This window comes from Carcharhinus amblyrhynchos, chromosome 3, assembly GCF_965287045.1.
Source record: "Carcharhinus amblyrhynchos chromosome 3, sCarAmb.v2.hapA, whole genome shotgun sequence".
NCBI lineage: Eukaryota > Metazoa > Chordata > Chondrichthyes > Carcharhiniformes > Carcharhinidae > Carcharhinus > Carcharhinus amblyrhynchos.
In genome coordinates, this window is record NC_137326.1 from 72,034,782 (window position 1) to 73,146,510 (window position 1,111,729).

General features: G+C 43.9%; 4 protein-coding genes, 1 long non-coding RNA gene and 1 pseudogene across 9 annotated transcripts; 3 read left to right on the forward strand and 3 right to left on the reverse strand.

The window, feature by feature from the left end:
* Positions 1-43,504: 43,504 nt before the first annotated feature.
* Positions 43,505-44,151, reverse strand: LOC145341200 (tripartite motif-containing protein 14-like). Its single transcript, XM_080186124.1, is given in 3 exon segments — positions 43,505-43,658; positions 43,660-43,996; positions 44,106-44,151. Coding segments are annotated over 3 exon segments (537 nt in total).
* A 4,666-nt stretch (positions 44,152-48,817) lies between these two features.
* Positions 48,818-51,051, reverse strand: LOC145341201 (E3 ubiquitin/ISG15 ligase TRIM25-like; annotated as a pseudogene).
* A 13,019-nt stretch (positions 51,052-64,070) lies between these two features.
* On the reverse strand, positions 64,071-122,086 carry crfb16 (cytokine receptor family member B16). Its single transcript, XM_080185270.1, has 7 exons — positions 121,833-122,086; positions 91,755-91,878; positions 78,279-78,466; positions 75,209-75,333; positions 72,324-72,468; positions 69,136-69,284; positions 64,071-67,564 (listed from the first exon to the last, which is right to left on the reverse strand). The coding sequence occupies exons 1-7, from the start codon at positions 121,909-121,911 to the stop codon at positions 67,241-67,243; spliced, it is 1,134 nt and encodes a 377-aa protein (XP_080041396.1). The 5' UTR covers positions 121,912-122,086; the 3' UTR covers positions 64,071-67,240.
* Positions 122,087-211,475: 89,389 nt separating this feature from the next.
* LOC145340814 (uncharacterized) lies at positions 211,476-252,423 on the forward strand. 2 transcript variants are annotated; one of them, XR_013886296.1, is made up of 4 exons: positions 211,476-211,669; positions 217,872-217,969; positions 227,275-227,420; positions 250,585-252,423. It is a non-coding gene; the product is annotated as an uncharacterized LOC145340814 (long non-coding RNA). The 2 variants fall into 2 exon arrangements; XR_013886298.1 differs by lacking the exon at positions 250,585-252,423 and adding an exon at positions 242,225-242,968.
* Positions 252,424-290,097: 37,674 nt separating this feature from the next.
* On the forward strand, positions 290,098-821,003 carry gpc5b (glypican 5b). Of its 4 annotated transcripts, none has more exons than XM_080185282.1 (9): positions 290,098-290,515; positions 357,208-357,369; positions 469,870-470,564; positions 526,578-526,711; positions 533,953-534,012; positions 537,220-537,345; positions 618,349-618,469; positions 653,315-653,477; positions 685,940-686,143. In XM_080185282.1, the coding sequence occupies exons 1-9, from the start codon at positions 290,350-290,352 to the stop codon at positions 686,062-686,064; spliced, it is 1,752 nt and encodes a 583-aa protein (XP_080041408.1). In that variant the 5' UTR covers positions 290,098-290,349; the 3' UTR covers positions 686,065-686,143. The 4 variants fall into 4 exon arrangements, with proteins under 4 accessions (XP_080041408.1, XP_080041405.1, XP_080041410.1 ...); XM_080185279.1 differs by lacking the exon at positions 685,940-686,143 and adding an exon at positions 816,115-821,003 and having other exon boundaries at positions 290,099-290,515; XM_080185284.1 differs by lacking the exon at positions 685,940-686,143 and adding an exon at positions 811,695-811,751 and having other exon boundaries at positions 290,099-290,515.
* An 83,884-nt stretch (positions 821,004-904,887) lies between these two features.
* LOC145340835 (glypican-1-like) lies at positions 904,888-1,094,889 on the forward strand. Its single transcript, XM_080185289.1, has 9 exons — positions 904,888-905,634; positions 984,152-984,310; positions 1,033,964-1,034,355; positions 1,070,802-1,070,967; positions 1,071,826-1,071,956; positions 1,077,317-1,077,448; positions 1,079,434-1,079,567; positions 1,090,111-1,090,286; positions 1,092,798-1,094,889. Exons 1-9 carry the CDS (start codon positions 905,484-905,486, stop codon positions 1,093,016-1,093,018), a joined length of 1,662 nt encoding a protein of 553 aa, XP_080041415.1. The 5' UTR covers positions 904,888-905,483; the 3' UTR covers positions 1,093,019-1,094,889.
* The last annotated feature ends 16,840 nt before the right edge of the window (positions 1,094,890-1,111,729 follow it).

Sequence of the window (1,111,729 nt, forward strand, 5' to 3'; positions counted from 1 at the left end):
CAGACCTGAGGTTCTCCAGATGAAGTAAGATCTGAGCGGTACATAAGCATGAATGCATGATACTTATTGGTTGAACTGCTATCAAAAAAACAGAACATTGGATCTCTTTTTCCTGCCACTAAATAGGGGAACATTCTAGAAATCTGGGGGAGCACACTTGAGATTAAAGCCAATTTTTTTTGTATTAAATGGACCATTTCTGCCCTTCCAGAATATTCTGTAACTTTATGTACCAACAGAATAGAGTGGCCTACTGCCCACATCAATGAAATCTTGCTAACCCTGTTTGAGCAGCCTTTCCCCTCCCTGAAGTGTGTGAATAGTCAGACCTGTAACAGTTTAATTGCTGCCTCATAAGTTGCGAGAAAGCAGGTCACCAGATTGATTCAAAATGGTGAGCTTTACAGTCAACCTCCAACCTTTCATCTTTAGGTTCTCATTCTTTGCACCTTTCCTTGGAATCCAAACTCAAACCTCTTTACAATAATTTATTTGTTCCCCATGCACTGGCATCCTCTCAGGAGACCACATACATTGTAGTTTGAGTGATGTGGACTATGGGTCGGAGGTGCACTGCACCGGGCTCTTGGTAACTCTTACTCCTAATTTGTTACTAGTTTGTTTACAGTTTTAAACCATTTTATTTCACCATCTGGTTAAAGTTTTCCTATCACTTCGGCGAGCTGTTCTGATGCTTGCTCCTCACCTCTTTGTCAGTTTGTGGACAGAGTGGATAATCATTCCTTGTTGCTGCACATTTTCTTCAATCTGTGAAGAGCATTTCCATGTTCTATATTAAATGTTGTGAATGTCGCATTGTAGTTCAGTGTATCAACTAGTTTTATTGAAAATAAAATCTTTGTGTGAATACCCCATCAGGAACATGGTGTTTGTTTTCATTGTGAGCATTTTCCTCTTTATCAAGCTGATGGTTTGTTATGCTGCAGAGTGGAACATGTCATAGCATCAATTATGTATTAGATATAAAAAGCTTGTTCCAGACTCCCTGACCAGATCAGATACAAATATATGCTGTTATTTGAGCATATCTATTGCAATGCAGATTGTATGCAGAATAAAAACCCTTCAGCATATGTTACTATGCTAGGGCATGAACATCGCTTTCAAGGTCATCGTTTGTTGCTCATCCCTAATTGGCACAACATTTCAGAGGGCAGCCTCACGTTGTCTGGGGGTGCTTATGCCAGGTAAGGATGGCAGATTTCCTTCCCTAAAGAGCATTAGTGAATCAGAAAGTTTTCATGGTCATCCAGATTTAATTCCAGATTTTCATTAAACTCAAATTCCACCATCAGCTGTGGCAGGCTTCAGACCCAGGTCCCCGGAGCATTGTGCTGCATTTCTGGTTACTAATCCATCAACATCATTACACCACCATCTACCATAAAATAAAGCTCTCCCTACACTGGCAAAGACAATATACCTTGTCCACAGTCTTAGGAATTGAAGTGACACTTTCTCACTTCCAGCACCAGCCAACTGAAACCACTTTGAATGATGCTTTGAACTAGTGATGATTCAGGGCAGTTTGTATTGAGGGCCATTACCCCATCAAGAACTGGAGTATGTCAAAGCATAAACAGAAGATATTGACATCAAAGCATAGGGCAATGAGATAGACTGAGTGGTTAGTTTGGTTGGCTGGACAGCTAGTTCATGATGCAGTGTGACACCAACAACATGGGTTCAATTCCCATACTAGTTCAGGTTATTCAACTTTGCCTTCTCAACCTTGCCCATTACCTGAGGTGTGCTGATCCTCAGGTTTACTCACTACCAGTCAATGGTCCTGTAGGATTGTGGCCACATTTATTCTGTAATCTGTTCTATGTTTTGAGTAATGCATTCCATTTTTTTTAGCATTGTCTCTGCCTATCAGCTGTTCAAGACTAACTCCTTTCTTTCTTCTGCCTGTCAAAGTATCAGTTTTGGTGTCGATCTGTTCAATTGTTCCTTGCCCATTACCTTTTTGTTCTCATTAAATCCCACTCCTGCCATTCTCCTCAGCATCCAAATTCTCCTTCAGGAGGCTCCTGGAGAGCAAACTCCAACAAATGTTCCTTTTGTCCATTGAGAATAATCTCCTCAAATCCCTCTTTCCTCTGCTTCTTCCACCCTCACTACCAATACTAAGTAGGAGGAGTTCATCTAGAACAAGAATCAGGGGCGCAGTCTCAGAATAAGGGACAGGCCAATGAGGAGGAATTTCTTCACTGAGATGGTTAATCAACAGAATTCTCTGTCTCAGAGCGCTGTGGAAGCTCATTCATTAAGTATATTCAAAACAGAGATTGATAGATTTCTACATATTGAAAATGTGAAGGGATAGTGCAGGAAAACTGTGCTGAATTAGAGGATCGGTGCAGGTTTTATTGAATATGAAATGGGCTCAAAGGGCTAAATGGCCTACTCCTATTTCTTATTTCTAAGCCTATCTGCACAGCAGCCTATTCCACTACTTCTCTCATCTCCGAGTCAACCTCTTAGCCTGTCGTCACCTTGCTATGCAGTTTCCTTCAATTTGGTCCCACCTTCTATTATGGAAGAAGTGGACTAATAGAAGGTGGGACCAAATTGAAGGACCACTGTGGGGAAAATCAGTTTTGGATGTCCTTCTACCCCCTTACTCTTAAACATTTCAATTGACCCAGTATTTGCAATCTTTTCTGGAAGAGAGTTTATGCCAGTGACATTTGTTTGTTAACTTCAGTGTGACACAACCTCCTTTGAAACTTTCTCCCTGGTTCTTGAATTGGAAGTATGATGGACTCGGAATTAACTATGGAAATAATTTTGGCAGCATGCATGACCGTAACAGGTCAACTGCTTCTTCCGTAAATGTGGTTTTATTTGCTATTTTGGGGCATTTGATCATACTGTTTAACTCAACTTTCCTTGGTATTTTAGTGGCATCAGCACAGTTCTCACTGGGCCTGATAATGGAGCATGATCAGTTTGAAGTTAACCACCAGAAGCCTGGATAAAATAGCAGCAGGGATGATAGCTTCCTTGCCACGTCCACAAACACCTTTGCAAATCTTTGCAAATGGGAGATGGGCTATTGTGCTGGTTTAGTCATTATTACTCTGTTGTGAGTGCATCATAATGATATAGAATCACTCCAACTGCACACTGAGTCACAAGAGCTTTGTTCAAATAGTCATAGACAATAAGAACCAGCCTGCTTATTGGGTTACTCTTTGCCAATTCTATTCCCTTTACTTTTCTGAACCCCAAAAACTCCATTTCTAAATAGTTGGTTTTGTCCCAGGAACCAAACCGAAAGGTGAGAAACTTGGAAAAGGAAATCAAATTGGAAAAGAATAAAGCAATGCCTACTGTTCAGTTGACACTTAATGATGCTATTCATCAATTATAATTGAATGATAACTCTTACCATTGAGTGAGAAAGTTGGCGAGGCTCAAGACCCACTCCTGAAACTCGAGCATAACATGTAGATTGCCTCTCCAGTCTGCCATGTCTGTGTGGACTCTGCACTTTCTCCCTGTATCTGCGCGGATTTTCTCCAGGTGCTCCGGTTTCCTCCCACAGTCCAAAGATGTGCAGGTTAGGTGGATTGGCCATGTTAAATTGCCCCTTAGTGTCAGGCAGTTCAGCAGGGTCAATACATGGGGTTACGGGGAAAGGGCCTGGGTGAGATTATAGTCAGTGCATACTTGATGGCTGAATGGCCTCATTCGGCACTGTAGGGATTCTATGATTCTATGCTGTTTAAATGTGGTGTGCCTGACCACAGTTGGCTTATTGGTTTACATGGGCTATGTAATTATCGAGAACATTAGAGTATAAGATAGATTTTGTAAATTGTGTTATCCTTAAAAATCTTTGACTACCTGTAAAGGTATAGCTCAGGTGAAGGAGTACTTAATCTTTTCTTGTTTCATAAATATTTCATGCTTTTGTTAAAAGTTGATTGGCAGTCCTATGACTTTTCATCCTAATATCCAAACAAAACATAAATATTAGAATCTATCAAACCAGCTTCCCTCTGATTTGCCCAGTCGTAATATCAGTTGGGACCATAATACAACGAACTCTCCCATGCGACATAGCACACATGTTAGATAAAAAGTGAATCTCCCTCTACATCACGGGTTCCCAAACTAACTGCTAACCTCCAGTGGGGCAATGGAAAATGCAATTGGGGTAACATGCTGTAAGGTTGTGAGATGCAGAGCAGACACTCGGAATTTGACAGTCCTGAGATTGCAATGAAGTCCCTTCAGGCATGTGATTTTTTTGTTACTTGTGGGCATGTCATATCCAATGAGCTCTGAGGCCCATTTTGCTGATATTAACAGAGCTTCAACATGGTCCTAATTGTTCTTTATGCCAGTGTTCCTGCTGTTTAAACCCCACCTAACAACAAACAACTCTCCGGGGCTACGAACTTTCACTCTCAGGGTCACACCAAGCATGAAACATTAAAAGGGGATCACAGCCGAGAAAGGTACAGAGTAATGTTTCTTCCACATTGTCCCAATAAATACTCCCAGGGAAGGTACAGCACTGGATTAAATACAGAGTGAATCTTCTTCTACCTGATACGCTGCAGGAAAGGATGTCCCGAGGCAAAAAATGCGGGGAATTATAGGCCGGTTAGTTTAACGTCTGTTGTAGGTAAAATGTTAGAATCCGTCATCAAGGAGGAAATAGCGAGGCATCTTGAGGGGAATTGCTTGATAGAGCAGACGCAGCACGGTTTCGTTAAGGGGAAGTCGTGTCTGACAAATTTACTGGAGTTCTATGAGGATGTGTCTAGGGCGGTGGATAGAGGAGAGCCGGTGGATGTGGTCTTTCTTGATTTTCAGAAGGCGTTTGACAAGGTACCTCACAAGAGGTTATTGCAGAAGGTCAGGGGACATGGAGTTGGGGGTAGGGTGTTAGCGTGGATAGAGGACTGGTTGTCTAATAGGAGGCAGAGAGTGGGGGTCAATGGGTGCTAGTCGGATTGGCAGTTGGTGACTAGTGGAGTGCCTCAGGGGTCGGTGCTGGGGCCTCAGCTATTTACCGTTTATATAGATGATCTGGAGGAGGGAACCGAGTGTATGGTGTCGAAATTTGCTGATGACACCAAGATTGGTGGAACGGCAAATTGCGCGGAGGGTGTGGAGAGTCTACAGAAGGATCTAGATAGGCTGGGCAAATGGGCCAGGAACTGGCAAATGGAATTTAATGTTGGCAAGTGCGAGGTGGTCCACTTTGGTAGGAATAATGGTAGGAAGGATTATTACTTACGTGGAGAAAAACTGCAGCAGGCGACGGTGCAGAGGGACCTCGGGGTCCTTGTGCATGAGTCGCAAAAACCCAGCTTGCAGGTGCAGCAGGTGGTCAGGAAGGTTAATGGGATGCTGGCCTTCATAGCGAGGGGGATTGAATATAAAAGTAGAGAGGTCTTGCTGCGGCTGTATAGGGCATTGGTGAGGCCGCAGCTGGAGTACTGAGTGCAGTTTTGGGCGCCGTACTTACGCAAGGATATTTTGGCCTTGGAGGAGTGCAGAGGAGGTTTACTAGGCTGATGCCGGAGTTGAGGGGGTTGAGCTATGAGGAGAGGCTGAATAAACTAGGCTTGTACTCGTTAGAGTTTAGAAGAATGAGGGGAGATCTCATTGAGACGTATAAGATGATGAATGGGATGGATAGGATAGAGGTGGAGAGACTCTTCCTGCTCAGAAAGGACAGTAGGACTAGGGGGCACAGCCTCAAGATAAAGGGGGCGCGGTTTAGAATGGAGTTGAGGAAGAACTTCTTCACTCAAAGGGTGGTGAATCTCTGGAATTCTCTGCCCGTTGAAGTGGTGGAGGCTACCTCACTAAATATTTTTAAGACGCGGGTTGATGGGTTTTTGATAAGAGAGGGGATTAAGGGTTATGGGGAGAGGGCGGGAATGTGGAACTGAGCCACGACAGATCAGCCATGATCTTATTGAATGGCGGGGCAGGGTCGAAGGGCCAGATGGCCTACTCCTGCTCCTATTTCTTATGTTCTTATGTTCTTATGGTACACTGGGGACACCATGCAGACGCTACAACAACGGATGAATGAATACCACTCGACAATCACCAGGCAGGAGTGTTCTCTTCCTGTTGGGAAACACTTCAGCAGTCACGGGCATTTGGCCTCTGATCTTCAGGCAAACGTTCTCCAAGGCGGCCTTCACGACACATGACAACGCAGAGTTGCTGAGCAGAAACTGATAGCCAAGTTCCGCACACATGAGGATGGCCTCAACCAGGATCTTGGGCTCATGTCGCACTATCTGTAACCCCCGTGACTTGCCTGGGCTTGCAAAATCTCACTAACTGTCCCAGCTGGAGACAATACACATCTCTTTAACCTGTGCTTAACCCTCTCTCCACTCACATTGTCTGTACCTTTAAGACTTAGTTACCTGTAAAGGCTCGCGTTCCAACCATTATTTTGTAAATTGAATTTGTGTCTTTATACGTCCTGGTTGTGAACAGAATTCCCACTTACCTGATGAAGGAGAAGTGCTCCAAAAGCTAGTGGCTTTCGCTCCCAAATAAACCTGTTGGACTTTAACCTGATGTTATGAGATCTCTTACTGGTCAAACACTCCCAGGGACAATACAGAGTAACACTTCCTCTACACTGTCTCAGCAAACACTCCTAGGAAGGTACAGAGTAAATCTTCCTCTACACAATCTCAGCAAACACTCCCGGGGATAGTACAGAGCAAATCTTCTTCTACACTATCCTTTCAAACACTCCCAGAGCAAGGTGAATAGTTCTGAGCTGCATTATTCTAGGAGTGACAAGTTCAGAGATTCTGAGTTGTACATTACAGAGAAGACGATTGTCAGTGAAATGGTCCTGTTATAAGTAACAATGACATACACCATCATGGATTAGGCAAGAAATTTGAAAGAAATGGATGACTGGAGATTTTAGCAACATTTTCTATAACTTTGGAGAGTAGAAGTTTCAGGAAAACAGACCGTGGCAAATTATCAAGACTATCTTTCTACAGAATAGAGGGAAAATGGACCCAACTTCCGGGAAGGGAGGACACTCTGGAAGTAGAAATGAGTGAAGAGGGAGTGGTGGAAAGCAATTGTCTTATGTTCACATATCATCAAGACAGTAGGAGGGAAACCAATTGGAGGTTTTATTGAAGTTAAGGGATAAAACTGATAAATTAAAGAAGAAATGCTGGACCCGACTATCATGTTCCATGATAATTGGTTTAGTAGTTTCTGCTGCTACATAGAATCAATAGAGACTGATGTAACACATAAGTAACTCCCTTTATACTACTCCCTTTATCATAACCCTGTTTATATTCGTATTTTGTTTACTTTGACATGTAAGGATTACTGCTTTCTAATGGGAGAGTGGTCCAATGCTTTGTTCCCATTCTTGACCATGTTGCTCTTAAACCTGGTTTGCAGAAGTACAAGAGTGGTTTCCAATGATTTTACCACTACTTGTGTTTCTAAGTCCGTGGGATAATAAGAGACATCCCCTCAGTACCTCTGACTGGCAACAGAGGTCTGGAGGAGAACTCAACACATGGGAAACTACAACACCTGAACTCCATTTAATGGCAAGAATCCTGCAATTGACCACTTCTGTATATCTGTGAGTTAAGTAATAACTCAGTTTGAATCAACTTCTGTTTCATTCCTAACAATAAAAAGAACTTCTATAATCCCTCAGTCTGAAAACTGTTAATACTGTTCCCTGCTGGAGTTTTGCAATGTACAAGTCAAACCAGACATTGACTTCCTGCAAAGACATTAAGCTGTGCTGTTAGCATTCTTTCATAGTTTCACCTTTGTGATTGGAGTTTAAATCCAACTTACTCCAATAAGATGAAAGTTAACACAAAAACAGAAAATGCTGGCAAATCTCAGCAGCTCTGACCTACAAGTCAGGGTGACTCATTGTCAGAGCTGGGACAAGAGTCAGATCTGTTCTGTCAATTGCAGAAGTCTGTTCACACAACACAGTAAAGCATCCTTTACATTGTCCCATCAAACACTCCTTGGGTGGAGCTTGGGTAAGATACAACAACAATGTGCATTTATCTTCTTGAGTTATCTACTTGAAGGCAAGTCTGATCCATAGCACCACAATCTCTGTGACAAGTAGGGCAAGGAGGCATGTTCTGAATCGATCCCAGCTACAATGGGGATTGAATCCCATGCTGTTAGCACCACTCTGATCCACACCAACTGTCCAGCCAATTGTCCTCCCACCCCACCCGCACCCACCACTCCAGCGCCACTCCATCCATCTCTTTCTCAGAGTTGGAGTCCCAATTAATGTGGCAACTTGGGGAGGCACTGTGATGGTAATAGCATTAGGCTAGTAACCTAGAAGCTCAGGGGACACTAGTTCTAATCCCATCTGGAGGAATTTACATTCAATTAATCTAATCTGATGATAAACACAAAACCACTGTCATTAAAATGTATTTGGTTCACTACTCCATTTTAGGGAAGGAAATCTGCCATCCTTACTTAGTCTGTGACTCCAAATCCACAGCAATGTAGTTGACTCTTAAATTCCCTCTGAAATGGATTAGCGAGCCACTGAGTTGTATCAAACAGCTAAGAAGTCTAGAATGAATGAAACTAGATGGATCATCCAGCATCAACCTAGGCAACGGAAACAACAACACCAAACTCAGCCCTTGCTGGTCTTGCAAAGTCCTCCTTACTAATACCTGGGGCTTGTGCCAAAATTGGGAGAGCTTTCTTAAATAGTAGCGTTGGGTAAACTGTACCTGAACCTTTTTTAACATCCCAGACAAATCACATAGACTCTGCTTTAATTTATATCACAGTTTATTTGTTTTCCTTCTGTCTATTCACACAAAATTAAAGCTCGCTACCACTGTCTCAGCAAACACTTCCAGGGATAGTAGAGTAACACTTCCTCTACACTGTCTCAGCAAACACTCTCAGGATAGTACAGAGTAAATCTTCGTCTACACGTTCTCAGCAAACACTCCCGGGGATAGTACAGAGTAAATCTTCTTACACTATCTCATCAAACACTCCCAAGGATGGTACAGAATAGTGTTAACGACTGAGTAATGCTTCTTCTACATTGTCCGTCAAGCACTCGCAGGGACAGTGCAGCACATGGTTAAATACTGAATAAAGCCTCTTCTACACTGTCCTTTCAAACATTCCTAGGGCAGGGAGAATAGTTCTGAGCTTTATTATTCTAGAAGTGACTGAGATGTTCAAATTCAGCGATTTTACGGGGGACATGACCAATTCTAAATTCTCACACAATTTACCACACAGTGCCTGATCACACAGTTTCTAATTACAGTTTTGAAGAGTTCAGACATTTTGGCCAGGATTCCCTGGCTGTGCTCGTCTGAAATCCGGAGAATCCTGCCTGAGGTCAATGGACCTTTACATTGTTCGCCCCACCACCTGCTACAATTCCCTTGCCGGATGGGATGGGAGAATTCTGGCCTAAGTGTCTCCAGAATTAAAGCTGAAATTTATTATAAATTCTAAATTCTCACATAGTTTATCACACAGTTTCTGATCATAGTATCTAATCACAGTTTTCAAGAGTTCGCTTCAGATATTACCCGTCTGAGACGAACTGGCCAGGTTCATTCCTATGAGGAAGAGTGTTGTCCTTCTTAAAGCTCTGAGCTCTGGATTCTCAGTCTTCTGCAATGATTGGTGCTGCTTGAGTAACTGGTCCCATCTCTGAAAGCCTTCCTTTTATTCTTTATTGTTGAAAGGTATTTTGAGAAACAGGATCCACAGACATTTAGAGACGCAACGACTGATTAGGGACAGTCAGCATGGATTTGTGAGTGGAAAATCATGTCTCACAAATTTGTTTGAGTAACCAAGAAGGTAGATGAGGGCAGTTCAGTTGATGTTGTCTACATGGACTTTAGCAAGGCATTTGACAAGGTACCGCATGGTAGACTGTTGCATAAAGTTAAATCTCATGGGATCCAGGGTGAGGTATCTAAATGGATACAAAATTGGCTTCTTGACAGAAGCTAGAGGGTGGTTATAGAGCGTTGTTTTTCAAGCTGGTGGCCTGTGACCATTGGGATGCCTCTGAGATCAGTGCTGGGTCCAACGTTATATGTCAATTATAATAATGATTTGGATGAGAATATAAGAGGTTCGTAAGTTTGCAGATGACACCAAGATTGGTGGCGTAGTGGATAGTGAAGAAAGTTATCCCCGATTGCAAGGGGATCTTGATCAATTGGGCAGTGGACTGACGAATGGCAGATGGACTTTAATTTAGATAAATGCAAAGTGATGCATTTTGGTAGATTGAACCAGGGCAGGACTCACTCAGTTAATGGTAGGGTGTTGGGGAGAGTTACAGAACAAAGCGATCTAGGGGTACATGTTCATAGCTCCTTGAAAGTGGAGTCACGGGTGAACAGAGTGGTGAAGAAGGCATTCAGCATGCTTGGTTTTATTGGTCAGAACATTGAGTACAGGAGTTGGGACATCTTTGTGAAGTTGTACAAGACATTGATAAGGCCACACTTGGATACTGTGTACAGTTCTGGTCACCCTATTATAGAAAGGATATTGTTAAACTAGGAAGAATGCTGAAAAGATTTACAAGGATGCTACCAGGACTTGATGGTTTGAGATATAACGGGAGACTGGTTAGACTGGGACTTTTTTTCTCTGGCACGTAGAAGGCTGACGGGTGATCTTATAGTGTCTATAAAATAATGAGGGGCATAGATTAGCTATGTAGTCAATATACTTTCCCAAGGTAGAGGAGTCTAAAACTAGACGGCATAGGGTTAAGGCGAGAGAGAAAAAAATAAAAGTGTCCAGAGGGGCAATTTTTTTCATGCAGAGGTGAGTGTCTGGAACAAGCTGCCAGAGGTAGTAGTAGAGGTGGGTACAATTTTGTCTTTTAAAAAACATTTAGATAGTTACATTGGTAAGATGGATATAGAGAGATATGGGCCAAATTGGGCAATTGGGATTAGCTTAGGGGTTTAAGAAAAAGGAGGCATGGACAAGTTGGACTGAAGGGCCTATTTCCATTTGTAAACCTCTGTGACTCTATGATTGCTTCCTATATATGTGAGTTAGCGCCAGACTCAATATTCCTTCCAACTATTAGTCACTGGTCCCTGAAGAAGAGAATACACCTTCAACTTCTTCCTTTGTTTCTGCAGGAGCCCGCTGTCTGGACCGAAATCTGTTGTTAATCACCTCAGCTTGGTTAATCAAATTCGGGAATGCTTAGTCTCAGATGTAGCTTGCTCCAATATCTAGTTTCACTCTACTACTTGCTCCTGCTTCCATGTTAGCCTCCTTTTCCCATCATGCATAGTTTGATCAATGTATGTACTTGCTGATGTACATCCTACATTCCCCCCTTTGATCCAGTGATAAACCAGAACTGTATCCCATAAACATGGCCTTTCAAAGAACAAAGAACAGAGAAATGTACAGAACAGGAACAGGCCTTTCGGCCCTCCAAGCCTATAGCGATCATGATACCTGCCTAAACTAAAACCGCATGCACTTACGGAGTCGATATCCTTCCATTCCCATCTATTCATGTATTCAGCTAGTTGCCCTTTAAATGCCGCTCTCATATCTGCTCCCACCACCTTCCCAGGCAGCATATTCTAGATATTCACCACCCTCTGTGTAAAAATATTGCTTTGCACATCTCCTCTAAACTTTTCCCCACGCACCTTAAACCTATGTCCCCTAGTACTTGACTTTTCAACCCTAGGAAAGAACAAAGAACAAAAACAGCCCAGGAAACAGGCCCTTCAGCCCAACAAGCCCACGCCACCATTTTAACATTACCAGTCCCCCCTCCACCCATGACCCTTATCTATGATTATGGCATTCCACATTGAGGGAAACTAATTTAGGGACAATTTATTACCTCCAATCAGCCTATTAGCACATCTTTGGGGTGTGGGAGGAAACCGGAGCACCCAGAGAAAACCCACGCAAGCACGGGGAGAATGCGCAAACTCCCACAGACACTAGCCCAAATCCAAGTGTCTGCACAGCAACAGTGATAGTCACTGAGCTGTCGTCTTGCCCAGTATCTGGTCCAGTTTACGTGCACACTAACGACATGAAGCACTAGGCTACTCTCGAACATCCAAGAGCAGCCCTAGTATGACCCATCGCGTGTATGCCCCTTGTTGGACAACAAGGCGGACCGACTTAAAACCTGTGAATTAAAAGAGAAAAACATTAAAAGAGCACCTGATTATCCAGTTGGTCCGTGCCATTCATAATCTTGTCGACCTCTATCAGGTCACTCCTCAATCTCCATCGTTCCAATGAGAACAAACTGAGTTTATCCAACCTCTCCTCATAGCTAATATCCTTCAGACCAGGCAACATCCTGGTAAATCTCTTCTTGTGCCCTCCCCAAAGCATCCACATCCTTCTGGTAGTGTGGTGACCAAAACTGTACAAAATATTCCTAACTAAGGTTCTATATAGTTGCAACATGACCCACCATTTTTTATATTCAATGCCCTGACCAATAAAGGCAACTATGCTGTATACTTTATCCATCTGTATTGCAATTTTCAGAGGTCAGTGGACATATATGCTGAGATTTCTCTGCCTGTCAATACTCCTAAAGGTTCTACCATTTATGGCATAATTCCTACATGCACTGGATTTTTCAAAATGCATTATCTCACACTTGTCCGGATTAAACTCCATTTGCTTTTCTCTGCCCAAATTTCCAGCTGATCTATATCTCGCTGTATCCTCTGATAATCCTCTTTATTATCCGTAACTCCAACAATTTCTGTGTCATCTGCAAACCTACTAATCAGTTCAGTTACATTTTCCTCCAAGTCACTTATATTTACTACAAACAACAAAGGTCCCAGAACTGATACTGCTAGTTACAGCCTTCCATTCAGAAAAAGCACGCCTCTACTACTACCCTCTAGCTTCTATGGCCAAGCCAGTTCTATATCCGTCTTGCCAGCTATCCTCTAATCACATTTGACTTCACTTTTCGTACCATGAGATACTTTGTCAAAGGCTTTATTGAAGTTTATGTATACAACATCCACTCGATCATCTTCGTCACTTCTTTGAAAAACCCAATCAAGTTAGTAATGTATGACCTTCCCTTCACAAAACCATGTTGTCTATCACTAATAAGTCCATTTATTTCCAAATATCAATAAATCCTGTCCCAACAAATCTTTTCCAATAATTTCCCTACCAGCTGATACGCTGCAGGAAAGAATATCCCGAGGTATGGTACATTGGGGTGACAATGCAGATGCTACAACAACGGATAAATGAACACCTCTCGACAATCACCAGGCAAGACTGTTCTCTTCCTGTTGGGGACCACTTCAGTGGTCAAGGGCATTTGGCCTCTGATCTTTGGGTAAACGTTCTCCAAGGTGGCCTTCACCACACACAACAACGCAGAGTTGCTGAGCAGAGATTGATAGCCAAGTTCTGCACACATGTGGACGGCCTCAACCGGGATCTTAGGTTCATATCATTCTATCTGTAACCCCCATGACTCATCTGGACTTGCAAAATCTCACTAACTGTCCTGTTTGGAGACAATACACATCTCTTTAATCTGTGCTTAATGCTCTCTCCACTCACATTGTCTGTACCTTTAAGACTTGATTAGCTGTAAAGACTCGTATTCCAATCATTATTTTGTAAATTGAGTTTGTGTCTTTATATGCCCTGTTTGTGAACAGAACTCCCACTTACCTGATGAAGGAGCAGCGCTCTGAAAGCTAGTGGATTTTGCTACCAAATAAACCTGTTGGTCTTTGACCTGGTGTTGTGAGACTTCTCACTGTGTTTACCCCAGTCCAATGCCGGCATCTCCACATCATGACATCCCCATATTGCATTTTCTGCAAATGTGAGCAAAGTCCGACCTTGATTCAGTGGATTTGGTGTTTAACAGTCTACATCCTATAAGAATGATTAATCACTTCATTTTGATAGCTCCTTCAACTGTCAGCATTCTCGACAGATACTGATACATTGCTGAATAAGTTCACCAATTCAGTGAGTCTGAAATTCTGACCTAGTGCAAATGGTGAGGATGACAAGTCACTCCATACTGCACTATCTCGTTATCCTGCAACAGATCAAGATAGCACCTGTATCGCAGAGTTTTACAATTTCCCTGAAATGTACTTGGGCCAAATCTCTGGGGCATTCTTTTCTTTCTCTGTGATATCTGGATTGGCCACTGGCGTGGCAGCAGTTGGACTAGTTGAGGCACAACAGTGGTTTGAATGGGGGGAGATGGGCAGCACAGTGTTTCACACTGCTACCTCACAGCATCAGAGGCCCAGGTTCAATTGCAGCCTTGGGTGACTGTGTGGAGTTTGCACGTCCTCCCTTTGTCTGCAAGGTTGCCTCCGGCTGCTCCCGTTTCCTCCCATGGTGAAAAGGTGTACAATTTAGGTGGATTAGCCATGCTAAATTGCCCCTGAGTGTCCCAAGATGTTAAAGTTAGGGTGATTAGCAGGGTAAATACATGGGGATGGGGACGGTGGTTTGGGCCTAGGTAAGATGCTCTGTTGGAGTCAATGCAGACTCATTGGGCCAAATGGCCACCTTCTGCGCTGTAGGCATTCTATGACTAACTGGTGGGATGACAAAAGGGAAGGAAGGTTCAGACCTTCCACCACATCTAACATCACATGATGCTGATGGGATTGTGGTAACCCAAATAGTTTTAATGGGTTACACAGAGGGACTGCCTTCTCAACAATTTTGTAAGGCCACAAATACTTTGGAGTCAAGAATGTGTTGGCTGGCAAACTCATAACGGCTTCTACCATTGTCAAGTCATCAACAAAAATTTACACCCACATATGCCTCTTTTTGGTTCTGACACAAATGGTCCTTTGGGATCGTAGGCTAAAAAGGCAATAAAGGGGGAGAAGATGAAATATGAGTGTAAGCTAGCTAGTAATATAAAAGAAGATAGGAAGAGGTTTTTCAATCTATAAAAAGGTAAGAGGAAGGCAAAAATAGTCATTGGACCACTGGAAAATGAGGCTGGAAAAGTTATAATAGGAAACAAAGCGATGGCAGAGGAACTGAGTAGTTACTTTTGCATCATTCTTCATGGTGGAAGACACCAGTGGGATGTCAGAGCTCCAGGAGAGTCAGGAGGTATAGGTGAGTGCAGTGGCCATCGCAATGGAGAAGGTTCTGGGGAAACTGAAAGGTCTGAAGGTGGATGAATTGCCTAGGCCGGAGGACCATACCACAGGATTCTAAAAGAGGAAAGCTGAGGAAATTGTGGAGGCATTAGTGGTGATCTTTCAGGAATCACTGGAGTCAGAGAGGATACAGAAGACTGAAAAGTAGCAAATGCAACACTGCCATTTAAGACTGGAAGGAGGCAGCAGTTGGGAAGTTTTAAGCTGGTTAGCCTGCCCGGTTATTACAAGATTTTGGAGTCCATTATTAAAGATGAAATCACAGAGTACTTGGAAGTGCATGATAAAGTAGGATTGAGTCAGCACGGCTTTGTCAAGGGGAGATCATGTCTGACAAATCTGTTGGAGTTTTTGAGGAGGCAACAAGGAAGTTAGATAAAGGAGAGCCAGTGGACGTGATTTATTTAGATTTCCAGAAGGCCTTTGACAAAGTGCTGCATAGTGAAGTGCCCATGGTGTTAAGGGTAAGATCCTGGCATGGATAGAGGATTGGTTGAGTGGCAGAAGGCAGAGAGTGGGGATAAAGGGGTCTTTCTCGGGATGGCAGCCGGTGACTAGTGGTGTGTCTCAGGGGTCAGTGCTGGGACCACAACTTTTCACAAAGTCTTAACGACTTGAAGGAAGGAACTGAAGGCACTGTTGCTAAGTTTGCAGATGATAAAAAGATATGTAGAGGGACAGGTAGTATTGGGGAAGCGGGGGGGTGGTGGTTGCTGCAGAAGGACTAGGACAGATTAGGAGAGTGGGCAAAGAATTGGCAGATAGAATACAATGCGGAAAAGTGTGAGGTTATACACTTTGGAAGGAGGAATAGAGGCATAGGCTATTTTCTAAATGGGAAAATGCTTAGGATATCAGAAACACAAAGGGATTTGGGAGTCATTGTTCAAGATTCTCTTAAGGTTAACATGCAGGTTCAGTTGGCAGTTAGGAAGGCAAATGCAATGTTAGCATTCATGTGAAGAGGACTAGAATACAAGAGCAGGGATGTACTTCTGAGACTGTATAAGGCTCTAGTCAGACCCCATTTGGAATATTGTGAACAGTTTTGGACCCCATATCTAAGGAAGGACTTGCTGGCCTTGAAAAGGATCCAGAGGAGGTTCACAAGAATGATCCCTGGAATGAAGAACTTATCGTGTGAGGGACAGTTGAGGAGTCTGGATCTGTACTCGTTGGAGTTTAGAAAGGTGAAGGGGAATCTTATTGAAACTCCCAGGATACTGTGAGGCCTGAATAGAGTGAACTGAATAGTGTTTCCACTCATAAGAAAAACTAGAACGAGAGGGCACAACCTCGGGTTAAAGAGATGATCTTTTAAAACAGAGATGAGGAGAAATTTCTTCAGCCAGAGAGTGTCAATCTGTGGAACTCTTTGCCGCAGAAGGCTGTGGAGGCCAGGTTATGAGTGACTTTAAGATAGAGATAGGTAGGTTCTTGATTAATAAGGGGATCAGGGGTTATGAGAAAAGGCAGGAGAATGGGGATGAGAAAATAAATCAGCCCATTATTGAATGGTGCAGCAGACTCGATGGGCTGAGTGGCCTAATTCTGCTCCTATGTCTTATGGTCTTATGGTCTTAGAATCACACAATCATGTGAGTTACCCTGATAGATCAAATTGTCTGCCAAAAAAGAGGTACTGTAATATTCCTTCCCTATAAAAGGAGAGTCCATTAGGTGATCCGATCCTTTATTTTGTTTTTGAGTTTCCCCATTTTCCTTTACTTATGACCAATCTTGGCTCTGCAAGACCTAATGCCTCCCAGCATCTGTGGAATTGAAATCAATCCATGTCCTGCAGGATTCCTCAATCTTGTGAGTTACCAGGACTCACACCTATTTAGTGCTCATGTCTGCAATCAGTTGTCCCTATTTAAACAGATCAAACAGATCCATAAAATGTATCCATGTTGGGGCACAGCCCCTTTAAGGGAATGGATCATGAGACCTCAGGTGTGGGGTGAGTTGTTGGGATCCACCCAGAATGGACAGTCAATGTTTGGAGTGTGACGTGACAAGACCTAATAAAGAGGTGTGTTCCCTCTATATCGTGGTAAAGCAGAAAAGACCTCTGCACTCAGCCACATAAACACCAGATTACACAACTCCCTGGCATCCAGGCCATGTATGCATGTTACTGTTAAAAAAAATTCCCAGGCGTTGTTTCCTGGAACAAAGACAGGTATTCTTTCTGCTATCTGACCCGATTCTTGAATGGTGTAGGGGGCAAAACACCTCACTTCATGAGCTGCGGTGCTCACTGGCACACTCCGGTCTGCTCGTGAAGATGTTGTGGGGTGCATCAAGATTGATCCTTTTGGAAGTGGGGCTGTTAGGAGCATTCTCGGTTTAGTTAGCGGGTGGAACACTCCATCCCCCTTCATGATCCCTTTGATTATTTAAAATTCTTGCTGTCTCATTATCCAAGTTCCTGTCCTCACTCCAGGAGTAAAAATACATTCAATCCCTCTTTTTAACTGTCAATTGTTGCTTTAAACTTTCTATTTGCTCCTGACATTTGGCATGATCAGCCTGTGGGTGTCTCTGTTGTGTCCTAGTTTAGTGGAGCACCCCAAGAGCTGCCTTATTTCTGTGCATTGTTGTTATGAGTTTCAAGTTGCTCTTTTTGTCTCTCACCTCCCTGCTTTTCTAAGTGAGCCTGACTTAACAGAGACTGTCCTTGTCAAATTGGGTGATGTGCAACTGCTTTGCCAGTTCCGCATTTTGTTGATCTCTCAGTTTCTGCTTTATCTTTTGTATTTCTGCATCTGTGTTGTTTGTTATTTTATGGGGAAAGTCCCGCAATCTCTCTTAGACAGGTGACCATATTCACCGCCTTCTCAACTTCTGGGGCATTTTCCCCCAAATCATCATTTACTTTAATCCAATATTCTGCTGGGGTCAATCTGGGCACCTATTGCTTTACTAAATCAGGTAATTTACTTCTAATATATTTTAGAATAATACTATTCCAAGGAGAGTTACCATAAGAACATAAGAAGAACATAAGAAATAGGAGCAGGAGTAGGCATCTAGCCCTTCGAGCCTGCCCCGCCATTCAATAAGATCATGGCTGATCTGAAGTGGCTCAGTTCCACTTTCCCACTTTTTCCCCATAACCCTTAATTCCCCTGTCTATCGAAAACCTATCTACCCGTGACTTAAATATATTCAGCGAGGTAGCCTCCACCACTTCAACGGGCAGAGAATTCCAGAGATTCACCACCCTTTGAGTGAAGAAGTTCCTCCTCAACTCTGATCTAAACTGCACCCCCCCCCTTATCTTGCGGCTGTGCCCTCTAGCCCTGCTATCCTTTCTGAGCGGGAAGAATCTCTCTACCTCTACCCTATCCATCCCCTTCATTATCTTCTCCGTCTCTATAAGATCCCCCCTCAGCCTTCTAAACTCCAATGAGTACAGACCCAGTCTATTTAACCTCTCTTCATAGTCCAACCCCCTCATCTCCGGTATCAGCCTAGTGAACCTCCTCTGCACTCCCTCCAAGGCCAATATATCCTTCCGCAAGTGCGGCAACCAAAACTGCACACAGTACTCCAGCTGCAGCCTCGCCAGTACCCTGTACAGTTGCAGCAAGGCCTCCCTACTTTTATATTCTATCCCCCTCGCTATAAAGGCCAACATTCCATTCGCCTTCTTGATCACCTGCTGCACCTGCAGACTGCATTTTTGCGACTCGTGCGCAAGAACCCCCAGGTCCCTCTGCACCATGTGCCATGGTCAACTCATACTGCAACTAGATTGATAACTGGCCAGTTGTCTTCACTGCCTTTGTCCTAAGTGATCCACTTTGTGATGCCATTAATTCGAAACATGCTAGATGGGTAATATCTGAAGCAAACTCTTGGAAACCGTGTGATTAGAAACCGTATGAGAATTTAGAATTTATAGTAGGTTTAAGCTTTAACAATGTATGAATAGACATAAGAAAAACCAATAAACTGTGCAATATAAATTACAGCAAGGTCAGTGCGATCTGTCTGAGATGCTAAAAAAGTAGTTTACCCAACAATTCTGGAGCCACTGGGTTAGTCTCGGTTAGAAGTAGTTTTGAATTATTCCGGGTCAGACCATTAACATTTAGGACAAGGAAAAATGTACTAGGAAGGGAATTTAGTTACTTCAGGACCGGACTGCTTTGAAACTACTGAGGAGCACATTCCAATCACCCAACCTGAGTCTGAATGAAGATGGCTAGTGCCCCATGTGACAGCCAGGACCTAAATGGCCAAATTCATTCCTGTGAGGGAGAATATTGTCCTTCCCAGAGCTTAGAGTTCTGGTCCTCAATCTTCTGCTATGATTGGTCTCAAATAGACTGTAGCCAAACAGGCCAACTAAAATGGCGTTTTGTAAAGCACTCTGGGATAACTGGGCAAGAAACTAAACCGACAGGCTGCAGTTTAAAGACAGACAAACAGGCTGCAACCCTGATGAGTGAATACACAGGATATAGGCCATCTCCAGGATGAAAGAGACTTTCTGATCACACTGGATTGTGTGCCAGACGTAAAGGCACCGTGAATCCTTATTTAGGAGGAAGGTATGTGACCTATGTGCCTACAACACATACAGGCATGGCCGCCGGGGACACACCCAGAGATCGGTGTGGTAGCACCTGATTGGACTCTTATCGATCAGGGTGATCAAGTCCTGATCGATTGATTGGCAGTGGCCAAAAAAAGGGCGTGAAACCAAACGGGGTATAAAGGATGCTGCACAACCAGGAATCTCTCTCTCTCTCTCTCTCTGACCCCACGAACGAGCTAGAACAATGGTGAACATCGCCAGCAAGAGGAGAGCCACCACACCCAAGAAAGAAGAAAGAGAGACTACAGCCAGAATGCCAGACCAGAGCAAAGGACCAGACTACACAGACAACTACCAAGACCAGCACACAGATAAAGGCCAGTATCTGTTTGGGTATTTGCCAGTCACACAAAGTTAAGTCAAGGTCTTGTATTGTACTTGAATTCTAGCATTTCTGTAAGATAACTTATTGTTGGTCGGGTGGGTGATTATTGATTGTGTGGGTTTAATTAAATATTGTTTGCACTAATAAGACGTCTACTCAAAGTTATTTGTCCATCGTATAAGGGTTAAAACAGGCTGATTTTTACAACAAGACGCTGCTTGAGTTGTAGCTGCTCTCATCTCCAATAGGCTTCCTCTGATTCTTTTTTGCTTCCTGTGTATATTAGGTCTAGAATCAATATTCCTGCCAACTGTTAGTCACCAGGCTCTGTAGGTAACAAAATACACCTCCGACTTTTTTCTTTGCTTTTGCAGGTGTCTGGACCAAAATCTGTCACTAATCACTTCAGCTTCGTTAATCACATCAACTTTGGGAATGCTTAGTCTCACATGTAGCCTGCTCCAATATCCAGTTTCACTGTGCTATTTGTTTCTGGTTCAATGTTAGCCTCCTTTTCCCATCATGCATAGTTTGGTCACTTATTAATATACATACTTACAGTAGTCTAACAGAGTCATACCCACAAAATCATACCCTACAATGTCCCAGGTACCACCATTGCAATCTTGGGGTATGTCCTGTCCTTCCAGCAGGAAAGAACTGCCAGAAATGGTGACACCTTTCATGGAAAAAGTTAAACAGGTCGGGCCTGTATTGATTGAAGTTTTGAACTGAAACACATGGTGGTGCGGGCTCGTTGGGCTGAAGGGCCTGTTTCCCATGCTGGGTTGTTCTTTGTTATATAAAATCCTGAGGGGGTCTTGACAGAGTGGATGCTGAAAGGATATTTCCCTTTCTGACACCCCCAGTATCCTTTGATTCCCTTGTTAATCATGGCATTATCTACCTCTGCTTTGAAGATATTTAATGATGCTGGCTCCATCACTCTCTGGGGAACAGAGTTCCATAGACTCACAACTCTCTGCGGGAAAGAAACTCTCCTCATCTCTCTCAAATGGGAGGCCCTTCACTTTTAAACTGTGTGTCTATCTACCCCACAAGGGGAAACTTCCTTTCAGTATTCACTTTGTGAAGCCTCCTCAGGGTCTTATATCGTTCAATAAGACCACCTCTCATTCTTAAAAACTCCAATGAATACAGCCCAACCTGTGCAATCTTTCCTCAAGAGATAATCCCATCATGCATTATCCCACGAATGAATTGAGTGAACCTTCTCTGAACTGTTAATGCAATTATATTCTTTCTTAAATAAAGAGAACAAAACTGTACATATTACTTCAAATGTGGTCTCAACAACACCCTGTACAACTGTAGTAAAATTTCCTTACTTTTATATTCCTTTGCAATGAACAACAACATTCCATTTGAATTCCTAATTACTCACAGTACCTGCATACCAGATTTTTGGATTCATGACACTCAAATCCTTTTGTACTCTAGAGTTTTACATTCTCTCTCAATTTAAATAATATACTGCTTTAATGTTTTTCCTGCCAGTGAACAAGTTCAAGTTCATATCTTCCCTCATTATGCTCCATCAACCAACTTTTAGTCCACTCTCGTAACATAGCTGTATCCTTTTGCAGACTTGATTTGTCCTCTTCACAACTTACTTTACTACCCATCTTTGTGTCATCAGCAAATCTAGCTCCTTCATCCAAGCCATTGATATAGCCTGCAAATAGTTCTGGCCCCAGCACTGATCCCTGTAGCATTCCACTCGTCACATCTTGCCAATAAAAAATGGTTTATTTATATCTCTTGGTTTTCCGCTGCTGACCAATGCTCTAACCATTCTAATATATTACTCCCTACACCATGAGCTCTTACTTTTTTTTGACATGATACCTTGTCAAATGCCTTCTGGAAATCTAAGTACATCATATCCACAGATTCGCCTTTATTTACAATGCTTGTTATTTGCTAAAAGAACTTCAGTAAATTAGTCAAACACAATTTTTCTTTCACAAAACAATGTTGACTCAGTCCGATTGCATTTAGCACTACTGCCTCACAGCACCAGAAACTGGGTTCTATTCCGGCCTTGGGTCACTGGTTGTGTGGCGTTTGCATGTTCTCCCCATTCCTGCGTGGGCTATCTCCAGATGCTCTGGTTTCCTCCCATGCTCCAACGATGTGTGGGTTCAGTTGATTGGCCATGCTAAATTGCCCCTTAGTGTCAGAGGGATTAGTAGGATAATACTTGGGGTTACAGGGATAGGGCCTGCGTGGGATTTTTGTCAGTGCAAGCTCGAAGGGCTGAATTGCCTTCTTCTGGACTGTAGGGATTCTATGATTCTGTGATTCTATAAATTGCTCCTTAGTGGTCAAAGATGTGTCGGTTAGGTGAATTAGTAATGTTAAATGCACGCGGTTAGGGGAATAGGGCCAGGGTGTAAGAGAGTCACTGTAGACTTTTGGACCGAATGGCTTCCTTCTGCACTGTAGGGCTTCTATTGTTCTACGGTTTCTAAGTGCAATCTTCAATCATAGATATCAACATTTTCCTAAGCTAACCTGCCTGTAGTTTCCTGTTTTCTGTCCTCTTTAGTTTTTGAATGGAGGAGTCACATTCACTATTTTGCAATCTGATAGGACCTTTCCAAAACCAAGGGAATTTTGGAAAATTAAAACCAATACGTTTACTATCTCATTTCTTATAGATCCCAGGCTAGAGTCCATCAAGGCTGGTCAGATTTTATTTCTAATAATTTTCTCAGAACCCTGGTGATTATCAATGTTTTAAGTGCCTCCCTTTCATTTCCTGATTCACAATTAATTCTGGGATGTCAATTGTAATTTTTAGAGTGAAGACAAATACAAAATATCTATTCAATTCATCCTCCATTTCCTTATTTTCCATGAATAATAAGTGATTCTGTAGAGCTCACTTTGCATACTCTATTACTTTTTTAAATACCTTACTACCTCTTTATATTTCTAGCCAGCTCTGTCTCACATTGCAATGTCTCGCTCAGTATTATTCTCATTTTGCACCTGCTGTGACTAAGCCCTCCCACTAGGTGGGGACCAAGAGTTTCAGTTCAAAACTAGAGTCAGGAGTGAAGTGAGCAATGAAGAAGGAGAGACTGAAAATGAGCCAGAGGGTGGGAGCTGAAAGAGGAAGACAATATCAGGGGCATTCTGTGAAGAGAAAGTCTGTGGATTTAAAGTGAAACTGACAGCAATAAACAGATATACTGACAATACTTTATTCACAATATTAAAATAAAACCACACTAACGGGGTCAACATTAAACAAGACTTGGTGTGACTGGGTCTGTGGCAGGTAGTGAGGAGACAAACGAGGGGAAAACCTCTTTGCTCTCATCCTCACTAATCCAAATGTGTCTTTCCATGACTGCATCAATAGGAGTGACCACCTCACAGTCTCCTTGTGGAGGCAAAGTCACATCTTCACTTTGAGGATACACTCCATCATGTTGGATGGCACTACTGTTGTCCTGCTTGGGATAGATTCTAAACAGATCTAGCAACTCAAGATGGGTCATCCAAGAGGTGTTGTAGGCTATCAGCAGCGTTTCCAGTGCCCTTTGATGCCACGCACCTTGTGCGTGCTGTGGTGTGCCAGACAATTGCAAGGTGCATGTGGAAGACACATGCTTTGTTAAGTTTGGTTGACCAAGCTGGCATGCCAAGAGTTGAAGCTGGGCACAGAGCTTGTAGACTTTGCCACTCTGCGAGGATTGATTCATATTTGTGCCCACCCTTCAGTAATGCTTTAAGACCATACCCTATTGACATGTCAAGATCTTTTTGATAAGCCTTAATGGGTGTTAATGCTATCATCAACTCAGTGACTTGCTCAGCCAATTTTGTATCAGAAAAATCACATTCCAGTCCATTTATCTGCAGTAGCTAAGGACGTGATCTGTAGACTCCTTTCACAGTTTTCTAAAGAACATGAACTCCAGGTGATAAATGCAAAAATTGAGGTTGACCACAGTTGGTATTCTGAAGTGGCCAATATTTACATAGGATCATAGACTCCCAACAATACAGAAGAAGGCCATTGGCCCATCAAGCTTGCACTGACAACAATCCCGCCTCGGTCCTATCTCCTTAACTTCACATATTTACCCTGCTAAACCCCCTGACACTAAGGGATAATTTAGCATGGCCGATCAACCTAACCTGCACATCTTTAAAGTGTGGGAGGAAACTGGGGTACCTGGAGGAAACCCATGCAGATGTGGGGAGAACATGCAAATTCTACATAATAACTCTAGGCCAGAATTGAACCCTGATGCTGTGAGGCAGCAGTACTGGCAACTGTGCTGCTGTGCCACCCTTCTTATTAGAATCATTCTGCTCCTCTTCTGATACCCTCAGCACATTAAATCTACAATGCTCTTCATTGTCTGTTTCAGTTTTTATCTTGACAGCTTGCTTGTCCAGTTCCAACATTGACAAATCAATAAATCAAAATAAATTGTCCCTAAATTAGTTTCCCTCAATGTGGATGGCCATAAAACAATAGATAAGGGTCATGGGTGGAGGGAGGGACTGGTAGTGTTAAAATGGCGGCGTGGGCTCGTTGGGCCGAAGGGCCTGTTTCCCAGGCTGTTTTTGTTCTTTGTTCTTTATAAACCAAAATTCTGTGCAGTGTTTGAACAGCTTATGTTCAGAGCAATGTTTGTTGCTGCAGTAGCAAGCATCTTTAAGGGATGAGTTTTTAGAGGGTCATGTGACTCATTTGGCCAATCGGACCAAAGCTCTGGCATCCTGGGGCTGAGGGCGAACGCTCCCAGGCAATCCGCAGGCTGGAGTCAAAGTCATTGCTAGCATCTTTACCGTTCTCTGTAAGCAGTTCTAACTTGTTAACTAAACAGTTCTTAGATACGCCACTTGGCCACTATTCTTGTAGCTACAGTTGCCTTCCAGTTAAGACATGGGAACTTGTGTCGGTTTCCACACTTTCTGTGCTTTCAGAATTAGCAACAAACTTTCTTGCATTTTGAGTATTCAGGAGATAAGATGCTGCAGCTGCCTGCATGACCTCTGGTCACCGTGCCTTGTTCTTGTGTTTTTTTGCTGCTCTGGGTGTATGGTGCTATTGTCCCTTCCAGAAAATGTTTTTGTTATGGATGTAAAACAATGCTGAAAAAAAACTGTAATGGCTGCAATAGCTTTTCCCAACCTTTCTAACCCTTCTTGAGTCTGCTTTTGAGCAACCTTCTTTGGCACTGTCTTGTGCTGCTGATCCAGTGGCCCCTTTATTCAAAGAACAAAGAACAAAATCAGCCCGGGAAACAGGCCCTTCGGCCCAACGAGCCCGCGCTGCCATCTCAACACCACCTCTCTACCCGCGACCCTTGTCTAATGTTTTACGGCCATCCAGGTTGAGGGAAAACTGATTTAGGGACAATTTATTCCTGCCAATCAGCCTAACAGCACATCTTTGGGGTGTGGGAGGAAACCGGAGCACCCGGAGAAAACCCACGCAAGCACGGGGAGAATGCGCAAACTCCCACAGACACCGGCCCAAATCCATGTGTCTGCACAGCAATCAGCGATAGTCACTGAGCTGTCGTCTTGCCCAGTATCTTGTCCAGTTTACTAACGACATGAAGCACTAGGCCAATCTCGAACAACCAAGAGCAGCCCCAGTACGACCCATCGCGTGTATGCCCCTTGTTGGACACGAGGTGGACCGACTTAAAACCTGTGAATGAAAAGAGAAAAATATTATTAAGATACTATACTCATTTACATTTCTAGGGACACCCCAATGCTAATGACCCTTAATTAAAGGTTCTCCTATATCCACCCATCTCCAACTCAGTCATGTGCCTGTCTAAGTTACTCTTAAATGACTCTAGCGTGTTTGCTTCCACCACCTTACTTGGCAGAGCATTCCATACCCCCACTACCCTCTGTGTGAAAAACCTCCCTCTAATATCTGTGTTGTACCTCTCCCCCCTTGCCTTAAGCCCATGGCCCCTTGTCCTACGTGACTATTATAGGAAATAGCTTACTTCTGTTTACTCTATCTATACCCTTCATAATCTTATATACCTCTATTAGATCCCCCCTCAGTCGGCGTCTTTCAAGGGAAATCCCCCAATTTCTTCAATCTTTCCTCATACCCCAGTCCTTCCATACCAGGCAACATCCTGGTAAACCTCCTCTGCACTGTCTCCAGAGTCTCCACGTCCTTCCGGTAGTAAGGCGACCAGAACTGTACGTAGTACTCCAAATGCGGCCTAACCAACGTTCTGTACAACTGCAACATTAGACTCCAGCTCTTATATTCTATACCCCTTCCTATAAAGGCTAACATACCATAGGCTTTCTTCACCACACTCTCCACTTGCACTGCCACCTTCAAAGACTTGTGCACTTGCACCCCCGGGTCTCGCTGTGACTCTATACTCCTTACAGGCTTACCCTTTATCATATAATTTCCCCCTACATTATTCCGGCCAAAATGCATCACCTCACATTTATCTGGATTAAACTCCATTTGCCACGTATCTGCCCAATCAACCAGCCTATCAATATCCCACTGTATTGCCAGACACTGCTCCTCACTGCCCGCCAATCCAGCCATCTTGGTGTCATCAGCAAATTTGCTGATCACACCACCTACTCCCTCTTCCAAATCATTTATATACACTACAAAGAGAAGAGGTCCCAGTACCGAGCCCTGCGGCACACCACTAGTGACAGACCTCCAGCTAGAAAAAGACCCCTCCACAACTACTCTCTGACTCCTCTTTGCAAGCCAGTTCTCTACCCATCTAGATACCTGACCACATATCCCATGAGCTTTAATCTTCTGTACCAACCTACCATGAGGGACTTTGTCAAACGCCTTACTGAAATCCATATAGACGACATCAACGGCTCGTCCTTCGTTGACCGTTTTTGTCACCTCTTCAAAGAATTCTACCAGATTCGTAAGGCAAGACTTCCCCTTGACAAAGCCATGCTGCGTATCCTTAATCAGATCGCAACGCTCCAAGTGCACATACATCCTATCCCTAAGAATCCTCTCCATCAACTTACCTACCACTGACGTGAAGCTCACCGGCCTATAGTTACCCGGGCTATCCCTCCTACCCTTTTTAAACAACGGTACCACATTAGCTATCCTCCAGTCCTCTGGAACCTCACCTGTGTCCAAAGAAGAGACAAAGATTCGCGTCAGAGGCCCAGCAATCTCATCCCTCGCCTCTCTAAGCAGCCTAGGATAAATGCAATCAGGCCCCGGAGATTTATCGGTTTTAATGCCCTCTAAAAGCCCTAACACTTCTTCCCTCGCAATCAATAGATCTTTCAATCGGTCTACCGCTCCCTCAGTGACCGTACCAGACATCAAGCCCCTCTCCTTCGTGAATACCAATGCAAAGTATTCATTCAGGATCTCCCCCATTCCCTCTGCCTCTAAGCACAATTCCCCACATCTGTCCCTGAGAGGACCGATTTTACCCCTAGCCATCCTTTTGTTCTTAAGATAGGAGTAAAATGCCTTTGGATTCTCCTTAACCCTACCTGCCAAAGCCATCTCATGCCCCCTCTTTGCTCTCCTAACTCCCTGTTTGAGATCCCTCCTACTCTCTCTGTATTCCTCCAACGCTCTCTCCGTTCCCAGCTGCTTAGACCTGGCATACGCCTCTCGTTTCTTCCTAACCAGGTCTTCTATATCTCTAGTAATCCACGGTTCCCTAATCCTACCTTTCTCCTAACCGGCACATGCCTTTCCTGCACCCTTTGCAGTTTTCCCTTGAAAGACTCCCACATGCCTAATGTGGTCTTGCCTTCCAACAGCCTATCCCAGTCTGTATCCCTAAGCTCCTGCCTAATCCGGCTGTATCTAGCCTTCCCCCAATTTAGCACCCTCCCCTTAGGACATCTTTTTCCATTCATATCCTATTCACTGTTGCTGTTTGAGTACTGTCTCCACTGTACCTCTTGAAGTTTTATTTTCAATTACGGTGAGCTTATAGACCACTGCTGTAGTTCCAAGAACAGGGAAGACTCCAATTTCTGAGTGTTCAGTGGGAACTCAATGTGCTGCTGTGCTGCTGCATGTATCGAGGCTCAAGGGGTGGAATTTTACAAGATTTTTTTCAAAGTGTCCACTAGTGCAAAAACAAGAGAGTTCCTGATCCTTTTTAAGGATGGGTTTTATGCATTTAGTCTTTGAAATGGTCTATGGGCTAAACCATTTCTAGCCAGTAGAGGCAGTGAGTGGGGTTCACTTCGCCAGATCACATCGAAGCCACAAACTGCACTTGCACAGGAAAAGCATGGGAAAAAAACAGTTCTGCTGACAGAACCCCACCCCTGGGCCAGATATAGCCACCCCTTCCACCTCTCCCAAGGACATCGGAGACCCCCCCAACATTACTGACCCACATCTCACCGCCACCGTCCTCCCTGCCCCCCAGACCCCCTGGCACAAGGCCCGCTGACCACTACCCTGGCCCCGATGGCTGAAGGACATGACTCTCTCTCTCTCCTACTCCTGATCATCACAGAGACCTAAATGCTGCCATCTGATGGAAAGGGCTGGAATCGCTGCCTGGGAGGTGGTAGCAGCAGTTAGTACCAAGGCACTGGCCAGGAGAACTGGAAAGCAGTTCCATAAAAAAACTGAATGACTTCATCTGGACAGCAAAGGTGAGTGCTTAACCTCATCTGGCATCTTCCCCTAAATGACCCCCAGATTCTCCCAACCCCAAATCTCTGCTTGCTTCCAACCCCTCCCCGCCCCCAAGCACCTCACTTCTCCCACCCAAGAGTACCACAACCCCTGCCCAATGACGGCCATCCCTTGATACCACGTAGGACTCGTGCCATCAGATTTAACATGGCTCCTTCTGTTCTGGTAAGAAGTCTCACAACACCAGGTTAATGTCCAACAGGCTTATCTGGTAGCACAAGCTTTTGGAGCATTGCTGTTTCTTCAGGTGAGTTCACCTGAAGAAGGGGTGACACTCCAAAAGCTTGTGCTACCAAATAAACCTATTGGACATTAACGTGGTGTTGTGAGACTTCTTACTGTGCTTATCCCAGTCCAAGGCCGGCATCTCCACATCATTCTATCCCCACAGGGGAAGAATGTCCATAATCTCTGGGAGAGGGTGTAGAGAAAGAGTATGGGTGTCCCTGAGATCAGGGACCTCACCCACTTTGAGGAGTGGGCACTGGAACTTGCAGGAGATGAGGCATATGAACCATTAGTGACGAGCATGGAGCATAGAGGTGAGCACCTGCTGATCCTCCACTTGTTGGAGAAATCTCAAATAAGTTGCATGCAGCCCAGGTTCCTGTCCCTCCCTTGCATTTAACCTTGTGCCTGTGTTGCAGGAAGGGATGCCAAAGCGCCTGGGCTACCTGGCATCGAGGCCCCCACTGCTGCTCCCACTCGTCCTGACCCTGACAACTCGCAAGACTCCACAGAGGAAGCCGATGAAGGGATCTCTGAGGCCGGCACCAGTTTTGTGTCAGCTTCCACCTCAGGACTCACCATGCCAGAAACTCTTACACTGGTGGGTCAAGTTAATGGTGAGGCATCTGGGTCACTCTCTGGTGCGCACGACACATCTGCTGATATACATGGAGTGGAGGAGGGTACTCCCGAGGCCTCTGGCACAGAGGGACTTCCCGGGGGCGAGGAATCAGCTGGCCCCAGGCTATATGCTGGGCCTCTGTGATCACTTCTCCCTCAGCTGCTGGAAATGCAGCAACAGAGCCAGGGAATGCAGGACGGACTGACAGCAACACTGGACATATGTCCAGATAAAGCATGGCAGAGAGGCCCTGAGAAGTCAAGGAATTGCTGTGGGCCTCATTCACTCAGGCACTGAGACTCCCAATGAGAAGGAGCATCAGAGAACTGCAGCTGCTGGGAAAGTGGGCATGAAAGGGGCACCAGGATCATGAGCTTGGATAAGGCAAGCACAGAAGGGCAGCCTCTTGTGTACAAGTGTCACTACCCAGCAGAGAAGAGACGCTGTCCAATGTTCAATTCCCTGTAAATGTTACAGCAGCAGTGTTGAACATATCTCTGGACTGCTGGAGTTCCTTCTCCATCAGAATCACCAACCTCTCATTGGAGGGGGCTAAGAGCGCAAGCAAGTGGGAGGTCATAGCACTTGTGGCTGAGATGAACTATTCCACTATCTGAGTCAGGGCAGGGACATCCTCTTAAGAATTCATGAACCTCACTCTGGAATCCAAGCATTCTCCAGTCCCGCTAGACTGACTGGAGTTTTAGCTGAGTGCCAAACTCTCCATTCTCTTGGGTGTACATCAGAGAATTCCAGCGTCAGTTTTTGGAATAAAGCATTTATTTTTTTTTGGCAAATGATTTGAGATAGAGACCAATCATAAACCACTGAAGATGATGTGGCGAAAACCATTAACCGGTGTACTGTCAAGATTGCAATGTCTCTTAATAAAGATTCAAGGGTATGACTATGGGATTAGGAACAAGCCAGGTAACTTGATAGATACATTGGATACTCTTCACAGATTGCCTAACCCTGTGAAAATAGGAAATATATCCCCAAGTCTGCAAGATGATCTCATTGATATTGAAATTGAAGACATTCTCCAAATTGATCTGGTACATTTTGTGCAATGCAATTTCCAACAGAAGAAAGAGCGGAAGATTGTATACTATAGCAACTGAAGAACCATTATCAATGGGTAGCCTGATTCATTGCAGCATTATCAAATGAGGCTTTATTGAGATGAGCTTGGCATCTCCCGGGGAGATCATATCGGAATCTTTGCGACCTGATATTCTTTGACAACGTCACCCACACATGGGCATAAATTGGCTGAGAAGACTGACAAGTGAGTTGGTCTATTCACTGGGTTTGAACAGTAACGTTAAAGTCATTGTTAAGAGGTGAGAGGTATATCAAGAGCAGATGTCAGGTCAGCACAAAGCATCATTCATTCCATGTGAAGTTTCTACCCATGTTTAGTCCAAAATCATATCCAAACTCTTCCGTGTCCATGGCACTGACATCACTGTCGTTGTTGAGGAACCCATTATTGCACAATACATTAAACACAACTGTCAGGCGCACTTTAAACGTTATTTCCAGTTTATTTGGTGTGCCTAGACAGATTGTTATGGATAATAGTCCATAATTCAGTGTAAACCATTTCAAATTGTGTGTGAGGAGTGGAATGTTGATCATGTTACTACTTCTCCTCATAACCCTAGATCTAATGGCCTAGCTGAATGAAATTCAGGTGAAATTACTAATTCTTAAATCTAGACAGAACAAGCAAGATCCACATATTACAATGTTATACCTGAGACTGACTTGTTTAAGTGTAACTATTCCCTCACTAGCAGAGCTCATTTGGCAGGCCAATGCAAACCTTACTCATTCTACTCTCTCAGAAACTAGAAAGCAACTTTTAAAACTCCAAAAGAACGTGACCAACGTGCACAATAGAAATGTGGATACAGAATTGCCAGGTTTACAGTTGTGACAACAAAAATGCATCCAAGATCTCACAGAAGATACAGGGCAATTAGCCAAGGTGACAAAGATTCATTGAGAACCAAGGTCTTTTGAAGTCATTACACAAAGGTGCAATATTGGAGCATGACCAAGGACAAATCAGATCCATTCTGTCTCTGCAACCACTCCAAATCTTATTGCACCGAGGACAAGAACCCAATTGTAATCAGGAAAACACTCAAAACTGACAATTGAATAATTAAATAAATCTCCAAAAAGATTACCATCAAAAAATCTGGACATATGAGCGTTTAGAGATCCAAGACTCATCATTCTGTGCACTTTAGTTTCTGCCAGGGTCACTCAGTTTCTGTCCTCATCATAAATCCAAACATGGACTAAAAAGCTGAATTCCAGAGATAAGGTGAGAGCAACAGCCCTTGACATCAAGGCAGCCTTTGACCAAGTGCAGCATCAAGGAACCCTAGCAAAACTGGAGCTAATAGGAATCAAGGGGAGAACTTTCCACTGATTGGAGTCATAGCTAGCATAAAGAGAAATTATTCTGGTTATTGGAAGTCAATCTTCTCAGTTCCAGGACATCACTGCAGCAATTCCTCAGGGAAACCCAACACATTGTCTGGAGTACCTCCCAGGTCAGAGGGTCTGAATTCTGCCCTGAGTAACTCACCTCCTTACTCCCCAAAGCACATCCACCACGCATAAGGCACAAATCTGGAGTGTAATGGAATACCTTGCTTGGATGATTACAGCTCCAATATTACCCAAGAAGCTTGGTTGCATCCAGGACAAAGCAGCCCCTTGATTGGTACCTCATCCACAAACTTCCAGTCCCTCCACCTGACACACAGTAGCAGCCTGTGTACCACCTACAAGATGCACTGCAGCAACTCACCGATGCTCCTTTGACAACACGTTCCAAACCTGTGATTATCTAAAAGACAAAGGCAGCATGACCTGCAAGTTCCCCTCTAAACCAACCACCACCCTGATTTGGAAATATATCACTGTTCCTTCACTGTTGTTAGGTCAAATTCCTGTTACTATTTAGCTAACAGCATTGTGGGTGTACTTACACCAGCTGGATTGCAGTGGTTCAAGAAGGCAGTTCACCAACACCTTCGCAAGGACAATGAATGATTGCCACATCCCATGGAAAAAATAAAACAAAGGTTTATCCTTCATCTTGTGACCATTGAAAAGTATCAAAATATTTTGCATGAAACTGGTGAACTCTCAAAAGTTTTTAATGCAGGCAAGTGATGAGTTTAGATAAATATATTACAATCATGTTTTATTCATAAAGGGCAAACTCCTCACAAAAATACAGAAACAAAATAATGGACGGCTGCTACCATGTGGGAATTACAGCAATTATTTGTGGATTTTGTTTATGGCTGACGATTGTGTCTAGAGATTGGATTATTTTTAGTCAACCTTTGAACATATAGGCCGGAATGTTACCACCCCACCCGCCACAGGAATAGGAGTGGGTTAAGGGCAGAATATTGTGGTTTTGGGATGAGCAAGATAGTAAAATCCCACCAATAGAGTATTTTTTGTTTACAGAAATGCAATTATTAAAGACACTTTGCTAATAAATGTGATTCCTGAATCTGCAGTTGCAGGATCTGCGCTTGTTCCATTTGAAGGTCTTTAATGTAGAACGGGGCTCCAATATGGTACAAACACTTCTGTTTGTCACTTAACCTTAATTAAATAAGACATTTTACTGGTAACATGGTTTTTCAAGTTTTCTTATGTTATTAGCTTTATCAGTTTGAGGACTGTAACACACTCGATTACAACTTTGCTTGTATTTAATTGAATTGCCATCATGATCTTAATTGGAACTTTTTACTGACAGTCTAATAAATGAATCCCTCATGATCCAGATTTCACAGCAGGCAAGGCTTATCTCTTTCCAGATTGAATGCTGAATGTTCAAGACGAACGGTCTTCTTACAGTTGTTTTTCACAAATCCTCCCTCTTGTATAAGACGCATAGAACCATAGAGTAGAACCATAGAATCCCTACAGTGCAGAAGGAGGCCATTCAGCCCATAGAGTCTGCACCAACCACAATCCCACCCAGGCCTTATTCCTGTAAACCCACATATTAACACTGCTAATCGCTTGACACTGGAGTCAATTTAGCATGGCTAGTCAACCTAACCCACGTATCTTTGGACTGTGGAAGGAAACCGGAGCAGCGGAGGCAACCCACATGGACATGGGGAAAATGTGCAAACTCCAAACAGACAGAGATCCTAGGCTGGAATTGAACCGGGGTCCCTGTGAGGAGCAGTGCTAACCACCATGCCGCCGTGGATCAGTTCCTCTAATGGTTTATATATCCTTCTGACCAACTATTCACCTCAGATCTGAACATATTAAAAATGCTGTCAGTGTAAACATAGGTCAGAGCTCTTGAAGAGTGACAATCACAGTCAGATTGCCATTCCGCTCCTTCTTACTCACCCTAGAAGGAGTGATGCATGACCTAATTCAGCCTGGATGGAAAAGGTGCTGCAGATTCCCTTTTTTAGTGCAGGAGAGTCAAATAAAAATGGGGGAGGGGGAGGCTTGGGGGGGACCAATGGGGGAAGAGGATCAGTTAATCAAAGAGGGGATTGGATCACCTATGAGATCGGGTCAGATTTTTCAACGGGGCTTGTCAGATGTTTGGTGAGGTGGCTTGAATGATTAGGGCATGGGATCAGGTCACTGGGGAGTTTCAGATGGTCAGTGGTAAGGAGATTGGGTGATCAATTGGTAGGGGTTAAGTGATCAGTAGTGGGGATCTGTTGTTTATTGGGGGGGTTGGGTGGTCAGTGGGTGTGAGTTGAGTGTTCTTGAATGGTCAGTGGGGATCTGGGGGCAGGTAGTCAGTGGAGGGGGATTGGATGATCAATGAGGGTTGGTCAGCAATGGGGTCTGGTGGTCAGATGAGCTGCAGAGTTAGTCAGAGGGGTGTAGAGATGGTTGGGGATGGAGGTTATCCAGAGGTGTGAGATAGTACAGTGGTGGGGGTTGTCATGGGAGTGAATGGGGTCAACGCTATAGTTACCGAAGAGGTTGAAGCAGCTTTAATCCTTGCTTTTCCTGGGCAACTATACTGCTATGAGAGTTGGAAATATCCAATTTCTCCAATTTAATTCATAATTTTGAATGGTTATTAGTGCAGAGTAATTGCAAAGTGGAAGTTTGAATTTCCTGGGAAATTTCCATGCAGTCCTTAATGGGAACTTCCAAAGGATTCTCCCCAGCATTTTCTGAGTACCTCCCAGGTGCTACCCTCGGAGGTCAGAAGTTAAGAATCTAGCTGACTACATTTTAAAAACTTGAAGAACTTCTAAATCCACACTGAGCAATAACCATCTGATGTCACTGGTGTCCAAGTGGTCCTTGCAGAGGACACTGTCCTGACACCTCTACCTCTCCTTCCATTCAAACTAATAAATAACATTTAAGGCAGTGTGTAGCCAGTACTCCCTGTGAGCGACACTTTGTTTTGGAAAAGGAGTCAACTATGTAAATCCAGCCATAACCGCATTGCTATCCAAGAAAGAATATCCGTATAAAATTCACATGCTACTCAAAAGCATCAGTTGAATAATTACAAAATGAATGATCTGATAGATGTGGACTGATGTCTACCATCTCCAGTTTGTTAACGTTCCCAAGTATACAAAAGAATAAGAACAACAAACAAGGGGGAGGAGAAGTCATTCTCCTCTTTGGAGAATTGCTCCTCAACCTAATTCCATCCTTCCAGTGGGGCAGCAACTAAAACTGTACCCGCTTGAATGTCTCGTCAAGTCGTTCTTTCTCTACAACTTTAATGAAATTAATCATTTTGTTCTCTGATCAAGTTCCCAAAGGCTTCCTTTACAATGTTATCTGCTACTTGTCTGAAGTCTAGTTAATGAGGAAATATTATCCTCAATTAAATCATTGAATTTGTTGCTGACTACAAGGCCTTGTAAACAGGTTCTCTACAATTTACTGGCAAGAAATACCTGTTTCAAACAGCTAATTTAGCAAACAAAGCTGCCTTTCTTTGTGACTTTTGCTGCTTACTGCTAAGTTATTTAAGTGGAATACACACTCCAAGGGAAAGAAACACTGCTTTCTATAAAAACAATGCTCTCCCACTGGCCATAATGCAGATTATGACCAGTGGGCGAGCAGATACTTTCTGTCTATGACAGGGTCCAGAATATTACTGCAATGTTTTCTCTTCTGGCTTCACACATTTATCTCTGATGTCTGACGATGACCTATCCTTGACCTCCTCCAATTTCTCATCCACATGCTGTCCCTCAGCAACATGTCAGTTTCCACACATGACAACCAGCTCTACCTCACCATCACGTCATTCCGCACTCCCAACTATCTGTAAATTATCAGAGTACAATACTGGATGAGCAGAAATTTTCTCCATCTAAATATTTCAAAGACCAAGGCATCCAACGGAATTTTCCGGCATTCCTGCCAGCAGGATTGTTCAGTTCCGCTGTTGACAAGCCCCTGTAGCATGTTCCTGGTGGGTAAAGAGTGCAAAACATGAGAAACCCATTGACAGCGGCTGAATGGGAAGATCCCATTACTGGGCTACCTCGGTCGCTGCAAAACAGGTAGTGGGCAGGTGGTGGGGTGGAAATTTCCATCTATTGTCATCAGTCCCCATCACACCTTTTCTTCCTAGCTACCGACTCCACTTTTTTCCCTGATAATTATCTGACGCTGATCCAAGATATCTAAGTACTCTAATTCTGGCCTCCTGAGCATTCCTTATTTTAATTACTTCAGTATTGATGACTGCACCTTCGACTGTCTGCGTAACAATCTCTGGAATCATTTCGCTATAACTCTCTGCCTTTCTATCCTCCTTTTCTCCTTTTAGAAGTTCCTTAAAACCTTCATGACTATACTTTTGGTCACCTGCTCAGATGGTGGCATGATGGCACAGTGGTTGGTGCTGTTGCCTCACAGTGCCAAGGACATGGGTTTGACTCCTGCCTTGGGTGACTATCTGTGTGGAGTTTGCACATTTTCCCTGTGACTGCGTGGGTTTCCTCTGGGTGCTCCAGTTTTCTCCCACAGTCCAAAAATATGCAGGTTAAGTGGATTGCGTGTGCTAAATTGCCCCTTAATATCTAGAGATGTGTAGGTTAGGTGGATTAGTCATGATAAATGTGTGGGTTATGGGAATAGGACAGAAGGGAGGGCCTGGATGGGATGCTGTTTTGGAGAGTCAGTGCAGAATTGATGGGCTGAATGGCCTGTTTCTGTTCTGTAGTAATTCTATTGCAGGTTCTTAGATGTACAGGTTAGGTGGATTGGCCATGTTAAATTGTCCCCTAGTTTTAAGGGAATAGTGGGGTAAATGTGTGAAGTTGCGGGGAATTGGATGGGAGCTGGTCCTGGTAAGATGCTCTGTAAGAGAGTTGGTGCAGGATCAAAGGGCTGAATGGCCTTCTTCTGCTCTGTAAAGATTCTATGATTCTTTGAATATCTCAGTGAGTGGCTCAGTGCCATAATTTGTTTTATACTGTCTGTGTAGCACCCTGGGCACTATATTAATACTAGTTGTTTTGAATTGCATTTGCATCTGGCAGACAGTAACAGAAGGTCTGTTTTAAAATGTATATACATATCCATTTTCTTGATTTCACATGAGTAAATTAATTATTGACTGTCTCTCAATTTGAGAATGACTCAAGGTCGCAATTTTCTGTCTTGGATCTTCATGAGACTGGACAGACTGACTCTTAACCCACTTATATTTTGGCACATGGGACAGGACGTTATCACCAATCTTGACAATAGGTTGGAAATTCTACCCAGTCATTAATATGAATGTTGCTGTGCTCCAAGGAGAGCTTTAGGAGGTCTTTAAAGCATTTTTGAAAATTCTCCTCTGGAAATTGGCCATTTCAGAGTTGAGAAAATAGGACCTTACCAGGAGGGATGCTTTATGGCCTCCCAGACATAGCGCTCAGTCCACTGAAGTTGATTTTGCAGCTCTTTTGCAGTGAGAGCTGCTCTGTGTATCAGCAATACATAACAGCAACTGCAAAATTCCACCAGCAATGCCTCCGCTGCATCCTCCAGGTTCAATGGGAAGTCTGTTGAACAAACACTAGTGTCCTTCTTGAAGTTTGCTATTGCTGTTATGTATTGCTGATACACAGTCCAGCTCTCATTGCAATACAGGAGAATGGTAAAGAGGACTGCTTTGAATACCAGGACTTTCATTGACTTGTGGAGGTCTTTGTTATCAAACACTCGCTGGGATACTTTGTAGAAGGCTGAGCTAGTGAAGATGATGCTGTGTTTAATCTTCTTGTCAATGGTGGCCATTTGAGATGACAATCAAGTAATGGAATGTACTCAACATATCCCAGAATTACTCTCTCAACATATTCTTTTGATTTGAACAAAAAAAATCAATAAATCAAACAATAATGACAGGGGTTGACAGCCCCTAGTGGGGCACTGTAACTAAAATAAAACATCAAAAGGAAGCTTATCTAATTAAATTAGAATGTCATTCTCGGGGATGATGGTAATGATGCATCCCCAGCCCCTGTAGTTCCCCGCTGGGCACACAAGGCCTGAAAAATGCCCATGGGTGCCACATGCTTCCTCATCAAGGATACTCGGCCACAGATGTAGTCGCGGTAGAGGGGCAGACAATCAGCTTGGATAATTCATGAACATATATGGGGGATAAAATATTTAGCTGACTGAGGTTGATGTATGAGTTTGGTCTTTGCAACATTCAAGGACAGGTGAGTTTCTTGCATGCACAATTGAAGAGCTCGTGAGTGCTTTACAAATCTGCTGTGGAGTCCATACTGACACTACAGTCATCCACAATTTAGAGATCCTGTATATCAATGGTGATCTGTTTACATTTGGCACAGAGGCCACTGACGTTAAACAGCTTTCCAAATGGACAATATTTAATGCTGACACCAGAGTTGCATCTTTGATGATCGTCCTCTTCCAGCTCTTCCTGTTTTACTAAAACCTTGTGTGGGTTTCACTTGGGTGAATTAACGCACAATATCTATTACTCAGGGTGTCACATATACATTAAGAGAAAGCAAACAAAATCTCAAAACTTCTTCCGTAATAAAAAATTAATTGAAAATGTAAACATGTATCCTGTAAAGAATTCCATGACACTTAATAAGGGAAGTCTCTGCCAAAAATGAATTGCAAGACAGAAAGAGCAACAAAGTAACCTGGGGTCAGCTGCAGCCACAAGAATCTATCAATGGACTAGTCAGGTTGGTGGATTGTGGCAAATGGAGTTCTGTCTGGGGAAATGCAGTGAAAAGCTAACAACACAAGGGACTACACAACAAACAGTTGGTTACTAAGAACTGCAGAGGAATGGAAAGTCTTTGGAAAGCAAATCCACAGATCCTTGAGGGTGGATAAGGAGGCCAAGAAGGCATAAGATACTTGTTTTTACTAGTCAACGTAAATAACATAGGAACAGGTTATGCTTGAACTGTGTAAACAACTAATTAGGCCGCAGATGGAGTATTGCATGCAGTTGTCATCGCCATACTGTAGGAAACATGTGACTACACCAGAGATGGTATAGTGGAGATTGATAAGGACGTTGCTGGATTGGAGAATTTTAGTTTATGAAGAAGGATTGTATCATCTAGGGTTGTTTTAGCTAGAGCGGAGGAGGCTGAGGAGAGATCTAATTGAAGTATATAATATTATGTGGGGTCTGGGTAGAATGGATTAGGAACAGCTCTTCTATTGTCTGAGGGGCACATAACCAGGGGGCATAGACCTAAGGAAAGAATTAGGAGGAAGAATTTGAGGAAAGTATTTTCACCTAGAGAGTGGTGGGGACCTGGAACTCGCTGCCTTAAGGGGTGGTAGAGCCAGAAACCCTTATAACATTAATACATTTTTGGATATACATTTGAAGTGCTATAACCTACACGGCTACAGGCCAAGAACTACAAAGTGGGATTAAGCTGCCCGGTTCTTTAATGGCCAATGCAGACACTGGGGCTGAATGGCTCCTACTGTGTTGTAAATTTCTATGTTTCTGTGATACATTTTGACCTTAGCTAACAGTGTAGACAGTGTAGACACTCAATCAGATACCTGTGATATATCTTTCTTGATTTCCACCAATTTCAATGGAACTGAAAATTGAAGGAAATATCATGGGCCATCTTACAATATTGTTAAGATTATGCAGTACAGTCAAAATTATCCCAAGTGACCCAACTAGAGTTTCAGATATGGCCCATTTCATACAGGGGGGTGAATATGTGGTCCCACCTGGCTTTAGCAAATGACAAGCAATTGGGCTTCATTCCATGTTCCAGTAACCTTTCAAACAAACTACTGTTCTCCATATACAGCAAGAGCTGGACAATATTCCAGCTTGGACTCATAAGTGGCAAGTAACATTTGTGCCACCCAAGAGCCAGGTAATGACTATCTTCAACAAGAAAGAATCTAACCATCTTTCCTTCACATTCAATAGTATTACTATCAATGAATATTCCAGTATCAAAATCCATTGAACTGGACCAGCTACATAAATACTGAGGCTACAAGAGCAGGTCAGAAGCTAAGAATTCTATGATAAGCAACTCATCTCCTGACTCCCCAAAGCTGGTCCACCATCTACAAAGTGCAAGAACATAAGGATATAAGAACATAAGAAATAGGAGCAGGAGTAGGCCATCTAGCCCTTCGAGCCTGCCCCGCCATTCAATAAGATCATGGCTGATCTGAAGTGTCTCAGTTCCACTTTCCCGCTTTCCCCCCATAACCCTTAATTCCCTTGTCTGTCAAAAACCTATCTACCCATGTCTTAAATATATTTAGTGAGGTAGCCTCCACCACTTCAACGGGCAGAGAATTCCAGAGATTCACCACCCTTTGAGTGAAGAAGTTCCTCCTCAACTCTGTTCTAAACTGCACCCCCCCTTATCTTGAGGCTGTGCCTTCTAGTCCTGCTGTCCTTTCTGAGTGGAAAGAGTCTCTCTACCTCTACCCTATCCATCCCTTTCATTATCTTATACATCTCTATAAGATCCCCCCTCATCCTTCTAAACTCCAATGAGTACAGACCCAGTCTATTTAGTCTGTCTTCATAGTCTAACCCCCTCATCTCTGGTATCAGCCTAGTGAACCTCCTCTGCTCTCCCTCCAAGGTCAAAATATCCTTGTGTAAGTGCGGCGACCAAAACTGCACACCGTACTCCAGCTGCAGCCTCACCAGTGCCCTGTACAGTTGCAGCAAGACCTCCCTGCTTTTATATTCTATCCCCTTGCTATAAAGGCCAGCATCCCATTCGCCTTTTTGATCACCTGCTGCACCTGCAGACTGGGTTTTTGCGACTCATGCACAAGGACCCCCAGGTTCCTCTGCACCGTAGCATGCTGCAGCTTTTCTCCCTTTAAATAGTAATCCCTCTGACTATTATTTCTGCCAAAGTGGATAACCTCACACTTGCTAACATTGTACTCCATCTGCCAGGTCCTCGCCCACTCGCTCAGCCTATCCAGATCCCTCTGCAGACTTTCCACACCCTCCGCACAATTTGCTTTTCCACTCATCTTCGTGTCATCAGCAAATTTCACCACCCTACACTCAGCTCCCTCCTCCAGATCATTTATATAAATGGTAAGTAGCTGAGGGCCCAGCACCGATCCCTGCGGCACTCCACTAGTCACCAACCGCCAATCAGAATAGCACCCATTGATACCAACTCTCTGCCTCCTATTAGACAACCAATCCTCTATCCACACTAACACCTTACCCCCAACTCCATGCCCCCTAACCTTCTAAAGCAACCTTTTGGGCGGCATCTTATGAAAATCTAAAAACACCATATCCACCGGTTCCCCTCAGTCTACCGCACTAGTCACATCCTCATAGAAATCCAATAAATTCGTCAAGCACGACTTCCCCTTAACGAATCCATGCTGTGTCTGCTCTATCAAACCATTCTTTTCTAGGTGCCTCGCTATTTCTTCTTTGATGACGGATTCAAGCATTTTTCCAACTACAGACGTTAAACTAACCGGCCTATAATTCCCTGCCTTTTGCCTGCTACCTTTTTAAACAGCGGCGTAACATTAGCCGTTTTCCAGTCTTCCGGCATTTCCCCGGAATCCAGAAAAGTTTGGTAAATAATCACTAAGGCATCCACTATCACCTCTGCCATTTCCTTCAGAACCCTGGGATGCATTCCATCCGGTCCTGGGGACTTGTCCACCATCATTCCCGCTAGTCTATCAAGCACTACCTCTCTAGTGACAGTGATCGCATTCAGGCCCTCAACTCCTACCATCCTTCTGTCTTTAAAATCCAGCAAACTATTCACGTCCTCCTCCATGAAGATCGAGGCAAAAAACTTATTTAAGGCCTCAGCCATTTCCCCATCTCCCACCACTAAATCCCCCCTCTCATCCTCTAAGGGTCCAACATTCACTCTAGCCAGCTTCCTCTTCTTTATATATTTGTAAAAACTCTTAATGTCCTTTTTTATATTTAGTGCCAATTTAGCTTCATAGTCTATCCTTCCTTTCTTTATCAACTTCTTAGTCATTCTTTGTTGATTTTTAAACCTCTCCCAATCTTCTACTCGCCCACTACTTTTAGCCACTCTAAATGCATCAGCTTTTAATTTAATACTCTCCTTTATTTCCTTCGATAACCACAGCTGGTTATCCCTTCTCCTACATTCCTTCTTTACCATTGGAATATATTTCTGCTGAGCACCGAGAAAGATCTCCTTAAAGATCCTCCACTATTCCTCAGTCAGGAGTTGATGGAATTTTCTCCACTTTTCTAGATGACTGCTGCTCCAACAACACTCAAGAAGCTCAACATCACCCAGGACAAGGCTGCCCACTTGATTGGCACCCCATACACCACCTTAAACATCCGTTCTGGTCATACCCACAGACCGTAGCAGCAGTGTGTACCATCTAGAAGATGCACTGCAGCAATTCATCAAGGCTTCTCAGATAGCAACTTTCAAACCTATGACCTCTATCATCTAAAAGGACAAGGACATTTAGAAACACTACCACCTGGAGTTTCTCCTCCAAGTCACAAACCTTCCTGACTTGGAAATGTATCACTATTCCTCCACTGGCGTTGGGTCAAAATCCTAGAGCTCCCTCCCTAAATGCACTGGGAGTGTATCTGCAGTGGTCCAAGAAGACAGCTCATCACCACCTTCTCAAGGGCAATTGGGAGTGCTAGCGAGGGACACCCACACCCTATGATCGAATATAAGAAAAAACTGTCACGAATTGTTTCAGCTGGTCTGCTGTGCAGATAGGAGAACTGGGCTTTGCCAGGCAAGAGCACTTAACAAGGTGTTCGACTGCTGGCCAGGTGTCTTATTTCTACTGAACCTCTTCTACTCTTGCAAATTAGCCTTGGGAACCAAAAATAAACACTGCCTTAGTTTCAAGAACCAGCAAATAAATCAGAATGGAAATGGAATATCCACTTAGTGAAATGTTAAATGTGCATTTACATCAGAACTTTGTTTGGAATTATCAGGATCAATTATTGTTTGAAAATTTTAGATTAAATTAACATTAAGGTCAACATTCCAATTGGTGTTATAGGAACAAATTGGGAGAGGAAACCTTGACGAAAGTTTTAGCTTGGGTTTCAGGGACTGCACAATAAAACATGGGACAACATGTCTACCATCGTCACTGGAATGTACCCTGAGGTGAAAATATTGGGCTGCAAACTTAGTGATATTCTTCCATATCATCATGGTCATATTACATTATTAGTTATTTCCAGTGCTGGATACAGAGGCTCAGTGAACCTTTGCTTAAAAATGTGCAAGTGGGTTAGTGTGTCATGTGACACAACATAAAAGGAGACTATTCCACAATCAAAATCCACAAGCACTCCTACTATAGTTGGATAGCTTCTTTTTAAAACGATTATGCAAGGCCAAACATGACTGGACACACCAGGAATTTTCGTTCTGTCCTAGTGAACATTCATTTCCCCATCCTTTTTGATTGATACTTCTGTAGCAGACTCTGACTTTCCATCCCATTTCCTTACTGGTCTTCACCACTTAATAACAGCGACCATAGCTTGCTCCTGTAGAGCAGATGACCTGCTGTTTGCCATTAAATCTGCATAGACTCTCTTGGTATGGCTGTGTATCTGAAGATCCCAACACAGTGCCATTACTGTTCAAAAGAAAGAGGGAGGGATGAGCTGTGTCTGGATCCAGTGTCAGAGTCTGTCCATCTATGAATTAAAGGAGAAATCAAAATGTATCATAGTTATTCACCCCTGGTAGAGAGACTGGAGGTTTTAAATACAGTGGGAGAAATGAAAATAATATTCTATCCCTTGCTTCTGGCAGAGTGACTGAGAATTTCAAGTGTTAGACCGTCTTCCATGTTACTTCAGTCTACTTCTAAGTGTTTTCACATAAATGTGATGGAGGCCCGAGGCCTGTAAGTGTGGTGAGCAACATACACTCCTATTTCCAATAGCTTGCTACTTAAGTGTGTGAACTGTGTCCTATGTCTGAGTGTAGGACTCCTTCCTGCAATTTCCAAGTAAGAATGGGCAGAACATGCAGCAACTACATTTGACCAATGCAATCTAGGCAGTTGGTGACCTAACAAGCAATCCTTAAAGGGCACCCAGAGGTCACTCTGATCAGACTCAAAAATTACTGTCATTTCCTCGTTTCATAAAAGTGTTACCAGCCCATGGTGATTAATGGAGGTGACATGGGTTTTGACTGCTAGCTGGAGAGCCAGTGAGAACTCCATGTCATCTCTTTTAAGGAAAGCTCATTAAATTATGTGCCACACAGGCACTTAACTAGATAGTGCCAAGCCTTTCTGAGGATCAAGGACCCCCAGTGTCTAAGTCCCGTCTGTTGAGAGCTGCCGGCCAATCAGCCAGCAGCTCTAATGAATGGCAGCAACATTGGGATGGTGATGTTGCTGTCAAGACAACACCCAGTGAGTTCCGAGAAGCACAGCTGGATCCTAGGCTACAGGATGAGTGATGGTGAGAGGGAGGTGATCACAGGAGTTGCATCGAAGGGATGGGGCTTGGCAGCAAGGACAAGGGGTAGCTTTCAGTGGGGTCTCCCTTCCCTTGTCAATCGCACTCAGTGCTTAAGTGAGGGTTCCTCACTCAAGCACTGAGTGCTGTTGACGTGGGAATGTCCTACATCACTGGAACTGATAAACCAGCCCTGTTTGTTTGTTTGTCTGCTCCCCACATTGGTGAGCCCTCAACCCCTGCCGGCAGCTGGGTTAATAACAGCAGCAGTGTGATAAAGCTCTAAGGTGGGCATTTGAGGGCCTCAATTGGTGATGGGGAGGAAGAACATCCACAGGTCTTTCCGCCATGGACTTAACTGGGATGGAGGAGGAAAGATAGTCTATTGTCCCACATGCTACTCTTTCACCCAATTAAATGCCCCCTATAACCAAAGCTGCCATAAAAAAGATATTAAATTCTACCCATAGTAAATTTAAGACAGAAAAAAAATGGCATCGTGTTTGTCTGAGCCACAAAAGACCTAGCCATCCTAATCCAATTTTACAGCCCTTAGTCTGTAATCATCACTAATTACACTGCTTAGGGGCAACATTAGCCTATCCATTCCCTGCCCAACCCCCTGAATGACTGGCTCTGAATAGGAGACAGCATATTTCCTGCCCTCCAACCACTGGTGAAGCATAAGGGAGTGCCCAGAGCTTTGCCCCCATATGTCAAATGAAGGTCCCTGGCATCAGAGTGGGAAGTTGGCAAGGCCTTCTTGAATTGCTGTAGTCCAGGTGCTGTGGGTTGACCCACAATGCCATTAGGGAGGGAATTCCAGGATTTTGACCCAGCGACTGCAAAGGAATGGTGATATATTTCCAAGTCAGAATGGTAAGTGGCTTGGAGGGAAACTTGCAAGTGGTAGTGTTCCCATGTATCTGCTGCCCTTGTCCTTCTAGATGGAAGTGGTCGTGGGTTTGGAAGGTGCTGTCTAAGGATATTAGGTGGATTGTTGCAGTGCATCTTGTAGATAGTGTACACTGCTGCTACTAAGTGTCAGTGGTGGAGTACGTTTGTAGCTGTGATGCCAATCAAGCAGGCTGCTTTGTCCTGGATGGTGTCAAGTTTATTGAATGTTGTTGGAGCTGCACCAATCCAGGCATGTGGGAAGTATTCCATCACACTCCTGACTTGTACCTTTTAGATAGTGGACAGGCTTTGGGTAATCAGGAGGTAAGTTATTCGCCTCTGATCTGCTCTTATAGCCATTGTCTTTATGTGGTGTGTTCAGTTGAGTTTCTAATCGATAGTAATCCCAAAGATGTTGACAGTGGAGGTTTCAGTGATGGTAACCCCATTTAATGTCGAGGGATGATGGTTAGAGTGTCTCTTATTGGTGGCGGTCATTGCCTGGCATTTATGTGGCACGAATGTTACTAGTCACTTGTCAGTCCAAGCCTGGATATTGTCCAGATCTTGTTGCATTTGAACATGGACTGCTTCAGTATCTGAGGAGTCGTGAATGGTGCTGAACATTGTGCAATCATCGGTGAACACCCCCATTTCTGACCTATGACAGAAGGAAGGTCATTAATGAAGCAGCTGAAGATTGTTGGGCCTAGGACACTATCCTGAGGGACTCCTGCAGAGATGTCCTGGAGCTGGGATGACTGACTCTCCACAACCACAACCATCTTTCTATGTAGGAGGTATGACTCCAACCAGTGGAGAAGTTACCTCCTGATATCCATTGATTCCAGTTTTGCTATGGCTTTTTGATGCTACATTCAGTCGAATGCAACCTTAAAGTCAAGAGCTGTCACTCTAACCTCACCTCTGGAATTTGTCCATTTTGAACCAAGGCAGTGATGAGGTCAGGAGCTATGTGACCCTGGCAAAACCCAAACTGGGCATCACTGACCAGGTGCTCCTTGATAGCACTGTTGATGACCCCATCCCTCACTTTACTGATGGTCAAGAGTAGACTAATTGGGTGGTAATTGGCTGGGTTGGATTGGTCCTGCCTTTTGTGTACAGTCATACCTAGGCAATTTTCCACATTGTTAGATAGATGCCAGTGCTGTTACTGTACTGGAACAGCTTGGCTAGGGGAGTGGCAAGTCCTGGAGCACAAATCTTCAGTACTATTGCCGAAATGTCATCAGGACCCATTGCCTCTGCAGTATCCAGTGCCTTCAACTGTTTTTTAATATCACACGGAATGAATCAAATTGGCTGGAGACTGACATCTGCGACGCTGGGGACCACTGGAAGATGCCGAGGTGGATCATTCACTCGGCACTTCTGGTTGAACATTGCTGTGAATGCTTTAGCCTTTTCTTTTGTACTGATGTGCTAGGCTCCTCCATCATTAAGGACTGGCCAGTTGTGGAGTCTCCATCTCCAGTGAGTTGTTTAATTATCCACCACCATTCACGACTGGACGTGGCAGGACTGCAGAGCTTAGATCTGATCTGCTAGTTGTGGAATCTCTTAGCTCTTCTATCACTTGCTGTTTATGCCATTTGGCATTCAGTAGACCTGTTCAGTGATCCCTTCACTGGGTTGACACCTCATTTTTCGGTATGCCTGCTGCTGCTCCTGGCATGCCCTCCTACACTCTCCATTGAACCAGGTTTGATCCCCTGACTTGATGATAATGGTTGAGTGGGGGATATGCCGAGCCATGAGGGTGCAGATTGTGCTGGAATACAATTCCACTGCTGTTGATGATCCACAGCGCCTCCTGGATGCCCAGTCTTGGGTTGCTACATCTGTTCAAAGTCTGTCCCATTTAGCACAATGTTAGTACCACACAACATGATGGAGGCTATTCTCAATGTGAAGGTGGGACTTCGTCTCCACGAGGACTGTGCAGTGGTCACTCTTATCGATACTGTTGTGGACAGCTGCAACTGTAGTCAACAGATTGAAAGGAAGAAGTCAAGGTATGTTTTGTTCTCTTGTTGGTTCCCTCACCACTTGCTGCAGATCCAGTTATATCCTTTAGGTCCTGACCAGCTCGATCAGTAGTGCTACTGCTGAGACACTCTTGGTGGTGGACATTGCCTCCATCCAGAGTCCATTTTGCACCCTTACCACCCTTGGAGTGCTTCCTCCAAGTTTTGTTCAACATGGAGGAACACTAATTCATCAGCCTAAGGAGTACAGTACACGGTAACCAGTAAGAGGTGTCCTTACCCATGTTTAACCTGAAGCCATGAGACTTCATGGGGTCCAGAGTCAATGTTAAGGACTCCCAGGACAACGCCCTCCCAACTGTATACCATGGTGCCTCCACCTCTGCTGGATCTGTCCTACTGTGGGACAGGACACATCCAGGGATGGTAATGGTGGTGCCTGGGGTGTTATCTGTAAGTTATGATTCTGAGAGAATGACTATGTCAGGCTGTTGCTTGACTAGTCTGTGAGACAGCCCTCTCACTGTTTGACTGTGTTATTATTGGGAAACTGCCTGTCATATGCCACATGAAGCTGGATGATTCAATAATGCTCACTATCTGTGCTTCAAGAAGAATGGACTCCTTTCTACGAAACTGAAGATCTGTCAACAAATTGGATTGAATGACAAGTCTGGGTGTCATAGCCCATAGATGGGTACACAGAATGGGTTTCTGTGATGGTAGCTGCAGTAAAGAAAGATAGCCAGAGCCTGCATTGAACCAGCTCATCTGAATAAAGCACTACTGAGAACCCCATCACCCTATGAATAAAGTTGAACAGGTTATAGCCAGAACGGCCAATTCTAAGGTCTTCAACGCCGGGATACAAATTGCCGAATTTGGCAAATCCTGCTGGATAAAGAATGCTCAAAGTTCAAAGTTCACTACGTTCATGTCTGCAGTGGGGAGAAACCCATTGCTCTGCATGCCCTATGAGATGTCTATTGGCAGTGAGGTTTTCTAAAGGTCTATGGAACAGCTCTTTGCAGGATAACGCTGTGAAGCCATCGTTGATGACATCCTGGTTTGGAGTTGCACAATGCAAAAACATGATACAAAACTGTGTTTGGTCCTTGGTTGGGATCTGATGGTTTCAGAAGAATGGAATCACGTCCATCATCTGGAACATAGGAAATGATTTATAGCTGGTTAGAAACGGCTTGGAATCTCAGAAAGCAGAATCCCTTGTTCCAGAAATCCAACTTGATTCACAATGCAACACTGAGTCTGAACTGGGTTTATTTTCTGTGCCAGAGCTCCTCCCGTCAGCCTAAAACTTGAAGAGCAGCCCTCAAATGGTCAACGACTGGCCATTTAAAAACTTCAATTGGGGCAGTGGAAGGTGGGGGGGGAGGTTGTTGGGGGGTGGGGGGGAGTTGGGAGAGGTGGCAGGTGGCAGTCTTGGGCTTGCCCGTCCCAGCCTCAAATTGTGGAGCAGTCAGGGCAGCTGGAAACTGATGGGATGGCCAGTCCACTCCCCTACCACCTCTGCCTCCCCCATGCCGTTTACACCGCCAGCAATGGCGTGTAAAATCCTGCCCAATAATGTTTCAAAATTTATTTGATGCTGCTGATTTCAAACTCACCAAAGTACTTTTCTTTTTGTTCTGTGGAACCTCTAGACTTTCTTGAACATTGATGATGTTAATCCTGATCATGGCTTTTTGATTTTGCAGATGATTCTGACGTGGAGTAGCAGAGACATTGTTACTTCCAAGTCGACACACTTTATGCAGTGAATTTACCTCAAGGTATGTTTTCACAAATGTTTTACCTTTCAGCTCCTTCACTGTTTCACTAACACTGATCAAGTTGTGGTCCTTGTGATCTCTTACTAAGGCACAGAGACTACAAATGCAGACTTCATCGTCCTTGCAGTAAAGCTTTAGAAATTCTTGGTGCTCTGTGCATTTTCCAGCTGTCATGTTCACAATGGGATCCATATCCTTTTAAAAGCCACATTTTCTTGATGTGGGATGAGGTGAACAGAGCACATTGACACTTCACATTTCATAGAATCCTAGAATCCCTGCAGTGCAGAAGGAGGCCTTTCAGCCCATCAAGTCTGCACCAATTCTCTGACAGAGCATCTTGCTCAGTCCCACCTTCCACTTATCCCCGTAGCCCCATGCATTTATAGAGTCATAGAGGTTTATAGCATGGAAACAGGCCCTTCAGCCCAACTTGTCCATGCTGCCCTTTTTTTTAAACCCCTAAGCTAATCCTAATTGCCCACATATAATATCCCTCTATATCCATCACACCAATGTAACTATCTAAATGCTTTTTAAAAGATAAAATTGTACCCTCCTCTACTACTACCTCTGGCAGCTTGTTCCAGACACTCACCACCTTTTTTACCCCATTTACCCCATTAATCCCCCCAACCTAAACATCTTTGACATGGTAAATCCATCTAACGAGCTCATCTTTGGATTGTGGGAGCAATGATGTGTAGATGCCAGCGTGGGACTGGGGTAAAACAGAAAGAAATCTCACAACACCAGCTTAAAGTCACAAATAAACCTGATGGACTTTAAGCTGGTGTTGTGAGATTTCTTATCGTGGGAGCAAACCAGAGCACCCGGAGGAAACCCACGCAGACATAAGGAGGACATGCAAAATCCACACAGACATTGCCCAAGGCTGAAATCGAACCTGAGTCCTTAGCGCTGTGAGGCAACAATGCTAACCACTATTTGTGCCTTGGCTAAAATAGTGGGCAAATGACTCTCACCCCTAATATGCCCACCAGAATTTCTACACTGAGGACTCTCACAGGAATATTTGCAGCTTTAAAGACTGTGTTCTGTATATTTCTGTTAAGTTACAGGGTTATCACAGGGACATGGAGCAATAGTGTGTAAATGGTGCCATAGTACAGGTCATCCAATCTACATGAATGGTGTGGCAGAGCCAAGGGTTTAAAAGGCCTCCTCCTCTTCCTAAAGTTTTTCTGGTCACACAGTAAGATTCATTTGAAGTTACAAACTAAAACAATTGTAGAAGGGGCATTAGGTTTTAACAGCAGTAAGTTGCTGCTTGACGCAATAACTGCAGTGAACCACATTCTGGGACATACCCAGCATTGCACTTCTGAACAATGCTTGTTAGTTGGGTGTTCTTGTCCAAAGCCCTTATCCGGAACCATTTTCGACACTCTGGGCAGGAGTGGAAACCAGTACAGGCATCTTTCCACATATTTTCAATGCAGGCTTGGCAGAAACTATTGTTGCAGTCAAGTATCACTGGATCAGTGTAAACCTGCAGGCAGATGGAACAGGTTAGTTCTTCCCTTAGAGAGCCTGGCTGAGCAGCTGCAGCCATGCTTCCCCTGGAAGGAAATGAATCTGAAAGTGATCATGTTTAAGCCGCATTGGGAGGAAGTGCCTTAACTCAGATAACACAATTGCGAAACATGCATCACAAATAATGTAGACAACAGTATAAATTACATGGATGTTTTGATAGATTAAGTACCAGATAGATTCCAGATGAGTACGTTTGTTGGACAACCTCACATTTCATGCAGAAGGTGGTAAAAGTGTACAACTCTTTCACAAATTTAGCTCAATATAAAATACAATATTACAAATCAAATGTAATATACATTTATCGATCTGTGACAGCTCTTTGCCCCTCCCTAGATTAAAAATTGTTCATCAAACACACTATTTCATGACGTCAGTGCGTCTCTTAACTAAACCACCATTGGACACATCGGTGCAGTGTTCATTTCCTCAGTCAGTCAGAAAGACATGGAGTTTTGATGCTGCGGTGATTGTCCCTTTAAGGGCAACATGGCAGAAGAGGGTCACCTGCTTTAAGAGACTGAGAATGAGTAATCACTCCAGGGGTGGAGCTCTCAGGCAGAACACAGTCTGAAGATATGTAGTGACTGGGGCCTTGGGTGGGGCCGCCAGTTTCTGTACAGTTTTTCCTTGTTAATAAACCCCTTTTGTGTTCCTAGCGAAGTCTGTAGCGTGCACCGTTACATTAACAATGAGGATAAAATTGATTATGAAGATACTGAGTGCGATAGTGAGATGTTGAAATATGGCCTGAGGAACAAAGAGGAACTGTGGATTGATCAGTACAGTCAGAAATTTAGAAATACGTAAAAAGAAATGAGGTGAAAAAAGCCCTCAAGTGCAAGAGCTGTAATTTTTGCATTTAAGGAAAAGTGGAACTGAAGTTTTAAAAAAAGAACAATGAGTTACTGCAAGTTTTCTTTTCTTAAAATAAAAGCAAACACAACACCGAGCAAAACAAAATGCCCATGGATCACTGAGAGAACTTACATTAAGTAAAAAAGAGAGTTTTCAAAGTTTAAAAAAGGTTCAAAGGAAGGCCTCATGCTCCTTATTTAAAGCAGGTGTGTCAGACTCCCAGCCTGCATTCAGCAGGGAGCAACTGGACAGCTGGCTGTGTACGGATGATGGTGTAAATGAAGTAACTTGCTGACGGGACTTTCACCCTCGTGGAGTGTTTAACCAGAAGGTGGAAGGAAGAGCCATCGCCCCAAACTCCTGACTGGACTCCAACCCTTAGCCCTGACCAAAACTTCGGCAAAGTTGAGGATCTATATGGGGGAAAGTGATGGGTATAACCATGTGCCAGTTGCTTACTGAAGGAACAGAGGACAAAGGACAGAAATATTGAAGAAGCCCCCAGATGAAGAGAATGATGTGGGTCAATCCACAGCACATGGACTACAGCGTTTCAAGAAGGCGGCTCACCACCACCTTCTCAAGGACAACTAGGGGTGGGCAATAAATGCTGGCCAGCCGGCAAAGCCCATGTCTCACAAATGAATGAATAGAGGCAATGCCTTATTCCAGAGGAAGAAATGAAGACTTCAAGGAACAGGCAGCACAGGACCTCAGAAAGAGAACACTGAAAGACTGCAGAAAGAGCGCGCTGAAAGGCCCCGGAAGGAGAACACTGAAAAACCCCAGTAGGGCAATGAAAGGTCCCAAAGTGAGGGCAATGACAAAAGACCCTAATAAGGAGGGCAACAAAGTACACTATATTGGTCAAATGAAGGGCAATGAAAGAATTGCAGAATGGGGACAAGTCAACACTTCGACAGAGTTGGACCCGACCAACATGAAAGCAAAAGTTTTGTAAACATTGGAACATTCAAGAAGTAGAGAGACTCTCCACCAGTCAGCGTAGTCATCAAGAAATGTTATTGAATCTGTAAACACTGAAGCTTCTGCCTGACCTGTTATAGACATAACTGATGTCCCGTGGGAACAAGTAGTAATGAATTGCTTGGGCCAGAACAGATATCTATTATTTGCAGTTCCTGTCAATGTCAACCCTATGGAAGCATCTCAGACCACAGAGGTAGGGGTGAATTGTGGACTGGACAGTGGGATCGGGGGATGTGGCAAAATGTGTCGTCGATACCTTGGGATGCTGGGAGATCAGAGCCCAAGACGAGGGAGAAATCTGAATTGGAGACTGGTGGACAATATAGGGAGCCACATGGTATGGCCAACATAGTCAATGTGGAACTCAACTTGGTTATATACATAGCCTCTTTAAAATAGTAAAACATTGCAAGGCATTTCACAGGGGTATTATGAGACAAAATTCTACATTGATGACCTAAAACTTAGGTGACCTGAACTTGGTCAAAGAGATAGGTTTTATGGGGATATATTAGAGGACGAATGTGAAGTGATAAAGCAGAGAGATTCAGAGATAAAATTTCAGAGCTTGAGGCCTAGACAGCTGAAGGTACTTCTACGAAAGGTGGGGAGATTAAAATCAAAGATGGTCAAGAAGCCAGAATTAGAAAGATTGAAGCTCAGAGGACTGAGGTTACAGTGATAGGATAGGGCAAGGCCATGGATGAATTTGAAATCAAGAATAAAAAGTTTGAAATATAAGTGATACTGTGGAGGTCAGCAAGCACAGATGTGATAAGTGGATGGGATTTGATGTATCAGGACATGAAGAGCAGAGTTTTGGATGGCCTCAAGCTTACAATGAGTTGAACATGGGAGATTGGCCAGGAGTTCATTGGGATAATCAAGTCTAGAGATAACAAAGCCATGGGTGAAGTTTTCAGGCAGCGATGGAGATGGGCAATATTACAAGGTGGACATTCTCTATGAACGGTACGCTTTATCTATATAGTGCACAAGAAACAATACTTTTCACTGTATGTTAATTCCTGTGACAATAATAAATCAAATCAAATCAGATCATTGGTGATCTTATTGTGACATGGATACATGGCCAAAAGCTCATCTTGAGGCCCACAATGGCCCCCAAGGTTGCAAACAGTCTGGTTCCACCTCAAACTGTTGCCAGAGAGACGAATGAAGTTGCTGACTAAAGGGTGGAGATTGTGATGGGAATCAAAGAAAATGACTCCAGACCCAATGTTTGTTTAGAGGAATTTTCTACACATCCAGTACTGGATGTTGGACAAAGCAGTCTGATAATTTCGAGACAGTACAAGGCTCAAGTGAGGTATTGGTGATGTACAGGTAGAGCTATATCCCAGCATGTGTTAATGTCTGTGGAACGATATGTCAGGAATCTGTCAGCAGCTGTGGAACTATGCTCCAATAAAAGTATCAATAGCTGTGGTATTGCACCTCAGGAAGAATTAGCACCTTAATAAGAGGAGAATACGCTGAAAAAATTATTAATAGACAATAGAATGGAATAAATCCACACATTTGGAATTCTCAATTTGTCAGGTTTCTTTGCCAAGAAATAGAAATGATCAGAGTGTAAGGGCCGGAATTCTCTGGTCTTGCACATGCTGCTACCACTGCCGTGAGAATGGAGAATTTGGCACACAGCCAAATCTCCATTCACTGCAGAGGACTGGAGAATCTCAACGTAGGCGAGGTTGGAGAATTCCAGCCAACGTAAAAGTAGATTCAGCCATTTGACATTTTTCGAGTCTGCTCCAGTGTAATTATGATCAATCCGATACTTTTTGCATTTTCCCCAAATCTCTTGCTTCCTTTACCACGCCATAAGCCATTGACCTCTGTGTTGGACATTATGTGAAGATCCACAACTCTTTGAAGTAGAGACTTACAAAGATACACAACTCTGAGTGAAGAAATCTTCCTTCATTTCAGTCCTAAATGGTGAACCTCTTACTTTCAGGCTGCGACCCCACCACATTCTAACCACAGTATTCATCCTCCAAGCAGGTAAATTCCAAAACAAATGGTTCAGGAGTCAGTCTGATTAGAGGTCCAGTGATATCACCACATAGGTCAAGTTATATATGTACAGGATGACATTACTTATCCATGCTTGGAAAGATGTCAGATAACTTACATAAGTGCAAAAGCAATGCACCACTCGATTCATCCTTCCTGCATGGAAATAATGGCTAAGTTCATGAGAGCACTTGTAGACATGACCATTGTGCAGCTAATACCTCGCTTCCATTGCAACACACACATAGATACATAACATCTGGGTGCTGCAGTGGACGCTCAGACTGAAACCAAGCAAGCCCAGCATGTTGTCACCCAGCCTTGGGCAGTAGCCCAACTACTGCCACCATGGCCACAAATACTCAAGAGGGTTGTCCGAGTCTCACAATCCAGCAACCAGTCCTCCTAACAGAATGCCAATATTGTTGAGGCACAACCCAGGGGAGAGTGGCAGTAGATCTATGGAGACAAAACTTCTCACGGGAATTCTGTCTCCCTGTGCAGTGATATGGCAGTATGAAACAAAGAACAAAGAACAACACAGCACGGGAAACAGGCCCTTCGGCCCAACGAGCCCGCGCTGCCATTTTAACATTATGAGTCCCCCCTCTACCCATGACCCTTGTCTATGCTTCTAGCATTCCACATTGAGGGAAGACTAATTTAGGGATAATTTGTTACACCAATCAGCCTATGGGTGCTAAATAATTGTGACTTCAGCCGCTGAAACACAATGAAAGAATTTAAATTTGCAATTAATTAACTATTTGCTCAAGTTTTGCAGATGAATATTGTGATGATTTCTATTTTCTTTCCAGTATGTTTCAGTAGGCTTCGTAAATCTGGCAGTCGTGAGATGATGGCTAAACCTTCAGAGTATCTGCTGAAGGCTGAGTTATGGTTGGCACATGTTTTCGGTTCATTGACAGGACCTAGCTCAAAAATAAACTCCCTTGGCATTTGGTTTCCTTTTGGATATGGATATCTGATCACAGTATTTCCATGTATAATATTGCCGACTCAGTTATGAATCACTACCAAAAATATTCTGGGTGGAATTTTCTCAGAAAATTCTAAATATCGAACGGTCAAAAAAAAGACAGTAGGTTTTCTCACTGTGCTTTTCAGCAAAGTAAACAATATGAATTTTCGGCACTCTGTGTGAAACAGGAGCTGGGATCATGCAACTCTTGCCAATAGGGGAGGGTTGACAGAGACTAATCTCAGTTGGGAAGCTGGCTGCTGAGCTCTTGGAATGCCACTGTGCAGGGGTCCCAATCTCTCCCAGCACACCAGGCGATCTCCTGTTACCACCTCGCCCTCCCCCCCACAGACATGCCCTCTGATCACCACTGCCCTCCCCAATCACCACCTCCTGTCCCTGATCACCACCCCTACAGAGCTCCCCCTGATCACCACCTGTCCCTGATCACCACACCTGTGGAGTTCCTGCCATTCATCACCCCCCCGTCTTCGATCACCATCCCTGCAGATTTCCCCCATCAATCACCACCCCTTTCCCTGATCATTATCCCTCTCCCTAATCATCATGCCTGCAGATTTCACTCTGGTCAGCACCCCTGTAGGATTGCTCTTGCCTCCCCACCTTATTGCAACCAAAAAACCTCGAGTGATTCACGGAGTAATGGACCGAATAGACCCACAGCCGCAAAGGAGAATTCCATATAAGCTTTAGTGATGGATACTCAGTCAATCACGCCAGGATGATGACACCAAAAAGGAGCACCCCACCATTCAGTAATGCAGAGCTGGGCCGTCTACTAGACACGGTGGAGAAGAAGCAGGCAATAATGTACCCTCCACAAAGGCGACGACACAGGGGTCAGGCTGGCAATTCAGCCTGCGCATTGAAATCCCTTTTCTCAATGAAGTATATTAAATAGTAATAATACATCTACAGTGGGTAGTCATCCAGGGCGGGATTTTCAAGTCATGCCCACTCTGAGACAGGGAATTCTTGCCCGAGGTCAACTAATTCTTAAATGGTCTGTGAGATTCTCAATCCCATGATTCACACGAGTGGGACTGAAACATTTACCTCCAAATTTCAGATTTCCCTGAATTGGATCGTAACATTTCCAAGCGAGACTCTCAGTATTGGATAGGAATTTTTTCAGGGCAAAAGACTTGGTAGTAATTTTGAGAGGGTAAGTCACCTACACTGCCTAGTAACCCCGAAGGGATAGATTGCCTAGCTCTGGGTGTAACCATGTATTGTCACATAAACATCATCAGACAAATTTATACTGAAAGAAGGTTAGATAGTAGACGGAATGACCAGAGCTTAGTCAAAGAGATTGGCTTTAAGGATGCCTTCAAAGGACAAGGTGGTGGTGTAGTGGTATTGTCACTGGACTAGTAATCCAAAGGCTGAGGCCCTCGTTCAAATCCTACCACAGCAGATGGTGAAATTAGAATTCAATAAAAGTTTTAAAAAAGTCTAATGATGATCATGAAGACATTATCAAAAGACCTACTTGGTTCACTAATGTCCCTTTAGGGATGGAAATCTATTGTTTTTACAAGGTCTAGCCTACATGTGACTCCAGATCCACAGCAATGTTGGCTTTTAAATGCCCTCAGGGATGGGCAATAATTGCTAACCCAACCAACGACACTCACAATATCATGAACAAATCTTTTAAAATTTAGAGAGGCAAAGCGTGGCTGCCAATGCTGAGAATAGAGGAAGTAAAAGAGAACAGAGTTGAAGGAATGCAAACTTTTTGTAAGGTTACTATCATTATCATGAAAGAAGTAATGTTGGGCAAATTAATGGGGCTAAAGGTAGACAAGTCTCCTGGTCCTGATAGAATGCACCCTCAGGTACTAAAAGAGATGGTGGGAAAAACAGCAAATGCACTGGTGGTACTTTATCTAAATTCACTGGACTCTGGGGTGGTTCCCGCAGATTGGAAAACAGCAAATGTGACATCACTGTTTAAAAAAGGAGGTCGACAAAAGGCAGGTAACTTTAAGCCGGTTAGCTTGACTTCTGTAGTGGGAGAATGCTTGAATCTATCATCAAGGAAGAAATAGTGAGACATCTGGATATAAATTGTCCAATTGGTAAGATGCAGCATGAGTTCATGAAGGGCAGGTCATGTTTGACTAATTTGGTGGAATTCTTTGAGAACAGTACATGTGCAGTAGACAATGGAGAACCAGTGGATGTGGTGTATCTGGATTTCCAGAACACATTTGACAATATGCCACACCAAAGACTGCTACATGAGATAAAGATGCATTGTGTTACAGGTTATGTATTAGCATGGATAGAGGATTGGTTAACTAACAGAAAGCAAAGAGTGGGGGTAAATGGGTATTTTTCTGGTTGGCAATCAGTGACTAATGGTGGTGTGCCTCAACGTCAGTGTTGGGACTGCAATTGTTTACGATTTACATAGATGATTTGGAGTGAAGGACCAAGTGTCGTGTGTCAAAATTCGCAAGTGAAACTAAGATGATTGGCAGAGCAAAGTGTGCAGAGGATGCTGACAGTCTGCAATGGGATATAGATAGTTTAAGTGACTGGGCGAGGGTCGGGTAGATGGAGTACAATGTTGGTAAATGTGAGGTCATTTATTTTGGTAGGAATAACAGCAAAATGGACTATTATTTAAATGGTAAAAAATTGCAGCATATTGCTGTGCAGAGGACTCTGATGTCCTTGTATAAGAATCTCAAGGAGTTGGTTTGCAGGTGCAACAGGTAATTAAGAAGGCAAATGGAATTTTGTCCTTCATTGTTAGAGGGATGGAGTTTAAAAACAGCGAGGTTTTGTTGCAGCTGTATAAGATGCTGGTGAGGCCACACCTGGAGTACTGTGTACAGTTTTGGTCTCCTTACTTGAGAAAGGATATACTGGAACTGGGGTGGGTGCAGAGGAGATTCACTAGATTGATTCCAGAATTGAGAGGGTTGGCTTATGAGGTGAGGCTGAGTAGATTGGGGCTATATTCATTGGAATTCAGAAGAATGAGGAGAGATCTTAAAGAAACATATAAGATTATGAAGCGAATAGATAAGCTAGAAGCAGAGAAGTTGTTTCCATTGGCAGGTGAAGCTAGAACTAGGGAGCATAGCCTCAAAATAAGGGGGAGTGGATTTAGGACTGAGTTGAGGAGGAACTTCTTCACACAAAAGGTTGTGAATCTGTCGAATTCCCTGCCCAGTGAAGCGGTTGAGGCTACTTCATTGAATGTTTTTAAGGCAAGGATAGATAAATTTTTGAACAGTAAAGGAATTAAGGGTTATGGTGAGCGGGCAGGTAAGTGGAGCTGAGTCCAAGAAAAGATCAGCCATGATCTTATTGAATGGCTGAGCAGGTTCGAGCGGCCAGATGGCCTACTCCTGCTCTTAGTTCTTATGTTCTTATGTTACAGAGATAAGGAGGAACAAGGCCACAAAGGGATTAAAACACAAGGTTGAAATGTTATAATTTAAGGAAATTGTGGGTTTGAAAACCCACGTATGTCATCTAGAACAGGGTGAAAGATAATTTGTGCAGCACAGCGGTCGGATTGCTGAAGTATGGATCAACTAAAGGTTTTGGAGGATGAAACGTTATCCAGAGGAGCACTGAAATAGTCATGACTGCTGATGACAAAAGCATGGATGATGGTCTCAGCAGCAATTTGGCCAAAACAGAGGCAGAAGCTGGCAATATTTGTGTGATGGAGAGCCGATGGGTTGGACCCTCATTTTGGGGTCGAATAGAACATTGAGGCTGCATATCTGAATTCAACATGAGACACTGACCAGAGAGGGAGAATTTCCCCACTCATCTGATGAAGGAGCAGCGCTCTGAAAGCTCGTGTTACCAAATAAACTTGTTGGACTTTAACCTGGTGTTGTGAGATTTCTTACAGAAAGGGAAAAGGAATTAGTGACATGAACAGCAGGCAATGGTTCTGTACTTGAAAATATTAAACTGAAAGAAACGTTTAACAAAAGGAAGTGGTGTTGGAAAGAGGATGTGGGTGATGAAGTGAATTTCAGATGGTAAAGCACAATCTTTAAAATAGAAACAAAAATCACTTCATAAAACGCGAAAGATGTACAGAGAACCAAAGGATTCCATAGAATCATGGAATCCCGACATTACAGATAGAGGCCATTTGGCCCATCGTGTCCACACATCCAGACCCTATTTTACCATTTTGATTCAAAGCGCTGGGCGGACTTGAAACTGGGAGTGTTTCAGATCCGACTTTTAGATCTATTCTCAGGCATCCTCACAAGCACTCTGCCTGAAAAAATATCAGCAATTTCAAATGTAAGCGGGGCTTAACACACCCAAAATCCTACAGACCCGATTGGCGCCTCCAACTGCGCCTGCACAGGAAAAAGTATGATAGCATGCTGCTCCCCTGCCACATCCCTCCCGGGCTGGATAACACCTCCCCCAGCCCCCACAGACATTGCCCCACCCCCACAACATTACTGACCCTCTTACCTCACCCACCCCCCACACCTCCACCACACAGACCGATTGTGGGCACCTACCCCCCCCCCCCCCCCCACCACTGGTCTCAGGCAGAGTGACAGCAGACTCCACATTCCCCATAGCTGATCTGGGCGGCTCGATAGCACAGTGGTTAGCACTGCTGTTTCACAGCTCCAGGGACCTGGGTTCAATTCCTGGCTTGGGGCTCTGTCTGTGTGGAGTTTGCACATTTCCTTTTGTCTGCTTTTGTTTCCTCCGGGTGCTCCGGTTTCCTCCCACAGTCCAAAGATGTGTGGGTTAGGTTGATTGGCCATGCTAAAGATTGTCCTTGGTGTCCTGAGATGTGTAGGTTAGAGGGATTACCGCGTAAAATATGCAGGGATGATGGGGGTAAGGCTTGGGTGGGAATGTGGTCGGTGCAGACTCGATGGGCCAAAGAGCCTCTTTCTGCACTGTAGGGTTCCATGATTCTATGATCTCAGGCAGAGTGCACCAGGCCACCCTTCCTTCTCACTGATCTCAGGCGAAGTGGAAGTGTACCGTCCCCACCCACTTTCCTCCTCACTGATCTCAGGCAGAGTGGCAGCGGACCCCACATCCCCCTCACTGATCAGAGTGGCAGCGGACCCTACATTCCCCCTCACTGATCAGAGTGGCAATGAACGCTCCTTCCCCCTCACTGATCTCAGACAGATTGGCAGCAGACCCCCCCTTCCCCCTCACTGATCTCAGGCAGAGTGGCAATGGACCCTGGTCTCCCCCAACCAATCTCAAGCAGAGATTGGACCCACCTTTCTCTGCCCCACCCCCCCACCCCAACCGATCTCAAGCAGAGAGACATCAGAGGCTCGGCACTTACTTCCTCACTAACTGGTGCGCCCAAATCAGACTTTTGTGGAGCATATCTGTTTCGCGCCAATTCTGGATGGGCGAATGCGGTGGTAAAGGGGGAAGTGCCAGTAAGGTTGCAGCCCATTAAGTCAACTTAAATGCATGCAAATGCATTTAAATGGCCATTGTGCCTGTTTCAGGCATGGTCCAGATCGTGGCCATTTTCGGGCCTTGGTAAAGGGGGAACCGACACGGAGGCGAACGCGGATCATGATCCTTGCCTCACACCTGACTTTACCAGGTTTTTGTGCCTGAAAACGGGCACAACTTGATGATAAAATCGGGGCCTAAGTCTTCAAAAAAATCATCTTACCCAGCCATACCCTCTGCACTTTCCCTATAACCCCGTGCATTTACCATGGCCAGTTTTTCTTTATTCAGTCATAAGACATGGGCATCACTGGCCAACCAGCATTTGTTGCCCATCCCTAATTGCCTTTGAGAAGGTGATGATGAGTTGCCTTCTTGAATCACTGTAGTCCATGTGCTGTAGGTTGACCCATCCACAGTGTTGTTAGGAAGGGAAGTCCAGGATTTTGACCCAGTGATTGTGAAGGAATGGCAATGTATTTCCAAGTCAGGACAGTGAGTGGCTTGGAGAGGAACTTTCAGGTGGTGATATTCCCATATATCTGTTGCCTTGTCCTTCTAGATGGTAGTGGTCATAGGTTTGGAAGGTGCTGTCTAAGGAAACTTGGAGAGTTCCTGCAGTGCATCTTGTATATGGTACACACTGCTGCTACTGTACTTTGGTGCTGGAAAGAGTGGATATTTGTAAGTGTGTTGCCAAACAAGTGGGCTGTTTTGTCTTGAATGGTGTCAAGCTTCTTGAGTGTTGTTGGGGTTGCACCCATCCAGGCAAGTGGACAGTATTCCATCACACTCCTGACTTGTGCCTTGTAGACGGTGGACAAACTTTAGGGAGTCAGGAGGTGAGTTACTCGCCGCAGTATTCCTAGCCTCTGATCTGCTCATGTAGCCAGTGTGTTTATATGGCAAGTCCCTTTGAGTTTCTGGTCAATTGTAATCCCAAGGATGTTGACAGTGACACTAACACAAAAGTACATCAAGAGGCAGTGGTTAGATTATTTCTTATTGGTGAAGGTCATTGCCTAGTATTTGTGTGGCACAAATGTTACTTGCCACTTCACAGTCCAAGCTTGGATATTGTCTGGATCTTGTTGCATTTGAATATGGACTTCCATGCCCTTCCATCCATGACAAAGCAGCCGCTTAATTGATAGCTCATCCACAAACATTTACACCCTCCGCCATCAAAGTGCAGTGGCAGCAGTGTGCACCATCTACAAGATGCACTGCAGAAATTCACTGAGGCTCCTTAGACAGCACCTTCCAAAAATCACAGCCACTACCTTCTAGACGGACTGGAGCAGCAGATACATGGGAACACTGCCACTTGGAAGTCCCCCTCCGAGCCACTCACCATCCTGACTTGGAAATATATTACCGTTCCTTCACTGTCACTGGGTCAAAATCCTGGAACTCCCTCCCTAAAAGCACAATGGCTGCAGCGGTTCAAGAAAACAGTTCACCACCATCTCCTCAAGGGCAACTAGGGATCGGGATGGGCAATAAATGTTTGCCAAGTAAGCAACACCCACATCCCATGAATAAATTTTTAAAAAACACTCTCAATATGTTCTGCTAGCTACAGGAATCTATATTCATGAACCCAAGAGTCACTCTTGCAAACTATGCAATTAAATCAATAATAAAAGCAGAGAATGCCATAAATACTCAGCAAGTCTGGCAGCATTTGTGGGAGAAAAGCAGAGTTAACATTTCGATTTAATTATTGTTCTTCTTTAGAAAATTAATTCTGTTTTGTCTCCTTTATTCCTTTCTGCCAAATGAATGGCCTCACACATCTCTGTACATAATAAACAATATATTTTACAATAACATACCCAGAAACGTGCTTTAGAATGAGTGAAAAACACTTATTAGAAATAACCATATAAAATACATCTTTTTATTTTTGCAACTTCAATTCGCGTTATGCTGTAATATTAGTCATATAAAAAGCGAGTACAAAAGTAAAATTAGTATAATTAGAATTAGTATTCTGTACAAGAAAAATGAGTCAGCATCAAGACACTTCTGCAGAATCTCCAAGCAAATGGGATTAAACAAGGCAGGGAAATCCCACCTTACTTTACAGGCATAAACTTACTTTAGTAAACTTACTTTACTTTAAAGTAAACTTACTTTACTTGCTTTACACCTTACGTGTGGCACAGTAGCACAGCGGTTAGCACTGCTGCTTCACACTCCAGGGACCTGGGTTCGATTCCCGGCTCGGGTGACTGTCTGTGTGGAGTTTGCATGTTCTCCTCGTGTCTGTATGGTTTCAGCCAGGTGCTCTGGTTTTCTCCCACAGTCCAAAGATGTGCGGGTTAGGTTGATTGGCCATACTAAAATTGCCCCTTAGTGTCCTGGGATGTGTAGGTTAGAGGAATTAGCAGGTAAATGTGTAGGGATATGGGAATAGGGCCTGGGTGGGATTGTGGTCGGTGAAGACTCGATGGGCCGAAGGGCCTGTTTCTGCACTGTAGGGTTCTATGATACTTCATTTCTTTCACCTTAGCTGTAGAAGAGAGAGGAAATAATAATAAATATCGTGTTTGCTGCAGGAACCTTGAGGTAGTGATAAAGATGGAGGGGGGTTGTAGGTTTCTGATGTAGCGAGGTAGGCAGTGGGTTCGTTGCCTGCGGATATTCTGTAGAGGCTGCCATCTGAAGAGGTGCTACTTAGGCAGGGGATTTTTGTTCCTTGTGGAGCATTATCTGAAAATGAAGATGGAAGGAGAGATGGCTAGAACCTAAACTGAGATCATAAGTAGAGGTGAGACTTAGGTCATTGCTGGGAACATATATATACTAACATACGAATTTGGAGCAGGAATTAGGTGTCACACACTGACCATAAATGGACATCATAGAATAATTAATTGAGCAGGAGGTGCCGAGGAAATGAAAAGTAAATGTAAGTTCTTCATTCTTATCAGTAAGTAAAATACTCCTTTACAAAAATAACATTGGGAATTATGAGTGAGTCAAAGTGTGAGGCAATAGTCTATCCTGGACATTGAATGTTGCCATTTCAATCCTTCATCAGGTCAAGTGCAGGATAAGGGAGAACTCCACTCTGCTTACAGTGTATTCTGCCCCTCAGGAAATACCATCTAATGCAGTGGCACACAACTATAGTGCTACTACTTATATCTATGCATAAAAGTAATCAGTTGTATTGGTCTAGTGGCTGTAGTACAGAACTATAAATCCCAAGGTTATGCATTTAAATCGTATCTCAGCTGGCTGTAACTCTGATCTCTGATGGGTTGAGTAGATTAGTTACTAGGAGGGTTTCATAGGTAGAAAAAGGGGCAGCGAGTCAGTGAGGTTTAAAGAATGCAGAGATGATGGTGAAGCAAAGGAACAGCGTTGAGTGTTTTGGTGGGGAGGGAGATCTGCGTTTCTGATCTACATTTTACTATAGAGGTGGGGCAAAGCAGCACAGATATTTTGAAATCAATGATTTCGGAAAGCAGTAGAGTGGTGAGGCTGGGAGATATTGGTGAGGAGAGCAGAGACCATTTTAGATGGGTGGGAGCTTGTGTAAGTTGGATCTCTGAAGGACAGAGTACTGGGGAAGTGAGGTCTAGAAATTATAAAGGCACAAGTGGCATTCAAATTAGGATGCAAGAGGGGTGGGCGGGGCTTTGTATTAGAGGTAGACGTGATATTGCTTATGGTGCTTGATGTGATATTGGATTTAAGGTCAGCTCAGGTCAAGTTTGGATCAGATTGTGCGAACAGACAGAAAAAGCCAGAAAGTGGTATACAGTTCCTGTTAAAGGTCTTGATGTTGCCAAAGTTAAGCTGAAGAAACTTCTGGTTCTTTTGCAAAACGTGGTGTCAGCTAAATAATCAGATAATATAACATGGGCTCCAGAGTGGAAGTTGTTAGCAGTTACGTGGAAGTTCCTCCCTAGTTGTGGATTCTGGCTCCACAGGGCAACAAGGAAGATGAAGGTATCATGATTGGCTCATTGGGTGCGTCAGAGGTGACCGTACCGCTCAAGAGGTGAAGACCAATTGATATGGTCTCTGGTACGTTTTTGTTTCTTACTTTCGATGTTTTATTGCCACTTAATATAGAATTAAGAACTGGATTGAACTGACCAACCTCTTGGCATGGGAGACTTTTCTCTCCATCTGCTGGGTTGGACTCAAATTTATATCCAGTGCTGTAGAATTTATACAATACATCGAATCCCTACAGTGCAGAAGGAGGCCATTTGGCCCATTGAGTCTACACCGACACTCGGAAAGATCGTCTTTAGACTGTGAGAGGAGCATCCGGAGGAAATCCACGTAGGCATGGCGAGAACTTGCAAATTCCACACAAACAGTGACCCATCGAATCCAGGTCCCTGAAGCTCACTATGTCACCATGCCGCCCCTTGTAGGAAATGTGGGGCATATAACAATTTAAATGACCTCATTGTCTACCAAACAAACAAGAGTTCTGGACTAATGTGACTTTTAAACAACTCATCAATCATGTAACACACATGATGTGTGTACAATTATTTTTAGATGTCATAGAATCAGTTTGATACTCTGAAAGTCCAATTGTACCAGAAATGTGTACTTCAGTTGCCTCTTTAACTACACCCGGGGACAAAAAGGTTTAAGTATCATGTCCAGTTGTACAGATGTAGTTTGTATTCCCTTCGATAGAGAAGGACACAATGTGATGTAGTCTTTCAGATAATTAAAGGGTTTGATCAGGGGGATATTCAGTCTGGTGGGAAAATCCAGCTTAAAATTCGAGCTAAACTAGGCTGACACCAGGGAGAACCTTTCCAAAAAAAAGAACAGGAGAAATTGGGAATTCTTTCCTCAACTGGGAGTCATTCATTATTTAAAAAGTGAAATAGATGTATTTTTTTGTTAAGCAAGGATATTTATGGTCTATTGTCTTCAGTTCTGACAAAGAATCATGCTGACTTGGAATTTTAGCTCTGTTCTTTCCCCACAGATGCTGTCAGACCTGTCGAGATTTTCCAGCATTTTCTGTTTTTGTTTCAGATTCAGCATCCACAGTAACTTCCTTTTATATAAGGATATTTATGAATTTGGAACCAAGGTGGGTGGCTGGAATTAGATAAAGATCTGATTGAATAACCACACAAGCTGGAGGAATTCATGTGTCTATGAATGCCACTTGGAAAGTTGTAGAATGTCAATGAATAGACCACTAGTTGAATGCTTCAAACAAGCCATTCACACCAGTGTATCCAGGATAGGATCTCCAAGACTGTGTTGAGTATTATGTAAAGAAAGCACATTGGGCTCAGTACAATTGGACTGGGACTAAGGATGGGGGGAATGGGACAAATCAGTAAATATCAGATCCTAATTGCTATTCAACAACCTACTGAGCAAAATCAGACGCTCTTCAATCATAGATGTTATGCTATGATTGAAGAGCTTGCCAGCAGTCGCACATTAGGTTACCATATGAAGAATAACTTATTGTTTGAAAGAGACACAGGAAAGCACACAGGGCCTGGTGGCCAACAACAAATTCATATCTTGCAGTCTCATTCTTCAAAGTCCTAAATGTTCCTAATATTGTGTTGCCTTAGTCAACAGGGTGAAGAGTATCCACCACTTTGTGTATTGGGTGGTCAGAGGTATCTTTGAACCTAATACTCAGTTCAGAGATAATAGGCATTTTAATAAGTAGCTCGCTGAGCTCCTTTGGACTGTGGACAGTGAATGAAGATTGTGTTGATGAAGTCCACTAAACATTTCAATGCCCCACTGAAATCCTTACAGGTCAAGAATCAAAATCTGTAGGAGCCTGGCTGTCAACCCAATTCCATGAACAGTACATCCTGTGGATTTAAAAGCATGCTTGTTATCGTCTATTAAATTCTTCAAGTATCCGTGTTGTATTTGTGCCATTGTTAGCTAATTTAGAAAATTCTGAGTTCTGTTGAGATTGGTATCCTCTCCAGTACTGAATCACCATTGGACACTGCAACTGGGAACCATTGCCTGATATCATGGAGTTGATATTCCAGTAGTCTGTATCGGTTTTGGGCTTTGACTTTTCCTCTGTTTTCAATGGTTGACATTGGCTCAGTAATGGCTCTGACTGAGGCAGAACCTGCACAGCGTTACAAAACTCTTTGCTGCGGTCTTCTTCCTTCATGATGTCTGCTCGTAGGTTATCAAAGTTCTGCGAGAGCAATGCAACACAAACACTCAGCTTAAAACAATGTTCATGCCTCGTTCTCTCTGGCCTTATCTTACGCTCTGTATCAACCAAGACTGCGTCTGCCAGCTAAACCTTTCTTCAGAAGGCTCTGGGGATTTGCAATTCCCAAAGCTCAGCTTGACAAATATAAATATTAGCTGTAGTGTATCACCATATATTTAATGGATGTGACACACAGTCATGCTCCAGTGAAATATTTTACCCTAGAAAGGAGGTAATGGATGAAATGAGTTTCCTCGCATGTCACTAAACACAGGAAAATCAAATTAAATTGTTGCAGTACAAAGGGGATGTCAACCACAAAGGACCTAAAATTTGTCAGAGTTTAAATGTTAAAAAGTTTTCATTTTCCCGATGGCCAGTGAAACATTGACAACCCGATAACATGAGGCATTGCAAGCCCTACATCTACTCAGAGAAGGTTCTTAGAATCGCTACAGGGCAGAAGGAGGTAATTCAGCCCATCAAATCTGCACCAACTCTGTGAAAGAGCATCTTACCCAAGCCCACAAGTGTGACCTATCCAAATAACCCCATGCATTTAGCATGGCTAAGCCACCTAATCTACACATCTTTGGACGGTGGGAGAAAACCAGCGCACCCAGAGGAAGCCTACAAAGGAGACAAGGGGAGAACATGCAAACTCCACACAGTCACCCAAGGCCAGAACTGAACCCAGGTCCCTGCCACTGTGAGGCAGCAGAGCTAACCCCTGTATTACTGTGCTGCCAGTGTGTCTGGATCAAAAGATACAGGGTTTCTGGTTTTCCCATGTCAACCTGAATGTCCTGCCCTTTCTGTACCATCCATATCAAGGTGACTTGACCCAAACAGACTCCATCTCATATCAGGTGAAAACATACCCACTTACAAACACCAAGGGAATGAAATCAAAGCAGAAATAGATACTCTCAAAATTCAGGTTGCCCTTGCATCCTGCCCAGCCAGTGAATTTGGGATTTGATTATTCATAGTATATTCATCCGTGCTGGGAGGGCTCTTAAGTTTGATAATTAAAATTTTCATTCTTATTTCCCAGTTCCTCCATGCCTTGCTCTCTACATCACTATTTATGTGAATTTATCCTGTCTGTTGTCCTGAAGATCTTGGTGTCATTCCAACACTGGCCCACTGTTCATCCTGACTTTCTTTGTGGGAGGCTGTTGGGTGATGGTGGGTTCTTCTGGTTCTGCTATTGTCAATGGGATTTCCCATTGAATCCACCCTCTGCCACTGAGAAACCCAAGATGGGCTTGCGCTGTTGGCAGGGTGCGCCATCGACAGGACTGGGAGATCCCACCAGTGGGAAGAGTGGGGAAATTCGCCAAATATTGTTGTTTCTGTGTGATTACACTCCCACAAACCACTTTAGGATGTTTAATTACATATGAGGTCCCAATCCTTCAAGCACATTGTCTACCAGAATCTCAAATGTACTCTGACAAGTTTCAAAGAAACTCATTAAACACTTACAAGCAAGCTGCTGGAGTAAGAGGGTGCAGAAGATGTGAGTTGTGCAAAATGGCACTTACGAGAACATAGGGAGCTGAAACTTTGGGAAACCATGCAGATTGGACTCGGCAGCAGTGCTTCCATAAGAGAAACAAGGACATCACTAGAATGGACATTCCAAGAAGTAACACTGCCGTCACTATCACCAGGATCTCACTGGGTGTGGTATCTGGAGTTACGGACAGAAGATCAGAACAACATTGATTAGTCAACTTTTAGAGAAGGAAAGGAAAAATTATGGAATAAAAGTGAGTAAATGGAATTGAGCTACGGATTAGCCAATGGTCTAATAGAACAGACTCAATGTGCTGGATTGCCTAGTAATTGCCCTGATGTGTCATGGTACAGATTTGATTTCTGTTCAGTGGCAAGCTAACTAATTCTCTGAGCTACTGAGTTTTAAATGTAGTTGGCCACAATTTTCTTTTATTCGCTCATGCAATATATGTACTGCTGGACATATTGCTTCTTAAGAATGGGATGGGGGGTCATAAATACACCCATAGTGCTGTTAGGGACCGAGAGCCAGGATTTTGATCCAGTGATAGGGATGGGGCGCCCAAATAGTTCCAAGTCAGGATGTGAGTGACTTGGGCAAGGTGATGTTCCTTGTTCTCTTAACTAATAGAAGCTTTGAGTAGGGAAGTTATTGCTGAAGAATTATCCTAGGTTGTTGTAGTACATCTTGTAGATGGTACACATTGCAGCCACAGTAGTGGGGAGAGAATGTTTGAGCAGCTGGATAGCTCTCCCATCAAGCAGAGGTTGCTTTGTCCTGAATGGTGTGGGGCTCATTAAGTGTTGTTGGAACTGCAACCATCCAGACAAGTGGAGAAATGCCATCACACTCCTGGCTTGTGCCTATTAAATAGTGAAAAAGAACTGGGGAGTCAGGAGATGAGTTTTCACCACAGAATATACAAATTCCAGCCTACTCCTGTATCCACTGTAATAAAGTGGCTGGTTGAGTTATGTTTTTGGTCATTGGTAAACCTCAGGATAATAATGTTGATGGGAGAATTCAGCAATTGCCATTGGAGGTAGTTACACACATTCCATTGGAGATGGTCATTGCCTGGAAATTGTGTGGCATGAATGTTTACGTGTCACTTGTCAGCCCAAACATGAATATTGCCTAGATTTTGTTGCATATTGACATGGACTGCTTCTGTACCTGAGGATTTGTGAATGGTTCGGAACATCACCTTGCGATGAAGGGAAAGTCACTGATAGAGCAACTGAAAATGGCTGAGTTGGAAATATTAAATAATTAATTTGCTTCAGTATTTATCAGGGAAATGGACATGACATTGGGAGATGATATTAGAAATAATATTGCATTTACAATGAAAAGAGGAGAACCAATAAATAAACTAGTCAAACTCAAAGAAGATTGAACTCCTGATCCAACTGGATTACATCCATGTATTTTAAATGGATCTTAGGAAGAGATAGCAGAGGCACTATTAAACAAATTTAATAATTTGTAGGAAAACAATATAGCATCAGAGGAATGGCAGATAACTAATGCAATACCTTTAAGAAGGCTGATAAAGCATGTTGAGGTAACAATAAACCAGACAGCTTGACATCAGTCCTAGAAAAACTATTGGAATTTCTACTGTGTAGAAAATATAACAGCAGTTGTTCAAACATGGAATTCAAAATGGGATGTATTGTGTAATCAACCTCATTGAGGAGATAACATAGAGATTAGACAAGGGTAATTCGTATCTTGATTTCCTAAAGGCCTTCAATAAGGTACCATATAATAGCCAGGAGAATAAGGTCAGAACATACAGAGTCAGATTGGCTCGATGGTCAACTGCACGACGGAAAGCAGAGAATAGGGGTAAATGATGGATAGTCAGAATGGGAAAAGATGAAACATGGAGTCCCACAAGGATCAGTGCTGGATCATAGTTGTTCACAGATTATATGATCTAGACTTTGCAATCACAAACACAGTTTCTACATTTGTGGACAATGCCGAATTGGAAGGAATAGACAACACTGAGGAGGAGTGCAACAAATTACAAGGAGACATTTAATCCATTTATAGAATAGGCATACATTTGACACATAAATTTCAGCATAGATTAGTGTGAAGTATTACAGCTTGGTTAAAAAAAAATTACGTGAAAAATAAGAATGTAATTAGTGTAGAGGATCAAAGGGATGTGGAAGCAGTACAAAGTCATAACGTGGATCAATAAGACCGTAACAAAAACAAACTGAACATTCGCTTTTATTTCTAGAGGTATAGAATTGAAAAGTACAGACATTATGCCAAGTCTATAGCGAATCTTGATCAGGCAATACTTGGAATATTATATAAAGTTTGGTCACCATATTACAAAAGGGCTTTAGAGGTATTGGAGAACCTGCAAATAAGAATTGCAAATGTGATGCCAGAACTGTAAGTTTATCAGGAAAGGGTGAACAGTCTGTGCTCTAACAGAGGCTGTGGAGAAAAGTCAGTCTAAAGCCGTTTAGCAGAGTTGGAAACTGACTAAAACTCCTCAGGTGACATGTTTGACAGATCATGAAAATATATCAACTGTAATTGTCAATGTTGTCAGTAACTGATTGATTGAAAAACTGATTGGAATTGCAACTTCACACATTAAGTAATGTTAACTTTGAACAGTCATGTAATTCACCTTTACATATTTTATGAATGAAGTATATATTTAGGAAAAATAATGAACAGACTGGGAGAGAAGTTAGAGGGGTGGCCTAATGTTAAAATTTTAATATTTAAAATTTTGAATGGTTTTGACAGAGCAGACACACATAGATATTGCTAGCTGTGGGTAAGAACAAAACTGGAGACCTTCACTCAAAGATAGTTACCAATAAAACTAAATAGAAGGAGCATTTTTATCTGGAGAGTGATGGGATTATGTTAGCATAGAGAATAGTTGGGGTGAATGATACAGTTGCATTAACGAGGAGATTACATAATTATATGAGGGGAAAAAGAATAGAGAGTTATACTGATAAGAGTTAGATGAGAAAGGATGGACAAAGGCTCATGAATAGTATAAACATAGGCATGGGCTGATTAGACTGAATAGCCGGTATCTCTTCTGGACATTCTGTGCAAACCCTACGCCATATTTAGTGCTCCCAGAAAGCTTTGACATAACAAGAGAAAAGTTGGAAGCTGCAAGTATATTTTCTTGGTCATTGGAAATTCACTCACCATCAATGGCTGTCTCGCATACGGGGTCACTGTGGGAACTGAATTTGTTATATTCCAAAATATAGAGTTGTGCTTGGAAGCAGTACATGACCCTCTTCTTCAGATGTATATTGAAAGGATTGTAGTGCATGGAAATATTCATAATCTAGAATCAAAAAACAAAAATTGGAATAGGATAGGTACTTTAGTGAAAAAAATGAACATGGGAAATCAATGTAGGGTCAGCATAGGTCATTGAACCCGCTGAGCCTGTTCGGCCATTCCGTTAGATCCTGGCTGATCTGTACTTCAAACCCATTTAACCATATTAGCTCAATGGTGGCAGTTAGGGGAGAAGCCAAGAGTGGTAGAGACTGGAACACTGATGAGGGATGGAGCCAGGAGCAGTAGTGAGGAAGCTGGGGCATGTAATGAGGGGCAGGGCCAAGAGTAGTGATGAGGGGCAGAGCCAGGAGCAGGAACCATGAGCATTACTGAAAGAGGTAGCCAACAACAGTGGTGTGGGGTGGAGGCAGGAGCAATAGGTGTGGTCAGCACATATAAGGAAATGTTTTTAGATGATATAACAAGGCACAGCATGTAGATAAGAAATCAGAGGGGTCAGTGAGAATGCCAAAGATAAAGTGAGGAGGAGAGACCATTGCATGTGATTTTCTGGTTACAATTAGATCAGAATGTAACTAGGTGAAAGCAGTTCCACTGAGCTGGATGACAGTGGAGGGGTGTTGGAGGATTGTGAACAAAGAACAAAGAACAGCACAGGAGACAGGCCCTTCATCCCCACAAGCCTGAGCCGCCCATTTTAACACTCAGTGAGTGCCTTATTCAAGTCCTTCGTCGATCGTCGACGTTCTTGTCTACCTCTAGTGGACTCCACTAGATGGTTCGGTCAACGTCTCAAAGACTACAGACTAGTCAAGGTGCATGAGGAGGGATAGGTCACCTTTGTCACAGGGAAGACATTTTTCAGCAGCATTTTCCAGTCTCATCATGGCATGGATCATCACAGGTGGGATGGGAAAATTTGCAAACCTCCAAAAAGCTGGTGTCCAGGTTTTCCAGTTGCACCTGCAATGGTGCCTGCCTCTGGCATTTTGGTACTGCGAAGATGCAGAAACCTAGCTAGAGGAAAGGTGGGAAGCAGTTTGGAAGGCAAGTTCTCCCCAGTGACCTGGCCCCTGAAGCAGCATCACTAAAACAAATACACTGTCATTAACACTGGGCTTAAGGATTTTGGAGAGAAACGGGAAGTTGAGTATTTTGTAAGCGCGAGGGAGGCTGTATTGAGGGTCTAGTGTTGGATTTTTGAGAAGGGGATGGTGCCAGCCATTCAGGGCTAGGACATTATGGTCCTGATTTTACCATTTTCATTCTAAGTGCTGAATCTGGGTGCAATTCAGATCCGACCTGGAAATCTGCTTTCAGGTGCCCCCATACGCACTTAGCCTGAAAAAAATTGCAGGTCTGAATCGTGCTGTGGGCAGGGTCTATCGCGCCCAAAACGATCGGAGCTCTGAACTGTGCATGCGCAGTGAGGAAAAAAATTTGAAAATTGCGTTCCTGTCACATCGCTCCTGGGCCGCAAAAAGAGGATAAAGCGGCCTGAGAGCAACGGTCCCCACTGACATCATCCCCACCCCTACAACATAACTTTCCCCCTTATCTACCCACCCCTCCATCCCTGCTACCCAGACTCATCGCGACCCTCTGCCCCCATTCCCACCAACTGATTGCCTGCAGAGTGGCAGCACCACCACCACACCCTCCCGGCCCCTCCCTCCACCACACCACCGCCCCCCCGCCCCCCCAACCAGAGATTCATCTGGCTTCTTTCCCCTACTCCCCCCCACCCCCAAGAAAGTTCGGGCCACCCCACCCCTCACCAGTCAACAATCGGTCCTCCCTCCTATCTATCTCCCCTCACCACAGAATGATCTGACCTGCCTCCCCGCCTCTCCCCTCCCCCCACCCCCCTCCACCAGATGACAATCTGGCCTCCCTCTGCCCTCAACTGCCCCCCACCCCCAACCAGAGAGCGAACTATCCTCCCTCCCCCTTCCACCAGAGATACATGTGATTGTCTCCTCCTCCCCGCTAGCAGAGAATGACTAGGCCTCCCTCCCCCTCCACCCTCCACCAGAGAATGATTTGGCCTGTCTTCTCTCCTGCATCCCCCCACTACCGAGCTGAGTCAGAGAGCTGTTGGAAGCGCTGAAGTCATCTCTTCAGAAGCTGGGGCGCCTGAAACAGATCTTTTGCCGAGCATGTCTGTTTTGCGCCGAATCTGACGTGCAAACGTGATGGTAAAAGGGGAAATGATAAAGTTGGGCAGGGAGTTCATTAATTCAATTGAAGTGCACGCAATTGCATTTAAATTGCCGTTATGCCCGTTTCGGATTGCGGCCATTCCCGGGCCTTGGTAAAGTGGGCATCTGTGCAGATGCATGTTAATGGCCTCATGCCCAACATTACCACATTTTCGCGCCCAAAAATGAGCGTGACGCAATAGTAAAATAGGGCCCTATATTACTGTTACAGGTTTTGAAAAAATCAAATTTTTCATTTTTATCTTTCATTTCGCTTTTTCAGAATTCAGTCTATTTGTATCTGACTTTATTTTAATTCACCCTATTTCCATCAATCCTCTTATTTAAGTCTCATTTAAAGAGATACACAATTACTCCCATCGGTCACTAATCCAAGATACCCCAATTTTCCCACTGTTCAACTATCGACTCACACTTCCAGCAACTTACATTATGAAGGATTTTTAACTGAAAGATGAAGGTGGAAGTTTAACTAACAGTGTATGCTCCAATCTGCCTCACCCCAGTGAGATTTGACTCAATGTTTCACACAGTAACTGATCTCAGTAAGTTACCTACCTGCTGCTCTGTGCCTTTCTCCCAGTAATAAATACGAGCTTTGATGTTCTTGCTTATTTCACTGACATCCAAGATTCGCAAATCACCGTTCACGTGAACAGTCAGCCTTGGGATCGTGAGATTGGCTTTAAAAAGCAAGAGTTGCATTTAAATGGCACCTTTTTCAACCACTGGATGTCTAATAACATTTATTGGTCCAGTCAATTGAGGATTTTTGGAGATGTTGTCACTGTTGTAATGTAGGAAATGCAGCATTTAATTTGTGCACGGTAAGTCCCCAAAAACAACATTATGATAATGGTAGGACAATCCATTTCTGGTGATGTTGACTGAGGAATAAATATTACTCAGGATAACAGACCTGCTTTTATAGTGGAAATACTGCCTGTGGATCCTCTACATCAACACAAGCAACCAGAATGGAGCTTCAGTTTAATGTCACATTTGGAAGACAGCACCTCCATCTCTGCAACACCATTCAGGACTTCACTGGAGGGTCAGCCTTGAGTATTTTGACTCAATCCCTGGAGTGGGATTAGAACTCAGAACTTTGCAACATGGAGTTTAGAGTGACATCAACTGGGTCAAGGCTGAAACAAAACAAAAATCTAAACCAATTAATTAAACAGATATTCATTGCAGACTTCTTGGTTTTGATGAAAAAAAATTAAGAATTTACAGATGTATCATTTCATCTTAGTACTGCAAATGTTCACTGAATGCTGAGATATATTTCCACAGAGATAGGTTCTTTTAGGGGATAGTTTCTCACACATACTTGTTCTGAAAGACAGCTCCACACACATGAACTCATTATGTGAGATAGTTCCATACACATAGATGGACTCGTTCTTAGGGAGTTCCACACACACATGGACTCATTCTGGAGGACACTTCTACATTTAAGACTTGTTCTGGAGGACAGTTCCAATCACATGGACACATGGTGGGGGACAGTTCAACACACAAGGACTTGTTCTGGGGATGTTCCACACACTTGGACTTGTTCTGGGTGACAGTTCCACATCCTCCACCACCAGCCCCATTTGCCATTCTTCATATTTTGAGCTTAGACATAATAACAACATGTATTACCACTCAATTCTTACACTGTTCACTCTTAATATTTTAACACACCTGCCCATTCTCCCTTTCCCTTCCAGAGAGAGGGAGGAAAATCAGCCTAATTATTCCCCCTGATATTCAGCACTTCCCTCATGATTATAGAGTATCATTGGACAAGGATACTTGAGTGAATTATTCATGTACCATCCTCCTGAAAAACCTGTTCATTTGGAAACAAATCTGTCATCCAGGAAAGCCATAACAATGAATAGAGGAAAGAAAGCCAGCTAAATTAATGGAAATACATTTATTTTCCTGATCCTGTCTTACAAAGCCTGTGGACAAAAAAAGGAATAAATTTGAACCTTCCTTGACATCATGATCTCTGAAAAATGTTTTACAAGCAACAAAGTATTTTTAAAGTCCAGTCTCTCGCATTGGAATGTGGCAGTTAATTTGCAAGGTTCACCTAATACCAAAGTTAACGGCCAGTTCATCTGTTTCAGCGATGCTGCTTGAGGGGTCAGGATACTGGGAAGAATTTCTTTGATCTTCTTCAAATAATATCAACCTGGGAACGCAGCCAGGGTTTGAATGTCTGAATCGAAATACAGCACTTCCAATAGTGCAGCATTCTATCAGTACTGCACAGGATTATTACATATATTCTGTGCTCCTATCCCTGTAACCCTATTCATTTACCATGGTCAATCCATCTAACCTACACATCTTTGGGCACTAAGGGGCAATTTATCATGGCCAATCCACCTGCTAATCTTTGGAGTGTGGAAGGAAACCTACGCAGACACGAGAAAAATGTGCAAACTCCACACAGTCACCCAAAGCCTGAATCGAACCTGGGTCCCTGGCGCAGTGAGGCAGTAGTCCTAACTACTGTGCCACCATGTCAGATATGGGAGCCATATTCAAGTATATGATGGACACGCGCTTCATGGGGTGTTAATAGTAGTTGAGGGATGCAAATGAGCATCTTAGAAGCTGATTAACTACAGAGAAGATGTTGGCGTTCCAGGTAAACCTAGCGGAGGTAGAAAGGGGAGTATTGCTCTAGTTTTGATGCATAGCCACATCATGAAAACAATGTCCCTTTGAAATCAATGTCCCTCATCTCCAAAATCCTAATCCCGAACCCAAAACCCTATCCTACTGTTCTTACTCCTGACTCAAACCTTAACTTTAACACTGCAACCATAAGGCAAATTCCTAACCCAAACAAAAGATGGCAGCACTAGTTACCCTGTTTTCAAAGATTGCCAGTTTGATAAGATGCATTAGTAATAACATCTGTCTGTAACATCAGTTCTTAGATACCCATGAATTTGGATACAAGAAGATAGAAATTCTGACTTTAAAAAGCAACTTGTTAAGTTGCTGAAGGATTTAGGCAATTTGTAACATTCGAGTGGAAGGGGGTTGGAATCAGCTTGGATTGCCAGAACATCCTTTGTGGGTTTAAGCCCTATTCAAGGACTTCAGTGCATATCTAAGCAGGCACTGCTATACAGTATTGCAGTAGTGCTGCATTATCAGAGATGGGGCATTAAACTGAGGTCCTTGTCTTGCTGCTTAAGTGGCTGCAAATGTGCTATGGTATCATTGGAGGAAGAGAAAAAGATCCTGATCTATATTCCTCCCTTAATCAATGTCATCATTACTGTCGGGCTCCAGTATGTTGCCAGGTTCAAATGGATTTCCAGGTCACAAAATGCCACGGGCACACATTGGCATTCTGCTTTAGGCTGTTGGCATTGGCACACAATTAATTGCACAGTTACGGAAACAAGAAAGCGCAGACTTATTTATAAAGTCTTAATGTTCAAAAGTAGTGTGTTTTGCAGAAAAATAAGGCAGCCATCCTCCACACAGCAGTGAGATAATAGACCAACTAACTTGTTCTGTTTTCTTTAGTTTTGATTTGCATGTAAATACTCCTCACATTGCTTTGGGAATAGTAAAATCAGGCCCTGTTGTACAGAATACTCACTCTCCTTACGGTTGAAGAGTTTGCTGAGGTTTGCCCATTTTGAAGTGATGTTCTCAAACTCAGAACGAACTTTCAGATCGTAGTCCACATCTGATGATATGTCTGCTGTGACGTCACAGCATGTTTCGGTGATGTTAGAACATTCCGATATTTTCACCCAAGTCTTCTTGTGATGTCGTTCAAATTCACTGAAACAGAGGGGGACAGAGGTACATTTAATCTGGGAGGCCAGGTTCCAACTATCCCCTGCCTTTTCTTCCTACGATAGCTTTTGTAGTAGAGCTAAATGTGGAAGGGAATCATGCAAAGGAACAGCTTTGCACTCCCTCCCATCCACGCCCACATGTTCACAGTGGTTTCCACATTCCCTGCTATATCCATGCTGAGCCAACAAATATTGGCTCTGACCATTGGGACTCTTGTTCCCAATTGCTATCTGTGTAAATGTTGCTGAAAATCTCTGTGTTTGTGAGTCTCCAGTGAGAGTAGTATTGGGGATTCTCCCCCAGCTCCCATAGCCCACCAACATACACTGCCAAGATACAAGCCTAGAAAATGTTCTTTTGGTTGATGGAATAGTGGGCCCCGATACATAGTGACCTGCTTCTGTTTTTGTATGACTCAATGATCCATTGTGCTGTGATGGATGTTGATGATACTCAATCACAAGGTCTGAGGAAGTTATGTCCTTATGTCAAGGAATTTCTGGAACTCACTGGGGCCCAGTATGATATCGGGTGGGATTTTTCCCATCACACCCACCCGAAGGCCCAGAAATTCCTGCCCCCAAGGTTGATGGACCTTTAAATGGTCTGTCAAATTTTCTGTCCTGCCCGCAATGGTTCCTGCGGCGAGCGGGACCAGAGGATCTACTCTGTTGGGTTCAGACTGTGAGGAATAATGAACCATATCATCTCAGCCAGGCTTTAACTGAATTTTGCAAATAGTGTACCAGTTTCCCAGTGTTGTCTTTGTTCCTTTTCTCAGGTATGGGAATTCTCATTCCATGGAGGGCAATAAACATTTTTAGGAACTTGAAACCATCAGAACGTCACCTAACAGTGACCCTTTTTGGAGATCAATTCATTCAACTAATCTCCCTTCATCCCTCCCCTCTATCCAGCTGTTCTCTGTGGAAACTCACTTGATTGGCTTTTGACCCGGTTCATACTGTGTCTTGTCAGCTGGCTTCCCTGGCTGCTTGGTGCTCAGCTTGATCACAGTTTAATGAAAGGAGGAAGTGGTATTTTCATGGCCTCAGGATGTTGCATTACACTCAGTGAAGTTCCTTTGACATGTGGTCATTGTTGTACTATGGCAGCCAAACTGTGCACAACAAGATTCCCAAAAACAGCAAAGTGATCATGACCAGCTAATTTCTTTGAGACATGTTGGTTGCAGGATAAATATTGGCTTGGAGATTGGAGAGCATTCCCATGCTGTTCAAAGTAAGATCATAGAAACATGAGTAGGCATTTAGCCGTTTGGACCTGCTCCACCATTTAATAAGATCATGGTTGATCTAACCCTCACTAAGTCCACTTCCCTGCCTTATCTCCGCGACCATCATAGAATTCGTATAGTGCAGAAGGAAGCCATCCGGAACATCGATCTTCACCGACTATCCGAAAGAGCATCATACCCAGGACAACCACATCCCCTTGACTCTGCTAATCTTTGTACCCCAAGGGGCAATTTAGCATGGCCAATCCACTTAACCTACACATCATTGTAACCCTCAATTCACCTCCTGATTAAAAACCTAGCGATCTCTGCCTTGAAAATGTTCAAGGAGTCGGCCTCCACAGCTTCCTGGAGTAAAGAATTCCAAAGATTCATCCTTCTTTGAGAGAACAAATTCTTCCTCAAATCTGCCTTAAATGAACACCTCCATGTGCTGTGATTATGCCCTCTGGTCCTCCACTCTCTCATGAGTGGAAATATCCTCCCGACAGCGCCAAGGCAACTTTTACACCCATAGGGGAGTGTAGACAAGGCTTCATCTGAAAGACATCACCTCCAGCACTGCAGCACTCTGTCAGCACTGCACTGGAATGCCAGCCTAGGTTTGTGCTGAAGTCTTACTGCAGTGAGGCCTGATCCCACAATCTTATGTCACAAAGAACAGAGAACTGCCCACTGGGCCAAAGTTGACACAACTATTTAAACTTCCTTTCTTGTTCCTTTGCTGACAAAATCAAGCTTGTATTTCTTCAGAACTGAATCACGATTAACTTTGACAGACAACTGCATTGTTTCCAATGGGGCCACCTCAAACTCTCATCTTCTTTTCAAGTAAATAAACCTTATACGTTGAGTGGAGTTACTCCATTACATGGAGTTACATTGAATAACAGCCTTTCCAGAATCCAGGATAATGCAGTTACTGGGCTGGAAGCTTCCAAGGATGAAGTACCATTTTGGCCACAAGTGGGCATTGTAAGCCCAATAACAGTGGACTTGAGATGCAGCTGCATGTCTCTGACTTGCAAACATTTTGCTCTTCTGATCATTGGGCTTGTTTATTTCCTTTTCCTTTGCATATCTCTGCTTTTTACCTTGGTTTTCCTGAGTTACAAGAGTGTAACAATATCTGGTTTCCATTTTTTTTGTGTTTTCACACTGATGAATATTGTGTAAATATTATGTTTTTCTCTTTGCTTCTCTTGGCTGCCATTTATTTGAAGTCTCTGCTTCATTTTCTAACTCATTCCTTCCTTTCATCCACCCTCACATATCTTTGTTTATTTTGCTCTTGTTCTACCTTTACCTTTCTTCACAGTCTCTCTGATATGACACTTCGGAGCTGTGAAATGTTTTGGGAGGTCCCAAAGTCATGTAATGGTGCTTCTTTTCTTCAGCTTCTCCCCTTGCTCCCCACTCCAACCCCAAAACATTACCGCCGAAATATTGCTGCTGTTTATGCCGGTGGGATGTTACAATCCCGCTGACAGCACACCCCTGCCATGGTTTTCCCAGCAGTAAGCGACACATTCAATAGGAAATCCTGTTGACACTTCCGGGGTGCTAAGACTCTGCCGCCAGCGAGCAGCACGCTGCCTCCCACTGCCACCAAACACACTGCAGAGAGGGATGAAAATTCCACCTATAGTTTCTCCTCTGCTCTGGCCTGATGAAATCACAGATTGACAGTTCACCCCTACTCTGCTTCACTTTGCCCACTTCCCTGTTACCAGTTGCTGTCTCCTCCATGTGGGTTCATTTGGCCACAGTGTAATATGACCTGCCATGTTCTGCTGCCAATCACAAAGGCTGAACGAACCCCAGTCAGAAGTTGTCCATTCCTTCCATCGGCTGGGCACAATCTTCCATTGCTACCGGCTCCTTCTGTTATTTGTTTATATTAAACTGTACTCGATGAATCTCACACTCTGTTTCTGCACCATGAACCCTTACCTAATAGGATTCAACTTGAAAAATATTGAACATATTTCACAACCATTCCATCAATTAAAGTCAGACCCAGTTCCCAGAGGTGAAACAATGGTGTTAATAATGCATTGTGTAATTCAGTGAGCAATGATACTTAAACTGAATCTTAAAATAAAACTAATTCCAGCAAGTTACCCTGCGGGCAATAGGAAGAAAGAAGCATTTTCATTTGTATAGGAACTTTTCTGAGCATCAGATAATGAAGAACATCCAAAGGGTCATCACTGTGGTAGTGTAGGAAACATGGGGTAAGACTCTCCAGCCTCCCAGCTGCGTGTTTCCTGCCAGCGGGAGGTGATGTGTTGTTTGCTAGCAGCGGGATCCTCTGTTCCCACCACTGTCAATGGGAATTCTCACTGACGTCATGCCACTCTGGTGAGAAACCCACGGGGGAGGGGGCCCTACAGTGATTCAGCACACACAGAGCAGTTGAACCAGGAGCACTGTTCGTCACAATGGATGTCTCGGCACTCTGCACCAGCATCCCCCATGATGATGGCATTGCTGTAACTGCCTCAGTATTCAATGCCAACAACTGCCGGTCTCCAGATGCAATTTTACAACTCATCTACTTCACCCTGGACTCCAATGTCTTCACCTTCAACAACCAGTTTTTCATCCAGACACATAGAACAACCATGGGGACCAAATTCACACCTCAACATGCCAACATCTTCATGCACAGGTTCCAACAAGACTTCTTCACTGCACAGGACCTTCACCCAATGCTATACACTAGATACATTGATGACATTTTCTTCCTTTGGACTCATGGTGAACAATCACTGAAACAACTATATAATAACATCAACAAGTTCCATCCCACCATTAGGCTCACCATGGACTACTCTCCGGAATCGGGTGCATTCTTGGACACACGCATCTCCATCAGGGATGGTCACCTCAGCACCTCACTGTACCGCAAGCCCACAGATAACCTCATAATGCTCCACTTCTCCAGCTTCCACTCTAAACATGTTAAAGAAGCCATCAACTACGGACAAGGCCTCCGTATACACAGGATCTTCTCAGATGAGGAGAATCGCAACAGACACCCCCAGACACTGAAAGATGCCCTCATAAGAACACAATATGGCACTCGACTCATCGATCGACAGTTCCGATGCGCCACAGCCAAAAACTGCACCGACCTCCTCAGAAGACAAACACAGGATATGGTGGACAGAGCACCCTTCGTCGTCCAGTACTTCCCCAGAGCGGAGAAGCTATGATATCTTCTCCGGAGCCATCAACATTGATGAAGATGAACAACTCACCAAGGCCACCCCCAGACCCCCACTTCTTGCCTTCAAACAAACACACAACCTCAAACAGACCACTGTCCACAGAAGACTACCCAGCCTTCAGGAGAACAGTGACCACGACACCACACAACCCTGCCACAGCAACCTCTGTAAGGTGTACCAGATCATCGACATGGATGCCATCATCTCACGTGAGAACACCATCCACCAGGTACCCAGTACATACTCTTGCAACTCGGCCAACGTTGTCTACCTGATACATTGCAGGAAAGGATGTCCCGAGGCATGGTACACTGGGGAGACCATGCAGACGCTACAACAATGGATGAATGAACACCGCTTGACCATCACCAGGGCAAGACTGTTCTCTTCCTGTTGGGGAACACTTCAGCGTTCACGGGCATTCGACCTCTGATCTTCAAGTGGCCTTCATGACACACAACAGCGCAGAGTCACTGAGCAGAGACCAATAGCAAAGTTCCGCACACATGAGGACGGCCTCAACCAGGATCTTGATTTCATATCACACTATCTGTAACCCCCACGACTTGCCTGGACTGGCAAAATCTCACGAACTGTCCTGTCTGGAGACAATACAGATCTCTTTAACCTGTGCTCAATGCTCTCTCCACTCACATTGTCTGTACCTTTAAGTCTTGATTATCTGTAAAGACTCACATTCCAATCATTATTTTGTAAATTGAGTTTGTGTCTTTATATGCCTTGTTTAGGAATAGAATAGGAATGAATAGAACTCCCACTCACCTGACAAAGGGGCAGCAAGTGTTCCAAAAGCTAGTGGCTTTTGCTACCAAATACACCTGTTAGACTTTAACCTGGTGTTGTGAGACTTTTTACTATATTTTACATTGACCAGGGCAGGCCATTGGGGCCTCAGTTTAACATCTCATCCAAAAGGCAAAACCTTCACAGTGCACTTAGAGTGTCGACCCTGGAGTGAGACTTAAACCCAGAACTTTGTAACACAAAAAGAGGGAGTGGTGCGAACTGAGCCATAGCTGATACAAAGCCGGTGTTTGTGCATGAGTGAGACTCGCACATGCTCAGCTGCAAGCAGCCGTTATTGATCTAACTTTATTTACACCTTCCCAACAGAGAGGGCACCAGAGAGGGCAATTTAACACCAAGCTTAGACCTTGCAATATACCACACTCGCTCCCCACTTCAAAGGCAGCTTATATATTGAAATGTAAAATTCTTCATGTACATAGGTTGGTAGGATATAATATGACACAACCAACTTCAGCAACACCTGAAAATGTAGCAGGTTAAGTTGTATATTTGTTTTTATTTTAGTTGCAGCAAAAACATACATAACTGATATTTCCAGAGTCATTTACACATATAAAAAAAAACTGACCTGAAATAATGAAAAGGACAACTTTTTTCTTCTTCCTTCCTACATACGCTCAATTAACTTCTCTGGCTTTTTTCTCTTTATGTCTGGGTGTCTCATGCCATCTCCATTTGCTTGACTCTGCTCTCTAACTATGTTAGCTCTGAACTTTGACTTTGACGACCAACTTCCTTTAATATTTGACACTGCGACATGGATTGAATTGTCTTCATCAAAGACCCTGGCTCACTTTGCTGTTCCCATGGCTAACGTCCAATTTCATTGTGACCATAAGGCATTGGAGGAGAATTAGACCATTCAGCCCACCGAGTCTGCTCTGCCATTCAATCATGGTTGATTTTTTTCTCATCCCCTTCTCCGTCTTTTCCCCATAACCCCTGATCCTCTTATTAATCAAGAACTTATCTACTTCTGTCTTAAAGACACTCAATGACCAGGCCTCCTCAGCCCTCTGCGGCGAAGAGTTCCACAGATTCACCACTCTCTGGCTGAAGAAATTCCTCCTCATCCCTTCTTAAAGAATAGCCCCTTTAGCCTGAGATTGCGTCCTCTTGCTCTAGTTTTTCCTACTAGCAGAAATATCCTCTCCAGGCCTTGCAGTATCCTGTAAGTTTCAATAAGATCCCTGTCATCCTTCTAAATTTCAACGAGTGCAGTTCCAGACTTCTCAACCATTCTCCATACGACAGGCTCTTCATACCAGGGATCATTCTTGTGAACTCCTCTGGACCCTTTCCAAGACCAGCACACCCTTCCTTAGATATAGGGCCCAAACTGCTACAAATGAGGTTTGACCAAAGCCTCGTACAGCCTGAGAAGTACATCCCTGCTCTTGCATTCTAGCCCTCCTGACATGAATGTGAACATTGCATTTGCTTTCTTAACTGCCAACTGAACCTACATGTTAACCTTAAGAGAATTTTGAACAAGGACTCCCAAGTCCCTTTGTGTTTCTGATTTCCTAAGCATTTCCCCATTTAGAAAATAGTCTACGCCTCCATTCCTCCTCCCAAAGTGCATAACCTCACACTTTTCCACATTGTATTCCAACTGCCACTTCTTTGCCCACTCTCCTAACTTGTCCAAGTCCTTCTGCAGCCCCCCTGCTTCCTCAAAGCTACCTATCCCTCTACATATCTTTGTATCATCTGCAAACTTAGCAACAGTGCCTTCAGTTCCTTCTTCTAGACCTTCCTTCCACCCGGTTAAAATTGGATTCATCCAAAACTCTGCTGCCCATATCTTAACTCACACCAAGTCCCATTCACCCAAGTGACCTTCACTTGCTTTCTGACTTTCAGTTTGAGCTGTGAAAAATGTTTGGAATATAAGAGGTTAATCATGTTCTCCCCTTGTCACATTTCCTTGTTCAATTGAATGATCACTGAAAAAGTGTCTCTCCAGTCTCCACCAGAATATATATAGTCACTTTAACATAATTCCAATTACATACTTCTCTTTATCATCTCGCAGATTTTTCACCAAAAACTTTCTGACCAGCACTGAACTCTAAGTTTCACGCTTCATAGATCATGGGTCATTTTCACCTTGTCTTATTTTTCTCTTACTTTGCTATTAATGTCAGACTTAAGCAAACTAAGCAAACTTCTGGATAAAAAAAAAGTTTCTCACTACTCCTTTTATATGGACCATCCCTGCGTGTCTTTGGTTGAACTTCCTCCAACAATATGTCTCCAAACTTGAGGAATAATGACTCTTCCGGCCTTCACCTTCACTCAGTTCATTTTTACAGGTAAAATACTCCTGCAATTTTTAGTATCACACTCCTTAAGCCAACTATTCATGATGTAATTGAGCACCATACAGAGCACCACATCCTTGCGAGTTTCTTCATAATTTCACTGGCGGACACTGACAACTCACTGGTCTATGTAAAGTAATTCATGGCTAACTGGGCGGCTGGAACCAAATCAGGCTTCATGGGAAATCTTAAAGAACTTATTGTGCTAATCTCATTTAATGATATTTCACATCATATTGATCGGCCATCAAGATCAATTCCCACCTCTGAAGGCATGCTGCCACTAGGAATGCTGCGCCCTTGTTTGAACTAAAAGGGATCATAAGAACTTGGTGTTCAGTTAACACAATGAACGTCCGACTGTATGAGTATTTGTGGGACTTAGAAACACTACATATGATCGCTAATGCCCTTTTTTCAACATGTGAGTGTTTATGCTCTAGCTTTGTTGCAATATGTGAAGCATATGTTTAAAGTTTATTTATTTATTTCACAAGTAGGCTTACAGTAACACTGTAATGAAGTTACTGTGAAAATCCCCTTGTTGCCACACTCTGGCGCCTTTTCGGGTACACTGAGGGGGACTTTTAGCATAACCAATGAACCTAACCAGCACGTCTTTCGGATTGTGGGAGGAAACCGGAGCACCCGGAGGAAACCCGAACAGACGCAGGGAGAATGGGCAAACTCCGCACAGACAGTGACCCAAGCCAGGAATTGAACCCAGGTCCCTGGCGCTGTGAAGCAGCAGTATGAACCACAGTGCCACTCAGGCTTCTCAACACTGTCTTGCATTCTGTGAGGTAAGTGCACCTAACCCCTGTGACGAGGCATCACACAGTAAAGCCAATTATTTCTTGGGACAACGGTGGGTCAAAACAACAATTCTGGTCAGTAATTTCTTCACTTCTTCAAATGCTTTCTGACACTCCACACATCACTCCCAGTTTTGGAAGGAGGCCATTCAGCCCATCAATTCTATGGAAGAGCATCTTATCCAGGATCACCCCTCCACCCTATCCCCACAGTTCTGCATAACTATCATGGCAAATCCGCCAAACCTACTGTGGGAGGAAGTCAGAGTACCTGGAGGAAACCCACGCAGACATGGACAGCACATGCAAATCCCACAAAGACAGTCACCCAAGGCTGGAATCAAACTTGGGTTCCTGGCGCTGTGAGGCAGCAGCACTAACTGCTGTGCCATAGTGCCACCCATAAGGAAAGAATTTACTTCATCCTCATCACCGAAAGAATCATAGAAACCATACAGTGCAGAAGGAGGCCATTCAGCCCATCAACAACAATCCCTCATCTCCCACTTTATCCACTTTTAGATAAATATGCAACCTTTGTTCGCAATAAGCCCAATCCTCTTTGTTGGGGTTGAATTTCCCCACTGTCCCCTGTTAGGGACCAGGTTGGAAATGTCAAGGTATACTTGACAGATACAGAAAGACATCTGCCTTCTGAGTCCCATTCAGCAACCTCCAGCGAAAGATTTACCTTTAAGCAGCAGAACTTCGAGAAACACCTATTTTCTGGCAGATCCAAATCTCCAAATCCAGAGAAAGAAAGTGACAGACAAAGTGTTATTTCCTTTCCCTACAACTCCCAAATAGCAACTGAGCTTTGGTAGGAAGAATGGTAGGAAGGACTATTACTTACATGGCGAAAAACTGCAGCAGGCGACAGTGCAGAGGGACCTCAGGGTCCTTGTGCATGAGTCGCAAAAACCCAGCTTACAGGTGCACAGGTGGTCAGGAAGGCGAATGGGATGCTGGCCTTCATAGCGAGGGGGATTGAATATAAAAGTAGGGAGGTCTTGCTGCAGCTGTATAGGGCATTGGTGAGGCCGCAGCTGGAGTACTATGTGCAGTTTTGGTCGCCGCACTTACGCAAGGATATTTTGGCCTTGGAGGGAGTGCAGAGGGGGTTTACTAGGCTGATACCGGAGTTGAGGGGGTTGAACTATGAGGAGAGGCTGAATAAACTAGGCTTGTACTCGTTAGAGTTTAGAAGAATGAGGGAAGATCTCATTGAGACATATAAGATGATGAATGGGATGGATAGGATAGAGGTGGAGAGGCTCTTCCCACTCAGAAAGGACAGTAGGACTAGAGGGCACAGCCTCAAGATAAAGTGGGGGGTGGTTTAGAACAGAGTTGAGGAGGAACTTCTTCACTCAAAGGGTGGTGAATCTTTGGAATTCTCTGCCCGTTGAAGTGGTGGAGGCTGCCTCGCTAAATATTTTTAAGATGTGGGTTGATAGGTTTTTGATAAGAGAGGGGATTAAGGGTTATGGGGAGAGGGCGGGAATGTGGAACTGAGACACGACAGATCAGCCATGATCTTATTGAATGGCAGGGCAGGCTCGAAGGGCTAGATGGCCTACTCCTGCTCCTATTTCTTATGTTCTTATGTTCTTATGAGCTGTGTTTCTGTCTGTGCCTAGCCCCACCCAGTCACAAAGCATTATTTTTCAATAAACCTAAGCAAGATCCATTCTGAAATCTAGAGAAAACACAAAGGTATAACCTTGCATTGGTCCAGATTAAAACAGACATTCTAGCAATTGAGATTAATTGTGCTGTGACTGTAACAACATGGACTGCTGGGTACAGACAAGGCAGCACCAATAATAAAACCAACTGCTAAACCAAATCCTGCACATGAAATATGACACAAATGCATTTCTTAAAGGCACAGTAACATCACACCCAAAATATATTTTCCTTGCTATTTTCTCAATCACATACCGTGTACCTGAATATGATGTGCACACAAAACAATCTTCACTCAAACTTCCTCAAATTTGAATTTAGAAGTCCCAGAAAGTATGTCACAATGTTTGTCTTCAATTTTCAAATGAAGTATTAAAGAAAGTTCTACCCCGCTCATCACATTTCTGTTCAGTATTTATTGTTTACATTTTCACAGCAACTGGTCTGATGAGTGGGGGGGGCAATGCTGTGCCTGCAGCATTGAAGGTAAACTGCTTTACCAACAGCGTAATAGCACTTGCACAACATTTCTAGATGATTGTTTATTTATTTTATGTGTTCTCACTATGTGTCATAACCCCATTTTTCACCAGGGGCCAGGCAAAGTTTGTAAACTTTGTTAACTGCCTCTTGCTGACAGAATCTTGTATTTATGAGGGGGAGTTGGGGGGTGGGGGGGGGGGCGGGAATGGGTTAACCTAGCTAGGTGGCAGAAGGATCCTGATGTGGAGCAAATAATTTATTGACCTTAAGCCTGCTGCTGATGAGGGTAAATCATCAGGAGCAGGGAGAAAACATCCTCTTTATGCAAATATTCATATCTTTTATGACTGAAGGGATAAGGTCTCTTAATTATAATAGAGAAGCAAATCAGGCATCTTAATTACAATAGAGAAGCAAGTCGGTGGTTAGTGGTGCTGCTTTGTGGCGACGGGGACCAGGTTTGATTCCAGCTTTAGGTGGCTGTCTGTGTGGGGTTTGCATGTTCTCCTTGTTTCTGCATGGGTTTCCTCTGGTGCTCCAGCTTCCTGCCATACTCCAAGGATGTGCAGGTTAGGTGGTTTGGCCATGCTAAATTGCCCCTTAGTATCCCAAGATGTGTAGGTTAGATGGATTAGCCATGGGAAATGTGTGGTGTTAAAGGGATAGGGTGGGAAAGAGCGCCTGGGTAACCTATTCTGTCACAGAGTCGATGCAGACTCGATGGGCTGAATGGCCTCTTTTGCACTGTAGGGATTCTATGATTCTAATTGAGCCATCACTCTCCTGAGTACCGAATATATGAGTACTGCATATGTATTGTATGGTGTTCTGTGCACAGCCAGAACTTTCATAGTTAATCCATGACCTAGTGCTCCTAATCGATAGTGGGGCTCAAAGGGAATGCACCTCACATAACAACAGCAGTGAAGCCCTTGCATTTTGGGGGAAAAGCTACTTTTCAATGCAACTGAGGCAAACATATCCAGATCCCTGACATCATTATCAGAGTTCATTTTAACCAAAAATTAACCTTTTAATCTGCATTGAAAAAGAAACTTGCATTTCTACAGCAACTTTCACAATACCAGTGCAACTCACAATCTATTATGTAGATTAGCGGCTTAATCAATTCAAGAATAAATGTATAATTTTCAAGATGGCAGGTTAAGATATGGATCAGTGTTTGGGCCTCGCCAATTTATAATCTAGAAGTGCAATGTTTTAGATGAGTTTAATATATGCAAACTTGGCAATGACCGAAGCTAAGTAGGAAAGTAAACAATGAGGAGGATGTGAACTGGGAGGAATATAAAGTTCAAAGTTTAATTATGAGTCAAAATAATGCTTACATTAACATTGCAATGAAGTTACTGTGAAAATCCCCTAATCATAACAGTCCGGTGCCTGTTCAAGTGCCCTGAGGGAGAATTTAGCAAGGCCAATGCAGCAAACCAGCACGTCTTTTGGATTGTGGGAATAAACTGGAGCACCTGGAAGAAACCCATGCAAACACAGGTGGAATGTGCAGAATCTGTACAGACATCGACCAAAGGCGGGATTGAGTCTGGGTCTCTGGCACTGTGAGAAAGCAGTGTTAACCACTGCGCCACCATGCCACCCTATAACAGACATTTCTGTTAATTAGATTGGCAGGGAGGTGGCAGATGGAGTATGATATGGGGAAATGTGAAAGTAGTCACCAGTAAAAAAAAAATGGAAAGGCAAAATAACTTTTTTAAAAGGTAAGAGATTAGATGTGATGATTTGTCATCCAAATCCCACAAAGTTAACTTGCAGATATAGTTATATAGGGCTTTGTTGAAACTATACCCAGACTACTTTGAAGGGTTTTGGTTTTCTTACCAAGGGAAGAACATACCTGTCTTAGACAGGCTGCAATGAATGTTCACTGAATTGGTTTCTGGTATAAGAGGTTCTCCTATGAAGAGAAAATGAGTAAACTAGGCCCATCATGCCCACCCAAGCACAGAACACTGAATTATACCTCTGGGTGCATAATTAATGGAGTCAGGGCTGGAAGGTATGGGATGGTTTCCCACTAGCTTCTATAGTGGCAAACACTCCATGTTCTGGCCTTGCCATGGCCTTAATTCCAAGCAGGAGAATTCCGTTTTTTTTAATGAGATGTTAAACAAAGGCCTCGATGGGCTTCTCAGAAGAACATTAAAATTTCAGGGAAGTGAATTGGGTGAGCTTTGCCAGTGTCCTGATCAGTGACTCATAGAATCATAGAACCCTACAGTGCAGAAAGAGGTCCTTCAGCCCATCGAGTCTGCACTGACCACAATCCCACCCAGGCCCTACCCTCACATCCTTACATATTTTACCTGCTAATCCCTCTAATCTACACATCTCAGGACACTAAGGGGCAATTTTAACATGGCCAATCAACCTAACTACCTCAATCAGTATCACTAGAACAAGGTATAAGGTTTTCTGGACATTATCACATTGATGTTTGTGGGAATATGCTGATTGATTACTGTATTATAACCCTTACATTATTTGCTGGCAAGAGTTTTGGAGTTAATGCAAGTTCCTTCTTTCTATGAGCGCTGAAAGGGTTAACCCATTACCTTTGCCAAAATAAATTCCATGCGTTGTACATACCCTTGAAACTGTACTGAGTAAGTAATGCCTCCCAGAGGAACTCTCACGCGGCTCCACCTCAGGATGTGCCTCATGTTGGTCGAATTTACAAACACGTTCTTGGGTTTTGGCAATCTTTCAAGGCCTACAGGTTCAAGAGACAAGTAATCAAATCCATTTGAAACATAAACAATACAGGCAGATTGTTATGTCCAATAAATTTTGCAACAGTATCCCTTCTCCTATTTATTGAGTGAGAGATGGTAGACTAATGTGTTAGAGGCTTGCTTAAGTTTTCACACGGCCCATCAGGGCTTTGTCCACATCTGCAGGTAAAATTCAACTCTGCGCCTAGCTCCACTTCTAACTGTGGCTTCCCAGATCCATCTCCCCCCCATGCTTCACTGTTACTTACCAGCTTTGTCTTAATCTCTGCTCCGGGTTCCACCCCTCTCTGCTCTTCCCCTGGAGTAAAGAAGGTTGTGGGGTGACTGATCAAGGTGTTTGAAATGTGAAAGGATTTACTAGAGCAGATACAGAGAGACTCAGGGGAAGCCACTTTAAAATGAGAACCATGGCATTTAGGAGTGAAATCAGGAAGCACTTCTTCATTAAAGGGTAGTAGAAATGTGGAAATCTCCCCCCTTGAAAATCTTCATATATTGAGGGACAATTAGAGCTTTCAGGACTGATATTAATATCCTCCACCTCCCCCAGTGAGCCATCTGTCACTTGTTCTTAAGTTTTCATTGAACACTGACCTTTGCTCTATTAACACATTTTGTTTTCTCACCTTTATGCCACTATTAACACCTTTATAGTCCCTAACACTGCAATTAGCACTTCCCTTGTCTTGAGGCCTAACTATCTTTGTCCACCCATTACCGACCTTCAATTTTGCTCCATCCCGTCATAAACACATAAAATCCACAACATTTCCCCCACTCATTAATTCTAAGGGAGAATCACGCAGACTTGAAATGTTACCTCAATTCTCTCTCCATAGATGCTATCAGACATGCTGGGTTTTCCTGTTTTTATTATTATTAATAGCTTTTCGGTAAAGCTGTTATGGGACATGGAGCTAAGGAAGCCTAACTGAGTGGGGGAGCAGGCGCAAGAGCTGACTGGGTTTTTTGCTGTTCCTGATTTTCCTATGGATCGATGCTCAGCACAGCACTCATTGTCACTCCTGCCTCATTCCTCCCCAGTGCTCTTGTCTCCACTGCTCACTTCAATCCTAGTACTGCAGCTGCCTTTGACTCCAGGAGATGGGAAAAGGTACCTGAGCTCGAAACAGTCTTCAGTAACATTTCCCAGGCACAGCATGAAACCTCATTGGGTAGAATTTTAAGGATGGTGGGCGATTGGCACTCACCATCCAAGAATCAGTGTGTAACCCACTGCCGTGACCCTGAAAAGTCCACTGCACTTTAACACATTGATTGGCAGAGGGTGGAACTCCCATCCACCTTTGGAAGGAAGCCCCACTTATGAAAACTGTTATCCAAACACAACTCTCCAACCCGGCCAAGCACAATGATGTAGTGGTCAAGAGTGGCACTGCACCTCTCTGCCTTCGACTATGCTTAAGGTAACAGACATGTGATAAAGATTTGCTGGGCCGAAGGGCCTGTTCCAGTGCTGTACTGTTCTTTGTCAATCCTGGGGGGTCCTGGGAGGCTTAGGAGGGGGTCAATTGTGGCATGGGGAGGAGGGAGGCCTGGAGTTCCAAGGCCCTGGGGGGAGTGTGCCCCCAACTCTGAGGGAAGCACCCCTACCCCCTTTCCTGCCTGAGATGGGATAAAGTCTTTTCAGTTTCTCACTCTACTCCTGCTAGCCCTTAAATTGAAGCTGGGTGGGATAAGGCCCTTAAGGCTCCTTAATATGTGAGAAAAAGGATCTCTCACTTGAGGCTGTGCCCACTCAAGTATGAAACTGCATCTGGGTTTGGGTGAGCAGATTCCCAGGAGAATCCCATCCAGTCAATTTACACTGAATAGAATGAAACAGTTCAAAGGGACATTGAGCACTGGAGAAATGAAGGGACAATTTAGAAAGTTGCTACCAGAATCAAGGGGACATCAGAATCATCAGGAAAGACAAAGTAAGCCAGGTAGCCTAACTCTGGAAAATTAAGGACTTGGAGGAAACCAGATTGAATTCTTTAAAATGATTAAGATCTTTGATAGAAAGGAGGGTGAAGAGGTTGTTCCCACTTGTGGGTGGGCCCTGAACATTTTTTATTCACTTATGGGATGTAAGTGTCACTAACTAGGCCAGCTTCTGTTGCCTATCTCTAGTTGCCCTTGAGAAGGTGGTGACGAGTTGCTTTCTTAAACGACAAGGTTAAAATCCAACAGATTTATTTGGGATCACGAGCTTTCGGAGCGCTGCTCCTTCATCAGGTGAGTGGAGAGCTGGGTTCACAAATACGGCATATATAGACAGAGACTCAATTGCAAGTCAATGGTTGGAATGTGAGTCTTAATGGGTAATCAAATCTTTACAAGTATAGACAGTTGAGCAGATTAAAGAGGTGTGAATTGCCTCAGGCCAGGACAATTTGTAGGATTTTACAAGTCTAGGCCAAATGATGAGGGTTACATATAGTGTGACATAAACCTAAGATCCTGGTTGAGGCCATCCTTATGCATGTCTCTTATCAGTCTCTGCTCAGCGATTCTGCATTGTTGTGTGTCTTGAAGGCCACCTTGGAGAATGCTTACCCAAAGATCAGAAATTGAATGCCCTTGACTGCTAAAGTGTTCCCTGACAGGAAGGGAACATTCCTGCCTGGTGATTGTCATGTGGTACCCATACATCCATTGTACTAGTATCTGCATGGTTTCGCCAATGTACCATGCCTTGGGACATCTTTTCCTGCAGCATGTCAGGTAGATAACGTTGGCCGACTCACAAGAAAATGGATGAAGTACCTGGTGGGTGGTGTTCTCATGTGTGATGGCGGTATCCATGTCAATGGTCCGGTATGTCTTGTAGTGGTTGCCGTGGAAGGGTTCTGTGATGTCATGGCCACTGTTCTTCTGAAGGTTAGGAAGTTTGCTGTGAACAATGGTCTGTTTGAGGTTGCACAATTGTTTGAAAGCAAGTACTTGGAGTGTAGTGATGGTCTTGGTGAGATATTCATCTTCATCAATGACATGTTGAAGGCTCCGAAAAAGATGTCGTAGTTTCTCCACTCCAGGGAAGTACTGGATGGTGAAGGGAACTCTGTTGGTCGTGTCCCGTGTTTGTCTTCTGAGAAGTTTGATGTGGTTTTTTGCTACAGCACAACGGAACTGTTGATTGATGAGTCGAGCTCCATATCCTGTTCTTATGAAGACATCTTTCAGCATCTGTAGATGTCTGTTGCGTTCCTCCTCATCTGAACAGATTCTGTGTTTACGGAGGACTTGTAACTAGGGGATAGCTTCTTTAACGTGTTTAGGGTGGAAGCCAGAGCAGTGGAGCATTGTGAGGTTATCCGTGGGCTTGCAGTACAGTGAAGTGCTGAGGTGGCCACCCTTGATGGAGATGCATGTGTTCAAGAATGCAACTGATTCTGGAGAGTAGTCCACGGTGAATCTGATGGTGGGATGGAACTTGTTGATGTCATCATGCTTTTGTTTCAGTGATTGTTCACTGTGAGTTTAAAGGAAAAAAATGTCATTGATGTATCTAGGGTATAGCATCAGTTGAAAATCCTAAGCAGTGAAGAGGTCCTTTTTGAACTTGCGCACGAGGATGTTGGCACATCGAAGTGCAAATTTAGTCCCCATGGCTGTTCCCTGTGACTGGATAAAGAACTGGTTGTTGAAGGTGAAGACGTTGTGGTCCAGGATGAAGCAGATGAGTTGTATAATTGCGTCTGAAAATTGGCAATTGTAGGTATTAAGTACTGAGACTGTCACAGCAATGCCGTCGTCATGGTGGATGCTGGTATGGAGTTCTTGAACTGCTGTGACTCCGTGTGGTGGAGTTACACCTACAGTGCCATTAGGAAGGGAATCCCAGGATTTTGACCCAGCAACAGTGAGGAACAGCAATGTATTTCCGCGCCAGGAATTTGAGTGACTTGGAGGTGTACTCCAGCTGGTGGTGTTCCCAGTTATGGTACAACTCATCAAAAAAAAATTTACAAAGAATCGATTTATAAAGCAAGGCGAATGAAGGTGCCACATGGAGTGGTGGAAATGGAGAGTATTGATGCATTTTAAAGAAGATGCAATGTATATATGAAAGAGTGGGAATGGAGGAATATCAGGCTTAAGTGAGAAAAGGTAATTAGGGAGAGGGCCCATGTGGAATATAAACAGAAAAATAGCTCAGGTGGACCAAATGGCCTATTTTTGTGCTGTAGATTCCGTGTAATCCAATGTAGTCTTTAAAAATCTTCATCAAATCAACCTTCACTCACTGTTGTCCCAATGAAAGCGGCCCCAAAGTTTAAAATCTTTCTTTGTGCTTTTATTTCCTCTTGCCAACTAATGAATTTACATTGCATTATCAACATGTGGAGCCCAGAAATGCACTGCTTCAATTGTTATCTTACCATGCCTTTATAAAGATCCACTAATACATCTTAACTTTCATATTGCACACTTCTCACCATAACACCTTGTGGTTACGTGGCCTCTTTAAGAGTGGCCCTTTGCAGGCCACATGATAGGGCTGGACCCTGTGGAGTGGAGGTGTGGGAAGCCAGGCCAATTGGGAGCAAGGGTGTGAGTCCCAGGATTGGGAGGATTCTCAGTTGGAGCCCATGCATATATTCCAATAGATCCTTAGCATGTTTAATAAACCTTTCTTTCTGTTGGTGCCACATTGATTCACCTCCAATCGATTGCACTCCTTTATTTCCATTGTTTTGTTTTAATCTTATTCAATTACGTGCTGATTTTAAAGTCTGAATCTCAACACCACAGTCTCTCTGGTTTTTCACATCTTACAGCTTTCACTATTATATTTTTAAAACTAAATTCTGTCACTTCACATATAGTGCTAATGAATTCCATCTGTTACTTTTTGCCAATTCTATCATCTTATTGATTTCTCTATGCCATCTTTTTCAGTCCTCAAGATTATCTGCTGTGCCTCCTATTTTGTACTGTTTGCAAATTCTGACGTTACTCCCTTCGGTTCCATATCAAAACCAAATAAGCAAAAATGACACTAGAATAGGGGAACACTACTCTCTGCCATTCTGGGTAACAATCCTTATCTATTATGTTTCCTTTCTTCCGACAGTTTATAATGCAGTATTCAACCCCTAATTCTATACCCCTTAGTCTTTTCCAAGCTACTTGTGTAGTGCATTAGCAAGAGTTTTCTAAAACATAAACACTATATATCCTTTATCCAACACACCTACCAATCGTCAAAAGTACAATCTGCCTTTCTGATATTAATGTCCACTTTTTTAAAATTCATTGTTGGGATTTGGGCATCACTAGCTGGACCAACATTTATTGTCCAACCCTAGTTTCCCTTCACCTGAATTGCTTGCAAGGACGTTTCAAAGAACATTTAAGAGTCAAACATATTGTAGATCTGGGGTCACATGTAGGCTAGACCAAGTTAGGATGGCAGGTTTCCTTCCCTAAAGGACATTAGTGGACCAATCGACAATGGTCATCATTGGGCTTTTAATTCCAGATTTTTATGGAAATAGAATCCCCAGAGCATTAGCCTGGGTCCCTGGATTACTTGTCCAGGAACAATTCACTGCATTGTCCTTAAGACTCTGGCTCAGTACTGCATTCTTACATTCTTAGCCCCATAGCTGAGATTTGAACACAATCTAATTGACACTCCATTATGGTGCTTGAAGGAGTGTTGCACTATCAGAGGTATCGGCTGAATTTTACCAGCATGCCCACTCCGAATCTGGGGGCAGGCGAGTCACGGAGAACGGCATTCTGTGTTGGCCTTGGGCGGGATTGTTTGAATCTCAGGCGGACATGCTGGTAAAATTCCACTCGATATCATCTTTTGGCTGAAGGGTTAAATGGAGGCCCCATCCATTCTGTCAGGTGAACATCAAAGAGCTCTGGCATGTCTGAAGAAGGGAAGGTAAGTTCCCCTGGGGCCCTGCCCAATACTTACTGCTTCAATCAACACAACCAAAAGCAATTGGTCATTTATCTTTGTTTTCTGTTGGACATTGATTTGTGCAAATTGGCTATCATTACAACACTGACTAAACTAATATGTTGGATTTAAAATCTCAAATTGGTCCTTTCTCTTTATTTAGTAATTCCATTTTGAATGAAAAGGGGCAACCTTTTTCTGGCACAGATACTAATAAGTGACTTCTAATTACCCAAGTTGACTTTGACAACCATGTAAACATGCTTCAAGCATCAAGTATCATCGGGTATTTTGACCAGAGAAATAAGGCAACACTTTCAATCCCAATTCTACTCTCTTCTGAGGCAGCACTGTCAGGAAGCATTACTGGCAACTGTGATGACTTTAATCAGGCAATTGAGGTTGGCCTGTTTGAGTATGAACTCCCTGATTGGGCCACCATGAAAAGATATCCCTGATTGGGCCATAGCATGCACCCTGACTAGCCCCACCCCTCAACATTCCCTTCCCTCCACTACCACCACCACCACCCAGCCCAGCCAAAAAATCCGGACAGAGTAGGTTCAGGGTGGCTTCCCCCTCCCCGCGGCTGAACATCCATAAGGTGCAATCCCCTGATATAAGTACATCTGAAGGGTTGCCCCCTCTGGCAGAGGAAAAGCCAGGAGGTGATGCCCTGGAGGATGACAAATGAGTTATAATGTTTATTTTTTTTTAGTGTAATAGTTATTTGCTATACTGTGATAATATTATTTGATGGGTATAATTTAAGGAGTGTACTTAGATGACAATGCCCTGGAAAAGATAACATATAACGAACCCTTTCTTAATGAAGGGTAGTACTTGTATGTTCTTGGTTAATGGAGTGTATTAGTCATCAGTAATGTTTGTGTAGAAGTTTGCTGGCTTATATGCTGTTCCAGGTCATCTGCAGCTTTGAAAGTGGGCTGTGAACAACTCACAGCACATGCCAGCTGTCTGTCATGGTGCTTTGTTTGTACTGTTGTAGTTAAATATAATTAACATGGTTATTTGTTGATTGTTAAATGTAATCTTTATAACTTGTAATGTACTTTTGCATCTGTATTTTGTACTGTTTTGTAATTAAAAAAGGATTTGCTGATTGGGCCATCAATTAGCTCTCATTCAGGGACATCTTTTAGTGAGCTCTCTTTCAGGGACTTCTTTTCAGGAAGCTCTCATTCAGGGACATCATACTAAAGTAGGCAAACTTCAATTGCCTGATTAAAGTCGTCATGCTACTTTAAGGAGTTGTCAGGAATCATTTGATTCAGTGTGGTAAATCTAGCTCATTGCTCTTTCCTCCTTAGCCCTGGACTGTGGAATAGTTAGTATCAATATCACCTATCCATCCATGAACTATTTTGTGACCACAGACCAGGAATTCAATCTGAAATCTTCTAGGCCGTTAGGGCTCATTTTCTTCCCAGGTGCTGCAAGTACAAACAGAACCATGTTGTCTAATTGAATAATAACGCTAGCTTAAGACATTGGTGCCAGTATGCACCAATACATCAGTGACTTATGCTACTGTCTACTTTTCTTGATGGCAGCAGGCCACTTCTCATTAACCATTTCATAAACAAAGAAGTTAAGGGGTGGAGAGAATCTGACAACACACACTGTCAATCCTACCAGCATTAATAATGGTTGTCTGGGGAAGAAGGGCCTACATACTCAAAACTGTAGTTCACCAATAACTCAGAACCTAGTGATAAGAAGAGTTGGGAACAAAATATTTTGAATTAATTCACAAATCTCAAGAAGCCCAATCCCATCCAGGATAAAGCAACCTGCTTGAGTGGCATCCCATCCTGCACTATAAACAATCAGTTCTTCCACCTTAGAACCATAGAACACTACAGTACAGAAACAGGTCTTTTGGCCCTTCTTGGCTGTGCCGAACCATTTTTCTGCCTAGTCCCATTGACCTGTACCTGGACCATATCCCTCCACATCCCTCTCATCCATGTACCTGTTCAAGTTTTTCTTAAATGTTAAAAGTGAGCCCGCATTTACCACTTTATCTGGCAGCTCATCCCACACTCCCACCACTCTTTATGTGAAGAGCCCCCCCCTAATATTCCCTTTAAACTTTTCCCCCTTCACCCTTAACCCATGTCCTCTAGTTTTTTTTCTCCTCTAGCCTCAGTGGAAAAAGCCTGCTTGCATTCACTCTACCTTTACCCATTATAATTTTATACACCTCTATCAAATCTCCCCTCATTCTTCTACACTCCAGGGAATAAAGTCCTAACCTATTTAACCTTTCTCTGTAACTCCGTTTCTCAAGTCCTGGCAACATCCTTCTAAACCTTCTCTGCACTCTTTCAACCTTATTAATATCCTTCCTGTAATTAGGTGACCAAAACTGCGCACAATACTCTAAATTCGGCCTCACCAATGTCTTATACAACCTCACCATAACATTCCAACTCTTATACTCAATACTTTGATTTATAAAGGCCAATGTTCCAAAAGCACTGTTTATGACCCTATCTACCTGTGGTGCCACTTTTAGGGAATTATGTATCTGTACTCCCAGATCCCTCTGTTCTGCTACACTCTTCAGTGTCCTACCATTTACCTTGTATGTTCTACCTTGGTTTGTCCTTCCAAAGTGCAATACCTCACACTTGTCTGCATTAAACTCCATCTGCCATTTTTCAGCCCATTTTTCTAGCTGGTCCAAATCCCTCTGCAAGCTTTGAAAACCTTCCTCACTGTCCAATACACCTCCAATCTTTGTATCATCAGCAAATTTACTGATCCAATTTACCACATTATCATCCAGATCAATGATACAGATGACAAACAACAATGGACCCATCTCCGATCACTGTGACACCCTACTAGTCACAGGCTTCTACTCAGAGAAGCAATCCTCCACTACCACATACTGGCTTCTTCCATTGAGCCAATGTCTAATCCAATTTACTACCTCTCCATGTATACCTAGCGACTGAACTTTTCTAACTAACCTCCCATGCGGGCCTTTGGTTGCCACTTTGGTTGCAGTGCATACCATCTATAGCAACTTGCTAAAGCTCCTTTGACAGTAGCTGCCAAACCCATGACTGTTAGAAGGACAAGGGCAGCAGGTGCACAGGGACATCACTGCTTCCAAGTTTTCTTCTAACTAACACACCATCCTGAGTTGGAAATATATCTTCCCTCCCGCCTCCTGCTGAATCAACCCCTTCAATGCATTGAAAGCATTGTGGATGTATCTGCACTGCACAGCCGGCAGCAGTTCAAGAAGGCAGCTCACTCAAGGGCAATTAGGCAATGGGCAACAAATGCTGGACTTGCCAGTGCTCAACCGATCCTTTGAAAATGGGCAAGAGAGGAGAGGATGAAAAGAGTTTGGATGATCCCCCTAATCTATCCCCATAATATTAAAATACAATCAAGTTGGTTTTTGCAGCTCAGTCAGTAGGGTTGATGCCATTTGCACCTTGGCGTCCAGTGGCTCTGGGTTCAATTCCCACTCAGAATACCAATGCAGAAGCTCAGTTCGTGCCCCTAGGCAGCATGAAGAAAGTTCTGGATTGCCCATGGACTCATAAAGAAAGACTGGGCTTGGATTCTCTTCTTCAGGTGGAGTTTCTGTGGGGGTGGGATTTCTGTCCAAAATTAGGCCACTTAAGAAACATAGAACATTACAGCACAGTACAGGCCCTTCGGCCCTCAATGCTGTGCCGAGCTATGTCCAATCCCAAGATCAAGCTATCCCCTCCCTATAATTCTGGAGTGCTCCATATGCCTATCCAATAACCACTTGAAAGTTCCTAAAGTGTCCGACTCCACTATCGCAATAGGCAGTCTATTCCACACCCCAACCACTCTCTGAGTGAAGAATCTACCTCGGACATCCCTCCTATATCTCCCACCATGAACCTTATAGTTATGCCTCCTAGAAACAGCTACATCCACCCGAGGAAATAGTTTCTGCACATCCACTCTATCAATCCCTCTCATCATCTTATAAACCTCTATTAAGTCGCCTCTCATCCTCCTCCGCTCCAAACAGAAAAGCCCCAGCTCCCTCAACCTTTCCTTATAAAACCTACCCTCCAAACCAGGCAGCATCCTAGTAAATCTCCTCTGCACTCTCTCCAATGCTTCCACAAACTTCTTATACATTCATGTGCATGACATGATCCTGTTAGGATTTCTGCTGTCGAAAGGAAGCCCACCCATTCAAGAAAGGAAACATTACCCACTACAGAAATGGAAGAGTCTGAGATCGAGGTTTTCAGCAGTCATGTTGTAGATAGGGATGAGGCCACAACAAGGCTCAATATCTCCACTAGCCCAACTCCACCTACTACTTGTCAGCTTTGGCATAACATGGGTACAAAGACAAAATAGGCCCCATCATCTACTGTCATATTTCCGCATCTTCCTTCAGCCCCACAATTCTCAAAGACACTTCCCCTTCCCCAAATAAGCCTCATGAGCGGCACAGTGGCACAGTAGTTAGCACTGCTGCCTCACAGCGCCAGGGACCTGAGTTCGATTCCCCGCTTGGGTCACTGTCTGAGTGGAGTTTGCATGTTCTTCCTGTGCCTGTGTGGGTTTTGTCCCACAGTCTGAAAGACATGCTGGTTCGATACACTGGCCTGAACAGGCGCTGGAGTGTGGCAACTAGGATAATTTCACAGTAATTTCATTGCAGTGTTAATGTAAGCCATACTTGTGACCAATAAATAAACTTTACTTTTACTCTGATTTTGATTGGTCTTTCACTGGTACCCATGCCTTCAGCTGGCAAAGCCTTACGCCCTGGAACGCTGTCCCTAAACTTCTCCATTTCTATTCCAACTTTCCTCCTTTAAGACACACCATAAAATTACTTATTTAAGAACATAAGAAATAGGAGCAGGAGTAGGCCATCTAGCCCTTCGAGCCTGCCCCACCATTCAATAAGATCATGGCTGATCTGAAGTGGATCAGTTCCACTTTCCCGCTTTCTCCCCATAACTCTTAATTCCCTTGTCTGTCAAAAACCTATCTACCCGTGACTTATATTGAGCGAGGTAGCCTCCACCACTTCAACGGGCAGAGAATTCCAGAGATTTACCACCCTTTGAGTGAAGACGTTCCTCCTCAACTCCGATCTAAACTGCCACCCCCTCCTTATCTTGAGGCTGTGTCCTCTAGTCCTGCTATCCTTTCTAAGCGGGAAGAATCTCTCTACCTCTACCCTATCCATCCCTTTCATTATCTTATACGTGTCTATAAGATCCCCCCTCATCCTTCTAAACTCCAATGAGTACAGACCCAGTCTATTTAGTCTCTCTTCATAGTCCAACCCCCTCATCTCCAGTATCAGCCTAGTGAACCTCCTCTGCACTCCCTCCAAGGCCAAAATATCCTTGCGCAAGTGCGGCGACCAAAACTGCACACAGTACTCCAGCTGCGGCCTCACCAGTGCCCTGTACAGTTGCAGCAAGACCTCCCTACTTTTATATTCTATCCCCCTCACTATAAAGGCCAGCATACCAGTCACCTTCTTGATCACTTGCTGCACCTGCAGACTGGGTTTTTGTGACTCATGCACAACGACCCCCAGGTCCCTCTGCACCATAGCATGCTGCAGCTTTTCGCCCTTTAAATAATAATCCCTCCAACTATTATTTCTGCCAAAGTGGATAACCTCACACTTGCTAACGTTATACTCCATCTGCCAGATCCTCACCCACTCACTCAGCCTATCCAGATCCCTCTGCAGACTTTCCACACCCTCCGCACAATTTGCTTTTCCACTCATCTTCGTGTCATCAGCAAATTTCGTTACCCTACACTCAGCCCCCTCCTCCAGATCATCTATATAAATGGTAAATAGCTGAGGCCCCAGCACCGATCCCTGCGGCACTCCACTAGTCATCAACCGCCAATCAGAATAGCACCCATTGATACCAACTCTCTGCCTCCTATTAGACAACCAATCCTCTATCCACGCTAACACCTTACCCCCAACTCCGTGCACCCTATCATTTCCTTGAGAGGCTTGGTCTCAAATTTTGGTCTCCAAAGCTCCCGTGAGTTGTCTTGTGATGTTTTGTTACATTAAAGCCACAACATGAATACATGTTAGTGTTGTTTTTCTACCTGGGCAAAGAAGGAGCAGCTGGCAGGACATGGCTTTTCCAAAGGTGGGCAAGGGAAATCTCAATAACACTCGTGAAATCCCATCTAACCTCATATTCCATACTGTCAGATACAATAAGGTAGTAATTTGGTGTCTATAGTTCTCAAAACGCTCTGTCACTGACATTTCCGTTGCCTCATACCTGGGACTACTGAAGACTAGTTGAAAGAGATTGATAGTTCTGATTAATCAACAACTCCATTATTGCAATAACATGTGGTATTAGAATAATAAAAGGAGCACTAGATGGGCCTTGGACTTTTTACATCTTGCAATTCCATTGGTCCTATATCCTTGAATTGTTATCTCTAAGGCCCCAGTAGCTCAGGAACCTTCATGGATAATTTAGCATATAATTACAACCAGTAGCTATTTAGTCAATCAGCTTTTTGAGGTGATGGCCCAGTGGTATTATCATTAGACTACTAACCTGAAACTCGGTTAATGTTCTAAGACTTTGAATGCCGCCTCAGCAGATGGTGGAATTTGAATTCAATCAAAAATATCTGGAATTAAGAATCTACTGATGATCATGAAACCATTGTCAGAAAAACCCATTTGGTTCACTAATGCCCTATAGGGAAGGAAATTTGACGTCCTTACCCGATCTGGTCTGATCTGGTCTGGTTTTAACTGCCCTCTTACCTAACTCAGAGAAGAGCAGATTGGGGTACTAAATGTTCCTGTCCACAGGGTACTCACTAACGATAGACAGGGAACAAAAGGAGGATGGGTGGCATTATTGTTTGAGGAGAAATTACAATGTTGGTCAGAGAGGGTAACCTGGAGAGTTCAAGGGCAGAATCTATTCAGTCAGAGTTAAGGATCAATAGAGATAATGTTACATTACTGCATACTCTATAGGCTACCAACTGATATAGGAGCAAATCTCAAGGTGTGATTATGTGCAAAACCATGGAGTAGTTATAATGGGTACTTCAGTCATCATACAGTAGATTGAGATAATAATAATGTTACAGGGGAGAGAGGAGAGGAACTTCTAAAGTATATTCACGAGAATTTCTGATATCAATATGATCTAGCCCACCAAGGACTGAGGCATTGCTGGATCTGATTCAGGGGAATGAGGTGGGTCAAAGGGATGAATTGTCATAGAGTCATCGAATTATAGAATAACTATAGTATTGAAAGAGGCCAGCCAGCCCATCATATCCACTTCAGCTCTCTGTAAGAACAAATCAGCTAGTCCCATTGCCTCGCCTCTTCCCTTTGGCCTTGCAACATTTTTGTCTTCAGATAATGATCCAATTCCCTTTTGAAAGTCACAATTAAATGAATATCCTCTGGCTCTAAACCCTTCTGCCAGTGGGAACAATTTCTCCCTAACTACACTGTTCATACCACTCATGATTTTGAATACCTTGATCAAATCTCCTGTCAGTCTTCTCTTCTCTAAGAACACACACAGCTTCCCCAATTCATCAATGGAAAGGAAACCTTCCATGCCCATAACCATTTTCATAAATCTTATCTGAACCCTCTGTGATGCTTTCAAATCCTTCCTAAAATATTGAGTCCAGGGTCGAACACAATAATTCAACTGAAGCCAAACCAATGTTTGAGTTTCATCATAATTTCCTTGCTTTGGCATTCTACACATTGCAATTTAAAGCCCATGACCCTCCATGCCTGTTGAACCACTTCTGCAACATACCCAATTACCATCAATGATTTGTGCCCATATAACCCCTGTTTTGGCACTCCTTTTAGATTTCTAACCAATAATTTATATAACGTGTCCTTGATCTTCCTCCCACCTACAGAAAATATATTTGCATGGTGGCAGTGGGAATAGGGAAGGAGTGTGGGACTAGCTATGTTGTTGTGCAGAGAGCTCGTACAGACTTAATGAGCTGAATGGCCTCCTTCTGTACAGCAACCATTTCCTATTTCATGGTCCACTCAAACATTTATTTTACGTATTTGCCCTTTCAGTCTCCAATTGTCACCTTAACTCAGAATTCATGCAGGAAGTATCAGCAAACCTCCAAAAATCCAAATGGTCTGATTGACAAATTGAGAGCACCAATGCCTAGGAAATACATTACAATCAGGTATTACATCGAGTCACATTGAACATACAGCACAGAAACAAGACATCCACTCTAATCTGTTTTGGTGTTTATATCCACATGAGATTCCTTTCATTCTATCTGCCTCATTTCAGACTTTCAACACACCTTTCAATCCCCTTTCTCTCGGATAGTTATCCAGTTTACCAGTCCTCTGGTAGTGAGTTCCACATTTCAATCAATGGAAACAAAACCTTTCTTCTTATTTCCCTATTTATTAGGAGCTATTTTGTACTTATGGCTCCTCGTTTTGAATTCTCCTACAAGTGGTACTATTTTCTCCACATCCATCCTGTCTAACCTCTTCACATTTTCACAAGCCTCGATCAGATCTCGGTGAAGCTTTCTCTCTTCCAAAGAAGATAGCTGCTGTTTCTTCAATCTTTACGATATTATAATTTCTCAATTCTATTGCCATCTTTGTAATCATCTTTCGCACTTTCATTAGTGTTTCTATGTCCTTTTCATAATACAAAGTTAAGACCTGCACGTAGTACTAAATGTGAAGCCTGATCACGGCCCACTATCTGTTTAATATTACTTTACTATCTTTACATTTTATACCCCTGCTGTGATATCTTTACAGGGCATGAAAATATTTATTTAGCATATGGAATTCAAAGTACCTAAATGAAGAAGTTTATTCTTATTTGACCATGTATACATGCATGTACAAATGGTCATACAAGAGTGCTATTACACTCCTTCCTCCTTAATGAAAATGTTATACAAAAATTCAACTTACATACTTTTTTTTACTTCCCATTTATTTACAAGTCTAACTAATGGTTTCCTAATCCTAGTCCTTTCCTAATCAAAATATTTAGAACTTTGTAACAGATCTTGACCCATCTGTGCATAAATCTGAGAAGTTTTCTCCAACAAAAACTGAGGGGGGGGCAATCGGCAATCGGGGATAGGGAAGGAACTCTACAGGAGGAGTGTTCGGCAATTGGTAAGGTAGGGAAAATTTCTGCAGTGGGAGAAATTGACGGAAGAGGGGTGGCAATGTCTGTGAGGGAGATCTTGATGTCCATGAGTTTGGTTCTGATGTCCAAGGGGAGTCCTCATGTCTAAGAGGGGTAGGTGGCAGGACATCTCCCAGTATTGGGAGATCGGGATGACAGCGCAATGTGCCCCTAGAGCTCAGCAGCCAGCTTCCCCAGCAAGCTGAGGCTCCACCCCACACCTTGCTAGTGGAAATCACCTTCTGGCACTTCTGTTGCACTAAGTGCCATAAGATTGACAATGATAAGAAATGATAAGATAACATTTTCAAACTTGCCCAAAAAGCAAATCTTAAATTCTCTGCTTCCACTGCATTTTGAGATAGAGAGGTCCTAAGACTCACATCCCTCTGAGAGAAAACAAATCCTCCTCATCTCTGTTCTAAACGAGCAACCACTATTATTAAACAGGGACCCCTAGTTCTACATTGTCCCACAAGAGGAATCATCCTTCCAACATCCACCTTGCCATGATCCCTCAGGATCTTATAAACTTCAATCAGGTCAACTCATCACCAATCATTGAACATGTCTGTCTGAATCTGACTTGGATTTGAAGCAGTTTCAGGTTTAATTTATGTTGGAGTAACTATTGGTATTATTCTTCTTTCCCAACTATTCAATTCATCAGATTCATTTGATTGTTCCTCCTTCCTCTGAACCTCTGAAGGTAATACAGCATCTATATGTGCAAACCTAACCTTTCTACTGCCAAGCATCTTGGCCAAGTATGCAAGGACCACATATTTTCATGATTCTTCCTGGTAGTGTCTCCAACCACTTAAGATAATGACATTTCATCTTAACCTTCTGGTTCAACCTCAGACTTCCTTCTCTCACGCTAGCCCTATCATGACTCTCTGTCTGGGTTGTTTCTCTTCCACTGGCTTCACTGTTTCACTGTGACTTCTATATTCTTATCTAACCATAAAATTCTTATCATGCAGATGAAGATGTGCGGGTTAGCTTGATTGGCCATGCTAAATTACTCCTTAGTGTCCTGAGATGTGTAGGTTAGAGGGATTAGTGGGTAAAATATGTGGGGATATGGGGGTAGGGCCTGGTGGGATTGTGGTGGGCGGGCCGAATGGCCTCTTTCTGTACTGTAGGGTTTCTATGATTTCTATGATTTCAAAGAAGGCCATTTGGCTCATTGAATCTACAATGACTCTCTGAAAGAGCATTTTACAAGGCCATGCCCCTGTCCTATCCCCATAACCCCACACAATTACAACGGCTAACCCATCTAACCTACACAATTTTGCACACCATGGAGCAGGCAATTTAACATTACTAGTCTACCTAATCTGCACATTTGTAGACTGCGGGAGGAGACAGGAGCGCACAAAGGAAAATATGCAAACTCCACAGTGACATTGGCCCAAGGCTGGAATCAAACGTAGTTCCAATGAGGCAGCAGTGTTAACCACTGTGTCACCTTGCTGCCCTTGGTCACCAAAGATAGCGCCTTGCTCGACTCTTTGTCAAGCTCATCCCTAAGTGTTAATCATGAAGATCACATAGCATCTATGATCTGCACTTTAGAAGAATTACAAATCTGGTTCCTCACAGAATACAGCTTCAATCAACTGACAATTCATTCTTCCATGTAAAAGGTGGCCTGATTTCTAAATCCAGGATCTGTGTTAATGACCTGTTCATGATGCAATAATATACTCTTCACAATACAAGGTCCCTGTGAGTTGTTCTATCAATGTCTATCTGATGTGAAAGGTAACTCACCTAATTGAGTAAAGGAAAATCACTCTTTCCTGTTGGGCTGTGCCTCTGAAAAGGTTGATGATGGAGACAATGTATTGGATTTACAATGATTTTCCAATCATCTGTACTTAATATCATACTGATAGGAAAAATCAAAGCCTGTCTCTACATTTGGGCTGCAGCTAAAGTGAGTACATAGGAGCAGAAGATATAGGCCGTTCAGCCCATCAAGCCTGCTCCATCATTCAACTGGCTCATGGTTGATCATTTACCTCAAAACCACTGTCCCGCACTATCCCCACATTCCTTGATGTCATTAGTCACCTTTCTGGAGACTTTGGATTTGAAATAGCTGTCAGTGGCTTATGATCAGTTTCAATGGCAAAACTACAGACAAGTACTTACAAAATCTTTTTATTCCGAAAATCAGAGACATCACCTCACATTCCATCTAAGTATAATTCCATTCACTGGCACTGAGGGTACTGGAGTGAAACGCAGTCAGTCTCTCCTCACCATTATCCAACATATGAGAGATAAAAACACCTATTCCTTGGAGAGAGGCATCAAATGCTAACTCAATTTGTGATGTACAAGGATTGTACCATCTATTAATTTACTTTTACACAACTGAAATGTCTCATCACACTCTCTGTCCAAGTTCATGGAACAGCCTTCCTCTTGCTATAGAGGGAGTGCAGCAAAGGTTTACCAACCTGATCACTGGGATGGCAGGACTGTCATAGGAGGAGAGATTAAATCAGTTAGGATTATATGTTCACTGGAGTTTAGAAGACTGAGAGGAGTTCTCATAGAAACTTTTAAAATTCTAACAGGGTTAGATAAGGTGGAATCAGAAACAATATTCCCGCTGATGGGGGAGTCCAGAACTAGGAATCATAGCTTGAGCATTAGGGGTAAACCTTTTGGAACTGAGGCAAGGAGAAATTTCTCCACTCAGAGAGTGGTGAATCTGAGGAATTCACCACCACAGAAAGTAGCTGAAGTGAAAATATTGTGTGATTTCAAGAAGGATCTGCCGGTTCTTACTCTGCGCTGTGTCTATCTCAGTGTGAGTCCCACAGCCTCCCTCTGCCGGCTCTTACTCTGCACTGTGTCTATCTCAGTCTGAGTCCCACAGCCTCCCTCTGCCGGTTCTTACTCTGCACTGTGTCTATCTCAGTCTGAGTCCCGCAGCCTCCCTCTGCCGGCTCTTACTCTGCACTGTGTCTATCTCAGTCTGAGTCCCGCAGCCTCCCTCTGCCGGCTCTTACTCTGCGCTGTGTCTATCTCAGTCTGAGTCCCGCAGCCTCCCTCTGCCGGCTCTTACTCTGCACTGTGTCTATCTCAGTCTGAGTCCCGCAGCCTCCCTCTGCCGGCTCTTACTCTGCACTGTGTCTATCTCAGTCTGAGTCCCGCAGCCTCCCTCTGCCGGCTCTTACTCTGCACTGTGTCTATCTCAGTCTGAGTCCCGCAGCCTCCCTCTGCCGGCTCTTACTCTGCACTGTGTCTATCTCAGTCTGAGTCCCGCAGCCTCCCTCTGCCGGCTCTTACTCTGCACTGTGTCTATCTCAGTCTGAGTCCCGCAGCCTCCCTCTGCCGGCTCTTACTCTGCACTGTGTCTATCTCAGTCTGAGTCCCGCAGCCTCCCTCTGCCGGCTCTTACTCTGCACTGTGTCTATCTCAGTCTGAGTCCCGCAGCCTCCCTCTGCCGGCTCTTACTCTGCACTGTGTCTATCTCAGTCTGAGTCCCGCAGCCTCCCTCTGCCGGCTCTTACTCTGCACTGTGTCTATCTCAGTCTGAGTCCCGCAGCCTCCCTCTGCCGGCTCTTACTCTGCACTGTGTCTATCTGTAAAATAGACAGTATTGCAGTTGATAAGGGGGATGTGCTGGATATTCTTGAGGGTTTGAAAATAGATAAGTCCCCTGGTCCGGATGGGATTTACCCTAGGATTCTCTGGGAGGCAAGAGAAGTGATTGCAGAGCCTCTGGCTCTGATCTTCAGGTCGTCGTTGGTCTCTGGTATAGTACCGGAAGATTGGAGGATAGCGAATGTTGTCCCATTGTTTAAGAAGGGGAACAGAGACTTCTCCGGGAATTATAGACCGCTGAGTCTTACTTCTGTTGTGGGCAAGGTTTTAGAAAAAATTATTAGGGATAGGATTTATAGTTATTTGGAGAGTAATGAATTGATTGGAGATAGTCAGCATGGTTTTGTAGCGGGTAGGTCGTGCCTTACTAACCTTATTGAGTTTTTTGAGAAAGTGACCAAAGAGGTGGATGGGGGTAAGGCAGTTGACGTGGTATATATGGATTTTAGTAAGGCGTTTGATAAGGTTCACCATGGAAGGCTTCTGCAGAAAATGCAGATGTATGGGATTGAGGGTAATCTAGGAAATTGGATCAGGAATTGGCTAGCAGATAGGAGACAGAGGGTGGTGGTTGATGGTAAATATTCGTCATGGAGTTCGGTTACGAGTGGTGTGCCTCAGGGATCTGTTTTGGGGCCACTGCTGTTTGTAATTTTTATTAATGATCTGGATGAGGGTATAGTTGGGTGGATTAGTAAATTTGCTGATGACACCAAAGTCGGAGGTGTGGTAGATTGTGAGGAAGGGTGTCATAGTTTGCAGGGAGACTTAGACAGGTTGCAGAGCTGGGCCGAGAGGTGGCAGATGGAGTTTAATGCGGAGAAGTGTGAGGTAATTCACTTTGGTAGGAATAACAGATGTGTCGAGTATAGGGCTAACGGGAGGACTTTGAATAGTGTGGATGAACAGAGGGATCTAGGTGTATGTGTACATAGATCCCTGAAAGTTGGGAATCAAGTAGATAAGGTTGTTAAGAAGGCATACGGTGTCTTGGCGTTTATTGGAAGGGGGATTGAATTTAGGAGTCGCAGCGTCATGTTGCAACTGTACACAACTCTGGTGCGGCTGCACTTGGAGTACTGTGTGCAGTTCTGGTCCCCACATTACAGGAAGGATGTGGAGGCTTTGGAGAGGGTGCAGAGGAGGTTTACCAGGATGTTGCCTGGTATGGAGGGGAGGTCCTATGAGGAGAGACTGAGGGATTTGGGGTTGTTTTCGCTAGAAAGAAGGCGGCTAAGAGGGGACCTTATTGAAACATATAAGATGATTAGAGGTTTAGATAGGGTGGATAGTGATAGCCTTTTTCCTCGGATGGAGAAAGCTAGCACGAGGGCGCATGGCTTTAAATTAAGGGGGGGTAGTTATAGGACGGATGTCAGGGGTAGATTCTTTACCCAGAGGGTGGTGAGGGATTGGAATGCCCTGCCTGCTGCAGTTGTAAATGCGCCTAGTTTGGGGGCGTTTAAGAGATCCGTGGATAGGTTTATGGATGAAAAGGAATTGGTTTAGGTTAGTAGGTCATTGTTTTTTAACTGGTCGGCGCAACATCGTGGGCCGAAGGGCCTGTTCTGTGCTGTAATGTTCTATGTTCTATATGTTCTATAACTCTTGGTGCTAAAGGGGTCAAGGGATATGGAAGGAAGGGGGAATCAGGGTATTGAATTTAATATTTAACCATGATCATAATGGGTGGTGGAGCAGGCTCGAAGGGCCAAGTGGTTGACTCCTGCTTCTATTTTATTTGTATGTGTCTACGTAAGGGTTCATTCAATGGGTGTAGTAAGGTTGTCATATTTTGTATGAATTTACTCTAATAGTTTACTAAGCTCAAAAATGACCTAAGCTCAGAGAGATGTAGAGAGTGTGGCACATTTCCTATTGTTTGAATCTTACTCTTGGTGGGTGTAACATGTTGTTGTCTACCCTATAACCCAAATATTTGCAGAGTGTTGAAACATTTCACATTTGTGTGCCTTCATCTGAACTCCATCCTTTTCCAAACGTTGGATACCATCTTTTCCAGCCTGCCATCATGGATCTGCCTGTTTGGAGCTGCAATTATTGTCATCCAAAAAGCATACTGTTCCCAGAATTCTTTGCAAATTTTGGTTCATCATTCTTTGGAAAATTCCAGAAGCTGAAGGAAGACAAAAAGGCAGCCTCTGAAATTGCTTGGAGAGATTGCATCAAAGGTGTTTTGGGGGAATAACTTTAAGGTTCATGGTGGAAGATATAGGAGGGCTGTCCAAGACAGATTCTTTACTCAGCGAGTGATTGGGGTGTGCGATAGACTGCCTGCTGTGATATTGGAGTCAGACACTTTAGGAACTTTCAAGCAGTTATTGGATAGGCACGTGAAGCACACCAGAACCATAGGGAGTGGGACAGCTTGATCTTAGGTTCAGACATAGCTCAGCACAACATCGAGGGCTGAAGGGCCTGTACTGTGCTGTACTGTTCTATGTACTACGTTCTATGTTAAGGATATAAGAGGATGTGTTAATGGCAGTATGAAGGCTATAGAAGATGCTGATAGTGGCAAAAAGCTGATATAACAGAATGGGTTGATAGCAGAACAATTTTCAGTGCTCAGTGTAAGGAAAACTTAAGAACAAGTGACAGATGGCCCAGTGGGAGAAGGGGAGAAGAGAAGTTTGCGTTGGGACAAAAAAGTGTTTTGGATAAGGTGTGGAAATAGAGGAGAAAGGTCACAGTCTGCAGTTGTTGAACTCAATGTTGAGTCCAGAAGGCTATAACGTGTATGCCTAATCAGATGACAAGGTGCTGCTCCTCCCACTTGTGTTGAGTTTCACTGAAGCATTGCAATAGGCCAAGGGTGGACATAAGGGAACAAGTGCAAGATGCTGAGTTGAATTGGCAAGCGACAGGAAGATTGCGTTCATGCTTACGGATGGAGCAAAGGTAATCTGCAAAGCGATCACCCAGCCTGTTTAATCTTCTCAGTGTAGAAGCGATCACATTGGGAGCAGTGAATACAGTAGACCAAAGTGAAGGAGGTGCAACTGAAATGTTACTTCACCTTGAAAGAGAGTTTGAGGCCTTGAACAGTGAGGGGGGAGGAGGTAGAGGGGCAGGTTTTACACCTTCTGTGATTGCATGGTAAAATGCCATGGGAAGAGGACAAAGAATTCGAGGTGAGGGAGAAATGGATCAGGGTATAGAACATAGGACAGTACAGCACAGTACAAGTCCTTCAGCCCTCTACGTTACGCCAAGCTATGTCCGAACCCAAGATCATTACTACAGAGAGCAGCCGAAGTGATTGGAATTGATGCATTTAAGGAGAAGCTAGACAGGAATACAAGAAAGAAGGAATAGATGATCACAATGATAGATTCAGATGATAGGAGGCTGAAGCACCTGGAGCGGGATGGGCCAAATGGCCTTTTTCTGTGTGGTACACTCTGTGTATTCCTATGAGTATAGGAAAAGACAGAAAGAAACAAAGATAGATAGATGGACCGATGAATGGGCGAAGGGGTCAGTTGGTTGGTCAGTCAGCCAGTCAGTGGGTGGGTGGGTGGGTAGGTAGATGGGTTGATAGGTAGACAGACAAATGTTATAACAGTCACTACACTTGAAAAGTACTTCATTGGCAGTAAGGCACTTTGGGGTATCTCAAGGTTGTGAAAGGCACAACTAAAGGTCAAAAGCGACTTTCCACGGGATTCGTGAACTGACGGGAAAGTGCTTATCCAGGGCGCTGTGGGTAAGCAGAAACAATAAATGAATAAGCAGCAATTAGAGGTGGATTTGATGAGAGTCAGGAAGTGGGAGTGGAGTTCAGTCCTCATAGGAGTCAAGGGGCACTGATAGTAGTCCAAAGACAAACTGCCAGACTGGTATTTACTAAGGCTGGTAGTAAGTGTTGAAGAGAGGTAGGTTTATGAAATATATTGCAGTACTACACATTTAAGCTCAAACAAAAGATGCAAAACACAAGCAGACACACCCATCCCACTGATATCAGTAAATAAATACCTGTTCCTTAAAAACAGTATTAAAACAATCTTCACGTTCAGCATTTTAATTTTATGAGTATCATATAGTATTACAATTTTGATAGAAAATTGGTGACTACTAATCCATCTAAAAAGGGCGACTTCAACCAACAAAGTTTGGGAAGTACAGTTTTAGCCTGGTACATTTAGGAATAGCTATTTTAATCAAACCGTTGTTTTAAAACTTTCTGACATCATACCACAATCTCTTGTTCTTGGGCTGCCAAGTGGTAAGTAATATTTGTGCCACATAAATGCCAGGCAATGACCATCTTCAATCATCACCCGTTGACATTCATTGCTGTTACCAATGCTGAAGAACCCACTATCAACATCCTGGAGGCTACCATTGACCAGAAACTGAACTGGACATATAAATACTGTGGCTAACAAAGCAGATCAAGGACTGAGAATCCTCCAGCAAGTAACTCACCTTCTGATTCCCCAAAGTTTGTCCATCATCTTCAAGGCTCAAGTCAGGAGTGTGATGGAATATTCTCCTCTTGCCTGGATGTGTGCAACTTCAACAATACTCAAGAAGCCCTACACCATCCAGGACAAAGCAGCCTGTTGACTGTTACCCCTTCAACAAACATTCAATCTACCAACAGCAAACAGTGGCAGCCATGTGTATCATCTACAAGAAGCACTGCAGAAACTCACCAAGGCTCCTTAGACTGCACCTTCCAAAGCCTTGACAACTACAATGTAGAAGGACAAGGAGAGCAGATACCTGGGAACATCAATGCCTAGAGGTTCCCTCCAAGCCACAAACCACCCTTACTTGGAAATATATCGCCAATCCTTCATTATCATTGGGTCAAGATCCTGGAACTCCCTCCCTAACAGCACTCTGAGAGTACCTACACCTCAGGGACTGCAAGCAGTTCAAGAAGGGAGCTTACCACCCCCTTCTCAGGGGCAACTAGGGATGGCAATAAATGATGACCTAGTCAATTATGCCCACATCTTATAAATGAATTTTAAAAATATGCCAGTAAACCGCTTCTCTGTGATAAAGCACAACACAGAATGATTTGTTTGCACTCTCTAGGCAAGTATTTATTATTTGAGTCAGTCGGTTATGGATCAAAGCCCAACTGGAGCCATTTGAGTTCATAATCGAAGCTAACATGTGAGAGGTGCTATCTTTAGGATAAGATGTCAAACCATTCTGGCCTCTCAGGTGGGTGTAAAAGATTCAATAGAACAATTCACAGAGAAGCAGGGGAGCTCTCCCCACTGCCTTGGCCAACATTCATCCTTCAATGGCACCAAAATCAGATTAATTTGTTGCTAATCTTATTGGTGGGAGCTTGCTGTGCACAAATTGGTTGCCACATTTTCCACATTATGACAATCATGACAGTTTTATTCCTGGTCTTTGAAGTACTTTGGGATGCTCTGAAGTGCGTTATAAATGTTGGTCTTTCTTTTATCAATTACAACATCTGAATCCTCCTATTTCTCAATGATGAATTCATAGGTTCCCTTTGGCAACAGATTCTGTGGCTGACTAATTAGCTTGAAGCCATGGATTTTATACATATGTACTTCCCTGTTTTTTGGAAAGTTGGTTTGTTGTCTACATTTGTTTGTTGATCCTCTCCATGACATTCTCAGTGCACTTGTCAATTGTGACAACCTTCTCTAAAACAGACATTTTCTTTATTTTTCTTCCTGCTTTGATAATCTACTCAACAACTTTCTCCTTCTCAAGACTCTAGAAAGATCACTGTCCAACAAACCCAATTTCACCTCCCAACATAACCACCATTCCTTCTCCACAATTCTTTTGTAAGGGTGTAGAGCTGAAACCCCAATTTATCAAGCCAGACTAGATCCCAACAATTTTTTCATTTTGGCATAAATGTACGGAAAGGAGGCTTTGCCTCAGGAGTATAGGGATCTTGAATCAAAGCAAGCTTTATTCACAGCACTGTTCAAACATAACACTAACAAGATGAAACAGTTTAACCCTTAATCATTGAACAATCTTTAAACATGAACAGAAAAAAATTCTTAATTTCTAATTTATTACTATTCAGTTCCAATTTAGCAATATTTCTCTTATAAAGTTAACCTCTGCTTTAAAAATAGTTTGCATTTCCATATTTGTTTTAACCTTTGTCAACAGCTTTGGAACTTCCAGCGAGATTTTGTAGAGACAGCTGCTTATAGGCTTCTATCTTTAAACAACCCTCTCCAACAATTAAATTCAGAAAGCTGTTTCTCTCAGCTGTAAATCTAGCTTCTCCCATTTCTAATATCACATGACTATATGACCCTATATACCAAACTCACCTTTCCATTACTTTAATCAAGAAAGCATCCCAGGATCCTTTTCTTTAGTAAATTAAAGCTCAATTACCTTCTGCAAAAATGGCTAAAAGGATTAATTGTCCTGCTTTCCAGCATCTGCTGTGTTCCCTCCAGACAAACTGACTATTTCTTTACAAAACACTGCATCTTAAAACAGTGCCCCCTTCAACCTAGAATATATTAATAGCACAGTATTGTCACACTTTCGCCCTTTCCTAAAGGCACTAATCTGCTGTCCTTACCTGGTCTGGCCTACATGCCCTTCACTGAAAAAAGTATCAACAATCAATCAGCACTCTCTTCCCATGCAGTATAAATCGTTGTTACCCTTAGAATTGCGATTCTTGCATATCTGTTCAGATGAGCACAAAACTTCTACAACATGCCTCTTTCTTCAGCAATTTTCTCATATTCCTCTCACACATATATGTTTGTGCTAAAAGACCAAAAGACTGCAGGTAATCAGAAGCAGACTCCCAGCTATGGCCTTTGATACCTTGAAGTGTATTTTACAGACTGGAGGGATGGATTATGCACCCTTTCAACCTAAAAGTTGGTGATACCTCACTGATGTGAAATCTGGCTTTCCTGCAATGGTAAAGACTGCTGTATAAGACCTTTCAGCTCTCGGGCAATCAGGGGCTGGGAGTTACACAGAACCCTCTAGCTGCATGACTCGCATTGAACACAATGAATTTTACATGTATGACAATTGTATTGAAGTACTTCAGAGAGCAACCTGACCGATGTAGGCAATTTAAGTATCTTTGCACCATTTGTAATGACCATTTTGAAATATCTGTAATGTTCCTTTGGTTGTATTGAAACATCTCAGAGCACAACATAATCTATATAGAAAACCTGAATTCTATTACACTTTCCATGATAGGCAATTTATATTAGAACATAAGAAGCAGAGTAGGTAATTTAGTTGAGATGTGGCAAGATCACAGCTGATCTTGTCTTGGCCTCAACTCTAGTTTCCTGCCTGTTCTCCGTAACCCATTAACCGATTACTAATTAAAAAACCCGTCAATCTCTTTCTTAAATTTACTCAATGTCCCAGCATCCACCCTGCTCTGAGAGAAGTAGTTTCTCCTCATCTCTGTTTTAAATCTGCTGCCTCTTATTCTAAAACTATGATCTCTTATTCTAGATTGCCCCACAAGAAAAAACATCCACTCTATGTCTAATCTGCCAATTCCCTGAAGCATCTTACGTACCTCAATTAGATCTCCTCTCAATCTATTTAACTCAAGAGAACATAGGCCGAAACTGCTCTCCCCCTCTTCATAGACAAATGCCTCATCTCTGGAATCAATCTAATGAGCTCCCTCTGAACGGCCTCCAAAGCAATAACATTCCCCCTCAAGTAAGGACATCAAAACTGTGTACAATACTCCAAGTGCAGTCTCACTAATGCCTTGTCCTGTTCCAGCAACATTTCCCTACTTTTATATTTTATTCCTTTAGCAAGAAATGACAAAATTCCATTTCCCTTCCTTATTAAATGTTTTGTTATTTTCCTTCAAATATCTTGTGAATACAATATATATTTGCAAAAAAGAAGGCTACCCCCGCAGTGAGAATATCATGGGGTTGGCCATGAGTGGACCTGCGTAGGACATCTGCACCAATCAGATTGGCTGGTAGCTCTGTAGCCCCAGTAGCTCCAGAAGGGAATAGTGGCCACTGACAGTACTACAACCAGTCCCAAAGAAGGAGTAAAGATGGGTACAGAACTTCATATAAATCCAGAGATTTTGAGCAGGTCCAGCTGAGAAACACCAGCCAGTATTTGGGGTCAGGATAGAGAGACCGGGATAAAGACAAAAAGAATAGACCAATCTGGGATGGGGTGGCCAAACTACCCTCTCCCCCCACAAAGGAACTACCCCCATCCTATCGTCTGGTGCCCATGCAATCAAAGCTGGGTTTTTATTGTGTCTCCCCCTACCTTCACTAATGATAAAATTGTAGTGGAGGACGAATGAGGCCCTGAAATGGCAGTTAATTGTCCACTTATGAGCCTTGGGCCGCACAGTGGTTAGCACTTCTGCCTTACAGGACCAGAGACCCAGGTTCAATTCCAGCCTCGGGTCACTGTCTATGTGAAGTCTGCACATGGGTTTCCTCCCACAATCCAGAAGACATGCTAATTAGGTACATTGGCCATGCTAAATTCTCCCTTCGTGTACCCAAACAGGCGCTGGAGTGTGGTGACTAGGGGATTTTCACAGCAACTTCATTGCAGTATTGATGCAAGCCTACTTGTGACTAATAGACTTTAACCTTTTCAATGGATCTAGGGGGGACAGGCTGCTGATACCTTACCCACTGTTGCCCAGGGGGGTGGATGCATGGTGGCAAGTTGGGAGTGGATGGTAAGTTGCAGGACTGACCACCCACTTTAGTTTATGTTCATCCTGTCTTCAAATATGCTGAGGGAGGGGGAGTTAAAATTCACCCCCTTATGAAAAATGAGCTACAAAGATTCTGAGGGTTGAGGAAAGGTTGAAGTCAGAATTTTCATCAACTCATTCTAGTCATTTTTGTTTTTTGTTTTTTTATCTCTTTGTTCCCCCACTTCTCCACTGGCTCACGTATGTTTTGTCATGTAAATCTGGGATCAATTGACCAATACTGACAATAGAAAGAGCAATGCAGAACTGACACATCAGGAGTGGTAGGGATGATGTTGGAGAAGTGGAAGGGATAACGGAGCTGGAAGGTAGCAGGTTCAAGATTAGGGAGGTGGTAGGAACAGGGCTGTGAGGTGGTATAGACTGGAGGTGGTGGGGGCAGGGCTGCGGAGATGGTACAGACAGGGCTGGGAGGTGGTAAGGATGGAGCTGTAAGGTGGTTGGGACATGGCTAGGGAGGTGGTCACTTACTCAGTTTCAGGAGAAATTCCAAGTGAAAATGAACAAGACTATATTAACATGTGGGCTGTAGGCCAGATGATTACCATAGTCAATTATTAAGGCCAAGGGTTATGAACTCACAGGATCTACCTTTGAAAGCAGTGCAAACAGTCTGCACAATTTGGGGCCTATGGGGGAATCAACATCTACACCTTTGCAGAGGTTCCTACCATTAGAGCGAGCTAGAGACCACCTTAGAAAGTATTGTTACAGCTTTCTCCTAGCAGTAGAGCTCTTGGCACACTTGGTAAACTCAAGTATTCACAGCAACAACAGTAATGAGCAGTTCAATAAAGTTTTTAACTGAAACAAGGAGTCATTAGAATAGGTGACTGAAAGCTTTGTCAAATATGTAGGATTCAAGGACAGGGCAGCACAGTGGCACTGGGGTTAGCACTGCTGTCTCACAGCATCGGGACCTAGGTTTGATTCCTGGTTTGGGTCACTGTCTGTGCAGAATTTGCATGTTCTCCCTGTGTCTGCGTGGGTTTCCTCCAGGTGCTCCGGTTTCCTCCCACAGTCTGAAAGATGTGCTGGTTGGGTGCATTGGTTAAGCTAAATTTGCCCTCAGTGCACCCAAACAAGTGCTGGAATGTGATGACATTCTTTCAGTTGAGAACTGTCCATCTGGTTGGCCTCTCAGGTGGATGTACATGCTTCCATGACATTAATTTGAAGAGGATCAGGGTTGGTTTGCTCTGGTGTCCAGGCCAATATTTATCCCTCGCTCAACATCTGGTCATTCACATATTGCTATTTGTGGGAGCTTGCAGTGCATTAAGTGGCTACCATGTTACCCACATTATAGCAGCAGCTACAATTGCAAAAAGATGTGTGATTGACTTTGAAGTTCTCTGGGACATCGCAAGGCCATGAAAGACACTATGGTGGGAATTCTCTGACCTCACCCTCAGCGGGGATTCTCCGATCCTGCTGTAGTGAATGGAGATTCGGGTGAGCACCATCAGTGAATTCTGGTCCATATGAGTACAAGGTATTTTTTTTTTCTTTTTAAATTGTGCTCCCTCACTGATCAGCACAGTGAAGCAGACAGTGGATCAGTGCTCACAAAAACTGAAAATGCTGGAAAATCTCAGCAAGTCTGACAGCATCTGGAGAGAGAACACAGCCAATGTTTCGAGTCTGGGTGACCTTTCATCAGAGCTCATTCTGCTCTCTCTCCACAGATGCTGTCAGACCCGCTGAGATTGTCCAGCATTTTCTATCAGCTCACAGCTCCATCCTTACCACCTCCCTAGCCCTGTCGCTAACACCTCCCAGCCCTGTTTGTACCATCTCCGCAGCCGTGCCCCTACCACCTCCAGTCCATACCACCTCTCAGCCCTGTTCCTACCACTTCCCTAATCCTGAAGCTACAGCATTTACAGTAATTTGCTTTTTTTCTTAGTGGATCAGTGTTGGTGGTTAAATCCCCAGTGTAAATCCACAGATTCTCGCAGTCCCCGCAAAATAAATGGCCTGCCATTGAATATAAAAATGCCTTTCCCACATTACAAAGGAGGGAATCTATTGGCATAAAACAGTTAGTTTGCATCCTCTGCTACAAAAATATTATTGTTGCGTTTAACTTCAGGCACCTCAGAAAGGAATTTCATGAAACTCTTTAAAAAATCTTGAGAAGGGATACGTTGAAACGATCGTTTGAAAGTTGTTTTCAAATTGAAAAGAACTGGATTGTCCTTCTCCTCCACTGAGGAGGAACTAAAAACCTGTTTTTTCGTTGCTTTCGTTTTGAAATTCTCCAAGTAAAATTCTAGGTATCTGCACGACTGGAAGTGCAGTGACTCAGAGTGCTGGCTATCTGCACCCAAAAGTAATCCATTCCCTCACCCCACATGTACCTACCTCTGCCTGATGTTGAAACCAGAAAGACTGATGTGAACATGACATGTCCCATTGCGGTTAGAAATTGTCTGAAAACCATTCTAAATTGCGTTCTTCTTCTTCATTGCTGTACATTTTCCTCTTGGTCTCTGTTTTTCTCTCTCGCTCGCTTCTTTCCCTTCTTTCACTTTACATTGAAAACCTGATGTTGGTGATATATTCCGATTCTCCCCGGACTTCTGCTAATCAAGTCTTGTCCTGTCATTTCACATTCTCCTGCTAAGTACAGGCAGCCTCGATTGCGAAAAGCATTTTTTCAACCAGGAAGATGTTATGCAATTGCCTTTAGGGAAGGAAAGGTATTTGTCTCATTAAAGCATAAAAGATGGCAAAGTGTCATCACTGACATTCCAAAAAATATTTTAACACTCTGGTAACTGCTGCAAGTTATTCTTTGGTGCTATTCATTAGCATAAGAAAGAACTTGCATTTATATTGCACCCTTTGTAGCATTAGGACATCCGAGACAATGAAGTTTAAAGTAGAATCATAGAATCCCTACAGTATAGAAGGAGGCTATTCGGCCCACTATATCTGTACTGACCACATTCCACCATGCCCTATTCCCGGAACTCCACGCATTTAACTTGCCAATACCCCTGACACTAGGGTCAATTTAGCATGACCAATCAACTTAACCAGCATATCTGTGGACTTTGGGAGGAAACCAAAGCATCCGAAGGAAACCCACGCAGACACGGGGAGGAAGTGCAAACTCCACACAGACGGTCACCTGAGGCTGGAATTGAATTCAGGTCCCTGGCACTGTGAGGCAGCAGTGCTAACCCACTGTGCCACCATTCCACCCAAGTATAGTCATAGCAGAAATCCCAGGAAACCCAGCAGGTAAAAGCAGTTGAAGAGGATGTGTGTAGTAAGAATCACTCCAATGCCTTAGTTCTGAACACACAGCCTTGTAAATCAGCTTTGGACTTATCTTACCCATGGATTTTTTGTCACTGAATAAATTTAAGCCTGGGATAGATGAAGTTTTGGTCTCTCAGGGACATGTGGAGTGGGTGGGAAAATTGAGTTTTTTTTAATTCATTCATGGATGTAGGTGTCACTGGTTGGGTCAGCATTTATCTTACAACCCTAAGTGCCCTTGAGGGGACACTTAAGAGTCAACCACATTGCTGTGGGTCTGGAATCACACGTAGGCCAGCAGATTTCCTTCCCTAATGGGCATTGGTGTATCATCTGATTTTTTACAACAATCAACAATGGTTTCATCGTCATTATTAGATTGCTAATTCCAAATTTTAGTGAATTCAAATCCCACCATCTGCAATGGTGGGATTTGAACCTGGGTTCCAAGAGCATTATCTGGATTACTAGTCCAGTGACAATGCCACTACACCATTGCCTCCCATTGTGAGCCATGATCATATTGAATTGCACAGCAGACTTGATGGGCCACGTGGTCCACTCCTGCTCACATTTCCATTGTCCTTATTCTCCTAAAAGATAGGGTCAGAATTTCTGACGTAGAATTAATGTTCACAAACTTCTGACCTGCACGGTGTCACAGCACTGCTACCTTACAGAGCCAGGCTACCTTCAACTCCAGCCTTGGATTACTGTGTGAAGTTTATGTTCTCCCTGGGTTTCATCCAGGTGCGCCGGTTTCCTCCCACAGTTCAGAAGAATGTGTAGGTTAGTTGGATTAGCCATGGTTAGTTTCCAACGATGTGTAGATTAGGTGGATTAGTCATGGTAAATGTGTGGAGTTACAGGGACAGAGATGGAGAGGGAGGGAGGTTGGGCGTGTTGGGAAGGGCCTGAGTAACGTGGCCTTACAGAGAGTTGGTGCAGACCCAGTGAGCCAAATGGCCTCCTTCTGCACTATAAGGATTTTATGGTTCTATGGACTTAGAGGCTAGGAGCGCTACTAACTGAACCAAGGATAATAGTAGGCTAATCACTGCCTCAACATGCTCGATCCCTTCCAAAATGTCTCAAAATATGCTTGGGTTGGTAGTACTCCTGGTTCAAAAATGGTGTTTGTGTGTTAGATTATGATTGGAGCTTGTAATCTCATGTTCTGATGTAGCGCTGGGGGAATGCTGCACTGTCAGATGTGCTGTCCTTCGATGATATTGGATTGTAGCTTCAATTGCCCATTCTGTTGGATCCAACATCTATGATAGGACAGCAAGGGGTTCTCTTGGTTGATAAACCTCGAGCAAATATCATCAGAAAAAAACAAAGGCTAATTTATCATGTGTCTTGTTGCTGGTTGTGGAAGTGTTGCTAGTAAGAAATAATGACCTCTACACCTAATTGTAGCACAGTCTTTAAATACTAGCGATGTTTCAACAACAGCATCAAGGAGCTGGGATTGCTCTCCTTCAAGTAGGGAAGGTTGACAGGAAATTCACCGAGGGGTTCAAGATTATGAAGGGGATACTGTTTCCACTGACAGGAGGTTCAGTAACCCAAGGTCACATATTTAAGCCAATTGGCAAAAGATGCAGGGTACTGATGAAAAGAATTGTTTTTACACAGTGCATTACTGTGATGTGGAATGCACCATCTGAAAACCTCTAGAGATCTGTTGCAGAACCTATTCCTGTTGGAGAAGCCAGCAGCATAGTGCTGAGCAGGCCACTGCGCACGCCTTGGTCTGTTAGCATGGAGATCACATGCACAGTGGCCCCTCACTGCTGGCCTCATGATTGCTGACCAGTCCCAATCCCCCTAGCCGTGACTGTCCCAACCCCCTGCCTGGCAGCCCTGAACCCCACCCCCCCCAACGCACTTAGATGATCACCTCCTCCCTTCCTCTCCAGTCATCCCAATGCAGAGTGGCAGCAGGACACCTCACTCCCACCAAGCCCCCCAGGTAGGCTCTCTCTGTGCCCCCACTTTCTTGGCTCTCCCCAATACTCATTGGGCAGTGTCAAAGTGCCCCTTGGGACTTGTTAGTTTGCCCCTTGGGCAGTGCCAGGGAACAGAGGCATGGGAAAATAGAATGGGGAGTCAAATAGTTTGTCAAAGATTCTAATCAGCCTGGCTCAATCGGTGGCACACTCTGCATGACAAAGTGCTGCCTCACTGCGCAAGGGACCCGGGTTCAATTCCAGCCTTGGGTGACTGTCTATGTGGAGTTTGTACATTCTTCCTGCCTGCGTGGGGTTTTCTCTGGTGCTCTTGATTCCTCCCACAGACCAAAGATGTGCAGTTTAGGTGATCGGCCATGCTAAGTTGCCCCTTAGTGTCTAGGGTTCTGTGGGTTAGGTGGATTAGCTATGAAAAAAGCATGTGATTGCGAGGATAGGATGTAGGGGAGGGCCTGGGTGGGCTGCTCTTTTGGAGAGTTGGTGCAGACTCGATCGGCCGAATGGCCTCTTTCTGCAGTAGGGATTTTACAGCTCTATGATAACTTTGATAACTGCAAGTATATAGTATAAGAAGAACCTGTTGGGCAGGAAGATCTTCAGTTCTATTGACTTTACTGAATGAATAAACAAATCAAAGATAACTTGAGCTAACTTACAAGGGACATAGGGAAAAGGGATAGATGAATAGTTTGGCTGTATGAGTGTGGCGCAGCTGTGGCTCAGGAGTAGCCATCCTGCCTCTGAAGTAGTAGGCTGAGAGGGTTTAAGTTCCACTCCACAGAGTCTGAAGCACAGATTCTAGAGTGATAGTACTGAAGAAGTCATCCACTTTGGCGGTGTAGTCTCTTGGTTATAACATGAAGCATTTCTGCCCTCTTATATGAGGTAAAAAATTCCATGACACTGTTTCAAACAAGCTCAGGGAAGATAGCCTCTCAGATCTCCTTCAAGAATCATCATCACTGAAACGAATGATCTGATTGTTTGCACTTATCTGCTTGTGGGAGCATGCTGTGCACAAATTGGCTGCTAAGTTTCTCTACAGTACATCAACGCTTCAAAAGTAATTTAATGACTGTGAAGCCCTTTGGCACATCCTGAGGCCATGAAAGGTGCTAGATGAATGTATCTTCCTTCTTCTTTAATTTAACCTGTTCTAATCTAAGCCTCACAACCAAAGCATTAACTTTGTTTCGTCGCCCCTCTGACTTAGACATGTATTTCTGACATTTAACCTCTGTGTTTTGAATTTATAAAATTTCCTTCTTCATGGATGGTTCCAGTTAACTATGACGACAGAACTGCCTCATTTCCCTTCCCTCCCTTGACCTCTCTGTCTCAAATTCTGATGATAGACTGATCACCAATATTCATTACAAACCTACCATCTCCCACAGCTCTCTTTACTACAGCTCCTCACATCCCGCTCCCTGTAAGGAATCCATCCCAGTGTCCCAGTTTCTCCGCCTCCGTTGCATCTATTCCAATGATGCCACTTCAGAAACAGTGCTTCTGACATGCCTGCCATATTCCTTAACCAAGGCTCCCCCCACCCCAGCTTGTGGTTGACGGGGCACTCAACCATGTCCGACCCACATTCCACACCTCTGCCCAACTCCTTCCCCTCCCTCCCAGAACCATAGTAAGAAGCCTCTCAACACCAGGTTAAATTTCAACAGGTGAGTGATGGCTCACCCGATGAAGGAGAAGCGCTCTGAAAGCTCATACTACCAAATAAACTTGTTGGACGTGAACCTGGTGTTGTGAGATTTTTTACCTAGCCCACCCCAGTCCAATGCTGGCATCTCCACATCATCCCAGAATCATGACAAGATCCTTCTTGTTCTCAATTTTCACCCCACCAACCTCCACATTGAAAGGATCATTCTCTGCATTTCCACCAATTTTAGCACAATGCCACTACTAAGTGCATCTTCCTTTCATCACCCCCTACCCCTCCTGCTTCCCTCATTAGCACTTTGCAGGGACTGCTCCCTCTGCAACACCCTGATACACTCCTCCATAAACCCCAACCCCTCGTCCCCTTCCCATGGAACATTCCCAGGCAATCACAGAAGGTACAACAGCTGCCTCTTGACCTCCTACATCCTCACTGTCCAAGGCCAAACAATCCTTTCAGGTGAAGCAGTGATTCATTTGCACTTCCTTCACTTTTCTCGACTGCATTTGCTGCTCCCAGTTTGCTCTCCTCTACATTGAGGAGACTAAACACAGACAGACTGACTGCTTTGCAGAACACCTTTGCTTATCTTGCAGGTATAACCGTAACCTTACTGTCACTTGCCAATTTAAGTCAGCATCTTGCTTTCATGCCCATATATCCATCCTTGGCCTGCTGCAATGCTCCAATAAAACACAACACAAACTGAAAGAACAACACATCATCTTCCAATTGGGTATGTTACAGCCTTCTGGACTCAACATTACGTTCAAGATCTTTAGACTGCAAGCTTTTCCCTCCATCTTGACTCCCCTATTTTTGTTTGCTGTTATTCAGTTCCCCTGGCTAGCTCCAACTTAACCCCACCTTCCCCCCAATGGCCACTGTCCTTTGTTCAGTTTTGCCCAGATTGAGCACGGATCTTTATTCTCTCATCAACACGTTCTGCTATCCTTTGCCACTTTTAACACTCTTCAGTCCTTAATGGCACTATTAAGAGGCCCTTTGTCTCATGTCCCTGACATAACTGTCAAACTCTCCTTTGCTCTGACCTATCACTGACGTTCCATTCTGCCCTTCTCCAACTATATAACACATCACATTTCTATCCCTTTTCAGTTGTGTAGAAGAGTCATATTGGATTTGAAACATTAACTCTGTTTCTCTCTCCATAGAAACTGCCAGGCCTGCTGAGTTTATCCAACATTTTCTGTTTTTACTTCTGATTTCCAGTGTCCACAATATTTTGCTTTTATAAGATTCTGAGGAGGCATGACCGATTAGATGCTTAGATGATTCTATCCCCCTACCCACTGTTTGGGGGCGGGGGCGGGTCTCAAACTACGAGCCCTAGATTACTCCCACCTAAAACTGATGAGGAAGAAATTGTTCAGGTAGCAGGTTGCTAGTCTTTGGAATTCTCTTCCACAGTAGAGGCTGGATGATTGAAGATATTCAAGGCCGAGATAGAAAGGTTTTTCATCTACGAGAGAGTCGGGGGTTATGGGACAGACAGAAAAGTGAAGTTAAGGCCACAATCTGATCAGTCATAATCTTATTGAATGATGGAGCAGGCTTGAGGGGCTGAATGGCCTTCCACTGATACTATTTCCTATGATCCTATTCCGGCTTTAGAACTAGCAGAATGTAAATCAGCAGAGAGTTGATGTGGCATAAATGCACCACATGGTGTATGGCTGAAGAATGCAATGCAGAAGGTCATGGGTCAATCTCTGAATTGCGGTGAGTTAGCTGATCACAACTTTGGCAACAACCAGCCACTCTGCCGCTGGCTGCCCATTCTTTTCACTAGTGGGAGAATCTCAAACAAGATGACATAGCTACAAAATTAAGGGCCGGGCATTTAACATTGAGGTGTGTCAAAAATTTTTTCTTGCAGATGTTGTGAATCTCTGAAATTCTCTGCCCCAAAGGGTAGTGGAGGCTGAATCATTAGAAGTATTTAAAGCAGGGGTGGATAAATATTTGATAGATCAAGGAACAGAGGACTATGGGGAAAGAAGGAACACAGAGACAGAGAGATAGCTATGATTGTATTAAATAGTGGGGCAGGCTTGAAGGGCCTGTTGGCCAACTCCTGCTTCTATTGAAAAATATGATGTGGAGACGCCAGCATTGGGGTGGGCACAGTAAGAAGTCTCACTGCACACCAGGTTAAAGTCCAACAGATTTATTTGGAATCACGAGCTTTCGGAAGGAAGCTGAGGAAGGAGCAGCGCTCCAAAAGCTCGTGATTCCAAGTAAATCTGTTGGACTTAAATCTGGTGTTGTGAGACATCTTACTATTTAAAAGCAAATTACAGCGGATGCTGGAATCTGAAACCGAAAGAGAAAATGTTAGAAAATTTCAGCAGGTCTGGCAGCATCTGTAAGGAAAGAAAAGAGCTGACATTTCAAGTCTAGAAAGGATCATCTGAACTCAAAATGTCAGCTCTTTTCTCCACTTACAGACACTACCAGACCTGTTGAGATTTTCCACCATTTTCTCTTTTGGTTCCTGCTTCCATATCTTATGTTCATGTGTTGTGTACTTTGGCTGGGCATATTTCTGAAAGTATTGCCACAAGACCTAGCATTTCCAACTATCCTACAGTCCCAAACTGCATTTAATCCCCAATATTTTATAAACAATAAACTAAAATGGAGAAAAATACACCATTTAAAAAGAATTATTTCTACTATTTTTCTCCAGCTGATTCAAGGAAAATCGTAGAGTCCTCTACCCGAGCCAGCTACCCACTAACAGTCATCCACTGTGATCCATTTATTAATCTGATGAATTTTCATTACAATTGTCACTCACATACCTTCTTGTGTCTGACACAAAACGAGGCCTCACACTGACACAGAACAATAAACTAGCAGCAGCCTAGCACGGGGGCCATTTTTGGGGCCTCTACTTTTGATAAGACTTGACTGCCTGGTGCTTTGTAAGGAGCTTTGAAACTGCTCACACATTAGGCCTAATGCGCGTACGCTATAGAAAATGGCCTTGTCTAAATGCCTTGACGCATGAAGAGGGTGTGAATGAACAGAAAGCAAGGGGGGCAGATGTTTCTATTGTTCTCTTTCAGAGCTCCTCAGCAAACTAGCTTGACAGGTCAGGCAAGAGTGTGTCACCGCAGAGTTCAATCTTAAAGCACATTCTTTTCCTTCAATTCACCACACAAGAATCCAGTCCAACATTGCAGTTAAGGCTTATTCTTGTATACATGCAAACATATGTACATAACAAGCATGCAGAATTGGTGCTTAAAGTTTATTTATTAGTGTCACAAGTAGGTTTACATTAACACTGAAATAAAGTTACTGTGAAAGTCCCCTAGTTGCCACACTCCGGCAACTGTTGGGAGAATTTTAGCATGGCCAATGCACCTAACCAGTTTGTCTTTTGGACTGTGGGAGGAAACCGGAGCACCTGGAGGAAACCCATGCAGACACAGGAGGAACGTGCAAATTCCACACAGTCAATGACCCAAGCCAGGAATCGAACCTGTGTCTCTAGCACTGTGAGGCAACGTATAAATATGCTACCAACATATAAATATATATCCTTGGCTGTGCACAATGCTGCCTCTATTTCAAGCCAGAGACGAGATGTTTGCGTAATTTCCCTGTCAATCACATCTAGAGATTGCCCTACTATAAGTGACTAGCACTCATTGTACAAACAGAATTTGTACATGAGTATTGTAGAAATCACCATGCTTTTAACAGCTCTGTTTTGATTTGATTTATTATTGTCACATGTATTGGGAGTATTGTTTCTTGTGTGTTATACAGATAAAACATACCATTCATAGAGTAGATAGGTGAGAAGGAAAGGAGAGACTATAATTTTGCAGCTACAGATAGGATAAAGAGAAAGATCAGTTTAATAAATCATAGATCCATTCAAAAGACTGATGGCAGCAGGGAAAAAGCCGTTCCTGAGTTGGTTGGTATGTGTTGTCAGACTTTTGTATTTTTTTTCCTGACGGAAAAAGGTGGAAGAGAATATGTCTGGCATGTGTGGAGCCCTTGATTATGCAGAAAGTATAGATGGAGTTAGTGGGTGGGAGGTTGGTTTGCATGATAGACTGGGCTACTTTCACACATTTTGTATTTTCATGTGGCCTTGGTCACATGAGCCATACCAAGCTGTGATACATCCGGAAAGGATATTTTCAATGGTATGTCTGTAAAAATTGGTGAGAGTCATATTGGACATGCTAAATTTCCTTAGCCTCATGAGAAAGCAGAGGCATTGCTGGGCTTTCTTCACTATGATGTCAACATGGAAAGGCCAGAACAAATCATTTGTGTTCTCGACACCTAGAAACTTGAAACCCTTGACCATTTCCAATTCATCGCCATTGATGTCGACAGGGGCGTGTCCTCTATTGCACTTCCTGAAGTCGATGACTTTCGCCTCCTTTTCACTGACATTGAGAGAGAGATTATTGTCATCGCACTATTTCACTAGATTCTCTATTTCTTTCCTGTACTCTGGCCCACCATCGTTTGAGATCTGACCAACTATGGTGGTGTTACCAGCAAATGTGAAGCGGAATTTAGCTACACAATCTTAAGTGTATAGTGAGTATACATGTTGCTGTTGTTTCAGTCATGAGTTCTGTTTACTGTAAGAATATTAGCTAGCATGGCCTTCATGCTGGCAGGTATTGATAATGGCTTTCTCTCCAGAGGTATTGTTTCTCTCTACTTCAAATATGCTGTTATCATCCCTCTCAACCTGCTATTTTAAATATGTTTTTTTTTAATCCAAGTCAGTGACTTCCTATGACTGTGACCATGGTAAACTATCCTTCTGATCTTCCTTATCTGAAGCTTTTGACCATGTTGTTCATATCCCCCTCCTCCAGTGCCTTTCCTCCAATGTGCAGTAAGCTGGACCTGCACACACACCTCATTCTATCCAGTCGTAACCAAAGAAGCAACTGCAGTGGCCGTTCTCCCCTTTCCCTCACTATTCCCTCTGTATCCCATCCGAGCAATCTGCCATTGTTCCACACCCACACTCAACTGCACGATTTCTCATTTATATGCTACCCTTCAGTGACCTAACCTGAAAACACAACTGCAGTCACACGAGCAACACGCATCTCCTCTGCTATGGAATTTTCCCAGTGATTACATTTCAAAGGTACTCCATTAGCTGCGAAGTGCTCTGGGACATCCCTGGACTCTGAAAGGTGCTACAGGAATGTAAGTTTTTTCTAAGATTAAAATAAGTTTAAAAAGGAACAATACACCAACACATCTATTCAGGAAATCCATAAATATTTTGTTGGGCTGCCAAGTTTCAGATCAGAGCATTTTTAATGGAAGGAAATCATTTATTTCCTACGTTGGCTATGAACAAGATAATTTATTATTGTGAGAAATTGAAGCATTATATTGTGGAGCATTGGCTGGCAAATGCATTCTGATAAATATAAGATGGTGCTTTTGGACTGATCATCGGTTTCAGTCTCTGCGACAAGTTCTATTCCTCAGCCACCAGCTGTATCCCTCTCCTTGCTGACTAACCAAGACCGAAACAGCCTCTTCAAAAATTTGGTATCCTATCCGATGCCGAGCTGTATTTCTGACACTAGATTTGCACCATCATCAAAGCTGCAAACATCTGCCTCTGTAACATTGTCTTTCTCAACTCACCTGCTGAACCCCTCACTCATGTTGCTGTTGTTGTTACTGCTGCTGCCCCTAGGCTTGACTCAGACAGCTGTAAAACTGAAGGAGATTACACAGATAGGGCAGGGTGAGGTCACTGAAGGGATTTAAACACAAGGGTGAGAATTTTAAAATCAAAACATTGCTTGGCCGGGAACCAATGTAAATCAGTGAGCATTCGGTTGACGGATAGCAGGGTTTGACATAAGTTAGGACTTTGGGCAGCAGAGTGTGGGACAACTGTAAGTTTACAGCGGGACACCAACCAGGAAAGCATTGGAATAATTAAGAGTAGAAGTAACAAGACCTGAATGAAAGCTTCAGCAGCAGATCAGCTGAGGCAGGACAGATTAGGGCAATGTTACAGTGTAAAAATAGGTGGTCTTACTGTTAGTGTGGATATGTGTTTGAAAGTCCATCTTTGGGTTAAATACAGGTACACTGTCTGGTTGTCCATAAACTGGACACTTTTATAATGTTCGAGTAAAATATTTAAAAAATCCATTTGCACAATTTGGCTAGGTACTGCCTTGGCAAGTGTATACCCAGAATAGTTAACAGCTTAATGCAAAGTTCTTAATCCCATGCTCCTAATGACACTTAACATCGCCATACCCAGTTTGAACCAAACTGCCCACAGCCCGATGCCATTTACAAGCACACCAACAGTTCTTTGGATTGCGGGGATCCTGTATATTTTTAAGGCAGTGGTAGATAGAATCTTGTTGGGCAAGTGAACCAAAGGTTATAAGGGCTGGATGGATTGTGGAACTCAATGTAAACAGACTAGCGATGATTTTATTGAATGACTGAGCAGGTTTGAGGGGCCGAATGGCCTACTTTGGCTCTTACGTTGTATGTCTGTATGCTTCAATGTTACTATTTTAAACAGGATGGAAATAAGCTGGTTGGGTTTTGGTTGCCAGTATTCTTCTTTAGCCACACTGTTAGCCATAAGATCATGAGATATAGGAGCTGAAGTAGGCCATCCAGCCCATCTTCTCCACCATTCAATGAGATCTTGACTGATTTGAAATTATAATCCTTAACTTCGCTTTTCCACCTTATCCCCATAACCTTCAATTCCCTTACTGATTAAAAATCTGTCTATCTATAAACCCCGAAAGCTAGTGGCGCTTGCTACCAAATAAACCTGTTGGACTTTAACCTGGTGTTGTGAAACTTCTCACTGTGTCCATCCCAGACCAACGCCGGCATCTCCACGCCATATCTTAGCCTTGAACATATTTATTGACCCAGCATCTAAGGTTATCTGTGGTAAATAATTCTACAGGTTCACTCTGCTGTGAGGGAAGAAATTCCTCCTCATATCTGCTTTCAATGGGCAACCCCTTACTCTGAGATCAGGTCCTCTCCAACAAGAGGAAGGAACCTATCGGCAAGTTTTTGAAACATGCTGAGCATGCTCGCTTGTTTTTAATCAAATGGTGCCTCCCAAGTGCCCATCTTGTCAATCCCTCAAAAATAATTGTTAAATCTCACCAATCTTGCAGACAATGCCACTGGATGTGCCTTTGTTGTGCATCGTCCCATTGGACACAATCCCATTTTATGCAGTCCTGTTACAGTCTCACTGATAGGAATGGAATCTTACCATAGCAAAAACGCACCTCAAAACAACCAGCCTCTCACACGAAAGCTCCGGTGCTGACCCGTGGCAAGAGGGCCAGCCTCCTCTCACCATCACTTGGCGTACCGGAGCTTCACCATTAACCAAGGGGCTGTCAGCTGAGCAGCTCTGCTGTCTCCCTGCCATCACACACCATCACCATGCGATCTCTTCCACTTCATTTTGGTGTGTCACCCCTTCAGCCCTTTCGTACGGCTTGACAAAAGCTGCCACGAGGTTGGGATGCTTCTTGAGCTGATTGAAAGTTTTCAGAATTTTGCCACCCTTTCCTGACCCTTTACTTTGTTTGTCCCCAACCCTTTAAACATCACTTTCAACCAATTCTCCACCTCCACCATTAACCCCTCACCACACCGTTTGCATTAGAAACATGAGTTATGTGGATGAATCACTGGGTGTGCCATTTCAGTTTAGGTACATCTCACGCCTACCTCTGACCGCTCATATAAATATTGCACCTATATTGGAAACTCTAGGCTCATACTTCATTGTGGTTCTGTGCAATCAAAGTGACATTTAATATGGTGATTTGATGGGGCTTGCAAAAGCAGAAAACATGGGGGACAGATGACTGAATTAGGGAGCAGCGGAAATCTTGCTGGGGTGGGGAGGGGGTCAAATTTGTGTGTTTCTGTCAGTAAAGTGGAGTGTTTCTGTCAGGCCAGGCCTTGTGCTGTAGAGGTTTTGCTATACGAATATGGCACAAATACTCATTACATTAAAACCTTTTCTAATTACACCCTACATTCACGATAAAGTCAATGACGCCCCAGGATCTCGTGGCTCCTGGTTCATGTTTGTTTAAAGATAGCATGTACCAGTCAGCTTTGTACAGTTGTGTCTGAAGTCAGCAGTTTTTCTTGCTGAGCTCTGTGGTCCATCAAGGCAAGCAGGAGAATGGCAGCTTGTAAAAGCATAGGGGTTTACAGCATGGAATCAGTCCCTTCAGCCCAACTTGTCCATGCCGCCCAGTTTTTACCACTCAGCTAGTCCCAATTGCTCGCATTTGCCCCGTAACCCTCTATACCAATCTTACCCATGTAACTGTCTAAATGCGTTTTAAAAGACAAAATTGTACCCACCTCTACTACTACCTTTGGCAGCTCGTTCCAGACACTCACCTGAGTGAAACAATTACCCTTCTGCTTCTCTCCTCTCTCACCTTAAACTTATGCCCCCTTCTTTTAGACTCCCCTCCCTTTGGAAAAGATGTTCACTATCTACCTTATCTATGCCGTCATCAATTTATACACCTCTATAAGAACACCCCTAAGCCTCCCAAGACTCCAGGAAAAAAAGTCCCAGTCTATCCAGCCTGTCCTTATAATTCAAACCACCAAGTCCCAGCAACATCCTAGTTAATCTTTTCTGCACTCTTTCTAGTTTAATAATATCATTTCTATAATAAGGTGATTAGATTGTACACAGTATTCCAAGCGTGGCCTTACTAATATCTTGTACAACTTCAACAAATCACTCCAACTCTTGTATTCAATGTTCTGACCAATGAAACCAGGCATTCCGAGTGTCTTCTTCACTATCCTGTCCATCTGTCACTCCACTTTCAAGGAGCAATGAATCTGTACCTTGATATCTTTTTGTTCTATAACTATCTCCAACGGCCTACCATTAACTGAGTAAGTCCTGCCCAGATTTGATCTACCAAAATGCACCAACTCACATTTATCTAAGTTAAATTCCATCTGCCACTCTTTGGCCCACTGGCCCAAATGATCAAGATCCTGTTGCAATCCTAGATAACCTTCTTCATTGTTCACTGTGCCACCAATCTTGATGTCAACTTACTAACCATGTTTCCTAAATACTCATCCAAATCATGAACATAAATGACAAATAACAACGGACTCAGCACCGATCTCTGAGACACACCGCTGGTCACGGGCCTCCAGTGTGAAGAACAATCCTCTACAACCACTCCCTGTCTTCTGTCACCAAGCCAATTTTGTATCCAGTTGGCTCGCTTGGAGTCTTGTTAAACAAGTTAGGATTCGTTGGAACTTAGAAGAATGATAGTTCATCCCATTGAAGCATAGAGGATTCTTCAAGGGCTTGACAGGATAAATGCTAAGGTGATGTTTCCCCTCATGAGAGATTCTAGGACCAGAGGGCATAGTCTCAGAATAAAGGGGTTCCAAATTAAAACTGAGATAAGGATGAAACTCTTCTCTTAAAGGGTTCTGAATCTTTGGAATTTCTTGTTACAGAGAGCTGTGGGGGCAGAGTCCACAGACCTGGCGCAGATAGGGTCAATCCCATAAAATAACTTGTGACCTAAAAGTCTTATTTTTTGTGTGGCACCAAACCATTTGCAATTATCCTACCTACTTTTTATTGGCGCACACTAGATCACACCCAGAAAGGGTGAGAGACTGATTATCATGATATTGACTTGATTTCAATCTCATTAATAAGTTCAACATGTGATCATTCCCCCACCTCCCCCCTCCAGAATGATCCCACCACTCCGGCGGGAAGTCACAAGGGGTTAGTACTGGTCACCCAGAGAGGCACAATGGTCATACCAGGGGGAGCTTAGAGGCCACTGAAGTCCCCGGGTGACCAAGGGAATGGCCATGCAATGCCCAACTAGCATTGTCCACCAGGCACCCTGGCACTGCCAACCATGCACGCTGGCATTGCCCACTGGGCTACCTGGCAGTTCTTACTGAGCACTGTGAGTGTGCCAGAGGCAATGCCAAGGGGGTGGGGACTGAGTGGGGGCTGTACAGGGGGGAGGCCTGAGTGGTGGCTATGATGGGTTGCCTGAGTGGGCATTATGCAGAGGGGACTATGTCAGGGGGACGCTATGCATAGGCAACTATTCAGGGTGGCGTGAGTGGGGGTTATGCAGGCTTGGCTATGTCGGGTGGGCTACCCAGGGGGAATATTCCGGGGGGGTTATGCAAGGGTGGAGAATGAAGGGGGGGGCAAGATGGAGAGGGAATGTTGAGGGTCATGAAAGGGGGTCATGTCAGGGTCACGATAGGGGGCATGTCGGAGGTCATGATTGGGAGGCATATTGAGGGTCATGATTGGGGGCATGTCAAGGGTCAGGCGGGGAACCCATTGAGAGAGCCTGATATCCTGAAGCAGTGACTTGTATCAGAGAGGGAGAACATGCTGCTGATGAGGAGGGGGTTTCCAAATGTGATTGGGAGCAGGGAAGGGGTCTCCCAGAGCACTGTGAGGGCAGAGATCTCTTTCCAAATGGTGTGTGGGTGCTCTGCAGCCGGGCTTAGTGGCATGTTTAGGCTCTGCACCGCCCCCCCCCCCCCCCCCCCCCCCCCCCCCCACCCTCACCCAGTACCAATGTGAAACTCACCACTCTCCCAAAAAGTGGTAGAGTCTGGGACGATTACAGCCTGGAACGTGCCTGATAGACCGGCATAGAGAACTCCAGTATTCTTGCCATTAGGATACTTGTTTTTGGGACGAAAATTCCCCCCTTTGTGTATATTTAAGGCTGAGACAGATTTTTGATCAGTAAGGGAATCATGGCCAATCCACCTAACCCGCACATCTTTGACTGTGGGAGGAAACCAGAACACGTGGAGGAAACCCACACAGACAGGGGGAGAACATGTAAACTCCACACAGACAGTTGTCCAAAGCCAGAATTGAACCCGTGAGACAGCAGTGCTAACCACTGTCACACCCCTGTAGAGTTACAGGTCCACTGGGTATGTATTGCTTCTGTTCGTGTTAATGCCTGTGCACCCACCTCACCCAAATCCACCCACCCAACTTAATGGGCCGACCATAGCTGGATCTATATCTCCCTGGCCTATGCCTGGAGGCCCCAATCTTTGTAAGGGGCCCTTGTGAGCCATGTGTAAAAAGCCTCCCAGACATGGTGTTCCTTTTGTCTCTATTGCCTGGTCTGTAGAAACACCTTTCTGTTGTGCAGACAGTACATTAGTGATCCCCTTCAGTTGTCCAGTTGACAGCTTTGCCCACCCATGACTCTTCTCCCAGCCAGCATTTTCTGAGCTGGATTTGTGAGACACTCTGAAGAGTATCTTGTTCAAGTTTTATTGTCGCTCGTTGACAGTGTCGTACACTTCTGAGTGTCATCCACCAGATGTTACCCCAGCCCTAAGGCAATAGACTGAAACAGGGAGTTGATAGAACATAAGAACATAAGAAATAGGAGCAGGAGTAGGACATCTAGTCCTTCGAGCCTGCCCCGCCATTCAATAAGATCATGGCTGATCTGTCGTGGCTCAGTTCCACATTCCCGCCCTCTCCCCATAACCCTTAATCCCCTCTCTTATCAAAAACCTATCAACCCGCGTCTTAAATATATTTAGCGAGGCAGCCTCCACCACTTCAACGGGCAGAAAATTCCAGAGATTCACCACCCTTTGAGTGAAGAAGTTCCTCCTCAACTCCATTTTAAACCGCCCCACCTTTATCTTGAGGCTGTGCCCCCTAGTCCTACTGTCCTTTCTGAGTGGGAAGAGTCTCTCCACCTCTATCCTATCCATCCCATTCATCATCTTATATGTCTCAATGAGACCTCCCCTCATTCTTCTAAACTCTAATGAGTACAAGCCTAGTTTATTCAGCCTCTCCTCATAGCTCAACCCCCTCAACTCCGGCATCAGCCTAGTAAACCTCCTCTGCACTCCCTCCAAGGCCAAAATATCCTTGCGTAAGTGCGGCGGCCAAAACTGCACACAGTACTCCAGCTGCGGCCTCACCAGTGCCCTATACAGCTGCAGCAAGACCTCCCTACTTTTATATTCAATCCCCCTCGCTATGAAGGCCAGCATCCCATTCGCCTTCCTGACCACCTGCTGCACCTGCAGGCTGGGTTTTTGCGACTCATGCACAAGGACCCCGAGGTCCCTCTGCACCGTTGCCTGCTGCAGTTTTTCACCACGTAAGTAATAATCCTTCCTACCATTATTCCTACCAAAGTGGACCACCTCGCACTTGCCAACATTAAATTCCATTTGCCAGTTCCTGGCCCATTCGCCCAGCCTATCTAGATCCTTCTGCAGACTCTCCACACCCTCCGCGCAATTTGCCGTTCCACCAATCTTGGTGTCATCAGCAAATTTTGACACCATACACTCGGTTCCCTCCTCCAGATCATCTATATAAATGGTAAATGGCTGAGGCCCCAGCACTGACCCCTGGGGCACTCCACTAGTCACCAACCACCAATCCGAATAGCACCCATGGACCCCCACTCTCTGCCTCCTATTAGACAGCCAATCCTCTATCCACGCTAACACCCTACCCCCAACTCCATGCCCCCTTACCTTCTGCAATAACCTCTTGTGAGGTACCTTGTCAAACGCCTTCTGAAAATCAAGAAAGACCACATCCACCAGCTCTCCTCTATCCACCACCCTAGACACATCCTCATAGAACTCCAATAAATTTGTCAGACACGACTTCCCCTTAACAAAACCGTGCTGCGTCTGCTCTATCAAGCAATTCCCCTCAAGATGCCTCGCTATTTCCTCCTTGATGACGGATTCTAACATTTTACCTACAACAGACGTTAAACTAACCGGCCTATAATTCCCTGCCTTTTGCCTGCCACCCTTCTTAAACAATGGCGTAACATTAGCCGTTTTCCAATCTTCCGGCACTTCCCCGGAATCCAGCGACGCTTGGAAAATAACCACCAAGGCATCCACTATCACCTCCGCCATTTCTTTCAGAACCCTTGGATGCATTCCATCCGGTCCTGGGGACTTGTCCACAATCAGTCCCTCCAGTCTGTCGAGCACCGCCTCTCTAGTAACAGTAATGTCATTGAGACCCTCCAGTCCTACCATCTTTCCATCACTAACACCCGGCAAATTATTCATGTCCTCCTCCGTGAAGACCGAAACAAAAAAGTTATTCAAGGCCTCAGCCATTTCCCCATCCCCTACCACTAAGTCCCCCCTCTCATCCTCTAAGGGTCCAACGTTTACCCTAGCCAGCCTCTTCCTTTTTATATATTTATAAAAACTCTTGCTATCCTTTTTTATATTAAGCGCTAGCCCAGCTTCATAGTTTATCCTACCCTTCTTTATCAACTTCTTTGTCAATCTTTGTTGACTTTTGAACCTCTCCCAATCCTCTTCTCGCCCACTACTCTTAGCTACTCTAAACGCCTCTGCTTTTAATTTAACACTTTCCTTCACCTCCTTCGTTATCCACGGCTGATTACCTCTCCTCCTACGGTCCTTTTTAACCATCGGAATAAATTTCTACTGAGCACCAAGAAAGATCTCCTTAAAGATCCTCCACTACTCCTCAGCAGACCTACCTTCCAACGCGCTCCCCCAGTCAACATTCGCCAATTCTTCTCTCATCCTTCCGTACTCCCCTCTATTCAAACAAAGGACGCTTGTCCGGGAACCCACTTTCTCCTCGAAGTACGATCTCGAGTACGATATGGCCACAACCAAAGTTACAGACAAGTAGACTGAATCACACCACTGAGAAATGAGCCGTGAAGGTCAGTTATTGCTCGATTATCCGGAGACATTTACCCCATGAATCATCACGTGAAGATACACAGTCATGTTTATTAAGTAAAACCACAACAGTACAACAAGCAACACAATAGTTCCAGCAACCTAACAGTAACGTGATACCCACTCGCACAACCCGAGAGTAGTACCGCTCGCAGTCTAGCCACGCCCGACCCCTCAGGGCACGGAAGACTATATGTCATAATTGGCAGTCTCAGAGGTTCCCGCGAACCTGCTACTTCACGTCATCATCTGGCTAGTGATCACCATGAATGCGATGGGGGACCAATGACCATTCATTTCATCACACCAGGTACAGTAATTGCGACTTTCCTCGAAGCTGGTTGTCTGGGCTGGAGGTCTCAGTAAGCTTCTGCTGCCTTGATAGGCGCGATCCGCATCCTTAGGGGAGTGGACAGTACTCAATAGCATAATGGTTCACATTTCCTTCCAAACATCTGCTATGTTTGGGTTTCTCCACCTGTAACCCGTATCTCCCTTGTATCATCTTTGACTCACCTCCCACCCTCATCCATGTAACCTCTATCCTCCCTACAGTCACCCTTGAACTCTAGCCTAAAACTCTGAATCCTATCACTGTCACTCTCCCCAATAAGTGCATCCCAGTTACAGTCCCCTGGCCCACCCCTATCCTGCTCACTCTAAGATCCATTCTACTTCAGAGCCTCCTCCAGCAATACAAAACGACCCTTCACCTACCACCTACAGACCCTCACCCTGCCGCTGGTACATCCCAGTTCCCTCTTCAACTGTTACTGTTCCCACCCACCAGCAGTACTTCCAGTTTGACCACCAAGATTCCACAATTAACACCACAGATCTCTCCCTCTGTGCCCTCCCACCCCTCATTGTCTCATGCCTGCTCTACCACAGATCACTCCCAAGTCCCTTCCTGCACCTCACTCCATCCCCTAACCAAACTCTGCCTGCAAGGTTGCATACCTACAGCATCCCCACCCTGGCATTCCAACCCATGCCACATGATGTCTGCCCTCTCCTCCGCATCCTGTGCTCCATCAGTCCTATTTTCCAACAATCCAGGTAATGGTGCACCTTCCACCAACACCAACCTGCCACCCACCTGCCCCGACCTGCCACCGACTGCCCCGACCTGCCACCGACCTGTCCCGACCTGCCACCGACCTGTCCCAACCTGCCACCGACCTGTCCCAACCTGCCACCCACCTGCCCCAACCTGCCACCGACTGCCCCGACCTGCCACCGACCTGTCCCGACCTGCCACCCACCTGCCCCGACCTGCCACCGACCTGTCCCAACCTGCCACCCACCTGCCCCGACCTGCCACCGACCTGTCCCGACCTGCCACCGACCTGTCCCAACCTGCCACCCACCTGCCCCGACCTGCCACCCACCTGCCCCAACCTGCCACTGACTGTCCCAACCTGCCACCCACCTGCCCCGACCTGCCACCGACCTGCCCCAACCTGCAACCCACCTGTGCGAACCTGTCACCCACCTACCCCAACCTGCAACCCACCTGTACCAACCTGTCATCCACTTGCCCCAACCTGCAACCCACCTGCCACTCACCTGCCACCTACCTGCACCAACCTCCACCCAGCTGCACCAACCTCCTCCCACCTGCCCCAACCTGCCACCCACCTGCCCCAACCTGCCACCCACCTGCCCCAACCTGTCACCCACCTGCCCTGACCTGCCACCCACCTGCCCCAACCTGCAAACCACCCACACCAACCTGTCACTCACCTGTCACTGTTATAAGTCTTGACATGTGCAGTCCATATTGGTCTGGTCATGTTTTGATCTGGCATGAACTCCCAAAGGTGGGGCAGATGATCAGATGATGGGGGACAATTCTAGTCGGGTGGTAATTTGAATCCCACTAGTGATTTGGTAAGGGGTTTCCTGATGGCCTTTGGTAGGAATGACAATCGCCATTCTCCCATCATAACAGTCGGGATCACAAGTTCCATCCATCATTTGCTGCCTTCAGAAATCTGATTTCTTTTCAGCTCTGACGAAAGGTCGTTCTGACTCGAAACATTGGCTCTACTCACTCTCCACGGATACTGTCAGACCTGCTGAGATTTTCCAGCATTTTCCATTTTTTATTTCAGATTCCAGCATTCACAGTAATTTGTTTTCTTTCTTTTTACTTGTGTCATATAACCCCCCCCGCCACCCCCCACCACCACCACCCACCCACCCCACACCCCTCCCCTCTGACAAACCCTACTGATGGTGTGAGAGATAATTCTGTGCTGATGTCCTTGGGGTCTGGCTCAGAGATGACATTATCATGGAGCCACAACTGAAGCACAATAGGAACCTAAAGTAATGAATAGTGAGGAGGATAGTAGCAGGTTTCATGAGAACATAGACTAGTAAATTGGGGAGACACATGCAGATACAGTTTACTGAAAAGAGGTTTGATATGATGCACCTCGGGAGAAACAACACAGAGATACAGTATAATTAAATGGTTCCTAATTATTCGTTCCAGGTGAAGCAATGATTTAATTGTACCTTTTACAATTACACTGCTCACAACACGGTTTCCTCTACACTGGGGTGATCAAGTGTAGACTGAGTGACTGCTTTGCAGAACATCTCCATTCAGTCTAATTGCTTGCCATTTCAACTCACCATCTTGCTCTTACACTCATTTTTCAATCCTTGGCCTGCTACAACCTTCCAGAGAAGCCTGGCGCAAGCTGGAGGAACAGCATCTCATCTTCTGATTAGGCACATTGAGTTCAACAACTTCAGATCATGAAGTCTGTCCCCCATTTATTTTCCTAGTTCCAGTCTGTATCTTCGAATCATAGAATCCCAATAGTGCAGTAGAGGCCATTCAGCCCATCAAGTCTGCACTGACTCCCTGAAACAGTATCTTAACCAGGCCCTCTACCTTGTCCTATCCTTGTAATCCCACACATTCCCTATGGCTAATCCATCTAACCTACATATCTTGGGGTACTAAGGGACAATTTAGCATGGCCAATCTACCTGCACATCTTTGAACTGTAGGAGGAAATCCACACAGACACAGGGAGACTTTACAAACTCCAAACAGACAATGACCCAAGGCTGGAATTGAACTCGGGTCCCTGGAGCTGTGAGGCACTGTGCCACCCATTACCTTATGTTTAAATTTTGCTTTCAGGCAGTATTGACCTTTATTATGCTATTAACACCTACTCTGGATCAATGGCGACACGATGGTACAATGGTTAGCGCTGCTGCCTCCAACGCCAGGGACCTGGGTTCAATTCTCGGCTTGGGTCACTGTCTGTGTGGAATCTGCATGTCCTCACCGTGTCTGCATAGGTTTCCTCCAGCTACTTCCGTTTCCTCCCACAGTCTGAAAGACATGCTGGTTAAGTGCCTCGGCCATGCTAAATTCTCCCTCAGTATACCTGAACAGGTGCCAGAGTGTGGCAACTAGGGGATTTTCACGGTAACTTCATTGCAGTGTCAATGTAAGCCGACTTGTAACTAATAAATTAATTTTACTTTACTTTGTTCCTCTACTGCTACCATTTCCACTCACTAAGCCATGTTCCATGTCACCTTTGTCATTTAATCTCCCCTGCCCTCCAGCCTATCCCTGACCTTTCCTTTTGCTTGACCCTGACCCTCCCCTCTTTTATAACATCATAAATCCCAGCACATTTCTGCTTCTCTTCAGTACTGAAGAAGAGTCATATTTGACTTGAAATTGAACTTTTCCAGCACTTTTGATTTTGAAGTATTTTGCTTTTATTATAGTCAAAATGGCACTATTCCAGGGTGGGTGCAGATCCAGGTAAACGTGGGGCGCATCTTCACAAATCTTTGAAGTGAAAGGGCAAGTCGATTAGGGCAATTATGAAAGCATGTAAGATATTTATAAATAAAGGCACTGAATAAATTAAAAGGAAGTCATGTTGATCTTTTCCTTGATGAGGTTTCAGCTAGGGCGTTACGTACGGTTCTGAGCTTTAGGATGGATAGTAACACCTTGGAAAATGCATGGAAGAGGTTTATAAGAATGATACTAGGAATGAGGGACTTCAGCAACCAACAGAGATTGGAGAAGGTGGGATTGTTCTCCTCAGAATTAGGAATGTTAAGGGAGGCCTCATAGGAGTATTCAAAGTTATGGAGCATTTTGAAAGGGCAAGTCGGAAGGAACTGTTTTCTCTGGTATGTGGACCAACAACCTGAGGCCATAAATTGAAAATGGGGAGAAACTTTTTCACACTGAGATTGATATGATGTAGAATGTACTACTTGACAGGGTGGTAGAAGTAGATTCCATCGGAATCCTTAAAAGGTCTGGATTTTAACTAATTGTCAGGATAATGGGGAGAAAGATGGGGAGTGGGACTAAATCTGACACTTCTTTTAAAGAGCGACACAGTGTTGACAGACCGTAAGGCCATCTTCTTTGCTGTAAGATTCTGTGAAACAGGATGGGGAGGTGATAGCACAGTAATAATGTCACAGAAATAATAATCCAGAGGCTCAGGCTAATAATCTTGAAGTTATGAGTTCAAATCCCACCTTAGCAGCTGGTGAGGTTTAAATTCAACTAATAAATCTGGAATTAAAAGTTAATCTCAGTAATGGTGACCATGAAACTGTCATTGATTGTTGTAAAATCCCATCTGATTCACTAATGTCCTTTAGGGAAGGAAATCTGCTGTCCTTACCTGGTTTGATCTACATGTGACTTCAGACCCGCAACAATATAGTTGACTCTTAACTGTCCTCTGACGTGGTCTACTCGGTTCAAGAGTAATTGGGGATGGAGAACAAACGCTGACCTTGCCAGCAACACTCACATCCCATGAAAGAATGAAGGAAAAAAATCTGGCTGTTTCTGCAGTCTTGTAAAATGATAGAACCCTATAGTGCAGAAACCGGCATCGAGTCAGCACCAACCACAATCCCACCCAGGCCCTAACCCCATAACCTCATGCGTTTACCTTAGCTAGCCCCCCCTCCGACACTAAGGGGAAATTTAGTGTGGCCAATCCACCGAACCCGCACATCCTTAGACTGTGGGAGGAAACCCGATCACCTGAGGAAACCCACGTAGACACGGGGAGAATGTGCAAACTCCACACAGGCAACGACTCGAGTCGGGATTCGAACCCAGGACCTGGTGCTGTGAGTCAGCAGTGCTAACCACTGTGTCACTGTGCCACCCAGTGCATGAGGAACTTTGTGAGCTCAGTTCATGGCCCACACAAAACCATTCAGGCAAGAAACAATACCCGATCTCTATGCTCGCACTGTCATTGAGTTAAACACAGCATTGGTTAATCATAAAATGTGCATCTGCATGATTGGCAGTTCACAGCATTGAATAAGAAGGGGGACGTCCCACCTGAAAGGAGCAAATGCTGGAGCTTGTTACGACTCTCACAGATTGCAAAGCAATTGTCAGCATCGTGGCAGCTATCCTTGTATTAGTGAATAAAGCTGGAAATGCCCATGGAAATGCTTAAATCCATCTGTCGTATCATAAATCACTTTACAGTATCACAGTTCAAAGCTGCCCCTCCACACATCCCAGGAAAAGATAGTATTAAACGGACAGGAGAAATAACAAACCAGTGGTAGAGGAAACCAGCTGAAAATGTTTACTGCTGAGGAAGCATCTGTACAAGAAAGGACACACTTTTTTTTTCCCCTGTAAGGAGCCCTGCCCACTTACAGCCTGTATTGTCAGTAAACAACAACTAGACTGCGTGGGATCATGGATCAACAGGAGTGTGCAGGCCAAGTCATGTTTTACTAACATTATATTCACATTGCGCAATCAGGAAAATAAAAGTTAGGCAAACTCATACAGAGCGTGTTCTGAAAGTTTAGCTGCTACACTAATAAGTCAACTAAACTGTGGATTGAAGTTGGGGCAACCTCTCAAATCTCTGATTGCAATATAGAAAATTGCTTCTGATTTTAAAGATACTTCTGGTATTCGTGTCCCACTGTGTTATAGCTTGAGTTCTGAGGAAAAAGGAAAGACATTGATTTGATTTGATTTATTATTGTCACGTGTATTAACATACAGTGAAAAGTATTGTTTCTTGCGCGCTATACAGACAAAACATACTGTTCATAGAGAAGGAAATGAGATGGTGCAGAATGTAGTGTTATAGTCATAGCCAGAGTGTAGAGAAAGATCAAGTTAATGCAAGTTGAGTCCATTCAAAAGTCTGACAGAAGCAGGAAAGAAGCAGTTCTTGAGTCGTTTGGTACATGACCTCAGACTTTTGCATTCTTTTCCCCAAGGAAGAAGGTGGAAGAGAGAACGTCTAAGCACCGTGGTGTCCTTAATTATGCTGGCTGCTTTGCCTCGGCAGTGGGAAGTGTAGACAGAGTCAATGGATGGGAGATTGTGTGATGGATTGGGCTACATTCACGATCCTTTGTAGTTCCTTGCCGTCTTGGGCAAAGCAGGAGCCATATCAAGCTGTGATACAACCAGAAAGAATGCTTTCTATGGTTCATCTGTGACAGTTGGTGAGAGTCGTAGCTGACATGCCAAATTTTTTTAGTCTTCTGAGAAAGTAGGGGCATTGGTGGGTTTTCTTAACTATAGTGTCAGCATGGGGGGACCAGGACAGGTTGTTGGTGATCTGGACACCTAAAACTTAAAGCGCTCTACTTTGTCCCCATTGATGTAGACAGGGACATGTTCTCCTTTATGCTTCCTGCAGTCAATGACAATCTCCTTTGTTTTGTTGACATTGAGGGAGAGATTATTGTTGCGACACCGGTTCACCAGATTTTCTATCTCATTCCTGCACTCTGTCTCGTCATTATTTGAGATCCGACCCACTATGGTGTCATCAGCAAACTTGAAAATCAAATTGGAGGGCAATTTGGCTGCACAGTCATAGATGTATAGGAAGTAGGGGGCTGAGAACATAGCCTTGTGAAGGAAGTTGAGGATGATCGTGGAGGAAATATTGTTGCCTATCGTTAGTGATTGTGGTCTGTGAGTTAGGAAGTTCAAGGTCCAGTCACAGAGGGAGGTGCCGAGGCCCAGGCCACGGAGTCTTAAATGAGTTTCGTATGAAGGCTGAGCTGTAGTCAATAAATAGGAGTCTGACATAGGTATCCTTGGTTATCTAAGTGTTCCAGGGTTTAGGGTTCCAGGGTTGAGGATTGCATTTATATTGAGCCTTTGACGTTCTCAAAACATTCCAAAATATTTTGTAGCTAAGACTGAATTGAAGAGAAATTGAATGTATATTGTAGGTCGCCAACTAGTGGGAAGAAGATGGGACAGCAAATAATTACATTGAATCTTTGAGAGATAATCTGGGACAAAATCAGCCGTGTTGGAAAAGCATGGATGAATAAATGAAAATTAGCATGGACTTTTTAAAGAAACTTGAGTTTTCGATTAAATTAAAGAGAGGTTTGATAAGGGTAAGGTGATGAATAAAAATGCTGGAAAAATTCAGCAGCTCTGGCAGTATCTGTGGAGAAAGAGACAGAGTTAACGTTGAGTCTGTATGGCTCTTTTCCCAAGTTTTTGACTGTTGGGTTTTTAGTTTTTAGTTTCAGTTGGGTTTTTAGTTCCTGCGATTATAATGCCAGATCTGCTGAGTTTTTCCAGCATTTTCCGTTTTATTTCAGATTTCCAGCATCCATAGTATTTTATTTTTATTGTGAATACTTGTTTTTAGATTAGAGGGATGTTGATTCCCTGGTGATCATTATTAGAACCATTACTTTATTTGCTAAATGTTAATGACCTGGTCTTGGGTATACAGCATATAATTTCAAAGTTTACAGAAAACACAAAACTTGGACATGTAATAAACAATAAGGAAGATAGTAACAGACTGTGGAAGACAGTGACGTAATAGTATTGTGACTGGGGAGCAATCCAGAGACTCAGAACCTGATTTTACCAAAAATTCGCACCTGTTTTTGGGTATGAAATTGTGGTAAATTCAGATGTCGGGCCTTTAGCATGATCTGCTCCCAAATCCAAGCAGATCGCGCCTTTACCGACAGCCGATGCAGGTGCAGATCTGGTCCGTGCCCTATTTGGGTGGATCGACGATTTAAATGCATTAGCATGCACTTAAATCGACTTAATAAACCGTGAGCCCAACTCTACCGCCAAATCCCATTTTACCGTCTTCTGGTCTGTTCCGGATCTGCTCTGTAAATAACCTGCAAAATAAAAATCCGAAGCCGATTCCTCTTCTGCAGGGGAACCTCCGAAGCCCATCCTCCTTGACCATCCTACGCAGATCCCCGCCGCTAACCACCCCGGCAGACCCCCTCACCCCGCGATCAGATCCCCCTGGGAGGCAGGTCCTCCAGCAGACTCCCCCCTTCCCTGATCAGACCCCCCGGGAGGCAGGCCCCCCTCGGCAGAACATACCCCCAACCTACCTCGATCACTGGTCTCCCTCCACCGTCCTTCTGACCTGCAGTCCTTCGAAAGCCTGCAACACCTTCCTGGACTTCCACTGCCATCAGCCAGAGGAGTGGGGGCAGGCTCAGATGGATCTCTGGTTGGGGGCGTGGAGGATGGGGGGAGGATGGACTTGGGAGAAGTTTGCAAACTGATGTAGCATCTTCTTTGTACTGCCTAATTATCTATGGGAAAGATAATTAAACTACAGTGTCCTAGTGAGCAATTAGTGACCTGTATGTCCCTGTAGCCATGAGCCAGGTGCTCAAATGTTCAGAGTTATGTGGTGAACTTGGAAGAATTATCTCCATGGTGGAAGTTGGTTGGAAATAAGATTCAAGGAGATTACTAAATCTGGGAAATCAACCATAATGAAAAGAAATTTGTATTGACAATTCTTCTCTCACATTCCATGGCAGATGTGCCCCTACTTATGAATGTGATTTGTATGGGCAACATTGGGTGCAGCTAATCTGCCTCTGGAACAGCCTTGGATCCTTTCTTTCATTTTGTTTTCAACTGAACATTGCACAGAATTAGAGGAATCCCCTTTGGAAGATAATGTCAAAATTATAATCGCGGGAACTAAAAACCCAATGGTCAAAAACTTGGGAAAATATTTCAAAATATATATCCCCCTAGCCATGTTTTGAAATATTTTCCCAAATTTTTGACTGTCGGGTTTTTAGTTCCTGTGATTATAATTTTGACATTATCTTCCAAAGGGGATTCCTCTAATTCTGTGCAATGTTCAGTTGAAAACAAAATGAAAGAAAGGATCCAAGGCTGTTCCAGAGGCAGATTAGCTGCACCCAATGTTTCCCATACAAATCACATTCATAAGTAAGGGCACATCTGCCATGGAATGTGAGAGAAGAATTGTCAATACAAATGTCTTTTCACTGTGGCTGATTTCCCAGATTTAGTAATCTCCTTGAATCTTATTTCCAGCCAAGTTCCACCACGGAGACAATTCTTCCAAGTTCACCACATAACTCTGAACATTTGAGAACCTGGCTCATGGCTACAGGGACATCAACAATCCAGTTACAGATCGCAAATGTATTATATAGGTCACTCATTGCTCACTAGGACACTGTAGTTTAATTACCTTTCCCATTGATAATTAGGCAGCACAAAGAAGATGCCACATTATTTTCAGTTTGCAAGAATCTCCGAAGTCCATCCTCCCCCCCACCCCTCTGCTCTCTCTGTTGTTTTTCTCTTTCGTGCCCAGGCGCTCTTTTTCAATTTTTTTTCTAACTGCGTATGCGCAGTTCAGAGCTCTGATCATTCTGGCAGTGCTAAGCCCTGCGCATATCACGGATCGGATGGGAGCCGGCAAGAAGCATATGGGCGCACTGCACAAAGGATTCTGGGCTCAGATCCATATTACGCCTGGATCTGGCCCTTAGGCTCCGATTGGTAAAATTGGGCCCTCAGTGTAACACTTGGAGAACCTGGGTTCAAATCCCACCACAGCAGAAGGTGAAACTTGAATTCGATAAAAGCCTAGGATTAAAAGTCCATTGTCATAAAATCTCATCTGGTTCACTAATGTCCTTTCGGGAAGGAAATCTGCCATCCTTACCTGATCTGTCTGGTGTACCTGTGACTCCAGACCGACAGTGATGTGGTTAACACTTAAATGCCCTCATGGAGTGACATCCATGTCCCGTGAGCAAACAAAATAAGACTGCATGCAGGAGCACATGGGCAGACCGGTGAAAAAAACAAACTTGTTGCAGATGAAATATAATGCAGAGATATGTGTAAAGACACAGTTTAGTAAGAAGAACAGGAAAGGCAATATAAAATAGATGGCATAATTTTGTAAGTGTGGAGTTACAGAGCGACCACTGGATATATGTACTAAGATCCATAGAGAATCAAGGAAAGATGCAAAATCTTTATAAAATATTGGTTAGAATACTGTGTCCAGATTTGGCCATCACACTTGAGGAAATATCCCATAATCTTTCAGAAGGTTCAGAAAGGGCTGACACTGATGATAGCAGAGAAATGGGACTTCAATTTCAGCAAGGCTGGAAATGTTGGTGTTGTACTCTTTAAAGCAGAAAAAGTTAAGAGATGTTTTGGTAGAACCGTTCAAATCCTAAATTGTTTTGATTGAGTAAATCCGGAGAAACTGTTTTCAGCAGCAGAAGCTTTAGAGCAGAATTCTTCCATTCCCACCGGCATCACATCAGGCCTTTCAATCTTGCATCATGCCAATAGGAATTTACATTGGCTTAAAGCCAATTAATAAAAGGATGGTGTGTACGAGGTGGTTCTCAGTTTGCCAGAGACTTTGAGGTGCGCGCAACATATAAAGTCTATTCACCATTGTGCTGTGCTGCCCCTGATGTGCTATGCATCACTCTGCTGGGGCAGACCAATTCCTGCCTCCTTCTCCATGCTAAGATGATCTCCATAGATATCACCATATTGCTGGACACATGGATCATTGGTTCAGTACTGTGCCTGTGGTTGGGTAATGCAGGGGTCTTCTTCCCCCCGATTCCACACACCAGTGTCTATCTGGATAATACTGTGCTGCGGGACTCAAGCAGACACCACAACAAAGGTCTGACATTTGACTAGGGCTGGAGTGCAAGGTATGGTTGCAGGGGTGCTAATGGCATGATGAAGACAAGTGAAGACAAGGGGCAATGTGGAAGGACAACTGTGCAAGGGTAGCGAGAAGGGTGAAGGCTTGCAATGGCAGGCAGAGGGGCAAGAAGGTAGATGAAGAAGATAAACAATGGAAGGCAGAGGGAAGACCCAAGAGAGGGAAGCTAGATATTAAGAAGGTTGCATGTCATACAGACATACAAGGGAGTCTAAGGGCTAGCATGTGTACAACTGGAAGGGGATGAATGCAGACTGAAGATTAGGGGGTGAATGCCTGTTAGCGTGGCACATTAAGGATGGTTCACACAAGCATTGAACAGGTCAGGACTGCAGTGGTTTGTGAAGCTTACTGTTACCCTTAGTCCGCTTTGAGAAAAAGAACTGCATCAAGGCTCCTGTTTTGAATTCAGGGGCTGGCAGACAGGAGTTAAGCCGTGCAGACGTTCCTGTTGTGAAATGGAAAAGAGTCACAGATGACAGACAATCCAAGGGCTATATGGACCTCATAGTCAGAATTTAGAAGTTTGAGAGGACTGCTAAGCTGGGCTCTAGGGCTCCTTTTTGGAATGCATACTTACTTGTTGGTTTCACGACAGTGGCCAGGGTCCAGGATGCGCACTCCTGGAATTAAGAGCAAGCCACAGTTCAAAATTTGCACTTTTAAAGAGACAGGTACAACTACGGCCTCATGTCAAAATTGGAAAAGCTACATAGTGGAAGACAAGGATGCAGCCGCGGGGAGTGAAGGCTGTAGTGAAAGTGGTACAGCTGTCTCATCAGGAAAGGGAGTCACAAGTTAATAATTAATGTCATTCATCAGTGGCCAAACAGATTTCATTTATTCACTTTGAGCAAACAGGTGCTTATATTCATGCCAAGCCAGTGAGTGGAGGTCAGAGCCTTATTAGTTCAATCATGTAGTTCTTTTCATGTACCTAACAAGTAAAATGAGCTCAAATTAACTTAGGGACAAATTAAGAGGGGTAGCCCCCCAAAAAGGAAGGGGGGAACGGCCTGAACAGAAACCAAAGTCCAAAGGAAACTTAAAACATTAAATCAAAATGTGATCATAAGGGTCTATAACACACACCAGCCCCTGCAGTGCCCAACAGGCACGGAAGGCGTCGACTGCGCCCGTGGACACCGCATGCTCCCTCTCCAGGGACACCTGGCCGCGAACATAGCTGCGGTAGAGGGGCAGGCATAGTCCAATCATGTAATTCACAAATTCTCACTCAGATATTATATGTGTGGAATGGAATGCTGCTCACCTCTATGTATATGCTAGAATCTCAGGGGTAAGAAACAGAGCACAAGGAACAATGTGATCAAAGCTACCAAGGCTTAGCTGCCCAATTTCTCCCATCGGTCTGTCATGCCCACCTTTATATTCAGCACTATTTAACCATTCTGGTCTTCAATATATCTTTTCAGAGAGGAGCCAAAAGTGATAATGGATCCAGTGATCCTGAAAGTTTTTCTATGAATCCTCATTCAAGTCCAGAAGTGAGAGGGGGAGAGGCATCAGTGTGCGCAGTTCTAGCTGGAAGCACTACTTGGGGGACAAGGCTGGGGGAGCCTGAGCATCAACAGGAGGCTGAGGAGCAGAGACCCAGACTGCAGAGATGACTCCCACATCAGAACTCTATCATCCACACGTGTCTTTTTTACAAATGAGTGACAAGTGATGCAGGGCATCATTGCATGAACTTTGCTCTGGATGAGGACAACCAGGCTCAGTGATTCACTGGCTTTGCAGCTATCTCCAGGTTCCCCAGAGTGTAGGGTACAATAGGCTGCACCCATGTAGCTATATAGGCTCCCTGGTAGCAGCCTTTGATGTTCATCAATAACAAAGTCTTCCATTCCATCAAAGTGCGGTTGACGTGTGACCATCAAAAGCACAATCTGCATGTTGTGCTTGGTTCTGGGAGTTGCCCTGACTCCTACATTTTCAGACACTCCCAGGTGCCTCGGATTTCCGAGGGATTGGCTGCAGGAATGGTTGCTGGGGGATAAGGAATACCCACTGAAACTGCCACATGACTCAAGTGCGTCGCCGTCAGATTCCAGCTCAGGAAAGGTATGACACAGCTCACAGAGCCTCATGTTCCCTCATGGAGCAGCGCATAGGACTGCTGAAGACGTGATCCAGTTGCCTGGACCATTCTGGTATCTCTGCAATACACACCAGTGAGAGTTTGCCGTATGATCACGTTTGTTGTATCCTACACAACCTGGCAATGCAGAGACATGAGACCCTGCCAGAGGGTGAACTGGAGGGGAAGGATCAATATGAAAGGCCAGGTGGATGCTGAGGGACAACATGAGCACGCTGATGTCATGAAGGAGGGGAGACGTGGGTTCGGGTTACTGTGATACCCTCATAGCTAACAAGTTCCAAGAAGAATAAAAATATGTTTGATAATCAGGAGACATGTCCAAACCATTTCCTGACTTCTGTGGGAACAGTTGCACCACCGCTGAGAGGATGAGTCCTACATTCCAATTTGGTCTTCAAGAGCTCATGACTCACTAGGGTCAGATGTTAGCTGTCGTTCCGGTGTACTACTAATGTGCTCACTCTGTCAACTTAAAATAGAGCAAAGAACAGTGATGTGAGTCAAGGGTAGATGCTTTTTATGTTACATAAGGATGTAAATACTGCTGTGAAGGAAATGCGGACCAGCACAGGGCTCTCACCCTAAAGTGCAAATCCTATTTTGGGATGCTATCTGTTAGGAAACCCAGATACACAGGGAGTCACACTGGTGATGAGCCTTCCTCAGCCATTGCTACCCCTTGAGGACTGAGAATAAGGAACTCTCCCATCTTATAACTCTGAATAAAGAATCCCACACATCTCCAATGACAACACACGGGTGACACTGACATTGACGTGAGATAAATGCTAATATTGAAAGGGGACACTCAGGAGGGCTGAACCTTGGAATAAGAGGATTGCAAAGATCAAAAACAAGATGTTTTAATCCGATCATTACATTCACAGAGCCATGGAATGGTTTTTAAAATATTCCATCTATCATGCAGTGATAGAGCACCCATGACCCTGAGGTAACATCAAAACTTCTTGCCTTTCCTAATATTACCACTACACCTTAGTGCAGTCCCAACATCCATAGCAGGGATAAAGGCAGCCTGCTGACTGGTACATCCCGAAGCCTGTGATGATTTTGGCGGACGTTCTCTGGGTGGCCTGAGACCCAGTGGGGCTTCATAAGGGTCTCCAGCTCAGGTGTACCCTTGACAGCCTGCACTATTGGAGTTGGTGTGGGCATAGGCAGGGCAGTCCCTGGGCAGCTGCACATCCTTGGAGTGCCCTGAGTGGAGACCCCTGGGGATACTCATCCTTGTGGGTGCCAGAGGGTCCTGACCTGATTCCTGCAATCAATGAGACATCTCCTCTGGAGGAAGGTTAAAGTGCTTCTTCCCCATCCCCTACCCCGCCCCAATGTGGCCCACATCCTGATGGTGCCTGCCAGAGTGTGTAGCCATGGAATGCAGGGCTGAGCTCAAATCCAGCAGCACCTGCTGGACCAAAGTCTCCATAATGGTTGCCAACCTTCCTATGGTGACATTGAGACACTCACATGTTGAAGCCATGATATCAGACAGAACTCGGACACACTCGTCCACCATTTGCTCAGGTCTGAAAGTGCCTGTCAAAGATCTGCCCGATATTCTGCTGTCTCTCTTTGAACCTCTATCATTGAGCTGACAGCCTCTTCCAGAGGTTCATCATCTGTCTGGTAATGAGTGAATGGCTCATCTCCAGCAGCCCTCTCAATGTCAGAGAGTTGGGCTGTCCCTGTGTCCGACTGCTATGGGGATGTGTGTGTGAGATATTCCCCAGAACGTGACTCCGAGTAGAATCTTGAACTATGTCCCACCGAGGACTGTGTCTCTGCACTGTTGGAGGTTGTGGGTGAGCATTATGACGGTTTTTTCTGAGCCCCCTCATTCTCAGGCATGCTCCGGGGGCTCAGAAAGCTAATGGGCTGGCTAGTTGGCCATAGCCTGCTGGTAAAATATAAAAGGACAGTTTTAATGGATGATCTGAAAACTGATTCTGAGTTCATTGCGCTCACTGTGAATTACAGGATTGGGTGAAGTGATGGAGCTAAGATCTTTGCTAGATTGTTGGGAGAAGCCAAGCTCTGTGTTGCCACAGGAATGATCCCGGTCCTTGCTGGTAAGCTCTGCAGCAGCCTCCTCATGCTCTTAAGGGCGAAGATCTCTGCCATCTCTCCCCCCCATCTGGGCTCACTGTCATTTGTTGTGAACAGGTTTGGCCTATATGGAGACAAGAGAAAGAGAAGTGACCAAAGGATATGGAGCAGAGATTGAGTGAAATACATTTCCCCTATGTGTGATGAGCCCTCCCCAGAGGGACAGAGAATGGAGTGTGAGCAAGAAGACGGATGTGATGGTGATATTGTGAAAATCTTGTGGTGAGAGTGAGTATTGATATGTGTCCTTCGCTAATGGATGTATGAGATCCATGAAGAAAGTAGCTGTCAGAGTACATGATACCATGCTGAGAGTTTGTTAGTGGAGGAGGCTGAGAAATGACTTACCCTGGCAGAGTGGATGAGACCATTCATTCACTAGATGGCACTTTGCAGGCAAGTGGTAGCTGTGTTGACCTGGGATTGGCTTTCAGGCCAGAGGAGTGAGGTTGATTCATAGAACCATAGAATCCTTTAAATGTAGAAGGAGGCCATTCAGCCCATTGAGTCTGCACTGACTCTTTGAAAGAGCATCTTACCCAGAACCCCTCCCTAAAAGGGGTTAATGTGGATGGGATACAGAACCTCCCACAGTGTGGTGCAAAGGACCATATGATCCAAGGGGAGTAGTTCTTGTACAAGACAGAGATGTGTATAAAGGCAAGCAAGGAGACATCTCCTAGCTTAGACCTTATTTTGTATACAGTCATTAGACTGTATACAAAAGACTCACTGTTAAACTACACAAGGCTCAGAAACTCTTCATGAGATCTACCAAACTGCACACATCTTACAACATATACCACAAGGTATGTTGATGTGTACATTCTTTTTTGTTGAATGGAGTTATGATAACAAAATTCCAAACATCGCTTCTTAAATTGATGGTTATTAGGAAAGTTTGTGCTAAAACTGCTCACATGCAAGACCATATAACAGCTTGGAAGGTACATGCAAACAAAAATTTTAAAGAGCTTTAAAGATACCTTACATTGAAAAAAAACTGACCACACACGGAAATTAATTCTCAAGGAAACACTGGCTATTAGATTCCAAAAAAATTAATACACCTGGTAGCTAGAAACTAATACACCTGGCAGTAAGAACAGGGAGTTGGATATTTAACCCCTTTCTGCTACTTATGGTTGACCTGTGACCTAACTCTGCACACCTGCCTTATTTGCCCCTTTATATCTTTCAGTAACAATAATCTAATAACCTCTTATTTAAAATTAAAAATTTATTTAGAATTAACTTTCATTTCCTAAAGGAGATTTCAAAGTATTGTGTGTAAAAGTGTTTCTTAACTTCTGTCTTGGCTATTTCCACAGTCCTAGGCCAGCAATCTATCTCTGATGTATCTTATCAATTGTCCATACTATCTTCAAAATGTAACATTTTAAATTCCAGGGAATCCAACTTTAGCATGTGTAAGCTAATAATGAACATCAACAACATGAAGCAAACTTCAATTTCTGATTAAACCAGTACTGACTTGCCTCTGATGTTGCATTAGAGATGGTTTCAATTGTTCTTTTCACCTTTTCACACTCCTCCCTTAGTGAACATTATGTGGTAATGGAAGGATTTGCAGCTTGATTAACAGTCTGACTGTCCATATTATTAACAGGCCTTCTATGGCCACAATCATCTTCATACCAGTCTATGGGCTATTTCATCTGAAGCAGGGTTCAAACCCTGTCCCTTCTGACTCAGGGGGCAGGAATCTCACCACAAAGCAAATGACTCATTCCGGGTGCAAACATCAATGTGTAAATGCTTGTGTTCGTGCTGGCAGTTCTCCCTCCCATTAAGAAACCTCAATCTAGTGCGACCCAGCCCAGGATAATGGTTGCATCCTCACGCAATACTCCCAGTGTAATTCGAAGATAACTCTTGGTATGTCGGCATTTGCTCCAAGTAACCTCAGGAGTATCTTGGAATGTGTCTGCCATCCAGAACAATGCTGAGATAGCTGGCAACTGATCGAATGTGGGCCCTGCAGCAATATAATCGGGTGTATGGGCACAGCAATATTTGTGTGAGTGTGAAACAGCAGCTCAGAAGCTGCAGAGGGCAGAATGGCCCCAGTAATGTAGCAAGTAGAGTGTGCTGCTTGGCCATACAGCTTTACTTCTGTGCCTCAAAGATTTGGAGAATTATAGAGAGGCAAAGTGCTGGAAGGGAATGAGATCTCATGTGCAAGTAATGAAGCAGACTGTTGAATGGACTTTGGCAGCCCTCTCATTTTCACAAGCCTCAGCCGATCTCAATGATCAAGTCTGGAGCAAAAGTGGGGATTAGTCAGCAGTAATGTAGGGTGTAAAGAATCATAGAACTCCCAGAGTGCAGAGGGGGATCATTCAGCCTATCTGCACCGACACTTCAGCAAAGCATCCTGAAAGTTAGTGGCTTGTGCTACCAAATAAACCCGTTGGACTTTAACCTGGTGTTGTGAGACTTCTTACAGTTTGTGAATGAGCATCATTACAGTATTCAAGGAAACAAGTAAATCTCTCCACTGCTCTGGCTTTAAGGTTATTTCTGCTAAACTTTGTGCTGTGACTACTGAGGTAAGGAGCTTGTAGATATATATCACCTTACAAGCAACAAGATTTCTCTGAATATTGTAATGACCAATATGCTGCTGAACAAAGACTATCATCTCAGGGAACATCAAATCAGCACAGACTTGGCAATGGCATGCGTGATCCATTTGGGTTTACCGGCCCTCTGGGAATGGGCTGGAAGGCTCTGGGGGTCCTGTAAGATGATGAGGGGTGAGGGGAGGTGGAGTGTCTGATGACTTGCAATAGCTATGCAATGTTACGAACAGTGGGAAAGGTCAAGGATCCCCTCCGCCAACCCCACCATCCCCTCCTCCCTGCCTGCCCAGAGGTCAATTGAGCCACGTAAGGCATCCATTGAGGACACCTTCCCTCCACTGTTAGAATTCTACCAGTGGTGAGTAGGTCTCCTAATGTGTGGGAAGACCACCGTAGAACCATAGAATCCCTACAGTACAGAAGGAGGCTATTCAGTGGGGCCACAACCCCACCCAGGCCCAATTCCCTTAACCCCATATATTTACCCTGCGAATCCTCTGCCATTAGAGTCAATTTAGCATGGCCAATGCACCTAACCTGTTCATCTTTGAACCAGGTAAACCCTCACTGCCTCCTAGCTGGCTTGTGGAGGGGTGTGGAGGCGGATCCTTCTACTGGGGCTTTCTTTGGTCCAGAGGCTTCAGACACCTTTTACCTGATTGAGAGGGCAGCCCACTTTCTTGGCATCCACTTCTTCCAGGTGCAGTCCCAGCATTGACCAGTATTCCTGGTGGTGCTACTGAGACGATTAAGCTGTCAGTCCTCTGATTGGACTGCAGCTCCTGGAGTCAAGCGGGTAATCCTGAAAGCAACTAGTTGGTTACCCAACCCTCTGAAAAATGCAGCCATTTCTGGGTTGTTCATGGCTGTCTCACCCATTCCCGGGAATACCTATCAGACCGATAATATTCAGCCCTTTGTATGGAAGTTGGGAAGGAGGGGGGGTGTGAAAAACAAAGTCTAAAAAGATCGATAACACTATTATTGGATTAGCACATTTGAGCATGAAGTGGAACTGATTGTCAAATTAAGACGGAAACACAGAAATAATTTGCAATGATTGAGCAAATCTCCATCCAACAAAATAAAACAGGATTTCTGCAAAATTACTGAGATGTTAGACAAACAGATTAGCATAGATAATATTGCCCAACATAAATGAAATATATTCAAACATATTCAATTCCAACCTTGTATGACTGTATAGAGTTTGCACATTCTCCCTGTGTCTGCATGGGATTCCTCCAGGCACTCTGCTTTCCTCCCACACACCAAAGATGAGCAGGTTAGGTGGATTGGCCATGGTAAACCCCATTAGTGCCCAAGGATTTGTAGATTAGATGGATTAGCCATGCTAAATTGCCCCTTAGTGTCCAAAGATGTGTAGGTTAGATAGATTGGCCATGCTAAATTGCCCCTTAGTGTCCAAAGATGTAAGTTAGACGGATTAACCATGGTAAATGTGTTACAGGGATGAGTTACAGGGATAGGGTGGAAGAGAGGGCCTAGGTAATATGCCCTTTCAGAGAGTCAGTGCAGACTAGATGGACCAAATGGCTTCTTCTGCACTGTAGGGATTCTATGATTTGAATGGCACTTTTCAAAGTGATTGATAGTCACTTAGGTACTCCTTAGAAGTCCTGAGCTGGACATGCAACACTACAACTCTAATGTTGCAACAAGTTTGACCTTATGACCAACACAAAGAAAACAGAAGTAGTGTACCATCCTGCACCAGGAATGCCTTATCTACAGCCTCTGACCAGAACTACCAGCAATGATGAGTTCACCTATCTCGACAACTTGCTCTCTCAATCTGTCTAATGAAGAAACACGCAGAAGAGTTGCCAAAGCAAGTGCACCTATCAACAAACTTGAAACATCAGTCTGGAAACCAAGAGCATTACGTCTGCCGACCAAACAGGAAGTCTATCAAGCAACAATCCTGCCCGTTCTATGCATGCGAGCGTTTAACTGCGTTACATCAAGAAAATCAAGCAGTTACATTTCAGATGCGTTCTGATGGTTCTGAAGATCAGGTGATAAGATAAAATCCCAGACACTGGCATGCCAAGCATCTATATCATTTTGAGACAGTTACAACTGAGTTTGGCTGGTCATGTAGCCAAAATGCCTGACAACCTGCTTACCAAGGTAAATCTTCAATAGAAAGCTTGAGTCTGGGGTGCACTCTCAAGGTGGTCTTCATGGAAGGCTTCACTCAGGAGTTTGATATTGAGTCCAGGTCCTGAAAAGCGCACCCAGGAACGGCACCTGGTGCAACCAAATAAAAAATGATGCAGCCTCCTTCAAAAGCAAGCATATTTCAGTCACAGAGAGAAAACACAGGGAGAAGAAATCCAGACCCAGCAATTCAATCAAAACTCAACTGTATGCTGTAACCTGTCCTACCAGGAGTAAACACAGTAAGATGTCTCACAACACCAAGTTAAAGTCCAACAGGTTTATTTGGTAGCAAAAGCCACTAGCTTTTGAGCCTCTGACTCGTTGTCAGGTGATTGGAGAGTTCTGATCACAAGACACACGCTCAGTTTACAGAATACTGATTAGAATGCGAGTTTTTACAGCTAATCAAGTCTCAAAGGTGCAGAGAATGTGAGTGGAGATAGTATTAAGCATAGGTTAAAGAGATGTGTATTGTCTCCAGTGCGGAACTTGGCTACCAGTTTCTGCTCAACGACTCTGTGCTGTCTTGTGTCGTGAAGGCCGCCTTGGAGAACACTTACCCGAAGGTCAGAGGCCGAATGCCCATGAACGCTGAAGTGTTCACCGTCAGGAAGAGAAGTCTTGCCTGGTGATTGTCAAGCGGTGTTCATTCATCCGTTGTCGTAATGTCTGCGTAATGTTCCACACACATGAGGACGGCATCAACTGGGTTCATGTCACACTACTAGTAACTCCCATGACTTGCAAAGTCTCACTTACTGTCCTGTCTGGAGACAATACACATCTCTTTAACCTGTGCTTAATGCTATCTCCACCTACATTCTCTGCACCTTTAAGACTTGATTAGCTTTAAAAACTCGCATTCTAATCAGTATTCTGTAAACTGAGTGTGTGTCTTTACAACGCCTGTTTGTGTTCAGAACTTTCCACTCAACTGACAAAGGGTCAGAGGCTCGAAAGCCAATGGCTTTTGCTATGACATAAACCTGTTGGACTTTAACCTGGTGTTGTGAGACTTCTTACTGTGTTTATCCCAGTCCAACACCGGCATCTCCACATCATGACTATCTGGAGTAGACAGAAACTTCTGGGCATTCAACAGTCAGCTACCTACATACAGTAACTTTACCAAATACCCAGATGATGATCTTCACCTACAGGACAAATAACAGTGATTGTTGTATTGTTGGGAATACAGCAGCTAATTTGCACACAGAAAGATCCCACAGACAGCAAAGTCATGAACATCTATTTACTGGATGTTGGTTGAGGGAGAAAATTAGCCAAAATGTCTGGGAGAATCTCCCTTGCTATCATTGAAATCACTGTCATAGGATGGTTCATATTCATCCAAGAGGATCGTCACTTTAATGTATGCTCCAAAACATGACACTTCCCACAGTGCAACCCTACATCCATGCTATGTTGATGTATCAACCTTGATTTTGTGGTTAGGTCTCTGCTGTATGACTTAAACACTCAAATCTTTTGACTCAGCAAGAACATTACCACTAGAGGGTAAGTTTAACTGTGGGCAGACTTTGAGCTGGAGAAACACTCATGCTGCACAACTGATGTCTCTGGGGAGTAGCTAGAGCCATTTTGAGGGTCTGGGCTACACTTCCTTAATCCCAGAAAGTTGTGAGTGCAACTTACCAATCAGAAGTGGGTGCAGGAGTTCTGGTAAATTTAAAAGGTGGTCAGGGTGGCAATCAGCAAATATTACAGTGTTGAAGGGAGCGGCACTTCCCTGATACTGAGTTTATGCACCCAATTTGTTCTGTGTTTGCATTGAGAGTGTTTGATGGTATAATATACGGATCTCTGTCATATATTTGGGATTGTTGCTGTGTTGTTGTGTGGTCACTTTAAGAGCCTAGTCATGTGAAAAGTTTGTGACATCATCAGCTGCTTTTGTGGGCTTTGCTCAGTCTAGATTGAGCCTCTGTAGAGTTAACAGCCATTCAATAAATTTGCATTGTTGTTTTCACTCAACCCCACGTGCTACAACTCCACGTTCTTTTGTCCTGAGTGTGCAGCACATAACAGGATAAAAGAATACTGACAATGAGGAATAGATTAAACTATTTTCAAACAAGAAAAGAAAATGGGCGCTGCGCTTAGTTTACCAACTGAAAACTTTGAAACTTCCGACGTTGGGGAAGGATTAAGAGCCACTCAACCGATTGCAGCTGGCATCGAACATAAGGTTGTTGGGCAGAAAAAAAAGAAAGGTTCGAACCTGTAATTAAAACAGGTTCCCTGAGGAGTTCAGGCTGCAGAGCTCACCACGTGTACAGTCAAGGTATGGAGGTAGAGTGAGACAGAGAAATTTCTTGCATTATATTAAATCCATGACACACCACTATAATTGGCTTATATTACAATTCATATTACAACATAAACTAAACTATTTATATTAAGGAAGGGAAGCTCCTGAAGGAAAGTCGCTGAGTAGATCTTGATATCTCTGTAAAATGGTGGGACAGTTTGGCACTATTGGTCCATTAGAAGAAGAATCTGAGAATTGGAATTTCTCTACAGAAAGATTTCATTACTATATCTTAGCTAACAAGATTTCTGATGATATAGTAGTCCCTGCTTTTCTTAGTAACATTGGCAGTAAAGCTTTTAATCTACTCTAAGATCTGATTCAGCCCAAGAAACCCAATACCAATACATACCAACAATTAACTAAGATATTGGAGGACCATTATTCATCCAAACCATTAATTATTGTGGATCATTGCAAGGATGAAATCAAGTAGAATGAGTGAATATAGCACAATTTATTGTGACTCTAAAGCACCTCGCAGAGCATTGTGAATTTGGTGACTCTTCTCCAATGGTAAGGTCAGAGGTCGACTGGTTTGTGGGCTGAGAAATGAGGCTGTACAATGGAGATTACTAACTGATTGAAGCTGCTGCTAAGAGCAGGCACAAGGTTCCATAAAATGGCCGTCATCCAGTGAAAGTCTACCCAACAACAGGAAAGTCATTGCTGTACAAAAATGGGCAATTCATAGGATGAGTGCTGTAGCAAAAGCAGCAAATGCAAAAATTGGTAAAATTGGCCACAAAGCATGATTTTGCTGGAGGAAACTGGTTTCTTCGGAAAAGAACATCCAAAGAATGAAGCAGGACACATCTAAAGGGAAAAACAAAATGAATTCCACCAATAGAATTCACCATGTGGAAGAGAAAAATAATAAGAACAATGAAGATACAGCACAATGAATCTGACAAGGAATTGAAAGTAAATGTAGTTTCAGTTCAAAGTGAATCACATTGGTCTGAATTGTTTCAAAATTAAATGGACAACCATTCAGAATGAAGATTGACATGAGGGCTGCCATCTCCCTAATTCCCGAATCACCAAAAAACAAAAATTGAATCACCTACCATAAAAGCCATCAAATGTCATCCTGAGGAACTACACCAAGGAAATAGTGCCTCTAAGTGAATATATCATAGTCAAAGTAGAGTTAAGTGGGCAAATAAATGAGCTGCCACTTCACGTTGAACAAGAAAGGTTTCCAGCTCTCTTAGGCTGCTCTTGGCTAGAGAAGATAAAGTTGTGCTGGAATGCTGTGAACAGGTTAATTGGTTCTAAAACAGATCAATAAAGCATCTTTGAGAAATACAGTTATGTATTTGAGGATACACTGGGGTCCATGAAATGAGTGCAGGTGGCACTTAAGATCAAACAAGCCAGATTAATTAATTATTATGAGAAATTTGTTCCAAATCTAGCAACCAGACTTACGCAATTGCACAATTTGTTGTGCACAAAACCAGCATGGCAATGGACACCAGCGTGTGAGGAAATGTATTAGTCTAAAAAGCCCTGAAGAAATCAGTGTTGGTATATTTTAACCCAAAGTTATCATTATAACTCATCTGTGATGCCTTGTTGTATAGACTTGGTGTGGTGGCGTCACACATAGTACCATCAGGGGAAGAAAGACCAATAGCATTCACATCACACACCTTGACATGTGCTGAATCAAATTTTGCCCAGTTGGAGAAAGAGGCACTGAGCGTTTAGAGTGAGGACATTTCACCAATAGCTCTACGGTCAGCACTTTACATTGCTAACGAAACCACTATCCCTTAACAACAACTATTTTTGGGATACATGGGCCACAAACAGACTTTAACAATGGTCTTTAATATTATCTGCACATTTCTATGAGATAAAGTATCGTCAGTCTAAAAGCCATGCCAAAGCTGTTGCATTGTCACAATTGTCTTTGACTACTGGTCAAGAATCACCCAGTGTTCCCAACATCTTATATTTTTTGCAGATTGAACGTGTCCCAGTGACTGCAATTCAAGTCCAACAACAGACGAGAAATGATCCTGTTATGGAGAAGGTACTGAAAATGGTGTGGAAAAGGAGTACAGCGGGAAATTAAAGCCAGATATTTCCAGAAAACTCAAATTGACAGTACAGGGTGGATATTTGTTGTGGGGGTGAGAGGAATAATTCCTGCAAACTTGTGACAATGAGTATAAAAACAATTACATGAAAGACATCCTAGTATAGTTCAAATGAAGGAACTTGAGAGGAGCAACTTGTGGTGGCTTGGATGGATGCCCAGATTGAGGAACTGTGTCAGTCATATGTATGAGTAAGGAAAGCACCACTGCCAAGTCCATTGCATCCATGGAAATGGCCTAAAATGCCTTGGCAAGTTTACATATTGACTCCGCAGGTCCATATAAGGGGCACATAGTCATGGTTGTCATTTGTGCGCATTCCAAATGGCCAGATGTTGTGTTAATAAAATCAACAATGGTGGAACAAACCATTGAAAAACTTGATGAGATTGTCATCAGATATGGGAAACCAGAACATTTTATGAGTGATAACGGACCACAGTTCACACATGAGGAGTTTGAAGACTATCGGAAAACAAGTGGTATCCAACACATAAAATCAGCACCTTACCATCCATAAACAAATGTATTAAATAAAAAGATTCGTCCAGTCTTTGAAGCAGTCACTAAAAGCCTCGAAAGTTAATTCAATTGCCATCTAGAACAGTTTCTTAGCGAATATCACAACACCACACATGTGACCACTCAGAGTTGCTCAGCTTTGCTGTGACTGAAGAGGAAGCTGAGAACGACTTTTGACCTAATTTTACCACAGGAGATGTCCAAGATGGTAAACACAATCAACAGTTGCAAATCTTGAGAAGCTAATTTCAAAAGACGCATGTTTCGACGAAGGGAGTTTGGCACACAGCTGTACCACCAGCGAGAAATGGGTTTCTCTATTGGCTCAAACTGGCCAATCTCCTATACAGTACAAGGTGAGGATGAACTAGTGTGGAGATGACATGCAGACCAGTTGTGAACTACACACATCAATGTACCAGTACCATGTATGCCAAAATTACATCTATACCACCAGATGCTGTGACTGTGACAAGGATCAATAAGCAGAGACTGAGATGAGTGAAGAATTTCTTGATGGCACTAGTCTTCCTTCAGTTACGCCTTCCAGGGTAGGAACACTCTCTGACAAACCGGAGAACACCTTTAAGGTCAAGAACAACCAAATCCCCGAAATGCGCAGGCAACCAGTGTGGAATAGATATCCATCTGATCATCTTTCCTATTAACTGTATTACTACTGTGTAATGATTCATTCCCTGCCCTTGTATATATCTTTTGATGACTATGTAAAATGCTATGGTCATTGCTATTATAGGACCTTAGAAGTAAAGGGGGAGGGATGTTATATATTTAGAGTGTTGTTGTGCTGTCACTTAAGAGTCCAGTCACATGTTTTGCTTGTGACATTATCCATTGCTTTGTGGTCTTTGCTCAGTCTAGATCAAGCCTTTGTAGAGTTAACAGCTATTCGATAAACCTGCATTCTTGTTTACATCCAACCCCATGTGCTACAACTCCATGTTGTCTTGTCCTGAGAGTGCAGAACAAAATGCTATCCCCTTCATGGGACTCATGGGGTTGAATCTACACCACAGACGGGCAAGAACAAGAACTGTTTTGCTTCTGAGCCTGAAACCCCCCTGAGGTGGGAAACTAATTAGAGTTTAGGTTTTCCATGGGTTTTCTTTCCACTCAGAACTAGTGCATACAGGAATTGAAGTGGATCAGATGAAGTGTAAGATTGATTTGGACTCCACTTTGGTAGAAATAATAGTAGGAGGGATTATTATTTAAAAGGCAAAAAGCTGCAGTATGCTACGGTGCAGAGGGACCTAGAGGTCCTTGTGCACGAATCGCAAAAACCCAGTCTGCAGGGGCAGCAGGTGATCAAGAAGGTGAATGGAATGTTGGCCTTTATAGCGAGGGGGATTGAATATAAAAGCAGGGAGGTCTTGCTGCAACTGTACAGGGTACTGGTGAGGCCGCAGCTGGAGTACTGTGTGCAGTTTTCATCGCCGCACTTGAGGAAGGATATTTTGGCCTTGGAGGGAGTACAGAGGAGGTTCACTAGGCTGATACTGGAGATGAGGGGGTTGGAGTATGAAGAGAGATTAAATAGGCTGGGTCTGTACTCGTTGGAGTTTAGAAGGATGAGGGGGATCTTATAGAGACGTATAAGATAATGAAGGGGATGGATAGGGTAGAGGTAGAGAGATTCTTCCCGCTTAGAAAGGACAGCAGGACTAGAGGGCACAGCCTCAAGATAAGGGGTGGGGGGGGGGGGGCAGTTTAGATTGGAATTGAGGAGGAACTTCTTCACTCAAAGAGTGGTGAATCTCTGGAATTCTCTGCCTGTTGAAGTGGTGGAGGCTACCTCGCTAAATATATTTAAGTCACGGGTAAATAGGTTTTTGATAGACAAGGGAATTAAGGGTTATGGGGAGAAAGCGGGAAAGTGAAACTGATCCACTTCAGATCAGCCATGATCTTATTGAATGGCGGGGCAGGCTCGAGGGCTGGATGGCCTACTCCTGCTCCTATTTCTTATGTTCTTATGTCCCCACAATAGTTTTTACTGAGACTGCTGGTTGCCGTAAGGGAGAAAGTCATGGTTTGTGCCAACACCTCCAATGCACAGTCGGAAGCAAGATGTAACAGGGGAACAGGAAGCCTGACATGTGGGGAAGGACTGCCCCTCTTTTCATGCTAACATGGGACTCTGGTTGGACACATTAGAGAAGGCAAAGTTGGCCCACTTTGTCGAGTGTGCCAAGAGGAAGACACAATGCCTTGCAGCAGAGACAAGCACTGGAATTGTGGCTTCTGCCTGCCAATGGTGTGGCATGGTGACCAGTGCTGCAAGATGCCAGGTCTTGGGCGGAGAGATCACTGATGCCTGTGACTATCTATCTTGAGTGTCGCAGCTTCTGTGACACTGGATCTCAGGTGTCCTTGGTAGCCTGGACCCTGCTCTTCTACCCTTTCAATGCCCATGATTATCTGGTTTAATGACCTAGTGTTCAGTGCCCACTCTCTCTACCACCTGCACAGCAGCAAAGGCATCACCTTAGTGCTGAGATCTCCTTCTCCCACTGACAATCTTACAGGGCTGAGGTAACACCTTAGGGCAGCTATGTCTGGCTCAATATTATGCCTCAATCTCCCTTCAACAAAACTGCAACAGACACCTCCTGAAATCCTGCGCCCATTTCAAAATTCCCTCCGTCCCTCCAACAAGCTTTAAATGAGCTGTTCAAATAGTTAAATAGACTCTAATGGAAAGGAGAACAGGGACATGCCCATGTCCTACCCGGTTAACATTGCCAATACCAGGAATGCAGTCCTGAAACTGAAATGCTGGCTGTACTGAGCAACCCCCCATCCCTGACCTACCCCAACTCTCCCCTCCAACTCTTTGACAAAGGGTTATCTGGACTTGAACCATCAGCTCTTTTCTTTCAAAGAACAAAGAAAATTACAGAACAGGAACAGGCCCTTTGGCCCGCCAAGCCTGCACAGACCACGCTGCCCAACTTAACTAAAACACCCTACCCTTCCAGGGACCATATCCCTCTATTCCCATCTTATTCATGTACTTGTCAAGACACCCCTTAAAAGTCAGTACCATCTCTGTTTCTACTATCTCCCCCGGCAATGAGTTCCAGGCACCCACTACTCTCTGTGTAAAATATCTGCCTTGTACATATGTATTGGGGCAGCACGGTGGCACAATGGTTAGCACTGCTGCCTCACAGCACCAGGGACCTGGGTTCAATTCCTGGCTTGGGTCACTGTCTGTGGGAGTTTGCACATTCTCCCCACGTCTGCGTGGATTTCCTCTAGGTGCTCTGGTTTCCTCCCACAGTCCAAAGATGTGTAGTTTAGGTAGATTGGCTGTGCTAAATTGTCTCTAGTATCAGGGGGATGAGCTCGGATAAATGCATGGGATTATGAGGTTAGGGACTGGGTGGGATTGTGGTCAGTGCAGATTCAATGGGCTGAATGGCCTCCTTCTGCACTGTAGGGATTCTATTCTATGATTCTATCTCCTTTAAACCTTGCACCTCACACCTTAAACCTATGCCCCCTAGTAATTGACTCTTCCACCCTGGGAAAAAGCTTCTGACTATCCACTCTGTCCATGCCTCTCATAATCTTGTAGACATCTGTCAGGTCTCTCCTCAACCTCTGTCGCTCCAGTGAGAACAAACCAAGTTTCTCCAGCCTCTCCTCATAGCTAATGCCCTCCATACCAGGCAACATCCTGGTAAATCTTTTCTGTACCCTCTCCAAAGCCTCCACATCCTTCTGGTTGTGTCGCAACCAGAATTGAACACTATTCCAAGTGCAGCCTAACTAAGGCTCTATAAAGCTGCAATATGACTTGCCAGTTTTTAAACTCAATACCCTGGCTGATGAAGGCAAGCATGTCATTTGCCTTCTTGACTACCTTCTCCATCTGCATTGCCACTTTCAGTGACCTGTGTATCTGTACACCCAGATCCCTCTGCCTATCAATACTCCTTAAATGTTCTGCCATTTACTGTATATTTCCTATCTGTATTAGACCTTCCAAAATGCATTACCTCACATTTGTCTGGATTAAACTCCATGTGCCATCTCTCCACCCAAGTCTCCAACTGATCTACATCCTGCTGTATCCTCTGATGGTCCTCATCGCTATCTGTGAATCCACCAAATTTTGTGTCATCCTTAGACTTACTAATCAATCCAGTTACATTTTCCTCCAAATCATTTATATATATATACATATATATATACTACAAACTGCAAAGGTCCCAGCACTGATCCCTGAGGAACACCACTTATTACAGTCCTCTATTCAGAAATGAACCCTTCTACTGCTACCCTCCTTACAGACCTGCTGAGATTTTCCAGCATTTTCTCTTTTGGTTTCAGATTCCAACATCTGCAGTAATTTGTTTTTACACCCCCACCCCCACTCCCCCCTCCTCCTCCCCCACCCCCCTCACTCTCCAGCCCCAGTCTCCATTTCTGACCCTGGGGACACTCCAAAATCCAGCCCAGGATATTTTTACTTGGGAGAGCTGGATGAGCCAGAGTTAAGCGTTATCCTGTATCTGAGCTGTGATATGTTTGACGTAGGAGTGTGTGAAGGGACAACATGGCAAGAGCAAAATTGATGGGTAGGAAGTGCCCACTGTGGGGTGAGCCAAGCCTGCCCAGTGCTCAAAATGGCTGGTGCACCAAGGCTGAACATGTCCTCCCACCTATAGCCCACCCAACCATGTAACCATCTATGAGAAACCAAAAAAAATGGATAAAAGTACGCAGGGTTACAAGGGGAAAGAAACCCTGGAAAATTCCTCAATGATCTCTCAGGCAATTGAACAAACTTTATCTAGGCTTCTGATAATACCCAAAACCAGTGCAGTATCAGCTAGAAACACAGCATTCTCATACTGAACATACAGATGAAACTTTGAGCTTGTGTCTGACCTCCAAGCATAACCTGGGAGCTCCTGAAATTGATAGTGGGCTAAAAAGCAAACTCACATTGCATTCTCTGCATTGCAGAACTTCCACTTTTGCAGGACAAAAGACCTAAATCTCACAAAAGTTAGGAAAAGATTTGCACAGCTCAATACAGCCAGAACGGAGTTAAATGATATCCTGGTGTCCTTATGACCCTGCACGGATTTACTTCACATCAGTGCATAAATTAGAATTTATTTAGGGGCATGTCCACAGCGAAGACATAAGTGCAGTGATCTGTTGCTTATGTTCCCACAATAGGACCCTTTGTTCCCGAGAAACACTGAGGATTCAGGAGCTCTGGGGTCAGGAAGAGGGGTCAGCATCTATAGCAGCCACCACTTGTGCTTCTCAATGCAGCTCCGGAGTTCTGATCTAAAGTCTCTTGCCTGGAGTAGGGAAACTGACCCTTTTTGTGATCAATGAAGGTCTCTGACGCTCTTCAGACTAAACCACTGGGACAGCAGCACCATCGAATAAAGAGGGAGTTTTCCATTCAGTATAGATAGTGTTAATAAAGATATTACATGGATTTAGCAGCACTGAAACAGGTCCACGCTGGTCTTTAGGCTCAGTAGAAACTTCCTCCCACTCTGCTTCTGCCCCTATTAACATATCCTGCTCTCCCTCACACATTTATCTAGCTTCCACTTGGCTATAAACTGACAGGCATGATCTCACAACAGATTGCTCCTGCATCGTCACAGGAGAGACCCCCTTGTCCCTGGGAACGTCAGAGGCAGAACTGCCTCCTTGTAGCAATTCACTTTTTCCAGTTTCATGCCAGTGTTTGCTAAAGACTCTGGGACTGCTTCCACAGGCATCAACATCCCCCACATGAACCCTCAGCATTCAAGTGTGAGTCTATAGGCTGTGGAGGGTATGATGTCCAAACAATATCTGCACTCTCTGTGCCCAGCAGGGGTCAGAGGATGGTGTTTAGCAGCAGAACACTGATCAACTTTTTTCTGCTTTATAGCTTAGAGACCAGTAAACATACTGGAAGAAAAATCAGGGAAACATGGAATTCCTGGAAAATATATCGCAAACAATTTAAAAAAAGGGGCAATTGTACTTACAAACAAAAAATTTACAAGAGGAAAAAGGTAATAATCAGAAGAGTCTTTGAGACATGCTGGATACCTGGGGAACACAAGCATTGGAAAAGTATAATTTCATGAAGAGATTGAAGTATTGAGACAGGAGAAGATGTGGCTGTGCGGAGACTTAGTCGATGTTTATTTGCAAAGTAGCGAGTGTTTCTGCAGGCTGAAGCATACTTTCTGTGCTTTCAGTCATCAAATTTAAATTGCCACTGAGTTTAGGAGAATGGGGATGTTGTTGATACGAGGAATACTTTGCCACAGTTGAGGCAAATACCTTTGAGGGGAAGAAAGGGAATGTTATGACTGTAAGCTGGCCCATTACAGACAATGATGTACTTTGAAATTGCTGTCACTATTGTAATGGAGGAAACAATAACTGCGCAACTGTTGTGCCTCATATGGGAAGAGCAAATAGGCATTCAAAGCATTAGAGGACAGCAATGCATGATACATTCGCAATACTGTAACTTTATATTGATCTACCAGAGTCAGTACTGACATGATGGGTCAAATGGCCTCCTTTCTCTGCTGCAAATTTGATGGTTCTATGGTAAAAGATTGTTTGAAATAACAGGTTTACTCCATGCAGACATGATGCAACTGCAGCCATCTTTCACAGAAACCATAGAATCCCTACAGTGCAGAAGGAGGCTATTTGGCCCATCAAGCCTGCACTGATAACAATCCTACCCAAGCCCTATCCTCCTACTCCCACATATTTACGCTGCTAGTCCCCCTGACACTAAGGGGAAATTTAAAGTAAAGTAAAAGTAAAGTTTATTTATTAGTCACAAGTAAAGCTTACATTAACACTGCAATGAAGCTACTGTGAAAGTGACAGTGACCCAAGCCAGGAATCAAACATGGCCAGTCAATCTAACGCGCATGTCTTTGGACTGTGGGAGAAAATCAGAGTACCTGGAAGAAATCCATGCAAACATGGGAAGAACATTCAAATTCCACGTGGACAGTCACCAAGACCAGAATTGAACCCGGGTCCCTGGAGCTGTAAGGCAGCACTGACAACGGCTGAGGCACCATGCTACCCAGCTGAGGTCTCTGAATCACAAAACTCTAGGTTAAAGTCCCACTCTAGAGCTGGAATGCAAAGCTCAAGGCTGACACAGTGTTCAGGGAGTGCTATACAGTTGGAAGTGTTATCTTCCAGATGAGACATTTAACATCAGCTCCTTTGGGTAGATGTAAAAGATCCCATGGCATTATACTTTGTAGAAGAGCAGGACAATTACCCTACTATCCTAATAAATATTTACCCCTCAATCAACATCACAAAAACAGATGATCTGGTCATTATCATTATATATTTAAGTCGTCATATGTTTGCTTTAAGAACCGTTAGGAAGCAACAATGATCACATTGCTGTTTGTTGGAGCTTGCTGTGTGTACATTAGCTGCAAGTTTCCTACATTGCAACATTGACGGCACTTCAAAATGTACTTTGTTTGCTGTTCTGTGATTTGTCAATAAATGACACCTAAAGTGGCATGGTGTCATACCTATTCTGTTCCAATGTGGCAAAATTGGCATGCACTTTATTGTTTTGGAGTTAAAAACATGAATTCTTCTAATACACAAGAATAAGGAAGACTAGTAAGAGGTTGGATAATGTATTTGAATTATGTAGAGCAGACCTTTGTGGTATTGTGATAGGGGAGGGGTGCTGGGAGTGGCTACAGGGTAGTTGGGGTATTTTATAACTCATTTCTTACCTGTTCCCCAGTAGAAAGCAAAAATGAGAAATGTATTGCCCTGCTATTCCTCTCTGTACAAGGAGATTCCTGTACTGGCTGCTCCTGCACAGTCTCCACTATCTCACACCATGTTTCCCTCCGGACATGTCCTGCCATTTCTTCCTGCCTTATAGCAGAGGCAGTGGGCCCAGATCAATGGTTGTCTGTTTCATTTGGGATCTAGTGTTGCATGGTGCAATACAATCCAATGAGTTTTTTAAGAGCACATTAATTAATGATCTCAACATGAAAGTAAGAAGTATGATAAAAAAATTTGCAGGTAACACAAAAATTGGTGGTGTGGTAAGTAATAAAGAGGAAAGCTTTAGTTTATAGGATTATAAAAATAGGTTGGTCAGATGGGCAGTACAGTGGCAAATGGAATTTAATCCTGAAATATGTTAGACGATGCATTTTAGGGGACTAATAAGGCAAGGAAATACAAAACGAATAGTAGGATGCTATGAAGTCCAAATTGAAACATAGGGTGAGATAGTGGAGAGTGTGAAGGAGCAGCCAGTACAGTAAACTTTTGTAGAGAGGAAAAGCAGGCAACTCATTTCTCACTTTTGCTTTCTCTTGGGGAAGAGGTAAGAAATGAGTTATAAAATACCCCAACTACCTGTAGACACTCCCAGCACCTCCTCATCCATCACAATACCGTAAAGATCTGCTCTTCATAGTTCAAATGCATGTGGTCAGTGCAGACTCAATGAGCCAAAGGGCCTCCTTCTGCACTGTAGGGTTCTATGATTATCCAACCTCTTACTAGTCTTTCTTATTTCATTGCTACAGAAGAATTCATGTTTTTGGCTCCAAAACAGTAAAGTGCATGCCAATTCTGCCCACCTTGGAACAGAATAGTTACGACACCTTACCACTTTAGATGTCACAGACAAATCACAGAACAGCAAATGAAGTACATTCTGAGGACAAGAGGGACCTTGGTGTGTTTGTCCATAGATCCCTGAAGGCAGCAGGACCAGTGAAAAGTGTGGTTAAGAAAGCATATAGGAAACTGTGATTTTTTTTCTTAGAGCAGAGAAGGCTGAGGGGGAATTCTAGATGTACCAAATTACAGGGACATGGATAGGATAAATAGGAAACAGATTTCCCCTTAGTAGAGGGGTCAAAACCAAGGGGTGTAGATTTAAGGTAAAGAGCAGGAGATTTAAAGGGGATTTGAGGAAAATCTTTTCATCCAGTGGGTGATGAGAATCTGGAACTCACTGCTTGAAATGGTGCGGGAGGCAGGAACCCTCAACACTGAAGAAGCATTTAGATGAGAACTTGAAACACCATAGTATTGTGGGTGGTACAGTGGCACAGTGGTTAGTACTGCTGCCTCACAGCGCCAAGGACCCGGGTTCAATTCCAGCCTTGGGTCACTGTCTGTGTGGAGTTTGCACATTCTTTCTGTGCCAACATGAATTTCCTTCAGGTGTTCCACTTTCCTCCCACAGTCCAAAGATGTGCCATGCTAAATTGACCCTAGTGTGAGGGGGATTAGCAAGTAAATATGTGGGGCTACAGGAATAGATCCTGGACTGTGGTTGGTGCAGACTTGATGGGCCGAATGGCCTCCTTCTGCACTGTAGGGATTCTATGATACAAAGGAACGGATCAAGTGCTGGAAAATGGGCCAAAACCTAAACTAACCATTGACACTGTCTACACTTTCCATGGAAAAGCAGTCAGCATAATCAAAGACCCCACACAACCCGAACATACTCTCTTGCATCTTCTTCCATCGGGAAAAAGATATAAGATTACCTTGGAACAGAATAGATATGCCACCATGCCACTTTAGATATCACTTATTGGCAAATCACAGAACAGCAAACGAGGTACATTTTGAAGTGCTGTCTATGTTGTAATGTGGAAAACTTGCAGCTAATTTACACATGGCAAGATCCAACCAAAGATACCAACCAACTCAAAAACAGTTTCCTCCCTGCTGCCATCAAACTTTTTGTATGGACTATTTCACATTAAGTTGATTTTTCTCTACACCCTAGCTATGACTATGACATTACGTTTTGTGCTCTCTCCTTTCCTTTCCTATGTATGGTCTGCTTTGTCTGTATGGCGCACAAGAAACAATACTTTTGACTGTATACTAATACATGTGACAACAATAAATCAAATCAAATCAAAAAGAATAGATAGTTGCTTGATGGCTGCTGCAAACTCAAATGGCCAAAGGGCCTCTGTTTGAACTGGAAAACTCCATGGGGGTGAGTCTCCGATCCTGCTGCACAGGCACAAATCACATTATGGTTGGAGACTTCTGCGAGAGGCCCATAACATGATTTGTGCTGGGGAGAACTCATGTTGAGATTCCCCCTGCGTCTGGCCAGCAATGTAATCTGGTTTGTGTCCATCGAGGGCATGAATCAGATTAGCATATTTAACTCCTTATTAACATATTTAGAAATGGCTTTAAGCCAACTTCACCTGGCCCCTTTGATTCTCTCATGTGCCGGTGCAATAGGAAGCCGACAGGAAATCACTACTGATCTCCAAAAACGGAAGCCTGACGTGATGAACATGCTTAAAGTTTAAAGTTTAAAGTTTATTTATGACTGTCACAAGTAAGTTCACATTAATACTGTAAAGAAGGTGAAAATCCCCTAGTCACCACACTCCGGCACCTGCTCAGAGGTCAATATAGTGCCTGGGTGGCCAGGGACATGGCTGGACAGTGCTCTGTTAGTGCCCCCTGGCAGTACCAACCAGACAGTGTTGATATGTTGCTTTCAGGTGGGCACTGCCAAAGATTGGGGTCTGAAGGGTGCAGGGCCTTTAGGCAAGCTCATAGTGGGCATTTGTACACATGGGGGGAGCTGATTGATGCTGGCAATGGGGGGAGGGCTCCTGATAATGAATGGAGGGGCACTTTGATGCCAGTGATGAGGTGGGAGGGCCTTAAAGTTTAATCTGAGATCAGTATTAGTATGAGTTAAAATTTCAGCCGACAAGGCTGTGTGTCATGTTCATATATCTTGTGAGAGGCTGCAGTCCTTTTTCCATTAATAATAGCAAATTACTGCAGATGCCGGAATCTGAAACTAAAGGAGAAAATGCTGTAAAATCTCAGCAGGTCTGGCAGCATCTGTAAGGAGAGAAAAGAGCTGACATTTCGAGTCCAAATGATCCTTTGTCAAAGCTGAAAGGCATAGAAAGTGGGAGATGTTTATATTGCAGGGTGAGGGAATGAAAGATGAGTCACAGCCACAGAAACCAGGGGAAAAGGCTGCTGGCAGAGTTAGTAAAGGATGTGAATGGCCAAACGGCAGAGAAGTTGACATCAGAGGGTAAACTGTGACAGATGAAGATGTGGGGGAGAGGGAGGAATGGGTGGGAGAAAGGTAAATTTGGGAAAAGTGGTGAGAGGTGAAGCAAAGGGGGAAAAACAGTAAGGAAATGGGGGATAAAGTAGGGGGACTACCACTTTCAGGAGAAAAATGAAGAAAGACAATAAAGAAATAAAAGGTAGAGAACAGTAAAAAATGAAATGAAATGAAAACGAAAGGGGCTGAGGTGAGGTGGAGCTAATCATCTGAAGTTGTTGAATTCAGTGTTGCGACCGGAAGGCTGTAAAGTGCCTAGCCAGAAGATGAGATGCTGTTCCTCCAGTTTATGTTGAGCTTCACTGGAACATTGCAGCAGGCCAAGGACAGACATGTGGGCATGGGAGCAGGATTGTGTGTTAAAAGGGCGAGCAACTGGAAGGTCAGGGTCCTGATTCCACACAGACCAACAAAATGATCACCCAGTCTTCGCTTGATCTCTCCGATATAGAGGAGACCACATTGGGAGCTGCAAACGCAATAGACCAAATTGAAAGAGGTACAAGTGAAACCGTTTTTCCATTATTTCAGGAGACTGCTTCTCTATTTCTGGCTGCACTTCAATGCCCCTCTCCTGATCTCTAATCACTTGGTGTCGTTGGGGAGCAGACAGACTGGAAGATCCTCGAATCTGTTCCTGTACCCTGACCATTAACAAGGCATGTGCGATCAAAGTAGATACACATTCATGCTGCCTGCCTCTCTTTTGTGGTAGTTTCTGCGCCTGCATGTCATGGAGAAACATAAATCATTGAATCCCTACAGTGTAGATGGAGACCATTCAGGGGCAACATGGTGGCACAATGGTTAGCACTGCTGCCTCACAGCACTAGTGACCCAGGTTCAATTTCTGGCTTGGGTCACTGTGTGGCGTTTGCACATTCTCTCCATGTTTGCATGGATTTCCTCCAGGTATTCCGGTTTCCTCCCAAGTCCAAAGATTTGCGGGTTAGGTGGATTGGCCATGCTACATTGCTCCTTAATGTCAGGGGGACGAGCTAGGGTAAATGGGCCTGATGGTGGGAGGACCTGGGTGGCATTTGGCAGACTTGATGGGCCAAATGGTCTCGTTCTGCACTGTAGGATTCTATGATTCTAGCTGCAGAGTAACAGAGTGTAACCCTTTGAAGCTGCACCCACTCTCCGAAACAGCACCCTACGAAGCACCACCCCCCCCCCCCCAACCATTTCCACAGCCCCATTCATTTACCATGACTAATCCTACCTAATTTACACCTCTTTGGACATTAAGGAGCAATTTATCATGACCAATCCACCTAACCTGCACATCTTTGGATTGTGGAGGAGATTGGAGCACCCAGAGGAAAGAAGGGGCACACAATGTCCATGCTGAGGCTTTCTGCAAACAGTGGCCACTGAGCGAGAAGTAAATTGTTAATAAAGAGAACAATTATAATTTGACATGTTTTGAAGTGATACTTGATCATCAGTTGAAACTGGTGTTTGCGCCCTAATATATGTGGCACTTACGGTTTGTTTACGAATTATGTTTCAATCATCAGTGAGAGCTATAAAAAAAGGGTTGGATGGCTCTGCCTGGTTACACGCTTGGATTGAGAACTGCACTTTAGAGACGAGCCCTAATGGGACGGGAAGAATGATACTTTCCTTTGTCCTTCTCGAGCACGTGGTGGGAGCCTTTTGGTAAAGAAGTGAATGAAAAATTGTAGAGCTTTGTTACTTTCTCCTCCACTTCTGGGGTGTCAGTATCGGGCACAGGCTTTCCTGCTGCAATACTAAGGTCTGGATTAAAAAAAATCTCAAGGTTTAACAAACTGGGCAGAAGCCAGTGCTTGTAATCTACAAGAACTGTGAGTAAATATCTCAGCAAAGTTCTCCGCTGGAACTGGGGTGTGAGGGCGATGATTTGTAACCCTGGCTTTTGAAGCAATAATATGTGTTTGTTCTAAAAGTCTACAACTTCTTAGTAATGTTGCCTCATTCTACAGGTTTGGAGGAATATAGAACTGTCAGTAGCTGTTATGAAAGATTCTCAGCATTTTAAAAAATATTATTGCAATGTTTTGGGGTAAACTTCTTCAATCATTCGAAATACTCCTTAAGAGTCAGCATTTCGATTTTTTTTAAATCAGCGGTGAATCCCAAACACTTTTTGTTTGTTTTGCATATTTAAAAATGAAATAACTGAGAGCTTTGTAGTGAGAGTAATGATAACAAAAACAAAGACTTCGCAAGCATCGGAAATAAAATCAGACAATGCTGGAAACACACACAGCAGGTTTCCAACAGTACAAGAACAAAAACATTACTGAAGGGCAGCATTAGATGGACTGGTGGCAAATTACAGAGCATTTTCCGGAACGCTTTCTGAGAAGCGATTTGTTCGGTTGAACAGAGAAAGTGCAGCGACTGAAAGATGCAAATCTCCAATAGGTCAGCCAGAATTTGAAAATTCAGGGTTTTGTTTTCAAAAACCGCTAACTCATTCAAAGTAGCAACTCTGTTCCTCTGCCCTTTCCAAATGTCTTCCTACATTCCAGGAGTTTGTCTTTTACATGTTCGTAAAATTCTGCATTGCTTCTTCATCTCCTCTCGGCACCTTTCATGCATTTGAGTGATTTGAGGGAGATGATGAGGATAAACACTTTGGCAGTTGTTAAACCCGGCAATGTATTATTGAATCGAAGCTTTCATTGCCTGCATTTCAGTTTAACACGAAGGGAATTCCCAACTCCCTGGCGTGGCAGATCTGTGTAACTGTTACAAAAAGGGATCCCTGCAAATCACATGGCCAGAGTCACACAGCACTTAAGGAGGCAATTTGACCTAGTGTGCTTGTTCTGAATCGTTGGAAGAGGAATCCCATTCCTCTTATCCATAGCCCTGAAGATCGTTCCATGACAAGTTGCTTTTTGAAAGTCACTACTGAATCAGCTCCCACTATTCTCACAGGGAATGCATTCCAGATTATCGCAACGCATGAGTAAAAATAAACTCATCTCTGGCTGGATCTTTTGCCAATTATCTTAAGACTGTCCTCTGCCAGTGGAGACGATAAATGCCCAAATGCTCCATAATGTTCAACAACTCTATTAAATTCCCTTCAACCCTTTTCTGCTGTAAGGAGAACAGTCTATTTCTGCTTGTCTAATTATTTGAATTCCTTTTGAAAGTTGCTGTAGAATTTGTTTCAGCCGCCTGTTCAGGCAGTGCATTCCAGAAATCTGAACTGAAATGGTAAATGCTGGATATACTTATCAGGTTCTCAAGAATGTGGAAAGCTAGATTACCAATTTGGGTTAAGGTCTTTTATTGCAATGTACAGTTTTATCAGTGAAGCATTATCAGCCAGATTATATAGTTTGAGCTTTTTACTACTTTTAATAGAGCTTTTGGGAACTAAACACTTGTCCAAGTTTACTCCTCCCAGTTTAATTGGGCCATGCAGAATTTCCTAATTTTTGTTTATTAATTTTCTCACTGCAATTCCCCACTGATGCATTTTCACAATTAGAGATCAGTTTTCAGTTGCAAGTTTTTCAAATGTTTTGAGGGTTGGGGAGGTTTCAATTTAGAACCTTTTCAGGGGGTCAGTACAAGACTGGCTGAAGTCGGGTACGAGGAGAGATAAGGAATGCTTAATCCCACAGTTCCAAATCGAACCTGGTTTGTGTGTGGGGGAGGGGGATAGTGAACTCACTAAAGAGGGTGATGTAATAACTCACACATAACAAAAGTTACTTTAAAATTCATGCAGCACTAAATTTGAGGGATATAAACCTACATCTGTTCAAGCAAAAGTCTCCCCTCAAACAACAACTTGAATTAATATATGTAGCACCACTAATGTAGGAACATTACCGAGGGTGCATCATAACAAGGTAAATCTGATTTTAAAAAATACCAGTCCACAAGGGGAGATTTTAGGAGAGGTGTAAAAAATACTTGGTCGAAGATGTGGGCTTTTGGAAGAGTTTCAAAAGGGGATGAGAAAGAGATAAAGATTTAGGGAGGACATTCTAGAGTTTAGAGACTAAATGCAGAAGATATGGCTGTCAAAAGTAAGAGTGAAAGAGATAACTATTTAGAATAATTGGGTGGCATCATAAGGAGAAATAGTTGAAGATGTTCAAATACTGTTGATTGTTGTGGTTGAGCAGGTAGGCCTCTGGAAGAATGAACTTTGATGCTGACTTTTCCTCACACTGCAGTATGATGCCAATATTGTTACAGAAAATGGCCTGCTAGTAAATCAGTTATCTCTCTTTATTCTTCTTTGGTCCAAATCTGCTGCTAATACTTGTGACTTGTGACTGCTAATGAATCAGAAAATTTGACAAGATCTGGTTGGGATGTGGCTTTAGCTGACCATGCCTTCCTTGTAATTATGATGTGGAGATGCCGGTGTTGGACTGGGGTAAGCACAGTAAGAGGTAGTTCCTTGTAACTAATAGACAGTGTAGACCTTGAGCCTGCTGACAACCTGCTTCCATCTTCCACTGTTACTGCAGTGAACTGTGCTCTTGTTATCAATCCCTGTATTAAGTATACTGTCCTGTGGGACAGACTTGATGCCTGATCAGATTTGTCCAGATTCATAAATTGCATACAGATTGTGGGTGGGAATCAGTTGGTGAGATGCTTTTTTTTTGCAAGGCCATTGATCATCATTTAAACAGTTTCAATCACTCTACAGATTTCAAACCATAAACTGTCAGGATTGAAGAAGGTGTGTGTTTAGAATATTTTCTTTGTTCTCCTGAAAATGCAGTTATAACTCTAACTGTCTTGGCCCAAAGCTCTGGAACTATCTGAAAAACTCTTTGCCTCCCTCATCCGTTTAAGATGCTTCTTCAAACTTACCTTTGAGTACCTATCTTCACATCTCCTTATGGCTCAGCCTCAAATTTTGTTTTGATAATTTTCTTCTGAGCTTTTGAGATATTTTATGATGTCAAAGGCATTGTCTCAATGGTTGAATTTGCTTGTCATTGTCCTTTACTTAATGGATTCTTTCTGCAATAGATTCTTTGTTGAAAGTCTCATACATGGGTGGCATGGTGGCGTAGTGGTTAGAACTGCTGTCTTGCAGTGCCAGGGACCTGAGTTCGATTCCTGCCTTGGATCACTGTCAGTGCAGAGGCTGCATGTTCTCCCTGTGTCAGTATAGGCTTCCTCCAGGTGCTTCGGTTTCCTCCCCAGTCCAAAAGATGTGCTGGTCAGGTACACTGGCCGTGCTAAATTCTCCCTCACTGTACCTGAACAGGTGCTGGAGTGTGGCGACTAAGGGATTTTCACAGTAACTTCGTTGCAGTGTTAATGTAAGCCTACTTATGACACTAATAAACAAATTAAATATATGCTTTCATTACCCTGGAAGTTGGTGGGGGCGAAAAAACATCAGCCATGGGATTCTCAAATCTACATTTGTTATCCAATGTATGTGGACATTGAGTAAGAACAGCATCTCCCAGAAGTATGCAGCTATCTGTCAATGTTTATTTATCTATCATGGCTTTAATAGTGTTACCCCGGAGCTTTCTGCCCCAGTTTAGTTAGAGGACATGTGGTACGGTTAGCTTCCACCTTTATGTTCACACCAAGATAAAATGGCTTTTCTTCCTAAAGCTTGTTTCTCGGTTTGAGGTCCCACTTGCCTTTTCAGGTGGATGTAAAAATTCTTCACAGAAAAATAGGAGGAAATTTTCTGGAGTCCAAGCCAGCATTCCTCCCTTAAATCACAACCAAGAAAATCTTGAGTTAGCAGGTCATTTATCTCATTTTCTCTTTGTGGCACCTTGATGTGTGCAAAATTAGTGGTGTGTTTACTCACATAATTTCATTGATGACACTTTAAAAATTATTTTCATCATGTGTGAAGTATTTGAGATGCCCAGTAAATGCACTTGTATAGAGCCACGCACAAGTTTCATTCTTTCTCTGCCAAAGTGACGACCTCTAAACATTGGCTGCATTATTTATTCCTGAGGTGTCCCTCTTTAAATACAAAGGTGCTTGCTAATGCTCTGTGAAACTAGATCAATTCAAAGAATGTTGTTGCCTAAGACACCATTCCTCTACTTGGATATGGTGAGTCTTGGCAGACTTTGGTAAGGTTATGTGTAAGTGACTATTCTGTATATACAACTGTAGCACATCCATTCAAATTCAGTCCCCACCTTTCTTTTATTTTCTCCCCCCATCATACTACCCCTTCATCCCCTGAGTAAAGTAGGTTAAAGAGTTCCCTTATCTAGATCCCGGCTCTCGAATGTAGATTCCTCTTCCAGTGGGACAGTGTTGTATCCTTCCCATTGACATGCAATGCCTGAAGATCAGAAATTGTGCCAATGAAGCCTGCATCCTGCCCTCTTTGTGATGCTGCAAAAACTTCAGCTTCGTAATACACTGGTGTTCTTTGTTGCCTGGAGATGTGTGACGGCAGTCGAATGCTCATTTTGGCACTGGGTCTATGCTGTTCCGTGCTTCAGAACAGAATCTACACTGGAGTTCACTTCTGTGCAAGCTCAGCAGTGTAGATGTGACGGGAGCAAATCCAATCAGCAGAGGGAGGGCTGGCTGCTTCAGAGTGCCATTTTAATGGCTCTTGCAGAATTAACAGAACTTGAGTCACTAGGTGTCATGGTCACTGTGAAATATTATTTTACCTTATATCCAATTCCAGACTGAACAATGCCCACTAGTACAATTAGAGATTTTTGCCCTTCCAACTGTGAGCATGATGCATTGTATTCTGTGTTCTGCACTGCAGGCTGAAGTATTGGCAGTGTGTGTCATTGAACTACAATGATGTGAGGGACTGGGCTGCACGCAAAGTGACGAATTAACGTCACTTGGGAAACATGTTGGTACATGAATGCAAAACAAGTCTGGTGTTGTGGTCTAGGCTCACTCTTGGGCAAGGTGGTCTATTTCTCATGGAATTGAAACCTAATTTGAGGTGGAAAAGAATTGCAGAGAATGAACAAAGCTATGCTGCCCTGAGGGTGGTTGAATTGCTGTTTTTTTGGGGCAGGAGTGCTGATTTGTGATCTGTGTCCTTGTTGATGTATTTGGCTGCCTGACTCCTCTCAGTCCCAGCTTCAAATTTAACATTTTCAATTGAATATGTTAATATCTTTAGGCGCCTCGGCCTCTTGATCTCCCTCTCTCGCTCTAATCTTTTCCTGCCCTACAACCCTCTGAGATCTCTGCATTCCTTCGATTTTAGCCTCTTATTGTTCCCTCTCCTAACACTGGCATCTGTGCCATCAACTGTTTCATCCTCATCTTTGGAATGCCTGGCCTAAACCCCTGTCTTTAAGTAGCTGCTTAAAACCTATCACTTTAAACTGAGTTTGTCCTGATAGCTCTTCTATTGACTTGATGTCAAGTTTGGTCTAATTGTGCTCAGGTGGAGAATCTTGGGATGTTTGACTGTATTAAAGATGCTGGAAAAATGAGAAAACTCTCCTTGATGATCATTTCTGATGAAGCTTTCAGATATCTCTCCCAGTACTTCTTATCTCGTTTCTTTTTTATTCATTCGTGGGACACGAGCGTTGCCGACTGGCCAGCATTTATTTCCTATCCCTAGTTACCTTTTGAGGGCAGTTGAGGTGCTGAGACTCTGGAGTCACATGTAGGCCAGACCAGCTAAAGACAGTAGATTTCCTTCCCTAAAGGACATTAGTGAACCATATGGGTTTTCTCGACAATTAACAATGGTTTCATGTTCATCGGGAGATTCTTAATTCCAGATATTTTTATTGAATTCAAATTCCAGCTATGGTGATATTCGAATCCAGGACCCTAGAACCTTAGCTGAGTTTCTGGATTAATAATCCAGCAATAATACCGCAAGGCCATCGCCTCCCCTGTTGTCTGTACTTTTCTCTGATTATGACTGTGTGAAGCCCCTGGTGACATTTTCTGAGGTTGACGTCCCTCCATTAGCGCAAGTTGTTGATGACAGTTGTTTTCTGAGATGAGGAATTGGATTGAATAGAAATTTTGTGTAGGTAGTTTTTTCAGTCTTGGCGTGCAGACCAGGCACACTGTGGGTGGGGTGGAGGAATGAAAAGAGCTACTCTGCATTTAAGGAGCATTTCAGCTTCAAAAACCATTCCTGGCTTCGGAAGGGCGAAAGGCCTCATGAGTCATCCAGCAAGGTTAGATATGGTTAAATTGTCTTCCTGGGGTGAAATAGGAGCAGAATGGCAAAAAACACAATGCAGCAGGCATCGAAAAGGGAATCAGTTAGAACACTGGTACAAGACAACTGGATGCAAAAGAGCTTGTTATGACAACTCAGAGAAAATTATGAGCAGAGAGCCAAACATTAATTGGGCAACATTAATCTTTGTGCATCTCAGGAAACCACTGGCGATATCTGTAAATTGGAAGTACCAGATCAGAGCCAGACAGTACAGCCATGTTGCCTGTGAATTCTGTTGGCCTGTTGGGTATAAAGTTTATTCATTAGTGTTATAAGAAAGCTTACATTAACATTGCAATGAAGTTACTGTGAAGATCTTCTAGTCGCCACACTCCTGTGTCTGTTCGGGTACACCGAGGGAGAATTTAGCATGGCCAATGTGCCTAACCAGTACGTCTTTTGGACTGCGGGGGGGAGCAGGAGCACTCAGAGGAAACCCACGCAGACAAGGGGAGAACATGCAAACTCCACACAGACAGTGACCCAAGCCGGGAATCGAACCTGAGTTTCCGGTACTGTGAGACAGCAGTGCTAACTACTGGGCCACCGTGTTACCCATGTATGTATTACACACTCAAAACTTTGTGACTGTCTGTAATGCCCCTTCTACAATTGTTTTAGTTTGTAACTTCAAATGAATCTTACTGTGTGGCCAGAAAAACTTTAGGAAGAGGAGGAGGCCTTTTAAACCCTTGGCTCTGCCGCACCATTCATGTAGATTGGATGACCTGTACTATGGCACCATTTACACACTATTGCTCCATGTCCCTGTGATAACCCTGTAACTTAACAGAAATATACAGAACACAGTCTTTAAAGCTGCAAATATTCCTGTGAGAGTCCTCAGTGTAGAAATTCTGGTGGGCATATTAGGGGTGAGAGTCATTTGCCCACTATTTTAGCCAAGGCACAAATAGTGGTTAGCATTGTTGCCTCACAGCGCTAAGGACTCAGGTTCGATTTCAGCCTTGGGCAATGTCTGTGTGGATTTTGCATGTCCTCCTTATGTCTGCATGGGTTTCCTCCGGGTGCTCTGGTTTGCTCCCACGATAAGAAATCTCACAACACCAGCTTAAAGTCCATCAGGTTTATTTGTGACTTTAAGCTGGTGTTGTGAGATTTCTTTCTGTTTTACCCCAGTCCCACGCCGGCATCTACACATCGTTGCTCCCACAATCCAAAGATGAGCTCGTTAGATGGATTTACCATGTCAAAGATGTTTAGGTTGGGGGGATTAATGGGGTAAATGGGGTTAAAAAAGGTGGTGAGTGTCTGGAACAAGCTGCCAGAGGTAGTAGTAGAGGAGGGTACAATTTTATCTTTTAAAAAGCATTTAGATAGTTACATTGGTGTGATGGATATAGAGGGATATTATATGTGGGCAATTAGGATTAGCTTAGGGGTTAAAAAAAAGGGCAGCATGGACAAGTTGGGCTGAAGGGCCTGTTTCCATGCTATAAACCTCTATGACTCTATAAATGCATGGGGCTACGGGGATAAGTGGAAGGTGGGACTGAGCAAGATGCTCTGTCAGAGAATTGGTGCAGACTTGATGGGCTGAAAGGCCTCCTTCTGCACTGCAGGGATTCTAGGATTCTATGGTTCCTTCTAAAATAAACAGGTTGGCGCTTGTGTTTAAATAGAAAGGACATGAATACTTGCATTACTTTACAAACTGCTTACTGCTTTACCAACAATGATGTACTTTTGACGCGTAATATAGTTAACAGTAGCTAAGTTGCACACAACAAGGTCTCACAAACAGTAATGTCTTAATAGCTAGAAACAGTTAATTTGTTTTGAGATGGTGATAACCACCCAGTCCATCACTCAAACCAGCCTACCATCCATTGACCCGGTCTACACTTCCCGCTGTCTTGGAAAAGCACCCATCCACGGGTGCATTAAGGGCTCCACGCAACCCAGACATGCTCTCTTCCATTGGGAAAAATATACAAAAGTCTGAGGTCACGTACCAGCTGATTCAAGAACAGTTGTCTCCTGCTGTCATCAGACTTTTGAATGGACATACCTTGTATTAAGTTGATTTTTCTCTACACTGTAACACTACATTCTGCACTCTCTCCTTTGCTTCTGTATGAATAGTATGCATTGTCTGTATAGTGTGCAAGAAACAATACTTCTCATTATGTGCTAATACATGACAATAATAAATCAAATTAAATATATACCACAGGATTTTTATTCTTGAGAGGGCAGACAAGGCCTTGGTTTTACATTTGATTCACAAGATGGCAGCTCAGGGTGTAGGCAAGATTTTACGCTCAAGATTGTAGAGTGACTTGAACCGCAAATTTCTGGCTCGCAGGCAAGAGTGAGCGACCAAGTAATACAAAGGTGGCCCGTTCGAAACTGGAAGCTCGCTGTGTGGGAGATCAAGGTGCACAGAGCTCTCTATCCCATGGGGAAGACATTGAGATTGCAGTCATGACAAAAGGTTGGTGCATAACCCCTGGGTTAAAGGTTAGCCAAAGCTTAAAGATGTCCTGGGAAAGCAGCACCGAGGCTTTTTCAATGTGATACTTTTCAATTCTTCCATTGACCTGTAATGGTTGAATTTAAAGGGGCATTGTCCTTGCATTTTGGTGAACATTTGGGGCAACATCAGTTTCCCAGAAAGCTAAGAAAATGTATTCTGTTTAAATGGCATGCTGGCCTCTGGGGTTAAGTCCAGCAGTGCAGCCTCTGCTGCAGCAGGAGCCTTGCAATCATTTATAATGGCTGGTTGTCAGGATAGTAACTAAGTGGGGGAGGGGTGGGGGGCTTAATTTCAAAACCAGCCATCTCTTACCAGTTGTTTACGTAACCATTCCGAACAAACTTGATAGAAACACCATGCAAAAGAAAAATCATCTTTTCATGTGACATTGTTCCACTTCTGTTTTTTTCCTTGAGCTTTTATTGTTCAAGCAGACATGGAGGCCATTTCAGAAAGCTAGTACAACCCAGTGTCAGCTTCAAATATTTCCTAGTTCAGATAAAGGTCCCTCATGCAAATTTTATGATTCCAGTTGATTTAACCAAGGATCCTTCCAGTGAGAAGAGTGGGAGGACCATCCTGTTCCTTTATGCTCCGTTTCAATCCAGAGGCTGAATGTAAAAGGACAACATATTAGCTAACACCCTGAGTCAGCACAAATGTTGGGCAGTCTAGGGCCAGGCATTTTTAGCCATCGCAGATATGGTTTAGCAGGAAAATGGCAGCCTCATAACTCCTCAGTGTGATCAGTTTCATATAATAAAATGGATTAAACAATCACCATTGTGTTGAATGTGGGTAAGTAAAATTCTCTTCAAATGTGAACGTCTAAATTTTAGTATGTGGCTTCTGGTTTGCAATGAGTAAAAGATTGAGTTTTGATGATGAACGGATTTTTACTTATATATTCCATTTGAAATGTTCCTCAAAAACATTTTCAGCATTTGGCTCAGAATTCTCCATTTGTTGCAGCTATCTAGATAAACATTTTGGGAGAAACAAGATTCTGTATAGTGCAAATGAGATGAATGTCTAACTAATGTGTTTAGAATGTTGACTGAGAGAGGTGGAGACTTTCTTGGATTTCTTGGAACAGCGTTACAGGGTCTTAATAATACCCCAAATGGTCGGTTGAAGCTTTGGTTTATGCTCTCTCGGTAGTGCGGCACTCCCTGTGACTTTGGGTGAAAATGCCACTTCTTGGGGCAAACAGACGAGAGTTGAATGGGGTCCATTGTAATTAGGGAATGCTAACTAAGTTTCCATGGCTACTTCATTAAATATAGAATAATCAAATACTGCAAGGTATATTTGAAAGCATGTGTTTTTTTTAAGTGAAAGTTTCTCATAGCCAGAGAAAGAAAGAACTAGCATTTTTTTTTCCAGCCTCAGGATATCCAAAAGAAACCAATGAAGTACTTTTGATATGCAGCCACTTTTGTGATGAGAAATGCATTAGCCAATTAGTGCACAGCAAGCTCCCACATTTGGCAATGTGAGAGTGAGCAGGTAATTTTTCTTAGTATGTGATTGAGAGTTAAATTAGGCAGGACAACAGGATGAATTTGCCTGCTGTCCTACAAAGCAGATTGGAGGATCTTTGACGCCCACCTGAGGGGGTTGATGCGGTCTGGGTTTTTAATGCTTCCTCTGCAAGAAGTGAAAAGGTATAAGAACATAAGAACATAAGAAATAGGAGCAGGAGTAGGCCATCTAGCCCTTCGAGCCTGCCCCGCCATTCAATAAGATCATGGCTGATCTGTCGTGGCTCAGTTCCACATTCCCGCCCTCTCCCCATAACCCTTAATCCCCTCGCTTATCAAAAACCCATCAACCCGCGTCTTAAAAATATTTAGCGAGGCAGCCTCCACCACTTCAACGGGCAGAGAATTCCAGAGATTCACCACCCTTTGAGTGAAGAAGTTCCTCCTCAACTCCGTTCTAAACCGCCCCCCCTTTACCTTGAGGCTGTGCCCCCTAGTCCTACTGTCCTTTCTGAGCGGGAAGAGTCTCTCCACCTCTATCCTATCCATCCCATTCATCATCTTATACGTCTCAATGAGATCTCCCCTCATTCTTCTAAACTCTTAACGAGTACAAGCCTAGTTTATTCAGCCTCTCCTCATAGCTCAACCCCCTCAACTCTGGTATCAGCCTCATAAACCTCCTCTGCACTCCCTCCAAGGCCAAAATATCCTTGCGTAAGTACGGTGACCAAAACTGCACACAGTACTCCAGCTGCGGCCTCACCTGTGGCTGCCGAAATGAACACTTCTTAGAAAAATATACCGGGCAGGATTTTTACCCTCCCTCCCCCAATCCCCCCCACCCCCAAAACCTTCCAGTGGGGAAGGTGGCTTGCTAAAGGCGCCTCCGGGATCTTTCAGTCTTACCGATGACTGCACCATTTTCTATGGCTTGCCCCTCCTGCCATCGGGGAACCCAGGCGGCACTGTGGCACAGTAGTAAGCCCTGCTGCCTCATAACACCAGGGACCGATGTTCAATTTCAGCCTCGGTGTCTGTTTGTGCGAAGTTTGCACGTTCTCTCCCTGTCTGCATGGGCTTCCTCTGGGTGCTCTGATTTTTTCCCAGTCCAAACATGTTCCTCTCGGAAGAAGTGACCACAGTATGGTTGAATTTAAAATACAGATGGAGCGTGAAAAGGTAAAATCCAATACCAGTGTCTTGTGCTTAAACAAAGGAGACTATCCTAAAGGAGATTACAAAGGGATGAGAAAGGTGTGGCTAAGGTAGACTGGGAGCAAAAACTTTTTGGTGGGACAATTGAGGAACAGTGGAGGACTTTCAAAGCGATCTTTCACACTGCTCAACAAAAGTATATGCCAGTGATAAGGAAGGACTGTACAAAAAGAGATAATCAACCATGGATATTTAAGGAAATAAAGGAGGGTATCAAATTGAAAGAAAATGCATACAAAGTGGCAATGATTAGTGGAAATCTAGAGAATTGGGAAATCTTTAAAGGTCAGCGGAAAGCCATGAAAAAAGCTATAAGGAAAAGTAAGATGGATTATGAGAGTAAATTTGCTCAGAATATAAAAACAGATAGCAAAAGTTTCTACAAATATATAAAATGAAAAAGAATGGCTAAAGTAAACATTGGTCCTTTAGAGGATGAGAAGGGGGATGTAATAATTAGACATGAGAAAATGGCTGATGCATTGAACAGGTATTTTGTGTCAGTCTTCACAGCGGAAGACATAAATAACATGCCAAAAATTGATGACAGGAAGGCTATGGCAGGTGAGGACCTAGAAACTATCATTATCACGAAAGAGGTAGTGTTGGGCAAGTTAATGGGCCAAAGATAGACAAGTTTCCTAGTCCTGATGGAATGCATCCCAGGGTACTAAAAGAGATGGCGGGAAAAACAGCAAATGTACTACTGGTAATTTACCTCAGGAATCAGTGTTGGGACTGCAATTATTTACGATTTACATAGATGATTTGGAGTTGGGGACCAGGTGTAGTGTGTCAAAATTCGCAGATGACACTAAGATGAGTGGCAGAGCAAAGTGTGCAGAGTTGCTAAAAGTCTGCAAAGGGATATAGATAGTCTTAGTGAGTGGGTGAGGTTCTGGCAGATGGAATACAATGTTGGTAAATGTGAGGGCATCCACTTTGGTAGGATTAACAGCAAAATGGACTATTATTTAAATAGTAAAAAAATTGCAGCATGCAGCTGTGCAGAGGGACCTGGGTGTCCTAGTGCAGGAATCTCAAGGAGTTGGTTTGCAGGTGTAGCAGGTAATTAAGAAGGCAAATGGAATTTTGTTCTTCATTGCTAGAGGGATGGAGTTTAAAAACAGCGAGATTATGCTGCAGCTGGATAAGGTGCTGGTGAGGCCACGCCTGGAGTACTGTGTACAGTTTTGGTCTCCTTATTTGAGAAAGGATATACTGGAAGGGGTGCAGAGATTCACTAGGTTGAGTTGAGAGGGTTGGCTTATGAGGAGAGACAAAGTAGACTGGGGCTATACTCATTGGAATTTAGAAAAATGAGGGCGATCTTGTAATAACATATAAGATTATGAAGGGAATAAATAAAATAGAAGCAGGAAAGTTGTTTCTGCTGGCCGATGAAACTAGAACTAGGGGGCATAGCTTGAAAATAAGGAGAAGCAGATTTAGCACTGAGTTGAGAAGAAACTCCTTCACACAAAGGGTTGTGAATCTGTGGAATTCCCTGTCCACTGAAGCAGTTGAGGCTACCTCATTGAATGGTTTTAAGGCAAGGAAAGATACATTTTTGCTCAGTAAAGGAATTAAGGGTTATGGTGAGCGGGCGGGTAAGTGGAGCTGAGTCCACAAAAAGATCAGCCATGATCTTATTGAATGGTGGAGCAGGCTCGGGGGGCCAGATGGCCTACTCCTGCTCCTAGTTCTTAAGTTCAGGTTAGGTGGATTGGCCGTGTTAAGTGGCCCCTTAGTGTCATAAGATGGATGGGTTAGGGTGATCAGTGGAGTAAATACATGGTGTTACAGAGACAGGGCCTATTGGAGAGTTGGTGCAGATTCAGTGGGCTGAATGACCTTCTTCTGCAGAGGAGAGATTCTATGATTCTACATTCTTCTAACCCACTGCAGGGTTACAGGATCCCACCAGTAGGAAGGGCCAGACAAATCCTGCCCACCACTGTCTCTAGTACCTTTATCGATCATTTCCAGTGGGCCCTCTTGCCAACATTTAAACCCTGTGAACCACCAAAGTGGCGAGGGAACGGGGTCCACTTTGGTACTGTCAGTCTTGGATGGGTTTGAGATTTATATGTCAAAAAGCACCCATGATCTTTTTTATTGTAATGAGCATGCTCGCAGCATTGCAAGTCAATCGTTTACTTAGTCCAATTTTAGAGAAAAAACAAAGGCAAATTTGGAGCATTTGCCGATGAAACGTGCTCTTCTGTTTGCATTCATTCCCACTCAGAAACATTGCTTCCCTTCCTGATGCACTGCAACCAGACACATGAATAAGGCAAGTTTCATGTTTAGCCCAGAGGGTTATGGGGATTTTGCCAGTATTTTGTGGATTACACTTCATTGTGCCATCAATTGAAATTGGGCCCATAGATTCATAGTGACAATCCACTTTTTTATCACTGACACGGGGTTCTAGGAACATTGAATGTCTTCATAGAAATCATAGAATTCTACAGTGCAGAAAGAGGCCATTCAGCCCATCGGGTCTGCACCAACCACAATCCCACCCAGGCCCTATCCTCATATCCCTACATATTTACTCACTAATCCCTCTAACCTATGCATCCTGGTGCACTAAGGGGCAATCAACCTAGCCCGCACATTTTTGGACTGTGGGAGGAAACTGGAGCACCCGGAGAAAACCCATGCAGACATGAGGAGAATGTGCAAACTCCACACAGACAGTGACCCGAGCTGGGAATCAAACCCAGGTCCCTGGAGCTGTGAAGCAGCAGTGCTGACCACTGTGCTATCGTGCCGTTTGATCTTGAGGATCAAATAACGTTATTTGGTCCATATATCTGGTAAAGCTATAACGCTTGCATACAATGCTCTATCTTGCCTATTTTTAAACCCAAGATCTCCCGTGTGACCTCTCAGATTCCTTTAGATATTTAATAACAACTTGCATTTATGCAGTGCTTTTAAGTATAAAAAAGTGGTGAGGGGGATTGGGTTGGCTGGCATGGGGAATTTAAATAGATATAAAAGGAGCAAGCAATATTCATTAACAAGATTAAGTGCACCACCAGATTTTTAATCTGGGAGATTAAATGACTGTATGCTTATCTGTTGTATTTAGTGGAACACTGTGGCTGCTAGAGTCATACCTTGCTCTAAACATCTGAATCTTTGTTGTTTTTCAAACGAGGATTTAAGAGGCCCCTTTCTGTCCTCTCAGAGGGAAATTAAAGATCCCATGGCGTTATTTGGAATAAGAAGAGTGGGCAGCATAGTGGCACAGCAGCTAGCACAGTTGCCTCACAGCGCCAAGGACCCGGGTTCAATTCTGGCCTCAGGTGACTGTGTGACATGTTTTCCCCCTGTTTGCAGGGGTTTCTTCTGGGTGTTCTGGTTTCCTTCCACAGTCCAAAGATTAGCTTAGGCGGACTGGCCATGCTAAACTGCCCCTTAGTGTCAGGGGGATTAGTGGGATAAATATGTGGGGTGATGGGGATAGGGCCTGGGTGGGATTGTCGTTGGTGCAGGCTTGATGGGTCAAATGGCCTCCTGCACTGTAGGGATTCTATTCTAATTCTCTCCAGTGCACTGGCCAAACTCTCAACCAGCATGACTAAAACAACTCTCAAGTCTCCTTGCTGTGCACAATGTGGTTGCTGCATTTTCCCGACATCCCAAGTGACCACAACGTGAAAGGTGCTATGAAAATGCAAGTTCTCTTGTTTACGTGAACCCATTGTGGAATGTGATTGAACAGTTGGAGGGGACGGAGTTGTTTAGTTGACTTGTGGAACCTTGATTTGCCCTGTGATGCGTGGAGTTGCAGGCAGCTTGAAACTGTGACCCCCTGACCTCTTGCAAACATGGCCAGGCTGTATTCAGCCTCGAACAAAAGCAGCAGAAGATCAATTGGACCCCAACAAAAGCACCATGCAGAAGGCCGAGTGACCCTTCAGGTTTTATCTGCAATTCTAATCAGAGTGGAGCTGCCCTTTCAGATGCCCTCAGCCATTTGTAAAAGGAAAAATAAACCTTGTTTGAGTTCTTCCATTTGTGCCACTGAAGGCAAGTTTATAACAGAAAAATGTTAAGTTTGTGAAACAGTTATTGGGAGAAATGTGTTGGGCTATCCAAGCTAGGATTTACCTATTTAATTCACAAAATGTCTTCGTCAGTGGGTCGTCTGGGCATAGACACCTGCTTGCAACAATGATTCTGTAGCGCTAAGCCTTGCCTTCCAGATGAACCCAACTTTGATCCTTTCTTCTGAGCCAGCTGTTTGACCCCCGCCTGTGATCGAGGTTGAGGTATTGATACTGGGTTCAGTACAATGAGAGGCGAGGTTTTCCTGCCTCTGATCATGCCCACCATCCACGAGGTCACTGAGCACATGCACAGTAACACATTACCAGCAGGAGCAATCGCAGCTGCAGTGGTCCCTGTAGCCCAACAGCCTGCGGATCGCTTGTTGTTTAGGCTTGCACACCATCCATTTGAGTGAGATGCAAAGAACAAGCGTGGGTTTCTGGAACAGCCATCATGACCTCCCAAAACTTACAATCAGTGGTGTTGTGAAGTTGGAAATGTGACAGGTGATTTGTGCAGAGCAGACTCCCATCAGCTGCAGTGAAATAAATGAATAGAAGATCTGTTTAGTTTGGGGGTAAAGATACTGGGAGGTCTGTGCCAAAGGGGTCATGTTATGTCCACATGAGGGAGCAGTGAGGGCCTCAATTTAATGCCTCATCTGGAAGATAGCATCTCTGACAGTGCAGCAGGCTTTCACTTCTGCAATGCAATGTCAACCTGAATTATGTGCTGAAATCTTTGGGGCTTGCATCTGTAGCTAGGGTGCCATGCACGGTGGCACAGTGGTTAGCACTGCTGCTTCACAGTGCCAGGAATCCAGGTTAGGTTCCCAGCTTAGGTCACTGTCTGTGTGGAGTCTGCACACTCTCCCCATGTGTGCGTGGGTTTTCCCCTATGTTCCAGTTTCCTCCCACAGACTGAAAGATGTGCTGGTTAGGTGCACTGGCCATACTAAATTCTACCTCATTGTACCTGAACAGACGCTGGAGTGTGGCAACTTGGGGATTTGCACAGTAACAATGTAAACCGATTTGTAACATTAATAAGTAAATTTTAAAACTATATGGATGAATGAAGGATGCTGTGGTGGGTGGTTGTCAGTTCCCTAGAAACCCTTCTAAAGAACCAGTAAAATAGGGGACAAATTGGCAGGAGAGAAAAAAACTGCACTGAAAGACTTCCTTCATTTCATGGCCAGTGAAACATCCAAGATCATGTTTACAATGAGGCCTGCTCCTGAAAGGGTTAATATTTTCCGAGGCTTGGTTGCTTTTGAAAGCCAGAGATCTGGTTTCCTCCACATGGAACTATGCAGATGGCATCTTCATGCTTTATCTTGCTGGTGAATTGGGGGGAAAAAAGTGGCACAAAGGCAGTTAATGGAGAAATAATGTTGCATTTTGAAGTCTTGTTGGAGATCCTCAGCGATGTGATCTCCTTTTGTCTGAGAGGTGGGACTGTCTTTCCTGGCTGTCTCTCCAGAGACTTTTGTCCTATCGGACAAAAACCAGCAGGTACAGAAAGATCACTAAATGGCTACATCCCACCCCCACCAGCTCCGAATAAAAATCTCTTGAGGTTCAAAACATCTTGCGCCTTGAAATTTGCGGAAGTCAATTCTGCCTTTGTCTTAGGATATAATTTAGTGCCATCCCAAGCGATGTTCATTGTAAGTGTGTGAAATTTTCATGCAATCTCTTGTCTTGTGGAAAATGCAGCACAATACTAGATTGTCACCTTCCAGTCTGAGGTTGCTTACAAAGAGTATTTTGACCCTTTCCTTTAAAAACAATGCCATGGCTAGCTAACATGTATTGCCCATCTCTAGTTGCCTGGCAGGGTGTTGGAATGCCACCCTTTTCAGCCACTGCTGTCATTCTGATGGGTGCTGCCACGGTGCCTCTGGGTGGGAGAGTTCCAGGATTTTTTCCTGGTGTCGATGGAAGAGGCTGCAATATACCCCAGCCAGGACAGTGTGTAATATAGAGGGGAACTTGGAGCTGATACTGTTCCCAAGACCTGGCTTCCTTTGACTGAACTTGAGGATTAAAAGTCATGTGGGATACGCTTCAACGTAAAAATTGGAAGTAGGATGAAATTTAATGGGTTCAGGATCATCCCTAGCATTGGGAGTAATTTGAGGAGATTAGTTAAGTGTATTCCACAAGAAACAGAATAAAGTTGCCTTTAATCCATTTGCCCTGATGTTTTACTGCCTTGCATTATTGACACAGCCAAGTGTTCGTGGAGTATTTAATGTCTCAGTTGGCTTGGTGTCCAGTGTCTGTCAGGTGAGATTCCATTTTGGTCTACATGCGGACTTTGGTCTTCAGGATAGTTGTAAAAAAAAAACATCTGGTTAAGTGACTCCAGGTTTGCCACCTGAGTGTCATTGTGCAGTCCCCAAAAATTGGAGCAATTTGTGGTAATATGGCAGCACAGGACCACAGGAACAGAAACACAGCACTGCATGGTGTATTTGTTCTGGTTTCCCATGCCCACAATTTGGAGTTGTTTTAATTTGTGTCTCCAGGTGATGACAAAGGTGTAATTTACAGAGCCACTACATTGCCTGATGGGTTGGTGATTAGAGAGCGTTGAAGCATGGATGTCAGTTTGAGGACAGAATCTGGCCTCGCTGCAAGTGACCCTCAGGTAATCTGAGCACATGCACACCCCAGGCCATGCACAATGATTAGCAATATCAGTGAGATTCTGGATTGCAGCAAGTGCTGGATTAATAGTATTGGCACCCCTGGAAGAAGTGTCTTCTGTGATTCCTCTGAGTCATAAGGTTCAAGTTTATTTATTAATGTCACAAGTCGGCTTACATTAACACTGCAATGAAGTTACTGTGAAAATCCCTTAGTCGCTACACTCCAGCACCTGTTCGGGTACACTGAGGGAGAATTTAGCATGGCCAATGCACCTGACCGCACATCTTTTGGACTGTGGGAGGAAACCCACGCAGACACGGGGTGAACATGCAAACTTCACACAGACAGTGACCCAAGCCAGGAATTGAAGCCATGTCACTGATGCTATGAGGCAGTAGTGCTAACCACTGTGCCACCGTGCTACCCATTGTGGGTTAGTGCCCTACTGCAGGACTTAAGCAGCACCCTTAATTAAATGCCGCAGTATTGGGGGAGTGGCAGTGATGTGTTTATTTTGGATTAATTTTTAAAAAATTCATTCAGGGGTGTGGGCATCACTGGCTGGGCCAATACTTGCTCATCTCTAATTGAGGGGATTTCTAGGTCATCAGAGGACATTTATGAGTCAACCATATTGCAGTGGATCTGGAGTCACATGTAGGCTAGACCATGTAAGAACAGCAGATTTCATTCCCTTTGTGAACCTGATGGGTTTTTATAACAATCGACAATGGTTTCATGGTCATCACTAGACTTTTCATCCCAGTTTTTTTTATTGAATTAATATTTCACCGTCTGCCTTGGTGGGATTTGAACCCAGAGCATTACCCTGGGTCTCTGGATTATTAGTCCAATGACAAAGTTATTGTGCCATCACCAAAATGAATTCCTATTTTCCTTTTTGGATGGATGTGAAAGATTCCATGGTAATAAAGAATGAAAGGTCTGGCCAACATTTATCTTTTAACCAACAAGATAATTCATCTCATTGTTGCCTGGGTTGGACTCAGAAAAAAATTAACTAAGTGTTGAAAGAGTTAGAAGCCAGAGCTAGAAACATGGAGCAGACATTTTAAGGCATTGTAAATACAATCTGTTACACACATAGAAACTTGTGTCATGTCTGCATAGGTCGTAGATATACAATTATACAGCTCCGCTTATGGGACACACCTTGTCTGCACAGAGATTGTCATACTTGCAACAAAGCAACGACACTATGTCAAAAATAATCCAGCGGCAATATATTATTGGGGAACTGGACAAGCAGTGCACATTTTAAATGAGGAGAAGATGAATGATTATTTTCTCAATTACCCAAGACCAGTGAACAACATTTCAGAAAAAATATAATTTAGTCAGAAAATAAAAGGAAGGAAATTGGGAGTTGGGGGATGACTGGTGAGGAGCAGCGGAAATGTTTGAAGACTGCAATGCAAGTAGTTAGTTAGATTAATGTTAAAGGTAACACTTTTAAGCCAATTAGGCACTCTAAAATCAGCGATGTTCTGATCACATGAACATAATCTTGCTAAATCCATATATATTGATCTTTGTTACAAAAAGAATTAATTAATTTAACCTTCCTCTCTCTCTTCATCTGGTCCACAAGGCTTCTGATAGACTTTGGGCTTTTTACCAGTGACAAATATATTTGGAATATAACAGGATTTTCCTTTTATTCTTTTCTTCCTGTTACTCCTGCTCCCCAAGTCTCACTCTATTTTGCCCACAATTGCGCCTGCCACTGCTGTACCAGGTGGGGCACAACTTCCCCAACTCTTTTGATTCCACACCCAAATAATCACTCGTCAAGTGTGCATTTAGACAGGACAGTTTCTGTCCTGCTGTTGGCTGTAGAATCTTAGGGCCCACCATAAGTTTCTCAATCTCATTCTCCCGCCTCTTCCCCGAACTTTTAATTCCCTTACCAATCAAGATCCTATCTATCTCTCTCTTAAATATATTCAAAGACCTGTTCTCCACAGCCTTCTGTGGAAATTAATTCCATAGATTCACCACCCTCTGGCAGAAGAAATTCCTCATCTCTGCTCTGAAAGGTCGTCCCTTTATTCTGAAGCTGTGCTCTCAGATCCTAGTCTCTTCTACTAATGGAGACATTTTTCCCACCTCTACTCTATCCAGGCCTTTCAGTATTCTGTAAGTTTCAATGACATCTTCCCTCATACTTCTAAACTCCATCGAATGCAGACCCAGAGTCCTCAAACGCTCCTGTGATTGGAAACAGCTTTTTCTTATTCACTCTGGCAAAACCCTTCATGATTTTGAACATGTCTATCAAATTTTATTGTAACGTTGCTCCAAGAACAATTTCTTCAGCCTCAGAGTAACTAAGGTTCCCCCAAACCTGATATAATGTGACTAAATTTCTGCTGCATCTTTCAAAGGCCTCTCCTAAAGTGTGATACCCGAACCTAGATTATGAGAATTAATTGCAAGTGGGGATGATATTCCCTTCATTTCCTTCCAGCTATTTATCCAACTCTAGGAACAATTACGTGTGGGAGATGGACACCTAGCTAGCAGTCGCCTAGGAGATACACTAGAAATAACTCACTAAATTAAGGACATTATTAAATGCGTTGTGATCACAGATGCTGTTACACCAGAGGTTTTGGGCTGGATATCTCAGAATAATAGAATTGTTATGGCATAGAACAAGGCCAGTCAGACCATCATGTCTGCACCAGTTCCAAGCAAGATTCATAACTTAGTGCCATTCTCCTGCCTTTTTCCCATACACTTGCACATTGTTTCTATTCAAGTTATCATCTAATGCCCTCTTGAATGCTTCGATTAAACCTGCCTCCACCTCTCTTCCAGGCAGTGCATTCCAGACCCAAACCACCCTTTGTGTTTTGCCATTACCTTATGAAAGAAGATTAAATATGCTCCTTTAGACCCACATGTTTCACAAGTTCCAATGTCCCCCTCGTAGTTTTGGGATATGTCTTGTGTCTGATTCTGCTGGGGCCTTGTGATGTTTTCCTACATAATAGTCATTGTATAAATATGTAATGTTGCCTGTGGCACAAGGACATCTTGGATGGCCTCGAACTCTGCCTCAAATAAGGGAAGGCCAGCCAGTTAGCTGTCTGTTCTTTATCCCCTTAAAAGAAATCTTCTCTATCAATGAAAAATGTGTTTCATGGGTTACATCATGAGAACACTTGCACTAGCTCTTTGTGTCCAAGACCACCCTGTCAGATCTCTGGACATTGGAGGCCAAAGTCCAAGATTTGATCTGTGGATTCAGTGTTCACTGAGGGGATGGCAGAGAAACAAAGCAGGGGCTGTGTTTTCCGCATTTATACATTGTAATCTATTGCCTGAACATTTCCTCTCATTGGGACTGGTCTCCATGTCAACAATAATGGGGCGGCAGAGTTTTCTGTCTCCACCAGCCCCAGATCCAGAAACACACAAATGGAAAGTCCTTGGCCTCCATGTCTTGGAAACCCTGTCATCTTTCTTTAATTCAATATATATCTTGGTGTTGACTGACATCTTTTTCTCCCTTTCACCTGTTGCTAGGCTGTGATTTCATGATATTGGGCACCTTCCAATACCTAGCTCAAATCACCTTTCCTTGTGCGTTTTGCGAGTTTCACCAAGTTAGATCACCAAAGGGCTGGGGTGGGGACCAATGATATGAAGAGGCCTGGGATCAATGATTGGGATCTACTGACTAAGGAAGAGAGCATCCATTATCTTTAAGAGAGTGCTGAGCAGGCTTATGATGAGGAAACCGATTGACGGTTTGTTCTGATTTTGTACACAATGGTCAGACAGATTGAGACAGCCATTTTGGAGTATTCTTGTCTCCCTACAAGTGCTGTGCTTGCTGATTGAAATGAACTGCAGCACCTTTTGTATTCCTTTTACTTTTAACATTGTAATTTGTCCCACGGAGAAACATTATCATAAATAGGAAATTGAATATGGAGTCATTCTTTTGGCTAGCCTAGCTTTGTGTTGTATTTGCCCATATTTTCCCAGCAGAGCAAATTGCAATATATAAATGTGCAATATTGCCGGTGGTAAATAAGTATATAAATAAATTCTTGTGGTTGTGGATTGGTCTGTACTCAGCTGACCTTACTCAGGATCCCTTTGATTTTGAGAGGAAATCTCCTTACATAAAAGCTGTGTTTGGCAGTTGAGGTGAAAGGAGCAGCCAATTCTGCACTCTACTCGCCTGGTCTTTAATGAGTTAGCTGATTTGATGTAGGGGACTTCTGATTGATTTCTGGGTAACGGAGGAACAAGTTAACTTCTCCTGAAACTTTGACCTTTGGAAACTTTGACAATAGATATATAAGCCATGGCTCAGTTTGCAGCACGCTTGCCCCTGAATTACAAAAGTTCCGGGTTTAAATCCTACTTCAGGACTTCAGCACATAAAATCAATGCTGAAACTTTGGTGCAGTACTGAAGGTGTGCTACACTGTCAGAGGTGTCCTCTGCCAGGTGGAGCTAGAAACGAAGCCTGCTGTGGTAGAATTAAAAAATCTTGTGACACTATTTTAAAGAAGAGGAGAGATACTCTAGTGTTCTTGCAATATATATCCCTCAATCAGTGTCACAAAAACATTATCTGGTCATTTGTGAGAGATTGACATGTGCAATTTTGGCTGCATGGTTCCTACATTACAACAGTGACCCTTTTATAATTTCTTGGGATGTGCGCATTGCTGGTAAGTCCTGCATATATTGCCCATCCCCAATTGCCCTTAAACTGAGTGACTTGCTATGTTAGTTAAGGGTCAACCACATTGTTGTGCATCTGGAATCACATGTAGGTCAGACCAGGTAAGGACAGCAGATTTCCTTCCCTAAAAGACATTAACGAACCACTTGGGTTTTTACAACAATAGTTTCATGGTCACCGTTATTGCATCAAGTGCAATAGTGGGATTTGAACCTGTGGCCTCAGAGCTTAGGGTTGCCAACCCTTCAGAACTGGCCTGGAATCTCCAGGAATCGAAGACCAGTCTCCAAGACACTGCTGTGTGAAATCCTGAAGATAAATCATTGAGATTCTTTGTCAGTTTTTATGAATACTTTTGTTTACCAGATATAAAAACGGTGAACATAGAGAAAAAAAAACTGTTTGGCTGACAATCGAGCGTGTTTCAATTGGCTAATGAGCTTCTTTGCTTTCGAATTTGGCATAGAAAGACAGTAGATCACGATCATGGCCGAAATGCAGGGGAAAATCATGTGATGAAAACTCCAGAAATACATTTAATCATGATTGGCAACCCTACCAAAGTAAAAATAAAGTTTATTTATTAGCCGCAAGTAAAAGTTACATTAACACTGCAATGAAGTTACTGTGGAATTCCCCTAGTCACTACAATTTGGCGCCTGTTCAGGTCAATGCACCTAATCAGCACGTCTTTCAGAATGTGGGAGGAAAACAGAGCACCCGAAGGAAATCCACGCAGACATGGAGAGAATGTGCAAACTCCACACAGACAATGACTCAAGCCAGGAATCGAACCCAGATTCCTGGTGCTGTGAAGCAGCAGTGCTAACCACTGTGCTACTGTATTGCTTGAGTCGTACCAGAGTATGATTCTGAGCCTCTGGATTACTAGTTCAGTTACACTACCACTGTGCCACTCTCTCTCATACTATGCTTCAAAAGTATTTCATTGGCTATAAAATGCTTTGAAACATCTGGTAGTCATGAAAAATGCTCTATAGATGCAAGTCTTTCCCATGTTACTTTCTTTGATTTGATTTATTATTGTCAAATGGATTAGAATATAGTGAAAAGTATTGTTTCTTGTGTGCTATACAGACAAAGCATACCGTTCATAGAGAAGGAAACAAGAGAGTACAGAATGTAGTGTTACAGTCATATCTAGGGTGTAGAGAAGGATCAACTTAATACGAGGTAGGTTCATTCAAAAGTATAATGGCCGCAAGGAAGAAGCTGTTCTTGAGTCGGTTGGTATGTGACCTCAGACTTTTGTATCTTTTTTCCAACGAAAGAAGGTGGAAGAGCGAATGTCCGGAGTGCGTGGGTCCTTAATTATGCTGGCTGCTTTGCCAAGGCAGCGGGAAGTGTAGACAGAGTCAATGGATGGGAGGCTGATTTGCATGATGGATTCGGCTACATTCATGACCATTTGTAGTTTCTTGCTTTTTGGGCAAAGCAGGAGCCATACCAAGCTGTGATACAACCAGAAAGAATGCTTTCTATGGTGCATCTGTAAAAGTCAGTGAGAGTTGTAGCTGACATGCCAAATTTCCTTAGCTTTCTGAGAAAGTAGAGGTGATGGTGGGCTTTCTTAACTATTGTGTCGGCATGGGGAGGACCAGGACAGGTTGTTGGTGATCTGGATACCTAAAAACCTAAAGCTCTCAATCCGTTCTATTTCATCCCCATTGATGTAGACAGGGGCATGTTCTGCACTGCACTTCCTGAAGTCAATGACAATCTCTTTCATTTTGTTGACAATGTGGGAGCAATTATTGTCACCGCACCAGTTCACCAGATTCTCTATCTCATTCCTGTACTCTGTCTCATCATTGTTTGAGATCTGACCCACTACGGTGGTGTCATCAGCAAACTTGAAAATTAATTTGGAGGGGAATTTGGCCGCACAATCATAGATGTATAAGGAGTATGGTAGGGGGTTGAGAACACAGCCTTGGGGGCACCCATGTTGAGGATGATTGTGGAGGAGGTGTTGTTGCCTATCCTTACTGATTGTGGTCTGTGAGTTAGGAATCTTTAATGTTCTAGCTAGAAGATCTGTTTTGGTGTTGTCCGTAGTGGACTGATGCATGATTTTATATTCATGGTGCTATTATTGGAAGTTAATACTGAACGTGAATATGATACATACAGGAAGTGCTGCTGTGTGTCAAAACATTTGAATGTATGATAGGTGCATGCATTACAACGATGTAAAACTTCTGCTGTTTGAGTGTAGCAGCTTTGTTTATGAAAAAAAGTTAAAATTTAGAGGGGCCAGCTTCAAACATTATTGCCAGTATTTGAAGAGGAATGGGAGAACTCTTGGTATCCTAACCAACATACCTCCCTAAAATGACACCGCCCGTAACAAATTCACTGCTCATTCCGTGTCTTCATCATTTGAGTGATGTTTCTGCATGAGAATTGTCGGGAAGCATGGGCAGTCAGTGACTACATATCAAAACTTCTTCAAAGTCATTAAATGGAATGTGCTGTAAATGGGACGCAGGGGTGATAAAGGGGCAGTCATGGGCAGGAGGTGATGTTATGTAAACTCAAGATTACTTGTTTTTTTTGTACAAATGTCTACTGATACAGAGACTGCAGGATCATTTAAAAGTCAATGCTCCTGGCAACAAGAAAAAACAAATGGACATGTGATGGCTGCCACCTACGCCCAGAGAATTGTATGCTCATTCTTCGCCATTTCCATCTACTGCTATCAATGGGCAAAGCTCCATAATCTTCAATTTGCTTTTGCTCTAAATGAGAATTAGGTTAGTCTTTGAAAATAAAGGATTTGAGGGCTTGGTGGGGAAATGGATTAGTGTTGTTGGAATTTAATGAGCTAGCAGCAGATGAGTGGCTGGATGGCCTATTTTTCATAGAATCATAGAATCTCTACAGTACAAAAGGAGACCATTCAGCCCATCAAGCCTGCACTGACAACAATCCCACCCAGGCCCTATTCCCCCATGTATTTACCCTCTTAATCTCCCTAACTCTAAGGGGCAATTAAGCATGGCCAATCAACTTAACCCGCACATCTTTGGACTATGGGAGGAAACCGGAGCAAACCCATGCAGATATGGGGAGAATCTGCAAACTCCACACAGACAGACTCCCAAGGCTGGAATCAAACCCGGTTCCCTGGTGCTAATCACTGTGCCACTGTACTGCCTAAATCATCCTAAATTCCATGATTGACTAATTTTAATTCCATTGGATGAATATTAAATAGGAAGAACAAATGCAATTGATGGATTTTATTTTGAAGTACAATGATAATGGTTAGAAGATTTAAGTGGCAAAATAGTTGACAACAAATGTTTTTGCTCAAAGTAGCTGTAGGGTGGTGGGAAGAGCATTGCTGTGCCTGAATGTTTAAAGTCCTTAAATGGCCGACTAGCTTTTTTCATGGAGAGGGAACTATACACTCTTCATGAGTATACAAAGCTGACATTTTAAGGTGAAACTTGTCCTGGAAATACTAATTCAGGACGCAATGCTGCCAAAAGACCTGAAGTTCTCCAGCAAGAACAGAGGGTGCTGGAGAAACTCAACAAGACTGCCAGCATGTAACAGATTAGAAACAGAGTGGTTCTCCAGCATTGGGTGAGACATCTGACATTCCAGTGCAGCAGTGTTGAAGTTGTACCACCAGATGGCCACTTGAAGACAGCAGAAAATGGATTCCAATCCAATTTTCTCCCCCGCCTAATGGTGCACTAAAGCAAACTTTCATCTGTTTCCTTAGATATAATTCCCGAGAGGTTGCTAGTCTATCACCGGGGGGCTTATAGCTTGAGGGGTGCCACTCCACATCAAACATGCTGACCAAGAGTCTCTTCTGCTCTTACTGCCTGTCATTGGTGTGTTTGGAAGGATTTGCAGGTTGCCACACTTAACCTGTTTGACCATGTTGTTAATGCATCTTCCTTGGCCACTAAGTCCTGAAGTGGGACTAAAACAGTAAGACACCAGGTTAAAGTCCAACCAGTTTATTTACCTGGTGTTGTGAGACTTCTTACTGTGTTTACCCCAGTCCAACGCCGGCATCTCCACATTGTGGGACTAAAACCCAGAGCTCCTGGCTCAGAGGCACAGACGCTAACCAATGTGTCACAAGACCTCCAGAAAATGGATACTTCCTTCTTTATTAGCTATAGCCTGTGATTAAGGGACCGTAGGACTCTTAAGCGAGAGAGAGGGAGAAAAACAAGTGGTTACAACTGGGGAAATCCATTCAGTTTCAAGCATGGCTGACTAGGAATTTCTCCCGCTCTTATCACCTGCCGTGGGTCTGTTGGAAGGATTAGCAGGTTGATTATCAAGTTGTTTGGTCATGTCATGTATATATCTTCCACAGCCAACAAGTCTTGAAGTGGGACTTGAACCTGGAACTTCTGGCTGGGAAGCAGGGGTCTTACCTACTGATCCACAGGACTTCCAAAAGGGATACAAGCCCACTTCACTTCCCTCCACAAAATTTCCAGTTATATATTTGGAAGATAACAGAACAGCATGAGAGTTGGACGCTGGTCTTTCTCCTTCCTGGATATGGGTTCAATGCATGGTTTCAGTATCAAGTCAAAGCTGTGACAGCACAGAGCAGCAGACAAAATTGTTACCTAATTCAACACCATTTGGCAATCCTGCATGGATCACAGGCTAGCTGATGCTGAAAATGGGAAAATGTTGCATTGACTCAGTAAGAGTTGAGTTGTGGGTAAAGTAAGGAAGCTTAGTTTTGCATCAGATCTTACCTGGAAATTCTTAATGCTGAGACTAGATATTTGAAATGGAAATTCTGGTGCAAACGTAGCAGAGGAATAAGATCCCCAGGGTAATGTATCATTTCAGATTTCAGTGAACAGAGTTTTGTAATGCTAATTTATTTCCCTTCACTCTTGTGATCATGAGCCTGATGCTACTGTATGACCCTGTCCATGTGACCATTAGAGTGAGCATTGGCAAACTGTTTGACCATGAGGGGGTGATTCTTCACAGCTAAGCTCAATTATATTGCCTCCCAAATTCCACGTGCATGCCTTTCTCCTGGAAGTGCTGCCAACAATGCTCAGTAATAGAAACCTTGTCTTTTCATTACCATCTTAACCAGTCATTACCTTTCTACCACCCTGACTTGAGATTTATCATTTCCAGCAATTCCAGGGATGGAGGCTGGGTTGACTCAAGTGGTGGCTGCATATTGTGCCAATTTACACCCTGTACATGGTAGTTATTGGGACCACACACACACATGGCCCCTTTAAAATTGTAACTTTCAGGGCAGATTACTTCCCAGTTGGGGATCTAATGGGATATTTTCCCTCGCATGGCTGCAGCTTTTGGTTCTATCTGAAGCCTATTTTTGGAGAATTTGGTGTCTATCTGACAGTTAATTCATAGAGTCAGAAAACTATACAGCACAGAAGAGGGCCTTTGCCTGTCGAGTTTGCATCGACACAATGGTGGCCAAAGTTTTATTACTAGGATTGCAGTGAACTATCTAAATGCTAGCAAAGTGAGTAGATGAGCTTTTTGTTGAATGGGATGCTGTATTTTGTCCCTGCAATGTTCGGATTCATTCCCATTCTGTAACTTCACAAGATGTGAAGCCCTTCCTGTTGGATGGATAACCAAGGGGGTATATCAAAGTCGGTGCAGTAGTTCATCTTTACAGTGGTTGTAAAATCACTGATAATAGATATGATTCTATGTCAGTCATTGTTAGCTGACTTTTAAAATGATTAAGTGATTTGATACCTTATCGATTGAAAGAGCCGATTTTCACAGGTGGGAGACTCCAGAAGTTGTTGGCAGAACTTTTAAATTAAAGGTGGATCAGTCAGGGCTGATGTCAGGGTGTCTTCACACAAAGGGTAAAGGAACTTTCTCATCTCTCTTTCTCTTCTCACGAACCCCTCATCACTCCCACAGCCATCTTAAAAATAATTGTTGAGGTAGCGGATGAGGATCAGCAGGGTAAGGCAAATTGAAAATTAGACAGATTTTGTTCAGAGAGGGCAATAATTTTCTTCATAATGAAACAAACAAGCGCAATACCATTACAATGAATGTTTCTACGCAATACTTTTCTGTAATTATAAAACAAGACAAATATCTATTTCGATGAATTGAAAGTCAATAATATTTTTGTATCTATCTTTGTCAGAGCTGATGAGCATGGTGGCACAGTGGTACTGCTGCCTCACAACGCCAGGGACCCGGGATTGATTCCCAGCTTGGGTGACTGTCTGTACAGCGTCTGCACGTTCTCCCCATGTCCTCGTGGGTTTCCTCCATGTTCTCATAGAATCCCTATGGTGGAGAAGGAGGCCATTCAGTCTATCAAGCCTGCACTGACAACCCCACCCAGGCCCTATCATTGTAACCCCATGCATTTATCCTGCTAGTCCCCCTTACACTAAGGGGGCAATTTAGCATGTCCAATCAACCTAATGCATAGATCTTTGGAGTGTAGGAGGAAACCAGAGCACCCAGTGGATCCCTGGCGCTGTGAGGCAGCAGTGCTAACCACTGAGCTATTGTGCCACCTTGGGTGCTCCGGTTTCCTCCCACAGTCTGAAAGACGTGCTGGTTAGATGCTAAATTCTCCCTCAGTGTACCCAAACAAGTGCCAGAGTGTGGCAATTTGGGGATTTTTTGCAGTAACTACATTAGTGTTAATATGAGCCTACTTGTGACATTAATACATAAACTTAAATTTAATCCAAAACCATTGCCCCATCCAATTTATGAGTACATGTATAATTGGACATCCAGCTCCAGTCATTATTGTTCACTCAGGTCAATTTTTAACCCTTCCTTTGATTTCCTGTACTTTTGCTCTCATGGAGAAAGCGTTCTCATATCTGGTTTGGTGGCCAAAGTTTTATTACTAGGATTGCAGTGAAGCACATTGGTAACCAAGTGGGATTTGAACGGCAATGAAACCACCAGCACTTCCTCGAAAGACCTTTGTCCTTTCTAACCTGGTTGGTATAGTTGGAGTGAGAACTTTGGATGATATAAAACTAGAAGGAAATAGGTAGTGATTTTAAACTGTCCTGGAACAAATCGTTGAGTTAGTGGTAGGGCACTTCTCTCTCCTCACCTCACCTTTTGAATCAGAAGGTGCAGGGTTCAACCTTCATCTCAGAGCCATAGCTCGGAATCTGACATCAAGCAGAACATTTGTGTCTGGTGGATGTGCCTCTCCTTGAATGATCAGGAATGCTTATTGGAGTGGTAGAACAGTTCTTGTTTCCTTCCCCAGGCTAATAGAGGCAGAATTATCTGTCTTCAGCTGTTATGCATGAGATGGATGGCAAACCCATCCCTGACCAATGGGCTAAAAGTCTCCTGTGTCTGCTGGTTGTACTTTAAATAGGTTTGGACAGTGTCCATCCAATTCCTACTGGCAGATGTACGATAGCTGAAAAAAAGCTGCCCCTCTTTGGGAATCCCATCTCATAGAAACAATAGGCGAGGCAGTGGCATAGTCTTTGGACAAGTAATCCAGAGACACAGGATAATGCTCTGGGCACCAGGTTCAAATCCCACCAAAATAGATGGTGGGAAAATTTGAATTGAATAAAAATCTGGACTTAAAAGTCTCATGAAGACCATGTTATTGTAAAAATCCATCTGGTTCTTTTAGGGAAGGAAATCTGTAATTCTTACTTGGTGTGCATGTGATTCCAGATTTATGGTTTTCTCAAATGCGTCAAGGGAAATTAGGGATGGGCAATTAATGTGGCCCAGCCAGTGGTGCCCACACCCATGAAAGAATATAAAAATCCGGCCTGGTTTGAGAAATGTGTTGTTTATATTGGAATGGCAGGAGTTCTCACTCTGCATCATGTAGCCTGGCAGGGAGAGAAAGATGCCCGACTGGGGAGATTGGGGCAAAGCAGAGAGAGTTTTTACTCCATTCTTGGCTATGTTATGCCATACGTGACATGCAAATTCTCAATCTCCTAGATGTTACCGTCCTTCACTCCCAGAGCGTACTGAACGTCTGCAGCAGTCGTCCTGCACTGATTTGTTCAGGAGAGCTACTTTTGACTGAAATTGGAGCCAGTTACACTGTTCCTAAAGTGTGGCCCTGTTTATGCTGAAGGTGATGGAAGTAGCTGCTCTGCCAGCACCCGTGCTTTCAAGGATGTATTTGTGGGCCCCAGACCCATCCCTGAAGTTAAAGACTAGTTGGGGCGGTACACTCCTAGAAATGGACAGTATGAATTCAGCTGGTGCCACTTGTATGCTTCATCTGGCATGCAGCCCTGTAGTATCACAGCAAAGGAAGTCAGCCATTCAGCTCCTTCAGTGTGTTCTATCCTTCAGTTAATACCATTGCTGATCCGTACCCGGTACTTTTTGGCCCAGATCACTTAGATTTGATTTATTATTGTCACATGTATTGGTACACAGTGAAAAGTATTATTTCTTGTGCTGTACAGACAAAGCATACCATTCCAGTGTACATAGCAGAGGGTGCAAAATCGAGTCTTACAGTCATAGCTAGGGTGTAGAGAAAGATCAGCTTACTATAAGGTAGTTTATTTTTAAAACTCCAATTCACCCATCTTTTTTGGAGAGTTCCAGATTTCCACTTTACCTTTCTGTGAAAGAAGTGTTTTTTTCTCTCGTTTCACTGCTCTTTTAAGATTGTGCCCCCTCCCCCTCTTTGTTCTGGATTCCCACGCCAGTGGGAATAGATTTTACTTTAGCTAACCCATCAAATTCATTTATTTTCGTTTTCATTTGGAATCACCTTAGTTAGTTCATCGCTCATTCTTCTGAACTTGAGACAAAACACACCAAGTTTTAACCCCGTTAGGCCTGATGTCCCTCTGAGTGTGAAGGGTGGCCTAAGAATCATTTCAACCGAGTGCTCTGCCCCCCCCCACCCTGTTTCCCATCTGGCTGTAGAAAAGCCACCGACAGCAGCAGCAGCAGGAATGCCTTTGTAGCTGTCTTTATTTCAACGCGCCAAAAACTTTTTTCAGGGGCGATGAAATGGTTCTAATTTGACCAACTCCGTTTAAAGATAAACGGCTGCAATCTATTTTTCTCTTCTAGTGACTCTCGCATTGAAAAGTGGTCCTTTGTTCTTATATTCTGTTTGCAGATAAGCTGAGATTTCAAATGATGGTGTGTGCAAATCACATTTTATCAACGAATGTTTGTTTCCCAAACGACGTTTATGTAAATACTCAGAAATGGTTGTCCCTTTTTTGGTTTTAAAAAATGCTGGATTTCTTGCTGTGTCGCTCCATCTTGTAAAACACATTTGTTACAGACGGCTGTAAACATTTTATGTTCAAAGGAGTATTTTTCCCTCCTCTCTTGTTAGTTCAATGCTGGGAGTGTTTTTGCCCCTCCAGTTTTAGCAAGGGCTCGAGTGGGAACAGAGTCTGTTCTCTCTGTTGGTGAGTGCAATTGAAAATGCTGCGGGCGAGCCTAAATTAAAACACACCATTTAACGAGGGCGGGGAAATGAAATGCTTTTAAGATGTCAGCGGGGCTCCTCAAGCCTCCCTGTTCAAGCGGAGCTCTGTGGAAAGGAAACACTGGGGCGGCTGAGAGATTTCAGTTTAAATTCAGCAAATGAATGGTTAAGAAGGCTCCCCGTACTTTCCCTCCTGGGGTGGCTACAAAACGGGCTCGAGAATAAAAAATACCCCTGAAAGTGGGTGCAAATAACACTGGCAGTTTTTTTAACAACTTAAAAAACAAACGAAGTTGTTGTCTGTTCAGCCATCCATGTTCACACGAGCTGCTCCTAACGATTCTCTTACAGGCTAACTTTTTTTGTTTTTTTTCTGTGGAGTACTGGGAGGGGGAGAAGGGGGGACCGAACTAGTCGTTAACAACCCTTTTTTTAAAAAAAGCTTTCGGGCTTGCATCCTGTGGGTTTTTAAAAAGAGGAACATGCAGTTCACAATTTCCCGAGGTCGGGAAGGCTTGCATCAAGAAACCATGAAATTAAATGGGAACCGACCGGATTTTTTTTTTCTCCTGTTTGCATACTGATTGGTAAGTCCCGTGACATCACAGCTTTTTACCCCTCCTCCCTCTCCTCTCCTCCCTCTCTCTTACTATTTTGCAGCCACACAATCTGTGTCTACATTTCCATGTGGCTTGAGCAATTTTTTTTTGTTTGTGTGTGGCTATATTCAGCATGAGAAAATTTACGATGAAACGAATTAAAAAAAATTCGAAGGAAGCCGTGAGAGTCGGATGTTGAGGAACACGAGGGGGGAACGGCCGGAGTGGTTATTGGAAAAAAAAGGCGGTGAGGAAAGTCTGAATACCCCTCCTCCTCCTCCCTCTCCCCAGCCTGTCTGTTGGGTTTGAGTGGGGTTTATGAATGGAGGCGCCGAGCAGGGATGGAACGTTGCGGTAGCCGAGGTTCCAGCACTCGATACATTGTTGCCGTCCCGCGTTCCATTTTGGAACGTCCGGACATTGTAACTTCCACGGCTTGTAAGTTTCGGGCTGATCGCGGCAGAGGCGCAAACACGTGGGAAGAAGGGGCACCGTCTCTCTCCCCGTCTAATCGGTCTCTTGCGCTGTGGGTGGGTTTCAGTTTTGTTTATTTATCGCAGAGATGAATTGAAGGGTTTTATTTTCAAAGCCCTTTATTATTTAAAAAAACGATTTCCCACCTTTCTAATCAAAACGAGATTCTGTATGTTTATGGAGCTTTGACTGAAGTGCGCCACTTTTGTTAAGTTCAGTTGCAGCAGGCCTTTCTTCCGGCTTATGGCCTTTCCATGCTTCTTTCGCCCCCCCACCCCCTTTCCTTTCGAAGAGTGAAACAAAGTATAGCGTCAAGAGTGGGGCAGAGGGCAAATAGCTTAAAAAAGAGGGGAAGGTGAAACTGAAAGGGGAAAGGAAAACAGCCAGCATGGTGGGTGCTGAGAGTCTGGGCTTTATACTTGTAAATCCCACCCCTCCCTGCAGGACTCAGCCGTACGGTTCAAATCACAACAGACGCGCGCCTTTCTGCACAGATCCCAGCCCTTTGGATACTTGCATTGGACGCAAACTTCATTGCTAAATTTTTCCCTGGTTTTTCTCCCACGAGTTGTGTGCCCCCCAACTCCCCAAATATTCGGGCATCCTCTCGCCAAATCTCTTCTTTTTGTTGCGACTTTAAACGAGCCATGTGTGCGTGAGATACGGATCCGGCTAATTTTGAACGTGCTTTTTTTTTCATTCGGAAACAGCATTGCCCTTTGCCCCATGCCCGCATATTGTTTCGCTTATTTAATGCAGGATGAGCGGCGGTGAATTTTCGCGGGACTCTGGAAGGGGACAGGACTCTCTCAATGAATTTAGTGAGCAAACGCATTTTCTCCCCGGGCACCTCCCCCACCCCCGCCTTGAACCACTGGCTTCCAGCAGATCTTTCGACTGTTTGGAATTGACCCAGTTCTGCACATGTTGGACTCCAGCCCCATCCAGGTGTGTGTATACACTCCCACCTTGGAGCTACCCAGGCTGGTTGGTGGACTTTTTTGTCTGCAGCACCCCTTGAGGCCCACTGTCTTTCAATATCAGATCCAGGGTTCAAACTCCCCTTGTGGCTCATTTTCTCACCGAGGAAGGTTAAATCGTGTTTCTGCCACATCTGCCCTGTGTGCCAGGTTCCCACAGCAATGATGGCACCTTCTGAACCTGCAACCACTATCGTCTATTAGGATATGGATGTCAGATGCCTGGAAGTTCCCTTCCAAGTTATTCATCATCCTGACTTGGAAATATCTCACCGTTCCTTCACTGTTGCTGGGCCAAAAATTCTGGGATCTCAGGATCCTCGCTAACAGCACTGTGGGTGCATCTACAACCACATAGACTGCAGTGTTTCAGGAAGGCAACTTCCCACCACCACCTTGGGCAATTAGGGATGTTGGCCAAGCCAGTGATGCCCACACTTGCATAAAAATAAAACTAACTATGCACCCTTTGTAGATAAATGTCCCATAATTGTTAGGGGAAGAATGTGGCTAACCAGTGTGCTTGGAGGACTTGGATGTTTTGATGGAGAGTGTGGCTGACTAGGTTGGGGAGGAGGGACTTCTGAAAGCATTGGAACGGTTTGAGTGGCATGTGCAGGAGCCCAGAGCTGAAGGAAGATAGGACACAGGGTCGAGGAGGTTGTTGAGCTAAAGTGAATTAAAAGCATTGCAGGATTTGTGGATGAGGCAGAGTGCATCTGAGTTTTGGAGTGGTGCTTCAATGGAACTTTTTGGGTGATTTGAAGGGGAGGATGAGGAAATTTTGGATGAACTCAAGTTTGTATTGTAGCAATTAAGTGTGGAGGTGGCAAACCATTTGGATTAGGTTTAAGCTACCGTGAGGTTGGGATGTGAAGGTGGGTGTAGCATTTAGAAGGATATCAAACCCTCCTGTATAGAGGAGGTGCCCATGTTCATTTTGGCACATTCCTATACCGAGTTCAAAGTGTCCTGTTCCTTTGACAAACTAGGTTCACTTTTACTGATTTGCAGCATTATCCCTGCCTGTCATACAATTTTATGCCTTTTAATGACTGGAGATCATTCTGTCATTAAAACAGGAGCTCATGATGGTTAGACCATTTGTGTCTTTGGTAAAGGATCATTTGCTAAGGACAATCTGTTGTCCCAGTTCTGAAGTGGCACAGTTTTTTTTTAATTTAGTAGCTCTATAGTTTCAGATTCCCTGATCTCTCTGGGTTTTGCTCACCACAGAGCTATTTTACAGGGGTCACGGAGGGTGAAATCCCCTGTATCCCCCTCTGAAACATCCCAAAGCACTATAATTCATTTTGAATTGTGGACGCTTGTAGATGAGATCCCAAGCAAGCCAATGATTATTGGCTTGCATTAACTGCTTGTGATGTCAGTTTTGCCAGGGCCCCTGCTTTACTGCACTTCTGACAGTTGTGGATTGGGTCATTGGTTTGGAGGTTGGGGGGAGGGGGATGGTGGGGAGGGGTTTGAGGTCGGGGGGGGGGGGAGATGCAAGGAGATGGTTCCTTGAGGTGGTAGGCCCAGGCTCTGTTTTACTTTGCAGTCCTATCCATAAAGTTGTGCTGCATTGCACTGTGCAGAACCAGGTGAGTGACTGGTGCGATTCAAGGTGAATTATTCCTGGCCTGAGTAATGAATTCTTGCATTGGACAGGACTGTGATTTTCTTTTTCCCCAGTGTGCTTCATCTTTCTTGTTACTCGCTGCATTTTGTTCACAGCTTGGAGTTTAGGTAGTGTCACTCTTGAGCAATTTATTTAGAAATCTTAGGCAAGCTTGTATGGACGCTAGTTGTAGTATAATTGTCAGAATGAGGGGGGAAAAAAACTGATCTGTGAACGTAAGGAATGCTAAAACCTGCCCAGTAGCCTTGATACTTGCAACAACCAAGTGAATTTGTGATGGAGATTAGATGAAGTTAATGAGCCATTGAAAGGGCCGTTTGCTCTGAGTGTAGAGTCTTGACTGCAGTGATTTGGTATCAGTTCCTTTCTCCTCCCAGTCTGAGGGCATTTAGCTCTTGTGGAAGAATAATCCCACTTGACTGCGTCACGAAAGCTGGGTACGTGTGGGCCAATTTGAAGTCTCTCCCCTGCCCACCACCCAATTAACTTTAGCAGAATGGCCCAGCCAGAAACAAAACCTCACCAACAGCCTTGTAGCAAGTACTGTGAGAACCCATAACATATGTGGGAATGTGGACTGGACATTGCCCTGACATCCCTACCTTTTCCGGCAGTAACTACCAGGAACAGTGATCAGGAATAGAATCATTGTTGTTGTTTTATTCCTTCTTTCTTTTTCTCTCTCTTCTTCCCCCACCCTCCTGTTCAACAAGACAAGTTGAGCCTAACTACACAGCTGAACAGACCCGGTGAGCTGAGAGCACTGTCGCAAGTTAGGATGTCCTGAGGTGAATCCTGCATGATCCATTGTATTTATCTGTAATGAGCATCACAAAACAGATCATCTAGTCTCCACCTTGTTTTTGTTTATGAGATCGTGCTTTGCACGACTTGGCTGTCATGCTTCCTATGGCACAGCAGTAACTACACTTCAGAGGTTCCTCTGCATGCGATGTGGTCTGGGCCCCGATGCAGACCATGAGAGGGCATCTGTAAAATGAAGTGGGTGGCCCTTCCTGTGACTTGATGCAGGAAATTGCCAGATCAGGCATCCTGCTAACCAGACAATAGAGAGCTGAATGCCCATCCAGAGCAGGAATGCCTCAGCCTAATGTTTGATCTTTGTGTCTTCTCTGCCCAGATCCTTTTTCTTCCTATCTTGAAGCTGATGAATGACTTGTGTAATGTACCAATAGTCCTACAATCTCTAGTTCAAACAGGTATTCTTCATGGACTTGAGCACAGGAGCATTATTAGATTGTGTTAGTGGGGGTGGTGAAGTCCATCATAAATTAAGAGCTCTCACTCAATCTTCCTGCATCCAAGGGCGTCATTGCCACTTGTTCTCTGCAGCTGAGCGGTTATCAGAAAATTTCTTTTGATTTGTAGCAACAAACTGGCCAGGCCTATGAATGGTCCTTGGATCTGAGAGGTTGTTGAGGTATTCTTGGTTCAGCGCAGTGACCAGCAGCTTGGGTTAGTGGATCCGTGAATAGTTGGCATGTTTGGTCATGTCAAAGTGAACACTATCCTTTCCCAGATGCGGACTCTTGACATCCCCTCTGAATGATTCTTTTGGTATTGAGCACTCTGCACCATCAGCGAGACATGGTAACCTTAAAGTTATGTCTGGGCACGTTGAGTCCTTAATTTCTTTGGAGACATTGGCTAATTGTGCAGTTAATTGTATCAGGTGCTGTGTAAGACAATGGCTTCTGATGTTTATTTATCATTGCAGTAACACTGAAGGGCTGTTGAGTTGTATTTTGCCACCATCTTTTCTCAGCAAAATAAGTTTTTGTAACCTCCCAAGAAAAGGCCCTGGGGCTAATGTTTAGTGATTGGATTAGTCACTAAAGTAGCAGTATTGTTACAGTCTCTGTATAACACCTCTGCTCAATTTGGTTTAAATCTAGAATGATAGCCTAGCATTTCGCCTTTCGTTGCCCCATTCAGTTCTGAGCCCAACAGCCTTCAAGTATCTTCCCAAGTGACAGTCTTTCCTGTGCGGACAGTGTGCATGAGTGCCATTAGGCATTTGCTAGGGAGGAAATCCATGAGCACTGCCTGTGCTGTGTTCGCATTGTGCTTTCTACCAGAGGTAACTGGGTAAGAATCTGGAATGGGACTGTTCAATTTTCCTTTCCCACTCCCTACCCCCCCTAGACACAATTAACTGCCCCAGATGTGTTGCATCTGTACTGCTGTTAAGCCAGTTCACTATGTTTGAGGTTTGGCAGCCTCCTTGGTTCCACCCTAATTACCTGACTATCTATGATGATAATTCAGTTCCTCACACTGTCACTTAACCCCTACCATCTCTGAAAATGTTATCTGAACGAAAGATTTTAATTTGCAGGAGTAGATCAAGATAAGATGTTCTGGATCATTTAGTGTTGAATGGATTTCAGCTCTACTTACCTCTGACCATCTGAGTAATGCAGCATTTCGTCTACTCTTCTTAGGCCCTATGGTTGGGCAACATTATTCCGAGTAATTCTACATCTTGGTTGGCCACTGCATTGTGACCCTGTACGTAACTTCACTTTTTTCTTCTGATCATCTCTTCAGTATTGGTTTGTACACTCCTGTCTTTTGACTCTTGTGACTGGCATATGTTGCTTTAAATTTTCTCCAAACATCATGGTTGCCTGAGATAGGTCTCAGCCATGTGTTCAAAGCAGCATATTCTTGCACTTGGAATTAATGAAGTGTAGGTTGGTATAGTGCCTGGGCCTACAGTTGGTTGTAAAGATGGAGTTTGTTCTGGCCTACGAGTGATCTTTTATTCTTGCCCCCCCCCCCCCACCCACCCGCGCGCGTGCGTGGAAGTGATCGACTCTTCTGTGACTTGCGTTCTGCCTGCAGGTTCCCATGCATTACTGAGAGTACAGTCAGTGGTTGTCTAGAAGGCAGCATGAAAGAAAAGTGTATATAATGCCTTTTGCAATGTTGGGCCTGTTCCCTTTGCAGTTAATGAAATGTATCCGGTTAGAATGCAGCAATCAGTTTATGCATAGCATGTTCCCACGATGATCTGAGATGATGTTTATTAGGGGTACATATTGGATAGGGTTATACCCAACTGAGAGGGAAACTATGGCCTTAGTTTAACCCCTCACCTGGAACTCGGCACTCCTTCTTCAGTGCAAAAGTGCCTAATTTTTGTGTCCCCATCTCTCAGGGTGCAATTTGAACCCACAGCCCTCTGCCGCTGAGGCAGACTGAGCCACGGTGCCTGGGTGCTTATTGTTCTTTGGCTCACTTGGCTATTGCTCCAACTTTGGTAACTGATTTGAAAGTCAGGACAGAATGCTGCAGAAGAATTACAGTAAATTCCTTTCTTATTTCAGGATTCCTCCCAGAATGTGATGAGCGTCTTTAACCAGTTGAACATCTCTGAGAAGGAGAGGTGGAGTGAATATAAAATGGCTGATGTTGGATAGATGAGGTGAGTGCTGTCTTTGTTGCTGCCTTGAGCAGGTGCATTCCATTGCGATGCCCCCATATTTTAGCATCGAGTGCTGCGATGGCTTGTTGATGTAACTCCCTCTTGTTCCCCATTTGGTGTACTTCATTTGAATATCACCCCATTAAGCCACTTAGGGGGGCCTTTAAAGCCCAGGTAACTGGAACCTGTTTGCGTTCGGAAGGAATGCCTGCAAACCAGCCCTCCTGGCGAATGGCAGTGTTTGCAGGGAGCGCTCTTTAGTTGGTCAGGCCACCTATGGTTTTCCCATCCATTCACTTCAGTGGAAAGTGGCTGACGAGCTAAATCCCAAGGATTTCCCCAACAGGCACTTGCTGCAAGTGCCAATCCCTTTAGGCATCTCAAGTCACTCCAACTTTACTTCCTTTGGACAGTTTGCCTTCGTAAAACCCTCTGATCTTGAGATTTGGTAAGTGCCCCTTGCACCAAAAGACCCATCCTCCGTCCGAATGCTGATAGCTATTAGTCGTCATTGACTTAAAACGGAAGCAGTCTGTGGAAATATGATTTAAGCTTTCTATAGAAGTGCGTGCTTTCCCTGACTGGCCCAAATACACTGCAGGGTACACTGCAGAGCTTGGGCAATCCTGCCCTTTATGCCAGTGACTTAGCTGCACAGTTAAATAGGCAGTCCCCCTTGATTACAAGTTCTGTTGTGCTGTTGATGGTCTTCACTAGAGTTGGATTGACACTGTCCCTGTAAATCTTTGGGATGTTCTGCTGGGATGTGGGTGGAGTTCTCACTTTGGCTGCTTCTGTGCCTGACCTGGCAGAGGGACTCTGGTCTTTTTGCTGTTGTTTTGAAAGTTGGTCCGCAAGTGACACATGTTCACTCAAGGGGTCACTGGGCCATAAGACGCTAGGGAAGCCCGAGCTTTGGTCGTCCATTGGTTTTGCTGCAAATCCATGCTGACTCACCGTCTCCTGCTTGTCCTTGTGTTCAGCCAATGGTAGATTCCAGTCGCTCCTCCATAACTGACAGATCTGTAGTTCTCATTTTCTTCCCCTTCTCCATTCCTCCCCGCCTCTTAAATAATGGAGTGATATTTGCAATTTTCCAATCTGAAGATATAATTCCTGAATCGTAGAATCCCTACAGTGCAGAAAAAGGCTATTTGGCTTCTCTAATCTGCACCCACTCTTCAACAGAGCATCTTACCCAGACCCATCCCTGTAACCCCACACATTTACCCCATTGTTCCCCCAACACACATCTTGGTACACTAAGGGACAATTTAGCATGGCCAACCCACCTAATCTGCACATCTTTGGAGTTTGGGAGGAAACCCATGCAAACACTGGGAGAAAATCAAGCTGCACACAATCACCCAAGGCTGGAGTTGACCCTGGGTCCCTGGAACTCTGCTAGGCACTCTGCCATCATACCGCCCTACAGAGCTTTTGGGAATTCTGACTTAATATATCTGCAATTTCCTCAGCACTTATCTTCCATTCTTGGGCTAGTAACTGTCAATTCTTGAAGTGTTGTGTCTCAAGTCCCATTATTTTCCCCATTCCAGATTTTTTTTTTAAAAACTTCCATTCTTCCCTTAACTTTTTTTTAGGTTTTCTTGTACTACTTGTATTTTGTCTTGCTCCACTTGTGAACAGAGTTTGCCGTTTACTTAGTTGTCGTCCAGCTCCCAGTTGACGGAATTAAGGAGCTGCGGCACTTGACACTTATGAGAAGTGCCAAGTACACAAGAGGCTGAACTGAATGGTGTGTGTTGTGTAAATATTTCAGTTGTAGAGCCATTCAGGGCTGCTTACTGGCACTCTGCCAGTAGTCAGAGTTGAGCTGTTTACAGGTGTGCTTGCTGCAGTGGAGAGTGAGTGAGAGAAATGGAGGGAGGAGAGGGGTTCTCTCCTCACTCCTGGAGTTCAGGAAGTAAAAGGGAACTCGCTGGATAATGTCCTGCTCTGGTACTTCTCCTTGGGTAGGAGACAGGGTCATGGGCTATAGCTTCAGCAGAAGAGAGACCAGACCTTGATTGAACTGATGGAGCAAGAGCAGAGGGTTATGACATTGAATCTAAAACTTGAATGCTGGGCATTTTTTTTTGTGAACTGGAAAAATACACAATTTGTAGATTGAATCAATCTAAGTGAGAATTATCTCACTTTTCTCAAATTGAAACTTCACTGGTTGTAATGTTCTAATGTAGGAAATGCAATAAATGATCAATGTACACTTCTCCCAGAACAGCAATATGACTAACTCATCTGTTTTAGAAGTGTTGGTTGTGGGATAAATATCAGCCAGGATGTTCCCCTATCCTTGTTCAAGATAGTACCATGTGTACCTGAGAGGACAAATTAAGACTTGTCTTAATCTGAAAAGCAGCACCACTGACAGTGTAGCACAATCTTTGTACTACACTGTGGAGTACCAGCAGAGATTGTGCTCAAGTCTCTAGACTGGGAAACAATGTGCTAAAGCAGAGTTGCGATTGCTTCTCACCAAACCACAGGCAGAAAAATGTGAGACTTGCCCCTATTGGGGGACAGCTAGTGGAAAGAGAACATTGTGCCTGGCTGGCCTGCAATCAGCTCCTGCGGTTAACAGGAACAGTGTGTTCAACCTGGTGGGTGGATTGCAGTCTGCAAGAGACCTAACTTGTGAAGATGTAGACACAAGGGAACACCTTTGTCACCTTCACCCATTAACAAACGATGTTGAAGTATCGCTCTGTGGTGCTAACTTGAGCATCTCTGGAGAAGAAGTGACTGCCTCTGAGAGGTGGCTGAGGAGTGGGATGGGGAGGGGGAATAAAAAGAATTGCAAGCTGGTGACCCGATCTGGGGATTGATGGGTATTGGCTTTTATGAATCCACACCCCATTCCTTGCAAATCTTGCTTTCTGCAGTTGTGGCACCAGAAGTTGAGGGTCGTCCAAATGGTGTGAATTCTGGACGTCCCTGGAAATGTTGCCACAGTAACCCAAGTGGCACTTATTATCTGCTGCTGGAGGCTGCTTATCCCAAACTGATTATGAGCAGTCATTCCCTTCTCCGTCTGGGTGATCCAAGAATCCCTGGGTTTCTTTAAACTTATTCTGCTAACCGCTGTTTTACTCAACTCAATTCAGGGTTAGAACATGGAGATGATTTATAGAGAGAACAAATTTTGTGATGTTACAAATTGGGGCCAGGTGTTGAGTGGTGTCATTCTTAGATGCCAGTGCAACCACCTCCGCCCCATTGCTTCTAATGTGCAAGGACTACCTGAATAAGCCTGTCATGTATTTTCCGATGGTCCCACAATACTATTAATGACAGCAAATTGTCAACGTCCTCCCCATTAGGAAGAGCAGGACAGAGTAAAGGATTCATGTTATTGTAATTGTGGTGGCATTTTATGTGGGTTAGAGATGTGGGGCATAAATCTACACTGAATCAAATTTTAGCATAGGCCCACTTAGGAAAGGCCAAAATAGTAATGGTTGACAGCAAGCTTGCATTTATGTAGTGCCTTTAACTGAAATACAATTGAACAAAAATTAACACCAAATCAAAGTTGGAGAGGGTGAGCCTGGTGGCAAAAAAGTAAGTTTGAAGGAGTATCTTAAAAGAGAAGGAAGAAAGAGACGGAATGGTTTAGGAAGGAGATTTCAGAGTTTGGGCTGAGATGGCTGAAGGCACTAAGGTTTCTGGGATTTTGTTGATCGGGCGTCACGTGTTCAGGTCATTTGCAGCAGAGTGTATGTGAGGTGCCCAGGCATGTTCAAGTGTAAACTGCATGTGACGAGAGGATCACGCTGGCTTTACAGTTTCTAGCATGGCTTGCTGGAAGTCAACAGTCACAGACTGCTGAGGGGCAGGGGCAGTAGCTTTCAGTGTATTATTGGACAAGAACTTTGAACAAAGATTCAGTAAGTTCCCCCTACGTAACTCCACCCTTTCAGGACTTTAGGACCTTTGTCTTAATTGTTTGACTGAGGCATAAATATTGGCTAGGGCACCTAGGGAGAACTTGCCAGCAATTTGCAATGTTGTAATGGCATCCACTATGCCCACCAAGAGGGCAGACGGCATTGGTTTAACATTTCATCCAAAGAAGCAACACCTTCAACTGTGCAGCACTCCCTTGGTACTGCAGTGAACTGCAACCTAGATTTAGTGCTCAACTGCCTGGAATGAGACTTGTCTGGATGGGGAACATTTTAATAGTGTTTCAGCAGCATACTTAACTGACCCTTGTAGAAGTTAACCATGCTGTGGCCTCACCATTGATGGTTTGGTGTCCTACTTTTAGGACATAAAATGGACTGCAGAGTTTAAGTGACAGCATTTTATGCTGTAGGTCAGCTCGCTGTCTTGTTGCCCATGTAAGTTATGATGGTGCCTTTCGGAGAGGAGGAGAGAAAGTTGGAGTGCTGGGGTTGGAGATTGGCCTGCTCGCTGTTAACATGCCAGCTGAAGAGCAGATAGACATTTCCATTGTTGTGCATATGATGTGAGGAAGAAGGCCGGTTCTGTAATGATGAATTGCCAGAGTTTGTGTACTGGCACATTGGTGTTTTCCCAACCACTTCTGGAGCTCAAGACAAAAATCTTTTCAGAAAAGGAAGGAAGCTCCCAAGCCTAGCTGTTCAGGAAATGTGTGTGCTATTTGATTCTGTATCCAGAGCAGAGACTAGGTACATTGTCTCACATTGTGTGAGTACTATGATGAAAAGTGAAAATGGGGAGATGGTGAAAGTTAATTGTGTTTATTAAACATGGAATATTCCCCCATTGAGGATGGTACTACCAGGAAAGGCATAAACCATTTAGTTGTTGAAGTGTGAGAAAGATATACCCATTATCATAAAGTGCAAGTTTATATGATCCAGTGTACTGAAGTCTGCAGTGCTGTGTCATGAAATTTCCACAAGGGATGCACTTGAAACAGTGAAAAACTTTCCTTCGACCATATTGTAAATTCTGCCCCTCCAAGCTGTGTGGGCATTCTAGCGCAGGTTCCTGGTTCTAAGTCTGTCACGGACCAATTTGCAGTGATAAATCAAGAGAATCGTGTGAGAAACTGGGATGTGAATCAGCTGGTGTGTGGAATATTGGTGCCTGTACATGGAAGAAACCATACACAAAATATTGATTATATACTTCAGCAGAGCCCTGCTGGTGAATTCTCTCCAACTTGCAAATTAACGTTGGTAGTTTTAGTTTTGGATGGGAGTTGAATGTGTTTGAGATAAACGTCCATGACCCTAGTGTGGGAATTGAACCCAGGCTGTAGTGAAATGGCTGCCTGATTGGGTGAATGTGAACCACCATTTTGAATTTAAGTAGCCTTCAGCTTCTTGCAGTTGACAATTGCAACGTGTGGGCTATATCACAAAGATGAAAAGACCATGCACGTTTGGCAGTTTATTTTGAATGAGGCATTCTACTGTAATTAAGCTGGGTCCAAGTAAATTGTACATGAGGCAGTGTGGCCATTCTTAAAAAAGAAAATCCATTGATGTCATCCTCATATCTTTATTTCTACCCTTCCACAGTAAGGGTCATCTTGAGGCTGTCTTATAAGGCACATTGCTGGGTTTTGGTGGGCCTGGGAATGGTTGGCACTAATGTTAGGTAACAAAAGTGCACCAGCATCCAAAATCCATGTGATTATAAATTAAGCTTTTAAAGTTTAATTTATCTGTGTCACAAGCAGGCTTACACTGCAGTGAAGTTACTGTGAAAATCCTCTTGTTGCCACACTCTGGTCCCTGTTTGAATACACTGAGGGAGAATTTAGCATGGCCAGTGCACCTAATCACACATCTTTTGGACTGTGGGAGGAAACTGGAGCACCTGGAGGAAACTCACATAGACACGATGAGACTGTGCAGACTTCGCATATACAGTGACCCAAGCCAGGAATTGAACCTGAGTCCCTAGTGCTGCAAGGCAGCAACAATGTGCTACCCTGCTGACTTGAGTGGTGGTTTTGCTCTTTGACAGGATTGCAGTCAGTGTTAATGATTGTACTGTTAAGTTTTGGCGGAAGGATTTCCCAGTTACTCTGTGAGCAGCCCAGCTTAAAGATCAGTAGAAATGCACCCAGTTTGTCAGGATGGAAATGAGCTTGTTCATTCGAGCGTGTTAACACACTAAGAAGGCAGACCATCAGCCAAGCGACTCTTCCCAGTCAGGGGTCTCCTAATGCTGCTGCCACTTGGTTTTTAAGTGGGTAAAAGTGAATGTCCTAGTCACTAAGCAGCTTGCTATGAAAGTCCATTGATAAACTGGCCCTTGCAAAGGCAGTAACGAGGATGGTGGATGCTATGCGTTGTTGAGCTGGGTTTAATCAGAGCTAAAGCTGCGGAGAGACCTTGTGGCCTGCTTTTTTTTATCTCTGCTGTCTGCTATTCTAGCTCAGCACAATTGGTTCTTTCTGTTCAGGGCCATCTTCAGGGCTGATTGGCAGATAGTTTTGCGCCTGCTTTACTTGCCTCAGCCTCCTCCCTAAGCGCCCAGTGTCCCAAACCCAAGGAAAGCTCCCGCGTGTGTGTGTGTGATGGGTATTTCTCTCTCCCCTCCCATTCATTGATTGGACATCTATTTTTGTTTCAAACTTCCATCACACAAATTGCTTTCACTTGCTCTTGAGTTATGTACAAGTTTGTTATGCTGAAGGTGCCTGGGAACATCAGGGACTGCTTCCCCCTAGGTGGGGAGATCAACTTTCTCTCGTTCCTGCTTTCGTGCTTGATGTAGTGTATGGAGGAGCTGACTGTCAGTGGAGTGTATATTTAAAAAAAAAAATCCTTTTTAATATTATTTGAACTACATTGTCCTCCAGGCCTTTTCATGGAGGTTCATGTTCATAGTTGTATTCTGTGACTCTCAGGACCAATTTTGCATCAGGGTTAACGAACCCACTGTATTTGTTGTACATCCCTAATTGCCCTGGAATTGAGTGGCTTGCTAGGCCATTGCAAAGGGCAGTTAAAAGTCAGCTATGTAGACCAGGCTGGTTAAGAGTGACAGATTTCTTTTTGCTGGAGAGCATTAGCGAACCAGATGGGTTTTGTAACAATTAGTAGTTTCATGGTCACCATTACTGAAACTAGCTTTGAATTCCAATTTTTTTTTATTAATTGGTTTAAATTCCGCAGCTTCCATGGTGGAATTTGAGTGTCCCCAGATCATTAACCTGGGCCTCTGGGTTACCAATCTACAGATACCATCACTGTACACCAAGCTTCCTTTGACAACACCTTGCAAATCCACAACCTGTTACCACCTGGAAGACGAGGGCCGCAGCTGCATCACCTATAGGTTCCCCTCCAAGTCACTCACTGTCCTGATTTGGAAAAATATCACCATTCCTTTACTGTCGCTGGGTCATTTCCTGGAACTCCCTCCCTAACTGTGTAGATGTAATGACACTTATTGCAAAGATTCATGAGAGCGACTCTCACCCAGTGAACGATTTAAAAATAAATCCCCATACGTTTGTGTGCATGGGTATCTTTGTCTTTGTATGTGTGGCTGTTGCATCCTGCGGTGTTTGCCAGAGTGATAGCAGCGGTAACCATCAATAATGTTCATTGGGTGTTTGAGGCGTGCTGAAAGTGCACTCCACGAGCCTTGGAGCTGAGTTTTCTTTTGTTCAATGGACTGTCATTCATGGTTTGCAAGTAAGGATGTTGCCACACTTGAAACTCTGATTAAGTAATTAAAATTGAGTTTTATTTGAATTGTTTAAACCTTATTGATCACTCATCTGCAGCAAAGTTGGTTGGCTGGTTAATATGAGACACAACCACCTTGAGCTCCATCCTTGTTGTTCCCATAATCCTGGTGGATCTTTTACATCCAGTCTGGCTTAACGCTTTGCCTGAATCTGACCGTGCAGCTCTCCCTCAGTGCTGCACTGCACTGCATGCTTAGGGTGTGAACCAGTCAGTTTCTGTCTCTTACAGGTGAGTGCTGAAGTCAAAGCGGATGGGAATTTGACAACCCAGCTATCTTTGTCCTCCAGGCCTTTTCATGGAGGTGCATATTCATGGTTATATTCTGTGACTCTTAGGACCAATTTTGCATCAGGTTTCAAGAAGTCTGCAATCAGATTAAAGTTCATATCCAGGATCCCTATATTTCTGTATATATCAGATGATAATACTTGCACTAGGGTACAGATTTATCCAGCAACTGGGAGCTCTGAGCATCTTTTCAAATCTTCAGACCCACACAATTTCTGTAAGACGTTGGGCGGGATTTTCTGGCCGCGTTTGCCCCAAAAACCCGGTAATCCCACCCAAGGCCAATAGACCTTTCCCTGGTCTGCCTCTCAACCGCCCTGATTTCTGACAGGCAGGACAGTAAAATGCACGCCATTGTGTCAGAAATTTAATGATGAAATAGGACTGGAGGATCCAGCTTTCAAGGGCCAGGATGTCAAGGCTCAGGAATTTTGTAATTGTCATTTTGCAAGTTGGAGGCTTCTGGCTTTGAAATGTGTTGAAAGGATTGCAAGCACATCCAGGATGAACTGGCTGTTGGGCTGAACGTGCAGGTTGCTGAGACTGAATTGCAAAACATGCTAAATGCCTGCCCTCGTACCAGTGTCATCGTTGGGCTGTCCCGCCATTTATAATGGTGCAAGTATGTACATTTTAACACCATGGGATATATTTATTGTGCTGCTTGCTTTGTTTCATCACCTTACTAGGCCCACTGCTTGTATCCCTGTGTTAAATGACATGTAAGAGTTGAGCACTTGCACTGCTGAAGGATTGATTCTATTCCCGCCCCGCTCCTAACAATACTTCATAGGGGTGATGTGTGGGTGTGTTGCATATCCACCGTTGCACCATGTTGAAATATGAGTGGGTGATGAGGGGGGAACCGGAAGCAGTTTGGGTTTTGAGTGGCCTAATGAGGTGGCCTGGAATCCTCCCCTGTGGCAGTAATAGCTTACGCTGACTCCAGTGCTTTCCTGGAATGAATGGTCTGTCGTGTGTGTGTGTGTGTGTGTGTACAGGCTGTCTGTGTGATGTGTACAATGTATTAATGTGGAGTATGCTGCAGTTAGGAGTTGAGTGCACTCTTTTGGAAAACAAAGCCAGAGTTCCCACTGGATTTGCAGGGACTGGCCTGGGAATTGTTTAATGGGAATTATACACTCATTTCTTGTAAGTATTTGTGTGTTCTGAGTGAATGCTCCAGTGTTTGGATATTGCAGGAATATTAGCAGCAAAGATTGAGAAGTGACTGCAGTGCAACAATGCTGGTGGTTTATTTTAAACACTCTCTGCTTGTGTTCACAGGCTTTGGAAACTGTATTGAATAAGCACTCCAGATCACCAGCTCCAAAAACCACTATCAATTGACAGTAAATTTTTAAAACTGAAACTGCTTGAATGGAATTCTGGATTTGAACAATGTGTGTGGCCCGTATACCCCCTTTTTAAAGGTAAGTATGGATGAGTAACTTCCGTCATTGTTCCTCTTCCACCTCCCTGACCCCTTCCTCAGTTCTGCCTCACTTACCCGGTTCTTCCTCTCACATCTCCTCTTTCCATCCCCCCCTCCCAGAGTGAGTGAAGAGATCATTGGGATTGTTACCGACTGAAAGGGCAAAAATTACTGGATTGACTCTCTTTGCAGCTTGATTGCTTGAGCTAGCTGGAGTGCTCCTGGATTGGAGGCAGGGGATGGGGGATCCTAGGGTGGAGGCATCCGGCTGGCTATCCAGTAACACATGCTTGAGGTGACAAAGGCATGAGAATGGGGTCCAAATGTGATGCCCTCGTATGTGCCCATTATGGACTGGCCATGTGTAAGGATTAACCTGCTTGCCTGGCACCTGTTTGAAGCCAAATATTGATCTGATTTGCTACTTTTACCAACAGGCACAATGGTGACTTGAAAAACACAAGATTTTTGTGCAGTGAGTGGTTAGGATCTGGAACTCGCTGCCTTGTAATTTGATGATGGTAGATTTACTTGGGGCTTTTGAAAGAGAGTTGGATAACTGCCTGAAGAGGAAAAATCTAATCCGTAGTATGGGGCTGAAAGCTGGGGAGTGGTGAGCTGGAGCAGAAGGCAAACAGGCCAAATAGCTGCCTCCTTCCATGTGGCAGCACAGTGGTTAGCCTTGCTGCCTCAAAGCATCAGGTACACAGGTTCTATTCACTGTCTGTGTGGAGTTTGCATGTTCTTCCCATGTCTGTGGCTTTCGTCCAGGTGCTTCAGTTTCCTCCCATAGTCCAGAGCTGTGCTGGTTAGGTGGATTGGCTGTGGTAAATTGCCTCTTAGTGTCAGGGGGACGAGTAAGGTAAATGTATGGGGTTACAGGAATAGGGCCTTGGTGGGAATATTTGTTAGTGCAGGTTTGATGGGCCAAATGGCCTCTTGCACTGTAGGAATTCTGATTCTTCATTCTGTGATTCAATGAGTCAATGATTTGGTTCCAACACTTTGGTCCCTCTTGACCAGGAAATAAAAAATGGTGGCCCGCCTGTTGATGGTCTTAATCTGCTCCATTTCAACCCAGCCCCTGCAGTTTAATAACAGTCGCCACCTGCCCCCATCGATCATAGAGATAGGTGAGGGTTCAGATCCCATTCATGAGAAGTGAGCATGCAATCCAGACAGATGCACCAATGCAGGATCCTGGGAGTGCAGCACCATTGGCAGTGCCCTCTTTCAGATGAAGCTTAAACTGCACCACCAGCTGCCCTCTTGATGGATATTTTAAAAAAAAACTTTGCAACATGCTATTCAAAGAAGAGGGGCCTGTGGCTTGGTCAATGTCTATCTCTCAAAGTAGCACCAAGACAGGTTATCCACACATTAGTTTTGAATGGAATTGGAGCAGGAGTAGGCCACGAAGCCTCTCACACCTGCTTTGCGCTTCGGAACACCATGGCTGATTTTCGGTCTTAACTTCCCTTTCTCATCCTGTCCCCAAATTTCTTGATTGGCTTTTGTCCAAAAATACATCAGCCTTGGCCTTCAATACACTTATCAACTGAACTTTCACAGCTTTCTGGGGCACAGGATCTCGAGATTGACAGCTCTTTAAGTGAAGAAATTTCTCCTCGTTGTAGCAGTAACGTTCAGCATCTTCTCCTGTGACTATGCCTCCAGCTCTAGATTACTCAGCTGGGTGAAAGACCTCTTGGCATCTGTCCACTTCGCCGCGTGTTTCAGTGGGGTCCCCTCTTATTCTTCTAAACACCACAGGGTATAGACCCGTTCTCTCGAAATGAGAGGGTTGCCCAGTCTTGTTGGCATTTTTGGGAGCTTGCTGTGTGCAAAATGACTGTTTTGCCTACATTCTAACAGTGACTGCATTTCAATAAATATTTTGGTTTTTAAGGTGCTTTGGGGTGTCCTGAGGCCTTGGAAGACATATACAAATTTCTTTCCTCTTTCCATATATAATTTTCTCACCCAAAATTAAAGGTCGAGGACTAAAACCCTGGGATCTGAATGTTTGCTTCGAAAGAACTATCGTTCATTTGAGGTATCACAGCTTGCCCTCCCTGAGATTTGGGCATTGTCTGAACTCCTTACCCTGTTTGATTTGAGAATAACCAATTGTCTTATTTTTGGGTGCAGTGGGGGTGGGATTTCTTTCTCTAGCTGAATCCTTGACGGTCTATTGTTAAATGTCTGCTTTTATTGGCCATCTGTAAGCCCCTTCTATAGAGCTTAATCACTGAAGACCCCTACCTGAGGGGAGAGGGCAGTGACCCTGAAGGCTCCATTGAATTTTGACGGGCCCAAGAATGCACGCCGCATTAATCTGCATGACAACGGTGATTGATGCCGCCCGAGTAGCCTTTGTTGGGGTCAGGGTGGCGAGGTTACTGAGGGGCCGGGGGTGGGGGTGGTCAGGTACACAATGGAGAATGGGATCAGTCGAATCTGCCCCTCTTCCCTTTTTTTCCAAGCGTGAGAACCATGGCAGAGCTCAGTGCTGCGCTGATACGAGCTGAGGGAAGAGCTGTGTCCCAATTGGAAATCTACCGATGCAGTCAATGAGGGATGGTTTCACCAGGCAGGCCTGAGATCGGCGTATCCTGAGAAGGGTCGTGACCTCTTGTGGGGGTGGGGATGGAGGTTATCCATACTCCCTGCAGATGTTTTATCCACAGGACAGATGGGTACTTGGGCTGATTGAACAGCCAGCTGCACAGAGGCATCTTTTAACAGCTTACTGACCAAACTGAATAGTCAGCGGTTTTTTTTCCTCTCTCTCTCTCTCTCTCTCTCTCTCTCTCTCTCTCTCTCTCGCCCATAAATGCATAAAGTTTGTTCAGCTTAAATTTCTCTTCTGCCCCATTTCCTCCCTCCCATCCCCCCCTCCTTTCCAACAGGTTTCAGGGGATTGTGATTGTTCAAACAATGTACTAATGCAAAAAAGATAAAATCTCTTTTATGGAACTTAGGATCTTTTGACTGTTTCTAATGAGAGACCTCCATATATAATTTTTCAACTCTGAACCTCCAAAGCTCCTTGCTTAACAGTACTTTTGAAATGTGATCACTGTTGAAGCAGTGGGAAAACTGGGCAGCTAATTTGCATACAGTAAGGTGCCACATGCACACAATGTCGGAATGAGCAGAATCCTCCATTTTCCTGACATTGGATTAGAATTTCATACAATACCTACAATGCGTAAGGAGGCCATTTTGGCCCCTTTTGGGTCTGCACTGCTCTCCGAAAGAGCATCATCCCCGCCCACCCATCAAATCCCCATAACCCTTGCATTTACCATGACTAATCCATCTAATCTGCACATCATGTGAAAGGAGATGGGAGCACCCGGAGGAAACCCGCGCAGAGTAAGCCACACTTGAGCCCGGGTCACTGAAACTGTGAGATAGCAGGGCTGACCACTGCTACTGGGTCGCCACTGGCCAGAAAGAGAGGGAGAATGGCCCTGTTGCCTTTCAGATAACACCATGGGGTCTTTCACATCTATGTGACAGGGCAGATGGGACTTTAGTTTTGCATCACATCCCAAAAGACAGTGCCTGTTGACAGTTGAACCCTCCCTCCACCCCACGAGTGTCAGCCAAGATTACACGTTCTATTTTCTGGAGTGGGTCTTGAATGTGCAACTTCTGACTCTGGAGGTACTGCTCTCATGACAGAGAAGTTCTAGAACATTAGGCCTCAAACTTAAGTCAGGCGTTTAATAATTAACTTTGGTTTTAATGGAGCAGATTTCTAATACTACCCAGCACATATGTATCTGCAGGTTGTTAGTGGCTGTATTAACCCATTCAGTTTCAAATTGTGGGATGAGTACTTGTACACTTATACAGGCTAGTCCCTCGGAGCTTTTTTCTGACTTCGCACATCCTTCAAAATTAATAGCTGCAGATCTATCTCATAAGTAAAGTTGGCTAACAAGTCAGTGACTTTACTAGGAATGTATACTTTTGATCAATTCCTAGTTTATGCTGCATTATCAATCTCTGTTAGAGTAGCACAACTGGCCACCTTGTCTCCCAGCTATTAAAAAGAATTGGTGGAGGTTTCTGCTCCTCATCCTGGTCCAGTGCCAGCTACTGATTGTGTGCAAATGGTATTTACACAACCATGCTATGGCTGAATTATGTGCCAACCCTTCCTGTCTAGGTATCCAATTGGATGGGGAGGCCAGTGGGTGGATGGAAGTGGGGAAGAGGATTATATGTGGCGCTGTGACATTCTTTCAGATATTTCTTTAGGAATGATTAAATTAGAAATCTGGAAGGACAGTGGCTGACCTTGCTGTACTCTGCTAATGGTTCCAGCTATGCCATTTTTGGAGTCTGCACCATGTTCTCTCCCAATATAGACACTTTTTTTTTGAATGATACCTTTCATTTAATGTGTCTTGCTGACCCTTCTACCTCTTGTCCCAATGTAGTATAGTATGGTGTTTTTTCCACAAATGTATTGAAAGGCTGGTGATTTACTAGAAGGTTCGGTGGGCCTCTGGAGGAATACGTTACCGTGGAAACTATTGTGCGGCCATCTGTCCAAGTAGTGCCAAAGTGCTGACAGTGCAGGTAGTGATGAGGTCTTCTACTGCAGTGTAAGCACTTAACGTACTCCTTGTTCACACCATCTTCCCTGAAGCTCCAGCCTTTCTCAGATTGCAAGCTCCCAATGATTGTGTGAGAGTCTGTGTGTACATATAGTGTGTTCTGTATTCCCTTACTCTTTCCCCTGCCCCCTTCAGTGTATAGTTTGCCTCCATCTTTTTGATCAACGATGCTGATTTTTTTTTTATCCTTGACGGAAGCTAATGAATGCTGAGGTAACTTAGTGACACTGGGCTTGTAAGCCAGACATATTGGCTAATAATCCAGAGAACCTTGACATTTTGACTTCAGTTTATAAAATATCTGAAGTTTAAAAAAAACCCCGATATCAGTAAAACTGTCTATGAAGCACTCACTGATTGTGGTTAAAAACCCAACTGGATTTTCAGTGTCCTTGTAGGAAAGGAAACCTGCTCTCCTTTCCCAAATCGATCGATATATGACTCCAGTTCCACACCAACACGTTTGACTCTCAATTCTCCTCCAAGTGGCCAATAAAGTACCTCCAGTTAACTGGTGCGGACAATAAAAGATTGATTTAGCCAATGATGCCCATATTATGAATGTTACTTTTGTTTTTAATTAAAAACAAGCCATGTCATTAAAGCATCTTTATTTTCCTTGATTGCGATGTATCCCTGTCCTGGCTCTACCCAAGGCCAGCCTCCTCCTTGAGTTATTTTCCTAGCATCCTGGATTATTGGGCTGACAGCAGTGCCTATGGTTGCTAAAGTGTTAACACTGAGAGGGAGAAGAACATGAATGATCCTCTGGGCTTGCAATGCAGTGTAGACTTGTGGTTGTCAAGCTTGGGGCATCTTCAAGTGACCTTGTCCACTCTGTGACTCTGGAGCAGTGGCTCCACTTGACACTCAACACTTGAAGAAACATGGAGCCTAGGAGCAGGAGGTTCAAGCCTATTCTGCCATTCACTGTGATCCTGGCTGACACTCTGTCTCTTTGCCATAATCCTACTTTCTTCCCATTCCCCTTAATGCCTTTTGAAATCTAAAAAACGTTATCCATCTCTTGAATGCATTCAAATTCTTGGCCTTCACACCCTTCTGTGAAAGAGAATTCCACAAGTTCACCAACCACTTGAGTGAAGAAGTTTCTCCTCGCTGTCCTGAATGATCTACCCTGAGACTGCACTCTTGGTTCTAGATTCTCTTGTCAGGTGAGTAGGGAGTTCTGATCACAAACAGGGCATATAAAGGCGCACACAGTTTATAGTATACTGATTAGAATGTGAGTCTTTACAGCTAATCAGTCTTAAAGTTGCAGACAGTGTGAGTGGAGATAACATTAAGCATATATTAAAGAGATGTGTATTGTCTTCAGACAGGACAGTGAGATGTTGCAAGTCATGGGGGTGACAGATAATGTGACATGGACCTAAGATCTGGTTGAGGCCGTCCTCATGTGTGGAATTTGGCTATCAGTCTCTGCTCAGCAAGTCTGTGCCATTGTGCGGCTTGAAGGCTGCCTTGGAGAACGTTTACCCAAAGATTAGAGGCCGAACACCCATGACCACTGAAGTGTTCCTCAACAGGAAGAGAACAGTCTTGCCTGGTGATTGTCGAGCAGTGTTCATTCATCCGTTATTGTAGCGTCTGCGTGGTCTCCCCAGTGTACCATGCCTTGGGACATCCTTTCCTGCAGCGTATCAGGTAGACAACGTTAGCCAATTTGCAAGAGTACCTGCTGGATGGTGTTCTCTGAGATGATGTCATCCGTGTCGATGATCCTGTGTGTCTATGCAGAGGTTGCTGTGGCAGGGTTGTGTGGTGTTGTGGTCACTGTTCTCCTGAAGGCTGGGTAGTTTGCTGCAGACGATGGTCTGTTTGTGGCTGTTGGAAGGCAAGAAGTGGGGGTGTGGGGATGGCCTTGATGAGATGTTCGTCTTCGTCAATGATATCTTGAAGACTCCAGAGAAGATGACATGACACCACACAACCCTGCCACAGCAACCTCTGCAAGACGTGTGGATCATTGACATGGATGCCATCATCTCACGTGAGAACACCATCCACCAGGCACACGGTACATACTCTTGCAACTTGACCAATATTATCTACCTGATGCACAGCAGGAAAGGATGTCCCGAAGCATGGTACATTGGGGAGACTATGCAGACACTACGACAACGGATGAATGATCACCGCTGAACAATCACCAGGCAAGACTTCTCTTCCTGTGGCTGAATACTTCAGCGGTCGTGGGCGTTCGGCCTCTGATCTTTGGTTAAACATTCTCCAAGGCAGCCTTCGTGGCACTTGACAGCGCAGAGTGGCTGAGCAGAAACTGATAGCCAAGTTCTGCGCACATGAGGATAGCCTCAACCAGGATCTTGGGATCATGTCACACTATTTGTAACCCCCGTGACTTGCCTGGGCTTGCAACATCTCACTGTACTGTCTGGAGACAATACACATCTCTTTAACCTATGCTTAATGCTATCTCCACTCACATTGTCTGCATGTTTTAAGACTTGATTAGCTGTAAAGACTCTCATTCTAATCAGTATTCTGTAAACTGTGTGTGTCTTTATATGCCCTGTTCGCGATCAGAACTCCCCACTCACCTGTCCAAAGATGTGCGGGTTAGGTTGATTGGCCATGCTAAGAAATTGCCCCTTAGTGTCCAGGGATGTGTAAATTAGAGGGATTAGTGGGTATAGTATGTAGGGATATGGGGGTGGGGCTGGGTGGGATTGTGTTCGGTGCAGACTCGATGGCCCACAGGGCCTTGTTCTACACTGTAGGGTTCTATGGTCCTGACAAAGGAGCAGTGCTCTGAAAGCTAGTGGCATTTGCTAACAAATAAACCTGTTGGACTTTAACCTGGTGCTGTGAGACTTCTTGCTGTGTTTACTGCAGTCCAACACTGGCATCTCCACGTTTAGATTCCCCAACCAGGGAAGAAAAATCCTGCATCTGGTCTGTCCATCCGTGTTAGAATTTTGTTTCAATCAGACCTCCTTCATTCTAAATTCCAGTGAACATCAGCCCAATCAAGCCAATGTCTCCTCATATAGGACAATCCTGCCAACTCCTAGTGAACCTCCGCTGCACTCCCTCTATTGTAAGTATATGTTTCTTAAGTAGAGATACTAAAACTGCATTCAATATTCCACGTGTGGTCTCACCAAAACCCTGCATAATTACAATAAATTATCCGTACTTCTGAACTCAAATTCATTTTAGAATGAAGAGACATAGTTTGCAGGCTGGCACAAGTGTCTAATACCCTGGAGGCTCTGGGTTGCCTTTTGAATGTCCAATCTTCAACACCTTGACTTTGTGAAAACCTGCGTACAACACTGGCTATAACTTCCTGCCTCTTTCTGGATTCTCCTCCACTTCCCTGACTTGTGGCTGATCACTTGCTGGCAGCAGTTGTTTCCTGTGGGACCCAGGGGGAGGAAGAGCAATCTTGAGTGTGAGAAAATCATTTTTTTTCCCCCCCAACAAAGCATTGGTCTGTTTTCCTTTATGTCCTTGTGAAACTCCACAGTTTTGCTCTGGGCTTGTTTGTTTTTCTCGTGTCTCTTTCCTGTTTCGTGCTCCCCCTGCTGTTCCCACCTCTTACCTACATCGTCTCTATCGAGATGTGGTTGAATGTGAAAGCTGGTGGAATAAAGTCGGAAGCTGAAGAAGGAATTGGAAAGGGGAAATCTCAACAATGGCAGCAAAGCCCCCCCTGTTCAGTCAATCACTGCTCATGGTTTAGACTGTTGAACGGTTGGATTCATCAGCTCAAAGGTACTGTTTGTTTGAGGTTGACGTGCCAACTTCACCATTCAAAGATGTCTTGTTTCAATAAGTATTCAAAAAATGGAATGGTGGGGTGTTTTTAGAAATTTTAGAAATTAATTTTAGAAATTAATACCACTTAAAGAATTTTTAGTCTTGGCTGTTTTACTAACATTAGGAAAAACGATCAGAAATGCTGAAAACTCAGTTTATCGAAATACAGAATGGATGGAGACATTTGGGAGAAGATGAGTTAAGATCATCGAAAGACATGTATTGTGTTTATGTAATGTCTATTCAAATTCATGCTTTAATATTTCATAATCTAAGTGTGAAGCAAACCATGAATCTATAAATAACCTCATGGAGTTGGTCACTTGCCCTTTTGTTAAGGGGTTAATCTAGTTTTTAAGCTGATTGATACAAGCGTAGGCTTACTGGAATTGACATTTTAATTTGGGGGGGGGGGCTTTTTTTTTTTGGGTGGTGGCGGAGGAGATAAATGTTTTATTCTGGGTCTGGAGTGCCAAAGTGCAAATAGTGGTAGGTAGTGTAGAGTGAATCCTAGCTACACTATTTACACTTCAAGCACTGTTGTGCCCAATTGCTGACAGGAAATAAAGGAAAATGCCCTTTGACCTGGCCTCCATTTTGAATGCAACCTGAAGCTATGAAACGGTGCTCTATTTTGTTGGAATAGATTGCATTTTTTTAACCAGTGAAGATGTGCAGCAACAGGTTCCCCTCCCAGCATAGGTGGATTAATTCATGCTAATTAGAGAAGTCCAGATGATTTTTCCTTCAAGGATACTGCCATCATTGTGTAAGTATTGTCTTTTTTAGCTGGTGTCTCATAGTAATACCCCTATGTTCCATTCTCTCCCCACCCACTCAAATTGGCTGTATTTTACATGTCCATTGGTGGATACATAAATTGGCAATCTGACAGAGGGGTCATAGGGTGCGAAATGGGAAAATGTCACGGATGCAGGAGGGGGATGTTTTGTCCACGAGTTGATTTGGGATGGATTTGTGATGAAGGAACAATTTATTACCTCTATAAATAACCTGCAAGTGTTGGTGATGCACGATAATATAAATGGGGGGCATGTCATTTCACCACGCTTGACAATTCTGTTAGACAAAGGTTTTCATCTGACTTTATTTGACAGGGAGGACAAAAAAAAAAATGCTGCTTGGGAATTTAAAGCAGCCTGCCAAACCTTGGACTCTGGAATCATTGGCCTTGCTGTTGCCTGGCCTGCTATAGCTATTGGGTTTCTTTTGCTTTTAATATTTTGTGTTCTTGCACAGAGTAGCTGTATCCTGTTAGTAAATCCTGCTTGTATGCAGATCTAAATCACGTTGGTTACTAATGGAAGGAAAACAATTGTGGTTTTTCTTTTTGATCTTCTGCAGAGAAGTTGCAGGGATAGCAGCAAGTTCCACAGTTGTAGGCCTTGTCCCCACCACCCGTGGTGTTTGCTTCACTCTGTTGGTAAAACTCAAAATTGGCCATCTCTTGCTCACGTGATCACATCCAGTGGGTCGTTTGAGGGAGGGAAGGGAAATTCTTTGATGTGCTGCTGGATGAAGGGGGAAGGAGGTTTGGTGCCTGACGCAAGAGCTTAAAACCCCCTAATAACACCAACAACTCCTCTTGCCATCTTGAAATGGAAGAGGACTGTGTCCACGCAGCCCAAAAGTGCTTGTAGTGCAGGTAGTGGCATTGATATCTACTGCAGAACAATCACTTTCAGCGCTGCTTGAATACGTACGCCTGGACCGCCTTGAGTTGACTGGAATCCTGATGTCTTTGTGTGATGGCTGAACAGCAGGTCTGGTCAGTTAGATATGAGATCCAACCTTGGATAACCTCATGCCAGTCAGTTCAAAATCAGCTTTCGGAACTTTGGATGTTGGGACCAAGGAGGTGAGAGCTGAAAGCAAGCTGAGCTACTGATTGGGCTTGATTTCTGGAATATGCCAAAGGGGCTGAATGTTCAATGTTCCTCATTTTGTGAACCAAGAGGTTTTGGGGAGGACACCCTGATGAATGTTAAATCAGAGTTTTGGAGGTCTGTTAGCAGTAGCAGAGGTGAAGATCTCTGAATTGTTGGATTTAAATTTCACTTGTGGATCTCTGAAGGTTTGGCTAACCTTGATCTTATTGTCAGTTCTCTAGCTACTCCTTGTCTGGGCAGTAATATCTAAAAGAAAACTCTGGCCCTTGCTTCAGTGTTACTAGAGCCGGGGTTCCTACTTCATTGCTGATCTCGCTTAGGTGCTACTGCTCTGTAGGAAGACATCTGAGGTGGGGCTTGCTGGAATCCATCAATTTTCATTCCCTGTTGAAATCTTGACACATGGTCATCATAGTCATTATGGTACAAAGATTCTGATTCCAGACTGGTCTCTGGAGCAATCCTGTCAATCGCATGCTCCACATTTATCCCTGTAGCTCAGCAAATTTATTTTCCTCAAATCCTCATCCAACTTCCCTTTGAAATCATTGACTGCGCTTTCTCCTGTCCTCGCAGGCGATGGGTTCCAGGCGTCTTGCTGAGCTTTAAAGAATTCTTGTCTCATTTGCATCCTGTATCTCTTTTTTTCAATACTGTAAATTAATGTCAAATACCCATTTATATTGTCAGCTAATAGGAAAGCTTTTCTTTGTACCCTAATCCGAGTGCAAGTTTGTGATTTGCTTTGGATCAACCCTGCTTCTCTCCAAAATTGGACAGTGAACGTTTGGTGTCAAGATCCAGTGCTTAGATGGTGCCGATTTGCAGTTAGTTTTGCTGGCTTTGCAGTCAGTTAGTGATCCGCATTGCTGTGCAAATCCACGCAAAACTGATTGCGTCAGCAATGGCAACGATCCCACATGTACCTGGCTGGGTGAGTATCAGTCCAATCCCAAGCAAAACCAGGTGTACTGTACATACTTGTGAAGTTGCTGAGGATTGAACCAGATGTGTCTCGAACTGAAACCAGTGATGTTTTCCATGTGACTTGTATGTTTATCAAACTTTGTCTCCTTGCTGGAAGAAAGCACAGTTTGTGCATTGAAACATTTGCGCGGTGATGCTAGGGAGGTCTGCAAAGGTGAACGAGAATGTGTGAACAACTGCCCTTCACTGCTGTAGGGAAACACTAGGCAAGCAGTGGGATTTTAGTCTTCTGGTTATTCCACAGTGACCTTAGGAAGCACTGCAACAGAATTAGTGCTAATTTGGTCTGAAAAGTGGAATGTGCATGCTGGCAAATAGGGCCTTTTTTTGGTCAACTATATTGAAATACCTCATACATTTGTTAACAAACCTCAAGTGTGAATACACAAGCTGTACACCTTCCATTGTAACGAACATTTGAGTCCAAGGCTCTTGCCACCTGTTTAATCGGGAGCCACTGGCCTATGTTTTCGAGCCTCGAGGCTGATCTGAGAAAGCCGAGGAAGAATGCGAGCAAGAAGCTGAGATGACTTCGGGATGCTGATCCCCTGTTTTGTGAAGGTTGGGATGGGCAGCAGTATTTACATTTGGATTGATATTGCACTTGTCCCGGCCTACACACATCGAGGTGAGAATGTCATGTGGGCCTTGGATACCACGTAATGTAAGCACTGCTTGGAGATCTCATTGACAGCGGGCTGCTTCTGCTGATTTGAAACAACTGTGTTTTCTCTCCTCTGCTCATCTGTTACCCGCTCCCACAACTTGTCCCCTGTCTTTCTCCTTCTTCTACTCTCCTCTGTCCTCTTTTTTTCCATGTCAAAGACTAGCCAGTGTTGAGAGGCGGAGACTGGAGCAATTGCTGGGTTTCCCATTAAGCATTGCACTTGTCTCGGTCCGACAGTGCTGGTACAACACCACTGCTAAGTCGCACCCATTTCATCACCATTGCCTAGACAGGTGTATGTGTCCAGATGTGCAGCCATACAGATCACCTGAGGTTCTGTTGCAATTCCAAACTGTGTTGGGTGCATCCCAATCACTTGGGAGCAGAGATGAATGGTGGGTAGGTGGTGTGCTGCTGGTGAATATTCTGTCCCCAAGAAACATTGCTAGTGTCTCCTGGGCACAGTATGGTTAAACGAATAACTGGTGATGGCTGGAAACACCTCTTGTGGTTCCATAGTGGTCAGTTACCTGTGCTTTTACAGGGAGTCAGCCTGCAGGAGAGCTGAAGCTGTGATAGTTGCAAGCATACACCACATTGGGCCAGATACTACAGAATAAAGTCTGCCTGTTTCTGCCACCATGTCTATCTTGCCAACCTACTACAAACCTGACTTGGGGCCAAACATTGAAGGACGCTATTGCACTAACCATGTGTATGAGCTGCCAGTTAGTATGAGGCATTGTCTGATGTCCTATTGAAGAATGAGGGTGACTTGGAATCTGGACTAAGTTCGAGTCCCAGAGGTGATGAGCTAGTGGCCATACCTAATTGCTGGTTTATGTTTTAATTTGATTCATGAAAGCATGCCATGTACTTAAATCAGTGTTTTTTTTTTAAACCTCACTCATCTGTTGCTGCTTCCTTCCCTGTGACAGTCTATATTTGAGTTTGTCATAAGATCTGCTATTCCTTTTTTTTTGAAGGATGATCATTAAACATTTAATGAATTGTGTGCACTTATGTATTGAAAAACGCTGAACTGAGCACATTCGAATTAAGATGTATCTGCTGATTTGGCCCCTCATTTGTGTAATGAGATTCTTGAGGTGATTGGCTGAATGTGTAGGATATTAAGGCTAGGACAGCATACTAAACATAGGCTGCATGCACACCTGGAAGGGGATATCTTACATTCACTTGCAATATAAGAGTTGGGTTCGATAGTTGCAAAGGTCCTCAATACCCTGAAGAAAAAGTGTTCATGTAAGTCCTCAGTGGCTGATCCCTTATCCCCAGAGTATGCCTTCTGATTCTTGACTCTTCATAGCCTCTTGTCCTGTTAATATGAAATTCTATGAAATTTGTATATTAAATTCTCTTCAAGAATTCTGTGTTAAGAGTTTGCATCTCGTTCCTCTTTAATTAGAAAATTATCCACTTGATCTCTTTGTACAGTAACCCCCTCATCCTTGGAATTAATTTAATGAAACTGCACTTAAAAAAACTAGGCTTGTGTAGAGGGACCAAAACAGTATTCTGGTTTAATGAAATCCCTAGACAATTGTAATAAGATTTCCTTATCCATGCACTCCTTTGCAATAAAGGTTTGATATACAATTTATCTTCCTAATTGCTTGGTGTACCTGCATGTGAACTTCACCACCAAACATTGAATAGTTACAATACAGGAGGCTATATAGCCTGTTCTATCCTGCAAGAGCAATTCAGCTAGTGCCCCTGCCTTTTCTACTGTGCTCTTTCTTCTCTCCCCCTGCTCCTCCCCCACCCCCCCCAATAGATTAACATTTTCTCCTTCTCAGATAATGATCCAAGTCTATCTTAAAAGCTAAGATTTTATCAGTTTGGGGCCGTGGAACTTTTTACAATGAAATAAAATGACGTAAGTAGAGGAACTGAAGGCGCGGTAGCTAAATTTGCTAAATTGAGATACAAAAGATGTGAATTGCAAAGAATACAAGGAGGTTACAAAGGGATACAAGTTAAGTGAGTGGGCAAAGATCTGGCAAATGGAGTATGATATGGGAAAATGAAATTGTCCTGCTTCTAATCCATATGTTCATATATAAAATTTATTCTGTTCTGCATTTAAAGTCAGTCCACAGAGTGGACAGGGCAAGCCCTTAATCCATCTCATTGCTTGCTCCAAAAACAATTCAAATTTAATCCAGTGCCTCCCACAGAAGGGACAGATCCAAGCTGACGAGAATAGCCATTACAGCTGATCTCATGCTTGACCTTAGCCAAGAGGTTTCATCCCTGCCAGGTAAACATCTATCTCCTCGCACTCTGCATTCCAGATATATATCATCCTTCACGGCAAAGTCCCATTGCTGAGAACTCCCTGAATCCATTGGGACCAACAGTCTGTCTTCACATGAGGGACCGTTGGCATCAAGACCGTGTCAGTTTTATCCTCTGTCACTTGTCTCAAGCCCATCTCTGCAGAGATGTGTGCACTGGGGAAAATTTTTGGGATGGATAGTTATACTTCTGGATTATAATTGTTAACAAATATTGCAAAGTTTTGATCTATAATAATTTTGCTTACTGAAAGAGGCCTGCTTAAAAGTCTCTTATTCTGGGTACCAATGGTAAGCAATTGGCCATTTTGTTGAGAAAATGGGGCTAAATGATGCACGTATTCCTCTCATCCCTGTTGTACTAAAGCAAAATTTGCATTTTATACAAGTTGACCATAGCTTTCTTGCTTTTGTACTCTATGTCCCTGTTTTAATTACTGGAGTAATTATGGGCTTTTTTCTACCTTCAGAGACCCTGCTCTTGATCCCCCTGGTATATTCTCTCCGGCACTACAGCTTGTTCAATCAATACTGAATCTTCCTTTCCTGTCTGATCCGCAGTGATGCAGATCGGATTGTGGCCTCAATTTCACTTTTCCTGACTGCAACATCCCCATAACTTCTGACTCACTTGTTGATCAAAAATTTATTAGCCTTGACTGAAGATGCAGATTTATTCATTTGAGTTGTGTTGCTGGTTAAGCCAGCATTTATTGCAGAAAAATAGCCCTGGAGGGCAATGGCTATGCTTCAATGTTTATTTTTATTGTGTACTGTTTGCTGTGTTGTACTAATGTTTGTAGATTTATAAATTGATTTGTAAATTGAGGTGTATTTAGAGGGCAATGCCCTGGAAAACTATAACTGACAATAAACCCTTCCTAAATAGAAGGTAGTAATTGTAGGTTATTGATAAATGGATGGTGTTAGCCATTGGTAATGTATCTTATTTGTTCTTTTGAATATTTGCAATTGTTTTGTAATAATGCATTTGTAATTAAAAAGTCCCTAATTATCTTTGAGAAGGTGATGGTGAGCTGCCACCTTGAACCAATGTAAGCCTTTGGCGTAATTACACCCACAATACGGTTGGGAAGGAGTTCCAGATTTTTGATCCTCTATATTACCATGCCTCCACCTTGGCAAGAGAATTCCACAGACTAATGGCTCAACAAAAAAAATCTCTTTATTAAATGGGATACCCTTTTTGAAAACTATTTCTGTTAGTTCTTTATTTTTCTCTACAAGTGGAAAATGTCCAGCATCCACCTTGGCAAAGTCCCCTCAAAATCTTAAGTCCTCACTTTGTTCCTGACAATAAGGACTTAATAATGGGAGTCCACAGCAGTCAATATTAAAGCTGGAGTTAAGTTCCCTTTGGTTTCTCCCAGATCTTTCCAATCTTTATAGGATAAAATAATTCATTTTTGTTTATTTATTTAATGTCACAAGTAGGTTTACATTAATGACTTACTGTGAAAGTCCCCTAGTCACTACGCCAGTGCCTGTTTGGGTATACTCGGAGAATTTAGCATGGCCAATGTGCCTAACCAGCGGGGCCGGGGAGCGGGGGGCAACTGGAGCACCCAGAAGAAATCCACACAGACATGAGGAGAATGTGTAGACTCCACATGGACTGTGAACTGAGGCAGCAATGCTTAATGTTTTATTCTTATGTTAGAAGTTCATCAGAATCCTGCGAATTTGTTCAACTCCTTTCCTCACACTTTCTACAAAGTTTGGATCTATCACATTAGGTTTCACTCTAGAATCTGACTTGTCCAGTAGTAACATCAGCTGGCATTGTAGCAGTTTCCTACCTTTGTATTTCAAGCAAGTTTTAACTGACACATTTGTCCCTTCAAGCCATTGATATAGATTCTAAATAGTTGAGCCCCCAGCACTGATATCTGTGGTACTCCACTATTAACAGCTTTCCAATCCAAAAATGGCTCATTTATTCCTACACTGTACTTTCTGTTAGCCAACAAACCCTCTATCCATGACATTATGTTCTCTGCTACACCACAAACGCTTATTTTGTATAGTAACAAATGATGGGATGACACCTTCCCAATGCCTTCTGGAAATCCAAATATACTATTCACAGATTCCCCTTTATTTACCTTGTCTATAAAATAGTGCTTCAAAGAACACTAAATTTATCAAACATGATTTCAGTTTCACAAAACCGTGTTGATTCTGTATTGTGATTTTCTAAATATTTTGCTGCATTCTTAATTATGGATTCTAGCTTTTTCCCAATGACAAGCATCAGACTAATTGGCTTATAGTTTCCTGCTTTTTGTCTCCTTTCTTGGAAGTGTTACATTAGCAGTTTCAAAGTTGCTTGTCCCTTCCAGAAAGGTTTGGAAGATCACAAATGCTAATTCTCTAGACATTTCTTATAGGACCCTAGAATGAAAGCCATCAGATCCAGGGATTTGTCAGCCTTTAGCTTGAAGTTTTCCCAGCACCTTTCCCTAGCACTTGTGATTGTGTTAAGTTCCTTCCTCCCTTTTCATCTCAATTTTCAAGTATTCTTCAGATGTTTATTGCACCTTCTGATAGACACAAAATATCTGTTCAACGCCTCCTGTCATTTCTGTTTTCCATTATTCCCTAGACTCTTAAGTGACAAGCACTCTTTAGTTACGTTTTTCCTTTGTTTAAAATTTATACAACGTCTTGCTGTTTTTGTGTTTCTAGATGGCCTTTGTAATTTTTTGCTGATTTTTCTAAAATCTCTCCAACCTTCTGACCAACCATTAATTACACAATATTGTACTTTTTTTCATTTGATTCTATTGTAAACTACTTCGTCGGACCATAAGAGACGAGCAGAATTGGGCCATTTGGCCCATTTGAGTCTGCTCTGCCATTCAATCGTGGCTGTTTTATTTTCTCTCATTCCCCGTTCTCCTGCCTTCTCCCCATTACTCCTGATCCCCTGTTTCAATCAAAACCTGTCTATCTCTATATTAAAGGCATTCAATGATCTGGCCTCCACAGCCTTCTGCAGCAAAGACTTCTACAGATTCACCACTCTCTGGCTGAAGAAATTCCTCCTCATTTCTGTTTCAAAGGATCATCCCTTTAGGCTGAGGTTGTGCTGTCTGGTTCTAGTTTTTCCTACCAGCAGAAACATCCTGTCCACGTCCACACTATCCAGGCCTCGAGGTATCCTGTAATCTTCAATAAGATTCCCCCTCATCCTAAACTCCAACAAGCACAGACCCAGAGACCTGAACTGTTCAGTTAACCAGGGAAGGTGCATCCTTTTCATAGTCTTATGTCTTTGCTGACAGTTATTAAATATCTGCCACTGTACTGAACTGTCCGTTTTAACCTATTTTACCAGTTCACTTCAGCCAAATTCGTCCTTCTCCCCTTTGATTGAATTTATTTAAGCTTAAGATCCACTATTTCACCTTCAAAATGAATGTGAAATTCTTTCATGTTATAGTCACTGTTACCTTGATCTAATTGTTTACTATGAGTTTATTAATTAATCTTGCTTCATTCACATTCTGTGCTTATATTTTTATGATTTCAATTGAAATTATATTTACCTCGATTAAAGTTTCTTACTTTAGATAAGCGAAAAAGAGAAAATGCTCACCAATCAATCACTTACCTTTTCTGTTTCCTACACTTCACTTTTTTTCTTTTGAAATGCTCGAATCCACGGACTAGCTCCCCACTCCCTAGTGCTCCAAACTCTCATTGCTGTCTCTAGATTACCCTCTATTTCTGAGAGGCAACTTGTCACCTTTTTACAACTACTTGAGGTTGAAAAAAACAGCACCCTCTTCCAGATTCCTAATCATACACTTGGTCTAGCTCCCATCCAGGTGAGGTCTCCTCTGTTTGCCTATTTACTCTGTGCTTTGAAGACGTGTGCTTACATAGAGACTTGTTGCCAATCCTAGCTGAGCTTGCTGATAAAGTAATTAACACCTAAGCATTACTGAAGAGATGCCCTGTTGTATTCATAGAACTAATGAACTCAGTAACCCATGCAGTTGAGTTCAATTTTAATGATAGCATGTACACACAAATAGATGGTGTTATGACGTTGTCATGGGATCCCCTCTAGTCATCTCCTAAGCATTGTTTTCTCAAGAAACATGCCTTTGATGGAATCACACACCTAACATCCTAAGCCTCTTGTTTCCAATAATGTAAATATGTTTGCTTTATTTGAATCCACAGTTGTCTAAGAATTTCCTTACAAACTTCAGGGGGCTCCGCCCTATGCTCAAGTTCACCTTTGAAATGGAGCAGTTCAATGAGCTGTTTCCTTGACACACTGGTTGAAAAACCTGCCTGTGTGTTATCTGCTACAGTCCACTGCAAGTCTGTCTTCACTGGTCAGTGTATACACTGGGCTTCCTACATTTCTATATGCTATAACATGGGTCTTATTGGCAATTTTGTCAAAAGGACCTGAGTCATTTGATGATCATGTAAGCTTGATGCTCAAATAGGGTGCAAAGCTGTAACTTGAACTTTCTAAGTCTTAATGCAAATTTGAACCTGAGGAAAAACTTACCAGCACTTAAGATGAGAACCAAATTTACAACTACACACTCCAGTCCTTCCTGCCAACAGGATCTGCTTTTGCCAAAGGCAACACCCCACAGTGGGCTCCCCAGTGGCAGGCTGGGCAAAGCACGCAAAATGCTGTAGACCTGCCAGTGACCAATGGTAAGCTATCACCACTGGCAAACATGCCATGGGGAGGAAGGTGGGGGAGCAGAAAATCCTATCTTTGGCAGTCTCCTCTGCATCCCTTACTAAGCTGAACCTAATTTATCACAGTCCTTGTGTGCACATATCCATAGTAATCATAATTTAGACTTTATCAGACACTGCCTAATAGCTAACTATTTCCCACTCTACTATGTTTCTCCCAACTGTCTGTGCACATTGGTACTCCTCTCTGAAATTAGCTCCATAGTTTCACACCATTTAAAAGCTGGATTAAACTGTCCCAATAGCACTAGCAAATTTCCTCAAAGGGCAATACATCCCTGGTCTGCTGAGGTGCAACCTATCCACCTGTACAAATCCCATTCTTCCCAAAACTAATCCCAGTGTCCCAGGAATCTGAAGCCTTCCCTTCTGCACCATCTCCAGCCATGCATTCATCTGTTCTATCCTTCTATTTCTGCACTCATGTTTTCAGGGAGTAATCCAGTGATTATTACATTTGAGGCTCTGATTGCTGGGTTCCTTCCTACTTCCCTAAACTCTTGACTGAAGGACCATATCCCTCTTTCTGCCAATGCCATTGGTATTGATGTGGTGCACAGGAAACCAACATGATGGTACCCACAGGTAGGTAAAAACAAATGGGAAATTGGGTTGGGGGAGGCAGATTGTGGCTCATAGGCTCTGAGGAAACCCTACTATGGAGATATGGTTGCAGCAATGGAGGTCTTCAGCTTCATCTGAGCTTCCATTCAGAGAGCCCTAGGGCTAGCTGTACATAGTGGCTGCCATCATTAAGCCAGCAGCTTCCCCAGTGGCCCAGGTTCTTGCCTAACCCAGCAAAATGCCAGCAGTTCAACCCTTCTGCTGATTGATCCTCACCTCTAGCAAGATGCCTCTGCCACACTTCACCCTCTGCTTCCCAGGTTACAACCCAGGAACTAGTAAATTTCTGCCTTGGCTTTCAATAACAAGGTGAAGGTTAAGAGTTAAAGACATTTTGATGTAACCACTGTTGGCAAGTAAAAATAAGGAATACTGAGAAATAAGATGGGAAGCTGAGTAAAGCTTCTGATCCAAAAAAACAGTGGAGATTACCAGAGCTACCACTGGAGCAAATAGAAAGAGGTCCCCAAACCACCACCTGCCCAAAGGGGAGACCTGATTGGTCTTCCCCTACTCTTCCATCATATGTGAGAATCCTGAATTAGCATGGTTAGAGGATTGGCTGTCTAATAGGAAACAGAGAGTTGGAACCAATGGGTGCTATTCTGGTTGGCAGTCGGTGACCAGTGGAGTGCCGCAGGGATCAGTGCTGGGGCCTCAGCTATTTACCATTTATATAGATGATCTGGAGGAGGGGGCTGAGTGTAGGGTGACGAAATTTGCTGATGACATGAAGATGAGTGGAAAAGCAAATTGCGTGGAGAGTGTGGAAAGTGTAGAGATCTGGATAGGCTGAGCAAGTGGGCGAGGACCTGACAGATGGAGTATAATGTTAGCAAGTGCAAGGTTATCCACTTTGGTAGAAATAATAGTAGGAGGGATTATTATTTAAAAAGCGAAAAGCTGCAGCATGCTACGGTGCAGAGGGACCTAGGGGTCCTTGTGCACAAATGGCAAAAACCCAGTCTGCAGGTGCAGCAGGTGATAGCAATAAGGCTTGTGCAGTGAAGCCTCACAAGCAATATTAAGATAAATGACCAGAAATTTTATTGATGTTAGCTGAGGATAAACAGAGCTGAAAGTTCTGATGAATTCACCTGTTCTTTGAAATATTGACCATGGGATCTTTTACATCTGCCTAAAAGGGCAGACAGCGGCTGGTTTAATATCAGTTGAAGGTTGGCATCTCCTATAGTCGAGTACTTGCTCAGTATTACAGTAGAGTATTAATGTGCTTAAGTTTCTGGAGTGAGACTCAAAACACACAACTTTCAGATTTAGAAACAAGTGTTCTACATATGTAGCCCCAGCTGAGAGAAGAATTATAGTAGCAATCTGTCACCATGAGAGTGTCAAGTTAGCTGACTCAAAGCATTTGTGAAAAATTTCAACAGATACCAACGAAACACATATTTGAAATGAGTACAACAACACTGAAATTTCTTCCAACTCTTTCAATTTGTATATTCCACCTGATTAACTTGAGTTTAACATTGTTTTGTGCCTCCACACTTCTCACTTTGTGGAATTATAGGTGATTATTTGAAAGGTTAGCAGGCTCATCATAGAACAGACTTGAGCAAAGTTGTTACTCACGGAATAAAGGGGGCATTTATATAGAATTTCCTGAGAGACAGGAAACAGTGTAATGGTTAGTGGATGTTTTTCGGGCTGGAGGATGGTTTGTAGTGGCGTTCTCTGGGTTCACTGGGCTTCTTGCTTTTACTGATATACATTAATGGTGTGCGGGGCAAAATTGATGGATGATAAAAACTTGGAAGTATTGTGAACTGAGGAAGACAGTGTAGAGCTTCAAAAGGACATGGACAAGTTGGAATAGGTAGATACGTGGTAGATGAAATTCGATGTGGAGAAGTTTGAAGTGATTAATTTTGATAGGAAGAACATGGAGAGACAATAAAATAGAGTACAATTCTAATGGGGATGCAGAAGCAGATGGACTTCATTGAAGATGGTAGGACAGGTGAAAAGAGCAGTTAATAATGCTTACAGTACCCTGAACTTTCTTAATAGGGGCTAGAGTACAAGAGTGAGGAGGTTATGTTGGATTGTGTAAGTTTGAACTGGTTAGACCTTAGCTGTAGTATTGTGTCCTGGTTGCTGCACTTCAGGAAGGATGTGAAGGTTTTGGAGAGAGTGCAGAAAAGATTCATGAGAATAGTTCCAAGGATGAGGAACTTCAGTTATAAAGATGGGGGAGGGGGGGAAGGCTGAGAGTAGATTTGATACAGGTATTCAAAATCATGAGGGGGGGGGGGGGTCTTGACTAAATAGGGAAGGATCGAGAATGAAGAGCGCAAATTTAAAGCGAATAATATAAGAAATACAAGTAACGTAAAAAGCATCTTTCTCAAGTAGCGAGTGGTGATGGTCTGGAATACATAACCTGAAAGTGGTGGAGGCAGGTCAATGGAGACATTCAAAAAGGAATTCGATTGTTATCTGAAAAGGAAGAATATGCATGGTTATGGGGAGAAACACTGGGATATACCCCAGTCCAATGCCGGCATATCCACATTATGGGGAGAAAAACAGGAGAATAGAAATAGGCCAGTTGCTCTGCAGACACAATGGGTCAAAATGCTTCCTGAGCTGTATCAATTGTGTGATTCTGCAAACTTGTTTGAACCATATTATGAACATTCTGTGGGGTGGGACTTGAAACTGAAGCTTCTGTCTCAAACAGATGTATCAACTACTGAGCCACAAGATTTCCAGTTTAACATTGCTGTCGCAGTATATTAAGGATGCCAGCTCAGTTAATCTTTATGCAGTAAGTTGGTTTTGTATACTGCTTCCTGTCTTGTTATCAACCCATTGTTATGGTCACATGAAGGATGTCCAAGCTCCCCTCTTTTTCCACTTCTCATTTGACCACAGCAGTTTTTTAAAGAAAACATTCAGTGAGTGTTAAACTATTTCAGTGCTGTGACTGTAAAAGACACGCAGGCAAGTTTTGCTATAAACATTAAAAAATAGTATTTGTTGTGCTGAGTACTGGATCTAAACAAAATAAGCACTTCAAACTCACACATACGTATTCGAGGGTTCATACAGACAAATGCTGTTGCTCAGGTTTCAGTCCAGTAAATAGTAAATTTTGATGTAAAGGATGGCTTTATAATATTGTGAAATGGGAAACAATAGTTTGAAGAGCCCATGCCCTTTCACCTATTAATCATTGAGTAGCTCTGCTGTTTTCTTGAAATGAGCTATGTTTTGTCACGCTCTCACATAACTTCCATCCAAAGTGATACATTTAATGGATTATAGGACTGCCCATCTGTTGTTCACTAAATGTATCTCAGATGTTATTCCTGCAGCTCCCAAACTGGCAGATCCTTGGCTCAGCACCAGCTTGGACTTGTGTTCCGTTCTGTTGAAAGATCATCAACGTGCAATGTTAACTCTGCTTCATTCTTCACAGAAGCTGCCAGACCTGCTGAATATTTCCAACGCGTTCTGCCTCTATCACAAATTTCCAGCATCTATAGCATTTTGCTTTTGCCTTTGTGTGGCTCCTCTAAGGTAGCAAAATGACCCAAGGCACTTCAGAGAGGCATTAAGCAGATGGACATTTGACATTAAGCCAAGGAAGGAGATACTAGGAGAAGCGATCAGTTGAAGAGCTTGGTTTTCATGAAGATCTTCATGGAGGAATGGGAAATCGAGAGGGAGTTCCAGCTTTCAAAGCCTAGAGTGCTGATGGCAAAAATGTCAATGGTGGAAAGTAGGGGGATGCACAAGGGCCCAGAATAGGAGGAATGCAGAGTTCTTGGAGCATATGCAGCACCAGAGTTTGCGCTGTGAAGGGAAAACACAGCAACCAGAGACCATCTCTCCTTTAAACAGGCATCTGCACCATCCTCCTTGTGTCATGAATGTACTAGCAGGTTAAAAGTCACCAGTACTTCACAGGATCTGAATCCAATAATGAGATTTTAAATGTAGATAGACCAGAGAATACATTTGTTTTGCTAATAGGAAACACTTTGGCTAGATAATTGTACCATCCAGGGAAGTATACGTATGTTAATTTTTTAGGGTTATACAAGCCAAGGGGACGGAGAGCCAATACACAAAGAACTATCAAGGGTAAACTATTGTATAATAGGTGATCTTTTCATGGAAGCATAGAATAATAGAATCCCTACACTGCAGAAGGAGGCCATTTGGCTCATTGAGTCTGCACTGACGACAATCCCACCCAGGCTCTATCCCTGTACTCCCAGGAATTTACCCTGCTACTCCCCCGATACTAAGGGACAATTTAGTGTGGCCAATCAAACTAACCTACATGTCTTTGGACTGTGGAAGGAAACTGGAGCACCCAGAGGAAACCCATGTTGACATGGGAAAAATGTGCAAACTCCACTCAGTTACCCAAGGCCAGAATTGAACCTGGATTCCTGATGCTGTGAGGCAGTAGTGCTAACCACTCTGCCACCGTGCTTCCCTAGGGAAGTAGGGAGACAGTTTCCATCTAATAGCCTGAAAGTCAGTTCTAGCTGGCAGACTAGAAGCAAAACTGCAGAAACTTTCATGAAGACAGTTAAAACTATATGTTCGGTCCATAGCATAACAAGCCAGTCATATACAGTATGGTAACTATAAACTGGTGTTTATTTATGGATCTATTAGATGTTTGTGAAAAGGGAAGCCCTGAAAGAGTTCAGATCGTGTAAAGATACTTTGGATCAGAAGGGTAATTTCTACTTAAACTGTTGGTATGTTTAACAGTTCTTATGTAACTGTCTTAAATCATTTTAGTCCTGTTTGTGTATATATGTTGTTTCTAATGAATATTCCTTGATAAGTCTTATACCATAACTGGGTTGTTTACTGTTCTAATTAGGTCTCTTGACACTATTCCTGTAAATAAAATTATACACCACCACGAACTGGTGTCCCAGATTGGGACACCCTCGAAGATAGCATTCATGACACCTTTCTTGGATAGACGTTGGGATTGAAATCTCTAGGTGGCAAGTGGTTAGCATTGCTGCTTTACAGTGCCAGGGACCCGGTACAATTAAGGCCTTGGCTGACAGTATGGATTTTGTATGTTTGCCCTGTGTCTTCTTGGGTTTCTTCCAGGTGCTCCAGTTTCCTCCCACAGTCCAGTGATGTACAGGTTATGTGGATTGGTCATGCTAAATTGGCCCTTAGTGTCCCAAGATGCGTAGGTTAGGGGGATTATTGGGTAAATATGTGGGATTATGGGATACGACCTCGTTAAGAGTCCGTGCAGACTCTGGGCTGAATGGCTTCCATTGTAGGGATTCTATGATACTACAAAATTATGCTTGCTCACCAAAAATATTCTCAACATGTTTCAGCATCCGTCAAAGAGTGGCAAAATCATAGACAGAAACCCTGACCAAAGCAGAGAAGCTTCTCTTTAAGATCACTATTTGGTGCTTGGTGTAACCAGCAGTCCCCATTTTAAGACAGCTGTTTGAACCATAACGCAAAGTCAGCAATTCCTATTTTAATCACTCAAAAAAGGTGACTCAGTGAGCAGCAAGCATATACCAACATCATGTGGTTGGGGAGTGCACCAGAGATATAAAAAAAACGCACTGATGATTCTGGAGCTTACAAACCAGTTAAAACAGTTAATGGACTTTCTCTTCCTTTCAAATATATTGGCAAACTTGATTTTGTGTTGTTCGTATCGGAAGTATTTGTGAAAAAAACTACACAGTGAATTTGGTTGAGATGCACTGTGATCTTAATTGGAATCATAATTGCTTGTTTGTATTAGTGATCTGGAAATTTTAGTTGGGGAGGGGGTTGGGGAGAATCAGGGTGGTCTTGAGTTACAAATAAAATTAAAAACATTAGCCACACACTCAGTATTGAGGGTAGCAGCGTCACCTCCATGACCACACACCTCATGGTGGCAGAGAAGTGGGTGGTAAGCTGCCATAGACCAAGTGGTCACACGATGATGAATAAACTATTCTCTTCGTTACAAGTCTTTGTTGTCAGTGTTTCGGGAACCCAACACATGTACATGGTGTCAGGAGCTGGCAGTATGACACAAGGATTTTGCTTCATTAATCCATGCATCTTTGATTAAAACATTGCGGACAGTTGGGAAAGGCTCGAGAAGGAGTGGTGTATTTCCTGTAGTGCTATGTTATCTGACAAATCAAAAAACCTATGGGCTACTTTTAATAATAAATTTAATGGTTTCCCAGAAATTCAAGTCATTTGTTTTCCAGAGGGAAAAGAGGACCCTGAAATGTAGAAAAGTTTGAGACAATCTGTCTTCCGGTGAAGGATATACTCCTCGACAGGCATGCTTTTAATTCAACAAACCAAAGAGTAGATGAATCAATGCAATCTTGCACGGCCACCATGAAATCTTGGCAAAGAAATCTGCATTTGGAATGCTCACTGGCAAACTAATCAGGGGTTAGTATTTTGTGGAATTCATAGTGATTTAGTCTGCAAGCAGCTGCTGCGAGAGGAAGAGCTAACATTACATTAGTATCTACATATTAAACGAACAATCAGGAAAAAGCAAAATTTAGGCAGGACTCAAATATTTGCAGTACCTGCTCCAATTGCAATGGCTAGCATCCTCAGAACAGCTTGTTTTGTGTATCATAAAAGATGCAACAAATGTGGATAATGGAATCACTTGGCAAAATGCGGCTGATAAAAAAACCACAGCAGCTTTTCTATCATCAGCAACATGGCAGCTGGTCTGTCCTCCAGGGGTAGGAGTATTGGTAAGGTGAATGAACTGGAGCTCAGCCAAAACAGTGAAGCTACTGAACCTCCAATATCACTATTTTGAGTCTGTTGACACCATCACAGAAAAGGGTGAATTCTTCACCACTCTCAATATGATTTGCAGTAGTGTAAGACTGTAGGTAAAGATTGACACTGGAGCAAAGTGTAATGTATTGTCCAGTTGAATGTTACCTATTTAGACCTATTTGTAGCACTAGACCCCAGTACCCAGGCAGATCTTGTGGCTTATGGTGAACAAGCCATCAGACAGAAAGTTTAGCCAATCTCCACTCCATACAGGGCAGCTTCAAGTCGCATGTAGTTGACCAGAATGTAAGGCCATTGTTAGGTCTTTGGGACAGCATCACACCGGAGCTCATCAAACCTGGTCCAAAAGGTACATCGTCTACAACACCAGGATCCAGAAATGAGAGAATACAAAGACCTCGTCAATTGCGACGTCATTGGTAAGCTACCAGTATTATACCACAGAAGACCAGATGATTTGGTAGAGTCTGTGCTCTGAGAGGAATACCAATAGCTGTGAAGCAGAAAGTCATTGATGTGTTCCATCAAATGCTGATACTGAGCATCATAACTCCAATAGATGAGGCCACAAAATAGGTTTCAGCAATGGTAGCTGCAGTGAAAAAAGATGGTACGGTCAACATTTGCATTGACTTAGTCCACTTGACGCTGCTCAGATCTCATGACCCAATTAAGACAGTAGAACAGGTGATAGCAGATGTGATTAATGCTATAATTTTCAGATTTCTGGACGTGAAATGTGGACAGATCCTGTCAGATGAGAAATCCTCAAAACTAATCACATTAATGTCTCCAGTAGGAGGGTATCGTTTTCTCCTTGTGCCCAATGGGATCTCCACCGGCAATGAAGTCTTCCAGCAGCATCTGAGGCAGCTCTTTGCAAGCCAACCCTGCATCATCAGTGTCAATGACATCCTGGTTGGGGTCATACTTTGCAAGAACGTGATGCCCGCAAATTGGAAAACAGCAAATGTGATGCCACTCTTTAAAAAGGAGGTAGACAAAAGGCAGGTAACTATAGGCCGGTTAGCTTAACTTCTGTGGGAGGAAAAATGCTTGAATCTATTATCGAGGAAATAGTGAGACATCTGGATATAACTGTTCAATTGGTAAGATGCAGCATGGGTTCATGAAGGGAAGGTCATGTTTGACTAATTTGGTGGAATTCTTTGAGAACATATGTGCAGTGGACAATGGGGAACCTGTGGATGTACTGTATCTGGATTTCCAGAAGGGTTTTGACAAGGTGCCGCACCAAAGACTGCTACATGAGATAAACATCATAGTGTTATGGATAATGTATTAGAATGAATGGAGGAAAGCAAAGAGTGGGGTTAAATGGGTGTTTTCTGGCTGGCAATCAGTGACTAGTGTTGTGCTTCAGGGATCAGTGTTGGGACCACAATTGTTTGCGATTTACACAGATGATTTGGAGTTGGGGACCAAGTGTAGTGTGTCAAAATTCGCAGATGACACTAAGATGAGTGGCAGAGCAAAGTGTGCAGAGGATGCTGAAAGTCTAAGTGAATGGGTGAGGCTCTGGAATACAATGTTGGTAAATGTGAGGTCATCCATTTTGGTAGGAATGACAGCAAAGTGGACTATTATTTAAATGGTAAAAAATTGCAGCATGCTGTTGTGCAGAGGAACCTGGGTGTCCCTGTATAAGAATCACAAGGAGTTGGTTTGCAGGTGCAGCAGGTAATTAAGAAGGCAAATGGAATTTTGTCCTTCACTGCTAAAGGATGGAGTTTAAAAACAGTGAGGTTATGTTGCAGCTGTATAAGGTGCTGGTAAGGCCACATTTTTAGTCTCCTTACTTGAGCAAGGATATACTGGCACTTGAAGGGGTGCAAAGGAGATTCACTAGGCTGATTCCAGAGTTGAGAGAGTTGGCCTATGAGGAGAGACTGAGTAGACAGGGACTATACTCATTGGAATTCAGAAGAATGAGGGGACAGCTTGTAGAAACATATAAAATTATGAAGGGAATAAATAAGATAGAAGCAGAGAAGTTGTTTTCACTGGCAGATGAAACTGGAATTAGAGGACATGGCATCAAAATAAGGGGAAGTAGATTTAGGACTGAGTAGAGGAGGAACTTCTTCACACAAAGAGTTGTGAATCTGTGGAATTCCCTGCCCAGTGAAGAAGTTGAGGCTACCTCATTGAGTGTTTTTAAGGCAAGGTTAGATAAGTTTTTGAACAGTAAAGGAATTAAGGGTTATGGCAAGCAGGCTGGTAAGTGGAGCTGAGTCCATGAAAAGATCAGGCATGATCTTATTGAATGGCTGAGCAGGTTCGAGGGGCCAGATGGCCAACTCCTGCTCCTAGTTCTTATGTTCTTATGTTCTTATGATGCACATCTTCACCTTGTCTTTAACAGAATGAGGACCATTCAGCTGAAGCTTAACCCTGCAGATTCAAAGTCAACCAGATTTGCTATGTGCATCATTTACTCACAGCCAATGGTGTAAAATCCTATACAGACGAAACAACTGCTATACAACACTTTGATTTGATTTATTGTCACATGTATTAACATACAGTGATAAATATTGTTTCTTGCACGCTATATAGACAAAACATACCATTCATCAAGAAGGAAATGATAGAGTGCAGAATGTCCTGCAACTGTTAAAACTGATCATCAGCCACTGAACTATCTTAAAAAGCCTCTTTGGACTGTATCTGCACAACCGCAATGCATTATGCTAAAGCTGCAATGTTACAATCTCAGTGTTGTCTGCAAATGTGGTAAGGAGCAGGACTTGACTGATGCCCTTTTAAGAGCCTTCCTACCCCCTACAGAGTAGGCAGATCGTGAGGAGGACATAGACATCATGACAATGCGGGTGGTGTCGTCTTGTATTCAGAACTCAAAGAAGCCTTACAGATGAATATCAGTGACTCCCATCAAGTAGATGGGAGGCACAGTGGTCGCAATAGAGAAAGAATGCAGAAAGTTGCAGCACATAGGGATTTGGGAGTCCCCGAATCACAAAAAAGCTAACATGCGAGTTCAGAAAGCAAGAGGAATTTTGATCTTTATTTCAGAGGGAATGGAGTATAAGAATAGGAAGGTCTTTTTAAAACTATACAAGGCACTAGTTAGACCACACCTGGAATACTGCGAACAGTTTCGGTCCCCTAACTTAAGGAAAGATATATTGCCATTGGAGGCAGTCCAGAGGAGATTCACTAGATTGATCCTGGGTATGGAGGGATTTGCTTATGAGGAGAGGTTAAGTAGGTTGGGCCTGTACTCGTTTGAGTTTAGAAGAATGAGAGGTGACCTTATTGAGACATATCAGATTCTCAGGGGGCTTGACAGGGTAGATGATGAGAGATTGCTTTCTCTTGTGGGACAACCTAGGACCGGAATGCATCATCTCAGTTCAAATGGTCACCCATTTAAAACAGAGATGAGGAGGAATTTCTTTTTGCCCAGAGGATGGTGAATCTGTGGAATTCTTTACCAAGTGAGCTGTAGAGACTGAGTCTTTAAGTATGTTCAAGGCTGAGATGAACAGACCTTCAATCATAAGGAAATCAAGGATTATGGGGATAAGGTGGAAAAGTGGATGTGAGGATTATCAGTTGTGAAATCAGCTACTGAATGACAGAGCAGACTTGATGGACTGAATGGCCTACTTCTGCTCTTACATCTATGGTCTTATGGACATCATCATGAGGGACTGGCCAGAGTCCTCAAGGGAACTTACCCATGAGTTCCGCACATGCTTCACTATCAGAGATGAACTGACCCCTATGCTCACAGTCCACAGATATCAGGGCGGTAAGGTGACACAGTGGTTAGCACTGCTGTCTCACAGCAACAGGGACCCGGATTTCATTCCCCTCTTGGATCACAGTCTGTGTGGAGGCTGCATGTTCTCTCCATGCCTGCGAAGGTTTCCTCCATGTGTTCCAGTTTTCAAGTAAAGTTTACTTATTAGTCACAAGTAAAGCTTACATTAACACTGCAATGAAGTTACTGTGAAATTCCCTTAGTTTCCTCCCACAGTCCAAAAGACATGCTAGTTAGATGCATTGGCCGTGCTAAATTCTCCCTCAATGTACCTGAACAGATGCCAGAGTGTGACGACTAGGGATTTTCACAGTAACTTCATTGCAGTCTTAATGTAAGCCTACTTGTGACACTAATAAACTGTTTCAAAAACCTTTGAAATCTACCATGATAGGGCCTGTCCTCGTCAGCATAGTGACGTTTATCCAGATGCACCAGGACCACAATTCCTACTGCTAAGACTCTGCCGCAGCCTCATCTTAAAACTAAAAGTTTAAAGTTTACGTTATTAGTGTCACAAGTAGGCTTACATTAACACTGCAATGAAGTTACTGTGAAAATCCACATTCTGCCACCTGTTTGGGTACACTGATGGGCAATTTAACATGGCCAATGTAACTAACCGGCACGTTTTTTGGACTGCGGGAGGAAACTGGAGCACCCAGAGGAAACCCATGCAGACACAGGGAGAAGGTGCAGACTCCACACAGACAAGCTGAGAACCAAACCCAAGTCCCTGGTGCTGTGAGGCAGCAGTGCTAACCACTGTGCCGTCGTGAATGATGAAACACAGATTGAGAAGCAAGAGGCACTATGATCAAGACTTGCCTCTTGGACACCTGGTCAAATGGTCAGGATCCAGACTGCACGTGGTTCGGACCAGTTTGGTGATGGTCCACCACTATGTCCTGCAACTGAACAATTATGTAGAAGCCTGAGGATGTGCCCATATGAATGCAATCACCATCTCCTGCTATAGGTATTGGAACCAGGAACAGCAGATAAAATGGCACTCCAGTAATACAGCCTACGGCACAAGCCCCCCCACACCAGCGGACATATAGATACCTCCAGAAACCACCACTGAGCTCTGCATCCACTGAACATACTGACGCAATGCTCCAGGTTATCCACACTGAGGATATGAGCCTAAGACAGACTGCAACACCACCAACTGTCATAACTGCAATGACTGAGCAAGCCAAATGCAAGATTCCAGGACTATATTACCATCTCGCCTAGAACTGACTTTTGAATCTCACCTCTCCACAACAAAAAGGTGATTGGGAGGGGGGGAATTGTGCAGGGGGAAGGAGACATGTTGAGCTATGCCCCAGCTTATTCGATGCTTCATTATATATGTAAATTCATTATATATGTAAATACATATATATGTATATATGTTTTGTTAGCCAGTTTAATTTGCATGTTACACAATAGTCTCGACAGTTTCTGATGGCGCTGTTACACTGTTACATCTCATGCCACTAGGAATTTTCCAACTAAATGGGAAAGATGTAAATCGAGTGGTCACAAGATAATGTGATGCCATAGCTATAAAAGAGGCCATGTGTCGGGAGTGCGGTACCTGCTAAGCTAGTGAATAAATTGCTTTGTTACAAGTTTTCGTTGTCAGTGTTTCAGGAACTAACACACTAATAGCCAATAAACACAAAATACTGCCAATGCTGGAATCTGAAACCAAAACACAAAATGCTGGGCAATCTCAGCAGGTCTGACAGCATTCGTGGAGAGAGAATAGAGCCAATGTTTCGAGTGAGGGCCATTTGTCATTTACAGTCACCTTTTTTTCAACCACTGCAGACCATTTGGTGTGGGTACACTCACAGTCTTTAGAGGGACAGAGTTCTCGGATAATGCTTCAGTGAAAAAACGACAAAATGGTGGCCATGTCACTGCATCAATAATACAGAGGCCCAATCTAACCTTCTGGGTAATGGGTTCAAATCCCACCAGATTTATTAATTGAATTGAAATTCAATTAATACATCTGGAATTGAAAGCTGGTCTCAGTGTGGTGACCATAACAATTGTCATCGATTGTCCAGTTCACTGATGTCCTTTAAGAAAGGAAATCTGTTGTCCTTACTTGGTCTGGCCTACATGTGACTCCAGACCCACAGCAATGCGGTTGCCTCTTACCTGCCCTCTGAAATGCAAGCCACTCAGTTCAAGGATAATTAGCGATGGGCAACAAATGCTGGCCTTGCCCATATCCCATGAAAGGATAAAGATGTTTTGTAGGTGCTTCCTCCTGTCGAGGTGCAGTTCCACAATGTCCAATGGCCCTCAAAAGCCAGAAACGGGCTATTCAACTTTAGGGGGCACAACAGAGCCCAATCCTATCCTTCCTGGCACATACTGATTTCAACAGGGGTGTCAGGGTGGTGATCATGGCGAAGGAGCCTTGGATGTTTTCACCCTTTCCCCAAGGAACTGACAACATCTATAACACTCCAACTAGCATCCAACTGCAAACTCAACACAGAGTGGGTGGTGCCACTGGGGGCCAACTGAATTATCAAAAGCATTTTCCCTGCCTCTGATCTTACTCCCACACCAAGACTCACTCTGTTAAGTTCAATACTAGCATATGATGGAGAAATGATACAGAAGCCTGTCTTTTCCTTCAGCAAGTTTATTCTTAAAACAACTCAATAGAGTTACAAACTATTAATATTCCTCACAAACCCCAACTCTTCCAGCTGTGTCCATTTCTACTCTTTGGAAGGTTGAGCCAATAATCATCAGCTGTCTTTAACAAAACAAAGGTGCAGTTGCTGACATATTAAAACACCCTGCTGTGGGTGGCACAGTGGTGTAGTGGTTAGCACTGATGCCTCAAAGTGCTAAGGACCCAGGTTCAATTGTGTGCATGCATGCTTCGTCGATGTGGTGTAATGTCCTTTAGACTCCTGGGGACAGAGTAGCGACTTGTTCCAGGAGTAATCAACTACAGAAAGTCTAACCTATGCACCATCAGGTGCAGAAAGGTTGATAGAGATATACTCTGCTGCTTGTTAAAGATATTCATTGGCACAGAGTTGGTGACTATTCTGCTGGGATATTGAGACAATTTTTAATAAAAGAATATGTGGGTCAAAATATGTGGGCCATGAGTCTGATGGCAGCAGGGAAGAAGCTGTTCTTGAGTCGGTTGGTGCATGTCCTTAGACTTTTGTACCTTTTTCCTGACAGGAAGAGAGTATGTCCGGGGTGCATGGGGTCATTGATTATGCTGGCTGCTTTTCTGAGAGGGAAGTGAAGACAGAATCAATGGATGGGAGGCTGGTTTACGCGATGGACTAGGCTTCATTGTACTTTTTTGTGACTTGGGCAGAGCAGGAGCCATACCAAGCTGTGATAGAGCCAGAAAGAATGCTTTCTATGATGCATCTGTGAAGGTTGGAGAGAGTCATAGCAGACATGCCAAATTTCCTTAGCCTCCTGAGAAAGTAGAAGCACTGATAGGCTTTTTCAATCACAGCATCGTCATGGAGAGACCAGGACAGGTTGTTGGTGATCTAGACACCGAGAAACTTGAAGCTCTCAACCATTCCTACTTTGTCCCTGTTGATGTGGATAGGGACATGTTCTCCACTACGCTTCCTGAAGTCAATGACTCTCTTTCGTTTTGTTGACATTGAGGGAGAGCTTATTGTAATTGTACCAGTTCACCAGATTCTCTATCTCTTTCCTGTACCCCGTCTTATCATTGTTTGAGATCCAACCCACTTCAGTGGTGTCATCAGTAAACCTGAAAATCGAGTTGGAGGGGAATTTGGCCACACAGTCATAGGTGTATAAGGAGTATAGTAAGGGGCTGGGAACACAGCCTTTTAGGGCAGTGGTGTTGAGGATGATCATGGAGGAGGTCTTATTGTCTATCCTTACTGATTGCGGTCATGGGTTAGGAAGTCACAGTGGGTGGAGTTCGAGCCCCAGGCCACAGAGTTTAGAGATAAGTTTTGTAGGAATAATGATGTTGAAGACTGAGCTGTAGTCAATAAATATGAGTGTGACGTCGGTGTCTTTGTTATCCAGGTGTTCCAGGGTTGAGTGTAGGGCTAGGGAGATAGCGTCTGCTTATACCTGTTGCGGCAAAAGGTGAACTGTAGTAGATCCAGGCAATTTGGGAGGCTGGAATTGATTCATGCCATGATTAACTTTTCGAAGCACTTCATAATGATGAATGTCAGAGCCATTGGATAAAAGTCAATAAGGCACGCTGTCTGGCTTTTCATTCGTACCGAGATAATGGTCATCTTTCTGAAGCAGGTAGGGGCCGCAGGTTGGTAAAGAGAAGTTATAGATGTCTGCAAATATCCCGCTAGCTGGTCCGTGCAGGATCTGAGTGCTCATCCAGGTACCCCATCCGGGCCAGTCATTTTCCGTGGATTGACCTTTGAGAAGGCTGCTCTGACATATGTGATGGTGAACTCACATACATGTTCACCCAAGGCCTCTGGGCTGAACATAAGAACATAAGAAATAGGAGCAGGAGTAGGCCATCTAGCCCTTTGAGCCTGCCCTGCCATTCAATAAGATCATGGCTGATCTGTCCTGGCTCAGTTCCACATTCCCGCCCTCTCCCCATAACCCTTAATCCCCTTGCCTATCAAAAACCTATCGACCCGCATCTTAAATATATTTAGCGAGGCAGCCTCCACCGCTTCAACGGGCAGAGAATTCCAGAGATTCACCACCCTTTGAGTGAAAAAGTTCCTCCTCAACTCCGTTCTAAACTGCCCCCCTTTATCTTGAGGCTGTGCCCTCTAGTCCTACTGTCCTTTCTGAGTGGGAAGAGCCTCTCCACCTCTATCCTATCCATCCCATTCATCATCTTATATGTCTCAATGAGATCTCCTCTCATTCTTCTAAACTCTAATGAGTACAAGTCTAGTTTATTCAGCCTCTCCTCATAGCTCAACCCCCTCAACTCTGATATCAGCCTAGTAAACCTCCTCTGCGCTCCCTCCAAGGCCAAAATATCCTTGCGTAAGTGCGGCAACCAAAACTGCACACGGTACTCCAGCTGCGGCCTCACCAGTGCCCTGTACAATTGCAGCAAGACCTCCCTACTTTTATATTCAATCCCCCTCACTATGAAGGTCAGCATCCCATTAGCCTTCCTGACCACCTGCTGTACCTGCAGGCTGGGTTTTTGCGACTCATGCACAAAGACCCCGAGGTCCCTCTTCACCGTCGCATGCTGCAGTTTTTCACCATGTAAGTAATAGTCCTTCCTACCATTATTCCTACCAAAGTGGACAACTTCACACTTGCCAACATTAAATTCCACTTGCCAGTTCCTGGCCCATTCGCCCAGCCTATCTAGATCCTTCTGCAGACTTTCCACGCCCTCTGCACAATTTGCCGTTCCACCAATCTTGGTGTCATCAGCAAATTTCGACACCATACACTCGGTTCCCTCCTCCAGATCATCTATATAAATGGTAAATAGCTGAGGCCCCAGCACCAACCCCTGGGGCACTCCACTAGTCACCAACCGCCAATCCGAATAGCACCCATTGACCCCCACTCTCTGCCTCCTATTTGACAGCCAATCCCCTATCCACGCTAACACCCTACCCCCAACTCCATGCCCTCTAACTTTCTGTAATAACCTCTTGTGCGGCACCTTATCAAACGCCTACTGAAAATCAAGAAACACCACATCCACTGGCTCTTCTCCATCCACCACCCTAGACACATCCTCATAGAACTCCAATAAATTCGTCAGACACGACTTCCCCTTAACGAAACCGTGCTGCGTCTGCTCTATCAAACAATTCTCCTCAAGATGCCTCGCTATTTTCTCCTTGATCACGGATTCTAACATTTTACCTACAACAGACTGGAGGGCATGCTCTCGCTGGCCTCTTGTTCAAAACGGGTATAGAATTAAGTTCATGAGGGAAGGGTGCATTGGTGCCAGCAATTTTACATGCCTTCATCTTGTTGCCTGTTATGTCTTGCGAACCTTGCCATTGTCAGTGGGAGTCCGTGCGGTTAACCTGGGACTTTAGCTTAGTCTAGTACTGTCTTTTAGCATCTTTGATGGAGCTCAGTTGATCATTTCCAGATTTCTTGTATACGTCAGGGTTGCCTGACCTGAATGCCTTAGACCTAGATACAAATGGGGAATCCTACATTCTGTGCAACAGTTGCTCAGTCTGTTTGATTGTCTCCATAGGGAGGGATCAGGTTGTCTGTATGGAGGACTTTGGTGATTTCCATTAACATCAGTGTACAGCAGTTGCTGTCCACTCTGTACCTTTAACAGCAGAATTTCTCTTTAGAGACCTGTGGTTTTGGCTTCCTTCTGAGAGCCCACCTCCACCCACCCCCTTTCCTCCTTCTTCCAGTAGTTTGTCCTCTGTAAGTACTCTGCTCATTCTGCTTGTCTCACTTAATTTTAAGAGGAAGGCTGAAGTGGCCACTTGTGTCTGGAAGCTACCTATTTTAGCTGAAGCCTTTAAACCACCAGATAATTGTCTTAGCACCAGCCAGACTACTCACTATATTCAAACTTTAGACAATGATAGGCAATTGTTCGAATTACATATGATATTATCAGCAGCTATAGTAATCCCACAACTAACCTGTAAGTAGTTTATGACAGTTTTAGTGATACTGTTGATGGGGGAAATGTTCCTTCATGCCAGTTAATATCATTTTCAGGTGTGGGAAGTTAACAGAAAACGTTGACTGGGCAGTGACCTCTGGAAATAGTAGCACCAGCGTCAGTTAGCTAACCCGGACTCTAGTGACATCTGTGCCTCACAAAACAGGTCACCACTGAAATCTGCCAAATGCTGTGGCCATAACCAAAGGAGGGAAAGGATAGCATTGCCAGTGGCTATCAAAATGATGGTGATAATGAGCTTGTGTGCGCCTGGCAAATGCTGCAGATATAAGCCACATGTACGGTACTGCACCAGCAGAGTATAGCTCTCTGTACACAGACATTAAACATCGTTTAACGTCTTTCTGTTCTGTGGGTGGTCCTGGTGGGGATCAGGCGCAGCCTCATAAATGACTATGGCTTGGTAGCATCTGGTGCACTTCCTGTTGGAGTGGTGCAGGCTCATCCAGGATTTCATTTTTCCAATTTAGATGACTGATCAGCACCTAAAAAACAGGAGTGACCAAGCTCAGTTACTGTCCTGATGAAGCAAGACTGATCTCCTGCCTTCTCATCACACAAGATCTGGGATAATCCATCTTACCAATGAATTCATTTTGAAAATAAGATGAGGCAGATTTCTGCATTTCAAGCAATGGTTAGATAAGAGAAACAAACAGAAGTATATAATAGTAGTTGCTCCAATACTCCAGGCACTAATACTCTGTTTGACATTGCAGCTCCCCTCTGGATACTAATACCTCCTTGTTGGCATACCAGAACCTCCTGCCCAAACCAAGGTGCAAACACACATTTCATTGTATGATGATTGTGCAGTTAATACCAGAATCAAGTAGAACCTGCTCATGATAATCTGCTCTCTTAAGTTTGGCTCCTGATCTCATTACAGTTTTGATTCAAACATGGACAAAAGAACTGATCAGAGAAGAGGTGAGGTGAGGGTGATTGCCCTTGGCATCGAGGCAGCATTTGTTTCAGAGCCCTAGAAAAAACTAGAGTCAGTGTGAATCGAGGGAATACCCTCCACTGATTGAAGTCATGCTCAGCATAAATGAAGATAGTTGTGGTTGTTGGAGAGCAATCATCTCAGCTCCAGAACATCTCTGCAGAAGTTCCTCAGGTAGTATTCTAGGCCCAACCATCTTCAGCTGCTTCAGCAATCACCTTCCTTCCATCATAAAAAATGGGGAGTTTTGCTGACGATTGCATAATGTTCAGCATCGTTTGTGACTCCTCAGATACTGAAGAAGTCCATGTCTGAACACAGCAGGACTTGGATAACATTCAGGCCTGGGTTGATATGTAGCAAGTAACACTTACACCACACACATGCCAGCTGTGATGATATTGTGTCTTTAAGAAATGTATTTGGGTCATGTTTCATTTGCAGGATCTGTTTTAATAGTTGTTTTATCAGTGCTGTTTCATCTGTATCTGACTGCCCTGTTGTTAACGCAGTAGCATAATTGATCTTAATTACTATAATGTTTATTTAATCTGGAAGATTACTGTTCTGTTATTTTAATGTTTTCCCCTGGGGTTTTGTACAGGTTGATTAATAGAAAAATCATGTGATTGGAGCTAGGCTTACACAAAGAAATCAAGCTCAGTTTGCTGCTTGGGATCTTTAGAGAGAAAGGTCAGTTTCTCTTTTTCTCTATGGATTTTGAGAATAGGATCTGCTGGGAAATGAGTCTCTTTCTCTGAGTTTTGCTGTTTGGAGGTGGATCTTTCTCTGGAGGTTGCTGTATGAGAGTCAGAAGACATATATCTATGTGTATCTGTCCAGAGGAGTTAAAAGGCTGGAAACATAGCATCTACATGAGTATATCTGTTTTGTGTTGATTCTGAAGAGGGATTTATGTCTATGAGGATTCTGCTTACATTGAAACTATAAAGATAGCTAGCTATTAAGAATTATACTTTGTCATATTTAAGTATTTTAATTGGTAAAAGTTATGTTAAATCTTTTTCTTATATTCAAACTGTGTTCTGAAATAAAGTTTGTTTTAATAAAAGCTTCCTGGTAGATCAATCGAATCATACCTGGAGCAAAAGACTATATGCTGATCCTAATGCTAAAATCAAAAATTGGGGTTTAGACTAACTTCAGAATATATCTTGAAATTTCTGATCTGGTCCCTGACACAAACAATGACCATCTCCAACAAGAGAGAATTTAGCCATTGCCTCTTGACATTCAATGGCATTACCATCACTAAATTGCCCACCATCAAGATCCTGAGACATTATTGACCAGAAACTGAACTGGATCAGCCCTATGAATAATATGTTTGAAAGAGTGGGTCAGAGGCTAGGAAATTTGTAATGAGTTGCTCACCTTTTGACTTCCCAAAGCCTGTCAATCAACTACAAGGATACAAGTCAGGAATGTGATGGAATACTCTCTACTTGCCTGGATTAGTGAAGCTCCAACAACGCTCAAGAAGCTCAACATCATCCAGGACAAAGCAGCCCACTTGATTGGCACCATATCTGCAAATATTTCCTCTTTCCACCACTGATGTTGAGTAGCAGCAGTGTGCACCATCTACAAAATGCACTGCACCAACTGGCCAAGGCTCCTTAGACAGTACCTTCCAAATCCATGACCAATGCCATCTAGAAGGACAAAAACAACAGAGACCTGGGAACATCAGTTCCCCTCCAAGCCACTCACCATCCTGACTTGGAAATATATCATCATTCCTTCATTGATGCTGGGTCAAAATCACGGAACTCTTTCCCTAACTGCACTTTGGGTGTGTCCAGACTATTTCGAATGCAGATTTCAAGAAGATCACTCACCACCGCTTTCTCAAGAGAAAAATAGGTATGGAAAATAAAAGCTGGGCTAACTAGTGACACTCACATCCCATGAATCTGTTACTTTTGGCTTTACACTAACAGGCCTTCTGTATTTAGGTTACCATTTCTTTTCTCATTTCTCCTTCAGCTTTTCCCACTGTGTTTCACACTCCCATTGATCGCTCTAGATCCCGATGTTCCTGAACTTGTTTTTACTTCTGGGGCATTTCAGTAAGTTCTCACTTACACCTTAGTTCTCTGGTTTTGTCTGGCAACCTGTGATTCTCCCATTGCCAGTAGGTGGCAGAATAACATTGCAATGTACAGCAATGTAAAATACTGTTATTAAATGGTAAAAGTACACCAGTAGTAATTCAACAATGTTTCTAGGACTTGCTTAAACATAGTTGGCCCATCACACACTGATCTCAGCACAAGTGTCCAGCTTTCTAGACATTAAAATCAGGCCTAACAGCTTTGTTGGACAGTTTGGTGTGTGGGAGATATGGTGACGGCATGTGGGGCTAGAAATGGCGCTGTCGGGAAGGTGCGCTGCAGTAGACCACCAAACACAGTCAAAAGAGAATCCAACAGTCAGTAAGAACACAACTTCTTCCAGGGCAAAGATACCACCGCTCATCACTGTGGCAAACAGACCACAATTAGCAAGGATAGGCAACAAGCATCTACTCCACGATCATCCTCAACACTGGTGCCCTAAAAGACTGTGTTCTCAGCCCCCTACCATACTCCTTATACATCTTTGACTGTGTGGCCACATTCTCCTCCAACTAAATTTTCAAGTAGTGGGTCGGATCTCAAATAATGACGAGACAGAGTACAGGATTGAGATAGAGAATCTGATGAACTGGTGCGATGACACAAATCTTTCCTTCAATGTCAACAAAATGAAGGCGATTGTCATTGACGTCAGGAAGCATAGTGGGGAAAATGCCACTGTCTACATTAACAGGGATGAAGTAAAAATGGTCAAGGTCTTCAAGTTTTTAGGTATCCAGATCACTAACAACCTGTCCTGGTCCCCCCATGCTGACACTATAGTTAAGAAAGCCCACCAACACCTCTACTTTCTCAGAAAGCTAAGGAAATTTGGCATGTTAGCTATGACTCTCACTAACTTCTACAGATGCACCATAGAAAGCATTCTTTCTGGTTGTATCACAGCTTGGTATGGCTCCTGCTCTGCCCAAGGTACAAAAGGTCATGAATGTAGCCCATTCCATCACACAAACCAGCCTCCCATCCATTCTCTCTGTCTACACTTCTTGCTACCAGCACCCAGACATTCTCTTCCACCTTCTTCCATCAGAAAAAAGATACAAAAGTCTGAGATCACGTACCAACTGACACAAGAACAGCTTCTTCCCTACTGCTGTCAGACTTTTGAATGGACCTACCTTGTATCAAGTCCATCTTTCTCTACACCCTAGCTATGAAGACTACATTCTGCACTCTCTCTAAGGCGCTCTCTATCTAGATGTTCCAGGGTTGAGTGCAGGACCAGGGAGATAGCATCTGCTCTGGACCTGTTATGGCATGAGGCGAACTGTCAATGATCCAGGCAGTCCAGGAAGCTGGAATTGATTCGTGCCATGACTAACCTTTCAAAGCACTTCGTAATGATGGATATCAGAGCCACCGGCTGATAATCATTAAGACATGCTGCTTGGCTGTTTTTGGCTCTGAGATAATAGGTGTCTTCTTGAGGCAGATGATGACCTCAGATTGTTGTAGAGAGAGAGGTTGAAGATGTTTGCAAATACCCCTGTGAGTTGATCCACATAGGATCTGAGTGCTCATCCAGATACCCCATCTGGGCCAGTTGCTTTCCATGGGTTGACCTTTGAGAAGGCTGCTCTGACACCTTCAATGGTGACCTCAGATACAGGCTCATCTGAGGATTCCAGGGCGGAGGGTGTGCTCTTGCTGGCCTCTTGGTCAGAGCGGGCATAGAATGCATTGAGCTCATTGGGGAGAGGTGCGTTAGAATGGATGATTTTACATGCCTTCTTGTAGCCTGTTTGTCTTGCAGACATTACCATTGTTGGCAGGAGTATGTGTGGCTAGCCTGGGACTTAGTACTGGACCAAGCTAGTCTTTTGGTATCTTTGATAGATCTTCTTAGATCATATCTGGCTTTCTTGTATAGGTCAGTGTCGCCTGACTTGAACGTCTCAGCCCTAGACTTCAGCAAGCAGTGGATATTCTTGTTCATTAATGGTTCCTGATTGGGGAACACGGATTTACTTCTTTAGCACACAGTCTTCTACACACTTACTAACGAAGTCAGATAGTGTTGTGGCATACTCGTTCAGGCTGGTCGCAGAGTTTTGAATACTGATCAGTTCACTGACACGGACTTACAAGTGAATGGTGTATATGAAAATCAGGATGGCCAGTTTGGCCAGCTCCGGCTTACCATGAACAGCTGCAGTCAGTGTCTGGGTCATTTCCCTCCTCAGATCCTGCTAATAAATTTGGTCGGACACATTTGGATTTTGTGTCCAGTTCCGCCATTTACCATCACAATGGGAATCCCTTTCCCTATTGCCTGTGCTGGACTGAGAAAGAAAGCAAGTTTCTGGTTCTGATCTTCCTCTGAAAAACACTGTGTAAACTTTAGGTATTAACATCGACATATCCCGACATTAAAAACATGATGCTATGGGATTCTGACTGGGTTATTACTTCCCTGCATTTGTTTGGAATAGGTGCAGAATTCCTTTTCCCCAATCCTGCCCAGGTTTCCCCATTCATATATTTTTGTTCTTTCCAAGAAAGTTGGGGCCCTTTCCGAATTTAGTCCTGCACTGGAGAATTGTCCAAACTAGTTTCTAATTTACGTCTCGGCTTTGCTTTCAGGTAATCCCTTATTAGTGTTTTACTTTCTGTAAATTGGAAACGGTTCTTGCAAGTTCGTGCATGGCTCTCACGGCACACTGGTAAAACCACTGTTCTAAATGATAGAGATTGGGGGTTTGGAATGTACTGTTGAAGGAGCCCTGGTGACTTCTAGTGCATCTTATATGTGGCCCACACTGCTGCCACTGTTCATTGGTGGCAGAGGGAGTGAATGTTTAATGTGGTGTCTGGGTTTGATCAAGTGGGCTGCTTCGTCCTAGATGGTGTTGAGCTTCGAGTGTTGTTGGAGCTGCACTCAACCAGACAAGTGGAGGTGAGTTACTCATTGCAGAATTCCTGGCCCCTGACCTGCTTTTGTGGCCACTGGTGCAACTCAGTTTTTGGTCAATGGTAACCCCCAGAATGTTGAAAGCAGGGGACTCAGTGAAGTTAATGCTGTCGAATGTACGGGGAGATGGTTGGATTCTCTCTTGTTGAAGATGGCCATTGCCTGACACCCGTGTGGCATGAATGCCACTTGCTGCTTATCAGTTCAGATCTGAATGCTGTCCAGGTCTTAATGAATGTGGACATGGAGTGTTTTAGGAGTCTCTAATGGTGCTGAACATTGTGCAATCAACAAATTTCCTCATTGCCAGGTAGATGCCAGTGTTGTAGCTGTACTGGAAGAGCTTGGCTAGGGGCGCAGCAAGCTCTGGAGGACAAACTTTCAGTACTTTTGCTGGAATACTGCCCGGACCTATAGCCTTTGCAGTACCCAGTGCCTTCAGCCATTTCTTGATATCGCGTAGACTGAATTGAATTGGCTGAAGACTGGCAACCGTGATATTAGGGATCTCAGAAAGACATTGAAATGGATCATTCTCTCAGCATTTCTGGCTGAAGATTGCTGTGAATGCTTCAGCCTTATCTTTTGCACTGATGTACGGAACTCCCCCACCATTGAGGATGGGAATGTTTGTGGAGTCAGTAATTTGTTTAATTGTCCACCACCATTCACGAATGCATGTGGCAGGACTGAAGAGCTGATGGGTTGGTCTTGGGATTACTTAGCTCTGTCTGTCAGACACGCAGCTTTTGCTTTTTTGTACATATTGAGCTGCAATGTCAGGAATGCCACCATTTGGATGATGCATTGACTGTGTCTGTCCTTACAGGAGGATGTGAAGCATCTTGCAGCGCTATCAGAAAGAGCAGCAGAGATGTCCTGTACAACAATGACACCTCCACAAATGGGGATTGTCTGATCATTATCACACAGAGTGCAATTTGGCAGTTCTGTTTCCTACATTGCAATTTCTAAAGCATTTCCCACACCCTGGAAGATGCTACACACATCTTTCAGGATGCAGGAATACTGTTCAGCAGATCTGTGTTTTGTTGTCATGGGAGGCTGCCTGATTTACAATAAATTAGATTTGTTTGGCAGTGTTTGACGTGCAGCTCTTTTCATGGGCTGAATTAATCTGCTGCTGATTGGGCGGGAAATCAATCCCCCGAAACTCTAGCATTTGGATGGATTTCTCTGTACAGAACGAACAGTGGTCCAAGGAATATGATTAGGAAACACTTTTGCTGATGACTTTTCTGGACAAAGAGGAAAGTGTAAATCAAAGAGACAGACTTGATGAACAGTTTAAAAATAAAACAGACAGAATATGTTGCCTGGTATGGCGGGAAAGTCTTATGAGGAAAGGCTGAGGGACTAGAGGCTGTTTTCATTACAGAGAAGAAGGTTAAGAGGTGACTTAACAGAGGCATATAAGATGATCAGAGGATTAGGTAGAGTGGACAATGAGAGCCTTTTTCCTCGGATGGAGATGGCTAGTGTGAGGGGACATAGCTTTAAATTGAGGGGTGATAGATATAGGACAGATGTCAGAGGTAGGTTCTTTACTCAGAGTGGTAAAGGCATGGAATGCCCTGCCTGCAACAGTAGTGGACTCATCAACATTAAGGACATTTAAATGGTCATTGGATAAACATATGGATGATATTGGAATAGTGTAGATTAGATGGGCTTTCGATTGGTTTCACAAGTCGGCACAACATCGAGAGCCGAAGGGCCTGTACTGCGCTGTAATGTTCTACGTTCTAAAACAGATGGAAAACACGTTCCAGATACCAGTGACACTTTGATGAGTTTTTCTTGAATAGCAATAACTGATATGAGCAGCAGGTGGTAGCAGAGCACACAGAATGGACTGCAACAGTCGTGGCCAGCAGTGGTTCACACACAACACGTTCCAATTTGTTAAACTAAGTCAGAACACAGTACGTAATTGGTTGAGAAGTATGGTTAAATGGCCGCAACCAAAATGAATGCACATTCTCCTCCAATCTGTCTTTCTTTGTCTCACTTTGTTTTCACTGGCTAGCTCTCCGTTCCATCTCTGTGTCAAACCTGTCTGCTCTACCTCTACTCTCCATTTATCTCAGTCTCATGTTCTATTTTTTTCACCCTGCCTGTATCTCTCTACTCAACATTCTTCCTCTGGCAATTTTGTTCTCTCTGACACTGGCTCCTTTTATCCCGCCTCTCCCTGGCTGTGTCTTTACCCGATTTCACTGGCCACTTCTCATTTCTTCCTTTCGGTCTCGGTCACTCACCTTTTCCTTTCGTCTCTTTATCCTCATTGGTAAGTAGTGAGTGTTGGGGTAGGGGAAGCTGATCATAGACAATCTGCTGGATGTTCAGGCTGTGTGCATTACTGAAGATTCCAAAAGAAACCAATCTGCCCCTGCACAATAACCCACAATGGGAAAAAATTACCCAGTATATCTCTACAGTGCAGAAAGAGGCCATTTGGCCAGACTCTGCACTGACTCTCCGAAAAAGCATCCCAGCCAGGTCCTCCCCTTCCGCCCTATCCTGTAACCCCACAGATGGCTAATCCATTTAACCTGCACACCTTTGGACTGTGCAAGGAAATTGGAGCACCTGGAGGAAACTCATGCAGACAAGGCTGGAATTGAGGCAACAGTTCTAACCACTGTGCCAACGTTATTATGAATAGAAATTTGGCTGAGTGCCAAATTCTTCATTTTCGCTGGTACTAATAGCAGGGCATCCAAGACGGGAGAATTCCGGCAGTGATTCCTGGATGGTGTGTTGCCTCCATGGTGACAAGGTCGAGGATTTGATTTATTGTTGTCACATGGATTAGCATACAGTGAAAAGTATTGTTTCTTGCATGCTATATAGACAAAGTATACCACTCAGAAGGAAACGAGAGAGTGCAGAATGTACTGTTACAGTCATAGCTAGGGTGTAGAGAAGGATCAACTTAATGCAAGGTAGGTCTATTCAGAAGTTTGATGGCAGCAGGGAAGAAGCTGTTCTTGGGTCGGTTGGCACGTGACCTCAGACTTTTGTATCTTTTTCCTGTTGGAAGAAGTTGGAAGAGAGAATGTGTGGTGTGCATGGGGTCCTTAATTATGCTGGCTGCTTTGCCAGGGCAGCGGGAAGTGTAGACAGAGTCAGTGGATGTGAGGCTGATTTGCGTGATGGATTGGGCTGCGTTCACGACCTTTTGTAGTTTCTTGCTGTCTTGAGCAGAGCAGGAGCCATACCAAGCTGTGATACAACCAGAAAGGTGCATCTATAAAAGGTGGTGAGAATTATAGCTGACATTCCAAATTTCCTTAGCCTTCTGAGATGTCACTGAGTAGCTGTGGGGCGCCTTGATGGGGTGGGATGGGGGAACAATCTGTGATTATGGTTCACATCAGTACCAACAGCATAGACAGGAGCACAAATGAGGATATGCAGGTAGATTGTAGGAAGCTAGGGAGGAAATTAAAAAGTGGAAAATCAAAGGTAGCAATGAGGATGAAGGGCTTTCAATCCCTAGGGCATTGACACAGCCTCTAGAGGAGGGGGAAATGGGCTGATTTAAACCAAATTGGCAGGGAGTGGGAACCTGAACATTGATTCAGAAACAGAGATGCAAAGTTGGAAATGGAAAGCAAAAAATGAGTAAATCTTCCAATCCGGAAGACAAAGGTTAGAAAACGGACAAGGTGAAAGTGTGCATCAACAGAGTCATAGAATCCCTACACTGCAGAAGGTGACCATTCGGCCCATTGAGTCTGCACTGACCCACCAACAGAGCATTCTACCTATCCCCATAACCCCGTGTGTTTACCCCACTAATTCCCCCAACCCACACATCCTGTCTAAGTGGCAATTTAGTATGGCCAATCCACCTAACCTGCACATCTTTTGACTGTGAGAGAAAACCGGAGCACCTGGAGGAAATCCATGTAGCCAAAGGGAGAATGTGCAAATTCCACACAAACTGTCAGTCGGCACCAGAATTCAACCTTGGTCCCTGGTACTGTGAGGCATTAGTGTTAACCACTGTGCCACCGTGCTGCAAGGAGACTAGTAAGATCAATGGATATGTGGAATTACAATGGCTTAAAAAAAAGAGCAGCTCAGCATTTCTGGCTGCAGGGATTTGGGACAAAGGAAAAAAAAAGAGGAATTTCACAGTATTGGTTATAGAACCAGTCACACCTTTAAGCCAGGAATGATATACTAGAAGTTTGATGAGGACTTGTCTTTTGAGGTAGTATGGGCTGAGGTTAGAAATAGGAGAGGAGAGGTCACCCTGTTGGGAGTCTTTTATAGACCTCCTAAAAGTTCTAGAGAGACTGAGGAAAGGATTGCGGAGACGATCCGGGATAGGAGTGAAAGTAATAGGGTAATTGTTATGGGGGACTTTAACTTTACTAATATTGATTGGAATAGCTATAGCTCTAGCTCGTTAGAGGGGTCAGTTTTTGTACAAAGCGTGCAGAAAGCTTTCTTGACTCAGTATGTTGATAGGCCAACTAGAGGTGAGGCTATATTGGATTTGGTGCTGGGAAATGAGCCAGACCAGGTGCTAGACTTGGAAGTTGGGGTGCATTTTGGTGATAGTGACCACAATTCGGTTACGTTCACCTTAGTGATGGAAAGGGATAGGCATGAACCTCGGGTCAGTAGTTTTAGCTGGGGGAAGGGTAATTATGAGGCTATTAGGAGAGAATTAGGAAGCATAGGCTGGACGAGGAGACTACAGGGTCTCGGAACGTCCGAAATGTGGAGTTTTTTCAAGGAGCAGCTACTGCGAGTCCTTGATATGTATGTCCTTGTCAGGCAAGGAGGAATTGGTCGAGCTAGGGAACCGTGGTGCACTAGGAAAGTTGATTCGCTGGTTAAAAAGAAAAAGGAGGCTTATGTCCGGATGAGACTTGAGGGCTCGGGTAGTGCACTAGAAAGCTTTAGATTGGCTAGGAGGGAGTTAAAGAGAGAGTTAAGAAGGGCTAAAAGAGGACATGAGAAGACTTTGGCTGATAGGATTAAGGAGAATCCTAAGGCGTTCTATAGATATGTTAAGAACAAAAGGTTGGTTAGGGCAAGATTAGGGCCAGTTAGAGACAGCAGTGGGAATTTATGTGTGGAACCGGAAGAGATTGGAGAGGCATTGAACCAATATTTCTCTTCGGTGTTCACGCAGGGGGACATAAATGTAGCTGTGGAGAACACTGGGTTACAGGGTTGTAAACTGGACAGTATTGCAGTTGATAAGGAGGATGTGCTAGTTATTCTTGAGGGTTTGAAAATAGATAAGTCCCCTGGGCCAGACGGGATTTACCCTAGGATTCTCTGGGAGGCAAGGGAGGCGATTGCAGAGCCTCTGGCTCTGATCTTCAGGTCGTCGTTGGTCACCGGTATAGTGCCAGAAGATTGGAGGTTAGCGAATGTTGTCCCATTGTTTAAGAAGGGGAACAGAGACTTCCCTGGGAATTATAGACCGGTGAGTCTTACTTCTGTTGTGGGCAAGGTTTTAGAAAAAATTATTAGGGATAGGATTTATAGTTATTTGGAGAGTAATGAATTGATTAGAGATAGTCAGCATGGTTTTGTGGAGGGTAGGTCGTGCCTTACTAACCTTATTGAGTTTTTTGAGAAAGTGACCAAAGAGGTGGATGGGGGTAAGGCAGTCGACGTGGTATATATGGACTTTAGTAAGGCGTTTGATAAGGTTCACCATGGAAGGCTTCTGCAGAAATTGCAGATGTATGGGATTGAGGGTGATCTAGGAAATTGGATTAGGAATTGGCTGGCGGATAGGAGACAGAGGGTGGTGGTTGATGGTAAGTATTCGACATGGAGTTCAGTTACGAGTGGTGTGCCTCAGGGATCTGTTTTGGGGCCACTGCTGTTTGTAATTTTTATAAATGATCTGGATGAGGGTATAGTTGGGTGGATTAGTAAATTTGCTGATGACACCAAAGTCGGAGGTGTGGTAGATAGTGAGGAAAGGTGTCTTAGTCTACAGGGAGACTTGGATAAGTTGCAGAGCTGGGCCAAGAGGTGGAGGATGGAGTTTAATGCGGAAAAGTGTGAGGTAATTCACTTTGGCAGGAATAACGGATGTGTAGAGTATAGGGCTAACGGTAGGACTCTGAATAGTGTGGATGAACAGAGGGATCTAGGTGTATGTGTACATAGATCCCTGAAAGTTGGGAATCAAGTAGATAGGGTTGTTAGGAAGGCATACGGTGTCTTGGCGTTTATTGGTAGGGGGATTGAATTTAGGAGCCGCAGCGTCATGTTGCAACTGTACAAAACTCTGGTGCGGCTGCACTTGGAGTATTGTGTGCAGTTCTGGTCCCCACATTACAGGAAGGATGTGGAGGCTTTGGAGAGGAGGTTTACCAGGATGTTGCCTGGTATGGAAGGGAGGTCCTATGAGGAGAGACTGAGGGATTTGAGGTTGTTTTCGTTAGAAAGAAGGCAGCTACGAGGGGACCTTATTGAAACATATAAGATGATTAGAGGTTTAGATAGGGTGGACAGTGATAGCCTTTTTCCTCGGATGGAGAAAGCTAGCACGAGGGGGCATTGCTTTAAATTAAGGGGTGGTAGTTATAGGACGGATGTCAGGGGTAGGTTCTTTACCCAGAGAGTGGTGAGGGCTTGGAATGCCCTGCCTGCTGCAGTTGTAAATGCGCCTAATTTGGGGACATTTAAGAGATCCGTGGATAGGTTTATGGATGGTAAGGGTTTGGTTTAGGTTAGAGGGTCATTGTTTTTTAACTGGTCAGCGCAACATTGTGGGCCGAAGGGCCTGTTCTGCGCTGTAATGTTCTATGTTCTATGTTCTAGAAGGAGCATCAAATTAGATGCATGGGTAGAACCGAAGAACAGAAATGGGTAACCACACTGCTGGGAGGCTACAAAATAGTCAGAGAGAGATAGAAGAGCAAATATGTAGGTACAGTGTTGAGAAACACAGAATCAATCTGTATGAAATGTATCCCAGATTGTTCAGAGAAGTAAAGGAAGAAATAGGGGAGGCTCTGACCATCATTTTCCAGTCCTCTCTGGCTACACACATGATGCCTAAGAACTGGAGGACTGTTAACATTGTATTCTTTAAAAAGGGAGAAAGGAGGTAATTACAGGCCAGTCAGCCTAGGCTTGGTGGTGTGCAAGTTATTGGAAAACTCTCTGAAGGACAGTATGATTAGAAAGACATGGTTTAATCAAGGACAATCAGTGTAGATTGTTCAGAGAAGGTCATGTCTGACCAGCTCGATTGAACTTGTCAGGGTTTCAAGGACAATCAACGCAGCTAATGCATTTGATGCAGTCTAATTGAGAAACTTGAATGGATTCTAGGAAATGGTGGTGGATTTTAGCAAGGCTTTTGACATAGTTCCACATGGAAGCTTGGTCAGTAAAGTAGGGCCCCATGGGATCGAAAGTTGGATTGAAAATGGGCTCAGTAGCAGTGGGGTTCCACACAACTTAATACAGCCTCCCTTGCTCTTCATGACGTAGATTTGGACTTTAATGTAGAGGGCCATAGTATAGTAAGGGGCTGAGGACACAGCCTTGCGGGGCACCTGTGTTGAGGATGATGGTGAAGGTGGTGTTGTTGCCTACCCTTACCAGTCATGGTATGTGGATTAGGAAGTTCATGATCTTGTTGCAGAGGGAGGAGTTGAGTCAGGCTATGGAGTTTGTAGAAATAATGGTATCGAAGGCTGAGCTGTAATCAATAAACAGAAGTCTGACCAAAGTGTCTTTGTTATCCAAGTGTTCCAGAGTTGAGTGTAGGGCCAGGGAGATGGTGTCTGCTGTGGAACTATTGCGTTGATAGGTGAACTTTAATGGATCCAGGCAATCTGGGAGGCAGGAATGGATCCATTCTAACTTTTCAAAACACTTCATAATGATGGATGTCAGTCACTGGGCAGTAGTCATTAAGGCATGCTTCCTGGCTTTTCTTTGGAACAGGGATGATAGTCGTCTTCTTGAAGCAGGTAGGGATCTCAGATTGGTGTAAGAGGTTAAAGATGTCTGTGAATAGCCCCGCCAGCTAGTGCATGCATCTGGGCCAGTCGCTTTCCGTGGGTTGACTTTTGAGAAGGCTGATCCGATATTTGCGATGGTGACCTCGGATAGTGGGTCGGCCACAGTCTCCGGGGAGGAAGGCGTGCTCTTGCTGACCTCTTGCTCAAACCGGGTGTAGAATGTGTTTAGCTCATTGTGGAAATGTGCATTGGTGCCTTTCCTAACATCAGTTGATTTCTCTGTGATTAATTATCTTTAGAGACTCAACATTGAGCCTCCAATTTCATCATTGCTCCAGTCACTCTGCCTACTTCTTGTAGGTGTAATGAATGAAATACAAAACCTACATTTATAAAGCCCCTTTCACAATGTCACATTAGTTTACAGCCATTTGATTATATTTGAGTTATCATCATTGGTATGTTGTAGGCAATGTTATCAAATAGTGGAGCAGGCTCAAGGGGTTGAATGGCCTACTGCTGCTCATAATGTGTGTGTTTGTATTTCATTCTGGGATGGATAAGATGAGCAGGGCCTATGTCACCCAGAATTATCTTGTGAACAGACTGAGGATTGGGAAGAGTTGGGATAGGAGGTGGCAGGGAGACAGGACAGGCCTGTTTGAAGGACAGGAATCAAGAATGGGGGGAGGTGAGCAGTGGGGAGTCAGGACAGGCTGAGGAGGGCAGGGGGAAGGGGCAGGGCTGAGTTCGATGAGCACTGGTGGGGGAGCCAGGTATCAACTTGGGCCTGGGGACAGGGGAGAGAGGAGTATTGTCAGATCAGGCTTGGGGATGGGAGGGGATAGTTGAGAGTGGGCATGGGAAGTCCTGTGGGGGTCAAAGGTTTTTTCTGAGGAGGTGGGAGGTGCATACGGGTAATTGTAGAGGTGGCTAGTCAGGAGGGGGAGAATTGGGGAATCCTGTGGGAGATAGAAATGTGTCACACTATAGTTACTGAAAAACTAGAAGTGGTTTTAATGCTTCTAATTTTTTCTGGGTAACTATTGCTGTAACCCATTGATGTCACACAGTCAGAATCATCCGAAGTTTGTGATCTTCAGATAGTTCCCAGTGCAGGGCAATTACCCATCGGAAGTATGAACTTTCTGTGAAGTTGCCCCGTTATCCCTCTGGGCTGTTGACCCAGTGCATCTTTGGGGTAACCTCCCAAATACAACATCCTGGAGTTCAGAGTCTATAGCCCAATATTTTTGAAGATTGTAGAATTTGCTGGAAGTTAACTCCTTCTGTGTTGCATTACATTACTTCATCAACTATCTTGATATCATGAAGTTAGATTATGGTGTTACTTTATCCCAACACTGACCCCCAATTTTGGTCACTTACTTCACACTTGCTTTATTGTTTACTGCCACCTGGTTACTCCCATTCCTCCCAGTCATTTAACTCCTCTGCTGATTGCTTATCTTCCCTCTTCCAACCATCTTTCAATGGCCTAAAATTGAAATTGTTTTTGTCACTAAACTGCCAAGGTTCAACACTCACTAATCTAATGTAAGTGACGCTTGAGCCGCAATACTGGCTGGGCCTTGGGCCTACCTGGCAGGCCTGGCATAAACTGAAGGCCTTAGCCTTCTTGGACTACATCCTGCTGTAGGAGCAGGCATTGTCTTTTCGTTTGATCCTTTGCATTAACTTTCACCTCAAAACAGTACAAAGGAATGTGAACTTTACCAATTCACACTTTGCCCTTGAGCTATTCAATGGTTAGGGAAATGATATGGAGGCATTTTACCAATGCTTAATCCCTATCTGCTCAAGATTCACAAACTTGTCATTGGTTTGTGAACACACCAGGGAACCGGGTGAATTTCTCCCCTTCCTTAGACCAGCCTGCCATGGATTGAATGTCCTTGGTCTATTTGGCTCAGAACTAAACTGGGAAGTGTGTTTATCCATAGAAGCTCAACCTTCTAGCATTGCCCTAGAGTCATTGGGAATTACAGGATTAATTACAGGATTAATTAATTACAGGATTAATAGCGAGGCATCTTGAGGGGAATTGCTTGATAGAGCAGACGCAGCACGGTTTCGTTAAGGGGAAGTCGTGTCTGACAAATTTACTGGAGTTCTATGAGGATGTGTCTAGGGCGATGGATAGAGGAGAGCCGGTGGATGTGGTCTTTCTTGATTTTCAGAAGGCGTTTGACAAGGTACCTCACAAGAGGTTATTGCATAAGGTCAGGGGACATGGAGTTGGGGGTAGGGTGTTAGCGTGGATAGAGGACTGGTTGTCAAATAGGAGGCAGAGAGTGGGGGTCAATGGGTGCTATTCGGATTGGCGGTTGGTGACTAGTGGAGTGCCTCAGGGGTCGGTGCTGGGGCCTCAGCTATTTACCATTTATATAGATGATCTGGAGGAGGGAACCGAGTGCATGGTGTCGAAATTTGCTGATGACACCAAGATTGGTGGAACGGCAAATTGCGCGGAGGGTGTGGAGAGTCTGCAGAAGGATCTAGATAGGCTGGGCGAATGGGCCAGGAACTGGCAAATGGAATTTAATGTTGGCAAGTGCGAGGTGATCCACTTTGGTAGGAAGAATGGTAGGAAGGATTATTACTTACGTGGAGAAAAACTGCAGCAGGCGACGGTGCAGAGGGACCTCGAGGTCCTTGTGCATGAGTCGCAAAAACCCAGCTTGCAGGTGCAGCAGGTGGTCAGGAAGGCGAATGGGATGCTGGCTTTCATAGTGAGGGGGATTGAATATAAAAGTAGGGAGGTCTTGCTGCAGCTGGATAGGGCATTGGTGAGGCCGCAGCTGGAGTACTGTGTGCGGTTTTGGGCGCCGTACTTACGCAAGGATATTTTGGCCTTGGAGGGAGTGCAGAGGAGGTTTACTAGGCTGATGCCGGAGTTGAGGGGGTTGAGCTATGAGGAGAGGCTGAATAAACTAGGCTTGTACTCGTTAGAGTTTAGAAGAATGAGGGGAGATCTCATTGAGACGTATAAGATGATGAATGGGATGGATAGGATAGAGGTGGAGAGACTCTTCCCGCTCAGAAAGGACAGTAGGACTAGGGGGCACAGCCTCAAGATAAAGGGGGCGCGGTTTAGAACGGAGTTGAGGAAGAACTTCTTCACTCAAAGGGTGATGAATCTCTGGAATTCTCTGCCCGTTGAAGTGGTGGAGGCTACCTTGCTAAATATTTTTAAGATGCGGGTTGATGGGTTTTGATAAGAGAGGGGATTAAGGGTTATGGGGAGAGGGCGGGAATGTGGAACTGAGCCACGACAGATCAGCCATGATCTTATTGAATGGCGGGGCAGGCTCGAAGGGCTAGATGGCCTACTCCTGCTCCTATTTCTTATGTTCTTATGTTCTTATGTTCTAATTTCTAAGACACTGCTGCAAACTGTAAAATCCATACAGTGCAGAAAGAGGCCATCCAGCCCATCAAGTCTATATTGGCTTTTCAAAAGAGCATCCCACCTGGGCCCTCCTCTCCGCCCTATTCCTGTAATACTGCATTTAACATGGCTAATCCACCTAACCTCATCTTGGGACATTAATTTAGCACGGCCAATTCACCTAATGTGCACATCTTTGGAATGTGGGACAAAACCAGAGCACCTAGAGGAAACCCATGCAGAGAGAACAGAGGAGGGAAGGGAGGTGGCAATCATTGAGCCATAAAATGGTGAGTAAAAAAAAATCTTTGAACACTTTTGCTAATCGTTTATCACATTATGGGACATAGGATAAATGTAGTTGTTCGATTGACAATCAAAAATCATTTAAAGAATCAATAAAGAGGCAGATGATTAAAAGGTTTGTGCTGAGGGATTGGTCATTTGAGGTGATGGCTTTGGTAGAAACTGTTTCTACTGGTGGAACAATGAGAAACTAGGTGACACAGATTTCAGGTGGTCTACCAAAGAACAAAAAAGATCTTTTAAAAACAGTGGGTGGTATTTTCTGACTCTCCTGTGGTGTATTTTCCCATGGCAGTCTGCCATTGCCCAATGGCAGGATCCTCTAGTCCCACTGATGTCCACAGGGCTTTGCATGCCTGTGCCTTCCACCACCAGGGAATGCAGTGTGGGGGGGTTGCCATCGGCAGGACCAGATGACCCTGCTGGCGAGGAGTGCCGAAAAATTTTGGCAAGTGTCTGGTAGTGATTCAGAATGCACTAACTAGCAGGGTGGCGGAAGAAGATACTGTATGTCAGGAAAACACTGGCTAGTAGATTGGAAGCAAAGAATTGGCATAAATAGTTCTTTTACTGATGTGGCGATGCCAGCGTTCGAAGGAGTGAGACTCTGAAAGGTTGTGCTGCCAAATAAACCTGTTGGACTTTAACCTGGTGTTGTGAGACTTCTTACTGGCGAGGTGCCAGGGACTGGAGAACAGCTAATGTGGTCCCGCTATTTTAGAAAAGTTGTAGAGACAAGCCAGAGAACTACAGACCACTGAGTCTCAAGTCTATGATTGGGAAACTATTGGAGAAGATTCTGAAGGAGAGGATCTATCTCCATTTAGAGAGGCAAGGTTTGATCAGGGATAGTCAGCATGGTTTTGTCAGACAGAGGTTATGCCTAACAAATTTGATTGAATTTTTTGAGTATGTAACCAAGTATGTGGGTGAAGGTAGTGCGGTTAATGTAGTTTACATGGATTTCAGCAAAGCCTTTGACAAAGTCCCACATGAGAGACTTATTAAGAAGGCTAATGCACATGGGATACAGGGTGATCTGACAAGGTGTATTCATAATTGGCTTAGTGGTAGGAAGCAGAGGGTCGTGACAGACTGCTGCTTTAGTGACTGGAGACCAGTGACCAGTGGTGTACCACAGGGATACTTGCTGGGCCCCCTATTGTTTGTCATTTATATAAATGACATAGATGACTATGTGGGGGGTAGGATCAGTAAGTTTGCCAATGACATAAAGTTTGGCCGGGTAGTTAACAGTGAGGTTTGAGTGTCTTGGATTACAGGAAGATATAGATGAGATGGTCAGATGGGCGGATAAGTGGCAGATGGAATTTAACCCTGAAGAGTGTGAGGTGATGCACTTTAGAAGCAGGAATTTGGTGAGGGAATATGCTATGAAAGGTCTGACACTGAAGTTCTGAAGAACAAAGGGACCTTGGCATGTTTGTCCATAAATCTCTGAAGGCGGAAAGGCAGGTTAATAGGGTGGTGAAGAAAGGCATATAGCACACCTGCCTTTATCAACTGGGTTAAAAAAGCAGAGAGGTCACAATGGAATTGTATAGAACTTCGGTGAGGCCACATTGGAATACTGTGTGCCGTTCTGGTTGCCACACTATAGGAAGGATGTGAATGCACTGCAGGGGGTGCAGAGGAAATTTACCAGGATGGAACATTTATGTTATAAAGCGAGGTTGGACAGGCTTGGGTTGTTTTCTCTGGAGCACAGAAGACTGAGGGCTAACCTGATTGAAGTGTTCAAGATTATGAGGGACATAGACAGGGTGGCTAGGGAACAGCCGTTCCCCTTTGTTTAAGGGTCAGTTACAATGGGACAAGTTAAAAGTGAGGGGTAGGAGATTTGGGGGGGTGGATTTGAGGAAAAGATTTTACTCAGAGGATGGTGACGGTCTGGAATGCACTGCCTGGGACAGTGGTGGAGGCAGGATGCCTCACATCCTTTAAAAAGTACCTGGATGAGTACTTGGCACGCCATAACATTCAAGGCTATGGGCCAAGTGCTGGCACGTGGGATTAGGTGGGCCTTTCATGTGTCAGTGCAGACTCGATGGGCCGAAGGACCTCTTGTGCACTGTACTATTCTGTTATTCTGAGAGAGGCTCTCAGAGAAACTTATAAAATTCTGACAGGGTTGGACAGGGTAGATTCAGAAAGAATACTCCTGATCGTAGAGGTGCCCAGAACTAGTGGTCATTGTTTGAGACTAAGGGGTGAACATTTTAGAACTGAGGTGAGGAGAAATTTCTTCACTCAATGGTGAATGTGTGGAATTCACTACCACAAAATAGTTGAGGCCAAAACAAAGAACAAAGAAAATTACAGCATAGGAACAGGCCCTTTGACCGTCCAAGCCTGCACCGAACAACTAAACTAAAACCCCTTACCCTTCAGGGGACCATATCCCACTTTTCCCATCCTATTCATGCATTTGTCAAGATGCCTCTTAAAAGTCACTATCATATCTGCTTCCACTACCTCCCCGGCAGTGTGTTTTAGGTACCCATCACCCCTTGTGTAAAAAACTTGCCTTGTACATCTCCTTTAAACCTTGCCCCTCACACCTTAAACATATGCCCCCTAGCAATTGACTCTTCCACCCTGGGAAAAAGCTTCTGACTATCCAAACGTTTTATGATTTCAAGAAAATAATTAGATATAGTTCCTGGGGCTAAAGGGATCAAGGGATTTGGAGGGGAAGGCGGGGAGGGGGGTAGGAAATCAGGATATTGAATTTGATGATCTGCCACGATCATAATGAATGGTAGAGCAGGCTTGAAAGGACAAATGGCCTACTCCTGCTTCTAGTTTCTATGTTAAAACAAACATAGTTTTAAAGAATTTAAATTTGTATTGGGAAAAATTAGAAATAAGATATAGTCTTAAGTGGGTTTAATTTAATGTTTCTGTGACTGGAAGGGTAAAACCTAGTTAAATTCATGCTGGACAAAGGTATTTGTAAGTGTGGTGATTGTTAAGTTCCAACTGTGTTTCTACTAGAGAGGGTTACAGCGTGAAGAGTAAGTAGGCCAGCAGAAGCATGTGGGCATTGCTTAGCAACTGGAGGTCCTTTTAAGAGGGTAAAGGCTTTTTGCTTTTAATTTAGCTGAATTTGTTTGCAGTTGGAGACAGGACACAGGGAATGAACATCTCTCAATTCTACCAGGAGAAATTGGACAGGACAAGGGAGTTGTAAAGAGGCAGGTTTCCCAAGGAACAAGAAACACTCCAGATAACCAGGGAATTAGAACAGAAAGAATGTCTTCATATGACCAAAGTTAAGAGAACAGAGACTAAGGTATTGTCCAGAAGAATTCATGAAGAATAAACAAAGTGTTCTGAATTAAAGAGACAATTGTCGTAACCAAATTTAAAGTAGGGAAGCAAACCTCAGAGGTAAGTCAAACATTTGATGTCATTTCAATAGTCAAACTAAAGTGATTGTGAACAGTTTGTACAGCATTCAAGACAGAAAAATAATAAAACCTGGATACTGGATTCACTGTTAAAAGTGGATTAGAAGCTTTGTTAAAAAAGTAATTTGGAAAATGGGGACTGGATTTCAGAATGCAGACCATTAATGGAAAGCATTATTGGGAAAGAAATTTTGAAGCATGTTTTGGGAGTGGAATTTGGAAAATTTTACTTGACAATCATCTGGGGGAGGGGGGTGGAATTCGGAGGAGAAATCCACAGACATCCACTTGGGGATCTGGAGTGGAATGTGTGTATTTGACCACAGTCCATTTGTGTGCTTAAAGGGACTTTGCATCACTGAAACCATTGTAGTTTAAGCTGTACATTGTAATGTGTGTGTATTTGTTAAGCTCAGGGGAGAGTAAAGGAGTGTTGTATAATAATACAATTTTTTCATGTTTACTTTTTTTTCATATTGTTACAACCAATTGGCAGTTCTGTGACTCTGTTCCTCCACCTTTAGTTTTGAAGTAAAAGTTATGGTCTTTTCATCAAGGGTGATGTCAGGAGATGTATGACCTGAGATGAGAGTCATTTGTGGCCTGGACAGACAACTGTATAGAAGCAAGCATGGAGTTAGCTCATAGTTTGAGCTATGCCCTGTATATATGTGCAGAGCTATGTGCTATCTTTGTGAGACCTATTGAACATACAGCAGTAACTTGCAAAAGGGAACTGGATGTATCTTTGAGAGAAAAGAGCTTACGGGGCTATGGGGAAAAAGCAGTGGATTGAATTAATTGGAGAACTCTACTAAAGAGCTGACACGGGCATGCTGGTTTCCTTTTGTGATGTATCATTTTAGGATGCAATGAAATGGCGGCAAAATGAGGCAATTTTGAAGCAAGATGTCATGTGCTGACAGTTTGAGAAATGTGGCCAACCAGAGCTGGAAGTCCCTGGCCATCATGACAGCTTATGTCAAACAAACCTTAGCTACTCTAATGGAAAGCAGGGAGTGTATCTCAGAGGGATCAGACTTGGAGCATCTGGTATCTCGCCACTAGTGGTTCACCCAGGAAGAATCGGTGTGTAGGTGTTCTCCTTCTCTCCAGCTTGGAGTTTTGGAAGAGAGAGATCAGAGCAAAGAGATCAGTTAAAAGTAACAGGAAAAAACAATATAAAGTAAACATAAAAATCCTGAATAATGCGACTTCTAAGTGGTTTGTATTTACTATGAGGTTTGTGTTGCAAAATTTGCAACTTTACAGAATCAAAAACATTTCACATCTGTTCACCATTTCAGGAGTCTTGTATAAATAAATCAAAGAGAGTTTTGTAAGATGTCAAACATTTGATTTTTAGTGGCCATTACTCATTTTCCAGTGGGTTTCAGGTGAAGGGGGCAAGGATGCTGGATGCAGTAGGGGTGAAGTGTCCCCAGTGAGGGAACATCTGTGTAAGGGTTCCGTTTTGGGGGCTTTAGACTTTACGGCACACGAATACTGTTACAGACTACATCTGGTTGCAAATCCATACACTCCAACATGAAAAGCTGTATTTGCTCTCCTGGTAACATTAAACCATTTGACAAAATGATAACATGAACAAGTAATACTGAATAGTTATAAATGCCTTGAAACACAGGTGTTATGTCAGTCGTAAGCTTTGTGACAATTAAAAGATTAGCTTCACATGCTCAGTCTACAGTCAGCCCTTGTACAACAGCTGGAAAGTTCAGTGATATCGACAGTTTTAAGAACCAAATCTTGTCTTCTCTTTTTTCCAGCTCAGTCTTAACTGTGGAGTGAAACTGTGAGGTGAAGGTGAGCATTGAGATTAGTGCCTGTATGCTCCTCCTGAATTATAACTCTTGTTAAATAAAATCTGTGACACAGAAATAGGCCATTTAGACCAATTGTACATGGTGGTCTTTATGGTCCACAGCTTATGTTGTAGAACAGTAACACCACATTCTTTCTCCCTCACATGTTGGTCCAGCTTTTTCTTAAGTGCATGAATGCTTGCCGTATTTTTTGGAAAGAAAACTGTGGCCTTGCCTGTCTCTCTGCCAGCTTTGGGCTGAATAATAGATTGGAACTCCAAAATAAGGTGGCACAAGCATAGAGCAGTCTGACTGTCAGCTGAGGTGTAAACCACACTGCAAAGCTCACCTTTACTGTCAATTCAATTCACCACTATCCTCCCACCATCTCCATCCTGGCCCCATCACTCTCCCCATCAATAAACAACAAGTGTTAACCTTCTGTTAGGGATCACCCTTATCTGATTAAAACTCCGACACCAAGGAAGGAATTGTAGGCTGTAAATCCCACATTCCCTCAGACAAAATGAAAGAGTTGTCTTTTGACTTATATAAATATTCGGGAAAGGTTTTCAGTGAGATTGTGAGGGAAAGTCAACTGACCCTCAGCAACCACTTGCATTTATATAGCATCTTTAACAAGCAAAAATCAAAAATATCCAAAGAGATTTCATAGAAACATAATCAGACTCTGCACTCTCAGGCCCCTTTTCAAGCTTTCTCCACTCATGCATAGCAACAAGCACTGGATTCCCACTGGGAACTGAAGAGGAGGACATGTTTAAACAATAAACAAATGATACAAAGGCTAATGAGAAGCCTTGAAAAGTTAATACAAACAGCCGAACCATGATTGAGATGGTATGGATTGTAGTTACAGACTTACATTCCTGAAAGGTGAGGGCTGGGAGCTGGTGTGCAGGATAAACGTATCCCCGTCTTTAACTAAAGCAGCAACTGGTTTCAAGTGGGAGATTACTAGTGCTCCTGGCCCTTGGATGGTCTCAAGGACAAGGTTGGTGGACTAATGCTTGGACTAGTTACTCTGATAAATGCCCATAACAGCAAGTAGCAGGAAGACCCAAGCTGCAGGTTTGAGACTCACATTGTGTGACCACCCCTCTTTAGTCATGGTCTTTGATTTTATGATTGGAAGCACTGGAATATCACCTTCAGTTTATTGCATTGAACCAAAAGCCTTCACACCACAGCCCGTGAAAGAACACAGATTCAATTCCTGCTGCACTTCATTCCACTTGGAGCTAGTGCACCCTCACAATAGAAAAAATTGCATGATTAACTGTTGTGATACAAACATGCTTCAATGGCCAATCGGGATGTTAGTCCTACACAGTGGGAGGGCTCCCACAACCATACAACACATGGGGAGTGAAGCGGGGTGGTGGTGGAGTTAGCACACACACTCACTGGATGCAAGCATCCCCCTGGAGCTGTTGGAGCTGTGACTCCCCAATCACTACCTGTCTTGAATTTGAACTCTGCACCCTTTGACAGTGGTGGGAATGCAAGTTGTTAATTAGAACTGACATACTGACAGATAATACATTTGAATTATATATGTATTACAGATATGGATAGAGATCAATATTGGCAACAGGTGGACAGGTAGGCAGACCACAAGACAGGCAAATAGACATTGAATATCATAGTTACTTCCAGTCAATAGATCAGAAACGAGCGTGTAGAAGCCATCCTGAATCAAATGGTCCAACATGTCCAACCAAGTGTTTACATTCAGCACAAGTCTCTTCCCAAATTATATCACTTAACCCTAAATATAACTTTCTATTCATTTTCACCATCATGGATTTATCTAGCTTATTTCCTATGGTAACAAGTTGTGCACTGACCACCCTGTGGATAAAGGGGTTTCCCACTGCGTTTTCTGATCAGATTTATTATGTGTTGTATTAATCGAACCCTTTCATAACTTTAAAGACTTCTACAATGTTAGCTTTCCTTTACTAAAGACCAACGCCGCCTCCCCCCCCGCCCGTCCCGTCCCAACCCCGTCAGTCTCCTCCGATTGTGTAACCTCAGTTCTGGGATCATCCTTGTAAACCAAAGCTTCCGTATCATTTTCGTAACGTGGAGAGCAGAACAGTGAGGTGTGCTCCAAGGTTGCACAGAAATTTAACATTGCTTTGTGCTCAGCAATCTCGTCCCTGTAGAAATAAACCCCAGCACTTTGTTTATTTATGGGCAGACGCCGCTAATTTTAGTTTTAGGTAATGATGTATAGTGACAATGGCTAGCTATACAGATAGTTAAGGAAGATAGTGACGCACAGATAGGCACACACAATGATACAGGTCTCCTTTCACAGCTAACAAAAAATCAAAATCTTGGGTCGATTCTTCCTCACCGCTATTCTGCATTTTTTTTTAAAAAAAACAAACACAAATTTCCTTTCCATCCACCAGAGAGTCCTGTGCAAAATCTGGTTCACAGACTCGGCTGCAGATATCAAAGTGAGCCGGAGAGCGGCGGGGTTGGAGACAAGTGCAGCGGCTGAACAATGAGACGTTTGTTGGGGGGCGGTGGTGCTTTAAAAGAGGCTTCACAAGACTGTCAGCGCTAAGAATAGCGAGCCAATGGGCTAGCTGCTGCACACAGCCCGGATCCCCAAGCTGCCAACACACGGCACAGGCAAGTGGAGCTGTACTCCAGAGGCACTGCTGGGCCAACACTTCACCCTTGATACAGCCACAGCAGCAACAGAGAGCAAAGTGGACATCCCACACTCTGCCTCGCTCTCCCCCCAGGATGATGCGCTGAACTTTTAGAACTCTCTTTTTGTTTGCAAAGAGTAGGGGAGAGAGAGAGAAAAAAAACTTTCCCCTTTCTTTTTGATTCGGGAGAGAGTTTGGGGAGTCAAGTCGTGTCGTCCAGCCTGGTTTTAGCTGCGCTATGGAACTGAGTCCGAAGCGGCTCAAGTGGCTCCTGCCCCTGTGCTTGTTACTCGCTCGCTTCAGTGGGGTCCACCTGAGGAGCCCAAGTTGCCATGAAGTGCGGACCGCTTTCCAACTGCGACAGATCGGACCACTGAACCTGGTGCCGGACTTTCCCGGGAGAGGTTAGTTCAGAGAGAAAAGTGCAATCTCAGAAAACCATTGCAATTACCCGGCTTCTCAAACCGCTACAAATACAGCAAGCTTTGATTTCTCTTTACATTTCAGCAATTGTCATGTTCTGTTTGCATTCAAGGGTTTGCAAAACGTTTTTTTAAATATTCGGTTGCAAACGATTTATTTTGGTTATAATCTCTGATATTCCCTAGGTGTCAACTTCCAGTCTGTTCCTGTTACACCGCTGGGGTGGCTTGTCTGGTGAGAAAGGGTTAACTGGGACAGTCACCTATTAAATGCTGGCACTGTCCACCAGACACTTATAAGCGCCTTTTTAAAGAAATGACTAACTGTGATCACTGCCTGTCACCCTTTCTGGACACCTGGAGGGAGAGGAGGAGGAAGGAGATAGGAGAGGGAGAGAGGGGGAGGAGGAGAAGAGGGATGCTGTGAGTAGAATTTGGATAGGATGAGGAGGAGGCAGGAGAGAGTGGGATGAAGGTGAGAGAAAAGGCAATAGAAGTGGGGAGGGAAGGATAGGAATGAGGGAGGGGAAAGGAGGGAAGAAGTGGGGGAAGTTGCAGTGAGTAGGGGGGAGGGGAGGGGAAGATAGGGGAGGAATAAGGATGTGAAAGAAGGGAGGATAGAGAGGGGAAAAGAGAGAAAGGGAGGGGGAAAGAAAGGAAGGGAGGGATGATGCAAGGAGAAGTTGGGGAGGATGAGGGGAGAGTGGGAAGAGGGTGGAAGGAAAGTTAAGGAGGAACAACGAGGTGGATTGAGGGGAAGGGTGAGGGGAGAGATGTGGAAGGGAGGAGATGGAGGATAAAGGGGAAGATGGAAGAAAGAATGATGAAGGAAAACATGGTGAATGGGGGGGAAGGAAGAGAAGGTGAGGAGGAAATAAGGGGGGGCTGGTCGGAGGGGAACAGAGATTGGGATTAAGGAAGAATATGTAGGGAAGAAGAGGGAGACTTAAAGGGGAGGGAGTGAAAGAGTAAGCAACAAAGTGTCAGTCGTTATTTTGAATGTAGCCTAGAATGAAGCCGAACATTTAGAAATGATCACCATCGCTGTTATTCATGTTTATCATTGGTTTCTGCCTTTCTAAACTCAGTCTGTAAGTTAAAGCCAAGTCAATTCACACGACCATTCCCATTATATTGCTTAATTCACATTGTTGGTGATTTCATGTTTCTCTCAGTGAGTTTGCAAGGCCAAAAGATGTGTGCTCTGTTAGGTACAGGTAGGTACACGGGGTCAAAGGGGAAGGTCTGAACTTTACCAACCTGTGAGTGGCAGACCTCACCCCCACACCACCCACATGTTGGCACACATTTTAACTCTACTGTTCAGTGTGGCTGAAGAGTGGAATGATTTCTAACTCCTTTGTAACCTCTTCTTCTCTGCTGACTACTATTGCCTGGGTGTATTGATGCTGACACCATGCCCCAGCGGCCATTCCTTAGATGACAAATGTTCACAAGCTATTCTATGGGTAAAAAGTTTACTATTGCAAGAAAGGTTGAATAGGTTCGGACTATACCACTGGAGTTCAGAATAATCAGAGGTGATCTTATTGAAACATAAAAGCTGCAGGAGGGAGTTGATAGGTTGGAATAGCAGGAGGCTGTTTCCTCTTGTGGGAAAGACTAGGACAAGTGGACATGGTTTAAGAATAAGACATTTCCCTTTTAAGATGGCAATGAGGAGAATTTTTCTCTCTCTCAGGCTTGTTAGTGTGTGGAATTCTCTTCCCTTGAAAGCAGTGGAGACTGGGTCATTGAATTTATCCAAGGCGGAATTCGATAGATTCCTGATCAGCATGGGAGTCAAGGGTTATGGGTCAAGAGTCAAGGGGGGGAGGTGTGGAGAAGACAGGAAAGTGGAGTGGAAAGCACAGCTAGACCAGCCATGATCTTATTGAATGGTGGAGCAGGCTCAAAGGACCAAATGACCCACTCCTAAGTCCTATGTTCTTCTGTTTCTATTCGGCCATGGGGTGCTGAACAGCTGAGATATATTGTCATTATTAGCGGCAGCACACTTCCTAACAGGGGGCGCCAGATATCTGTTGGGACCCTTCCCTGAGTCCTATCCCCTCTGCACTCTCTCTCTTTCCCCGAAGTCAAAGCAATGATAATGCTTGAGATTAGTTAACTCAGTACAGACTGAAGCTGGAGCCTGGCGCTTTCCTATCCTGCACTAACCCAGGGGTCAGAGTAGGGGTCTCGGAGCTTTGAAGATGTCAAGTTTCGTACAAATATTTTGCTGCAGCACTATTTTTGCAGGGAGTTAAGCATTTGGTCTTATCTGGATCTGCCAGCACATACGCTTTCGACTCCGTTTACGACTGACAACCTTTGCCCATCCCTGACCTGCACTGGGGTAACCTAGTCCATGTCACGGGAAACCTGACCCGGTCTACAATGTCCCTCAGATATTACAATGAATTGCAGAAGCAGACAGCACCATTTAGACCATTGTGCCTGTGTGGGCTCTTCGAAAAAAATTAACAATTAACCAGCCCCTTTCAGGCTCTGCTTTCAATCACAAAAAAAAATCACCATGTAAAACTCAGTTAGATCCAAGAATCCCTGCAGTGCAGAATGAGGCCATTCAGCCCATCAACTCTGGATTGAGTCTGCAAAAGAGCAGCTAACGCAGTTACACCTTCCCCACCCTATTCCTGTAATTCTGTGCATTTGCCATGGGTAATCCACCTAACCAGCACATTTGTTCTTGTTATCTTAAATCTGCATTAACTGCTAGTGGGGACAGTTTCACCTTATTTACTGTCAAAACCCTTCATAACTTTGAAAACCTCATGTTACATCTGTCAAGAATTGAAGGTTGTGAGACTGTTCAACCGTAGGAGTGTTACTGGTTGGAATCGGGATTCAGGAACCCTCATAAACAGAGAGAGCAAAGTTCACATGCCACTTGGAGTAGTCCGATCCCATAGAGCTGGAATCTTGGATATGATCCCAGATGTCATTCTTTATTGTTTCTATCTGTTTTTATTGATAATTTGGTTTCCAGGATGTAGCTGGAGTGATTGTTGGGTCACAGTGTGTGGAGTAGGAGTCAGAAAAAAGACAGAACAAGCTTACCATGTTCTTGTTGTAGGATTGGATTTGATTTGATTTATTACTGTCACATGTATTAGTATACAGTGAAAAGTAATGTTTCTTGCATGCTGTACAGACAAAGCATACCGTTCATAGAAGGAAACGAGAGAATGCAGAATGTTGTGTTAGGGTGTGGAAAAAGATCAGCTTAATGCAAGGTAGGTCTAATGTAGGACATTACCCAGGCAGGCATACTGCAGTGCGAGAGTGAGGACAGGACATAACTATGATTCAACTATGAGTCAAATAATCTGCAGATATTCAGGAGTTTTCTGGGTCTCAATTGTTGGAAAAAGAAGGGGCCCCATTGATTTACCACTTTGGGAAATTGAGCACCTGGCACAGCATTTGGGACCATAGAATTATTTCAGTGCAGAAGGAGGCCATTTGACCCATTGAGTTTGCGCAGGGTCTCAAAGAAAATCCCATTCAGGCCTTCCTCTCCCCCCTAGCCACCTAAGCTACACATCTTTGGTAGTAAGGAGCCAGCAAACTACCACGTCCAATATGGGAAAGATATATGTGAGGCTCTGCAAGGCTGTTGGCGCTAAGAAGTTGGTGCCTTCAGCAGGCAAGCAGAGAAACGTCTTATTAATGTGTGGCTGCTGAGCTCAGGGCACAAGCTACAGTAAAATCCTTGTAAAACTTTACTGATTTTCTCTTTAAACAAAGATTTGCATTTATGTAGCGCTATTCACATTCTCGGGGTAACCTAAAGCTCTTAATAGCCAGTGAACTTTTTGTGTCACTAGTGTAATGGAGGAGGTACAGCACCTGATTTGTGCGCTGCAAGATCCCAGAAACAGGAACGTGACAATAACCAGAAAATCTGTTTGTGATGTTGGCTGGAGGATAAATATTGGCTATGATAATAATTCTTGGCATGTTTTAGTCCACCTGTGAGGGAAAATTGACCTCAGCTTAATGTCTCATAAGAACAAAGAAAATTACAGCACAGGAATCATAAGAACAAAGAAAATTACAGCACAGGAACAGGCCCTTCGGCCTCCAACCCTGCATCGATCATACTGCCTGTTTGACCTAAAACTCCCTACCCTTCCAGAGATCATATCCCTCCATTCCCATCCTATTCATGTATTTATCCAGACACCCCTTAAAAGTCACTACCGTATCTGCTTCCACTACCTCCCCCGGCAGCGAGTTCCAGGTACCCATCATCCTCTGAGTAAAAATATCTCCTTTAAACCTTGGCCCTCACACTTGAAACCTATGCCCCCTAGTAATTCACTCTTCCACCCTGGGGAAAAGCCTCTGACTATCCACTCAGTCTATGCCCCTCAATCTTGTAGATTTCTATCAGGTCACCCCTCAATCTCCATCGGATCCAGTGAGAACAAACCAAGTTTTTTCACCCTCTCATCATAGCTAATGCCCTCTAAACCAGGCAACATCCTGGTAAATCTTTTCTGTACCCTCTCCAAAGCCTCCACATCCTTCTGGTAGTGTGGCAACCAGAATTGAACACTATATTCCAAGTGCGGCCTAACTAAGGTTCTATAAAACTGCAACATGACTTGCCAATTTTTAAACTCACTGCCCCGGCTGATGAAGGCAAGCATGTTGTATGCCTTCTTAACTACCTTCTCCACCTGCATTGCCACTTTCAGTGACCTGTGTATCTGTACACCCAGATCCCTTTGCCTATCAATACTACTAAGGGCTCTGCCATTTACTGTATATTTCCTATCTGTATTAGACTTTCTGAAATGCATTACCTCACATTTGTCCGGATTAAACTCTGCCCAAGTCCCCAACTGATCTGTATCCTGCTGCATCCTCACATGGTCCTCATCACTATCCGTAAATCCACCAACTTTTGTGTCGCCCGCAAACTTACTAATCAATCCAGTTACATTTTCCTCCAAATCATTTACATGTATTACAAACAGCAAAGGTCCCAGCACTGATTCCTGAGGAACACCACTTTTCACAGCCCTCCATTCAGAAACGCACCCTTCCACTACTACCCTCTGTCTTCTTTGACCAAGCCAGTTTGGTATCCACCTTGCCAGCTCACCTCTGATCCCACGCGACTTCACCTTCTGCACCAGCCTTCCATGAGGGATCTTGTCAAAAGCCTTACTGAAGTCCATGTAGACAACATCCATTGCCCCACACTCGTCAATCACCTTTGTCACTTCCTCGAAAAACTCGATCATGTGAGACACGACCTCTCCTTCACAAAACCATGTATACTGAATACCCTTATGCTGCTCTATTGCTGGTTGTTGTTGTTGGTATTTGGGAGCAAAATAATTTCCTTATGTTAAAATGGAATCATGAAAAATAGCCAAATATCTGGTGTGGGAATTGAATCCACAAGCTAGGGGATTTTCACAGTAACTTCATTGCAGAGTTATTGTAAGTCTACTTATGACAGTAATAAATAAACTTAAAAGAAAACTGATTCAGGTGCAGATGTATTATCAAATGAGTTAAGGTTAGAAGTGGAATTATGGCATTTAGGGTAAGACTCCTTGCAGATTGCAGTTTTACTCTTGTTGGTTTCTGTCCACAACAACACAGCTGCATCAAGGATTATCTGTGATCCATGAAAGATTACAGCACCCTCAATAAGCTTTTGGAAAGTCTTGAAGAGTTTAGCGTGAAATATGAGGCTGGAGACAAAACCCATTGATAGAATTCCAGGTCTGTGACCTGTGTTTTGGCAATCGCAGTCCTTAATTCTGTTTACAATAAGGGCATTTAGTTAAAATAGTGACTTAGAAAATCATTCTGAAATTGCCTGGGACTTCTGGGATTGATTTCCGTGATTTGGTTCAATTTATTTTAGCATGGCTTTAGGGCTTTGTTGGCAATTATGATTATCTTCCAGGCAGAATTTCTCCAGAAACTCCCGACTCAAATTCTGCCAAGTTGGCAATTGCCACAGGTTTTTAGTACAGATCTCATGTCTGCTTGGGATTTGAAGCCTTGTCAGGCACTGTCTATGCTGTTGAGTGAAGTTTCTTTGGGCCACTATGTGGCTGCAGTACAGAGCCTTGTCATACTACAGCTGCCATGGTGTAAAGGCTTGTTGGGCACTGTATTTATGTTAGGGTTACACCTCAACACCATATTCTCCAAACAACTGTCATCTCATTGTGAGGCCAGTCCATTGGTGTCATGTGAGCTTTCTAAATCTGCTGACGTACTCGAGTGCAGTATATATTGGGCAAATAATTTCTTGGCAAGTGAATTAATTGAAAGTCGTATATCCTCAAGAATTTGTTTTTACAGGACTCTTCCTGTTGTTCGGCAAATTATCTGCCCTATTTTGATTATTTGCCCTGAAGAGTTTTAATTTCCTACCTGCTTGGATAACACTGACCCAGGTGTAATACTAAACTGTTCAGGCCTAATGGGGTGAGGTTCCTCGGTTATTGTGTGCAATGGTATCATTGATAAAAGGTTTTCCTCTTCTCGGGAATTGTAAAGAAACACGTGATTCCAATTTGGCAAGTGTTACTGACCTTCTAATTTTTAGTGTGTGAAGCTGCTATCACTTTTGACAGAGGAAGGTCGTCTCCACAGAATAACCCTCCTGTAGTAATCTCGCCGGAGCCTGTCTTCCATCACCAACACTCTTACACCATGGATAAAGCTTCTGCAGCTACAATTCACAAGTCAAAGCCCTGAGACCTACAGTACACAATCCAACACAGCTGCTTTTAAGCTCCCGCAGCTCCTTTCCTACTGGGTGAGCCATTGCTCGTTCGGTAGAGGAAGGTTGAGAGGAGAGTTGGCTACAGTGGGGCGCGTGGAGACTACGTTGTCATTATTCACAGCAGTGGTCCACAACCTCAAGTCAGGAAGGAGGGCCAAATAGACTGTGCTGACCAGGTCCATGCTGGCTTTCTGTCTGGTGCTCACTTCAGGCAGACAGAATGGGTCACATGCACCCAGTGTTTTGTGATGTTGTAGCAGAGGAGAAGAGGAACTGGCAGAGGATGGCCCAGAGCCCAGTGCAGCAATGGTGTGTTGTGGCCTACACATCTTTGTGCAACAAAGGGAAGAGGAATTGGTGACAAGGAAAATGGAGAAGATGGATTCATTCTCAGAGAGGATGATGACTGGGAAGAATTAGAAATCAGAGGTGATGCATGCAGCACCAGTGACAGATGTTACAGTGATGGAGTGATATGCCAGACAGGTGCATGATGCCTATATGGAATCCTGATTTCAGCCAGAGTGATCCTTCAGGATCTCTTGATTTTCATCTCAGTATGTATCGCTGTGGAAGTTTCATTATATCTGGCACATCCCTCCAGACCAACCTGACAGGGCTGTAACCTCTGACACCTCAAAGAGAAAACGCTGCAGGCCCTTGGGATGTACATGACCCCATGTAAGTCTCACATACATCTAACTTGAAGGTGGTCACACATGACTCAGTCACACATACTCCAATCCTGAGAAGACTTTGCCAAGAAGTTGATATTTTTGCCTGCAAAATATGGATGGCGTCTTGCTGAAACAAAGGTTTCTGAGTGGTGACAGGGGAGTAAAATGTGCTGGCAATTGTCAGTGAGCGTTCTCTCCTCTAACCAAGTAAAGGCTGCCAAACATCAAAACTCAAGAAGCTCAGATTTGCCACTACTTGTCAATATAGTAACATTGGAGGCTCTCCAAAGGAGATTCATCAGGCTAATTCCTGGGATGAGGCTAAATAGAGAGGCTAAATAGTCTGGCTCTGTATTCCTTGGAGTTTAGAAGAGTGAGGGCTGACCTTATTCAAACATGTAAGATCTTGAGGGGACTTGACAGGGTAGATGGTGAGATGTTTTCACTAGTGGGAGAGTCTCGAATAAGGAAACACAGCTACAAGATAAAAAGCCATTCATTAAAAATTAAGGTGTGTAGAAATTCCTTCTTGCACAGGGTAGCAAATCTCTGCTCCAAAGGGTATTGGAAGCTGGATAATTAGTATTATCCAGTGAAAGTAGATAAATATTCAATTGATTGAGAAATATAGGGCAATGGGGAAATGGCACAGAGTAGAAGTTGAGGCCAGCATAGATCAGCTATGATTATATTGAATGGTAGGGCAGGATTGAAGGGCTTGGTGCCCAACTTCTAGTTCCATTTCTTGTGTTCTTGTTTGTTTGTCCCTGCTAAGTCATGTGTCCCATTTCTGAATGGGGTAACAATAGGTGATTGGGATCAGCAGGTAGGCAGGGGATGGCAGCAGCCCCAGGGAACAAAATGTAGCAGAAGGGTGGGAGAAGTCTAAAGTCAAAACCCATGTCTAAGACATTTGTAATGACACTGCTGCCTGTCCAGGTTCCATTTAGGTAAGACAGCCAAATCATCAACCTTGTTAGCTAGCTGCAGGACCAATAACTTGCTGTCTGCCTTCGGTGTACAATTAGCCTGACCCCTTGACTCTGCATTGGCAAGCCGCTGTAGGATTGTGCATGGCCAGCCATTATGGCTCTGAGCAAAGTTGCCTGCCCTCCAGGTCCTGCCATTGGTTTTGCGCTGCTGCTGTAGGATTCCTCTCAGCATATCAAGAATAGGTTTATAATGGAGTGCATTCTGAGGAGCATGGTGAGAGATAGAACTATTTCTTTGTGTTGTCACATTTATTTAGACCCTGCATTTTTAAAATCATTTTGAGTGTTCTACTTTGAAGTTGTTCTCTTCAGTCCACAATCTGTCAGCTCCCTTCCTTGCTGTTAGTAAACAAGCTATTCCATGAATTACAACCACATTGTTCTGGCCTTTCAGTGTTTGAAGCAAGAATATTATTCATTTTGTTCATACTTGCATATGCAGTGGGTGGGAAGGTGACAGATGTTTTCTGTCCAGTGCAGCTTTGAAACCAGCTGTTCGGGGTACTGTGCAGTCATGGCCTTGGAAGAAACATTCGCTTCACGGCTTGACAGAATGTTCACCAGCCTGTAAGCCCTTCCCTTACGTTACATTATTCCCAAGGGTAGAGTGTGAAAATGTGATTTTAAAAAAACCAACCTATCAGTGTGCAAAAACAGGACATTCTGTCAGCCTTGTTCACACCAGGTTGTCAATGGTTTAGTAGAAGCTGTCAAATGTAAGATGTCAGTGGGAGTCCAGCATTTAGTGATGCATCACTTCTTCTTGATGCTGCAGTAGAGGAGAAGAGGAACTAGTGTTAATAGAGTTTGATTCCTGACAGTATGGTGCCAGTTGGTGTTTGGGCAAAATTTTAAAAGTTAGACAGAAGATGGGCAGTGGTGGGGACACTTGCGATGTGGATTATGATTATGTGGGTTCTCAAGGTACTCCTCTCTATTCAGTGGGGGGGGTGGGGGCAGTGTGCAATAGGTTTGCATTGATTCTTTAGTTGGGTCACACAAAGTAGAATCATAATCTTTACTTGTATTTATTCATGAGATATGGGGATTGCTGTATAGGCTAGCATGTTTTTTCCATCCCTAATTGCCCTTGAGAAGACACTGGTGAGCCACCTTTTCAAAATGCTGCAGTTGAAGTTTACATATTCACAGAGATGTGAAGAAATTAGTTCCAGGATCTTGAAGGGATGCTGATATAGTTCCAGATCAGGATGGTGTGTGACTCTGAAGGGGGGCTTCCAGATGGTGGTGTTCCAATGCATCTGCTGCCTTTGTCCTAAGCGGCAGAGGCTGTGGATTTGGAAGGTGCTATCGAAGGTGGATTGGCAAGTTGCTGCAGTGCATCTTATACATGGTTCACACTGCTGTCACTGTGCATCAGTGGTGGAAGGAGTGAACGTCTAAGGTGGTAAATGGGTTGCCAATCAAACAGGCTGCTTTGTCCTGGATGGTGTCAGGCTTCTTGAGTGTTGTTGGCGATGCACTCATCCAGGTGGAAACCATTCCAACACACTCCGGACTTGTGGCTTGTAGATGGGGAAGAGTGAGGAGATGAGTTACTCAATTCGAAAACAAGAAAGCAGCTCTATAGATAGCTGAAGGCTAACATCCAGCACAAAACCCATGTCCGAAAGGACAGGTGAGAAAGCACAGGAGATGCAGCAGTTAGCAGACAACCGTGATGTGCAAGGATTTTTTAGCATAGCCAGCCATAGAGCTGCTTTCTTGCTTTCGAGCTGGGTTGTTGTTTCCGGTTCAGATTAAGATTAAAAAGGTCAACATATGGCTTCATACCTTATGCAGGAGAGAAAATTTTGTGTTCATAGAAACATAGAAAATAGGGCCAACCCAAGTGCACTGCTTCCATCAAATGAGGAGGGGTAGGCTGGCTCCCTTCTTTTCCCATTCCACATTTGAGTGCAACAGGATTTGTTTGAGGATATGGCTGTCAATTCAATGCATGTTTAGCTGTTTATGTGCTGATACTGTGCTGTTAAAGATACACAGACAGGTTTCTTATGAGGGAAGGGAAAAGTATTTATTATACTCATTATAAATAAATGTGATACATACACACACCTAAGTTACAAAGCGAGAGGATAGTTTAAGCAGTTTCAAAAATCTAATTAAATTCAGTGGTATACAAATCTTGTAGATTGATGGCTAGATGGTTTTAGGCTGGGATCAATGGTGCTTCAGGATTCAATGTTGAGCCGGTTTAAAGATGTTGATTTATCTGTTCACCTGGAGGCAGTGGCCAATGACTCGATTCTTAAAACATTGCAGCATGTGGATGGTCAAACTACAAGCGGGGCTCAAATTTGCAGGTTGGATGGAGAGAGAGAGAGAGAGAGAGAGAAAGAGTGTATTCACTCAGAGTTCTGCTTGTTTGTTGTCTCCTTCTGCTATGTGGCTTGGTGAAAAGCTGTTATTTAAAAACAAAAGACAGAGTTAGTTGTTTCATTGCTTGATCTTCTCTCTCCAACTAAATAGTTACCCAAACTTGGTTACAGCGAGTTGATTCCACATCCATGATTTGACATGATTAAGGCATGGTTGGATGAGTTCCCGCAGTCCAAAGTGACTGTGGGGATTCTTCCAAAAAATTCTAAGTTCCCAGTGTGTGGGAAAATAGGGCTAAATCCCACTGGTTTTTACAGCATGATTTCTAGAATGAATATTTGGCACTCTGTGCATCACAGAGTGCTCTAGTGGGATTCCATCTGAAAATCTGAGGGTGGGGCCTATTCCTGCAGTATCGTGTTGAGTGGATCACTGTGCAAGCGCTGATATGTTAGCACAGAGATTGGCGCACGCGCAGTGGCTCCCCATTGCCGGCCTCCGGATTGTTGATCAGCCCGATCGCTGGCCAGCCTTGCAACACCCCCCTCGCTGGCCTTCCGACCCTCCACCCCGATTGCTTGCCTCTCAAACTTCCCTGGGCCAATCTCCCTAGCCCCCTCCCCACAATGGACAGTCCCGATCCTCCCCCCCCCCCCCACAATCCTGTTGACCAGTCCCATCCAACAACCCCCCCCAACCCAATGACCAGCCCCAATCACCCTCAGCCCCTCCCATTCACAATGATCCCAATTTCAGAGTGGCAGCAGGTCCTCCCACCCCCCCCCCCCCCCCCACCGATCAACTCCTAATAGGCCCCACCCCTTTGGCACTGTCCAATGCCTGGTGGACAGTGCCAGTTTGCCCTTTGTACAGTGCCAGGATGTCAGGCTGGTGCTACTAGGTTGGCATTGCCCAAGACGCACCCCACCATTACTCCTAATAAACAGACATAATAAGAATTTAAAGAAACTAAGGGAGTAATGCATATCAAAAAATAAATGGGGAAATGAAGAACAAGGATAAGGTTAAATGTCCTATTAAACCAGAGATTCATAAGAGTTATAGTGGTTTACAGGATGGAAACAGACTCAACTGCTCAACTTGTCTGTGCTGTCCCTTTTTTTTAACCACTAAGCTGGTCCCAATTATCCCTGTTTGGCCCATATCCCTCTGTACCCATCTTACCCATGTAACTGTCTAAATGGTTTTTAAAAGGCAAAATTGTACCTCTGGCAGCTTGTTTCAGATACCACCCTCTGTGTGGAAAAGTTGTCCCTCTGGACCCTTTTGTATCTTTTCCCTCTCACCTTAAACCTATGCTCTCTAGTTTTAGACCCTCCTATATTTGGGAAAAGGTATTGACTATCTAGCTGATCTACGCCCCTCGTTATTTTATAAACCTCTATAAGGTCACCCCTCAGCTTCCTTCGCTCTAGAGAAAAAAAGTCCCAGTCTATCCAGTCTCTCCATATAACTCAAACCATCAAGTTCCGATCGCATTCTGGTAAATCTTTTCTGCACTCTTTCTAGTTTAATAATATCCTTTCTGTATTACTAGGCTGATACCGGAGTTGAGGGGGTTGAGCTATGAGGAGAGGCTGAATAAACTAGGCTTGTACTCGTTAGAGTTTAGAAGAATGATGGGAGATCTCATTGAGATGTATAAGATGATGAATGGGATGGATAGGATAGAGGTGGAGAGACTCTTCCCGCTCAGAGAAGACAGTAGGACTAGGGGGCACAGCCTCAAGATAAAGGGGGGGGCGGTTTAGAACGAAGTTGAGGAGGAACTTCTTCACTCAAAAGGTGGTGAATCTCTGGAATTCTCTGCCCGTTGAAGTGGTGGAGGCTGCCTCGCTAAATATTTTTAAGACGCGGGTTGATGGGTTTTTGATAAGCGAGGGGATTAAGGGTTATGGGGAGAGGGCGGGAATGTGGAACTGAGCCACGACAGATCAGCCATGATCTTATTGAATGGCGGGGCAGGCTTGAAGGGCTAGATGGCCTACTCCTGCTCCTATTTCTTATGTTCTTATGTTAATAGGATGGCGAGAACCATACTCAGTATTCCAATTGTGGCCTTACCAAGTCTTATACTATTTCAATAAGACGTCCCAACTCCTGTATCGACTGTTCTGACTGATGAAACCAAGCATGCGGAATGCTTTCTTCACCACTGTGTTCACTTGTGACTCCACTTTCAAGGAGCTATGAACCTGTACCCCTAGATCTCTTTGTTCTGTAACTCTCTCCAGTGCCCTACCATTAACTGTGTAAGTCCTGCCCGACTTCGATCTACCAAAATGCATCACCTCGCATTTATCTAAATTAAACTCCATCTGCCACTTGTCTGCCCACTGGCCCAATTGATCAAGATCCTGTTTCAATCGTACATAATCTTCTTCACTGTTCACTATGCCACCAATCTTGGTGTTACCTGCAAACTTATGAACCATGCCTCCTAAATTCTCATCCAAATTATTAATATAAATGACAAATAAAAGTGGACCCATCACCGATCCCTGAGGCACACTGCTGGTCACAGGCTTCCAGTTTGAAAAACAAAACAACCCTCAATGACTGTCTTCTGTCATCAAGACAATTTTGTATCCAATTGGTTACCTCACCCTGGAGCCTGGAATTAAGAGGGATTGATATGAATGCACAAAATATTTAAAGCAAAATTGGTAGAAGCATTCATAATTATGGAAGATGCAATATCATAATAGAGAGAAAGCTTATTTTTGGCTAATGAGATCTTAATGTGGGAACGTGACATAGGAACATAAGAAATAGGAGCAGGAGTAGGCCATCTAGCCCTTCGAGCCTGCCCCACCATTCAATAAGATCATGGCTGATCTGAAGTGGATCAGTTCCACTTTCCCGCTTTCTCTCCATAACCCTTAATTCCCCCGTCTATCGAAAACCTATCTATCCGTGACTTAAATATATTTAGCAAGGTAGCCTCCACCACTTCAACGGGCAGAGAATTCCAGAGATCCACCACCCTTTGAGTGAAGAAGTGATGACAGCAAAAGGCCATTCAGCCCAGCTGGTCCCAGTTGATGTTTGCACCCTACATGAGCTTCTGCCATCTTATTTCATCTCACTTTTCATCTCACCCTATAAATGTATGCTTTTCTGTTCCTTTCCCTCTCATTTATTTACCTAGTTTCTGTTTAAGTGTGTAATTTGAGGTGAAATTAATGGGTGCTCAGAAATATAGGGGTTAAGCCAGGAGAGTTTAACACGGATTTGTTACAGCAAGACTTAATTAAATGTTTGCATTTTTTTGTGAAGTCATAACTTACATAGGCAGAGAGATTGCAATCGATATAATGTAAATTGATTTTTAGAACGTTTCAATGTGTTGTATCACAAGAGGCTCGTTAGAAAAGTTCAAATGATCAGTATAAAGAGATACAGTAATGTGAATGGAAAGTCATTTTACAGACAACAAATAAAGAATCAGGATAATGCTGAGCCATTTTTGTTCTTTGTTTCATATTTGACTTGGACTTTGGTAGAGGGAACGCAATCTTGAAAGTTGGTGGTCCAGTAAGGGTAAGAGGCATGATAAAACAATGAGACTATGAAAGACTTGAGGAGGGCATGGACTGGTTAGTGGAATGAGCAGACAAGTGGCTGATTCATTTTAATGTTTGAAAGTGTGAGAAAATGGTATAGAAGAATGCTTTCAATGGAAACCTGACAAAGGATCTCCCATGAAATAAACTGGGAAAGTGAAGTGTTCAAATGTGTAATTTTTTGAATGTGGGCAGACAGTTAGAGAGATCCACCAAAAACCTAGAGTACTTTGGGTTTTATGACTGGGGGCTCAGAAATAAGAGTAAATAAGAAATTATACATTTGTTCCAGAAATTGTTTGGACCACTATTGGAATATCACTTGCAATCCTGGACCTCATATAATGAAACCAACATTCCAACAAAGGGATGGATGGATTCACCAGGGTGAGAACGGACATAGGAAACTTTAATTCTGAGGAGAGAAATGAGTGAATACACTTCTGATAGAGTAATAAAGGTTAAGACAACATTTAGCGGAGCCAAAGTCTAAGAGTATGAAAGACTTGTTAGAGTGAATAGAGAAACTATTTACACCCATTAGCAATGTTGTGGGGGTGGCAGGGGGGAGGTGGGTGGGGGCGGGCAGTTCATGAATATAAAATTGGCACTGAGAGTAAGGGAGACGTTAGGAGAAAAATCGTACATGGGAAGTTGTTGGAGAGTGGAATGCTTTTCGATGGGGAATGGACCATTACATCTTTTAATGGAAACAATATATGAAGCTAAGGAAGAAACTGGACACTGGGAAGAGGAAGGGATACTTGGATCAGTTTTGGATTGCACTAGTTGGCCCTTTGCTGTGCCATAAACTCCTATTCTTCTAAACCTAACCTGTTGTTCAATTTCCCTCCCAACGGAGAGTAGTGAATATTTGAAATACACTAGAGGACAAAAGATTCTGATAGTTGCAATTACATCTATCATCCCTTTGACTCCTACAAATGGAACTGAATAGGGTAACCAGTTGGGTTTAGAGTATAAAGACATAATTCTGAGATTGTATGTCTGGGAATTAGAATTGGCGAGAAAGAACAGTGTTGGCAACAGGCCAGGCTTGAGAAATTAAAGGCCGATTTTCCAAATGGGTGCCACTGGCATTGAAGTAGCCTTGTGATTACAGTTAAGTTACAAGACGGATATATCCTGTCCAGTGATTTTTGACAACCCATCCAGTCTGAATTGGTTTTGTCTTGGTTTGTTCAGCTGACGCTGTTCCTGTAGTGCTTTGTCTTGGAGTGATCAGAACATGGAGTGTTCCATCACTAATGGCTCTCCAGCAGTTCATTTGATGAATGCATCATCCATTGTAAAATGGGGCAGTTCAGACTGCCACTATCACCAGCTGCTAGACTGGTTGCTGAGAAAAAAAGTGTAGCAGACCAGTGAGTAATGCACACAGCTTTTAGACTCTTGTAAAACGTTTAATTTTGTAATAAATACTTGAGATGCTTTTTGGTGCATGCTGGCATTTGCTGAATGTTTGTGGAAAGTATAATGACTATGGGATTGGATGGCCATTAGGGTGGGGGTGGGGTGGGGAATGGGTCGGGCTTGGTGTGAGAAACTCATTTAATTTGAAGACCAAGGTTACTTAATTGCACAATTCTCTTAATTGGCTCTTCAGTCTCTTGTGTCCATGTTAGGAGGTACTGTGGCAGCCTGTCACGTACAAATCAAAACTGACTGCCAGACAACCCTATTGAAAGTAATAGGAATGAATTCCTGCTGTTAATAGGAATAAGATAAATGGAGACGGGCTGAAGCAGTCGCTAGTACAGTAGAATAGGCTTTCAGCAATGCCTGCAGCTGTTGCTGTTTAAATGGCTTTCTGGTAGCCAATTACTCATTGCTGTTCAGAACCCTTCATGGTCTGAATCCTTCCTATCTCTGTAACCTCCTTCCAGTCCCACAGTTCTCCAATAACTGCTTTCCACCAATTCCTGGTCTCTTAGGTGCCTGATTTCCTTTCTCCACCGTTAATGGCTTCAGATGAGCTCTGGAACTTTCTCCCTAAACCTTTCCTCCTCTCCACCTCTCTCTTTTCCTTTCAGATGATTAGTAAAATCCATCTCTTTGAACAAGCTGTTTGTCACGTGGCCTAATATTTCATTGTGTGACTTTGGTGCCAAATTCACTTTGATATTCCTCCTTAGGAAGTGAAACACCTTGGGATGTTTTATCAAGTTTAAAAGACCTATTGAATGTAAATTCTATGTGGGCATATGACTTCAAGAAGCATAAAGGAGAACATGCCCCTGTCTACATCAATGCGACGAAGTAGAATGGGTTGAGAGCTTAAAGTTTTTAGGTTTCCAGATCACCAACAACCTGTTCTGGTCTCTCCATGCTAGCACTATAGTTAAGAAAGCCCACCAATGTCTCTACTTTCTCAGAAAACTAAGGAAATTTGGCATATCAGCTACAACTCTCCCCAACATCTACAGATGCATCATAGAAAGCATTCTTTCTGGTTGTATCACTGCTTGGTATGGCACCTGCTCTGCCCAAGACCACAAGAAATTACAAAAGGTCATGAATGTAGCCCAATCCATCACGCAAATCAGTCTCCCATCCATTGACTCCGTCTAGATTTCCCACAGCCTCGGCAATGCAGCCAGCATAATTAAAGACTCCACACACCCTGGACATTCTCTCTTTCACCGTCTTCCGTCGGTAAAAAGATACAAAAGACTGAGGTCATGTACCAACTGATTCAAGAACAGCTTCTTCCCTGCTGCTATCAGACTTTTGAATGGACCGACCTTGCAGTAAGTTGATCTTTCTCTACACCCTAGCTATGACTGTAACACTATGTTCTGCACTCTCTCGTTTCCTTCTTTATGAGCGGTATGCTTTGTCCGTATAGTGCGCAAGAAACAATACCTTCCACTGTATGTTAATACATGTGACAATAATAAATCAAATCAAATCATATCCTTTGGTTCAGTGTGATTTTAGTTTGTACTCACCCTGTGCCTGGCTACGGTGTCACAAGTGCCATCAACCATACTTGTTTCAGTGATCTTGGGTGATCCTGGATGCTCGGTGGTGACAAGCCATCGGGGTGTAGTGGGCACCTTAGGTGGAGTAGGTGTCAACCTGCCTACTTTAACCAGCATGACACTTCTGTTCTGTCCTTCCTCTGATTTTGTACCAAGAGGCAGTCCTTGCTTTCAAATGCATTTTCATCAACATTCGTTTTGTTTTATGGCTTATATCAGTGTCAGGACAGTTTGGGAGGTCATGACCCTCCCCTATCATTTTGAGATTAACCAATATAGCTGTATTGGGCCAATTTCATTTTATTTCATTCATGTCAGTCTTTGGTAGAAAGTCTGTGCAGTTTGCAACTACAGAATAAGTTTGTTGGAAATCCTCTGGTCCAATATAGTCCCTTTCCTACTAAGTCAACAGCTGGGTTCAATGCACGTCATTGGCCAAACTGCCTCCACCACTGTCAGCTATAAATGTATCAAATTAATGAGCACTTATTCTTTGTAATTCATCCGTTTATTGAACGACATCTAAAAAGGGGTCAAACTGATAAAATGGTCAATCAATAACTACACTTTCAAGTACAGCAAAGTGATTCCCTTTAATCCAACGATCAAGAGATTATTGCTTCCTAGTGTTGTGTAGTTAGTAACCAGTAACAGCTACAGAAAGGCCTACTGATCAATATAAGTACAATTCTGTTATGCATCTGTTCTCGGATAGTTAGTTGGGTTTGAAGTTAAATAAATTTCAGTGATATGTTCATTAACAGTCTACACCCTAAATCAGTAAAACACAGGAAAGACTGAAAGCACATTGGAAGGAAGCATTCACGTTAACAGCCTTAATGCAGATCATATTTAGACCCAGACTCCGTTGCTTGCTGAGGTAGAGAATTCCACAAACTAATCACCCTTGGAGAGAAAAAAATTTGCTCATCTCCATCTTGAAAGGGAAACCTCTCATTCTCCAACTGTCCCTCTCCTCCCTAGTTCTAGTCTTCCCCAGAAGAGGAAAACAGCCTCTGGGTATCCAACCTGGGTTTCATCAGAATGTTTTATGTTTCAATAAGATCACATCTCATTCTGCTAAACTCCATTGGGTATAGGCCCAAACTTAAGATAAGCCCTTCATCTCATGAATGAGTCGGACGAGCCTTTCCGGACTGCTTCTAACACAATTATATCTTTTCTTTTCAAATAAGGAAAGCAGATTTGTACACAGTGTTCGAGATGTGGTCTCACCAAGGGCCTTTATGACTCACTAGTATGTGGTCAGAAGCTCAACCTCAAGTATAGCAACAGAGTTATGAACAGACTGGTTTACACTGTTAACTGGTAGGGGATGGAGTTAGTTGGTAGGAAGTAGAGTTTGCAGCATGGTCTGAAAACGATGGCTGCAGTCTTCACAAAACTTAATTTAAGGAAATTATGCTTACCTGGTACTGGATGTCATTGGATAAACAGTCTGACAATCAACAAGCGCGGAGCCAAGCGAGGTGATGCTGAGGTAGAACTTGGTGTTGTCAGTGTAAATGTGAAAAGTAACACCGTGCTTTCAGGTGATGTTGCTGAGGGGCAGCACCTAGATGAGTAAATGGAGGGGGTGTGGTTACAGAGATCGATCCTTGGGGGCCATCAGAGGCAACGGTGCAGGAGTGGGAAGAGAAGCCATTGCAAGGAATACTATGGTTATGATTAGCTAAGGATGGAAATAAGCAGATGCAGCCCCCATACAGCTCACGGGTAATACTGAAGCACTGGAGGAAGATGGTGTATTGAGACACATTGGACCTGTGAAAAGTGTGCCCAGATTTGATAGGTAGGAACACATTCCAGAATTTTGGAGAGAAAAGGAAAGTTGGAGGTCGGTAGTTTGTTAAGATCAAAGATTTTCTTTAGAGGAGCAGCAGATAGTGCCAGAGAGAGGGACAACACTTGAAGAAAGAGAACTATTAATAATATCGGTGAACATAGGGAGCAGGAGGGGAAGTGAGTCGTCAATAGTTTAATTGGAAAAGAAATGTGGAAGTAGGGGCTGGGTCACACGGTTTCATTAAAGGGAAGTCGTGTCTGACAAATTTACTGGAGTTCTATGAGGATGTGTCTAGGGCAGTGGATAGAGGAGAGCCGGTGGATGTGGTCTTTCTGGATTTTCAGAAGGCGTTTGACAAGGTACCTCACAAGAGGTTATTGCAGAAGGTCAGGGGACATGGAGTTGGGGGTAGGGTGTTAGTGTGGATAGAGGATTGGTTGTCAAATAGGAGGCAGAGAGTGGGGGTCAATGGGTGCTATTCGGATTGGCGGTTGGTGACTAGTGGGGTGCCCCAGGGGTCGGTGCTGGGGCCTCAGCTATTTACCATTTATATAGATGATCTGGAGGAGGGAACCGAGTGTAGGGTGTCGAAATTTGCTGATGACACCAAGATTGGGGGAAAGGCAAATTGTGCGGAGGGTGTGGAGAGTCTGCAGAAGGATCTAGATAGGCTGGGCGAATGGGCCAGGAAATGGCAAATGGAATTTAATGTTGGCAAGTGTGAGGTGGTCCACTTTGGTAGGAAGAATGGTAGGAAGGACTGTTACTTACGTGGCGAAAAACTGCAGCAGGCGACGGTACAGAGGGACCTCGGGGTCCTTGTGCATGAGTCGCAAAAACCCAGCTTGCAGGTGCAGCAGGTGGTCAGGAAGGCGAATGGGATGCTGGCCTTCATAGCGAGGGGGATTGAATATAAAAGTAGGGAGGTCTTGCTGCAGCTGTATAGGGCATTGGTGAGGCCGCAGCTGGAGTACTGTGTGCAGTTTTGGGCGCCGCACCTGCGCAAGGATATTTTGGCCTTGGAGGGAGTGCAGAGGAGGTTTACTAGGCTGATACCGGAGTTGAGGGGGTTGAGCTATGAGGAGAGGCTGAATAAACTAGGCTTGTACTCGTTAGAGTTTAGAAGAATGAGGGGAGATCTCATTGAGACGTATAAGATGATGAATGGGATGGATAGGATAGAGGTGGAGAGACTCTTCCCGCTCAAAAAAGACAGTAGGACTAGGGGGCACAGCCTCAAGATAAAGGGGAGGCGGTTTAGAACGGAGTTGAGGAGGAACTTCTTCACTCAAAGGGTGGTGAATCTCTGGAATTCTCTGCCCGTTGAAGTGGTGGAGGCTGCCTCGCTAAATATTTTTAAGAAGCTGGTTGATGGGCTCTTGATAAGAGAGGGGATTAAGGGTTATGGGGAGAGGGCGGGAGAGTGGAACTGAGCCACGACAGATCAGCCATGATCTTATTGAATGGCGGGGCAGGCTCGAAGGGCTAGATGGCCTACTCCTGCTCCTATTTCTTATGTTCTTATGTTCTTATGGACAAGATGAGCTCAGAGAGGGCATGAGGGGAGATGGGAGAGAAACTTGAGAAAGATGTGAGTTCAGGGCTAGGGCAGGGGGATGCTTTGAGGAAGTTTGACCCAGTGGACTACTGGTAGGGAGGCGAGGCAGAGGCAACTGATTGGATAATCTCAACTTTAATGACATACAAGTCAATGATGTCTTTGCACTTATTATTGGAGATGAGGGAGGTGGGGAAGGGGAGAAGATGGTTTGTATCTTCTCCCCTTCCCTACCTTAAGGTAGTACGGATGAAGCTGTGCCAGACTGAGAGAGTAATGGTTTTACTGGGGGCTAGAGCATCAAATATTGAAATGAGGATGCAGTTGTGCAAATCAGCTTTCTGTAAAAATGTGATGAATGAAGAGACAAAGGCTGGAGAGTTGGGGTTTTGAAAGTGAAATTGTAATTCAGTTGGGTGATGGTCTTTTTTCCATGGCTGGATAAAGACTTGGTAGGGTTTGGGAGTGGAAGGTGGAATGTGAGTGGTGAATGATACAAGGAAGTGATCAGAGCTGATCTTATCTGTGATTGATACAGTGGGACTGGCAAGAGAGTGTGAGGTGGCAAAGTCAGAGGGATGGCAGTGGATATACGTTGGGGAGTTTATTTGAAGGGAGAAATTTAGGGAGGAAGAGGGGGCAGTGAACTCAGAAGGGAATGGGTACAAAGAGTTGAGATGGAGAATGAAAGGTTGAGAAGTTGTTTGGAGTTGAGAATATGAAGGAGGAAAATAGTGAAATATCTTACTGAGACTTTGTATTATTACACTTGAGAGGGCAGTAGAGAATGATAATTTAGAATGAAAAGTGAGAGGAATGGAAAAGAGAGACGGTAAAAGGAGAGAAAGTACCAGGGAATTAGGAGGTCAGGTCAAAGTGTGATTTGATGATGAGTGCCACAGCAGCACTGCTACTGTCCTGATGAGGAAAGTGGATGATATAGCATGTACAGTTGTGTGGTGAGAATGGGCCAATGATCAGTTATGATGTTGTCCCTTTCTATCCCTTGGGGGTGATCTTACTGGTTTGTCATGCTGGTAAGATTGTGAGAGAGATGTAGAACTGGGGTTGTGCCCAGTTTTTTACCTCTAGTGATATTGTTAGGCTGGTGTAATCAGCCTTGCAACTGGGGGGTAGGACGGAATTGGGGAAGTGGGGGTTTGATGTTTGTTGGGGGGGGATGGTAACGATCTTCCAGTCACTGGGAGATCAGCTCGCATGCACAATAGCAGCCTGTAGCAGTCTGCAGCAAGCTTCCTGGCCCTATCCACTCCCCTTTTTTGGCAAGAATTGCACTTTGTGGGTGGAATTGTCCAGCTAGTTTGGAGAGTTCCGGATGCGTTTTTTGGGTGAGTTTTCAGACCTAATCTTATGAATCTGTCTCTAAAAAGATAGGCTAGTCAGTTTCTAGCCAGAGAGGCCGTGAGTGGGGCTTTACTCACCAGACAGCCTGTGGAGGGAGGTATTGCGCATGGGCAGACCTCTGATGCTGCATTAACAGTAGCAGGGACCTGATAGACAAAGAGAGAGCTGTCAGGCCCCTGCTACTGCAGCCAGCCTCAACTAGCTCCTCCTCCCACCCCCACCACACATAGTAAGATGCAGCCCCTGCCGCCATTCCACTGTCCAGACCAATCGCGGCCCCACCACCCAGTTCAATCACCATTCCACTGCCCCCCCCCGTCCCTCCCCCACCAATCGCAGGCCTCCCCCCTCACTCACTGATTGCATGCAAAGTGGCAGCAGGCCCTGCCTCTGGATCGCTCCCATTGGCCCTGCTCTCGGCACTGCCCAGTGGACATTGATCAGGTGCCCAGAGGGCATTGCCCAGGTTCCAGGCTGGCATTGCTCAGGTGCTAGGGTGGCACTACCAGTCCAGCACTGCCAATGGGGCAAACACTCTTTGCACTTGACTTCCCTGGGGAAGGGCCTCAGTGGCCTCCGGCTCCACTGGCAAGGCCAACACAACTGTTCCCTGTTCCTTGCCTGTCTGTGTGCTAGGCTCACTAAACAGTGAAAATGAGCACGTACATAAATTTCAATAAATTAATCAGTGTCTCACATATTTCTGGTGAGAAGCTGATGTGCTGGAAATCCGGGTATTGTCAAATTGTGACATGCGTGAAAACCTGTGCCAATCATGCTAGCCATTTTATGCTTGATTTTATGACATTTTCCAGCTGCAAAATGGGCCCAAAAATCTGCTTGAGATTTGATTTTTTTTCTCTGGCTGAAAAAAATGGGCCTGAAATTCTTCTGTTTTCACATTCGTTCGGCACTTAGAATTATTTTGATAAGATGCCCCCTTGACTTCAAATAAACTAGCTTGCCGACAGTCAATATCTGGATTTCGACATGAATCATAGGCATCAGTCTAAATATCAAGTGCTGGCTGAACTATGGTTAAGTGAATGGTGATGCTTTGGAAAGGAGTGGAGAAAACTCATCCAGATGGCATTTACTGATTCATTGGCTTAACGTTAAACTAACTGACCTTTGAAGAATACAGTTACCTAGATATGACCTGCATTAAGGGCTCTTGACTCGATCGCTTCCTTCCAATGTGTTTTCAGTCTTTGCTATTTGTTTTACTGATTTCGGGTGTAACCTGTTTGTTCGTGAACACGCCACTGAAACTTATTTAACTTCAAACACAAATGTTTTATTTTCAATAGCTGGTTACTTATTTAACCGGAGCAATGTGAAGCCCCGACTTCCGCGCGCAACCAGTAACTCACTTGTCACTTAGCCAGCAAATTGTGGATTCAAATCCCACACTCCAGCACAGATTCTGACACTCCAGTGTAATACTGAGGAGGCAACTCAAGCAGGGTGGCCCCATTGACTGGCTTCCAAGAGATCAGGCACTTTTTTTGTCAAGCTCTACGCTGTCTCTTTCCCAGGATGCTCCTCTAAGAGTGACTCTGTACTCTGCTTCCGATGATGGAGCCAGGGGCTGTATGTCAGACTTGGAGTTTGGGCTGAAATGGAGCTTTGTTCGTCCAAAGCTGTGACAGGCTGGAATCCAAATAGGTACAGGCCACGGGTTCATGGTGAAAATGGAGCTCAGGGCTATGCGGGGAAATCACACACTCCAATGAAGATAAACAATTATGATTCCTGGCCATAAAGTTGTGTGTTAGGAAGCAGACCAGCTGAAAAATGAGCTTTCATTATCAAACCAGAGCAATAGCTACCGTAGACCAAATTTGTGAATTGGGACTTGTGTCCAGGAAATTCTGACTGCGGTGCGTGTGTGCTACAAACTGAACCAAGGATGACATCAATTGTGTCATTAATGTAACTGGCAGACTTGTATTTAAATGTGGTTTGCTCCATGATACAGAGATTTTCATCCTGATTTTTTCTGAGTCGGATTTAGGGGCCCTGTTGGCAGTTTTGGATCCATCCACTCGGTTGGCTGCACACATGGAGATTGTACAGACACTCAAAATGAATAATGCCTCCATTCGTGAGCCTTGCAGCTAGATCCAGCTGGGATGGGTTAACTGAAAGGGAAATGGGGTGTTTATTTATTTACTTGTGTCCCGAGTAGGCTCACTGCAATGAAGTTACAGTGAAAATCCCCTAGTCGCCACACCCCGGTGCCTGTTCGGGTACACTGAGGGAGAATTTAGCATGGCCAATGCACCTAACCAGCACACATCTTTTGGACTGTGGGAGGAAACCCAGGGGAGAATGTGCAAATTCTGCACAGACAGTGACCTAAGCCAGGAATCAAACCCGAGTCCTTGGCACGAGAGTCCTGTGTCCGAGGTTTTTCCACAATGTGAAACAATAGATATTGCACTTGCTTTTGTTAGAAGTCCTTTATTTGCTTCATGCTGACCTCCCTTGTTACAGTGGGCTGGCCTGCATTTCAGAATCCCCACACTAATTTAGTGACAGCCATGGTCCAGCCTATACAAAATGAACATGATCTTAGCTACTTTGGCTTAATTAGGGAGCTACAATTGATTTCTGAATTCCAAGGCTAGGGCATGGTGAGAAAATAAAAGATCTGACCAAACTAGATGTTAAACTGAGCTTCCATCTCACAACTGTTTAAAAACAAGCCTGCAAGGAAGATTTCCTGGTCTCCTGGTCAATACTTATCCTTCAACAACACCACAAAAGAAAAGACTGTGATGCCTTACACAGTTGAATTATCTGCAAACCCTCACTTTCCATACTTGCCAATAAAGAAATGACTAATTGGGTGATTTTCTGCCTTATTATCAAGAAGACAAATTGCTTTCTTTCCCTCAAACTAGAACTCTATTTAGAACTCTTTTTGCAAGTTTAGATACCCGGAAAGGTAAATACCAGAGAGGTATTTACTTCTGTCAAGGAAGTGGGTGCCAGCATTTATTGCTCATCCCTAATTGGTGATGATATGTCATAATATATCAATAATATAATACAGTAATATAATAACAATCGTAAAGATACATCTTTAAAAGGTGGTGAGCCACCTTGTTGAGCCACTGCCGTCAATGTGGTGTACTCATGGAATCCCTACAGTGCATAAGAAGGCCATTCAACCCAGCAAGTTTGAACCTACTCTGACAGATTATCTTACACTGGCCCTCTCCCCCATCCTATTCCTGTGACCCCACTTTTACATAACTATTCCATCTAACCTACATATCTTGGGACACCAAGGGGCAATTTAGCATGATCAATCCACACCCACAGTGCTGGGGTTTTAACACAGTAACAATTTGCAATTATGTAGAATCTTTGATATAACAAACTGACTCAAGGCACATGGCAGGAGCATTATAAAACAAAGCATGACACTGAGCCATATAGGAGATTGAGTAGACTGGGTCTGTACTCGTTGGGATTTAGAAGGCTGAGGGGGGATCTTATAGAGACATATAAGATAATGAAGGGGATAGATAGGGTAGAGGTGGAGAGATTCATCCTGCTTAGAAAGGATAGCAGAACTAGAGGGCACAGCCTCAAAATAAGCCGGGGGGGAGCAGTTTAAATCGGCGTTGAGGAGGAACTTCTTCACTCAAAGGGTGGTGAGTCTCTGGAATTCTCTGCCCATTGAAGTGGTGGAGGCTACCTCGCTGAATATACTTAAGTCACGGGTAGATAGGTTTCTGATAGATAAGGGAATTAAGGGTTATGGGGAGAAAGCAGCAAAGTGGAACTGATCCACTTCAGATCAGCCGTGATCTTGTTGAATGGCGGGGCAGGCTCGAAGGGCTAGATGGCCTACTCCTGCTACTATTTCTTATGTTCTTATGTTAGGTCAGGTGACCAAAAGCTTTGGTTGAAGAGGTAGGTTTTAAGTAAAGTCTTGAAAAAGAAGGTGAGATCGAGAGGCAGAGAGCTGTAGGGAGGGAATTCTAGAGCTTGGGTCTGGGCAACCCAAGGCATTGCCACCAACTGGAAAATTGGGGATGCATAGGAGGTCAGAAATAGAGGAGTGTAGATATGTTGGGCTGAAGCAGGTTATGGATAGGGAGGAACAAGGTCATAGAGAGTTTCAAAACAAGAATGAGATTTTAAAATCAGAATGTTGCTTGATCAGGAGCTAATGTAAGCCAATGAGCACAGAAGTGACGGGGGAGGGAACTGACTGTGTTTAAGACATAGGCAGCAGATTTTGGATGACCTCACATTTATCCAGTATAGAATATTGGAGACCAGCTAAGAGATAGTTGGAAGAATTGATTATAGAGGCAACAAAAGCACTAATGAGGGTTTCAATAACTGGTTTGTGTTACAGGTGCAAAGTTGGGTGAACTTTCACAGGAGAAAATAGGTGGTCTTAGCACAAAAATGAGGTTGGAAGTTCTAAAATTACACTAAGGTTGCTAACAGACTGTAATGTATAATTATTCAGCAGGCCCACCGCAAGACAATGTTCCATGAATCTCAAAAGGAAAGTAAGAAAGAGACTTTCAATTATATAGTGCCTGTCTTGACCACCAGATGGATACGCCTTTACCAATAATGAAGTACTTTTGAGTTGTTGTAGGAAATTTAGTGGTCAACTTCGACAGAGGAAACTTCCACAGACAGCAATATAATAATGAACAGACAATCTGCTTTAGTTGTGCAGATTGAGGGATAAATATTTGCCAGGTCCCAAGGGAAAATCCTCCTGGTCTTCTTCAAAATAATGCAATGGGATCTCTAATTGAGAATTCTTTGTTTAACATCGCATCCAAAATGTGGCATCTCTGACACTGCAGCATCTCATCAATACTGTGCTGAAGTGCTAGCCTTCAATTTTGTGTTCAAGTCCTAAAATGGAGCATGAACCCAGCTTTCCTGTGATTCAGAGACAAGCATACTACTAACTGAACAGTTGCTGGTGTTATGGGCTGGATTTCCGTGGAGGAGGCAGGAAAGTCAAGTCAAGAAACTTTCTGACTCAACAGACCAATTCCTTTTAAAAGGGCCTCATACCCATATGTCCTCCCATGTCCACCATTTTCCACATGCATCATCCATGCCTTTCATATTCCCCTGCCTCCTCTTTCCATATGCTCCATTATATCCCCATTCACTACTGACACAGTATCCACTATGAGCAGACATCAGAATGTCTTTGAAATGGACATTAAAAATGAATAAATTTCTAGCAATCTAATCTCACTTAAGCAGCCCATATTAAAAAAGCTCTCCTTCAAAATAAGCCATTCCAAATAAATCAAATCCCTGTAAGTGGTCAATCTGTTGTAAAAACATACAAGTATCTATTTCACTAACCACATAAAGACATATAATCCTTTAATAACCTCTTAAAACTGTCTATTTAGTCCCCTGCTGCGATAAGTGATTCTGGACCTTTTGAAACTAAACCAAGCATTCATAAAGGGCTCAGTTTTAACAATAACAAATCTTTGGAAATCTAAATGATGGACTGTATTGAAATAGCAAACACAATTGGTAATGTTTTATTTTCTGAGCTTTTTTGTTAAACAATAGGTTTTAAAGAATATGGGTCAAAAGCAGGTAAGTGGAATCAGACTACATATCAGTCCTGATGTCATTGAATAGGGAAACAGGCTAGACGGGATAAATAATCCATGCCTGTTTCTGTGTAACCCTTCTTCCTTGAATGTTCAGGATGACTAAATTAAATTCCTTTGTCCAGCCTAAATTGCAAATCTCTGCTGAGATTTCTTGTATGTCCCTAATAGTAATCAAATAAATAAGAAAGGGCAAAGTAACAAAATTCATCAGTAGATCTAGTTGTCAAGAATGTCTTTCAGATCCCTTAACATCTCCCGATGATTTTCATCATCAGTTCTGGGTTTGCTTTCTTGTTTCCATTTGCATTGCTATGTCAGTGCTTTGTTAGATGTAGAAAATTCCTATGAAGATCGTGAGGTGTGCAGCTCTGTTGTCTTTCTCACCTCAACATCTTTACCTTTCCTGCCCTACTTGCCTTTGGACTTTGCTTTCTTTTTTTTTCCTTTTGACCCAGCAGGAGCAGTCTTACCGCATCTCCGTCCCAAAGAGGAAAAGAGATCTTTGAAGTATATAGCTTAAAAAAAATCCTGCTTATTGGTTTGCAGTTGCTTTTGGTACACAATCAATTTTAGGAACAGTAGTGGAGTCTTCATTCAGTTTGATATATGCATGGATTATTTTATATTCCTCAGCTATTACAATAGCCCGACGTGACTAAGTCAGTTCTGCCCACCTCTTTACTCCTCAAACTGTTTGTCTTCTTCTACCTGAAGGCTCTGTTATTTGAACCCGAAAGATTTTCAGAGGTAAGTTGCAGATCATTATTAGAAAAACTGTTTTCTGGTTTTACATGTTTTTTAAATTGACCTTTTGGATTTGCTTGTTTTTAATCATATTGATATTCAGATGATTCGTTTCCCGAGCAACGCAGTAGTAAGTGGCGGTGGGCAGACACTCACCAGCTTAAAAGATGTAAAAGGCAAACTTTAGCCATTGGCTGCAGATTATCAAGCATTTTGTAAGGAAGGACTGCTGTCTTTGCCTTGTTGAATATCCAAAAGTTCAACAAAGGTCATGTTTTCAACTCTGTATTTGTCCTTACCCAATAGGGAGACCTCTGCAACCTTTGTTATACAGCTCTTTCCAACGTCAAGTGACACCCATGTTATACCCTTTCTTGATGTATCTGCGTCTCCCCCAAACATAATTCTGCTCTGTCAGAGTTCATCCCTCAAGATAATTGAAAGCTCCTCTTTGCTCCAAGCAATGCTGCTTCTGTATGTATAGAATGCAACTCTCAGTTTTGTCTCTGCTATGGATGCAAAATAGCTGAACTTAAACTCTTGCATCTCTGCAGACATGAATCGATTTTACAGCCACAGATAGCTCTAAAGCAATGAACTACGTGCTGCACTTTTTACCCAGATTCCAGCTTTTTTTCAGCTATAATGTTCTTGAATTTTCATGATGCCTAATACATCATTATCACGAAAGCTAGTTGGGCAATTAATAGGGCTAAAGGTAGACAAGTCTCCTGGTCCTAATCGAATGTATCCCAGGATACTAAAGGAGGTGGAGGGAGAAGCAGCAAATGCACTAATGGTAATTTATCAAAATTCGCTGGACTCTGGGGTGGTTCCCGCAGATTGGAAAACAGCAAATGTAACGCCACTTTTTAAAAAAGGAGGTAGACAAAAGGCAGGTAACTATAGGCCGGTTAGCTTACCTTCTGTAGTAGGGAAAATGCTTGAATCTATCATCAAGGAAGAAATAGCGAGAAATCTGGATATAAATTGTCCCTTTGGTAAGATGCAGCATGGGTTCATGAAGGGCAGGTCATGTTTGAATAATTTAGTGGAATTCTTTGAGAACATTACACGCTCAATGGACAATGGGGAACCTGTGGATATGGTGTATCTGGATTTCCAGAAGGCATTTGACAAGGTGCCGTACCAAAGACTGCTACGCAAGGTAAAGACGCATGCTGTTACAGGTTATGTATTAGCATGGATAGAGGATTGGTTAACTAACAGAAAGCAAAGAGTGGGGGTAAATGAGTGTTTTTCTGGTTGGCGATCAGTGCCTAGTGGTGTGCCTCAGGGATCAGTGTTGGGAACACAATTGTTTACAATTTACTTAGATGATATGGAGTTGGGGACCAAGTGTAGTGTGTCAAAATTTGCAGATGACACTAAGATGGGTGGAAGAGCAAAGTGTGCAGAGGACGCTGAAAATCTGCCAAGGGACATGGATAATCTAAGTGAATGGGCGAAGGTCTGGCAGATGCAGTACAGTGCTGGTAAATGTGAGGTCATCCATTTTGGCAGGAATAACAGAAAAATAGACTATTATTTAAATGGTAAGAAATTGCAGCATGCTGCTGTGCAGAGGGATCTGGGTGTCCTTGCGCAGGAATCTCAACGAGTTGGTTTGTGGGTGCAACGGGTAATTAAGAAGGCAAATGGAATTTTGTCCTTCATTGTTAGAGGGATGGAGTTTAAAAACAGCGAGGTTATGTTGCAGCTGTATAAGATGCTGGTGAGGCCACACCTGGAGTACTGTGTACAGTTTTGGTCTCCTTACTTGAGAAAGGATATAGTGGAACTGGAGGGGGTGCAGAGGAAATTCTTTAGATTGATTCCGGAGTTGGGAGGATTGGCTTATGAAGAGAGACTGAGTAGATTGTGGCTATACTCATTGGAATTCAGAAGAATGAGGGGAGATCTCACAGAAACGTATAAGATTCTGAAGGAAATAGATAACATCAAAACAGGGAAGTTGTTTCCACTTGTGGGTGAAACTAGAATTTGGGGGCATAGCCTCAAAATAAGGGGAAGCAGATTTAGAACTGAATTGAGGAGTAACTTCTTCACACAGAGGGTTGTGAATCTGTGGAATTCCCTGCCCAGTGAAGCAGTTGAGGCTACCTCATTGAATGTTTTTAAGGCAAGGATAGATAAGTTTTTAAACAGTAAAGGAATGAAGGGTTATGGTGAGCAGGTGGGTAAGTGGGATTGAGTCCACAAAAAGATCACCCATGATGTTATTGAATGGCGGAGCAGGCTTGAGGGGCCAGGTGGCCTACTCCTGCTCCTAGTTCTTATATTTTTAATAATACTTAACCTTAGGTTCAAAAATAGTTCAAAGTGCCTTTTTCCTCAGTACTTAGTACAGAGATTGTAGATCCCACGCTGTGACTGTGGTAGCACTATCTCGCTGCTTTGAGTGAAAAACTCTCTCAATCCATGGCCAGTGATTTTTAATTTATAATTTCTGGTTAAAATCAGCTTCCAGAGGGAATAGCTTTTTACTTCATCTGTTCTATCAAAACCATAGGGGTCAGTTTAGCTCATTATGCTGAACAACTGGTTAGTGATGCAGAGAGGTACCAACAGTGAGGGTTTAATTCCTGTACCTCAAAGGGGAAGAACAGTCTTTGGTCCTCTGGGACTATGGTGACATTGTCTATCGAAGCCTATCACAATCTCTTAACCTTCTCTGCTACACAGAGAACAGTCTGAAATTTCAATTCCCTAGTTTCTCTCTCCTGTGCATTTTGCATTGTGGGGTGATGTTAGTTCTTCAAACTCTTAATACATTGGAAACGTTGAAATATGTGATCATATCTTAGGATTTAAGGGGGCGATTTTCCCAACCCGCTGCACTGCTCGAGTAGCGCAGCAGACTGGGAGACATCAGCAGCAGCCGTTTCGCAGGATGCCCGCTGGTAAATCAGCATGGAGCAGATTATCATATGGAAATGTCATTCAAATTTCCATTTGATGAATGGGCCCAGTACGGAATTCTCCAGGCCTGTTAACGGCTTCCATCCAGCCCCTCCCCGCCGCTGGCCAGGAGTGGTTCCCTCAAGTGGATTTTACGACTGCACCCCACTAACGGGGAACAGGTGTTCGATGCCACTCGAGGGAACAGAGGCCATTGAGGCCCTCTTGGGAGGCTGTGGGTAAGGGGCGGGTTTCCCCTTGGACCATTTCAGCCTGGCATCCTGACATGGCCCAAAGGGCAAACTGGCATTGCCCAAGGGACACCGTGGCACTCCCCACCAGGCACCAGACAGTGCCAAGGGGGTGGGGCCAGAGAGGACCTATTTGGGGGGGCAATCAGTCACTAGCTGCCACTTTGCAAAAGGATGGGTGAGGGTGGGAAGGAATGAGGGCTGGCCATCTGGGTGGTGGGGGATGTCGGGACTGTCGAGGGTGAGGGGGCATTGGATCTGATCATTGGAATGGGCGGGGGGGTCAGGACTGTCCGGGGGCTGATGATGGGGGGGGGGGGGGGGGGTTGGAGGGGCGCGATTTAAAATAAAATCTATTTGCCCAATGGGCAGGAATATAGTCATTGTTCCCACCCATTTTTTAGGTGAGCTTAGTGAAATGAATTTCTTTCGGGGGTGGGGGGGACTTAATCCCATCCAAGAGGTTGGCAACAATGCACTGGGGGAGCTGGTCCACATATGCCAATCTCCCAGAATACCGGGAGATCAGTTGACAAATGCCACCCCCCCGCCCCACCATCGCTGGCCTCCCGATGGCCGGTCTCCGATTGCTGGCCCCAGTTCTGCCCCTCCCACCCAATGGCCAGTCTCCAGTCACCCACCCCTAATCCCCCAAGGGCCCGTCTCCGAATCCCCCCTAATGCCAGACGGCCGGTCTCCAAGTCCTGGTGGCTGATCTCCGAGCACTGGCCCCACTTGCAGCTCCCACTCTCCATACAAAGTTCTTTCGTTCCTGACATCTTACTTCCTCCAACGTGGTGTGGCTCATTCCCATATTCCCCACTCCATCAGTCACCACCCCTTGGCACTGCCCGGTGCCCACTGGGCAGTGCCAGGGTGCCTGGCTAGCAGCACCGAGGTGCCAGCTTGGCACTGCCCAAGGAGCAAACATTGCCTCCAAGCTCTGGGGAGCCTCAATTGCCTCTGGTCCCACCAACAAGAGCATCACGCCTGGTACCCGTTGATGAGGACCATACTTGATCCTTTCTGGTGTGGACTTTCACCGACAGGGGCAGAAACTTGACCGAGCCTGGACAATTGAAACCCGACATTGCTAACTACTTGGAAATTCGAACTTCACAATGGTAATCAGCTTTGCACTGTACATCCAAAAAATGGATGGGGAGGATTGTAACAGGCCAGACGAATACCATTTTGCTACTCCTGCTTAAATTTCCCGCAGCAGGCTGGGAAAATTGTGTCCATGTTCTTTCAAGATTTCCCACAAAGACTGATACATTTCTAACCGCTGAGTTATCTGTGAGTTATTTCACAAACAAAATGACATGTCAGAGTCTCACACTGCCAGTGAAATTAGCGAAGAGACTTGCAAGGATGTGTTGATCAGTAAAGTGCTCAATTATGTCATGAATAGCTGGCCTCAAGTGTGCAATGATGAGCAAATGCAGGCAAATTTCACATAGAAATAGAACTGAGTATAAATTCAGGACTGCATCCTATGAGATTTAAGAGTCATTATTCTATTAAAGTTTAGAGAGAGATTGTTAGAGGAAATTCATCTAGAGTACACAGGGATAATCCTTGTGAAAGCAATAGCAATGAACTAGATGAAGATATTGAAGAATTGGTGAAAAGTTGCGAAGTGTGTGTCAGAACGAAGAATGAACTAACCAAGGTTCCTTTAATTCCCTGGTCAAACACAAGAAAGTAAGAAGTCTTACAACACCAGGTTAAAGTCCAACAGGTTTATTTGGTAAGAAAATCCACTAGCTTTCAGAGTGCTGCTCCTTCATCAGGTGAGTGGGAGTTCTGTTCACAAACAGGGCATATAAAGACACAAACTCAATTTACAAAATAATGATTGGAATGCGAGCCTTTACAGATAATCAAGTCTTAAAGGTACAGACAATGTGAATGGAGAGAGCGTTAAGCACAGGTTAAAGAGATGTGTATTATCTCTAGACAGGACAATTAGTGAGATGTTGCAAGCCCAGGCAAGTCGTGGGGGTTACAGATAATGTGACATGAACCCAAGATCCTGGTTGAGGCCGTCCTCATGTGTGTGGAACTTGCTATCAGTCTCTGCTCAGCAACTCTGCACTGTTGTGTGTCATGAAAGCCGCCTTGGAGAACGCTTACCCAAAGATCAGAGGCTGAATGCCTGTGACCGCTAAAGTGTTCCCCAACAGGTAGAGAACATTCTTGCCTGGTGATTGTCGAGCGATGTTCGACAATCATCTGTTGTTGTCGCGTCTGCATGGTGTCCCCAGTGTATAATGCCTCGGGACATCCTTTCGTGCAGCGTATCAGGTAAACAACGGTGGCCAAGTTGCAAGAGTATGTACCGTGTACCTGGTGAATGGTGTTCTCACGTGAGATGATGGCTCCTGTGTCAATGATCTGACATGTCTTGCAGAGGTTGCTGTGGCAGGGTTGTGTGGTGTCGTGGTCACTGGTCTCCTGAAGGCTGGGTAGTTTGCTGCGGACAATGGTCTGTTGAGGTTGTGCGGTTGTTTGAAGGCAAGAAGTGGAGTGTGGGGATGGCCCTGGCGAGATGTTCGTCTTCATCAATGACATGTTGAAGACCCCGGAGAAGATGTCGTAGCTTCTCCGCCCCGGGGAAGTACTGGATGACGAAGGGTACTCTGTCTGCCGTGTTCCGTGTTTGTATTAGGAGGTCGGTGCGGTTTTTCGTTGTGGCGTATCGGAACTGTCGATCAATGAGTCGAGCGCCATATCCTGTTCTTATAAGGGCATATTTCAGCCTCTGGAGGTGTCTGTTGCGATCCTCCACATCTGAGCAGATCCTGTGTATACAAAGGGCTTGTCTGTAGGGGATGGCTTCTTTAATGTGTTTAGGGTGGAAGCTGGAGAAGTGGAGCATCGTGAGGTTATCCATGGGCTTGCGGTTCAGTGAGGTGCTGAGGTGACCGTCCTTGATGGAGGTGCATGTCCCAGAATGCAACCGATTCTGGAGAGTAGTCCATGGTGAGTCTGATTGAGGGATGGAACTTGTTGATGTTGATGAAGGCTTTTCCAGAACCTTCAACATGTCATTGATGAAGACGAACATCTCGCCAAGGCCATCCCCGCACCCCCACTTCTTGCCTTCAAACAACTGCACAAGGTCAAACAGACCATTGTTCGCAGCAAACTACCCAGCCTTCAGGACAGCAGTGACCACGACACCACACAACCCTGCCACAGCAACCTCTGCAAGATGTGCTGGATCAGCAACACAGATGCCATCATCTCATGTGAGAACACCATTCACCAGATACACGGTACATACTCTTACAACTCGGCCACCGTTGTCTAGCTGATACACTGCAGGAAAGGATGTCCCGAGGAATGGTACACTGGGGAGACTATTCAGATGCCACAATAACGGGTGAATGAACACCGCTTGACCATCACCAGGCAAGAGTGTTCTCTTCCTGTTTGGGAACACTTCAGCGATCACGGGCATTCAGCCTCTGATCTTTGGATAAGTGTTCTTCATGGCGGCCTTCATGACACATGACAGCGCAGAGTCACTGAGCAGAGACTGCACACTTGAAGACGGCCTCAACCAGGATCTTGGGTTCATGTCACACTATCTGTAACCCCCACAACTTGCCTGGGCTTGCAAAATCTCACTAACTGTCCTGCCTGGAGACAATACACATCTCTTTAACCTGTGCTTGACGCTCTCTCCACTCACATTGTCTGTACCTTTAAGACTTGATTACCTATAAAGACTCGCATTCCAATCATTATTTTCTAAAATGAGTTTGTGTCTTTATATGCCCTGTTTGTGAACAGAACTCCCACTTACCTGACGAAGGAGCAGTGCTGTGAAGGCTAGTGGATTTTGCTACCAAATAAACCTGTTGGACTTTAACCTGGTGTTGTGAGACTTCTTACGGTGTTTACCCCAGTCCAACACCAGCATCCCCAGATCATGACAAACACAAGAAAACCATGGAAACCAGTACATGTTGGCTAGGATTCTCCCAAAAAAAAAGGTGCCTGACCAGTTGGAAAACGGGAGATTTTCCTGCCTGATTTTTGTAGAAGAATGAATCTCCAGCACTCTTTGTTCCACAGAGTAAGTTGGGCGTGGGGGGTGGGGGGGGAAGCTGCTCATCGCGCTGAGTGGGCCACCGTGCATGTGCCAATCTGTCAATGGGGAGATCGTCCAGGGTGCACTGACTTGCTGATCACCGGCCTCCTGACCGCTGGCCTTCCCAATTGCTAGCCTCCCAATTGTTTCCCAGCTTGACAGAGGCAATCTGACAAAAGGAGAGCATGATTAATCTCTTATAGTCCAAATTCCTCCCACAGTCCCAAATGTAAGTCAGAAAGAAACTGAAAGTCAGAAAGAAACTGAAAGTCACAAAAAAATTTGAAGACTGTGGGTATCACAGAATCCACTAACAAAATGCAGCAGGGTCTTTGATTAAGACAAATCCGTCAAAGTTGCAGTCCAACCATTAAGTGGAGTTGGCAGTCAAAGTTCAAATCTGATACAGCCAGAGAGATTGAGAGAGCAGAGTCAAACTAATGAAAATGTAAGAAGATACTCAGATATAAAAAAGCCAGCAAGTTTAATTGAAAATATGTAAAAAGGAAGAAGAAGAAAGTTATTTTATAATTTATCAAATGGTGATTGTTAAACGCATACAGATGTTACATGCAAATAGTTTGAAAGTATCAGTCATTTATGTTTTGCTTGTGATTATCTCTGGAATTCTCTGCCCGTTGAAGTGGTGGAGGCTACCTCGCTAAATATTTTTAAGACGCGGGTTGATGGGTTTTTGATAAGAGAGGGGATTAAGGGTTATGGGGAGAAAGCGGGAAAGTGGAACTGAGCAGCGACAGATCAGCCATGATCTTATTGAATGGCGGGGCAGGCTCGAGGGGCTAGATGGCCTACTCCTGCTCCTATTTCTTATGTTCTTATAAGAAAAACAAATATCGAACCCAACCGGTTAAATTTCTGAGATTGTTGATGCTGGTTTAATCACACTGTATTTCTTGAAAATTCTGTGCATGTTCCATTTTAATGTACAACTTTTTTAGAGGTGGTGAGGGAGTGTAGCATATTATACTAGGTGGAGGGTGCACTGAATAGCTGGATGTCTCACCCACCTTTCCAGAACACAGCAGATCATTAAACCTCATGCACATGGCACCCATGTGTGGCGGTGCTCCCCTGCAGCATTGCCAGCTCCAATATTTGGATCCAGGCCCTCTTTGTGAGGGTCAGGGACAATGAGAGGGATAGAGGATGTCCTTCTTTTCATAGACCACCTACAGCAGTACGTCCAGGTTATAGTCAGTGAATCATCGAACTGTCAAGACCTCACTTTGCTTTTGGAGTACTGCGACCTTCTGGTATTAGATTAGATGAACAACATGCATTGATATTTGCGTTTTCCATGTGCGGGGCATCATTAGCTTAGCATTCTTACATCATAGGACTGGTGAGTGTGGTCAGGTTTCCAATGAACGGTTCATCTCCTTGAGGCAAGATGGCCTCACTGCTGCTCGATAAAGGCATGCATGGCGCGCATTGGCATTGTGCAGCAATGGTATGGGGTCAGAACTACTTGAAGGGAACACATACCTTGAGATCAAATGAGTCTAACAGTAGCCAGGGCAGTGTTCAATGGTAGGCTTCCTCTGTTGAAACTGGAGGGATAGGGGTGGTGTGAGGAGCTGTGCAGTTCAGGGCTGAGTGCGGGGAACAGTCTCTGAGTTTTGCCGTGGGGTATACTTGTAGCACTATTTTGACATGACAGGATGCAGCCTCTTGCAGAGATAGGCTGGGTTGGCAAACTCCTCAGAGCTGTGTGCACTCAGACAGCAGAGCAAGAGAGCAAGAAAACATTTAATGCCCAATATTATTACTGAGGGATTTTTCATGCTGGGCCAACTTTCTCAGGAACATCAAGCTATTCACTGGTCAGCAGTGACAACAACTACACTGAGTTTGAATTTAAGCCTGCTGTCCCAGCGCTGATGGAAACTTGGATGGAGATCCTCTTGTATTTCTTGTGGCACAAAGATGACAGCAGAGGCAGCCCTGTTATCTATTCGGAGATGTGTCAGACCCGTCTCTGCTTGGCCTCCATTTGTGTCACCGTTTACACCGCCATGCTTGACACGGAGGCTGCAGGCCCAACTCTAGGCCCTCCCTGCTGATCGGCACTGCTAGGACAGAGGCAGGATTGTGACATTGGAAAATTTCCTGCTTTTTGATTCCCACCTCCATGATGATAACCCAGCCTATTGTTTCCAGGAATATTTAGTGCCCAGTTTTGAACCAGATTTCCATTATCGCCACAAATCAGGTTCTCACATCAGGAATTTGTCACTCACAAACCTAATTTACCTTGCTTTTTGTGTTCACATATGTGCACAGTAAGCCTAATTTAGAACTTATTGCATTTGTTAGTGTGACTCCACCTAATACCATACTGTTTCCTGTCTCTCCCAATCGTTTGTGCCCGGTCCCATTGAGGTGCAACTTGTCCATCCTGTCAGTATAGATTTCACCTTCCCTAGAACAGTCCAAATATCTTAGAAATCTAAAGCTTTCCCTCATGCACTGTCTCTCCAGCCGTGCATTTATCGGCTCTGTGCACCTATTTCTAAAGTTAACTGGGCCCCAGACAGATGTAAACCTCCAATATTATGCTAACAATGTTTGGAATTAATTAAACTAAACATTAGTAATAAGGCAAACTGAACTGCTGAAGGAAATAAAGTATCCTTGTATTTGATGTTCTAAACAGCAGAAAACCAAATCCATTGGAAACTGACTTCCCAGCTGTGTGTGGACGACATTTATTTGAAGTACCATATTTTAGTGGCAGGAAGTTTACCACTTCGCTCACCATGGGAATTGGAGTGGGAGAAGGGCTGTGCATGAGAAGGTCTGTTGACCTCAGATGGGATTTTATGGCTTTGGGACGAGCGAGGCCATAAAATCCTGCCTGTGTCGTGCAACTCAGATCTCTGACTTATTGCTGAAGTTACTGTAAGCCTGGTTACATTTAAACACATCTGAGAACATGTATCTCCCACGTTTCCCACTAGACTAAGAGCTGGAAAGTGGGATAAGGCTGGATTAGCTTTTTGTTGGCTAGTGCAGACATAATGGCTGAATAGCCTCCTTCTCTTCAGTGAATTTATATGATTCAGTGATTTGCTTGGTGACTTAATGCCAGTCTTTCTCCAGGATTGATTCTGGTTTGGTCCGAACACCCTCTCAATCTCATGCCAATGTTTCTCTGTAACTGTCCAAATCCAGGAAACTATTTCAGCATGTTTTCTCAGTTGGGAAGAGATCGTCATTTGATCTCCCCGTGGTGGCATTAGTGAGATTAGTCACACAGTTCACCCAAACTCTAATTAACTTTAGAATGCAATCTATAAATAGACATTCTCAATGGATGGATCTTAATATTTTGCTGAGATTGAAGACACGTGAATTAAGAATTCACTTTCATGAACTAGAATGTAGATCTACCCCATTGGTGATTTAGGTTCCCAAATATCCCCAAATCTAACAATATTGTTATCCATTCTTCCCATTCAACTGGAAGCAGAGAGTAGCTTCAGAACTACACCATTCTCCCTTGGGTCAACTACAGAGGGTGTGGTGCTTGAGAGAAGTTGGCAGATAAATAGCCGTCGATATTTGATCTCACAAATTTACTAGAGCAGAGGTCAATTGCAAAAGAAACAAACAAGGAATTTCCCCATTATCTATCATTGCTTGAGAGCTGCTCGTGTAATTTTGAGCACTCTGCTGTTTAAGTTTGTTGCTGTTGTATCAACTTGCGGACTGAAAAGACTCTTTCTAGTTACATATATTCACCATTTCTATATCGTATTAGCATTGCTCGATGATTAGCTTGAGCAATCTGCAAGTTCTACCATGGGGAATTATCTGTGTTCACTCGTGTCCTTGTGAGTTATCTAGTCCTTGGCCCGAAGGAGATAATTCTGTGTTTCATTTTGACTGCGTTGTATATCATTGACTAACTTAATATACGGGCTTTTTGGACCTGATTTTTGATCTGGGGTGAGGAATACAATGCTATTTTGACATGCAAAGTTCTTAATGGGGCTGGAGCTGAGCCTGATGGAAATTAGGGGCATTGGTTGCTGCCTGGGGGTGGGAACTGATTCTGGAGAGTGAATCTCAAAGGCAGTTGGCATCCTTGACTGGGTTTGCCATAAAATAGACCAACAGGGAGAACAGAGAGCCAGTGTCCAAATGGTCAGTCATAAGGTTTGTGATCATTCTATTCAAGCAGTGCCAACTTTGTGCATCTCAGTTAGAATGCCCCTTTCTTAAACTCAGCCAATATTAACAACACTGTGCTCCTGAACACGATGCCATTCGCTCCTTCTCTGTTTTCAGATTTGAAAATGTCCCTCTCTTCCATTTGCAGCCCATTAACAAGCCATTAATTAGAGTTGAGTGGACTGCTGACTTCCCCCTCAGCCCCCAGCCCTCACTTTGAAAATAGCAGCATGTTCTGGAGGGGTCGAATGACTGATACACCATATAGGGGCATTTGTTTCAAAACATGCCTGCACCTGGACCTCACCTCCACAGACAACTGAAAATCCTGCCCCTTGAGTCAGTCAGGCAAGTTTCTTTGCGGCAATGGGTTTCTCAGTTCTCTCATGGTATACATGCCTTTCACCCTCACAGGGAATCTACTTACGATTCCCTATCTAACCTCCGTGTAGGAACAGCATCATCATAACAACTGCAGCAAGACAGACATCATTTCATAACCTCAGGACATCCTAAAGCACTTGACAACCAATCAAATACGTCACTTGAAGTGTAGTCACTGTTGAAATGGAGGAAATGAATTGGACTGTTTGCACACAGCAAGGTTCCAATGACAGTGATGAGAATGACCAGATCACCTCTCTTTTTTAATAAGGTTGGTTGAAGGATATACATTGGCCAGAAAATTCCCTGCTCTTAAAATTATAGAATCTCTGCAGTACAGCAGGAGGCCATTCGGTCCATTGAGTCTCTACCGACCACAATCCCACCCAGGCCCTCTTCTCATAACCCTGCACATTTACTCTGCTAATCCCCCTGACACTAGTGTCAATTTAGCATGGCCAGTCAACCTAACCTGCACATCTTTGGACTGTGTGAGGAAACCAGAGTGCTCGGAGGAGAGTCACGCAGACACGGGGAGAAGTGCAAACTCCACACAGACAGTGACTCGAAGCCGGAATTGAACTTGCGTCCCTGGCACTGTGAGGCAGCAGTGCTAATGACTGTGCCACCGTGTCGCCCTGTGCTGTTGGGTTGTGCTGAGGAATGTTATGTTCACTGAGAAGGCAGGCCTCAATGGAATGTCATCTCCGAAAGAGAGCACTGTGCAGCATTCCATTAGTACCATATTGGTGTGCCTGTCTACCATTACATGCTCAAGTGTCTGGTTTTGAGCTTGGATTCTCAATCCTTTGACTGAGAAGGATGCTACCACTGATGCCAGAAGTCAGTGCAGGATTTATGGCATAGATATTCATATTAATATGTTAGACCATGTAAGTTAAGATTTGTGCAGTTGCCTGCTCTTTTACCAATTGCTCAGTCTAAGCACTCTCGTTTTTGCCTAGTCTTAACCTGTACTCCGAGCCTGGCTTATGGTAACAGCTTAGAAAAATCTGTGTTTTAAAGAACAGACCTGAAGTCACTTTATTTAACACAGCACAGATAGCACATTGGAGCAGTTATCTGATGGGGACATTTTACTTTCCTAAATTGTTGATAACAGCTCAGTTTTGTTCAAAGCACAAATGGAAAGAACACACTGAAGCGTGCAGTACTTATCCAAATATTGATCTGTCAGTACCCAGAGAGGGTTGCCTGTCTACATTTTGAGAGAACAGGAGGCAGGCGATTAATGAATCAAAAACTGTATCACATGATCAAATTAAATATCCTACGCTCATCTAACTACAAACTTGCATTATTGAGAATCCAATGGCTCATCCTATCTTCTGAATGTAAAGCAATTGTTGAAGGAACATTGCTAGAGTCCACTCCAATCCAAGTTTTCTTCCAGTGTGTCTCCCCAGTGAAGTACAACTTTGCTCACATTTGGAGTACATGATCAGACTAATCCATGGAAATGCACAGTAGGCCATTTACACCTTGAAAAAGGAGATGGGCTCCCTCTCCCTTGGTGCTAATCACCCTTTTATTACATACTGGATTGACTGCACATTTGCTGATTGAAAATGAATGGCCCTATTTTTACATTCTACTTACAACTCTATGTCAGCATTCTGTCTTTATAAACCTTTATCTAGCAGCTAAGGAGCAAGATTAAATGGAGTCAGCTGCAAGGTTGAAACTCGGGGACAGTTGCAATCTGTAATTTGATTTTATTAATATAAAATGTAAGGATAAAACTGCAAATTGCTTACATTGTAAACTAAGCTTTGAAAATCAAACCTGGGAGGGATAGAAAGTGTATCTTTCAAAAGCAATTGTTCTTGGGATTTGAGCAATGCGGGAAAGGTTGTAGCCAGAATTCTCCAACTTTACCGGCAGCTGGAATTCTCTGGTCCTCCTGTAGTGAGGGGAGTTTTGGCTGAATGTCAAACTCTCTGTTCTTGCTGGCAGTGGTGGCAGGATGAACAAGATCAAAGAATTCTGCTCTACATTTATTGCCCATCCTTAGTTACATTGCGAAGATAATATTGCCACGAAACACATAGTGATGGTCTTCTAAACCCTGCTAAGTGGGGGCGATTGCAGAAGTGTTGGTCAGATAGCCCTATGCATCCTATGGTTTGTGCATTCTGCAGCCATGGTGCTCCGATGGTAGAGCAAGTGAATGTGCTAAATGATGCACTTTACTATATCTGTTATTTTAATCAGGATGAATGATTGGAATTCCTAATGAGCATGTCTTTGTTGCTCAGGGATTCACTTGGAATAAGGACTGAAATAACTACAAATCCTAATACACTTAGCAGTTGGCACGAGAGCTCCATCAATGTAGGCAAGGCAATGGGTTGCATTCCCACACTCTTGGCCAGGGAATGGTCCGGGGGAAGGTAGGAGTTAGTGGGGGAGGTTACAATAGGAAGTGCAATTACAAAAGGAGAAAATAAGCTGAAGAAATACAATCCGATTGTGGCAGTTAGTACAATATCTTTTCCTGGACCCCCTAGGGAGGCTGCCATCAGCTGTACTGACAGCTGCTTCCATTTCTCATCTTTAGACCAAATGTTTTTCCAGGAGAGACAGACTGGACAGAATTGTTATCAGTGTACATTGAGCGCTTGCTTGGGGTGCCAGCCCAAGATAAATAAGTGACCATTACCTCAATCACCCTTTAGAAAACACAAACATTTTCCAAGGTTATTTTCACAACTTACAAACCCTTGAGAACTTTAATTTTAAAAAATTGTTCTTGAGATGTTGGTATCGCTGGCTAAGTTTCATTTGTTTTCCATTCCCGAAATTGCCCTTGAGCAGATAGTGGTGAGCTGCCCCTTGAACTGCTGCAGTGCATCTGGTGTAGGTACACCTACAGTGATGATAGGGAGGAAGTTCCAGGACTTTGACCCAGTGACAGCACAATAATGGCAATACAGGTGCCAGGTCAGATCGTGAGTGACTTAGAACATAAGAACATAAGTACTGGGGGCAGGAGTCGACTGTTCTGCCTCACGATCGTGACTGATCTTTAGCTTCAACTCCATGTTCTCACCCACTCCACATATCCCATGAATCCTTGAGAGACTGAAAATCTGTTTATCTCATTTTTAAATGTATGTAATATCCACAACCTCTGAGGTACAGAATTCCAAAGATTCACAATCCCTTAAGTATAGAAATCTCTCCTCATCTCAGTCCTAATTAATGGGCCGCTACTCCTGAGCCTCTGCCCTATGTTCTAGATTCCCCAGCCAGGAGCAGCAACCTCTGTGTCTACCCTGTGAAACTCCTTTTGGAATCTTGTGTCTCAACAAAATCACCTCTGAGCTCCAGAGAATGTAAACTCTATTTAATTATCCTTCTATCTCAGGACAAACCTTTTATTCCAGCAACCAATTTAGTGAAGCTTTGCTGTGATGCTTCGAATACAAGTCTATCTTCCTTAAATATAGAGACCAAAACTGCACACAACATTCCAGGTGCAGCCTTACCAAAGCCCTGAACAGCAGCAAGAGTTCCTCATTCTCGTACTCCAATCTCCTTGCAAAATGGCCAACATGCCATTTGGCTTTCAAGTTGCTTGCTGTCCGAGCTTGCTAACTTTCTGCGTTCCTTGTACCAAGTCCCACAGGATATCAACATATACAAGTGTAATGCCTTCTAAAAAATATTCTGCTCTTCCATTCTTGTGGCCAAAATGAACAATCTCTAACATTTTCCCCATTCTCCTCCACCTTGTTACGCATTCACTTAAACTGTCTGTACCTCTTTCCAGCGTATTTATTTCCTCCTCATAGCTTACATTCCCACCTTGCTTGGTATCATCAGCAAACGTAGGTACATTACTCCCTGTGTCTACATCTAAGTTATTAATATCGATTGTAAATAGCTGAGATTCCAGCGCTGATTCTTGTGACACGCCACTGGTCACAGCCTGCCAACTAGAAAACCCCCTATTTACCCCTACATTTTGCTTTCTGTTCATTAACCAATTCTCAATCTACGCGAATATATTACACCCCCCAACCCTGCAAGTCTGTCTGTGAGCTCTTATCCTGCATGTTAGTCTCTTGTATGGCATGTTATCAAATACCCTTTGGAAATCCAAGTGTACTACATCAACTGACTCCCTTTTATCAATCCTGCTATTTCCATTTTCTGAAAAGATTTAGTGTTTCCAGTTGGGACCTTGCCAACTGGTTGGAGAACTGACCATATACTTGCATTCCTTCAATGGGGTAGGCCCGACAAATTAAGTGCCAGTCGGGCACTTAATGGCCAGTGGTGGCTATACTATATAATACAGTCTACTCTAGGGATCATTGTGGAATCTATGGAGAGATCGGTGGGTTGGGGGACATGGTAAAGGGGTGAGGAGCAAACGAGGATCCTATGCAATGGCAGAGATTGGTTCTCAGAGGGTGCCCCTTCTTCCCATGGCGGATCCCTCAATTGGACTAATTGAATGACTCTATCAAAGGTATAATGGGCTGAATGGTCTTCCCTGTGCTGAGACATTTTATAATTCTGTGATGCATTTTAATTTTTTTATATTGGTAGTTATTTTCTTCATTTCTTGCCAATTATGGGAACTACCTGGTCTGACCGATCTCCTCAATAGCTCTAGACAATTGCTTACCAGCTCAGCTTATAAATATTCCCTAACCACTTGCAAGGGCACCTTGGATTTGAACAGTTGTGAGTTATGAGTCAAAATGAGTCAATCAAATCACATCATGTCTTTTTCTTTTAATAGTGGGCTTTGTGTCTCATTTAGGCAAACACCATCAGAGACCTGGAAAACTTGCTTTGAGCAAAACGTAACTAATTTTCCAAATAATTTAGTATTTATGCCTTCAATTACAATGATTGTGAATTCAAAAATATAATCTCAGTGGTGGTGTTATTCACCGAATATGACACATCTTCACTGCAGGAGATCATCACACAGGGGCAGTGATATCAATTCTCATTGCTTTAGTTCTTGAATTAAAGGAGCCACTAGTGACCTAAAACTAGACAAAAATGTTTCCCATTTGTCGAAGTGACCAGGATACTCAGCAGGAATAAGGGTTCTCCACATAATTTTGAAAGCTTCGGCAAAGATGCACTTTCATAGACTTCATTCGTGAACATAAAAGGTACTTATTAATAAGAATTGTACAGCAGCCACATGGCTGTAGCCAGCTCCCAAAATGTTTCTGCCTCAAAGCCTCTCTCACCATCAGGTGATTCTACACTCTGAGTCTCAATTGGTCAGCCAAGGCAGGTGACCCTTACTCTGCTGTGTTTCCCTTAAAGGGACAATCACAGCAGCCTCACCAAGCTAAACATGATTTCACTAGAGGCAAGTAATTTGGAAAGAGGTGTGATCTTGTGTTTTAAACGCAGAAGGGAATGAGCAAAAAATGCTAATTAAAGTGTTCACTACGCAGTTGAAAATGGATTTGGTTTCAGTGATGAAATGCTATACTGATAAGTGGATTGTTTGATGAAAAGAATGAAATCCTAGATCCCTGAAGGCTCCCACCAGATTGTTCTCATTGATCCTTTGATACCCGCTGTATTTTAGACAAGAGCTCAATACTGGCTCAGTAAATGAACTGAATACTCTTCCATCTGTGCATTTCATTTTGCTTTTCTTTTTGCTTCTCAGTGTCTTCAACTTTCCTTACCCCTCTGAGGAATTAAAGTATTTATTCCCTCCTCCCATCCTCAATTTCATGGAGTTTAACTGTTGTTGTGGACAACGTACCTTTCTACCGTTGCATCTTGCAAAAAGGACTTTACCGGGATACTAACATGGCTTCAAATTTCTTGCCGATTGCCTTCTGACACATCACTTGTGGTCCTTCTGATTTGTGATGTTGGATAGTGAGTGTCGACAGGCAATTTGTGGGAGGGAATTACTACTTGAATTCCATCTGTCTCGACCAGATGTTCGCAGGGAACTGGGGGCTGATGATCAGACATCACACAGCCATCTGGTCTATTGCACTTGTGCCATTGTTAGCCATTCAGCTGGAGTTGTTGAATCCCATTTCTCTGCCTTTTCATCCATATCATTTTTATTTTTTCCTTGCAGTAACAATGCTGTTTACGTGATGTTGTAGTCTCTACTTCAGTAGCCACTGCTGTAAAGCTTTTTCCAGCTTGGCATTTATAAAGTGCTTTTCACACAATTGGATGTTTCAAACTCCTTAACAGCCAATGAAATACTGCTGAAGTGAAGCCACTGTTATAGTGTCAGAAACAGGCCAGCCAATCTATGCCCAGCAAACCCTCAGAAACTGCTACGTGACAATGATCAGGTCATCTGTTTTTTTGTGAAGTTGATGAGGGATAAATATTGGTCAAGATACAGGGGATAACACCCCTACTCTTCTACAGGATAATGCCAGGAGCTTATCTTACATCCACTTAGGCAGGCAGATGAGGCCTAGGTTTTACATTTTATCCAAAAAACAGCATCACCAGTAACGCAGCACTCCAGTGGAGTGTCAACCTTGAATTTTGTGCTCAAGTGCTGGAATGGGATTTGAACCTGGAACCTCGTGATTCAAGAGCAAAGGTGCTATCAGTTGACCTACTTTTATGTTCCAATACTGTTCTGTGGGGAAACATTTTATCTCCATTTGCCCATTCTTTGACCAATCTTCAGCTTATGTCCTTAGTAACCAAAAAGCCATGGAATCAGTCTTGCAATAATTAGCCTCCCAAACATGTTTCTAAAATTAAAAAGTACTCTCTTAGCTTCCCCCTCAAGCCAGTTACTGATATATATCTCAAGCACATTGGCTGCTTTGGTTCCTTAACCCTTAATATCCTCAATAAACTTATCAGTTGCTGTCTTGAGATTTTCCATTGACATAATCTGAATAGCTTCCTTCAGGAAGATTTCCAGATTTTCACCCTGCTTACACTGAAGAGTAGCTGCCTGACCTAATCTCCGAGCAACCTAAATCCAATTCTCAGGTTATGTCCCCTTGTTTTGGGCTGGCACACCAGAGGAATCAGTTTCTGTCTACTTTGTGAAATCCTTTAATCGTCTTAAAACCCTCAGTTATATTAATCTTCTATTCTCCTGGAATTACAATCTTAATTTGTGTGACCTGTCCTCATAATTTAACTCTCTAAACTTTGGTAACATTCTGCTGAATTTGTACTGTACCCCATCCAATGCCATTCTCTCCTTCCTGAAAGATAATCTGACGTCATGAAAGGCACTCCATAAAGGCAAGACTTTCTTATGTGAAGAGTCAGTAGTGTTGGGTATGTGCAGTCTTGTCTCCAGCGAGTGCCCAGAGCTGAGTGCCATCTAACCAGAACTAAGTGAAACTGTGCATATTTCTGCTCCTTGTATTCTAGCCTCCTTGAGATGAAAGTTAGCATTTCACTTTTAATTTTATTTGCATTTCGCTGCAATTCTTTTAGTGATTTCTATAGGTCGATAACTAAATCTCTCTGCTTCACTGTTCCTAGATTCTCACCATTTAGAAAATACTTTGATCTATATTTTGTACATCCAAAGTTAATATTTTTTATGCATCTACAGGATGTGGGCATCACTGGCTAGGCCAACCTTTATTACTTATCCTTAACTGCCCTTGAGAAGGTGGTGGCGAGCTATCTCCTTGAACCACTGCAGTCCTTGATGTGTAGATATACCCACAGTGCCATTAGGGAGGTGTAAGGAGATGTTCCTGAGGGCTTCTGTCTGATGCCATGTATTGAGCTGAACTCAGCTAATACAAAGACTCGCGAGAGACAGATTGCAATTTTATTATTTTAATATATTATTAATACGCATTAGGGGAGAGACAGCCAGAGGATCCCAATTTCTCTCTGACATTACAGTATATGTATAAAACAGATATACCTTTTGGAAGGTTTCTTTCTCCTGCACAATCTTTCATCCAAATTGGATGATCCAATTACATTAATGCACGTTATTTACCTTGGCCAATAGCATTCTACCTTCTAGCACAATTGGGAATTCATTGGACAACCAGACCCAGAAGTTCTTCCCCCCATTGCCTAGCAACCTTACCTACGCAAATCTGGTAAGCTGAAGGATCACCCTCGCCACTTGCAAACCATGGGAAGCTCCCCTTATCAATAGAAGCTGAATACTTCTATTCATTGCAATTAGAAGCTAAATAACTCCATTTATTTTGAAACCTTGATAGATTGCAGCTGCAGGATTTTCTACTGATAATAGTGAATATATTCCATACCTTACTGTTTTCAAAGAATGTGGCTTTGGGGCAGGCTGCCAAAGCTTACAAGACATTTGAAAATACATTTTAAATCTACAATACTTAATCAAAATTCTCTACCAATGATTATATAGATGTCCATAGAAACATAGAAGATAGGAGCAGAAGAGGCCATTCGGCCCTTTGAGCCTGCTCCACCATTCATTACGATCATGGCTGATCATCCAACTCAATAGCTTAATCCTGCTTTCTCTCCATAATCTTTGATCCCATTTGCCCAAGTGCTATATCCAGTCACCTCTTGAATACATTCAATGTTTTGGCATCAACTACTTCCTGTGGTAATGAAGTCCATAGGCTCACCAGCCTTTGGATGAAGAAATGTCTGCTCACCTCCGTCCCAAAAGGTCTACCCTGAATCCTGAAGACAATATCTTCGCATGATAAATATATTTTAGGCACGTTGTGATTCCTTATGGTATATATAAGGCACACTGTAATCCCGATTCTAAACTAGTCTACCTTGTTTTAATTGTCTTCAAAATCCCAGGGGTTTCTATAGCCCTTTCAACAGGAGGGATTTAAGGATTTTATCCAGTGACATGGTAGCACAGTGGTTGGAACCGCTGGCTCACAGCATCAGGCACCCGGGTTCAATTCCAGCCTTGGATGACTGTGTTAAGTTTTCACATTCGCTCCATGTCTTTCCTTTGGGTGGTCCAGTTTCTTCCCACAGTCCAACAATATACAGGTTAGGTGGGTTGGCCATTGGCCATGCTAAAATGTCCCTTAGAATCTCAAGATGTGTAGATTAGGGGGATTAGCAGGGTAAATACATGGGATTATGGATGTGGGCGGGGGGGGGGGTGGTAGGCCTGGGTAAATTGTTATGTCAAGAGTCGATGCAGACTCAATGGGTCCAATGGTCTTCTACACTGTAGAGAGTCTATGATTCTATAATAGTAAAGGAACAGTTATATATTTCCAAGTCAGGACGGTGAATGACTTGGAAGGGAACCTCGAAGTGGTGGTGCTCCCAGGTACCTGCTGCCCTTGTCTTTCTACGTGGTAGTGATCGTGGGTTTGGAAGGTGCTGCCGAAGAAATGATGGAATGATAGAAGTTTATAGGATCCTGATTAGAATGCTTTCCCAGGGTGGAAGATTCAATTACTCGGGGGCATAGGTTTAAGGTGCAAGGGGCAGAGTTTAAAGGAGATGCATGAGGCAAGTTTTTTACACACAGGGTGGTGGGTGCCTGGAACTCGCTGCTGGGGGAGGTAATGGAAGCGGATACGATAGTGACCGTTAAAGGGTGCCTGGACAAATACACAAATAAGCTGGGAATAGAGGGATATGGTCTGTGGAAGGGTTGGGAGTTTTAGTTCAGTCAGGCAACATGACCATTGCAGGCTGGGAGGGTGAATGACCTATTCCTCTGCTGTAATTTTCTTTGTTCTTTGTTTTAAAACTTGGTGAGTTTCTGCAGTGCATCTTGTGGACAATGCACATGGCTGCCCTGTTCATCGGTGGCGAAGGGATTGAATGTTTGTGGAAGGGGTAACAATCAAGCAGACTATTTTGTCCTGGATGATATCAAGCTCCTTGAGTGCTGCTTGAATTACACCCATCCAGGCAAGTGGAGAGTATTCCATTACACTCCTGATTTGTCTCTTATAGATGGTGGATATGGTTTGGGGAGCCAGGAGGTGAGTTACTTGCCTCAGGATTCCATGCATTTGACCCGCTTTTGTAGCCACAGTGTTTATAAGGCTAATCCAGTTCAGTTTCTCATTGGTGGTTCCTCCCAAGATGTTGATACCATCATTCAGTGATGGTATGGCATTGAATGTTAGAGGGCAATGGTTAACTTCTCTCTTGTTGGAGATGGTCATTGCCTGGCACTTGTGTGGACTGTGCCACACTGAAGGAAGCTGGACTGCTTCAGTATCTGAGGAACCGCGAATGGTACAGCACATTGTGCAGTCGTCAGCAAACATCCCCATTTCTGACCTTAAAGTGAAAGGAAAGTCATTAATGATGGTTGGGCCGAGGGCACGACCCTGAGGCACTCCTGCGGTGATGTCCTGACACTGAAAAAATTGACCTCCAACCACCACAGCCATCTTCCTTTGTGTTATGTACAACTCCAACTAATGGAGAGTTTTCAGCCTGGTTCCCAGCGACTCCAGTCTGAGATGGTCATTGCCTGGTGTTTGTGTGTTGTGAATGTTACTCGTCACTCGTCAGCCCAAACATAGATATTGTGCAGGTCTTGCTGCATTTGGACATGGACAGCTTCAGTATCTGCTGCTGAACATGGTGCAGTCATCAGCACAAATCCCCACTTCTGACCTTAAGATGGAAGGAAGGTGATTGATGAAGCAGCTGAAGATGGTCGGGCTAAGGACACTACCCTGAGGAACTCCTGCAGTTATGTTCTTGAGTTGAAATGATTGATCTCCAACCACTGCAAGCATCTTCTTTTATGCCAGGTATGACTCCAACTGGTGGAAAGTTTTCCCCCCTGATTCTTATTGGCTCCAGTTTTTCAGGATCCCTTGATGCCATCCTTGGTCAAATGCTGCCTTGATGTCAAGGGCAGCCCTTGTCATCTCACTTCTGGAGTTCAGTTTTTTTCGTCCATGTTTGAATCAAGGTTGTAATGAGGTCAGGAGCTGTGTGGTGGAACTCAAACTGAGCATCAGTGAGCAGGTTATTGCTGAGTAAGTGCAGCTTGTTCGGGTTGTTGATGGCACTTTTCCTCATTTTGCTGATGATGAAGAGTAGACTGATGGATGGTAATTGGCCAGGTTGGATATACCTGGGCAATTTTCCACATTGCAGGGTGGGTGCCAGTGTTGTAGCTGTACTAAAACAACTTGGCTAAGTGCAGCAAATTCTGGAGCACAAGTCTTTAGTATTCTTGCCAGGATATCGTCAGGACCCATAGCCTTTTCAGAATCCCACGTCTTCTTGATATCACATGGAGTGAATCGAATTGATGAAGACTGTGATGTTGGGGACTTTCAGAGGAGGCTGAGTTAGATCACCCACTCAGCATTTCTGGCTGAAGCTTGTTGCAAATGCTTCAGCGCGATCTTTTGCACTGATGTGCTGGGCTCCCCATCATTGAGGATGGGGATATTTGTGAAGCCTTCTCCTCCAGCGAGCTGTTTAATTATCTACCACTAGTCATGGCTGGATGTGGCAGGACTGCAGAGCTTAGATCTGATCCACTGGTTGTGGAATTTCTTAGTTCTGTCTATCACTTGCTGCATGTACTGTTAGGCACGCAAGTAGTCCTGTGTTCTGGCTTCACCAGATTGACCCCTCATTTTTAGGTATGCCTGGTATTGTTCCTGGCATGACCTTCTATACTTTTCATTGAATCAGAACTGATCCCCAGGTTTGGTGGTAATGATAGAGTGGGGATATGCTGGGCCATGAGGTTATAGGTTGTGGTTGAGTACAATTCTGCAGCTGCTGATGGCCCACAGCGCCTCATGTATGCCTAGTCATGAGTTGTTAGATCTATTCAAAGTTTAGCACAGTGGAAGTGTCACACAACACGATGAAGGTATCCTCAATGTGAGGACGATGCAGTGGTCACTGCTATCAATGCTGCCATGGACATCTGCAACAGGCAGTTGGTGAAGATGAGGTCAAGTATGTTTTTCCCTATTGTTGGTTCCTTCACCACTGCCACAATGCCAGTTGAGCTGTGATGCCCTTTAGGACCTAGCCAGCTTGCTCTGTGTTGTATTATTGGATCACTCTTGCTGATGGACAAGGAAGTCCTCCACTCAGAGTACATTCTGCGCCCTAGCCACACTCAGTGCTTCCTCCAAGTGGTGTTCAGCATGGAGTACTGATTCATCAGCTGAGTGGAGGGAAAGGGGAGGGGGTGTGGAATGCTACATGGTAATCAGCAGATTTCCTTGCTCCAGTTTGACCAGGTGCCATGAGACTTCATGGGGTCCAGAGACTCACAGGGCAATTTTGAATGACTTCAAATTCCCCAGTTGAGTTCAATATGGCACACTTGTCTCCACTCACTTAATTTATCAAAGCCCCATTTGCAATTTTCTGCTCTCGTTTACAGTATTTACTGTGTCATCTAATGTAATTTTACCAATCACTTTCAATAAATGCCCTCTATTCCTTCACCTCAGTCATTTATAAATATATTGAAAGCCTGACGTACCAGTAGAGATTCCTTGGGGACACCTGTTGTCACGTCCTGCCATTTGGAGTCTTTGCCTTGACTCTCTGTCTTTTCCCATTTAGGAAACGGGAAGAAAATATATGTATGTATTATCTCCATCAGCTTGGCTACTTTATAAAATTATTTTCCTCTGTTTCTCAAAATGGACAATTTGTAGGCTGATAAAATTGTTACAGCTAATCACGTGCTTGTTTCTGGAAGTTTCTGAGCAGTTTGAAAGTGAAGGAACGCAAACAGCTCAACCCCTGCTAAAATGTAACATGCCTTGTATAAACATTCCAGCAAAGCCAACACAAAGGATCATAGATGATAAGTCTGCATCAGCCAAGTGACTCTATTTGTGACACCGAGGGTGGAATTTTCCAGCCGTGCTCGCCCCAGGACTGGAAAATCCTGCCCAAGGTCAACAGACCTTTGCATCGTACGTGTCCCACCTGCTAAGGGTTTCATTAGCTCAATAGCTCAACCAGAAATTACCCTGTTACGTGACCGAGACTTAAGCTGTCTGAATTCCTTCAATTATGCAGTATTTGAATTTAGCTTCAGCCACTGTTTGACCTCAGAAGAGAAGCAGGACTTCAGGCAAGTAGCCTGTCTCAGTCAGCCATTTTAACATCTAACTGATAGCAACAGAAAGAGTTCTGTCCAGGTCCCTCAACTACACTGTGAATTAATGTGACACCTGGAACTTGCTTATCTGTGTCAGTGCCTTAAAGACTAATTCATCTCCATGTTCCTTTTCCTATCATGGAAATACTCACTTGTGGAAAGGTGGATCACCCTACAAGAAAGCCTGCTATCATCTGAAGGAATAAGTGAATGGATTTTTGCGTCTGGACTCACTTATAAGCAAAACTCATTATTTTTATTTTGGTCTGGCCATATACTCCTTTTTTTCCCTTATCCCTCTTTTATTGTACGAGTGCAAAAGGGGAAGATGTTATGAAACCCCTTCTCGCATTTTGTGTGTGTGTTTGTGTAAAATAAACCAACCCTCTTACTTTATCTTATCTAGAGCTTTCAGTTGGGTTATTAATACAGATTAATACAGTAATTAATTAATATAATAAAGAACAATAGCAGCATTTAAGGGGCATCTTGACAAATACATGAGTAAAATGGGAATTGAAGGATACGGACTCCATAAGTGCACGCAGTTTTCGTTTAGGCAGGCATCATGATCGGTGCAGGCTTGGAGGGCTGAAGAACCTGTTCCTGTGCTGTACTGTCCTTTGTTCTTTGAAATTGACCAATACATTAAACTGAAGGGTTGGGGAAAATGTGTCAGCACTTATAAAGAGGAGGAAAATCAGAACTGAAAACACCATTCTGTTTGCAGACAGCTGGTGAGAGGAGAAATCAGGACCATTTAAATTAATCCCCCCCTCTCCAGCACAGTCTCCAGACTCCCAGCCAGTTCACTACCCATGTCTTGAGCCTGCCATTCATTTATCCAAACATGCATTCTTCCAGTACCTTTATTCAAAACTAAATAGCTTGTTTCTGGTAGCATTCTATTTTAGCTGCCCTGTTAATGAAACTGTGATCTGGGTTGATTTATTCATTTATTGTCCCTTACCCATACTGGTTGGAATGGGTTAACTTGGCACAGACTGGGGAAAAACTTGGGCCTTTTTGACCTCTATGGCTCAATGCAATGTGCAATGATGAACCAGGCCAGAGGTGGGGGGGGGGTGGGGGGTTTTGTTATCGACAACACGGCCTTTAGCACATGCTATCAATGTAAACTACTTCTTTTATTTGAATGTGTCATTTAAGAGCAGGCTACACATCCTCAATGCTGTGCGCTCACCATAGAAAAAAGACTTATATAGTGCCTTTTGTGACCTCAATTTGTTGCAAAGTGCAATACAGTCAGCTAAGTTATTCTGAAGCATTGTCACTGTTGCTGTGTGGGAAATGCTGCAGCCAAATTGCACAGAGCAAGCTCCCACAAACAGTAACAAGACTGATCAGATAACCTTTTTCAGATTTGGCCAGAATACTACAGCCTGTACTCGTTGAAGTTTAGAAGGCTGAGGGGGGATCTTATAGAGACTTACAAGATAATGAAGGGGCTAGATAGGGTAGAGGTAGAGAGATTCTTCCCGCTTAGAAAGGAAAACAGAACTAGAGGGCACAGCCTCAAAATAAGGGGGGGGGGTGCAGTTTAGAACAGAGTTGAGGAGGAACTTCTTCTCTCAGAGGGTGGTGAATCTCTGGAATTCTCTGCCCATTGAAGTCGTGGAGGCTACTTCATTGAATATGTTTAAGTCACGGGTAGATAGATTTCTGATCGGTAAGGGAATTAAGGGTTATGGGGAGCAGGTGGGAAAGTGGAACTGATCCACTTCAGATCAGCCATGATCTTATTGAATGGCGGGGCAGGCTCGAAGGGCTAGATGGCCTACTCCTGCTCCTATTTCTTACGTTCTTATGTTCTTATGAACATAATACCATGGGATATTTTACATCTATATGGGAGGGCTGATGGGGACCTTAGTTTAATGTCTCATCTGAAAGATTGCACCATAGATAGTGCTGCACTTCCTCAGTACTGGATTGAATGTCAGCTGGATTATGAAGTCTCTGGGGCAGATAGAACTTAAACCGTAGCCTTCTAACCTGCAGCTGAAATGATACCCCCACCCTCCTGCAGACTGCGCCCGTGACAGAGTGGCACATTACACTGCACTGTTCTGTGGGACTTTGTCGCATTTTATTTTGGTTTCCTTCTGAAAGCACTGGCTTTTGGGCCAGTTCGCGGCATGCTCTCTGTTGGCACCTCACCCATTCACCATGTGAGAGTCTGGCAGTGTGCGCCAACAGGAAATTCCACCACAGGGTGCATCACAGCCGTGCCATTCCTGGAGTTCCTATTGACATTAAAAGCTTACGGATTCCTCAGCTCCTTGAAGTCTTTCAGCCAACATGTTGTTATTAGTTAAATATTCCCCGAGTAAATTCTTCCCAAAACTCCACCAACCCCCCAGTCATGCAGCTCCTGTACTGGAAAGGTTGGGTACATTGTCAGATTCATCAACTGACGTTTGACTGTTTAAAAAGACTGTGCCCTTAACCAGCAAGAGTGCAACAGGAGGAATTTGCCATCCTGCTTTTCTTTCTCAATTTGTATTCCCTGATCAGATATTCCCTTACATGGACCCAGCTCTATTACAGCTCCTGCTGTCTTGCTGGGGGAATGTTGTTTGAAAAGCCAATAGCTTTTCCTGTTAATCCGATCCTTCATGGCTTAGTTGAGTCTTTCCCAGTTTCTAAACAGACTGGTTCTTTGTGTGGTTTCTGAATGTAAATGCTTCTGTTGCCTCTAATCCTCTCGCCTGCACAGTCTGGTCGAAGAGTTCATTTGGTGGAAGTTTGGTTGTGGTGTGGGGGCTGAAGGTTGGGGGGGTCTGGGAATGGCTGGGGGGAGGGGGTAGAGTGTGGAGAGTGGAAAAAATTCACAACGGCACCTAATCTTTAAAGGCACTATGTGTTGTAATTGAGATGATGAAAACGGTCCCAGTTTTGTGCCCAGATGTTCTGTTTTAGATTGCAGGAGCTTCTTCTTGATAAATACAATGTAATTGAACCTCCCATAATGATCTGGACACCACACCCAGGAGTTTTAGTGAGTAAAGAAACCACCTGTTGTCGTGCTAAGCCATGGAGACGAGATGGTCCCCAATGGGTATAAAATTAGCTTATCTCCAGACAGAGCACTCAACTTTAGCATCTGCTTTGGGGAAGGAATGTTTTGGATCACTGTGTTTGCCGTTCTCCTGGTGTCTGCATATGTTTCTTCCGGGTGCTTCATTTTCTTTCTCCCACAGTCCAGAGGGGGGCGGGGGGGTGGGTGGGGGAATGTGTGTGTGTGTGTGTGTGTTTGCATTGCCCCTTGTAACAGACTAGCGACCTGTTCCAGGAATAATTAGCCATGGAATCAGATAAAAGTCTGAACTATGCACCGTCAGGGTACAGAAAGGTGGAGAGACAGTTGTGTATGTGGCCATTTGGGTGAGGGCAAGACTGCCTTCACTCATAGTCAAATAGCCAATTGTTCAGGCTGGTGCATACCAAATAGCCAATCAGACGAAGAAAAAAATGTCAACACACATTGAGTTCTCAGTGCCTGGCTCTCTCTACTGAAAAAGCAAATCATTTAAGGATTGAGGTCATATCAAAATACTGTGGATACTTCATGGGCATATTTTGAACAGTAAGGCCTGATAACCTCACCGACTTGGTTGAAATGCAAGACAAATTTTGAATTTGTCCAGGACTTTTGTTAAGCCACAGTGGAATGCTGCATTCACTGTATCAGCTGTCCCTCAATTAGTAGCGCTCCCACATCTGCCTCAGAAGGTTGTGTGTTCAAACCCTATTCTGAGACTTGGGTACGTAACCTGGATTGACATGACAGTGCTACTACTGAGGAAGTGCTGCACATTTGGAGGTGCTGTCTTTCAGATGAGGTTAAACCTTCTTGGATGGATTTCAAAGATCCTGTACCACTACTTGGAAGAAGAGAAGGGGAGTTTTCCCTTTGGTCCTGATCAGTATTTACCCCTCAACCAACCTGACTAAATTAGATGAATGCATTGCTGTTTGTGGGATATTTCTTTGTGCAGAATTGATTGCTGAGTATCCTACTTTACAACCTCCATTACTTTGTTACCGGAAAATTCAGCGGCCCTTTATCATTCTTTTAAAACTTGTGTTCCAATTCAGTCACAGGAAATGTGGGGATGATAATTGTTTGGGAAAGCAAGGAGTGAATTTTAAACCCCCACAATAGTTAGGGATGGGTTTCTCTGGTAATTAATGTAAACGCAAACTCCAGAAAGTGGTTATTTCCTGTTTATCCACAGCAGTTTTGAAGAAGTCAGTCATTATAATATTGAAGTAAGTCCTCATTCCTCAGGTTTCGGGAACTATTTGAACTCAGTGGCTGTGGACCAGGATTCGCATGGGCTGAGGGGACTGGCAGCCAAAAGTAGATGAGAATCTAGGATCCAGCAGCTTGGTGCTTTCTCACCACTGCTTGTGGGCCAAGAGGCGTACTTTCTTTCAGTTCATCCAACAAAACTCCCCCTCTGCCCATTCTGTTATTTGTTGACGCCCCCCCCACCTTAGATTCCTTCACATCTAATCACGTGATCCTCCAAACCTTTATTGATTTTCCAGTCCCCTCCTCCCATCCAACCTGCCTCACTCCATGTGATCTCTCCCTCTCTCATTGCTGCAGTCCAATCCCTGTCCTCACTATGCTCAGATCTGCAAGTCTTCTACTTTTGGCTTTCGCATCCTCCTCTATCCACCCATTCTAGCTGACATCTCTCAATGTGCTGGGTGAAAATGGAGTAAGAAACATTAAACATGAGGGCTTGCTGTTAAAATCAGAAGGACATCTGCATTCTAGGAATTTCCAGATTTCCTGGCCCCTGACACACACCCTTCACTCACTCTACTTCTCAGGTTATATTAGTTAATACATACCTCAGCTGGAGCACTGTGCATCAGAACATCACATTTTTGTCAAAGCCCAATGAGGTTGCAGAGATTTATTAGAATGATATGAGGAATGAGGAGCTTCAGTTATGTGAAGAAACTGGAGAAGTTGTTTCTCTTAGAGAAGAGAAGGTTAGAAGATTCAGAGGTGTTCAAAATCATGGAGGCTTTGAAGGGAGGAAGGAAGGAGCTAAACACAACAAACCTTCTTTATTTCCCAATGCAAATTTCTACCCGTGTATTATTTACCTGGCGAACATCCAACTCGGCCCTATTATGTACTCTCAGAAAAGCTAGATTCAGTAGTAATTCTTAAAAGAGAATTGAATAAATGATTGAAGGGAAAATATTTACAGAACTATAGGGGAAGATCAGAGGACTGAGATTAATTAGATGACACTACCAAAGAGCCCACACAGGGTCAATGGGCTGAATGGTCTGCTTCCGACCTATATACTATACAATGGAGTACAGAATTTGAGCCTTCTTATTACTAGTTTGCTATTGAACATATAACCTAAGGAAGCAATATCCAATTGCATTGACCTTGTCTGTCCTTGTAACCTTCTTCAGCCCTGCCTCACAGTGCACATGGACCCATGTTCAATTCTGGCTTTGAGTGACTTCATAGCGAGGGGGATTGAATATAAAAGTAGGGAGGTCTTACTGCAACTGTACAGGGCACTGGTGAGGCTGCAGCTGGAGTACTGTGTGCAGTTTTGGTCGCCGCACTTGCGCAAGGATATTTTGGCCTTGGAGGGAGTGCAGAGGAGGTTCACTAGGCTGATACCAAAGTTGAGAGGGTTGAGCTATGAAGAGAGGCTGAATAGACTGGGCTTGTACTCGTTAGAGTTTAGAAGGATGAGAGGGGATCTTATTGAGACATATAAGATGATGAAAGGGATGGATAGGGTAGAGGTGGAGAGGTTCTTCCCGCTCAGAAAGGACAGCAGGACTAGAGGGCACAGCCTCAAGATAAGGAGGGGGCAGTTTAGAACTGAGTTGAGGAGGAACTTCTTCACTCAAAGGGTGGTGAATCTCTGGAATTCTCTGCCCTTTGAAGTGGTGGAGGCTACCTCCCTAAATATATTTAAGACATGGGTAGATAGGTTTTTGGTAGGCATGGGAATTAAGGGTTATGGGGAGAAAGCGAGAAAGTGGAACTGAGCCATTTCAGATCAGCCATGATCTTATTGAATGGCGGGGTAGACTCGAAGGGCTAGATGGCCTACTCCTGCTCCTATTTCTTATGTTCTTATGACTGACTGTGTGGAGTTTATATGTTTTCCCCATGTCTCTGTGAACTTTTTCCCGGTGCTCCCTCAGTCCAAAGGTTTACAGGTTAGGTGATTTGGTAGATGTGTGGGGTTAGGGGGATAGGTCGGGATGTGCACCTGGATAAAGCACTCTATCAGAGTTGGTGTAGACTCGATGAGCTGAATAGCCTCCTTCTGAACTGTAGGGATTAGAAAATTTAAAACAAATCTAGGATTCTCAATTTTTCAAGATTGGCCTTTAGTCTCCTCAAATTGAAGATTAATCTCTGCTGTCTGCAATCCTGGAGAAAAATCCTTTTTTAAAAAAAAATATTAATTAATTGAAAATGCGCACTATTGGCTAGGCCAGCACTTATTGCCGATCCTTATTTGCGCTCGAGAAAGTAATTTTCTGCAGCCAGTTGAAAAGCTGTGAACATGGTTTAGGTACACCCAGATTGTTGCTAAGAAGAGAACGCCAGAATTTTGATCAGTGATGGTGAAGGAATGGCGAAATATTTCCAAATTTGGATATGTGTGGCCTGGAGGGAAACCGGCAGGTGTCTGGTGCCCTTGTCCTTCTGGGTAACGGGTTTGGGAGATGTGTCAAAGGAGTCTTGATGAGTTGCTGCAGTGCATCTTGTAGATGGTACACATTGCTGCCACTGTTCATTGATGGTGGAGGGAGTGAGTGTTTAATATGGTGGTAGGGATGCCAATCAAATGAGCTTCTTTGTCCTGGATAGTGCCAATCTTCTTGAGTGCTACTGGAGTTGGACTCAACCAGGCAAGTAGGAAGTACTCCATCAAACTCCTGACTTATGCCTTGTTGTAGTATTATTATTTTTATTATTATGGATAGACTTTGGGGAGTCAGGAGATGAGTTACTCTCCACAGAATTCCCAGTGTTTGACCTCCCTTGTGGCCACAGTATTTATACGGCTGTTGCAGGTCAGATTTCAGTCAATGGTAATCCCAGGATGTTGTAATGCCATTGAATGTTAAGGGGAAATGGTTGTATTCTCCCTATTGTTGGAGATGGTCATTGCTGGGCACTTACTTGACACAAATGTTACAAGTCCCTTACAATCTGATTGTTGTCCAGGTCTTGCTGCATGTGCATAGGGACTGTTTCAGTATCTCAGGAGTCGCAAATGGTGCAGAACATTGGGCAATCATCAGTAGACATCCCTAATTCTGATCTAATTATGAAGGAAAGGTCATTGATGAAGCTGCTGAAGATGGTTGGGCCTAAGATGATACTATCCTGAGGAAATTCTGCACCGACCTCCTATGTTTCCTTTGACTTGCTGGCAATTTATTCTGGCAGATTTTGCTGCTATGAAGTGCCTTAGGACATTTTACTACTGAAGTTACTTTATAAATACTAATCATTTGTAGACAGCAAATGTGTGTACTGTGCAGCATCAAGTAGATTAAATCTAAAGCCAGAATTTTAAACCCCTTTGAGCAATGTACCAGTTGACGGGTAAGTCCCCGTGGATCGTCCCCCAGCCATAAGGGCTGACTTAGCATTTCTGACCTCTTGATTATACATTTCTCCCTTGCTGCTACTGCTCTAACAGACTCTGGTAAGTTGGCCTCACTTACCTCTATTTTGGACTTCCAGCGATGCGCTTGGTCTACTGTAGTAGTAGTAAGAAATCTCACAATACCAGGTTAAAGTCCAACAGGTTTATTTGTAGCAAACGCCACTAGCTTTCGGAATTGGCCATTCCTTTGTCAGGTGGGTGGGCTGACGAAGGAACAGCCAGTTCCCAAAGCTAGTGACGTTTGCTACAAATAAACCAGTTGCTCTTTAACCTGGTGTTGTGAGACTTCTTACTGTGTACCCCAGTCCAATGCCGGCATCTTCACATCATGACTACTGTAGTACCGTAAAAAATCTGACAATACCAGGTTTTAGTCCAACCATCATGACTGCTGTAGTACCAGCAGTGGCGACTGCTCCCAGCAGTGTTACAAAGATTGAGGACTTGCTGGCCTGCTGAATTGACTGTGAACACTTGGAGGTTGAACTGCCTGTATCATGGGGGCAGAAAGTACAACCTCAGGCAACTAATTGCATGATCCTGCCATGGTTTCCAGGAGTGAAGGAAATTCCTCAACCATTGCTCCTCCAATGGGTTTGACCAGGTGTTAGATTTGGAGGTAGGTGAACACTTGGGTGATAGTGACCACAATGCGGTTATGTTTACATTAGTGATGGAAAGGGATAGGTATATACTGCAGGGCAAGAATTATAGCTGGGGCAAAGGAAATTATGAAGCGATTAGGTGAGATTTAGGATGCATAGGATGTTGAAGGAAACTGCAGGGGATGGGCACAATTGAAATGTGGAATTTATTCAAGGAACAGCTACTGCGCGTCCTTGATAAGTACGTACCAGTCAGGCAGGGAGGAAGTGGTAGAGCGAGGAAACCGTGGTTTACTAAAGAAGTTGAATTGCTTGTGAAGAGGAAGAAGGAGACTTATGTCAAGATGAGACGTGAAGGCTCAGTTACGGCGCTTAAGAGTTACAAGTTGGCCAGGAAGGACCTAAAGAGAGAGCTAAGAAGAGCCAGGAGGGGACATGAGAAGTCTTTGGCAGTACGATCAAGGAAAACCCTAAAGCTTTCTATAGGTATGTCAGGAATAAAAGAATGACTAGGGTAAGATTACGGCCAGTCAGGACAGTAGTGGGAAGTTATGCATGGAGTCCAAAGAGAGAGGAGAGATACTAAATTAATATTTTTCGTCAGTATTCACACAGGAAAAAAGACAATGTTGTTGAGGAGAATCCTGAGATACAGGCTATTAGACTAGATGGGATTGAGATTCATAAGGAGGAGATGTTAGTAATTCTGGAAAGTATGAAGAAAGATAAGTCACCTGGGCCAGATGGGATTTACCCTAGGATTCTCTGGGAAGCTAGGGAGGAGATTGCAGAGCCTTTGTCTTTGATCTTTAGGTCGTCATTGTCTACAGGAATAGTGCCAGAAGATTTGAGGATAGCAAGTGTTGTCCCCTTGTTCAAGAAGGGGAGTAGAGACAACCCTGGTAATTACAGACCAGTGAGCCTTACTTCTGTTATGGGCAAAGTTTTGGAAAGGATTGTAAGAGATAGGATTTATAATCATCTAGAAAAGAATAATTTGATTAGGGATAGTTAGCATGGTTTTGTGAAAGGTAGGTCGTGCCTCACAAACCTTATTGAGTTCTTTGAGAAGGTGATCAAAGAGATACATGAGGGTAAAGCAGTTGACGTGGTGTACATGGATTTCAGTAAAGCGTTTGATAAGGTTCGCCATGGTAAGCTATTGCAGAAGATATGGAGGCATGGGATTGAGGGTGATTTAGCAGTTTGGATCAGAAATTGGCTATCTGTAAGAAGACAGAGGGTGGTGGTTGATGGGAAATATTCATCCTGGAGTTCAGTTACAAGTGGTGTACCTCAAGGATCTGTTTTGGGGCCACTGCTGTTTGTCATTTTTATAAATGACCTGGATGAGGGTGTGGAAGGATGGGTTAGTACATTTGCGGATGACACTAAAGTCGGTGGATTTGTGGACAGTGCGGAAGGATGTTGCAGGTTACAGAGGGACATAGATAAGCTGCAGAGCTGGGCTGAGAGGTGGCAAATGCAGTTTAATGCGGAAAAGTGTGAAGTGATTCACTTTGGAAGGAGTAACAGGAATACAGAGTACTGGGCTAATGGTACATTACTTGGCAGTGTGGTTGAGCAGAAGATCTTGGTGTCCATGTGCATTGACCCCTGAAAGTTGGCACCCAGGTTGATAGGTTGTTAAGAAGGCTTACGGTGTGTTAGCTTTTATTGGTAAAGGGATTGAGTTGAGGAGCCATGAATTCATGTTCAGCTATACAAAACTCTGGTGCAGCTGCACTTGGAGTATTGCATACAGTCCTGGTTGCCGCATTATAGGTAGGATGTGGAAGCAGTGGAAAGGGTGCAGAGGAGATTTACCAGGATGTTGCCTGGTATGGTGAGAAGATCTTATGAGGAAAGGCTGAGGGACTTGAGGCTGTTTTTGTTAGAGAAAAGAAGGTTAAGAGGTGACTTAATAGAGGCATATAAGATGATCAGAGGATTAATAAAATAGGGTGGACAGTGAGAACCTTTTTCCTCAGATGGAGATGGCTAACATGAGGGGACATAGCTTTAAACTGAGAGGTGATAGATATAGGACAGGTGTTCTTTACTCAGAGAGTAGTAAGAGCGTGGAAAGCCCCGCCTGCAACAGTAGTGGATTCGCCAACATTAAGGGCATTTAAATGGTCATTGGATCAACATATGGATGATATTGGAATAGTGTAGGTTAGATAGGCTTTAGATTGGTTTCACAGTTTGACGCAACATCAAGGGCTGAAAGGCCTGTACTACGCTATAGTGTTCTATGTTTTATGTTCTATGAAATGATCTAGCAAGCCACTCAGTTCAAAGGCAATTAGGAATGGGCAACAAATGCTGGCCCAGCCAGTTACACCAAATCACATGAATAATAATCCAGTGATTTAGAACTCCACCGTGACAGTTTGAGAATTTGAGATTTTTCTATTTGTACCTTTCTGAATAAAAGCAGAATGGGTAAGAGCCAAGTGATGGAGAAGGTCAGTGATGGGAGTGAGTGGGAGATAGACCAAGTTTTTGTCCATCTTGAGTATGTAAGCCAGGTGAACAGATAATTGGCAGCTAACAAACTCTGCAAAATGACGGGAGAGAGGAGTGAGAGCTGGACACGAGTATTCAAATTGTAACACAGTTCTGGCAAGAAATCGGCAATTGTAAACTACAGTTGTGAATCTTATGTATGTTTATTTTAACTTTGGTAATGCTATTTGGAAAGCAGCCAAAATGTAACGGTTTCACAGCCTAAGAGAATTTGGCGTCTTCCTGAGAGATCTAGTTGAGAGTCTCAAATTACCTGAGGTGAATGTCAAATCCACCCAGATTTGCTTTGGCACTTTAATGGAGTTTGTGGAGATCACAGCGTAACTGATTCTTGTAAGTCTACTGTTTATGTAACTTGCTCTGCCAACTTGAGACAATGCCAAGCACTTTGGCAGGTCCTTTTTGCCAGGTCCATCCATAGAAATTGCGCTGATTGCCATCAAAGGATACAAAATTCAATGGCTTTCCGAAGGTGAGAATGGGGATCTTGGCACCATGTAGTGTTCCAGGAGGGGTGAAAAATGCACAAGAGGGATCAGTCACAACAATGTGTTTGAGTAAATTCCTCTCCCCTATTCTCCAGGGTGGGGCGTTGAGTGTGTGGGTGGGGTGGGGGGCGTGAGGGGTGGGGGTGGGGTGGGGTCTTGAGGGGTGGGGGTGGAGCGGGGGGGTGGGGGGGTGAGTGGATGGATGGGGGTGGGTGGTGGGAAGGAGATCAGGATATTGAATTAGATGATCAGCTGTGATTAAGATGAATGGCGGAGCAGACTTGAAGGGCCAAACGGCCTACTCCTGCTTCTAGTTTCTAGGTTTCATAACCTCAACATCTTTAAAACCAATGTTTTTGAAATGTAATTAGTGTTATGATGTGTGAAAAATGGCAGCAATTAGCTTCTCTTTTCTTGTTATGTCTTAACCTCCTTGGTAACAAAATTAGAGTCATGAAAGCTCTAATTGACTACAATCCACAGCATTTTGGGGCAGCGAATCCTGGATTTCTCTGACCTCTTGTATAGAAAAATGCTACCTGATCTCCCTCCGATCTGGTATAGGTCTCGTTTTAGGATCGTACTCCCTTGTTCTTGATTTCTCTCCAGGGGACACCATTTGGCTGCATCTAACCTATTTAGGCCTCCCAACATTTTTAACATCTTAAAGCTGTTTTCGTTGATTGCATCACCCCTCAACCATCTGTACTTGAGCATTACTCAGCCCTGTATCATTTTGTAAATTTGCACTCCACCCTTTCCGAGACCAATGTATTGTTTGAGGCCCATTGCTCACAAGTGAATGCAGTACACCAAGTAGGGGCTGACCAAAGCTCTGTACAACTGAAGCAGCGTTTTCTCTCCCTTGTATTTCAGCTCCCTTGAATAAAGGCCAAACATTTCATTAGCTTTTTTGATTTTTTTTATATATACCTGTCCACTTAAATGATTTGTGTCCTCGGACTCAGGGGCTAAGATGAGAGAATTCCTGATTTTGTGATGTGAGGTAGTGTTTCCCACGAGACATTGATGAACAGCCAGCAGGGTGTTATAGCAACACTGTTTTACCCTCGCGTATGAACTTTGGCAGCAAGCAGCTTGCAATGTAGGTCATTTATTTGTTCATGGAATGTGGGCATTGCTGGCTGGGTCAGCATTTATCGCCCTTCCCTGAGTGGGTTAATCACATTGCTGTGAGCCTTAAGCCACATATAGGCCAGGTAAAAGCAACAGATTTCCTTCCCTAAAGGACAGTAAATCAGATGTGTTTTATACAACAATTGACAATTGTTTTCTGGTCATCATTAGACTTTTAATTCCAGATGTTTCATTGAGTTTGAATTCCACCATCAGCTGTGGTGGGATTTGAACTCAGTGGATTACACTGAGTAATAGTCTTGTGACAATACTACTATGCCACTGTCTGCCTCTCATGTATATGTATCTGTGCAGATTGGCTGCTGCATTTCCTGCATTACAACAGTGACTACCCTTCAAGAAGGACTTCCTGGGCTCAAAGCACATTCAGATGTTCATGAAAAGTTCTTAATTAATGCAAGTCTTTCTTTCCTTTTTACTTTACAAACGTATACTATGCCCCAGCAATAAAAAAAAACACTTAGGCACACGCTGCTTTCTTGCTCACCATTTTACCGAACTTTAAAAAAGGTAGACATTCACTTGCATATATTGTTTACATACAATATCGTTCAAATGTGCCTAATGACCATGTCTATTATTACTCATTTTATGAAATGCTGCTAATTAAGAAATACAATTATCCACATCAAGAATCCTAATTAGCCACAAGTAAGTGGGGATTAATGTACTGGGATTACTTTGTTTTCACTGTTCTGCCTCAGCAAGCCTGTACTGACCTGGCTTCTCTTTTTGTTGAAGATGGGGATTTACAGATATGCACGCATGATGGGCCGACCTGTTGCACAAAGAGAATGGAAGAGAGATATCAAGTAATGGTTCGCAGAGAGGTCCTTCAAAGTATCCATTTCCTGAGTTACGAGCTGAAGTACAGGATTGAGAAGAATGGCGAGGCTTTCCAAGGTAGGAACGCTCTGGTAAATAAACCACGCCTGGAGATCCAGTAGCAAGTGATGAATTGATCTTATTCTTGCAATGGACGCAGTTCTCTGATAATGCTTATAAAGCTGTTTATGGTACATGTCTGTCTCTGACCGGCTGTAGTAAAAGTGCATCTGATCAGAACGTCAAAGCACTTTTTAAAAATGAGCGTGAATTCTAAATTCTGACCACTTTTCCTTTGGCTGTGCTCCGATTTCTCTCTCTCCACACATCTATCCATTTGGTTTTACTCATGTCCCTCAGACTGCTTCTCTCCCTTGACCATGCCATGCTTGTACAGATGTTACATGTTTCTACTAATCCTCTTCCCCCTTAAAGAATGGCTTCAAACCTGAATGAATGTGGAACATGATGTGGAGATGCTGGCGTTGGACTGGGGTAAACACAGTAAGAAGTTTCACAACACCAAGTTAAAGTCCAACAGATTTATTTGGTAGCAAAAGCCACTAGCTTTCAGAGTGCTGGCTAATGGATTCTAGTCAATTAGAGCTTTCATGACTCTAACTTTGTTACAAAGGGGGATTAAGGCATAACAAGAAAAAAAATGTGGAACAGACAGTGGGAGACAGTGAAGGGAAAAGATAGGAAACATTTTAAAGCTATTAATACTCATTTCATCTTATTTTTGATAGGGTTGGTTGATTTGATGGGTTACCTGGGAAATGGTGTGGCCTGAAATCTATCAGTATATATTTTCCTGCTTTGGAGATTTCATCCGTTATTTGTATTTTTGATCTTGTTGGAGGTTCATATGTGGCTGCTCTCTTACTTGCTGGGAATTGTTTTCTTTGATGTGAAAGAAATCAATATACAAGGAGACAGTCAATACAGTAGATTCTGGAGCAAGAGCAAAGGGTGCCAGAAAAACCCATCAGGTCTGATGGTATCTATGACGGGAGAAACAGAAATATCGTTTTGAGTCCTTTGACTCTTCATCAGAACTGAAGGGAGGAAGAACACATTACAGCCGTAGAAATTTCAACAAAAAGTAACAAAAGGTAGGTGGTCTGGTGTGAAAGGGGGAGGGAATATCTTGCACAGAGGCAATATATAATAGAAATGTCAGTTACTAGGGGACATAGATTTAAGGTAAAAGGGGGAACGTTTAAAGGAGATGTGAGAGGCAAGCTTTTTTTTTTACAGAGGGTAGTAAGCGCCTGGAATGTGCTACCAGAGGTGATGTTGGAAGCAGAAACAATAGCAAAGTTTAAGAGGCATCTTGACAGATACATGAATAGAGGGATTCAGATCACGTAGGAGCAAAAGGTCTTTAGTTTAGAAAGGCGTCATGTGGGCACAGAGTTGGTGGGCCCAAAGGCTTGTCCTGTGCTGTACTACTCTTTGTTTCTAATACATATATAAGATATTTAAAAAAAAAGGAGGCTTAAGAAAGAGGAAAAAAGGTCACAATCTAAAGTTGTCGAACTCGACATTGAGTCCCAAGGGCTGCAGCATATCCAAAGGATGCATGGAAGGGTGGCACAGTGGTTAGCACTGCTGCCTCATAGCACTAGGGATCCACATTTGATTCCAGCCTTAGGTGACTCTGTGTGTGGAGTTTGCATGTTCTCCTCATGTCTGCATGGGTTTCCTCAGTCTCCTCCCACAGCCTAAAGGTGTGCAAGTTACGTGGACTGGCCACACTAAGTTGCCCCTTAGTACTCAAAGATGTGCAAGTTGAGTGGATTAGCCATGGTAAATGTGGAGGGTTATGGCGATTAATTTGGGGGATGGTGGGAGTTTAGCTAAGAAACTCTTTTGGTGCAGACTCGATGGGCTGAATGGTCTTCTGCACTGTCGGGAATCTATAGTTGTTTGAGATGGTGCTCCTCCAGCTTGCTCCAGGCCTCATTGGAGCGGTTTGTTTGTATTAGTCTGGATTCTATGATGCCCTACCCATGCATTTGGTTTCAAGATGTGCGTGCTGCACATCCTTTTTGAAGTACCATTCTGAGGAGCAGTGCATGGTCCTATGCAGACTCTCACCATAACGTGTAGAACCAGGATAAGATTGCTATAATTAGCCTTGCAAGGGTAAAACCCAGCTGCCCAAGTGTTATACTTGATAAACCAGAGAACAGTCATCAGTGAAACAGACAGGAAGCACATTAAAATTCAGAACTGTGTATATTTTGTTTTATAGCCAAACACACGTGCAACCCGTTCAGCGAGATTTGGCAGGTCCGTCAAAGCTGCTATATCAGCAATCTTTTCTGACTGAAAGTGATCTTGTTACTGTAACCATTGGGGCTGTCTTCCCCTCCCCTCACATTCCACTAAACTGTTCAGAAGATAGTTTCTCAATGGCCCAGGGTTTTCTGTGAGGTGGCATTAAACAATGCCTGCCATTAGTTAGACTTGCCCCTAGCTGTTTAATGTTGATGATATTTTGCTCCGTTGGAAACACGGGATTCAAACTGTGCAATGCCTTCTTTAGGGCATATTTGACCTGAGTGAACAGGGCCAGCAAATGTGTTTCTTCTTGAAAAGTTGGGCTGAATAATTCTGAAATGTAATACTTTATGGACTGACAAAGAAATGAAAGTCAAAATAGGCAAATACAATTTGGTTCACTAATATCTATAGCGTACAAGAAACAGAACTTTTCAGTGTATACTAATATGTGTGACAATAAATCGAATCAAATCGAAGTTTTTTAGTGAAGGAAATCTGCCATCCTACATGTGACTCCAGAACCACAGCAATGTGGTTGACTCTCAATTGCTCTTGGGCAACCAGGAATGGGCGATAAATGCTGGCCAACCAGCGATGCCCATGTCCCATAAATGAATTAAAAAAAAGACTCGAGCACAGAAAGAGAAATAAAGGAGAAAGAATGATTAGATTAAGAGAGAGAGAGATAAAAAACACTTAAAAGCAAATTTTCACCAGCAATTAAAACCCAATGGAATGCGGCACCAGATTTTGTAATGGTTCATTTTCAGTGCCAGAGAGGTTGACTGGCAGTAATTAACACACATTGTATTGTTAAAAGAGCAATCAGATTTAAAGTGACATTGTCTTAACTTTGATGTGTGCAAATGCAGGAATTTCCTGCTGCTCAATGTATTTCAGCAGGGAGACAGACAGTGAAATGCTGTTTAGTGAAACTAACGGCAGAGTGAAATGTAGCTGATGACAATTTCCATGTCTAATTGTGTGCTTGCCCTCTTCTGGAATTGCTGTGGCATTTTCACAATGGCAATGCCATTAGCTTCATTCTTTGACAAAAAATTTTGGCCTTTCCATTTTCTTATACTTCATGTTGAGACATTAATGTTGGTACTGAAGCAAACTTACTGGCCCAAGGTTGATCAGGGGAATTTGTTCATTACATCAAGGGCTTTAAATGTCAAAAACGTATACACCACAGATGGAAGTCATTCTCCCCATTGTGACTGGCACTGCGTTGACATTTTACTAGGGGAATGTAAAGCTAATCTCACTGCTATCTCCCACATAACCCTTTATCTATTGCAAACCCATAATCTTGTCCATGGGTAGGATTCTCTGGTCCAACTGCAGTGAATGAAGTTTTGGCTAAGTGCCAAACTCTCTCTTCTTGCTGGCAATGGTCGCGGGACAAACAAGATTGGAGAATCCCGCCCATCACTGCCTTTTGTGCATATTTTTTCCTTTTTGTGTCTAATTTGATTAGATTCATTATTGCCTCATGTATTAGTATGCAGTGAAAAGTACTTTTTCTGTGTCCGGGAGTGAAGAATTTAATAGTCAGGGCATTGTACTGTTTGATCAGAGCCACCTCCTTTCACAAACAGAGCATTGAGCATCATGTAGGATTTTAAGAGGGAAAGTTTTGTAAAATTCCACAAAAAGCCATGCTCCTCAATCACCATCTCTAACTGCTTCTTGAATATACAATAATACTGCAGCAGTCCAGAGTTAGCCAAGCTGTTGTACAGCAAATATTTAGCCTCCATTTTCCCCTTCTTAGCACAAGCCCAAGGTGTACCAATGTATGTTCTCATTTCCAATTAACATACATTGGTCCATATTAAGGTTTATTTGATGGCTAGTATTTTTGAATCCAAAGATCCAGCTTTTACATTATGGAATGATATGCTGATATACTCAGCATGTGATAAATAACCATAGGATTCTGGGGCAGAGACATCAGGGGCTATATTTGCACAAATCACTGAAGGTGACAGGGCAGGTTGAGAGATTCGTTAATAAAGCATCCAGTTCCTGAGCTTTATATTTTTAAAAAAGTATAGAAGTTGTGATAAATGTGTGATAAACGTGTGTAAAACATTGGTTTAGCTTCAACTGGTGTATTGATTCCAGTTTTGGTCACCGTACTTTGGAAAGATGTGAAGGTATTGGAGAGGGTGCAGAGGAGTTTAGAAGGCTGAGGGGGGATCTCATAGAGACATATAAGATAATGAAGGGGATAGATAGGATAGAGGTAGAGAGATTCTTCCCGCTTAGAAAGGATAGCAGGACTAGAAGGCACAGCCTCAAGATAAGGGGGGACAGCTTAGATCAGAGTTGAGGAGGAACTTCTTCACTCAAAGGGTGGTGAATCGCTGGGATCCTCTGCCCGTTGAAGTGGTGGAGACTACCTTGCTAAATATATTTAAGTCACGGGTAGATAAGTTTCTGATAGACAAGGGGGTTATGGGGAGAAAGCGGGAAAGTGGAACTGATCTACTTCAGATCAGCCAGGCTCGAAGGGATAGATGGCCTACTCCTGCTCCTATTTCTTATGATCTTATGTGCTTAAAAGGTTTATAGGAAAGATTCCAGGGATGAGGAAATTCAGTTTTGTTTTGACTGAAGAAGTTAGGGCTATTCTCCTTGGAGAACAAAAGGTCGAGAGGTGGTTTGATGGCGGGGAGAGGGAATGAGAGGAATGTTTGAAATTATGAGGGTCTGGACAGTGTAGATGGGGAGAAACTGATGGAAAAATCAAAAACTAGAAGACATTAATTTTAAGGTGACTGGCAAAAACAACACCATGACGAAAAACTTTAAATGCAATGGATGGTTAGAATCTGGAATGCACTGCCTAATACAGGGCCAATCGCTGGGCTTTCAAAAGGGAATTGGATCGTTATCTGAAGTTTAAAAATTTGCAGGTCTACAGGTAAAGGTGGGGGAGTGGCACTAGGCAAATTGTTCTTAGAGGGTCTGTACAGATGTAGTGAGCCAAAAGGCAGCCTCCTGTGCTGTAACCATTCTATAATTTTATCTACTGATCTCAATCTTGAATGTATTCAACAGTGGAGCATCCATAATCCCCTGGGATAGAAAATTCCAAATATTCACACTGAGTGAAGACATTTCCCCTCATCTCCATCCTAAACGATCAGCCTCTCAGGCTGAGCCCCCCACCATGTTCTAGATTGGGGCAACAATCTCTGTGTCCACCCTGTCAAGTTCCTTTGGAAATGTGTACATCTCAATGAGATCTTCATTTTCCTAAACTCCAGGACAAGCCATGAAACCAACCTGAAGAACTTCTTCAGTATTGTTTTCAAGACAAGCATATATTTTTCTTGGATATGGAGTACAACACAAAGTACTTCAGAGGTGGTCTCGCCAAAGCTCAATAGAATTGTAGCAAGACTTCCTTATATGTACTCTAATCCCCTTGGAATAAAACCAATGTGCTAAGCATTATGGAACTGCATATTGTGGTCTGTGTGCAATTAAAAAATCAGAAGAATCATTTTGTCGATTCCTTGTCAGCAACCAATCTCCCTTCTTGATGAGCTCAAAATTCACCAAAAAACAAAGTTGGATTAAAACTACATGAGTTTTTCTTCAACTAAGACATATTTACTATCTTTGATATAAAAACAGAAAATGCTGCATAAACTCAACAGGTCTGGTAGAAGCCATAGAGAGAAACAGTTAATGTTTCGAGTCCAGATGACCCTTCCATGGTCTTTGATTTGCTAACAACTTCTTAGAACATAGAACATAGAACATTACAGCGCAGAACAGGCCCTTCGGCCCATTCTTATCACAGTTTATCTCATTCACAACTGTTATGTTCTATAAAGTGCTTAATAAACTTTCAGTGAAATAGAATGTTTATGCGGTGCTTTTCAGAATGTTCCAAAGTACTTTTTGAATTGTAGCCAGTGTGGTAATTTAGGAAAGGTAGCTGTGCACAGCAAGATCCCACAAACAATATGCGAATGAGTAGATCATCTGCTTTTTTTAGTGATGATTATTGGCCAGACCTCCCTGCCCTTCTTTAAATAGCACCATGGGATCTTTGATGTCTTCCTGGGAGGACTGACAAAGTCGGATTTAATGCTTCATGTGAAAGATACTATGATTTCTCACCTCAGCGTTTCCCAAGTTAAGCTTTGCTGGGCTGCCAAGGAGACCATCCCTTGACCACTTTAGTTTTTTTTTAAAAATCGTCTTCAAGTAATAGTGGGATGAGTGATGAAGTTGAGTTATCAGGTCTTACCTTGGGGGACTGAGGGCTCTGTAATTTCTCCAAATCATCTGTGGCAAAGTGTTTCTGGAGCTGACAGAATCTTATCAAAACACTTTCTGGTTGTTGTGGCCTTATCCCCTTGGGCCTGGCTGTCATCGTCATCATAGTAGATTATCTGACTCCTTTCTTTCCTTGGGCCTGGTTGAGTGCTAAAAATTAATAAGGCAAAAAAAATCATCCAGGTGAGTGTGATTTATGATCCGTCGTCAACAACTGGCTTCCTAACTAAAGTATTTGTGCAACTGAAGGTACATCCAAAATCTGGGAACAAACTGCAACTGCTGTTAAGAACTACTGAGTAATTGTGATAACCAAGCTAACAGATATTGTGTTTATTGATCATTATAAAAAAATTTGCAGTGTTTGATTGGGAATGTGATTGCTGCTTGCAGCGAGGACTTACAGACCAAGATGATCAAATATTCTGGAGAGACCAGTGTCTGTTTTGCTCTGGGGTCAGTGGTAATTTTTTGTTGTGTTAAATGGATCACAGCTGAGTAATGTCTATGTCAGTATGAAGGATACACAAGCATGAGGAACAAATGTTCAGCCTAGAAGTGTAGTTGTTGTATTCCTAAGTACTTTGAGTGTTTCATTCGCTATTCTGCTGGGATGGTCATTTCGAGTGCCAATTACTCCTTATGTGGAAAAGTTTCTTGACATTACTTGAACAAGTGATCTTTTTCTCTACAACTGTGGGCTGAATTGTCCATAGTCTGTTGACGCAAATGGGCCAAACGGCCATCTCCAGCATTCATACGAGCTGTTTTTTTTGAGAGGTACTGCAGATACCTGGGCAGTGAAATGCTGGTACAACCATTTTAAATGTTGGGTCTCCACATTTGTGTTTTTCCTTGTGTGCTTAGTGTTGTCAGACCTGCAAGCCAAATAGTCTTGAGTCAATCCGAAGGATTAGGGCTGGTGTGATTCAATCTATGAAATAGATATCGGATTGAGTGAAATGTAATTTGAGTCCTTCAGAGAAAAGTTCAATAAATAATGTGACTTGACATGAGATGTAAGCCTCCTGGGTTTCACTTTTTTAAGTGTATCTTCATACCTGCACTTTAGGGAATAGCGATGGAAAGGATTCCCCAGCTAATTATCAGCCCATTACAAATGCTTCTTCGGTGGTCAGTGAATCCTAGTGTTGGACTCGAATCCGGAGCTTCTGGTCAAGTGTTAGGGGTGCCACCCACTGTGCCCCAAGACTTCCTATGGTTTCCTATGGTTACAAGGCAGGTGTCACATGAGGCCTTGGTAAGAGGGGAATCTTAATGCCAGACTCTTGCTGGGATGCCTTCAGATATTGGGTATTATTTAACTTAAATTTGCAGTGGAGCAGTATGTTACTGCATTAATAGAAGCATTACTGTAACTGATGGGCAGGAAAGGACCAGCTGCTCCATCAATCCTGCCCAAACCATGACAGCCAGACAACCATAATGAAAGGCTTTGCACAGGATTTTCCAGCCCTTCCCATCAGCAGGATCTTTCACTCGGCAGGACAGGAAAACCATGCAAAACATTGTAGATATCAGTGGGACAAAAAGATCCCCCCTGCAGCCAGTGGTGAGTTACCTCCACTGCTAGAAAACATGCCGCAAGAGGAGCCAGGCAACCCCTGCCTTTTTCCTTCCCATCGCCACATAACATTCTGCAAAAGGCAGCACGAAACCGAACATTGTCTTAAAGAATCAGAAAATCTGAGTAAGAATCCGACTCATAGGGGCCAGGACCTAATAACGGTTTCGCCCAAGAATGCGAATATGAGGAGGTGATATGATTCAAAAGGACCAGCATGTCCAGGGTAACTTTTGATCCTCTTTCATCCACAGAAGCCATTTAAAGGCAAGGCACAATTGGACCTGGCTGTATTTTTAAATTCCACCCCCCATCCTGTCCCTCTAATCTTCAACCACATGTATGCTTATGCTGACAGAAAATAGATTCCTGTATTATTAAATGTGTCAGATGAGGTAATTGAAAAGGAACAGTGCTAGAGATGCAGAACTATCAACCAATCCAATATTGCTCATTTCAGACTCTGCTGACGTCCAAAGTGCTTGATTTTTAAATTATAGTTTGTCTTTTTCACAAGTAAAGAAAAATCACTTGGAGATTTATCCTTGCCAACGATGCAGGGGAGGTGTGTGGGGTTGCACTCACTGTTTACACCATCCTGTGGCTACCCAGTAGTTCTGCTTCACGCTGGGTAAACTGGAGCATCTCACTTCCATTCCCTGGGGTGATGGTTCTTTCAGCACATTTCCATTCAGAGACCAGCTCCAAAATTGACCTCATTCACTGTGAGCTGAGCCGAGAGAGTTAAACCACGAGGAAGAGATCTGGAGTTGTGATCACCTCGTTGGAAGTCCGAGGCCTGGAGCGCTTGTGCTGAAATTGTAGAATTATTATTGAATGATTATGTTTTTCTTGCCAATGCTTTGATTGGATCAGAGTCTGAGAAGCGTTCACTGTTATTGAATTGGTAAGAAGAGTTTGAAGTGTTGCTTTGTCTCGCTGATAGAAGGGAAAAATCAGGGTGAGAGGGCCCGAGGCCTTACTGGCAGACTCTGCTTCAGCCTCTAAATAAAATCCAGATGGCATTTTGAAGTCATGTAGTCCCAGTGAAATAAAAACCATATGTCTATTTGTAAACCTTTTAAAAAAATATAACAATATGTCCATTCAATTAGCTAATGGTAATAATTGAGGATAAACACAAGTCTTTAGGAAATATTGGCCCGCCCTCCTTCCTGCTCTGCTTGGCCCCCAGATTGGTCTATGACCCTGAGAGGCTTTTGTATTCTGACCTTGATTTGTCCTTGATAATTAATTGTAGACTATTTAATGCTGGGTTATTTTGTCCTGATGAAAGCTCTTGATGCAACAAAGTTAACTAAATCAATGACTTTTTTTTATAAACATTCCTAAAATCTGATTGTTGTATTCCACTCCCTGGAAATTCCAAGCAGGTTATATTGTGGACAGCTTGTATGTAAGCCTGCTGTCAGCTTCTCTGGGATATCAGCCTGCTACCATGGCAGGTTCCTATGGGATGAGGACCTGCCATCATGATAAATCTCTGGAGGGAGTTTTCAATTCTTTGTTGAGGTATTTCAGGTTGTTTCATTATATATAACAAGAAATAGGAGCAAGAGTAGACCGTAGACCTTGGAGCCTGCTCCACCGTTCAATAAAATCATGGCTGATCTTGGGCTTCAAGTCCACTTTTCTGCCTGTTGTCCATATTCTTTGATTGCCTGAGAGGCCAGAGACCTGTCCCTTCCAGCCTTAAATGTGATCAATAATGGATCATCCAAAACCCTCTGGGATTCCAAAGATTCACAACCCTTTGACTGGGTGACTGTGTGGAGTTCATAGGTTCTCCTAACGTGTGCGTGGGTTTGCACCCACACTCCAAAGATGTGCAGGTGAGGTAGATTGGCCATGCTAAATTGCTTAATGTTCCAAGTTAGTGGGGTAAATATGTGGGGTTATGGGAATGAGGTGGGCGGGGGGGGGCGGGGGTGGGCCAGGGTAAGATGCTCTGTCAGAGAATCAGTGCAAACTTGATGGGCCGAATGACCTCCTTCTGACTGTAGGGATTCTAAGATCTCTTTAGCAATGAATGGAGGCTGTTTAATGGTAGTTTATACGATTTATCAGTATGGAATTGTTGGTTATAGATGAGAGTGTATCACTCCTTTTTTAATGAACAAACTTGTTTCGGTTGCACCTTTGCTAATCTTCTCAGGGCACGCCAAAATGTTTCATTCTCAAAATACATAAATAGCATCAGATAAACAGCAATATGACAAATGGTGTGTAATCAGACTTAGGGATGGTGGTTGAAAGATAAATATTGATCTAGACAGCAGGGAGAACTCCCCTGTTCTTCCTCCCACAGTGCACTGGGATCTTTTACATACATTTGAGGGAGCAGACAGAGCCATAGTTTAATGTCTCATTCAGAATGCTTACATGAGCAAAAATAATTGAGTGCTTGTGACAAGTGAAAGGCATGCATGCATCAAATAGAATCCAAATTTAGGACTCATCAACAAAAGATGGTCAATAATAAATTAATAGGGAATTTGAGAGAAACCCCTTGCCCAGAAAATGGTTAGAATGTCGAACTTACTACCATGAGGTTTAATTGAGGTGAATAGTGTGGATACGTATAGATAAACAGAAGGAAGAATGGAATAAAAGGATATGCAGATAGGGCTTGATGAAAAGATGTGGGAGGAAGTTCATGTGGAGCATAAACACAGACATTGACCTGTTGAGCAAATGGCTGATTTCTGTGCTGTAAATATTACATTTAAAAAAAAATCCTTCCCTCTCCTTGTGTACCCAACTCTTATCGACTCTCACCAACTTGTACAGATGCACCATAGAAAGCATTCTTTCTGGTTGTATCACAGGTTGGTATGGCTCCTGCTCTGCCCAAGCAAGGAACTACAAAAGGTTGTGAATATAGCCTAATCCATCTCTCAAACCAACCTCCCATCCATTGATTCTGTCTACACTTCCCTCTGCCTCGGCAAAACAGCCCACGTAATTGAGGACCCCATGCACCCTGGACATTCTCTCTTCCACCTTCTTCCTTTGGGAAAAAGATACAGAAGTCTGAGGTCACGTACCAACTGACTCAAGAGCAGCTTCTTCCCTGCTGCTGTCAAACTTTTGAACGGGTTTACCTTGTATTAAGTTGACCTTTCTCTACACCTTAGCTATGACTGTAACACTACATTTTGCACTCTCCTTCCTTCTCTACGAATGGTATGTTTTGTCTGTATAGCTCGTAAGAAATAACACTTTTCATTGTATGCTAATACAATAATTCAAATGAAAGTAATTAACATTGGCAATGAGCTGGCCTGTAATATTGAATTTTTGTTTGTGGGGATAGCGCATGAAAAAGATAAACACACCTATTGGCTCAAGCACTGTGAATTTTGTTAACAAAATTGCTGGATGATTACTTTAATGATGGAAAATGTTGTGATGCACTCTCTTTGCTAGACAAACTGAAAATCAGTTTTGTTAGTTGAGTTGGTATTCAGAACTCGTTCTGGGGGTTGGGGCAGTTCGCTCACTGGGAAAGTTGTGACCAACTGGCTCGTTGGTTAAGTCAATGCCAAGACAACTGTTGAAGCAGTATGTCCACTACCACCTCTAAAGTAAAGGGCAAGCTGAAAGGAGTTTTGTTTGTGCCAGTTTATTTCTGGCTCTCCTGTGCACCAGATGTGAGGAAATTCCAGAAAGATCAGAGTTGATGATTTGGTGATGCAGAATTAGTTGGGAAATCTCCATTTATCCCTTATCAGGCCAAATCTTCACATTCAGATTTTCATCCATGATTTAATCCAGCTGACACAAATGGTGTCAGCAGTTGGCAATTTATCCACTGTACAGATGCCAAAACCTCTCTGAATATTAATGGGGCTATGAGCCTTTCAAGTGCATTCGACTCAGTTAGTTCACAAACCAAATACAGCGAAGTGTTGCAGGGAAGTTGGAGAAGGCAATAGTTTATAATTCATCAGCACTTTGTTTTCTGCTCCTATGTTTTATGTACAGCTTCCAACACATGAAAATGCACGGCAACAAACCATTGGCCCACTTGGTTTGTGATGTGGATATGCCGGTGTTGGACTGGGGTAAACACAGTAAAAAGTCTGACAACACCAGGTTTAAGTCTAACCGATTTATTTGATAGTAAATTCACTAGCTTTCGAGGTTACCCTCTTCGTCAGGTGAATGGAGAGTTCTGGCCTCAGACAGAGCATATAAAGCACAGACAGTTTACAGATTACTGATTAGAATATGAGTCTTTACACCTAACCTGCTGTTCAAGTCTTAAAGTGGCCGACAATGTGAGTGGAAGGAGCACTGATCACAGGTTAAAGAGATGTGTATTGTCTCCAGACAGTACAGTAAGTGAGGTTTTGCAAACCCAAGCAAGTCACGGGAGTTACAGATAGTGTGACATGAACCCAAGATCCCTGTTGAGACCGTCCTCGTGTGCGGAACTTGGCTATCAGTCTCTGCTCAGCGACTCTGCGCTGTTGTGTGTTGTGAAGGCCACCTTGGAGAGCCTGGCGGCCTTCACGACACACAACAGCGCAGAGTCGCTGAGCAGAGACTGATAGCCAAGTTCCGCACACATGAGGACGGTCTCAACAGGGATCTTGGGTTCATGTTGCACTATCTGTAACCCCCAACACTTGCCTGGGTTTGCAAAACCTCACTTACTGTGCTGTCTGGAGACAATACACATCTCTTTAACCTGTGATCAGTGCTCCTTCCACTCACATTGTCGGCCACTTTAAGACTTGAACAGCAGGTTAGGTGTAAAGATTCGCATTCTAATCAGTAATCTGTAAACTGTCTGTGCTTTATATGCTCTGTCTGAGGCCAGAACTCTCCATTCACCTGATGAAGAGGGTAACCTCGACAGCTAGTGAATTTACTATCAAATAAATCGGATGGACTTAAACCTGGTGTTGTCAGACTTATTACTTGGTTTGTACCAGTTTTTATGTTCCTCATAAGCCTAATCCCGCTTTAGTTCATCTCATCTATCAACATTGTGTTCATGTGGCAGCATACCTACATTCTCAGCCTTCTCTGAGTAAAGACGCCTCTTCAGAATTCTTTATTGGATTTACTGGTAGCTACCATGTCTATGTTCCCTAATTTTGAATCTACTGACAAGTGCAACCACTTTCCCTCTGCCTAATCCAATCAATTCTTTCATACTTGTAAAGATCTCCATCAGATCACCTTCATTTTCTCATTTTTATTGTGAAGAGTCCAAATCTGTTCAGTCTTGATTTCTTTGCAAGTTTTCCATGTGCTGTAATCAAAATTCATTTCAATGTTTCCATGACTAACATATTCTTTCTCTGTGAAGTGCTTTGCTTCCCCTTTCCTTTCTCTCATAATGTGCAGACTTTTACCACAGAGAAGGCCATCATCTCTCTACTTAAATTACCCCATCTATTTTTCTAATCTAATCTTGATGGTGGTCAACATTATACAGCATTGGGTGGCATGGTAGTTACTACTGCTCCCTCACAGCGCCAGGGATCCAGGTTTAATCCTGGCCTTGGGTGACTGCGTACAGTCTGCACATCCTCCCTGTGTCTGCATGGGTTTCCTTTGGGTGCTCCGGCTTCTTCCCACAGTCCAGGAATATGCAGGTTAGGTTGTTTGGTCATGCTAAATTGGTCTTTAGTGTCCCGAGATATGTAGGTTAGGGGGATTAGTGAGATAAGCATGTGTGGTTACTGGGTTAGGGTCTGGGTAAGATGCTTTTTTATGAAAAATCGATGCAGATCTGACGGGCTGAATATTCTCCTCGGCACTGTCGAGATTCTGTGATTATAGACTTGTTCTTTCACCTATACTTTGTCAAGTCTTTTGAACATGAATCCCATCTGAGGAGCTCCAGTGGAGCTGGATGTTACCAAATGCCCACAAGTATGATCCCTCTTGAGGTTGTGGCCTTTCATCTCTTGGGACATAGGTTCAAATACAGCTCAGGCTGCTGGGATCAAAGTCCTAAACCACCTGAAGTGGGCATGAACCTCTGGCATGCAACTGCCCTCAGGTTGGCATTAATTGAGGTTGCTCAGGAAAATGTCATCCTGCTGCATTAGGGGTTGGACCACTGGAGATAAATCTTTATTCTTCACCCAGCTGTGCTATATATGGCCTGGAAATCTTTAAAAATAAGGGAAGTTTAGCATTTTTCAGTGTGAACGTCCCTCACTTTGAGTGCAAATAAAATATTGTGATGTGGTGGCAGCTCAGTACCTCCCGTGACTTTTCTCCGAACCTGAAACAATCTTTGCAGTCAGCACAGAAGATGGTAGAAGTTACAGTTTGACTGTAAAAGCGTCAAAAATCTGGCTTTGGAGGGAGAGCAGAAATGCTTAATTACCCCAAAGCAGTCCCTTGATCTGGAGATGAATTCTGCAGAGAGTAATTATGTGTTTCAAGCATCTTAAACTCCAATGATTAGGTCCATTGGCCATGCTAAATTCTCCCTTTAATGTACCCGAACAAGTGCTGGAATGTGGTGACGAGAAGATTTTCACAGTAACTTCATTGCCATCTTAATGTAAGCCTGCTTGTGATACTAATTTACTTTAAACGTCTTATGATTAACATGTGTCTAATTAATTTAGAAATTGTGACAAAGGTAAATGCACAGCAAGTTCCAACAAACAGCAAATGAGGTAAATGACCTATTCCATTGTTTTTTGATAGTATTTCTTAAGGATCTGGATCACCAGAAGTCCCTGCTGGTCTTTGTAAAATGTCATGGCCCTTTTCACGTCCACTCTCAACAATTGGAGGTGGCCTAGGTTGAAAGTTAGCAACTCTGACAGTACAGTATTTCCTCAGCATAGAATGTGAGCCTCGTCCTAAGATGGGAAATAGATCCGGCATTAATTACTCATGTTGCAATTGTGTTACAGCAAAGTGCATGCTTTGGTTGCAAGTGAGCTGCTGTTACTTATTTATTGGGGAAGGTTAGGGCATTATTCTCAAATATAAGAACTGGTTTCCTCTTTTGGGAGAGGCGGTTTCCATTTGCAGAATCCTGTGAATAAATTTGCGTGAAGGAAAGACTTGTTCCAGATTCCTTTATTGAGTGGACATACGAGTGCTAGCAACAGAGAGTGAGATATTGTTTTAGGAGGCACAGTACCCGCAACATCGTAAAGATTTCCTGTCCTCTGTTGTTTGCTGCATCCTCCTTCAACAGCTGAACCTGACTGGCTCTAGGTGGCTCTTTGCTCCTCTATGTTGTTAAATGGCTTGTGGGGGGGTGGGGGTGGCACAGTGGTTAGCATTGCTGTCTCTCAGCTCCAGGGACCCGGATTCAATTCTAGCCTTGGGTGACTGTGTGGAGTTTGCACGTTCTCCCTGTTTCTGCGTGGGTTTCTTTCAAGTGCTCTGGTTTCTTCCTTAGTTTCCCAAGCTGCCCCTTACCCATGATAAATGTACAGCATTGTAGGAATAGGGTCTGGAAGAGGGCCTGGATAAGATACACTGTCAGACAGTGATGCAGACTTGATGGGCCAAATGGCCTCTTCTGCACTGTAGGGATTCTGTGATCATTTTACTATGTTAGGCTTTCTTTACAGCCATCTAAGTGGACTTTAGAGTAGAATTACATGGCGTAAATCAAGTGCAGTGAAGGCCATATTTGTGCATAAAAGGCACAATATATTCGAAGTACACTTAAGCTCAGCCAGTTCAGGCCCAAAGCATGGGCTGAAAGGAATTTCCGCCTCTTTAAGAACAGGAAGTGAACCATTTTAATATTCTGCCCTAGTAGAGACTTGAGGGACAAATATCCTCTGACTGAAGTTAAACTATAACACTCTTTGAAATGCCATGTGTGAATTGTGTGTCAAGTGAGCTTTAATTTTAAATTAAATGTGGATTTTGGAATTCAATCTGAAGGTTTGGTTACACAGCCTTGATTTGTATCTCCTGACATTCTGAGGATTAAAGGGTGATCTGGCTAATTGAGGTGTTTAAAGTTATTAAAAGATCGGATGCGGTTGATAGAAACCGATTTGTTTGGTGGGGGAGCCAAGAATCTGACACCGTCATAAAATTGGAGCTGGTGTGATGGCTGGATTCACTTCTTCCCACAAAATGTAGGAAATCTGGAATATTCTCTTCCACCAAACAGCTGAGATGAAATGTTTACTCTGCCCAGGGAGGAATGAACTCACATTTTTCGAACACCTGATCACACCTTCAGGACAACCCAAGCTGCTTGGCATCCAACCAGTGAAATTTGAAGTTGCGTTATTGTTTTGGAGGAAAATGCACAGTGAGATCCCACATTCAATGAATAAGAATGAATTACCTCTTTTGTTCTCGGTAGTACTTCTTAAAGGAGAAGCAATGGCTGGTTTTGCTGATTTTAAGCCCTGGGATCATTTGTGCCCACCAGAACAATTTGACATGATGGTTGGAAGCCAAGCTGAAAGCAGTACCTCTGACAGTGCAGCATTCCCTCAGCTCTGTGCTAGAGTGTGAGCCTAGTTGCATACTATAGTTCTAGAATGGGGCGAGTTGAGGCAGTAGGAGTACTGAGATAATAACACATAGGTAGACGCTGTGCGGAATTTTCCTGTGTCGCCTGTTGTGACAATCGTAGGTGGCAGCACAGAAGATTCAGCGGACCATGTGAAGGTCTGTTGGCCTTGGGTGGGAATTTCTGGTCTTGGGGCACACGTGATGTGTCACACCACAAACATTTCCTTTCCCCATCTACCACATGGACCCTTAACTTGAATGTTAATGTTTTGCAGGACAAGGTAAACTATTCAAAAGTGAGATCCAGAAGTTTTTTTTTGTTGTTAGGTGAAGAGTATTGAGAGATATGGTGAAAAGGCTGGTAATTGGATTGTCGGTAATCAGATTGAATGGCAGAACCACCTTGAGGGGCTGAAAGGCCCAATCTTCTTCCTGTGTTTCTGAAAGCAAAAATAATGGACATTGAAAGTTTTTGTACTGTGAAGAATTGTTTGAATTTGAATGAAAACCTCACAGTTCATTGTGATTTGGTGTTTCTGTATCATAATATATAATTATATTATGGGGGAAATCAGAGTTAAACCACTATATGAAGGATGAATGAATATCAGAGAGAAAGGATTAGTGATTCAAGCTCTCAATCTTGTAGATAATACTTTGCACAACCAACAGCTACGTGAAGGAGCTCTCTTAGGCCAGTTGGTGAGTAGCAGTTGAGCCACTGGCTTGTGATTTTCTGTTTTAATGCCTGTGGGAGTACATCTTGATCTCATGAAGCTTTTAAAGTATCACTGGCCCTTGCTGGAACAATCAGTGACAACTTTACCTGGTTTTCTTGTGGTAGGTGGGGTGAGTGCTGGTTTAGGAGCCTTGCTGTGTCAACTTGCTGTGGGCATGGGCTGAGATCCAAAAACCCAATGTGGACATTTGAAATTCATTTTGATCTTCATGCCAGGTGGAGCCGTGTTCCCCTTAAAGAATGAAGCAGACCATTGTATGTCTGCATCAAATGGCTTCATGTAGAGGATTAGGAGTTGGTAAGTAGACTTATTTGACAAATTGAGGTGCTGGGTGGAATTTCCTGGCCGCACTCATCCCAAGGCTGCAAATTCCAACCAGAGGTCAATGAACCTTTGCATGGTCTGCCCCTGCCCTCTATGATTCCCATGATGGGTGGGATGGAAAGATTCTGCTCAAATCCATCTATTCACTTGTCTCTCCCAGTGGTTTAGTGCTCTCTAATTTGGCCGGGTGGTCAATGCGATTTCTGTCATTAAAGTTCCACGTTTCTGATTCCAACCTGGACTCAACTGCAATTGAGAATCAAACCCCTCCTGTACTACAGGATCCGTGACCTTGCTGTCTTGTTGTTACTGTCCCCCGCACCCCCCTCTTTGCCTCCCACCCCACTACCCCATTATTTCAGGTAATATTCTCTCACATCAAAATCTACAAGATAGATTCCGGATAGCAACTTTTCCGATCAGCAGAGTCTCTGGCTGGAATATCACCCACAAACTTTGCAGATGATCATCCAGTAGCTGGCACTTATCTTGTCAAACCTGCAGTAATTGGAGGGATTGGAGACCACCAGTTAGTATATAACCAATTATAATGGTTTATTTACAAGGAGATAAATAAACAGAGTACTTTAATAATATGAACGTTTCCATCTCTAGGTTCTATCCTGGCTGTAAAAGCCAGCATTTTGCATCAGGATCCCTGTAATCGTTCCTTATTGAGTGATTGAGTTTCATGATCCTCCTGATGTATGCCCCTCAAAGTGGCCAGCTATAACAAAACCCCTTCAAGGGGAATTCTAACACACAGGAAGAACTGAATGTTAAGCGGTGCCTTGTGCTGACAAACACTTACCTGTAAGACAGCTAAGTTTCAGTCAATTAAGTGTGACTGCTATGCAACCCTTCTGGAGATCAGCACTGCAGTCAATCAGAATCAAAGAACTAACTTGAGGGGTGGAGTATGTGAGTTTGTATAGTCCTAAGCTTTACAATTTTAAATGTATTGGTTTGAAAGCAGAAGTTAGTGACATCCTGTATCTCGAGTATAGTCACTCAAACCTGTAACCAGATGAACTGCAGGAAACTGGGTATTGGCATGAATGTAGAAACCAAAACTGCACACAGTTCTCTGAATGTAGTCACACCAAAACCCTGTACAGCTCTAGCAAGACTTTTTTATTCTTGTACTCCAATCCCCTTACAATAAAAGTCAACATGCTATTTGCCTTCTGAATTGCTGGCTGCACCAATGTGTTAACTTTCTGCACTCTTTGTAGAAACACACACAAGTCTCTTTGAACATCAGCAAGTTTCTCACCTATTAAAAAAAATTTGTTTTTTTATTCTTATGACCAAAGTGAATAACTTCACACTTCCCTGTATTCTACTCCATCTGCTATCTTGTTGCCCTCTCACCTAACCTTTCACTTTGCAGTCTCTTTGTGTCCTCCCCACAACTTACCTTTTCACCTAGCTTGGAATTACGAACAGACTTAGCTACATTACTTTCTGTCTTTTCATCAAATTCATTAATATAGATCGTCAGTAGCTCCCTAGTACTTATTCCTTTGGTACTCTATTAGTTACAACCTGCTAGCTGTAAAAAAACCCTTTTTGCCCACGCTATTTTCTATTTGTTAAATAATCCTTTATCCACATGTACATATGACCCAACTCCATGGGGCCTCTTTTTTTTTAACCAGTGATGAGGCTTATTTTATTCTGACTGTATAACACCAGAATTTCCAAGTTTCTGTTGACCAGGTTCAGTAGCCCTTGATGGAAATGTCAATGTTAGATGATCTAACAGCATTGCAAGTGATGTAGTTCCAAAAGGTCTTAACAAAGTCCAATAATGAGGAGTTCCCCACCATTTCTTGTCCCACTATTGAGCAGAATAGGGAGTACATACCAGCCTTTGCCCCTTACTGTTACTCCTGCCACCTATGAATGGGCTCAATAATGTCAGCTTGTCAACTCTAACAAGTCATTGCAATAATATCAGTAAAAGTGGGTGTATTGAGATTTATATTAAAATCATTTGATTGTTTATTAATGTTATAATAGCCTTTATAAAACAAATATTCAACTTTAATTGGAATATTCTGGACACACTTTAGATAGAATGTGCAGGATTTGGAAAGCATCTCGAAAAGATTTGAGAATAATTCCAGGGATAAGGATCTTCAAGTACACTGATATTCTCTGTGGGAAGAAAAGGTGAAGAAAAGATATGAGAGCAGTGTTGAAAATTGAGAGGAATCTGGACAAAGTAGATAGAAAGAAACATCCCATTGACAGGAAGGTTTAGAAGTGGAGGATAATGATTTGAGGTTGTTGGCAAAAAAGGTGAATTTGGAGTTCACTAGATCAGTGGCGATAAGAATATCAGAAAAATTACAAGTCAAGACTTGTAAAATGGAGTGGAACTTTTCCATTTCAGCTTCATCATTCCCCAGGAATCAAACCAGATGTCTTTCAATGTTGATCGGCAAAGGATGATGATGAAAGAGCTGCACACCAACTATTCAGGCACAACCACATTGTTAAGTGAGGTATAGCTATGACGAGCGATGGTATGTTTCATATTGGTCAATGCCTGGTGAAATTTCAGTGGAGACCCATGCAGCAAGTTGGTAGTGTCCTCATTGTTTTCTCTCTGCCAATCTCAGTTGATTTAAAACACTTCTATGTCTAGCAAAAATCCAAATAAATATTCTAAAAATTCCCATTACCTCTTCATTGGTGTGTCAGTGTGGTTGGTGACCCCGAAACAAAGTTGTGGATCCTCTCTTCCACCATCTTCAGTCGGGAAAAAATACAAAAGTCTTAGATCTCAAGCCAACTGACTCGAGAACAGTTTCTTCCCTGCTACCATCAGACTTCTGAATGGACCTATCTCATATTAAGGTGATCTGTCGCTATACCCTAGTTGTGACTGTAACCCTATAGTCTGCACCTTCTCCTTTTCATCTCTAAACACTGTGCTTTGTCTTGATAGCACACAAGAAAAAATACTTCTCGCTGTATCCCAATAGATGTGACAAATCGAATTGCTAAGCATGCAACTCTGGCTGACAAAGGGAGTACTGCATTGTTGGAGATCATATCTTTTGGATGAGCCATTAAATTGAGGTCCTATTTTCCTCCTCAGGCGGACGTGGTAAGTCCCACTGCGCTAATATGTCAGGGTGTCCAGGCCAATTTTTCTCCTTCAGTGTTTATTTGTGAGAAATTGCAGCGCAGACCTGGGAAGCCTTGTTTTCTACATTACCCCATTTCAAAAGCAATTCATAGACTATAAAGTGTTTTGTGACATGGTATACTTGTGAAAGGTCCTATATAAATTCAAGCCTGTGCTTTTCTTTCCATTGCATCTTCCCAAAGTATTTCTCAAGCAAGGGGATTCTCTCTTTAAGTCTGAATATTTTGTTCTGGGTGGCACAGTGGTTAGCACTGCTACCTTACAGCGGCAGGAACCTGGGTTTGATTTCTGGCTTGGGTCACTGTTGATACGGAGTCAGAATGTTCTCCCTGTGGCTGCATGGGTTCCTCCCACAGTCTGAAAGTAGGTGCATTGACCATGCTAAATTCTCCCTCAGTGTACCTGAACAGACACCAGAATATGGTGACTAGGGGATTTTCACCATAACTTCATTGCAGTGTTAATGTAAGCCTACTTGTGACACAAATTAAAAAATATATATTTCTGCTGCCATACAATGCATGTATAACTGAGGCAGTGATTCTGGGCCCTGAACAGTTCTCAGTCACCGATTATGGTGGGAGTTCATTATCACTGCAGTATGGAGAAGCTTAATTTCTTGTGTACTGAGGTGGGCTGTTTTAGGTTTCACTCCATTATAGAGCAGGAGGCAGAAGGCCAAAATTTACAATCACTTTGAAATCTTGCTTGTTTTGAAACGCTGCCATGCTGACCCTATTTAAAAATGTGCAAGAGATTTGTGAAGCTGACTCTAAATGGTGACTCATCTGTGTTTAAATAAAAATTCAACATGAAACGAGGATGGACAAGTTAGAAACTGTGGACCTTTAAGCTGGAATAAGAACTGGATCCTGCTGGACAGTGGGAGTAAAATGCTGGATTAATTCCAGATGGACAGTTTAATAAGAACATGGGGCAGGATTCTCTGGCCATTTACGCCAGCAGGATTCTTCTGTCCTGTTGCAATGAATGGTGATTTGACTGAGTGCCTTCCTTGCAGTGGAGTATGAATAGCCAGAGAATTCTAGATGCACCGGAACATTTATTGAGCAGCTACTTGGTGCTGAGGGGTGTACAGCAGAGATTGTTTACAAAACAATTGCATTTCTGTGACAGTTTTCATGCTGTCGGAGCACTCAATTGTTCTACAGCCAATAAAGTACCTTTGAAGTGTAGTCGTTGTTGCAATGTGTGCAGTAAGTTCCCACAAACAGCATTGTATGACCAGACAATCTGTTTCTAATTATGTTAATTGGCCCCACTCTTCAAATCGTTCCGTCAGATCTTTATGTTCACCCAAAAGGGTAGATGAGATCTCAGCTTAACTTCTCAGTTAAAAGATGACACTTCCAACAATACATGCAGCTCCAGCAGTCTTGCACTGTAGTGTCAGTCTGGAGTATCATCCCATTCTCTGGAGTGGCACTTGAATCCACATTTTTTTGACTCTGATGGTTTTGATTTAAGCTTAGTTCCAAATTGATAAAAGCAATGGCCAAAAGTGCACTTTCTATTTTTCTCATTGGCTATTGACGGGACAGAAAGTCTACAAAATGTCTGAATGGGGCAGACAGGATAAACCAATTGGTCTTTTCCTGTCATTTTACCAATGTTCCTCAACATCAAATAAGCTAAGGCATATATATAAATGCTGATCATTTGAACAGGGATTCCAAGGTTACCCATTATTATTGGAACTTTATCCCAACAAGAATTTCATGTGTTCAGGAGATGTGGAATGGGAAGGAAACTGACCTTTTTAAAAACAACAAGGAAGTGAAGAGTATGGATAATCCACCAAAGGTCACTGATCATCTTTGTTCCAATTAGGGCAATAGATGACCTTCTAATGCTGTGGCAGAATTTGCCGTTCTGGTTTCTTGCTCATACGTAATGACTGCTTGGTGCTAACAATGATGCAGAAGTCTGGAATTGTAGCATTGCCAGAAGGCTCACAACATCAGGTTAAAGTCTAACAGGTTTATTTGGTAGCACAAGCCACAAGCTTTCGGAGCGCTTGTTGCTCCCTCATCAGGTGGGTGGGAGTCGTGTTCACAAACAGGGCATATAAAGACACAAACTCAATTTACAAAATAATAGTTGGAATGCAAGTCTACAAAGATGCACAAGTAGAGTTGTACCATTGGCCAGTCATTTTCATTGAAACATTTTATTATAACAAATTACATAGAATTTACAGTACAGAAACAAATTGGTTTATAATTCACATATGTTTTCCTATGCTAATACATTTAACCCCGTCGGCATATCCTTGCATTTCTTTCTTCATGTACATATGTCATTCCTCCTCTTAGTGATCATTTGGAGGGCAGAAGAAACATTACAAGGACACTTATGTATGTTGGGGCATAGCCTCTTTTAAGGGAGTGGGTCATGTGAGCTGTTGGGATCTGCCCAGAGTGGTCAGTCAATGTTTGGGAGTGTGGAGTGAATAGATCTAATAAAGAGCTGTGTTCCCTGATGCCTGGCTGTGGAGTATTGAGGGGAGACCTTAGTACAATAGGATTTAACAGATATTCTGAAAGCCTCCCTAAGTAAATGCAAAATCCCCATTGACACATGGTAATCGCTTGCTTTAAAATGCACAAACTAGAGAAGAAACATCCGTGGAGACACTAATCACCTCGAGTGTCATTGAGTGGAGCACACAGAGCAAAGGGTAAACAGCAGAGAGTGCAGAATCCTGAACTTTCCATCTACCCGTATCACTAAACATCACCTGCTAAATCTGTGGCAGAGTCTGTGGCTCCAGGATTGGAATATTGAGCCACTTTGCCGGAGCTATCCTCAACCCTGAGGGACAGCCAAAGAAGATGAATTATTAGTATATAAGGAGAAGATGGAAGTTAATAGGACAATCAAGCAGGACCAATTTAAGTTTAAAGAATGGGGTCAAAGTACAAAAGGTATATTGAGTGAGCCAGGAGGGAGCAACAATAAAAAAGTGCTGAAGGATAAAATAGAGCATACAGACAAAATTGGAATTTTTTACACTAGTGCACAGTGTAAGGAACAAACAGAATGAGCTGCAGGCACAGATTCAAATCAGTAATGACATAGCTGTTACTGAGACATAGCTGCAGAATGGTCAGGACTGGGACATAAACGTACCACGTTTTACGGTATTCGGGAGGGATAGAGAAAATGACTGGGGGGGGTGGAGTAGCAATTCTGTTCAAGAACAGAATCACTTACATGGTGAGGGAGGATGTAATTAGCAGAAAGCATCCCGTAAAGGCATTATGAATGGAACTGAGGAACCATAAAGGAACTAACACCCAATAGGTGTCATATATAGACCACCTTGTAGTAGCTCAGAAGTGCTAGAGAGTATAACTGCTGAAATTAGGCAACTATGTAGTAAAAACAGAGTAGTACAAATGGGTGAGGACTGGGAAGGACAGACAAATAACTGCCAGAAAGGTTATGAATTTCTGCAGTGTTAGTTTCAGGATAGTTTCATATGGCAGCATATCTTGAATGAGATAATGGGTCAAGCTTTACTGATCTAGTACTGAGCAATGAACCTAGTTTAATTAGTGACCTAGTTGTTCATGAGCACTTGTGAAACTGTGATCATAACGTGTTTGGATTTAGTGTAGCATTTGTAAAAGATAAGCAAAGATCAGACATTAAAACTTTTGAGTTAAGCAAGGCGGACTTTAATCCAATGAGGCAAAGACTGCCCACAATAGATTGGGAAACTATGTCCATGATAGAACAAGGAGGAACAGTGGAGAGCATTCAAAGAAATATTTGATGCTATTCTGAAGCTTTTGTGCTCTTGAGAAAGAAAACCTCCGTCTCAAAAAATACAGCCATTGAATTCTTGAGGATGTAAGGGACTGCATAAAACTAAAAGAAAGGGCTAATAGGAATGCAAAGAATAGTAGAGATCTCACAGAATGGGACAATATAAAGACCAACAAAGATCCACAAAGTGGCTTATAAGCACAACAAAAAGGGATTATAAAAGGAAACTTGCAAAGGACATAAATGACAAGAGGAGATTTTATAGTTATATAAATGGGAAGTACTATTGACCCATTGAAGACTAAAGGTGGGAATGTTGCCAATGGCCATGGGGAAATGGCAGACTTGCTTAATGAGTATCTTGCTTCAGTATTCAGTATAGGTAGGGTTATGGGGATAGAAGCTGGGTGGGATTGTGGTTGGTGCAGATCCTGTGGACCAAATGGCCTCTTTCTGCATTATAGAGGTTGTATGATTCTATTCTATGATTCTATTCACAGTAGAAAGGGAGGATAGCTTGCTGGAAGTCCCAGGGAAACTAACAGGATGAGGGACAGGGTCTAAATAGAATTAGCTTGAGTGAATCATCAATAATGGCGACACTAATGGAATTGAAGAGTGACAAATCCCAGGACTTGATGCTTTCCATTCACGTGTGTTAACAGAGGTAGGAGAACACATTGCCTCTGCCCTAACTATAATCCTTCAGAGTTCCCTAGATTCGGCAGTCATACCCCTGGACCGAAAATTAGCTCCTGTCACTCCACTCTTTAAGAAGGGTGACAGAAGGAAACCAAGGAATTGCAGACCAGTCAGCCTAATGGCTGTGTTGGGGAAATTGTTGGAATCATTAATTGAGGATAGGATAACTGATCACCTCAATTTCAGTTAATCAGGGAGAGTCAGCATGGATTCATGAAGGGTAGACCATGTCTTACAAAGAATTCATAGAACTCTTTGAAGAGGTGACAAAGGCGGTGGACGCAAGTCAAAGACGCCAGAGGCAAGTTGATGGATGTTATTTACATGGACTTCAAGAAAGCTTTTCATTAAGTCCCACACAAGGAAGTGTTGGCTAAGGTGGAAGCCCATGGAATTGAAGGCAGATTGCTGATGTGGATAGGAAATTTGGTTGAGCAACAGCATTGTAGTAATAGGTCAGTATTCAAATCAGGAGGATGTGACTAGTGTCTTGCAGGGATCTGCCTCGGGGCCTCAATTATTTACAATATTCATTAACGACTCAGAAAATAGCACAAAAAGTGAAATATCCAAATTTGCGGACAACACAGAATTGGGCCGCATTGTAGATAGTGTTAAGGACACAATAAAACTACAACAGGATATTGATAGATTGGAAGAAAGGTGGAAGCTGTGGCAAATGAATTTTGATATAAACATGAGTGAAGTCCATTTTGGATCAAAGAAGGATAGATCTGGGTATTTTTTAGAAGGCACAAAGTTAAATTCTGTGGGTGTCCAACAAAATTTAGGGGTGCAGTTACAAAGCTTCTCAAAATGCCATGAACAGATGCAGAAAATAATCAAGAAGGCCAATGGAATGCTCGTCTTCATATCTAAAGGGCTGGAGTATAGGGATGCAGATGTTATGCTGCTGTTGTACAAAACTTTAATTAGACCCCATTTAGAGTACTCTGAGTAAGTATAGACATCATACTGGGAAGGATGTTTTGGTCCTGGATGGAGTTCAGCACAGGTTTACAAGAATGAAACCTGGACTTAAGGGGTTAAGAGGTGAGATTAAACAAATTAGGCCTTTATTCTCTCAAATTCAGAAGGTTAAGGAGTGTTCTGATAAAAGCCTACAAAATATTTACAGGGAAGGACAGGGTGGATAGGGGTAACTGTTTTCATTAATTGACGGCGTGAGAATTAGGGGCCATTATCTAAAACTTAGGGACAAGCCACTCAGGAAAGATATTAGAAAACACTCCTACACACAGGGAGTGGTGGAGGTTTGGAACTGTCTTCCTCAAATGGCAGTAGATGCTGCTTCAATTGTTAGTTTTAAGTTTGAGATAGACAATTTTTTATTGAACTGGGGTATCAAGGGATATGGGCAGGGAACATGGAGTTGGGCCACAAATCAAACATGATCTTATTGAGTGGCAAAGTGGGACTGAATGGCCTACTCCTGTTTCTATGTTCTCAAATTATCTGTGCTTTTCTTTCAATTATTCCTTGAGGTGCTGAGTTCCACATTCATTAACTGCATTGAGAGAATTTCTCCTGCAATTCCTTTTTGGATCTATTTATGACTATTTTATATTTATGGTGCCTAGTTTACTTACCAACATTGGGAACTTCTTTCCTGCATCATGTATATCAAACTCGAAAGTCACCACTCTATGTTCTGTCTTTGAGAGAAAAGTATAACTAGTCTTTTCAGGCTTTTTGATGGTTATAGCATCTCAGTTTTGGTATCATTCCAGCAAATCTTTTTGCACCTTCTCCAGTGACTCTATATTGTTTTTCTAATATGGATAGCAACATTGTGCACAGTAATTGAGATGTGGTTTAATCAGGTCCAATTAATTACTCCTCTGACTCTGAGAATTATTTTTTATAAATATGGCATCTCATTCCTTCAGCTTTTAATTACTAGTGGAAATATAAAAATAATTAGAATGAAACTTCTTAACTTTTTTCTTTCCACCTTCCCTTCTCTGTCAAAGCAATTTTTCCATCCCTCATTGGGCAGCGCAGTGACACAATGGTTAGCCGTGTTACCTCACAGTGCCAGGGACCCAGGTTCAATTCTGTCCTCTGGTCACTTTCTGTATGGAGTTTGCATGCTCTCCCTGTGTCTGCATGATTTTCCTCTGAGTGCTCTCGTTTCCTCCCACAGTCCAAAGAATGAGTTAGGTGGATTAGCCATGTTAAGTTGTCCCATAGCATCAGGGGAATTAGTGGCTAAATAAGTGGGGCTGCAGGGTTAGGGTCTGGGTGGGGTTGTTGTCAGATGGGCTGAATGGCCGCCTTCTACACTGTAGGGATCTTTGATTCTATTATTTTGTTTTCTGTACATGGCGAAAAACTGCAGCAGGCGACGGTGCAGAGGGACCTCGGGGTCCTTGTGCATGAGTCGCAAAAACCCAGCCTGCAGGTGCAGCAGGTGGTCAGGAAGGCGAATGGGATGCTGGCCTTCATAGCGAGGGGGATTGAATATAAAAGTAGGGAGGTCTTGCTGCAGTTGTATAGGGCATTGGTGAGGCCGCAGCTGGAGTACTGTGTGCAGTTTTGGGCGCCGTACTTACGCAAGGATATTTTGGCCTTGGAGGGAGTGCAGAGGAGGTTTACTAGGCTGATACCAGAGTTGAGGGGGTTGAATTATGAGGAGAGGCTGAATAAACTAGACTTGTACTCATTAGAGTTTAGAAGAATGAGGGGAGATCTCATTGAGACATGTAAGATGATGAATGGGATGGATAGGATAGAGGTGGAGAGACTCTTCCTGCTCAGAAAGGACAGTAGGACTAGGGGGCACAGCCTCAAGATAAAGGGGGGTGCGGTTTAGAACGGAGTTGAGGAGGAACTTCTTCACTCAAAGGGTGGTGAATCTCTGGAATTCTCTGCCCGTTGAGGTGGTGGAGGCTGCCTCGCTAAATATTTTTAAGACGCGGGTTGATGGGTTTTTGATAAGCGAGGGGATTAAGGGTTATGAGGAGAGGGCGGGAATGTGGAACTGAGCCACGACAGATCAGCCATGATCTTATTGAATGGCGGGGCAGGCTAGAGGGGCTAGATGGCCTACTCCTGCTCCTATTTCTTATGTTCTTATGTATCTCATTTGACATTATTTTTGTTATTCTAACTCGTACACTTTATTTTAAAATTCGCAGTTCTCATTGACATTTCCTGAATCTGATAGAGATTACTTGTACGTTTTTAAATGGTTACCTGCCAACAAGGCTATGGGGCAATTGTAAATCTGGCAAGTCGCTCTATGTCAAACAATCCTCTTCGGAGGAGAAATAGACTGTTTGGCCCATCCAATTAGCTTATTTATTTGATTTTTTGAATTGAGTTGAACTCCAGGAAAGTGGGATGCAGGGTACTGAACAGAATTTTACTTTGTGGCACCATTTTTGCTTGGAATGAGGAGGATAATGGCCTTTCATACCTTGGAGCAAGTATTGTGTTCCACATGAATGTGGGGTGAAATTTTTCATCTTTTGTAATAAGTTCTGGACCTGGTGAGAAAACGAGCATGTAGTTTGCTAGCTGCACAGCTGGCTTTCTTTTCCCATAGTTTCCAGCGTGTAATAAACAAAATTGGTGCAGGCATGTCTCACCCCATCCCACAGGCTCGACTGGCTCTCTAGAGAAAAGTGCTCTGGAGAGCCCAGAGCCCATTTCTTTTGAAATAAAAATTCCCATCCAAGGAGATGGAACCCACCCTCCATGCACGTGTTTCTCCCCCACCTCCCCATCCACCCTTTTCAGGGAACCATACGCACAGACCTCCCCAGCTGAAGTGACTCCGGGCATGAGGAAATGCCAAGGTCTTGCCCAGCCATGTCCCTCCACCCCAGGGCTATACTTATCTGTGCAACCCTTTTGCCAGTTTCTCGTTTTGAAAGAACCTTGTTGACGTGATGTTACAGCAGCGAAGGAGGAATTCCTAATGGGGGGGATGATACTGAGGAGAAATCCACAAATGGGATGTTGATGTATTGAAATGAGGTTTCCAACCTTCTTGGGTAGAAAACTTGTTATGTCACTGGCAGGGAAATTGGAAAACCGGATTTCACTGGTGAGTCTCCTGTTTTCCTGCTCTCGCAGGATTTTCTGCCCACACTCCCCTCGACCCCCAATCCTGCTCTTGTGTCAGTATTGCAGATCTGACAGTGTCCCAGTAATTGTTGTACATGGCTGCCCTTCCTGTATCTCTGATTCATGCGCCTAGGGAAAGAGGTTTAAAGAGAGCTTGAGCTGACTTGTTTAAAAACAAAATTCCAACAGTGTCAAATAAAAAGCCCATTAATTTCCAAAGCTGGCACTTTCACCCCCTCATGGGGGTCTGCTGCTTTGGCTGAAACTTTGGATTAATCCAAACAAACACATACAGCATGAGTTTAAAAAAAAATGTTCAACTTATTTCCCTCCCTAAGTGACCCCCCATTAATCTGGCACAGTGAAGCCAGGCAGGCATAGTTGACTGTGGCTTCAGTTATTTTAATTTGGAGAGATTTAATTGTGTGCTGACTGCTTGGAATTAGAATGTTCTCCATTTGAATGTCTATTGCTAACATTTGTGTTGGGTTTCATGTAGAGTTCAGTAAGACTCAGCCCTGGATTTCAATTAGGAGGTAATTTGGTCTAGGTGACTTGTGCATGCTAATTGTTGGAAATTTCTAGGAAATAATTTCAGTGGGTGAAAGTCTCTCCTATCAAGAAGGGGAATCTTTGCCATCTTTTTTAAGCCCCCTAGTCCTTACTAACATAGGACTGCAGTGTTCATGCTGCCTCACCAATGCCTCTACTTTCTCAGAAGTCTAAGGAAATTTGGCATGTCAGCTAGGGCTCTCACCAACTTTTACAGATGCACCATAAGAAGCATTCATTCTGGTTCCATCACAGCTTGGTATGGCTCCTGCTCTGCCCAAGACTACAAGAAACTACAATAGGTCGGGAATGTAGCCGAATCCATCATGCAAACCAGCCTCCCATACACTGAGTCTGTCTACACTTCCCGCTGCCTCATCAAAGCAGCCAGCAGAATCAAGGATCACATGCACTCCGGATGGGAAAAAGATACAAAAGTCTGAGGTCATGTGCCAACCGACTCAAGAACAGCTGCTTATCTGCTGCCATCAGACTTTTTGAATGGACTTACCTTGCATTAAATTGATCTTCCTCCACACCCTAACTATGACTGTTACATTATATTCTGCACTGTCTCATTTCTTTCTCTATAAACAGTATGCTTTGTCTGTATCGCGCACTTGAAACAATACTTTTCACTGTATTTTAATACATGTGACAATAATAATTCAAATCAGAAAATGGTCTACCAGTGTTCTCTTCTGGTGAGACCAGTTACCTTGAGTCCATATGCCAGGTTTAGACATTGGGACTTTCAGGTCCATTTGGGCTACCGTTGTACTGGTGCCATGAAAAGGAGGGAGAAGAGGAAGGAGGGGAAGACGAGGAGGAGGAGGAAAGGGATGAAGAGGGAAAAGAAGTAATATTTAGAGACTGCGTCAGCAGGTCTCCCTGAAACATTTCTTTGAAGTGCAATAAGTAGCCAAAATGGCAGCTGCTTTGCACAGAGTAAATGTGCAATCTGTTCATTTGTTCTTATTGTTGGTGCTTTTAAGTATCAATATTGGCCAAGATGCTGACAGCTTTCTGCTTTTCTTCAAAGAGCAACAAAGGATCCTTAATTTCTATCTGAACAGGCAGATAGACGGGGTGTCTGTTTCCCACCATGTTCCAAGAAAAGTCACTTCACACAGTGCGGTAACTTCCTCAACGCCACTTCGAAAGGCTTAACCTAGACTCTGTGCTCGAGGCCAGGAGGCCACCACCTGATTCTGAAATGAGAGTGTTACTGATTGAGCTAAGCAACTTGAGACAAGTGAGTATTGCTGAAAAAAGAGACACTGAAGCTTTTAGTTTTGCACTCATCAGGACACTTGGCAAGCATACCAGTGGACAGGGCAAACAATTCATATTGTATGAGTTTAGAATACAGGTTGGTTGCCCCTTCATCAGGTGAGTCTCACCTAGAATCCTAGAAACCCTACAGTGCAGAAAGAGGCCATTCAGCCCATTGAGTCTGCACCAACCACAATCCCACCCAGGCCCTACCCCCATATCTTTACATATTTTACCCGTTAATCCCTCTAACCTATGCATCTCAGGACATTAAGGGGCAATTTTAGTATGGCCAATCAAAATAACTTGCACATCTTTGGACTGTGGGAGGAAACTAGAGCACCTGAAGAAACCCATGCAGACACGAGGAGAATGTACAAACTCCACACAGTCAGCGACCCAAGCCAAGAATCGAACCCAGATCCCTGGAGCTGTGAAGCAGCAGTGCTAACCACTGTGCTACCGTGCCACCTGATGAAGGAGCATTCACCTGATGAAGGAGCAAGCTTGTGCTACCAAATAAATCTATTAGACTTTAACCTGGTACTGTGAGACTACTTACTGTGCCTATCCCAGTCCAACGCCGGCGACTCCCTTCACATGTTGGTTGGCAACTGGACTCTGGTAGAGGCTTTGTCATGGAGAATGAACTGGTTGATTGTGACTGACAGATTATTCGAAATTCAAACCAGGTAGCTTGATCCTGATTAGTTATGGCATTGCTCTTGGGAATGAGCCAGTGAATAGCTGTCACTTGTTTAGATGAAACAAGTACAATGTATGTAAATGTTGTTTCTGTCTGCTTGGAACAGTGCCCTGTCTTTAATATATGTAGCTTCTAGTACATGCAAATGCGCCACACTGCCAGCCTCACTGACAATCTTAAATTGGTTGTCTGCGCAAATCTTAGTATGTTGCAGATTAGTTAGCAAATGGTGTCCAATCACATCTGATGTTGGACACAATGTTGAGTTGGGTACTGTCTGTACTTTGTCCATTGTGAACAGAGAATGGCTAACACTTTTTTTTTAGGTGAAATGGGAAATATTGTTTGATATAATCCACCAATCTCTGAGGCATATGGTCGACATACCGAGTATCATACAGGTACTGAAATTCAGTATTCATTTGTATAATAGGCAGAATGTGATTTTGACTTGATGGCAGTACCTTGTTAGTGGCAAATAACACTTGTTATTACATATTCACAGCATGAAACAGCTAGCTTCACCGGATGCTCAAATGTTTGAGACCTTACCCGTCGATGATGATTTGAGGTAGACTGGACACTTTTCGGGGCCAAAAGTGATAGCCTCAGGCCTGTTCGTGAGTTTGTGCAATTCACAGCGTGAAATGATCTGATCAGGACAGTCCTGCAGGATGTCTGTGATGCGTCCAATTTCAGCATCACGCTTTCATGGTGAGCAAATGGATGCAGCCCTATTTACAAAGTTGTTGTTTAGGCCAATTGTATTGTGTGTGGAAGTGTAAGAATCCCAACATACATATTGACCAGTGAAGGTAGGCTTGTGGTAGACTATGGTAGAGAATCCCGGCAGATTTTTCAACTAGTACGTCAAGGGAAGGGAGAGCATTTGACTGCTCCATTTCAAAGGTGAGTTTTAACGTAGGATGGAATCCATGAAAACAAGTAAGCAAATAATTACATGCAGCTCTGGCTTGAAATATGGAAACATATCATCTACTCATTGGAAATGTGCAAGGGTTAGGAGGTGAGGTCATTGCATTGAAGACACGTTTCTCATAAAAATATCTTTGTAGGTTCTGAGAGCTGGGCCTAGTGTGGACCTCGTGGCAACACCGTCTATATGGGCATCATTAAAACAAGTTCAATGAATACTGTTTCATTCAATGGTTGCGGGACTAGATTGCAATGATGTGGTGCTGCAGTACAAACCTCTGTGGCCTCAAGTGAACATTGATGAATAGGCTAGCAATGTCCAATCAGCACGTGGACACAGTATTGCTATTGATGTGTGAGTCCCATATGCTCTCAGCAAATATGAAGCAATATGTATTTGGAAACCTTGCTCAAGACTGGTTGAAACAATCACTCAAACATTCGCCAATTCATACTCTGTTGATCCGATTATAAAGGGACATAATTTTTGTTTGTCTTTGGGCAGTCCATACATAGGCAGATGCAATGAGCTTTGAAGGCAAATGCTGTCATTTATAAAATGTGGAGCTCATTCCTCTTAAAGAAGCCCAGCAAGCAGGAAGAGGTATTTGCCAAGATCAGACTTCTCGACGCCCAACAATCCCACTACAAACCAATATGCACTGAAGGCGCTGAATCCTTGAAAGGGTGCCTAGCTTTTTTAGCTTGCGTGCATTGTGGGATTCTCAATGACCAAGATGACATTTGTGTGCAATTTGAATGTCTTGCAGTCTTGTGACCAACCCAAAAGTACACATCAGTAAACCTGACAGGGATGGAAATAGTCATCCTTAACAAGTCTGACTATTATCAACAAAATGCACACTATTCTTAATTTCGGTCCAAATTCTTATCCATTGGACCTGCGGCTCATCATGATTAGACAACCTTGCTCAAAAATAAGCTTGGAAAAAAAGCTTGCTGACTTGTTTGAGCTGGCATGCGAGGCATATGGCAGGGTTCATGATACATATGACAATATGTACTATCTGTTGTTCGTAATGGACAAGTACAGAACGATCCCAAATAGCCAGTGTTTGCCAAACTCAGAATACTGTATCTTTCATTAGATGTGATTCCACGATTGGACAACATTTTTTTCAATCATCTTCAGTGTGTTAAAAATTACGGTAAGAACCAATTTAAGATGATCAGCCAGGCTCGCAGTGTGGTGCGTTTGTGTCTGTGTATTGGTTGCTACATATATAAATATACAGGGTCACGTTCTTTGCAGACAGAAAGAATATGTGCACACATTGCACCTGTTTCAGCTAAACAAAATAAATGACAGCCATTCACTCCCCAGGGAAATCCAGGTCAAGCTGCCTGATTTAAATTTCAAATAATCTTGGCAATTAATTGTCAGTCACTATCAATAGGTGTATTCTCCACGGCAACACCTAACAATCAGAGTCTACTTGCCAACTCAATCAGCACCCCCTTCTCCAAACTTATAAATTGTTGTCTTCTTGTGAATGTCATCATAATTACAAGACAAAAGCTTCAACACATCTCCTTTTGCAGCAATACACAAGTGATCATATAATAAAGAGAGAAGCGTATGACACTGGAGAACCAGCTTAGAGAAGTTAAATAATTTACAGGGAGCTGGAGGTGAGATTTTCTTGTTTCATTTCCTGTCCTTGCTGATAAGGGATCTGCAACTGATATTTAATTAAACTTAAATCTCCCAGTGCAATTCTGTCGCAATGCCTTGTGTCCAGTACCTGACAATCATCGGGTTTAATAACACACATCAGTATGCTTTCACATGAGCTTTAATATCTTAAAGAAATGAGAGATGCAGCATAATCTTGGCAAAAGCTTCACTAGGTGGGATGGGGAATGGAGGAGCGGGGAGTGGGGGAAGCATTGAGTAAAATCTGTAGTCTGAATTTTTATCTGGGTGTGATAACTTTTGTTTTCAAGAAATCCATCTAGTTTTATTTTCCTCTGTGTTTTAGTTTTCCTCTGACCTTTTAGCGAGTTGGGATTGCTGAGTATACAAAACTCACACCTGCACATGCTGAGTTTGAGCTCCCCATCTTAAACGAGGGAACAAAATTCAGATTTTCTCCAGTGCACCACTTTTGTGATGCAGTGTTTTGGAAGTCCATTCAAAGTATGCTGGGTTTAAATGCCTGTGAAGAAAATGGAAAGCCTGATGAGTTTGGAACATTCTACTAGATAACTAAAATATTTCCACACTTTCAGATATCGTTATTAGATGCTGTATTGTAAAGTTGATGTGTTTTTAATGCACCAATTAATCATGGGGATCTGACCTGCAAAGCTAAGTTGACTCTTACATTGACCAGCCTTCTAATTTATTCACATGCATTACAGTACTTTTCCAATGGAGAAAGCACCATAATGCATGTTACACAATGCTGTATCATTACAGAATTTCACAAAATATCCTCTTAGCCTGTGGGTTCACTTTTCTACTGTGACTTAAATGACTTTGGCTGATGGATATAACAACAGAAAATACTGGAAGAACTCAGCAGATCTAGCACGTTTATATAGAGCGAAACAGTTAATGTTTAAAGTCCCTAGGACTCTTCAGAACTGAAAAGGGAGAAATGTGATGGATTTTATACTGTTTAGGAGGGGGTGATGCAACTAGAGTAGAATAAAAGATCAGTGGCAAATGAGCTAAGAGAGATTGCACAATGATGTTTTGGCCTTGGAGGGAGTGCAGAGGAGGTTTACTAGGCTGATACCGGAGTTGAGGGGGTTGAGCTATGAGGAGAGGCTGAATAAACTAGGCTTGTACTCGTTAGAGTTTAGAAGAATGAGGGGAGATCTCATTGAGATGTATAAGATGATGAATGGGATGGATAGGATAGAGGTGGAGAGATTCTTCCCGCTCAAAAAAGACAGTAAGACTAGGGGGCACAGCCTCAAGATAAAGGGGGGGTGGTTTAGAACGGAGTTGAGGAGGAACTTCTTCACTCAAAGGGTGGTGAATCTCTGGAATTCTCTGCCTGTTGAAGTGGTGGAGGCTGCCTCGCTAAATATTTTTAAGACGCGGGTTGATGGGTTTTTGATAAGAGAGGGGATTAAGGGTTATGGGGAGAGGGCGGGAAAGTGGAACTGAGCCACGACAGATCAGCCATGATCTTATTGAATGGCGGGGCAGGCTCGAAGGGCTAGATGGCCTACTCCTGCTCCTATTTCTTATGTTCTTATGTTTAGGGCACAAGACAGAGGAAGTGTTAATAGCAGAGTTAAGGACTATAGCAGGTATTGATAATTGTATAAAGGTAAGATAATAATGAGCTAATAGGAGAACATGGTCATTTCTCAGTGAAAGCAAAATCTGAGAAAGTGACAGTTGGCTCTGTTGGCTGGTGGAGGAGAAAGGTTGAACTCAGTGTTGACGGTTGTAACATATCTAATTGGAAAATGAGATGGTGCTCCCCCAGTTTGTGTTGGGCTTCACTAGAGCACTGCAGCAGGCCAAGGACAGGCATGTGGGCATGAAAGCAGGAGGCTGAACTAAAAAGGCAAGTGACAGGAAGGTTGGAGTCATGCCAGCCCAGACTGAGCAAAGCTGTTCCACAAAGCAGTCATAAGAACATAAGAACATAAGAAATAGGAGCAGGAGTAGGCCATCTAGCCCTTCGAGCCTGCCCCGCCATTCAATAAGATCATGGCTGATCTGTCGTGGCTCAGTTCCACTTTCCCGCCCTCTCCCCATAACCCTTAATCCCCTCTCTTATCAAGAACCCATCAACCTGCTTCTTAAAAATATTTAGCGAGGCAGCCTCCACCACTTCAACGGGCAGAGAATTCCAGAGATTCACCACCCTTTGAGTGAAGAAGTTCCTCCTCAACTCCGTTCTAAACCGCCTCCCCTTTATCTTGAGGCTGTGCCCCCTAGTCCTACTGTCTTTTTTGAGCGGGAAGAGTCTCTCCACCTCTATCCTATCCATCCCATTCATCATCTTATACGTCTCAATGAGATCTCCCCTCATTCTTCTAAACTCTAACGACCAGTCACCCCTGTTATGTTTAGTCTCCCTAATGTAGAGGAGACAACATTGGGTACAGCATGTCTGTTGACATAAGTTAATGGGATTACAAATATTATGTGGTTTATTTTCACAAGTCAGAATGTATTTTGTTTCTTACCAACATTGAAACGGAGCTTTTTATTAGATGGAGAGGATTATTTCTCTCCTCCCAGCCACTTCCCAGGAATATAAAACGATTTCCAATGATTTTGTTTGGAATCTGAGGACTGTACATGACATGCGCTGGGCGAGTGGTGGAGTGGAGGATATGTGGGGGCATTACATGTGAATTTGGGTGATTTAAAGAGTCATGGAGTCCCTGCCCTATGACAGAATGAGGATTGATGTTTAGGGGGCTTTTAATCACCGTTGGGAACTTGAATATTGTGTTGACAAAGCGATGTAAGCTGCCTATCCAACACCACCCCCTTCTCACCTCCCCCGCCCACACCCCCACCCCCCACCTGACCCAGCCATGCCCTTTTGCTACACCAACACAACTTGCAAACTCTACTGCAAACTCAACTCCGCTGTGAGGAGATAATACTAGAGAGTACAGTCAAATGTGGGATAGGTGTGCAGTAAGTAAGTCACAAAAGTGCACAGTTGGGGCTTTCTCAAGCTTCAAGAATGATTCGGCCTACAGGCTAGGGTGGAGCCTGCACCATTAACTCTGCTTTTACTGCTGATAGGGACAACAATAAATTTGGAATTATTTTTGTGAACTCAATGGAGCTCGAATCTGGTCGCTCTTCCCTGGTTATGTTCCCTCATCTGGCTTCACCTTCTCCACCCCCTTGCTCCTGCTAGTCCCACCCCTGTTGACACAACAGTCTCACCATGTCCTTTTCCCACTCTGACACCATTTCACCTCCCTCCCCATACCCTTACCCTTATTTCTACTCCCTACTCCTGCTCCAATAATCTCATCTCCCTTTGTCCACCACTGCACTCCCTCCACCTTGTCTCCACCCCAACACCCCATCTCATGTCCTCCACACATGCCTCCATTTTGTTTCTCCCCCTACCCTACCACATTCTCCCTCCGGGCTTTGCTTCCTCCCACACGCTAAGCCTCTCCTCCTTCCACACCCATGTCCTCACTACCAGCCACACAGTCCTGTACTCTGTCGTCCTCCTGCTGAAACCTCCAGGGATAACTTTCCCCACCCTTTATATTTCCTTCTCTATCCCCCCTTTTCTCTCTCACTCCCACTTCTTTTTCTCCACCTCCGTCTTTCTGTTTGTGATGATGCTGCCTCAGGAAAGTTGAGCCCATCCCTGGGCTGGGAACAAGCAACTGTGTTGCAATGAGGCCTGTTAATTCACACCAGTTATTCTCAAATTGAAGTGTGAGACCAGGGCCAAGGCAGGATCTTATCCAACACAATCTGAATGTTCAGTTATAAAAGCAAATAGGTCTTTTGCTTCCTTTTGACTTTAACGTGGAAGTGCAGTTGTTTAATAAGGTAATAGAAGAGACTGATTCTGTGTTCTATCAAATCTTTCAAAAGCAAGAGCTTCTAATACCGATGCAGTCTATCTGCTTTCATCATTGTATCATCGTTATTGTCAGAATCCCTTGACAAGATGATCTTGTAAATGTCAGGAGCTTTGGGGTCCTGTCAGCACCATCTTCTGACTGGATAACACACGTTATGTGGTAGCAGCCAAACTAGGCCCTGGAGTCTGAGCGAACACAGCTGCTTGGGGGAATAGGCGCATGTACTTCAGAAGCTTCGCTCCTTAAGACTAACTTACAGTTTGTTAAAAGCTTGGCTGTTAATGAGCAGGGCAATAGTGGATACTTGGAACTGAATAACTGGCTGGAATCTTGTTGGATTTGGAAGGTTTATTTTTATAGAATTAGATGCAATCTAATTGTGTATTTGGATTGGAAAATTGCAAATGTGACTCCATTATTTAGGAAGGGTTGGGGCGGGAGGTGTGTGGAGACAGAAACCAGGGAACTATATGGCTGTCGGTTGTGAGTAGGGTTGCCAATGCTCCAGGATTGACCTGCAATCTCCAGGAATTGAGGATCAGTCTCCAGGAAACTGTTGTGTTCAAACCTGGAAGGAAAACCAAGCCTTTTTTGGTTTAAAAAAATGTTTTTGAAATTCCTCTTGACCAGATATCAAAATATTGAAAATGCAGTTTCAAAAAAAAGCTGTTTGGCTGACAGTCAAGCATCATCCAATTGGGCAATGAGTGATTTTGTTTACAATGGGTATAGGAAGGCAGTGAGTCACAATGTGTTGGCCAATGAATAGCTGAAGAATTGGAGCAAGTCATTTTTAAAATTTTTTCATGGGATGTCAGCATCTCTGGCTAAGCCAGTATTTTCATTGCCCCTTCTTGAAGGTGGTAGTGAGTTGTCTTCTTGAACTACTGTAGTTCATGTGGTGCAGGTACACCCACATTGCTGTTTCCAGAATTTTGACCCAGCAATAGTGAAGGAGAAGTGATATATTTCCAAGGCAGGATGGTGAGTGGCTTAGAATGGAATCTACTAGGGGGTGGTGTGCCTATGTATCTGCTACCCCTGTCTTAGTGGCATAGGTTGTGGGTTTGGATGGAACGTTAATGAATTGCTGTCATGGTGGTACACATGGCTGCAACTTTGCATCAGTGGTGGTAATAGGAGTGGACTTTGAAGGTGGTAAATTGAGTGGGCTGCTTTATCCTGGATGGTGCTGGGCTTCTTGAGTGTTGTTGGAGCTGCACTCATCTAAGCAAGTGAAGAGTATTCCATCACGTTCCTGATCTGTGCCTTGTAGGTGGTGGACAGAATTTGGGAGTCAGGAGGTGAGTTACTGTCCGCAGAATTCCCAGCCTCTGGTATGCTCTTATAGCCACAGTATTTATGTGGCTGGTCCAGTTCGATTTCTGGTAAATGGCAACCCGCAGGTTCTTGACAGGAATTCAGAGGTGACAATGCCGTTGACTGTCACAGGATGATAATTGGCTTTTCTTTTGTTGGATGAAACCTTCAGGAATACATTTAATCACAGATTAGAATCCAATGTTGTGGGACACAGCTATTAAGCACAAGGACAATCATGAGCTGCTGAGTGAATTGATCTGCTCTATAAAAGGTCATGTGTGATTAATTTTGTTAAATCTTTGAAGGTATTAGAAGCATGTAACATGGTGGAGTAACTATAAATACTGTCAATATGGACTTCCAGAAGGCTAAGATTCCACTTGAGAATATCAGCAGGAATGCAAATTTACAGCATTGATGGTAACCTTTTGCCACGTTTGAACATTGTGAGGTATGACGCAATCGGGGTAAATGTGTCAAGTGATGTTCTTCAGGGATCCTTACTGGGACACCAGCCTTGCATTATATTTATCAATGATGTGGAAGAAGGAATAGTGAATTTTATGACTGAATTTTCAGATAATAATGAATTGGGAGATAGTTAGTTTTGCTGATAGGAGCAGAAAGTTGCAACAGGACATTATCAGATTGAGTGAATATTAAATTGGAATTCAGCATGGGGAGGTGTTGGGACCATTCACTTTCAGTCCAAAAAGTGTTCCTAAATTACAAGAATCTAGGAGCTGTTGTGAAATAAAAGTGATTTGGGAGCTTATATTCATCAAATCCTAAAAGCTAGATAACAAGTACAAAACATAAAAACATAAGAACATAAGAAATAGGAGCAGGAGTAGGCCATCTAGCCCTTCGAGCCTGCCCCGCCATTCAATAAGATCATGGCTGATCTGTCGTGGCTCAGTTCCACATTCCCGCCCTCTCCCCATAACCCTTAATCCCCTCGCTTATCAAAAACCCATCAACCCGCGTCTTAAAAATATTTAGCTAGGCAGCCTCTACCACCTCAACGGGCAGAGAATTCCAGAGATTCACCACCCTTTGAGTGAAGAAGTTCCTCCTCAACTCCGTTCTAACCCGCCCCCTCCCCTTTATCTTGAGGCTGTGCCCTCTAGTCCTACTGTCCTTTCTGAGCAGAAAGAGCCTCTCCACCTCTATCCTATCCATCCCATTCATCATCTTATATGTCTCAATGAGATCTCCCCTCATTCTTCTAAACTCTAACGAGTACAAGCCTAGTTTATTCAGCCTCTCCTCATAGCTCAACAAAAACATAATCAGGCTAAAGTAATGTCGATCTTTAGCTCAAGGAAAATTATGCTTGATTTGTTTAGTAACATTGTTAAGCTCCATCTGCATTCAATCTAGGTGTCCCATCTTCAGAGGACATGTTGATTTTCCGTGTCAATTCACTAGAATGTTGCTGGGTGAAAAGGTTAAATTATTGTTCTAACTGCAATGATTGGTGACTACCAGTTAGCTGGCACAATAGCAGATTTATTACTACTTAGAGTGGTGCAAGTGATGTGTTCATTCCCAGCTCTAGGATCAATCTGGTTGGAAAAGCCTGCTCTCTGCCTCAATCCCAGCACTCGTTCCCCATTGGGTAATTGAATCACATGAACATTCCGATGCACAACTTTTGAAGGGGCTAGCTACTACATCCTTCCATCTTTAAGTCCATTACTATCACACAGTACATTGATAACTTGTACAATTTTCAAAACAGTAGCAGTAATGAATATTTTTAAGTTTATCAGAAACTCAGTTTATGAACTTCTGAGACTCAGCACCTGTGAATGCCATTCCGCTGTCTGAGACAAGTGCTTGTAGTACCCCATGAGTGCTGAAACATTGATGCAGTTTCTCCACAGTGGACTTAATTTAGAACACCTCCATTCATTTCAAATGGGCATCCATAGCAAAATAAACATCACCTCCATAAATGGGCCAACATAATTTTCACCAGCGGTCAACCTAGCCATACCCAAGTGAGCAAGGGAGCAGTAGCAGGTAACTTCTGCTATAACTGGCAGTGGTCACCTTGTTTTACAATCCTTTATATATCAGCATCAATGCTAGACCACCAAACACAGCTTCTCACTTGCGTTTTCATCTTCAACACACTTGATAGGCACTGGGTAATTTTTCAAATGTTAATGCTCTTCCTGGTATGTGGATGACTACTCTTGCTCCCCAAAGAATGACACCATCATCACACTAAACTCATCTTTCCAGAGCTGAAGAGGTTTCATTTCTTCTGAAACACTTTCATTCTGCCTTCTATGCTTCTCATGTGTTTAATCTTCAATAATACTTTGTTATCCAATCACAGGTAACAAGTTTAGACAGTTTAAAGACATTACAATCTCTTGTGGTACTAGAGGGGGTGGCATGCTTTCTGGTAACAGAGGGTGGCTTAAAGAGTCTGCATTCATTTACTATGTAAGCCCAAGGCCAATGTTTGAAGATGTATCCATAGGCCAACAAGAATGATGCCCACGCTATATTCTAGCAGAAGCAATGGCGGAATCGCTTTATATTTCTTGAAAAGCCCTAAAAGTGGCCTGTGGTCTGTGACGATAGATGTCTGCTGTAAATAAATGTATTGATGAAACTTCTTGATGCTGTAGCTGGGCCACCTTTTTCTGTCTGGGAGTATCCTCTTTCTGTGTTAGATCGAGCTCTTGATATGTGTCCGATGGGTCTCTTGATTCTAGCAACATTGATAGATGAGTTCTGAGGTATTCCTAGGGGGGCATTGCCAGCTCAGTCGGTCTCTCTTCAGCCTCCATGGACTATAACCTCTGAGCACTCACCCAATGACAAGATAAGCTACCTAATTCACTTGGATAGTGCACATTTCTCATTTTTTGACAAGCTCCCATTTCCTGAAAATTTTTCAAAGCTTCATCCAAATTGGCCAAATGTTCCTTTTTGGTGGATCCTGTTATTAAATGACATCTAAATAAATGACAACTCTGTGCAAATCCTACAGCAAACTCTCCATAGTTCTCTGGAAGATGATGCGAGCTGACAAAACCCCAAATGCTAGTTGTGTATATTGGCCTAACCCTTTGTGATTAGCTATGGTGATATATTCTCCAGATTTGTCGGTAAGTGTGGCTTATGTTCAATTTGATATGACAACCTCCCCACCCCAACCAACTTTTCAAAGAGATCCTTTACCCAGTTCTGCAGCCTGATTTGCAGTCAGCTTGTTGTCCCCACAGATATGGATAATCTTGTCTGGTTTAACTACTGCTCAATGAGTGCTGCCCACTTTGCAAACTATACAGGCCAGATGATGACCAAGTCTGATTGTCATTTCAGCTCTATCTCCACCATCTCTCTACTAATATGTAGGGCACTGGTCTTGCTTTAAAAAACTTGGGGTGACTTCTGGATCAACTTGGATTTTACCTTGGAATCTTTTGATCTTTCCCAGTTCCCACAGGAATATATCCTGATATTTTGTGATAACTTAGTGCAGGCCCTGCTCTTTTATCTTAAACATTTTCAGCCAGTTTCACTTGACCTCTTGGAGCCAGTCATATAGTGACCACAACTCCGTCTACTTTAGGATACGAATGGAAAAAGACGAGAGCTGTCCTAAGGGGAGGGTGCTAAATTGGGGGAAGGCTAGATACAGCCGGATTAGGCAGGAGCTTAGGGATACAGACTGGGATAGGCTGTTGGAAGGCAAGACCACGTTAGGCATGTGGGAGTCTTTCAAGGGAAAACTGCAAAGGGTGCAGGAAAGGCATGTGCCGGTTAGGAGAAAGGATTGGAAAGGTAGGATTAGGGAACCGTGGATTACTAGAGATATAGAAGACCTGGTTAGGAAGAAACGAGAGGTGTATGTCAGGTCTAAGCAGCTGGGAATGGAGAGAGCGTTGGAGGAATACAGAGAGAGTAGGAGGGATCTCAAACGGGGAGTTAGGAGAGCAAAGAGGGGGCATGAGATGGCTTTGGCAGGTAGGGTTAAGGAGAATCCAAAGGCGTTTTACTCCTATCTTGAGAACAAAAGGGTGGCTAGGGGTAAAATCAGTCCTCTCAGGGATGGACGTGGGGAATTGTGCTTAGAGGCAGAGGGAATGGGGGAGATCCTGAATGAATACTTTGCATCGGTATTCACAAAAGGAGAGGGGCTTGATGTCTAATACGGTCATTGAGGGAGCGGTAGACCAATTGAAAGATCTATCAATTACGAGGGAAGAAGTGTTAGGGCTTTTAGATGGCATTAAAACTGATAAATCTCCAGGGCCCGATTGCATTTATCCTAGGCTGCTTAGGGAGGCGAGGGATGAGATTGCTGGGCCTCTGACGCGAATCTTTGTCTCTTCTTTGGACACAGGTGAAGTCCCAGAGGACTGGAGGATAGTGAACGTGGTACCGTTGTTTAGAAAGGGTAGGAGGGATAGCCCGGGTAACTATAAGCCGGTGAGCTTCACGTCAGTGGTAGGTAAGTTGATGGAGAGGATTCTTAGGGATAGGATGTATGAGCACTTAGAGCGTTGCGATCTGATTAAGGATACGCAGCATGGCTTTGTCAAGGGGAAGTCTTGCCTTACAAATCTGGTAGAATTCTTTGAGGAGGTGACAAAAACGGTCGACGAAGGACGAGCCGTTGATGTCGTCTATATGGATTTCAGTAAGGCGTTTGACAAAGTCCCTCATGGTAGGTTGGTACAGAAGATTAAAGCTCATGGGATATGTGGTCAGGTATCTAGATGGGTAGAAAACTGGCTTGCAAAGAGGAGTCAGAGAGTAGTGGTGGAGGGGTCTTTTTCTAGCTGGAGGTCTGTCACTAGTGGTGTGCCGCAGGGCTCGGTACTGGGACCTCTTCTCTTTGTAGTGTATATAAATGATTTGGAAGAGGGAGTTGGTGGTGTGATCAGCAAATTTGCTGATGACACCAAGATGGCTGGATTGGCGGGCAGTGAGGAGCAGTGTCTGGCAATACAGCGGGATATTGGTAGGCTGGTTGATTGGGCAGATACATGACAAATGGAGTTTAATCTGGATAAATGTGAGGTGATGCATTTTGGCCGGAATAATGTAGGGGGGAGTTATATGGTAAAGGGTAAGCCCGTAAGGAGTATGGAATCACAGCGAGACCTGGGGGTGCAAGTGCACAAGTCTTTGAAGGTGGCAGTGCAAGTGGAGAGTGTGGTGAAGAAAGCCTATGGTATGTTAGCCTTTATAGGAAGGGGTATAGAATATAAGAGCTGGAGTCTAATGTTGCAGTTGTACAGAACGTTGGTTCGGCCGCATTTAGAGTACTGCGTCCAGCTCTGGTTGCCTTACTACCAGAAGGACGTGGAGACTCTGGAGAGAGTGCAGAGGAGGTTTACCAGGATGTTGCCTGGTATGGAAGGACTGGGGTATGAGGAAAGATTGAAGAAATTGATGCTGTTTTCCCTTGAAAGACGCTGACTGAGGGGGGATCTAATAGAGGTATATAAGATAATGAAGGGTATAGATCGAGTAAACAGAGGTAAGCTATTTCCTATGATAGAGACATGTAGGACAAGGGGCCATGGACTTAAGGTAAGGGGGGAGAGGTACAACACAGATATTAGAGGGAGGTTTTTCACACAGAGGGTAGTGGGGGTATGGAATGCTCTGCCAAGTAAGGTGGTGGAGGCAAACACGCTAGAGTCATTTAAGAGTAACTTAGACAGGCACATGACTGGGTTGGAGATGGGTGGATATAGGAGATTGTTTTAAATAAGGGTCATTAGCATTGGGGCGTCCCTGGTAATGTAAATGGGTATGGTATGATAATAATGTTTTTCTCTTTTCATTCATAGGTTTTAAGTCGGTCCACCTCGTGTCCAATGAGGGGCATACACACGATGGGTCGTACTGGGGCTGCTCTTGGTTGTTCAGGATTGGCCTAGTGCTTCATGTCGTTAGTGTGTGCCTAAACTGGACCAGATACTGGGCAAGACGACAGCTCAGTGACTATCGCTGATTGCTGTGCAGACACATGGATTTGGGCCGGTGTCTGTGGGAGTTTGCGCATTCTCCCCGTGCTTGCGTGGGTTTTCTCTGGGTGCTCCGGTTTCCTCCCACACCCCAAAGATGTGCTGTTAGGCTGATTGGCAGGAATAAATTGTCCCTAAATCAGTTTCCCGCAATCTGGATGGCCATAAAACATTAGATAGGGGTCGTGGGTGGAGGGGTGGACTGGTGGTGTTGAGATGGTGGCGCGGGCTCGTTGGGCCGAAGGGCCTGTTTCCTGGGCTGATTTTGTTCTTTAAACTCTGGTCCTTAGACGAGATGATGACTTCGCAGACTGCTGTCTCTAACTCACTGGAGTCATGCTGTCCCAACTATTTTGATGGTGTCTTCAATGTACATAGCCAGTCCTACAGTGTTATTCAATCTCTGGGGTTGAACCCCTTCTTGGAGATACTGGTGGTCTACTCTACAGGGCAATCCTCCATATTATATTATGCACTGGGGCTGGATTATTTACTGTGCTGTACTGCGCAGGTACCGTTTGCTTTTACACTGCGCCTCATGTCCTTTTCTTCCACACACACAGCACTCTGCTTCTCTAAATCTACATGTTTCTGAGGTGTGACTTTCCCCATTCTGATAGCAGTGTGTTTAAATCTTCTATACTTTGACTTTACCAACTTCTGCATTTACCCCTCTTCTTAAACCAGCACCTTCACTCATGGTGCCACTGCTGCTCATAGCTTCTCACCCTAACTGGTGTACCTCATTGCTTTGCATATTTCCTGGTTCCTGGGTGCTCTTCTTGGCACTCTGTATGGCTGATGTTATTTCCAGTACCTTTGTTAAAGTTGACTTTGATTTAACAATTTTTTTCTCTGTATAGCTGTATTGTTTACAGTGCATACCTGATAACATGGAAATTGTATTCACTCACTATCCGTATACGATTATGTGCGTTTATATGGTGTGGGCTGTGGGTTGTGTTCTGGTCCCAGGCTGTTGACAGCAGGACCTGTTAACACCACAGATACAGTGGCTCAGAGTTGTTGTGGGATCTGATGAAAAGACAATCATTGTAAATGTTCTAATTTTACTTGGATTAGATTTATGAAGAAGTTGAAATACAATTTTTATTCCATTACTTTCAATTTTCTGCCCCGTCTCCTGCAAAGAGCTGAATCTTGTCCAATTGCAGCAGGAGCTCAGGTTACTTTTGGGAATAGGCAGTTGTAAGAGCAATTCTATTGGAGTCTTCAACTGATGTCCACAGGGAGGCTTGTGTCCAAGCTAAGAGTTCCTGTAAAGTAACCTGCTCAGGGTACATTAACACATGAGCGTTGGCCATATGCATACTATATGGAGTAACTCAGTAAAACTGATTACATAAACTGGATGAAATATTGTAGCATTTAAGATACAGGCAGAAGGGGGCAACACAGAGTCAGCAGCTTCAACACAATACAAACAAATAAGTGTTCTATTAAAGTAGTAGATTGTGACCTGATTTGTGTTAATGGCCTATTTCTTCATGCAGTTAGTTAACTGTTTGTTTTAATGGGTGAGGGTGTGATTGAGCCTGCTGTATTGTGCAGTGTATCCCCGGCCTCCAAGGATTATTAATCTGGTTTTTGTAGGACACCAAGTTAAACTCCGTGTCACCTACCTGTAGTAGCTGGTCCCTGTAAGGGTCATGTGACCTGATGGGAATGGGGATCTTGGGGCAGTATGTTTGCTGTTGCAGCTAGATTGATCTCATAACTGAGAATGAACATATCAATTGTAGCACTTTGTAAATAGGTGTAAAAGTAATAAATCTGTTGTTGTTTGTTAGCTAACTGGTGGTTTCCAATCATTGCATTACTACACTGCCCGAGGGATGGTGCATGCTAGTATACCAATGTGGCCTCCCACTGATCTGTCCCAAGGCATCGTATTTCAAAACACAATGGAAACTTCAAATAACGCTGAGGACAGCAATAATTTTTAAAGTTGATACCAATATTGCCAACAAAGAGCTGGCAAGTGATCTGATAGTAGACTCCCCAGGGTTTATAGAATCATAGAATCCCTATAGTGCAGAAGTGGCCATTTGCTCAGACGAGAAATTGATGCTGAAACTTCACTGATCCATACAGCTCAGTTACAAATTGAATGGGAGAACAAAGAAAGTGCAAGACAGAGAACAGTGGTAGAAGAGGGAATGGGAGTACAGAGAGGGATCAAGGGATAGAGAAGGGGAGACGTAATGGGTTTAGAGAAAGGGAAAGAGAATGGTGGCTGGAGATAGGAGGGAGAGTATGGGGAAAGTGGGTGTGGGGGCAGGGCGCGAGAAGTAATAGTGAGGATGAGTAAAGTGAATAGAATGGTGTCTGGGGTAAGGAAAGAATGCTGGACATATATTCTTGCCTCCTTATGACACACCTGTGGAACGCAGGTTTATGTATTTTTCAGCAGAAACTGAGCCAATATTTTTATTTCCAACTTGCCTGCCAGTTCCCTCAAACTGCTTCTCTTCCTGTTGAAGGAAGATCAGTTCAAATGTTAATCTGGCCTGAAGAGGGAAGAAAAACTGGAGCTTGGCAGAGTGAAGGAGATAATCAGGATCTTTTGAGTTCCTGGATTATACAGATGATGTAATGAGGAATCAATTACTGGCTCCTTGATACTTTAAAAAAATCTTCACTTTGTGTGAATCCTGCAGCTTTACAATCTAAATCCAGATTGGATGATGAAGTAGGTGTGTTGTGTGTGTGCTTGCCTTGAACCCCTGTTGCAAAATGATCTAGGTCACAAATCATTCCCAGTGCTTCAAGTGACTCAAACCACTGGCTGGACTATCCTTGAAATTCCATTTGTAGAGGAGTTGTGATATCCATGTATAGTGTGGATCCTTTTTGAGCGTAAACCACTATTTGACAGCAGCACAGTGGTTAGCGCTGTTGCCTCACAGCTCGGGTGTCTGTGTGGAATTTGCATGTCCTTTCCATGTCTGCATGGATTTCCTCCAGGTGCTTTGGCTTCTTCCTGCACTATAAAGCTGTGTAAGTCAAGCGGATTGACCATGCTAAATTGCCCATTTGTGTCTCAAGGTGTGTAGATTAGATGGATTACCCATGGTAAATGTGTGGGGCTGCAGGCACAGGGTGGGACAGAGGCCTGAGTAAGATGCTCTGTCAGAGTTGGTGCAGACTTAATGGGCCAAATGGCCACTTCTGCACTGTAGGGATTCTATGATTCTATAAAACCTGGGGAGTCTACTATCAGATCACTTGCCAGCTCTTTGTTGGCAATATTGGCTTCAACTTTAAAAATTATTGCTGTCCTCAGCGTTATTTGAAGTTTCCATTATGTTTTGAAATACGATGCCTTGGGACAGATCAGTGGGAGGCCACATTGGTATACTAGCATGCAAGGATAGCATTTGATGTTGCTGAATCCTACAGACACAAATGCCTCCATTTCCAAACCTACTAACATGCTGAATTGACGGGGATGTACAACATGTACATGCCCCTAAGTCGAGGAAGGGGAGAAATCCTGCACACTTAGCACTGCTTGGTGCCTGTGCTCCACACTGCCCATCGTGTGGAGGCGAGATAGACCTTGGTCTCCCCTGCTCCAAGGTAGAATAGCCAGTTGATACTCCCAGATTGAGGAATGGTGGATGAGCTGGAGGCAGATGCCTGCTGCCTGTGGGATTGTAATGAATCGGAGGCAGGGAGGAGGGAAAAGCTGTGTGTCTTGCCATCTGAAATGAATTATGCAAAGCAAGGAACTAATCTTCAGACTCGACGGTTTAATAAAATTGCTGGCATTGTTTCAACTGAGCTATGCAGCATGATAATCTGTATGTCAGACTGTCAAACTCACTTTAATAAGGGTTTGCCTTGATATTTAAGGGGATAGTAGAGAGAAGGCAGCAAAGTCATTATCACTGTGTGTACGTTAGGAGAGTAATTCTGCCTGTAACACTGCTTCCCGCTGGGACATGTAGCAAACTGATGACAGCCTCGGGACACACCACATTGCCTGATCACAGGTAGCATCTGTTTTATTTTGCAATGAAATCTGGTTGAAAGCCTCAGAATTAGGCTTTTAATTTATTGTACAAGCTGCAGAGGAATAGGTTGTGGTGGTGGCTGGGGGTGGTGATGTTGGTGATTAGACCATCGTCAGATCTGCACATAATTTACAATTAGCAAAGGAAGGAAACTCAGTCTTTGTCTTCTCTGAATGCTGTGGGCTTAGAACGGGGACATGGGATGCCAGAGTGAATTCTCACACAGTTGAATCATCAGATCTGGGTATTTATTTAAAATGAGCCCATGCTAATTAATTATTCAGTCCAGCCAACTTTTGCAAGAGCTAGGATTAGATCAACCCCCACATTCCTGGGGATTTTATCACGTGATCTCCTTCCTTTTATTTGCTTTCCCCCAGTCCAATAGTCTTTTTAAACTCCACTCCAAAATTTTCATAATCATTAAACTAAAATGTTGAAGCTTTTGTCAGCATGCAATAACTTGCATTGTCTGCAAGCCTTCTCTGCAATTCAATATGATCATAGCTGATCAGACACCTCAATGCCTTTTACACACACTATCCTCAGAACCCCTTTTGTTATTGTTAATCAGAAACCTATCAACCTCCGCTGTAAACATACTCAATGACTGAGCTTCCACAGCCCTCTAGGGTAGAGAATTCCAAAGATTCTGTGTAAAGAAATTTCTCCTCATCTCTGTCCTAAGTGGCATCCTCCTTATTTTGGAATTATGTTCTAGACACCCTGACCAAGGGAAACATCTTACCTGCATCCATCTAGTCAATCCCTTAAGTATTTTGTAAATTTCAATTAGATCACTTCTCATTCTTTGAAACTGTAGAGAACACAGGCCCAGTTTGCCCAATCTCTCTTCATGTGACAGTCCCACCATCTCCGGAACAAGTCTGATGAACGTTTGAACTCCGTCCCAAGGCAATAATGTCCTTACTGAGGTAAGGGAACGAAAACTATACACAGTACGCCAGTACTCCAAACTCCTATACAACTGCAGCAAGACTTCACTACTCCTGTACTCAAATCCTCTTGAGATAAAGGCTAACATTCCATGAGCCTTCCTAATAGCTTGCTGCACCTGCATGTTAGCTTTCAGTGACTTATGCACAAGGACACCCAAGTCTGTTTGTACACCTACACTTTCTAATTCCCCACCATTAGGACACACTCTGCACATCTGCTCCTTTTTTTGAAATGGATTACCTCACTTTTTTCAAATCATATTCCACCTGCCATATTCCTGCCCATTCACTAAGTCTGTTCAAACCCTCCTGTAGCTGCTTTACATCTTCCTCACACACATTCCCATCTAGCTTTGCATCATCTGCCAACTTAGAAATATGACATTTGGTTCCCACATCCAAATTATTGATGTATATTGTGAATAGCTGTGCCCAAGTTCTGACCCTTGTAGTATGTCACTAGCCACAGTCTGCTAATGTGAGAATGACCCATTTAGTCCTACTCACTGTTTTATGCCGATTAGAAAATCCTCAATCTATGAAAGTATGTTGCCTCCTACCATGTGTGCTTTTATTTTGTTAAAGGAGACTTTAGCAAAAATCTTCTGGAAATCCAAATATACTACGTCCATCCTTTGTAAATTTTGTCAGCAACATCCTCAAAAAAAACTCCCAAGTTTGTCAAAAATGATTTCCTATTTATAAATGCATGCTGACTATGCCCAATCAAGTCACGAAAAGGCTTATGTGGAGTGCTTCAGGATGTTTTACTGTGTTAAAAGACTATACAAATTCACACTGTTATTAGTGATAGCACAGGAAGTTTATCTCCACATTCTGTTCTTTGGGTTTGCAGCATTGTTCATTTGGCAGGGGGAAGAATATCCTTAGACATGGAAATAAATAGGAACAGGAGATCTGAAAAGACTATTTTTATTCACCCGGGTGGGTGCAGAGATCGAAAAAGGAATATATATTTTGGGAATTGCTGGAATGATGGCCTTTATAATTGAATGATACATGCCATTTTATTTCTGAGTTGTGGATGATTTTATGGACTTTAGCATAAGAGCATTCAGATTAGTTAATGTAGCAACGTTGAATAAAGCACATTTTCAAATCTGTCCTGGCCTCACCCAGTCTTGCCTCCTTAACCGTGAGCCTTGCACCATCTAACTTCACTGACACTGGGGTGCCCCTCACTCCTCGCTCCCTTTTTACATTCAGCCATCAGAGTCCTTTCTCGAAACACTACTAAATTCCCTTTGTCTTTTCATCTCCCTCCCAGCTTTTGAAAACCTTTTCAAAAACCTTCTCAGCCAGGTTGTTGCCCCAACTATCATTGTCTGTTTTTCCTTTTTACTGCTTTTTTAATCCTATTTTTCCATCCTTTATTGTAAGGTGTCTCCTTTCAGATAAGGAGTGCTTTCACAGTGCAAGTTATTGCACGCTTACAAAAGGGACAGTATAGGAAGAAGGTTCTGCAGTCTTGAGGCAAGTGACAGGTGGGAAAGTCGGCATGATTCTTGCTGGTGGCCAGTGGACACGCTTCAATCTTCCACTGTTCAGCTTATTAATTATTTATCCATGAGGAGCTTGGCGAAACTCATGGTGTGGGATGGGTAGGAAATTGCGAGCCCTGCTGTTACCTCATGGGGTCCCAAGGTTGTGGTGCAATGTTTAAGGGGCATTAAGACAGCCATTCACTCACCGAAAGCCTGGAGCTCTAATTTACTCCGCCAGAGTCCTTGTGGCTGCAGCTTGTCCTGCAGAAGCTGGAAGATGTGAGCAACCACATCCCGGGACATAGGAGGACACCTATGCCCCTCTACATAACAGCACTGCCGACAATATACCTGTGATCGGGCCTGAGATAGCTCTTGCAATAGTCCACGTTTGCATCTTGGCTGTCTACCGGTCTATTACCTCTTGCTATGCTCCTTATGGCTCTGTGCCAACCTTCTCATCTGGATGAGAGACATTACCAAGGCAGGGTTACTTGCAGCCTGCATTATCAGTAAATTGAAGTAATACGTTTAATGAGCTTGACCTTTAAAGGTTCCCCTTTATCTCAAAGCCAGCAGGCCAGTGCTAAACCCTTCACCTGGCCTCTATCTAGACATGGCCTCCCCAGTCCACCTCTTCCAGGTGAATGACATCCTGGAGCACCAGAAATGGGTGTTCCTCCCATTCATACGTGACTGTGCATGGATGCATTGCTCTTTGACCAGGGTGATGAGAGCCATGTGCAAGAAACCTCCCTTTGACATTATTCCATTTGTCTTCACTCCCCTCAAAATTCCATTGAGAGACCATTGCCTTGGCAGCACAGAAAGATTAATCACATGAGCCTTTGTCATCCATGGCCATTTAACCAGGAGGATGGAGGTTTGGAGTCATGAGTTGGCTGCTCTCCAACAGCTGTGCCTCATGGGGACGTCCACCTCCCTCCATGCCACTGCTTATAGCTGATGGAAAATGGCAGCAAATAAACGCCTAGTTGCGATCTTGAGACCCTTGAATCTAGAACAAACCTGCTGCCATATGAACTTCAACTGAGAATTGTTCTCATCGAGTTGCTTCATAATTATTGTGTCTCTTTAGTTGGCCATTTGTGCTAACCTTGAACTCCAACCACATGACTGGACCCTCTCCTTACCTTGAGGGATTTCACTGACTGACTAACTGCATAATCAAGATCAGATCGAAAAAATAGTGCCAAGCTCAGTCCAACACCTCTGCTGTTCCCCAGGCACTCCCATGACCCACCCAATATCACATTCCTCACCCCCACGATCCAGCTCCACAGCCTACCCACACTTCAGAGTCGATATCCATTACAGTCCTCATGACTCTTCTACAGAAGAAAATCCACTTCAGACATTAGCATCGCATGCATATGCCTCACCAGAATTAAGTTCAAATTAAGAGATGGCATAGTGGTCGGCATTGAGCGCCAGGGACCCGAGTTTGATTCTGACTTTGGGTGACTGTGGAGCTTGCACATTTTCCTTGCGTCTGCGTGGATTTCCTCCGGGCGCTCTGGCTTCCTCCACAGTCTGAAAACTGTGCAGGTTAGGTTAATTGGTCATGCCAAATTCCCCCTTTGTGTATAGGTTTGGTGGATTAGTATTGATGGATGTGCTGAGTTGTCGGGATGGAGCAGTGGATGGGCCTGGATGGGATGCTCTTTGGTGGTTTGATGCAAACTTGATGGGCCAAATGGTCTCCTTCTACACTAAAGGGATTCTATAATTTACCAAATGAGGCAGCAGAAAACACCTTGATGATTCACAACTGGTTTATTGTGATGCTACAGCTCTGTATAAATACTGTATAAACACTCTTCTGGATCCTCTACCTGTCCAGAAGCATCCCCCAACTGGGGAAAACCCAGCTCTTGAGCGCAAGCTTCAATGAGCTTCACATGCTCTCAACTTGCTCTGAAGCAAGACCTGGTTTACTCTTAATTGAACCTGCATTTCTAGCATGGTCATGCCCACCCTGACATTGCCTATTATTTGAGCCACTTGTTTAATTCCCCTCTGTGAAAGCCCTCTTGCCATGAGATCTTCACCTACCAGACCTACCACCCTGCTGCACTTCTCTGATAGTCTCTGTACTCTCCGAGCAACAGGACCCTGAATTCACCCCGAGACCCCCACTGTCAATGCCACTGACTTTGTACTTGATAACACACTTATTCTTTCCCCTTAGCCTGCCTCTCCAGTCAGCCTTCACTGCACCCTCGCAGCCGAGCCACCACCTTCCCACTTTGTCTGCATCCCATGTCCTGCTTGGTGCAACACTTGCAGCAGGCACTTGGTCTGAAGTTATGTAAGGTTTCCAAGAAGGAGAAAGCAACATCTGCTGACCTCAAACATTGTGGGAGAGGTGAAGCTTGCCAGGTGCAGGGCACTTGCATTCAGTCATAAAACTGAAAGTTTAAAATTCTCACTGCCTGGAAACTTAATTTGGACGGTGAACTTATTCCTGGTGAGGCATATGCATGAGATGCTAATGCATGCAAATGGAGTCCCTGACAGTGTTTGTCAGGAAACTGCACCCCCTCAAACTTACCTAAGTCAGGAAATACACATTACATGTTGTTTATCCTGCTATTGGGAAATAGATTTTTTATCTCCTGCCAAATACACAACTTCCACAGGCAGGCTGCTGTATCAAGGTGCTAGAGTTCTTTAAACACTGGGAGCACTGTGACTGCTGTGCCTGATGGTTGTGCAGTGTGATGATCCATAATTGCCCATTTTTATCACTCTGCCGCTTTGAGAGTGCAGCCAGTCTTGTAGCTCTTTGCTGTCATGAGGAAGCAAGAGAGCAGGAGATTTTGACAAACTGTGAAGTATGCAAATCTGTTAGGGGACCTGAAAAGTTTTGATGTGGACACAGATTTTACTTTCTTAGGCCCAGGGTTAGGGCAGATTGGGGGCACTGAGCGAAGGACAAATAATGAGTGACCTGGAGCTTATGGGAAGACTGTGAATGAATAATCAATGGTTGTTTCTTTCCTGGTACTGTTGATGACCTCGGGATGTTTACATAAATCTGAAATTGCAATTCTCTCTCACTCAATCTGACCTGCCACACCTTCGAGCCAATAACTAATTCAGTTATTGGGATGGGTCTTCAAAATTTTGACACATCCAGTTAAGGTCATAAAGCCTTAATTGAGCCCTATTCATCTCTCTTTGTTGCAACCTCAAAATGACTCTCTTGTTTGAATGCTTTTGATAGAGCTAGGCAAGTTAATGTTAATATTCAATTGAACGTCAAAAGATGCTAATAGCCTTCCTTTCTGTTACCAACATAGTGTGCCAGGACTTGCGTATGAAGAGACATTGAGTTGGTTAGGATTATATTCACTGGAGTTTAGAAGAATGAGGGGGGATCTCACAAAAACCTGTAAAATTCTAACAGGGTTAGATAGAGTAGATGCAAGAAGGATGATCCTGATGGTGGGAGAGTCCAGAACCAGAGTACATAGCCTGAGGCTAAGGGGATAAACCATTTAAGACAGAGATGAGGTGAAATTTCTTCAACCAGAGAGTGGTAAGCCTGTGGACTTCGCTATCACAGAAAGCAGTTGTGGCCAAAACATTGTATGTCTTCCAGGAGGAGTTAGGTGTAGCTCTTGGGACGAATAGGATCAAAGGATATAGGGAAAAAGCGGAAATTGGTTACTGAGTTAGATGATCAGCCATGGTCATAATGAACGATGAAGCAGGCTTGAAGGGCCTCCTCATGATCCTGTTTCCTATGTTTCTATGTACATTAGCACATGTAAAACTGGAGAAGAACATAGTTTGCACTTTCTCAGTGCTCAAAGCTGAACGGTTTTGGTTGAACCCAATGGAATGGAGTTAGATACCAATTTTTCATACTGGGAATGTATTCCCCCACACACTGATGGAATGAAAGTTTATTTTCTCCACTGGCTAAAACTATTCCACATAAATTTTGGGCTGCTTCAGGTTTATTCTGCGTCAGTATAGACCCACAGTACAAAATGATCCTGATTAGGGACCAAAAATATCTAACAAGTAATCAATATGTTGACAGACCTACATTGGCTCCGGGTCAAAAAACATCTTACTTTTAACATTCTTATCCTTGTTTGCAAATCACCCCATGGCCTCACCCTCCCTATCTCTGAAATCTGCTCCAGCCTGCAATCCCCTCAAGATACTTGCACCCCTCCATTTCTGGTTTCTTGTGTACCCCCAATTTTAATTGCTCCAACATTGTCCTTTTCAGTTGCCCAGCCCCCAAGCCTTGGAATACCCTCCCTACACTGTCTCCACCTCTACCTCACTTTCCATCTTTATGATATTCTTTAAAACCTACCTAGTTGTTTTTGGTCATCTGGCCTAATATCTCCTTATGTAGCTCTGTCTAAGGTTTTATTTTCTAATGCTCCTGTGATGCCCGTTGGGGGATTTTTATTTTATTGAAAGCGCTATAAAAATGTAAGATGCTGTTGTCACAACAGATTTTTTGACAAATTTGACTTGGTCCTTTGCTGATTTATATGTCAAATAATCCTGTGTCATTGATGAAAAAGAAGGTTGGCTGGGTAGTTGAGCTTTGCTATTGTACTGTAGACAGGGCTGGAGCTGTTCCTAGCTATTAGCAGGTGCTATAATGGCCAGGCCAGTTAGTGCAGTGTTAAATTGACCAGGCTAATAAAACTGCCAGGTTGTCGATCATTGCAGACTGGAGCTGTTCAAAGGCAGATCTGGAAAAAAAAGCCTAATTGTGGGGGATTAGAAGTAAAGCTGGGTAGTTGGTGGCCAAAGCTGTTGTACTTGATTAGATCTGTCTCATCCTTGCACACTGAGAGGGCAACCACTGAGCAAAGCGTTATCTCCTAACCATCAAGAAAAGGCAAGCCAATGATTCCTTAAAGTTTAATCTGGCCAATCAATACTAATCAGATCTGACAGCACTCATCTAATTGGCCCATGCTGTACAACAGATGGCTGATTAGCTTTAAACAGGCGGCCAGAAACTAGAGCCAGTCGTTCATCAGTTCCTGTTTCTCAGCAGGTCTTCCTAAATAATTATTTCCCTTTTTAAGTGTTTTCTCAACCCTTCATCTAGGACGGCATGTTCTATATTTAAAAGAAATAAATTGTTTTCTGTTAAATCTTTTGCAAGCTTCACAGCCAATGAAGCACTTTTTGAAAGATGGCCACTGTTGACGATGCAGCAACCCATGTGTGTTTAGCGAGGTCTCAGCAATGTGCTAATTGACTAGATAATCTCTTTTAGTGACGCTGTTTGAGGAATAAGTGTTGACCAGGACAAAAGGGAAACTGATTAATTAGTGTCATTGAATATTCTTTCAATAAAGGAACAAATTGAGCAAATGCTGCAAATGTGAGAAGTACATGTGAGAACATTTCACTCAGCCCCGTTGATGTATATTGACAAAAAGTTGTTTTAATCTAATTGCATATCAGTGGAGGTAACTCATATTTCTAATACTTTAAACCAGACTGTCTCCCAATATCTTGGCAACATAATGGTAAGCATTATTCTGTCGCACCATATCTGAGTGAAATGTCCCAATGTATTTGACATAATGTTTATAACGTGGTGATTGTTATATCAGCAGCATGTCAAGTAATGTAGAGCTGGAAGATCACGGGTTCAAATCCCAGTTAGTGCAGCGCAAGCTGATCTCAAGCAATTGCTCTTGGCTAATTACAGAACTTCTAGGTTAGTTAGGAGACAAAATCAGACTAGACAGTGCTAGAGAGCACACCTATGTGGACATTTCGGGACACTTATTGTTTTGGAGAGTTGGGCCTTGAGATTATTGTTTGTCTATAAAATTATCTATACATTTCTCTCTCTCATGCACACACAAATCATGCCTATACATTATTCATAAAATCACACAATGCAGAAGGAGGGCCATTTGGCCCATTGCGTCTGCGTCGACCACAATCCCACTCAGATCCTATCCCCGTAACCCCATGTATTTGCCCTACCTAGTCCTCCTGGCACTAAGGACAAGTTAGCATGGGCAATCAATCTAACTTGCACATCTTTGGAGAGTGGAGGAAACCAGAGCACACGGACAAAACCCGCTCAGACACAGAGAACGCGAGAACTCTGCACAGACTGTGACCCAAGCTGGGAATTGAACCTGAATCCCTGGCACTGTGAGGCAGCAATGCTAGCCACTATGCCACCCTGTTGCCCCTGTCACTATCTCTGATGCCGAGAGAGATTTTTGACGTGCTTTAGGGAGGGGCAAGGATGCAGGCGAAGGTTGAAGATCACATTTGTAGAGGGTGTGTTTGGATCCTGACACCCTTGGGATACACAAAAATTTTCAAAGAGGCTAAGATGGGGGTGGCAAAATGACTGTAGTTGACAATCCTCTTGTTTCTGAATAACTGCCTGTTTTACTCATTGATGAGCTTGTTAATGGATCGGTGAGGGCCAGAACATAATTTTCAAACTGGAGAGTGTTGTGTTATTGGGTCTTAATGCAGACAGACATTATGACAATGGTAATCTAAACAAAGAGTTCTTTATTGAAGAATGGTAGGATAGGGTAGAGTCAACATGGATTTATGAAGGGAGAATCATGTCGGACCAAACGTGTTGGAGTTTTTTTGAGGATGTAACTAACAGAATAGATAAAGGGGAATCAGTGGATGTGGTGTACTTGGATTTTCAGAAGGCTTTCAATAAAGTCCTACACAGGAGGTTTGTAAACAAAATTAGAGCGCATGAGATTGGGAGTAATGTACTGGCATGGATTGAGGTTTGCTTCATGGAGAAAAACAGAGTGTAGGAATGAACGGGTCATTCTCTGGTTGGCAGGCTGTGACTAGTGAGTTACTGCAAGGTTCAATGCCTGGACCAGGGACACAGTCTCAGATTAAGAGGTAGACAGATCATTTAAGACTAACATAAGGAAGAATTTTTTTCATGAGGATGTGGTGAATCTTTAGATGTGAAGGCTCAGTGAGTATACTGAAGACAGAGTTTGATAGATTTCTGGATATATGAGATTTCAGGAGATATGGGGATATTGAGGAAGATGGCTTTGTGATAGAAGATCAGCTAGGATCTAATTGATTGGCAGAGAGGACTCAAGGGGCCAAATGCTTCTGTTTGAATCTTCCTAGCAGGATTCCAAGAGACCTCTTCATACACATGTTACCAACTGATCAACACTAATCTAAATATTATATCACATGTTGACTTGCATCACTTCCTGTGATGTATAGTAAACATTTACAAATTCAGCAGTATGTTAATTAGTATGTTACACAATGTACACTACGAAACAATATCAATAAGAGTGGGAAGAGCAAACAGACTGGTGCATTTATGTGATTAGCTGTGAAGAGCAAAGCTGTTGGACAATGTTTGATATGAATAATAATTCAAAGTCATGGAGAAATAGATCTTTACCTACTTTCCTGTTGAGCATTTGGCCACTTGTTTGCACTGTAACAATGCTGCTCCCTGAGCTGTTTCACCATTCTGCAGGGTAACGGGGTGTACTGTTCTGATTGCCATTTGCTTTTCACCATTGTTGTCGGGAGCCTCCATGCTGATCCTAGTGCCATTGGTTGGTTGCTATCAATTAGTTGATTTATATCTGAAGATGGAGTTGCATCAATCATCTTGATATTGTGTGGGTTAGGACCTATCTATTGACTTCCCAAGCCAGAAATGAAAACTTAGCCGTCTATCTCTGTGACCTTGTGTGGATCTCTCTGCTAGTCTTGGTCTCCCTGCCTTCCACTCAGCACTTCTCTGGCTGAATGCTGTTTGCTAGCAACATGGTACCTGAAAATTCCACTGATGTGAATGGCCAGAGAATTCTGGTCTCTGTCTGGGTGTCAGAAGTGAACCCAAGATTTTCTATCCAATATGTTGCTGATATGTTGCCAGATTTGCATTGCTCAGTGCCTCCTGGAATTGTGGCATTATAGTTTCCAAAACCTCCTGGCATGAGGTGGGCACGGATTTTCCGGACCTGTTGCGAGCGGGATGGAAAATTTGACAATTCGGCAAAGAGTCCATTGACTTTTGGAAATTCCTGGCCATGGTCTGACCTTGGAGCCTGGCTGCAGTTTAAAAGCTGCTGGTGGGAATTTTCTTCAGTAAGTTTTTCCAGGTGAAACAAAGCAAAGAGTTGGTTCATGTTGTAATAACGGGAATGGGCTTCATGCAATCATTAAAATCACGACGGCAGCTCTGGGAGCCTGCTGATCACCTGCCCAGAGTCTTTTATTACAAGTTATTTTAATGATACAGGGCCTTGCTTACATTAAGGTCAGTGTTTGTTTCCCATCTTTAATTGCCTTTGAACTGAATGGCTCGCGAGGCCTTTTCAGAAGTCAGTTAAGAGTCAATCACTTTGGGTCGAGAGTCACACGTAGACTGCAGCAGGTAAAGATGGCAGATTTCCTTTTCTAAAAGAATATTACTGAAGCAGATGGGTTGTAAGGCAATCAATAATAGTTTCATGGTTTACTTAGACTAGTTTTCAATTCTGGTTTTCTCTTAATCAAATGAATTTAAATTCTACCAGGTGCTGTGATAGAATTTGTACCCTTATCCCCAGAGCATTACTCTGGGGCTCAGGATTACTATCAGTGACATTACCATCATCTCCGGTCTCCCTCAACTTTATATTAAAAAAAGAGGGATTTCTTGTCATGGAACATGCTCAGAATGTTGAACTCACTGAAGTGTGGAATGGTTCAATGACGACCTATTATCACGGAATGCCTAAAGTGCAGATGACTTGCGTGCACAGACTCTCTGACAGAGTATCTTGCACAGACTCTGTCCCCGCCCTATCCCTGTAACATTTACCCCCCTAGCTAATCCACCTTTAACATCGTGAAGTGTCCAAAGGCACTTCACTGGAACATTTCAAAGGAAGGTACAACGTCAAGATATATGGAGTGATATTAAGGCAGATGATGAAAATGGTGGTTAAATAGATAGGTTTAAAGCAAGGAGAATGTTGGGGGATAATTCAGAGCTTTGGGTTGAGTTAACTGGTGGCCCAGCCACCAATTGTGAAGTGATTATAATTGGAGATGTTCAAAATTAAAGGGGTAAAGCTGGAGGAGATTACAGGCATAGAGAGGGGCCAGGCCATAGGGCAACCTGTTGGTAAGGCTGACAATCTTGGAACTGAGGCTTTGCCTAATTGGACCCCCTGTACATCAGCAAGCACAGGGGCAATGGATGAACAGGACCTGGTGCAAGTTAAGACACAAGCAACAGAAATTTGAATGGTCTCAAGTTTACAGAGAGGAGAACGTGTGATGCCTGCCTGCGATGCAGTGGAACAGTCAAGAATCTCAACAGTGCAAAAACAAATCATTCAGCCCATGGGGTCTGCATTGACTCTATGATAGAGCATCTTACGCAGGCTGACCCCATCCCCACAGCCCCATGCATTTAGCAGTTAGCAATGATCATTTGAATAATTGAATGCACCAGAGATGAGGGAGTAGAATGCAAAGAGTATAGGAAGAGGTAATTAACAGTGCAAGGAGACTTGAGTATACAAAGAAAGTCATGTGTTAATGCACCATCTTTCACAGCCTCTGAATATGTCAAAACCCTAAACAAACCCTTTTGAATGTATTCAGTATTTGCATGTATGAAATACAACGGTCAACTCACAAGCAGCAAGTTCCCACATTCTCAATGCAGCAGTAACTAAAGTCTTGAAGCCAGTGTTGGGCAGCACAGGAGCTCACTTTGCCATTAGTGCCCAGCATAGATTACTGCTTTTCATTACACAGAACATTATCCCACCTCCAATCTGTCAATGGATTTGAAAGCTGCACAAAATTGGGATGCCAACTTTGGCAGTATTGCTGGAGTTTTCATCATGTGCCATCCTGCCCTTAACTGCCCCACCCTCACAATCCCACCATTGGTTACTTGATCTGCCCAACCTTACAGTTTACACATCAATTTGAAAGCTGATTGGATGACTACTGTCAAACCAATTGAATTTTCACATCTTGAATTAAACCAAAATTGTTCAAAGACAATTTGAAAAAAAAAATTTTTAAATAACCCTGGTTTTTTTCTTGGGCATTACTCACAACAATTGTCCTGTAGATTAGTCTTCAGTTCCTGGTGACTCCAGTACAATCCTGGAGAATTGGCAACTCAGGTGAAGAATTCCAGCATCCCAAAAGAGCTGAGCATGATTTTCTGTTACTCATTCACTGACGGGAGTATTGACATTCTATCGTGGTTTCTTGGGTGAACTTAATTCTATTGCCAGAAATGATTGTGGCTGGAGGGGGAAGGGACAAAAATTACAGCACACTTGGGAAATTTATTTCCCATTTTCTCTACCTCTGAATATGATGATAGGTTGAAGAATTTCGGTGACAGACTGCTAGAATTCTATTTCTCTCTTGTGTATAAAACTTGACACTTGTCTCTAGACAAGTCCAATATTCTGCAGTGCAAAACACTCACAGAAACCCTGCAATATTTATTTAAGTATCTTCAAAAAAGGTTTGGATTTCATCTGATGGACCCCTCCCACTGTTAGAGATATTGTCATCCAGGGTTTGTGGCTCAGAAGAAGTGGCTTGCTCGCAGGCTCAGAGACAGGGAGAAAGAAGCAAATACAACTATATTATTGACAGGGTGTTAGATTGCGCTGATGAAAGCAGATTTCTCAGTCGCACTGCATCCACTCTTTCCCCCTCTTTCCCTCTCTCCCAGTCATGCTCTCTCCATCTCTCACTCATTACTGAAAAAGCTTTTTTGTTAATCTCACATTGTTGTCTCACATTATACTTTGGCAAGCATTGCCGGGAATCCCAATGTTCCTTTGTGGGGACAAAATTGGGTAACGTTTTCGTGATAGCTAATTACAGGGTGTTTTATACTTGGGAGTTCTGTGTGGTGGGAATCAACAGGAGAAGGTGCACATGTGTACTGAGGGCCCAATTTTACTGCAGTAAATTTGGACGTCGGGCCTGTAACGCGATCTGCAACCGAAACCGAGCAGATGATGCCTTTACCGACACCCGATTTGGGTACGAATCCGGTCTGTGCCCCAATCCGGCGGCCTGACAATTTAAATGCATTAGCATGCATTTAAATCGATTTAATGAACCCTGCGCCCAACTCTACCGCCAAACCCCATTTTACCGTCTTCGGATCCATTCCAGATCCGTGCTGTTATCAACCTGCAGAATAAAAATCCGAAGCGGATTCGTATTCTTCAGGGGAACCTCCAAAGCCCATCCTCCTTGAACACCTTTCGCAGACTCCCCGCTAACTACCCCAGCAAACCACACTCCCCCCACCTCCACCCCCGCCCCCCCCCCCCCCCCCACATCGGACCCCCCACGGCAGACCCGCCCCTCTGCAATATGAACCCCCCAGGAGGCAGAACCTCCCCCGGCAGACACCCCCCGCGATCCGAACCCCCTGGGAGGCAGACCCTCCCCACCATGATCAGACCCCCCTGGAGGCAGGTCCCCCTTTGCAGAGAACACCCCCAACCTACCTGGATTGCTGCTGTCCCTCCACCATCCTTCTGACCTGCACTCGTTGATGTGGAGATGCCGGCATTGGACTGGGGTGAACACAGTAAGAAGTCTCACAACACCAGGTAAAGTCCTGTTGGAAAGTCCTGTTGGTCTTTAACCTGGTGTTGTGAGACTTCTTACTGTGTTTACCCCAGTCCAATGCCAGCATCTCTACATCAATGAGTGCAGGTCAGAAGGATGGTGGAGGGACAGCAGCAATCCAGGTAGGTTGGGGGTGTTCTCTGCCAAGAGGGGGTGCCTGCCTCCTGAGGGGGGGGGGGGGGATCTGATCGCAGGGGTTGGGGGGGGGGGGGGGGCACCTGCCTCCCGGGGATGATCTGATCGGGGCAGGGGGGCTGCCTCCCGGGGGCGGTGGGGGGGTCTGATTGAAGGGAGGGAGGCTGCCTCCAAGGGGGGGGGAGGTTCTGATCGGGGGGGGCATCTGCTGGGGGAGCCTGCCTCCCAGAGGGGTCCAATCGTGGCTCATTTCCCGTGCCCCCCCCCCGTCTTTCGCACCTGGGTGCGCTGTTTCGGATTTTTTCTGAACTGCACATGTGCAGTTCAGAGCTCTGATCGTTCCGGCAGCGCTAAACCCCTCCCACAGTGTGGACCGGATCAGAACCGGCAAAAAGCGTATGGGCGTGCTGGAACGGGGATTCTGGGCTGGGATCCATTTTACGTCCAGATCCGGCCCTTAGCCTCCAATTGGTAAAATCTGGCCCTGAGTAACTGGAAAGGTGTTACTGGAATGAATGGGAAGGAGTTTAGGCTGCTGGACTTCTGCACAATGAGCCTGGTTACTGGGATTTCATTTCTATATTTCCCCCTTCGATAAATGTCTTAAGCACAAGAGAAGAATGTTGATGCTAACGAGTGGAAAATTTCCACTTCAAACACCCTCAGATGTTCAATCGACATTAAAAGTCCCTCTATGCTACCTGAATCTCAATTTAAAAAGGACACTTGTGCACTTTAAATGAAACTGTCAAATTATCACTGAAGTTTTTGCGGTTCTAATTTGTATACAGATAACTGACAGGTGGACTGTGCATAATTTGAACCAATGGTCTGGCACATTTCAGATTTCTTACATCTCAGGAGATGAAAATTTAATACCTCTTGTAATTTGCTATGTTTAATTTATTTTCCCCAGGGCAAGGATCACTCAGTGTGTTGACTGTGTTCCTGAACAAAGATTACTCCCTGTGTGTTGATTCTCCCCTGGACAAGGATCACTTCCATGGAGAAAGGGTGGATTGGGGGTGGGAGGTGGAAGGAAGGAGACAAGAAAACAAATTCATTCGACACTTGCCAGTGCAGTTGGACTCACTTTTGGAATCCATGCTTGCGATGTCAAATTTCAGCCAACTGGAATAATTTGTATTTATCTAATACCATGGACATCACAAAATGTACCAAGTTCTGATACTAAATCACAGGGGGATGTTATGTTAGGAGGCTGACCAAAAAACTGGCCAAAAGCTGGGAGATTTCAAGAAACATTATAGGAAATAAGAGACAGTGAGACAGGGGGAGAGATTTCAGGAGGGGATTCTAGAGTTCAGCGCCTGGGCAGCTGAGAGCTTGGCTGCCAGTGATGGCATGATTAAAATTAGGGCTGCGGATTTTTGAGGGTGGGAAGGCTACAGGGATGAGGAGGTAAAAAGGGCCTTGGAAGGATTTGAAAGTGAAATGGGAATTTTGAAATGGAGGCCTTGCTTAACCGGGAAACAGTATGGATAGGCGAACACTAGGGTGTTGTGTGAAGGGGCTTGCTGCAAGTTAGGACGTGGATATGGGATAATGCTTTGCCCATTCATTTTACAGACAGTTGTAGGAGATTATGTGGTTGAGAGTGGGTCATATATTTTCTTTCACCAGTGGGACCAGGAGTTGGATCGAGCTGTGCCCAATGCTTTAAATGCTCTACTTTCAATGAATGAGTGATGTTGCTGCTAGCCTGTTTAGTAGCTGTCCATGGTTAATTATTGGTCAGCAAAACTATCAAGACTAAAGTAAAATGAATTGGTGGAATGTTCTGAAGTTTCAATGTTAGTATAATGCTGTGCTGATAATTGAGTATTGGGATGATTCTCGTTTTGATTTGATTTATTATTGTCACATGTATTAGTACACAGTGAAACGTATTGTTTCTTGAGTGCTACACAGATAAAGCATACATAGAGAAAGAAAGGAGAGTGCAGAATGTAGTTACAGTCATAGCTAGGGTGTAAAGAAAGATCATAATATAAGGTAGGTCCATTCAGAAATCTGATGGTGGCAGGGAAGAAGCTGTTCTTGAGTTGGTTGGTATGTGACGTCAGACTCTTCTATCTTTTTCCTGACGGAAGAAGGTGGAAGAGACTGTGTCCTTGATTATGCTGGCCGCTTTTCCAAGGGCTTCATTCACAACCCTTTGAATTTTCTCGCAGTCTTTGTCAGAGCAAGAGCCATACCACGCATACAACGAGAAAGGATGCTTTCTGCCAGGGATCCAAACAGCCCATTGAATCGGGTGAGAGGGCCAATTCTGGATTCAACCCATTACAAGTCTCCTGGCCTGTTGTGCCAGCCCTGACCAGGTTCTCGCCCACTCTGATCGCTGCTGTTTTAATACATTTCAATATAATTATTGGATTTGAGGTTGGATGCTCTGTTAGTTTATACCGAGCCTCAACTGTCTTTACTTTAAATAAGAAAGATCCCACTGCTCTGCCAGTGGAGTATCAGATACTTGGCACATGAAAATGCTAGTGCCAACTCTCCCTCATACTGGGTTGGCCACTGATACATGGTTACAATACCGAGATCCTTTGAAAAGAGAGGCCTGGCTCTGGCCAAAATATGCTGTCAGCCAGCAGCAGGGATTGTATCAAAAGCTGAATGCTTTAAACTAATGCCAAGCTCGGGTAAAGAATGTGCTGGAATTACAGATGCACCCTGCCCAGTCATGTGTGTGGATCAGTCAGACAGCTGACTGTGAGCAGAGCACTATGAATTCTTTGATTAAAATAACCAAAGACTGTGGCCAGTGTGGTGCCCAGATGAAGGGGAATTTTCACCGCACTCTCTCAATAAGAAACACTCAACATTTTAAAACGTTATTGATAAAAGCACCATGCACAGTCTAACCTGGAGAGGCTGCAAAGGAACTCGAATGCTTCACAGTGGGTTTGCATGTTCAGACTGACTTGGGTTTTCTGTGAGCCCTGCTTTGTGTTTGTGAGCTGCTTCAACTTCACACTCCTAAAAATAAACACAGCTCCCATCTATTCAAACAGCTTGTGCCTCACTCATTTTGATCATAGATTTTATCCCATATATCACACCAACTGACAGCTCTATGTAAAAGAGAGACACAATGCAGACTAACACAGGGAGAACACATCGGAATGGGATGACTGCTCAAGTAGAGAATAAAGATCACCACAAGCAGTTTGTTTCGGCATTGTCTATTTTAAAGTTGGCATCATCCCATTGATACACATGCCACAATTAACACCTCCACCCACCCAGAGCAACAAACATGCTGTGCCTTGTTAGCGCAGTCCCCCACTCCCACCTACACTGTGCCCCAGTGTGCCCGCTATGCCCCTTAATGTAACCTGATTGACATTTGCCCTATATGCCCCAATACTCTTGTATTCAGTGGGGTTGCTGCTTGGTCGATCGATCCTGCTCCACCGCCATTACAGGAACAAAAGATTTAGGATTAGGAATTAGTGATTTGACTCTTCGAGCTTGGTCTGCCATTTCATAAGATCATGTCGATTGTGGTCTCAGCTCCACTTTCCTGTCTGCATCCCATAACTCCCGACCCCCTTGTCTATTCAGTCGGAATTTGAATAAATTAATACCCAATCTCGACTGCTTTCTGGGGAAGAGAATTCCACAGACTCACTTTCCTCTGAAAGAAATAAATTCTTTTCCCATCTGAAATGGAAGACCTCTTATTTTCGCTCTGTATCCGAGTTCTAGTCTACCCCACAAGAGGAAATACCCTACTGGTGTCCACCCTGTCAGGTCTCCGCAAGACCTTTTGTTTCAATAAGATAACCCTTCATTTTTCTATCTCCAGTGGGTAAAAACCTGTCCAACCTGTCTTCATCCAAGGAACGAGTGGAGTGAACTCTCTGTGAACTGCTTCTAATGCCATTATATCATTTTTGAAATAAAGAGACCAAAACTGGGCGCTGTAATTTCAAAGAATCCATATGGTGCAGGAAGAGGCCAAACAGCCCATCAAGCCTACGCCAACAACAATCATGCCCAGGCCCTATCCCCATAACTCCACATATTTACCTTGATAATCCCCCAACTTCCTTCTAACACTATGGGTCTATTTAGCATGGCCAATCCACCTAACATGCGCATCTTTGGAGTGTGGGAGGAAACCTGAACACCTGAATGAAACCCATGCAGACTCGGGAGAATGTGCAAACTCCACACAGACAGTCACCCGAGGCTGGAATTGAACACAATTCCCTAGCACTGTGTGACAGCAGTGCTAACCACCGTGCCACCCCATGCTCTAGATGTGATCTCATCAACACCCTGCAGAACTGCAGTAAAACATCCCTACTTTTATATTCTTTTCTCCTTGTAATGAACACCAACATTCTATTTGCCTTCCTAATCACTTGCTGTACCTGTAGATTAACTTTCTGTAAAACATGTACCAGGACGCCCAAATCCCTCTGTACACAGTTCTGCAATCTCTCTACATTTAAATACTATGCTGCTTTCCTACTCCTCCTGCCAAAGTAGACAAGTTCACATTTTTCCACATTATATCCATCTGCCAAAACTTTGCCCACTCACTTAATGTGCCTTTATCCCTTTCTAGACTCTTTCCAGCTTACTTTCCTACCTTTCTTAGTATCATTGGCAAATATAACTCCAACACGTTCATGGCCTTCAAGTCATTAATGGAAATTATAATTAGTTGAAGACCCAGCACTGATCCTTGTGGCACTCATCACATCTTGCCAACCCGAGAAAGCCACATGTATCCCTATTCTCTGCTTCCTGCGAGCTAACAATCCTTTATCCATGCCAGCATGTTATTTTCTACACTGTGTGCTTTTATCTTGTGTAGTAATCTTTGATGTGACACTGCACTTTATCGAATGTCTTTTAGAAAATACAAGTGCACCACCTCCACAGGTTCCCTTTTACCCACCTTGGTGGTTGTTTCCCGAAAAGACTCTAATAAATTAGTTAACCACTATTTCCTTCTCATAAAACCATGCCCCAAGCCCCTGCCAACACATTCAATAGCAGGTGTGACAGGGAAAAATATGGAGGGAAACCCAGAAGTGGGTTTCACCCAGCATTAATTTACAGCGGGACCTTCTGCTGGTGCCCGCCATGGCAGCAAACCCATCAGAGGATGGCATGAACCTCATTTGCATGGGATGTAGATGAAAGCCCACACCGTCCACCCAATGCCAGATTCTCTGTTGTGAAGGTGGTAAAACACACTGGTGTGAAACACGTTTGGAACAATGTGGCACGCAGACGTCAGGACTCTACTGAACAACGCCTGGAGCTGCCTCTGGAATTCAGGATGGAAGCAGCCTACGACTCTGGAACAGCACAGCAGTGAGTGGGTGGGAGCATCTGCAGATGGATCTTCTAGATTTAGTATTCCAGAGCATTAAAATGTTCCTAGTGATCCATGTTCTTTCTCATGAGGTCCACTGTTTCTCTCCAGTAGTGGATCAGTGATGTTCGATATCTTTTCAAGATGGCACTGGGACATAACAGCAGACTAGGCACCATCCAGGCCTGTCCTGCCACTGAATTTAGCGTCAAACACCTGAGTGGATAATTAATGAAGTTAGAACCGAAAAACTGTGGGAGTTTTCTCGCCAGCCTCTGCAGCAGGAAACTCCCCACGTTCCTGCCATAGCATTTGGTGACAAAATGGGAGAATTCTGTCCCATGTTGACTCTGCCTAACCCCCATTATGATTTTCTTAATTTCCTGCTACAAACTCCTTCACAGACTCTAGCAATCTTCCTGTGTCAGATGTTAAATTTATGAGCCTATAGTTTCCTGCTTTCTGTCTCCCTCCTTTCTTGAATAAAGGTGTTACATTTTCTATTTTCCAATCTGCCGGGACCCTTCTAGAGTCTAAGGATTTTTAGATGGCCTACTGAATCTGCAGCCACTTGTGTTCAGACCTTAGGATACTGGCCATCTGGCCCAGGTGGTTTTTCGGCCTTTAATTGTTTTCCCAGCACCTTTTCCCTTGTGATGGTGACTGTTTTCCCCCTTTCACCTCCTGATTTTGAAGCATCATTGGAAAATTTTTCTAAACTCTTTCACGGTGAAGATGGACACAAAGTATCTGTTCACCATCTCCGCTATTTCCTCCTTGTCCATTATTAATTCCCCAGACTTGTTCCCTGGAAGATGAGCTGTATCCTTTGTTACTCTTTTCCTATTTAAATACTTGTAGGAACTCGATCTGTTTTATGTTACTTGCTAGCTTTCTCTCAGACTCCACCCTGCTTTGCTTTTTTTTTGAGTAATTCTTTGCTGATTTTGTCTTAAACCCGATCAATATTCTGACCTTGAAATCTTTGCAGATTTGCACAGTGTTTATTCCCATTTGATCCTGTCCTTAATCTTGGGCCAGAATTTTTCATGGCAGAGATGGCTTGCTATTGGCCACTGTAAGGATCTTTCTCTGTCCCATTGAAGTCCACAGTAATTTGCATGTCTTGTCAGTCAGTGGCAAGGGTTAATTTTGACAGGACTGGATTATCCTGCCAGTAGGAAGGGCTGGAAAATTCCACCCCTTTTCTCAGGAATAAATCTTTGCTCAGAATCGTTAGACGACGACACCACCCCCACTCCCACCCCACCCCACCCACCCCAGTTAGCCCATCTGTCCATAGCACAGATTTTTTGAATTCAGTGAGGATGAAGGTACTTATCGTCTGCAGTTAACCATTTATGTGATGATTGCAAAGAAACTAGTTTGGAAGTCTTTCTTGAGTTAAGAATGTAAAGGCTTAGTTATTGAGTTAGAAAAACACCCAGCTAAAGTTTTAAAGTATTTATAACTTGAGTATTGCTGACAGAAAGAGAGTTTGCTTTTTCAAGGCTTTTTGTCAGTGCAATTGACAAGAATACAAATCTCAAGGAGATGACAAATTTATACTGTATGAGAAGAGAGTGCTGATTAGTTGGCAAATGAACTCTGATAGAGACAATGCCATGAAGAATGCACCAATTGATGGTGAATTACAGTTAACTGTCAAGCACTTTGAAATTTAAACCTTGCAAAACTCAGAGCACAGTGCTCAACATTCTATATAATTCTCTGATTGGACAACATTTGCTAAATAATCCTCAGAGTGATAAGAATTATGCCGATAACTAATTTAAGATTGTCAGTCAGACACGCAGTGTGGTGCATGCATGTACTGGAAGTTATGTATATTAATACACAGAGCCCTGTTCTTTGCAGACAGAAAAAGCATGTCCATATATTGTACCTGTTTCGGCTAAACAAAATAAGTGACAGTCATTTGCTGGTTCGTTCCTCTGTGCAATGCCTTGACCAATCAGAGTCTAGTTGCCTGGTTTAAATTTCAAAAAATGCTTGGCAGTTATCTGTCAGTCACCATCAACTGCTGTGTTCTCCGTGGCAATACCACTACTAATCAGATTCCACTCATGCAGTATAAATTTGATGTCTCCCTTGGATTTGTGTTCTTTTAAAATGTCCTGATGAGTGCAAGATGAAAAGCTTTGACAAAAATGTCTTCCTTTTTCAACAATATCAGGTTTTGTACTACCAGACAACTACTAATATTTAAAAACGTAAACCCATGTGTCTTGAACTTTGCAACACATCTACAAACACACACATACAAGCATGCGGAATTACAAACTATAAAGCAGGTAGTTACTTTCTGAGCAAAATTAATGTTTACTGAAAAAAGAGTTCACTGCTTATTTATAAGCCATTGAGATTGCTCCACAGTGACCTTGAGATTTCAGGAGTGGAAGCCCATGTAAAATTACAATGGAAGGAGAAAATTTATTTTTGAAGTATAATCTCGCTTTTTCAGAGGTCAGTGACTATTGCACCTGAGACTCCTTTTGAGGAAGAATTCTTTATCTCTGTGCTGGATTTTTAAAATTGCAAGTGTTGGGGCCTTAATTTTGGAGAGCAGAGAAAGGGATGAATCTTACTGTCCCATTATTTTTCCAAACTTCTGTTTTAGCTGCTTACGTGCTGGATGAAAAAAAATTTCAAAAAGTTACTTCAGTCACATGACCTTCCTCTCCCATAATGGTTTCAGAAGGTATTTGTTTAGCTGATGTCTGAACCACGTGTGACTTTTGTTTCCTGGCTAGGGTGATTAGGTTCTTTAATGCCTCAGCCATTAATTTCCGAATATCCATTATCTACCGTGATGAGATAGGACGAACATTTTCCATGTAGCTATTGCTCTACAGACTTTGAGAAGTAGCTTGTCGATTTGTCCTCGCAGTTGCCTGTGTCATTTTCAGTAAATTCTTTATGAAGTAATTGTTGACATCAAATGTGAAATTTCAGAGAAGGATGTGGTGGCATGTCTCAATTATAATTCACCTTAGAAGTTGGCCAGTTTACAATATCAGATATCAGATGACCTGTGGCAGCCATTTTTAGTTGGTGGGTGTGATTTTATGGCCATTCCCACTGATGGAATTTTCCCATCTTGCTTGTTCAGCTCAGTTACCTGGACAGCTGGTTTGTAATGCAGAGGTTATTTATGAAGGCCCTGCCTTCTCGCCTGATACTCAGGTTAAATCATCATCAATCGCAGCCTATGGTCATCTGAAACTGTGGCCACTTTGCTTTTTCATTACAAGAAGAGACAAAAGGAACTGGGGAGAAAGTTTTGCGAAGTTCAAAGATGATTTAATAGAGGTACTCAATTGTGATTTTGACAAAGTCAATTGTGTTAGGAGTCAAGATCGTCGGAGGCTTGTTAAGTCTTACTTGAAATTGTAACAGAAGTGGATCAATAATAGCTTTTGAAAGGAAAATAGATAAATATTAGAAAAGCTTATAAATGGAAAGAGCAGGAGCATGGAACTAAGTGGATACTTCAGAGAACTGGCTCAATAGGACAGGTGACCTTTGAGACGGTAATATTCTATCGTTCCATTAGCTGAGATGGACTTACACTTACTTACCTTTAACTAACTTATGAATAGGCCAACCCCATTATTACAACAAAAGGGAACTTTTCTAATGAGTTTATTCATTGACTACATTGGATTCCCTGTTCAGCTCTAGGACCTAACACTTATTCTGAATATGACTTTGTTCTTCTCCATTATTACTTTTAAATGTTAAAATAGCATTTGGGATAAATGTGACTTTGAGTCAATGGAATGAAATTAATATGTGGAAGTAACGTGACATATCTAAAACAACTACTTTGATTTCTCTACCATTGTGAGCGTAGCTTCTTCAGTTCAATTCAATGGGCCGGATTTTCCTGCAGGCTTCAGTAACGGAATCAAACAGGGGCCCTCCCTATTTTCCTGGCCACCTCATCCTACATCCGCCTCCAAGCCCATTACCACAAGGCCACAAAGCTTTGGCACAGTGTACCAAATCTGGGATAGGAAGTAACTTGGTAGCGATGGTGATTAGCTGAGTCACAGTCTTGTTCTGTCTCTGGTAGAGGCTGTACAGTTGATCAGTGCCTTTACGAAGAGAAGACCGTTACCCTACAAAACTATGGTTGCTGAGGCGTTAACACTTTTGAGGCAGAGGTGGATTGATTCTTGAACTTTTAGGCGTGTCAAGAGTCATGGGCGAAGGGCAGGAACATGGAATAGAGGACAAAATCAGATCAGTTTTGGTGCATTGAACGGAGGAGCAGGCTCAATGGCCCTACAGTCTACCCTGCTCTTATTTCTTATGATTCTATGAGCAAACTCATTTGATTCCTGCTGTTGAACATGATCCAGTGACCCCTAATGGAAGCGTACACATTAGCAGGGGACTAGGTCAGATTAATTCTGATGTTTTCCTGGCTAGCCATCGTCTTGGCCACTCCTGTACTTTCCAGAATGACTTTAGGTGCATCTTTCTTTAAATGGTTCTCCCAGGCTAACATGAGAATGCCAGACTTAAAGGCCTCCAATACTGGACAATAGATATTCAGACTGTCCAGTATACAACTGGACAAGACAATCCTTTTCTCAATGCAGTCCAGTAACCCGATGGTCACTATCTGCACATGCTCAGGAAGAATATTGACTTGTGGAAATATAAACAGATATTTCTGGCACTTATGGTGCCTTACCATGCATTGAAGTAAATTCTGATGACAAAAGGGAGAGTTTGTATAAGATGGTACATCTGAGCCTTGCATACCAGGCAGATTTGGTCTCAATCAGATCATGCCTCCCATGATCAGATGATCTTGTACATTAATTCATAAAATCCAGGTGGGTGAGATAGCAGAGGCAGAGGGATGAATGGCTTGCTGAGTCTTTGATGAAGAGGCATAGAAACTGGAGAGAAAATACCCCCCTGAATAAGTTATGCTGAGTTGCATGTTAGTGGCACCAGCTCACACCTGTGTGTTGGGGTATTAAACTTTTGAGTTTGAATGTTTGCTGTACAATTGAAATCCAAGGAATCACTTAAAGACAACTGGGCTAAAACATGTAAAAACCGTGCTCAGCCAACCACAATAGTTCACACAAAATTGAAGTAGGCCCATCTAGCTCACTGCACAATATTTATCAGGCAATGCTCGCTCTGAACACTGGCATAGATATTCGTTTGGTTTAAAATGATGAAAATTAAACTAGTAGCAATGTGATATTTATCTTCACCCTGCTGGAAAATTACTGCTCCCTCCCTTAAGCTGAGCTCTGTCTCTTATGATCAAATGCCACCCAATATTTAGACAAATGAGAGCAATGTGGGCTGAAACAATGACCATGCCTTGGTGCACAAACAGGTCACCATGATCTCTTGTGCCTTTCAAACTGATTCATTTCACAGTCGTTTGGTGAATGTACGGATGAACATTTATAATAAGTCTTACCTCGCTTTGATCTATTTTTGTAAACTGCCTTGTAGTATGGAAAACAACACCACGCCTTCCCTGTTAACAAGGGCCAATTAGTTTTGCGGACCAAGGTTCGCTTTGTTGTTTATCTGCTGTTAATTTGGAAACGATGCCTTGGTCCCATCTGTGTCTCTCACCAGGGCTGCAGAAGGCTATTACACTCTGCTGGATAGCAATTGTTCCTGAGCTTGGCTGAAATTCAGAAGCTTGATCTCTTAGTCTGTGTTTTGGCCGTTAGGGCTGCCAATTAAACTGGCTAACCACAACCCTTGGGTGGGGACTACAAGAACCCAACTCCAACTATTTGCAAATATGACATTCCAATCCCTTGTAATGTACAAATACTACTCTTATATATCATATTGTATCTTCAACGGCTCAAACAATCTTCAGCATCTAGCCTCCATTTGCCCTTGTTTTTCACTGTTCAGGAGCTTTAATCCCTTGTGAGTTAGATTTTACATACTAGCAGTATTGTATAAAAATCTTCAGATGTGACAGATACCCTAGCATCCCTAGTATTTGCCAAAGTACTTCATAGCTATTGAATTGCTTTTAAAGCATGGCCAGTGTTATGGAGGCAAGGACAGCTGTCATTCAGTGCACAGCAAGATTCCACAAATAGTAGCAAGCTGACTGAGTTTGGTAGAGTTAGCCCAAGGACTGAATGTTAGCCAAGAGCTCGAGAGAAAATAGCTTTGTGTGATTTTTTTTCCCCCTTTTCTCCATCTGTCTGAATAAGTGTAATATTTCCATCTGAAGCAAAAGGTTGCACCTCAGGCAATACCTCTCAGAACCACACAGGAATATCAGCCTGGAATAGGAGAGGAGCTTGGATACAACTACCTTACTTTAAAGTGAGAGTGATTCATTAACAAATGATTTACGCTCAGTTTAGAGTCAGGTCAATTAATTAACCTATTCAGGTCTCCTGCTTCCCATGTTAAATATTTACATTGTAACGATAAGCATTGAGGATGGAATCATACTAAAACAGAATACTAAAAATTGTGCAGCTCTGGATGAATAATGTTGGTTGCTTAATGAGGAACTGAATAAGGTAATATGCCTGCTGGAATGGGATTTGACTAAGATCAGACTGGCCTGCTGATGGCTGGTGATGGAAAGGTTGGTGGCAGGTTAGAAGTTGGGAATTTTGCGGTGAGTAATTCCCCTCCTGATTCCTTAAAGCCTGTCCACCATCTACAAGACACAAGTCAGGACAGTAATGGAATATGCCTCACTTGCCTGGATGAGTACAACTCCCGCAACACTCAAGGAGCTCAATACCATCCAAGAAAAAACAACCTGCTTGATCAACAACCTATCCACCACTTGAAACATGCAATTCCTCCACCACTGGCACATAATGGCAACAGTGTGTGCCACCTACAAGACACATGGCAGCAATTTGCCAAGGCTGCTTCTCCAGCACCCAACAAATCCATGACCTTAACAATTTAGAAGGACAAGGGCAGCAAATACATGGGAACACCACCTCCTACAATTTACTGTCCAAGCCAGTCACCACCCTGACTTGGAACTACATTGCCATTCCTTCGCTATTGTTTGGTCAAAATTCTGGAATTCCATCCTAACTGTACGTGTACATATACCAGATGCGTGGGCCAAGAAGGTGGCTCACTACCTCCAAGGGAAATTAGGGATGGGCAAGAAATGCTGGCTTTGCCCACCCAAGAAGAAATTTTATAAAGGGAATCAGAGTTTGAGAAAAAGTAAGGTTTTCTTGTGTTTTAATATGAAACATTTAAACACTGGCTGTAGACAGGACTGGAGCAAGCTCAGGATTGAAAACATTTTTCATGAGGCGCTGGGATTAATGAAGGGGCTGGATTGAGCAGGGCTGTCAGTAAGGGCCTGTGCCATCCAGAATTGTTAGGCCAAACTCCAGAAACTACTTATAGAACCCTAGTGACTGCACAGCAGCAAGAAACTGATCTGAGCCTCTTGGCTTGTTTGATAGATGGTTTGTAAGAAGGAAACTCAGTAAAATGGTCAAACAGCTAGTGAATGAACTCACGCTGGTTCGATGGTTGCCGGCACAGCATTGTGTGGATCTAAACTTTTACATATCAAGAAGGCCCAGCTTTGGTCCCATGCCTTGGGTTGGTGGGGAAGTGGGTATAATATTTGGGGTCTAGTTGTCGGCTGGGAACGCCTGTTGGAAAATACAGATTGGGTAAGAGCCTGGCTGTTAGACTTGTTTCTGTTATATAGCCTGCCTGGATTCTCTCTCTTGACCCACAGATGAAGAATAACCATTTAACAAAGGCAGAAAGTTGACATTTATATAGGTTCTCCACACATTCTCAGAGCTTCGCATCCAGATTTCTTGATATGTCATTGGAGTATGCTGGCAATTTGTGCAGCAAGTGAGGTGAATGACTAGTTAATATGGTTTTCTTTAGAATTGGTGCAGATTGATGGATGGACACAATAAAGTTCTCATACCCTCTTCATGTGATGGCATGCTGGCGTCATAGTTTAATATCAGAAAATGTCAAAGGCCAACGCAGAATTCCTTCAGTACTGCATTGAAGTGTTAACCTAGGCTTGGAATGAGGCTTCAATCCAATCTCCTGATTCTGAATTGATGGGGCTACCACTGAGCTAAGCTGCTCCAGCTGCCAAAATCCACAGCATCAGTACAAGAATTGAAATGGGTGTGACAAATATTATAATGCCAGTAGTTCAAATATTGGGAGGGCTTCATAGACTTGCTGCTTGAAGCTCATACTCACCGGTGCTTCCAGACTGCCTGTAAGTCTTTATGTCACCCCTCCAGTCCTGGCATAGTCTCGCCCTTGTGTTACCCAGGCCCACATCAAACACCAGCCCGTGCAGCAACTTTGTGTGAGGAACTCGAGCAATGGATCACAGACAGCAGCTGTGCTGGATGTGATCCAAACCTCCAACTCGGTTACTAGCAGTAAATGAGAATCCAATCTATTGGTAGCGCACACGCGGCGAAAACTTGATTGGTACTTGTACAGCCGGCTGTACTACACTTAGTGATGAGTGTTAACTGCTGTAGATGCCAGCAACTGCCTGTGGGACATGGCAGAAGATGAGCAATTTTGTAGGCAGTTGTAACTGGGCAATCCCCTCAATGGATGGCGTGAAATAAATCAAAATCCACTGTTAGCAACTCAGTCCCTCCTGGAGAGGAGAGGATAAAAACTTTGCTGATCGGTGATCAGTAGGTCTCTCTCCCCATCTCTATCAGCCTTTCTTCCTCCCTGTCTTCCCTCCACTCCTTCTCTTTCTCCCTTTTTTCTGTCTCCAGCTGTTTGTATGTCACTCTCTGTCTCTCACCCTTTTTCATTCTCCTTTCTTTGTTTTGCTAACGGTGCCTTGACCTGTGCTAAATTGTCCCCTTGTTCTCCAGTATTCTGAATATGTAACACTGGGTGTATTCTCTCCTCCTATGTTGAAAGCAAATCTCATGGCACTATTTCCTACTCATTTTTCCGATCATTACGAAGAAAAACATCCAATGTTGACACAAAAATTCTACGTTTATTTGTCATGTCCTAAGGAGTCAAAGCTGGGAAGGGCAGCTCGTTCAGCACATTCTGCTCATGAATCTAGTTGTCGACCTAAATTTAACACTGTGAAAACAGCTGGGAACAACTGGGGAAAAGTCCTGAAGCCGAGAACTGCACCAGTTCCTTTCAAATTACTAATCAGCACTCGTCAAACTTTAGTTTGAATGCAGCAGTTTCTCCCAGTGTCCTGAGCAATGTTTATCTCTCGACCAGTACCACGAAAGCAAATCATCTGATCTTTTTAGCTTGCTGCCATTTATGGGATTTTGCTGCTACTCAAATGGGCTGCCGCATTTCCCCACCTTATCGCAATGACCTCACTTCTCCTTCGAAGGTGCTCTGGGATGTCCCGAGATTGTGGAAGGCGCTATTTAAATGCCAGTCTCTTTGTGAAGTCCTGCAACTTATTGATCGCACAACTGTTGAGAGAGGAGAGAAATGAGCTGTAACAGGGAATAAGAACAAGACTTTGTGTTTAGAACATCCAACGGTTCCTTAATCTTTGTCTCTTTTGGCAAGTTCTGTAATATAAAGAATCAGCTGCCTTTGCTGCTGGAAGCTCCATTGCATAATTTGTAAGGGCAGTAGGCAACCTTGAAGCCATTAAACCTGTCTCCCTTAGTGTTAACTTAGCTGGCACCCACATCTGAGTGTGTTGGCACAGAGGCTCTGTAACTTCACATCTCCCTGTGATGGTTACCTGAGGTCATTATTTCACCATTTGCTATGCACAGAACTCATTGCTTGCAGCACATTGGCAGTCTCCTTGTAATCAGCAGTTGGTAGTCAAAAAGCCAGTGAATGGACTGGGTAGCAAGGATGGGACACATCTAAGGTATTATAGTTTATTTTTATCCATTTTATTCAGTCAGCCATAGGGAGCTGTCAGAGTTCCAAGTATGTAGCCAGAAGTGTTGCTTAGTGATGCAGGTGATATTCACCTGAGAGGGAAGATAGGACCATTGTATAATGTCTCGTTCAGAATATTTTATACAAACAAAAATAAATGCATAGCATCTAAGTTGACATCCATTCTAGTCAATTGTGTTTTATGCTTTGGAGATATATAAAGCTGTTAAACCAGCTTCTATGTGTGGAACAGGAGTTTTATCAATGTTTTAAAATGTCTGCTTCTTCATACTTCCAGCAGCTTATCTCATATAGTTTCCTTCCCCAAATGTCTACCTTAATTATTTTCATAAACAGTGAGCAGTCAATGGTCAACACACACACATAATAAACACCAAATAATTGCACACTACATAATCCAAAACAAGGGTGCAGTAATATAAAATAGTTAGTAAAAAAAAATGAAAGAAGGAATTTTAGGAGCAACCTTTTTTGCCCAGAGAATGGTGAGATTGTGCAACTTGCTGTCATGTGGATATCGAGGTGAATGGCACTGATGCATTGAAGGAAAACTAGATGGACATATGATGCAGAAATACAGGGGTGTGCTGATAGGGTGAGATGAAGAAAGATGGGAAGAGGCTAATGACCTGTGACCTGTGGGCTGTACGGCTTGCTTTTGTAAGTTTTATGTAACATTAATATACTTGCACAGACATGAAGAAATCTCCTCTCCAAATCCCACACTATCCTGATTTGGACAAATAGATTGTTAAAGGAACAGATCCAACACCAACATTTCAGGGTGACAAAAGCTAATAAGTTTGGCCATACTAACAGCACCCACAAGTAAAAAAAATGACGTTGTAATTCTGTGGAAAGAAGTCATGACCACTGTCACAATGAGCTCGCCACATTGCCAATCTCATTCTTGTATGTTTCTATTGTGGATAAATAGTGCTGTCTTCGCTGCAGCAGATCTTTTTGGAAGCTCACTCCCTAATGGTTAATCTGAGAAATGCAGTATCGATGTGGCATGAGCACCACAAGAAGCAATAATTGACTTCTTAATTGTGATTGTGGTACTAGTGCTAAAAATATGCTTAAGTTGACCTACTTAAGACATCACAGGGATATCACTGTCTTTTGACAGCACTTTCAAGCTTGTGACCTCTATTACCGAGAAGAGCAGGGTAGCAGAAGTATGGGAACCTTGCCAGCTGCAAGTTCCATTCCAAGTCTCTCACCATCCTGACTTGGGATTATTTCACTGTCCTGTCAGTGTCACTGAGTGAAAATCCTGGAACTTCCTAAACAGCACTCTGCCTGTTCCTGCACAACATGGCCACTTACCCTCAGCTCGTCGGGGGCAGTTAGGGATGGGCAATAAATGCTATTCAAGCCAGTGACACTGACATCCCATAAACAAATTAACAAAGGAAAGACATCCAGGACCAGAAAAGACCATTACAATTCCCAACTGGCTGGTCCCCACTTGTATTTCGTACATGCCTCTGTCCTTTCTTCCGCTAAATATAGTGTTCCCTCCTGAATTTATAGACAAAGGCTGAAATTTTTAAGCAATCTCCACGAGCGTTAGCTCCCAGTCCCACTGCCGGCAGTCCCCCCAGCGGCAGCCTCCCCAGTGGTGGAGGGTCTGAACAATGGGAATACCAGTTGATAGCAGTGGGACCAGAAGATCCCGCTGCCAGGCAATGGCAGGGCAATGGAAAATCCCACCCACGATTTCTACTGACTCCACTCCAATCTGTCCTTTATTAACCAAAAAAAGACATTGTTCAACGATACACTACACAACAGATATGTACAGCATCTTCTCTAAATCATCTGTCTGCCGTGGCAAAAAAATCCCCTTCACTGACTGAGAAGGAGGCCAGACATTATTTAACAACATCACTAAAAACAAAATAGCTGATTACTGTCTAATTGCAGTTTACTGGAGCTTTCTGTGTGCAAATTGGTTGCCATGTTTTCTCCATTACAGTAAAAACTACATCTCAAAAGTATTTCATTGGCTTGAAGTGTTCTGGGACATTGTGAGGGAGTGAAAGAGAGGTAGGAATGCAAGTTTGTTGTGATGCCAGTTCCCTTACATATAGGGGCCAATCAATTAATCTTTAATTCCTGAAGGCCCCCAGGATAATCTTGGAAGGTTGACAAATGTTTAAGAATGAGGGGTATAAATTGGAATTGAGAATCCTAACCATACAGTTAAGAGCACTGCAATTTTATCAGTATTCCTTGTTAAAGCATCATTGGGTGTCTAGCTGTGCTCATGTAGTGTAAGGTAGCACTGAAGAGAATGGTATTTTAACACACATCTACAATGGTTACTTGGGGCACACAGAAGAATCTCTTTCCCTCATTCCATGGACAGAGCTGTGAGCAGAGGATTGTGTTGACAGCTCTCAGCCAACTAATCCCCAGGGACATGGCAGCTGCTGGCCTGGCCTGGGCCTCCAACTACTTCAGCAGGGCTGGAGGCCTGGCCTTAAGTCAGACTGTTTGCCCTCTCCTCCTTGGAGCTGACGATCTCTGAATGGTGTGGGATTAATCTTGGGAGGGGTAAGAAAATAGATTTCAAGCTCTGCTCTTGCAGCATGAACATTCTTTCATTTGAGGAAAGGTTTCCTGTCGACTCTGAATGTTTACTGATCTCAATCAGTTCTCACAGTTCAATGTTTCCTGGAAACTTCACAAAATAAACATTGATCCACTGTCAAATGGAATATAAGTAATAGAAAGGGCAAAATATCTTCTCGTGTATCAGAGCAAGCTCAAACTTTGTTTCTATATGTAATCAAGGATTGGGCTTTTGCACTGGATCAAAATTATAGAGAATTGCATTTCTGTAGCACCTTTTTATAACTTCAGAATGTCCTAGAGAAATCTGCAGTTAATGGGATAGTTTTTGAATTATAACTACTGATTTAAAATAGTAAAAACACAAACTAATTTGCACACAGAAAGCTCCCACAGTTAGCAATTAGAGAATGGGCAAATAAGCTGATTTTGTCATGTTGGCAGAAGGATAAATATTGGCCAGGGTCCTGGGAGAACTTTCCGGTTTTTCTTCAAAATAGTGCAATGGGATATTCTGCGTCTGTTGTGTTTTGTGTCTTGGATGTTCATAGCACAGCAGATTCTACCTGTGCAGAAGTTTAATTCCATGCTTTAAAATATCTGCTCTTTCATGTTTAAAACTGCTTGCTTCAAATTTAAGTTTTTTTTTGTCTAAGTTATCACCTTCACACGCACACGGGAAGGATTGAGAGAGGAAGAGGGAAAAGAGGTGAGTGTTCACTGTACACTAGCTCTGGGGGAGAGAAGCAGAATCGCACACTAGGTACAGGGGTGGTGAAGATGGGGAATGTCCTATCAAACCAATATATTCTGCCACATTCAAGAACAGTATTTTCATGTGGCACACCAGGATGAAGACTTTCCACCAGCCTAGTCATTATGATTTTGCTGTGTGCAAATTGGCTGTTATGTTTCCTACAGTGCACCAGCAACTATTCTTTACAAGCCCCTTATTGGCTGTAAATCACTTTTGGATATCCTGCAGTCATGAAAGATGCAACTTAAAAGTGCAATTTCATTTGTTTTTCAACAACTGCGCACCAATTGTAGCCCATTGATTCAGTGTTGTTGAGAGGCTGGGACAGTCCATTCACTACGTAAAGCAGACACTTGTAACCCTACAGAGTGTGAAGGGGGAGAAAGAAGAGAGACAAAAAGGGGAAGCTAAGGGAAACAAGGGTTGGAAAAAAAGAAAAATAAATGAAGCTACTCCTTACTCCACTGCATCCCAGTAGACAGTTGCATTTTTCTGGCTTTAGTTAGTTTTATGGCCCACAACCAATATCTTCACACATGGGGTACTGTTTATTCTACTCCTGCTGTCGGCTGCTCCACACACCTGCCCCCTGCACCCTGCCATGTTACTGAGCTGACATAACATTGAAGTGCCCTCTTCTAAATCCAATAGACGACCAACTAATAATGAAGTAGTGGCCTGTGGACCACACATGCAACAAAATTATTATTTTGAGATCCTCTCCCATGGCATGATAACAAAGCCTCTTGTCTTAATTAACTGATCTATCCAAGAAAACCAAAGTGAGGCATTGCATTCATTTTACAAGCCAATGTCTGGGATTCTGTGCTTCCAGAGATCTAATGGATGGGAAGATCTATGTGGCTGATACAACGAGATAGTTCCTCAGTCAGAGAGTCCAGCGACCTGCCACTGTTGTTTTCTCCATGCTCACAGCCAAATTTCTGTGCCAAGATCTGGCTGGGCCCTACTGTTTTTCCAGATTTTTCCATTCTGGAAACTGATCCCGAGCAGAGAAGGTACTGGGTGGAACAAAATTGGATTATCCTCCCCCAAAACTTTGCTCAGTTCTCCCATTATATTAGTGGCAGAAAATGCCACCTTTGATCACCTTATTGCATCACCATCCAACCACACTCCCTTCCAAGCCCCAACCCTATCTCTTCGTGCACCCACCACCACGAAAGAAAATACTGTTCCCCAAAGAATTTACAACCACACTTTCAAAATCCCAACAATCTAGCCTTTCACCTTCCTTTCAGCAAAAACACATTACTGCCACAACTGGTTTACCTCCACCTTTGCCCCAGTTCCCAATAAAACCATTCTGTTGGACCTACACTTTTTTTGTTTTTACGTCACTCAGCAGTATATTTAGCACTGGCTGTATGCAGTGACCATGCAGACAGGCAGCATGTTGTTTGCAGTGCCAATCTTTGGATGAAACTTTAAACAGAGGCCCTGTCTACCCCTTTCCTGGATATGATAGATCTTGGAGCACTATTTACGAAAACAGGGCAGTTCTCTCCAGTGCCAGGTCAAAATCTATCTCTTGACCAACATCAGTGATTGCGGTCTTAATTGCATTGCTGTTCTTTGGAACTTGCTGAGCACAAAATGGTTACCATATTTCCCTGCAGAACAATACTGACCACGCTTCAAATGTGCTTGATTCTGGGGGAATTGTTTTGAGATGCTGCATAAATGCAACTTCCTCCTTTTACCTTGTTTTGTCAAAACACCTTCAACTCACTCCTTTCCTGGTCAGGGCTGTGTGGACGAATTGGTTAGCAAACTGTCTTGAGTGTAGTCTAGCTCCCTTTCTCTGAATGCTGAGCATGCATTTTGTAGTAAGTCGACTGCCAAACCTCACCCAACAACTGTGGCACATTTTGAAATCCTAATCACTTGTGAGTATAAACAGCTTTTTGTTCACTTGTGTGGTGGTTTTATTCAGACTTTTGAATTGCTGAATGAATGATAAAGGGAGCTGCACTAAAAAGGCTCCCAAATTGGCTGCTATTTGGCTGGAGTTTATACAGATTCGGCTCCAAGTGTAATACTTCTTGGCTAAGTGCTGCAGACAGCTCTCAGAATCTCCCACAGTAAAAGCTTGCTTCTGCTCTACTCTGTCCTTTTCTCCTCTAATTATTTTTTTAAGCCTCAGGACAAGTGATCCCTGGGTTTGGGTGCCACTGAACATTAGCATTGGGCACCAACACGATGGTGCTTCCTCCGACAGGGCAGAGACAGGCATTAGTTTAGGTGCAACTCTATTCTTAGCGCAGAGCTTTGGATATAGAATGCAGTGTTGCCTTGAGGATGGAGTGGCAATTAAAAAGGAGAGCGGTGTCTAGATTGTAACTCCTGGTTAATTTAATTCAAAGGGCATTGATGGCAATCTAGGTCACGTGCCTCTCGACTTGGTTGTTAGCAATGCCTCAGTGGCAGCACTCACACCTAAGTCAGTTGGTTCAAGACCGACTCCAGAGACTTTAGCTCAAATGTAGGCTGCAACTCTGGTGCAATACTAAGGGAGTGCTGCGTTATTGAAGATGCTGTCTTACAGAGGAACTGTCTACCTTGATACATGACAATATCAATGTAAAGATCCCATTACACTTGTTATATATTGTTGTATTATCTGTATCTACGTATAAATAGCTAGGAACTACTGTGCTATGTGCATCCATCATTATGAAGTGCTTCAAAAGGCTAGTCATGGCATGAATCAATTCCAGCATCCTGCATCCAATACAGTTTCCATACCGCCGCAACAATCCACAGTAAACACCATCTCCTTGGCCCTGTACTCAACCCTGAGACACCTAGACAACAAGGACACCTATGTCAGACCTCCTATTTATTGACTACAGCTCAGCCTTCAACATTATTATTCCCATGAAACTCATCTCCACTCTGTGGCCTGGGCCTTGGCACCTTTCTCTGTGTCTGGATCTTTAATTTCCTAACTCACAGACCACAATCAGTAAGGATAGGCAAGAACATCTCCCCCACGATAATCCTCAACAAGGCTGTGTTCTCAGCCCCCTACTATATTCCTTGTACACCTATGACTGTGTAGCCAAATTCCTCTCCAATTCAGTTTTCAAGTTTGCTGATGACACCACCATAGGGGGTCAGATCTCAAACAATGACGAGACAGAGTACAGGAATGAGATAGAGAATCTGGTGAACTGATGCAGCACCAATTATCTCTTCCTCAATGTCAATAAAACACAGGAGATTGTCACCGACTTCAGGAAGCATAACAGAGAACATGTCCCTGTCTACATCAACAGGGACGAAGTAGAAAGGATCAAGAGCTTCAAGTTTTTAGGTGTCCAGATCACCAACAACTTGTCCTGGTCCCCCCCATGCTGATACTATAGTTAAAAAAGCTCACCAACGCCTCTACTTTCTCAGTAGAGTAAGGAAATTTGGCTTGTTAGCTACAACTCTCTCCAACTTTTACAGATGCACCATAGAAAGCATTCTTTCTGGATGTATCACAGATTGGTATGGCTTCTGCTCGGCCCAAAATGCAAGAAAGTACAAAAGGTTGTAAATGTAGCCCAATCCATCACGCAAACCAACCTCCCATCCATTGACTCTGCCTACACTTCCCACTGCCCCGGCAAAGCAGCCAGCATAATTATGGATCCCACGCACCCTGGACATTCTCTCTTCCACCTTCTTCCACGTACTAACCAACTCAAGAACAGCTTCTTCCCTGCTGCTGTCAGATTTTTGAATGGACTTACCTTGCATTAAGTTGATCTTTCTCTACACCCTAGCTATGACTGTAATACTACATTCTGCACTTTCTCGTTTCCTTCTTTATGAACAATATGTTTTGACTGTATAACATGCAAGAAACAATACTTTTCACAGTGTCTTAATACATGTGACAATAAATCACATCAAAAGTGTTCCAGGGCCACATTGCACAGCTATACTAGAGGCTGAAAGGATGTATACTGAAGCCATTCAATCCGGTTTCACTTTTGATCCAGATAGAGTTTCTGATCTTTACACACTGAAAGTGTGATTCCGAACAACCAGAGGGGACAATCCTGAACTTAGTTTTAGATAACGAAATGGAATGGGGGGAGCATTTTGCAGAAAACGAACATAACTCCTTTAGATTCAAGATTGTTATGGAAAAGGACCATGATGGACCTGAAATCAAAGTTCTAAACTGGGGACGGTTGATTTTAATTAAAACAGAAATGATTTGGCCAGAATGGACTGAGAGCAGATACTTTTAGGTAAATCTGTGACATTTAATTAAACAGGATGGTTTACTTAATTAAACAGGGTGGTTTAAATAAATGATTTAGACTTGAATATAGGAGGATTGATTAGAAAGTTTGTGGATGATATGTATGTTGGCTGGTCAGATGAACTGATGAGTGGTAAACGGAATTCAATCTGGATAAGTGTGAGGTGATGACCACGGGCAGGGCAAAAAAAGCAAGGGAATACATTGTGAGTGGCAGGACTCTGGGAGGCACCACAGATCAGAGGGACCTTATGTGCATGTACACCACTCCCTTAGGTAGCAGGACATTGGATAAAGTGATTAAGAAGGTATATGGTATACTTGCCTTTATTAGCCAAGAGATAGAGTTTAAGAGCAGGATGGTTATCCTTGAATTGTATAAAATATTGTTTAGGCCACAGCTAGACTATTGTATGCAGCTCTGGAATCCAAATTAATGGAGGGATGTGATAGCATTGGAAAGGGTACAGAAGAGATTTACCAGGATGAAGCCTGGACTGGAGAGTTTTAGTTATGAAGAGAGATTGGATAGAATGGGGTTGTTTTACTTGGAGCAGAGAGAGGATCTGATTGAGATGTATAAAATTGAAAGGCATAGATGGGCTAGCGAAGAAGAAACTTTCCCCTTGGTGGAGGAATCAATGACCAAGGAACAGATTTAAGGTAAGGGGCAGGAGCTTTAGAGGGGATTGTGAGGAAAAACTTTTTCACACACAGGCTAGTGGGAATCTGGAACTCATTGCCTGACAAGGTGGTTGAGGAAGAGACCCTTAACATTGAAGTATTTAGGTGTGCACTTGCAATGCCAAGTCATACAAAGCTGTGGGCCAAGTGCTGGAAAATGGGATAAAAATAGTTAGGTGGTTTGACTTTTACTGCTGAAGACGTGATGGACTGAGTGAGGGGCCTTTTTCTGAGCTGTATATCTCTGTGACCTCTACCTCTATGACCTCTAACTGGAAACCAAAGAACAATGCAAATTTATAGCACCACTTATAGAAGAATTTCAGGGGTCTCCTCTCTAGTGTCCTGGTTAATATTGATTTCTCAACTGTCGTCACTAAAATGGATTACCTGGTCATTATCACATTGCTTTTCCTAGGATCTGGCTTTTCTCAGGTGGCTGTGTTTCCTACATTACACTTCAGGGTTGTGTGTAAATGCAAGACATGAAGGGGGGGCGTTCCATTTCATTGCAACTTGCTCTTTTCATTGCTTCCACTTTCTTTCTCTTCCTTTTCTCATTAAGAAATCTGACACCAGGTTAAAGCCCAATAGGTTGATTTGGAATCACAATCTTTCGAAGCACTGCTCCTTCATCACCTAATGGAGAAGCAGTGTTCTGAAAGTTCCTGATTCCAAATCTACTGTTGGACTTTAACCTGGTGTTGTGAGACTTTTTACTGTGCCCACCCCAGTCCAATGCCAATATCTCCACATCTTTACTCATAATTTTCTTTTCCTCTTGTTCATTCTTTCTCACCATTTGCTCTTATTCTCTCCTTTCTCACCCACTTTCAAACTTTCATTCCCACATTCTATCTTTCTTTCTCATTTCCAAGCTTCCTTTTCCACTTTCCATCTCTCTTTCTCACTTGCTAGTTTTTCTCTCTTTCTATTAAGGACACGTATGTAAAGATTGAAAAGATGGGGTAGTGTAATGACGCATGCTTACAGATTTCATCAGAAACATAAAAGATATTTATAGCAAGGAAAATCTTAAAGGCTAGTAGTCCCCATGCCCTCCCACCTGGCGGCTCTAGAACAGCTCACCGGCTGCCCTCTCCTCTACAGGACTTCTAGACTATCTTCTTCCTAAGAGAGGACTCCAACTTCGGGCTGATTACCCACTCTCAGTCCCAATTGGTCCCTCAAGTCAGGTGACCCTCTTCTGCTGTGTTGCCCTAAAAGGGACAGTCGCCATAGGTAGCTAAATTTACCCAGGCAGCAAAGGAATTGGTGAGCTGGTTTGAATTGAGTTATGTTTTATAAGTTTTTAATAGCTTGGCTGTAAATAGCTGTTTTGAAATATTTTTCTTCGTGTTAATCTAGCCCTCCAATGCTTTACTGGATGATTTACACTGTAGTGCCATCTATTGTGAATGAGCTATTAGTGACTTAGTGAAATGCATCTCCTGGTAATGTTTATGTGACAATTCCTTCATTGGTCGTTCTCACCCATGTGAAATAAATGGATTAGTCTCAGATTAGGGAAGATGTTGGGTTAACAATTGCAACTCTAGCCAATGGCCCATGATCAAAGCTGAAGATTGAATGTCTACAGATGTTCACTAGAAATAGCAATAAAGTAGGCTACAACACCAATGGTGGCCAGTATGTACTACCTGGACCATCACACAATGAATGGGAGCTTGAGCAGTATACTTTGGGTTGCCAACCTTCCAGGATTGGCCTGGAGTCTACAGGAATTGAAAATCAATCTTTAGGACACTTCTGTGTGCAATCTTGGAGAAAGGAAAATCAATGGGACATTTAAAAATCGATTATTTTATTTGTCATCTTCCTTGAGCTTTCTGTTTACTAGATAGGGAAAAATTGAAAATGGGGGGAGAAAAAGATGGTTTGGTTAACAGTCAAGGATCAGCCAATTAAGTAGTGGTCGTTTTACTTTCCAGTTAGCCTCGGAAGACACGGATGGATGTGTTAACCAAACGATGGGCAGTGCGTGGGGGGCAAGTCATGTGATGAAACCTCCAGGAGTTTATTTAATCACAGTTGGCAACCCTGAATATTCTGTGTTGGCCAAGCCCATATTTGAATTATGGTACTTTTGGAGGGAGATTGCCAACAGATGTGCAACCTCAGTCCAACCAGAATCAAGGTCTTCAGCTGAGGACAGAGCTCGATGTAAATATGATAACTTCCCATTTCCTCAGAATACCACATCTGTCTGAAGCCTGTGCGGCTAAACCTGGAGAGCCGCAAAAGTAATTAAATTGCTTTTAATCTGGTAAGCAGCTATAGGGACAGGAGTGTAAAAACAAGAGGTTAAGATGAAAGGCAGAGCTTTATTAATCCTTGAGTGCTTTGTTTCCTTGCTCGTTGGTAGGATTTGCTTATACATAGAGAAACTGCATAACCTGTGACTCCAACCGTGACAACCTAGAAAGGGAGAGAGAGAGAGAGCTAGGTCTGGTCAAATAATTTGGTGTTTTGTCACTCAGTTCTTGCCTTTTCAAGCTACGTTCCTGGCCGTAGTATGTCAGTTCTATTAGATGCAGTAGATTTATTCAGTTGTAAGCCACCCAGCTCGAGTTTCTGCTGTAAAGCTTGGTGTTAATAACAGACCATATTCTGCTTTGATCAGACAAGAAGTGCCTGGAATATGTGATTACTCACTGATGCAGATTTAGGTTCATAGCAGAATCACAGCGCATGAACTCAAAGCAGTTGGCGTAGTCCTGTCCAAAGTCAAAGCATGTCCACTGGTACACCTGTGTTTGTAAAAGAACATGTCGTTATTTAATCACTTTGCACATCTTTAAGAAACATCCTGGACGTTTTAGGGTTCATGGTGTTGGCTGTTAACATGGCAGCCATTTTAGAGACTGTCAGGTTTCATAAGCAACAGTGACACAAATGACCAGTTAATCTATTTTTAATGTGTTGGCTGAAGGACAAGTCAGGACACTGGGAGAATTTCAAAATAAGGGCATGGGACCTTCAGTGCAATGATCTTCAGTAGAAATTGTTGACTCACTACCGGTCTGGCTAAGGAGGCAGCATTTTTGCTACATGCTTTAATTTTAGTAGCAAAATCTTTACGTACAAGTAACTGTCCTTCACGTGTATATTTACTTAACAACATCAGCCATCATTCAGTAACCGAGTAAGTAAAGCATTCATGCTGGTAATAAAATCTCTTGCGCACTCCACTCTGAGCATTTACTAAAAATCTCATGAAGAAGCTAAAATTCTCATGTGTATATGATGAGTATCAGATGTTCTGATCAGATCAACATCCCTTGGGAGGACAAAGTCACCAACTTGGAGGTCATGAAACATGCTAATTCCACTCGCCTTGCCCTGAGACAGCAAAGATGGAGACAGTTCAGCCTTTTCTCCTGCTTAGCTTATGTTGTCCAGGCCCAACCACTGTAGAAGAATGTGCTGAGCATACAGGGTTGGTAGATTCTCATTTTGATGTTCTCAGCCAGGTTGATGGTGTGCTGTACTCTCTTACTCATACAACAATTGCTCCGCTGATGGTATCTGCTCTGGCTCAGCCAAGATGGATGATGGCCGTATATCTAAGTACTTTCCGATCAGTGAATTGATCACTGGGCAATAACCTCCTGGATATGCATCCCTTCACTACCAAGACACTTACAAGCAAGATAAGAAGATGGTGGCAAGTGGACACCGGCAAATGAGAGACTGAGAGTTGCTGACAGCTGTGACCTCTGGAGGCTAACTGTTTGGAAGGGCATTGGGCAAGGTGACAAAGCCACAAGATCAGCTGGCCAAGAAGAGAGCCCAAAGAGTACAAAAGCCAGCAAATCTTTCACTGTCTTAGCAGTCTATCTTCCTCTGCAGCAGAGGCTGCCATGCCAGAGTGGGGTTCCTGAGCCACACAAGATGATGCTGAGCGCCAGTTTGCACCATGGTGGTCACCTCATTGTCTTATAAGGAATAAGGTTGCTTCACCTGCTCTCCAGTCATTTTGGAATCCCCTTGCCGTTGAACCAAGAAGCCACCCCCGCTCCCCCCGCCCTTGTATATAAAGATTTTGCTACTAAGATTAAAGCATGTGCTGAGACTGTGTCACAGTCAGCATGAAATGACCACTCCATATTATAAAAAAATCATGCACAGACATCATCCATTCACTAAAATGAAGTTTAAGACCTGGAATGTCTGGACCCTCATACACAACTCCATCAGTGAAAGACCTGAGAACTACCCCGCCATCGTGGAACTCAGGTGTCTTGACATTGACATTGCTGCTTTAAGTGAGACGCGATGTGCAGGGGAAGGCCAGCTGAAAGACTGAGATAGTGAGTACACTTCTATTTTTGGAAGGGTCTTCCAGAAGAGGAAGAGTGCCTCAATAGCGTGGAGTTCACCATCAAAAGTGAGTTTTTCCTGGTGGTTCAGGGAATTCCCATGTGAGATAGCAAGTGACTTAGAACTGCCCGGCTCACTCTAATTAGAAATCAGTAAGTTTCTTCAGGCAACAAACAAGACCAAGTTGGGAATCTAGACCAATCTTAGCCCAAGTCCCAGCAAGCGAAAAACAGATTTCAACCCCAGAGTTGGGAAGGAGGTGCATCTCTGGGAGGATGGGATAGGCAAAGCAGTAGGGAAACAAACTCCAACAGAGTTATCCTGCTGAGAACAGGTCTACAACAAGAGCTTGTCAAAACGAACACTGTTCCACCAGTGAGATGAGCACATGGTCACAAGGCAACACCCACAGACCAAACGTCGGTACTTGGCCGTTGATGTCATTGTTTGAGGAACAAGCACAGAGATGCCCACGTCACCCACCCCATTGGCAGATACTGATCACTACTGGACCCCAATCACTGTCTTATACAATCTACCAGCCTGGCACCCAAACAGCATAGGCCACAGAAGCAACGCTGCAAAAACATTAACACTGAAGGCCCATGGTGGCCATTCTCAGTCAGTATCTCATTGCCAACCTCCTTCCGCCAGGTATGACAGCATGTCCATAATGATTGGTCGTTCCTAAAGTCCACCATAACTAGCACTTATGAAGTAATTTTGGTGTCTCTGGGAGCAAACATTATAACTAGTTTGAGGAAAATGATCGCAAGGTACATGACCTAGTCAAGCATTTGCTGAGAGCTTTCGCAGGTTTGAAACTTCACCACAACTCAAGAGAACAGCAACAGTCCTCCAGGTACCTGAAAGCAGCACCATAAAACCCATGACAAAGAACAGATAGTGTGCAGAAAGAGCATTGGAGAACCAACAACTCGTGCACACCAATGATGTGCAGTGTTCCTTCTGCACTGTCAGAACAATCTATGACCCAGGCACTCTACAGCCCAATCCAATGAGAGCCAAACTTGAAGGGGAGCTCACCAAGGCAGTCAGTGCTCACTGGAGAGAATGTTTTGAAGAACTCCTCAATCGAGACTGTGTTCAAATTGCGTGGCTCGAACTGCATTTCTCAGTACTCTCTACAGCTTGGTGCTAACCCACCCCTAAACAAAATTGAAAATGCCATCCAACAGTCGCATAACACCCAAGTCTCTGGAGCAGATGGAATCGGTACCAGAATTCTGAAACATGGTGAAGATAAACTGCTGCACCTACACTGCATTATATGCCTCACCAGGGAAGAAGTGCACATGATGGGAGAACTCGGGGACAATGATTGTGACAATATTCAAGAAAAGGGATAAGTCCGACTGAGTCAATGACAGAGACTGCCCCTGTTGTTGGCTAGAGTTGATCATTGCAAGGAACCATCTCCAAACCTCCCCCCAATGGCAGAAGAACTCCTTCTGGAATCAGAGTGGTTTCCACCCACCAGGAACATGATCTATATGTGTGATAAATCCAAAAAAAAACCAAGCATCTCACCAATGTCTGTACACAACGCTTTTTTTGACTTCACAAAAACCTTTAACTCTGTCAGCTGCGAAGGTTGTTTGAGTAATAAATTTAGCTGCCCTCAGAAATGAATGTAACACGGTAATATCATTCCTAGGATTGATTAATTATTCTGGCAGACTTGTTTCAAAATCCTACATAAGTGATTGCACATATTGTTGTGTACAAAACCAGTATGGCAATGGACACCAGAGTGCGAGAAAACAGTAAAAGAAGCCCTGAAGAAATCAGTGTGGGTACATAAGCTGAAGTTACCATCATAATTTGCCTGTGATGCCTCGTCATACAGAGTTGGGGTGGTAGTGTCACACAAACTACCATCAGGGGAAGAAAGACCAATAGCTTTTGCATCAAACACCTTGACAGATGCTGAATCAAATTATGCCCAATTGGAGAAAGAGCACTGAATAATATGCTTGAAGTGTGGAAATTTTACCAATACCTCTATGTCATTGCTTCACATCACTGAGGGGCACTGTCCTTAATTATTTTTGGGCTGCATAATAATTGCTTATTGTAAGCAGATTTTAGTGTTTAATATTATTTGCACATTCCTATGAGATACAGTATCGTCGGTCCGTAACTCATTCCAATGCTGATGCGTTGTCACAATTGTCTTTAACTATCGGTCAAGGATCACCCAGCAGTGTTCCCAACATGTATTTTTCGCAGAATGAACACACCCCAGTGTCTGCAGCTTAAATCCAACAACAGACCAGAAATGAGCCCATGATGAAGGTACTGAAAATGGTGTTAAAAAGGAGGACTATCCCGAATTAAAGCCATATGTTTCCAGAAAACTTAAGTTGACTGCACAGGGCAGTTGTTTACACAAATACGGAAAATGCTGGAAATTCTCAGCAGGTCTGACAGCATCTGTGGAGAGAAAGTAGAGTCAATGTTTCGAGTCTGGGTGATCCTTTAAGCTGCTTAAAAGGGTTAGGTCACGCATCTGCATCTTATTGCTTCTGTCTTACGTTGTGTTTCTCTCACTGTGTCGCTCTGTCTCTCTCTGTGTCGTCCTGTGTTGATGTCGCCCCCTCCCCCCACCCCCCATGTCAGTGTCGCCCCTCCCCCCAGCCTCTGTGTCGCACCCACCCTCATGCCGCCATGTTGGTGTTGCCCCCTCCCATGCCGCCATGTCAGTGTTGCCCCCTCCCACTCCCCATGTTGGTGTCGGCACCACCCCCCCCACCCCCCCACCCACCTCCGTGTTGGTGTCATCACCCCCTGTTGCCCTCTGCCTGACTCCACTTCACATGTGGAATGATAAAAATGAACCAATGGCGGTAACTAGATATTGGAGGTGCTTTTTGTGTAACAGATGGCTTGTCTGGAATCTGCCATTTTCTGTTATTAAAGTATATTTACAATGCTGTTTAAATGCTTGCTCATACCATCTTAAAATAGAGGGCTGCTACTTCCCATCTCCCATATAAGCTACCACTCTGCACTAGATTTAGGCTGTGTTCAGTATAGACTTGGCTCAGCTCCCACCATTATATGGCATTCATCCAATCACACCAGTGTGCTGTTGGATCAGCTGTGTTGTCTGTCAAGTCACTTGCCAAATGGTTTCTTGACTACAAACAAGTCATCAGAGCACACTGCTTCCAGTCAGTTATGGAATCTGAGTTGGATTTGAAAATCAAGGTCAGGAAGTGGGATATTGATGTAGCACTGTCCAGGAAGGCTGTTGATTGTTCCTGTTTTATTGATAACGTATATAAAATTGTACAGTGAATGAAAACAATGCCCATTGACTCAGCGACCTTACCTTTAATGAAAGTTGCAGTCTCAGTCACAGTGCTGTTCTATTCCTCTGAAATAGGCTCTCAATTTTGAAACATCATCTGCTTTCGGGAATACCATATTCTGTCCCTATCCTTGGAGCTCGGCATCAACTTTCCCCAATTCCCAAAAGGGGTTGAGCAAAACTTCCCAACTTCATCCATCATCATCTAGGTCATGAGCAACCAAGGTTGGAGGGGCTAAAAGTATAAAATGTCTATGATGGATATGATTAAATTTGTGACTTGATTTGAAAACTATTAGATTCTGCTATAAATCATGTTAAACTTAGTTGCAAGAAATGCATTTATTTATTCTATTTTTTTCCTTGATCATTAGAAATGAAGGTTTCACTCGAGTACAGTAAAAAAAAGCAAGAAGACCAATTGACCCATCTTGTCTGCATAGACTCTCCCAAATGAGTATTATGACTTGGTGCCATTCCCCTGCCTTTTCCCCGGACTCCTGTTCATTGTTTCTCTTAAAATAATCATCTAATACCCACTTGAATGCCTCAATTGAACCTGCCTCCACCACATTTCTGGGCAATGCATTCCAGACCCAAACCACTCACTGCGTGAAAAGATTTTTCTCAAGTCACATTTGCAAATCACCTTAATTCTGTGCCCTCTCATTCTCAATCCTTTTACAAGTGGAAACAGTTTTTTTCCTGTCTACTCTATCCAGTACACTCAGGATTTTGAATGCCTCCATCATATTTCCTCTTAGCATTCTCCTCTCCAATGAAAACAGTCCTAACCTTTCCAACTGTCCAGATAACGGAAGCTTCTCATCCCTAGAACCATCCTTGTAAATCTCTTCTGCACTTTCTCCAATACATTCACATCCTTCTTATAGTGTGATGCTTAGAACTGTACACACTATTCTAGCTGAAGTCTAACCAGGGTCCCATAATCTCCTTGCTCTTGTAACCTATGCCTCAATCAATAAAGTCCAAGATACCATTTGCTTTCTTATCTGCGCTCTCCAACTGTCCTGCCACCTTCAATGGGTTATGTACATGTATACTCATGTCCCTCCGTTCCTGCATTCCCTTTAGAGTTATACCCCCTATTTTACACTGTCTCTCCTTCGTGTTCTTCCTACCAAAATACATCACCACATACTTCTCCGCATTGACCTTCATTTGCCATCTACCTGCCCACTCTACCATCTTCTCTCTGTTCTTTAGAAGTTCTACACTGTTGTCCTTGCATTTACCATACTTCCAAGTTTCATATCATCTGCAAACTTTGAAACTGTCCACTGCACACCAAGATCTAGATTGTTAATACATATCACAAAAGATAAGGATTCCAATATTGGGGCAGAGTGGGGGTGGGGGGGTGTGGGGCAGAGGCAGGGATCTTCAGATGGTGATTTTCTCTGGTATTTGCTGCCCCCTTCTAGGTGGTAGTGGTAATGGGTTTGGAAGGTGCTGTTTAAGAGCCTCGATGAGTTCCTGCGTCTTGTAGACGGTACACACAGCACCACTATTTATCGGTGGTGGAGGGAATGAATGTTTGCAAAAGGGGTAGCAATCAAGAGGGTTGCTTTGTCCTGATAGTGTCGAGCGTCTTGAGTGCTGCTGGACCTGCACTCAACCGGGCAAGTGGAGAGTATTCCATCACAATCCTGACTTGTGCCTTGTAGATGGTGGACAGGCTTTGGGATGCTACCTCCTGGAAAAAGGCCTGAGGTTGGGATAGAGCTGGGAAATGGGTATACAGGCTGACTGTTATTTTTAGTGCCAACCTGTCGGTGCTTTCTGTTCCATATAAACGAATGAATTAGGAGCAGGATTAGGCCATTTGGCCCATTCAGCTTGCTCCACTATTCAGTAAGATCATGATAACCTTTGGCTTCCTTGTTAGTCAAGAATTTATCTGCCATATGAGAGTGACTGGTGCAGAGGTTAGAGACAGAGTAAGTATAAATGGAACATTCTCAGGCTGACAGAATGTATTCCCAAGGTATTTATATTAAAAATATTCATTGACCCTGCCTGCATCATTCACTGGGGAAGAGAGTTCCAAAGTTCAAAACTCTTGCTGAAATAGCCAGCCTTTTGTATGGGGCAATATCCCAGAAAATCATTTGCTAGATTATGCCATTGGTTAAAGGGTGAAATTTGATCAGTACACAGGACCAAGCCCCTTGTTGTTCCTTCTATGGTGCCAAGGCATCTTCAACATCTATGTGAACAGGTAAATAGGGCCTTGTCTGAAAGGTGACATCTCTAACAATGTAATGTTTGCTCACTAGTGAACTGAAGTATCAACCTAGATTAGGCACTGAATTCCAGGAATAGGGTACATAATCCCAATTTTCTGACTAAAGAGGTAACAGTATCACCATCTGAGCAAACCTGACATAGGATGGTTCTCTGGTCAATGTGAATTGTTGTGGTGTAGTAGAAAGAACTTTATTCTCCATCTAACAGTTTGCTTGGTGCGTGTGTGTTTGATGTCGAAACCATGAAGAGTGCAACAAGAATGCTTTACATTTGACTGTTTCACATCCACCTACCCACCCCCCCACCCCCCACACACAGAGAAAATGACATCAGCTAGTGAATGTTTGACACCTGTGGCTGTCTTTCACTGCTTAAAGTGCTATAGACTAGAGTTTATGTAGAATTCTGGGTGTAATGAAAGACTTGATACCGGAAAGCTGAAGGGACTTTGTTTACCTAAAAACTACTTTTTCCCCCCAAACTTCTCTATTGTTGGTTCCATAAGAATCAAAGTATAATTTTTCTTCCAAAAATATACTTTATTCATAAAAATCTCAAATAAACCATTGCAAATCTACATGTCTTTGAATTGCGAAACAATGCAGAATTAAAATTTTTTACAGTTCTATACAAATTACAGTCATAACATTTCAAACCTTAAAACTGTATACATGCCTCAAAAACTACTGTGTGCCATTATTTCTCAGATTGGCACACAGTTACGCAGGTCAAGGGTGTTCTGCAGTTCCCGGGCCCTTGGTCTGCCTCCGTTAAAAGACCTTATAGCATGGCCTTTCCCGAACCACCTTGTTTTCCAAAAATATACTTTACTCATAAAAATCTCAAATAAACCACTTCAAATCTATATGTCTTTGAATAGCAAACAGTGCAGAATTAAAACTTTTTACACTTCTATACAAATTACAGTCATAACATTTCAAAGTATAAATAAGCCCAGTTTCTTGGACCTGCATCATCTGTTGTTAATGATGGCAAAGGACGTCAGGGTGTTATGCTATGACATGCATACACTTTTAAGGAATCATTTCTTAAATTACTGTCAATTATTACCAGCTAGATAGGATATGATGTATTAGTCCCGTGACTAGTCAGTCTGCCTGCAGAGGGATAGAGATCAGATAATATACTGAGCCTCCTGTTTAAATCTATCTAGGAATAAACTTCTTTTCAAATAAAGAGCTGACATTATCTCTCACCAATCCTTGTGTATGATTTGTACATTTACATTACAAAAGAACAGTGCAACGTGGTGGCAGGCTGGTAGCATTGTTCTTGAAGATTTGACTGAAAAAAAATACAAGCTTCAACCCTTCACATCCAGCAGGTAAAAGGACTGGTGTGAAAGCAAACCAGCTATCATAACTCACCCTGTGTAAATGATTCTATAACTCTGTACAAATCCTACAGACTTTCATTCTGGGATCACACCAGGCAGCAGACATTGAGTAAGATTGTTCAATTCTGGGAGAATAGTTAAAGTCTACCTGCTGAGAATTTTAAACTGCAACAGAAATTCCACAGCAGACTCCTGCAGGCTTGCGTCAAGCAGAACTCCACATACAGTAGAGTTCATTACTGCTTACTGGAAGAAGAACTGACAGGGGATACAAAATACTGCACACTAGGCTAGGAAGAAGCATTTATCCAGTAACAGCTAAAAGAAACCTTGTAAAAAGTTTCCAATGTATGATTTCATTCTTGAAGCTCTGCATCCAATTTCCCACCTAAATCATTGCCACTAAAAGTACTGCAATTTGCAGCAAAATCGACAATAAAAGAGCTGGAGACAATTTGCATAGCTGGCAATACCTCAAGCATTAAGAATCCTGCTAAAAGATGATCACAAATTGGAAAGCACCAGATCTCCAATCTGCATTGACTTTGTCCTGACAAACTGTCAAGCTGTGTTTTCTGGACTTAATATTTCCAAACCAGATGAACAAGTCAATAAAATTAAAAATGTGATAGATGCCACAGACTGAACGCTTCAGGTATGTCTGGTAACCATCTTAAAAATCCAGATAAAAGATAAATTAAGGCTGAAGCTCAGCTTTGGAATTTGTGGCATGTGTCTTTTAGGCAACAACAGATAAAGACTATTGACCGATTCATAAGTAGATGCGTGATGTCCTGTCATGGCAGCTGAGCTAGCCAACAGAATAATCGAGCTCTTGGTTGATTTACCCCAATGAAAGTGTTCCAAAAATATATCTTGGACTAATCCAAAGTAGTGGAAGCACTGCTACAAAGCAGATACAAGTACGAGACCACACTACTGGGTATACGGAATCCACAAAGTGTAATTTATCCACCACTAGTATGATGGCCAATCCAAACAAGCCTAGTAAGCAGTGCGGGCACACAGGAAATATCCAGGTTTTAACACTGTACACAGAGCATGTGGCAGGGCATTGGAAGTGCCAATGGCAACAAAAAGGCCAGCACAAGGTAGCTCAACTTGAAGTCAGAAAGGTATCGTATTTCAATCAACTGAGAGTGTGTACCAGTGTCAAGACAAGATGCACAAAATGTCTAGCAAAGCCACACGGTCCAATGATGAGAATGACTAGATTATTGAATCATTGATACACAAAGTGAGCTGAATTTCAGCACTGAAGATCAAAGAATATGTTGGCACAGTGGTACCACAGAAGCCTTTGCCACCATCCAGATAATATGCCCATAGATGCAGAACTGGATGCCAGTGCAGGTGCAAACATCCTTCCACACTGAAACGTATGTATCCCCAGAAGTGGCAAGTGATGATTCAATCAGCCAAACTCACCATGGATAATGACTTGGAGATTCCATCCCCAGTATCCATTACACTCTGTCACTTCAAAAACTTTCCCTATGATTAAATTTTTTTCTATACAGTGTGGACATTACGGGTTCAGTGATCACAGTCCTTCAGCTGTGCAAGGACCTGCCCTTCGTCACCATTGATAGTACCAAGACAATAACAAAGACCACAGATCTTAAGGTGCAACACGCTGTGCTTATACTGGGAGAAGATCACCTAACTGAAGTGCAGATCATCAGGCCCAAGAACACTGAGCTGAATATGTATACCCATTCCAAACTTAGAAATGTCATACTGCACAGCAAATGTGGAATTTGCTATTCGGCACACAATGATGGACAAAACTCCCCAGTCATCACTCATCGATACTACCAGAAGTATGTGATACACTACTAGAGCAACAGAGGAAGATGAAAGGTGCCCATTACTGGTACGCGGGTATTGAATTATCCAATCTGAATGTCAGATGGAAAATTTGTATACAGCACCCAAATGATGACATCTGGAATTCAGTAGAAATAACCAGCGTACGCCCAGAGACAAGATTGTATCAGAGAATCCCTTCATTGCAGAAGGAGGCCATTTGGTCCATCAAGTCTGCGCTGACTCTCCGAAAGAGCACCCCATCCAATCCCCATAACTCCAAACATTTACTGATGATAATCCACCCAACCTACACATTTTTGGATACTAAGCGACAATTTAGCATCGCCGGTCCATCTCACTTGCACCTCTTTGAACTGAGAGGGGAAACCGGAGCACCTGAAGAAAACCCACGCAGACATGGGGAGAACATGCAAGCTCCCTACAGACAGACTACCAAGGCTAGAATAAACCCTACGTCCCTGGAACCGTGAAGCAGCAGTGCTGACCACTTTACCATCACTATTAAGTATGAACATCAAGTGGCACGACAATACGACGAAACAGATGTCAAACCAGAACATTACCACAAGCAGAAATACTGATCAGTCATATTACAAACAACAGTCCAAGATGCAATACAAACAAAGATCTCTAAAAATCATCATGAAAACACTTTCTTTTTTATTCATTCATGGCAGGGCCAGCATTTATTGCCCATCCCTGATGGCATTTAATAGTCAACTACATTGCTGTGGGTTTGGGGTCACATGTAGACCAGACCAGGTAAGGACAGCAGATTTCTTCCCCTAAAGGATATTAGTGAACCAAATGGGTTTTATATCATTAGACTTTTAATTTCAGATTACTATTAAATTCAAATTTCAGCATCTGCCATGGTGAGATTCGAACCCAGATTCCCAGAGCATTACCCTGGGTCTCTGGATGACAAGTCCAGCTGCAATACCACTACACCACCACCCCCCCTGCCTCCAGTAAAGATCACCATAACTTAAATCTGGATGGATAAACAAAACATTTCAGAGATTTATAAATTTATTGCTCTGTGATAAAAGTTCATTCATACAATGCTATTTTATTTTACTTTCAGGTAAATAGTTTGATTCTTTAGAGATAAATCTTTAGTTTAGGAAAATAGGGAATGCATACAGCGTGCATATAACTTTAAGCGAACAATCTTATGCTACCATCAATTGTTACTACCTTGACAGAATGCAATATTATTAGTCCCATGGCTTGAAGTCAGTCTCCAAGTAACAGAAGTGGAGATCAGATCTACTATACTTGGCCTCCTCGTAAAACCAATTTGGATATAGACTTATTTTCAGATAAAGAACCTACATTGTGTGTTTACGTCAAACAGAAGAAGAATATAACAGAGTTGTGAATGTCCTGTTCACTGCTCAGTAGTGGATGTGTATTTGGAAAATGGATCATCATTCACTGGAGCTATTTGGATGGCTTTATTTGACTTTTCAAAATGGCTTCCACAAATATGTGATGTTTTTGCCCTGTGATCCTCTTTCCCAAATAAATGCTCAAGTGTGTCTAACACAAAATGCATGATCAAGACATTTTATTTTTCAAGCTAAACTTAATCTCCATTTTAGTTGATGATCTGAGTTATAGACCATAGGTTGGCCTCCTCACATGAAGCAACTTTTTGTTCCTCTGTGTGATGGCATTGAATGATGCTGTAGATGTCAATGCATTTTGGTACTTGAGTTTGAGGGATAATCTTTCACTAATCCGGGCAGTTAGCATGTTGACAGTTCTATGGAGAGCTGACATCCAAGTCGTAAAAGAAGTATTTACTTCTCTGAACACCGTGTATGTTGGTTTGATGGATCACCATCAGCAGCGCTTCAAATTCAACAGGATCAGGCTGTAGTATCATCTCCAGCAAGTCATTACTTCATTTTGTGCTTGCTCAGTGTGCTTAAGGAAGAGCTTCCAATTTCTTCGTGTTGCCCTGTTCATCTGGACTTTAGGTTCAGATTTCATCCCTTGTGACAGCAAATCACTCCAGATTTTCAAGTGTCATCTGAAGCCAAAACCAAAACGGAATGAGCAAACAACGGAACAGCACTGCAAAAGAAGACATCTTCACCTAATGAAACACTAAAAACTCTCTGCAGCGCTGCATATTTTTGCCTCTGCTAATTTGGGCAGGCAACCGTTTATATTTCGAGGGTGGCATTGATTACAGTCAATGCTTTTTAAGAAGGTTTGGATTGCTGTCACTTCATCACTTGCTTTCATTGTCAATCGGGTTGCTGATTGGTGCATGAGCTTTGCTATCAGCAAGTTTATTAATGGGCAGCTTGTCAAACTGTGTTTACAGCCTGAGGTAGTTTCCTGGCTGTCAACTTCCTATGTGGGACCTCAGGATTAATGTGAACATGGATTTGTACCTTTGAGCCTCCTATCCTTATAAACATGCTCATAGTTAGCCACTGTGTAATGACTTTAACCAGGCAATTGAGGTGGGCCTGTGAGAATATGAACCATCAAAAGATGTCCCTGATTAAGATCCAAATTGATGAGCCAATTAGGGAGATTCTTGCTTTGTACTTAACCAGGGGTGCCAGCCTCTCTGGGACTGCTAACTGAAAGTGCACTATACTGTTATCAGACTCCTAAATAGAGATTTTGGTGAAGGAAGCCTGCCTCCAAGGACTGATTGCACACTGCATCTAATCTTGGGGGTTCTGATGCATGTCCCAGTAACTTATTGTCATATATTGTAAAGATTGATCATGTTGAGGTTTGTACACACTGTTTGAAACTTGGGATTTCTACCTTAGAACTCTTTTGTCTGGTAGCTTTGGTTTCCAAATGTTGGAATCCTGACTCTCTGCCACTTGGATTATCCAATATTCTCAGGTTTTCATTCACAAGGTTAACATTAGTATCATAGGCCAGTGAAAACTGAACTTGTTAATGAGCAAGTTGGTGTGCAAATTTTTCAGATCCAGCATCCTAAATGGAGACAATGTAATCTTCATCTCCATCACAGTTAACTTCACTAATACACCATTGTTACTAATTGTTGTTGTGCTGATTTCTGGGCTCTGGAATTATATTAAACTACCTGCCTATGTTAAGTTACCAACCTCAAGCAGGGCAGGACCTTTCTTCTCAAATTTACTTACCACTTTTGTACCTTTATACATACAGGCTTCATACCTAGAGCCATTTTCTGTGCTGAAGCATGAACCTCCTTGGTTCATAATTCCTTCAGCTTTGTTGATTCATAAGCTTTGAATTCCACTTTATTTCTTGCATTTTGAAAATGTAATATTCAAGTAGTTCATGACTTTCCCCAAGACATTGTTGCTATATCTTGGTGAGGATGCTTGTTCAGTGTCAATAGTGTTTCAATCTATCACAAATTGAAGACCATCAGTTTTTTTCACTGCCTTTCTAGTACTGCAGGTAATTAGACAGCTTTCTAGCTGCTAATTGAGACAATACAGTCTCATAGCTGTCCCACATTCTGCCAAACCTTTTCTAATGGCTCAATTGCATGGGTGTGTCTCATTCTGCTGGCACCAGAATATTTTGAGTAATCGATTAGTTGGCCTGCATGGTGGCAGCAGTCACGGGACAGAACATTTTAATTATCTAGTTTTTAAATGATTCTCCAGCTGATATGGAGTAGTGTACAATCAGAGGGGAAAAATGTTGCCAGGATTGGTATTGAAGCACTCGCCTTTAGGATAAGACCAGTAACAGCCAAAAGGCAAGTAGCAGGCTAGCTCAGAACTGTCCCTGCAGTCCCAGCTTACTTAAAGTGGTGCCTGGGAGATCAAAAGTCAATGCTGAGAGACTCTCTGACTGTCTCCAGGCAAGTGGAAGTCAAGAGTCTGACTACAAATGTTTCTTTTCAGCTGAATTATTCCCTAAAATGTTTGGGGGCTGTGAAGCCCATCTTTGATAGTTGAGGTAGTGTGCATAGATCCACTCGAAACAGCAATCCACCCTCACATAATTAGCATTGGTCCATGCTGCAGACATGTCTCTCTCTGTTCACTGAAATTCAGCACCTTGCTGTCATTTCCTCCTCCCATCCAGGCTTTGAGGTTGTCCTTCTCCGACCTGGCCTTATTCTTTCCTGATATTTCAGTTACTATTATCTTCAACACCAGACAGTATTGTGAGAACGTGGCAGCCAGTTCTCAAATCTCTCAATTTTCACATCTTCCCCGCCTCGAAAGTCCATGACATTGTGACTTCTCTTTTCCTGAAGAGAAATTCATTGGTTGTTTTGTTCTGTTGAGCTGGTTCCAAGGACTCTTGGCCACAACCACATTTGAAATCTGTAATCCTCTTCTCATCAGCTTTTTGAGGGGGCTTGGCTTGCATGCTCATATAGAGTACAATGTCCACACCAGGAATTTTGCATATTGCTTTATGACAGGCCAATACTGGATATTTCGTCCTGCTGACAGAGTAGGGGATTTGCTAGCCTTGCCCTGATTTCTTTTAAAATCAACAATCTGTGAACAAATCTTTTCCCTAAAACCTCCGGAGTTTACAAATAATAATTATTTTATTGAGATGTGTTTTGTCAGTCGTAGCTCAGTTGGTCACGCTCTTGCCTCTTGAGTTAGAAACTTTGCGGTTTAAATTCCACTCCAGAAGTTGAGGGCAAAGTCAAGGCTGATGCTTCAGTGCTGCACTATGCACGGCTCCATCTTTTGATGAGCCCAGATTGGAGAAGGACAACATCAAAACCTGGTAGCATGGTGGTTAGCACTGTTGCCTCACAGCACCAGCGACCTGGGTTCAAATCCAGTCTCGGGTCACTGTCTGTGTGGAGTCTGCATGTTCTCCCCGTGTCTGCGTGGGTTTCCTCAGGGTGCTTCAGTATCCCCCCACAGTCTAAAGATGTGCGGGCTATGTTGATTGGCCATGCTAAATTGACCCCAGTGTCAGGAGATTAGCAGGGTAAGTATGTAAAGGTTACGGGAATAGGGCCTGGGTCGGATTAGGGTGAATGACCTCCTTCTGCATTATGGGGATCCTATGATTCTTTTCTATGATTAAGCCAAGGTGCTCTCAGATGGAAGTCAGATAGCACAATTTTGAAAATGAGGGGAGTTCTGGCCATTATTTATCTCTCAATCAATATAAACAAAAAGATTGTTATTTATGGGAGCTTGCTGTGCGTACCTTAGCTGCTGTTGTCTACTTTATAACAGTGATGAAATTCAAAAGTACTTCATTATGTGGGTCACGTGATGGAAGCGTGGGAGCAGCTTTTTTTTGTCCGGAGCTCTGGAGGTACTCATTTTTTTTAAGGCTTTTTTTAACTCTGATACATGATACATAATCATCTAATCCTGACGTGTATCATCAATGCCGTGTTCCTGGGAGACCCTGGTTAAACTGTGGTGACGGGAAGCCAAGTAAATTCGAAAAAAAAATCCTTGCTTGGACTCAGGTGGTCGGAGATGGCTGGGTTAGGGCCCAGTTCACAGTGATGAATGGGCCGATATTGCAGCAGTGCCATAAACATTGAGATGATGGCTGTCATTGTGAGCGAAGTTGTGGACGATGGTCTTTGTTCCCTGACACAGATTATTGGTGCTCACGTTGATGAACTGCGAAATATCCTAAAGTGAATGGATGAAGCAGAAAAGAGAATCCTGTCAATCGAGAGGGCAGCTTCCTCAATGAAGGCTCTTCTTCAGTCCTTGAAGATTTCTACATGACATGTCAAATATCCTGGTTGATTTGGGGAGATAGGGCTGGAGAAGGAATATCTGTGCACCCGGTCTCCAGCTGGGATGAATTTCTGGCTAAATTTGAGAACTGGCTGCCACGTTCTCACAATTCTCGATTTGAGAGCTGTGTGTTTTGAGTTCTATGGATGACATTGTATTCGGTCTTTGAGGCCACAGGTCGGTCGATGACTCTGACAACTGGTCTTGCATTGTCTTTTCTTCAATTTTTGTCAAGCAGGTCTTAAGGTGGCCAGATGCAACGAATTTTTGCCACCCTTCAGGGCCTAGGTTTCTCTTTACCAGAGCTTTGGGACGATGGCATGGTGGAGATGCAAGGATTTCAGTTGCAGGTTCAGTTTAACTCTGGATGTTTGGATCCTGGATGTTGCTTGACAATCCTGTCATTTCTGTGGCCTTCTCAAGCTCCATGGATGTTTATATTATCCTGAAGTTCTTCATTTAATCCTAAACCTTGTTTCCTTGTGATGATGCTCCTGATTTTGTGATATTTTCTTTTATCCTGACAAGGATGAATGATATACATGAAGAGGTGTTATCCTGTTACCCTGTGAAAATCGGGATTCATTAATTATGTCCTTGTGTTGATCCTGTACTGTGCTTTTTTTCATATGATGGGGGCAACCCTGAGCTCTGAGGCTAATATTCTGTCATGAAAACAGAAAATTCTGGAGAAACTCAGCAGGTCTGACAGCATCTGCAGAGAGAGAAAAGAGCCAATGTTTCGAGTCAGGAAGGTCCATGTCAGACTGGAAACGTTGGCTCTATTCTCTCTCCACAGATGCTGTGAGACCTATTGAGTTCTTCCAGCATTATCCATTTTTGTTTCAAATTCCTACATCCACGGTATTTTGTCAATATTCTGCTGTCTTTTTTTTGTATTTCAGTCGTTTTGAGGTTATAGAATCTCGGATTAACTCCTGTTATGGTACCGACAAACTATATATCCTGGGAAAAAACATATTGTATTGTTGGTGCCCCCTAGGTGGCTGGGGATGAGGGAAGCATCCCAAATATGGGGCAGAAATGCTTTGGGGTTTAACCGAGGATTTTACTGTGCTAATATCCTGTATTTTGTATTGTTGCATAAGCAATGGCTTAAGTTCTGCAGTTCTATCACGATTATCCTGTGAGCCAATTGTGGCTGCATCCTGTAACCCTGATATTCCCCTCCCATCTTCCAATACATCCTTTTGTTGCTTGCATGATGGGAGGTACTGGATAAATGAATAATCCGAATCAGTTTTAATGAGGCTTTTTTCTGTCTGTTCCTTTCTGGGTTGGCACGGTGGCTCAGTGATTAGTCCTGCTGCCTCACAGTGCCAGGGTTTGATTCCCAGCTTGGTTTAGTGTCTGTGTGCAGTCTGCACATTCTCCCTGTGTCTGCATGGGTTTTCTCCGGGTGCTTTGGTTTCCTCCCACAGTTCAAAAGATATGCTGGTTAGGTGCTTTGGCCAAACTAAATTCTCCCTCAGTGTATCCGATCAGGCGCTGGAGTGTGGCGACTAGAGGATTTCCACAGTAACTGCATTGCAGTGTTACTGTAAACGTACTTGTGACAATAATAAATAAACTTTAAACTTTACTGTACTTGTTTGAAAATTCTGACTACTTCTAGGTATACTTGTCCCATTTTGAAAGATTTGTAAAGTAAAACACTAAACCTTTAATTCTTAACTCCAATTTCAGTTGAGCTGGTGTTTTCCTTCCAGTCCCCCTGTTTGAACTGATAGTCTTCTCCCTTCCCGGGAACCAGGGGGACGTTCTTACTGGCTCTGTGAACTGGGAAGATCACAGGTGAGGATATAAAACGGATATGCACCCTATCCTCCCAGCGCTGTTTTGCCAGCAAAATGAGCGTGAAACTGATCAACAGACGTAAGCTGACTTACCTGCTCCTGTCTGGCATCTTCCCGCCTCCCTCAAAAATGCCAATGAGAATCAGTGCTGTTGTCCACCAATGTAGGCCGGGTGCCGTGGCCACGCAGGGGGATCAGAGGCCATTGAGTGCCTGGGTGTTGGGGGGCATGGCTGGGCAGTGCCCATCAGGCAATGGCATGCTGCATAGTACCTACTTAGCACCCTGGCTGGGCACCATAAGTGTGTCAGGGTAGTGCTAATGAAGTGGGGCACTTGGGGGTGGAGCTATGATGGAGAGCGTATGCATAAAGGTGGGAGAGTCTGTGCAGGGGGTCCGTGCAGTGGTATAGGGGGTGTGCAGAGGGTGATTGGCACAGTAGGGGTGGGGGGCATGCAGGATTCAGGCATAGATGGTCTATCACAAAACTCATTGAAAGAGTCCTGATGCCCAGATGCCAGCAACATTGTTTCCCCCCCTTCCCCCCGCCCCGCTGCCCCACCCCACCAACACAATGTGGCTGATGATGGGGATGGGGGTGGGGTGTGATCCGATGTCCATGAGGTGAGTGGCAAGAGGTCCCCTGGTTCCCCTGGAGACTGGGGTGCCTGAGAGCTGTGCAGCTGGCTTTACCAGCTTTACTTGGGCTCTGCTCCCCACCTCACCCACCCCCCAAACTGGCGCAAATTGTCAGAAAAACTGCGAGTGTGGGAAGGTTGCAGTGCCGAGCTCACACAAAAAAACCAATGTGGAACACTCCCATTTTCAGACATTTTCAACACTTAGAATTCTGTCTTGAATACATGATCAAGGGTGTGGTTGTCTGTGGGAGGGGCAGTTGGGGTGAGTGGGATGTATTATATCCATATAAAAGATTCTGCAGTCTTATTCAAAGAATAGGCAGAAAGTTAATCACAACCAGCCCCACCACAAAGGCAGACAGGCTGATCACTTATCATGCTGCTGTTTCTGGGGTCTGACTGGGTGCAAATTGGCTGTCACTTGTCTCTTTGAAATAACAATGTTATGGTTTTGAAAGTAATTCATTGCGTGGGAAATGCTTTATGACATTCTGAGGATGTCGTAAGGCCTTGTATAAACACTGTTCTTTCCAGTTGTGTGTGTCTCTTTCCTCCCTGTCACTCTGCCTCAGTGCAGATCTATGGATTCACTGAAGTAGCATGACAATAACACCTTTTTGAGCAGTTGGGTTCTCAAGGAAAAAGTTAATTACCACTGTTTTGTGTGCCTCTAGATGGCAAAAAATGAGGCTCATTCTCTGTGCTTTGCCCAAAACCCTGTAAATCTTCCATTTTCAGGTATTTATCCATGTTTCTTTTGAAAATCATCTTCCAGCGTCCTTTTTAGGCAGTGCATTCCTGATCACGATGACTCTGTGTGTAACAAGGAATTCTCCACATCTTTTCCCCCTCCTAGTTCTCTTATAATAGTTTTAAATCTGTTGCACCTACGTCACTGGATAAAGTTTCTTCCGAAAAATCCCCCAGGTTTTTAAACACTTGTATTAAATTGTCCCTTAGCGTTCTCTGCTCTGAAGGGACAATGCCAATTTCTTTCTCTATCTGAAGTCCATCATCCCTGGTACCATATTGATAAATCTGCTCTTGCACGCACTCCAATGTTTATATCCTTTTTAAAGTGCAGTGTTCAGCATTTAACACAATGCTTCAGTTGAGATCTAACCAATGCTTTATAAAGAGTTAGTATAACCCTCTTTTATCTGCATCCTATGCACATATTTATAATAAAGCCTAAGATGCTTTTTTTAACATCTACTGAACCTGTCCTGCCACCTTCAAGAAGATTTATGCATGCCCTATTCTCTCCGCTTCTCTTTAAATTATAGCATTTAGTTTATAATTCCTCTCATTCTTTCCTCCAGAATGTACGTCTTCACACTTCCGTGTTAAATTTCTGTATCTCCCTGATTTTCAGCCATGTGTGTTCTCTCCCAAGTCTGATGCTGTTTCTCTCATAGTAACTGATGTGTGGTTAAGCAACATTCTACTCTGTATGAGGGTGCCATGTAACTGGAATAATCTTACAAAACTGGGGCTGGTGTGGCACGTGTAGATGCCACTGTTGCCTTCACCTAGTCTCCTCTCCACATAGGCAGCAGAGTTCTTATCATTACTTCTGGGCTGCACTGTCTCTTCCAGTGTATTGAACAAATGGGCATGGAACTGGAGGTGGGGTAGAGGGTGAGGACTGGGGAAAAAGGCTTTTGAAAGAGTCAAAGTAATCCCTGATTCAGACTGCAGCATCATTGAGAAGAGAAAGTTAGAATCATGGAGATTGGCACTGTGATGATCCCTGTATAACTTTTAAAATGACACAAATTTTCCAAATGACCACCGAGCATAACCAAAGGATAGATATCACTTTTTAAAGATTTTTACTGCATCAAAAAAACCAGAATCAACACTGATCAAGCATTACTTAATGGGCAACTAATATTTTGAACTGAAGACGAAGTACTTTTGCATCAACTGCCTAACACAAATGAGATGTGTCTGATAGCTTTTTTCACCGAGCACTGCACTTCAGGAAGATGTGCAGCATTACAAGAATAAATCGAAAATTATTCCCAGCTTTCTAGCAGGCTTTTTTCTCCCTACTGCATTGGGTTGAAACTTCCGATGTCCTTCAGAAGTTTTACACTCAGTCTGAGTCTTCCACTAGCAAGGATCACCTCAGTAATTCCCTGTTCCTCAAACCTCCAGAAAACATCATTAGTTTTCTCCCTTTTTCTTTGAAATGAAAATCAACTCTTAAGCATTCTGCTTTTCGAAAGCAGTGAGCCTATACACATTCTCCCCCTTCCTCTTGGCTTAAACTGTCGTTGTCCCAGGTATGAAAACTGCCACTTGATATTGCACTGTGTTTGGCTGAGTTTCCTCCCCCATGGCCACCACATCACATGGGCCTGTGTCTAAATGGAGATGTTTACAATGACCTCACCATTCCTCTTTCCAGAGCAATCTGTTTCATCTTATGTTAAAGGAGACATATTAAGACATAACCATCTTGTAAAGTCCAGCATTTGTAGCAATATTTGTAAGTACACAAAATGCCAACTCTAGCTTGGCGTGAGCCTTAATCCCGAGTGACAGGCACCACTATTACAAGGAGATATGGCTGTTCTCATTCCCTAAACAATGGAAAGTTATGAAAAATGGTTTTGCATGAAGCTATTGGCTTTTTAAATGGTGTTCAATTTCCAGTTTTATTTTGTTTAAATTGTTATTCAGCAGTATCGTAATAAACCCAAGTTGGGCTAGATATGAATGATTTGGAACAGAAATATTTTAGGAGCAAGTAGAGGCTAGTTGGCCTCATCTAATCCATCCTTCTGCAGACAAGATCTCTAGTTTACTTTCACACTATTTTTCGCCCTGTACCAATCCAATCAAGTCAAATTAAAGCCAATTCAGAGTCCCAACAAGTTGGGACATTCCCGATCGAAGCTGACAGGACAGGGCTCTCACATCCTGTCTTGGGCTTGACCTACATGATCCAAGCTGACTGGAGTAGGTGTAGCTCCACCTCCAAGGCTTGATCTAATTTGCATCTTAGCTAAAAGGCCGAGATGTCACTTTAAAAAATTGCTTCAAATGAAGCTGAAATGTAACCTAATGACTTCAACCAAGTACAGCATGTCGATACTACATTTGATCTTAGCCAAGAAGCGATTGAATTGTTCTGTGCTTAAATGTCCCTAATGGGGAACCCATCTCATTATCTTTGATTTGAATTGGTTCTGCTGGGCTTTTTACCTTTATGTGTATATTTCAACTCTTTGCTCAGTTCTCGAGAGATTGAGGGCGCAGTGTAGTTGTAAGAGCTGGAAATCAACTGAGATGTGGGTGTCTGGGGCTTAGAACCAAGAGCGAATAAGGGAGGGGGCTGGGATTTCTAGCATGTTCTGTTTAATTCCTCCAAGTGTTCGATCCCTTGTTAATTACGCTCATTCTTTTCCTTTGGCAGAGGCTTTTACATCCTTGATTCACATTGCAAGCAATCACACCAACTCCTTGTTCAAGACAGGGTACAGGACGATGGCAAAGGAGGCTACAGAAGTGGTGAAAGGATTATTTACTGACCTGTCCCTCTATGTCCTGGATTTGAGCCGGAACATTGACGATATTGTCCTGAGTTTCTTCGACAGCCTTTTCCCATTGGTTTACAATCGGCTGATACATCCTGGACTCAGTGAAGTTTCCATGGATTATTTAGAGTGCCTACGATTGGCCAGGCAGGATATTAACCCCTTTGGGACTTATCCTATGAAGATGGTTGCTGAGATGACCAGGCCACTGCAGGCAATGAAAACTCTCCTACAAGTCTTGAACATAGGCAGCGAGGTGCTAAATATGACCAAGAATGTCGTTTTCACCCGAGAGTGTTCCAGAGCTCTGGTTAAAATGGAATATTGTTCTCACTGCCACGGCCTTACCCTGATCAAACCGTGTGTGGCATACTGTTTCAATGTAATGCGGGGATGTCTCGCTAACGTGGCAGATATTGATTCATACTGGCAGGGCTATATTTCAAACCTGGATGAGCTCACCAGTTTCATTACAGGACCACGAGGTGTGGAACAGGCATTACTAAGAGTGGCACCATTGGTCAATGAAGCTATTTTGCACGCTCAGCTGAACGGACCAGAAATCTCCACCACAGTAAGTAACGATATATTCCAGTATGTTACTGCCAGTGTTCAGACACTCATGGGGTTCATTGGACTAAAGCGCAGCCACGTTCAGTAAAATTAATTTTCTGCATTTTTCTAGGTGTATAAAATTTTATTTTAGTTGCAAGTTGGCTTACATTAGTACTGTAATGAAATTACTGTGAAAATCCCCTAGTTGCCGCACGCCAGTACCTGTTCGGATACACTGAGAGAATTTAGCATGGTCAATGCACCTAACCAACACATCTTTCAATTGTGGGGGAAGACTGGAGCACCCGGAGGAAATCTACACAGACACAGGGAGAACGTGCAGACTCCACATAGGCAGTGATCCGAGCCGAGAATCGAACTTGGGTCACCCTGTGTGTAAGCCCTTCTCAAAATGGCACATCTATTTGTGTCTCTCTTTATTGTTGACTGTGTGTGTGTGTGATTGTGAGAGTCTGCGTGTGTGTGTCTCACTACCTGACTAGCTATCTCATCCTCTCTTTTAGTCTCCTCTATCTCATGCTTTGTCTGCTCCATTCTCTCTCTCTTCCAATTTATGTTTGTCACTATTTGTTTTGTTGTTTGTCTGAGTACCTCTTTCTGTTTTCCTGCATTTCTGTCTCTGTTTGTCTGTTTCTTTCTGTCTCTACCCCATCCCCACACCATCTTCGCTGTCTTCTTATATCTATGTTTATCGTGCTCTCTCTCTCATCACTTTTTCTGCCTGTGTGTAAATCTTTGGCCAGAATCTTCCAACTCTCAAAATCCCACCAGAATGAAGGGCTGGAGAATTCCAGCCTTTGTCTTTCCTCAGCTTGGTTTATCTGTGGGCTGGATTTTCTGACCCTTCCTGTCAGCAGGACCTTCTGGTCCCACCAAAGTTGGCCCCGCTGCAGGTTCCCTGGTGGCGATCAGGGTGAGCCATACAAATTGCATGGATTTCGATGGGACTGGATGATCCCATTGACAGCCAGTGGTAAGCATCTGCAGTGGGGAGGAGGGGAATGGAAAACTCCGACCTATGTCTCTTGTTGGGTTTCCTGTTGATCTGTCTGCCTGTCTCTATTTTACTTCGCTTCCATTTTCCTTTGCTTTGCTTCAGCTCTGTTTATTTCTATACCTGCTTTTCTCTCTCTCTCCAAGGTCTTTCTCTCTCTCTTTCTCTGTCTTTCTTTCCTTTTTCTGTCTTGCTGTAAAGAGTGAGTATGTTCCTATCGCTCTTGATTAAGGTTTCTGTAGACGTAAGCTGCACAGCACAAAATAACCAGCCTGGCTCTCGCCCATATCAACCTCACAGTGTGGGCGATTGTTTGAAACTGTTTAAGATTTTCTTTGTTGAGTTGTCAGTACTTGAAACAATGAGAGGTCTAAATCATAGATGTCAGTCGTGGCTTGGTTGGCAGCAGTCCCAATCCAGAGACTTGAGCACAAGCTCTTGGCTGCGGTTCTCAGCGCAGTGCTGAGGGGGTGGCTGGGTGGTCAGAGAGCTTTCGGATGAGATGTTAAACCGAGGCTTAACCTGTCCCCTCAGTTGAGCGCATAAATCCCATGGCATTATTTCGAACAAGACAAGGGGAATTCACCCTGATGTACTGCCCAATACTTATCCCTCATTAAAGACGGATTATCTGGTCATTATCACATGGCTATTTGCATTTCCTACATTACTCCATTGACCGTGAAGTGTCAAGTGTTGTAATTTTTGGAAAAGGTGTCCTGCGATCATGATGCGAGTTTCTCCTTTTGTCTGTGGATTTAGGAAGGGAGAACAACAGTCAGCTGTTCTCTGCTCTCAATTGCTATCTGGCTACCTTCTGCCTCTGAATACCAATGTATAGTCCTGGAGAGGGTACTGCTCCTTCCCCAGCATCTACAACTGTCTACGCTTGTGGGCATTTGTAGAGTAGGATTAAGTGCATGAGACTTGGCCACTTGGGTGAGCTGGCAGAGTGACTGTGAGTTGCCCTGTGGCATGAATTTGATGTCTTCCAGAGGGGTGTGATGGGATAGGAAGGGTGGAATAAAATGGAAAGGCATCCATGCCTGAAATATCAGGCTTGCAAGGAGAATGCTAAGTTACAGATATTGATACCGATTCGCATGTGCTCATAGTTATGAACAGGTTGGGAAGGGAATTTGTAAAATCTGCCTGATTTGTTATAACAGTATTTACAAGCATCTTTGAAAATGTGCACTTCTATTCAATCAAGAACAACAACACTGTCCCTTTAAATGCAAATGCGATGTTAAGAATGCACAGTGAGTTATGAGCAGAAATTTCATTTTTTGTTCTGAAGCAAGCCAGCAACATCTCTCTCCTTCTTTTAACTTTGAACTAGCCAGGCATTTTCTCTTGATAATGTTTTCTGACAGGAAAGCTTGAGATGGAATCGCACACTAAATAAATAAAAAGTACTACCAAGGTGATTTTTTTAAAAAAATTGTTTAGTGGGAACATTTCCATAGATATCAACAAACAAAAAATGAGAAGCCTCATTATACCCACTGTGAAGGACCTTGCCAGATCTCTGTGTGCCAGTGTGCTGGATGGCAGCCTTTAAGCTTCACTATCAAAGCAGCCTCTGAACAGTTTTTTTTGTTTGTTGGCAGCTCTCCTGTTTTGAGGCTTTAAGGACTGACTGGCTGCCACTGGAAGCTATAGACTTTTGAAAGGGCTGTATGGTTACCAAGCAGCAGACATAGAGTGCTTCAAGTGATGTGGAAAAGGCCAGAAATTTATTTCTGGCCCAGTTCATCCTTGTTTTTTAACACCTTGTAGCTCCTCCCCATGAAAGGGTGGGATGGTGACATCCAAACAACAGATACTTCTCACCATAGGACATGGTATTCACTTGACAAGTATGATGCGATGGTTTCGCTGTCGCCCTCCAAAGCACAGAGTCACTATTGCAGACTTATTCCAATGTGTATCAGGGCGTGCTAGCATGTCCCTTTAAGGAGCAAGCTCTTGGAGGGTCATATGACCTGTTTGGCCAATCAGCCCGGATTGTGCACACCTGGAGTTGAGTGCCGGTTTCCTTGTATTTAGGGCTCTGGAATTGTGGAGTATGGTAGCCTTTATATCATACTCTGTACATAGTTACTTATCGAAATAAACCATTCATTTTGTTAATCTACCTGGTCATCCATCTTTGCAAGATGCTACATTGATGACGCGGTTCAGTTAAAGTGCCTTCCTACTGCTACAGAAATCGAGAGAGCAGTCTCCATGTGGAATCTTTTATAAAGCAAACTCATTCTGTCTGACTGTCAAAATGTTCCTTTTTGGGAAATTGGATCCATTCGACTCTAACACAAAGTAGTGGGTGCAATGTGTCAAATGCCTACACTGCCCTCAATAACATGTTGAGGGATAGGCTAGTCTGTGATGATGTTAACAGCATAAATGTACAGAAAAACTATTAGCAGGGGCTACATTAAATAAGGCATTAGAGGTTAACCAGGCAATAGAAGGTGCTGAAAGGGGAGGAGGAGGTGGCGATGCACACACTATGGTTCCAATCAGGTGCGGTCCACCAAGCTCAGTGGGAAGCTGCTGGTAGATGTGGAGGTGCTGAAAAGAGGATGCAGAAAGTAATGAGCAAGAAGGGTCAGAGCAAAAGAGTGGAGAGGCGTAAGAAATTTGGTTCACAGCCCAGGAACTGTGAAGAATACTACTGATGTTTAGAGAGGCAATGATGTAATGGTATTTTCACTGAATAGTAACAAAGAGACCCAGGGTGTTGCTATGGGGATCAGGGTTCAAATTCCAACTTGGCAGATGTTGAAATTCGGATTGAATACAAAATCTGGATTTATAAATTTAATGGTGACCATGGAACTATTGTTGATTGTCATTAAAAACCCATAAGGTAAGCAAATGTCCTTGAAGGAAGGAAATGGAAACATAGAAGATAAGAGCAGGAGGAGGTCACTTGGCCCTTCCAGCTTGCTCTGACATTCATCATTATCATGGCAAATCATCCAACTCAATAGCCTAATCTAATATATAAATGATTTGGAGGAAAATATAACTGATTTGATTAGTAAGTTTGCAGACGACAGAAAGATTGGTGGATTTGGGAATAGCAAGGAGGACCATCAGAGGATACAGCAGGATATAGATCTGTTAGAGACTTGAGCAGAGAGATGGCAGATGGAGTTTAATCCGGACAAATGTAAGATAATACATTTTGGACGGTCTGATACAGAAAGGAAATATGCAGTAAATGGCAGAACCCTTAAGAGTATTGATAGGCAGAGGGACCTGGGTTTACAGACACATAGGTCACTGAAAGTGGCAACGCAAGTGGGGAAGGTAGTCAAGCAAGCATAAGGCATGCTTGCCTTCATTGGCTGGGGCATTGAATTTAAAAATTGGCAAGTCCAATTGCAGCATTTTTGGAACCTTAGTTGGGCCGCACTGGAGTATAGTGTTCCATTCTGGTCGCCAGACTACCAGAAGGATGTGGAGGGGGTACAGAAAAGCTTTACCAGGTTGCCTGGTATGGAGGGCATTAGCTATGAGGAGAGGGTGGAGAAACTTGGCTTGTTCTCACTGGAATGATTGAGGGGGCGACTTGATAGAAGTCTACAAAATTATGAGGGGCATGGACAGAGTGGATAGTCAAAGGCTTTTTCCCAGGGTGGAAGAGTCAATTACGGGGGGACAAAGGTTTAAAGGTGATGTACAAGGCAAGTTTTTTTTACACAGAGGTGGTGGATACCTGGAACTCGCGGCTCGGAGAAGTAATGGAAGCAGATACGATAGTGACTTTTTAGGGATGTCTTCACAAATACATGAATAGGATGGGAATAGAGGGATACGGAAGGGTAGGGGGTTTAGTTCAGTTGGGCAGCATGGTCAGTGCAGGCTTGAAGGGCTGAAGGGCCTGTTCCTGTGCTGTAATTTTCTTTGTTCTTCATAATCTCTTGTGTGGGACTTTGTCAAATGCCTTCTGAAGTCCAAATATACCATCTTATTTGGCTACCCCTTGTCAACTCTACTAGTTACAACTTCAAAGAATTCCAATAGATTTGTTGAGCGTGATTTCCCCTTCACAAATCTGTGCTGACTCTGTCTGATTCTGCCACTGCTTTCTAAATGCTCTGCTTTAAAGTCCTTGATATTGGATTTAAGAATTTCCCCACTACTGATGTTAGTCTATAAATCTGCCATCCTCATCTGGTTTGGCCAACATGTGACTCCAGATCCAGAGACATGTGATTGGCTCTTAGCTGAATTAGAAATTGAATTAAACCACCCCCCCCCCCCCACCCCAGAGAAATATAAATTCAGGGAAGCTGCATGCTATGCCTGCTACATAGGAGGGGGAACATGAGAAAGAAATGCAGGACCAAGCTGCCCACCAGGGACCAGCAAAAGAAAAATCCACTCTAGGAATGCTGAATATGATTCTGAAGTATGCAGATTAGATAACACCAAAGTAAACAACAGGGCTCCAATTATGATATGTGTTGATAGTAAAAGGTCATCCACTCAGAATGGAGGTGGACACGGATTGTTATTCACAAAGGAGCGTTCAGCCTCTAAACTTCAGAAGCATGATCGCCAAGAAAAACCCTGAGGCCACATCAAAGTTTTACTTAGTCCAACCTGTAACCTATGCCTTACATGAGAAGGTTGAGTCTGAACTCAAATGTTAAGCATCATCAAGCTGATCCAGTTTTTGAATGAGTGACTTCCATCGTGCCAGTGGTTAAACATGATAGAATCATTAGGATATGTGGTCACTACAAATTAATGGTCAATCAAGCAGCCATATTGCATTGATATCCAATACCACAAATTGAAAATTCGTACACCAAATTAACAGGAGGCTTAACTTATACTAAACATGATATGAACCATCTTTCCCAGCAATTAGAGTTAGATGAAGCATCTAGAGAATTTGTTCCAATAATACCCACAAAGCAGCACAGCGGTTAGCACTGCTGCCTCACCAGGGACCCAGGTTTGATTCTAGCCCCTGGTGACTAACTGTCTATGTGGATTTTGCACATTCTCCCCATATCTGCGTGGATTTCCTCCGGGTGCCCCGGTTTCCCCTCACAGTCCAAAGATGTACAGGTTAGGAGGCTTGGCCATGGTTAATGTGTGGGGTTATGGGAATGGGACTTGGTGCAGGCTTGATGGGCCAAATGGCCTCCTGCACTCTAGGAATTCTATATGAATCCTATACTCAGCTACCCTTTGGGGTACCTTCATGCAATTTTCCAGTGTCATAGAGTCATAGAGGTTTACAGCATAGAAACGGGCCCTTCGTCCCAACTTGTCCACGCTGCCCTTTTTTTTTAAACCCTAATTGCCACATTTGGCCCATATCCCACTTCGCCCATTGTACCCATGTAACTATCTAAATGCTTTTTAAAAGACAAAATTGTACCCACCTCTACTACTATCTCTGGTGGCTTGTTCCACCCTCTGTGTGAAAAAATTGCCCCTCTGGACACTTTTTTGTATCTCTCCCCTCTCAATTTAAACCTATGCCCTCTAGTTTTAGACTCCCCTACTTTTGGGAAAAGATATTGACTATCAAGCTAATCTGTGCCCCTCATTATTTCATAGATCTCTATAAGATCACCCCTCAGCTCCTACGCTCCAGAGAAAAAAGTCCCAGTCTATCCAGCTTCTCCTTATAACTCAAACCATCAAATTGCGGTAGCCTCCTAGTAAATCATTTCTGCACTCTTTCTAGTTTAATAATATCCTTTCTATAATAGGGTGACCAGAATTGCACACAGTATTCTAAGTATGGCCTTACCAATGTCTTCTATAACTTCAACAAGACATTCCAACTCTTTATTCAATGTTCTGACCAATGAAACCAAGCATGCCAAATGCCTTCTGTCCACCTTGACTCCACTTTCAAGGAGCTATGAATATGTACCCCTAGACCTCATTGTGCTGTAACTCTCCCCAGTGCCCTAGCATTAACTGACTAAGCCATGCCCTGGTTCAGTCTACCAAAATGCATACCTCGCATTTGTCTAAATTAAACTCCATCTGCCTTTCGTCAGCCCCACTGGCCCAATTGATCGAGATCCTGTGGCAATTGGAGATAGCTTTTTTCACTGTCCACTACGCCACCAATCTTAGTGTCATTTGCAAACTTACGAACCGTACCTCCTAAATTCTCATCCAAATCATTAATATAAATGACAAATAACAATGGACCCAGCACCGATTCCCTGAGGCACACCACTAGTCACAGGCTTCCAGTTTGCAAAACAATTCTCTACAACCACCCTTCTGTGAAGAAGCCAATTTTGTATCCATTTAGATACCTCACCCTGAATCTGGCTGAGAGAGCTGCCCAAACATTCAAAACCAGCATGAAAAAGCAGCCATCAGTCTTCCTGCAAACCAAACTGGCCTGCTTTCTGCTTTCTTATAGAACAACACCTTGTGTCTCAGTTATAAAGTGTGTGGGTGGGAGGAAGTTATTGTCACTATTCCGATAGGTGCTAAGGGGGAAAGGAGGCTGCTGATTTCTGCAGCATTGGGATGTGCATTGACCTTTACAGGTTGGCTGGCTGATGACATTGATTTGGTTTTAGTTGAGAATAGGAACCAGCCTGAGATTCTGTTGGGAATTATTTGAAGTGCTACCCCTGCCTTCAATTCTTGTTCATGCGCAACTGATAAAATTCCAAATCTATTGTTGAATTGAGAATGCATCTTTAAGTTTCCAGAATTCCATATCTCCATCGTATTCTGACTATTGGTGTGTGCAGCTCTGGACCTGAAACCCTGTCCATTTCTGAATACGAAAAACATTTTAACTGAGGGGTTATGGCATTTCAAGTGGGGATTGAAGCAACTTTCAAAGTAAATCAGAATTGACCAAAATCAGTTGCGATATTTAAAAAAAATTTTGATGTCTTTTATCTATCTTTGTTCTAAAAATCTTAGGAACAATTCTCCTCCACCCATTCCTCACACAGCCAGTGGTGACTTCTTAGCAGATGTTTGGACTACTGTGTCTCCCCCCCCAGCCCCCGCCAGAACTAGGGAATGGAGTAAAGAATTGAAGCATGTCTTACCCTCAACAGAAGAATCCCTCACACAATCATTGACCACAGCTTTGTTCATTTCCTCTCCCAAAATCACAGGTACTTTTGTGGTATCTCAATAATTTTCCTCTGAACATATGTTTTTCCTCTTTGGGAAATAGTGGGCAAGTGGAAAATTGGTTTGTGGGTTCAGCCCATTGAACTGGGTCACGAATTCTCCTTCTGCAGCCAACAAGTCCTGGTGGGGACTTGAACATAGAGTTTCTGGCCCAAAGGTGAGGACAGCGCCACAAGATCTCCTTACTTCAGTGATGTTGACTTTCCAGTATCTCATCCCAGTCACTCACTGTGCACATGAGCTTTGAGAGTTAATGTCATTTTGCTGGTACTCACAGGACTGAATTCCAGCAAGAGTTAGTGCCCTCTCTACTCAATGGGGTGAACATTCAACATTTACCAGCCCAGAAAACAGACTGCGTCAATCAAGCATGGGAAGGGGGAGAGGGCATCATCACAGCTGACTCTAAGCTTGTCCTCATCAAATCCTATACAAACATACTGTTGTCATGGATTTGCCTGGTAGGACCCGGAATTAATAAAGGGAATGATAGACTGTAATCTACCCAGCAACAGCAGTCACCCCAATTCGGAGGGGATGATGAGATGCGTCCTTTATCCAGTACTGAGATGAGCAGACATTTTGATAAAATCAGATGAAATAACCCTATCATCTAGGTTAACCGCTTCCTGTTGAGTGAGAGATTAGCGGAGGCATACAAATGCTAATTTTTGAGACTCAAGGAACGAGAGAGATTCCCAAAATCAGGGTATGATTTCCCACTCCTGCAGGAGCAGAGAGGCTGGTTTAACATCAAACAGCAAGCCAGCTAACAGCACAGGCCATTTTTAAAGTCCGCCAGCCAAGCTAGTGCGAAATCTTCGTATCTATCACTGAGCCAGACAAAGCTGCTTCAGAAGCTGGATCATCCTCCTGGTCTTGTGTGGTAGCTATAAGCTGGATTGGACTGGTAGATGGATGTTGTTTGGGGAAGTCTTAGAGGTAATTTGGAACAAGATGTAGTTTCTAGATAAAACTGTGCATGTTTATTACTTCTGGTGTTAACTTGGCTTATAGCATGATCATAGAATCCTATAGTGCGGAGGGAAGCCATTCAGTCCTTAGAATCTACACTGACTCTTTGATACAGCATCTTACCCAAGCCCTATCCCCACATATTTAACCTGCTAATCTCCCTAAACTATACATCTTTGGACACATAAGGGGCAATTTAGCAAGGCCAATCCACGTAAGCTGCACATCTTTGGAGGAAACTGGAGCACCCGGAAGAAACCTATGCAGAAACAAGAGAACATGCAAACTCTCATACATTTCTGTTCCTGTGTACTTGTTTCTTAATTTAATGAATGGTCTTTAATAATTGTTACCTTATGGGCTACTTATTCTCTCTGAGAGTTTCACATGACTCATTTCGCCAGTCCAAAACAAAACCGTACACCACGCATGGACTGCTATCTCTCATTGATCTGCCCTCGCGGGTATAAGATTATTCTCCATAATTCGCTTTCATTGCTCAGTATAAGCAACAGAAGCCATCCCATTGGTTGTTCAACATCACGTAGGATCGGTAACAGAATAAGATTTCTCCAAGGGTCTGTGTGAAAGGAGAAGTTGACTGGGATTATTTTGTTGCTATAAACTTGTTCTACAGCTCAAGGGAGTATCAAGCCGGTTTCCTTTGCAGTGATGGTATATAATTCCTCAATCTGATTCCAGTCTGTAGCACACTCCCAGGTATCCACAGCGTCATGATGGACTTTTTTTACTGTCTGTGATCAGTATGGGAGAAGTGGGTGCTTTCTTACCCTCAGTGGTTGTTCCAATTTAAACAATTCCAGCAGCGAAGTTTCTGTGAATTTAAAAGCCAGAAAGATTATTTGGGGAGTAGTATTAGTAAATTTGCTATGACACCAAGATTGGATCAGTGGTTAACAATGAGGCAGAGTGTTTTGGGCTCCAAGAAGATATAGACAGAATGACCAAATGGGCAGAAAAGTGGCAGATGGAATTTAACCCTGAAAAGTGTAAGGTGATACACTTTGGAAGGAGTAATTTGACAAGAAAGTATTCAATGAATGGTAGGACACCAGGAAGTTCTGTGGAACAAAGGGACAATGGTGTGTTTGTCCCCAGATCTCTGAAAGCAGAAGAGCATGATAATAGAGTGGTGGAAAAGGCATATGGGTTACTTGACTTTATCAATCGAGGCATAGTTTACAAAAGCAGGGAAGTCATGTTGGTGTTGTATAGAACTTTGGCGAGGCCACAGCTAGAGTACTGTGTGCAATTCTGGTCGCCATGTTATTGGAAGGATGTGATTGCACTGGAGGGAGTGCAGAGGAGATTCACCAACATCCTACCTGGGATGGAACAGTTAAGTTTGAAGAGAGGTTGCATAGGCTTTGGTTGTTTTTGTTGGAGCAGAAAAGACTGAGGGGTGATCTGATCGAGGTGTATAAGATTATGAGGGACATGGAGAGAGTGGATCAGGAAGAACTGTTCCCCTTAGTTGAAGGGTCAGTCATGAGGGGACATAGGTTCAAAGTGAAGGGCAAGAGATGAGGGGGCATGTGAGGAAAAACTTTTTTATCCAGAGGGTGGTGCCGATCTGAAATGCGCTGTCTGGGAGAGTGCTGGAAACGGGTTGCCTCACATCCTTTAAAAGTATCTGGATGAGCACTTGGCACATTGTAACATTCAGGACTATGAGCCAACTGTTGGTTGATGGGATTAGGTTGGAGTTCACGTGTTTCTAATGTGTTGGTGCAAACTTGATGGGCCAAAGGGTCTCTTCTACACTCTGTGATTCTGTGATTTATTATCACACACTTGTTCCGGAGACTTAAAAGTGCTATGTCTCAATCACTGAGTGCACCCACCATATCCTTCACACAAAGATTACAAACAGATGAGTTTTAAAAAAACACAGTGCAATTACAATTTATGATTGCCTTGACCTGTTTTGAGGCAGGTCGATTGTATATTGGTACTTTGGTGAATTGAAGGTCTTGTAAAGCAAAGGACTTTCAGTAATCTGCAAAGCCTCTTATAGTTGACTTTCTAGGATATTGGCTTTCAGATGTGCTAGAAGCTGGGAGCCCTTCTCCTACTCGCAAATTGCTTACTACCCTGGCTGCTCAGTTGACTTGTAGCTGGTTTAATGGCTATCTGATGGATCTCTGTCTCTGAGCATTTTCTTGCTGAATTCTTAAATAACAAAATAGTTTCCTCACCGTGTGACTTGTACAAGCTCGATGGCCTTTTGATCAAAAAGTGGTAGGGTGTTGATTACACATCTTGTGCTTTTTGACATTTTTAAATTTGCCCTGTCTGGTTTGGATGAGACAATCATAATAGAATAGTAGATTGATGGGAATCCATTCGCACTTGTCTAACGCAGATTGAGTTTCAATATTTATTTTGTCTGTGGTGAAACAAAGATGAGTCAGCTGGAATGTGATAGTTGTTTTGCTGGTTATCCGTCCTTAAACCAAGGGCTGTATGAATTCTCCTAATGCAATATCCATATTTAATGAGGAATTTTCTTGGGAGTCTGGAGCTCAGCAGCCACAAGGTCTCATGATTTGCAGTGGCTATTTTAATAGCCTGTTTACGTATTGACAGAAAGTTCACAATATATATCTAACTTTTCCAGCTCACCCTTCCTGGTAACTGCACTCTTGAGCTCTCGTGACAAGCATGGAAAGCTCATTGATTGACTATGGTCTTCACTGATGAACAGCTCTAATATCACTCCGCATGATAATATAAAACGTTTTTAGTCAGTCGACAGTAAGGGCTGGATTTTTCCATCCTGGCATCTGGGTTGAAGTGCATTGTGTGGGTTTTCAAGATGGTGGGTGGACCCATTATCAAGGACCACTCAACCGCAATTTTCAGTATGTAATACGGTATGTAATAAGGGAGCGAGTCATGAGTTTACACGTTGATGTCCCAACATTACCGAGATATTGTGAAATTTGCATTTCAGTTTTTCTGCAATCTTAGTTTGTTTTGGTACTTGATATGAATCACTCCAGCAAAGAGGTGCCAGGAACCATGGGAGAACCATTGGTTGAAGGCGGGAACTATATGAAAGGCAAATGCAAACTGTGTTGCCTATGCCAGATGCCATTATACAATGTTTTAACATAAGTTGTATATGATTTTGCTTCATGATAGATCAAGAGAGCGTTTTTTTAAGGTAAGTGATCAGTAAGAACATAAGAAATAGGAGCAGGAGTAGGCCATCCAGCCCTTCGAGCCTGCCCCGCCATTCAATAAGATCATGGCTGATCTGTCGTGGCTCAGTTCCACATTCCCGCCCTCTCCCCATAACCCTTAATCCCCTCTCTTATCAAAAACCCATCAACCCGCGTCTTAGAAATATTTAGCGAGGCAGCCTCCGCCACCTCAACAGAATTCCAGAGATTCACCACCCTTTGAATGAAGAAGTTCCTCCTCAACTCCGTTCTAAACCGCCCCCCCTTTATCTTGAGGCTGTGCCCCCTAGTCCTACTGTCCTTTCTGAGCGGGAAGAGCCTCTCCACCTCTATCCTATCCATCCCATTCATCATCTTATACGTCTCAATGAGATCGCCCCTCATTCTTCTAAACTCTAACGAGTACAAGCGTAGTTTATTCAGCCTCTCCTCATAGCTGAACCCCCTCAACTCTGGCATCAGCCTAGTAAACCTCCTCTGCACTCCCTCCAAGGCCAAAATATCCTTGCGTAAGTACGGCGCCCAAAACTGCACACGGTACTCCAGCTGCGGTCTCACCAATGCCCCATACAGCCGCAGCAAGACCTCCCTACTTTTATATTCAATCCCCCTCGCTATGAAGGCCAACATCCCATTCGCCTTCCTGACCACCTGCTGCACCTGCAGGCTGGGTTTTTGCGACTCATGCACAAGGACCCCGAGGTCCCTCTGCACCGTCGCCTGCTGCAGTTTTTCACCACGTAAGTCATAATCCTTCCTACCATTATTCCTACCAAAGTGGACCACCTCACACTTGCCAACATTAAATCCCATTTGCCAGTTCCTGGCCCATTCGCCCAGCCTATCTAGATCCTTCTGCAGACTCTCCACACCCTCCGCGCAATTTGCCGTTCCACCAATCTTGGTGTCATCAGCAAATTTCGACACCCTACACTCGGTTCCCTCCTCCAGATCATCTATGTAAATGGTAAATAGCTGAGGCCTCAGCACCGACCCCTGGGGCACTCCACTAGTCACCAACCGCCAATCCGAATAGCACCCGTTGACCCCCACTCTCTGCCTCCTATTTGACAACCAGTCCTCTATCCACGCTAACACCCTACCCCCAACTCCATGTCCCCTGACCTTCTGCAATAACCTCTTGTGAGGTACCTTGTCAAACGCCTTCTGAAAATCAAGAAAGACCACATCCACTGGCTCCCCTCTATCCACCGCCCTAGACACATCCTCATAGAACTCCAGTAAATTTGTTTGACACGACTTCCCCTCAACGAAACCGTGCTGCATCTGCTCTATCAAGCAATTCCCCTCAAGATGCCTCGCTATTTCCTCCTTGATGACGGATTCTAACATTTTACCTACAACAGACGTTAAACTAGCCGGCCTATAATTCCCCGCCTTTTGCCTGGCACCCTTCTTAAACAACGGCGTAACATTAGCCGTTTTCCAATCTTCTGGCACTTCCCCGGAATCCAGCAACGTCTGGAAAATAACCACCAAGGCATCCACTATCACCTCCGCCATTTCTTTCAGAACCCTCGGATGCATTCCATCCGGTCCTGGGGACTTGTCCACAATCAGCTCCTCCAGTCTGTCGAGTAAATAATTTGATTTTTTATTTCTGCCAATTGACCAGCAAACTGTCAATGGAAAAAATAAGATTATGAAAGTGGAAAAATCATAAGATGCATTAAAGTACTTAATTCAATGGATAAAGCACAATTATGCAATGTATGATAGTGAAATCCACATTTGGTGTGAAACATCTCCATTACTTTGACTATTTCCTTGAAGTTCAGCTCAGTTTCAATGCTTTGACAGATGGATGATATTCTGGTTGTGTTCCATGGTTTTGCTGGATTCTGCTCAGAAGGGTTTGTTAACACAGTTGTTCAGTGAAACCTCATTTCAAATTCTTGGCTGACTTCCAACCCAATAATGTTTCTGCTCAGCAGGAAGCATTGACACAGCTGTCACGGGGAACGTGAGCTTGTTCATTTCGGCAGATTTGACAGCTATGAAGAGTTTAATATTTTGAAAATGGAAATTCAAATAGTTTTTATGACAACAGATTTACGAGCTTCTCAAAGACTTTGCAATTCTTATCTAGGGCTTGTGAGTTTTGTTTATGGTAGACTCTGGGTGAATGGATTGAAAAAGATATGAAGTGGGGGAGGGAAGGGTAATTTTTCAGCTAAGGGAGGTGGGTCTGGTTCCAGGCCACAGCCACTTCAGCCAGATGAAATAAATGCTGGTATGCACTGCTTGGTAAGGTTAGTGACATTGGGACATGCCCTGGCTCCTTGACTCCTGCTTTGGGTGAAAATGGCTTGTCCTACGTGTCTGAGTCTCATTGCCGCTAAGTCAAGGAGAGACAATATTTGTGAGTTTTTTTTATGACACTCTGACAAGATTATAATGGGAAATGCTGCCCACACACAATGTTTCACAAGAGAAAAAAGTGGCATATTTATTCTTTTTAAGAAATAAAGGAGGATGGAAGAACATCAATATCACAATGCTACAGTTTTTCATTTGCCCATCTGATCTTTATAACTAAAAGCAATTGTTAAACTAAACCCTATGTTCCAAATTGATAAGGATGTTAATCTTATCCACTGCTCAGAAACAGCATTCATTAAGCAGCCAGCATAGAGAGTGAAGGTTCTCTCTTACAGTAGTCCCTGTTTTTATGGGTCTTGCTATTATTGCCTGGATATTGACAGGAAAAGCACGCTGCAGGTCATAGGCAAAACATAGTTCATTTTGTGAGTGGCCAAGATGTACCTGACAAAATATCCCAAGCATTATCCCAAAAATGTGGCAGTGCCTTCTTAATAGATGGCTTTAATAGTCAGTTAATGTACAGCTGCTGCTTGTCAACCCGTGTGTAACATTTTAAATAACCTTTCCAGTTATCATTTAATTTAATGTTTTTGAACATGAGCGTTTGCTGCCTTCCAGAGGAGAGGACTGATCATGTGGTGGCTTCCATATTGGTGGCAACAGCTTCCATTTTAATTCCAGCCATTTAAAATGCCATGGCATGGAGCCTTCTATGAACAAACCATGGCAGGCGATCACTGGAGTTTAATAATCCTTGACTAATTTAATCTGATCAGGGCTTTCAAGTGTAAAATGGTTGGATGCCAGCCACGGGTAAGTTGGTCTAATGTCACACACTTGCAATTCAGAGGGTAATATGATCTAAAGTCATTAATTGCTGTGCTCCTTGCTTAATGTAACCTCATCTCACGTAGGTCAAGCTTGTTGGCTTAATATAGTCCAGTGACATTTATCCTGGAAATTGAGGGGTTAATGTAATCTTATGTCATTTTCCTTTTGGATTCATAGTGAGGAAATGTAATCTGACATCATGTACCTGGTTCTCTTACATTAACATAATGCAGTTTAACAGCATGTATCTGCCACTCAGACATTTAGGTAATGATGTCTTCTGAGGGCTCATAAGAAACATGGTTCATCATTGTACATAAGAACATAAGAAATAGGAGCAGGAGTAGGCCATCTAGCCCTTTGAGCCTGCCCCGCCATTCAATAAGATCATGGCTGATCTGTCGTGACTCAGTTCCACATTCCCGCCCTCTCCCCATAACCCTTAATCCCCTCGCTTATCAAAAACCCATCAACCTGCGTCTTAAAAATATTTAGCGAGGCAGCCTCCACCACCTCAACGGGCAGAGAATTCCAGAGATTCACCACCCTTTGAGTGAAGAAATTCCTCCTCAACTCCGTTCTAAACCGCCCCCCCTTTATCTTGAGGCTGTGCCCCCTAGTCCTACTGTCCTTTCTGAGCGGGAAGAGTCTCTCCACCTCTATCCTATCCATCCCATTCATCATCTTATATGTCTCAATGAGATCTCCCCTCATTCTTCTAAACTCTAACAAGTACAAGCCTAGTTTATTCAGCCTCTCCTCATAGCTCAACCCCCTCAACTCCGGCATCAGCCTAGTAAACCTCCTCTGCACTCCCTCCAAGGCCAAAATATCTTTGCGCAGGTGCGGCGCCCAAAACTGCACACGGTACTCCAGCTGCGGCCTCACCAATGCCCTATACAGCCGCAGCAAGACCTCCCTACTTTTATATTCTATCACCCTCGCTGTGAAATTGCTATTGTGTACAATGGGCCATTGGTAACTCAATCTCTCTTATCAGGTTTTTTTGGAATGGTAGCTAGGTATTTTACTGATGGATGGATATTTAGAAATCTTCCTCCTCTAAATCAATTTCCCATTTTCTTGTCAGTTGGAAATGCTGCAGTCAGTGCCTGCCAGTTCCAGAGGCACACATTGTCCTCTATCCCAGAGGAAATTTATTCCTCATTTCTGAAGCTCCACAGTGAGCACTGACTGGCTGTTTTATCACCGTGATGTTGCTGCCTCCATGAATGTCCACATGTAGCGTGTACAATTTACCCTATTACGGACTCCACATATCCATTAATTATGCCTTCCCTGGACTATGTAGAGTAACCCTAAATTGGGCTGTACCCACCGATCATTTTGAGAAAAATTTCATTGTGAATACTTTCTATCATGCCAAACTTAGTCTAATCATCCATCGTCATGTACATATTCATTCTGGTTACATTGCTCTGCAAATCAACCCTATCACAAACAGAAATGTGATAATGATTAGATTATCTGTTTTAGATGCTGGTTCACGGACCATCATTGACCTGAACATTGCCCCCCCCCTTTGAATAGGGATTTTTTTTGTCAGCCAGAGATGGTTTAACATCTCATTTCAAAGACAGCAGCACTCCTTCAGTTCTGTAATGGGAGCGTGAATCTATATTAAGGGTGGGATTTTCCGGCTGTGCTCATCCTAAAACTAGAAAATCCCAACCGAAGTCAACAGACCTTTGCGTGGTCTGCATCCCGCCCACTACGATTCCTGTGGAAACTTCTCCCCCCATTAAATCACTGGAGGGGGAATTACACTCAAATCCTCAGACTTGGAGATGAATAGTGCCACCTCAGAGACCTACACTCTTCTATATTAAAATAAAGCAATCTATTTCATACAGCTGAACTATTTGCAGTGTGGTTTCAATCTCCAGGCTGTGCTAAGTTACTAGAGAAACCAAGATTGGTTACATCATAGAGGGAGACCTTTCAGTGCATTGTGTGGGGCCAGCTCACTGCGCAACTCACCTCATCCTCATCCCCATCCCCTGTCTTTTCCTCAGAGCTCTGAAAGTCTGTCTCTTCAGATATTTATCCAGTTTCCTTTTCAAAGCCACAATTGAATTTTCCTCCACCACACTCTCAGGCAGCATATTCCAGATCCTAACCACTAGCAGTGGTAAAAACTTTGCTTCATGGCACTTCTGATTCCTTTGCCAGTCACATTAAATGAGTTTTTATTCAATCCCCCTCGCTATGAAGGCCAGCATCCCATTCGCCTTCCTGACCACCTGCTGCACCTGCAAGCTGGGTTTTTGCGACTCATGCACAAGGACCCCGAGGTCCCTCTGCACCGTCGTCTGCTGCAGTTTTTCGCCAAGTAAGTAATAATCCTTCCTACCATTATTTCTACCAAAGTGGACCACCTCGCACTTGCCAACATTAAATCCCATTTGCCAGTTCCTGGCCCATTCGCCCAGCCTATCTAGATCCTTCTGCAGACTCTCCACACCCTCCACGCAATTTGCCTTTCCACCAATGTTGGTGTCATCAGCAAATTTCGACACCATACACTCGGTTCCCTCCTCCAGATCATCTATATAAATGGTAAATAGCTGAGGCCCCAGCACCGACCCCTGGGGCACTCCACTAGTCACCAACCGCCAATCCGAATAGCACCCATTGACCCCCACTCTCTGCCTCCTATTTGACAACCAGTCCTCTATCCACGCTAACACCCTACCCCCAACTTCATGTCCCCTAACCTTCTGCAATAACCTCTTGTGAGGTACCTTGTCAAACGCCTTCTGAAAATCAAGAAAGACCACATCCACCGGCTCTCCTCTATCCACCACCCTAGACACATCCTCATAGAACTCCAGTAAATTTGTCAGACACGACTTCCCCTCAACGAAACCGTGCTGCGTCTGCTCTATCAAGCAATTCCCATCAAGATGCCTCGCTATTTCCTCCTTGATGACGGATTCTAACACTTTACCCACAACAGACGTTAAACTAACCGGCCTATAATTCCCTGCCTTTTGCCTGGCACCCTTCTTAAACAACGGCGTAACATTAGCCTCTTTCCAATCTTCCGGCACTTCCCCGGAATCCAGCGACGTCTGGAAAATAACCACCAAGGCATCCACTATCACCTCCGCCATTTCTTTCAGAACCCTCGGATGCATTCCGTCCGGTCCTGGGGACTTGTCCACAATCAGCCCCTCCAGTCTGTCGAGCACCGCCTCTCCAGTAACAATAATGTCATTGAGACCCTCCAGTCCTACCACCTTTCCATCTCTAATACACTTTCCAAAGTGTGATGCCTAGAACTGGACACAGTATTGCAGTTGAGACTGCACTAGTGTATTATAAATAACTTCCTTGCAGTGCAGTCTATGCTCCTGTTTATGAAGCTAAGGAGAGCATTTATTAATCACTTTCTCAACCTGCCCTGTCACCTTCAATGATTTGCCCCAGGTCCTTTTGCTCCTTGGGAATTTATTTTAGGTTGTCTTTCCTCTTTCTACCAAAACAAATCTCTTCACATTGCTCTGCACGAAATATCGTTTGCCAAGTGGTACCGCAGCACAGTGGTTAGTGCTGTTGCCCCACTGCACCAAGGACCTGGGTTCAGCTCTGGCCATTGGGTGACTGTGTGGAATTTGCACGTTGTCCGTGTATCTGCGAGGGTTTCCTCCGGGTGCTTTGATTTCCTCCCGCAATCCAAAGATGTGCAGGTCAGGTGGATAAAGATGCTGAGATGAGGTAGATGCATAGGGTTATGGGAATTGGGGGGTGGGGGGTGTGGCCTGGGTAGATTCTGTTTCGGAGAGTCGGAATAGACCTGATAGGCTGAATGGCCTCCCTCTGCATTGTAAGGATCCTATGGTTCTAAGTGTCCATCCATCCCATCAGCCTGTCGTCAATTCACAATGCTTCCACCTGATATCAATAATTGGGCTTCTACAATTAGTCTTGCCATTCCTTGGAGAAGAAATTATAAGATCCAGCTCGCCCTCCAGTTCCTCCTGCTAGCAAGTGTCCATGTGTGGATATAAAGTAAAGGGCAGACTGAGTCTCACCCCTGTTACATCCAATGACCAAATTGCCTGCACACAGTTGGTCACCTAAATAGATGGAAGAAACTTTCGGTTTGACACCTTTCCTCAAGGACAACGCTTCCAGTAGAGCCACGCTCACCCTGTACTGTACTGCACTGCATTGTGAGCCTAGATCACATGTGCAAGTCTGATTAGAAGAGGAGCATTCTACCAGTTGATCCAATCTTGGGCCTGTTTTATTTTTTGAAACTTCTGGCGTTTACTGCATTCAGCTGGTTTGTTTCATTTTTCACATTTGAAATGGAATTATGATGCTTTTTATTCTGTTAAGCAATCGGTTTGGAAAGGACAGAGAGTCAAAGAGCTGTATGCAGTTTGTGGCTGGATTAAGGCACACTCACTGACAGATGAAATCTGGCTTTTGCGTGCAGAAAGACATGAGGGTGAGATGGCCTTTGTTCTTACAGTAACAGTTTGACCTGTCAGTGCTTGGAAAGTTATCTTTACATTGGGCTTGATTCACTGCACATTGCACATGGGCAAGATCTCTGTGACCTTCCGTTCTCCGGTCTCATTGGCAGATCACACCCCATCCCGTGTATGTCTTCAATCACGAGCCATCCCTTAATTTGACCTCAACCCCATCAATGGTCCCTGCAACATAATAAACTACTACTTCTAATCTTATATTCTGGGGATCCCCAGATGCAAGTCCAGTGTAGGTCGACCGGGAAAGTATTTTAAGGAGATGATTTTCCCTTCTCCAAGGATCTTTGCTCTTCAGCCAGTCCTTTGGCTGGGAGAGAGATGCACACACTGGGTTTATTTCTCAGACACAGCCTACAAGCACCATCTCAGATATTCAGCAGAATGTGTGCTGCTCATTCAAAATAAACAATTTCCTTCCATTGCGAAATGTTCTTATCTGAAACTTGACAGTCCAGCAAAATACTTACGGATTTCCTGAGAGAACATGTTTGTGTATCGTTCGTTTTAAATTTATTTTAATATTAGAAAGAGCTTACATTCTTCTAGCACCTTCTAGAGTCTAGGGATGTCCAAAGCACTTCACAGCTAATGGAGTACCTTTGAAGTGTAATCACTGCAAAAATTCCACAGCTGATCTGCACACAGCTGGACAGCAAACCGGAGATCAAGAGTGTAAGGATGTGAGGCAGAAAGAAATCGAAGATTACGTTGAAAGGGTAGGAACAGGCTTTTCTGGAACATGAATTCTGGTGTTAACCATTTGTCTTGTATGTGCTGTTTCTGTTATATATTTCAATTGATAGACTGGTCTTCCAGGGATTAACTAGCTGTGTTTTATCTTTGACTCTCTTTACGTGGTTACTTGATGGCTGAAGTTCTGAGCCCATATGACTCTTATGTGAAACCTTCCCCATGGAAAGTGCCAGCTCCATTTCTCTGACTACTGCCCTGGCATAAAACAGCCAATTTAGTGCCAACTGAAGCTGACAACCTTCCACTCTGGTGGAAAATTATATGGCTCAATGCGAGGAGAAGGGTCATGCAAGGTCAAGCCAATTAGCCTGCAGTGATTGCATGTTCATTAGGTCTTGATAGTGATTTTTGCCAGCCCCTAAACCCAATCTTCTGTCACAATATACATTGTTTCTCAATGATTTATTCATGGGTTGACTCAAGTTTTTGTTTTGTCTCAAAGTCAGGGAATAATTCAATGCACGCAAGTTATCCTCTTCATTCTTCTTGCATGTTGAATTGTTCTTTGACTTTGAGACGAAAGACTTGAGGTCAGAGAATAATTCAAGATCTACAAGTTGCAGTATTACTGTTGCGTGCGTCTGTCTTTGGATCATGCTCAAAAGGCTTTTGGACCTGGTTGTTTTAGTATGCAGCTGCTGGCACTCTGACCTAATTCACTATATTGTCAACACACACTCATGCTCTGCTGTAGGGGAGGCAGTATTAAGAGTTGGATCTGTTGAAGAAAGCAGTCATCAGGGCCATGGGGCCAATGAAGAGGAAAAGGAGCGATGTCTCCATAATTATGGCAACAGGGACTGTAAGTGGAAATAATGCATGAAAAATAGAGGGAGGTGCAGGCACTTCATTAACTTGCAGACGTTTCTTCAGATGTCAGGCATCTGCCCAGATCATTGTGAACTTTTCCAAATTTCACCCTTGTCCTGAAGGGGATGACTCATGCTGGTGTATCACTGCAATGATTTTCCTTTGTGAGTCTGAACAATGTAGACAAGTAATTTTGCACTGGATATCACTGCAGGCCTGACCCAGTCTTTATGCCATACCCTTTGATGAAACATGGGATAAGTTTGGGGACAGAATGGCCTGCTTCACCCAGATGGTCTAGCAACGTATAGCAACATGAACTTGGGAATTTTTGTTTCTCTATCTTAAGTCTAGAGACAACTGAGGTCAATGGTGGTATCTCTGCCTCAACTGAATCTGTCTCCTTGTGGAAACAGCACTCCCTTTGTCCGTCCCCTGCTCTTTCTCCACTTCAACTGTCTCCTTTTTAGAAGGAGTAAGGCCTGGAGAATATCTAGACCACCGCTGATAATTGGTTGATAGCATTCACGTCACACAAGTGCCAGGCAATGATCATCTCCAACATCTAACCATCTCCCCTTGACATTCAATGACTTGACTATTGCTGGATTCCCACCATCAATATCCTGCTGGTCATCGTTGACCAGAAATTAAACTGGGCTAGCCATATAAATACTGTGGTTACAAGAGCAGTCAGAGGTTAGGAATGTGGTGAGCAACTCATTTCCCGAGTCCCTAAAGTCTGTCCGCCATCTACAAGGCACAAGTCAGGAATACCCTCCCTTACAACTTGTGTTGCTCTAACAACACTCTTAAAAACTCACTCCTTGCAGAATAAAGAAGACCACTTGATCAGATCCCTATCCAGCACCTCAAACGTTCAGTTCTTCCACCACCAGCATACAATGGTCACGGTGTGAATCATCTACAAGATGCACTTCAGCAACTTGCCAAGACAGCACCTTCTAAACCTGTGACCGCTAGAAGGAAGGGGTCGGACCAAGAAACAAGAAAGAGGGAGGAAGTGCCTGAGTGTCCTAGAAAGCGTAGAAAAGAGCAGTGAACCAATCAATCCATCTACAGAGCATTGGCAATCCATTTCATCATGGACACTATACAACTCATTCCTGAGGTGATGTTCTCCCACACTTGTTCCTGTGCAATTCCAACAACAACCTGCAGTTATAAAATGGCTAACATAGTAAAACAAGTCCAGCACTTCAGAGGAATCTAATCTGACACCAAGGTATTGAAGGAAACATGAAGATGGGACCATTGTGGGTGTACTTGCACTACATGGAAACAGTGATTCCACAAGGTGGCTGACTACCACCTTCTCAATGGAAATTTGGCATGGGCAAGAAATGTTCAGCTTGTAAGTGGCATTCATATCCTAAGTACTAAGAAAACAAAAAGCTGTTTTAAACCTCCATCTTTGACCATGGTGTCAGATTAGGTTCCTCTGAAGTGCTGGACATGTTTTACTATGTTAGCCATTTTATAACTGCAGGTTGTTGTTGGAATTGCACAGGAACAAATGTGGGAGAACATCACCTCAGGAATGAGTTGTATAATGTCCATGATGAAATGGATTGCCAATGCTCTGTAGATGGATTGATTGGTTCACTGCCCTTTTCCATTCTATCCTTCTGTAAGGGTTTCCATAATCCACTGATGCTTTCTATCTAAGATTGGTTACATCTGTGAGTGTTATAAGTTTTTGCGGTTTCTTTACTATCAAGTGAGCCAGAGACAACAGACAACACATCGTCAAAAAGCACACAATATGGTCAGGGTGCTTTGTATGATTTCTTTGATCTTTGTTTTCAGTCTCAAGGAATGCAGTGAGGCTCATGTTGTGGGGAGTACAACTTTTGTTGACAGAAAAACTTAAAATGCTGTAGAACATGATGGTGTGTGATCTTCTAATAAATTAGTTGGGGAGAGAACTTCTTGAATTTTTCCCATCTGACAGAGGACTTGAAACAATGTGTGCCGCATCAAAAGTTATCATCTGTCAACGAGCGTTTATAATTCTCGTCCAATAGAATTCGTAAGAAGGATCTTGTCAGATGAATGTCAGAAACATTTACATGATGGCCTCGGTTTCTTTGACTGGGCCAAGGTTCAGAGTTGAGGAAGTGTTACAGAGGATTGTCTTGTGCAGTGTTTGGAAAGCAATAAGTCTGAGGATTGCCTTTGTGGTAAAATGTGACTAGACGCATTAATCACTATTTTAGCTTTGAAGCCAGAAATTGTATGAGAATTGTGTGGAACAATGCAAGGGGAGTGGCCCAATTTCTATTATCCCCACACTTTGCCTTTGACCATGTGAAATGATTTGTCTGCATTGAGTACAGATGTTGGCAAATTCTTCTCTTGTCTGTAGCTCAGGCAAAATGGATGCAGGCTTCATAAGAGGTTTTTGACTCAGGATAGGCATTTCAACTCCTCAGGAAGGCTAGTCTGCAGTCCAATCTCCATTTTCCCAACTTTAATCAGCATCTAGGGTTTCCTGAATGATGGAGTTTGCTGGAATTTGGGGTATTTCTCCCCGAGCTGTGCATCTAGCAGATTGGCAAATCAATCATTCGTGTCTCTCACTGTAGTGTCCTTATCACTTTGTTCTCTGATCTCACTGGCTAATGTTACGTCCTCAACTTGGTGATATCAATGGACCAGCACTACAGAGAGCCGTGACTATGTAGAATGCTGTTGGTGCTTTGGCCACTGGGTTGTGGGCAAGGAGTGGAGTGGTGAGGGACAATATGGGGAGATAGAGGATTGGAAAGTCAGCAATCAGCATTCATGAGAATTATGGATGCTCTGAACTCTGGAGGGTTCTGAAATCAGGGAATGAATGGGATTAAATTCTGAGGAAGTCTGAAATTGGGTGTTGGGCTAGAGGGTTGGGAAGGGAAAGGGGAATTTGAGGGCTCAAAGATTGGGAAATGGGGGTTTGATGAGCGAGATCTGGAGTCTGAGCAATGTGCACTCATGGGCAAAGCTGGAAACTGAAGAGATCAGGGGAGAGATAAAGATGGAGGTTTGCTTACTTGGAGATGGAGAATGTGGAATGGAGGTTGGGGTGGAAATTGAGAATATAGAGATAAGGAGAAAAGAGGGCAAATGTTTTGGCATTGGAGCTGAAGTGGGGTTGTGGGTGGGGCATGTGAATTTGGTTGGAGGAACCAAAATCTGGAACAGCAGAAGTTGCAAGATGACAATTTGGATGATAGTTTGATATAAGCCATATTGAGGCAAGTGTAACCCTTTCTATGGTCCAATACTGGAAATTCATTATTGGGCAAACAGGAAACAATTGATATGGAACATAAGGATTCTCATTAGATGAAGCCTGGGAGAGGAGAAAAGGGATGTTTTTGAATGGAGTGCAACAGACCATGGAACACTACTACATGTGGCTATTGAGATACACACTAACATTTTGTTGCCAAGAGAATAGTTTTTTGAAAAGGAGCATAGAAAAATCTTTGTGAAGGAATAGAACGGGGTTACAGGAGAGAGCACTAACACCAAGTACTGGGGAGGGGGGCATATAGCTTGTTCCTTTGCTGTAATTTCTACCCTCCTATGAAATCTTCCATTTATTGAGTCAATAGAGAGAGTGTTTTGAATGTTGATCCTGAGCAGAGTATAGGCTGATGCTTCCTGTGAGAAATGGCCAAAATGTAGTGTTCTACTCTGTGTGAACGCTGTTTCTTTTTTCAGACTGGTCCATGCTGCCCAGTTTTCACTTGGCAAGCAGTGATCAGTTCTGACTGCAGCTTTGAGTTAATGTTGTTAGCGTCACATGTTCAAACCAGAGACCAATGAGATGAGGAAAGATTGGGCCTGCTAAAAGTGGCATCTACTGTGGAGTTTAGTTCTGCACACCTTGATTACTACCAGTTATGAATAGGATATCAAATCATTCCAGCTATTACTGCCAGGTACACACAAATTATCAGTGAGTTTGAGGTTACTGTTGATTATGATGGTAATCTGAATATTCCCACTTTACTATTAATTACTTGTGCAGTTTCAGGAAGTCACCATTAATTACTGGTGGAGTCAAAGGTCTTTTCACTTTTGGTTCCGCTGCTACAAATCATATCCCTTGACATCAAGGCAGCATTTGACTGAGAATGAGTCCTAGCAAAACTGGAGTGGACGAGAATTGGGGAAAACGTTTTGCTGATTGGAGTCATACCTGGCACAAATGAAGGTGGTTGTGGATGTGGAGGTCAGTCACCTCAGTTCTAGGACATCACTAAAGGAGTTCCTCAGGGAAGTGCCCTAAGCCCGATCATTTTCAGCTGCTTCATCAATGACCTTCCTTCCATCATAAGGTCAGAAGTGGGAATGTTCGCTGATGACAATGTTTAGTACCATTTGCAGATGCTGATGCAGTCCATGCCTAAGTGCAGCAAGGCTTGGACAATATCCAGGCCTGGGCTGACAAGTGGTAATAACATTCACCAAGTACCAGGCAATGACCATCTCCAACAAGAGAGAATCTAATCATCACCCCTTAACATTCAATGGCATTACCATTGCTGGATACCTCGATATCAACATCCTGGGGGTTATCATTGACCTGAAACTGAACTGGACCAGCCATATAAATACTGTGGCTACCAGTGCAGGTCAAAGGCTAGGAATTCTGCAGCAAACAGCTCACTACCTGGCTCCTCAAAGCATGTCCACCATCTACAAGGCACAAGTCAGAAATACAATGGAATATTCTCCACTTTTCTGGATGAGTACAGCTCCAGCAATACTCAAGATGCTTGACATCATCCAGGATAAAGCAGCCTCACTTAATTGCTATGCCTTCTACAAACGTTCACTCTCTTCTCCACTGATGCACCGGAGCAGCTATATGTACCAAATACAAGATGCACTGCAAGAACTTGCCAAGATTCCTTAGCACCTTCCAAACCCACGACCACTACCATCCAGAAGGACAAGGGCAGTAGACACCTAAGAACATCACCACCTAGAGTTTCTCCTCCAAGTCACTCACCATTCTGACTCAGAAATACATCGCTGTTCTTTTCTGAAACTCTCTTCCTAACAGCACTGTGGGTGTAACTACAGCTGCAGCTTAAGAAGGCAATTTACCATCTTCTGAAGGGCAACAAGGAATTGGCAATAAATGCTTGTCTAGCCAACAATGACCACATCTCGTAAATGAATATCAGAAAATCTCCCCCATTTGATTCCTCATTCTCCATTTCCCTTCTTTTCTGTCCTCAGCTTCCCAACTTGCCCTGTTCACAGGTGGCCTGCTGGGAATTTATTATAGACCAACTGTGGATGCAAAACCAAATATAAATCTATTCAACTACATGGGGCCCAACTGCTATATAGCAAGAGCAATAAAAGTTATAGAAGTCATGTATTCAGAATGCCACATGATCAAATCTCCCAAGAATTTCTCTGGCTGGAGTTGGCAAACTTTGATAATTGACAGGAATTTGTCAATCTCATTTTGAGAGCTCTTAGCATTTCTGAGAAAATAATTCCACATTTCCACTGTCCTGGGGTGAAAAAGTCTTTCTTGATTTCAATCCTGAATGGGCAAGCTCTAATGGTAAGACAATTTCCATTTGTTCTACATTCCATAAGCAGAGGAAATGGCTTTCCTATATCTACTCTATTAATTCTTGAATTATAGAGAACAGAAGACCATTCAGCTGATTGTGCCTGCTCCAGTTCTATAAAAAATCTATTCAGTTAGTTCCTGCTGTACATTCATCAACTTTCTGTATATCTTGTATATCTGAGTTATCCCAGCGCAATGGTTCTAAATCTAAAATGGGTTTAATTTACCATACTTTAAAATATCTCAGCAATCACAGGATTTCCACACACTGTAGTTTCAGCTCAGATTCTAGAACCTTCTAAATGGTGATTGTTGCTTAGGTTTTCTAGCTCCACCTGCTTTATGCAATCAAGTACAGTGAATGTACATCCGTGAAAAGGCTAACACAAACACACATCAATTAAACCATTACACATAACAATTCCACCACCTTGCTGTGCAAATTTTTCTTTTTTTTATTATAGATCCAATTCCCTTTTGAAAGTTACCATTGTTTCTGTTTCCACAATCCTTTCTGACACTACATCATAGAAACACAAAATTGTTTGAGTGCAGGAGGAAGTCATTGAGCTCATTGTGTCAGTAACTACACTCCAAATGAGTATTTCACCTGGTGCCATTTCCCTGCTTACTCTATATAATCCTGCACATTCCTCCTCTTCAGATAACAGTTTAATTTCTCTGAATTATTCAATTAAACCTTCCTCCATCAGTCTGAAGCAGTAAATTCCAGACCTTATCCAGTCACTGAATGAAAAAGCTTTGCCTTGTGTTCCTATTTCTTCTTTTGCCAATTACTTTAAATCTATGCCTTGTTGTTCGCGATCCTTTCGCAAATAGGAGCAGTTTCTCCCTATCAATTCTATCCACACCCTTCATGAATTTGAATACTTCTGTCAAATCTCTTCTCAACCTTCTCTTCAAGAACAGCAATCCCAACTTCTATCTACATAACATAAATTCCTAATCTGGAACCATTCTTGTGAATATTTTCCATTGTCTTTCTAATGCCACCATGTCCTTCTTAAAGAGTGGTGCCCAGAACTGGATGCAACCTTCCAGCAGAGCCTGAACTACTGACCTATACAAGTTCAACATAACCTCTTTGCTCTTGTACTCTATGTCCTGTTGCTAAAGGCCAGGCTTTATTAACCACGCTGTAGATCTGTCTTGCCACCTTAAATAATATATGCATATATACACCCATGTTCCTCTGGTTCTGCATCTCTTTGGAGTTGAGGGAACCGAATGTAGGGTGTCGAAATTTGCTGATGACACCAAGATTGGGGGAAAGGCAAATTGTGCGGAGGGTGTGGAGAGTCTGCAGAAGGATCTAGATAGGCTGGGCGAATGGGCCAGGAAATGGCAAATGGAATTTAATGTTGGCAAGTGTGAGGTGGTCCACTTTGGTAGGAAGAATGGTAGGAAGGACTATTACTTACGGGGCGAAAAACTGCAGCAGGCGACGGTGCAGAGGGACCTCGGGGTCCTTGTGCATGAGTCGCAAAAACCCAGCCTGCAGGTGCAGCAGGTGGTCAGGAAGGCGAATGGGATGCTGGCCTTCATAGCGAGGGGGATTGAATATAAAAGTAGGGAGGTCTTGCTGCAGCTGTATAGGGCATTGGTGAGGCCGCAGCTGGAGTACTGTGTGCAGTTTTGGGTGCCGCACCTGCGCAAGGATATTTTGGCCTTGGAGGGAGTGCAGAGGAGGTTTACTAGGCTGATACTGGAGTTGAGGGGGTTGAGCTATGAGGAGAGGCTGAATAAACTAGGCTTGTACTCGTTAGAGTTTAGAAGAATGAGGGGAGATCTCATTGAGACGTATAAGATGATGAATGGGATGGATAGGATAGAGGTGGAAAGACTCTTCCCGCTCAAAAAAGACAGTAGGACTAGGGGGCACAGCCTCAAGATAAAGGGGGGGCGGTTCAGAACGGAGTTGAGGAGGAACTTCTTCACTCAAAGGGTGGTGAATCTCTGGAATTCTCTGCCCGTTGAAGTGGTGGAGGCTGCCTCGCTAAATATTTTTAAGAAGCGGGTTGATGGGTTTTTGATAAGAGAGGGGATTAAGGGTTATGGGGAGAGGGCGGGAAAGTGGAACTGAGCCACGACAGATCAGCCATGATCTTATTGAATGGCGGGGCAGGCTCGAAGGGCCAGATGGCCTATTCCTGCTCCTATTTCTTATGTTCTTATGTTCTTATGTACCCTTTATTTTGTATTGCCTCTGCATGTTTTTCCTACCAAAATAAATCATTCACGTTTCTTTGCATTCAATTTCATTCCACCAACTTTTCTATGTCCCTTTGAAGTTCTGAACTATCCTCCTCACAGTTCACAATACTTTCAAGTTTCGTAAAATCCACAAATTTTAAGAATTAGCAGATCGTAATTTGCTGCATTTATAAAAAAAAGTCTCCTTTAATCACTTGAAATATTTGCTGAGTAAATTCAGCTTATTCTCTGGAGTTTGGAGGATTGAGAGGCAATCTCATTGAAACCTATAAAATTCTGATGGGGCTTGACAGGATGGACACAGAGATTGTTTCCTCTGGTTGGAGAATCTGAATCATGGGCACAATCTCAGGGTAATGGGCTGATAATTTAAGACTGAGATGGAAGAAAAATTACTTCACTCGAAAGGTTGTGAATCTTGGGAATTCTGTATCCTGGAAAGTTGTGGAAGTTCCATCGTTGAATATATTTAAGGCTGGGATAGACAGATTTTAGGTTTCTGGGGGATTAAGGGATGTAGAGAACAGGTGGGAAAATGGAAATAAAAATTCAAGATTAGCCACAATGGTACCGAATTGTGGAGCAGGCTCGATGGACTGAATGACCTACTGCTGCTCCTGTTTCTTGTGAAACGTTCACTCAGATCATCCCTTAACTGACACTCAAGGGCATACCATCCATGCTTAGGCAACTTGTCTTGAGAGTTTACCCTCCCTCATGATCTCTGAATAAGGTGAGTATTTTGACTGAACATTGTCACACTGCTAGAGATCTAGCCCTCATCAGGAGGGCAGTATCAACAGTTGTATTCAAAAGGCAACGTGTTTTATGTTAAATGGTGAATGGTACAGCCGAGTACCTGGTGCTGAGAGGGATTTTCATTGATTATTCTTTTAAGCAAACAAAGGGAAACTGGGTGAATTCCCTTAATGAGCTGTTCACAATGAAATTGGACACAATATGGAGGCTTGGCGTTAAAACACCGTGCTATTGGGACTGTCATGTCACTCCAGTATTTTATGATTTTTAACCAGCTTCCAGAATTTAGTTGCTTGATTTGCCTCATCCACTCTTCGAGTTTGAGTGGGTATGGTCATCCACCTCTTGCGGGCACCAAAGTCAGTCCTCGCCTGTAATTTGCACTTCCCAGTAGAAACCAGTGAATGATGACGAATGTGAATTATTATCTTTCATTTCTGCCTCCTACTGACCCCTGCCTAATTTACGAATATCTGAATCAACAGTAGTGATCCCAATGGCTGAGATCAGCTGGGAATCGAGGCTGGCATGTTATGTCCTGAATTTCTCAGGTTCAACCCACAGGACAGTGTCCTGTAGTCGTTCTTCAAAAGGTGAATGTGACTTTCCAGCTTCTGCCATTGAAGTGGGATAGGTTCAGATCGCACACTGCTTAAGTAGCAACCATTACAAAATGTCAGTTGTCTCACAGCTGGTTCAACTTTAGTTTCAATTTATAAGAACCTTCAGCCTAATCCCAGGAGCTGACAGTTGGGGGAAACAGAAAAATTGTTTTCCATAAAGATACCATCGCACTCAATCCAACTGCACTAATATTATTCTAGATGGCAGTACCAACAGAATATTAAGGTTAATGCTTGGAGGCCCAAGGCAGCTGCTGGGTTGATGCAATTAACCTCAGAAATCCTGGACTAATGGGCCATGCAAAATCAATTAATCATTCCCCTGATCACGATCGCTGTGAGAATCTGCAAGAGAGTGGATGTTGGATGAGAACGGGATCAGCATTTGGCTGACAGTGCCCACCGAATAGAATAGCCAGCTTGTCTTCACTGTCGAAGCTTTTAGGGAAAGACTGAATGAGGGTGTAAAAGCCCTGGAAATAAGTCACCTGACGGCTGTGGAAAGGGGAGAAAATTATATTACATAAACTGTTCATGGATAATCATAAACCACATCAGCACTTGAATGTTCTGGGAAACAGGCTTCCTCCTGTAATCTGATGGGAGTTCGGACTCTGAGAGGGTACTTGTTCCTCTTGCAGCTAATCAATGTATATTTCTATTTTAAGGCTATTTAAACTTTGATTTCCTCCCTTCTCACATTTGTTTGTCCCTCTCTAGGTTAAATATCATCAGTTGAGACGGCACAAAGTGGTGTGCATTGCTAGTTCAGTGGTAGAATTCTCGCCTGCCACGTGGGAGGTTGGGTTCGATTCCCGGCCAATACAAAGCCCCTTCTTATTGGGGGAGGCCTATTGGCACAGTAGTTAGCATTGCTGCCTCACAGCACAAGGAGCCTGGGTTTGATTCTCAGCTTGGGTCACTTTCTGTGTGGATTTTGCACATTCTCCCCGTGTATGCATGGGTTTCCTCCGGGTACTCCAGTTTCCTCCCACAGTTTGAAAGATATGCTAGTTAGGTGCATTGACTTGAACAGTTGTCAGAGTGTGGCGACTAGGGGAATTTCACAGTAACTTCATTGTAGTGTTAATGTAAGCCTTACTTGTGACTGATAGACAAACTTTAACATTTGTGACTTGACCCTCGCATTGAAGTTTCCAACAGATTTTTTACCAGCTGCATGTCCTCTCTTACTAGTCTAACCTGATTTCACCCTGGATTATATTTTCAAGTCCCTGGAGCCAGACCTTCTGACTCCAAGACAACAGTGTAACTTACTATGCCTTCCATTGTATGATGAGTCTCTCATTGTAAATGTCCTTCATCATATGAGGTGCCTTCCTATTGTATGATCTGTCTTCTGTCATATAGGGAGAGACAGTGAATTTTAATCCACAAAAATGGTTGGAGTTGGGTTAGATGTAAAAATTTATTGAATCTCCAACTCAAGTTCAATGCTCCTCCAATTGGAGGAATAGGAGCATGTTGGCCATTTAGTGCCTCATATGTAACCTGTTTTACAGGTTTACCTCTGGCTATCTGGATTCTCAGCCTCTGAAAACATGGCAGTTCCATGGAGGCAAGGAGGGCTCCGGGGAAATATTAAGTGCTTTTACAGTAATGCGAATAGAGCATAAGTGGCTCCCCCTGCTATGACATGGTACCCATTCCCTCCCCTCAGCATTGAATATTGTTAGAGACCAGATCAGAAATTCCAAAGTATATTACGAAATTAGCCTAAACCCTAACTTTTCTTTTTGAAGTTGGCTTTAGAGTGAACATAGTGTTTCACTCCAGGTATAATGCAATTGACCCAGTAGGAAGCTTTTATCAAACAAACGTTATTTAAGAACACAGTTAAAATATTACAAAAAGAATTAGCAAAACTTTTACCACTTGGAAATAAGGTATACCATTACATGGTATAATTCTTAACTAGCAATCTTTATAATTCCAATGTAAATAATATGTCCCATAGACATAAATCCCTTCTTCAGAGCCAGTTAGCACCAAAACTGATATGCTCACTAGATTTTCAACCTTTTAATACCTCTGAACAGAGATCCAGACAGACACCCGTCTTCTAATTCTCATACAGCAACCCCAAATAGTAGAATTTCATGGCAGTTTCCAGTCTCAGTTTCCAGAAAGAGAAACAGTGACAGAGATCCCAAACAGGCTGTGCTTCAGTTCGCTGTGTAAGTCCAGTTCCATCCAGCCACCTGTTATTTTCTGTCAATCAACCCAATCAAATTCTACTCTGCAAAACCCTGGGGAAAGTCATTAAAATAACAGAAGAACATTAGTCCAGATTTAAACAAGCAATCTGGAACAATTATGCTGCTGCAGTAACCATACAGTGATGGCAAGGTGGCATAGTGGTTAGCACTGCTACCTCACAGTGCCAGGGACCCGGGTTCAATTCTGGCTTCAGATGCCTGTGTAGATTTTGCACATTGTCCCCATGTCTGCTTGGGTTCCTCAAGGATCTCTGGTCTCCTCCACACTCCAAAGATGTGCAGGTTAAGTTGATTATCCATGCTAAATTGGCATTTAGTTTTAGGGGGGGTTAGCAGGATAAATACTTGGGGTTATGGGGATAGGGCCTAGGTGGGATTGTTGTTGATGTAGGCTTGATGGGCCGAATGGCCTGCCTCTGCACAGTTGGGATTTTATGAAAAGGATGCCGTTTGCGTTCTGGGCACCATTTAGAACAGACTGTTGAAAAAACAATCCTGTGCAAGATACATAACTCAAGTACATTTCTTAAAGGCATTATCCACGTCCAAACATCCAAGGACTGCCCTGTGCCTCTTTCCCCTGAATTTTGACCATTTCACACATTCACTAAAGCAGCAGATTCCGTATTTGCCCCTCTGTTTGTAGAATCCTCCTGGAGCCAAACCTACCCTTGCACAACAGTTGTACATGGGAGCAGGATTTGATTTATTATTGTGACATGTATTCATTTTCAGTGAAAAGTATTGTTTCTTGCATGCTATGCAGACAAAGCATACCATACATGGAGAAAGAAAGGAGAGTTTGCAGAATGTAGTGTTATAGTCATAGTTAGAAGAGAAAGAACAACTTAATACGAGGTCCATTCAAAAGTCAGATGGCAGCAGGCAAGAAGTTATTTTTGAGTTGATTGGTATGTGTCCTCAGACTTTTGAATTGTTTTCCTGACTGAAAATGTGGAAGAGTGTGTGTCCAGGGTGCATAGAGTCCCTGATTATGCTGGCTGCTTTTCCAAGGCAGCAGAAATTGTCGACAATGTCAAAGGATGGGAGATTGGTTTGAGTGATAGACTCTTTGTAGTTTATTGCAGTCTTGGACAGACTAGGAGTCGTACAAGGATGTGATATAACCAAAAAGATTTCTGTGCTGCATCTGTAAAAGTTGGTGAGAGTTGTAGCATATGTGCTATGTTCTTAGCCTCCTGAGAAAGTAGAGGTGTTGGTGGACTTTCTCAATTATAGTGTCGGCATGGAGGGGCCAGGATGAGTTGTTTGTGATCTGGACACCTAACTTGAAGCTCTTGACTATTTCTACTTTGTCCCCATTGATGTGGACAGAGGCACGTCCTCCACTACCCTTCCTGAAGTTGATGACTATCTCCTTTGTTTTGTTGACATTGAGGAAGGGATTATTGTCATCACACCAGTTCACCAGATTCTGTACCCCATTCCTGTATTCTATCTCATCATTTTTTGAGATCCAACCCACTAGAGTGGTGTCATCAATAAAGTTGAAAATCAAGTTGGAGGGGGTGACCATAGTCATAGGTATACAAGAGTATAATAGAGGGCTGAGGACACACACAGCCTTGTGGGGCACCAGTGTTAAGGATGATTGTGGAGAAGGTGTTGTTGCCTATCTTGCAGATTGCAGTTTGTGGTATAGGAATTCTAGGATTCAGTCTCGGAAGAAGGAGCCGAACCCCAGGTCATGGAGTTGGGAGATGAGTTTTGTAAGAATAATGGTGTTGAAGGTTGAGCTGTAGTCGACTTTAAATAGGAGTCTGCCATAGGTGTCTGTTATTGAGGTGTATCAGGCTTGAGTGTGGGGCCAGGGAGATGGCATCTGCTGTGGTGGTAATCGAACTGCAGTGGATTCAGGCAGTCTGGGAGATAGGAACTGATTCATGCTTTGACTAACCTTTCAAAGCATTTCATAATGATGGATCTCAGAGCCATCGGACGATAGTCATTAAGACACATTGCTAGCTTTTCTTTGGTACCAGCACAATGGTTGTCATCTTGAAGCAGGTGGGGACCTCAGATTGGTGTAAAGAGAGGTTAAAGATGTCTGTGAATACTCCTGCTAGCTGGTACGTGCAGGATCTGAAGAGACTATTGATTCTCACGAACCTATTCCATCATTCATTGAGATCATGGCTAATCTGTGAAGTAACTCATTGCATTAACCTTCCCATATCCCTTAAATTTTAAATTGATCTATACCTTTTATTCATTCATGGAAAGTGTATGTTGCTGGCTGGGCCAACACTTATTGCATATCCCTAATTGCCCATAACTGAGTGGCTTGCTAGACCATTTCAGAGGGCATTGCAGAGTCAGCCACATTGTTGTGGATCTGGAATCACATGTAGGCCAGACTCGGTAAGGATGGAGGACTAAAGTGAACTCGATTGGTTTTTAAGACAATGATTTCATGGTCATCTTCATTAGATCTCAAACTTCAGATTCCAGAATTCAAATTTCACCATGTGGCATGGTGGGATTTGAACCCAGGTCCCTGGAGCTTTGCTCAGTGTCTCTGGATTATTAATTGAGTGACAATACATTTACACCATTGCCTACCATTTTCAGAAGAGAGCTCCAAACTTCTACCCTGCCGCTCACCCTTTGTATGAAATAATTTTCTAATTGGGCGGCATGGTAGCACAGTGGTTAGCACTGCTGCTTTACAGCTCCAGGGGCCTGGGTTTGATTCCTGGCTTAGGTCACTGTCTGTGTGGAGTTTGCACATTCTCCTCGTGTCTGCGTGGGTTTCCTCTGGGTACTCTGGTTTCCTCCCACAGTCCAAAGATGTGCAGGTTAGGTTGATTGGCCACGCTAAGAAATTGCCCCTTAGTGTCCTGGGATGCGTAGGTTAGAGGGATTAGTGGGTATAATATGTAGGGATATGGGGGTAGGGCCTGGGTGGGATTGTGTTCGGTGCAGACTCGATGAGCCAAAGGGCCTCTTTTTGCACTGTAGGGGTCTATGATGACCTATGATCTATAATTGCATTTCTGAAAGTCTTGGCCTTAATTTTTAGTCTCTTACCTCCAGACTCCCAACTAATGGAAGGTGTATCTTTCTATTAATCCAATTTCTTCTTTATAATATCTTGAAAACATTAATCAAGTCACCTCTTGATCTTCTAAATTGCAAGACTAGAATCATTTGTATGTGAAAGCTGTCCTTGAAACTTACCCCTTGGAGTCCAGGTACAATTCTAGAAAGCTGATGCTGCACTCTCTGCTAGGATAACATGCCCTTCCTGAGGCGTGGTGTCCAGAAATGCTGACCGTATGCTAGGTGTGGTCTAACTAAGGTTTTCTACTGTTGTAACATGACTTCTACCCCCTTGTATTTTACTTCTCTAGATACAAAACCTTGCCTTCCATTTGATAATTTCCTGTACTTGTTGAAATCATTTTGATTTATGCACATTTATGCTTGAGTCTTTTTGGATTTCCACTTTCTAGCTTTTCACCAAAGAAAGTGTACTGTTCTATCCTTTATGGGTCCAAAGCAGATTATCTCCCACCTCGCCTGTTATGAAATTCATTTGCCACCACTTTTGTCCATTCGCTTTGCCTATTGTATGCTACAGACTTCATAATTACATTAACACTTATTTTTGTGTCATTGGCAAACTTGGATATGTGGCTGTATGTCCCTCATCCAAGTTATTAACGATACAGCGGCCTGTACTTGTTGGTGTTATTGATTGCAAAACTGGTCAGTATTTGCCATCATTACTTCACTGAAACCAACTGTCCATTGAAGAATCTACACAGAATAATCCAGAAAATACGAGCAGTGATTCTGTCCTTTTCCAGAACATGCACCATAGTATAATCCCTGAGGACTCAGTAAATTGATGAAAACTTCCACTTTTTTTTTAAAAGAATGAAGAAGATTTTAACAATATTTTAAGTTCTACATTAATTTTAAACACCTCATCTGGAATATCAGATTTCTCCACCGTAACTTTAAAAATTCACATACCTATAAAATAATCTTTTTAAAAGAAATTTATGATATTTTAGCTTCTATCAACTCATCACTCATATCTGAGAATATAAGAAATGGTTAAAAGTTAATTAAAAGAAATGGTTGGTGGTGCCTTTTAAATTCCTGGTTTGCTGCCTGTGAGGATATTTCATTGTGATTGGCTGCTTAGTCTGCTTGCTGCTATCACTACTGCTGGATGCCTAGAGATCTCCTTGACTTGGTGCCAGATTTAAATCATGGAGAGGAAATGGGAATTTCTTATCATTATGTTCACTAGGTCTTTGAAGGCAGCTTTCTTTGAGATACGTGGCAAGTACCATGGCTTCATTGCTGACTGCAAAATCCAGGCCATTGAATATTTGAGATCCCAACATAGATTTGTATGGGACACTAGTAGTCAGATCATGACATTTAGAGTATATTCCCTTCTGCCTGACTCCTGCTGCAGCCATTCTCCTAACTGGGTAAATAATTTGCCCTTAATTCCATGAACTTCAACTTCCCCTAACACACTTTTCAGTTGAATTTCTTTTGGAAGCCCATATAGATAAAGACGATAGACCTTCTCCCTGTCCACTATTTTAGTTATCTATTCAAGAAATTCAGTTAGGTCTGTCAGCTATATTAAAGAATCTCTACAGAGCAGAAAGAGGACATTTAGTTCATCAAGTCTGCATCTACTCTCTGGCAGAGTATCTTACCCAGGCTCTCTCCCCTGTGCACACATTTACCATGGCTAATCCATCTCACTATATGTTTGGGACTCTAAGAGGTGATTTAGCATGGTCAGTCCACCTAATCTGCATTTCTTTGAACTGTGGGAGGAAACCGGAGCATCCAGAAGAAACCCACACAAAAACAGTGAGAACATGCAAGCTCCACACACAGGCATTCACAGCTGGAATTGAACCTCGTTCCCTGGCGCTATACACCTAGATAAATCAATGACATTTTCTTCCTTTGGACTCACGGTGAACAATCACTGAAACAACTATATGATGACTACAAGTTCCATCCCACCATCAGACTCACCATGGACTACTCTCCAGAATCGGTTGCATTCTTGGACACACACATCTCCATCAAGGACAGTCACCTCAGCACTTCACTGAACCGCAAGCCCACAGATAACCTCAAAATGCTCCAGTTCTCCAGCTTCCACCCTAAACACTTTAAAGAAGCCATCCCCTACGGACAAGCCCTCTGTATACACAGGATCTGCTCAGATGAGGAGGATCGCAACAGACACCTCCAGACGCTGAAAGATGCCCTCATAAGAACAGGATATGGCGCTCAACTCATTGATCAATAATTCCGACATGCCACAGCCAAAAACCACACCAACCTCCTTAGAAGACAAACATGGGACACGGTGGACAGAGTAGTCTTCGTCGTCCAGTACTTCCCCAGAGTGGAAAAGTTACGACATCTTCTCCGGAGCCTTCAACATATCATTGATGAAGACGAACATCTCGCCAGGGCCATCCCCACACCCCCACTTCTTGCCTTCAAACAACCGCACAACCTCAAACAGATCATCGTCCGCAGCAAACTACCCAGCCTTCAGGAGACCAGTGACCATGACACCACACAACCCTGCCACAGCAACCTCTGCAAGACATGTCAGATCATCGACATGGATGCCATCATCTCACGTGAGCACACCATCAACCTGATATACAGTACATACACTTGCAACTTGGTCAACTTTGTCTACCTGATATGCTGCAGGAAAGGATGTCCCGAAGCATGGTATGTTGGGCAGATCATGCAGACGCTACGATAACGGATGAATGAACACAGCTCGACAGTCACCAGGCAAGACTGTTCCCTTCCTGTTGGCGAACACTTCAGCAGTCACAGGCATTCGGCCTCTGATCTTCGGGTAAGCGTTCTCCAAGGTGGCCTTCATGACACATGACAACACAGAGTCGCTAAGCAGAGAGTGATAGCCAAATTCCACACACATGAGGACAGCCTCAACAGGGATCTTGGGTTCCTGTCACACTACCTATCTGCCTGGGCTTGCAAAATGTCACTAATTGTCCTGGCTGGAGACAATACACTTCTCTTTAACCTGTGCTTAACCCTCTCTCCACTCACATTATCTGTACCTTTAAGACTTGATTAGCTGCAAAGATTCGCATTCCAACCATTATTCTGTAAATTGAGTTTGTGTCTTTATATGCCCTGTTTGTGAACTGAAATCCCACTCACCTGATGAAGGAGCAGCGCTGCAAAAGCTAGTGGCTTGTGCTACCAAATAAACCTGTTGGATTTAACCTGGTGTTGTGAGACTCCTTACTGTGAGGTAGCAGTGCTAACCACTGTACCATCATGCTGCCCACCCTATATACATCCATGCTGGCTCTCTCTGCATGTACCTGATGGGTGAGAGATAGACTGAAGTCCTCAATTCCCTTTCCCTTCCCTCCTGAAATCATGTCGTTTAGTTGTGATAAGGCTCTTGTTAGTCTACTCTCGTCAGCATGTAGGGAATTCGAAAGTCACCAGCAGCAGATTCTCATGATTTAAAAAAGGAGCATTCACATTTCCCTCAAAAAGGTCTGTCACTACACCAATCACACACACGTCCAAAAAATAAACAATTAAAGACAACAGTGCAATCCTATCAATATTCAAACCAAACAGAATGGTTAGCAGTTCATGCATCTTGGAGATTTCAGTGAAGGAAGGAAATCTTCCCATTCTGCAGTTGGATCTGAGGTAAATTCAGATGGCTGAGATCAAACCAGGATTTGCTGCTTGATTCCTTCAAAATAATGGCTGTTCAATAGATCATGTAGATAGGCACTGCTGGCTGTTGTAAGCAGAGGTCTACTTTCTTACCGGCAATCTCAAGCTGCTCAAAGGAATTTGGAGGATACTTTTAACAGACTTCAAGCCTCACAGGTTTTGATCAGGCAACAGACAAAGCCTTTTGTTGCAGGCGTGATGCTGTTGCTGACGTTCTGTCAATTCTCTGGAATAAAGGATTTAAAAGTCAGAGGGCAGTTTTGATCACATGACACGATGAAAGGCAAATGACAGTCTTTTATAGTGAAGGTGTTTCACTCACATGATCAAAAGCCATTAGTATAAAATAGAAAGTGGATCATAGGTTTTTCTTTGGAGCTTCCATTGTGGATACTCAGTCTTGGTAGCTCTCTGTTACACGGCAGACTTGGAGTTGGATAGCTTGTTCCTGCATTTTGGGGTAAGCTTTGATAATAGCAAGTGTGATATTCTAAAGAAGTGAGAAGTTTAAGCAAGTCTATTCTAAGGGACAGCCCTATCTATCACCATCGAATTTGGAACTATCCAGAAAGCTTGCTAAGCTAAAGGTCACATGATCATTTGGTAGCCACCTTGCAGTTCTTCAGGATCTATTTTAAAAAGAATACAGTTTTTTTAAATATCACACCTTTACTCCTGTACTGGCATGACAGATATAAGTAAGCTGTTTAGTCACTCTTTCCTCATTGAGAGACCTAAAGTGCCTGACAGCAGACGGTAAGCTAACTGGTATCTAACTCCCTGGTTTCGTCCCTCTCAACTTTGAACGACAGTGAGACATTTTCCAATCTGAAGGAATGGCTCCCAAATTGAAAAAATATGGCAAGATTATGGGTGGGATTTTAATGGCCTCTCTTGTCCCAAAACTGTAAAATCCTACTCAAAATCAACAGACCTGTCTGTGGTCTGCTTTTCACCCGCTCCAATTACTAAGGCAGGCGGGCTGGTAAAATTCTCTGTATAGCTCTAGGTACCTGCAGTGTTTTTATCTAATTCCTCAGAAATTCATCTGATCCTGTGGATTTATCACTCTATTTCTTTTGATTTATTCTTTCACTGTTGTTTTGCTAATGTTAATTTTAGTGAGTTCCCGTTTTTGATTCAGCAGTATGTTCTAATATATTATGGAATTTCAATCAGTACTTTATATTATCATAGAATCCTTTTAATCATAGAATCTCTATAGTGCAGAAGGAAGCCATTCAGCCCATCGAGTCTACACCAACCACAATCCCACTCAGACCTATCTCCATGACCCTACTTATTTATCTTACAAATCTTACTGTCTAAACACTTTTTAAAAGACAAAATTGTACCCGTCTCTACTACTACCTCTGGCAGCTGGTTCCAGACACTCACCACCATCTGCCAGAAGTAGGGAACCCTGGATGACTGGGGAAATTGAGGCCCTGGTCAAGAAGAAGAGGCACATGACGTGCATAGGCAGTTGGGATCAAGTGAATCCCTTGAAGAGTATAGGGGGTGGAGGAGTTGAGTTAAGAGAGAAATCAGGAGAGCAAAAAGGGGACACGAGATTGTTTTGGCAAATAAAGCAAAGGAGAATCCAGAGAACTTCAGCAAATACATAAAGGGCAAAAGAGTAACTTGGGAGAGAGTAGGGCCTCTTAAGGATCAACAAGGTCATCTATGTGCAGATCCACAAGAGATAGGTGAGATCCTGTTTCCTGTTGAGAAAAGCATGGATGTTGGGGAACTTGGGGAAATAGTGATGTCTTGAGGAATGTACATATTACAGAGGAGATGGTGCTGGAAGTCTTAAAGTGCATCAAAGTAGATAAATCCCCAGGACCTGATGAAGTGTATCCCAGGACATTGTGGGAGGCTAAGGAGGAAATTGCACATCCCCTACCTGAGGTATTTGAATAATTGATAGTCACGGGTGAGGTGCCTGAAGATTGGAGAGTGGCAAATGTTGTGCCTTTGTTTAAAAAGGGCTTCAGGGAAAAGCCTAGAAACTACAGGCCGGTGAGCCTCACATCTTTGGTGGGTAAATTGTTGGAAGGTATTTTGAGAGACAGGATCTACAGGCATTTAGAGACACAAGTTCTGATTAGGGACAGTCAGCATGGCTATGTGAGTGGAAAATCATGTCTCACAAGTTTGATTGAGTTTTTTGAAAGGGATAACCAAGAAGGTAGATGAGGGCAGTGCAATTGATGTTGTCTACATAGACTTTAGCAAGACCTTTGACAAGGTTCCACTTGGTAGGTTGTTGCATAAGGTTAAATCTCATGGGATCTAGTAATGGATACAAAATTGGCTTCTTGATAGATGCTAGAGGTTGGTTATTGATAGTTGTTTTTCAAACTGGAGGCCTGTGACCAACGATTTGCCTCAGGAATCGGTGCTGGGTCCACTGTTATTTGTCATTTATATTAATGATTTGGGTGAGAATATGGGAGGCATGGTTAGTAAGTTTGCAGATGACACTGAGTTTGGTGGCATAGTGGACAGTGAAGAACGGGATGTCTTGTTGAAGTTGTACAAGGCATTGGTAAGGCCACACTTGGAATACTGTGTGCAATTCTGGTCACCCTATTATAGAAAGGATATTTTTAAACTAGAAAGAGTTCAGAAAAGATTTACTAGAATACCACGGGGACTTGATGGATTGAGTTATAAGGAGAAGCTGGATAGACTGGGACTTTTTTCTGTGGAACGTAGGAGGCTGAGGGGTGATCTTATAGAGGTCTACAAAATAATGAACGGCACAGATCAGCTAGATAGTCAATATCTTTTGCCAAAGATAGGGGAGTCTAAAACTAGACGGCATAGGTTTAAGGTGAGAGGGGAGAGATACAAAAGTGTCCAGGGGAGCAATTTTTTCACACAGAGGGTGGTGAGTGTCTGGAACAAGCTGCCAGAGGTGGTAGTAGAGGCAGGTACAATTTTGTCTTTTAAATAGCATTTAGAAACATGGGTATGATGGGTAGAAGGGGATCTGGGCCAAATGCGGGCAATTGGGATTAGCTTAATTTAAAAAAGAAAGGGCGGCATGGGCAAGTTGGGCTGAAGGGCCTGTTTCCATGCTGTAAACGTCTATGACTCTATGTAAAAAAATTGCCCCTTTAGTCCTTTTTGTATCTCCCCCTCTCACTTTAAACTTATCTTGTTTTAGACTCCCCTACCTTTGGGAAAAGATGTTGACTATCTAGCTAATCTATGTCCCTCATTATTTATCGATAAGATCACCTCTTAGCCTTCTACACTCCAGAGAAAAAAGTCTCAGTCTATCCAGCCTCTCCTTATAACTCAAACCATCAAGTCCCGGTAGTATGCTAGTAAATCCGAGTTTAATAATATCCTTTCTATAATAGGATGATCAGAATTGTACACAGTATTCCAAGTGTGGCATTACCATTGTCTTGTACAACTTCAATAAGACGTATCAACCCCTGTATTCAGTGTTCTGACCAATGAAACCAAGCATGCCGAATGCCTTCTTCACCACTCTCCACCTGTGACTCCACTTTCAAGGAGCTATGAACCTGTATCCCTAGATCTCTTTGTTCTATAACTCTCCCCAATGCCCTACCGTTAACTGAGTAAGTCCTGCCCTGGTTCAATCTACCAAAGTGCATCACCTTGCAACTGAAGCATCGCCTTTATCTAAGAAACTATAGGCCTCCCATGAAAAAAACTGAAATAACTACTAGCTGCAATTGTAATATTTTACCTTCATCTGTATGTAATCTTTGTCTGTGAGAATATGAAACATGTGAGTGAAGTGTCATAACCGCAGAACCCCAATGCATTTACATGAGTGATCTCTTCTGTAACAGGGATCTAAGTGTGCATAATGGTTTTACACAAGGAATTCGTGTGTGATTGTGACAATGCATTTACACAAGGGAACTTAGTGTGAGTTTAATGATGGATTTACATGAAAAAACAATTTGGTCTTGGGATGTTGGTAGAGGGTGGTGGCATCACAACTATTGTTAGTGTTGAGTAGCAATGGGTTTTCCCCTGGGCCAAGGACAGTGCGATGAATGATTGCTGACAGGCCCTCACTAAGATATGTCCTGATGTAGAGATGCTGGTGTTGGACTGGGGTAAACACAATAAGAAGTCTCACAACACCAGGTTTAAGTCCAACCAGTTTATAACTATCAAATAAACTGGTTGGACTTAAACCTGGTGTTGTGAGATTTTCTTACTAAGATATGTCCAGGAGTTTTCAGGAGGCTGCTCGTAGGATTAGATCTATTCCTAAAGGTATCACATAAGCACTTCGCTCTAGGACCACATTCTTTCCCCATTGGCTGCCTAGCATGCCCAGTTAGAAAGCAAATAGCCACTTTGTTACTTGGTTGGATTATTCTGGTTGTCAGTCAAACAGCCATTTTTCCAATGTCTAAATCTTTAATAATTGGTAAACAAGTGTGTTTAAAACAAAGTTTTATAAAGAACAGCATTTTGTTGAATTCCCCTGCAATCCTTCTCCTGGGTTATTCTCAGCAATGTCCTGGAGATCAATTTTCCAATCCTAGAGGGCTGGCAACTCTGTTGGCAGCTGCTTTGGTTTTGCTTGATCCTCTGTGGTGAAGAGCCATCTTTTATGTCAATGTTCCAATTCTCTGACAGTGAGGCATGGGGGAACCATCCCAGATTTCCAGCCTTTTTGGCGCTTGCCCTCTGTTTATACATGGAATTGGATCCCTCATTTTGTGAATCGTACTATGACATGTTCACACGGACCTCAAAGCTGTGATTTACGTTGTAGTCTCGCCACTTGTGTAAACAGCCAGTCGAAGGGGCCCCTCTTACTGGTCGTGACAGCCAATCTGCACTCAATATGAGCCAATAGCTGACAAGCTGCAACGATGGAGATCTGTAAACCCTTTTCAAGTGTTGTAAAGTATTTTCAGTCCGGAAACATAAAAATTGATGATCCAGCTATTCCATTTATACAAAAGTCATAGGAATGAAAAACCTGAGCCTGCAAAATACTTGAGGAAACTTGAAAATTGTGGTGAGATCAAAGCCTTTCTAGTGCAATGTCTTTATTGAACTGAATGTAACATGGCTGTCCCCAGACAGTCTCTCATTGCAAATGTCACATGACTATGGCAAGGTAGGTAGGATACTTCAGAAGGATTGCATTTCAAAACATCCCCCTTTCCATAATGAACAACAGATAACTTTACACGCACTGTCAAGGGTAACTGTGAGTTACCCAATTTACCCACTACACCACAGCTGTTCTCATGCATTAAAAAACTGTTATTCTCATTATTCTCTACACATGCATTGCACCATTGCACACACAGGTATTAAATCATGTAAATCTCTTAATTGTGTGTGCGCAATTTCATTGAAAGTGTTGTTCTCGTGACACTTGCTGGTGTCATGGGAACTGTTGTTCCACTTCCATTGTTGGATACCATTGGTCTCTGGGAGTGGTGCTTGTGTAGTTGGTGAGGTCTTAGCTTCCAGTCAGCAGCCTACAGTGAAGCAACAGCTTCACTAGTTGCCTATAAATGCACCATTATATTTGGTGGTTCACTTCCACTGTATATCTTCGATCTGGTGCTATGTAATGAGGCAGGTAGAATTAGGGACCTTGCGGTGAAGGATCCTCTTGGAGAGAGTGATCATTGTATGGTGGAGTTTCTGGTGCAGATGGAGGAGGAGAAAGTGGGTTCCCGGACACGCGTCCTTTGTTTGAATAGAGGGGAGTATGGTAGGATGAGAGAAGAATTGGCGAATGTGGACTGGGGGAGTGCATTGGAGGGGGGGTCTGCTGAGGAGCAGTGGAGGATCTTTAAGGAGATCTTTCTTGGTGCTCAGCAGAAATTTATTCCGATGGTCAAAAAGGACTGTAGGAGGAGAGGTAATAAGCCGTGGATAACGAAGGAGGTGAAGGAAAGTGTTAAATTAAAAGCGGAGGAATTTAGAGTAGCTAAGAGTAGTGGGCGAGAAGAGGATTGGGAGAGGTTTAAATGTCAACAAAGATTGACAAAGAAGCTGATAAAGGAGGGTAGGAGAAACTATGAAGCTGGGCTAGCGCTTAATATAAAAAAGGATAGCAAGAGTTTTTATAAATATATAAAAAGGAAGAGGCTGGCTAGGGTGAACGTTGGTCCTTTAGAGGATGAGAAAGGGGACCTAGTGGTAGGGGATGGGGATATGGCTAAGGTATTGAATAACTTTTTTGTTTCTGTCTTCACGGAGGAGGACGTGAATAATTTGCCGGGTGTTAGCGATGGAAAGGTGGTAGGACTGGAGGGTCTTAATGACATTACTGTTACTAGAGAGGCGGTGCTCGACAGACTGGAGGGGCTGATTGTGGACAAGTCCCCAGGACCGGATGGAATGCATCCGAGGGTTCTGAAAGAAATGGCGGAGGTTATAGTGGATGCATTGGTGGTTATTTTCCAGACGTCGCTGGATTCCGGGGAAGTGCCGGAGGATTGGAAAATGGCTAATGTTACGCCGTTGTTTAAGAAGGGTGCCAGGCAAAAGGCGGGGAATTACAGGCCGGTTAGTTTAACGTCTGTGGTAGGTAAAATGTTAGAATCCGTCATCAAGGAGGAAATTGCGAGGCATCTTGAAGGGAATTGCTTGATAGAGCAGACGCAGCACGGTTTCATTAAAGGGAAGTCGTGTCTGACAAATTTACTGGAGTTCTATGAGGATGTGTCTAGGGCGGTGGATAGAGGAGAGCCGGTGGATGTGGTCTTTCTGGATTTTCAGAAGGCGTTTGACAAAGTACCTCATAAGAGGTTATTGCAGAAGGTCAGGGGACTTGGAGTTGGGGGTAGGGTGTTAGCGTGGATAGAGGATTGGTTGTCAAATAGGAGGCAGAGAGTGGGGGTCAACGGGTGCTATTCGGATTGGCGGATGGTGACTAGTGGAGTGCCCCAGGGGTCGGTGCTGGGGCCTCAGCTTTTTACCATTTATATAGATGATCTGGAGGAGGGAAACGAGTGTAGGGTGTCGAAATTTGCAGATGACACCAAGATTGGGGGAACGGCAAATTGTGCGGAGGGTGTGGAGAGTCTGCAGAAGGATCTAGATAGGCTGGGCGAATGGGCCAGGAAATGGCAAATGGAATTTAATGTTGGCAAGTGTGAGGTGGTCCACTTTGGTAGGAAGAATGGTAGGAAGGACTATTACTTACGTGGCGAAAAACTGCAGCAGGCGACGGTGCAGAGGGACCTCGGGGTCCTTGTGCATGAGTCGCAAAAACCCAGCTTGCAGGTGCAGCAGGTGGTCAGGAAGGCAAATGGGATGCTGGCCTTCATAGCGAAGGGGATTGAATATAAAAGTAGGGAGGTCTTGCTGCAGTTGTATAGGGCATTGGTGAGGCCGCAGCTGGAGTACTGTGTGCAGTTTTGGGCGCCGCACCTGCGCAAAGATATTTTGGCCTTGGAGGGAGTGCAGAGGAGGTTTACTAGGCTGATACCGGAGTTGAGGGGGTTGAGCTATGAGGAGAGGCTGAATAAACTAGGCTTGTACTCGTTGGAGTTTAGAAGAATGAGGGGAGATCTCATTGAGACGTATAAGATGATGAATGGGATGGATAGGATAGAGGTGGAGAGACTCTTCCCGCTCAAAAAAGACAGTAGGACTAGGGGGCACAGCCTCAAGATAAAGGGGGGGCGTTTTAGAACGGAGTTGAGGAGGAACTTCTTCACTCAAAGGGTGGTGAATCTCTGGAATTCTCTACCCGTTGAAGTGGTGGAGGCTGCCTCGCTAAATATTTTTAAGACGCGGGTTGATGGGTTTTTGATAAGAGAGGGGATTAAGGGTTATGGGGAGAGGGCGGGAATGTGGAACTGAGCCACGACAGATCAGCCATGATCTTATTGAATGGTGGGGCAGGCTCGAAGGGCCAGATGGCCTACTCCTGCTCCTATTTCTGATGTTCTTATGTTCTTATGTATATGATTGAGATGACAATTTATTTACACAACACTACAGCACAGGAACAGGCCCTTCGGCCCTCCAAGCCTGCACCGACTATGCTGCTCGACTGAACTAAAACCCCCTACCCTTCCGGAGACCATATCCCTCTATTCCCAGCCTATTCATAAAATTGTAAGAACAAAGAGAACAAAAAAATTACAGCACAGGAACAAGCCCTTCATGGAAGATGATTTCTTGGCAAGTGGATCTGGTGAGGATCCAGTACCAATGGATCCCGCCACCACCATTGGTTGCTGTAGCTTTGTCCAGGAATCTGCAGGAGATCGTTGTGGAATCTTGCTATCTGCTGCCCTGAAATGTATTTCACAAGTGACTGATGATACCCTCTTTGTCAGGACACCTGGCAACCGATGCTAACCAAGTCAGAATGAAAGGATGCTTGGCTTTGCATTTAGATCTTGCTTCCTGTAAGTTCAGGATGTCATACCCTGCACGCATGTGGCAACTGTGACAGTTCCAGATCACATTGGAGTCTTCCATCAACCACAACGGCTTAAACTCCGTTAACTTTTGGAGACCACACTTAGACCATAGTGCATGTTGGTGCCAGGAAACTTCCCTAATGCCAGTTAAATCTCCCTGAACTCTTCAGAATGCAACATGGGGTTAGTGGCTGGTTCGTTAGATGCAAAGCTGACCCACTGAAGATATGGCTGATGATGCCTGTTTGGGGCCCAAGTGACAGAGTTGAAGCTATCTTAACAAGAGAGCTGTCTTTGAACAAGCGTTAAGGGGAGGCACTTGTGTAATGGTACTCTCACTGGACAAGTAATCCAGAGACTTGGCATAATGCTGTGGAGACCTGAGTTTGAATCCTACCGTGGCAGATGGTGAAATTTGAATTCAGTAAAATTCTGGAATTAGGAGTCTAATTTTGACCATGAAACCACTGTTAATTGTTGTAAAAACCCATCTGGTTCACTCATGTCCTTTAAGGATGGAAATCTGCCATCCATACCTGGTCAGGCCTACATGTGACTGTAGATCCACAGCAATATGGTTCACTGTTAACTATCTTCTGAAATGGCCAAGCAAGCCACTCAGTTCAAAGGGCAATTAGGAATGGGTGATAGATGCTGGCCTTCCCAGTACTACCACAGCCCCTGAAATGAATAAGAAATAAAGCAGTTGCGATGCTGAATATGTTCTTCAGATGCCTGAACAGATGTGGAAATGCTCTGTAGTTGGCAGTATCCTGGGTATCAAGAGCAGTAGTGCTCGCTGTGCTTTGCACACTGCAGTGCAGTAGTACAGACTGCAGAGCTTTTGAGGAAGAAAACGCTGAGTATACCACCTCTTCAGAGGAGGCATGCTCGTGACTTAAAATGTTGCTTGAAATGACTTAATTCTGGCATCGTTCAGTTAGACCGAAGAAATGCACCCGTTTGGCAGCTCCCTCCTGATTCCACTGCTTTCCCAGTCCTACAAACAACAAACCACCACTGCCAAAGACATCTATTGCTCATCTTTAGCTTTTGTCATTCCTTATATTACAAATCAGAAGGCAACTTGCCAGGCAACAGGCAAAAGTGAGAAAGTGGTCCAAATGAATAATTTTAACTTGCAAATAAAGAAAACAGAAGCTTAACAATCAAATATTATGTTAAAAACCCTGGCACAGCTAGAAATCTCTACACTTCCTTTTTCAACCAACCATACCTAAAGCAACCCCTATGGCTGAGGTAGGGCGATCAGATCCCTGCTTGTAGCTGATGCTGTCTGGGTTTTGGAGCCTGGAAGGGCCCTGCCAAAGACACCTCTGCCTGCAATGGTTTAAGATGGAACTTGTGAGCCTTTGTCAGGGATGGCCCCCTGATGCTCAGCTGCGTTTAGCTGAGATGAGCTTTGGTTTGCTGTGCACCTTCTGGTTTGGGCTGTCGACTTCTGGCCCTGTCTCCAGCACCTGCTCAGTTGTGACGTGTGAAACAATGTTATGAGAATCCGATTAGCCGACTTGCTGACCCCAGTCAGCTGTGCATGGCCCAAGTGATATGCGATCTTTGTGAACACTGTAATGGTGCACCCAGAGAGATGCTCAATGACCTGTGAAAGACGTGATTTGGATCTGTCAAGGACATGAAAATCAACGTTGTGCACAACATTATATCTTGGTGGTTGCTGACAGCAAGTTGTATACCAGGTGGGAGCACATAGTTTGGAGAAGTCCATCTCTGGTCAGGTAGCTGTGACCCTATCCACAGCACTGCCTCATTTGCTGTTGGCAATATCAGTCTCCATTTCTCTGTCTCTCCCTGATGTTTTGTGTTCTCCCTTCATGCAAGGGATCATGAAAATAGGTTCAATGCGTTGATAGTGTGGGTGAGTGTCAGTGATGGATGGAAAATGTGAGGAGACGTATGCACAGAGAGGAATGGTGACGCGCGTCAGGTTGAATTGTTATGAGGAATGGGATGTTTGGAAAGGGGGTTGTTTTGAGGTCAGCTGCAAATCAAGATATATCTGAATGTGTCATAGCATTAGCCATTCCTGACACTGTGTCTGGTGGTGGGACACCAGGCTCCTGCTGTTTGACCCCTCTGCAAAATCCAGCTACATCGTTTGCAGACTTCCATCTCCCTTCAATAGAACAAAGAATCTTCCTGCAGGCCCATACAGACTGTATCATCGGCCCAAGGGAGGTATCGGTGAAGGGAAATGCCTTGCAGCATTGTGAATCCAACTTTCATCCCAGCACGATTCCATTAAATACTTCAGCGCAAATACACTTGTGGACATCATCATCACACCACTCAGGTTCATTAATTGGAAACTTGTAAGTCAGCTTTTAGCACATTGGCTGGGCTAAACATCACTGACGGGTGCACTGCTGAAGCTTTCGGGTTCCCCACATGCTTCAGGGCTCCCTTGGTGCTAGAGTGTCAGCAGCTTTAGGTCCAGCCCATCACTCCCCTTTGTTCTATGCCAGCTATTGCCTGTGTTATTGAGTCATCTCAGTATAGACCGTGCATTAAACCAGAGAGGCTTTGGTTTGCAAGGGGCAATTTGTTTACCCAGCAGACAACTGGCAACTCCACTCCTTTCCCTCAATATAAACATAGTTTGATAGAGCACAATTTATGGTATTCCAAATTGCAAACGATGATTAAGGAGATTGCATATGGTCCATATCTATTCTAATGTCACACGGAGGAGCCTAATAAATAGCCGGTAAACTGTCATTTGATGCAGTCATTGTTTGTGAATTTGGCAGATTAACCCGTGATGCTGTTTGGGATCTGATATGGTACGATAGACATGACATTAAATGCTTTCTTTTCAACTGCTTTGACAGTATGTTTTGGCAAGAGCAGCACTTTTGCAATGGAACAAACCCTTGTCTGGAATGTTCCGTTGTTTAATTATTTCAAACGAGATGTTTTTTTTGTGCTGGTTTGGCTTCTCGGACAGTCTGCTGAACAGATTTTATGTTGGCTGCTTGAGAGCACTGATGGGAAAATGCTTGCAGCTTTCACATGATACTGACTGTCTGCTTAGAATAAAGCTTTGCTTTCTGTGGCACAGTTTGTGAAATCGGGTTCACCTTCCATGTTTTTTTGCCTCCAGAGGTAGAACTTGTACAAAACAAGCCCTGCACTTTCCTGATGTGTGGAAATTGAGGAATCAGGAACCATGTTGGAAGAGTGAATTTGGAGAACCAATCGTATGCTGTTCAAAGTTACAAGACGTGTTGCCTTGCTATTTGACTGGCAGGGTCACCATAGGTCCTATCTTTGCCATCTTCACCTACCTTCACACAAGTTCACAAGGGGTCAGCAAACAGTGAATTGATGCAGGAACCCTATCTGATATCCGTGCAGCTCAATGACACAGATCAATTGCACCTATTGAGATGTGTCCATTGTAACTCAATGGTAATGCTCTTAATCTCTGAGTCTAACATGGTGCCCACAGTGTCCTGACCCCTGCTACTAGGAGAGCAGAAAACAAGCATAGGCCAATTGTGGAGAAAAGTCCAGGAATGCTGCAGTTGCTGACACCTCTCACCACCTTCTGCACCCTGATGCTGTCTTCCATTCAGCTCAGCCTTCTGAATGCTTGCAGTGAAGCTGGACTTACACACATACTGACAACATGTGGCAGAGGTCAACAATCCTGCAAGCAGAAGCATTTTCTGGTATCTGTCTTAACTCTGCACTTACGTAATTTGTACAGATATGCCAGTCTTGGCTCAGTGATAGCACTCTCACCTCTGAACCTGAAGGTTATGGGTTCAAGTCCCACTCTAGAGATTTGTGTACATGACCTGGTTTGACACTTGTATGTAGTATTGAGATAGCTGTGTTGCACTTTTGGAACCCTTGTCTTCCAGATGAGTTGTTAAAACAGGATCTGCCTTCTCAGCTGGACGGAGATCCCATAGTATGTTTTGCAGGCTGTAAGCAGCTATCTTGTAAGATTGCAACTGTAATAAAATGTGCCATCTCTGTCCAGAAAATTGTCCCATCAGTTTGCACCAGCCTATCCCTTAAGTTGCTTTAGTCCCATTCTGCTTGCTCTGCAAAGCTTTCAGTATTCCTTTCTTTGAGTTCCCCTTTAAAAGATGCGATCAATACTGGTTTTTGGCAGCAAGTTCCACATTCAAACCACCCTCTGTGTGAAGACATTTTGTCCTCACCTCTCCGTAATTTTTAAATGATTTTTCTCACATCCCTGCTAAGCAATGAGAAACAATTGAGCACTGTTCCGCTGATCAGGTTCTTGAAGGCCAGAACCAGGCCGTCCCATAACCTTAAATGACACCATTTTCTGTGGACAACAATATCTCTTTCAGTTAAAGCCCTTCAGTTTTAGAGATATTGTGTAATTTCATCTGGTTGCCAAGATTTTCTTGACCAATAGGTCATGATGATTATGTGCCTAAAATGTGTTTATTTCACATCAATTGAAAAAAAAACTTGGGTCATGCAATGGCCATTGTGAAGATGATATGTTACTACAACTGCTGCTGTCAGTCAGAGATTGAAGTCCAAGCACGTCTCCTTTTTTTAGCCAACGAGGAAGCATGGTTGGAGAAGGTGCTTTCAAAGTTTGGAGCTAGGTGACCCAGTTGGAAATAAGGAGTTGGGCCACGGATAAGCATGAAGCTCCACGTGCTTCTCAATCTGTGCCAAGTTGGCCAGTGAGACAATTGTGAGGCTAGAGTGGGTTCTACATTTGTGTGTTAGAGATGGCTAAACAGCGGTGGCAGATGGGTTAGCACTGCTGCCTTTGAGTGCGAAGGATCCGGGTTCGATTTCTGGCTGGGTCACTAACTGCACTAATTGGGGTCACTAGTCTAAGCGTTCTCCCCATGTCTGCGTGGGTTTCCTCGGATGCTCTGGTTTCCTCCCGTTGTCTGAAAAACATGCTGGTTAGGTGCATTGGCCATGCTAAATTCTCCCTTAGTGTACCCGAACAGGCACCAGTGTGTAGCAACTAGGGGATTTTCACAGTAATTTCATAGCAGTGTTAATGTAAGCCAACTTGTGACACTAATAATAAACTTAAACTTTAAAAACCTAGCAAGATTGCTTTTCCCTGATTGCTGTCCTCGATCTCCTGTTGGGAGATATGTGCTCTGGGTGTGAATTGAAATCAGGACTGTGAGATACAATAATGCTGCCCGGAGTTGGGTACACTAAGGGAGAATTCAGTGTATACCGCCCATCTTGTTAATGGTTTTCCATCCATTGAAATCAGGGCAACTCTGTTCCTTTGAATGATGCCTGACTGTGTTTGACCACATATGATTTTGGTTGCTGTAATTTTTCTATTTACAGTACTAGAGTGGAAAGGTCATGAGCCCAGTGTCAATTAAAAGTACAGGCTTAACTCGCTGTGGAAGTTTCCATTATTTTTTATAATCTGAACATTGTTTTCCACCGTGAGATTTGGTAGTAATGTATGGGGAAGGAAAGGAAATTGAGTTCTTAACCTGCGGCCCATCAGAATGTCACAATGGGGTGAAACGGTGTTGAGTGATAACTGAGCAGAGCGAACTGAAAATGGAATATACTCCTCGATCAACTTTTCTATTAAGTTGAGAACTTGTGGACATGCACACATCCATAAGCCCCTGCGAAGGATTGGAATTACTCATGGGTGAATTGACAAACCGGTCTTGCGCTTAAAGTCATCTTCCCAGCCTTTGGTATGAAGCCTATTTAAATATTAACGTAATTTGCATGACAACATGTCCAACACAGCCATTTCTGGCCTCCCAGACAACTACCCCCCTCGTCAGCCACCTCTCGCCCACGCAAATCACTCATGGTCTCCACCTATGGGGACCAGGCACCATGGCCTTGCTGGAGGGTATCGGAGACCACTGAACCCCTAAATGGTCAGGGACGTGACCGGGAAATGCCCACTGGGCATTGTGGTGCTGCCCAGTGGGCATCTAAACTTTGCCATGGGCAGTGCCATGAGGGTGGTGCTACAGCAGGGGAAGCAAGGGTGGAGTTTTGCAGGGGTGTGGGAAGGGGATGGGGTGGGCAGTTGTCCTGTTTCTCCCTCCCCCAGCCCCTCTTCTCTGATTCTCAGACGTTGATGACACTTGGAATGTTTTTGGGAAGATTGTGTATCCAGAATGACTGAGGAATTTTCTTAACTTTGTATTTTAACATTGTGTCGAGCTGACCTTGGACATTTAGTTCAATTCTACCTGATGTTCACCCCGCCCTTGTTTGGCCAACATATCATTCAAAATGCTCACAACAACAGATAACAAAATGCAACTGGGTCTTATTCTCTTTATTTATAAGACCTGACACACTGCAGTATGAGATGAAAGGTATTCACAATTGTGCCATTGCTCAGCCTATCTGGAGCCCTCTATATTTTGAAATGATTCCTGTAGCACTAAAGTAGTTGCCATTTCTCACCCTGGATTAAAGTTCCCTTTTTCCATGCTGCTTATCTTGTCAATTTCTGGACTGCCTCATGGTTTTTTGGTCTCCGGTCTGGTTGCTGGGTTGGCCTCAGTCTTTCAGCTTCTACTCTGCACTTTTTCTGGGTTTCTCTTTAGGCTTTTTTACCGTTCCTCTGTGGGTGTAGTCGCCATCTGTTATGGTGCGTCTGTCTTAGAATTCCTTAATCCCTTCCTCTAGGAGAGATCATGCTGAAGACCGTAGCCTTTCTTTCAAAATAGCTTTATTTACATCAGTAAATAGTTACGAGGTTATGGAATATCAAGATATAGCTACAGCTACTAAGGGCAGCGCAGTGGTTAGCACTGCTGTCTCAACACCAGAGACCTGGTTCAATTCTGACCTCAGCGATTTAATATAATGCAGGCAGAAGAAATTTAACCTCCCGCCTGGCTCACTATAAGGTTTAGGACACTATGTTGGCACAGTGGTTAGTACTGCTGCATCACAGTGTCAGGGACCCAGCTTGGGTGGAGTTGGCACATTCTGCCCATGTCTGCGTGGGTTTCCCCCAGGTGCTCCACTTTCCTCCCACAGTCTAAAGATATGGGGGTTAGGTTGATTGCCCTTTAGTGTCAGGCAGGTTTGCAGGGTAAATACACGGTGTTATGGGGATAGGGCTGGGCGGGACCTAAATGGGCCAAGTGGCCTCCTTCTGCACTGCAGGGATTCTATGATTTTATACTCTTGTGGTGCTGCTCACTCGTCTTTTCAGTGTGTGACACAGCTCCTTATGCTAGGATGCATATGTTGATTAGCTATCATTAACGTTAATTCTTTACTCTTCTGGAAGAGGATGTTACTTTTTCTTTGCTAAATATGCAGTAGCAATGCAATTTTCTTCAATTGTCAACTATTGGCTCCTTTACAATCATTATGTAACGGATGAGAACATAGAAGAGACAAAAGGAAATTCAACAGCACTTGTAATGGATGATAGAAGGGTAAAGATGTTAGGAAATTTTCTCAGGAGATGTAGGCAGTGCCAAGTTAATGGCAGTTGAGTATTAACCCATATATTGGTATTTTGACTGTACGCTCATTCAGTTGTTATGTCCCTCACAGTCACTTACCACTCTGAGGTAGTCAGTACTCCTGACAGAAGCATGATTTGCAAAATGGCAGCATTATGAACTTAAAAAACTGTTGCACCTATTCACAATTCTGCTGTAATTTTGCACCATGCCCTACCTGGAGTGAATCTCTTTGCTTACAGAAAGGAATTAAATACTCGTGTGCTTTTGATTTGCAGGTGAGTAAGGTTTGCGACCAGCCTCAAGAGAGAGCATTAACAGCACCACTGGACAGCACGGTACGGGTCCCAGCCACAGCCAGCTTCAAGCCCCAGGCAGCGACCCAATTCGCCAACCTGACCCAGAGAAGAAGGTAAGGACATCTTGCTGCCAATGGAGCCTATACAATGGAAGGAGTTTACTCTTCCTTTTCTATGATGTATGGTCATGGATCTTCCCTGGACAGATAGAACATAGAACATAGAACATAGAACATTACAGCGCAGAACAGGCCCTTCGGCCCACGATGTTGCGCCGACCAGTTACAAAAACAATGACCCACTAGCCTATACCAATCCCTTTTCGTCCATAAACCTATCCAGAGATCTCTTAAACGCCCCCAAACTAGACGCATTTACAACTGCAGCAGGCAGGGCATTCCAATCCCTCACCACCCGCTGGGTAAAGAACCTACCCCTGACATCCGTCCTGTAGCTACCCCCCCTTAATTTAAAGCCATGCCCCCTCGTGCTAGCTTTCTCCATCCGAGGAAAAAGGCTATCACTATCCACCCTATCTAAACCTCTAATCATCTTATATGTTTCAATAAGATCCCCTCTTAGCCGCCTTCTTTCCAACGAAAACAACCCTAAATCCCTCAGTCTCTCCTCATAGGACCTCCCCACCATACCAGGCAACATCCTAGTAAACCTCCTCTGCACCTAGATAGACAACTAGCCATTGCTCAGCCTGTTGGCAAGGCTGTGTGAATGCTTAAAATATTGGCTTGCTAATCAGTCTAACTTCGGTCTGCAGTCAAATATTTCAATATCACGTGGTGCCTCATCCAAGAATTTAGCCAAAGTCAGACTGAAAATCCCAGTATCTACCAAATGTTCTGTTGTGACACTGTATGTTGGCACAAGGATGCCCTCTGTCACTCTGTCAGCTTTAAAAGAGGTATAAGCTAGGAAAGCTAAATTATAGGAAGCCCTGCTAGAACTGTATACATCTCTCGTTAGACCATGGCTTGAGTATTACTGTACACGTCTGGTCACCACATTATAGGAAAGATGTGATTGCCCTGGAGAAGGGGCTTCTGAAATTTAGGAGGGTGTTGCCAGGACTGGGAAACTGTGGATCGAGTTGTTTTCCTTAGAACAGGATGATGTTGTTGAGGTGTGTAAAGTGATGAGAGGTCCAGATAGGTAGGGATGACCTACTTAACTTAGCGGAGGAGTTAAAAAGCAGGGGCATAGATTTAAAATAATTGGAAGGAGAATTAGAGGGGAGGGGAGAACATTTGCTTTTCGCCCAAAGGATGGTTGGGACTTGGAGCTTACTGCCCCAAAGGGAATTTGAGGGAAAACCTCTTGCCACATTTAAAAACACTTGGATATCTACTTGAAGAGCTGTGACTTGCAGAGCTATGGAGTGAGTGCCAGAAAGTGGGATTGTCAGGATCACTTGTCTGCATGCTAAAACTATTGTTTCTATAAGAGGAAACATGATGAGTTGTGGGCTGGCATGAAAAGATCCCATGTTTGGCTTCTGATCTGTGATGAGTTCACCGATACCAGTCCAGGTTGTAGTAGGGAACCTACCTCAGTGTCTTTATGTCCCAAGGGAAAAATCAGGAGTTCTTGCTCTTAATCATTTTCCAGTGACTCTGTCTCAAAGCTGTATGATTAAGGACATTGAGTGGATACCAGATAAGGCTCAGCCCTGATATCCCCCAGGACCAAATAGACTTTGTTTAAACTCATCTAACTTGATATCTCCTTACATGGTTTGATGTCATACTTTGTTTGATAATGCCCATATGGAGCATCTTGGGACTCTTGGTTACATTAAAAATGCTATCTAAATATGTTGTTGTTGTAAGTGTAGCAGTCACTTTGAATTAGGAACATTGCACAGACAAGTACTAGTCAGTCTCTTGCTTTTGATGGTTGATGGAGAAATATTGTTCAGGGGACTGGGAGAATGCCAAGCTCACCTTCCAATAGTGCCAGTAACACTGCAGATTCAGCACATGCTCGATGGGTAAAATGATGCTGGATTAAGCTATCATTCTGCTTTTATTGCCCCTATAATGTTCATTGTTCTCATTACGCCAATAATGTTTTCTGTAAGCCAACAGTTTTCCAGCTATTTTGATTGGCATTTTTCTGAGTAAATGGCAGATGAGTGATAGCTTCATACTCTGTCCCATTGAGATGTGGAAACTCTCCCAGCAATACCAGTGTTCCCAACTCTGACTCTGTCTTCTGTGAGCGTTATAGAATCATAGAAACCCTACAGTGCAGAAAGAGGCCAATTGACCCATTGAGTCTGCACCGATCACAATCCTACTCAGGCCCTATCCCCATATCGCTTCGTATTTTACCCTCTAATCTACGTATTTCAGGACACTAAGGGGCAATTTTAGCACGGCCAATCAACCTAACCCGCACATATTTGGACTGTGGGAGGAAACCGGAGCACCCGGAGGAAACCCACGCAGACACGAGGAGAGTGTGCAAACCCCACACAGACAGTGACCCATGTCAGGAATCGAACCCAGGTCCCTGGAGCTGTGAAGCAGCAGTGCTAACCACTGTGCTACTGTGCCGAGCAGCTTATCACCAGATACTAGGACAGGAGAAAGAGCTGGTGAGGTAAATGCTGATTTCAATCTGGGAGGACCCGAGGGGCAGAGAGATGGTGTGTAAGGTATTCCAGCAATTCCTGAAGGAACAGGAAGCCTACTTTGAGTACTGCCCAGGTATCATCACTATAATAAAGAGAGGCAGAAATTTACAATCAGCTGAAAAGTTCAATAGGTATAAATAAGTCCAGCTTTTATTTTGTTAATCCATTTTAACTAAGAACAAAGAACAACACAGCACAGGAAACAGGCCCTTCGGCCCAACGAGCCCGTGCCGCCATTTTAACATTGAGTGCCCTCCTCTACCTATTGACTTTTGTCTACGCCTATTGGGGAAGATTGAGTGGAGACTAATTTCGGGACAATTTGTTACACCAATCAGCCTAAGAGCATGTTTTTGGGGTGTGGGAGGAAACCGGAGCACCTGGAGAAAACCCATGCAATCACGGGGAGAATGTGCAAACTCCCGCAGTCACTGGCCCAAATCCATGTATCTGCACAGCAAACAGTGATAGTCACTGAGCTGTCGTGTTGCCCGTCAGCTGGTCCAGTTTAAGCGTACACTAACGACGTGAAGCACTAGGCAACTCTCAAAGCAACATCCAAGAACAGCCCTCGCACGACCCACCGCGTGTATGCCCCTTGTTGGACAACAAGGCGGACCGAATCACCTGTGAAGTAAAAGAAAAGACATCAATAAACATGTAAAACTCTTCAGGATCTGTCACTGGCTACACAGCAGCTAGAGCCCCACTCATTTGGAGGAAGGTGGAAGATTTGGGACCCTTTTCAATCCAGGACTTTGGGGCTTGAGGACCTTAGCTAAAGTATAATCACTGTTGTAATGAAGGTAAATGCAGCAGGAATTAGACACAGCAAGGTTCCCCAATCAATGAGGAGACAACTGGCCAATTCACTTGCTTTTTGCTGGTGTGGACTGTGGGAATAATGCACGCCAAAAGACCAGAGTGAATCCCTCTGCTCTTCTTCAGAAAGTGCTGCGGGACCTTTGACTTGTACTTGAGAAAGAGCAGACAGACACATCAGCACTTGCTCTTGAGGTGTCAGTCTAGATTATGTGGTCAGATGTCTGGACCTCCTAGCTCTGAGGTGAAAGTGTTACCACTGGGCCACAGCCAACATCAGTTAACAGACAAATGTGTAACATCTCTCCATTGTAACACAGGAGTTAACAAGTTTATTTTAAACCCATTAAAATGGTGTAGAGAAGCATTCCTATGAGAACATTATACTAATATCAGTGCGAGTCACCTTTGTATTACAGGGCTGATTTGTCAATGGACCTGCCCGATGTGGAAGGTTCCCTGCTGGCAGCGTGTAGTTAGAAAATTGGTCCCATAAATTTTGCAATTGGCCTCCAATTTAGCTTAATGGAGTGGATAATTATGCTTCTTGTAATCCTGTATCCTGATTATGTCATTTCTAAAAGTGCTGGGACACAGCTAAGTAAATATGTGGTAATTTACTGCACTCCACATCCTGCGATCCTGTGGTTCCCAGTCCTCTGGAGTTAACTCCTTCAACGTCACTTTATTTCTTCTGTTTCTCCTCTTATTGTTTTCTCCTGTGTTTTGCCCAAGGCCCTGATTGTTGCTGGGCGCTTGGTGAATTAACAGTTGGGCCTGTGTGAACCATGCCCAGGAACTGCAGTCCAATGTGAAGCTTCTTTTAGGGAGCAGCAAGCCATGTCCAATCAGGGCCTGCCTGCTGCAGTAACAACCCCCCCACCTCCCTCATACCAACCTCTCTTTCCACCACAACCCCTTACTGCAGAAGGAAGTCTTTTCTCCATGGCAGTGTCTCCTTGAAGCCCAAGAGCAGCAGCCCAGTCTTTTCCATTGGAGCAGGATTTATGGATCATGGAACAGTGGAGCAGGGATTTGTACAAAGAGCCCTCATATTTTCATGGTGCTCAGGACGCTGTGCGTTTTTACTTTAGCTCCGCTGGTGTTCGAGATGTACTGTCCCTTTGGTGGAAATGGTTGCTTGATCTGAACTTGTTCTTAAAATCCTCATTCTGTTTTTAAATCCTTCCATGGTCTCACCGCTCCTTACTGCCATACTCCAGTCCCATAATCCTTGGTGATATCTGTGTTTCTCTAATTCTGACCTTTGAGTATCCTGGTTTCAATCACTCCAGTTGCCAAATCTCTTAAATCAGAAATTCTCTCTATAAATCTCTCCACCTTTAAAACTTTTTAAGTAAGCTTTTGATCATCTGGCTAATATCTTCTTCTGTGGCTCGATTTTATACTTGGTTTTGTAATGTTCCTGTGAAGCGCCTTAGGACATTTTAGAACTTTGAAGGTGTGATATAATAGTTGTTATGTGGCTGTCTCAATTGATGTTTGACAATGTTCCTGTGTAGCACTTTGAGAAGCTTTACGACTACATAAGTACAAGTTGTTATTGTACGCTTGCTTCTAAGTTACAGCTTTGTTCCCAACATGATCATCGTGTGGTCCTTTCGTCAGAACTGGAAGCTGCAGCATAAAATTTAATGGCCAAGTAAAGATAGGAGTCCAGAGGAACCAGCTCATGAAGGCTGCAGATTAGAGAACGTCTAGACCTCCCTAATGCCTATTAACCTGATGATGTACAACACCTGAAGAGAATTGACCCAGCACCATCAGTTAGCTAAATGCAAGCGATTGCACAAACTCCAAATACAATTGTTGGTGTATTGATCCCAGGGACTTTGATGGAACATTGCCCAATGCTGGGAGCTACACAGATAGGGTATCATGAAAATCTCATTACTTCAGCAATGCCAGGAGAGAAACCTTGGACTTAATTAGAACAAAAATTAAATCACCATATCTAAAGCATTGAACTTGAGATACTTATTTGCTGCAATGTAATCACCTGCAACAAGATTGCAGTTATTTGAGGATTAAACCGCCTTCTGGCTGCACAGATGTGTGGTACAGGGCAGCTCATTCTTATTACCTACCTGCATAGCATGCTGAGAAATGTGCTCAGAACAAGTTTACTTTGTGTTAAATGTCTCACTAATTTCAGAATCACTGCAAGTCTATTTTAATTGGACCCCAGCTGAGACGAGCAACAATTGACATCTGTCTTAACCAGGGAGAGACCCTGAATGTTAAATGCAGAGAAGGACAATCAGAGTGACACAAGTGTTGGCCAGTAAATGGATCCAATTGCTGTTCAATTTATTTGCTATCTTACTCTCTAGTTCTCAGATGTAGCTAATTGCCTTAAAAAGTTTTGTCTTTTGGTCAGTTTTTTTGGAAAAAAATCAGTCATGGGATGCGGGCGTTGCTAGCTGGGCCAGCATTTGTTGTCCATCCCTAGTTGCCCTTGAACAGAGCTAGGCCAATTCAGAGAGGTTTGAAGAGTCAACCATGTTGCTGTGGATCTGGAGCCAGATGTAGGCCAGATCAGATAAAGACAACAAATTTCCTTTCCTAAAGGACATTACTGAACCAGATGCATTTTCATTTTACAACAATGAGCAGTGGTTTCATAGTCATAATCTGACTTTTAAGTCCAGATTTTTTTCTTGGATTCAAATTGCATCATCTGCCTTGCTGCAACCTGGGTCTTTGGATTAGTACCCAGCGACAATAACACCATGCCACAGCAGATGGGACAGTTTGGGCAGAAAGTAAGCTGGAGGCCTAGGCAAAGGAATGGAAAAATAATCAGTACTTGAGGGCTGGTTGAGTGTAGGTGAAGGTGGGATTAACCTGCTCACAAACACTTGGTGTAACTGAAATACAATATTAGAAGATGTGAAATTTAGGGTTGAAATTTCCCATGCCTGTCCTTTCAAAATTAGATCAAGATTTCTCTCTCCCACCTTCATTTAGATTTCTGGATCAGGAAATCGTTTTTCATTCATGCCTGACTTCCACTGGGATACTCGCCAGTGAACAACCCACAAGAATGCATCACAGAAGCAGCATAGGGAACACTCAGGAAAAATACATAAAGGGAAGCCATTCACAGAATGCTTTGACCCAAGAAAGGGCCTTCAGCAGATAACGTAAGATGCCGTCCAACTGGTGGATGATAGGAAAGGGAGAAGACTGGAAGGAAATGGACAGGAAAGTCAGGCCCCACCACCCACCTCTATCTCAACTAGCATTTCCATGTTGTGTTTGTGAAGAATCTGTCCAGCAGCAACTGTGACAGCAGCAGGGAGAAATGGGGGTTCAGGCCAGGTTCGAGAGGTTTCATTACCTAGTTCTCCTTAGTTTTCCTCTGGGGGGTGGGGGAGATGTTTGGGGGTGGATTTAATCATTCCTGCCCCATTTTCCACAAGCAAATTGGTCAATTACTTACCTCCAGAGAAAGCATTGTGTCGATGACAACCAATGATGAGATTCTAATTCCACCAGATCAATCCTGCAGGAACCCTATTCTCCCTATTCCTGTATCACAGTGCTTAATCACCAGGATGAGGCAGTAAAGTGATTGCCTTGTGTCTTAGTCTCCACAATCTTGGAGAGAATGGCTTCTTTATTCTTCTTTCTGATGTTTTTCCCACTAAGCATGTGCATGACAAACTATTTTTCTTACGGGTTTCATCGTTTTCACTTGTATTTTTTTTTCTTTTTTTTATGATGTGTTCCTTTTTCCCCTCCCGCTCGCCCTCTGTCCATTCACCCTGTGCCCCTCCCTGTCTCCATTCACCCTGTGCCGAAATTCTCTGCTGCCCTGTCTGACTGATGCTTGCTGACTGCGGTTCTGTTCAGCTCCCTGCCTCTGAAAGAAGTAAAGACTGATAGGCCTAGGACAATGAAAAAGAACACTAGGTAAGAGAATGCAAATATATCTGCTCGGTGGGCAGCCGATTCATTAATTGTGCTTCAGCTGAGGTAATGGTTTCGTAAAAGAGAATTCCTGGTGTTTAAAAGTGTATCTGTACTTTCCTTTGGGGGATAGGTGGGGAATGGTGAATTATCGTGCTCATTAAGGTGATGTATTGCAGTCGCTCAGCATCAGCCTCAAACATCCTTGAATGAAGTCCAATGCAAGTAGCTACAATGCCCATCTCCCTCTACTCTATCCCAACAATGTGCCAACTCAAAATAGCTCCCCCCCTACTTCCATTTTTATCTTGCAAGATTGTATACCATTGATCTAGTGACAGATTTTAAAAGGCTTTGCTGTACACCAGTAACAGTTAACCGGCTTTGAGGCTGCCCAAGCGTAAATCAGATAGCACCTTTACAGCCAGCAGATAGTGAAGATTCTTGTTCCATCGCTCTACACAGGATTTGAACTGGGATCATTGAATAACAGCGTGGAAGGAGGCCATCTGGCTTCCTGTACCTGTGCTGATTCCACTAATTATCCAACTAATCCTACTCCTCAGCTCCATTTCTAATCATAGAATCCTGACAGTGCAGAAGGAGGCCATTTGGCTCATTGAGTCTGCACTGACCACAATTCCATCCAGGCCCTATTCCCGTAAACCCTCATATTTACCCTGCTAATCCCCTGACACTAGGGTTAATTTAGCATTGCCAATCAATCTAAGCTGCACATCTTTGGACTGTGGGAGAAATCCAGAGCACCTGGAGGAAACCCACGCAGACACGGGGAGAATGAGCAAACTTCACACAGACAGTCACCTGTGGCTGGAATTGAACCCAGGTCCCCGGAGCTGGGGGACAGCAGGGCTCACTACTGCGCCACCATGCTGTCCAAATGTCCAATAGTCCCCAGTTCTGTTTATTTAATCTCAATTTGAATCAGCTTCCATTGTCCTTGAAAGCAGTGGTAGGAATTCTCTGGTCTTGCCTGCAGCTGGGATTCCCCAGTCCTGCTGCTGTGAATGCAGAGTTGGCAGTGGAGCATACGAGATCAGATAATTCCAGTCTGAATATTTCAGAACATCCCTACTCACTGTGTGAAAAAACAATTCCTCCTGAAACCTCTAGTTCTTTTGCCAATCTACCCTGAATCTGAATTTTCAAAGCAGTTTCTCCAATATCATGTATAATTTTGGACACCACCTTCAAATTTTCTGCTAATTTTCTCTGCTCCAAGATGAACAATCACAGCTTCTGCAATCTCTTCCACATACCATAATGCAACAGACTATTTTATCTCCCAGCACTGTTTTATATAAAACAATCTGATCCTCAAAGATAATCAAACAAATCTTCAGAATATTCACCTATCGTCACGAACCTACTATTTACACTGGCCAATTTCCAGTCAACAATGACTTTTTCATTCTATGCCCAGAAAATACAAAATGTATACACACATCTCCTTAGTCAACTCCATTCTCAATCAGGCATCCAGCTGTTGTGGTCTGGGCTTTGCTCCCACCACTTTTAACCTGTGTTCATGGCTGAAAGGTATATGCAGCTGTGTCTTGTATGTTTTCTTGTTTGTGGGATAGCCACATTTATTACTCATTCCTGGTTTTCTTTAAGAAGATGGTGGCGGGCCACGTTCTTGAACTGTTACATGACGTGTACAGAAAATATTTCCACAGTGCTGTCTTGAGATTAAAACCTGTGTTCCTTGTTAGTATTTATTCTTTAACTAGGGTACAAACATGATTACATAGGGTTACATAGATTACAACATTGTTCTGTCTATCTAAAAGACAACAAAATTAGGGTGACACAGTGGTTAGCCCTGCTGCCTCACAGTGCTAAGGACCCAAGTTCGATCCCTGGCTTGGATTACAGTCTGTGTAGAGTTTTGCACACCCTTCCCGTGTCCGTGTGGGTAACCTCCGGATGCTCCGGTTTCCTCCCACAGTCCAAAGATGTGTGGGTTAGCTGGGTTGGCCATGATGAATTGCCCCTTATTGTCAGGGGGACTCAGTAGGGTAAATGCATGGAGTTATGGGGATAGGATCTGGGTGGGATTGTGGTTAGTGCAGACCTGATGAGCCAAATAGCCACCTCCTGCACTGTAGGATTTTATGAAAATTCACACAATCACCTTCAGACTAAAACTAATAGTCAGTGACTGCTGAACCCTCAATCCTGTGTCTCTGCACCGTTGAGCTAAGGCTGACAGAAATACCATCTCATTGGTCCACAAGACCATATCCCCTTTTAAATGTATTTCTTGCACAGTTCCAATCATTTGCAAGACTTGATAACGCAACAGCTGTTTGTGCTCTTCCTTGTGTATTGTTACAGAAGATCAGTGCAGTCCCTGTGTTAACTTCAGTCAGTTTAGATACTCCATGGAGAATTGGACTGAACAAAAGATAAGAAAGATCTTCATTACATATCCCAGTCCAAGCTTGGCTGCTTAATCAAAGGCTGCCAATCAACCGAGATCAAGAGTACAATAAAACTTGGCTTTCATAGAATGCTCTCTTAAGCAGATGCACCCATCTTGTCTGCAGGTCTGTTAAATCTTAGTATCTTTACTAATTTACAAATTAAATGACCTAGTCTGGTCCTCTTCACTTGAAATTATCCCATCTTCATTATAGTTATACTATTGTGAGAGTACCTTTGCCATACAGTGATTCAAAAAAAAAGCACCTTCTCAAGGATGATTAGGAATGGTGAAAAGTAACAGTCTTGCTGAAAACATCCATATCTCAAATGAATTAAAAAAGAAATCATGTGACATGAAAATACACAAAAACTTACCCATTTCATATGAAATGAAAAATGGCACAAAGGCCTCAAATGACTCCTCTGGCAATTGCTTCAACAATCATTAGACTTGTTTCACCCTTCTTAAAGTGGAATTTATGGTCTTCTAATTCTGTGTACAGAATCCATTTTTTATTTTTAAATGGAACGTGAAGTGAATGCCATTTTAAGATATCTGCCATCCGTTGGTGTTTTATACCAACAAATGTCTAAAGTGGAGGTTTTGAAGTGATGTAAAGCTACTGTACAGTGCAGCCATTTGCAAGGGGAGTGGATTGTACATTGGGTTTGCAATGCACATTTTCCTCATACAGTGGATTGTTTTCTTGTATTGGACCTGGGCATAGAGGAAGGTTGATTTTGTGTCTACTTTGGCAGGGACTTCATGAACTACATCCGACGGTTCAGAACCTTCCATGCTTCTCTGGCAGAGCAGATATGCGAAGATGAACTCCTGCCACAAGACAGTTCAACTTGTTGGAACGGAGAGAGTGTAGTCGAAAGGTAAGCAGTGTGCTGCAGTAACTTTCAAAGTTGTAAGATGAATTAATACTGACCACAGTTTGCTCTGAGGGATGTGACACGTGAGATCTTTACCTCTTAACTGCTCCAACCTTTGTGAATAATTTGTTGTGTTTCATGGCACAAACATTACGGAAGTATCCATGATATAGTTTGGATGAGTTGAATTCTATTGTTGAATTAAGTTCAAATTCAGGAGATGTATTTCAGTATGATTACGACATACAGGGAATAGCTGCAATCTTGCTCTGAAAAAGCACCTATGATAGGGATGCAGACAGATCTTGATACTAATATGTTTGCATTGTGCAATATTTCCACAGCTTTTTGATGTACTCTGCGTCAGTGATGTAATTAAAAATGATGTCATCACTTGGGTTGTGCTTGGCCCATTTGAGGGATATCTTCTCCAGTCTTGAGCATTAGCGGCAATGTACGGGTAAGATTCTGATCAATCATAGGAAAAGAATTGAGAGTTAAAAATATGATTTTCAAACAGCTGCAGGGACAGTGAGAATAAGCCTATGGAAAAGCCAAGTCAAAAGCACCCACTTCTAATTAGTTTGAAATAGCATAAAGGTGATATTAGAGACACTTCACAATAGTTTGGGTGACCTTGCGGTAGGAGAAAATCTGTTGACCTCTGAAACGCGTGTTTTATATCCAGCCCAGAATGTTCCTCACTTAAGGACACATGGCTTGCAAATTGTCACGGCCTTATATCGGTTTGGGAGTGCCTCTAGCTAAATGCTGTGTAAAGTTCGATCAAAGCTGTTGATAGTTGCAGGCATGGAATCGTTCATGACAATTTTGATCTGCATTATTGGAAAGTATAAGGAAACTCAAAGGCAATTAAGCCCAACTCAACTATAAACTGATCCAGTGGGTATTTAAGAAGAAATAAGAAATAGAGGGCCAGGTTTTCTGTCCTGAATTGGATGCAGAGACTATGGGAAATTCCCAGCGCTACTATAAATTAAGAGGAAATTACTGTGAATGTTGGAATCTGAAACCAAAAGAGAACGTGCTGGAAAATCCCAGCAGGTCTGGCAGCATCTGTAAGGAGAGAAGTGCCTACGTTTTGAGTCCAGGTGACCTTTGACAAAGGGTCACCTGGACTCGCAACATCAGCACATTTCTCCTTGCAGGTGCTGCCAGGCCTGCTGAGATTTTCCAGCATTTTTTTCTTGGTCTCAGCTCTACCAACTCGATTGTTGAAAATTGCAGCCCACAGTATCCTTTTTGTGTTCTGGGAAATGGGCTGGAATAAAAGTCATCTCAAAGTGCAGAGAGGCTGCTGGTTGTGGATATGGTCTGGGGGGGAGACCTGCTTCTGTGCTCTGCCATTTTGTGTAAGATTTTTTAAAAAAGATTAAAACCAAAAACAACACTCACCCCTAACACCCTCACACACCCACACAATCTCCATGCTCCATGTCAACCTATTACCATTCTCTGCCCTCTTATATCCCCTATGCTAACCAAAAGTTCCCTATTCATCCCCCATCTCCTCACACTCCATGCCCTATTTGGCCCAATGCCAACTTTTGTGGACTCACACCCACCATCGTTTGCCCTTACCCTTCCATTCCAACTTATAATATCCCTACCGCTCAAAGGAGGTTATTTGAGCCGTGGCAACTGCACTGACGGCAATCCCACCTAGACCCTATCCCTGTAACCCCATGTTTTACCTTGCTAATCCCCCTGACAAAGGGCAATTTAGTACAGCCAATCCACCTAACCCGCGCATCTTTGTGGAGTGTGAGGGGAAACTGGAGCACCCAAATGAAACTCTCTCAGATATGGCGTGAATGTACAAACTCCATACAGACATTCACCCAAGGCTGAAATTAAACCCAGACCTCTGGTGCTGTGAGAAAGCAGTGCTAACTCATCTAGAATCCTTTGATAGTTCCTTGACAATAGTTCGACAGTTGTTTGACTGTTCTTTGACAGTCGCTTAATAGTTCTTTGATAGTTTCTTGTCTTCTTCACAGTTCTTTGACAATATTTTAGTTCCTGAACACTTTGACAATCAGGAAAGAGCGACAAAGATGTCATGAAGACAAGACAAAGGGAGTGTTAATGGTGCTGTTAAAGTCTAAAGGAGGTGCTAATAATGGTATAAAGTCAAGTTGGCAGGATATGTTAATAGCAAACAAGGGTCAGCAAAGCAAGTTGGAGATGGCCTTGTGGGGGAGGGGTTTGGGGAAAAAAATCAAAATGAGGTTGTTGAACTCAGTGTTAAATCCAAACTGATTTTGTAATGTACCTCATTCAACGATGAGGTGCTGTTCTTCCAAGTTTGTGTTGGGTTTCACTGGAATACAGCAGTAGGCTAAGGACAGCAATGTAGACATGGGAACAAGATGATTGGTTAAAATGGCAAGCATTGGGAAGGTCAGAGTTGGTGTTAAGATGGCGGCGCGGGCTCGTTGGGCCGAAGGGCCTGTTTCCCAGGCTGATTTTGTTCTTTAAAGGACTGAGTGAAGGTATCCCTCAGAAAGAACTATTAAGTTAGGACTGGAGTCCTGGCTGATGTTTATTCCACAAAAAACATCACTTAAAAACATACCCCCTGTGTGTGATCAGATTGCTGTTGGGGACCTACATTATATTTTAAAACAGTGTCTATACTTTAAATGTAATATGTAGGCTGTAAAGTGTCTTGGAGAGGCCTGAGGTTGTGAAAGCTGCAAAATAAATATAATTCTTTTAGCCTTCCTTACTATTCCCTTTCTGTCCCTTTTCGCACACTCCTTATCTCCTTGCACTCTTTCGCCAATGAACTAGCTGCAAAGGAAGAACCACAGCTTTTTATTTTGTAAACCAAAAAGTCTGAAGCTCAAATGAAACACTTTGCCCCAGTTTTGTACTAATGAAAGCAATAAGGAACAGCAGTCCCAGTGAGCTGCTGTGACATTCACAGAGAGTGAGACTGAAATTAGGTGAGGCATCTGGGACAAACATATTCTTGAATTCCCTTGCTTCCTCCAATCATACTGTGTGGGAAAACTCCATCCCCATTCAACAATTATCCAACATTTTACAATAACTTTAATCTTTTTTGGTGGAAAAAGGTTCTGTTGCCTCTTCTAGTCACCTGGAAAATATTATGTTCTACTCACAATCCTTTTCTTTTACTAATCAGTCACAGAATTCGGAGACATCCTGGACAAAAAAATGTCCCCTGGAGTCCCTTCCAAATTTTCAATCAGCCTCTTACAAGGTATTTTTTCAGAGTCTGGCTTTCCAGACTTGTTAGAGTTTGCTGTCAAACAGGAAGTGACTGCAAAGGGTGTCACTGCCAAGGTGATGAGATGGTGTGTCACTCACTCCAAATTCAATCAGCATTAACTGAATCAAAGGATATTGGTTCATGAGCTGGGGAGGACTGGACTTTTGAAGGGTTCCTGTAGACGCTCATGGATAAACTAAATTATGTTTGTCTATTGTCTCGGGAGAATTTTTCCACACTGTGTTGCATTGAAATGCAAAGAAATGCCTGAGGCGTCAGAAACATAATAAGGAAGTAAAGGAAAGGCTTGGTTCATGAAGGTATGCATGGGGACAATGGGAATATTGAAATTTTTGTGTTGAAGATAAGTAGATGCTGTGATTCTACAAAAGAAAGCTATGAATTCATTGTAAACTATAGGGTAAATGATAAGACTCAAATAAAAGCTCTATAGAAAAGGCAAACATCGAGGGCACTGAATATGCACTTTGTTTAAGTATTTAAAGAGGAAATCAAAAGATTTCTGATTTCACTGGGCATATTTAATAATACAGCATACGTAGTGGCCAAATGAAATCATATTAGTCTGTCAAAATGCTGTCTGTGGATCTCAATAAGAAAAACATGGTAGACTAATTTGTCTGTCTTTAATTCTTGTGTTATATTCTTCTACTATATTCCAACGATTGATTTATTACCGTGAATTCACTCCCAGTGATCTCAACCATTTCCTTTTCACTGTACTCAGCAGTTCAGGCAGCATCTATGGGAAAAGACACTGAGTTAACGGGTGGGATTTTCTAGCTGCGCCTGCCCCCAAAACTGGAATGTCCTGCCTAAAGTTCCATGGTCTGCCCCTCACCTTGTTCCAATTCCCGGGGTGGATGGAGCAGGAAAATGTGCTTCAATGTTTCACATTAATGACCTCTCATCAGTTCTTGGGTCATTAGTCTGAAATGTTAATTCCAGGCAGAATTTAATGCTCTTTCCCTCATGACAGCAGCATCACTATTCCCCTCCTCTTTTGGTTGGCCTGCAGCCTTTGGTGAGTGGGACTTCCACCCCGGGGTCCTTGATCCTGGAGAACACCCTCTGCTGGCCAGTTAAGTGCCTGATTGACATAGTGCTTCCTGAAATAAAACAATGCAAGGCTGTCATCAGTTCTAGCCAGGCAAGAATCCTATGGCCTCCATTAAATACTGTTTCTCTCTCTCTCTTCCCGTTGTGTAGAATCCCAAACATAAAGACAAGAGTAGTCCATTCAGCCCCTTAAGCCTGTTCTGCTACTCAATTAGGTCTTAGCTGGAAGATAATCTAGACCACTTCCTATCTGTTTCAATTGAGATGAATTCCAGTAATTTAAATCTTTTTAATTATTTATTCTCATTGTACGGATTAGTAACAAGTCAACAATCCCTGCCACAGCATCAAGGTTCCAGTGCATCAAACCATTATCAAAATGATTTAAACCAGGTTTTTCTCTCCCCAGCTGTCCTCCTTTGTAGGCTGTGTGTGTGGAATTACCTACAATACCATGTGGACGGAGTGGATGGGTGGGTTAAAGAATGACGGAAAGATTTAATGTGGATAAGTGGAGGAAGCCTAATCCAAAAATGAAAAAGATTTGTGGGTCATTGTCACTGAAGAGGCACTATCAGCAGTTCCCCAGACAAGGTGAAGACAGTGGAAAAGGAACAGGGTACATATGAGGAAATGAATCTGTGATGTTGCAACAGACCAAATGTGACCTATGAACCTAATTAATCCTTGGACTGATTGGTAAAAGACATCATCTGATCTCTCTGTGTCTCATTGAGAGAGTGCACTGACTAGTCTGACATTCAGCTACACTGACCAGGAAGGTCTCAAATCTAATTGCTGTCTCAGCAAGACGAGGATTGAGGCACTATAATGGACACCAAAAGTCTTGGAATAGCTGTAAAAGACATATAATCCAGATTCATGATCCCAACTGCAATTTTTGTTGGAAAGTTCAGGTAAGTAGGCAGGTGAGATGTCGGGCACCAGGTGAGAAGCCCAGGTTGTTATGAATGGAGAGAGAATTGTAGGTAATTTCCCATTTTCAGACCTCGCGGTGACCACAAGAAAATTGTTTTTGAGAAGGAGTGTTGTAATTTAGCATTGTGGCTATAAAAACTGATGTGAAACTGGCTTTCTTAAAGTTCAGATGGGAAGAAAGGATGAAGTTTATTTCTCACAACATCCAATGTGTAATCACAATGACAACCATTCCTCAGACATACGAGATACACACATAATAGCTTTCTAAAGATGCAACACGCACTTGTATTACTTAATAGGTTGAAAAAGGTCACTTGTAGTCTGCGAGGTACTGAAATATTGCAAGCCTGAAGCATTCCTTCTTGACACATTGAAGAAACGAAGGTCAGAGTTTTCTGCTGATTAATTCACACTTACTCATCTCAAGCAAAGTTGATCGAGTCCCTGCAGTGAAGAAGTATACGTTGACAGGTAAAACAAAGAAGCCCCAATTCTCCTCTTAAGACTTTTGAAGCAGGGCCTTTCTTTGTTTTAGGTGAGAGATGGCTTCCCTTTAGTCTTTGTATCCCACATTGATCTACTGTCCTTGTGGATTAATAAGATACTTTCAGGTATTTATTATTGCAAGCCAGTTTCTGTTATATGACAGAAGTGTCTATTGTCCACATAACGGGTTAATGATTAAGGAATTTGTCACGCCACGGAGGATATTTGCTAGCTCATCAATATTCCACCTACAGTTGTTGTCCTGAATAACTATTTGAAATTCCATCCTCATGGGCCCGGCAAGTTTAGCATCTATTGTCATTTCAAATTTCTTTCATTGAAATGGTGAGGTGGAGTCCATTAGCACCTGGGAAAGTCATTTGCATTTTAAGTAACTTACAAGAGGAATATTCAGAAATATCTATGTCTGTACAGAAACAATAAAATAAGTCACCTGACTCCCTGGGAATCCATTGTGTGAAGGTACAGCTTTCATATTCCATGTTGCTTTTTGAAAGTAAAGTGCCCATCCCTATGGGCACATAGTGTCATAGAATCATAGACGTTTATGGCATGGAAACAGGCCCTTTGGCCCAACTTGTCCAAGCCAGCCCTTTTTTTAAACCCTAAGCTAATCCCAATTACCTGTGTTTGGCCCCTATCCCTCTACACCCACCTTACCCATGTAATTGTCTAAACGCTTTGAAAAATATAAAATTATACCTGCCTCTACTACTATCTCTGGCAGCTTGTTCCAGACACTCACTACCCTCTGTGTGAAAAAGTTGCCAGTCCGGACTGTTTTGTATCCCTCCCCCTCACCTTAAAGCTATGCTCTCTAGTTTTAGACTCCCCTACCTTTGGGGAAAGATATTGACTATCTAGCTGATCTATGCCCCTCATTATTTTATAGACCTCTAAGTTCACCCCTCAGCCTCCTACGCTCCAGAGAGAAAAGTCCCAGTCTATCCACCTTCTCCTTGTAGCTCAAACTATCAAGTCCTGGTAGCATCCTCGTAAATCTTTTCTGCACTCTTTCTGGTTTAATGATATCCTTTCTACAATAGGGTGACGAGAACTGTACACAGTATTCCAAGTGTGGCCTTACCAATGTCTGGTACAACTTCAACAAGACATCCCAACTCTTGTATTCAATGTTCGACCAACAAAACCAAGCAGGCCGAATGCTTTCTTCACCACTCTGTCCACCTGTGACTCCACTTTCAAGGAGCTATGAATCTGTACCCTTAGATCTTTGTTCTTTAATGTTGTCCAATGCCCTGCCATTAACTGAGTAAGTCCTGCCCTGTTCGATCTACCAAAATGCAACACTTCACATTTTTCTAAAGTAAACTCTATCTGCCATTCGTCAGCCCACTGGGTCAATTGATCAAGATCCCGTTGCAATTCTAGATAACCACCTTCACTGTCCACTATGCCACCAATCTTGGTGTCATCTGCAAACTTACTAACCATGCCTCCTATATTCTCATCCAAATCATTAATACAAATGACAAATAACAGTGGACCCAACACTGATCCCTGAAGCCTCCAGTTTGAAAAACAGCCCTCTACAAATACCCTCTGTCTTCCGTCATCAAGCCAATTTTGTATCTATTTGGCTCCTTCACCCTGGATCCCATGAGATTTAATCTTATGCAACAACCTACCAAGTAGTACCATGTCAATGCTAAAGTCCATGTAGACAACATCAACTGCACTGTTCTCATCTACCTTCTTGGTTACACCCTTCAGAAAACTCAATCAAATTTGTGAGACATGATTTTTCACTCAAACCTTGCTGACTGTCCCTAATCAGTTCTTGCATCTCTAAATGCCCGTAGATCCTGTCTCTCAAAATACCTACAAATGTGAGGCTCATTGGCCTGTAGTTCCCAGGCTTTTCCCTGCAACCCTTCTTAAACAAAGGCACAACATTTGCCACCCTCCAATCTTCAGGTATTTCACCTGTGACTATCGATGATTCAAATATCACTGCCTCTCACAATGTTCTGGGATACGCTTCATCAGGTCCCAGGGACTTATCTACCTTGATGCGCTTTAAGACTTCCAGCACCACCACCTCTGTTATATGTTTACTCCTCAAGACATCACTGTTTTTTCCCCCAAGTTCCCTAACATCCATGCTTTTCTCAACAGTGAGTACTGATGAGAAATATTCATTTAGGATCTCACCCTGTCTTGGGATCTGCACATAGATGACCTTGTTGATCCTTAAGAGGTCCTACTCTCTCCCAAGTTACCCTTTTGCCCTTTATGTATTTGCAGAAGCTCTTTGGATTCTCTTTTGCCTTATCTGATGATCTGAACATAACAGGGTGCCAGGTGAGCAAAGGGTTGAGCTTCTCCCTGAAGTCTTCCATTGACAAATAGCCTGGCAGTTCTATAATCCAACTTCCTAATGAATGACTAAAGGGATGGTTGCCAAATTTGCTAATGACGCTTTCCTCCCTATCTCTCTCTAAGTTTTGAGGAGGACATGAGGGTATAGTTAGGTTAAGTGAGTGGGCAAAGATTTGGCAAATGGAGTATAAGGTTGGAAAATGTGAAATTGTTCACTTTGGCAAGAAGAATAAAAAAAGAAGCATGTTATCTAAATGGTGAGAAATTGAAGAGCTCTGAGGTGCAGAGAGATCTGGGTGTCCGAGTGCATGAATTATCTGATGAAGGGACAATGCTCCAAAAGCTTGTGCTACCAAATAAATCTGTTGGCGTCTAACCTGATGTTGTAAGACTACTTGCTGTTCCTCAGGCAAAACAGCTTATTGCCGGTAAAAGAGGTATTTTTAGCACAGGCGTTGCTCCAAGAAGTTAAAGGTTACAACTAAATCCAACGTTTGAGGAATTATGATCTGCTTTTCCCCAACAGAGCATTAAAATTGCAATAAAGCTTGCTGTAATAGAATATTTTTACCATTAATCATCAAGAAATATTCTGTAGTCAGTTTGCTAAATGGGGGTTGATTGTGATTGGTTCTCTTGGGCTTGCCTTTAGGCATTTAAAGAGATGGCCATTGTCTCTGCTGGGGAAGGTAAGGCCCGAGAATGTTAAATGATAAAGGAATGTTTTTTTTTCACTTGTTTATATTAATGTCTGTCTCATAAGATCCAGTGTCAGTGCCTCCGCTCAGGCACTGAAAAAAAACTAAATCAAACGGAAAGTAAACAATGCCTTCATTTCATCTGCTCTGTGGGAAAATCAAGGCCAAGGGTGCTTTACTAGTTAGAAAAGGAGAATTTGCCCTGAACCCTTCCGGACTGTAATTAAAGCAAATAGTTCTGTGGTAACGTAATCTTCTCTCAAATGAACCTGGATGTAAACTGGGATGATTATTTTTAAATCTTGTGAGGCTTGCCTCTACACATTGAAGCTGCCTCACTGTTTTTGATCTCAGTATGCCACTTGCAAAAGCAGAGCCTTGCACTGGCCCGAAACGCTGAAACTCTCTCCCTAAACCCCTCTCCCTTAATCTGTCTCCCCCACCTTGAATAATTATCTTCGAGCATCTCATACTTGTAATCCGTCTTGTCCAGTTCTTCCTCCTCCTCCTCCTCCAGCGCGAGGTCGACTTTTTTACTTCTGTTAAAAGTGCCCTGTAAATAATTAGACTGGGTTAAGGGTACTAAATTGGACTAAATAAATGTAACTTGTTGCTGCATTGTTGGTCTTCCCATTTCAAACTGGAGCCATCTCTGAAAATTAGTTCTGTTTCTCCAAGTATGGGCTGGGAAGTTGAATGCAGTCGGGATTGTGGAATAACAACAGCTATCAGACCTGGCTGCTGAAGATTGGGATATCATGATGCTGGTTGGCAGGGAAATCTGTTCCAAGTTATATGCTTATTTCACAGAGAAAATACTTATCATGTGAGGGATTGATAGAGAGATTGTGTTACTAATCCCCGTGATCCTTTACGTTGGCTTTGGGTTTTTGCCCATAATGTTATGAACGCACCTGGAAGCAACAGTTTGCAATGCTGCTGATCACTAACACTGAGAATGCAAATGTCTGTAACATTTGTATTTCCTTCTCTGGTCCAATTATAGTGAAGAATAGCTCAGTCGCATGATTGATAGAAGCTATCTATCCTGGCGTTGAATTTGATGCATTTAAGACTAAATGTCGTAGCTGAAAGATTATGTAAGTTCAAACCAGAACTATTTGAATCTGAAATCGGTTCAGTGTCAGCAATATTGCAGAATGAGATTCCTTAGGAATGTCACCTCCCTTTTTCAAGAAGTATTCCCTATATCTTGTCTGATATGCCATCTCCTGGCTGCGATGTTAAACTGAGGCCCCATCTGCCCTTTCAAAATATCCCACACCACTATTCAAAGAAGGAGGGGTGTTCTCCCGATACTCTGGTCAATGTTTGTCTTGATTTATTATTGTCACGTATATTGGGATAGTGAAAAGTATTGTTTCTTGCACACTGAACAGACAAAGCATGCCTTTCATAGAGTACATAGGGAAGAAGGAAAGGCAAGGGCGCAAAATATACAGTCATAGCTAGAGTGTAGAGAAATTCCACCCTTAATCCTTCAATTGATAATTAATTCATTATTTATTATTTGCTTTATGCAAATTAACTGCTGGGTTTCCTTACATTATCACAATAATTGCACCTTAGTTGGCTATGAAGTGTTTCAGAGAATTCTGAGATTGTGAAAGGTGCTATGTAAATGCAATTCTTTTTCAGAGCTTGTGTGCACCTACTCACTGATATGATGTGTACTCTGCATCTGATAGCATGCTACCTTTGCAACTTATAGAGGTGTGGTGTGGGACTAAATGAACAGCTTGTGCAAATTACCAGCGTAGGCGAGAAGGGCCCAATGTGTTGCAACATTCCAGGATTTCTGGGACCTGATGCCCCAGTTTTGGTCAGTCCATTGTATTCATTTCCTGTCATCAAGGCCCAAGAGAAGCTTTCCACCTGTCGGAGCCTTATATAGAAAGAACACGGTGACAACACCTTTCCATAGTAACTTGTGACTGAAGTAGGCTAAGCAGGGCAGGCAAACAAGGTCTGGAGCCATTCACATAACAGTTGGATGCTGTAATAAGGAGTGGCAGCAGATGAGAGTGGGGTGAATGTTTGATAAAGTGCCACATAGTAGGCTTGTCAGCAAAGTTGAAGCCCATGGTATAAAAGAGACCATGACAGTTTGGATATAAAGTTAACTGAATGACAGAAAACAGGGAATAGTGATGAATAGTTGTTACTTGGACTCGAGAAAAATGTACTTTGGAGTTCCCCAGGGGTCAGTACTAAGACCACTGCTTTTCTTGACCTATATTGTTGACCTAAATTTAGGTGCACAATTTCAAAATTTGCAGATTACAAATTTGGGGAGTATTGTGAGCTGTGAGGAGAACAATGATATACGTCAAAAGGATATAAACAGGCTGGTAGAATGGGTGGACAGGCCAGAAATTAAATTTAATGCTCAGAAATGTGAAGTAACTTACTCTGGCACCAAGAATGAGGAGAGTCAATCTCAACTAAAGGATAGATTTCTGAAGAGGATGCCGAGAGAGGGTGATTTTGGGTATATGATTGAAGGTGGCAGGACAAGTTGTGAAAGTGACTTAAAAGTAGTTGGGGTGGCCCAATGGATAGCACTGCTGCCTCACAGTGCCACAGTCCTAGGTTTGATTCCAGCCTTGGCTGACATTGTGTGGTTTGCACATTCTCCCTGTGTCTGCTTGGATTTCCTGTGGTGCTGTGGTTTCCTCCCCCTGTTCGAAGATGTTAAGTTTATTCGGATTGGCCATGCTATATTACTCCTTAGTGTCCCAAAGTGTGTGGGTTAGGGGATTAGTGGGGTAAATACTTGTGGTTATGGGCTTGGGAACTAGGTAAGATGCTCTGTCAGAGAGTTGGTACAGCCTCAATGGGCCAAGTAGCCTGCAGTGATTCTATGAATCTATGAAAAGGACTCTGGGCTTTAGAAATAGAAACACTGGGTATAGAATCAAGGAAGTTCTGATGAACCTTTCTAAAACTTTGCTTAGGCTGTAACTGGAGTAGCGTGTCTTTTCTGGGCTCCACATTTTAAGAAGAATGTGAAGACTTTAACAGAGGTGCAGAAAAGATTTACAGTGAGTCCAGAGACTTCAAACACGTGGATAGGTTGGAGAAGCTGGGGTAGTTCTGTCAGAGAAGAGAAAGGCAATGGATGTGATAGAATTGTTCAAAACCATAATGGGTCTGGACAGAGTAGATAGAAACTGTTCTATTGGCATCAGTGGGGACAAAGAGAACCAGAGGATACCAACTTAGAGTGATTGATAAAAGAACCACTAGTGCCATGAGGAAAAGCAGACTTGTGCAGCAAGTGATTGGATCTGGAATGCAAAGTCTGGGAGTGTGAAAGTGGCAGATTTTTGTGGCTAAATCAAAAGGTAATGGGGACACACTTGTAGAGGAAAACATTGCATGACCAAGGGGAAAAGGGTCGGCAAGTGGGACATGTTGATTTGCCCTTGTGGAAAGCCAGGCCGAATGACCTTCCTTTCTATGATTCAATGGTTTTCACAAAGGAGGGATTCATTGACCCAAATGCGTTTTGTGTTGGCTGAGCAGCTTTTCTGCAAATTTTGGAATCACTGTGAAATATTTACCTCAGCTCAATCTTCAGGATATTGCCTGCCCGACTTCTGAGTCAGGTTTGGTATGCCGCCACCCCAGTTGGCTTTGACCTTAAGGTGGGATCAATGCACCAGCCCCTCTATAAGCTTTAAATTCAAAGCTCCTGGAACAGTTCTGCATTTTCATCAGTTGAGATCTGGTCCGATGCTGAGCTGTTCAGGATGCTCAGTGACTGTGTTGGTAAGGAACTTTAGATGAGGATTTAATAGACAGCCCCTCTGGAGTTGAATGTCCACCCTCAATGTTTCCTTGTGTAATGTGAATGCTGATTGTTGACAATTCAAGGATCGAAGGTAAGTTATTGCTGTGGTTGCTTTGATTTTAATAATTATCTCATTTAGATTGGAGAGCTTATGAGCTTTGAGAGATTCTTTCCCAGGGAGATTTCATAAAATGATTTGCTGGCTGTGCTGCATGTTTGGGAACAGTTTGAGGATGTGACATTGCTGCTGCTTGTGTATTCACACTGCCACCCTTTCAGGACAGGGCTGCTCAATGGAAGGATTCAGAGGCTGGTAGACTGCATCAAACGGTGCTCTGCAAGGCTGTGTACTCAGATCCTTACTATACTCCTTATACACCTTTGACTGTGTAGCCAAATTCCCCTCCAACTTGATTTTCAAGTTTGCTGATGAGACCACCGTTGTGAATCAGATCTCAAACAATGATGAGACAGAGCATAGGCAAGAGACAGAGAATCTGGTGAACTGGTGTGACAAGAATAATCTCTCCGTCAATGTCGTTAAAACGAAGGAGACAGTCATTGGCCTCAGGAAGCCATGCCCCTATTTACATCAATGGGGACAAAGTAGAAATGGTTGACAGCTTCAAGTTTTTAGGTGTCCAGATCAACAATCTGTCTTGGTCCCTCCATGTGGACGCTATAGTTAAGAAAGCCCATCAATGCCCTACTTTCTCAGAGCAGGACAAGCTCCTGCTTGGATTTTGTAGTTTATTGCAGTCTTGGACAAGCTCCTGCACTGTCCAAGACTGCAATAAACTACAAAACCCTGTCCATCACGCAAACCAGCCTCCCATCCATTGACACTGCCTACACTTTCCACTGCCTTGGAAAAGCAGCCAGCATAATTAAGGACCCCGTGCACCCTAGACAGGCTCTCTTCTGCCTTCTTCCATCAGGAAAAAGATTTAAAAGTCTTAGGATACGTATAAACCAATTCAAAAATAGTTTCTTCCCTGCTGCCATCAAACTTTTGAATGGACCTGCCTTGCATTAGCTTGATTTACCTATACATCCTAGCTATTACTGTGACACTGCACTATACAGATAAAACATCCCGTTCATAGAGAAGGGAAAGAGAGCATGCGGAATGTCATATTACGTTCATAGTTAGGGTGTAGAAAAGATCAAGTTAATATGAGGCAGGTCTGTTCAAAAGTCTGATGGCAGCAGGCAAGAAGCTGTTCTTGAGTTGGTTAGTATGTGCCCCTAGACTTTTATATCTATATCCCAATGGAAAAAGGTGAAAGAAAATATGTCTAGGGTGCCAGTGAAGGTGAGAGGAGATGGGAAGATGTATCATCCTTGAGGACATAATGTGTTGCAACATAATTTTGTTCCAGCTAAATCCTTGTAATGATCTACGTCCTCTGCAAATATTTCTAATTGGTGCTGCAATATGTCATCGAACGGGGTGGGTAGTAGCATAATAAGAAATGCTTGCATGTGTGGTCTGTTAACACAGGTCAGGAGTGTGATGAAATAGTCTCCACTTGTCTGGATCCGTGCAGTTCCAGCAACATACAAGGAGTTTGACACCATCCAGGATAAAGCAGCATGCTTGTTTTCCATCCTAGCCCCCACGTTCAACATCCACTCCCTCCACCATTGTGAATATTGTCAACAGTGTGTACCATCCATAAGATGCACAGTAGGAACTCACCATGGTACTTTCGACAGAAACTTCCAAACACATGACTTCTGGAAGACAATAGGAAAACCCGCCTGCAAGTTCTCCTCCAGGTCACTCATCATCCTGATTTGGAACTATATCATTTCTTCACTGTCACTGGGTCAAAATCCTGAACCTTCCTCCCTAGCAGCACTGTGGGTGTACCTGCACCATATGGACCGCAGTGGTTCTAGAAAGCAGCTCATCACCACCACCTCAAGGGCTATTAGGGATGGGCAATAAATGCTGGCCTATTCAGCGATGCCCACAACCTGCAAAAGAACTTCTTAAGTGTAATGGATAATTTCATGAGCTTGCCACCTTGGGAAAATGCTTTGCCCTGTGGGTACATATCAGTGATTCAGGCACTGAGGCGGTTATGGGACAGAAAACCTCATCAGACTTCTCGGCTTGATGTCCAAATTCCTTAGTTGTGCTCTGTGTCCAAAGCTCTGCAATTGAGCATGAAGCGAATTGCTGTTGATCAAACATGTGCCAGAAACAATATTGGAAGAAATGGGATTGTAATGAGAGGCCTGGGATGACTATTCCTGGACTGGTCTTGTTTGGCAATGAAAGATAATGAAGGCATAGGAAGACCTGGAGGTGGTGTTGCCAATTGTAGTTGGATGCATTCCTAGAGATTTCTTCACAACCTCCAATTTCCAATGCCAGCTTTATATCGCTCTTTAATTTTTAAAAAAAAAACGAATCAACAGAAATAGTCATAGAAGCAAAAATGCATTTTTTTAATGTTTTCCATGAATTTTTCTTCTGGATATTCTCCAGCAACAACTTATATTTATATGGCACCTTTAACCTAATTGAGTATCCAGGTGTCTTACAGGAACATTATGAAACAAGATAGCACACAGAGCTACATAAGGAGATATTAGATCAAGTGACCAAAAACTAGGTCAAAGAGGTGGATTTTAAAGGATGTTGTAAAGGAGGGGAGTGTAGGAGAGAAATGGCGAGCTATAGGGAGGCATTCCAGAATTTGGGGTCTAGGCAACCAAAGGCATGACAACCATTGGTGGACTGATTAAAATCATGGATGTAGTAGATTAATCACTAATTCTTGAAGATTGCAGAAGAATTTGGTGAATTGATTCCGTTGGGAAAGGTAGGTGTTGGAGGTTGAATGCATACTTTTTATTCCCTATCTCAATCTCCTGATCAGCTGCTTTGCTGGACACATCGGGCTGGGATTGTGAAACACCCTCTCGAGATGTGATATAACTTCTTATGTCTCTGTTTGAAAAAGCATTTTTACTCTTCCCTTGGCCCTCACTGGTTCGGTTGAAACCAGTAACATGCCATGTGGAGGAGATGCTTCACCTTCGCTGCAGAAGATCTGTCATTGGGTCTATGTTACAGGCAGTACAGGGAGGGGATCTATATTACCAGACTCTATATCTGTTCCTCTGTTACCAAGCAGTGTGAGCAGCTTGTGTTATAAGGCTGTTCGTGAGTTTCAGTGTTAGCAATCATAAGGGTCCATGTTGCAAAGCAGTGCAGGAGGGCCAATGTTACTGGGCAGTGGGGGGTCTGCAATATTAGGTCATAAGATTTGCGCCATCTGGTTGAACATGCTTCTACATTATTAGGCAGTTGTGAGGGCCTGTATCACCAGATTGTGTGTTAGCAGGCTACTCAAGTCTTGTGTTACTGAGATGTGAGTGAGGGTCTCTGTCACAAAAGCTTGCATTTGCATGCAATGCTTGGCACTCTTTAATAGCAGGGTCTTTGCTATCGGGCTATGTACATACCCCATGCTTTCCTCTTGGAGTGACAGAAGTGTCTTGGCCCATCCTCTGGAACACATCTATAAAGTAAAAAGTTTTCAATGTCTTTATTTTAACTCAGGCTTTTTTTCTACTCTCCAAAGCTATCTCCAACCTCTCAATCCATTCTTGTGTGTGTTGTGAGTTGGGATGGCTTGAAGAGATTGTGCAAATGCAAGCCATTGAGAAGCAGGAGCTGAAATGATTAGCAATGCCTTCAAAAAGTCCCCTTTTTGCCCCTGGCTTATAAAAATATATCATGCTGATGGCAAAATCCATGGGTTGTGGTTTTGTCTTACAAAGAAAGGCTGGCAGTAAGTTGGGGCAAAACTGTGTATCAAGTTTCCAATCATTCTCACTGCTCCTAAACCACTTGAGTTTACAGAGGTCACTTGACCTATTGCGTCATTGATAGGGCAGATTTGCTTAATCAAAAACAAATGATTTCCTTCTGTAAACAGTATTTCATTCCAAACAATCCAATCTCTGAATTACCTCAGAACATTATTCGCAGTGATTTAACCCTTTCTAGAATCGATTACAACTTGCAAGCTCAGCTGGGAAGCAGGTCACGAATACCATTGTCCTTCTTGTGAATGGGGCAAAGTAACTGTGCCCACCGCACCTAACCAGCGCCTCAATGATCAGTCAACTTTTCTGCTATTTGTGTGAATTGACACTGTTCAAAGTCCTCACTTACCTCCAGGATAACTTTGCGTGCAGCTGTTTGAAGACCCAATGTAGCATGAAATCTGTGGTTTTTAAATCGCTATGCACTGAACTGCCTGAAATAGCATGCCTAATATATTAGAAGCAATGCCTTTGTAATCAGTGCCATTTGGGTGATTATGAGAAGCTTCCCAATGAGTGCAGATATCATGGCCTGGCTATTTAAGATGGCAGAGCTAGCCTCCTGCCATGTGAAGGGTCTGTGGGGAACGCATACCCACCAACTCCAACTTATACTCCAAAAGGGGTTGGTTAACTGCAGGTGGGATTTCCATCCCTCGCTCAGGAGGAAATCCCACCTTCTGGCCAATCTGATTGACAACTCTCCCATCCCTGCCGCGACTGCTGCATTGGGCAGAAGAGTAAGAGCACCAACTTGCCTGAGCCTGTGTGTTAGAGACCAAAGAGAGTAGGAAAGGCCTGGGCGAAGATGGCAAGGGGACAGATCCGGGAATAGTGGCAGAGGCTAGAGGTGAGTGGGGGGGAAGTACAGACATCACTGGGCCTTCAAGGAGAGTGTGGAGGAATGATTCTGTAACAGAGTGTGTGCTGAGGAAAGATGTGGTGTTGTAATGTGTGTCAAGGCATGAATTTTTGAAGAAGAGAGTGGAATTGTGATTCCTTAAAGGAGGAAATAAAAGAGCGATTCTGTGATGGAGAGTGTCATGGAGTGATTCCATGAACAGTAATAATGCTTGTACAAAGCAACTGATTTGAAATATTTACCTGCAAGTGCAATAGCAATGTGTTTCAATGCATTTTATACTGGTGGTTTGTTTTTGAACTGAAGCACCATGCTTGTTTCTTGAGGACCTGTCTAAAGGCAGATACTTGGTGATTATTCACCAAATCATGGCACCGTGTTGTGATTATTTATACAATAGCTAAGTGTTAGGAGGCAGGTCTTGAGCCTGCCTTAGCCAGAATGAGGATCAAACCTCGTACTATTGGCATTAAGCTAAATCTCACACTAGTTGTCTGGCTAAGTGAGCTAACCAGTCCCCACGTCGGTGCCTCCGGCAGCTAATTTGTGCACATCAACATCCCACAAATAACACTTGATATAAATGTCCAAGTAATCTCTTTTCAGTGGTGCTGGTCAAAGAATTGCTAGTGGTTAAGGGATTGAAGGGATTCATTACTCATGTTCAAATCTCACCATGGATAATATTACAATCATCCAAACAAGTATGAAAAATAGCAATACTGACAACGTAGTACTCCCTCAGTACTGCACTCACGTGTCAGCCTAGATTAGTCCATCCAGAATGGAGCTAAAATCCTTGATCTTCCAAGTGAAGTGATTGCTGATCAATCTTTGAAAATTGAAAACAGAAGGAAAATCCAAAAGGAACTGAGAAAGAAACTTGTTAGGAGATAAAGCTGAAAATGCTGGAAATACACATACGGTCAGGCAGCATCTAGGAGGGGAGAAAAAGAACTGATGTTTCAGGTCAATGGCCTTTCATCTGAGCTCATGCACCAGAGTTTCTTCAATTTTAATTGATTTGATTTATTATTGTTACATGTACTAATATACAGTGAAAAGTATTGTTTCTTGCACACTATACAAAGCATATTGTACATAGAGAAGGAAACGGGAAAGTGCAGAATATAGTGTTATAGTCATAGCTAGGGTAGAGAAAGATGAACTTAATGTGAGGTAGGTCCATTCAGAGCAGCAGGAAAGAAACTGTTCTTGAATTGGTTGGTACGTGAACTCAGACTTTAGCATCTTTTTCCCAGCAGAAGAAGGTGGAGGAATGAATGTTTGAGATGCATGGAGTCCTAAATTATGCTGGTTGCTTTGTCGAGACAGCAGGAAGTGTAGGCAGGGTCAATGGATGGGAAGCTGGTTTGTGTGATGGATTGGGCTATATTCAACTTTTTGTAGCTTACTGTTGTCTTGGACAGAGCAAGAGCCATACCAACCTGCGATATAACCAGAAAGAATGCTTTCTATGGTATATCTGTAAAAGTTGGCGAGAGTTTTATTGAAAGGCCATTAACCTGAAACACACTCTCTACAGCATCTGCCTGACCGAATGACCATTTTCTGTTTCTATTTAAAATTTCCAGCGTACGCAGTATTTTGTGTTTGTTACAAGACTGACATGTCCTTTTCTACATAGGCTTAAATGATCAATACAAAAATTAGCTGTACATTTGATATTGAGGAAGATTGCTGCAGACTGATGTAAGATATCAATGGACTGGCTGGGTAGGCAGAAAAGTAACAAAATGGAATTCAGTCCATAAAAGTGTGAGGTAATTCAGTTGGAGAGAACAAACAAGGTGCGTGAATACTCAGTAACTGGTAGTGGGATACTGAGACATAAGGAAAAACTCTGAGCTTGGAATACATGTTCAAGTTTCCCTGGGAAACCAGGAAAAGTCCATAAATTGTTTATAAGAAAGAATGTGGGATACTTCATTAGCTGAGGCATAGAATATAAGAACTGTAAGAAAAACACTAATTGCACAAAAGCTAGAGTGCTATGGACAGCTCTGGTCACCACATTGCAGGAAGGGTGGGATCTCACTAGGAAAGATACAGAGGAAATTTATAAAGATGTTGCCAGGATTGGAGAACTTTAGCCATGTGGAGCCATTCGGAACCTACTCGTCTGCTCAGAAAAAGGATCCAGTAAACTTCCTTTCAAGTCTCAATTGGTGGAATGTTTAACCATCTTTGGAATCCAGACAGGAGATACATACCCTTTGTCAAAAACATTCTGAAGACGCAGGAGCCATGTGACATGCTCCTCTAGTTGGTGAAACCAGTTACATTGCTTTGTTGTACTACAACGCTCAGTCTGCCACTTTACCATCTGTAAGCAGCAACAATGAAAAAGGGCTCTGTCCACATTGAATACGTGGCTCCATCTACATTGTTTCCATTGGAACTTCTATACCATTGATGACAAGAATGGTTAATCCCCGCGTGCCAATCTCATTGCGTAAATTCAGCTCCACTGAAGAGTGAATTAAACAGCATTGGTTTTCAACCTGCAGGCACTGGTGAAGAAATACCTTGTTGGATTGTGATTCTGGTCTCGTGTGAAAAAATAATTTTTTTTCTCTGTGGTCTTTGCCCAATTGAATATTTATTTTCTCTATCCCCTTTTTACTATATAAGTGTAAAGAGGCAAAGTTGCTGCCCTCCTCCCAGATTTGAATATGTACAAATAAACTACCCTTTGAGTTTATCCGATCTTGAGTTTGCTGTAGGGTTATTAAAAGAAAATCAGTCAAAACGGAGAGGTTGGGGATGATGCTACCACTTCTAAAGGAGAAACAAATCAGAAACACCTTTCTGTTTACAGACAGGGGACAAGAGGAGGAAACCCTCTCCTGTGTACGACATTTAGAACAAAAGAGCCGAGGGGAAATGTAATTGAGACATATGCAATTTTGACAGGCCTAGATATAATGGATAGAAAGGAGCTATTTCCCTTCGGCAGAGATCAATAACCATGGGATATAGATTTAAAATAATCGGTGGAAGGATTAGAAGGGAGTTGAGAGAAGAAACATTTTCACACAATAAGCTGTGAGGGTCTAGAACTCACTGTTAAAAAGGGTGGTAGAGGCAGAAACCAACATTGCATTAAAAAAAACGCTTAGGCATTTACAGTACAATACCCTACAGAGTTACAGACCAAGAATTGGAACGTGGGATTAGGCTGACTAGGCAGACTAGTCTGTTTTCACCCAGACAGATATGATAGCCTGAATGTTATCCTCCTGTGTGGTAAATTGTGTACTTCTAGGAGGCTGTTCAGTCTATCATTTTGGTTCCATTATTTAGCAGGTCTGAGCATTTCTTTATCTTTTATTCCGGTTCTCTGCCCTGACTCTATATCCATTAATATCACTGTCTCCCAGGTAAGTCTGTCTTTTAGCAATTCTGTTTCCTTTGCATTGATGCCTTAAGGGCAGCAGATTCCACACTCTCAGAACCCTGTGCAAAGACTTTCTGTAACTTGTTTAATTTCAATTCTGACATGCCTTGAATTTCCCTGCTGGAGGTCACAAGTTATTTTCTACCTCACTGTCAGTCTCCTTCCTTATTTTGAGCATCTCAGCCGGACCATGTCTGAAGCTTTCCTATGAACATAAGTAGTAGGAGCAAGCGTAGACCATTCTGCCCCTCAGGCTTGCACTGCCATTTAATAAATCATGGCTGCTCTGAATGTAACCTCAACCCCACATTCCTGCCTATCCCCAATAACCTTTCACCCCCTTGTTAATCAAGAGTCGATCCAACGATGCCTCAGAAGTATTCCAAGACTGCTTCCATTCCCATTTGAGAGAGTTCCACATCCTTTGAGAAAAAAATATTCTCCTCATCTTTGTCTTAGATGAGCAGCACTTTATTTTTAAACCGTGACCCCTACTTCTGCATTCTCCCACAAGAGGAAACATCCTCTTCACATCCACCTAATCAATGCCTCTCATGGCCTTAAAGCTTTCTATCAAGTTGCCTCTTCCTCTTCTAAACTCAAGTGAATAGAAGCTTTCCAACCTTTCCAAATAAGACAACCTGCCTATTCCTGGTATTAGTTGAACAAACGTCGTCTAAACCAGTTCTACTGCACTTGCATCTTTCTTTAAATAAAGAGACCAATACTGTACGCAATACTACAGATGAGGGGTTCATCAATGCCCTGTACAGCTGAAGGATGACCTCCTTTAACCTTTGTAATAAATTCCTCTCACAATGAACGGTGACAATCAACTTCCACTGGATACTTGTGGGCCTGCTGTGTATCTCCAATGCTTTCTGATTCTTAATGAGCAAAAAGCAGTATTTAAAACACAGTGATTCTGTGATGGAGGCTTCTAAGCAGATCAGTTGTAGTCCTGAGGAGTGAGTTAGTGAATAGGCCAGTTTCAGGGAATATGGAAGGTCACCAAAAGGAATCAGTTACTTCAGAAGATAAGCACAGGGTCATTATCTCCTCATTAATGGTTTGGTCGCTTTTAGATATTTTCGTTATAAATGCTTTCTGCATTTTTATCAGCACATGACAAGTTGATTTGAGAGCCGCACACATCTGGAATAGATTTGGGGCTGAGACTGGCACATAAAGACTCAATGTGAGAAATGCAACAGTGAACTGGAGGAATTAGAAGGATGCCATTGATGAACCATATATAGTTTGTTCTGGAGACCAAAACACAGGATGTAATAATGAAGTCTGATTAAGATTTCCCATTGTTTGCCAGGCCAAAATGTCTTAAATAAGTTGGAATGTTTCAGATTCAAATTATTTTGTCATTTTAATTTGATTTAAATACTTTATTCACACTCCAATCCTTGCCACAGTCCTCCCCAAGGATTTGCTTAATATGTGGAATCCAGGAGTTTTACAGCACAGAAGGAGAACATTTGGCCCGTCGTCTCTGTACTGGTTCTTTGAAAGAAGTTTCCAAGTAGACATTAAGGGAAAGATTTTCATTGATATACCTGATGTCTCGAAGTGCTTTACAGTCGAGAGAAGTACTTTTGGAAGAGGAGTCACTGTTACAATGCAGGAAACATGGCAGCCAATTTGCACACTATAAACTCTCACAAACAGCAAAGGGTTAATGGCCAGATCATCTGTTTTTGTGATGTTGACTGAGGGATAAATATTGGCCAGGTCACCAAAGAGATCTTCTGTGGTCAGCTTCAAAGTTAGGTCATGAGGTCTTTTGGGTCCATCTGAAAGAGCAGACGGATCCTCTGTTTAACATGTTAACTAAAACACAGCATCTCTAACAGAGCAGTGCCCCCTCAGTTTTGCACTGAAGTGTCAGCTCTGATTTTTGTGCTCCAGTCCTGAATTAGGACTTAAAGCAGGGACCTTCATTAGCCCACCTCTTCTGCTCTTTTCCCATAGTCCTATTGTTGTATGTGGGTCTGGCACATATAGAGTTAATATGGGATTGAGTCTTGTATCATCCACACAGTGATCTAAGAGAACAAATGACTTGAACCTAGGGTTCAATCTATTGTTGGCCAGAGCACTGTGTACAAGCATGCATGGAGTCAGATCTGTCTTGAACCTCTCTCTCTATACGTTTATATAATTCTTGTAGTTAATAAATACATACAGTTAACCTACGCAAGACTACAGAGACCTAATTAAGACGTAACACACAGTAACCAACATTCCAAAACATGGTGGCAGTGAATGAAAAACCCATAAGCTCACAAAAAGCAGAGAAAAGTTAAAATCCTGACCAAAGAAAAATTGGAAGGTGCATTCTGACCCAAAGCAAATCACAAAGCAGACATCAGCAGAAATTGCAAGAGAAAAATTCCAAAGATAGGCTTGAAAGCTGAGGCAGAAATTTAAAATTCCACCCTGCAGCAGAAGAATCTTTAGTAACTCTAGTTTCAATTCCCAGAGTGCAGGGTCAGCAGACTTAGCAATGGTGCGCTAAACCTTTTAACTTCCAGGTTAAAGAAAGTCCTGAGAAACTTTTAAACAGTTCGGTGGTCAGAAATTGTCATCTAAAAACTCTGTTGGGAAAACCAGATCCCTGAGTTGATGCCTAAACACTTTGAGCTCACTCCAACAGCAAAACATTCAGGAGAGTTGTGACTAAAGAATCAGCTTTGAAGATCAGCAAAGATCTGGATTCAGTGCCTTTGTAACTCTGGAGTATTGCACTGAAACAGGGGTTTAGAGCCAGGCATTCGAAGCAGCTGCTGTTTAAATTTTTTTCAAGACTGAGCGTCAACACCATTTTTAGTAGGAACCTGCCAAAACTGATAAAAGTAGGTAATCATTCGTTTTCAAATGAACAGTACCGCCATCTTGAATTTTAGAAACATCTTGGAGCCAATTCTACACTTAAACTTTTAACCATTGATCAGAGATTCAACTTACAAATCAGGTTGGCTTCCTCCAAATATGGAGAATTGGACATCCTGAAGGCTCGAATTTCTAATCTACTGGAGTATACCAGATTTAAGTAGGAGATTAGAAAAAGGCCAGATCAATATCTTTTTGGTGAAATTGCTGAAGAATTAACTCCAATGCAGTGCACTGATGACTCCTCCACCAGCTTCAGTGAAATAATAAAAGCCTTTGATGTGTATTTTAATCTTCGAATTGCTTCAAAAGGGGCACAGGAATCCCTGAGCAAAATGCTGCAAAAGAAAATGAGTAAATCGTACAAAGACATCAGAGAGGCAGGAAATAATTTTGAAGTCTCAAAAATATATGTTTTTGGAAATCCCAACACAACAGCTGGTGACAATCCAAAGCGAGCAGCTGGCTACGACTGAAGGAAAGCCAAGTGATGAGAGTCAAAATAAACAAACACTGCAAAAGGAAAATGAATAAGACAAAACAACTCCCAGCTCTTCTAGTCTCTCAGCAAAACTGAAGTTCCTCGTTCACGACATCATTCTGTTAAATCCCCAACATACTTCCCAAGGTAGGTGTCCAAAATTAGCTACTGTTGAGGTCTAACTAGTGCTTTATAAAAGTTTAATATAACATCCTTGCTTTTGTACTCTATTGGCGGTATTTAATGGGGGTCTTGTCCACTGGCTAATTAGTCACTAGAGCCTCTATTAGAGTGGACACCCTGAATTAGGCACTTAATTAGAAAGTGGTGGATCTTACCAAGGATAAAAGATCCTGAGGGTCAGAAGCCCTGCTTGCTGAGAGCTTCTGGCCACTCAGAGACTGGCAGCTCTACCAGGGAAATAGCTACTGGTACTTCAGCCACCCAAGGCAAATATCTTGTTGCTGCATCCCAGGCCATAGGTGAGTGATGGCAGAAGGGGATAGTTGGGGGTTATGAGGGAAGCGAGTCAACACCAAAGGCATGATGGTGGCTCTCAGGGGATACTGAAAACCCTGCTGTAAAGTGGGATTAAGCTGTGGTTCGTTTTTCGGACTGGTGCAGATACAAGGGCCAAATGGCCTGCTGTGGTAACTTGCTATGATTCAGGATATTGACGCACTTCAGAAACGTGGAACCCTGGGAAATGGCCATCTCCCTCAGTCATGCCCCTGAAGCCAATAAAGTCCTTCTTCCTCCACCCTTCAACCTCATTCTGCCCAGATAGATCAGCTCTCAGAGAATGAACTGGTTTCAGCCTGGGACTGTTCTATTCTCAGCTCCATCTCTGGCGGTGCATTTACACAATGAGAAATGAAATGAAGGCTGCCCCTTGACCTTAGTAATTGTATAAATGGATGACATGAGCAATTGCAGCTGAAAAGTCTCATTAAAACCGTCAGTTGGGAACATGTCGGGATGTTCAAATGCATTATTATCACCTGAACTTTATTCTGAGATTGTTTCGATTGTAACCATACCCTTGATCACTTGCATGTAATACAGACGTACATACATACCCACTGGTAGCCTGTGGTGTTACTGGTGAGTCTGGAGCCTAGTTGTGATGGTTTGTTGTAAGCATGGATCGGTGTTAATAATCTATCATGTCTTTGACCTTTGCATGTGAACCAGGACCCCAGAGGTGAAAGGTTAGTGCCTAACCTACAATGAGGGCTTTACCAGGTTTGCAACAGTCAGTGAAGGAGCTTCCAAGTGCTCCAACATAAGAACTAGGAGCAGGAGTAGGCCATCTGGCCCCTCCAGCCTGCTCCACCATTCAATAAGATGATGGCTGATCTTTTTGTGGACTCAGCTCTACTTACCGGCCGGCTCACCATAACCCTTAATTCCCTTACTGTTCAAAAGTGTATCTATCCTTGCCTTAAAAAGATTCAATGAGTTGCCTCAACTGCTTCACTGGGCAGGGAATTCCACAGATTCACAACCCTTTGGATGAAGCAGTTCCCCCTCAATTCAGTCCTAAATCTGCCCACCCTAGTTCTAGTTTCACCTGCCAGTGGAAACAACTTCCCTGCTTCTATCTTATCATTTTCCTTCATAATCTTATATTTTTCTATAAGATCTCCCCTCATTCTTCTGAATTCCAATGAGTATAGCCTCAGTTTATTCAGTGTCTCCTTGTAGACCAACCCTCTCAACATGGGACATTGGGGTAAATGATTTTTTCTGAGCTCCTCTTAAAAGGTTGTGAAATGAGGAGCAGCAGAGTCGAAAAGCGAGAATTTACGTTTCTCTAGTGCCTTTTGCGATCTCACGAGAGTCCAAATCTCTGCAGCCAGTGAGGCACTCTTCATGAAATGCAGTCTCTGCTCCATTCTGGAAACACAGCAATGTCCCACAAACCGCATTGTGTCAGTGACCAGTTAGTCTTCAATGACTTGAATTGAGAGATTAATATTGGCCAGGATGCTTAAACCACAGCTTTAAGGACTTGGAGACTGAGCAATTTCCCTGTCTAACAATCTATTACACTCATTCACTTTGTTCTTATTCCTTGTGAAAAAATGTAATAAAATCTTGCTTTTGCTGTAAACCACAGCAGGTCTGCCGGTGTTGGAAACAGATGACTTATCTCAGAGTCATTCCTGGCAATTCCAACTTTATACTGTGGAGACCACATTTTACAAACTATTACCCTCATCTAGGAAAGCTTGCCTTGCTTTAGGCTTTCTCAATCCCCCCCTCATCCAGAGTGCTGCTTTACTCTTTAGATGTCTTGCTCCTGCCATCGGAACAGAGAAATTGGTTCATTTGACCCTGTGTCAAATGGAATTCTTGGCCTTATGGATTACACGATCTTGCTTCTGTCTGTGGATACGGTGAAATGTCAGGCTAAGCCTGTTATTGCACAGGCCACGTGCTGAAACTGCTGGCAGCTGAGGTCCCTACAGATTCACTACCAACTGCTCATTATCAAGTATCTTACGCTGACAAAGGAGAGATCTTGCTTTGGCCACCCTGTCCTAACTGAATGAGCTGGTTTCATGCAGGACGGGTTAGGGAAGACAAGTGACAGAGTCAAGGCTGCTGATCCTGATCTCATCACCACATCCTCCACCCACCACCCCAGCTGGAATCTGGGTGTTGGAGAACTACAGAGTGAGGACAGGATCAGGTTTGGTTGTGACACCTACCCAAGCTGAATAGTCTGCCAACTTCTTTGTCTCGACTTGCAGTTGAAAAATGACCACCTGTGCCAGAGCGCAGGTCAGTGACAGTGCGATTCAGAAGAGGACAGAAGTGTGCTAGAAAGGAGACCATTTATTTCCTCCACAGCTCACAACCAGAGTCAATTCAGGCATTACTTTAGTCTAAAATATGCACTTCATGTAGATATTGATACTTGGTACTGGATGTTGAGATGATGGTGTAGTGGTAATGTCACAGGAAGTCCAGGCTAATGCCTGGTTCAAATCCCATCCATGGTAACTTGTGAATGAATTAATAAATCACAATTAATTTTGAAAAATCTGAAAACTAGTCTCAATAACTATCATCAATTGTTATAATTACCCATCTGGTTCACTAATGTCCTTTAGGGAAAGAATTCTGCTATCCTTACCTTGTCTGGCCTACATGTGACTCCAAAACAACAGCACTGTGGTTGATTCCTGATTGCTGTCTGAAAAGGCCTAGCAAATCACTCAGTTCAGGGACAACAGGAATGGACAGCAAATACTGGCCTTGCCAATGGTACCAAAATCCCAAGGAAGAATTAAAAAGTTCCTCTATTACCCATACCAATCTCTCAGTACCCTCCCTCTGCATTACTTTGTGACTTCTATCTACCTTCAGTATCAAACAACCTTCACATCCTGCCTTTACTGTGTTTGCCGCTCCTCACGCCTCCCATCACAGGTTGAGTTGTACCTCGTGGCATGATCCCATCTGAATTTCAAAACCAATGCTTCTTGATTTCCATTCTTTTGTGATCTGAATGATCTCGGGCACACACACATTAGACCTCAGTGTCCCTGGCTAGTGGGGGGGTGGGGGGGAGAGGGGACAGCGGGATGTATCTGTGATGTATCAAGCTTTAGAGATGGACCGGGACTTAATCGGACCCATGTCAAAGAGGAGTCTATTTTCCAGTTGTTTATCTACACTATAAACAGAATCAATTGAAACAAGATTTCTTAAGGTCAGGCCAAGGATGACAGAAGAGAATATGGAGTGGAAATTATTTGTGCGGTGGGTTCAAAACCCTGCTTCTCTTGGCTCCACAATGTGGAGATGCTGGCGTTGGTCTGGAATAAGCACAATAAGCAGTCTCACAACACCAGGTTAAAGTCCAACTGGTTTATTTGGTAGCACAAGCCACAAGCTTTCGGAGCGCTGCTCCTTCACCTGATGAAGGGGCAGCACTCCGAAAGCTTGTGGCTTGTGCTATAAAATAAATCTGTTGGCTCCACAGCAATGTTATTTTTGTATTACCTTTTTTACAATGCTTAATTTTGTTGGTCATTACCTAGTGACAATTTAAAAATCTCAAGCAGAACAGGCCGGCTTCTGCTCCAGTCTGAAACGTTGATTGTCAGTAAAGTAGACACTAGGTCTCATTTGCATGCGTAAGGGGACCTCACACCTGGCCACCAGTATTGGGTGGGACATCTTACAGGGGAAAGGATACCTGAAATCAGCCCTGGTACAATGGGCACAAGGTCCACCTTCTACCCCTTATTTGAATGTAAATTCAAATAAGAAAAGATTAGCTTGTGTGGGAGGCTACCAAGATGCAGTAAATCAAAAAATGTCGTACTTGACCAGCGCAAAAGATCCTTGATTTCAACTTCCATCTCTGAAATGAAACAATGGAAAGCCACAGGTTAATTAGCATCAGAGAAAGAAGCGATGTTAATTAAATTGCAGCACGTAACTTAGTTCTGGATACCAGTTATTCATACAGAAACCACATTGCCCCCTCAGATTTTGTTCTGGTTCCCACACACACACTTACCTCTCAGCAGAACAGTGGTTTAGCTGATTCACCTCCCTAGCCAAGGGGACACTTGTGGTTCTGTCCCTTGCCTGTGGTGAGATAGGCTTATTCATGGAGCGTGAAGGGATTTCTAGAGGGAGATAAGCTGCCACATGTGGACTGTATTATTTTGACAGCCAAGACAATAGCAAGCAATGTCTGACGTGAGCACACTGTGTTTGTGTTAATCCAGTGCAGCCAATCTGCTTCTCATACTCGGGCATCGCTTTACCAAATCCTCATCTGGCCCTGCTCCAAACCTGGATTAAAGCAAAATATTAGTTGCCGCCTCGTTGAAATGATTCAGCCCCTTCATATTCCTTTCAAATATTGACTTCAGGTCATGTCGTTGGGGAGCTCCTGCTGAATGATCGGCAATCAGTTTTTCATGTAACTTTGTAAACGGCCCTCAGTAGTTTGTGCACTGTAGACACAGTCCACTGTGCCATGGGAGCAGCAGATAAATATTTAAATATCCTGCTCTTCATTACTGTGAGAGGTCAGGTTACATTAAGACTGCAAATGCACAGGACACTGTGGGAATATTATCAGAGCCATTGCGTCTTCTGTAATCGATGGAATTGAACCCCACTCTGAAACCATATGGATGCTTCGAGGAAGGTCATCGTGAGGTGAAGGGGTTCTTTGTGTGTGCATGCGTGTGTCGGGGGAATAGGGTCTTACTTTTGGCCAATGATTCTCCTTTGCTGATATCGCATGTATGAGATATTCACAATCATCGTGAATGTTAGTGTTCACCCTTTCGTGTACAATGACCCTGTTTGGACTTACCCCTGTTCTGTCCAGGAACAGGAGTAAGCTGCTGAATAGCCTTCCTCCTATTCAGCCCCTCACTCCTGTTCTACCATTTGGTTAGATCAGCATCTTAACCCTATTTACCCACCTTGTTTCTCTATCCGTTAAAACGCCTTCATCCAATAAAAATCGTCAATCTCACTTCTTGAAAATTTCATTTGACCGAGCCTCACCAGATTCTTTGGGTGCGGATTCAAGGTCTCCATTATCCTTTGTGTGAAGAAGAGCTTCCTATGTGATAGGAATAATGGAGATAGTGTAAATGGACTGTGACCTTCGCCAGCCATCAGCTCAATCTCTGTGATAATTGATTGTCATTTCCATCAAACATTAAATGAGAAAAAGAAATCACCACCCAGTGACCCCTGCTGTGACTGTGCGCATGTTAACATGATGAATTCAGTCCTATTCTGTGTAAACTAGTCTCGTAATTTAGCCCTTTTAATGTCACTATCTTTCTGGTCAATTTTTGCTGCATCCTCTCCCTTCTAAGGCGTGGTGGTCAGAACTGAGCACGTACTATACTGATTGTGGTCTAACTAACCCCCTGTATAACTGGAATGTAACTTCCATCCATTAGTTTTCATTCATTTCTCTATGCGGACTTGTTCTCCTCCGCACATCCTCGATTCTCATCAAGCGGAAAATGTGTTGACTTTTGTTCTGGTTCCCACACACACGCTTACCCATTCCCATTCTCAAATTCCTCACCTTCAACTCTCACATCCAGCGATCTTTGCTGGAAGGCAATGGTATAATGATATTGTCACTGGACTAGTAATCCAGAGATGCAGACTAATGCCCTGGGAACTTGGGTTCAAATCCCACCATGGCGGATGGTGAAATTTGAATTTAATAAAAATATCTCGAGTTAAAAGTTTAATGATGACCATGAAACCATTATTGTAAAAACGCATCTGGATCACTAATGTCCTTACCTGATGTGCCTTCAGATCGACAGCAATGTGGTTGACTATTAACTGTCTTTGAAATGGCCTCGCAAAAATTAAAGATGGACAGCAAATGCTGACCCACCCAGTGTCACCCACATCCCATGAATGAATTTTTGAAAAATTTTCCAATCCCATTGTTGTATTTTTATAATGATATAAAGACACAAATTACTCTTTCATGATTGTGTATTATTTATAAAAAAGTGTTGAAAAAAATTAATGGGACTGAAAGCTGATAAATCCCCAGGCCTGATAATCTACATCCCAGGACAATAAAGGAAATCATCATGGAAATAGTAGATGCATTGTCATCTTCCAAAATTCTGGATCTGTCCCAGCATATTGGCAAATGTGACTCCGCTATTTAAAAAAGGAGGGAGAGAAAAAACAGGGAATTACAGACTATTAGTTGGACTCTCTTTTACAGAATGCAATACAAGACACTTAGAAAATATCAACAGGATTAGACAAAATCAATATGGATTTGTGAGAAGTCGTTGGAAAACCTGCTGGAGTTTTTGAGGACATAATTAGCAGAATAGATGATGATGAACCAGTAAATGTGGTGCATTTGGATTTTCGGAAAGCTTTAGGTAAAGTCCCATGTCAGAGGTTTGTGTGCAAAATTAAATCACAAAGGAATGGGATAATATATTTGCATGGATTGAAAACTAGTTAGCATATAGGAAACAGAGTAGGAATAAATGAGCCTTTCTTGGACTGAAACGTTGTGATTCCATAGTAATTAGTGTTTGAGTGCCACTTATTCACAATATGTTTCAATAATTTGGATGAGGGAATCAAATGTAATATTTCCAAGGTTGCTGACAACACAAAACTTGGTGGGAATGTGAGTGGTGAGAAGGATGTTAAGCTTCAAGATAATTTAGACAAATTGAATAAGTGGACAAATAAGTGATAGATGCAGTACAATGTGGATAAATTTGAAGTTATTCTCTTGGGAAGGTAAAACAACATAGCAGAGTGTCACTTGACTGGTGATAGATTGGGAAATTTTAACATACAAAGGGACCTGGGTGTCCTTGTACACCAGGCACTATAAGCAAGCATGCAAGTACAGCAAGCCGTTAGGAAGGCAAATGGTATGTTGGCCTTCATTGCAAGAGGATTTGAATAAAGGAGCAATGATGAGATCACACCTGCAGTATTGTGTGCTGTTTTGGTCTCCTTAAGTATGAAAGGATAAACTTGCCACAGAGGGAATGCAACATAGGTTCACCACACTGATCCCTGGGATGGCAGTGTTGTTGTATGAGGAGAGATTGGGTCGTCTAGGCCTGTATTCATTGGAGTTTAGAAGAATGAGGGGGTCTAACTGAAATATGTAAAATCTGACAGGTCTGAACAGACTGGATGCAGCAATGTTATTCCCTCTGGCTGGAGATTCTAGAACAAGGGGGTCACCATTTTAGGATAAGGGGTCGACCATTTAGGAATTGAGATTCGGAGAAACCCCTTCACTCAGAGGTTGGTGAACCTGTGGAATTCTCTGCAGCAGAAGGCTATGGAGAGTAAGTCACTGAATGTATTGAAGAAGATTTCTGGACTCTCAAGTCATCAAGGGGTATGGGGAGAAAGCGGTAATATGATGTTAAGATAAAGGATTGTCCATGATCATGTTGAATGGCGGAGCAGACTCAAAGGGCTGAGTAGCCTATTCCTAATCCTATTTTCTATGGGCAGAATTTTATGCTGCCTGGATGGGAGTGTGCCTGACCAAGAAACATGGGAAATTGAGTGAGAAGACATTGGGCACGCATCTCTATACCATTGTGCATTTATCTCTATACCATTGTGCGCTTGTGTGATATTTTGGTCAGCATGTGCAAACATGGATTGGATGTACCCCCGCTGACAATTCCAGAACTCATTTCGAGGATTAGAAGTGCGATTGATCAGAATATTCCATTGCCTGTGTGATTTCCTGGTCAGCGCACGGTCAACACGGGAGGCGGTCAATCCATTTGAGGCATTTTGTCATCCAAGCATAGGATAAAAGGACAAATGCAGGCTGAGTTGGTAAGAGCTATTGGGAGGTTGGTGAGGACTTAGTTTAGACTATGTTTTCACCGCTTTATTTGCAGAATTGAGCATCTATCTGAAGCTTTCAGGACATTTCAGTCTTGTGACATCTGAGAATTGTGTTCCTTTGGCACTCACCACGCACAGATCAGCCACATCAGTATCTCCGCAGGCGGGCGTTACCTACTCAGCAGGGAGCAACTTCTCCTGTGAGGACAATGGGACAAAGAGAGAGGAGGCTAGGTAGTTGCAGGCACCTCAGAGACAGGATGTCCAGGGCCAACAGAATACAAAGAGGACATTACTGCAGAAGTTGCCACTATCCAGATGCCAGGGTGTACAGGCAGTGATCTACCACTACAAGACCAAGGTCCAGTGCTGCAGGAGGTACTGGCTATAAAGGGAAGCTGGCATAACCATTTGCCAGAAGATTGGCCCAGAGATAGCCTCCGATTGTGTGGGTGGACACCCAATGCCCATATCTCAGAAGGTCACTCTTGCAATTTGTTTTCGTCTGTGGATCTTTCCAGGAATCAGTGGGTGATCTTTGTGGAGTCTCCCAGTCAGCAGCACAGCAGTGTCATGCTGGTGACTTAGACTCAGTTCAGGTGAGTGAGAACATTCACCATTTCAGGAAGGATCAAGTCAGCCACATTGAGCAGGCCAGGGGCTTCACTACAAATGTAGGGTTCTCCCACACCCAGGGTGGCATTGATTGTACCCGTGTGACCATCAAGGCACCAGCCGGGTGTCATTGTCAATAGAAAGCCTTTTCTCTCCATGAATGTTCAGATGGTTTGTGACCACAAGACCCCCTGTAGGTTGTACAGGTTTGTGTGCGATATCTTGGCAGCTCCCGCAATGTATACATACTGTACCGCTCACGTGTCAATGCTGTTTGTGGCTCCAGATCATCTCACAAGATGGTTGCTGGGTATCAAGGAATATTTGTTGAAAAGGTGGCCTGATGATGCCTCTCAGGCAACCGAGAACACAAGCCGAGGAGAAATACTATTGCTCCCACGTTTCCACACGGGTGGTGGTAGTGGTGGTGGTGGTGGAGAAGACAATAGATCTGCTGAAGGTGAGGTTTCATTGAGGTGAGGCCACTTTGAGAGCACCCTGCAATATAAGCTAGAGTGTGTGTCATTCATTATTGTTGTCCTAACTATCTAACCAATTCCCAATGCACACCAAAAATTTGCTTTTGATTCCATGTCCTTTCACTTTTTACTGAACCTCCTGTGAAACCATGTCCAAACCCTTCTGGACGTCCGTATAAATAACATCCCACTCTCTCAATCTCGCTCTCTCTCTCTCACACTCCTTCTCCCTCTTTCCCTCCCATTTCTCCTGCCCGTGCTGCACCCCTGCCTATGCGTGCGCCCCTATCCGTGCGCCCCCCCCCCAGCCCTCGCTCTTCAGGTACCATGCTGTGTGTGGTATTGGTGAGCATTGTTTCTGTGATTAGTCCATGGTTCAGTTTGGCAAGATGCTGCACTGGTTTTCCATTGACTCCTACTGAGCAGGAAACACTCCCACTTCTTCCACTTTCTCTCGACATATCAGATGGCTGTACAGGTTGATAAGCCACTGGTTGCGAACATACCTTCAACACTAATTTATTGATGGGTTTCTCTCTCCCATTCTGCTTGAATAATTGGCAATTTCTCAATATAAGGGGATAATTCTTGAATCTAGACAACTTTGGAAGTTTATATTGAAACATTGATAATCTCCTCACCTATTGAGATGACAGTTATCAGGTCTGGGAGATTGTCCAGCTGATCTTATTATTTTCTACATTACCACTTTCTTAATTAATATTAAATCCAATAAGCTCCACCCTTTTTTTGTAGCTTACCTCGTATCTCCACTTTATCCCTTTCCTTTAAAGTGAATAGAATTCAAAGTAATGATTTAGCAAGTCTACCATTTCCCTATTTTCAATTAAAATATCACCTGTGTCTATTTTAAAGACATTAATATTAGACACCCTCTTTCCCTTACCATACTTTTAGAAATCTTTAATATTGATCTTGATATATGTTCCTTCATATTCCCTTTATGTCACTCATAATACTTACTTTCAAACCCTTTCTTGTTCAATAATTTGAACGAGTCCATGGGATCTCCACTATTCTTTGTATCTGTCTAAACTCTTTCTTTAATTTTATGCTATCTCGTGCCTCTTTTGTTGACCATGGTGAACTGACCCAAACGTGAACTTACCATGTGCTCTATCTGATAGATTAATGCTTTTATTAAAATAGCAGCAGAGGAATGCAGTAAGCTTATACATGTTAATATCTCCACCCGGAATGTGTTGGTTTATCTGTCCTCAGCTGTTTCCCTACATCCTCGCATAATCCATGAGTTTTGACATTGCAATTTGCAACTTACAAAGAACAAAAACTGAACAAATTAATTCCAGCAGCCAGCAGATACTGGAAAGAGTGACTATAACAATGAATGTGAACATGGCTGTACACGAGAGGAGAAGGTAGAGATCGGGAGGGTTTGCTGTTGGGTCCATCTTGGCCCAAGCATTTCTCAGTCTAACATGCTCTTGAATCTGATTGACTGTTGTAGTAGGTTGTCTAGCTATGGAATGTGTGTGTCTGGCAAGATTGCATGACACATTGTCACTTGAGGTCCCATTTTGGTGGGTGGAGATCAATTTGCCACATATTTTGGAGTATTTAAATCATCCTCATAGCTCCTTGCTGAAGCATTTTGGCCAAGTGTTTACTATTAAGCCCATTCCTGGCTATCATATCCCTTCACACTTCAGGTTGCTAACTCTAGTTTGATGTATTTCTGGAGATTGGATCATAGAATCATAGAAACCCTACAGTGCAGTAGGAGGCCATTTGACCCATCAAGTCTGCACCACCCATAGTCCCACGCAGCCCCTATCCCCACAGCCCCATGTATTTACCCTGACACTAAGTGGCAATTTAGCACGGTTAAGCAACCTGACCCGCACATCTTTAGACCATGGGAAGAAACTGGAGCACATGGACGACACCCATGTGGACATGGGGAGAATATGCAAACGCCACACGAACAGTGACCCAAGCCGGGAATCGAACCCGGATCCCTGGCACCATGAGGAAGCAGTGCTAACCACTATGGCACCATGCTGCCCAATATCATGATGTGATGTTTGATTATCTGCCATTCAATCACACGACATCATTCTTGTACATAGGATACATAGACTTACATAGGATATACTGTACAGTAACAGGCCATCCAGCCCAACTGGTCCCTTTCACTGTTTATGCTCTCCTTGAGCCTCCTTCCATTTTTTTCTCTTCTCCATCTAGCATTGTAACCTTCTACTCCTTTCTCCATCATATGTTTCTCCAGCTTCCCCTCAAAGAAATCTATACTTCTTCCTTCAGCAATTCCCCGTGAGTTCCACATTCTTACCATTTGAGTAAATATGGATCTTCTGAATTCCCTATTGGATTTCTTAGTGACTATTTTATATTGATGGGCTCTGGTTTTGCTCTTTCCTTCAAGAGGAAGAGTTCTTTCTGTATACGCTCTCTCAAAACCTTTCATTGTTTTAACAATCTCTAGATCTAACAATCTGAGGTCACCCTGAGCCTTTCTTGAGAAGAAAGAATCGCAGCCCGTCAGTCCTTTCCTGATATGTCTCCCCACACATTCCTAGTATCATCCTTGTAAATCTTCCCTGCACCCTCCTCAGCACCTCGATATCCTTTCATAATATGAAGACCAGAAGTGCGTGTAAGTATCTAATTGAGGGTCCATAAATGTTTAGAATAGCTTTCAATTTTATCCCACTAGAAATAGAGCCTGGTTTCCTTTATTTATGGCCTTGCTAACCTATAGCACAATTTTTAACAGTTGCTGTATTTGGACTTCATGTTCCCTTTGTTTGTCCACTTCATCTAGACTTTGACTTTCCAAGTAATAGTTTTCCTACCAAAATATACTACCTCACATCTATATGTTGAACCACATTTGCCCATTCTGAAAGTTTATTAATGTCATCCTGTAATTTGTTGACTATCACTATTTCTTGACTGCCCCCCCCCGTCAAATTTAATGTCATTGCAAATTTAGAAATTGTGTTTTTGAATCAAAATCCAAATTTGTTAATGTAAGTTGTACCTACAGTGGTCCCAGCAATGATTTTGGGACCACTTCTGCCATTCTGAAAACTACGCTTTATTCCCATTCTCTGCTACTCTCTGCTTTCTGCCTTGACCGCTTTCTGCCTTGACCGCTTTCTGCCTTGACCGCTTTCTGCCTTGACCACTTTCTGCCTTGACGTCAGCGAGCAACTCATTCTGGCACTGCTCCCCTGACACCATATTTTCTGATGTGGGAATGCCGGCGTTGGACTGGCGTAAACACAGTAAAAAGTCTGACAACACCAGGTTTTAGTCCAACCGAGTATTATCAAATAAATCGGTTGGACTAAAACCTGGTGTTGTCAGACTTTTTACCATATTTTCTGACCTTATTCATTAGTCTATTGTGGGATACCTTATCAGAGGCTTTTTGAAAATCCAGATAAATGATATCTACTGCATTGCGATTGTCCCCTCTCTTTGTTACCTCCTCAAAAGATTCATTAAGTTTGGTCAAGCAAGATTTTCCTTTTTGAAGTCCATGCTGACTATTCGTTATGGTATGTTTTGATTCCAAATGTTTTTTTTAAGAGGGATCCCATTAATTTTCCCACCATTGATGTTAAGCTGACTGATTTATAACTCCTAGACATGTTCTATCCTTCCACCTTAAATGTTAAAAGTACATTTGCTTCGTACATATCATGTGGTGAATAACCACACAATGTTTGATCATGTTACATTGTCTGGTTTCCCAATGTATTGTGAAAACCTTGCTTCAGTATCACTAAGCCCCAGGTTAAAATATTTGACTTCTTGTGTTCTATTGAGATCAATAATATAATTTATAAATCAAAGAACACAAAATAACATTTAAGGATAAGTGATGCTTAAATTAAAAATAATCATATGATTTTTCTATGACATTAAGCGTAGCAAGAAATACAGAGGCAAGATGGCATAGTGGTTAGCACTGCTGCCTCACAGCATCAGGAACTGGGTTCAGTTCCGGTCATGGGTCACTGTCTGTGTACAGTTTGCACATTCTCCCTGTGTCTGTGTGGGTTTCCTCCAGGTGCTCTAGTTTCCTCCCATGGTCCAAAGATCTGTGCATTAGTTTGATTGGCCATAGTAAATTGTCCTTTCGTCCCCAAGATCTACAGGTTAGGGGGATAAGCAGGATAAATATGTAGTGTTATATAGTAAGCCTTAGTAAGTATTGGTACAAAGTCGATGGACCTGATGGCCTCCTTTTGCATTGTAGGGATTCTATAAAAACAAATACATGATTGGTATCAGTTGCTTCTAACTAAAGTTTTTGTATTGATTCATAATATATAGAAAACTGTGGAAATAATAAACATAATCAAATCATCATTAAATTCACTGAATCCTGTAGCGCACACTGAGACTCTTCAGGAATGCAAGTCTGAGCCTTTAGCTGAACAAAACAAGTTATTTAACAGAACACATCACTGGCTTCTACGAACTCTTTAATTTGTGTTTCTCACTAAACCGCTGTCTCATCTTGTGTTTTTCTCTTAACTCTTCTCCATTTAAAAGTCCTCTTGAATCTGCCTCTACTGCCCTTTCAGACTCTATATTGCAGACCTCAACAACTCACTGTTTAAAACAAATTGTCTCATTATCCCTTGGGTTCTTTTGGCAATTATTTTAAATCTGTGTCCACTGGTTACTATTCCACCTGTCAATGGAAATAACATTTCCTTTTTTACTTTGTCAAAACTCATTATAATTGTGAAAACCTTTGGTAAATCTCCTCTGCTCCAAGGCAAACAATCTCACCTCTTCTGTCGCATATTTGGGTTGAAGCACTGGATTGTAGCAAATGACTTGAAGTAACCCTGATTGGTTGATTAGAGGTTTTTCCATGAGGCAGCCCCATTTAGTCCAATTTGAAGGACACATTGCCTTTATTGTTAAATGAAAGGTCGCAGAGCAGAGAAATAGTTTGCAATACCTTGGGTTGCTTTACGAGCTCTCTTCCCTCTCCTGAAAACTCTGACTTGTGAGCTCCAGTTTCACTGCTGGTCCTCTGGCCACCTTATCTCTGTGCCCAGTGATGGATGGCAAGCTATTTGACAGTGGTGAGCATTACTCCTGATTGTGTCCTCACCTGGTGTACACTTGAAATGTGGGGGCAATTGGATCAAAATCAGAAGCAGTCATTGGGAGTCAGTTTTCTCAAACTTCTTCCCTTTGTTGACAGAACTTTGGTGGAACCCTTATTTATCAAGGTGAAGAAGTGCATTTATGTAACTTCCCTACGTACAGCTACATAAATGCAAGTCTTCAGCTGAAGGACTTGAGGACATGGCAGTGTTATTTATGACAACCCAGTATTTTGTTCTAAACTCAGTGTTGAGCAAATGTGACCCCAAGCTTCTGGTGAGTTGTCATTTTAATTCTCCACCTTGCTTTCATGCAGACATCTCTCCTCACTCTGCTGCACTTTTCTGAGTGCAAGCTCGAGGAACAGAACTGCATCTTTCTGTTCAGCATTTTACAGCCTTCTATAGTTAACATTAGGTTTAACAATTTCAGACCATAACTTCTATCCTTCTATCTTATTCTTCATGTTTTTGCTTTTGGACTACAGTTGTTCGGTATTCTGCCACTCACACCTACTACAGTCAAATCTTTTCTTTACTACAACCATTAGCTTTGCCTTTTGTGTCATGAGATCTTTTGTCAGTTAATCTCTCCTGCCCCCCTCATAATTACAGAATTTGTAATAAGACTGCTCTACTTTGATATTCCAACCCCATTGCAATAAAGACGAACATTCCATTTGCCTTCCTAATTACTTGCTGGAGCTGCTTACTGACTTTTTGTGATTCATGTATCCAACACCCAGATCCCTCTGTTCTGCTGCATTTAATAATAATCTGCTTTTTTTAAAATTTTTCCCTGCTGAAGTGGAGAATCTCACATTTTCCCACATTATCTGCCAAATTATGCCCACAGACCTAACCTATCTAAATTTCTTTTCTTTCTAGACTCTTTGGCAGAATCTTCTGGTTCTGTTGTTGTCATTGGACTTTCCCAATATTCATACTCTTCACTGTCGGCAGGAACGAAAGATCCCGTCGGCGGGAATAGCCAGAAAATATTGGCCTTTTTATCCTCCTCACAACTTGCCCTTCTTTCTATCTTTACATCACCTGCAGATAAACAAGTCATAAATAGTTGAGACCCAAGCACTGATCCCTGCAGCACTTCACAAGTATCCCAGTCCATGGCGACATCCTCACATCATGGCATTTCACAAGTTACCATTTGCAACCTGAAAATGACCCATTCATCCTGACTCGCTGTTTCCTGTTAGCAAATCCTCCACCTGTGCAAATACAGCACCCAGGAGCTCTTACCCTGTGTAATAGGTTTTTGTGTCACCTTGTTGAATGCCTTTTGGAAATTCAAATACCTGAAATCTACTGGTTCCTCTTTATCCATCCTGGTTGTTACATCCTCAAAGAACTCTAATAAGCATGTCTCTCACAATTTCCCTTTCATGAGATCATGTTTACCTGCCTGATTGGATTGTGATCTGTCTCCTTATTGATGGATTTTAGCATTTTCCCAATGACAGATGTCAAGCTAACTGTTCCTTAGTTTCCTGCTCTCTGTCTTTTTCCTTTCTTGAACAGACTGGTTTTCCAATTTGCTGGGACCTTTCCAGGATCTGGGAATTTTTGGAAGATTACAACCAATTATAAAATCCTTGGATGCAGGCCATCTGATCCAGGCGGTTTGTTAACATTTGCACCCATTAATTTTCCTCATACTTTTTCTCCATTGGTTGTGATTGTTTCAAGTTCCTCCGTCCCTTTTGTCTCCATTTTTAGTTCACTTTTGCTAACAGTTTACTCCAATTCAGGGTCACGGGGAGCCAGAGCATATCCTAACATGCACTGAGCGTTAGGCAGGATGTACCCAGGATGGCATATCTACACGTTGAGCCCAGGTCCCTGGAGCTGCAGAGCAGTGGCATTAGCCATTGTGCCGCTTTGACCTTCACTATTTTTGGGTTACTCTAGTGCCTTTGACTGTGAAGACAGAAATTAATATATCTCTATCGTTTTATTGTTTCCCAGTTTTAATTCCCCTGCCTCATCCTTTCAATGTAACTGCTTTCTTTTTTATGTACTTGTAGAAACTTTTATGCTCTGATTTATATTTCTTGCTAATTTTCTCTCATACTGCCTCTTTTTTTCAGTCATACTTTTCTGGTTTCTTCTGGCTTACCACCAATCCGTGTGACATTGCACGTCCTTTCTTTCAGTTTGATACCATCCTTAACTTCCTAAAATTAGCCCAGATGATGCACCTTTCTGATACAGTCTCTCTCAGCTTTGCTGAGAGTTGTGAAATATCACTTTAAAGAGCTGTCACTGCTTCTCCACTAACCTTTCAGCAAAAAAACTACTTTGCAATTGTATTGTAGAGCCTTGGTCGAATCTCACACAGATTCTCCCGAATGAAACCAAAACTTAGATGTTGATTTTTTGCACATTGTATAAACTTTGCTTGAGTATAACAGGTTGGGGGACAATTTGGTTGAGGTGTTTAAAATATTGAAAAGATTTGATTAGGTTGGCGGTGGGTGAGGGTGCGTACAACAGGAAACCCTGTTGACAACCAGCCAATGGCAGGCTGCCTCCACCACCACAAAACGCACCGTAGGAAGCGTGGAAAATCCCATCCAGGGAAACTGCTTTCTCTGGTGGAGAATTAAGAATGCAAAGAGTTTAGAGCTAGTCCATTGAGAAGGGAAACCTGGAAGCACTTTTTAATACACTAGATGATGGAAATTTGGAGTGCTCTCTCCTAAAAGACTTTAGAGAAATTGGGACATTCAAGTCTCTGATTATATGTTTTGTTAGGTCAGGGAATAAGAGAAAAATTAAATTTGGGGGCGATCAGCCATGGTCTAATTGGTACAGTAAGCTGGTAGGGTTGAATGGCCTAATCCTGTGTCCCCAATTTACTTTGTTCTTTTAGTCATGCTGCCTCTGTGATCCTTGACTGAATGTGCCATATGGCCAACTACGAGGAGGAATGGCAGAGGGTCATCTCACTATGTGGGGGTGGGGGCGTTGGTGGTTTGAAAGAGATGGTGAAGAGCTGTTTGAAAATATTGTGCTTTGAGAAAGTTGTTAAATCACAATACTCAACTATCCCGATCCATAACTCCATTTGGCTCTGCTCCCCTACTTAACCCAACGTCTGTTGCGAGTGTTGGTTATCGTTGAATAAATAAGGAGAAACACTTCCTGCTCGCCAAAGGGTCAATAATCTGAGGATACAGATTAAAGCTAATTGGGAAAGGAGGTGAGGTGAGGAAAAATCATTTTGAAAGACAGTGAGTTGTTGCAATCTGGAATGCACTGCGGAAAAGGATGATGGATCGAGATTCAATCGTAACTTTCAAAGAGAATGGGATTTATATTCAAAGAATGCAGGAAAGAACAGGGCAATGGGACTAATTAGAGGCACTCTTTCACAAAGCTACCTTCTGTGCAGTTATCAATCGATGATTCTGTGTGAAGGAGTAGAAATGAATAGTCAATGATGCAGTGTGAGTTGGAATTTGAAAATCATGCGGGAGCCTCAGTGTACGAGAGTAAAATCTCTATCTCAAACCCTGTTGATGCTATTAATGATGGTCCTGAATGTTGGAAGGGGGCTGGGGAGGGGAAATCTGAGGAATATGAGCTTCTTTTCACAAGGAGAAGAGAGCTGGAGATGGGTTTGTACAAGAAGATTATCCATCTTTACAAAATGTGTTTAAACTCCTCCTTTATGTCAATGGCGGGTGGGACTTTCCAGTGGCACTGTGGTTCTCTCATACCTGACATGAGAGAGACTAGCTGATACTCTTGAGACCCCCTATTCATAAGAGTAGATGCAGTGAACTGAGACCACTCCCCCCACTTCCCCCTCACCACACCCTACCGCCCTGAGTGTGGGGTGAGAAGCTGGAAAGGCGAGACCCCTAAGCTCAGTGTGGTCACAATCAGTTGGTTCCTGTGGGAACTTGGAGCCACAGACTAGGAAGAACAGAGTGAGGGAGCAGTGTTTACTCTCCATTGCTGAAAGGCTGAAAACAGGTATTGTTAGATTCACTATGGAGATCGCGTACAAAAAAAGGCAACTTTCATCCGATCGCTCGGGTCTGTCCTTTGTCTGTCAGAGCACGAGTTTGTCTCAATTGTCTGTTGCCATGGTTCCCTGGAGCTTGACCCTCATTTCCTCCCAAGAATGTGATGTCTTGTTTTTTTTTCAGAAACAGTGAATGCAAGGATTGCTTTATCAGCTTAAACCCATAGGGACAAAAGATTTCAACTTAAAAGGGTATTTTTTTTGTCATTTGATTTATACTAAAAAGGTGAGAAAACCACAGTTGGAAGTGCTTGTCAACCAGTAACAAAGCATCAAGGAGCAGGAAGGAGAGCAGAGCCCCACACTGGATTTGATTGTCAGGATGCGAGGGTAAACTGGAACTTTCTCAGTTACTGCCGCTGAGGGAGATAGAAAGATCGTGTTGGGGGGGGGGATGCATTTGTGGATATCAAGGCCAATGGTGTTAGTTCTGGATCGCTCACCAGGCAGGCACAGTGCGGGTTAGATGCAGAGTAAAGCTCCCTCTATACTGTTTCAGCAAACACTGTTAGTACAGGTACAGCAGGGGGTTGGGCACAAAGTAAACCTCTACACTGTCCACATCAAACACACCCAGGACAGGTAGTGCATGGGGTTCGATACAGAGTAAAGCTCCCTCTACACTGTTTCATCAAACATTCCCAGCACAGGTACAACATGTGTTAGATACAGAGTAATGCTCCCTCTTCACTGTCCCCCATCCAGCATTCTCAGGACAGGTACAAACATGGGGTTAGATAGAGTAAAGCTCCCTCTACAATTTCTCCATCAAACATTCCCAGGGCGGATATAGCTGGGATTTGATATAGAGTAATGTTCCCTTGACACTTGCGTAAAACGCTCACAACTACTGTGCCTGGATTAAGGGAGGCTTACTATTTAATTAAGAATGACTTTCTGTGCTATACAGCTTTATATGAGAGTCAGACTTTGACTAAGCACTGTGTCAAACATTATACCCAAGCCCTTATTCGTGTCTCTCTCTCTCTCTCCCCCTCCCTCTCACTATCATCCTTCTATCCTTTTTCTAAATATTTTAGGTTACTCATCTTGTATGGTTTTCTGCACACACTTGAGAACAAAACTCCAGGAAAAAGCTTGGAAGTGGCAGGGTGAATGCTGTAAGTGCAGGAATTCCTGATTTTACAGGAGTTTACAAATAGGCAGCCAGAGGACTGGAGGGCAGTGTGAGAAGTCTGTCTCTCTTGTTAAGTCCATTCATATTTTTGCCATCTGTGTTTTAATCTGTGCCAATACAGAGGGTGTCAGAGAGGATGGTCTGCACGTGAGTCAAATGGACAAGTGGAAATATGAACAAGTGTGTCACAGCGTCTTCAAAAGATAAGAAAAGCCTCAAATACACTAATTAGGAGCAGAAGTAGGCCACTCATCCTCAAGTCTGTTCTGCCGTTGAATAAGATCATGGTAAATCTGATCGTAACTTCAGCCCCACTGCCTACTCCTGATAACCTTTCACCCTCTTGTTAGTACAAGTTTTGAGTGTGATGTTCCTGATAAATGAAGCATTGTCTGTCTTTTTGTTATGTAGGAAACATGGTAGCCAATTTGAGTATGGCAAGATCCCAATGAGATGACTAACTAGATAAACTGTTCCAGAGAGGTTGGGCAAGTGATAAATATTGGCCAAATCACTGGGCTGAATAGCTCAACCTTAGTCTTAGTAGTGTTGAAGAGCAGAAGGATCTTGGGGTCCGGGTCCACAGGACTCTTAAATCGGCCTCGCAGGTGGAAGAGGTGGTCAAGAAGGCGTATGGTGTACTGGCCTTCATTAATCGAGGGATTGAGTTTAGGAGTCGGGAGGTAATGCTGCAACTTTATAAGACCCTTGTCAGGCCTCATTTGGAGTACTGTGCGCAGTTCTGGTCGCCTCACTATAGGAAAGACATAGAAGCTATTGAAAGGGTACAGAGGAGATTTACAAGGATGTTGCCTGGACTGGGAGGCATGCCTTATGAAGTTAGGTTGAGGGAGCTGGGTCTCTTTTCCCTGGAGAGACCAAGGTTGAGAGGCGACCTGAGAGAAGTTTATAAAATGTTGAGAGGAATGGATAGGGTGGATTCTCAGAGGCTATTTCCCCGGGTTGAAATGGTCGCTACGAGAGGACACAGATTTAAGGTGTGGGGAGCAAAGTACAGAAGTGATGTTAGGGGTAAGTTTTTCACTCAGAGGGTGGTGAGTGAGTGGAATCGGCTGCCGTCAGTGGTGGTAGAGGCGAACTCGCTGGGGTCTTTTAAAAGACTTCTGGATGAGTATATGGGGTTTTATGGGATTGGGGGTTATAGATAAGTGTTGATGTGATCGGCGCAACTCGTGGGCTGAAGGGCCTGTTTGTGCTGTAATGTTCTATGTTCTATGTAAAAACATTCTCCCGGCTGCCATTGCTGAATGACTGAGCACAAATTTTGAGTTTCGGTCCCATATTTTGGGTTTTCCTGCTTGAGCAAATGGTTTCTTAGCATCTACCATATGGGAAACTCATTTTAAGTACTTCAGTCCAAATCACTTCCCGATCTTCTTCTCGTCAGAAATTGTAAGCAGAGTTTTGGATCCTGTCTTCATAATTTAACGCACTAAATTCTTGCATCATTCTGGGGTCAGCCTACTTAGGCTTGAGGAGATGATGTTTGGGAAATAAAGCAAGCAAGTTTCCAGTTCTGGCTGCCAACAAGTCACTCCTTTTGTCTGGGAGAGGGGAGAGCCATGTTAGCACTCAATGTCAGTTCACATACTGGAAGGCTACTGTATCTGCTTGCTGCAGCCACTGTGGCTCATAGATCTGATCACTCACTGAAAATAAAGTCCATTATCATACACAGCAAACAACCTTGGCTCTCTGTTCACTGCCAACCAGTTCTGCAGTCTGTAAATTGTATTAAAGTTTTATTCTGAGAGAGAGAGAGAGGTGAATGTCTGGCAGCCCCTCTGAGCCACATGAAACATGGAGGAGGTGAAATGAGGTGCCCCTCCAGGGCAGTCACTCTGAAGGGGAAATGAGGCTCTCCCAACTTCCACAACCCAGCTCAATTAAATAGGAATTTATATTCATATGTACATGTATGCTGAACTTGTGCGTGTATGCGTGCATGTGTAGCTGTCTTTACTTAACTAGCCTGAAGTGAATTCTACTGTGCGGGTGGATAAAATACCCCTCTTATCACTGATGGCTCTTACACACCAGCCAGTTCAACATTGGGTGCTGCTTCTATGCTACATCAGTACTAGCTCAGGCAGTTGGACTCTATGATTGGACTGGAGAGTACAAAACCTCAGCTTGGCTCCCTGGTTCTGATAATCAGTAAACATCACCCCCTCTCCCCCCCCGCCACTCCCGAACCTTTGAAAAGCCCAAGAAAACCCAAGAATCTGCAAAGATTTCCCAAGCCTCCTTCTGTAAGGAAGATCATCTTAGGAAATGCAGCAGCCAATTTGTGCACAGCAAGCTCTGACAAACAGCAACCTTGATAAATGATCAATCTGGTGATGTGGTTAGGGATAAATAGTGGCCAGGACATGAGGGACAATTTCACTGCTGGGGGAATCTTCTATGTTCATCTGAGAGGGCAGACAGGACTTCAGTTTTGTGTTTTATCTGGCAATATTGTTGACTGAGACCCTTCTCTAGCTGATTGATAGAAACAACACTGTTATTCTTGAAGCCAATTGCTCCTTTATTAAACAAAATGTGAGCTCCCAATGTTTATCACCACCACAAGAGGATGATCTGTTTAAAATGCACAAATGATTTTACATTCCTTTGTTACCACTACAAATTCCTCTGTATAGCTTTAAACAAACAGTACTTATCTAACAACTTCTGGTGAAGTTGTGGAGCTGTCACCACCTAATCATACTGACCAGGCATGAACGGGGATTGAACTCGATCTTCAAGTTGAATGCTTGAGGCTTCCTTCCACAATGATTCTTCCTATAAGTTATTATTAATTTGCCTACATCTGTAACAACATTCATATCTTCCTTGGGACTGTGTGTCTGTTCCTTCAGACTATCACAGATGTCCATGTTAATGGCTTCCCATCCTTCACCATGTTTATCTCCTACTTCCCATATGATGGGTGAATGTTTACGACCATTTGCGCATCTCACACCTCTTGCAGTTCAAGCTAATAGCCATCACCTTTTGAAGTCCAGGGATCTCCAGCTGTGTCGTATCCTGTGGCAGATCCCTTGTAGTGTCTCTGTCACTTAGCCACATTTCCTGTCAGTCTTTAGTGTCTCTGTCACTTAGCCAAGTTTCCTGCATCATTTGGGCCAGGGCCCAATACAATGGCTGTGCCAAGTTGTTTAAGGCCATTGAAAGATCATCAAGGTAGCTGATGGAATGCCAGCTTTTATCTCAAGGGGATTACATTAATGCTTCTGTTGTATAGAGCCTTGGTCAGACCTCGCTGGAACACTGTGTCCAATCTTGGACCTTTTCCTCTGAAAGTAAATGCTGTGCCGATTCACAGTGGTGCTGAAAGGGTTAACGATATGAGACCAGGTTACAGAAAGTTGACTCGAGTATAGAATGCTGAGGGGCAATCCAGCTGAGGTGTTTAAAATGATTGAGGCGTTGAATGAGGTGAATAAAGATAAATATTTCCTCTGCTGGGAGGGCATCAGAATTAGGGGAATAATAAGATTGGAGTTCGGTCATTTTGGTGTGAAATCAGGAAACATTTTTTCTCCACAATGGATCATGAAAATCTGGAACTCTATCCTCAGAGTTTAAGGTGAAGTTCGTTAATGCTTCTGCGACTGAGTTAGATTTTTGTCGGGTAAAGAGAAAAGTAAATTTGTTAGCCACAAGTAGGCTTACATTCACAATGCGATGAAGTTATTGTGAAAAATCCCCCAGTCGCCACATTCCGGCCCCTGTTCGGGTACACTGAGGGAGAATTTAGCATGGCCAATTCACCTAACCTGCACATCTTTTGGACTGTGGGAACACCTGGAAAAAACCCACGCAGACACGGAGAACGTGCTAACTCCACACAGTTGGCCCAAGCTGGGTATCGAACCTGGGTCGCTGGCACTGTGAGGCAGCAGTGCCAATCATTGTGCCACTGTGCTGCCATAGGTAAATGGAATTAAGGTTCAGATCAGCTATCATTGAACAACTCCTGAATGAAGAGACGTACACAGATGAAAATAGGATGATGGCTTCTTCATCATCAACAGTAATCACCGTGTGAAGATTAACAGCTCTCCATCAGAGTGATAACTTCTGAATTGCAAGAGAGGCGGCAGCCAATTTGTACACAGCAGACTCCAACAAGCAGCGAAGGGATGAGTACCGGACATTCTGTTGAATGATGTGGATTGAGAGATGAATGTTGGCCAGGACACTGGGAAGAAATCCCCTGTTGCTTCTTCAAATATAGCCATGGGAAACCTGGACGTGAACGTGAGTGAGGACGAGAGTGAATTGGGGAAATTAATCAACTGATAGGAAATCCATCATCTGGGTCTGGGGACTTGGGCATCAGCTCAAACCTGTTTGAATTCATGGCATGTCTGAAATTCAGATGCCAGAAGACATCAGCAGTATGCTTTTCATTGTTTTATAGAAGATTCTTTTGACTTTCATTCTTGATGTGAAGTCTGCATGAGAATTTAAATCCAGTGCAATCAACAAAACTCACAGGAAATTGGTCTTAAAACTTCAGCAAAATAGGAGGGTGAAAAATATCTGTTGCACCCACTAGCTTCAGGAGCAGAAACATCAGGGCACAGCACCCCCCCCCTCCACCTCACCTTTCCCTGCTCCCAGGTGTTGCACCAGACCTTATGAAAGGCTTATCGCATTTCAGCTATAGCATAGTTACTGTTGTTATGTGGTCAATAACAGAAGCTGTGTTTAGCCACTTTATGGTCCTCCCAATGAGGCCAGTGTACAGTTAATGTGCATTTGTTTTTGGTATTGTTTAAGGGATTTACAAACCAGAGTGCTCGGGTGGGGGGGGCGGCATCTCCTGCTTTTCCTCATAGAGAGCTATGGGTCTTTTGCATCCACTAAAATGGACTGATGTGTCTGTCAAAGCATGTCACCTCCAACAATGCAGCTCTCCCTCAGTACTGGAGTGTGCCTTAGATTGACAGCGTGTGATAGCACAAAGTGAAGCCATTTGGTCCCTCTGTGAAAGAGCTATCCTTCCATTCCCATACTTTAGTGAATCTGTATCCTTCCAACAATTTGACACAATATTCTAGCTGCAATGCTTTGAATATTTTTGCCTCTCTTTTTCATCTCACCTTGCTACTCATTAAAACAAGGGATCTCTATGCTTTCTCAAACTGCTTGATCAACTTGATCACTCCCATTTTTGCAAGATCTATCTGAATCCCTAAGCCTTTCTGCTCCTCTACTGGTTTTAACATTTTACCATTCAGTGTGTAACTCCTCTCATCCTTTCATCTAAGCTGTGGATTGTCCGATAACTACCTATCCCCGTGTTCCATTTACTCTACACATGAACGTGTTCGGGTGATGCCGAAAATCTTGACCTTTAGACTCAGCAACAAGGTTCCTAATGCAGTCTCAAGCTAATGTTTCATTTTCTACCATCTTTCAGCATGAATTATTTCTATTTTTTTCATCAGGATGTCATTGGCAGTGCCAAAATTTGTTGCCCATCCCTAACTGCCCTTTGAGGAGGTAATTAAGAGTCAACCACATTGCTGTGGGTCTAAAGTCACATGTAGGCCAGACTAGGTAAGGATGGCAGATTTCCTTCCCTAAAGGACATCAGTGAACCAGATGCGTTTGTACATCCATCAATGATAATTTCATGGTGACCATTATTGAGACTAGATTTATGTTGCAGATTTTTAAGAAATTATTAATAGAATTTAAATTCTATCAGTTGCTGTCATGGGATTTGAACCTACATCCCCAGGGCCAGGGCCTCTGTATTAACTAGAGTGAAAGGTAGTGTTTTTACCTGTTTATGTGCATGGTTTTTTGAAATCCATTTCAATCAATTCTGCAGCTGGCAACATATAAAGAGCATTTGATGTCTCTTGTTAATCCAGTCAGACTGCCTCGGTGAAGGACATGGGCATCTGGGCCCCCAGGATCACAGTTTTAAAGTTCACATCCTGTCACCAAACCTCTCCAGGGCCTCAAACTCTCCACATCCCAAGAACCAAATTCTACAGCTCTCCAATTCTCACCAACTTTTATAGATGCTCCATAGAAAGCATTCTTTCTGGTTGTATCACAGCTTGGTATGTCTCCTGCTCTGCCCAAGACCACAAGAAACTACAACAGATCATGAATGTACTCCAATCCATCATGCAAACCAGCCTCCCATCCGTTGACTCTGTCTAGATTTCCCATTGCCTCGGCAAAGCAGCCAGCATAATTAAAGACCCCACGCACCCCGGACATTCTCTCTTTCACCTTCTTCCATCAGGAGAAGGATAAAAAACACTGAGATCACGTACTAACTGATTCAAGCTCAGCTTCTTCCCTGCTGCCATCAGATTTCTGAATGGACCATAAGAACATAAGAAATAGGAGCAGGAGTAGGCCATCTAGCCCTTCGAGCCTGCCCCGCCATTCAATAAGATCATGGCTGATCTGTCGTGGCTCAGTTCCACTTTCCCGCCCTCTCCCCATAACCCTTAATCCCCTCTCTTATCAAAAACCCATCAACCCGCGTCTTAAAAATATTTAGCGAGGCAGCCTCCACCACTTCAACGGGCAGAGAATTCCAGAGATTCACCACCCTTTGAGTGAAGAAGTTCCTCCTCAACTCCATTCTAAACCGCCCCCCCTTTACCTTGAGGCTGTGCCCCCTAGTCCTACTGTCTTTTTTGAGCGGGAAGAGTCTCTCCACCTCTATCCTATCCATCCCATTCATCATCTTATACGTCTCAATGAGATCTCCCCTCATTCTTCTAAACTCTAACGAGTACAAGCCTAGTTTATTCAGCCTCTCCTCATAGCTCAACCCCCTCAACTCCGGTATCAGCCTAGTAAACCTCCTCTGCACTCCCTCCAAGGCCAAAATATCTTTGCGCAGGTGCGGCGACCAAAACTGCACACAGTACTCCAGCTGCGGCCTCACCAATGCCCTATACAGCTGCAGCAAGACCTCCCTACTTTTATATTCAATCCCCCTCGCTATGAAGGCCAGCATCCCATTCGCCTTCCTGACCACCTGCTGCACCTGCAAGCTGGGTTTTTGCGACTCATGCACAAGGACCCCGAGGTCCGTCTGCACCGTCGCCTGCTGCAGTTTTTCGCCATGTAAGTAATAGTCCTTCCTACCATTCTTCCTACCAAAGTGGACCACCTCACACTTGCCGACATTAAATTCCATTTGCCATTTCCTGGCCCATTCGCCCAGCCTATCTAGATCCTTCTGCAGACTCTCCACACCCTCCGCACAATTTGCCGTTCCCCCAATCTTGGTGTCATCAGCAAATTTCGACACCCTACACTCGGTTCCCTCCTCCAGATCATCTATATAAATGGTAAAAAGCTGAGGCCCCAGCACCGACCCCTGGGGCACTCCACTAGTCACCATCCGCCAATCCGAATAGCACCCGTTGACCCCCACTCTCTGCCTCCTATTTGACAACCAATCCTCTATCCACGCTAACACCCTACCCCCAACTCCATGTCCCTCGACCTTCTGCAATAACCTCTTGTGAGGTACTTTGTCAAACGCCTTCTGAAAATCCAGAAAGACCACATCCACCGGCTCTCCTCTATCCACCGCCCTAGACACATCCTCATAGAACTCCAGTAAATTTGTCAGACACGACTTCCCTTTAATGAAACCGTGCTGCGTCGGCTCTATCAAGCAATTCCCTTCAAGATGCCTCGCAATTTCCTCCTTAATGACGGATTCTAACATTTTACCTACCACAGACGTTAAACTAACCGGCCTATAATTCCCTGCCTTTTGCCTGGCACCCTTCTTAAACAACGGCGTAACATTAGCCGTTTTCCAATCCTCTGGCACTTCCCCGGAATCCAGCGACGTCTGGAAAATAACCACCAAGGTATCCACTATCACCTCCGCCATTTCTTTCAGAACCCTCGGATGCATTCCATCCGGTCCTGGGGACTTGTCCACAATCAGTTCCTCCAGTCTGTCGAGCACCGCCTCTCTAGTAACAGTAATGTCATTAAGACCCTCCAGTCCTACCACCTTTCCATCACTAACACCCGGCAAATTATTCACGTCCTCCTCCGTGAAGACAGAAACAAAAAAGTTATTCAGGACCTCAGCCATATCCCCATCCCCTACCACTAGGTCCCCTTTCTCATCCTCTAAAGGACCAACGTTCACCCTAGCCAGCCTCTTCCTTTTTATATATTTATAAAAACTCTTGCTATCCTTTTTTATATTAAGCGCTAGCCCAGCTTCATAGTTTCTCCTACCCTTCTTTATCAACTTCTTTGTCAATCTTTGTTGACATTTAAACCTCTCCCAATCCTCTTCTCGCCCACTACTCTTAGCTACTCTAAATTCCTCCGCTTTTAATTTAACACTTTCCTTCACCTCCTTCGTTATCCACGGCTTATTACCTCTCCTCCTACTGTCCTTTTTGACCATCAGAATAAATTTCTGCTGAGCACCAAGAAAGATCTCCTTAAAGATCCTCCACTGCTCCTCAGCAGACCCTCCCTCCAACACGCTCCCCCAGTCAACATTCGCCAATTCTTCTCTCATCCTACCATACTCCCCTCTGTTCAAACAAAGTACGCGTGTCCGGGAACCCACTTTCTCCTCCTCCATCTGCACCAGAAACTCCACCATACAATGATCACTCTCCCCAAGAGGATCCTTCACCGCAAGGTCCCTAATTCTACCCGCCTCATTACATAATACCAGATCCAAGATAGCTCACTCCCTCGTCGGCTCTAACACACACTGTTCCAGGAAACTATCCCGGCAGCATTCCAAGAACTCCTCCTCAAGCCCCATGCGTCCAACACGGGTCAACCAATCAATATGCAGATTGAAATCCCCCATAACTACGGCCGTCCCATTCCTGCACATTAATTGATCTTTCTCTACCCCTAGCTATGACTGTAACGCTACATTGTGCACTCTCTCGTTTCCTTCTCGGTGAACAGTATGCTCTGTTTATAAAGCGCGCAAGAAACAAAACCTTTCACTGTATGCTAATACATGTGACAAATCAAAATCAAATCAAAAACCCAATGACTGATTCTTCTCCCAAACCAGTCATTCCAGTCCTGCTATTCTGGCCTCATGCTCAACCTTGGTCTTCACCCTGCTGAAAATCTCCACTTTGATCAACGACTCACCCCTCCCTGTATCTTTTTTTTTAAATTCTATTGTCCCATCTGCCTTTGTGAGTTGCCGTTGGACATTCTCTTCACGGTAAGGAAGTTTATGCAAAAAATATATTGATGTCACTCTCCCTCTCAATGTGGCTCTCTGTCGATATACTTACATGTGCCTCTCTCTCTCTTCAGTGTTTCCCCCTCTGTCCCACCTCAGCCTGTTTCTTGCAGTAGCTGGAGCTCTGTTTTAATTTTGCTCTCTGTTTCTGACCAGGTCTCCTCGCCTGTGTTGCTGTTGCTAACTCAGACAGCCTCTTCCACTCTGTTTCTCTGACACTAAAAACCTGTCTCTATTTCTCTCAGACTCTGTGTGCCCCTTGCTCACAGTGTTGGTGTTTATTCGGAGACAATTCCTTTCATTCAATTTCTCATTGTCTGTCTCCTTTTCAGTTACAATCATACTGTATTGGTTACACTCGCGCTGTCTAACACGCACACACCCTCTCAATAGAACTCAGATACATTTGAAACAGCTTGCCAAGGTGTCAAGGTAACAGGATTAGAAAACACAGGCGTGTTCTAATTGTGCACACAAATTTAATAAAGTCAAAATATTAGATTGTGCTGAAAAAAAAGTTGAAAACTGGGAGTGAGCTACTTATTATTCATGCAATCCCAGTTCAGAGCCTTGAACTGTCCTCTGCTGCCCTCTGCTGTTGGATTGAGTGGGATGTCTGAGCAACTGGATCTGCCCTGTGAGCCTCGTACTGATGTAGAGATGCCGGCATTGGACTGGGGTAAACACAGTAAGAAGTCTCACAACACCAGGTTAAAGTCTAACAGGTTTATTTGGTAGCAAAAGCCACTAGCTTTCAGAGCACTTGCTGCTCCTTCGTCAGGTGAGTGGGATTTCAGTTCACAAACAGGGCATATAAAGACACATTTTGTGCCCTTCTTGTGAACAGAACTCACATTCACCTGATGAAGGAGTAACAAGCGCTCCAAGAGCTAGTGGCTTTTGCTACAAAATAAATCTGTTGGACTTTAACCTAGCCTCGTACTGACCACACAGTCCCATTCCCAACATCATCTGTCCAGTACAAATAGTTAGTGGTGAGAGTGTGAGGAGGATACGAGTGTGACAGAGGAAGTGTTATAATTGAGAGGTTTATTGTAAAGATGGAGTATTAAGCGATAGAAGGTCGGGGGTGTTACTATGGATCAGGAGCAGGAGTGAGGTTGGGTGTTGTGTGATGGGCAGCGCACCTCTCAGTACCAGGAATCCTCTTGACCACCTACGAGGCACAGGTAAGGATTTCAATAAAATACACCCCATTCAGCTGGACTGGAGCAGTTGGAACACGTAGAAAATAGGAGCTGGAGGAGGCCATTTGGTCCTTAAGCCTGCACTGCCTTTCAATATAACTGTGGCTGATCCTTAATCTCAGTACCATATTCCCGTTTTCCCCCCAGACCCCATGGAGCTCAACATAATCCAGGGGATAGGTGTTCCTCGGATACAGTGCAACTGTGTCCAAGGAGCATTACAACTTCTACTGAGGATCAGTCTCTATTACAGAGACCTGTTTTGTCCTCCTTACTTAAGAAGGGACATGATTGCATTAAAAACTATTCCAAGAAGGTTCACTTGACTGATTGCTGGGATGAAGGACTTAGTTTATGATGAAAGATTGAAAAGGTTGGGCTTGTACCCACTGGAGTTTAGCAGAATGAGAGGTGATCATATTAATACATATAAAACTGAGATAAGGTATGAGGAGAGGCAGTGGCATAGTGATATTGTCACTCAACTCGTAATCCAGAACCCCTGGGGACCCAGCTTCAAATCCTACCACGGCAGATGTTGAAATTTGAATTTAATAAAAATCTAGAATTAAAAGTCTAATGATGACCATGAAACTATTGTATATTGTTGTAAAAACCCATCTCATTCATTACTGTCCTCTAAGGAAGGAAATCTGTCATCCTTACCTGGTCTGGCCTACATGTGACTCCACAGCAATGTGGTTGACTCTCAACTGCCCTCCAGCGATGGACAATAAACTCTAACCCAGCCAGTGATGCCCACATCCCATGAACAAGTATAAAGAAGGATTTTTTTTCTTCCTAATATATTGACAGCTAATATTTATTCTGTCATGGGATGTGGGTGTCACTGGCAAGGCCGCTGTTTGTTGCCCATCTCTAATTGCCTTTGAACAGAGTGACTTGTGAGGCTACTTCAGAAGACAGTTAAAAATCAACCAGACTCGGGCCAGACCAGCTAAGGACGGCAGGTTTCTTTCCCTCAAGGATGTCAGTGAACCAGTTGGGTTTTTACAGCAATTGATTAGTTTCGTGGTCACTATTACTGAGACTAGCTTTCAATTCCAGGGTTTATGAATTGAATTTGAGCTTCAGTCCAAATCTACATTATTATCTGGGGCCTCTGGATTACTGTCCAGTGACAATACCGCAATGCCACCAACTCTCTATCCCCACCCCACCTCTCCCCCAGCCCCACCTCTACCCAAAGAAGGGCACAAAGGAAAAAAAATCCTTTTTTTAAAACCATCTCGATGTTTGTGGTGAGATGCCCACGCTAGACCTCAGTGTCCGATCGATTGAGGAGGAGAATGAAGCTGAGATGGTGACTTCCAGTCTGCTGTGAACTCTGCATGTATGGGTGCTGTTTGAGGAACAGGATGTTTCCTTCCCCCAACTCCCACCACTCTCCCCACTCTGGGGAGAATAGCCTGCTGTCCTCACTACTTTCGCTCAGAATTATCAAATGGCTGCTTGGATGAGACAGGGGCCGTTACTGCAGGAAACTAAACCTGGGCGAGGAGCACTGGAGTCAGGAGGGGGAAGGGGAAAGAAGCTTCTGGATACATGGCGTCGGAATGTCCTGCTGGTGTGAGAAATCGAAACCAGGCCACAGGAAAACGTCGCATGGATTTATATCACTTGAGTGTTGGTGTTGTCATGGAGATGGCTGAAGCACTGGCAAACAAACATGTGAGTTGTCACAGTCATGGACAGTCTGTCTCCCCCCTCAGCAGCTGATTAGATGCATTGGAATGTCAGTGGAGAGCTGGAGCCACAAGTATCTTGTCGAGAGCTTAACTGGCAGTAATGAGGGTGCCTGGTTTTAATATGCCTGACGTTACCTGTCTACTTCTCAGGTTCAGTAAGAAGCCTCACAACACCAGGTTAAAGTCCAACAGGTTTATTTGGTAGCACAAGCCACTAACTTTCAGAGCGCTGCTCCTTCATCAGGTAAGTGGGAGTTCTATTCAAACAGGGCATATAAAGACACAAACTCAATTTACAGAATAACGATTGGAATGTGAGTCTTTACAGGTAATGACGTCTTAAAGGTACAGGCAATGTGAATGGAGAGAGGGTTAAGCACAGGGTAAAGAGCTTACCTTGCCTGCAAGTGTGGGTGCAGATTAATCCTTAGCCCAGAATCTGATAACTGATCTCGGTCAGGTTTGCAGTGGGGGTTCAGTGTGTGCTGAGCGGGAGAGGGGGTGTTAGGGGGTTAGTTTGCTGGGCACAGCAAGATTCCCCAAAAAAATTCTGGGCTGAATAGAAAGGAAAGGAAGATTTGCATTTATCTTGCACCTTCTGCAACCTCAGGACAGACCAAAGCGTGTTACGGTCAATGCAGCACTTTTATTGAAGTGTAGTCGCTTCCGTAATGTAGGAAACGAGGCAGCCAATTTGAGCACAGCATGATCCCACAAACAGCCATATGTTGATGACCTATTTACCTGCTTTGTATATGGGATGCTCGGACGGTTGGGGGGGGCGGGGTGGATATTGGTGCAATGTTTTATTTTAATCTGAGACCTCCCCTCACCACCTTTCTCTGGCAGGAATTTCCCTCTGAAGACCACCTCACTCACCTCACCTCAGGACTGATCCCCTTTGATCCTGGAATCAGCCTCCATCTGAAGTGACCAGGCAGCAGCTTCCCATTGAGCTCAGAAGGCAACTTGCCAATGAAGACTGCTTGTCAAAATGGGTCTGAGCCTGCCTACCGCCAGCCTACAGAGGCACGTTCCCCTGGGGCGTTACAGCCAACCCACCAACCTTCTTTGCCAACTCCCTACCCCTCCTCTATGCTCCACCTCTCAGACATCTCAGCCCAACTCCATTTTACTGAATAATTGCACAAATTTCATCATTAGGCTAGGTCAGATACGACTTACTTGGTTGCCGGACAGATGGGGACTAAGACAAGCTGTTAACACTTCTTTTTTCAATCTCCTTTTATTTAACCTGTTCCTTCACTTTCATTTCACTCTTCATTCTTTCAATACCGTCATCTTCCATTAAATTTTCCCCCTCATTATCTTGGAGGTAAGATTCCCTCCTCCTGTCTGTGTGTTGGTTTTCCTCAATATTTTGATGTCCTGTGTTACAATAATTCTGCTCCCTTTGTGACGACGCCTGCAACCCCATTGCTCAATATTTGAAAGGATGACTGAGAAAAGGCTGATAGGAAAAGATCCCATCCTTACATTTCACCAGTTCCCTTGGTTAGCAGTTGCGACCTTAGCCACAGCCCTGGTTTGATTCATCTGTGCACCATTCTGGAAAATTCCCACCTCAGTCAGGATAAGCGGATCCAAAATAAAACCAAAAGTCACAAAGAGAAGGGAATTAGGCTGGATGAAGCGGCACAGTGGGACCCGAGAGTGGATGAGGAACCCATATTTAGGAGCTTTTGAGAGCTGGGAAGGGAGACCTTTTACTCCAGGTGGGGAGGAGGAGGAGGAAGAGATAGTGAGGGGGCGGCGGGGAGGTAGTGATCAGCCTGGATATTAGGGAAGTCATCAGATTGTGAGAGAGATCAGTTTCGGGGAGCTTTAGGAGAGCAAACCTGCTTCTCCTGACTAGCAAGCAGTGCTGGAAAAGACACTAACCCACCAGGTTTGCTTGTCCTTGTCTACCTTCAGCTGACAGGTTTCTCAAGCCCCAGGGAAATTGAACTGGAGGTGTAAAACGTAAGAATCTATTGAAATCCAAGGTCTGCAGTGTCCTTAGCAGATAAGAGTTACTGACCTTCACTCTATCCCCAAAGTATCGCCCGATACCCAAACTATCCCAGTTAAGCCAGACATATTAGATTGTGTTGGGAGCAGGTTTCAGACTTTACAGAATTTAATCCCAAACCCCCATCGGCCTTCCCCCATCCTGGGGGTTGAAGTTCCTCATCCTTCTTAGTAAGTTGGATAATCAAAATAGGGGCCCATGGAGTGGCAGGGTCAAAATTCAACTGATGACTCCACCTCATTTGTGAGGCCCACAGCAAGTGTCAATTCGAAATCTGTTTCTTCCCGTGAGGGGGATGGATTAACAGAGGAAATCCTTCTGCAGTTGGCTGAAAACATCATTGGCCACGGTCCCAGGAGTAGATCCCAAAAGGCCTTCTCAACGTTTGCCTCTCCTCCTCGGAGCAGTGGGTACAGCTGGATGGCAGGAGAGGTCCATTCTCTGAGTTGGTTGAGTTCAAACCCCTCGTTTGATTTCTGACATTTGGTTGGTCGCTGAGACCAGGTCCCAAGATCCCAGGCCCCTTGGACCTGAGTGGCGAGGGAGTAGGAGAAAGAACTGATCAAATAGCACCAGGAAGAGCCAAGTGAATCATACAGAAGCAGTGAGCGGATGATGGACATGTGCTGTGTGCAAGACTGCAGACATCCAGTCTCAATATGTTACAGTGATTGGTTCGATGTTTGTCCTTTCTTCTCGGGGGTGTACGTGTCGGACAGGAGGAGCCATTCAGCCCCTTGACCCTGTTTCTATATTCAGTTAAATCCTGGTTGACCTGTATCTCAACTCCGTTTAGCCACTTCAGTTTAACCATCCTTGAGACACTTACCTAATATATTAATCTGAGCCGTCAAATCTCCAATTGAGCCCCAGAAACAACATTTTGGGATATGAGTTCCAGATTTCCACTACCTTTCCTGAAAATACATTGCCTAGCTTGAACTTTAAACTCATGATAGAGGAGCAGCACTCCGAAAGTTTGTGATTCCAAATAAACGTGTTGGACTTTAACCTGGCGTTGTGAGACTTCTTACTGAACTTTAACATGGTGTTCCCCTTGATCTGGACTACCTCATTCAAAGGAAGTCATTTCCCATCCATCAATCCACTGAACAATTTAAAGTCCTCGAGCAGATCTCTCCCTAACTCTGGGAATACAAATTCAAATTAAAGCGAACTGTCATTGTCTGCTGTCCCTACAACGTCAGTACGTTTGCCCTGAGATTGGGTCCCCAGACTGAGCCTGGTGCTCCAGCTGGGATCTGACCACAAGGCTGTGTATGACTGAAGCATGGCTTCCTCACTTTTGTAATCCTGATCATATAGGATTTCTGCCACGTGAGCTTTAAGTTTGTGAAGCACTGCCTCAGCTTGCTCTGAACTGTCTGAGATTCCATTCCAGAAGTCATTTAATGCCAGTGCCCCCAGCCTATTGGCACTGCACTTTATAAGCCGAGTCAAATAAGCCAATTACTCCTCACTGGAGTCACTGATGCCTCAACTATCCGAAATGTAATACACATCCGCATTAGCACAGTAACCCTGATCAAATCTCCATCCATTGACAGGCTCAGCATTTTGTTAAACATTGATTTTGAAACAGTTGATTGATTTGACTGGCTTTACACTCAAGAGCTACATTACATGTATATTTTTAACAGAGGCTGGAGGGATTCGGAATTTAAGTTGAGGTTGTAAATCCAAAAGAGACTTTGAATTATTTATCAGAATGCACTTGGGCATTGGGTTGTTAACAATCCAGGATAAGGCATGAGAGACATGGACAGAGTGGATAAGGAGCAACTATGCCCCTTGTTTGAAAGGTCAGTCACGAGGGGATGTAGGCTCAAGGTGAGGGGCAGGATGTTTGCGGGGGGTGTGAGGAAAATCATTTTCACCCAGAGGGTGGAATGTACTGCCTGGTGGGAGAGGCAGGTTGCCTCACATCCTTTAAAAAGTATCTGGATGAGCACTTGGCACATCATAACATTCAGGGTTATGGGCCCAGTGTTGGCAGATGGGATTAGGCGGGAGTTCAGGTGTTTCTAATGTGTTGGTGCAGACTCGATGGGCCGAAGAGCCTCTTCTGCACCTTGAGATTCTATGAAGGTGGCAGTTTGGTTTAACCTTTCGCCTTCAGTTACTGTGTCCAGGTTCCGCCTAGGTGTTCTGCGTTCCCCTCGGCACAGTAAGTTGCCATTTGTATCATCATCTTGGGTTTTTGTCACCCTCACTTCCAGCCTGGTGATGGTTGTTGTGTTTATATTGATGTGGTTCAGCTCCATGTTATGGGACATCTAAGAGAGTAAGTACTGACCCAGTATATGCTTCAGCCAGCTTAATACATGATCAACTTTACAGCTTCAACCATGGGCACTGGGGTGAACCATTCAGCTGCTGGAGCTTGTGCCACCATTTGCATTTAACCCTGGCTGATCAGCTCCATTCATCCACTTCACTTCCTTCGTGAAATGTCAGTAGTATTATGGACCAGCATTTTATTGCCCATCCCTAATTGCCCCTTGAGAAGGTGGCGGTGAGCCACCTTCATAAACCATTGCAGTCCCTGTGGTGTAGGCACACCCAAGGTCCTGTTAGGGAAGGAGTTCCAGGATTTTGACCCAGAGATAGTGAAGGAATGTCAATATATTTCCAACTCGAGTGGAATGAATCGAGAATACTGGCGTTTGTTACATTCCAACATTGAAAGTACTTTGTTATTAGCAGAGCCTGTTCAGGTGTTCTGAGATTGTGAAAGGCGCTACATAAATACAAGGCTTCCTTTGTTGTGGTTGTGGAAATACCAGATGCAAACACACATGTGGCCAGATGGTGGTAGCAGACGGTAATGTTTCTTCCCCTGTTTGGTCAGCCTGATCTGAGACACTGACCGTATGGGGAGAACTGAACTGCTCCGTACCTCGGAGTTTAGCACTAAGCTGCAGTTAGGATCTTGCCGTTGAGGCCAATGGGACGGATAGAAGGCAATGTTATTTTTGGAATATTGTATAGTGCAAGCAGGAGAGCTTTAACATTAGCTAATATGAGTGTTGTTTGTCACTCAGTCTAAGTTAAACTCAGTCACTGTGTGCTGTTCGATTGGCTGCTCAAAGGTAGATTTACAGCATCAATCCCCAGATGTTCCCTGACATTTTACTCAAGGCCAGTTCCCTACCTGTGAAATACTGCTTGGTACACGCTTAGCACACTCACAGATACACACCCAGAAACCTGATGGTCACAGCCTCGCATCCCCCCCCGGCCCCGCCCACTCCAGTGCACTCGCTGCTGTCACCACACCCCCCCTCCCCCCGAGGGGGTCTGTGTGTGTGTGTGTGTGTGTGTGTGAGTGTGCGTGTGTGTGTGTATGTGAGAGAGCGGGACGTGTGTGTATGTGTGAGAGAGTGGGATGTGTGTGTATGTGTGAGAGAGAGAGATAGAGAGAGGGGGGTGTGTGTGTATGTGTGAGAGAGAGAGAGGGGGGTGTGTGTGTGAGAGAGAGAGAGTAGGGTGTGTGTGTGAGAGAGAGAGAGTGGGGTGTGTGTGCGAGAGAGAGAGAGAGAGTGGGGTGTGTGTGCGAGAGAGAGAGAGAGAGCGGGGTGTGTGTGCGAGAGAGAGAGAGTGGGGTGTGTGTGTGAGAGAGAGAGAGTGGGGTGTGTGTGCGAGAGAGAGAGAGAGAGTGGGGTGTGTGTGCGAGAGAGAGAGCGGGGTGTGTGTGCGAGAGAGAGAGAGTGGGGTGTGTGTGTGAGAGAGAGGGAGTGGGGTGTGTGTGCGAGAGAGAGAGTGGGGTGTGTGTGCGAGAGAGAGAGAGTGGGGTGTGTGTGCGAGAGAGAGAGAGAGAGCGGGGTGTGTGTGTGAGAGAGAGGGAGTGGGGTGTGTGTGTGAGAGAGAGAGTGGGGTGTGTGTGTGTGAGAGAGAGAGTGGGGTGTGTGTGTGTGAGAGAGAGAGTGGGGTGTGTGTGTGTGAGAGAGAGAGTGGGGTGTGTGTGTGTGAGAGAGAGAGTGGGGTGTGTGTGTGAGAGAGAGAGTGGGGTGTGTGTGTGAGAGAGAGAGTGGGGTGTGTGTGTGAGAGAGAGAGAGCGGGCTGTGTGTGTGAGAGAGAGAGAGAGAGTGGGGTGTGTGTGAGAGAGAAAGCGGGGTGTGTGTGTGAGAGAGAGAGAGAGTGGGGTGTGTGTGCGAGAGAGAGAGAGAGAGCGGGGTGTGTGTGCGAGAGAGAGAGAGTGGGGTGTGTGTGTGAGAGAGAGGGAGTGGGGTGTCTGTGCGAGAGAGAGAGTGGGGTGTGTGTGCGAGAGAGAGAGAGTGGGGTGTGTGTGTGGGAGAGAGAGTGGGGTGTGTGTGCGAGAGAGAGGGAGTGGGGTGTGTGTGCGAGAGAGTGGGGTGTGTGTGCGAGAGAGAGAGAGTGGGGTGTGTGTGCGAGAGAGAGGGAGTGGGGTGTGTGTGCGAGAGAGAGAGTGGGGTGTGTGTGCGAGAGAGAGAGAGTGGGGTGTGTGTGTGAGAGAGAGGGAGTGGGGTGTGTGTGCGAGAGAGAGAGTGGGGTGTGTGTGTGTGAGAGAGAGAGTGGGGTGTGTGTGTGTGAGAGAGAGAGTGGGGTGTGTGTGTGTGAGAGAGAGAGTGGGGTGTATGTGTGAGAGAGAGAGTGGGGTGTGTGTGAGAGAGAGAGAGTGGGGTGTGTGTGAGAGACAGAGAGTGGGGTGTGTGTGCGAGAGAGAGAGTGGGGTGTGTGTGCGAGAGAGAGAGAGTGGGGTGTGTGTGCGAGAGAGAGAGAGAGCGGGGTGTGTGTGCGAGAGAGAGAGAGTAGGGTGTGTGTGAGAGAGAGAGAGAGAGAGTGGGGTGTGTGTGCGAGAGAGAGAGAGAGAGCGGGGTGTGTGTGCGAGAGAGAGAGAGAGTGGGGTGTGTGTGTGAGAGAGAGGGAGTGGGGTGTGTGTGCGAGAGAGAGAGAGTGGGGTGTGTGTGCGAGAGAGAGAGAGTGGGGTGTGTGTGCGAGAGAGAGAGAGTGGGGTGTGTGTGCGAGAGAGAGTGGGGTGTGTGTGTGAGAGAGAGAGTGGGGTGTGTGTGTGAGAGAGAGAGTGGGGTGTGTGTGTGAGAGAGAGAGTGGGGTGTGTGTGTGAGAGAGAGAGTGGGGTGTGTGTGTGAGAGAGAGAGTGGGGTGTGTGAGAGAGAGAGTGGGGTGTGTGAGAGAGAGAGTGGGGTGTGTGTGTGAGAGAGAGAGTGGGGTGTGTGTGTGAGAGAGAGAGAGCGGGCTGTGTGTGTGAGAGAGAGAGAGTGGGGTGTGTGTGAGAGAGAGAGCGGGGTGTGTGCGAGAGAGAGAGCGGGGTGTGTGCGAGAGAGAGAGAGTGGGGTGTGTGTGCGAGAGAGAGAGTGGGGTGTGTGTGCGAGAGAGAGAGAGTGGGGTGTGTGTGCGAGAGAGAGAGGGAGTGGGGTGTGTGTGCGAGAGAGAGAGAGAGCGGGGTGTGTGCGAGAGAGAGAGAGAGCGGGGTGTGTGCGAGAGAGAGAGAGCAGGGTGTGTGTGCGAGAGTGAGAGATTAGCGTGTGTGTGCGAGAGAGAGAGAGAGAGCGGGGTGTGTGCGAGAGAGAGAGAGAGTGGGGTGTGTGTGCGAGAGAGAGAGAGAGTGGGGTGTGTGTGCGAGAGAGAGAGGGAGCGGGGTGTGTGTGCGAGAGAGAGAGAGAGCGGGGTGTGTGCGAGAGAGAGAGAGCAGGGTGTGTGTGCGAGAGTGAGAGATTAGCGTGTGTGTGCGAGAGAGAGAGAGAGCGGGGTGTGTGCGAGAGAGAGAGAGCAGGGTGTGTGTGCGAGAGTGAGAGAGCAGCGTGTGTGTGCGAGAGTGAGAGAGCAGCGTGTGTGTGCGCGAGAGAGGGAGTGCGGGGTGTGTGTGCGAGAGAGTGAGTGAGAGAGCGGCGTGTGTGTGCGAGAGAGAGCGGGGTGTGTGCGAGAGAGAGAGAGCGGGGTGTGTGCGAGAGAGAGAGAGCGGGGTGTGTGTGCGAGAGTGAGCGAGCGGGGTGTGTGTGCGAGGGAGTGAGTGAGAGAGTGGCGTGTGTGTGCGAGAGAGAGAGAGTGGGGTGTGTGTGCGAGAGAGAAAGAGCAGGTCTATGTGTATGTGTGTAAGAGAGCGTGTGTGTGTGTGTCTTTATGTGTGTGTGTGTAAGAGAGCACGTGTGTGTGAGTGTCTGTGTGTGTGTCTGAGAGCTGTGTGTGTGTGTGTGTGTCTGAGAGCTGTGTGTCTGTGTGTGTGTGTCTGAGAGCTGTGTGTGTGTGTCTGAGAGCTGAGTTTCTGTGTGTGTGTCTGAGAGCTGTGTGTCTGTGTGTGTGTGTGTGTGTCTGAGAGCTGTGTGTGTGTGTGTCTGAGAGCTGTGTGTGTGTGTGTCTGAGAGCTGTGTGTCTGTGTGTGTCTGAGAGCTGTGTGTGTGTGTGTGTGTGTCTGAGAGCTGTGTGTGTGTGTCTGAGAGCTGTGTGTCTGTGTGTCTGAGAGCTGTGTGTCTGTGTGTCTGAGAGCTGTGTGTCTGTGTGTGTCTGAGAGCTGTGTGTGTGTGTGTGTGTCTGAGAGCTGTGTGTGTGTGTCTGAGAGCTGTGTGTGTGTGTCTGAGAGCTGTGTGTCTGTGTGTGTGTGTGTCTGAGAGCTGTGTGTGTGTGTGTCTGAGAGCTGTGTGTCTGTGTGTGTGTGTCTGAGAGCTGTGTGTCTGAGTGTGTCTAAGAGCTGTGTGTCTGTGTGTGTCTGAGAGCTGTGTGTCTGTGTGTGTCTGAGAGCTGTGTGTGTGTGTCTGAGAGCTGTGTGTGTGTGTGTGTGTGTCTGAGAGGTGTGTGTGTGTGTCTGAGAGCTGTGTGTGTGTGTGTCTGAGAGCTGTGTGTGTGTGTGTGTGTGTCTGAGAGCTGTGTGTGTGTGTGTGTGTCTGAGAGCTGTGTGTCTGTGTCTGAGAGCTGTGTGTCTGTGTCTGAGAGCTGTGTGTCTGTGTGTCTGAGAGCTGTGTGGCTGTGTGTCTGAGAGCTGTGTGTCTGTGTGTGTGTGTGTGTGTGTCTGAGAGCTGTGTGTGTGTGTGTCTGAGAGCTGTGTGGCTGTGTGTGTGTGTGTCTGAGAGCTGTGTGTCTGTGTGTGTCTGAGAGCTGTGTGTCTGTGTCTGAGAGCTGTGTGTCTGTGTGTGTGTGTGTCTGAGAGCTGTGTGTCTGTGTGTGTGTGTGTCTGAGAGCTGTGTGTGTGTGTGTCTGAGAGCTGTGTGGCTGTGTGTGTGTGTGTCTGAGAGCTGTGTGTGTCTGAGAGCTGTGTGTGTGTCTGAGAGCTGTGTGTGTGTGTGTCTGAGAGCTGTGTGTGTGTGTGTGTGTGTGTGTGTGTCTGAGAGCTGTGTGTGTGTGTGTCTGAGAGCTGTGTGTCTGTGTCTGAGAGCTGTGTGTCTGTGTCTGAGAGCTGTGTGTGTGTGTGTGTGTGTGTGTCTGAGAGCTGTGTGTGTGTGTGTCTGAGAGCTGTGTGGCTGTGTGTGTGTGTGTGTGTCTGAGAGCTGTGTGTGTGTCTGAGAGCTGTGTGTGTGTGTGTCTGAGAGCTGTGTGTGTGTGTGTCTGAGAGCTGTGTGTGTGTCTGAGAGCTGTGTGTGTGTGTGTCTGAGAGCTGTGTGTGTGTGTGTCTGAGAGCTGTGTGTCTGTGTGTCTGAGAGCTGTGTGTGTGTGTGTCTGAGAGCTGTGTGTGTGTGTGTCTGAGAGCTGTGTGTCTGTGTGTCTGAGAGCTGTGTGTGTGTGTGTCTGAGAGCTGTGTGTGTGTGTGTCTGAGAGCTGTGTGTGTGTGTGTCTGAGAGCTGTGTGTGTGTGTGTCTGAGAGCTGTGTGTGTGTGTGTCTGAGAGCTGTGTGTGTGTGTGTGTGTCTGAGAGCTGTGTGTGAGAGCGGGTGTGTGTGTGTACGTGAGCGTCTGTATGTGTGTGAGCGTGTGATCATCCGCATGTGTGTGTGCGTGCGCGCGTCTGAGAGCTGTGTGTGAGAGAGCGGGCATGTGAGTGAGAGCAGGTGTGCGAGTGTGAGTGAGAGCGGGTGTGCGAGTGTGCATGTGTGAGAGCAGGTGTATGTGTTTGTGTGTCTGAGAGCTGTGTGCGAGTGTGTGTGTGTGTGTATGTGAGAGCGGGTGTGCGAGTGTGTGTGTGTGAGAGGGCTGGTGTGTGTGTGTGTATGAGAGCAGCCGTGTGTGAGTGTGTGTGAGGGAGAGCACGAGGGCGGGTGCATGTGAAAGAGAGGGCAGGTGTATGCGCGAGACCGGCTGTGTGAACGAGTCTGAGTGCGTGAGTGTGTGTGCGCGTGTGTGGGTATAACGTATGTGTGTGCACAGGCGGGTGGGCGGATGCGAGAGAGTGAGAGGGTGGGTAGGTATGTGTGAGGGCAGGTGGATGGGTGTGTGTGTGTGTGTGTTACGAGTATTGAGGGTCTTTAACAACAGCAGGTAACTATTTGAGGTAGAGATCAGCCATGATCATCTTGTATGGTGGAACAACTCAAGGGGCTGAATGGCCTCTTCCTGTTGCGACCTCTCTAGCTACTAAAATATCTCTGAGATGTTATCAATCTTGCTCCATGAGGATTTCTCAGGCTGTATTTGTCCCAGTTGCCCTGGCCTGCTCTGACCCTCCCTGCTGCATCAGCTAAACGGAGATTTAACCTTGTCTTTAATGGAAAATCTGACCCTCTCTTTGGGAGAATTTCACTATTACTCTTAATTAGCAATCTGGGAGGTTAGACAGCACGAGCCCCCATATAGAAATATCTGCTACTGAATGTTAACCATCTCTCACATTATACAGATGATCGATTCCTGACACCTTTTGAGTCCTTGACAATGAAAATCTGACAGCAGTACAATTCAAACGTGCTTCCAACATGAAAATGAAATCATTTTTAACTCACTGCCAGTGGGAGGGTTTAGACTGGAAGAGCTCAGACAGGGGGATGGTGGAGAAGAGAATGGGAGGGGGAATTGTGAGGGGCGCGGGGGGATGGGAGCAGGAGGGGCAGGTGGATGGTGGTGATGTGAGGGGACATGAAGGAGGCAGGGCAGTTTGACAGACAGTGAGGGGGAAGGGCAGTTTGATGGATAGTGAGGGAGGAAGGGCAGTTTGACACGGGGAGGAGGGCAAGTCTGACGGACAGTGAGGGGGAAAGGGCAGTTTGACGGACAGTGACGGGGGAAGGGCATTTTGACGGACAGTGAGGAGGAGGGTAGGGCAATTTGAGTAGGAGGAGGCCACCAAGAGGGGAGAGCACACTGGCAGAGCGGAGGATGGTTGTGGGGAGCAGTGGGCAGAGGGGAAGGGGAAGTGGATGCCAGGAAGAAGAATGACGTGAGGGGTAAAGGGAGAGGCGGTGGGAGTAGAGCGGAGGTTGGAAGGGGCTGTGCGACTGAGTTGGATTTGATTCTTCAAACTTATTGAAAATTGAGCATCTAATCTGTCAGTAAACAGTGAAAACTTGCCTCTGTGCAAGAAATCCAGCCTCTGCTGTGTTAGCCAGGGCTACATCAGGAGTTCCAAATTTACTCTCCATGCCCTTGAGTTAGGGGAAGGGATGGAAGTGGGGCCGAACAAATGCAGCCAGGATTACCAGTGCCACCCTGTTGGCTGCTGGAGTGTGCTTGTACGGGGATGTGATTCGCAATAACCTAGAACCCTGGGATGAAGGGGAAGGGGCTGTGGCCTGTAAAACCAGTTACAGGAAAAGAGTGGGGGGGGGTGCTGGGAGCAGGCATGAAAACCAAAGGATAAGCACGGCAGGCACCGAATAGGACAGAAGAGGAGCTGTAGTTTTGACATGGGTTTTATTGTACGTGAACTCGGGCTGTCTGTTCAGGGCTTCCCCCCAGAGCCTGACCCTTTGATCTATTCATGGCACCTCTCTGTGACAGCCTGTCAGTTCAAAGGAGAAGCCCAGGTGCTGCTGAGCACAAGGCAACACTTCCACGCAGGCTCTGAAGAAAGACAGGCCCCTTTCCACTGCAGCTCCCCCCCCTGCCCCGACAACATGGAGGCAGTAAGCGGGATCAAACAGTGTGGAGCAAGTCAGCTGTCTCCTCTTCTGACAGCCCAGCTGTTGTTGTGTTTGTGTTTTCATTAAACCAGGTGTTCAGGACAGCTCCAGTTGAGATCTGAGAGAAAAGATTAGTTGAGAAGAAGATGTGAGTCATAGAACGAGACAAAACTCAGATAAATAAAGATGAACTGGAGAGCTGTCACATGATTCTGAATTATACATGTGAGGACAGAGAAGTATCCGAATGTTTGAAACACTTCATTATTTGTCTGATTTCTGATTGTCTTGTATTACAATAATTTGTTAATGGTGGTTAAACTACAAACAAATGATCTGCAGATTTGGGTTCACCAGCTGGGGAAATGAAATTTGCGTACTTCATTTACTAGGGGAAGCTTGTTTCTTTTTATTTCACAGGATGTGGGTGTCGCTGGCTAGGCCAGCATTTATTGCCCTTGAGAAGGTGATAGTGAGCAGCTTTCTTCAACTGCTGCAGTCCCTGAGGTCTAGGCACACCCACACCTATGTCAAACTCCTATGTGTTGACTAGAGCTCAATCTTCAACAAACACAATTATTCCTATGAAGCTCATCTCCTCTAAACTTCGTGACCTGGCCCTTGGCTCGACCCTCTGGATTGGATCCTGAACTTCCTAACCCACAGACTTCAGTTAGTAAGGATAGGCAACAACACTTCCTCCATGATCATCCTCAACACTGGTTCCCCACAAGGCTGTGTTCTCAGACCCCTACTATACTCCATATACACCAATGACTGTGTGGCCAAATTCCCCTCCAACTCGATTTTCGAGTTTGTTGATGACACCCACCGTAATGGGTCGCATCTCAAACAATGATGAGACAGAGTACAGGAATGAGATAGAGAATCTGGTGAACTGGTACGGCAACAATAATCTCTCCCTCAGTGTCAACAAAGTAAGTGTAGTGGAGAACATGCCCCGCTCTACATCAGTGGAGACGAGGGAGAAATAATTGAGAGCTTCAGGTTTTTAGGTGTCCAGATCACAAACAACCTGTCCTGGTCCTCCCCATGCTGACACTATAGTTAAGCGAGCCCACCAACACCTCTACTTTCTCAGAAAGCTTTGGAAATTTGGCATGTTAGCTATGACTCTCACCAACTTTTACAGACGCAACATAGAAAGCATTCTTTCTGGCTGTATCACAGCTTGGTATGGTTCCTGCTCTGCCCAAGACCACCAGAAATTACAAAAGATTGTGAATGTAGCCCAATCCATCATGCAAATCAGCTGCCCATCCATTGACTCTGTCTACACTTCTTGCTGCCTTGGCAAATCAGCCAGCATAATTAAGGACCCCCTGCACCCTGGATATTCTCCCTTCCACCTTCCATCGGGAAAACGATACAAAAGTCTGAGGTCACATACCAACCGACTCAAGAGTAGGTTCTTCCCTGCTGCCGTCAGACTTCTGAATGGACTTACCTTGCATTAAGTTGATCTTTCTCTGCATCCTAGCTATGACTGTAACACTACATTCCGCGCTCTCTCATTTCCTTCTCTATGAACGGTATGCTTTGTCTGTGTAGTGAGCAAGAAACAATACTTTTCACTACGTACTAATACATGTGACAATAATAAATCAAATCGGTCTATTCGGGAAGGAATTCCAGGATATTGATCCCACGACACTGAAGGAATGGTGATAAATTTCCAAGTCGGAATGGTGATAAATTTCCAAGTCGGAATGGTGATAAATTTCCAAGTCAGGATGGTGAGTGACTTGGAGGGGAACTTCCAGGTGGTAATGTTCTTATGTCTTCTGCCCCTGTCTTTTCAGATTGTAGAGGCTGGGGGTTTGTAAGGTTCTAATGAAGGAGTCTTGGTGAGTTGCTGCAGTGCATCTTGTAGATTGTACACAGTGCTGCCACTGGGCATCAGTGGTGGAGGGAGTGAATGTTTGTGGAAGTAGTGTCAATCAAGTGGGCTACTTTGTCCTGGATGGCTAGAATCATGGATTTGTTTTGATTCTTGAGTGTTGTTGGATCTACACTCATCCAGGTAAATAAATTCATCACTTTCCTGACTTGTGTCTTGTGGGAAGTCAGAACGTTCTCTTTAGAATGGGGGATATTGAAGCCTGATTGGTTAGAGATGTTTTAAAATCAAGTCTGTGTGTGTTGGAGGGAGGAGGGTTACATGTAACACTGCACTGTTCTTTAGTGGACCACATGGCATTCGCACCTCTGATCCGTGTGGAGACACTGATAGAATTGGGCCCCTTCTCTCCATCAGAAAGATGGACATGATTCAAGTCTTCACATCCCTGAGGGGAACGGGGAACATGAAAATAAGCAGGTTACCTCATGATCATTATTGGAGGATGAGTGAGCGTGAACAAATGTAAAATCTTCGAACAGAATGACAAGATTTGAGTCAGAATTACAGATCTGCGCAATAGATTCCATGCAAGTATAATTAAACCAGCTGTCAAAAGCTCCCCTGAGGAACAGTTGAATAAATACCTGGCTAAGATCAGAATCTCAGATGATATAGGTGCAGATGTTACAATATTGTTCTATCAATGGTGACTTCAGATGTGTGGTTTAATGTACCTGGTATCCTCTCTTCTGTCATATTGGCCTTGTGTGGTCAATACCTGTCCAAAACCCCAGCCAGTTAACCCTGGCATAGGATAGGGATGTGGGGAGTCAGCGGAATGGGACACTGTCACTCCATGTTTGTGATGGGTGCTGTCTTCAAGTATCTTAAGTGGGAGCTGTGCCGGTTCATGTCTGGGGCCAGAGAAAATTGATTAACACAACACATATACTTGAGCAGTCTGGCATTCAGAGGGGAATGTTCCATATTTTTCTTTCCATTATTGACCTTTGTTTTCTTTTCTCTTTCTCTCCCGTATAGGGGGGTAAGTTTGATGGTGTCACTGGGTTGTGCAGAAGGAGATGTGCACATGTTACCCATCCATTTCATACGTTTGTATGTAAAAGTGGTTTTAATCTGTAGCTGAAGTTAATCAGCAGCTCAGCCATTGAATCTAAGGCTGAGAAAAATGTTGCTGAATCTCCCCCCAGTGAAAGTTAATACTACTGAAGCCCATGTCTTTGTTAAACTTAGATATTTGTGGTGAGCAATCCAGCAAATCCATTCTGAGATCAGTGTAGTGTTCAATCATTCTGTATTTGATTATACAAGTCTGGTAACAGATCAATGCTCACTGTGCTTGTTTAACCCTGGGTGTTGACTTAGAGAAAAGTAAGCAAACCGTAGAAGTTATTGCAAAGCTGGAAGCTCAATTTAGGACCATGGAGCAGACATTTTAAAGCAATGTGTTACATATATAGAAACTAGTGTTTTTCTTCATAGATCTGAGAAAATGTACAATTAGCTTCAGTGTGTGAAACTGATGAATCAGAAACCAGGAGCAGCAGTATCCTCTCGAGCTCATGATTGAAAGAAATCCCCAGATTCTGAAACTTGTCATGTGTTGAAATCCTACCCTGTTCAGGAATATTGTGATGATACTGTGCCTTTTAGAAATGTATTTTAGTCATGTTTCTTGGGCAGGATCTGTTTTATTTATTATTGGTGCTGATTTGTCTGACCAGCATCCTGTATTCTTCCTGCATAAATCAATCTTATTTACTGTTAGTTTTAATCCAGACTATTGCAGGGTTGTTGCTTTTGAGATTTGCCCTGTGGTTTTGTAGGGTGGGACTTGATTAGGTTGCTTGACAGATAGGGTCATACGACTGGATGAAGCTGGGCTTGCACAGAAAATTCAAGCTTAATTGCTGTTGAGAGAGTGTAGTCCCTTTCTTTTCCCTTCTCTGAATGTGGAGACTGGAATCTGCCAGGTGATAGTCATCTCTTGGAAGAATTTTCCTGCCTTGTCTGCCACAGGGCCATACAAAGATCCGTTGACATTGGGTGAGATTTTCTAGTCTTGGGGCAAGCATGGTTGGAAAATCCTGGCCTCTGTCTCTCCGATTCTGCTCTATAATTGTGTTTCTCTCTCCGAATTGCTGTTTGAAGATATATCCTTCAATGGAAACTATTATCTTGATCTCAGTCCAGAAGTGTTAAAAGGCTTGAAATCTAGCACCACATGAGCTTTCTTGATTATGTGCTGACTAATTCTGAAGAAGAATAGGTCTGTGGGGATATTGCTTTAAATTGGAACTATAGGGATTGCTAGAATTATAGTTTGTCACATTTAAGTATTTGAATTGGTAAAAGGTAAGCCAATACTTTTTTGTTATTTTCAAACTGGGTCCTTAAATAAAATATGTTTTGATAAAAGCTTCCTAGTGAGTCAATTGATTCATACCTGGAGTGAAAATCTTGTTCTCACCCTAATGTCAAAATCAAGTGTAAAAATTGGTGTTTAAACTGAGTTCATAAAATACCATAGCGTTTCTGATCGGGCCCCTAACAATTGTACCATCAGATTGACATCCTGATAATTCTTTCACTAAATATTCTTCCTGGAACTTTTCTCTGCGTTCACTCTCTCCACCCTCGCTCCCCTGCTCATCCGACATTTGACTAGATGCTCAGAGTTCACAGGACAACGTGATGTTGGGTGTAAATGAGGTAATGCCAACAACCATTTGGTGGACAACTGATAAATTAGATAGAGGCACGACAGTTAAAATTGTACATGGGTAATTGTGAAACAGTGCAATTCAATAGGAAGAGTGAAAGGAGATAATATAAATAAAGTGGTACCATTTTCAGATGTGCCCTCCTGAGGTGGGACCACTGAGGACTGATCATGTTGGCTACTAACAGGATATTGCGAGTTCATACCCTGCTAGTACCACAACTGTAGCCCCTTGAAAATTCAACCCCACGCCTTTTAACAAGCTGGATAGCTAATCACTGTTAATCATTTCAGCCTGGGCTCACCCTACAACTTATTAAAGAAAATATAATATCTTTATATGTTGTTTCTGACAAACCTTGTCATTGCCAATTTCTTTTATTCATTCATGGAATGTGAGGATTCCTTTTCTGGGCATTTGCTACCTATCTCGAATTTCCCGAGTGAGTGCTTAAGAGCTGTGGGTCTGGTGTCGCATGTAAGCCAGATCAGGTAAGGACAGCAGATTTCCTTCCCTAAAAACAAGTGATGATAATTTCATGGTCACCAATAGTGACACTGGCTTTGAATTTCAGATTTTAATTAGGTAAATTCCACTAGATTCCACGACAGGATTTGAATGATTGTCCAGAGGATTAACCTTCGGTATCCTACGACAGAGACCCAGGAGTACATATTCTCAAGATTTGAAGATAGCAGAACAAAATGAGATATTTACAAAAATAAATGAGGTTTTTGAATAGAGTAGAAAAGCAAAGAAGTTGAGCTAATATTTTCTAAACACGTGTGCACGCAAGCGCAACACAAAAACACATGCATGTACACATGCACACACACCCACGCTACACCACACACACTGTTGTCAACTAGAATACTGTGTCAAATTCTGGGCTCAACACTTTAGGAGGAAGACCAAGGCCTTGTAGAAAGGGAGCAGAGGAGGTTCACGAGAATGATACTAGGGAATTCAATTATATGGTGATACTGGAGAAGCTGGGATTATTCTCCTTAGAACAGAGAAAGTTAAAAGGAGATTTAATAGAGTTGTTCAGAACCATGACAGGTGATGGCAGAATGAAAAAGGAGCAACTGTTTCCAGTGTCAGAAGCATTGGCAAACAGAGAAGACTGACTTAAGGTGACTGGCAATAGAAGCAGAAGCGACAGAGGGAAAATGTTTTCATACAGCCAGTTGTGACCTGGAATTCACTACCTGAATGGCTGGTGGAAGTCAATACAATAACACATTTTGCAAGAGAATTGTAGACATATTTGAAGGGGAAAGTTTGCAGCGTTGTGGGGAAAGAGGAGGAAATATGGAATTAATTGGAGAGCTCAAGAAAGAACAGAGGCCAGGCATAATGGGCTGAATAGCCTCCTGAGCTATGTCAGTCCATGATAATGTAGAGGAGGTCTACATTAGCAGGATTGCTAATAGCAGGATGCAGATTCAATCAGCTGAACTTGGTGCTTCCACCCTTTCTCTTTCTCCCTTTGTCCTGGCCAAGCTTAAATGAATCACATCCTTCTTTCTCCATTTGTCTTTCATATAATTCAAGTGGAAAATCTGACGCTTTCTATTACTGAGTCATGTGGGCGATGGATCTACGGATGTAAGATTTCCTTCCTCCTGGATGCCATTTTTCACATGGTTACATTCCACTCAGTCAGAGCAATGTTTGCCAAGTGCATCATGTGATTGAACTAATTGGATCAAGCTGCATCTGTTGGATCAGAGAAATATGACCATTTGCTCTATACAGAGGAACTGACAGGCTCACCTGCTTTTGAATACTTGGGTGTCCTGATCATGCAAAATCCCAAAGAGATTGGGCAATCCTGGCGTCTTTCTCAATACACAAACGTGTCTCCTTAAATTTGACTCCATGTCAAGAACAGAAGTTGCATTTTTGTGTGGACCTAAGATAAACTGAAAGTGGCTACAACAATTATGGACAGGGTACTGGACTTGTAACTCAAAGGTTGTAAATACACAATCCCATTCAGGACCACTTATAAAGGTGATTAAAAACTAGTGATCTGAACTCAAGCAGAAAATGCCTATGAAAATTCTTGAGTAAAGTAAACCTGACTTAAATATGACTCCGATCTCACGTGATGTTGTTCAGCCTTAGTGCCCTCAAGGCAACCAAAATGAGCAATAAAACAATATTAAAACAAAAATTAAATAGCGTTTTTCTCTAATAATTACCAGAAAATTTATTTTTAATAACATTCTCTCCACCCTCCCAATTTACTTTGTTTCTCCGTTCTTAACATATGGGATGTGAGGTTTGCAGGCTAGACCAGAATTTATTGCCTGTCCTTAGTTTCCCCTTGAGAAGGTGGTGGTGAGCCGCTACTGTCCATAAGGTGTAGATACACCAGGATTTTGGCTTAACAACAGGGAAGGAATGGCAATATATTTCCAAGTCAGTGTGGTGAGTGACTTGGAGGGGTACTTCCAGGTAGTAATGTTCTCATGTGTCTGCTGCCCTTTTCTTTCCAGATGGTAGAGGGTGGGGATTTGTACAGTGCTAATGAAGGCGCCTCAGTGAGTTGCTGCAGTGCATTTTGTAGATTGCACACACTGCTGCTACTGTGTATCAGTGGTGGAGGGAGTGAGTAATTGTGAAATGGGTGCCAATCAAGTGGGCTGCTTTGTCCTGGGTAGCTAGAATCATAGATTCATTAAGATTCTTGAGTGTTGTTGGAGTGTTATTGACCTAGTTGCCCCTTAAGAAGGTGGTGGTAAGCCACTGTTGCCCATGAGGTGTAGATACACCCACAGTGCTTTTAGGAAGGGATTTCCAGGATTTTGACTCAGTGATAGTGAAGGAATCCGATACATGTCCAAGTCAGAATAGTGAGTGGCTTGGAGGGGAACCTCCAGGACCTGGTGTTCCCATGTACCAGCTGCACTTGTCCTGTGGTTGTGAGTTTGGGTGGTGCTGTCAAAGGAGTCTTGGTGAGTTTTATAGGAACAGGAATAAGCTAGTCAACTTCTCCATTGTCTTCTGCCTCTCAGATTATAGAAGAACTACATCCCAATGCCATTTACCCTTTGTTTCATGTCTTGATTTTTTTATTCATTCGTGGAACATAAACCTTGTTGGCTGGCCAGCATTTGTTGCCCATCCCTCGTTTCCCTTGAAACTGAGTGGCTTGCCAGGCCATTTGAGAGGGCAGTTGAGAGTTAACCACAGTGCTGTGGCTACGGAGTCGCATGTAGGCCAGACCAAGTAAGGCAGATTTCCTTCCCTAAAGGACATTAGTGAACCAGATGGGTTTTTTTCAACAATCAACAAATGGTTTCACAATCACCAGTAGATTCTTAATTCCAGATTTTTATTTATTGAATTCAAACTTCAAATCCCATGGCGGGATTCAAAGAACAAAGAATAAAGAAAATTACAGCACAGGAACAGGCCCTTTGGCCCTTCAAGCCTGCACCGACCAAGTTGCCCGACTTAACTAAAACCCCCTACCGTTCCGGGGACCATATCCGACTATTCCCATCTCATTCATGTACTTGTCAAGCCGCCCCTTAAAAGTCACTATCGTATCTGCTTCCACTACCTCCTCCGGCAACAAGTTCCAGGCACCCATCTCTGCGTAAAAAATCTGTCTCGTACATCTCTTTCAAACCTTGCCCTTCGCACCTTAAGCCTACGTCCCCTAGTAATTGACTCTTGCACGCTGGGAAAAAGCTTCTGACTATCCACTCTATCCATGCCTCTCATAATCTTGTAGACTTCTATCAGGTCTCCCTTCAACCTCTGTCGCTCCAGTGAGAACCCGGATCCCCAGAACATTAGCTGAGTTTCTGGATTAATAATCCAGCGACACCAGTAGGCCATTGCCTCCCCTATTTGGATGTGGCATTTGGAGGCCATTTGGCCCATCTAGTCTGTACCAACCACAATCCCACCCAGGGCCAATTCCCACAACTGCTCACGTTTACCCTGCTAATCCCCCTGACTCTAGGGTCAATTCAGCATGGCCAATCAACCTAACATGCACATCTTTGGACTGAGGGAGGAAACTGGAGCACCTGGAGAAACCCACACAGATACAGGGAGAATGTGCAAACACTGTACAGACAGTGACCCAAGGCTGGAATTGTACATGGGACCCTGGCACTGAGAGGCAGCAATTTTAACCAATGTGCGACCATGCTGCTCAAATGGAGATTGTTGATACCCTGCCCAAACAAAAATCTCTATATCCCCAGGCTTATAACTTTTGATTATTCCAGCTAACACGCTCTTTTGGGAGAGAGAATTCTGTTACCATTAGCGTGAAAAAGTGCTTCCCAATTTGACTTTGGAATATGACTATAATAGAAATTAGTGCAGCTGCAGGAGAGATGGGCATGGATTTGGGTAGTATCAATATGTTTGGAAGATTTGGTGAGGAATAGGTGTTTGGAGATGGGGCAGTAGATTTGCAAGGGCTAAGGCCTTGGAAAAGTGGGTGGCGATGGCAAACTTAAAAGTGATCACCCTTTGAACTTTCAAAACTCGAAGAAATCAAGTTGATTGAACTTGTCCTCAAAAGATAACATTTTAAGCTCTGCTATTGTTCTTATTGGATGTGTGTTGCATTCACTCCCAAGGGTACATTGTCAGCTGCCCTGTGTTACCTCACCCTCCGTGCAAGGTAGCCAGACGTGAGGCAGATTACCAATTTGAGCTTTTTTAGTGAAAGACTGAGGAATGTTTGGAATATCCTATAACACAAGCTAGCAGGTGGAAAACATAGCCTTAACTTATTTATATGCCCATAATGGGGACTTTTGGGGAAAAGAGGGATAGGATTCCAGCGGAAAGTAGGATGTGCGTGATGAGATTCAATGTGGTTCAAGATGTTCTAGGGATGGGATTCAATAGAGGAGTTGGGGTGTAGGAAGAATGGGATTCAGTGGTGTTTGTGGGATGAGAGGTATAGGGTAGTTTTTTTTAAGTTTATTTATTAGTGTCACAAGCAGGCTTACTTTAACAGTGCAATGAAGTTACTGTGACTAGTTGCCATACTCCAGGGCCTGCCTGGGTATGCTGAGGGAGAATTTAGCATGGCCAATGCATCTAACCAGCACATCTTTTGGACTGTGGGAAGAAACCAGAGCACTCGCCTACATGGGACGAATGTGCAGACTCAACACAGACAGTGACTCAAGCCGGGAATCGAACCCGGGTCCCTGATGCTGTGAAGCAGCAGTGCTAACCACTGCGCTGCCCCAGTGGTAGAGCTGCTAAAAGCTATTTAAAATATATAAATGTACAATCTTCTATCAAACAGACAAAAGAAAAATAGTAAAATGCAATGTGTATGGTGTGACTTAACTTGTGCAAATGAAGTGGCTTTGTGTTTTCAGTCCCAATTAATTCAGATTGTTTACATCACAGAAGACATTTTGAGTAGCTTTGCATTCCAGTGCTGTTCAGCACTGTGAAAGAGACAACCTTTAGCTTTGTAGCAAGGTTCCAGTCAGCGAGTCAGATGATTCAGGGTTCAAACCCTGTTCCAGGCTGTCATGATAAATAGAGACTGGAATTCCAGCTCATTTATGGGCTTGCAAGAGCTCAAAAATCCTTCCACCATATTGGACTAACGTCCCTAATGGATATGGCTGTGATGTTGAAGCTTGTCAAGCCTCTAATTAGCCTCCAGTGTTTTATACAAATTTTCAAGGGAAAAGCTTTTAAGATCGGAAAGCAGCAGCAGCAGCGGTTGCACTCGAGTAATACTTTTAAATATTTAATGAAGTAATATGTTTGTTTGAATGCTGGCTTTGTATCACACCTTGAGTCAACCTCGACTGCCCTTTTTCTTCAGTATGAGAGGTCTGTTAGGTTTGGCTTCTGTTATCTTTCACAAACCTAAAATGGTTTGGGGTTAAATTAAAATCCACTCTCAGACAAGAGCGCTGAGCTTCACAGAAACAAATATAATCCACAGTAATTGCAAAACCATGTCTTGAGTATTTTTGCAATGCATTGACTCTTCCTGACTCAATTATTCACCCACAAAGCATTTAAATCGTTGAAGAAAGCCTAATGATTTCATTCCTGAATGCAAGCTCAACTGACTGATTTCAAGAAAGTCCAATTTAGGGGCACTCTATCTCATTTCTGTAACTACAGGCTAAACAGTTGGAAAAAGTCCAGCAGAGATTCGAACACCCAGAATAATTGGTTTTTAAGACCTCTCTCTCATTTCTGATGTGTGCTAATGTGGTTAACTAGAAAACATTGGCCCCAGTTGTATGAAACAAAGCTGACGCTGCCTGAAAAACTGGGGAAGTGAATAAACGACCCCGATTTAGTCCTCAGGCCATGAGAAGACAAAATTTGGACTGAGTGCCGTGGTCCAATTGCACTTCTGCTTGTGATTCCTTCAACGTCACAAAAAACATGAGCTGTTTTTCATAAAGCACATAATAAAACATCGAAACATCCCCAAAGTACTTTACAGCCAATAAGGTAATGTTTCAGCATTTATAATGGGTGGTGTTGGTGTGGACGCCATGTGTCTGCTTTATTCAGAGGACAGTAAAACAAAATTGCAAAAGGCTGGAAACCAAGGCATTCAATTAAACCAAAAAAGCTCACTTAACATGTGCCACTCCAAATTCATACCAGTTATATCCAGGGCTTCTTCACTAAGATAATCAGTGGCTAAATTGAATCAGGTTAATGACACTTCCCAAAATCACTACTGACTTTGATATCGGATTGTCATAAATCCTACATATCAGATTTTCATGTATCTACGAATTGAATTGTTGTGCATCTTACATGTTGGATTGTCGTGTATCCTACGTAATGGATTGTCATGTATCTTACGTATTGGATTGCCGTGCATCCCACATAATGGATTGTCGTGTATCCCAGATATTGGATTGTCGTGTATCCCGCATATTGGATTGTTGTGCATCTCTTGTATTGGATTGTCCTGTATCCTACATATCACATTATCGTGTAACCCACATATCGCATTGTCGTGTATTCCACATATCGCATTGTCGTGTATCCCACCTATCGGATTGTCGTGTATCCCACCTATCGGATTGTCGTGTGTCCCCCATATCGGATTGTCGTGTGTCCCACCTATCGGATTGTCGTGTGTCCCACCTATCGGATTGTCGTGTGTCCCACCTTTTGGATTGTCGTGTGTCCCCCATATCGGATTGTCGTGTGTCCCCCATATCGGATTGTCGTGTGTCCCCCATATCGGATTGTCGTGTGTCCCACCTTTCGGATTGTCGTGTGTCCCCCATATCGGATTGTCGTGCGTCCCCCATATCGGATTGTCGTGCGTCCCCCATATCGGATTGTCGTGCGTCCCCCATATCGGATTGTCGTGCGTCCCCCATATCGGATTGTCGTGTGTCCCCCATATCGGATTGTCGTGTGTCCCCCATATCGGATTGTCGTGTGTCCCCCATATCGGATTGTCGTGTGCCCCCCATATCGGATTGTCGTGTGTCCCCCATATCGGATTGTCGTGTGTCCCCCATATCGGATTGTCGTGTGTCCCCCATATCGGATTGTCGTGTGTCCCCCATATCGGATTGTCGTGTGTCCCCCATATCGGATTGTCGTGTGTCCCCCATATCGGATTGTCGTGTACCCTACATAATGGATTCAAGTCCCAATTCAAGCGGTTGAGTGCATTATCTAGGCTGTTATTTAAAGCCAGTAAGGTAGATGTGCTGCAATTGTTAGAGGTGTTTCCTTTAAGCTGAGCTGCCGCCTGTCCTAGCGCTACTTGGATACAAGTTAAATATTGCTTTAGTCAACATTCCTCCCTTGTTCAAATGTAGCTCAGCTGGTCATTCTTCTGATTGGGCTTTGAAGGATGGCATTTTGCAGGTCACTTAAGATCGGGGATGAGGAGCAGTGTCTGCATTCTGTGAGTTGTGAATGTTTGGAATTCTTTGCAGAAGGAAGATGTTTGTTCTATCAGTTAGTATATTAAAGTCTCTTGGAAGTGAGCATTATGGCGAATGATTAGGAAATTAAAGTTGAGGCAGACAGAATGACAACGCAGGTTTGATGGGTCCTAAAATCTAATCTTATATTCTTATTAATCCTTCCCTGACTCAAGGGAGGAGCCTCAATGTTGGATGAAGAAATAAGTCATTTTTGAAATGTTATTATTTATCTTTATTATCGACTGTCATCTAGAATCTCAATGTCTTGTTCTTGTTTCTAGTTACACAAACAGGGTGGTTGGGAATGGACTGAAAGAACAGGCAAACAACCCAGAAGTGAAAGTCCGAGGACCTGACTCGTTGGTGAAGAAAGTCATTGACATGCTCCTGTCTGTTGACACGGTAAGATCCTCAGGCCCGCATCTTGTTTACAGGCTATATTGAACTGGAATCCAGTAAATCAGCCACATGACTGTGCTGACAAAATCAGGCAAAGATATTCAACCGGTGACAGGGTTTTTATGATGATGACTTTTTTATCTTTGTATACCAAATCTCCTCTTCTCTAAGGAAACCTCCAGTGACTAATCGATGCCCAATGACTTTTCACTGCTGCTGGAGTTGTCTCCACACCCTGCTGTCCCACCTGGCAGATCCTGAGTGACCATCTGAGAGCTAAAAATATCCTCAAATGGTGGCACAGTGATTAGCACTGCTACCTCACAGTGCCAAGGATCAGGTTCAATTCCATGTTCAATTCTGTGTGGAGTTTGCACATTAGTTTATCTATTAGTGTCACAAGTAGACTTACATTAATACTGCAATGATGTTACTGTGAAAATCCCCTAGCTGCCACACACTGGCGCCTGTTCAGGTGCATCGAGGGAGAATATAGCATGGCCAATATATCTAACCAGCACGTCTTTTGGACTGTGGGAGGAAACTCAAGCACCCGGAGGAAACCCACACAGACACACGGGGAATGTGCAAACTCCGCACAGACAGTGACCCAAACTGGGAATTGAACCCGGCTCCCTGGCGCTGTGAGGTAGCAGTGCTAACCACTGCGCCACTGCGTCACCCCATTCTCCCTGTATCTGCATGGATTTTCTCCAGGTGCTCCAATTTTTTTTCCCATGGTCCAAAGATATGCAGATTAGGTGGATTGATCATGCTAAAATTGCTCTTTAGTGTCCCAAAATGTATAGTTCAAGGGGAATAGCAGGGTAAATGTGTGGGGTTACAAGGATAGGGTGGAGAAAAGGGCCTCGGTAAGATACTCTGTCAAAGAGTCAGTGCAGACTCTCCCGTTCTGCCCACCACAGCAATCGGAGCGTACAAGGTGTGGATCATGGAAAGGTCAATTGACCTCGGGTGAGATTTTGGGGCAAGTGTGGCCAGAAAATCCCGTCCACTGTGTCTCTGTCACTCCTTCTTTATCAGCTCACTCTCTATCTCTCTGCCTCTCCATCCTACCAAATTCTTTAATTCTATATTTCAGAATTCATTATCTCTGGATCTTGGCGATATCTCTCTCTTTCTCTCTTCCTATCTTTGCGAGTTCTCACTTTCTGTCTCTGTCAATTTTCTGTTCCTGTCCCCCAACACTCTCTTTTCTATCTTTGTGAGTTCTCTCTTTCCATTCTTGTGAGATTTGTTTTTGTTCCTCTATTTCTGAAAGCCAACTGTATGTTTATCTGTCTCTGCTTATCTCTTTCACTCCACCCCACCTATGTATCCTCGGCTTGCTGTTTGACTCTCTCATTCTTTCTGTCTTGCTGTCTCCCTCTCTCATCATCTCTAGTCTGTCTCACTCCCTCTCTTCCAGTTTTACTCTTCTTCTCCTGCCTCTCTCACACTCTCTAGCCTCCCTGCTTTTCTGATCTTACTCTGGGTTTGCATATGGACAAGCTTTATGTACAATGCAGGTTGCTGTAAATCAGGCAGCATTCTGGGTCGTGTATTCATGTGACAAACATTCAGTCAAGGACACAAGATACATTTGGTTACAACTCAAGGCTGTTTGGAAGAGATTCCCACACATCTAACTTAACTTTTTTCTGACATGGACAGCCTCCCAATCACTAATTTGTCATAAATAACTCCTTCATAACATTGCAGCCTGTCCCACAGTAAACATATAGTGGCTTTGTTTTCAAGGATGTTGGAGCAACCTTTAAACTGGGACTATTGACAATATAAACATGAGATGACCACGTGTGGGACACATGATGCTCTGTCTTGTACACAATCATACTCTACCAATCATCAGCTGAACTCCAAAAGTGGCACAGACTCGCTCCAAATTCTCTTACTATTGCCTTGCTATTCTGATAATGCAACCATACGTCCACCACTTGTGAACCCCTTTTCGGTCAAGGGGCCAGCCAAAGCAAGTTACAATTTGTCCGTAAATTCCAATTCCTGATGCCATTTGACAAGAGCAGGATCAGACTAGACTGTGATGTTCCCAAGACTGAATAGCTCACACTGTCCAAGGCCCAAATGGGAACAACAACTCGAGGTGCCAGGAGAAAACTAGAGGACAATGCTCTGTGTATGATATCAAAGATATTTGGAGGCTGATAAGAAAGAAAACCTCGGAGTTATGTTGCATTTGTCACATCTTCAGGACATCTGAAATGCTTTGCTACCAATGAATTCTTTTGAGGAAGAGTCACTGCTACTGTTATCAACATTGCAACAGTGAATTTGCAAACAAACAAGTCTTAGAAACAAGTCTTATAAACGTGATGGGGGCAGCATGGTAGTACAGCGATTAGCACTGCTGCTTCACAGCTCCAGGGACCTGGGTTCGATTCCCGGCTTAGGTCACTGTCTGTGTGGAGTTTGCACATTCTCCTCGTGTCTGCATGGGTTTCCTCCCGGTGCTCCGGTTTCCTCCCACAGCCCAAAGATGTGCAGGTTGATTGGCCATACTAAATTGACCGTAAATGCATAGGTTAGAGGATTAGTGGGTAAAAGGTGTACGGATATGGGGCTAGGGCCTGGGTGGGATTGTGGTTGGTGCAGACTCAATGGGCCGAATGGCCTCTTTCTGTACTGTAGGGTTTCTATGACTTCTATGAAAATGAGATAAATGATCAGTTAATGGCTTTGTCTACATCCACGGTGCAGCAGCAAGAGAAATAAGGTGGAATCTAGTTTCATCGGGTCACCTACCCTTACCTCTCGTGAACTTTAATGAGGAAGAAGGGGGATTCCCAGGCTCACTTTCTGCAGCGGGTCTTTTACTGCCCAGTGGAGGAGTGCCAGAGCCTAATCCAAGAGTCTACCAACTTCCAGTTTCTGGTTGAAGGTGAAGAAGAACCAGCAGTTCCTGACCCAGTTTTCCCTCATGTTCAGGTCAGTCACGGCAAAGGTCTGCAATAGCGAGTGAGCCCATTGAGGACAATCTCCCTGATGTGCTCAAACAACCCATTAACACTGAAGTGGACCTTGAACTTTCTGACTTGGACAAGATGCAACAACGGAGCCAAGCTGAAGTAAAGTTGCCTTTTAACTGCATCTAAATGGGAGCCAATGTCATTGACGGCTTGTTTGTTCCATGTTTGTCTGATGCTTTACTCAAGGTGAACACACTTCCGCCGTGCCAACCATCCGCAACTGCATCACCTAAGTGACTTCTCGGATGTTTGAGCTCAGGTATTGGGAGTCAGATCATAAGAATTAAGGGTGATAGCGGGCCATTCAGCCCCTCGAGCTTGCTCCACAGTTAATCAGATTATGGTTGCTATGATGTGGTCTTAACACCAACTTCCTGCCTGCCTTCGCTCATAACCCTCGACTCCTTTATCAATCAAAAATCTAACTTAGTGTTGAATAAATCAATGACCCAATATTATAGGAAACCTTAGGGCGCAGTGGTAGTGTCCATATTTCTGGACCAGAAGCTCCAGGTTCAAATGCAATGCCAGGACATGTTGGCTGCGGAAGGATATTCAGCTGAGGGATCCTTCCACAACTTCCCCACTATTCCACAAAGGAGAGTTGTACCAGAAGAATGACCCAACCTCCACTGAGGAGGAGAAAATTCCAAAGACCCTCTGAGAAAAGAAATTATTTTTCATCTCATTGGAGCTCCCTAGTTTTGAAACTTTGCCCCCTAATTCTAGGTTCCCTCACCGGGAGAAACATCTGCTTAATGTCTACCTTGTCAGGCCCACTCAATCTTATGTTTCAACAAGATCACCTCTCATTCCTCTCCAATTCTTGAGAGTTTAAATCCTGTTTCCTCCTTCCAGCATGGGCGGCGCGGTGGCACAGTTGTTAACACTGCTGTCTCACAGATCCAGGGACCCAGGTTTGATTCCGGCCCCGGTCATACTTCTGTGGATTTTGCACCTTCTCCCAGTGTCTGCGTGGGTTTCCTCTGGGTGCTCCGGTTTCCTCCCACAGTCCAAAGGTGTGCGGGTTAGGTTGATTGGCCATGCTAAAATTGACCCTAGCGTCTGGGATTAGCAGGGGAAATGCGTGGGATTATGGGAATAGGGCCCGGGTGGGATTGTGGTCAGTATAGACTCAATGAGCTGAATGATCATCTTTTGTTCTGTAGGGATTCTATGATTCATGTCCAGGAAGAGGACAGCACTGGGAATTAGGAACCTTGGCTAATTTTCCATTTCGTCCTTTAGCCCTCACCTTCCTGTCACCTTTATGATGTAGGGCACTGAGTCAGATTGGAGGGTTCATTTGCCATCCTGGCTGAGTTTCAATAATCTGGCACCCGAGAATGAACCTAGCATACAGTCTCTGCTGCAGTCAAGAACCGATTACTTGAGATTTTTTTGAAGCAATGAAAGATTTTAACACAGTATAACCTCTTCTGTCCCAGTTGTTCTTGCAATCACAGAATAGTGCAGTGCAGGAAGAGGCCATTTGGCTCCTTAAGTCTGCATTACCTCTTTCAGAGTGTAACCCAGTAAGTCCTGCTATTGTTCTTTCCCCATCCCTGCATTTTTTTCCTTAATGTATTTATCCAATTCACATGGAAGGTTATATCAAATCTGTATCCATCACCCAGCAGTGCATTCCAAATCCTAACCACTCATTGTGTTAAATTCTTGTCAAACATCTTTTTGTAAAGCTTTTTTGATTTCCATTTCAATTTTCTTTCCTTTTAGAAACAAAAAAACATTAAATAAGCACCCTGCAAAGGAATGAAAGCAGCACATGATAGACAATAGCTGTGTTTTATACATTACTGCAGGGCTATCCAGCAATAATGAGTCCCTGTCTCATGATTCATGCAGCAAAGGACATGAATATGCAAATATTTCCTCGCCTCAAAAGATGTGGAAGGGTTTTAAGTGCAATTCTGTCTGATATCCATCGTCCCCTGAAGATATGCTTGGTCTGATATTTATAACTAATTGATAATGTGTCAGTTTGGTAATCTGTTGTGATGTTATGTTGTGATGCAGACGCAAGGTCAACCTTTTTTTTCTTATCAGTTGAACTGCAATTGAACAGGAGCGTTTCAGGGAAGGAAAGGGCCAGGCAAGGGGCATAACATTCATTTAATGCAACTGTCCCGACATGAGAACGCAGACTGTAAGGATTTCCTAGTCTCACCAATCAAATCCCTCCCCTTTGTATAGAGTTGTAAAGAACCCAATGCTCTCCTTTCATTCCTATTGTGAAGTGTTTCAATAGACTAAGCCCTTTCCCATTCACTCCTATTGTATAGGATTCCATTGGGCTGAACCTGTCTCACTATGAATGAATATGGTGAATGATACTGGACTAACAACCATGAGTTCAAATCCCAGCGCTGCAATTTGTGTACCTAGAAATTGGACCACAAAGCAGGTATAAGGAGAATTTTGGGCGTTAACCTGCCAAACCCCAAGAGCGTCAAACACTCAGTGCCATTAGTTGCAGTGCATATCCTTGACAGCCTACTGAAACAGGCCCTTTAGACTCTTACAATAGGGCCTGTATATTGAACGCAAACCAGAGGAGATGAGGCCTGCTCTCTTCAAGGTGATGTGGTCTGCAATTCACATGATCAGATGTCCTTAAAGAGGCTGCTGGAGGTGGCCTTCAAAAAGATAAGTTTTAGAAAATACACTATCAAATGTTGAGCTGGTCAAGGCTGGAAGACATTTCCTGCCTGCACATTAAACGCACAAACCATTGCCGGCTGCTTCTCATTCTTCCCTGTGTATAGTCACACCTCACCCATCACCACCAATACCCAAATTCAACTGAGGCCCTCAGCTGATATTCCAACTGTCCCGACTATCACGACTTCACTCCCCTTCTCCCATCCCCTTTCTACTATCACCAAAGCTCAGTGGCATCACACTCACGATGCCAGTGGACCAGGTTGTTGAGATCCAGCTTCTGACCTGATGCGCATGCCCCGTTTGCACGATTCAGGCACAATCCAACTTCTAGACTGAAAAAACTTAACTGTGTGGCTTTGGAATAGAAATTCCATTGCATGTTCAATCAATAATGTGGCCAAACAATGAAACTCTTATAAATAATGCTGCAAGTTCATGACTTGGAAAAGAGAGAATAACAACAGTGAGATTCTCATAAACCCAAGAGGTGCATTAAAATCAAAGCAAAATACTGGAAATGTGAAATAAAAACAAATTCAAGAATCAACAAATTAGAGGAACAGAGCTCGTCTTCCAATAAGGCAGCTTACAGCCTTCGAGACTTTGTTCTACAATTTGAAACCACGAACTCTCTCCTCCGTCTTGTTTATCTTTTCTTCACCTTCCCCACACTACTCCCGCCCGAAGACCAGCCTATCATTGGTTCTCCTGTTTTGCTTTCAGAGAGAGCTCACCTTTGTTCTACTATTAATACATTCTGCCAACATGACAGCATCCAAAGGAAAATACTTCAATGTTAACTCTGTTCTCAGAACTCTCTGTTTTAATTCCACAGGTGCACTATTGCCCTTCAGCTGGTGCTACCCACATCCCAAGAATACATTTAAAAAGAAACACAATTTTTCATCCAAACTTGACTAAAATTCTTTTCCTGACCTGTTATCGGATGCCTCAACTGTAAGTGGTGATGTAGTGGTATTATATTGGACCAGTAATCCAGAGAGCCAGGGTAATGCTCTGGGCAATAGGGTTCAAGTCTCAGATAAAGGCAAAATATTGTAGATGCTGGAATCTGATATAAAAACAGAAAAGTGCTGGAAAATCTCAGCAATCTGACAGGGTCATCTAGACACAACATTGGCTCTACACCTCTCCACAGATGTTGTCAGATCTGCTGAGATTTTCCAGCATTTTTCTCTGGGTTCGAATCTTACCATGGCAGATCGTCAAATTTGAATTCCATAAAAATCTGGAATTAAGAAGTCTAATGATGTCCATGAAACCATTGCAGATTGTTGTTAAAAACCCATTTAATTTGCTAATGTTCTTTAGGGAAAGAAATATGCTATCCTTAACTGGTCTGACCGGCATGTACTCCAGACCCACAGCAATGTGGTTGGCTTTTAAAATGCCCTCTGAAATGACCGAGCAGAGCAATTAGGGATCGTCAATAAATGCTAATCCAGCTAGCTACATCCACATCCCATGAATTCATTCTCATTGGAGAGACTTCCAGTAGACCCTTTTTTTTTAATTCAGTAAGAAGTCTCACAACACCAGGTTAAAGTCCAACAGGTTTATTTGGTAGCAAAATCCACTAGCTTTCAGAGCGCTGCTTCTTCATCAGGTGAGTGAGAGTTCTGTTCACAAACAGGGCATATAAACACACAAACTCAATTTACAAAATAATGATTGGAATGCGAGTCTTTACAGATAATCAAGTCTTAAAGTTACAGACAATGTGAGTGGAGAGAGTGTTAAGCACAGGTTAAAGAGATCTGTATTGTCTCCAGACAGGAGAGTTACTGAGATTTTGCAATCCCAGGCAAATTGTGGGAGTTACAGACATGAATCCAAGATCCCGGTTGAGGCCGTCCTCATGTGCAGAGCTTGGCTATCAGTTTCTGCTCAGCGATTCTGCAGTGTCGAGTGTCATGAAGGCTTACCCGAAGATCAGAGGCTGAATGCCCGTAACTGCTGAAGTGTTCCCCAACAGGAAGAGAACACCCCTGCCTGGTAATTGTCCAGTGGTGTTCATTCATCTATTGTCGTAGCGCAGCGTGGTCTCCCCAATGTACCATGCCTTGGGACATCCTTTCCTGCAGCGTATCAGGTAGACAATGTTGGCTGAGTTGCAAGAGTATGTACCGTGTACCTGGTGGATGGTGTTCTCACGTGAGATGATCCGACACATCTTGCAGAGGTTGCTGTGGCAGGGTTGTGTGGTGTCATGGTCGCTGTTCTCCTGAAGGCTGGGTAGTTTGCTGCGAACAATGGTCTGTTTGAGGTTGTATGGTTGTTTGAAGGCAAGAAATGAGAGTGTGAGGACGGCCTTGGCGAGATGTTCGTCTTCATCAATGATATGTTGAAGACTCTGGAGAAGATGTCGTTGCTTCTCTGCTCTGGGGAAGTACTGGACAATGAAGGGTACTCTGTCCACTGTGTCCTGTGTTTGTCTTCTGTGGAAGTCGGTTTTTTGCTACAGTGTGTCGGAACTGTTGATTGATGAGTTGAGCGCCATATCCTGTTCTTATGAGGACATCTTTCAGCGTCTGGAGGTGAGTTTTGTGATCCTCCTCATCTGAGCAGATCTTGTGTTCATAGAGATGGCTTTGTTAACGTGTTTAAGGTGGAAGCTAGAGAAGTGGAGCACCGTGAGGTTATCCATGCATTTGCGGTACAGTGAAGTGCTGAGGTGACCGTCCTCGATGGATTTATGTGCGTCAAAGAATGCAAACAATTCTGGAGAGTAGTCCATGATGAGTCTGATGATGGGATGGAATGTATTGATGTCATCATGTCGTTGACATATAGTTCATTCATGGGATATGGACATCACTGGCTGGATCAGCATTTATTGGCCATGCGGAGGGCATTTAAGGGTCAACCACATTGCTGTGGATTTGGAATCATGCTCAAAATCCCCAGGAATATCCCCAATACATTCCCATTGTACAGAACTCTAACGGATCACATGCGCTTCCGTGGAAATCAGATTTGAATGAGCTGATCCTGTTCGTTCTCAGTTGATAAGTTGAGGATTTAATGGCATTGTTTCTGGGGACAGTTCATGTTTACTCATTGCTTCATTAGTATGGAAGGCAACCTCAAGAGGAGGTTGCAGAGAAATACTGCGATGTGACAGTTGGTACTGAAACTGCATGGAGCAGATGTGCTTCAACAGTGAACTCAATGGATGGATTGGTGGGGGTGATGGGGGGTGGGGTTGGTGGACTTTGGTTCTTCCTGCTTCCATTCCAATCAAGTCTGTGGTGGGAAAGCTCGTGTATGACCCTCCTACCCTGAAGAAGTAAGCACAGGACTCGCTCAAGGACATCAGGAATGGCGGGGGAGGGTTCCTGAGAACCAACTTCTACTCTTGATGCTGGTTCCCCCATCCCTCATCCTCCATGATCCCCCATTCCTGCAATCCCCCTCCCACCATTACTCAGCAAATGGCTTACATCCCTTAGCAAAGATGGACCTTGGATGGGTGCATTACAGGTACCATTATCCATTGGTTCCAATAAGCAATAAAGAGTTGTGGCCTCTGATTTGCTGGCAACTCTGCATGCATGACTTATGCCCTGGGATCCCTGATCCTAGGAAATGCCTGCCATTGCCCTGTTCGATGCCTGGTTGATATTTAATGCAGCAAGTCTTCCCAAACAGAGGTAATGGAGGGTCTCAGCAGTTTTCCAGCCTCTGAGGGCCCTCTGTCATTAAATGCTGCCTGATATCACTCTCCTATACATTCTCATCCAAAATAGATATCTACAGGGCTCCGTAGGGAGCCTGAAAGTCACGGAGGTGGAGACTGATATTCTTTGATATTTGAAAAAGTGAGCTGCAGAGTTGGCCAAGAATCAGCTCTCGATTGAGCAGCGGCATTTCAGGGGTTAAATTGTTCCAAGTCCCTCCTGACCAAGTTCTAACCATTTCTGAGCAATGGTTGAGGAACTAGATTGACAATGGGCCATACTCACCTCAAGTACAACCGTTGGAGCCTGAATACAAGTCCAAAGCCTAGAGCGACAGAGCACTAACCTGCTGCATCACCCCATCATCCCAGTAAGGTCCATCTTTAACAACAAGCAATGGGGTGGAGATAGTGAGGTATTGTCCAACTGGTGTGATGGAGCGTAGCCTCTTTTCTCCTTTGTATCTGGGAAAAGATATTTTCGTTCTGCTATTTCGGATCTTACTGTCATTAAGAAACAGAAGCGATCGCAATATAATCTGCGGCAGAATTGATTTACATTATTCATTGTCACCTTTTAAATAATGAATCAAAAGGAGATTGGACATTTTAGTTGCATTCAAAATATAAGAAAACATTGGTCAAAAATTAATTAGAGTTGACTCCTGTCAACAGCTCTGGCTGGATGAGATCTGTGTGTTTTATTAATATATTCATGATGCATTATAAGTATTTAGATTTCAACACAAGCATGCAATCTATTTGCCTGGCCTTTCAATTTGAAGGAACAATGGTAAAGAGGCTGCGACCTGCTTTGGAGGAACAGCTGCGTAAATGCACGGCTGGGTTTTCCTGGGGATGATGGGTGGCACTTTGTTGAAGATTAGGTGTCCTGCACCCAGGTGAGAATGGAGCAGGAGGGGCAATCAGACTGGGCTAAAGTACTCCCTTCTGATTTGCCCAGTTATGACACTGAAAACCTCTCATTGCTTTGAATGAAGAGAGCAGTCTTATATTTCTGACCAGCGTTGGTAATAAGAGGTAAGCTGTAAGTGGCAGCAGATCATTCACTGGCACAAAATGGTAAGACTCACACCTCTGAGTCTGGCCGGGGTGAGGTCATACTAGGAAGGGTGGGTCACGTTGCACAGGCAGCCTTAGCTTCATTTTCCCTAAGGTGTTGGTGTTAATGATCAGTGGCAGTTCAAACAAGAGCTGGGATGTTCTTGCTGGTATTTATCCCCCAACTAACATCAGATTATCTGGTCACGAGCACTTTGCTGTTTATGGAATCTTGCTGTGCACAAGTTAGTGGCTGCATTTCCCACATTGTATCCTCAGTTCCAAAGTTATACATCGGTTTTAAAGGACTTTGGGAAGCATGAAAAGTCCAGTTGAATTGGAAGCTCTTTCTTCCTTGGCAGAGTACAATCTAGTCATGATGCAGAGATGCCGGCGTTGGACTGGGGTAAACACTGTAAGAAGTCTCACAACACCAGGTTAAAGTCCAACAGGTTTATATGGTAGCAAAAGCCAGTAGCTTCTGAAAGCTAGTAGCATTTGCTACGAATAAACCTGTTGGACTCTAACCTGGTTTTGTGAGACTTCTCACAGAGTACAATCGACACATGAGCCGCCCTCATCACCTAACCTAAATGGTCATTCTTCACCCATGGCAGCTTAATGTTCAGCCTGATTCTTGCCAGATGGCCAAACACTCGCAATGTGGCAGGGAGCAATAAAGACTCTGCCCCTGGCTGATTTCTTTTCCCTTGCTTTGCCCCATTGTGGAACAACTGCCAACTCCTCAATTGAGGTTATCTCTGTGTGCACAGAGCATGGTTCTGTCCTCAGAATTTTCTGAGCTGCCTCACTTGAAGCCATCAGGGAACCTTATGGTTTAAAAATAAAGTTGTGCATTTCTAATGTCTCAAAGTGCTTTATAGCCAATGAAATGTGGTTACTGTTGTATGCTGAAAACTCCCAAACTTGTCTGTGGCTTGGATTATCTAGTGCTGCTGCAGTGAATGGAGTTTTGACTGAGCGCCAAGTTCTCCATTCCTGCTGGCAGTGAGGTGGTATGGACAAGATTTGAGATTCCCACCCATAATGTAGGAAACGCAGCAGCCAACTGGCATGGACCAAAAACAACAACTTAATAATCATCAGATAATCTGTTTTCATGATGTTGATTAAGAGCCAGAACACCAGAGACAATTTCCCAGAGTGGTCTTCAAATAAAGCCACGGGACTTTTCATATCCTACCTGAGAGAACAGGCTTTGGTTTAATCTCCCATCTGAAAAACTGTTCCTCCACCAATGCAGCATTTCCTCATCACCGCAGTGTCAGCTATGAATTGTTCTCAAGTCCTGGGGTGTCATTTGAACCCATAATCTTGTGACTCAAGATGTGAGAATGCTACCAACTTTAGGTTGAATTTCAAAACCCCACGTGGGGACAAAGATTGAATGAGTTTGGATCTCCTCAGTGTTAGTAAATGTTCCCCTGCTTTAAAATGTGTGTGAGGGGACGAACTGGTATGACTGTGATCGTGACATGGTCGAATTACCCGCAAGCACACTCTGTCCAAATTTGCACACTTTGAAGTTTCCACTCAGGCTGGAGAGAGCTGGGCTTGAGCCTGTGGGATTGTAACCCATGCGAGTACAGATGCACATGCAAGTCTGAACTCAGTTGTGATGCCTCTCACGGTGGAATTTTCCACTGACAAGAGCGAAGGAAACCCACCCATGGGTATCTTGCAGCAAGAGATGGTAACCATGAAGTTGGAAGCGGAGGGAAAATGTTTGAGGGCAAGGGAGTGTGGTGGGAGCTAGAGCAGAATCTTGGTATCCAACAACATATTTGTGTAGTGCCTTTAAAATGATGAAAGATATTCAAGGTGCTTTACAGGAGCCTTGTAAAACAATATCAGCACACTGGCAAACTGTGTCATTTAAGTTTATTTATTAGTGTCACAAGTAGGCTTATATTAACACTGCAATGAAGTTATTGTGAAAATCTCCTAGTCGCCACACTCCAGCACCAGTTCGGATACACTGAGGGAGAATTTTGCTGTGGCTAATGCACGTAATGCATGTCTTTTGGACTGTGGGAGGAAACTGGAGCACCCAGAGGAAACCTGAGTCAGCAGTGTTAACCACTGTCCTGCCCCATGTAAGTAATATCAGGTCAGTTGACCAAAAGCTGGGGCACAGATGTCAGATTTAAGGAATTTCTGGAGGGAGAAATACAAGCTCGAGAGGTTGGGTGGTGTAGGGAGGGAATTCCAGAACTCAACGCTGGTTAAATATTCAGCACTTCAGAAAAGTGGCCTTTACAATGGCTAAATTATCAGATGAGGCAGAGGTCCAGAAATGGGCCCCCTTAAACGGTGCATGATAAAACATCACATAATCTATTAATTTTTCTTTTGAAAGCTTCTCAGGGCAGTTGGATAGTGATTAAAATGTTGTCAACACTCCCTAGCACCTGAGTTAGAAGTAAACGATGAATTGTACTCAATAATTGTTCTGTTTTCTAATTCCATTCTCCAAAGGGACTCATCTGTTATTGATATAAGTTATGTGCAAGCACACCGCCCAACTTAGTTGTCTGAGTGGGCTACAATGCGATAAAATGAGAGTCTGTGTATTAGTTTCTGCCATTATGTTGCTCAAGTACATGACTTGTCCATTAAAGCAGTGACATATTTAAAGCCTGTTGCAAATGGATGTCCATCAGCAAGGGAATTGCTAAAATGGTTATAGATTTGTGAGGGCATCATCATATAAAATACATTTCTAGGCAATAAATCTTTAGTCTGATGATTCTCATCTTTCTAAGAGCGCAGTTGCATATTGGCTTTGCTACTGGATTCGCAATCCCAGAGAATGCGAGTTCAAATGCCGCAGTGGCAGTTTTGAGAAAATGAATGCGGTTTTCACTTAGAACCTGGAAATGAGGAGCTGTTATCAACCAAAGCGAAATGAAGCTATTGTACTGACATTGAAAACTCAACTGGTCCATAAAGAAGGGAACCTATCATTCCTGTCAGGTCAGGTATATATGTGACTTCATTCCAAACCAACATGGCTGACTCTCATCATCCCGTTGTATTAAACTCACTGCCGACCTCACCAGTGATACCTACATCCTGATCATGACAAAGTAGGTAGAATTGAACAATTGCTGAGCTTGTGGAGCTTTTGTTTCTGTGCAAATACAATGCCAATTCCGTGTTTGTCGCCAATTAACCCAGGCAGTGCGATCTGCCTTCGTCAGTGAGACTCTCCTCTGCCTGCTACACATAAACACTGATGGGCAGAGCCAACACTCCCTTCTGGTCACTCCTTATCATTAATCACCAGATGGAAGGCAATGGTAAAGAAAGAAAAATCTTTGTTTCTTTGGTGTGTTTTTTGCAACCTGCGGACACTCCAATAGCCCTTGGAGTACAGTGACCAATTTATTTGCAGCTAGCTCCCACAAACAGTATTCTGCTGATGAGAGAGTAATCTGTTTTTTAAGTATACTGATTGAGGGGTAAATATTAGTCGGGTCACCAGAAGAACTCCCTGCCCCTCTCCAACCTTTCCCTCTCTTCCTTGAATAACAGAATGAAAATTTTGATTTCCATCTGAGAGGGAATAGACAGGATGAATGTATCATCCAAAAGATGACAAGTGCAATGGTGCAGCACTCAATTATCAGACTAGATTATGATCTTGAATTGCAATTGACTGATGCATTGACTGCTACCACTAGACTACAGCTGACTAGCAATGTAGGCCTGAGTTAGTGGCAGGAAGGCTTGCAAACGTTTGTAGGTGGTCAGAGAAGTCTAAGCAGAGGATCTCCCTCTAATTTATGTTTCTATAATTTTGACCTAATCGCAGCTAATCAAACCTAGGTTTTGTTCTTGGATGTAACTCTGATATTTATCACCAAATCAAAGCACTTGAAATTGCCCACTGCCTCTATCTAAGTGCCTTAATTCTTGACATTTCTATTTAGAATGTTAATGTTAGTTTTTTCCTCAGTCCAAAAGACTCGCTATGTCTTTTAATTTGGCCTGCCATTGTCTTTAGCTCTTAGTTCTGGCTATATGTGCGGTATCATCTACACACCTGAGATCCAATCTGCTTTGAGCTTCAATGATACAGTCACCAAAGTTACATCCAGGAATGAAATCCAGATTGGATTAGCAATGGCAAGAGGTGCGGCCATTGTCTTAATTATCATCTAGGAGTTCCAAAGCATCAGAATGAAGCTGAAAAAGTGTTGATGCACTCATTGGTGTGGAGGGTTGCTCTTTGTGAATGTGAGAGTTGGACTCTGAAGGTAAAAGGATGATAAGAGCTTTTGAAACGTGAGTAATGCTCAAATTCAGTGGGATGGAAAGAAAGACAAATGAATGGATGGATCAAGTAGTTTGGGGATCAATAGGATTGCTATGTATAGTTTGTTATGGACAGGGAAAAATATGGGATCATTTCTCCCTTTCTCACCTCGCAAGTGACTGCAACAAGATGGAATTTTTAGAGATGTGTTGGAATATCTTGAGTGTTGCGATTCTCAAAAACAGACGCAAAAATAGGCTTTCAGGTATGTTTAAATCAAAAGGGAGGATAAACATTCCTCACAATACCCAAAAATGTACACTCACTCTCTTACACTCATTCTTACACACACTCTTCATTCTCTTTCACTCACTCACCCACTCATTCATACACACACTCGTTCAGTCACGCTTGCTCATACTCACACACACTCTCATTCTTCTACTCTCTCTCACTTGAACTCTCTCATTCACACTTACACTCTCCTGTCATTCTCTCTGGAGGAGACAAACATGTACTTCAGGATATGCTTTGGAAGCTGAAGGATCTTAACAGTTGAAGGGTCAACTGGAGAACATCCAGCGGAGGGTGGAGGAGGTGGGATTGCTCAACGGTGGCTCTCTCTTGGTTTTTCCATTCCTGAAGGGATTCCTGGTAGGATATGTTGTGGGGAAGCTGTGAGCCTGTGCCATTCTGGGAGTGCTTGTGGGAATGCCCACTGGGATCTACGCAGCCAAGAATTACAATGTCCCCAATGTGGAAAATACTCTCACTCCCACTCACTTACTCACTCACTCACTCAAACTCAAACCCTCATTCTCACTCTCTCACCATCATTAATATTCTCTCTCTTGCATCTCCCCATTAAGGCTACGGTGTGAATGAATGAAGTTAGCCATCAGCACCGATCACCAAATTTTTCAAATGGAAATTGAAGACATAGTTGAAATGGAAAGTTTATGGCTCTGAGGAAAAAAAGCAGGGAATGGGATAAACTAGGTTGCTCTTTCAAAGAGCCAGAAGAGACATGATGGGCCCAAGGGCCTCGCTCTGCATTGCATGATCCTGCAAAATTCTTCCCAGTCATGAAATTGTATAAAGCCAATTATTCTAAGCTGCTCCAGATTGCTCATGAAGGTCTCCAGTGACACTATTAGCTGCCTGTGGCTGAGTCATGCCTCTGTTCTAATCAGAGCTGGCGATCAATGTTCAACTCATTTCTTCCTCTTTCCTAAATTGTAGAATGATACAGCACTAAATGAGGCCATTCAGCCCATTGCTCCAATGGCTAGGCTATTCACTTAATCCCACCCCCGCTCTTTCCTTAAACAATATATCTTTTCCTCTTCAAGCCACTAACTAATTCCTCTTTGAAAGTTGCTGCAGAATCTGCTTCTAAGTTGTACCCAGCTCTCAACAACAAAGTCTTCATCTTTTCTTGAGTTCTTCTGCTAATTATCTTAAATCTCTCTGTCACTCTTGCAAGTGCAAACAGTTTCTCCTCATTCACTCTGTCAAAACCATTCAAGATTTTCAACATATCTGTCAAATTCTCACCGTAGTTTCTCCGCTTCTCTCCAGATGGCTTTAAGTGTTATTGATGGGCAGCAGAATGGGGAAGGGAGGTTTGGGGGGTTAGTTGCGCAGCTTCGAGAAACCCAGGTACCTCACCCGGGAGAGCACAGACCCAGCTAGTAAGAGTTGGTAGGTTGTATGAGCATGGTAGGCCCCCTGTGGGGAAACCGGCAATGTGCAGCACCAATTGAAAAAGCCGAGGGGATTAGACACAAGAAAATAAGTTAAACTTCCTGAATCATGTGGACAGTTAATCCTGATTGCTTTTAACTGGTGGGTTCAGAACAGTGAGTCTCCCTGTTTAAAATAATGCCCACGGCCGTAAACTGAGATGTAAAATGGCTTTTGCTCTATACTTGCAGTGTTGTGTTAATTAATTGAATTCAGTTAATGAAAGCTCATAAAACACTGCTCAGCAAAATGACGGGGTCTTATTACCTGTATTGATACAGTCACTTCATATCCAGCAGTGAAACCACAGCATTATTAATAAGATGGACTTAACGTTGCTCCCTTTCTGCCGCCTCATTGCAAAACTTAATGAGCGGGTTTGCACTTTGTAGCTGAGCTGATGGAGGTTCTTCCAAGGTTCAAGTAGGAGCCCTTCAGAAGTAATGTATTAACCTGCAAGGCATTGAAATTCCTGCCAGCTTTGCAAATGAAGTGAGTGTATTTATTAATGTTTCAACGATGAATGCCGCTGCTGCTCAGATCTTGCCTCTCCCTGCTCTTTGCTGATTTAGCTAATCTTTCCTGGTGCAGTCACGTAGCCTGCTCTGATCGTTCTGTGTCCCTGGCTTGGCTGGGAAGGAGGAAATCAACAGGGATTCCTTCCTCTGACTGCTGTCCAATGACCTCTGCGGGTATGTGCAAGTGAACAGAGACCTAGTTGAATAGCTGCTGCAATTTGGAAGGAGGTAACAGAGGAACTGTACTCCAACATGAGCCAGTTCCTTTAGGATAAGTGGTTCTTGTGACTGTGTTAAACACCCCTCCCTTCTCTGTCACACCAAGACTGTGACTTCCTCATTAAACATTATGTCTGGTGCAAAATCAGTTTTGCTCACTACCTGCTCTGTGTGAGATAATGCTAAACCATCCAGTCCTATTCACAAGGTTTATACACTAATGAATCTTTTAGTGTTTTACATAGTGTATTGGTAGGCACAATGTGAGAATGCAGTGGACAATTCAGCTAATGCATGTCAGATCAGTTCTCTCATCTTTCCTCAGCAGATTCTGTGAACCATCAGCTAAATTTGCTCATAATTTGGTTGAATTTCTTCATTTAATATCTGGTAGTGATCAGACTTTAGCATCTCTGCTTTCTGGATAAGCAGCTATATGGCGGTTTGAAGATGATGTTATGATCCCAGCTGATACTACTGGACAAGTCAGATCCCAGAGTGAAACCTGGCTTGGTAGATCCTAACATTTTTTTAAAGAACCGATGGAGGCAAGTTACTAAACAAATTCATGAGAATTTACTGATGAACTTTTAAAAAAACACATTTAATAAATAAGGAAAAATGAAATATGTTACATCTTCCGAGAAGGTTGGGGAGATCTCAATATAAACATCAGAAAATTATTCAAACTCTCGGCACCCCTTTTATTCAGGAAACACATACATGTGCAAAAACCCAGTAAAGATTTACCATCATCTTAACACCAAGTCTTCTTAGGGGCCTAGCTGCAAACAGTTTTCTTCAGACGGATTTCTGAGCATTCACTGGGTGCTTTTCCCCAGCTGTTATCTTTCCCTCAGACACTGAAAATTACACTCTGAACTCACTATTACTTCAACCGCAGAGCAAGCCCATGAGTTCCCTAAACTCTGTCCTCAGCAGCCTTGCAATATTTCTTATCAGAGAACTTAGAATTGCTACCTTCACTCATCGACATTCACATTGTTTTCTTCTTTCACTGTGTCTGTGTGTTTCACTAAACCCCTGTCGCTAGGAAACAGCACATTTTTTTCTACCTACCTTTTTCTACCAAAATCGCAAAACTACTTTGTAACCCATCCCTTCACTTCAAGAGTTGTAAACATTAAAATGCATTATTATTATAAACAAACACAAAGCATTTTTCTTGGAGGCCCTCCAGAGTTCTGGCACCAAACTTTCAAAAAAAAACTAAAGCTGAAACCACGGCTTGAATATTTTGGATAGCAGACCGTCCTTTTCCATAAAATCCTTGCAGTGCAGAAAGAGTCCATTTGACCTGTTGATTATGCATCAATTTCCTAAAAGAGCATTCCCACGCAGGCCCTCCTCTCCACTCTATCTCATAACTCTGTGCTTTATTACCATGGCAAATCCACCTAACCTACACCTCTTTGGACACGTTAAGATAATTTAGCATGGCCAGTCCACCTAATCTTCCCACAGCCTGAGTGCCTGCAGCTATTTCATGTCCTAATGATTATTAAGTAGCTGCAGGCAGGATTTCTGTCACTCACAGAGGAGGATGTCCTGCGTTCGAGAACTGCTGGTCAATCTGATTGGCTGGCAGTTCTCCAGTCCCTGCAAGAGATGAAGTGTATTTAAGAGGAAGTGTGTCTGCACCTATATCCACAAACTGGAGGACAAGGAAAGTTTCAGAGGTTCCAGGGCAGGGAGGCCTTGAGGGGGCTCAGAGATAAGGATGGGAGGAGTGGGGAGGAGGGAGATCCAATGCATAATGGGGATGTCCCTTCCACCTCTTCTTTTTCTGGCTTGCCCCCATGCGATATCACACTCGTCCAGTCAAAGCTGCAGAGGGAGGTATCCCTTTATGGATCTCTGTCTAAAAGTGTTAAAAGGCTGAAAATCTAACAACATGTGAGCATAATTGTTTTATACAAAGTAATTCTGAAGAAGGTTGAATGTCTATGAGGTATTTAAATTGGAACAATAGAGATAGCTAGCTATTAAGGATTATATTTTGTCATTCTTAAGTATTTTTATTGATTGAAAGTTATGTTAATTCTTCTTATATATAGTTTGTTTTGATGAAAGCTTCCTAGTGGGTCACTTGAATCATACCTGGAGTGAAACACCTTATGCACAAATCAAACGTAAAAGTTAAAGTCTAAGCTAACTTTTAGTTTCTGGTCTAGTCCCTCCTGACCTCTGCAATGTTTACCTAGCTGTGATAATCCTCACTGCTCCTACACTGATATCAAAACCAGAGAAGGTTAGCTGGAAAATGTTTCCTGCCAACCCTGGGAATGAAGATCCCAATTGAGGAATTGGGGGACGAAAAGTGGGGAAAGAGTGGGAAGGAAAGGAGGGAAATCGTGGAGGGGCTGAGAGGGAAGGGGATAAAATGGAGAATATGAGTGTGGAGAATTAGAACATAGAACACATAAAACTACAACACAAACAGGCCCTTCAGTCCACAAGTTGATTAGAATGGGGGTTGGGGAAGATAGGCAGAGAGCTGCCCCAATTTGGGTGAAGGAGGGCAGTTGGACTTTTTTTCTGGTTTTCATTTATGTTGATGAGCCTAAACATCCAAAAGACTGAAAGACCTTCCTGCTGGGATTTTCCAATCACATCCCTGCCAAGACCGAAAAGCCCCACCCTCCATTTCAGACACCCAGCTCTGAGGAGTTATTTCACTTATCGTTTTTGGCATCGGATTACTTAAGTGGTGTTGCAAATCACAAATGTTTGAGGACTGTATTTGGACAATTGATGACACTGGTGTCAGTTGTGATACTTGTAAAATGAAAGCTAACTGATTGTTTTTTGAATGCAGTTGCTGTTCACAGATAGCTAAATGATTATTTGTGAGTGTAATTGATATAAAATAAATGCAAATGAATGCTGTTGCATGCAAATGATGTCAAACTTTCCACCTTTAAACATCAAGGAACAGTCTAGCAAAAGACAAAACAGTTTGATTTAATCTGCATTAAAATATTTTATGGTGCAAGCTCGCTCAAGATGAGGGCAAGACAATTTTGGAGTCAATCATCTATCATTGCTGCCATAACCAGTGCACCTGCGCTGTTCACTGCTTGGAGGATGATGCTGGCCTGGTCTTCAATCAGTACAACCATCCATTGCTGCAGTCAACTTCATGTGGCTCAGCTGTTTTGCCAAGATGACTCTCATTTCCTGAAGAATTGGGGTTGGTTGCTTTTCTGTTTTTGTATCAACTTCATCTTCTCTCCGATTGATAACACTTGTAATTTAGTCGTAGATTTAGCCACACTCTCAGGCTGCGCAGACCCTTTCATGGGGCAATCACAATGCCAAAGGATGGCTTGCACAGTGCCCCATGTTTTTGCGCTCTTATGTAGTGTAACTCTGCTCAGATTGGCTGGCACGTTCATATGCCAAGGTTAGATAAATTTGACTATCCCGGAGTTACCAATGCGGAATTTCGGCTTATCACAGGCATCGCTCTGTGGTATTGGATGTTCTGTAAGCACGAATGGTTGACAACTTTAACTAGCAGAATTTTATTTCACCTGAGTTTGGCTGATTGTGATTTCACTGTATACAGTTGGATGTATGCATTAAGAGAAAGGCAGCGATGAACATGCTACCTGTGTTGCGCGAGTGAAATTCGCTTTATGTGCTGCACTTTGAGAGAGTAATATCATTAATAAATACAGCCACCATGCAGGTTTACAATGCAGTCAGCTATTCTCCACTGGTTTTACAATGTCTTTGCACATGCTGAGAGTGAATGGAAGCAGAAGGAACTACAGTCATAAAGCCACTCATGGTCATGCTTTTGTTACAATCATCTATGGTTTTGGTTTCAGCTTTTTTAAATAGGTATTAAGAGCCGTATCGAACTGTTTGTTGAAGCTCATGTGTCAGATTACTTTGTGATGCTAACTCTTTTTGGATAATAAATGACGACCAGAGAAAAGGAAGATTTATATTTATATCGCACTCTTCATAACCTTAGTATATCCCATTTTTTAAGTTCAGTCGATTAATTTCCCCCTCCCCCGATAACAAGTCTGTACCATGTCTCACAATCAGGTTAACAGGAGGGAAATGCTCAAAATGGCAGAGGTGCCAACCAGCCTCATGCAAAGGAATGACTTTCTGACTCAAGGGCAGAATCAGATAGTGGCCAATACCAACAGGCAGTAATGCCCAGTAAACCAGTTGAGATTGCTACTCTTGGATAGTTAATGCCATGTTTTTACAGAATGACTGTTGGCTAAACAATGCTGTACAGTTATACGGCTGATATCGGAAATGGCCAGCTGCACCCACCTTTTGTGCCTCACTAGTAGATTATGAATTGGCTTTGATGACTTGCTCTATCTCTGGCTAGTTTCTCACTTTGTGCAAGGTGACAGTTATACCAATGATCCACAATTGTCATAGTGGGTACGGATGGGTACTTTAAAGAGGAAATGATAACTTAACTGTTGAATACAAAGGGAGCCAAAATATCTTTCCATCAAACGCTCAAGCATTGCTGGTATCCAAGGTGTAGCAATAAAGAACATGCATTGATATAGCACCTGGGCAGTTTTGTTCCTATTTTGACATTGTTGTTCGTCCATCGTCATCGAAGAGGACCTCGACACCATTAGTCATTTTGAGGCTGGTTACGGTGTGTCTGAAGATGACTGATCAGTCAATTCAGGCACGGAATGTCCTAGCACATATTGGACAGACTTGTGTAGACACTGTAGTTGTTGCGCTGGTGGCTGTGGACTTACACAGCTCATGCTTAAGTTGTGCTTCAGCAATACACCTTGCTTCGTAAGCTTGACAGCCTTTTGTGGATGAGACAACGCCAGGTAGGGCGGTTTTGTGCCAGCGTTTCCCAGGTGGTCGTGTCAATGTCAAGCGACTTCAGGGAGGCCTTGAGTGTGTCTGTGAAATGTTTCTTCTGCCCTCCATGTGAGCATTTTCCAGCAGAGAGTTCCCCAAAAAGGAGCTGCTTGGGTATGCGCTCGTCTGACATATGGATGACATGACTTGTTCACCATGAGTCCAAAGGAAGAAAATGTCATTGATGTATCTAGTGTATAGCATCAGTTAAAGGTCCTGTGTGGTGAAGAGGTCTTGTTCGAAGAGGTCTGTACATGAAGATATTGCATATTGAGGTGCGAATTTGGTCCTCATGGCTGTTCCGTGTGTCTGGATGAAGGACTAGTTGTTGAAGGTGAAGACATTGTGATCCAGGATGAAGTGGATGAGTTGTAAAATTGCAGCTGGAGATTGGCAGTTGTTGGCGTTGAATACTGAGGCTGTTGCAGTAATGCCATCATTGTGGGAGATGTTGGTGTAGAGTGCCGAGACATCCATTGTGACGAGCAGTGCTGCTGGTTTAACTGCTCCACGTGTGCCGAGTTTTTGTAGGAAGTCTGTAGTGTCGCAACAAACTTGGGTCCTCGACTTAGCCAGAGAGGTTCTCTCACAGGGTCCCATTGCCTGATACGATGGGATGGCCGGGTGTTTGCCTTGTGCATCTTTGGGAGGCAGTAGAGATCTCCAGCAAACTTAAACGAGTGACCCAGCATCCAATCTTCCCACAGCAAAATCCCACAAACTACAATGGCATCGATAGCTAAGTTATCTGCTGCTGATTAGCCATATACAGTATGAATAGGAATAGGCCATTTTGACCTTGAAGCCTGTTTTGCCACTCACTGAGATCACAGCTGATCAGAGTACACAAAGAAAGTAAGTCTTGCATTTATATCTTGCTTTTTACGATTGCCAAATGTCTCAAAGCCTTTTACAGCCAATGAAGTACTTTTTGAGGGGTCGTCTCTGCTGTGATGTAACAAACACTAGAAACCTAGCTAAGGCCTCAGCCTACATCTACAGGCCAAATATTGTGGTATTCACTGCCCAGTACAGAGGATTTGAGTACATGGATAGGGAAGTTTTGCTGCAATTGTATAGGAAGTTGGTGAGGTCACACCTGGAGTATTGTGTGCATTTTTGGCCTCCTTATCTGAGGAGGGATGTCCTTGCTCCAGAGGAAGAACAGCAAAAGTTTACCAGGCTGATCCTGGCATGGCAGGTTTGTCATATGAGAAGAGACCAAGTCGATTAGGATTATATTCACTGTAGTTTAGCAGACTTAGAGGGGGTCTCAGACAAACTTTAAAAATTCTAACAGAGTTAGACAGGATTGAATCAGAAAGAATGTTTTCAATAGTGGGCGAGTCCAGAACTAGGGGTCATTATTTGAGGAAAAGGATAAACGTTTTAGAACTGAGGCGAGGAGAAAGAGGGTGTGAATGTGTGGAATTCACTACCACAGAATGTAGTTGAGGCCAAAACGTTGTGTTATTTCAGGAAGAAATTAGATATAGCTCTTGAGGCTAAAGGGATCAAATGATATGGGAGGAAGGGGGAAATCAGGATATTGAATTCAATGATCAGCCATGATCAAAATGAATGGTGGAGCAGGCTCGAAAGGCCAAATGGCTTACTCCTGCTTCTTGATTCTATGTTAATCCCTGTAAGCCTAAATCTCTAGAAGCCAATCTCAGATTTGCAAGAGCAGCCTCAAGGTAATACAATCCAACCATCACCACTAACCTCACAAAATTGTGAATACGGCATTTGAAGCAAGTACATGAACTCAAAAGTTGCTTCAGTGTGCTGAATTTTGCCGGAAGACATTCTGTGATACGTCTGGGGGGATTAGCAACACAGAAAATATTATCATAGCTAGGATCAAACTCTGATTCAAACAATCAACACAATCCCATTCTCCACAAGCTTCACTTCTGAAATACTCAATTGCATTACTTGGATCCTCTCCAAGGCCATTCCTTGTCTATTGCTCAGATGACAGGAGATTTATAGACATCCTGAACCACATTTAGCAAACAGCCTAGAATAGAAAGCTACCAGTTAGCTTTACCTGAAGTCCTGTTGGCTTCTTTGAGATAAGAGCAGCTGTGCTTTTTGTCTGTGTGGGGCCTGGCGCTGACATCCATCTTTACAAAATAAGTTGACATTTCCAAGCTTTTGACAAGTGTGTTTTTGGATCTGAAATCACTTTCATTGCTAATTGCTTACATTCTGTTGGTTTCCGTTCTCTTTTGAGTCAACAAACTTGAGGAATATCCATTTAATGGCCTTGCAATCCATTCAGTTCAAGGATAATTAGGCATGGGCAATAAATGTTGGCCTTGCCAAAGACACCCACATTCCAAGATTGAATAAAAATAGCATGTTTCATTTTGCATAAATGATCTGGCATTTCTGCCGCAGATGAAAAGTGGGCAGGAGACCTGGTATATCAGAGTCCAGATACAATTTTGACGCCACCCAACCAAAAGTATCCAGAATTTACTGCAGATTTCTGAGCACAACTTAAGGTTAAAAGAATTCCTGGCCACCTGTTTGATACTCCCTTCATATTCCACCTCTTAATCTTGTGATGCTGACTCCTGCTAAGCTTTGGCTTCATGAGTGTTATCCATTTTGCTCAAAGTTCACTCCAAGTGCATGAACCCTGGCAGAGCACATGAGTGTACAAGGGATGAGGGGAAAGTGCAGGTAGAAGGAATGAGGTCAACAAAGCCAAGTCTGTTCATATCTTCAACTGGCATCCAAACTCTTGGGTAGCTGGCAATCAGAAACAAGAGCTCCAGCTGATTTCAGCCTCCATGAAGCTTGAGGCATTGAAACGTTCAATGTGATTCCAGCTGGGATCAATGAACCCAGACCTGGGATTCACTGAAACAGTAAAATAGTGCTGGTTGATCCCATAGCCTGTGGGTCAGATTTGAGCTCTGGTCCTTCCATGTCCAGTTGTGAACAGCGATGGAACGTAATGACTAATGGAGGAGGAGGCTTCAAAAATATCCATATCTTCAATGATGGGGGAGCCAGTATGCCAATGTAAAATCTAAAATTGAACAACTTGGAATAATCTTAAGCCATAAGTGCCGGGTGGATGATCCATCTCAGCCTTCTTTGGTGGTCCCCAGCATCATAGATGCCAATCGCCAGCCCATTCAATTCACTCCACTTGGCACGGTGGTGAGCACTGCTGCCTCACAGTGCCAGGAACCCGGATTCAATTCCAGCTTGGGGTCATTGTGTGTGGTGTTTGCACATTCTCCCTGTGTGAGTTTCCTCTGGACGCTCCAGTTTCCTCCCACAGTCCAAAGATGTGCAGCTTAGGTTGATTGGCCATGCTGAATTGACCCTAGTGTCAGGGGATTAGCAGGGTAAAGATGTGGAGTTTCGGGAATGGGACCTGGGTGACATTGTGGTTGGTGCAGACTCAATGGGCTGAATGGCCTCCTCCTGGGCTGTATTCTATGATGGACATCAAGAAATGGCTGAAGACACAATGGATGTTCAAAAGGGTTTGGGCCCTGAAAATATTTTGGCAACAATGCTGAACACTTGTGCTCCAGAGCTAGTTGTGTCCCTAACCAAGCTGTTCCAGTACAGCTATAACACTGGCAGCTACCCAGCAATGTGGAAAATTGCCCAGGAATATCCAGTCCATGGAAAATAGAATAATTCAAACTGGCAATAATTCAAACTACCCCATCATGATACCCTCCATCAGTAAAATTATGGAAGTTTATTGTCTACAGGACAATCAAGCAGAACTTACACATCAATACAGATGCCCAGTTTAGGTTCAACCAGGACTACTTGGCTTACAACTTTGTTCCAAGCAAGGACAAATTAAATAAATTTCAGAAGTGAGCTAAGAGTGGTTGCCCTTGATGACAAGGCCACTTTGGGCCCACTGTGGCTACAAAGAACCCCAGTAAAATGAAGTCAGGTGGAATCAGGAAAACTCTCAATGAGCTGGACTAATTCCCAACAAAATGGAAGATGTTGAGGTGGTCGGAGCCAATCATCTGACCCCCAAGACATTGCTGCAGGAGTTCCTCAGGGTAATGTCCTCAGCCCAGTTATCTTCAGCTGCTTCATCAATGACCTTCCCTCCAACATAAGGTCAGAAGTGATTTGATTTGGTTTATTATTATCACGTGTATTAGTATACAGTGAAAAGTATTGTTTCTTGTGTGCTATACAAAGCATACTGTTCACAGAGAAGGAGAGAGTGCAGAATGTAGTATTACAGTCATAGCTAGGGTGTGGAGAAAGATCAACTTAGTGCGAGGTAGGTCCACTCAAAAGTCTGAAAACAGCAGGGAAGAAGCTGTTCTTGAGTCGGTTAGTACATGATTTCAGACTTTTATATCCTTTTCCTGACAGGAGAAGGTGAAAGAGAGTATGTCCAGGGTGTGTGGGGTTCTTAATTATGCTGACTACTTTGCCGAGGCAACAGGAAGTGTAGACAGTGTCAATGGGTGGAAGACTGCTTTGAGTGATGGAATGGGCTTCATTCATGACCCTTTGTAGTTTCCTGCGGTCTTGGGCAGAGCAGGAACCTTACCAAATTGTGATACAACCAGAAAGAGTGCTTTCTATGGCACATCTGTAAAAGTTGATGAGAGTCATAACAGAAATGCCAAATTTCCTTAGTCTTCTGAGAAAGTAGATGTTTGCTGATGACTGTACAATGTTCAGCACCATTCATAACTCCTCAGATACTGTTTGTGCAGCAAGACCCGGACAATATTCAGTATGAAATCTCTGTTCTCCAAGGCAACTTACTAAGCCAAGCTAGCACCAAAATTGTCATGTTCCAGGAACATTCCCACAGATGTTATTTGAGGGAAAAAAAATAAACTTTTCCTGAGCGATGACAGTTTCCTACCCCTTATAATTAGTTACTTTAACTAAAAAGGGGTACTTTCAATCCAAACCAAAGGATTTCATTTTTTTTGCACTTTGCTCTTTAATCTTTCCTGCTTTTGAAACTTTCTTTTCTCTCCACCCAATAATCTATTGACTGATTGATTGGTTTCAACACTTATCAGAAACAAAACAGCCACAGGGTAGGCATGCTGCAAGAAAATGAATTGCTTTGTAAAACAGGCTTCAGTCAGAATATTTCAGTTCCACATTCAAAAGAGTGATATGTAGAGATAGTGTACTGTGGAGAGCATTCATTTCCATCTAAGTACACTCAACAAGAATTAACATTTATAGAGCACCTTTAATGTAATACAATATCACAAAACACTTCACTGCAGCATTATAAAACAAAAATATAACACCAAGCCATGTTAAGAGGCAGTTTGGAATAGGTTTTAAGGAGTACGTTAAAGGAGGAAGCTGAGGTGTTGAGACAGGAAAGTTAATAGAGGTATTTCAAAGCTTAGGTAACAGAAGCTGCAACCACAGTGCAGTTACTCGAGGCCAGAATTACAGGAGTGCCGATATTGTGGAGAGTTGTGGGGCCAAAACAGAGATATGGCAAGTTCTGATTACCTAAAACCACCCCAAAGTTTATGACATTTGGAGCATTAATGGGATTTAGTTTCTTTTCTTTCATGGGATTTAAAAATTTTTTTATTCCATTCTTAAAGTTACAAAGCCAACGCACAGTGTGGATCCAGGCAGACCCAAATCCATCCCCTCACTCACTTCAGAAATAAATTCAATCCAATTCATGATCCCCACAAGAGAGACATACAAGTTCCAAGCTGACCAGAAAAAACATTGCACCCCATCTTGGGCTTGATCTAGCACTTGACGGAGAAGTGCACCCCTGCCAGGTGATCATGGTTTCATCTCAGTTGCCCATCTCTAATTGCCTTGGCTTGCTAGGCCTTTTCAAAGGGAAGCTGAGAGTCAACCACGTTGCTGTGGATCTGGAGTCACATGGAGGCCAGAAGGCAGATTTCCTTCCCGAAAGGACACTAGTGAACCAGATGGGTTTCTATGATAATCACTGATAATGGTTTCATGGTCATCCTTAGACTTTTAATTCCAGAATGTTACTGAATTCAAAATTCATCATCTCCCATGGTGGGATTTGAACCTGCATTTCCACATTTCTCTGGCTGCCTGGATTATTAATCCAATGATAGTACTACTACACCATTACCTCCTCCCACCCCCAATTAACACACCTCACAAAGAGAGGAACTGTGGTACTTCATGTTGTATTCAGTGGTATTCACTGTTGTACTCCCACATCATGCACTTCATGTGCACACTGAGCATGCTCTCTTGCAGTGCACACTGAGCATGCTCAAAAGGCTGGGAAGTTTTGATAAAGCAGAGATGCATTTCCAGGATTGCATAATCGTTATAACTGCCCATTTTTGTTCATCCACCCAGAAATGTCTGACATTCCCAGCTGTCTCCACCCCCAGCATTGTTGCATCTTAAATTGATCCAGAGATTCCACCTGCACCATCTAATAAGGCTATCCATTCCACATTTTGGCCACTCTTTCCATACAGCGCCTCCAATATCAGCCTTAAATTTATCTTTTACTAGTTTAAACCTCTTGTCCCACTTCCATTGTTTAGCTTAAGGTACTATTCTGCATTTAAACACCTTTTACTATTTTGTGCACCTGTATCTGTTAAGATGCCCCCATTCAAGGGTAAAAAGCTTGAGACATTCCTTATAACTCAAACCCCCAAGGATCAGCTCGAGAAGCTTCCCGTCGCTGCTTCAATGCTTGGTGTGTCTCTGCAACGTTCGGAGTGCAGCCTGACCAAAGTACTGTACAGTTTGATCATGACTTCCACCCACTTCAAACCTGATTCTTAATCATTTGTTTCAATGGGAAAGAATCAGAGTCTGAGTGCCAAGCCCTGGGATAGCCAACCCAGTGTCTCCACTCATAAGAACATAAGAACATAAGAAATAGGAGCAGGAGTAGGCCATCTAGCCCCTCGAGCCTGCCCCGCCATTCAATAAGATCATGGCTGATCTGTCGTGGCTCAGTTCCACATTCCCGCCCTCTCCCCATAACCCTTAATCCCCTTGCTTATCAAAAACCTATCAACCCGCGTCTTAAAAATATTGAGCAAGGCAGCTTCCACCACTTCAACAGGCAGAGAATTCCAGAGATTCACCACCCTTTGAGTGAAGAAGTTCCTCCTCAACTCTGTTCTAAACCACCCCCCCTTTATCTTGAGGCTGTGCCCTCCAGTCCTACTGTCCTTTCTGAGTGGGAAGAGCCTCTCCACCTCTATCCTATCCATCCCATTCAACATCTTTTATGTCTCAATGAGATCTCCCCTCATTCTTCTAAACTCTAATGAGTACAAGCCCAGTCTATTTAGTCTCTCTTCATAGTCCAACCCCCTCAACTCCGGTATCAGCCTAGTAAACCTCCTCTGCACTCCCTCCAAGGCCAAAGTATCCTTGCGTAAGTGCGGCGACCAAAACTGCACACAGTACTCCAGCTGCGGCCTCACCAGTGCCCTATACAGCTGCAGCAAGACCTCCCTACTTTTATATTCAACCCCCCTCGCTATGAAGGCCAGCATCCCATTCGCCTTCCTGACCACCCGCTGCACCTGCAGGCTGGGTTTTTGCGACTCATGCACAAGGACCCCGAGGTCCCTCTGCACCGTCGCATGCTGCAGTTTTTCGCCAAGTAAGTAATAGTCCTTCCTACCATTATTCCTACCAAAGTGGACCACCTCACATTTGCCAACATTAAATTCCATTTGCCAGTTCCTGGCCCATTCACCCAGCCTATCTAGATCCTTCTGCAGACTCTCCACACCCTCCGCACAATTTGCCGTTCCACCAGTCTTGGTGTCATCAGCAAATTTCGACACCATACACTCGGTTCCCTCCTCCAGATCATCTATATAAATGGTAAATAGCTGAGGCCCCAGCACCGACCCCTGGGGCACTCCACTATTCACCAACCGCCAATCCGAATAGCACCCATTGACCCCCACTCTCTGCCTCCTATTTGACAGCCAATCCTCTATCCACGCTAACACCCTACCCCCAACTCCATGCCCCCTGACCTTCTGTAATAACCTCTTGTGAGGCACCTTGTCAAACGCCTTCTGAAAATCAAGAAACACCACATCCACCGGCTCTCCTCGATCCACCGCCCGAGACACATCCTCATAGAACTCCAATAAATTCATCAGACACGGCTTCCCCTTAACGAAACCGTGCTGCGTCCGCTCTACCAAACAATTCTCCTCAAGATGCCTCGCTATTTTCTCCTTGATCACGCATTCTAACATTTTTCCTACAACAGACGTTAAACTAACCGGCCTATAATTCCCCGCCTTTTGCCTGCCACCCTTCTCAAACAACGGCGTAACATTAGCCGCTTTCCAATCTTCCGGCACTTCCCCGGAATCCAGCGACATTTGGAAAACTCACCTTGACTTAGTCACTCTCTGCACTCTTCAAGCAGCTTCTGATCTATTCACAGGGATTCAAGCTTTGCGCTGGATCTTTCACATCATAACTCCCAAAAACATTATGTGTAAAAACTAGAGTTGCCATCGTCCCAGATGACCATAGGCTCCCTTCAAAGGGACTGATTGGTGGTGATTTAACCTGAGGATCATTACACCTCACACAGGGGACAATGTTGAGAAGGTGGGGCTTCATAAATAACCTCAGCCAGTATGGGAATTGAACTATTGCAGTGTTGGCATCATTCTGCATCACAAACCAGCTGCCCAGCCAACTGAGCTAAACTGACCCCCATCTGAATTGCACTTAGCTTTTATATAGGGTCTAGAGTTACAGTCCATTTCACATCCTATGTTCTCCTGTTGTGCATTGTCTCTCTTCTAGCCCCATGTTACTCCATGGGGCAGGTAGTTTTATTTGTAAAATAATGGGAACTTTGGCATGAGTTAAAAACTGGAATCCTAACAAAAGGATTCTATACATGTGGTTCATGGATACAAAAATCAACACTGGTGAATGAGTTGCAGCATGTAATCTAATTTAAGAACTTGGTTGATTTGTATAATGTTGGACACTTAGGAGTGCAAGAGAATCAAACCGAGGGGCCCAGCTGATTTAAATTTAGAATAATGGATATTTGGGTGTTTTTACAGGCTGTCATCTAACTGGGAGGTTTAAATATAGATCAAAGCATTCAGGGGAAGGCATTTTCTCAAGGGTGGTGAGTCTTTAGAACTCTTTTCCTGAAAAGGCAGTACATTTTTAAGGTAGAGGTGGATAGATTCTGGGTGAGCAAGGGGGCTGAAAGGTTATCAGGGATAGATTTGAGGTTACTATTAGATCAGCCATGATCTTATTGAATGGTGGCACAAACTCAAGGGACTGAACAGCCCTTTACTGTTGTTCGTATGTTATGGGCAGGAATTTAAGGAGTTTAAATATTTGAATAAAGATTACTGGGAGCACGTCATGGGCTGGAATCTAACCATAAAGTTTAAATATTGAATAAAAGATTCCTGGAAGTGTGCAATGGGCTGAAATCTAATCAAGGAGTTTAAATGGCGAATAAAACCTTCCTGGGAATGTGTTAAAGGGCTGGATCTAACCAAGGGGTTTAAATATAGAATGAAAGATGTGGGTGAATGCATTACAGATTGGAATCTATCCAAGAAGTTTGAGTGGTTTATACACAAAATAATGGATGCACGAGAATTAAAACTGTGGCCCGATTTTTATTCTGTGCTAGTGGATGAAATTTGAATGAATTAAAATCTCACCCAATGTAGACAATATGTGCTTACGAGTTGGTTGAGATGATGTGCTATGCAGTTGAATGAAGCCCTAATGATTGACTAGCTTTGTCTGAACTTTTTTCTGTCTTTGAATCTTGCCTCTGTTAAGCTTTTGTCAATTGTCTATGTGTGTTTCAGAGTTGTTTTTGTAACTTAAAAGAGAAACAAGCAAGAGAATCCCCTCTGTTCTGTGATCCCTCCCTCGGTCCACTGAAAAATGAGTGAATAAATAATATCAATTCCCTTTATACGGATGCTTTTTTAATCTCTCAAATGCATTTCTTTTTGTCTAGACCTGTGCTGATAATGCCAGACCTGTGAAGGGGCACTATGTATTCAGGGTGGCATTGGCTTCAAAGGGGATCTTGGAGACTTGGACTAGTCTGACAGTCAATCTTCAGCACCCGAGGCTGGACAAAGACACCAGCTACGGTTTTCCTCCATCCTCGGCTATTGCCATTCTCATGCCATGGCCTCAGCTGGAAGCCTTCTGGGCTACCAATCGTTGGGATCATTCATTTTATGCTAGATAATGTTTCCAGTCCTGCCTCCATTTGTTCAGAATAAGTTTGAATATGAAGTCAAACACTTGTGCTGGAATTTTACAGTTTTGCCGAAGTTGATGGACTTTTGCATGGCTCACTACATTTACCCACCCAACCCACCCCCCCCCTCAAACAACAGAAGACTGTTAATGACACTCCACATAGAGAATATAGGGTGTGAATGGCCAAGCGGCAGAGAAGCTAAAATGAAAGGCTGTGACAGATGAAGATGTTGCGGGAGGGGAAGAAATGGGTGGGACAGAGGTAAAACTTTGAAAAGGAGAAGCAAAAGGGAAGAAAAGATAAGGCAAGGTGGCTAAAGTAGGGGGAAAGAGTGGGGGGGGAATGAAGAAAGACAATAAAGACAGAAAAAGGCAGAGAACAGTAATAAATAAAGCAATTGTGGACTTGAGGAAGCCACCCACTACCTTCATATAGTCATATTTGCAGTCACTCTAGCAGTCTTAGTTTTTTTTTATATTGTTTGTTCCATTTAATATAAACTCCATTAGTGGATTTTTTCTGTGTTAAATGGGCTTCTTTATTAACGATTAAAAAAAAAGCTGAAAATGCTCAACCAGTCTGGCAGCATTTGTGGAGGGGGAAACAACATTTTAGATCATTGACCTTTCATCAGTTCTGACAAAGTCTTCAATAATGTGGCTAAGTTAGGGACAAATCTGCCATAATAATTTACTAATCCTAGAAAGGACTTTAATTGTCTTATATTCATCAGACCTGGTGCTTCTACAATAGCATCATCTTTTTAGGTGCTTATATAGGCCTTTTATTATCAATGTGACCCAATTACAGGACTGACGGCTGGAAATAGTCACACTTTTCTTTCCTGTTATGCAGACAAGGTGCTTGAAAACATTCTAATGTTGCTTCTAAATTACTCAAGTGCCCCTGTTCGCTGGACCCTGTGCTTGGAATATTATCCAAGTAACAATGTACACCAGAGGAAAATCTGATCCATTGGTCTTTGGGATAGGGCTGCTGTGGATGCTATTCCAAGAGGTAATCTTTTATAATGAAAAAGACCTTTACAAGAAATGATGGTAAGCAATAGTTGAGATTCAGCGATCACATTCGTATGTAAATATGCTTGTGATAGATCAACCCTGTGGAATTTCTGCCCACCTAATGACCCAGCAAAAAAATCTTCAATTAAAGAAGGAGGTACTTATCAGCAAACAACACTGGATTTATGATTGTGTTCAAATCAGCACAAATCTGAACTCAATCATCTCATTTCATCTTGGATATGATGGGATTGACCTAATCACTGATTGTAACTGGCTCTAACATACTAATGCTAACAAGACATACGAATTCTTCTTTGACCTTGGGACAAATTGCATATGACACCGCTCTTGCTTTGAGATTTTTGGTTGACCATTAGGCTTTACCTTGAGTTTTATTGAACTGTTCATTAAATCAAGTGTCTCCTCGAATACACTCTTTTATTTATCCCGAAGGTACTGTAGATCTGTTCGGGCATCAATCAGTCTGTTGACAACACTCCAGTTAAGTTTTATCATCTTCAGCCATGATGTCCCAAATAGAGCTCGAAAATTTCCATGGATCACATGGAGAACCAACTCCACTGTTTGTCCACTGTGGGTTTTAACAGGAAGAAAGAAATGTATTTTGCACGCACAGGGTGGAACTTTCACGTCCTGCCTGGCCTAACACAGGAATCGTAGTGGGCAGGAGTGAACCATGCAAAGGTCCGTTGATCTCGGACGGGAATTTTCAGCCTTGGGACAAGCATGGCCAGAAAATCCCATCCATAGATTGAAAATAACAACAGATTTACTGTCAGAGCAGTTGCTGGCACAGGGTATAAAATTAGACATAACAGGAGCCTGTGAAACTTCCCAATGACATCATCATGTGACTAGCTGTTAAAGCAATGATGCAACTACTTAAAGATATAACAGTCGGAAAGTGTAAGGGACTCTGAGAGTGGTGTGAAGAGGCAGGGAAGTTTTGGGAGGGTATTCTGGAGTTTAAAACCTAGATGTTTGACAACACAACTGCACAGCTGTCATTCATTGTGTACTGACAGTGAAGGATGCATAAGAGGCTAGAATTGGAAAAGTAAGTTATCCAAGGGTTCTACTACTATACACAGGTAGGAGAGATAAGGCAATAGAAGGGTTTGAATTTTAAAATCAAGGTTTTGGTAGATAGGAAGACAGTAAGGGGTGATGGGTGAAATGGGACTTTATGTTCTTGAAGATATGGACAGCTCAAGTTTATAAAGAGTAGGAGATGGGATGTCAGCCACAAAGCCATTAGTGGCTGAACTAATACCATTCTGGGTACTAATACTTCCAAACAATAAAGGAGAGTAGTGTGTGTCCTGCAAAGAGGGTCAAGAGTGGAAGTCTAGCAATGAATAATTCTAAGCCCTTATAGATATGGTCCTCCTCCTCACAGTTACCCTTGTTTCATCTCAGATGGTGCATGGCAAAAGAAGTAAGCAGTTAGAGCAGTGGCCCTCGAGAGAAGCTGGCAGTGGTGATGGCAAGAATGAAGACACAGAGTCAAGTGGAGATTGTGACGATGAAGATGGTTGCACAGGATCTGGAAGCGGAGAAGTGGGTCGTAAGAAGAAGACAAGTAAGTGATATCTTTTACGTGGGCTGTCTCACCGATAGGTGGTCCCCAGTACATCCAGTGAGAATATAATTGAAATACCATCTTTAGGGTTAACCTGAGATGTACAGAATTGCTGAATGTCAAACATGCAGTATTAGAATGGGAAGTCTCTCACATTTCATATTAATACAATGGATCCAGTATAGAATAGTTAGTTTCCCTGGGGTCTGAAACTCTGGAGGATATTTCATATTCTTAACATTAGTCAATGAATGTTTACAGCAGTATTTGAAGCTAGGAGCAGGTAAGGGCAAGACTGAGGGAAGCTGACACTCCAAAGCTGTCAGGCAATCACTTGTGGCTTTGTTCAATGTTTGTGTCTTAATGTCCAGATGCAGGCTGTATGAACCAGCTGGATAAGATGAACAAATAATCCAGTATATCACATTTGGTACTCAAGTTGAAAGGCAGCTGATAACTTACTATTAAATTTATTACAGCCATCCAACTTGGGAGATGTTCTGCATCAGACTGTGACTATTGGCAGTACGCTTTTGACTTGACATTTAGCAGTGTTATAAAGGCTTGCAAACAGTTGACAAATTGTCTTTTTCCCCCAATATCACTTTAAGTGGATGGTTGGTATGTGCACATCATGGTGGCACATGGCTGGCAAATTATTGGTTTGAATTTGCATGCCATCACTCTCGGTATGACTTCAGCAAATGCTAGAAATATTCCATGGGTCTATGGAGCATCAATGGAGAGATAAAAAGTTAATGTTTAAGGCCAATGACCAGACATCAGGACATTTGCAGCATTTCCTATTTTGATTTTGGATTTAAAGCATCTGTGGTATTTTACCTACTTTTCATCGTTCGTGGCTCCAACCTGCCCTCCAGAGAAAGCCAGGACTGAGGAGATTCTCGGAGGGGGAGAGATGGGGCTTTCCTACCTTTACATTTCATTCTTCAAACTATGATGAGATTTGTCTTCAGCCCCAAAAGGAGGGTCGTGATCAGAGACCTAACTTAATCACAGGAGAGACAGAGACCACGGTCCCGGCAGGGGGAGGGTTCAGGGACCTAGATCGCGGCAGGGGGCAGGGACCAGAGTCGCGGCAGGGGGCGGGGGCAGGGACTAGGGTCTGTTAGTGAGTCCAGGAATTGCTGTCCCAGCAGGGGATGAACTGTGAGCCCACAGAAAGGGCTGAGCCATGAACTCTGGGCCCAGCTTGGAAACACTATAAACTCTGAAGCTTCAAGACCTAGTGAGTAGTAAGGCTGGAAAATGGAGCTCCAACCCCTTGTGGAACAGCCATTCAATTGTTGATGAACTTTGTGACTACAAGACCAGGAGGACATGTGCTTCACAAAGACCCTCTCACCTTGGGCCAGAAAAATGAGACAAGGTTTAGGCAGCCGCCCACGTTTGATTTTGCTCCTTCTGTTAATTGGAATGAGCACATCAATCTTTGTGAAGTGAAGTGACACATTTTGAACAATGTCGCTTTGTGTCAGAGCCAAAGAACACAATAGAAGTATAAGTGGAATTTAAATCAGAGTAAAGAATTGATTTGGCATTGATATAACAATGTAACTAAAGCCATCACCTTTACAAACCCTGACATGAGTTTACTACTGATAAGTCAGGTAATTTACTGTTGAATTGTTTTGGCTGTCGCATTAAAGGGAATGGAATGTGGCGAAGACGATGTTCAAGATTCCGGTTCACCCACCATTCCCATTTGTTGGAGTAAAAGGTTAAATTCAGTGAGACCCATCATCGTTCTGTAGGCACTCACACTCAACAATAGTGGGCACTCTTCCCCGACACCAGGACACACTCAAAGAGTGACCCCTCCCTGACCTACAAATGAACGACTGCAGCTCACAAGCACAACACCTCTCAGCCTGTCTCAGAGTTGCTTAAATACGACACTCTGTTTGTTCAGATGATTGAAAGCTATTCGAATCGATTTCCCTTGAACTCCCTGTCCGTAAGACACGTGCAAGCAAAATGTTTGAGCAATCTGGAAGTTGAGAATAAAAACTGGTTTATGACTTGTTTGTTTCAGAGCCTACCAGGCAGATTGTAACTCCAGCACCCTAAATAAACGCAGACTCCCTTTGCGGAGGGAATCTCAGCAGTGACAACTGCTTCATGAAGAGAATCAATGTTCTGATTCTGGATTAGTGCTGTTCCAGCAGAGGACAGTGAGCTCAAGGTACAACATGTCCTGGCATGTTGTGTTCTCTGGTACTGTCCTAAGTAGGGTCATTGGAGCCTGGTTCAGGACAAGCTTGAGAACCCTCATCGAATTTGGTCTGTGTTTGCAGACACGTCACAGAACCTTGCACCATCAGAGCAGTTATTTAGGACTATTCAAGAGGGAGTCACCAGCAATAGCCGTGACAACCCTGTCCTTCAGTGGTCTGCAGCCTTTATTCTGTGAGTGAGGACATCCATCAGCAAAAGCATCCTCTCGTTGGAACACGGAGAGTATTCAAGAACTCACACTCATACACAACAGTTCCCAAGCCTTTCATTTGCCCCCCCAAACCCAACCAATATCAGTTTTGATCAATTCGTTGTTACCCAGCCCACACAGGACACCAGCTGAGCCTAATAGGCACAATCAGACCCCTGGCTGAGTGAATCCAACACTCTGACCCCACCACAGAGACAATCTCGCACTCAGGCCCCATCACAGACTCAACCTCCCACCCAGTCCCCGTCGCCGAGAGAGGGTCTCGCGCTCGGCCCCCGTCGCCGAGAGAGGGTCTCGCGCTCGGCCCCCGTCGCCGAGAGAGGGTCTCGCGCTTGGCCCCCGTCGCCGAGAGAGGGTCTCGCGCTCGGTCCCCGTCGCCGAGAGAGGGTCTCGCGCTCGGCCCCCGTCGCCGAGAGAGGGTCTCGCGCTCGGCCCCCGTCGCCGAGAGAGGGTCTCGCGCTCGGCCCCCGTCGCCGAGAGAGGGTCTCGCGCTCGGCCCCCGTCGCCGAGAGAGGGTCTCGCGCTCGGCCCCCGTCGCCGAGAGAGGGTCTCGCGCTCGGCCCCCGTCGCCGAGAGAGGGTCTCGCGCTCGGCCCCCGTCGCCGAGAGAGGGTCTCGCGCTCGGTCCCCGTCGCCGAGAGAGGGTCTCGCGCTCGGCCCCCGTCGCCGAGAGAGGGTCTCGCGCTCGGCCCCCGTCGCCGAGAGAGGGTCTCGCGCTCGGCCCCCGTCGCCGAGAGAGGGTCTCGCGCTCGGCCCCCGTCGCCGAGAGAGGGTCTCGCGCTCGGCCCCCGTCGCCGAGAGAGGGTCTCGCGCTCGGCCCCCGTCGCCGAGAGAGGGTCTCGCGCTCGGCCCCCGTCGCCGAGAGAGGGTCTCGCGCTCGGCCCCCGTCGCCGAGAGAGGGTCTCGCGCTCGGCCCCCGTCGCCGAGAGAGGGTCTCGCGCTCGGCCCCCGTCGCCGAGAGAGGGTCTCGCGCTCGGCCCCCGTCGCCGAGAGAGGGTCTCGCGCTCGGCCCCCGTCGCCGAGAGAGGGTCTCGCGCTCGGCCCCCGTCGCCGAGAGAGGGTCTCGCGCTCGGTCCCCGTCGCCGAGAGAGGGTCTCGCGCTCGGTCCCCGTCGCCGAGAGAGGGTCTCGCGCTCGGTCCCCGTCGCCGAGAGAGGGTCTCGCGCTCGGCCCCCGTCGCCGAGAGAGGGTCTCGCGCTCGGCCCCCGTCGCCGAGAGAGGGTCTCGCGCTCGGCCCCCGTCGCCGAGAGAGGGTCTCGCGCTCGGTCCCCGTCGCCGAGAGAGGGTCTCGCGCTCGGTCCCCGTCGCCGAGAGAGGGTCTCGCGCTCGGTCCCCGTCGCCGAGAGAGGGTCTCGCGCTCGGCCCCCGTCACCGAGAGAGGGTCTCGCGCTCAGTTGTCGTTGGGCTGGAGGAGACTGTTGGGATGGGGAATGGGGTAAGGCAATGGATTTGAAAGTAGAGATGAGAATTTTGAAGTTGTGTTGCTGGATCAGAAGCCAGTGTGGGTCACTCGGATGAATGGAATTTGTTGAGAGTTAGAATGTGGGCAGCCAAAATCTGGGTGGTTTTGGTTATTTTGGGGGTTGGAATGTGAGTGGCCATCTAGGAGAGCAACTGAAAGTCATGTTCAGAAATAACTTGATCTGTAAATGAGCTCAGACTGAAACATGTGATGTTACGAAGGTATAAACTGGCAATCTTAGAAATGTCAGGATATGTAGCACAAGGCAGCATGGTAGCACAGTGGTTAGCACTGCTGTTTCACAGCTCCAGGGACCTAGGTTTGATTCCGGGCTTAGGTCACTGTGTGGAGTTTGCACATTCTCCTCATGTCTGCGTGGGTTTCCTCCGGGTGCTCCAGTTTCCTCCCACAGTCCAAAGATGTGCGGGTAGGTTGATTGGCCATGCTAAAATTGCCCCTTAGTGTCCTGAGGTGCATAGACTAGAGGGATTAGTGGGTAAATATGTAGGGATAGGTGGGTAGGGCCTGGGTGGGATTGTGGTCGGTGCAGACTGGATGGACTGAATGACCTCTCTCTGCACTGTAGGGATTCTATGTGACTGGAATGTCTCTTCAGAGACAAGCAGGATATTACGATTGCAAGATTCTGGTTTTGCATCTTATCTGATCACATTGCCTTCAGTTGATTACTCATTTTCTTCAGAGATTTGGTTGAGAATACTCCAGGTTTATCTCATTTAGTGCTATTACAGGTGATCAGAAGAGCAGACTTTCACTGTATTGAAAGCAATCCTCAAACTGAATGCGTCACCTATTTTCATACGTGACTGGCATTTATATAGCATCTTTAGTAAAATAAAACATCCCAAGATGCTTCTCAGGACCATATTATGGGCTGGATTCTCTGGCATCCCTATAACGTCTTTCTTACAGTGTGAGGTGACGTGATATTGGCCGGCAGGGGGATCTTATGGTCCCGCTGCTGTCAATGGGGTTTCCCACTAACTTTACCTCATGCGACCGAGAAATCCACGGTGGGGGTGAACCATTGGCAGGGCCAGAAGATCCTTTGGCGTGAACTGCCGGAAAGCTCTGGCCTACGTTTTTTGAGAGGAAATCTGATAATGAACCACCTCAGGAGATTTAGAAAATTGACTAAAATTGTGGTTGAAGAGAAGGATCGAAGGAGGAGGAAGAGGTGGGGAGGCAGGGAGAAGATTCAAGAATCTTCTGACTACACAACTAACAGGGAAATAAGAAATAATGATTTGCACGTGGCTAAAATTGGAAGAATGCAACAATGTCAGAAAGTGGTGGAACTGGCGGATGTTATGGAAATGGGGAATTTTGGTGGTGGGGTCTGGGAGGGATGATGTAAGTAACACGTCATGTAACACATGGTGAGGCTGAGGCCATGAAAGCATTTGAGCATAAGAATTAGCACCTTTAAACCTGAGAGGTCACTGGACTAGAAGTCATTGTTTGTCTGGTAAGTATTGCTTGTTTAAAAGGAAAATTACATTTAGATAGTTAACTGTTTCAATTGTGCTATGTTTGTAAAAAGTGTGTCTGCTTGCTCCTCTCTTTATTGTAAGCTCCAATTACATGTGTTTCGTCTCAGAAGCATATCTACAAGCCAGTGTGGATGATAGCGTAGCAGTGCATCATGGAAAAGTTCCTTCATTCTCTCGAGCACCTTAATTTTTGCTGACAGAGGAATACGTGGATGAGTGAACAAATTAGTCCCTAGATTTGATCAAATATAAATGCCAAGGCACAGAATCAATCTATTCCTGGCTAACTTGATTAGATTGTGGTGCCATTCTTGTGGTAATTGGAAACCATATTAAAGATCTGTGGCTGCTTATCTGCCATGCAGTAGTTTGCAACGGCCCTGCGAGTGTATTTGTAAGTGGAGCGCTCTCATTTAAAGAGCATTTTACTCAACCGTGGGCGAATTTTCAATTCATTTTCCTACAATCATTCCTTTTCCCTCTCACTCTGATGGTACTGAAGTGTACTGATCCATGAGAGGAACTGTCCACCTGTTGTACCTCACCCAATTGGCTACTGTTCACATGTGAGTGGAAGATGTGTCAGCGCAAGTGATTCAGTTGTGGGTGTCGCACCAATTCTGTCCTGTCTCAATGTATAGGCTTTCTAGCAGCTGTCACAAAATGGTGAACAGGAACTGGAATTGAAGTTTCCCACTCTTTAGGGCAGAGTGGCTCAGTGCCTTAAGGCTCTGGGCTGTGCTGCAAGCTTGAGCTGGGCATTTTGCGATCATTGCCATGTTTGATCCCTTTGGAGTGTGCAATGCTGACAGGGATCCATAGATGGCAAGGAGAGGTGGCAAAAAATCCATCCAGTGATAAAATTCCTCCAGAAGATTTATTGCAGAAGAATAGGGAAAAATATTAGAAGCTGGAAAATGGGGAAAAGAGCAGACCAAACATGTTTTTTAAGGCCTTCCCTGAACAAAACAGTTGTTCCAAGTCCAGGTTACTTGGTTCCACCAGCTAGCTTCATTCTCGGTTGTAACTCTAGCATGTATGAAGTCCACATGAAAATTGACATGTTGAAATATAGTTTTGTGATGTGTTAAATCATACCTTCGTTCACGGATGAATAACGACTCCGTGGAATGCATCACGGCTGGATGTGGTTTAGTGAAATACTTTTTAAAGAATTCCGATTAAAAGGTGAAGGATTAAATATTTATGGCCTTGAACTGTTACAGAAGGGATGTCTTGTATGTACTGCTGTGTGTGATGCTTAATGGCTTTCCTTTGCTGTCTATGTGAACTGTTCATACAGAGCCAGTTTTTATGATCTAGAACATTGTGACTGGAAGCAGATTCAATCCTAACATCCAGAAGGGAATTGGATATTTCTTAAAAATCGGAAAGGGGAAAAAAAAAGGCCAAAGGGAAGTCCGGGGTGGGGATAAAGGAGTGGGATTGAATGGTAGTTCTTTCGTAAAAGCTGGAATAGGTAGGGTGGGTTGCTTGTATGCTGTATGATTCGTCTGACAACCATAGAAGGCACAGATCGCCAGCTGTTGCCAACTTCAGATCTGTACTTTTTAATCTGTGGGGGGAGATTGTTGGATAGAGCCATTTCACGTTTCATTGCAATGTTTTTAAAAAGAATCTTTGATTCCATCAGGGGCCAGCTGCCTTCTGATGGCACACTGCGTTGGGTGAAAGAGCCAGAAGAGAAATACTTTCAAATAAAAATACTCACAGTAGGAAGAGTGACGGGCATGATAATAACTAAATCCACTAGCCCCAGGACAGTTTAGGTACTACCTGTTACTCATTGGGACAGAGTCCCTAGTCACCATAGATGGTTCACACCATTGGTTCACCAAAATGATAGCTGGAATGAGAAGCTCTAATGAAAAGGAGACATACAGGGTAAGAACCAGATTATATTCGGGAGCAATGAGTGTGAAGCTACTGATGAGGTTTTGCACCGGCGCAGAATGTGTTAAATCACTCACCCACGATTTTATGGCCCTACTGTGCTCTGTGACTTGCGTGACGTAGCCAAAAAAAACACAGCCCAGATATCTCAAAGCTCTTCTTCATAAGTACTTATGAAGAAGAGTCACTGTTTGTAGTGTTGGAAATACAGCAGCAGCCAATTTTGTGCACTGCAAACTCTTTTTCAAGTAACATAACACATCTGAGGGGCATCCTAATCCTGTTGGTGTATTTATGACGTTGTAGGCCTATCTGCAGAGTTCCCGCTTTGCCTCCGTGTCAGTTCTGACTCAGTCAAATTGGCTAGAAGCAGAATGTTAAAAATATTCCAATGCATTTCCTCTCTCACTCTTTGAAAGATGACCTTGCCTTGGAAAAGGCAATTTACCAGCCCAAAGACAATTGCTCACTCAGTGGATTGCAGCTATATTAACACATGTATTAAAGGCCTGTTGGCAGTTGACTGGGATGCTAAGGCTGTGTGGCTTGTGTAGGTAATCAATTGCCCTGCATGCAGAAGGCATTGTGACAGTCCCATCTTTTTCAACTGTTAAGTGACTCACAGATTAAAGGACATTAACCGTGAGCAAAAGCATTGCAGTTTTGCCCTTGGTTTGGATATGCTGGGCCCATTGATTCCACACAAGTTGATGACAAGTTTGCTGCAGTTGGTTTCAGTAGCTTGAAGGAAGCAATAGCATCATGGTTATGTTGCTGAAATTAGGAAACAAAAGAAAGTGAATATGGTCATGTAACCAGACTGTTGTAAAAACCCACCTGGCTCACTTATATCTTTTAGGGAAGGAAATCTGCCATCCTTACCTAGTCTAATCTACATGTAATTCCAGACCCACAGCAACGTGGTTGACTTTTAACTGCCCTCTGAAACGATTGAGAAAGTCATAATGTGAACAATAATTAACTATGGACGGGTGGTGCTGACCTTGCCAGCAATACTCATAACCCATGAAAAAATATACTTGAGAGGGAGAAAAATAGATAGAGTTCTTGACACTGATCATTGTTCAGTTATACCTGCTGGAACTTGCTTGAGATAGATTTTGACATTTTGTTTCATGTAAGGAAGTTGGCAGTCCACCTTACAAAGTGCAGATCTGTCCCCACCTGTTTGGGCAGTATTGTGCTCAGCTACAATGACTCCCGGTTGAGTAGTCTGATCAAGGTTCATGCTGTAAGACTAAGCAACTGGGAGAGGTGAAACAAAGCCACTAACATCAGTGGGACAGAAACCAAGCACAAGCCATTCTATTCAAAAATCTTGTGCTGATGCTGCAGCGCTGGACTGTCAGGTGTCAGATATGATGTTAAGCTGAGGATCCTTCTGCCCTCTCAAGTGGATATAAAATATTTCACGGCCAAGATTTCGAAGTGAAACAGTGTGCAAACCAATATTGGTCCTTCAGTTCACCAAAACAGTTTTTTGATCATCAGCATGTTGGGAAAAAAAGACTTTTAATTGATAAGGCAGAGTTTTTAAAAATCTTGGACCTCTCAAAGTGCTTTTCAGTCAATGAAGCATTGCAATGTGGGGAACACAGTTTGTATTTAGGGTCATAGAGGTTTACAGCATAGAAACAGGTCTTTCGGCCAACTTGTCCATGCTGCCCTTTTGTTTTAAACCCCAAAGCTAATCCCAATTGCCCGTATTTGGCCCATATCCCTCTATACTCATCGTACCCCTGTAACTATCTAAATATTTTTTAAAAGACAAAATTGTACCCGCCTCTATAATTACCTCTGGCAGCTTGTTCCAGATGCTCACCATCCTCTGTGTGAAAAAATTGCCCCTCTGGACACTTTTGTATCTCTCCACTAAGCTTATGCCCTCTACTTTTAGACTTCCCTACCTTTGGGAAAAGATATTGACTACCCAGTTGATGTTTCCCCTCATTATTTTATAGACCACTTTAAGATCACCTCGCAGCCTCCTACACTCCAGAAAAAAAAGTCCCAGTCTATCCACCTTTCCTTATAATTCAATCCATCAAGTCCCAGTAGTATCCTAGTAAATCTTTTCTGCACTCTTTCCAGTTTAATAACATCCTTTCTATAATAGGGTGACCAGAATTGCACACAGTATTCCAAGTGAGGCCTTACCAATGTCTTATACAACTTCAACAAGACGTCCCAATTCCTGTATTCAGTGTTCTGACCGATGAAACCAAGCATGCCGAATGCCACCTTCATTGTTCTGTCCACCTGTGACTCCACTTTCAAGGAGCGATGAACATGTACCCCTAGCTCTCTTTGTTCTGTAACTCTCCCCAACACCCTACCATTAACTGAGTAAGTCCTGCCCTAGTTCAACCTACCAAAATGCATCACCTCGCATTTATCTATCGATGAACATAAGGTGTTTTGGATAGCACTGTGGCACAGAAGTGGGCATTGTTGCTTCACAACGCCAAGGACCCAAGTTCAATTCCGGCCTCAGGTCACTGTCTGTGTAGAGCTTGCACATTCTCCCTGTGTCTGTGTGGGTTCCTCCCACAGTCCAAAGATGTGCGGGTTAGGTTGATTGGCTATGCTAAATTGTCCCTAGTGACAGGGGCATTAGCAGGGTAAATGTGCGGGGTTACAGGAATAGGGCCTGGGTGGAATTGTGGTTGGTATAGACTCTGGGCCAATTGGCCTCCTTCTGTATGGTAGGGACTGTATGATTCTATGAATTAATATCATTCTATGAATGAATACATCAGTGTTCACTAAGGAGAGGGGCCATGCTGTCGAGGATGATTGTGTGAGATACAGGCTGATAGGCTGGAGGAAGTAGATGTTCTGAGGGAAGATGCATTAGCAATTTTCAAAAACCTGAGGGTTGATAAGTCTTCTGGGCCAAATGGGATACATCCTAGGATACTTTGGGAGGCAAGTGATGAGATTGCGGAGCCTTTAGCTTTGATCTTTGGGTGCTCACTGTCCGTAGGGATTGTGCCAGAGGACTGGAGAGTGTCAAATGTTGTTCCTCTCTCCAGAAAGGAATTAGGAATGACCCTGGTAATTATAGGCCAGGTAGCCTTATTTTAGTGGTCGGTAAATTAATAGAAAAGGCCCTGAGGGATAGGATTTATGACCATTTGGAAAGATGCAGCTTAATCCAGGATAGTCAGCATGCATTTGTGAGGGGTAAGTCTTGTCTCACAAATATAATTGAATTCTTTGAAAAAGTAACTAAGTGTGTAAATGGAGGTACAGAAGCTGATGTTGTACACATGGATTTTAGTAAGCCGTTTCATAAGGTTCCCCTTGGGAGGCTCATGAAGAAGGTAAGGAGGTGTGGGGTAGAAGGAAATTTGGCCGATTGGATAAGTATTTGGCTATCTCATAGAAGATAGAGGGTGTTGGTGGAGGGAAAATTTTCAGACTGGAGGCCAGTTACCAGTGGTGTACCACAGGGATCAGTGCTGGGTCCTCTGCTACTTGTGATTTTTATCAATGACTTGAAGGAGGGGGCTGAAGGGTGGGTTAGACAAGATTGGTGGAGTAGTGAATAAGGTGGCGAGCTGTTTTAGGCAAAGAGAAATTGATAGGATGCAGAGCTGGGCCAAAAAGTGGCAGATGGAGCTTAACCCTGATAAGTGCAAGGTGATTCATTTTGGTAGGACAAACTTGAATGCAGATTACAGGGTCAATGGCAGGATTTGAGGAATGTGGAGAAACAGAGAGATCTTGGGGTTTATATCCACAGATCTCTGAAGGTTGCCACTCAAGTGGATAGAGCCGTGAAGAAGGCTTATAGTGTGTTAGCGTTTATTAACAGGGGATTTGAGTTTAAGAGTTGTGGGGTTATGCTGCAACTATACAGAACCTTGGTAAGACCACATTTGGAATATTATGTGCAGTTCTGGTCACCTCACTATAAGAAGGATGTGGAAACATTGGAGAGAGTGCAGAGGAGATTTGCTGGGATGCTGCCAGGTTTGGAGGGTAGGTCTTATGAGGAAAGGATGAGGGAGCTGGGGCTTTTCTCTTTAGATCAGAGGAGGATGAGAGACGTCTTAATAGAGGTTTATAAGATGATGAAGGGAATAGATAGAGTGGATGTTCAGAGATTATTTCCTCAGGTGGATGTAGATGTTACTAGAGGGCATAACTATAAGGTTCATTGTGGGAGATATCGGAGGGATGTCTGAGGTAGGTTCTTTACTCAGAGAGTGGTTGGGATGTGGAATGCACTGCCTGCTGTGACAGTGGAGTCGGACACTTTAGGAACTTTCAAGCGGTTATTGGATAGGCACATGGAGCACTCCAGAATGATAGGGGGTGGGATAACTTGATCTTGGGTTTGGACATAACTGGGCACAACATCAAGGGCTGAAGGGCCTGTACTGTACTGTACTGTTCTATGTTCTATTTTTTAATTCCAGCTTTGAGGGACTGTTTGGGTGGAATTTGCATGGTTTCCTCTGGGTGTTCCTGTTTCCTCCCACAGTCCAAAGATGTGCAGGTTAGGTTGATTGACCATGAAAATTTTCCCCTTAGTATCAGAGGTCTGAGCAAGGTAAATACATGGGGTCACAGGGATAGGATCTGGGTGGGATTGTTCTCAGTACAGACTCGATGGGCCAAATGGCCTCCTTCTGCACTGTAGGGATTTGATGATTCTATGATCTCTCTGGGTATGATTCAAGTGACCCACTTGGAAACTTTTATCAAACAACATTTATTTAAGAGCAGTGTTAGAATACACCAAAAATAATTAGCATAATTTTTACCAATTGCAAGACTTAAACATGACACAGTATAACTCCTAACAGCTGGTTACCTCTGTTGTTCCAATGTAAATCAATATACCATAGGCAACCCTTCTCCAGCATTAGTTGGTACAAAAATGAATAGCTCATGTGATGCCAAATTTCTAGCTTGTTTAACATCATTGGACTGTGAACTGAACAGCCAAGTTCAGAAAAGGTTATATCCTTCAAACAGCACAACCTCAGAGAGGTAAGTCCAGTCTCTGGCGCCGTATTCACTTAAACAGCACAAACTCCAACTCCAGGGAGAGAGGGAAAAGAAAACACACATTCTCAATCAGCTTCTGAAAGCAAAACTAAAATGCTCTATATAAAGTAATTGTTCCTCAGTCACATGACATAACCTATCAATTACTCCCAATCAAACTTCACTTAGCAATCCCAGGGGAACATTAAAACCATGGAACACTGCATTTGTTCAGATTAAAATTGATATGATGTAAATGATACTTCAGTAACAATAAAGGACACAGGCAACGGACAACACAGTACCAACAAAACATCCTGCAGAGAAACATGATGAAAATACATTTCTGAAAGGTCTAGTATTGTCACAGGCCAATTTTCCTGCCTTTCAGGACCTTTGACTCCCTCGTCAATCCAATACCTCTCTAACTCAACCTTGAATATATTCAATGATCCATCCTCCATTGCTTACTGGAGGAGAGAATTCCAATCACTAATAATCTTCTGAGAGAAGAAAATCCTCCTCATCTCTGCCTTAAATGGGAATCCCCTTATTTTAAAAATCGAATGCTGGGGGATACAAACAGAAATATGTTCATCATATTTAAAGCCTTTCGTTCTTTACAGTGACATACTCTTGAAGTTTAATAATTTGGAATCTTAATAAGCAATTAAATTCCTTTCAGTACCTTAGCAGACATGTATAATTAGCTATGCTGAGCCAAGTAATCAGTAATAAATTACTCCATAATTCCTCAGAGCACTTGTGTTTGCCTTTTTAAAATATTTTAGAAGTTTGTGAACTGCTTCTCAGTCTGAAGTTTGAGTGAGGAACAATTCAATATCCTCGATTCCCTAACAGACCAAATTCAAACTCGGGTCATATCCCGTGGGTGATTGCCCCCATCAAGCATTGTGGGCATCAGCCCTCCAGCTCAAATGATCCCTCATCCAATCACAGACTTGTATTGAGCTGGCTGATGTTGGCAAGGTCAGCTAGTGAAGGGATATTAATCCTCAGTGCTCCAGGACAAGGGAGGCGGGGAATCAGCCGATACAGTCTGTCACACTGGCAACCACACAGCCTGGAATGTCCTTGAAGCTTGTCCCACATTTTCTCACCATATCTTCAGTAGGTGGGCTGCACTGTCTGAGGTGCCATTGCTCGGATGAGGTATTAAATGAACTGGTAATTTGTTGTTGGTAATGTTGGCTGAGGGATAAGTACAGGCCAGAATATTGGCAGAGTTCCCTTGGACTTCTTTGCATCATAGAACCATAGAATACCTACAGTGCAGAAGGAGTCCATTTGGCCCCTCGAGTTCACACCAACTCTTGGGCAAGAGTATCTTACTCAGGCCCCATCTCCCTAACCACAAGTATTTGCCCTAATCTACACATTTTGGATACTTTGGGGCAATTTAGCATGGCCAATCAACCTAACCCACACCTCTCTGGACTGTCGGAGGAAACCCAGTAAGAAGTCTCACAACACCAGGTTACCAGACTTCTTACTGTGTTTACCCCAGTCCAATGCCGGCATCTCTACATCATGACTACCATCGACAGAGGAAACGCACCCAGAGATGTGTGGCAAATAGTGCCATGCGATCACCCCATATTAGTGCCTTGATGAATACTTTGCTTTTGTATGACATTTCATGTAAATATTTGTATTGTCTCATGTACAACTCTTACTTACTGTGCTGCTATGCTTTTAAGAGCTTTTTGCCATTACACTTGCACTGTCACTTTTTAAAAATTTATTTTGTGCAATGTGGCAGCTAGGCCAGCACTTATTGACCATCCATAGTTTCCCTTCAGAAGATGGTGGTGAGCTGCCTCCTTGAATCACTGCTGAGGTGTAGGTACACTCGTAGTGTAGTTATGGGAAGAGTTCTAAGACTCTGACCAAGTTACAATGAAGGAATGGAGATATATTTCCAAGTCAGGATGGTGTGAAAAGCTGCCCCTGAGGTCCCTTCTAAATCTTTCCCCTCTCACTTCAAAACTATGCCTTCTAGTTTTCACTCTCCTATCCTGAGGAAAAGACTTGGTTATTTGCTTTATAGTGGGCACCTTTATAGCAGGACACCCAGAAAAGAATGGTTTGATCAAGCAGACGCAGCATGGATTTGTGAAGGGGATGTCGTGTTTAACGAATTTACTGGATGTTTATGAGGGTGTGACTAGTGCGGTAGACAGAGGGGAACCGGTGGATGTGGTGTTTTTACATTTCCAGAAGGCGTTCGATAAGGTGCCTCACAAAAGGTTGCTGCAGGTTAGGGTGCACGGAGTTGGGGGTAAAGTATTAGCGTGGATTGAGGATTGGTTATCTAACAGGAAGCAGAGAGTTGGAATCAATGGTTGCTTTTCTGGTTGGCAGTTGGTGACTAGTGGCGTGCCGCAGGGATCGGTGCTGGGGCCTCAACTGTTTACCAAATACATAGACGATCTGGAGGAGGGGACTGAGTGTAGGGTAACAAAATTTGCTGATGACACAAAGATGAGTGGAAAAGCAAATTGCGTGGAGGGTGTGGAAAGTCTGCAGAGAGATCTGGATAGGCTGAGTGAGTGGGCGAGGACCTGGCAAATGGAGTATAACGTTAGCAAATGTGAGGTTATCCACTTTGGTAGAAATAATAGTAAGAGGGAATATTATTTAAAGGGTGAAAAGCTGCAGCATGCTACTGAGCAGAGGGACGTGGAGATCCTTGTGCATGAGTCGCAAAAACCCAGTCTGCAGGTGCAGCAGGTGATCAAGAAGGCGAATGGAATGCTGGCCTTTATAGCGAGGGGGATAGAATATAAAAGCAGGGAGGTCTTGCTGCAACTGTACAGGATACTGGTGAGGCTGCAACTGGAGTACTGTGTGCAGTTTTGGTTGCCGCATTTGCGAAAGGATATATTGGCCTTGGAGGGAGTACAGAGAAGGTTCACCAGGCTGATACCGGAGATGAGGGGGTTAGCTTATGAGGAGAGATTAAATAGACTGGGTCTGTACTCGTTGGAGTTTAGAAGGCTGAGGGGGCATCTTATAGAGACTTACAAGATAATGAAGGGGCTAGATAGGGTAGAGGTAGAGAGATTCTTTCCGCTTAGAAAGGAAAACAGAGCTAGAGAGCACAGCCTCAAAACAAGAGGGGGGGCAGTTTAGATCGGAGTTGAGGAGGAACTTCTTCACTCAAAGGGTGGTGAATCTCTGGATTTCTCTGCCCATTGAAGTGGTGGAGGCTGCCTCGTTGAATATATTTAAGTCACAGGTAGATAGATTTCTGATGGACAAGGGAATTAAGGGTTATGGGGAGAAAGCGGGAAAGTGGATCTGATCCATTTCAGATCAGCCATGATCTTATTGAATGACGGCTCAAAGGTCTAGATGGCCTACTCCTGCTCCTATTTCTTATGTTCTTATCTATGTTCCTCATTATTTTATAAACCCCTCATCCTCCTACGCTCCAGGGAAAAAATTCCCAGCTGTCCTGTTTCTCCTTATAATTCAAATGTTCCAGTCCTGGTAACATCCTTGTAAATCTATTTTGTATCTATTCCAGTTTAATAACATCCTTCCTACAAATGCAGAAATCAAAAGTGAGGGAAGTGGTGAGAAAACTGTCAGTGAGAAATAATTTAAGGATAAATGACTAATTGGGAAATAGTAGTTAAGATAGGAGAAGATGAATCAAATTGTATTGAAATAAAACCCCAAATATAGTAAAACATCCAAAGTGCTTCACAGGAAAGTTATCAAACAATGGCGAGTCACATAATGCAATTTGATGGCAACATCAGATGACCAAATGCTTGATCAAAGAGGTAGCACTTAAAGGAAAAAGAGAGTTACAGAGGTTACATCAGAAAAACTGGAGGAGAAAATTCAAGAGCGTTATTCAAGTCAAGTTCATGAAGAGATTTTTTTTGGCGCTATGCCCTGGCAAACTTGTAACAACTAGTTGCAGCAGTCATTGAGAGATTGGATAGCTGAGAGGGCAGGTGTTTCAAGAGGAATGTCAGACTGATTTTGAAATAGTGCTTCGATCTACCTGATTCTTTTATTATTCACTGCACCTGAACACGGTCCAGGAAACTCCCTCCTTACGCTGAAATGGAGCAAGTTGTTTGTGTGTGAAATACAGAGCACTGCTCCATGCATGACAGATCATACTTGAGTACCCAATTCTACAAGCTATTATTTTGTTCATTGTTCCAGTTTGATTTTTTCCATAATTTTTCTCAATTGCAACATCAATTTGTCTCTCTTCTATAGAATGGGCAATTTAGTTTGTGTGTTTTTGATTATAACTTCAGTACAAACTGGACCAAGAATTTGAGCACATTTTCAATTTCTTTTGCTTCAGAAAATAAGTCAAGCTGGGAGCCAGAGAATGCAAGAGATCAAATATTAGAGAGAAAGAATGACAGAAAAAGAGACTCACCTCACCACGGCCAACCCAAACAAGGAATCAAGGAATCCTTATAATCTAGCTGTTTGGTTTTGGTCTCTCCGGGTCTTGGTGGGAATGAGGCATTTAAACAGATATTAATTGCAGGGCCTCAATTAGTCCACTGGTGTTCAGGCCATCTGCCTGATTTTAAATGCCACACCCCCCACTCCATCTTTACTTCTACTGATGGAGGGAAAAATAAAATCCAGCCCATGTAGGGAGAGGTAGACACAGAACAAGAGATTGAGAGAAACCAGCTTTTCTCCCTGTCTGGGAGATTGTTGGGACGGTAGAGGCTGCCATTTGTACTTCTGGCTGTGATGGCCTTTGGGCTACACTAGGAGGCCACCTCCATGAGGTTGCTGGCTTCCCACCCAGCAAGAAGCCAGCCCATTGGCAAAATGCCCACAGTCCCATAAAAATGGTCCATAACTTGGACCATAATTATGCAAATTGATTTTCCGCCTTCACAAAATGACTGCCCAATCTGCCTCGCAAGCTGCCTCTTACCCAGTGCTGAGGAACCTCTCTACGGCAGGACAGCAACAAGGAGCTATCCAGAAGTGGATTCCTGTTATTTTACTAGCCCTGACCCACCCAGCACCATCGCACATTCATTGCTGTCACTTGGGTGATTGTGCGGAGGGTGGGGAGAGTCTACAGAAGGATCTAGATAGGCTGGGCGAATGGGCCAGGAAATGGCAAATGGAATTTCATGTTGGTAAGTGCGAGGTGGTCCACTTTGGTAGGAATAATGGTAGGAAGGATTATTACTTACGTGGAGAAAAACTGCAGCAGGCGACGGTGCAGAGGGACCTCGGGGTCCTTGTGCATGAGTCGCAAAAACCCAGCTTGCAGGTGCAGCAGGTGGTCAGGAAGGCGAATGGGATGCTGGCCTTCATTGCGAGGGGGATTGAATATAAAAGTAGGGAGGTCTTGCTGCGGCTGTATAGGGCATTGGTGAGGCCGCAGCTGGAGTACTGTGTGCAGTTTTGGGCGCCGTACTTACGCAAGGATATTTTAGCCTTGGAGGGAGTGCAGAGGAGGTTTACTAGGCTGATGCCGGAGTTGAGGGGGTTGAGCTATGAGGAGAGGCTGAATAAACTAGGTTTGTACTCGTTAGAGTTTAGAAGAATGAGGGGAGATCTCATTGAGACGTATAAGATGATGAATGGGATGGATAGGATAGAGGTGGAGAGACTCTTCCCGCTCAGAAAGGATAGTAGGACTAGGGGGCATAGCCTCAAGATAAAGGGGGGGGCGGTTTAGAACAGAGTTGAGGAGGAACTTCTTCACTCGAAGGGTGGTGAATCTCTGGAATTCTCTGCCTGTTGAAGTGGTGGAGGCTGCCTCGCTAAATATTTTTAAGACGCGGGTTGATGGGTTTTTGATGAGAGAGGGGATTAAGGGTTATGGGGAGAGGGCGGGAAAGTGGAACTGAGCCACGACAGATCAGCCATGATCTTATTGAATGGCGGGGCAGGCTCGAAGGACTAGTTGGCCTACTCCTGCTCCTATTTCTTATGTTCTTATGACACAGTTGGTAGCATTATCACACCTGAATCACAAGATTCTGGGCTGAAGTCTAATTCTCAGGCTTGAGGACAGAAATCAAGTTTGACACTCCAGTACAGTACAGGAGGTGCTACCTTTCAGATGAGACATTATAACAAGGCCCCATCTGTCTAGTTGGGTGGATATAAAAGATGACTTGGCACTATTTTGAAGAGCAGGGATGTTCTCCCCAATGGCCTAGCCAATATTTGTCCCTCAATCAACATCACAAAAAATAGATTATCAGGTTATTACCATACTGCTCGATAAATTGGCTGCCATGTTTCCTACATTGTAGCAGTGATAACACTTCAAAATACTTCATTTAGCGAGAAGCTTTAGGTGTCCGATGGATGTGAAAAGCGGTATGATGCATGTCTTTTTGTCAAGTCTATTATTTGCACCACATAGGCCAAGAAATTATGCAGTGAAAAATAGAAAAGCATTAGTTTGAAATGCATGAGCTAATCCATCCATTGCTTTTCACAGCTGGCAAATAGTAAGTTATGGCTTACGAGTCAGTGTGCGAGGTATGGTAGACTGTCAATTTATAGCAAATATCCCGTGTCATTGTTCATAGTAAGTCAGAACAGCCTCTGTTTTGTAATAACAACAGTGTTGTACCTTGTAATGTGAGATGTTCCAAAGAAGCTATTGATTTATACTGGCAGGTTGGGCAATTTTGTTTTTAGTGATTGTTATTCTGTAAATTTTAATAGTTTTTTTAGAGATCAAATGCTATTACTGTTGGCATATTCACCAAAACCATGACAGAGAATCTGGATTATTTTTACCATTACAATTACTAACTGCTTCTTTGCCTGTGTGTTTGACTATTAACTCCTTTCCTGTGTACATGAAATGTGGTCGGCAACACGCGCTTGTTGGCCGTAGGTACATAGAGCTTAGCAGCACGGGGGCTATGATATGGGATTTGAGCGCAGTTCCAAGGATGCTTGGATTCAATGAGATTTGCCACCAAAGTCCTTTGACATGGGCAGACTGTTAGCTTGACTCAGAGCTTCCTACAAGGAAACCAGCAAGATGTGATAAGGAGATCTTAGAATGGGTATGGTGGAGGGGGAGGAGTGCGGGGGGTAGAGTAGGAGTAGGAATGTGCCGCATAATTCCCATTGGACATGAGTATCCCATCTTTATTTATTATTGTCGCAAGCAGGCTTATATTAACACTGCAATGAAGTTCCTGTGAAAATCTCCGAGTAACAACACTTTGGTGCCTGTTTGGGTACACTGAGGGACAACTTAGCATTGCCAGTGAACCTACCCAGCACAATTTACAGACTGTGGAAGGACCCGGAGCACCCAGAGGAAACCCAGGTAGACATGGGGAGAACATGCAGACTCTGCAGAGACAGTGACCCAAGCCGGGAATTGAACCTGGGTCCTTGACGTTGTGAAGCAGCAGTGCTAGCCACTGTGCTGCCCTGTATTCAGATCTTTGTATCAAGAATATTGCTGAAAAAAGAGTCATGCTGTCAAAGCTTTTCATCTTCCACTCAAGAAAGCAGCTTGCAAGAATACCAATAGTAAAGAAAACAGTTTATACTGCATGAGAAGAGAGTGCTGACTGACTGTCAAGTGGATTCTGCTCAGTAGAGGTGTTGTCATGGGGAGTGCAGCAGGAAATGGTTAAGCCAAGCTTTTTGTTCAAATTCAAACCTGGCAGGTTGACTCTGATTGGCTAAGGCATTGCCACGGGGAAAGAATAAGGGAATGGTTGTTTGTCAAGCTATTGTTGAAAAAGACACAATGCAGGGACATACTCCTGTGTGCAAAGGAGCCTGTGTGTGAATACATGTGGTGCCCTGTCCTCAGGCACAATGGTTAGTACTGCTGCCTCACAACGCCAGGGAGTTGGGTTTGATTCCTGGTTTTGGTCACTGTCTGTGCAGAGTCTGCATGTTCTCCCTGTGTCTGTGTGGGTTTTGCTCCAGTTTCCTCCCACAGTCCTAAAGATGTGCTGATTAGATGCATTGGCCGTGATAAATTCTCCCTCTGTAGCTGAATAGGCACCGGAGCATGACAACTAGGGGATTTTCACAGTAACTTCATTGTGGTGTTAAGTCTAATTGTGATAGTAATAAATAAACTTTAAACTTTAAAACTTTAAAAGTCAATGTTGTGTGCAATCAGCAGGCCCCTCATTTCCCTTGCTTTGCATGCGTATCGCTTCCCCCAAACTAATAGGAAAAAAATTACATTCAGTAACTTTGACTAGCCGAATGTATCTAGTAGAACTATTTGTTTTCTCTAAAGTTACATTAAAATGCAAATATAGGTTTGTACAGGTGAAGAGATGTAATACAAAGGCCTTAACCTCCTGTGGATGGAAGTGTAGCATCTACATAAATATTTGTAATGTTCGCTCTTAAAAAAAATCATCTACAGTCTGGATGTTATGACCAGATTCCCACTGGATGTCACTCAGGTCCTATGGAAGTAACCCAGTGCCTTTGTCCTCAGGCTGTGGATGAGATGAGAAGGAAAATAGGCTTTTGTTCATGTGAGACATTCCTAGGATTCCAAAGGGTTCTCCACTAAAAAGCTTCATCTAGCAAAGCCTTTCATCCAGCCGGCATGCATGCTTCTCAGGCCTGATTAAGTCCTGCGCATTTGACCCACACAATAGGCCGATCTGAATCTCTTGACAGCTGTTTGTACCCAGAGGTTACTGGTCACAGAGGCTTGTTCTCAGCACCGGGGTTGGACAATGTGTCCGCATTTCATATGTCATCTCTCCCAGTCTCAGACACATCTGTGAATCTGCTAGTGCAGACCTGCCCCAATATGTTCACCATTCAGCCAGGAATTCTTTTCAAGCCTTGCATGAAAGGAGTAGCATTAGGTACATAGTACTGAGTGAATGAGCGCCCGCAGATCAGGGAGAATTCCATTTACTATTTCAAACACTCTAATTGCACAAATATTCTCATTCTGCCTGCCCTGTGGAAGTATTGTCAAGTCTGGCTTCTTCTGGTGCAGAGGGATTAATAGGGCTGTGTTTTGCAAGGTAGTGCAGCTGTGTGATGGGAATGCAAATCAGGAATTTGGGCCCAGGTTCACACATTCTGACTGGTTTTCCTTGTGGTTTTTGATCCTTTTAATTTTCACTCGCTAACTCATCAAAGTTACCCCATGATGTAAACAAATTCACTATTCGAGTACCTTTGTTGGCATTTGAGGTTAGAGTCTGCCTTGGCTGATTTGATTGCCTGAGCTGTGCAATGCTGTGGGAGTGCGACATTGTAGAAGGTAGCTATCTTTCAGATAGGATGTTAAACTAAAGGAGCCTCTCCACCAATTGTGCTGCTGTTTGTGGAACCTCGACGTACATTGACTGCTGTATTTCCTACATTATAACAGTCAGTACATTTCAAACTCACTTGATTTACTGTAAAGTGGTTTGGAATACCCTGAGGTCATGAAAGGTGCTATATAAATACAAGCTGAAAGGTGCTATATAAATGCAAGCAATTTCTTTGTTATGAATGTTTGACCTCTCCAGAAGCCGTATGATCTGATCTTAAATTCATAAGAAATCGGAGCAAGATAGACCATTCAGCCCCTCGAGCTTGCTCCATCATTCAGTGTGATCATGGCTGATCCTCTACCTGAACTCCACTTTCTATATCCTTAATTTCTTGAGAGACCAATGTCTGTCTATCTCAGCCTTAAGTATACTCAATGATGGAACATTCACAAACCTCTATGGCAGAGAACTCCAAATACTCTGACTGAAATTTCTCCTCTTAATTCTGAATCCTTTATCCTGAGACTGTCTCTCCACGGTCTAGATTATCCAGCCAGTGGAAACAATGTTTGTGCTTACACTGTCAAGCCCCTTCAGAATCTTGCATGTTCCAATCTTGCATTTTCCTATACTCCAGAGAGAATAGGCCCAATTTAGTCAGCCTCTCATCATAGGGCAACTCTCTTGTCCGAGGAGCCGCTATAATGAACTTCCACTGTACTGCCTCCAAGATCCGAGAATTGGATTCCATACACAAGAGCCTTGACCCATCCTTGAATGTTGCCAAAACAAAGCTCATATATCAACCCAAATATTGCACCTCCTGTATATGAAGGAGTATATTGAAGGAGTTACTCTGGAATATTTTGAGCATGTTCCATACCCCGGCAGCCACCATTTTCAAATTGATGAGGCGTCCAAAGTAGGACCAGCTGCACTCGCTCAACCTTCCTCAAACTATGGAATTTAGTCAACAAGTGTCCTCAGGTGGGATTTTCTGGTCCCACCCAAAATGAGCTCCGTCACCCTGCCCAAACATCAGGATGGGTCAGCAAGGTAAAATGTTGTGTACCAGACTGGAAGATCCCACCAGCAGAAAACATGCCACTGGGGGCTGGGGCGGAAAATGTTATTCCTATTGTTTGGAGAAATTGTCATCAATTCATTATGGTGAAATTTGGCTGTATGTCAGCCCGATGCCTAAGAGCGCTAGAGAATTTTAACCAGTAATGCTTCTGCCTCTGGATGCAGTGGAAGGACCATTGAAAAAATGCTTGTATCCTTTGTTAAGCTAGCTCCACCAGCATTCAGGCCAAACTCTAAAAAATCAATTTCAATGTACGAGGCACTGTATACATATGGCCAAGAAAAATGTTCCTCATGCAGATACTGATTTCTCAACTTTCAAATGACCAGCGTTCCAGGGAGGACGAAGAAAATACTTCCGGGACATTCTGGAACATAAGAACATAAGAAATAGGAGCAGGAGTAGGCCATCTAGCCCTTCGAGCCTGCCCCGCCATTCAATAAGATCATGGCTGATCTGTCGTGGCTCAGTTCCACTTTCCCGCCCTCTCCCCATAACCCTTAATCCCCTCGCTTATCAAAAACCTATCAACTCGCGTCTTAAAAATATTTAGCGAGGCAGCTTCCACCACTTCAACGGGCAGAGAATTCCAGAGATTCACCACCCTTTGAGTGAAGAAGTTCCTCCTCAACTCCATTCTAAACTGCCCCCCCTTTATCTTGAGGCTGTGCCCTCTAGTCCTACTGTCCTTTCTGAGTGGGAAGAGCCTCTCCACCTCTATCCTATCCATCCCATTCATCATCTTATATGTCTCAATGAGATCTCCTCTCGTTCTTCTAAACTCTAACGAGTACAAGCCTAGTTTATTCAGCCTCTCCTCATAGTTCAACCCCCTCAACTCCGGTATCAGCCTAGTAAACCTCCTCTGCACTCCCTCCAAGGCCAAAATATCCTTGCGTAAGTACGGCACCCAAAACTGCACACAGTACTCCAGCTGCGGCCTCACTAGTGCCCTGTACAGTTGCAGCAAGACTGCAACTACTTTTATATTCAATCCCCCTCGCTATGAAGGCCAGCATCCCATTCGCCTTCCTGACCACTTGCTGCACCTGCAAGCTGGGTTTCTCTCCTTGAAGCATAGCAACATTGATGTTAATGACTGGGCTGGGAGGAGCTTGGTACCAATAGTTCAAAATAGTGACAACTTGTCCCTCAAGCTGCATCACGCTTTGAGTCACAACGTCTTAATGATGAGACAGAGTGGTGCAGAGAAGGAAAGAAGGGGAAGTAAATCCTGTACTTCAGACACCACTACCTCGTTGGACATCCTGTTCCATAGGCCCAAAGATCTGTGGGTCAAGAATCCACCTGTTCAGTCACATGAAGACCTATATAATAAGTTTGCAACCCTGAGTAGATGTCATCCTCGAATCAAGGGACAGACGATAACAATGATTCCTCCATAGAAATGGAGACCAAATCTGGACACAGGTGTGGTCTCAACAAAGCCTAATGCAATTAAAGCAAGATTCCCTTATTCTTGTACTCCAGTGCCCTTGCACAACTTGACTTCCTAATTGCTTACTGTAAGTGCATGCAACTTGCTATGTTCCTAGTTTGAATGCACCCAAGTGTTTCTGAACATCAGCGTTTAGAAGTTTCACTTTTTAAAACGCAGTCTGCTTTTCTATTCATACGATCCAAATGAATAACCACATGCTTCCCCACATTATACTCCATCTGCCTTCTTGTTGCCCACTCACTAAACCTGTCAAATCTCTTTGCGGCTTCTTTGTGTCCTCACAACTTACGTTCCCACCTAGCTCTGTACCATTAGCAAATTTAGATAGATTAAGCTTGGTCTCTTTGTCTAGCTCATTGATGCAGGTTGTAAATAGTCCCAGCACTGATCTTTGCAGTAATCAAGTAGTTACAGCCTGACAACTTAAAAATGCTCTGTTTATGCCGACTGTTTGCTTGCTGTTCATTAATGTGTCTATGCTGAAATATTACTCCCATCTCCATGAACTTTTAACTTGTGTATTTATCTTTTGTGTGGTACCTTATCAAATGCCTTTTTAAAAAAATTCCAGGTATACCACATCTACTGATTCATCCTTATCTACATAATTAATACCCTCAAAAACTAATTTGTCAAACATGATTTCTCTTTTGTAAAACTGTGTTGACTCTGCCGATCATGCTTTGGTTTTCTAAGCACATTGTTAAGACTGCTTTAATAATAGATCCCAGCATTTTCCTGGTGACTGATGTCAGCTTACTGGCCTGATGTTCCCTGTTTTCTCCCTTTCTTGAGCGACGTAGTGTTTGTTAACTTCCAATCTGTTGGGTCCATTCTAGAATCTAAACAATTTTGGAAAACCATAGCTAGTGCACCCATGTCTCTGCAGTTCCCGCTTCTAGAATGGAGGCCACCAGTTTCTCAGAATAGATCAGCTTTTCTCCCTTAGTTATTCACTGCTCCTATTCATTCCTTTAAGTTCCTCACATTGATTAGCTCCTTGTTTACCCTTTTACTTTCATCTGTACCTTGTATCATCCGCTGTGAAGACAGACACCGAGATTCTCCAGCCCCACCATGGTAGGTTTTCAATGGTGGTGCTCCTTTCAAGTTCCTGTTGACTTTGGCGAGACCAGAAGATCCCACTAGCAAAATGGGCTGGAATATCCTGCCCAGAGATACAGGCCGGAATTTTCCAGCCATTCATGATCTGCATTTAGCCAAATCTCCGTTCACTGCAGTGAGACCAGTGAATCCCACTGGTGTGAACGGCTGTAAAATTCCAACCAAAGTGTTTGCTTAATGTCCCTGTATTTTCTCATTTCCCATGACAACTTTACCTGTCTTTGTCATAATTCATTTTCCCAAGTATGGAGAAATTTGGGCATCTATCACAGTGGTGCATTGGTCATTGGGCTTAGAGTAATTTATTTTATGGGGGAAGAGATGACTGCTAGTCATAGTCTAAGATTACAGAGTAAACTGGTTCTTTGATACACTAGACAGTGGCTGCTGGGACACAATTGAATTGTGGATTTCTGGAGAAGGGCCCAATCTGCAGGCTTTCTTTCAACCAAGGATTTAAGGAAGGCGGTTGAGGTTCAAGGCAATTTCTTCCAGGAAAGATTTGTATGTTTGTCAAAAGTTCTGGGCCCGTGAAACTGGATACCAGCAAGAATTAAGGCAGATTACTGTCCATGGAACTGCAATTCTAGCAAGGATGAAGATATAGGTAAAATGGTGGCGGCAATTTTTGATTGCCGATAGCAGAAAGGTAGAAAGTATGCAACACTGCCCTTTTGCCAAGTGTTTGGAAATTATTTGAACTTTGACATTATTGCCTCAGAGGAAACCATAATCAATACACTGAGGAGGTCAGTGTGTCGGCTAACATGCTGCTGCTGTCATTCTGCACGGCTTTTTGTGCTTGTGTAAAATACTCCATCCCATTCATTCTCAATTAGTGTTTTAAATACAGTCTGAATTATTCAGACAGGTTAATGCACAAGGGTGCAGGCAGTCCATCAATTCTCCATTAATTAACCAGAGTTGTTTTTTACTCCACTTAGACTTCAACCACTTTTACACTTCTACTCATTATAGTTCAGATTTTGAATGGAGTGGCACTCATCAGGCAACTTGCAGTTTGTACAATGCACAATCCTGCTTCTTATGCCAATGACGGCCAATGTTGTCTACCTGGTGCGCTGCAGGAAAGGATGTCCTGAGGCATGGTACATTGGGGAGACCATGCAGACGCTACAATAATGGATGAATAAACATGGCTCAACAATCACCAGGCAGGATTGTTCTCTTCCTGTTGCCGAACGCTTCAGCAGTCACGGGCATTCAGCCTCTGATCTTCGGGTAAGTGTTCTCCGAGGTGGCCTTCATGACAAACGACAACACAGAATTGGTGAGCAAGAATTGATAGCCACGTTCTGCACACATGAGGACGGCCTCAACAGGAATCTTGGGTTCATGTCACACTATCTGTAACCCCCACGACCTGCCTGGGTTTGCAAAATCTCACTAATGGTCCTGGCTGGAGACAACTCACATCTCTTTAATCTGTGCTTAACCCTCTCTCCACTCACATTGTCTGTACCTTTAAAACTTAATTACCTGTAAAATTTGCATTTCAACCACTATCTTGTAAATTGAGTTTGTCTCTTATGCCAGTGACAAACTGGTGGACTGAATTTGGCTGTGTGGGGGTTTTGTTAAAAATAATGTTGTTGAATGTCAAGTGAAGATGGTTATATTCTCCCTTGTTGGAGATGGTCATTTTCTGACTTTTGTGTTCGATGAATTTTACTTGCATTTACCAGCCCAACCCTGAATGTGGTCCAAGTCTTTCTGTAGTGACATAGTCTGCTTCATGATTTGAGGAGATGTGAATGGAACTGAACACTATGTAATCATCAGCGCACATCCTCACTTGTGACTTTATGATTGAGAGAAGCTCATTGATGAATCAGCTGAAGCTGGTTGGGCTGAAACCACCACAGTGAATAGCTGCTGCAATGATACTCTAGGCTGGTTATGACTCCTTGATGCCACCATAGTATATGCCGCCTTAGTGACAAGGGATCACCCTCACATCATCTCTTGAATTCAGCTCTTGTCCCATGTTTGGACTAAGGCTGTAGTGAAGTTAGGTGCTGAGTGGCCCCAGCGGAACCCAGAGTGTCAGTGACCAGACTGTTGATGAATAAATGCCACTTGACAGCGTTGTCAACGACAGCTCCCAAACTCTGATGTGGTGTAATCAGCCAGATTGGATTTGTCCTGCTTCCGCCAATGGCAAGTTCCCGGGCAATTTTCCATTTTGTTAGGTAGCTGGTAGTCTTGTAGCTGTACTGGAACAGTTTAGCTAATGCCATGGCAAGTTCTGGAATACAGATCCTCAGCACAACAGCAGGATTGTTGTTGGGTGTCCAGAGCCTTGGCTATGGCCAGTGTGATTGGACATTTCTCAATATGATGGGGTGAGTCGAATTGACTTAGGATGTACCAATCTCACCTCTAAGCTACCCGCTAAAATACATGGAGTGTCTTTATCTCATCTGATGGTTGTGAGAATGAAATCAACTGATGGTGCTGTCTTCATCATCATTGTCTTCTTGCTGTTCATTCATAGTCTGGGCAGATTACAATTGAGTTCTTAAAAGACACCAGAGTAAGGCTGTGATGTGGTGAGTGCAGCAAGTAAAAAGTGTAGATCAAGTATTTGAGATCCTTTATCTGAGATCTCATTTCAGACTTCAGATAATTTTGATTTTCAAATATTGCATATAGGCCAAGACCTACTTACATTACAATAGCTATAGCCTAAAGTAAACAAAATGACTAGAAAGGCAAGATATATCACTGAACTATAAATACAGAGTGCAGGAAGGTTCAGATCGGCTCGCGTCAGAGACTTCCAGCGCTAAAGGTTGATGAGGTTCAAAAAAAGGCTGTTTTTGGATGTGTTCGCTTTTCAGATTTATAGTTAAATGATACTCAATGTGTACATGTTAGTTTGGGATATGGAGGGAATGGAAAATGAGGAGGACTGTGAGGATATAGTCACCTTTAACGATTTTATCCATCCGTCAGCAAACCACGCCCCCAGCCCTGACCATAGCCTCAGCAATGGCTATCACAACAATAGATAACATGGTCTCCTCCGTAGGGTGGGGTTAGGGCATCTTTCACTGGAATTCGTTCCAGCGACATTGTGTCTTGCAAGGAACAGAGAAGAGTGTCATCGATTGTTGCCCAATCTGTTTAGTTGATGTAGTAGTCATGGTTGAATAGCTGGCAGTGCGGGCAAACTTCGAAATGCGAGTATGGAGCTTGCAACAAAACCAAATGTGTAAAGTTAAGGTGAAGCATATGAGTGTCCAGTCAGACTGAGAGATAGCGTCTGTCGGTGGGTAAGGAATGGCTGAGGTTAGAGGTGATGTTGGCACATTCATTGAACTTGACCACTCCTGTGAGGTAATTGAACTTCATGTAGTACTGATGCATGTCTGTGGATTTAGACTCTTAGCACTGACTTCCATTGCTTTATCAATATTTGTCTAGAGGACCTCCTGAGTCTGCATCCCCCATTTCCTTAGCCCCTCTTGCCCACTGTGGATTCAACATATTCCTTGTCCTATGCACTTTCTCCACCAGTGCAGGATCCAAAACCCTTTTGAGCATGCTCTCTTCCATGTTGTACCATTACTTATTGTTTCCTAGGTCAGACTCACTTTCTCAATGACTGCCATCACCTAGTCAGCTGCAGTATAGCTCTCCTTTAATAGATGCAGGCTGGTCTTGAACCATTAACAATACCAGGCCACTGCTGATGTGTCTAGATTGGGTGATGCTGAAATCATTGAAATGAGCAGGAATCGGAGAAGTTGGCGAGTTGCCTGAATCACAATGAATGTTCACGGGTTAATCACTTGACACGATCCCCACCCTTGTTTTTGGGTCTGATCGAATTCAGCTTCCACAATATCCTATTGTGTAACGTTCGCAAAGCTTGCCCTGATAATGCAAACAATCCAGCAGTAAGAGTAATTGAATCAGTTATTTATAAACCACAAGTGACCGTAACATTGAACTGGAGTAAAGAAGGTGTCACAGTTGTTTAAATTTGATTCAGCTTGCAAACATTTGCTAATGTTTGGTCTTTCTGTGCTTTTCTCTATCCTGACTTGGTTTCTGGTAAATCGAACGCATTCAGTACACCCTCATGCTGTAATCTGAACAATTGACAACTGATGAATGGAAGGTTTTCACAGCCCCCTCCCCCACCCCTTTGATATTCCTGCATTCTTTTCCTGAAGAAACTCAGTGTTCTGACAGCTTCCGACCACACGTGGAAGGAACCAGGGTGAACCAAGGTAGTAAATGTCGACAATGTGACCATCAGAGCAGAGTTGCATCATGTACTTTTGTGCGTTCTTCTGCAGAGATTTGTGGATTGCAAGCAGAAATGGGAACCCTGGATGGTATCTCCTTTTCCTAACCAAATTGTGCTGAGAATTGTGATATTCCCTACAATCACTTTGACTCAGACCACTTAGCCAGGCTCAGTTTGGGAGCAAACTGAGAATATCCAGGGTCTGAATAATGTCCATGGGATCTTTTATATCCGCCTGAGAGGATAGTGAAAACTTGTTTCATCTGAAAGATCTCTGGCAGTGCAGCACTGGCTCAGTACTGTGCTGATGAGTCAACCTATTACACATGTTCCCTGGTGAGGGAACATGAGTCCAAAATAGAACACAGGAACAGATAAGAAGCTGATTCAAAATAAAGGAAAAGGGAACGGTGCTTGGAGGTCCAATGGCATACTGGGAGAAGGTATCATTGGAATCTCAAAGGGATTAGTGCTCGGATCCTTCCTGTCTCCAATCTGGATGCTGGAACCAGCTATCAGCTCATCAAATTGACCAATAATGCAGGAAGTGGAGATGGATGCACGCAGCTAAACCATGGAATGACCGACATTTCAGCATAGATGAAGGCTATCCCACCTATGATACCTGTACTGTCTGACCCTACTTCTAAACAGATTTAAATTATACAATTGGCCAAATGCAATAGAAATGAAAATTAATGCTGAGAATCTTCTAGCTTTGTGCCAAATAAGTAGAGTGAATAATGTTGAATTAGTGCAAAGAGGTTGCGATTGGGAGTTGTAAATTAACTACAGGTACAGGATTGTGTTTGTCCCACCATTTAGACAGATCATGGCTGATCTGTACCCGAACTCCACTTCTCCACCTTCCTCCAAATTCCTTGATACCCTTAACTCATAAAAATCCAAAGCTCCCACCGTAGGCGATCCGTGCTGGTTTTCCAGCAGCAGGACAAATGAACTGCGCAAAACGCCATAGACGTTGGCAAGACCAGAAGATTCCACCGGCGGTCAGTGATGAGCTGTCTCCATCACTGAAAAACATGGGAGTGGGGGATGTAGAAAATCCTGTCCTTTGGTAGAACTTTCCACATTCCCTGTGGCATGTCAAGTGGCAGTGAAGGTGGCCCAAAATTGACCACTGTCAATGGGGTTTCGCATTATACATGCCCCCCACACTTCCTCCGGTAAACCCCCGGCAGGGGTTCACCGTTAGCAGAACGAGACAGTCCTGCTGGTGGGAATGACCAGAAAGTTTGGTCTCTGAGAGAAGGCTTTTCCTGATTTTGTTCCTGAATGGCCTCACTTTAATTTGAGAATTGTGGTTCTTTGTTTTTGATTGCCTCACCAGAGAAAGAAGCTTCTGTCAATTTAATTAAATCCCCTCCCCAAATGATGAGGCCTGTGGTGTCCCCTGTGCACTGATTAGATTGCAGAACACTGCTACGTTTTGGATGCAACTTGGATTGAGAAATGCACAGCATGCCCTGCTAATATCCCTGACACTAAGGGACGATTTAGCATAGTCAATTCACCAAATCTGCACACAGAATCATTGAATCGTACAGTGCAGAAGGAGGTAATCTGGCCCATCGAATCTACACTGACCATATTTGGAGTGTGGGAGGAAAGAGGAGCACCCGGAGGAAACCCATGCAGGCACGGGGCGAACATATAGTGCTTCAGGGAAAGGGCCTGGAACGCAGAACAGGTTTTTTAAGAAAATGAAATTTGATTTAAAATGGAGGTGCCTGCAGGCCATAAACTCGGTCCTCTTAGTAGTTAAATCTGGCCAAGCACCATGTCTTGAGTGTATCTCCCAGACAACTCTTCCCGCGCAACTGAGTTAAAGGAGGTGTCATAAATGAAAAGCACTGGCTTTCTCTCTGCCAAGTGGCTGACCTTGCCGATCCTCTCTCTGATGCTTAAGGGAAAAGTATCGGACTCACTTTCAAAACCCATTTAGATTTGATTATTCAGCACTAAACTGCAGCTTCCGGGGAGAAAAGAGCAAGAATGTGTCACCTTATAAAACACAGCATCTGTCCTCCAGTGACTCCTGTAATGCTTCAGTGACACATCAGTAACTTTATGAAAAGGTTAACACTTGTCTCATTATCGCAAGTTGACAATAGAATATTCCATTGTGCTGATCACTGCTTTAGTACCCAAGGTCCCCTGGAATGAAACCAGGTCCCAATAATTACACCATTCCACAGAGACAGGTTAAAAAAGAAACAGCTAAAGAAGCAATTTAATTGGAGTGCTTTAATGATACAGCGAAGCCTGCATATTCTTCAGTCCAACCATTTCACATTCATTGTGCGATGGCCTTTTGCATTATCTCAAATTTCTCAAAGGAAGATCCCGTTAAGACCATGCTAAAATAATCAGGCTCTCATTTCTATTCTTATTCCTGGCTTGTTCTTAATTGCATTTTTGCATCTAGGCGGCACGGTAGCACAGTGGTTAGCACTGCTGCCTCACAGCACCAGGGACCCGGGTTCGATTCCCGGCTTGGGTCACTGTCAGTATAGAGTTTGCATGTGGTCCCCAGGTCTGCTGGTTTCCTCCCACACCCTGAAAGACGTGCCAAGTCAGGTACATTGACCCAAATAAGCAACGGACTGTGGTGACTAGGGGAATTTCACAATAACTTAGAATGATAGAAACCCTACAGTGCAGAAAGAGGCCATTTGGCCCATCAAGTCTGCACTGACCACAATTGCACCCAGGCCCTACCCCCATATCCCTACATATTTTACCCACTAATCCCTCTAACCTATGCATCTCAGGACACTAAGGGGCAATTTTTAGCATGGCCAATCGACCTAACTCGCACATCTTTGGACTGTAGGAGGAAACCGGAGCACCCAGAGAAAACCCATGCGGACACGAGGAGAATGTGCAAACTCCACACAGACAGTGACGCGTGCCAGGAATCGAACCCAGGTCCTTGGAGCTGTGAAGCAGCAGCCCTAACCACAGTGCTACTGTGCTGCCCTACAAAGATACCTTTCAGACTTGATTACCTGTAAAGACTCGCCTTCCAACCATTATCTTGTAAATTGAGCTTGTGTCTTTATATGCCTGTTTGTGAACACAATTCCTGCTCACCTGATGAAGGAGCAGTGCTCCGAAAGCTTGTGCTGCCAAATAAACCTGTTGGATTTTAACCTGGTGTTGTGACGCTGCTTACCCCAAGTCCAACACCGACATCTTCACATCATAATATGGTTGTCAGGGGAAGGCAGAGAAAATAGGAACACTTGTAGGTCTGGCAGTACCCAATACTGAGTTCTGCACCATTCAATCAGAATTTGAATATTCCCCAGTTCCTCCCTAATTTTAATTCTACTTCTAGGTGAATGATAATCCTATTAAATAATTTGACAGTCTGCCAACAGTACCCTGTCTTCATGTATCAGCAGCTATTTGTGTGCTTGTCTCTTAGTCTCCAATCGTTTATCCTTCCACCTACAAGCCCTAAATTGTGACATCTTTTAAGAAAAATTTACACTAATGTAAGCCCTCAAGTTATCACAAAGTGCCTTACAGTGAAGAGTTTACTTTTAAAACCCATTCGCTGTTGTTAACATATACAAATGCAGCAACAAAGCTACCTCTGACAAGCTCCCACGTACACAAGTGACTTATTTCTTGATGGTGTTGGTTAAGGGAGGAGTGCCAACCAGAATACCAAGAGAATACTTTCTTATTCTGCAAATGGTGTCACTTAAAAATGGCAGATAGAAACTAAAAAATCACCATCTGACAGAACTCTCTTCAGTACGTCAGTAAAATATCAGCTTAGATTCTTACGTAGAATTGCATGGATGATATGGAACTGAGACAGGCCTTTCTGTCCAACCTTTCTCATACTGCATTCGAGCCTCAACAGAGTTTGAATTGTCTTCTCTCTCATATGCTGATTCAGCTTATAAGTGAATCATCTGATGTGCAGCAAGCTATTAGAAGGGCAATTGATATGTTGGCTTTTATTACGTGAGGATTTAAATACAGGAGTAAAGATGTATTGCTGCTGTTGTATAGAGCCTTGGTTCGACCAAACCTTGAGTATTGTGACAGTTTCAGTCCCCTTACCTGTACTAGCCATCGAGAGAGTGCAGTGAAGGTTCACTGGTTTCTAGAATGGAGGGATTGTCCTATGAGGAGAGTTTGAGGAGACCAGGCCTGTATTCTCTCGAGCAGCAGTTCCTAATATTTTCCATGTCATGGCATACCTCTATACTATAAAAAATACTGCTGAGATACACTTCCTATTTTCTCATGCACATAGGCCAGACCAACATAAAAAAACCTAAACCACGCATGTGCGACTCTTTTCTGCCTGGTGCAAGACTCATTGGGTCTTGGAGATTCCAATCACAGAACTGAAGACAAAGGCTAGATTTAGTTTAATTACATGAACTTTGAATCTTTTTTCGCCGCACACTTGGGAGTCTTCATGGCACCCCAGTGTGCTGGTTAGCAACCACTGCTCTAGAATGATCTCACATTCTTCTGTGAGATCACCACATTGAAACAATGAAAATTTTTACTGGGCTGAAAAGGGTGGATGCAGGAAGGATGTTTTGCCAGGCTGAGGGGTGGTCTAGAACCAGGGGACACAGTCTGTGAATAAGGAGCAGTCCATTTAAGACTGAGATGAGAAGGAATTTCTTCACTCAAGAGGGTGGTGAATCTTTGGAAGTCTCTATCCCGGAGCACCGTGGAGGCTCAGTCATTAAATATGTTCAAGACCGAGATCACTAGATTTCAACATATGAAAGACAGCAAGAGATATGGGGATAGTGCAGGAAAATGGCTTTGAGGTAGAAGAAAATCAGCATGTTCTAATTGAACGGCAGAGCGGGCTTGGGGGGGAGGGGGCTGAACGGTCTTCTCCGGCTTCTGTTTCCTATGTTCTTACCTTTGTCTCAACTACTCCCTGTGGTAGTCAATTCCACGTTTACACCACTTCTGGGGAAAGAGATTTGTCCTGAATTGTCCACTGGATTTCTTGGCGACTAATTTCAATTAATGGCTTTTAGTTTTTCTCTTCCTCACAAGTGGTAACGCAATCTCTATGTTTCCTCTGTCAAAACCTTTCATTATTTTCAATAGCTCCATTAGATCAGCCCTCAGGTTCACCCAGATTGTTCATCCATTCCTGATTACACAGCCTCACAATTCTGGTATGATCCTTGCACGTCCCCTTTCCACCCTCTTAAGTGCCTCATTTAGATTCTTTGCTTCTGATTAATATGTGACCTATGGAATTTTCGTGCCATTATAAAATACCCCACACATATCTCTGCCGAAATGTAATCATGTGTTTAAATCTGGAATGGGATGTGAACCCATAATCGTCTGATTCCGAGGCAAAAGCTTCTACCAACTGAACCGTACTGACTACTTTGCTCATGGCATTGGGATATCAGGGGGTGTCTTCCTTTGCTCTGCACCCACACCCCCTCAGTTAGTGTACCTGAGCAGGGCAACCTCTTTGCATCAACTTGCATCATCTGTATTTTTACTGTTCCAGTGTGACATTTCTATTTCCACTTCAACCATTCTTGCAATTCTTTTGATTGAGGTCAGATTGCCAATATAACATTCACTAACAGTAAATTCTAATTGATTCAGCAGCTTTAATGTAATAATCCTCCTAGGTGTTTAACAAAGTGGGGACTGATGTGTACAGTAGCAGAAGAGTTCAGCTGGAGCAATGACCCAACCCATCATCATAAAGGTAAGCTTTCTGTGATTTTGAAGGCAGAGAGGGAGAGATTGTAACATAGGTGGTTTTAAAAAGCAATTCCAGAATGTAAAGCTACAAATACTGAAGCATCTGGGGCTGAAGATGAAGCAGACATTCTAGAGGAATTAGAGAGATAGGGGTGGGAGTGTGGGGTGGTGAGAGCTGGAGACTTTTGTTGACAAGGATGTAATTCATTGAGAGGTGTGGAACCCCTGGAAGTCCGTGTCAACAGGGTGATTTAAAAAAAAACTTTTCTGTCCTCCCTCCTTGAGATCTTTTAACTTCCTTATTTTGGTTTACTCTTTGTGACTACAATATCTTGTGGTCTCTTCGCTAACCTTCAAACCGCAGTCACCTTTCAGTAACAGGCCCAAGATAGGAAACAGAAAGCCTTTTGAATGATTGTAGCTACTGGATCTGTCCTGTGCACCACAGGAATTTCTAACAGGAAAATCTATTGATCAAAGGACAGAAAACAAATTGCGAGCAACAACACAAAATGTACATGTTTACAGTAGAAATCATGCTATCCCACTCCTCAAAAGGAAGAAATGTTACAATCTGTAAACTAGACACAACATGCTAAAGTAACCTTTTAGACACAGTGATTCTTTGCTCACAACTAAGAGCTATTTTACTTTTGCCAAACTATCGAAAGTTCTAAACTGATTCTCCTTGATTTGAACATGTCAGCTTTCTTCATATACCCCCCGTGACAGTTGGAATAACTGCTTGGATTTAAATAACTGACTATTTGATTGAGAAAGGAGCTGTCAGTCACACACATAATGGAGCCAATTACACATTGTTTATGTTTGAATTATACAGCTTGGTTTCTCTCTCAAGCCGGTAACCTTGGAGACAAATGACCAAATCTCCACGTTTGTATTAATTTAGGCTGAGGCAACTGCACTTGGTTTTCCGAATAAAACAGCTGAATAGAAGCAAGCCTAGGCCACTCAGCCCCTCAGGCCTTTTCCATCGTTCAACAGGATCATGGCTCACCTGCTTCAACTCCTCGTGTTAATCTAAGAAGGAGCACAGGGATTCAGTTTAATCGTTCATTCAGGGCAGCACTCCCTCGACACTGTCCTGGAGTGTGAACGCTACAAGATCAGGACAGAGGCCAGGAATCCTGTGGTGAGTAACTCACCCCCTGAGGAGAGGCTGAAGGCCAGATGATCAGAGTGAGATACACTGGAGGTGTATGAAGATGACAGACCTGTGCCAGAGCAGGAGCTGCTGAAGGCAGTGTGCTTTAACCGCAGAGGCTCAGAACAAGGACCTACGCTCCCAATTGAGTGTGCAGGGAGAGAATAAATTATCTGAGTGTCAGAGGAGACTCTAGAGTCACAGTGACCTCTCTCTGATCTGTTGTCTGGTGGTCACCCAATGCCAGTAACCAGCAAGGTCACAATGGTGCAGAATTTCTTTGTGACTGGATCCTTTCAGGCTGCCTGTGGAGGTGTCAGTGACATTACGCAGCCTGTTGCCCACCAATGTCATAAGGTCTATATAGGTAGAATGTTCTGAAGGACAGCTCAATACATTGGACCAACACAGTCAACTTGAACAAACCAGAGAGTTTGTGGCATTATTAAGTCTCCCCAGGATTCAGGGAGCAATTGGTTGCAGAGATGTCAGCCATAATGACTCAGTAGGCCAATCCTATGCATTTATTAACAGGAAAGCTATTGCTCTTTAAATGTTCGGTTGGTACACGACCAAGAATTATGATGGTCTGTGCTTGGTACCTGGGCAGCAGCCCATGACGCTTACATTCTCAGGAACTTTCAGGTGCCAGACATAATTAATAGACTTGATGTCCTGGATGGATGACTGCTGGGTGATGAGCATTACCGTTTGAACAAATGGTACATGATACCAGTGAGGAGACTCTAGAAATGATGCAGAGTGAGTTATAATGACAGCTAAAGCACCGCCAGGGCCATCATTGAGCAGACAGTTGAGCTGCTAAAGATGTGGTTCTGATGCCTGGATAGATCAGGAGGAGCATTGCAATCTGCTGTCTTCAGAGTGTCACTGATGGTCATTGCGTGCTGCACTCTGTGTAACCCCACCATTCAGAGAGGTGATGCACTGGAGAAAGAGGAGATGCAAGATAGCAGGCATTAGAATCCCTACAGTGCAGAAGGAGGCCATTCAGCCCATTGAGCCTGCACAGGCAACAATCCCAGCTAGCAACCCCATATATTTAACCTGCTGATACCCCTGATACTAAGGGGTAATTTAGCATGGCCAATCAACCTAATCCGCACCTCTTTGGAGCATGGGAGGACTCAAAATAAAGTTTATTTATTAGTCACAAGTAAGGCTTACATTAACACTGCAACAAAGTTACTGTGACATTCCCATAGACGCCACACTCTGGTGCCTGTTTGGGTCAATGCACCTAGCCAACACATCTTTCAGACTGTGGGAGGAAACTGGAGGACCCAAAGGAAACCCACGCAGATACAGAGAGAATGTGCAAACTCCGCACAGTGACCCAAGCCAGGAATCAGATCTGGATCCCTGGCGCTGTGAAGCAGCAGTGCTAACCACTGTGCGACCATGCCACTGGAGGAAACGCACACAGACACAGGAAGAACATGCAAACTCTACACAGACAGTTATTCAAGGCTGGAATTGATCTTGGGCCTGTGGAGCTATGAGACAGCAGCACTAACTACTGTGCCACCCACATTGATAATGGAGTGAGAAAACACCCCAATGTAGAGGTGTGAGGTCCTACGCAGGAGTGCTTGGACATCTGTGATGAATGGGAGGCCAAAAGAATATAGAGATTCCAGTTGGTAAAAGCATTCATGGCCTTTGAGTTTCCCAGCCTTTTGGCTAAGATCAAGCACCAGATTAAGCCCCAGATGAAATGCAGTGCCTTACCTTGTCAGTTTGGATCTTATTTGTCTCTCTCGTGATGACCATGAATTGGATTCCATTGGATTTTGAATTTGGTTTTTGGAGCAAGGAATGGATTTGGGTTTGCCCAGTCTACTCTCAGCATTGGCTTTGTAACTTTTAAGGTTGCAGTTAAAAAAATTCCTAGATCCTGAGCTGCATGTACTCCCTCTGTCTCCATGTCATTCCAGCTATATGGTGATCCCTTCCAGAGCCCTGTCAGCAGACACACCATCTTGATCCACACAGCCATTATCACATCTTGAACAACATTCACAATGGAACCTGCGTGTTTCATTTCTTCTGTCATTTTATGAATGAATTAAAAAATACCTACTCAACTTCTGCATCGTAAGAGGGGAGGCAATGGCCTAGTGGTATTATTGATAGACTATTAATCCAGAAACTCAGCTAATGTTCTGGCGACCTGGGTTCAAATCCCATCGCGGCAGATGGTGGAATTTGAATTCAATAAAATATATCCAGAATTAAGAATCTATTGATGACTCCCTACAGTGCAGAAAGAGACCATTCAGCCCATTGAGCCTGCGCAGGCAACAGTCCCAGCCAGCAACCCCATAGATTTCACCTGCTGATATCCCTGATACTAAGGTGTCATTTAGCATGGCCACTCAACCTAATCTGCACTTCTGTGTCGATTGTCAGAAAAACCCATCTAATTCACAAATGTCTTTTAGGAAGGAAACCTGCCGTTCTTACCCAGTCTAACTTACGTGTGATTCCAGTTCCACGGCAATGTGGTTGATTCGCAATTGCCCTCCAAGGGCAACTAGGGATGGGCAATAAATGCTCGCCAGCCAGCGATGCCCGTGTCCCACAAATGAATTTTTAGAAGTACATGGTTTATTTACAAATGATCAATGGCTGAGGAATACATAACAAGCACGCACCCATTTGAACCACTTTTTATCCACTGTAGATTTTTCTGAATTCTTTTCCATGCGGTGACATGAAGTGCTCCACCTCTTGCTTTCAGTTACCCTGGAGTGAGGCTGCTGATCTGTTTGTCTCCTTGTCCTAGATGATTTTGGTGGGGGTCATCTGCACGATGGAGGCTTTGAAGGTCCCGCCATATTAGAAGACTCCTGGGGAATGGCAGGAGGCCCCTTTTGTCGCCAGGTAGACTGTGTCAATAGCGGAGGGACAAAGGAGAGGCTGCCCCCATCAGAGATGCCATGAGAGGAGCTTCCAGATGGCAGCAACTACTGTTCAGCCCTCACCGTGAGGACCAGTTGGGTTTCTCTGCCACCCTGTGAGGTTCCAGGTGCTGGCTCAGTATCCAGGCTCTCATTCCCCTGCTGCCCTGCCTCTTGGCTGTTTAGATGTGTAGATGAGAGCAGATCTCCATGTTTGATTCTGCAACTTGCTGGGTCTGTCCCTCCAAGACAGTCGCCAGTCTGTCCATGAAGAAAGCTTGGCGTTCTGCAGAGTGGGTGATCGCAGTATATGTTGCCTGGATAGACACCTCCATGTTAGAATGCATAACCCCTCGGTTATATCCCCACAAACCGTGTGCTGGATCTCCAGCATCTGCCACCTTACAGATAATGCCTGCTCCACCACACTCTCCAACAGCTTCACGTATTCTCACTAGGTTGTGCTTGCTCTCTTTCTGTCATGCTAACCCCCAGTGAGGCGTTAGTATCTCCACTAGTGCTGGGAGAGGGTGTTAGGTTCCTCTCTCTGAGGCTTCTTGTTCCTCCTTGGAGACAAGTGTGGTTCCCACAGGGCTGACAGTCACAGGAGCCAATGGTTCCCCTGTGCTGGAGAGACAGGAAGGGATGTTGATTGAACTTCCAGAACCTTTGTGGGGTGTGCGAGGATACAAGGTTCAATTGCACAATCTGGATAATGAGATATGACACTTTGCAACCATTAAACTACTTATGACATTCTCACATAGTTTCCACCAGGAAGCAATTGGGCCTCTCAATACATAAAACAACAATGTTCAATTCATAAAAGGCAGGTATCATACACCCTGCCATCAGCCCTTTCCCTTCATCTGTCTCCCAACTTTGGATAATGCCCCTTGCACCACCAAGTCCTCTCTCCAATTTTACCTCTGCCAATAAACAGGCTCCATTCACTTGAGGAAAACTGCAGAACCACCTCCTCCAGTGAGGTGAGAGTTGCTAGCGTTGGACGCAAGGCCCCCAGTCCCATTCCTCTCTCTGACATTGGGGCTCACTTTTCCTGCAGTGAGGTGTGACAGTGTTATGATTTTCATTCTTTTCTCACACTCCGCCCACTCCCCCCGCCCCCGCCCCCCCCAGCCAACACCACCACTCCTGTTACAACATCTCCATATATATATCAGCATCGCGAACAGCGTCATAATGATGCCTCGAAGCACCACACCCGCATTGCTGACTTTTGCTCCCACCCCTAAGGCTAACCCTAACCCAGGCAGCTCTGGTAACTGTGGCAGGTCTTTTTTTCCTGTCCTCTGGTATTTCAACCTCATGCCAGGTGGTCATAGCCTGGAGGACGAATCTGAGGGAGCCATCATTAGACTTTGGACTGCTCCGACACCACCTTCCTCCCTCTCATCTCCCTCTCTTCTGTCCGCCCTCTGTGGACACAGAAATGTTATTACAGTTCAGTTGCTCGCTATTTCAGAACTCTCGCTTCACATTGATACGTATGTACAGTGCATGCCCTGTGTGTTCCCTGCCAAAGCTTCTTAATGCTGACCCTCTGTGGAAATTTACACATTATTCAGATTAATAAGCCAATGATTGTAAATTTTCCAAAAGTCCAAAATGATCCTGCTTCTTTCCAACTCAAGTAGATCACAGCTGCATCTGTCACTGTCCTGTCCCAGATACCCCCGAAATTAGTGGCCTTGACCACCTCCTGGTCACAGCTTGACAGTTCGGACACTCTGCCCAATCTCTATCTCTGGCCAGAAAAACAGTGGTCAAGCATTGTCATTGGCTGGAAACCCACTGGCAGATAGTGATTGATGCTTTGCTGTCAGGTGGGAGTTGGTGAGCTACCCATTTCCAGGCCTGACTCCCACCCACCAACACGTTGGGTACGATTCAACCTGTTAGCTCTGCTGCTCTCTCCACAGATGCTGCCAGACCTGCTGAGTATGTTCAACACTTTCTGTTTTCAATGCAGACTGCGGTCTTTGTGACTGCTTTTGCCGCACTTTCTTGCAACACCATTGGTAAATGGCAAATCAGAAACTTCAACCCTGTTGTTCTTTTCACAGAAGATTCTGGGAATATTGGGGATCCAGTTCTGTGGTTCTGATTGTTTTTTTTCAATGAAACTACTAAATTATTGCTTCCTGCCATTAGGGGAACACTTCCAAATTACTCTCCTTCAAACCAATAAATCGTTGCAACTTACACTTCTCTCTATCAATAGCTGTCTAGTGAAAACAGTCCATATGCCCATTTTAATAATTGCACACTTAACACTGATGTAAAATTGAAATGTCTATTTGACTGGTCATTGAAAATCAGTATAGAGATTTATAGGAGTGCGGGAAAGCTGTCAGAAAGCCCAGTAGACAATTGTGTGACGGCTGTTACGAATCAATCCTAATCATAACCCTCTCTGTATTTTTGTTTAGCGCATTTTATATTTTTTAGTTCTATTTTCCAACAGTATTCCCTTAGTGAAAAACATCAGTCAAACCGATTCATCTACTTTTGTCAAATTGCCACCTCTGCTGCAGGATTCTATCTTTTGGAATCATGTATTCGGAGGCCCTGGATGAATCCTTGCCCCTTCTGAAACCCAAATGCTAGGTCATTGGAACTGTCTACCTAGCTTAGATCAGCGAGGCCTATAGAGAGTGGGATGTCAAATAGGACATATGGATGTTTTATATTGGATGTGATGTGCCAGGAGTCCTGTGAGTGCTTATGCTATCCTTCACCATTTACATAAGCTGGTGCTTCCAGACATCAACACAAGACAAATGGAGTGAGGGTCCCTGATGTCTTTGGCACTTAGCATCAAACTTTCTGGGCTAACGTTACGCTAAGCCAGTTCTCAAACAGTGTGCATTTGTGTTGTGAAGATGTGTGCTGCAAAAGAAGATTCAAATTTCTCTACACCCTATCTGTTACTGCAACACTATATTCTGCACCTTCTTTCCTTCTGCCCTATGTACTTTACGAACGGTATGCTTTTTTCTGTGTAGCTTGCAAGAAATAATACTTTCCACTGTATAACAATGGATGTGACAATAATAAATAAAAATAATTATGTAATTAAACTAAAACTAACCTTTGTCTTCAGCTCCATTGCTGGCATCCCCAACACCTGATGAATCTTGAGCCTCCCATGCATGCGCCACCTGGGAAAGAGCAGCACATGTACAGTTTAAAGATTTTATGTTGGTCAGGCCCATGCATATGACCTAACAGTTCTTGGAGTGGAAGACAAAGGTCCCAGGCGCCTGCACAAAAAGCAAAAGTTCAAAAAAGATGCAAAAACCCTGGGAGAAGCAAGAGAGTACAGTAAGAAGTCTCACAACACCAGGTTAAAGTCCAACAGGTTTATTTGGTAGCACAAGCCACAAACTTTCAGAGTGCTGCCCCTTCCTCAGGTGAGTGGGAATTCTGTTCATATAAAGACATAAATTCAATTTACAAAATAATAGTTGGAATGCGAGTCTTTACAGGTAATCAAGTCTAAAGGTACAGACAACGTGAGTGGAAAGAAGGTTGAGCACAGGTTAAAGAGATGTGTATTGTCTCCAGCCTGAACGGTTAGTGAGATTTTGCAAGCCCTGTTAAGTCATGGGGGTTACAGATAGTGTGACACGAACCCAGAATCCCAGTTGAGGCCGCCCTCGTGTGCGGAACATGGCCATCAGTCTCTGCTCAGCAACTCTGCGCTGTCGTGTGTCGTACAAGCTGCCTTGGAGAACACTTCCCGAAGATCAGAGGTTGAATGTTCGTGACCACTGAAGTATTCCCCAACAGGAAGAGAACACTCTTGCCTGGTGATTGTCAAGCAGTGTTCATTCATCCATTAACAGAACTCCCACTCACCTGATGAAGGGGCAGCACTCCGAAAGCTTGTGGCTTGTGCTACCAAATAAACCTGTTGGACTTTACCTGGTGTTGTGAGACTTCTTACTGTGCTTACCCCAGTCCAACGCCGGCATCTCCACATCAGAAGCAGGATAAACAGGGAGAGGTGAGTGACAACATTCCCAGTAAGTTAAGAAGACAGAGAAAAAAGGAGTCATGCCTCCAAATGCCTTCTAGCATGGAGGTGTGCTGTGACATATAAAGTGTTGGGAACCACTGCAATAAGCAATATCTTTAGCATTAAGGTTTTGTGCTTTCACAATCCTTGGAGCACATTTGAAGGAATTGCATTTCTGTAGAAATAATTAATTAGACAGAAGTGTTACTTTGATAAGGAGTTGAACATGTGTGAGACTCATCGTTCTGTCACATAATGAACAGCCTACCTGTGGAGGGTTGTGGGTGTGGGCTCTTTTCACTGAAAACGTTCTGTACCTGAATGGCTGACATGTTGATTGAAGGTCCCTTTTATATTGGCAAACCCCAGTCAAACACTTCCTTGTCTCAGCAGTGAATAGCATCTACCCCAGCAGTACAACACGAGCGATCTTTGTTTTTGTCCTCATTTACAAGGTATAGCACTGTTACATCAATCCCAGACTGTTTGTTCCATGTGTCCCATTCTAATTATCACAGAGCTGGCTGAAAGCAGCAAAAGTGAACCACTTTTTGTCCATTACTTACTCTGCTGGTGGCTCTTTAATTACATCATGGTAGATAAAGAGTTAAAAGCCAACCTCACTTGATACAATACCGAATTATTTGCTTCATCTGGGGCAGTGGGGGATGGGAGCCTGGGAGCCTGGGATGGGCACAAGACGTTCAATTCAGACACAAGTATATATTTTTTTAATTTAGCAGTGATATTTTTTAATCCAACTTGTCTGGGTAACTTTTCTTCAAAGTATTTACTGAGACTGGGAGTCTGAATATCAAGTCTTTAAAGAGAGCTAATAAGGCCACATGCCTTCTATACAGAGTGAGGAGCACAATTTTACATATCCCAAGCGTAATATTTTCTGCACAGAGTTAGCGAATTGTAACTGCTGTAAATATGTATTTCTGTATTGTTGGGCCAGAATTTTCAGTCATGAGATCAAAATTTCCTCCCAAAGAACTGTTGGGGCATCTGGAGCCTTGGTAGTTGATTGGATCCTGAGACTATGGGCAGGATTTTCTACCTGTTCCGGCTGGCAGGATCTTCTAGTCACACTGACGGCAACATCCTCCTCCCCCTGCCCACCGCGCCCCGTCCCCCCCACAATCTCTCTCTCTCTCTCTCGCGCACACACACACAAAACATGCCCCTGGGAGTGTAGAAGATCCTGCCCATCGTTAACCAGTGCGATTTAAGGATAGAGAAAGAAACAAATGAGTGACAGAAGGAAATAGAATGAATTGCAGTCAAATTGAAGACAGAAAGAGAATCATAGAATCCTGATAGTGCAGGAGGCGGCCATTTGCCCATAGAATGTGCACCGATTCTGACAGAGCATCTTGCTCATGCCCTGTCCCCGTGACCCCACAATTTTAGCCTGCTAATCCCCCACTTCCTGTATCACCATGGAGAAATTTAACATGGGCATTCCACTTGACCTGCACATCTTTGGACTGTAGAGCACCTGGAGAAAACCTGCGCAGAGACGGGGAGAATGTGCAAACTCCACAGAGACAAGTTTAGAATTGAACCTGGGTCCCTGGCGCTGTGAGGCAGCAGTGCTAACCACTGTGACACAATGCCACACCTAAGAAGGAAAGACAGTTTGGTTTAAGAATGAGAGAAAAAGTAGAAGAAAAATGAAATTTGAACACTACCCCCCACCCCCATTCCCCTCCCCCTAGGGACAGCATAATGGACATCCCATGTTGAATGTCATTGCAGGAACATAAATTTCATTAGAAAGGCCCTAGATTAAAGCATCAAAAGGCCCTAACTTTCTGCTATGAGATTAGTTTGTACTTACAGCACAATCCAACCATTTTCCCGACACTTGTGGAGAAGCTGAAGGTGAGCTGTCATTTCAAAAATCTAACAGTGCAAATTCTGCAGCAATTTGTGGAGATTTTCTACACATGCCACAGCTCTTCCTCAGCACTAATTGCTCATTTTTTGCCACCACAATAACAATATGTGACTTAGTTTGATTTAATTTTTATAATTGTCACATGTATACAGTGAAAATTGTTTCCTGTACGCTACACAGACAAAGCATATCATTTATAGAGAAGGAAAGGACGGGGTGCCGAATATGACGTTGCAGTCATAGCTAGGGTGTAGAGAAAGATCAACTTAATATAAGGTAAGTCCATTCAAAAGTCTGATGGCAGTAGGGAAGAAACTGGTCTGTGACCCCAGACTTTTGTATCTTTTACCGATGGAAGAAGATGGGAGAGATTATGTCCAGGGCGTGTGGGATCCTTGATTATGATGTCTGCTTTTCCAAGAAAAAAGTGTTGACAAGTGTCAGTAGATGGGAGACTGGTTTGTGTGGAGGACTGGGCTTGGTTCACAACTCTTTCTAGTTTCTTGTGGTCTTGGACAGAGCAGGAACTGTGATACAACCAAAAAAAATGCTTTCACTGGTGCATCTGTAAAAGTTGGTGAGAGTCGTAGCGGACATGCTAAATGTCCTTAGCCTGCTGAGAATGTAGAGGCGTTGGTGGGTTTTCTTAACTATAGTATTGGCGTGGAAGGATCTGGACAGGTTGCTGGTGACGTGGACACCTAGAAGCTTGAAGCTCTCAACCATTTCCACTTCATCCCCAGTGATGTCGACAGGGGTATGTCTTCCTCTACACTCCCTGAAGTCGATGATTATCTCTCGTTTTTACTGACATGGTGGGAGAGATTATTGTTGCCGTACCAGTTCAGCAGATTCTCTATCTGTTTCCTGTACTCTGTCTCATCGCTGTTTGAGATCCGGCCCACTATGGTGGTTTTATCAGCAAACTTGAAAATCAAGTTGGAGGGAAATTTGGCCACACAGTCACAGGTGTATAAAGAATATAGTAAAATTCTGATGGCACAGCCTTGTGGGGCACCCGGTGTTGAGGATAATCGTGGAGGCGGGTGTTGTTGCCTATCCTTGCTGATTGCTGTCAGTGGGTTAGGCAGTCCAGGATCCAGTCATAGAGGGAAGAGCCAAGCCCCAGGACACAGAGTTTGGAGATAGTGTTGAAGGCTGAGCTGTATTCAATAAATAGAAGTCTGACCTAAGTGTTTTTGTTATCCAGGTATTCCACAGTTATCACTGTTGTCATTTTCCATTGTCATTATTTTCTCCTTATTTATCGTTATTAATTTCATTGCTTATCATTATTTTGCCAATAGATTACCAAAGTCAGCTAGTCTTACAGTAGTCGACACTTTATAGAGGATGGGGAATCATTTGAGAACATAGCATAAAGTTAGTCACAAATAGACACTGAACTCTGTCTGATCCTTAGATGCATTCTGAATTTGCCTAGGTACCTGGGCAAATGGAAAGACTGTTTTTATTCATTCGTGAGATGTGGGCCAGCATTTATTGCCCTCCCCTAAGTTGCCCTTGAAAAGCTAGTGATTAGGTGCCTTCTTGAACCACTGCAGTTTTTGAGGTGTAGGTAGTAATTCTATCATCTATTCCTGGGTGAAAAGTCTACAGGCCAGATTTTCTGCTCCTTGCGATGTGTTTTCCAGTGACAAAGGCAGATTGCCATTAGCTGTTGGTGGGACCTTCTGGTTCCACTTAAGTCTACGGTATTTAGTGTGTTGCATCTGTCCTGCCTGGGGAATCCACTGTAGGGGTTGCCTTCCGTGGGACCAGAAGACCTTGTTAGTGGGAAGGGCTGGAAAATTCCACCTGACATTTCTCAATGCTCTCCAAATAACCCGGAGCTCCTGGGCAAGCAACCTTTCACTGCGCAATCTTCAGCATTTCAGTCTTGTTTCCTATGACCAATGACCTAAGATTGTCCTCGAATCTCCAGGAGTTGAAGATTATGTTGTTGTCAGAGATCCAGGAAGCAAATTGTAGGGGCATGAAAAAGGATTTGCTTTTTCTTTCTTTGGAGACTTTTATCCACTAGTTGTAAAAGTTTTTGAGATGAAGGGAGTATGGCCTCTTGATCTGCTGGCGGTTGGGGTTCTTTTAAAGCTTCCTTATTAGTGTCACAAGTAGGCTTACATTAACACTGCAATGAAGTTATTGTAAAAGTCCCTTAGTCGCCGCAGTCCGGCACCCATTCGGGTACACTGAGGGAGAATTTAGCATGGCCAATGCATCTAACCTGCACTTCTTTCTGTTGTGGGAAAATTACCACCGGAGTCAGACCGGAGGTTCAATAATACAGCTTTATTTTGGACACAAAGATCTGGGGAGAAAGCACTGCTACCTGGCAGCTACCTTCTCAGAAATACAATAGGAGTAGTTCATTTTTATACTTTTCAGACAATGGACAGTCTGGACATTAACAGTTTAACACATTGTTACGTAGAGTACGATCGATAGTTAACACATCGTTATGGTCAATCATATATAGACATTGGCATTTAACATCACATTGTTTCACAGAGTGGATACATTTCCTCTATCAGTGACTATCAATGACTTAGTTTCGGTCTATACATACTGTAATTGGTTTTCCTGCAATTATGTATTCCCGTTTCCATTTATGGCTAATCTCTTTATCAGACATTATTGTCCTGAGTCTGTCCTTATCATTAATGTGCCTCAAACTCTTACTGGCTTCCTGCAGTATTTGTTTCCTGCATGTTTAACTTTAAATAACTGTCTCTGCTGTATGTTTTAATTTCAAGTAGCTGTCTGCGCTAAAGTCAGTGCCTGCTTAATGTCTGTCTCTCAGGTAACTATTTTATGTGCCAGACCATCATTTTGTGTGTCAGGTAGCCATCTTTATGATTTTCCCCACTTCAGTCCCTACTTTTATTCCGGATTATGACTTCAATAATCCCTAGACTAACAATTATACATTCACATATAGAGGCCGATTTTAGAACATAGAACACAGAGAAACTACAGCACAAACAGGCCCTTCGGCCCACAAGTTGCACCGATGATATCCCTACCTACTAGGCTTCCCTGTAATCCTCAATTCTATTAAGGCCCATGTACTCATCCAGAAGTTTCTTAAAAGACCCTATCGAATTTGCCTCCACCGCCACCGACGGCAGCCGATTCCACTCACCCACTACCCTCTGAGTGAAAAATTTACCCCTGATATCTCCTCTGTACCTACTCCCCAGCACCTTAAACCTGTGTTCTCTCATAGCAACCATTCCAGCAGTAAAGAGGAACACACATACCTTCTTAGCCCGGTAACATTTAGTGTCTCGATTATGAGTTTGTTCATATTGCCAGTTGTTTGGTTTACTTGACTCCCCATTTGATCCCACTACCTGGTAAGTATCAAATGGATATGTCCGTTTGGCTGAGCTTACGTGAGTTCCATTGCACTGTCCACAAATGAGCTGTGTTCCTGCAGTTATATTTAGACATTCTGTTTATCACAAGTGCAAGTAAACTGTCCCTTATTGACCCGATAATGTTGACAGACGCACTGCGTCTGCATGCAGGAATCATTCTTAGGGACCAAGGCACAGGCACATCCCCATCCCTGTCCCTGTAAAACAAAGCAGATAGCTTGCGGTATCTGAACAAGCTTTTCCTCCCATCTGTTGGAACCCCCTGCACACAGGATCTGTGGGGTTTACAAGTCCCACACATCTCCCCTGTATACCTCTTTTATGTTTGCCATCTGATGTGCGTCTGATGTATCTATTGTATATAAGTCATGAATGGTCCACCCAGGGGTGGCTACAAATAGGGCTTCTACCGATTGTGCTAACAGGTAACGTACAGTTGGATTCCTGTGTAAATGTATGTGAGCTTTGTAAAATAGATTATCCTCCAAACCAGTCAAACTTACAGTTGCGACAATGCAAAGTAGTACAGTTACATATGTGATTACATACATATTCGCAACAATCAAGTACCAATCCCAATACTATAATTTAGATAATTTCCAAAAGTTATACCATTAACCTGAATACGCCAGTTACTCGTGCTTGCAGCCTTTGCCTGTGTTGAGGAAAGCAGTCCAGTTAATTCATTCATTCATTGCTTTGTGTAACTTCAGCTGGGTCCAATGTTTCCATACACCTTTCCCTCTTACGTCCATACAGGCACAAGTGTCTCCACTAATTATAACTTCATATGGCCCATTCCATTTTGGTGCAAACCCTGGTTTGTCAGGTAAAGTTTTTCACTAGGCTGTGACTTCCTGCTGTTGGGACGCAGGGAGCATTTCAAGTTCTCGCTCTGCGTCTTTTATTTCCTGATTGTCTTTTATCAATTTGCGCTTCCCTTTTAGTTTGTTGCTTAATTCCAAAACATATTTCCTGATTGTATCTTGTAGTGGATGTACATCGGTCCCACCTGTTATGACACTTTCTGGTAATTGCATCGCCCATCCAGTTATTAGTTCATAAGAGGTTAATCCGATTGTCCGGTTTGTTGTAGCTCTTAATCTCATTAGTATAGTGAGCAATACCTCTGTCCACATTTTTCCTGATGTTTGTATGGCTTCAGCTAGTGCATTCTTAACTGTTCTATTCATACGCTCCGCCATTCCAGAACTCTGTGGGTGGTAAGGGATGGGAAATTTTTGTTTTATCCCCATTAATTGGCATACGGTTTTTACCACCTTTCCAATGAAGTGCATCACTTGGTCTGAAGCGATTTGTAGGGTACTCCCGATCTAGGGATTACCTCTTCTGCCAATATTCTAGCAGTACAATTTATAGTAGAGAACGCGTCTACCCACCTGGTGAACTGGCCTATAATAACCAGACAATAAGTTTTGCCATGGGATTGTGGTAGTGGCCCTGTGAAATCTATCTGCAGATGTTCCCAGGCTCCTTTTGGTCTTGGTTGGCGTTCCATTTTAAGTTTTATGGGTCTACCAGGGTAGTGTTGCGTGCACGTCACGCATCAGTGACAGTGTTGGGCTATGTCTCTTCTCATTCATTTCCACCACCATTCCTTTCCTATACTGGTTATCATGGCCTCTCTACCCACATGTGAGAGTCCATGGTGTAGTTCCATCAGAGTGCATGCACTCTGGTGCTATTACCTTATCTTCTGTCTCCAAATGTTATCAGTCCCTTTGACTGCTCCCTGTGCTTTCCATTTTTCCTTTTCTTCTTTTGAGGTGTCCTCATGTAAGTCCCGAATATCTATTTAGTCTCCTGTCTGTTCTGTTGCTGTTATTGGCAGCTCACCAATTGTCTCCTGTCCTAAGGCTAACTGTGCCACCCTATCTGCAGCTTGGTTCCCTTTGAAATTTAACCAATCTGGGTTATCTCTTTCTGGTTCTTTCTGATGCGCTCTAATTTTGATTACTGTGGCTTCTCAAGGTTTCTCGCTAACTCTCAACAATGCTTCAGTTCTTTGCTGGTGCTTATTAGGAGTTCCTCCTGTGGTTATGAACCCTCTTCTTCCTCGTGCTGTCATGTAGTCATGTAGGACACCAAAAGCATAGCGACTATCTATATAGATGTTCACCGTTTTATCTTCAGATAACTCTAGTGCCTGTTTGACTGCCACTAACTCTGCCACTTGCATGGATAGACCTCCACCAATCTTTCCTGACCTTACTGTCTCTAATTTTTCATTCACTACTACCCACTGTGTCTGGGGTGATCCTTCCACATATTTGCGTGACCCATTTACAAAAAGTGTCTCCTCAGCTGTTATTAGGGGTATATCCTTTATCCTACCCTCTCCTTGGTCCATATCTGTGCCCTCACAATTGTGTGGCTCTCCTTTGTCTAAAATCCCTTCAGCTAGGCTATTCCCTGTATTCCTTATTATTATAGTGGGATTGCTTGGAGGTAGGAGGACAGCTTCCCATTTAGCCCTTCTCATGTTTGAGACTGACCTTAGTTTTCCCGTGTTCAACATTTCCACCAGGGTGTGTTTGGTTGAAGGATTATATTCCCTGTCATGCTAACCTTTACAGCCCAGGTGGCGCAATCCAATGTGGCTATGCACCTTGGCAATCTGGTGACTGCCAGCCCTTCTGCTGTGGAATAATACCCCATGGATCTCTTTCTGTCACCATGGTCCTGTGTTACCACTTCAGAATAGAACCCTCCCTCATTGCTACAATGGATATGGAAGTCCTTATTAGGATCAGGTAATCCTAGTCCAGGGGCTGATATTAATTCTGTTTTTAGTTTATTGTCAGCCTTTTCCTGCTCGGGTCCCCATTCGACAGGATCTAAAGCTGGTTTTCCCCCTTTGACTAGTCCTTGTTTGGGTTCTGTTAATTTTGCGAACCCAGGGATGAAACTCAGGCTATAGTTGAATAATCCTAGCACTTTCTGACCTCTGTTACGGTGATGGGTCACGGCATTTGTTGTATTGCCTTCTTTCGGTCTGTTGGCATTTCTTTAAGTCCTTGGGATATAAGGTGTCCTCGATAAAGGACCTGTGGTTTCCCAATTTGTGTCTTTTTGGGGCTCACCTTTAAATCTGCGGTTTTTAATTATTCAGTACTAAATATAAGGCTTCTTGATGTCCTGGCTTGAACTCCGAAGCTATTAGGGTCTCATCTACATGTTATAGTTTGGTGCTCCCCTCTGGCAGTTCTACCCTGTCCAGGATGTCACTCATTACTCGGTGGAAGATAGCGGGGCTGTTGTGGAATCCCTGTGGTAAACAAATCCAAGTGTACTGTTTGTCTCCCACTGTAAAGGTGAATTTGTCTTGGGATTCGGGATCCAACGGTAAGGACCAGAATCCTTTGGCTATGTCCAATACTGTGAATGTTTTGTGCTCCTGTGACAGTCCATTCAGGATTGTCGAGCGGCTTGCTACAATGGGGTGCAACTTGAGCATGACTTTACTGAGTCCGGTGAAATATATCATGAGCCTGTAGCTTCCATCAGACTTGCTCACTGGCAAGTTAGTGGTGCTTGTGGTCTCTCTCAGAATCTCCTTTTCCACTAACTCTTTCACTATCTCCACTACAGCTTTCTCTGCCTCTGGTTTTACTGGGTATTATTGGTGTGGATTATGCTCCAGTCCAAGTACCTTTATTAGGTCCGTTTTAGTCAAACCAGTATCTAACTTTGTTTTAGCCCATACCCCTGGGGACGGAAGCACAGGTGGCTCCGAACCCTCCTGTCTCTAATTCCCAGTTTCTGGTGGTGACTGTGGCCACCTTAATGGTTTCGAGGTAACTTGTGAATTTCCCTATTTTAACTTTCCGACCATCCTGTCTTGGCCAGATTAATTCTCCCTTTCCACGGTCTATCAGAATCTCAAATTCTTTCATCAAATCGTTTCCCATTATTGTACCCTCATTATGTTTACACACACAAAACCTCATTGGTACATGTAGATTATTTATCTCTACTAACGTGATCTCGCTCAGGTAGGCGGGTGTTTTGTTCCCTCCTATCCCGGTCAGGTAAATCATTTTATTTGTACTGGGTAAGGATAGGTTGGTGACAGATATGGATGCTCCTGTGTCCACTAGTATTTCACATTGCCTGCCCCCTACTAGTGCTGACATGTAAATCCTTCGCTCCTTCACCCTTGTGAATGGGGGCTGCAGACTAGCAGTCCTGCTGACCCCGGGGGTTCTGTGGTTCCTCTGGTTCTGCTGTGGTCGTGGATCGGATCGGGGGTCTCCCATGTTAATTCCAACATACTGCTTCTGTGTGTCCATGTTTATTACAGTGGCTGCAATGTTTCCCACTGTTCCCAAATCTGTTCCTTTTCCATGGAGCCCCGCAATCCCTCTCAAAGTGTCCTTACCGGCCACAACTGTGGCAAGTCAGTTTAGATTTTGTTCCACTCCCGTTACTGTAGGCTGCTACTCTTTCTAGCCTTGTTCTTGCCTGGTATTTCTCTCCTCCCGGTACGCTGCTAGCCCACTCTACCACCTCATCGTAATCTTGAGACATAATCATTCCCATTTTTAGGATGACTTGGTGAGCACTAGAGAGTCTATCCTTAAAAGCCTGGATGAATACTCAATCTCCTCGACCTGGGCTCCCTTGTCCTGAGCACTCTTGATATACCTGGAACAATCATTCCCTGTATTCAGAAGCTCCTTCCCCTTTTAACTGTTTTGTTGTGGTAATTCTGCTCCAGTTAAGGTGAGCATTCCCTAATACCCTCTGAATCTCTGCTTTAAACTGGCTGAAGGGTGCCTGTTGGGCATCTATCGCCGACGTTAGAGGGACTACATGTGTCCACTCTTCCCCACTATAACCCTGTGCTGGAGGAGCAGCGGGTTCATCTGCTACCTGCCTCCACTTATCCGCTGGACAGGCTGCCCTGACCAGCTGGTGTACAGCTCTCAGGTGTAATTGGTGCCCTACATAGATTGTGTCTATTTCTTCCCAGAATTTAGTGTTTGTGCTTCTAGGTTGTAATTTACCCAGGGAAGCCATTATCTGCTGTCTCTCACCTGGGGTGAAGGGTCTGTAATTCGCTTTTGGCTGCGCATCTGCTCCCCCTCTATTTACTGGCACTAAGTTGTGTTCTAGCACTTCCCACTCCTCTGGAGGGCGGTTGGTCCCTGTTGTGTGAACTCATAAGAGGGCAGAGGAACAGTTTCCCTTCTCCATTGCTTTTTTTCTAATACCTGGTTTGTTTCTCCAGTTCCCTCATTTGGGATTCTAATTCTCTAATCTTTCCTTTATCTTCACTCCACTTCTTAGTAGAGGTAACTACTTGCTCAATTAGACCAGCTAACTGATGTATTAACAGTACTCCTTTCTTCTTTGTCTTGTTTCTCTTTTTTTTATCTATTCACTTTCTCTGCTTCTGTAAGATCTGAGAAGTATCCCAGCCATCCCTTTGCATCCTCTTTATTAATGCTCGCCTGTCTGTCATGTACACTTCAATGAGAGATCCTGCAGATCCTCTCTTAACTTCATTATCTGCCATTTTGCCGACTTCATTACCCCCCCCCCGGTCACTATTGTCACCTTGGCAATACATTTTAGGCACCATACGGCCATGATTACTCCCTAGTAAAGTGTGCTCTCTACCGTAGGGATTTCGCTACCCCCGGGCACTATTACTACTCCAGCATGGTGTTTCACGACCCTCTCAGGGTTTCAATTTATACTCACGGCTTCCATTATTACCACCTCGGAGTCTGGCTCTAGGTCAGATTTGATCAGCTCCTTTACCGCATCGCTTTTACATCATTGACAGTCCAGTGCCCGACTTTACAAATTTTCATGCAATCAGATGGCAGCTCTGCATTTGTTCACCACTACAGAGTTTGATGTTAACCGACCTCTGCTACTTGTGCTTCACATTCCTAAGTGCCCTTGGTGTCTCTATGCCCAATTCAATTCCTGACTTTTTCGTGGGAGATTTCACCTCTTAACAACCATTCTAAGGCTGGGTGTTTGAGACAGGCACTACCTTGTCATCTTGTCGATCAGTTACTTATCACTATCAGCAAGTAGTACTTATCACTATACCATATACAACAATACTTATTACAAAGAACAACCCAGCACAGGAAACAGGCCCTTCGGCCCAACAAGCCCGCTCTGCCATTTTAACATTGTGAGTGCCCTCTTCTACCTATGACCTTTGTCTTCGCCTATTGGACTCCACAATAAAGGAATTATAACCAGATTGAGGGACGCCTAATTTAGGGACAATTTGGTAACACCAAACAGCCTAAGAGCACGTTTTTGGGGTGTGGGAGGAAACTGGAGCACCCGGAGAAAACCCATGCAATGTGCAAACTCCCACAGACACTGGCCCAAATCCATCTATCTGCACAGCAAACAGTGATAGCCCTGTATTACTACAAATACCCCTTAAGTTTAACCCCTTACAAACTGTATTCTTGACCTTGTCTGACTCCCGTACTGATCTCTACCCTGGCTTTCCGATCGTGGCCAATTGATCGAAACTTACCAGTAATAGGATCCCAGCCATTTGTTGTGGGAGAATTACCACCGGAGTCAGACTGTAGATTCAATAATACAGCTTTATTTTGGACCCGAAACTTCAGGGAGAAAGCATTTGTACTCAGCAATACTTGGCAGCTACCTTCTCAATAATACGATAGGAGTGGTTCATTTTTATACTTTTCAGACAATGGATAGCCCGGGCATTAGCCATTTAACACATTGTTATAGTTGAGTAGGAGCGATAGTTAACACATCGTTACAGTCAGACATATGCAGACATTGGCATTTAATATCGCATTGTTTCATAGAATGGATACATTTCCTCTATCAGTGACAATCAATGACTTAGTTTCGGTCTATACATACAGTAATTGGTTTTCCTGCATTTATGTATTCCCGTTCCCATTCGTAGCTAATCTCTGTATCAGACATTATTGTCCTATGTCTGTTCTTATCTTTAAAGTGCCTCAAGCTCTTACTGGTTTCCTGCAGTATTTGTTGTCTGCATGTTTAACTTTAAATAACTGTGCTGTATGTTTTAATTTCAAGTAGCTGTCTGCGCTAAAGTCGGTGCCTGCTTAATGTCTCTCTCTCAGGTACATGATGCCAAGTGTCTCTCTCTCAGGTATATGATGCCAGGCCATCATTTTGTGTGTCAGGTACCCATTTTTATGATTTTGCCCACTTCATTTCAGACAAACGGAGGAAATGTAACAAGACCTCCAGGAATAGACCTCCAGTCCAAAGATGTGTGGGTTAGGTGGATTGGCCATGATAAATTGCCCCTTAGTGTCAGGGGGATTAACAAGTTAAATACATGTGATAACGGGCATAGGGCCTGGATGGGATTGTTGTTGGTGCAGATTTGATGGGCCAAATGGCCTCTTTCTGTAGGGCTTCTATGATTCTATGAATATGTTGGTAACACCAGACACAACCCTCAAGGTGGAATCTTGCCAGAGCACTGTCCGATTTGATCACTACTTCCTTCACTTCATATTTTGTGCAGTTATAATGATTCTTCCACTGATGTTTTTAAGATGTCGGCCTGTTCCTTTAAATAGTTGGGTACAAATCAGTGGTACTTGTTGACTTGTGTTTTGAAGCCAGGATGTTTGCAGGCGCACATCATGTTTGCACAATGGCTCTTGTAAAACTGGTTCTACTGTTTTTAACAATAGCACACCAAGCAAGACAATGATGGATGAAGCTATTGGAGATTAGCCTTGAGGCAACAGGCTTTGTCAGCAGACAGGCCCAGAGGGACTTGTTCTGACATGGCTGCAATGTCTTTGCGCACTGCAAGAGTTTGCCTCAGAAATGTCTTTGTGAGGTTTTTCAAGAATTAAGTTAACTCTTCAACTTCCAAACCTTTTCTAATAAAAAGTCTTTGGTATATGTTTTGAACGGGCACCTGAGTCAGGCAGGTTAAGGTGCCAGATGGAGTGATTGGGGTCTTCACTGAAATGTCTCACAGGGAGCCTGTCCGACCCACTCAGTAAGAAGTCTCACAGTGTCTGGTGTTAAAGTCCAACAGGTTTATTTGCTGGCACAAGCCACAAGCTTTCAGAGTGCTGCTCCTTCATTAGGTGAGTGGGAGTTCTGTTCATAAATGACATATAAAGACACAAACTCAGTTTGCAAAATAATGGTTGGAATGCGAGTCTTTATAGGTAATGAAGTCTTGAAGGTACAGACAGTGTGAGTGGAGAGAGCGTTAAGCACAGGTTAAAGAGATGTGTATTGTCTCTCGCCAGGACAGCAGACTACCCAGGACAGCACAGTCTGCTCAGCAATTCTGTGTTGTCGTGTGTCGTGAAGGCCGCCTTGGAGAACGCTTACCTGAAAATCAGAGGCTGAATGCCCCTGACTGCTGAAGTGTTCCCCAACAGGAAGAGAACACTCCTGCCTGGTTATTGTCGAGCAGTGTTCATTCATCCGTTGTCCTAGCTTGTGCATGGTCTCGCCAATGTACCATGCCTCGGGGCATTCTTTCCTGCAGCTTATCAGGTAGACAATGTTGGCCGAGTTGCAAGAGTATGTGCCGTGTACCTGGTGGATGGTGTTCTCACATGAGATGATGGCATCCGATGTCGATGATCCGGCACATCTTGCAGAGGTTGCTGTAGCAGGGTTGTGTGATATCTTGGTCACTGTTCTCCTGAAGGCTGGGTAGTTTGCTGCGGACAATGGTCTGTTTGAGGTTGTGAGGTTGTTTGAAGTCAAGAAGTAGGGGTATGGGGATGGCCTTGGCAAGATGTTCGTCTTGATTGATGACATACTGAAGGCTCCGGAGAAGATGTCATGGCTTCTCCGCTCCGGGGAAGTACTGGATGACGAAGGGTACTCTGTCTGCCATATCCCGTGTTTGTCTTCTGAGGAGGTTGGAGCAGTTTTTCACTGTGACACATCAGAACTGTTGATGGATGAGTCGAGTGCCATGTCCTGTTCTTATGAGGGCATCTTTCAGCATTACCCCACTCAAACAGCTCTTTCCACTCCACTGCATTGGTCTTTGACCCTTCACAACTATGGTTTGACATATTCCTGGCAACTGCTTTGCATCCCAGCTCACGCTCAGTCAAACATCCTTTTTTCTAAACTCTAAATTATTTTTATGAGGAAACAAAAGTACCCAGAAAAAAAAGGAAAAACAAAACACTTTTTTAACATCCCCGTGAATTATTTTCCATGTTACTTATCTTCCATGCAGTACTTCATCTATAATTCCTGGACATCTGTAGGGAGTTGGTAGGGAGGAGGAACTTTTTCACCCAAAGGGTTGTGAATCTGTGGGAATTCCCTGCCCAGTGTGCAGTTGAGGTTACCTCATTGAATGTTTTTAAGGCCAGGATAGATAGATTTTTGAATAGTAAGTGATTAAAGGGCTATGGTGAGCGGGCAGGTAAGTGGAGCTGTGTCCATGAAAAGATCAGCCATGATCTTATTGAATGGCAGAGCAGGCTCGAGGGGCCAGATGGCCTACTCCTGCTCCTCGTTCTTTTGTAACCTTGTGCCTTGAGGATATTTAGTTGGGTCAAATGCTATAGAGCAAAAGCAGGTGAATTGTTTGAGGTGCTGATTAACCAGGACCTACTGGAATGTGGGAGCTGAATAAACAGCTCTTGTTCCTAATGTTCTAACATCTATCAGAAAACACTATCTCTTTAATAAAGAAAGGTATCCCTTTCCCAATGGGATACCTCAGCTGTTGAGAGTGTTACTTTTGGAGGTTGTGAATAGTGCCCGTTATTTCCTGATGCAAGACTTGCCTCTTTGACCATACATCAGTTAGGTTGACTCTTAGACATCTGGTCTAAGTAATAATCAGAAACGGTGAGTAAGCCATCCACTGTGATCAGTGCTTGTAAATACTGTATCAAAATAGATTGTGTTGGGATTCCATTGAGTCTGTAGAATGTTTGAAATGACGTTTGAAACTTGCGCACCTGATGTGCTAAGTGTAATTTTACCAAGATATAAACTTTAAATTTTAGATAGTTGCTTTCTCACAGCAGGCTTGGTGCAGTTGAAGGAGAAAGGTAATACTCAGATCTTCAGGCCCAGCCACACACCAGCAGCAGGCTTCCTTGGGTCTATAACTGGAATGAACAGAGAAATAGGAATATTCCTGTAGGTGTGAGGTCAGCAGTGAGAAAGCCTTGCGGATCTCTGGGCATGAGCCGAACATTTGTAATAATTTTTGTGCACCTGTTAAGGGAAAAATAACAAGTTTACTTCCAGGTAAAGGCTATACAGAGATTCGCAGCCTCATCGCTGCTGTCAGTTCATGAGAAGGTTCTCAATCAGGAACCTGAGCTCACCAGGGTGATCCCCCGCTCTGCTTCCTGATTTGTTCCCTAGGTTATGTGACCCTTACTCTTGACCCCTAAAGGGACTGCCACCACAACATTCTTCTAATATACATCCTGGAGTCTTTCACCTTCAGGTTGCTGCTGGGTTTTCTTCATATCTTCCAATTCTGTCTCTAATTTCTGCAGACCCTGGCTGGTGCATACTCCCATGCAAAAAGAAAGAAATTAATAAAGCGTCCTTTATGACTTCAGGACATCACAAAGCATGGGGCAGCACCGTGGTTAGCACTGCCTCGATGCCAGCTTGGGTCACTGTCTGTGCAGAGTCTGCATTTTTTCTCCATGTCTGCATGGGTTTCCTCCAGGTGTTCCGGTTTCTTCCCATGGTCCAAAAGACATGCTGGTTAGGTGCATTGGCTATGTTAAAATTCTCCCTTGGTGTACCCGAACAGGCACCAGAGTGCGGAGACTAGAGGATTTTCACATTAACTTCGTTGCAGTCTTAATGTAAGCCTACTTGTGGCAATGAATAAAAAAAGCACTTTATAGTCTCTGTTGTAATGTAGAAAATGCCACAACTAATTAATGCACAGCAAGCTCCCACAAAACACAGTGTAATAATACACAGATAATAATGTGATGATTGAAGGAGGGATAGATATTGGCCAGAAAACTGAGGATAACTCCCCTGCCCTCCTTTGAAACATTGCCTTCGGGTCTTTTACATTTATTTGAAAGCATGTGAAGCTTAAGTTTGGCACTGGCAAACCTCTCTTCATTAATTTTAGATAGATCTTTAGTTTTTAAAAACCCATTCTTTATTGCAACCTTCTGTATTTATCCTATTTATTCAGGGCATGGTTGAAAAGAGCTTGGTTGCAGGGTAGTATGATATTAATTATCTTCAAATAGTTGCTGAATGCACAGGCATGGCTAGGCTGATCTCCAGATAAGACGAGTCATTTCCTTCATTCGAGCTTTATCTTCCCTACTTGTCAGCTGCATGATCAGAGAAGACCCTGCAATCTGTGGCATGTCTTTACTTCTAAAGCTCAGAGTGGTGATTGTTCCTGTTTGAACACAGGTCCACCTCAGGGTTGAAAAGCTTTCCTCAATGTAGTGCTGATGTCACCCAAAAGTCTTACGGATCATCAATAGAATGTTCTGGAAGAAACACTTTTTTTTACCTAGACCAAGACTGCGGCAGGAGATCTCTGGTTTTGTTTGAGGTGCAGAATGGAAATGTTGCTTGAAAGGCTAGCAGACATTTTGGGAGGATCTTCTTGTGCATTAGGGGGTGGCATGGTGAGGGAAGGGGGCAGCAGGGTGAGGGAAGGGGGCAGCAGGATGGGGGAAGGGGGCAGCAGGATGGGGGAAGGGGGCAGCAGGATGGGGGAAGGGGGCAGTGGGTAGGCCAGGAAATTGAGAAAAAGAGGCATTGATCTGGTATTCCGAAGTTGTCCTGTCACCTTCTATTTTTCCTTGGGGTAGGTTGCACTCATTGTCAACAACCCATGTGGTAGCAATTGGAAGCCAACTGAAACATAGAAGGAACTAATTAAAAGCCATTTCCCCAAGACAGTGGCATTTACCAGAAGGTGCTCATCAGCAGTAACTTAGAGGAGGCGAGTGCGCAGCGGAAAGCCTAATGCTGGCTGGCACTCAGAGATTAAGGGGGGAAAGCAGCAAGGTTGAGGACAGCTATAGGAATACACTTGCAATAAAAGGGGTAACTCATCCACAATTGTTCTTATTGATCGTGTTCAGGGTAAAGAAATGCTGAACATTGCTGCAGTATCTGACACCTCGATCGGGCTGCAGACCTGCCAGCCTGTGGCGAGACATGTGGTCAGCCTATTCTGAGTTTGGGTGAGCCATCGAGATTAAGGAGCTACAGCATTATCCAAGCCGGTAGCCACACCAGGCAAAGGAGCCGCAGCTACAGCATGTAAGGGGCATCCCAATGCCTTTGGATACAGCAGAGGGGATGACTGAAAGCTGGGAGATAGAAGGTGTTCCTTCCCTTAGCACAAGGTCAATAAGCAAAGGGGCAACCTCCTAGACTTCTACGTGTATCAGTGCCTTCGAAGGTTGTGTTGCGAATGGTTGGAGACCTCTGAGGCCTCTTGGAGGAGGACCTGAAGGCAGAAGTAGCCATTGAAACCCATTGCCTGCAGTAGTCACAGAGACTGTGGCAGTGAATTACATTTCCAGGTTATTCCAGGAACCAGCTGTTGAAATCTGCTGGCTCTCACAATCTGCCTCCAGTAACTGCATCCGTCAGATGGAAGCTGTGTACGTAAAGGCATTTGTGTCCATCAGATTCCAAATGGAAACTCTGTCAAACCCGTCAGACGTATTTGTAAATAAGAAGGAATTCCCTAGTGTAGCTGGTGTGTGACCACCACAAAAGGATCTTGCAGGTGTGTGCAGGGATCCCACATGTGCATGCAAGGAAATGTTAAGGTTCAGTTATCACTGTCACATGTAGGCTTACAATAGTACTGCAGTGACATTACAGTGAAACTCCTCTAGTCACCACACTCAGGGGACACTGAGGAAGAATTTATCATGGCCAATTCACCTAACCAGCACGTCTTTCAGATTGTGGGAGGAAACTGGAGCACCCAGAGGAAACTTGCACAGACAAAAAGAGAACATGCAGATGCCACACAGAGACACAAGTTGGGAATTGAACCCAGAACCCTGGTGCTGTGTGGTAGCAGTGCCATCCACTGTGCCACTGTGCCGCCCAGGATCCAGTAGGTGTGGGCAAGGTTCCTAGGTAGTTAAGAAGATTCTATGCTTTGTGTCAGGACTATTGCCTCCAAGTCAGGAGGTTGAGCATTCAAGTCCCACTCTAGAATTGAGCAAATGGTCTGTCTATGTGTGATACTGAGGGGGCGCTGCATTGACGAAGGTGTTTTTGAGATGATGTATTAGACCTTTGTAAATTAACATGCTGAGTCTTGCAAAACCTAAGCAATTTCAAATATTACTCATTGCCAAGTTAGCAGAGAAATAATGTTGATGGAATCACGTTATCAGGTAATGTAACAGGATGCTGCTTGAAACAGTTGTGACACTGAAAACCCTGACAAATTAAATTTAGCAGGTTCTAAGATTAATGCTTGAGCACTGAATAGCTAACGGCATGGACTGCAGGTTCTCCGAATTAATATTCACTGCATGTGATGGTAGATTCTCTATATTACAGGCAAATATCGCATTAGGGTTACCGTTAGGGTAAGAAGACATAAGGTGTGAACTTTCCCGAAAAAGACATTTTGGATGAATATGGATTACTCAGGTCCAGGTTACAGCAGCTGTTGTGTTCACCAAGTGCTGCGATGGGACTGAAGTTCAGTCAACTCTTTACAACTACATTTCTGCTTCCTCACCAGGTGTAAATGTTCAGGAGTGTAGGATTGTGTGCCAACTAATTTGGTACTAATTCCAACTTTGACTTTTGACTGTTACCACAGCAACGCCAGTTGAAAACATGGGAAAGAGAAACTGGCTAGGTACAGGAGGAGACCACAGCGCTGAAGTTTGTATAAGAGGGTGAAATCAAATTGCTGCAGATGCTACAATCTGAAACACAAATAGAAAATGCTGGAAAATTTCAACAGGTCTGACAGCATCTGTGGAGAAAGAATAGAACCAATATTTTGAGTCTGGATGACTCTTCATCAGAGCTGAAGACAACTGGAGATTTATACTGTTGTGAGGAGAACAGGTGGAGTTATGGGGTCTGGATAGAGGACCAGCTATAGATGGAGTCATGGGAGAGGTTAACAAAGATGTCATGGACAAAAAGACAAAGGGAATGTAAATAGTGGTTATCATGACCAAGAAGGGAGCTGATAGGGGCACATTAAGCGATCAGAATGTGTTAATGGCAGAATAAAGGCAAGCAGTGTGTCAAAGGACAACTGGAACAGGTAAACAGGTGGCCTGCCTAGGATAGGCAGTGGGGTGAAGAAAGTAGTGAGAGGGAAAAAGCTGGAAAGTGGCATTAGAAAAGCGGAATGGAAAAATGAATCAATGGAAGAAATGAAAAGAAATTGATGGAAACAGGATGAAGGTGGAGGAGAGAGTTCACTGTCTGAAGTTGTTGGAGTCTTGTTCATTGGACTGGAATGTAAAATACTTCTACTTCTGGCCCATGTTGCACCTGACCTGGGATTGTTGTATCAATTAACAATTAGGTGTTTGAGAAAAAGTGGACTGCGGTTTTATTCCTGGCATTGAGACTTCTCGATAGGATCTCCAATTTTGGCTAGGCATATTTCCATAAGTTGATCTTCTACTTCTAAGTATCCTACCTAGTCAAACAGCCTTTTCCTCCCATCTTCTTTGTTTTGATAACTAATGAATTAAAGTGCTAAAGGAAAAAGAAATATGCTTTACATGGCTAAGGGATTTTGTTGTTTTGAGGTTCATTGCAGCTGTGATGAAGAGATTAATCCTGGAATTTATGGGACAATCTGGGAGGTTTGACAACTAAGGAGGGCAAAAGTCTAAAAAAAGTTTAAAAATCCCCAAATTCAGTGAAAACTGGCAGAATAACTGAATGCAGATCATTTGTGGCCTTTGTCGTTTGACTTCCAAATGAAAACAAGATTACAAAGAGAAAACTTCCAACTATCTGCGTTTGGCACTGACACTTGGTTTGATCTTCCCCATTACTGATGTTCATCATGTTCTGCCTTGCCTTATTACCTCTGCTTTATTGAGATGGTCATGTCTGAACTGCTCACTCTCACCCTGAGTTGCTGAACGGGTTTCTCAGATTTTAAGAGTAACTCTTTGGCTTTTCCTCTCCCTGCATGCAGTGCACCATGGCACGAGCATGGATCAAAGCATTGGCCATGGAGGGTAGCCCACCCATTGTGCACAGAGTTGCCAACTCTGATTGTGTATATGGTTCCACCCCATGACCTTTCACCTCTGCTAAACCCACCCAGTTAAACAGGTTTGTTTCTAAATCCTTCCCCAATATTTTTACAGCTAATAAACAAAAATGAAAAGTAAATACAAATGGTTTTAACACATCTCTCTGATTTGTTCTCAGTGGATCTTGGAGACCCAATCTACCACACCTTCCATTCATTCACTCTATACGCATCTCGTCCCTTTCTGTTAAACTTGACACTTGATGTGATGTTGGCATTGGACTGGGGTAAACACAGTAAGAAGTCTAATAACACCAGGTTAAAGTCCAACAGGTTTATCTGGTAGCAAACGCCACTAGCTTTCGGGGCCCCCGGAAGCTAGTGGCGTTTGCTACCAAATGAACCTGTTGGACTTCAACATGGTGTTGTGAAACCTGAAACTTTGTAGGGCAATGGCGCCACAGGCTCAAGTCCTCTCTTTCTGCCTATACTTTGTATATGAGCCGGCTAACTGAGAGTATTGGACAATGGTGAGTGTCACACTTGCCGTTCACACTTGCGCACTTTCCAACAGGGGATTATTGCTGAGGCTTAATCTACTCCCCCAGAGTTGAGGATGGTGGCCCCTTCCACCCCACCACCAGCAAGATAGATTCACACAACCAGAAACCATGCTGAGCACCTCAGGTCTTGCTCAGTGTATCTAGTCACTAAAATGTAACTTATCTCTGAGACACTGCACTGGGCCAGACTGGTCTGTAGCAGCTAATAGAAAATGACTTGGACAGCATGAAGGGATAACAAGTTGCACTGACGATACATTGTTCAATGCTTCCACTTGCTCCCATGTGAAATGAAATAAATGCCACAGAAGCTGGCTTTCCACTTCGGAGTGAAGCTGTTTTCTGCCAAAGCGTGAAGCATTTGTGTAAATTGTATATTATGAGCGTGAAGTGTTGTTGGTAAAGGTTTTAACACCCTGAGGGCCCCCGTCAGGCTGACCACACATCATTCCCATTAATAGGTAGGAAAAACCTCAAACAATTTCTGCTTCACTTGAAGAGCAGGTTAATGATATTGCACTATCATTAGGACAAATGACTTTTCCTAATGCATGCGCTACTGTGTATAGTGCTGCTGAGGCAGTGAGTGGCTGAATCGCTCTATATAATTAGCTGGGGAATGGAATAGTATCAAATGGAAGTGCATGTGGTTTGGAATTACTGACCCCACAATGAAGTGGAGTCTTTCTGACATTAATTGAATGCTAAAAGCTATGCTATAATTTAGGTGATGATTGATACAAGATATACTTAAGAACTTCAGGTTACGCTATTCCCTAAGGTTCCATTCACTCTGCATGTTTAGTGTTGGTACAAACACCATCTAAAAGCTGTGCAGTGTTAAGGCCCAAATTAACTCTGAGTTGAAATGGAGTGCTCTGATTCTCCTGCTGCACCTGAGATTCTTGCAAATCTATGATTAAATTCTGCTAAATGAATCTAAGCAAACTGTTAGCATTGAGTTTGGGATGTAAAGATGAAAGGAAGATTTGCCTCCACAACTTCAGAAAGCACTTTATAGTCAGTGAAGTACTTTTGAAGTGTGCTAATGCAGGGAATGTGGCACTGAAGGTGCACAGCAAGCTCCCATAAACAGTAATACAGTAATGATCAGATAATCTGTCTTAATGATGGTGGTTGAATAACAACAACTTGTGTTTATGTCGCATTTTTAACATATTGAAATGTATAAGGTGCTTCACAGGAATGTTATAAAACCAAATATGACTCACACACCTCCAGACGAGTCAGAGTCAACTTACAACTATGCAGTGCTCCACCCATGGCCTAGCTGAAACAAATTCTCCAGATCCTTATTGCTTTCTATTGACCCTCTAATTCTACTCAGATGAGAAAAGAAGCTATTAGGTCAGATGATCAATACCTTGGTCAAAGAGGTAGATTTTCAGGAGTATCGTAAATGAGGTAGAGAGGTATAGGAAGGGTATTCCACTGCTCTTGACCCAGGCAACTGAAGGTGTGGCTACCAGTGGCGGAGCAATTAAAATTAGAATGCACAAGAGGCCACATCTGTAGGAGTGCAGATATCTCAGGAGCATTGAGGGATTGGGAGCGATCACAGCGATAGAGAGAGGAGAGATCTTGGAGGGATTTGAAAACAAGAATGAAAAGGTTGCAGGATAAACATTGGCCAGGGCACTGAAGAGAATTCAACTGTTTTAATTCCCCAGTGCTGTGGGATTTTTCGTGTGCTCCTCAAAAGACAGTTGGGCCCCGGTTTAATGCCTCAACTCAGCTGCCCCTCAGCGAACCATTGATGTCCCAGTGTGGTTTATGTGCTCAAGGTTGGCTCTTGAACACACAAACATCTAAATCCAAGGTTGAGAGTGCTATCCATGAGCCACAGCTGACACACACAGATACTCATCCCATACTAACTGAAGGGGTCTACACCAGGTTGGACATTGAACCATGATGCTCCGTGTGTGTCCTCACTTTCTCTGAGTGTGGACACAGACTGAGAATTCGGGTGAACAGTGGGTATTGCAGTTCAAGGGGCGAGGGGGTACTCTGAGTATGTGGCACTGACTGCTCACCTTTGCAAACAATGTGAACCCAGCACCTTTAAAACACTGGAAGCACATGGTCTCTGTTGCCTAATAAACTGGGACTGTCATAATCTATTTTTCACAGGGGATGTCTCCATGACACAAAGCTGGTCAATATTTAAAATGCTTGATGGTAAAATGTTATATGTGTTCAGACAGGCAGCATTGGTGGCTTGTAACTGAGGTGCAGTACAAAGTGCTGCCTTGATGTAAGGTGTCATTGAGACCATGGTGTGCATTAATAGGATGGCTCTGGTTATCTACAATGCTTATCAGTCTTCCTGCAGTGCGGGGATGGGAATTTCTGGTGATTGAATGACCCATATGTTAATATTGAGGATTGGGCAGTGATGCCCCATGGTTGAATAGCACATTGTACACAGGCCTATGTAGGAAGAATGGCTGTTTGGGGTGAGATATGAAATGGTTAATAATGAATCGTTTAGGGTCAATTCAGTGATGCAGCACCTTGTCAAGGTGGCACAGTGAAAAGGAATACTGGTCAGAGATGAGGCTAGTGCACTATAATGCTGATTTTCTGATTTCCACTGAGCTCCCTGTTTGGTGCACACAAACACCGAAGGAGAGGTATAGATAGGCAGGAAGGTGGAGGAAGTGGATTCACTGAACAATTAGATGCTGTTTGCATGATCATGCTGGTGACAATACCATATAACCAGCACAGTACAGTTAGGGTCTAATTTTGGCGCATTGATTGGGTTGCTTTACTCTAGAAAATGGAAATCTAAATTGTCAACCATGAATCAAGCCCATGGCAGACAGACGCTCACAGTCCGGCACCTTCACTCACTTTAGGCTCTCATGTGGACTGGTCTTGGTAATGAGACAAAATGTTTTGTTGACCACTTAGAATCAAAACTGAAGGTTCACCGTAAATCTTCAATGAACTTTTTTCCTTTTAGGAAACTGGAAAGTATGAAATAACCTTACTAAATCTTGAATAGAACAAGCATCGCCCTGTAGGTCGGACTTGACACTCGGACAGGATTCCAATTATCTATATGCAGAATTTCTGAGATTCCACAATGGGTTTGAATCTTTATGGTGAAATATGCTTCTTAGAAATTATGGATGTCAGGGGGATCCTTCAAAATTTGAGGTGCAAGCTACCTCAAAATCAAAGGCTGAACATATATATTAAAATCAGAACATTTGGGTCAATGATGATAGATGGACGGGATGGGACTCCCTGACCCTCTGACCTGTTGACCCTCTTAATAGCCAATGCCAGGTTACTTATCTGACACTGAGAGAGATAGGATTCAGGCCAGGAATACGTCAATCTTCTTAGCCCCCTTATATCAATCAAGTGACTCAGAATGCTATCTATAATGCATTATTGTGTAGACAGAATGGAATGAAACTCACTTTTCTGTCTTGCTTTGTTGACCATGCTGCCTAGGTAGGGAACAGTTCTTCAGGCACCGATGACCCTGTCTTGGCCCACTGACCATCTTTCACATGAGGACTGATATATTGACCTAAAAATTAGTCTGGACTGGGCAGTCACTGTGCCTGAAATGAAGGGCCCAATGGAAAACCATTCCTAGTTCTCATCGGTGTGCCCATGCCCCTGTGTGGGCCTACAGTTAGTTTGCCTGAGCAAAGATATCAGCATCAGGCCTCAGGGTTAATTCTGGAAAGGGCACATTTGGGTTGGTGAGGGATATGGGGTGGAAATGATAGGGGCACAATGAGCCAATCTTGACCCATGGAATCAGTGGGGCTTGCTTCTGCACTTCATGGCTCCACAGGGAGTATTTTCAACAAATATAAAAGATATTCTGACTTGCCTGAAATACCCTCCACTTGTCTGGATGAGTGTTGTTCGTCCATCGTCGTCGATGAGGACCTCAACACCATTAGTCATTTTGAGGCTGGATGTGGTGTGTCTGAAGATGACTGATCAGCCAATTCGGGCACGGAATGTCCTGGCACATATTGGACAGACTTGTGTAGGCACTGTAGTTGTTGCGCTGGTGGCTCTGGACTTGCGCAGAAATATTTTCCACTTGTCTGGATGAGTGCAGCTCCAACAACACTCAAGAAGCTCGACACGCCAGGAGCAAAGTGACCTGCTTGATCAACACTCTTACACCACCTTCAATACTCCTTCCATCGCTTAAGTTGTGCTTCAGCAATGCACCTTGCTTCGTGAGTTTGACAGCCCTTGTGGATGACGCAGCACCAGGTAGGGTGGTTTTGAGCCAGCATTTCCCAGATGGTCGTGTCTATGTCAGGCGACTTCAGGGAAGCCTTGAGCATGTCTTTGTAATGTTTCTTCTGCCCTCCATGCGAGCGTCTTCCAGCAGAGAGTTCCCAAAAGGGAGCTGCTTGGGTATGCACTCATCTGACATACGGATGACATAACCTGCTGATGAGGTCTGCGCTCTCATCAGCAGTGTGTGGACTGATGGTAGACTTGCTCTAGAGAGAGCTTCAGTGTCTGGCACTTTGTCTTGCCATCTGATGCATAATATTCTGCGAAGACAAGTCATGTGGAAATGATTGAGCTGTCTTGCATGCCTTAGATACACAGTCCACATTTCACAGGCATACAGGAGGGTAGTGAGTACCGCGGTGCTGTAGACCTTCAGTTTTGTTTCTGGGCTGATTCCTCGACGTTCCCATACAGTGGAGCGCAGTCTACCAAAAGCAGAACTTGCCTTTGCTATTCTGCAGTTAACTTCTGCATCAATAATCACTGCTTGGGAGAGGGTGCTGCCAAGGTAAGTGAACTGGTCCACTGCCTGTAGTTTCTGCCCTTTGATTGTGATTATGGGTTCTGTGTACGGTGCATGAGGAGCAGACTGGTGCATGACTTCAGTCTTTTTAATGTTGATGGTGAGTCCAAAGTTGTCACAAGCCGTGGAAAATTTGTCCATACTGACTTGCATCTCTGGCTCTGAGCCAGCATACAGGGCGCAGTCATCGGCAAAAAGGAAGTCTCAGAACAGTCTCCTTCACTTTGGTAATAGCTTGAAGTCTCCTCGGGTTAAAGAGCTTCCCATCCACTCTGTATTTGAGGCTGATTCCAGCAATACTGTCCTGGAAGGCATCGTTCAGCATGGCAGTAAACATCATACTGAACAGTGTGGGTGCGAGCACACAGCCCTGTTTGACGCCATTGGTGGCTGGGAATGCCTCAGAGGATTCTCCGCCATCCAGTATTCTGGCCATCATGGAACTGGCGTACCATCTGAATGAATTTGGGGGGGGGGGGCAGCCAAACTTTGATATGATCCTCCACAGGCCTTGTCGGCTGACAGTGTCAAAGGCTTTCGCGAGGTCAACAAAGGTTGTGTAGAGCTTGCGATTCTGCTCCTGACACTTCTCCTGGTTGGCACACAGCAAAAATCATGTCAATAGTCCCACAACCCTTGCGGAAGCCACACTCTGACTCTGGAAGCAGGCCCGGCTCCAGATGAGTGACCAGACGATTTAGTAGGACTCTTGCGAGGGTTTTTCCTGTGATGGAGAGCAGCGAGATTCCTCAGTGGTTGTCGCATACTTGCCGATTGCCCTTCCTCTTGTACAGGTGTACAATGGAAGCATCTTTAAGTTCCTGAGGAATAGATTCTTCCTTCCAAAAGGACTGGGACAACTCGGTGAGCTTCTCAGTAAGTACAGGACCAGCAGCTTTATAGATCTGTGCGGGTATGGCATCTGCCCCTGGGGCTTTGCCACTGGATAGCAGGCTGACAGCTTTCGTGACTTTGGCTATTACAGGTGGGTCATCCATGGTGCTGTTGATATCAACCTGGGGAATCCTGTCTATTGCCTCATCGTTAATAGATGACGGTCGGTTGAGGATGGCTTCAAAGTGTTCAGCCCATCTCTGCAGGATCTGAGCCTTCTCTGTAATGAGAGTTGTACCATCTGTACGCAGGAGGGGGGAACTCCTGAGAGACTGAGGTCCATAGAGAGTGTTGAGGGCTTCATAGAACTGTTTCAAGTTGTTTCTGTCAGCGTATCCCTGTATTTCATCTGCCTTGGCGCTCAGCCAGGCATCCTGCATTTTGCACAGTTTATTCTGGACTGTCCTGCGAGCACTGGTAAAAGCATTTTTCTTGGATAAGTACAGCTCCAACAAAACATAAGAAGTTCAATGTCATCCAGGACAAAGCAGCCCACTCGATTAGCATACCATCCACCACCTGAAACATTCACTCTCTCCATCACTGATGTACAATCATAACAATGTAGAACACACAAGACTCCTTAAACAGAACCTTTCATATTAGTGTGCTGACCATCTCGATAAGGACAAGGGTAGCAGATACTTGGGAACACCACCACCTGCAATTTCCCATCCAAGTCACATACCATCCTCAACTGGAAATATATATTTTAAAATCTATTCTTTCCCAGATGTGGGTATCACTGGCTTGCCCAGCATGTATTGCCCATTCATAATTGCTCTTGACAAGAGGTATTGGGTTGCCTTCTTGAAGTGCTGGAGTCTATGTGGTGTAGGTACATCCAAGGTGGTGTTAGGAAAAGATTTCCAGCATTTTGACCCAGTGACAGTGAAGGAGAAGTGATATGTTTTCAAGTTAGGATGGCATGTAGCTTGGAGGGGAACTTGCAGGTGCTGGTGTTCCCAAGTATCTGCTGTCTTTCTATGTGGTAGAGGATACGGGTGGCACAGTGGTTAGCACTGCTCCTCACAGCACCAGGGACCCGGGTTTAATTCCCAGCTTGAGTCACTGTCTGTGTGGAGTTTGTATATTCTTCCTGTGTCTGCGTGGGTTTCCTTTGGGAGCTCTGGTTTTCTCCCACAGTCAAAGACGTGCTGGGTAGGTGTATTGGCCATGCTAAATTCTCCCTCAGGGCACCCGAACAGGTGCCGGAGTGTGACAACTCGAATGTTTTCACAGTAGCTTCATTGCAGTGTTAATGTAAGCCTACTTGTGACTAATAAATAAACGTTACTTTTACTTTACTTTGTTGTTGAAGCATCCTTGGTGAGTTGCTGCAGTGCCACTTCCATGTGGTACTCACAGCTACTGCAGCAGTGATGGAAGGAGTGAGTATTGAAGGTGGTGTATGAGGTGTTGATCAAGCAGGTCACTTTGCTCTAGGTGTGTCGAGCTTCTCGTGTTGTTGGAGCTGCACTCATTCAGGCAAGTGGAGAATATTTCTGCACGCTCCCGATTTGTGACTTTTAGATGGTGGACAGGCTCTGGGGAGCCAGGAGGCGAGTTACTGCAGTGTTCCTAACCCCTGACCTGCTCTTGTAGCCACATTATTCATATGGCTTTTTCCAGTTTAGGTTCTGATCAATGGTGACCCCAAAAGTGATGTAATGCTATTTAATTTCAAGGGGAGATGCTTAGATTTGTTCTTGTTGGAGCTGGTTATTGCCTGTCTTTGTGTCGAGTGAATGTTACTTGCCACTTATCAATCCAAGCCTGAATGTTGTTCAGACCTTGCTGTATATGGACATGACTTCTCAGATACGGAAATAATTTATGAATCGTGCTGAGTAATGTGCAATCATCAATTAATATCCACACTTATGATTTTATGAAGGAGGGAATTGATTGTTGGGCCTACGACATGTCAGTGAGGAACTTCAGAATGATGTCTTAAGAAGTGAGCAGACTGACTTTTAAAAACCACAACTATTTTCCATTTGTACTAAGCATGAATCTAACCAGTGGAGAGTTTTCCTGCTGAATTCCATTAACTCCAGCTTTGCTCGAGCTCCTTGGTGCAACACTCAGTCAAATGCTCCTTGATGTCAAGGGCAGAGACTCTCATCTCACCTTTTGAGTTTCAGCACATTTGTCCATGTTTGGATTCAGGCTGTAATATATCACTGTTCCTTCACTGTCACTGGGTCAACCCTGGAACTTGATTCCTAACTATGCTGAGGTATTCTTACACTGCCTGGACTGCAGCAGTTCAAAAGGTGGTTCCGCGTCACCGTCTCCAGGGCAATTAGGGGTGGACAATAAATGCTGGCTAGCCAGTGGTGCTAGTGGTGAACACATTGTTGAGTAGTTAGCAGTCTGGTGCTATGTCCACCCAATGACTGTGTGCAGGCATTTCCACCAGAAGACACTAGGTAACGAGAGAGAGCAGGAACCATGGCCATTCCCCCTGCCCCCAGACCATGAGGATATCTATAGTGCTAGCTATCTCCTGCCAACTGAGATTAGCCAACACAGTATACATGGGGAAATCAAATCTGGTTGTTGAATTGTGCTGGGACCAGAGTCCTGGCGAATCGTATAACTAGGGCTGTAGATAGGGCTTTAAACTAAATTGTAAGGGGGGGGAGAGTTCAGTGGTATGAGGAATTACAAAATCAAAGGTAAAGGAAAGGATACGAGTGCAGGTTAATGATGAGGACATTCAACTAGTTAAAGGAGTCGAGGGCTCAGAAGAGGTTATTAGCGTTCCAACAAATCAGGTCCAGATAAAGGCTAGTATAAAGACACTTTACCTGAATGCACGTAGCATTCGAAATCTCTGGAATTCTCTGGTGAATCTCTGGAATTCTCTGCCCGTTGAAGTGGTGGAGGCTGCCTCGCTAAATATTTTTAAGAAGCGGGTTGATGGGTTCTTGATAAGAGAGGGGATTAAGGGTTATGGGGAGAGGGCGGGAAAGTGGAACTGAGCCACAACAGATCAGCCATGATCTTATTGAATGGCGGGGCAGGCTCGAAGGGCTAGATGGCCTACTCCTGCTCCTATTTCTTATGTTCTTATGTTCTTATGAAACAAAATGAATAAGTTGATGGCACAAATCAGTACAAATGGGTATGACCTAGTAGCCATTACAGAAACGTGGTTGCAAGGTGACCGGGACTGGGAACTGAATATCCAGGGGTATCACACATTTCAGAAGGATAGACAGGGAGGAAAAGGAGGCAGGGTGGCTCTAGTAATTAAAGATAACATCAGGGCGGTAGTGAGAGATTATATAGGCTCTCAGGAGCAAAATGAGGAATCGTTGTGGGTGGAGATAAGGAATAGTAAGGGGAGAAAGTCACTGGTGGGCGTGGTCCATAGACCCCCAAATAATAACTTTGAGTTGGGGCGGGCTATAAACAAGCAAATAATGGATGCGTGCAAAAACGAAATGGTGATAATAATCATGGAGGATTTTAACCTGCATATTGATTGGTTGACTCAAGTTGGACGCGGTGGACTTGAGGAAGAGTTCTTGGAGTGCTGTCGGGTTAGTTTCCTTGAACAGTATGTTACAGAACTTGTAAGAGAGTGAGTTATCTTGGATCTGGTCCTGTGTAATGAGACAGGTAGAATTAAAGATCTTCTTGTGAGGGATCCTCTTGGGATGAGTGATCACAATATGGTTGAATTTCTGATACAGATGGAGGGTGAGAAAGTAGGGTCCCAAACCAGTGTCCTCTGCTTGAACAAAGGGGAGTACGATAGGATGAGGGCAGAGTTGGCTAATGTAGACTGGGAGCACAGACTAGTTGGTAGGACAGCTGAGGAACAGTGGAAGATTTTTAAGGAGATTTTTCTTAGTACTCAAGCAAAAATATATTCCGGTGATAAAGAAGGAATGTAAGAAAAGGGATACCCCGCCATGGATAACTAAGGAGATAAAGGAGAGTATTCAATTAAAAACTGATGCGTACAGAGTGGCTAAAATTAGTGGGGAATTAGAAGATTGGGAAAGCTTTAAAAAACAACAAAGAACAACTAAAGAACATAAGAAATAGGAGCAGGAGGAGGCCATCTAGCCCCTCGAGCCTGCCCCCGCCATTCAATAAGATCATGGCTGATCTGAAGTGGCTCAGTTCCACTTTCCCGCTTTCTCCCCATAACCCTTAATCCCCTTGCCTACCAAAAACCTATCTACCCGTGTCTTAAATATATTTAGCGAGGTAGCCTCCACCACATCAACGGGCAGAGAATTCCAGAGATTCACACCCTTTGAGTGAAGAAGTTCCTCCTCAACTCCGTTCTAAACTGCGCCCCCCCCTTATCTTGAGGCTGTACCCTCTAGTCCTGCTGTCCTTTCTGAGCGGGAAGAACCTTTCCACCTCTACCCTATCCATCCCTTTCATCATCTTATACGTCTCAATGAGATCTCCACTCATCCTTCTAAACTCTAACGAGTACAAGCCCAGTTTATTCAGCCTCTCCTCATAGCTCAACCCCCTCAATTCCGGTATCAGCCTAGTGAACCTCCTCTGCACTCCCTCCAAGGCCAAAATATCCTTGCGCAAGTGCGGCGACCAAAACTGCACACAGTACTCCAGCTGCGGCCTCACCAGTGCCCTGTACAGTTGCAGCAAGACCTCCCTACTTTTATATTCAATCCCCCTTGCTATGAAGGCCAGCATCCCATTTGCCTTCCTGACCACCTGCTGCACCTGTAGGCTGGGTTTTTGCGACTCATGCACAAGGACCCCCAGGTCCCTCTGCATCGTAGTATGCTGCAGCTTTTCGCCCTGTAAGTAGTAGTTCTTCCTACCATTATTCCTACCAAAGTGGATAACTTCACACTTGCCAACATTGTATTCCATCTGCCAGGTCCTCGCCCACTCGCCCAGCCTATCTAGATCCCTGTGCAGACTTTCCACACCCTCCGCACAATTTGCCGTTCCACCAATCTTTGTGTCATCAGCAAATTTCGACACCTTACACTCGGTTCCCTCCTCCAGATCATCTATATAAATGGTAAATAGCTGAGGCCCCAGCACTGATCCCTGGGGCACTCCACTAGTCACCAACCACCAATCTAAATAGCACCCATTGACACCCACTCTCTGCCTCCTATTTGACAGCCAATCCCCTATCCACGCTAACACCCTACCCCCAACTCCATGCCCCCTAACCTTCTGTAACAACCTTTTGCGCGGCACCTTATCAAATGCCTTCTGAAAATTGAGAAACACCACATCCACCTGTTCCCCTCCGTCCACCGCACTAGACACATCCTCATAGAATTCCAATAAATTCGTCAGACACGACTTCCCCTTAATGAAACCGTGCTGCGTCTGCTCTATCAAACAATTCTTCTCAAGATGCCTCGCTATTTTCTCCTTGATTACAGATTCAAGCATTTTCCCTACAACAGACGTTAAACTAACCGGCCAATAATTCCCTGCCTTTTGCCTGCTACCCTTTTTAAACAGCGGCATAACATTAGCCATTTTCCAATCTTCCAGCACTTCCCCGGAATCCAGTGAGGTTTGGAAAATAATCACCAAGGCATCCACTATCACCTCCGCCATTTCTTTCAGAACCCTCGGATGCATTCCATCCGGTCCTGGCGACTTGTCCACCATCAGTCCCTCTAGTCTGTCGAGCGCTGCCTCTCTAGTAACAATGATCTCATTCAGGCCCTCCACTCCTACCATCTTTCCATCGTTAACACCCAGCAAACTAAAGAAAGGAAAGATAGATTATGAAACTAAACTAGCGCAAAACATAAAAACTGATAGTAAAAATTTTTACAAATATATGGAAAGGAAAAGACTGGCTAAAGTGAATGTTGGACCCTTAGAAGACAAGAGGGAGGATTTAGTGGTGGGAAACGAGGAAATGGCCGAGGCCTTAAACAAGTTTTTTGTGTCGATCATCGCGGTAGAGGACACAAATAGCTTACCGAAGATTGACGGTTGTGGGACTGTAAGGGGTGAGGTCCTTAAAACAATTATTATTACTAAAGAGCTGGGACTAAAGGTTGACAAGTCCCTGGGCCCGGATGGAATGCATCCCAAGGTACTGAAAGAAATGGCAGAAGTAATAGCAGATGCGTTAGTAGTAATTTATCAAAATTCGCTGGACTCTGGGGAAGTGCCGGCTGTTTGGAAAACAGTTAATGTGTTTAAAAAAGGAAGTAGACAAAAGGCGGGTAACTATAGGCCGGTTAGCTTAAGTCCATAGTTGGGAAAATGCTGGAATCCATCATTAAAGAAGAAATAGCAGGACACCTGGAAAAGAGTGGTTCAATTAAGCAGATGCAGCATGGATTCATGAAGGGAAAGTTGTGTTTGATGAACTTACTGGATTTTTATGAAGATGTCATGAGTGCGGTTGACAGAAGGGAACCGGTGGATGTGGTGTTTTTAGATTTCCAGAAGGCATTCGATAAGGTGCCTCACAAAAGGTTGCTGCAGAAGATTAAGGTACACGGAGTTGGGGGTAACGTGTTAGCATGAACTGAGGATTGGATATCTAACAGGAAGCAGAGAGTTGGAATAAATGGGTGCTTTTCTGCTTGGCTGTTGGTGACTAGTGGCATGCCACAGGGATTGGTGCTGGGGCCTCAACTGTTTACCATATATATAGACGATCTGGAGGAGGGGACCGAGTGTAGGGTAACAAAGTTTGCTGATGACACAAAGATGAGTGGGAAAGCAAATTGTGTGGAGGACGTGGGAAGTCTGCAGAGAGATTTGGATAGGCGAGGATCTGGCAGATGGAGTATAAAGTTGGCAAGTGTGAGGTTATCCACTTTGGAAGGAATAATAGTAAAATGGACTATTATTTAAATGGTGATAAATTACAACATGCTACTGTGCAGAGGGATCTGGGGGTCCTTGTGCATGAATCGCAAAAGGTCAGTTTGCAGGTACAGCAGGTGATCAAGAAGGCAAATGGAATGTTGGCCTTTATCGTGAGGGGGATAGAATATAAAAGTAGGGAGGGCTTGCTGCAACTGTACAGGGCACTGGTGAGGCCACAACTGGAGTACTGTGTGCAATTTTGGTCCCCTTATTTGCAAAAGAATATATTGGCTTTGGAGGAAGTGCAGAGAAGGTTCACCAGATTGATACCGGAGATGAGGAGGTTAACTTATGAAGAGAGGTTGAATAGGTTGGCCCTGTACTCGTTGGAGTTTAGAAGGCTGAGGGATGATCTGATAGTGACATATAAGATAATGAAGGGGCTAGATAGGGTAGAGGCAGAGAGATTCTTTCCACTTAGAAAGGAAACAAGAACTAGAAGACACAGCCTCAAAATAAGAGGGAGTCAGTTTAGAAGAGAGTTGAGGAGGAACTTCTTCTCTTAGAGGGTAGTGAATCTCTGGAATTCTCTGCCCATTGAAATGGTGGTAGCTACCTCATTGAATATGTTTAAGTCACAGGTAGATAGATTTCTGATCAATAAGGGAATTAAAGGTTATGGGGAGCAGGCGGGTAAGTGGAACTGAACCACTATCAGATCAGACATGATCTGATTGAATGATAGAGCAGGCTCGAGGGGCTAGGTGGCCTACTCCTGCTCCTGTTTCTTATGTTCTTATGAAGGGCAGAAATTTGCTGAACAAACTCGATAAGCCATTTTGGCAGCTTTTTGATAAATGAGATGGAATTGATCAGGCTAAAGAGCCCCACTTGGCTCAACATCAAGAATACAAATGAAGCATTTCCTTTTGAGAAATCCTCAAGGACTAATTTAACAAGTATCAGTGGAGTTTGTCATGAACATGGTGATTAAACCACCTTCCTTAAACACCAAAAATACTCGAGGCACAACATCTTCACTGACGGGTACTCCACTGAAAGCCAGTGACTTCTGGTAGATGGGGCCAGAGCTGCAGAGATCTAATTGAGTGTAATTTGTCACGGTGAACAACTCCCTTGGCAGTCTAATTGAATCACTCAGTGCTGAGTGGGCTCATCACAGTTAGAAACAACTTTTTCAAAATGCTTTAATAATATTATCTTCTGTTCCAATCTCCCCTCCTGAAGGTACTGACTCATGCTGAGAAACCATTTGATATGCACTGTCAGAGATGTTGAGGTGAACTGAGGCCTTTACAGGAGACTAGAGGCCATTGTAAGTGTGAATTATTTCTCCAGCTAAGCTGAGGGAAAAGATGGGCCAGATCTAATCTTCCCCAGTGCTCCAACACTAACTGAACGCAGGCCAGACACACTTATTGCATTTGATGCGTCTGTAGTTCAGATCGTACAGAGTCTAATTTAAATATAAAATACATATTTATACAGTGCCTTTCATAACCTCAGAACAACCCAAAGTGATCTGTAACCAATTTAACACTTTTGTAGTGTAGTCACTATTGTAATGTAGGAAGCTTGGCAGCCAATTTACACACAGCAAGCTCCCACAAACAGCACTATGAAGATGACTCAGGTAATCCATGCTACAAAAGTACCAAATGTTAAGGAGCCTCAGTAATTGAACAGGGACTAATGTTCACACTAGTGGCATTTTTTTGGGAGATGAAATAGGGCAAAGACTAAACAGTATGAAGCCACACTCCTCTGCCATTTTCCTCATGCTGCAGGCCTAAGATGATAGACTGATTGAGAAGTCAGGATCAACAATGGAGAACCTGTTGAGATCAGGAAAAACAGGATTTTCCCTTTTTCCCCTCTTTCTTTGTCGCTATTTATCCCTTTTTCTCTTTTCCTTCCTATCTTTTTCTATTTCTGTCTTTCTCCTCTCCCTCTTTTTCTCTTCTTTCTTTTTTTCCCTTCTTTGTCTCGCTCTAATTTTTTCCATCCTTCTCCCTCGATTTCTTTCTTCTCTCTGAGTGAGTTGGCAATGGAGGGAGCTACACATCCTGGCTCAGGTAGAATCCAGCACCTCCCTGTTACAAACACTGCAACCCCAGGGAAGGCAATGCATTAAAGAAACAAGCGTTTAGGTAATGCCAAAGAAGCTCTTGTGTCCTTTAACCTTTAAGGACTATTGGCTTTGAATGGAAAATAATGATATTGCTCTTTGTGCAAAGGTAGCGGAATCAGCAGATTAGTTTGAGTTGCTCCAAGCAACTGCAGTTTGAACTTGACTCCCATCATTCTTTATTATTTTCCCCTTCCGTTGATTGAAGAGAAGCAATTTCTAGAATAATAATAGAAGAAAATAATTGAGAAAATTGCTTTCCCTTTATGAGGCTATACATTCTGTGATTATCATTTATCTATGTGATGTAAACGCTCAATAATTCAGAACCTTTCTGCAACTGAGCTCCACTTGAGATTCACAAGGTCACTGAGTAAACAAGTTACGTGTTTAAATTGTCATATTTTCTCCTGTCTGCATCAATTTCCTTTTCCCCACATCCATCCCTCATCAGCCCCCTACCCACAATAGCCCCCACTTCCTGTAGGCAATGGCTGCTCTCTGGGGGTGGATCCACTGTTTCCCCATATTTGGATACATTTCCAGAGCTTTCTTCCACCTCCCACCAAATGCCCCCACAATCCCACCACTTCTGTCAAGCAACTTTTCCCCTTCCCATTTCCAATTCTTCCATTACATACAAGCAAAAGACTTCAAAGATATAAAAATAAAGTATTTCTTTAATGCCCCGATGATTTCTCTCTAAGATTGCTTCTAATAGTATCTGGGTGATTTTTTTTTTGTTCATTTGTGGGATATGCCTGAATTTATTACCCATCCCTCTAGTTGTCCCTTGGGAAGGTGGTGGTGAGCCACTGCAGTCTTGGTGGTGTCGGTACATCCACGGTGCTATTAGGGAAGAATTTCCAGGATTTTCACTCAACAACAGTGAAGGAATGGTGATATATTTCCAAGTCAGGATGGTGAGTGACTTGATGGGAACTGCCAGGCGTTGGTATTCCCATATGTCTACTGCCCTTGTCCTTCTGGATTATCAAGGTTTAGGGTTTGAAAGGTGCCGTCAAAGCAGTTTTGCTGAGTTGCTGCAGCATATTTTGTGGATGGTACACACGGCTGCCACTTTGCATCGGTGATGGAGGGTGTGGATGTTGAAGGTGGTAGATGGGGTGCCAGTCAAGTGGGCTGCTTTGTCCTGGATGGTGTCGAGCTTCTTGCTGATTGCTGGAACAGCACCTATCCAGACAAGTGAAGAGTTTTCCATCCCAGGCTCCAAAGAAGGGTCAAATGGAATTGAAAGATTAACTGTTTTTTCCCTCCACAGATGGTGCAACCTATTGGTTTTTCTACCTCTACGTGTTTTTATTTCAGATCTGCAGTATCCCCATGCACATTTTGTTTTTGTATTCCATCATGTTCCTGAATTATGACTTGTAGTTGATAGGCTTTGGAGAATTAGGAGGTGAGTTATTCTCTGCAGCACCCCCAGCCTCAGACCTGCTCTTGTGAATTCACACTGTGTTTATGTGGCTGGTCCAGTTCAGTTTCTAGTCAATAGTAATTCCCAAGATATTGACAGTGGGGAATTGAATGGTGCTGAGCATTGTGCAATCATCTGCAAATATTACCACTTCTGACCTTATGACGGAAGGAATGCCATTGATAAAGCAGGTGAAGATGGTTATGCCCAGGACAATGCCATCCACCATGATGATGATGGCATTAAGAGGGTTCTCAGAGGGTTGGCAGCTCTCTCTTGCCCACACTTACCTCAGCTGACTGCCTATCATTCGTCGGCTGAGATCAGTGAACTCAGCCGAGAATGGAAAGTCAGATCTGAAATCCTCTGGGGCCACATGGCTCAGTTTCTCACTGCCTGAGAGCACGGTGCGGGCAGATTCAATTGAAAGGAAAATGGATGAGCACCCAAAGAGAAAAGATTTGCAGGGCTATGGGGAAAGGGTAAGGGAGCAAGACCAGCTGGGTTGCTGTTGGCAGAGCCGCCACGGACACGCCGGGGGGAATGAATGCTGTAACCTTTCGATGATGCTGTGAGAATAATCCGTCCAGAAAAGCAGCAAAAACATTGGACCCAAACATCCCAGGTTTATCCCTTGAAAAGAAACACAGTTGTCGGCTGAAAGCCCAACTATTTGGGTTGTTATTTAATTGACATTTCATTCACAGGCCTGTGGCTTTTCTTGCAATGAGAAAGGATTTATGATTTTATATTAAAATGATATTTATCTAGTAAATCACATCAAGACCATTGATTTACTGTCGAATTCCGCTTTTGTTCAGTAGTAATCCAGAACTTTTCCTACTGCTGTGGACATTTCCTTAACTCTGTTCATTATTCTTTGAAAACTTTTAAGGAGTGAATTTTCTAACAGATTCCCTGGCCTTTGATAAAGCTATGAGGGCAAAGAGGTTGGTGTTGGGGATCCAGCAATTGGAGATAGGTACTTGTGGGGGGGAATGTCTGCACAAACATAACCTCAGCAGGAGAACTGGAAAAACAGCCAAAGGAATTTAATTTCTCTACCCTTCAGTAATTATCAGTACTTTAAGGAGGTGAAATAAGCATTAACTCCACTCTGGAAAGGGAGTCCTGAGATGGTCCTGAGCTTGGTCGCACCAGGCCGTAGCATCCTGCAATTGGGCCCTTGCCCTCTGGCAAGCATGCGGATTGGATGGAGGGTTGGAGAATCAAGTTGCCGTATTTCAAACACCGACATGGAGGGAGGATCTTGATGTTTGGCTCGCTGTTACATTCCTGGTGGCTTCAATAAAGAAAAGAAATAAATTGCATTCATAAAGTGGACAGGAAGTTCCATGCAGGAGATGGTGCAAAGGAAGCCAGAGGCCCACAAGGCAGGACATGAAGCTGGTCCTGATTTGGTCAGAGTTGTAGCTCATGCTAAGAAGGGCATTGGTGTGGGCGTAACTTTTATGAGCCAGAAACCACTGAACTGGTGCAGTCACAGCATCACTAAGTCCTGCCGACTGACGTGATGCTCTGTTTGCAAACTTGGAACACACAGGTCCAATCTGTTTGCCAGTCACCAAGCAACAGGCCTTCAGCCTCAAAAGCTGGTTACCTCTATTGTTAATTTACAGAGCCAGTACCCATGGTGCAGTTAGGATAACTTAAAATAATTGTTGCTCCTGCCAAACGTCTGGAAATAAGAGAAAGAAAGGCTTGCACTATACAGTGGAGTGTTTTTGGAGTTGTTCTGGTACGTTCCTGGATTTGTGGCCTTGCGTGTTACAGCACGTAAAGAGGCCCTTTGGCCCATCTTGTCCACATTGGCCATCAAGCACCATCTATTCTATCTGGCCGTGAGTATTCCTGTATTCTCACAGGATGGGCAGAGGACCTAGTGACCAATCCACACAAAGACACAACAGGTTAGGGACATTAGTAGCAGTGCCTTCTGAATCTGCAACGCAACGGATGAGAGAAGGGGCTTGGGGTAAATGTTGGGGGTCCATGGACACACCATCTGCAGCTTTGTACATCACAGCAGTTGACATTGATAAGGGTGACCTAGGAGTCGAGAGGAGAAACAGTTAAATAGCTATACCTCAATACTCTCAGCGATGGTGGATAGAACATAGAACATAGAACATTACAGCGCAGAACAGGCCCTTCGGCCCACGATGTTGCGCCGACCAGTTAGAAAACAATGACCCACTGACCTAAACCAATCCCTTCTCGTCCATAAACCTATCCACGGATGTCTCAGACTGTCTTGCAGCCGATTTCATGATGTAGAGCACTGTCACATCCATGCAGTCCAGGAGATGCAGGCGTCTTTGCATCCTGGTTCTGCTCTGCTCCTTTTTACTGTGTGCCCCCTTGTCCTGCAAAAGAAAGGGCAGAATGTCAGTGATTGTGTTACATTGTGCTTGGTTCACATGCCTGCTATTGCTGAATCGCTGGAGTTACGTGAAGGTTGGCATCTTTGGGATGCTTGTGAGGGTGAGATGGAATATCTGCATGATAGGTGTGTGTCCTGAGTGCCAGGGCCTGCTGATGACAGAATGATAGGGGTATATGCATTGAGTAGTGAGAGAGCAATGGAGGAGATGTGAAGATGCATCAATTGACCTTAACCACCTTTGCGAGGCTATTAGATTTCTAATGGCACTGCTGCTAAATCCTCATATTCAGACACCTCACACAGATCTCCCACCTTCTGTGGACAGTCCATAAGGGCCTCTTAGCTTTCCCACGGAACTGTGGCATCTCTCCCCTTATGTCCACCTTCATCATTAAGGCTTCCAGTGCGAAATTTGTAAACTCAGATCCCTCTCTGTGCCCTGGTGCTCCATTTTCTTTCTTCAGAATTGTATCTTCCTACGATTGAATGAAACCTTCCTGCAAGAGGGACATAAGAACATAAGAAATAGGAGCACGAGTAGGCCATCTAGCCCTTTGAGCCTGCCCTGCCATTCAATAAGATCATGGCTGATCTGAAGTGGATCAGTTCCACTTCCCCGCTCTCTCCCCATAACCCTTAATTCCCTTGTCTGTCAAAAACCTATCTACCCGTGACTTAAATATATTTAGTGACGTAGCCTCCACCACGTCAATGGGCAGAGAATTCCAGAGATTCACCACCCTTTGAGTGAAGAAGTTCCTCCTCAACTCCGTTCTAAACTGCACCCCCCCCCCATCTTGAGGCTGTGCCCTCTAGTCCTGCTGTCCTTTCTGAGTGGGAAGAATCTCTCTACCTCTACCCTGTCCATCCCCTTCATTATCTTATATGTCTCTATAAGATCCCCCCTCATCCTTCTAAACTCCAACAAGTACAGACCAAGTCTACTTAATCTCTCTTCATAGTCTAACCCTCTCATCTCCGGTATCAGCCCAGTGAACCTCCTCTGCACTCCCTCCAAGGCCAAAATATCCTTCTGCAAGTGCAGCGACCAAAACTGCACACAGTACTCCAGCTGCGGCCTCACCAGTGCCCTGTACAATTGCAGCAAGACCTCCCTGTTTTTATATTCTATCCCCCTCGCTATAAAGGCCAGCATCCCATTCGCCTTCTTGATCACCTGCTGCACCTACAGACTGGGTTTTTGCGACTCATGCACAAGGACCCCCAGGTCCCTCTGCACCGTAGCATGCTGCAGCTTTTCGCCCTTTAAATAGTAATCCGTCCTATTATTATTTCTGCCAAAGTGGATAACCTCACACTTGCTAACTTATACCCCATCTGCCAGGTCCTCGCCCACTCGCTCAGCCTATCCAGATCCCTCTGCAGACTTTCCACACCCTCCGCACAATTTGCTTTTCCACTCATCTTTGTGTCATCAGCAAATTTCGTTACCCTACACTCAGCCCCCTCCTCCAGATCATCTATGTAAATGGTAAGTAGCTGAGGCCCCAGCACCGATCCCTGCGGCACTCCACTAGTCACCAACCGCCAATCTGAATAGTACCCATTGATACCAACTCTCTGCCTCCTATTAGACAACCAATCCTCTATCCACGCTAAAACTGCCTTTAAAGTTTATTTATTAGTCACAAGTAAGGCTTACATTAACACTGCAGTGAAGTTACTGTGAAATTCACCTCGTCATCACACTCCAGTGCCTCTTCGGATCAATGCACTTAATCAGCACGTCTTTCTGATTGTGGGAGAACACCGGAGCACCTGTAGGAAACTCATGCAGACATGGGGAGAATGTGCAAACTCCACACAGACAGTGACCCAAGCTGGAATTGAACCCGGTGTTAAGAGGCAGCAATGCTTGCCACTGTGCCATCCACAAGAAGTGCAGGCTGACTGCACCACGTGCTATCTGTACATACTACTTGCTGAGCGTGGAAGCAGCCAGTAGCAGTTCATATGGACCAATGCTGATATCAGCTAAATGAGATGCCTGGGATAAATTTGCACCCTGTCTATTTCCATGGTAACAGGCATGGGCAGATCACAAACCATGATCTCCACACTCTAAAAACAGAACAGATCAGTTTCTTTCACATTTTTAGGTAATCCCAAAGCACTTCAAAGCCAGAGAAGTATGTTTTCTACCAAAATATTACTCCATCCTTAAAGTTACAAAGCCAATGGTCAGAATGGACCAGACAAACCTGAATCCATTCCTTGCTTGCTCCAAAAGCCAAATTCAAATTCGAATTGAATCCAATTCATGGTCTCCACAAGACAAGCAAGTTCCAAGCTGACAAAGTAAAGTATTGCACCCCATGTTAGGCTTAATCTGATGTTTGATCTTGGCTGAAAAGTCGAGAAGTACATTTATAATTTATTTGTAGTAGGAAAAGTGCCCAAGATCTTTTTGAAAGATCAAGGGCAAGTAGACTTGTTTGTTTTAACTGTGCATACCTGGATGCTGCCCCAGAAAATCTGGCAAATTTGCGTCTGGTCTGCCACTGGCTACACATCATCCAAACGTGTGTAACAGGGTTAGTGGCTCACTTTATAGAAAGAATGTGCATTTGTGTAGCACCTTGCACAACCTCAGGACATTCCAAAGGACTTCTCAGCCAATGAAGTACTTTTGGAAGCTGTTCAAATCTTTTAAAGGGTGCGCTTTCTGATTCTGAGGAAAGAGTGCTGGCACTGAACAAGGAAGGTGTGCAAAGTGCAGGAGGGCCTGTGGAGGACTTGTGAGTTTGGTAGCTCTGATTTGTCACACTCTCGAGCATATCAAATACAAATTCAGCTGCTGGCTCTGGGCAAAAACTTCAAGTCCAAAGCTCAACTTTTTGAGAAAGGTTGTGGTTTTCTAGCTAAGATATTTAATGAACACATTAAAAATCACAAAGAACTATCCAATGGACATGTATGATATTTTCATGAAACATATAATTAGTTAGACACGTATTGAATATTAGAGATTTCTGAGATAAAAATAGAAAGTGTTTTTTTTTCAGAAATGTTGAGTAATTTTTTCATGGAAAATGTCACATTGCATTTCCTGGTGTCTAGATTGCATAATGAGAGAGTTGATGAGTTTTTATTCCATTATAAATTTGGACGTTAGAATTTATAATGGAACAAAGGTTGACACATGGTATGACAAAAGTGTCACAACACCAAGTGAGGTTTTGCAAACAGTGAGTAAATGTGTCGATTTGAGATCTCTAAAGGGATGAGTTGATTTCCCATGAAGCTGTACACAGGAGTCAGCACCAGGTACAGTCCTCAGTTACCACAGAATTTTAGGGAAGAGGAAACATGGATCAAGGTACACCGTCAGACTATAGATTCCAAAGGGCAGGAAGAGAAATCCTGGGTCCCATTGCTAGTCCAGTTTCTGAGCCCCTTATTCCTCACTTCCCCTCCTCTCCCCAGCTTTAATCCTCCCCCTCAAACATGTGTGATATATTTTCTCCTTTCAAGATTCACAAATCGATTCACCAAAAAAAATCACAGGAAGGTCCTAGTAAAATGAGAACACCCATTGTAGGCATCTGGTTACAAGTATCACCCAGTATATATACAGTGTGGGTCATTAATTTTAAGAGCAGCAATGATATAATGCAGTTTACTTTGTGAACACCCTAAAGGTGATCCCACTATGATTATGAAGAAAGTACAAATTTTGTTTTAACAGCATTTTTACTTTAATAGGAAAATATCCTATTGTTTTTTTCTAGCATTGTGCAGACGTAACACTGATTTCAATGACTGCTTCAGTACTCATTAACATTTGATTAGTGCTTTTCCACAAACATTTACTCCCAATACCACCAACACACAATAGCACCCATGTGTACTAGCTACAAAATGCACAATAGGAACTCATCAAGGAACAAACCCACGATGCATGGGCACACCACAACCTGCAAGTCCCCTCCACAACACTCACCATCCTGACTTTGAATTATCTCATTGTTGACTGCCACTGGGTCAAAATCCTCAAACTCCCTCCCTGACAGCACATTCCACTTTATTGCTCAGGAGTCATTTAATCTTTCTACTTTGTGGGAATATTGATAAAATAGAATCCAGTATTGGTGTAATACACCACATGGACTGCTGTGGTTCAAGAAGACAGCTCACCACCACCTTCCCAAGAGAAATTAGGATGGGCAATAAATGATGGCCTAGCCAGCGACACCCACACCCCATAAATAAAAAACATACAACTGTATCGTGTATTTCTCTTCTTCAAAAAGACTCTCAGAATGCACCAAGGTAGAGTGGGATTAAAGGTAAATAGACAAAAGGAAAATATTGAAATTAATGGAAAAAACTCTTGAGAATCATGTCTTTTTTTTTTACTAACTCACGACAAGTCCCTTGTGCCCATCTGGCCCCACAAAACCCGTTCAACAGTTCAGTTTCATTCACCACAAAATAAACATGATTCCACCCTTTATTCGCAAGATAATTCTGGCAGAAAAAGGCCATCTCACCCAGCTCAGCTCATCTAGCCCAGTATTAAAAGCAAACACTTGTAATAGGATCAGGAGTAGACCATTCTGCCCTCTCAGACTGCTCAGCCATTTGAAAACATTTCCTACAAAATACAAACATCAGTATTTAATTGTGAAACAATCTGAGACATTGTAAAAAGTTCTGTATGCAGGTAAGTTTTGTAATTCATTCATTACACCTCCATGAAGTAGGCGGAGTGAATGCAGCAATGGTGAAATTGGAGGCCCAATACTAAGTTTCTAAAGCTAATTAATCACAGAGAAATCAACTGATGTTAGGAAAGCGGCCTCAGTGTAATCACTACATTTACAAAGCAACTGAAGTTTGTAACTAACCTCTACTCCAATCTCCCCCAATCCTCTCCTCCAATTTCCCCCAAACACTCCCCTCTAGTCTCCCCTAATCCTTTCCTCCAATCTCCCCAATTTTCATCTCCAAACTGTCCCAATCCTTTCCTCCAATCTCCCCAAAGCCTCCCCTCCAATCTCACTCAAACCTCCCCTCCAATCAACCCCAAACCTCTCCTCCAATCTCCTCCAAACCTCTCCTCCAATCTCCCCCAAACCACTCCTCCAATCTCCCCCAATTCTCTCTTCCAATTTCCCCCAATTCTCTATTCCAATCTCCCCCAATTCTTGCTTCCAGTCTCCCCCAATTCTCGCTTCCAATTTCCCCCAATTCTCTATTCCAATTTCCCCCAATTCTCGCTCCCAATCTCCCCCAATTCTCGCTTCCAATCTCCCCCAATTCTCGCTTCCAATCTCCCCCAATTCTCGCTTCCAATCTCCCCCAATTCTCGCTTCCAATCTCCCCCAATTCTCGCTTCCAATCTCCCCCAATTCTCGCTTCCAATCTCCCCCAATTCTCTCTTCCAATCTCCCCCAATTCTCTCTTCCAATCTCCCCCAATTCTCGCTTCCAATCTCCCCCAATTCTCGCTTCCAATCTCCCCCAATTCTCGCTTCCAATCTCCCCCAATTCTCTCTTCCAATCTCCCCCAATCCTCTCTTCCAATATCCCCCAATCCTCTCCTCCAATCTCCCCCAAACCTCTCCTCCAATCTCCCCAATTCTCTCCTCCAAACTGCCCCAATCCTCTCCTCCAATCTCCCCTCATCCTCTCCTCCAATCTCCCCTAATCCTCTCCTCCAATCTCCCCTAATCCACTCCTCCAATCTCCCCCAATCCTCTCCTCCAATCTCCCCTCATCCTCTCCTCCAATCTCCCCTCATCCTCTCCTCCAATCTCCCCTAATCCTCTCCTCCAATCTCCCCAAAACCTCTCCTCCAATCTCCCCTAATCCTCTCCTCCAATCTCCCCAATTCTCTCCTCCAAACTGCCCCGAACCTCTCCTCCAATCTCCCCCGAACCTCTCCTCCAATCTCCCCCGAACCTCTCCTCCAATCTCCCCCGAACCTCTCCTCCAATCTCCCCCGAACCTCTCCTCCAATCTCCCCCGAACCTCTCCTCCAATCTCCCCCGAACCTCTCCTCCAATCTCCCCCGAACCTCTCCTCCAATCTCCCCCGAACCTCTCCTCCAATCTCCCCCGAACCTCTCCTCCAATCTCCCCCGAACCTCTCCTCCAATCTCCCCCGAACCTCTCCTCCAATCTCCCCCGAACCTCTCCTCCAATCTCCCCCGAACCTCTCCTCCAATCTCCCCCGAACCTCTCCTCCAATCTCCCCCGAACCTCTCCTCCAATCTCCCCCGAACCTCTCCTCCAATCTCCCCCGAACCTCTCCTCCAATCTCCCCCAATTCTCTCCTCCAGTCTCCCCTAATCCTTTCGTCCAATCTCACTCAATCCTCTCCTTCAATCTCCCCCAAATCTCTCCTCCAATCTCCCCCACTTTCTTACTTTTAAACACACAAATATTTTGTTCATCATTTAGACTAAATTGCAATCCTTACGATAGTTTGGGAAGCAGTAGAGTCAAGTGGGCTGGAAGACAGGAGATTTTCTGCAGGACTTACTGGGAGACATAGAAGTAGGTGCTACTGCAGGTAGGAGAGTGTATTTAAGTAGGGCATTTCTATTGTTCAACAGATTCTACTCTGTAGGCCATAATTCCCCTTAAAAGGAAACCTCTAGAAGATAATTAAGACAAGTCTGGTGAATGCACGTTAACAGTGTAGGAAGGGCTTCAGCTGCTTCTTAGTCCCACTATTTGGTGACATGCATGAGATCAGGCACTCTATGTGCAAAGCCATTCAGCACCAGATCATGGCAGTGTGTTCCTGGCACTGCATTATCCAAGACTGATTATCTTTCACAACTTGTCTTGCTTATTTTGTTGTTTCGTTTTCCCTGATGTGAATCTTCCTGATTTGGGTTCTCTGATCATTTCAACTCTAACTTCTGCTCGATAATAGAGAGTATTGAACTATGGACTTGCACTTTGCAATTGTTGTACCTGTTAATTCTCAGATACTTTCGACCAGTTTGCTTACTCCAAGGTTTTACCCCAGCACCCTTATTTGCAAGATGGACAAAGGGCAAACACAAGTAAAGGTTCAACAGGTTTATTAATAACAAGACTATTAACCCTTAAATTACTCACATAAAACAAGAGGAAACCCCAGATTCAAGTATACTACCTGCCAAGATGATTTGGTTAAACTGCAGGCTCGATTCGCTAAGTCCCTCTGGTCCATTGTCACAAAGGTGAATCTTGATGGCAGCTTCTTCCTTCCTTCTCTGGTCAGTCTTCCAGATGGTCAAGGTCACCTCCCTCGTCGAGTCTTCACTGCTGGTGTGTCTGAAATGTGTCCCTTTATCCCCTGCCTGCTTGCCTTTCCCGAAACTTCTCTGACTTCTGGCCAATGAGGTCCCAGGAGGGCGTTCCAATACCCAGTGGGTTTCTTGATGTCTGTCAGACAGGACACCAGGGTCCACGCCCAGGTGTTCATCTCCATGCTGTTGCTTACATATAACCTGTTATCAGATAAGGTAACTGCAGGAACTCTCGGTGACTTAAAGTCTGGCCTGATCTGGACTTCGAACAATAGACCGGTGCATTTCAATGGGGTGCAATGATCTCCTGCTAAGTATCAGTAGAGTACAACGACCTTTGATGGGTGTTTGATGGGTCAGGCCCAGACATGTTCGTGTATTTGTATAATCGGCCTGCTTGAGGTTTGACTGTGTTTGATTTTAATGTGCCCAATTCTTTAATTTAGGATATCCAATTTAATCAGTCTTAAAACTAGGCCCTGATTATATTACCACATTGATAGTCTTCTGGAAAGATAGATTCCAACCCTCATTTGGCTTTCTGTTCCACTCCATCAAGAAACCAGCCTGGAGCTGAGGAGCAAGTTGAAATACCAGCAAAGAATGATGTTTAATCTTGGGGATTCCTGTGATGATGGTTGCAACTGTGAGATCATTGGGATTATCTGTGCCATATGGCCAGGCTTTGTCAGGAGCTCCATTTCCATAGATTAATTGGTTTGACTAATGTGTTGCTTGGCAAAGTCAAACATTGTGGGGTACTGTGTCTGGCCACACTGCTGAAGACTGAGAAAAGAAGCAATGAACCAGAAATCTTCTCCATCTGCTTCTCAGTATCTTTTATGCAAAAGTATACATTAGAAGACTCACGATGACAAGAGAATTGGGCTTGACTGTAATGCTTCCTTTTTATTGTTCACAGGATGTGGTGTTGCTGGCAAAGCCAGCATTTATTGCCCATCCATAATTGCCCCTTGAAAAAGTAGTGGTGAATTGCCTCTTGAACCACTGAGGTCCATGTGGTGTAAATACACCCACACAATGCTGTAGGCAGAGAGTTCCATGCTTTCGACCCAGCAACAGTGAAGGAATGGTGATTTAGTTCCATGTCAGGATAGTGTGAGATCTGGAGGGGGACTCGGAGGTTTTAGTATTCCTGTGTGTCTGCTGCCCTTATTCTCCTGGATGGTAGAGTTCACGGTTTGGAATGTGCGGCCAAAAGAGCTTTGGTGAGTTGCTGCAATGCTACAGAACAACTTGCCGGAATGCATTGGTAATGACCACCCCTGCAGCCAAGGGGCACACGCTTCCCTGTAGCCACAGAACATAAGAAATAGGAGCAAGAGTTGGCCATTCAGGTCCTCGAGACTGCTCCATCAGTCAATAAGATCATGGCTGATCTGATGTGGCTTTAACTCCACTTTCTAGCCTACCCCCATTACCTTTGACGCTGTTGTCAATCAAAATCTGTCTGTATATCTGCCTTGAATATATAAATAATCCAGCCTCCACTACTGAGGGAGAATTCCAAATACTGACAACTCTCTGGGAGTAGAATTTCCTCTTCATTGCCATCTTTAATGCGGGATCATTTATTTTAATACTGTGCCTCCAGTTCTAGATTCCCCCATAAGAGGAAACTTCCTCAAGCATCTGTCAATTTCCCTCTGAGTCTTATATGTTTCAGTAAGATCACCTCTTACTCTTCTAAACGCTAATGAATATAGACCTAACCTGCTCAAACTTTCCTCATAATCATTTGGGGAGTTAGGCTCGTGCATCTGCTCTGAGCTACTTCCAATGCAGGTATGTCCCTCCTCATGTAAGGTAGCCAAAACTGGATATAGTACGCTTGATGTGGCCTCTATACTCTATATATCAGTGCCCTGTACGTTTGTTGCAAGACTTCCCTACTTTACTCCACCCATACCTTACAATAAAGGTTGATATTCAATTTGCCTTCCTCATTGTTTGCTGTATCTGAATGCCGACTTTTTGTGAATGATGTACATCTGTCTGCTTTTCTACTCTTCCTGCCAAAGTGGGAAACCTCACATTTTCCAACGTTATACTCCGTCTGCTCAAGTTTTTGCCCACTCATTTACTGCAGCATATATAAACAACCTGTGTAGCAGAATGGAGGCAAACTGACCAAAATAACATGGCTGCACACAACTGCGCAGGAGCTGCAGAGCAGGATCATCTGAGCTGCAATTGCTGTTATGCAGTGGCCTAGTGTCATTACAGAGAAATGGGCAGGCTGCTGAGTGATGTTCCACTTACACATGTTGACAAGCCATCTCGGCACTGCAGAGTTTGCAGACACTGCACGAATTACGAGAATATGGATGGTACCTCAATTAAAGAGGGAAATGTCCATTAGGTCACTGCGCAGGCTGGTAATTTAGCTGAGACGCCTGGCATTCCTCTCGGACAGGGGGCATTGCTGATATTAGACAGGGAAAGCTGTGTCCTACCCATTAGCCAGTTGTCACTATTTCATGCCTAATAGTTTTCTGTCGCCGGGATTTGGATGATAAATAAAGCTGCTGTGTCTCATCCATCTCGATTTGCTGCCTCCTGCCTGGCAATTTATGATCTCAGCTTTGTCAATTTCACTCCATGAGGACAAGGGCCTTGGGAGAGAGACGGGCGGGATGGATTGCACATGAGTTTCCACAGGGGTTGTAATCAAGGACACAGAGGAACGTGGTGCTTTGTTGATTTGTTTTAAATTGCGCCTGGCATTTCCTCACTCATCTCCCACTCTGACACAGGATTGCAACCTTTGCTGGGTGCAGGTTTAATGAACTTCCCCGGTCAACCCCCCACCCCCGACCACCATCAGTCTGTATTGTAGAGCAGAACAGTATGAATTGATCATTCTCAATGTGTCAGCTCAGACAGTCATTGATAACAAGCTGTTTTTACCATGAAGGGCATTGCTCACCTAAGGTCAAACACACAAGTCTATGTGACCAACCAGGAATGATGGAGTGACTTTTCTCTCTCCTTGGCCTTGGCATTCTGGCTACGTTGTGGAACCCCACCAGTGTGGTCCTGTCTAATGTTCAAACAGCCGCAGGCAGCTGGATTGAAACCAGTGTCCCCAGGTTAAGAATGGGTAGAATTCCTGGAGGTGGCCTGCAAATCCCTGCCTTTGTGTGAGCTCAGGGAATCATAGACTCCCTACAGTGCAGAATGAGGCCATTCAGCCCATCTGACTCTGACAAAGCATCTCGCCCAGGCCTACCCCTGCCCTATCCCCACAACCCAATGTATTTACCACGCTAATCCCCTAACTTACACACCTTTGGACACTAAGAGGCAATTTAGCATGGCTAATCCACCTAACCCAACACATCTTTGGACAGTGAGAGGAAACCAGAGCACCTGGAGAAAGCCCACGCAGACACGGGGAGAACGTGTAATTTCCACACAGACAGTGACCCAATGCTGAATTGAAATTGGGTTCATGGTGCTGTGACGTAGCAGTAACCACAGTGCCAGGGTGCCACCAAGCTGGATTGGCCTAAATCAGGAAAACACAGGAAGGGTCAGATGGAACTTATATCCTGCTATTGACACGTACTCTGGATTTACAGTTTGTTTCTTTACTACAACCATTTTACCTCTCCCTTTGCCTTTCCTTCAACTAAAACATTGGTAATGAAACTTCTCAGCCCTCTACCCAGTTCCTGACTTCCCTTTCGTTCCAACTACTCCTCCCATTTTAAACAATATAAAACCCATCTCATATCCACCTCCCTTCAGTTCCACAGATGAGTTACATTGGGGTCAAAACATTAATTCTGTTGCTCTCGCACATGCTACCAGACCTGCTTAGCTGTGCCAGGACGATCTGTTTTTATTTCAGATCTCCAGCATCCACCGTGTTTTGCTTTTATTCTGTTTCCAAATCCCTGCCCATCAAGACTTTGAACTCATTACAGTCAAAGATGACCATTGCTCTCCAGACTGAAAAACAGGTCACTCAGCAAAGTAGCAGAGGGCAGTATGAATCCACACCTTGGGGAAAGGCATAGGAGTGAATCCAGAACATGATCATAAGGCCAAAAGTTTTATTTCAAACAGCTGATAACACTGGGAATAGGAGAGGACTGGCTGAGCATAGCAGTGCGAGGGAGCTGTTTAGGACCAGCATTCAACACTGAAGCACCCTTAACCTTAATAGCTGGTATTTTCACTGATTTTATTCAACTCCCTGACCTTCTCAGTAAGTTACTTGGAACAATTAAGTCCCCAGTCCTGCCACCCACCCCTTGCCGCCTCCCTCAATGATGTAAAGTGCACTCACTGTCATTGACAAAAAGCAGCCAATGATCAGCTGAAAGAGAAAAGAGAAAGGAAAAACAAGCAATGTTGGAGTTTGATAGAATTCTTTTTTACACTCACTGTTAGAGCAAGTGCCGAGTGACATGGCTTTGCTCCTTCAAGAAGTTAGACGATTAACTTCCACTTCTTCCTGCTATCTCCTAGCTTTCTGTGCTTGTTGGAAGAAAATAGCAAGAAAGGAAGTGTAAGTCATTAGACTCCTTTAATAACTTCAAGACATCCCAAAGTGCTCCATATAGCCAATACTTCTGAGGTATCATCAATATACTGTCAGTAATGTGGCAGTTTATTAACACACAGCAAACTCCCTGAAACCAGCAATGAAATTGCAGGGGAGACTTTATGCTGTTGTGGAGAAAATCTATCTGGGTCTATAACTTAGACAGGACTACGACTTAACAAATTGAGGGTAGCCTAGAGAAACAAAGAAACCATGATGAGATCCCAGCTGGGTGCAGAATTACAGCAGACTTCAATATTGTTACAATGAGAGGCATGAAAGAACCAAAAGTGCAGAGAAAGGCCATTGCTGAGTTCTAATACACTTTTACACTGTCTCCCATTGAAACATGACTTCCTGGAGATTATGTACAATGCTTGGAAATCATTTACCTTTACAGATTCAATGAAGTTACATAGCAGAATTCTGGTTTCGATAGGTCTAGGATACATGTTAATAGATCCCGAATAACTTAATGTGTTAAGGTTAGATCTGCTAAATATTCATATACATCCATTGGTAATTTGCAGCCCTATAGTTATAACCCCTTCCAGTACTCCCAGATTCAAGGCAGTTCTGATGGTGTTCAAATAAACAGATGCTTATTTTGCTCCCTTCGTTGTATACCAGTTTGCATTTTATGTCAGCCCAACATAGTCTTTGTTTGATATGACCTTTGATTAAAGTAATAGTGATGAGGAAAATAAACTGGCAGCTGACTTGCATTCATTCTATTTCACTGAACAAGATCAAGATCCACCTGAAATACCAGATGGTGGCACAGTAGCGCTGCTCCCTCACAGCGCCAGGTTCGACTCCCGGCTTGGGTCACTGTGTGAAGTTCACACATTCTCCCCGTGTCCGCATGGGTTTCCTCCGGGTGCTCCAATTTCCTCCCATAGTCCAAAGGTGTGCAGGTTAGATGGATTAACCATACCAAATTGCCCCTTAGTGTCAAGGGTATTAGCTAGGATTGTGGGGATAGAGCCTGGGTGGGATTGTGATCTGTGCTGATTGGATGGACCGAATGGCCTCATTCTGCACTGTAGGATTCTATAAAATATTTTGAGTGCTACCAGTTGAGGGGTAAGTACTGGTAAGAAAATTTCCAGTCATGCCGTGGGTTCTTGTATATTCACTGAGAAAGCTGCAGATTTGTAGCCTCCACTTGGCATGAAGTTCATTGAGTGACAGTGCGAGGGAGCTGGATTAACATCAGCAGAGATACAGTCAGTAACACAGGATGCTGGAGAAGAGGGGTTATTGAGTGACAGTGTGAGGGAGCTGGATTAACATCAGCAGAGATACAGTCAGTAACACAGGGTGTTGGAGAAGAGGGGTTACTGAGTGACAGTGTGAGGGAACTGGGTTAACATCAATTGGGATCCAGTCAGTTACACAGGGTGCTGAGGGAGAGGGGTTACTGAGTGACAGCGTGAGGGAGCTGGTTTAATATCAGTAGAGTTACTGATCAATTTGACGCGCCCATTTTTGGACATGAAAGCTTGGTAAAGTCAGGTATGAGGCGAGAAGCATGATCTGCACCCGCCTCTGCACCAGCTCCCCCTTTATCAAGACCCAAAAATGGTGTTCGAAATGGACGCGACAGCCATTTAAATGCATTTGCTTGCATTTAAATTGACTTAATGGGCTGCACGCCCAACCTTACTAGCACTTCCCCCTTTACCACCACGTTCACCCATCCAAAATTGGTGCGAAACAGACATGCTGTACAAAAGTTCAATTCAGGTTCTCCAGTTAGTGAGGAGGTAAGTGCCGAGCATCTGACGGTGCTCTGCTCGAGATCAGGGAGGGAGGCCAGGGGAGGGGGGTCCGCTGCCACTCTGCCTGTGATCAGTGGGAGGAAAGGTGGGTTCTGCTGCCACTCTGCCTGAGATCGGTAGGGGGAGGGGGCCCACAATCAGTCTGGGTGATGGAGGAAGTGGGAGGATAAGGGGGTCAGTAATGTTATGGGAGTGGGGCAGTGTCTGTGGGGACTGGGAGGGGGCGTTATCTGGCCTGGGAGTGATGTGGCAGGGGAGCAGCGTCCTATCATTTTTTTCTGCACATGTGCAGTTGGAGGCACCAATTGGATTTTGAGTGTGTTAATCCCCGCCCACAGGCTTCTGCAGCGTAATTTGGAATTGCTGACAGATTTTCAGGCAGAGTGCATTTGGGGTGCCTGAGGACGGGTCAAAAAGTTGGATCTGAAACGCTCCCAGTTTCAAGTCCGCCCAGCACTTAGAATCAAAAGGGTAAAGTAGGGCACACAGTCGTAACACAGGGTGCTGGGGGAGAGGGGTTACTGAATGACAGTGTGAGGGAGCTGGATTAATATCAATAGAGGTACAATCAGTAACACAGGGTGCTGGGGGAGAGGGGTTACTGAGTGACAGTGTGAGGGAACTGGATTAACGTCAGTCAAGATACAGTCAGTAACACAATGCTGGGGAGAGGGGGTTACTGAGTGACAGTGTGAGGGAGCTGGATTAATATCAATAGAGATACATTCAGTAACTGAAAGTGCTGGAGGAGAGGGGTTACTGAGTGAGTGTGTGGGAGCTGGATGAAAATCAGTCAGATACAGTCAGTAACACAGGATGCTGGGGGAGAGGGGTTACTGAATGGCAGTGTGACGAAGCTAGATTAACATCAGGAGTTTCAAATTTAAAGTTTATTTATTTGTATCACAAGTAGGCTTACATTAATCTGAAATCTGATATCTGGCAATTATTGATGGGTGAGTGATGGGACAGAGATTTGGAGGCTGTACTGGGAAGTTTTGAGTGTGAAGGGAGGTGCCATTTGAAGGTATAAATGAATGTGAGACCTTTCACCCTTTTTCAGTACTGCATCTGGTTAGGTCTTCAGGACCAGGCTCCTGCCACATACCTCCATGGCTATTTGTTCCCTCAACCTTCACAATGTGTCCAGAGGGTTACCTACCGCTCACTGCAATGAGGCCTCCAGCACTGAATGGGTGGGAGGCCTAGAAAGTCTTGGTCAGAAAGTCTTTCCCAGTGACTTCCAACAACCGCTGCAAGCACAATGTACCCTCTCTTTGAAGAGGTGTGAGTTTTAAATGGTTCCCATGAACCAGGGCCCCCACTGCTAAGGATATAAGGGCCTGTACTCGTTGGAGTTTAGAAGGCTGAGGGGGGGGATGTTATAGAGACATATAAGATAATGAAGGGGATGGATAGGGTAGAGGTAGAGAGATTCTTCCTGCTTAGAAAGGATAGCAGGTCTAGAGGGCACAGCCTGAAAATAAGGCCGGGGGGGCAGTTTAGATCGGCGTTGAGGAGGAGCTTCTTCACTCAAAGGGTGGTGAGTCTCTGGAATTCTCTGCCCATTGAAGAGGTGGCGGCTACCTCACTGAATAAATCTAAGTCACGGGTAGATAGGTTTTTGATAGGCAAGGGAATTAAGGGTTATGGGGAGATAGCGGGAAAGTGGAACTGATCCACTTCAGATTAGCCATGATCTTGTTGAATGGCGGGGCAGGCTCGAAGGGCTAGATGGCCTACTCCTGCTCCTATTTCTTATGTTCTTATATGGTCACCGAACTGCATTATTGGATGGCACGGTACAATCATGGAGATAGCATGCAGTTTGTGTGCTGCCTATGCACCTTCTAACGATTGGGAGGCAATTGAATGTTGTGATTGCTGCATCTATGAACAAGCCTCTTCCAAATTTTATCCTAGAGTCTCTGGGTCATTCTGCTTCTGTTGAAGGAACCAAGACAAAAGATGTCAAAGCGCCCAATTTGTGCTTGGTAAAACAGTCGATAATAACTATTCCTCATTGTGACGAAGAGAATAACTGCTCGAAGATGGTGCAGTTCTATCGTGAAAGAATGTAATCACCTGACCAAATGAAGTTTCTAATTCTGTCCCCAAATTGATAACATAATTGCCCAAATAATTGCTCCATTATGTGGCTCACCTCAGCAGCTTTTCTCATGTCCTATGGCAATGCTCGTTAGCTCCTCTCTTCAGTTTTCACAACCAGGAATAAACTTAATGGGGCTGGCATCGTGAATCATCAGCTCCATTGTATTCAACTCTGTTGTTACCTCAGGCTGAATCAAACATCAGAGCAGACGATTGTGAGTAACACATCATTGTACATCTGTCAGCTATCCAGATGTTCAAAAGTTTGTACCCCTTATCTGATGAAAACTTTCACTGCAAACATTTTCAGGGGCTGGTTAATGAGCAATTCAAAATGATTTTGGGGATGAGAAAACAATTTTATATCTCCAAGCTCTGAAGAAGTGTCATACAGTGTCAAAACATTGGCTGGAACTTTCCAGCCATTTCCACCAATGACTCACCCCCGCCATGGGTTTACCAGCAGCAGGGGGGTGCAGGGCAGCACAGTGAATATTGCTGCTTTCAGCGCCAGGGACCCAGTTTCAATTCTGGCCTTGGGTTACTGTTAGTATGGAGTTTGCACATTCTCCCCGTGTCGGCATGGGTTTCCTTCAGGTGCTCCGGTTTCTTCCCACAGTCCAAGAATGCATAGTTTGGGTGGGTTGGCCGTGCTAAATTTCCCTTTAGTGTCCAAAGATGTGTAAGGTAAGGGAGATTAGCCATGAACAATGCACTGTGTTACTGGCTTAGGAGAGCCCGGATAAGATGCTCTTTTGGAGAGTTGGTGCAGTCTTGATGGTCAAATGGCCTTCCTTTGCATTGTAGGGATTATATGGCTCGATGAAAATGGGAAACCCCATTGACAGCAACAGGATCAGAAGATCCCACAGATGCTACCAGACCCGTTGAGTTTTTGCAAGATTTTTGTGTTTTTATTTTATATTTCATATCTCCAAAGTTTCTTTTGTTTCCCAGTTCTGACAGAAGTTGAAAAGTTCCCTGAGCATCCCCATTTTAATTGCACTCTTTGCTCATAATTGGCCACCTAGTCAAGAAAACCCTCTAGAAATAAGAAATAATGGACACACGATGATATCTCCAAGTATTTCACAGAATAGAATCATAGAGTCCTTACAGTAGAGAAGGAGGTCATTTGGCTCATCAAGCCTTCACCAACAACAATCCTGCCCAGGCCCCATCCCCGTAACCCCACATATTTACCCTGCTAATCTCCCTGTCACTAATGGGCAAATCTGCATGACCTAATGAACCTATCCCACACATCTCTGGAGTGTGGGAGGAAACCGGAGCACCCTCAGGAAACACAAAGAACTTGCAAACTGCAAACTGTGTCCAGAGGCTGGAATTGAACCTGGGTCCCTGGCGATATGTGGCAGCAGTGCTAACCACATTTAATAATGAACATACTGAAAATACCTAAAAGTACAGTGATATATTTGTATTTTACGCCCTGATGTCTTTTTTTATTCATTCATGGGATGTGGGCGTCGGTGGCTAGGTCAGCATTTATTGCTTGACCTAAGATGTATTTATAATGAACATACTGTTTTATTTTTAGTGGACACACTGGGCTGAATTATTTTGAACATAATTACTTCCTGACTCGAAGGCCAAAAGTGGGAGCTGACCCAGCCAAAATGGGCAGCAAGACCCTGGGGTAATATGACTAATTAACAGGTTGCCACTGAGAAGAGAGACCGCGTCCCCCCACCAAGCTGCCGGCCCAATCAGTAGCAGCAGCTAGAGATAACCATTGCTGTGGCTGCACTATGAAGTATAGGGTGCCTCATAACTGAGGTGACCACAAAGTCTGAAGAATATACGGGGCCACGTATGGCTGTGGCCCCATCTAACCCTGGTACAGCCACTTGCCATCACTATAGCAGGATTAAAGCTTATCAGACAGTTAATTGCTTGCTGTTGGATTTCCAGGGTGTTCAAAGATGGTGATCAGGTCTCCAAGAGATGCCAGCCAATCAGAGAGCTAAGATATTTATAATAGATTCCGATTCATCTATAACATAGATACAGTAACGTATTTATATAATGTCTGATATATTTACATTATACAATGCTGGACTAGAGTTACAATCATTAACTTTTAATTGCCAACAAAATATATTTAACTGGTTATGCAGACCCAAAACCTCTGATTTGCAGGGGGGACCCCAGAAAATGAGCAAGGGAATCCTTTTTGTGTTAAAATTAACCTACACTCAGAACCATCCAATACTCTGAATAGTATGGTTAGCAATGCTGCCTCACAGCACCAGGGAACTGAGTTTGATTCCTAGCTTGGGTCACTGTGTGGAATCTGCACGTTCTCCCGATGTCCGTGTGGCTTTCCTCCGGGTGCTCCGGTTTCTCCCCTCAGTTCGAAAGACGTGCTGGTTCGGTGCATTGGCTGTGCTGAATTCTCCCTCAGTGTACCCGAACAGGTACTGGTAACTAGGGGATTTTCACAGTATTAAGAACAAACAAAGAACAATAAGGACAGGAACAGGCCCTGTGGCCCTCTAAGCCTGCACCGATCATGTGTTCCTAACTAGACCATTCTTTTGAATCCCTCTATTCCCAGTCTGTTTATGTGGCTTTCTCGATGAGTCTTAAATGAACTAGCATGTTTGCCTCAACCACCTTGCTTCGTAGTGCATTCCAGGCCCCCACCATCCTTTGTGTAAAATACATTCCCCGCATATCTGTATTGAACCTTGCCCCCCTTACCTTGAACATGTGACCCCTTGTGTTTGTCATTTCCAACCTGGGAAAAAGCTTTCAACTGTTCGCCCTATCTACGCCCTTCATAATTTTATAAACTTCTATTAGGTCGCCCCTCAACTTCCATCTTTCCAGGGAGAACGATCCTAGTTTACTCAATCTCACCTTATAGCTAAGATCTTCCATACCAGGCAACACGCTGGTAAACTTTTTCTGCACTCTCTCCAAAGCCTCCACGTCCTTCTGGTAGTGTGGCAATCAGAACTGGATGCAGTATCCCAAATGTGGCCTAACCAACATTCAATATAACTGCAACATCATCTGCCAACTTTTATACTCTATGCCCCTTCCAATAAAGGACCAATAAAACCAATAATATGCCTCTTCACCATCTTTTCCATCTGTGTTGCCACCTTTAAGGATCTGTGGACTTGCACACCCAGATCCCTCTGTGTGTCTATACTCCTGATGGTTCTGCCATTTATTGTATAGCTAACCCCTGCATCTACCAAAATGCATCAATTCATATTTATCTGGATTAAATTCCATCTGTCATTTCTCCGCCCAATTTTCCAGCCTACCTATATCCTGCTGTATTCTCTGACAATGTTCATCACTATCCGCAAACTTACCAATCAGACCAGCTACATCTTCTTCCAAATCATTTATATATATCACAAACAGCAGAGGTCCCAGTACAGAGCCCTGCAGAACACCACTAGTCACAGACCTCCAATCAGAAAAAGACCCCTCCACTGCTACTTTTATCTTCTATGGCCAAGCCATTTCTGTAGCCATTTAGCTAGTTTACCCTTGATCCCATATGATTTAACCTTTTGCACCAGCTTGCCATGAGGGACCTTGTCAAATGCTTTACTAAAATCCATGTAGATGACATCCACATCCACAGCCCTTCCTTCGTCAATCATTTTTGTCACCTCCTCAAAAAATTCAACCAAATTTGTGAGGCATGACCTCCCTCGTACAAAACCATATTGTTTATCGCTAATGAGACTATTCAGTTCTAAATGCATATACATCCTGTCTCTAATCTTCTCCAACTATTTTCCTACCATAGATCTCAAGCTCATTGGCCTATAATTACCCAGGTTATCCTTGCTACCCTTCTTAAATAACGGGACCACATTTGCCATCCTCCAATCCTCTGGGACCTCACCTGTGTCCAATGAAGGAACAAAGATTTCTGCTAGAGGCCCAGCAATTTCATCTCTTGTCCCCCTCATAATCTAGGGCAGATGCCATCTGGCCCTGGGGATTTGTCTACCTTAATGCTTCTTAAAACACCTAACACTTCCTCTCTTGTAATTGTGATTATGAGACACTACCAATCAACATGTCCCTCTCCTTTGTGAATACTGATGCAAAGTATTCATTTAAGATCTCACCTACTTCCTTGGGTTCTAAGCATAATTTCCCTCCTTCATTCTTGAGAGATCCAACTCTCTCATTGACAATTCTCTTATTCCTAACCTATGTATAAAATGCCTTGGGATTCTCCTTAATCCTGTCTGCCAACGACATTTCATAACCTCTTTTTGCCCTTCCAACTCCCTGTTTGAGTCCTTTTCTACTTTCTCTGCATTCCTTCAGTGCTTCCTCTGTTTTTAACTGCCTGGACCTTATGTATGCCTCTTTTTTCTTTTTGATTAGACCCACAATTTCCCTGGTTATCCACAGCTCTCGAATCCTACCTTTCCTGTCCTTCCATTTTACAGGCACATGCCTGTCCTGCACTCCTATCAACTGCTCCTTAAAAGACTCCCACATGCCAGATGTGGATTTACCCTTGAACAGCCTCTCCCAATCAACAGCCACCAAATCCTGCCTAATCCGGCTGTAGTTAGCCTTCCTCCAGTTCAGCACCTTACCCATAGGGCAACATTCATCCTTTTCCATGACTATCCGGAAGTTTACAGAATTACGGTCACTGTTTGCCACATGTTCCCCACTGAAACTTTGATGACCTGACTGGGCTCATTTCCCAGTACTCGGTCAAGTATAGCTCCCTGTCTAGTTGGACTATCAACATATTGTTCCAAAGAACCTTCCTGGGCATATTTTACAAATTCATCCCCGTCCGGACCCCCAGCCCTAAGGGATTTCTAGTCTATATGAGGGAAATTAGAGTCTCACACTACAACAACCCTATTTTTTCTACACCTGTCCAGAATCTCCTTATACGTCCGTTCTTCAACTTCCTGTGAGCTGTTGGGAGGCCTGTAGTATACCCCCAGCAAAGTGACTGAGCCCTTCCTGTTTCTGAGCTCTACCCACAGTGTCTCGTTACATGATCCTCCCAAATTGTCCATTGTCTTTACTACTGCAATATGCTTCCTAACCAGTACTGCTACTCCCCCACTTCTTCTGGCCCCTCCTCTATCTTGCCTAAAACACTCACACCCCGGAATATTCAGCTGCCAGTCCTGTCCTTCTTTTAACCAAGTCTCTCTTGCTGCAACCACATCCAAGTTCTGCGGATGTATTAAGGCTCTAAGTTCCAATGTCTTGCCTGTTACGCTCCTTGTATTTAAGCAAATGCACTCCAGACCTCCAGGCTCACTGAGTTCATCCTCCCCCAGATTGCTCTTCCTCTTAGGTAGCCTTGATTTGCCCCATGCTCGTCCCCAGTCCCTACGCCTACTGACCTATTGTTCTGATCCCCACCCCCTGCCACATTAGTTTAAAACCACCTGAACCACACTAGCAAACTTCCCAGCCATGATATTTGTGCCCCTCCAGTTCAGGTGTAACCTGTCCTTCTTGTACAGGTCCCATCCTCTCTGGAAGACTTTCCGGTTATCCACAAGTCTGAAACTCTCCCTCCTGCACCAGTTGTTCAGCCACATGTTCAGCTGCACTATCTCCCTGTTCCTAGCCTCACAAGCACATGGCACGGGGAGTAATCCAGAGATTGCTACCCTAGAGGTCCTGTTTTTTAGCCTTCTACCTAACTCCCTAAATTGTTCTTGCAGGACCACCCTGCTCTTTCTGCCTATGTCATTCGTACCAATGTGGACAATGATGTCTGTCTAATTACCTTCCCCTTTTAGGATGCTCTCTACCCACTCAGAGACATCCAGGATCCTAGCACCAGGGAAGCAGACTACCATCCTGGAGTCCATTTGCGCCCACAGAACCGCCTATCTGTGCCTTTAACGATTGCGTCCCCCATTACTATTGCCCTCTGATTCTCCCCCTTTTCCTTCTGAGCCACAGAGCCTGACTCGGCGCCAGAGACCTGGTCCCCATGGCTTATGCCTGGAAGGTCATCCTCCCCCACAGTATCCAAAACGGTACACTTATTTTGGAGTAATTTCATTGCAGTGTTAATGTAAGCTTACTTGTGACACCAATAAGTAAAATTAAACTTACTCTGATATATATGTATATATAAATTGAACACTCCCTGATATATTTATAATCAGTCTCTTAAACATTTATAACTAACCCTATGATATATTCATAATGACCACATTTATATTATACATTTATAATGAGCTGTATTAATAACATAGATACACTGATATATTTACAACAAATATGGGTATGTTGATGAACATTCTGATGTGCTGATAAACCAATAATCAACATAATGATAGCCTTACAGGGACACACTGATACATTTATAACATAGATACAGTGATATATTTCCATTATAGACACACTGATACATTTATAACATAGATACAGTGATATATTTACATTATAGACACACCGATACATTTATAACACAGACACAGTGATATATTTATAATGAATATTCTGATATATTTATAACATAGACACAGTGTTATATTGATAATGAACAGTCTGATATGTTTATAACATAACCAAGTTGATTATAATGAACACTTTGAAGGGGCAATCTTACGAGCTTGTTAGGCTGATCATCAATCATCAGGTGTGCATCACTCATGATCATACCAGCCCCACCTGCTGGCGTAATTAGCCTGGGCACAATGCTGATATTAATATTCATATGCTTATTTAAATGTTATTAGTGAACCCGGGACACAATTGTCCAGGTGCACTTGCTTTAACAGCCTAGCCAGTGGAGGTCCTCACCAGTGAGGATCAGGTATGGTCCTCAGCAATGGGGGCCAATGGTGGTTGGGCAGGCTGTGCAACTTGGGCAGTGTCAGGCTGGGAGCCGGACAGTGCCAAACTTGCACTCTGGCACTACCATAGGTCACTGAACAGTGCCAAGAGGACATAGCACATGGGGGCTGCGCAATCTGCATCAGGGAACACCAGAACAGCCATTGACCAGGAATGACGTTCACCATAGCACTGTGGGAGATCAGGGTGCATGCGCTATTGTGCCCTCAAGCATTCAGCAGCCAGCTTCCCAGTATGAATAGACTCCATCCAGTCCACCTACTGGTGAAAATCTCACTTTGCCGCATTTTTTTTCTGCGTGCCGTAAGATTTGGAGGATAGGCAATTCTCCCAGCCTGCTGTACTGCTTTTGTAGTGCAGTGGGCCAGGACATTCAATCAGAGGCTATTTCACAGGCTTCCCGCTGGGTATCACAGACTCCGCAAGTCACCGGGTGCCGAAATTCCAGCGCCATCAGCTATGCATCAGAAATTGGCGTGCAGCTCCATAATTTATTTAAATGATTTGAATCTATTTTAAATATCATTAGTAGGCCTGGGACTGAAATCTCTAGACCAGTTTGAAGTCTCTGGGTCTGCTAGCGCCATCCCCACCAGGGTTTATTGTAGATAGCGACTTAACACTGATACGTTTAAAAAGAACACTCTAATATATTTATCATGAACATTCTGATATATTTATAATGAACATTCTGATATATTTATCACATATACACTGTTATACTTATAACATGGACACTCTGATATATTTATAACATAGCCACCCTGATATATTTATAATGAACTCTCTGATTATATTTATAATGAACATGCTGATATATTTATAATAAACGTTCTGATATATTTATAACATAGACACTGATATATTTATACAGAACACTGCGATATATTTATAACACAGACAGTCTGATACATTTATAACACAGACACTGATAAATTTATACCATGGACACTGATATATTTATAACTAACATTCTGATATATTTATAATGAACGTTACATTTATCACATAGACACTGTTATATTTTTAACATGGACACACTGATATATTTATAACATAGCCACCCTGATATATTTATAATGAACATTCTGATACATTTATAACATAGACACTGATATATTTATAATGAACATTCTGATACATTTATAACATAGACACTGATATATTTATACAGAACACTCTGATATACTTGTAACACAGACAATCTGATATATTTATAACACGGACACTGATAAATTTATTCCACAGACACTGGTATATTTATAATGAACATGTTGATATATTTATAACATAGACACTCTGATATATTTATAATGAACTTTCTGACATTTATAATGAACACGCTGATATAATTATAACATAGACACTGTGATAATATTTATAACATAGACACCCTGATATATTTATAATAGACACCCTGATTATATTTGTAATGAACATACTGATATATCTATAATGAACACGCTGATATAATTATAACATAGACTGTCTGATATATTTATAACATAGACAGTGTGATAATATTTATAACATTGACACTCTGATATATTTATAACATTGACACTCTGATATATTTATAATGAACACCCTGATTATATTTGTAATGAACATACTGATACACCTATAATGAATGCTCTTGATATATTTATAATGAACATTCTTATATATTTATAACATAGATACTGCAGTATATTTATAATGAACACCGATGTATTTATAATGAATACTCTGATGTGTTTATAATGAACATTCTGATATAATTATAACATAGACACCCTGATATATTTATAATGAACACTCTGATATATTTATAATGAACCTTCTGATATATTCATAATGAACACTCTGATATATTTCTAACACAGCAACCCTGACATATTTATAATGGACACTCTGAGAAACCTTTAACATAGCCACCCTGACACACTTATAATGAATGTTCTGACATATAACGAAATTTCTGATATATTTGTAATGAACATTCTGATATATTTATAATGAACAGTCTAATATATATTTATAACATCGCCACCCTGACATATTTACAATGAACACTGTGAGAAATCTTTAACATAGCCACCCTGACATATTTATAATGAACATTCTGATATATTTATAACATTGACACTATGATATATTTATAATGAACATTCTGATATATTTATAATGAACACTCTAATATATTCATAACATAGCAACCCTGACATATTTATAATGAACCTTCTGATATTTATAACATAGACACTGTGATATATTTATAATGAACATACTGATATGTTTATAATGAACATTCTGAAATATTTATAACGTAGACACTATGATATATTTATAATGAACACTCTGATATATTCATAACACAGACACTATGATATATTTATAATATATTCATAACATAGCAACCCTGACATAATTATAATGAACCTTCTGATATATTTATAACATAGACACTATGATATATTTATAATGAACATACTGATATATTTATAATGAGCATTCTGATATATTTATAACATAGACGCTATGATATATTTATAGTGAACACTCTGATATATTCATAACATAGCCACTCTAACACATTTACAATGAACATTCTGATGTATTTATAATGATCATTTTGATATATTTATAATGAACATTCTGACATTTGCAGCATGAACACTCTGATATATTTATAAAATAGACACTCTGTTATAACATAGCCACCCTGATATATTTATGATGAACGTTCTGACATATCTATAATGAACACTCTGATGTATTTATCACATAGACACTCTGTTATAATTATAACATAGCCACCCTAACATATTTATAATGAACACTCTGATATATTTATAATGAACATTCTGATATATTTATAATGAGCACTCTGATATATTTATAATGAACACTCTGTAATATTTATAATGAATATTCTGATATATTTATAACATAGCCACCCTGACATATTTATAATGAACATTCTGATACATTTATAGTGATCATTTTGATATATTTATAATGAACACTGACATATTTATAACGAACGTTCCTACATATGTAACATGAACACTCTGATATATTTTTCACATAGACAATGTTATAATTATAACATAGTCACCTGACATATTTTTAATGAACGTTCTGATATATTTATAATGAACACTGATATATTTATAACATATACAGTCTGATATATTTATAATGAATACTCTGATATATTTATAACATAGCCACCCTGACATATTTATAATGAACATTCTGATATATTTATAATGATCATTTTGATATATTTATAATGAACACTGACATATTTATAATGAACATTCTGATATATGCATAATGAACACTCTGATATATTTATAAAATAGACACTCTGTCATAATTATAACATAGCCACCCTGACATATTTATAATAAACATTCTGACATATTTATAATGAACTTTCTGATATATTTATAATGAACATTCTGATATATTTACAACGAACAGTCTAATATATTTATAACATAGCCACCCTGACATATTTATAATGAACACTGTGAGAAATCTTTAACATAACCACCCTAACATATTTATAATGAACATTCTGATATATTTATAATGAACACTATAAAATTATAACATGGACAGTGCAGTATATTTATAACGTAGATACTCTGATGTATTTATAATGAACATTCTGACATATCTATAATGAACACTCTGATATATTTATCACATAGACACCCTGTTATAATTATAACATAGCCACCCTGACATATTTATACTGAACATTCTGATATATTTATAACATAGACAGATATATTTATATTGAAAATTCTGATATATCACACACCCTGATATATTTATAATGAACACTGATATAGTGAACACTCTGACAAATTTATAACATAACTGCCCTGAAATATTTATAATGAACACTCTGATATATTTATAATGAATACTCTGATATGTTTATCACATAGTCACTATGTTACATTTATAACATAGACACACTGGTATATTTATAACATAGCCACCTTGATATACTTATAATGAACATTCTGATATATTTACAATGAACACTCCGATATATTTATAATGAACATTCTCGTATATTTGTAATGAACACTCTGATCTATTTGTAATGAACACTCTGACCTAATTATAACATAGACATTCTGATATATTTACAATGAACATTCTGATAGATTTATAATAAACAGTCTGATATATTTATAATGAACACTGATAGATTTATAATAAGCATTCTGATATATTAATAATGAATGCTCTGATATATTTATAATGAACACTCTGTAATTATAATATAGACATTATGACATATTTATAATGAACATTCTGACTTATTTATAATGAGCACTCTGATACAATTATAACACAGACACTGTGATATGTTTGTAATGAACAGTCTGATATAATTATAATGAACACTTATGTATTTATAATTAACACTCTGATATAATTATAACATAGGCAGTCTGATATATTTTTAATGAACACTCTGATGTAATTATAACCTAGACACTATATATTTATAACATAGATGCTCTGATATGTTTACAATGAACATTCTGATATATTTATAATGAACATACTGATATATTTATCACAGACACTGTGATATATTTATAATGACACTCTGATAAATTTATAATGAACATACTGATATATTTATCACAGACACTATGATATATTTAGAATGAACATTCTGATATAGTTAAAATGAACATTCCGTTATATTTATATTGAACACTCTGATATATTTATAATGAACATTCTGACTCAGCTGATGAAGTGGCAGCGCTCTGAAAGCTCGTGCCACTAAATAAACCTGTTGTGAGACTACTTACTGTGCCTACCCCTACTCCGGCAACTCCATATCTATGTTATAAATATATCAGAGTGTCTATGTTATAAATATATCAGGATATTCATTATAAATACATCAGTGTTCATTATAAATATATCAGGGTGTTCATTATAGATATATCAGAATGTTCATTACAAATATAAGAACATAAGAAATAGGAGCAGGAGTAGGCCATTTAGCCCTTCGAGCCTGCCCCACCATTCAGTAAGATCATGGCTGATCTGAAGTGGATCAGCTCCACTTTCCCGCCTTCTCCCCATAACCCTTAATTCCCTTGTCTATCAGAAACCTATCTACCCGTGACTTAAATATATTCAGCGAGGTAGCCTCCACCACTTCAACGGGCAGAGAATTCCAGAGATTCACCATTCTTTGAGTGAAGAAGTTCCCCCTCAACTCTGATCTAAACTGCACCCCCCCCCCTTATCTTGAGGCTGTGCCCTCTAGTCCTGCTATCCTTTCTAAGCAGGAAGAATCTCTCTACCTCTACCCTATCTATCCCCTTCATTATCTTATACGTCTCTATAAGATCCCCCCTCAGCCTTCTAAACTCCAACGAGTACAGACCCAGTCTATTCAGTCTCTCTTCATAGGCTAACCCCCTCATCTCCGGTATCAGCCTAGTGAACCTTCTCGCAATGTATCGCAATGTCTCTGTTATAAATACATCAGAGTGTTCATTATAAATATATCACAATGTATATTATAAATGTATCAGAGTGTTCATTATAAATATATCACAATGTCTTTAGTATAAATATATCAGTGCGCTCATTATAAACAGATCAGAATATCTATGTTTTAAACATATCAGAATGTTCATTATAAATATATCAGATTATTCATCATAAACATATCAGAGTGTCTATGTAATGTCAGATTGTTCATTACAAATAAATCAGTGTTCAATATAAGTATATGAGAATGTTCACTGTAAATATATGAGTGTCTATCTTATAAATGTATTAGAATGTTCATTACAGATATATCAGTCTGTTCATTATTAATGTATCAGAATATTCATTATAAATGTAGCAGAGTGTCTATGCTATAAATATATCAGAATGTTCATTATAAATATATCAGAGTGTCAGTGTTATAAATATATCGGAGTGTTCATTACAAATATATCAGTGTCTATCTTATAATTATATCAGAATGTTCATTATAAATACATTGGAGAGTCCACATTATAAATATATGAAAATGTTTATTATAAATATATCAGAATTCACAATAAATATATTAAGAGTCTCAGATAGAGACACTGATATATTTATAATGAACTATATATCAGTTCATTATATATTGAACTATATATCAGTTCATTATATATTGAACTATATATATGATAAATATATATCATATATTTGTGATGAACATTCTGATATATGTATAATTAACACTGATCCATTTATGACATAGATACTCTTATTTTTATAATGAACACTCTGATACATTGATATATTTATAATATAGACACTATGATATATTTATAATTAACATTCTGATATATTGATAATGAGCACTCTGATATATCGATAAGGAACACTGATATATCGATAAGGAACACTGATATATCGATAAGGAATACTGATATATCGATAATGAGCACTCTGATATATTGATAATGAGCACTCCAATATACCGATAAGGAACATTCTGATGTATCAATAATGAGCACTCTGACATATCGATAAGGAACATTCTGATATATCAATAATGAGCACTCTGATATATCGATAAGGAACATTCTGATATATCGATAATGAGCCCTCTGATATATCGATAATGAGCACTCTGATATATCGGTAAGGAACATTCTGATATATCGATAATGAGCACTCTGATATATCGATAATGAGCAGTCTGATATATCGATAAGGAACACTCTGATATATCGATAATGAGCAGTCTGATATATCGATAATGAGCAGTCTGATATATCGATAATGACCACTCATATATCGATAAGGAACATTCTGATATACGGATAAGGAACACTGATATATCGATAAAGAACACTGATATATCGATAATGAGCACCCTGATATATCAATAATGAGCACTCTGATATACCGATAAGGAACACCCTGATATATCGATAATGAGCAGTCTGATATATCGATAATGACCACTCTGATATATCGATAAGGAACATTCTGATATACTGATAAGGAACACTGATATATCGAGAAGGAACACTGATATATCGATAATGAGCACTCTGATATAAAAATAATTAGCACTCTGATATATCGATAATGAGCACTCTGATATATCGATAAGGAACATTCTGATATATCGATAAGGAACACTGATATATCGATAATGAGCACTCTGATATATCGATAATGAGCACTCTGATATATCGGTAAGGAACATTCTGATATATCGATAAGGAACACTGATATATCGATAATGAGCACTCTGATATATCGATAATGAGCACTCTGATATATTGATAAGGAACGCTGATATATCGATAATGAGCACTCTGATATATCGATAATGAGCACTCTGATATATCGGTAAGGAACACTCTGATATATCGATAATGAGCACTCTGATATACCGATAAGGAATATTCTGATATATCGATAATGAGCACTCTGATATATCGATAAGGAACATTCTGATATATCGATAATGAGCACTCTGATATATCGATAAGGAACACTGATATATCGATAATGAGCACTCTGATATATTAATAATGAGCACTCTGATATACCGATAAGGAATATTCTGATATATCGATAATGAGCACTCTGATATATCGATAAGGAACACTGATATATCGATAATGAGCACTCTGATGTATCGATAATGAGCACTCTGATATATCGATAAGGAACACACTGATATATCGATAATGAGCACTCTGATATATCGATAAGGAACACTGATATATCGATAATGAGCACTCTGATGTATCGATAATGAGCACTCTGATATATCGATAAGGAACACACTGATATATCGATAATGAGCACTCTGATATATCGATAAGGAACTCTGATATATCGATAATGAGCACTCTGATATATTGATAATGAGCACTCTGATATATCGATAAGGAACACACTGACATATCGATAATGAGCACTCTGATATATCGATAAGGAACATTCTGATATACTGATAAGGAACACTGATATATCGAGAAGGAACACTGATATATCGATAATGAGCACTCTGATATAAAGATAATTAGCACTCTGATATCGATAATGAGCACTCTGATATATCGATAAGGAACATTCTGATATATCGATAAGGAACACTGATATATCGATAATGAGCACTCTGATATATCGATAATGAGCACTCTGATATATCGGTAAGGAACATTCTGATATATCGATAAGGAACACTGATATATCGATAATGAGCACTCTGATATATCGATAATGAGCACTCTGATATATTGATAAGGAACGCTGATATATCGATAATGAGCACTCTGATATATCGATAATGAGCACTCTGATATATCGGTAAGGAACATTCTGATATATCGATAAGGAACACTGATATATCGATAATGAGCACTCTGATATATCGATAATGAGCACTCTGATATATTGATAAGGAACACTGATATATCGATAATGAGCACTCTGATATATCGATAATGAGCACTCTGATATATCGATAAGGAACACTGATATATCGATAATGAGCATTCTGATATATCGATAATGAGCACTCTGATGTATCGATAATGAGCACACTGATATATCGATAATGATCACTCTGATATATCGATAATGATCACTCTGATATATCGATAATGAGCACTCTGATATATCGATAATGAGCACTCTGATATATCGATAATGAGCACACAGATATATCGATAATGAGCACACTGATGTATCGATAATGAGCGCTCTGATGTATCGATAATGAGCGCTCTGATATATCGATAATGAGCACTCTGATATATTGATAATGAGCATTCTGATATATCGATAAGGAACACTGATATATCGATAATGAGCACACTGATATATCGATAATGAGCACTCTGATATATTGATAATGAGCATTCTGATATATCGATAAGGAACACTGATATATCGATAATGAGCACACTGATATATCGATAATGAGCACTCTGATGTATCGATAATGAGCACACTGATGTATCGATAATGAGCACACTGATATATCGATAATGAGCGCTCTGATGTATCGATAATGAGCGCTCTGATATATCGATAATGAGCACACTGATATATTGATAATGAGCACTTTGATATATTGATAAGGAACACTGATATATCGATAATGAGCACTCTGATATATCGATAATGAGCACTCTGATATATCAATAAGGAACACTCTGATTTATCGATAATGAGCACTCTGATATATCGATAATGAGCAACTCTGATATATCGATGAGGAACACTGATATATCGATAATGTTCACTCTGATGTATTGGTAAGGAACACTCTGATATATCAATAAGGAACACTCTGATATATGGATAAGGAACATTGATATATCGATAAGGAACTCTCCGATTGATCGATAATGCGCACTCTGATATATCAATAAGGAACGCTGATATATCGATAAGGAACTCTGACATATCAATAATGAGCACTCTGATATATCGATAATGAGCACTGTCATACATCAATAAGGAACACTGATATATCAATAATGAACATTCTGATATATTTATAATGAACTTTCTGATATATTTATAATGAACACTGACACATTTGTAATGAACATTCTGATATATTTATTAATACAGACATAATATATTGATAATGAACACTGATATATTTACAATGATCTTTATGATACATTTATAGAAACATGCTGATACATTATCGTAAGCACTGATCAATTCTTGATTAAATTATAATTAATTCACTTCATATCCATAAGGAAGCATTTCACATTTATTGTTAGCTATTTGAAATGTGCATTATGTAGATTTTTAGATTTTCTGTTGTGATATATTTATATTGTGTCCTCTGATATATTGCTAAAAGCACTAATATATTTCTAATGTGCCCTCTGATATCTTACTAAAAGCACTGATCTATTGATAATGTGCACACTTAATATTTATAACAAAGGCATTCTGATCCAGTTACAATGGATCCACTGTTATATTGGATTGGTTTAATGCTCTTTGGTATGGATGTAACCCATCGCCACATATCCAGTTCATTCTTTCACTTGTTATATGTTTCATACTCTGAAGACACCAGTTAGTAATCATATCCTCACAATTTAGATTTGCATTCTGCCATTTTTCACAATGGCTATTAAGATTTTAATCTTATTTCTTTTTTTGCCAGCTTCCAACCTTAGGTAATTATCTACTGCAATATTTTACAGTAAGAAGTTTCACAACACCACATTAAAGTCCAACAAGTTTACTTGGTAGCAAAAGCCACTAGCTTTCGGAGTGCCGCCTGTTCTCAGGTAAGTGGGAGTTCTGTTCACAAACAGGGCATATAAAGATACAAACTCAATTTACAAAATAATGGTTGGAATGCAAGTCTTTACAGGTAACCAATTCTTAAAGGTACAGACAATGTGAGTGGAGAGAGCGTTAAGCACAGATTAAAGAGATGTGTATTGTCTCCAGCCAGGACAGTTCGTGAGATTTTGCAAGCTCAGGGAGGTCATGGGGGTTACAGATAGTGTGACATGAACCCAAGATTCCTGTTGAGGCCATCCTCATGTGTGTGGAACTTGGCTGTCAGTCTCTGCTCAGCGACTCTGCGCTGTCGACTGCTCGACAATCACCAGGCAAGAGTGTTCTCTTCCTGTTGGGGAACACTTCCGCGGTCACGGGCATTCAACCTCTGATCTTCAGGTAAGCGTTTTCCAAGGTAGCCTGCACAATACACGACAACTCAGAGTCACTGAGCAGAGACTGATAGCCAAGTTCTGCACACATGAGGATGGCCTCAACCGGGATCTTGGGTTCATGTCACACTATCTGTAACCCGCACAACTTGCCTGGGATTGCAAAATCTCACTAACTGTCCTGGCTGGAGGCAATACATAGCTCTTTAACCTGTGCTTAACCCTCTCTCCACTCACATTGTCTGTACCTTTAAGACTTGATTACCTGTAAAGACTCACATTCCAACCATTATCTTATAAATTGAATTTGTGTTTATATATGCCCTGTTTGTGAACACAACTCCTCACTCACCTGAAGAAGGAGCGACAGTCCGAAAGTTTGTACTACCATATAAACCTGTTGGACTTTAGTGGTGTTGTGAGACTTCTTACTGTGTTTACCCCAGTCTAACACCAGCATCTCCACATCATGATTACCATATTTTACTCCAGGAAGAATAGTATTTGGAACTGACCTTAATTCTGTCTCTCATTTATTTACAGTGAAACATTCCAGCATATACATCCTAACGTCACAGTTTCAATCAGTGTCTCCTTTTATATGGTCGAATTAAACCCCAATTAGTGCCAAACAACTTAATACAATTAAACAACATTAATATACAATTTATACTGAAATATATTTATCACTTTCTAACGTAATAATGAATGCTGTTACTTTATAATAAACTCAACGCTATATTTATTATAAACTCTCTGGTCTGTTTATAATGAGCACTTTGATATATTTATAATGAGTATTCTGGTATATTTATAATGAGTAATGTGTACTCTGGTATATTTATAATGTATACTCTGGTACATTTATTATAAGCATTCTGGTGTATTTATAATAAGCACTCCAGTATATTTATAATGTATACTCTAGTATATTTATAATGAACACTCATGAATATGTTTATAAAACACAATAATTGATGTATTTATTATGACCACTCTGGCATATCTTTTAATAAAAGCATTGATATATTTACAATAAGCACTTTATCAGAGGACGTCATTAATAAATATATCAATGTAATAATTTACTATACTGAAATCATTGTTAATGAAATTATGGTACAGGTTTCTGATCTTTATAGGCTGGGATTTGAAAATCTTCACCAATACTTCTCTGAACATCTTGGATGCAATTTTCCGGTTCGCCAAAGTCTCCACCCTGGCAAGAAAGTCAGGGATGTGCCCACCCCAGCTCTGCTGGGTCGATGGATCTAATGGCTATCCAGCCAATAATTAGTTTCAGGCAGAACCTCCACCCCTACCTTGGGAGGAGGTCCAGCCTTCAAGACCTGCAGCCTAGTGAAATGGCCAGAAGCTTTCTCATCCACGTAGTTCTACCAATTGGGTAGGCCACTGCTGGGACTGCATCCATCTCCCAAAGGCAAGGAGCCATGGAGCTAGATTTAAGGGTATATTTGGCAGGGTGGGTGGTTGTCTCATTGGGGCCAGGCTGACAGACCCCAGTGAGGATGGTTTGGCGTGCTTGGGTGGAAAGGATGGGGGTGGTGGGTAGAGGAATGCGGCCAGCCGAAGACGTTGGGGGATCTTATAGAGACTTACAAGATAATGAAGGGGCTAGATAGGGTAGAGGTAGAGAGATCCTTCCTGCTTAGAAAGGAAACCAAAACTAGAGGGCACAGCCTCAAAGTAAGGCGGGGGGGGCGCAGTTTAGAACAGAGTTGAGGAGGAACTTCTTGTCTTAGAGGGTGATGAATCTCTGGAATTCTCTGCCCATTGAAGTGGTGGAGGCTATCTCGTTGAATATGTTTAAGTCACGGGTAGATAGATTTCTGATCAATAAGGGAATTAAGGGTTATGGGGAGCAGGCGGGTAAGTGGATCTGATCCACTTCAGATCAGCCATGATCTTATTGAATGGCGGGGCAGGCTCGAGGGGCTAGATGGCCTACTCCTGCTCCTATTTCTTACATTCTTATGACTCTGGACTTCTGGTGGCTCCAGGGGTCCATTAAGGATGCATGCTGCTTTCCCACCACCAGTTTGCACAGTAAAGCTGCCAAGCTGGGTGTTTGGTGTGGGCCTCTTCCACTGCTGGTTAAATTCCAGCAGTGATGGACTAAGGCCCTTAAGTGGCCACTAATGAGCGCCTGAGGGCTTCAATTGGGCCTCCCAGTGTCTGCCCTGTGACTGATAAAATAATGATGAGGACAGGCTGGGTGGATAGTTAGTGGGCACAGAATCCGTAGCATCATAAGCCACCCTCCCACCTCTCACCCACCTCTCGGAGTCAAGGGGGTTGGGGATGTAAATTCCATCTGATTGAATTCCTTAAATTCACTGGGATGCACTGCAGGAGTTGTGAATTGGCCTATTTGGTGCCCCTTGAAAAGGGAGTTTGAAAGATCTCAGAACAATGGTCACACAGACCTGCAATTCTTACAATCATAGAATAGAATCCCTACAAAGTGAAAAGAGGCCATTTGGCCCATCGAGCCTGCACCAACAACAATCCCACCCTGACCCTATTCCCATAGCCCTATATATGTACTCTACTAATCCTCCTGACACTAAGGGTCAATTTAGCATGGCCAGTCAACCTAATCTGCACACCTTTGGAATGCGGGAGGAAACCGGAGCACCCGGAGGAAACCCATGCAGACAAAGGGAGAATGTGCAAACTTCACACAGTCATCCAAGGCTGGAATTGAATCTGGGTCCCTGCCACTGTGAGGCACCAGAGTGAACCACTTGTTACTGTACTGCAGAGCCCTGAATGAATGCTGCCAGTGGCTGGAATTCTCCGACCTTGACCGTGGTTGGAATTTTCTTGTTCTGCTGCAGTGAACGGAGATTTGGCTAAGTGCCAAATTCTCCATTCTCGCTGGCAGGCACGGTGGGTGAATCAGGTTGGAGAATTCCAGCTGAAATTTTGCATCATATCTTAAATTTAGGGAGTGTAAATATGTGTTTTTTAAAGTAAAATTCAACTTAAGTGACATAAAATAGACATTGACTGAAAAAAAAAGCTCAGTTCATCAGTACGCATGCTGGTTTAGTTGGTTTTTGCATTGAGTTCACAATTGGAAAGTTTTTAACCCCACAGGGCTGATCCTGCCTCATTATCCCTGATCTCTGTGTGAAATGTATTATCAGTATTGATGGCTTGACCTTCCCCAACTGTGACTGCACTCATATCAATCCCAGGGGCCCAGTAGCTACGATTCTCAAAGCTTGAAGATGGAGATCGATCTATCTGTGTCTCACTGTCAGAAAGATAGCATATTGGCAGGAGGTAGAGTGACAGTCACACTTTTTAGTGAGACCTAACCACTTTCACTCCTTGGCTCAGATTGGCTTCAGCCAGGCCCGACAGGAAATGTCAACATAGGGTTCTAGTGTCTCAAGGTTGATACAGATGTCTGAAAGTGAATTATCTTTGTAGCTAATGGTAGTAACTCTGAGGGTGCCCATTTAGCACCTCTACATCTCCCGTTTCCCTGTACGCCCCCCCAGCCCCCTTTCCAGGGGCAGCGGGTATTTCCACATAGGCCAGATGAAAGTCAGAAGCTAATTTCATTTGAACATTCGTCTGTTGTGAATCTATACATCCCAGAAGGTTACTTTAATAAGAGACATTTCAGAAAATCCTATTTCTCTTCTCACTGGCATCCACGCAGGAAGGAGTTACTGGATAATCATCAGGAACACAAATTTTAGCTGATTTTCCCATCCTTTCCCCAGGGACATTGACGTCAAATGACATTTCCTTAACAGCAGCCAGTAGATAAGAGTTACATAGATTCAAACCAGCTTAACTCTGGTGGGCTACGTGCAAGAGGTATGTGACTCATGCTACAACAAATAATGACTTGCATTTATGCAGCCTTCCTCACAGATTAGGATCTTCTTGAGTATAAATGGTAGCAAAGTGAAGCAATGAGTACCAAGCATGACAGAAAGGGAGGGGCCAGGAGATTGCACTATCTTTCCCCATTCTCCACCATCTCTCTGCAGCCGTGACATAGAACATAGAACATTACAGCGCAGAACAGGCCCTTCGGACCACGATGTCGCGCCAACCAATTAAAAAAGCAATGACCCTCTCATCTAAACCAATCCCTTTCCATCCATAAACCTATCCACGGATCTCTTAAACGCCCCCAAACTAGGTGCATCTACAACTGCAGCAGGCAGGGCATTCCAATCCCTCACCACCCTCTGGGTAAAGAACCTACCTCTGACATCCATCCTATAACTACCCCCCCTTAATTTAAAGCTATGCCCCCTCGTGCTAGCTTTCTCCATCCGAGGAAAAAGGCTATCACTGTCCACCCTATCTAAATCTCTAATCATCTTATATGTTTCAATAAGGTCCCCTCTTAGCCGCCTTCTTTCTAACGAAAACAACCCCAAATCCCTCAGTCTCTCCTCATAGGACCTTCCCTCCATACCAGGCAACGTCCTGGTAAACCTCCTCTGCACCCTCTCCAATGCCTCCACATCCTTCCTATAATGTGGGGACCAGAACTGCACACAATACTCCAAGTGCGGACACACCAGAGTTTTGTACAGTTGCAACATGACGTTGCGGCTCCTAAATTCAATCCCCCTACCAATAAACGCCAAGACACCGTATGCCTTCCTAACTACCTTATCTACTTGATTCCCAACTTTCAGGGATCTATGTACACATACACCTAGATCCCTCTGTTCATCAACACTATTCAGAGTCCTATCGTTAGCCCTATACTCTACACATCTGTTATTCCTGCCAAAGTGAATTACCTCACACTTTTCCGCATTAAACTCCATCTGCCACCTCTTCACCATCGTCCTCCAATGCCAGACAACCCAGTAGGATTGCCTGGGCTAATCCACCAGTTGTATCAGTTTTGCTTCCCACTACATCAATCCAACATCCTCAATTCCCTCCTTTCCAATAATGGCAACATTATTGTTGGTTCACCTTCAACTTGTCCATTGGTAACACATCTCTGTTTCTCCATCATCTCTTACCACCTTTGTTGCTCTGTCAGATTGCTTGACTCACATCTGGTCTTTGATTCGCTACAATTTTCTACCTGAGAAGCTTAAGCCGCCATCTTCAGTCCCACCAAGGTCTCAGTACCCTAGCCACCAATTCCACATGTCTCCCTGGTCACTATCTTGGGTTGACTTAAATTGCTCATGACCTATCAGGCCCCAAGCTTGGTTTCCAATTTCATATCCTCTATGAATATTTCCATCTGGTTCACGGTATTTACTTCGTGCCCCACCATAGCCAAGGTGCCAGCGAAACCCTCACCCACACCATTATGACTTTAATCTCCCAAGGCTCATCCTATTCTTCCTTTGTATCCATTTCCCACTCTCTCTCTCTCCCTCCTTCCTCCAACCAGTTACACACCCACCTCACAGTATTACATCCAATTCCATGTGCTTTTATATTTGCAAATATTCGCTTGTTCAGAAGCTTTCTAAATGCATCCTAGAAGTCCATATAGATAGCTGCCACCCTACATGCTATATTAGTGAATTCTTTAAAATATTCCACTTGTTCAGTTAGAGATGACGTCCCTTCACAAATCCATGCTGTCTTTGATCAGCAGGCATGGTTAAGTGTCCATTGCTCTGTCCCTAATCACAAATTCCAGTAACTTCCCCATGACTGGTGTTTAACTAGTAGGCATATATTCTCCTGGTTTTACTCATGTTTGGCACAGTTTGATGCTATGCCACTGGGAGTATAAGTGGCCTAACTTAACCAGCAATGCCACAGTGTGAATGATGATGCCAACACTTCTGGGCAGCATGGAGAGTTTCTTTACTTTTTATAGAGTCATAGAGGTTTACAGCGTGGAAACAGGCCCAACTTGTCCATGCCATTTTTTTAAACCTGTAAACTAATCTCAATTGCCGGCATTTGGCCCATATCCCTCTATACCCATCTTACCCATGTAACTGTCCAAATGCTTTTTAAAAGACAAAATTGTACTCGCCTCTACCACTACCTCTGGCAGCTTGTTCCAGACACTCACCAGATTGCCCCTCTGTATCTCTCCTCCCTCGCCTTAAAAATATGCCCTCTAGTTTTAGACTCCCCTACCTTTGGGAAAAGACATTGACCATCCAGCTGATCTGTGCCCCTCATTATTTTGTTGACCTCTATAAGGTTACCCCTTAGCCTCCTATGCTCCAGAGAAAAAAGTCCCAGTCTATTCAGTCTCTCCTTATAACTCAATCCATCAAGTCCCAGTAGCATCCTAGTAAATCTTTTCCGCACTCTTTCTAGTTTAATAATATCCTTTCTATAATAGGGTGACCAGAATTGCACACAGTATTCCAAGTGTGGCCTTACCAATGTCTTGTACAACTTCAACAAGACATCCCAACTCCTGTATTCAATGTTCTGACCAATGAAACAAAGCATGCTGAATGCCGCCTTCACCATTCTGTCCACTTGTGACTCCACTTTCAAGGAGCTATGAACATGTACCCCTAGATCTTTTTGTACTGTAACTCTCCCAATGCCTTACCATTAACTGAGTAGGTCCTGCCCTGGTTCAATCTACCAAAATGCTTCACCTTGTATTTGTCTAAATTAAACCCCATCTGCCATTTTTGCTTTGAGTGTCAACATATTGCCTCCATCAAATGGGACCAGGCGTCACTTTTTCCACCTCAACGCACCCTGGGGTTGGTTTGTTCACACAGGCCAATGATACAGATAAGTTGCCCTGAGCTCAAGGGTGGTCTCCTTTCAGAACTGTGAGGAGGGTAAGAATCTGCAAGCCATACTGTGGCTCTCGCCTTTTATGTCTAACCTCTGCTACAACTGCCCTAAATAATGAGGCAGCCCAAAGGGAGCTGGATTAATAGCAGTAGAAATACAGGTCTGAATTTTACCACGTGTTTGCACCCTAACATCGGTCTGAAAAATGAATCCCAACCTCACACTTGCCGGCGATGGGACCATCACAGCAATTTTATGACGGTGGCCTCCTAATTAACCATTTTTGACCCTGCCATCCAAGAGGTAGGACAGCAGATGGCCCCTTGGTGATGCCAGTCCAATCAGAAGCTGGTAGTTCTTAAGTCCCAGCAGTGGGCACGAGGAGAGGTGAGTGCTGCTGAGTAGGGAGGAAACCTCGGGAGCTGGGACGGTGAACTTTTTAAAAAAATGTATAAAAATAATGAGGAGGCCAAGGGTCCACCAGCAAGAGCTGCCTTCCCTCCTTGCAGCCCCCTTGTTGGATCATTGAGCCGCCATCTCCAATGGCACCCTCCTCTCCTCTTCCCAGGCTACCGTTTAGCTGCTAGGATGGCAAATGGGCCCCTAGTTGGGATTTAATTACATTAATTGGCTGCCCACTTCCTAGGAGCGGGCAGCCTCTCCTCGTCCAGCCCTGCTACTGTTAAAGTGACCTGGCAGCAAGACCATGGTGGTAATAGTCCTGACATGGCTCTCTGTGATTTTGCTGACCCCGCCCTGCTTCTCAAGGGTTCAATCTACCAAAACGCTTCAACAATGGGTTGCCTCTTGGGGATGCCAGTCCAGTCAGAAGCCAGCACTTCTGAAGGCTCAGCACTGGCACTCTGGGTAACTGTGAAAGTGCTGGCCACAAGCATTATTGCTGCCCCAATAAATGCTTTCCATTTCAGTCTCCATCAAGAGTTTCCTAAAGCAGCCAGAAGGGGGCAACCACGAGCCAAGATTATCAATGTTGCAAATCAATCCCGTGCCAATCCACTGCTGATTGGAATGTCATTGGCTGACAATAATGCATGACAAAGTGGGTTCGCCATAATTTCATTTCATCTGTGGGAGCTGGCACTGAATACAACCCAGTCTTTAATGGCTGCAGTGTGCACTGTTTTGGAAGCATTTTCTTTTGTGCAACATTTCACCCACAAATTGGCAGTGCCATTCAAAGAGGCCATGAAGATAAGTGAGGAGGAAGGAAGGTTTACATAACCATCTTCTCTTTGAAGTGTGTGATTATAAAGGCAAATATATGCACTGTAAGATCCCAAAATTAGCCACGTTTATCTGTTTTTAAAGATATTAGTTGAGGTAACAGGAGAACTCCCTATTGTCCTTCACATCGTGCTGTTGGATCATTAACATTACCTCAACAGGTTGACTCAGTGTCTAAACTTGGGGCCTTGGGGCCCCTGGGCAGAAGGGAGAAGCAACTTTACTCTGGTCAGGGCTTTTGCCACGATGGAAAGCCGCTTCACCATTGTAAAAATGGCAGAAAATTCCAAGTTCCACCCTCAAATCCCGACATTTCCCAGCTTTGCAGAAGCAGGACTGGAGTGATCAATTCAAGGATGTAGTTGGCCATTTAGTCACCGGCTGCCTCCGTTGAAGTGAAATTTTGGAAGAACAGAAGTTCAGAATGCTCAGTGTGCAGATTAGAAAAGGTAAAAGGAGGTCTGGGGGCATCGGTTGGCATGGATGGGGCATAAAAAGAAATGTTTATTTTAACAGTGTCTTGCGCCCAGCCTACCACCATGCCCAGCAACTTGTACCCACAACATACCCACCTCCCACCCCCTCAACTTGTTTCTCAATCCACCACTACTCTCTAAAAAGTCTCACTTGTCGGTGGCCATTTTTAAAGAAAAAATCTCCCGGCCCACTGAGATAAAAGCTGAGCCTCCGTATCTAGCTCACGTTGCACCTGACCTGGGAGTGTTCAATGTTGTCAACCTGTGTTCAAATCCTCAAAAATAAATCAATGGACAATTTCCTGTCAATGTACCGTGTAGGCTTCCTGGCATCCTGTTCAACCTTCCCTAAATTTCTCCCATTATAAATCCATTAGTGCAGCTCCTGTCCGTGACCTGGATATAGATTTCACAATCCCTGCTATTGTTTGCATTAACACAGCTGGATTATACTGATCGCGAAGGAATGAAAGCAGCAAACAGTCAACCAGAACCACAGACGGACTGCCCCAAGTGTGTTTAAATGTGTTGATTGTTTGTCAGTGTGTGTATCAACCATGACACAATTGGCAGCATTCTCGTCTGAGTCGGAAGGTTGTGAGTTTAAATCACACTCCAGGACCTTCAACAGTTCATCACAGTTTGACATTGTTGTACAAAGTCCCATTCCAGTTCCTAAGCACAAAAATCAAGGTTGACACTCCAATGCAGTACTGAAGGAGTGTTGCAGTGTCAGTGATGCCATCTTTCAGATAAGGCATTAAACTGTGGCCCCACTTTTCTGCTTAGGTGCATATACAAGATCCAATGGTATCACTTCAAAGAATAGTTATACCCAGTATCCTGGCAATCTAGACCCCCCAATCAATGTTGTTATGACCAGCCCCATGTGAGGTTCCCCAAAAGTTGTTGATCCAGGTGAGATCCCTCGAATAATCACCATCCAACAAGGATACTGCCCCCCCCCTTCATTGTCACAAACCCGGATGAGGAAGGTTGACAGACTCCATGCTTTATTCAACCCACAATCTGTTGGTAGCGACAACAATTTAATCTAACAAGGTTCCCTTTCCCTTGGGCGCCTTTTCCAGATCCAATAGTTACGTTTAAAAAGGACTTGATTTAACCAGGCTTTCTTGAGTTAAAATAGAGTATGTTTATTAACTACTAAAAGAGTAAAGACAAATGGTAAATCACTGCATTTACATTCATACTAAGTCCAATAGTAAAAAGATATAAATAAGAAATTATACAGAAGACTCCTTGACTTGTGAAGATTAGGTGCATTGCGAGTGATACAGGTTGATTCCAGTTGTTGATTTTTCGGTTCAGGTGTTCTGTAGTTCAATGCAGAAGTTTCAGTGTTTTTTCCAGCTGTGATTTTTCTGCTAGCTGATTGACTTTCACAGTCAGAGAGAGAGTTTTAGATGTTCCTGCAAAAGCTGGCTATTTAGCAGGGATAACGTGGGTATGCCAGCGTTGGACTGGCGTAAACACAGTAAAAAGTCTGACAACACCAGGTTTTAGTCCAACTGATTTATTTGATAATAGACTCACAAGCTTTCGAGGTTTCCCTCTTCGTCAGGTGAATGGAGAGTTCTGGCCTCAGACAGAGCATATAAAGTAAGCATTCTCCAAGGCGGCCTTCACGACACACGACAGCGCAGAGTCGCTGAACAGAGACTGATAGCCAAGTTCCGCACACATGAGGATGGTCTCAACAGGGATCTTGGGTTCATGTCGCACTATCTGTAACCCCCGTGACTTGCCTGGGTTTGCAAAACCTCACTTACTGTACTGTCTGGAGACAATACACATCTCTGTAACCTGTGATCAGTGCTCCTTCCACTCACATTGTCAGCCACTTCAGGTCTTGAACAGCAGGTTAGGTGTAAGGATTCGCATTCTAATCAGTAATCTGTAAACTGTCTGTGCTTTATACGCTCTGTCTGAGGCCAGAACTCTCCATTCACCTGACGAAGAGGGAAACCTCGAAAGCTTGTGAGTCTATTATCAAATAAATCCGTTGGACTAAAACCTGGTGTTGTCAGACTTTTTACTGTATTTAGCAGGGCCCATGACTCGGTTACTATTTCACCTTCAGTGTGACAAATATGAAGCTGCTGTTTCATACAGATACACACACATATACAGACATGCATGTGCACGCACACCTCTCTCTCACTCTCTCTCTCTGCTAGTTTTTACCATCGGCTTAGTGTATTGAAAGTCCACTAGTCAGTCCAGGCAATTAAACTCAGGATCTTTGGATGGGATACCTATTATGTTCCTTTGTCTTTACGATCGATAATAATCAGTCTTTGAATGCCTTCAGAAGCATTTTGTCTGGAACCACAGGGAAGAGGTTCCATTGTTCCTTAGAGAACACTCCCCCTCCAGCCATTCCTGTTGATGACTAGCAGTACAATCTCAGTCATCTTTGGAGCTTGTGTCCTGTTTAAAACTGTAAAACTAGGTCTTTTTTATGTCCGGTATTTCCATGTATAATTCCAAGATGCTTTCTCAATGAACATAACAATATCACAAAAACAAATTATCCAGTCATCACATTTCTGTTTATGGGAGCTTGCTGTGCACAAATTAATTGCTATCTTTTCTACATCAGAAGAGTGATTACACTTAACCCTTTGACATATAAATGCAAATCTTTCTTTTTTATGAGAGATGTTTGCAATGTTAGAGGTATTGTCTTTCAGTGTGTTAAAGTGATTCCTCACCAGCCTTCTCAGGTGGATGTTAAAAGATTTCACAGCACTATTTAAAGAGGAGAGGGGCACTTCACCTGACCAATGTTTTTCTTTCAACCAACATCGGTAAAAACGGGTATCAGTTCCTTATATCTTGTTTGTGTGATCTAGCCGTGCAGAGTAGCTGCCACATCTCCTGCATTGCAGTAGAACCTACACTGCAAAAGGACTTCATTGGCTGTAACACACTATAGGACATACTGAGATTGTGAAAGGCACTATATAAATGCACATAGAACACTACAGCACAAACAGGCCCTTCGGCCCACAAGTTGCGCCGATCATATCCATACCTACCAGGCCATAGAACTATCTGTAACTCCCAATCCCATTAGATCCCATATACTCATCCAGAAGTCTTTTAGAAGACCCCAGCGAGTTTGCCTCTACCACCACTGACGGCAGCCGATTCCACTCACTCACCACCCTCTGAGTGAAAAACTTACCCCTAACATCTCCTCTGTACTTTCTCCCCAGCACCTTAAACCTGCGTCCTCTCGTAGCGAAATGTAAGTCTTCCTTGTCATGGTGCTGTTAGAATACAAGGGTTAATCCTCTGTCTTACGTTTCCTGCAAGGATGCGTGCCAGGATTTGCAAATCAGAAAACTGGACAGCAGAGTAATGCCAATGGAGAGTTGGATAAATATTCATCCCCTTCCTCTCCTCCTGCCCCATCCTAATAAAAGTGGGTCAAAAAAATTAGCCCCTTCCTCCCACCCATATTGCTGTGGGCAATGGTAACCCTCAGATGGTGGTAGGCATTCTTTATGTGTGAGTCTGCGTGGTGTGGGTCAGCAGGCTGTCTTGGAGACATCTTACTGCATCCCAGTTGTGTTTTATGTAGCATCCACAAGTTAATTTTTTAGCAGGGGCACTTGATACAGCGTTTTATTTCCCTCAGTTCCCAGGAGCCCAATTGACCACACCCATAACTAAATCACCCCCGCCCCCACCCTCCCTTCCCCAACAAATGCAGCTCCTGGCTAATCAGATACTTCAGCCTCGATTCACCAGCAAAGCTGCAATCTAGATCCTTTCATTTGCTTTTAGACACTGGGAAGAACACTTTAGTTACAAAAGGTTTTTTAATGAAATGACTAAAACTGTCTCATATGCAGTAAACAAAAATAAAATCAGGAAAGGTCATCCATTCAGAATACCTGTAGCTGTGTAAATGGGGGCGACTGCGAGTGCAGACTGGGTCTGCTCTGAATTATAATTCTGCATTGATTTTCTTCCCCCACAGACTGTCACTAATTTCTCCCATTAGGAAAACAATTGAGATTTTTAAACAGCTTAAGCTGTGAGAAACCACCAACTACTCCTCTTCACATTACTTCTCTCAGTTTGCTTCAGTAACAGCAAAAACATGACCTGCCATTCAGTCCTGGTGTACCTGTCTGGTACACACATCCGGTATTTTGATCCGTTATACTGTCTGGTATACACATCTGGCATTTTGAACAGGTAAACCTCTCTGTTATATGCATCTGCATTTTGCACTGGTATATCTGTCAGGTATATGGTTCTGCATTTTGGTCTGATATACCTGTCTGCCAAATGCATCTAGCATTCTGGTCTAATATATGCACCTGGCATTGCGGTCTGGTATAATACTCTGGTATATGCAACTGGTTTTCCAGCCTGGTGTATCCCTCAGGTGTATTTGTCAGGTATCACCGTCTGGTACAAGCATCTGGCATGATACTTTTTTTATGTACGGTTGTTGAGATGGATAGTAACTTGATTTTCCCTTACCTCCTCAGTGACACCCCCTCCTCCCTCCTACCTACCCCTTTGAACACCAAAGCAATATAACTTTGGTAGGAAGAATGGTAGGAAGGACTATTACTTACGGGGCGAAAAACTGCAGCAGGCGACGGTGCAGAGGGACCTCGGGGTCCTTGTGCATGAGTCGCAAAAACCCAGCCTGCAGGTGCAGCAGGTGGTCAGGAAGGCGAATGGGATGCTGGCCTTCATAGCGAGGGGGATTGAATATAAAAGTAGGGAGGTCTTGCTGCAGCTGTATAGGGCATTGGTGAGGCCGCAGCTGGAGTACTGTGTGCAGTTTTGGGCGCCGCACCTGCGCAAGGATATTTTGGCCTTGGAGGGAGTGCAGAGGAGGTTTACTAGGCTGATACCGGAGTTGAGGGGGTTGAGCTATGAGGAGAGGCTGAATAAACTAGGCTTGTACTCGTTAGAGTTTAGAAGAATGAGGGGAGATCTCATTGAGACGTATAAGATGATGAATGGGATGGATAGGATAGAGGTGGAAAGACTCTTCCCGCTCAAAAAAGACAGTAGGACTAGGGGGCACAGCCTCAAGATAAAGGGGGGGCGGTTCAGAACGGAGTTGAGGAGGAACTTCTTCACTCAAAGGGTGGTGAATCTCTGGAATTCTCTGCCCGTTGAAGTGGTGGAGGCTGCCTCGCTAAATATTTTTAAGAAGCGGGTTGATGGGTTTTTGATAAGAGAGGGGATTAAGGGTTATGGGGAGAGGGCGGGAAAGTGGAACTGAGCCACGACAGATCAGCCATGATCTTATTGAATGGCGGGGCAGGCTCGAAGGGCCAGATGGCCTACTCCTGCTCCTATTTCTTATGTTCCTATTTCTTATGTTCTTATGTTTTATTTTGCCTCTTGCTTTTTTACATTGTCAGTCTGAACACTGAGAGGGTGAAAGAGGAAAAGTAGGGTCAGTGAAAGCTCTGCTCCCAGTGAAGGGCTGTCTGCCCCTAACCCCTATGGAATTTACCATCAAGGAGTCATTATTTCTCATACCACAATGAATAGATCTCAAAGTCACGAGTTATGAATTTTGAGCCTTTCTCATTATCAACCTCAGTTGGCTCAGTTGGAAGCACTCTTCCCTCTGAGTCACATGTTTCTGAGTTCAATTCCCTCTTGGAAATAAGAACAAGAATCAAGGTTGCTACTTCAATGCAGTACTGAGGGAATATTACACTGTTAAAGGTGCTGTCTTCTGAATGAGATTTTAAACCAAGGTGGATATAAAAGATGGTTAAAAAGTCTGACAACACCAGGTTTCAGTCCAACCGATTTATTTGATAGTAAACTCACTAGCTTTCGGGTTAGTCCCTTCGTCAGGTGAATGGAGAGTTCTGGCCTCAGACAGAGCATATAAAGCACAGACAGTTTACAGATTACTGATTAGAATGCGAATCTTTACACCTAACCTGCTGTTCAAGTCTTAAAGTGGCCGACAATGTGAGTGGAAGGAGCACTGATCACAGGTTAAAGAGATGTGTATTGTCTCCAGACAGTACAGTGAGTGAGGTTTTGCAAACCCAGGCAAGATCTTTGAAAGATCCCATGGCACTATTTTGAAGTAGAGATGCTGGCATTGGACTGGGGTAAACACAGTAAGAAGTCTCACAACACCAGGTTTAAGTCCAACCAGCCTATTTGATAGTAATCCCACAAGCTTTCGGAAATGGTGTTCCTTCGTCAGGTGTGCGGAAGGAACCTGGTGTTGTGAGACTTCTTACTATTTTGAAGAGCAGGCAGGGAAGTTATCTTCCATTCCCTAGCCAAAAGTTATTCCTCAATCTAAATCCCGAAAGAACAGATTATCTGGTCATTATCACACTGCTGTGTGTGGGAGTTTGTTATGCACAATTTGATTGTTCCCTTTCCTACAATTACAACAGTGACCATACTTGAAGAAGTACTTCATTTGGCTGAAAAGGACTTTCCTGGTAGTCGTGCAAAGTGCCATAACAGTACAAGTCTTTTTTTTAAATCAGTATTGTCAGCAATACTGAGAATCCCAGGTTGAAGACACTGGCTATGGATGTTTCACCAAGAGTTATATGACATCCTGTCATTGTCCTGTCAACACCCCAAAGCACTCGATTAATTAGGTTCAAAGTGAGATCTGTCTTGTGTTAGTAGCTAATGTTTGCATAGAATCTCCCCCAATAGCTCAGTGCTCCATCAGGTGAATGACACCACCTTACGGCCAGCTTAGATCACCAGCCTCTGCCACGTGAGCACCCCTTGGGATGGGACGGGAAAAATCAAAGCAGGGAGGGGGTTGTGGGGCTGTAGGGGAATGGGTTCCCAGCTACTGTGAGAGTCAACATCGGGTGAGGACAGGATGGCTTCCCCCTGTAACAGCCTGCTGAATGCGTGTGTGTTTCCCCAAGGCATGAGTCATCGAGCTGAAAAGTGCAGGAAATCTAACCCTCACAGAAGACTCGCTCTTTGTTCAGTGACTCGCATCTAATTAAAGGAAAACAAATCAAATTGGACGCCTGTAGTTATTCAGCATAATCTAAACAAGCAGGGCAAGTGTGTGAGTCACTAACTGACAATCTCTCCTGCGACAGAACTTGGTGCTAGGAATGAGATAATAGTTGGATGGTGCTGTCGGGGTTGTGGATGGGGAGGTGGAAGAGCTTTGAAGTTTCTATCGCCCTTCTAAACCTTCCATTGCCGGCTGAAGAGCCACTGTAGGCAACAGGCTCCAGTTTAACGTCTCGCCTGGTGATATTCTCTAATTGTGCATCCCTAATTCCTTTTCCCCATTCCCTTTTTCTCCCCACTCCAACTTTCTCCTCTCCTCAGGATTGCTGAGTTTTCCTGGGCTCTCTCTGAGTCCAGTTAGCCCACATGGGTATTCAATCTTCCTAAGTGCAACGGTCCTCGGCTGGTGATCAGGTGGCAGGAGAATAAGGAGTGATCAAACTGAGATGCTTAAGATAATTCGAGATGTTGATAGGGGAGATATTTCCTCTTGTAGGAGAGACCTGAACAAGGAGACACAAACTTAAAATTAAGCGAGGGGAGTGGAACTCTTTCCGCTCCTCCCTGCCGCCACCCCCCTCCTCCAAGAAATTTCAAAACTGAGATTGATAAATTTTTGATAGTCAAGGGTGTTAAATGATATATAAATTGGTGCTGAGATGCAGATCAGCCAGGATGCAATTGAACAGACTAAAGGTGCTGAACAGCCTTCAAGCTGTTACCCTGATTATTTTTGCCTGATCACAGTTCAGGAGCCCAAAAAAAAAATTCGCCCCCTCAGCACAAACAGTGGCAGCTATGCATACCATTGACAAGATGCACTGCCATTCCTTAGACAGCACCTTCCAAACCCACAACCACTACCATCTAGAAGGACAAGAGCAGCAGATACCTGGGGAGCACCATCACCTGGAGGTTCCCTTCCAAGCTACTTACCATTCTGACTTGGAAATATGTCACTGTCCCTTTACTCTCACCGGGAAAAAATCGTAGAACTCCCTCCCTAACAGCACTGTGGTTGTACCTACACCACAGGGAATGCAGCAGTGAGGAGAGCAGCTCCACCATCACCTTCTTCCAGATAATTCGAGTTGGGCAATAAATGCTGGCTTAGCCAGCCAAGTCCACGTCCCGTAAATGAATAAAAAAAGTCTATAGCGTTCTAATATCCATTCCAGTTCTGAACTGAAAACTTTGGTAAGAGCAGGGATCAGAACCTAGCCCTTCCTGATCAGCTGTAGGGTGGCTAGCCTGTTGGTCCACTGGAACAATCCCACTGCCTGTGTAATTTAACGGATCTCTAGACTGTCATGGTTGTCATGGTTGATGGGGAATGTATATAAGAACTCACCATTGAATCCCGTTTTGATTCGTGGTCTTGCCCCATGAATATATGTAGTGAATGTTTAGAGAGAGAAGTCATGAGGTCAAATCATGGATATCATAATTCATCATCCCTGACGTGCATTAAATTTTAATATTGTTTCCTTGGTAATAAAGCTGCTATGTTCATCCTTTTTGCCCTTCTGCATAATACTATAATGTAGGCTGGCGGTTTTAATCCTGTTTGCCTGCTGTTTCTACTTTCCTCAATGGCTACCTGGAATTCCGAACTTAAATCTTTCCACAGTTTTTCTGCTAAATCTCTCCTTTCCCTTTCTGAGTGTGCATTGTTCCTGACCTATTCCCTCAAACCTACTCCCATTAAACCACCTGATCATCCAAGTTGCATCCCTGACTCCCAGCTTGGTTGACATTGTGAATGCTTCTCTTTACTCTGGTATGGTCTTACTCTTTTTCAAATCTGCCTTCATCACTCTCCTCCTTGGAGAGCATAGCCTTTACCCCCTCCACCGTTGCAACTTGCTATTGTAAAACTAGCTTAAAGAAAGAGATTCTTGGGGCTAGATTTCATGGAGGGGAGTGGCACTCACATCCCCATTCAGAAAATGACTGACTTTAAAAAATGCCACCCTGCAGGGCAGCCTTAACAAGTAGAGAATGGGACTTTCACCCCTCGGTGGAAGAGCCATCCTTGAGAGCTGCCAGCCAATTTGATTGACAGAAAGCTCTTACGATTCCATCAGGCCCACTATTGATCCCAGGCACTGTAGGCATCTTCAGGAAGAGGAGTCAGGAACACCAGAGATAGGTAAGCCCTGGGCCTTTTTTTGGGGTAGGATCAGACACTCAAAGGCAAGGTGGCTTTTGGAAGGTAGGAGGGGAAACACAGTGTGGGAGGGTGGAACAGTAGGGGGAATCCCCCTAGTATACACAGGGCAGCCCCCAAAAGATGTTAACCCCTTACTGCCCTTTCAGCAGCTTGAGTGAGGAAACTGCTTCCCATTCTTGTCCACCTTCTGCTGGCAATGGAGGTGGACTGAGAGCCTTAAATGGCAATAATTGGCCACATGAGGGTCCCCCAACATATTTTACATGCCTCCTCACTGAAAACATGACCACTGGAGTCTGTAAAATCCTCCCCTCAGGATTGACTTACACGTCAATGATTGATCTAATGCCAGGCGAAGCAGGTTCAGAGGGCTGAATATCCTTTTGTTGTTCCAACGTACCCTCAGTGCCATTGTCCTCTGGCCTTCTGAGTTGAGAGGGAAGGGACAATCCAGCACGATTTCCATTTCCACTTGAGAACTGTGCTATACGTATACAGTTACAAAGAACAGTACAGCACAGGAAACAGGCCCTTCGGCCCTCCAAGCCTCTGCTGTGCATGAGTCCAACTGGACCATTCGTTTGTATCCCTCCATTCCCAGGCTGCTCATGTGACTATCCAGGTACTTCTTAAGTGATGCCAGCATGTCCGCCTCCACCACCCTACTTGGCAGCGCATTCCAGGCACCCACCACCCTCTGTGTAAAAAATGTCCCTCTGATATCGGAGTTATACCTCGCCCCTCTCACCCTGAGCCTGTGACCCCTCATTATTGCATCATCTTCCCAGGACAAGCCTTGTACTTAACTGGTGATCTGTTCTCAATCAAAGATTAATCATCATTCATCTACAAATCTTCTTGCATACAATTGGTGAAATCTTGCACACCCAAATACGACAGCTGTGAGCTCTTTCATTGTTTGGCAGTAACTGCAGAGTTAATGTCAATGCTCAAGAGGCTTATGTGATGGATCGGTGTTCCTGTAGTAATATTATCCCCATTCCTCAACAGAAGGCATGTTTAGCTGGTTGTTTGTCTGCGTTTAGTCAATGCTTTGCTTTCCTGCTCTATATCCTCGGCCTTAAAATATCTAAATGACTTCTTGTCACATTGAAGCATTCTGAAAAGGCTCTGGATAAGCTACCATGGAACAGACTAATGAATAAGGCCCGAGTCTGGGGAGTCAGGGGCTAAGTCACAGAATGGACAGCTAGCTAGCTACACAAAGTGAAGAGTATAGATGATCAGACGGAGGGAATGAGGTTGCTCATTTTGAAAAGGAGAACAAAAGAACAGTATTATCTGAATAGAGAAAAACTGTATATTTAAGGCTGAGATAGATTTTTGATCACTAAGAGAATCCAGAGTTACAGGAAAAGGCAGGAAAGTGGATATGAAGAATGTCTGATCAGCCATGATCCTATTGAATGGCAGAACAGGCTTGAGGGGCCACATGGCCTGCTCTTGTTCCTATCTCTTATGACCTTATGAAAGATGAGAAATGGGTTTTCCACAGGGATCAGTGATGGACCATTGTTTAACAATTTATACTACGGAATCAAAAGCACAATTTCTATATTTGCAGAAAAAAACAAATTGGGAGGATATTCACACTGAGCAAGGGCAGCAACAAATTACAAAAAGGCAAAACTAAACTTTCAGAACAGGGATAAAATTGGCAAATGAATTTCAACGTGGATATTCATGAGGTATTGCAATTTAGTAAAGAAAATAAGGAGGTCCTATCATTTGGAAACTAAGAACCTAACTGGGGTAAAGGAGAAAGGGATCTGGAAGTATAAATACATACATCAATAAAAGTAGTCATGCAGGTAGATAATGTTTTTTAAAAAAGCAAATTAATATTAGGTCCATTTTTAGAGGCTGGAATTGAAACATCGAGAGTAATGCTAAATATGTGTTGAACCTTGTGGTTTGTTTCCACTTTGGATACTAGTTCAGATAAGTTGTTGCCCGGTCTGGGTTGGGAAGATCAAACTTTGGTCTAATTCTAATATGTTTCTTCGGAAACTTCTTTATTTATACTATAGGACTGTCTAAGTTTCTAGCTAAGTACAATCTCTTGTACTGACTATTCTGCCTTATCCTCTCAGTCTCCTGCACATGTCTGCTAATGTCACTGTTAAATCATGCTAAGTATCACTATCTGATTACCTTAACTATTAACCCATTATTCTACACCTTGGTTAGACACACTTTGAACACTGAACACTGTTCTGATTACCATATTATAAAAACACTACAGAAACATTGGAAGAGTGCTAATATCAGAATGATGTGATTTGACCTATCACTTAATTGTAATAGTGTTGAAGGAGGCCATTTGGTCCATCATGTCAGCACCTGCTGTCCAAATGAGCAATTTCCTTGGTGCCATTCTCCCAACTTCTCCCCATAACCCTGAACATATTTCCCATCTGAATGCCTCGATTGAACATGCCACCACCACACTCTCAGGAAGTGCATTCCAGATGCTAAGAAAGACTCGGTTTCTTTTTCCTTGGGAATAACAAGCAACTGAGGGGTGATCTCATTGAGGTCTTTAAAATGATGAAACGTTTGGATAGAGTGGATTCTGAGAGAATGTTTTCTTTTGTGGGAAGCAGCATATCTCTGGAGGCCATCAATATAAGATAGTCATCAAAAAATCTGATCAAGAATTCAAGAGAAACCGCTTTACCCAAAGAATGGTGAGAATGTGGAACTCACTCCCACAGAGAGCAGCTGAAGTGAATAATACAGATACATTTAACAGGAATCTAAGCAAGTGAGCAAGAAGAGAACAGAGGGCTATATTGATAGATGAGGAAGGATAGGATGCGATTCAACTGGAGTAAATAACACTGATGCGACTCATGTTCTAATCAGTATTCTGTAAACTGTGCGTGCTGTTATATGCTCTGTCTAAGGCCAGAACTCTCCATTCACCTAACAAAGGGGCAAACCCCAAAAGCTTGTGAGTTTACTATCAAATAAATTGGTTGGACTTTAATCTGGTGTTGTGAGACTTCTTACTGTGTTTACCCCAGTCCAATGCCGGCATCTCCATATCATCTCTCTGCTATCCTATGTAATTCCATCTTCTCCTGTCTGAATCACATTCACAATAAATTCATTGTCACGCTTCGACTGGTCTTCCAATCCATGCCCCTTCTCATCGAACAACAATAGATTTGTTTGGCCATGCATACTTTAAGATGTTTTCATTATTTAATCTAGCTTCATGCATGCTTGATCATGTGGACATTCCAGGAGGGTAGGCTGGGTTGGTGGTGAGGACAAGGGTTGGAAGGGTGAGGGCATTGGAGGGATAAGGGGATGAAGGGCTCGGGGGGTGGTGGGGGTTCGGGGGTTCGGGAAGGTGATGGGGTGAGGAGATCAGAGAGGTGGTGGGGGTGAGACGGTCGGGAGTGAGGGGACGGGGGGTGTGATGTTGGTGCGGGGGTCAGGAGGGTAAGGGGGTGGTTGTTGGGGGGGGCGGAGAGGGGAGAGGTGTGGGGTTTGAGGAGGGGTGTGGGGGTTGGGGGAGAGGTGCATGTTTGTGGTCAATGATGCTAAGGACCTCAATTTGGGCAGCCTGCTTGAAGCAGCTCGATCCATATTGCCCATCTGACACTAACTCCCAATGTCTCCCAATAAGGTAAATGTGATAATGGGACAGGAAGAGAAATTGGGAGAAAGGATAGAAAAATGCAGGGCAAACTTTGGTATAGTCTGCGCACAGAGCAACTGCAGTTATGCTGATGGATTTTGACTAAAGGTCTAGGTAGGGACATGAGAGATATGTAAGAGGGAAATCAAACTGGATGTGCACGTGTGCCAAACTGAATGGCTAGAATAATGAGTTGTGTGTCAGTGGATGACTGCTGTGCATCTGGTCTAATTTATCAGACTGTGACATTCGAGGCACTTTATGAAAAGAGTGTTACACAGTATCATTTCAGTAACCCTGATATATGACCCCTGCAAAATTCTGAAGCCAGTGGTTTGTCTATTTTATCACATGGTTTGTCTATTTTTCTCTCTGCTTTCTGTCACTTTAAGCAAAATTGACTGCTATGCCAAGGACAAACCCAGAGATTGTCAGAGAAATTTCTAGACTGATGCTCCAGGAGAGTTTGACCGTATATGTTCTCTTTAAACTGGAGGTTAAACATAGCAGCCTTGTATCACTATTCAATTAAATCATGTCTGAAATATAGATCTCCATTTACCTGCCTCCAGACACGGGAATTTCACTTGGTCCTCAGCCTCTTAGGGGATAGCGTTCCAGGTTTCCATCACCCAGTGTGAGGAAGAACCTATCCCCAAGTCTAGTCCTAAATGGTCTAGCGAGTCTGGTAGGAGTCAGGAGCAGGTGACAGCTTTGATAGAGTGATAACTTCGACAAACAACTGGTGAGTGAAAGAATTCAAAGTGTTTTAAGATTGATAGGAACCTGGGACTCAGAGCAGGATTAGGCCTCTCGGCTCTTCGAGCCACTCTGCCTTTCAGTAAGATCACAGCCAATGTGGTTATGGTCTCAACTCCACTTTGACCGCCCCCCCCAACCCTTGACTCCTTTTGAACGTAGAACATTACAGTGCAGCACAGGGCCTTCAGCTCTCGATGTTGTGCCAACCTGTGAAACCAATCTAAAACCCATCTCACCTACACTATTCCAATAACATCCCCTTTGACTATCAAAAACATGTCTAACTCGGCCTTGAATAGATTCAATGACTCAGCTCCCACTGCTTTCTGGGGAAGAACATTCCGCAGAGCAACTACTCACTGAGAGAAAAATAAATGCCCTCATCTCATCTCTTATTGTAAACCGTGTCCCTTAAACTGATCTCTCCCAAAAATTCAGTCAACTGTTGCATTTAGTGTTTCACTTTAGTTTAAATTAAACTGTAATTTCTTTCAGTCCCAGTCAGTGATAAACGAGCTGCCTGCTAATGGCAGCGACATTATTAGTTAATTAGTGGCTAGTTAGAACTGGTTCCCTAGTCAACGGGATCGGACTCAGGTCATTGGAAGTCTGGCTAGTGCAAATACCAGGGGCTTTTGCTTATGCACAAAGTTGTGCAGGAAGACAGCTCGAGAGAGTACAGAAGTCTGGGAATTTAATTTTCCCATTAAAGTTAAAAAAGTTTATTTATTAGTCACAAGTAAGGCTTACGTTAACACTGCAATGAAGTTAGTGCTAAATTATCCTTCAAAGGAAATAGCTTTATTCGTCTATCTTATTGAACATATTATTATTCTGCCGATCCTGATTTGATCACCTCTCAAATGTTCTAAAATCAAGCAAGTATAAATCCTGAATAAAAAGCCAGTTATCATTCTGATAAATTAACATTGTTCATCCTGAGTGTGATTCCCAAAACTGAACACAGTAGTTCAGGAGGACACTGACCAAGGCACTGATATGTCCTCACTTTTAAATTCTAATTCCCTTAAGATAGTAGCCAGCCAGTGTTCCATTAGACTCTTTGGCTGGGATTTTCCAGTCTTTCCAGGATTTTCCAGTCTTTCCCACCAGCAGGATCTTCCAGGCCCCGCACCCAACCATAAGTTCCCTGGTGGTGTGGCCAACAAGCAATGCCAATGATCATTGACTTTGACGGGACTGGAAATTCCCAGTGGCGGCCAATATTGAGCCACCTCTGTGGTCAGAAAACACACCACTGTGGTTGGGGGGTGGGGGGAAATCCTGGCCTTTGTGTTACTTTGTATCTTAGCCTTTATGTAACGCCTTTCATGACTTCAGAACTTTCTAAAGTGCTTCAGCAAAGAAATAAATGACCAGTCATCTCTTTTTAGCTATTGGTTAAAGATTAAATATTGAATTTACAGGACACTGGATGAGAATTCCCCAATCCTTCTATAAATATTGTCATATGGTCTCGTATATCGACCCCAGATGTTAAATGGGGCGTCAGTTTAACTTCATCTGAAAGACAGCATCTCCAACACTCCCTTAGTTTAGAACTAAGTTTAGAACGGAGTTGAGGAGGAACTTCTTCACTCAAAGGGTGGTGAATCTCTGGAATTCTCTGCCCATTGAAGTGGTGGAGGCTACCTCACTAAATATATTTAAGACACGGGTGGATAAGTTTTTTTGGTAGGCAAGGGAATTAAGGGTTATGGGGAGAGGGCGGGAATGTGGAACTGATCCACTTCAGATCAGCCATGATCTTATTGAATGGCGGGGCAGGCTCGAAGGGCTAGATGGCCTACTCCTGCTCCTATTTCTTATGTTCTTAGCATCATACTGGAAAATCGTTCTGGATTCTGCTCTGAATCCCTGCAATGGAATTTGAATCAGCAGCCGCTCGATTCAGAAGTAAGGCATTCAATTAAACCACACCTGGCATTGAACGTGGCTGGTATCAGTGTGGTGGGCTAGTGAATCTCATCTGTTTTTAAAACAAATGGAGTCCAAATGTAATTATGAAACCAAGCCCTTCTCCTTGTATCCATCAAACAGACAGACCTGTCCCCGTACATTCTAGAAGCATCAATCATTAGGGAGGGAATTACTGATGAATTGTTTATCCAAACATGTTTCAGTGAATTTGTCGAACTGTGTTGCCATGGTTGGAAATTAAATTATCACTTTATCCAAAAGGAAACCATTCTCCACTTAAGAATTGGAGCTTTTCCCTTTTTTCCACCATGATTTAAATTGGTAAAGAAACAGCCACATGGCTTCCATGACTGCCTTTGCTGCATGTTGTGACGGCCTAAAGTCACCACCTCTGAAGCAAATAAGACCAATGGATGTTGCCACGGCCTTCTTGGTCATGTTGATTTTGTGACAGTGGTGGGACCTCCAATCAGCCATGGAGTCGGGATTGGGAGCTGGGTGGGCCTAAAATCTCACATTGTCAACATTGGCAGTAACAGACAGCCAACTGAGGGCAGTTAAAGCCAATAAGGACCTTTTCCCAGACTGACTGGGACACCAGTCAGCGTTCAAGCTTTTCACATGGAGTCAAAACAGGCTAGTGCCTCAAGGTGACCTCGTGGCAGGAAAAGTGCTGGTAAACGCAAAATACTGGAACCTGAAACAAAAACAGCAAATGTTGGAAGATCTCAGCATGTCTGATAGCGTCAGTGGAGAGAGAATAGAGCCAACATTTCGAGTCAGGATGACCTTTTACCAGTGCTCTGACAAAGTTTCATCCAGATGTGAAATGTTGGCTTTATTCTCTATCCACTGATGCTGTCAGACGTTAATTGGATTTAGATGGGAAAATCACCAAGGGTGTGGTACTCCATGTGTGATTTTTACACTTTCCATATGTGTATACGCTAAAGCCAGCTGGGGTCAGACTCACAGGTCACCAGAGGAGTCTTTTATCCTGCTTAAATAGTCCACGGATGAGGATGTTTGAGAGCCACCGCCCTTTATTCTCCCTCCCAGAAACCATCAACCTGGTATGGACTGTTGCCATGCTTTTTGATTCCCGACGGTACTTGCTATCCATGCCTACTGACCATATAAGCTACAAAGGGTTGTGAACAAATCCCAGTCCAAGAAGCTAACCAGCCTTCCATCCGTTGACTCACTGCACTTCCGCTGCCTCAGAAAAGCAGCCAGCATAATCAAGGACCCCAGTCACCCTGACATTCTCTCTTCCGCCTTCTTCCATCGGGAAAAAGATACAAAAGTCTGAGATCATGTACCAACCAACTCAAGAACAGGTTCTTCACTGCTGCCATCAGACTTTTGAATGGATCTACCTTATATTACCCTAGCTATGACTGCAACGCTACATTCTGACCCCCTCCTTTTCTTCTCTATGAACGGTATACTTTGTCTATATAGCATGCAAGAAACAATATTTTTCACTGTATACTAATACATGTGACAATAATAAATGAAATCATAGAGCAATGTTTCTCAAACTTTCGGATCTTAGGGTCACTCACTTAGCAGCATCCTCATTCCTGATTTAGAAGGCTGTGACATTAGATTCTATTCCAAAAATTGAGCATAAAATTTGGGCTAACATTTTTGGGAAGCACTGAGGGAATGCAGCACTGTTGGAGATGCAGTCTTTCAGATCAGATGTTGATCAGAAGTACCATTTGCCCTCTGGCATGGATGTAAAAGATCCCATGGAGCCATTTTGAAGAAAAGTAGAGAGCACCAACTAAGATATATCCTTCAGTTTAATGCTTCTTTTGAAAGACTGCAGCTCCTGAGTAATACTCCGGTATACTACAAATCTGAAATAAAACTATAAATGCTGCAAGTTCAGCATGCAATAAAAGCTGAAATGGGTAAGTCCATTACATTGGATGTGGTCAATCAAGAAAGATGGATAAATGTAGAGATAGCTTTTACTCTGTATAAATGCCTCTATGCTGCGGAGAGAAAGAGCAAGCAGTCACACAAAGTATCATTCATGTCAGCTGGATGCTTACAAAGAGACACTATTACAGGGCTGGATTTTAAAACACACCAGCTGGTGAGCAACTCATTTGCAAATCTCAACTCTCCAATGCTGATTGCATTCGTCCAGATTTGCATGGGAACCCCCAGTAATTTTTATTTATAACTACTTCTCTGAGAGGAGGGACAGAAAGAAATTAAGCATACTGCTGACTTCCTGCAGCCTTCTAATTCATGTAGGGTGGTTGATTCTCAAATTCCATGAGACAAAAGTCATGTGGCATACATAAAAGCTGGGAAATTTCTCTTGGTGATAGTAATGGACAAACATTTGATACGTTTGTGTGACATTCCTCTATTCACTGTCTCAGCGAAAGTACTCACCCTTTTTGAGTGAAGTAGTTAGGACTCTTAGGAACTGTAAAACGAAAGTAAAACTTGCATTTTTATAGTGTCTTTCACAAGCTCAGTATGTGCCAAGGTGTATCAAGGCGTTTTGAAATGTAGTCACGAATGTAATGTTGGAAATGGAGCTGCGATGATAGCTCAGAGACACTCATGAGAACTAACGTGTTCTACTTTGAAATCTGGTCATACACTCTCAGAGGGCAGACAGGTTTAACGTTTCATCCGTAGGTAGTACCTCTGACAGCTCAGGATCCCCTCAATACTGCATTGAGGTATCAGCATGGATTTCACGCTTAAGTCTCTGGAGTGCATCTTGAGCCCATGGCCTCTTGACGTGGGGGCAAGAATCCGCTCACTGAGCCACAGTTAATTTATGAAACAGGGGTAGAATCTCCCATCCGGCTGCGCTGATTTTGTTTTAGCACAGAGAGATGGGAGATTTCAGCTGGGTGCCCAGTGCTGGATTTCCAGCGCCATCAGCTCTGCACTGGAAATAGGTGCTGAACTGCATAAATTATGCAGTGGGTTATTTTAAATGTAATTTAAATGGCATTAGTGGGCCCAGACTGAAATCTCGGGGCCCGATAGCCTCTCTTGCCGCCCCTCACCCGTCAGTGTTTCACTCCAGTGGAGATTACTAGAGCTCCCAATCTGTGGAGAGTTAGCCTGACCCTGCTGGAGTGCAAAGGGGCAATTGGAGCCCCCCAGAGGTTTGGGCAGTGGACATAAGAACATAAGAAGAACATAAGAAAATAGGAGCAGGAGTAGGCCATCTAGCCCTTTGAGCCTGCCCCACCATTCAATAAGATCATGGCTGATCTGAAGTGGCTCAGTTCCACTTTCCTGCTTTCTCCCCATAACCCTTAATTCCCTTGAATGTCAAAAACCTATCTACCCGTGTCTTAAATATATTTAGCGAGGTAGCCTCCACCGCTTCAACGGGCAGAGAATTCCAGAGATTCACCACCCTTTGAGTGAATAAGTTCCTCCTCAACTCCGAACTAAACTGCCCCCCCCCTTATCTTGAGGCTGTGCCTTCTAGTCCTGCTGTCCTTTCTGAGCGGGAAGAATCTCTCTACGTCTACCCTATCCATCCTTTTCATTATCTTATACGTCTCTTTAAGATCCTCCCTCATCCTTCTAAACTCCGGTGGAGGGTGCCCCCTTGGTGTTGACACCTTGGCAGTGCCAGCATTGGCCCCCTGGGAATGCATAATGGGCAAAGTGCCAATGCCCATCGGGCATGGGGCAGTGACAAGAGGGCAGGGCCTCATGGGGTGGGGCCTGATGGGGTGGGAGGATGATTGGTGGGGGTTGGGGGGAGGAGGCCACTGTTCGGGGCCACCCATCTGGATAAGGGGTTATCCCAAATGGGCCAGGGGGGTTGGGACTGTGGGGATAGGATTCAACACTGGGTTGGGGTCGGCACTGAAGTGGGGGTGGGCGGTGGGGGATTGGGGCTGCTGTGGGGAAGAGGGTGCGAGGCTGGGCCCGAGCATGTTAGGAGGCCAGCGATCAGACTGTGATTTGGGGGGGTGGAGGGACGAGGGCCGGCAATGCAGGGGTCGCAGGGCTGACCAGCAATCGAACTGAACAGCAATCAGGAGGCTGGCAGACAGGGGCCACTGTGCGTGCGCTGATCTCAGTGCTGACTGATCGGCACATACGCAGTGACCCGCTCTGCGCTATGCTGCCGGCCTCCCAGGTGGGAATAGGTCCCGCCCCCTGATTTTGACCATGATTCATACTGAGTTACTCAGTAATGCACACAGTGTGGGAGATTATTCTCTGAACGTGCACTGAAAAATCCAGCACGAATAACTCCAGTTTTCACGCGAATTCAACTCTTAGATTCTTTTGAGAGAATGCTCCCATTGTGTATAAGTGGCCAATCATTAATAGCGTGCGAACCATTCCATTTCAAAATCATGGGGCGGCTTGATGGAATTTCCCAGCAATATTACATGTTCTACTGGTAATGAGAGCTGCCAACATTAACCAGTCAAGATGGAACAGGAGGCAGTCAGCCGGTTTGCTTGGAGGGTGGAATCAGAAGCAACTGGACTTCATTGGCCCGATTGTTTATTGTAAACATATTGGAAATGAAGGAAAACTTAAATTGAGTGGTTGATTTCTGACAGCCCCAAAAATAAGAACATAAGAAATAGAAGCAGGGCCTACATAGCCCCTTGGGCCTGCTCCACCATTCAGTATAATATATGTGGCTGATCTTCTGCCTCAACTCAGCTTTCCTGCTCACTCTCCATATCCTGTGATTCCATGCGAGACCAAAAAATCTGCTTGTCTAGGTATATTTTGGTTGTCTTCAAAGAATTTACATGATATAAAGGAGCTGAGAAAATACAGTTTCTAAGCAACCTTTTGGAGCTGTTACTATATGAACATGTTTTTTAATACTTTAATTCTTTAATGTTTTCTTGAGGTGGGGTGCCTGTTACTCTTACCCAGCAAGGAAGCATTAATCGGATTATTTTGACAATTCCTGTCATGGTTGTGGCAGAACTGCTGGAGATTTAAAACAAAATAGGGAGTGGGTTAGTTGCTGATACTTCCTACTTAATTGAAAAGAAGTGCACTGAGATTTGCACTCAGAGCTGCAGAGGATTTTGGAATGTCAATGCCTGACCTGCTGAGTGTATTCCAGCATTTTCTGTAATTAGAGAGTAGTCCTGGATACAGTGTAAAATGTGTTTTGCCACATTTGCCTCAAGTATTATTTTTATTCCAGTCTATACAGGGATAATTGAAATTTCACAGATTAATTATCCTTTATTATATAGGCAGGGTTTCCTCCTCCATGTGACAGATTTTGCAGCAGTGGAGATGGTCCATCACTGGCATGTGGCAGGATCTTCTGGTTCCACCACTGCCCTATTGTTCACACCTCTCCACCATCAGTGAGGCCACTGTATGGGTTCGCCGTTGACGGGATTGGAAGTTGCCTATGTTGGAATGTCAGCCTAAGTCTCTGAACTGTCCTGTCGCCCCAATTTTGGTGTAAATCCAAATAGGTTGTGTATGGTGAGGTCTCACTGCCTGACTTTATTTGCCCCTTCCAGCTATGTTGGAAATTCTGTTGGTCTCTCCTCCATACCCCCACACACACATACACATAATGGAGGTTGATGGTGGTCAGGGCCCAAATCCCTGGTAGACTTTGTTTTCAGCACTCTGTGTAACGATCACTTCTTGGAGCTGCCATTGTAGTAGGCTTCAGTAAGCAGTGAGAGATCCATGAGGCCACCCATCCCAATTGCCCCGGAAGGGCGATTATCTTGTAGTGGTCTCCCTGTTATTTTTGGGTTGTCTCAGAAGATGGTGGATATCTTACTCTATTAAAAAATCTGGCTGGTAGCAAAGATCTTTCCTTAAAACTACTTTTATCTACGTAATAACTATATATAAAAATTACAAAAGGGCGGGAGAGAGTGAATGTTCCATTATTTTTTTTTTGCACTCATCTCTGTCTGTGATGTCATTTTGTCATGGGGCAGGACGGTGATTAGCGTTGCTGCTTCACAGTGCCAGGGACCTGGGTTCAATGCCAGCCTCAGGTGACTGTCTGTATGGAGTCTGCATGTTCTCCCTGTATCTGCATGGGTTTCCTCCAGGTGCTCCAAATTCCTCCCACAATCTAAAGATGTGCAGGCTAGGTTGATTGGCTAAGCTAAGTTGCCCCTTAGTGTCAGGGGATTAGCAGGGTAAATATAGAGTCATAGATATGGATTTATGGCTTTGGGGCCTGATGGGATTGTTGTTGATGGACCGAATGGCCTCTTTCTGCACTGTAGGGATTCCATGATTATGACATAGCTCCATATGCACATGCTCAGTGACTATCATTAGAGTTGACCCATCACTATACATCACCCGCCCTCTCCAGCAAATCTATATTCCAACATACACATCCTCTTACACATCCCAAACGGTTTCCTTTGTGATTTGTCCAATTTACCTGACCATGTGCAAAGCTCTCTTTGAGACTCATTCTCTGTGTTTGCCTTGTTAGTGGTTCTTCTCCTGAGGATCAGAGTATGGAGCCCATCCTGCTAATGATTTCCTGCTCACTGAAATCAAGGCACTCCTACTTCCTCAGGTGATGCCTGTTTCTGCCTGGATCAGAGATGAACTTGGATGTTGTAGCTTTTCCATTATAGTACCTTCTAGCTGCTGGTCTCTAATCCACACCAAATCTCCCTGCTGGAGAGTGGGGAGGCAGTGAGCCCTGTATCATTGATTAAAGGTGCAGTCTTGACCTGCTCAGTAATTGTCTTCCCTTTGTCTGGCGTGCCATGATCTATTGTGACACTTGATATCGTGTGCGTGTGTGTGTGTCCATTCTGCACTGCTGCCAAGTGATAACATAGTAGGCTAGTTCAAAGTCTTCATTTCTGAGTAGGTCTTTCATCACTGACATAGCTGCTTACACACATGAATAGCAATTATTACTGTCATGTTGGAATTAACCCTTTACTGTGTAGCGTCCTCTCCTTCCAATTTGTTCCCTGATACTTTATAGAATCATATAACACAGAATGAAGCTATTTGGCCTTATGTGTCTATGTTGGCTTTCAAAGAGTTGGCCAACCAATCCACTCCCCTACCTTTGCCACATAACTCTGCAATTTGATCCTTTTCAGCAGATATTTAATTCCATTTTGAAAATTATTGTTGATTCTGCTTCCTTTCAGTGCTTTGCAGATGATAAAAACTCGCTACATAACTCAAGTTCCCCTGTAAGAAGTCTCACAACACCAGGTTAAAGTCCAACAGGTTTATTTGGTAGCACAGGCTTGTAGAACGTTGCCTCTTCATCAGGTGAGTGAGGGCAACACTCCAAAAGCTCGTTCTACCAAATAAACCTGTTGGACTTTAACCTGGTGTTGTGAGACTACTTATTGTGCCTACCCCAGTCCAATGCCAGCAACTCTACATCATCACATTCCCCTCATCTCTATTCTAGTTCTTTTCTCAATTATCTTAAATTTGTGTCTTCTGGTTACTGACAGTGCCCTCCCCCCTCCCCCCCACAACACTTACAGCAGTTTCTGCTTACTTCGTCAAAGCACTCCATAAACTTCTAAAACTTCCTATCTCATTCAAGGTATTAAATATATCAGCGATTCTGTTCTTTGAGGTACTTCTAGCTGTTATAGTCCCTCACTGGCTCTTCTGGCACTTCTGATGCGCTGAGACTGTTCTCTTTGCAATGGCTAGGATCCCATGAGGAACCTGTTAATAAGTGCCTAGAGAGGGCTTCAGCTCAGGGGTGAGATGAAATCGGAAGTCTTATCCTGGCTGCAGCATGATGAGGACAATGTCAGCCACATTGCATGGGCTTCCTCCGGGTGCTCAGGTTTCCTCCCACAGTCCAAAGATGTGTGGGTTAGCTTGATTGGCCATGCTACATTGCCCTTAGCATCAGGGGGACTAGCAGGGTAAATATATGAGGTTACGGCCATAGGGCCTGGGTGGGATTGTTATCAGTGCGGGGCTGAATGGCCTCTTTCTGCGCTGCAGGGATTCTATGATTCAACATTTATCCCTCAATCAAATCACAAAATCAGATTATCTGGTCGTTATCACATTCCTGTTTGTGGGAGTTTGCTGAGGAGAACTTGGTTGTTGCAGTTCCTGCAAGAGTGGCTACACTTCACAAAGTCTTCATTGTCTGTACAGTGCCTCTAGACTTTCAGTGTTTGTGAAGGGCACTATATAAATACAAACCTTTTTGTTGAGGAGCATGTAGATTCACAAGCAGTGGTTTGAAGTTTCTGTGACTGTTTGTAACCAGTTAGTGGTCTCTCTGCACTTCAACCATCAAAAAAAAACTGAGTTCAAATTGGGTCAATAGAGAGGAATAACTGAATTAATACCTTCATCTGGTCAGGCTGAGTTATAGCGAGCAATTGAATTACAAAGCTGGACATGGTTGACTGAGAAAGGGAAATAGATTTGCCCCAGTAAGGTCTTAATTTAATCAGATGATCCTGGAGTGCTGGCGTCAGCAGGATGGGATGTAATAGAAAGCAGGATGCTGCAGGGATGTGTTATATTCATTGCAGCAGGAGATAATGAAAGAAGTTCGAAAGCAGCCAAGGAGCTGCCCAAATGTACCTAGCAAAGTGATTTATTGGTAATTTATCTCAATAACATTTTGAAGGTTCTCCTCTTGTATCTCTTAAAGGCATCAAATTCTTTTCTGAGCTGAGGTAATGGTGAGATAATTAAATTCCCATTGATAAGGCTGAGAATTATGTAACTCTCATTGCGATCAATAAACACTAATGTTTGTTTTCTGGTTGGGGGGGTGGGAATGATTGGATCGTCCTTTAGCCTTTGAGCTGCGCACACAAGCAAGCCCACAATTTTCAGGTGAAGTTTATCTTGGGCATTTAATAGCCCGGTGTAAGATGATTTTCTGTTGATGGGTTCCCAGGGAAGTCTGTTTCTTGCTCGCAGAATCTGTACACCCACCCCAACTCCTGTTTCCTCTCCACCCCTCCTCGTCTTCTGCTCAAGGTATGAGGAAGGATCATAGAATCATAGAAACCCTACAGTCCAGAAAGAGGCCATTAAGCCCATCGGGTCTGCACCGACCATAATCCCACCCAGGACCTACCCCCATCTCCCTACATATTTACCTGCTAATCCCTCTAACATATGCATCTCAGGACACTAAGGGGCAATTTTAGCATGGCCAATTGACCTAACCTGCACGTCTTTGGACTGTGGGAGGAAACCGGAGCACCTGGAGGAAACCCACGCAGACACGAGGAGAATGTGCACAAACTCCACACAGACAGTGACCCAAGCCGGGAACTGAACCCAAGTCCCTGGAGCTGTGAAGCAGCAGTGCTAACCATTATGCTACCGAGCCAGGATGGATTCACTGTGGTGCTGCAGTACTCATTCATCATTGTGAGAGTCTCAGAAGTCTGTTCAATCATGGACATCGTCTCAGAGGTTCATGAGATAGTAATCAGTAGGAAGTAAGAAGCCCAGTTTTAGGCCGATTAGACTGCATCAAATTCTGCTTTCATACAATCCATAGAATCCCTACAGTGCAGAAGAAGGTCATTTGGTCCATCAGGACTGCACAGACTCGCTTGCAAGGCCCACACCCTCCCCACTATTCCTGTAACCTCATCCATCCACAATGGCTAATTCCCCTAACCTACACATTCAGGACACAAAGATGCAATTTAGCATGGCCAATTCACCTGATCCGCACATCTTTAGATTGTGGGAGGAAACTGGAGCACTCGGAGGAATCCCATGCAGACAGGAGGAGAATGTGCAAACTCCACACAGACAGTCACCTCAGTTTGGAATTGAACCCGGGCCCCTGGTACTGTGAGGCAGCAGTGCTAAACTCTGTGCTATTATACTGCCCTTTCATTCAGACCTGCCAATTTAGCCATTCTTCGACCTTCGTCGGATAAAAGTGAGGACCTGAAATTCTGTTTTCAGCCATGTAATGCCACCAGCCATGTTTGCATTCATACAGCATCTTCCATTTCACAACTGCTCCCAGAGACCTATACACAACAGTAGGGGTGGTTGCGGGCAAGGGAAGGTGGATTTTCAGGACTTGTTTGCTACGGGCACAAACCCCATTGTGGCACAGAGAGTTTCCTGTCTCATCGGAAAAGGAGTGCCAATCGGGATTGTTTGTGCCAGTTTCTGCAGTGTGGCCTGAACCCACTAACCTCTGACCCAAAGGCATTTTCCAACCAATGAGGTAACTGCACTTCAAAAAGTAGTTCATTGGCTGTAAATCACTTTGAGTTGCACAAATAAATAGAAGGCAAATCGACTGGCTTCACTTGCTGCTAAAACTTGACAGATCTGTTAAAGCCGAAGCACAACATTTTGATGTATTTCTTGTCAGACTCCGGCACTTTTAGGCCTTTCACTGAGCTTTTCTAGTTTACAACAATGCTCACACTATATCGGCTATGATTATCTCCTGTCCAATGAATTCTCCCCTGCCTAGTTGGTACCATGAAACTGATTTTCTCTGGAGAATTCCTCAAATGACACTTGCTGCCTTTAACATTGTGACTCCTCTCCGACTAACTGAAGCCCAAAGCTTTCATAGTCATTTGAGTGTGACTGGCCGTGACAGCTTGCAAAATGTGATGGCATTTTCTGACACCCAACGCTGGTGGCTTTCGTTGGCTCCCTGTGATATTATTGCCTATACGCCAAGGGCAACAAACCCACAGTCAGGTTTTTCCATGCCAGGAAAGGTGTTTTAATATGGACCAATTTTCTGAGTTACCATAAGCAGAAAATTATCAACTGCCATGCCTCTCCTTCCCTCCCTCTGCAAAATGTGGACCATGCACAAAACTTCTTATCAAAATTACCAACCTATGAAACAATCCAATTGAGCAAAGACCAATGCATGAAGGCAAAAAGGATTCTTAATTCCATCTCGAGCTCCAGTTGGTAAGAGACAAACAATTATATTTCTGTAATAACTTAGTGTATAACTTCCAGTTCCCCTCCATGGCTGGAATTCTCTGGCTGTTCATGCCCCACTGCCACTGCCGGAGAGGACAGAGAATTTGCCATTCAGCCAAATCTTTGTTCACTGCAGTGAGAGAATCCTGCTGGCGTGGATGGCTAGAGAATCCCGCCCCTTGTTTTCAATGTTCTCCTTTTCTTAACAGCCTGGAATATGATCACGAGATGCTAGCTATTCTGGGTGTCCATTCTTCACGTAGACATTGGCAACACACTCACTCCTGAGTCACAAGGTTCAAGTCACACTCCAAGAGTTGAGCACAGAAATCGAGGTTCAGGCCCCAGTGCTGTGCTGCACTGTTGGTGGTGATCAGATATTAAAACAAAGCTCCACGTGTCTGCTTGGGTTGATGTAAAGGATCCCAAGGCATACTCTGAAGAAGAGCTTCAGCGCAATTTCAGCAGTGACCTGGCCAATATTCATCCTTCAATCAATATCACAAAAACAGATTACGTGGTCATTGCTTTGTGGGAATGTGCTTTGCACAAATTAACTTCCACAATCCTAACGTTAAAGCGATGACCACATTTCAAAAGTATTTGGTGATGATGTTCTCTGAGGCATCCAGTGGTCATGGAAAGTTTACACAAATGTAAGCTGTCCCTTTCCTTTTTAGTGAGCACTGGCAAATTATTAAACTATTCGGTCTATTGTAGCCCTAAATGTACTTTCTTTTCCAGAAAGAAAGAACTTGCATTTTTATAGCAAAGAAGAAATCAAACTACTTCTGGGAAACTATTGCACAGAGCCATGCTAAAACCCTATGGCACATCCCCTCCCCTCCAAACCCCCAGGAGAACCAGCCCCTGCCCCCCCACCCCAGCCCCATCCCCCACCCCACCCCCGCCCCATCCCCCTCCCTGCCCCCGCCCCATCCCCCTCCCCGCCTCTTCCCCCTCCCTATCCCCCTCCCCGCCCCTTCCCCCTCCTGACTATCATCCCCCACTCCAGGACTCCTTTAATCTCCAAACACGCCCCACAGGATTTACCCTACTCCTGAAGAACTACACACCCCTCCCCACCCGACAGGAACTCCCCAATCCAGGGAATTCTGCAACCCCCCCCCCCGCCGCAATGAGGCCCAACTCTCACCCCTATCTATTCCAGTCCAGAACCCACCTGATCTTCATGCCCCACCCCCTCACCAGGCACAATCCAACTGGATCCAATCCAACTCCATCCAAGGCCTGACCTCTGATCGTAAACCCCCTTCCTTCCCAAGTGAGACCCAACACAAGCCCTTCCCCCAACCAATGCTCCACCGGACCCAACCACATCCATCGAGGTCTGGCCTAGGCCCACCCTACCTCAAGGCCCAACCTGATTTAGTGCGGTGCCTTAAGAAAGGATGTGGCTCCTATACCCACAGCTCTGCAGCCCTAGAAGATCGAAAAACTGTGGTACAGAAACAAATCATTCAAGCCATCATGTTTGCATTGGACAAAAAAGAGAAAAAAATAGATTAGCGACTCATTTTAACACAATTTTCCAGTACCTGATCCGTAGCCTTGCAGGTTACAGCACTTCAGTTGCACATCCAGCCCTCAGCACTAAGCCCTGGGAAGGTGTTGCACTTCCCAGGTCTTGCCTGGCCTGATATGATGTGGAGATGCTGGCGTTGGACTGGGGTAAACACAGTAAGAAGTCTCACAGCACCAGGTTAAAGTCCAACAGGTTTATTTGGTAGCAAAAGCCACTAGCTTTCAGAGCGCTGCTCCTTCATCAGGTAAGTGGGAGTTCTGTTCACAAACAGGGCATATAAAGACACAAACTCAGTTTACAAAATAATGGTTGGAATTCAAGTCTTAAAGGTACAGACAGTGTGAGTGGAGAGAGCGTTAAGCACAGGTTAAAGAGATGTCTATTGTCTCCTGACAGGACAGTTAGTGAGATTTTGCAAACCCAGGTAAGTCGTGGGGGTTACAGATAGTGTGACATGAACCCAAGATCCCGGTTGAGGCCGTCCTCGTGTGTGGAACTTGGCTGCCAGTCTCTGCTCAGTCACTCTGCGTTGTCGTGTGTCGTGAAGGCCACCTTGGAGAACGCTTACCTGAAGATCTGCTGCCGAATGCCCTTGACTGCTGAAGTGTTACCCAACAGGAAGAGAACACTCTTGCCTGGTGATTGTCGAGCGGTGTTCATTCATCCGTTGTCATAGCATCTGCATGGTCTCCCTAATGTACCATGCCTCGGGACATCCTTCCACTGGTCAACAACAAGTTCTTCATCCGGATACACGGAACAGCCACGGGGACCAAATTCGCACCTCAATATGCCAACATCTTCATGTACAGGTTCGAATGAGAACTCTTCACCACACAGGACCTTCAACCGACGCTATACACTAGATATATCGATGTCATTTTCTTCCTTTGGACTCATGGTGAACAATCACTGAAACAACCATATGATGACATCAACAAGTTCCATCCTACCATCAGACTCACCATGGACTACTCTCTGGAATCAGTTGCTTTCTGGGACATGGACCTCCATCAAGGACGGTCACCTCAGCACCTCACTGTACCCCAAGCCCACAGATAACCTCACAATGCTCCACTTCTCCAGCTTCCACCCTAAACGCATTAAAGAACCCATTCCCTACAGACAAACCCTCCATATACACAGAATCTGCTCAGATGAGGAGGATCGCAACAGACACCTCCAGACACTGAAAGATGCCCTCATAAGAACAGGATATGGCACTTGACTCATTGATCGACAGTTCTGATGCACCACAGTGAAAAACCGCATCAACCTCCTCAGAAGACAAACACAGGACACGACAGACAGAGTATCCTTCGTCGTCCAGTACTTCCCCAAAGTGGAGAAGCTAAGACATCTTCTCCAGAGCCTTCAACATATCATTTGATGAAGAAGAACATCTCGTCAAGGCCATCCCCACACTCCCACTTCTTGCCTCTAAACAACCACACAACCTCAATCAGACCATGGTCCGCAGCAAACTACCCAGCCTTCAGGAGAACAGTGACCGTGACACCACACAACTCTGCCACAGCAACCTCTGCAAAATGTGGTCGGATCATCGATACAGGAGCCATCATCTCACGTGAGAACACCATCCACCAGGTACACGGTACATACTCTTGCAACTCAGCCAACGTTGTCTACCTGACACACTGCAGGAAAGGATGTCCTAAGGCATGGTACATTGAGGAGACCATGCAGACGCTACGACAACGAATGAATGAACACCGCTCGACAATCACCAGGCAAGAGGGGGACACTTCAGCGGTCACGGGCATTCGGCCCCTGATCTTCGGGTAAGCGTTCTCCAAGGCGGTCTTCACGACACACGACAACGCAGAGTGGCTGAGCAGAGACTGATAGTCAAGTTCCACACACATGAAGACGGCCTCAACCAGGATCTTGGGTTCATGTCGCATTATCTGTAATCCTCATGACTTGCCTGGCCTTGCAAAATCTCACTAACTGTCCTGGCTGGAGACAATACACATCTCTTTAACCTGTGCTTAACCCTCTCTCCACTCACATTGTCTGTACCTTTAAGATTTGATTACCTATAAAGACTCTCATTCCAGCCATTATTTTGTAAATTGAGCTTGTGTCTTTATATGTCCTGTTTGTGAACAGAACTCCCACTCACCTGATGAAGGAGCAGCGCTCTGAAAATTAGTGGATTTTGCTACCAAATAAACCTGTCGGTCTTTAACCTGGTGTTGTGAGACTTCTTACTGTGTCAGATAGTCAGGCGAGATAGGATTGGCTGGGTTTTAAAATAAGATTTAATTCAGTTGCCACTCCATCAGAAGTTACAGCTCGATGTGTTTTTGGTCGTATGTTCTTTGAGATATAATAAAGTGTAGGAATTTCTGCTGAGTTTATAAAGTGATTTTCTTTTATTCATTTGTGGGACATGGGCATTGCTGACTGGCTGGCCAGCATTTATTGCCTATCCCTAGTTGCCCTTGAAGGGCAGTTGAGAGTCAAACACATTGCTGTGGATCCGGAGTTACATGTAGGCCAGACCAGGTAAGGATAGAAATCTGCTAGATTTCCTTCCCTAAAGGACATTAGTGAACCAGATCAGTTTTTTTTCGACAAGATTTCATGGTCATTAGTAGATTCTTTATTCAAAATGGATACAAAGTGGGAATGAGTGATTCTGTAGGGGTTACGTTGACAGAAACAATGAGATATACACAGGTAATATACAGTGAGAAACAGTGAAACTATAAAGGGAATGTACCATCAGATTCCATGCATAGGATTACGTTGAATATGGAGGACAGAAATAGGCCATTCAGCCCAACAGCCCATGCTAGCATTCATGTTTACTCAAGCCTCCTCTTCTTCACTTAAGTCTATCAGCTAAACACTCGATTCTTTTTTCCTTCATGTACTTAATGAATCCATTGAGTTATGGAGTCCCATTCCCCTTGTCTATCTCTGTAGCCCTGCAATTAAGTTTTCCCAAGCTTCTATTCAATTTCTTTCGAAAGCTGTTGATCATCTCAGCTTCCACGACCTTATGGGAAGAATGTTCCAGGTCATTGCCAATTGCTGTGTAAAACTATGTTCTTCCTCATATCCCTCCATGTCTTACCCAGGGCCATAAATCTGTGTCCCCTAGTCTTTGCACTATCAGTTAATGGGAACTGCTCAAACTAAACCTGTCATAATTTCATACACCATTACCTCTGGTGTCCCTCAAGGATCAGTCCTAAGGCCTCTCCAATTTCTCTGTCCATGTTGCCCATTCAAAGGCACAACATTATTTTTCACATGTATGCTGACAACACCTAGCTCTACTTCACCACCTCTCTCAACTCCTGCACTGTTCTCAAATTATCACACTGCTTATCTGACATCCCTTAACCTGGTGCACATATTATTCTCCAAATTTGCACCCCTTTATTGTGGAGTCCAAGAGGCATAGACAAAAATCATAGGTAGAAGAGGATTGGAATGAGGCACTCACTGAATGTTGAAATGGGCAGCGCGGGCTTGTAGGGCCGAAGGGCCTGTTTCCTGTGCTGAGGTGTTCTTTGTTCTTTATCCAGTACTAGAAGATGAAAATTTCCCTCAAATATGAGGAATACTGAACTCTTTGTTTTCAGTCTCCATTCCCTAGCTACCAACACCACCCCTCTTCCAGGCAACAGCCTGAGATTAGATTTGTCTGTCCTCAACCATAATGTCACTTCTGATGCTGAGGTGAACTTCCATTCTCATGTTTACTTAATTACAAAGACCGCCTATTTCTGCATCCATACGCTAACTCAACTTCCCTCCTGTCTCAGCGCAGCTGCTGCTGAGATCCTCTTCCTTGCTGTTGTTATCTGTGGACATTTATTCCAATGCACTTCTAGCTGATCTCCCACATTCCACCCTCTGGAAACTTGAGGTCATTCAGTTGCCTGTGACTTAACTCGCAGGTCCTATTCCCTGGTCAGTTCACTGACCTACACTGGCTCTCGCTCAAGCAATATCTCTACTTTTAAATTCTCATCCTTGTTTTAAAATCCCGCCACGGCCTTGTCCTCCTGATCCCTGTAATCTCCTCCAACTCCACAACTCTCCATGATACCTATGTTCTTTTAATTCTGGCCTCTTGTTATTTTCAATCACTGCACCATAAGTTTCAGTTGCCTGGGCCTCAAGATCTGAAATTTCCTCTGTATAGCCTCTCCACCTCTCTGCCCCACTTTCCTCCTTTGAAATCTACCTCTATAGCCAAGTTTTTGGTCATGAGATGTAATAATCATCTCTGTGGTTTTGGTGTCAAATTTTATTTAAAATGTTCCTGCAAAGCACATGGGACATTTCATTATGTTAAAGGCACTATATAAATTAAGTAATTGGTGTTTTAGTTCTGTACTTTGATCAGATTTCTGTTCTGTTGTTTTTTATGCCTTGGAGATATGCAAGGATGATACAATGCTTTAAAATATCTACTCTTATGTTTACAGCAACTTGCCACAGTTTAGGTTCTTTTTTTTAAATGGCCACATTTAAGCTTAATTAATCACACACAGATATGTACAATCAAATACCAAACAACTGAACATTATACATCCCTCAAACTCCCTTGCCCTGAGGAGATCAACCCTAGCTTTATACCTACTTTATACCAAAATTCCCTCATCTTTGGAGTCATTTTGTTAAATCTCCTCTGCACCTTCTCAGGGATCTGTACCTCTTTTCCTAAAGTATGGTGACAAAAATTTGATGGAATATTTTAGTTGTGGCCTAACCAACTATTTAAAGGTTCAGCATAACATGTCAGCTCAATACCTCTGTGCATGAAATCTAAGATCCCAAATGTGTTTTCTACCTACCCTCTGAATATGTCCTACCACCTTCAAAGATCAATGCACAGAAGCCCTCAGATCCCTCTCTCTCTCTGTACAGTCAATTAAGATCATCTTCATTGTTTGTATCATTGACGCTCTGTATTCCAATAATCAAATCATTTATAAATGCAAAAAAAATTTCCACTGACCCTGACCTTTAGCACTGATGAAAAGTAACTATTTAGCACAACTAGCAGTTTTCTGTCCTTAAGCTATTTTTTTTTATTCAAGCCGACATTTGCTTCAATCACTTCATGTGGTAGCAAGTGCAGAGTGAGATTATATATTTTTAGTGTCATAAGTTCAGTTTCCTGTGTATGGTATTTCAGGACCAAGCTTACTTTGAAGCTAAAATGTCATTTTCCTGTTTTTTGCCCACAGCAATCTTGGGTACTCATTTCAGCTGAATTTTGTTAAATATCATACCTCTGAAAAAAGAAGGAAGAAATTGCATTTATATAATACCATTCGCAAATTCGGGATGTCTCAAAGCATTTACCAGCTATGTTATCACTGCTGCAACAGTTGCCAGTTTGCACACAGCAAGCTCTCACAAACAGCATTGTGGTAGGAATCTCCTCTGGCAATGGTGACAATGGAGTAAGTCTTAACCAGGATGCCAGCAGAGCTTCCTAGCTCATCTTCAAATTGAGCCATGTGGGATCTTTAATATTCATGTTCCAATACACTTCACATCCAAAAGAGAATACCTCGGACAGTGCAGCATTCCCCTTCAGTGTTGTCTAGATTTATGTGCTCACAGGAGTGACAAACCTAAGATAAAAAAAAACTGCTTCCAATTAAGCCAAGGTCGACACAGAAGTTATTCTCTGACAATCTATAAAATTGGAACAGTGAACAACTTAGAAAGTTTGGATCAGAAGGTGAGAGTTCAGTTTCACTCCAGCACTTGGAAATATACTGCAGGCTGAGAGTTTCCCAGTTTTGATGCAATAACTTTGTCCCACTGAGTGGAAAGCCCATTGGTTTAATCAATAAAAGATTATCACCCAGATTTCCTAAGGTTTTCACAGAATAACAGAATTGTAACAACACAGAAGGAGGCCATTTGGCCCATCATATCTGCACACATTCTCCAAATGAGCATATGACTTAATGTCATTCTCCTGCTTTTTTCCCGCACCTCTGCACATTGTTTCTATTCAAACAATCATCAATGTCTTCTTGAATGCTTTGAATGAACCTGCCTCCACCACACTTCCAGGCAGTGCATTCCAGACCCAAATCACTCGTCATGTGAAAAAAGTTTTTCTCATGTCACATTTTCTGCTGTTGCAAATCACTTTAAATGTGTGCCATCTCATTCGTGATCCATTTACAAGCGGGCACAGTTTCTCCCTATCTACTCTGTCCAACCCCCTCATGATATTGGACACTGCGCTGTCAGAGAGTCGGTGCAGACTTGATGGGCTGAATGATCTCCTTTTGCACTATGGGGATTCTATGATTCTGACATCTCTTTAAAATCTCCGCTTAGCCTTCTTCCTTCCAAGGTTCTCCAACCCCTCCAATCTGTCCTCATAACCCTGGAACCATTCTTGTAAGTCTCTTCTGCACTGCCTCCAATGCACTCGCATCCTTCCTGTAATGTGGCATCCAAAACTCCACACAGTATTCCAGCTGAGGTCTAACTACTGTCATGTATAAATTCAGCATAGCTTCCTTGATCATGTACTCTGTGCCTTTGTTAATAAAGCCCAGGATACTGTATGCTCTGTTAACTGCTCTCTCCATCTAGCCTGTTGCCTTCAATGCTCTATACTTATACACCCAGGTTCCTCCACTCCTGTAACCTGTTAAAAATTTAACCTCTTGTATTGCCTCTCCATGTTCTTTTTACCAAAATGCATGACTTCACAAACTCATTACCTTTCCAAACTCATAGATGGTTGGGAGCCAACTGATAATAGAGGATAATTGCCCAAATTGCACTCTCTTGCTAAGATCATAGACTGGAAATTCAGATATGCAAACTGTCATCTCTGTGGTCTTCTCCTGGAGACGGTAAAGAGTGGAGGGATTCACAGGCTGATTAACAGTTTGAAAGGCCACAAGATATACGCATCTTCTATGGCTATAACTATCTTTACATCATCCAATAGGCTGATTACTCCTACACAATCAGAGGTGCCCACAAGCCATACCATGAGGGAGGAGGACCACCTACATCCGCCCACCAGGCATGACGAATCCCTCTGGATTCCAATTCAGAGTTCAGACCCAGGGCTCCAGTCTGCAGCCTGTGTGAGGTGGCATTCAAACCCTGGACCATCTGATCCAGAGATGACTGACACGACTACACTGAGAGCTCACTCTACTGCTCCCTGAGAACAGCAGTGGACTTTCCAAATGCACTTCAGGCACAAAACTCTAGCTGTTCCCAATGTTCCAAAAGTGATAGTAAATCAAAGCTGCGCTAGAATTTTGATATATCATTTAACAGATGCTTTTGGATGTATTTTACCAACTAGAATGATTTAATGGAATAAAGAATGAAACTGCTACAGTTACATTTTTTATTCCTTTAGTACCGACTACACAAAGGAACGGTGTCCTTGTCAACCACTTAAAATAACTTCGGCAAAGACAACGGCATGACAATAATGAGTAGTAGCTTAAAACTAGAACTTGTGTGGGCAAGAGAGTGCAGCAAGTTGTAACACAGGATGGACAACGTAATTACTCCCAGTATAGACTGAGTCCTTCAGTCTCCTGCCTTCAATTACAATGCAGTCGTTTCATACAACGATACACAATAATAAGATACACAATATCTAAAGGAGAAGTAAAACTGTGGGCCCAGTGGCTATGTAAGTTTCTATTGTAAGACAGTACATTGTATAAATGTAATTATATACCAACCTGAAGTAGGGAAAAGGTGAATGCATTTTGTACCTGAAGGGAAAGGGTTAATGGATTTTGTACCTAGAATATGTCACAAACATAACCCTTCATCGTGACTGATCTTTTTTAGCTTATACTGCTCCTAGCATTAATATAAGTTATTTGTTCATGTCTTACATGCTTTAATTCTCATTTTTATGAAGACAGATAGTTTAATGTGGCTGTTATTTTGTAGACTTTGCAAATCTTACCTATTTGTGTTAGTTGGACATCGTTACACAGATGGTAGTTTATGATACCAGCTTTTAACAGCTGCTGATGGCAGATCGCGATACCGGATTTTAACAGGAAGAGTCCTGCTGGGACAGCTACGATCGCATAAGTAACTTCAAAGACAGGGATGCCAGTACTGCTGCAGAAGGATTTTGAATCATGACTGGAGTAAGCCTGTGTTGTGACTGCAGGACTGTGATTCCTGATTAAATCTACGGCTGAATCACGACCAAGGAAAGAAGACCTGGAAGTCTGGCAGGAGTTGGAACTTTGAATCGTGATTACTGTTGGAGCTCATAATGTATAAATACCCACTTGTGTTTATGTTCTATGAGAAGTCTGGTAGTCCATTGTAAAGAACCAGTTTCTCCCAAAACTCTGGAATAAATGCCAGAGTTTTGAAATAAAAACCAGTATATCTTGACTCACTAACAGTCTCAGAGGTATTATTTTACCTACAACACAATCAATCTTCCATCTCTGATTTGGGAAGTCAGAGAATATGATCACTCTTACCACTGATGTCTTTATATTATTGAATCTCAGTCTTAACTGCTTCTTCTCTCTCATTTTTGGTCCTCCTTCCCCTGTCTCGGTCATTTCCTTCTATTCTTTCATGTGGGAGGTACTGCCATAATGGTGATGGATCAAAAGAGTCCATCAACTGTATTTGGGATTGGAGTTTAATGCAAAGTGTGGCCTTCAAAGGTTCCATTATACTCTCCCCTAATGTATCATGTTAACTCCCTCACTACAATCATTACTCCCATCTTGTTTCTTCTATGTTCTGTGTCCGGGGAGGATGGGACTCCTAGGCGTGGGGGTTGGTGGAGGGGGGTGGGTGGGGTGGGGGCGGGAGTGGAGTGGAGTGCCATGGGTGTGGGTTGGGGTGGTATCAGTGTCTGGGTTGGGCTCCGTTTCCATGGGGTTCTTGTTTTCTGTCTTTACATTCGGGCACCTTTTTTAAACAACATTGTAGTGGGAGGTTCTTAAGTATTTTCACTGCTAATTACTATCCTTTGTACTCCACCACCACACCCCACCTCCCCCCCCCCCCACCCCCCACCCTTTGAATGAAACAGGAGGACTGGATTGGTGTGTGGCAGTGATGCCCCCACTGTGGAATAGCTTCCCAGTATGCACACATGAAGTAATAATTGCATATGAATTACGTTTAATGATATGCGGGTGGTGGGCATAAACAGGGGTTTTGCGTGAGAGATGCTTATTGAAACTGTGGTTGAGTTAGAAGGTATTTGTAATGTTTAATTCTATAAATAAATGTAAGACTGGATAAAGATTGGCTGGAGTACAGTCCTCCTCCTTTAGTAGGCTGCCAATGAGTAACAGAAAGGATGGTTTGGTTCGGAGGACACTGGAGACCCTTAAAACAAACTGCTAACATTAGCTCGGGCCTTTAAAGTAGGAGAGGAGCAAACAAGAAGGGAATTAATTGCAGGAATGTGCTGCTACTGGCTGACATTAGTGTTGATGCAGTGTAAGTATTGGCTGTAATGGTCATGACATGTTCTGGATACAGCTTGGCAGGTTTATTCATAAACTTTTTGCCTAAGTTGTTCTGTAGTAAGGTCAGTCTGACGTTAGCACGTCCGCATTAAATGAATTACTCTCTAACTGTCCATTTTTTTGTCTCTCTCCTCAGATGTGCTGGAAGACCGGGCAAAGAACAGCATTTTCCCAGCGGTGGCTCCCACTCTGAAGGGAGCGAAGGTGGCCTCTCCAAGCTCCAGCCCTGACACTGCAGCTGGGAGCAAGCCAGGGGCGGCGCCCAATCACTGCAGCCTGTCGTCCGTCGCCCTGGTCACAATGCTGGGGCTGCTGTGTCATTGGTTGTTATAGTTGCAATGCATTGTGGGTGCCCTCGCCCGCTATTATTTATCCTGTATTACAACTGTCACACAGTGATTTTCTTTGTTGAAGGCCAAGTGATGCTTTAGGATCTGTATTCTCGTAATATAGATGAGAGCTGCAATATACTATAGCAAACTATTATTCTAGAAATGTTTTGCTTCAGCAAAACAAATCATGTGAAAAATGTACATAGTTTGTAAAAAAAAAAGCAGTAGATTTAGAGGTAATGGTCCTGCCCAGATACAAATAGTCTATTGCTTTCCATCTGAGGTCTGTGTACAGATATCTTTCGATTCATTTCTAAGCAACTTCATTGTAAGCTCCTGAGACAGGCCTAATATACCTTCTTGTTTTACAATTTGTTCCTTTAATTGTCTAGCCCTTATCAACTTGGTGATGTGACTTGATGTGTATAGGTGGCCAGGAAAACTCCAGCTCTGAGCCCCAGATGGAATGACCATTTGGGGTATCATTACTACGACCTAGCTGTGGGAAGAGATGGGGAATATCAGCCAGAGTCTCTTCTCGTGACGATTAACCAGTGACTGCTGCTGGAAAATATATGCGCGTGTGCTGGCCACAAGGGTGAGTGGATCCAGTGATAACTATAAGGATTGAGATCAATTGATCTGGATTTGATCAAGTCCTCCACCCCGCCCCCCCCGCAAACCCAACCTATGCACAGTTGACATCTGTCTAATTGACAAGCAATTGCTGAATAGCTGCTTGACTGAGGTGCCTGTCTTGAAGCATAAATGGTAAGGAGCAAAGTGTAGTAAAGGATGCCTTACCTTTAATGATGTGGCTTTTGGTAAGAGACTTTTGTTTATTTACAATGACGCTTTTCATGAATGCTCAACTCAAAGTTCAAATTTCCTGAAAACTACTTCCTGTCTCCACAGGGATTCTGGGATCTAATGATAAATATAATGGAATGTATCAATTATATAGCATCTCTGTTGAAAGTAAGCATTGGTTTTAATTGTAGCTGGAACATGTCCTAAAGAAACTGAGATTGGTTCTGTGTTACGTAAGAAACTAAATGAGAGAAGATAATAATTCTATTGAGCTTTTCGTCTTACTGTGCATTTCCTCATCCAGCACTGCCACAAACAGATTATTTGGTCATTTAGCTCACTGCTATCTGTGGGATCTCACTGTGCTGTGCTGCTGCACTGTGTCACCCTCTCCTACCACCTCAAGGCGAGGATATCGGAGGGTTACTTTCTCTTTCTACCCGCAGCTGACCTGTTGCACCTGCAGTCTACCAATATCTCAAAACCCAAGCTTGCTTGTCAGTGAATCATGGCTGGATTTTTGTCTTTTGGTATATGACATTAAGCCAAGATGCGAGGCCCCCGATCTACCCTTTCAGGTGGATGTGAAAGATCCCACAGCATTCTTTTTATAAAAAACAGCATTCTTCCCTCTGTGACCTGCCCAATGTTTCTCCTTCAATCAACATCACTATAACCAGATTATTTGATGTTTTATCTCCTTGCTGTTTTTGGAATCTTGCTGTGTGCCAATCAGCTGTCATGTTTCCGAACATTACAACAGTGACTAAGCTTCAAAGTGCTTCATTGGGCTCAGTGCACTTTGGGATTGCCTGAGGTCACAAAAGGTGCAATAGAAAAGTACATTTCTTTTCTGTCTTTGATTTGTCCCTTCTATATATAACCTGTTATCTGGAAGATTGGCAGTTTACATTTCAAATGCTGCTGAAGGACAGTAATCTTCAAAGTTTGTCTGCATTACCCGGGAACATATGCACTGCAGATGGCTGATGGGAGGCCTTCTCTGTGTGCACCGCTCCCACCCTCTCATCTACACAGCCTTCATCCAGCTGCAGAGCGAGCATGACAGGGAGTCTCTTTACAAACACGACTGGCAGAGGTGATATCTACCTCCGAGAGGCAGCACATTCCCCACAAATGTGTTGCCTCCACTCCCTGCAACGAAGCGATCAAACCCAGCCCTGAGGTTTTCCTTTCTCTCCAGGGTATTAGTGAGCGAGTTGGATTTTTTGTTTTGTGACAATCCTGCAGCTTCGTGATCACTTCCGTTGACATCAATATTTTCTTTGTAGGCATTTATTTCAAATTGCATTCAAGTTCTCAAGCTGCTTCAGTGAAACGATGAATGCATAATCCCAGGATTGTAAATCCAAGTATCTGCATAGTTAAACCAGTGATATAACCACTAATAAAAAGTGAAGCAGCAACACTCCTAATAGTCCAATGCTGGGAGGGCATCTGACCTCAGCCAGAACTGAAAGACTCCGTGAAAGGCAGCCTCACTTTAGAAAAAGACTTTTTCATTGGTTTGGCTTTAGCAAGAACACTTTCAGGCCTTTGTCTTAGGCCTCACTCAGCACCCAATGCACAGAGGCAGCTATGAGGATTTTTGACACTCAGTACTTTAAAGGAATATTCTAGCTTTGGAGCAACGCATATTTCTCCCATTGTTCTGCGGGAGGCAGGGAGATACCCTCACTCTATCTTTCCGCTGGTTCAGCCCATTTGATGAGGGGATGGAGATAAACGTCTTTCGCTTTTAAAACATTTCCTCTCATTGTTACATCTCAAGGGAGCTGTATCCCATTTCGCCACAGAGAAGTGGGTAAATCATTTCAGAGGGAGATTAGGGCAACTTTCACTACTCAGATAAATGGTTATCAGTAAACCCAGTGTAAAAACAGAGACCTGGAGGATGCAAAGTCAGCCCAACCCCACTCTTTGACCCGAATTCTTCGAAAACAAATTCTAAGTGTCAAATTCACAGGAAAACTGAAGTAAATCACGCTGGTTTTTTGCAGTGGGAATTCAGACTAGAATTTTCTACCTTCTGTGCACAGCAGAGGCCACCAGCATGAATACCATTATATTTCAGGAGGTGGGGCCTATCTCTGCCCAGGAGGCTGAAACCAACAGGCCTCAGTGCAGATCTGACGGTGCTGGGACACGTGCTCGCAGTGGGAATACATGCAAGAATTATGCACATGTCAGGCCGTGAGATTCTCCCACCCTGCTCTGCTAGAAAATTAGCATGGCAGGTGGGAGAATCGCCCCTGTTTAAGAGTCCGAACATGAGTGTGTTGGTGCTTCGCTTCATATGCAGTAGTGTATGGGTTACATTGCTGCTCTAGCTATGCAAATACCTGGATTTACTACCCAGAGATCATACATTCATAGTCCCACTGTGGCAGTTTGAGAATTTGAACACAATTTAAAATATAAATCTAGAAATAAAATATTAATGTCTGTAAAAGTGATCATGAAGCTATTGAATTGTCATAAAAATGTAACTTGCTCGTTAATACTCTTCAGGGAAAGGAAACCTTGCCAGCCTTACCTGATCTGTGACTGCAGTCCCACATCAATGTGACTCTTAACTGCTCTCTGAAGTAGTCAAAAAGCCCTTCAATAACTATTGCTGATGGTACTTCACCCATAGCCCCCAGGCCGGATGAGGAGCCCTGTACCTTGTTGAAGTAGAACTCCCCATGAAATCTACTCACTTTTATTTAAGTTCCTAGACATATGTGAGCAGTTGGCTTTGGTCAAGGGCTCATGCATGAGCTGGCTCTCGCTAGGGGTTCTCAGAGCTGATCCTAAGAGGCCTCGGCCTACTGACTAAACAAGGCACTTGGGGAGCATATCAGCCCATAGAATATCCTTCTGTCACCTCAAATATCCAGACTTACTTTCTAATGTGCTAACTGTGACTCCATTGGTAATTCTTGCCTCTGAGCTGGAAGCTTGCTGGCTCAAGGCCCATTCCACTGACTCGTGCACAATGGAGCCTGATACTCCAGTGCAAACTGAGGGAGTCAACAACTGTGCTGTTGGCAGTACTTTTTATTTAAGAGGAGATGTTAAATTAAGACCCTGTCTGCCTTTTTGGATGAGTATTAAAAGCTCATACAGAACTTTGAGGAGAAGAATGGGTATTCTCCTTGCTGCCGTAGCCAATTTTTATCCCTCAATCAACACTTGAGAAACAGATGATTTGGTCATTGTTGCTTGTGGGAACTTGTTGTGCGCAAATTGGCTGCCACAATGCCTACTCTTCAAAAGTACTTCATGTAAAGTGCTTTTGGATGTCCGAAGGCAGTGACTAGTGCTATATAAATGCAAGTCCTTTTTCCTTCTCCTGAACTCCAAGTACGTTTCAGGTGCGGATGGTTTGGCCTGTTTCTCTGCCATCCAGCCCATGTAAAATAAATTCTTACATGCTTGTCCTGCTCTCTGAGTTTGAAACCAGATCTTAACATTGTCTTGCACTGTGGGCCCTGGGTTCAGAGCTAACCTCAGGTGCAACAGCTCCTGTTTGCAGTGTGTTTCCGTTGTTGGTGGGTGCATGTACTTACTTATCAGATAATCTTGTTAAAATGGAGGTCTTCAAAGGCCACCGCTTTACTATAATATATTGCAGCTTTTAAAATGTTTCCTTCAAAACTAAATGATAAAATTGTATTTGCTACATATTACAGGAAGAGGAAGAGTACTAAGTTAAAAAGAAACACTTTATTCAATACACAAATAGCAGCAATGCCCTTTCACTGCTACACTTGCCGTGTGCAGTTGTGCTCTCTATGACTCCTGATGTTAAGGAACTGTCTGTTCAACCACCTTTAACAAAGAAAACAAATTTGCCAATAAAGTTAATTATTTTATACACAGTATTTAACCCATATTATCTCATGCACCAGCAGTTACTGGGAAAACGTGGCCTGGAGGTCATGGTTGACAATATATTATGAGGTAAATTTAATGATTCTTGTGCTTCCACTGGGGAGTTGTACCTGATGGGACCTTGTGTGAGAGAGTGGCTATCACTCTGCAGTTTGGAATTGTTAAATTTGCACTGAGATCAATGCTCCTTCTCCCCACACTCCGCAGTCTCACTGTGTCCTGCGTTAAACTGATTGCAGTAATTACATGAGATCTTCCAAGTACAACCTTGGCATCTGAAGAGGAGCCAATCAAGCACAGCGTTGCAGCGGGCAATGCGTGTGCTGTAAGTAACCAAGTTAGGGATTGGGTTTGTACAGTGGTTTGTAATGCCAGTCTTTCATCTCAGAGACCTGCGTTCAATCTAGTCCACGCAGGTTGGGAAACAGCCTCTCTCCATACTCAATGTAGATATCTCAAGCAAAAGGAGTTTGGCAGTAGGTTTAATCTAGCTCCTGGCCTTGACACTGTCCCTAACTGAGCACCAAGTTATCAAGTCTCATTCAGAGTGGCTGAAGTGAGAAATGGAAAAGTTGTACTTGTGCAATAAGAAATTCCTTCTGACTGACGAGGGGAACAGCTCACATAACCAACTGGAAACTTGGCGACTAGTACATATTGTCATTAGATTTTTTTCCTTTCATAAAACCATAAGAAATAGGAACTGGAATAGACCATTCAGCCACTTGAGCCTGTTCCCCATTCAATAAGATCATGGCTGATCTGACATTTCTCACATCTGTGGAGATTGGTAGAAAGGTTTCAAAGATTATTTTCAAACAAGTTATAAGTGATTTACAGCAGATCCACATTCCACCCAGAAAGGCCAGAGACCAATAGCACCTGAACCCAGTTGCACAATTTCACACAGATTCAAACATGCCTCAGGATCACCCAAGAGATGGATGAAGCTTATGGCACGGAAATCAAAATTACAACAAGATAGGGACATTTCCAAGAGCGTGACAAGCCCGGGGTGTTGGGGGTGACAGAAATACTCAGAAATCTTTATCAAAGTGGTAAATTGCACCTTACCCCGTCATCAGTTGTTTGCCAAGCATGGCGCACAGAAAGAAAGAAATAAGGAACCACAGGTGCAGGCATGAGTCTGCAGTAAGCTGGCAGGTTAAACAGATCTCCTCACTGATGTCAATCTTGTGTTGCTAGAGGTGACTTAGAGGATGACTGCTGTGCCCCTCCACAGCATCTTACCACTGGTCAGCACTGAAACCTAATTCCTGCAAACTTCATTTCATCTTATAAATAAATGGACAGTTTATAACACATTTGTTTACAAACTGATACCAACAACACCTCTCCTGGACTTTGGGAAAGTCATTGCAAACTCTGCTGCTGTGACTCCAAATCTTACAGCTTCTTCCTTTTTAAACGATCTAAGCTTTCCTTTAATCTCCAGCAGTGAAACCAATCAGGTTTGCAGTCCAGAAGAGGCCTCTTCATTTACCCTGTACTTAAAGTTATAATTCCAAAATATAAATAATTTATAAATCTGATAACTGTAACAATGGCAGCCACATGTATCCTTATTGCAGGCAGCATGGTTAAATATCTACCTCCTTGTTAACCCAAACCCCAAGCAGACTGACAGCTTATGCAGATGTGGCAAGAATACAAGAACATAAGCAGACCAATTGGCCCCTATAGTGTGTCCTATCATTCAGTAAGATCATGGCTGATCCAATTTGTGGTCAAGGCATGCTGAAATATTATGGTCGGCGCAGCCAGTCTGCCAGTATTAGTCCTTCTTCATCCTACATGGCTCCTTTAGAGTAGAATCATAAAATCATAGAATCCCTAAGTGCACAAAGAAGCCATTCAGCCCATCAAACCTGCACCAACAACAATCCTACCCAGGCCCTATCGCTGTAACCCCGTGTATTTACCCTGCTAACCCTGCTGACACTGAGGGGCGATTTAACATAGCCAATCCACCTAACCCAGCATGGTGGCACAGTGGTTAGCACTGCTGCCTCACTGCACCAGGAAATGTGTGGAGTTTGCACATTCTTCCTGAGTCTACGGGGGTTTTCTCCTGTTCTGGTTTTCTCCCTCACTCCAAAGATATGCAGGTTAGGTTGATTGGCCATGCTAAATTGACCCTTAATATCAGCACAATTAGCAGGGTAAATACATGGGGTTATGGGAATTGGGCCTGGGTGGGATTGTTGTTGGTGAAGGCTTGATGGGCTAAATGGCCTTCCTCTGCACTGTAGGGATTCTATGATTCTAACCCACACATCTTTGGACTAGTAGCTTCATTAAAGTTTATGAATGAAAACCAGAAGGCAAGATCGAATCACTGACACCAAAATTCTGCCGTACCAAGGCATAGCTGGTTTATCCTGGGGATATGACTAAGGTCGTCAGGTCATGTGGAGTGAACGATAGATGAACCTTGAAGGTGATCTTCTGCTATGCATTGACAAATGGAAAGCCATTGGTGAATGGTGGGCAGCAAGAGTGATAAAAAGATTGCTCCAAATGTTCTGAAACAGTACCAAATAGACATCCACAAGTGGGAATAACTTTCTCACGATAAGAAAGTCACCAATCAAAGACATGAGGTCTGTTGCATTGCTGATGTTAAGTGTAAATACTAGCTGGAGAACTCTCACATGAAAAAAGGAAGATTCCCAACTTGGTGTATCCAGAATTCTCTGTTCAAACCATGGACACTACTTCCCAGCTATCAAAGAAATCCCTGCAAAAATACAATGTCATGCTTTTCCATTTTGGATTTCCTTATTGTAGAATGCATGATAACCATGTGAGTGAAAAATGACTTGTTATGATTGTTTCTGAAGAACATGCAGTCTGGGTTAATACGTCACTGGATCATGAGCGCTCAATTTTTTTGCGTGTTTGTGATCCCGTCCCAGGATCGACACTGATACATGCATCACCAAGAGCCTCTTTCAACAGGAAGGTCCTCAGTGGTCGAACAATAATGGCTTCCTTTGCAGTTTGAGGTTCCCAGTACAAAGTTTCCTTCAATGTCCACTTGCTGAGCCACTTACAAAGGCACCTTGGAACGTAAGGCCTTTGTTTGAATCATGCAGATACATTCACTGTGCTGTGACCTCTAAAGTGAACGAGCATTAACAAGTTTTGCTCCTTGTTTCACAGGGATCTGGAGCATAGTGTGATGCTTAGTTTGCCACCTGACTTAGTCATAGATTCATAGATGTTTACTGCACAGAAGGAAGCCATTCAGCGTATGGGGTCCATAGCAGTTAACAAAGATCTGACTACACTCATCCCATTTACCAGCACTTGGCCCTTAGCCCTGGAGGTTATGGCAGTGCAAGTGAATATCTAAATACTGTTTAAATGTTACAAGAGTTTCTGACTCAAATGCCTTTTCAGGCAGTGAGTTCCAGACACCTGTCATCCTCTGGGTGAAAAAGATTTTCCTCAACTCCCCTCTTAGCCTTGTACTCTTACCTTTAATCTATGCCCACTGGTTATTGACCTCTCTACTAATGGAAAAAGTGTCTTCCTATCCATCCTGTCTTTTGCCCTTCTTAATCTTATAGCGGTTTACAGCATGAAAATAGGCCCTTCAGCCCTACTTGTCCATGCTGCCCTTTTTTTTAAAACCTCTAAGCTAATCCCAATTGCCCGCATTTGACCCATACCATATATCCATATAATTATCTAAATGCTTTTTAAAAGATAAAAATTGTACCCGCCTCTACTACTACCTCTGGCAGCTTGTTCCAGACACTCAACACCCTCCGTGTGAAAAAATTGCCACTCTAGACACTTTTGTATCTCTCCCCCCTCACCTTAAAACTATGCCCTCTAGTTTTAGACTCCCCCAACTTTGGGAAAATATTGACTATCTACCTTGTCTATATCCCTCATTATTTTATAGACCTCTATAAGGTCACCGCTCAACCTCCTATGCTCCAGAGAAAAGAGTCCCAGTCTATTCAGCCTCTCCTTATAACTCAATCCATCAAGTCACAGTAGCATCCTAGTAAATTTTTTCTGCACTCTTTCTAGTTTAGTAATATCCTTTCTATAATAGGGTAACCAGAATTGCACACAGTATTCCAAGTATGGCCTTACCAATGTCTTGTACAACTTCAACAAGACGTCCCAACTCCTATATTCAACGTTCTGATTGATGAAACCAAGCATGCCGAATGCCTTCTTCACCACTCTGTCCATCTGTGACTCCATTTTCAAGAAGCTATGAATATGTACCCCTAGATCTCTTTGTTCTGTAACTCTCCCTAACACCCTATCATTAACTAAGTAAGTCCTTCCCTGGTTCAATCTACCAAAATGCTTTACCTTGCATTTGTCTAAATTAAACTCCATCTGTCATTCATCAGCCCACTGGCCCAATTGATCAAGATCCTGCTGCAATTGGAGATAACCTTCTTCACTGTCCACTATGCCACCAATTTTGGTGTTATCTGCAAACTTATTAACCATGCCTCCTATATACGCATCCAAATCATTAATATAAATGACAAATAACAGTGGGCCCAGCACTGATCCCTGAGGCACACTGCTGGTCACAGGCCTCCAGTTTGAAAATCAACTCTCTACAGCCACTCACTAGCTTCTGTCAAGAAACTAATTTTGTATCTATTCAGATACCTCACCCTCGATCCTGTGAGATTTAACTTTATGTAACTACCTACCATGCAGTACCTTCTCAAAGATTTTGCTAAAGTCCATATAGACAACATCAACTGCACTGCCCTCATCTACTTCCTTGGTTACCCCTTCAAAAAACTCAATTAAAGTTGTGAAACACGATTTTACACTTACAAAGCCATGCTGACTGTCCCTAATCAGTCCTTGCATCTCTAAATGCCTGTAGATCCTGTCTCTCAAAATACCTTCCAACAATTTACCTACCACACCTCTATCAGGTCCCCCTCAGTCTTTGTTGCTGCAAGAAAAACAGCCTCAGCCTATCCAGTCTCTCCACATAGCTCAGACTCTCCAGCCAACGTAACATCCTCACAGCACTAGGGACCTGGGTTCAATTTCGGCCTTAAGTGACTATGTGGAGTTTGCACATTCTCACCTTTTCTGTGTGGGTATCCTCCGGGTGCCCTGGTTTCCTTCCACAGTCTGTAGATGTGCAGGTTAGATGGACTAGCTATGCTAAATTTACCTTTAGTGTTCAGAGCTGTGTAGGTTAGGTGAATTAACCTTGGTGAATGTATGGTGTTATGAGAAGAGGACAGGATGATGGGCCTGAGTGGGTTGCTGTTTCAGAGAGTTGGTGTCGACTCACCAGGTCAAATGGCCTCCTTCTACACTGTACGGATTCTATCTATCCTGGGAAATCTCCTTTGAAGACATTTGTTGAGGACTTTAAAGTCATTTAAAGACATCTATCTGCTCAATTTTGAGAACCAACATGGATTAAAGATTTTGGCAAGAATTCTCTGGTCTCATCCGCAGCTGGGATTCTCCAGTCCTGCTGCAGTGAATGGAAATTTGACTGAGCACCAAATTTTCCATTCTCGCTGGCAGCAGTAGCGAGGTATATGGGATTGGAGAATCTTGACCTGTATGTTTTTAGCATTTTTCCTGTAACCCAGCACAGACCAGTTTATAAATGAGATCTGGTGCTATGGAGCCCCCCTCTATCAACTAAGTGGCAACTGGAAAAGGGCAATACAACCCGCACCCCCCACCCCGCAACCTCCCCTTTCTTTGATCCATCTCAGCCACCCCAATGCAACTTGCATCATATCCCCTTCTGTTTACCCAATCATGGTAATTTACAGAAGCCTGATATGCAGCATACAACTCGAGTTGCCAACTGTGAATAGATGTATTCTTGGAGGTTTCACCATACTCCAGCCATTTGTCAGCCAACACATCCAATGCCAATTGGAAAGCAAAAAGATTCATTACCCAATTGGATGATGCTCGACTGTCATCCTCACAGCATTACCACCCCTCAATTTTCAATATTTTATGATCTGGTGAAGAGAAATGTTCAATCTTTTTAATGTTCCGATGATTTTTCTCCAGGGTTGCTCACAGCTGTGTTCTGGAGATTGATCTTCAATTCCTGTAGACTCGAGGCCAATCCTGGAGGGTTGGCAATCCCACATACAGCTGCAAACATCAAAGTGGTGTATCTTTAAAAATTAGAGCTAGCCCTCTCTGGAGTGAAATCCCGAAGCACTTTTTCAGAGAAATGGCAGTAAAAAACTTGAGCTCGTTCCTCTAGTGACTATAACTACTGTATTAGAGTTTTCAGGATGGAGTTGATTGCTTTTTTCGTTAGGTAAGGGTAGCAAGGAAAGGTGGTATAAGAAGCTGAGGTACAAACCAATCGTTTTCTAACTGAGGCTAGATTAGAGAGGCTGAACGGCCTGCAACTGTTTCTATAGCACCGAGCACATCGACAAATATACAGCGTAATGTAATATTAGTCAGTTAGAAGGAATTTTTATTGTTTGTGTTTAAAAGAACAAATCTCCAGCAAGGTTTCTGATATACTGTCAGGACCATAATTTATGGGTTTTCCTGGCAAAAGGCCCAAGTGGTTGTAGAAATGGTGTCTGTAATTAACTGGAGGATAACAAAAGAGTTGGAACTTGTACGATCCAGCTGTGGCAGAAATAGATAACATGCCGTGAGATAGCTTTTAACAGAGGATTTGTGCTTCTATATCTCATCTATCTTGTGTAAATGGGTTTCTGTGACAGTGTGCAGGAGGGTGTGATGTTCAGTCCTCTAGGTCACAGATTCAGAACATGGTGTGGAATGTGTGCTGTGCCCAAAGGCAAGTCCTTGGCTCATCATCTGCCGCTGATTCAAATGGAGCTGTTTTCTTGCCAGCTTTTTGTCAGTCGTGTTTTGCCATTGCCTTCCCCCTTTCAGGGGGATGTGGCAGGAGGGTTGCGGGGGGAGGGGAGGCAGATCCCAAGTTCACCTTAGCCGGAATGAGGTTGGCGTCTGCGCCATTCACATTATTGTGAACATCAAAGTGAAAACTTGCTGGAGTAAATTTCCTGCTCTGCAACAGCCATAGAGTGAGGGAGCTGGCAAAAGAGCATTGTGCATGTCTTACAATATTTCCGAAGATTGCTCCTCATTAAACACACAGGGAGATGATCCCCACCACCCCATCCCTGCCCATTCCATAATGCACAAGACAGTGATCAGAAATGAGAGTTCAGGGGATTAAAAATGGTAGTAACCTTTAACAGGCCAGTGGAGAGCATTAAAGGCTGCAAAATGCAGCTGGAAATTTGTCAAACATTACTTTTGTATGTAGCAAGGCTGAGCAAAGGCACAATATCCGTGGCAAATGAAAATGGAGTCTGCAGACAAGCAATAAAGCTCTGCAACAGCTTAAATATCCCCCAGCAATCCTCCATCCCCCCAAGCGCACGTACACAATTTGATGGTTAGTGAAGCCCAGGTGACATGGTGATGTGGCACCAGCTGGATGTTTAAAGAATTGTTGCAGAGAATCCTCCTCAGAAGGCCCAGGGGACCATGACTGGGTGAGATGTTGGGGATGGGCAGCATCTGCATGAGAACACATCAACTGCAAGTTCCCCTCCAAGTCACATGTTATCCAGATTTTGGCATACATCGCCGTTCCTTTATCATCGCTGGGCCAACATCCAAGAACTCCCTCCCTAACAGTACTGTGGGTGCACCTGCACCACCGCACTGACTGTTGCCTCACAAGAAGACAGCTCACTGCTGCAGTCTCGAGGATATTTAGAGACAAGCAACAAATGCTGAGCTTGCTGGCAACACCCTTAACCTGAAATCTAGATTTGCTGCCACTGCACTGTTAGGTGGGGTGCTTCAGATATTGACCCAGTGACTATCGTTGCATTGTGTTTTTTCTCTGGAAATTATTCTGGAACACTTTGGAATGATGTCGAGTCAGTAATATCAACAGCTGGTGTCTGCTACAAATGGAATGTGCTGATTAACAAGTCATTTTTTTCCAGGCTGTGTCAATGCTGCATTGAACAAACTTCTGAGTAATTTCATGTTTTGTCAAAGCTTTCTTGATTTTTAATTTAAATGTTTTTATTTAGAAATGTGTATTTTTGTTGGATTTGTCTACTGATGAGTGGGATGCTTGGCATGAAATGGAACATTTTTGTTGTCAGCATGTAGCTCTCCCAGGCTGAGTTCCTTTGACTGTGACCCTACAAGGTTCTCCCAACCTCACTCCCAAACACATAAGAGCATCCTATCCTGGACCTGTGTTGACCTTACATACCGAGCATCTCATGGCTTCTCTTGAGTCAGGCTGACAAGTTAGTACCAATGCATGCCATGTGACCCCCGGTAGCAAGACTATGATTGCCCAAAGATGAGAAGCTTGAATGAGACAACTTGCATCCCACGAGATAAGCGTGTAATCAAATGTAGAACTAGGAAGTCAAAGGATAATATATAACCAACTGCACTACCCCAATCCCCATAAATTTGAAAAGAAAAAAATTCTTATTGAGAAAGCAATGACTGAAGCACTGTTCTGTTGCATTATAAAAATACGCATTGAGGAAATCTCTCCATGCAGGAGTTAGTGGCAGCTCCTTGATCCCAACCGTTGTGTCGTTAATTGATGTTAAGATATGCACCATTTTGCAATGGTCTTTACAGATGAGGGAATTGAGGGGTGGGGGTGTGCATGTGGTGGTCATAGATGAATTAGCTTTTATTGTTCTGTCAACAGAACTCTTAATATTGACTTTCCAAATTCCCGAGACAATGTCAAGTGCCTAAAAGAAGGTGACAAAGGAAGATACCATTTGTTATTATAAATGAGTGATGGAGCGAAAAAGCCTTATTTAATACCAGTTTAATGACCAGAACTTATTAATTTGCACAAATCAAAACTAAAACCAACTTAACTGAAGATGTTTTAAATGTTAATTTGATGTTTGATAATCCATTGACTAAAATGTTAACCAATAAAACATACTTTCCCACATTCGTGTTTGGTATCTGTAGTTCTTGCCAATGTTAGATGATGAAGCAACTAACAAGTGGGTGGGTAATTGGAACCGGAGTCTTTTTGGGCAGCTGGTTTGATGCCTGTTAAAGATGAAGCCCAAATGATCAGTAAGCAATCATAGTAGGGTCAGTTCTCCAGCTATATGTTCCCAACAGGAAGTCTTTACCTAAAACACACTCTGGAAATTCAGCCACAATTTCCTGACTATGTAACTAAATGGCCAGATAATTGTTGGCAACTTGCATCTAAATTTCACATTAGGATTCTTGGTTGGCAACGCTCTATTGGAACACAGAACAAGAATAACATCTGATAGGTGTGTTCCTAAGATGACTGTGTGAAAAGAAAGGAAACCAGTAAGACTGGAAAATGTTGGGTATCAATAACATTGTCCAAACTCTTGTATAACTTAAAATGGGACCCCAGAATTACTGGTGTCCGTACTATTGACTTTTACTGGGAATTGAAAATTATCAACTGTTGTTCCTTCAGGTTACACTTGTTTCCTTCATTCTCAGTCTTTTCTGGCAGTGTCAGTTTTATTTTGCCAGTTTTCCACATTAATTATTTTAGAATCTCTGACTGAACTTCTTAAATAGAGCCATTTCAGTTCTCAATGGGTTATTATAGGAATGAGCTCCTTATGGGCTGCACTGCAGTAAAGCATAATGTATAACCAGGCTCCTTTGCATATAGGCCAAAATGTCCTGGCCATTTCCACTGGCAGGATCTTCCAGTCCTGACAATGACAACCTCCACCGTGGGTTCCCTGGTGGCAAGATGGCGAATACCCCTTGACTGCTACATGACCAGACAATCCTGCCATCAGTTAATGGCGAGCTGTCTCTGTCACTGCAAAAGAAGCGGACAGGGTGAAAAATCCCACCATAGTATGGCACAGCCTCAAGATAAAGGGGGGGCGGTTTAGAACGGAGTTGAGGAGGAACTTCTTCACTCAAAGGGTGGTGAATCTCTGGAATTCTCTGCCCGTTGAAGTGGTGGAGGCTGCCTCGCTAAATATTTTTAAAACGCGGGTTGATGGGTTTTTGATAAGCGAGGGGATTAAGGGTTATGGGGAGAGGGCGGGAATGTGGAACTGAGCCACGACAGACCAGCCATGATCTTATTGAATGGCGGGGCAGGCTCGAAGGGCTAGATGGCCTACTCCTGCTCCTATTTCTTATGTTCTTATGTAAGACCCCTAATGGGGGCCACCGCAGAGGAACCTGTTTCTCCTTACTCATCCTCTCAAATCCTTTAATCATCTGAAACATTTTCATGTTGCATGAAACAAGTAATATGTCTAGCATATTCAAACTGTCTTCACAATTTATTATATTGTTTAGCAGCTCTTTATGATGTAGTCAGCCGAGTCAGAAGCACAAATCTGAGAAATGTTTGGTATTCTGTGTTGACATTTGTCTTGGGTTCAATGAATATTCTCTTCTCCTCCCCATCTCTATCCATCATTCCATATAAACCTTCACTTTGACTTTCTCAGGAGTTGCTTCTGCTCTGCTCTCACAATGGATCTACTGCACTCCTAATTAGATTATGCCAACCAGAATGGCACTGAGGTGATTTCTGATTGGCAGGGTGTGCCACAGAGATCAGTACTGCAGCCTCAACATTTTACAATTTATATAAATGACTTTGGATGAAGGGACTGAAGGTGTGGTTTGGTAATGACACGAAAACAGGTTGGAAAGTAAGTTGTGAAGTGGATATAAGGAGGCTACAAGGGGACATAGATACGTTAAGTAAATGGGCAAATGGCAAATGAAGTTTAATGTGGGCAAATGTGAAATTGTTCATTTTGGCAGGAAGAATAAAAGAATGTATTATCTAATGTCTTTCCTCATAAGACAACCCTCCCATTCCAGGCATTAGTCTAGTAAACCTTCTCTGAACTGCTTCAAATGCATTTACATCTTTCCTTAACTAAGGAGACCAATACTTACACGGTACTCCAGTTGTGGACCAATATTCTCTAACTGTTCACATCCCGCTGCCTCTGACAGTGAGGACAGAGAATTTGGCACTCAGTCAAACTCCATCTCACTGCAGTGGGACCAGAGCATCTCATAGAACAGTACAGCACAGTACCGGCCCTTGATGTTGTGCTGAGCTTTGTCCGAAACCAAGATCAAGCTATCCCACTCCTTACCATTCTGGAGTGCTCCATGTGCCTATCCAAAAAACCACTTGAAAGTTCCTAAAGTGTCCGACTCCACTGTCACAGCAGGCAGTGCATTCCACACCCCAACCACTCTCTGAGTAAAGAACCTACCTCGGACGTCCCTCCTATATCTCCCACCATGAACCTTATAGTTATGCCCCCTAGTAACAGCTACATCCACCCGAGGAAATAGTCTCTGAACGTCCAGTCCACCTATCCTCCTCATCATCTTATAAACCTCCAATAAGTCACCTGTCATCCTCCTCCACTCTAAAGAGAAAAACCCTAGCTGCCTCAAACTTTCCTCATTAGATCTACCCTCCAAACCTCCTACCCTGCAGCAACCTAATAAATCCCCTCTGCACTCTCTCCAATGCTTCCACTTCCTTCTTATAGTGAGGTGATCAGAACTGCACACAATATTCCAAATGTGGTCTCACCAAGGTCCTGTACAGTTGCAGCATAACCCACGGCTCTTAAACTCAAACCCCCCTGTTAATAAATGCTAACACACTATAAACCTTCTTCACATCTTTATCCACTTGAGTGACAACCTTCAGAGATCTGTGGATACGAAGCTCAAGATTTCCTCCACATCCCTCAGAACCCTACTATTGACCCTATAATCCGCATTCAAATTTGTCCTACCAAAATGAATCACCTTGCATTTATTAGGGTTAAATTCCATTTGCCACTTTTTGGCCCAGCTTTGCATCCTATCAATGTCTCTTTGCAGCCTACAACAGCCCTCCACCTCATCCACTACTCCACAAATCTTGGTGTCATCAGCAAACTTACTGACCCACCCTTCAGCCCCCTTCTCCAAGTCATTGATAAAAATCACAAATAGCAGAGGACCCAGCACTGATCCCTGTGGTAGACCGCTGGTAACTGGTTTCCAATCTGAAAATTTTCCATTCACCACCACCCTCTGTCTTCAATGAGATAGCCAGTTACTTATCCAATTGGCCAAATTTCCCTTTATCTCACACCTCCTTACTTTCTTCATGAGCCTACCATGGGGAACCTTATCAAACGCCTTACTAAAATCCATGAATACAACATCAACTCCTCTACCTTCATCTACACACTTAGTTACTTCCTCAAAGAATTCAATCAAATTTGTGAGGCAAGACTTACCCTTCGTGAATCCATGCTGACTATCCCAGATTAAGCTGCATCTTTCCAAATGGTCATAAACCCTATCCCTCAGGACCCTTTCCATTAATTTATCAACCACCGAAGTAAGACTAACTGACCTATAATTACCAGGGTCATTCCTATTTCCTTTCTTGAACAGATGAACAACACTCTCCACTCTCCAGTCCTCTGGTGCTATCCCTGTGGACAGTGAGGACCCAAAGATCAAAGCCAAAGGCTCTGCAATCTCATCCCTTGCCTCCCAAAGAATCCTAGCATATTTTCTATCTGGTCCAGAGGACTTATCGACCCTCAGGTTTTTCAAAATTGCTAATATATCTTCCCTCAGAACATCTACCTCCTCCAGCCTATCAGCCTGTATCACACTCTCATCCTCAAAAACATGGACCCTCTCCTTGGTGAACACTGAAGAAAAGTGTTCATTCATGGCCTCTCCTATCTCTTGTGACTCCATGCATAAGCTCCCCCTGCTATCCTTGACTGGCCCTAACCTCACCCTGGTCATTCTTTTATTTCTCACAAAAGAGGAGAAAGCCTTGGGGTTTTCCTTGATCCAACCCACCAAGGACTTCTCACGCCCCCTCTTAGCTCTCCTCAGTCCTTTTTTAGCTCATTCCTTGCTACTTTGTAACCCTCAATCAACCCAACTGAACCTTGTTTTCTCATCCTTACACACGCTTCCTTTTTCCTCTTGACAAGACATTCAACCTCTTTTGTGAACCATGGTTCCCTCACTCGGCCATTTCCTCCCTACCTGACAGGGACATACCTATCAAGAATACGCAGTATTTGTTCCTTGAACAAGCTGCACTTTTCATTTGTGCCTTTCCCTGATAGTTTCTGCTCCCATCTTATACTCCTTAATTCTTGCCTAATCGCATCATAATTACCCCTCCCCCAATTATAAACCTTGCCCTGCTATGTGACCCTATCCCTCTCCATTGCAAGAATGAATTGTGGTCACGATCTCCCAAGTGCTCTCCCACAAACAAATCTAATACTTGGCCCGGTTACCAAGTCCAATGTGGCCCCACCTCTCGTCAGCCTATCCACATATTATGTCAGGAAATCCTGCACACACTGTACAAAAACTGCCTCATCCAAACTATTCAACCTATAAAGGTTCCAATCAATATTTGGAAAGTTAAAGTCACCCATGATAACTACCCTGTGACCTCCACACCTATCCATAATCTGCTTTGCAATTTCCTCCTCCAAATCTCTATTACTATTTGGAGGCCTATAGAAAACTCCTTAACAACATGACTGCTCTTTTCCTATTTCTAATTTCAGCCTACTACTCTACTGCCTAATTTCAGTAGGCCGATCCGCCTCGAACTGCCTTTCAGCAGCCGTTGAACTATCCTTGATTAACAATGCTACTCCACCACCTCTTTTACCACCTTCCCTCTCGCTGGTGGATGTGGTCTTTCTTGATTTTCAGAAGGCATTTGACAAGGTACCTCACAAGAGGTTATTGCAGAAGGTCAGGGGGCATGGAGTTGGGGGTAGGGTGTTAGCGTGGATAGAGGATTGGCTGTCAAATAGGAGGCAGAGAGTGGGGGTCAATGGGTGCTATTCGGATTGGCAGTTGGTGACTAGTGGAGTGCCCCAGGGGTCGGTGATGGGGCCTCAGCTATTTACCATTTATATAGATGATCTGGAGGAGGGAACCGAGTGTATGGTGTCGAAATTTGCTGATGACACCAAGATTGGTGGAACGGCAAATTGCGCGGAGGATGTGGAGAGTCTGCAGAAGGATCTAGATAGGCTGGGCAAATGGGCCAGGAACTGGCAAATGGAATTTAATGTTGGCAAGTGTGAGGTGGTCCACGTTGGTAGGAATAATGGTAGGAAGGACTATTACTTACGTGGCGAAAAACTGCAGCAGGCGACGGTGCAGAGGGACCCCGGGGTCCTTGTGCATGAGTCGCAAAAACCCAGCCTGCAGGTGCAGCAGGTGGTCAGGAAGGCGAATGGGATGCTGGCCTTCATAGCGAGGGAGATTGAATATAAAAGTAGGGAGGTCTTGCTGCAGCTGTATAGGGCACTGGTGAGGCCGCAGCTGGAGTACTATGTGCAGTTTTGGTCGCCGCACTTATGCAAGGATATTTTGGCCTTGGAGGGAGTGCAGAGGAGGTTTACTAGGCTGATACCGGAGTTGAGGGGGTTGAGCTATGAGGAGAGAATAGATTAGGCTTGTACTCGTTAGAGTTTAGAAGAATGAGGGGAGATCTCATTGAGACGTATAAGATGATGAATGGGTTGGATAGGATAGAGGTGGAGAGACTCTTCCCGCTCAGAAAGGACAGTAGGACTAGGGGGCACAGCCTCAAGATAAAGGGAGCGCGGTTTAGAACGGAGTTGAGGAAGAACTTCTTCACTCAAAGGGTGGTGAATCTCTGGAATTCTCTGCCCATTGAAGTGGCGGAGGCTGCCTCGCTAAATATTTTTAAGACGTGGGTTGATGGGTTTTTGATAAGAGAGGGGATTAAGGGTTATGGGGAGAGAGCGGGAAAGTGGAACTGAGCCACGACAGATCAGCCATGATCTTATTGAATGGCGGGGCAGGCTCGAAGGGCTAGATGGCCTACTCCTGCTCCTATTTCTTATGTTCTTATGTTCTTATCTATACCCCAGAACTTCCAACAACCATTCCTGTCCCTGTTTTAACCATGTCTCCATAATGGCCACAGCATCGCAGTCCCAAGTACCAATCCACGCCCCAAGTTCACCTATCTTATTCTGGATGCTCCTTGCATTGAAATAGACACGCTTCAACCCACCTTCCTGAACACTGGTACACTCCTGCGACCTCAATACCCTCCTCAGTATCTCAGTACCCTCAACACTGGCTTCTGGACTACAGCTCGTTTTCCCATCCCCCTGACAAATTAGTTTAAACCCTTCCCGAAGAGCCATAGCAAATTTCCCTCCCAGGATATTGGTGTCGTTCTGGTTGGTGTGAACAGCCAAATAACCCCTCCTGTGATCTCACCAATGCCCTATACAACTGAAGCATTATACGCCTCAATTATATCATCTCTCTAGTCTAGGGAAAACAACGGGACCTATCCAATCTATTCTCAGAGCTAAAAATGCTCCATTCCTGACAACATCCTCATAAATCTTCTCTCCACCCTTTCCAGCACAATCATTTCTTCCTTGTAATATGTGACCAGAAGTGTACTCTGTACTCAAGTGTACTCTGTGGTCTAACTAACGTGTGACACAGTTCTGACGGAACTGGTCTCCTCTATCTGATTGAATGGTGGAGCATGCTTGGTGACCTGAATGTCACTGATGGTGCTGTTTTGATGAGACAGAGGTTTGCATTAAAACAAAATCCATGATCACAACACGAAGATCATTAACAGTCTGTGCCTTGGCTCATGACTTGTGGTGACAGGAGTCAGCGCTTTTCAGGAGACAGAAGTTGCATTGCCAAATTAGACTGGAGGAACCCAACAGACTGACAGAAATGTTTTGAAGGTTAAAAAACAAGTTTGAATCACGCAGTGCCAGCGAAGCGGTGACTCGACCACATTCTTAACAGAACGCTCAAAGCTTGAAACCACAAAGCTCTCTGGCACAGAGCCAGCTGCACACTCCAATCCCAAGGAGGGTCTTTGACTGCTCCAAAGCACAGCAAAATAGCACAGCAACTGAAAGGGCTTTCACAAATGACTGAAGCATAGGGGAAATTGACTGGTGCCATAGGCTGACCATATTCGTGACATTTGGGGCAAGATTTCCTGGCCGCGCTCGCCCCAAAACTGGAAAATCCCATCCGAGGTCAACTAACTTTTCCATGGTCTGCCCCTCGCCGACTACAATTCCCATGGCGGGCAAAATGGGAATATCGACCCCTTGGAGTTTAGTTCCAGCCCAGAATAAAGTGCGGGGGGTGTGTTGGGCAGGGAGTCTCTCCTGTTTGCTGGCTCAAAGGGTCAGCTTTGCATTTGTTACTAGGTCGCCAAGTCATATCCATGTGAAAATGCCCATTGTTCAATTAGAGGAGCCTCAGGGAAGACTAGTGCAGGAATTGGAAATGTCATATTGCTGCCCTGCTGTGGCAAGCTCAAAGATCAAGAATTCCCATCACACAATTGACTCGTAATGTAGCCAATGTGAGTGATGATAACACAGGGTTAAAAAGATCTTCCAGTTTCCGAACAATGAAAGTCCCACAATTAAAAATATGATCATCTTTTACATGAACAATGCCAAGAAATTAAGTCACTAAAAATATATGAATCTCTGAATTGAAGGAGTGATGGAGTAAACCAGACACAGTGTATCGTATAATGACTTAGAGGGTTATGGGGTCATTTATTTATTCAGGGCATGTGGGTGGGCCTGCATTTATTTTGCACCCCAATTGCCCTTGAGAAGGTGGTGGAGATTTGCAAACTCGAATTGCTGCAGTTCCTGTCCTAATTTTAACATCATTGCTCAAATCCCAAATCTGAAATGTTCGCCCTGGGGGTGATTCTCCAAGACCGCTGGCCCCAGTCAGGATTCCCAATAGCCCATTGAACCAGGGGTGAGGGCCAAATTGGGATTCTCATTGGGCATCAAACCTGTTTGTGAGTCTCTTGGCCCACTGCGCTTGGCTAGATCAGCTTCTCATCCAGAGCAAGCAAGAAGCTGATTAGAACTAATTTAAATCCATCAGGATATAATTAGCAGGCTGGAAGGCCTCCTGGGATACCTTCCTGCTGGAAGTCACATGGGCACCAATTAGATCTGATCTCAACAAATAGGGACCAGGTGCCATGGAACCTGAGGAGGGGCAAGGTGGTGGGGGGGTAAGTACTATCTCCAACTACACACAAGGGCTCTTCTGCCACTGCCAGACTACAGAGGGGGAATCCTTCAAGAGACCTGGGTGGAGGGGCACTCAGGCTGGGTGGAAGAGGTTGACCTCAAGATGATTGAGGTCAATCATATAAGATGATTAGAGGTTTAGATAGGGTGGATAGTGATAGCCTTTTTCCTCGGATGGAGAAAGCTAGCACGAGGGGGCATGGCTTTAAATTAAGGGGGGGTAGCTACAGGACGGATGTCAGGGGTAGGTTCTTTACCCAGCGGGTGGTGAGGGATTGGAATGCCCTGCCTGCTGCAGTTGTAAATGCGTCTAGTTTGGGGGCGTTTAAGAGATCTCTGGATAGGTTTATGGATGAAAAGGGATTGGTATAGGCTAGTGGGTCATTGTTTTTGTAACTGGTTGGCGCAACATCGTGGGCCGAAGGGCCTGTTCTGCGCTGTAATGTTCTATGTTCTATGTTCAAGGGTTTCCTTTAGGGTGGGATCTTGTGGTTGGACTTCTCTCTTAGGATGGTGATTTCGGAAGTAAAGTTCTGTTAATTCTTTTTGGTAAAATTTGTTATATTGTCATATTTTGAAGTGGCCTGGTCACATTCTCACCCATGCTGCTTTGTCTGTTGAACATTTTATTTCAATATCATAGTGTCTGTTTTTGGGCACACCAATAACGTGTTTAGCAATGCAGATGAATATTGAGGCCACTGTAAAGTTGATTGTGGACTTTGCCTGGGCACCTTGTTCAGGCCTGCACTCTGAACTTCATTAAGATTAATTGAGTTTATGGTGCTTAAGCTCAGACAAATGTACCTGACTTTTGAGCTGCAAAACCACAAGCCTTAAAAGGGAGCACAGAAAAGAAGGTTGCAAAGCTTCCAGAATGTTCTTTTCCATAGAATCAGGTGGAGTAGGCCTGCTCTGCAAAGCAACTGTAGGTGGCTACCAAGCTCTGATAGCTGTGAAGTTCTACCATTTTGAATCTCCAAGCCTAGTTTGCTGAACAAGCATTCCATGGAATCTTGTCAGTTCTCGGCAAGTGGGGAATAGGAGATAGTTGAAGTCTCAAGTGATTAAGGAGAAATGTTTGATAGGGCCTTTAATAGTCACTGCTAGGCCCAATCATCAGCTTGGCGTTGATTGTCAGAGCCTAGTGCAAGTGCTGCTTGTCTGTATCTTGAAACCTTGAAATTGTGATTGGAGCATCCCTCTCATCTGCACATTGTAAAGTGCATGATTTGCATCTTACTTCCTGTCTGAAAGAGGCAAGCGTGCCAGGCACCCACCTCAGCACCCTGGTTGAGATGGTGCTAGCATCAATGAATGTTGTGCTGCCCAGTGCCATTTCCAGGTTTGCCAGTGATTCCTGTGTCTGCCAATCAGATTGTCAATTCAAATTGGTCCCTTACGTTCTGGAACTGGGAGTGGGGCAGTTGGATGTGACAAAGTGATTGATATAATTCAACCCAAGTGTTGCTGGGACTGAACACGCAAGTGGATGGATTTTCAAACTAACCTGAAGCCTGGGCAGGAGAGTATGGGCTGGGTTGCATTCTCAAGTGAGTTCTCGGCAAGTTCTGATGCTTTCTGAAGCTGTCACTAATTTTCTCACTGAGCACCTGGATAAATACATAAAATCATTAAGCGCATTCAAGATTTAAGCTGAGCAAAGGGTAATAAGCTCCTCCAACTGTGTTTTCAACTACAGATTAGTGACGGTGCATGAATGTTGAAATAAAAGTGCGAATGTAAGTCAGTGTGAAGTGTTCAGGCTTGTTTGAAATTTAATTGAAATAGTCTCTGCTTAACACCTGCTTCCTCCAACTAACATCCACCACACCTTTAATTGGCTTTAATTGGTGAATTTGTCAACTTGACTTATTCTATTAAAGTGATTTTCACCAAAATAGAGGAGGCTGTGATAATTACCAGTGATATTACCATCACTAATATCATTTCCCTGAGAATGATCAGAGCCATGTTCTATTCAAGGGGTTTTGGGGGAGGGTTGTATTTTGAGCAGCGCAGGGGCACAGTGCAGCTTTGCAGTGCCAGGGACTTGGGTTTGATTCCAGCCTTGGTGAATATTGAGTACTCCCTTGTTTGCATGAGTTTCCTCCAAGTGCTCAGGTTTCCTTCCACAATATAAAGATGTCAGGTTAGGTGGATTAGCCGTCAATTCCTCAAATGCTATTGCAAGAGCCCAAGCAAATTCTGGGGTGGAGAATTTTCACCTGATCTGAACACCTCACCCTAATGGCCTCCCTAGTTTGAGGTGGTTCTTTTGAAAGCTTTGCCACAACCCCACTGCTGCTCACCAGAGCAAGGCATTACCTCCTTATTTGAAGGAATGAGCCAGATCAATTTTCTGTTCTGACCTGGGTCAGAATGGTTATAAATTTACATCCCAAATGTCAGGCCTTTGAATGCTCATTCTTCAGAGTGACTGACAAAATACATTCCCAGTCCTGGAATTCCAAAGCAGAAACACTGCTGAAGAAGTCACATAAAAACTGGCTTTATTGTCCATTTATTTTGATAAGCTTTAGCTCATGAATCCATTGTGACATTAGTGTACCTTTAAGAAAGGATTTTTTTATCATGATTTCTGCAGCTCACAGCCTCAGCTGATGTCATTATTGTAGCCAGGCGGGCTACCAGATGTTTTAAGTGGCTTGGATGGGAGTTGTTTGTTTTTAACTTTGGGATTTTTTTTATAACTCAACATTATAAGGAGGAAGAAAAACTGGCTAGTCGGTCAAGTGACAGAATTTCTTTCTTTTTCAGTTCTGAGCTACAGTTTAGTTTTAGAAGGACAGCAAGTAAAAAGAAGTGCTTTTTCTCCTCCCTTTGTTTGGAAATTCTGCTGGTTATCTGAAAGAAATGATGTAAAGTGGATGGCCATTTTCCTGCACAAAAGCTTCTGCAGTTGGTGGCTTGATCAGAGAGTCTCCCTATGGGGTTCTGAGAAGCTGGTTTGATTTCAACTTGCTCTGAGTGAATCCAGAGGACTGCAGACTCCAACCAAAGGACTCCATTTCCAGTATCACGTGAATATTAGTCTTTGCTGTTTTGAACTTGTCTAAAGTGTTTTGTCTATCGGAGGTTTTGACTGGAACACCTTTAGATATATTTAAGGGTTATACATTATAGTGGTCATTTTGTTTCTTGTTTGTAACTGATAAAAGTTCTTGCTAATTATCTTACCATAAGTGTTAACTATATTCCTAAATAAACTTTGTTTGATAAAAGATCCCCAGTGGGTCATTTGAATCATACCTGAAGTGAAAAATTTCATTCTTATCCTAGCCAAATTCAAGAGGCAAAACTTATGATCCAGGCGGACTCCATAAAACACTTCAGAGTTTCTGATCTGAACCATAACACTATCAATAAAACATAATGAAAGGCTAGAAACCAACTTAAATTCAGTTCTGCCTGGAGTGCAACCCTTCCATTGTATGACAGACAGACAAAAAAATCTCTTCATCAGTGAACTGAAATTGAATGTGTAGAATGGAGCATAGCACCACAGTTGTCAGTGTGGGAGGGGTAGATTGTTCTTCACTTGTAGTATTAACAGTTTTATCGTGAATTGGCCATCCATTTTACATCATTTCCGCTTTCCTTTTGCAGGAAGGAGATTTGGGTAGCGTGTAAAACAAGCAGCCAACAAAATGTCAGTCTACTTTTTGCGACTGGCAAAGACCAATTTCACCGTTGCTGAGTTGTCCCCAGCATCTGAGCCAATATTTATGCTCCAGTAAGTTACAGAAAGCAGATTGCCTGGTCATTATCACATTGATGCTTTGGGGAGTTTGCTGTGTGCAAATTATTTGCCATGTTTCCCTATGTCACAACAGTACGAATACTTGGAGAACATTTATTGCTTATAGAGCACTTGGGGACATCCAGAAATCAAGAAAGTAGCTAGATACTTATATTCTGTCATTTTCTTTTTTTTATGTACTGCATTCTACTCAGGGGCCTTGGCCTTTGAGGGGATGCAATGCAGACTTATCAGATTAATACTGAGTGATACGGACATGAGAGAGAGCGAGAAAGAAGCTAAACTTCTTTATCCTCTTCCCGTCTGTCAGTAAGCAAAGGCAATCATTTGTGTGTTCCAATTTAATAATCACTTGCGATAAACTCAGAAGGAGAGCTTATTCACAATGGGCCAAATGGCCTCCGTCTGTACTGTAGGGATTCTATGGAAAGGGCTGGCTGCTTGGCTAGCTGAGAGCTGCTGGATGTCTTTTTGGTTGGTTCTAGATTAGCTGTCTGAGCTGTGAGGCTGGAGATGTAATGTGAATATGATCCAAAAATCTCAAAGCATGGGGTCATGTCACATGGCCCATTAATGTGTTTATTACAGCTTCATAAGCAGTTTCTGTACTTCTGGCCAAAATCCCTTGTTTTCATTGGAAAGCATAATGATGGATGTTAACACAACTTTGGAAATAATGGGTGGGATTTTCCAACTGCCTTCGCCCCAAATTTGGAAAATCCCACTCCAGATCAGCAGACCTTCTCATGGTATGCTCCTGCCCACTATGATTCCCATAGGATGGGAAAATTCTCCCCAATCAGTTTCAATGTCTCCGTGTTTATTATTGTTCCAGTTGGGTGAGTCAGTTCGTCTGGCCTATTAGTCATTTAGTTTTGTGATTATAATATGGCATTACAATAGGGCTTGAGATTCCACAAAGAGGAGCTGTTTTACTCTTGTAAACTCTGTTAGTACTGCCTGGAAGAGATGGCTAATCTTGAGAACTATGTGAAGCGTTTGATGGATAGAATAGGTCAAGACTTTTTATATCAATTCCTGTTTACCTCTGTCTCCCTAAAGTGATTGCTGGGAGACTTTGGGTGGGATTCTCTGATCTCATCCATGCCCACCCAGCTACAAGTGAGAATGGAGAATATGGCATTCCAGCCAAAACTCCATTCGCTTTCAGTGGCACCAGAGGATCCCAGCCATGAACAAGGATAGACGTTTATTAAAATGATAACCAGGTACCATTGCATTGAAATAAAGCTATATTTATTAAATAGATTCCTGGATGGGCTTTTGAGGAGTTCTGAAACAAGAATTGTTTTTTAAATTTAGCTTAAAGCTAGCATAGACATATTCTTCTATCCCAAGCCCTGTATAGACAAAACTTGAAGTTGGCATGGAAAAGAGATCACCAGGAATAAAATTCCATCACAAAGATATTGGGGCTGGGGCTAATGAGTAGGGGAGTGCTGAGAGAGAGCTGGGACCAAGGGGACTGTGGAATTGGGAGCTGAAACAACAAGGCCTGAGTGCAACAGCCTTGTCAACTTAGGCCATTAGACCATAAGAAATAGGAACAGGAGGAGGCCATTCAGCCCATCGTGTTTGCTCCGTCATTCAGTAGGAACATGGTTGATCCAACGTTCCTTGTATCCACTTTCTGTAACCCTTGATTCCCTTACTGATCAGAAATCTATCTATCTCAGCCTTAAACGTACCCAGGGACTCTGTCCCCACAGCTCTCCGTGGCAAAGAGTTCTTAAAAACTCTCAACTCCCTGTGAGAAGAAATTCCTCCTAATCTCAGGCTTTATTCTAAGACTATGCCCTCTAGTCCTGGACTCTCCCATGAAGGGAAATGTCCTCTAAGTATTTACCCTGTCAAGCCCCTTAAGAATCCCACTGAGATCACCTCTCATTCTTCTAAATTCTAATGAGTGGAGTCACAACCTGTTTAACCTTTCCTCATAAGACAATCCCTCCATACTGGGATCATCCTAGTGAACATTTTTTGAACTGCCTCCAATGAAATAATAGCTTTCTTTAAATAATGGGATCAAAACTGCTCACAGTACAGCAGATGTGGTTTCACCAATAACTTCCCTACTCTTATAGTCCAACACCCTAGAAATAGGGCCAACATTCTATTAGCCTTACAGGTTACTTGCTGTACCTGTGTGCTAGTTTTCTGTGTGCACATGTTCCCCCAAGTCTCTTTGTGTTGTAGCTTTCTGAAGTTTTTCTCTATTTAAATAATACTCTTCTTTTGTTTCCTTTCCAAAATGAACAACTTCATATTTTCCCATACACTTCATTTGCCAACCTTTTGCCCACTTACTAATCCTATCAATATTTCTTTGCAATCTGTTTGCATCCTTCTCGCAACTTGCCTTTTAATGTCATCTGCAAATTTGGCTGCAGTACATTTGCTTCTTTCCTCCAAGTCATTAATATATTGTAAACAGTTGCAATCTTAGCACTGATTCCTGTGGAACCTCATTGATGCAGGTCATTAACCTGAAAAAGAACCCCCGAACCCCTCACTGTTTTCTGTCCATTAGCTAATGGGCTATCCATGCCAATTTATTATGCCCAACATCATGAGCTATTATCTTATGACTTAACGTTTTGTGGGGTACTTTGCCAAAACACTTCTCGAAGTCTAAATAAAACAGATCCACTGGTTTCCCCACTATCCACACTTGTTGAGACTTCCTCTTAAAAACTCTAAAGAAGTTACTCAGACGTGGTTTCCCTTTCAGGAAGCCATGCTGACTCTGCTTGATTAATGGGGTGTCCCCTGACGAGGGTTGTCACTGCTCCATGATTGACCTGCAGTTTTCAGGAATTACAAATTAATCTCTGCGACACTGAAGAGAGCAACTGAGAAAAAAGGACGGCAGTTATTATGGAACACTTGTGTGTTTTAGCTGTACAAGTATTGGAGACGTGGACAAGGGTTGGTTGATTGATGGTCAAGAATTATCCAAAGGGTGAATGAAGAGTCTTCATTTCCCAGTTGGCATGGGAATGGTGGGGCATAAGCTGGGCAAGTTGGATAATCAGTAGCAGAAATGTGGGGCTGTAGGCCCTGCGATGAAGCCAGACATAGTAGCCCCATCCCTGAGTGGGGTCAAGAGAGCAGGCACTCAATCAGGAGATGGGATCATGGATTTAAGTTTGCAGGATCTAAAGGGAGGGAAGTGGCTTCGCAAACGGGATCATATTTAGATCACAAGCAGACAGGAATGAAAGAGCTGCAGCCACAAATCTGAAAGCCACAAAAACAGGTATGAGCAGGCAGGATGTCATGTATTGGTGTAATCAGGAGCCTTGAAGGTTATGAGATTAGTTAAGTACTGGAAATCCTACAAAAACACCTGTCTGTCACATGACAGGGAATTATGGCAGATAACTATAGACTTTTGAATAAGGCTTCCTAATAAAAACTTTCCACAGAAGATTTTATGAAGAGCAAATGTCTCTATGAATTGTATATTAAGGATAAACTGGTTTGATTCCCAGCTTGGGTCACTGTCTGTGTGGAGTTTGCACATTCTCCTCGTGTCTGCATGGGTTTCCTCCGGGTGCTCCAGTTTCCTCCCACAGTCCAAAGATGTGCGGGTTTGGTTGACTGACCATGCTTAAAAAATTGCTCCTTAGTGTCCTGAGATGTGTAGGTTAGAGGGATTAGTGGGTAAAATATGTAGGGATATGGGGGTAGGGCCTGGGTGGGATTGTGTCCAGGGCAGACTCGATGGGCCAAAGGGCCTCTTTCTGCAATGTTGGGTTCTATGATTCTAAAGACGATTCTGTAATTCTAAAGATTTGAACCAGTTGATAAAATTCCAGCTTGTATCTCCCTCACAGGTTTTCAAACTTCTAATATATACGCCATCTGAATCCCTCGATAGGATTCCAGCCTATAATCATTCTCAAGCTTCTTTTAAACTACCTGACCCCCCACAACCAGATTGTAATTCATTCCTGGAGATTCCCTATTTTACGTTTTATAACACCGAAGCCCCTCGGTTCGATTCAGAGCTGTAAATCATCTCAGTTGTCCATTAATCTTTCTCCACTCTGGCCTTGGGATCAGAGGTTGCTGCATTATTTCTTTTCACGGCTGAGATCTTCTTGCTTCAAACCATAAAAGGGGCAATATCAGAAAAGACTGGTACACCAGTGTTGCCAAATGCACGATCTGCAGTGATGTGAGAGAGGAATTAAGCAGCCATCCTGTCAGTATTCGCTGCCATGTCAAATTAAAGCACTGGCGCCTGACAGAAACAAACGCTCTGATCTTTCCCTATACCTTGAACTGAAAACAGAGAGAACAAATCCATTGACCAGCTCTTCCCAACAGCACCAGCAATCCAGAGAAATCAAACCCTCTCTGCCAACAGCCAGATTTAACACTTAAGCTGCTTAGTTTGCACTGAAAGGGTTAACTTTTATATTGTTTCAACAATGCTTTTGTCCTGACAGAATCTGTGCTATTCATTAACTCTACCCGTGGCAAGGACTGACTGCAAAGCTTTGGGAAGATGCAGCGTTCAAAGTAGCAACTGGATCCTGACACTCTCCTGATTTTCTGAGGGGTTGAGGGAAATAGAGCTGGATTTTTAGCTGTAGGTGGAGGTGGAAACAGGCATGCACACAATTTGAAAATTGCATTCCCAGAGGGTGGCATTGGATCCTGTCATCTCTGGGGCAATTTGTAATTTTCAATGGGAGGGCCGGGGGTGGCGAGTGAGGGGGCTGACAATTAATAAGCCTTTTAAGCTTCTTAATGAGCATGCCTGTCTGGAACAGAATGAGATTTTTAATCTTTGTTCTGCTGAAGCGGAATACCCTGGTGTGTTCTAGTGCCCAGATTGCAGGTTCACAAATGGCAAATGGAAGTTAATTTCCATCTGTATTATTGGGGAATTTGAGGAGTCAAATAGCACTGGATTGAACTTGGAATCCATAGTCAGTTTTAGCTATTTTTATCCTGCTGACTCTCCTATAGTCTCCCTGCTCCCTCTTTGACCATACAGCAGCAACTGCAAATGTGAGTGGTGCCTGCCTTTGCACTGGGCAGGCAGATTCTCACTTCCTGGAGGTACCCGATTGATCTAAATGAGGACTGAACTTGCCTCCTTCTCAATCAGCCCATTTACGTCTAAAAAGGCGTAGGGAGTCAGGACCCAATTATCCAACTTTGGAGTCCCTGATTCACATTAAAAATCTGGCCATGGTATCTGTGCCACTACAGCCTCGTACTGTGATGTTGAATGTTTTGAATGATTGAACCTTAACCAATCAGTGAGTTGATTGGTTATTGACAACTACTTTGAACAACATTACTCAACCTAATAACATGAATGTGCAATATTGCCCTCCGTTTCTGGCTTGTTTGATGCTATCAGAGAGTAAGCTATGTGAGATAATGGCCTTGTTGTTAATGAGAAGAGGGTGGTGTAGAGTAATGTGTTAATGAATATTTTACTGAGACCATGATGATATAACTATGACACCCGAGGTTCCAAGAGAACAAGAACAGTCTGTCTCTTGGTTTCTTTTCTCTTTATTATTTCCTGGAATATGGGTGTCACTACCAAGTCCAGCATTTGTTACCTATCCCTAATTGTCCTTGAACTGAATGGCTTGGCATCCCATGTCAGAGGGAAGTTAAGAGTCAACCACATTGCTGTGTCATATTAAATTCATTAGACTGATTCCAGAGATGAGAGGTTTGTTCTTATGAGAGAGATTGAACAGTTTTGGCCTTACTCTCTGGATTTTAGAAGGATGAGGGGAGATCAAAATGAGATATACACGATGATAAAAGGCCTGGATAAAGTAGATGTGGAGTGAGTGCTTCCTCTTGTGGGGCATTTTAAGATGAGAGGTCATAGTCTTAGGCTAAGGGGTAGCTTATTTAGAACAGAGTTGAGGAGAAATTACTTCTCCCAAAGGGTTATGAATCTGTGGACTTTGCTACCCTAAAGTGTGGTGAGACAATAAGGAAATTTAAGGAGGAGTTAGACAGATTTTTAATTGGTAATGGGTTGAAGGGTTATGGAGAGGAGACAGAAAAATAAGGATGAGGAGCAAATCAGCCATGATCAAATGGCAGAGCAGACCTGATGGACTGAATAGTCTAATTCTGATTCTATATCTTATGAATGTATGAACATGTAGACCAGACCAGGTAAGGGTGGCAGATTTCCTTCTCTAAAGGACGTTGATGAACCAGATGGGTTATTACAGCAATTGATAACAGCTTCTTAGATACCATCTCTGAGATTAGATTTTATTAATTGAAGTTAAATTCCTGTTGTAGGATTTGAACCCATGTCCCCAGATGCACAGCCTGGTCCTCTGGATTAACAGTCCAATGACATTATGTCTATATCACATCTTTCCTGAGTAGTTCTTAATAAAATCTTTGAAGTTAAATCATAGTATCTAGCTCAAGTTTGTCCAATAGGAAGCAATTCATAATTGTCAGGTAAATCTAGTATTAGCATGACATTAGCAAAACCCCACTAATTCTCAGTTACAGCTCCAAAAGCCATCAAAATATAGTGACAGCGCTGGAGCCCACAGTCTAGCAAACAGCAGCCACAGATCGGTGACCCACAAGTGACAAACAGCAGATGAAGAAAACTGACTTTGCAGCGACAAAACCTACCAATGTGAGGGGATAGTGAAAAACATACAATTCTGTAGCCACTGAGCATCCACTCCCCTTGTACAGCCTTTCTGATGCATGGAAAGCCTACAGCAAAAACAGCAATGGGAGCTCAGGAAAAAATAGTTTGAAAGATACCTAACCCATTTTGGGGTTGCATGGCAAACCTCAGAAATGCCACATCTGCACATTGTGGCACCCACAGCATATAACAATGTTCATGTGGCAAAGCAGTGAGGAAAACTTGACACAAAGAGGTGATAGAGCTCTTTGAGAAATACTTCAGAACTGAAAAGCAAAAGTTAATCAGAGAACCCAAAGCCAGCAGTGTCCGTTGGTACCTTCGTTAATGATCTATATCAGTTTGCAACTATTTGCTGTAATGGAGTCTTACACATGTATTGATTAGAGACTGCATTGTAGTTGGCATCATGGACAATGCGTTGCCCAAGTTGTTACAATGTAAAGAGGGTCTGACCATAGAGAAGGATGAATAGATTGCCAGACATGCCAAGATGAGATGCCATAATCAGAGTATTATTTGAGATGGTGTTGCGGCTCAGGAGGGGTAAGGTAATTCGTGGGCCCAAGGCTGGGAGCTTTGTCCACTGGAAAGCCTACAAATACCAGCCAGGAAGCTGTGAGAACTCTTCCATCTACAATCAGGTACTCAAACTGTGACGTGAACTGATAACATCATCATGAAGATTGCCCAGCAAATGGAGAAGCCATTTTAAACAGCTCTGTAAATCAAGAACAACTTCCAGGGAAAGAAAATTAGAACACGTTCCCAGCCAGTTTAAAGTCCAAGAAATAGGAGATATACCTTTTCATCCAAATGATTTCCTAAGAAAGACCTAAGAAATTGGTGAACCGTTCTGGTCTATGGAATTGGAAGTTCAAGGCTATAGAATGGAATTTAAACTCAATACCAATGCATGAGTTTCTCTCTCTCTCTTTCACAGGTTGGACTGGCTTCCAAACTCACTTAAGGATGTCAAAATTCAACCATCTCATTTGAAGCCTGCCACAAACCCCCAAGTAAAAGATTTGTTCAACACCACCCTTTGCTATGAAGAAAAATAAATTAATAAAACTCTATCAATGGTTTCCAACCTGTGGACCATGGACCATTGATTGTTCATAAGAGTACTGCAGGTGGTCCATGGGATGAAAAATAGTTACATGGATGTTGTATAGACAAACACCTTTTTTGAATACAAAGTTATACAGAAGTGAGGTGAAGAAAAAGTTTGCAAAGGTATTCAGCGTACAGGGTGCTTGGCTACAGTACCAAAGTCATTAAACAATGATGCTGTAATTGTGGGTACAAAATCCGGCAGTCACGTCAGCAAGTTAGAATGTCTGATTGCAGTTGAACGAGAGTGATTCATTTCGACTTTGTGTTTCTTAAAATTGCACAGCAGGCTTAATGAGATGCTCTCAGCTCTATTTAAAGGGGCAATGTATAAATGGGGATGGTGGCATACTGTCATTGGACTAGTAATTCAGAGACCAATGTCAATGCTTGAGAGACATCTGTTCAAATCCAATTACTAATTCAATTCATAAATTTAGAATATAGGCATAAGCTTCATGCTTAGCATGTGCGTAAAGATGGCGGGGGGGGGGTGCAAAAGCAGATGTGGAATCTCCTCCCGGGCAACATTGCGTTTTCAACGTGATTTCTTGCTGGGTAGCCAATTCAGGCCTGTGCTGTGTTGGGCTGGCATTGTGATCTGGGGTGGGAACAAGTTGGGCACTGGGTTCAATGATATCCCCTAGGATATCTACATTTAAACTCCCAGTGGAAAAACGTGGAAATAAATTTGCTGTTCATAATGCAGCTCTTTGGCTATGAAATGATCCTGACTAAAACCACATTTTCTCAATATACTTATATATGGTAGCTCTGAAATATGCCCTGAAACTCTACAGCTCTTGCCCAGCATCTGCCACTGATCCTACCAGACTTTGTGGCAACAGGTGAGGAAGCTGTGGATGAGGGAGGGGGGAAAACTGTTGGGGAGAGAGGAAAGTGTTGGAAACAGGGTTCCCTTCATCTACTTGTATTAATGAAGAAAGAAAAAGTAACGAGAAAGCATTTCTCCAGTGGCTTTCATGACTTCAGGACATCTCAGTTTTGGTCGCTGCACTTACGCAAGGATATTTTGGCCTTGGAGGGAGTGCAGAGGAGGTTTACTAGGCTGATGCCGGAGTTGAGGGGGTTGAGCTATGAGGAGAGGCTGAATAAACTAGGCTTGTACTCGTTAGAGTTTAGAAGAATGAGGGGAGATCTTATTGAGACATATAAGATGATGAATGGGATGGATAGGATAGAGGTGGAGAGGCTCTTCCCGCTCAAAGGACAGTAGGACTAGAGGGCACAGCCTCAAGATGAAGGGGGGGCGGTTTAGAACGGAGTTGAGGAGGAACTTCTTCACTCAAAGGGTGGTGAATCTCTGGAATTCTCTGCCCGTTGAAGTGGTGGAGGCTGCCTCGCTAAATATATTTAAGACATGGGTTGATAGGTTTTTGATGGGCAAGGGGATTAAGGGTTATGGGGAGAGGGCGGGAAAGTGGAACTGAGACACGACAGATCAGCCATGATCTTATTGAATGGCGGGGCAGGCTCGAAGGGCTAGATGGCCTACTCCTGCTCCTATTTCTTATGTTCTTACGTTCTCAGAGTGCCTCACTGTTTGTTGAAGTGTGGTCTCTATTACCATTTGGAGAACAGGCTGGCCAGCCACTCTGTACATGCTTCCATAGACAGCAATGTTGGGTCTTTTGCATCCATTTGAGAAGGTATACGTGAGTCTCAGATTAACATTTTACTGAACACTGGCACCACAGACAATACAGTTCTCTCTTAGTCCTTTGCTAGGATGTTAATCCTATGTAGCACTTGAACTCCAGAGAGCAGAATGCTCCAACATGGTGAACACTTGTGCCACCAAGGGTGCATCTGAACTACCTGCAATTACAACAGTTCTTAACTGCCCGGCTGAGATGGCACACCGAGAGTTTAGTGGCTGGGGAGGAGAAGGCCAAATGAGAGAGGGGTGCAGAGGGTCATATTCTGCACCTACTGCTGGCTGACAAAGCTGCCGTATCTGTATGCCGGGTCATAGTGAAGGCCTAGGTCATTTGGGAAGTTTTACATTTAGAGAGCCCCTACCCTCAGGCCAATGACCCCTGTCCCCCAATCCCTCATATACAGAGAATGCTGGAAATATTGGCAAATCAGGCAGCATCTGTGGAGAGAGAAACAGAGTCAGCGGGTGCGATCTTACCAGCCTGCCATGCTGGTCAGTTGGCTAGGAAAGCCAGTAAGATAAGGTAGGAGGTGAAAAGTTGGGTTTGTGTCCTGTCTTGCCAAAGCCAGTCTCATACCCAGGAAGGGCACAAGATTGATTTAAATATTAATAACATGTTTTACTGGGATTCGCCAACCTCGTTTGAGGCTGGAGAATCCTGGCCGTGGGTGAGGTTGGAGAATCACAGCCGCATACAAGCTCAGAGAATCTTAGCCACAGACAAAGTCGGAGAATCCCAGCCGTTGGCAAGGTCAGACAATCCCAACTGCAGACGAGGTCGGAGAATCGCAGCCGCGGGCTAGATCGAAGGTTTCTGGCAATATTTTTTTTGCACCGATGCCACCAGACCCACAGGGTATTTTCAGTTTTCTCCCAGATCACTACAATTACTGCTGGATGCAGTGGGAATCAGGAGGGATATACGTTTCCCCAGAAATGAGGGGAAGAAACCTCATTTCCCAGACCCACTCAACTTTCAGCAGCATGTAACCTTTCACATTCTACGCACTTCATCACCCAGCTCTCTCAGCTCGACATCCCTGACTGCCACTCACTCCAACTCTTCTGCAACCTGATGCATCTGTCTCACAGTCACCCTCACTCAGTAGACTGAATCTATTCACCTTCATTCACCAGTCTGCTCTTTCACCCCCCTGTAAATGAAAAGGGCACAAATTACACCTGGGACAAGAGAACAAATAGCCCAGCTCCTAAATTCAGAGGCAAATGGTACATCTGTGTCTCCCTCAGTTGGAGATGACGAGATGGGAAACTTATAGATAGTTGGTGACAGAATTGTAAGTAACTCTGAAACACACTTACTCACTCAATTTCATCACAGATTGAACCGTGAGAATACTGAGTTGGGGTGACGGTCAGGAAAAGCACTTTGCAGTATAACTCCTTTTGTGTCCCAGTGTCTTCACGTGTGGAATGAGTGTTGCAGAGCATAGCTAAGGAAGTTCTGCAGTGGATCCCACTCCTTCTGAGGGTGCTCTGTCACAGCATATACATGATGTAGAGATGCCTGCGTTGGATTGGGGTAAACACAGTAAGAAGTCTCACAATACCAGATTAAAGTCAAACAAGGTTATTTTGGTAGTGCAAGCCACTGGCTTTACTTGATGTCTATGCTGATATGCATGATCTTCTTAGAGATCCTCTCCACTTGGAGCCGGCAGTTTGCAGTGTCGATGGTAACCATGATGTGGAGATGCCGGCATTGGACTGGAGAAACACAGTAAGAAGTCTCACAACACCAGGTTAAAGTTCAACAGGTGTTGGCACATACAGCCATGAAACACCACAAATACTTGCATTTCACTGGTTTTCAGCTGGTGAGTCACATGGAGGCATGAGCGGACATTAGTGGAAAAGACAGCTGTGGAAAGTCAACATTGGAGGCACAATCCTCTCCAATCTCTACTTATTAGATAGATATAGACTCTGATTCTTGGGAAGGGGAATACACAAGATATTTCAACAATCTGAAATATGCTCCACATGCCCCACACACCCTCCACAAGAACTGGGACAATGAAAGAGACCAACCTGAACAGCAGTGCATTATAGCAGTGAATAGCTCAAATGAGAGGCAACAAATCAATTTCCTGAGGGCAGGATAAAGTGTGAATTTTGTATCTCCCGACACTTAAGGCAGGTTGAAGGAGGCGGAGCTTCCTGACAAACAACGTTGGGAATCCCATTTAAATTTATTAGAATCTCATGCATGTCTTTTAAAAAGACACCTCATTGGAATTAATCTGCTCCAAGTTACATTCCTTGCTAGCGAGAATTAAGAATATTCATTCTGTGACTGTATAAGAGGTGTGCATCTGCTGATTTCCATCTTCCTAACAACTTTGAGGTCCTGATGGAATTATGATCACTAAGATTTTGGGTAGTCATGGATAAGGACAAAAGTGGCCCTTGGGTGAGGGTGCTTAATTGGGCGAGGGCCAAACACATCCAGATTAGACAGGAACTGGGAAATGTGGATTGGGAGAGCTGATTTGAGGGCAAATTCACGTCAGGCATGTGGGAGGCTTTTAAAGGCCAGTTAATTGAAGCGCAGGACAGGCATATCCTTGCACCAATGAAAGATGGAAATGTCAGGATTCGCGAACTATGGATGACAAGGAAAATTATAAGCTGAGTCAAAAGGAAAAAGGAAGCATACGATGGATCTAGGCAACTAAAAACTGATGAAGCCCGTGAGAAGTATAGGGAAAGTACTTAAATGCGGAATTAGGAGTGCTAAAACGGGCCATGAAATGTCTTTAGCAAGCAAGGAGGGTTCCAAGGCTTTTTGTGCATATGTTAGGAGCAAGAGGGTAGCAAGTGAAAGAGTAGGCCCACTCAAGAACAATGGAGGGAATTTATCCATGGAGCCACAGGAAGTGGGCGCAATCTTTAATAAATACGTTGTATTAGTATTCGCCAAAGAGAAGGACATGAAGGATGTTGAATTCAGGGATGGGTGTGTAGGGCTCTGAGGGGATAGGTGAACTCAGAACTCATGGTGCTGTTGATAGGAGGAAACATTCACAGACACAGGGGGGAGTGGGTTATGGTAAGTTGGCATATTGGCATTGGGGCACACCAGAGGTAACTGTGCCAGAACCGGAAGAGAAGCCATTGTAGGAGATTCTCTGGTTTCAAATAGAAAGGGATGTGTGGAGTCTAACAAATGCATCACCATGGCAGCAATTTCCAGGCTTGCAAATATTATTTTAAAGTTTAACAAGTCTCACTAAACTGCTCCCCCTACTTTTCTAGGAAGGCCACAATGAAACAGGTGGTATATGGTCTAAAATGTGTGTTCTGATTTGTTCCATCCCTGGATTGGTTTCAACCTCTTAAAAAGATTTGTGTATTTATAGGGGGTGATTCTCCTAGCCAGAAGAATTGAGTGGAGGCCATGTAGCAGGCTTCTCCCTGGGTGCCATGGCCTCAGTGCATCTCCAGCTGGTGATTTCTGGCATTGTTAGCTCCTCACCAGAATAGATAATCTAAATCATGGTTTGCATTTCATTAGCAGACCCAGGACTGAAGTCTCTGGGCCCACTAGAATCTCCCTTCCAGGAGTGTTTCACTCTGCAGGGTTTACAACAGTTCCCCACTGTTGGAGAGCTGGTGCTCTGACCCCCCCTGGAGTGAAGGCCAGCCATAGAGGCCCCCAGGAGTTTGGTGGAAGGGGGTGCCCTCTGGGCATTGCCAGCTTGGCTGTGCCAGTCTGGCCCTGCACTATCCAAGGGGCAACGAGGCAGGGGACACCTTGGCACAGCCCACTGGGCATCAGGCAGTGCCAAAGGGGTGGGGTTAGAGTACTGCCAGGGGCGGGAGGGGGTGGGGGGAAGATTGAGGTGGGCCAGAGCTGGCCTGAGCAGTCCAGATGACCAGCGATTTTTGCTGGGGGTGTGGGGATCGGAGGGGCAGCAGTGTAGGGTTGCGGGACTGGCTAGTGATTAAGCTGGCCAGCGATTGGAAGGCCAGCAGTGCAGAGCTACTGCGCAAATGCTGATCTCAGCACGGACAGATGGGCGCAAGCACAATGGCCCACTTAGCACTAGGCTGCCAGCCTCTCCAGCAGGAATAGGCCCCCGCCCATAGATTTTCAGTGTAAATCACACTACAGCACTCTGTGATGCACAGAATGTGAGAGATTCATTTTGAAAATCCCGCTGAAAAAAGCAGTGGGATTTACTCCAGTTTTTACGCAAATTCGGCACTTAGAATTTTTTTGGGAGAAGTCCACCCAGTGCTTTTCATGGCCGTTGGACATCTCAAAGTGTGTTTCAGCCAATGGAGAACTTTTTGAAATTTCATCACTGCTGCAACGTAGGAAATTAATGTGCAAGCCACACATTCTGATTCCTGTCATCTCCTGAACACTTAATTATAGCTGCATTAAAAATTTAAATTCCGATTCTGGAGTGATCCTACATTGATCTTTTATTTATAAAACTTCAGCATCTCCTTTCAAATTTAAATTATTTTCTCCCTCTTTTTATGTAGCTGCCTTGAGACATGAATATCTTCACAACCATCACCACATCAACATAAAGGCTTTTGCTTGTTTGAATGAAGCAACCTGATACTTCTGGAATTTTTTTTTCCTCTTCTGTTTAAATATCTTAAGAGAAGGTTTAAATCTGTCATTCCTTTCATTCATTTTTAACCAGAATGTACTCCTCCATTCTTCTTCATTCAGGTATTTTCACCGCTTTCCTCCCTTGGCCCTGGCATTGAGTGACTACTTGACGTTATGGGTTTCAACCAAAAGCCCCACATTGCAATTCACTTTGTCCTCTGCCCTCTAAGCCAGTGGTTCCCAACCAGTGTGCTGTGAAAAAAAATTCAAAACATTCAAAGATCGTGTCATTAAATTAAAACTAACCTTCGCCTTCAGCTCTGAGGTTGGTGTCTTCAAAACCCAATGAATCTTGGGCCTCTCGCCTATGTACCAGCTGAGAAAGAACCCCACATTTGTGGTTTTGATTTCTTATGTTGGTCTGGCCCATGCGCATGACCAACAGGACTTGGAGCTGAAGACTAAGGTCCCATGCATCTGCACAGAAAAACAAAACTCATAAAGGGCACAAAAACCCTGGGAGGACTGAGGGAGATAGAGAGAGAAGTTTAAAAAAACAAGCAAGAGGGCAGGGAGAAATAAAAACCAAGTCCTGAGCAAGGGAAGTAAATAGAGGTGTGCATTGACATGTAAAATATTAGGCACCGCTGCTCTAAAATTGCTCTCCTCCCATAATCTCTCCCTCCACAGTAACTCCCCACTTATATTTCTAACCATGCAGCCTATCAAATGCTGAGACCATGTGGTTATCACAGACATACCCATACCACCTGCTGAGGTAGAATCTTTAAGGAATATTAAACAATACAAGTTTTGTGTGCTCTCTGTGAATCTTATGCTGTTTATTCTGTTTAACATGAATTTCCTGCTGACTTTCCACCTACCAAATCTCTGAAAATAACATGCCTTTCTTTTTTCTGCCTCCTCTTGAGTGGGAAGTCTTTGTTCAACAAGGATGCCCAAGTTCTAAGTGATTTCATTGCCTCCTGTGGGTGATTGGAGGATCGGAAATGGTCTCAACATGGACATTCATTGGAAGTCAATACTGTCACTGCTGGTGCTTGTGGGAGTTTCCTCTGCTACACCATCCCTCCCCTGCCTTTGGACATCTTGGATGTTGCAAATTGGTCCTTTGAGCGTACTGAACCACATTTCAGTGCTGGCCTGCATTTGGGTCACATTGAGAGCTGGTCTGCAATGCAGGAGAACGAGGAAAACATTTTTATCGTGACTTTGTATCATTGACCACTCTTGATGTTGTAGGTCCGGAGACAGTTCCCTGCGGAAGACCTGTTTGAGGATTCTATGGTGATTATTATAGGGCACATGGCTGGCCTGAGTTAAATGTTCTGGTGAGTGCTCAGCAGACTGTTGTAGTACAGCATGATGGAGGACAATGTTGTTTGTGATTTGTCTTGCTGTCATATTCCCATGATGGTCCCTATGTTTCTCTTGTGGAAGTGTTCTAGATCTTATGTGGCCTCAACATCAAGGATTCTGCTCCATACAGCAGGAAGGACAATAGCCTGGTAGAGATTGGTTATAGTCTTTAGCTTAATACCATGCTGCTTGCAGGCATGGTCATGGAGTTGGTTGTAGGTGGAACTTGCTTTCCAGATATGTGCATTCATATCTTCATCAAAGTGACATCCCCAGAGTGCATATTGCCAAGATGTGAAACTTTTTCTCGAGACTTGAGCCTAGTGCTAGCATAGGTATCTGGTGCCAGCCCAATCATATCCTTGGTGATTTGATAACCAAAACTTTTGGCAACATTATACTCTAGAATTTGATTATCATACTCTGGATGTCTTCCTTGTTGTGAACAGTGAGGACATAGCCACTTCCACCCAGAAGTTTATTGCTACCCAGTGTGGTTTTGATGGAGGCACACAATCGGGAATATTGAAGAGTTGTGAGCCACCTGCTGGAGTACTGATAGGGGGTGTAATGTTAAATGGGGGAAAGCGTTCAGTGGAATGACATGGTACTCAGGGCTTGGGCTGTATTTAATTGGCATGAGAGATCCAGAAACCTGAAAACATGTCAGATTTACAGACCGATTGTACAGAATGCAATAGAGAAAACACAATTAAAGATGAGAATGGAGATTTAAATCAGCCAGCCAAATTGAGCAGACAAAAGCAAATAATATTTAATGCCGACAACTAGAAAGAGTTACACATTAGGTGAAAATTGTGCAACATAACTGCACAATCAATGAGACAATATTAGCACCGAAATACTAAGAAATGGATCTAGAATTAATTATAGATACTTCACTTTCAATGTCTGGAGAGTGTGGAGAAGGAGGTTAAAAAGGTAACACAATACAGGGAAATACAGCCAGAATGGTGGAGTACAAAGACTTTACAATGTATCGACCAGACCACACTTAGATTGTTGGATTCATTTCTGCTCTCCACAAATAGGTTAGTGAATGTGTGGTGATGACCAATAAGACTGATCCCAGTGGATTACAGAAGCTTAAATTTACAACTCTAGCTCCACGACTCTTCAATATTTCTGGATTGTGAGGCCATCCTCAAAGCCACATTGGGTAGCAGTTAGAGGGTTTTTGGATGGAGGTGACTGTGCCCTCACTGCTCACAAGAAGGAAAACGTCCAGTTTATGGCAACCAAATTCTACAGCGCCACCAAAAACATTGGTCACCAGATCAATGTCTCCAACATTAAGGATATGTTTCAGCCAGGGAGCAGGATAAAGTAGAAGTCAAACAATGAATGGTATTGATTAGCGATAAAGATTTCCTTTCATTCACAATGGCTATGAAGCATATTGGGATGGTCTGAGGATGTGAAAGTTGCTATATAACTGCAGAATTTTCATTTCTAACATGGGTGGATGACACAAAAATCCTCCTATTTTGCTGCTGGTGAAAATTATTTGAAAAATTTTAATTCATGATTTCACTTCAAAAAGCTTGGAATTGAATTATTAGTCACTCTCAATACCATGCTTTATTTTTCTTTTGGACAGTTCCTCTCTCACTCTTCTCTGCGGGATTCCGCTCCCAAGCCATGTTTCAGACCCAGCGTGTTTTCCGGAAGAGGAACAGCTCGCCATTGGGTGTCAGCAGGATCTTCAGCTCCTGCTGAAGTCAAAGGCCATTTGTATTGTTCACCCATGCCGTTATCAGGAACCTGCCACAGGGGGAATCAGCTTCAAAGAGACTGGAAGATCCCATCACGGGAAGGACCAGAAAATCCAAGCCAGTGTCTTTTTCTGCCAGTGTCCCTCTGCATTTGTATTCTCTTTCTCTCTCTCTACCTATCTCTTAACTGTCAATTTCAGTAAATAGAAAGATTTGCATTTATATAAGAACTTAAGAATTAGGAGCAGGAGTAGGCCATCTGGACCCTCGAGTCTGCTCAGCCATTCAATAAAATCATGGCTGCTCTTTTTGTGGACTCAGTTCCACTTACTTGCCTGATCATCATAACCATTAATTCCTTTACTGATTAAAAATTTATCTATCCTTGCCTTAAAAACATTCCAATGAGGTAGCCTCAACTGCTTCACTGGGCAGGAAATTCCACAGATTCATAACCCTTTGGGTGAAGAATTTCCTCGTCAGCTCGGTGCTAAATCTGCTTCTCCTTATTTTGAGGCTATGCCCCCTAGTTCTTGTTTCACCCACCAGTTGAAACAACCTTTCTGTTTTATCTTATCTATTCCCTTCAGAATTTTATCTGTCTCTATAAAGTCCCCCTTTATCTTTGAAATTCCAATGAGTATAGTCCCAGTTTACTCAGTCTGTTCTCAAAAGCAACTGTTTGAACTCCAGAATCAACCTAGGGAATCTCCTTTGCACCCCCTTCAATGTCAGTACAACCTTTCTCAAAAGTAAGGAGTTCAAAGCTGTATACAGTATTCCAGGTGTGGCCTCACTAGCATCTTTGTGTCATCTGCACGTTTTGTCACACTACATTTGGTCCCCAACTCCAAGTCATCAACGTAAATTGTAAACAATTGTTGTCCCAATACTGATCCCTGAGGCACACCAACCAGAAAAAATCCATTTTGCTCTCTGTTAGTTAACCAATTATCGATCCATGCTAATACACTATCCGCAATGCCTTGCACCTTTATCTTATGCAGCAACTTTTTTGTGCGGCATCTTGTCAAATGTCTTTTGGAAATCCAGATATGCCTTGTCTACCAGTTCCTGTTGTCCACTGCGCTCCTAAGGTCCTCAAAGAATTCCTGTAATTTAGTTAAACATGACCTGTCTTGCATAAACCCATGCTGCGTCTGCCCAATGGGACAATTTCTATCCAGATGTCTTGCTATTTCTTCCTTGACGATGGATTCAGGCATTTTCCCTACAGAAGATACACTAACCGGCCTATAGTTATCCACCTTTTGTCCACCTCTTTTTTTTTTGCATAGCACTGTTCATGGCCACCAGACTTGTCAAAGCACTTTGCAGCCAATGAGGCTTATTCATTGTTGAAAGACAGGAAATGTTGCAAACAATTTGCACACAGGTATCTCCCATTAACAATCTTGTGATAATGACCAGATAATCTGTTATTGTTTGCTGTTGATTGAGAAATAAATATTGGCCAGGAGACGGGGTAACTCTCCTATTCTCCTTTGAAATAGTGCCAAGGGAGCTTTTACATCCACCTGCATATGCAGATGGGTCCTCAGTTTAATACCTCATCAGAAACGACACCTCCAACAGTTCACGTCTCATCGCTTTCTCAGTGTCAATCCGTGTAACACTCACTTCTGTCAGTTGTTTTCTCTTTGATAGTCTCTTTCTCTCTCTATCTCTGTGGTCTCTCTTTCTCCCTCTCTCTCTGAGTTATCACAGACAACATGAACTCCGGCAATTAACTATCAGCCTACAGGAGTAAAGCTGACCCAGATTTCCGACCGCAGACTCTTTTGAATTCAACGCTGTCTCCCCGGAGAGTTTGTTGGAGCAGTGGTAGTGAATCCCACTCTCTCTCACCTCATGTCAGCAAAATAAAAAGTGGATGAAAATCACAATTAAGCAGCTTTCTCCACAGCGCTGGGTCAAACCATATCACTGTAGCTGCTGAGCTATAGGGCTTTAAATTCAAATTTAAATAACTAAAATTATATTCTTCATTTATTTGTTTTATTTATTGAAAATAGTGGGAAGCGTGTGCCACGAGGTCCCTGAACTGCTTTAGAATTTGAATTTATATATTCTTCATCTTTAGTCCAACATGTGAACATATTGCAATACCTAACAATGAATTTACTGAGAAGAGCAGGAAGATTTGCATCAATTTTTTCGTGCAAGGTACTTAATAATTGCATTGAAGAAGATGATATCTAAAAGCGTCTGTCTCGTGTCTCTCTTAATATTCTTTTTATCTGCACCCATTTCCTGACTAAACAGCCACTTAATGACAGTTATTTGTCACATTAAGGCCCTGATGTTTACAGGAGGTGTGGAGAGAGTGCGGGTGCCTGACAGTGGCCAGGAAAACATGGGAATACTGGGAGAGGTAAAGGTCCTATTGAGATTTTGTTCTGCTTTTCCTACCCAGCAGCCAGCCAGACAGAAAGGTTGGTCACTATGAGTGAAGCCTATTGTGTAAGGCCACAGTGGGGTAGGGAAGATCGGGGGGAGGGGGGGAGATTGTAAGGGAAGTTATTGCAGTTGAGGGAGAGTTTCCTAGATAATGCATGGGAACAGATTGCAGGGGGAGAGGTTGCACGGGAACAAGGTTGCAGGGGGAGAGATTGTGGGGGAGAAGTTGCAGGGGAGATAAGTTGGAGGGGGAGAGAGGTTGAAGGGGGAGAGAGGTTGGAGGGGGAGAAGTTGCAAAGGAGAGATTGCAGAGGAGTAGGGGGGGAAGGGGGGGCCTGCAGGGGTGGGGCTACAGAGGGAGAGATCCTATGAAACGGGAAAGATTGTGGGAGAAGAGTGATCACAGGGTCGGATCACTGAGAGATATTACAGATGAAAGATGAAGGTGAGAGATTGCGGGTGAGAGAAGTCACATGAGAAGATTCTGGAGGAGAAACCGAGAGGATTGGGGGAAGAACATACAGGATAGATATCACATAGGGAGTTCTTGGGCCATTTGTGGCATAACGACGTAGAGGCTAGTGGGGAAACATTCCTACTCTGCCTGACTCATAAGCAGTGTTGTAAAAAAGCTGACCTATATCTGTCAGTCCTCACCTGCCTTTAGCTGTTGAGTTTCATATACCCTGGGAAACACAAGCCCAGCCATTAAATCTAAATGGCTGCAAATATCCGATCCTGCAAACCTGTCAACATATTCTTATCATTGATTGAGGCTTGGCTGACATCCATACACTTGCTTGTACTCGTGACCCAATCTTCCAGCCAATGTCACCTCATCGTCCAATTGGCAAAATTCAGCCCAGGTTATCTAGCTGTTGTCTCATTACTGCTGGTGGGAGCTTGCTGCCTAAAAGAAGACTGCCACAATTTCTAACAGGCAGAACACCATTTCTACTAACTAACGGTAGGTACTCAGCTCACCTCGCACCTCATAATCCTCCACTTGCCTCTTCAGTTGCTCGTGTTGAGTTCCGTCTCATTTTCAATAGCAATGAGCAGTGTGACCAGGGGAGCAAACATGAGATGGTTTCCTCATATGTGCTTAAAGGACACACACATTCTCTCCCTGAATAATTAATTTTGTAGCTCATTCTCTTTTCCGAAAAAAATATTCATGGTATCACCGAGGTCAGGGTTCTCCAAACTGGATTCCACGGGAACCTCCAAGGCCAGGTTCAAAGGTAAAATTTAAAATATGCTACAGAGCTGCTTGTCCAATCAGAGGCTGGCTTCTGGAGAAGTGTCTGCGTAAGAGCGAAAGGTGAGTGAGTGTGTGAGGGAGGTGAGTGTGCGATAGAGGAGTGTGTGAGAGAGGTGAGTGTGTAATAGAGATATGTGTAAGTGAGTGTGTGAGGGAGGTGAGTGTGTAATAGAGATATGTGTAAGAAAGTGTGTGAGGGAGGTGAGTGTGCGATAGAGGAGTGTGTGAGAGAGGTGAGTGTGTAATAGAGATATGTGTAAGTGAGTGTGTGAGGGAGGTGAGTGTGTAATAGAGATATGTGTAAGTGAGTGTGTGAGGGAGGTGAGTGTGTAATAGAGATATGTGTAAGAAAGTGTGTGAGGGAGGTGAGTGTGCGATAGAGGAGTGTGTGAGAGAGCGTGTGAGTGTGTAATAGAGATATGTGTGAGTAAGTCTGTGAGGGAGATGAGTGTGTGATAGAGGTGTGTGTGAATGAGAGGTGAGTGAGTATGTGAGGGAGGTGAGTGAGTGTATGAGCGAGGTGAGTGTGTGATCGAAGTGTGCGTGAGTGAATGTGTGAGGGAGGTGAGTGTGTAGTAGAGGTGTGTGTGAGTGAGTTTGTGAGGGAGATGAGTGTGTGATAGAGGTATGTATGAGTGAGTGTGTAAGGGAGATGTATGTGTGAGGGAGTGTGTGAGGGAGGAAGTGTGTGTGAGTGAGAGGTGAGTGAGTGTGTGATAAAGATGTGGATGAGTGAGAGGTGAGTGAGTGTGTGTTTCCGATATAAAAATCTAGTTTTCCACATCGCTTCTCCCATTAAAAATGACAAAAAAGGTAAAGCTTAAGTACTTGGTTGAATAAGGGAACTTTTAAATTTTTAATTTTAATAAATGTACACATATAAGAAAGAGAAAAAAACTTTATGAAATTTGTTTTTGAATGTTTGTGCAAAAACAAATGCCGGAATTTTCCGATCATTCACATCAGTGGGATTTTCCCATACCGCAGCAGTGCTCGGAGATTTGGCTTGCCACCTAATTCTCCATCTTCACTGCAGCGGAAGCATGGTGTGAACAGGCAGTAAGATCATGCCCAATAACTATTTTTGTGATTTAAATCTCCTACATAATAATATTTCTCGGGCGTTTCTTGGGAAGTGAAAAGGGTCCCATGGCTAGAAAAGTTTGTGAACCCTTGGCTTAGGTGCTAGGAAGCTGTGCTTCCATCATGTAACTTTCACAGTCATTGCTGTCAGTGATGAGTTGGCACACTGCATGGGTGATGTGTGTGTTGCTTCTGGTGTTGTAAGAGTTGTGCTGGATATTAATATTATTGTCTCAATAACTGGTGATTTTGTTGAAGTTGCACTGTTTGTTAGTGGTGCTGTCAATATTGTCCCGCTGGTTAGTGATGTTGCTGGAGTTATTGATGATATTTGCTTTTCCAACTCAACTGTAGGTCAAAAATGTTCCCAAAAAAGGAGCCATATGGATTCAAAACCTTAACTCTCTCTCCACAGATGCTGTCAGACCTGCTGAGTTTTTTCAGCACTTTCTGTTTTTATTTTTGATCTCCAGCCTCTATAGTACTTTGCTTTCATTACATTGCCATACCACTGACTGTGTGTGCTGCATCTTATCAGGCCAACTCTGGATCACTTGCTGAGAGAGCATCTGTAACTCCTCATCTTTGTTGCTTTCTTATGTTCAATAGGTGATAGGTCTTTATAGTTAGATCATCATTTACTGAGATAAGCTGCAACTCTTTGCAACTGCACAACCCCAGGATAGCAGGACCATCTGTTTCAGTGAAGCAAAGTATACAGTTACCATCTTTTCCATTGTGTGCCCCTTTAAATCGAGTTGTTTCTATCAGCCAAATCTCAGTTTCCTCATTCAGCTGTTTCAGGACATCTTTCCTTGAGCAACCATATTCTCCCAAATTTTCAGGAAAAATCTTCTGGTATAATCTGAGTGGGCTGATGCTACCTGCACTCTGAGATCAAATTTCACTTTCAGATTTAATGGTGTTGGTTTATTTCTCACCCTCTTCTTGATCTGAACTGTTGTGTTCCTTTTTTCCTCTGGGAGCTGTCACATCCAGCCATTTCAGCTGTAGAGTTCCAATGGCTACTGTGTTCTCAAACCCATTGCCATCTTCCAGGGTATGGTTGCTTTGGTTTCTTTCCTTTTTCATTCACCCTGTTGCTCTATCTCTGATGACTCCGTTCTTTCCTTCTTCCACACATACTTTCCCAGTGACTGGGCTTCCCCACAAGTTCTGCAGTTTGATCCCTATTTGGGACATTTCCTTCTGCCTGTGAACTCATGTGGTTGCCCACAGCTCTGGCATATCTTTCTCTCTGCCTGGTGTGCATTCTTTTGTCATTATCTCACTGCATCACCCCTGCTGCCTCTATCTTGATTTAACTACCATTTGGGTAGTCAGTGTCTTTCTCTGTTTGCTCATGTCTTCCTATACTCTGGCAGTGTTTAGCTCATCCTTTCCAATCAAATCTTTTTGCGAAAAACCACAATTATACTCTGGCAGTCTTTAGCTCATCCTTTCCAATCCAATCTTTTTGTGAAAAACCCCAATTGCGCTGGTCTACCAGCCTCTCATCTGTGACCTTGATTTTACATTTTCTGGCTGCATTTTTCAGTCTTTTCAACAGGCTTTGGGGCGGCATGGTTGCACAGTGGTTACCACTACTGCCTCACAGTGCCAGGGACCTGGGTTCTATTCCTGGCTTGGGTCAGTGTCTGTGTGGAGTTTGTACATTCTCCCCATGTTTGCATGGGTTTCCTCCGGGTGCTCTGATTTCCTCCCACAGTCCAAAGACATGCAGATTAGGTTGAATGGCCATGCTAAATTGGCACTTAGTATCAGGCGGACCAATAGGGTTAATACGTGGGGTGATAGGACTAGTGGGATTGTGGTCAGTGCAGACCCGATGGGCCGAATGGCCTTCTTCTGCACTGTAGGGATTCTATGATTCTCTGATTCTAGGCTCACCTGATTCTTGCCTCAGGCTTTGGAACTCATATGGTGATCTGATGACTTGACCTTGGCTGAGATGTGTGCTGAATTTTTCAAAAATTTTGTTTAAGGTTCATTCCTATCACCTTCACACAGCTCACAGCTAGTATACATTGCCTTCTGCCCACAAAAGAATATGGCTGGCCCTTTCCTCTTTGCTTGTGCCTTCAGGAAATCTATTGATTGTCAAAAGTGCACTAAATTTCTCAAATCCCTCGGTGATATTATCAGCCTCTCAACTCATCTCTGACAGGAGCTATGCCATCTTTCTCACATGGTTTACTCAGTTTTCTTTCTCTTTCTCTCTGTAACACAAATTAAAATTGATTTTTCTAAGTTTAATTTAACATTTAATCTGTCTAAACTGTTTGAACTCACATTTTCAGACATTCGCTGCCACCATGTTACATCTTTTTACCCCAGTCCAACGCCAGCATCTCCACATCACGGCTACGTCTTCTGGTTACCAAAGTTTGAAACAATTAGATTTTAGACTCAAAATGCTAGAGCTTCATTGAGTGTATTTCTTACAGTTCCCCATGCAACTGCTGGACTGATAGACTGATACACTTTAATTAGCACATGACTGGTGCAGCAGTAAAATGTCACCCCAGATGTACACCTTTGTTACTATTAGTTCCTATTTCTTTATGAATAACGTAACAATGTGACAAAGTCTTGAATTAATTAAGTTAACTAAAATGACAAGGGATAGTAGCATGAAAGGTTTCCAGATTTTTGCTGAGGTATTTGATAATCGGAGTTAAGTAAAAATGTTTCAATTAATTTCCCTACAAAATAATGTCAGCAGAAAGGAAACACTGGTGAGTAGCTAACGAATCTTTGTTTTTAGTTGTTTGGTTGTACTTGGTTATTGCTGAAAAAATACATTTGTTGAAGCTTTTTGTCTTGCACTCATCAGGACAATCGTAAGAACACCAATGTCAGGGGGAAAAAAAACTATATACTGTATGAGAAGAAGATGCTGATTGGTCGGCAAATAGACTCTGATTGGCAGAGGAACTGCCATGGAGAATGCACCAGTTGATAGTTACTGACAGTTAGCTGATAGCCATTTGCTAGTTCATTTCTCAGCATGATTTCTTGGCCAGAGTCAAGCTGTCTGGTTTAAATTTCAAACAATGCTTGGCAGTTAACTGTCAGGACCAGACAGGCAATGCAAGAGACCGCTAAATACATTTCATGCTCCAAATGGGGCATTCAATTTCAAATACTGGTGAGACTGATGGTTTAACTGGAGAGTTCGGTCAGAACCAGATTCAAGGCATCTTGAAGTGGTTCAACTGCATGTGGGTGGGGGATGTAGGAGGAATGTGGGGAATGCAGTAGTTTTAGGAGATTCTATAATTGGGGGAATAGATAGGCATTTCTGTGGTCTCAGATGTGAATTCAGGATGATGTGTTGCCTCTGTGGCGCCAGAGCCAAGGATATTACTGAGAGGCTGCAGAGCATTCTGAGGGAGATGGAGATGAACATCCTGTGGGTGAGGTCCATGTCACATCAACCACTTGAATAGAATGAAAAATGCAGGGAAGGCAGTGGCATAGTAGTATTCTTACTGGCCTATTACTCCTAAGATCCAGGATAATGCTCTGAGGACCCTGCTTCACATCCCACTATGGCAATAATAATCTGGAATTAAAAGCCTATTGATAAACAAGGAACCACTATTGATTCTTGTAAAAACCCATGTCTTTTAGGGAAGGAAATTTGCTGTCTTTACCCAGTCAGGCCAACATTTGGCTCCAGATCCACAGCAATGTTATTAACTGTCCACTGAAATGGTCTAGCAAGCCATTCAGTTCAAGGGCAAGTACGGACGAGCAATAAATGCTGGTCCAGCCAGTGACACCCCCATCTAATGAATAAAATCTTATAGGAGGCTCAGAAGGACAAGGAAGCATGTTATCAAGGTCTTTGGATGACTGGTAGTACCACACACTACTGCTGAGTATAGAGGTAGGAAGAAAGAGCAGATGAATACAGATATTAAAGGGATGCTTTTAGAATGCAGGAACATTGGAACCATTCCGAGTGAGGAGGAGTCTATAAAGGTCAATCTTTCTGTCTCCCTACCAATGGAATCTCTACTTATACTGCATTTCTACTCTTTGCTGTTCTTTTTTGTGCATACCCTTTGCTCATTAGTGCCGTGACTGCATTCCTTCAAGGTGTCATCTTAGTCTAAAATGTCAAATACCTCTTGAAAATAAGAACATAAGAACATAAGAACATAAGAAATAGGAGCAGAAGTAGGCCATCTGGCCCTTCGAGCCTGCCCCGCCATTCAATAAGATCATGGCTGATCTGTCGTGGCTCAGTTCCACTTTCCCGCCCTCTCCCCATAACCCTTAATCCCTTCTCTTATCAAAAACCCATCAACCCGCTTCTTAAAAATATTTAGCGAGGCAGCCTCCACCACTTCAACGGGCAGAGAATTCCAGAGATTCACCACCCTTTGAGTGAAGAAGTTCCTCCTCAACTCCGTTCTGAACCGCCCCCCCTTTATCTTGAGGCTGTGCCCCCTAGTCCTACTGTCTTTTTTGAAAATGGTACACACCCTGAAATCTCCTGCAATCCCTGCCTATTTCTATTCTTCCAGATAGCCACCTGTCCGTTATCCTGAAATCTCACTATCCTAGGTTGGCCGTTTCGTGGAATGATTCAGGAAACGCTCGACTTCCCTGATACGTTTTAAGGTAGAAGAAGGTTGACCATGTTGTGCATCCATACTTTCAATAGGAACTTACACAGACAGTTCAGACCAGTATTCTTATCCCCCTTTTATTATTCTTGTTTTACTTCGGGGAGGCCAAGTTCATGAAGGGCTTTGTGTGTGTACACCTGACAATCATTGGCACCCAGCAGATTATCATATCAGTCAGCACGATTTGATGCCAGTGCTACCATTTTGGTATGCAAGCTTCAGCTAATGTCCTTGCTTAACATCATACAGTTGAACACGACCTTGGACATTAACGATAACAGCATTATTTTAAGCACTATCAGTGACTTACAGGCTCACTGCCAGATTAATTTGTCTGGCTGCTGCTATAATTCTAATAATTTTTGGTGCTTTTGAAAGCTTATTTAACATTTCAAAAGAGTAATCTGGCTGGTGCTGAAGTAACTTTTTGTCACCAACCACGTACCTGTGAAGATCAGTGCACTAATAAGCACCCCCATGGCATAGAACATTATGGGAAGAATGAGCAGAGATGATGCAAAGCAGGGTAAGCTGCTGAAAGAGGGAGGATGAGGGAGTGAAGCGCTCTCAGTGGAAGACTATAATTGCAGAGGCTATTTAGGAGACAATTCACTTTCCTGACCTTCAGGACGTGTCAATGCTTAAGGCATCTGTGCTTCATTACAGAGGTCATTGCTGAAATCTTCCAATTGCTACAGTTATAACTCCAACTGCAGAGCAGGGAAAGGATAGCATTGCCTTTGACTGTCTGGGTTCCTTCCAGGCTGCTGATGAAATTGTAAGCAATATCCCATTGTTTGAGATCCACTATTACATAAGGCCGGTCAGTGAGGCCTTGTCCACAGACTCAACTTCATCTCTCTTCTTTGAACCAGAAACAGGAAACTGGAGCCAGTGTGAAGCTTTGTACAGATGCCATTGACTGTACACACTTTACTTAATTTGTGCCTCATGTGAGATTGGCCGTCTTCCTGAACTGAAATGGATCCCAATCCCTCAGTGTGCAGCTGCTGTGTAACCACAGACAGTGATTACATCCAGCAGGATAATGACCTGTTCATTCCACAGCAGTCCTCTGTGCCAGTTGTATATTAACTACCATGACAAATCCAAGGCTGATTCTTGGGCAATAAGAGCTAACCACTCATTCCATGACTCATGATTCTGATCCATAACCCATGCACAGCATGAAGAGTCAAGCTGACTCAGGGGGCAGCATTAGCATGGAACATCAACCCTTCCAAATTCCCCTCCAAGCTTGAAATCAACCTGACTTGAAAATATTTTGCCACTCCTTCGTCATCACTGGGTCAAAATCTTGGAATGCACCATGGGAACAGCTTCACCACATAGACCACAGCAGCTCAAGAGTGCCAACCAGCACCATCTCAAAAGCTCCGGCAGAATGGCAATAAGTGGCAGTCTTGCCAGTGAACCCCCATATCCCGAGAATGAATTCAAAGAGGTCCTGCTCCCCACTGTTGTGTGAATCCTGATACCAGAGGAACTGAGGCCAACCTTACTTCAGAATGGTATAAATTCAATCAGCTAACTCAGTATAGGCCAATGCTCTAATCTGAGATTCATCCTGATTATATGACGCACTGGTTCACTAATCTAAAGGAGAAGGGCTGTATGAAAGAATCTCGACTCGACTATTTTTGCACACATCTCTATCAGAGAAGATTGTGCTGTGCACGAGGGATGTGCAGTGATTGACAACTTCTTTACCAGTGAAGGAATGCAAAGTAAATCACACTGAAACACAGATCCTGGTAAATCAGAGAGCAGTGCAGTGAGGAAGCATTAGAACACAGTTCCATCAGCGCAGGAATGAATGCGTAGCTTGAGGCATTGTCAAACAAAGATCCACATTGAACAAGTAGGACTTGCAGGGAGGACAGGGAGCTCAGTTTCAGTGCAACTCACAGACTATCACATGGAACAGATTTCAATTATTGTCTTGCTGTTATTTCATGGATGCAGAGGAGAAGTGGCTTTCAGAATGTTAGGAGTCTTGATGTGACAAGGAATCGCAGCTCTTGAGAATCACATAACACAGAAGAAGGCCATTCAGCCCATCATACCTTTGCCTGCTCTTTAAAAGAGTCATCTGATTAGTCTCATTACCTCTACCCTTTCCCATAATCCTGCAAATTCTGTTTTTTATAAGACTATCTATCCACCATTTTCATCTTTCTACAATTGGCAGCGATGCTTCCAGCTGTCTGGGCCCTCCCTAAATCTATTTAAATTTACTGCTTTAAATTTACCTTTCTGAGCTAGCTTTCGGCCGTTTGCAATTCTGTTTACATTGCTCATCGTCAAATTCTGTCAATTTTACACACCTGTAAAGTGTGTTGGGATGTTTTGGGAGGTGTTAAAGGTGCTATATAAATGCAGGTTATTCTTTCTCGCATATCCAATTCCCTTGAGAAAATTCCCATGGAATCTGCGTCCACCCCTTTCTCAGGCACTGAATTCCAGGGAATAACACAGAGACTGGTGTTAGAATGTAACCAGTGACACTTTATATCGGATGTAATGTGACCAATGATTACAATTTGTAAGGGTCAGCTGACCCAGTAAACCATGGAACCATTGATGTGATGGTCAGCTGACTCACTACAAATAAGAACTTGTTGGGAATTGTAGGGAGCTTGGATTGGCCCAGGGCGAGGCCCCAAGTTTGGAGTTATGAAGTTCCTTTATTAAGCCCTTTCTTTGATTTATCAGTTGGAATAAGTTTTGTTAAATGTTTATTGTCTGCGTTTGATAAGTTCCTTCTGAAGAAAACAATTGGCACCCGCTCAGTACAATCAAGGGTCAATGATCCTGCACCTAGGTGCCTTGTACTGTTAATTACCCCTGTAATATAAGATGATAAAAGTCAACTGCAACTTGCATCAGTGTAAAGATAGCATCTGTGCACCTCATAATTATTGTTTATCTGCTCCCTGAGAAGCTTCTTGGATGTGTAGGAACGGAAATTGCTTAATTGTAAACAAGGCCATGAACAAATCTTTCGGAAGATCACAGTAGCGCCATTTGGTTTACTGTTTTCCCTTCACTTTCTGCAGCATAAACAGTAGCTTCACCAAGATAACAGGGAGGTGAATTCAACTTCAGGCGATGGTGAAATGGTCACATTGATGTGACCATTCCTGCCCGATTTCCCTTGTTTGGTAGGGATCCAGTAGCCACCCATTTTAAATCAGTTGTTTTCAGCATTCTGTGAGCTGCTAACATCCCCATTCTCTCTTTGCCAAGGAAGTGATCCCTCACTAGCCTTGGGGACCCACGGTTTTGGAGCTAGTCCCAAGCCCGACACTCCCGCAAACCAGAGCCCACCCTCTGCTCCTTCACTGTTTCCAGTGGGGACTACTCTGAGCTACCTGGGGACAATTGTACTCATGGATCAGGTCATCGTGGAGGGGAGATTTCAGGTCAAGGGTTAAGGTGGTGCCACATTCATTCAGTAGCATGATGCAGTAGCCAGTGGGGAAGGGATGCCTGACCGGGTAATGGACAATGTAGCATTCTACTGCTAAAGTGCAGTGTGTTAGTTTGGCCTGCCCCTGAATACTAAACAAATAGGGTGCCATATAAATGCAAGCCACTGTTATTATAATACTAATGGTGCCGAACAGTGCGATACAGAAGCTAATTACTTTTGGTGAAGGACAGTTTACAATTTTGCAATGGCTTGTAAATTTGAGACTCCAGGTGAGGAAAAACCAGCAGCAATTAACATCCCACTTCCTTTGAAAAGTAATGTTAAGCACACTGAAGTGTGTTGCCTGAAGTCTAAGAAGCTCAGGGATTTTGTTGGAAGCCCAGGAGAGTTAGAGAGTAAATTGTTTTATCTGGATAATAGTGTTATCCACAAAGCCTGATCCGATGAGCAGTGGGAAAAGTGCAGCAGACTGAGGTAGAAACTGAAACAACTGGACAAGACCTCAAACCCGAGCAGCAAAACTAGCCATAAACGAGGAGAAATTGAAACCTTGAGGCAAACAAAATCTGACATTAAAATTATCAACTATAGCCCTAAACAGTGTGAAATTATAAATAAAGACTTTGGTCGGGATTCTCCAATCTTATCCATACCCACCACCACTGCTAGCGAGAATGGAGAATTTGGCACTCAGCCAAAACTCCTTTCACTGCAGCGGGACCAGAGAATCCCAGCTGCAGGTGAGGCTGGAGGTTTTTGGTGTTTGGAATTTAACATCTTTCACAATCTTTAGTTGTCTCAAAGCCTTCATGCCCAATAAAATATTTTTGCTGTTGTTAGAGAAAATGGGAGATTATTTGAGACACAGGGTTTGGCAATCCTACTCACAGCGCTAGGTACCTGGGTTCAATTCCCATCTTGGGTGACTGTCTGTGTGGAGTATGAATGTTCTCCCCATGCCTGCTTGTGTTTTGTCCGGGTGCTCCGATTTCCTCCCACAATCCAAAGATGTGCAGGTCAGGTAGATTGGCCATTCTAAATTAATCCTTAGTGTCCCAAGATGTGCAGGTTAGGAGAATTAGTGGGGTGACTATGTGGGGATGGGACAGGGGGAGGGCCTTGGTAAAATGTTCTGCCAGAGAGTCATTGCAGACTTGATGGGCCAAATGTCTTCCTTCTGCACTGTAGGAATTCTATGGTCCATGAGACACCAGGGGGTGATTGGTATCCCTGAATTTTGCAGGTCACCCCCAAGTTAATTTCAAGACTCCTTGGTTAGGGTAATGAGCCACAGCCAACGATGGAACCAGCCAATTTTCGGTGGTGATGGCGGAACAGCTCAAAAGACAGCCTTCGAACACTCTCAAGGTGTTCATTTCTTTATAAAGGTTGATTGTTAATCTTCTTTGGTTTGAAAGAAAATGTTAATGATTGGAACAGTTATACTGATATGGAGTCTTTTTTATAAAGAAATAGAAACTACTAATTATAATGTACACCAGGGATGCTGCTGGTTTTACTGCCATTCTGTAGTCATGTACAAGTTCCATCTATCAGTTTATCATTCTACCAGCTAGAGGGAGAACTGTAAGAAATACATTTGACAGAGGTCCGGCAATTTGAAGTGTGATTATTTCTGAGAACCAGGAGAAATAACAGACTGGTTGTAATCATTTGACAAACTATCAAATTAGCTTTAGTTTTTATACTAATTGGTCTCATTTTACTTTATAGTTGACTAACTTAAGTTAAAGTTTGCCAGTTTACTCATCTGTGTGACTCCTTGTACTGTGACCCAATTTTGCAATTTACCCCTGCCTTGTTCTTGGGTTGTTGTTGCTACTCTTATCTTTCCTTCCTGGTTGATATTGTTCATGGTTTTCTGCTCAGTTTCTGTGCTCCTGTCCTCTCCATAAATCCAAACTCTCAGCCCATCTCCAACCTCCCTTTCCTCTCCATAGTCATCAACATGTTCTCATCTCCCAAGTTCATGCCCATGTTTTCTGGAACTCCATATATAAATCTCTCTAATTGGGTTTCTGTGTCTTCCAAAACAGTTCTTATCAAACTCCTCTTATTGGGAGGCAGTGACGTAGTGTGTTGTCACTGGATGAGTAATCCAGAGACATGGGGTAATACTCCGGGAACCTGGGTTTGAATGCCACCATGGCAGGTGGTGACATTTCAATTGAATAAAGATGTAGAATAAAACTCTAAAGATGAATCAATTGTCGTAAAAATCCATTTGATTCATTAATGTCCTGTAGGGAGGAAATGTGGCCAACATTTGCCTCCAGATCCACAACAATGTGGTTGACTCTTAAATACCCTCTGAAAAAGGTATAAGGGCAGTAAATGCTGGCAAAGTTAGTGCTACCCACCTCCCATCAAAGAATTAAAATTGTGACTTAACGAAGGTGGACTATTTCTCCTCATCCCACTTGACTTCGACCTTTGACATTGTTGACCACACCATCCGTCATCCAGCTGGGTGGGACCATACTCACTTGGTTCCTTTCTTTAAAAATCCAACCGTAGACAACCCAGAGAATCACTTGCTTCTCTTCCAGCTCCTACGTTGTTATCTCTGTTGTCCCCTCAGAGTCTATCTTTCGCCCCACTCAATGACATCATCTGAACACACAAGGCTACGTTTGCTGCCGGCTGTGCAGTTGTACAGTTTTATTCATGACATCAGTGTAAGAGACAGAATAGGCAGTGGTCAGGAAATGTGTGAGGCTGGACTCAACTGTTTGCAACTTTGGTGTATTATTTGCGACCAAAGTGAGCATTCAATTATAGCTGTACATCTCTAATATCACCTATTCCCACCTCCACAACAGTTCCCAACTCTGCCTGTGCTTCAGCTGAAACCCTCACCCGTGTATTTGTTCCATCTAGACTTAACTATTTTGATTTATTTCTCCCACATACTGCCAACTGTAAACTTGAGATCCTCCAAAACTCTGCTGCTTGTGTGCTAACTTGCACCAATTCCCCTATTAGCCCTGTGCTTGTTGACCTACACTGACTCCTCATTAAGTAGCACTTGATATGTAAATTCCTGCCCATTTTCCCAAATCCTTCCATGGCCCCAACTTGCCCAATTTCTGTAAACTCTTCCCGGCCCACAACTCTCCAAGATACCTGAGCTCATCTTTTTTATGGCCTCTTGAGCATCCCCATTGGTGTCTGTGCCTTGAGCTGCATGTGTTCAAAAGTCTGGTGATGCTGCTGCTCACTAGGCGCTGGGACACCAGCCTACCAAACTTCTTGTCACCCAAAGGTTAAACTGGAAGACATTGTACTCTCCCTAAGCCCCTACGCCACTCTATCTCACCTTCCTCCTTTAAAACACTCTTGTTCATCAGACCCAATAACTAGTTATGTGATTCAGTTCCATACTTTGTTTGGTAATGCCCCTGTGAAGTGACTTGGCATGTTTATAAAAGTGTTATAAATTATAAGTTATTGTTCTTCATAAATCCAAGAGGCAAATTCTTTATCAAACATGTGATAAGAATGTGGAATGCATTACCAACAAGGAGTCGCTGAGGGGAATTCCATAATGGTGATGGCTATGAATGTTTCTGTATGCGCTGTCTGATCGATGTACTTTACATAAGTACATAAGAAATAGGAGCAGGAGTAGGCCATCTAGCCCTTCGAGCCTGCCCCGCCATTCAATAAGATCATGGCTGATCTGAAGTGGATCAGTTCCACTTTCCTGCTTTCTCCCCATAACCCTCAATTCCCTTGTCTATCAGAAACCTATCTAGCCGTGTCTTAAATATATTCAGCGAGGTAGCCTCCACCACTTCAACGGGCAGAGAATTCCAGAGATTCACCACCCTTTGAGTGAAGAAGTTCCTCCTCAACTCTGATCTAAACTGCTCCCCCCCCCTCCCCTTATCTTGAGGCTGTGCCCTCTAGTCCTGCTGTCCTTTCTAAGCGGGAAGAATCTCTCTACCTCTACTCTATCTATCCCCTTCATTATCTTATACGTCTCTATAAGATCCCCCCTCAGCCTTCTAAACTCCAACAAGTACAACCCAGTCTATTCAATCTCTCTTCATAGGCTAACCCCCTCATCTCTGGTATCAGCCTAGTTCATTGTTCAACATTTTTCTCATTCCTGTACCATGCCCTAAGAGGGTGCTGGTGACCAAGGACTTGCATTCAATTGGCCCATGAATATGCTTGACCAAAGCAAGTGGTTTGCCGTTGCCTTCTGCAGTATAGCTGACCAGGAAACTCTAGATCTTACTGCCTGCCATCAGGTTTACACAGATGGATTTGCAGCCTGATAATCAACTTGCTCGGCCATGTTATAAATACGTCTTCTGTGGCCATTGAGTCCTGAAATTGGTCCAGAAACTCTGGATTCAAGTCCAATGGTTACTAATACAGCAACACTATACCTCACAATGTTCTATGTAGGCTTGTTATCTTATAAATCCAACAAGTGTTTTTTTTTTGCTTCTAATGCTGATAAGTTTAGATTCTGCCTGTACTCAAATGTGTCCAGCAAGGAAAATTTATTCCTGTAAAGGGCAAAGATTTATGTGATTTGAATAATTTATTGCAGCAGTGCTTCTTACAATCAACAGCAGGAAATAGCCATGGAGCAACCATGGTCCTGCAATAGGAATGTATAATTAATACAAAAAAATGACATTATGCTGGGACATACAACTCTTGTCAACAAGGAGCTATAGACAATATCAGGTTTTTCTGAAGCTTTGCTCATTCAGTCTCATTAAAAGACTGAATCTTAATCCAATTTAGCACAAGTGACTCATCAATTTACTTTAATTGATCAATTAGCTTCATTTAGTACAATTTGTTCCATCTTAGCCTCCAGATGACTTAAAGTTCACACCCTTCAGTTTGGCAGGCGGGTGTGCCAAAGCCAGGTGAGCAGTGCCAACAACATCAAACTATCCAGCATCACGCATCCCTCTCCTGCTCTTTTCAATGCTGTGGTGATAGGCTTCTTGGTTAACAAAAAAAGAAAATGGCTGCCCAGAAGCCAAGCGCCTCATCAAATTCAGTCATAAATGATTATGCTTCTTGAGTAACATTCAAGACATATTTCATAGGCAGCTGAAAACATTTTTTTTACTGATAATTCAGAATATAATTTCTGTCCGAGCAGGAAACAGGATATCCCTTCTTAAAATTGCCCTCCAGTACTATTCGTGACTGTTGGATATCAAGATGCCTCCTCAGTCTCTCCTGCTCATGTGTCTGTTTCTCTCAGGAACAATTGGCTCTTTGATTCTTGCTGAACGTTACCTGTCATGGTGTTGGAGGTTTTTTGTACCAGAGTTCAGAGCTTTGTCTTCTGCTGAAATTGGAGCCCCCATGCGAGCAACATTGTTTGACAGCTCTGGGCTAACTGATAGCTTGCCTCAATTTGTTTGTCATTCTGCTGCAAAAGCTGTTTTTCCCTCTAAGGTATTTAATTTGAGGAGGATTAGATAATAAAGGAAAGATATTTGGAATGGGCAGGTAGTGGAAGATGTGAGAGAGAGACTGAGTGGCCCCCGACTTAGGTCACATTGAGGCTTCTTGGTATCAAGTTCAACTACTCATGAGTTTGGTAGTGATGGGCAACCTCAGCTAGCAAATGGGCCACATGAGTGTCCTTCCTTCATCTCAGTGGGCCGCAAGATTGGAATCTGGTTTGTTGGCTAACAATGACCCCATGAGTAAGATTAAAAATATTTAATATGTGCCAAATATTTCATAATGAGTTTGAGAAAATATATTATTAGGAATACCATCAACTTCAAATGGTAAACGCAAAAGAAATATTTACACTTTGGATGCAGAGGGGGCACACAGCTCGTGTTTTGTACAACTAGCACGCACCTCACTTCACGTGCCCTTACTTTATGTGTGAATCACTTCACTCATACTGGTAGGAAAAAAGATACAGCGGTGGAAATCGGTAGAATGTGGCACCCCTGTGTGTGGGCCTTGGTCAACAAAGTGCCTCGTGGGCTGCACTCAGAACCCAGACAGGTCTGCAGGTTGTCCTCACCGGGTGAAACACCAGTTAGGCATTCTGTCAATTCAAGCAACATCATAACTATTTTTGGTGTGGGGATGGCTAGGTCTATCAGTTCCCATGGCAGTTCTCTTATTATAAAGATGGAAAATGCTGAAAAAACTCAGCAGGTCTGGCAGCAACTGTCAAGAGAAACAGAGATTAATTGGCAAAATTCTCCCATTCTGGGATTTTGGCCAGGAATCTCCAGTCTCACACACCTTGTTGACATTGCCAGGGAGAACAGAGAATTTGGTGTCCAATCAAATCTCCATTCACAGCTGCAGGAATGGAGAAGCTCAGCTATGGACGAGCTCTGAGAATCCTGGCCTACATCCTGTGGTGGCACAGGAATGTGGAGTGTTTCTGACTATGGAGGCCGGCAGGAAAATATGTCAAATCTTCTGGCCCCAAACTCATGAATAATGCACTGATGTTTTGTGCTACATTAAGTATCAGAGCAGGCCTGATGCAGAGTAGACCACTGAGCACCATCCTGAAAAGGCACCCACCATCACTGACCCAATATCAAAGAAAAAGGTAGATCTCCAGGAATGCCCTGAAGTTGGAAGATGGATTCCCTCCAGGACACCGAATCTGAAAAGTCTGCCTGTAAATCCCACCGCACACCACCGCTGCACCCCCCCCGCCCCACAACCGCACCCCCCCCCCCCCAACCCCCCAACTCAGAGGCCCAGACTTACTAGTGAGCTCCATTTTGAACTCTGTAGGCTGCCTCAGGCTTTGTTCAGGAAAGCTCCAACATCCACATGCCATGTTGTTCTATATGTATATCACATGCTTTCCAGCTGGTGCTGCAGAGAATCAGGCGTGGGTGGTTGGCCCTTTGTAATGAAACTGATTTTTGGGCCTCCCACTGAATTTTTCTTCCCCACCAGTCATTGAACCTACCAGCGGGAGCACCCAATGTTTCTAATCCAATATTCCCCTTCTTCACGACTCTTGTTATCTTATTATTGGGTGACAAGAATGTGCCTGTTGAAGTGTGCTTTAAATTTTTATTCCTCTCCTTCTGCCCCATCCTCTCCCTCTTGACTCTTGGTGAAGGGCCGTGGATGTCACCTACATGGATTTTAGTGAAGCATTTGATAAGGTCCTTCATGGCAGGCTGGTGCAAAAGGTTAAATCTCACAGGATCAAAGATGAACTAGCTAGACAGCTATAGAACTGGCTTGGCCATAGAAGATAGAGGGTAGCAGTGGAGGGGTCTTTTTCTGATTGGAGGTCTGTGACTAGCGGGGCTCTGTACTGGGACCTCTGCTGTTTGTGATATATATAAATGATTTGGAAGAAAATGTAGCTGGTCTGATTAGTAAGTTTGTGGATGACACAAAGATTGCTGGAGTTGTGGATAGTGATGAACATTGTCAGAGAATACAGCAGGAAAATTGGACAGACAAATTGGACGCTCAAAAAAGACAGTAGGACTAGGGGGCACAGCCTCAAGATAAAGGGGGGGCAGTTCAGAACGGAGTTGAGGAGGAACTTCTTCACTCAAAGGGTGGTGAATCTCTGGAATTCTCTGCCCGTTGAAGTGGTGGAGGCTGCCTCACTAAATATTTTTAAGAAGCGGGTTGATGGGTTTTTGATAAGAGAGGGGATTAAGGGTTATGGGGAGAGGGCAGGAAAGTGGAACTGAGCCACGACAGATCAGCCATGATCTTATTGAATGGCGGGGCAGGCTCGAAGGGCCAGATGGCCTACTCCTGCTCCTATTTCTTATGTTCTTATGTTCTTATGTTAAATGGCAGATGGAATTTAATCCAGATAAATGTGAAGTGATGCATTTTGGTAGATCTAATGCAGGGGGAGCTATACGACGAATGGCAGAACCATCAGGAATATAGACACACAGAGGGATCTGGGTGTGCAAGTCCATAGATCCTTAAAGGTGGCAACACAGGTGGAAAAGGTGGTGAAGAAGGCATATGGCATGCTTGCCTTTATTGAACGGGGCATAGAGTATAAAAGTTGGCATATGATGTTGCAGTTATATAGTATGTTGGTTAGGCCACATTTGGAATACTGCATCCAGTTCTGGTTGCTCCATTACCAGAAGAACATGGAAGCTTTGGAGAGAGTGCAGAAAAGGTTTACCAGGATGTTGCCTGGAATGGAGGGTCTTAGGTATGAGGTGAGATTGAGTAAACTAGGGTTGTTCTCCCTGGAAAGACGGAGGGCGACCTAGTAGAAATTTATAAAATTATGAAGGGCATAGAAAGGATGAACAGTTGGAAGAATTTTCCCAGGTCGGAAATGACGAACACAAGGGGTCACAAGCTCAAGATTGGGGGAGGGGAGGGGGGTGGGGGGGGGAAGGTTCAATACAGATATGCAGGGGAAGTATTTTACATAGAGGTGATGGGGGCCTGGGACGCACTACGAAACAAGGTGGTTGAGGCAGATACAATAGGATCATTTAAGATTTAACTGGATAGCCACATGAACAGACTGGGAATAGATGGATACAAATGGATGGTATAGTTCTGAACACATGGTCAGTACAGGCTTGGAGGGCCAAAGGGCCTGTTCCTATGCTGTATTGTTCTTTGTTGTTCTTTGAGTTCCATTCTGTGACCGCTGTCAACCTTCCTTTTCTTGTCCAATGATTATCCTTCATGGGAGCTATTGGGCACCACTTACATATCAAATGTATACACACACGCACACGTACACACACACATCTACATTTCTGCAAGCATATGTATACACACAAACCCACATACACACTTGTATACATGCAACCATAGAGAGACACATGCTCCCACGTGTACATTTGCAATTTATTGGTTCATATATTGAAAAGTATATACGTTACATTGCAGGCTGGAACCTAATCACAGAGTTCGGGTTGTTCATATATATGGAATAATGGATAGCTGGGAGAATGTTCTCGGGTGAAATTAAATTGAGAGGTTCAGGTGATTTATATATAGAGTATTGGATACCTGGGAGTGAGTTACAGGCTGTATTGTAATTGAGAGGTTTGGGTGGTTTATGTATGGAATAATGGAGTAAGAAATCTCACAGCACTAGGTTAAACTCCACTAGCTTTCAGAGCGCTGCCCCTTCATCAGGTGAGTGGGAGTTCTGTTCACAAACAGGGCATATGAAGACACAAACTCAGTTTACAAAACAATGGTTGGAATGCGAGCCTTTACAGGTAATCAAGTCTTAAAGATACAGATAATGTGAGTGGAGAGAGTGTTAAGCACAGGTTATAGAGATGTATATTGTCTCCGGACAGTTAGTGAGTGAGATTTTGCAAGCCCAGGCAAATCATGGGGGTTACAGATAGTGTGACATGAACCCAAGATCCCAGTTGAGGCCGTCCTCGTGTGTGCGGAACCTGGCTATCAGTCTCTGTTCAGCGACTCTGTGCTGTCGTGTATCATGAAGGCCGCCTTGGAGAACGTTTACCCGAAGATCAGAGGCTGAATGCCTATGACAGCTGAAGTGTTCCCCAACAGGGAGAGAACAGTCTTGCTTGGTGATTGTCGAGTAGCGTTCATTCATCCATTGTCGTAGCATCTGCATGGTCTCCATGCCTTGGGACATCCTTTCCTGCAGCGTATCAGGTAGACACGGTTGGCCGAGTTGCAAGACTAGGTACCGTGTACCTCGTGGATGGTGTTCTCACGTGAGATGATGGCATCCATGTCAATGACCTGGCACATCTTGCAGAGGTTGCTGTGGCATGGTTATGTGGTGTTGTGGTTACTGTTCTCCTGAAGGCTGGGTAGTTTGCTGCAGCCAGTGGTCTGTTTGAGGTTGCGTGGTTGTTTGAAGGCAACTGATTCCGGAGAGTAGTCCATGGTGTGTTTGATGGTGGGATGGAACTTGTTGATATCACCATATAGTTGCTTCAGTGATTATTTACCACGAGTCCAAAGGAAGAAAATGTCATCGATGTATCTAATGTATAGCATCGGTTGAAGGTCCTGTGTGATGAAGAAGTCTTGTTCGAGCCTGTACGTGAAAATGTTGATGTATTTAGGTGTGAATTTGATCCCCATGGCTGTTCTGTGTGTCTGGATGAAGAGCTGGTTGTTGAAGGTGAAGACATTGTGGTCCAGGATGAAGCGGATGAGTTGTAAAATTGCATCTGGAGACTGGCAGTTGTCGGCGTTGAGTACTGAGGCAGTTGCAGCAATGCCATTGTTGTGGGGGATGTTCGTGTAGAGTGCCGAGACATCCATTGTGATGAAGAGCGCTCCTGGTTCAACTGCGTCATGTGTGCTGAGTTTCTGTAGGAACTCCATAGTGTCGCGGCAAAAGCTGTGGGTTCTTTGTACAAAGGGTTTCAGGATGCTCTTGACGTAGCCGGAGAGGTACTTGCACAGGGTTCATTACCCATAACGATGGGATGGCCTGGTGTGTTTTGCCTTGTGTGTCTTCAGGAGGCAGTAGAGATCTCCAACAGGGGGAGTACATGGGATAAGAGCACATTTTTGGACACATGCCTCTCCATCAAGGACGGTCACCTCAACACTTCACTGTACCGCAAGCCCACGGATAACCTCACGATGCTCCACATCTCTAGCTTCCACCCTAAACATGTTAATGAAGCCATCCCCTATGGACAAGCCCTCCGTATACACATGATCTGCTCAGATGAGGAGGATCACAACAGACACCTCCAGACACTGAAAGATGCCCTCATAAAAACAGGATACGGCACTCGACTCATCGATCAACATTCTGTTGTGCCAAAGTGAAAAATCACACCGACCCCCTCAGAAGACAAACATGGGACACGGTGGACAAAGTACCCTTTATTGTCCAGTACTCCCCCAGAGCAGAGAAGCTACAACATCTTCTCCGGAGTCTTCAACATGTCATTTGATGAAGACGAACATCTCACCAAGGCCATCCCCACACCCCCACTTCTTGCTTTCAACCAATCGCACAACCCCAAGCAAACCATTGTCCGCAGCAAACTACCCAGCCTTCAGGAGAACAGTGACCACAACACCACACAACCCTGCCACTGCAACCTCTGTAAGACATACTGGATCATCGACACGGATACCATCATCTTACATGAGAACACCATTCACCAGGTATAGGGCACATACTTTTGCAATTCGGCCAACATTGTCTACCTGGTATGCTGCAGGAAAGGATGTCCTGTGGCATGGTACATTGGGGAGACCATGCAGATGCTACGACAACGAATGGGTGAAAACCGCTCAACAATCATTTGGCAAAGTTGTTCCCTTCCTGTTGGCGAACACTTCAGCGGTCATGGGCATTCGGCCTCTGATCTTCGGGTAAGCTTTCTCCAAGTCAGCCTTCACGACACACAACAACGCAGAGTCGCTGAGCAGAGACTGATAGCCAAGTTCCCCACACTTGCGGATGGCCTCAACCGGGATCTTGGGTTCATGTCACACTATCAGTAACCCCCATGACTTGCCTGGACTTGCAAAATCTCACTCACTGTGCTGTCTGGAGACAATACATATCTCTTTAACCTGTGCTTAATTCTGTCTCCACTCACATTGTCTGTAGACTTGCATTCCAATCATTATTTGGTAAATTTGAGTTTGTGTCTTTATATGCCCTGTTTGTGAACTGAAATCTCATTCAACTGACGAACGGGAAGCGCTCCGAAAGCTAGTGGCTTTTACAACCAAATAAACCCGTTAGACTTTAACCTGGTGTTGTGAGACTTCCTACTGTGTTTACCCCAGTCCAATGCCGGCATCTCCACATCATAGAATAATGGATGCATAGGAATGAGTGATTGAAATCTAATTTGAGAAGTTTGGGTAGTTTATATATATATATATATATATATATATGAAATAGTGAATATCTGGGAGCGATAATGCAGCAGCTGATGATATTATGCAACTGTTGGCACCAGATTTTTAAGGCTACATTATTGATTTGCTTTATTAAAATGGTTACTGTGAGAATTTTCCTTTGGAGGATAGGTGAGGGCAGTGCAGTTGATGTTGTCTACATGGATATTAGCAAAGCCTTTGACAAGGTACCGCATGGTACATTGTTGCACAAAGTTAAATCTCAAGGGATCCAGGGTGAGGTATCGAAACGGATACAAAATTAGAGGGTGGCTGTAGAGAGTTGTTTTTCAAACTGGAGACCTGTGACCAGCGATGTGTCTTAGGGATCAGTGCTGGGCCCACTGTTATTTGTCATTTTATGTTAATGATTTGGATGAGGATATAGGAGGCATGGTTAGTAAGATTGCAGATGACACCAAGATTGGTGGCATAGTGGACAGTGAGGAAGGTTATCTCCAATTGCAGCAGGATCTTGATCAATTGGGCCAGTGGGCTGACGAATGGCAGATGGAGTTTAATTTAGACAAATGCAAGGTAATGCATTTTGGTAGACTGAACCAGGGAAGGACTTACTCAGTTAATGGTAGGAGAGTTACAGAACAAAGAGATCTAGGGGTACATGTTCATAGCTCCTTGAAAGTGGAGTCACAGGTGGACAGAGTGGTGAAGAAGGCATGCTTCGGTCAGAACATTGAATACAGGAGTTGGGACGTCTTGTTGAAGTTGTGCAAGATATTGGCAAGGCCACACTTTAAATAATGCGCCAGATTTTACCAATTGGAGGCTAAGGGCCAGATCTGGACATAAAATGGATCCGAGCCCAGAATCCTCGTTCCAGCACGCCCACATGCTTTTTGATGGCTTCAGTCCAGTCCGCGCTGTGGGTGGGGCTTAGCGCTACCGGAATGATCGGAGCTCTGAATTGCGCATGCGCAGTTCGGAAAAAAACTGAAACAGGCACCAAGATCACATTTGTGGTCACACACTACCCGAATATTCAGGGAGTGGAACCTCTTTCTGTTGATGAATCTTTGCAGATTCTGTAAGGGGGCCTTGAGGGCATTGTCGATGGTCCCCTGTATGCTAGGCATCCCCACAATTGCTGTGAACTCTGGGCTTCCTGCTGGGCCTGGTCCAAGTTAAATTTGATGTACTGCCCAGCCTGGGCATACAGGGCTTCTGAGGCCTGTTTGACATAGGTGTGCACAGCTGACTGGGAGATGCCACAGACATCTCCACTAGGGATCTGGAAGGAGCCAGTCACATGAAAGTTCAGAGCGGCTGTCAATTTGACAGCACCGAGTGTGGGTGTCTCCCCCTGCCTTTAGGTGCCAAGTCCTGCAACAGGTTGCACAGGTTTTGCACTGTCGCCTTTCGGAGACGGAGATGTCAGCAGCACAGAACTGCCGGGGTCTCTGCTCGATCCTTCTCCTGCGTGCCCATCCCACCCTCCCGCTTCCTCCTCTGGGTGAATGGCGGCCACCTCCTGCCTCTGATTGTTGTCTCCCTCTACTCTTACAAGTGGGAAGGCCCAGTCCTGGGCCTGCAATTCTTCCTCCAGCTCCTCCTCCTCAGCTCCAGCAGCAACCAAAAGAGCAACAAGATTGATCGGTTGCATTGCAAAAGCCTATCACTCTGAAGGGGTGGTGGGGGGAGATGGAGAGGAACACATGGAGAGGTTAAGGGAAGCTGTTTGTCCCTAGCACAGCAACAGTCACTGATAATATCCCCCCTATTCCCCCAGTCACATGCTCCCCACAATCACAGCTCCTTGAAAAGTTGAGAGGCTGCAGCAGTGCAATTTGCAAGGGCTTTGTGCACATCCGTCAGCTGCAAGTAGCTGAGTGTGCTAGGACCCAGCAGCATTGCAAGACCCTAGGTCAGTCCTGAGGTCCGGGTTTGTGCTGCAAATCAGACATTGGAGACCCTGCCAAGCAATAGCCCCCCCACTGACCACACACTCGCAGAGCCACCACCAACCTGAGAAAGATAATGGTCGCGATGAAAGGACACCTGGAGGCAGCACAGAGCCATCAGATTCTATGCATTTACCTCCTCACTAACCCTCAGTGATGGAGCGTCCAAATCGGACTTTTATGGAACATGTCAGTTTCATGATGATTCTGGATTGGCGAACGCAGTGGTAAAGGGGGAAGTGCTAGTAAAGTTGGGCATGCAGCTCATTAATTCAATTTAAATGCATTTAAATGGCTGTCGTGCCCATTTCAGGCATGGTCCCAATAGCATTCTTTTTTGGGCCTTGGTAAGGCAGGAACTGGCACAGAGGTGGGTGTGGATCACGCCCGACTTTACCAAGTGAGGGTTAAGGGGGTGCTATAATTGTTAGGAATGGCATAGACAAAATGACAAAGGGAAAGTAAATGGTGACGATAAAGGCTAGGAATGGTACTCAAAGTGTCCATTAAGAGATCGGAATGTGTAAATGGCGTAACAAATGTGCAGAGTGTAGGAATGTGGCATGAGTGTAGGAAGGGGGCATGAAACATGATGGAAAACAAAATTTTAGAAGTGTAAAAATAAGAATATGAAGTAGTAAAAATGGATGAATAAAATGAAAAGAAGAAATAAAATAAATGGAAATAAAGTGGTGGTGAAGGAAAGATTCATACTCTGAAGTTGTTGAACTCAATGTTCAGTCCGGACATGAGTAATCAGAAGATGAGGTGCTGTTCCTCCAGTTTACATTGAGCTTCACTGGAACATTGCAAAATGCCAAGGTGGGAAGGGGCCAGAGTAGGACTGGAACAGGGAATGCTCCACATAGCCCATAAAGAGACAGGCATAATTGGGACTCATGTGGGTACCCATAGCCACATCTTTTATTTGGAGAAAATGAGACAAGTTAAAGGAGAAGTTGTTGAGTGAGAGAACAAGTTCAGCCAAACAGAGGAACATAAGAACATAACATAAGAAATAGGAGCAGGAGTAGGCCATCGAGCCCTTCGAGCCTGCCCCGCCATTCAATAAGATCATGGCTGATCTGTCGTGTCTCAGTTCCACCTTCCCACCCTCTCCCCATAACCCTTAATCCCCTTGCCTATCAAAAACCTATCAACCCGCATCTTAAATATATTTAGCGAGGTAGCCTCCACCACTTCAACGGGCAGAGAATTCCAGAGATTCACCACCCTTTGAGTGAAGAAGTTCCTCCTCAACTCCGTTCTAAACCGGCCCCCTTTTATCTTGACGCTGTGCCCTCTAGTCCTACTGTCCTTTCTGAGCGGGAAGAGCCTCTCCACCTCTATCCTATCCATCCCATTCATCATCTTATATGTCTCAATGAGATCTCCCCTCATTCTTCTAAACTCTAACGAGTACAAGCCTAGTTTATTCAGCCTCTCCTCATAGTTCAACCCCCTCAACTGCGGTATCAGCCTAGTAAACCTCCTCTGCACTCCCTCCAAGGACAAAATATCCTTGCGTAAGTACGGCGCCCAAAACTGCACACAGTACTCCAGCTGCGGCCTCACCAATGCCCTATATAGCCGCAGCAAGACCTCCCTACTTTTATATTCAATCCCCCTCGCTATGAAGGCCAGCATCCCATTCGCCTTCCTGATCACCTGCTGCACCTGCAGGCTGGGTTTTTGCGACTCATGCACAAGGACCCTGAGGTCCCTCTGCACCGTCGCATGCTGCAGTTTTTCGCGGAGTGGTAGTGGATGGGAATTGTTCAGGCCTCTGTTCAAGGAAGAAGCGAAGAGCTCTCAGGTTATCTCAGTGGGGAACGGAGGTGTAGAGGGAATAAATATAAGCTCTTTGTTGTTCATGTTTGGTTTTGTAATTATCTGCAATGTTCCTTTTCTGAACACAGACATTCCTTAATGTCATACCTTCGTATGCCTTAAAATAAAGTAAATAACACATAAACAATCTGCAGGGAAGTAGAATATGTGTGTAGATCGATGCCCTCAGTGTACTTTTTCAAAGAACATGATGAATGACCTTCTGTGCAAATACCTTTATACCTTTGCTTGTTACAATATATGTTATACGTTTTCATGACCTTTAAGGTCAATTAGAGAGGAGAGAGAATGAATTTGCCTTTATCGAATATGTTTCACGTCTTCAAGATGTCTCCGAATGCTTTGCAGCCATTTAATTATTTCTGAATTGCAGCCAATGCACTGCAAGCTCCCAGAAAAATGCAATCAATGACTAATTCATCAGTTTTGGGTTAAGAGATAAATGTTGACCAGGACACCAGGAGAAATATCCTAATTTTTTTTGAATGGTGACATAACACCCACCTGGGAAGGCACACAGAGCCTCAGTTGAATTTCTGATCCAAAAGGCGGCAGCTGCAATGGTGCATCACTCCCTCTTTACTGCATTGAAGCGCTACTCTAGATTAGGTGGATTATTTATGATCAATGCACAGGGTAGTGGGGATAGGGCAAGAGGAGGGAGTGGATAGAGCGCTTTCAGAGGATTGGGACAGATTTGATGGTCTGAATGCCCTCCTTCTGCACTGCAGGGGTCCTATGGACTCTGTGTATTCAATGGGTAAATTATTTTTGGAATGGGGCTTGTAGCCATGACCAACTGAGCATTGGCTGATTTTGGTGGGTGAAGTAGGTTCGGAAACACATCAAATGTAATTGTGGAACTGAAGCCTATCCAGCTAAAGGGATAGACCTGTCCTGGTACTTTCTGGAAGCATTAATTAGTAAGACAACAACAAGTGCTGAAATGTTGTGTGAGCAGACAATAGCAGCCATTTTAAAATGTAATTGCATTAGTTTAACTGTGTTGGAAATGACCTATTTTAAAAATTGCCATTCCTGTTGTCAGAATGAGTGTTTTCCTCTCTTTTCACTCATATCCTAATTTGCAAAGAGATCTCCTCTGACTACCTCTGCATGTAGAACTACAGATAGGCTGCTAAGAACAGGTGTGTGGTGGGATGCAAGACAGCAACAATAACTTGTATTTATCTGGTGTCTTTCCCAAAGTACTTACAGGTTAATTATAAAACCAAAATTTGAACCTAGACTGGTCAGGATATATCAGTATAGATGACCAAAAGCATGGTTAAAGAGGTAGGTTTTAAGGAGTGTCTTAAAGAAGGAAAGCGAGGTAGAGAGATGGTGAGGTGCAGGGAAGGAATTCCGAAGATTGGACCTAGAAAACTGAAGGTATGGCCAGTGATGGTGGAATGATTGAAACCGATACCCAAGAGGTCAGAATTGGAGGTATCTCAGTGAGTTGTGGGCTGGAGGAGATAGTGAGGGATGAGGCTATAGATGGGTTTATAAACAAGTATGAGAATTCTAAAATCAAGACATTGTTTGACTAGGAGCCCACGTAGATCAGTAAACATAGTGGTGATAGGTGAACGGGAACTTGGTGTGAGTTAAGACATGTACAGTGGATTTTTGGATGACCTCAAGTTTATGAAGGATAGAATATGAGAGACCAGCCCAGCAGAGCAAAGTTTTAGTCAAGTCTAGATTTGACAAAGACGTAGAGGAGAGTTTCAATGGCAGATGAGATGAAACAGGGGTGAAGTTGGGAAATTTTATGGAGAAGGAAATAAGAATATAAGGCACGACTTTTTATGCGATCTGCTGCATGTTTTGTCATGGTGGAGGAGGCCTGCCATTGGCTGGTGGTGAGATCTCCGGCCCTGCTTTCCCACTGAAAGCACCCTCGCTGCCGAGAAACCCGAGATGGAGGTGTGCCATTGGTGGGACTAGGTGTGAACGGCTGGAAAAGTCCAGGCACAGTTTAGGCTAAGAATATAGATCTCAGTGGCCCCAGAAAATATGAAGCAGGACTCCTCCATTGATTAACAACCAGTAATGCTTGCAAGCAAATGTGTGCATGGACATTAACGTGAGCATGTTCAGTTGTATCACAGCTTACCAACACACATTGCCTGGGTTAACATATGAAAAATGGGCATAGTAGCAGAAAATGACTGATACTTGTGAAACCATACTCTGTAAACAATCAACACGCATGGTGTAGCAGAGGAGAAATTCATACAATGGTACACACATAAAATATCTTGTGCCTTATGGTGTGCTGGTTTATTGAATAGTTTCATCATACTTTTCAGTTCCAATTAGAACCTTAAGGGAAATAACTACAGGGCTTTAAACAGAACAGCTGCTAATCTGTCCCACAGTGACAGTGTGCGCACCACATCGTAACACGTAACTCATGACATCACTAGTCTTGATGTACTTCTTTGGGTTTTTTGCTCCAGCCCTGGCATTTTGCTTCCCCCTCACTCTAACCCTTATTTTCTCTCATTCCCTCCTTCTCTTTCTACCGCAGGTGTAGGGTGTTGTTGAAGAATGTGGATGTGTCTAAGCAAATGTAATGCAGCAGAGCTGTGAGATGCATAGCCCTGTCAGTGCCTTGCTGTGTATCTGCAGCATGCAGTCTTTCTGTTTGTCTGCCTAATCATTTGCAGGGTTAGCAATATAAATTGTTACCCTGCCCGTCCTCCCCACAGTGATCTATTTATGGAAACAGAAAGAAACAAATAGTAAAGATGATTGACTCACTCAGACAGAGATGTGAGGAAACATTTTTCACCCAGATGAGGGTGGGATCTGGAACACACAGCCTGAAAGGATAGCACAAATTCTCATTAGTGATTTTTGATTTGTTTTGATTTGATTTGATTTATTATTGTCACATGTATTAACATACAGTGAAAAGTATTGTTTCTTCAGCGCTATACAGACAAAACATACCATTCAAACATACCATTCACAGAGAAGGAAATGAGAGAGTGCAGAATGTAATGTTATAGTCAGAGCTAGGGTGTAGAGAAAGATCAACTTTAATGCAAGGTAAGTCCATTCAAAAGTGTGACAGCAGCAGGGAAGAAGTTGTTCCCGAGTCAGTCGGTGCCTGACCTCGGACTTTTGTATCTTCTTCCCGACGAAAGAAGGTGGAAGAGAGAATGTCCAGGGTGTGTAGAGTCCTTAATTATGCTGACTCTTTGTCGAAGAAACTACTTAGATGACCAATTGAAGATAAGAATAGGGATCTAATGCAGGAAGGTGGGATTGAGCTGAATAACTCTTTGTCAGCCAGCAAGATACAATGGCTGAATGACCTCCCTCTGTGACGTATATTTTCCATGATTCCTATGAAGGGTGTTGGATTAGTATCAGATACGTGTCATTTTAATTACCTACCTTTCTCACACTGTGCTTTTTCAGTTGTCAGCATCTTCCATTGTTCCACTGAAGCTCAATGTAAGCTCAGGAACCATCATCTCTTCTTTCAACTGTACATATTACAGCTTTCTGGGCTCAACATTGAGTTCAACAATTTTTCATCATGGCCTCTGCCACGTTTTGTTTTTCTGTTCCTTTACTGATTTTGGCTTTTCTCTCTTATTTGGCACTTTTTTTTTCCCCTTTGGGTGGCAGCTATTCATCTTTTTGCCATTCTCACCTCCTTGAGACATATCTTGGTTTCGCTACTTGTCTTGTCCTCATCGGTCCTGCCCATCCCCCTATATGTCTTGGATGTCGAGGAAATAACTTAGGCGAAGACTTCGGAGCTCATCCAAGGATTTATTTGCATGATATCATGGAGAATATGCAGCAGTCCTCCAACTGCTTATCAGCACTCTGTTTTATATGCACACACAGCTGATGTTTTATACAGTGAAGTAAACAACTTTATGTGATTGATATGATTACAATTGCACATCTAATCACATTTTCTTACAAGATACGTCTATCACCAAGGATGGAATACACTTAGTTCTTTGTTCCAAGAGTCAATCATAAACAGGCTTATTGCATTCTTTACACAACAATCATCTGTTTCTAATTAGTATAAGTTTCTCTTTGTTCTCCTTCTGACCCAACACCAATTAAAATATAGTAAAGCATCCCATCATGCAGCAGTATATACATTTTCTTCTACATTAGAGATATGGATCATGTACAGCAAGTCCTCTCAACACCCTGGAGAAATACCACCAGCATCCTGCAAATCCATTGACAGGATCAGTGCACCAATGTCAGTGTTCTTGATCAGGCCAATACCCCTAACACTGAAGCATTGACCATGTTTGATTGGCCACATCATCCACATGCCTGACATAGGGCTGGCACAGTGGTTAGCACTGCTGTCTCACAGCATCAGGGACTCAAGTTCCATTCCTGGTTTGGCTCACTGACTGAGTGGAGTTTGCACATTTGCCCCATGTCAGCATGGGTTTCCACTGGGTGCTCCGGTTTTGTCCCACAGTCCAAAGTTTTGCAGGTTAGGTGGATAGGCCACGCTAAATTGCCCTTTCCATATCCAAAAATGTAGAGGTTAGGTAGATTTAACCATGGTAAATGTTCAGGATTACAGAGATAGGGCGGAGGGGAGGGCCTGGACGGGATGTTATTTTGGAAAGTTAGTGCAGACTCAATGGGCTGAATGGCCTCCTTCTGCACTGCAGGGATTCAATGGGTCTATAGTTCAATGAAACTCCTGAAACAGGCACTCTATTTGGAATTTCAACACAGCGAGCGAGCCCCAGGAGGGCAGAGGAAATGCTTCCAAGGACATCTTACAAAGCCTTCTTGAAAAAGTGCAATATTCCTGCTGGCAGATAGGAATCCTTGGCTCAAGACTTCCCAAGTGGATGAAAAACATCTGGGAGAGATTGCAACACCTTGAGTTTCATCACCGAGAGCAAGCTGTTAACAGTGAAAGGAGCACGTGGCAACCTGGGCATCCCACTAACCCCCTCCTCCAACCACCATCTGCTCACCAATGACAGAGAATGTAAGTTATGCTCAGTCACCTGAGAACTCATTGAGTGCAGAAGTGAGTCATCCTCGACTCTGAGGGACTGCCTGAGAAGAAGGGAAGATTATCAGTCCCTGTCGCCTTGAACCTTCCCTTCATCCTGTCACAGATCTTCCCATTTGTTCTCACTCCACCTTCCACCATTCCACTCTTCACTTGCATAAAAAATATTACATCTCTAACTTTTTCTTGTTCTGATGAAGGGACATTGTCCCACAAAACTAACTCATAAGAACATAAGAAATAGGAGCAGGAGTAGGCCATCTAGCCCTTCGAGCCTGCCCCGCCATTCAATAAGATCATGGCTGATCTGTTGTGGCTCAGTTCCACATTCCCGCCCTCTCCCCATAACCCTTAATCCCCTCGCTTATCAAAAACCTGCGTCTTAAAAATATTTAGCGAGGTAGCCTCCACCACTTCAACGGGCAGAGAATTCCAGAGATTCACCACCCTTTGAGTGAAGAAGTTCCTCCTCAACTCCGTTCTAAACTGCCCCCCCTTTTTCTTGAGGCTGTGCCCCCTAGTCCTACTGTCCTTTCTGAGCGGGAAGAGTCTCTCCACCTCTATCCTATCCATCCCATTCATCATCTTATATGTCTCAATGAGATCTCCCCTCATTCTTCTAAACTCTAACGAGTACAAGCCTATGTGCGTCATTATTTTATAGACCTCTATAAGATCACCCCTAAGCTTCCTACGCTCCAGGGAAAAAGGTCCTAATCTATCCAGCCTCTCTTTATAACTCAAACGATCAAGTCCCGGTAGCATCCTAGTAAATCCTTCCTGCACTCTTTCTAGTTTAATAATATCATTTCTGTAATAGGGTGGCCAGAATTGTACACAGTATTCCAAGTGTGGCCTTACCAATGTCTTGTACAACTTCAACAAGACGTCCCATCTCCTGTATTCAATGTTCTGACCAATGAAACCAAGCATGCTGAATGCCTTCTTCACCACTCTGTCCACCTGTGACTCCACTTTCAAGGAGTTATGAACCTGTAGTCTGAGATCTTTCTGTTCTGTAACTCTCCCCAATGCCCTACCATTAACTGAATAACTCCCGCCCCGATTCCATCTACCAAAATGCATCACCTCACATTTATCTAAATTAAACTCCATCTGACATTCATCGACCCTCTCGTGTCAGTGAGTTCCACGTTCTCACCTGTATTTCCAACTGGATTTGTTAGTGGCAGGATTGGATTTATGACACCTTGCCGGGGGAGGGGGGGGTTCTGGAGAATTCCGGCCTTGCCTTTATATATCCCCTTTCACACCATGCCAAACCGTCCTTAACCAATGTTGTAACGTTTAAACACGGCAGCCAATGCGCACACACCAAGCTCCCACAATCAGCAGTGTGATCGTGAGCAGGTCATCTATTCTTTGGGAGTTTGATTGAGGGCTGAATGTTGTCCAGGACATTAGGATCTAACTCCCCTTCTTCTGAAAAAGTGGTTATGTCATTGTTTATATCCACCCCCAGGAGGGAAGTCGGACCTGGTCTAAATGCCTCAACTGAAAAACAACATCAATGACAGTGCACACTCCCTCAGTTCATTTATGGATGTGGGTGTCACTGGCTAGGCCAGCACTGATTATTCATCCCTAATTACCCCCTGTGAAGGTGGTGGTGAGGTGCCTCCTTGAACCTGCTGCAGTCGCTGAGGTGTAGGTACTGCTGTAGGGAAGGAGTTCGAGGATTTTGACACAGTGAAGGAACAGCAATATATTCCCAAGTCAGGATGGTGAATGACTTGAGCTCATCTTGACTTGAAACACTGGCTCTATTCTTTCTCCCACTGTCAGACCTGCTGAGATTTTCCAGCAGCTTCTGTTTTTTCTTTCCGATTCCAGCATCTTTATCTACGGCGAGTGGCTTGGAAGAGAATCTCCAAGTGCTGGTGTTCCCAGGTATCTGCTGCTCTTGTCTTTCTAGACATGGGTTTAGAAGGTGCTGCCTAAGAAACCTCAGTGAGTTCCTGCAGTGCATCTTGTAGACAGCACACACGGCTGTCGGCTTGTGTGGAGGGAGTGAATGTTTGCGGAAAGGGTAGCAATCAAGCTGCTTTGTCCTGGATGGTGCTGAGCGTCTTGAGTGTTGTTGGAGCTACACTCATCCATCACACCCCCGACTTGTGCCTTGTAGGTGGTGGGCAGGCTTTGAGGAGTCAGGAGGTCACAGTATCCGTAGCCTCTGACCTGCTCTGGTAGCCACAGTATTTAGTCCAGATCAGCTACTGCTCAGTGAGATGTTCGGTCTAGATTTTTTTTTGTGTTGGAGTGGGACTTTGAATCCACAATTTTCTGAGGTAGCAGCCACCACTTTGCCTTTCCTCAGCTGTTCAATATTCCTGATAAGTTGCCCTTCTCACAACCTCAGCTCTCAGAGGCAGTAGCAATTTTTTTAAGGAAAAGTCTGGGAAAGACCAGGAGAATATCCCACGTTGGGGGGGTGCGGGGAAAGGCCAGCCTGGCCCTATGGGAAGGCAGAGCTTTGTGGGATAAAAAGGGCCCTTCAGCCCATCATGTCTGTGCTAGCCATCCAGCACTTATCGATTCTAATCCTATTTTCCAGTACTTAGTCTGTAGCTGTGTACACCGCAGCATTACAAACACTCACCTAAACGCTTCTTAAATGTTATGAAGGTTTCCATCTCACCCATGCTTTCGGGCAGTGAGTTCTGGATTCCCAGCACCCTCTGAGTGAACAAATGTTTCCTCAAATCCCCTCTAAATCTCCAGCTCCTTGAATCTATGCCCAAATTGATTTGATTTATAATTGTCACATGTATTGGGATACAGTGAAAAGTGTTTTTTTTTGGCGGGTACACAAAGAAAACCGTGTACAGAGAAGGAAAGAGTGCAGAATGTAGTGTTACAGGGTGTAGGAAATGAGAGACAGGTCCATGCAAAAGCAACAGGGAAGAAGCTGTTTTCTGAGTCAGCTCCTTCCTACTTACCCTACGCCCCGATCAGGTCCTTCCCGCCCCCTCACTGATACCCCAGATCCTCCTCTCGGGAAGATTGGGATATGAGAGAGCCCTTGCTTCAATAAAAGACTCTAAATTTTCATGGCAGTGATCCAGCCCCTCCCTAACCTCCCGCCGAGGCCTGTGTGTGTGTGTGTGTGTGTGTGTGTGTGTGTGTGTGTGTGTGTGTGTGTGTGTGTGTGTGTATATAAGACCATAAGAACATAAGAAATAGGAGCAGGAGTAGGCCATCTAGCCCTTCGAGCCTGCCCCGCCATTCAATAAGATCATGGCTGATCTGAAGTGGCTCAGTTCCACTTTCCCACTTTTTCCCCATAACCCTTAATTCCCTTGACTGTCAAAAACCTATCTACCCGTATCTTAAATATATTTAGCGAGGTAGCCTCCACCACTTCAACGGGCAGAGAATTCCAGAGATTCACCACCCTTTGAGTGAAGAAGTTCCTCGTCAACTCTGTTCTAAACTACGCCCCCCTTATCTCGAGGCTGTGCCCTCTAGTCCTGCTGTCCTTTCTGAGTGGGAAGAATCTCTCTACCTCTACCCTATCCATCCCTTTCATTATCTTATACGTCTCTATAAGATCCCCCCTCATCCTTCTAAACTCCAACGAGTACAGACCCAGTCTATTTAGTCTCTCTTCATAGTCTAACCCTCTCATCTCCGGTATCAGCCTAGTGAACCTCCTCTGCACTCCCTCCAAGGCCAAAACATCCTTGCGCAAGTGCGGCGACCAAAACTGCACACAGTACTCCAGCTGTGGCCTCACCAGTGTCCTGTACAGTTGCAGCAAGACCTCCCTGCTTTTATATTCTATCCCCCTCGCTATAAAGGCCAGCATCCCATTTGCCTTCTTGATCACCTGCTGCACTTGCAGACTGGGTTTTTGGCAACTCATGCACAAGGACCCCCAGGTCCCTCTGCACCATAGCATGCTGCAGCTTTTCGCCCTTTAAATAGTGATCCCTCCTACTATTATTCCTGCCAAAGTGGATAACCTCACACTTGCTAACATTGCACTCCATGAGTACAATGTTAGCATTGTACTCCCACCATGTACTCCCATGTACTCCCTCCTTCTACTAGCCTTGCTCTTCACTCTAAAAGAAATGTGTTACCCTGAATACTGGTTAATACACTTTTGAAAGCCTTTAGAATATGTGGACAACAAACTCCCGCAAAAGTCAATGTGATAATAATCAGATTTTTGGATTCTGTGATGTTGATTGAGGGATAAACATTAGCCATGTCATTGGTACTAATTCTCCTTCTCTTCTTCAAAATATGAACATAGGAATGCCATCCAGCCCTTCAAGCCTGCTCCATCATTCAACTAGATCATGGCTGATCTTCTACCTCACCCCCAGTCTGTGGGATGTAAGTCCCCCCCCACCCCGTCTCAGCCTGGGTTACAGCCGCTCTCTCTGCACCGACTGAAATTAACACGAGCTGAAATGAACAAGAAACTCACCGAACGGAATGAATAAAGGGAGCGGAGCCCCTCCAGCTCTGACTCGGGACAAGCAGGGAGAGGAAATCTGTTGAGAAGAATGAAAAATGCTGGAAATACTCAACAGGTCAGATAGCATATACAGAGAGAGAAATATTCAACAAAGACAGGTATTGGGTGAAATAAATAATTGAGTGCTGAAGAAGAGTCATATTGGACTTGGAATGAGACCAATGGAGAATTCCATTCTGCGAGCCTCACCTGCCCTGATTCTGGGATGGGCGAGCCGGTAAAATTCCAGCCATTAATTCTGTTTCTCTCTCCACAGACACTGTCAGACCTGATGAGTTTTCCTAGCTTTTTTTTTATTTCAGATTTCTAGCATCTGCAGTATTTTGTTATCATCTTAATTCACTACTACTTGCCTAACCTGAAGAAAATATACACTTCTCTTTGTTCGGATTTGAGTCTATCTCTTTCGCTGTGTTCACCCTCATTGCTTACTATTTCCCCTCTTGGTGTTTGATGAGGTGCTGACCAAAATTCATTTCCACGGCCTCATTGCCTTCATCAATGACAGCTTCCGTCTCCAGCTTAGCCCATGTGGATTCCAAATGAAGTTTCAGCCTTGACATTTCAAATCCACTCAGGGTTACAGGTATCTGAGACATGCAACGTTCCTTGGACTGCTGTTCTCGCCGCATCCTGAAATCTACGCTCAGCGCTACATGCTGTCGTATGGACTCCCTCGACTTCTCTCTCCAGCAGCACCGACTCACCAGCTCAGAAGAGGTCATATGAACTCAATGTTAACCCTATTTCTGACTCCAAAGATTCTGTGGAGATGCCAGTGTTGGACTGGGGTAAACACAGTAAGAAGGCTCACAACACCAGGTTAAAGTCCAACTTTAACCTGGTGTTGTGAGACTCCTTCCAAAGATGCTGCCAGACCTGCTGAGTTTTTCCCAGAATTTTCTGTTTTTATTTCAGGTATTCAAATCCTTCTTTTTAGAAATGAATGCAGCACATATGATAAAAGTATCCTTTTGAAATTCCTAGATTTGACCCTGGTCTGGGTTCAATTAGCCAGCCTTAGCCTTGGCTAAGAGCATGACCTCAGTGGCACTGACAACAGTGGAGGGAAGACTAAAAGCCAGCCATGCATCATACCCTTGACTATTATGACGTACTCTTGCTGGTAAGAAGAGGATTGTGCTCAGTTTTGATGCCCCCTAAGGTTAAATAGTCCACTAATACTTGCAGCTAAAGCTCCATGTGTTTATGACCACTTGGACTTGGGTACCTAAGGCTCTGTGCAACTGGACCCCAGCATGATGTTAATTCCATTAAGAATGGCACAACAGTAACCAACTTCAAATTGTCCTTAACCTACATTTTGACCTCTTGTCCAAAAAACGTTACAATAACGTTGCCTCCTTCTGGTAACCTAATTGGTAGCACTTGGCTCCCTCGGTTGTACCATTGTAAGTCCAGGACCAAGCACTGAATTTATAAACAGGGTTCACTCTTCCTGAGTATGCTAAAGGTATTATTTAATGTCGGTTCCTTGTTTCTGTCAAATCTTATCACCTCAGCTTGTCTTGATGCTCTGTTTCGTTTGCAACCATCCAGTATCTCATATCAGCAATGCAGGGACGGGTAGTACTCAATGTTCAAACACTCCATCGCATTCTGTGAATTTTTTTTAATCAGACGCTTTCTACTTCTAAAAGAATGCTACAGTTATGTAAAGCCCTGGTTAGGTTGCATCTGAAAAACTGTGTACAGTTCTCAGCATTGCACTTCAGAAGGGATATATTTGTCTTGGAAGATGTACAGTGCAGATTCACCAGAATGTCACGTAGCCTCCAAGGATTAGATTATGAGGAGAAGTAAATGGGACTCATAATATTGAAAATTAAAGGGCAATTTTATTGTGGCTTCTAGGATTTTGAGAGGCATTGATAGAGAGAAAGAAACACTTCCCATTGGTGATGGGAGTCTAGGACAAGAGGACATACCATACAAACCCAAATAAAAGTCAATCTTGTGATACATGATTTTTGGCTTAAAAATCCACAATTTTTCATTTCCTTCATGTGTGAGTTGCCCTTAGTTTTTCAGGCGTCAAAGCGCAAAGCATTTCAAAAACCTAAATATCAAAATGGGTGGCACAGAGATTAGCACAGCTGCCTCACAGTGCCAGGGACCCAGATTCAATTCCAGCCTTGGGTCACTGTCTGTGTGGAGTTCACACTTTCTCCCCTTGTCTGCGTGGGTTTCCTCCAGGTGCTCCGGTTTCCTCCCATGGTCCAAAGATTTGCAGGTTAGGTTGATTGGCCATGCAAAATTGACCCTAATGTAAGGGAGGTTAGCAAGGTAAATATGTGGGGTCAGGGGAACAGGGGGCCTTGATGGGATGAGGTTGGTACAGATTTGGTGGACCAAATGGCCTCCTTCTGTACCGTATGGATTCTACAATTCTTGATTCTATCCTAGCGATTATTGGAACGCTTTCGGGACACTAAAATTGGGAAAATCATTGAAGCCTGGGATGCTGGGATTCTTCAAACTTCCTGATTAAATTGCAACATCTCCCTGCCTCTTTTCATATGTTCTCTATAACTTAATGATTTATACTTTATTCCATTATTTAAAAGATGAAAACTGATGGTGAAATCTTATCATGTAATGGAGGAGAAAAATAATGATTGCCACAGTTGAAAGTGTGCCCGGGACTTAGTACTTTTTAATTGCTGGAGCTATTTTTTATTTGACTCAAGATTTTGTTTTGGTCGTTGTTTGATGCAGTGGGGGGCCTGATTCAAGCTGCCATCTCAACTTCCTCCAAAATATTGTTCATGTAAAGGTTAACCCTTAAATTTTTACGTGAAAAATACTGGCTTCAAAAATTTGACTTGTTCGCGAGAATCTTAAAATCAGATCTGGAGCATTCAGGAGAAACGTTACAAAACTCTTATTTTTGTGGAGATGGTCGAATTGTAGAACCTTCCCTTACAAAAAGCAGTAGATGATAGCTCAGTTATTAATTTTAAACCTGCGGTTCATAGATTATATTGTTACACAAGGGGATAAAAAGATATGGATCCAAAGTGGGTAGATGATTTAAGGTGCCAATCAGCTGTAATCTCTCTGAATGGTGCAACAGGTTCAAGGGGCTGAATGGCCTACTCCTAATCCTATTATCCTTAGATCATTTTATTGAACACAGAAACAATTGAATGTTCTTCTGAAGCTAGTTAGTTCTGCAATTCAACCAGTGAAAATATGTTATTTGTGTCGACGTTGTTCATTGTTTACCAGCATTGCTGTAAATTGTAATTAAGTTATTGCTAGACTAGTAATCTATAACCATGATTCAGAATGTGTGTTTTAATGTTTATGACTGATGAGGTGGATTTTTCTCTTTTTATTTTGGTTTATTTTTAATTGTTAGTTTATTGGAAGTATAATTTCTGCTACTTACACCAGAGCAGCACAACAGCTACAAGATAAAGGCCAGGTCATTTAAAACTGAGGTGCATAGTAATTTCTTCTCGCAGAAGGTGGTGAATCTCTGGAATTCTCTGCTGCAAAGGGTATTGGAGGCTGGATCATTATTTAAAGTGGAGGTGGATAAATATTTGATAGATTGAGGAATAGAGGGCAATGGGGAAATGGCACAGAAAATGTGTTGAGGATGGCATAGATCAGCCATGATCATATTGAATGAGTAAAAAGTCTGACAACACCAGGTTTTAGTCCAACCTATTTATTTGATAATATACTCACAAGCTTTCGGGGTTAGTCCCTTCGTCAGGTGAATGGGGAACTCTCCATTCACCTGACGAAGGGACTAACCCCGAAAGCTTGTGAGTATATTATCAAATAAATAGGTTGGACTAAAACCTGGTGTTGTCAGACTTTTTACTGTGTTGACGCCAGTCCAACGCCGGCATACCCACATATTGAATGATGCAGCAGGTTTGAAGGGTGTTGTGACCTACCCTTACTTCTATTTCTGTGTTGTATATAAGGGGAAGCTACCACAATGTGTAAACCATCACCATGTCAATGAGAGTGATATCACTTCTTCTTTTGGCTTCTCCCATTTTACTGGGGTGGAGTAATGGTATTGTTGCTGGACTCGTAATCCAGAGGCCCAGGGTAATGCTCTGGGGAACAAGGATCAAATCCCACGGCAGATGGTAGAACTTGAATTCAATAAAAATCTGGAAGTAGAAATCTAATGATGACCATGAAACCATTGTTGACTGTTGTAAAAACCAACCTGGTTCACTAATGCTCATTAGAGTAGGAAATCTTCTGTCCTTGCCTGGTCTGGCCTAATATGACTCCAGACCCACAACAGTGTGGCTGACTCTTAAAACAATGCCCTCAGGAAATGGGTAATAAATGTTGGCCCAACCATTGAGGCCCATAACCCACGAATAAAAACTTGGAGTCACCACAATACTGGTTAATCCCCCTTCTCCATCTACTCCTGTCAATCATCCATTCCTCCTCTAATCCTGTCATATTTAGTTCTCTATCTTGTCTTTCACTTTCCATTCCTTCTTTTTCACAGCAGTCACATCTCCATCATTCCACATTTCCCCTCTCTCTCTGTGCAACAGATGACCTAACCATTTCAATCTCTTTTCAACCACTTTCTTTGGTGCTCCCACAATCGACACTGAGCCCCTGATACATTGTTCTTGATGTTGTCCTGTCTTGTTTTGCCACACATCCATAAAGCCACAGAAAATAGTTCTACTGCACTAAAGAGGCCCTTTGGCACATCATGCTTGCACCTGCCATCAAGCACCAATCTATTCTAATCCCATTTTCCAGCACTTGGTCTGCAGCCTTGTACACTATAAATGTTGAGTATTCCTGCCTCTACCATCCTTTCAGGCAGTGAGTACAAGATTCCTATCACCCTCTGGGTGAAAAAAAATGTTTCCTCAAATTCTTTCTAAATTTCTTGCCCTTTACCTTAAATCTACGCCCCCTATATATTGATCGCTCTACTAAGGGGAAATGTTTCTTCCTAGCTACTCTATGTATGTCCCTCATATTTCTGTACACATCCAGCTCAGTATCTAGTCATTGCTTCTCTCCTCTTAGTATTGCCAAGTATCTGCACAATACAACAAGAAGTCTCACAGCACCAGGTTAAAGTCCAACAGGTTTATTTGTTAGCACAAGCTTTCAGTTTCTTGCTCCTTCTTCAAGTGAGTGACGAGTTGTGTTCATAAACTGGGCATATCTCGACACAAACTTAATTTACAGATAATGGTTGAAATGCAAGTCTTTATAGGTAATCAAGTCTTAAAGATACAATGTGAGTGGAGAGAGGGTTAAGCACAGATTAAAGAGATGTGTATTTTCTCCAGCCAGGACAGTCTCAGTGAGATTTTGCAAGCCCAGGCAAGTTGTGGTTGAGGCCATCCTCATTTTGTGGAACTTGGCTATCAGTCTCTGCTCAGCGATCCTGTGTTGTCGTGTGTCGTGAAGGCCGCCTTGGAGAATGCTTACCCAAAGATCAGAGACTGAATGCCCGTGACTGCTGAAGTGTTCCCCGACAGGAAGAGAACACCCCTGTCTGGTGATTGTCAAGCAGTGTTCATTCATCTGTTGTCGTGGCACCTACATGGTCTCGCCAATGTACCATGCCTCGGGACATCCTTTCCTGCAGTGTATCAGGTAGGCAATGTTGGCTGAGTCGCAAGAATCTGTACCGTGTACCTGGTGGATAGTGTTCTCAAGTGAGACGATGGCATCCGTATCGATCCAGCATGTCTCGTAAAGGTTGCTGTGTCAGGATTGTGTGGTATCGTGATCACTGTTCCGCTGAAAGCTGGGTAGTTTGCTGTGGACAATGGTCTGTTTGAGGTTGTGCAGTTGTTTGAAGGCAAGAATCTACGACATTCCTCTGGAGCATTCAACATGTCATCGATGAAGTCAAACATCTCGCCAAGGCCATCCCCACACCCCACTTCTTGCCTTCAAACAACCGCACAACCTCAACAGACCATTGTCCGCAGCAGACTACCTAAGCTACTCACATTGTCCGCACCTTTAAGGCTTGATTACCTGTAAAGACTCGCTTTCCAACCATTATCTTGTAAATTGAGTTTGCGTCTCTATATGCCCTGTTTGTAAACACAACTCCTCACTCATCTGAAGAAGGAGGACATCTGAAAGCTTGTGCTACCAAATAACCTGTTGGACTTTAACCTGGTGTTGTGAGATTTCTTACTGTGCTTGCTCCAGTCCAGCGCCGGCATCTCCACTTCATCGATATAATAATGCCAGTCTTCCTTCCAATTTCACCAATACTTTTCTATCACGTAACACTGCTTCCAATTACTCTAACCGAAGCTAATCCACTGCTTAATTTACAAAAGCACCATGCATAATGTGTAAAAGGCACTGATCTTTTGGACCAATGTTGATTCTAATGGTAGTTCCACTGTCATGACATTGCTTGCAGTGAATACAGCTAATTAGCTTCATGTTCTCTCAGAGCTGTTGTGTTGCAGTTGCTTTGTAGAAAAAAGGCTCTAACTGTCAGCTATTGTATAGCTTTTGGAATTGCAACAGTCTGGAGCTTGAGACCAGAAGAAAATCCCACCTGTTTTTCTTTCTGGCAACTTTACGGATGACATACGTTGTGCGTTCTATAAACTAAAATACACTTTTATTACAGAGGCACACACTTAATTAATCCAGGATTTAGGCAAATAGGGATGGGCAATAAATGCTGACCTGGTCAGTAACATCCAAATCCCATAAAATGATTTTTAAAAATTGGGCAATTAGGTTATCACCCATGCACCCCTCTGTAAGGGGTGTGGACTGTGATATTCTCACTATTTGAACCTTACTGTAGAATAGTGCCAGGGATCTAAGTTTCATTCCAGTCTTGGGTGACTGTGTGGAGTTTACATGTTCTCCCCATGTCTGTGTGAATTTCCTCCGGGTGCTGCAGTTTCCTCCCACAGTCCAAAGATGTGCAGGCTAGGTGGATTGGCCATGCAAAATTGTCTATTAGTGTCCAAAGATGTGTAAATTAGGAGGATTAGTGGGGTAAATGCACGCGGTCACGGCAATAGGCCTGGATGGGATGCTCTCCCAGAGAGTTGGTGCCGACTCTTTCCGCACTGTGAGGATTCTATGGGTGGGATTTTCCGGCCACGCTCGCCCCACAACCAGAAAATCCCGTTTGAGGTTAACGAACCTTCTCATGGCCCGCTTCTCCGCCCGCTATGATTTCCCTTGTCAGATGGAACGGAAAAATTCCCTTCATGTGTCTAGCGAACAGACCAGGTTGGAAAACCATGTGAATTAGAATCACTAGTCCTGTTGTAAAACAGCATCTCACACTGGTTATCTTAGTGTGTGTGCAAACCTGCGACAGTGTGCGGCTGCAAGTGTTAAATGAATAGACGCTTCTAAGTACCATACACACGTACGCTAAGAGGACAAGATGACATTCCTACAGCTCAGTGACAATGAAAAAGGGGGCGGCGATTAGAAAAGCTCCGGTGCATCTTCATTGGTCCCAGCCCGAGCCTTTCGTAACATCCTGCGAGAGAGAGAGAGAGAGAGAGAGTGGGGGGTGGGTGGAGTTGCAAAGCTCAGCAGAGCATAGTGTGCACAGAGACAGACAGGAGCGGCTGGCTTACTGTGTCTCTGTCTGTGCTTGGTGGCACTCCACATCCACACGCCATCTCTCTGTGTCCGCACACCCAGAGGCTGCAACACCATCCTTACAGCAACAAACAAACAAACTTTCAAAAAGAAAACAACTGGAACGAAGAAAGGCGACTGTGTTTATTTATTTGAGAAGGATAATTGTGTCAGATCCATCCCTTTGTGTGTGTGTTTTTTTTGAGGGGTGGGCTGTGGATTTCGCTGTGACATTAATGAATGTGCAAATCCCAGGAATGGATTGAAACTCACGTTTCTACATTGAAGATTGCAAGTCACGAACTGCTGTTTTAATCCTTGGAGAGGAGAGAGAAGAAAAGAAGAATCATTTTGGGATCTCCTTTCTCCTGCAACGGATTTGGAAAAGTTTTGTTGGATTGGGTTTTTTTTTCTGTAGCCCTGTTGTGTGTCGGTTCTAGCCTCTTGTGGAAAGCTGACTGAACTGGGTCCCTTCATCTGGTTTTGGGGATCTTTTTTGTCTCCCATAACATACACACTTCTCGCTTTGTTTGTGTCTTCCCTGTGAAAATGATGTGGATCGCCCTCTCTGTGTGTTTTCTCGGACTGCTCTCCTCTCCTGTTCTAGGGGAACAGAGACCCAAGACCTGCTTGGACATGAGATATCTGTACAGCTCCAAGGGATTCCCAGTGACCGGGGTGCCTTCAACCGAGATCTCTGGTAAGAGGGAGACGGGGTGGGAGACACCAGCAAAGAGAAAAAGGATTCTTTTGACTAGTTTTGTCTTGATCCGTCGTGAGAGAAAGATTGAATCTGGAATGGGAATCACACTGAGATTGATACGGGCTGACAAGATCCGATGTTCACACGGCGCTGTAAAGCATGGGCAATGTGAAACCATAATAATTTGTTCAAGCCCCCGTAATATAAAAAAATGTGCAAGGCGATGAGAAAGTTAGTGTTTTGTATCTTGTATGAGACAGCCGGAGTTAACAGCGGCCGAAGTGTAAAAGAAACAAGGATTTTCAGACTCTGCAGCCTCGGGTTCTCTCTTTGTTGGGATTTTCCCCAGAGAGGGAAAAGAAAGGATCCAGCAAACGGCTCTGATCCGCCCAGTGTGGTGGGGGAAAGAGTGGGACAAGGGGTTTAGAGGAGGAGAGTTGATTTGAACACTGGGGGAGGGAAAGGCTCTTTTTTTTGGTTAAGAGATATCTCAAATTGTGCAAGCGTTTCCCTCAATCCCACTTTGAATTGCGAGGTCAAACAATGCCCTGTTTTAGCGGGAGGGAATCTCTCTCCAAAAGGAACCTGTGTGTATGTGTGCTAGAGAGCCTATTGTTAATTTTGAGAATGCCATGTACCGTTTCTAGGCTTTTGAACATCCAGAGTTTTTTGCCAGCTGAGAGTTGGCAGAGTGCTCGCCAACCCATCCTGTCTCTCTCTCTCCCCCTTTCCGGGGCGATGAATGAAGGAAGGGTCCCCCCCGCCTCTCCTTGGATACCTTCAGCAGGAACTGGTGGCTGGATGGTTGTAGAGATGAATGCCAGTCTGCCTACAGTGGCTCATTGGCTTTGCCTCTGCTCCAAGCTCCTCTGCTTTAGTTTGCTCCTGTAATGTGCTCTTTGATGCGAGCTGTTTGCAGTCACTCCCCCGCCCCCCCTCGCACAGCCCTCCTGTAATCAGAGCTATGGTGCAAGGACAATAGCAATTACTGCAGAGAGATGCCCGCCGCCTGCTTTGCGGGGCATTTTACTGCTGAATAGTTTACTGGCCACAGTCTGATGATGGTGGGGGTGGGGGGAGATTCTAGGGGGTCGTTTTCACCTCGGGCTTATTGTTTATTCAAGGCGAAATTCACCCTGGCGCATTCCTTGTGTAGGGAAAGGAGAGAGATTGAAATGCAGCAGGGGCTTTATTCACTTTGGCTGAATGAATTGGGGATCGGACCCCCTTCTTTTCAAATGCAGCCCTTCATGTTTCAACTCAGCTCTCTTTTCAAGTGGCACGCTGAGCAATTCCCCAGGGCATGGATTCATTACGTGCTGTTGGGTATCTTGGCATTTTGCCCCTGAGGTGAGGCACTGGACTCATCACTACTACTGATGGGCGCAATTGTAACTGAACTACAGTAAACTTGGCAGATCTGACCCCCTCCCTTTGGGGTGAAGGCTGGGGTGGGGGTTGGGGAGGCAGTTATGATGCCCTGTTACTGCCTGAAAGGTCATCGAGAGCTGTTGTTTAATGATGATTGGTAAGGACCAGCCTGTTCCTGAGTTCATTTTGATAGGGCACTTGCAAAACTGCCTGTCTCACTGCCATAGAATCCCTACAGGAGCTCATTCAACTGATCAAGCCTGAACCGACTCTGACAGGGTTTCTTACCCTGAGCTAGGGCCTGTACCCCCTGTGCTATCCAAGTAACCCCACACATCTCCCATGGCTAATCCAAGCTATGATGTGGAGATGCCGGCATTGGACCTGGTGTTGTCAGACTTCTTACTGTGTAATCCAAGCTATACATCTTGGGACACTAAGAGGCAATATAACATGGCCAATCCATTTAACTTTTGGAGTGTGGAAGGAAACTGGAGCACCCAGAGGAAACCCATGCAGATGCAGGGAGAACATGCAAACTCTGCACAATTACCCAAGGCTGAACCCGGAATTGAACCTGGGTCTCTGGCTCTGTCTGGATCTCTCTGTCTGTCTCTGGCACTCCGTCGCCCTCGCTGTCCGTCGCCCTCGCTGTCCGTCGCCCTCGCTGTCCGTCGCCCTCGCTCTCTCTGCCCCTCGCTCTCTCTGCCCCTCGCTCTCTCTGCCCCTCGCTCTCTCTGCCCCTCGCTCTCTCTGCCCCTCGCTCTCTCTGCCCCTCGCTGTCCGTCGCCCTCACTCTCTCTGCCCCTCGCTTTCGCACTATGTGGCTCTCGCCCTTGCTCTCTGGATCTCCCTCTCGCTCACGCTCTCTGGCTCTCTCTCTCTCTGGCTCTCCTCTGTCTGGCTCTGTCTGTCTCTCGCTGTCTCTCTGGCTCTCACTCTCGCTTTTGCTTTGGCCCCTGCTCTCGCTCCCTCTGGCTCTCGCTCCCTCTGGCTCTGGCTATCTCTCTTTGGCTCTTGCTCTCTCTGCCTCTCGCTCTCTCTGGCACTGGCTGTCACTCTCTGTGGCTCTCACTCTCCCTTTCTCTGTGGCTCTCTTGCTCTCTGTGGCTCTCATCTCTCTGGCTCTTGCCCTCTTTGGCTTTCTCTCTTGCTGCCTCTGGTTCTTGGTCTTGCTCTCTCTGGCTCTCGCTCTCACTCTCTCTCGCCCCCTCTGGCTCTCGCCCCCTCTGGCTCTCGCCCCCTCTGGCTCTCGGTCTTTCTGGCTCTCCTCTCATTCTCTCTGGCTCTCACGCTCTCGCTGTCTCTGGCCCGCGCTCTCGCCGTCTCTGGCCCGCGCTCTCGCCGTCTCTGGCCCGCGCTCTCGCCGTCTCTGGCCCGCGCTCTCGCCGTCTCTGGCCCGCGCTCTCGCCGTCTCTGGCCCGCGCTCTCGCCGTCTCTGGCCCGCGCTCTCGCCGTCTCTGGCCCGCGCTCTCGCCGTCTCTGGCCCGCGCTCTCGCCGTCTCTGGCCCGCGCTCTCGCCGTCTCTGGCCCGCGCTCTCGCCGTCTCTGGCCCGCGCTCTCGCCGTCTCTGGCCCGCGCTCTCTGTTGCTCTCAGCTTTACTCTGGCTCTTGCTCTGTCTGGCTCTCGCTCTCTCTCGCTCTCTGGGTCTCGTTCTGTCTGGCTCTCGCTCTCTCTCACTCTCACTGTCTCTGGCTATCGTTCTCGCTCTCTCTGGCTCTTGTTCCCAGTCTCTGGCTTGCTCTGGCTCTTGCTCTCTCTGACTATCGCTCTCGCTCTCTCTGACTCTCACTGGCTATTGCTCTCGCTGGTTATTGCTGGCTCTCCCTCTCGTTGGCCATCGTTCTCACTGGCTAAAGTTCTCGCCGGCTGTCGCTCTCGCCGGCTGTCGCTCTCGCCGGCTGAGGTTCTCGCTGGCTGTCGCTCTCGCCGGCTGTCGCTCTCGCCAGCTGTCGCTCTCGCCGGCTGTCGCTCTCGCCAGCTGTCGCTCTCGCCGGCTGTCGCTCTCGCCGGCTGTCGCTCTCGCCGGCTGAGGTTCTCGCTGGCTGTCGCTCTCGCCGGCTGTCGCTCTCGCCGGCTGTCGCTCTCGCCGGCTGTCGCTCTCGCCGGCTGTCGCTCTCGCCGGCTGAGGTTCTCGCTGGCTGTCGCGCTGGCTCTGGCTGTCGCGCTGGCTCTGGCTCTCGATGGCTCTGGCTCTGGCTCTCGATGGCGCTGGCTCTGGCTCTCGATGGCTCTGGCTCTGGCTCTCGCTGGCCCTTGCTCTGGCTCTCGCTCTGCCTCTCGCTGGCTACCGCCTCTCGCTGGCTACCGCCTCTCGCTGGCTACCGCCTCTCGCTGGCTACCGCCTCTCGCTGGCTATTGCTCTCGCTGGCTCTTGCACTCACTCTTGCCCTCTCTGTCTCTTGCTCTCACTCTCTCTGGCTCTGGCTCTCTGACTCCTCTCGCTCTCCCTGGCTCTCGCTCCCTCTGGCTCTCAATCTCTCTGGCTCTTGCTCTATCTGGCTCTCACACTCTCTTGCTCCCACTCTCTGTCTGGCTCTCACTCTCGCTCTCTCTGGGTCTCGCTCTCACTCTCTCTGGCTCCTTCTCTCACTTTCTCTAGCTCACGCTCACACACACTCTGGTTCTCGTTCACGCTGTCTCTGGCTTTCGCTCTTGCTTTCTCAAGCTCTCGCTCTTGCTGTCTCTTGCTCTCATTCTCTCTCTGGCTGTTGCTCTCTCTTGCTCTTGTTCTCTCTCTGGCTCTTGCTCTCACTCTCTCTGGCTCTCGCTCTCCCTCTGGCTCTCAGCCTCACTCTGACTGGCAGTCTGGCTCTCGCTCTCTCCGGCTTTCGCTCTCTCTGGCTCTGCTCTCGTTCTGTCTGTCTCTTGCTCGCAGTCTCTTACTCTCTCTGGTTCTCGCTGTCTCTGGCTCTTGCTCTCTCCGACTCTCCCTCTCACTCTCTCTGGTTCTTGATCACGCTCTATCTGGCTCTCGCTCTCCCTGCATCTGGCTCTTGCTGTCTCTGGCTCTCGCTGTCTCTGGATCTGGCTCTCACTCTCGGTCTAACTGGCTCTTGCTCTCTCTGCATCTGGCCCTTGCTCTGTCTGGCTCTCGCTCTCGCTAGCTATCTCTCTCACTGACTATTGCTCTCGCTGGCAATCAATCTTTCAGTCTCTCATTCTCTCTGTCTCTTGCTCTCGCTCTCTTTGGCTTTTGTTCTGGCTCTGTCTGGCTGTCGCTCTGTCTGGCTGTCGCTCTGTCTGGCTGTCGCTCTGTCTGGCTGTCGCTCTGTCTGGCTGTGGCTCGCTCTGGCTGTGGCTCGCTCTGGCTGTGGCTCGCTCTGGCTGTGGCTCGCTCTGGCTGTGGCTCGCTCTGGCTGTGGCTCGCTCTGGCTGTGGCTCGCTCTGGCTGTGGCTCGCTCTGGCTCTGGCTGTGGCTCGCTGGCACTTGCTCTCGCTCTCTCTGGCACTTTCCCTCGATCTCACTTGCTCTCCCTGTTGCTCTCCTTGGCTCTGGCTGTCTCTGGCTCCTTCTATCGCTCTCCCTGGCTCTCGCTATCTCTGGCTCTTGTTCTCGTTCTCGCACTCTCTGGCTCTCACTGTCTCTGGCTCTTTCGGGATCTGGCTCTCACTCTCTCTGCTCTTGCTGTCTCTGGCTCTCGCTCTGACTCCTTCTCTTGCTTTCTGTGGCTCCTTTTCTCACCGTGGATCTCGCTCTCTCCGTCTCTGGCTCTCTCCGTCTCTGGCTCTCTCCGTCTCTGGCTCTCTCCGTCTCTGGCTCTTTCTGTCTGGCTCTTGCTCTCGCTCTGTCTGGCTCTCGCTCTGTCTGGCTCTCGCTCTGTCTGGCTCTCGCTCTCGCTCTGTCTGGCTCTCGCTCTCGCTCTGTCTGGCTCTCGCTCTCGCTCTGTCTGGCTCTCGCTCTGGCTCTCGCTCTGTCTGGCTCTCGCTCTGGCTCTCGCTCTGTCTGGCTCTCGCTCTGGCTCTGGCTCTCGCTCTGTCTGGCTCTCGCTCTCGCTCTGTCTGGCTCTCGCTCTCGCTCTGTCTGGCTCTCGCTCTCGCTCTGTCTGGCTCTCGCTCTCGCTCTGTCTGGCTCTCGCTCTCGCTCTGTCTGGCTCTCGCTCTCGCTCTGTCTGGCTCTCGCTCTCGCTCTGTCTGGCTCTGGCTCTGGCTCTGTCTGGCTCTCGCTCTGGCTCTGTCTGGCTCTCGCTCTCGCTCTGTCTGGCTCTCGCTCTCGCTCTGTCTGGCTCTAGCTCTCGCTCTGTCTGGCTCTCGCTCTCGCTCTCGCTCTGTCTGGCTCTCGCTCTGGCTCTGTCTGGCTCTCGCTCTGGCTCTGTCTGGCTCTCGCTCTGGCTCTGTCTGGCTCTCGCTCTGGCTCTGTCTGGCTCTCGCTCTGGCTCTGTCTGGCTCTCGCTCTGGCTCTGTCTGGCTCTCGCTCTGGCTCTGTCTGGCTCTCGCTCTGGCTCTGTCTGGCTCTCGCTCTCGCTCTGTCTGGCTCTCGCTCTCGCTCTGGCTCTGTCTGGCTCTCGCTCTCGCTCTGTCTGGCTCTCGCTCTGGCTCTGTCTGGCTCTCGCTCTGGCTCTGTCTGGCTCTCGCTCTGGCTCTGTCTGGCTCTGGCTCTGGCTCTGTCTGGCTCTGGCTCTGTCTGGCTCTGGCTCTGTCTGGCTCTGGCTCTGGCTCTGTCTGGCTCTGGCTCTGGCTCTGTCTGGCTCTGGCTCTGTCTGGCTCTGGCTCTGTCTGGCTCTCGCTCTCGCTCTGTCTGGCTCTCGCTCTGGCTCTGCCTGGCTCTCGCTCTGGCTCTCGCTCTGGCTCTGTCTGGCTCTCGCTCTGGCTCTGTCTGGCTCTCGCTCTCGCTCTGTCTGGCTCTCGCTCTCGCTCTCGCTCTGTCTGGCTCTCGCTCTCGCTCTCGCTCTGTCTGGCTCTCGCTCTCGCTCTCGCTCTGTCTGGCTCTCGCTCTCGCTCTCGCTCTGTCTGGCTCTCGCTCTCGCTCTCGCTCTGTCTGGCTCTCGCTCTCGCTCTCGCTCTGTCTGGCTCTCGCTCTCGCTCTCGCTCTGTCTGGCTCTCGCTCTCGCTCTGTCTGGCTCTCGCTCTCGCTCTGTCTGGCTCTCGCTCTCGCTCTCGCTCTGTCTGGCTCTCGCTCTCGCTCTCGCTCTGTCTGGCTCTCGCTCTCGCTCTGTCTGGCTCTCGCTCTCGCTCTCGCTCTGTCTGGCTCTCGCTCTCGCTCTCGCTCTGTCTGGCTCTCGCTCTCGCTCTCGCTCTGTCTGGCTCTCGCTCTCGCTCTCGCTCTGTCTGGCTCTCGCTCTCGCTCTCGCTCTGTCTGGCTCTCGCTCTCGCTCTGTCTGGCTCTCGCTCTCGCTCTCGCTCTGTCTGGCTCTCGCTCTCGCTCTCGCTCTGTCTGGCTCTCGCTCTCGCTCTGTCTGGCTCTCGCTCTGTCTGGCTCTCGCTCTCGCTCTGTCTGGCTCTCGCTCTCGCTCTGTCTGGCTCTCGCTCTGGCTCTGTCTGGCTCTCGCTCTCGCTCTGTCTGGCTCTCGCTCTGGCTCTGTCTGGCTCTCGCTCTGGCTCTGTCTGGCTCTCGCTCTGGCTCTGTCTGGCTCTCGCTCTGGCTCTGTCTGGCTCTCGCTCTGTCTGGCTCTCGCTCTCGCTCTGTCTGGCTCTCGCTCTCGCTCTGTCTGGCTCTCGCTCTCGCTCTGTCTGGCTCTCGCTCTCGCTCTGTCTGGCTCGCGCTCTGGCTCTGCCTGGCTCTCGCTCTGGCTCTCGCTCTGGCTCTGTCTGGCTCTCGCTCTGTCTGGCTCTCGCTCTCGCTCTCGCTCTGTCTGGCTCTCGCTCTCGCTCTCGCTCTGTCTGGCTCTCGCTCTCGCTCTCGCTCTGTCTGGCTCTCGCTCTCGCTCTCGCTCTGTCTGGCTCTCGCTCTCGCTCTCGCTCTGTCTGGCTCTCGCTCTCGCTCTCGCTCTGTCTGGCTCTCGCTCTCGCTCTCGCTCTGTCTGGCTCTCGCTCTCGCTCTCGCTCTGTCTGGCTCTCGCTCTCGCTCTCGCTCTGTCTGGCTCTCGCTCTCGCTCTCGCTCTGTCTGGCTCTCGCTCTCGCTCTCGCTCTGTCTGGCTCTCGCTCTCGCTCTCGCTCTGTCTGGCTCTCGCTCTCGCTCTCGCTTTGTCTGGCTCTCGCTCTCGCTCTGTCTGGCTCTCGCTCTCGCTCTGTCTGGCTCTCGCTCTCGCTCTCGCTCTGTCTGGCTCTCGCTCTGTCTGGCTCTCGCTCTCGCTCTGTCTGGCTCTCGCTCTGGCTCTCGCTCTGTCTGGCTCTCGCTCTCGCTCTGTCTGGCTCTCGCTCTCGCTCTGTCTGGCTCTGGCTCTCGCTCTGTCTGGCTCTCGCTCTCGCTCTGTCTGGCTCTCGCTCTCGCTCTGTCTGGCTCTCGCTCTCGCTCTGTCTGGCTCTCGCTCTGTCTGGCTCTCGCTCTGGTTCTGTCTGGCTTTCGCTCTGGCTCTGTCTGGCTCTCGCTCTGGCTCTGTCTGGCTCTCGCTCTGGCTCTGTCTGGCTCTCGCTCTGGCTCTGTCTGGCTCTCGCTCTGGCTCTGTCTGGCTCTCGCTCTGGCTCTGTCTGGCTCTCGCTCTGGCTCTGTCTGGCTCTCGCTCTGGCTCTGTCTGGCTCTCGCTCTCGCTCTGTCTGGCTCTCGCTCTGTCTGGCTCTCGCTCTGTCTGGCTCTCGCTCTCGCTCTGTCTGGCTCTCGCTCTCGCTCTGTCTGGCTCTCGCTCTCGCTCTGTCTGGCTCTCGCTCTCGCTCTGTCTGGCTCTCGCTCTCGCTCTGTCTGGCTCTCGCTCTCGCTCTGTCTGGCTCTCGCTCTCGCTCTGTCTGGCTCTCGCTCTCGCTCTGTCTGGCTCTCGCTCTCGCTCTGTCTGGTTCTCGCTCTCGCTCTGTCTGGCTCTCGCTCTCGCTCTCGCTCTGTCTGGCTCTCGCTCTCGCTCTCGCTCTGTCTGGCTCTCGCTCTCGCTCTCGCTCTCGCTCTGTCTGGCTCTCGCTCTCGCTCTCGCTCTGTCTGGCTCTCGCTCTCGCTCTGTCTGGCTCTCGCTCTCGCTCTCGCTCTGTCTGGCTCTCGCTCTCGCTCTCGCTCTGTCTGGCTCTGGCTCTCGCTCTGTCTGGCTCTCGCTCTCGCTCTGTCTGGCTCTGGCTCTCGCTCTGTCTGGCTCTCGCTCTCGCTCTGTCTGGCTCTCGCTCTCGCTCTGTCTGGCTCTCGCTCTCGCTCTGTCTGGCTCTCGCTCTCGCTCTGTCTGGCTCTCGCTCTCGCTCTGTCTGGCTCTCGCTCTCGCTCTGTCTGGCTCTCGCTCTCGCTCTGTCTGGCTCTCGCTCTCGCTCTGTCTGGCTCTCGCTCTCGCTCTGTCTGGCTCTCGCTCTCGTTCTCCCTGGCCCTCGTTCTCCCTGGCCCTCGTTCTCCCTGGCCCTCGTTCTCCCTGGCCCTCGTTCTCCCTCCCTCTCCCTCTCCCTCTCCCTCTCCCCGGCCCTCGCTCTCCCCGGCCCTCGCTCTCCCCGGCCCTCGCTCTCCCCGGCCCTCGCTCTCCCCGGCCCTCGCTCTCCCCGGCCCTCGCTCTCCCCGGCCCTCGCTCTCCCCGGCCCTCGCTCTCCCCGGCCCTCGCTCTCCCCCGCCCTCGCTCTCCCCCGCCCTCGCTCTCCCCCGCCCTCGCTCTCCCCCGCCCTCGCTCTCCCCCGCCCTCGCTCTCCCCCGCCCTCGCTCTCCCCCGCCCTCGCTCTCCCCCGCCCTCGCTCTCCCCCGCCCTCGCTCTCCCCCGCCCTCGCTCGCCCTCGCCCTCGTTCGCCCTCGCCCTCGCCCTCCCTTGCCCTCGCCCTCCCTTGCCCTCGCCCTCCCTTGCCCTCGCCCTCCCTTGCCCTCGCCCTCCCTTGCCCTCGCCCTCCCTTGCCCTCGCCCTCCCTTGCCCTCGCCCTCCCTTGCCCTCGCCCTCCCTTGCCCTCGCCCTCCCTTGCCCTCGCCCTCCCTTGCCCTCGCCCTCCCTTGCCCTCGCCCTCCCTGGCCCTCGTTCTCGCTCTCCCTCGCCCTCCCTCGCCCTCCCTCTCCCTCGCCCTCGCCCTCCCTCTCCCTCCCTCGCCCCCGCCCTCCCTGGCCCTCCCTCTCCCTCACCCTCCCTCGCCCTCCCTCGCCCTCCCTCTCCCTCGCCCTCGCCCTCCCTGGCCCTCCCTCTCCCTCCCTGGCCCTCCCTCTCCCTCACCCTCCCTCGCCCTCCCTCGCCCTCGCCCTCCTTCGCCCTCGCTCTCCCCCGCCCTCGCTCTCCCCCGCCCTCCCTCCCTGGCCCTCCCTCTCCCTCACCCTCCCTCGCCCTCCCTCGCCCTCGCACTCCCTCGCCCTCGCCCTCGCCCTCGCCCTCCCTCGCCCTCGCCCTCGCCCTCGCCCTCCCTCGCCCTCGCCCTCCCTCGCCCTCGCCCTCCCTCGCCCTCGCCCTCCCTCGCCCTCGCCCTCCCTCGCCCTCGCCCTCCCTCGCCCTCGCCCTCCCTCGCCCTCGCCCTCGCCCTCCCTCGCCCTCCCTCGCCCTCGCTCTCCCTCGCCCTCGCTCTCCCTCGCCCTCACCTTCGCCCTCCCTCGCCTTCGCCCTCCCTCGCCCTCGCCCTCCCTCGCCCTCCCTCGCCCTCCCTCGCCCTCGCCCTCGCCCTCGCTCGCCCTCGCCCTCGCTCGCCCTCGCCCTCGCTCGCCCTCGCCCTCCCTCGCCCTCGCCCTCCCTCGCCCTCGCCCTCCCTCGCCCTCGCCCTCCCTCGCCCTCGCCCTCCCTCGCCCTCGCTCTCCCTCGCCCTCGCTCTCCCTCGCCCTCGCCTTCGCCCTCCCTCGCCTTTGCCCTCCCTCGCCCTCCCTCGCCCTCCCTCGCCCTCGCTCTCCCTCGCCCTCCCTCTCCCTCGCTCTCCCCCGCCCTCGCTCTCCCCCGCCCTCCCTCGCCCTCCCTCCCCCGCTCTCGCCCTCGCCCGCCCTCGCCCTCGTCCACCCTCGCCCTCGCCCTCGCCCTCGCCCTCCCTCGCCCTCGCTCTCCCTCGCCCTCGCTCTCCCTCGCTCTCCCTCGCCCTCCCTCGCCTTCGCCCTCCCTCGCCCTCGCCCTCCCTCGCCCTCCCTCGCCCTCCCTCGCTCTCCCCCGCCCTCGCTCTCCCCCGCCCTCCCTCGCCCTCCCTCCCCCGCCCTCGCCCTCACTCGCTCGCTATCGCCCTTGCCCTCGCCCTCCCCCGCTCTCGCCCTCGCCCACCCTCACCCTCGCCCTCGCCCACCCTCGCCCTCGCCCGCCCTCGCCCACGCCCTCGCCCACGCCCTCGCCCACGCTCTCGCCCTCCCCCGCCCTCGCCCTTGCTCGCCCTCGCTCTTCCCTGCCCTCGCTCTCCCCCGCCCTCGCTCTCACCCGCCCTCTCTCTCGCCGTCGCGCTCTCCCTCGCCGTCGCGCTCTCTCTCGCCGTCGCGCTCTCCCTCGCCGTCGCGCTCTCCCTCGCCGTCGCGCTCTCCCTCGCCGTCGCGCTCTCTCTCGCCGTCGCGCTCTCTCTCGCCGTCGCGCTCTCTCTCGCCGTCGCGCTCTCTCTCGCCGTCGCGCTCTCTCTCGCCGTCGTGCTCTCCCTCGCCGTCGCGCTCTCTCTCGCCGTCGCGCTCTCTCTGGCTGCCTCTCGCTCTGTCTCTCTGCCACTCTCTGTCTGTTCTCTCTCTCTCTCTCTCTCTGTTTCTCTCTCCCTCTGTCTCTGTCCCTCTGTCTCTGTCCCTCTGTCTCTGTCCCTCTGTCTCTCTCCCTGTCTGCCACTCTGCCTCTCTCTCTGTCTCTGCCTCTCTCTCTGTCTCTGCCTCTCTCTCTGTCTCTGCGTCTCTCTCTGTCTCTGCCTCTCTCTCTGTCACTGTCTCTCACTGTCTCTCTCTCTGTTCCTCTCTTTCTCTTTCTCTCTCTGTCTCTGTCTCTGATACTGTCTCATAAGAACATAAGAAATAGGAGCAGGAGTAGGCCATCTAGCCCTTCGAGCCTGCCCCGCCATTCAATAAGATCATGGCTGATCTGTCGCGGCTCAGTTCCACTTTCCCGCCCTCTCCCCATAACCCTTAATCCCCTCTCTTATCAAAAACCCATCAACCCGCTTCTTAAAATTATTTAGCGAGGCAGCCTCCACCACTTCAACGGGCAGAGAATTCCAGAGATTCACCACCCTTTGAGTGAAGAAGTTCCTCCTCAACTCCGTTCTAAACCGCCTCCCCTTTATCTTGAGGCTGTGCCCCCTAGTCCTACTGTCTTTTTTGAGCGGGAAGAGTCTCTCCACCTCTATCCTATCCATCCCATTCATCATCTTATACGTCTCAATGAGATCTCCCCTCATTCTTCTAAACTCTTAACGAGTACAAGCCTAGTTTATTCAGCCTCTCCTCATAGCTCAATCCCCTCAACTCCGGTATCAGCCTAGTAAACCTCCTCTGCACTCCCTCCAGGGCCAAAATATCCTTGCGCAGGTGCGGCGCCCAAAACTGCACACAGTACTCCAGCTGCGGCCTCACCAATGCCCTATACAGCTGCAGCAAGACCTCCCTACTTTTATATTCAATCCCCCTCGCTATGAAGGCCAGCATCCCATTCGCCTTCCTGACCACCTGCTGCACCTGCAAGCTGGGTTTTTGCGACTCATGCACAAGGACCCCGAGGTCCCTCTGCACCGTCGCCTGCTGCAGTTTTTCGCCACGTAAGTAATAGTCCTTCCTACCATTCTTCCTACCAAAGTGGACCACCTCACACTTGCCAACATTAAATTCCATTTGCCATTTCCTGGCCCATTTGCCCAGCCTATCTAGATCCTTCTGCAGACTCTCCACACCCTCCGCACAATTTGCCTTTCCCCCAATCTTGGTGTCATCAGCAAATTTCGACACCCTGATGACTCACTCTGTCTGTCTCGAGCTTTCTCTCCCTGCACCTCCCTTTGCTTCATGGTGTGTGATCTTGAACTGTGCAGGAGTGATTTGAGATCCTGCGTCTCCAGGTTTATATCTTGAAAGCGAATGAAGGCTTTTTTCACTCATATTAATTGTCATCAAGTTAGGTGGGGGTGGCAGAGTAAATGCCTCAATATATTGGTGGCAGGTGAGTGCTATCTTAATTGGCATTGTTGGACCATAACATTGATCCAGGTATAAACCCATCATCTCGGGAATCTCCAATCTATCAGAAATGTGGCCAATCGGACTATAGATGGCTTCTGGGCAAACACCTGCCATATTAGACCAATTTAGACAGGAAGATGTCAGGTTGGGCTACAGTGATCTGGCTGGACTAATGGCTGGCCGGTGGGTGGGTGGGGGAGCGGGGTTCGAATGTCCACACTGCCCTGTCTTACAAGATTTCCTGTTCATGATGGGTCCCCCTGGATCAGGGAGGGATGTCACTCCTTTCCACCCCATGCATGGAATTCCCCTTCTCATTGACTGACTGACACATGGAGAGGGGCTGGTGTTCAGAATCTCTGAATGCATCAGCCTCTTTAGGAGGGAAGAACATTTATCGGAGGGGGATGTTCAAAACCAGGGGCAGGGATTTCTAGACAAAGAAAGAGTAGCTGCCCGATGCAGTGCAAACTGAGTTGTTGATTAATCACAGCGATCGCTCTCTATCACTTAACCATCAACAGAATTAGACAGGAAGCGAGGGAACAGACAGTTGTGGAGACAGTTGGAACCATGGGCCCAAAGTTAGCCATTCCTCCCCACCAGCCCACACAACACATGCCTTTTCTGAAATTACTCATACATTTTATCGCAAAATGTTATTTTTTTTTGTTTCACTTGCTTTCGTAACAATTGCAGCTTGTGTTTATATATAAAAAAAACCGTTTATACTCTGGTGACAGTACTGGGAATATTAAGTGTGTTGTTAGCAATAAACTATGGGAGAAGTCTCACATCCGTTAATTTATTTCGCTGCTGTGGAGCACACTTCTGTTGTGATGCTCTTAATTCAACACCTCAAATTGCTCCCATCACCAGTGAGAAAACTGCCTCGCTCAAATCCCAGAGATAAGATTGTGGTGATTGATTCCTATTCTGGCACACAGGCACAGCATACAGGGCAATTTTCAAATCCCTGTTTCTTACCCTTCCACAGACACAGTGGGTAGCAGTTGGGTGGGTGGGAGTTGGGTGAGTGTGGGAGGGGTGGCAGAGAGGGTGTTTTCATCTTTGTTTCCAGAACGATGACTTGCTGGAGTGGGTTGCACATCATGTAAAGAACGTTGGATTTTTAGTTCATGAGTTGAATTGAGCAGGTTCAAGAATTGGTTCCTTTGCCTCACCGTTAGTGATTGTGCCACCACCGCCCAGCCCTCTGGGTTCTCCACTCTGAAAATCCCTCCCTAGACCACTCTATCACTCTCTCCTCCTTTAAGACACATCTTGACCAAGCTTCAGTTCACTCCCCCACTCCTCCTTGTGCTTCTTTCAGTCCACTTTTTCTTCGTTGTTGAAGCGAGCATTGGATGGCGTATTTCTAAGTGAAAAGCATTATAAAAAGACAAGTTTTTCCTGTCTGCCTAAAATTTACATGGTCCTTTTGACCAATTTGGGCCACAGTTTTTGTGGCTTCCTGGCAATCACTTTCAGAATTGAAGCAAAGAATGGCATGAGGGATTCAGTAAACCAGTGGTGCTTATTCAAGGTAGGGCAGCGGGGGAAATAATCTTTAATTTCAGTTCAGCAAAGACAATGCTGCTTTGCCACTGCCGATCTGTTATTTTTCTTTTCAAAGAAAACCAAGAGACCTTGCAATTATATAGCACCGTTTCTGACCTCAGGACTTTGGGAAGGGCTTTACAGTGAATGAATCACATTGGCAATCATTGCCATATCATGATGAAACACATTAACCAGTTTGCACGGCCAGTTCCGACAAACAGATAAATTACTAGATAATCTGTTCTTGGTGATGCTCTTGGTATGAAAGATAAACGTTGGCTGAGATGGGACAGAACCGCCCAGCTCGTTCAATGTGGATCCTTGAATTTGCCATTACACAGACCCCCTTTCACTTTTGTTCTTTGTTCCTTGATGATCCTGTATGGTGGCTGATAAATGGCATTACATTGCTGGATTGATTACTGCTCTGTGCTGGTCTCGGAGGCCGGAACTGAAGATGGTGTTTTCCTCACCCAGGCTTTCCGTTATCTCCGGGCTGGATGATTCCAGCTTGCCATTTTCCACCCTCCACATCCTAACAAAATCCTGTTTGCTCATCATTTGGGGAGGCGATGGCGTATTGCAAATGTGACTAACTAATAATTCAGAGGCACAGACTGAGGACAGGGGTTCAAATCCCACAGCTGCTAGTGGAATTTAAATTTTATAAATCTGGGATTATAAAGCTAGTCTCAGAAATTATGGCCCTGACAGTTATCACTGATTGTTGTCAAAACACTTTGGTTCACGAATGTTCTTTAGGAAAGGAAATCTGCCGTCCTTATCTGGCCTGGCCTACATGTGACTCCAGAACCACAGCAGTGTGGTTGACTCTTAACAGCCCTCTGAAATGGCCCAGCAAGCCACAGTTCAAGGGTAATTGGGGATAAGCAACAAATGCTGGCAACGCCAACATCACACAAAACAATTCAAAATAACATTACAAGTTTGCAGATCTACATAGGCTCCTAGTATGGAAACACTTCAATTTTAAAATCTCATCCTTGTTCCCTGCTCCACCCATGGTCTCACTGTTTGTATTTCTGAAGCCTCCTCTCGCCTCACAACGCCCCTGGGAACTCTGCATTCTTCCAACTCTAGCCTCTTGTGCATCTCCCACTTCCTCTTCCCTGTGAATGGACACTGTGCGCCTGTTCTGGAATTTCACTCCTGCCCCAAAACTCTCCCCTTTTAAGATGCTCCTAAAATCCAACATCTCTAACTAAAATTTTAGCCACCTGTTCCGATGTCATCTCCTTTGGCTTGATGCCAAGTTTTGTTTCAGAGATGCCCCCCTCTATGATGTCAGTGGCACTATATAAATTTATGGAGGGCACATTGGTTTAGCGCTGCTACCTCATAGAGCCAGTGACCTGGGTTCTATTGCAATCTCGGGTGACTGACTGTGTGGAGTTTACATGTTGACCTTGTGTCTCTGTTGGTTTCCTTCGGGTGGTCCAGTTTCCTCCCACACTCCAAAATGTGCAGGTTAGGTGGATCGGCCATGCTAAAATTGACCCTGAATGTCCCAAGATGTGTAGGTTACGGTGATTACTGTGGTAAATACGTGGGGTTGTGGGGTTGATATGTGAAGTGCTCCATCGGAGAGTTAGTGCAGACTGGATGGACCGAATGGCCTTCTCCTGCATTGTAGGGGTTCTGTGATTCTATGTTGTTTCTCTGATTAGATCTTAGCATTCCAGCGGTAGGTTTTCTGGTCTTAAAAACCTACTGCTGAGCCCTCTACCCCACCCCTTTGCTGGAATGTTTAGGGGCGTTGATGTTTGATGAGGAGAAGGTTGAGTTCAGTCACAAAACATCGAGGGAAGAGATGGCTGATACTCATTATGCAGGTTAGCACACCAACATAATGTAATGTTGGAACTCTGGGAGTCCAACACCCCTTAGCCCCTTAGGGTGGGGACAGTGGCGGGGGGAACAAAATTAATGACAGGGGTTACTGCCCCAGTGTGATATAGCCAGTGCCTGCACAGCAAGGTCCCACGGGTACCTTGTTTTTCATAGCATCAGTGAAATCATAGAAGTCATAGAAACCCTACAGTACAGAAAGAGGCATTCGGCCATCGAGTATGCACTGACCACAATCCCACCCAGGTCCTAACCCCATATCCCTACATATTTTACCCACTAATCCCTCTAATCTACGCATCTCAGGACACGAAGGGGCAATTTTGGCATGGCCAATCAACCTAACCTGCACATCTTTGGACTGTGGGAGAAAACTGGAGCACCTGGAGGAAATCCCACGCAGACATGAGGAGAATGTGCAAACTCCACACAGTCAGTGACCCAAACCAGGAATCGAACCAGGTCCCTGGAGCTGTGAAGCAGCAGTGCTAACCACTATACCATGCCGCCCCAAATCTTACATATAGAATTGTACAGTGCAGGAGGTGGCCATTTGGCCCATTGAGTCTGCACACCCACCACAATCCCACCCAGGCCCTATTCCCATAATTCCCTATTTATCCTAGCTAGTCCCTCTGACACTAAGGGACAATTTATCACGGCCAATCCACCCAACCCATACATTTTTGGAGTGTGGGAGGAAACTGGAGCAAACCCACTCAGGCACGGGGAGAACAAGCAAACTCCGCACTGACTGTGACCCGAGGCAGGAATCGAACCCAGGTCCCTGGTGCTCTGAGGGAGCAGTGCTAACCACTGGGCCAGCATGCTGCCCGAATGCTGATTGAGAGATTGGACCTGGCATTAAAGATATCATCACATGTGAGAAGACTGGTTTAGCATCTCATCCAGAAGGCAGCATCTCTGGCAGTGGAGCACTCCCTCGGCACTGTATTTCAATTCCAGTTTATATTATGTGCTCAAATCTTCAGAAATAGGACTGGAACCATGAACCCAACTCAGAGGATTATAAGAGCTGAGGGAAAGTCCTGACTTGATTGCCTGCCGGGCGTCTGATTGTTGGCAAACCATTTGTGTGGGTGTTTTATGTTATTCGCAGTGGAGCCATCAAAGGTGCCCCCCCACCCCCCCTCAAGCCTACCCACCTACCCCACTCCCCTCCTGGTATTGCCAAAGAAAATTTTTTTTAACTTGAATTCATCAAATGTTTGGCTTGCTCATTAAAAGCTCCCTCTCACAAAGGCTGACAGGCTTGGCTCCTGTCCAACTTGGCAGTAGATGGCCAGGCTACTGCACGTTTCACATTAAAGTTAAGCCTTAACTTCAAACAACAAATATATTCGGCAGTTTTCTTTAGCCAGTGGCTCTTTGCTGGTGTGATGCACTGCTTGCCGTACAGCAGCAATTCACTGGGCAGATATTGATGTGTTTAAGAAATGTGAGGGCATGTGTATTAAGCTATCCCCCATGACTACACTTCCCTGGGGTGACCTTTGATTATATATGTTCCAGTCGTTTATGCCCCCCACCCCCCTGCCCTAAATCATGTTGCAGTCACTTGGTCAAAATCCAGAACACTGCTGTCTCACGGCACTTGTAACTACACAGTGACGCAGGAAGAAGGCTCCCTGCTACCCCCACCACATTCCACACAAGGCATGGGCAACAAGCACAGGCCCTGGCAGCATATCCTGAGAATGGATATAAACTGAAAAAGGAGCCAGCTGGTAGCGTGCCCTTGGTTCCTGAAGCTGTGTCAAGAATGTTAAGCCAGACTGGAGCTGCCCAGAAATATTTCCTCTTTGTCAGTTGGATAATGTAACCCTTGGTCTCCACCCAGTGTCCTCCTCCTCACCGCAGTGCAAAAGAGCTTTGGAATTTGTTCTATAAAACAAATCATGCAGGTTGTGTTCGACATCAGGTGTGATTGCAGTTCTGTCATCTAGTGGTTTACAATCCGTAGGAACTAGAAGCAGGAGGAGGTCATTTGGCCCATCAAACCTGCTCTGCTATTCATTTTGATTATGGCTGATCATCAAATTCAATACATTGATCCCACCTTCCCCTTGTACCTCTTGACCCGTTAGCTCCAAGAGTTGTATCTAACTCCGCCTTGAAATCACACAATGTTTTGACCACAACTACTTTCTGGGAATGTGGTGGGGGTAGCCTTCTTCCTGCGTCACTGTAGCCTGTTAAAAGTGCTGTGAGACAGCAGGGTTCTGGATTTTGACCAGTGACTGCAACAGGGCAGGGGGTGCAAAAATGACTGGAACATATATGATCAAAGGGAAGTGTAGTCATGGGGAATAGATTAATACACATGCCCTCACATTTCTTAAACCCATCAATATCTGCCCAGTGAACTCCTGCTGTACAGCAAGCAATGCATCACGCCAGCAAAGAGCCACTGGCATTCGGCAATAAAGAAAATTGTTGAATATATTTATTGTTTGAAGTGAATTCTCTGGTGAAGAAATTTCTCCTCACCTCAGTCCTAAAAGGTTTACTCCTTATTGTCAAACTGTAAGAACTCAAACTATACTGAAACCCTAAAAGTGGCAACACAGGCGGTCAAGGTGATTAAGAAGGCATATGGCATGCTTGCCTTCATTAGCCAGAGCAGTGAGCGCAGGAGTTGGGAAATCTTATTGCAGCTATGTAAAATCTTGCTTAGGCTGCATTTGGAGTATTGTGTGCAGTTCTCCTCACCACACTATCAGAAAGACGTGGAAGCTTTGGAGAGAATGCAAAGAAAGTTCACCAGGATGTTGCCTGGTCTCAAGGGAGTTGATTATAAGGAGAGGTTGAATAAACTAGGACTTTTTTCATTGGACAGATGGAGCCTGGGGGGAGACCTGATAAAGGCCTGCAAAATTATGAGAGGCATAGACAGGGTGGATAGTCAGAGGCTTTTTCCCAGGGTGGAAGTATCAGTCACAAGGGGGCAAGGTGAGATGGAAAACTTTAAGGGAGATGTGCGGGGGAAGTTTTTCATGCAGAGAATGCTGGATGCCTGGAACCTGCTGCCAGAGGAGGTGGTGGAGGCAGGCATGTTAGCAACATTTAAGAGGCACCTGGATTGGTACGTATAGAGGGATATGGACCGAGTAAATGTATGAGGGCTTGGAGGGCCAAAGGGCCTGTTTCTGTGCTGTACTTTTCTTTGTTCTTTGTGACCTTTAGTTTTGGATTGCCCAACCATTGGGATCATTCTTTCTCCAGCTATCCTGTCGAATTCAAAAGGTTAGTTAATACTGTACCACCATGTTACTTTTCACTTTACTATGTCTATGTTTTGTGTCTAAAATGAAGATTTTGTTCTGTAACCCACTGACCCACCTCTTCCCATCTTTTGATTTTTTTTGAGCTTCATACAGGAGAAAACACAGCTGTTGAGAAGGGGTTAGAAAGTGTTTAGTCCAGTTCTGTCCTCGCTGGAGGTCCACAGGTTTGAGGGGATTCAGTGGAACATAGGAATTGGCTTTTCAACTTCTCGAGCCTGTTCTGCCATTCAATTAAATCATTGCTGATTGGTGCATTTTCTCTATCTATCTGAACTAGTTGATAGCCCTTCAGGCAGCACATTCCAGATCCTCATAGCTCGCTACTTTAAAAAAAACTCTCCTCATCTTTCATCTGAATTTTTGGCAAGTGTACTCTGTGAATCTGTGAACTCTGGTTAGTGACCTGTCTGTCTGAGGAGCAAGTTTGTCCCTGTCTGGTCTATCAAAACCCCTAATAATTTTGAAATCTCTTTTAAATTACCCTGTAATCTTCTCTACTTTAGTGGGAACAGCCATTGCTTCTTCAGTCTTCAGTAACTGAAGTATCTCATTCTTGCTACTACTGCTAATGCTCCTCGACACCCACTACAAGACCGCCACAGTCTCCTGAAGGAGAATTGAATGCAGTTGTACAGCCTGTTGCAATGTTCTTTTTTTTCCACCTGAGCTGAATTTACCTTCTGACATTTGGTGCGTGTCTATGTACAAAAAAATTGGCAGCAGGAAAAGATCAATTGGCTCATTGAGCCAAACCCACACAATGATAACTGGAGCATGCTGACATTGTGATGCTTTTTAGTGAGTGGTTCAAACAGTATAATCTCGAGACAGAGCTAAATGAGGGTTACATTGATGTGTTCTGATATCCAACCCCTTTCAGTATTGGAACAAGGCAGTGAGATATAAATCCTGAGGACCGTGCAGTTTGCTTCATTAGACATGAAGCAAGACTGTTGGAGCTGGGAGATGGTTAACTTGCCCGGCAAGGGGAAAGAAGTTAATAGCATTGCCCTAACAGCAGAAAAACAGCAGTACTAAAATTACTCAACAGGACAGCACGATATGAAAGCTTGACACGTTCATTGTGAGATTCGCATCTTTTCTATTTTAGTGGAAATGTTAACACATTTATTTTAAATGGCCTTTAAGAGTTGTGATAAAATAGTTTCCTGTGAATGTATGTTCCGAAACCAGGTTTGGAACATTAGAAAAAAGGGTTGGCCACTCAGCCCCTTGATCCTATCCCATTACTATGTTGGATCATGGCAGATCTATACCCCGATTCCATTTGTCCATCATATGACTGAATATTTGACAAAAATCTTATCAATCTCAATCTTCAGTTAACCCATGGAGTTTCAGATTTCCATTATGCTGGATGAAAATTTGCTTCTGAATTTTGCTCTTGAATGGCCTATCTGTGGTATTACGATTATGCCATATTGACCTTGATTTACTCACTAAAGAAATAGTTTCTCAGTATCTCCTTGTCCAGATAAGAGACCTTAACAGGTACTGATAAGGTACCGCATGGTAGGTTGTTGCATAAGGTTAGATCTCAGAGGATCCAGGGTGAGGTAGCCAAATGGCTACAAAATTGGCTTCAGGTTGTAAGTGGATTTGGTACCAGGGCATTGGCGACCATGGGCTTCTGGCCCAGATGCAGGGATGCTACCCACTGTGCCACAAGACCTCCCCTCGCTGTATCCACCCTGTTGAATTATTTCCTTATTTTAAACACTGCGATTAGATGACTCTCCATCCCTCAATCTTCTAAACACATGGCAGTATAAGCCAACTCTATGCAAACCAGTCTCATAATTTAATTGTTGAAGCTCTAGCGTCATTGTTTATGATTTCCCTGCAATGCAGCCACACATTGTAAGGAATATCTGGTAGAGGATGGGAATCATCTGGTGAATTTGTTTAGTCTCCTAAAAGAAAGCATTAAAATAAACTCCTCCATCGACTTTCTAATTCTTGGACATGCTTGAAAGGTCAATCAGCAGCTGTGGAGAGAACGGGCAGTTTCTGGTATGGTGCGTTCCTTTGAATTAGGGGGGCAGAAATGTAGATGTACAATGGTTCAAAAAGAACAGGATGATATGTGCGGGACGAAGTGCCCGCACATGTATATGCTGACACACATACGTGTGGGCACACAGACATGTGTGGATATACAGACACACGCACGTGTGAGCACACGGACGCACACCTGTGCGTAACAGAAGAAATACAATGTCCTGCAAAGTGCTTCAGTTGAAGACAGGAGATGGTGAAATAGTTGAAGTAGCATTAACGTGAGATAAATAGGAGACATAGCGAGAGGAATCAAAAAAGACATCTTCTAGACACAGAGAATGTATAAAATCCTTGAGTCACTGGGGAGGGTGAGTCGGGTAGATGTGGAAGAATGAATAAGCAGCAAAGCAAAGCAGCTGTAGCATTCCAAGTGCCTGGAAGAAGACAAACACAGGCCAACACCAAGTTAGCAGGTTTGTCCCACTCCCCCCAAATAACAGGGGGTCTCAACACAAACACTAATTCCCCCTAGCTCCACTTAAATGGGACATGGGTACTTACTGGGCGTGAGGGGGAAGTTTAAGGTTTTCATCTTTAATTTTAGCAGCTCTGACAAATTATGTGCACCCTGCTTCCAACATCTTGTCCCTCATTTTTAACTCGTGTTCCTGGAATTTGACCTGCTCACTTTGGTTAAAAAATAAATTATTGGTCAATTCTGGTCTCAGGTAACTGTAAACCATTCTCCCTATGTCACTGGGTGCTCCAGTTTCTGCCCACACTCCAAAGATGTGCAAGTTAGGTCGATTGGCCATGCTAAATTAGCATCAGGAAGTTAATATGTGGGGTTACAAGGATCGGGCCTTGGGTAGGATTGTTTTTGGGGCAGACTTGATGGGCTGAATGGCCTATTTCTTCACTGTAGAGATGCTATGGTTCTACAATTCCTCATGGTTTTGAATCAGGTAGCCTCAAAGTCATCCCTTTCTCCAAAGGGGGGAGAAAAAAGCCAAACTTGTTTACTCAGAATTTGCTCTCAATCGCGCTTGTTGCTTGGTACTCTGCTTCTCTACAAGGCCGTGCTTGTTTCTAGCTGCCCACTCATTGTATCATTGGATTCTCAAGGTTTCTGTGATTAAAAGTGGCACTTGAGTAATCCCCTTAAAAAGTGTTTATTTTCAGTGTGTCTATTATTCTGAAAATGACAAAGCTGTTGTTTAATGAGCTGTTGAATTGCAATGTCACTTTGTAATCTTGTGGTACTGGTTTTGCTCTCTTTCATGCTGGTAGCTGCCATGACTCCTGTGCAGTTAAGTCCATCTGCTCAATCTATCCACACCCTGCAAAAGACCTGTGTGTGTGTGTTACTGATTTGAATTTGATTGTCACATGCACTGGGACACAATAATAAACATTGTTTCTTGTAGACCTGTTGAAATAAAGATGAAGAGGTGGAAAACTGAAGTTCCTTTACCAGATGCTTTGATTGGTTGGTAAAGGGCACTGTAGTAGGACAGTAAACAAAATCAAACCCACATTTAATCTCAAGCCATCAATGCACAACCGAACGCGTGCACGTCCCTTGGTGCTGGCGTCTCCACGCCGACTGAACCAAGGGGGACTGAGATACCTAGGATTGAAAGGCATTATTTCACAAGAAAAACAAGCAATACAAATGTATAAACACAAATATTGGAGTCCTCCATATTAGTTCATACAGTCTCCATAAAGGCTTTGAGAGCCAAATAGTCAACTGTACTGATTTAGCAGCAGTTGATGAGCTACACTTAATTCTTGGTCTGTCTAAGTGGGAAAGACCATAAGGGTTCCCACTCCTGATTCTAGATCCTATTGTCATTTTCAAATCCAGTTACAGTCTCATTCTGTTCTAAATCAGCAGTCCCTTTTATCATGTATCTCTTCAGCCCCATCCATAGCACTCCTCCAGTACCATTTTTCCTGTTCCTCTGCTTTATCAAAGGTGGCCGTTAATACAGCCACTACTATATTCCTTTGTCTCCAGAACCCACCATCTCTCAAGCTCACATCAATCCACCTTGCTAATTTGATCCTGCTTTCTGAAGGCCCCTGACTGTCCTCTCTTTGACTGTGACTTATTATTGATGTTTTCATTAGCCTGCTCAGCTCCCACTGACTTTCTTTCTCTGTCGGAACATGTGTGTACCTAGACGTCAGACGAGGACAGGCCTGGGTTCAACTGTAAAGCCCCCACAATCTCCCAACACTTGAGGTCTAGACTCACTTACAATGAGTGAATGGATGAAAGGCTGCCAGCTGCCAACTGTGGGACTGACATAACTCAGCTCCTTTCAAAGTAGAGGAGGGGGACAAGTTGGATTGAGAGGAAAGGATCCCCATTGGTATGCATTGTCTCTGCTGGCAGAGTTTTTTTTAAGCTGGTTCTGTGTGCCCCCAAGGAAGAGTTACTCTGTCAGCCTGTGGTACATTGGATTGATGAGACTAATGTGCAGGCCTAGAAATGGTCGCTGGTTGCCTTGAAATGTCTGGACTACTTACCTTGGTTGAGGCTGTTGATGGTTCTGTTTGATCTTGTATGGTCTATACTCATTACTGATTATATTCACCTCTGGTACATTGCCTTCTCATGCCACTAACTCACTCCATCTGCTGCTAAATTCATGCTCCAGACTGACCTCATTTCCGTTGCTACCCTCACTACCTTTTTTTTTTGCAAACATGAGGGAATGTCAGTTGTGAGCAGAAACCTGCGCATAATAGCACCTACTCATCTCCTTAAGAACATAAGAAATAGGAGCAGGAGTAGGCCATCTAGCCCTTCGAGCCTGCCCCGCCATTCAGTAAGATCATGACTGATCTGAAGTGGCTCAGCTCCACTTTCCCGCTTCCTCCCCATAACCCTTAATTCCCTTGCTTACCAAAAACCTATCTACCCGTGTCTTAAATATATTTAGCGAGGTAGCTTCCACCACTTCAACTGGCAGAGAATTCCAGAGATTCACCACCCTTTGAGTGAAGAAGTTCCTCCTCAACTCCGTTCTAAACTGCACCCCCCCCCACTTATCTTGAGACTGTGCCCTCTAGTCCTGCTGTCCTTTCTGAGCGGGAAGAATCTCTCTACCTCTACCCTATCCATCCCTTTCATTATCTTATACGTCTCTATAAGATCCCCCCTCGTCCTCCTAAACTCCAACGAGTACACACCTAGTCTATTTAGTCTCTCTTCATAGTCCAACCCCCTCATCTCCAGAATCAGCCTAGTGAACCTCCTCTGCACTCCCTCTAAGGCCAAAATATTCTTGCACAAGTGTGGCGACCAAAACTGCACACAGTACTCCAGCTGCGGCCTCACCAGTACCCTGTACAGTTGCAGCAAGACCTCCCTACTTTTATATTTTATCCCCCTCGCTATAAAGGCCAGCATCCCATTTGCCTTCCTGATCACCTGCTGCACCTGCAGACTGGGTTTTTGCGACTCATGCACAAGGACCCCCAGGTCCCTCTGCACCGTAGCATGCTGCAGCTTTTTGCCCTTTAAATAGTAATCCCTCCTACTATTATTCCTGCCAGAGTGGATAACCTCACACTTGCTAACATTGTATTCCATCTGCCAGGTCCTCGCCCACTCACTCAGCGTATCTAGATCCCTCTGCAGATTTTCCACACCCTCCGCACAATTTGCTTTTCCACTTATCTTTGTGTCATCAGCAAATTTCAACACCCTACACTCAGCCCCCTCCCCCAGATCATCTATATAAATGGTAAATAGTTGAGGCTCCAGCACCGATCCCTGCGGCACTCCACTAGTCACCAACTGCCAACTAGAATAGCGCACATTGATACCAACTCTCTGCTTCCTATTAGACAACCAATCTTCTATCCACTCCTTCATTCTCACCAACATCCACAGGCTTAGTGAAGCCATTTCAAGCTCCTTGTTTTTGAACCTCTCATTCTGTCTTAATCAGGAAATACTCCCACATCCCTTCAGAAGTCTTAGCCACAACCATCTTCTTCTGACTTCAAACAGATGTAACTTAGTTGGTAGCATTTTTGCTTCTGAGTCACAAGATTCAGGGTTCAAAGTCCACTCCAAAGCTGACCCTCCCTCAGTGCTGCCTGTAAAATTAATTACATTGTTAAATTAGGTTCATATCAATTACATTGTGAAAAGAAGCAGGTAATGGTTTTTTAACACATAGAAATAGGAGATGGCTGGTACACTGGGTGGATGTAAGGAATATTGACACGAAACAAAGCCCATAATTCTCAGCAAGGGGAGGCTCTGTATCTTGGTTTTGATTTTACCAACTAGCATGGATGCAGTTAGCACGGCCTTTCAGCCAAGTTGTTTGAGCAAAGCCACGTCCTAGTACTTGGGTAGATGTGAAAGATCCCCTGGCACTAATTTTGAAGAAGGTTGGGACATTATCATGGCATCAAAGAATCTCAACTGTGCAGAAGGAGGCCATTCAGCCCATCAACTCTGCACTGACTCTGACACAGTATCTTACGCACACCCTTTCCACATAACCCCGCACATTTACCAAGGTCCATCCATCTAACCTGCACATCATTGGACTGTGGGAGGAAACCGGGGCACCCAGAGGAAACACACACAGACTGGGAGAATGAGCAAACTCCATACAGACAGTCATCGAAAGCCAGAATTGAAGCCGGGTCCCTGGCATTGTGAGGCAGCAGTGCTAACCACTATGCCATCATGCCACCCTCTATCCCTGGTATCCTGGCCAATATTTATCACTCAATCAACATCACAGAATGTGCTGATAATTCAATGCTTCACTGAGGGAACATCTGATTATTATCACACTGCTATTTGTGGGAGCTTGTCATATGCAAATTTGATTTCCTACATTACAATAGTGATCGCACTTCAAGAGTTGTAAAGCTCTTTGAGATGTCCAGCGTTTATAAAAAGTGTTCTTTAAATGTAAGACTTTTTCTTTCAAAGTGCTCTTTGTTCTGAGCATTGCAGATGTATGTCAGGCTGGGGCATGTACCTTCTACCTTTGGTTAGGGATGTGGTTTGGGTGGAACTTCCTGGCAACAGGCAAAGGCAATAAAAAGTCTGACAACACCAGGTTTAAGTCCAACCGATTTATTTGATAGTAAACTCACTAGCTTTCGAGGTTTCCCTCTTCGTCCGGTGAATGGAGAGTTCTGGCCTCAGACAGAGCATATAAAGCACAGACAGTTTACAGATTACCGATTAGAATGCGAATCTTTCCATCTAACCTGCTGTTGTAAACTGTCTGTGCTTTATATGCTCTGTCTGAGGCCAGAACGCTCCATTCACCTGACGAAGAGGGAAACCTCGAAAGCTAGTGAGTTTACTGTCAAATAAATCGGTTGGACTTAAACCTGGTGTTGTCAGACTTTTTACTGTGTTTACCCCAGTCCAATGCCGGCATACCCACAACAGGCAAGGACCAAGGCTGGAAAATTGAAACCGTCATCCCACTTTGTTGACAATTAAACAGTGTCTGCAGAAGCTATGTTGGTGGGGCTGTCGAGGGCAAGAATGCAATATGTGCCCTTCCTTCAGGGTTGCCAGACATGCCAGGAGGACCTGCTGATGCTCTTACCTGGTATATCTTATTGTCACAGGGCAAACCTTCCCCAGCCAGTTGGAGAGCTGCAATGTCCAATGCCTTGACTTTTAATTCATCAACTTCAGGAAGCATAGTGGAGGACATGCTCCTGTCTACGTCAGTGCTGATGAAGTGAAAATGGTCAAGAGCTTCAACTTTCCAGGTGTCCAGATCACCAACAACCTGTCCTGGCTCTTACACACAACACTGTGATTAAGAAAGCCCACCAAGGCCTTTACTTTCTCAGGAGGCTAAGGAAATTTGACATGTCTGCTATGGCTCTCACCAACTTTTACAGATGCACCATAGAAAGCATTCTTTCTGGTTGTATCACAGCTTGGTATGGCTCCTATTCTGTCCAAGACCGCAAGAAACTGCAAAGGGTCATGAACGAAGCCCAGGCCATCACGCAAACCTGCCTCCCATCCATTGACTCTCTACTTCCCACTGCCTTGAAAAGGTAGCCAGCATAATCAAGGGCTCCATGCACCCTGGACATACTCTCTTCCAACTTCTTCTGTCAGGAAAAACATACAAAAATCTGAGGTCACGTGCCAACCAGCTCAAGAACAGCTTCTTCTCTGCTGCCATCAGATTTTTGGTTAGACCTACCTCGCACTAAGTTGATCTTTCTCTGCACCCTAGCTGTAGCTGCAAAACTACATTCTACATTCTCTCCTTTCCTCCTCTATGAGCGGTATGCTTTGTCTGTATTACATGCAAGAAACAATATTTTTCACTGTATACTAATACATCAATAATAAATTCAAATAATTCCTGGTCAACCCTGGAAGATAGGCAATCCTTAAGTGTTCTACCCCCCTCTTAACACTCTCTGCCCTGCCCCCCATGTTCTCTCCCCCTCTCTCCTGTTCCTCCCACACTCTCCCCACCTTTACAAATCCTGCCTTTGCTCCTGATGTTCCCCTCTATGTGGGGTTGGACCTTTGATGATTGTGCACGTGTCCCTGACATGCTGATGGCATAAATGGGGAATGCTCCACATGCTTGCAGCCTGGTTTTGAAGGAGTTGTGTAATATAACTGAGCTATCGACCTTGAATAATGAGGAGAAGCCCAATCACAGCTGCCCTAAGCAGCAGGGGTGGGTGGGGGAAGGGGAGTAATTAATGACTGCTGGTCCTAAAATTACTCTTCTGCTACAATACTCCAACCTCCCCTCCCACATATTTAAATTGTGTAGGTATAAAAATTAATTTGCTATCAGAATTCATCACTGTGTGAGCTTAATTATGGATTCCCTCCCCCTTCTCCCCCCCATATAAAATCCCTTATGTGACAGATATAGGCCTTTTAATTGGCGTGTGAGGAAGAGAAGGGAAGAAAGACAATCTGGGGCTATTAACTTGTCTGGCCTTGTCTGGACTGCAGGCCAGGCCGTCTGGACATGCTCAGACCTGTTGTCATCAATCATCCCCACCCACTCTGCCTCGTCCCTACAAAAGGAAAAAAATCTCATTCAGCCTTTGTTGTGTTGTGCCTGAAGAATGTGCCTTGAACAATGCCCGTTGCAATGCTATTAACCTTCGCAAAGATAATGTGTGAATGACCCTTTACCTACATTTCTCCCTGGCAGAAAATAGACTTGCTTAAATGTGCCTTTATTTCAAGCACTGTTTAAAATGCCATCTTCCTGACCGATGCACAGTGCAATAAAATACGGTAGCAGGACGAAGAGCCCAGTATGGATTATCGCAAAGTTAAGAGCTGGTAAACTTTGTAATTGATGGAAGCCTCCTTTGTGAACTTGTGTTCCACAGGAGCGGACCTTTTGGACCCACTGCTGGGGTTTCCATAGAAACCATATAGGCCCCTGACCAAAATACGCTCTAAATTCAAATAGATTCTGCTGAGTCCTTGCAGCCTTTATAATTCCTTTGCAAAGAAAATTGTAGATCAGGATCCTGCAGCAGCGTTTTGATTGGAAAATGTAAATGGTTATGAAGAGAAGTATTGAATTTTAAGTGCCATTTGTTGGATGGCATGGCTGGAAACTATTGTCTGCAATATTGTCCTGGTGCAGTATGAGTTAACGGCTTGTCAAAGGCTGCAATCCTAACCCATCTTGCCTGAGGGTCATTCTCAGGAATCGTATCCCCATGGAAGTACAGGTCATTTCCTCACTCTGATGTGCCATTGCAGCCAGGGCTAGAAGTTTGCCTTTGAGTGGCTCGCTTTAACAGAAGCTGGGATAACCTTGCCTCACAGTCTCATTGCTATGCTGTCTGTGACTGAAAAGCAAGTGTTTAACATTTTGAAAGGATGGGAACAAGGCTGAGAGTCACAGGCTGTTTCACGTGGTTGAGGGGCACAAGAACGTGAGGCCATTCAAAAATTCAGGATTGTATTTTAGAGATCAAGAACAAAGGGCAGCAGAAACCTCTCATCACTTCCATGGCGAGCGATTTGAAAAAATAATGATATCATTCAAGAATAGATTGAAGAAGGAAGGAAGAGGGGTTGAGGGATATAGGAACAGGATGGATAAATGTGCATAGGCCTAAGATACACTGGTTGAGCTAATAGCCTGTTTTCTGTATTATAAGAGAGATGGGGTTATGACAATGGGATCGCTTTTAATAGAGAAGGAAATGAACTGGGCCTGTCGCTACTTGATTCATTGGTTACACTCGCACCTCTGAGTTTGAAGGATTCTTGTTCAAGTCCCATTCCAGAGATTTGAGCATATAATCCAGGCTGACACTTCAATGCTGCACTGAGGGAACTTGGTGCTAATGGTCTTTTGAATGAGACATTGAACCGAGGCCTGTCTGCTCTGTCGAGCGGGGTGCAAAAAGATCTCCAGACACTATTCAGAGAAGAGCAGGCCGGTTATCCGTGGTGAAATGATGAATATTTTTTATTTAACCAGCATAATTTAAAACAGATTACATGGCTATTATCACATTGCTGTCTGTGGGAGCTTGCTATACACAAATTGGTGGCCATGTTTCATAATTACAACAGTGGCTAAACTTCAAAAGAAATAAATTAGCTGTAAAGTACATTGAGATGCCTGAAGTTGTGAAAGGTGCAATGTAAATGCAAGCTTTTCTTCTGTTATTTTTGTGTACTTCTGCGTATAAAAAACCCAGTGTTAGCGCTGAATCCAAACTCAGTCTGTACCTCACAGCTAAGCATGCAGGACATCAGGCAATTTGGACTGTTGAGGAGTTGCAAGGTCATGATTTCAGACCCCTCTCCAGAGACTTGAATACGTGATCTAGATCAACACTTGCATGCATTACTGAGGGAGGGTACTGCATTGTTGGTGGTGCTGTCTCTCAGGTGAGTCTTTAAACCAATGCTCTGTTATGAATGTAAAAAATCCCTTGGTGCTAATTGAAAAAGAACAGGTGTCCAGGCCAGCCTTTATCCCTTAATCAATCATCACTAAAACAACTTGCCTGGTTATCTTTTACATGCTTCTGGGATCTTACAGATAGCAGATTAGTTGCTGTACTTCCTATAACCCACATTACAGCAGTCATTGTACTTCATAAGTAAATCACTGGGGACATCTTGAAGTTAAGAACGAGGTATCACGTAATGCAAGTTCTTTCTTTAAACCTTGAATATTATGTTGTGTAGATTTTCTGCATCATTTTTTGTGTGTTTAAATATTTAGCTGGCTTACCTCAATTCCAAGTTCACTTCTGGATAGATTTCATTGGACATTTTGCCTTAATAGATTTGTTTCAGTTAAAGATTCCTTAAGTTTGCAAAAGTACTCTTTTTAATTTTGATTGTTCACAGTGTTCTGAGATGTGTTCGAGCCTTTGTCAGTTTAAGCTGGCTCTCTCCCTTTGTCTCTCTCCCTTTGTCTCTCTATCTCTTATCTAGATCTTTCCGTCCCCATATATATCCTTTCAGCATTCTCATCTTTTCCGGGCATCACCAGTTTATGATGCCACTCTGTGCACTCTCATCTCAAAGGTTTCAATTCAAGCTGGCACAGGGCTGCTTCCCCTTATTGCCCCTGGTTAATTTAGCTGTATGAAGAGTTGGAGTGAGGGTCCTGTTGTGATGTTCCAGTGCTTATTATCTATATTTGCACATGAAGAAAGGTTGTAGTTGAACTAGTTAAGAAATATTGGGCAGGTTGTTTGAAAACATTTGTGAATCCTTATATTGTGGCTGTATTGTGACCGCAGTGCTAAATTATATTGGGATGTGATGGTGCATGATTAACATGATGTGGAGATGCTGGCGTTGGACTGGGGTGGACACAGTAAGAAGTCTCACAACACCTGGTTAAAGTGTAACAGGTTTATTTGGAACCACTTTTGCAGCTTTCGGAGTGTTGCTCCTTCCTTGAAAGGGCAGCACTCCAAAAGCTTGTGATTCCAAATAAATTTTTAACCTGGTGTTGTGAGACTTCTTACCATGCCTATAATGTTCAACATTTGCTGGCAAAGCTTCAAAGCAATTTGTGCATGAGCTTGCACATTGCACGCATGTGGCACGTTGTAAAGCACACCTTAGGCTGATCTTAGACCGTAGCTTCCACCAGAAATGATGGGTTGGCTATTGGTCTAAGGGTGATGGAAGGAAACTTCTCTAGCAGCCCCTAGTTAGGCAACCAATTGTCGTTGGCGAAACTGAATTGAGTGTGACCAAGGCGTTCACCGATAAGGAAGTGATGGCTTCATATGGAGTGTACGAGTGGTCTTTGGAAAATTGCCCAATCATGGAGACTGCATGTTATCAGGGTTCCCATTAAGCTGACAGCTCCAGCCCATACCAAGCTCCTTTATGGATGTGGAACAGAAACACTCAATCGAGGGCACACTCAACATCTGGGCAGGTTTCACCAAAGTGGTTAGTATAGCTGTGTGTAGAGTTGGAGTGAGGGTCCTGTTATCATGTTCCAGTGCTTATTACCTACATTTGCACATGAAGTTAAGAAATATTTGATTTGATTTATTATTGTCACGTGTTAACATACAGTGAAAAGTATTGTTTCTTGCGTGCTATACAGACAAAGCATGCTGTTCATAGAGAAGGAAATGAGAGAGTGCAGAATGTAGTGTTACAGTCATAGCTAGGGTGTAGAGAAAGATCAACTTAATGCAAGGTAAGTCCATTCAAAAGTCTGACAGCAGCAGGGAAGAAGCTGTTCTTGAGTCAGGTGGTACGTGATCTCAGACTTCTGTATCTTTTTCCCAAAGGAAGAAAGTGGAAGCAGGAATGTCCAAGGTGTGTGGGATCCTTAATTATACTGGCTGCTTTGCTGAGGCAGAGGGAAGTGTAGACAGAGTCAATGGATGGGAGGCCTGTTTGTGTGATAGGTTGGGCTACATTGACAATCTTTTTTAGTTCCTTGCAGTCTTGAGCAGAGAAGGAGCCGTACCAAGCTGTGATACAACCAGAAAGAATGCTTTCTATGGTGCATCTGTAAAAGTTGGTGAGAGTCGTAGCTGACATGTCAAATTTTTTTAGTCTTCTGAGAAAGTAGTAGTATTGGTGGGCTTTCTTAACTGTAGTGTCAGCATGGAGAGACCAGGACAGGTTGCTGGTGATCCACTTTTCATTGATATTGTGGCTGATCTGCAACTTAATTCTGTATAGCAGTCTTTATCTCAATCCCTCAATGTCTTTGATGAACAAAAATCTATCCATATTAGCTTTAATGTTAATAATTGTGCTGATGTCATTTGCTGTTGACAGAGAGTTCTGAATTTTGACCACATTTTGAGGGTAGAAGTGTTTTCTAATTTCACTTCTGCATCTAATTTTTCCACTTTTCTCTTCTGGTCAGCGAAGGAATTAAGAAGCGAGATAGGCAATCCAGCCCTTTGAGCTCGTTCCGTCATCCTGTATGATCATGTCTGATCTCCATCTCATCCTAACTCCATTTCTCTGCCTTTTTCCCATAGCACTTTATCCCACTTTTGATCAAATATTTATCTATCTCTTTCTTCAATCCATTGATTTCTGCATCCACTGCACTCTGGAGTACTGAGTTCTGTAGATTCACAACCCCCTGAGAAGTAGCTTCTCCTTATCTCTGTCTTGAACCTCCTCCCTCTTACTCTACAACTATGTCATCCTGTCCTAGACTGTTCCAGAAGGGGGAACATTTGGTTAACATTATTTTATCAATCCCATCGAGTATTTTGTATACCTCAATCAAATCCCTCCCGCATTCTTCTGTTCTCCAGCGAGTATAAGCCCAGGCTACTCAACCTCTCCTCATACAACAGCCCCTTCAAACCTGGAATCAATCTAATTAACCACTTCTGAACTGCCTCCAGTGCCACCACATCCTTCCTCAAAGAAGGTGACCAAAACTGAATACAATACTCCGAGTGTGGTCTCACCAATGCCTTATACAATTGTAACAAATTTATACTCGAGACCTTTGCAATAAATATCAAGATTCCATTTCCTGATGACATTCTGCACCTGCATACCCACTTTCTGCGACTCATGCACAAGATCACCCAGATCCCACTGCGGTGATGTCCTTTGAATCTGTTTTCCATTTAAATAGTAAGTTGCCCTTTTATTTTTCGAGCCAAAATGGATAACCTTGCACTTATCCACATTAAACTCCATCTGTCGGATTCTGGCCCATTCCCCTAGCCTGTCAACATCCATTTTTAAATGTTTTATCTCTTCATCACAGCCTGCTTTCATGTCATCAACAAATTTTATTATGATACACTCTGTCCCTGTTTGTAGATCTTTGATGAGATTGTAAATAGTTGTGAACTGAACCACGGTCCTAGAGACTGTCCAGTCAATGGAAATAATTTCTATCTATCTGATCTGTTCCCTTTAATATCTTGAAATTTGAATCAAACCACAACTTAATCTTCTAAATTCCTTGGACTAGTTTGCTTATTCTTTCCTCATAACTTAATTGTTGGGGTTTAGGTATCATTTTGGTTATTCTAGGCTGCACGCTTTCCAAAGCTAGTATCTGTTTCTGGTGCCCAGAACTGCTCCCATTAACTCAGGTGTAGTCTAACCAGGGTTTTGTATAGCTGAAGTATGGTTTCTACGCTCTTGTATTCTAGTCCTCCAGATGTGAAAACCAGTATTCCATTAATCCTTTTGATATTTTCGGTACCTGGTCCGTGATATTCAATGATTTATGTATCTGAAATCCCAAGTGTCTTGGATCCTTCACTGTTTCTATCTTTTTAGGATTCACAAAGTACCTTGTTGTATCCGTCTTTGGGGCCAAATTGGATGCCTGCACAATTGCCTATATCTTCATAGAACCCTACAGTGCAGAAAGAGGCCCTTCGACCCATCAAGTCTGTACCGAACACAATCAGAGGAGGTTTACTCGGCTGATACCGGAGTTGAGGGGGTTGAGCTATGAGGAGAGGCTGAATAAACTGGGCTTGTACTTGTTAGAGTTTAGAAGAATGAGGGGAGATCTCATTGAGACGTTTAAGATGATGAATGGGATGGATAGGATAGAGGTGGAGAGACTCTTCCCGCTCAAAAAAGACAGTAGGACTAGGGGGCACAGCCTCAAGATAAAAGGGGGGCGGTTTAGAACGGAGTTGAGGAGGAACTTCTTCACTCAAAGGGTGGTGAATCTCTGGAATTCTCTGCCCGTTGAAGTGGTGGAGGCTGCCTCGCTAAATATTTTTAAGACGCGGGTTGATGGGTTTTTGATAAGAGAGGGGATTAAGGGTTATGGGGAGAAAGCGGGAAAATGGAACTGAGCAGCGACAGATCAGCCATGATCTTATTGAATGGCGGGGCAGGCTCGAAGGGCTAGATGGCCTACTCCTGCTCCTATTTCTTATGTTCTTATGTAATCCCACCCAGGCCCTACCCCCATATCCCTACATACCCACTAATCCCTCTAGCCTACACATCCCTAAACACAAGGGGCAATTTCTTAGCATGGCCAATCAACCTAACCCGCACATCTTTGGACTGTGGGAGGAAACCGGAGTACCCGGAGGAAACCCACGCAGACACGAAGAGAATGTGCAAACTCCACACAGACAGTGACCCGAGCCGTGAATCGAACCCAGGGCTCTGGAGCTGTGAAGCAGTAGTGCTAACCACTGTGCAACCGTGCCACTCTATCTTAATCTGTTTGCCACAGTGTTACCCATTCACTTATTTTGTGAACATTTCTTTGCAATGTTATGCTTCTATCTTGGCTGTTTACAATGCTGTCTTTCTTTGTGTCATCAGCAAATTTGGAAGCATGGCTTTCTATCCCATCATCTAAGTCGTTAATAAATATGATGGATCGTTGAGGCCACCACACAGATCCTTGCGGGACACCACTAGTCACATCCTGCCAATTAGAGTACCTACCCATTATCCCTACTCTCTCTTCACTGCTGCTCAGCACTTTCTGCAGCAGGTCAATAAATTGCCCTCAATTCCATGAACTTTAGCCAGCCATCTCTTCTGAGAGTCTTTATCAAATGCCTTTTGGAAATCCAGATAAATAACATCCATGGACAAATAAATAATGTCCATGGATCAACCCCTCTTCACTACTTTAGTCATCTCTTCAAAAAATTCTATCAGATTCATTAGGTATGATATGACAACCCCAAATCAATGTTGGTGTTCTCTGATCAAGTGAAAATTGTCAATGTTTCCAGTTGCTTTATTTTTAATTACAGACTTTAAGGCCAGGGAAAGTTGGTATTAATAAAAACTCTGGAAGGCGCTACTGAGTAGCTCTGATTTGTACTCCAGTTCAACCAGAAAGATTGTGTTCATTCAGAACAGCCTATCTCCAAACTCCACACATAGCAGTCCAGGCTATGCTCTGCCATATCTTAGTCTGATTGATTCAGATTATTTATATCTACCATTTCCGTCTGTTTTAAGTATTTTTCTACATATTAATGTATATGAAGCTTTAAACAGGGACAGATATTTTGAATACTTAATTCCTCAAATATTGGAGATTTATGAAAAGGCTCCTCCTAACTCCTCTGTGCTGAATTTTCACACTTGCCAAATTCTCAACTTTTGTTCTTTATTTATACTGTACTCTTCTCATGATCACTTTGTACATTAACAGGTCTTTTTTAAGCCACACCCAGCTATAAGTGCTGATTCAGATTGCTGCACTCAGTAATTAGTTCCTCTTTAGCAAAGGATTTACAATTGATTGACAGTTAACTATCCCCGAAGGGATTTTTTGTTTACTTGCTTGCAATTTTTCAGGCTCTAAGCTAAATTCAAAATGATTCAATTTGAGAAATATTCACCTGTGCTTTGTACAGAAAGGCTGCCCTCAGCAAATTCACAACTTTAGCACTCTGTCTATGCTGCAGTGTTTTCACAGCCGCTCTGTGTGAATGATTTTGAGAGAATCTTGGTCACTTAAGGATGGCAGTGGTGTGAAGTGAGAGGCGGAGGAAGGGGCTTTGTGCTGCAATGTTATACCAGAGTGAGGACAAGCTGTGAGGCAGAGGGATCGACAGCCCATAAGCAGTCAACAAGAGAACCTGACAAACATTGCTCTGCGGGGCTTGGGGTAGATGATGGCTGTCATTGTTATCCTGCGTCAACATCAATGCGCCAATCAAACAGAAGCTTATGTTTACTTTATTGATGGAACTATCATCATAAACAACTGCAGCATAGAATGAGGCCATTCAGCCCATTGTGTGCTACTAGGACAACATGGTGGCACAGTGGTTAGCACTGCTGCCGCACAGTGCTGGGGACCCAGGTTCAATTCTGGTCTCAGGTGGCTGTATGTGTGGAGTTTGCACATTCTCCTCATGCCTGTGTCGGTTTCCTTTGGGTGCTCCGGTTCCTTCCCACACTCCAAAGATGCGCCGGTTAGATTGATTGGCCATGCTAAATTGTTCCTTAGTGTCAAGGGGATGAGCAGGGTAAATACATTGGGTTAATGGAATATGGCTTGGCTGGCGTTGTTGTTGGTGCAGCCTCAAAGGGCCAAATGGCCTCCTTCTACATTGTCATAAAATCATAGAACCCTACAGTGCAGAAAGAGGCCCTTCGGCCCACGGAGTCTGCACCGAACACAATCCCACCCAGGCCCTACCCCCATATCCCTACATATTGTACCCACTAATCCCTCTAACTTACGCATCCTTGGACACTAAAGGGCAATTTTCTTAGCATGGCCAATCAACCTGACCTGCACATCTTTGGACTGTGGGAGGAAACTGGAGTACCTGGAGGAAACCCACGCAGACACAAGGAGAATGTGCAAACTCCACACAGACAGTGACCCGAGCCAGGAATCAAACCCAGGACCCTGGAGCTGTGAAGCAGCCGTGCTAACCATTGTGGTACTGTGCTGTCCACAGAGGGGGAGGGGCGATGGCCTAGTGGTGTTATCGCTAGACTATTAATCCATACACTCTGCTAATGTTCTGGGGACCTGAGTTCGAATCCTGGTCAAATGGTGAAATTTGAATTCAATTGGGGCGGCACGGTAGCACAGTGGTTAGCACTGCTGCTTCACAGCTCCAGGGTCCTGGGTTCGATTCCTGGCTCAGGTCACTGTCTGTGTGGAGTTTGTACATTCTCCTCGTGTCTGCATGGGTTTCCTCCAGGTATTCCGGTTTCCTCCCACGGTCCAAAGATGTGTGGGTTAGGTTGATTGGCTGTGCTAAGAAATTGTCCCTTAGTGTCCAGGGATGTGTAGGTTAGAGGGATTAGTGGGTATAATATGTAGGGATATGGGGGTAGGGCCTGGGTGGGATTGTGTTTGGTGCAAACTCGATGGGCCGAAGGGCCTCTTTCTGCACTGTAGAGTTCTATAGTTCTATTGTAAGGATTCTGTGATTCTATTCTAGTAGATATAGAGCCGTCCAACTGAATTCCACTTCACAGCTTTTGGTCCATTGGCCTGTAGATTGCAAATTATCCAAGTATATACCCAAGTACTACTTGAAGTACGATGAAGGTTTCTGCCTTTCAGGCAGAGTTTCAAACTATTCCTTAAATAATTTCTCTTCAGCTCTTCCCTGATCCCTTTCTGTGTTGGTTGGCAGAGTCCTTAACAAGGCTTGGGTTCAAGTTCCATTCCAGGACTTGAGCACAAGAATCAAGACTGAAATTCCAGTGCAGTACCAAGGCAGTGCCACAAAGTCAGATGCCGACTTTTGGATGAGGTATTAAACTGAGGCTGTGCGGTAAGATCCCATGGTGTTATTTTGAAGAATCGGGGTGATATCACCGGTGTTCTGGGCATTATTTCTCCATCAATGAGCAATGTTCATTCTTGCATTGTTGTTTGTGGGAGCTTGCTAGTCACAAATTGTAGATCACGTTCTCCACATTACAACAGTGATGACACTTCAAAAATACACCTTTGGTTGTAAAGCACTTTGAGATGGCCAGTGATTGTGAAAGGTGCTAAACAAAAGCAAGTCTTATTAATCCTTCTACTACCTTCTACTATTCTTGAGTACATGGGCCACTCTATGACTGATTGCCATATCTGGGGCTTGGAAGGCTGATTTTAATGTGCCACAGTTTCCCACTTCGACCTCCCTGTTCGTTGAGTTAGTGCAACAATCTGTGACTGCCCTCTGTGATTCATTAAGTCTGGAGCCAGAACGCAAGGGGGGGTGGGTGGAGAATATGTAGTGATAGGCTTGCCACCTAATTGGACTCAGCGCCCTCTGGATTAGAGAGGGAAAAGTCAGCCTGGGCTTCAGTGGCCAGTGGAGCAGCAGATGTGTAGACTCCTGCCAGAGACAGGATCAGCCTTGAATGTGATGTGCGTGGCACAGGAGTCACCCCAGGATTACACAGTGACAGGATTAATGAGGGGCTAGGGTCACTGCAGCGTCTGGCTCCTCAGCTGCTGAGAGCTCAGCTCCTATACACACTTACCACTGAACTAAACAAAAAAGGTATGGTGGGAAGAGGGAAAAATTGAAATGTGTGAGACTATCAAGATAATAAAAACTGACAATTTTAAACAGGTTATTGGGAAATATTTTTCTTTTATGTTCAGACAGCTGATTATCAGTGTGTCTCAATCCATTTCAATACATCCAGGAAACTAGTGCCCATATGGAATTGAGAAATCTTCCAGTGATTTTTGTACAATTCTGATATCTGGAATGGATGGTGTAGAAGATAAGTGTAGAAAGAGAAAAGTTGCATGTAAATTGCATCTTTCACAATCTCGGGAAACCCCAAATTACAGCCACTTAAGTATTTTTGAAATATGGTTACTCTTCTTGATGTAGAAAATGCAGCAGCTGATCTATACACAGCAAAATCCAAAGTGTAAATGCTTAGAAAATCTGTTATAATGATGTTGAAAAAGTTGAAGGGCGCTGGGACAGACTGTTTTGCTCCTCTTCAAAATGGTACAATGGGAATCTTCCTTCTATGTCCACCCGGGGGGCAGACCGGCAGCAGCTTAACCTATCATCCAAAAGACAGTATGTCTGACAATGTCTTAAAACTGGACTGTAGTGCCTGCCTGGATTCTGTATGCAGGACTCTGGTGTGCAACCTGAACCCACAGCCAGCCAACATAGAGCTATTCCTACTACTATCATCTGCACTGATGAACAGCTAAATGTCAAATATGAATCCATCAGCTAGTCAGCAGTGTAGGTGTAGGGCAGTGAGACTGCCACTGACGCACAGGTCAGAACACTTGTTGATTATATGCACAATGGTTTGCACTTCACCACAGTGACATGTGAATGAGTCACAGTGTCCCCAGTGGAAGAGTTTGTTGCGGCAGGGCCCAACTCCAGTACAAAACCTGTTCAGTTTGAATCACTGGCCATATGGGAGGTGGCAGCCTGATATTTCCAACATGGGATCACCAGCCAGGTGCTGATTCTGGGCTGTGTTGTTGGCAATATACCACAGGTCCGCAGCTGAACTGCTTGGCTCAGGCAGGAGAAATGAGGTGTTTCCTGGGAGGGTGGTCAACGCCTTCTGTCAATACAGGTCTGGATTTTGTGCACTCTTTTCTAGTAATTGTACTGTGCTGGCTTTACGATGGATTTGCCCTGCCAATTCACCTAACCTGCACATTTTTGGATTGTGGAGGGAAACCGGAGCACCCAGAGGAAACCCACGCAGACATAGGGAGAACATGCAAACTCCACACAATCACACAAGGCCAGAATTGAACACAGGTCCCTGGTGCTGTGAAGCAGCAGTGCTAACCACTGTGTCACCATGCCACCTTTACGACCTCTACCACCTAGAGGTTTAAGGGCAGCAGGCAGGTGGGAACATAATTCCCTCCCAGTCATACACGATCCATATATCACCATCCCTTCATCATCACAGAGTCGAAATTCTGGATCATCTTTCCTAACAGCATTGTGGAAGCACCTTCATCACTGGTACAGCAGCTCACTACCTCCATCTCTAGGACAACTTGGGATGGGCAATGAATGCTGGACCTAACAGTGATGCCCATAACCCAAGAACAAGTAATAAAACTTTAAAAATCCCTGTGTGGATGGACCTCTGCGAAAAGTGCTAGGTTTAAAAAATAATTCACTGTTTTCAGGTCTCAACTTACTAACCAGGCTGCTTTCCATAGCAACTCTAGTAGAGACTGCAAGACAGCTTTGCCTGTTTAGAAAGGCCTCTGGACACTGGCAATGCTTTCTAAAAGAAAGGCTGCAAAGGGATTCTGAGCAAGCCATTAACTCGCTGCGAAGGGGAGGCTTGCTTTCATTTGATATTCAGTCCTGGTGATAGTCATCCCTTTGAAGCGGTCAATATAATCCAGCCCCCAAGAGTCAACATCCCTGCGGTACAGATCATGATTGTATAAGGAAGTTTGCAACCCATGTTGATGTACTAATGAGATCGATGTGTTTAAAGATAACCCGTGGGGACTGAAGCCGCTCACCTGCAATTTTTCTTTGTATGTTTCTTGCCCTTTATAAGCAGGTTGTTTAGCTGGTGGCATCCCCGGAGTCAGATGGAGTTTGGATGCAGCTCCTGGAATTTGCAGAAGAGAAAAGGTTATCAGTATTGGAGCAACTCCACTGGTTATCCTGATATTCGTGCTGAATTTTAAACACCTTGGAACTTCTTGTTCCGTGGGAATGCAGTCTCAGCTGAGCAAAGCAGAAGTTCCCTTGGTTACTACCAGTAGGTTTTCATGTTTCAACAAGAAAGGGTGATTGTAATATTCCGGAGTCTGCAACTGGCAGCAGTGGGGAAAAATAGGTTTACAAGTTTAAGGGATATTGTTGGCATCTTTCATTTATTATCTTTTTGTCCTTCATTTGAACATTGTAGCCCTTGAGGGAGGCTTACAAAGGCAGCCAATGGAGATATTTTACTGTATGTAGAATCTGATTAATCTTAAGTTACAAGAAAACACACCAGATGTTGGATTTGCTCCCTCTGGAAGGGGAAGGTAACATGACTGAAGTTTTTAGGAGTGTAGATTGACCAAACTAGTCCAGGCTGTTTAGTCATGATTCCTCGGAGTTCTCGAGGTTCAAGGGCAGAAAGTTAAGATGAAGAAGTGAAGTTTTTTTGTATGGGCATAATAGGGGTTGTGGGTAAATTAACTAGGGAAGATTGTTGAATCAGCCAGTACTAAATGGTTTACAAGGATAATTGGTTACCTTTTGCAGGGGCAGTTAAGGAATATGATGACTAGGTGAACAAGTGGGAGTTGATAGGTCAAATATAACTGGATCTTTGGGGAAAATTAGCCTATTTCCCTTCCCCAAAGTGTCTTCCAGCTTGTAGGAATGTGGCTTCAGCTGATGGAATGATGTACGAGAAATCAGAATCCCTAAGCATGCAAAGCAACTCTTGTTATCAATAATCTATTTACCTGTTAATCTTCAAAAGGTAAGATCCATACCGGTAACATTGATTGGAGTTGAGAGGCCAGGAGTTGGAATCTTCAACATTCATTTGGCTCTGAACATTTGATCTGTGATTTTTGCCTGACCATGATGTTATTGGATCCTTTTAAAATCATTTAATCCAGAGTCAATGAGCTGGGCTGCACTGTCCACCAGATCTGCATTATGCATTGCCAATATTCTTCTAGCCTTTCAGTTTTCCTGCATGTATGATTGATTTTTATAAGTTTTTGAACTTTGAACAGCGTGTTGGAATGGTAAAGGATGAGGTTTCTTTATATGAGGCCTCTGGTTCCACTCACTTTTGTCCAATGGATATAATGGATTGTATTGTGAATGGATGTGCTGTACTTCTCCAGGGCTGAAATGTACTTAATTTGGAAAACAAAATGTATCTCTTTCCATGATCTCGGGGGAATCCAAAGTGCTTTATGATCATCGACGTACTTTGAGTTATAGTCATGTTGTAGGTAAGGAAATGCAAGGACCAATTTGTACACAGCAAGATCTCACAAGCAATGAAATATCCACCAGAAAATCAGTTTTAATGATTTTGATTGAGAATAAGTATTGGCCAGAAAACGGGGGAGAAGGCTGTGCCTCCTCTTCAAATATGTTCTGAGATTTTTATTGTTCATCTAAGGAGGCAATCGGGGCACCAGTTTAACGCCTCATCCTTTATGCATCATTCCCTCAATACAGCACAGGAAAATCAGCCAAGATTTTGCTCTCAAGTCTGTGGGGTGAATAACCCACTATCCTCCTCCAAGTCTCCATTGCCCATCTTGGTGTGACTGCCTTCACTCACTTCCACTCTGACCTACACAGCAGTTGCCAGGGAACCTCCTCCATTGGCTTTGCTTTCTGCTGTCCACTCTCTGGATCTTCCTAAGGACACGCCCAACAGCTGCTTATGATGTTTTTCCATAGTAAGGGCACTATGTAAACATGAGTTGTGATTGATTCGACGGAGGTTATTTAAATTACAAAAAGTTGAAGACGGTTTTCGTTCTGAGTGATCTACAGTGTGGGTTTGTAGATGGAAGGTTGAATGCTAGAGATGCAGGGCAGCCCCTTATCAATACAGAAGATTGTGCAGCTCTAGATGAGCTCCTGGAGTGAGTAATTGAAGCAGCAACCATGTCGACATTTAAGAATAGTCAGACGAGTGGCTGAAAGAAAGGAGAAGAAAGGGATATGGGAACAGGGGAGTGGGCCTATATTTTAAACAACAAAGCAGACTTGCTGGGCCTACTTCCAGTGGGATGAGCGAACTGACCTCCTCCCCACCTATGCCCAACAAAAACCCTCCTTTGTTGGATGAGCAGCAGCACTGTGCCTCCACACAAGGAAACCGTAACGGAGGCAGCTCCTGAGATTGGTGTTGACACCAACATTATTCGTCCCCAGACAGAGTGTCTGCTGTCGGAGGGAATCTAGAGCCACAGTCTGACTTCATGGAACAAGTGATTACCATAACAGTGGCTACCGGGCCCTGTGTGCCATCCGCTGGACTTACCTGCAGACAGGCTGCTGTGTTACAGAAACTAATGAATTTGTTCTGCAACTGTGCGGCCTGCCGGACTGCAGCATGGAATACTTTGCAGATTTCCCAAATCCAGGACAGTGGAGACCAGCTATCACATCCCATCAATCACTTTGAACATCAGTCTTGGGGAAAAGCTGAGTGTCGAGTTCCGAAATGTTAATATTTTCAACCCAGGACGAGGCCATTTGGGTGTTTTTGCCTGTGCTAAATTTAGGCGCCTCTCGGGCACAGATTTTAAACAGGCCAATGTTCTGACCACCACCCTGGAATGATCCCTCCAGTTTCTCATCTGTTCCTGAGTCCTGGTAACAGTGCCCTTGTGGAGCTGTCAAGGACATACAGCATGCGTTTTGATTGAATTATGCAACTTTAATGAGCACACTGTAAAATGGCACTGCTTCATGTCGAGGTACAAAAGCGTGTCTCTTCCTCTGTTGTCAACCAGATGTCACCTCTCATTTGGTTCAAAGGGTGATAGATAAATGGCAGCTCCCACTTCTCCTCCGCACTTCAGGAGCTTATTTGCAGAGTGGCTGCCTCACATGTTGCTCATTAATGGGTGACTGAGGGAGCTGACATTTGAATCCAGCCTAATACATTCAGTTGTAAATCCACATTCAGTGGCAAGGGACTCCATCTGAATCACTGATTCTGAAACACACAGTGTCATCTGCAGAGCCAATAACTGCCTGAGACGTGTGTGGCTTTGTCTGGTGGAAAAGGAGGGATGCCAGAAATAACGATAAGGTTTCAATTGCTTTCTCACTCCCCTCCCCACCTCACCCCACCCCACTTTTGGTGAAGCTTTGCTCGTTTCGGCAAGTATTTCTGCTGTATAGTCATTGACCATGTCTGCAGGCTATTTCCATAGAATCCTACAGTTAGAAGGAGGCCATTCAGCCTGTCAAGTTTACACTGACTCTGTGGAATAACATCTTATCCAGGCACTTCAATCTGCCCTATCCCAGTAACCCCATGCATTTACCATGCCAATCCACCTAACCTACACATTTTTGGGCTGTGGGAGGAAACCCAGTAAGAAGTCTCTCAACAGCAGGTTAAAGTCCAACAGGTTTATTTGGTAACACAAGCCACAAGTTTTCAAAGCAGGACCAGGAAGAAACCCACACAGACACGGGGAGAACGTGGAAACTCCACAGAATGGAAATGAGCGCAGGTCTGTGGTGCTATGCAAATTACTGTGCCACTCTCACTATTTCCATGTTTCACTATGGAAGGCACAGCAGGAGCCCCCTTTCCCTTGATACTGCCCGATGCCTTTGCCCCTTGGGCAGTGCCAGGGGCCCAGGTTGGCAATGCCCAGGGCACCGTCCCTCCTTACCCCCAACCCTTTGGGCGACGTCGATGGCCCTACTTTTGGGCCGCCAGCTCCCCACAAGTAGGGAGCTATTGTAAACTCCACTGGAGTGAAAATCCTCTGGCCGGAGGGGGTGGGGGGGTAACAGACCCAGAGATTCCAGGCCCACTAATGGGATTCAGATTGTAGTTAAATGAGAATTTGAGTAATTTATACAGCTCTGGGAATCTGGCACTCGGAGACTCGCAGGGGCTGCGGTGGGCTGTGGCGCCCACTGAACAGCCTCCACTTGAGTCTCCCGGCCTGTGGCGCTGCTGGGAGAACCGGCCCCAATACGGTTCAGCTGAATTTCCTGCCTGGCCTGGCTGAGATCAATGGATCTTCATTTATATAGCGCCTTTCAGGATTGTCAGTACTTTACAGCCAATTAATTGTGCTTTGAAGAGTAAGCACTATTGTAATGTAGGAAATGCAACAGCCAATTTATACACAGCAAGCTCCCACAGATAACTATGAAATAAATGAGCAAATAATTTGTCTTTAGAAATACACTAAGGGTTAAATATTAGCTAGAACACTTAATAGTATGGATTATCTGTAATAGTGGGATCTTCTGCATCAACTCCAGAGGGCTAGATTTAACATCTGTTCCGAAAGGTTGCACCTCTGGCGCTGTTGCTCTCCTTCAATATCTCACTGCAGTGTGAACTGGGATTAAATGCTCAGATATTGTTGATGTGCGACTGAATGCATCACTTTCTGACTCAGATGAGGCTGTAGCACTGATATGATTCTGCGAATTAACATTTGCCTAATGTGAAGCCGTCCATTCAACCACTGAATCGCTCAGAGGAACAAGATACTGTTTCGGCACTTCATTACTGAGTCAGATCTATGGTGTTCGCCCCTGGGTCTGGGCTTTGGGTGGCACTGGCTTGTGTTCAGCGCAGTAACACAGCCCAGCATCCCTCTGATTTGATAATACTCTGTCTCTTATTCCATCTTCTTCCTCCTTTCTCTTATTGTTTCTCACTCTCTGTCTATCTTATGCTGTTTCTCATGCACACTGTCTCACGTTCTATTAATCACTCCATTCTTTCTGCTTCTTCACTCACTTTCATACTGTCTTTCTCCTCTAAATCCTCTCTGGGTGGGGTTTCCGCTGGCTGTCAGATCTTCCAGTCCTGCTGATGTCTACGGCGTTTTGCATTGTTTGACGGCCATGCTGCTGGGGAATGATGATTTGGAGTTGGGGACCAAGTGTAGTGTGTCAAAATTAGCAGATGACACTAAGATGAGTGGCAGAGCGAAGTGTGCAGAGGACGCTGAAAGTCTGCAAAGGGATATAGATAGTCTATATGAGTGGGGAAGAATTTGGTAGATGGAGTACAGTGTTAGTAAATCTGAGGTCATCCACATAACAGCAAAATGGACTATTATTTAAATGGTAAAAAATTGCAGCATGCTGCTCTGCAGAGGGACCTGGGTGTCCTTGTGCAGGAATCTCAAGGAGTTGGTTTGCAAATGGAATTTTGTCCTTCATTGCTACAGGGATGGAGTTTAAAAACAGTGAGGTTATGTTGCAGCTGTATAAGGTCTGGTGAGGACACACCTGGTGTACTGTGTACAGTTTTGGTCTCCTTACTTAAAAAAGGATATACTGGCACTGGAGGGAATGCAGAGGAGATTCACTAGGTTGATTTCGGAGTTGAGAGTGTTGGCTTATGAGGAGAGATGGAGTAGATTGGGGCTATACTCATTGGAATTCAGAAGAATGAGGGGAGATCTTATAGAGACATATAAGATTATGAAGGGAATAGGCAAGATAGAAGCAGGGAAGTTATTTCCACTGTCAGATGAAACTAGAATTAGGGGGCATGGCCTCAAAATAAGGGGGAACAAATTTAGGACTGAGTTGAGGAGGAACTTCTTCACACAAAGGGCTGTGAATCTGTGGAATTCCCTAGCCAGTGAAGCAGTTGAGGCTACCTCATTGAATGTTGTAAAGGCAAGGATAGATAAATGTTTGAATAGTAAAGGAATTAAGGGTTATGGTGAGCAGGCAGGTAAGTGGAGCTGAGCCCATGAAAAAGTCAGCCATGACCTTATTGAATGGTGGAGCAGGCTCGAGGACACAGATGACCAGCTCCTGCTCTTGGTTCTTATGTTCTCATGAGTCTGCCGCAGGGAGGTCGGTTTGGGTGGGGACCAGACAATTCCGCTACTGGGAAAGGTGGAAACTTTAGTCCTTTATTACTGTCTTCTATTTCTTCATTCACCTGTTATTTTGTGTCTCTTTAATATTTTCCCTGTCTCACCCTGTGTTAACTATATTTCTGTGTTTTTGTCATTTTTCCCCCCTTTTTGCTTGTAATTCTCCAACTTTCCCATTCTCACATTTATCTCTATCCCTCTTTCTCTCTCTGTCTCTATTTAATTCCTCCTGCTGTTCCCCTGTGTCTTCACCTATCCATGTACTATATACTGTGCATCTCTGACACCAGGAGAAGTGTATTGTCCCTGAACTAGGTCAAACTCATAAACTTTGACCAGCGCTTTGACACTCCAGCAGTGGTGGAACCTCTTGTTCCGATCATTTGCTTGGTGGAGCTTTTTCTACCTGATAGATCAATCCTAACTACAATGTAAACATTTCTCCTGACAGACCGTTTCAGTAACATTACACAAGACTAGGCCATGGAAGAGAAGAGTTCTTGGTCATCCCTTGCTTCTCCTGAAAACTGGCCACTTCAGGACTCCATTTTCCCTTTATTTCTCATGTGAGCCTTAGGTGCATGTTAGCAGGCTGCTCGAATATAGCAGGAATCACATCTGAGAGCTTTCCTGCTTGCTTCATGTGGTCCTGCAGAGCTCAACAATATTCAGTGATCAGGAGCAAGACCTCAACATGATTTTGAGACCCTTGTAGCTTCCTCGTCTTCCCCCAAACCTCTCACACTCGGTTCCCTAACTCAGCACGGTGTAGGGATTAAGCTTGAGCCCTTTGTGGTGGGTACCACGCTCTGCAGCCCATTTAACAGCTGAGCCTTCATCCAGGCCTTGCCTCTTTGCTGTTGAAGTGGCTATGTGGCTTTGTAAATCACAGTTATATGGCTCTGCCCTTTTAACAGCGTGAACTTCCTGCCTCGACACTCTCGAGATAACGGGCTCCATTGATGGGACGTTGACAGTGCAGTCATGTGAGAGCAGGCACCCTGATCCACTGATGTCACTGGCCTCTGATCAACTCACTTTTACAATGTTGTTACAATGGTGCCAGTGTTTGGTTGGTTAGCTGAGGTTGTTGATGCTAGTTGCATGTGACTGTTTATGCTAGATCTAATCTGCAGGGCTTGCTACAAACACTATTGATCCCACTTTCTCCTCAATTTGTCTGGAGCTAGCAGCTGGCTATTAGATATACCGATTAGCAGCAAGTGTACAGTTTCAGTTTTCTTTGGTTTCTTTTTCCATATCCTGATTTAATTCCAATATGGTTCACATTGTGAACGGTCTCGTTTCATTCCTAGTACTGAGAGCCAGTCTATCTCTGGCAGTCAAAGAACCAGGTGGTTCACTGGCACTGCCATGCTATTCCATCAGTCAGCTGCTACTCTTCCATTCAGACCATCCTGACACAAGGTTTGAACCTTCTACACGGTCTATCTAACCACCTTGCATTCCGAGGAGATCAATCTTTGAGACAACCCATATGTGCACTCTAACCTTGTGTTGTTCCTGTGTGCGGGTCACTCTTTGTCCATAGCCAACGTTGGTAGGCCGGGCCTCATATTGAGAACACAATGCCTCCAGTGATGTCAATGGGTCATGGATGACTGCTGTCACATTACTGGGACCTGTTACCCTGGAGTGCCAAGGCAGGAAGCTCATCTTATCTTGCATTAAAGATTGGGAGCCATATAATTATGATTTATACAATCCTTGCCAGGAGTTGCTTTACTGATTAATCTATCTCATCTTTTTTTCCCTGTGAGGCATCTTGGACTAGATGTCACTAGCTAAGAAAGGGGGTGGCCATTTTTCACCTGATGACTGCAGTGAAGAGGTGTAGGATTAGTTGGATGATGCTAACTCTTAGTTTTCTTTCCCAGGGGGAGGTGTAGTAACCGTCACCTGTTCTGCAGCACCACCTCCTCACAACAGTACTGTTCACATCAAACATGGGCAAACAAATCCATGTGGCATCAGCATGTGGATCTTTAGGAAGCAGATGATGCATCACTAAACTGTTGTTTAATCTTGTTGAAATAATGTGTGTAGTTTGGGCATTGGTCCAATCTTCAGAAGGACATTGATGGTTCAGAGTAGAGCAGTGCGATGAATCTTGTGAAAGAATAGAGAGAAGAAACTTTCCAGTGGCTGCTTACAGATACAAAACTAAATGTCAGAGACACTTAGAACAGGAGGCAAGAAAAATCTCCTCACACAGAGAGCTGTCAGACTGTAAAATTTACTTCCGGGTTTAATGGTTGAGGTAGAATCATTGCCATCATTCAAGGTTACATTGGATAGACTATAAAAGGATATGAGAACGGGTTGCGGAAATGCGATTCGGGCTATTTTGCTTGGGTAGACTGGTAAATTCCAACAGAGACTGGGCTGAAAGTCTTGTTTCATTGTGATTTTTAACAAGGCTGCAAAGATGGATTAACTGGTAATAGAAAACAGGAGATGAAACTAATTATTCTCACTTTGGAAAGGCGGGAAGGAAGATGAAGTTGTTGGCAGATTTCTGGTCTCAGATTTGTCCTTCTTGAGCAAAGGCACATGGGGCCAGAATTTTATACTTGTTTATATACTTCTCCATTTTCCCTCGGTAGGGAAAAGAGTGGGTTATGACCCAAGACGGACAAGTTTGCCATTTGAGTGCCTGATCCAAATGCAATTTTCCCTTGGGTTGCAATTTTCTTTGAGGCAGGTGAGTTACTGAAGGCTGTGGTGACCATGCCAGATAAGTCAGTTGATGAACTTTGGGGAAAGCCTGCTGTGGAGTTAGAAACCTTCTGACAGACCAGTTTAAAAGCTCTTACCAACATCAATTGTCATAATTGGATGCTGTTTGAAAATTTAAATATGTTTTTAATGCAGTGATTGGCTATAGGCTGTAACCTTGAAAGATAATTGCCATGCATTGGGAATGTCCATATATATTGGAGTATTTCCTTGGATGGAGAAAACACTTCTTTATTCAACAGTATGGTGCATTTGATATTAATGTTTGTTGGAGTCTTTATGGTTTAATTTTTCATATTGATTTGATGTCCGTGCATCTACTGCGTTTTTGAAATACTCTTTCCAGTTTCTACTATGTACTGAAGCAATGAGCCATATAATAACACCAGCAAGTTTTTGAAATGCTCATGAAACTGTCAAAGGAAGCAAACAGGCATTCAAAATCACCTTGGAAAAAATGACCCTCTGCCAAGCTCATAAATAGGTTAACCAAAAACAGTCATTCATGCTCCATTGAAGAAAAAGCTTTAATCCAATTAATGCTTCGTAAACCTTGTCCAAGTAAATGAACAGGTATTGAAAAACCCAAAGAAAGTAAATTTGTTACACACCCATGATAAAACAAAGCTAACACTCCTCCTCAGAGCAATAAACATTCCCCGGATAACTGCATCCATTAGTGAGTCTTGGAAATCAACTGGGCATTCACAATGAGATTCCATCGCAACTGTGCTAGGAAAACAGGCTGAACAGATGGCCACACATCTGTTTTTCCAGAGGGCCTCATTATGGGGTGTGGGGGCTGAGGTAGGGGAAGGGATGTGGTTGAGAGAGACTTCCAACCATGAACAGAACTGGACTGACATCCCAGAGATTGAAGATGGGCATTCAAATCGGCCTGTCTTGGTATCCAGCTACTTCTGTGGCCACCTCAGGCCTGCTTCAGATGGTCCTGGAGCCTCCTCTTTCAGTTCACTGTTTATTTGTCCACCTGTTGGACTTTAACCTGGTGAGACTTCTTACTGTATTTGTCCACTGCCATTGATGCGGCTGAACTGCAGACCTTAAACCTGGCCCGTTAGTTGTGGGATTATTTAGCTCTATCGTGTGCCCCTTGAAGTGGCCAAACAATCTGTCAAGGACATCTAGAGATAGGAAACAAATGCTAGCCTTATCAGCAGTGCTAATCTTAAGTTCTCTCCCATGTGACATGCTTTGGATCAAAGAGCAAACTGTTAAAATGAAAAGAAAATCCAGAATTATTAGTACTCAACATTAAGGAAAATGATGTAGGCCCCATTCGCAGAGGAGTGGTTGCTGGTCTGGAAAAAGTTCCGGAATTGGTCTTATTCTCCACTGGACAGTTTTGATCTGAGTCACAAAAAGGAATCTTGAGTTCTTGAAGAGGTTAGTCTAACACATTTTGTTTTACTCCTTGTGGGGGAAGGGGAGATACTCGACAATGAAAGGTATTGTCATGGTAACGTCACTCTGTGAAGTGAGGGGAGATGGGATAATTGAAGGCATGGTGCTGTTTTAATTTGGATTCCGAGCGACTTGTGCATGCTGGATCTGATTCCTAGTTATCCCGGCAGCAGAGCCATGGCGCAAATCAAAATCTTCACCCTATTAGGTCCACCACTGTGACTAAGGAGTCGGGTTTGGTGACTGGTTAGTAGATGTCAGCCTTTTCGAACCCAAACCAAATGAGCGACATTGTAAAGTACGAGTTTTGATACCTCTGCATCTTGGCCTGAGTGAGTGATTCTGCAACAAACCATCACTCATTTGTCATTTTAAAAAAATCCCAAGGGAGCAAAAAATGTTTTAATGTCAGAACGCTAGTGAGCCTGGCCCTCCAGGCTCAACCCACAACAGAGAAAGACAGGATATAGAAAATTAATGGGAGCTTTATTGTGACTTAAGCCCCACATCAGAGCACAATTTAAAAGGGCAATCCTTTTGTCACTTGAAATGTGACTCTTCAAAAGGTTTCTCTTTGTCTCTCTTTCTCTTTCTTTAATTAGTTTCCAAGTTTAATGATGAAGCAAAGTAGTGTATCTTAGGTCTAAATGCCCTGGGTTAAAGGTCAGAATTTCTACATTTTCCCCAAATCATTGGGCAGGTGAAATTACAGCCAGCCCCGTAAAGCAAGTTGGAAGGTTGGAGGGGGAGTTTTTTGTTTTGTTTTATTAATTCTTCTACTTTTGTGACTTTGCCTAGCCCAATTTGCTGTTCTGAGAGTGTAGCTGATGCTGACGCGGTTATCTTACAGATGAGGCGGGATTGGGGGGTGGTTGGTGGTGGTTGGGGAATTGGACAGGGAACTGAAATTGCAGCAATTCCAACTCAGTGCAAGGTCATTCAATCTGCCTCTCCTGCACCATAATTGACCACTCTGGGCTCGGTCCCATCTTCCTTTGCTGTCCCGAACCCTCTTCCTCCATTTTATAGTCTTGTTTCAGTCATTATCCAAAATAATGGGAATTATAGGGAAGGAAATCTACCACCCTTACCTGGTCTGGCCTACATATAACTCCAGAGCCACTGCAATGTGCTTGACTTTTAACTGCCCTCGGAACAAGGGCAACTGGGGATGAGCAATAAATGCTGGCCAGCCAGCGATGCCTATGTCCCACGAATGAATTTTGAAAAAAATCCAAAACTTTCTGAATGCTGGAATCAAGTTAGCATCGAACGCTACTTGTGGTGAAACTTTTCCTCGTTTCAATAGCTGTATGGAAAGGCTTCTTATAACCTGCCCCATGTATATCTGATGTTTATCAGGAGATCATGGCCTCTTCCATTTATAGGCCCATTGTGATTGTCTGCTTTATTGTATTGGATGTGTCTTATTAAATTTCCTCTCAATTTTCTCAGTTAGAGAGAATATAAACCCTGGTTTCTTTCTCACATTGACATTGCAACCATTCATCTCAAATATAATTTTTGTAAGTCCATCTGTAGGGCTAAAGAAACAAACACAAAACAGTTAACCCCTGCCCCGCCAGGCAATATTGCTTATCTCAAAGAAGATCGAGAGAAGATGTCCTCAGTGTACTGGCCAATATTTATCCCCCAGTGAATGTCACAAAAAGTAGATTCTGTGGTCATTATCTTACTGCTGTTAGTGGGATCTTGCTGTCTCATTTCCTACATTGCAATAATTCTTCAGTGCTTCTTCACTGCAGCTGTCAGACTTTTGAATGGACTTACCTTTCATTAAGTTGATCTTTCTCTACACCCTAGCTATGACTATATCACTATATTCTGCACTCTCTTGTTTCCTTCTCTGTGAATGATATGCTCTGTATAGCATGCAAGAAACAATACTTTTCACCATGTTAATACATATGACAATAATTCAAATCATTTCCTGCATTGCAGTAATTCTTCAGTGGCAGGAAAGCATTGGGCGGCATGGGTTAGCATTATTACCTCACAGCGCCAGAGACCTGGGTTCAATTCCCAGACTGGTCATTGTCTACGCGGAATCTGCACATTCTCCTTATGCCTGCGTGGATTTCGTCCGGGTGCTCAGGTTTCCTGCCACAGTCCAAAAGATGTGCTGGCTAGGTGAATTGACCATGCTAAATTCCCTCTCAGTGACCATGGGATTTTCACAGTAACTTCATTGCAGTTTCAATGTAAGCCTACTTGTGACTATTAAGTAAATAAAAACTTGAAAAAAGACTTGCAGGACATGCTGAGGCTGTGAATGATGCTATCTTAATGCAGATCTTTCTTTTCCTTATATCAAGTCCTTTTAGAATCCCTACAGTGCAGAAGGGGGCTATTTGGCCCATCGAGCCTATACTAGCAACAATCCCACCCAGACACTATCCCTGTAATCTCATGTATTTACCCTGTTAATCTCCCTGACACTAAGGGGCAATTTAGGTTGGCCAATCCACCCAACCCACATATCTTTGGACTGTGGGAGGAAACTGGAGCACCCCCCAAAGGAAACTCATGCTGACACAGGGAGAATATGCAAACTCCACACAGACAGTGACCCAACTGGGAATTGAGCCCGGGTCCCTGGTGCTGAGAGGCAGCAGTGCTAACTACCATACCATTGTGCTGTCCCATGTGCTTTTTTCAGGCTGTTGGCAAACAGGGTCAGGTAGGTGATTCCCTTCCTCCCTCCTGGCTCGAGCCAACTTTCTCATTTCTATTCCAAACTACAAAGTTGCACTCTTTAGCTGAAATTGAGAAGCGTGCTCAAATTGCTGGCCCTGTTTGATGAAGAGCTGCTTCACTTTTATTGCAGGGCGGATTTCACAGGTTGGAAAGAGGTTAAAATGGCCAGGCCAACAGTTCCCCTCCCAGCTGCCTCTCCTGGGTTGAGTTGAGCTATTATATTTGAAACTATGATTTCAACATTATTGAATGACCTGTTCTGTACCCCCCACTGTTTTATGGAAGACAAATGTGAAGATAAAACTGTGAGGGGGCTGAGTTGCTGTACGTACACACTGAATTTAATCTTTTCTTCAGCTGTTCAGATTCAAGATTTGAACCCAAAAGTAGCTGTTCCATCAAACACCCCCAAATCAGGTGAAATGCCCCTGTGCTGAATAAAGCTCCCCTAAACTCCCCCATCAAGTACTTAGGGTAGAAACAGCATGTGCCAGTGGAAAGCTAATGCACCTTAGACTGCAAGACCATAAGATGCAGGAGCAGAAGTCGGCCATTCGGCCCATTGTGTCTGCTGTGCCATTCAGTGTAGTCATGGCTGATCTGATCTAATCCTCAACTCTACTTTCCCACCTTATCCCCATAACCCTTGACTCCTTTATTGACTAAAAATCTGTCTATCTCAGCGTTGACCATACTTAATGACCCAGTCTCTACTGTCCTCTGCAGTTAAAAAAAAATCCATGGATTCACTATCTTCCAAAAGAAGAAATTCCTCCTTGTGTCTGACCCCTTATTCTGAGCTTGTGCTCTCTGGTCCTAGACTCTCCCACCACAAGAGGAAACATCCTCTCAGCATCTATCTTGTCAAGCCCCCGAGAATCCTATATGTTTCAACAAGGTTGCTTTTCATCCTTCTAAATGCCCAATGAGTACAGGCCTAACCTACTCAACTTCTACTCCTAAGAAAATCGCTCTGTAACCAGGATCAACCCAGTGAACCTCCTCTGGACTGTCTCCAATGCCAATATATCTTTCTTTAGATAAGGGGACCAAAACTGTTTACAGGATTCCAGGTTTGGCCTAATTAGTGTCGTGTACAGTTTTAGCAATGCTTCCCTATTTTTATACTCCATTCTCTTTGAAATGAAGACCAATATTCCATTTGTCTTCCCAATTACCTGCTGAACATGCATGCTAGCTTTGCTGCATTTTCCTGCAGTCTTTCTTCATTTAAATAATACTTAGCTCCTTTATTCTTTCTACCACAGTGCATGACTTCACATTTTCTTCCATTGTATTCCATCTGCCAAGTTTTTGCCCCCTCACCTAATTTGTCTATATTCCTCCTCATGTATTGCCCTCTGGGATAGGTGTGCATAGATTAGATGGAGAATAATATTCCCTCTACACTGTTTCAGCAAACACTCCCAGGGCAGGTACAGTAGGGTTGGTTTCAGAACAAAGCTCTATTTCCGTGGGGTGAATTTGAGAATTCAATGTGGAGAATTGTGACCTTGAACCTATTTCCTATCCCACGATGGATGGTTTCCCTCTGGGACTATACAGACAGTTTACTGATGTATCCTAATCTTTAATGCATGGGATTGGGTTACTACGCAATTCAACTAAACGTGTTGTCATTTTATGTCACATTTAAAACTGAACGAGAGTTGAACCTGTGAGTGTTCAATTGGCCTTTAATCATATTTCTGTTCTCCTGACCTCTGTGGAAGACAATCTATCCTCCCGGGATATGGTGACGATGGGCCTGATAAAGCTGAAAGTTCTTTGGTATACGTTACCCAAGTGACCGTTGATTCGGGTGAGCTGAGAGAGTGAATGCTTTCAGGTTCTATGTCGACAGAGCCTGAAAGACGGGCCAAACCCTGCCCTTTCCTGCTGCACATACATGTACCTTCTCCAGTTACAGAACCTAGATGGCTAACAGGAGTAGGAGAGAGTACCCAATATTATATTTCTCCCCAATAACCTGGGGCATGGAAGCCGTGAGGGGCATACTGGTTGCCACTTTGGTTATGTTCAGTGAACTTGGCATAAATAATGGATTAAATTTTGGGACTTTGTGGTTTGTGCTACTGAACCTGGCAGCTTATTCACCACTAGGCCATGGGGGCAGGGAGCCTCTGTTCAGCCACTTAATAATGTGGCAATCATTGATTCCCATGACCACTGACCAAATATGAGTGGAAAGGATGTATGAGATGTGCAGAGGTGGGAGTGGACAGGAGGACAAAAACAGTGGGGCAAGTGTAAAATCTCAAGGGAACTTTAGCAGTTTTGTCAGCCCATTTCCAACATTGTTGGATCAGAAAGTCTTTCAGCCAGTGGGCATCAGAAATGTTTTCATTTTGAATACAGTGATTGGCGTGCATCTGTAAGAATTGTCGAGGAAGCACAGTGTCAAATGTAATTTCCCTTCCTTCCTGAAACCAGCCACTTTATGTTGCGTTACCAGCTAGCAGCAGCCATTTGATACCTCACCCTTGGTGCTCATTTTTCTGTTACAAACGCACGCGCACACACACGCATGCACACACTCTCTAGGGATTTTTTTCCTGTGGGCAGGCATTGGAAACTTAAACTCAGTTCCCACATTCTTGCCAGGAGTTTTGAGAAACTCTGCTGTCCAACTCACCACCTAAACCTCTTCAATTCTTTCATAGGATGTGGGCATCACTGGGAAGGCCAACATTTGTTGCCCAGCTCTAATCCCACCCCTTGAATTTAGTGGCTTGCTGGGGTCCCCAACAGTCACTAATAGCTGTCATGTTCACCATTACTGAGAGAGCTTTATATTTCCAGATTTATTAACTGAATTTAAATTCCACCAACTCCCATGGTGAGATTTGAACCTATGTTCCAAGGGCATTAGCCTGAGTTTCTGGATCTGGTGGTACTGTCAGTAGTCCAGTGATAGCACCACCACCCCACTGTCTCCCCTACTCAGGCCTATGTGTATTTCTTATTTGTTGCTAATTTTTTTTTTGAGTCTGGAGGTATGGTAAAATAGCCGCTCCCTTATTCGGGTTGTCTTATGATGGAAGATTAGACAGACTGGGCTTGTTTTCACTGGAGTTTAGAAGAGTGAGGGGTGACTTAATTGAAGTATTTATGATCCTGAATGGTCTTTTGACAAAGTGGACATGGGAAAGATGCTTCCTTTTGTGGCTGAATCCAGAGCTAGGGGGCACTGATTTAAAATTAGGGGTCACCCTGTTAGGACAGAGATTAGTTAGGAGAGTTTTTTTCCCTGAGGGTTGTGTGACTTTGGAACACTCTATCTCAGAAGATGGTGGAGGCAGGGTCACTGAGTATTTTTAAGGTGGAGGTTGATGGATTCTTGTTAGGCAGGGGACTAAAAGGTTATGGGGGTTGATGAGAATGGAACTTCATATAAACAAATCAGTCATGACCTTATTCTCCTGTTCCTATGTTGTATGTTCATATGATAAATGCCAAATTAGAACATAGAAGTCTCTTCTGTATCAGTGTTTGTTCATCTGTGCAGTTCGAAAGGAAACATTAATTGTAAGGTCTCATAGCTCTGAAAGAAGTCAGTGAGCCCATCATTTGTGGACTGGCTCATTTGAAGAGCTGCCCAATTAGTCCCATTCTCATACCCTGTTCCTTTCAGATTCTCTTATCCCCTTTTGAATGATACATTGGCTTCCACCAGTGTATCCAGAAATGCATTCCAGATCATAACAATTTGTTTCCATGTCAGATATTAGCCTCATCTTCCTTCTGGTTCTCTTTACTAAGTATCTTAAAATCTATGTCAGCTGATTGCCCATTCCCCTGCCAGTGGAAACAGTTTCTCTTTGCAAAATAATTTTGAGCACCTCTATTAGATCTCCCTTCACCTTCTCTGGCTTAAGGAGCTCAACCCTAGCTTCTCCAGTCCCTCCACATAATTGGGATCCCTCAACCTTGGAGGAATCCCAGTAATTATTCTCTCTATTCTCACCATAAGCCTTGACGTGTTTTCTTGTGTTTGATGCCTCGATGTGGAACAAAAATATTCCAACTGCGGCCTAGCCAGTGATTTGTTTATCACAACTTCCTTGTTTTGGTGGCCTATTCCTCTAGTTATAAAGCCCGAGAATTACATATGCTTTCTAAACTAAACGTATCAACTTGTTCAGCCATCTTCGGAGCTTAAGTGCAACCTGAGTCTCTGCTTATTAAAATTGTGCCACTTAGTTTGTGCCTCTGCTCATTGTATCCTCCAGAGTGCATCACTTCACACTTCTCTACATTGAGATGCACCTGCCATTTATTTATCTGCCCATTTCATGAGTTTGTGTTCTTCTAAAGTCTGTTATTATCTCTTCACTTTTTTACTTAAGTTCCAAGTTTAGGGTCATCGACAAATGTTTGCAAAAATTGCAGCCCATACACCAGTCTGTTGTAATTATTGATTATGTCTCTCAAGTTCCCTATATGCCAATGCTAAGACAAAAACCTTGGGTGTTCTGGCTGCTGGCATGTTGTAGCTTCCTCTACCGACCGCAGCTTGGGTCATATCTCAAACCTCCCATTATTCCTGCTTTGTGTGATTCCAGTGTTTACCTCACCCAGTGAATCATCAGTGGTTTTTAGAAAGAAAAACAGACTGGGGAGATGTGCAGTGGAGCACAAGAGAAGCTCAAGGAGGCACAGTAAAATAAAAAGTTTTCAGTGTCACACCAAGTCCTTAGGAAAGCCTTAAAGGGCTATGTTTGGAATATGGTTCCTTGCTTGATTTGTAGGCAAATGCCGAAGCCAGTTTGCACAAACTAGGATCCCACAAACAGAGAACAAATAATTAAGAAAGAGAAACTTGCATTGATATAATACCTTTCATGACTTCAGGACTCTGCAATGTACTTTGCAGCCAATGAAATTTAGTGACTGCTGTAGGAAATGTGCCAGCCAATTTGCACAGAGCAAACTCCACAAGCAGCAATGTGATTAATGTCCAGACAATCCTGAGGGATAAATATTTGTCTAGGATGCCAGCGACAACTCCTCTGCTCTTTAGAATAATGTAAGAAGTCTCACGACACCAGGTTAAAGTCCAACAGGTTTATTTGGTAGCACAAGCCACTAGCTTTCAGAGCACTGCCTTTTCATCAGGCGAGTGCTTCATCATGGAGCACTCACCTGATGAAGGGGCCGTGCTCCGAAAGCTGAGATATTTACCCCAGTCCAACACCAGCATCTCCACATCATCTTCAGAATAAGGCCATGGGATCCCTTGCACCTCCCCGAGGGAGAGTGGCCAATGCTGGTAGAAAGAAAGAAGGGACTCTTTGCGATGTGGGAGCGGGCAAACCTGTGGTAATGGAAGTGAAGCGGAGGGGGGGGTGATTATACTGATGAACTACTACAGTGGGGGAAGGGGTGGTGAACATGTGAAAGCAGCTTATGGGCTGGGAGGGGTGGAGTGCTGGTTTTTGGCCAACTTGTGTGAGTGAAGCTTTGAGCAAAGCTTAAAAAAAGGGAGAGGGGAGGATGGAATTGGTGGCATGAGGGGGCTGGCAACATTCAGGGGAGGCAGTGGTGGTTGGCAAACATGTGAGAAAGGGGTTGTGGCAAACGGGTGGGAGGTGGGGTTGTGCACAACCAGCATGGACTTTGATGTTGCCACCTGATGGATGGAATCCCAGGACAGCTGGATAGGAGCGGTGAGTCTACCGCACCTGACCCAAGTGCAAGAATAAGGATTGAGGAGACACCAGATTCACAGGGCAAAACACATCCTGGGAAGGCCTGTCCTGGAACGCAGGGTGAGGAACCAAATTTTGGGTGGTCCCAGGAAATCCTGTTGGCCACTCTGACCTGAGAAAGCAGATGGGTCCTTGGTTTAAAGTCTCAATAGAAAGCTGGCATCTTCAACAGTGTTGCGCCCCCTTGGCGCTGCACTCCCTCGGCGCTGCACTGCAGGGTTAGCCTAATCTTTGGTGCTCAAGTTCATTTTTGGGATTTGACCATAATGTTACAACTTCAACTGACACCTCCGGTTCATCGGGTGTCTGTTGAGAGAGAGATGTTAATTAGGGTGCTACGGCTGTTATATTACTTTGGTATATTCAATGTTCACTTGAATAGCGAGATAAGACATTGGACTGTTTGGACCATCACTTTTCTGACAGTGCAGCATTCCATCACTGCTGCACTCAAGTGCCAGCTTCAATTGTGTGTTAATATTGGCATTGATTTTGATAAATATTTTATATTCTAGACATTATGGGTGTGATTTTCCCACCCGCTGCACAGCAAGCCAGCAAATATCGGCAGCAGGGCTGAAACAGGGTTTCTGGGCCGGCAAACAGCGCAAGGCTGATTACAATATTGAAATCCTGATTTGAGTCTCATTAGTGAACCTGGAATAGTATCCTCTGGGCTCACTAATATTTCCCACCCTGCCGGTGGAGGTTCCCACAAGCAGGGATTCAAGCTGGTCCCCAGCAATGGGGATCAGGTGTGATGGCCTCACTGGTGGGGCAGAGGCCTTTGAGGCCCCTTCAGGAGATAAGTGGTTTGGGAGGGTGCCCCTTGGACAGTATCAACCTGTCACTGCCTACTGGGCACCCTGGTACTGCCTGGTGGAGTGGGGCCTGAAAGGGTGGGGCCTTCTGGAGGGGCAGACTTGGGGCACGCCGATGGTGACGGAGGGAGGGTACGGTTCACTGTGCGCAGCGATCGATGGGGGAGGAAGGCGATGATTGGGGTGGCCATCGGGATCGGGGGATATTGGGAAGCCATTGGGGTGGGGGGAGGGTCACTGCACCTGCGCCAATCTCTACTGGGAGATTGGTACATGTGCAGTGGCTCACTCGGCATGCTGATGCCAGCCTTCCGGGTGGGATCAGGTCCTGCTCTCCCCATGCCAACGTGAATCCGCCGGTTGACTTTGTGGAGCACAGAGTGCCGGAAATTCAGTGATTAATGGTGCCCAAAAAAGGGTGGGAAAATTGTGCAGTTAGCTTTTTGGGAAAATCGCCCCCGATATATCCACCTAATTCATACCCTTACGTAGAATTAGAGGGTTGTTTGCCTTTGGAAAAAAGCTTTGTAGGTGCTTTTTTAAAGGTTTCTGCTTCTCGATTATTCAGTTTATCCACTGAAGTGATATGGGTATATGGATGTTCTCCTCTGTGACTGCACTTAGTTAGGTGTCATTCAAATATGGGGCACATGTAGGCCTCATGGTTGATGCCAAGTCTGCGCTGAAATAATCAACGTCTCTGGGTTTGGAGATTTATTGGTGATCCAATTGGCCTTGATGCCTCTCAGGGCTGAATGAACCTGGTATTCCTTGATGGAAGGCATGTTGGCATCAGTTGAGGGGAGGATTGAGCCCTTATCATCCCTCCCAGTGCAAACGCTCGATAAACTGAATGCTCCTCTTGAAAACCATGGAGAAATATGGACGGTAATCATTTCATTTTCTTCTGCTCCGTTGTGTCAACTGATTTCTGATCATCAAAGGTGTCAGTGCTTGAAGCTAAAGGGAACGGGAGAACTCACCATAGCTTTGAAACTGCAGTTATCAAAGACACTCTGGAGGATGAAGGCTAATAGTTGTTTTGTCAGCTACAGCTGACTACTGTTAGCTTTCATGCTTGTGTAGAGCACTGTATCTGATACCAAAGAGGCAGCTTGGTTGTGAAACCCCCCACCCACACATCCCTGCCCCACATCCTCACGGATCAAGCCCTGAAGTGATCCAAAGATTGTGCCTAAGGACTATGGAACCATCGTAATTGTTAGATTTATGCATGGAAACAAGGCCTATGCTTCTCAATCTCTCAGTTAGCAGTGCAAAAGAGAGGAGAAATAATGATCTAATTGGTTCGCTAAGGGAGCTGATGCTTCAACTTCCAGAGACTCAATCAGCAACGGAATTCATGAGGACCATGCCCACGCAAAATATCCAAAACAAAATGGCCACTCACCCAATTACAATGTTGGGTGAGGAGGGAGAGACAAAAGTGAAGGAGGGGAATCCCTACAGTGCAGAAGGAGGCCATTCGGCCCATCCCTCATTGCGGTTGAGAGGGTGGTGGAGCAAACTTCTTGGACCGCTCAGACCATGTGGTGTCGACACACCTATCAGACTTTCTGGAGCTGTTTGATACAACAAAGTGGCTTGCTGGGCCTTTTCAGAGCACAGTTAAGAATCAACCAGTGGCTCTGAGATGGCAGATCTCCCACCCTAAGGGCTTTAGTGAAACCATTGGGTTTGTGTGACAATCTGGTAGTTTCATGATTACTCGTAATGAGACAAATATTTAGCTTCAGGTTTATTAATCAATTGTCTTTAAATTCTCAACCAACATGGTGAGATTTGAACTCTTGTGCCCAGGGTGCTGGTCAGGGCCTCTAAAATACGAGTCCAGTAACATTAGTGATGGGGAGTTGGTGGCATTGTGGTAACATTGTTGGATTAGGCTCTGAGGACATGGGTTCAAATCCCAGTTGCTGGAATTTAAATTCAAGTAATAAAATTGGTGAGCATGACAACTATCATTGGTTGTTGTGAAATCTGCCAACCTTACCTGGTCTGGTCAACATGTGACTTCAGACACTCAACTGCCCATTTAATTCTTTAGCTCTTAACTGAGCAAACTGTGCAGTTCAAGGACAGTACTTTATTTTCCAGTGATGCCCATATCCCATGAAAAACCCTTTTAAAAAAGCATTGTAACCATTGTTACAGTCCCCAATTGCTTAGCACTGCGGCCAGCAGCATCTTTGGCCTTGGTCAAAATATTAATGAGGGGAAATGTTTGTATATACTTACATACAAGTTGTTCTTTCATAAAAGTCGACCCCATAATGTTTGGCCTTTTTTAAATAAAACATAATTTTTACTATACCTCAAGTAAAAATTGTTCCTCGCTGAGTATAATGTTAGCAAGTGTGAGGTTATCCATTTTGGGAGAAATAATAGTAGGAGGGATTACTATTTAAAGGGCGAAAAGCTGCAGCATGCTATGGTGCAGAGGGACCTGGGGGTCCTTGTGCACGAATTGCAAAAACCCAGTCTGCAGGTGCAGCAGGTGATCAAGAAGGCGAATGGGATGCTGGCCTTTATAGCGAGGGGGATAGAATATAAAAGTAGGGAGGTCTTGCTGCAACTGTACAGGGTACTGGTGAGGCCGCAGCTGGAGTACTGTGTGCAGTTTTGGTCACCGCACTTGCGCAAGGATATATTGGCCATGGAGGGAGTGCAGAGGAGGTTCACTAGGCTGATACCGGAGATGAGGGGGTTGGACTATGAAGAGAGACTAAATAGACTGGGTCTGTACTCGTTGGAGTTTAGAAGGATGAGGGGGGATCTTATAGAGACGTATAAGATAATGAAGGGATAGATAGGGTAGAGGTGGAGAGATTCTTCCTGCTTAGAAAGGTTAGCAAGACTAGAGGACACAGCCTCAAGAAAAGGTGGGGGGGGGGTGCAGTTTAGATCAGAGTTGAGGAGGAACGTCTTCACTCAAAGGGTGGTGAATCTCTGGAATTCTCTGCCCGTTGAAGTGGTGGAGGCTACCTCGCTGAAAATATTTAAGTCACGGGTTGATAGGTTTCTGATAGACACGGGGATTAAGGGTTATGGGGAGAAAGCGGGAAAGTGGAACTGAGCCACTTCAGATCAGCCATGATATTATTGAATGGGGGGCAGGCTCGAAGGGCTAGATGGCTACTCCTGCTCCTATTTCTTATGTTCTTATGTTTTGAGAGATTAATGATCAAATATTTCGAAAGCGAAGTATCATTCTGGAGATGTTAATGATTTGAATCATTGTAAATGTACAAATATTAATGGAAATGAAAGCTGGTAACTAAACTCTTAAAACATTTTTACATTTCGGTTTTATTTTCCTCATTCAAATCATTGAAGCGATCAGATTGTGAACGATATTTAATATAAAATTCATTTTTCACTTTGTTTTATTGCAGTGGTCTTTTTGGGGGCCCAAGTTAAACGCACATGTCAACATTAACATGAAAACATTTTCCCCATGAAAATCAAGCCCATGAAAAGTTTGGTCTCAGAATTCTACATGGGTATATGCAGCTCCATGGGTATATGCAGTAGCTTGTACCTGGGGTTTCCCACGCTCCAGGATTATCCCGAAACTTCCAGAAAATAAAGATGAATCTCTTGGATACAGCTCTGAGCAACACAGGAGAAAAATCACAAAGCATTTGAGATCTTTTTTTCTATCATCTTTGAACATCTGGTTATTAGTTGTTAGGAAAGAAAATTGGAGGTGAGGAAGCGAAGATCGTTTGACTGGGCAGGTTGGTTGTCAGTGGGAGGCCATGTAAAGGATTCTCCCAAGAGTATATCCAACAAAAGAGTATTGACAGCTCTACACGAGGTGCAGCAACACTTCTAGCGACTGGCATGGATAGCAGTGCAATGCTACCGTTCTATTTTTATTGCCCAAGGATGTAAGCTAACAGTGTCAGAAAGTCCTGATCGATTGTCAGAGTTGTTTGGTATTGATTGGCATAAGAGAATGTTGGCTAAAGATGATAGCCAGGGAGGCTGGGGGCTCAGCCGATGGCTTGCTGTTGTAACAGAGCACCACCTTTACAAGAAAGTGTTTTGGCAGAGAGACTGAATCAAGAGATTAGCCTGACTGACTGTCTTTTAGCTTTGGGACAATGGATTAGGGTGCGATTTGGGCTGTTGGGAGAGGCAACAATTGAGTAAACATGCCTCGTTGAAGGTTCAGTCAACATAATAGCGGAAATTATTTTCCTTAAAACGTTTATTCTTTTAAATAACTTCCTCGAGCAAAATCCCGGAGAGAACACTTTCAAATGGAAGTGGCACCAGGTGAGTTGAGTAAATGCAGTCAGCTGGTTGCCAAGGTTTGAAGATTTTCTGCCAGCATTAAAAAAACACTGAGCAGAAAATCTACGCTCTTACCTAATGTCATGACAAAGACCGATTCCTGGGGGTCGCAACAAAAATAAAGGTATTCTGGGGGTCAAAATTAATGTAAATGATAAGAGGAAAGATTTTTATTTATATACTGCCTTTTATGACAACCGGGTATCTTTAAGCATTTTATAACCATTGAAGGATATCTGAAGTTTAATTACTGTTGGAGGAGACACAGGAGCCAATATACACATAGCAAACTTCCACAGGCACCATTGTGATAATGACCAAATTATTCATTTGCGTGATGTTGTTTGGGGTTATTTATGGCCAGGATATCATGGATAACTCTCCTGTTTCCTGCTCCAGGATCTGTGATATACACCTGCCTGAGTAGATGGGGCCTCAATTTAATATCTCACTTAAAAGATGATGGCCGGAATTCTCCAGCCATTCACGCCAGCTGGATTCTCCGGTCTTGCTGGCAATGTACCCCCGCCTATGGATTTCCCACGGGGACCAGAGAAACTGGCAAACAACGCGCCATTTCCTGCCGTTGGGAAACATACGGCTGGGAGACCAGGGAATCTCGCCTGACACCTTTCTCACAGTCCAACAATGTGCAGGTTAGGTGCCAGATTGTGATGCTGAAGCTCTGGATTGCAATTTAAACTCACAACCTTATGATTCTGAAGCACAAGAAGAGGCACAGTTGATGCTAAGTTACAACTTGCATTTATATAGTGCTTTTCACAGCCCTAGGATGTACCGAAGTACCTCGCAGCCAACGAAATACTGTCCTAGCGTAGCCGCTGTTGCAATCTAGGAAACACCAACAGCTTGCATGTTGCAAACTCCCGGAAACAGCAATGAGATAAATGTTCCAACCACCTGTTCAAAGGGTTGGTTGAGATAGAAGCATTGGCCAAGACAGCAGGAAGAAATTCTGTTCTTCTTCAAAATAATTTCATCTTTTAGATCCATCTTAGAGAGAGCATTGTTTAATGTCTCAATGAAAGACAGCATCTCTGAGAGAGCTGCACTCCCCTCTATCTACACTGAGGGTAATCAGTAAATGCAGTACCTTCCTCGAATCGCACATTGCTCAATACTTAATTTCAGCAAAGGCCAGCTTTCTGTTAAGACTCAGATATTTGAAAGTGAGAGCATTATTCCGGAGGACAATCTTGTAAGCGTAGCTTTAATGTTTCCTTAAAGCTACATGAGTGTGGGACCGTGTTGCAATCCACAGTGTAACACAGAGTGAAACAAAGAAGTACACCTGTGTTCCCTTTAACATGTACAAGCTGTGAGGGGGCAGGAGGGGATGTGTGATCTTGTGTGGGACTGCACTGTGTAACAAGCAAAAATAAATTCGAGGGAACTTGCAGGCAATTATTATGCAGCTTTGGGCCAGCTTATACCTGAGGGTGGCACGGTGGCACAGTGGTTAGCACTGCTGCCCTCAGAGTGCCAGGACCCCAGCCTCAGGTGACTGTGTGACATTTGCGTAGTCTCCCTGTGTCTGCATAGGTTTCCTCCCATAGTTAAAAGATGTGCAGGTTAGGTGGATTGGCCATGTTAAATTGACCTTTCGTGTCCAAAGGTGTGGAGGTTAGATGGATTAACTATGGTAAATGCGCGGTGTTACAGGGTAGGATTCTGGTATAAAAATTGCAGTACAGCCATGGTAACAGATGCAGAGTCACAAAAGAATGAGTAAAGAAGAAATCAATGTAGAAATGGATTGCAGAAAGATTATCCTGCCAGGTAATCCCACTTAATTAAATAGATATGAGGGAAATATTGGAAAAATGTGAAATGAATAAAGCAACAAGAATTCCTAAGCAATGTTGGTTTCTAGTTCTTCAAACCACTGGAAATTCATATTAATGCTGAACTGCTGAAGTTTGAACATGATTTAAGTTCGGAACTTGAATGTTTTCTTTGCGTGTTCTTTGATCCGAACCATGGTGGCGAGCCCTATTCTTCACTCGCCCATTTCCAGACTCTGACTTCTCTCTGCTCCTCAACCTTTCCCATTCCTGGACCTGGACTCCATGCTGTTTTGGAGCCTTGCCCATTCCTAGACTCCGACTCCATGCTGCTCCTCAGCCTTGTCTTCTCTCAGTCTGTGCCACCCTGGGGACTTTCTTAGCCTTTTGTCCATTCATAATGTGGACAACAGCTTGAGTATCATCCTGTTAAATTCTTCCCACAGGCCAATGGGCAGAGGATAAGAACAGGAGATTCTCATGGCAGCCACGGTTTGATGTGAAGTTGCACCCCTCAAGCTGTAAGTCTTTTAAGACAGACTAGCGACCTGTTCCAGGCAAACATTTGCAATGGGAACAGATGAAAGTCTGCCTTGTGCACCAGTAGGTGCAGGAAGAGAAACATAAAGGACATTAACAGGGCTTTTATCCCACTACTGTGTGCGTGCAGTTAAATGACTGCACCACTTGCCTACATCATTTCAAAGTGTTCCAGTAAAAGCCAAGGGCTTTGAGGTGCTTCCTGGGCGACATGATGAGACGCTATATTTGTGCTAGTTCTTTCTTGTTAAACTGTAGGTTTAGACAAGTGTACGAAATTTTATTTAAGCTCAGTGCTGTAGGATATTTCTAATTGTTCTCCAATAATGTTTCCTGTTGGCTTTGGCAGAGCTAAAAAGTGTCAGTTCTGGAGAAAGGAACACTTGGTCTCTTTGCCAAAGCAGCTATCATTTACCTGACTGGTTGCAGGCCAATGGATATCTTTGTGCTGTGGATCAGTCCCACCAGGAGCAAGATTGAATGCATTACTAAACTCAGACAATTCAGGAAAGAAAGAACTTGTGTTTATATAGTTGTATCCCCCAGGCACCCCAAGTTGCTTTATGGGCAGCATGTTGGCACAGTGGTTAGCATTGCTGCCTCACAGCTCCAGGGACTAGGGTTCGAATCTGGCCTTGGATGATTGTCTGCGTGGACCTTCTCCCCATGTCTGTGGGTTTCCTATGGGTGCTCTGTTTTCCTCCCATAATTCTTCATAGTACCATGGGCGGCACGGTAGCATAATGGTTAGCACTACTGCTTCACAGCTCCAGGGATTTGGGTTTGATTCCCGGCTTGGGTCACTGTCTGTGTGGAGTTTGCACATTCTTCTCCTGTCTGCGTGGGTTTCCTTCGGGTGCTCCGGTTTCCCCCCACAGTCCAAAGATATGTGGGTTAGGTTGACTGGCCATGCTAAAGATCCTTTGTGTCCTGAGATGCGTAGATTAGAGGGATTAGTGGGTGGACATGCGGTAAGGCCTGGGTGGGATTGTGGTTGGTGCAGACTAGATGGGCCAAGTGGCCTCCTTCTGTACTGTAGAATTGTACGAATCTGTGGTAGTCAAATTGTGCCTTAAGCGTCCAAAGATGTGTAGGTTAGGTGGATTAGCCATGGGTACTGTGTGAGGTTATGAGAATAGGATGGGGAGAGGGCCTATGCAAAGTACTCTGTCTAAGAGTCGGTGCAGACTCAATGGATGGAGTCTCAACGAAGGATTCCTGCGGAATGTTAACTGAAGCATTAGCTACAGTAGAAGACCAGGTAAATATATAGGCTTCAAGATCATTGCGTGTGGGCCACCAGTGTCACCAACCAATTTTCTAGGCATTATTAGCTCACAGGAAACCGCAAAGCTTCTGATAGTCTTAGGCAAGTACGACAGACACCAGCCCAAGGCCCTGTGTTCAAAGAAAAGTCTTGTTCTCACTTTACTGGTGGAGTGGCAGACACAAACCAAGCTGTCAGGCAGCCGTTGTCAAGCTGAGATCAAAGTGAGTGTTATTATTAGAACTTGACAGGCCCTGACTAGCAGCCGACTGATTACTGACTCATTGCAGATCTCATCTCTTGCTGCTTATCAACATGGGAGAAGATAAGAGTGGATTGGTATTCACTAGAGGCTTTAAAGCAGCTGCATTGGTCATGTCTCAACTGTTGTTCAATGTCATTAAAAGAATATCTTGACTACTGAAGACCTCAGTCAGTGTGGGGAGAACTGGTTAGTGCTGTCATTAGATTATTGCCAGGCAGAAAAGCACTAGTCTAAAAGATTTGGTGGCTTGAGGAGATAGGGAGAGCCTGTCTTTCATGCAGCCCTGTTAGGAGGTCTTCTCAGTTGTTACAAATTCAAATTCTCTACCTTTCTTCCCTGAATGCTTACAATAGGCCTTGGATTCATACAAAGTTTCTTCGAACCCCTCAGTCCTGGCCCCATAATACTGTAGCACAACTCACAGAGATTCAGATTGGTTCATTTTCTGCTTTTATGTCTTTATGTCTCATATCACATGCTTCAGTGTTGTCCCTCTTCTCGATCCTCTGCACCTGTATTTCAATATGGTCTCCCAGCATGCAACAGTTAGCGCTAAAGTGAGGTAAACTAGCTACCTCAAGTTTAGCCACTTTACCTCACTGGTAAACTGTTAGCCTGGGCTCTTCAACATCAGAATCTGTCTTTCCAGTATCTTCACACCCTATATTTGCACACTTAACCTGACAATCGCAAGATATAAATGCATGAGAAAGGTAATTCACTCCCAGAGTCTTGGGCCTACCGGGAGTATTTGAAGGCAAGCAGTGGGGGTATGGGGATGGCCTTGGCGAGATGTTCGTCTTCATCGGTGACATGTCGAAGGCCCTGGAGAAGATGTCATAGCTTCTCCATTCCGGGGAAATACTGGACGACTGCACCTCATTGTTTCGTAAATAATCACAAGGTTTTCATCTCCAACATTCAATCTGAAAACCATTCTATATGTTGATCACTTTGTGTAACAATCACTAAAACAACTATATGATGACATCAACAAGCTCCACCCCACCGTCAGACTCACCATGGGCTACTCTCCAGAATTGGTTGCATTCTTGGACACACATATTTCCATCAAAGATTGTCACCTCAGCACCTCACTGTACCGCAAGCCCACGGATAACCTCACAATGCTCCACTTCTCCAGCTTCCACCCTAAACGCGTTAAAGAAGCCATCCCCTACGGACAAGCCCTTCATAGACACAGAATCTACTCAGGTGAAGAGGATCGCAACAGAAGCTGAAAGACGCCCATCTAAGATCAGGATATGGCGCTCGACTCATCGATTGACAGTGAAAAACTGCACCGACCTCCTCAGAAGATGAGTACAGGTCACAGCGGAGAGAGTACCTTTCGTTGTCCAAATGAAGACAAATACCTTGCCAAGGCCATCCCCACACCCCCACTTCCTGCCTTCAAACAGCTATGCAACCTCAAACAGACCATTGTCCGCAGCAAACTACCCAGCCTTCAGGAGAACAGTCACCACAACACCACACATCCCTGCTATAGCAACGTCTGCAAGACATGCTGGATCATCGACACAGATGCCATCATTTCATGTGAGAACACCATCCACCAGGCACACGGTACATACCATTGTGACTCAGTCAACATTGTCTACCTGACACGCTGCGGGAAAGGATGTCCCGAAGCATGGTACATTGGGGAGACCATGCAAACGCTACGACAATGAATGAATGGATTCTGCTGGACAATCGCCAGGCAGGAGTATTCCCTTCCTATCGGAGAACACTTCAGCAGTCAAGGGCATTCAGCCCCTGATCTTTGGGTAGGCATTCTCCAAGCCAGCCTTCAAGACACACAACAATGCAGAATTGCCAAGCAGAAACTATAGCCAAGTTCCTCATACATGAGGACGGCCTCAACCAGGAAATTGGGTTTATGTCACACTATCTAACCCCCACAAATTGCCTAGGCTTGCAAAATCTCACTATCCGTCCTGGCTTAAGACAAAACACATCTCGTTAACCTGTGATTAAACCTCTCTCCACTCACATTGTCTGTATCTGTAAAGACTTGATTATCTGTTAAGAATCACGTTCCATCTATTATCTTGTAATTGAGTTTGTGTCTATATATGCTGTGTTCGTGAACCCAACTCCCACTCACCTGATGAAGGAGCAGCGCTCCAAAAGCTTGTGCTACCAAATAAACCTGTTGGACTTTAACCTGGTGTGTGAGACTTCTTACTGTGCCTACCCCAGTCTAATGCCGGCATCTCCATATCATCACTTTGTGTCAAGGGGAACTTCTTGCTACCACCTGAAAATTAAAAGCAAAGTAATGCAAATGCTGGGAATCTAAAATAAAAACAGAAAACGCCGAAAAAGGTCAGCAGGTCCAGCAGTAACTGTGGAAAGGGAAATAGAGTTAATGTTTGGAGTATGACCATTCTTCAGAAGGCTTGAATTAACTCTCTTTCTCCGAGCATAGGTGCTGCCAAGCCAGCTGAGACTTATCAGCATTTTCTGTTTAGTCCGAAAATTGCTTTTGACTGCCTCTGATTTTATCTTCTCTAACAATCTTATATATCCCAAAAGATCACCTCTTGCATATATTCGTTGTCTGTGCAATCTTTCTTCATAAGCCAGATCTTTGACACAACAGATCAGTTTGTGATCTTTCTCTGTACTGTCCCTGGCACCTGTATGTCTCCCTCGTGTCTCCATGCCCAGAACTAGACATGCCATCGAGATGTAATCTGTCCAGGGTGTACACAGTTTGATCACAGCCTCCTCTGAATCATGATCAGGAGTTTGACCTCTGACCAATTCCACTGCCCCTCCCCTACCACCAGCACCAAAGGGGGCGGAGAGAGCGGAGGATGACTGCTGCCAACAAAGTGTGCAAATGTCTAGTCTCTGCACTTTTGTTTCACATCAGAGAACAACGCAAGGAGCATTTACTCAATTTCACACACACTCAGTGCCGTTTCACTTTAAGCAATGAAGATGGCAGACTGGCTATCTGGGTGTTATGGAGAGTCTGTAACACACTGCATTATCAGCTCACAATGTACACATTGTAAACTAAACCATGATGAAGTGCTTGCTCCATTCTACAGGAAATTGGTAGCTTTGAACATGAGGCAAGTGGGTGCCAAAGGATGAAAGGACCTCCATTTTTGTTGAGTTTTTAACATCCACAGGATATTCTAAAGTGCTTCACAACCCGTTTGAGTACATTTGTAGTCTAGTTGCTGTTACAGTGTGGGAAATGCAGCAGCCAAGTAGCGCATAGCAGGCAGGCTGATAACAACCAGATTTTCAGTTTTATCAATGTTACTTGAGAGATAAGTACTGCCTAAGGAAACTGGGAAGAATCCTGCTGCTCTTTCTTGAAGTAACATCAAAGGATCATTTACATCAATCCACGTCCACTCCCTTCAATGAAAGTTAAAGATCCCAGAATGTTATTTGGAAGAGGAGCGGGTATGGTGATTTGATTTCTTATTGTCACATGTATTAGTATACAGTGAAAAGTATTGTTACTTGCATGCTATACAGACAAAGCTTACCGTTCATAGAGAAGGAAAGGAGAGAATGCGGAACGTAGTGTTACAGTTATTGCTAGGGTGTAGAGAAAGATCAACATATTGCAAAGTAGGTCCATTCAGAAGTCTGATGGCAGCAGGGAAGAAGCTGTCCTTGAGTCGGTTGGTATGTAATCTCAGATTTTTGTGTCTTTTTCCCGATGGAAGAAGGTAGAAGAGAGAATGTCTGGGTGGAGTGTTTTTCCTGGGAGTCCTGGTTAGTATTTATCCCTCAGTTGACATCTGATGACTCATCTGATGACTACCACATTGCTGTTTGTGAGACTTTGCTGTGACCAAACTGGGTGCCACGTTTCTGACATTACAAGGGTGATTACACTTCAGAAGTACTCCATTGATTGTGAAGTATTTGCGAGGTTCCAAGGGCAGAAAGAATGCTTTAATTAATACAAGTTCTTTATTTGTTACCTTTTTTAAGAGACTCTGTTGATGTGAACCGATTGGCAGAACTGACTTTGAAAAGTTAACACTGTTGATGTAATGGGGCTGAGCGCAAAAGGCTCAATCACTCAGCACTCAAGTTAATGATGACCTTTATTGATGCTAATTACACTCTCCTTAGCATATGCCGAAGTCGCTGACTCACTATCAGGCCTCATCTGGTGCTGTCAGCACAATTCAACATGCAAAGCTACAATTTAACAAAAAGAGACGAACAGTAAAGTGGAAAGAAAAGGCTGCTTGTGTTAATAGTGATTCTTCCCGTGATTTAAAAATAGATACAGGATATGTCACTCCCCATCTTTGGATAAAACACCAACCCCACAAAGTTCTTGTCCCATTATTCGACACGCTCGCCATTCATGCTTAACCTTTGCAAATGCGAATTGAGGCCACTTTTGAACACCCAGAGCCCATGCCAGTGTGCACACCATTCAGCACAGCTGGATATCTCTCAGCCTCCCAAACCTAGGTTGCAAGCTAGGGCTGAGTTGGAGGACAAAAGGCTGAGAGGGCGGACTTTACAATGGTAACTGGGCACTTGTGGTCCACCTCTGAATTGTGTTAGGTTCACACAAAAAGAATGTGTTGTACAAAGAATGTGCAGCCTTTTTGAAAGTATTGGGGTGGGGTGGGGGAGGGGGGGGCGGTGTGGAAAAAGACCAGAGTGGGGGGGAATCACCAGTTACTGTTGCCCTGAATTCCACCATTCGCTACCACCCTCCCCTCCCCCCACCTGCAGCTATTTTACATTGGATTAAATCCTGGCACTGCGCCAGTCATCCGAGACCCTTTATTCTCTGCAGTTTAAAGAAAATTTACATTTAGACCATGCCTTTCATGACCTCGAGACTTCCCAAGGCACACTACAGCTAATGAAGTACTTTTGAAAAGCACTGCTTGTGGTCGTGCAGGAAACATGGCAGCTAATTTGTGCACAGCAAGCTCCCACAAGCAGCAGTGAGTTAATACACAGATGATCTGTTTAATAATGCTGGTTGAGGAATCAGTTTGGGTTAGGGCACAAAGGTGAACTTTCCTGTTCTTTGAAATGGTACTGTGCAATATGTTGTGTCCACTTGAAAAGGCAGATGGGGCCTCAGTTTAACATCTCATCTGAAAGACAGTGCCTATTATGATGCTGCATATTAATTGTATATTAATTATGTTTAATTGTTTGCAGATGGTGAGCATAACTGGTGAATCTCTTGAGCTGTATAAATAGAGACAGATTATACTTGTGATTTTCGGATTTGGAGATGTATGCTTATAATGCGTAATATTGGAATAAATATAAAAGTGTGCAAATAAGTGTCCAAAGATATGCAGGTTAGATGGATTAGCTAAGGTAAATACATAGGGTTATGGGAGAGGCGGGGGGCATGAGTAAGATGCCCTTTTGGAGAGTCGGTATATTTGGATGGGCCGTATGGCCTCTTTCTGCACTGTCAGGATTCTATGGTTGTTTCCAGTCCCAAGCTTCATCTACTGGCTTTCTGGAATGGACCAATGAACTCCTTTAACACTGCAATAGAGTGTTAGCCTAGATTATGTGTTTACATCTCTAGGATGCCATTCAAACCCACAACCTCTGAGTCAGGGGCCAGACTGTTGCCAACTGAGCCCCTCTCAGGTCACCAACTGTTTGAGGTGGTCACTTGGGCCATGTCAGGTCCGTCAGCCAACATGCAGAGAGTGGCACATTGTGCATCCAGCAGTCTGCACCTCAGCTAGCTTTGAGTTTCTGTCCACGTTTGTTGTATCTGACCAGGCCCAGAGGACAACGCCAGCTAATCTTGAGTTATTGCATGAGGCTGCACTTTAATATTTGAATTTAACCCGAACCCTAACCTGGGCCATCACTCATACAATACAAAAAGCTGATTGTAAAACTAGCATGTCATTATATGGATCGCATCAAAGCATGTTCGATGGATTTGCGAAGGAGCAAGCTCTCTATTTATTTCATCTCTTGCTTGCACATTCTGGGCTACCATTCAACCCCTGTCAACATGGTGGATTGATGGATAGAGGCAAAAAGGCAAGACTGGCATCAAGAAATTTTTCCCTAATTTGCACTTTTTCCATTTCCAACACAACTCTCCCAATTGCAGGAAGTGGTGACTGTTGATAGTTTCATGTGATGCTGTCTGGTACACAAGGGCAGTGCCAGTCTTCATATGCATAAATGGAAAATGAATGTTTGGAGGAATCCGAGAGAGCAGGAGAAGTGAGAGGCATGATTTCCCTTTCACCAGTGCTGGCTCAATCAGGACTGGGGTGGTGGCTGATTTTTCTCCCCTGCAAGTCCTTCCCCATAGCCTATGGTTGTTGAATCCCAGACGGAGGAGTTGGCTTATGCTGGGCTTGAACCTGTGATCTGCTCCACATAGCACAGTGCCCTTATCCATTTCCAAAAGCTGGTGCTACCAAATAAATCTGTTGGACTTTATCCTGGTGTTGTGAGACGACTTACTGTACTTATCCATTTGACCACAGGTAAACTGAATTGCGTTACTGCCAATGAAAATTCATTGAGCTTAACAATGCAGCTTCCCTGTGGCGCAGTAGCAAAGTCCAGTGAATAGATGAGTCATTTAGATTAAGGATGGAGGAGGTTTGATCACCCTAGTCTATGCTGATTTATCTACTCTGGGCTGGCATCAGAGTGCCTCCCTGATAGTTCTAGCACACAGGGTAAAAGGTGGACAAACCTCCAGCTCCGCATTGGTGTTGAAGAGCTTCTTTCTGCATGACCTGGGCTTGCTTGTGATGCCACCTCCAGTTGAGTACTCTACTGATATAGCTCAGCTAAACACAAGCAGCCATTGGAGAAGGTATCAGAGGCAAGTGGTCCTTTTGGCAGCTTAAAATGGGCTGCTTGAGAAGAGATGAAAAGCTGACATGGAGGAGGACCAGAAACCCTTTGTACCCAATGTCCTCATGCGCAACACAGGGATGTCCATTTTGGAAATTTGCAGATCACTCTGTAACTGAACAGTCCAGTCCTCAACTGGTTGAATGGCAGCCATGTATGAATTGCCTATTTTCAGTCAATGTTTGTTGCTGAACCTGATTGTTTTGTTTATTACTTTCTGCCCAGCAATTGTAACAAATGGGAACGCAGTAATGACTAAGTGACAAAAAAGCAAGGTCCATTTAATTCACCTTCTACCCTCCTGGTAATCGCATTATACAATAAGAATGGAATTGATGATGAATCACAGCAATAAATCTTGATCAATTAATCGACCATAGACCCTGCCATGAGGTGTGGAAAACCCTAATGTTGGAATCCAGGGTCCAAGGTCATCTATTCCTCCTACATCAGGTTGCAAATTCCGCGTATATCGGCTCAATGCAATTTCTAATTAGCATGGTTTGACCAGGCAGAATGAGCACTGACTGGCACTCTAAGCTGCATGTTGTCCCACAAGAGAAACACAAGTTATAAAACAAGCAGTGCTCACTTCAAAATTTGCACACGTACAGCTGCACAGCAATCTTAAAAGCTAAGGGAAATCCAAGTCACTGTGTGTACACTCCATTAGAAGGAAGGTGATTGATGGAAAAAATGGTAAATTGTTACATTGATGTATTAGGGTACTATTTTCTGAGCTTATTGGTAAGTCCTACTTTGGTGCAGAATAGAGGGATGTTCAGTTTGCACTCAAGGCTGTGCGACCATTACAACTTGATTGTAATAAGATGCAAAGGTGGCTGAAGCGAGCTATTCTGCCAGCCATATCATACGTGGGTTTTGTGAGCAGTGTATGCATCAGGATGCTTTGACAGATGTGTTCAGTTCTTTATCCCACCTCCTCCAGGTGACTATCTTGGGAGATTACAGGCGTGATAGTTTTCAGGGTGCCCAATAAGCCTTTCATCCAAACATATTCCGTGCACAACCCTGAGAGTGCAAGACTTGGAAAACTCAGATCTCCTTATATTGGTGCATTGCCAGTCGGATTGCTCATAGACAAGCTACAGACAACAATCAAGTAAAATGGGATGAGGAACAATTGATGACATGAACCTTTCCAATCATAAATGGACATGTGTGCCTCAGCGAGTTGGCATCTCTGTGAATGGGGTAGATTAGTTTGAGTGGCATGTTATGGGTTACTCTGATTATTTTAGGGATTTGATTAGGAATTTGCCTAAATTTTTCAGACATTATTCCTGGCCTCTTGCAAACCATGGGGTTTTCATGGTCTATGGTGAGTGTTGTGGGTCAGTTGCCTTTTCCTCAGCTTCCTGAATACTAGTTGTTGCTCTTCGAACTTTGTAAACACACCAGCTCTTTGAAGGAAAGATAGAACTTGAATGTGCACTAACCCTTGCACAACTTTCGAACAATCCAAAGCATTTTACAGCCAGTGAAGTACAGACACTTCAGTGTGGAAAATGTGACAGCCAGTATCAACACAGCAAGCCCCTGCAATGACCAGATATTCTGTTTTGGTGATGTTGGCTGAGGGATAAATATTGACTGGGACATCATTAAAATTCCCTTGTTCTTCTCCAGAACAGTGCCTGGAAATCTTTTCTATCCACCTCACAGGGCAGACAGTGTGGCATACCCTCAGTGCTTCACTGCAATGTCAACGTAGAGTTGTATTCAAATTCCCTGAATCGGACTTGAACTTTCTGGGTAAAATGTAAGAGTGGGACCAACTCAGCCACAGCCAATGCAGATTGATTGGTGCCATGCTGGCTTCAAGCAAATAGCACAGAAGAGGGCATTTATTTCTAAGGGTAATTCAGATAGTCGCACTCACCCTCCCTTTCCCCAGTGACTGACTTACAACTTTTCCTTTTCAAGTTTTTATCTAATTGAAAGTCACTATTGAATATTCCACGATCCTACCAGGCAGTAAATTCCACATCATAATGTTTTTTTAAAAAAAATTCTCCTCATCTCCCCGACCTGATAATCGTAATTCCTATCCATTGTTACTGTTCCTCCTGCTGATGGAAATAACTTCTTTCAATCTGCTCTATTAGGACTCCTTATGATTTTGAACACCTTTATTAAACGTTTCCTTAATCTTCCTCTCTCCAAGGATACCTAAACATTCCATGAATCTGCCTCCACCACACTCTTAGGCAATGCATTCCAGGCCACTCGCTGTATGAAAATGTTTTTCTTCATATCCCCGTTGCTTCTTTTGCCAATTACTTTAAATATGTTGCTTCTCGTTCTTGATTATTTCGCGTATAGGAACAGTGTCTCCTTATCTACTGTGTCCAGGCCCCTCATGATTTTCAACGTCTTCTATTCGATCTCTTCTCAACCTTCTCTTTCCTAAGGAAAACAGTCCTATTTTCTCCAATCCATCTTCATAACTGAAGTTCCTCACCCCTGGAACCATTCCAATGAATTGTTTCTAATCTCTCTCTAACACTACCCCGGTTTTCCTGAAGTATGGCACCTGGAACTGGATGCAATACTCTAGCTGAGACCAAACTAGTGTCAACATAAGTTCCTTGCTCTGGCATTCCATGCTCTGTTAATAAACCTAGATTATTGTATGCTTCATTTGCCTGTCCTGCCACCTTCAACGACTGTACATGTATACACCCTGGTCCTGCCGTTCTTGCATCCCCTTTAAAGTTGGATCCTTTGTTTTTGCACATTTACATTGTCTCTCCATGTCCTTCCTACCACAATGAATCACTTCACATTTCTCCACGCTGAAATTCATTTGCCACCCATCCGCCAATTCCAACAACTTGTTTATATCTCTTTGAAATTCGCACTATCCTCCTTACGCTCCACAATGCTTCCAAGCTTTCAATCATTCACAAACTTGGAAATCAAAAAGAGAGCTAGATTGTCATCTGAAAAGAAAGAATGAGCAGGGTTATGGGGAGAAGGCAGGAGAATGGCACAAAATGAATTATTTGCTTGGAAAACTGGTGCAGACACGATGGGCCAAATGGCCTCCTGTGCCAAAATAATTCTGTGATTCTGTTAACTTTCAGTGGGCTATTGGGAGATTACGCTGGGGAACATTTGGAAATCTTTTGGAAGACCCTTAGCAGAAGAACATGCTGCCCATTTCACCGACCTTTGTTTTCAAATTTGGATGTGTTTTGTGTTTCAGGAGAGCACCTGCGGATCTGCCCACAGGGTTACACCTGCTGTACCAGTGAAATGGAGGACAACTTGGCCGAGAGGAGCCACAGTGAGTTTGAAGCGCTGGTGAGGAACGCCAGCCGTACAGTGCAGACGATGCTCACCACGCAGCACAACAGCTTTGACAGTAAGTTCTGGACTTCATTCAGGTTGCCATGATCTCAGGAGTGGCCACATGGGACCAGGCTGCGGACATGCAGAGAGGAAAGCAATAGTGGCATTCAACCCGCAATAATTAATGCAGGTTTTTCTGGGCTCACAAGGTGATTGGGACAAGGCATATCAGACAGGCAACCGTGTTTATAACTCTGTTTCTTATTGGAAGACTGGGCTTGGTTTTGAGTTCTTCCTTCAAGCTGAGGATCTTGAAATGGCAAGAATGAAGGTGGCACCGTTGGTGCCATACATTTTCCCATTCCAGCCTGGGTAAAATTCTCCTGATGCAACATTAGTTTGATGAATCAAAATTATAAGTCACTGAAATGAACTCCTGTTGTGAGATGATGGTTATTTGTGGTTATTTACAGTGCTTCAAACATACAGAAAACAACCTGTGATCCAATCAAAGAGTCCAGTTGATTTATCTAGAGGAGTATAGATATCCAGGAATGAGTTACAGGCTGGTATCTAATTAAGGAGTTTAAATGAAGAAAATAATTTATATTGTTCCATCAAGACTGCATCCAATGATGTGTGAATTAGGTTAATTGGCCATGCTAAATTGTCCTTAGTTTTGGGGAGATTGACAGGTAAATATTTGGATCTAGCGTCTGGGTGAGATTGTTGCTGGTGCAAGCTCGATGGGCTGAATGGCTTCCTTCTACACTGTAAGGATTGTATGTAGACCTGATGGATGTCTGAAAGCATTTCACAGCCAGTTCATTATTTTTTTAAGTGTGGTTGCACTGAGTAAAAACAGGAAAGTAGTTTGGGCACAACAAGCTTCCACTCACAGGACATGAGATAATTGACAAGGTAGTCCTATTCTGGTGGTGTTGGTAGAGCGATGAAAGGCGTGAGTTTGGATCTTTATCTATGTCATCAGGCCCTTAGGGCTCTGATTCAACAGATCACCTGAAAGATGGCACTTCCAACAGTGCAGCACTTTCTCAGTACTGCACTGGAGCGGTGGTGGTCTAGCTGACATGTTGGTCAATAGTCTATGAACTCTCAACCTTCTGAACTTGCAAGCAAGAAAGCTATCATGGAGCCAAAATCACACTTGGAATGTTGGAGGTGTGGCAATGAGTTACAACCAAGCTGTTTGAATTGTTTATATATTGTCGAATAGATACTGAGATTTGACAGTATCCACTTGTCAAATGGCTGGAAACTAACTGAGGGTGTTTGGGTGATTTATGTATCGAAAAATAGATACCAGGAGAAATTACAGGCTGGGATCTAATGGAAGAGTTCAAGTGACTTATATGGTTGTTAATGTTCTGTTTGGAGATCTTCTTTTGGTTCTGACAAGAGCAGATTAGATTGAGGTGACAAGGTGGTTTAAAAATTGAATGCTTTATTGACTCTGCATGAAGTAACTTGCTCTATGTTTGTGCTTTTGTGTGGAAAAAAATGTTTTGAAATACTGAGCGTTTGAATCTCTAAAGTTTGGCTCCCACACTTACACTGCTGCAGGGCAAAAACTTCTTGTTTTCTGATTGGCCATTGGTAATTGGATCTCACTATTCTGCTGGGTTGTGATTTTGAAAAGTGGGTGTTTGGACCTTTGCACAAAGAATCCAAACTTGGATCAACATAATGGTGTGCTTCCAAATTGTATATAGAAATCATAGTACAGAAAGAGGCCATTTGGCCCATCGAGCCTGCATTGTCCACAATCCCACCCAGGCCGTACCCCCATATCCCTACATATTTACCCGCTAATCCCTCTAACCTATGCACTTCAGGACACTAAGGGGCATTTTTAGCACAGCCAATCAATCTAACCCACACATCTTCGGACTGTGGGAGGAAACCGGAGCACCCGGAGGAAACCCATGCAGACACAAGGAGAATGTGCAGACTCCACACAGACAGTGACCCAAGCCAGGAATTGAACCCAGGTCCCTGGAGCTGTGAAACAGCAGTGCTAACCACTGTACTACCTCGTAGTCATCGTAAAAACGGTAGAAGCAAAATTCTCCGGCTGCTGGAATTTGCTTTGGTGACCTTTTATTAATAAGCATTGAGGTTCAATGAGAAGAATCAAACAGATGTCACTGTAATGGAAGCAAAACGGAGGCATGCTTCTTCACCAAACCTAAGGAAAAGTTTGCCAAGGGCCTTTTAATTCATGTTGTACCTGATTCCTACTGCTCATGTTAGTTTGTCTGAACTAGTTAGTTGTTCCGAGTCCAGTTTCATTTGAAGGCACCTATTCATCTTTGGACTAGTTCAGTATCCGTTGGTCCTCTTGAGTAGCTGCAGTCACATCTTTGCTCATTTGATTGCCTGTCTTCAAATGGGACCACAGACGGATGTCATAGTGAAGCAGTTGCCCCATTCATTTATTCAGCAAATTCCACAGGGAACTCCCAACACACCCTGCACTCGCAAACAATTGATCTGTCAGACTGCAGACACAACAATGTCTGAAAACCAGGCCATCAATCACACAATATCAGAACTGATACCATTTTACTTGAAATGCATGTGCCAAGCTTCTTTAAAGAGAAATTTACTTTTTTCTACTACCCTTTGCTCTTTGCCCTTCAACCCTTCAAATATTTTGTTATTGAGTGTCCACCACCCTTTCAGGCATTGCATTCTCGATCATAACTCCCCTCATGTTCCTCTTCTGATAATCTTGTGTGTCTATCGCTTCTGGTTTCTTGCCCTCCTACTAATGGTAACCATTTTCCCCCTTCTACTCTTTCAAAACTTGTTATGATTTTGAAGGTTTCTATCAGATTTCCACTTAACCTTCAGTGCCCTAAGGAGAATTATCCCAGTCCTCTCACATAACTGGTCCCTCATCCTTGGGACCATTTTACATCCTGTTTAAGGCCTTGACATCCTTCCTAAACTGTGGCGCCAAAATTAGAATAGAATCACACAATCCCTGCAGTACAAAAGAAAGCCATTGGGCCCATCAAGCCTGCAACAACTGCCTGACAGAGGCTCTTACCCAGGCCCATCCACGCATATTGGAACACACCAAGGGCAATTTAGCATCCACCAACCCTGCACATCTTTGGACTGCAAAAGGAAACCGGAGCACCCGGAGGAATTCCATGCAAACATGGAGATGATGTGCAAACTCTATACACCCAAGGCCAGAATTGAACTGGGGTCGCAGGTGCTGTGAGGCAGCAGTGCTGACCACTGTGCAAATGTGCATTGTATAAAAATAAAGACAGTCCTTTATCTGAGAGGCCTAACCAGTGGATTTTGAAATGTTTAACATAACTCCTCTTGTACCATTTGCCTCTACCAATGCAGCCAGAAATCATTTTTTTGACTAGCTTCCTCAATTTTCCCTCTCAGCCTCAAAAGTGACAGAGTGTGAGTAGAAAATTAAAATTATGTCGAGTCAAGGTATGGTTCTATCAGGAAGGACACATTACATGGAAAAATGTGGTTCCATTCAGCATTCAGGTACTGACACATTTTGTGCCGACATGTAGCAAGACCTGGGTGACATTCTGAATCGGGCTGAAAAGTAACAGGTAACATTTTATGCCATACAAGTGTCAGACAATGATCATCTTTAACTAGAGAGAGTCTAATGCCATGCTCCCTTGGCATCATCAAAAGCCCCACTGTTGATTTGTTGTGGGTTTGGTGCGGGGCAGAATCATCTTGGCCAGAAACTCAACTCCTCCACGCCATGGCTATGGGAGCAGGTCCAAAGGTCAGAACATTGTGGTGAGTGGCTCATCTCCTGACCCCAAAAGTCTGTCCATCATCTGCAAGTACAAGTCAGGAGTGTGGTGAAAATACCCTCCACTGGCCTGGATGCGTGCAGCTCTAACAATACTCAAGAAGCTCAACACCATCCAGGACAAAGCAGATTGGCACCTCCTGAGGTTGTGAAATTTAATACACTTACGAATAGGCTTCTTTCTGGTCTTTTTTTCCAGCACTGTTTGCTGCTGGGGCTATGGAGGAGGTAGCGGTGCTAAGGTAAATTGCAGACACCCACTCTCTTTTTTCACCTGTCCATATTCCTGAGGCAGGGCATGGAAATTGTGGCCAATTGTGGGACCCCACAGCACCTGGCTGCAATGATGGATCATCGCTCAGACTAGGGATAAGGCCTGCGACTTCTGTGCTCACCACACCACTTTTATCAAATAGGCTCACAGAGGAAAAGTGCAACTGTCCAATCTTTGAAACGTTTGTAACAATCTATGGGTGACTATCCAAACACCCTCAAACTAACTGCTACCCATAGCCAATTGACCATACCAAGATTGTGCTGCCCTCCCCTCACTACAGTGAGAGGTAGAGTCAATCATTTAGTGATTTCAACCTGTGTTATAATTTTGCTGGAACTGAGTGGTCTGATCATTATCCTTGAGTGATTTAATGAAGCTCATACATTGCTTGTCTGATGTTGAGGTTTGATCTTTATCCATTTCTGCAAGTGCAACAACTATTGCGTTCACCCCCACATCCTCACATCTCCTGAAGATTGATGCTTGAGTATTTGTCAGGGCCCAGTAACTGGCTGGATGGAGAAGAAAGGGGTTCCCTGTCAGAAGGCGGAATTCCTTTTTTCTTTCCCTCAATTTCCCTTGATGATCTGCTTTGAATTCTCTCTCATCAGACAGTAGTGATTTTTCAAACAGTTCTTTCTTGCATATGAAACTGTCTCAGCAAGTCCGTGCAGGAGTTGGCAGTATTGTGAGAAAACATCCTGAATAGCTTTGGGGCTGACTATATAACAGTCTTTCTGTTGGTTTGGTTGCATGTTTGAAAGGCATGGAGCTGCATGGCCTATTATAAGCTTCACTTCTTCACTTGATCCTTCAAAACCTGACTGATGTGCTGTTGAGTAAATGTATAACACACAGCAGTAATGAGAAGTCAAGGTCAGGAAGTGGTCCAGGTTTGATTCCCAGTGGAATTTGCAGATCTCACTTGGGGCAACTCTAGTGCTAAGGGAAAAGAAAAATCAGTGAAGCATCCTGCTTCTAATTGCTCCTTCATGACTCTGTTGAAAAATGGCTGTTAAATGGTCTTGGCTCTAATACCTTCCATGATGGTGCTTGCTGCCTTGGCATGTTTGCGACAGTTGGCCACTTGGTGAAGAACTGCCCAAACTTACAGCTGCACTGGCAAGGGCAGGAGCACTGCATGCAGGCTGGCTACCTTCCATTTTATCCCAGGCACGGGAATGGGATGCAAAGTCCAGCATCAGGCCCCCTCTGCCTTCTTGTAAAGAACTTCAGAGTTGGCTTGACTTGACAAAAATTGAGGTCATTGTCACTCCTTCACTCCCCTCTGGACGATGCAGAGCCTTGCATGGGTACCATATTGGACTTTGAGCCGAATGTACTTTCAAGCAGCGATTATTGGATGGGAATTCAAGCTGATTATTTTAGCCTTTCCTTCCTGCATCATTGGTGCGCTCCAGCCCCTTTATGGACAAGGCAAGGATTGTTTAGAAACTATTTTGAATCCGCCAATCCGAATAGCACCCATTGACCCCCACTCTCTGCCTCCTATTTGACAACCAATCCTCTATCCACGCTAACACCCTACCCCCAACTCCCTGTCCCCTGACCTTCTGCAATAACCTCCTGTGAGGTACCTTGTCAAACGCCTTCTGAAAATCAAGAAAGACCACATCCACCGGCTCTCCTCTATCCACCGCCCTAGACACATCTTCATAGAACTCCTCTCAAGATGCCTCGCTATTTCCTCCTTGATGATGGATTCTAACATTTTACCTACAACAGACGTTAAACTAACCAGCCTATAATTCCCTGCCTTTTGCCTGGCACCCTTCTTAAACAACGGCGTAACATTAGCCACTTTCCAATCTTCCGGCACTTCCCCGGAATCCAGCGACGTCTGGAAAATAACCACCAAGGCATCCACTATCACCTCCGCCATTTCTTTCAGAACCCTCGGATGCATTCCATCCGGTCCTGGCGACTTGTCCACAATCAGTCCCTCCAGCCTGTCGAGCACCTGCTCTCTAGTAACAGTAATGTCATTAAGACCCTCCAGTCCTACCACCTTTCCATCTCTAACACCCAGCAAATTATTCACGTCCTCCTCCGTGAAGACAGAAACAAAAAAGTTATTCAGGACCTCAGCCATATCCCCATCCCCTACCACTAAGTCCCCCTTCTCATCCTCTAAGGGACCAACGTTCACCCTAGCCAGCCTCTTCCTTTTTATATATTTATAAAAACTCTTGCTATCCTTTTTTATATTAAGCGCAAGCCCAGCTTCATAGTTTCTCCTACTCTTCTTTATCATCTTCTTTGTCAATCTTTGTTGACATTTAAACCTCTCCCAATCCTCTTCTCGCCCACTACTCTTTGCTACTCTAAACGCCTCCGCTTTTAATTTAACACTTTCCTTCACCTCCTTCGTTATCCACGGCTTATTATCTCTCGGCATCAGCCTAGTAAACCTCCTCTGCTCTCCCTCCAAAGCCAAAATATCCTTGCGTAAGTACGGCGCCCAAAACTGCACACAGTACTCCAGCTGCGGCCTCACCAATGCCCTATACAGCCGCAGCAAGACCTCCCTACTTTTATATTCAATCCCCCTCGCTATGAAGGCCAGAATCCCATTCACCTTCTTGATCACCTGCTGCACCTGCAAGCTGGGTTTTTGCGACTCATGCACAAGGACCCCGAGGTCCCTCTGCACTGTCGCCTGCTGCAGTTTTTCGCCATGTAAGTGAAAATCATTCCTACCATTATTCCTACCAAAGTGGACCACCTCGCACTTGCCAACATTAAATTCCATTTGCCATTTCCTGGCCCATTCGCCCAGCCTATCTAGATCCTTCTGTAGACTCTCCACACCCTCCACACAATTTGCCTTTCCTCCAATCTTGGTGTCATCAGCAAATTTCGACACCCTACACTCGGTTCCCTCCTCCAGATCATCTATATAAATGGTAAATAGCTGAGGCCCCAGCACCGACCCCTGAGGCACTCCACTAGTTGAAGGGGTTGAGCTATGAGGAGAGGCTGAATAAACTAGGCTTGTACTCGTTAGAGTTTAGAAGAATGAGGGGAGATCTCATTGAGATGTATAAGATGATGAATGGGATGGATAGGATAGAGGTGGAGAGACTCTTCCCGCTCAGAAAGGATAATAGGACTAGGGGGCACAGCCTCAAGATAAAGGGGGGGGGGGGCGCGGTTTAGAACGGAGTTGAGGAGGAACTTCTTCACTCAAAGGGTGGTGAATCTCTGGAATTCTCTGCCCGTTGAAGTGGTGGAGGCTACCTCGCTAAATATTTTTAAGACGCGGGTTGATAGGTTTTTGATAGGCAAGGGGATTAAGGGTTATGGGGAGAGGGCGGGAAAGTGGAACTGAGCCACGACAGATCAGCCATGATCTTATTGAATGGCGGGGCAGGCTCGAAAGGCTAGATGGCCTACTCCTGCTCCTATTTCTTATGTTCTTATTATGTTCTTAATTGTCAAAGCAAGTAAAAATAATTAAGTAGTAAAATAATTACATTTTGAAGGCATTGCTGAATCCATTTTGGCAATTGATTTCACAGTGAAGTACTTTTGGGGCTCTGTTGTGTTGTAATGATGATGTGAATATGCCGGCGTTGGACTGGGATAAACACAGTAAAAAGTCTGACAACACCAGGTTTAAGTCCAACCGATTTATTTGATAGTAAATTCACACGCTTTCGGGGTTTGTCCCTTCGTCAGATGAATGGAGAGTTCAGGCCTCAGACAGAGCTCTGTCTGTGCTTTATATGCTCTGCCTGAGGCCAGAACTCTCCATTCGCCTGACGAAGGGACAAACCCCGAAAGCTTGTGAGTTTACTATCAAATAAATCGGTTGCACTTAAACCTGGTGTTGTCAGACTTTTTACTGTGTTGTAATGATGCCACTGCTCTAGACATTGACATTGTTCATTTTCACTGAGCAACTCCCCAACATTACCAAGGTGGAAGAGTGTTGGAGACGATACAGTGGTTAGCAGTGCTTTCTCACAGAGTCAGGAATCCAGGGTCAATTCCACTGTTGAGGGATTGTATGGAGTTTGCACATTCACCCCTTGTCTTTGTGGGTTTCCTCCAGTTGCTCCGGTACAGGTACGCTTTAGTATAGGGGGTTAGATTATGTTTTTCTCCCTCAGTCCATTTATTCCCAGTGAACCTACTGTATCATTAATGTATGATGTGTGTGAAACTTGAATAAAGATGATGCCCTCCTCCCAGTTGAATTCAATGGGTAAATCAATAACTGCAAATGAGCCATTGCTGATCACACCCCAACGCAGGAGCAATGAGACCTGGATAAGATGAAATGACTTCATACAGATAACAGAGTCAACCTTGTTGGCCTGTGGAGATTAGCAAACTAAGCTTCCCAACACAGCCAATGGATAAACTAATGCCATCTGTTAATCGATTGTTGCTGTGCCTAGTGCAGCCCTGAAGTAGATTCTTCAGTGCCCGATGGATATCCAGCCAGCAATGATTTTGACATAATGGTGTCTCGGGTACTGGTCACTGGGCATCAAGCTGTGGCATATCCACCAGCCAACTTTGTTTCCTTTGTTATGTATTAGTGGCTGGACAACAATCCCATTGTATATTACTTGGCTTGTTGCTATATACAACACTGGGTTCCAGCAATCAAACCTCGTGGTTTCCAGACAGTTTGAGCACATCATGACCCAGGACCATGGGAAGTTTGAATTAAAAGCTGCCTTCATGGATTGTAAAGAAGGGGACTAAAAAAGAACGATAGATACCCGAATCATCACATTTTCAAGGCATTTCAGTGATTCACTACTAATAGATATTTTTGGATGGATTCACAGAATCTTTCAGCACAGATGTTTGCCCATTAATGCAATGCCAGCTTTTTGAAAGTGCTCTAAAATGAAAGTCCCTTTCCTCATTGCCTTGGATAGTTTTCCTTCTTATCCAATTCCCTTTGATACTTATTACTGAATCTATTTCCACCATCCTTTCAGGCAGTGCATTCCACAAAAACTTACCATCTTCATTTCTTATCAACGTTGTCCATTTATGTCCCTTGGTTATTGATCCTTCTGCCAATGGGAACATCTCTTAATCTATTCTATAAGAATTTTGAACACCTCCGATTAAATCTCCCCTGAGGAGAACAATTGCAGCTTCTCTGGTCTCCACATAACTTTGAAATAAAGTCAGTTGCTATGTAGGTGCACAACGAACAAGGTTTTTTGCCTGTCTAATATGGAGCACAGGCTCTCTTCACGTAGCGACACTTAAATCCTGAGGCCTTGGCTATAACCAAGTGGGGCGAAGACTTCGGGAAACGTGTATGCAGGGAGCTCCTGGTGTTTAACTGGTTAAAACCATGCATTTTCCATTGCTTGCACAACTAACACTGTCCCAACTATTCATCATTTCCGAGACTCCTAACTGGAAGAATTCATCTTATCGATGGAGCAGCATGGGGTTGTCCTTTGAATCGAGTCTGATTAATTATGAGCATACAAATTAAGAACAGGAGTAGGCCACTCAGCCCTTCAAGCCTGCTCTGCCATTCAGTAAGACCATGGCTGATCGAAACACAGCAGTTAGCTCTACTATCTCTCAGAGCCAGGGACCGTGGGTTTGATTCCAGGCTTGGGTGGCTGTCTGTATAGAGTCTGCACATCCCCCCATATCTGCCTGGGTTTCCTTCGGGTGCTCCGTTTTCCTCCCACAGTTCAGAGATGTGCTGGTTAGGTGCATTGGCCATGCTAAATTCTTCCTCAGTGTACCCGAATAGGCACTGAAGTGTGTCGACGAGGGGATTTTCACGGTAACTTCACTGCAGTGTTAATGTAAGCCTATTTGTGACGAATAAATACTTAAACTTGATTGTAACCTCCACTCTGCATTCCTGCCTACCCTTCATCATTTTTGCTCCCTTGCTTATCGAGAAATCTATCTAGCTCGTCCTTAAAAAATATTCAAAGGCACTGTTTTGACTGCCTTGTGAGGAAGAGGTTTCCAAAGACTTGTGACTTTGGGAGAAAAGAATTCTCTTCCTCTCTGTCTAAAATAAGCAACCATTTATTTTTAAGCTGTGACTCCCAATTCTAGGTTCCCGCAGAAGAGGAAACATCCTCTCCACATTCACTTTGTCAAGACCCGTCGTGTGATTCATGCAGTAGGACAGCCAATTCCTTCTGAATCTCAGAGCTCAATCTCTCACCATTTAGATAATATGCTTTTATTTATTCTTCCTCCTAAAATTGACAACTGCACATTTGCCCAAATTATAGCCCATTTGTTAGCTCTTTGCCCACTCACTTAAATCTATCTTGTTTTTTATAACCTCCTTATGCTATCTTCACAATTTATTTTTCTTCCTATCTTTGTGTTGTCAACAAATTTAGCCACCATCACTTCAATCCAAGTCACTTATATAAATTGTAAACCAGTTGAGGCCCCAGCACTGATCCCTGTGACACACCACTCGTGACAGAAAAAGACCCGTTTCTTGTCAGCTTGCTAAGCTTCTATCCTTCCAACTTGTTACCTGCTGTACCATGAGCTTTTATTTTCTATATTAACCTTAAATATGGCACCTTATCAAACTTCTTCTGATAATTTTCTGATAATCTAGGTACAGTACATCCACTGGTTCCCCTTTGTTCACAGCAGATGTGACTCCTCCAAAGAACCCCAATCAATTGGTCAAATATTATATTCCTTTCACAAACTATATTGAATCTGCCAAATCACCTTCTAATTGCCCTGCTATAACATGTTTAATAATGGCTCCTAATATTTTCCCTATGACAAATGTTAGCCAACTGGACTTTAGTTTCTCACTTTCTGTCTCCCTTCCCTTTTGAATAAAGGAATTACATTCACTATTTTCCAATGTAATGGAAACTTCCCTGAATCCAGTGAATTTTGGAAAATCAAAGCCAATATATCAGCTATCTTGCTGCCAGTTTTTTTAAGACCTTAGGATGAAGTCCATCAGGAACCAGGGATTTGTCAGCCTACAGCTCCAACAATTTGCTCAGTACCACCTCCCTGGTGATTGTAATTTTCCTGAGTTCGCCCTGCCTTCAATTTCTTGATTTACAGCTATTTCTGGGATGTCACTTGTATCCCCTTTGGTGAAGACCGATGCAAAATCCCTGTTCAGTTCATCTGCCACCTCCTTATTTTCCATTATTAATTACCTAGATCTCTTTCTCTAGACCCAATGCTCCCTTTGTTAATTATTTTCTTATCTATAGAATAACTGTACACCTTTAATTTTTCCAGCTGACCTGCTGTCATACTCAGAACCTTTCCCTCCTTTTTAACCATTCTTTGCTCTCCTTTATAACCTGGACAATCTTCTGACTTGGCACTCATCTTTGCACAATTATATGATTTTTCTTTAAGTTTGATACTGTTTTTAATTATCGATGATGAGTCCTCCTCTTGGAATTTCTCTCTCTCTCTGTCTCTGTCATTGGAATGTATCTAACCTGCAGATGTGATTTTCTGGGGCCAATAGCCTCAGCCAGGATCCCTAAAGGCCTGTTGAATTGGACATGAGGGCCAAATCGGATTCCTCGCCTGCGTCAAATCCATTGCAAATCTCTCAGCAGCTTCACATGGCCACATCAGGCTCTCGCCCAGAGAATTAACATACATTTGAATGTAACTAGTGGATTTGAAACAGAATTCTTTGGCCTCCTGGGATGCTTCCGCCTCTCCCAGCTCGAAGTCTTGTGGACGCCAATCTCTCATGGCCCTGACAACCAGAAATCAGGTGCAATGGGCTCCATTGGGAAGAAAGGAGGTAAATGCTGCCTCCAACTATGCCCATGGGCTATGCCACCTCTGCCAGGTTGTGTGGGGGGGGGATCTTCAAGGGACCTGAGGGTGGGGGGGCTCAGGCTGGGGAAGAAAGGTTGACCTTAGGGCTCTCCCCAGGGATGGGAGCCTCGTGCCTGCACTTAACCATATTGTGCTGGTAAACTTGGAAGTAACTCTTAGAATGGTGATTTTAGGAACCTGTCTGGTAAAATTGTATATCATTGTCTTTGTGTTCTGTGAAAGTTCTGAAGTCACCTGATCACATTAAAATCCATGCCACGTGAACACCTAGAAGTCTTCAAAATCACAGCATCACTCCATGTTATAGTAAGGCATTGCCCTTGGTTAATTTCATGAGCCCCAGATGCTCTGAAACTCTTGAACTGCTTTCATTGACAGGAGCTGTCAACTTCAATACAGCCATTAGGGTATATTTATACAATCACCTTCAACTCCATCAAATTTTATGAGGCTGTTTGATTGACAGCTTCAGGGGAGATCGGCTACTACATTGTTGATACAATTGGTTCACACTCCACTAAGCCTGAAGCATTTTCTTTTTTTACTGTAGCTATTCTGCCTGGCCCCTTATTTTAACTCTGTGATTTCTTTTCAAGTCTTTCACCCTTCCTAGAAAGCAGATATGCTTTTTAATACTGCATTTCTTTTACCATTGGGTTTTTTCCCCTTCCTGCAAGGTTTCCCACAGAACCCATAAGCTTTAGGGTACCAGTTTTATCTCTTAACTCTGCTATGTGTTCTAATCCTTGAGATAGAGGAGGCTGAGGGAAGATTTTATTGAAGCACATAAAATAATGATGGGCCTTGATAGAATGGATATGAAAGGACCTATTTCTATTTGCAGAGGAGTCACCAGTGGATATATGTTTAAAGTGAATGGCTGAAGGATGAAAGGGGAATTTGAACGGAAATGATTTCACCTACAGAGTGGGGGAAGAGTGGAAGAAAGAGATAGAAAGCTTATAAAACATGCAATGTGTGGTGATACTTTAGAAGTACCATGATCTATGAGACTGATGCCAAGACCTGAAGAGTAGAATCTCTTTCAGGTGGCAGACATCTGCTTGGCTGCCAGTTCTGCTATGAATTTCTATAAATCTGGAGCCAATCCCTTCACTTCACCTAATGAGACCATGCAAAGGACCATTTATAAAGGTCAAATAAGTCATCAAAATAATTCTGCTATTGACATAGGAGATGAGAATGTGGCATCTTGTCCATCTGAACATTGGTCCATTTGGTATTTCATTGGCTGTTAGAAGTTTCACAAGTGGTGCAGAGGTTAGCACTGCTGCCTCACAGCTCCAGAGATCTGGATCGGATTTCCAGCTTGGATTACTATCTGTGTGGAGTCTGCACATTCTCCCTGTGTCTGCATGGGTTTCCTCTGGGTGCTCCGGCTTCCGCCCCCAGTCCAAAGACGTGTGGGTGTGGCCATGCTAAATTGCCCCTTAGTGTATCGGGATGTGGAGGTTAGAGGGATTAGTGGGGTAAATATGTGAGGTTATGGAGGATAAAGCCTTATGGGGTTGTTGTTGGTGCAGACTCAATGGGCCAAATATCCTTCTGCACTGTGGGGTTTCAATGGTTTCTGTGACTTTTGATGTTGGTATCTTGGATTTGAAGTTACTCTTACAATTATGACACAATTAATAAGCATGTCAGTGACTGTGGAGTTTGCAGATTGTCCCCAAGTCTGTGTATGTTTCCTCTGGGTGCTCTAGTTTCATCTGTGGAATCTCCTGCTCAGTGAAACAGTTGAGGCTACCTTGTTGAATGTTTTTAAGGCAAGGATAGATTTGAACAGTAAAGGAATTAAGGGTTATAGTGAGCAGGTGGGTAAGTGGAACTGAGTCCATGAAAAGATCAGCCATGATCTTATTGAACGGCAGAGCAGGCTTGAGGGGCCAGATGGCCGACTCCTGCTCTTAGTTTTTATGTTCTCTCACAGTCCAAAAAGGATGCTGATTAGATGCATTGGCCGTGCTAAATTCTCCCTCCGTGTACCGAACAGACACCAGAGTGTGGCGACTAGGGGATTTTCACAGTAACTTCATTGTAGTATTAATGTAAGGCTACTTGTGACACTAATAACTGTACTTTTTAAACTTTAAACTAAAGCTCCAGATTCTTTCCACTTGATTTACCTTTCTCCTCATCAATGTTTGCCGCCATAAGAACAGTTATTAATATTTCAGTGGAACTGATTGGCACTCTGGGACATCAGGAGGACATGATAAGGTGCTATGCAAGAATGCAAGTCTCTTTTTCATGGAATTCTCAACATTTTTACCATCTATTAGTCACTAGGTCATGAGGAGGTATGCAGAAGTTGCTACTGGACTAACTCTCCTTCCCTGTGTGGGGAATGTTTGCCTTCCAATAATAAACTGAGATTGGTAACTTGTGAGGCATTATATGTCCTAATCTATATCTCTCTGCTTTATTGTACATCAGCTCAAAACCCAGTTGTGCTGTGCCACGCACCTGCCCTTGCACTAGGTACAGCTTTAGAACTACGCCTCGTCCTATTATCACGTGTGGAAGATAGAACCATTGAGATGCAATTCTAATGGGTAAAACTACGGATTTGATTAAATGATGTCACATATTTTAAATGTATATTGTGTAATTTCTACTTAGCCTCATAATGAATTAAATTTCTGGGGGGCAATTCAGTTACAGGTTTCAATGAGTTTTTCATGTGATTAACAGCTCATTGTAGCTTTACAGAGAGAATTGCTGGAGAGAATAATTGTGTTTTATTATCAGCAATCATTATTCTATTGTTCCCCTCCCTGCCCCCACTGTTTTCATTGCTCCTATTCTAAGGGGGTGGGGGCATCTGAATGAACAAGTTTGTAGACCGCAGCTAGTCTTTTAGTTCTTCAGTTGAACGGAGCTCGTGATGTTATTAAGATTGTCCGTTTGGGCCACGCTGTTTACTTGTAGCAAGCAGAGGGTGGGTGGGGGAGGAGTTGAATAAGTATTCAGTTATCACATCCATGCTCCTCATCTTTAATTATTTAAGTGGTTTATTTTCAAAGCTGAGGTCTTGTGGTTTGTAATTACAAAAATATGATGAGCTTCCCAATTCCTCTCCCGTTATGCGAGCTCTGTTATTAGTGCCTGCAGCTAGCAATTGAGTGACCTTATTGCTTTGACTGGAGGTTGAGGCAGCATACAAATTTGACTAACAAATTAGTTTTACTTGGCATTTATGATCATTGCAGAAGACTAATCACTATGTTCGAACCCAAACTGTTTGTGGGATATGCACACCTTAATTACTGCTTTGGGTTACCATTGCTTATAGTGGTGGTTAATACTGTGTTACTGATCCAAAAGTTGCCAATTGTTCTCGGTTGTTGTGTGTCCATGGAGGGAATGCTCCTAGATTGTGACTTTTCTTCCCCTGGCAGATACACATAAATTGGGATTTGCATCAAAGAATGGGACTGGAAAACTATCTTCAGCAAGCATCTGAATTCCAGTAAATCCCACTCCATCTTGGTGAAAGTCCACATGATCGATTTTATGTCAGACATCCCCTAGAACTGGACTTGAGTTGCTTAAATTGGCTGGAAAGCATGAGGATGACCAGCCTCTTACCTCGCAAGCTCCATAAACTTAATCATCCAAACCTCTGCTGCCTTTATCCTAACTGGCAGCAATTTTCTGTTCACTTATCACCCTTCTGCTCCTTGACCTTCTGGGCTCCTGGTTAAGCAGTGCCTCCAATTTAAAATTCTCAGTCAGATGTTCCAATTCCTTCACTGCCTCACACCTTCCTATCTCAGTGATCTCTGCCAGTCCTACCATCATTTGCAGGCTCTGCACTCCTCCTATTACTTTTTATGTCATTCATTTTCTTCACCCCACTGTGGTTGGCCATGCCTTTTCCATCTTTTTGTTTTCTATCTTTTACAACAATCTGCAAACCCTACCTCCTTGGCCAAGCTTTGCTACATTACTTAGATTTTTCACCAATTTTACACATTCACCTTTCTATAGCTTACTACCCAAGAGCCATTTCATTTATCGCTTGATCAGTTCAAACTGCATCTTTTGTTGTGCTAAGTACGAGTTACGCCACTGCATTTGTCAGACAGATGTTGGTGTGAAGTACTACACAATACTTTCATCATTAAAATATGTTTGCTTGACAATATCTCCTTATCTGGTTGCCATTTACAGTGAGACTGTCACTGTATACTCACATTTGGAGATTACTGAACTCTGTTGCTTGAACTCTTACCATTTCACGTTAACCTATCACCCCTGTGCTTACTGACTTAAACTGGCTTCTGCCCTGCCATTGCCTCAATTTTAAACTCTTTTATCTTCCGATCCTTCCATTTCCCCCCATCTCATCCATTTAGAAGACCCATCTTCATTCTTTAATACGGCTCCCAACATCATTTAAATGCTGCCTAAAGCTGAACCCTCACAACCCTGCCATGCTACAGCATCATCCATACTACCCTATGCCACTCACCCCCACCCACCTCCAGGTCACTCCTCAATTGCCTATGCCACCTAATGCCCCCTCAGATCACCCATTCCCCGTTCAGATCACAGATGTCCCCTAGATCCCCATGTCACCTCCATGCTCCCAAATACCCCCTCAGATTCCCATGCCACCTCAGATCCCCCAGGCCACTTACATTCCTCTACCGTATTCTCCATAGCCATCCTCCCAGTACATGCTACAAATGGGCATCAAGAGCTATGCTTTAGCAATGAGAGCAATTTTAAACTTCTTGGAAAAGTATTAAACCTTTAATAATTAAATAAAATTCTGAATTCAGATACACTATTATTGGAAAGAAAACATACTCTGTTGCAAAAAAATTAATCATTTAAGTGCCTAATAGATTTGTGAACAAACAAGAAACCAACATCGAAGGAATATTCTGTTATTGCAGCCTCTTACAAGTTTTGATTGTTCTTGGATCAACAGACCACCTGCTGAACTGAAGCCTTCGAAATCTTTTGAAATCCTGTCAAGCATTCATAATGACTATGTCTGTCATAACCAAAGCCTCCAGCTACGTTGCCTGAAACTGACAGAATAGAATGGTGTCCAACTTCCATTTCAGTTCAGTGTGTCTCTCAATCAAGGGAGGGGAGCGGGTGCCAAATTCAAAAGTAGGGTTTTAACAGCCAGTGCAGTCAGCCAATTTAAATAACAAAGCAAAATATGACATCAGAAGCTGACTGGACATTTTGTTTTATGTTTTTAATCTATAATGCCACTTTTGGCAGTTGGAAAAATACTGTAATACATAACAATTGCACAATGCTGGTCAACATAAGGATTAACTTAGCTTTGCAGGACAGATTGACCACTACATTAAAGACATATCTACATGACAGTATATCATCTAATAGTCACATTTGAAGGTGTCAAAGCATTTTATACTTGCCTGTTAGAATGTTCCTGGCTACTCAGCAGACACTGGTCATGGCTTCTTTAAGGGATTCCAAAACCCACACCAGCACATGAAAAAGAGTATGGTGGAGGGTGGAAATATAATTTTCCTGTAGTCTGAGTGAGGACCCAGTTTTGGAAGGGGTCTATGTACAGTTTGCTGACATGTCAAGAGGACACACAAATGTAGCATGGGGTCGGGAAAGCAGAGCAAATTTATATTTCCAGCAGAAAAAAACTACCCACAGCATTTTGTGGCCTGACTTGCACATCCTTTAGGAGGGGAAACATTGGTATCTTATTTTTGAATCAAATATTTGTGGGCTTGAGTCCCATTCCAAAAACATACCCTAGGCTCACATTCCAGTGCAGTGTCAAAGGTGATGTCAAGGCAATGGAAACTCTTCGTGAATAAAAACTAAACCTCTAACAAAGTATTAAAAGCTGTCACACAAGCACACCACCATTTATAATGCTCAAAAAAATCCAGATCCATTTATAAAAAAAGTTATATCCCCTCAAGTCATCATTGAATTGTAAAAACGAACAAATAACTAAATCAAATCTGTCAAAGACAGATAATACTTTAATGACCTCTGAAATCCATCAATCAAACTGAATACAGAAGTGCTTCATCAGCTTTTAAGACCCAAACAAGCACGCATAGTAGGCTTAACTGTCAAAATAAATCATTATAGCTCCAGGGTATGGAACCTATTAAACCTAAAATATCAGTTGGTTAAGTTTTTTCTAAGCTACACTTAGCTTGACATTCAAAGAATTCCAAAAACAGGTGGTAATCTTCTTTAAGCCAAAGCAGCAGGCCATTTTTTTTTAAAGCAGAAATACTGTTTTCTGCAGTTTTGAACCATGGTAACAGTTTTTTCCTAATGGGAAAAGTACTCTAACACATTTCAATGCTTACACAATGGTGGTCAATGTAAAGATCAACTTACCTTTACGGGACTGAGCCCTATGATCAATCAGGACAGTGAGAATGCATCTATCTTACAAGACGGCATTGAATAATAACATTCGAAGTTGTCACAATATTTAACACTTACCGATCAGAATATTCTCACCTGCTCAGCAGGCTTTTCCCACTGTTCTGAAACTCTGCACTGCTGGGTTTTCCAAAGGCTTCCAAAACCTACCAGCCCGATGAAAAACTGTCAGACATGGGAAAACAAATTTTCCCAAGAGCTGTTAATGGCGACCTCAAAGTTTTAGGTTGTAGGTGCAGTGTCGCAACCTGGACCTAAAACTAAACTTCATCCTACTGATGGGAAGTTTGCATGGGGCATTTACTGAGGGGGAATTCAAACATCTGGTCCCACAACCTCAGGTTTGCCAATTCCCACACCCATTCTTGACTTTTTTGGGAACATGAAAATCCAGCCCCTGGTCTCCAGTGCCAGAGCTGGGTTTGATCCTTATCACCCCGAGTCAGAGGTAGTGAATGTTCCCATGGACGTTCACTCCACCAGGCCTAGTAACACTGAGCAATTATATCCTCCCTCCCGTTTGGATGCTCTGCCTCCTCTGTATCATCACCTTCCCTAGTTTGATCATGTGGGAACGAACCTGAGACTCAGCCATTCTTACACGGTCTGTGCTTCTGGTCAGCAAGCTGGAACAGAACAGTTCAGTAGCAGCAGTTCATCCATGAACTCCCTTCACTGTAACCTTTTACAGTCATCGAGTGCTCAAACATTCCTGTGAGTGTGTTTTGGTAATGAAATTTACTGTGATCTTTTGAGGCTTCAGCTCAGTTTATGAGATGGAAATGTCCATTAATGTAATGAGAAATATAACAAAACCAGCATTGGGCTATTAATATACTTGAGGAAGCAGCGATAATGAAGTGCGGAGATTTAGTTACAAAACATGTCTGCATTAACTGGCTTGTCACATAAGACAACATGAAAATGAGCAATTGATGATCCATGGAGGAATCTAACTTGAATTCTCATTTGGGCTTTTCAAACTATAGTGTTGAAAAAAAACTTCAAATCCACCCATACAAAGTTGCAATGGCCTCTCCTACATTATAAGCTGAAGACCTTTCACATGTCTTGGCATTCTCTCTATACTGTGCCCAGTCACTGCTTCTTCCTGAGCTGAGGACAGAGCCCCAGCTTTACCCCTGTCTGTCCGAGGCTGCTTCACTCAAGTGCATTAGGAGTATAAACTTCTGAGGACTCACCACAGCAAACCAATTTCCCAGTATTGGCACAACTTGCTTGTTTCAGCATTGTGTCTATCAAATAAAGACCTACATTTATATAGTGCCTTTCACAACCTCATTAGGGCATAAAGCCCTTTACAGACAATTAAACACTCTTGAAGTGCAGTCGATGTTGTAACACAAGAAATGCTGCAGCTGGTTTGCACTGAGTAAGCCCCCAAACACAGCAATACTTCTGATCATCAATTTAACTGATATTATTTGGGGAATAAATGTTGGCCAAGACTCTGGGAGAACTATCCTGTGCTTCCTGGACATCTTTTACATCCAGATACCTTTGACCTCTAGCTTCAAATCTAGGATAGCTTTTAAGAACATAAGAACATAAGAAATTGGAGCAGGAGTAGGCCATCTAGCCCTTCGAGCCTGCCCCGCCATTCAATAAGATGATGGCTGATCTGTCATGGCTCAGTTCCACTTTCCCGCCCACTCCCCATAACCCTTAATCCCCTCGCTTATCAAAAACCCATCAACCTGCGTCTTAAAAATATTTAGCGAGGCAGCCTCCACCACTTCAACGGGCAGAGAATTCCAGAGATTCACCACCCTTTGAGTGAAGAAGTTCCTCCTCAACTCCGTTCTAAACCGCCTCCCCTTTATCTTGAGGCTGTGCCCCCTAGTCCTAGTGTCTTTTTTGAGCGGAAAGAGTCTCTCCACCTCTATCCTATCCATCCCATTCATCATCTTATACGTCTCAATGAGATCTCCCCTCATTCTTCTAAACTCTAACGAGTACAAGCCTAGTTTATTCAGCCTCTCCTCATAGCTCAATCCCCTCAACTCCGGTATCAGCCTAGTAAACCTCCTCTGCACTCCCTCCAGGGCCAAAATATCCTTGCGCAGGTGCGGCGCCCAAAACTGCACACAGTACTCCAGCTGCGGCCTCACCAATGCCCTATACAGCTGCAGCAAGACCTCCCTACTTTTATATTCAATCCCCCTCGCTATGAAGGCCAGCATCCCATTCGCCTTCCTGACCACCTGCTGCACCTGCAGGCTGGGTTTTTGCGACTCATGCACAAGGACCCCGAGGTCCCTCTGCACCGTCGCCTGCTGCAGTTTTTCGCCACGTAAGTAATAGTCCTTCCTACCATTATTCCTACCAAATTTGCATCCTGTAGTAGTTGGATTGGTCTCCTTACTTGAGAAAGGGTATACTGGCACTAAAGAGGGTGCAGAGGAGATTCACTAGGTTGATTCAAGAGTTGAGAGAGTTGGCTTATGAGGAGACACTGAGTAGACTGGGGCGAAACACATTGGAATTCGGAAGAATGAGGGGAGATCTTACAGAAACATACGTGGGGTTCAGAACGTATAAGATTCTGAAGGGAATAGAAGCAGGGAAGTTGTTTCCAGTGGCGGGTGAAACTAGAACTAGGGGGCATGGCCTCAAAATAAGGGGAAGCGGATTTAGGACTGAGTTGAGGAGGAAGTTCTTCACACGAAGGGTTGTGAATCTGTGGAATTCCCTGTCCAGTGAGGCAGTTCAGGCTACCTCATTGAATGTTTTTAAGGCAAGGATAGATACACTTTTGAATAGTAAAGGAATTAAGGGTTATGTGAGTGGGCGAGTAAGTGGAGCTGAGTCTACAAAAAGACCAGCCATGATCTTCTTGAATGGCGGAGCAGGCTCGAGGGGCTAAATGGCCTCTCCTCCTCCTAGTTCTTATGTTCCTATGAAGCTGATGGCTTTTTTTTATTGCTTCCTGCTATTTAAAAAGCTGACCAATTAAGAACTCCTGGACAGGAATCAGGGAGCCCAGAGACATGAGGTAGTTCAAGTGATTAATGTTCCTGAAGAAAATCAAACACTGATTCGGAAGGCATAGCAAGTGGCACCTTTCCAATCCCCAGTGCTCTGACCCATGAAGAGGCCCCATGTATGGAGAGTTTGAGTGCAAAATGGTCCTCTGATTGGATTAATAATAGGTGAGATGGTCAGTTAATCACAATGGTTGGGCAAGTATACTGATTGAAAGCAATCTCCTTTTTACTCGGGGTGTTGGAGGTGGGAGTTAGTATTTTTGTATCATGTAAAAAGTCAAAGTTTGTGGGTGAGTGCTCCCTGGTGCAGTGGTGTCACCAGGAATGAGTGTAGAGGGAGGGAAGAATAAAGCTTTTGTGTGCAGACCTGCAATTTGTAATGTTCCAAATTCACTGGCTGCTCTTGTGAAAAAATTCACACTGACCACTGGTCACAATGCCAGTAAACTGCATGATTTCCTCTAATGTGCTTCTCACACACTTCTGCGGATCTTAGTTTCCCTGTTCCCATTCTCAAGACTTGCATTGAAGAACGCAGTGGTAGCAATCGCACTTCTGTATCACTAAGTTGTCGATTCAAGTTCCATTCCTGATGCTCAAAACTGATACCCCAGTGCAAAACTGTAGGGGTGCACTGTCATAAGAGCAATATTTTAACTGAAACTTCTAATCCAAGCCCACACCTGTCATCTCAGATGGACACAGAAGATTGTGGGAAATACTGCACTGAGATTATCAGTGTGAATTATCTGCTTGAGCATGTGGAGTGGGTTTGGAACACACAATCTTCAGAAAAGAAAAACAGTTATTACCACTATCCCCCATAATCTTGTGTGAAACCTCAAGCAAAGGGACAAGGGAATATGTCATGTGATACTTAGTGCAAGAGCAAGTCCGGTGGACAAATTGTTATATGGCAACTGCAGAATTCAAGCAAGTTGTGAGGATTTGCAAGAACTGATTTGCAGAAATGCAGGGTCTATGACATTTTAACATTCAGGTAGTTTGGCTATGACTTGTGTCTGTGGTTTTTGTAAAGTTGACTGCCAGCAGAAGAATCACCAGAAAATCATGACTATATTGGCCAAAATTCCCAATATCAACTCAGAGAGTGTCCACTTCAACTGTGCAAAGCACCATGGGCAAGGTATTTCTGGATGGGCATCCCTGCTCACACCAGTTGCCATATAGCTATTTAAAAGCACTATCATAGAATCCCAAGTGCAGAAGGAGGCCATTTGGCCCATCGAATCTGCACCGACCACAATCCCACCCAGGCCCTAATCTCGTAACCCCACATATTTACCCTGCAAATCCCCCTGATACTCGGGTCAATTTAGCGTGGCCAATCAACCTAACCCGCAGAAGTTTAGATTGTGGGAGGAAACCAGAGCACCCAGAGGAAACCAGTGCAGGTACAGAGAATGTGAAAACTCCACACAGACGGTGATCCGAGTCTGGAATTGAACCCGGGTCCCTGGCGTTGTGTGGCAGCAGTGCCACCATGTGCCACACTGTGGAATTCCGCACCTTGCAGACTCACGACACAGTTAACGCCCATCTCTGGCCCTGGAAGATTCACCCATCAGCATGCACTGAGCAACATGTGGGTAGGACATGCCTTGGAAATTAGCTTTGTTCCAAGATTACATTCACTCAAAGCAAAGCCAGAGTCAGACACCAGCCCAGTTTGTACTCCCCACTTCATTCACAACACCCCTTCTTCACTGAAAATATCACTAAGGATTCAGTGACCTGCTCAAAGGAAGGCTTTTCATTGGAAACCCTGACCTGTCTCTGTTTCAGGTATGCATTCCTGCTCAGGGAAGTATCTTCATTCATTCTACAACAGAAATTGGGGTACTTGTCCAATCGCTAGATAGCGCCTCTGCCGCATGGCCTGGACTAGAGTTCAGTGGGATTAGGTTACAATGAAGGTGGTCCGCAGAGGAGCTGAAAACTTTCTGAAACGTGGGCACACACGGGTGGGGGCACGTGGGTCACCAAAGCACAGGAGTTGGTGAGCACCTCCCCAACACCCCCATGGTTTCACTTCAATTGCTATTGAGAATACAGCATTTGGTTAATACTTCAATCATCCAATTCTTCCTCCTGGAGACCCTAGATACAGGAATTGGTTTGGACCAGATCTGCGAGGAATGAAAGGTGGCCATTTTATTGCTGTCTATTTATAGGAACATTGAAACGGTTTCCCTATCTCTCTGTACAACAGCACCTCCACCCACCAAAACAAAATCAAGCAAAACTTCAATGACTTTGGCAAAGAACTAAAGGTGTCCCAAGTTCTTGAAAACTCACACGTGTGCCACTATGGTGTTAACTCAACCACTACCCGATACGGGGGCTGAGGGAGAAAAAGAGAGGGGGACGAGAAGGGGAGAGAGAGAGAGGCAGAGGGGATGGGAGGGAGAGAGAGGTGAGGAGGAGAGAAAGAGGGAGGCTGGGGGGACTGGAGAGAGTGGAGGGGGAAGGCAGATACAGAGCTAGCTTTGAGGGGTTGGGGAAGGGGAACGATTAAAGAGGGGTGGTTATACTTTTCTGCCAGGGAAGAATAATCTGCCGTGCTTATAGTTCATGTGCCTAACCTGCCTAGGAACAACACTAAATCGATGTAAGTAAGAGCGTGCTTGCCTCATGAGGTCAGTTGACATGGTTTAATAGAAAGTGCCATTTATGAGATGTAAATTGATTATAGCTTGCTGACTGTTATTGCGTGGCATTCCAAAGTCAGTATAGAGATGGGGAAGGTTGAAATACTCAACAACTCCCCATTGTAATACAGGAGATTCCTATTGTCACTTTTTCCCCCAGACCCTTCCCAGTTGTCCATTTCAAGCCTTGTTTCCTCTTGAGAATATCAGCCCTTGCAGAGTGTGTAGGAAAAAACAACATAGTTGTAATAGAGTCATGGTGTGGGGGAGGAGGGGGGGCAGTTTTTCCTTACCGCCAGCCACAGGAATCATAGTGGGTGAGGCAGACCATTGAAAGGTCCGCTGACCTCAAGCAGGATTTTCCGGTTTTGAGGTGAGTGTGGCCGGAAAATCCCACCCATAAAATCATAACAGTCTACAGCAGAGAAAAGGTCCTTTGGCCCATCACATTTGTGCTGGTCAAAAACAAACCACCATTTTCCAGCACTTAGCCCATAGTTCTGTGTGCCTTGGCATCACAAGCGCACATCTAAATACTACTTAAATGTTATGAGGGTTTCTGCCTTCACCATTTCATGATGTGGAGATGCCGGCGTTGTACTGGGGTTAACACAGTAAGAAGTCTCACAACACCAGGTTAAAGTCCAATGGGTTTATTTGGTAGCAGAAGCCACTAGCTTTCGGAACGCTGTTCCTTCATCAAGTGAGTGGGATTCTATTCACAAACAGGGCATATAAAGACACAAACTCAATTTACAGAGTAATGGTTGGAATGCGGGTTTTTACAGGCAATCAAGTCTTAAAGGTACAGACAGTGTGATTGGAGAGAGCATTAAGTACAGGTTAAAGAGATGTGTATTGTTTCCAGCCAGGACAGTTAGTGAGATTTTGCAAGCCCAGGCAAGGCGTGAGGATTACAAATAATGTGACATGAACCCAAGATCCTGGTTGAGGCCGTCCTCATGTGTGCAGAATCTAGCTATCATCTCTGCTCAGCGACTTTGCGTTGTTATATGTCATGAAGGCCACCTTGGAGAACGCTTACCCGAAGATCAGAGGCTGAATGCCTGTGACCGCTGAAGTGTTCCCCAACAGGAAGAGAACACTCTTGCCTGGTGATTGTCGAGTGGTATTCATTCATCCGTTGTCGTAGCATCTGCATGGTCTCCCCAGTGTACCATGCCTCAGGACATCCTTTCCTGCAGCGTATCAGGTAGACAACTTTGGCAAAATTGCAAGTGTATGTACTGCTTACCTGGTGGATGGTGTTCTTACGTGAGATGATGGCATCTGTGTCAATGTTCCGGCATGTCTTGCAGAGGTTGCTGTGGCAGGGTTGTATGGTGTCATGGTCACCATTCTCCTGAAGGCTGGGTAGGTTACTGCTGACAGTGGTCTGTTTGAGGCTGTGCGGTTGTTTGAAGGCAAGAATTGGGGTGTGGGGATGGCCTTGGCGAAATGTTCATCTTCTTCAATGACATGTTGAAGGCTCCGGAGAAGATGTCATAATTTCTCCACTCCAGGGAAGTACTGGATGACGAAGGGTACTCTGTCCACTGTGTTTGTCTTCTGAGGAGTTTGGTGCGGTTTTTCGCTGTGACGCATCAGAACTGTCAATTGATGAGTCGAGTGCCATATCCTGATCTTATGATGGCATCTTTCAGTGCCTGGAAGTGTCTGTCATGATCCTCCTCACCTGAGCTATCCTGTGTACACGGAGAACTTGTCCGTAGGGGACGGCTTTTTTAACGTGTTTAGAGTGGAAGCTGGAGAAGTGCAGCATCATGAGGTTAACCGTGGGATTGCAGTACATGCCCCGAGGCATGGTAAGTTCGGGAGACCATGAAGATGCTACAACAATGGATGAATGAACACTGCTTGACAATCACCAGGCAAGAGTGTTCTCTTCGGGTTGGGGAATACTTCAGCGGTTATGGGCATTTGGCCTCTGTTCTTCGGGTAAGCGTTCTCCAAGGCAGCCTTCACGACACATGACAACGTAAACTCGCTGAGCAGAGACTGATAGCCAAGTTCTGCACACATGAGGATGGCCTCAACTGGGATCTTGGGTTCATGTCACACTATCTGTAATCCTCATGTCCTCCCTGGACTTGCAAAATCTCACTAACTGTCCCGACTGGAGACAATATACACCTCTTTAACCTGTGCTTAATGCTCTCTTCTCTCACATTGTCGGTACCTTTAAAACTTGATTACTTGTGAAGACTCACATTCCAAATATTATTTTGTAAATTGAGTTTGTGTCTTTATGTGCCTTGTTTGTGAACAGAACTCCCACTCACCTGACAAAGGGGCAGTGCTCCGAAAGCTAGTGGCTTTTGCTAATAAATAAAAATGTTGGACTTTAACCTGGTGTTGTGAGACTTCTTACTGTGTCCATCATTTCAGGCAATGAGTTCCAGACTCCCATCATTCTTTGGATGAAAATGTTTTTCCTCACATCCCCATTAAAGCTTTTGCCCCTTACCTTAACGCTATGCCCCTAGTCATTGATCTCTCCACCAAGGGGAAACATTTTTTCCTGTTGACTCTATTCATGCCTTTTATAATTTTATACATCTCAATCATGTCCTTCCTCAGCCCCCCCAGCCTTCTTTGCTCCAAGCAAAACAACCCCAGTCTCTCCAATCTCTCACCATAACTAAAATCCTCCAGCCCAGGCAACATCCCGGTAAATCTCCTCTGCACCCTTCCCAGTGCTATCACACGACTCCAATAATGTGGATTGCAGAACTGCAAATAATACTCCAGCTGTGATAACCCAGATTTTTGAAAGGCCTTTGTTAAGGTACCACATGATGGACAAATGAATAAAATCAGGACATGTGGAATCAGGGGACAGGTAGCAGAATGGATAGTTAACTAACTTCAAGAGCAGACAGTGGGAGTAAATAGTAGTTACTTAGACTGGTGGGAAGTGTGAAATGGTATGACACAGGATCAGTGCTGGGGCCATCGCCACTCACAAGTTATATCGAGAATTTACACTTTGGAATCAGAAGTACAATTTTGAAACTCTGAGTCAGAGGAAGTATTGAATAGTATTGATGCATTTAAGGAGAAATTAGATAAGCAAGTGAGGCCAAAGGGAATTGATGTATTCAATGAGGAATGATGGGAGGGAGGCTCAAGTGGATCGTAAGCACTACTTGGGCTGAATGGCCTGTTTCTGTGTTTCATATTCTATTTGTTTTCTTTCTTTGTTCATGGGATGTGGGTGTCACTGGCAAGCCCAGCATTTGTTGAACTGAGTGACTTGTTGGGCAATTTCAGATGCGCAGTTGAGAGTCAACCACATCGCTGTGGGTCTGGAGTCACATGTAGGCCACACCAGGTAAGGACAGCAGATTTTCTTTCCTAAAGGATATTAGTGAATCAGATGAGTTTTTTTTAGGACAATCAAAGATAGTTTAATGATAGTTTCATTTGTCCATCATGTGGTACCTTATCAAAGGCCTTTCAAAAATCTGGGTTATTATTTGCAGTTCTGCAATCCACATTGTTGGAGTCATGTGATAGCACTGGGAAGGGTGCAGAGGAGATTTACCAGGATGTTGCCTGGGCTGGAGGATTTTAGTTGTGGAGAGAGATTGGAGGGACTATCATTACTGAGATTGCCTTTATAATCCCATCTTTATTAAGCAAATATATATTCCATCAGCTACCCTGGTGGGATTTGAACCTGTGTCCCCCAGAGCAATATCCTGGACTGCTTGTCCTGTGATATTGCCACTGCGCCACAATATGGTGTCTGAATCTGAGACTATGTTCCTTTGTCCCGATAGTGTAGTCAACTATCATGTCACCCATCTGCAAGATCAGCCAAGATTACGGGTAATGAAACATTTTTTATCAAGAATGTGCGTTAAATGTTGTGTCGCCGTGAACACTGAAGGAACAGCACATTTCTGTTTGTGAGAGAGACTGTCACCTTGGAATTGAATGGATTGGGCTCTGCCGGCCTACTTATTGAAGGTAGAAGGAGCTGTTGCTCTCTGTCTGTGTCGGCTCCCAGCAACCCAGCTCTCCCCAGATACCATGAAGCAATTCGAAAGCTGTCAGCTTGTCATTTCATCCTTCAGATGTCACAGTGATGGGAGCAGCACACCAGAGATGTAATTTATTTTGATGCTTCCTCTGGGATTACTTGACATGTCCTGCAGATGAGGTGAGACCGTGAAAGTGAGGAGATTTTTTTCACAAGTCATCACTCAGCCAGCTGTACAATGCATGCTGCTGTATCGGTTTCCTTTGTCGCTTTGAAATTATAGCATTTTACAACACGGAAGGAGACCATTTGGCTCCTGAGATGGTGCTGGCTTTTTGAGAGCGCTGTCCAATTAGTTCCACTCCATCCCTAGAGCTGCGCAAATTTTGGGCAAATAAATTGGTTTCTATCGCGCTGTCCTGAGTGTTTCTACAGAGGCCGACTGCTCCTTCCTTGGGTTTGGGGGATGATAATAGCTGCTTCATATACATTGACATGGCGTTGCTGCAGCAGAGTGCCATACAGTCTCTGCATGTGTTAGAAAGCCTCAAGTGGTCGCCGTTGTGATGCCATGAAGCCCAGCCAACTGATGCCATGGCAGGATTGGAAATTTGGACCACACAGGCCTGGGCCACAACTTTGTGCCTCACTCAAAAAGATCAAAATACTTCGTTCAGCTTTGGTCTCCTTACTTAAGGAGAGATATAATTGTGATGGAAACAGTTTAGTGGAGGCTAATTTAGCTCAGTTGGCTGGAGAGCTGGTTCGTGATGTAGAGCGGCATGCGTTCAATTGCTGTACTGGCTGAGGTTATTCATGAAGGCCCCGCCTTCTCAACCTTGCCCCTTGCCTGAAGTGTGGTGACCCTCAGATTAAATCACCCGGTCAGCGCTCCTCCTCAAAGGGAGAGCAGCCTATGGTCATCTGGGATTATGGCTGCTTTACTTCATTGGTATCTAGAAATTGGTTGACCTCTGCCTTGAGCATACTCAATTCCTGAAGCCGCTGTCTCCCAGAGGAGAAATTGGTGGGTGACTGTGAGAGCATGCATATCACTTTAAGGACTGAGATTCACGCCCTCCGAAACTGCGTGGCACTTACCTTTAATCTCATGAATGCCACCTGACCTCCATGTCAGCATTGTGTTACCAGGTGCATCCTGTCTGTCCAACAGTGGAAGCAGAGAAAATGGCCACCTGATTTGCCAAGTTGGTTGCCACTTTCACACAGGAAAAAATGGGCTCCAAGCTCTGCCACTTTGTTGCCAGAATCTTCAATGCTGTGAGGCCTGAGCCTCCGCATCACTATGTGAGGGTCTCTGAGGGTCGTTAGTGTTTCCACAGAGAGCAGGGGAAGCGGAGTCATTGAATATATTCCAGGCTGATTTGTACAGATTTTTGATTGACAGTAGGGTTATGGGGGGGCCGACAGAAGAGTGGAGTTATAGCCACATGAGATCAGCATGATCTTATTGACAGGTGGAGCAGCTGTATGAACTACTTCTAATGATCATCTGTAACATAGGAGGCGATGCTGTGCTAATTAAACAGCCATTCCACAAGTTGCAGATAAAGTGGCTTTTCATTACGTTTTGGTGAAGCCCCTTCAATGGAGAAGGGTGCTGGGTTTGTGGAGGTGTTTCTTCTTTGTCCGTTTCTGAATGGAATGAAGGAGGAGGGAGAAGAGCCTGACCTGGGTAGAGGGGCAGTGTTGCTATGCCATCTGGTCAGCAACATGATTGGAGAAAGGAATGGAGGAGGCAAAGAGGGGATGGTCAGCAAGGGAGGGATGGATAGAAACAGGCAAGCGGATGGACAGAGTGAGTGAGTAGAGAGGCTCCATTTACACATCAACAACTTCCCTATGCTAGCGTGAAGCCAGCATTCACCACATTAATTTCACACTCCCCACCCACAACATCTGTTAGGCCAACAGTGAATAAAAGCCATCATCAACAACCATCAGAAAACATCTTCCTCCAATGGCGCATTCAATTATACAAATTACAATGAACAATTTACTCTTGGGGTGGCAGAATGGTTAGCACTGCTGCCTCACAACACCAGGAACCTAGGTTTGATTCTGGCTTTGGGTGACTATCTGTGTGGAGTTCGCATGTTCTCTTTGTGTCTGTGTGGGTTTTCTCTGGGTGCTCTGGTTTTCCCCCAAAGTCCAAAGATGTGCAGGTTAGGTGAATTGGCCATGCTAAATTTTCCCTTAATGTCCAAAGATGTGTGGGTTAGGAGGATTAGCCATGGTAAACGCATGGGATTGTGGGGATAGAGTGCGGTGTTGGCTTGGGCTGGCGAGTTGGTGCAGACTCAGTGGGTCAAATGGCCTCCTTCTGCAATGTTTTGTTTCTATGGTTCAGTACCTAGCTTACAGGTTCTCTTGACTGGCCTTGTGTTCCTACGCAGTGCTACCTCAGTGGCTGCAGCATTGCTGGTGGAGGTTTGCTAACCTTCACTGGGGAAGACTGCAGATGGCCTTGCACGCTCCCTGTGAACAGCATTTCAGACTGCACCGCCTTGTCGTGGGTGGCAGCAGAGTGGCTGGCTCACAGGCAACATCGAGGGCACTGACAGAGTGGCAGTGGTAGAATGATAAATTCTGTCAACTTTAGAGCAGACGGTGCGTTCATCATTCATGAAGCTGCTGTTTCCCAGAGGAGAAATTGGTGGATTGCTGTGAGAGCGTGCATGTCTCTTTAAGGACTGAGTTTGCAGCCACAGACACTGCATGGTACTTACCTTTAATCTCACGAATGCCACCTGACCTCCATGACAGCATTGTGTTACCAGGTGCATTCTGTCTGTCCAACAGTGGAAGCAGAAAAAATGGCCACCTGATTTGCCAAGTTGGTTGCCACTTTCACACAGGAAAAGATGGGCTCCAAGCTCTGCCACTTGGTTGCCGGAATCTTCCACGCTGTGAGGCTGTGATAGGAGGCTGGTTAACAGGTCTGACAATACCCCAAGCATCTTGGTATGTGCCGTCACCAGTGTTCCCCTGTATACCATCCTATCAAAGTCCTCATCTGAGCCCTTTACGTCAGAACTGGGCTGCAACCCTGTTCTCTGGTGAGCTGACACACTAGCACCATCTTGCCCCTGGTCTAGTTGCATCCCAATTCGAACTAACCTGTAATGTTTGCAGAGTTGTCAATATCTCAGCTGATAACCGGGAGTGTTAGACTGATGGTGCCTCCCACTTTTGGCTTCCCTTCCCCTGGCCTTGCTGAGCCTGACCCAATCACAATCCCTGCTGAAAGCTAGCGGCTGGGGGTGGAAAATGCAAGTTCCACGATCGCACCCTCTGAAACATCCATGTGATGACAAACCTCAGGATGAGAATGAGATGGGAGTATCTAGCAGGATGTCAGGCATTCCCTCATCATCATCCTGAACCACCTCTGAGGCCATTCAAATCAAATTTTATTTACTCGTCACAAGTAAGCTGACATTAACGCTGCAATGAAGTTACTGTGAAAATCCCCTAGTCACCACACTCCAGCGCCTGAGGGGGAATTTAGCATGGCCAATGCACCTAACCAGCACGTCTTTCAGATTGTGGGAAGAAACCAGAGCACCCAGAGGAAACCCACGCTGACACAGGGAGAACGTGCAGGCTCCACACAGCCAGGAATCGAACCTGGGTCCCTGGTGCTGTGAAGCAGAAGTGCTAACCACTGTGCCATTGACCTGCCATCTCATTCAGGGGATGGAGGCTTGATGCTGTACTCTCCATCTGTCTGCACCTCCCAATTGCTGTTTGCTACTCTTTCCAAAAAGGGAGAGCTATCAGTTTGGCACTGTACTTGGGTGACATGCCTGTACAGCTGGTGATATAAGCAAGCAGCAAGAAGTGAGTATCATGACGGCATCATTGCAGTGTTAGCGGGCGTGAGGCGGAATACCTAAAAGTTTGGCTTCAGGAATGAGTGTCAGGATTTGCTAAGAGGTATATGTGTGGTCCATTGTTCAGAGCGGGAATTAGATGGTGTGGAGGGCATCAGATCAAAATTAAAGGCACATTCACGGATTTTGACCACTTGTGCAAGATCACTGTACTTTTCCCAGCACTGCTACTGTGTCCTGGAGCCAAGTTTCAGGAGTCTGTCCTCCTGGCAATGGGTTCTCATTCTCTGAAACATGAGGGCTTTTCTAATCACCTGTGGTGAAACAGCCTCGATGGTGGCGTTCACCTCACTCACAAGAACCTCCAAGATGGCATCACTGAACCAGGGAGCATACTGTATAATGTGCTGGGCCATTGTGGTTCCTGCAATTTTCAAAGTTAATTTCCCAGCAGGCTTCAGCTCAGCTATGCAGCCTTCCTTTAACACAGAGTTAGTCTTTAAAAGGAGCAAGGTGCCTGAACAATGCGATTAGCAAACAATAGTGGTGGTCCCCCTGCAGAGTGTCAAGTTTGCAGGCAGCATTTTCCAGAGAGAGAAGCCAATTTTGCAATCGTTCCTGGATGAGATGGGTACCATATCTGGATATTGCCAACCTTGACATGAACAAGTCCTTACCCAAGTACTGGGGCCCACTAATTTCTAGCCCGTAGTCTTTTCAAGTGTTTATTTAATTCCCCTTTGAAGGTTACTGTTGCATCTACTTCCGCTGCCTTTTCAGGCAGGACATTCCTGATCACAATAACTTACTGCATTGCAAACACTGTCTCATCTCTTCCAGCCCTCAATGCCAATCATTGTAACATCTATGTCCTGTGCTTACTCACCCACATTGTAAAAATTAGTGCTTTTTTGATCCCGCAAAACATCTCATCACAGTGAACATCTCTGTTAAATCTCCCCTTCAGCTTCCCTGCTCTTTGGACTCTTCAAATTAAACCCAAATGGTTGGCTTGGCTACCTGGTGGGTGTGGCAGCAAATGCAATGGAGTTGAAAGTCTTTGAGCTTGCTGTTAGCCTTGGGAAGCATTATAGAAAAATTGTTGCTGATATTCAATGTGTAGTATGACACAGGTTAACCATTCTGCCGAGTAAAACAAACGCAATGAAGTCCTGTATTAGTTGCAACAGCAATGTGCCAAATCTTTATATCAAAGAGCAATAACGGCATAAGTGATTTAAAAATCATAAAGATGATTAAATAATGGACAGGTGGTGAAGAGAGCAGTCTTGGCTGACTTTGGTGCTGTTCCTTACCTCACTGAGATTCTGTTCTCTTGGTCAATTCTGTTTCACAGCAACACAATCAGGAACCTTGGCCCAATTGGTAACATTTTAGCCCTGGATCATGAAGGTTGTTGCTTCCTAGGCCTGCTCCAGGAATGACAGCACAAACTTTCCTGTAGGAGTGCTGCACTGTCAGAGGTGCTAGCTTTCAAATGTGACGTTCAGCTCAAACCTGGCGGATGTGGAAGGTCTGATGACCCTATTCAGAGAAGATCAGGAAAATTTTACCCGGGGTTCTGGTTAACATTTAATCCCTCAATCAACATTGCAAACAGATTATTCGATCATTACCACATTGCTGTTTGTGGGAACTTGCTGTGCACATGTTGGCTGCCATATATTCTACAATAGTAATCAAAACTGCTCAGATTGGCTCTAAAATGTGAAGAGGCTTCCAAAAGGGTCTTGTATCAATGTAGGATTATTTTTCTTTTTATAGGGTAGTGCTTCCATTGGGCTGCAATTTCTACAGTGTAATTAGAGTGGTCCCATTTCAAGCCACTGAGGTTGTTGCTGGCCAGTTTTGAGCTAAGAACAGTTGTCTGTCTTTGGCTGCTCTGGCCTGGAGACTCCCTGATGCGGTTCGATCTGAGCTGAGCTGTGGAATGGAGGCGATGCCAGGATGCATTTACTGGAAGCATTGTTGGCCATTTCGTTGGGGGTTAAACTTCAGATTTCTGACAAAAGGAAATTGTTGGCCCAACTTTCAATTTCTTCATCTCTGTGTCCTTCAGGAGATGGTTCCTGCTGTTGTTTTGCACCTCGATTTTAATTCTGTTTGTTGTTGTTGGGAGAGGTCCCCGAATAGCCTGGACTTTTGGCCAGAGACTTAAATTTCTGTGCTTCTGGCTTGACTCTGTTCACTGTATCCTTGACAACCACAGCAAAATAAATAGCTTTTAATAAGAATGAGACACTGTCTTTCATTCAGCATTGGTGCTGCATGCTCGAGTTCCAATATTATTCCAGTACAATTGTGCGTAACCTGAGCACCACTTGGATCATTCATATCTTGCGTAACTGCTTGGAGAAAAAAGGAGAAGTCCTTTAATATTTAATGAAAAATATTGTCAACTGAAAATTATAGAATCATGCAAGGTTGTATTACTATCACTTGGCTGGGCATCCAGAATAAGCAACTACAGAGAACTGCTTAGAATGTACAGAAACAGGTCATTGGGCCCAACTGATTCTGCCTGGTGTTCGTGCTCCAAACAAGCACTTGTCTTGATGGAAGTTTGGAGGAAATATGGACAACCTAAACCTCTTCCAGTCAAGGAACGATGACAGCTGGGCAGACTTCCTGAACTTTCCTCTAAGCCTCTCTTGAAAGAATGCTAGAGTTACTGTTGACCTTGCAGCAAAGGCTGCCGAAACTGTGCTCAGAGCCCCTGGAGAGGAAGGCACAGTGGCATCATGGTTGGAGCTGCTGCCTCATAGCACCAGGGATCTGGGTTCTTTTCCAGCCTGGGGGTCACTGTCCGTGTGGAGTCTGCACATTCTGTCTGTGTCTGCGTGGGTGCTCCAGTTTCCTCCCACCGGTCAAAGATGTGTAGATTAGGGGGATTGGCCATACTAAATGCGCATGGTTACAGGGATAGGGCAGAGAGGAGGACCTGGGTGGGATAGTCTGTAGGAGAGTTTGTGCAGACCCGACGGGTCGGATGGCCTCTTTCTGCACTGTAGGGATTCTATGGTCTTATAGAGAGTGAGAAATTAGTGGAATCGAGCTGATTGGATCTTGGTGGAGGTAACATCCTGGAGCTGATTGGGTTTTTGTAGGGATAGCATCCTAAGTTTTAGTGGACTTTATGTTCTGTTGGGTCTGTGTCAATATGAACTTACATAACCAGTCGTGGCAAATCTTTCCAATCAAATTCTTTGAATTAACAGCAAATTAACTCCTCTTCCCTAAGTCCAAGGGATGTAGTCTTGAACAGATATGGTAGTAACTTTTTAGCCATCCATCCCCAGATCTGGCTTGACCACTTAAGGCACTATTGGTCCTACCCTCAGCTACTAAAACTGCTCATTGTGCTACAATATTTTTGAATGCAAAGATAACGCCAGACTCTCTTTTCTGCAAACTATCTTCTTGAACTTCTCTGCCTATCCCATTCACCTGCGCTTCCAACAATAAGTGTGAGGAGCTCATGGACTTTTTTTGTCACTAAGATCAAGACCATGTGATTGGATGACTTTGTGCGCTCTCTTTTAAATGTGCTGTCACCAACCCATTTACAAAAAAAAAGTCAACCCTTGGCTCCACTGTCCCTGCAAAAGCCATCTCATCTCCAACCTTCTTTATCTTTCTAAAGTTGTTCCACCTCCCAAATCTGTGCCCAATCTTTCTCGAGCTCTATGTTTGAATCTTCCCAATCTGGTTCCCACCCGCCACCAAATTCAAACAGTTTTTAATCAGAGTCGCAAGTGACATCCCACCTTTGTGTCAAAGGTAAACTTCCCCTCCTCGTCCTTATTGACTTGCCTGCAGCCTTTGACATGGTTGATCACACTAACCTCCTCAAACACCTATGCAGTTATCTGGCTGGATGGGAATTCCTGCAATCCCCACCCTCCCATCACCACCCTCCTGTCACCTATATTCTATCTACATGTTGACCCTCGGTGACTTCATCCAGAAACAATGCATTAGTTTTCACATGAATGTTGACAACACTCAGCCCAACTCACCACCATCTCTCTTGACTGTCTGTGTCTCTCCCAAGCCAATGTCTATCATGCTGCTTTTCCGACATCCAGTACTGGATAAGCAGAAATTTCCTCCAGTTGAATGTTGGGAAGGCTGAAGTCATTGTTCATGGTCCCTGCTCCAAATTCCATCCCTTAGCTACCAACTCCACCCCTCTCCCAGGTTAGACCAGTCTGTTTGGAACCTCAGTATCACATCTGACCAGTAAGTTAGATAGCATCCATAGAAAGAAGAAGCAAGTTAATATTTGAAGTATAATTTTGAGGGAAGGTTTTGTGTTAAAGCCCAGCTCTATTAGTTGTGAGTCAGTATGCTTTCAATTTTTTCTCTGAGGTATGAATGGTGATACACGTTGTGTTCAGTGATTGTGACTGTGGCTCAGTCACCAATTTCAAGAGAAAATCAGAACTGTGGTCCTGAAAGATGTGCTGAGCTAATAACCGTGCTAAATTCATGGGTATCATTGCTGCTTGCAGAACATCCTGTTCAGCTAAGAAGTTGCCATGAAAACATTGTGTTGGGAATATTGGAGCAGGAATAGATCCCTCAGTCCACGAGCTTGCTGTGTTGGTAAATACCTTCTTCCCACCAAAACATTTGTTGTTGTAGCACTCGGAGTGTTGTTTCTGTCTGCTCTGGCCATGAATCTCATTTAAACCCTGTTTTGGCTTGAGGCCTGATGGCTTGAGCGACCTCGTTTATTAGCGATATGTTGGGCTCGAGTGACTGTTCTCTTCAATAAGAGTGCAGTACTTTGAAAATTAATTTGAATCAAAAATAGATTGTATCAGCAATCTGACTTTGCGAGGGCAGCTATACCCTTTATTAACTCATTTAATGCTTCCACAATACATTTGCTGACCCACATCTTCTATGGCCAGAACCTCATTCGGACGCACTTTCAAGAGTTTTCTTTTAATAATTCGGACTTTGAAAGTTTTTTTTAAAGAATATAATTCTTGCGACATGAGCATTGTTGTCAAGGTCATTATTTTTCATCCATCCCTAGAGGCCTTTGTGAAAATGTTAGTGTCACCTCCTTGATCTCATGCATCAGTTTGTACTGATTTGCTTGGCCCCCTCAGAGGTCAATCTAAGAACTGAGCATGTTGTTGTGAAACTGGAACCACACACAGGCTGAACTGAATGAGGATGGCAGGTTTCCACTCCTAAAGGAGATTAGTGAACCGCTTGGCTTTTTAAGGAAAGCTTCACAGTCACTTTGACCAGGGACCAGATTTAAGTAAAATTACTAAATTCACTTTCGTGACCTGTCATTTTGATTTGATTTATCATTGTCACATGTATTAGTACACAGTGAAAAGTATTGTTCCTTGCACGCTATACAGGCAAAGCATACCATTCATAAAATAGGAAAGGCGAGAGTGCAGAACATTACACTCATAACTAGGGTATAGAGAAAGATCAACTTAGTGCAAGGTAGGCCCATTCAAAGTCTGACAGCAGCAGAGAAATAGCTGTTCTTGAGTCGGTTGGTAAGTTACTTCAGATTTTCGAATCTTTTTCCCAATGGAAGAAGGTGGAAGAGAGTATGTCTGGGGTGTGTGGGTTCCTTAATTATGCTAGCTACTTTTCCAAAGCAGTGGGAAGTGTAGCCAGAGTTAATGGATTGAAGGTTGGTTTGTGTGATGGACATGACTTCATACAGGACCCTTTGTAGTTTCTTGGACAGAGCAGGAGCCATACCAGGCTGTGATACAACCAGAAAAAATGCTTTCTATGGTGCATCTGTAAAAATTGGCGAGAGTCATAGCTGACATGCCAGATTTTCTTAGTCTTCAAGAAAGTAGGGGCATTGGTAGGCTTTCTTAACTATAGTGTTGGCATGAGGGGACCAGAACAGGTTTTTGGTGATCTAGACATCTAAAAACTTGAAGCTCTTGACCATTTCTACTTTGTCCCAATTGATTTAATCAGGGCCAAGTTCTCCACTATGCTTCCTGAAGTTGATGGCTAATTCCTTCATTTTGTTGACGTTGAGGGAGAGATTATTGTCACCATACCAGTTTACCAGATTCTCTATCTCATTCCTGTACTCTGTCTCATCATTGTTTGAGATCCGACCCACTACGGTGGTGTCATCAGCAAACTTGAAAATCGAGTTGGAGGGGAATTTGGCCACACAGCCATTGGTGTATAAGGAGTATAGTAAGGGCACTTTCTTATTCTCTCTGTTACCAGTCAGGTAGCATAACCATTGCTCGGTACCCTTAGTTGGGTCCCATACTGTACAATCGCTTTTCCCAGACAAAACATTCACCCTTGTCACTAAAACAAAGTTCTTACCGCGCTGCGTGCCAGTAACAAAATGGCCAGCCAAGTTGCTACACTTCAGAATTTAACAAGACCATTAAGAGCCCAATCCTGAATTAAGAGAGCAAAATGAAAATGGATTTCAAACTTCTTAGCGTAGTCATAATCAATCTGAGCAGCAAATATTGTCTCAAACAGCGTGACATTCTGTTGCAATCTGCTTAGTTACAGTGCTTAATTGGCATGGGAAAGTGGGAGTCAGAGTGGGGAGGGGGAAGGGCTGAACCCCCTCCATTGGGTTCTTTAGTTAGGAGACCAGGATGTTCCATCCAATGAGGTGTGACTAGAAGGTGAGGAAGAGCAGAAGGTTTGGGGAAAGGGGACTGATGGGGAGAGTGGCAATGTCCCCTCCTTGTTCACTGTGTGCAGCCTTTCCATTTCAACATGCTATCTATAAATTGTCTTTTGTGGTCTTGCATGGGCAATACTTAGAAGAGACACCCTGTGAGTAGCCTGCAATGATATCTTTCAGGTCGCTGTGTACAGCTACAGAGAACATTAGGTATGAGGCCAGAGAATGATTTGAAGATGGAGGATGAGAGTTTTGAAGTCTGCGTAGGCCCGGGACAGCAAGTGGAGTGTGTAGAGAGCAGCCTGATAGATGGGATTTTGGGTGATGGAAGTCTATGGAGAGTTGGGGCAGGGAAGCTGGAACATTAAAGCGGATGGTCAAACCATTGGGCTTCCCAACAAGTGTTGACAACCTCATAAATCAAACTCCATTTAAATGACAGGTGTGGATGTATTCCTGCTGGTAGTGTATGGCTAGGCTGTTTGAATGACAAGGTGTGCTATTTTTGGATTGGTCCTGCTGTTTTTATATTCTACCCTAGAAAGTAAACATGCACATCAGGATGAAGTATTGTCAAAGCTGGAACAAAACCTGAACCTGAAGGAAGAAATATCACAGCATCTGCTCTAACTGTGTCAGAATGGAAGTGCTTTCAGCAATTTTCACTGTGTGTATGTGCATGAGAGTGTATGTGTGTACATGAGTATGTGTGTACGTGAGAGCGTGTGTGTGTGTATACATGAAACTGTGTCTGTGTGTATGTGAGAGTGTGTGTGTGTGTACGTGAGTGTGTGTGTGTGTGTATACATGAAACTGTGTCTGTGTGTATGTGTGTGTGTGTGTGTACGTGAGTGTGTGTATACATGAAACTGTGTCTGTGTGTATGTGAGAGTGTGTGTGTGTGTATCTGAGAGTGTGTGTGTGTGTACGTGAGTGTGTATATGTGTGCGCCTTTGCGGGTCTTTATATCTGCCTGAATCCATCAGCCTTGTTCTCTCTCATCACTTGCCCTATATCTACCTCATTCACTATCTTGCTTTCATTCTGTCTCTACCTCTCTCATACTATGTCTCCCCTTTTCTGCCTGTGTTTGACTCTCTCATCCTGTTAATCAGTCTGCTTGTCTGTTTATCCCCTACTTTCATTCTCTCATTCTCCTTCCCTTTCACTCTCATTCATCTTTGCCAGACTCTCACTTTTAAACTTACTCTGCGTGTACCCATTTGTGCTCAGAATATCTTTGTAACTGTGACACTCTGCCTCTATCTGTCTCAAATGCCCTCTCTCTCTCTCTCCCTCTGGTATACATGATAGGCAGACCTCTAGAACCATGCTGAGATGAAAAAAATAAATTCAAAATATTAATTAAAGACTTCACTGTACAAAAAAGACTTTCCTTCATGAATATCTATACAATCCATATTACCCCCTTAAGTATTTAATTACATATAAAGCAAATATTTGTATTCTTAACCCCACACCAAAGACAGTTAATCCTTTAATAACTTCTTGGAGCCGTCAGTCAAACTGAATTTACAGCTTCCCCACTGTGATAAAGATAGGTTGTGGAAGCAGTCAAGTCATAATCATGCTATCTTGATATCACTTAGGTTATGTCAACAAATAGTGTTTGAAACTGAAAGCACAAACTTCTTTCAGTTCATAGACACGGAGAGTTTGAATATCCTTACCTTCCTTTTACAAGCATTTAAATCTACTCTAAAGATTCATAACTCATACATTGTGAAGTAAGGCTCTCACTGTCATGGAATTGAGGTTGTTTCGACTGAGCACTGAGTTCAAATAACACTGCTGTGCTCATATTTCCCCCATGTTCGAGTCATGTCCTATCCTCATTCCCCTCATGGTAAAAATAGGACTTGTTGGAAACAGGGTTGGTACTTTGGATCTGGGTGTGGGTTCCTGGTGGTATTTTGGATATGCCATGGAGTCTCCATGAAAACTGAGTTCTCTGTTCCTAACTCTGTCTCACTCTCACCCCTGCCTATTACTCTGTGCCTTCCACTTTCTCTCCTAGCTCTGAGATTTCCACAATAGCTTCCCACAATGTCTGCTGAGCATGAGGGGAACAGACCAACAAAATAACCAGAAAAGGAAATCAAATCTTTCAGCCCTCTACTCACCTCAAGCTAAACCCCTCTCGCAGAAGTGGAAAAACCATGTGTGCCTGTCAATCACACGGATGAGGGGAAACACTTTCGTAATTGTGTTAATTTTTGAGTCACAAATGTCACCTGTCAGGAAGCTCTGAAAGCCCTCGTAGTGACTGTGTGGTCTAATCCCCAGAGATTCCAGGATCCTTTCATTTTCCTTCCGAGTCACTGACTGCTCAAGTCTTCTGTGAGATTGTGGAAGGGTGGGCTGGGGAGGCCTGTGTCCCATCTGTTCCTTGAGTGTCAGCCATCGCGATGTGGGGAAGGGGGGGGTGGGAGTGTGCACTGAACACAGCTGCTTGGCGCAGTGTGCAGAACAGCTGACGGTGATCTGACGCTACTTGTCTGATTCCTCCACAGCTGGCTTGGCTGCTTCAGCCCACCGCAAATTCTGCAATTGATCCTGAACTGCTCCTTCAGGCAATGCAGTATGATCATCTCCCTCATCCCTATCCTATAACAACACCCCCAAAAAAAGGAGTCCATTGTCTGAGTTTCAATAAAATGAGATTGGGAGGGGATATTTTTAATACATCGAGTTATGATCTGGAATGCACTGCCTGAAATAGTGGGGGGAAGCAAATTCAATCAGAATGTTTTGAAGGGTTTTGGTGCTAATGTTGATTTGCTTTTCCCCTTAAGCAGAGAATTCACAAACCACTAACTCTAGTTGGACTGCTCAAAAGTTCCTTGTTCTAACATTTCCTCTGTCAGCTAAATGATCTGGATAAATTAATTTAACAGTACACAAAATAAAGACGAGCGCTACTTACACATTCAGGTTCTGTGGAAGCTATTTTATGGTGGAACTATTTGCAAGGCAAGTGAGTCCCTAATCCAGCTTTGCTGACATGACAATAGTGGTGAATCCAGATTGAACTGAGTCACTGGGGTCAGCCAAATGGCCATGTGTTCCACATCTGGGAGTCGAGAGGAGATCAAAATGTCACATTTGATTGGCTTTGAAGGGCGGCTCATGTTTGAACTTGGTCAGCCCTGTATGAGATATTTAGCTATCTTCCAGCCCAGGCCCCACTTCTGCTGCTGGACTGCACGGAGCACCAGCGTCATCGCAGTGTCCAGTTCGCTTGGCAGAGGTGAAGGAAACATGGCAGGATGGAGGGGTGTGTGGGGGGGGGGTGGGGGAGAAGGAGGGATTTGTCGGAGGGGAGTTGATTAGCGTGAGGAATAGAGGCAAGGAGAGAACCCAGTACAAGTGAGAGCCAGGAAAGAGGAGGGAAGCGAGAGTAAGCAAGGGCAGGAAGGAGGACAGGAATGAGTGCGAGAATAGAATAGAAAGCAGGAACACTGGGAATTCTGCTGAATCCCACCTGTTCTTCCGAGTGTAAGTCTGGCGTCAGCAGGCCTGAGCTCATTCCCAACCACCACCTGGCCAGATGAATCTGCAGTTATGCAACAGGCTCTGTGGGCGGAGGCACAGTAGCACAGTGGTTAGCAACGCTGCCTCAATACTGACCTTGGGCGATTGTGCAATCTCCACACAAACATTCTCCCCGTGTCTGTGTGGGTTTCCTCCAGGTGCTCCAGTTTTCACCCACAGTCCAAAGATGTGCAGGTTAGGTGGATTGGCCATCCTGATGTCCAAAGATGTGTAGGTTAGATGGATTAGCCATGGGAAATGTGTGGGGTTACACGGATAGGGCAGGGAAGAGAACCTGTGTAAGACACTCTGCCAGAGATTCAGTGCACACTCAATGGACCAAATGGCCTCTTCTGCAGATTAGAGATTCTATTAAATTCTATAAAAACGGAGGACACAAAATTCTCTCACTTTGGCTGGTTCCCTGTCATCTTCCACCTCTCTTATACTCCTCTCACTCTCGTTTTCCTCAGTCTCCTCTTGCACTCTCTGTTTCTTCCCTCTCCCCTCTCATTTCCTTCCCTCTACCCTCCCTCTCTTGCTTCCTTCCATCTCATCCTCTTACTCTTGTTCGCCTTTCCTTGTCTTCCCCTTTTGTCCCACCCTCCCTCTCCCCCTTCTTCTCAGTCCAGCTTGTCTCATTACCATGTAATTGGACCTCTTCCTTCCCCTTGCCACTAGGCAGCTGCTTCTGCCCATTCCGCTGGTATTGTGCACATTTGTCGACCCCGCTTGCTGGTTGTAACAGGAATCCGATAGTGGCTTATATGGGATAGTATTAACCCCCTCAGTACAGGACCTGTGCAGCACACTCACTGCCTCACTGGAATGCACTGACTCTGTTAGTTCAAAGTGAATCTGTCATGGCTGCTGATTATTCAATGCATGCCCCAATTTGTACGCCCACTATTCCTATGTCCAACTCTTGCTTTGCGCCCAGTCTCTGTTGTGTGTTTAAGGCTACAATAATTTGTCAAAGCCCCATTCCTGCAGTAGAATAATACTTTGCACACTAAGTGGCTTCCAGCCACTGGGCATGTAAAACATCTCCAGTGTTGGAGTGATGCTTGAACCTCCAACCTTTTGACTCCTAACTCCTGAGGCAGAAGCTCCACCATATCTAGCCTGGTTGTCAACAATTCCTGACACTTTAAGCAAATGGGCCTAATCCTCGTTCATCCCTACATTGCCTCTAGAGTTGACTATTCCAGCACACTCTTGGCTGGTTTCTCAAACGTAAGATCTGTGACTTAACTTGCAGAAAGTCCTGTTCTCCTATTACCCCTCTGTTCGCTGACCTACATTGGCTCCTGATCAACAACATCTTGGCTTTAAAATTTTCATCCTTGTTTACAAATCTTTCTGTGATCTCACCCTTCCCTATCACTGTAATCCCTTACAGCCCAACAATTCTCCAAGACCTGCACTCCTCTAATTCTGGCCTCTTGTACATCCCCAGTTTTAATCACGCCACAATCTTGCCTTCAGTTGCCTAGTCCCCTAGCTCTGGAATAACCTCCCTGCACCCTCTCCACCTCTCTACTCCATGTCCTTCCTTTAAGACCTGTCCTAAAACCTAGTTCTTTGACCAAGGTTATGGTCAAGAGACCTAACATTACTTTGTGGCTCAGGGTCATGTAAGTGCTTTGAGTGTTTTATTCCATTAAAGGCACTTTATAAGTATAAGTGTGAGGGAATAAACTTATGGTGAGTGTAAAAGGCTTTTCAATGTTGTAAATGCTGAGTCAGACAGTAGGTCACAGCTCTGTTGCAAAATGAGCCTGATTGCCAAAAGTGAAGGATGTTTCATATGATTAGAGCATTGGAATTTTAATATGGAGCTTTTCCCAGAACTGGAGTCAAAATGTGTGTGAGCACAGGCATAACTGATCATTGGGACTTGATGTGAGTTTAGAATCAGCAACATTTATTGTGTCCATCCTTAATTACCCTTGAACTTAGTAGCATTTAAGAGTCAACTACATTGCTGTGGGTTTGGAGCCACATGTAGGGCAGAACGGGTAAGGACAGCAGATTTCCTTCGCTAAAGTACATTAGCAAACCTGATGGGTTTTTATGACAATTGATAATGGTTTCATTAGACTTTTATTTAATTCAGATTTTACCATCAGCTATGGTGGAATTCAAACCCAGGTTCCCAGAACATTACACTGGGTCTTTCCATTACTGGTCCAGTGACAATGCCACTATGTCACCTTCCCATAACAACCAAAGGAGGTCTTCTCCAGCCATAATGCAGGGGAAAGGATATACGTGAAAGTACTGACCCTTCAGAAAAAAACCCAGAGCATTCCGAGTCTTCCAAGATGAGAGCTCCACATCCATGCAAATTGAATTTAAACCCAGTGCAGCAGCGTTTAATGAGATGCCATTATCTTTTACAACTGGAGTCTTGTGTTCCTTGATTGAATGAGCATTAAAATGCCTCAAATCTTTAAAGGGAACTCAGTAAAACGGTACGACATGCAAGATATTAAATTGTCATTTCTTCCAACTTGATGCTGTTAAGGCCAGGGTGAGATATTGTCCTCTGTAAAAGAACACAGTGATAATTCCAGCTGATTTTCTGCAGCAACCGATTGAATGGTGCTGAATTCCAAGAAAATTCTTTGCTCTAATCTTCTGTGACACAGCACCAGCATTGTTTGTTTTCACCCTCTGTTTACGGAGCACATCATGGAGTGACCGTCTTTCAGTAGTTGCTCTCGACCAGGTGGGGAACTCGCTTCAGTTTCTGAGGCAGAATCTTCCTGGAAAGGAAAGGGATCAGTCGATCGACAGTGAAGAGAATCAAAGAGTACAGGGAGTGAATTTAAAAGCAGAGTTATCTCAGGCTCATGGAAAACAATTAGTAGAGCCGGTCTAAAGAGCTGAGTTGCCTTTTTCTTGTTTAAGATAATTCTGTAGTTCTCCAAGGACTTTAAAGCTAAACCTTTCACTGTCCCCATTTAACAGGCATGCACTCACATGTTTGCATGCACATTTCTGCACATGCAGATATACATGTGCACACACAGGTGTACACGGACACACAAACACAGGCATGCACACACCCATGCACACACAGACATGCGCACAGGCGCAGACATACAGACAAGGCACACAGATATATAGACACACCACACACTCATGCATGCAGGCACACACACACACACACACATAAGCACTGGAATTAGCTAACTCACAGCAGACCAAGGCATTCACAATAGAGATTGAATGACTCAAAACCCTTCAACATTGGACTAGGTCCTCCATTCCCCATCTGAGTCAATAGCATTGTCACCCCTTTAGAAATGTAAGAGAATGATTGGCACGTTATAACCATACGAACAGAAATGTGAATATTTGATCATTATTATGCAAACATACAGCTAAACCCAGTGAACAATGGAGAAAGATATATTGGCGACTGGATTTCAAATATGTCTTTCAAAAAGCAGAATTTCAAGGATCTTTGGTCTATAGTCTTGCTCAGTGCCCCATGCTCTGGATGATTGCGATGAACTGGCCATTTCTGTCATTTCTTCTACCCATTCCTCTTGCAGGTGTGCCTCTGTCTTCCCTCGTTGCTACAATGCAAGGGCTTTTAAAATCTAAGCCCAGTGCTTTCTCATCACTATTTCCAGTTTGGCCTCATTTTCTCTCCTGCTCCAACTACTTGGTTTGTGAGTCTTATTCCTTCAGCCAGATTTCTTAGCCAAGGACCACAGTCATTCTCACTGAAGAACATTGGCATTCTATATCGTAATGTGTTAATTACAAAATCTTTTTACTCATCTATAACTCCACCCCTGACCTCACTCTTTCATATCACTGTGATTTCTTCCACTCATCTGGAGTCCTTTGTTCCTCTTTCTCTGTCGTCTCCTTTGCCTCAACCTCTACCCCTGTTCCAACACAGGAGGGGGCATTTTCGTCTGTGTCAGACCTACTCTCTGGAACTCTCTCTAAATCCCTCTAATTTATTTCAACCCTGTCAGCCTTTGAAACAATCTGTTCAACATTTCTCTGGTCACCTTTCAAAAGAGAATTGGGGACCTGCTTATTGTGGACAGGGGCAAAAAATTGCAGGTCCACAGGACAAGCCAGGCAAGGGGGTTTGTTGGCTAGTTCCATTAGAGAGCCGGCAGAGGACCAGTGGGCTGAATGGCCTTCCTGCAATAGTGTATGATTGAGATTCTCTCCCATTTTCAAAAGCAACAGTTTGCATTTATGTCGACTCTTAAATGTCCCCAGATGCTTTGCAGGAGCAGTAATCAAACATAATTTGAGGCTAGACCGCATTAGGAGGTGAAAGGACACTTGGTGAAAGGCTTGTGAAAAAAAAACAATATATCTTAAAGAGGGCGGTAATCTCAAGTGTCCATTATTACTGCTCAGCTAAGTGCCTTTCTTTCCAAATAAAAAATCACATTGCGACTAGTTGTAGTTGCAGCTGGTTTGATAACGCTGTAAAGATGTTGTCACCCAGTGTGAGCTGGCTTCAGTATAATCCCAACACAATATTGCTCTCTGTGTCTCCCCTTTGATTCGGCAGGTGTTTGGCCACAATATAGACTTTGTCTCTTGGCTATTTGTAATGATTCCTTCTGTCTGCTCTCTCCAGCATCTGGAGGACTCTGATCTGGACTCGAGAAGATACAATCTTGGTTGACATGTGTTTCAGGAATGGGCACACAGCCGCTGAACACAACAGTTTGGGGCAAAGCTTCTTTGAAGGCTTTTATTTTCAGATTGATGGGTCAGGTCTTGGTGGGAACCTACCAACATATATGGAATAGTTGGGACTTCTTTTCTCTGATGTGATCATGGCAATTGTTGACTCACTACGTTATTGTAAAGCCTGCTGAATAATTCTCCCCTTTGCTTCTGTGTTTATAACCTTTGAACCTAATAAGTGCAAACACAGTGGTAAGTCTTTGTGTCTGGCCCTCCAGACAATGAGGCCTGGGTTTTATTTCTCTATGGATCAGTTTTAGGGTGGGTGGATATCAGTGTGTGAGTTAAAGCCTGGATTGTTTCAACTCCCAGGCTGCTTTTGAACCAGTAAGTGGCAAGATTGGATGAAGGGCTGAGATCTCCCAACAGTTGAGGGAGGCAGGATTGTATCAGGTAAGGCTGAGCTTTGCTATGTTGTAACTTCAGGAACAGTCTTGACCTTTCTGGCCCTCCAAGGAAAGTTCTTTCTTTAAAAAAGGTCTCAGATTTAGCCTTTTTGGGCCTGTCCTTGGCTTCATCCTCTTCACTACTGGGTTGGGTCAGGCTGAAAACTCACCAGGCTGCTCAATTAAAATTTCATCCCTGGGTCACAATGCCATCACCATATGTTTAAAAAAGGGGCCTCCCCACTTTGGGAGGGAAGCCTTGTCACATGCTCAGGAGGACAACTGCAAATCCAAACCAGTCCGACCCCCCCAGGCAGCCCAGTAACTTGGGGAGGTGTTGAATTGCCAGTCTTGCCCTGTTATTGTCAGGATTATAGGGTTAAAATTAGCCGCTGAGTTTTAACAGACTGTCCTTCTCTGGAGGACATCACAGAACTATGTGCTATCCTCACTCAGAGCTGCACCCTAGCCTGGTAGGGGTGATTCATTGGGCAATGATTAGGGGAAAGTAAATCACCGAGAGCATGTGGTAACCATGGCATTGGCTTATCACAGATAAGCAATCAGGCTCAGAAATTCCCAATCTCACCAGAGTGCCACACAATGAGACAGTGGCCATGATCTTGTAGCCCCATTAGCCATGGATACAAATCCCATAATGTCTGCTAAAATCCCGCAAGCAGCCAAAACCAGGATGTGTGCTGACGCGATCTCAATCAGTGATCTTCTCAGAAAGGGCATAATCCTGATTTCCATAGATTTTAATACATTATCATATTCTGACTGGACTGACCACTCTGAATTTGGCCATGATGTATCCTTCCCCCCTCCCCTCCCCCCCAACTCCCGTTTTTGAAAATGAAAGCCAGTTGTGATAATCACGCACAGCCAGGTATAGCCCCTGGCTGGTGCAGGACAAGGCCAGTATCTGCTGGCTAGAGTGGCACTGCCAAGGATGGGTCTTCAGGGGAGCCTTATTCGGGGGTGGTTCGCCTTATGTGTGTGTTGGTGATTTGGGGGGTTGGTGGTTGGCAGGTGCCTATAAACGAAGGTTGGGCCGGAGACTGAGAAAGGTAGCTGCTCCATTGCTTGTCCTGTTGGGGGCATTTGGAGGGGGGGAATGCCTGTGAGGAAAGGGATGAGGGGGCAGAGTGCCTCATTGTCAGGTGGCATGTGGTCACCCTAATAGTTATAGGATAGCAGGGGTGGGGAGTGCCCCAATGTGGTAGGGGTGGTTTGACTTCTGCGTATTGGGATTGGGGAGTGTTCCCCTTGTTGACAGGGGTGGGAAAGGGGTCACAATCTCCATGGGAAGGTCCTGATCTGCTGATGTCCATGCGATGGGGAGAGTGCCCTTTTTATAGGTCACCCTGATCTGTGAGTGCTGGTATTGCCGGCAAGTTTAGGCCCCACCCTTTCAGCTGGCTGTGTGATCCTTGATGTGGAGATGCCGGCATTGGACTGGGGTAAACAAAGTAAGAAGTCTCACAACACCAGGTTAAAGTCCAGCAGGTTTATTTGTAGCAAACGGCACTAGCTTTTGGAACTGGCTGTTCCTTCCTCAGGTGAGTGGGAGTTCTGATCACAAACAGGGTATATAAAGACACAGACTCAATTTACATGAATAATGATTGGAATGTGAGTCTTTACAGCTAATCAAGTCTTAAAGGTACAGAAAATGTGAGTGGAGAGAACATTAAACGCAGGGTTAAAAAGATGTGTAGTGTTTCCAGACAGGAAAGTTGGTGAGATTTTGCAAGTCCAGGCAAGTTGTGGAAGTTACAGATAGTCTGAAATGAACCCATCTTGGGTTCATGTCACAGTATCTGTAACCATGAACCTTGGACTTTAATCTGGTGTCGTGAGACTTCTTACTGTGTGTGATTTTTGCCAGCGCTCTGAAATTGCACAGAGTGCTGTTAAATCAGACAAGAATGGAAACTCGCTGCGTTCACCAGTGAGTCTCACGCAGCTTTTCTCCTCTGATCCAGCACGCTGTGCAATTTTGGAAATTCAGTAGAAATCCCACTGATTAATTGTGGATTTTTATCCCAGTCCTTCCGTAAGTCAAGATTAAATGGCTTAATGCAAAACCTTTAGGACAGTAGAGATGGAGGGTAAGGAGTGGTGACATCCTGGGAAATAATGGATAAAGATGTTTCTTGGTGTTGACACAGGAAGAGGAGAAACATTGTGTGAGGGTACAGGAGCTCAGATAGAAGAAGAAAGGTGTGTTCATGACAGATGCCCAGAATGGAGTTGGGCCAGGCACCACTCAGAATCTTCCGTCTGCCTTGCCTAGATGGAGGAGGTGTTGGACATTCTACCCAGATAGGGGTGAGGGTGATGGTGCTGGCGAATGTGTGCACTTGGGCTTTACTGCTTCTCTGATATTCTGGGTACCAAGAGTAACCACCTGGTTTTTCCTCACCTGCAGGTTATTTCCAAGAACTGCTGGACCAATCGGAAAAGAATCTTCTCAGCAAGCTTTCACACATGCATGGACTCCTTTGCTTTGACAGTAGCAAAATCTTTAAGGACCTGTTCAGTGAGCTCCGCCATTACTACAAGGGTGCCAACATCAACCTGGAGGAAGTGTTGAATGAGTTCTGGTCGAGGTTGATGGAGTGCCAATTCAGGCATCAGAACCCACACCAACATATCAGTGAGGAGTACCTGGAGTGTATGGTTAAGCACGCAGAGCAGCTGAGGCCTTATGGTGAGGTGCCTCGCTTCTTCAAGCTAAGGCTAACGCGAGTGTTCATTGCCGCTCGCTCCTTTGTGCGAAGTCTCAGCCTTGGCACAGATGTGGTGAAGAAAGTCTCTCAGGTAGGTGCACAGGTCTTTCCTTAAATTAACCTCAGCTATTTTTGACATGGTGAATTGAGGGTGAGACATTGGCCTGGATCAGGGAGAACTGCATGGCTCTTCTTTGAACTTGTGCCACAGGAGCTTTGAGAGGGGACCTCTGGCAGGGCAGCACTCCCTCTGTACTGCACTGGAGCAGCACCCTAGATTCTTATTCTGAAGTGTCAGGAGGGGGACTTGAACCCACGGTCTCCTGATCCAGAGACTAGAATTCTATCCACTGCTCTACAGCATTGGGAGGGGCCGGGGGAGGGGTGGGGGGGGGGGGGGGACGCTGGAAGAAAACCTATCAGGTGAATGATGCTCGGTGTTAACGCTGGTTGTTAATCCAAAGAGATCCCTGAAACTCAAGGCTGCAGCATAACTGCTGTCATTTGACAGAGTGTTTCTCGCTGGGTATGTCTTAGCTTCATCACATGTTTGTTTTGGAAGTGCAGTTTTCATCACAGAAGACGGGTGTGTTGAATTGCAGGAATGTTTTATTTGAGATTCCACATGGCTTCTGTTTGAAGCAAATGTTGGAGACTGACGCTAACGGTGCCAAGTGCTGAGCGTGAAGGGGCTGGGGCTGGCAGCCTCTGCCACCATAATGACAGCAACAGTAAAATAATTACATTTCTTCCTATAATTTCACCACTGCCGTCTCCCCTGAAGGCGCTGAATCTTGGTGGATTGCAATTTTGTTGGTGGGTGAGATGGACTATCAGTGGTTTCTGATAGTTCGTGTCAGTGGATAAAAACTTCATTCAGATCTGCATTATCTAAAAAGCAGAATGTGTCTTTTGATCAGAAAATCAGAGGCTTCGACAAGAACAGTCAGACTGCTCCAATATTTTATTAGTATAAGGCCTTTTGCTGTTTTAATACTGATTTCCTCTCATTTCTTGATATTACCCATTCTCTACACAAGAACATACAGGATTATTACACCATGCATGGAGACATTCGTGCACACATTCACACATAGACACAGTCGGGTATATATGACAAAGTGTAAATTCCCATGCACTTTTCAGTGAGTGAGTGTGGCACTGGGATGGAGAAGTTGTAACATTTTCTAATCTTTAACACTAACTCGATGTGTATTGTGCTAATCTTGGAATCATAGTGCAGAATTTTCCCAGACCCCGCAGGATGTGCTGTGAGAGGTGGAGATGGTAAGATTAAGGGGAGCAGTTTTGGGACGATCTTCAATGCAGGGTGTTCTCCTAGTGGCAGTAACTGATGTGGAGTGGAAACACTGCTCCAAGGAAACACGCGACCGAATAGTGACAGGGCCAATGGCATTTTTCTAATGACAGTGTGGCCCCTGCTGCATGGGGAGATGGGGGCTGCAGGCAGGAAAGGCAATCTCTCCTTGTCCAGCACATATCCCCCTGAATTTTCATTTTGAAGTGCACCTTTCCCAGCTTCCGAGGCTTCCTCCCTGCTTCAGCAGCACCCACCTCCCTGAGTGGCATTGCTGAGGCCCCAGAACTGCCGATTGGACTGACAGCATCAGGAGCCCACTCTTAATTGCATGACAGCCCGAAAGGCAGGCAATTAGGAGGTCGGTTGTGGTAAAATTGGAGAGGTGTGCTTGTTGTCAGCAAGTGCAGGGCTTGGAACCCATTTTTTGCCCCAATCTTGAGGGACTCCATGCCTGTGAAAAAAATCATGCCAATGTGCCACAGAATGGAGTGCTAAACATTTTCTCTTGAGAGAAAAGCTGCTTGCGATGGTCCAGCACTCCACATAACTTAGGGTTAAGATCTACAATGTACCAGTCCCAAAATGCAGTTTCAATCTGTTTGTAGTGATCATGCAGCTGCAAGGATCAAATGCCAAAAAAACATTTAGATTTCCCATCAGTTTCTCTTGGATTCCTCCAAGACAAGATAGTGAGTGACCTTGTGTTGTGTTTGTTCCCTGTTAATGTTTTGCTAGTTTGCACAGCACGTTGGGAAACCAAAATGCTCATCAGTGTCACTACACAGTCCCTGAGAAATTACCTTCCAGTGATCCACAATCACCACATTTAACAGCAACATTGATTGAATAAAGCTCTGATAAGGGGTTAATAGAATACTTGCTGTCGGCATTTCTGTTGACTAGCACTTTGTACAGATGAACAGTGCAGTGCTGTACTCTCGCAACACAGTACTGTGGTTAACTGCTGCCCCTCATGACATTGTGGGATTGTCACTGTCAGAGCTATTGATCATTGTGTTGTTAAACATTCGGGGGCCTGTTAACCTGATCGAATGGATTCTACTCCTTCATTACATGCTTGCTAAAGGCAAAGACTTTCTTAATGATACCTGAGGATGATAATAAAGTGTTTTTCCTTCTCTTTGCACTGTTTGTTCCCGGAGAGCTGATGACTAAAATTCAAGTTGCATTTTCAATCAATCGACCTGCAAATGAATCATCATTTTAAATAATCTGCTAAGAAATAAAGAGGCAACAATGATCACTTTGTATCCTTTTATCCAAAGTATTCAGGTTCCTGCTGAGAGGTGTACATTTGAAAATCAGAGAAGTTAAACTTGTAAGGACCCTTACATCGATCTTGAATTGGTGCGCACAGTTCTGGTCTCCATGTTACTAAAGGATATAGGGATACTGGAGATTATCAGAACTGAGAAGCTATGACTATCAGGAAGTATTGAACAGGCTGGAGCTTTGTATCTCGAGAGAAGAGAAAAATAAGGGCTGGCCTTCTTTAAAATTATGAAATGCTTTAACTACGACTAGAAATAGGGCCGCACTAAGAGTAAGAATAATTAACTGGGGATGAAGCCAACTTCAATGGGGCAAGAATAGATCTGGGCCACATAAATTAGGTTCAAAGATTGGCAGGAAAAAAGAGTAACCGAACACAAGGATACTTTTGTTTTTATTCCAATTCAGTCAAATCAAGTCCAATTCAGAGTCTCAACAAGTTGAGACATTCTTGATCCAAGCTGACAAGACAGGGCTCTCACCTCCTTGGGCTTGATCGACATGATCCAAGCTGATTGGAGTAGGCATAGCTCCACCTCCAAGGCTTGCTCTCATTTGTATCTTAGCCAGGAAGCCAAGATACCACTTTTAAAAATTGCTAAAATGTAACCTAATGATTTCAACCAAGCACAGCATGTCGATACTAGATCTTTATCAAAAGGCCAAGAAGCGATACTTTTAAAGAGGAGAAAGTTCAGGCACAGTCAATGTATGTTCCCTCAAAGGAAAGATAGGGTGAAAAATGTCCAGAGCTCCCTGGGTAAAGAAAAGTGATAGAGATCAAGGTGAAGAAGAAAAAGGTGTGCTTATGACAAGTGTCAGGTGGAAAACCAACCAAGAACCAGGCTGAAAATAGAAGATTCAAAAGGAAAGGTGATAAAGGGGAGAGGGTGGCATAGTGGTATTATCACTAGACAACTAATCCTGAAGACCCAGGATAATAATCTGGGGGCCCGGGTTTGAATCCCACCACGGTAGATGCAATTTGAATACAATAAAACCTGGACTTAAAAATCTAATGATGACCATGAAACCATTGTTGATTGTCATTAAAAAACCCATCTGGTTCACTTAATGTCCTTTAGGGAAGGAAATCTGCCATCCTTACCTTGTCTGGCCTACGTTTGACTCCAGATGCACGGCAATGTGGTTGATAGAGGCATTAAATGCTGCCCAGCCACATCATGTGAACAAATAGAGAGAAAAAAAATGACAAGCTAAAAGAGAGTATATGAAAAGTGACTGGCAGTGGACATGAATGTGAATCCAAAATCTTGTACAAGTATATAAATAGTAAAAGGATGATAAAAAAGAGGAGTGGGGCCAATTAGGGGCCAGAAAGGGGGGTTATGCATGAAGGCGGGGGGAATGGCTGATGTATTACATGATTACTTTGCATGTATTTTTACCAAGGATGTCAATGCTACCCAGGACATGGTGAAGGAGGAGGAAATTCAGAAACTAGAAGGGTTTCAGATTGAAACAGCAGAGATATTGGATAGGGTGTCCGTACTTGAGGGTTGGTAAGATACCGAGAAGGGATGAAATGTATGTGAGAATGGAGATTACAGAGGCACTGGTCATAATTTTCTAGTCTCCCTAAGATTCAGGAGTGATGCCAGAGGACTGGAGAATTACAAATGTTGCATCATTGTTGAACAAAGAGTGCAAAGGTAAGCCCAGCAACTGCTAGTCGATCAGTATACAGAATAACAATATCTCAGAATTGTTATAGTGCAGAAGGAGGCCATTTGGCCCATCTCGGATGGAGATGGCTAGCATGAGGGGACATAGCTTTAAATTGAGGGATGATGGATATAGGATAGATGTCAGAGATAGGTTCTTTACCCAGAGGGTAGTAAAGGTGTGGAATGTCCTGCCTGCAACAGTAGTGGACTCGCCAACATTAAGGGCATTTAAATGGTCATTGGATAAACATATGGATGATATTGGAATAGTGTAGGTTAGATGGGCTTTAGATTGGTTTCACAGGTCGGCGCAACATCAAGGGCCAAAGGGCCTGTACTGCGCTGTAATGTTCTATGTTCTATGTCTGCACTGGCTCTCCAAATGAGCATCGTAACATTGTGCCATTCACTTGCCTTTTCCCCATTTCCCTGCACATTATTTCTATTCAGATAATCATTGAATGCCCTTCTGAATGCCTTGATTGAACTTGGCTCCCCAGGCTGTACATTCCAAACCTAAACCACTCGCTTTGTAAAAAAGTTTAGGTTCGTTGAGGAGAAGCTTCTAGAAACAAAATGAGTAATCACATGGAGGGATGTGGGTTAATTAAGGGAAGCCAGTATGAATTTGTTAAAGACAATCAGATTTAACTAACTCGCCTGAGTTTTTTGAAGAGGTAACAGAGAGGGTTGATGAGGGTAATGCTGTTGATGTGATGTATATGGACTTCTGAAAAGCATTTGATACAGTGCCATACCACAGAGTTGGGAAGTAAAGTTATAGGTTATGGAATAAAATGGACAGTACCAACATGATACAAAATTAACTGAATGACCGGAAATAGTAAGAGACGATGGATGTTTTCCAGACTGGAGAAAGATTTGTAGTGCAGTTCCTCAGGTATGGTGTTGGGGCCCTTATTCTTCCATATACATATTTTAAGGACCTAGGTCTTGGTGTATAAGACACAATTTCAAAATGTTTAGATGATATGAAACTTGGAAGCATCATGAACTGTGAGGAATATAATTGTAGCACTTCAAAAGGACATCGACAAGTTGATTAAATGACAGACAATTGGTCAAACAAATTTAAAGCAGAAGTGTGACATGATTCATATTGATGGGAAGAATACTCAATAGACAATAAGGCACACACAAAATAAAGGGTACAACTCTAAAGGGAGTGCAGGAGCAGAGGGTAGGCCAGGTTAAGAGCATGGTTAATAAAGCCTAAACATCCAACGTTTCATTAATAAGGGCATCGAATATAAAAGCAAGGAGATTATATTCATTTTGTATAAAACACTGGTTTTGCCTCAACTGGAGTATTGTGTCCAGTTCTGAGCTCAACAGATGTGAAGGCATTAGCAAGGGTAAGGGAAAGATTCATGCAAATGTTTCTGGGATAAGGAACTTCAGTTACGTGGACACATTGGAGAAGTTAGGACTGTCCTCCTTGGCAAAGAGAAGGAAAGTTGATAGAGGCATTCAAAATCAGTGACTCGCAAATGTATTTGGCAATTCAGGAGAAACTATTTTACCAAGGAAGGGGTGAGAATGTAAAATTTGCTGCCACAAGGAGTAGTTGAGGTGACTATTCCACAAATGCATCGCAAGGGAAGCTAGATACACACAAGCAGGAAAGAATAAAGCATATTGTGATAAGATTAGATAAAATAGAATGGGCAGAGGCTCCTATGAAGCATAAACACCAGTACAGACCTGCTGGGCTGATTGGTCTGTTTCAGTGCTGCATATACAACGTATACACCATGGATCACTGTCTAGTTATCAGGGGCACAATCCTTGGCTAATATTTCTCCCCTAACTGCGAAACACTATCCAGTAAGCTTCTAATTGAGAGCACAAACAAAAAACAAACCTGAAGTTCTCCTTAGACTGGTGTATTGGGGTGCAGGGGGGGGGTGCTTTTTTGCAGGTATTGTAGATTAACTGCACAAAATGATGGGGAAATATTCCACACTCCCAGAGAGTCACACTTAATGGTCTGTGAAGGTGGGGCGAACACACCACTCCCGAGCTCTCTGAGTAAGGCCAGGGCTTGGTGGATTTTAGCTTCATGTTCATGCTTTTTTCCTTAAAGGATGCTGCTCACTTTCCCGCTGCACCTGGGTGTCGAGTAAAAAAAAAATTGCTTTGGCTGGATTCTGGCTCGTAATTCCACAGATCATGAGAAAGAGATGAAGGATCTGCTTGCACCTGCGGAGTGTTAGCAGATCAGCTTTCAGAGGATAAATAGATGTAACCTGACTACAGAAAGTGGGGAATCTCACACCACCAGCTGCAGGGTCCGAATGGAGAGCCAAACAAGTCTCCACAGTCTCAGTCAGGAACATGAGGCTTTTTAAATCCCAGTTTCCTCCCATCTCTATCTATTAAAGGCCATACTTTTGACGTACGGTATCCATGTCCCTTTTTAAACACCACCATTCTAATATTTCTAATATTTCCAGAAAGGGAATACCATAGCCTCATAACCCTTTGTGTGAAACTATTTTGCCTGGGTTCACTTTCATCTGACTTTGTTCCAATTCTAAAGGGAGGTCTTGTGTGGTGCAATGGGTATTATCCCTGCCTCTGAGCCAGAAGTTCTGGGTTCAAGTCTCACGTCTGGCTTGATGGCCATGGTAAATGCGGTCATAACATGGCCAAAGCAGGGTGATTATCAACCTGCAAATGCCTATAGTAGGCAGTAAGAGCAAGAGAGTCACTTGGTCAACCAGAATGTTGTAAAAAGGCAACAGCACAACCATGGGCCAACACATGGAAGTCCATGGTTACCAATGCCTCTTAGGGCAAGGCACCTCGAGAGAGCTCCAATTCTAAGATAATTTTGAATTGTAAGGCGTAGGGACAAGCCAGTTAACCCACCATGCCACTGCTGGCAATCTGAAAGAATGATACAGTTACTTTCTTTACCATGGTTTTTCTGCATAAACCAGTCTTTTTTTTAATTCTCCATTGCAAGTTATTAATGAGTCTGCTTCCAGCATTGTTTTCAGGCAGTGAATTCCAAATGGTTTTGTGAAATAATTTCTCCTCATCACCCCCCTGCTACTTCTGCCAATTATCATAAGTCAATGCCCTTTCATTGCCAAATGAAAACAGTTTCTCTTTCTCTGTCAGGCCCCTCAAAATTTTGAACTCCTCAATTAAGCCTCTCTTTAACCTCCTCTTCAGTAAAAAAAATGATCTCAGTGTAGTCTGTCCATGTGAAAGGGGTAATGTGATGCCCTCCCTGAGATGAGTCCTGAGATTGAGTGGGAGGAGGTGAGTTGGAGACCCTACGGTCTCACCACCATTGGTATTCGGCTGTAGTAGACTCTCCATGTGGACTGACTGGCAAGAATATCCTGTTGGCTTTGGCTGCAACCTGGTCAAAAAGTCCCTCATTCAGAGACACTTGGACCAGATTCTTCCAGTCCCATCAAAGTCAATGGATGTTTGAATGTCTCGTCTCATGGCCCACGGCCCTGGGGCTGGATAATCCCAGCCTTAAGCCCAGATGGCGAGGTAGCACAGTGGTTAGCACTGCTGCTTCACAGCACCGGGGGCCCAGATTCGATTTCCATCTTGGGTCACTGTCTGTGTGGAGTTTGCACATTCTTCCCATATCTGTGTGGGTTTCCTTTAGGTGCTCCAGTTTCCTCTCACGTTCTGAAAGATGTGCTGGTTAGGTGCATTGACTCGAACAGGCACTGACTGTGGCGACTCAGGGAATTTCATTGCAGTGTTAATTTAAGTCTTACTAATAAATAAACTTAACTTTATTAGTACCTGATGTCGGAAAGGTGGGATGCCCACTGATGTTGACCTCTCAGAACCCCTTGCCATGGCCCCCATTCTGTCCTTACTTAACTTTCTCCAGGAGGTGATGGAGGGAGAGCATTGCTGAAGGCCCAAGTGAATTACTGAGAGCAGCCACTACTACTGGTCACAGTAAGAAATCTCACAACACCAGGTTAAAATCCAACAGGTTTATTTGGTATCGTGAGCTTTTGGAGCGCTGCTCCTTCATCAGGTGAGTGATGAAGGGCAGTGTTCCGAAAGCTCGTGATATCAAATAAGACTGTTGGACTTTAACCTGGTGTTGTGAGGCTTCTTACTGTGCCCACCCCAGTCCAAAGCCGGCAACTCCACATCATGGTTACCATACTGGTCACTCCACGGCTAATGGGGACCTGTTGGCCCCTAACTGTCCAGTAATCCCAGGGGCAGGATTTTTATTTGTATGGGAGAAGTCCTGGAATTAAATGTCCCCAGGAGAACCCAGAGCCCTGATGGAAGGATTCCCGCAGCCAATTAGGGCTTTAATTTCTTTGGGGATTACACTGATTAAGCCAGCAGGGATGCTGCCCATTTTGGTGGTGAATGTTGCCCCCGCGTCCATTGGTCACTTACAGAGATGAATTCTCTTATTAAATCTTGATTCTGTTCAGGAACTCGATCTCTATGGCTAAAACATCCATATTATCAAGGTGATATTTTCCATTTTCATTGAGGGGTCTTACATCAAAAGTAACAGGACACAAAAGCTCAACTGATCTCAACTAATGTTTAAGCTCCATATAAGCCTTCGCCAACCCTCTTGCGCTTACACTATCGGCGCATCTTGTTATGTTTTTCTTCCTCGTGTATTTGTCTTGCCTCCTCTTAAATGCATCCAAACTATTTATCTTCATTTGGCAGCGTGTTTGACATTCCCAACACTCTCTGGATAAAGAAGTTTTTTCCTGAATTCCTTAATGGATGTTTAGTGGCGATGATAAATTGATGACTTTTTGTTGTGGACAACACTACATTGGCGTTATCGAGCGCCTTCATCATTTTACAGATCGCTCTTTCACTAATCAGGCAGACTTCTCTTCTTTTGAGAAAAGACACCCCAACTTGTTCAATTCCTCTTGCTAGTTTTAATCAGTTCTGGTGTCCGTTTAGAAAATGTTATTTTTGTACCAAGTCTAGTACTTTATTTTTGTAAAATGAAGGCTAGGACTGAGCAATGTTTTTGTACATCACTGAGCTCTCCAGCTTCTACTTAAGTTCAACTTTGTAGTTAAGGGAGGCAGTGGCATTGTGGTATTTTCACTGGACAACAAATCCAGAAAGCTCAGGGTATTGCTGTAGGAACCTGGATTCAAATCCCACTACAGCAGATGGTGAAATTAGATCTAGAATTAAAAGTCTAACGATGACCATTAAAATCATTTTCAATTGTCGTAAAAACCCATCTGATTCACTGATATCCATTAGGGAAGGAAATCCCCTTCCTTTCCTAGTCTGGCCCATATGCAACCCAATGCAACATGGTTGACTCTTAAATGCCCTCAGGGTTGGGCAATAAATATTGGTCCTGCCAGCGATGTCCACATCCCACAAACAAATGTTTAAAAAATCTCTGCCTTTGAATTCCGATACTCAGAAATAAAACTCTATCATTTGTTTGTATTTTTGTGACTTTGTTAACCTCTAAACGTTTTTTTGAGGGGATGAATGGAGGATTCCTTTAAGGGTTGAGTGCTCACCTAGGTTAGGAAGTTAATTCACAGACTTTAATCTAAGTCCATAACCAAATGTTCTGCACACAGTATGATCCCACAAATAGCAATGAGAGGAATTTATACTTAAATCTGTCATTCGCCGAAAGACAAATGGGCATTGCCTGAGTGTGGTCATGATCAAGAAGTGGGAACATTGGTTCATTTTTCTTCTTCTCCATAACATTTGAGATGCTGAGGCTAAATTGCCATCCACACTGAACAGTGCAAAGACCTGGAGCAAGAAAAGGGGGAAGGAGCACATTGCAGCAAAAGGAGTAGGGTCTTTTTGCATGGCACCTTTGATTCCATCTCACATTTTGTGTTTGCTCATTGGATAAGTAAACAGTTGGTATTCTCTTGTTTGAAAACCTAATATTGGGTTAGCCTTTCCTCAAAATTATCTGAGACGCATCGCAACTGAGCAGGTACAATCTTGTTTCTTTTTGACTTGCTGCTTTCGAATTCCAGTTCTCTTCTTGCACCTAGTGGTGCACTAAGACAGACTTTCATCTGTTTCCATAGCTACTAGTTCCCAGAACAGTTTGTGCAGCATGGTGGCACAGTGGTTAGCACTCTACCACCTCACAGTGCCAGGGACCCAGGTTCAATTCCAGCCTCGGGTCACTGTCTATGTGGAGTTTGCATGTTCTCCCCATGTCTGTGTGGGTTTCCTCCAGGTGCTCCGGTTTCCTCCCAAAGGTGTGCAGGTTAGGTGGATAGGGAAATTGCCCCTTAAGTGTCCAAAGATGTGTAAGTTAGGGGATTAGTTGGGTGTATGTGTGGAGTTACAGGATAGAATGAGGGGTGGTCCTGGGTAGGATGCTCTGTCAAAGGGTTGGCGCACACGCAATAGGCTGAATGGCCTCTTTCTGCATTGTCTGGCTTCTATTATTCTAGGTCACACATCTGTCACCGGAGGCACATAGCTTGAGGGGCACCATTCCACATCAAGCATGGCTGACCATGCCTTTACTGCCAGCCATTGGCGTCTTTGGAAGAAATTCCACAAGAAATTGACACACTCAACCTGTTTGACCTTGTTATGAACGCACCTTCCTTGGCCATCAAGTCCTGAGGTGGGAATTGAACCCAGAGGTTCTGTTTCAGAGGCAGGCATGCTACTCCCTGTGCCACAAGACCTCATTGCCTGCTGCCTGCTTTGGGGTAAATGACATTTCGTAGCTGCAATATTAAACTGTCCATTTTTTCTTCTTTCAAATGTTGGGGCTCTGCTTGTATCTCCATTTCCAGCTCTGCCACGTTCATTTTTCAAGTTGTTACCAATTGAAACACATCAATATGGACACTTGATTGAAGAATTTGCCAAACCAAATCCCTTGAGATAAAACAAACAGGCAATTGGATATTTAAGTGGGATTGTTTGGGGTCTGTAGCGGGGTGAACTTTGAGTCAAGTGGCCTCTACTTATCTTTAACCTTTCCTACATTTTACCGCCCTACCCCCTCCCCTTTTGTTTTTCTGTAGTTTGTGTTTTGACAAATTACTGTCCAGCTGAGCCAGATAAAGATAGATGAAATCTTGTCAGAACAACAGAAGCTATATTGAGACACCAGCTCAGTGATGTACAAAAACATTGCTGTCCACCTGCACCTTACAATCAAAGCATTCAGCACCATAGAATGTTACCTCAACTGCAGCCATTAATGACACAGAGAACTGGAAGATCTCCAGCGAGATAGAGCCAGGACTTTGTTAAGGGATACACAAGCAGTTCAGACAGGGATGTACATTGAAACTGCTGTTGCCCAAGACAGAACATGAACTTGTGTGAAATGGAACTGGAGAGTGCAGGGAGATGCACAGCAGAGCGCCAATCTCTGAAAGAGGAAAAATGGACAGGTTAGTATTTCAGATTCAGGATGTTCATCTTCCCCAAAGTATGCAGTAGGTCAAAAAGAAAACAGGTTTGTACTTGCACAGTTACAATGTGCTTTACAACAGATAATTTTGAGGACAGGTTAACCCTGCACTAGGTTTTCACACAAACGAATACCAACTGTTTACTCACCCAGCGCAGCAGGCCAGGAGACTCAAGCAGAAGGTGTTTATGAGGTTCTCCGCTGGGCGCCATGGCCTTAGCGAGTTTCAAGCAGCCTGATTTCTGGTGCCATCAGCTCCACACCAGAAACTAGCGCGGAGCTGCAAAAATGATTATAATGAGGATTCACATCCTACAAGCGGGCCCGGGACTGAATTCTCCAGGCCTGCTAGAGCCCTCCCCCTGCCAGAAGTGTTTCACTCCGGTGGGGTTTACAATAGCCCCCCATTTGCGGGGAGCTGGCGGCCCAACCCCCGCTGTTGTGAAAGAGGGCCATGGAGGTCCCCTCAAGGAGTTTAGAGTTAAGGGGTTGTGGCCCTGGGCATTGCTGCCTGGCACTGCCCAAGGGTCAAAGTGGCAATGCCCAGGGGACACCATGGCACTGCCCAATTGGCAGTGCCAAAGGAGTGGTGCCAGGGCAAGGGGAGGCCCTCTAAGGGTGGGGGGAGATGGGAAGGGGTGGCAGGTCCCACTGCCACTCTGCACTCAGCAACGACAGGGGGAGGAAGTGTTTGGGGCTGGCCATTGGGTTGGGTGGGGTGGGGGGTTGGACGGGGTAGCGGGCGGGTGGGAGGATGGTGGCAGGTCTGCTGGGGTGGGGGGGTGGGGGGTGGTGGGGTGTGTGGTCCAGGCTGCCAGTGGTGATGGGCTGGGGCAGGTGGAGAGATCAGGAATGCCAGGGGTGCGAGGCTGGCCCAGATATAGGGGTGGAGTGGCCAGTGTCTGGGGGTGGGGGGTTGTGGGGTGATCGCACAGCCTGCATTGCGGGGTCAGGGGGCTAGCCAGCAATTGGGAAACTGGCAGTGTGGGGCTCTGACAAATTGTGCAAACACAATGACCCATTCAGCTCTCTGCAGAGGCCTCTCCAGCGGCAATAGGCCGTGCCCTCAAATATTTACCAATACCAGCTCTCAGGCAAATTCGACACTTACATTTCATGGGTGGAATTCTCCCAAAAAATTCTAAGGTGGAATCAAATGTACCATGAAAAACCAAGTCCTCCTCCTGGTCCTGCCTGGGTCCCAACCCTGCCCCTCTTCTCCCTCCCACCTTGCTCGGGTCCCAACCAGGATATCTGATTAACCTCCACATCACAGTAGAAGTGGAGAAGTAAAATAAGCCAAGGTCCCTGCATTATGTGACCATTCACAGACATACCGCTTTCTCCCTCAGCCAGCGGTAGTTTTAAGTGATCATTTATCACACCACAGCTTGCGGGATTATATTGTGTGCAGATTGGCCGCTGTGCTTCCTACAGCGCTGTGCTTTGAAAAGGAATTCATCACACAGAGCAAAGGGACATTTCAGACTGGGCAGTATCAAAGGACTCCCAGGAATATTTTATATTAAAATTAGCTAATGTCATCCTTGGAGCTCCTAAAACCTACCTTGCCATCCCTTTGACTTGGGCTCCATCATGTTGAAGCACTGCCTCTTTCTGTCCATTCCAGTTGCTATTGGCCAGCAGCTCTCTTAATGTGGAGCTTCCTCCTGACTTCAGGGCAGAATTCTAACAGTTGACGCTCACTTGACTGTGAAATGTCTGTGGGACGCTCAGAGCTGGCTGAGATGTGTTCTCCAACTTCCAAAATGTTCAGGATCTTGTCCGAGGGTGGAGGGGGTGGGAGGAGAAAGTGATTTTAGGCTGGATTCACTGTTCTTGACACCTTGGAACAGACTGGCTTTCTGATGGCGGAGCTTCATGGTCTTTGCAGCCAATGTGTTGGAGAGAGATGTCAGATTTTCAACGGATGGGAATCGGAATTGGAAAGTTTTTTGTTGAACTTCTCCAGTGCTAGAGGTGTCCTCGTTTTAAAATTTAACCCCTCCCTGGAACCTTGTAGGATGATTTCAAGCAAGGATTGTTCATTGGAGCCTCTTTCAAACAGTCATTTCTACCTCTAGGCTTTGCCTGCGTCTTAGCTGTGACAGATTCAACCTAGTTCCTTTCTGGAGCTAAATTGATACCAAACTTAGCAAGAGTCACATCATGGTTGGTGGAGGAAATGGAGAGCACTGTCTGATGCTACTCTTCAGAAATAAGGGTTGGGATGTGTTTGGGGGCTATTTAGTGTTTCTGATTGATATAGCTGACCTGGGCATGCTCAATCATGACCACATTTTGATCTCTTTGACCAAGCTTTTGGTCATCTGCCTTAGCACTTCCCTATGTGGTTTGGTGTTGTTTTGTTTGATAAACTCCAATTAAGCACCTTGGAGCATTTTACTATGTCAAAAGTGTTAGAGAACGCAGGTTGTCGTTGTGTCAAGTTTACAAGTTAGTGGATAAGTTCCCTCCTTCATCTGCTATCAAGGGTCACAGCCGGAAGCTCTTGCATGCAGACCATCATTAGATGAGTCTGTTACTTGATTGAATCACTGTGAGCTGTTGTATGTGGTGACCTTTTCATAATGGGACATCTTCCAGTCTTCCCCACCTACTTAATTACATGATCTGGGAATATTTCCAAATATTTGTTCTGCTGGGCTTGATGCAGTGCTCAACCTCTCCAGAAAGTGTCTTCTCTTACACCAGGCAGCTGTGCTAGTCAAAATGCCACACACAAAGGTTCTGTCCATGACGGTCGCAGTGGGGCCTACACTCATTCCTCTCATTGAGCATTGACCTTGTTTTTGAAATTGTGCCTTCTTTCATCCTGTTTTGGCCAAGGCCTGCCCCTTAGGGACAGGCAGACAGGGTATCTTTAACACGTCACTTTGTGTGACATTAACACCACTGTGATCGGAGGTAGGACTCTTTTCTCTGATTCAGAAAGTTATAGGTTCCAGTCCAATTCCAACTGTGTACAAAATTCAGGCTTGGCATTCCAATGCAGCAGCTTGTGGAATCTTGCTGTGCGCAAATTGGCTGTTGCGTTTCCTACATTACAACAGTGACGACACTTCAGAAAAACTCTCGTAGACTGTAAAATGACGATAAAGTGGTCTCCTGGAGTGCTTTCTTTCTTGCATAGTATTGTAGTTCTGTTTTAGATCCAAATGGGACTACCCCAGCTCGTGTGCAAAGATATAAAGACACAAGCTGTGCATTCAGCACATGAGATATATATCACTGCTTTTCTCAGTGGCTGCTTTACAGCTTGCAGCTTATCAGACAATCTATATACCCTATCATTGCTATCTGTCCTCTAGCAGTTCACTCACATCGCCTCATGTTGCTTTTCTGCCCTCTTCCTCTGAGAAATAGTTCCGCCATCATAGATTTAACAGGTCCACAAAATCCTTCCCAAGGCAAGGAGCCACGTCAGCTTCCAGTCTCCTGTTGTCCACCTCTGGCCTGCTGCTGAGGTACAAAGGCCTCTCCACATCATCGGTGTGCCAGTTGCTCTGCCCTCCAACTTCTAATAGATGATGCAAGAACATTTGAAGAGTCCAGAGAATATGGAAAAAATGATTGCTGAACATAAGGCCTGTAAATTTACAGGCAACTTCACAAGTTAACCTTGCTTATACTGGAGGGAATTAGAATGAAGAACTAAATGACAGTTCTGAACACATCAAATTAACGTTTTTCTAATCTTTAAAAGACGCAGGGTGGTTTGTATGAATCATGTGTTTAGAACCAGTTTATGTAAAGATAAAATTAACTAAACAAACAATTAGGAAAATAGAAACAGGACAAGTCCATTTAACCCCCTGAACCTGCTCCATCATTCAGTAAGATTATGACTGATCAGTGATATAACATATAACTTCGTTCTTTATCTCTTGATATCATTATTTAGCAAGAATCTTTCAATCCCTATGTTAAAATTAACAATTGATCCATCAGTTACTGTTTCTTGGAAGAGAATTCCAAACTTTAGCCATTTCAGAAATATTTCCCAATTTCATTCCCAAAAAGTCTGTCTCTAATTCTTAGACTACGCCTTGTCCTTAATTCCACAATCAGTGGAAAATTTTTTTTCCTTAGTTCCCCTTAATATTTTGAAAACTTAAGTTGAATCATCTGTGACATTCTGAATTCCATGGAATAAAATCCTGATTTGTATAATTTCTCCTAATTTAACCCTTAGAGTTTGTGTGTCATTCTGATAAACCTATCTTCAAGGCCAATCGATCCTTCCTGGGGAATTTAATTAAAGATTAAATGGGTGGGTGGAGTCCAGGAGAAATTACCCAGGGGTGTGGAAGGAGATTAATTGCATTGGGAAATACTGACTGGGACTACGGTGTTAAAATGATTCAATGGCTAGAGACTTCACCCCATTCATAGAAATATTCTCTCATTAAAATTTGTACAATGCACATCCAAAAATGATTGCCAAATCCTTTATTGTTAGTTTTGCCAAAATGTTGATGCGATGATGTGATTCATGTTAAAACCAAGCCTCAACGCCGCACAAGCGATTCGCTTTGTAACTACACTTCACAGCTTAACCTCTTGAAAATGAAATGCTGCTGAGCTCAGCACCAATATCAGTTTCGGGGAGTGAGTGGACCTGAATGGACAAGCGAGCAGGATTAGCACTGGCAGAGGGCCTAATAAACCAGCTTACATTCACTGTGGAATCATAAAATCCCTACAGTGTAGGAAGAGGCCATCCAGCCCAATGAGTCTGCACCAACTCTCCGATAGAGCACCCTACCCAACTAATCCCCCTAACCTACACATCTTGGGACACTAAGGGGGAATTTAACATGGCCAATCAACCTAATCTGCATATCTTTGGAGTGTGGGAGAAAACCAGAGCACCCAGAGGAAACCCACACAGACACAGGAGAATGCTCAAGCTCCACATAGACCCAAGGCTGGAATCAAACTAAAATCCCTGGCACTGTAAGGCAGCAATGTTAACCATTGTGCCACCGTGCTGCCCTTATTTCATTCTGTTGTGTTGTCCTCACTCCATCCACCACCTCCACTGAACTTGTTAACTTTGGGTAGCAGATTATGTTGCTGCAGTTGGCTGGCAATTTTTGCCAGAGTGAATTTAGACATTGAGTGTTCAGACTATTCAACAATCAGATACTCTTAGATCAATAAGGTTTATATCTAAATAAAGCTCCCTCTGTACTGCCCTTCAAACACTCTCAAGACAGATGTAGTGTGCATCAAGTTCAAAAATTGAGCTTTCTCTATACTCTTCTAAAAAATTCATTTGCAGGATGAGGTCATCACTGGTTAGGCCAGCATTTACTGCCCATTCCTCATTGCCCTTCAGAAGACGTTTGTTTGATGGGGAAATACAGGTGAAGGCTTGAATGGAACACTGGGAAGGATTGTTGGGTGAATAGCCTGAGTCTGTGCTGTATACCTTATAATCCTATTTAATATGTAATCCTACACTGTCCAATCAAGAATTCCCACCTTTGGTTTAGTATAGTTTCATGACCAAGGGTGGTTCGCTTTACGTTATCCCATCATCTGAAGATCAGGGTAGAAAATAGCTTAGTTACAAAATAAAGCTTGCTTTACCCTGCGACAAACACTCGTAGTTCAGGTCCAGCATGGGTTTGATCCAGAGTAAAGCTCCCTCTACACTGCCCCGTCAAGCACTCATAGATTAGATGTAGCATGTGTTAGATGAAGAGAACTGCTCCCTTAAGATGCAACCAGTGGAGTGTCACCTGCTGCCATCATGCTTTGGTTCCTGTTATAGTCGCCACAAAGGACATGGGGCATCATCAATAGATCTCTCTGTAGGCTTCGTGGAGTAAGAGTTTCCCTATGAGAGCTGAGCAGTGGGAGATTTAAACCTACATTTTCAACTAAGACAAGTACATTGTAGGTCTGGAGCTCAGGACCTGTGTTACTGTAAGCTGCAGATGCAGCCTTTTCTTTATGTTAAATAAAGCAAGGAGCAGAATGGAGAACAGTTTCAACGGTGAGTTCAAAGAAGTGGCTTTGCTGGGGGCCCCAAAGGAACAAATGGGGTCTGCGGCACAGTGATTAGCACTGCTGCCCACAGTGTCAGGGACCCGGGTTCAATTCCCCGCTTGGGTCACTGCCTGTGCAGAGCCTGCACGTTCTCCCTGTGTCTGCATATGTTTCCTCTGGGTGCTCCTGTTTCCTCCCACAGTCTGAAAGATGAGCTGGTTAGTTGCATTGGCCATGCTAAATTCTCCCTCCGAAAAGATGCTGGAGTGTGGCTACTAGGGGATTTTCATGGTAACTTCATTGCAGTGTTAATGTAAGCTTTCTTGTGACACTAATAAATAAACATAAAGAAGTAGGGTGTCCGTTTAGCACTGGGTTCCTGAATAGGAGGGACCAGGGTTATTTTAACCCTCCCTCCCCAACCAAAATTTACTAGCCCACAGCTATGCCAGCATTTACATGTTAACTGGTGGTGATGGTTGGAGACCTTAATGTATCCATTCGCTGCTCGTGAAGAGGGCCTCAATTGGCCCAAACGTTTGACATACTAGTAGAGGTGGGTAGATGGACATGATTTCCCCCACCCCTTCTCCCTAACACATCAGCTGATTTTTTTCCCAACACACCTGCCAGCTCACTCTCAGCAGTGATAGCGGCCAACGTAAAACTCCCGCCATCAAATGGGATTATGACTATAATATTAAATCACAGACAGTTCCCATGGGGAGCAGCAAGATGGAGAACAAGAGTTTACTGCTGAAACTTGGTCACAAACAGCAGCATTTCCATGGCGATGGAAAATAAACGCCGAAAACGTCCGACCTCTTCCGAGGCTGGGATTCTCCAGTGCAGCTGCTGTGAACGGTGTTTTGGTGCAGGATTTTCCGTCCTCGCTGGCAGCAGTAGCAGGAACAGACAAGATGGGAGTCACATCCCAAGAGAGTGCCTGAATGTGCGGTCAGTGCACTGACTGTGTTTACATGCTTTTTACAATCTTTTAGAAAGTATCGCTCCATGGGGAGCTTTATCCCTTGTCCTGTTAGTTTGTGTAGTGGCAGCAAGTGGTCTGTCCATCTCCAATTGTGTCGCAGCATTATAATCTGAACCAGAGCATGCTAGATTATAGAAGCAGGCCATGCTGCCCATCAAACCAGTGCTGGCTTTACTCTGACCCTTTCCCCTAAAGCACTGTAAATTTTATCTTTTCATGTATTCATCCAAGTTTATTCCAGTTTATTTTCTAAATTGCACCTTCATCTTAGATATATCTGACAAATCAGCCGATGAAACTTCAATTTCGATGATAATTACCCCTCACCGAACAACAGGATTATCTCTGAGAAATGCCTTGGCAACCTCAGTTTTGGATGATTGCTATTATTCCATGGGTTTCAGTAGTCAGTATCCTGATACAGAATCATCAGTTGGTTTAGTATTGAAAGCTTTTATTGCATTGCGTTACCACCTTTTCGCAGAGTGCATTCCGGATCCTAACTCTGTGTAAATATAATGTCCTCATCTCCACATCTTGGTTCTTTTGCCAGTTATGTTAATCTGTGTCTTCTGATTACTGACACTCCCCACAGTGGCAACTCTTTCTTCCAATTTATTTCATGAAAATACCTCAGAATTTTGAACACTGCTCGAAGGTGATTAGCCCCAGACTCTGGCAGCTGGCTGGTGTGCAAGTATAATACAGCACAGTTTCACAAGTGTTTAACGCCCCTGCACTGATCACAGAGTCACAGAATTGTTGCAGTGCAGAAGGAGGTCATTTGGCCCATTGTGTCTACGGTGGCTCTCCAGATGAGTATTATGACTTAGTGCCATTCCCCTGCTTTCTTCCCGTCACCGTGCACATTTTTCTATTGAAAAAAATCATCTGAATGCCCTCTTGAATGCCTCAATTGAATATGTCTTCATCACACTTCCAGGCAGTGCATTCCAGACCCCAACCACTCATTGTGCGAAAATGTTTTTTTCTTAGAGCACATTTGGTTTTTTTTGCAAATAACTTTAAATCTCTGCTTCTCTCATTCTTGATCCTTTTACAAGCGGGAACAGTTTCTTCCTCCCTACTTAGTCCAGCCCCCTCATGATTTTGAACACCTCCATCAAACCTCCTCTTAGCTTTGTCCTCTCCCCGGAGAATAATCCCAACCTCTCCAATTTATCTTCATAACTGAAATTTCTCATCCCTGGAACCATTCTTATAGACCTCTTCTGCACTCTCTCCAGTTTGCATGCTTCCAATAGTTTGGCATCCAGAATGGCACACGATATTCCAGCTGAGGTCTAACTAGTGTCTTGTATAACTTCAGCATTGATTGAATCATTAGGCTTGTAAATGCTTCATATATTTTGTTGTCTGTTTTAAGGGCTATTGACCCTTTGGTGATGACCTCTGACTGGATGCAAAAAGTGTTCCAAAGAGGCAGTCTTCTTTGTGAGTCTTTACAATCAAGCAGTGACAGGGAAAGCAACATTGTAGCCAAGCCTGATCCTGACTTCACCCGAAACCACACGCACGCTTACTTCTATATAGATGGTGATCTGGAATGGACTACACCACAACATATCTCAGGCTTATAAAGCAGAACGCTGGCAGTTTATTCTGGAGCTCAATCCTACTGTATTTAAAACATCTCATCCTGGCAGGCTACAATCCATGTCTTGTTACTGGCATCTCAAGAGGGCTGATTATTCTCTAAATTGGACTCCCTGGAGCTCACTATCTGATGAGCCTTTGAGTCAGAGATGAGGTGTATCAAGCATCTTTAATCTCCGGCATTCTCAGGGAAAAATGGTCCATGAAAGAAATTTGCAGTATAGTCAGGTCTGCAGAAACCTCCCTCCCTGCTTTATGAGAAGTTATTGGACAGTAATCATCTGGGAAAGGTACTGCTGACTTGGATGGAGCGAGAGATTGCAATGAGGGGAATGCCGCCAACACACTGCTCTTACTGTGGGTGTTACAGATCTGGCAGCAGCGAAGCTGGCTTCTCGTTTCGCAGGTACATGATTGGGGCTCAGGTGGCGTCTGTGTCTTGTGATGCCAGGTTAGATCCTCGTGGGCAGATCAGTGGGCACAGTGAGTTTTCAGAAGTTACAACATAATCCCCTTCAGAGGATGGGGAAAAAAGCATCAGGATCTCTGCTCATTTCTCGGAAGTTTTAAAATATTCCTAAGTCCTGTACAATAGGATTTGACATAGCGTAGGTGTCCCACCAACCATTCACAGATTAGGTAACACTTGGATACCTAATCTTTCTCTACTGTGGCCAACCAAGTATCTCATAATTGGGAGCCTGAGAAGCATCTGCTCCTGTCGCAGTATGATATTTGTCGATCCTGTAGTCTCCCTTGGTAATATTGCTTCCTCATGTTGGACCTAGGATGCTTTGTATTGCCCGTTGAAAACTGGCTTGATGCTGTCAGCTGTAATTGCAGCTTTGTGGTAAACAGAGTGAGGAGATGTTTAACTCATGTCTGGCTTGGACTCGAGCCCAGGTATCTGGGGTGAAAGGGCAGCGCCGTTTAGATACAGGAATAAGGTGATTCGACCAAAGTGCCTGCCAATCCTGTAAAATGCTATTTAAAACTTCAAAGGCACCTAACTGAAACATTATCACGCAGTCAGCTCAGACCATTGTTAAACCACAACTAGGGAGCTTCACCCTAATGTTCCAGTTTGAACTGGTTGTGTTCGGGTAATGAGCAGGGGTGGGGCAGAAAGCTTTGAAATGTACCCTAATGTCTCAACCTGAAGACTGCGCCACAGTGATTCAACACTTTCACTTAAAGTGGATTTTAACAAACTATGAAACATCACAATTTTGTATTACTGGTGATATGAGGCAAACAAATCAAATTTTTTTACAGTAGTGTAACTCCAACAAATGTTTGAATGTCTTTGTTCGTGTTCATTTGAACACACAATGAATACCAGTATCCCAGCTACAACACTGACATCTACCTGACAATGTGAAAAATTGCCGGGATAGATCCTGTCTACAAAATGCAGGGCAAATTCAATCCAGCACATTGCTGCCCCAGCAGGCTGTTCCCAATCATCACCAGAGTGATGGAAGGTGTCATTGACAACGCCACCAAGCAGCACTTACTCAGAAAGAACCCGCTCGCTGATGCTCAATTCAGGTTCCGCCAGGAACTCTGTGCTTCAGGTCTCATTGCAGCCTTTGCACAAGCATAGATAAAAGAGCTGAATTCCAGAGGCCAGTTGAGAGTGACTGCCTCTAAATATCGAGGCTGCATTTGACCACGTGTGCCCTAGCAAAGTTAACGTCAGTGGGAATCAGGGGGAAGCTTCTGTAGGTATGTAAAAAGGAAATGTTTACATAAGAACATAAGAAATAGGAGCAGGAGTAGGCCATCTAGCCCTTCGAGCCTGCCCCGCCATTCAATAAGATCATGGCTGATCTGTCGTGGCTCAGTTCCACATTCCCGCCCTCTCCCCATAACCCTTAATCCCCTCGCTTATCAAAAACCTATCAACCCGTGTCTTAAAAATATTTAGCAAGGCAGCCTCCACCACTTCAACGGGCAGAGAATTCCAGAGATTCACCACCCTTTGAGTGAAGAAGTTCCTCCTCAACTCCGTTCTAAACCGCACCCCCCTTTATCTTGAGGCTGTGCCCCCTAGTCCTACTGCCCTTTCTGAGCGGGAAATCTATCCTATCCATCCCATTCATCATCTTATATGTCTCAATGAGATCTCCCCTCATTCTTCTAAACTCTAACGAGTACAAGCCTAGTTTATTCAGCCTCTCCTCATAGCTCAACCCCCTCAACTCTGGTATCAGCCTAGTAAACCTCCTCTGCACTCCCTCCAAGGCCAAAATATCCTTGCGTAAGTGCGGCGACCAAAACTGCACACAGTACTCCAGCTGCGGCCTCACCAATGCCCTATACAGCTGCAGCAAGACCTCCCTACTTTTATATTCAATCCCCCTCGCTATGAAGGCCAGCATCCCATTAGCCTTCCTGACCACCTGCTGCACCTGCAGGGTGGGTTTTTGCGACTCATGCACAAGGACCCCAAGGTCCCTCTGCACCGTCGCCTGCTGCAGTTTTTCGCCACGTAAGTAATAGTCCTTCCTACCATTATTCCTACCAAAGTGGACCACCTCGCACTTGCCAACATTAAATTCCATTTGCCATTTCCTGGCCCATTCGCCCAGCCTATCTAGATCCTTCTGCAGACTCTCCACACCCTCCGCACAATTTGCCGTTCCACCAATCTTGGTGTCATCAGCAAATTTCGACACCATACACTCAGTTCCCTCCTCCAGATCATCTATATAAATGGTAAATAGCTGAGGCCCCAGCACCGACCCCTGGGGCACTCCACTAGTCACCAACCGCCAATCCGAATAGCACCCATTGACCCCCACTCTCTGCCTCCTATTTGACAGCCAATCCTCTATCCACGCTAACACCCTACCCCCAACTCCATGTCCCCTGACCTTCTGCAATAACCTCTTGTGAGGTACCTTGTTTAGCTTGGACAAACTTGAGTCCATTACCAGCAGAGCCAGGATAGTTTGGTTCCATCATGGCAAGACCCACTGCGGGGAATTCAGCTACCCCACCAAAAGTCCATTGATTTCAGTAATGTTAACCATAACGCAATCATTGATTCTCATAAAAACCCAACAATGTCCCTTAAGGAAGGAAATTTGCCATCCTTATCTGGTCTAACCAACATATACTCCAGATCCACAGCAATGTGGGTGACTCTTAACTGCCCTCTGAAATGGCCTAGCAAGCCACTTGGTTCAGGGGCAATTAGAGATGGGCAACAAATGCTGCACTGGCCAGTGACACCCACATCCCAGGGAGAAATAATAGAAGAATACTAATCTGAAAGGCAGTTGTATAATTATTTGACAAAGAATGTAAAAAGATGCAGAGATAAAGCTGGGAATGTGAACAACCATTGCAGTTGAGCATCTAGCATAGCCAAGACAAGATGAATGGCCACTTATACTGTAGTGCTTCAAAGCAAGATCATACAAGCAAACTATTCTTCAGGTATGCTTTCAGCCCTAAAGCCTCCATGGGTGTCACCTTGCAGTAACCCTTCAACTGGGCAACACGAATATGGATAGAAAAGATACAAAAATAGCAAACAAAAACTTGAGTGGGAGTGATAACTGGTGACCAGGAGATTAGAGGAGAAGCTATTGGTACACACTGGGGATAATAGAGTCAACCTTAAACTAAAGCCTCTCCGTGAAACAGAGAAATAGCCTGTGAGTGTTGTGATGATGGTCGATTTTCTAATGGTTGTTGTTGCCATAGATATTTGGTAACAGTTGCATTAAATTCCTCAGTGTGCTGTTTCAAAGAAAGTACGATGCTAGTTTAATCGCTGTGTTTCAGCAACAGTGCAGAGGAACTTAGTGTGTTAGGTTCTAAAATTCATCCCATGTGGCAAGTCAAGAACATACCACAACATCAATGCAAGAGTACACCCTGTTAGCCAGTTTGAGAACATATCCTGTGCCCGGTTCAAGAATGCACCCTATGGAGCAGTTTAAGAACATATCCCATACTCCTGTTTGTTACCTTGTGTACCTAATCAAAAACATGCTTATGCAGCATACTTCAAGCATCTATTCAAAAAATCATACCATTATCTCTTTTAGATAAGCACATGAATATGCAAAGAATAGAGAAAGATGGACCAAGGGCAGGCTGAAGAGATCAGTTTAATTTGGCGTTATGTTTGGCACAATATCAGGCGCCAAAGGGCCTGTTCTGTGTAATGTTTTATGTGCTTTGTGGTTTTAACATGGCGCATAACTTACTTGGCAGTGGTTGCCAATATATTGAAGATAGCATCTTATTTGACTCAGAAAGTAGTCCCTGATATAGCATTCTCGAAAGAAGAGTCATACAAATCTTGAAATGTTAACTCTGTTTTTCTCTCCACATATGCTGCCAGACCAACTGAGTGTTTGCAGCATTTTCTGTTTTGATTTCAATGACAGGGACCCGCCAGTTCTGTGTCTGCACTGTCCAAAATGTTCTTTGCTTATCGCAGCTGTGTTGAACGATTTAGTTATGCGTAGGCATGCAAGTAAATCAAGCAGGGTTCCTCTTTGGAATTGTGTGAACACATCACTACCTCCCCCCCGCCCAAATCCTTCCACCCGCACTAGATAGAGCATATGAGATCAGGCTGTCAGCATCAGTGTAGCTCAGCAATGCTCACTGACCAGAATCAAGGATTAGTCATTTAGTTATGGTTTTGTCTTCTGTCACAATACCTAGCAAGAGTCAAGAGTGTTGAAAAGAGGAGGAGAGGATATTACAGAGAGTATTGTGGTCAGCTGTTGGTCTTGAATTATAAAAAGGCAGAAAGCGGGTGGTGATAGTGGTAGTTTCAAAGTATTATGCCAAATGTTGGCATAATGCTAAACGCCCTGTCTGAGCTGTGAGTTGTTTGCCAATTTGAAGTTCTTGGCAGTAAATGGGATGAGCCATTGAATCCTGTATTAGGAGTACTGCTTTCTCACATAGTCCCTTTCTCTCACCCTTCCCCCTTGTTTAATGATGTTGTGAGAGGTTTGTTTTAACCCTTTATCTCTCTCTCACGTATTTGAAGGGTTTTGCCTTGAAGTTATCTGTCAGTGGATGCTCTCCTTGGTTTGATCCTCCACTTCAATACAATAGGATGGGATCCTAAGCGGCTTTTCTGTGTTGTAGTAAAGGTCCAGACTTGTGACTAATAAATAAACTTTATTTTTCTTTCACTTTGCTTTCATGCCATTAATCTTTTGGTTGAAGTGAGAAAAAGTTCTGTGTTGGCATTCGGGATCAAGTGCCTCTAAGATATTCCCTCTCTGGCTCACCTTTTGTTCATCAGCTCAGCAGTACAGAATGATAAGACCCTTTTGGCACTCAAGGTTATGCACCTGTGTGTTGAAGGTATGTAAAGGAGGATTTTAATTATAAGGTGTTACAGCACCAGACTTCCCCCTGAAGCAATCTGTGCTGAAATGATCCTCCCACCTCCTGTTGAGAAAATGCCTAGAAATCGAGATAAAACTATTGCACGTCCACCTAACAAAGGAGCTCTTGTTATTGAGAAGACAGAGCTGTCAGATTACATCATAACAAATGGAAAGCAGCCGTCTCCTCAAATTAGCTGGTTTTATTGGAGCACATCTGTGGTTTGCTTTATTTCACTTCCCGCTAATATCTGGAGAGCGATGAAGCGGAAGTATGGGAATATTTATTACAGCTATTCTGAAGCTGTCTTGTTCCTTTGAAGGTGTTAGTTTGGATCAGTAGGTTGTACTCTCACCTTTAAGGCAGAGGTGTTCATGTTCAAGTCCAACTACATAACATGATCTTTTGTGTCAATGAAGTGGGAAGTATAGTGGGAGCACTGCACTGTTAGAGGTTTCCTCTTTTGAACAGAGTCTTGAAACTGAGGCCCTGTCCATCTGTTTGGAAAGATATCGAGGGTCCTATGACACAATTCACAGATCGAGGAGCTCTCTGTGTGTGCTGAGCAGGATTCTTTTCTCAACCGAGACCATCGAAACAGGTTAACCAGCTATTATCATCTGGCAGTGCGTGGCATCTTGCTGCTTGCATTACAACTGTGACTACACTTTACAAGAACCTCATTTGGACGTCCTGTGGATGTGAAATGCGTCTAATAAAAGGAAAGCCTTGCATTTCCGTAACACCTTTCGTGACCTCAGGAAATCCCAAAGCACTTTACAGCCAATTAAGGACTTTTAAAGCGTAGTCAACTATTGTAATGTGGGAAATGTAGCAGCTGATTTCAGCCAAATCCCATAAATGGCATTGAAACAAATGACGAGATAATCAACGTTGCCAATGTTGTTTGAGGGATATATAGTGGACAAGAACTGGGAAGAGTTTCCCTGTTCTTTGTAATAGTCATGATGTGGAGTTGCTGGCATTGGACTTAGGTAAGCACAGTAAGAAATTTCACAACACACAATTAAAGTCCAACAGATTTATTTGGCAGCACTATCTTCCGGAGTCTCAGGCTCCTTCATCAGGCAAGTGAAGAGCTATGTTCACAAACAGGCCATATACAGACACAAACTCAATTTACAAGATAATGGTTAGAATGCAAGTCTTTACAGTAATCAAGTCTTAAAGGTACAGACAGTGTGAGTGGAGAGAGGGCCAAGCACAGGTTAAAGAGATGTGTATTGTCTCCAAGTAAGGAGGTGTGAGATAGAGGGAAATTTGGCCGATTGGATAAGTAACTGGCTATCTCATAGAAGTGGAGATGCCGGTGTTGGACTGGGGTAAATACAGTAAGAAGTCTCACAACATCAGGTTAAAGTCCAACGGTTTTATTTGGTACCTGTTTGTGATCAGAACTCTCCACTCACCTGACGAAGGAACAGCGTTCCGAATACTAGTGGCGTTTACTACCAAATAAGTCTGTTGGACTTTGTCTGGGGTTGTGAGACTTCTTACTTTATCTCATAGAATTCAGAGGGCGGTTGTGGAGGGAAAATTTTCAGACTGGAGACCAGTTACCAGCGGTGTATCACAGGGATCAGGGCTGGTTCCTTTGCTATTTGTGATTTTTATCAATGACTTGGAGGAGGGGGCTGAAGGGTGGGTCAGTAAATTTGCTGATGACACCAAGATTGGTGGAGTAGTGGATGAGGTAGGAGGACTCTTATAGGCTGCAAAGAGATATTGATAGAATGCAGAGCTGGGCCAAAAAGTGGCAGATGGAGTTTAACCCTGATGAGTGCAAGGTGATTAATTTTGGTAGGACAAATTTGAATGAGGATTACAGGATCAGTAGCAGGGTTCTGAGGAATGTGGAGGAACAGAGAGATCTTGGGGTTCTTATCCACATATCTCTGAAGGTTGCCACTCAAGTGGATAGAGCCATGAAGAAGGCCTACAGTGTGTTAATGTTTATTAACGGGGGGTTTGAGTTTAAGAGCCATGGGGTTCTTAATTTGGAATATTGTGTGCAGTTCTGGTCACCTCACTATAAGAAGGATGTGGAAGCATTGGAGAGAGTGCAGAGGAGATTTAGAACATAAGAACATAAGAAATAGGAGCAGGAATAGGCCATCTAGCCCTTCGAGCCTGCCCTGCCATTCAATAAGATCATGGCTGATCTGTCGTGGCTCAGTTCCACATTCCCGCCCTCTCCCCATAACCCTTAATCCCCTCGCTTATCAAAAACCCATCAACCCGCGTCTTAAAAATATTTAGCGAGGCAGCCTCCACCACTTCAACGGGCAGAGAATTCCAGAGATTCTCCACCCTTTGAGTGAAGAAGTTCCTCCTCAACTCCGTTCTAAACCGCCCTCCCTTTATCTTGAGGCTGTGCCCCCTAGTCCTCCAGTCCTTTCTGAGCGGGAAGAGTCTCTCCACCTCTATCCTATCCATCCCATTCATCATCTTATATGTCTCAATGAGATCTCCCCTCATTCTTCTAAACTCTAACGAGTACAAGCCTAGTTTATTCAGCCTCTCCTCATAGCTCAACCCCCTCAACTGCGGTATCAGCCTAGTAAACGTCCTCTGCACTCCCTCCAAGGCCAAAATATCCTTGCGTAAGTGCGGCGACCAAAACTGCACACAGTACTCCAGCTGTGGCCTCACCAATGCCCTATACAGCCATAGCAAGACCTCCCTACTTTTATATTCAATCCCCCTCGCTATGAAGGCCAGCATCCCATTAGCCTTCCTGACCACCTGCTGCACCTGCAGGCTGGGTTTTTGCGACTCATGCACAAGGACCCCGAGGTCCCTCTGCACCGTCGCCTGCTGCAGTTTTTCGCCACGTAAGTAATAGTCCTTCCTACCATTATTCCTACCAAAGTGGACCACCTCGCACTTGCCAACATTAAATTCCATTTGCCATTTCCTGGCCCATTCGCCCAGCCTATCTAGATCCTTCTGCAGACTCTCCACACCCTCCGCGCAATTTGCCGTTCCACCAATCTCAGTGTCATCAGCAAATTTTGACACCATACACTCGGTTCCCTCCTCCAGATCATCTATATAAATGGTAAATAGATGAGGCCCCAGCGCCGACCCCTGGGGCACTCCACTAGTCACCAACCGCCAATCCGAATAGCACCCATTAACCCCCACTCTCTGCCTCCTATTTGACAACCAATCCTCTATCCACGCTAACACCCTACCCCCAACTCCATGCCCCCTTACCTTCTGCAATAACCTCTTGTGAGGTACCTTATCAACGCCTTCTGAAAATCAAGAAGGGCTCTCCTCTATCCACCGCCCTAGACACATCCTCATAGAACTCCAATAAATTTGTCAGACACGACTTCCCCTTAACGAAACCGTGCTGCGTCTGCTCTATCAAGCAATTCCCCTCAAGGTGCCTCGCTATTTCCTCCTTGATGACGGATTCTAACATTTTACCTACAACAGACGTTAAACTAACCAGCCTATAATTCCCTGCCTTTTGCCTGGCACCCTTCTTAAACAACGGCGTAACATTAGCTGTTTTCCAATCTTCCGGCACTTCCCCGGAATCCAGCGACGTTTGGAAAATAACCGCCAAGGCATCCACTATCACCTCCGCCATTTGTTTCAGAATCCTCAGATGCATTCCATCCGGTCCTGGGGACTTGTCCACAATCAGTCCCTCCAGTCTGTCGAGCACCGCCTCTCTAGTAACAATAATGTCATTGAGACCCTCCAGTCCTACCACCTTTCCATCGCTAACACCCGACAAATTATTCACGTCCTCCTCCGTGAAGACCGGAACAAAAAAGTTATTCAAGACCTCAGCCATTTCCCCATCCCCTACCACTAAGTCCCCCCTCTCATCCTCTAAGGGTCCAACGTTCACCCTAGCCAGCCTCTTCCTTTTTATATATTTATAAAAACTCTTGCTATCCTTTTTTATATTAAGCGCTAGCCCAGCTTCATAGTTTCTCCTACCCTTCTTTATCAACTTCTTTGTCAATCTTTGTTGACATTTAAACCTCTCCCAATCCTCTTCTCGCCCACTACTCTTAGCTACTCTAAACGCCTCCGCTTTTAATTTAACACTTTCCTTCACCTCCTTCGTTATCCACGGCTTATTACCTCTCCTCCTACTGTCCTTTTTAACCATCGGAATAAATTTCTGCTGAGCACCAAGAAAGATCTCCTTAAAGATCCTCCACTGCTCTTCAGCAGACCTACCTTCCAACGCGCACCCCCAGTCCACATTTGCCAATTCTTCTCTCATCCTACCGTACTCCCCTCTATTCAAACAAAGGATGCGTGTCCGGGAACCCACTTTCTCCTCCTCCATCTGCACCAGAAACTCCACCATACAATGATCACTCTCCCCAAGAGGATCCTTCACCACAAGGCCCCTAATTCTACCCGCCTCATTACATAACACCAGATCCAAGATAGCTCACTCCCTCGTCGGCTCCAACACACACTGTTCAAGGAAACTATCCCGGCAGCATTCCAAGAACTCCTCCTCGAGCCCACTGTGTCCAACATGGGTCGACCAATCAATATGTAGATTGAAATCCCCCATAATTATCGCCGTTCCATTCCTGCATGCCGCACTTATTTGCGCGTTAACAGCCCGCCCCACCTCCAGATCATTATTCGGGGGCCTATAGACGACACCCACCAGCGTCTTCCTCCCTTTGCTGTTCCTAAACTCCACCCACAACGATTCCACTTTCTGCTCTTTGGTTCCTATATCATCCCTTGCTACCACCGTGATGCTATCCTTAATCAGCAGAGCTACGCCCCCCGCTTTTTCCTCCCGCCTATCCTTCCTAAACACTTGATACCCCTGGACATTCAGCTCCCAGTCCCTGTCACCTTGCAGCCACGTCTCTGTGATGGCCACCAGATCATATCCATTTGTGCCGATCTGCGCCGCCAGCTCATCCACTTTATTCCGAATGCTTCGTGCATTCAGATAAAGTGCCTTCATCCCAGCCTTCACCTGGACCCTATTTGCCAGAACGCCACCAACCATACTCACGCCCCCTACTCCCTCTATTATTGGGACATCCTCGGCCTCTTCCCTTACCTGTACCCTCTCCTTTACTTTAGATGCCGTAATGTCACCTACCCTCGCACCCTCCCCCCCCAATTAGTTTAAAGCCCTGTCTACAGTCCTATTTACACGATTCGCCAGGACTCTGATCCCAGCACGGTTCAGACCAACCCCATCCCACCTGAACAGGTCCCACCTACCCCAATACTGGTGCCAATGCCCCATAAATTCAAACCCATTCCTCCCACACCAATCCCTGAGCCACCCATTCACTTCCTTAATCTTATCAACCCTACGCCCGTCTGCACTCGGTTCAGGCAGTCGCCCAGGGATAACCACCTTGTCGGTTCTACTTTTTAATTCCATTCCCAGCTTTTCATACTCCCTCCCCAGATCCTCAGTTCGCATTTTGCCTATGTCGTTGGCACCCACATGTACCACAACGACCGGATTCTCACCCTCCCACTCCAGGTTCCTCTGCAGCCCAGATGCGACATCCCGGACCCGAGCACCAGGCAGACAACACACCCTTCTGTGCACTTTGTCATTGTGACAAAGGACAGTGTCAATACCCTTAACCACACTATCCCCAATTACTACTATGTTCCTTTTCACCTTCTCTTTGCCTATGTCCTGTGTCTGCATCATTGTACTGTGTGCAGTTTGCTCACCAACCTCACCTTCCTCGTTCTCATCCAGACTGGAAGCAAGAACCTCAAACCTGTTATGCAGATTGAGAGGCTGAGGCATCCGCTCCCCACCCTCCTTCCTCCGCTCCCCACCCTCCTTCCTCCGCTCCCCACCCTCCTTCCTCCGCTCCCCACCCTCCTTCCTCTGCTCCCCACCCTCCTTCCTCCTCTCAGCAGCCCCCTCTTGTTCCTGACCCTTAGAGTTAGCCAGTCTAGGGGGGGTGGATGTCACTTGCACCCCATTGACAATGGCACCCTCTCTCCCCCTGATGAGCCTCAGTGTCTGTAGCTCAGAGGCCAGCTCATCTACCTTGAACTGGAGCTCCTCCAGCAACCTGCACTTACTGCAGACATGGTCACTGGGAAGGACCCTGGGGTCCACCAGCTCCCACATCATACAGAAACAACACATCACATGCCCCTCCATTATTCACTGTAGTAGTATTGGAAATTTCAACACGAGCTTACCTGGCCCTTTTTCTCCCCAGCCCTTTTGCTCCTAAGCCCTAATAGCTCACTCTGCTTCCCTCTCACTCCGCTGCCCGCTCCGACGCTGCCCGCTGTCTACACCAGGCCTCCTTTTAAACCTGGCGCTGTTTTAAAGCCTGCTCCCCCACAACTCCCTGCTATCCACTCCCTTAGAATTCTTAAAGCGGTAGATACAAAAAGCCCACAAAAATGCTTTTAAATGATTTAAACAGTTCTACAAGGTAAGTTCTTACTACAAAAGTGCTTTAAACTTATTTAAACAGGTTTTTAACAGGTAATTTCTTATCTGTCTCTCTGCTCCTTCACTCGCCTGCTCCAGCAAACAATGGAAATTTGCTGCCTGGTTTGGAGGGTAGGTCATATGAGGAAAGGTTGAGGGAACTGGGGCTTTTCTCTTTACAGCAGAGGAGGATGAGAGGCAACTTAATAGAGGTTTATAAGATAATGAGGGGGATAGATAGAGTGGATGTTCAGAGACTATTTTCTCGAGTGGATGTAGCTGTTACCAGGGGACATAACTATAAGGTTCATGGTGGGAGATATAGGAGGGATGTCCGAGGTAGGTTCTTAACTCAGAGAGTGGTTGGGGTGTGGAATGGACTGTCTGCTGTGATAGTGGAGTCGGACACTTTAGGAACATTCAAGCAGTTAATGGATAGGCACATGGAGCGCACCAGAATGATAGCGAGTGGGATAGCTTGATCTTGGTTTCGGACGAAGCTCAGCACAACATCGAGGACTGAAGGGCCTGTACTGCGCTGCACTGTTCTATGTTCTATCTGTGAAGATTTGCATTCCAACCATTATCTCGTAAATTGAGTTTGTGTCTGTATATGCGCTGTTTATGAACAGAGCTCTTCACTCACTGATGAAGGAGCCTGAAACTCTGAAAGATAGCGCTGCCAAATAAACCTGTTGGACTTTAACCTAGTGTTGTGAGACTTCATACTTTGTAATAGTGCCATGGGATCTTTTACGCTCACCTGAGAGAGCAGGTGAGGACTCAGTTTGTGGAAGATGGCATTGCCAACGAGGCAGCACCTGCTCAGCACTGAATTGTCACCCGAAATTATGTACTCCAGCCTCTGGAGCAGTGAGTTCTTCTTAGCTTCAAATGCATAAGAACATAAGAAAGAACATAAGAAATAGGAGCAGGAGTAGGCCATCCAGCCCTTCGAGCCTGCCCCACCATTCAATAAGATCATGGCTGATCTGTCGCTGCTCAGTTCCACTTTCCCGCCCTCTCCCCATAACCTTTAATCCCCTCTCCTATCAAAAACCCATCAACCCGCATCTTAAAAATATTTAGCTTTCAACGGCAATAAGCTTTGATTGCATGCTGCCTTTAACTTGTGAAGCACCTCAAGATGTCATCATAAGTAGGAAGCGGAAAGTCAAGAGATGAGATAGAGAGGGAGCAACTTCAGAGGGATAATTGCAATCTCAGATAAAGTGATGGGGTTTGGAGGAGCTGGAGCTGCAGCCAAAGCTGGCAAGGTTGTGTCTGTTGCCCCTTGGTGGTTGTGGGCCTTGGAAACATTTTTTTTTAAAAAGGCACAGAATAAAAGCCCATCGTGTCTGTGCAAGCCAACATGATGCCAAGCCTAACCCTACTTTGCATCTCTTGGTTCTACAAACGAGCATCCACGTCTTTTTTATTAAATATGATGAGAATTTAAGGGTGGGATTCTCCGATCTCACCTGTTGTCACCCCACTGCCAGTGAGAAAGGAGAATTTGGTGCTCAGCCATTCTCCAGTAATAGCACTGGAGAATCCCAGCTGCAGATGAGATCAGAGGATTTCGGCACAAGTCTCTCCCACCTTTTCATTACCGTGACCTTCAGACCCTCAACACCATCGAGGGAAAGGAGAAAAAATAGATGACCACGGGATCCAGGGTGAAGTAGCTAAATAGATACAAAATTGGCTTGATGACAGAAGCCAAAAGGTAGTTGTAGGAGGTTGTTTTTCAAACTGGAGACACGTGCCTCAGGATAGGTGCTGAGTCCATTGTTATTTGTTATTTATATTAATGATTTAGATGAGAATATAGGAGGCATGGTCAGTAAGTTTGAAAATGACACCACGATTAGTGGCATAGTGGACAGTGAAAAAGGTTATCTGGGATTGCAGTGGGATCTTGATCAATTGGGCCAGTGGGCCAACAAATGGCAGAGTTTAATTTAGATAAATGCAAGATGAAGCATTTTGGTAGATTGAACCAGGCAGGACTCAGTTAATGGTAAGCCACTGGGGAGAGTTACAGAGCAAAGAGATCAATGGGTACAGGTTCATAGCTCCTTGAAAGTGGAGTCACAGATGGACAGAGTGGTGAAAAAGGCATTCAGCATGCTTGATTTCATTGGTCAGATCATTAAATATGGGAGTTGGGGTTTCATGTTGAAGTTGTGCAAGATATTGGTACAGCCACACCTGGAATATTGTGTACAGTTCTGGTCACCCTATTATAGAAAGAATATTATTAAACTAGAAAGAGTGCAGAAGAGATTTACTAGGATGCTACTGGGACTTGATGGTTTGAGTTACAAGGACAGACTGGATAGACAGTCTGTGGAACGTAGAAGGCTGAAGGGTGATCTTATAGAGGTCTATAAAATAATGAGAAGCCTAGATGGCTAGATAGTCAATATCTTTTCCCAAAGATAGGGGAGTCTAAAACTAGAGGGCATTGGTTTAAGGTGAGAAGGGCGGGACACAAAAGAGTCCAGAGGGGCATTTTTTTCACAGAGGGTGGTGAGTGTCTGGAACAAGTTGCCAGAAGTAGTAGTAGGGGCGGGTACAATTTTGTCATTAAAAAAGCATTTAAATAGTTACGTGGGTAAAATGGGTATAGAGAGATATGGACCAAATGTGGGCTACTAGGACTAACTTAAGGGTTTAAAAAAAAGGAGCGACATAGACAAGTTGGACCGAAGGGCCTGTTTCCATGCTATAAACCTCTATGACTCTAGGCACAAACAGTCGAGGAATTCCTTCATCAGGCGGTGAGGGTGGCTGTTGCTTCAGGGACCAGGTCCTTTTTATTTGAGATTTGTCATCAATTGTGAGGCAGGGGTAGATCCCACATATCAGACACATTCCAAGTATAAACCTTTCCAGGTCGTTAGACAAAATAAGCAGTTAACACCTGGAACAAAAGCATGGTGTTGGAGAGGGCAATGTCAGGTGGTTACTGTACAAGATATTGAGAGTATCTTTAATAAGCATTAAAAGGTAGTCAATAGAGACATAGATGGTTTAATGCAAGAAGAGTTCATCCAACTCCCCTTGATTGTTTTTCTAAAATCCATCTTTCCTGCTTTTTCTCTGAATTCCCTGTTATAATTGAGTCAGTAATTCTCCAGGACCTTTCTGAATGCTGGAATTGAGTTAGCATCGAACAGCCACTCAAGTGTAACATTCCACTTTCCAATATGGCTGTGCGTAAAAGGCCTGTTATAATCGCTTTGCACGTCTGATGCTTATCTCCAAATGACGCCATAGTCTTTTCTTTGCTACCAATGAAAGTCATTTATCTGTGCTTATCTTCTCTGCTCCTTTTATCATTTTGAACTTCTATTAAAAACATCTCGGTTTTAAGATAGTGCAGCTGAGCTTCATGAGCTCCAGTCCTTTATCACTAGGAAATGCTGGGTTGTATCTAAGTATTTGATTTGTTTTTCTGGAAGAGATGACTTTTTTCTGCAGCAGGCTCTTGACTTAGCAAAGCTTATTTTCTGAATGAGATGCTAACACGCTGCCATTTCGCACTCACGCTGCGTTTGAATTCAACTCCTCCGCTGTTTCCCTTATATACCCCAGTTAATAGTCAGCATCATTTCACAGCACAGAACTACCTTTAAATTAGCTTGACATTGGCCATTATACTCAATCTGGGCAGTGCAGGAAGAGGACATGACATGCTGGCGCAGTAGGGAGTTAATATTCTGTGTTTGGGTTGAAGTATGAGGTTGGGACAGACATATGATCCAGGGACGTTGAATGATGACATTGGCCCAAAATGGAAATGTTGGGCTCATTCTCATCAAAGAAAATGTTCTTTGGATGTGGGCAACGTCCCTCATTGCCCCACTGGCATTGGGGCTGGAGGCTGGCAGGATTCCTTCCCTGAAAGGCAGCAATGAACCAGTTGGGTTTTGCATTGGTTATTTTCTGAAATACTAATGAGTGTGTTTGTTGTAAAATTCCGTTTCACTGTCTGCCAAGGTAGGATTTGAACTCTGAACCTGTGATTACAAGTTGGCCACAAGACTACTGTAACCATACTTCTATCTGTTAGGGTTTGAGATAGCACAGAGTTTAGACTTACTCTGTGTCTGCCAGAGCATGGAACCTGGACTTAGCTGTTCCGTTCTCGAGCGCGAACATCCCTCATCTTGTAGAGCACAAACATTCAGTGAGGAAGAAGCATACTGCAAATTTTGGGCTCCAATGACAAATCTGCTTGAAGGGAATTTTTTGCCAGTTGACTATTTTTGAAGTATTCATAGCTGTATTAAGTTTTTTCCCCCCATTCCTCCCCTACCTGTCCAGGTGCCTCCTAGCCCAGAGTGTGTTCGAGCCATGATGAGGTTGATGTATTGTCCTCACTGTCGGAGCATGTCAAGTGTGAAACCCTGCAACAACTACTGCCTCAACGTCCTGAAGGGCTGTCTGGCTAATCAAGCTGACCTAGACACTGAATGGAGGAACCTAGTCGGTAAGGTTCATGCTGACCAGAGGAGCTGTGGGGAGGGTGGGGAACAGTCATGGACACTGAGCCTCAACATTAAGAGCTTGCGTAGATTCCTGATGGCCATTGAAAGAATTTTCCCTCATTCTTTTCTTCATCTCTCTATTAGATCATATGAGAATTTCTTTGATTGCTTACCATACCTTTGCTGGAAAGTCCTTTGCCACAGCCTATCGGGGTTTCTCCAGATCTCTCACCACACTTGCATTGGATAACTGGGAGAAAGCCCTGGGAATGATCCCCCCCTTTAAATCAAGGGTACTGAAGTTATTACCTGGAAAGAGTTACTGAGTGACAGTGTGAGGGAGCTAGACCAACATCAGTAGAGATACAGTCAGTAACACAGGGTATTGGGAAGAGGGGTTACTGAGTGACATGTGAGGGAGCTGGATTAACATCAGTAGAGATTCAGTCAGTAACACAGGGTACTGGGAGGAGGGATTGCCGAGTGACAGTGTACGGGAGCTAGATTAACATCAGTAGAGATACACTCAACACAGCTCCTCCTAAAAACCAGGAGAGGTAATTGATGGGAGGTTAAAAAATATATATATATAACATCTACGTCGTGTAGATAAAGCTGTCAAGTCATTTCACAGATATGAAATCAAGCAAAGATAATCGCTAAGTCAAAGGAGACAGTGGGAAAGATGATGAAAAGTCTTGTTAAACAACTGGGTTTTAGGGCTAGTCTCCAAGGACAATTAAGATGCAGGGAGTTTGGGAGTGGAAATTCAAGTGTGTGGGGCCTAGGCAGTGTACTAGCAATATTGTGATCCATGGGAGATATCTGAACACTGATTTTAACTATTGTTGACGTTTCAGACTCAATGATTCAGGTGGCTGACAGGTTTAATGGGCCGTCAAACATGGAATCACTGGTTGATACAATTTCCTTGAAGATTATTGAAGCAATACAGACCATGCGAGATAACAAAGCTCACATCTCATCAAAGGTAAGATTAGTCAGGGCAGAGAGTACATTCTGGATTGGAAGCAGTGGATGGCACAATGAGTTCGAGCTCTGTCCTTTCAAACAGCAACTGAGGTGAAAAATGCTCCCCATTCTACTAGCTGGAAGACTATTATGAGAAATTGGTTGAGGCAATCATAGAATCATTGTCTCCTCCTGGGCAGAAGGAGGCCATTTGGCCCATCAAGCCTGTACCGACCACAATCCCACTCAGGCTCTATATCTCCATAACCCCATGTTTTTACCCTCAGTAGTCCCCTGACACTAAAGGGCAATTTAGCATGGCCACTTCACCTAACCTGCACATCTTTGAACTCTGGGAGGAAACCGGAGCACCCAGAGGAATCCCATGTGGACACGGGGAACATGTGCAAACTCCACATAGGCAGTGACCCAAGCTGGGAATTGAGGTCCCTGGCGCTTTGAGGCAGAAGTGCGAACTACTATGCCACTGTGCTGCCCAGTCTCGGACCAGTTTTGTGTGATATTAATGACCAAAGTGAAATCACCCAGCATTGACTGCTAAGTGGCAATGAGTTGGCATGAGATTTGTGTTATACCATAGGATAGCAAGCATTTTACGGAATTTGAATACTGCGGGCCTGTGTTAATCTATGTTTGGCATCAAATTGGAAGTCAAGGTTGGGATTGGGTTTTGGAAACATTGGCTGAGATTGGATTTGGGAGGTTTATTTGGAACTAACACTTCACAATTGTGGAGACTTTCTTGCCTGTCCATAGTTAACCTGATCTAATAAAGCAGTGTTATAACTTCATCAGCAGGTTATGTCAGACCGTAAATAACTGGTTCTCTCATTGATACATAAACCAAAATATTAAAAAATGTAAAAATGGAATGCCTAATCTGCCTTCCCTTCTCCAATTAATAAATACATTTTATTGAGTTTTATGTGGCATTAATGTCACAAAGCACTTTTCAAAGCAATAACGATGAACGTTTGGAAATACTTCTCTCTCCTCCTCTTAGGCATTCTCTGATACCGATTTCTTTGATTATTTTTTGTTACTTGTGCTAATGCTCCCTTACATGGTTTGGTGTAGCACTCCTGGGAAGCATTTTGGGATATTTTACAATAGAAATGCAAGATGTTGTTGTTATGTTATTGTAACAAGTTATGCTGCTATGTGTTAGTTTTGGTTGATGCATTTAGAATGAACACATGCCAGTTGTGATCCTACTCAGGAGGCCCAGACTGTACACAGGACCATTGGAGAATGCGAGATATCCATGCTGTGCTGAAAATCCCAGCCTGACCATTACTCCATATCCTACCTGTTTGTTTTATGTTGAGAGGCCTGGGTACAGGTAGCGGAGAGAGGGGTTGGGTGCTGGTTAGACATTGCCATTTTAAATGGACAAAGTGGACACACAAAAGGCTAACTGTATTCCTGCAATTCTGCCCTCTTGTGCATCCTGGTATTCCTTCACTTCACGTTACACAAGCTATGTTTTGGTACTTTCATTGATTATGAGCATCAATGGCAAGGGCAAAATTTGTTGCCTAACCATAATTTCTCTTGAGAATGCCATCTTCTTGAACTGCTGCAGCCCACCTGGTGTAGGTGCAGTTAGGAAAAGAGTTCCAGGGTTATGACCCAATGACAAAAGCCAAATACGGCTTTTGCAGGAAATACTGTCAGTATTCTCTTTGGAAAGAGAAACAGGAACAGACCTGAAACCTCGTTGCTGTTTCTGTCTCCACAAGATGCCACCTGACCTGCCTAGCATCTCCAGTACTCCCTGTTTTTGTTCCTTTGCTTCACCACTCATAGTGTCTCTTCATCTGCCTGAAGTTTATTTATTACTAGTCACAAGTAAGGCTTACATTAACACTGAAATAAAGTTACTGTGAAATTCCCCACATGTCTAGGCCTTTAGGTTGTGGCTACCACGATTAAACCTCTCTGCCTCTGTTTCTCTCTTCATTAAGGTGCTTCTTGAAACCTGCCTCCTTGACCAGGTTTTTGGTCGCTTGTCCCAATATCTCCTTCTGTAGCTTGATACCAACATCTGTTTGATAATATTCTGTGAAGCAGCCTGGGATGTGTTTTGAACTACACAAAAGCTCAGTACAAGTTGTTGTTGATTCCAAGTACAATGACCCTTGACATCCTTAAACTCCAATTTGTAAGTAAGATTAACTTGTTTCCTTGATTCCTGGGAAATATGAATGAGATTCTTTTAGACTGAAGAACCACAGAGAGCTTTGTGCAAAAACACCTGCACGTAACATTCATGTTTGAACTTGTACTGTTCCATCTGCTTCTTCCTTGTTTTTAGATGTGATTTATAAACCAGCTTAACCTGCTAATTTGACGTTAAAGTGCCTCCTCTAAAGGGAACACTGGGCATTTGGCATTTTATCTCCCTTTCTTTACACCCAGCCTTCCCCTGCTCTAATTTCTGAAGGCACTGTTAACTTGCTGAGGCCCTGTTTCATGGCTGTTGCCATCGTTTTTTGTGTGTGAGACTGCGCACTGATTGCTGGAAGTGCATATTCATTTGGAATGTTCGGCATGCCTCTGACCCTGGTCTCACCTGGCGATATCAAAAGAACAGAGATCTCCCTAGCATGCCGGGCTTGGTAACTCCCATTCCTTTACTTTGGCTCCCAATTTATTGCCTGCAGTAACACCAATATCCAAGCACTACCCAAGAACCAAGTTTTAAAAAATGGCTGCTATGTTTGACTACGATCATTGGACTTCAGAAGCAATTCATTCATTTCTTTTACAGTTAAAATGAATCGTTTTGTCTAGAAAAGGGAAGACTGAGCACTGACTTGATAGAGAACTTTTAAATTATGAAGAGCTTAGATAAAGCAGCTACAGAGAAAATGTTTCTACTTGTGGGATGTCCAGACCTAAAGGTTGAGCTCTTGTGGCGCAGTGAGTAGCATCCCTGCCCCTGAGCCATAAGCCCTGGGTTCAAGTCCAACTTGACAGGACTTAATGGCCAAAGAAGGTGACTTCATAATGCAGTTAAACAGGTTGAGTGTCAAACTATGAATCTTTCCAACATGCCAATGGCTGGCAGTAAGAACAGGGGAGCAATGCATGATGTGGAGTGGTGACCCTCAAGCTATAAGCCCCCAGTGACAAACTAGCAACCTGTTCCTGGAATTACTTGCTATAGAAAACCTCTCTTAATGCATCACTAGGTATGGGAAAAGAATTGCGTTGGAAAAGTAGGGGTCATTAATACAGGATGACCACTAACAAACCCAGTAAGAAATCCTGGGGAATCGTCTTTACTCATAGAACAGACTCACAGAATGTGAAACACATTATCTCACAAAGTAGTTGAAGTGACGAACATAGATTCAACATTGAAGGGGAAGCTAGGTGAGTATGTGAGGGAGAAAGGAATGGAAGGCATGTGGCATGCTTGCCTTCATCGGCCGGAACATTGAGTTTAAAAATTGGCAAGTCGTGTTGCAGCTTTATAGAATCTTAATTAGGCCCGCACTTGGAATATAGTGTTCAATTCTGGTCGCCACACTACCAGAAGGATGTGGAGACTTTGGAGAGGGTGCAGAAAAAAATTACCAGGATGTTGCCTGGTATGATGGGCATTAGCTGTGAGGAGAGATTGGAGAAACTTAGTTTGTTCTCACTGGAACGATGGAGGTTGAGGGACGACCTGACAGAAGTCTACAAGATTATGAGAGGCATGGACAGAGTGGATAGTCAGAAGCTTTTCCCCAGGATGGAAGAGTCAATTTCTAGGGGGCACAGGTTTAAGGTGCGAGGGGCAAGGTTTAAAGGAGATGCACGAGGCAGATTTTTTTACACAGAGAGTAGTAGGTGCCTGGAACTCATTGCCAGGGGAGGTAGTGGAAGCGGATATGGTAGTAACTTTTAGGGGCGTCTTGACAAATACATGAATAAGTTGGGAATAGAGGAAAATGGTTCCCGGAAGGGTAGGGGATTTTGGTTTAGTAATTCCTTAATTCCCTTGTCTGTCAAAAACCTATCTACCCGCGTCTTAAATATATTTAGCGAGGTAGCCTCCACCACTTCAACGGGCAGAGAATTCCAGAGATTCACCACCCTTTGAGTGAAGAAGTTTCTCCTCAACTCCGTTCTAAACTGCACCCCCCCCCACCCCCCCCCCATCTTGAGGCTGTGCCCTCTAGTCCTGCTGTCCTTTCTGAGCGGGAAGAATCTCTCTACCTCTACCCTATCCATCCCTTTCATTATCTTATACGTCTCTATAAGATCCCCCCTCATCCTTCTAAACTCCAATGAGTACAAACCCAGTCTATTCAGCCTCTCTTCATAGTCCAACCCCCTCATTTCTGGTATCAGCCTAGTGAACCTCCTCTGCACTCCCTCCAAGGCCAAAATATCCTTCCGCAAGTGTGGCAACCAAAACTGCACACAGTACTCCAGCTGTGGCCTCACCAGTGCCCTGTACAGTTGCAGCAAGACCTCCCTGCTTTTATATTCAATCCCCCTTGCTATGAAGGCCAGCATCCCATTCGCCTTCCTGATCACCTGCTGCACCTGCAGGCTGGGTTTTTGCGACTCATGCACAAGGACCCCCAGGTCCCTCTGCACCATAGCATGCTGCAGCTTTTCGCCCTTTAAATAGTAATCCCTCCTACTATTATTCCTGCCAAAGTGGATAACCTCACACTTGCTAACATTATACTCCATCTGCCAGGTCCTCGTCCACTCGCTCAGCCTATCCAGATCCCTCTGCAGACTTTCCACACCCTCCGCACAATTTGCTTTTCCACTCATCTTCGTGTCATCAGCAAATTTTGACACCCTACACTCAGCCCCCTCCTCCAGATCATCTATATAAATGGTAAATAGCTGAGGGCCCAGCACCGATCCCTGGGGCACTCCACTAGTCACCAACCGCCAATCAGAAAAGCACCCATTGATACCAACTCTCTGCCTCCTATTAGACAACCATATTTTCTTTCTAAAACTTCAGATTAACCAGGACGATCATCCTCCAGAAACTTGAACTCATTCAAAACTCTACTGACTGAGTCCTAACTTGTCCAAGTCCCACTCATCCAGAACTCCTGTGGTCGCTGATCAATATTGGCGACTGGACTGGCAATGCTGTTGTTTCTTAAATTCTCATCCTTGTTTTCAAATATCCTTCTCCATCACCTTCTCCATATAAATGGTTATCCATTGGATGATTCTGTTCCATTTAGGCTAATGGAACCATCTCGTGCTAGCAGATGCACCCTGCATCAGCTTATCTATATTAGAAGCAATGCCTGTTGAGTTGTAAGCAGGACAGGTTTGTTTGTTCATTTGGCCGAATTTTCCATTCTTGCTTTGTTTCCTTCACAGGTTCTTCAGGGCTGTGGTAACCTCAAATCAGTGAGCAAAAGGTCTGCCGAGGATGATGTAAAAAAACGTGGAAAGCCATATCCAGTGGCGGAGAAACCAGTCAGTCTTGTTACTCCCCCCATAGACAGATTGGTAGGTACTGGGTGACTCAGAGTTTAAGATTCCCATTTCAGTTGAATGTTAACATTGCTAAATTTCTTCAGAAAAATAAATATTTCCAGGAAAGAGAAGGCTGACCTTAACAGTGGGAGCAGCAGTGTGAAGCCTGATCATCTGCTTATAGTTTCCATCAGGGTTCCCTGTACCACAAGGGGAGTCTGATTCCTCTTGCCCAGCCTGGAGGAGTTGAAGCAAACAGTGTCGCACCCTGTTGACTCAACAAAGATTAAGATTTGAGCCTAAATCATTAGGCGGGGAGGCAGTTGTATAACTGGAGCACTAATCCAGGACTATGCCCTGGAGTACTAATTCAGGGTAATGCTCCTGGGACCCAGGTTCAAATCCCAAAACAGCAGATGGTGAAATTTGAATTCAATGAAAATCTGGAATTAAAATTCTAATGATGACCATGAAACCATTGTCATAAAAACCCATCTGGTTCACTAATGTCTGAAACCTGCTGTCCCGTCCTGACCTGGCCTACATGTGCGTCCAGAGCCAGAATTATTTGGTCGTTCATGCCAGCGGGACTCTCTGGTCCTGCTGCAGTGAACGGAAATTTTGCTGAGCGTCAGATTCTCTGTCCTTGCTTGCAGCGTAATGGGATGTAAATAATTGCAAAATCCCAGCCCGGATCTACAGCAACATGGTTGACTCTTAATTGCCATGGCCTCGCAAGTTCTTCAGTTCAAGGGCAATTAGCGTTGGACAACAAATGCTAGCCCAGCCAATGACACCCACAACCCATGAATGAATTTTGAAAAAACTGTGGTCCATGGGAATAATTCCTGAACTGCGCAAGTGTGTTTAACATTAGTTATCATTGGAGAGCAACTCACCTCTTCCAGACACCTAGGACCTTATTATTCTGGGAGGGGGAAGAACAGAAAAGCCATTCTGGACATCAAGCTGCACTGATAGACATGGTTTGTCATTTTCCTATTGCAGTGCGACTCCTCTGAAGCTGCCATTTTTGTTAAAAGCATACAACAAAGAATACAGACAGAGTCACCAGGGTAGCCATTAACCATTCCATTGTGCCATAGGAATATAAATAATAGGAGAAGGAGGAAGCTATTTGGCCCCTTGAGTCTGTTCTGCCATTCAACAAGATCATGGCTGATCAAATTGTGGCCTTAACTCCAATTTCTTGTCTCTGACTAACCTCTCATCCCCTCCCCTTGTTCCATCAGCACAACCCCTGACTTCTTTGTCTTGCCCTTTGGTACATGATTATATAGTGCCCCTGGAGTTTAGGCTCCAACGCGTTGATGGTATGCAGACTTTTCCACTTGGGCCAGCTTAGCTTGATTTGTTGCAAGAAAAATGTAAAGAGAAAGATCAGTTGGCCAAACAACTCTCTCCCAGTGTTGTGCTGAAGAATGATCCCCAACTGCATCGCATCACCCACTGTGCGAGCAAGATCGGTCTGATGTGAAGTGGTTATTCAAGTCATCTGGATCTTTAATACATTGTTGATTAGGGCAACTGCTTATGATTTGAAGGGAAGCGATTTGCAATAGAGACCATAGAAATTCCCAGCGCAGACAGAGGCCGTTCGGCCCATCGAGTCTGCACTGACAACAATCCCATCCAGGCCCTATCCCCGGAACCCCAGATATTTACTCCACTAATCCCTCTAACCGGGGACACTAAGGGGCAATTGAGCTTGACCAATGCACCTAACCCGCACATCTTTGGACTGTGGGTGGATACCGGAGCACCCAGAGGAAACCCATGCAGACACAGGCAGAACATGCAAACTCCACACAGACAGTGACCCAAGCCGGGAATTGAACTCAGGTCCCTGGAACTGAGGCAGCAATGCTACCCACTGTGCCACCGTGCCACCCATTTTTGCATTTGCAATAGGCCATTAGCCAGTGTCCGTTGGGGGTTTGAGAATGAAGGTGGTTGTGAGTAAGTGCAAGGTGCATTAATGGCTGGTGTGCTTTCAGGTTACTGAAGTCAAGATGAAGCTCCGAGATGTTAAGGAATTGTGGATCACCCTCCCCAGTGTCCTGTGCAGCGAGAAGGTGACCGCAGGGCCAGTCAACGAGGACAGGTGTTGGAATGGGCAGAGCCGAGGCAGGTAAGATCTGCTCTCTCAGTCACATTGGATAAAGATGTCCATGCCCCCTTCTACCACAGTAAAGTCCAGTGTGGTTTGGAGCACCCAGACATTGTTCTTCTATTGGTTAAATACAGCGAATGAGTCTAATAGGATATTTTTTGTTTCATTTTTCCATCCCTTATCTCTGGAGGGGATTGACGATTGTGAAGGTGCTGGTAGCCTTCCATTTCCTGGGATAATTGGCCTTCCTTTATATCTGAGCCCAGAAAATGAGTGACAGCTAGCTACAGCGAGAGGGGTGATAAAGTGGTTAACACTGCTGCCTCACAGGTTTGATTCCCAGCCTGTGTCACTGTCTGTGCAGAATCTTCACCTTTTCTCCGTATCTGCGTGGGTTTCCTCTGGTGCTCCGGTTTTCTCCCACAGTCCGAAAGACATGCTGGTTAGCAGCATTGGCCATGCTAAATTCTCCTCAGTGTACCCGAACAGGCACTGGAGTGTGGCAACTAGAGGAATTTCACAATAACTTCACTGAAGTGTTAATGTAACCTACTTGTGACTAATAAATAAACTTTAAACTATTTGACTGCATAAGGCATAGCACCCAATAAAACACTTGTGTGCTTTGCCTCAGAGATCGCATTGGATCCCTGAGTTCCACTACTCACCCTTACCAACCTATGCACGTCCTGCGAATAGCCATCAACCAGAAACTGAACTGGGCTAGCCATGTAACCATTGTGGTTCCAGGAGCAGGTCAGAAATTAGACATCCTATGGAGAATAACTCACAGAATCACTCAACGCTACTGTGCAGAAAAGGACCTTCAGCCCATTGAATCTGCACCGATGAATGAAATGCCCTGACCTGCCCACCTAATCCCATTTGCCAGCACTTGGCCCATAGTCTTGAATGTTATGGCGTGCCAAGTACCCATCCAGATACTTTTTAAAGGGTGTGAGGCATTTTGCCTCCATCACCCTCCCAGGCACTGCATTCCAGACCGCCACTACCCTCAGAATGAAAAAGTTTTTCCTCAAATCCCCTCTAAACATCCCACCCCTCACTTTTAACTTTTCTCCCTTCAACTAGAGGGAACAGCTGCTCCCTATCCATCTTGTCCGTGCCCCTTAATCTTGAATGCCTCAATCAGGTGACCCCCTCAGTCTTCTCTGCTCCAGAGAAAACAATCTAAGCCCATTCAACCTCTCTTCGTAACTTAAATGTTCCATCCCAGGCAACATCCTGGTAAATCTTCTCTGCGCCCCCTCCAATGCATTCACATCCTTCCTATAATGTGGCGACTAGAACTGCACACAGTATTCCAGCTTTGGCCTCATCAAAGTTCTATACAACTCCATTATGACCTCTTTGCTTTTGTAATCTATACCCCAATTGATAAAGGTTAAAATGCCATATGCCTTTTTCACCACCCTATTAATCTGCCTTTCTGCCTTCAGAGATCTATGGACAAACACATGAAGGTCCCTTTGTTCTTTGGAACTTCCCAGTGTCAGACCTTTCATTATATACTTCCTTGTCAAGTTACACCTTCCAAAGTGCATCACCTCACACTTTTCAGGGTTAAATTCCATCTCCCACTTATCCGCCCATCTGACCATCTCATCTATATCTTCCTGTAATCCAAGACACTCAAACCTCACTGTTAACCACCCGGGCAATCTTTGTGTCATCGGCAAACTTACTGATCCTACCCCCCACATAGTCATCTATGTAATTTATATAAATGACAAACAATAGGGGGTCCTGCACAGGTCCCTGTGGTATGCCAGTGGCTTCCAATCACTAAAGCAGCAGTCTGTCACCACCTTCTGTTTCCTACCACTTATGAATCTACCTTGTCAGATCACCCTGTATCCCATTAGCCTTCTTAATAAGTCTCCCATGTGGGACTTTGTCAAAGGCTTTGCTGAAATCCATATAAATTATATCAACCGCACTACCCTCATCCACACACTTGGCTACATGCTCACAAAATTCAACCAAATTTGTTAGGCATGACCTCCCATGGACAAAACCATACTGACTATCCCTGATCAAACCCTCCCCTCCCATAGTCGGAAAGATGTACTGGTTAGGTGCATCGGCATGCTAAATTTTCCCTCAGTGTACCTGAACAGGTGCTGGAGTGTGGCGACTGGAGGAATTTCACAGTAATTTCATTGCAGTGTTCGTGTAAGCCTACTTGTAACTAATAAATAAACTTTAAACTATTTGACTGCATGAGGCATGGCATCCAATATAACACTTGTGTGCTTTGCCCCAGGGATTGCGCTGGATCCCTGAGTTCCAGAACTCCCTCTTAACAACCTATCAACATGCTGGGGGGTTATCAGAAACTAAGCTGGGCTAGCCATATAACCATATAACCAGGATCAGGTCAGAAGCTCGACATCCTGCAGAGAGTAACTCACCTCCTGACTCCTCAGATTCTGTCCACCATCTGCAAGATACCATTCAGGAGTGTATGATACAATACTCTCCACTTGCCTGGATGGGTGCAGCTCCAACAGCACTTGAGGAGCTCAACACCATCCAGGACGAAGCAGCCCGCTTGATTGGCACCCAATTTACAAACACTCACTCCCTCCACCAGCATTGCACAGTGCAGCAGTGTGTGCCATCTTCAAGATGCACTACAAAAACTAACCAAGGCTCCTTCAACAGCATCTTCCAAACCCATGAGCGCTGCCATCAAGAAGGACAAGGATAGCAAACACATGAGAACACCACCACCTGGAGGTTCTCTTTCAAGTCACTCACCATCCTGACTTGTAAATATATCACCATTCCTTCACTGCCGTTTGGTCAAAATCCTGGAACTCCCTCCCTAACAGCAGGTGGGTGTACATACACCACGTAGACTGCAGTATTCAAGGACATAGCTCACCACCACCTTTTTAAGGGGCAATTAGGGATGGGTAGTAAATGCTGATCTAGTCAGCGCCACCCATATCCCAAGAAGTTTTTTTTAAACTGTGCTTTCTATTCTCTTTGTGATCTCATCTTGCTCTGCCTTGGGTCTCCTCCCCCCAGCCTGATACGTCCCCAAACGTTGGGCTGCCCCTTGGTCCCTCTCTCCTTCCACTGTACCATCTATAGTCACTCAATCAGCCACTGCACTCCTCCCCACTGGAATTCCCAAACCCTCAGTGTCCTCAGCATGTCACCTCCCACCTCACCTTCAAGTACCCTCTCTCAGTACCCCTCTCCTCTTCTCCATTCTCCCCCCACTTACTTTCCAATAATTTTCCTTTTGTTGTGAGGCGCCTTTTCGCAAATGACCAGCAGTGCTGGGGAAATGACAACTGAATTGCAATCCTCCAATCAAAACAACTACAAGAGTGAAATGGGAATCTCTTGAGGTGTTTCTTTTTGCTTTGGCCATCATGGGCACATGTTGGGACATCTAATGTCCAGAATCTGTTAGCTCACAAGTGGGCGATGTGTGGTTCATTCCTGTAACACAAAATCTTGCCTTTTACTATTTTGCTGAATTATACACCTCATTTCTCTAAGTTCTGCACCGGACAGTGTTTGGTACCCGATTGTGAGCAGTGTTCAAACTGAACACCAATCGTTAAATGCCAGAACTTATCTAGCTGAAACATGTTTGCCTACTCCATCAGGAGCTTAGCCTTATTAAACGGCCCCAACCACAATAGCTAGAATCAGCTGACCTGGAATGTACTGCAGATTGAAGATGGGATTTCCTGAATCCTTCCTTAGTTGAGGAGCAAATTAACTCATTGTGCCATCAGGGTGAGCTGGTATTTATCCCTCACCCAATGTGGTGGTAAGATCCTACTGAAAGCCAGGAGGTAATGACTGGGTATCCGGTGCCTGATCTAAAGCAGGCTGTAAATGAATGCCAACAGTTTATACCAGCAGAAATGGCACACACAGTGTGACTTGCAGATGAATTGGATACACTCATGGAATGCATTTAATGATTGCACAGTGTATCTTCCATTTCAACGATTTCGCAGAAAAGCACAACTTTATTTTGCACCCTTTCTACAAGTTCGAAGAATTCAAATCCAGTTTTTGTAATTAATCCTCATACACTTGGTCCTGCTAACCCAATGTATGCAGAAGGCCTTGCATTGGCATGTCCCCATTATGCCCAATCACTGTGTTTTCTGGATTTTGGTCTTTCTGCAGTCTCCATTTTGCTTCACATGGTCTCCATTTCCCTGTTTTCTGACATGTTTCAAGTGGCTTCCAAGTTGGGAGCAGGGACAAATGGGGGAGTGAGTTTTTTTGTAGGGGAGATTAATACAGAATCAGAGAAAATACCTCTGAAATTTTAACAAGCAAAGGCAAATACAAAATATTTGAAAAGAGGGTTGAAGGACAGCCAGAGAGAAAGAACTTTAGGAGTCTTCTCCAATCCTTTGAGGGATGTGGTGAGGCACTGGGATTTTGGGAGAGATGGGGATGGGTCGAGTTGGGGGGCGGGTGTGGTGGCAAATGCTTGTGTCTGATGGTAGACAAACAAGCTGAGTCAAAGAGCAGCTGCTGCAAATAAAGTTCTCAAGCTGCTGGGACATTTAAGGAAGAGTTAACGCACAGGGGTAAAAGGAATTTGAATGCTGTTCTGATAAACTGATGTACCTGAAAAGATACGGACTACAGAGCTTTGAAAAGGGACGCAGGGAGCATTGGTAAGCCAAGGGTTAACAAGCTGTTCATGAATAACAATAAAAATGGTTAGCATTGTGTGGCTGTATTAATGTATCAAATGAACACACTTTTGCACTGAGTGTTGTTTTACCTCTGGGTGTGTTTTAAGTGCAGTACCAAATTGATGAGATGTGAGAGGAAAGGTTTCATTTCTGTGTTGTCTACTTTTATACCCAGGAGATACGAATGTCCCGCTGTCACTCACCAAATTCTCTCTTCATCTCGTACATCTCAGTTCTTTGTGGATGAATTGTTTCATCCCTGTTTTCTGTCCGGAATAAGGGTAGGTCATTCAGTTCTATGGAGCTGCTGTAACAAGCAAGTAAATCATGGCTGGTCTGTACCTCAACTCCATTTTGCTGAATTTGCCCCATGGGAGTCAGTGCAATGAAACCTGTCCTGACTGAGCCTCTGGAGCTGGGAGTCTTAACATGTGTTTGATATTCACATGTTGAGTACTCCAGGTGACTTGGGTTTGGAAGAGTGTTTTGCAGTTGAGAGCAGTGACTTAAGCCAGCAGTTATAGGCTTTTAATGGTGTCAAGAATCAATACCCTGATCAATCAAAATTCAAATAGTTCCTACTTTTGACAGTTGACTTCATGACTGAGCTAAATTAGCGTATCAGCCCTAGCAACTGGTCAAACCTTTAAGTCTTGGGAGGGCTGTAAGTGTGTGTTTGTGGGTCAGCGGGGAGGTAATTAGCACAGAAGAAGAGCAGATGTTTTATCGAGGTCAGTAGGGCAGGATTGATTGCATGGGTTGTCATGCAGCATTTAGCAAGTGGTAACCAGGATACGTAACTCCAAATTTCTGCAGCGGATTTTCTGTGTGAGTGACCCCACAAAGAATTTCTTCTGTTTGCTTGGGATGTGGGTAAAGTATGATCCTTTGGAGAAAGGGTGGATGGTGGAGAGGGTTAGATAAACCTCCTCAAGTTTTTCCTTAAATTAGCTTGGGATAATGCCAATATTTAATTTGGAATGAGGTGTCTTTATAGAATAAAGAACATTACAGCGCAGTACAGGCCCTTCGGCCCTCGATGTTGCGTCGACCAGTGGAACGAATCTAATGACCCGCTAACCTAAACTATTCCAATGTTATCCATATGCCTATCCACTGACCATTTGTATGCCCTTAAAGTTGGCGAGTCCACAACTGCTGCAGGCAGGGCATTCCAGCGTCCCCACCACCCTCTGAGTAAAGAACCTACCTCTGACATCCGTCCTATAATTATCACCCCTCAATTTAAAGCTATGTCCCCTCGTGCTAACCATCACCATCCGAGGAAAAAGGCTCTCACTATCCACCCTATCTAATCCTCTGATCATCTTGTATGCCTCAATTAGGTCACCTCTTAACCTTCCTCTCTCTAACGCAAACAACCTCAAGTCCCCCAGCCTTTCCCCATAAGACCTTCCCACCATACCAGGCAACATCCTGGAAAACCTCCTCTGCACCCTTTCCAATGCCTCCACATCTTTCTTATAATGTGGCGACCAGAACTGTAAGCACTACTCCAAGTGCGGCCGCACCTGAGTTTTGTACAGTTGCAACATGATCTCACGGCTTCGAAATTCAATCCCTCTACCAATAAAAGCTAACACACCGTACGCCTTTTTAACAACCTTGTCAACCTTTATGTAGAACATTTCCTCAGGACATAGGTGAAATATGTAGAGATCATGATTGGGTAGTTTGACCAAGTATCTTCTCTGTTGGTCGATGCTTTTTTTACACTTGGTGAACTATTAGGCAACTCGTTTAATTTGTAAGGTTCATTATTCAAGCTTTTAGAAATTTGGGGCCTGCTCTTCCTTGTCACTTCTCATCCATTTTGCCTCTAGGCCTCTATTTGCAGCCTGCCTAGCTGTGAATTAATAACTGGCCCGGGATTCATGTGTTCCTGCTACGTTTTCAGTTGTCTGGCAAGAGTAAGGGGATGTCACTATAGGCAGGGCAATCCCAGCCTCCACAGACAATGAATGAAAGCACCCTATCAAACTGAAATTATGTTCATAGAACTATGGATTGCTTTCAAAACTGCCAAATGCGGGCTGATTGAAATTGGGGCCTTGCTGTGTTTAGGTTATCAGTGCAGATCTACATCCCAGCTCTCTGATGGCTAGTATTCCTGAGATCGACTCCCTTGACCACAAGTTAGTGAAAAGGCCCATCGCAAACTGTGGGGCCTAAATTGGAGTTGCTGCATACTTGACAGTTTTGAAGTTGGTGCTTGGATAGTCAGAGAGCTTTGTATGATGTCCAGCTGCGTTATTAGATGCTGGCAGTCTCATGGTTTTGTGTTAAGTCAGCAGCTCCTGTATCAAAAATGATGCTGTGTGTGCACACGTCTAATTTTTTTCTTTGTCCCTCTCGATTGGATTTGTAATTTTATAAAAAGGGCCTTTTAGGAATTCTATGGGCTTCATAATGATAAACAAGGTGCTGTCTAATGGCAGAATCCAACCAGGCAGCTTAAGGATACACTGTACCCCTGAGGATTGCTAGAGTGTGTGATGCTGATCTTGTTAGGGAGCAACAAATGGACTTTCTCCTACAACAGGCCATCTGATGAAATTTTTTCCTTATTGATTATTGTGCTGAAAAATCACCCAAAGGGAATTGTGTGGCTTTAAGTAATGGGAATGTGTTTTTTTTTAAAAGAAAATAATGGAAATTTATCGTTTGAGTGGTTTTCTAATTAAAAATGTTATCGACTGAATTCCTGAGCTTGTGGACAGAGATGGGGGCTCAGAGCTATTAAGTGCTGTATTAGATTGCTCAATCTATATCTCAACAGTGGTGGTATTTATCCAGGCTGAGCAGATTTAGTTTCCCCTCCCTGAACCGCAGTGTGTTGCTGTTGCGTAGCAGCTGTCTTCACAGTCATGTAATGTACACCGGATCGGGTTATGTGTCAAGGCAATGGAACAATGTAAATACCAACCCCGGCATCTGCTGGGACAAGGGTTTCAGGGAAAATTATAATGCTATTGTGTGCATGTGCGGGCATGCTCATGTCAGCACTTGTGAGCATGTGTGTCAGAACCTTATCTTGGGCTCGTACATCATGTGAGGTTTTAGCAGGAGTGGCACTGGGAGAAGTTAACTGTGCCAGTGTCAGTTTAATATTTTCACATGCCACACAGCTATATAAAACCGAGAAGGATGCAGTTTCCATTCCTGGACTGTGTATCATTGGTGGGGCACAATGGTCAAGCATCCTACACTCGAAACTGAGAGGGAATAACATGATCAAACAGACTCCTTGATCCTTCCTGAATAGAGGCTACTCTTGTGTGTTCGGAAAGGTTGGCCAGCTCAAAAGATTGGGAAGGGTGAGATTGTGAGGGGTGCTGCAGTGCGAATTCAAAGCATTTGGGAATCTGTAGCGGCACAGTGGATAGCACTGTTGCTTCACAGTGCCCGGGATCCAGGTTCAATTCCGGCCTTGGGTCACTGTCTGGAGTTTTCTCCTCGTGTCTGCGTGGGTTTCCTCTGGGTGCTCCAGTTTCCTCCTACAGTCCAAAGATGTACGGATTAGGTTGATTGGCTATACTATATTGATCCTAGTGTCAGGGAATTAGCAGGGTAAATATGTGGGTTTATGGGACTAGGGCCTGGGTGGGATTGTGGTCACTGTAAGCCTGATGGGCCAAATGGCCTCCTTCTGAACTCTAGGGTTGCTATGATACTACAAATGGAGAAAGGTGGACTGTCCATTGAATGGAGTTAGGCAACCAATTTAGTTAATGAACAGTTCATTCGGATCAGTTCTTTGGGGCTGTCATATTTTTGTCGAACCCCACCTTTACCCATATGGGGAACTGCCAGCTTCATTGACGAGGCTTCCATGAGTCCACCTAGGAAGTGTCATGGCCCAAAGAGGTGAGCCATGGGAGCAGCATGCTTGCTTCACTCCTTTGATCTTTAATTTTAAAGATATCTTTCCAGAGGCTGTTCACGTTGAGGTGCCCCTCAAACCTGCCTCAGCAGCATGCTCCTCTCCCAGTAAGAGCTGTTGACCCTCTGATTGGGCTGGCAGTATCAACACCATACCTGCCAACCTGAACAAGATGGCAAGACCGAAACTGGGCATTTAGGAGGCTGTCTCCAAAAATATAGCTGAGTGAGTCCTACTGCCAGCAAATGTGGGTGCTGGCACCCCATCCCTGACCACCTTGGGTTACTGAAGCCCGTGGTTAAAAAGCTGCCCTGGGTATCAGCTGGCTGTTTGTCAATGTTTGCATCATGGTGAGGACAGGCATTCTCTTTGTTATTGAAACACGCATTTTTCTGCGGTGATCCTGACTAATGTCTTTCATTTCTATCTCGCCAAGGGGAGTTGATGCCAAGTGTTGTGTCAATGTCACTTCGCTTGCTGATGTCAGATCATTGAGGCATTGAGCACAAGACTACCCTCCAGTATGACTTAGTGCCTCACTTTAGCAAGCGGCCTATTCGAATGTTAATTTTATCAAAGGTCCCTTTATCACTGTTGCTGCTAAGGAGCACACAGCATACAATCAAACTTCAAATTAGTTCAAATTGCTATATTTGGGCCAGCTTAATGTTTAGTAGAAGGGTCCAGTTCTCATCACTGTCCTTTCCCCCCTCCCTCTCCCCTTCCCTGCTTCCCTCTCCCCTTCCCTGCCTCCCTCTCCCCTCCCCCCAGCTCCCTCTCCTCTTCCCCCACCTTCCTCTTCCCCGCCTCCCTCTGCCCCCCCACCTCCCTCTAACCCCCTGCCTCCCTCTCCCATCCCCCGCTGCCCCCTCCCTCCCAAGCTCCATCTCCTCCTGCTTCCCTCTCACCTTCCCTGGCCTCCCTCTCACCCCTCCCTAGCCTCCCTCTCCCCCACTGTGTCTTCCTCTCCCCCCTGCTTCCCTCCCTTCCGCCTCCCTCTCCCCCGCCACCCTTTCCCTTCCCACCCGCCTCCCCCACCTCTCATTCGCCTTCCCCGCCTCTCGCTCCCCTCCCCCGCCTCCCGCTCTCCTCCCCTCCCCCGCCTCCCGCTCTCCTCCCCTCCCCCGCCTCCCGCTCTCCTCCCCTCCCCCGCCTCCCGCTCTCCTCCCCTCCCCCGCCTCCCGCTCTCCTCCCCTCCCCCGCCTCCTGCTCCCCCACAAACTCCCTCCCCCCTCCTGCTCACCTCCCTCCCACCTCCCACTCCCCTCCCCACTTCCTGCTCACCTCCCCACCACCTCCTGCTCCCCCCAAACTCCCGCCCCCCTCCCTCCCACTCCCCTCCCTCCCGCTCCCCACCCCTGCCTCCCGCTCCCCCCCACCTTCCGCTGTCCTCCCCCCACAACCCCTGCTGCCTTCCCCCTGCCTCCCATCCCCCTCCCCATGCCCCTCCCGCTCAAACTTGCCCCCTGCTCCACCCCACCCCTCCTGCGCCACCCTGTTCCACCCACCACCTCCCCCCCCCCCACTCTGCTCTACCCAACTGCACCCCACTCCCCCCACCCGGTTTCTCCCCCTCAACCTCCGTTCCACTTTCTGCCCCCCCCTCCCCTGCCCCCCCCCCTCCCATGTCGTGCCCCTGTTCCCCTGTCACCCCGTCATCCCTCCCAGCTCCCCTCTTCCCCCCAGCTCCCCTGTCAACTCCCCTCCCCAGCTACCTATTCCCCCGGCTCCCCTCTTCCCCAACCCCGTCCGCTCCCCTCTTTCCACCCTGCCACCCGCTCTCCTCTTCCCCCAGCCACCCGCTCTCCTCTTCCCCCCACCCTGCCGCCCGCTCCCCTCTTTCCCCCCCCCCTCACTGCCCGCCCCTGTCTTCCCCTCCCATCGCCTTCTCGCCCTCTTCTGTGCACATTATGGACTAATGCTTGTCAACTCTCATCATGCCTGACAGGTACCTCCCAGAGGTTATGGCAAATGGATTAGCCAATCAGATTAATAATCCAGAGGTTGAGGTTGATATCACCAAACCGGATATGACCATTCGCCTGCAGATCATGCAGCTGCGGATAATGACCAATCGACTGCGGAATGCCTACAATGGGAATGATGTGGATTTTCAGGACACGAGTGAGTACCTGGCTTTGCCCTGTGTGAATGCGTTTGTGCTTACTGATGTGAAAGACATTACATGTTAAAGAGAGGCTTAGTCCAGTTACTCAGTCTCTGAGATACTATGGATTGGGTTTGATGTTTAATCCACTTGAGATTTTCCTATTAATGACCCTCTTGCTCCTTCCTCATAATATTTTTATGTTTGTTTTTCTCGATATCCTGATTATCCCTCCTCCTGCTTCAGCCTAGCACTGAGACCATTCTCACATCTGCAGGCTCTCTCTTGATACTTTACTGCAGATAACACTTAGTTCACGTGAACTGAAACTCACTTATGCCCTGACTAAAGAATCAAATAAATAAATAAAAATAGGTCCCAGATTTTTGCGGCATCGACTATGGGAGTTCATGGGAGGATATCCATCCTATTTATCTTAAACCTTCAAATAAGCTGAAAATATCAGTGAATGCCAGACCAGTGAACGCTGGCTAAAATTGATGGTCAGACTTATTTACAAGCTAAATAATGGAAAGGACTGTTAACTGGATCCATGCTGGTTGGTGAAGTTAAAATTAAGACATGGCAGATCTCTTTGTTGGCAAGGGTTAATTGTCTAAGCAATGGGATAATGGTACTGACACAGGACTAAAATTCTAGAGAACTGGGGGAATTCTCTGGGGGCCCAAGTTCAAAACCCACCATAACAGCACGTAAAATTTGAATTAAATAAAAATCTGGAAAAGTCTAATGGTGACCATGAAACCGCTGTTGATCGTCTTAAAAACCCATCTGGTTCATTTAATATCCTTTTTAAAAAAAAGTGAAACCTTCTGTCCTACCTGATCTTGCTCGATGTGACTCCAGATCCATAGCAAATGGCATGGTCTGTTAGGTTAACTCTGCCCTAGGGCTGCAAATCGCATGATACATCATCTCCTGACTCTGATGCAAACTGTGAAACATATTATTTCATATTGATCACACTTTTATGTCAACGTTTTCCATTCTAAATTTGTATGCTGACTTGGCTAATGGAAGTTGCTTTTGTAAATATTTCACACTATACTTATACCCTCCTGCCACTGGCAGCACTGTGGTGCCGATGTTTAACGTCTGAACCTGTACTGTTCTCCAGCTAACCTCACTCCCTGCTTTCCAAATTATTGTCTGTTCTGACAATTCCTTCACCCCTATACTTGCTGACCTGCATTATCTCCTGGCCCATCATGCCTCACATTTAAAATTATCTTATCTTCAAGTCCCTCCAAGGCCTCAGTGCCCCCCCTCCACCTTAAATGGCCCCTCAAGGGCAACCAGGGATGGGCAATAAATGTTGGCCCAATCAGTAATGCCCACATCTCATGGAAGAATTAAAAATCCCGTCAGTCTCCCAGCTATCCCCTTGTATCGGTGTACAAATACCCATCACCAATGTATTTGCCATTAAATCTTAACAATGTGATTAATAGGACATTGACGAGGCTTATATGCAGGAAGCGGAAACAAAATCCTTCAAATAACTGAAAAAAATCAGATCGCATGATGATAAGTTGCTTTCTTTTGAATGTATCTCTTCCATTTGATAATACCCCTGCGGTGTGAATTTAGATGAGGAACATAGTGACAATTTCCAGTCCACAGTGTTCAGGTTTCCTGCTTGAGCTAAAATTGCCATGGGAATTATTTGAAAGCTTTGAACTTTGCACTTGGGTGTTAAAATCTAATATCAATGCCATATCCCTGCACTTCAATGGTTCAGTGATTAGATTAATTGAATTAATCTAACCTGTGGACTGTTGAACTATTCCGGTTGATATTTCATTCAGTCAGTTCTGACTATCTGACAACTTTTGGCATAACTAAATTAAGGAATGGTGATACTAACAAAGAAAATCTCTCTTTGACTAATATCTCCCATTGCCATGGTCTGTTAGGTTAACTCTGCCATAAGAATACTAAGGACTGCAAATCACAAGATATATCATCTCCTGAATCTGATGCAAACTCTAAAAAATGTTATTTCATATTGATCACACTTTTATGTCAACGTTTTCCATTCTAAATTTGTGCGCTGACTTGGCTAATGGAAGTTGCCTCTGGCAACATTTCATGCTGTAGTTATATCCTCCTGCCACTGGTAGTGCTGCAGTGCCTATGTTTTACATCTCCTCACCTGTACTGTTCTCCAGCTAACCTCTTGCCCCACTTTCCAAATTATTGTCTGTTTTGACAATTCCTTCACCCCTGTACTTACTGACCTGCATTATCTCCTGGCCCATCATGCCTCACGTTTAAAATTGCCTCCTTATTTTCAAGTCCCTCCAAGGCTTCACCACCCCCTCCCCCCATCCCAGTAACCTACATCAGCGTTACTTCCTCCAACCCCAAAGCTCCTCCAATTCTGGCCTTCTGCATGCCCCTGTTTTGTTTTTGCTCAGTGATTGACAAAGCTGGGAGTCCGGCAGGACCCGGGGCTGGGAGTATAAGGTACTCTTTTGTATTAACACATTTGAATTTCCCCACAGGTGATGATAGCAGTGGATCGGGAAGCGGAGATTCTTGCTCAGAGGATGGCTGTGGCAGGAGGAGGTTCATCAACCCTGCAACCAGGTCACCCATTGTCTATGCCATCCCAGAAATGAGCGGGAAATCTGATCTGGGAAGTGGGTGTAATGCCCTGCGATGCTCAGCCACCTTCTTTCACCTGTTGGCTTTGGCCCTCACCCTGCCATTTTTCTGTCGGTAGAATTCTTCATGGGGCACGAAAGAGAGAGAGAGAGAGACTGAGGCAAACCTTTGCCAAAAAGGACAAGTGTTTTGTTTAACTTTGCAACAGAAATAAAAGAATCTTATGGCTATTTGTAAATTCTGGCGGTGCTGGAGGTGAATATACTTTTCGAACACTTTGGGGAGGGGAGTTTCCTCTGTGCAGTCAGAGGAGATCCCAGTGCTTTTCAAGCCAAATTTTTCTTCTTCACCTTTGGGACATTTGGTCAACCCGTTCTCAACACAACACAAACACGGGCTCCCATTGAGAGATTCCTGTGTATAGAAAGGCTAATAATTAAAAATATCCTGAGGCTGAGATTGAACTCTTCTTGAAGGTAAACATGCCAGCAAAGTATTATCTGGTACACCATTGTACAACGACAGTACAGGCACCCACAGGGATGTCGTGTTGGATGTTATCCTGTGAGTCCAGATCAGTTGCATCACTGTGGAATACTAGGATCAGTCTCCCTGGAGATTTTTTTTTCCCCAATAGCAAGGCTATTTGGTTTTTCTTAGCCTGTAGTATATAAAGCGTTGGTATAATTGTTTGTGAAATGTCCTTATCGCGAGAGTCTCTTTCTCATGTTACGCCTTTGAAAGCAAAATGGCGGTCGATATTTCTCAAAGGCTCAGAGGGTGACTGATGCTACTTGTACTGATTTAATGCTGCACTGTCAAGTGGTAGAGATTACGACTTTAAGATGGGGGTGGAGTGGGGGTGTAGATAGGATGAGAGTGAGAAGTTACCTTCTCCTGGAGTTAAAACTTTGTTTTTAAATTGGATAATTGAGAATGCCCTCCTAGTAATTGTGACGTGCATGTCTCCTCATTGGCACAGACAGGAGTCTCCTGCTGTCTTAAGCAAACAAGTTACTTGTATTCATTTTTTTTTTCAACAGAAGGTTTAATGGAAAGATAGAATAAGCAGAGGAGAAGCTTTTAAATGTGAAAAATGATTACAAGCACACAAAAAGCCAACTTCAAGCTGCACCAGGGCAGCCAATCAAAATTCAGCAGCAAGTGCAGAGGAGAACGATAGATAAAATGGCTCCTTTGCTTTCTGGTTCTTGAATTTTGAACTTGCTGAAAGAACAAGGTCAATAAATGGGTGTAGTGATGGTGGTGGGGCTGATAAAAGGGAATGGGCCTTAGATCAGATACCTTATGTGTTGTTGTCCATGATGTTGGTAGAGGTGTAGCAGCATTGTTGTGTTTTTAAAATATGGCAACCATTTTGAGCTCAAAAGACAACAGGCAATAGAGGCGTTCAGAGATAGGAATGCTGGGAAATGTTAGGTCTGAAAACGTTGGTCACTGCCTTTGAACTGCAATAATTAAATAAGGAAAAAGTAATTAAGATGCATTGCTTGAAAAAGACATAAACAGGATATCTCACCAGTGGGTCAGGGCTGGTTTTGTTGTGGTGATAGTGAGCTGGCTGTGGGACACCTGTTCAGCTTTCTAGTTTTACCCATGATTCTTGGAATTAATTTTGTCCTCAACATTGCATTTGCTTTCAAAACAAGATTAAAAAATCAAAATTGCACTTGAAAATAGCACACTAACCTCCAATTTATTTCCGTTGGCTCTTTTTTAACATTTCTAATTTTCTGGTTAACATTTCTGTTCAAGCCTAATACATACAACCAAAATTAATTCCAGTCTTATCTAAAGTAAGAAGTTAAACATTTCCTCCAACAATGATTTGATGTAACAGTGGTGACTCTGGATAACCCCTCACCCGGTGGTGACTCTGGATAACCCCTCACCCGGTGGTGACTCTGGATAACCCCTCACCCGGTGGTGACTCTGGATAACCCCTCACCCGGTGGTGACTCTGGATAACCCCTCACCCGGTGGTGACTCTGGATAACCCCTCACCCGGTGGTGACTCTGGATAACCCTCACCCGGTGGTGACTCTGGATAACCCCTCACCCGGTGGTGACTCTGGATAACCCCTCACCCGGTGGTGACTCTGGATAACCCCTCACCCGGTGGTGACTCTGGATAACCCCTCACCCGGTGGTGACTCTGGATAACCCCTCACCCGGTGGTGACTCTGGATAACCCCTCACCCGGTGGTGACTCTGGATAACCCCTCACCCGGTGGTGACTCTGGATAACCCCTCACCCGGTGGTGACTCTGGATAACCCCTCACCCGGTGGTGACTCTGGATAACCCCTCACCCGGTGGTGACTCTGGATAACCCCTCACCCGGTGGTGACTCTGGATAACCCCTCACCCGGTGGTGACTCTGGATAACCCCTCACCCGGTGGTGACTCTGGATAACCCCTCACCCCTTGGTGTCCCTGGATAACCTCTCACCCCTTGGTGTCCCTGGATAACCTCTCACCCCTTGGTGTCCCTGGATAACCTCATATCGAATGGTGATATAGATTATGCTCTCAGCTACCCTCCACCCCACACCCTACGGACAGTTTTGCCTCATTTTACAGAAAGTAATCTTTATGGTGTCCCAATACCATTTGTTTATGGGCCTCCCTCAAACAAAATCTGCTTTTATTTTTAAACAGGTACATTTTCTAGTTTGCTAGTTTGCAGATATCACACGGTAGCTTTCTTTATTCACATTTTTACATTACTGAGTTTTTACTCAGTTATTCTTCATGACATGCTAAATAAAAAAAGGCCAAAACAAAGCCGAATATGTTGCCAGCTTAAAATAGAAGCTATCTGTCAGGACTTGACAGATTTGCAAAGATTGCCACTTTCGAACCTTGTTCAAATCATCCAAATCTCCTCCAAATATTTCATTTATTAACAGCTGTTTTGTTATTCTTCTGCCTTCAATCTACCCAGACAATAGAGGATTAAATCTGTGTTTTTCTTGGTCCTATTTTACATGCATATTGCTAATACTCCAGCTGGTGATTGTGATTCTATCAAAAAATATATATTTTAATTTTTTTTGCACTGTCTTAACTTTAGGTTTTAAAATAAAATGTAATTGGGACCAAGCTGGTTTTAAGTTTAAGGACTTCACAATGCTGGAGGCGCTATTTTTTCACTGAATGTGTTATTTGATCCCCAGCTTCATTCCTGGCCCCCACTTCTCCCACTGTCTACTATAAAAATGCTTCTGTTATTTGCAGTTGTCTGGATAGCGCTTTATGTGCTTTTGAGTAAAACCTCCCTCTATATTTGATGGGTAATGTCTCCTCTCATGCTGCTCCCTCTGTTGTGAGTCTCCTCACTTCTTTCTCTGTGCTTTCCATGTTTTCTGTCAGTTCCTTTCCCCGCCACCAGCCACCCCACTCCCTCCACCCCTCCTCTCTCTTTCACGGTCTGTCTGAATTGTTCTCTTGCAATTTTCTTTTCCCCTTTCAATTATCGTTCCCTTGCACAGTAGGGAGTGAACTTTTACAACAAGACTAGAGATGCAGCTTACAAGTGATTAAAACCTCTCGAGTGAATGGTTTAGGAATTTTTATATTACCGCAGGTGTAAATTTTTGTAGAATCTATTAAGTTTAAAAAAAAAACGACCTTTTGATGGCAATGGCAAGGAGTGTAATGGGTTGGGAGAATGACTCAATGTGATCGGGGGAGAAAATTTTTTTTAAACCTTGGGATCCATGTACCAACAGTAGTTCAGTTACTGTATGGAGGAATCTATGTATATTGCTTTTGGGTACCAAACCAATTGAATGACGTTGCAAAAGGGAGGTCTAGCTTAATATGTGGAGAGCCCTTGTCCAATGTGGAATTGCTAGTTGATCTGGCTTCAGGAGGCTTCCCTTTCACTCATCCCACTAACAGGTCACCTTTTGTGAGTGTGGAGAAGGCATACTGTTCAACAGACACAACATAGTAACCATGTACATCTAAAAATAGTGAAACTTAAAAGGGCATCTCCATTCCTTTCCCCATCCCTTCAACCTTCAAGTTGTTTTAACTGTTCTTTCCTGTCTTTTGTACTAATATCAGCTCAGGGTTCATGCAGTTCTGACACTAAGTATGGAGAGACAGGCCTTGAAAGGCCTACCTTTATCCTGTGGTCGGTCATCTTTTGGGAATTCATTTGGGATGGGGTAGGGAGTTAGCATTAGAACATCTTGTACACCGTGGGTATCACATGCATCATGACTAGTCTTTAAAAAAAGGCAGTGTTTGACTTATTGGGGCCTTTCAACTGCCTCTAGTTTCTTGGTCCTGTTTTGTTTCGATTGCAAAACTGTTGGGCTTTTCTTTTGCCATTCCTGGAGTAAGGGTGGTAGTGAGGTCGCTGGGATTTGGCTTGATCTCCCTTCAGAAAAACCAATCGTATTAAATCTGGTATGTATAATGCACAAATGGGGCCCTCACAGTTTGTTAGTCTGGAATCAAACACGAGCAAGCATGAGAGAGATTGCTGGAGGAAAGGGTTCTTCATGGCCGTCCCTCCCTTAAATTTCCAGATGGAATTTTCCTCTCATTTAATTGTCGTGAGGTTATGTTATACTAGCTGGTCCGAAGGTCGACAAATCAGAGGCTCCATTTTGCATCCCATAGGATGCATTTCTCTCGCTCCCAATTCCTGCTCTGGTTGCCAACAATTTTCTCAAACATTTCAGTTTGTTTGCCCTTGACATCAAAATGTTGGACAGGCGTTGGGGAGAGTGCCATGAGAGGACCTCATAAATGGCTTCTAAGACAAAAGTGTATTGTCACCATGACAACAGCAGCCTTAGGCCTAGGTAGCTTAGCCCCAGCCCTTGTGGCCACGTAAAACCAGTGGATTATTTTTCTCAATTCATGGGCTTGTAGGTAACAACTTTGTCCCATCAAGCTGAAACACCTCACAAGTCATTCTGTGCCTTTTTAAAATCAAAAGGAATGTATTAAATGTCAATATGGTAGTCTCCCTTTACTTTTAATGTTGATCGTTTAATTGGGCTGTGTACTGTCAATAACCTCCAAGACTAAGATGCTTTGGAAATCAGTGTTGTTAAGTCTTTCTTTATTGTGTTATTTTGTTGCTTTAAAAGAATAACAAAAATACACATTCACCCGTTTACTACACTTTTGGTTTCAAAGCTTTTCAGAAAATAAAAAGAACATTTTGAGTCTATAACGTCTCAGCCATTCTTCCTTCTTTCAAAGCTCACATTTCACAGCAGCCAATTTTGAAATGTAACCGGACTTCTCAGGCCGTTCTCGCTGGCTTAATTTTTTGCCCCGCCAGCAGTGCCCCCACCAATCTCAACCATGGATTTCCCGGTGGTATAGGGTGGCTTCAAAGGGAATTTCCGTTGACAGCAGTGGAATGAAGAGGCACGCTGCTTTCTGCTGTTGAGAAAAATGTTGAGAGGGAAGGCCAGAGAATGTCGGCTGTAGTCAATGCTGCATTTTCAAAAGGCATGATGTGGATATGCCGGCGTTGGACTGGGGTAAACACAGTAAAAAGTCTGACAACGCCAGGTTTAAGTCCAACCGATTTATTTGATAGTAAACTCACTAGCTTTCAGGTTTGTCCCTTCGTCAGGTGAATGGAGAGTTCTGGCCTCAGACAGAGCATATAAAGCACAGACAGTTTACAGATCACTGATTAGAATGCGAATCTTTACACCTAACCTTCTGTTCAAGTCCTAAAGTGGCCGACAGTGTAAGTGGAAGGAGCACTGATCACAGGTTAAAGAGACGTGTATTGTCTCCAGACAGTACAGTAAGTGAGGTTTTGGGATCTTGGGTTCATGTCGCACTATCTGTAACCCCCGTGACTTGCCTGGGTTTGCAAAACCTCACTTACTGTACTGTCTGGAGACAATACACGTCTCTAACCTGTGATCAGTGCTCCTTCCACTCACACTGTCGGCCACTTTAGGACTTGAACAGCAGGTTAGGTGTAAAGATTCGCATTCTAATCAGTAATCTGTAAACTGTCTGTGCTTTATATGCTCTGTCTGAGGCCAGAACTCTCCATTCACCTGACGAAGGGACAAACCCGAAAGCTAGTGAGTTTATTATCAAACAAATCGGTTGGATTTAAACCTGGTGTTGTCAGACTTTTTACAACTTTTCAAAAGGCAGCAGTCAGCTTGCACACACACAGGTCACACAAAAAGCAAAGTGATAAGGAGCAGTTTTTTTTAGTGATGTTAATTGAGGGTAAATATTGTCCAGATAAGAATCATTCATACTTACTATCTTCCATGGCCTCAGGACTTCCCAAAGTGCCTCAGAGCCAATTAAGTACTTCTGAAATGCAGTTACTGATGTAACGTAGGAAATGTCTGTGCGCAGCAACCTCCCAGGTGCACAATATCCTGCCAAGAGCCAACACACGGACCTCCAGATCCTGGGCGTTGAATCTGGGAGCTCATAGAATCATAGAAACCCTACAGTGCAGAAGGAGGCCATTTGGCTTATTGAGTCTGCACCGAGAACAATCCCACCTAGGCCTTATCCCCACTACCCCACTAATCCCTCTAACCTGCACATCCCAGGACAGTAAGGGATAATTTTGCATGGCCAATCAACCTAACCCGCACATTTTTTGGACTGTGGAAGGAAACCGGAGCACCCGGAGGAAACCCACACAGACACGGGGTGAATGTGCAAACTCCACACAGACAGTGACCTGAGCCGGGAATCGAACCCCAGTCCTCGGAGTTGTGAGGCAGTAGTGCTAACCACTGTGATTCCTGGCTCTAAACTAAAGTTCTTCTGCCTCTCTAATTGAGTGTACAAAATTATGAGGAGGGCTAGATAGGAAAAACAAGTCTTTATCTTTTCCCCCAGTTGAAAGGTCAGTTACCAGGGAGCAGATATTTAAAGTGATGGTTTGAAGGATTAGAGCAGACATGAGGAAAACTTTTTCACCCAGAGGGTGGTGAGCCTTTGGGATTCATTAAGTTGGTGGTTGAGACTGAGCAGAAGTGCTGAAACCTGCAAGGCTACAGACCAGATGCTGGAAGATGAATTTAAAATGAGCAGCTAATTTATATTTTCTTTATTTGGGCCAGCACAGAATGATGGGCTGAATGGCCTCTTTTCCTCACTGTAACTTTATTATGGTTCTCAGGTTCTATCTCTTGCACCACAAGTATAGCACGGAGGCAGGCTTTATACTGAGCCTGGGCCTGCCTCTGCTTCTGAGCCTGTTTCTGGCTCCACGCAGTCTCTGAAGGAAGCTGGCCCACCTCCAGCCCAATGCTGCCTCCCTGGGACAAAAATATGGAAGGTGGGCTCTTCGGAGACAAGGGCAGGATGGCAAAGTCAGGAAATTTCTGTCTCGACAATGAAAATTCAGCCCTTTGTTTTCGTAAGACTGTATGTAGTGCCCGATTCCAGTTATTAATTCACCTGCAAGGAAATGGAACCCAAATATTCCTTTAACCTCCAAGCATCAGGTCACTTTGACACATTCAAATGCCTACAGCAGTTGATAACCTTTGATGTTCTGATGGGTCAGGTTGAGCAAGGTTTTTGATTTGACAGAAGTCTACCCTTGATATAAAAAGTATTCTACCCCCAAGTGGTGATTTGACATGTGTCAAGCCTGGGTAGTGTGTGTCAGTGAAAATTTCAGCGCTTTCAATACAAGGGCAGTTGTGGCGAAGCTCAATCCCGTTCAGAACTTCAGAGACTGAAAAAGCCTATAGAATCACAAAGGGATGACTGGAGTTTGGGAGAGGGGAGATAGATAGAGCGGCTCATTAGTCTGGGAAGGGGAAGTGGGAGCAATGCATTATTGCAAGAGGAAGGTTTCCACTGCACTTAAACTCATTGTTGGCAAGACATTGGGTTTGATCGAGTTTACAAATTGATTTATAGGAGTGGTTGATTTTTAGAAACCAGGAGAACTCTAATGATTGGTCTCCTATGAAATGGTTTCTTTCTGAATCAGATTGACAAATTGCCAGAACCTGATGGCTTTCATCCCATTGATAAAAATAGGAAATAGTTATCTTCCAAAATTCTCTTGACTTGTGAGTTGTCTCATTGGATTGGGAAATTGCCAATGTTACTCCAATATTTAAACAAGGTAAGAGAGAGAAAAACCAAGAAATTATAATGTTGTCTGTCCAACATCAGCTGTTGGAAATCTAACTGAACCAATTATAAGCAATAGAGTAACTGAGCACTTGGAGGAATGGATTTGGATAAGGGAATTGTCATGTTATTAATAAGGGAAAGATGATTGGAATGTGTTGTATATTTTGACCAGCCCACTTATACAACAAAGGTGAAACAATGAAAAAGGCAAAATTACTGCAGATGCTGGAATCTGAAACAAAAATGGAAAATGCTGGAAAGTCTCAGCAGGCTGACAGCACCTGTAGGGAGAGAATAGAACCAACTTTTCAAGTCATAATGATCCTTCGACAGATTCGAGTCAGGATGATCTTTTATTCTCAACTCTGACAAAGTGTTATCCTGACTCGAAAAGTTGGTTCTATTCTCTCTCCACAGGTGCTGTCAGACGTGCAGAGATTTTCCAACATTTTCTGTGTTTGAAACAATGTTAAGATTGCCACACAGTATGTTGCTTAGCCAATTCATAGAATCCCTACAGTGCAGGAGGCCATTTGGCCCATTGAGCCTGAACTGACTGCAGTCCCACCCAGGCTCTATTCCCATAACTCCACCTATTTATTCTGCTAATGCCCCTGACACTAGGGTCAATTTAGCATGGCCAATCAACCTAACCTGCATATCTTTGGATTGGATCTTTATTAGATGGATGTTGCTCACTTACAGTACAGGATGGAAGAGGGGGAAAATCTCCCAAACGCCTCTGATGACATCACCATGCAATCATGTGACACACTACGCAGATAGTTTACAATACATAACATTCCTCCCCCTTTATTCCAGTAGTGCAACAACTAACATTAACTTTAGTTCCTACTCACTATGAACAGCAATTATTTTACCAAGTGTCATTATTAGCATTTTATACTTATACAATAGTCTTTTATATGGAAGTCAGTTCCATAGAATCCCTACAATGCAGAAAGAGGCCATTCAGCCCCTTTGAGTCTGCACCAACTGTCCAAAGAACATCGCACCCAGGTGCTCCGTTTTGCCTTATCCTCATCAGCCTGTGCATTTTCAATGACTAATCTATCTAACCTACAGATCTTTGGAGGGTGGGAAGGAACTGGAGCATCTGGAGAAAACCCACACACACATGGGGAGAATGGGCAAACTTCACACAGTGACTCAAGGCTGGGATCAAATTTAGGTCCTTGCCACTATGAGGTAACAGTGCTAATCATTGTGTCACTATGCTGCTTAGGCAGAATCCATCATTCAGGGGTCTTTGCTTTCCTGCTCTCAGTAGTCCGTTCACCACTTGGCATAGGTACATCATCTGCCAAAGTTGGTTCTTCAGCTTCTACAGATGTTGATTCAACTGGTGTAGAATCTGCATTCAACTCAGCTGTGGTCATAAGTTGAGGGATTTCTAAACCTTGAGTGTTAAATGTTGGCCTTTCAGATACTGACTCTGCAAATTATTTTTTTGAAACGAGGATTTGATCTGTGTGCCTCCTCCAAACTCTCATCATTGGTTTGGCTGTGCCAGAAATAGGCCCTGCCTTTGCAAGTATTGTGGCAGATCCCACTTCTCACTTGAAGAGCAGTTTCTCGCTAAAACGCTTTCTCCTTGGTCAAAGCTTCTTGTTTTTGATGTGTATTGATAGCGGGTAGCTTGGTTTTGTTGTTATTGCTCTATGATGGTAGGACAGTAACATTTAATTGGTTGCTGTCTGTACAATTTGGAGGGTGGCCCCACCAGCCACCTGTCTTAGACATACTAATTTTCTTGATATCCGTGTAGTGTTTAATTGTTCAATTATTTGGACAGCACAGTGGTTAGCACAGCTGCCTCTCAGCACCAGGGATCCAGGTTCGATTCTGGCCTTGGGTGACTGCATGGAGTTTGCACATTCTCTCTGTGTCTGCAGTGGTTTCCTCCGGGTGCTCCAATTTCTTCCTGAGATGTGAGATGTGAAAGATGTGAAAGTTAGGTGATTGGTAATCTTAAATTGCCCTTAGTGTCTAAAAGTACGTAAGTTAGATGGATTAGCTATGGTAAATGCACAGGGATTAGGGATGGGAGGAGGAGGGTGGTGGTGTGGAGGGATGTGGGCCTGTGTAAGATACTCTTTAGGACTCTTTGGTGCTTCAGTGAAGACTCCATGATTAACAAAATACTGCGGCATGTTCGATGTGCTGAATGGCCTCGTCTTTTTCTCATGGCCTGCAAATTTCACTAAATGTGGTTGCAAATATTATCCCTGACTTATGATCAGTTGAGCTTCAACCTCAGTCCTTTATGTTTCGCAGCTTTGTTTTAAATTACTTGTGTTCTGATCCCTGTTTTTTACTCAAGTTTGATTGACAAGGAGTAGCAGCATCACTCTCTAAGTCCCTTTAGGTTCTTTGACAGATGACACCATTTTCTCCCAGTGGAGAGAGCTGCTGATGATGACAGGATCTGAGAATTTAGAAAGGAATGATCACTCGCTGTGAAACCGGCTGTGTTCATGAAAATAGCTCCATAATTGCTGTGTTTAATGCTGTGGAGTATACTGCTCATTTTCACTTACAAAACACTTGACCATGACCAGGACTGCAGTTCCAGTCAGCAAGTGTTGTACCACAGAATACAACTTTTGATACAAAAATTGAAGAATTCACAAATTCCTTGCCAATAAAACAGAGAGTGGCGAGAATGTGGAGCTTGCTGCAATTGGAACTGAAATAATTGACGTGATAAATATGGATACATTTAAGGGAAGCTACATGAGGGTGGAAGGGATAGAAGACTATATTGATAGGATGAAATAAGTAATGTGTTTGGAAGTTTTCATGGAGTAGGCTCAGTGAGGGGCCTGTTCGTGTGATTCAAATTTTCTGTCAATCTGCATAGAATATGAGATTTTTTTTAAATCACAGACTAAATTGAGGTAATTCATATGTCTTCCCTTTTATTGCCCATTTCTATAGCTGTAAAGAGACTGCAGAGTTAACACAAGGGTGTTAATCTGAGTATATTGTATGGGATTGCAATAACCTTTGACTTCAGAGTAGCTCAAGCCAAGTTTAAATAAAACAAGACTCGATTTACTTTGAAGAAGCTTAAGGGATGGTGATCTAACATCTTCATTGAAATCCTCCTGGGTCTCTGAGCTCATTATAATTGTTCTGGGCAGCATGGATAATGATACCCATGAGCCTCTCCACTAGGCGATACACTGACCGATCATTTCCATCTTGACTGAGGTGGTCATTTTTATTTCTGCAGAGTGCAGATTGTAATTGTTAACAGGATACGGTCAACTTAATTCTGATGATGTGTGTATTTTAGAATAGAGAAAGAGAAAGAGCTGCCAAAGGTGCTTGCTCCTGACCATGCTGGTGATAAGAAAATGATTGCTCTTGAGAGGGCTGCCTTGGGATGTCTTTCTATGTCAAAGAAAGATCAGACAGATGCCAGTAATGAAAGCAAGCTCTTCACCGTGACCTTGTTTCCAACTATTTAATTGCAGACTGGATCCAACTCCCTTCCCCGCATTCTCCTCACCAGTGTCTGAGACACACATAACCTCACTAACCACCACGCACACACACCTAAAGGACATGGAGATAACATAACACTATTAGCAACACCTTCTTCAAAATGAATGAGAAGACAGTCAGTAATCTACTCGATACTGGACTCTACCCAGCCTTTTCCATCTCCTGGAAGACAAGGGTGTAGTTGCTTGGCAACTACACCCTCCCGAAAAGCTAATTAAGTAAAATGCCAGAAAATCATTTCACTTTAATTGTTTTTGGTTCCCAAGTGAAACTGTTTTTTTGATGGGAAACCGTATAATGAGTATTTTTATTTCCAAAAACAATATTAGCTAATATTTCTATGGCAATGATTGCTTAACAGCATTATTGGAAATATTTTACTAATGCACCATAGCACAGATTGGCTTCTACAAAGTAATCTGCTTAATGATCAGACAATAAGATGTGTGTTTGCGAAAAGCTGGAGCTCCGTTTGATGGAATCTGCCTTACACATCATCAGGCGTAGACTAAAATCATGAATAGGTCACTGAGACAGTGGGACGGCGGCGCGGGCTCGTTGGGCCGAAGGGCCTGTTTCCCGTGCTGTGTTGTTCTTTGTTCTTTGTATTCCACGCAGCTTCATTTGTTTATTCATTATTTTCTTCTCTTCTTTCCCTGTATCTGACCATGCTCTCATCTTTTTCCCAAAAAAAGCTCAGATCCCTCACTCCATAATTCTCCAATACACTGTTCTCGGGTTGCCAACCCTCCAGGAGATCACCACCTTTAGGAAACTTGTGCTGTTTCCATGTACCTGATGCCTTTGCTTTTCTCAGTGATACAAGTCACGGATTTGGAAGATGCTTTCAATGATGAATGATGAATGATGAATGATTCTTTTGCAAATTGCTGGGCTGCATCTTATCGATGGGATATAGTGCAGCCATTGTGCACCAATGAATGTGAGGGAATGTTTGAGATGGTAGACGGGGTACCAATCAAGTAGGTTACTTTGACTTGGATGGTGTCCAGGTTCTTGAATGTTGCTTTAACTGTACTCATCCAGGCAAATGGGGAGAATTCCATCAAACTCATGTCTTGTACCTTACAAATTGTGGACAGGCTTTGGGAGTCAAGAGGTGAGTTACTGCAAAATTTCAAAACTCTGACTGCTCTTGTAACCCCAATATTTATGTGACTGATCCAGTAAAATTTCTGGTCAATGATGACCTCCAGGATATTGATGATGGGGGATTCCATGACAGTAATGCTAAGGGTATCAAGAGGGAGTTGGTTGGCCATTCTCTTCTTGGGGATTATAATTGCATGGCATTTGACATGAACATTACTTACTGCTTATCCTGAGCCTGAATGTTGTTCACACCTCATTGCATGTGGGCTTCGAATGCTTCAGTATCTGATAAGCTGTGTACAATAATAAACCTTGTGCAATCAGCAGCAGACATCCCTACTTCTGACTTCATGACAGAGGGAAGACCGTTAATGAAGCATCTGAAGCTGGTTGGTTCTGAGACATTACTCTGAGGAATATCTGCAGTGATGACCTGGAGCTCAGGTGATCAGCTCTCAACAGCTACCATCATCTTCTTATTTGCTATGTATGCCTCCAGTCAGTACAAAGATTTCCAATTGATTTCATTGACTTCAGTTCTGCTAGGGCTCCTTGTTGACAGACCAAATGTTGCTTTGCTATCTATCACTCTCACCTCACTTCTGAACTCAGCTCTTTTGTCCATGTTTGGGCGAAAGCTGTGGTGAGGTCGAGAGATGAGTGGCCTGGATGGGAGCCAAACTGAGCATCGGTGGGCAGGTTACTGCTGTGGTAATGTGAAAGCACAGTGAGCAACATGTTCCATCATTTTGCCAATGATTAAGTGTAGGCTGAATTTGATTTGACCCTGAGGTCATAGAATCCCTTCAGTGCAGAAGAGTTCATTTGGCCCATTGAGTCTGCAATGACTCTCCGGGTGGTATTTTTTGGCCTCACTCACCCTGAAACTGGAAAACCCTACCCGAGGTCAACAGACCTTTCCATAATTTGCCCCTCGCCTAGATTTGACAGGGGGGATGATAAAATTTGCCCCTTTGACTTTGTATCTTAACTCAACCCTCTCCTCCACCCTATCCCTGTGACCCCACACATTTACCATGTCTAATTCATCTAATTTATACATCTGGGGATTCTAAGGGTCAATTTAGTCTTGCCAATCCACCTCACCTGCATATCTTTTGAACTATGGGTGGAAACCGGAGCAGCCGGAGGTAACCGACGCAGAAATGGAGGGAATGTGCAAACTCCACAGACAGTCACCTAAGACTGAATTGAACCAACATCCCTAGAATTGGGAGGAGGCAGTACCAACCACTGTGCTATTGTGCTGCCCATTGTGCTGTCAGCAGCAGCAGTGCAGTGACTTAAAGTGTTCTCGCTTGAAATTGATGCTGTGTTTGGGGAGGGGGGCATGGAGGAGGGAGAAGTTAGGGACGTGTGGGAAGTGTGTTGTGGGGCATTGGAGGTTGATTTGGGGGGAGGCTGAAGAAGAGGTGGAGGGGTTAGAAGGCTAGCTTGGGGAGTGCGGGGAGATTAGAAGTGTGTTGGGGGGAAATTAGGGGAGATGGAGGAGTTTTGGGGGAATTGAATAGGGTTTGGGACAAGGTTGGGGGATATTGGGATGGGTTTGTAGGGGTTATTGAGTGGAAGATTAATTGATTGGGGAAATTTGGTGACGGGATTGGATAGGAGTTGGAAGGAGCATTCTAGGGGTAATTGGGGGCAGTTGGAGGGAGGGCGGTTGTGGGAAGTTAGATAAAGTTGAATTGTTTAGTAAATGTAGGGCCTTTCCTAATATTAATTGATTGCTCTGTGATTAGTAATCCGTAGAAAAACAGCATTGGTCTCCAATTTCACCATTTCTATAGTCACTCTGCCTACTTTTGAGTTGTAGTCACTGGTATATTTTAAGCAATGGTATCAAATGGCAGAACAGGCTCAAGGGACCAAATGGCTTATTCTGCTCCAGTTCAAGTATTTGTATTTCATTCTGGGATGGATGAGAAGAGCTATGTTAGCTGGCCTTTGCCAGCCAGAATTATCTTGTGACTAGAGGGTGGAACTGTGGCTGGAGTACTGTTTATTTTGTTGTGAACAAAAGTTTACTGTTGAACCATAGAAACCATAGAAAATTACAGCTTAGAAACAGGCCTTTTGGCCCTTCTTGTCTGTGCTGAACCTTTTTTTGCCTAGTCCCACTGACCTGCACTTGGAAAAGTGTCAGCAGGATTTGGAGGCAAAATTGTACAGGACAGGAATGCATAATGGGCCATAGTGAATCGATAACTTGTTTTAAGATGCACATGATTCCCAAGAATCCTTTCCATTGACTTCAATCATGTCCTTTTGTCTACTTTCATGTTATCCCATCCTATCTTGATGCTTTCTTATGAGTTGATTGAGATTTTGAAATATTGTGGTAATGTAATGTTGTGTAATAGATATTGAAAATATATTATAGTGACAATAGCAGTCAGCAGATTCTTCAGACTTGTTGATCAAAACAAAATGGATACAATTGTGAAGATTTATTATCTGGCCATTTGAAAGACATGTCACAGAAAGACACCTGAGGCCTCTAATGCTTCTCACTGACAGTGAAGACAAATGTTGTTCAATCATTTCACTTTTTTTGTCAGGGGTCTTTTGGTCTTTCTACCCTGTGAGATTGCTGATAAAATAAAATGCATTTACACTCCTTTTACAGGCACGGTGGCACAATGGTTAGCACTGTGCTGGGACCCCAGTTCAATTCCCAGCTTCGGTCACTGTCTGTGTGGAGTTTGCACATTCTCCCCGTGTCTGCATGGGTTTTCTCCAGATGTTCTGGTTTCTTCCCACAGTCCGAAAGATGTTCCGGTTAGATGCATTGGCTATGCTAAGTTCTCCCTCAGTGTACCCAAACAGGCGCTGGAGTATGTTAACTAGTGGATTTTCACAGTAACATCATTGCAGTATTAATATAAGCCCATTTAGTGCCTTATTTTAAAAATAAAATAATTATATTGAATATTATCATTATACTAGGACCTTTCCGTGAATGTTTCATGAATTGATTGGTGAATCTTGAAAGGGGAAATAAGTATCATGCATGATTCAAAGGAAGGGTAAGAATGAGGGGATGAAGAAAGGGCATAGAAACAGAAGAAGCACTGGACCCTTTGATTTCTCCCTCGATCACTACATTTGCTCACCACTTTTAACTGAAGATGAGAAGGTGGTGGCGAGCTGCCTGTTTCAATCGTTGCAGATGATGTAGGTACACCCACAGTGCTGTTAGGAAACATGTTCCAGGATTTTGGCCCAGTAACAGTGAGGATGATGTGTGGCTTGGAGGGGAAGTTACGGGTGGTGGTGTTCTGCCCTTATCCTTCTATATGATAGAAGTCTGAGGTTTGGAAAGTCTTGTCAGGAGAGGCTTGATGAGTTGATGCAGCATCCCTTGTAGATGGTACACACTTGCTGTCACTGTGAGCTGGTAGTGGAAGAAGTGAATGGTGGATAGAGTACCAATCAAGCAGTCTGTTTTGGTGTTGAGCTCTTTGAGTGTTATAGGTTCTTCATTCATTCAGGCAAGCAGGGACTATCCCATTGCACTCCTGATTTGTGGTGGACAGGCTCTTATAGCCACAGTATTTATATGGCTGGTCCAATTCAGCTTTTGATTAATGGTAAGCCCCCAGAATGTTGGTAGAGGGAGATTCAGCAATATTAATATCATTGAATGTCATGGGGCAATAGTTAGATTCTCTCATTTTGGAGACGGTCATAGAATCCCTACAGTTCAGAAGGAGGCCATTTGGCCCATTGAGTTTTCTCTGACCCTTGGAGAGCATCCAACTCAGGCCCATGCCCCCTACCCCATCAAAGAACAAAGAACAAAAACAGCCCGGGAAACAGGCCCTTTGGCCCAACGAGCCCATGCTACCATTTTAACATTACCAGTCCTCCCCTCCACCCATGACCCTTATCTATTGTTTATGGCATTCCACATTGCGGGAAACTAGTTTAGGGACAATTTATTACCTCCAATCAGCCTAATAGCACATCTCTGGGGTGTGGGAGGAAACCGGAGCACCCACAACCCACAACCCAGCTCATCCACCAAAGCTAATCCACCTAATCTACACACTGAGACAATTTTGCACAGCTAATCCACCTGACACATATCTTTGGACTGTGGGAGAAAACTGGAGCACCCAGAGAAAACCCACACAGGCATGGGGAGAATGTACAAACTCCACACAGACTGTCAACCAAGGCTGGAATTGAACCCGGATTCCTGGTGCTGTGAGACAACAGTGCTAACACTGTGCCACTGTGCCACCCTGGCTCATAGCCTGGACTTATGTGACCTGAATATTAATTGCCACTTGTCAGTCTAAGCCTGAATATTGCCCAGGTCTTGCAGCATACAGACGTAGATTGCTTCATCTGGGGAGTTATGAAAGGTTCTGAACATGATTCAATCATCAGCAGCAAACATCCCCACTTCTGACCTTATGATGAAAGAAAAGTCATTGATGAAGCAGTTGAAAACGGCTGATACAAGATTTTATTCCAGGTTTATTTAATTAATTGAATTTAGATTCCATGTTGTCACGGGAGATATTGAACTCACGTCCTTGGATTATTAGACAAGGTACATAAATACAATGTTACTGTTCCAATTGCACTGCCGATCACAGGTTGTTAGCTGCCCATGATTGCCTTGGTGTTCAGTGTAATGATATACTAATCTCCAGGACCATTAAAAATCACATTTTTGTATTTCTATTTGAACACTTTGGTTATTATAGTATTTGCAAGGATTGGCGATCACCCAGTTAGTATAAGGAACTATAATGGTTTACTTACAAACACAGATACACATAGAGTTCTTTCATGACTTTAAAACTTCCAACTCCAATATGGCCCATGTTCTGCCCTGAGATCCCTGCACTCATAACTCTTCTGATGTATACCCCTTAAAGGGACAAACTACTACAGTTATAAAAATGTTGGTGATTTTTATAAAAACTCCTTTACTCTATTAGGGAATTAGGGGTCAGAGGTCATGTCTTGAATCCTCCAGGAATACACCCTATCAGAGTTGGCAATCTTCGACCAGAAACACCCAAGTTCAATTTCCAGTGCATACTCAGGACTGCATTTGAGACCTTATAGTTGACTCGTCACAAAAAGCCTCGGCTTAATGTCTAATCTGAGGGTGTTAAACTGGAGTCCTGTTTGTCCTCTCAAATGATCATTAAAGATCCCACAGGTACTACGCTAATACTCCCCAGTATTCTGGTCAACATTTAGTCTCAACCAACACAAAAGCAAGGCAAAAGCAAAACACTGGAGATGTTGGAGATAATCACTGAAGTAGATGATCTGGCCATTGTTGTTTGTAAGATCATGCTGTGTATAAATTGGCTGCCATTTCTCCTTGAACTTTAGCGGTTTCTACACTTCAAAGGTGCTTCATTGACTGTAAAGCCCTTTGGGACATCATAAGGTTGTAGAAGATATTATATAATTACATATACTCAGTGTTCTTTCTTCCTTTCGCTTTTTCTTGTGCTAATTTCTTTTAGGCAGGTGTCTAACCCACTGAACTGTGGTGAAATAATCTCTAGTCTTGCTCAAAGTTTTTAATTTGATATTCATACCCTCCAATTTACTGTTCACAGTCCAAATTTTCCATTAAATGTGTTTGCTATTCATCTCTGTCCAGTTGCTAAGTGACTGCAGGTCTCCTTCAGTAATATCCATCTCATTGAAATGCCCTGCTCTCCTCTATGCATGTCATCCTCAAACCTAAATGATTAATTACAATACCTCAACCGAGGTCATTAATAACTCCTGTGAACAGCATTGTCCATTACAGCATTATCATTGTTAATTACAAGGAAATTTACAATCCCCCAGGGCACAAATCAGTGCACACCTCAATAAAGCATTTTTAAAAAGCACTACACGAAATATTGCTTTAGGCAATAACACTTCTCCATATTAAATACCGGTCACAACCTAATATGAAATAATACGATAAGAATTTATATAGTGTCTTTCACAACCAAAGCACACTCTCCACGGCTTTGCAGCCAATTAAA

Bases quoted from the DNA above. Each gene is read 5' to 3' on its own strand.
- crfb16 (XM_080185270.1), bottom strand. From the start codon at position 121,911: ATGGTTTTCAGACAATTTCTAACCGCAATGGGACATGTCATGTTCACA. The intron at 91,879-121,832 runs GTAGGTACATGT...TTGAACCTGTAG, and splicing joins GGTTTCAACATCAGGCAGAG to GCCTTGAAAGATTGCCAAAA. The intron at 67,565-69,135 runs GTAAGTGCCATT...TTGCTCTCGCAG, and splicing joins TTTCAGCTCCCTATGTTCTC to AACTTTGATAACCTACGAGC.
- gpc5b (XM_080185279.1), top strand. From the start codon at position 290,350: ATGGAACTGAGTCCGAAGCGGCTCAAGTGGCTCCTGCCCCTGTGCTTG. The intron at 470,565-526,577 runs GTAAGTAACGAT...TTTGATTTGCAG, and splicing joins GACCAGAAATCTCCACCACA to GTGAGTAAGGTTTGCGACCA. The intron at 618,470-653,314 runs GTAAGATCCTCA...GTTTCATCTCAG, and splicing joins TGCTCCTGTCTGTTGACACG to ATGGTGCATGGCAAAAGAAG.
- LOC145340835 (XM_080185289.1), top strand. From the start codon at position 905,484: ATGATGTGGATCGCCCTCTCTGTGTGTTTTCTCGGACTGCTCTCCTCT. The intron at 1,071,957-1,077,316 runs GTAAGATTAGTC...TTTCCTTCACAG, and splicing joins AAGCTCACATCTCATCAAAG to GTTCTTCAGGGCTGTGGTAA. The intron at 1,079,568-1,090,110 runs GTAAGATCTGCT...CATGCCTGACAG, and splicing joins AATGGGCAGAGCCGAGGCAG to GTACCTCCCAGAGGTTATGG.